The sequence below is a fragment of the Homo sapiens genome, chromosome 7 (genome assembly GCF_000001405.40).
Source record: "Homo sapiens chromosome 7, GRCh38.p14 Primary Assembly".
In the NCBI taxonomy this organism is placed as follows: Eukaryota; Metazoa; Chordata; class Mammalia; order Primates; family Hominidae; genus Homo; species Homo sapiens.
Genome location: NC_000007.14, coordinates 139214967 through 140068696, shown reverse-complemented (window position 1 = coordinate 140068696; position 853730 = coordinate 139214967). Strand labels below are relative to the sequence as shown.

General features: G+C 44.6%; 9 protein-coding genes, 4 long non-coding RNA genes, 1 other non-coding gene and 6 pseudogenes across 62 annotated transcripts, besides 78 other annotated features; 6 read left to right on the top strand and 14 right to left on the bottom strand.

The window, feature by feature from the left end:
• Nucleotides 5599-5808: an enhancer, noted in NCBI's record as "active region_26773". NCBI's record gives its function as "activates an Ori minimal core promoter by ATAC-STARR-seq in GM12878 lymphoblastoid cells {active_cell/tissue: GM12878}" and the evidence as "EXISTENCE:reporter gene assay evidence [ECO:0000049][PMID:35858748]".
• On the top strand, nucleotides 5746-44948 carry PARP12 (poly(ADP-ribose) polymerase family member 12). 9 transcript variants are annotated; one of them, NM_022750.4, is made up of 12 exons: nucleotides 5746-6175; nucleotides 10663-10798; nucleotides 11544-11841; nucleotides 13934-14035; nucleotides 21690-21813; nucleotides 26858-27053; nucleotides 30841-30982; nucleotides 34366-34462; nucleotides 40009-40084; nucleotides 41291-41421; nucleotides 42349-42500; nucleotides 43812-44948. In NM_022750.4, the coding sequence occupies exons 1-12, from the start codon at nucleotides 5850-5852 to the stop codon at nucleotides 44135-44137; spliced, it is 2106 nt and encodes a 701-aa protein (NP_073587.1). In that variant the 5' UTR covers nucleotides 5746-5849; the 3' UTR covers nucleotides 44138-44948. The 9 variants fall into 9 exon arrangements, 7 of the variants coding, with proteins under 7 accessions (NP_073587.1, XP_047276695.1, XP_047276697.1 ...); XM_047420739.1 differs by having other exon boundaries at nucleotides 30736-30982; NR_130117.2 differs by lacking the exon at nucleotides 30841-30982.
• Nucleotides 5819-6138: a silencer, noted in NCBI's record as "silent region_18702". NCBI's record gives its function as "represses an Ori minimal core promoter by ATAC-STARR-seq in GM12878 lymphoblastoid cells {active_cell/tissue: GM12878}" and the evidence as "EXISTENCE:reporter gene assay evidence [ECO:0000049][PMID:35858748]".
• Nucleotides 16742-16942: a silencer, noted in NCBI's record as "peak6788 fragment used in MPRA reporter construct". NCBI's record gives its function as "represses an SCP1 promoter by STARR-seq MPRAs in K562 erythroleukemia cells {active_cell/tissue: K562}" and the evidence as "EXISTENCE:reporter gene assay evidence [ECO:0000049][PMID:32103011]".
• Nucleotides 22302-22502: a silencer, noted in NCBI's record as "peak6786 fragment used in MPRA reporter construct". NCBI's record gives its function as "represses an SCP1 promoter by STARR-seq MPRAs in K562 erythroleukemia cells {active_cell/tissue: K562}" and the evidence as "EXISTENCE:reporter gene assay evidence [ECO:0000049][PMID:32103011]".
• Nucleotides 32136-32185: a silencer, noted in NCBI's record as "silent region_18701". NCBI's record gives its function as "represses an Ori minimal core promoter by ATAC-STARR-seq in GM12878 lymphoblastoid cells {active_cell/tissue: GM12878}" and the evidence as "EXISTENCE:reporter gene assay evidence [ECO:0000049][PMID:35858748]".
• Nucleotides 48404-290455, bottom strand: TBXAS1 (thromboxane A synthase 1). Of its 12 annotated transcripts, NM_001130966.5 has the most exons (17): nucleotides 290226-290455; nucleotides 287873-287957; nucleotides 285968-286031; nucleotides 281271-281359; nucleotides 239218-239385; nucleotides 196369-196462; nucleotides 193060-193112; nucleotides 157376-157472; nucleotides 132390-132506; nucleotides 115241-115329; nucleotides 113090-113238; nucleotides 110933-111063; nucleotides 106464-106778; nucleotides 61515-61606; nucleotides 52837-52974; nucleotides 50864-51026; nucleotides 48404-48672 (listed from the first exon to the last, which is right to left on the bottom strand). In NM_001130966.5, exons 5-17 carry the CDS (start codon nucleotides 239304-239306, stop codon nucleotides 48598-48600), a joined length of 1602 nt encoding a protein of 533 aa, NP_001124438.2. In that variant the 5' UTR covers nucleotides 239307-239385; nucleotides 281271-281359; nucleotides 285968-286031; nucleotides 287873-287957; nucleotides 290226-290455; the 3' UTR covers nucleotides 48404-48597. The 12 variants fall into 12 exon arrangements, 9 of the variants coding, with proteins under 9 accessions (NP_001124438.2, NP_001159726.1, NP_001159725.2 ...); NM_001166254.4 differs by lacking the exons at nucleotides 239218-239385; nucleotides 287873-287957; NM_001166253.4 differs by lacking the exons at nucleotides 281271-281359; nucleotides 285968-286031; nucleotides 287873-287957; nucleotides 290226-290455 and adding an exon at nucleotides 116009-116146 and having other exon boundaries at nucleotides 239218-239433.
• Nucleotides 51459-51959: an enhancer, noted in NCBI's record as "H3K4me1 hESC enhancer chr7:139716538-139717038 (GRCh37/hg19 assembly coordinates)". NCBI's record gives its function as "activates a minimal SCP1, AML or CMV promoter by ChIP-STARR-seq in naive H9 embryonic stem cells {active_cell/tissue: H9 hESC(naive)}" and the evidence as "EXISTENCE:reporter gene assay evidence [ECO:0000049][PMID:30033119]".
• Nucleotides 66015-66074: an enhancer, noted in NCBI's record as "active region_26772". NCBI's record gives its function as "activates an Ori minimal core promoter by ATAC-STARR-seq in GM12878 lymphoblastoid cells {active_cell/tissue: GM12878}" and the evidence as "EXISTENCE:reporter gene assay evidence [ECO:0000049][PMID:35858748]".
• Nucleotides 70421-70621: a silencer, noted in NCBI's record as "peak6785 fragment used in MPRA reporter construct". NCBI's record gives its function as "represses an SCP1 promoter by STARR-seq MPRAs in K562 erythroleukemia cells {active_cell/tissue: K562}" and the evidence as "EXISTENCE:reporter gene assay evidence [ECO:0000049][PMID:32103011]".
• Nucleotides 79265-79782: an enhancer, noted in NCBI's record as "H3K4me1 hESC enhancer chr7:139688714-139689231 (GRCh37/hg19 assembly coordinates)". NCBI's record gives its function as "activates a minimal SCP1, AML or CMV promoter by ChIP-STARR-seq in primed H9 embryonic stem cells {active_cell/tissue: H9 hESC(primed)}" and the evidence as "EXISTENCE:reporter gene assay evidence [ECO:0000049][PMID:30033119]".
• Nucleotides 79838-80337: an enhancer, noted in NCBI's record as "H3K4me1 hESC enhancer chr7:139688159-139688658 (GRCh37/hg19 assembly coordinates)". NCBI's record gives its function as "activates a minimal SCP1, AML or CMV promoter by ChIP-STARR-seq in primed H9 embryonic stem cells {active_cell/tissue: H9 hESC(primed)}" and the evidence as "EXISTENCE:reporter gene assay evidence [ECO:0000049][PMID:30033119]".
• Nucleotides 80338-80839: an enhancer, noted in NCBI's record as "H3K4me1 hESC enhancer chr7:139687657-139688158 (GRCh37/hg19 assembly coordinates)". NCBI's record gives its function as "activates a minimal SCP1, AML or CMV promoter by ChIP-STARR-seq in primed H9 embryonic stem cells {active_cell/tissue: H9 hESC(primed)}" and the evidence as "EXISTENCE:reporter gene assay evidence [ECO:0000049][PMID:30033119]".
• Nucleotides 111301-111801: an enhancer, noted in NCBI's record as "H3K4me1 hESC enhancer chr7:139656695-139657195 (GRCh37/hg19 assembly coordinates)". NCBI's record gives its function as "activates a minimal SCP1, AML or CMV promoter by ChIP-STARR-seq in primed H9 embryonic stem cells {active_cell/tissue: H9 hESC(primed)}" and the evidence as "EXISTENCE:reporter gene assay evidence [ECO:0000049][PMID:30033119]".
• Nucleotides 112733-113233: an enhancer, noted in NCBI's record as "H3K4me1 hESC enhancer chr7:139655263-139655763 (GRCh37/hg19 assembly coordinates)". NCBI's record gives its function as "activates a minimal SCP1, AML or CMV promoter by ChIP-STARR-seq in naive H9 embryonic stem cells {active_cell/tissue: H9 hESC(naive)}" and the evidence as "EXISTENCE:reporter gene assay evidence [ECO:0000049][PMID:30033119]".
• Nucleotides 121550-132384, bottom strand: LOC105375532 (uncharacterized). The gene is made up of 2 exons (XR_928043.3): nucleotides 124394-132384; nucleotides 121550-123612 (listed from the first exon to the last, which is right to left on the bottom strand). It is a non-coding gene; the product is annotated as an uncharacterized LOC105375532 (long non-coding RNA).
• Nucleotides 130041-130541: an enhancer, noted in NCBI's record as "H3K4me1 hESC enhancer chr7:139637955-139638455 (GRCh37/hg19 assembly coordinates)". NCBI's record gives its function as "activates a minimal SCP1, AML or CMV promoter by ChIP-STARR-seq in naive H9 embryonic stem cells {active_cell/tissue: H9 hESC(naive)}" and the evidence as "EXISTENCE:reporter gene assay evidence [ECO:0000049][PMID:30033119]".
• Nucleotides 151490-151789: an enhancer, noted in NCBI's record as "active region_26771". NCBI's record gives its function as "activates an Ori minimal core promoter by ATAC-STARR-seq in GM12878 lymphoblastoid cells {active_cell/tissue: GM12878}" and the evidence as "EXISTENCE:reporter gene assay evidence [ECO:0000049][PMID:35858748]".
• Nucleotides 151490-152891: a biological region, named in NCBI's record as "P300/CBP strongly-dependent group 1 enhancer GRCh37_chr7:139615605-139616804".
• Nucleotides 151692-152891: an enhancer, noted in NCBI's record as "P300/CBP strongly-dependent group 1 enhancer chr7:139615605-139616804 (GRCh37/hg19 assembly coordinates)". NCBI's record gives its function as "activates an origin of replication core promoter dependent on BRD2, BRD4, P300/CBP, MED14 and CDK7 cofactors, with strong dependence on P300/CBP, by STARR-seq in HCT116 cells {active_cell/tissue: HCT116}" and the evidence as "EXISTENCE:reporter gene assay evidence [ECO:0000049][PMID:35650434]".
• Nucleotides 153793-154992: an enhancer, noted in NCBI's record as "CDK7 strongly-dependent group 2 enhancer chr7:139613504-139614703 (GRCh37/hg19 assembly coordinates)". NCBI's record gives its function as "activates an origin of replication core promoter dependent on BRD2, BRD4, P300/CBP, MED14 and CDK7 cofactors, with strong dependence on CDK7, by STARR-seq in HCT116 cells {active_cell/tissue: HCT116}" and the evidence as "EXISTENCE:reporter gene assay evidence [ECO:0000049][PMID:35650434]".
• Nucleotides 180313-180607: a silencer, noted in NCBI's record as "tiled region #12519; HepG2 Repressive non-DNase unmatched - State 24:Quies". NCBI's record gives its function as "represses a minimal TATA promoter and a strong SV40 promoter by Sharpr-MPRA in HepG2 cells {active_cell/tissue: HepG2}" and the evidence as "EXISTENCE:reporter gene assay evidence [ECO:0000049][PMID:27701403]".
• On the bottom strand, nucleotides 184773-188640 carry LOC107986853 (uncharacterized). Its single transcript, XR_001745384.2, has 2 exons — nucleotides 188264-188640; nucleotides 184773-186581 (listed from the first exon to the last, which is right to left on the bottom strand). It is a non-coding gene; the product is annotated as an uncharacterized LOC107986853 (long non-coding RNA).
• Nucleotides 212794-212873: an enhancer, noted in NCBI's record as "active region_26770". NCBI's record gives its function as "activates an Ori minimal core promoter by ATAC-STARR-seq in GM12878 lymphoblastoid cells {active_cell/tissue: GM12878}" and the evidence as "EXISTENCE:reporter gene assay evidence [ECO:0000049][PMID:35858748]".
• Nucleotides 238561-239760: an enhancer, noted in NCBI's record as "CDK7 strongly-dependent group 2 enhancer chr7:139528736-139529935 (GRCh37/hg19 assembly coordinates)". NCBI's record gives its function as "activates an origin of replication core promoter dependent on BRD2, BRD4, P300/CBP, MED14 and CDK7 cofactors, with strong dependence on CDK7, by STARR-seq in HCT116 cells {active_cell/tissue: HCT116}" and the evidence as "EXISTENCE:reporter gene assay evidence [ECO:0000049][PMID:35650434]".
• Nucleotides 259941-260141: a silencer, noted in NCBI's record as "peak6784 fragment used in MPRA reporter construct". NCBI's record gives its function as "represses an SCP1 promoter by STARR-seq MPRAs in K562 erythroleukemia cells {active_cell/tissue: K562}" and the evidence as "EXISTENCE:reporter gene assay evidence [ECO:0000049][PMID:32103011]".
• Nucleotides 261413-261707: an enhancer, noted in NCBI's record as "tiled region #3006; HepG2 Activating DNase matched - State 8:EnhW". NCBI's record gives its function as "activates a minimal TATA promoter and a strong SV40 promoter by Sharpr-MPRA in HepG2 cells {active_cell/tissue: HepG2}" and the evidence as "EXISTENCE:reporter gene assay evidence [ECO:0000049][PMID:27701403]".
• Nucleotides 290354-290583: a silencer, noted in NCBI's record as "silent region_18700". NCBI's record gives its function as "represses an Ori minimal core promoter by ATAC-STARR-seq in GM12878 lymphoblastoid cells {active_cell/tissue: GM12878}" and the evidence as "EXISTENCE:reporter gene assay evidence [ECO:0000049][PMID:35858748]".
• On the top strand, nucleotides 290699-507127 carry HIPK2 (homeodomain interacting protein kinase 2). 13 transcript variants are annotated; one of them, XM_047420264.1, is made up of 17 exons: nucleotides 290699-291092; nucleotides 326659-326734; nucleotides 326852-327048; nucleotides 351682-352765; nucleotides 436972-437095; nucleotides 437413-437532; nucleotides 439658-439744; nucleotides 441912-442096; nucleotides 448134-448296; nucleotides 454204-454411; nucleotides 455374-455495; nucleotides 464474-464616; nucleotides 468101-468280; nucleotides 471699-471980; nucleotides 484633-484880; nucleotides 493409-493569; nucleotides 495300-507127. In XM_047420264.1, the coding sequence occupies exons 4-17, from the start codon at nucleotides 351684-351686 to the stop codon at nucleotides 495768-495770; spliced, it is 3576 nt and encodes a 1191-aa protein (XP_047276220.1). In that variant the 5' UTR covers nucleotides 290699-291092; nucleotides 326659-326734; nucleotides 326852-327048; nucleotides 351682-351683; the 3' UTR covers nucleotides 495771-507127. The 13 variants fall into 13 exon arrangements, with proteins under 13 accessions (XP_047276220.1, XP_047276218.1, XP_047276217.1 ...); XM_047420262.1 differs by adding an exon at nucleotides 328467-328655 and having other exon boundaries at nucleotides 326659-327048; XM_047420261.1 differs by having other exon boundaries at nucleotides 326659-327048.
• Nucleotides 291014-291103: a silencer, noted in NCBI's record as "silent region_18699". NCBI's record gives its function as "represses an Ori minimal core promoter by ATAC-STARR-seq in GM12878 lymphoblastoid cells {active_cell/tissue: GM12878}" and the evidence as "EXISTENCE:reporter gene assay evidence [ECO:0000049][PMID:35858748]".
• Nucleotides 294746-294925: an enhancer, noted in NCBI's record as "active region_26769". NCBI's record gives its function as "activates an Ori minimal core promoter by ATAC-STARR-seq in GM12878 lymphoblastoid cells {active_cell/tissue: GM12878}" and the evidence as "EXISTENCE:reporter gene assay evidence [ECO:0000049][PMID:35858748]".
• Nucleotides 347573-347867: a silencer, noted in NCBI's record as "tiled region #6205; K562 Repressive non-DNase unmatched - State 20:ReprD". NCBI's record gives its function as "represses a minimal TATA promoter and a strong SV40 promoter by Sharpr-MPRA in K562 cells {active_cell/tissue: K562}" and the evidence as "EXISTENCE:reporter gene assay evidence [ECO:0000049][PMID:27701403]".
• Nucleotides 351581-352081: an enhancer, noted in NCBI's record as "H3K4me1 hESC enhancer chr7:139416415-139416915 (GRCh37/hg19 assembly coordinates)". NCBI's record gives its function as "activates a minimal SCP1, AML or CMV promoter by ChIP-STARR-seq in naive H9 embryonic stem cells {active_cell/tissue: H9 hESC(naive)}" and the evidence as "EXISTENCE:reporter gene assay evidence [ECO:0000049][PMID:30033119]".
• Nucleotides 352082-352582: an enhancer, noted in NCBI's record as "H3K4me1 hESC enhancer chr7:139415914-139416414 (GRCh37/hg19 assembly coordinates)". NCBI's record gives its function as "activates a minimal SCP1, AML or CMV promoter by ChIP-STARR-seq in naive H9 embryonic stem cells {active_cell/tissue: H9 hESC(naive)}" and the evidence as "EXISTENCE:reporter gene assay evidence [ECO:0000049][PMID:30033119]".
• Nucleotides 353796-354285: an enhancer, noted in NCBI's record as "active region_26768". NCBI's record gives its function as "activates an Ori minimal core promoter by ATAC-STARR-seq in GM12878 lymphoblastoid cells {active_cell/tissue: GM12878}" and the evidence as "EXISTENCE:reporter gene assay evidence [ECO:0000049][PMID:35858748]".
• Nucleotides 355996-356822: an enhancer, noted in NCBI's record as "NANOG-H3K27ac hESC enhancer chr7:139411674-139412500 (GRCh37/hg19 assembly coordinates)". NCBI's record gives its function as "activates a minimal SCP1, AML or CMV promoter by ChIP-STARR-seq in naive H9 embryonic stem cells {active_cell/tissue: H9 hESC(naive)}" and the evidence as "EXISTENCE:reporter gene assay evidence [ECO:0000049][PMID:30033119]".
• Nucleotides 375363-375864: an enhancer, noted in NCBI's record as "NANOG hESC enhancer chr7:139377579-139378080 (GRCh37/hg19 assembly coordinates)". NCBI's record gives its function as "activates a minimal SCP1, AML or CMV promoter by ChIP-STARR-seq in naive H9 embryonic stem cells {active_cell/tissue: H9 hESC(naive)}" and the evidence as "EXISTENCE:reporter gene assay evidence [ECO:0000049][PMID:30033119]".
• Nucleotides 385854-386023: an enhancer, noted in NCBI's record as "active region_26767". NCBI's record gives its function as "activates an Ori minimal core promoter by ATAC-STARR-seq in GM12878 lymphoblastoid cells {active_cell/tissue: GM12878}" and the evidence as "EXISTENCE:reporter gene assay evidence [ECO:0000049][PMID:35858748]".
• Nucleotides 387000-388199: an enhancer, noted in NCBI's record as "BRD4-independent group 4 enhancer chr7:139365244-139366443 (GRCh37/hg19 assembly coordinates)". NCBI's record gives its function as "activates an origin of replication core promoter dependent on BRD2, P300/CBP, MED14 and CDK7 cofactors, and independent of BRD4, by STARR-seq in HCT116 cells {active_cell/tissue: HCT116}" and the evidence as "EXISTENCE:reporter gene assay evidence [ECO:0000049][PMID:35650434]".
• Nucleotides 395792-395941: a silencer, noted in NCBI's record as "silent region_18698". NCBI's record gives its function as "represses an Ori minimal core promoter by ATAC-STARR-seq in GM12878 lymphoblastoid cells {active_cell/tissue: GM12878}" and the evidence as "EXISTENCE:reporter gene assay evidence [ECO:0000049][PMID:35858748]".
• Nucleotides 419082-419351: an enhancer, noted in NCBI's record as "active region_26766". NCBI's record gives its function as "activates an Ori minimal core promoter by ATAC-STARR-seq in GM12878 lymphoblastoid cells {active_cell/tissue: GM12878}" and the evidence as "EXISTENCE:reporter gene assay evidence [ECO:0000049][PMID:35858748]".
• Nucleotides 442098-442308: a silencer, noted in NCBI's record as "fragment chr7:139311135-139311345 (GRCh37/hg19 assembly coordinates)". NCBI's record gives its function as "represses an EF-1alpha promoter that drives an FKBP-Casp9 reporter gene in an ReSE screen in K562 erythroleukemia cells {active_cell/tissue: K562}" and the evidence as "EXISTENCE:reporter gene assay evidence [ECO:0000049][PMID:32094911]".
• Nucleotides 447747-447806: an enhancer, noted in NCBI's record as "active region_26765". NCBI's record gives its function as "activates an Ori minimal core promoter by ATAC-STARR-seq in GM12878 lymphoblastoid cells {active_cell/tissue: GM12878}" and the evidence as "EXISTENCE:reporter gene assay evidence [ECO:0000049][PMID:35858748]".
• On the bottom strand, nucleotides 453144-483164 carry LOC105375530 (uncharacterized). The gene is made up of 4 exons (XR_001745383.2): nucleotides 483079-483164; nucleotides 476352-476470; nucleotides 454440-454584; nucleotides 453144-453234 (listed from the first exon to the last, which is right to left on the bottom strand). It is a non-coding gene; the product is annotated as an uncharacterized LOC105375530 (long non-coding RNA).
• Nucleotides 499106-499606: an enhancer, noted in NCBI's record as "H3K4me1 hESC enhancer chr7:139253837-139254337 (GRCh37/hg19 assembly coordinates)". NCBI's record gives its function as "activates a minimal SCP1, AML or CMV promoter by ChIP-STARR-seq in primed H9 embryonic stem cells {active_cell/tissue: H9 hESC(primed)}" and the evidence as "EXISTENCE:reporter gene assay evidence [ECO:0000049][PMID:30033119]".
• Nucleotides 499607-500107: an enhancer, noted in NCBI's record as "H3K4me1 hESC enhancer chr7:139253336-139253836 (GRCh37/hg19 assembly coordinates)". NCBI's record gives its function as "activates a minimal SCP1, AML or CMV promoter by ChIP-STARR-seq in primed H9 embryonic stem cells {active_cell/tissue: H9 hESC(primed)}" and the evidence as "EXISTENCE:reporter gene assay evidence [ECO:0000049][PMID:30033119]".
• Nucleotides 514111-514200: an enhancer, noted in NCBI's record as "active region_26764". NCBI's record gives its function as "activates an Ori minimal core promoter by ATAC-STARR-seq in GM12878 lymphoblastoid cells {active_cell/tissue: GM12878}" and the evidence as "EXISTENCE:reporter gene assay evidence [ECO:0000049][PMID:35858748]".
• CLEC2L (C-type lectin domain family 2 member L) lies at nucleotides 523712-545012 on the bottom strand. Of its 3 annotated transcripts, none has more exons than NM_001080511.4 (5): nucleotides 544580-545012; nucleotides 532349-532423; nucleotides 528210-528376; nucleotides 526576-526676; nucleotides 523712-524466 (listed from the first exon to the last, which is right to left on the bottom strand). In NM_001080511.4, exons 1-5 carry the CDS (start codon nucleotides 544767-544769, stop codon nucleotides 524355-524357), a joined length of 645 nt encoding a protein of 214 aa, NP_001073980.2. In that variant the 5' UTR covers nucleotides 544770-545012; the 3' UTR covers nucleotides 523712-524354. The 3 variants fall into 3 exon arrangements, with proteins under 3 accessions (NP_001073980.2, XP_016867259.1, NP_001340297.1); XM_017011770.3 differs by lacking the exon at nucleotides 544580-545012 and adding an exon at nucleotides 544199-544340; NM_001353368.2 differs by lacking the exon at nucleotides 532349-532423.
• Nucleotides 523770-524371: an enhancer, noted in NCBI's record as "H3K4me1 hESC enhancer chr7:139229072-139229673 (GRCh37/hg19 assembly coordinates)". NCBI's record gives its function as "activates a minimal SCP1, AML or CMV promoter by ChIP-STARR-seq in naive H9 embryonic stem cells {active_cell/tissue: H9 hESC(naive)}" and the evidence as "EXISTENCE:reporter gene assay evidence [ECO:0000049][PMID:30033119]".
• Nucleotides 526289-527062: an enhancer, noted in NCBI's record as "H3K4me1 hESC enhancer chr7:139226381-139227154 (GRCh37/hg19 assembly coordinates)". NCBI's record gives its function as "activates a minimal SCP1, AML or CMV promoter by ChIP-STARR-seq in naive H9 embryonic stem cells {active_cell/tissue: H9 hESC(naive)}" and the evidence as "EXISTENCE:reporter gene assay evidence [ECO:0000049][PMID:30033119]".
• On the bottom strand, nucleotides 533736-534503 carry ERHP1 (ERH pseudogene 1; annotated as a pseudogene).
• ST13P17 (ST13, Hsp70 interacting protein pseudogene 17) lies at nucleotides 564847-566325 on the bottom strand (annotated as a pseudogene).
• Nucleotides 572935-573114: an enhancer, noted in NCBI's record as "active region_26763". NCBI's record gives its function as "activates an Ori minimal core promoter by ATAC-STARR-seq in GM12878 lymphoblastoid cells {active_cell/tissue: GM12878}" and the evidence as "EXISTENCE:reporter gene assay evidence [ECO:0000049][PMID:35858748]".
• Nucleotides 573675-573724: an enhancer, noted in NCBI's record as "active region_26762". NCBI's record gives its function as "activates an Ori minimal core promoter by ATAC-STARR-seq in GM12878 lymphoblastoid cells {active_cell/tissue: GM12878}" and the evidence as "EXISTENCE:reporter gene assay evidence [ECO:0000049][PMID:35858748]".
• Nucleotides 584855-584914: a silencer, noted in NCBI's record as "silent region_18697". NCBI's record gives its function as "represses an Ori minimal core promoter by ATAC-STARR-seq in GM12878 lymphoblastoid cells {active_cell/tissue: GM12878}" and the evidence as "EXISTENCE:reporter gene assay evidence [ECO:0000049][PMID:35858748]".
• Nucleotides 585024-641599, top strand: KLRG2 (killer cell lectin like receptor G2). 4 transcript variants are annotated; one of them, NM_198508.4, is made up of 5 exons: nucleotides 585024-585811; nucleotides 588450-588551; nucleotides 588925-589070; nucleotides 614483-614586; nucleotides 614990-616007. In NM_198508.4, the coding sequence occupies exons 1-5, from the start codon at nucleotides 585055-585057 to the stop codon at nucleotides 615108-615110; spliced, it is 1230 nt and encodes a 409-aa protein (NP_940910.1). In that variant the 5' UTR covers nucleotides 585024-585054; the 3' UTR covers nucleotides 615111-616007. The 4 variants fall into 4 exon arrangements, with proteins under 4 accessions (NP_940910.1, XP_011514443.1, XP_005250368.1 ...); XM_011516141.3 differs by lacking the exons at nucleotides 614483-614586; nucleotides 614990-616007 and adding an exon at nucleotides 641135-641599; XM_005250311.4 differs by lacking the exon at nucleotides 614483-614586.
• Nucleotides 585375-585654: a silencer, noted in NCBI's record as "silent region_18696". NCBI's record gives its function as "represses an Ori minimal core promoter by ATAC-STARR-seq in GM12878 lymphoblastoid cells {active_cell/tissue: GM12878}" and the evidence as "EXISTENCE:reporter gene assay evidence [ECO:0000049][PMID:35858748]".
• Nucleotides 585785-585864: an enhancer, noted in NCBI's record as "active region_26761". NCBI's record gives its function as "activates an Ori minimal core promoter by ATAC-STARR-seq in GM12878 lymphoblastoid cells {active_cell/tissue: GM12878}" and the evidence as "EXISTENCE:reporter gene assay evidence [ECO:0000049][PMID:35858748]".
• Nucleotides 588378-588878: an enhancer, noted in NCBI's record as "H3K4me1 hESC enhancer chr7:139164565-139165065 (GRCh37/hg19 assembly coordinates)". NCBI's record gives its function as "activates a minimal SCP1, AML or CMV promoter by ChIP-STARR-seq in naive H9 embryonic stem cells {active_cell/tissue: H9 hESC(naive)}" and the evidence as "EXISTENCE:reporter gene assay evidence [ECO:0000049][PMID:30033119]".
• Nucleotides 588879-589379: an enhancer, noted in NCBI's record as "H3K4me1 hESC enhancer chr7:139164064-139164564 (GRCh37/hg19 assembly coordinates)". NCBI's record gives its function as "activates a minimal SCP1, AML or CMV promoter by ChIP-STARR-seq in naive H9 embryonic stem cells {active_cell/tissue: H9 hESC(naive)}" and the evidence as "EXISTENCE:reporter gene assay evidence [ECO:0000049][PMID:30033119]".
• Nucleotides 598337-599056: an enhancer, noted in NCBI's record as "H3K4me1 hESC enhancer chr7:139154387-139155106 (GRCh37/hg19 assembly coordinates)". NCBI's record gives its function as "activates a minimal SCP1, AML or CMV promoter by ChIP-STARR-seq in naive H9 embryonic stem cells {active_cell/tissue: H9 hESC(naive)}" and the evidence as "EXISTENCE:reporter gene assay evidence [ECO:0000049][PMID:30033119]".
• Nucleotides 599057-599778: an enhancer, noted in NCBI's record as "H3K27ac-H3K4me1 hESC enhancer chr7:139153665-139154386 (GRCh37/hg19 assembly coordinates)". NCBI's record gives its function as "activates a minimal SCP1, AML or CMV promoter by ChIP-STARR-seq in naive H9 embryonic stem cells {active_cell/tissue: H9 hESC(naive)}" and the evidence as "EXISTENCE:reporter gene assay evidence [ECO:0000049][PMID:30033119]".
• Nucleotides 600501-601222: an enhancer, noted in NCBI's record as "NANOG-H3K27ac hESC enhancer chr7:139152221-139152942 (GRCh37/hg19 assembly coordinates)". NCBI's record gives its function as "activates a minimal SCP1, AML or CMV promoter by ChIP-STARR-seq in naive H9 embryonic stem cells {active_cell/tissue: H9 hESC(naive)}" and the evidence as "EXISTENCE:reporter gene assay evidence [ECO:0000049][PMID:30033119]".
• Nucleotides 602667-603388: an enhancer, noted in NCBI's record as "NANOG-H3K27ac-H3K4me1 hESC enhancer chr7:139150055-139150776 (GRCh37/hg19 assembly coordinates)". NCBI's record gives its function as "activates a minimal SCP1, AML or CMV promoter by ChIP-STARR-seq in naive H9 embryonic stem cells {active_cell/tissue: H9 hESC(naive)}" and the evidence as "EXISTENCE:reporter gene assay evidence [ECO:0000049][PMID:30033119]".
• Nucleotides 606010-606779: an enhancer, noted in NCBI's record as "H3K27ac hESC enhancer chr7:139146664-139147433 (GRCh37/hg19 assembly coordinates)". NCBI's record gives its function as "activates a minimal SCP1, AML or CMV promoter by ChIP-STARR-seq in naive H9 embryonic stem cells {active_cell/tissue: H9 hESC(naive)}" and the evidence as "EXISTENCE:reporter gene assay evidence [ECO:0000049][PMID:30033119]".
• Nucleotides 613641-614527: an enhancer, noted in NCBI's record as "H3K27ac-H3K4me1 hESC enhancer chr7:139138916-139139802 (GRCh37/hg19 assembly coordinates)". NCBI's record gives its function as "activates a minimal SCP1, AML or CMV promoter by ChIP-STARR-seq in primed H9 embryonic stem cells {active_cell/tissue: H9 hESC(primed)}" and the evidence as "EXISTENCE:reporter gene assay evidence [ECO:0000049][PMID:30033119]".
• Nucleotides 615416-616302: an enhancer, noted in NCBI's record as "H3K27ac-H3K4me1 hESC enhancer chr7:139137141-139138027 (GRCh37/hg19 assembly coordinates)". NCBI's record gives its function as "activates a minimal SCP1, AML or CMV promoter by ChIP-STARR-seq in primed H9 embryonic stem cells {active_cell/tissue: H9 hESC(primed)}" and the evidence as "EXISTENCE:reporter gene assay evidence [ECO:0000049][PMID:30033119]".
• Nucleotides 616303-617191: an enhancer, noted in NCBI's record as "H3K4me1 hESC enhancer chr7:139136252-139137140 (GRCh37/hg19 assembly coordinates)". NCBI's record gives its function as "activates a minimal SCP1, AML or CMV promoter by ChIP-STARR-seq in primed H9 embryonic stem cells {active_cell/tissue: H9 hESC(primed)}" and the evidence as "EXISTENCE:reporter gene assay evidence [ECO:0000049][PMID:30033119]".
• Nucleotides 619854-619957, bottom strand: RNU6-911P (RNA, U6 small nuclear 911, pseudogene; annotated as a pseudogene).
• On the top strand, nucleotides 641171-651235 carry LOC100129148 (uncharacterized). Its single transcript, NR_033999.1, has 3 exons — nucleotides 641171-641296; nucleotides 645312-645412; nucleotides 651002-651235. It is a non-coding gene; the product is annotated as an uncharacterized LOC100129148 (long non-coding RNA).
• Nucleotides 641293-641929: an enhancer, noted in NCBI's record as "H3K27ac-H3K4me1 hESC enhancer chr7:139111514-139112150 (GRCh37/hg19 assembly coordinates)". NCBI's record gives its function as "activates a minimal SCP1, AML or CMV promoter by ChIP-STARR-seq in primed H9 embryonic stem cells {active_cell/tissue: H9 hESC(primed)}" and the evidence as "EXISTENCE:reporter gene assay evidence [ECO:0000049][PMID:30033119]".
• Nucleotides 645243-727360, bottom strand: FMC1-LUC7L2 (FMC1-LUC7L2 readthrough). Its single transcript, NM_001244584.3, has 11 exons — nucleotides 727175-727360; nucleotides 723076-723196; nucleotides 692541-692635; nucleotides 670000-670098; nucleotides 666450-666560; nucleotides 662910-663053; nucleotides 661347-661523; nucleotides 659043-659134; nucleotides 656117-656146; nucleotides 650968-651159; nucleotides 645243-646534 (listed from the first exon to the last, which is right to left on the bottom strand). Exons 1-11 carry the CDS (start codon nucleotides 727310-727312, stop codon nucleotides 646357-646359), a joined length of 1377 nt encoding a protein of 458 aa, NP_001231513.1. The 5' UTR covers nucleotides 727313-727360; the 3' UTR covers nucleotides 645243-646356.
• LUC7L2 (LUC7 like 2, pre-mRNA splicing factor) lies at nucleotides 645243-728225 on the bottom strand. Of its 3 annotated transcripts, none has more exons than NM_001244585.2 (11): nucleotides 728180-728225; nucleotides 697234-697310; nucleotides 692541-692635; nucleotides 670000-670098; nucleotides 666450-666560; nucleotides 662910-663053; nucleotides 661347-661523; nucleotides 659043-659134; nucleotides 656117-656146; nucleotides 650968-651159; nucleotides 645243-646534 (listed from the first exon to the last, which is right to left on the bottom strand). In NM_001244585.2, exons 2-11 carry the CDS (start codon nucleotides 697283-697285, stop codon nucleotides 646357-646359), a joined length of 1170 nt encoding a protein of 389 aa, NP_001231514.1. In that variant the 5' UTR covers nucleotides 697286-697310; nucleotides 728180-728225; the 3' UTR covers nucleotides 645243-646356. The 3 variants fall into 3 exon arrangements, with proteins under 3 accessions (NP_001231514.1, NP_001257572.1, NP_057103.2); NM_001270643.2 differs by lacking the exons at nucleotides 697234-697310; nucleotides 728180-728225 and adding exons at nucleotides 694226-694296; nucleotides 708375-708803; NM_016019.5 differs by lacking the exons at nucleotides 697234-697310; nucleotides 728180-728225 and adding an exon at nucleotides 708375-708803.
• Nucleotides 657768-657968: a silencer, noted in NCBI's record as "peak6781 fragment used in MPRA reporter construct". NCBI's record gives its function as "represses an SCP1 promoter by STARR-seq MPRAs in K562 erythroleukemia cells {active_cell/tissue: K562}" and the evidence as "EXISTENCE:reporter gene assay evidence [ECO:0000049][PMID:32103011]".
• Nucleotides 708109-708538: a silencer, noted in NCBI's record as "silent region_18695". NCBI's record gives its function as "represses an Ori minimal core promoter by ATAC-STARR-seq in GM12878 lymphoblastoid cells {active_cell/tissue: GM12878}" and the evidence as "EXISTENCE:reporter gene assay evidence [ECO:0000049][PMID:35858748]".
• Nucleotides 708769-708818: an enhancer, noted in NCBI's record as "active region_26760". NCBI's record gives its function as "activates an Ori minimal core promoter by ATAC-STARR-seq in GM12878 lymphoblastoid cells {active_cell/tissue: GM12878}" and the evidence as "EXISTENCE:reporter gene assay evidence [ECO:0000049][PMID:35858748]".
• Nucleotides 709539-709668: an enhancer, noted in NCBI's record as "active region_26759". NCBI's record gives its function as "activates an Ori minimal core promoter by ATAC-STARR-seq in GM12878 lymphoblastoid cells {active_cell/tissue: GM12878}" and the evidence as "EXISTENCE:reporter gene assay evidence [ECO:0000049][PMID:35858748]".
• On the bottom strand, nucleotides 722369-728225 carry FMC1 (formation of mitochondrial complex V assembly factor 1). 4 transcript variants are annotated; one of them, NR_073058.2, is made up of 3 exons: nucleotides 728078-728225; nucleotides 723707-723800; nucleotides 722369-723196 (listed from the first exon to the last, which is right to left on the bottom strand). NR_073058.2 is itself a non-coding variant. In NM_197964.5 (2 exons), exons 1-2 carry the CDS (start codon nucleotides 727310-727312, stop codon nucleotides 722993-722995), a joined length of 342 nt encoding a protein of 113 aa, NP_932068.2. In that variant the 5' UTR covers nucleotides 727313-727360; the 3' UTR covers nucleotides 722369-722992. The 4 variants fall into 4 exon arrangements, 1 of the variants encoding a protein (NP_932068.2); NR_073059.2 differs by lacking the exon at nucleotides 723707-723800; NR_073060.2 differs by lacking the exon at nucleotides 723707-723800 and having other exon boundaries at nucleotides 728098-728225.
• Nucleotides 726817-727384: an enhancer, noted in NCBI's record as "NANOG-H3K27ac-H3K4me1 hESC enhancer chr7:139026059-139026626 (GRCh37/hg19 assembly coordinates)". NCBI's record gives its function as "activates a minimal SCP1, AML or CMV promoter by ChIP-STARR-seq in naive and primed H9 embryonic stem cells {active_cell/tissue: H9 hESC(naive and primed)}" and the evidence as "EXISTENCE:reporter gene assay evidence [ECO:0000049][PMID:30033119]".
• Nucleotides 727120-727369: an enhancer, noted in NCBI's record as "active region_26758". NCBI's record gives its function as "activates an Ori minimal core promoter by ATAC-STARR-seq in GM12878 lymphoblastoid cells {active_cell/tissue: GM12878}" and the evidence as "EXISTENCE:reporter gene assay evidence [ECO:0000049][PMID:35858748]".
• Nucleotides 727640-727709: an enhancer, noted in NCBI's record as "active region_26757". NCBI's record gives its function as "activates an Ori minimal core promoter by ATAC-STARR-seq in GM12878 lymphoblastoid cells {active_cell/tissue: GM12878}" and the evidence as "EXISTENCE:reporter gene assay evidence [ECO:0000049][PMID:35858748]".
• Nucleotides 727740-727809: an enhancer, noted in NCBI's record as "active region_26756". NCBI's record gives its function as "activates an Ori minimal core promoter by ATAC-STARR-seq in GM12878 lymphoblastoid cells {active_cell/tissue: GM12878}" and the evidence as "EXISTENCE:reporter gene assay evidence [ECO:0000049][PMID:35858748]".
• Nucleotides 727925-727997, bottom strand: TRR-CCT4-1 (tRNA-Arg (anticodon CCT) 4-1). Its single transcript has one exon. It is a non-coding gene; the product is annotated as a tRNA-Arg (tRNA).
• Nucleotides 728120-728179: an enhancer, noted in NCBI's record as "active region_26755". NCBI's record gives its function as "activates an Ori minimal core promoter by ATAC-STARR-seq in GM12878 lymphoblastoid cells {active_cell/tissue: GM12878}" and the evidence as "EXISTENCE:reporter gene assay evidence [ECO:0000049][PMID:35858748]".
• On the bottom strand, nucleotides 738269-837460 carry UBN2 (ubinuclein 2). 8 transcript variants are annotated; one of them, NM_173569.4, is made up of 18 exons: nucleotides 836745-837460; nucleotides 831600-831692; nucleotides 816640-816741; nucleotides 810072-810209; nucleotides 809327-809430; nucleotides 806956-807445; nucleotides 802294-802364; nucleotides 799174-799303; nucleotides 796257-796375; nucleotides 795287-795400; nucleotides 794623-794766; nucleotides 792550-792600; nucleotides 789337-789379; nucleotides 786642-786692; nucleotides 784123-785673; nucleotides 775234-775465; nucleotides 774716-774808; nucleotides 760461-770910 (listed from the first exon to the last, which is right to left on the bottom strand). In NM_173569.4, the coding sequence occupies exons 1-18, from the start codon at nucleotides 837210-837212 to the stop codon at nucleotides 770861-770863; spliced, it is 4044 nt and encodes a 1347-aa protein (NP_775840.3). In that variant the 5' UTR covers nucleotides 837213-837460; the 3' UTR covers nucleotides 760461-770860. The 8 variants fall into 8 exon arrangements, with proteins under 8 accessions (XP_011514305.1, NP_775840.3, XP_005250306.2 ...); XM_005250249.5 differs by having other exon boundaries at nucleotides 831600-831689; XM_024446704.2 differs by lacking the exon at nucleotides 836745-837460 and adding an exon at nucleotides 836240-836276.
• Nucleotides 742465-742644: a silencer, noted in NCBI's record as "fragment chr7:139010799-139010978 (GRCh37/hg19 assembly coordinates)". NCBI's record gives its function as "represses an EF-1alpha promoter that drives an FKBP-Casp9 reporter gene in an ReSE screen in phorbol 12-myristate 13-acetate-treated (for megakaryocytic differentiation) K562 erythroleukemia cells {active_cell/tissue: K562(+PMA)}" and the evidence as "EXISTENCE:reporter gene assay evidence [ECO:0000049][PMID:32094911]".
• Nucleotides 748232-749182: an enhancer, noted in NCBI's record as "H3K27ac-H3K4me1 hESC enhancer chr7:139004261-139005211 (GRCh37/hg19 assembly coordinates)". NCBI's record gives its function as "activates a minimal SCP1, AML or CMV promoter by ChIP-STARR-seq in primed H9 embryonic stem cells {active_cell/tissue: H9 hESC(primed)}" and the evidence as "EXISTENCE:reporter gene assay evidence [ECO:0000049][PMID:30033119]".
• On the top strand, nucleotides 753303-753406 carry RNU6-206P (RNA, U6 small nuclear 206, pseudogene; annotated as a pseudogene).
• Nucleotides 759288-760487: an enhancer, noted in NCBI's record as "MED14-independent group 3 enhancer chr7:138992956-138994155 (GRCh37/hg19 assembly coordinates)". NCBI's record gives its function as "activates an origin of replication core promoter dependent on BRD2, BRD4, P300/CBP and CDK7 cofactors, and independent of MED14, by STARR-seq in HCT116 cells {active_cell/tissue: HCT116}" and the evidence as "EXISTENCE:reporter gene assay evidence [ECO:0000049][PMID:35650434]".
• Nucleotides 773955-774123: a silencer, noted in NCBI's record as "fragment chr7:138979320-138979488 (GRCh37/hg19 assembly coordinates)". NCBI's record gives its function as "represses an EF-1alpha promoter that drives an FKBP-Casp9 reporter gene in an ReSE screen in phorbol 12-myristate 13-acetate-treated (for megakaryocytic differentiation) K562 erythroleukemia cells {active_cell/tissue: K562(+PMA)}" and the evidence as "EXISTENCE:reporter gene assay evidence [ECO:0000049][PMID:32094911]".
• Nucleotides 836244-836503: a silencer, noted in NCBI's record as "fragment chr7:138916940-138917199 (GRCh37/hg19 assembly coordinates)". NCBI's record gives its function as "represses an EF-1alpha promoter that drives an FKBP-Casp9 reporter gene in an ReSE screen in HepG2 liver carcinoma cells and phorbol 12-myristate 13-acetate-treated (for megakaryocytic differentiation) K562 erythroleukemia cells {active_cell/tissue: HepG2 | K562(+PMA)}" and the evidence as "EXISTENCE:reporter gene assay evidence [ECO:0000049][PMID:32094911]".
• Nucleotides 836244-836669: a biological region, named in NCBI's record as "ReSE screen-validated silencer GRCh37_chr7:138916940-138917199".
• Nucleotides 836450-836669: a silencer, noted in NCBI's record as "silent region_18694". NCBI's record gives its function as "represses an Ori minimal core promoter by ATAC-STARR-seq in GM12878 lymphoblastoid cells {active_cell/tissue: GM12878}" and the evidence as "EXISTENCE:reporter gene assay evidence [ECO:0000049][PMID:35858748]".
• Nucleotides 836880-837129: a silencer, noted in NCBI's record as "silent region_18693". NCBI's record gives its function as "represses an Ori minimal core promoter by ATAC-STARR-seq in GM12878 lymphoblastoid cells {active_cell/tissue: GM12878}" and the evidence as "EXISTENCE:reporter gene assay evidence [ECO:0000049][PMID:35858748]".
• Nucleotides 837300-837439: an enhancer, noted in NCBI's record as "active region_26754". NCBI's record gives its function as "activates an Ori minimal core promoter by ATAC-STARR-seq in GM12878 lymphoblastoid cells {active_cell/tissue: GM12878}" and the evidence as "EXISTENCE:reporter gene assay evidence [ECO:0000049][PMID:35858748]".
• Nucleotides 837520-837679: an enhancer, noted in NCBI's record as "active region_26753". NCBI's record gives its function as "activates an Ori minimal core promoter by ATAC-STARR-seq in GM12878 lymphoblastoid cells {active_cell/tissue: GM12878}" and the evidence as "EXISTENCE:reporter gene assay evidence [ECO:0000049][PMID:35858748]".
• Nucleotides 840073-840260, bottom strand: MZT1P2 (mitotic spindle organizing protein 1 pseudogene 2; annotated as a pseudogene).
• Nucleotides 840838-841226, top strand: RPL37AP5 (ribosomal protein L37a pseudogene 5; annotated as a pseudogene).

The window sequence follows — 853730 nt, the reverse complement described above, 5'->3', positions numbered from 1 at the left end:
CCTTGCTGATATTTTGTCTGGTTTTTTATTCATTATTGAAAGTAGATATTAAAGCCTCCAACTATTATTGTTGAATTGTCTATTTCTTCCTTCAGTTCTGTCAGTTTTTGCTTCATGTGTTTTGGGACTCTGTTGTTAAGTGCATTTAATTTATATTTATTATATATTTTTGGTAGATTCTTTGATCATTATAAAATGTCCTTCTTTATCTCTAGTAAGAATTTTTATCTTATGTCTATTTTGTCTGACATTAGTATAACCACTCCGGCCCTCTTTTGGTTACCATTTGTATGGTATATTTTTTCCATCCTTTTACTTTCAATCTGTTTGTCTTTGAATCCAAAATGTATCTTTTGAATGCAGCATACAGTTAGGTCATGTTTTCTATTTTTGTTGTTTGTTTTGGTCCATTATGCCCATCTCTATTTTTTAATTGGAAAGCTTAATCCATTTACATTTAATGTAATTACTAATAAGGTAGGATTTGTCTGCCATTTTTCTATTTTTTCTACGTCTTTTGTCTTTTTTTTTGTTTTTCAACTCCTCTAGTACTGCCTTCTTTTGTATTAAATAGATATTTGCCAGTGTGCCACTTAAATTATCTTATCATTTCTTTTTTTTTCTTTCTTTCTTTTTTTTTATTGAGATGGAGTCTCACTCTGTTGCCCAGGCTGGAGTGCAGTGATACGATCTTGGCTCACTATAACCTCCACCTCCTGGGTTCAAGCGATTCTCCTGCCTCAGCCTCCTGAGTAGCTGGGATTACAGGTGCCTGCCACCACACCTGGCTAATTTTTTGTATTTTTAGTAGAGATGGGGTTTCACCATGTTGGCCAGGCTGGTCTCGAACTCCTGACCTCAGGTGATCCACCCGCCTCGGCCTCCCAAAATGCAGGGATTACAGGCGTGAGCCACTGTGTCCGGCCTCATGTATTTTATTGGTTATTGGTTGCACTAGGAATTACCAGCAACATCTTAATTTATAAAAATCCAGTTTGGATTAATACCAATTTAATTTCCACAGAATATAAAAACTGCTTCTCTATGGCTTCACTTTCCTTCCCCATTTCCTTCTGCTGTTATTGTCACAAATTACATCTTCAAAACATTGTCCATCAACTTATATTTGTAATTACTGCATTATGTAGTTGTCTTAAATCAGATGATGGGGGTTACAAACAAAAAATACGTTTATACTGTCTTTTTCATTTACCTGTGTAGTTACCTTTACTGGTGCTTTTCTTTCTTCATGAGAATTCCAGTTGCTGTTTAGTGTCTTTCACTTTCAGCCCAAACGACTCTCTTTAGTGTTTCTCCCAGTGCTAGCAACTAACGGGCTCAGCTTTAGTTTATCTGGGAATATCTTAATTTCTCCTTCATTTCTGAAAGATAGTTTTGCTGGATATAAAATTCTTGGTTGATTCTTTTCACATTTTGAATACATCATCACACTACCCTCTGCATGCATGGTTTTTGATGAGAAGTTAACTGTTTTTATTTTATTGTTGATTCCTTGTGCATGATGAGTTGCTACTTTCTTGCTGCTTTCAAGATTCTCTTTGTTTTCAAAAGTTTGATTATGATGTGTCTAGGTGTAGATCTATTTGAGTTTTTCCTACTTGGAATTCATTAAGCTTCTTGGATGTGTAGATTAATGTTTTTCATCAAATCTGAGAAATTTTAGCCAAAATTTCTTCATATATTCTCGCTTTCCTTTCTCTCTCTCTCTTCTCCTTCTAAGACTTCCATTTTGTGTTATTGGTATATCTGATGGTGTCCCACAGGTCTCTGAGGCTCTTTTCATTTTTCTTTTTCGTTTCTGTTCCACAGACCAGATAATCATCAATTGATCTATCTTCAAGTTTGCTGATTTTTTTTTTCTTTCGCATGCTCAAATCTGCTGCTGAACCCTTCTAGTGAATTTAACATTTCAGTTATTGTACTTTTTGGCTCCAGAACCTTTATTGGTTCCTTATTATAATTTCTGTGTCTTTATTAATATTCTGTTTGGCAAGGCATCATTCTCATCCTTTCTTTTACATTTTTAGAGATGGTTTCCTTTAGCTCTGTGAACATATCAAAAATAGCTGATTTACACTCTTTGTCTACAAAGTTCAGCATCTGGGTTTTCTTAGGAACAGTTTTTATTGATTGCTCTTATTTCCTTTGTATGGGTCTTACTTTCTTGTTTCTTTGCAAGTCACATAATTTTTAGTTGAAAATTGGACATTTCAAACAATGTGCCAACTCTCAAAGTCAGATACTCCTCTCTCCTCAGGGTTTGATTGTGCTTATTTTAGTATTAGGTTGGTGCAAAAATAATTGCGGTTTGCACCAACCTAATAGTTGCTGTTTAGTAACTTTTTTGAACTAATTTTTTAAAGTGTGTATCTTCATTGTGTGTGACTATTGAAGTCTCTACTTGGTCAACTAATGATTAGATGGAGATTTCCTTAAACACCTGGAACCAATATGTCTCCTAGTCTTTGCCAAGGGGCTCTGTATGCACTTTGGGGTATGTCTTCAATTTTCATTAGGCAGTTTGCAACTCTGCATAGCTTTTATTTCCTGCTAGCACAGAGCCTCAGTGTCAGCTAGTAGTGAGAGGTTAGGATCTTCTCAGGTGTTAACAGAGCATGTGCACAGCCCTACACATGCACATGGCCTTCTAAATTCCTGAAAATATACTGGAGCTTTTCAAAGCCCCTATGGACATCTCTTCCTTCAACGTTTCCTTTTACATTTCTTTGTTAGTCTATTGTTTGCCCCTACCGTTACCTATTGCCTCAGCCAGTTACAATGTTAAAATATTTGACAAATCACTCCCTCTTCAGGTGGAAAAACCTTTAGGACTGAGCTAGTTCCAAAGAGGTTGAATAAAGACAACCCTTTTCAGGATTTTTTTCCAGGGACCCACTAGATAGGTTAAATAATGACTCTTCTTTGGGAATGAGACTTTGAAGTAGCTCCAGCCCTGTCTCCTCCCTCTGGTACAGGTACTAGGAACGTGGGCTGTAAGTTTTCAAGGCTGCCATGGAACTAGAGATGGGGGTGCGATAGGACTAGGGTAAATTAAAATACTATAAATATTGCTGTTCTTACTGAGAGTTTGCTGTTTTTCCTGACTAAATGCCAGATGGGTTGCTGCAAACCTGTGACTAATTTCTAGGGCTCTAAGAAAGTTGATTCTGACAATTTTTGTCAGTTCTTTCCTTGCTTCCTTTATGGAAGGGCAAACTTGCTGGGATACTTAATCCACCATTTTCACTGACATCACTCTTCCTTTCTTTTTTAAAAAATGTTATTTTATTGCAAAAAAATATGGAAACCACAACTAAAATTAACTTTTTTTTTGAGACGGAGTCTTGCTCTGTTGCCCAGGCTGGAGTGCAACGGTGCGATCTTGACTCACTGCAACCTCCGCCTCCCTGGTTCAAACGATTTTCCTGCCTCAGCCTCCCAGGTAGCTGGGATTACAGGCACACACCATCACACCTGGCTAATTTTTGTATTTTTAGGAGAGATGGGGTTTCACCAAGTTGGCCAGGCTGGTCTTGAACTCCTGACCTCAAGTGATCCACCCACCTCGGCCTCCCAAAATGCTGGGATTACATGCGTGAGCCACTGCACTCTGCCTAACATTTTAAATTAAAAATTAACATTTTAGGCTAGGCGTGGTGGCTCACTGTAATCCCAGCACTTTAGGAATCTGAGGTGGGAGGACTGCTTGAGGCCAGGAGTTCAAGATCAGCCTGGGCAACAAATGAGACAGTGTCTCTACAAAAAAATATAAAAATTATCTGGGCATGGTGGCACGTGCCTCTAGGCCCAGCTACTTGGGAGGCTAAGGTGGAAGGTTCGCTTGAGCCCAGAAGTTCCAGGTTGTAGTGAGCTATGACTGTACCATTATACTACAGCCTGGGTGACAGACCAAGACCTTGTCTCTAAAACAATAACAAAAACAAAATTAACATTTTATACAATGAAAACATTAAAATCACAATTAAAATCCAAGAGAAAACCCTTCATTCAATTTCCTAATTAAATAAATTCATTTTCATTTGTCCATGTTACTATCTAGTCTTTATCCATACACTTATTATTTACATTTTTGTAGTAATAGTACAGGTAATTTTTTTTTTTTTTTTAAAGATGGAGTCTCACTCTGTCGCCCAGGCTGGAGTGCAGTGTCATGATCTCCGCTCACTGCAATCTCTGCCTCCCGGATTCAAGCGATTCTCCTGCCTGTCTCCCGAGTAGCTGGGATTACTGGCGCCCGTTACCACGCCCGGCTAATTTTTACGTTTTTAGCAGAGACGGGGTTTCACCACGTTGGCCAGGCTGGTCTCAAACTACTGACCTCAAGTGATCCGCCCGCCTTGACCTCCCAAAGTGCTGGGATTACAGGCGTGAGCCACTGTGCCTGGCCTATAGTTAAGATTTTTATATTCATTTTTAGTGAATGTTATACCGTATACCGTAAGTACTCTCCCCCCACAATCCTTCTGCCTCTCATCTTCCCTTTTCCATTTTCCTAATACCTCCTACTGCCTCCTCTCAACTACCCTTGTGTGTTTCTTCATCTTTCTCCGTGCTTATTCAAAAATATCCTGCCACACACACACACACAGGCTTCTCTTTTTGTTATTCAGACATTTAAAAAAATTAATTCTTGATCATTCAACTTGATTATTTAGACATTTCTGTACAGCCATCTTTTCTCGTTTACCACCACATCATGGCTGTCTGCCCCTCTACATCCGCACACGGAGCTCTAACGCATGCTTGTTAAACAGCCTTCGTAATAGTCTTTAAAGATCAACCACACTGTTCCCACGTAACCCTACCTCCCAGGTAGGGTTCCCCCAGTAACACTTTCACACATAACTTATTTACTGTTCCTTTTACTTCTGGAAGATTCCGAGAGGAAAGATTGCTGGGTCAAAGGTCACACGCGTTTTCAATTTTAATAGCTATTCCTGGATTACCTCCTCAAAGGGCTCTAACAACTCGCATTGCTCTCAGCGTGTGAGAGGGTCCTTTGCTCTGAAGGGTCTTCTAAAATATTTGTTCAATCGTTACTTAGCAGGGGCTGGGAGTAACGGATTTTATTTTATTTTATTTTATTTTTTGAGACGGAGTCTCGCTCTGTCGCCCAGGCTGGAGTGCAGTCGCGCAATCTCGGCTCACGGATTTGCTCTTTTAAAGGACATACCCTTTTATGTTTAAATGAAGGAACTCATTGATGCACCGAGGCGAAAGGAACCTTTAATTAAGTGCGTCTTCTATGCGGAGTGATCGCTTTTGTCACTTGTTCGAGGGGTGAGAGCTCCCGTCAGTTGTCCCTGTTTCTGTGAGCCGTCTACGAAGCCCGGGCTTGGCCTGGGCGACGCTGAGCGGCTTTAACCGGCGGCGTCCAGCCGGCTCCGCCAGCGCTGCCGCCGCCCTCGAGGCTCCCTCTGACTGAAGGCGCGCTGAGCATCGCGGCATTAGGGGCTCCTGGTCCCTCAAACATCCAGGGAAGCCATTTTCAGGGACTAGGTACTGACCCCCGCGAGCCGCCACAGCCACAGCCCGCGCTCCGGGCCGAACGCCCGAGCTCAAGAGCTCCCGAGCTTCCGTCGGGCGGCGGCCTCACAGCTGGGGGCCCTGAGGCGGAAGGCGCAGCCGCTCAGCTGCGGACCGGGGGCGTGGCGAGGGCGCACAGGTTCTGTTTTTCGCCGGCCCGGGGCCGCTTTCGGTTTCGTTTCCCGCCGGCGTCTCCACCCTGCGAGAGCCGCCCGCCAGCCAGCGTCCGCCGCCGTCCGCGTCGCGCCACCCGCGGTCCGACGGGAGCAGGCCCAGCGGCCATGGCCCAGGCCGGCGTCGTCGGTGAGGTCACCCAGGTGCTGTGCGCGGCCGGGGGCGCCCTGGAGTTGCCCGAGCTGCGGCGCCGCTTGCGGATGGGCTTGAGCGCCGACGCGCTGGAGCGGCTGCTGCGGCAGCGTGGGCGCTTCGTGGTGGCGGTGCGGGCGGGCGGCGCAGCCGCGGCCCCGGAGCGCGTGGTGCTGGCCGCCTCGCCGCTGCGCCTGTGTCGCGCGCACCAGGGCTCCAAGCCGGGCTGCGTGGGGCTCTGCGCGCAGCTCCACCTCTGCAGGTTCATGGTCTACGGCGCCTGCAAGTTCCTGAGAGCCGGGTAAGGCGCCGCGCCGGGAGCGACGGCGGGCGGAGGTCCTGCGCGCCCTCACGCACTTCCAGCCCGCTTGGGGGTCCTACTTGAAGTTTGAGCAGACAATTCGGTGGCTCTGCCCTGACCTCGCACCGTCATTCACTAAAGCGAGCGTTTAATGAGCACCTGCGGAGTACCTGGCACAGTGCGAGGGACTCAGGGTCGAGTGGGGTCCTCTAGACGCCTGGGGGGAGAGAGTGATTTACATAGAGCATGGTAGTGCCGGGTGGAACACCCGGGTGTGGCCGTGTGGGGTGGGGAGGGAGGGAGGCGGCGGCTTAGGGGAACTCCACGACGCCGCGGGTCGCCCCTTGCCAGCTTTGAGGCCAGACAATGAAGGTTTTCTCTGCCCAGCAGCTGGTAGAGATCTTTAAACCCAGTTCAACCCTATTAATCTGCTTACAAACTGGAAAATGCAGACTCCCTGCCATCGCCCACAAGGTCCTGGGGCACTGGTCCCTGCCCACCCAGGACCCTTCTGTGACTGGAACACCCCCCCCCCCCCGGGCATTTCTGGGAGCCTGGGCATTTCTGGGAGTCTTTGCTCTGCCTGGAATGCCCTTCTTGCTCTTGGTTGGCCCTATTTGTTAATCCTTCAGGCCTCAACCTAAAGATCACATCCCATTTGAGGATTTTTCCTCCCCTTACTCTTGGTCACAGGGAACTGTTTATTTTCCTCATGGCACCCAGCTGCCAGTAGAATAGAAACTCCCTGAGGGCAGAGGCTCCAGCTGTCTCCCCAGCACTTAGCGTCCATGTTCTGTGCATAGCATGTGGCCAGTGGGATGTGTGGAAGGGATTGCTGAGGTTTATGCTAAAGAATTTGGGCCTCACCCTGGAGGTGATGGGGCGGGTAAAATGGCAGGAGAGAGCAACCATCAGGTTTGCGTTTTAGGAAGTCTAAGGTAGTGGTGTGGGTGCCAATTTAAGGGAGGATGTTGTGGGGGAACCACTGGGAAGCTAGTCATCAAGGAGAATTCCTTCCTCCCCTGCTCCCTCCTTTCTTGCTTGCTCCCTGTTTTGTGTGTGTGTGTGTATGTTTGTCTTAATAGAGTAGATATTTCTTGCTCATGTCAGGCCCAGTAGTGAGCATGGGGTGGGGGCCTTGATCCATACAGTCATTCAGGGATGCAGGCTGACTGACCTCCGCTCTGTGCCCCTCAGCACATGGCTCTTGAGGCCAGCCTAGGTTATCAAGTTCGAGGGGGCTGATCGAAAAGAGGGATGCATGGGAGGTTTTTGTGGGCCAGGTCTAGAAGTGGTGGATTTCCTTTCACCCACATCCCATTGACCAGAAGCTGTCTCGTGACCCTGTCTAGATGCAGGGTGACTGGGAAATGCCTCTAGGAAGCAGCTGTCTGGAAGTATCTAGATTAGAGCTTTCCAAGGGCTATGTGTGTGAGAAATTTGGGATAGCTGGTGACGGTGTGATGAGAGGATATGTGAGAGGTGACGACTCTTCAGTCTCTGTTCCTGCGGTGGCCTGGGTGTTGTTCACTGAGAGAGCAAGAGAGGGTTTTAGTTTGGAAGCATGCCCAGGAGGCAGCTGTTCAGGTCAGAAGCTTGGGAGGAAGGCCAGGGCCCCAATGCGCTGGGCTGGTTTGGGAGATATTGGGCGGTGTATGTTGTAGTTGCAGCCCCAGGAGTGGATCAGATCTGAGGTAGCGTCTGAGGCCTGAAAAGAGGCTGAGGGTGGAACTCTGGGGAAATCAGCCTTCAGGGATGAGGCAGTCCAGGGGAGAGCAGGGAACAACAGCCCACGAGGAGGAAGGCACACAGCAAATGGTGGCTGGATAGAGCCACTCATGGGGGTAACTGGTAGATCTGTTTCATGTTCATATTTGGTAAAATAAAGATGGCAGCCCTGTTCTTAAGCTAGTTCCCAAAATGTGGGGTCAGGTCTGACTTGTCTCGGAAATCTGTAGTGTGATATTTACTGGCTCAGATGACCTTGAGTTTTCTTCTTTCTTCAGTTTTCTCTTTTCCTTGTGGTTTACACAGGTGAGTTTCTTGAACCTTCCATTTCTGACTCACTTTAGGGAGAGTGGGTGTGGTTGGCTGCACTTTTCTGCTTCCCCTGTGACTCTGCTTGTCTTCCTGAACCGCAGGGTCAGTTCTTTTAGAAATAGCTCATCAGTCCTGCTGCAGAGCTGGTACGGAGTCCTGGGTGCCTGACTCTTAGTCCTCTACTCAGGAGGCATTGAGCCTGGTGGTCTAGGGCACAGTCCCAAGATCCAGCCCACCTTGTTTCAACCTGGGCTCTGCTCCTTGCTAGCTGATGGCTTCGGGCAAGTGACTTTACCTCCAGGTCTCAGTTCCCTCATCTGCAAAGTGGAGTTAATGATATTACTACCCTCACAGGCTGGTTGAGGACTGAATGATTAACTCATAAAACATTTTGGCAATCCCCGATATTTGGCAGTTGCTCAATAAATTTTAGTAGTCATTATCATTGTTACCATCAGTCATCGTTACACTTATTAGATATATTTGGCTCTGGCAGCACCAAATTATTTGCCCCTCTTCTGGAATGTTCTTCCTTTCTCTTGCTGTCTCCTCCTCACCCTTTAAGTATTCCACTCAGGCTTTATGCCATCCAGCATGCTCCCCTGATTTCTTCCCCAGTTCTCTCCCAGCCCTGACTGGCTCAGGTGCCCTTCCGCTCTGCGCTGACAGATTCTGACAACAGCTGACGTTGCACTTTCCACTCCGTATCAGAGTCTCCTCTATGTCTGTCACCTCCGCTAGATGAGGGAAAGAGAGCAGGCAAGGATGGCTTCAGGGTTTTTGGTCTGTGCAGTGGGAGAGGGAAGTTGCCTTTTACTGAGCTGGGGGATTCTGTAAAAGGTGCAGGTTTGGGGTGGATCAGGGTTTGGCATTCTCCTGAGATGTGGCATAGGAGGCATGGCAGTGCCAGAGTCAAACAAATGCTGTTGGCCTGACTCTTCTGGGTCCTGGTGACTCAGGCAGTCATTTAAAGGTTTATCTTTGGGTTCTCAGGGCATGGTGCCAATGTCTGGCTCACCCTGGTGCTTATCAGACGCTTGTGGATGGAAAGAATGGAGGAAGAGAGCAAAAAAAAAAAAGCTAGGTTCAGGGCTCTGTGTGTGTGTGTGTGTGTGTGTGTATACACGCCTGCACGCATGCACATATGTAACCTATAATGATAAGATGCCATGCTCATTGATTCAGCCTGTGGCTAACTGCTTACCGACTGACTGCTGTGCAGCAACTCCTCTTTGTCATTCTCATCAAATGCTTGTTCAGAGGCGCTGTCCTGGGCCTTAGACCTTGCAAGGCCCCATCTCCTCCTTGGTAAATACACATTGGATTTTTTGTTGTTGTCATGTAGACATGCTGGTTTTTCTTTTTTTCTTTCTTTTTTTTTTTTTTGAGACAGAGTCTCGCTCCTGTTGCCCAGGCTGGAGTGCAATGGCGCAATCTTGGCTCACCACGGCCTCCGCCTCCTGGGTTCAAGCGATTGTCCTGCCTCAGCCTCCTGAGTAGCTGGGATTACAGGCATGCACCACCTCGCCCGGCTAATTTTGTATTTTTAGTAGATACAGGTTTTCTTCATGTTGGCCAGGCTAGTCTCGAACTCCCGACCTCAAGTGATCCATCCACCCTGGCCTCCTAGAGTCCTGGGATTATAGGCGTGAGCCACCATACCCAGCCTACATGCTGGTTTTTCTCTGGTGCTTGTAAATACTGTCAGGAAGTGTTTCTGAAAAATTGTCATGAAGACTGATTTTATCAGCTTTCAGTTTGCCAGCGCTGCCATAACAAAGTACCATAGACTAGGAGGCTTAAACGACAGAAATCGATTTTGTCACAGTTCTGGAGGCTAGAAGTCTGAGATCAAGGTGGCAGGGTTGATTTCTTCTGAGGCCCCTCTCCTTGGCTTGTAGATGGCCACCTTCTCACCATGTCCTCGCATGGTCTTCCCTCTGTGTGTGTCTGTGCCCCAATCTCTTCTTTTTTTTTTTTTTGAGACTGAGTCTCACTCTGTTGCCCAGGCTGGAGTGCAGTGGCTCACTGCAAGCTCCGCCTCTCGGGTTCATGCCATTCTTCTGCCTCAGCCTCCAGAGTAGCTGGGACTACATGCGCTCACCACCACGCCCCGCTAATTTTTTATATTTTTAGTAGAGACGGGGTTTCACTGTGTTAGCCAGGATGGTCTCAATCTCCTGACCTCGTGATCCTCCTGCCTCGGCCTCCCAAAGTGCTGGGATTACGGGCATGAGCCACCGTGCTTAGCCAAATCTCTTCTTATAAGGACAGTAGTCTTGTGGGTTTGGGGCCCACCCTATGGACCTCTTTTTAACTTAATTACCTCTTTAGAGACCTTCTTTCCAAATAGAGCCATATCCTGAGGTCGTGGGAGTTAGGACTCCAACATAGAAATTTTGAGGAGACTCAATTCGACATATAACACCAGCTCTGCTTCTTTGCAGGAAGAACTGTAGGAATAGTCACAGCTTGACAACCGAACACAACCTGAGTGTGCTGAGAACTCATGGCGTTGACCACCTGAGCTATAATGAGCTATGCCAACTCTTGTTTCAGAACGACCCCTGGCTTTTGCCAGAAGTGAGTGCCAGGGGAAGTCTGGGTTCCACAGCTCCCTGGGGACATTCCTGTGTCTTGGGAAATGTAATGACTGGGAGTGGAATGGGTGGGCCCTTGGTGATCTCTGGTCTGGTTTCCACCTGCAGAAATTTGGAATGTGGAGCAGAAGGAGCAGTGAAGTTCAAGGGCCAGCTTTGCCAACAACCCAGTTCCACAAACATCACACAGATGCCATGGATAGCTGTGCGACTAGGGCTGATTCTTTAACTTCTCTGAGCCTCTCAGTGTGCTCCATTGAGAAATGAAAGGGTGGTATTTGGCCTTCTCTAAGATGCTTTAAGCCCTCAGAGCCTCTTTGACTTTGAATTGTAGAAAAGAGAGCTCAGAGAAAACTGGGGCTTGGGGAAGGGAGAGTTGATGAGTCAGTGTGGGAAGAGTATAGGTAGATTGTAGAGGTCCTTAGGATGTAGCCATTTGATTTGCATTGTCTCATGTGAAAGGAGCAGCTCTAGTCACTTTGAAGTTCTTGGATTTTCCCAGTGGAGGGGCTGATTCTGTGCAGTCTCCTTTCCATTTCGTTCCCCTTTTAGCCAAGGGCATTTGTTAGCAGCCGTCATCTAGAGTGAGGGATGTAATAGCTGTGTTCTGTGTGGATGATGGAATCACAGCTTGTGAAGCCCCTTTCTCACCAGTGGACTGGCCACTGGGGAGGTGGTGTCGTGTGAGACCTTCCTGAACTGGTGGTTTTTTCCCTCTCTGTCAACAGATTTGCCAACATTACAACAAAGGAGATGGACCCCACGGCTCTTGTGCCTTTCAAAAGCAGTGCATCAAGCTCCATATCTGCCAGTATTTTTTACAGGGGGAATGCAAGTTTGGCACTAGCTGTAAGAGATCCCATGATTTCTCTAATTCTGAGAATCTGGAAAAATTGGAGAAGTTGGGTATGAGCTCAGACCTGGTGAGCAGGCTGCCTACCATTTATAGAAATGCACATGACATCAAGAATAAGAGCTCTGCCCCCAGCAGAGTGCCTCCTCTTTTTGTCCCACAGGGGACTTCTGGTAAGGCTGGTGGGGAGTGGTAAGGCTGGTGGGGAGCACGGGAGGTCCTGGGCTGGGGGTTCCCGGATTCCAGCTAGCCATTACATGGAATGTGTGACTTTGGGCAAGTCTGGTGCTGCTTTTAGTAAAATGGAGTTGATGATGCTTTCCTAACAAGGCAGGGAGTGCGGGGGTGAGGATAAGTTGAAATCATAGACTTGATCAAGCATGCCATCCTAGACAAATGTGAATTGGTATTGATGGTGAGTGAATTCTGGATGGGCCTAGTCTGCACTGAAATGGGAGACTTGGCTCCTCCCCCTGTGCAGTCACCCCTATCTTCACCCCCACGAGAGCATGCTCTTCAGGGAGGAACCCAAAGTTAGGAATGCTGTGCTGCACAGCTCTGGGGAGCATTCCTTGTGTTGTATTCTGATTTTACAAAATGAGTGAAAGAAGCATACCTTAATTATGGCATTGGCTGTATTCCTGACATCAATAAGTAGAGTTTTTGAGCCATTGTAAATTTGCTTTGTTCCCTGCTCATCTCCAGCACCTAGACAGTGCCTGGCCCACAGTAGGTACTCTGACATTTGTTGAATGAATGAGTGTGCTAGGATACTTATTTTTTAAAAAAGACTGTCAGGTTTAGTGACAGGCAGATTTTGAACAGAGATTTTTATTTAATAAGCATTTCTTGAGTACCTCTTGTGGGGCAGATGAATAATGTGGTCTGTCAGGGAGATGATGATACACTGGCATTCATTGGATTTCACAGTATCAGCCATTGGCTGGCCATTCTGTTACCCACTCTTTCATTCAGCACCTTTGTGTGCTTGCCACATGCTGGGCGCTGTCTTGGGTGCTGGTTATTCCTTGGCGAAGCTGAGACATGCCTCCCCTCAGAGCAGAATCAAACCCTCTCAGCTGTAGTGGTGGCTACAATTTTAATAGAGCACTTCCTAGAATGTCAGTTGCATGCCAGGACTACCTGCAAACAAAAGCACCACTCTAATTGTACCTGACTTTTATATTTAAAAGTTGTCTTTTGAATTTGTTTTTTCTTTACATTGTCTTCAATTATGTTTTGTTGATTTCTTTCAGTTGTAGGAATCCTAGAAGTAGACAGGTTTTGTATTAAATAGATCTTTAGGAGTATCTTACAGCCTTGAATACAGTTGGATTATAGCCTTGTCAGAAAGGGAGGAGGGATCCACTGCCAGTGATGTCAGCTGCAAGAGCAGTCACCATCGTCGGGAGAGAGGGAGATGACCTTCGGGGTCCCATAGACCTAGATTTTGAGTGAAGTATCTCAGGGGCTTATAAAAAGAAAAGGGAAGATGAATAACGACAGGTGACACTAAATAGGGATTGCAAATTAATTTTATGTGCTCATTGGGGTTAGCTGGGTGAGGGTAAATGTCATAGGTAAAGACTCATTGGCATGGTGCTAGTAAAGGTAAAATAGAAAGGATTTATGTGCCCTTTTTATATTAAGATCCTGATAATTAACCTAAAATTAATTAAAGGGGCTTCATTTTGAAATGTGGACTTTCTTTTTATTACTCTTGTCTTGGTATTAGTACCCAATTCTGATAGTTCATTAATGAATGTTTGCTATATAGCTTCAAATCTAGTTTATAAAATTAGCCCTCTGTTTGCCCTCAGGGGTCATCACAACCTTAGGCATAGAAGGAATTGTAAGATGCCTCAACATGTAAGACAATGGTTCTCCCCTTATTACAAAAGTGTCCCAAGTCCCACCCCTGGAGGTTCTGATTCAGTCAGTCTGGAGTGAAGTCAGTCTAGGGCAGAATCAGGCACTTGTGTTTTTAAATGGGTCTCCTAGTGAATTGAATGGACAGCGAGAGTTGAGAAAGGAGTCCCCTTCATGGAGTCCTGGATCTGGCAAGCAGCCATGTGGCGTCAGGCTGCCAGCCTGTCACTAAAAAGTAGAGGATCCACCTGTGTAGGAGCACTTTCACCCCAAACACGATAGGGCTTTGTGAGCTTGCGTTGCCCACTTTTGTGCAGAGAACTGAATGAATCCTCTTTAACTCTCTTTTATACCCCATATCAGAAGCTGACATATCTTTGTGGTGTTTCTTTGCAGAAAGAAAAGACAGTTCAGGTTCTGTGTCCCCAAACACTCTTAGCCAGGAGGAGGGTGATCAGATCTGTTTGTACCATATCCGGAAAAGTTGTAGCTTTCAAGGTAAGTTGGAAGAGGCTCCTTCATTCCACTTGTGGGAGGGGTAACTGCTTGTCATTCCCAGAGCTGTGCTCTGAAGTCACCCCCTACCAAACCTCTACCCCATCCGGAGAGGATCAGGGCTTGGCACTTTGGCCAAACCAATTCTGAAGGTATTTTGTTGGGGAGTTGAAGATGGTAGCAATTCTTTGAGTTTTCAGAAATTAAATGTGGATCATTTTTGGGAACATAACTGGTTCATGCACCAAATGAGTGTCAAGTATTGAGCCTTGGTCAGCTTAGCATGAGGTCACAGACCTGCACAGGACAGGGAACTGCTCAGCCTGGTGGGAACAAAGATAAGGGTGATGATAGGCTGAGAGCTCCCTTAGAAACTGGAAAGGACCTCACTGCGAAGGAAACACTTGTGTTAGCTCTTGGAGGATGAGTAGTTGTTTAAATTGGGGTTTTTTTTCTGTATTGATCCAGTGAACAATCCAGTGATCTCTTTTTTATCAGAAGCAGCAATTCTGGTGTGCATGTGCCTGTCTGTATTTTCACTAAACCTTTGTTTTCTTCTTAAATGCTGTCCTGGGCTTTGACTGAAGAAAGGTTTGTTCTCAAATTTGGTGACTCCCCTTGACAACCACCAAACTTCTTGTTTCATTTTCAGTTTTTAAAAATTACCCAAGCAATTAATGAATACTTTCACTCTGTAAAACAGTTCAGTAATACAGAGTGAAGCATGAAGTCCTCCATCGTCTTTGCCCAAAGGTAAACACTTCCCGTGTGGTTGTGATATTTGTTTTATATGTTTTTAAACAGATAGGAGCATGTGATAATGTTATTATTCAATCTGCATCTTAACATTGTATCTTGGAGATTTTTTTTCCATGTCAGTATGTGAAAGTCCACCTCATTTTAAAAACAAGTGTGTAGTAGTTGATTATAATGATGTTCCATTGAGCATTGAAGTACATATATGTGAGTATTTCCATAGATAGATTCTGGGGAATGGAATGATAGGTCAAGGAATATGAGCTATATATATATACACACACATATATATGTGTATTCTGAAAGCAATATTACTGAGCTATAGTTTACACAAGCTAAAGTGTACCATTTTAAATGTATACTGAGTTTTGATAAGTATATATGCTCATGTAACCATCTCTACCATCAAGATATGGAACCCCCTCCAAAAACATTGTTTTATGCTCCTTTATAATTAATCCTCACCCCCTAGTTTGTCACGCCCAGGAAACCCCTGATCTACTTTTTGTCACTATAGATTAGATTTGCCTTTTCTAGAATTTCACATACATGGAATCATACAGTGTATTATCTTGTGCCTGGCTTCTCTCATCAGCATGTTTTTGAGATTCAGTCATGCTGGCATATCAATCATTTGTTTCTTTTTATTGCACAGTAGTATTCCATTGCATGATTGACTGCAATTTGTTTATCCATTCATATGTTGATGAACATTTGGGTTGTTGCCAGTTTTTGGCTTTTACAAATACAACTTCTATAAATATTTATGTATAAGTTTTCATGTGGATATATGTTTCCATTTCTCTTGGGTAAAAGACAGACATAGTTACTGGGTTATGTCATGTGATTGACTTTGTAAGAAACTGCCAAACTGTCTTCCAAAATAGATAATAATATTTTATGTTCCCACCAGCAACGTGTGAGAGTTTCAGTTATTGTATATTCTTGCTAACACTTGGCATTGTCTTTTAAGTTTTAGCCATTCTAATCAGTGAGTGATGATGTCTCGTGGTTTTAATTTGCATTTCCCTGATGATTAATGATGTTTAACTTTTATTTACATGTACTTTTGGGGCATCTGTATATTTTCTGTGAAGTATCTACTCAAATCTTTTGCCTATTTTTTATATAACAGCTTTACACACACACACACACACACACACACACACACACACAAAAGGGGTCTTCAGAAAGTTTGTGGAAAATGCATATTATGAAAAAATTATGCATGGAGTTCAAAAGTTTTGCACCAAAATAAATTCATACTAACTTGTAATAACATATCTGAAGAGGATCTAGTTTGAGGCACTAAGAAGGATAAGACATCAATTTGGAAAGAGCCCCTATCAAAGCAACATGAATTTTGCTGCAGTTGAAGCAAGAACAAATATCAAATTAATGGTGACTCTTGGGTGGCAGAATGACAAAATCATTGATGCTTTACAAAAAAGTTTATGAGGACAATGTCCCAAAGAAATCAGTTTATAAATGAGTAAGTCATTTTAAGAAGGGATGAGAGAATGTTAAAGATGGAGCTATGCACATCAATTTGTGAGAAAAAAAATTAATGTTGTTTGTTCCTTAATTGAAGACCAGTGATTAACAGCACAAACAGTAACTGACACCAGACATCTTGATTAGTTCAGTTTATACAGTCTGCCAGAAAAATTAAAAATTAAATTTGAGCAAACTTTCCACTCTATGAGTGCCAAAACCATTCTGCCTGGATCAGCTGCAGACAAGAGCAGAACTTTGAATGGAAATTTTAAACAAGTGGTATCAAGATCCTGAAGCATTTCTCTGAAGAGTTGTAACAGGAGATGGAACATGGCTTTACCAGTAGGATCCTGGAGACAAAGCAATGGCTCCTAAAAGGGGGAAGTGGCCCAGTCACAGCAGAAGTGATCAGGAGCAGAAGTCACAGCAACAGTTTTTTGAGATGCTGAAGACATTTTACTTGTTGGCTTTCTAGAGGGCCAAAGAGCAATAACATCTGCTTATGATGAGAGTGTCTTGAGAAAGCCAAAACTTTAGCAAAAAAATGCCCAGAAAGCTTCACCAGAGGGTCCTTCTCCACCACCACAAGGCTGCTGCTCATTCCTCATCAATCAAGGGCAATTTTGCAAGAGTTTCAATGGGAAATCTGTAGGCATTCACTTTACAGTCCTGATTTGGCTCTTTCTGACTTCTTTTTGTTTTCTAATCTTAAAAATCTTTAGGTCGGTCATGGTGGCTCATGCCTGTAATCTCAGCACTTTGAGAGGCCGAGGCAGGTGGATCACTTGAGGTCAGGAGTTTGAGACCCGCCTGGCCAACATGGTGAAACCCTGTCTCTACTAAAAATACAAAAATTAGCTGGGTGTGGTGGCACATACCTGTAATCACAGCTACTTGGGAGGATGAGGCAGGAAAGTCACTTGAACCCGGGAGGTGGAGGTTGCGGTGAGCCGAGACCGTGCCACTGCACTCCAGCCTGGGCGACAGAGTGAAACTCTGTCTAAAAAAAAAAAAGAAAAAAAATCTTTAAAGGGCACCCATTTTTCTTCAGTTAATAATGTAGAAAAAAGACTGGATTGACATGGTTAAATTCCTAGGACCCTTGGTTCTTTATGGGTGGACTAAATGGCTGGTATCGTCTTTTACAAAAGTGTCCTGAACTTGATGGAGCTTATATTGAGAAATAAAGTTTATATTTTTTATCTTTTAATTCCGTTTTCCATGAACTTTTTGAAGTCCACTTACATATGTAATATTAACACAGAATTGGGCAGCCATCATCATAGGCAATATGAAAACATTTTCAACACCCCCAAAGTAACCCCGTCTTCATTAGCAGTCTTCCCTCCCCCCAGCTCCTGATGACTACAGATGAAGGTTCCATCTCTATAGATTTGCTTGAATATTTCATATAAATGGAATCATACAGTATTGGTCTTTAGTGACAGTTATACCCATTTTTATTGGGTTATTTGATCTCTTATTGAGTTGTGTTTTGTATATGATTTATACTGAAGATATATCCTTCCAGTCTTTCATGTTTATTTCCTTTATAGTGTACAGGTATTTTAATAGTGGTGTCCAGATAATATTTTTTTTCTTTTATGGTTTGTGTTTTTTGTATCCTAAAAATATTTGCCTATTCTAAGCCTACAGAATGTTTTCTCTTATGGTGTTTTCCTAGAAGTTTCAGGGGCTAGGCTTTTAGGTTGAAGTCTAGCTGTGAATACTTGTTCTCTTAACTCTGATCATTCTGTCCTTAGGTATCGCTGTTTCTGTGTGAGTTGCTGCCTCTCTTTGAATTGTTTTCCTTCATGTGTTGAGCGACTCTTGGTTGTCTGTCACGTTGGTGCTTGAGAATCCCGTATACCTGTTGGTTGATTTCCATGGGGCTGATTTGGATTCCAGGCCCTCATTCTAGTGATGGTGGGGAAGAGGCAGAAGGTCCTGCTTGGTGAGGTGGGAGGCTGGCATGTAGCCTAGGACTGGGACGGGGGCTTTGGTGGCCGTCTCATTTGCTTTTCTCTTGCTCTAACCCTTATATTCACACTTAGTTTAACTAGGAAGTGCACAGCAAGCTTCCTTCACACAAGCAAGTTAGGGGAAGGGAGTGCCTCTGCCAGGGGCTCCCATTGTTCTCATTGGGATTGGCCTGGGTATCGTTCTTGCTCCTGGCTTCATCTGACTCTGAATCTGTGATGACCCCAGATCTTTTCTACTTCTGTGGTATGTTCTGCACATTTTGTCTGCATTTTTCTCTCTTCTTTTTATATCTATTTGATTCTCATTGCTCCATAGTTTTAGCAATTCTTGAATAATTCTGGTCTTTTGATGGTATTTTTTATTGTTTTCCAGTGCTTTTGGATTTATTATTCTCTCTGGCCTGTTATTTCAAGGACTATAGGGAGGAAGGGCTGGGGTGGATGTGGTGTTTTGTCTGCCAAATTGATTTGATTTCTATGACTCACGTCCTAGAAAGCCCCTGGAATGCCAACGTGAGGTAGGGAACATTAGAAGGCGGGAAAAGAAGTTGAGAAAGGGGACAGGAAGACCAGGACAAGGGAAAGGACCTTATGTCTCTACCGCTGTGCTGGGACTAGGCTCTCACCAGCTGCTGTGGCTGCAGTGGCTTACCTGGTGCCTCCTGTCCTGGGCACCTTCCAGCTGTGAACAGTGTGGTCTATAGCTCAGCTTTGTTTCAGAACGGAAGCCTCAGGCCTGCTGTTTGATTATAGTGCATTCCCCTGGCCCCCATGTCCTTCCTGAGGAAGCATCAGCCTGGAGGGCCCTAAGGAGTGCACCTTCCCCAGGATGTGCCTGTTTGCAGGGAGATCCTGTCTCAGGCTGTCCATAGTACACCTGTGCCTGGGGTTTGTAGGTATAGCATTTGACTACTGGGATGCCCTGGGGTGGCCTTCTGCTCTCATCCCTGATCATTTCCTCTAATGCCTTTCAGGGAGGGAACAGGAACTGGTTGGTTGTGACCTTGGACCATAGCTATTTGTCTTTCCTGGCCCAGCCCTTTAATTATCTGTTGTGTACACACCTGCTTGAGAGAGTTCAAGAGGTTCCTGACCTAGTGAGCTGTCCATGTTCAAACTGGACAAGTTAGGAGATCTTCAGTCCCTGGTGTGGCTGTTTTCAGCCTTGTTGCACTTAGAGGAGTTTCCTTGCTTGGGTGTCCCCACCTTGTTCCCTCAGTCCTCTCAGCCTGGCACTCTCTTCTGCCCTGTCTGCTCGGCCCCATACCTGATCACACAATCCCAGGCACCCTCCCACCCTCCTCCATGGGACTTCCCCCACCAGGTGCTTTTGCAGAGCCTGGGAAAGAAGTGGCATTGAGATGTGCCTGAAAGAATGCACACAATTTTAGAAAATTTTAATTTTTTTCAAGTATCAAATTAGCTAGTTTCATTATTATTTTGAAATACAAATTAAAAATGTACAAAGGACACTCAGTAAGAAATAAGTCGCCCTCACACCAGTTTTCTCCAGAACTCAAGTCCCCTCCAAGAAACAGCCATAATTATCCATTCTTTGAATATCCTTTCATCGAGACTGTATACGTGTACAAGGGTATGTGTCTGTTCAGTTTCCTTACACAGGCACGCTAGCATGGCTTTCTACCTTTTTCACTTAATTAGATGTATAATTTTTGGAATATATTATATCTTCTTGTGGTTCAAAGTTCAAAACATGCCAAAATGACAGAAGTCTTTGCTTATAACTTTGTCTCCAGTTACCAGGTTCCCTCTGCAAGAAATAATATGTGCATGTGTGTGTGTTTAGTTAGAATATGTCTAAACTTACTTTTTTTTCTATTTTTTACCCAAATAGAGGCATTCTGCACCTTGTTCTCTATCTTCCTGCCTTAGAGCAAATATCTCAGAGGTAGCTAGCTGCATGTCACAGTGCAAAGAGCTTCTCATTCTTTTTCTCTCCTTTCTCCCTGTCCTCTCATGACACTTCTCTGTGTGGATATAGCAGAACCTCACATAGGCTGTTGACAGGTAGGGAGAGGGTGTGGGTGGCGTTCCCGGTGGTGGCAGGCACCAGCAAAGACAGGGCAGGCAGCGTGTGCTTGGAGTGATGAGAGAAGTGAGGATCTGGCTGCCCAGGAGGAACATGGGGTTGGTGAGGGGAGCAGCTCACCGGAACCCATAGGTCTGGGCCATTGTGTGGATGTTGGTGGGAGAGTGTCAGGGAAGGAGTGAGCATGTTGTTAGCCAGAAGAGATGCAAGGAGCCTGTAACCATGCTGCTGACCTGCCTTCAGTTGGACGTGTTGGGTTGGGATGGATTTCTGGTAGGGATGAATCTGGCTCCATCTTTGCTGTGATCTCTGCCCGTCCACCTGCCACACAGAGAGTGATATTGAGGAGTCAGACTGCCCCCTGCAGTGATGAGACCTTTGACCTTCGCATAATCAGCTTCTTACTCTCATTAAATAAAGTTCATAGATGATATAAACCATCAACATACATATTTCTAAAAAATTGCCAGGTGTGGTGGCTCACACTTGTAATCCCAGCACTTTGGGAGGCCAAGATGGGTGGATCACTTGAGGCCAGAAGTTCGAGACTAGCCTGGCCAACATGGTGAAACCTTGTCTCTACAAAAAATACAAAAATTAGCTGTGTGGTGGTGCACACCTGTAATCCCAGCTACTGAGGAGGCTGAGATGGGAGGATCACCTGAGCCTGGGAGGTTGAGGCTGCAGTGAGCCGTGATTGTGCCACTATACCCCAGCCTGGGTGACAGTGAGACCCTGTCTCAAAAAAAAAAGTAAGGTCCTGTTAAAAAGTGAGACATAAAGAAGGAAGATGTATGTCTTAGTCCATTTTGTTGCTTATAACAGAGTACCTGAAACTGGATAATTTATAAAGAAAAGGAATTTATGTCTTACCTATATGGAGGCTGAGAAGTCCAGGTTGTCAAGGGCCTGCATCTGATGAGGGCCTTCTTGCTGGTGGGGACTGCAGAGTCCTGAGGTGCTGCAGGGCATCACATGGCAAGGGGGCTGACCATGCTAGCTCAGGTCTCGCTTCCTCTTATAAAGCCACCAGTTCCACTCTCATGATAACCCATACACCCATTAATCCATTTATCTATGACCCAGTCACCTCTTAAAGGCCTTACCGCTCAATACTATCACATTGGCGATTAAGTTGTAACAAGAGTTTTAGAAGGGACAGACATTTAAATCATAGCAATGTATATAATAAAATGCAAAAAGTGTTTCTGTATCTAAATGCTCAGGCATGCCGGCACTGAAAAAACAGACTCCACCACACATTTCAGAATGTTCCCAGGTCAGTGGGCAGCACCACACCTGTTGACAACCACAAGGCTAGGGCATGCTGTGTATTGCCCAGCTATCTTACTCCTTTATGTTTTTATTTCAGATAAGTGCCATAGAGTTCATTTCCATTTGCCGTATCGATGGCAATTCTTGGATAGAGGCAAATGGGAGGATTTGGACAACATGGAACTTATTGAAGAGGCATATTGCAATCCCAAAATAGAAAGGTAGGAAATATGTCCCTTGTCTCTGCTTTGTGCCTGGGCTTCTGTGTGTGACACACACACACACACACACACACACACACACACTGTGAGCAGCCTAGTCTGGAGGTGCCTGGGCTTCTGTGTGTGACACACACACACACACACACACACACACACACACACTGTGAGCCACCTAGTCTGGAGGTAGAAGGTGGGCTGGAATCGAAAGTCAGCGTTCATACTGGCAGTTTGGTGGCTTTGTTCTCCCACCTCCCTCTCCTTTCAGACAGGAGCAATGGGGAAAGGAGAAGATGGTACCAAGACCAAGTATTAAGTTCTCAATTGTTTGGTGCTGGGATTGATCATGTACATCTATACTCATTATTACAGAAAAGCGAGAGGTGATAATTTCTATTTGTGAAATTTTGGCCTTTGGCCTATACAGCCATACCGCTGAACTGCTGTTTATGGTTTAACCTTTAACTTTTTTTTTCCCCAAGCATGTCCTAGTATTTTCCCTTAGTTAGTTCAGAGTAAATAGGGGATTCCCGGATAGCCTTCTTTTCAGATACTTAACATATTTTTCATTGAACTTGCTGAAATATGTTGCCAAGAAGAGAATTTGAGCCTGCTTTTTGAGTGTGTAAAATAAATTTGCACTTAGAGTACAATTACGTGCAAATTGCTATTGGTAAAGTATGTGAAACCAATTACTCCTGTTAGGAGGATTAAATGGTTCACATACCACCCCAATCTTTCTTTTTGAGGCAAAATTTACACACAGCGAAGAGCCTAGATATTAAGCATACAGTTCAGTGAGTTTTGACAAATACATACACTTGTGTAGCCAGCATTCTGATTGAGATACGGATCATTTTCCTCACCCCATCTCCTTCCAGTCAGTGCCTACTCCCATCGTTCACCACCGTTCTGACCTCTGTCACCATAGATCTCTGTCTTGCCTGTTCTTGAACCTCATATAAATAGAACCGTGTGGTATGTACTGTTGTGTCTGGCCTCTTTCACTCAAATTCTTCACCCTCCAAATGGGCAAACTACAAGGTCAGACACTTCCCGGCAGAGGAAGCACAGGTGGCCAATAACGTGGATCTGGATTTATTTCTGCCACTCATTATAATTGTCACTGTGACCCACTTTTTGTATATTTCTTTTCTCTTTTTGATCTTCTTGTAGATTTTTTTCCTCACTTGGTTTTTTCCCTTTACTAGTTTGGACGTTATATACTGAATTTTTATTTTTTCAGTGGCTGCTCTGGAAATCTAAACAGACTCTTTATCTTAACAGACTTTTAGCTGAGCTTAAGCCAATCAGTGCCTTTTGTCATTCTGTCAAACAATGAAAGAACCTTGGACACTTGAATTCTGACTAGTTTCATTCAAACTTATTTACTAATTATATAAATTTGGCCAGATTACTTAATCTCATTTTACCTCAGCTTTACTATATGTTAGGTAGACAAAATAATAGTTTCTACGTCACAAGGTTATTTTGAGAATTAAATGAGTTAATATGCATAAAACACTCAGATCACTGCCAGGCACATAAGATGTGGGTCGAGCGCAGCAGCTCATACCTGTTATCCCAGTGCTTTGGGAGGCTGAAGTGGGAGGATTGCTAGAGGCTGGGAATACACAACTAGCCTGGGCAACATAAAGAGACCTTGTCTCTACAAAAATTTTTAAAAAAATTAGCTGAGCATGGTGGCGCGTGCCTGTAGTCCCAGCTACTCAGGAAGCTGCAGAGGGAGCACCATTTGAGCCCAGGAGTTTGATGCTGCAGTGAGCTATGATTGTGTCACTACACTCCAGTCTGGGTGACAGAGCTAGATCTTGTCTCTATTAAAAAAAAAAAAAAGAAAAAGATGCACTGTATGTATTGCTGATATAATATTTTTAATCCTAGAGGTTAGAAATTCGTATTGTTTTAGGCAGTCAGTATTTGTTTAAGCTTACACAATTACCATTTTGTTTCTTACTCACCATTCCTTTGCTCACACTTCTCCTTGTTTATCATTTTCTTTCTTTAAGTTCCTCTGTTGGAGGTTGCTTTAATGAGAGTCTGGAGGTAATTGTGTATTTTGTTAGTCTGAAAGGGTTTTTATTCCCTTCTCATTCTTGAAAGATAGTTTTACTGGGTATTTTCCCTCAGTTCTTCAAAGACTATTTCATTGTTGTCTGGATTCCATTGCTTCTACTTAGAAGTTAGCTATCAGCCTAAATCGAGGTGGTATTAGTTCACTTCTTAGGGCTGCTGTAACAAATTACCATGAACTTGATGGCTTCAAACAACAGAAATTTATTTTCTCGGTTCTGGAGGCTAGAAGTCCAAACTGAAGGTGTTAGCAGGGCCTTGCTCTGTCTGAAGGCTTTACAGGAGGATCCTTTCTTGCCTCCTCCAGGATTCTGATGCTTAGAAATCCTTGGCATGCCTTGGCTTGTAGACGCGTCACTCCAATCTCAGCCTCCATTGTCACAGGCATTTCCCCATGTGTCTGTGTTCAAATTTCCCTCGTCTTAAAAGGACATCAGTTTTGGATTAGGGCCCACCCGAATCCAATATGACCTCATCTTAACTTGATTATATCTGCAAAGACCCTATTTCCAAATAAGATCGCATTCATGGGTACCAGGGATTAGACCTTCAGCATATCTTCTTGGGGACACAATTCAATCCAGTATAATAGATAGTCTGTTTTTTTCTCTCTGGCTGTTTTTAATATCTTGTCATTCTTTGGTGCTGTGCAGTTTCACTAAAATCTGTGTGTGGATTTAAAAAAATTTATGCTACTCATATTTTGCTGTGCTTTCTGATTTCCTCAGCCATGATCTCCTTAAGTATTCCTTCTCTGGAATTCTCATTAGATATATGGTGAAGTCTTCTCACTTTATCTTTTATGTCTTCTAACTTCTCTTTTATTCTCTTTCTAAACTCTGCCACATTTCTTCCTCTCAGGCTCTCAGTTCATTAGTTCAGACTCTTCTGAGATGCAGTGTGTCCCATCGAAGTATGATTTTTAAATTTCAGTTAATTTAATTATGTTTAAAAGTTCTAAGGTCGGGAGCAGTGGCTCACGCGTGTAATCCCAGCACTTTGGGAGGCTGAGGAGGGCGGATGGCTTGAGGCCAGGAGTTCAAGACCAGCCTGGCCAACATGGTGAAACTCTGTCTGCACAAAAAAATACAAAAATTAGCTGGGCGTGGTGGTGCATGCCTGTAATCCCAGCTACTCCTCGGGAGGGTGAGACAGGAGAATCGCTTGAATCCGGGAGGCGGAGATCACGATGAGCTGAGATGATGCCACTGCACTCCAGCCTGGGTGACAGGGTGAGACTCTGTCTCAAAAAATAAAAAATTAAAAAAAAGTAGTAAAAAAGGAAAAGAAAAAAAGTTTTGGAGGGAGTGGAGGAGAAAGAAAAGAATAATGAATAGTAAAAGTTCTGTTTTTTTCCTTAAATTTACCCAGTCAGTTTTTATAGTCTCTTGATTCTTACTCATACTTTTGATGCTCAATTCCTTTTTAAAAAACATATCACGTATATCTGCATCTGAGAATACTAATGTTTATAGTTCAGGGTGGTCTGATTTTGTTTTTGTTAACTTTTGCTCATAGTGTCTTTGTTTCCACATTTTGTGATCGATTTTGAGCTCATGTTTGATTTGATGGAAATTTCTTTGGAAATTCTTTTTTTTTGAGATGGAGTCTCACTCTGTCGCCCAAGTTGGAGCGCAGTGGTGCGGTCTCAGCTCACTGCAAGCTCCGCCTCCTGGGTTCATGCCATTCTCCTGCCTCAGCCTCCTGAGTAGCTGGGACTACAGGTGCCCGCCACCACTCCCGGCTAGTTTTTGTATTTTTAGTAGAGACGGGGTTTCACTGTGTTAGCCAGGATGGTCTCGATCTCCTGACCTCATGATCCACCTGCCTTGGCCTCCCAAAGTGCTGGGATTACAGGCGTGAGCCACCATGCCCGGCCAAGAAATTCTTTTGAGGCCTGAGTTGAAGGTGAATTTCTCCAGAGGGGATGTGTGTTTGCTTCTCTGAGAACTGCTACCCTGGGTGGTCTTTGCAGCTAATTCTCCCAAAATGTGAATCAGTCTAAAACTTCTGTGAGGCTTGAGTGGTTTATGAGTTCTCAGAGGAATTTTTTCCTCCTTTATCCAGAACCAACATTAATACAGGCAGGTTTCCTTGCCAGATGTCTTTGCAAGGCAAGTCCCCTCTCCAGTCCCCCTTTACTAAGGTGGGTCATCTTTTAGGGTCCTGGTTTTACGCAGAGGTATCTCTTTTGAGATTCAGCCTCCTGCCGTACTCAGACCCTACATTTGTTTCCTGCTTCCCTTTTGCGGCCAAAGCCCAGGCTCTCTGTCGTTACTCATCGATACTGCCCTGGGATAGCTGCTGGCTCTCGCCCTCCTCTCCGCTCTCCAGTTTCGTACCTTCCTTTGGTCTTTAGGCAGTACTGCGTTTAGAAAGGGAGCGTGTCCTGGTGGCTCAGGTGCAGGCTGTGCAGCCCACCTGCCCACCTGAAAGCCCAGCTCGCCCGCTGACTAGCTGTTTGACCTTGAACAGGTTTCTTCACCTTCCTGAGCTTCTGTTTTCCCGTCTGTGAAGTGGAGATAATAGTCTCAACCTCATAGGGTTGTGAAAATGTCATCGCCTAATACATATAAAGTGCTTAATGCAGGGTCTGGCTCACACAGTAAACACTCAGTATATGTTAACTATTGTTATTTTTGGCTTCTGAGGACTTCCCTTTCTTGCCAGCTCAGCAGTGAATTTTAAAAAAGAATGATTTCACCAGCATCTTCGGCATTTTGTACTGAGAGGAATTTTCGTCATAACTAGTCTCCCACATTATCTTGATTTTGATATTTTTATACCTCAAAACTGATCTGAAAAAGCAGTTTCCTCTACCTCTGGGAACTTTTTCTAAAATGTGCATGCCACATTTACTATTCGCATCTCCCAGCTATATGTTCTCAAGCTGAGGGACCTGTGTCTGCTTGGCTGGTGGGATTTTCAGTCTGCTGCTGTTTTTCTTCTGTAGGATCCTGTGCTCTGAGTCAGCCAGTACCTTTCACTCTCATTGTCTGAACTTTAACGCCATGACTTACGGTGCTACCCAGGCTCGCCGCCTCTCCACGGCCTCCTCTGTCACCAAACCTCCACACTTCATCCTCACCACTGACTGGATTTGGTACTGGAGTGATGAGTTTGGTTCTTGGCAGGAATATGGAAGACAGGTAAGTGTGATGGAAAGAGGGTGAATGTTTTGTCCTGAGGATCTGTAAGAGAGGAGCCAAATAAGAGCCCCCATATTGTTGCCAGGGGCATCCTTGAGAGAGCTGAGGATCCCCAGGTGCCAGTGTGGCTCACTTGCTTTGGGAGAATTATGGCAAAACTAGATAAGTTGGAATTTATTTGTATGAGCTTTCATCTTTGAAGAGCTTCCATCTGTTGGCTCATGAGAACTGAATGACAAATTTGTAGTGAGATCAAGTTTCTTCATTGGTTTTATTAAATGGGATAGAAAGATGTTTCTCTTGTTGAACAGGTAACTTAACCCCACAGCTGGTGCCTATGTGTGCAAGTGTGTTTGTGTAGCTGTGATATAGAGGTAAAGGCTTTTCAAACTGGTTGTCTGCCATTTCTGCAACTTTACAGAAGGTAGGCAAATATAAGAAAATTGATTTATATCATGTATAGGTTTGGAATCCAAGCCAAATAACAAAAAATAGTTGCTGTCAATTCTTCGCAGGTGTTTGTGGATGGGTCAGATTAAAGGGAGTCCCCTGGTCACTTATAGAAATACAAGTTTAGGCCGGGCGTGGTGGCTCATGCCTACAATCCCAGCACTTTGGGAGGCCGAGGTGGGCAGATCAGTTGAGGTCAGGAGTTCAAGACCAGCCTGGCCAACATGGTGAAACCCCATCTCTACTAAAAATACAAAAATTGGCCAGGTGTGGTGGCGTATGCCTGTGGTCCCAGCTACTCGGGAGACTGAGGTATGAATGAGAATCACTTGAACCCGGGAGGCAGAGGTTGCAGTGAGCAGAGATCACACCACTGTACTCCAGCCTGGGCGAAAGAGCGAGATTCCATCTCAAGTACAAGTTTAGGGAAGGCACCATTGATAAAGAACTCACCCTCCAAAATGAAAATCGATAGGTATTTTGTACTCTTCTGGGTTTCAAGAGGCTATATTGAAGCTTTAGTTTCTTATTCTTAACTGCACTCAGAATGCCCTTTAACTCTGGTGATGCTCTAATGTAAGCTCCATGAGGGCAGGGACTTTTGTCTTTTCTTTTGCCCCATCGTATCCCGTGTGTGGAATGATGCATAGCCAGTCCTCAGGAAATAGACATTGGCTGATGGAAGGAGGAGGGTGTTACTGACAGTGTCTGTTGGTCAGCTGGAGATGGTCACTCTCAGCGATGGCCTTGCTGCCTTGCACTACTTCCTTTCCCCTCTCCTCCCCTGCTCCCCTCTTGCCAGCACCAGCCTCTCCTTGCTTGCTGCTCTGCCCTGCCTGCCTTTCCCACCTGTCTCCCTCCCGTCGTGGGCGACCTGGGACTCTCTCTGACCTGCCCTGTGGGACTCATCCAGATAAGCTCTCTGGGTTTGGTCAGGAGCGTGAGGGGAAGAGGCTGGCGTGACATGGAGGAGGGGGAGAGGATGACTGCCCAATCATGCTCCGGGAATCCCGGCTCTCCTGGAGATGGAGGGACAGATGGCAGGCGCAACACACTTAGCAGATGTGACCATCACGTTCATTCTGTTTGGGGATCTGTCCGGCTTCTCGGAGGAGACCGCTGGTTGCTGAATGAGATGACACAGGGCTCTGGGCAACCCATGCAAAAGTAGGGTTCCCCGGTGGTGTCTCATCACAGCTCTGGTTGTTGGGGCCGGTCTCCTCCAGTCAGCCAACACCTGGAGCGTGCCCCTTTCTTTCCTGTGCTCCTCTTCCTCTGTGGCAGTGCAGAAACTCATGGCGAGCAGTTTGAGAATGTCTGGGGATGAACCGCGTGTGGATGTTATTGATATGCCACGTGCTAGTGGGGGCGTAGAAACACATGTAGGCTTGGTGGCTTCAGGCTGGACAGCCTAGGATGATCTGGTTTGTCTTGTCCTCCCTTTCCTACACGTTTCTGGTATAACCCCACATTTAGGTTTCTTTTTTAGTTTTCTGTTAATTGCCACTTCAAAACAGTTTTCTCTTGATTCCCAGAAAAGCTAAGTTTTTTCTGTCTGAGCTCAAGAAGTACTCCAACATTTCATGTCAAAATCAGACACCTGCTGGTCCTGCCACAGGACATGTGGGAATCTGTCATTCCTTCCACATCTCACTTGGTGCCTCCAGGTGCTAAACCGAGACCTTTCTCAGCTTAACACATAATATGGCTGCCATTGTTGGTTTCTCCTTCCAAACCTCCCACTGAGGGCAAAAAAACTCTTTGCTTTTTGCTTTCTGCTCATCCACCTGCATCTTCCCTCCCTCTGTGACCATCCATCTGCAGGGATTTTGACTGGAGGCCTGGGTCGGGGCAGGACGCCTGCATCTGACTGCTGCTTCTCCTCTCTGTTTCCCTGACTCAGAGCTTCATTTCCTCAGGCCCAAAGGGGAGGGATTGTTTTCTTTTCCTTTCCTCTTGTTGTCAGAAAGGGATTTTTATGCCACATCCTCTTCCTCCCGGACTCTAGTCTAATGGCTTGGTTTTGAAGGAAGACAGACTTCAGAGAGAGAAACTTAGGCGCCGCTATGAGACCGTAAACTAGGAGGCTGCTTTACAAACCATTATACCTCTTACACCCGCCCCTTATGGTCCTCATGGGGCCAACTCATGTCATCCCTCGGGCTTGGGCCTTGGCTCAGGCATCTTTTTCTTCCAAGAAACCTTTGCTGGGTCTCACCCTTCCTTGGTCATTCTTAGTTACCCATCTCAGCGTCTAGAGCACCCGTGAGACCTGTGTGGGACCTTGTGCTTGAGGCTTTGAAATATCTGGGTACTTTTTTTTCCCCTTCTCCATTGCTGGACTCAGTTGCGCAGAGGCATGGGTGACTCTTGTCTTGTCTCACTTTTGTTCTGTTAGTAACACCTAAAGCTTGTGACCCAGGAGAACTAGGATGGTAGCAGTAGGGGGAGCAGGAAAATTGACAGGGACAGAGGGAGTTAGTTGGTTATAGGTTGAATAACTTTAATTTTAGTTGTCAGTGTAATCTCAAATTTAATAAGAACGGTGATGATAATAGTAACATTTATTGAGTATGTTTTGTTCTGGGCACTGTACTAAGTGCTCCACATGCCTTATTTAAATGATTTCTCCAGCCCTGTGAGGACAATATAGTCCTGTTGTATAAAGGGATGAATATGGCCTAAGTACTATTATTCATATTATAAGCTTGAGATAACGGAGGCTCAGGGAGGTTAAGATAACTTGCCAAAGTTATAGAGCCAGCAGGTTTGGGAGCCAGAATTCAAACTCACTCCAGCTGAAGCTACGAGATTTCCTGTAGGTAATTGTGGAAGGATAGGGATTGAAATGGATAATTTAAAAAATAGATGAATGCTCCTAGGGACCAGAAAAAGAAAACCGCAAGGAAGAGGACCGAGCTCTGATTAAAGGATGGTTGCAACGTGAATAGACGGGTAAGACCAGCCTGGCTTGGGCTGCCCAGTCAAGCAGCACTCCAGAAGTCGCTGTTGCTGTTCTGCCGGCATTTGAATGGCTGCCGTGTCCTCTGTCCTAGGTGACTTGAGTGCCCTCCTCTCCGTTGCTCCCATCCCTGTCTTCCTGCTCAGCAGGACCCATATTTACTGCATTGTGTTTGCTAGGGCAGCTTCAGGAGACAGTCATGTTGCCTCCATTCTGTGCCTCTCTCTCCTGCCATACCATGCTCCCTGGCCTCCATCTTCCCCACCACAGGACTGTCCACCAGGAGCACCTCTGAAATGTGGCGTGGGTGCCACCAGCGTTTTTCCTCATCACGCAGTTTCTTGCCTTCATAAAGTGTCTGGCTTTCCATCGCAGGGCACGGTGCACCCTGTGACCACTGTCAGCAGTAGCGACGTGGAGAAGGCCTACCTGGCCTACTGTACACCGGGGTCTGACGGCCAGGCAGCCACCTTGAAGTTCCAGGCCGGAAAGCACAACTACGAGTTAGATTTCAAAGGTATCCTGTGCCCTGCCCTCGCCCAGCAGAGCCTGCCTGTGTTGGCTCTGTCCCTACACCTTAACCCTGGAGGAGCCGTGTGCACATACTGAGGGCCTGGGTGGGTACAGGAAAGAAAAGCAAGGTACCAGGTCCAAGGTAGACCTGGAGACAGATGACACTGGCCCTGTGCAGTGGAGGAAGAACTGCATCAAGGATGTGAGGAGAATGGACCCCAGGAGGGGCAGGAGCCCCAAGTGTGGAGGACAAGCAGGGTCAGCATGCATGTAGCATGGTTGTCCTGCTGTATCCGAGGACTAACCTGAGTCCCTGACAGGTGTCCGAGCAGCTCCGTCGTGCAGTGTCTGCCTTTCACTCCCTGCTGCAGCAGTGCTGCTGTCATCTTTTTTTTGAGACGGAGTCTCGCTCTGTCACCCAGGCTGGAGTGCAATGGCGTGATCTTGGCTCACTGCAACCTCCGCCTCCCGGGTTCAAGTGATTCTCGTGCTTCAGCCTCCCAAGTAGCTGGAATTACAGTCATGAGCCGTCACACCTGGCTAATTTTTTGTATTTTTCATAGAGACGGGGTTTCATCATGTTGGCCAGACTGGTCTTGAATTCCTGTCCTCAAGCGTTCTACCCACCTTGGCCTCCCAGTTTGCTGGGATTTCAGGCATGAGCCACCGCGCCTGGCCTGCTGCCATCTTTTCTGTAGGCGACTTTGGAGTTGATGGGTTTAACGGATGGTAGGACACAGAGTAATTGAAAGTCCCTGAGAAGCAGATTTTCGTGCACTCATGGTGTCCTGAGGCTGGGGCTGAAATGTTTCATCCTGGTTGCCTTACAGAGAGAAATAGGCCACCCTTTGGCCAGTTCCTCCAAGTGGCTGATGTGTGAGAATTTTTTTTTTTTTAAGTTTTAATTTTGTGTAGTTTCTCTTAAGCCATTTCCTCATGAGTGTATCGGTCCAGCTTTATTCAGTTCCGTTTTGCCTGTATTTCACATTTTAAACTCTGAGTCCTTCTGAATGTTCAGCATTTTATAAGGGAGTAAGTGGGCCTTCCTTTAAACACAGTTTATGGTTTTCTTTATTTTTGCAGACGTTTATTCTATGTGGAGTATAGTGAAGTGTCTGGTGAATTATCCTAAAACCACTTTGGCTGTCTGTTTCTGGCCTTGGTTTTGCTTGTGGTTTCGTGGCACTTGTGGTTTTGCTTAGGGTAGATCACTACCCCCTTGACATGCCCTTTACGGTGAAGTTTTTCTCCTCTAGAGTGCGAACTGCCTCTGCTGGAGAGCGCCAGCCACGTGTGGTCTGGTTTGCTTTCCACGGCCTGACACACACCAGTGCATGAGAGGGGACCAGTGAGAGCATAGACGTTAATCAAATCAGGACTGCCCTGAAGGTCAGGACTGTGTGGCAAGCATACATCTGACTGCTGCTGACAGCAATCTGGAATATTTCTTTTAAATATCTGGAAAATATCAAAACAGATAGAAATGTCAGATACTACCTTGATCATTCCCAACCTAGGCCACACCCTGGGGACATAACAGAACCTCATAATAGGGATGGGGAAGAGCACACACGTGCAGTTTATGATTCCTGCAGACTGACCGAAGCCCATTTGAGTGGGCACAATTCTTCTCCTTCTCCTCCTTCTCCTCCTTCTCCTCCTTCTCCTCCTTCTCCTCCTTCTCCTCCTTCTCCTCCTTCTCCTCCTTCTCCTCCTTCTCCTCCTCCTCCTCCTCCTCCTCCTCCTCGTCCTCCTCCTCCTCCTCGTCCTCCTCCTCCTCCTCCTCCTCCTTGTCCTCCTCCTTGTCCTCCTCCTCGTCCTCCTCCTCTTCCTCTTCCTCCTCCTCTTCCTCTTCCCCCTCCTCCTCCTCTTCCTCCTCCTTCTTTTGGTAGATACCAGTATCCATAAAAGAAGCTTGAGATGAATTGGCTTCTTCCCCCACAACTTCACTTCTAAGTATAAAGCAAGTCTCAAAGCAAACTGCCACACATATTTATTAGCTGTTTATTAGGAAGCAAGTACATTTAAAACACACAAAAGAGCCCAAATGAGTTGTTCTGAAGGTTTAGGGATGATTCAGTTCTGCCCTTTTAGGGACTCTTGTCATAAATGATTCACTCAAGGCAAATGCCAGGATTCCAGAGGCAGAATTCTAGCATCCTGTTAGGTGGTGTCTGACGGGGCAGAATTCCCCAAAGACAGGCTGTAGCCTAGGGTATCCTCTGGAAGGGTAAATTAGGGAAAAGACCTCACTTTACTGTGTCCATAGAAGGGTAGGGAATGTGTCTGACACACATTTAGCCAGTCCACGTATCTTAGCTCACTTTTAATTTCACCAGTGAAAGCCATTTAAGATTCATCACAGATGGCCAGTAGGCCAGTAACACCCATTTAAATATGCCAGTGAGAATGGTCTTGATGGGCGGCTGAGTAGTGGGTAACAGAAGGGGTCATGGTTGCTGCATCTGGATCATGGGCTCTGAATGAGAATGTGGATGGACCTCCAGGAATAGTGACCATCTCAGCTGCAACCTAAGAGACACACACTTGGATAACCATCCAGTTTATGCTCAACTGCAATAAGGCTAATTCTGGACACCTATAATTTTTAATATTAAAATGTTTTGTAAATGAAAACAAAATTAGTTGGGCATGGTGTCACAAACCTGTAGTCCCAGCTACTTGGGAGGCTGAGGTGGGAGGATTACTTGAGCTGGTGAGTTCAAGGTCCACTTGAGCAACAAAGCAAAAGACCCCATCTCTTAAAAAAAATGTAAGACTTGAGAGGGTTTTCCTGGCAGGCAAGGACAGAACAAACACTGCTAGGTATTTGTCATTTTTCAACTTGAGGGGCCAGTTCCCCCAACCCCAAATCCTCAGGATGAGTATGGGATTCTTGAGGGTGGGGAAGCAAGAAATTTGTTTATTAAAGATATTATTGGTTTAGAAAGGTTGATGAATACTGCCATAGTTTAACTAAAACAAAGTCATAAAACTTACATTAACTCTGAATCCCACTAACTCAAGACATGGTAGTTTGATCTCAGGCTGGGCTGAGGCTTTTTTATATCCAAGCTGGGAAAAATTGCCAAGCAAAATAATGGTTTAAACAAGATTGGAAGGAACAATTTAAAAGCACTCATGTGTAATTGATATGTCAATTACTAATCATTCCTCTATTCATTAAACCCAGTCTCCTAAGGATACCTATTTTCTTTATGAATATTTGAAATGTGTAAAATGGCCCTATTTTTAACAGACTGATTCTGGGTTTTACACATTTGGATAAGCTTTCAAATCTATCTAATTTGTGTTTATAAAACATTGCCATCCTGTGTGTATGTATATGTATATGTATATTTTTTCACTGGTTATGTTTTTTTTCAGCCTTCGTTCAGAAAAACCTGGTCTATGGCACAACTAAAAAGGTTTGCCGCAGACCCAAATACGTGTCTCCCCAGGATGTGACGACCATGCAAACCTGGTAGGTTGCAGTGGGGGGCTTGGTACTTAGGATGTAATCAGCTGGGGTGTGCTCTGCAGTGGTGACAGAAAACCTGCCTCAGACAGCACCCGGGCACCGTTGGCTTGTACAACGAAGTGCTCCCACACTCTGTTATCGTTTGTCTTCTACTAGTTGGACCAGAGTGGGAATTACCCTGTGGGTAGAAGCTTCGTGATGCATAATTAGAAGGCTGCCTGTTGTGATCTGCGATGATTCTCTGGAGAAGACAGACTCTGAAGGCGAGTCTAGACTTGAAGCCAACCCATCCGTTTGTCTTTTCTGTGGAATCATTGAGTCATAGACTTGAATTTTTTAAATGTTGAAATAATGAAATAATGATGGAATTACACCAATAAAAACTCATGTATTTTAGTATTTGAATATCACGGAATACCAAAACTCTAAAAACAGATATTGCAGTCACTAATGGGCGAGCTTCGTCAGGGTGAGTTTCTTTCAGTCCCAAGATGGCTGCCAGGAGCCACCAGGTTAGCCTGTGGCCTGTGAGCCCCTAGAAGGGAGGAGAGAAACCTCCTATAGCAGATGAGGGGAAATTCTTGTGCTTTGTACTGATCAGACCCTATCTCAACCTCTGGTGTTATTTTAGGCTTGGGGAGGTGGGATGGGATTGGAACTGAGAGGAAGGGGTCAGTGTTCTCCAAACCACACAGCCACATATTGGGGGAAGGTGGCCTGCATGGTGGAGAGGGACCACAGTGCCCATACAGTTTGGGCTTGCCAGAGCCAGTGCTGGGACTTTAGGCAGTGTTACTGGTAGCTGGCTGCACCTTCTGTTCGCCTGAGAGGTCTGGCTTGTGTCTATTTTATGGAGAACCAACAATGTCTCTTTTGGTTCTTTTGTTTTGTGAAGCATGCAAAGGTCGTTTTTAAATGAGTTTGGTACAAGATAGAGGAGAAAGGTATTATCAGTCCACGAAACTGCCTTGTGAGTCAGACCTAGCAAAGTAATTTCCTGGGAATGTGCCTTACTTTTTCCTTTTTAAATTAAAATTTATTTTTGCGCTGGGTGCAGTGACTCACACCTGTAATCCCAACAGTTCAAGAGGCCGAGGCGGGTAGATTGCTTGAGCCCAGGAGTTCGAGACCAGCCTGTGCGCCTGTAGTCCCAGCTACTCAGGAGACTGAGGTGGGAGAGACACCTGAGCCCAGGGAGGTCAAGGCCGTAGTGAGCCAAGATCACACCACTGCACTCCAGCCTGGGTGACAGAGTGAGACCCGTCTCAAAAATAATAATTATTATTATTATTGTTTTTGACTATGTGTAAAACCTTCACGTGATTAAAAGTCAAACCTATATAAAATGGTATCCTCTGTAGACTGTAACTTCCTCCCTGTTATCTCTACCCTGTTCCCACTGTGGGTAACATTAGTTTCCGGTTTCTCTTTTTTATGTTTCTCTTTGCAAAAATAAGCATTTGCATACATACATATAAAAGTATTTTCTTCTTGCACAAAAGGGAACATGCTATCTATACTGTTCTATACCCTTTTTTGTTTTCACTTAAAAATAGATCATGATAATCACTTTGTTTCAATTCATTAACTTCCTCAATCCGTTTCTTCTTTCCTGGTTCTCTGTAATATGTATGTACCATAGTTTACTTAATATGTCCCCTTTTCATGGATGTTTGTGTTGTTTTCAGTCTTTTGCTATTAAAAAGTATAATGTCGTGATGAACCATTTGATGTATGTGCTGTTTCAAATTTTGGAGGTATGGCCAGGTGCGGTGGTGCACACCTATAATCCCAGCACTTTGGGAGGCCAAGATGGAAGGATCGCTTGAGCCCAGGAGTTTGAGACCAACCTGGGCAACATAGCGAGACCCTGTCTCTTTTTTTTTTTAATTAAAAAAAACAAATTTTGGAGGTCGACTGTTAGGTCAGAGTCGTAGGAAGTAAACCAAATTCCTTTCCATGGGCTTGAATCATTATGCACACCCACTAGGACGCATGAGATGCCACAGAGTGAGTTGTCAGGCTCTTGGGCTTTTGCATTTCTCAGGGGTAAAGATGGGTCAGTGGACTTCAGTTTGCTCTCTCTTAGGAGTGAGGTTGAATATTATTTCTAACATGTAAGTGCCATTTTTGCTTCTTTTTCTGTGGACTGTTGGTCTTTTTATCCATTTTTCTATCAACTTTCTGGTATTTTTCTTAAATATCAAGAGCCTTTTATCTATTAGGGAGGTTGGCCCTCGTTTTGTTATATAAATGGCAAATATTTTCTCTTAGTTTGTTGTTTGCCTTTTGACTTTGCCTGTGAAGTATTTTACCATAAATATATATCTCTTATTATTTTAGTTAAATGTATCAGTGTCTTACTGATTCTGGATTTAGAGTTTTGGTTGATTATGACCCTCCTATTTCTGGAAGTCATTTTTTATTCTTTTCCTATACAAAGCCTACCCTAGACAAGGTTTGGAAAAGTCTCTCTGCTTTCTGAGAGTAGATCTCTCTTATTCTAATTTAGTTTTTAGGGGGCCACAAGAAGATGCCAAATGTCCAAACTAAAAGTGATTCAGACTAAGATATGGGTGATTTGGGGTCTCCTGTAAGCGGAGTGTCACACACTGTTCACACAGATGAAGTGTTCAGTTCTTCTCTCTGACCCATGTGCCAGCAGCTGGTTGTCATTAACTCCAGTAAGCAAGTCTGCCTGGGCCTGCATGGCCAATTGGGAATCTGAGGGTAGATCACTTTCAGAAACAACTTTTCTGTTTACACAATTAATGAGGTCATAAAATGTAATGTCCATATTCAGAAGTCATAATACAGGAGTGTCATGTAAAATTTATTTATGTATTTATTTATTTATTTATTTATGAGACAGGGTCTCACTCTGTCACCCAGGATGGAATGCAGTGACCTGATCACGGCTTATTGCACCTTCCACCTCCCGGGCTCAAGCAATCCTCCCACCTCAGCATCCCAAGTAGTTGGGACCACAGGCATGCGCCACCATGCCCAGCTAATTTTTTTATTTGTTGTGGAGACAGGGTCTCACCATGTTGCCCATCCTCTATGAAAATGTTTCATTCATGTGATTGGGTCTTATTTTTTCTTTTCTTACCTTCTTTTGTGTATATGTATATTTTAAAGGCTATGGTAGAAACTACATGTTCTTCACTTAAGTACAAGTAAATCAATATCTTTGCCCTCCTATCTTTTCTTCCATTTGCCTTCCTCTCAACTTTTTTTAAACCTCAAGAGGCACCATTATTTTATACTCTGAAAGTTTCATTAAATTTACTCACATTTTTACCACTTTGTCCTTTCAGATTACCTTAGATCAGGGGTGTCCAATCTTTTGGCTTTCCCAGGCCACATTAGAGGAAAAAGAATTGGTCCACACATAAAATACACTAACACTAACGATAGCTGAACTAAAAGAATAAAAACCACAAGAAAATCTCATAATGTTTTAAGAAAGTTTACAGATTTGTGTTGGGTCACATTCAAAGCTGTCCTGGGTTACATGCAGCCTGCGGGCTGCAGGTTGGACAAGGCTGCCTTCGATGAAGATTTGTTGGAAAACTGTTTTTGGTTTGTCTGAATATGTATGTACGTATGTATGTATGCATGTATGTATGTATGTATTTTGAGATGGAGTCGCACTGTCGCCCAGGCCAGAGTGCAGTGGCATGATCTTGGCTCACTGCAACCTCCGCCTCTTGAGTTCAAGCGATTCTCCTGTCTCAGCCTCCTGAGTAGCTTGGACTACTGGCGTGCGCCACCATGCCCGGCTAATTTTTGTATTTTTGGTGGAGATGGGGTTTCATTATGTTGGTCAGGCTGGTCTTGAACTCCTGATCTCAAGTGATCTGCCCACCTCGGCCTCCCAAAGTGCTGGGATTACAGGCGTGGGCCACTGCGCCTGGCCAACATGTATTTATTTTGCCATCAATCTTGAAGGAAATTTTCACTGGGTATAGAATTTTGGGTTGTAGGGATTTTCTCTTGGATCATTGTGATGATCACTCCACTGTATTCTGGCTTCCACTGTTGCTTTTGAGAAATTGCCTGTTGGTCTAACAGGTGCTTCTTTGACAGTAATCACTCTTTTTTCCTTTGGCTACTTTTAAGAGCTTCTGTTTGTCTTGGAGGTAGGCATCCTCACTAAAGTGTATCTAAGTATGTGCTTTTATTTATCATGGTTGAGATTCTTTGGGCTTCTTAAGCTGCGGATAGGTGCATCTCATCAGTTCTCTTTGAAAATCGCCTCCACTGTCTTGTCTCTCCTCTCCTAGAGCTTCACTTAGGTTCTGATCATATTCAAGTTCTCACTGTTCTCCATGTCTCAACTTCTTTCCTGCATTTTCCATTTCCTTGTTGCTGTGGGCCACATTCTGGACAATTTCATTTCACATATGTTTCAGCTCACTGATTCTTCCTCCAGCTGGTCTAATCTGCTATTAAGCCTGTCCACTACACTTTTATTATTAAAGATTGTACTTAATTCTGTAAGTTCTATTTGGTTCTTTTTTAGATCTTCCAGGTCTTTTTATAGTTTCCTGTTCCTTGCATATGTTTTTAAAGTTTGTCTTTTTTTTTCCTTTAAACATAGGAAGAATAATTGTTTTGTAATCTCTCTGATAATTTCAGCATCTTAAGTCTTTGTGGGTCTGTTTTTGGCTGATTCTTGCTGGTAGGACCTTGCTTAGTTATTTTTGAACTGTGCCATTTTCCCAGGAAAGTTATTTGTGGGAGTTCTTTGAGGCTTAGGATGAAGGTATATGTTTCATGCCAGCAGAAACAGAAGGTAGATCTATTTAGAAAGAACAGTGTATTCTGAAACTTAATAGGAATGATTTGTAATTATAGTTTCACAGTCCTTGTTCCTGAACCCTTGATCCATATGTCTTTTGAACTGCTTTTATTTAATTTTTAGAAAGATAATGTGATGCTTGTATCACGTGACACTCTGTATTTTAGCACATTAATATTTCTGCAGTAAACAATATGCATAGTCAGTTTAAGAAGGATAGATACAGATCACAGTGGCCTCTTACTAACTTCAGTCAAATTTCTACTGCCAAATGACTTTTGATGTCACTTTTATGTTTTTCAAAAAATGTTTTATTTCATATTTTCTCCTGCTTTTCCTGAGCTGTATAAAAAGTTTTAAAATGTCAATTATACCTCATCGAGGCCTTAAAAAAATGTCTTTAGAGCTCTTAGAATTTCAGAATTGTGGATAAAGGTTTATGGCTGTGTGTGTGCTCCTTTAACCATGTACTCCATCCCTTTTATCCCTTTTGTGTGGTAGTTGGGACACAGGCGAGAAATAGATCTCTCAGGACTGTTTGGAGTTTGGCTACATAGGCAAAGATAAAAGTGCTCTCATGTTGTGAATATCGTGCTAACATTCTTCCTTGCCTTCTACCTGCTCTTGAAATATGATGTGCTGAGACTCAAGACTGGTGATATTGGCTAGCAGAGACCACCTATGGTATATTTGCTTTGTGTAAGAATAAAATGTCTACGTGTTTTTGTTTACATTTTTGTAGCAATACCAAGTTTCCAGGCCCGAAGAGCATCCCAGACTATTGGGACTCCTCTGCCCTGCCAGACCCAGGCTTTCAGGTAGGGGACGCATGCGCCTGGGGCTGGACAGGAAGGTGTTCTGTAGAAGTGGGTGTGTGTGAACAGACTGTGCCATTCCTCAACACTGAAGAAGCTGTAAGGCTGGGGCTAATTGGGGCAGGAGGGCAGTGACAGATGTGGGCTTTATTTTTGTTTTTGTTTTTTGCAGAGGGTTTTGTTTTTTCACCACCCAGGAGTTGGCTGTGGCTCTGAGGGGAGGGGTTGTCTTGTGGAGGGAGGAGGATGAGCGTGAAATTTGCTAGAAAGGGCAGAAATGAGTTTATGGGCTGGGCTTAACCAATAAATACCAATTTTATTAAGCGAGAAAAGGAGAAGCAGCCTGGGGAGGACCTGAGTCCGATGGACATTTGGAATGGGGTTACTGTCAGGAGGGAAGGCATTCACGACTAGCAGACAGGAGAATGGACAGTCAATTTGGCAGCTTGTTGAGGGGCTCTGACCAGTGGGAGCTGTGCTGAGTGCAGGAGAGTACGCAGACTAACATCTGAGGCTGCCCGTCTGCACCTGGGCTGATGTCTGCCAGCTGGCCGGCTGCCGAGCACTGTCTAACTCAGCTTTAAAACGTGACGGTCCCTGTCCTGGGAGGACTTATTGAGCTTGTATAAGGCACATGCAGATGCCAACAGTGCAGGCAAGAAGTGCTAAGGACCTAAAGGGGTTCAACATGTTTGTCTAGACGACTCTGTGGTCCTTGGACCATGTAGTCCAACCTGTGTCTTTGACCTGTGTGGGACAAGAAAAAAAAAAGGCAGGGACATCCAGGGGATACCCTCGATGGTGGCTTAAGCATCACGTGTCTGTCCTTTAGATTGGTTTCACAGTGATGAGGAGCAAAGTGACTACAATTTGCAAACATAGTAAATCCTCAACATCATCAGTAGGTTCTTGGAAACTGACTTAAAGTGGCACAACATACTGTCTAACGAAACCAATTTCCCATATGCTAACTGACATAAACAAGAGGTTTGTTGTTTTACTTAAAATTGCAGTTTCCAAGAACCTATCAATGACATTTCATGAGGACCGATTGTCTCCTGTGCCTGGAGAAACCACAGGAGAATGTGGTCACTGCTCTCTGGGCTTTTGTGCTTCTGCGGTTCTAGTGTTTACAAGAAGCTTTGGGAAGGGACTGATTTATATTCTGCACGTTGATGGTAATGCATTAAAAACATTTGCCCCTTGCAGAAGATCACCCTTAGTTCTTCCTCGGAAGAGTATCAGAAGGTCTGGAACCTCTTTAACCGCACGCTGCCTTTCTACTTTGTTCAGAAGATTGAGCGAGTACAGAACCTGGCCCTCTGGGAAGTCTACCAGTGGTGCGTTGGGGCTCGCTCTTGGTGGGCTGGTGACTCTGTCCCTTCACACCACTGGCTGGTTGCCACATGTGGCCCGGGTTTCCAGGAAAAGCAGAGCGGCAGTTAGGGCTGCCATGTGCTGGGAGCTGTGTGTCTGCTCTCCTTCGTCCGCTCCCCCAGGGCAGTGTGGTAGCACATCCCATTGTAGAGATGAGGGCACCGAGGCTTCCTGGAGCATACCACCTGGTCCCGTTCATGAGTGGTGGCAAAGCTAGCACTCTCACTTGTCCATTCTGCCTTCCTGGAGACCAGTGGGATGGGTCAGTACAGCCCACCACACCATTAGCCCCAGGAACATAAGGCTGTGGCTAGACAGCAGGGGTCTCAGGTTCATACATGAGGACTGGCTTGTCCTTGAGCACCCACTCACCTGTCTATGTGGGGAGGAATCCTACAATAGGTCACCATGGCAGGCTGGGTCTTGCTGACCTGTCCCCAGATGGGGTTGGGGTAGTGTAATGTGTACTCTGTGCACAGTGATGAAGTCTGGGAATGGGAGAGGGGAGAAGGATGGGCACCCACTGACCAGCAGCCTGAAAATTCCTACAGCATCCCAGGGCTCAGCTCCATGCAGGAGCAAGGTGGGGGTGGGGTTGGGGGAAATGGTACCCATTTTCCAAGGGCTGCTCTGCTTTTGGAGTCCAGGGAACCGCTGCTGTCTGGAGCTGTGGAGGGAGGGTTTTCACCCAGCTCCCACGATCCCCCTTCTTTTCCACACCCTGGCTTGTGGCTGGAGCTTACAGGCCTAGTCAGGGTAGCCTGTGACCTGCGTCTCTTGGTCCCAGGACACTTTTGGAATTTTGGAAAAATGTGTTGTTTTGCATCAGGCCGGCTGTATTTGGTGGCCGGCACACTCTGCCCCCAGCACACATTCTTCTGTGATTCTAGGCAAAAAGGACAGATGCAGAAGCAGAACGGAGGGAAGGCCGTGGACGAGCGGCAGCTGTTCCACGGCACCAGCGCCATTTTTGTGGACGCCATCTGCCAGCAGAACTTTGACTGGCGGGTCTGTGGTGTTCATGGCACTTCCTACGGCAAGGGTAAGGCATGACTGGCCTCCACCAGCAAAACCCATGTTGCTTTGCCCCTGCATAGGAACAGACTGCTAGAGGGCATGAGGGGACCAGCCTGAGCTGATGAGCAGGTTCAGACTCCATGTGTGGTGGTACCTGGGCACAGCTACCAGTCACATCCTTGCTCTTGCTCCTCTGGGCATGGTCAGGAGCTTGGCCCCAGGTGTGGGCAGGGTGGCCTGCCTAGGCTGGGGTGTTGCTTCCCTGTGGAGCAGAGGCCCTGGGAGATGGTGACAGAGACGGGAGAGGAGAGGGGATACCTTCCCAGCCCTGATGAAGTCCCTGACTGTGCCTTTACTATTGATTTCCTTAGAATAGAAACCAGAAACCCTCAGAGATACTCATGTAAACATGTATTCTAGCTATCACGTGAGTTATCTGAGTGTTTTCTTGTCTGTTATTTTTAAACTTGCCAAAGAAAATTTTAAAATACTATTTCTTTGGAAATCGAAATTCAAGAAAATTGGAATAATAATAATTAAAAAAAACCTCTTTGGGTAAATTTTACCTGCGTTCATTGGTTTTAACATGCTGCCACTTCTCTCTTTCTCTCTCCCTCTCTCTTTCTGCACCATTTTCAGGTAGGTGGCATATATTGTCTCCTTTCACCCTTTAACACATCCCAAGAACAGGACATTATCTTCTGTAACCACAATATGCTTACCAAGTTGAGAACATTTTCTGCCCAGCAGTCCATGTTCCGGGTCCATCAGTTCTTTGTTAGTCAGTTTCCGTCTGAGGCAGCGATGGCAAGGGGTCAAGATGGACAGCAGCCAGTGGTAGACTTGTGGATTTAAATGTACAGGTGACAGCTTCTAACTCAGATTTCCATTTGACAAGGCTCATAATTCTATACATTGGGCTGCCAGAGTCTACAGACTGCTTCCGTATATGGGATCTCATTCATTTTCCATGCCAACCCTGTAAGGTTGGGCTGAACAGCCCCATTTTATGCCTGAGGAATCTGAGGTTTGGGGGATTAAGTAGTGACGTGTCCACAGGCCTTTAGGTTTCGTGGGGCAGATCCGGAACTTGAAAGGAATTTGCTATCTCAGTTTGGTAACTCCTCAGATGCTGCCACTCAGAAGGGTGTTGGTATCACTGATGCATGTGACTTCATGAGGGAGAGTGGAGACATGGCACAGAGGGAGGGAGGGAGATGCGGGGTGGAAGAGTAGAGGCCCTGGCGTTGCACATCACCAGGACGCTATTCGCAGTGTGCTGACCCTTCCTGGCTGCAGGCCCCTCCACCAGCTGAGCCCTCGTGTGTCATTTCAGGGAGCTACTTTGCCCGAGATGCTGCATATTCCCACCACTACAGCAAATCCGACACGCAGACCCACACGATGTTCCTGGCCCGGGTGCTGGTGGGCGAGTTCGTCAGGGGCAATGCCTCCTTTGTCCGTCCGCCGGCCAAGGAGGGCTGGAGCAACGCCTTCTATGATAGCTGCGTGAACAGTGTGTCCGACCCCTCCATCTTTGTGATCTTTGAGAAACACCAGGTCTACCCAGAGTATGTCATCCAGTACACCACCTCCTCCAAGCCCTCGGTCACACCCTCCATCCTGCTGGCCTTGGGCTCCCTGTTCAGCAGCCGACAGTGAGCGCACAGGAGTGTTCCAGGCCTTTCACCTGCTCTGCCTTGAAATGGCTATTTGGGCCTTTCCTTTTCTTTTTAAACAGAAACTTTTAATGAACTGTTCTCTTAACATTGACCTCTCAATGAAGTTATGTTCTTAATCTCTTGCTAATAATGATTTTTACTTTTAAGTCACTTTTGGGTTCACTAGTGGATTAACCAGAAGTGATTGTAGTTGAGTCCAGTTTTGCTTTTTAATAATGTGTTGAAGTTTTAGTTTTTACTCTTTGTTGACTTTGCTGCTTATTGGCACCAGGGACAGAGTTTCTAGATACAATTTTATGGATTGGTTTTAATTTTTATGAGTTTGTCTCTGCAGTGATTCGGTTTCTCAGAGTCTCATGGCATCATAGTTTTTCCAGAATGACACAGTAGCCACCGGTGGATGACAGCCCACGGGCGGCACAGTCACTTCTGCCTGTTGCTCTGACACCAACCCAGGCAGCTCTGCTGTGGCTTCTCCTGGGCTCTGGCATTAGTTGGTCTGTGTCACATTGTCAGAACAGGTGGCTGCTGTGTGGTGCCATCGAGTCCCTGCTGGTTCCCCTTGTCCTGGGAGGGTCACCCATTGCCCAAGGAAGTGCATCCACCTGGCAGGTGACCTGGAGGAGTAGCTTCCCCGAGGACCCCCAGGCTTGGCCTGTGATTGCGCAAACCCACATTTCCTAAGCACACTGGACACCCTTCGAGTGTGGGTTTTAACATCCCTGTGAGATTGAATACTTGTGCCACACATGTCACAAAAGAGTATGGAAATAAAAGAAAATTTATCCGAAGTGGATGAAGACTGAAGCTCATTTTTCTGCGTCTATTGATTGAGCACCTACTGAGTGCCAGGCGTTTTTCTGAGAGTCAGGGATTGCCTTTGTTCATTTGGACTTCTGTAACAAAACACCATTGACTGGACGGCTCATCAACAGCAGACGTTTATTTACCGGGTTTGGAGTCTATAAAGTGCAACCTCCTGCTTCCTCATAGATTCAGTCTTCTCACTGTAACCCTACGCGGTGGAAGGGCCTCTTTTATAAAGGCACTGAATCTCATTCATGAGGGCTCCGCCCTGGTGGTCTAATCACCTCTACTTTAAATACTATCACCTCAGGGGTGAGGATTTCAACATTGGAATTTTGGGGGTCGTAACATTCAGACCGTTATCAGGGCTGTGACAGAGCTGATGACACGGCTTGGTGAGCTACGTATGGATTTATTAAGAAGACAGTGAAGCTGAAGGTTCAGGGCCCCTCACTTGCTGGAGCCCCTCCCCAGGCCCTAGGAGGGACCCTAGCAATATGGTCACATGGTCATAGGTTTTGATAAAATTTGCAAATGTTACACTTTTTTTTTCTCTTTCCTCCAATTCGTAGATAAGTTTCAGGCCCCGTAAGACCCAGGTTCACCACTGAGCAATGTGCTGTGCATGTGGAGAGAGTGTTGTGTGTGTCCCTCACACGTGGCAGTTTACAGGAGCCTCCCTTCTGGGCTTTGGCTGGTTCTGGCCCTGTTGGCAGAGGGGCTGGCGGGGCCACTGGTGTCACCAGGCTGTCAGCCCTCCCTACTCGGTCCTCACTACATGCTTTTTGCCCAGCCTCCACCTTCCTGAGGACGTGTGTCTGCTGGCGACTTGCTGCTTGGGCTTCAGTTGGCTTGCCTGTATTTCTCAGGTCCAAGGTGAATATGAACCCATTTTTCCATCTTTGGAGTGATCTGAAACCTTAACACAGGCAAGTGCAGTCAAGCTGGAGGAGAGCCAAGGTAAATGACCAGAGGAACAGCAAGAACAACACAGCTTCACCCAGCAGCTGGGTCAGCCACATGGTTGCCCATGGTATGATTTTCAGAACCCCCTCCAAATTTCCTCACAGCCTGACTGATCCTGCCATTTCACTCATTGCTTTTTCATTAAGTCATTGGTCCTGCTATGGTGTAGTTGGGCAGGGGCAAAGAGGTGTCAGAGAAAACCATTAAATCAGATGCATGTCTGTTGCTAAGGTCTTGCATGTAAGTGAACTGATTCTATGCTTCTGAATCATCTGGGAGCTGGGGAGATTTGGGGAGCAGAACTGGTTCACTGGGGGTGTAGATGGGGAGGGCGGCCAGAGGGATCCGGTGGGAGATGCTCAGTTGCTCCGGAAAAGTCCACTGAGCTGTGAAGACTCTGGCAGCCATGGCTGGGTGACCTGGAAGAAAGCAGGTTAGGAAGAGCAACTCCTTGGACCAGCAATGCTAGGGAGGGTGGGAGCCACATGGCCAGATTGCTTGATGACGGGGAGGGAGCCGTTCCTGCCGGTGCAGAAAGGGTGGGCATTGTGATGGGAAGGGGTGGAAATGACTGTGACTCTCAAGATGTTTGGTGCCAAGAGGTGGTAGGGTCTGGGACATGGGTGTATGTGTGTGGGATTGGCCAGAATCTTTGTGAGGACTCAGTTGGGAATCTAGCAAGAGGGTTTTTTGGAGGACCAGGCGGTGCGGTTCCCTGCCCTGTGATACCTGGTGTTGGATGTGAACAGTGGGATTTAAGCAGAGGTGGGGTTGGTGGCCTCACACAGTAGAAGGACTGGAGTCCAGTGACCCCAGCACATGAGGAAGCCTCTACCACTGTGTCTGAAGGTGGTGACCAACTGAGCTGGGAAGGCGAGGGAAGCTGGATGGAGCTGACAGGCCGGGGGGCGGGGCCGGAGGTCCCAAGGGAGGACTCAGGTTGTGGGGCTGTGCTCCAAGCAGGGAGCTGAGTGCGCCATTGGGCCTGTCTGCAGGCTGAGGTTCTATGGTGGCGGCAGCCGTGGGGAGGTCAGGGATTGTGGGACAGGCAGGGAGGCCGACAGGTTCCCAGGGGTGGATGGTTTTCTCCAGTGAGTCTGAGTCCCAGGCTGGGCATTGCAGAGGGGCCAGGTGATGGAGAAGGGCAGGTGGTGGCAACAAGGGTGTGGGGAGGGCCACAGGACAGCCCTACACCTTGAGGCAGCAGTCACTCACAGGCCTGGCCCAGTGCTGGGCAGCTGGGGTGTCCTCTTCCTGCCTGGAGGGCCAGAGAATAAGAGAAGGGGCCCCCCAAGGGGGATTTTGAGGGATACAGTGGGTGCTCCTGGCTGAAGGGGATGGGGGACCACCAAACAGTGGAAGCAGCAGTCCCAGCAGTGAATATGTGGAAACTCATTCTGCCAACTCTCCCAAAATGGCCTGAAGTTTCTAAAGGTGGGTCGTCAGCATCTGGGTGTCACATAAGGGGCTTACAGATTTCTACAAGATCGTTCTCTATACAACATTCAACCTCTTAAAGCTGCTCAGGTGTCAACTAGAGGACAAGTGGTCTTTTGATCGAGGCCAGCCTCCTTATTTTACAGAAGAGGTCTCTGAGGCACAGGGAGGTGATACGGCTCTTCACCAGCAGCCATGAATGCGCAGCTGCTGGTGGCTGATCGTGAGACTGACCTTGCAAGTGCTTGGTTGAATGTGAACTGCTTAGCAACACAATACTTATTTTTACAAAAAAAATCACCTCTATATTTTGATTCTTTGATCAAAATTAATATACAGTGTTTTTTGTTTTGTTTTTGTTTTTTTTGAGATGGAGTCTCACTCTGTCACCCAGGCTGGCGTGCAGTGGCGCGATCTTGGCTCACTGCAACCTCCACCTCGCTGGTTCAAGCAATTCCCCTGCCTCAGCCTCCCAAGTACCTGGGATTGCAGGTGCCCGCCACCACAGCCTGGCTAATTTTTTTGTATTTTTAATAGATATGGGGTTTCACCATGTTGGCCAGACTGGTCTTGAACTCCTGACCTCAGGCAATCCACCTGCCTCAGCCTCCCAAAGTGCTGGGATTACAGGTGTGAGCCACCGTGCCCGGCCGATACAGTGTTCTTTAAAAGAAAAAGTATATCATTTTTCAGACTCTCATTTTTCTGTCGATTGAAACTTGACTGTAAAGTTGGTACTACCCTACCTAGGAAAATCAAAGCATAATAAAGCTTTGGAACCACTGCTGAGGTTGAACTTTCGATAAATGTCATTCTCTACAACTCCACAATGCACGAGAAGCTGAAAGAGCCACGAGCTAGTGCCATCAGGACAGGCTTACCTGGGGGTCCTCATGTGCCCTGCACCATGGATTCCTTTCAGCACAAGCCTGGGACTTCCTTTAAAACCCCACATTCTCAGTTGTTTTGTCAAAACTACATTTTCACTTATTTATCAGCAATTCTTCATTTAGAGAGAGCACTGGTTCAAACCCCATTGGCAATGTCAAAACCAAGTGCAACAAACGTTTATTAAGCATTTAGGAAATGTTATGTAAAGAACCTCTTATCCTTGCATGCCAGGCACTCTTTCAATCACTTCAGTGACATTTTTCCAAAATTCTGAACATCCACACTTAGGGTTTTCTTTGAATTTGGGGGTGCCCTCCCCCCACCCGGCAGCCTTCTGTGTCAGCGGGATACGATCTTGATATAGACACCATTTTTTGGACCTAGGGCAGATTTGGATTCTAGCTGCAGCGGTACCTAAAATAGAGAAAATTAAAATATTTGTCAAAGAGATAGTAGCATCTCACTGTACAAATGAAGACTTGGAGGTTCAAGAAGGCCAAGTCCGTTGTCCAAGGTCACACAAGAAGAAAGCAGAGAGCAAAGCCCCAAACCTATCTTTCAGTGACTCCAGCCGTCCCTGCTGATCCTCCCCATCTCACTCTCCAGTTCTGGCCAGTAACTGAGCAATGCCCTCTGGCCCAGGGGCTCTGGGGAAAGCAGCTTCATGCTGTTCCTGCTCATGTGTGCTGTGGTCTGGCCTCACTGACATCCAGAAAGCTTTCCTATGTCCAGCTTAAAAGGCAGAGCCAGTGGTGGACTGGGGACTTTGAAGAAAAACCAAAGAATTACTCGAGGAGTTGGGTTTCCTCTGGAGCTGAGTAAAATGATGAGCCAGTGGCTAATGTGACAGCAAAGAGTCACCAGGGTCTTAGTGCTTGGGGCTGTACGTGTCTCCTGTGGGAGCCATAGCCCTCAAAGGCATCTGAAAAAGCTGCAGGCCCCAGCACTTGTCTGAGCAGACAAGGAAGAACGGGGAGCCCTTGACTCCTGGCTGGTTCTTAAGCCGGGGAGTGCCAGGCATAAGCAGCGTTTTGGGAGACTGGTCTGGCTGCTGCACTGTATGTTGAGATCGTGGGGAAGTGAGACAAGCCCCGCACACGTGGAAGCCCCGATGCAGTGGGGCTGCTCCTCCGTCTGCCCCTTGACCTCACTTGGTTTGGCTCTGCTCTGCCGATCTGCCCCTCCCTGTCTCCAGCCCAGAGTATGTGGATGCGTTCACTTTCAGTATCTCAGACTCTATGTCCCCCATCCAAGCTCATTATTCCTCCAGGACCAGCAGCTGGTCCCAGGTTCTCTGTCAGAGGCACTGCCTGTCTCAATCTAGAATTGTTGCTATCTGTCAACTGTGTCCTTATGCCTTCCTATGCCTGCCTGTCCAGGTCTGCAGCTGAACAGTGGGTTCCGGGTGGCAGGACAAGCATGAGGATAGGTGCAGGGGACAGCAGTGGTCAGGATAGGCAGGGAATAGCTAACGCTGTGCAGAGACGTAGCCAGATGTCAGGAAGGAGGGAGAGCTTGGGAGTGGGCAGGATCTGGGTGAGGACCCCCGTTTCTCTCATCTCTGGCTGCTTATCCATTTGCTCATTAATGTTTGTTGAATGAATGAGTGAGCACCTGTCATGCGCCTGGCATTAAGCTAGATGCTGGAAAGTCCAACAATGAATATGACAGACTGGGTCCCTGCCATCACGAAGCCTGCAGTCCTGCTGTGTGGCCTTAGGCAAGTTATTTAACCTCTCTGAGCTTTGATTCCTCATCTAAAGAATGGGAATAGTCACTCCTACTCTGCAGGGTTGCTGTGAGTGTGAAAGCAGGGGATATAAGCTCCCTGACCTGTTGAGGAATTGGTCTGCTGGTTCTGGAGTGTGTGATGTGGGGGGGAGATAGGGCTGGAAAAGTGGGTGAGGCCCCATTTCAGGAGAGCTCAGCTCTCTGGGTGAGGACAGGGTCTGTGCACCAGTCTAGGACCTCAGGAATGAAGGCATATGTTGTTGGGAAGAGGCTGTGTCACCACCTGTGAGAGGGACCAGGCTGTGGCCATGGGGACACGTGAGTGTCTGCACAAGGGGGGAAGGCAAAGCTGGGGGTACCGTTCAAGGAGCTGAAACCCTTCAGCTTCCCCTCCAAGCAGACAGCACCTTGCTCTGTCAGGAGGAGCCAGAGGAAGTGTCCCCACCTTCTGTAGGACAAGCCATGCACCCCCCACCCCGCAAAGGCAGGCACATGTCACAACTGCAAATGCCATTGTCTGTGTGCCCTTTGTGGAAGTGGGAAGAGCTACAGCAAGGTGAGGTCCAGCCCTGGTGTGCAGAGAACAATACTAATAACAATGGTTAACACGTGCTCGGGTTGGCTTGCCAGGGCTTACCTGAGCGCTGTGTGAACTCACTGGATCCTCACAGGATGTTGAGAGGTAGAGGGTGTTATTATTATCACCCCCACTTTACGAATCAAGAAACTGAGGCCGAGAGAGGTTAAGGAGCTTGCCCAAGCTCACGGAGGCAGAGCCTGATGTTGCCCCCAGGCTGGCCTGCTCTCACGCAGAGAACTGGGGTGGCCCTCCCACCCCTGCCCCTGCCCCTGCCTCTGAGCAGGGGGGCCTCACCTGGGTCTCAGGGCAGGCTTGGAACCGGAACTTGTGCAGCACGTGGAGCAGTGTCAACTTGACCTCAAGCAGCCCTAGACGCACCCCGAGGCAGCTCCGTGGGCCGGCCCCGAAGGGCAGGTACGTGAAGGGCCGGTGCTGCTGCCGGGCCTCAGCCGTGAACCTGCAGGTCCGTGTGGTCAGGGCTGGCCCAGAACACCCGCTCCCTCCCCTCTGCAGCCCTGTGCTCCAGCTGAGCCACCCCTGCATCTGAGACAAGGATGTCTCCAAGGCTCTGGGAGCTGATGGCTGCTCATTCCTGAGCCTCAGTCCCTCTCTGCTCCTGGCCTCCTGTCTTCCTGCACAGCCCCAGAGGCAGAGCTGAATTCGCAGAATCACCTGGAATGTCCACAGCTCCCTCCCTGCCTCTCCTTAGGAATTCAGTGTGTGGCTAATAAGCCCACAGACTCACCGCCACCCACAATCAGAGTCTAAACACGGCATCCCTGAACCCCAGGGTTTGGTGATCACCCTCACCTGGGCCCATGGCGCCACCTCCCCTCCCATAGGATGACCCAGCCGCCACCTGCTTCCTTGGCAGGGTACCGGGCACCTCAGCACCTCCTGGGCCCTCCCTGGGGGGCGTGTCCTGCTGGCTTGCCCTGCAGGTCTCTTGGGCCACACTGGCAGCCCCTCTCCTGCCCGTGTTTGCTTTGCAGGCCCCTGCACTGGACACTTGAACCACTGGAAGCTGCAGTACCTGGAGAGCTGGAGGCCCTTCCTCAGAACTGCTGAATCTCCTACCAAGTAGTGCATTTGCCTGCAGCGTGTGTCCCATGACAGTGAAGCTAGGTGGCACTCACTGTTCTGTAACAGCGAGCTCACTTTTTACTACCCCTGGGCTTTATTGTGAGGCTGTAAGCCCTGTGGCTGCGGCACGTTCAGGAGCTGCTGACTGTGGAATATTGTTGTGTAGATCCCATTGCTCACGTTTTCCCAGTGACTGGGTCGTAGGCTTGGGCTGAACTCAGTTGGAGCCATGAAAGGTGAAAACACAACTGGTGCCGGGCCAGCCCTTCCCTTGCCAGATCACACACACAGGATATTGACTGGTTCTGATGAGGACCAGAGTGTGGGCCGCCTGCTCAGATGTTTCCAATCACAGAGCCCAGAAATGAAAGGAGACAATGAACCAAAGCCAGGTGGTGGAAGGCGGGGACCCAGGTCAACCAGTGGATCACGTGAATTTAGATTCATGGAGACATCAGCTGAAGCTGTTGTTTTGGCATAGATGCCCGTTTTTTAAAAAGGAAATGATGTTCCGTTACTTTCCAGTGCAGACCTGAAATACAATCCTGTATCCCATGTCCTGGCTTGAATGAATGGAAGACAATCATTTGAAATTGCCTTGTTCCTTGCATGCAGGGCTGCTGAAATGCTAAATCTCTGGATTCAGTTTGGACCTTGAAAAAATGGTATAATTATTTATTTATTTATTTATTTTTATTTAATTTATTTATTTTTTTTTAGACAGAGTCTTGCTCTGTCACCCAGGCTGGAGTGTAGTGGCACCATCTCGGCTCACTGCAAGCTCCGCCTCCTGGGTTCACGCCATTCTCCTGCCTCAGCCTCCCAAGTAGCTGGGACTACAGGCGCCCGCCACCACGCCCAGCTAAGTTTTTGTATTTTTAGTAGAGATGGGGTTTCACCGTGTTAGCCAGGATGGTCTCGATCTCCTGACCTCGTGATCTGCCCACCTTGGCCTCCCAAAGTGCTGGGATTACAGGCATGAGCCACCACGCGTGGCTAAAAAATGGTATAATTATTTCCTTTGGAAATTATGTCTTGCAAACATCTATCTGAATTGCCATAACTTTTGACTATTTGGGGACAATTTTGCTAAGTCTGTGCCTCCCGGCTGCTGCCTCCACTGGTAAATTTCTATCCCACACACTCACATCCCTTCAGAGCTTTTTAAAAGGGGCAGTACTCACCTTTCAGGGTTGAAGGTCTCCGGGCTTGGCCAGTGCTCAGGGTCATGGTGCAGGGCACCCACGGCCATCTCTAGCACAGCGCCTGCGGGGATGCGCTGCCCCAGCACCTCGCAGTCCTGAGCTGCCTCCCGTGTGAATCTGAGGGAAACACCAGGTCGGGGGTGGATACAGAGAAGAGATGAGGAGCAGAGCTTGGGGCGTGCTGGGCAGGCAGAGTCTGAGTGTGAAGGGGATCAGGGGCAGGCAGCATGGTGTGTGGAATGAGGCTGGGGACAGAGGACCCCCTGCTCAGCCCCCTTCCCAGGGTGACCAAGCCCCTACCCCATTACCACTCACTGCCCAGGAGCCTGCAGCCCCGAGGCTAGGCTCACTTGGTCCTTGATGAAAATGTACTCATCCATCCCTTCATGCATCCATTTGTCAAGCACAAAGGGCCCCTCTTGTGCCCCATGTCGGGGTGCAAACTGCTTTGGAAGGATTGCTTTCATAGTGGGGGCCTGGAGGGTCATTCCTGGGCCACAGCCTATCCTATCTTCCCATTCACAGCCAAGCCTCTTAAAATTGCCCTTGCTCACCCTCTCGCTCCCTCTCCTCCCATTTCACTGACTAGCCCTGCTGCCTGGCATCTGTCCCCTCCCTCCTGTGGATGGTCCCCATGCCAAGATCCCCAAAGAATATTTATGGGTACATCTGATGAATACTCCTCAGTCTTCATCTGACTTGGTCTGTCTATGTCATTGATTGTCTTCCTCTTGCACATTTCTTTGGTTTGTTTGTTTTTCTGTTTTAATTTTCATTAGGAAATAATTCTGAACTTACAGAAAAGTTGAAGAATAGTACATTAGATACCCATGTATCGTTTACCCAGATTCACCTGCTGTTTTTTGCTGCATCCTCCTCCTCCTCTTCTTCTTCTCCTCCTCCTCCTTCTTTCTTCTTCTTCTTTTTTTTTGAGACAGGGTCTTGCTCTGTCACCCAGGCTGGAGTGGCACAATCTCTGCTCACTGCAACCTCTGCCTTCCAGGTTCAAGCAATTCTCCTGCCTCAGCCTCCCGAGTAGCTCAGACTACAGGTGTGTGTCAACAGGCCTGGCTAATTTTTGTGTTTTTAGTAGAGACGGGGGGTGGTTTCACCATGTTGGTCAGGCTGGTCTCGAACTCCTGACCTCAAGTGATCCCCTGCCTCGGCCTCCCAAAGTGCTGGGATTACAGGCATGAGCCACTGCACCTGGCCTGTGTCCATCATCTTTACCATTCTCTGTGTGTGTGTCTGTCTCTCTCTCTCAGACACACACACACATGCACACACACATTTCTTTCCTTGATTTCTCCCTCATTGGCAGGCTCTTCTGCATCCACCAGCCTCTTAAATCCTGGCACTTCCCAGGGATTTCGTCTGCCCTCCCAGATTCAACTTCCATTATCTCCTAAGCCTCCTACCTCAGCCCCAGCCTGAACCCCAGGTTCCAATTTCTACCCACAGACCCGGCCTCTTCCCTGGGCGGTCCACAGAATCCTCGAAGTCGGCCTGAGCAGCAGCAGGTCATCAGAATCTTCTCCTCCTTCTGTTTCCCACACAGGCTTGAGAAAGCCGGAAACCAGAAGCCATCCTGTACTCGTCTCTCCCCGTCTGCAGATTCATCACTGGTCTTTCGTATGGTGCCATCTCTCCAGTTTTACTGCCATCTCCTTAGTTTAGATTCTCGTCTCTCATTGACCTCTTTGCAATCCAGTCTTCTCATGACAACCAGAGCCATGTCTCTGACATGCAGTTTTGTCTGCTTCTTCCCAAGGATGGGCTGCCTAGAACAGGGAGCTGGAGCTGGAGCAAGACCCAGGTGCTTGAGGCTGTATGGCCCCAGAGCTGAGGCTAGAGTCGCAGTTAGCTGGTGAAACCTGTAGCTCAAAGTCAAGGGCAATCAGTGGGTGAAGTGAGGCCATGAATCGGGGACGGCAGCAGATCAGAAGCCAGGAAGATGGGCAGTGACTTGCGATGCACAGTGAGAGGTAGTTTAGGACCTGGGTTTGGGATTAAGGCCATGAGCAGGTCAGGTGTGTTGGAGGCTGCTGGTGTTGATGCAGTCTCCAGGTTTGCCTGGTCAAGCTGCCTTCAGGGCTGAGCCTCAGGCTGGTGTTCAGGGCTCCTGGTGCTGTGAGATCACACCCCAATCTGACTGCTGGAGCCACTGCAGCTTGTGAACAATCTGAACCACCTTCCAGTCCCCCAGCTTGGGTCTCCTCCGTGAGGCCTGCCAGTGAGAGCCGTTCCTGGTTCCTGGGAGAGTTCTAGCTTCCTTACCCCACCAGTTTCTTACAACCAACACCCGTGACTCAAGAAAGCACCATTGAATCTCTCTTCCTTGCAACTTGAAATCCCGGCATGGCTCTCTTAAGCTTGTACCTTGTTGATTATGGCCCAGCAGGTGACCCTGGGAAATGAGTCTACCTGGAGCCACACAACTCAACTCTTGGAGTGAGCATCGAGACCACCTGTGTCAGTGACTTCCTCTCTGCTCCAGAAAATTCTTGCCGAGGAAGATAAACCTCTGAACCAAGAAACAGCTTCACTGTTGGCTTCAGGAAATTAATGCAAACTAATTTGTCTGAGCAAACCACTTTCCTATCAGGACAATGGTTTGCTTGCGTGAGCAAACAGTTCACTTGCCAGACAACAGTCTTACCTGTCAGAACTCCCTTCAACTCACCTACCTGTATTCACTCATTCCTAAATTGTTATGTCATACATCTTGCCCCAATTTCTTTTTTTTTTTTTTTTTGAGATGGAGTCTCGCTCTGTTGCCCAGGCTGGAGTGCAGTGGCGCGATCTCAGCTCACTCATCTTGCCCAATTTCAAATATTCCTTGCCACAAAAGACCTACCTTAAACCTCTGTAACCCAAACTCCAAACCTTATAAGTGTCCTTTCCTGATCTGCTGGCTTTGAGTTCCTGTTAAACAAACGTGCTGTCACTCTTCAGACCTACATGCAACATTCTAGAAACAAAATTCGAGGTGGAGAGGTGAAGAACCGCTCTCTTCCTGAACTTGGGTAGACTTTTGGACTTCGAGTGTTGAGCACACGCTCTCAAGAGTTCTGGTCATGGCCGGGTGTGTGGTGGCTCATGCCTGTAATCCCAGCACTTTGGGAGGCAGAGGTGTGTGGATCACCTGAGGTCAGGAGCTGGAGACCAGCCTGGCCAACATGGTGAAACCCCGTCTCTACTAAAAATACCCAAATTAGCCAAGCATGGTGTCGTGCGCCTGTAGTCCCTGCTACTCAGGAGGCTGAGGCACGAGAATCGCTTGAACCCGGGAAGAGGAGGTTGCAGTGAGCTGAGATCGCACCACTGTACACCTGAGCGACAGAGCGAGACTCCGTCTCAAAAAAAAAAAAAAAAAAGTTCTGGTTACAGGTGATTTGGGATTTTAAAGGATGAGATAGAGCCTTTTAGGACGAGGGCAGAATTACAGCCCCAGCTTCTCTTTATCACCTCCCTGCACCTCTCAGCCCACCCCCTTCCCAACTACTTTTGTGACTATAGGGTTCGATTGAGAAGTCTCTCTCTGACTTCAGCATTATCCCACTCCAACAGATCTGGCTCACAGCAAGAAAACCAAGCCCCACTTCCTGCCTCCTACCTTCCAGACTTCAGGCCATTTCCTATCCCAGGTAACACGGGGGTTGGGAGGAGACGCTGGTCACACCCTCTGTCAAGGCTTGTCCTCGAGATACCCTCCCAACGTAGCAAAGTTCTGTTTCCCTAATGAATCCCGTACACGGGCTCCCACTCCTGCTCCTGTCTGTACCACTCCCACGTGCCTGGAATCCATGAAAAATCTTCTGAGTCTTAAGTCCTTAACACAGGACATGAGAACATCTAATGAGGACAGGCTCAAACCGTCCATCAAATGCCATGATAATTCTGGAATATTGGAACATCAGAATTGGTCCTGGTGAGGCTGGGTTTATTTAGTTATTTATCTGCTCACCTGTTTATTATTTCATTGTGGATATATATATATATAGAACATAAAATGGACCATTTGAACCATTTTTCAGTGTGCAGTTCTGTGGTTTTAGTACATTCATTGTGCAACCAGCACTGCCATCCATCTCCAGAACTTTTTCCTCTTCCCCCACTGAAATTCTGGATCCCTTAAACACTAACTCCCTCCCCTCCCCTCTCCCTGGTCCCTGGCAGACAGCCTTCTACTTTCTTTGTTAATTTGGCTCCTCTGAGTGAGTCCTGGTGAGGGAAGGAAATTTGGGTTTGAAAATCTGTTCCCTGTTGTCTATGTCTCTACCGATAGCTTCTTCTCCCAGAGAGGAAAATATTTGATCAGATTGTTCATTTTACCCAAGGGCAATGGCACAATCTCATTTATGCTTTACTTTTAAAGGGTAGACTATATATGCTTGTATATGAACATAACATTTCTAGAAGAATACTTAAATTTCTATCTTTCTCTTCTCTAGGGGATGGGATTGGGATGGAGAATGGCAGGGGGCCTTTTTTTTCTTTTTTTTTTATTCTTCATTGTTTAGGGGACTGTTTTTTTTGTTTGTTTGTTTGTTTGTTTTTTTTGAGACAGAGTCTCGCTCTGCCGCCCAGGGTGGAGTGCAGTGGCACTATCTTGGCTCACTGCAACCTCCGCCTCCCAGATTCAAGCAATTCTCCTGCCTTAGCCTCCCTTGTAGCTGGGATTACAGGTTTCTGCCACCATGCCCGGCTAATTTTTGTATTTTTAGTAGAGTCAGAGTTTCATCATGTTGGTCAGGCTGGTCTTGAACTCCTGAACTCAAGTGATCTTCCCTCCTTGCCTCCCAAAGTGCTGGAATTACAGGTGTGAACCACTACACCCGGCCGGGACTGTTTTTTTTTTTTTGGTTTTGTTTTGTTTGTATAAGCATGCTATTTTGGCAATATAAATAATTAAAAATTCAAAATAATTCTATGCTGGATTTTACTTCAAGCTGTAGGATTGGACTTCCCTAAATATCCTAAAGGAAATGCAATGATTACAGTAATTACTGTTATGCCCTGTTCCTGCCCGTAAGAGATTAAAAGCAGCCTGTGGCTTCTTGCTGCTCCCTCTCTGTTATGAGCCTTTCATGTAACAGACAGGAACAGAAAAAGGCCAGGGCGTGGAGAACCCATTGAGATGCTAAGCTGCTAATGCAATTATATGTGCTTGGAGCTGATAGCAAACACCAGCACTGAAACCAGGGCAGGCAGCTGGGGTTTGTGATGTCTGTACCCGCAGTTCCAAAGGGGTCAGATGAAGCTGTTCCCTGGCACCCTGCTTGTTCTTCTTTTCTGGAAACAGCCTGGACCTGGAGGCAGACCCCCTGGAAGCTGGAAAATAGGGCCTTCCCTTCCCCGTAAACTGAACCTCATAAGAGATCAACAGAAGCTTCAGAACTGCACCGCACAGCATCCGGGAGTCACCTCAGTGGCGCTCAGACAGGGCTGCTGTGTTTCCCACAAGGGCGATTCTGATTTTCTTTTATGAGTAAGTCCAAGTTGTGTCAGCACTTGGGAAAAGTCAACACGCTTTTTGAGATGAAATAAAATAATAAAATAAAAATGCTCACTCTCCCTACATTCACCCCCAAATCCTTTGAGCAGAAGCAGATTGTCCTCTGGTCTGGGTGAGAATTGTGACACCTTGTCTCTCTCATATCTGGTGATCAATAAGAAAAGCCAGCAGAGCTGATAGGGTGAAAAATGCCCATGGAGCAGGTGTGGAGCAGCTGTGAGGCAGGTGTGGGGTGGGTGTGGTGTGGGTGTGGAGCAGGTGTGGGGCGGGTGTGGTGTGGGTGTGGAGGTGTGGGGCGGGTGTGGAGCGGGTGTGAAGCGGGTGTGGAGCGGGTGTGGGGCAGGTGTGGGGCAGGTGCGGGGCAGGTGTGGGGCAGGTGCGGGGCAGGTGTGGGGCAGGTGTGGGGCAGGTGTGAAGGTGTGGGGCAGGTGTGGGGCGGGCATGGAGGTGTGGAGCAGGTGTGGGGCGGCTGTGGGGCGGGCATGGGACAGGTGTGGAGCAGGTATGGGGCCAGCATGGAGGTGTGGGGCAGGTGTGGAGCGGGTGTGGGGCAGGTGTGGGGCAGGTATGGAGGTGTGGAGCAGGTGTGGGGTGGGAGTGGGGCAGGTGTGGAGCGGGTGTGGGGCAGGTGTGGGGTGGGTGTGGGGCAGGTGTGGAGCGGGTGTGGGGCAGGTGTGGGGTGGGTGTGGGGCAGGTGTGGGGCGGGTGTGGGGCAGGTGTGGGGTGGGTGTGGGGAAGGTGTGGGGCGGGTGTGGGGCATGTGTGGGGAAGGGGCGGCTCAGGAGAGCGAGGCTGGATGGAAGCTGTCCATTCCACTGTCCGACCAGTGCCGGCGCTCCTCCCTGCACACATCATGCTGCAGGCAGCTGAGCGGGCACTACAGTTCCACCTGTGCCACCCACTGCCTCTTGCCTGCTTCTGCAGGGCCAGCCAAGCAGGTGTGTGTCCCCATTTAACCCGTAGGAAGGAGAGGCACGGAGCAGCATGAGGCTCACGATCACGCAGTATGCCAAGGCCAGGGCCAAGATGGTCTTCTGACGTGCCCTCTAGACCTGTTAGATGAATTCTAACTACTTCACCCAGGTTCTCTAGTTTCTGTCTGGTCCTCAGGTGAGATCACCAGCTTCCTGGTCCACCTGCACCAACTTCCTTTTCTGCTCTGCTGTTTATAACGGGTCAGTGGAGAATCGGCCACCGCATTTTCATGTTGAAGAGCCTAACCCCTTTGTTATTCAACATGACAGCTAATAAGGTCTTGTCTGATGGATTCGTGGCTGAGTTTAGGTCCAGGAAGTACTGTGTCCATTGATCAGTTTCTGTGCTGTCCTCTTGCTGGAGAACACACCTGTTTGGCTTGGCTGCTCTCCCTCTTGGCCAGGAGCCCTGGTCACCAAGCCACAGCTGGACCCCAGCTACCAGCCAGCTCTGGGGCCCTGTAAGGCCTTCTTTCCTTTAAATGGCCTTTGTTCTATTTGATCCCTGAATGCTTTATCTTGAACTTCATTTTAACATGTACACCAGCTTCCCACAATCCCCTTGGAAGAAAGCTGGATATCAATTATGAAAAAAATAAGGCTGGGATTGGTGGCTCACGCCTGTAATCCCAGCACTTTGGGAGGCCAAGGCAGGCAGATCACCTGAGGTCAGGAGTTTGAGACCAGCCTGGCCAACGTGGTGAAACCCCGTCTCTACTAAAAATACAAAAAATTAGCCGGGCATAGTGGCGGGCACCTGTAATCCCAGTTACTTGGGAGGCTGAGACAGGAGGATCTCTTGAACCCAAGAGGCAGAAGTTTCAGTGAGCCAAGATCACACCATTGCCCTCCAGCCTGGGCAACAGAGCAAGACTCCATCTCAAAAAAAAAAAAAAAAAAGAATAAAAGAAAGAATTGGATGACAGTTTGCAAGAGGCTCCAAAGGAGATCAGGGAAGGGCTGCACATCAGGTCTTAATGCTGGCATGGGGAGAGGGGGCACAGAGCCCCTGAGTGACTGGCCTGCTTCCACACTGAGACCCAAAACCTTGTGTGCTTGAGGACAATGCAGTTCGAATCACGCCACCGGAATTTTCTGTATTTGCTTCTGGACTTGAACATTTGGACAATGTCTACAATTGCATTCTTTGTAATGCTTTTGTGTTGAAATATCGTTTTGAGATACCCTCAAATCATCCACATATTGTCTTTAAAAATGGTGAAAGGTATTTCCATATGGTTTATGTGATCTGTTAATTCATAAAAGTGTTGAGTGGAATTTATCACATACGGTTAATGCTTTGTGCTGCTTCTGTTTCTAGAGCCTGAAATCTGGCTGTTACTTCACTCTCTGTAGGGGTCTGGGGACATGAATTAAGATGCCCTTCTCTATGGAGTGCCTTGTTTGGGAGAGTTTGAACGAAGCACAATAGTTGGTTTTGCTCTCAAGATACCCACAGGTTGGTGTGACCGGCTGGTTGGTGTGTACATTAGTGAAATGTCATGGAGTGGCAGATATGTGTCCAAGAATATAACATGAAGTGTATAGTTACAGCTCAAAGTGCTGAGGAGGAAGGGCAGGGAGGACCAGGTGAGGCAAGCCCAACACAGACGTCTTGAGGGGCAGTGAGACGTTTTGGAGGGTGAGTCGTGTTGGAGCTCCAGGATGGGACAGCTGGGGGTGTTGGATGGCAGGAAGGAGCTCCCAGGACTCAGACAGTCCCCTACTGTCTGAATGCCAGCTCCAAGATCAGTCAGGGACTTTTATCTGTTTTATATACAGCTGATTTCCCAATGCTTGGCACAGAGTAGATGCTCAATAAACAATTGCTGAATGAATGAATGAACGAATGAATGAATGAATGAACGAACAGGCAGGGGAAATGGCAAAAGCCAGCAAAGGCTAGGAGACCAAAGGGCCAGCTTGGGCTGGGGAGGAAGGCGGTGTTAAGAAAATGCCTGTGAAGCTTTGAGAAGGTTGTTAACCTGTAGGAAAGCGGGCCAGATATCTGAGGTGCCATGGGGATACAAAGGAACCCAGGACTCAGGCGTTGCCCTCCAGAAACACAAGTGGTAACTGATGGAGGAGGGCCCTGACCTGCAGGCTGGGGCAGGGGGTAGGGGTAGGAGGTGGGGACTCGGGCAGGGGAGGGGGCTACCACACACCTGAAAGCTGGCGGGTACATCCTCAGCGTCTCTGCAATCACCATGTCCAGATAGGGCAGGCCTTCCTCGAGGCTGCAGAACTCAGGGGCCATCTGATGGAGGGGTCGTGACAAAGGGAGAAGTTCGTGTTAGCCCAAATCTCACAGCATTTTGTCTTTTCCTTAAATTTCAATCTCGTTTCCAACTTTGGCAAACATTTAAACAGAAACCCCACAAAATGGAAAGTCGGTATGACCCAAATTGCATCTGATTGGCGCTCAGTGGTTCTATTGTGCTTATATTTCACGGTGCTAGCCTGGGGCTCAGGGGTCTTCGTAATACAGAGAAGTTTGGTTATAAAACTGCAGCGGCAACCACAGCCGCCAGCATTTATTGGGAGCTGACGATGTGGCCGACCAAGTGCAGCATAGACGTTACCGCATTTGATGCTCCACTAAGCCAGTGTGGTGACTGTTTCCCCATCTCTTAGATGAGAAAACTGAGGCTCAAAGAGCCTGTCACATGGGTAGTCATGGCACATTATGAAGTCAAAAGGCAAATAGTGAAATAGCAAATAAAAAAGTTTGCCACATCTATAAAGGACTAACAGTAACAAAAACCAAAGAGCTACTATCAGTCAGTAGGAAAAGACAACTAGCTAGAAAAATGGTCAAAGGCTATGAACAGGCGAAACACAGAGGCCATATGAGTTACTATAATGAAAAATGCAAGTTCCAATGAGATTCCATTTGCACAGGTCAGATTAGGAACAGCTGGAAAATGCTGATTAGATTTCAGGGGGTGCAAATGTGGGGATCCTAACACCCCCGGGTGACTCTCCTGGAGTGACAGTCTGTCACTCCCTGGCTCCCCATCTTTGGCCTGAAGATGAACACGTGCCCATGAGCTCTTGAGCAGGGTGTGGGCGCACTGGGATTAAGGAAGCTTATTTGCTGCTCTGCCAGTTTGCCCACAGAGGTGGAATGAGTTATCTGGTTGGTAGGTGATGGTCTCACTTTCTTCACCTAGATAATGCTAATCCAGGAGGAGTCCCCAAGGTGGCGGATTGCTTTCTTCTGTTCCCTCTTTTTCCCAGAGCAGCAGGAGGCCGGCCTTCAGGGCAAGTCCATTCTCAAGCCGCCAACGTTCCAGTTACAGGCGCTGGGAGGCCTAGTTCCTCCGTCTGCAGGGGGAGCCCTTCACAGCCCTGGAGCAGCCACTGGCCACCCTGCCTGGGATCTCAGCCAGCTCTCAAAGTGAGCTCCGGGATGGGCAAGGGTCAGCAGCAGCAGCATCACCCGGGAACCTGTTAGAACTGCATCTCGGGTCAGAGGGGTGGAAGGGCAGGGGCCAGGACACATGGAGTCTTGAAGTCCATAGCCAGTATCGTAGCTAATCTATGATGACATAGCCATTCAACATATTGCAGCTGTTTAATGATGCCTATAAGCCACGTTGCAGAAATTATATGTAGTTTAATCCCATGTCTGTGACTGTTTATGAATTTAGAGGGCCAGGGTGGCATTCCTACTTTGTCATAAAAAATAACAAGGTTTGGATGGTTTTCCCAAAGCTCTCCCGTCTGCATTTCTGGGAACGGTTCTAACTTTAGAAGGTTATCACCCAACCCCACACTTCCCACTCCCATCACAGGCCACTGGGGCAGCTGGCTGAGCAAGTGACCAATGAAAAGGGCTCTGTGCGGGGGTTAATCCTCTGTGGCGCTGTCTTGAGAGTCTTCATAACTTTATCTTTTATTTATTTATTTTTTTTTTGAGACAGAGTCTTTTTCTGTCGCCCAAGCTGGAGTGCAGTGGTGTGATCTCGGCTCACTGCATCCTCCACCTCCCGGGTTCAAGTGATTCTCCTGCTTCAGCCTCTCAAATAGCTGGGATTACAGGCATCTGCCACCATGCCTGGCTAACTTTTGTATTTTTAGTAGAGATGGGGTTTCACCATGTTGGCCAGGTTGGTCTCCAACTTCTGACCTCAAGTGATCCGCCTGCCTCGGCCTTCCAAAGTGCTGGAGTTACAGGCGTGAGCCACTGCACCCGGACGTAACTTTATCTTTGAATCTGTGCTTTGGAAGCCTGGCTTATGCATGGCTCCACCTGTGGCTGCCTCCCACGACCAGCTCTCAGCTGCCTGTGCTCTCCACCTGGCTTCCCCCTTTCTGCCCTGACCTATGGCCACTGTTGCTGTCCACACTTCACAGGGTCCTGGGTACAGGCACAGAGAGGGCCAGGATAGGGTGCATGCACCCTGCAGCATCTCGGGTTGGCATGGTGGTGGCCGTCCCTGCCCTAGGCTGGCAGCACACAGTGTATGTGGCGGGGCCGGCCGGAGGCTGTTTCTCGATGGGGGCAAACCTCTGCCCACCCCTAGCCCAGGTACTGAGGGTGTCATAGCACAGAGGTTTAGAGATCCTTGGAGGTTAGTCTGCTGTGGCTGGCTGGGGAAGGCTGTGGAAAGGGGAGACAGCTGGACCAATTTCCCTAGATCCTGCCTCCCTGGCTGGGTCTCAGTGCATGTGTCTGGTGGCTGACAGGGCCCTTGGATGCCTGGAAGGGTCTGGACTCCCCCCGCTCATCCAGTATGTCCAGGCCTGAAAGAACATCCCCGTTGGGCAAACCTGGAGGCAACTTGTCTTCCTGCTTCCAATCTTTATGAGTTTGGTTTGTGTTTGTCTCTTCTGGCCAACAAGTCACAAACACCAATTGTGTAATTTCAGTGGTTCTGCATATAAGTTAAACGCTCTGAAATTTACATTTAAAACTGGCATTGTTTGATATAAAGATGAATGGTAAAATGCTTGCTAATAATTTAACATTGAGTTTTCTTTACTTAGAACAACAGTAAATGGAAAATAAAAAGCACCATGACAAGTCGAAAAAGAGACTGCAGAAGAAACAAAGAAGCTCGCTGAGTACCACGATGGACACGTCCCCCTGCTTTGGGAATAAAGGCTACCACGCTTTTATTTCTCACTGGGCCTCACAGATCCTGTAGCCAGCCCTGCAGGCCAAGATTGACTGGCCCAAAGGGGCCAGTCTGGAAATTTCGATCTGGGACAAAGAAAAAAGTTTTTCTCCAGCAGGTGGCGATTGAACACAGGGAAGTGGAGACCCATTGTTGGCCACATTCGGCCTTGTGGATTAATGAGCAGAAAACAGCAGTTGGCCTCAAGAAAGAAGAAATGAATCAGATGTATACAACAAAGCAGAAGCAAAGGACAGAGAGACCATTTCTCGGTGCCCCATGGAGTTCCAGTTCCTGTTGCCATCTGCTCCTGGCAGGTAACCCTGTGGGTGGCATCTTGGTCCCTTCCAACAAGTTCTCACTTGCAGCTGAAGTTAGCAACATTCTGAATTCCATTGTCTGCAACCAAACGAATCTTAACAAATGCAGGAATATGCATGTATCAAACAAGAAACAGAGGTGCGGTACACAAAAATAGGGAACTATATCTCAAAAAGAAAAACTGGATCTGGAAGCAGCATCCCTAATGGGTAAATGGTGTTGGTTCCCCGAAGAAAACTGTATGGCTTGTAAGTTGTCACGGTTTGTCAAAGAAAGAAAATTTTTAAAGATAGGCTAAGCGAATTTTGTATTAGAAAATCAAAGTCTTTACTCTTTCCCTAGATAGGCTTTTCTCTTTTTAACTGTGCTTCTAGGCTTTTAGATCAAGATGCACATGTAGGCCAGGTGCGGTGGCTCACGCCTGTAATCCCAGCACTTTGGGAGGCCGAGGTGGGTGGATCACCTGAGGTGAGGAGTTCAAGACCAGCCTGGCCAACATGATGAAACCCTGTCTCTACTAAAAGTACAAAAAATTAGCTGGGCATGGTGGTGGGTGCCTGTAACCCCAGCCACCCTGGAGGCTGAGGCAGGAGAATCGCTTGAACCGGGAGGTGGAGGTTGCAGTGAGCTGAGATCACAGCCTAGGCATCAAGAGCAAAACTCCATCTCAAACAAACAGACAAACAAACAAAAAGATACGTATGTAAAGACCATCTTGGTTCAGCAGTTCTCCATGTGGCTGCATGTTAGAAACAGCCAGCTTTTTTTTTTTTTTTTTTGAGACGGAGTTTCGCTCTTGTTGCCCAGGCTGGAGTACAATGGCCCGGTCTCGGCTCACTGCAACCTCTGCCTCCTGGGTTCAAGCAATTCTTCTGCCTCAGCCTCCCGAGTAGCTGGGATTACAGGCACCCACCACCACGCCCGGCTAATTTTTGTATTTTCAGTAGAGATGAGGTTTCACCGTGTTGGTCAGGCTGGTCTCGAACTCCTGACCTCAGGCAATCCGCCTGCCTCGGCCTCCCAAAGTGCTGGGATTACAGGTGTGAGCCACCGCGCCCAGCCAGAAACAGCCAGATTTTTATATGTTTTAGTATAGATGGATGCTTGGGCCCTACTCCCCAGTGTTGGTCTGAGGTGGGGCCTGGGCACCAGCTCTCCCTTTTTAGCCCCCTGGCTGTCCTAATGTGCACTCAGGGGCATAGGTCTTTCCGACTGTCTGTCTGAGACCTACCCTAGCGCTTCTCCACACCTGAGGAATGAACGGATGAGGCAGAAGGACGCACACACCTCCATGTCTTAGTCGAACCAGCGAGACAACAAAACTCAAGTCCCTATCCCACTCACTGGCTGGTCCACCCAGCAGTTGCTGGCTTTGTCTGCAGCTTTCAGGAATAGCAGGGACAGAACGGTCCTGAGCAAATTCTGCCAGCAGAGGGCAACAAGCGCATGCTAAATGAGGACTCCCCGTCCCGGGAAAGGACCTTGGAAATCCTCCCAGCCATCCTTCCTTGACAGAGAGGAGAAAAATGAGGCCCAGAGAGGAAGGCCTGTGAACCCAAAGTCTCAACATAGAATTTATTATAAGTCCTCTTTCATTCAGCAGTTCCTCAGCGGGCACCTTGGATGGGTCAGGTGCGGGACCAGGTGCTGGGGGTCCAAGGAGGCTCTGTCCATTGAGGAAACCGATTCCTAAACAAATCATGACATGGATGTGTAAAGTGTTATCGAATGTGCTTACGAGGAATGCAAAACCAGTTCTGTTTAGGAGATCCTTCATTTACATATTCAAGGAATACATATGGAATTGGCGAGCATGATTCACCAGGCACTGTGCTAGGCCCGGGAGACGTAACTTTAAAATGCACGGACATGTCCTAGCCTCTCGGAGCTTCCAGTCTATCAGGATGCAAACAAGTGGATAAGGGTGAGATGGGAGAACAGATGAGAGACACACATCTCCCACATTTGGGATCAGGGACTCTGTGAGGAGGAAGCGACAATGTCCAGGCTGAGATTTTTAGGATGAGTGAGAATAAGCCAGTGAAAAGTGGATGGCCTTGTTCAGAGGCTGCTGCAACCAACCTAAAACAAATATGAATCAATCAGGGAACTGTGAATCCAACAGGATATTTGATGCTCTCAAGGAATGAACATTCATTTTGGTTTTAGTTGATAATGGTATTGTGGTCATGTTTAGAAAAGAATTCTTATCGGCCAGTCACGGTGGCTCACGCCCATAATCTCAGCACTTTGGGAGGCCAAGGCAGGGGGTGTCACTTGAGGCCAGGAGTTCGAGACCAACCTGGGCAACATGGTGAAATCCCATCTCTACTCAAAATAGAAAAATAGCCAGGTATGGTGGTGGGCGCCTGTAATCCCAGCTACTTGGGAGGCTGAGGCAGGAAAATTGCTCGAGCCTGGGAGGTAGAGGTTGCGGTGAGCCGAGATAGTGCCACTGCACTACAGCCTGGGTGACAGGCCCTTGGCACACCTGGTCCTCTGTCAGTACATCCAGGCACCAACGTTACCAACAGCTAGTGAGGGTGCTGTGGGTCTGCTGGGCCTGGAGTGTCTCAAAAATGTGGGGGACTGAGCAGAATATTCTCTTATTTCAAGCCAGGAAGCACCTGAAGCTTCTATGTTTCCAAAAGATAACATGAAAAGCCATCCCCCAGGGTTCTCTCTGCCTCCTGTTTCAAAGGCCAAATTACTGAGAATTAGAGCTGGGGGGAAATCTCAAAATCAACCTTTGCTGTCCACACCCAATGAGGAAGCCCCCCCTGCAGCGCCTCCCCTTGACCTTGGCCTGGCTTTGGGTCCCACAAGGGAGGCAAAGGGCAGGGTTCTGTTCCGGGTCTGTAACCCTTAGCCATGGCCTTGGGCCAGTCGTCAGGACAGTATCTACAGGACCCCTCGTCTGTAATGCTGTCCCACCCATCTTGCAGAGTAGAGTGAACAAGAAGATGAAGGTGGAAGTCTTTGGCAACTGGAAAGTACCTCCTAAGCAGGTGATATTTCTGTTTGAACACATTCAGTGGCGGGAAAGCTTATTTCAACATGAGGCGCTCTGCTCTCTCTATTGAACTAGGCTAATAGGATGTGTTAAGGGAGAAAGAAATTCTAAAATCCTATCAAATTCATTTCAGCTGGGACTTATTTTATAAAATAACTGCTCTTAGAGGGTTGAAAATTAAATATTGGGAAACATGGAAATAAAATAAACAGAATCTTTACCTAGTGATTTACATTCTCAAACCAGAGTTTCTTCATTTTGGGGGAGACTTTTTCATATGTAGTTGATTTTCAATGGGCAGTAACTTCTAATTTTATTCCTAAGATTCTTGGTCTCTTAGTCTTTCCATCATATAGTTTAGGATCTAGAAACCAATATGTGTTTGTTTATTTTCTTGCTCTGTGGCCCAGGCTACAGTGCAGTGGTGCTGTCATAGCTCACTGCAGCCTTGAACTCCTGGGCTCAAGCGATCCTCCTGCCTCAGCCGCCAGAGTAACTGGGACTACAGGTGCAAGCCACCATGCCTGTCTAATTGTTTTTTGTTTGTTTGTAGAGATGCGGGGACATCTCACTATGTTGCCCAGGCTTGTGTTGAACTCCTGGACTCCAGTGATCCTCCAGTCTCAGCCTCCTAAAGTACTGGGATCACAGGCATGAGCCACTCTGCCTGGCCCAATATTTAAATACATTTAAATACAATAGATTAACCTGATGGTTTAGGGAACTAACTCTATGGGCAATCTATCGATAAATCCTTTTATGTAGGAAATAACAGTACTGCCCTCTCCTATTAATCTCTTTTCTATATTTATCATTTTGTGTATCATTTTCTCTGAAAGCTAGACACACACACACAGTCACACACCTACACATACGCCACACACTGGGTGTGTGTGCAGATGTCATCTGGAGTATAAATGAGAAAAAGAAAATAAAAATGTCATTGCTTTCACAAAGATTTTTCCTGGAGATTCACGGACCTAATAGAAAAATTATCATTTTTCTATGTTGTTAAAGGAAATAGAAGCAGAGGTGGCTTCAGTTTTCTTCTTCAGAGCAGTAGGAACAGCAGCATCTGTAGTAGTTATGCCTACCCAGCTGTCACTAGACTTGGTCTTATACTAAGAAGTAGGCCAAGTGATGCTGGCCCTTGCCCTCTAGAAGCCGGAGCTGGAAATCCCTTAAGCACGAGGACAGCTTGGGGCAATACAGCCATATGAAGAATAAAGATTTCCATTCACTCTGATTCTCCAGGGACCGTGGGACTATAATATGAAACCAAGCCGTGGAAAATGGGGTGACCTTCGCTTTGCCCTTCTGACCATAAACCAGAGGCAAAGCCCCTCACCCTTGCAACTGGTTTTTTGGAGACAGAGTCTTGCTCTATCCCCCAGGCTGGAGTGCAATGGTACAATCTCGGCTCACTGCAACCTCCACCTCCCGGGTTCAAGCGAGTCTCATGCGTCAGCCTCCCAAGTAGCTGGAATTACAGGCGCTCACCACCATGCCCACGTAGTTATTGTATTTTTATAGAGACGGGGTTTTACCATGTTGGCCAGGCTGGTCTTGAACTCCTGACCTCAGGTGATTCACCCACCTCGGCCTCCCAAAGTGCTGGGATTATAGGCGTAAGCCATGGCGCCCGGCCAGCCCTGAGTTCTTATGGCAAGGTTGGGAGGGAGCTGAGGTTCTCTGAGCTCTGACATTTCACCTTCTAGATCCCATAGCTCTGTTGTCTGAGTGGGTCCAGTGAGCAGTTTCAAGGCTTGCAGGGAGATACGATGGAGGTTTGGTTATGAGAGGGGGTGATAAATCTTTCCATCCACATTGCTGGCTTCCCTGGCCAATGCCCAGAAAGTTCTCTGTGCTAGCTTCAATAATTTGGCAGATTTAGATGTTGAAATTCATCCATACTCGAGAAAAAGTAATTAAGAGAGTGTACATGGCATCTATTTATACCTGCTTTAGAAGGGGACAGAACCCGTCTCATAAAAACACAGAGATTTTTCCAGGTGTTTTTGTACTCTGAGGCCCAGGCCATTAAGGGATTAGGTGCAGAGATGTAATGAAAAAACATAAACCAGGCTGCGTGCGCACACAAACACACAACCCACGGGGCATCAGTCTTCTCCATGATGGCTCTGGGCTGAGCTTCACTGACAGTGCTGACCTGCTGCAGAAATTGCTGTCTGCAGAGATCTAGAATAATAATAGTGTTTTGCCTTGTGAAACACTTTATTGCTCACCAATGGATTTTTACATCCATTATACCATTTGGTCTTCACAACCACACTGTGAGGTAGGTAGAGCAGCTTTTATTGTCTATTTTATAGATGAAAAAAAACCAGATATTTGGAGAGGTGAAGTGACTTGTCCCAGGTCGCACGGCCAGTTAATGGTAGAGTTGGAACTGAATCCAGGTCTTCAAATTCCAAGCCTTTTCCATTACCTGGGCCTACCTGGTCTTACCTTCCCTCCCTCCAGCCTTCCCTCCCTTCCTTTCCTCTTGTACATTTTATGGAAGAATAACACGCATATGGAAAAATATGACACAAACACAAACTTAGAGCTCAATGAATTTTCACACTGTAAGCATTCCTGTGTAACCAGCACTTAGACCAAGACAGAACCTTCCAGCACTTGGAAGCACACCCGTGGCCTCTCCCGGTCACATGCCCCTCAGTAGTAACCACTGTCTTGACTTCTAACACGAGAGATTACTTTTGCCTCTTTGTCTTGAACTTCCTATAAATGAAATATTTCCATGCAGGCTTTTCGGTCTGCCTTCTTTTGCTCAGTTTCATGTCTGTGACAGTCACCCATGTTGTGTGTTGTGGTGTGTTCATCCTCATGATTTGGTGCTCCATTGGGTGAGCTGCCCCGATTTATCCATCCTTTTCCTTGTCAATGGACATTTGAGTTGTTCCCAGGTTGGGGGCCATTATGAATAAAGCCTTATGAACATTCTTGTTTATGGCTTTTGGTGAACAGAGTACAGGTTTCTGTTGGGTGTACATCTGGGCATGGCACTGCCGGGTCATGAGGGATGTGTATGTTCAGCTTTAGTAGATATTGCAAACAGTTTGACAGACAGGTTGTTCACACTGCCTAAAATTTTAACAGTGAATCAGTTGAAAAGCAGCCTGTTGACATCCTAGTTTCTTCTATTTACTCTAACTGCAGGCTCCTCCCCAGTTTCTTCTCCCTTCCTTGCTAATATTCTGAAATGTAACCACTATCTCTATTCCAGGAAAGGACTGAGAGAAAGAAATAGGGCATTGTTTTGGGAGCTGAGTTATTTATTCATATAGTGTGTGTGTATAGTGGGGGGAGGGGGAAATAGGAACAAATAAAACACATCTAATTACCTAATTTTTAAAAATTGCCCCAATTATCAGACACAAGCACTCAGCACTCATAAGCAAAAACGCATTCCAACATCAACTAGATTCGAGTCTTTGAATTATCTGCTGTTTGGTAATATTTAGGATTCTGTTTTTTCCATTAGTATGGAACATTCACAGCTGACTGTATATGATGTTGAAAGAAATAAGCCCCTAAGTAAGTGATAGTTAAATCACCTAGCCCACTTTCTCTGCACTGGGAAGTGAGTGGACCACATTTAATTTGCAGAGAAAATGCTTTTGTTCACTCACCCCACAGATCCTGGTTCCCTCTATTTACTCCGATTAGCAGAGTGTGTGGGGTGAGGGGCAGGGAAAGAGAGGGGATAAGATACGGTTCTGTGCCATATAGAACTTACTCTGTATTTGGGAAACCATTTATTTGTTCATTCACAGATTTATTTTTATGGTAATAGGGAGCCACTGAAGGTTTTTGATGAGTCAAGATAACATACTGAAAATGGCTTTGTGTGATCTGACAACGACATGTAGGATGGCTGAGGTAGAAAGAGTTGGGAAATAGGTCAATAAGACAGGAGGTTCTTGCAATAGTCCAGGCAAAAGTGAGGTGCTCCAATCACAAGGCCAGTAGTCAGAATGGGAAAAGGGGCTGAAAGAGAGAAGCCTTATCAGCAGTGGCTGTCTATCTTGGCTGTTCCCTATTGATGCTGGGGCCCATCCCAAAACATTTCCACTTAATCGGTCTGGATTGGGGTGCAGGAATTGGTATTGTTTTAGAAGTCCCCCAAGGGATTATCACATGCAGCCTGGATTTCAGAATCACTGTCATAAAGGAAGCTCTACCAGGGGAGGTGAGGGTGTTGGGATTTAACGGGTCAGGGAATGAAGAGAGATGAAAGGGATTCCCTGGTTTCATTCCTAAGTGGCTGAGAGAAACACAGAAAGAGGACCACATGGGTGGGGCAGCATCTTCCAGGGGAAGGAGATCAGCTTTTGCAGGATTTTGCTGGAGGCCCCCTCCACCACCCCACCTGGGTGAGACCGTGAGCAGCTTGGCGTAGAAGTGGGGAGATGGTATCGCACAGACGGGGATGAGTCCTCTGGGATAGGGGTAAGAAAAACAAGCACAGAGCCAAGCATTGAACCTTAATGCTTCCCAGGGGAAGGTGGCAGGGCAACTGGAAAGTAAGGGACCCTGGAAAACATCTCAGATCTCCTGGACAGTGCCTGGGAGATTCAAGACTAAGAGAGACCATTGATGGCTGGCACGGTGGCTCACGCCTGTAATCCCAGCACTTTGGGAGGCTGAGGTGGCAGGATTGCTTGAGGCCAGGAGATCGAGACCAGCCTGGACAACATAGTGAAACCCCATCTCTAAAAAAAAAAAAAAAATGCCAGACATGGTGGTGTGCACCTGTAATCCCAGCTACTCGGGAGGCCGAGGTGGAAGGATCACTTGAACCTAGGAGTTTGAGGCAGAGTGGACTATGATTGCCAGTAATAATAATGATAATAATGAAGAAGAAGACGCGCCATTATATTTGTCAACTGTGGCAGGGACAAGGCCAAAACCAAGTCAGTGGGGTCGCAGGATGAGTAGTTAGAGAGGGGATGAATGAGAGGGAGCGAGGGGAGACTGGCAGACTGCTTCTACCAGGCACACTGAAAGAATTTGGGAGAACAGAACAAACTGAAGGGAGGCAGGAGCGCATCATCACCCATCTGCAGGGTGAGCCCATGGCCAAGGAAAAGGCAGTGCTGTGCCATGCAGTTGTGGGGGTGGAGCCAGGCCCCATGGCATCAGTCCCAGAAAGAAAGATTCTGACTCCACGTGGGGCAGGATTTTCAAAGGACTACAACTTCACAATGCAATAGGCAAGCCCAGGTCCACCGGGGCTTTTCACACGAGGTTATGGAGCATCTGAAAAGGTCGCTGTGGGATATTCATAGGTCCCTCATCAACAGGAGAGCCACACGAGAGACCCCAAGGTGCCCTCCACCTCTGGACCGGTCTGATGCAGCATGGCCACGCCCCCACCCACCCAGGGACAGCCTCATGACCTTAGCAGATCCTGGTCACTCTGCCAGGCCAAATAAACGTGACGGGAAGGCGGAGAGCCATCAACTTGCCCTCCGCACACCCCTCCTGCATTTCCCATCCCTCATCTTCGTGTGCATCTTGTTGATGATTTGCTGTAGGAGTCAGAGAGCAGGTCACTAGCTGTTTGGGGAAATGGTAAACAAAGATAAGAGCTTTAAGCACTGGAATTTATTTTTTATCCACTGGCCTAAAAGCAACTGCATGTTAAATTTAGAAAGCTGGTGCCAGACCCCTCCCCGCCCCTCCTGCTTCCTGCTCCTCTTACCGCCCATGCTCAAAGCATGGTCTCAGCTGACTATAGAATACGAGATGTGTTTGTAAAGCCCAGGAGTCTTCAGAGGCTGCCTGCCTGGATGTTTATAAAAATGTCTCATCTGAGGGCCTGGGAGAAAGGGGCCGTTTCCTGCGCTCCCCAGCTCTGCTCACCATTCTAGCAGCAGCCATCTCTGCCCAAATATTTACCCAAACGTCCTCCCTGGTCAGGGCCCTGGGTGCATCAGTCCCCCACTGTCGTCAGGTGGGATGCCCGCAAGGGAGGGGGCAGCATTTTCAGCAGACCACCGATGGATTTATTAATAAGGCCTCCCTCACGCCTGGGAATCTATTATTGAACAGCTCTCTTTTCTCCGTGGGTTAAATCCCTTTGCTACCAACTCTAAGAACCTGCAGAAATCCTTCTATTGACCTGGAATTCTGTTGTATTGAATATTGTCTGAAATAAATGAGCCATTGTCTGGGCTCAGAATTTTCTGGGTAGAAAGAGATCTCCACTGTGATGTAATTTATTGCAGCAGGAGTTTTTTTTTTCTTTTTTTCCAGCTCATCCTGAATTCCCTATTGCCCACTCGGTCCATTTTCACAGTCCAGGATATAAGTGGGGAGGGCTAGGCCCAAGCTTAAAAAAAAAGCCTCCTTTGCCCAAGGATGATGTCCAGAGGCCTAAATGGTGACTGGTACCAGATTTTAAGGGCTACTGAGTAACTGAGGTCCATTTGTGTGGCCAGCTTAGAAGAAAAGAGATCAGACCAACACTCTCAGCTGGCATTGGGAGACCAGTCATAGGACAGTAAAAAGGGAAGAGCAGCTGGGCACAATGGCTCACGCCTGTAATCCCAGCACTTTGGGAGGCCAAGGCAGGCAGATCACTTGAGGTCAGGAGTTTGAGACCAGCCTGGCCAACATGGCGAAACCCCATCTCTACTAAAAATACAAAAAATTAGCCAAGTGTGGTGGCAGGTGCCTGTAATCCCAGCTACGCGGGAGGCTGAGGCAGGAGAACCACCTGAACCTGGGAGGCAGAGGTTGCAGTGAGCCCAGATCACGCCATTGCACTCCAGCCTGGGCAACAAGAGCAAAACTTCATCTCAAAAAAAATCAGCTGGGCATGGTTGTGCACACCTGTAATCCCAGCTACTTGGGAGGCTGGGGCAGGAGAATCACTTGAACCTGGGAGGCAAAGGCTGCAGTAAGCCACTGCCCTCCAGCCTGGGTGGCAGAGTGAGACTGTGTCTCAAAAAAAAAAAAAAAAAAAAGAAAGAAAGAAAAAGAAAAAGCAAAGCAAAGCAAACAAAGAGCAGTTCAACCCTCCCATTGGATGGATGAGGAACCACAGCCCAGAGAGGTGAAGTGACTTGCCTAAGCTGCACAGCAAAGGAGGGGGCAGAGGCAGCGTTAGACCTCAGGCCTTGGGATGCGGGTCCAGAGCTGTGCTCACTGCTACATTGCATTGGAGACAGAAGGGTTTAACCACAAAATCCAGGAGGAGAAACTAGGCATCCCATAGCTAGATGGGATTTTTAGTGTTCAATTGATAAGAAATTGTGGAGCATGCTTCTCGGGTCACACTGTGAGAATCTCAAGAAAGACAAGGCCTTGTGGAGAAGTGCGTCCATTCTAGGCCCAGGCAGCAGGGCCGCAGGGTCAGCAGGAGATGAACTTGAGCAGTAAGCTTTGGCATTTCTTAATACCCTGTATTCACTGATGGATACCTTGATTTCTCCGGCCTCAGGGACTTCGCTTACAATTGGGCAGTGTAGGCTTGCCCAATACAATTAGAATTTTTGATACATTGTGCAATGGACTGAATGTGTGAGTCCGGCCTCCCCAGGTTTATGTGTTGAAACCCTATTCCCCAACATGATCATATACTTGGAGACGGGGCCTCTGGAAGGTTATTAGGGTTAGATGAGGTCATGAGGGTAAGTGGGGACCTCGTGATGATATGACTTCCCATTTATGTATTTATTGAGACCGAGTCTCACTCTCTCCCAGGCTGGATCGGCTCACTGCAACCTCTGCCTCCCGGGTTCAAGCAATTCTCTTGCCTCAGCCTCCCAAGTAGCTGGGACTACAGGTGTGCGCTACCATGCCCAGCTAATGGTTTTTGTTGTTGTTTGTTTTTAATTTTTTTATTTTTAGTAGAGACGGGGTTTTTCCGTGTTAACCAGGCTGGTCTCAAACTCCTGATCTCAGGTAATCCACCCACCTCGGCCTCCCAAAGTGCTGGTATTATAGGCGTGAGCCACTGCACCAGGCCTAATTCCCTTTTTAAAAAGAGGAAGAGACACAAGATCCAGTCTTTCTGTTTCCTTTTAACTCTGAGAGGGAGATGCCTTCAGCGACTTCTCTACCTTACATGGCTTCTCGTGAAACTACCAGGTTTGTGCAGAGCTAATCACTCCCCATGCCAAGAACCGAGCTGAGTGCTTCTGAGGGCAGCTCCCTTTGCAGGGAGGAAACGAAGGCCCCCAGGGCTTGGGGAGCTTGCAGAGGCCACAGGCAGATGGTGGGAGAGCTGGGATGGAAACCAGGCCTCTCTCCAGGGCCGCCTCCTCCACCTGATGCTATTTCAGCCCTTTGCCTTCTTCTGCAGCTGATGGCTTTTAGTGAAAAAGGCTTCTTGCCAAGAGTGGCCTCTACAGTGGCAAAACAAAGTAAAAACGGCCCCCAGAGACATGGCTCCGCGAGCTTCCCCGCTAGTGTGGGCCTTTGGACCCAAGAGAGTGGCCCTCCCCTCTGCTGGGAGCTGGCGGGGTGGATTAGGATACATGAGAATGAAGTTCTTGAGGAGGGAGGTTTTTTAAAAAATTAAATTTGGGGGTGGGAAGAGATTTACTAAATCGCAGATAGCACATGCCTCAGAGCCTTGATAGCCAATTTCTTATCTTCCATGGACCTGGAGTTTTCATGATTGCTCAAAGCAGCGGAGATGCTGGTCCATGCCTCACCCCCTGGCCTGCTAGTTGTGAGCAGGTGAAGGGGGGCTGCCAGCTGGCCTGCAGGTGGTCCCCACCAAGCCTCTCAAGGGAGAACTGGCAGATCATACCCCCTTGTGCCATATTGCTAGAGCGGACAGGGAGGGCTTGCCTCCCTTGGCTGGGCGTTGGGGGAGAGAAAGGCCATTCCATGCCATCCTTCTTCCCATATGAGGGATTCCCACGAGGCTCCCCTGCAAGTGAGACCCATACTCCATCTCTCAGGGAATGGGAAGGGTCTCCCCTCGAGCTCTGGTGCCTAGGCTGGGGGCCAAGTGCTCCCAGCTAAAGTCCCTCTTGCCCCACCTGCTAGAGAGCTGCCCGTGCTCTCCGGGGCTTCAGTCCAGTCCTGACTCTGTGCCCAGTTTTTGTTACCCTTTTTTGGTTTTCTTATCTCTGCTATGGGGCTGCTCTTCTAATGTGGGACAAAACCCCAAAAGGGTGATTATGGCCCTATGAGGCCAAGTCACCACTCCCCATCTTCCATGTAAAACGATTCTCTGTTTATGTGTTTCTATGTCTTTATGCTTTTATTTTATTGATTGATAGATTTTTTGAGAAATCAACACTGACTCTTTCTAATAAGAATTTCATCTGTTCTGCAAGGGTCCCCTTAGCAGCCTGCGTGCCTCCCTTGATGTTCATAAATGACCTCTCCCTTAACCTTGACAGTCATTCCATTGGGCCTGTGTCACCTGCTGCCTGCTGTCTGCTGTGTACAGAGCATTGTTCTGGGGTGGGGTGGAGACGGGTGATGCACAGTCCCTGGGGGTGGAGAAGCCAGGAGGACACTGGTGGTGACAGGGAAGTGTGGGCACCGTGGCAACATAGGGGGGCAACATATGGGGGCATCGTGGGGGTCACGGACCTGCATGGGGTAGGGATGGGAGGGATCAGAAAGACTTTCTGGAGAAGGTGAGGCTTATGCTGAAGCAATTTTCAAAAAGCATTTGTGTTCTTTCACACAGAAACAATAAACGCACTTAAACAAGGTTTTGGAACAAAATCGAAACGAGTTCCATCACAGCCGTGCCATTTAGTGCCGTTTTATTGGAGCGCACGCTCTCTGTGGTTTCTGCTTCTGCGTCGTTCCAGCCACGTTTCAGCCCATAGATCGTGGCAGTGGCACGTGTTAATTGCGGCAATTTGTTTTGGCCATGGATCTTAAGGAATCATTTGTTTCTTTTGTCTTCGTGTCTCTGCTCCTGCAATGTCCTGCTGCCTCTGTGCCCCCGTGCCTGCACCGTCGGGAGGCTTCTCCAAGGGGGTTAGCCTGAAGGTGGGGACACACTGGACTGGAGTCCCTCCAGGTGTCACAGGTGACTCTGCCACAGGAGGGAAGTCCTGAGGGGTGGGGCCAGCTGGTTGGAGGGGTTTTTGCAGGATCGTAGGCCCAGGCAGCCAGGGGTAGAGGTCAAGTTCACAATCATGGACTGGGCAACCAGATGAGAGTGGTAGTGGGGGCAGGGAGAGCACAGTGCCGGGGGTGGGGAGGGTGGCAGCAAAGAAGCCACCAGAGCGGCCCCGAGAGGGGGCACAGCTGAGCTGGACCCTGCGGGCTCCAGGACAAGAGGTCTCAGGGGTCAGAACCAGGGGTAGTAGATGACTGCCCAGCAGAGATGAGGAGGCTGGGGTCCCTGGAGGACAGGAGGGTTCCCGTGCCCCCAGACAGGAAACAGGTGCTCGAGGCTGGCTGGCTCTGGGCGTGGCCAAGTCAAAGCTGGATCCCTGAACTCCACACTCCTGAGGCTGCCCCTTCCGCCAGGAGACACAGGTAGCTGCAGTAGTCATGCTGGAATGAATCTGCTGCCCTTCAATACCAGGCCCTGTGCAAGCTTAGGAAGGAGGAATGCTGCGCTGGGGCGAATGCGCCCTCACGTCCCCTGGATGCCAGCCACCACCGCCAGCTGTGCTCACACTTTCAGATGGCCTCGGGGTCTCCCTTCAGAGCCAAGGCCCTGAGTGAGGGGCAGGGAGGTGTGGGTATAAGATGAGGACTAGGGAGGGGAGGCCTGGCCTGGGGGAGGAGAGGAGAACAGAAGCAATGGGCCATTTATGAGAAGAGGGCAGGCACCAGGTGAGTTTCACTTGTGTCATTTCATTGAGTTTTATTTTACAGACAGGAAAACTGAGGCTCAGAAGGGTGTGTGCTTAAGGCCGGCGGGCAGGCCTGTGGTGTTTTGCATAAGGAGGAGCTCACAGTGTTAAGGGAGTGAAAAGCCAAGTCGGCTTGATTCTAAAACCCATGACAATGATGAGCAAAGATGGGCAGGACACAAATAATTGTCTCTTCCTTATAAGGCAGGACAGGCAGGGACTCACTCAGCACCCTGATTGCTATAGGACCATGGCATCGGAGTGACCAAGGGAACAATCAAAGGTAGAAGCCAGATAGGCAGGGCATCCACCAAGCTAGGAATGCAGAGATGGGCCCGCATGGGGCCAGAGATCTCAGGAACAGGAAGGATCTGCGTAGGCCACGGAGGACAGGACTATGTGTCTTCAGTATTCTAAACCCGGGCCAGGGAGATGGGGAGGATGCTGTGAGGTCTCTTCCCAGCTCAACTGGGTGAAGCCCCTGCAAAGACCACAGGGGTCCTCCCTGTGTCTTGGGCAAAGTGAACAAGGTAGATTGCTCTGGCTAGTGAGGGCAAAGCGGTGGGGCAGCCCCTTGGGAAGGAGGAGGAAGCCATGTGGGAGCTCTGCAGCCACGCTCACGATGTCGTTAGACATGGGGAGTTTCAGCCTTGTTGTTTTCCTTAGGCTTGGCCCTTCAGCCCTCTCTGAGCCTCTGTGGAGCTGTCTGGCACTGGGCCCACGGAAGTGGCCATGACCCTTGCCTGTCTTTGCAGTCTGATTTGGGGGTAGCAGCTCCCCAACCTAGCTTGCTTACCCCTCTTCTCTGACTCCCTCTGATGCTGACTTCTTCTCAAAGAGCAGTCGCTCAAAAACTGTCCCCAGGCCAATGAGGGCAACCCCTGAGGGTCTTGGCCAGACCCATGGGTCTCTTTGGAAAGTTTCTGGAAAAGAGCTCAGTGCCCACGTGTTGTTGATTTCTGCTATGGGCAGGGCAGGAGCGGGAGGAAGAACACCGGGAGGATCTTCTAAAGGTTTGCTAACCCTGCAATGCGCTGCCTCCCTCCTTAGAGATCACGGAGAGCTCTCCCTCAGCCCACTTCGGGAGTTGCCCTGCCCGGGCACAGACAGCTGGGTGAACCTGCCTCTCCCCTCACACACCAGACCAGCTGGGACTACCTACCAATGGCCCATCGCACAGCACCCTGAGCAAGAGTGTTCCTGCTCCCGCCACACGGGATGCCTGCTCCTTGTCCTCGACTGTGCCTTTTGCCCTCTGGCCTGGACTACAGATTTTCAAGTGGCTGGCTGGGGTCTGGAGTTGATTGGAGGTGTGGTGGGACCACTGGGGCAGACTACTTTGTAAACCAAGACCAAGAAAGTGCTGTATGTGTCCCGGGCATCCATGCAAGCTGGGCTGATGGTCAAAGGAGGCTTTGGAGGGGCCAGGCAGCTGAGGCAAGCAGAAGTACCCCATCCTGCAGCGTGGAAAGGTAGGAAGGAGAAGCCGGAGGGGAGTAGGGAAGAGAAACAGCCCTCAGGGTTCTGGGCAGGACCACGGCAGAAGTCAAGATGCAGAAGCAAGGAGCTGGGGGCTGGTCAAGGTGAACACAAAGGGAGCTGGTAGGCCAAGGAGCTTCACTGTGTCATTAGATGATGATGCAAACCCAAATGTCCATGGGGCCAGGTGGGACCATGACTGTGAGTCTGTGGTCAGAACAGCGCAAGTGTGATGGGTAAGGGCCACTGCATCTGGGCCTTGACGGGGCAGGTGGAGGCGCTCGGGCTAAGCTGGAGCCACGTGCTTGGCAGGTGACTGCCAGAGGTGATGGCCTCAGGGTGGCCTGAGCTTCCGTTGTCTTCAAGAAAAGCTGGTACCTAGATTTTTGCGGAATTCCCCTGAGTTTAAAAGTTTGGCAATTAATTCAAATGTAGTAAGCAAGCTAAAACCTCTGCAGCTGTGCTCAGCTTGTGGGCTGCCTCTTTCTGACCCTGTCCCCTGGCGTCCTGCTGGGACAGGCCTCTTTGGGCTGGACTGCAATGTCTGCCCACTTTGGCCCAGTCCATAGGATGCTGTGATTGTTTTTCTAATGAGCTAAGAAAAGAAGGACCTTTCCCAAAACTTATACTAATAACACTAGGTACTGGTGGAGTTCCGTTCTTTTGTGGAACTGGTGATCTGCATGGTGGTGCTACTGCCCCCTAGGGCCTGGGAGGTTCCCGTGGCCCCCAAAGTCTTTTGGGCCCCCAGATTACTTAGTGTCCCAATGTGGTTTTTCAAAAAGTAAATTAAAAATAGGGCAGCCATAATACAGATTTAAGACAAAAAACGTCTGGAACTAATTTTAGAAAGCTCTTCATATCCCTGCGAATTAGCTTCCTCTCTGATGAGTAGTCTTGGCGGGAGGGTTCCATTAGAATTAAACATGATTTATCATTAGGTGACTGTTTTAGGGTCGGGGGTCCTGACAACTGATTTATGGCAAGTGAAGTTGGAAGACACAGGGTGAGATGGGACATGCGTGGTGCTGAGGAAGGGGACTTTAGTCCTGCGTGCTCCTGCAAGAATAATGGCCAGACAGGCTGGAAAGAGTAAAATGCAGTTAAACCAAAGGGCCACGTCCAGTCCCCACCCCAGGGGAACAGAGCTGTCGGCCAGTCTTAGCCAGAGCACACTCACTCTGGTCTGACCCATTCTGGCCTCTCAGTGTGTGGGGATGTGAAGCTCCCGTCTTGGTTGGGGGAATAGAAATAGACCCCAGCTTTAGTCTCCCCGGGACCCTGGGGCTCTGGTGTGGAAAGGGCAGGTGAGAACAGCTTCCTCTTGCTTTTCTATTCCCAATGGTTCTCAACCTCGGCTGCACCCTGGAGTCACCAAGGAGCTTGTGAATATCCCAAATGCCAAATGCCCAGGCCGATGACACTGGAATCCGTGGGGAGCCCCAGGCATCAAGCTCCCCAAGGTGGCTCCAGGCTGCAGCCAAGCACGAGAAACTCTGTGACAGAGACCCAGGCAGAGTGCTGGCTCATGACTGCACTGCTAAGCTCTCAGGGCACTGCCCAGGCCAATTGCTTCTAGAACATCATACCGATTCTAGCTCTTACAGATAGCCTGGGGGATTCTTCCAGGGCCTGACTCTGCTTTCCACATCAAATTTCCACCTTGAGAGCCAAGATCGCATAGTGGTTAAAAGCAAACTTGCACACAAATTCGCAATTGCAAAAATGTGGAACCAGCCCAAATGCCCATCAACTAGTGGATAAAGAAACTATGGTGTATATATATATATATATACACACACACACACACACACACACACACACACACACACACACACATATATATATATGTATGTATATATATATATATATGATGGAATACTACTCAGCCATAAAAAGGAATGAGTTAATGGCATTTGCAGCAATGTGGGTGGAACTGGAGACGATTATTCTAAGTGAAGTAACTTAGGAATGGAAAACCAAACATGGTATGTTCTCACTCATAAGCGGGAGCTATGAGGATGCAAAGGCATAAGAATGATACAATGGACTTTGGAAACTTGGGGGGAGAGGTGGGAAGGGGGTGAGGGATAAAAGACTATAAATTGGGTTCATTATATACTGCTTGGGTGATGGGTGCACCAAAATCTCACAAATCACCCCTAAAGAACTTACTCATGTAACCAAATACCACCTGTTCCCCAATAATCTATGGAAATATTTTCTTTTAAAGTATATGGGAGTCAGACTGCCCAAGTTTCAATTTATGCTTCACCACTTCTCAGCTGTGTGGCCCTAGTCAACTTAACTCTGGCAGCCTCAGCTTCTCACCCAGGAAAATGGGGATAATCCTAGTCCTACTCCACAGAGTTGTAGTCAGCAAAAAGCGTGGCCCATGGACCTCACTTAGAATAACACTAGCGCATAGAGAGAACTCAACAAACATTCACTACCTCTGCTACTACAGACCTTGTAAGGCCTCCCCATGTCCATTCTGTGGCACTCCTCCGCCCGCCAGCCTGTTTAGGTGGGCCGCTGTTCCGGTGGGCCTGGCCAACACTTTGTTTTCTCCCTGAAGATGCTCACAGAATGCTCATGTAGCACCTCATGCCACACCTGGAGACCAGGCCCTGCCATGGGGCCATGTTGGGAACAGGCTCCTGGGTGCTACCAACCAGGACCTCAGTTCTAGGCCCCCGATGGTCCACACACTATGGGGGAGGGCATGGAGCTGGACAAGAGGAAGTGGCACCCGAGTCTGTAAGCGCCGTCCACCCATTCATTCCTCAGGGCACCTGTGATGCTCCAGTTCCGTGCTGGACATTGGGGGATGCTATAGTGGGTCTCACCTTATGGGGAGCTTCCAGTCTAGTGGAGGGGGACAGATGAATCCCATCAACAGACGTGAAATCACCAGTGCTGAGTTTTGAAGATGTGAGGAGGGTAAAATAAGAAATTGGTCACCAAACTCTAGATTACTTGAAGGAGTTAATTTTTTAGAACAAATAATAGGAAGTAGCTTTTTCATCCAGTGTATTTTATACTTATAGGGCTTATCAGTCTACAGGGTTACAATAATTGAGATAAATTTAGATAAATTCAGAGATGACAACCCGATAATGGGTTATTAATGATGCACTAACGACCACCCTGGCCTTTGGAAGCAGCTGATAACAGGGCAGCGGCTACCGCTCTGTACTCCACACCATCAGCCCACACCAGGGTTCGCTGCCATTCAAGGCATGTCACCCTCTAGAGGGACACAGACAGTCAGGCTAGAGGGGTGGGGGGTGGATGGGCAGGGGACCTGAAACCCTGCCACATCAGGAAAAGCTGCAGAAGCCAGAGGGACATAGCCTTCAACTTTGTAAAGGGCCACTGTGCTTTGGGGTCCCAGAGTTTGAAACCATGGATGGAAGACACAGGGAAATGAATTAATTGGAGGACACTGGTCTGGTCTAGCCTCGTGGAAAGTCCTGCCTTAGGAAGAGGTGAGCCCCTCGCTCCTGGAGTGACTGGCAGAATGATCTCCAGCAGAATCCTGGGGAGGGCATTTGAGCCTTAGTTGCTGGGACTGACCAGCGATTTCTGAAATCCTCCCAGGTCCTCAGATCCTGGTAATTTGATCTTTTCTTTCTTTCTTTCTTTTCTTTTCTTTCTTTCTTTCTTTCCTTCTTTCTTTCTTTCCTTTCTTTCTTTGCTGCTTTCTTTCTTTTCTTTCTTTCTCTTTCTTCTTTCTTTCTTTTCCTTCCTTCCTTCCTCTTTCTTTCTTCTTCTTTTCTTTCTTTCCCCCTTCCCTTTCTTTCTTTCTTTTCTTTCTTTCTTTCCTGCTTTCTTTCTTTCTTTTCTTTTTCTTCTTTCTTTCTTTCTTTTCCTTCCTTCCTCTTTCTTTTTCTTTCTTCTTTCTTTCTTCTTCTTTTCTTCTTTCTTTCCCCCTTCCCTTTCTTTCTTTCTCTCTCTCTCTCTCTCTCTCTCTCTCTTTCTTTCTTATTTTTTTATTTTTGATCCCTAGGACAAAATAGTGTCCTGGGGAAATGGGACATCAAAAAGGTAATTTTGGCTGGAGGGGCAGGAGGGTAGAAAAATTTCTAGTTCAAAAGGAGAGAGCAACCCAGGAGTGGCAGGTGAGGGACCCTGGTTACTGAGGGGGCAGAACGCAGGTGCTGAGGCTCTGGGTGGAGCAGAGGCATTGTGGCAGGTCAAGGAGGGACATGTGGAAGGGACACATGGAAGGGACGTGAATCTAAGGTTTCTGACATGGCTCTGTAAAAAAGGAATAATAGGAAGATTTGAAGATTTGAAACAAAGTAGCAAAATAAAAAAAATAAGTGGGTACCAGGCTATGTGCTAAGTATGTTATTCCACTTAACCAGCCCTCAGTCTAACAGAGCAGATGCTATTATTATCCCCTTTAAACAGTGAAGAAGCGAGGCTTAGGGGGAACTGTGTCATGCCCCAGGGCCACATGGCCGGGTAAGGGGTCCAGCAGCTTTAAGCCAGGGAGGTGGGCCCAACGTCCATACCCTCAGCCATCTTCATCCTACTTCATCACAGGGTCGGGGAAGATACAAGTGATGAAGGCATTGTGGTACCTGCAAGATGCTGTTTGTGCATCTCACTGGCCCTGAGTGGTGCTGAGCCTGAGGGTTGGAGGAGACTTTCTCCACTGGCAGCTCCAAGGGAAGGGGAGCTCCAATCCACTTCTCTGTGCAAACTGATCGACTACTGAACTAATAAAAATATTGGAAGGAAGCCCTGAGTTTGGATTCTGCAAACCAGGATGAACTGTGGTAGAGTCACAAGAAAGGGCTCTGGGAAAATGGCTTTCTTTGAAATTTGTTTATGACAACTAGAAAAAAAAATGTGTGCGGAGTGGGCGGCTCCTGGAGAGGATCCAGAGGACAGTACACTGAATGATGACAAGATCCCAGAAAGTTCTGTATGTTGTTTGAAAATCTAGACTGAGTAGGTGAGAAAATATATAAAATACATGGAGATCTATTGGGTTGGTGTCTTTCTTCCCGCCAGTTTACTCATCTGCAGGCATCTCAGCTCAGCAGCCCCTGCATCCTGATGACAGAGGGTAAGAGACACAGCAAGAAGACTGGAGTTCTGTATTTGCTGTGTGACCCTGAGAAAAACACTTAACCTCTCTGAGCCTCTGTTTTCTCGACTCTAGAAGGGAATCTTTATAACAGATACCCTACCGACTTCATAGATTAGGGAGAACAAATCACAACAAATAATAGTTTTTCTTATGTTTTTATGTTTCTATGTTTTTCTTATGTCACAGATGGCACCAATCCCAGTGAGAGCACATGGAAGGTTCATGGTTGAGACCTCCTGAGGCACCAAAATAGTGAGCCGAGGTTGAAGATGGGGCAGGGCAGTAAGATGCCAAAGATCAGAGGGTGCGTACCAAGACAATTTGGTTTAAAATGTTGATATCAGTCAAGAATGTGCCATAAGCAATGATGTAATCAGTTTGCATCAGAAATGATATAAAACATGGAAATTTGAGAAGAATATGAAGTATAAGGAAATAGTATACAAGTAATATAATTATGTAAAATAAAACAAGTAAATGTGGATCCCAGAATGTGTATTACAACTTGGAGACCAGGAAAATGGATACTAGAAAGAGTGGTGGAAGGAAACCAGAAAACGCAGGGTTGGGAGTTGGGGGACCTAAGTTTTATTTCGAGTTTGGCCACAAATGAGCAAAAATTTTCCTGGAAAGGCTCTTAAGGAACCCGATACATTTCCTCGTTTGTAAAGTAGATTTTAAAAAACCTCCTCGTTCATTTTCCTGAACTGTGACCCTCTAACCCAGTGTTTTTCAACATGTGGGCTGTGATCCTTTAGGGGACCATGAATTCAATCCATGAATTCAATTTAGGGGGTTAAGAGTGGCATTTAAAGAAATGAAATCAACTAGAACAGGATGTCGAGCAGATTGTACATAGAAGGTGACATGTTTCCTAAAACTTTTTGTTCCATTTATAAGGGATGTGTGTTCTGGGTTGAATTATAAATTATATTTCTTATGATGAGATTGTAGTCCAAAAAATCTGGAAAACAGGGCTATAATACCCCTGGTACTGTCAAGAAAGCCCAGGCATGCTGCCTGCCTCAGTTTCCCCCTTTGCACTGGCACCTCTCTTGTCTGATCTCTTTGACTCTGTTAGTGTTCCTAGGAGAGCCAGCCTCCCCCACAGTCTAAAGATATCAAGGTCCCAGCAGTAAGTGCCTTTCTCCATAAAACAGCACCCCTCTGCCCTGCCAGAGAAGAGCCAGTAGAGAGAGGTTAAACTGCTTATGAAATACAGAGTTGCCTGATTTATCAAATAAAAATATTAATATAACCATTCAGTTAAATGTGAATTTCAGATATACAATAAGATTAACTTTTTAGTATAAGTATGTCCCAAATATTGCATGAGATACACTAAAAAATTATTTACAGTTTATCTGAGATTCAAATTTAACCAGAAGCCTGTATTTTATCTAATAACCCTAAGTAACTCATAAACAAATAACAAACAAGAGGGAAATTTTCAGAAGATTAAGACTTTTAACTGCTTCAAACTACAAAACTTTGTGTTTTAATATGATCATAAATTAACAGCTGTATTGTATTATGCAAATTTATGTTAATTTATTCACTATCTGTCATCACACTCCAATAAAAATTGTATATATGACATTTAGGGGAAAAAAATGACATCTTTCTGATAAGAGTTTTCTCTGCATTTTGGTGGCACTGACACCTTTGGCTCGCCTGGATGCTGCAGCCACAAACCTTCAGGGCCAGGCCCTTTGTGAGCGACTCAATGAATTACTTATGGTCTGTCTGGAATCCTCAAGAACAATCCCAGTGAGGGGCCAGTGGTTGCTTTCCCTCCATTTTAATGCCTAAGAAACACAGCTTGGTACCGAAATAACAGGGGAGACTGTCTCTGCCTTTCAGCTAGAGGTTGGCGGCCTCCAACCAATCAACCCTGTGCAATAGGAAGGTGAGCTTGACCAGACGAGCAAGGGGAATGCATTGTATTTTGAATCTCTGTGCTGTCCTGTGTCTTGATGATCATACACAAGGGATAAAAAGCCATTCTGCTTCACTTTTCCACAGCACAGCTAATGTCCACCGGTCAGCTAGTTTAATATTCAGAACATCCTGGCCGGGCATGGTGGCTCATGCCTGTAATCCCAGCACTCTGGGAGGCCGACGCAGGCGGATCACCTGAGGTCAGGAGTTCAAGACCAGCCTGGCCAACATGGTGAAACCCAGTCTGTACTAAAAATACAAAAATTAGCCGGGCATGGGGCATGGGTGGTACAAGCCTGTAATCCCAGCTACTCAGGAGGCTGAGGCAGGAGAATCACTTGAACCCGGGAGGTGGGGGTTGCAGTGAGCCGAGATCGCGCCACTGCACTCCAGCCTGGGTGACAGAGCAAGACTGTGTCTCAAAAATAACAATAACAAAAACAAAACAACAACAAGCCATCCGTAGATGTGTGCTTTCAGCCTATCTTCAGGCTGCTTTGCTTAGTTTTTTGTTGTTGTGGTTTTTACTGATGATTATCATTCTTTTGAAGGGAAAAAAATATACTACCAGTATTTTTGGTTTCGCTTTTATAATTTTTTTTTTTCATCTGTGGAATACTGCTTGTGGAAGAAATGCCTGTGTCTGTTCTGGAAGGGAGGGGTAAAATGTTGCTGAGGGCACATGACAATTTCCACTCTGGTGCAGACAGTGAAGCCTAGAGGCAGACCGGAAGCCAAGTGGCCTTAAGGAGTCTTTGGAGAATGCCAGGCCAGGCTCAGGAGACAGGCTGGCTGCAGAAATGACAGGGGGGGAAGGCAGGTGAGGCCTGTGCAGGTAAGAGGGACTCTTTGTTTATCCTGAACAGAAAATAGAGACATTGATGAAGGACTCCAAGGAGAAGACGGGGAGGAAACGAGGGGAGGAAGTGGAGGAGAGATGATAGGAAACTCCTCCTTAAGGTTGCCGACTCCTAACTTTCTGAAAATGACTAAGGAAGAGAAATTCCAAGGGAGAGAAACATGTTTCTTTCTTGGTCTCTGGTTATCCCACCTGAGGAGAGAGGCCTCTGATGACCAGACATGGACAACAGGGAGGTGCTGGTTTCTGGAAATGTGTAACCAAGTTGGAGCACCAGCAGGGATGGATTACACCCACGGGCCACCTCTCATTTCAGATGATTCGCATTGATTCTCAACTCATTAGGGAAACCCGCCTTGCATCTCCAAGGGCTTCGAAATTTGATACAGGAAATAAGATGTGGAGGTAGGGGTGATGTTTCATCCCTTCTTCTAGTTGTAGGCCATAACTTTAGAAAAGAAAAGCATGTATGGAAATTTAACAGGATACCATTTAGATGCCCGCAATGAGCAGGATTTGTTTTGCTAAATTATGGCTCATATCAGCAGAAATCTCTGGAGTCTGAGGACCCGCACAGGCCTTATTAAGTGGTCTTTAAGCTAAATTTTGAGGGCAGGGAGAAAAATGCTGCTAGGTACAGCAATAAATCGATAAATGACAGGTTTGACATATAAATTATTCCCAAGGAAAGAAACCCAGGCGACGGAATAAATAGAGGAATTCCTGATATGTGGATTTTACGTGAGGAAAAAAAAAAGCAAAACCCAATGTTACATGGAAATATTGACAGAGTTTTATTTTAAGGCACCCAAGGCAGACAAGGAAAATGTAAACTTGTCAAATGTTACATAAAAAAAACCCCAAAAAACACAACAGTATACTTCTTAGCTGAGGGTTTTTTCTTTCTTTTGCTATTTATTTATTATTATTATTATTATTATTATTATTATTATTATTATTGAGATGGAATCTTGCTCTGTTGCCCAGAATGGGGAGTGCAGTGGCATAATCTTGGCTCACTGCAACCTCTGCTTCCTGGGTTCAAGCAATTCTCCTATCTCAGCCTCCTGAGTAGCTGGGACTACAGGCTCACGCCACCAAGCCTGGCTAATTTTTGTATTTTTAGTAGAGGCGGGTTTCACCGTATTGGTCAGGCTGGTCTCAAACTCCTGACCTCAGGTGATCCACCCACCTCCGCCTCCCAAAGTGCTGGGATTACAGGTGTGAGCCATCGAGCCCTGAAGTCTTTTGCTATTTATTTTTCTGTTGTTTGATCTGTTTATTGGTTATTGAAGCAAGTTTTTTGTTTTTTTTTATGGTAAAGATGGACACATCTTGACTTAATAGTATTTCTTTGTTGCTTAAAGCTGAAGTTAAAAATGCCATTTATTCGCTCTAATGTCGTTAGGGATTTAGTGGCAGCAGACAGAGAGGGGACACCCTAGAGAGGAGAAATGACTTTGGGAACTTCTCATCACCGTGACAGAGACCTGGCTCCGGTGGTGGTAAGAAAACAGAATTCCTAGTGGTGTGCCAGTGGGTGCCATTCCACTGTATATAAGCACCTGCTCCTGGAACGATCTACCTCAGACCTTGCAGTCATTCCCAAGATAACTCCCAGGAGCTCTGGAGCCAGAGGATCGAATTCAAATCCAGCCTCTGTTTCTGCCTCTACCTTGAAGTCACTTACTCTCTGAATTTCAATTTCACTTTAGTCTTTTTTAGTTTTTTTGAGACAAGACTATTGTTTTGTCGCCCATGCTAGAGTGCAGTGGCACCATCATAGCTCTCTGCAGCCTCCAACTCCTGGCCTCAGGCAATCCTCCCACCTCAGCCTCCTGAGTAGCTGGGAGTACGAGCACGCACCACCAGCCTCAGCTAATTTTTGATTTTTTTTTTTTTTTTTTTTTTTGTAGAGGCAGGGGTTTCACTATATTGCCCAAGCTGGTATTGAACTCCCTGCCTCAAGTGATCCTCCCACCTTGGCCTCCCAAAGTGCTGGGATTGCAGGTGTGAACCACTGCGCCAGTTGCTTTAATCTTTAAAATAGGGGAAAATATCTAATTGGTGTTAGAATTGCCTGGAATAACACCAAGAGCACCAAGAACAGAGCGCGTGTTCAATGACTGATAATTCTTATTATTCTTCTTTATTTCTTTTTTCTTTCTTTTTTTTTTTGAGACAGAGTCTCACTCTGTCACCCAGGCTGGAGTGCAGTGGTGCAATCTCAGCGAACTGCAACCTCTGCCTTCTGGTTTCAAGCAATTCTCCTGCCTCAGCCTCCCGAGTAGCTGGAATTACAGGTGTGCACCACCATGCCCGGCTAATTGTTGTATTTTTAGTAGAGACTGGGTTTCACCATGTTGACCAGGCTGATCTCGAACTCCTGGGCCCAAATGATCCACCTGAACTCTGCCTCCCAAAGTGCTGGGATTACAAATGTGAGCCACGGTGCCTGGCCTCTTATTATTTCTATCATAATTATTATCAATATTATTTGATATTGAAGACTTGACCCCACAGGATCACTGCTTGAGAAAAACATGCTAGAAATGAGATGTTTCTGCAGCAGGCCTTAACACAGCCAACATAGACCCCACAGAGGAACAGCTGGCCACAAGCCACAGACTGAGCACTGGGAGGTGGACAATACCCCCGACATCGTTCAAGTGACCCACAGTGAATCAAGCCCAGAAACAACACCACTGAATGGTCCGTGTGTTATGGAACTTGAGATCCTTTCATCAGATGCTTCTAGGAGACTTTTAATTTATCCAATATTTTTGGTTAACAGGGCCTATTTCTTTATAGAGCTAGGTCAGATTTGTTTAACACATAAAAATTATTATGAATAATTATGGCGCTCCATAAATGTTTACTGTTACGATGGTGGTGGTGGTGCTGATAACCATCGGTAGCATCTTTCAGGTCTACAAATCTTTAATTTGCAGCCAGGCTGGGGAATCATCAAATGAGATTTTCAGAGAAAGGGAAAAGGATGGAGGTGGTGGTGGAGGGAGAGGCTCTGCATCCTACCCCACCCCACCCCTGGCAGCCAGAAGCATTTCCTCTTAATTCTGAGACAAGGTGTGGGCCTGTGATGGAACGTCCCTAGGCTTCACGTGCCTTGTCTGTAACATGGAGAAATAGCCCCTCACCCTCTGATATGGTTTGGCTGTGTCCTCACCCAAACCTCGTCTTGAATTTTAACTCCCACAATTCCCTTGTGTTGTGGGAGGAAACTGGTGGGCGGTAATTGAATCATGGGGGCGAGTCTTTCCCGTGCTGTTCTCGTGATAGTGAGTAAGTCTCACGAGATCTGATGGTTTTAAAAAAGGAAGTTTCCCTGCAAAAGCTGTCTCTTTGCCTGCCGCCATCCACGTAAGATGTGACTTGCTCCTCTTTGCCTTCCACCATGATTGTCAGGCCTCCCCAGCCATGTGGAACTGTAAGTCCATGAAACCTCTTTCTTTTGTAAATTGCCCAGTCTCGGGTGTGTCTTTATCAGCAGCGTGAAAACGGACTAATACACCCTCCTAGAGTCGATGCATAGACCAGATGACCTCTTGGGTTTGGGTCTGGTATGATTCTGAGATGATTTCAAACAGGCTTGTCTGCTGAATGTTATCAGAGCAGTCATTTCGTGGGGCTTGCCAGGGATTTGGGTTTTGTTTGTTTGTTTGTTTGTTTTGTATGTTTGTTTTGTTTTTGGCTCTCTGGTTGGGCTGGATCTGACCACAGCATGATCACGGAAAACCCACGACTTCCTGATAATCTGATGAGGGACTTTTCTAAAAAGCAAACAGCAGCTCCAGTAAGGATGTGGAGGTTTATAAAGTCAGTCCTGCCATTGATAATGCAACCCAATGTCACTATGCACATTTGCATCTGTGCCTCATGGGATTCTGGCAACGTTCTTCCTCCTGGCTGCATTTTAGAATCCGCTGGGGCTTCTAAGAAGCCCAGGCCTCACTCCAGACCCACTAAATCGAATCTCCAGGGGCGGAACCCAATCAGCTACAGTTTGTAAAAGTTCTTGAGGACATGGAAACACCCCTGGCTGATCTTGGGCCTTGATTGGCGTGTGGCCTTTGGTCTGACCGGTGGCATGCACAGGAGAAGGCATATACAGGAATTTAAGCTGTTTTAGAGTCTTTTGCTGTCTGAAGTCAGATTCTACCTACAAGAAGGCTGGCGTCTATTTTATAACCCTGAGTTGATTCCCCATTCAAACCAAGGACTGGCTTGCTTCAGTCAGAGAATCTGGGAATTTGGTGAGGGTGGCCGATCCAGTCTCCTTCCAGCTGGGAGTGCAGGGAGAACCTCCCTGATCTTAGGATCTCAGGATGCAGGGCTGTCCCCCGGCTCCCAACCATTTCCCAGGGACTTGTCTCAATGGATATGAATATGGCACTGGGCAGCAGTGAAGAGCTGGCTGGTGACAGCATCAAGCCTGGCCCCTGACAGAGGCCCTGGAGTGGGAGGAGAGTGACTCCTCTGTGCAGAGGTAGCTCTGGCAATGAGCAGAGGGGAGGCCGGGGGCAATCAGGCTGCATGCCAATGTCTCAGGTGCATTTCCCTAACAAGGAAAATGATGAAAATGAACTACAAGGAAATGCAATTCGTGGAAAATCCCAGAGGGATGGAACCCAAAGAGAAAGCCTGGAATGGCTGAAAAGCTTTCTACAAGGAAGGAGACAAGATCATTTACAAATGGAAGTGAGAAAGGCACGAAGCAGAGTGCCTGCTGTGGCAGAAAGCAACCCTGGGTGACGTCTCTGTTTCAGGAATGTTCTTCCCTATGTGGGTTAAGCGTCAGGGAGGTAGGGATGTCAGGGGAGAAGCTGCCCATGCACTCTTCATCTTGTGCCACATGGGCCACGAAGAAAGATAATTCACAAACTCAGAGGATGGACCGTGAAAAGGACATGGCAAGAGGGAGAAAAAGCTCCAACAAACCCAGGACCTTCGAGGGAAACTTATTATCCTCAGGGCTCAGAGCCTGGATGACAGGTCACAGATGATACCTGCAAAGGTGAACCAATGAAGATGCGGGCACTGTGGCGAGGACAGGGCTGCCCTGTCCTCCTGAATGACTGGCATTTTCTCAGTGCTGTGAAGATGCAGTGCAGACACAGCTTCAAGCCTCCCTCCCCAGCAGGCAGCCCTGAAATCCCCTTTATAGAAATGCCAGAGCCACCATTGATCCACTTGGTCAGGCAAGAACAGCAGAGCGCTGAGGAATGGCATCAGAACCATGGAATCATGGAATATTAGAGACAAGGTTGAAAAGAATACAGACTAAGGAGTCGGGAAACGTGAGTGCCAATCCGACCTAGGCCCTGTCCTAGGGTATTATCTTATGTTCTCAAGTTATTTAGCTTGGTTAGTCTTTTGTGTCAACTTTGCTAGGCTATTGTGTGCAGTTATTTAATCAAACATGAATCCCAGGGTTGCTGGGAAGGTCTTCGGTAGATATGGTTAACACTTAAAATCAGCTGACTTTGAGGAGATTATCCTCAATAATATGGGCGTGCCTCATCCAATCGGTTGAAGGCCGTAAGAGCAAAAACTGAGGTTTTCTGGCGAAGAAAGAATTCTGTGTCTAGACTGTTGCATTGACTCCTGCCTGGTTGTCCAAACTGCCAGCCTGCCCTGCAGACTTCACACTTGCCAAACTCCATAAATTACATGAGCCAATTCCTGAAAATGAATGTCTTTCTGTCTCTGTCCTATTAGTTCGGTTCCTCTGGAGATCCCTGACTAATCCAGCCTTTCTTTCCCCACTGATGAAATGGGGATGGTGATAACTCCCACTTCATACAGCCATTGTGAGTATCAAGTTAACTTTTGTTTAGTTTAGGATCTGGCACAGAAACATTCATTTATCATCATCATCATCAATAACAGTGGAGAAGAGGTCTAGTCCAACCTTTTTCTTTTACAGATAAGGAAACTGAGTCACAGAAAGGCGAATGAGAGTAGCTATATGTACGTAATGCTGGCGCTGTTCAAACATTGCACGTGTATTCTTAACTCGTTTAATCTTGGTGACAACCTTATGAGCTACACAATGTTACTATCCCCATTTTACAGACAGAAAAACTAAGGAAGGGATTATGTGAGTGATCCACGTCACATTGCCAGCAGGTGTCAGCTCAGGGGCCCCGTGTGCTCTCATGGCGGGGATGATGCTAGCACCCAGGTCTCGGGGTTCCCTGCCAGGATCTTTCCACCTTCTCGCTTGGTGGGAGGCATATGCTCTTTGGTCAGAGAGAAGTCCAGGTTGGCCCGGTGTGAGGGGAACCATCCCTCAGCACAAGCTTCTTTGCTCTGGTGCCAGCCGAGTGTCCCAGAGAGAGGCAGTGCCTGCCTCTGGTGAGGGGTGAGAACTGCCTTAAGAAGTGGGACTGCAAAAACAGTGACTGACTGGGGGCCGGGATATCTAGCTATGCCATTTTCATGAAAAAGTTGGTTCATTTTAAGGAACCACCCTCCCTCTGGACCTCCCTCCTTTTCAGCCACTTGAACCAGTTACTCATCCAGTTGAAGTTCTTGCCTATAGCCAGGGAGGTGAGGAGTTTATCCCCTTCCTTCCAGTCTTAAATTACTAATTAAAATGTCTTGGAGACTAAGCCCATTGCAAAAATAGCCTGGGTGGCTTTCTAAAGCTTCTTGTTCATAACCAGAGGGAAGTTGATTCTCTTCTCATCTTTATAATAAGGATTCTTTTGCAGGATATCTGTTTTATGCTCCCTACAGCTCTGGCCCCTGTTTGGTCCCAGCAGGGGGAGGCCAGTGGAGTTTAATTACATTCCTCCTATAGGGAACATTCGAGGAATGAGGCTTTGAAAAACAACTTGTGCGACCAAAAGAAAAAAAAATCAAATTAAGTGAGTGAGAAACAGGAATTGCCTTTTGTGTCCTAGCGACCCAATCTAAATATTTAAATTTTAAAGACAGATTTCTAAATGATTAACTTTATAAACCTTCCGCATTGCAATTCACAGGGGAGTCACACCTCCCTTGTGATCTGGAATATTCATACGCCTGGACTAACAGAGTCTGGTAGCTGATATTTTCACACATGCCATATTCAGTTATAAAATACAACCTAAAAAAAAAAAAAAAAGAAAGCTCACCAAACAAACCATAATGCTGTCCACAGTCCTGGGGCAAAACAGACTTTCTGGAAAACCTAGGGTTAAAGGAGTGTCTGGGCCATAAGCACACATTTTGGAAAGGCCCCTTATTCTAGACTCATTTTCCAATTTTCCTTCCTCTCTCGGCTCTGAGATGCCCAGCGATTGGCTATTAGTGGAGTGTGGAAGCAGCCCCCAGGCAGAAGCTATTAATTTGCTGATTTAGTAGGTGCTCAAATACCATGAGCTGACAGAGGAGGCGGACCATAGCAGCGGTAGGGGACATAGGTAGTAAGTTTCTTGTTGTCAGCAGGATTCAAGCCCAGCCTCATGATCTTTCAGATATCTGTCCTGGATGGGAAGCTGCCCTAGATGTCCCCAGAGGTCTCCTCGGAGGCCGAGGGCTGAGGCTCCCTCCTTTTCTTAGCATGATATCTTCTGGGCAATTGCACTGCAATTGTAGGACTATAGGGACTCCAAGTGTTGCCTTCAACCTGCCTCCATCTCCCCACGCAGTGCCTTCTCTCTTTGACTCCACCGACCCCTTTCTCGCTGGGCGCAGTAACTCACAGGCTTTATCTACTGTGCCTCCCTGCTCGTCCCCCCTCAAATCTGTGCTTGGAGTTGGTTTCCAGTTAGAAAAGGAAGAGTGAAATAACTTTTCTCAACACCTATTTCTCACGTGCCAGGCACTGTGCTCGGCCCTGGGACCTACCAAGGTACCCAGCGGACGAGGCTTCCTAGTCGTGGGGTTTACATCCTGGCTGGGACTTGATGATATTCCCCTCCCAAAATGAGTGGTGTGTTAATAACGGATCATGTGTCAAAACAAAGCCAGGGCCTCCCAATGGAAAATTTTAAGCCTAGTGACGAAAAGGTTTTTTGGGGACAAGAAGTCTTTAAATTCCCACCAGATGATACCATTTTGGAGCTTCCACTCCACTGGTGTGAAAGCGACTTTGGTCAACAGAGTCTGGGGAAGTTAAAAAAAAAGTATGTTTATTCTTTTATTTCAAGAGCTAATTGTTGGGAATAAAACCCATTCTTTTGATGTTTTAAGAGCCCATAATGTGTGCAATAGTTAAATAAATGAGCCATTCAGTTGCAAATGTAGCTCCATGCCAAGCAGATGCACAGAAGGTTGAGCTTCACCTGTGGAGCTGACTTTCCCAAGTTTATTTTTCATTCTTGCTTTTCTGGATGGATGTGAACCAACCCCACAAGCTTATTTGCTTAGCAAAGCTTGGTCCCTCTAGAGGCCCAGCTATTGAATATGAAAGACTCTGATTTGCTACATGAAAGACACCACATACATGCTGATTGGTGTGACCCATTCCTGGGAGAGACTTCTCTTTGCAGGTGCCCCTCCCTCTGCTCTGCAGGGACTCAGGGGGAGGGGGACTTGGGGCATTAATTGCTAAAAATTCAAAGTGCTGGAGTGTTGCAGTTGATGAAGCCAGGCAGCCCAGAAAAAAACACCTGCAAGTCTGTCCTGCTCTTCACCCTGCCTCCCCTGTGCCACCCCCATTGCAGGCATGTGGGTCTTGGCTGCTGTGTGCACTTACAGGCTTCTGGGATGACCAGGGGCTCCCAGGGGGCAGTGGGTCAGGAGGTGGAGCAGGAGCAGAGAAGATTCTGGGCCTCTCTGGACCTGGGAATAGAGTCAGAACAAGAATAAGGGAAGAAAGAGGGGAAGGAGATTAAATAGTGCTGTGAACAATGAAGAGAGGAAAGAGGAAAGACAACAGAGAAATGGGGCAGGATGAGAGGGAGAGGGTGGGCAGGGAGAGGCACAGCGGTCTCTAAGCTCCTGGTTGCCACTGCTGAGGCTCCTGGGAGCAGCTCCCAGGCAGAGCGGGTCAGTTTCCCTACGGGTTACTGTGGGCATGGGCTTTGAGTATCTCCAGGGGATGTGGAGGAGTCTGGAGTCCTGAGTAGGGGCAGAGGAAGGTCTTGGCACCCATTTGCAGCCCAGATGACCTCTGGGAGGCACAGCCTGCCTTCCCGCAGGTATCCCCAGGACGGGAACAGGCAGATGGCCGGATCTCTAAGATAAGTTTGTGTGCATAACAATGAAATGGACAGTTAAGATCCGAGGCCCTGCCACCTGATCCAGATCGATTGGTCACCCTGCTTTGGGAACTTGTGACTTGTCCACTGATGGGGCACAGAAGTCCCTAGTATCCTGTGTCCTGGGAGTTGGTGTGTTGGTAGCAGTGACCACAAAACTTAACTTCCAAGATAGGGTTCCAGGTACACACCCAGAGAGGCCCCTCTTCACGGGCTGGGAGGAGGGGCCTTTCTGATATTAGTGGTCAGGATGCAACTTTTCCTCCCTTTGCCTGATATTAGTGCCCTGATATTAGTGGTCGGGATGCTACTTCCCAGGGCCAGATGCTTCCAGAAAGAAGGACAGGAGGTGGGTACCTTGGATACATTTCCAAGGCCCCCTGCTGAAGCTCCTATTCCTCTAGTGGAAATAGCTCAGATTCTGTCCTAGGCCACCAAAGAAATGGCATCAGAGACATGCTCTTTGGCTATAGTTGTTTGGCATGGCCTCCCACCTGGCACCCGAAGCTACTGTCTACAACCAAGGGGCTTAGGGGAGTAGGGAAGCTAAGGGGCTGGGTGGAGCCCCCTGCTTAAAAGGATTGGCCTGAGGGTCCCGTTGGATGTGATAGGTCTCCAGTCTACACACATGTCCTGACAGAAAGCTCAGGTTGCCGTCTTCATCTGCTTTGAAAATGACTTTAAATCACCTCAAAAGCTCCCCCTAACCTCCCACCATGGAAACAATTACTGAAGAAAATAGATGATTTTAGGCTTTATTTAGGATTAATACACTTCTAACATGTATTAGGATTGGCTCATTCCTGCATCACTTCATCTCCCACTCAATAAAGTGAATGCCATCATGATTATGGAATAATCAGGAAACCACTGAGATTTATTAGCAAAAGGTAAACCACTGAAGAACATGAGCACATTAAATGTCATGAGGAATACATACTTGCCATGTCCAGCACACGTGAGAGAGACACAGTACGTATGGTTCAGAACCTGGCTCCTTGTACATAGTGTGGGCCATGGACTGGCTGTATCAGCATCACCTGGGAGCTGGTTAGAAATGCAGACCCTTGGCCGGGCACGGTGGCTCACGCCTGTAATCCCAGCACTTTGGGAGGCCGAGGCGGGCAGATCACCTGAGGTCAGGAGTTCGAGACTAGCCTGTCCAACATGGTGAAACCCTGTCTCTACTAAAAATACAAAAATTAGCTGGGCATGGTGGCGTGAGCCTGTAATCCCAGCTACTCGAGAGGCTGAGGCAGGAGAATCACTTAATCCTGGGAGATGGAGGCTGCAGTGAGCCAAGATCGTGCCACTGCACTCCAGCCTCGGGGACAGTGAGACTCCGTCTCATAAATACAAAATAATAATCACAAAAAAGAAATGCAGACCCTCAGGCTCGTCCCAGACCTGCTGAATCAAAATCTGCAGATTTAGTGACTCCCAGGTGATTCCCGTGCACGTTAAACTTTGTGATGCCCTAACCAAGGGCCGGTGCCACAGCCCGTTGCCACTTTTCTCACGCTGCAGTGACGCTGTTCTTTGTTTTAGATTCAACATTAGGGCTGTAAGGCGTTCTCTGTTTTGCCTCTTCCCTTGTCCCTGTGGCTTTGTGCTCTGTTGTCCTGTTGTGCTGTTGTGGGGTCTGTCAGAAGGCAGAGACTCAGCAGCACCTCTGACCCCTGTGTGGCTGGGGGACTGAATTGATGGGGAACTCCTGAACTTACTCCTCACCAACTGTGGGTAGCCCGACCCCAGCAGACCTGGGCAAAGGGGAGGAAACCTTCCCCATGGGGAAAAACCCATTTCCAGTTTTCTACTTGATCTCAAAGCCAACCATGCCCTCCTCCCTGGGTGAGATCCACATGGGAAGACATTTTTTTTTTCCATAGTGAGGATAGATTTGTGTTAAGCTATTCACTTTTTTTCCTGCTCAACCCTTTCCCTGTGACAAAGGATGTGTATTCATGAAAAAGCTAGTTGGGGGTAAAACGGCTTTTTTTTTTTTTTTTTTTTTTTTTGTAAGCACATAATATGCTTTTTTTTCTTGGAGATCCTCTGACTGCTTCAAGGAACAAATCCTCAACCTTGCTCACACAGCAGCATGAGCTAATAAGCTGAAATAACCAGCACAGAATGTTCTTTTATCCTTAAGAGAAAAAGAAAGAGTAAGTTGTATTTTAATTAGATATTTATAATGGTTACAAAGCAGCTCTTCAAGAGAAGTTTTAAGAATTTGGCCTTCCTTCTAAGGCATAACTGTGTTCAAATTATCCTAAAGAGAGGCTGTATATCAATCCAATCCAGTCTGTGATAAATTTACAACTGGGTTCTGCACAGCAGATTTATAACAACAATTAAGCAGAAGGAAAATGGGTCATAAATTTTGGCTGGCAGAGTCCAGCACCAAAGAGAAGAAAAGAGAATGGTTTAGCCAGATCAAAAGTCAATAATTTCAACATAGAACACTAAAGCTATAGAAGACACAATTTATATGAAAAGAAGTTGGTTTTTTTCCTTTCTCATCCTTTTCAAAATTACATGAGAACACAATGAAGCAGCCATATAACAAAGGTCTCATTAAATAGATGGTGTGGTTTTTTCAGCTTTACGAGTGGTACAAATGGTACAAACCTTTTCCCACCCATCCACTATTGAATTTACTGAACGTACTACCTCCTTTTCCATAGACCAAGGCAACATGGGAAAAGAGAGACTTCTCCAAGAGATTGGGGGACTTGAGAAAGAAGATTTTACACTGAATTTTGATGGTGGGACAAGAGGAGGAGAGGCCAGATAAAATTCCCAAACAAGACGATTTGGAAGAAAACACATGTGGCCCAGAAAGAATCAGTCTGGGGGCATGAATTAAAAAGTGGATTGAAGCCGGGCGCGGTGGCTCACGCCTGTAATTCCAGCACTTTGGGAGGCTGAGGCAGGCGGATCACTTGAGGCCAGGAGTTCAAGACCAGACTGACCAACATGGAAAAATCCCATGTCTACTAAAAATACAAAAATTAGCCAGGCATGGTGGCACACACCTGTAATTCCAGCTACTTGGGAGGCTGAGGCAGGAGAATCACTTGAACCTGGGAAGTGGAGGTTGCAATGAGCCAAGATTGCACCACTGCACACCAGCCTGGGCGACAGAGCAAGACTCTGTCTCAAAAACAAAACAAAACAAAACAAAAACAAACAAAAAAGTGGATTGTAACTGTTTTAGAAGCTGGAACCAAAATCTATACCCTGAAAGGAGAATGCAGTCAAGGCTGTATGGGATGAGAGATGGGATGTTGCCAGACAGGATGTGCGGAGGCAGATCCCCGATAGTGAGGGAGACCTTTGAGTATCTTTATATGCGCCAGGGGTTTAGAACTGCTAACAGTAGAGAATCTGAATTATTGACTTTCATGCCTGACATTTTCACTTCTCAAATGGTGAAGGATGCAATAAGGCAAAACTGCTGAGCTGGACCGACTGGTCCTGCAGAAATCACAGGGAACTTGGGATGATTTGCAAGAAACAGGCAAGAGCAGGCTGTTCCAGGCACTGCCGGACTTATACCTTCTAATTTGGCAAGCTGGATTTTAAAAGTTCAGAGGGAAGGTGAACATGATCACATAACAGGAAATTGAGAGGTGGGAACTTCTAATCTGGGGGCCACAGATTCTATGTACAGGGGTGGGCAAACACACTGTTTCCTGGCTACCCAGAAGCCATTTACCCCACTTTTAATAAGAGTGATTTGGGGATCAACCTCTCCTCCGCTCGAGAGCTCAGTGGTTTGGGTAAGGCCTCACCTAGACACCAACTCCAAGGATGGGGCACATGACCCAAGTCTAAGCCAATCAGGGGATCATATTCCTCTGGGGTCCAAAGATTGGTTGAGGGGGCAGGTGCATGACCCTCTCGAAGTCACTGGGATGCCAGGAGGCTTTTGCTGAGACTTGCAGGAAAGAGACTCTTGCTTCTTCCCGTTGAACTTGAACCTACTCTCTCCTACCCCCATCCTCAGCCTATAAAGACATTAGAGGGATTTAAAGAAAACTTAGAGCAAGGAGTCATTGGCCTAGGGAAGAGGGTCCTCCCTACTCCCAAGCCAAGGAAGAGGGTCTTCAGCAGAGCCACTCATAGAGGTGGGCCATTCTCCTTGGCCATCTGCTCATGCAGCAGAATTGCTGATGTGCCCTCTCTGCCTATTTGAGCAAAGGAAAAGTACTTGGAGAGACATGACAGGGTGGAGGGAGGAAGGAGAGGGCAGAAGGTGGCCACTGTGGGTGTGGCCCAGTTGTGTGTTTCCCATAGGCTGGGCGGACACTGGGGAAGGCATGGAAGCTGGAGCCATCTAGCTGGTATCCTGCTCAAGATTCCCCATCAAGCAGCCTTGGGGCAGGAGCTGGTGGCAGGAGCTGGAGCCTGTCTCCCTGGCAGGGAATTATGCAGTGAGGACTTCAGACCTGGGAGCCCTCCGAATACGTCTTGCATCTACCCCACGTCAGAAGCCCCGCAGGGAAGGCACTGAGGGCAGCTCCAGGTAGGCAGGATTTGGGGATCCGTTCACAGGCCCCACTCCTGGAGGAGAAAGGGGCCCAGCAGGGGTGGGGGAGGGGTAGAAGGAGGGGAAAAAACAGACCTCTCCTCCCGCAGGGCGGCATCCTCAGGCCACAGGTCAGCCTGAGCTAAGAGAACAGAAGGGCACTGATTGGATTTGAGCCTGAAGTTTTCATCTGGGCCAGACTGGCCTGGACTTTTTAATGCCCCCCAAAATGACCAGAAATCATTGAGATCTGTCCAAAGTATCATCACGGACAGGGAAAGGAGATTCATCAGAGCACATTTAAGGGAAAAAAATGAAACAAAAAACACCAAATGGTTTCAAGTTGGTACCTCACTGAGTTGAGACTGTTCAAAACACTGGTTACACAGCTGGCTTGAGACCCCTAGGGAAGATGTGCCTGAGAAGGGAGTGTGCCCAGAGAAACCGGAGCTGAGAAATGGGGAGAGAGAACAACTTGGACAGGGCTTGAGCCCCTGAATCAAGCCATACCTGAAGGCAGCTCTGCCCTCTGGAGTTTTCAGTTATAGGGGTCAGTAAACTCCCTGAGACAATCTGGGCTGAGTTTTTTTTATCACTGTCCACAGAAGAGTCTGAACTGATGCCATGCACATATCTGCTCTTTCTTGGAGGAAGAGATGTAGCTCTCATCAGATTCCCATGGTGCATTGCTATGAAAGAAATTGCTCAGGGAAAAGAAACTCTAGAGCTCAAATTAAGCAATCTCATTGACAAATACAAGGGAAGGCCATCTAATGAGGCATGGGGATGCTCTACAGGGATGTCACAGAAGAGCTAGACCAGAACACCCTCGTGCGTAGGGCTGGAGCCCCGGAGTCTGGCATTAACTGGCACTCAAGAAATATTTGTTGAATGGAAACCAGCAGGAAAATTATAACAAGTCATACTTTACATGCAAATTTTCAGGAATATTTTCAGGAAAATATCTAATGTGTGAACATCTAATCTGCATTTCCATGTCCTGACAGATGGCCCATATTAACAGAGCTCTGATTATAGTAAAAAAAAAAAAAATTAAAAAAATAAAAGAAGGAAAGAAAGAAAAGAAAAAAAGAAAACCTACCAATATTCATTGAGTGGGTGCCATGTGCAAGGCTATGCAAAGCAACATTATTGTGACTACCAAATGTATGTTTTTAAAAAGACAGCTGTAGATATTCCCATTTTTCAGAGACTCCCCCCCACAACCAGCTATCACATAGGGGAAGAAAATCACCTTGTGGCTTGCATGGCTTAGGAGGGCTTTGGACCCTGATTTTTTTTCTTGGAAGAGGGATCCGAGCCCTTGAGAGTCTAAGGCTGTCTTCTCAAAGTGGAACCAGGGACCACCTGCATCAGAATCACTGGAAACATTTATTTAAAACGTGGGTTCCTTAGGCGGCGGAGTTTGCTGTGAGCCAAGATTGTGCCACTGCACTCCAGCCTGGATGACAGAGCGAGACTCCATCTCAAAAAATAAAATAAAATAAAATGCGGGTTCCTGGGTCCCAGCCCAGACTTATGGAATCGGAACCCCTGAGGTCAGGACCCTGGAAAGTGCATTCTAAGCAGTCTTCCTATATACTTTTATGCACACTAAACTCAAAAATTTGACCTGCTGTAATGTGTTTATTTGACCAAGGGGTCTCAGTGCTTTGCAACAGTCTGTACAGCCCCATAATAACATGTGGTCCTTTTTTTTTTTGAGACGGAGTTTCTTTCTTATTGCCCAGGCTGGAGGGCAATGGCACAATCTTTGCTCACTGCAACCTCCGCCTCCCTGCTTCAAGTGATTCTCCTGCCTCAGCCTCCCGAGTAGCTGGGATTACAGGCATGTGCCACCACACCCAGCTAATTTTGTAGTTTTAGTAGAGATGGAGTTTTACTGTGTTGGTCAGGCTGGTCTTGAACTCCTGACCTCAGGTGATCCACCCACCTCGGCCTCCCAAAGTGCTGGGATGAGCCACTGGCATGAGCCACTGTGCCTGGCCTAACATGAGCACTTGCTGTGTCCTCCTGGCAGACTGACATAACTGGATGTGACTATGGTTATAGCTGGTGGGACAGACTCCTATCGCCCCATGGCTCTCTAAATGACATCACACATTCTAGACCTGATTATCTTCTGCCTTCTACTGCCCTGCAGGCCTGTGTTTGGAAGGAAAATATTGTTTCATAGACATAACATTGCTTCTCAATTGGCGATGGAATTCCCGCAAGATGAGGACCTGACTTCTATCTCTTAGAGCTTCTGCCCCCTCTCCTAGCCTCTGCTGTGTCTACTAAACTGCTGGACACTCATTAGATGCTTCAAAGCCCTTAATTTGGTGTGATTTCTGGTTTACTGAGACCAGAGCGCTGGGCTTCCCTCTAATGCCTTCCTGGGACAGCATGCTAAGCTTCCCTTGAGAAGTCACCTTCCCAAGTTCTCAGTCATGTGACTTGAGCATGATTGACTGAGGGCTAGAGTCTGATTGGTGTAAGCCTATCAGGGACCCCATTCCCCTTGCTTCAAGAGTTGGTTCAAGAATGGGCAGCAGGCCAATCGTGGTGGCTTACGCCTGTAATCCCAGCACTTTGGGAGGCCGAGGCAGGCGGATCACCTGAGGTTGGGAGTTCGAGACCAGCCTGACCAACGTGGTGAAACCCCGTATCTACTAAAAATACAAAATTAGCCAGTTGTGGTGGTGAATGTCTGTAATGCCAGCAACTCGGGAGGCTGAGGCAGGAGAATTGCTTGAACCTGGGAGGTGTGGGTTGCAGTGAGCCAGGATTGTGCCATTGCACTCCAGCCTCGGCAACAAGAGTGAAACTTCATCTCAAAAAAAAAATAAAAAAGAATGGGCAGCGACCTAAGCATTCCCGTCAGAGTGACCCTCATGACTCTTTCTGGGAATTTTAGGCCACAGACCCTCTCTTCTCCATTGGTTACAAGCAAGGAAGTATGGAGTCCCAGACACTCTTGACAGGCTTCTTGGGGCTTTGAGAGGAGAGCATGATGGAGGATGGGGCCAATATAAGAGAGCACAGCCAAGAACTGGCGAGAGAGAAACGGACCTGTGCACCAGTTTGAGACCTAGACAAAGATTTGCCTGGAGCCACATCTATTCCTGAGCTGCTCAATTAAATGTACTCAGAAATACACATTTATGAGTCTTTTTGTTTGTTTTTACTTTTTGTTTTTGTTTTGCTTAAATCAGTTGGGTTGGGGTTCTGTTATCTGCAACTAAATGTATCCTAATAGATTGCCTCGCTTCCAGCTCCTTTTACTTCTTTTGCACTAATGCACCCCAGTCACCGTTGGTCCCTCCCTCTACCCTTTCCTCAATTTAAGAACAAATACACAAACCACTACATATAAAACAGAATAAGATGGGTGGCAGGGTTATTTGGATTCATGGCTTGTTGAGATTCCATGCCCAAAGAATATTGATTAATGGATCAATGTCAATCTGGAGGGAAGTCCTGTCCTGTTCAACATTTTAATCAATGACTTGGATGAAATAGGAGACATGCTTAATAAGTCTCAGATGACACGAGGCTGGAGGAATTGCTAATATAACAGATGGCAGAATCAAGATTCAAAATTATTTTGACTGACTTGAACAGTAATAAGGATAAATATAAACTCTTCCGTCTAGGCTCAATAAATCAATTGTGTAAGCAGGGTTTGGAAAGGCCCAGCTTGGCAGTTGTCATAACTACTTAGAACTTGAAGTTGACCATAAACTCATGTTGAGCCTAAAGTTAAGACAATTAATTAGTAACACAGTGAATGCAGTTTTCAAATATTTAAAAACTGCTGTGAAGAAGAGACATTGACTTTGCCTTTACTTCCCCAGTAGAATAAAGAAGTAGAATTTCCCGGGAAGTGGTTTTCAGTTCATTGTATGAAACATTTTTTAATGGTTCCAGTAACAGAACAGACCACCTTTCAAAATGGTGAATGTAATAGCAATCATATCAGAATGTAACAGAAAGGATTCCACTGTGGTGGTCTTCCTTTTAAAGTACAGATTTTAAAAATGAATCTCTTTGACAACTCATGAGTCAAAGTTATACACACACAAGCATCTAGAAGAAAAAATGAGGTGATAAAGTAGCCTTGCTCAGCACCCTCGTTATATCTGCTATAAACGATCAAGAGGGGCCTCATCTAGAAGAAAATGCCCTGAAGCTGGCCTGGGCGCTGACGGGCCCCATCTTCCCTTATTCCATTTGTGAGCCTCCTCCTCAGCTTCCAGTCTTCAGTCCAGCTTCAGCTTGGCCTGTCCTTTTGTCCACTCCTGCCTTCTATCTTGGCTCTCCTTTCTGGCTCACACCTGCCTCCCTCCGTGTGGCAGCTCCAAGTCAGATATTGGGAAGCCATGACTCCTTCCCCATCCCTGCCCTTTGGGCCTGACACCTTCCTGGGCTTCCACAGCTTCCTCGAGCCAGGCCTGGCTTCATGGACTACCCCAGACAGTGAAGGTGCACACACAATTTGTCTTTTTGTTGTGGTTATTGTTCTCAACATTTCATTTCGCTTGCTAACCCGGAGAGCAGGAGAAGCCAAGCAATGACCCTATTTCATCTTATAAGCTTAGAATGTGATATTAGCAAGTCATTAAAAATAAGTTTCACTCCCACAAACACAAAATCAATTGTCCTATGGATATCCCATGGGTAACTGGATCCAACTTGTACTCACGTGTTTCTCCTTAAAAACGTCTACCTCTCTCAGAAGCTTCTCTTGGCAGTCAGGGTTGGTGGCCAGTAGGTAGGTGGCAAAAGAAAGTGTGTTGGTGATGATTTCATAGCCAGCGATGAGGAAGATGAAGGCCTGGCCCACAATCTCATCCACAGTCAAAGGCCTGGCCATAGGGCTGGGCTGGTGTTGCCGGGAAGGGTTCGGCTTGCACCCAGTAGAGGAGAAAACGTCTCTGACGATGTCAAAGTCTTGCACGCCCATGGGACTTGCAGAATGTCGGGCATCCAGGACCATTTGGAGGAAGTCTCTCCGCCTCTAAGGAACAAAAGGAGAAAAATGCACATTTTGACCTTACAGTCATGAAGAGTGAGGCTTCCTGGAGAACAAAGGAGGAAGATACATGGGCATAGCTTTTGAAGAGCTCAGTAGCAACAAGCTTCCTCATTGCTGGGTTATCTGGGACGGTGAGAACCTGGAAGCCACCTGAATGTCCCTTAGTATAGCACTGGTCAGGCAGGTTCTGGGGCAGTGAAGAGCAGCCTGGGCTGCTGCCCTGAGCAAGGCAGAGGCCATTCTATCTGGGCTGATGTGAAAGTCATTGAGCCACTTTGTTAAGTAAAAACAAAGCCGGTCATGGAACAGTATGCACTGTGGCTCTCGTTTCTGCAAAAACAGCAAATGTACTAAATATATCATCACCTATATCTGTCTACACATAGACGATTTTAGCAATGTCCCCACCCAACAGTTCATAATGAGCTGGAGGAGGTGGGAAAACCAGGAGGGGGGCTTTTATTTTTTACTTTATACATTTTTGTACTGTTGGTTGGTGGTTGGTTTTCCAACAATAAAACAATGGCAACATCACATAGATAGATTTAAAACCAAGCATGTGCTGTACTGCTCACTTCTGTGCAGCTTAGGGCTTAGATGGGCAGCCACCAGTTTTTCTCACACAGTAGGAAGTTAACAGAAGTGAGGGCAAGGCGAGGGGACTAGTTTGGCGGCGCCTGTCTTCAAAGTCTCCAGGCTTTGCCTTCTTCATCCCCTAGCCTTCATATCAGATCTTCACATCGGTTCCCTCTATTTCTCAGTAATCCCCTGCCCCCGTTTAAGTAGTCAGAGCTTTTTTTCCATTTCCCCCTACCTTCTTTATCAGTCATTTGCATATTCTTTATATTTTCACTATTACTAATTGTAACAATAGGAGTGTTTCTATATCGCCTCTGTGTTAACAAAGCTTATTCCTAGAACATCCCTTCTTTGAAATGCTCTTTAATGTCATGAAGGACAACCAAGACATTTCCATTTTCTGAAGTTTATGGGACTAAAATGGCAAAAGGAGAGTATCAGAATCACCAACAGAAAAATATTAGAATTTCATGCAAAGTACTCTGCTAGCTGCAGCATTTTCTCAGTTCACTGGCTTCTGAATTTCGATTGCATTAATAATCTATGCCACACACATGAGCGTCTGATTTCATCTTTTTTTTTTTTTTTTGCTCTGTCACCCAGGCTGGAGTACAATGGTGTGATCTTGGCTCACTGCAACCTCCACCTCCCAGGTTCAAGTGATCTTCCTGCCTCAGCCTCCTGAGTAGCTGGGACTATAGGCATGTGCCACCACACCCGGCTAATTTTTGTATCTTTAGTAGAGGCGGGGTTTCACCATGTTGGTCAGGCTGGTCTCGAACTCCTGACTTCAGGTGATCCGCCCGCCTCAGCCTCCTGATGATTCCATCTTTTAAGATTGTTGTCATTTCATGTGTGGTTGCTTTTCCTCCTCCATAAGATTATAAGCAACTCCAGGGCAGGACCCCACCCTCAACCCCTGACACCGTGCCTAGTTTTATGCTGAGCACATGTTAAATCTGCAGTCCATGACTCAACAGATAAAAATGTAATGCAGTGCGTGCATTTGGAGGATGGGTATGCTGAGTTTGATGACAAGTGAATGCTCTTTAGAGCGGGAGTCTTGGCTGCTGACACCTTTGCAGCTCTACTGCACCCCAGCCTTGTGACTTTGGAAGGTGCCTACTGGGATCCTAGCAGTGCTCAAGGTTAAGACTATGGGTGCCACAGACCTTGAGTCTAAGGAAGCAAGGCCTCAGCTTCCCAACAGCCTGCTGGGTTGTAATAGCTGAGAAAATGGTGAGGGTCGGGGGTAGTTGGTGGCTTCATTCCACCCTGGCCCTGCTCGTTCTGATTTTCAAACAGCATCCTCAAGGGCTGGCTTTCCCCAGCTTCCTTCCTGCTGCTCGGTCAATGGGCGCTGGTGTGGTCCCACTGCTGGCCCTGCTCCCATGGAGCAGAGCTGGGGCAGGGTCAGGCAAGATGGCACGCAGGGGAAGTGAGCATCCCTTGCTCCCTCAGCTCTGGGACACCAGCACAGGACCCCAGAGCACCCCCAGACCTCTCAGTCAGTCCCTCTGAAGGTCCTCAGGGTGTGATATCATTGTGGTCCCTGAGGCTTGGCTATGGCTTTGCTGAGGTAGTGTAGGAGTAATGATGGGAGGGAGGGCACAGCCACCTCTACACCGGGTATTTTTCCATGGGCAAAACTGCAGCCAGCATCCTTTCCTCTTATCCCAGCCCAGACAGACTGCTAAAGGGCTGTCAGAATCTTGCAGAAATCTGTCTTAACCTCCAGCTACAGAGGCCAGAGGAAAGGCCACTCTCCAGGGCCCGTGCACTGGAGAAGAACATTAGTATAGATGGGTTTCTTTTATTCACATGGCATCAGGGAGGCTATCTGAACACTGCCCATTGAGGACTGAAACGGTGCTGGTTTATGGTCCTATCCAAGGAAAATACGCACCCTGATAGATGTAGGTGTCTAATCCACCCATCGGCTAGAGCTTAGAAAAATATTTACCTTTTAACATCTGTGCCGCATTTTCACTGCGCAAACACACATCTGCTTGATGGAATGTATACAGACTTTAGATGGTTTTAAAGCAAGTTTTCTTAGTAACCGTATAGCTCTGTCTTGACATGGCTGTCCTGGATTTGTGGTTGGGAGATTTTTCTCAGATCAACTCATTGTTTGAAACAAATAGCACTAGAGTTTATAAAAGGAAAAGCTCTAGGCAATCCCAGTAATTGGATCTTTAATAACCTCTCACCTCTTAGTAAGTCATTCGATGCAACAGTTTTAAAATTTTTAGCCTGATTCCACAGCCAGGCTAGGGATGCGTGTGTGTGTGTGTGTGTGTGTGTGTGTGTGAACACTCTCAAAAGGTGGCCCTTAGTAGCAATGTTGAGGGTTGAAAATGGTTCTTTCTTTATCCCTTCTCCCCCTGGCTCCAGCCTCACTCTGCGGAGAAACATGAACCTGGATCAGAATGTTCTGTCCTTTTAGGCTTCAGAGCTGGGGCAGGGATGCCAGTTAGCTGCTTCTTCCCGCACCTCCAAGGACATGCGAGTTGAGTTCACAGTGGTGTGGGCCGAGGGGGCTGCAAGCTTGCCTACACCTTCCCATGCCTTCTGGATCTAGACACGTTTGCTGCACAGTTCTCCGGGCGTGAAGCTGCACAGGACGCGGCTGCTGCCCAAGGCCGCTCGGTGTATCAAGCCACTAATTGACCCCTGATTTCATTTCAGGCCAGTGCCTTAACAATTGGCCCTCACCAATTCCTCTGAGCCATCCAGTCTTTGAGACAACCCTTTTAAAGTTGCATCTTGCACGAGCCAGCTAAGGAAAGGCCATTTCAGCCCTGTTTTCCTTTTTAGTAACTTTCTTTAATGTGACAAGGGCTTTAAAGCCCAGATTTACATATGCATATGCATATCCAGTATTGAAATGACCTTTCTTCCCACTGAAAACTCCTCTTTCTATTTTAGCCAAGTTCAATCAACAAATATTTACTTGATTCCTACTATGTGCCAAGCATAGTGCAAATCTGCAAGGAGGAAAGAAAATGCTACGTCTCATATGAATCGTGCCAAGGAGTCCAGGGGGCCCTCAACCACGAGTTCTGTAGCGACATCCTCCATGCTGAGTGGGAGTGTGGGGTTAGTGACTGACAGTTGCCGAACTCTCTAATAAGCATGCTGTTCATGCTGGAGAACTCCATCTTGCTGGGTTTTCAATATAAAGAATATGCTCATGAAAATTGCATGTGGGCACACTTACCCAGAAAATTCTTCTGGGCTATTCTAACCTGTGCTTGGGTTGATGCTTGCACTAGGGAGACAGTTTTGGGGGCGGCTTTAATTCTACCCGTCCGTGTCCGAGGATGTACACATTGCTGTAGGCTTCTCTCTGCCGTCCCACCCTCCCTTTCTTGTCTGACCTTCCTCAACCTTCCTCTGTTCTCTCCACTGTCCCTGGAAGCTGTAAGTGGTGGGTTGCTGAAGGACGGCACGGTGTGATGTGCGGGGCTGAGAGGGAAGAGAAAGAGCAGAGACAGTGATGCCAAAGTCGGCTCCATTCCATTTCAAGGCTGTGTCCTATTAAAATACGTTACCTCTTCGGCAGCTTGCTGGTCCCGCAAGGCAATCACATTCCTAATGAGTTTGTTAAAAAAGCCATTCAGTTCGTCTCGGTTCTTATTGGGCAAAATCCGGGCCAGTGGGACCATTATGGATGGAAATGATACTTGAAAGAGAAAAACAAAAGTGGCATTGAAAAGGGGGTGATAATAAACCAGGGCCATTAGACGCCTGTTCCCGGGAAGCAAACGCGGGCCTGGAATCGGAGCCGTTTTGGAGTCCTGCCCTCCCCGCCGCACTGCTGCTTCTGAGAGCAGGGGTGATGTCTCACTCCCTCTCGGTACTCCTCACCATTCCTGGCACATAGTAAGCACTCAATAAACATCTGTGCAATTAATCGAGTCTGCACTTCCATCTGGCCCTCAAGAGGTCAAGGTCACCCTCATAAATTAATGTTTCAGGTCCTGGGGATGAGACCTGAAGGTCTTTGTACTTCATTAAGAGAGAAAGGATTACAGGCTGTTTCAAGCCTTAGCAAGTGGTAGAAGCTGATTTACTTTTTACAAACTTTCTGGTCATTTGAATTTTCTTTCCAGTGGATAATTGTTCCCAGCATGACCTCCTGAATTGCTCCCAAGAGCTGCCACTGCAGCTGCTGACAAGGGTACTGGCTGTTGCTGCTGTGGGTGCCTCCCTTGCCGGCCCCTGGGTGCAGCATGGGCCCTTGCTGCCATGTGCTGGGGATCGGGCTGCCAGAGTCAGGAACCCCTCATCTCCCCTGGAGAGGGGCACTGGCTGGGTTCAGCTTCTCAGCTTCCATTGTGGGTTCACCCTGTACCGGGCTCTATGGGAGCTGGGCTGGGGAGAACATCTCCAGACACACATGCTCTCAGAATGCGCAGGCCCATTTTCAAGAGCCAGAGTCCGAACCAATGTGACACAGCAGCAGGAGGGCCCTGCAGAGGCAGAGAGGAGAAATAGAAGGGATGGCACAACTGAGCCACCTGCCCCACAGGCCTGGGCCGTGGTTGAGGCACAAGGGGCAGACACAGCCTGCGCTGCCTCCAAGATCGGTGGAAAGGGTGCAGGAAGAGACTGCTGGACACTCAGAGTGACTCTGCCTACGATTTCAGGGCGGAGCCAGTGAGGTGACGGGCTCCCATGGACATCGGCTCAGAAACGGGAATGAAACTGGTCAAGGAATGAATGGAATTTACCAGCCCAGCAGAATGGTTAGAAATCATGGCAATAATCAATACCAAGCATAACAACACGTCAATGCTCCTATAAAAGCAAGAAGATACTAGAATTGGCCAGAGGGCAAAATCTCACTTCTACAATAAAAATAAAATAAGTCCTGGTGTGGTGGCTCACGCTTGTAATCCCAGCACTTTGGGAGGCCAAGGTGGGCGGATCACCTGAGGTCGGGAGTTTGAGACCAGCCTGACCGACATGGAGAAACCCCTTCTCTACTAAAAATACAAAATTAGCTGGTCGTGATGGTGCATGCCTGTAATCCCAGCTACTCAGGAGGCTGAGGCAGGAGAATCGCTTGAACCCAGGAGGCGGAGGTTGCGGTGAGCCGAGATCGTGCCATTGCACTCCAGCCTGGACAACAACAGCGAAACTCCATCTAAAAAAATAATAATAATAATAAATAAAATAAAATAAATAGACTGGTCCTCGTGCATTGGGTGACCTAATCCTCATCCACCACACAGGATTTCTGTGTGTTGGGCTTCAAGTGGAGAAGTCTTGTGAAGAGGATTTTGCTGAAGGAAAGAAATATGCCCTAGGAAATGAAAGGCTTTGGGTTCCAGTCTCAGCTCGGCCTTTCTAGGCCTGTTTCACACCTGAGAAATAGGGACAAGAATATTTTTCTCATAGGGTGAGTACTAGGACTAAGTGAGGCAACGCACACCCCGTGCCTAACACGGTGCGTCCCAACCGTTCTCACCATGGCGGTGGGGCCACTTATTACCAATGCCAGGGCTACAGCATTGCTAATAAGTGGCCCTAGGCGGGTGACAAGAGGAACCCGGTGGCTCCATAAGACAAAGCCTCTGCAGGGGAACAACCCGAGTGCCCTTTCCCAGTGGCAGGGACAGAGCCCCAGAAGCCACCCCAGGTGTCATGGGGTCTGCCCAACTTGCTGGAGTCATCGCAGCGCCCCGGGCTGCAGCCGCACTTACAGAGTAAAACCAGGATAGGTCTGGGGATGCAGAATTCGAAGAAACGCTTGCAGTGTTTCACAAAGGGATCCTCAGGGGCCTGCCAGGAGTCCACCGGGGTGCCAAAGGCGACGCTGGCAACCACATCTGTGGTGTAATTGCAGTAGCACCTACGGGAGATGGGAGCACAGAGATCTGAAAGGACTCTGGCAGGGGCTACCCACAATGGCCCCCTCCAGAGGAGGAGGGCCTGAATTGCTTACACTGGCTTGCCCAGCCCTGCAGATGTGTCTGGAAGAGGAGCTTCTGCAGATCTGGGGGGAGGTGGAGGGAGATGGGCTCCTGGATGGGGCACTCTGAGCAGTGACGGCAGAGGGTGGGAGGAGACACGAAGACCTGGCGTCTAAACAAAGACCTGGGAGGAGAGGAGGGCACAGCCTCTTCCACCTTCGAGCCTCAGGCAGCTGTGGTCAACCAGAACACAGCCAGGTACTAAGAAGGACACTTTATAGTTTCCTCCCTGGGAAGGAGGGCACACAGGTGACCCAACGCCTACATGCTGTACCCAAAGCTCTGCACAGCCCAGCTCAGGCCAGAATCTAATGATTGACTGATAGACATCAAATTGTCCTTGATGAATTAACAACCTAATTATCTAGTTTTATTAACTTTGTCTCCCTCTTCCTCTTAATGATTTTACAGTTTTCTTAATAGCAATGAACAAAAAGCAAGGGCTCTTAGCACTCAAATAAACACAAGACAAACTTTAAGGCAGGCTTCATGAACATCTGTATATTATTACAGAAAACATACATTGTGCTTTAGAAACAAACAGAAGGAAAAGTGTCTGGCAGGAGCTCCAGAAAATTTAACCTCTTAGGCTATAGGAAAGCTGCCCCCTCAAAAGGCCATTTTAAACTCAAATGATTCTTTTTGTTATCTTATAGGAGTAGTCAGATTAAGTTCTTTTCCAAAAAGCTAAAAACTGGGTTATTAATATCTTTTTATAATTAAAAGGCCAATTTTTGTTCTCAATGTAGGCACACACTTAACTCCTTTTGTACATGAATTCTATAACCACTAACTTATCATTAAGGAATACATGACGTTTCCAGATGACTTTTAAAATTCACACTGCTTTTATTGAAAACGTTTCTACAACTGATTACACGTTTCCCTGCTAGAGTGAAAACAAGAATGAGACTACTGAATGTGATTTCATCTGATCCTGAAGGTTGAAGATTTAAGGGTCTTGAGGGTTATTTACTTTGCTTTTATAGCTGATGAGGCCACCTTATCTTTAGCCAACTCATGCATCCTATAATAATCAGAGACAATGTGGATGAAAAGACTGTGTAAACTGGTGCAATACCAGTGTTGGTGATGATTATGTTATTATTTTATTAGCAATGATAATAATGAATAAATTTCTGGATGATTCACCATCCCACTTTATTCTTTATCTGCTGTAAGCCATGATTTGGCATAAAATGACTAAAGCAAAGGTGGCTAAATCTTTTGGCTTGCCTGGGCCACGTTGGAAGCAGGAGAATTGTCTTGGCCACACATAAAATACAGTAACACTAACGATAGCTGATGAGAAAAAAAAAAACTGCAAAAAAACTCACAATGTTTTAAGAAAGTTTATAAATTTGTGTTGGGCCACATTCAATGCCATCCTGGGCTGCTTGTGGCCAGCGGGCTGTGGGTCGGACAAACTTAGACTAAAGATGTTTTTTTAAAGCAAAAACCTTTTAGTTACAAAATGACGAAAAGCCAGATAATCAGTTATTTAAATTTGGTGTCCACCACTAAATTATAGCTTCTGGGCTGAGGTGCACCACAATTTTTCTTGAAGTGAAAATGCTTGAACTTTCCCCCCATCCCTGTCCTTAGGCGCAGGCCTGTCCTGCCCATTCCTGGGTCTGTGGAGGTCAGAGGGTGGATCCATCCACAGGTTCGACAGGACGCACGTACCCTGGCTCTGCTCACATCTCTTTCCCATGTTAAGTGGGTTTCTTTTCTTTTTATTAATCAGTCCATCCATGCTTTTATGAGCTTCTAGCGTTTCCACAGTTTGCTAGTCCCAAGGTAATTGTCAGCAATTATGGACAGTTACAAGAAGCAGTGATTCAAAAACTCGATTTCTCATCTGTAATGCAGCAGCCTTACCTCTGGATGTCAAATGCGTCCCCAGATTCCGCATAGCGTTTTAAATGAGCCAGGAGAAGGTCGCAGGCTTGGCTGATGAGGGGAACCATCTGATAATGGATAACAAAGGTGTAATTAGGGCACCATGCCGGGAGTACACCTAAATTGGCTGCAGATGAAGAGGTTATATGTAGTGCTTTCTGGGAAAATGAACACTGTTTGGAAGATATTTTTCACACAGCTAAGATTCAAGAAGAAGATCCTAAAATTCACAAATATTCATAAAATACAATAGCTCTAAACGTCTATTTTAGCTTAAGCATTTTTTATCTTTGGAAGCAAAAAAGAAGAACAGATTTACAGTGAATACGGTGAAATAATTATGAAAATGATCATTAAGTGCTTAGACAAAACTGAGAATCAGTACTCAGTTTCATGACATTTGGTTAGCATTAGCAAGTAAATAAAGCCTAATCCATATGCACAATCCCTGGAATTAACCCAAGTCTATGCTTGTGTATTCCGATTGTATTTTAGATCTTTCACTAGAATATTGAATCTTAGTATCCAAAGGAACCTAAGGTCATCCATTTCAACTTCTTATTTAACACAGAAATTATTTATAGAGCATTCCTGATGGATGGTTATTCTTTTGTGCTTAAGCCGCTAAGCTTTCGAATACTGGGAAAACCTTGACTTCAAGATGCCTCCTATGCCCACATGGGGCAATTGTTGGGTTTCTTTTTTTTAATAGGAAAATACTTTTATGTTAGAAAATTCCTAACTTACACAGAAAGGTAGAGTGGCATAATGGAGATTCACATAGATACCACTCGGCTTCGACAAACGGGTGGGTGGAATTCTTTGTGGAGCCTGCTGGCCACCCATGTGACCTTTTATTCTCTCTTGCATGATTAAAAGGCCAAGCTGAAAATATCGAGCAGAATCATTTTATTCGCTGCCCATTCTAGAATAGCATCACAGCTAAAGCAACGTGCTCTAATACATCATTCTGAGCATTTCTCATGAAAGACATAAAATGTAACCTATGTTTAGATTTGATGATTTTCACACTAGAATATTGAGTTCTCGAGGTCAGAGAGATCTTAGTCTGTTTCTTCATTTTTATAAACCCAGCACCTAGAACAGCGCCTGGCTCATAGTAATTATTTGTTAAGTGAATGAACGAATCATGGCATCGTACTGATTATGTAATACCCACTCTTTCCTCTTAAAGTCTTGAGGCACTGGGAAAAGTTATAAAGTTAATCTGCTTCTCAGAAGGTATGTTGTTGTACTGAGGCAAAATCTGACTTCGTCTAACAATCTTTTGCTGGTTTCATTTCTGTTCTCTTCTTCATGACAGTGCACCCGACACTCAGACAGCAAGTACCTATCTGCTCCCCATCTTCTCCTAGACAACTGTTCCCATCCTTCCTTCCTTCCCTCCTTCCTTCCTTTCTTTTTCTTTCTTTCTTTCTTTCTTTCTTTCTTTCTTTCTTTCTTTCTTTCTTTCTTTCTTTCTTTTCTTTCTTTCCTTCTTTCTCTCTTTCTTTCTCTCTTTCTTTCTCTTTCTTTCCTTCCTTCCTTCCTTCTTTCCTTCCTTCCTTCCTTCTTTCCTTCCTTCCTTCCTTCTTTCTTTCTTTCCTCTTTCTTTCCTTCTTCTTTGTTTCTTTTTCTTTCTTTCTTTCTTTTTTTTTTTTTTTAGACAGAGTCTTGCTTTGTTGCCCAGGCTGGAGTGCAGTGGTGTGATCTCGGCTCACTGCAACCTCTGCCTCCCAGGTTCAAGTGATTCTCCTGCTTCAGCCTCCCAAGTAGCTGGGATTACAGGTGTGTGCCACCATGCCTGGCTAATTTTTTTTTTTTTTTTTTTTTTTTTTTTTTAGTAGAGACGGGATTCCACCATGTTGATCAGGCTGATCTAGAACTCCTGACCTCGTGATCCACCCACTTTGGCCTCCCAAAGTGCTGGGATTACAGGCGTGAACTACTGTGCCTGGCTGCCCCCATCCTTTCAATGGGGGACTGAACCATATGGCTTGCATACACCCCTCCTGCCTTATTGCTCTCATCTTTATCAGGGTCACTCCTAAAGGTGGCCTCATAAGTGGAATACAGTATTTCAGGTGTGGATTGGTGTATGGTAAATGAATCACTTCCTGAGATCTGTACCCTACACGTCAATCGCAAAGCCAGTTTTATGTTGACTTTTCTAGAAGACAAACAGTGCAGGCAAATATTGAGGTTCAGGTTAATGAAAACCACGAGGTCTTTTTCCATGGATGATAACCAGGTACAATTGCTATTTCGATTTTTTTAGGGACCATTCATTAGAAAGGCACTAGTTGTCCTGCCGTGTGTTCTGAGCAGAACGATCTCTTATCTTCTCTGGAATATTCAGTTGGTTGGAGACACCTGGTAGAGTGGGACAGCTGGCCGGCTATTGACAGGATGTTGGGAGGACATGAAATTTTATAGGACCCCTCTCCTCTGCAGTTTCCTCCGAGTCAGTCCTACGTGCTCTGGGTGTAAGGAAAGAATTGTGTTACCAGGGGCCCAACTCCTCTGCTGAAGGAGTGGGTCCTGTAGATGGAGGGCGAGGGGGTCCCGTAGATGGAGGGCGAGGGGGTCCCGTAGATGGAGGGCGAGGGGGTCCCGTAGATGGAAGGCGAGGGGGTCCCGTAGATGGAGGGCGAGGGGGTCCCGTAGATGGAGGGCGAGGGGGTCCCGTAGATGGAGGGCGAGGGGGTCCCGTAGATGGAGGGCGAGGGGGTCCCGTAGATGGAGGGCGAGGGGGTCCCGTAGATGGAGGGTGAGGGAGTCCTGTAGATCAAAGCTGCAATGGCTCCATGAAGGCTGCCACGTGGAGGTGGTAACCAAGGCAGGGACAATGGCCTGGACAGCGCTATGGACGGCTGAACAACAGCTCAAGGAGCAGAATGTTCACAGCATAACACACCCAAGTGGAGAGATAGCAGAGCATCTGAGACTCATGAGTGCCCTGTTGCCAAGGCTCATGGAGGGAGAGCCATCTTGGGAAAATAGATTTGCTGTTCATAAAGCCACAGGGCTTAGAGCACTGGGGTGTTTGAACACTGTGGGGGAGCAAAAGATGTACTCACTCATTAAAATCCCATTACCTGGCCAGGCGTGGTGGCTCAGGTCTATAATCCCAGCACTTTCGGAGGCCAAGGCAGGCGGATCACTTGAAGTCAGGAGTTCAAAACCAGCCTGGCGGGCCAGCAGAGTGAACCCCCTCTCTACTAAAAATATAAAAATTAGCTGGGCGTGGTGGCAGGCACCTGTAATCCCAGCTACTCGGAGGCTGAGGCAGGAGAATCGCTTGAACCTGGGAGGTGGAGGTTGCAGTGAGCCAAGAATGCATCACTGGAATGACAGAGAGAGACTCCGTCTCAAAAAAAAAAAAAAAAAAAAAAAAATCCCATCACCTGCAACACTGGGCTATTCTTTCTTCGTTCTATCTGCAATGTAGTAAGTGTGCCTTCTAAGCCTCCCTTCAGTTCATTGGTCTGTAGGCAGGCCCTGGTGCAGAGCCTTGTGCCCCTCCACTGGACAGCTGGTTTAGGTAGCCGCAGAATCATTCATCATCACTGTTTTTGGATCTTGGGCTATCTGTGCATGAACCTAAGTAAATACTCAGCCAGGCACCGCTTTACTGATGAGTCAGCTGGGGAAGACTTTGTCAAATGATTTGTAGAAACAGAAATGTGATTTACCTCATCTACCTATCTGGAAGTCCACTCAAAAAAGAAAAATAAGTATGACTATCCTGATTTATTCTTAGTATCTCTGTGTTGATGCTTCATGACTACTGTATGCTTTTCTAAATTCTCACAAACCATCGATTTAATAATCCATCAGTACAAAAGGGTGTGCCAATGGGTCACTTAAAATGGTCTCTAGGCCCCAACTTCCAAGAAGTCTCAGTCTACCCTTAACATTGGAAAAGTCAGTACAGTCTAAGCCACATTTTTATAACTAGCTTTACTGGCTATCTTCCTTCGATTATCTTAATAAGTTTAGTGGTACAACTGAATCCTAGTTTAATAAAATCCCATAAACCTAAATACCTTTTAAATTTACTTCAGAGGAATAGTAACATGGTAAAAGAAAATCTGTCTATCTATCTACATATATATATGTACTGTTTGAAAGGAAGTCTTTTTAGATATCTAGCTTGAAGCTTTCTTAACATAACAAAAGAGATGGAACATAAAATGTGATTTACACACAACTCTTCAGAGGCATGCCCTGTGTATAAAGAGGGGGCCACCCATTCTGAATCCAAACATATTCCTGGACAGTGTGAAAGAAAGCCCAGGCCAGCTGCCCACCATCGGGTCTTCTACGTGCTTTTGACTAGAATCCTTTGTTGCTGCCTGACGTGATTGTAATTTTCTGCGATACTCTGCTTGCTGTCTGTCGAACTGAATGGATAATGACATTTTTATTTGGGTTAATGTGATATGAGATGGGGCATGTAATATGAAAAATGTTTTAAAAAGCAATGCAGAGAAAATATTATAAGACAGCCGAGCATAATCTGTATGTTGGCCAATAGCCATCATTTCAGGTTTTCTTCCTTGCATTTTACACAGCAGTTACGGAATATTTACTTTTACATGAGTTGCATACAAACAAAAGCTGTCTTTGATGGGCTTGCATAATCTTTATACAATCCACAAACCCCGCAGTTCTTCTCCTAGATTTTTGAACAAGCAGGCAAACGTGGCATGTGCACACACACACACATGCACAGATGAATACACAATGCTATTCTCACTCAGATCTTACTAAAAGATGCATTCGGTTGTTACATTTCATCTTCTTCATGGGATAATGAGTAATTTTTATTTTTTGTTTTATTCCAAATTTTTCACAATGCACATGTATTACACTTATAATCAGATAAAATATTAATGTTATTAGGTTTAAAAAAAGTGATTTATTGGGAGTTCTTATAGACTGAATGTTTGGGTTGCCTCAAAATTCATACATTGAAGCCCCAACTCCCAGTGTAGCTGTATTTGGAGATAGGGCTTCTAAGGAAGTAATTAAGGTTAAAGTCACAAGGATGGGGCCCTGATCCAATAGGATTGGTGTCCTTATAAGAAGAGACACCAGAGCACTCATGCTTATTCTCTCTCCCTCTCTCTCTCTCTCATGCACAAAGAACAGGTCTTGTGGGCACAGAGCAAGATGGCGGCTACCCACAAACCAGAAAGAGAGGCCTCCCTGGAAACCAACAACGCTGGCACCCAGCCTCCAAAACTGTGAGAAAATACATGTCTGGGCCTGGCACAGTGGCTCACTCCTGTAATCTCAGCACTTTGGGAGGCCAAGGCAGGTGGATCACTTGATGTCAGGAGTTCAAGACTAGCCTGGTCAACATGGTGAAACCCCCTCTCTACTAAAAATACAAAAATTAGCCAGGTGTGGTGGCCCGTGCCAGCAATCCCAGCTACTCGGGAGGCTGAGGCCAGAGAATCACTTGAACTTGGGAGGTGGAGGTTGCAGTGAGCCAAGATCACGCCACTGCACTCCAGCCTGGGTGACAGAGCAAGACTCCATCTCAAAAAAAAAAAAAAGTCTGTTGTTTAAGCCACACACTCAATGGTGTTTGGTTATGACAGCCCAAGCTAAGACCGGGGTTGCAGTGCAGTAGCCAAGCTAGGGGAGAAAGTTTCCCATTTTGTTCCTCTCGCCTCTCACATTGGTTGTCCCTACACAGGTGATGCCGAGTGTGAGGCTGAGCAGCTGTCTGGCAACCAGTGGTAACCATTCAGGGGAAATCACCATCCCCACCCTGGGAAGCAAATTCCCCAAGGAAGGAAGGTTCTGCATAACCTGGAGATTCTTATGTAATTAAAGTACCCAGTTTTTTAAAATTTTATTTTATTTTAAGTTTTGGGATACATGTGCAGGACATGCAGGTTTGTTACATAGGTAAATATATGCCATGGTGGTTTGCCGCACCTATCAACCCATCACCTAGGTATTAGGCATTAGCTATTTATCCTGATGCTCTTCCTCCCCCCTCCCCCAACAGGCCTCAGTGTGTGTTGTTCTCCTCCTTATGCGCATGTGTTCTCATTGTTCAGCTCCCACTTGTAAGTGAGAACATGTGGTGTTCGGTTTTCTGTTCCTGTGTTAGTTAGCTGAGGATAATGGCCTCCAGCTCCATCCATGTCCCTGCAAAGGACATAATCTAGTCCCTTTTTATGGCTGCATAGTATTCCATGCCATATATGTACCACATTTTCTTTATCCAGTCTGTCATTGATGGGCACCAGTTTTTTTTTTAATGGATTTTCTACCAACTGTGTCTGTGAAATTTTGAGTCAAGGTGCAGACAGAGGGCAACAGAGTGAATTCTAAAAGGAGGGAGGGCCTGATGAGTGGGCAAAGAGAGTAACGACCAAGAAGGGCTGAGAGCTTCTGCTCAAAGGTCTTCTTCTCCTCTCCTTTTGGGTGACTCACAGAATCTCATCACTGAGTTTCCTTCCTTGAGTGTAAGATTCCGACCTTGTTGGAGAATACTTGCCCCAAGCATAGCAAATACTCAAAGGCACTGCAAATTAGTAGGTTTCCTTCCCCTGGCACTTTATAGCTGTGTGATCTTGGGTACATTGCCTAACCTCACTGAGTCTAGTTCCTCATCTGCAAAAATGAAAATAATACCTCCCTTGAAGAGTCGTGACAAAGATTAGAAACAAAATATGCAAAACACTTGGCACAGAAAGCAGGGAGTGGTGTAAACATGGTAGTTGTCCTCTGGAGGGATCCGTCCTCCCAGGCTGGTTTGGACTACTGGAATCATTCTCTTCTCTTTTCTTGTTCCTCAGGGACAACTCCCCATTGGAGCCATCTGTTCTTGCCTCATCATGTTAACATTGCTTCCTTTCTTTCATCTGTTCTTTCATATTTATCTCCTCAGTCACCTCCTAGTTCAGGTGTTGCTACTTGTCACCTGGAATATGGTTGTCATCTTCCTTCTTGAGAAAAAAGACTATAGCCTAAGCATCTTTGTAGTCTTAGGACTTTGATAGTGCCTGACACCCAGGTGTACTAAAGAAAGTTCTTTGAAAGAGCTTCCTGGCCTCTTTTCTTTTCTTTTGAGACAGGATCTCATTCTGTCACCCAGGCTGGAGTGCAGTGGCATGATTACAGCTCACTGCATCCTTGCCCTCCTGGGCTCAAACCATCCTCCCATTTCAGCCCCTCAAGTATTAATATCTGGGACTACAGACACACACAACCACAGCTGGCTAATTTTTTTAATGTTTTGTAGAAACGGGGTCTCCCTATGTTGCCCAAGTTGGTCTTGAACTCCTGGGTTCAAACGATCCTCCCACCTTGGCCTCTTGAAGTTCTGGGATTACAGGCATGAGCCACCATGCCTGGCCAGATCTTCCAAAAATACTTGTTATTTCAGTAATGCTTTGCTGAAACATTTGTAGATCCCCACTGACTGAAGGACACAGTACAAGATTCTTATCTTCCAAAGTCCATTACGAATTGAATCCTGCTAATAACCGTGTGATGAGGCTTAGAAGCAGATCTTCCCCCAGTCAAGCCTTCAGATGAGACCACAGATCAGGCCAGCCATTTGACTACTACTCCAAGACACCTTGATCCCTCTGGCCTCAGCCCTCAGTCCCTCTGGACTCAGCCTTTGCACTCAGCTAAGCCATGCCAGGATTCCTGACCCACAGAAACAATGAGCTAACAAAAGTTTGTTTTAAGCCACTAAGTTTTGGGGTAATTTTGTTACACAGCAATAGATAACTAATACACTCTCAATATTGCTCTTTTGTGGTAACTATTGCATGTTGTCATGGATTAATGAAGTTTTTGGTATTTGTTATATCAAGAATGAGCATAGCACACCCCATTCTGTTGATTTTCTAGAAATACCTGTGTGATGACTGATTGATCAAATGTTCCTTGAGAGCCTTGACATAGAAGGTACCCAAGAAACATGAACAGATTGAGGCACTGTCTCTTAGCATGAATACAGTGTGGTTTGCTGAAAACTGGCTCTGAAGAAGAAAGCTGAGACTCATGCTGGTCCTATGTGTTACTTTGGACCTGGCATTTGAATCTCTCTGAACGTGGGTCCTCATCCCTAAATGAAGGGCTGATCGCAATGAGCTATAATGTCCCTTTCCACTGACATTTGAAGATTCCAAGGAGGTCACAAAGCATCAGGTTGAGACAGTTGCTTGAAGCCATGGAGAGAGCAGCCAAATTCTTAGCTCAGTGCAGGGAAGTGTCAGATCATTGGTCCATGTGCTTTCAGCAACACATCCCATTCCCAAGAAAGCCTTTTGTCATTTCTTTGACACATCAACTTCAGAATACATAGGGACCTAAAGGGCAGAATCTGGTTATTTTTGTGTTCAAATGAGAATTGGAACCCCAGATATCCTGACTCCTGGCTTGTTGCTTTCCCACAAAACTCAGCCTCCACATTTCCTTTGCTCCTTAGTTTATTCACTTCTAGGTCATTCTGTGCAGATCTTATGTCATAAACTTGAGAAAGAAAAAACCCACCATCTTTAAGCCTTTGGAGTTCCTGAAAGTTTGGACAATGCTGAGTGCTAGGGAAAACATATTTCCTACACAGAGAGAGGGAAGGAGAGGGTCTTTTTTACATAACCCTATCCATCTAAACAGAGATAAGCCCCAAACGTTGATGGTGTGTAGCTTGGGTGACTTGTTGATCCACACACGAAGAGGGACTCAAAAGAGCCACAGTGGACACCGCTGCCTTGATGTCATAACATGGCCCCTGGGAGCCTGCCCATACTTGGGGCTACTACAAAGAGGAGACTCCTCCAGACAATTCACAGTTCCCCTCATCTGCACCAGAAAGATTTGCCCCATGGGTCTGGGAAATGGCTGGCTTGGGGGCTAAACAGCTGAAATGAAACCCTTTTTCCTAACACAGAGTTCTGAGCAGGTCACTCCCTCACTTTCAAGTATTTAATAGCTCCTCGAGCTCTAGTGAAGTGTGCACCAAACACTCTCTCGGCACAGAACAGTGAACTGTACGTGCCTCAACCTACTTTTTCAGCTTTCTTTCTCACTAATCCCTTACATGTACTCTGTGTTCCAGCCAATTTGTACTCCCCTATTCCCTGAACATACCCTGTACTTTTCTGTCCAGATGCCTTGATTCCTGCAGCTCATTCCACCTGCAATGCACCTTCTCCCTCTGTCAAAACAGCAAAATCTTCAGAGCTCAATTCCGGTGCTACTCACTGCTTCCTCCCTGCCAAAGTGGCTTCTGATGCTCAAAGCAGGACCCCAGCTCTGTCACCACCTTCCACGATTGGTAATAATGCAGTGATTTATGTACCTTGTTTCTCTTCTACATTATAAACTCCTTAACAACAGGAACTAATTAATAAATATTTGTTGACCTTTATAAATTGAACATTTCATCTGATTTGGCCCTTGGTGGACCTGGGGGCAATATTTTGGGGCTGATGTCAGAGGAGGGTTTTCTGAATAAGTAAGGGTCAGCTGCTGGGGGTGGGGGAAGGTATTTAAACGTATTTCTGGGTTTTTTTTTAAAATGAAAAAATTAATGCCTTAAAGTGCTCTAAACTGGTGACCAACAAATGAAAAATTAATTTCCACTAATGAAACTTATCACTTCCTTCTTCCACTACACCATCGCTAAAAGCCACCCAGATATTAAAAACATCCACGACTCCTTTTTATGCAAAATTTCCTGCTGCTAAGTATCAGCTCTAGCCATCTAGGTGAATAATCAAGTGTCATTTCTAATAAGTCAGTGGCTCCTGTCAAGACTTGTGACCAATTAGAAGTCACCCCAATGAGGAGGTGGCTGCTGGCGTTGCCAAGCAACAGCCAAGCTGTGAGGCACATTTAGATGCTCTTTTAGATTTAACCAGCGGCAAGTCAGAGTGACATTATAATTCTGGCAAAGGAAAGCCAAATTATAACCCAGGCTGGGGTGCCCATGATGAGGAGTGTGTTTTCTTTTAAATGCAAATGCAAAAGGAACATTTAAACCAGAATTTAAACAGTCCATCATGATAGTGATTTTAATTAGTAGATCAGGTGTCGGTGGAACACGACTGTGTCTCAGGATAATGGTCTCTCGCTGCTAGATAAATACCCAGCTATTCCAGAAAATGGGCAACTGGTCAGGCAAGGCCAATGTATTTTTGGACTCTGAAGTATTGATGACTACAGCCACACTTGGTTATAATGACGTTCATTTTTATTGTTCAGGAGGATTAAGAAATAAAAGCAAATATTAAAAATAGACTGCTGGAAATGGATGCCTCCTAGAGAAGGCTGCTTGCTCTAATGTTATTGGGAAGCGTGTTCTGCCTTAGAAGCCCCCATATGTGACCATCTGGAGAGTTTACAGTGAAAATTTAAAGGCCAAACTAAACTGTGATGATGACTGTAATTCTGAAAAGACTTTTGCACTGAAATGCATTTACTCATAAGCGGGCTATATCAACTTAAATTTTTAAAAATTGTAGTCATTCTCGAGTAACATGTCGTCTCCAAGTCAGGAAATGCCTACAGGGAGTAATAACCACATCTGCCTCTGCCTTTAAGATTCATACATTATTGACTGTGCCTTCTTGACGGGGAACATCTGGATGAAAAGTGAAAAATTAGGCAGAGAGCCGGATCAGTGCTGTGCGAGATACCAGCCTCCCATTTTATCTGACTTTTCTTTAACTGAGTCCCTATGCATAGCAACATGATTGGTTCATTTACTCTTGAGTGACACATATATCCTTAGGCACTCATCTATGAAGATTCATTGTCTCCCATATCTGCTCAATGGGGTACCATCAGCTCTTAGTTATCTGGGTGAATGAAGAAAGCCCATCATTTATATTGGGCTTTGAGAATGGAGAACATACAAGCTGCCATATTGGATTGGATCCATGGTTAATGAGGTTTGAAGCTTAGTCTCTGCTAGAGGCACTCAAAAACTGGGTTCTTCATGGAAGCTACCTGCAAAGGATAATTGCTCAAGAGACTCATTTCTCTCAGTAGCCAACCAGGAAGTTAACAACCCACGTTCTCTCCTTTTGAAAACCTATTTGAGCCCAGAATAAACAAAGTTAAGCAGGTTTCTTTACTGCAGGCCTTTCTCAAGCCTTTCATATGCTCAGGTACATGGTGAATCTTGAAGAATATAGTTTGTAATATTTCACCAAATTATTTGACTATGGGGCCTTTTCGGTCCTCCATATTTCAAATCCTTTTCCCTGGTAGTAATTCATAGCTTGAAATTCATCATCATATAAGTACAGTTTAGATGCCTTTCTCCTAAATGTATTCTTTTATTCTTGCTTACACTGAAGGTTACCTGCCACTTTTGTGCTGACTTATGCAATCTTACAAGAGTCTCAGAAAGTTATTCCTATTGATTTAATATCTTTCAAATCAGAACAGCTTAGAGGAATATACAAATATATAGATTCCACTGTGTTCTCTCTCTTTCAGATGAGTTATAAAATTTAAAAATAAATCTAGTGCTAACCTGGGTCCCCAGGGGATCACATTATTTATACATTTTCCGTCAGAGAAGTACTAATTTAGCCCCAGTTTTATTTCCTGAAATTAAACCTATTTATTCCCTCATCCTTAATAAAGTTTTACACAATCCCAGGGTTACTACTCACTAATAGTCTTTGGTAAAGAATCTAGCAAAAGACTGTGAAAATCTAAATCTACAGTTGTGCTTTTTAAAACGTCAATTCTTCGGGGGATGGAGTGAAAACTCTGGCCAGTTAAGCAGACAAAATCTTCCCTAACAACAGCAACAACAACAAAAAGTCAGTTGTTTTTCCAGGAATGCTCAGCCATCCTTTTCTATAAATCCCAATAACTTGTTTGTCGCTGGCTATGATTCCAATAGTCTCTTTTTCCTGACTTGGAGATGCATGAATCACATTTTCCCTGGTTCTCTGTTGCTCTATATTATCCCTGGTATGACATAGGCCAAAAAAAAAAAACAATTTTAATTTAAATACAAATATGGCTTCATGATATGATGCTCATTTTAAAGCCATTTTCAAGCATTGTTGACTGAGGCAACCTAATATCCGCATAAACGAAGACAACGCCATCCAAAGCTTTTGAATATTGACCATACTTAAAGACACAGGTAGAGAGGGACTTAGGCTGCCAAGGTTCTAAAGGAGAAAGCCTCAGAATTCCAAGGGGAAACAAACTTTTATTTCAAGAATAAACTCTGATGTTTGATAACAAAAGTCCAAAGACTACTTACAAATTCAGAAAGGACTAGAGATGCTGGTATTTCAAAGCTATTTCCAGGAAAACTGACTCAGATACCCACAGCCGAGTATCTGTGGCTCAGAGTCTCTGAGCTATCTCCTAACACTGTGGCTCATTTCCCTCTTTGTGTCTGTGACTTTTTGTATGTGTATACGTATATGTGTATATATATTGGTGACTCTCTAAAGGAAAAGCCAGTTTGCTGTATCCTCTTATTTAATTTTTTCTTGATAGAATTATTTCCCTTTCATTTTTTTAGCTTAGTTTCATCATGTATCCTTAGGCAGAATAGGTAGAAAGCTTCTCGGTTCTTTGATTCTTCATACATCCATTCATTAATTGTTCCTGAATGTCTATTATGTACCTAGTGTGTGCAGTTAACCATAAAGAAAATAAGAAAAAAGCAAAAAGACTTTGTCCTCCTGAAGCATCCATCTAGCAGAAGGGGACATACAATAAACAGGTAAACAAAATGGAATGTTAGCTGGTGATAGTTCCACAGAGAAAAATAAAGCAGTGGAGGGTGGGGGTTCAGGGGCCAGGTCCTTCGAGCCTGGAGATGTAGTCGGTCTGAGGTGGTCAGAGAGGGGACCAACAGGAACACTCACTGTGCCGGGGCTTTCCACGCTGGCTCTCAGCAGAATCTTTCCAGGGAACTCGTGACATGCGAATTCTCAGTTACCCTTAGAAATTCTGACTATATAGATCTTGAGGTGGCTGAAATTATGTATTTTTAACAAGGGTCCTAGGTGATTCTCATGCAGCCCTTGGTCCCACAAGGTTTGAGAACCAGTGACTTAGAGAACAAAGGCAGCTGGGAGATTAAAGTTTGAGGAAGCATCCAGAAACCAGGAGGTTTTGGGGAGGAATATAGGACACTTCTCATTTTGTCCCCTCCACCCATCTTCCACAGCCCAGAAGCAGCCCCCCTGTCATTTCCTGCATCCTGTCTACACCATGGCTTAGAGCCTCAAACCCTCTGCTCTTCATATGCAAAGGGGAGCTGCTTTTGGAATTAGGAAAACTCTTTCCTCTCCTAATAAAGCTTGCTAACGTACAGTTCAAAATCAAGCAACTACTTCCTTGTTCTGGATGGCACCTACTGTCTTCCTCAGAGGCACCTTCAGGAGCACCCACTGGTGCCATTGATTCCGCGGGTGCGGGAAAATTACAGGGAACACGATCTATGGAGCATGAAACAGACATACATTGGTTTCACGTTTCAGAAATATTATCTTTGCTGTGCACTTTTTCGTCCTCGTGTTTCTTTCCATGTGAGCAGCATTTAACACCTCTGGCTGCTCCTTCCTCTTTGAAATGCTTTCCCCTTCCACATTCTGCTGGTTTCCATTTCAGGCTGTTCTTCCTGAGTCTTCTTTATAGGTTTCTCCTCCGCTCCTCCCTTAAATATGGTTCTCCCCAGAACCATATCTAACACATATGCTACACGTCTCTGTGTTTTGAAGACCATCTTTCTTCCCCCTCCCACCTGAGTGCCATCTGCACAGCCAACTTCTTCTTGAAGGGTCTCCTTAGGGGCCTTCCAGTAAACTTCAACTCGCCAGGTCTAAAATCCCCAGAGGTGGGGAAAAAGTTAACTTCTCCTGCCTCTGGGATGGAATCCTTTCAAACGCAAACCCAAGAACCTAAATTGAACTATATGGAGTAGAAAAAAATGCCTTTCAAGGGAATTTCAAGGTTATTGATAGTGTATGGTAAATAATGGGCTCTATGAAATCTCTCTCTACCTCTTGGCTTTTTTTTTTTTTTTTTTTTTTTTGAGATGGAGTCTGGAGTCTTACTCTGTCACCAAGGCTAGAGTGCAGTGGTATGATCTTGGCTTACTGCAACCTCTGCCTCCTGGATTCAAGCGATTCTCCTGCCTCAGGGTCCTGAGTAGCTGGGGTTACAGGTGCCTGCCACCACACTGGCTACTTTTTGTATTCTTAGTAGAGACAGGGTTTCACCATGTTGATCAAGCTGGTCTTGAACTCCTGACCTCAGGTGATCCACCCGCTTCGGCCTCCCAAAGTGCTGGGATTACAGGCGTGAGCCACCTTGCCTGGCTTCTCTTGGCATCTTAATGCCGTGGACATATTGAGGAACTCTATTTTCTGCAATTAATTCAGGCACTATGCATTTGATTTCTGGACTAGAGGGAGAAGACTGGACTCCAGGAGCACTGGATTTGCTTGGGAAACGACAATGTGTCACTTTCTGGAGTATCCCCTGTAAGGGGTTAAAGGAATCTAGACCATGATAAAATTCCTTATCAAAGAATCATAGCCCAGGACTGCTAAACCTTATTTTCCTTTCCTTGCTTCCTTTTCTTCTTTCTCTTTTCTTCTTTTCTCAGATACTCTTTACCAATTTCTTTTTCACACATGAGGTTCTTTCTACTTCTATAGTGCCATGAAGCCATTGCTTTTGAATACAGACATATACGCTAGTGATGCCAGCCCTAGGCTCACCTACCTCTCCTCTCTTCCCCCGGTCTTCTCTTGGCTGACTCAACCTTTTAGTGGCTGGATGTGATAAAGGGGCACACTCCAGGCAGCTAGTCTACATGGTTTAGAGCAGTGGTTTCTAGCTTTAAGATGCAGGCCCTTCCTTCACATTCTCCTGTGAATCCTCAATAGATAACAGAGATCAATGTGAGCAGGGCTAATTGTTGCAGTGGAAGCAGGTGCCCCTTTCCTCTCATGTCCTTGTGGGGAACTTCTACTGGTGGTGGTTCCCAATACTGGCTTTACGTGACAATCACCTGGGGAGCCTGAAAAAAATATCCTCAAACCCAGGCTGCATCCCAAAGCAAACCAAGCGAATGAGAATTTCTAGGTGTGGGACCCAGGCAGCAACAGTTTTCAAAGCCCCCCAAGTGATCCCGGTGGGCCCCACTGGCCAACCGCTGCATCTAAGTCACTCTCCATCTCCTGCTGTCTACACTGTATCAGACCCAGTCTTGGAGGAAGGAATTGAGCACATGTGGGCCGCGGGCCAGCCCCGATGGCATCTGCCACCCCCCTGCAATTGTCCCATTCTGGGTGAAGTATTAGCATAGCAAGCCCATGTGATCAGATGGGGACTCTATTTTTCAAACAGCTTTACCAGTAAGATAAGAGAAAATTTTATTTCCTTTGCCTAAAACCTCTTTCCATACCTCAGTTGGTTCCAAACTTAGGCAGAAAATAGAGAAGTTTTGCTTCTGACCCTCCCCCACCCCCCAGCTTTCCACCGAGGCCCCATTTGCTACACTTCCCCTTCCTGCATCCTCCAGACAGCCCCTGGCACAGTCCTACGTGGCCTCCGAGCACCACTGGAAAATCACATGGAGGTAGCAAGCAGTCAGGCAGAGAGGTGAAGAGCGCTCCGGAGCTGGATTCTGATTTTGGCTCTGCTGCTTACTAGCTATGAGACTTGGAGCACGCTACTTAATCTCTCCGTGCCTAGTTTCCTCCTCTGTAAAATGGGATGGTAATAATAAGGATGATGGTATTTATCTCGCAGGAATGTGGTGAAGAGGCAGTGTGTTAGTCTAAACAGGCAACCCTTGGTACCTGACTCTGAGCTGTGTGAGTGTGAGCAGGTGCTGCATACAGAGACAGGCTCTGCCCCCAAACACCAACAGCTACCCATGGAAATGCAAATCAAAACCTCATAAAAATGGGGGGATCACTAGCTTCTGAGTGAGTTTAATTGGATATAATGAGGTGTGGAACCCCCTCCTCTTCTGGGGGACTTCAGAAGATTTATAGGAATTCAATCAGGACCATATGGATGAGCATCTTGAGCTTAAGCTAAAAGTAGCTTTCATTTTTATTGAACTGAAGACAGGCTACTCTGGAACATCCAGACAGGGTGGATGGCAGAAGCCCAGGGCACTCAAGCCAAGCTTTGGAAGCTCCCTTGCTCTAGAGATGCCTGTGTACCTGAGACTGGAACTAAAGAAGCCCCTTAGCCCCTTCACATCATAAGGGCTCAAGTTCTCTCTCCCTTGTGGTTGCACAATTCAGAACAGCAAACACCAAAGCCAGACCAGCAATTGAGGGGGCTGTCAGGCTTAGATACAAAACACAGCAGTCAGGATCTGTTGTGTGAGAAATTGGTCTGGAGGCTGTACAAACACCCGGTTTTGGGTGCACAGCTGATAGGAAAGAGTGAGTCACTCAGTAGGGAAAGGAGAGTGTCCAGGGCCTTAGAGAGCTGGTAGCATCCTGTGGAGCCTGCCCTTCCCTTGAACTTGGCCTAGAGGTTAACCTGGGTGTCCCTGCCTGACATGATCGCCCACTCCTCCCCAGTCATTCACTGCAATCACCTCCCTATTTAAGACTTGATTGGTAGGTCACCTTTGTTTCATGCTGTTCTCTAGTTTCTTGCTATGTAAAGTGTGGTTCATTGTCCAGTAACAACGAAATTACCTGGCCGGGTGTTATAAATGCAGATTCTTAGGCCACCCTGGCCCTCTTGAATCAGAGCCTGCTTTGTAGCCAGATCCCTAGGTGATCCATTATGCATGACAGTCCAACAGACACTGTTGCAGTTGTCTCCTGGGGCCCCCAAAGCACCTCAAGCTCTGTCTCTGGACACAGGCGAATGCCCTGTGTACTTGTTGACTCACAGTTCATTTATGGCAAGTGGGGATATGGGAGGCTGGAGAGACGAAAGACGCTCAACACAGAGTCCCGTGCTTTCTGCATAACAGAGAGGTCTGAAGGTCCCAGTGGGAAAGGCATTTTGATGTGTCACCTGGGCAAGTGATGCAACATGAACTGGCTCTCATCACGATTTGGAGAGAAGAAACCTGCTCCGTAAGAGAAGAGAGTTTGCATTTCTCATGTCTTACCTCGTTCAGCTTTTCAGGACTGAAAGCAGACATCAGGGCACCTCTGACCTCTTCCCATCTTTTGTCACGTAAAAACAGAACGCTGTCGGCTACCGACTTGAACTCCAAACCCGACGCCTGTTGGGAAGTAACAAGCAGAGGGTCAGGACTCAGGGAGCCAAAGCCACCTTGGTGGCAATACAGGTCCATGACAAACACCCTGGTTAAAGTCCATCAGTGGCCAACAAGTTAGGAGGTTTCTCTTGCAAGGAGAGAGAGGAAGACTATAAAGGCTTACAGGCAGTGATAGAAAGAATCATGGCGGGGCCCAGAGGGAGCAGATGGGCAAGCTCTGGTGGCTCAGCTGTACCCTGCTGCGATGTGGTCATCATCATAGAGACAACTCAATGGCTTCTGTGTGTTCTGCAGTCCCCCTACTGAGCAGGGGTTCCCTGAAGACAAACAAGGAAGGCTTCCTGGAGATGGCCTAGTCTTTCCTGGGAATTAGTATCATGTCTGAAGTTCATGGCACAGGGTTTTGTGTGACTGGATTGGTTAGGTTGGACCCGAAGTTGACAGAAGACTCACTCGTCTGGACCCTTGTATGGGTGGAGGGAGAGGGAAGGGGGAAAAAGGAAAGGCCTTCAGAAGCGTGTGCTAGGAGAACTGCTTCCGGGAGCATGCCTGCCATAATGTTTCTGTGTTCTATTGGTCATTCATTTTTTTCTCAGTCAGCAAACAGTGGTTGATAGCCTAATACTGTGTTATGGGATGAATTCGGCCCCCCACCCCAAACTTCATATGTTTAAATCCTGACCCCAAGAACCTCGGAATGTGACTGTGCAGTCAGCCTTCTATATCTGGGCGTTCTGCATCTGTGGATTCAACCAATTCTGAATCAAAAATATTCAGAAAAAATTCCACCAAGTTCCAAAAAGCAAAACTTGAATTTGCTCTGTCCAGAGAACTACATTGAATCCATGTACATAAAGTGATGTGTAGGCATTGTATGAGGTATTATAAGTAATCCAGAGCTGATTTAAAGCATACAGAAGGATGTACATAGGTTATATGCAAATACTATGCCATTTTATGTCAGAAACTTAAGCATCCACAAATTTTGGTGTCCTGAGCAAGGGTGGGTCCCGGAACCTATCCCACGAGCTACTGAGGGATGGCTGTATTTGGAGATAAGGTCTTTGAAGAGGTAATTAAGGCTGAGAGTGGTGGCTCACGCCTATAATCCCAGCACGCTGGGAGGCCAAGGTGGGTGGATCACCTGAGGTCAGGAGTTCGAGACCAGCCTGGTCAACATGGCGAAATGCCCTCTCTACTAAAAATACAAAAATTAGCTAGGTGTGGTAGTGGGTGCCTGTAATCCCAGCTACTTGGGAGGCTGAGGCAGGGAGAATTGCTCAAACCCAGGAGGCGGAGGTTGCAGTGAGCTGAGATTGCGCCACTGCACTCCAGCCTAGGCAACAGAGCAAGACTCCGTCTCAAAAAAAGAGGTAATTAAGGTAAAATAAGGTCATTAGGGTGGGCCCTAATCCAACATGACTGGTGTGCTTATTAGAAGAGGAGATTGGGACACAGACACACACAAAGGGAAGACCATGTGAGGATATAGGGAGAAGACAGCCATGCACAAGCCAAAGAGAGAGGCTTCCGGAGAAACCAACACTGCTGACACCTTGACTTCAGGCTTCTGATCTCCAGCACTGTGGGAAAAGCAATTTCTATTGTTTAAACCCCCAGCCTATGGTTGGTTGGTATAGTAGCCTAGCAAACTAATACGGGGTTCAAGAAGTTGTCTATACCATGTTGAATGAAAAAGACTTTGCGGCCAGGCATGGTGGCTCACGCCTGTAATCTCAGCACTTTGGGAGGCTGAGGCGGGTGGATCACCTGAGGTCAGGAGTTTGAGACCAGCCTGGCCAACATGGTGAAACTCCGTCTCTACTAAAATACAAAAATTAGCCAGGCGTGGTGGCAGGCACCTGTAATCCCAGCTACTTGAGAGGTTGAGGCAGAAGAATCACTTGAACCTGGGAGACGGAGGTTGCAGTGAGCCGAGATCACACAACTGCACTCCAGCCTGGGGGACAAGAATGAAACTTCATCTCAAAAAAAACAAAAGAAAAAAAAAAGACTTTGCATTGGCCCTCATGGAGTTGGCAGTCTAGAGGGGAAGCAGAGAGTAAGCTCATAAGCTAACAACTAGATGGAAAGTGAATTTTCCTGGAGGGAAAGTGTATTTCTTGGAGAAAGTATATTTTCCTGGAAGGAAAATGGGGCAAGGTGGGACATCGGTGGGGGACATATTTGGGAGGCTTCTCCGAGGTGAGGACTTTGGTCTCCTCATCCCTTCTTCTCAGGCCATTCTGTTTCTTTCTAAAACCAGCTGTCCCACTAAGTGGTCAAAACTGGAGCCCCCACCATTGGTCAGAGTGTCCCCAGCCTGCAGGTTGCGGGGTGTGGGGAGACAGGCGGTTGGGGGACCAAGCAGTCTCAGAACCACATGTGATGCATGGTGATGCTATTTCATTTCACTGTTTTAATTATAGCTGAAACATGAAGCCAGTCATCAGAATTCAAAAGCCTTGTAAAAACTCCTATTTAGAGGAAAATTATAATTTTCTGATAAAATATGAACACTCAAAATAAGCCATAAAACGTAACTGCAAAGTATCTAGAGAGGAGTTAATTATATATTAGAACCAAGATGCTGGGATATTTTTTTCTGCAGAGGAATACCTCTCTATATTTAGAAAGAAATTCTTTGGGAGCGCCATGGCCACTCAACAGAATTATGGCTTTATGGAATTTGGGGAACATAATCCATTTGTTTAGGTTCCAGAGTTGAAGGAGGAAATCATATATTATGTGTATTTATGTAGTGGCAAGATGCAGTCCTGTGGCACACTACATGGAATAAAGCACTTACCTCCAAGGAAAGTGCGGTGATGTTTTCTGGTTCTGATGAGACAGAATAAATTAGAGATAAGAGTGAAGGCTGATTGGATCTCGTACCTATCCTTAAGACTTAAGGGTGAATTTACACTATTTTTTGTCTTGCACCTGAAAGACAAATGTAGTCCTCCTTGCAATATGTCAGCATGGCCTTCACATATCTTTCTCACCAGCATGCCATGACACTGTGCTCACTTGGGCCTGGAAATTCCATTAGAATCTCCCATTTTTTGATGAAATCATTTGGGGCTATTGATTATTGTAATGTTTTTATTTCTGAAAACATTTTATTTATTTTTTTTGAAACAGGGTCTTGCTCTGTCACCCAGGCGGTAGTGCATTGGTGTGATCGTGGCTCACTGGAACCCCAAACTTCTGGACTCAAGCGATCCTACCCTCTCAGTCTCCTGAGTAGCTGGGACTAGAGGTACATGCCACCATGTCAGCTAATTTTGAAGTTTTTTTGTAGAGATGGTGTCTCACTATGTTGACCAGGCTGGTCTTGAACTCCTAGCCTCAAGAGATCCTCCCACCTTGGTCTCCCAAAGTGCTGGGATTACAGGCATGAGCCACTGTGCCTGGCCTCTTTTTGTTTATAGATGTCCCACAATAAGAGGAAATTGATGATTTCAAAAGAGCAGTCAGATGGTAAGGGGACATTGAATCATGTCATTTAAGAAATAGTTGTCAGATTTGGAATTTTTAACTGGAAAAGAGAAGATTTGGAAGATCAGACAGTGGTACTTAGGCATATGCCTAATAAATATTTATTGAATACATACTGCATGGGAGAGGGAATTTAGGTTTTGTTTTTTTTTTTGTGACCCTGAGAAGTGGAATTGGGTTTAATAGAGGAAGCTATGGAGAAAATTTCAGCTCATCTGAAGGAGAACTATCCCAATAGTCAACAGACAAAATTATTCAGATAAGATAACCTGCCTTGAGCGATGAGCTCCACACCCCTGGAGACTGTTCCACTTCTTAGAAATCCTGTACCCAAGGCTTGAGCATGCAGAGGGGTTTGGTCTAAAAGCCTTCCAAGGACTCTTTCAACCCTGAGACTTCATGTCTGGAAAGCCACTCCAGACACTCTTTTTTCTATTAGTTTGCCTACACATTGATTTAAAAAATTGTGGCAAAATACATGTAACATAAAATCCACCATCTTAACCTTTTTTTTTTTTTTTTTTTTGAGATGGAGTCTCGCTCTGTTGCCCAGGCTGGAGTGCAATGGTGCGATCTTGGATCACTGCAAGCTCCGCCTCCTGGGTTCACTCCATTCTCCTGTCTCAGCCTCCCAAGTAGCTGGGACTACAGGTGCCCCATCTTAATAATTTTTAAGAGTACAGTTTGGTGGTATTAAGTACACTCACATGGTTGTGCTACTATCACCAGCATTCCTCCACAGAACTTTTCGCATCTTACAAAAGTGAAACTCTGTGCCTATTAAACAATAGCTTCCATGACCCCTCCACACCTCCTGCTTGTCCACATATATTCATTGATGAGACTTACTGAGAGATGCCTTGAAAGAGACAAAGGATTTTCCCCAAAGGAATGAGTGATATGGTTTGGTTGTGTCCCCACCCACATCTCATCTTGAATTGTAGCTCCCACAATTCCCACGTGTGGTGGGAGGGACCTGGTGGGAGGAAATTGAATCGTGGGGTCACGTCTTTCCTATGTTGTTCTCGTGGTAGTGAATAAGTCTTACAAGATCTGATGGTTTTATAAAGGGGAGTTTCCCTGCACAGGTCCTCTTCTCTTGTCTGCTGCCATGTGAGGCGTGCCTTTCACCTTCTGCCATGTTTGGTAGGCCTCCCCAGCCACGTGGAACTGTGAGTCCATTACCCCTTTCTTTTGTAAATTGCCAGTCTCAGGTATGTCTTTATCAGCAGTGTGAAAATGGACTAATTCAATGAGTAACGAGACTGGTAAGTGTGATGGGAGCCAGACTGTGTATGTCATGCAGGAAGGGGACTCTGCAGAAAGGAGGTCCAGGGACACAGCTTTCGAGGCTCCTGTCTGTCAGCCTAGCTGTGTCCCAAGCCTCCAATCACTCTCTGGTCAAGGGCTTCCAGACTGCAAGCCATGATCAGTCATGAAATCAATGTCATGAGTGGCAACCAGCATTTAAAAAAAGGAGAGAAAGAGACAAGAGATAGACAAGATTAGGAAACACAGAGGAGCATTTAACGTCAGGGAAAGTATTCTGTGGTTATTGAACTTGTTCAAGATATGTGTGTGTGTGTATGCATGTGTGTGTATGTGTGTATGTACATGTATGCGTGTGTATGTGTGTATGTGTGTGTGTGTATTCTGTATCAAAATGTGAATGTGTTTCTTACTGTAGATCATAGTCAAAAAAGCTTGAAAAACCAAAACTAACCCAAACCCCAAACCTAGGAGTTGTTCTCTCTCTCTCAACTACAATCCTGTCAGTCACAATTATTAAATCTCTCTTTGGCCAACTCTTTCCATCCCCACAGCTGCCACCCTGGCTGAGGTCACCATTATCTCAGCCCCTAACTGATTTCCCTGCCCGCAGCCTTGTCACACCCATCCGTACTCCACCCTGTAGTCAGTGGGATCTTTCTAAAGACAAATCTAGCCCTATCCTGGTGCAAACTCCCTAACTTGTTTTATGAGGCCTGGTATGTGCTGGCCAGTTCCCCACCCCTTTCTGAACACAAAGCCTGAAGGAGTGCCTTAACTTCCCAATCCCTTATATAGTCTGAAGTCACAGGGCCTTCTGGAAGCTCGGGTTGCATTTGCTACTTTGGGCTTGCCAGGATAATGCAGTGGTTAAGAACATTGCCTCTAGAGTCAGATGCCTGGGTTCAAATATTGGCTCCATGTGACTTTGAGAGCTGACCTCTCTGGTTTGACCTCTCTACAGTTTCTCAATCTGTAAAATGGGGATAATAACGCTACCGACCTCTTAGGATAGTTGTGAGGCTTCACTCACTTCACAAATATTTATTCAGTGCCTGGTATGTGCTAGGCCATGATTTAGGTGCTGAGGATACCTCTGTGAACAAAATGAAGCTCCGTGTCCTCACAGAGCTTGCATTCTAGTGGGAGAAGGTGGACAATAAGCATGAGAAATACACTGGACGGTACAGTGGGATGGGGCGAGGTGTGTTATTAAATTGGTCAGTTGGCACTGGGCTCCTGCATAGGTGAGATTAGTGCAAAGCCTTGAAGGAGCTGGGGGTTTGGTGGGCATGGGAACCATTACAGCAAAGGCATCATGTGCGTGAGGACCCTTAAGGATGTGGCGCGGCTGGAGGGGAGGGATGGAGGCAGGCCAGAGAGGGCATGGGGGCCTGTGTGTGGAGGGCCTCCAGAATCTTGGTAGGATTTGTACTCCACAAGACACAGGTAGTCATAGCAGAGTTTTGAACAGAGACATATCTTGAGCTGACTTCTGTTTTAAAGAATCTCGCTGTTTGGTGTTGAGAATCAACTGTGAGGAGCCAGAGTGGAGGCAGGGAGCGCCGTCAGGAGGAAGCACAGTGGCCAGGAGAGAGCGGGGGTGGAGGCTCAGGCCAGGGAGCTGGACACAGATACCGGGAGAAATGATCAGCCTGGCATGCTTTGAAGGTAGAGCCAACAGGATTTCCTGATGGATTGGATATGAGGTGGGAGAGAGAAAGACAGGAGTCAAGGATGACTCCAAGGGTTTTGGACTGAGCAGTCGGAATGATGAATGCAGTTAATACATTTATAGCTGTTAGATATGAGTTCTAAATTTCTTTTCAAAGAATCAATATGTCAGTATGTTCAATTTTTTGCCTTCTACTTTTAAACTTAACTTCCTCATAAAGCAACCTTTTTCGATTACCTGCTCCACCCTGACTCATTCCAATCACCTGCTCCACCCTGACTCATTCCTATTACATGCTCTGTCATAGCCATTTTTCCCACGAAACCACCCACTCCATCACTAAATTAGCCATCACTCCATCACATAAATTAGCCAATCGGAATTAGTTTAGCCTGTGTGGTCTAACCCCAGCCAATAGGGGAACGACAGAACAGCAGGGGCCACGTGCGTCAGGGATAAGAACCCCTTCCCCTCCCTTGTCCAAGTGTGCGCTCACCATTGCTCCATCTGTAAGGGCGCACCCTTCTATAGAAGTAACTTGCCTTGCTGAGAATTAAAAAGAAAATTTTATATTTGAGTGCTATTTCTTTTGCGGCACCAAAACTTTATTTATGACACAGCTTTCAGGACAGTCCTTGGCACATAGTGTTGAGATGATGTCGCATTATTCCGTTAGACCCTTGACCATGTCATCTCTCTAGGGTGTGGTCCTTCTCGTGAGCTGTTTTTCTCTTTCTCTGAAACTCTAGATCCCTCTCCAACCCCCTTTCTCCTTTGCCTGCTAACTCTTATTCACTTTCATGAACACAGTTTAGAGAACATCTCCTAAGGGAAGCCCTGTTGACTGGACTTCACCCCAAGGGCTTTGTGCAGATAACAGCTTACTCCCATTTAAAAAAGATTTTTTAAAAAAGTGATCCTTAGGAACAAGTTCACTGAGAAGTAATGTTTACTCATTCTTTTCTTTCCCCCACATAGGGACAGATCTATAGATGTGGGAAACAAAACATTTTGTGATTTCCAAGGACATTCTTATGGGGAAAGAGGAGAAGCAACGGGTTGGTGGTTTCATGGCTGTCAGAACACCAAAGACAAATAAAACTCTATTAATCTGGAATCAAATAGAGACCCACAGATTTCTACACTTATCCCAGTCGAATCGAACATTTTATTTGTTATTTTCATAATGAACTACTGATTTGCAGAAATCACAGCTGAGAATAGTTAATGTGCACAGAGTCACGATTTAACATTAATCTGGATCATCTCATGAGCCAGCATAAACTGAGCCCCAAACCAGATAAAGACTTACAAGAAAGAAAAATTATAAGCCAATGTCACTCGTGAACATAGACACAAAAGTCGTAAACAAAATATTAGGTAATATAGCTCAGTGATAAATTACAAGAATAATTCATTAAGACCAAGTGGGACTTATTCCAAGAATGCAACTTTGAAAATCAATGTAACTTGTTGCATTAACAGAATAAAACAGAAAAACATATACAATCTCAAGAGATGCAGAAGAAAATTGATAAAAACTGACACCCATTCATAATAACAACTTTCAGTGAACTATCAATATAAGGAGACTTCCTTCACCTAAAAATGACATTTACAAAAACACCTGCAGTTAACATTATATTAAACAGTGAAATAGTTAACACTTTCTGAGGCTGGAAACAAGACAACTATGTCCACTATTACACTTCTATTTGACATCATAGAGAGGTCAATAAGGCAAGAAAAATAAATAAAATTTGTAAAAATTGGAATGGAAGAAGTAAAACTCTATTTATTTGTAGATGGCATGATTGTCTAACATAGAAAATTTGAGAAATCTCTATAAATAAACTTCTAGATTCAATATTGAGCTTAAAAATATTGTTGGATACAAATTTAATATACAAAAATTTATTTCTACACATGGGCAACAAACTACTGAAAAATGAAATTTTAAAAATATAACTTACAATAACAGTAAAACTATTAAATACCTACAAAAACATTTGACTAAAGATGTACAAAAGACCTGTAGTCTGGAACTACAAAATATTGCTAAGATAAATTTAAAATACCTAAATATATAGAGGTTCCACATTCATAGTTTGGAAAATTCAACATTGTCATGATGTCAATTCTTCAAAACTTAGCAAGATTATTATAGTACTGTAGTTGTGTTATGTAAACTACTCATATCTTAAGTAGAAAGATGAAAAGATTAACCAATTGAAAATAATAACTACAACAACTTTTCAAGATATAGACAGTACAATAAGATATAAACAAGAAAAAGTTAAAAAGTGGGAAGATTATGTTAAAGCGTAGAGTTTTTATTAGTTTTATTTTTGTTTGTTTATGCAATCAGTGTTAAGTTGTCAGTTTAAAATAATGGTTTACAAGATTATTTGCAAGATATGATAACTTCAAATCTAAAAACATACAATAGATACACAAAAGTGTGTCTATTTTCATGCCTGTAATCCCAGGACTTTGGCTGAGGCAGGCAGAGCACTTGAGGCCAGGAGTTTGAGACCAGCCTGGCTAACATGGTGAAATCCTGTCTGTACGGAAAAAAAAAAAAAAAATAGCCGGGCGTGGTGGTGCACGCCTGTAATCCCAGCTACTTGGGTGGTTGAGGCATGAGAATTGCTTGAACCCAAGAGGTGGAGGTTGCAGTGAGCTGAGATCATGCCACTGCACTCCAGTCTGGGTGACAGAGTGAGACTGTCTCAAGAAACAAAAAACAAACAAACAAAAAACAAAAAAAAGAAACCCTAGAAATCAATAAGAAGAGGAATTTTGGAAACTATACAATTTCCAATTGTTTAATTGGAAATTAAACAATGCTCCTGAATGACCATTGTGCCAATGAAGAGATTAAGAGGGAAATTGAAAAATTTCTGGAAACAAATTATAATGGAAACACAATGTACCAAAACTAATGGGATATGGCAAAAGCAGTACTAGGAAGAAAATTTATAGTTATAAGTGCCTACAGCAAAAAAGTAGAAAAAATTCAAATAAACAACCTAATGATACATCTTAGAGAACTAAAAAAGCAGGAGCTAAAGCCAAAGTTAGTAGAAAAAAAAAGAATAAAGATCACAGCAGAAATAAATGAAATTGAAATGAAGGAAACAATACAAAAGATCGACAAAATAAAAAGTTGGTTTTTTGAAAAGATAAACAAAATTGACAAACCTTTAGCCAGACTAAGAAAAAAAGAAAGAAGGCTCAAGTAAATAAAATCAGAGATGAAAAAAGAGATGTTATAACTGATACTCAAAGGATCATTAGCAGCTACTATGGGCAACTGTATGCCAATAAATTGGAAAATCTAGAAGAAATAAATTCCTAGACACATACAACCTGTCAAGATTGAATCACTAATCCAAAGCCTGAACAGATCAATAACAAGTAATGAAATCAAAGCCGTAATAAAAAGTCTCCCAGCAAAGAAAAGCCCAGGACACCATGGCTTCACTGCTGAATTTTATCAAACATTTAAAGAAGAATTAATACCAATTCTACTCAAACTATTCCAAAAAAGAGAGGAGAAGGGAATGCTTCCAAAGTCACTCCAGGAGGCCAGCATACCCTAATACCAAAACCAGACAAAGTCACATCAAACAAAACAAAACAAAACAAACAAAAAATCTACAGGCCAATATCCCTGAAGAACACTGATGCAAAAATCGTTAACAAAATACTAGCAAACTGAGTTCAACAATACATTAAAAAGATCAATCATGACCAAGTGGGATTTATCACTGGGATGCAAGCATGGCTCAACATATACAAATCAATCAATGTGATACATCATATCAATGGAATGAAGGACAAAAACCACATAATCATTTCAATTGATGCTAAAAAAGCATTTGATAAAATTCAACGTCCCTTCATAATAAAAATCCTAAAAGGCATAGAAGGAACATCAATCAACATAAAAGCCATTTACAACAGACCCACAGCTAGTATCATACTGAATGGGGAAAAACTGAAAACCTTTCCTCCAAGATCTGGAACATGACAAGGATGCCCACTTTCACCACTGTTATTCAACATAGTACTGGAAGTCCTGGCTAGAGTAATCAGTCAAGAGAATGAAATAAACGTATCCAAATTAGAAAGGAAGAAGTCAAATTATCTTTGTTTGCAGATGATATGATCTTACATTTAGAAAAACCTAAAGACTCCACCGAAAAGCTATTAGATCTCATAAATGAATTCAGTAAAGTTGCAGGGTATAAAGTCAACATACAAAAATCAGTAGCATTTCTATATGCCAACAGTGAACAATCTGAAAAAGAAGCCAAGAAAGCAATCCCATTTACAATAGCCACAAATAAAATGAAATACTTAGGAATTAACTTTACTGAAGAAGTAAAAGATCTCTACAATGAAGACTGTAAAACACTGATACAAGAAATTGAAGATACAAAAAAAATGGAAAGATATTCCATACTCATGAATTGGAAGAATCAATATTGTTAAAATGTCCATATTACCTAAAACAATCTACAGATTCAATGCAATCTCTATGTGACATTCCTCACAGAAATAGAAAAAACAATCCTAAAATATGTATGGAAACACAAAAGACCCAAAATAGCCAAAGCCATCCTGAGCAAAATGAACAAAACTGGAGGAATCACAATCCTTGACTTCTAATTATATGACAGAGCTATAGTAACTAAAATAGCATGGCTCTAGCATAAAACCAGACACATAGACCAATGGAATAGAAGAGAAAACCCACAAACAAATCTATACATCTACAGTGAACTCATTTTCACAAAGGTGCCAAGAAGAAATATTGAGAAAAGGACAGTCTCTTCAATAAATGGTGCTGGAAAAAGTGGATATCCATATGAAGAATGATGAAACTAGACCCCTATCTCTCACCATATACAAAAATTGAATCAAAATGGATTAAAGACTTAAATCTGAGTCCTCAAACTATGAAATTACTAAAAGAAAACACTTGAGAAAATATCTAGGACATTGAACTGGGCAAAGATTTCTTGAGTAATACCCCACAAGCACAGGCAACCAACGCAAAAATGGACGATTGAGATTGCATCAAGTTAAAAAACTTCTGCACAGCAAAGGAAACAATCAGCAAAGTGAAGAGACAAGCCACAGACTGGGAGGAAGTATTTGCAAACTACCCATCTGGCAAGGGAATAATAACCAGAATATGTAAGGAGCTCAAACAACTCTGCAGGAAAAAAACCTAATAATCCTATTAAAAAAACATGCAAAAGATGTGAATCGACAGTTTAAAAAAAAAAGACATACAAATGGCAAACAGGCATATGAAAAGGTACTCAACATCACTGGTCATCAGAGAAATGCAAATCAAAACTACAATGAGATATCATCTCACCCCATTTAAAATGGCTTATATCCAAAAGACAGGCAATAACACAAGCTGCCAAGGATGTGGAGAAAAGGGAACCCACATACACTGTTGGTGCAAATGTAAATTAGGACAATCACTATGGAGAACAGTTTGGAGGCGCCTCAAAAAACTAAAAAAACTAAAAATAGAGCTACCATATGATCCAGTAATCCCACTGCTAGGTATATACCCCAAAGAAAGGAAATCAGTATATCAAAGAGATATCTGCACACCCATGTTTATTGCAGCACTATTCACAAGAGCCAAATTTGGAAGCACCTAAGTGTCCATTAACAGACAACTGCATAAAGAAAACGTGGTACATATATACAATGGGAGTACAATTCAGCCATAAAAAAGAATAAAAGCCTGCCATTTGCAACAACATGGATAGAGCTGGAGGTCATTTTGTTAAACGAAATAAGCCAGGCACAGAAGGACAAAATTGGCATGTTCTCACTTATTTGTAGGAGCTAAAAAGTAAAACAATTGAACTCATGGAGATAGTAGAATGATGGTTACCAGAGGCTGGGAAGAGTAGTGAAAGAGTGTCGAGGGAGGTGGGGATGGTTAATGGGTGGAAAAAAATAGAAAAAGTGAATAAGACCTAGTATTTGGTGACTATAGTCAATAATAATTTAATTGCAGGTTTTAAAATAACCGAAAGATCAGCACCATAAGACAGGGCAAAAAAATAAATGATTATAATTGGATTGTTTGTAACACAAAGAAAGGAAAAATGCTTGAGATGGTGGATTCCCCATTTACCCTGATGTGATTATTATACATTGCATGCATGTATCATGCATGCATGATACATGCATGTATCAAAATATTTCATATACCCCATAAATGTATACACCTACTATATACTCACAAAAATTAAACATTTTAAAAATTGACAAGCTGATTCCTGTAAACAGATATATGGAACCAAAAGAACTAGAATAACCACGAGAATTTATACCGCCATCTCTCTCTGTTTCTCTCTCTTGCGTCTCTCTCTCTCTCTCGGACAGGGTCTCGCTCTGTTGCTCAAGCTGAAGTGCAGTGGCAGAATCATGGCTCACTACAACCTACGCCTCCTGGGCTTAAGCAATTTTCTTACCTCAGCCTTCTGAGTAGCTGGGACTACAGGCATGCGCCACCATGCCTGGCTAATTATATATATATATATTTGTTTAGTAGAGACTGGGTCTTGGTTTGTTACCCAGGCTGGTCTCAAACTCCTGGCCTCAAACAATTCCCCCACCTTGGCCTTCCCAAAATTATAGGCGTTAGCCACCGTGCCTGGCCACACTGCCATCTTTCAAGATCAATGATAAAGCTATGCTATTTAAGAGAGTGTGATATTGGTGCAAGGATAAACAAAAAGACCAATGAAATGGGACAGAGTCCAGAAGTAGACTCACACATATGATCTCTTGATTTATGACAAAGGTGCTATTCAAGGGGGAATGGGTGGTCTTTTCAACAATGGTACTGGGGCAATTGGATATTAATACAGAGAAAAAAAATCAGCTTTGATCCATACTTCACTCTATACACAAAAGTTAACTGGAGATAGATCATAGTCCCAATAGTGAGAGGTAGAACCATAATGATTCCAAGAGAATATCTTTGTGACCTTGTATATAAGGCAAGAGTTCTTAAAGAGAATACCAAAAGCAATACCACAAAAGAAGATTTTGATAAATTGGACTTTATTATCAAAGGATATTATTAAGAAAATAACACACAAACCATGGACTGGGAGAAGATATTCACAACACATTTATCTGACAAAAGACTCAAGGCAGAACATGCAAAGAAAAACAAGTCAATCAGAAAAAGTCAAACACCTTAAAATAAAAGTGGGGGAGGGGGCAAAGACTCAACAGGCACGTTGTTAAAAAGGAGACTATTCAAATGGCCAGAGAGCATATGAAAAAGTTCTCGGCTGGGCGCGGTGGCTCACGCCTATAATCCCAGCACTTTGGGAGGTGAAGGTGGGCAGATCACCTGAGGTCAGGAATTCGAGACCAACCTGACCAACATGCAGAAACTCCGTCTCTGCTAAAAATACAAAAATTAGCCGGGCATGGTGGCACATGTCCGTAATCCCAGCTTCACGGGAGGCTGAGGCAGGAGAATCGCTTGAACCCAGGAGGCAGAGGTTGTAGTGAGCTGAGATCACACCATTGCACTCCAGCCTGGGCAACAAGAGCAAAACTCCATCTCGGGGAAAAAAAAAAAAAAAGAAAAAGAAAAAGTTCTCAATGACATGGTCACCAGATAAATACAAATTAAAACTGTGGTGAGATACCACTACTACCCAGCCCCTGGAATAGTTACAGTGAAAAATAATGGCAAGATGAAAGTGCTGGCTAAGGCTGGAACAACTAGAACTCCACTTTATGGGAGTATAGATTGGCTCAACCCCTTTGGAAAACTGTTTGGCAGTATGTACAAAAACCCACCATGCACCTACTCTCGTGGGCTAGCGATGCTGCTCCTAGGTGTTCATAAATGCCTGTTGATATAACAACCTAATTCATAATAGCAAAAAACTGGAAACCTATATGTTTATTGACAGAGGAATAGATTGTGGTGTTTCTATACATTGGAATGCTACATAGCAATGAAAAATGCAAACTATGTTCACGATCTTGCTCTGTCCCCAGGCTGCAGTGCAGTGGCACGATCATAGCTCACTATAGCCTCAAATTCCTGGGCTCAAGGCATCCTCTTCCCTCAGTCTCCTGAGTACCTGGGACCACAGGCACACACCACGGGGCCTGGCTAATTTAAAAATTTTTTTTTGTAGAGACAGGGGTCTCACTTTGTTGCCCAGGCCAGTCTCGAACTCCTGGGCTCAAGCAATCTTCCTGCCTCAGCCTCCCAAAGTGCAAAATTACAGGACTGAGCCACCACACCTGGCTATATTAATCTAAATACGTGGTATGGATGACTCTTACAGACATTATGTTGAGCAAAAGATGCCAGAACAAAAGGATACATACTGTAAGTTTACATTTACATGAAGTTCAACAGCAGGAAAAGAGAAATCTATACAAATTGATGTCAGAGGAGTGGTTTCCTCTGGATGGTAGGGATGGGTTGACTGAGAAGAGGCATGAGGGAACCCTCTGGAGTGTTGGAAATGTTTGTGTCTTGATCTGGGTGGTGTCACATAGGGGAATACATAGACAATAATACATTGAGCTTTACACTCAAGGTTTGTGTATGGAAGTGACTTCAATTTAAAAAAATACTAAGGAATAATAAACATTTAATTTCGACAGACTTGAATGCTGGATGAACACTAACAAGACGAAAATCAACAGATGTAACTACAAGGTTTCATATTTAGGTTTAAAATTTGGTTGTTCAGTGCATGTGATGGAAGCAACCTGACCTGCAAAAAGTCGCATTAAAAAGATCTGGGAACCTTCATTGAGCACACGCTTGTCGGGCTGTATTGGGGTATCATCGTCAGGAACAGAGGAGGTCTGTCCTACTGCACTCATGGGAGCAGTGCCTGGTCTCAGGAAGGAGTGTCCTACTGTGATGTGTAATGAAGTTAGACCTCATCAGCCAAACAATGGTTTTCAGACAGTGGTCACATTTTAAGAGAGGTGTTAAGAGCTGACAGGAATCCTTTGGCCCTGTTTTAATTTGGGTTTTTAATCTCAAGCTGGTAACTGGGGTTGCCGCCCTTTGATGACCACACGTTGCGGGTGGATTGCAGTTTCTCTCTCACAGGCTCACGTTAGGCTGCTTGACTTGGGATGATCACACTGCCTTCCTTGGCATCTCTTGCAAGTGTCCTCTGAGACCAGGTTAAAAACTTCCTTTTTTAACATGGATCCCATTAGGATATCAAAGGGTGACATTTGTGGTCATGTCTCCTCCTTCAAAGGGTGGCCCCTTTTAGGGCCTATGGGCCCTTTGTTTCCCATTTCTAAAAGAGGCAGGAAGGAGAAGGTGAGCAGAGAAAGTGAAAAGTCATTAGAGGGGTGACAACAGGTAAGAGAGGAAAGTGTGGTTTAACTTTGCCCCTTCTGCCCCTCTTCAAAGGCTAGATTAGTGCTGGCAGCCAGAGGGGGACAGAAAACCCAGCAGAGGGACCCCTCGTTGTCTTTACTTGCTCTGCTTCAAATAGCCATGCCTTGGGCATTTAGGAAGATGTGGATGAACCCCACACAGAATGTGTCAAGACCACAGTCTCTGACCCTCCCTGGCCATCCCACAGCAGGAGCTGAATGGCTGCTAGCTTCAATGATCTTGAGCTGGGTTTGCTGCACTTTATGTTTAGGGCTGTACAAGCTCTGCTCTGAATGGTGTCTGTGATTATGCTGTGAATAATGATGGAGCAACTACTGTGTGCCAGGTGCTGTACTGGGACTGGAACTATCAAGACAAAGAATGGAGGGTGGGAGTGGGGTGGCCTATATCACCAATACTTGTCCATCTTACAGCAAACACAGTACTTTTCATATTATTTCATCAACTCTTGGGTCATTCTCCAGCAATTAGGAAACACTGCCCTGAGGAGCAGGTTATTGAAGAAAACCAACACCTCGGCATTCCATGGGTGCATGAAGACAGCAGCCACTTACTGAAGGTTTCTCATGCACCAGCCCAGTGATTCTCGACTGGCCTGGTAAAGCCACACAAGAACCACTGGCTCCTTCCAGAGTGTTGCAAATGCATGGAATGCATTTCTGCTGTAACCGGGTTCATGTATTATCGGGAGAAAGGGATGAAAGGCATGATAGAATATGAAGCTATAGCCACAAATGTTTTCTTGTGTTCTGGAACATGCAAGAAATGGACTCAAGATCTAGATGATCTCTGGGATGACTTGACAGATGATCAACAGTTCTGAAACAGCCACACAAGGCTGAGAGGCCAGCTGAACAGAGCGAGGTGCTTCTAAGGACTCCAAGAGATAGTGTTATACCTCAGTGGTTGTAATGTGAGTACAGAGAGCCAACTTGTTTATGCCAACTAGTCTGCAAAAATATTAATATCAAAAAGAGGACCACGGTCACAAAGACTAGGTACCACTGTTACAAACGTTGTTTCTAATTCTCACACAACCAGGCACAGATGAGGACAGCCATCGTGCAACTTGTCCCCTTCCCACCTGGAGACGTGAAAGACCTGGCACTGTCCCCTCATTATATTATAATCAACTGAGACTCAAGAATTCTGTCACTTGTATAACCCCAAATTCTATACTTGAGGCCATTGTCAATTTATATCTATTGCTATCTGGCTGTACAAAGATTTGAACCAAATAGGGCTTATATTTTGGTGGTTTGAAATAGTAAAGGTGTCCCTTTTACTAAAAATAGAGTATAAAAAAATTAAAATGTAAAAAAAAAATACCAAAAATGAAAACAGTAGTGGTCTTACTCTTCTACATGTCAGTTTTCATTCATTCCCTCTGCTGGTAGAAGGTGGCCATAGATTTGACATCATCTTCGCTCTCTCTGTGGGAGAGTGTGACTGGCCTGAGAGAATGGCCTCCGGGTGAGGTTGTGAGATGTGTCCACAGCTCGAGGGGTCAGCTCAGGGGCATGTGGTGGCTAAAAACAAATTTGGGCTCTATCTGCCTAGTCAGCTTCAGCTGCTGGAAAGGGGCCTCTTCTAATTATGGCAGTCCTGCCTGACGGAGTTCCAGCATTTTATCCACTGGGGAGGAGGAGGAAGCCAGGCGCTTGGAACTGTGCTTCTATCAGCCCCAAAGCTGACAGTGAGGGCCCCTCCTGAGCGGGGAAGGGAATCTGGGGGCTTGTTAACTCTTATCTTTGCAGGAAACTCTCCAACAGATCTCAGCAGAGTTTCTGGCCAGAAGCAGTGTTCAAGAAGGACAAGGGTGTTCCTGATATTGCACTTGACATGCTTGGCTGCGAGAATAAATTTTCCTGAGGGGGCCTAAGAGGGGCTTGTTCCTTGTACCTGAAGCTCCAAGTGGCTCTATGGGACGCTGGTGGGACTCCGTGGCTCCCTGTGGCTGCCAACGGTCACGTGAACTGGGCACCAAACAGACCTTAGGGATTAGCTAGTCTAATGTATTTTACACAGGAGGAAATTGAGAATCAGGAGGTTAAAGGATTGTCTGAAGGCCACACAACTAATAAGAGGTAGCAAATCTGGAATCTGATTTCATTTCTTTAAACTAAAATCAAAGACATTTCACCATACTACTGAGCTATGGCTTAGAAGAGGGAAAATGGGAAGAAGAAAGGGAATGTCATAAGAAGGAGATTGGGGCGGAGAAAGACAGGGAGGATCAGGACTTAGTCACTTGATTTCCATGGAATGTTCTGGAATATATCCATTGAGAGATAAGAATTGATTTTATGGTTTATTTCTCTATTCTCATGCCTAAATTGTAGATATTAATCTCCTGGTTTACACACTTATTTCTACTTCTGCCACGACAAAAGTTAGGGAAATATGGCATAAATATCAGAGCAAGCTTTTACTAATTTCTTTTTGTTAAAAAAATATATAAAGATAGCTTCCTGCTGAACCAAGAGTCTAGTAAGACACAAAAATATGAAATCATTTTCAACAAGGTCTTGAAATTTTAGAAAAATCTCTGCAAGGCAGAGAGAAGTACATTTGAGCATTGAGAATCAACACCACTTAACACTATTCCTGTGTTCCCAAGGCATCACAAGACACTCAGTACTTTTAAAGATGTTAGAATTAAAACTTAGCTACCATGTTGGAAACGAAGCTCAGTGTGTTGTACTGATTAAATGTAATGCCATGGATCTGGCTTTTCTAGGACTTAGCCATGTCCAGACATTAGAAAAGCAGGTGAAATGGGAGACCTGCAGGGGACAGGCATCCCATTGCGACTGTCACCTGGGAATTCCAATGGGGCAGCCCATCCTGCAACAGGAAGCTTCCAGTTCAGATTGGAGGGTTTCCTATGCACAGCAAAGACCTTTCGCCATACCACTGGGCTATGGCTTAGAAGAGGGGGAAATTAAAAGAAGAAAGTGGGTGTTATAAGAAGAAGATTGCGGCAGAGAAGGAGACGGAGGTCACATAAAACAAAGAGGCCTCAAAATAGAGACGGGGGCAGGCAAATGAGGTTGCACACCTGTGTTTCTGGTTTCACTGCCCTCTGTAGTCTGTTTGTGCTTTCAGGAAGAACTTCTCCCTTGCTCAGAGCTGTAGACCCGTAATGTGAGTTGACCTTTCTCAAGAAATGCACAGCTAAAAAAAGTTGGCAAGGTTTGACTGAAGCCATGAGAGCTTCCCTAGGTCATGCATGGCAACCACTCTCACAAGTAAAATCTTGATGCACATGTTTGAACATCTGAGTGTCTTCATTTACTCAATGTTTGATTTAAGAGAAAGAGAACCAGGAACTCCAGGTGAACAGTTTTCAAAAACTGTCAGTGGTTACAGGTGTAGGAATGAGTTCAAGGGGGGCGGTTTTATGGCAAGTCTGCCAAGGGCCCCTCTCTCCTCAATGGATGCCAGCAGGCGGGTCCCTGTGGCCCCCGCACAAGGGCGTCTGACTCACCTGTAGCCCTGAATTGAGCTTTCCTTGCCAATTAGCTCTGCAATGAGCCAACATACTCTTTTCTTCCTTCGATAGGAGGCTGCTGCAGATACAGAGGACAGGAAGGTTTCCAGTGACTAATTTGCCTATAACTTTAGTCATCTTCACCAATGCCAAGGAGTTTGTGGTTTCACAGTGACTCATCCTGCAATGTTCACAGCTGTGTGGAGAGCGAGTGAAGCAGCCCCTGAGAGGCTGAACCTGGGGCAGCCAGGGTGCCGGGTATTGATGGTTCGGGATAAAACCACCCACCACGTCCATCACATGGCTTTGGACGTGACTCTTGTGTGTCAGTGGTGTGGCTCGACCTGTGCCTGGAGAGGTGACCTCTGTGTTGCTCATGAGGACCTGAGAGATGGCACTCCATACTGCCACTCCAGACCAGAACCCACATCTCCAAAGCACTAGGCTTAGTGTTTTGACACATCCCTGACATGCCTATCTGACCAGACCAAGCTAACATGGGCCAAAGACTGGCTTACCTCTTATCACCCTTCCCACAGCTCCCTAACTCTAGGCCTTGATAGGAGGCCAAGAACAAGAAGTTCTGCCTCTGGTTGTGACCATTTCTGCTGAGTCATGTGGACTCAGCTCCATTTTCCACAGATATTTAAAAAAGAGCTGCCCTATGGTTTCATTAGGTACCGTACCTGACAGCAAAGAAGAGCTCATTGAAAATATCTAAATAGAAACATCCGAGTCCTGATGTACCAGGACGACTGAGCTTCTATAAGTGCCAAGAAGATTGATTTGGGTTTAATGATAAGCTGTGGTTGCACCATCATGGAGCAGTTTCAGGAAGCACTGAGGACATTGATAGAGACCTACAAGGTCCACGTGGAAAATGAGCAAGATGAAGCAGAGACATTGCACAGACTCCAGAGGCCCAAAAACTGTGAATGGGAAAGCATGACATTAAGAACTGCCGCTCCGGATCCAACCCACAGTCTGCTCCAGCCAGTGTTCTGGAGTTTGGAAAAGAATATTTCACAGGATGATATTTGAATTCACACATTTGTTCAATGTTGTTGTATGTCAGGGAGCTCCCTGTTGCATCACCCCCACCTCCAGTGAATATGCTCTATGGATCCCTCATGGGATGCTTACGGCTCATGTCAAATTTCAGAGCTAAATCCAGCTTCCCAAATCAGGGCCCTTCTCCACCAGGCTGTCCAGGGACAAAACTCAACGTAACTCAAGCCTGAATTTGTGAGCAGACATGGGCTCTCCCTGTTGGAGAATGAGAGCATGCATTATTTAAATTCCTTTTCACTTAATTTATCAAACTAATATGCCGAGGTATTTTCTGTATCACAAGGGACCGTTTGGTAGCAGCCTGCATGGAGTAAGCATTTAATGTTTACCGAGTGAATGTATAATAAAGCTGAATTGCTGAACGCTTAAGTAAACATGGCCTATTAGAGGGAAGGCAACGTGGTGTCAGTAAGGAGAAATCACGTCTCACTAATCTCCTTGAGTTCTTTGAGCAGATAAATAAGCATATGGATAAGAGGGAACCACAGAACCCAATTTAATTTGACTTTCAAAAACCTGTGAGAAAATCCCACTTTAAAGACTGTTTTTTAAAAAATTGAGTCACTAAGGGTTGTTTTACCATCGATATGGAATTGGCTTAAAGACCATAAACAAAGCTACACATAAGTGGATGCATTCCCAGATGGAAAACTATAAACACTGGGATTTCCTGGAGATCTTATCTATGATGGGTCTTTTTACGTGTTTGTGAATGACCGAGACGAAGAAGACTATATTGCAACTCCAGGTTCAAGTAATACCTCATTCTTCTGGGAGGAATGTCAAGTTGATGGAAATTCCATTCAGTTGGAACAAGAATATATTGGATGCTGAAGAGTCAATATGTGTTTATGTCATGGGGTTTAAAAAAAATACAAGATACAGTTCTTGGCCTTAAAGAGCTAATAATCAAGCTAGAGTGAAAGCCATATCCTCCTTCACTGTAAATACTGGAAGGCACAAGGGGATCAACTGTGACAACGAGTGACACACATGGTGAGCGCTGCCAGAGTTCAGGGAAGGGGAAAAGTGCATGTGGATGGAGGCAGGGAAGGCTTCCTGGAGGAGGCAGTATCTGAGGAGTGTCTTGAAGAACAGCAAGAGTTTGGATGGGTGTGGAAGAGGTGGAGGGTTTTCTTGTGAGAAGCAGTAATGTGTCACCTGCCAAGTACTGTGTAGAGGGAGAGGTTATATGCATGATCCCATGTGGCTTTATGACAGCCCAGTAAGGTGGATCATATCCCCCAACTCCAGGCCTTGAGAGGAGGCCAAGAATAAGAAGTTCTGCCACTGGTTGTGACCATTTCTGCTGAGTCATGTTGATTCAGCTCCACTTTCCATGGATATTTTTAAAAAGAGCTGCCCCAGCTCTTTTTTAAGTTAAGAAATGTGGCCAGGTACAGTGGCTCAGGGCTATAATCCCAACAATTTGGGAGGCCAAGGTGAGAGGATCACCTGAGGCCAGGAGCTCGAGACTAACCTTGGCGACATAGTAAGACCCCCATCTCTGCCAAATTTTTTTTTTTTAAAATTAGCCAGGCATGGTGGCACACACATGCAGTCCCAGCTACCTAGGAGGCTGAGGTGGGAGGATCACTTGGGCCCAGGAGTTTGAGGCTGCAGTGAGCTCTGATCACACCACTGAACTCCAGCCTGGGTGACAGAGCAAGACCGTGTCTCCAAAAAAAAAAAAAAAAAGATATGTGCTCAAGCTCACGTCATAATCAATATGAGCCCCACTGTTACACTGCCTTCAATTCTGAGGCAGTGTCAGCGTGAGCAAGGCAGAGGTCAGGTCTCTCCAGAGCAGGTGAGGGTGAGCAGGGAGAGGCTGGAGTGACGATTTGTATTGGGGAGCAGTGAGAGACAGGGTGGAGCACACACAATGGATCTAAGACACAAGGGCCCTTAAATATCGTCTAGGGAACTTGAACTTAGTCCTGAAGGCTTAATCCTGTGCTGAGTGGAAGAGGACGAAAATTGGAACTCTACTCTGGAGTTTGGGGCACTGGACCTAGTCTGCGTGGAGGGGTGGGTGAGGGGATGGTGAAAGAAATTAGAAACGGCAGACAAATGGCTTGGAGGATAAATTGATCAAAGCTGAGGGCAATATTATTGTGTCCTCCTTGCTTGGACATGTGCATTGAGTATGTCTGCCCCTAGCAGGCCAAATCATTGACCTCTTCTAGGTCAGCTCTCAGGGTCACATGTCCTGGTATCATGGGAGGAAATATGGAGACACCAGTTGGCAAGTGCCGTCTCATGGCTTAGGGGCTCAGACAGTCTCAAGTGCTATGACAGGCTCCTGGGAGTACCTTTACTGCTTGCCAGGATGTGGCTTGGTGGTCCGTGCACTTTGACTTATTGGCTTCTCCAACTTCTTTAATCAGCACTCCTTGCTGAGGCTGATGGAGCAACAAGCTACAGCTGCATTTAATAATCAGAATCAGTTTCTTGACAGACGGCTTCCAGGGGACTTTGAGCGAGGAGATAGCAATGCAGTGTTTGGGAAAGAGAATCTAGAGGCAGCAGAGAAGCAGTTAAACTTCTGCAATTCCTTCGGCCATCCTGAAGGGATGGAGGTAGCAGGCCAGCCGCCTCCCTCCAGGCCACATCCCTCTAGAGGCCACGTGATGTCTGGAGTTGGGCATGATGCTCTGGGGCTGGAAGAAGATGAGCAAATTTTGGGTGAGTGGCCAATTACTCCACTCAACCTTGACATCCTGAAATGTCACTGAGGCAGCTGTCACAGCTTTGGCAGTAAAAAGAGCTCTAGACTTAAGTTGAGAGATGGCACATGAATCCCTGCTCTTCCTCGTGTTAAGCCATGTTACCAGGGTTGATCATTTAGCCTCTCTGAACCTTAGTTTCTTTGTCTATAAAATAGAGATGATAATTGTACTCATCTCATAAGCTCTTGCGATGACAAGGACACACTCTGGATGGCTCACCTAGTTCGGAACACAGGCAGGGGGACTTTCTCTAATTTCTTTAAGACTCAGCCCCAAGCACCTCACACCCAATAAGCTTTCCTCTGTCTGCATCCTGGTGGCCTGGGCTCCCCACCTCAGGAGCACTCACCACACTGCATTGTGCTGGTCCCTTTCCTTGTCTGCCTCCCTCACTAAACCGAGAGTTCCTCGAGGGACACTGTCTCTTTACAGTCAGCACCTACACAGTGCCTGGCATATGGTAGGTATGAAAAAGTTTGCCACATAATCAACAAAAGAATGAATACGTACTTCCCTAAAAGAATGAAAAGTGAGGTCTAATTGGAACCCCCCAAAAATGGTTGGCAAGGTGATTCTCTGAGTTCTCACAAACATGTTTATTAATTCACTTTAGACTTTTTCCAAGAATCAACGTAAAGGTTACTGGTCTTCTCTGCTAGAATGCCTATCTCCCTATTTTTGGAAAATGGTTAGCACTGATATCTGCCATTTTTTCATTCTTTATTTCTTTTATTTATTTATTTAATTTTTTTGAGACAGCGTCTCTGTCGCCCAGGCTGGAGTGCAGTGGCGCGATCTCAGCTCACTGGAGCCCCTCCCACTCCCAGCCTCCCAGATTCAAGCGTTCAAGCAATTCTCATGTCTCAGCCTCCCAAGTAGCTGGGACTACAGATGTGTGCCACCACACCCGGCTAATTTTTGTAATTTTGTAGGGACAGAGTTTCGCCAAGTTGGCCAGGCTGGTCTCGAACTCCTGAACTCAAGCAATCCACCCTCCTTGGCCTCCCAAAGTGTGGGGACTACAGGTATGAGCCACTGTGCCTGGCCTGATCTCTGCCATTTTCTGTCACCTCGCCCATCCTTTGGGATTTCTCATCAAAGATAAATAGTAGGACATTTACTTTCCAAAAACAAAGGGATATGTACATGCATGTAGGCTGGAGACTTGACCTAATGTAAAGGAGCCCTCTTAAAGTTTCCTTCTCTTACTAGGGGACAAATTTCTCTCCTAATTTTGCTTGACTTCCCTTTCCAGCCTTAATACTCTTATACTTTCTGGGAAAGATGTAAGTGCAAGAACCTCAAAATTTTGCTTTCCAACTAATATTTATTAGCCTAGCTCATTCTCCGTCAGTCACTTGGCCTGTGCCCTCTGGATTCCCCCGGCTTTGAACCCAGCTTTAGAAAACCCTCTTGGTTTTAGCATTTTTAATAGCCTCAGCTTCCCTTGAGCTTTAGCTTTCTTGAAGCATTTCTTAAATGTAAATGTTACTCTTTTGTACCAGTCCCATAGATCTCTTTTGAAAAACCGAGTTCACTGAGGAGCTTAGTTTTGAGTGGAACTGACATAAACCTGATCAGAGGCCTGATTGCATCCCCATTGGATCTGACATGCAGTGTCTCCATCTGAGAACAATTCCCCATCCATCTATATGCGGAAAGAAAACTACGTACCATTCTGTTGGTAAAGTTACTGAAGTTCTCAACCAACACCTGCTTGATCATGTCTGGCTCAGAAATAACAATAAACATCCGACGACCAAGATAGTACCTGGGAGGAATAAAAAATGCATTAAAATGTGTTGCATTACCCATTTCTCCTTTCCAAAAAAGAGTTCACGGTAGCTTAGAATGAGGGATAAAAGATAACTAGGAAGTAAAGGTATGGAGACGATGAGGAAACATATGTTCCAATCATAAGCAACCATATAGCTGTGATGATCTAACATCAAATTTCTTTCCACCAGCACTCATGGAATGCCACCTTGCACCGGTCCCTGGAGACTCTGGGTTGAATAAGATACACTCCCTGCCCAAGGAGCTTATTACAGCCTAATAGGAAAGACAGAGCTATACATGTAAATGTAATAATAAAGGGTTCATAAGATCCAGTAGTAAGACAAAGAAGGAAAATGGCAGAGGTCGGTGTTATCCATATTTCCCCAAAACGGAAAGATAGGAATTCTAGCAAAAGACCAATAACCTTTATACCAATTCTCAGAAAAAGTCTAAAGTGAATTAATAAACAGATGCTTGTGAGGAAAGATTAAACCTGCTTGGGAAGAACTGAATATCTGGTCGCCACACCTATATATAAAGGAGCTCAACAGGTACTTTTTAAAATTTTATTTTTATTTTTGTGATGGAGTCTTGCTCTTTTGTCCAGGCTGTACTGCAGTGGTGCTATCTCAGCTCACTGCAACCTCCCCCTCCCGGGTTCAAGCGATTCTTCTGCCTCAGCCTCCTGAGTAGCTGGGATTACAGGCGCCCATCACCATGCCCAGCTAAGTTTTGTATTTTTAGTAGAGACAGCGTTTCACCTTGTTGGCTGGGCTGGTCTTGAACTCCTGACCTCAAGTGATCCGCCCACCTCGGCCTCCCAAAGTGCTGGGATTACAGGCATGAACCTCTGTGCCCAGCCCTCAACAGATACTTAATGACATTAATGAAAATATGGATGAAAGGCTCAGTCAGTCAGTCAGCTGGTGGCGTGAACTCTAACTGGAGATAGTGCGTAAACACATGTCATATTATACTTACAAAAGTACTGGGGGCACGAAAGCAAATCAAGACCCAGTCACAGTTTCCAAGGGTCTGACTATCTGACAGGAGAGACAATTAGGCAATTAATATACAGCGTGATGTTCTGGCAGGCATGAGTGACCCTGGAGGCACACTCAACTCAATGCTTGGAGAAAAGAGACTGAAGGCTTCCCAGAGGTGGTGCTTCCCAAGCTGAGTTCTGGAAGATGAGCAAAAGTTAGTCCAGGAATAAGGGGTGACAAAGGAGGTGAGGGTCTGCTGGCTGGAGGAATCAGCTAGAGCAGTTGAGCCAGGGACAAGCCTGCTTGGGGGAACCGTGAGTGCCGGACTACCAACTGTGCAAAGCAAGCCAGAGTGATGACAAGCGGCCCACTGTGTAATGACATGTTTTCGGTGTATGAAATTATACTTTCAGGGATGTAATTTGATCGCTGGTGTATCCAGCTCAGAGCAGTAAGGAACAGATTTTAAAGGGGAAAGTCACACTGAAAAGCAGCCAATTTTACTCTAGCACTTATTTACCAAGAACTTTTCATAAACCCAAATGATATTAATTGTTTTAAATTCTTCTCCTTCTCATTAACTATGGAAAACAATAAAAATATTTGTCTGGCACATATTAGGCACTTGGAAAACATTTACCTGAGTCATCGTATTTTCCAAAATTGTCAGGAAAATCTTTGAGAAACAGGAATTCAACAGATGTGGTACAAAGAAAGAAAAGAATACTAACTACTTTTTGTGTTTGTTTGTTTGCTTTTACTGATTTTAACCAAGAAAACAAAAAACAACTCAATAAGGCCATAAACCAATTCTTTTATAAAATGTATGGTGAGGGTCATGGAGTCTTTTGAGAATCTAATGAAAGCTGTGGACACTTAACAGCATTCTGCATACAATTTGAGAAGTCCTTGGATCTCTCAACCCCCCTCCAGAGCAATGTTTCTCAAATATACAATGTGCTTAAAAGTCACCTTGGCTTGAAGAAATAACAGCTGAAAATTTCTGAATTTTGCAAAAGACATAAACCTACATATTCAAGAAGCTGAGTGAATCTCAACTCAGATGAACCCAAGGAAATCCATGCCAAGATACCTCATAGTTAAACTTCTGAAAACTAAAAAAGAAAGAAAAACATCTTGAAAACAGCCAGAGAGAAATAATGTATTATCTATAGGGAACACCAGTTCAAAGGACAGCAGGTTTTTTTTATCAGGAACCATGGAAGCCAGAAGGAAGTGGCACATTTTTCAAGTGCTGAAAGGAAATAGCTGTCAATCACAAGTCATCTATTTGGTGAAAGTATCCTTCAGGAGAAAAGTGGAAATAATGGCATTCTCTGATGAAGGAAAACTAAGAGATTTTGTCACTCACATATTTACCCTTAAAGAATGGCTGAAGGATGTTCTCCAAACAGAAAGGAAAGGGAGATGATAACAGAAGAAAGTTTGGAACTTCAGAAAGGAAAGGACAATGAAATGGATAAAAATAATAGACTATCCTTCTCAGGAGTCTCTTAAATCATTCTTGATGGTTGAAGCAAAAATTTCACCACCATATGATGTGGTACTCAATGCACTTAGAAGATATACTTAAGACAATTATATTTTAAAAGTAAGGAGGCTAAAAGGTCCAAAATGGAAGTAAGATTTCTACATATCACTCAAAATGGTAAGGCATTCATACTCATAGATTGTGATAAATTATATATGTGTATTTACACAAGAACTAAGAAAAACTATTTTAAAATTATGATAAGCCAAAATGGAATTCTGAAAAATGTTCAAGTTATCCACAAAAAGGTAAGAAAAATGAAACAAGGAGCAGAAGGAATAAAAGAGAACAAATACACTACTATAATGGTGAATATAATGTAATGACTAGATAACAATATATCAAAATGTGTGGCTGCAGCTAAAGCAATGTGGAGAGAGAAATTGATAGCACTAAATGCTACTTTAGAAAAGAGGAAAGATCTTAAATGAATCGTCTATGCTCCCATCTCAAGAAACTAGAAAAAGAAGAACAAAGAACCTTATCAAGCACAGGAAAGGAAATAATAAAAAAAAAAGTGCAGAACTCTATGAACCTGAAAACAAAAACCACAGAAAAACTGATGAACGAAAAACTGGTTCTTTGGAAAATATCAATAAAATGGATAAACCTCGAACAAGACTAACAAAGATAAAAGAGAGAAGACACAAAACACCAACATCAGGAATGAAATGGGATATCACTACAAACACTGCAGCTACTAAAAGGATAAGGGTCTACTACAAACAACTTTAGACTAATATATTTAAAAACTAGAAAGAAATTGACCAATTCTATGAAAATTACAAACTATTAAAGCTCAATCAAGATGAAGTGGGCAATCTGAATAATCTTACAACCACAAAACTACTAATAATTTTAATTAAATTTCAAAATTTAATTATTCATATTTTTTATTTGAATTCATAATTTAAAATTTCCTGAAAAACACATCTCCAGGCCAGGATACCTTGGAGTCTCTTAAATCATACTTGATGGTTGAAGCAAAAATTACACCACCCTATGATGTGGTACTCAATGTACTTAGAGAGTACAATTCTCTAATGTAGAATTCTCAATGAAGAATTCTACCAAATATTAAAAGAAGAATTAACACTAATTTTACAATATCTTCCAGAAGATAAAAGAGGAGGGAACACTTCACAACTCAATTTATGAGGACAGGTTTACTCTGATACCAAAACCAGCCAAAGATACTACAAGAAAAGTATAGACCAGTATCTCTCATGACCTTAAACACAAAAATCTTCAACAAATCAAATCTAGCACTATATAAAAAGACTTATATATCAAAACCAAGTGGTATTTATTCTAGGTGTCCAAGGCTGATTCAATATTTTCAAAACAATCAATATAATTCACCATATTAACTGCCTGAAAAATAAAAAATTATGTGATTATATCAGTTGACATGAGAAAGCATTTGACAAAATCCAGCACTTGTTCATGATAAACACTCTCAGGAATAGAGAGGAGTTCCTCAACTTGATAAAGGGCATCTACAAAAACCTTACAGCTAATGTCATACTTAATGTGAAAGACTGAATGCTTTTCCTTAAGATGGGGAACAAGGCAAGGATGTCCTCTTTCACTACTCTTGTTTGACATAGTATTGGAAGTTCTAGCCAGTGCAATAAGGCAAGAAAATAAATGAAAAGCATATAGACTGAAAAGGAATAAATAAAATTGTCCCTATTTTGAGATGACATGATATCTACAGAGAAACTACTAAAAAATTTAAAAACAATCTTAGAACTAATAAGTGAGTTCAGCAAGGTTGCAGGATTCCAGATCAACATACAAAAAAAAGTCAATAGCATTTCTACATGCTAACAATGAACATGTGTAAACCAAATGAAAGCACATTGCCATTTACAATGTTGATGAAAGAAATAAAAGAAGAACTAAGTGGAGAAACATATCATGTTCATGGATTGGAAGACTCCACAATGTAAAAATATCAATTCTCCCAAAACTGGCATATCAGTTTAATGCAATTCCAATCAAAGTCTCAGCAAGAATATTTGTAGGTGTAGACAAACTTATTCCAAAACTTATATGGAAAGGCAAAGAACTTAAAATAACTAAATCAATTTTGAAAAAAGAATAAAGTGGGAGGAATCAGTCTACGAGATCCCAAAACTTGGCTGTAGTCGTCAAGACTGTGTGGTATTGGCAGAAAGACAAACACATAGATCAATGGGACAAAATAGAGAACCCAGAAGTAGACCCACATATATATGCTCAACTGATAATTTTGACAAAGATACAAAAGCAATTCAATGCAGGAAGGGTAGGTTTTTCAACAAAAGATGCTAGAGTAGGCCAGGCATAGTGGATCGCGCCTGTAATTCCAGCACTTTGGGAGGCCGAGGCAGGTGGATAACTTGAGATCAGGAGTTTGAGACCATCCTGGCCAACATGGTAAACCCCATCTGTACTAAAAATACAAATAACTATCTGGGCATGGTGGCACATACCTGTAGTGCCAGCTACTCAGGAGGCTGAGGCAGGAGAATTGCTTGAACCTGGAAGGTGGAGGTTGCAGTGATCCAAGATCAAGCCACTGCACTACAGACTGGGAGACAGAGTGAGAAAAAAAAAAAAAGATGCTAGAGTAATTGGCATCCATAGGCAAAATATGAACCTCATACCTTATGCAAAAAATGAACTCAAAATGGACTACAGAATTAAATGTAGAATGTGAAACTATAAAACTTTTAGAAAAGTAAAAAAAAAATCTTTGAAAATTAGAGCTTGGCAAAAAGTTCTTAGACTTGACACTAAAACATAATCCATAAAGGACAAAAATCAAAAAGTTGAACTTGATCAAAATTAAAAATTTTTGCCCTTTCAAAGACACTGTTAAGAAGATGAAAAGACATGCTACAGGCTAGGAGACAATATTTGCAAACTACCTACCTGACTAAGGACTTGCATCTGGATTCACAGCAGAATTCTACCAGACATTCAAAGAAGAATTGGTACCAATACTTTTCACACTATTCCACAAGATAGAGAAAGAAGGAACCCTCCCTAACTCATTCTATGAAGCCAGCATCACCCTAAAACCAAAACCAGGAAAGGATGCAACCGAAAAAGAAAACTACAGACCGATATCCTTGATGAACATAGATGCTAAAATCCTTAACAAAATACTAGCTAACCAAATCCAACAACATATCAAAAAGATAATCCACGAACATCAGGTGGGTTTCATAACAGGGATGCAGGGATGGTTTAATATACGCAAGTCAATAAATGTGATACACCACATAAACAGAATTAAAAACAAAAATCACATGATAATCTCAATAGATGCAGAAAAAGTATTCAACAAAATCTAGCATCCCCTTATGATTAAAACTCTCAGCAAAATCGGCATACAAGGGACATACCTTAATGTAATAAAGGCCATCTATAACAAACACACAGCCAACATAATACTGAATGGGGAAAAGCTGAAAGCATTCCCTCTCGGAACTGGAACAAGACAAGGATGCCCACTCCCACCACTCCTCTTCAACATAGTACTGGAAGTCCTAGCCAGAACAATCAGACAAGAGAAAGAAAGAGAGAGAGAGAGAGAGGGAGAAAGAGAAAGAGAGAGAGAGAGAGAGAAAGAAAGAAAGAAAGAAAGAAAGAAAGAAAGAAAGAAAGAAAGAAAGAAAGAGAGAAAGAGAGAAAGAGAGAAAGAGAAAGAAAGGTAGGGAGGGAGGGAATGAAGGAAGGAAGGAAGAAAGAAAGGAGAGCATCCGTATCGCTAAAGAGGAAGTCAAACTGTCACTGCTGACAATACAATCGTTTACCTTGAAAACCCTAAGGACTCCTCCAGAAAGGTCCTGGAACTGATAAAAAAAATTCAGCAAAGTTTCCAGATACAAGATTAATGTACACCAATCAGTAGCTCTTCTATACACCAACAATGACCAAGCAGAGAATCAAATCAAGAACTCAACCCCTTTTACAATAGCTGCAAAAAAATAAAAATACTTAGGAATATACCTAACCAAGGAGTGGAAAGAACTCTACAAGGAAAACTACAAAACACTGCTGAAAGAAATCATAGATGAAACAAACAAATGGAAACACATCCCATGCTCATGGATGGGTCGAATCAATATTGTGAAAATGATCATACTGCCAAAAGCAATCTACAAATTCAATGCAATCCCCATCAAAATGCCACCATCATTCTTCACAGAATTAGAAAAAAGAATTCTAAAATGCATATGGAACCAAAAAAGAGCCTGCATAGCCAAAGCAAGACTAAGCAAAAAGAACAAATCTGGAGGTATCTCACTATCTGATTTCAAACTATACTATAAGGCCATAGCTACCAAAACAGCATGATACTGGTATAAAAACAGGCATATAGACCAATGGAAGAGAATAGAGAACCCAGAAATAAACTCAAATACTTACAACCAACTGATCTTCGACAAAGCAAACAAAAACATGAAGTAGGGAAAGGACACCCTTTCAATAAACGATGCTGGGATAATTGGCTAGCCACATGTAGGAGAATAAACTGGATCTTCATCTCTCATACAAAAATTCACTCAAGATGGATTAAAGACTTAAACCTAAGACCTGAAACTATAAAAATTCTAGAAGATAATATTAGAAAAACCTTTCTAGACATTGGTTTAGACAAGGATTTCGTGACCAAGAACCCAAAAGCAAATGCAACAAAAACAAAGATAAATAGCTGGGACCTAATTAAAGTAAAGAGCTTTTGTACGGTAAAAGGAACAGTCAACAGAGTCAACAGACAACCCGCAGAGTAGGAGAAAATCTTCACAATCTATATATCTGACAAAGGACTAATATCCAGAATCTACAATGAACTCAAAAAAATCAGTAAGAAAAAAACAAACAATCCCATCAAAAAGTGGGCTAAGGACCTGAATAGACAATTCTCAAAAGAAGATACACAAATGGCCAATAAACAAATGAAAAAATGCTCAGCATCACTGATGATCAGGGAAATGCCGATCAAAACTGCAATGTGATACAACCTTACTCCTGCAAAAATGGCTATAATCAAAAAATAATAATTAAAAAAACAGTAGATGTTGGCGTGGATGCAGTGATCAGGGAGCACTTCTACCCTGCTGGTGGGACTGTAAACTAGTACAGCCAGTATGGAAAACAGTGTGGAGTTTCCTTAAAGAACTAAAAGTAGAACTACCATTTGATCCAGCAATCCCACTACTGGGTATCTACCCAGAGGAAAAGAAGTCATTATTCAAAAAAGATACTTGCATGGCATGTTCATAGCAGCACAACTCACGATTGCAAAATCATGGAACCAACCCAAATGTCCATCAGTCAATGAGTGGATAAAGAAACTGTGGTATATATGTATGGTGGAATACTATGCTGCCATTAAAAGGAATGACATAACAGCATTTGCAGTGACTTGGATGAGACTGGAGAGTATTATTCTGAGTGAAGCAACTCAGGAATGGGAAACCAAACATCCTATGTTCTCACTGATATGTGGGAACTAAGCTATGAGGACACAAAGGCATACGAATGATACAATGGACTTTGGGGACTTGGGGGTTGGGGAGAGTGGGAGGAGGGTGAGGGATAAAAGACACAAATATGGTGCAGTGTGTACTGCTCAGGTGATGGGTGCACCAAAATCTCAGAAATCACCACTAAAGAACTTACTCATGTAACCAAATACTACCTGTACCCCCAATAACTTATGGAAAAATAAAATAGAAAATGGGCAAAAGACATGAACAGACATTTCACTACAGAGGATATACAGATGCCAAGTAAACACATGAAAAGATGTTTAACATTATTAGCCATTGGTGAAGTTCAAATTAAAACCACAATGAGATATCATTTCACATCTATCAGAAAGGCTAAAATTTTAAAAGAATAGTGATAACATCAAAGGCTGGCAAACATGTGGAGAAAGTGGATCATTTATAAGTTGCTGATGTGAAGGTAAAACCATAAAGCCGCTTTGGCGATTTCTTATAAAACTAACCACATACTTATGCTATGACCCAGCAATTGCACTCTTGAACATCTGTCCCAGAGACGTGAAAACTTACATTCACAGAACACATGTACATGAATGTTTACAGCAGCTTTGTTTGTAATAGGCAAAAACTGAAAACAATTCAAATGTTCTTCATTGGGTAGATGGGTAAACAAACTGTAGTACATCTATACAACGGAATACTATGCAGCAATTTAAAAAAGAACAAGCTATTGTTACATGCACAAATTTGGATGAATCTCAAGGGAATTTTGTGACTGAAAAAACAAATATCATTAGATTACATGCTGTATGATTCTGTTTACATAACATTCTTGAAATAAAATTATAGAGATGGAGAACACATTAGTGGTTGCCAGGGGTTAGGGATGGGGGTGGTGATGGGTGCATGTGGCTATACAGGGGTAGTTCTAGAGAGCTTATGGTCATAGGATAGTCTTTATCTTGGCTGTGGTGGGGGTTACACAGATCTACAAAGGTGATAAAACTGCATAGAACTACACACACACACACACACACGAGTGCATATAAACCTGGAAAAAATATGATAAGCACTGTGGGTCATACCCAGGGTCATTCTCCCTGGTTTTGATAACGTACTATAGTCACGCAAGAGGTTACCATTGGGGGAAGCTGGGTAATGGGAACATAGGACTTCCCCATACATATTTTTTTCAACTTCCTGTCCATCTATAATTATTTCAAAATTAAAAATTTTTAAAAAGTCACTGGGGAGCTTAATAAACTCTAAATTCACAGCCAAGCTCCCTACCAAGACTAATCTAGCAGGCCTGGGTAGGGCCCAGGAATCTGATTTTAACCAGCTCTCAGATTCTGATGCAAGAGGACTCTTTCCATACTCTGAGAAATGCTGTCCTAGGGCCATGGTTTCCAGCCTCGAGGGCTTGTCAAAACCAACTGCGGAGCATTCAGAAATAATAATGCCTGGCCCTACCCAGACCTACCAGACCAGAGTCTCTGGGGTGGGACCCAAGCACCTCCTATTTTAACAAGCTCCCAGGGGATCCTGATGTGATTGACAGATTGTGGACCCAATCTGATTGGGTGAAAACCTGCTCTATATTTAACCAAAGTTCACACCCATTCTCATTTCCCTAAATTCTTAGATCTAAAAGGAAAGCAATTACACTGTAGGGCACACGCAACTTTTGGTAATATATTTGTATTGATTTAGTTATCATAATAATCTTACGCATAATCTAGATTTTTTTAAAGGAACAAAATAATACTTCTACTTTCAAATGAAAGTTGTCCTTCCAAGTAGTCACCTTGGGAGTCTTCCTGCTTCTTTTTTTTTTTTTTTGTAGTAATATTGCTAATGCTAAAAACAATTTTGCAACAATTCCTTTAGAATTGCTTCAGAGCTGGTTTATGAATCTCGTGAGAAAACTGGTCCCATTTTACATGTAAATTGTGTAATCTTGTGAATTTATATTTACAAAAACTCTCATCTGTAGTTTGAGGAGCTCCTGAAAAGACCTTGAATGGAGAAAAAATGTAAGGGAAGTGTGTCCTAGGCACACATAGCTTTCGTTTTGGGTGTCTGGGATGGCTCACCTGCTTTTGTCTGCCCACTACATCTTGAGGAACCACCCTCGCATTCCATGCAGTTCTGAAGGAGCTCTCAGTGATAGAACCCTGCCCCTCTGGTCATGGTGGTGGGCTCACCACCCAGGCATGGCCAATCCTAGTATCTCATCTCCTTGGCAACAGTGACTGGTCCAAGGGGTGGACACATGACCCACTCCAGGCCGGTATGGATCCTTCATTGGGATTTCTACATGGATGCTGGGGTGAAAAGCTCTGACTTTCTCCTGGAGCTGCTAAACTGAGAATATATTAATCTAGGGCTGATGGCAGCCATTTTTGTACCACATGGAGAGAGCCGGTCTGCAGAAGGAGCTAATAGAGACCAGCAGAGATTTCAGATAGACAGACTGCCTACAAAGCACAATATAGAGTCCAAACTTTCCTCCTGCAGCTCTTCATTCCATCCTCCTAGCTTACATTAGTTAGTTTGTGCTAAAGTTAGTTTGTGTTGGGTTTCCCATAATTTGAAATCAGGAAGTCCTAACTAGTATGGTGCCCCTTTTTCTTCTCAACCTTGTGAATTCCCAGTGCCATTCTGCCTCTCAAAGCTTACTTCCCTAGAAGGGCCTGATCTTGGTATTGCACAAAGGTGTGAATGTGAGGCAGTGTCTTCCTGCTCCCTGAGGTGGCATGGGTCCTGGAGATTAATATGCAACAGCTTAGCAGGTGGGATCCGGGTTCATCCAGCCATACCACTCACACAGAAATCCGTTCCAGGCGCAAATTTCTGAAACTCTCTGGGCCATGGCTGAAATATGGGAGTGAAAACTAAGTTATCTCTGTAGTTTACTGGAACTGTAAATCCTATAATTCCTACAAATTTGAAAGGAAATTAAAGTATGGGGTGTTTGAATTTTAGGTCTACTTCCTATAGGGTGCAAAGAAACTTCTCATACTAGTGAAATATTTGCAGAGGTTGTAGATTCTTCTCAAACCTTTGAGATTAACAACAATCGTTAGCATTTATTTTGAGGGTTTACTATTGACCAGGCTTCATTCTAAGTGCATTGCCTGTATTTCCTCATGTAATTCTCATAGAAAATGGATGAGGACATTATTTTATCCACTTTTCAGAATAAGAAACTGAGACTTAGAGAGGCAAAGTCACTTGCCCAAGACAGGGACTTGACCCCAGCCCAGGTCCTTGGTGGTGAGCATGCTGTCATCTATTCCAGTGACTGCTCTTAGCTCGGGTGGCCTGTCTTTGAACCCGCTCCAGTGCTGGGTAGGTGTGCAAGGGAAAGCAGGCAGGCTCCCAGCTGTGCAGACTGTGGCTTTCAAAGGTGGAGATTTAGAGCATATTCTTGCTTAATGGACCAGAAAACCCCCAGCCCAATTAAAGAGGTAAGGCCTTGGTTCACTCTAATCCAAACTTACATATAGACTCCTTTCCGGGCAAGAAATTCTTAACCAGTTATTCATCTACATTTAGCTATGCAATTAAGAATTCACTTATTCAACTCCAAAGCACCTGGTTGAAGAGAAAATGTAGGCAAATCAGTGAAGTATTGTGTAGACAAAAATAACCACTTGTTTGACTTGTTTAATTAGTGGTTTTCTCTCTTTTTTGAAACTGACCAGTCAGTTAAACCAAAATAGTTCACAGCCGCCTTCTGGGAACTTAAGTAGAATAGACTGTTGGGATTAGCCTGGGGGCTGCCTGGCCTTGTTCCAGAAGGCCTGCCCCTGTTAGGGGTGACCGAGCTATAGACTGTTCCTGGTGGTGGTGGGCAGGGGGTCACCTACAGGCACCGACATGAAAAAATGTCCAAATGACCCAGCCAAATGGAAAAGCACATTGTAAAATAGTATGGGGAGCTCTGTTAATAAATTATAGTCGGTCTTTCTATTAACTAGTCCCTTCAGAAAGCATTTATTGAGCACATACTCTGTGTCAGACCCCTGGCTTACAGGGCATAGATCTGGAGCAGGAAATTATGGGGCACTGTCCTTTTCATCTTATCTATTCCTTGAACGTTCAGTGTTTTATAATGAGCGCATGTGACTTCTGCAATGAAAAAAAAAAAGGAGAGGGAGAATTTGTCACTGGATTGGTCCCCCGAGACTGTCAGAGGCAGAGTGGCGGCTGGCAGTGCCACAGTTGCAGGTGTCAGAGAGTCTTAGGAACTTGGGCTCAAGGCTTTGTCCTGTAATTTAACAGCTGTATCACCTTGAGCAAATCAACCTTCTTGAAACTGTTCCTATGATTAAAGAGACCGTTATGAGGTCAGATGAGAATAGTTTGTCCGAACAGTAAAGTTTAATGAAAATGCTGGTCATGGTCACCTTCCATGGGCCACACCCTGCTGCTGCCACTTTGTCAGGGACGAGGAAGCTGAGCGAGGAAGTGCCCCAACGGGGCATCAGGAGGCCCCTGACAGGAGCCCAACACCCCCCACATCAGCAGAAGGAACAGAAAGGCATGCACAGGCCGGGCGTAGTGGCTCACGCCTGTAATCCCAGCACTTGCGGATCACCTGAGGTCAGGATTTTGAGACCAGCCTGGCCAACATGGCGAAACCCCGTCTCTACTAAAAGTACAAAAATTGCGCCATTGCTTTCCAGCCTGGGTGACAAGAGCAAGACTCTGTCTCAAAAAAAAAAAAAAAAAAAAAAAAAAAAAAAAGCCATGCACGTTGGGAAACTTCTGATTTTCAGGTAGAACTGATGAGGGCTTTCAGCTCCTCTGACAACTGCTAAATGCCAAGCATCTGAGAACTTCTTGTCTCCGTGACAGTTTTATTTCCCAGCAGGCTGAGGATGCTAACAGGGTAGCTGCTGTCCTACCCTCAAGTCTGACCTTTGCCATGGAATGTCCATGTGGAAGCGGCAGGAGGCTCAGTGAGGAAAGGGGTAGACGCTACTGCAGATCACAGTTGTGAGTGTCTGAGATGCTCAACTTCCAGAAAGTTCAGAGAAAGTTAAGGAGAAGTCCAGTGCTGGGAGTACCTGGGCATTTGACTCACAGGCGCTCCTCCGGGGCTGGATGGTCCACAGGGTGCCATGGAGAAAGCAGGGTCCCCAGAGTCCTGGGGCTCTGTCCCTGCTTGGCTCATGGAGTGTCTTTCCCTTTTGGGTCAGCTCTCCCGTCTGTCATTAGAGCAAGAGGCTTGAGTCAGCTGAATGACAGAGCAGACTCAGCTACCAGGGAGAGTTTTCTTGAGGAGCCAGTGACACAGTCATAGGCCATGGAGTCTGGAGTTGCTTTCCCAGGGCTCCTGTCTGTCACTCTGAGCAGGGTCAGGCAACATCTGCCCATGTTACCCTCAGAGTACTCATGCCTGGGGTCCACCCTGAATTCACAGAGCCCTGCAGAGATCAATGGACCGAACCAGCGCTTTCTCAGCCCCTCCCCTTTCAGGAGTTTGTAGAGCCTGTTCAGCAACTTTCTTTTGCCCTTTTCAGGCTGGTACAATCCCTGGTCCTCTTCCTGGCCAGACTTTGGACCTCCCACTCAGAGGTTTCTGTCTCCATCATTCTGACCTGCTGCTTGTCCACATGTGGGCCCCAACTCCACTTATCCACCTAGGACTTGGTAAAGTGCAAATCTGAGTATGCTGCTTCTTTACTGAACACCCTTCAATGGTTTGCCAAGTCTTTAGCATGTGGCACATGATGTCCTTCACACCCTGCTCCCTGCCTTGTTCTTTGGCCTTGTGCCTCCTTATTCCCCCCGCCTGCCTGCCCCCGGTCCCCCTCCCCACCCCACCGCCAAGAGCCAATCCTGATCATACCGACTGAAACCCTCCATGATCTCTCACTCCCATGCCTTTGCACATGCTGTTCCCCCTGCCTTGCCTGGAACGGCTCCTCTTTTCTTGCCTGGTTGACTCCTAGTGGTTCTCTAGTAATTGTAATTTTTTTCCTGACTGTCTTTCTGCTCGTTTGTGAGTGGTGGAAACACATCTTGTCTTCTTATCTTTGATGTCTAGTGTTCATTATGGTGTTAAGCATGCAGTGGGAATTCCATGATGTCAACGCAGTGTGCTGTATTCCAGCTCCAACGTCTAATGCCAACTGGCTTCAGGCCCTGTCTCTCTCGCCTGGACCACTGAGGAGCTCCCAGTGAAGCTCTCTGTCTCCAAACCAACCCTCCCGCCAAGGCCAATCACCTTTGTAAAACAGAAGCTGACTGTGTCGTTCTATTCCCTATAAATCTCTAGTGGTTCTCCATCATTTGAAGCAAGTTTAAGCTTCTTCACTTGTAACCAAGCAGGGGCCCTTCAGGAGCTCCTGACTTCTCTCCTCACCCCATTCCTCTTATACCTGTGTTTCCAAACGTTCTCAGTTCACGGTGCCCTTAGTGACTCAGTAATGTCTTCGTAGCGCTCCCCAGGCCAAAAGAAGAACCCCACAGTCTCATTTCTAAGTAGATAAGTTCAAACAACTTTATAAGTATACATGTTCTAGCAAGTTAGTGGACATTTGAAGAAATAATACACATAAACTGAAAGCAGTTCCTACAGTGCCTGACAGATGTTGCTGTATTTGTCACGAATGTGTAAAATACCATAGCCCAGGAAGCCCCTGTGAGTTCACTGTGGCACCCTGGGGTGTCTCAGCACACAGTTTGGGAACCACAGCCTTTCATTCTTGCTGTGAAAAAGTTATTTATGGTTCCCCAGATGTGCAGTATTCCCCCTGCTCTGCCTCTTTGCAAGTATTTACCCTCTAAAGTGCCGGCTGCCCTCTTGTTAGTTTGGAAAACTTCAGACAGTCGGGTCACCTGCCCCTCTTTGTGAAGGCTTCATGGACCCTTCGCTCCTTGTAGTTTCTGTGGCACCTGGTCCTTTCCTCTACTGACCTGCATCACCCTCTGTTTATTGATAAGCTCCTGATCGCTCTGCAAGTTCTCTCAAGACAAAGCCCATCTTATCTGTCCGTGCATCCCTGAGAAGCTAGCAGAGCGCCTCACCCTTAAGAGCAAGTGGAAGGATGGTTTTAAGCTGCCTTTCCAGGACTGGGAAATCATTTTATCCTCTTGGCTTCCCTATTACTCCTCCTGGCAGAAGGAGCTTTCAACTCTGAAGCCAGACTTGAAACCTCAGAATCCTTTTTTCTCTTTATCCACATTTATCTTGCTTCCAAAATTCACCCAGCCCCTGGTCATTTTCTAAAACTTGGGGCCTGCTCTATTTCACTCCTACCACCCTGGAGAGGTGCCCCCTGCAGAGGTGCCCTGTTGGCTCCATCAGCCATGGGCCTGCCTTTGTGGCTGGCCCCAGCCAGTCTCAGGTCTAGCGGGGCAAAGAGTCCTCTGTGGGGAAGCTCAGCATACAGAACCCTCAGATCACCTCCCACTTCAACCTGGTGATTCTGCCAAAAACTTCATTTGAACTAGAGTTCCCATGATGTGATGACATCAAGACATGTCGTCCAGATCCCCCTTCTGGGAAGGACTTGCTGTCCAGCAGCCGAGACTGTGGTCAGCAGGGAGCCTCCAGCTGTTAGCTCCTTCAGGGCCAGCCTCAGCTGCTGAGATCCATGTCACTGGGGTCACCCCCTTCCTGGTAAAGCCCACATCCAGTGGCCGGGCTGAGTAGGAACACAGAGAGGTGGCATTTTGTCCTACTGGGGGATGACTGACAGCTTTCTCCTCCTTCCCTTCACTGATCCCTAGTAAACATCTTGCCCCTCAAACCCCATCTCTAGAAACTGACCTGCAAGACATGGCTTTAAGCAGCTTACAGGCCATTAGCAAGGGTAACAAAAGGATAACAAACATGTCTTCGCCTGGCAACGAAGGCTTTCCAGTGTGTGATGATGACTGGCCAATCCATCTGTGTCCCTCTCTCCAGCCACAACTTCCATTCCCCCAACCATTCCCACCTCAAGGGCTTTTCTCTGGCTGTTTTTACTGAGTGGAACATTCTTTGCCCTCACCTCCCCCTTATTCATTCTTCAAGACCTACTTCCTCCTAGAAGCCTTCTCTGCCTTCACTGGTCCATGATTCTACCCAGAATCCTGTTTCCTGTTCTTTCTGGGTTTCCTGTTCTTCTGGGTTTCTTTCTGGGTGTCCTGTCCTTCTCTTGTAGAAGTCAGCCACTATACTACCTGGCATTCTTGAGCAACTTGGCCCATGTCTGGGTTTTTCTCCTAAATTAGATGTCAGCTTTCTTTGGGAAAAGAGACATGAATGATACATTTTCTGGAGGGGATGGGTAGTCTCTCCCACTGCCATGAGCTCCATGCTGTACACGTAGCAAAGACTGAAATGTCTGTTGAGTGGACAACATCTGGAGCAGGGCCAGCAGTGAGCACTTCAAGACATGGGGAAACCATCCCCTCTGACTTTGTGCCATTGGAAGACATGGACATAGACCCCCAAAGAGTGTGGGAAAGGGCAAAAGGAAGAAGGGGGACACACCTTCCAGAAAGAATGGAGAACCGATGGTAGAAAGAGCATTGCATTTCGAGTTACAGGATGGTGAATTTGGACCAATCCCTTGGATACCTGGGTCACTGTCTCTATATCTGCTAGATTTCCCAAGTATCAGGGGAATAAACGCAGGTCTCACTTCCCTTCTTTAGGGATCTTCTTGCCTACTGCTGGGAATATGCTTGGTTGGTCCCTGGGTTGGTTTCTAAGTGGTGAGAGCAGGGGGTTAATGAGGGCTCCAGTCACACGAGCCAGCCTGAGGGAGGCCAGAGAACCAGCTCCACCAGGAGAGTCCACAAGCATGAAGAGACCCCACTGTGATTCTCCATGCCCTGCCCTTCTCCCACACCATCTTCTGCACACTTTCCTAACCACCCCAACCCAGCCACACCCATGGAAAACATGCAAAATGCTTGCTCTGCAAAGGACTGGGTCTGCAGCAATGGTGTGGTGCGTGGGTGGTGGCACGGTAGTCCCAGGAGGCCTCCTGCTGCTAAGGAAAGCCCCCAGGCTTGGCAGCCTGGAGAGGCAGGGTCAAGCTGTGCTCTACCTCTCAAGAATGGCGCTGGGGCAGCTATTCTCCACGCTTTCTGGAAGCAGGCAGGAAGATAGCCTCCCCCCTGGCCCTCAGCTTCTTCATCTATAAGATGAAGTGGTCCTTCTCATCCTGGTGAGTTATGACTCTGTCAAGCTACAATAAAGCTTTCTCCAAAACAGAGCTATGGCTAAAGGAGAGAACTGGGCAGCAAGGGGGAAAAATATCTGAAAGAAACCTGTAATGATAAACCTCCCTACTCTATTGAATATACCCACCCATCTAATTTATTCAGTTAATAAAACTTAGTCCCCAGAGGGGGACAGGCAGAGGTAAGCTACAAACCAATCTGCCAGTGTGAGCATGGGTATATATGTATATCTCATAACAATAAAAAAAGAGTAATTAAGAGATGTATTGAAGTGTGCAGAAATCCTGAAGGACACTGAAGATTACAATTCAAGTTACTGTTCTTGGTGCAAATGTAATTCAATGGGGAACAGATAAATAAAAATAAAGAAAAAACAAATTCAGAACAGATGTTAGGCAAGCAATTTTTTTCACAGTAAGAATCATAAACATGAAGAACAGCCTATAAGGCAAAGTTGTTGATGCAAACAGCATCAAGCTACTAAATAAATAGTTCGATGGCCCTGCAGGGACAAAGGAACATTAAAATAGTCATTTGGCTGTCCCTGAATATTTTTGCCCACACGTTATGCCCAGGCATGTATATTCGGGGGTATTGAAGGGAGCTGTGTGTGTGTGTGTGTGTGTGTGTGTGTGTGTGTGTGTGTGTCTATTCCATAGAATATGTGCAGGACATATATTTGTGAGAGTACATGGCAAAATCATCTCTCCCCAAATGATGTGTGGGCTTAGAACAGGAATACACGGTCTGGGAAAAAGCTAATGTCACTCCTGAAAAGACAGTGAGGCCAGGGGAGGAAGCCCAGTGCCATGGGAAGAATGTGCTGTCCAGGACTAGGTATAAAAAGCCCAGATATGCAACTCTGAAAGAAGAGAAAATTTAATGGCAAAAGAATTTCAGACACAGTGGGAGAGAAATCAGAGGCAGGGAAAAAATAATAAAGCACTGATCATAATACTTTAGAGATGGAGGGAAGCTTCAAGATGATCATTCTAGCCCAACCCCCTCATTTCATAGCTAGGAAAATGAGGCCCAAAGAGGGGAGAGGACTGGATGATGTGTGCTGTCTCCCCTTACCCAGGCGGAGGAGTCCCTGGAGACATGAGGGTGAGAGGACCCATGTGCAGGACTCAAGAAGCTCACCCCGAGCTGGTGAGGTATGGGGCTTCTGAATTCGGCAGACTCCCCAAGATGCAGGCTGGCTACAAGAACACCAAGGAGCAGTGGAATCCCAGTTGGAATCCCTGATACTTGGACAGTCTGCCCTGGGAGGGCTCTGAGAGCTCCTTTGAGTCTCATGTCAGACCTGTGAGATAGGTAGGTGCTCAAGTTTTTTTGTTTGTTTTGTTTTGTTGTTGTTGTTGTTGTTTGTTTTGTTTCTGAGACAGAGTCTCACTCTGTCGCCCAGGCTGGAGTGCAGTGGCATGATCTCAGCTCACTGCAACCTCCGCCTCCCAGGTTCAAGCTATTCTCCTGCCTCAGCCTCCTGAGTAGCTGGGATTACAGGTGCGCGGCACCATACTAGGCTAATTTTTGTATTTTTTTAGTACAGACGGGGTTTCGCCATGTTGGTCAGGCTGGTCTCGAACTCCTGACCTCATGATCCACCCGCCTCGGCCTCCCAAAGTGCTGGGATTACAGCGGTGAGCCACTGAGCCTGGCCTCAAGTATTTTTTAAAGGGAAGAAAATGATAAATGACTCATTCATTCTAGTCCCATCAGTAGGGATAGCTGAGCTAAGACCAGAACCCAGATCTGGCTCCTAATCCAGTGCTCTTTCTGGTACGGCCAGCTGACCCTAAGAATGAGGTTATGGGAGGTATCAGCTCTTCGGGAGTAGGATATGAGGCAGTAGCCCAATAAGACTCCAATTAATGACTTGGGTGAGTGGAGCCCAGCTAGTGTATCAGGAGAACATGTCCCTTATCTTCTCTTTTATCTTTTGGATCCCAAGGTGGCCTTACACAGTGTAATTCAATTTTTTACTTTGATGGGCTAACTACTGAATTGATAGAGCATAAAAGCCACTGATGGGGAAAGAGTATAAACTCCCCTTATCCAACCCTCTATTTTAATATGAGACTCTCCCCCTAATTCCTTTTATTTGTCTCCAGTAAAATAGTACCATTACCCAAATTAGCCAAATAGCAAGACCTTCCTGTTTGAAGTTTCCTTGGAGACAAATCTGACATGAAAGACATGTACTTAGAGATGATTCTTCTGTTCACGCAACAGATATTTACTGAGCATCTATTATGTGTCAGTCACCATTCTAGGCACTGGAAATAGCAGCACAAACAAGAGAGCAAGTCCCTACCCTCGTGAAGTTTGCATTCTACCAGGAAAGCAGGTCAACCAACAAATAATTATGTTACGTATTGTTATGGCAAACGTCCTAAGGCAGGACTGTTTGGAATGTTGAAGAAACAGCAAGAAGAGGCAGTGGAATGGAAAGAGCTTTGGATTAATAAAAAGAACCTGTGCAACTCTGCTCACACCTCTTACTAGCCACACGCCCTTTTCATTCTAGTCACTCATGTTTCTGTATGATTGAGGATAATGCAACTAGCCCGGCCAAACTCTCAGGGATGTTATTGGGATGGCCATGGGAGATACTATATTGGAGGGACATGATCCACACTGAGTGCTGGAAAACACTTTCAGATTATTAGCAATTAATATGTAAGTGGCCTTAGGGAACAAATATATATATATAAATAAATAAATATATATATATTATAATCATAGGGCAAGATGGATAGCCCATAGAGTTCTCCCACAGGTCCGTAGAGGTCCCATAAAAGGATGCCCACTGCAGGGTTGCTTGCTGAGGGCCACTGGGTATCTCCTCCTGGGACAGTGGACAGGTGAAGTAGGTACAGGCATCCGTGGCATGTCAGGCAGCCATGGGAAGCAGCAGACTCAATGGGAACTCTGTGCTGGACCTTGAAAGCACAGTGCTAAATGAAAAAACTAAGGAATAGAATGAGATCTACGGCAGTACTATTGGCATAAACTAAGGATAATATCCACGAAATGATAATGCACAATTTGCAAGAACATGTGAAAAAAAAACACATTAAACACAATTGGAATGGTTGACTATTGGGGATGGGAAGGGGAATGAGAGAACACTGGGAATAAAAGGAAATAAATAAACAAGCAACACAGGCAGCAGTGCGTTCCCAGCCTCTCCATAGCACTGCAGGATAAAAACATCCCCCAAAACATCAACTCAAAATGGAGGTAATTAGTAATTACTGGTTGTAATGTTGATAATTCACAATGGTGAAGTAAACTATTTCTATTAATGGTTGTCTTTTATGGGGAATTCTTTAGGAGTAAAATGCTGGTATTTATTAGATCAGTGTTTTCTCTCAAAGCCTGTTCTCCATATCCTAGTCCCAAGAAATACTCTGGGGGGAAAAATGTTCTGTGGTCAAATAAAGACTGCATCCTGGCCGGGCGCGGTGGCTCACGCCTGTAATCCCAGCACTTTGGGAGGCCGAGGCGGGTGGATCACGAGGTCAGGAGATCGAGACCATCCTGGCTAACAAGGTGAAACCCCGTCTCTCCTAAAAATACAAAAAATTAGCCGGGCGCAGTGGCGGGCGCCTGTAGTCCCAGCTACTCGGGAGGCTGAGGCAGGAGAATGGTGTGAACCCGGAAGGCGGAGCTTGCAGTGAGCGGAGATCGCGCCACAGCACTCCAGCCTGGGCGACAAAACGAGACTCTGTCTCAAAAAAAAAAAAAAAAAAAAAAAAAAGACTGCATCCTAAATTTCTCACTTGGAGATTGTCGAAGGACATTGCTGCATGAAAGGTTCGGAGTCTTTCTACACTGAAGAGACCTGTGTTCCTTTTGCTATTCCCCATGTAACAATTATTACTGTCAGTGGAAACGATGGTCTCAAGGACACACTGCGGGAAACACCCCATTCGATTGTTGGAGGGTGGGAGGTGGAGATTCCGGATTCCAGGCCTACCCTGGAGCTCCCATTCCTCTCTCCTTCCTAATGCAGCTTCCTGATCCTCTGAGTGCTTCATTCCTAAGTCACCTTGCACCCAATGTCTCCTTAGCAGCTCTGCCATGGTCTGAATGTTTGTATCCATCCCCCCAACAGATTCATATGTTGAAATCTTAAACCCCCAGATGACAGTATTAGAAGGTGGGGTCTTTGGGGGACAAATGGGTCATGAGGGCAGAGCCCTCTTGAACAGGATTAGTGCTCTTATAAAGGAGGCCCTAGGGAGCTCTTTCACCTCTTCCACCACGGGAGGGTGCAGTGAGAAGGCACCATCTATGAACCAGAAAGTGAGCCCTCACCAGACAATGAATCTGTTGGTTCCTTGATCTTGGACTTCCCAGTCCCCACAACTATGAGAAATAAATTTCTGTTATTCATAAGCCACCCAGTCTATGGCACTTTGTTATAACAGCTTGAACACATGAGGATGAGGACAAGCTCCAACGGATTAAGAAAAAGATAAAACTATTTTGTCTTTGCCCTGTTCAACCTCTTAATTATGGTGGAATCACCATGTTGTCTCCAGCATTTGAAGTCAGCCTCAGTGATTAATGTTGACTCATCTCTTACTTGTTACAATCAATGACTTGCTGCATTTTTAGGACATTTTCTTTTCTTTTTTTTTTTTCCTTTTTTTTCGACAGGATTACAGTGACATGATCTCAGCTCACTGCAGCCTCTGCCTTCCTGGCTCAAGCGATCCTCCTATCTCAGCCTCCAAAGTACTTGGGACAACAGGCGCACATGCCACCACACCCAGCTAATTTTGGTATTTTTTGTAGAGATGTGGTTTCACTATATTGCCCAGGCTGTCTCAAACTCCTGGGCTCAAGCAATCTCCCCACCTCGGCCTCCCAATGTGCTAGAATTACAGGCACGAGTCACCACACCCGGCCACTACAGGACACTTTCTCTATAAAATTCTCCTTCTTTTCCTTCCATTTCTGATAATCTAAATCACTCTTATCTCTCTCACCTGTGCTATCAGAATGTTTTTTGCTAGTTTTTTTTTTTAACTCAATTCCATCCTCCCCCTGCACCCCTTCTCCACTCTATACCTGCACAACTTTCTTTAAATAACCCACCTCCTTAGCACCAGTCCTGAGGTTCTCTCTCATCTGCCACTGCCAAGGTTGTCCTCTCTACTTGTGCCCCAAACATCACATTTTCCTAGCACACATTTGGCCTCTACTCTTCTTCTTTCTATCTCAGCCAAAACCTCTGAACTTTCTCCCATGCATATGTGCCTGGATACACTCTTCTCCACAGGCCACCTGCCACCTCTCCTTTTTTGGATAGGTATAATGTGAGCTAACCTTTCCCAATGAGCACACACTCAGTGCAGAGACTGTGGGGTACAAGAGGGGAATTCAATATGTCATGAACAGTCATGAAGCAGGAGTGTATGCCCTGTGATATAGTGGAAAGACTGTGGGAAAAAAACCCAGAGGAAAAAAATTGAGAAGCCACCAATTGCAAGAACAGGATTTTGACAAATTACTCAAGGTAGGAAGCCCAGAGATCGAAGGGTCAGTTCCAGGAAGAGAAGGAACAGTGTAGACCCAGGGAACAAGGAAGCAGAAGTCAGTAAGAGTTTCAGACACAGAAGACAAAATTTATGTGAGACACAAAGGCCACAGTGAGCTGGTGGGAAAGAGGAAACTTGGAGGGGGCTGAAGGCAGAACCGAAAGGCAGACACATAAATTGTAAAGGGTTTGGCAGCAAGGAGTGAGATAAGAGGAGAAGGAGCTCTGGGTGAGGACTACTGGGAATTTATTAAAGCAAACTGAATTTATCGTGCAGTGCAAGCATTTGTTGATAATGGGGTCGGTTTGGTTAAAAATGCGCTTACTGGCCTAGCCAAAAGGAAGTTACAGGCAAAGTCACTGGGGTCATACATTCCAATTAGAAATGTGTGGTTCACCTTGACCAGTTGGGATCCAGGGCACAAAGGGAAGTGTAAATTTAACCTGAGCTCACTCTCAAGGTTTGAAAACAAGAAGTAATGGCCACATAATCGTGGTGAAAAGGGGACAACAAAGCATTGCTATAAGATGTCCTCCAAAGGTGAAATGGTATGGTCACTATGGAAAACAGTATGACGGTCTTCAAAGAGCTAAAAATAGATTTACTCTGTGATCTGGCAATTCCACCTCTGCATATATACCCAAAAGAACTAAAAGCAGGGTCTCAAAGAGGTATTTCCACATCCATATTCAAGTAACATTATTCACATTAGCTCAATGCTGGAAGTAACACACTCCGCCATCTACAAACAAACGAATAAACAAAAGGCAGAATAGGCTTACAATGGAATATTACTCAGCCTTAAAAAGGCAGTAGTTCTCCCATGTGCTACAACATGGATTAACCTTGAGGATATTATATTAAGTGAAATAAACCAGTTACAAAAGGAAAAATACCATATGATTCCACTTTATTGAGGTACTTAGAGTAGTCAAATTTGTAGAGACAGAAGGTAAAATGGTGGTTGTCAGGGCCTGGGGGAGGAGGGAAGGGAGAGTTAATGTTTAATGAGGACAAAGTTTCAGCTTTGCAAGATGAAAAAAATTCTGGATGTGAACGATGATGATAGCTGCACGACAATGTGAAGGTACTTAATGCAACTGATCTATACAATGAAAAATAGGAGAGTACATTTTGTGTGATGCATATTTTAACACAATAAAAATAATGTCCTCCAGCCAAATGTCCTTCAGGTTATTCTCAATACCTAGATCTAACCGAGAAGTGGGAGACCATCAATTCTGAAACCATGGGTCACAGTGTTCCTCCTGCTGGCCAGGTTGTAGAGGCATGAAAACCCATCCCACCTACTCATATGAAACCTTTCTCCTATGGGTGTTAGCTGTGGGTTCTCGGGCCCTGAAGCCCTGGTACTCATGAACAGGTATGGATTTTGAGCAGGGCAGAACTCAGGATGCTAAGTGTCCATTCCAGATTGGAGATAAAGCATCCTTGTGGGCTCCTACACAGAGGAGGACAAAGAGCTGAGGCTTCTTGCTCATGGGATGCTCCAAAGAACCAAAACTCTAGCAGAGAAGGCTAAGCCTTTGGGGGAAGCAGCTAACAATCTTTAGGCTGGAGTCTTTGGGAAGAACCTAGTGGCCATGTCAATCATCAGTCTCAAGCTGTGGTCTGGCAGTGAGATGAAGAAGTGAACTTGAAGAGTTACAAGCAATCTTCAAAGGCAAATGGAAGAGCCATTCAACAGTTGCCTCTTTGTGGTGAATATGCACTAGGCATTACATTAGCCACGGAAAAGATGGAGGTGGCACAAGCCAGGGAGTACCTGGATTTCCTTCCTGCAGTAGCTCTGTTGTGAAGTGCAGTAGTTTTGATTCAATCCTGGATGCCCACATCTCCAGTAGGCCAAGTAGTATCAAGAGGTGCTGGGGGGTGTTTTAACAAAAAAGACCACAATTGCCTCATCAAACTAACATGCTATGACAAGCCATTCACCAGCCATAGATTCCGGGCAAAGGTTAATAGGTTCCTCTTTAAGCCGAGGCCAAAAAAAAAAAAAAAAAAAAAAAAATTCATCTGCAAAGAGTGCCTCCTTAGTGGTTAATGTGGGGAGCCTGGAGAACATGTCAGAGAGTCAGACCTTTATAAATAGGCCAATAAACTGACAGCCTTACTCAGGGTGGAAAAACTTCATAGAGTGGGTTGCAAAATTCTTGCAGCTTGAGGGTGAGATGGAGGAGAGGTTGTTAGGAGCACGGTCTTGAGATACGAAGAATAATCAAAGAACTTATTTTCGTAGTTAAGTTTATATTATCTGCCCTAGGCAAGCAGGCATCATAAAACTTGGTGGGGCCTTGCTAAGGAATTACTTTGTGTGCATAGCTATAGAAATGTTACACATAAGAGTGATCAGGAGTAATTAGAATGCATAGTAAACAACCCAAACTTTAAAAGATTTAAAGATCCTAAGGAAGAAAGAAGAATATGTTCCAGTTTAAAGGCTAACGTCAAACATTCAAAATTTAGTAGAATTTCAAACGTGTATGCGGTGGTGTGTGACTTTTTTTGCTTGAAAGTTCACACTAGTATCTGGAGTTAATTTGGTTTTAGACATTTAGATTCCTTTACCTTTTGCCCTATGTGAGTAACAAGATTTAGAACTGGTTTTTAATCAAGCAAGGATTTCTAAGAACTTGTTTGGAAAAAGTTCCTCTGCTCACAAAATAGTGATGAAAGAGGAACTTTAAGCTCTAAGTGAATTGGGAACTCATTGCTTCTTCAAATTTAGTAATAATTTCTTTTAAATTTTGAAATCAAAGATGGCTTGTCTTTCTTCTTTTTAGATAGAATAGGAATGCTATTTGCATTCTCAATCAGAGTGAAGAGCCCTAAGAATTGGGTAAATGTGTGCACTTTTTGAGACTGTCTGTGCAAAGTTCTTGACAAAAGATATATGCATACAGCCATGTGCTTTCTGGACCTGCTTCCAGATGGGAGAATGCCTTGACAAATGTCACAGTGATTCATGACTGTTTTACATACTCTATTATGCATTTTGGGTTGAACAACTTGGATTTGTTGCAGGTACGCTTCAATTAAATGTGGAATTTATTATTTGAAGATATTAGCTCAAAATAGAGCTTTTATGCAACTTTAATTGAGACATTCTATCGATTGGGAACACATCTGTGCAGAGCTGTCACTTACAGGATAAAGAAGGTACTGATGCCATATTTGATAGTTACTAATGAGGAATGAGTTAGTTCCCTTCCACCTTGAACGTGATATACAGTTCTCCATGGTAGATTTTGGATGTGAATATCAAGGAAAGCAAAATTAAAAATCTGTGGCTGACGCTCCAGCCGCTGCAGTCCTCTCTCCTTTCTAGCCAGGTGCTCTGTCCCTCATCTGCAGGCCCAGCCCTGGCCCCAGAAGCAGGAACAACCTCCAGCCACACATCATGAGACTCGGTGCCTCTCCAGCATGGATCTGTTCCAACCATGATGGACCTGTCCACCCTGACTGATATCGGAGATTAGGTCTGGCTTCTGGTCCTGGGCCTCACATGATGCTGTGAATCTTAGAACTGAATGTCAATTCCTGGTTCATCCTCAGAGCCCTCACCGCTGAGACCCTGCTGTACTACCTAGACTCCTTTCTCAGGGCCGGGGGCTTCTCAGGTTCCTGAACCACCCACTAGTGGGGCCCTGGTGTCCACTGACAGCCTCCTCATCGCTGCTTTACTGGACGCCTGACTACTGTCCAGCTGACACCTTCCTGGTGCACAGCTCTCTCCTGGACTGTCCACTGTGGCCAGTGTTTGCTGGAATGGGGAGCACCATCTTACTCTTTAAACGCTGCCCTTCACCCACAGCAGGAAGTTTAGCAGGAAGCTGCTCTCTCGGTACCCACAGCCTGGTCAGTTTTCCACAGCTAGCTTACCCCGGCAAATGGGATTATTTCCAGTTTCCAGGCCATTCCTTCCTGCTGCTCCAGCTCCCTGGGAATAAGTAATCAGCTGGCCACACCTACCTGGGAGAAGATATCCACATGAATTACTTAGATATTTACACCCAATGCAAAAATCTTACAGAGAGATGTCTTAAATGGTCAATTAATATATTTGTGTTAGCTTCTTAGCATGATTCCGAGTTAAGGCTTGGAAATAATTTCAATAATAGTTGAACTTGTGATTTTAAAGAACAAGAAGGTGCTACTGGGTGGGAGGTGCCCAGCCTGGGCCCACAGTCAGGTGCGGGAGCTGGTCTCTGCAGGAGAAGTGCTTCCACTGGAGTTCGGTTTCAGCTGTGAACGGTGGGCTTTTACTGACTTTGACAGAGGTTTCTCAGAATCTTAAACCACAAAGAGGCAAACACAATGGCCTCTAACAATTTTCTGATGCACACTGATAGGGGCTGTCTCATTGGTTTGTAGTCATCCAGTTTACAACTGGAAAGGACTTCAGATATCATCTGGCCCTTTGCTTCTCAAATTGCTGATTTTGACTCACTAGTGGTCATGAAATCAATTTAATGGGCTGTGACCAACTTGTAAATGTTTTATTTTTTACAGATAGAATACAATACAATAGAATAGATCAAAGTGGTTCTTATACTGTGAATAAGGTGTTCTTCTGTAAAACTTTTATTTCAAATGTATGTGTGTGTATTAGATAACAATGTGGTTAATATATTATTTACTGAGGTTCATGATTAAACAGTGTCAAAATCACCGACCTAGTCCAAATCCCACATTTTACATCTAAGAGAACTAAAGCTGGAGAGGGGAAGTGATTGGCCTAAATCCATTAAGGTAACAAGCAGTAGAGAGAAAGAAAGTTGAAGCTGGGATTTTAACTGCAGATTTCTACTGTAAGCTATCATGCCCTGTTGGATGCTTCTACCCAAAGAAGAGGGAATTAATACAGGTTCTTGATCTTTATGAGGGTGGGTCACAAAGACTTAGATAGCAGTAGTCATTAAAATATGCAGCAACCATCACCCATATGCTGTTATAGAAAGAGGATGGGGGGAAATGAACTGGTATAAAATAAATGGGCTGAAAGAAGAAGTTAGAAGTCCAGAAAATTAGGTAAACTTCAGAAGGGTCTTTGGATCAAGACTGGGAAAGAAGGTGGTCTTAAATCATAAGAAAGCATGGAAGCTTTGTAGCAATACACTATTTGGTATAACGAGATCATGCTGGTGGCAGGTAAGGGTGAAGAGTCTATTAATGGTTCATTCAAGAAAAGTGGGACTCAAATCAAATTCCTCTGTCTCTTTGGTCTAAGCCACTTATTTATCTGTGGACAATTGTTCCTTTGATAATTCCACCTACTGGGCAGTGTGCTTGGCTTGGTGATAGTTGTCCTGTGGACAACTTTCTTCCTATTCTCAAAGGCCTCCTAAAACATCAGCACACTATGTCAGGGCATTCACTTTTAGAGAATAATGGCCCCCCTAAAATGCAATAATGCAGTTTAGTGAATTCCAATCATTTAAAAAAGGTGCTCTTACAGGCTTAGTGTTCATGATTAAGCTATTTTGACCAGTGAGAATATTGATATTTCACTCACTGAATGATGCTCAATAATTATGACCTACAGACCATCATGATGGTCTCACATGAATTTTGCTTTCAGATTCACATTATTGGGAACGGCAATGCACAGCTTTGCTTTCAACGCTTTCATGAAAGCCAGCTTTCACCAAGCTAGGGGACCCAAATATTGCCCACAGTTTGGCCTCATGGCCAGAGATGTTAGAATAATTCAGGACTTCTGTGCTTAATTCCACTGTTTCAAGGGTATTGTGTTTTCTCAATATACTATGTATATTTTCATTTTCATCAATTCCTCTTAGAATTGAGCCACATTTTTGGGTCAAACATTTAGTAAATGAGCCTCATACTGAGGCTTGCACTTTTATCAGCAGCAAAAACCTAAAGTTTGACTCCTTAGCATCAGTGTCTGGGAAGCTCTTCCACAACGGTGGCTTAATTTCCACCTTTCTTCAACATCTATGATTCTACTGAGCTCAGTCCAGTTTAAAAACAAGTGCCATCTCCAGGTGTCAGCTGCCCAATTTAAGTCTAAGTACTTGTCTTTTCTTGGACAAATCAGCAATAGTTTCCACCCTACCCTATCCTCAGCCACATGTTCAAGCCCAGTGTATTCAGATGTCTCATATCTTCTAAGTCAAAGAACAAACATGTCCAACAGGTGAGTCTTTCAGAGCCCTTCAATTCCCGTTGTTCTTGATCCATGATGGTAGGCCAGGAAGTCTCACATAGCCATCTGCCAGTATTAAAGTAAACCATCTCTATGCTGTTCTTCAACCCCATCTAAATAGTACATAAACATGATGGTTAAGAGCAATTACACGAAAAGTGTTCACACCTTAGTCACTTCCAGAACACAGACTCTCCTAATGGATGGCACCATGGAAGCTGAGCTTTAAAAAGTGTTGAAACGACCTTGTTATTTTGATTGCTGATGCCACATGCTTTTCCTTATGTATCCCAAAGTTCTCAACTTCCTCACTGCCTGGTGACAAGGTGCTATTAGTTCATGCATGCTAGCTAATTAAATTTTAAAAATGGTGCTAAAAACCTCCAACTTGGAGGCATATGAGACACCTCCCCCTCCTGTGGTGTGAACTTTGAAGCTAAGTGTCAGGCCCTTTATACCAAAGGCTTATTTATTTGCTAAATTGATTTTTTTTTTCAGTATGGGACCTAAGGTTCCCTGGGAGATAGATTGCTTCAGGCTTTGATACTTACAAAGATGTTCTTAGAACACCCTACTGCAGCTAGGTACAAGAAGCTACAAACGTGACATCCAAACGAGGATATTCAGTGCAGCCCTGGCTTGTGATTAAGCAGTACAACAGAATAGAGAAATCAGAAATACACCTAGGAATTAATAAATGATAAAAGTGACATTTCAAATCATTTGGAAAAGGATGAATTTCCAGATGGAACTCTACCCTCCTGGAGGGGGGGAAAAAGGGTGTGTCCCTAACTCCATCTTCCAAATAAATTCCTGATATATCAAACATTCTATATTTTAAAAATAAAATTTAAAGAAACTAGAAAAATGAAAGTTTATGAAAAAATATCCTTGGTGGAGAAAACCTTTCTGAGTAAGATGCAAAATGTAGACACTGTTAAAATCAATTAAAGTCAACAACACAAAAACAAATGTTTTCTGATTGGAAGAAATATATGATAAGCAAAGTCAAAGACAATGATAAAGAGGAGAAACTATTTAAGGCATATAAAAGGCTACTTTCTTTAATATGCAAAGAGCTTCTACAAATAAAGTGGGAAAAGATCAATAACCCAACAGAGAAGTGGCAAAGGATCCCTCAGAAAACAAAATACATTGCATTTTAAACATATGAAAAGATGCTCAAACTTGCTCATAATTAGAGAAATGCACATCGAAACTGCAGCAATATACCATCAAATGGTAAAGATTTAAAATTGTGACCACACATTTTAATGACAAGTATGGGAGGGACATATGCATATTTATGGGAATCTAAACTGACATAAACCCTAGAAAGAGAAATTTAGTCATATTTATCGAAATTAAAAACATAGACCATCTTTGACCTAATAATTCCATTTCTAGGAATTTATCTTGCATACTTACCCCAGACATCAATGATGTGTATATGAAAATCTTCACTGCGATGGTGTTTGTAAAAGTAAGAGATGTTTATCAATTGAGAACTTGTTTTAAAAATTAGGATACATTCATACAAGGAAATCCTTAAAAACACTACCTAATTTAACAAGAATGAATGAAGCAAAATGGGACAATTTCCCAAATACCATTAATGAACAAAGCAAGGTAAAGAACAGCATGTATCATATATGATCCATTTGACTATAAAGAAATTTTTAAGAGAGGTTGCCTCTGTGAAGGAGCAGATGGGCCCCAGGGTGGGAGCAAGTGTACTTTTTTCTTATACTCATTTGTACTTTATGAATTATGTACAAAGTTCATGCTTACCTACCTACAACTTGATGCTCTGATGGGAGTATATGAGGTTATGCAACAAGGCTGGCATCATGAAGGGATCCAGGGATGCAGGTGCCACTTACCAAAATGGAGCGGCATAGCTGATGGATGCCAGGAAGTGTAAAAGTCAAGTTCAACAAGAGGGAGCCAAGATCAAAACTAAAGTGATGTTGGGGGAAGAAGAAACGGGGATAAGGCTAAGTAAAAGCAGAACTATAGAGCAAGCATTTAAAAGACAATGAGATAGGCTGGATATGGTGACTCACGCCTGTAATTCCCACATTTTGGCAGGCCGAGGGAGTTGGATCACTTGAGGTCAGGAGTTGAGACCAGCCTGGCCGACATGTTGAAGCCCCGTCTTTACCAAAAATACAAAAATTTGCTGGGCGTGATGGCACATGCCTGTATTCCCAGCAACTTGGTTGGCTGAGGCACCAGAGAATCACTTGAACCTCGGAGGTGGAGGTTGCCATGAGCTGAGATCGTGCCACTGCACTCCAGCCTGCATGACAGAGCAAGACTCTGCCTCAAAAGGCAAAACAAAACAAAACACACACACACACACACACACACACACACACACACACACACACACAAAATGAGATAAAGGGAAAAGGAGCTTTGAATGGCGGCCTTTAGGAGTTGCTAATGACCTGAACTTAGGGCACTGTGTAAATATTTATTCTTACTTAACTATAAGTAATTAATAAAGGTTTATCATCTACTGGGTTACAAAGTCCAGCTACAAATTGGAGGGGATATAATCTCTATCCAAACAGGATATATTGAATATATATCAATATATATTTATATTCAATATTGGTATATATTGAATATAAACCATATTCAATCACCAATGTATGACGATAATGTTGATTCTGTTCTTACAGAGTTTGGGAAGGAATATAAATCCAACTTGGGGCTCATTCTCAGCCTGAAGGAGATAACAAGTAATCATTAATTGATGAAGGTTATCTAAAGCAATAAAGCCTTGCCTTCTTTGTGTTACATGGCCAGGTTGCTGTGCAATTCAGGAGAGTTTTTTATCACGTACCACCACGACTAATAGCTGTATAGGTATCCACGCCAGTCCTCCTGCTTTACATTCAAGTTCAAAGAAGGCAGAGACACCGTGTGTAGTTTTATTTACACAGAACCTGGCAAAGCAGGCTACATAAGTAGACACTTGGTGAAGATATTTTGTTCTCGATGATGGTGGTGGTGATGGTGGTGGTGGTGGCAGTGTTGGTGGTAATGATAAACATTGATGTTGTCTGCCCATCTTGATGGAAACCTTCTCCAGCCCTATTGTCCCCATGGTAGGGAGTGGGAGGGGAATTGAGTAAGGAGTCAATTTCCAGTTTTGAGCCTCAAACTCTTGAATTGCTAGGGTGACAACCAGATAATAAATATACATTGCCATCATAGTTGGCTTTCCAGTCTCGAGCAGTGAGGAGATTTGCCCTGTCCATTTTTCTCCCAACATTCAGTGCCAAGCTGTCATCTAAAGGCCCAATACATCTCTACACGGCATCAACAGTGTAGAGTGTGGCATTTCACTTGTCAAATAATGAATCAATCTATTATTTCAATTTTTAAGAAGACCAAGCTGGGATTGATTATATTTCCTAGTAATAAAAGTAAAATAAAAAATAAAATAAAAACTAATGTAATTTAAATTAAATTGTTCTCTGCAAGAAGGGTCTTTGCTGTTCATTGAGCATAGTCCATTCCCAATGAGTGAAACTATGTTGCTAAAATTTAAGCAGTAAGAAAATAACATTTAGAGTTAGAAAAGACATTCGATTTAGATTGGTTCAACCCTTTCATTTTTACACCGCCACCATATTGCCTCTAAATCTGGGAGTAGACACATTTAAAAAGAAGTCAGTGTTTTATGGCTCATCTTTTTTTTTCCAAAGGAGAAAAGTTGATAGCTTTATAGGAAGAAATTATGCCATCACCTTTCTTTTTTCCTTTTCACTAGAAGTGGGAACAAAGAATGGAGATGATACTGCAATCTTGATCTCTATAACCTCATTTGAAATCATTCTCTATGATTTAGGTTTTCTTGAAATGAAAAGGATAAATTGTGTTAACTCAGTTAAAGTTGGAGGAAAAAGTTGATTGGATATCCTGTTGTCAAGGAAACCAATTCGCTCCACCTCTCTCTCTCCTCTCTCTCTCTCTCTCCCCCTCTTCTATCTCTCTCTATCTCTTTCTATCTCTTTCTCTGTCTCTTTCTCTCTCCTTTTCTCTCTCTCTCTTTTTCTCTGTCATTCTCTCTCTCTCTCTCCTTCTCTCTCTCTCTCTCTCTCTCACACACACACAACTAGTTCATACAGTGCCCTTTAAACTCTTAATTTGGCATTTACAAATTATTTTTAAATACCCAAAGGCTCTACTTTGGATATCTGTACAAGAAACACTCAAGAAAAGTGGTTCCTAGAATTCAAACTCAGTCAGGACTTTTTCTGATTCTGGTGAAGGCACTGTCATTCTGAGTCAGTGCTGTGTCTCAGAGGCATATGAGACAGTCTCCAAGTCATTGCCAACTCAGCTGCAGAATGAGACTGTTTGAAAGAAAGAGCTGGAATGAGAACCTTTAAAAAGCAATAGACTGGTGAGCCGAGATCGCGCCACTGCACTCCAGCCTGGGCGACAGAGCGAGACTCCGTCTCAAAAAAAAAAAAAAAAAAAGCAATAGACTGGGTGCAGTGGCTCATACTTGTAATCCCAGCACTTTGGGAGGCCAAGATGGGTGGATCACTTGAGGTCAGGAGTTTGAGACTAGCCTGGCTAACATGGCAAAATCCCGTCTCTACTAAGAATACAAAAATTAGCCAGGCATGGTGGCGGGCGCCTGTAATCCCAGCTGCCCAGGAGGCTGAGGCAGGAGCATCGCTTGAGCTCAGGAGGCAGAGGTTGCAGTGAGCTGAGATCATGCCACTGCACTCCAGCCTGGGCGACAGAGCAAGACTCTATTGCAAAACAAACAAACAACAACAACAACAAAAAACAAAAACAAAAAGCAATAGAACCACACAACGGTAAGAGAAATGTAGACAGTTCAATTTCTTGAGCCTTTATCGAGCACCTATCACGCTTAAAGCAAGAAGCTATGCACCAAAAAGCAAAAATGAAAAAGTAAGTGAAGGCCAAGTTGAAAGAGATCTTAGGGAGTGAAGCAGGGTTGCTTGTTATTTAAAGACACGCCTTGCCTCCCCGCTCGTCCATCCGAGGAGTACACCTCCCTGCTCCATCAATGTCAGGCTGGGCCAGGTGTCTTGCTTTGGCCTCAAAGTGGCCACAGTGCCCTCCTGCCCACATCTTGGGTTTAGCCGTGTGACTTGGTTTAACCAATAGGGTATAAGCTGAAATGATTCAGCAGAAATGTATAATGTTCTTGCACCATCAGGCTTGCTCTCTTGAGTCTTTGCCCTTACCATGAGAACCTGCCAGCCGAGCTTACACTTCCAAAGAGGATGAGAGACATGCAGAGCCTTGGTGCCCCACATGAGGTCCTCCCCAGCAGATACACCCAGAAGTCCAGCGGAGCCATCCAGCCAAGTGCAGCTTAGGCCAGCCAACTCCAGCTGACCCTTAGACACATGATAAATCATAAATTGTTGCTTATGTCACTGAGTTTTGGGGTAGTCCATTATGCAGCAATGACTAATACAGAGAGCATCTTAACATCTTAATTTATTACTTTTTCAGGACCACGTAGCAAACCAAAAAGTAGGTAGAAGAACTTGACCAAAACTGTGGGCTTCCTAGGAGGGGCCATTTCCATAAAGAGGACAAGCCAATCCCTTTCAAAAATGGGTATCAGGAGAACAGACATCATGAATACTATGGAGATAGGACCCCCAAATCACTGGAGCCCATTGGAATGTACGTCGGCAACACAGGAGAACTTTAATGCACCTACAAAAGTGATCGCTGACCCAGAGGTCTACGAAAAGCTGCAAAAAAATCGCTCAGTGGCTGAAGAGAAGCTGCGTGAAAACCAACTAAAATGATTAGGACTTCAGTGTGGAAAGACACATGTTGAGAATCAATACAATTCAAGCCTGTTAAATCTTGAATAGAGTAAGTGGTCTGAACGTGGGTTTGCTCACCAGAATCTGGAATTTTAGAAACAAAGGAGCATACAAAGGAGAAATTCAGAAAATAAAGAGAAGGGCTATATTACTTTACACGGCCAAGAACTAGGGTGACCATATGCCCCAGCATATCCGGGATAGTCTTAGGTGATAAGGTTATCCTGGGGTAATTATTAATAGCACTTCCTTTCACTTTCAAAAGGGAACTGGATTGGGTGATAAATTACACGGTCATGTTGCTGGCAGCACACTTTCCCCATGGGCTGAAGGACCCGAGTCTGAGTAAGGTTCAGATATGCTCATGGGGTAAGACCTGCTGTGCACTGTCAAGGCAAGTTGGACAGTTTGTGCTCTGAGGCAAAGAGGCCACCACATCCCGTGGCAACACCCCTCAGCACAGCAACGGGAGATGATGCTGTGCCCAGCCCAGCAAGGCTGCAAAGGCTGGAAAGTGGTACTCTTTCAGGCCAGCAGAGTCCCCCCGTGGGCAACCCCAGGGTCTTCTCTAGAAGCCTTGTCTGTACTGCAGGACTCCCTCTTTGTGGGCCCTTTGAAAAATAGAAACACATACAACATTCCTAATCTTGGCATTTCTTCTATATCAGTTCAACACGTGAAAATCAAAATATCGTACATAATAGAAAATATCGTACATAATAGAAACGTTGAGTTTCCTTCTTACCCACACAGAGGTCCATACAGCTTTCTGAGCTCCATTTGGCTTTCCCAAAAACCCTGAAGGAAACACAGCACTATAGTAAGAATAAGATTAAGCAAAATTCCAATTATTCAAACTTATTCAGTAAACAATTTGGAACAGCAAGAATACAATTACAGAAACAATAAAAAAGAATGGAAGTTATATTGCTTTCAGGTACTTTGAAACATTGGAATAAACAAAAGGCTTTAAAAAAAATTGCCATGTAAAAGTCTTGGACAGGAGAGATCACCAGTTCTTAAACTACTTATGTATACTTGCTGCTAAAATATTCAAAAAGTTTGCTTTCTCAACTATAACATTGCCCTCTGAAATTTGATTTAGCATTATCATATAGCCCTTTTTACTGCCACTATATGTAACTTCTACTGAGTCTATCAAAATTATCACAAATTCTGAATTATCATGATCCATTCGAGTTAAACTTTAATTAAATTCAACATGTTTAAGATATATAAGACAAAATGCTAGACACTTTGTTGTTGTTGTTGTTTTGTTTGTTTTTTCGAGACAGAGTTTTGCTCTGCCACCCAGGCTGGAGTGCAGTGGTGTGATCTCAGCTCGTTGCAACCTCCACCTCCCGGATTCAAGCGATTCTCCTGTCTCAGCCTCCTGAGTAGCTGGGATTACAGGCATGTGCCACCACACCCAGCTAATTTTTGTATTTTTAATAAAGACAGGATTTCACCATGTTGGCCAGGCTGGTCTGGAACTCCTGACCTCAGGTCATCTGCCTGCCTTGGCCTCCCAAAGTGCTGGGATTACAGGTATGAGCCACTGTGCCTGGCTAGACACATTTTATAATGGGAAAGAAGTGTAGCTGGGTTGACGGAGGGGTGGAAAATGCTAGATCCATTGTGTGGTGGGAATGGACTAGACCTGAAAATACTCATGAGTTGGGGTGGGTGTGGGGGGTGGCAAATGGTAGATTTGTGTTGTGAGAATGGAGTATGGGGTGGATACATAAGGGGTGGAATGAAGGTGGAAAGTTGGGGGTTAGGAGTGTGGATGTCCTGCATGGAAACACATGCCTTTCTCATGAAATCTACTGAATTCTGCAGCGTAAGCTTGCCATATATCAAGGAAAGTATATATGAATATAAAAATAGTCAGCGAAATTACTATGTTCTAGAAAGAACTTGGCAGGGCTTGTAGCTGTGAGGATGGCGGGCTGCAAAGGAGCATATGTGGAGGCTCTCCAGAGGCGGGAGCACAGCGTTCTCCTCATGTCGACAGCTACGCCGTTTTCCTCAGAATGTTAATACCAAATTAATTATTCCACGGAATACAACTGATCATTTCCCCCCAGAAATGTGTGAAATGCATTTTCTTTAGCTTTCCGATCTGGTTTGTTGTTCTATCTTGACACTTTAAAATTTCTTCACACTTGTTTCAAGGGGCTAACAGGAAGCCTCATTGAGACTGTTGTTTGTGAGCTTAAAAGTTGTGAACCGCCCACCCCAGAGAGAGAGATGAGAGGAGAAGGTGTTTAAAAATGCTAGGAAGACAGAAACAACAATGACAAATCATGGAAAAGGTGATGGACACAGAAAGGAATGGAAAAGAAATAATTGAGAAGGTGGGGGCAGAAAAGGACAGAAAGAGCAGCTTTCTTTTCTATCTAGTGCCAAGGGCCAGCCTTTCCGGAGGTAGGGATGGGGGAAATTCTAGAGATGTTGAAGGGATATTATCAGGATTGTCCCAAATTTAGTCTTCCTGCCTTTGTTTGGCTTGGTGGTTCTTCCCATGCAGGGTGTTCCGGCTCCTGGCGTTGGGTCTGGAGTCAGTGTCCCCGTGACTTAGCAGAATAAGCCATCTGGCTTCTGAGAAAACCCAATGTGAGAAAAAATAACCGTAGACCATAAAGTCCTGACCTATATCTACAAATGTCTGTTGGCCATTTCCACTGGCATGTCACTCTGGCAAATCCCAAGCAACATACTTAAAATAAAACTTGTCTTCTCCCTGAACCACTCCCCCACCCAACGTTTTATTTCTGTCAACCCATAGCCATTCTCCCTGTTCCCCTGGCTCAAAGCTTAGGCTTATGTTTGACTCACTTTGCCTTGAATTCTCTACACTAATTTGTCACAAGAGTTCTTCATTTTGCTCCCAATTATCCATCTCTATTCACTCTCATCACCGACCAGACCGAGCCATCGTGGCTTCACCCCTGGACTTCAGCAACAGTTGGGTTCTACAGCTCTAACCTATGTTCTTCTCCCTTGCAGAGTGTTGTCCATTTCAATGTCCCTGTCCTCAAAAATGTTAACACACAAATAGTTCTTCACGTGCCTTCCTACCCTGTAAGCATCTAGTGCCCCTTTCTCTCACCCAACTGCATTGCCCAGTGCACCTTAGCATTTGGCCTCTAGTCAGTCCAGGCTGCTGGTCAACCTGTGCTGTCATTCTCACGTTGGTACACTCACATAAATAGTGCCACCCACCTGGTGTGTGTACCCTCGTCTCTATGTCCACAGGCCCTGAAGGACCTCCTTCTTCAGGAAGTTCCTTAGGATGATTTTAGCCCTGACAGATCACCCTCTCCTCTGACAGAAGATTACAGCTACCGTCTATACCACCCTATTTAGTGCTAGGGTGTATCTCATCTGGTGTTGCATGCCATCATTTGACAGTGCACTTGAGGGCACAAGTAACCTCTTCTTCTACACTCTAGGGTCTGACGTATTTAGACATACAATATATGGGGTTTGGGGGAAATGGGTGAGTGAATGGATGACAGGACTCAATACATATTGATAGTGATAAGAGATGGATTCTTGCCATCACATAACAATTCATATAAGTAGAGGAGGGCTCATGGCATCACAGAACACCTTTACTGCTCAAGGTGTGGGGACCTGGACAAGACCAATGTTTCATGCAGAAAGCCTGTCCTGGGCTCAGCATATTTTACTTTATTTTATTTCATTTTATTTTATTTTTTGAGACAGATTTTTGCTCTTGTTGCCCAGGCTAAAGTGCAATGGTGCAATCTCGGCTCAGTGCAACCTCCACCTCCTGGGTTCAAGTGATTCTCCTGCCTCAGCCTCCCAAGTAGCTGGGATTACAGGCATGAGCCACCATGCCCAGCTAATTTTTTGTATTTAGTAGAGACGGGGTTTCACCATGTTGGTCAGGCTGGTCTCGAACTCCTGACCTCAGGTGATCCACACGCTTCGGCCTCCCAAAGTGCTGGGATTACAGCCATGAGCCACTGTGCCTGGCCCTCAGCATATTTTATGATGGAAGCCAATGGAAGACAGCCCTTACCTGGCGGAAAAATGTCAAGTTTCCAATGAAAGGAGAAGGCTTGGGATGTCTGAGGCCTAACTTCTCCAGTCTTGAGAATGCTGATGTGGAGTACCTGGAGGGAAAAGCAGATTTCAAAAGCTGAGAAATGAAGTTGCACTCATGCTTTAGGCTCTATTAGGAACTAGAATTACTGAGCTCTCTGGAAGTAAAGGCAAAAGAATAGGTTTCCAGTCACCACATCTAAGAACCAAAAAATTGGAGGCCTAGAGTTGAGTGAGTAGAATAGGAGTCCAGTCAACCTCCTGTTGAGTGACCTGCTGGAGATCAACGAATCCTGAAACCTCTGAGCTGGAGATGCCTTACAGATGATGTAGTCCAACTGCCCCTCTCTGACCTAGAATTCCTCTTAATAGATTGTTTTAAAAATGCCACTCTCTCCAATTCCTTTCCTTTGCCTCTAAATCTATCACGAGCAATTGCTCAGAAGGCAAGGTAAAAAAACTAACAATGGCAAAAGCTCCCTGTGCAAATGTGTGTATTTTCATGGTCAAGACTAACCCCTCCCTGCCACACACATAATTTGTCCCTCATCACATTCCCTGGCCTTACAGAGAATAGTAAAAATAGGAACGGAGGGAAGGCGCCATGAGGAGAAGACCTATCACCAAATGCTTACAACCTCTTTAAGTCTTTGTTTTCTCGGCCCGCAACCATATGGGAAGCATATTTTCTTAACCAAAAATCAGGAAGCGTGGTCCGACAGATTTCTGTGCCACTTCCCAGGAGAAAGCGGCAGTCTGAGAAGTGCAGTGTGGCTGTCAAAACATTGGAATTACTATGGTATTTCAACAGTTTATAGGAACAGAGGGATAACACAGCTAAAGTCAGAACTGGCTTAGAAAAACCTGCACATATGGCTCTGATCCCTAACCAGCAGCCAATTAGGTCAAAAGTTCAGTTAGTTCAGCAAAATTAATGAGTCAAACTGGTTGTTTAGCATCACGCAGAGATCAGCCAAATCACAATTTAAGGGCAAGGAAAAACATGGAGACTATCAGTACAATCTAGCTTTCTGTGTGTATTGAAACTCAAACTATTACTGCTATAAGAATCACTCTTTTTCAAAGGACAGAGTATTTGCTATACTCTTTGATCTTTCCCACCTGCAGTCAATAAGGAGTACTTAAAATAAAAATACTCAAATATTCAGGGAAAGGAAACACAGCTTAAGTGCTGGTTTGCATTATTCTGAGCAATGTGCTATTTATTTCTTTATTTATTTCTGTCACCCAGGCTGGAGTGCAGTGGAGGCTCACTGCAGCCTAAAACTCCTGGGCTCAAGTGATTCTCCTGCCTCAGCTTCCCAAGTAGCTGGGACTACAGGTATGTGCCACCACTCCCAACTAGTATTTCAGATTCTTTGTAGAGACAGGGTCTCCCTATATTGTCCAGGTTGGTCTTAACTCCTGGCCTCAAGCGGTCCTCCTGCCTTGGCCTCCCAAAGTGCTGGGATTAAAGGCATAAGCCACCACACCTGGCCAAATGAGTCGATTTTTAAAGTGGTCACAAGGGAGAACCAGGGCAGAACGGGAAGGCAGGATGTCCTCTATCCCAAGTTATCCTAAGATTTCCACCGTATGGCTCCATTAATAGGTTTGAATGAATTCCCAGTACGTCACATTTAGGTCCATGTTCAAGTGTGATTACAAACCACACTCAAGAGCCACACGTGAACGCCAAGGATTAGTCATACCAACACTCCTCTTCATTAGTGTGAGTACCGAAGGTTGACAGCACAGTTGGTAAAAGTTATTCTTTCAAGTGGACCATAATGTTTTAAATAATTCCCCTTACAACAGAGAGGAAAGACCAAAGGAAACTTACCAGCCCACTTAACACTTTCTTTAACATCCTCAAATTCGTGTCTATGTTCATTTCTTCATCAGCTTTTTTGAATTATTTTCTAAAAGTAATCTCTAATGGGTAGAAAAAAAGATGTAGACCTTGGACCACATAATTACATCTTAATTTTGTAATTAGATGTCTTGATTGTCTAAAGGACAAGAAGTCTGTGCCTAATTACACATGCTAATTATTATGCAAGTCCATGCCCTAATTATGTAACTCCACTTATGAAAATACTGCTAGTGTGTCTATGCACAAAATTCAGACATTTTCAAACACATGGCATCAGCAGAGTGTCCTGGACACCACCACAAACTTCCCTTTGCAGCCTCGACTCAAATCTGGAACTTGAGCATTTGTAGCCTCGACTCAAATCTGGAACTTGAGCATCTTCAGCTGGAAACTGGCCAAATATTGCCATCAGTAACTCAAGTTCCTGCACCCAAATCTGCAGGGAGAGATCATTGCCACCAAATTTATGGGCAAAATAGCAACATGGGTTCCATTTGTCTCCCTACCACTTCCTTCTCTGCACTCTTGTTTCATACCCTCTGGTCTCAGGGTCCCCTTGCTGCCCTCTGACTGTCTCAACACGTTCTTAACCCAAAATCAATGAACCCCAGTTGTAATGGGTTGAATTGTATCACCACCAAAAAGATAAGTTGAAGTCCTAACCTCCAGAAGTCCTAATCTCAGAATGTGACTTGGAAATAGGGTCACTGCAAATGTAATTAGTTAAGATGAAGTCATATAGGCCAGGCACGGCTGCTGATGCCTGTAATCCCAGCACTTTGGGAGGCTGAGGCAGGCAGATCACTTGAGGCCAGGAGCTCAAGACCAGCCTAGCCCATATGGTGAAACCCCATCTCTACTAAAAATGCAAAAAAATAGCCAGGGGTAGTGTTGCATGCCTGTAATCCTAGCAAATCGGGAGGCTAAGATAAGAGAATCTCTTGAACCTGGGAGGAGGAGGTTGCAGTGAGCCAAGATTGTACCACTGCACTCCAGCCTGGGTGACAGAGTGAGACTCTGTCTCAAAAAAATAAATAAATAAAGTCATACTGAAGTACAGGGGCCCCTCAATCCAATATGACTGGTGTCCTTATGAGAAGATGGCCATGTGAAGACAGAGATTCACAGGAAAGTGCCGAGTGACTATGAAAGCAGAGATTGGTGTCAGGCCACTGCAAGCCAAGGTATGTCAAAGATAGTCAGCCAACCACTAGAAGCTAGGAAGAGGCAAGGAAGGATTCTCCCCTACAGATTTCATAGGGAACATAGCCCTGCAGACACCTCAATTTCAGGCTCCTGGCCCAGAACTGTGACACAATAAATTTCTGGTGGTCTGGGTGTGGTGGCTCATGCCTATAAACCTAGCACTTTGGAAGGCCAAGGTAGGACAATTATTTGAGCCCAGGAGTTTGAGACCAGCCTGGGCAACACAGCAAGACCCTCACCTCTACAAAGTGTAAAAAAATTAGCCGGGTGAGCCTGGTCGTGGTGGCTCGTGCCTGTAATCCCAGCACTTCGGGGAGCCAAGGCAGGCAGATCACTTGAGGTCAGGAGTTTGAGATCAGCCTGGCCAACATGGCAAAACCTCATCTCTACTAAAAAAAAAAATACAAAAGGTAACCAGGCAGGCTTGTAATCCCAACTACTCGGGAGGCTAAGGCACGAGAATCGCTTGAACCCAGGAGGTGGAAGTTGCAGTGAGCCAAGATTGTGCCACTGCGCTCCAGCTGGGATGATGAAGCAAGACCCTGTCTCAAAAAAAAAAAAAAAAAAAAAATATTAGCCAGGTGTGGTGGCACACACCTATAGTCCCAGCTACTTGGAAGGCTGGGATGGGAGGATCACTTGAGCTCAGGAGTTTGAGGCTACAATGAGCTACTTTTGTACCAGTACACTCCAGCCTGGGCAACAGAGCAAAACCCCGTCTCAAAAAATGAATAAATAAATAAATAAATAAATAAATAAATTCTGGAGTTTCCAGCCACTCAAGTTTGTAGTACTTTGATATGGCAGCCCTAGGTTAAGTGGTACACTAGGGATACTTATGAGTGAGTCTTACAGGGTCAATGAAAAGTTGTTTTTAAATATCTTGCTGTAACTTTAAAAATTGTCATTGTAAAAAAAATCCTTTTATGTCAAATTGTGTTATTAAGTCCTGTGCCATTTAAAAAAGTGCAGGAGGCCAGGGATGCTACTGTGTAAAGCAGGTAATACGCAATGATCAGACGATCACCATGTTCTGATGTTTACAATGGGTTTCCTTTGATGTGAATTAATGCAAATGTTTCCCACAATTATGGTTATGGACACCTGTCATTGTTTACATCAAGGATACTTAAGTTGGAAAACGACAACAGAAAGTATATATAGCTTTAGACAGCATCTTTCGGTTTTATTTTCACAACCAACGAGGTCATTAAACGCTACAGGACACAAATACTGCTGTGCCAGCGGTACAATTTACTGTCCATTCTCAAAATAAATCGGGCCACTGGATCATTCTCAAAATCAGGTTCAATTTGTAAAGGCTGGAAAATTTCCTGTATTTTATCTTCCTCAAGGCTTTCTCTTTATTTATTTATTTATTTATTTATTTATTTATTATTTATTTTCGAGGCAGAGTCTCACTCTGTCACCCAGGCTGGAGTGCAGTGGCACAATCTCAGTTCACTGCAACCTCCTCTTCCTGGGCTCAAGCGATTCTCCTGCCTCAGCCTCCTGAGTAGCCAGGATTACAGGCGCCCACCACGCCAGGCTAATTTTTGTATTTTAGTAGAGACGGGGTTTCACCCTGTTGGCCAGGCTGGTCTTGAACTCCTGACCTCAGGCGATCCGCCTGCCTTGGCCTTCCAAAGTGTGGGGATTCCAAAGTGTGTGAACCACCGTGCCCAGCCTAAAACCTTCTCTTGATGGATTCAACATGGGTGCTTAGCCCATTGTTTAGCCAAAGAAGCCACTTCTGATAAATTGGTATTTTGATGAATCACATATTAAGGAGATGGTCAAACTGACTGAGGTTTGGAACAAAAGAAAACAGAAATTATCTACCTCCAGGAATTGGCTTCTCCTGTGGTGTGCAGGAGAAGGGTCCAGCCGGCCCCTCCGCTCGGTCATTACATCCTCACTGTCACTACCAAAGAATTCCTACTTGGTGCACTGCTTTCAAAAACTTCAGTGGATGTATTTGAAATGGTGAAAGATTCCCTTGGCAAATAGCGCTTCTCCAGGGGTAAAAACTTGTGATGCTCCAAGAACAGGTGAAGCCCAGCGGTGCCAGGTAACCCAGTGTCCTGCACATTGGAGAAGAGAGGCCCTTTGCCATGGTTACTCTATGGTTTCAACACGCATGCCCTCATGGGCTTTGCCAGCAATTCCATTAAACATCATGGCCACATCGGAAGCTTTATTAGAAACAGATCCTTAAATAATTGCCTTTTCAAAACGTTTTGTTAAGAAATGGAAGCAGGGTGTGAGGTTTGCTGGCTTTCCAAGACACATTTTGAAGTGCTTCACAGAAATTTGGGCACAAAAGCTAGAACTATCAGGGAGAAAGCCTACTCTCTTTATATTGTCATTCTCTTGGTTTTTTTCACTGTGTATTTTTTATATGTTTGCTATTACATTCTCTCTCTATATTTTTCCTATGTCTCTACTTTTTCTTCTTTTTCTTTTTTTTAGCATTCTCACTCTGTTGCCCAAGCTGGAGTGCAGTGGTGTGATTTCAGCTCACCGTAGCCTCTACCTCTCAGGCTCAAGTGATCCTCTCACCTCAGCCTCCGAAGTAGCTGGGACTACAGGTGTGCGCAACCACAGGTGGCTAATTTTTTTTTTTTTTTTTTTTAGAAACAGGGTCTCACTATGTTGCCCAGGCTGGTCTCAAACTCCTGGGCTCAAGCGATCTGCCTGCCTCAGCCTCCCAAAGTGCCATGATTACAGGCAAGAGCCACTGTGCCTGGCTTATTTCTCTACTTCTATTTATCCAGATTTCTACTTTTTTCATTTAACATAAGGAAAAACATCTCCATGTTATTAATCCTTTATAAATATCATTTTTATGGCTGCTTAATAGTGCTCTTATATACATATTATAATTTACTAAACCATTCTTATTGTCAAATACTTAGCGTGTTTTCTATATTTTAGCTACTTTGAGTTATGCTGCTACAGTTAGCATTTCTGCGCAGAGGTTTTCCCACACTTTGTGCATGAAGATTTTCTTAACCTGAGATCCATGAGTCACTGGTTTTAAACACTGGTATGTAATATCTAATTGCTTTCCATAAAGTTTGTCCCAGCTAGTCCTACCGTTGGTATATCCTTTGCACCAAATGCTCTCATAAAACTTTTTTCTAATTTGTAAGCTACATCAATGTATTTTGATGTCTGCATCTATTTTCTTACTAGAGAGAGAAAACACATTTTCCTATCATTTCTTCTTCATTCTCAAAAATATTTCCCAATTTTTGACATTATTAACTAACTTTCTTCCCTTCTTCCCTTCCTTCCCTCCCTCTTTCCTTCCTTCCTCCCTCCCTCCTTCCTCCTTCCCTCCCTCCCTCCTTCCTTCCTCCCTCCCTCCTTCCTTCTTCCTTTCCCCCCTCCCTCCCTCCCTCCCTTCCTTCCTTCTTTCCTTCCTTCCTTCCTCCCTTCCTTCTTCCTTCCCTCCCTCCCTTCCTCCTCCTCTTCCTCCTCCTCCTCTTCCTCCTCCTCCTCCTCTTCCTCCTCCTCCTCCTCTTCCTCCTCCTCCTCTTCCTCCTCCTCCTCTTCCTCCTCCTCCTCTTCCTCCTCCTCCTCTTCCTCCTCCTCCTCTTCCTCCTCCTCCTCTTCCTCCTCCTCCTCCTCCTTCTTCTTCCTCCCTCCCCCTCATTCCCACAGTATGGTTTATCTAGGTGGCAGGCAGAATTGTGCTCCACTAACTGATTTAAAAATTAGTTGGAAAATGAGCAGTCATTGATAGGTACTGCAAGCTGACTCCACGCACATATCTGGGTGTGAAGAGGAAGATAAGCAGATAAATCTGAATAGTTTTCATTGACTTAGCTAATAACTAACCACAGCCTTGTTAGTTGACTGTAAATTCCATTCCCTTTATCCTTGTCCCATTTCTCACCCACACCCACAAGAGAAACTGTAAGGATTGAAACTGCTTAAATCACGCCTCAAGGCAGATGTTCCTGAAGGGTTGGTGGGGAAATGGTGCAATACAGATTTTACACGTGAGATCTTCTCGGTTTCCCTTTTAGCACCTAGTGTCCACCCTGGCATCCTCATCCTCATGTTCAGCCCCCTCTCCATTCCCTTAAGACCTCAATCTCAGTTTGCCCTCAGGGCTGGAAATCATCTGATGCACACTCACTCACGTATCAGTAGTAACTAGGCTATGCCCTAAAATACAACCTGCAAACGAGACTGTTCATTTACAAATTTATAATAGTGAGTATTTTTTTTCCAAGCAATAAGAATCGGACATCTCCTTCCTAGAGTACCTCCTTTCCAGGTACTTGAGAAGCCAAATCAATCATCAGAGGGTGTGTTGAGCCAGATTCTACAATGAGAGGTGGCTCAACAGAATCGGTATCTCAGTGGGACCCTGGTAAAATAATCCTGTCCCACAGCTGATTACATCCCTCCAAGGGGTTAGCAAAGGGATGTTGTGCCTGCTGCACTGCTCCCTTTTTCCCACTGATTCATAATGTCACTTCTATCATGCTCCTCAGTAGTATAGGTGCTTGGATCTATTCTGATCCATTTGTCTAGCTTATGCTTCACTATTTTAATTATTATAACTCTAAATCACACTCTTTGTTTTTTTCTCTTTTTTATATATTACTTCTTTTTATTCTCTTTTTTGTCTTTTTTTCTTACTCAAATTCCTTTTACCATATAATACATTTTTATAACTTACTTTTTCATATTAATTTTAGAATTAGTCTGATTTGATGAGAAAATGCTATTTGGATTTTTCTGGAATTGCATTAAATGTATACATTAATTTAGAACATACCAACATTATTACAACATCAATTTGTCTCATATATGAATGTGTTGTATCTCTCTGTTGATTTTATTTTCTCTGTCCTTCAGTAACATTTTATGATTTTGTGCAGAGAAGAGTATCTTTTTGCTATTTACGTACATTTGTTTTGGTGTTGCTCATGTATAGGAGCACCTTTTTTTTTTTTTAATGCCAGCGTTGTAATCAATGATCCTTCTGGACTTTCTAATTAGTTTTATTGGTTTACATGTGGAATTTCTTTGATTTCCTATGCTGATAATTATGTTTTATGCAAATAATATCAGTCCATTCTCTTTCTTTTTAATCCTTTTGTCTGACTTCTCATTTTCTTTTCTTATTACATTGGCTAAAATCTCTAGTACAAAAAGGAAGCAGAAAGAGTAAGCATCCTTTTCTTGTTCTTGATTCTGCAGGAATGCAGCTAATGTTTCAAAATTAAGTGTGAGGTTTTGCTTTAGAGTTTTCATAGATATCCTTTATTGGGTTGAAGATATTTCCTTCTACTCCTAGCTTGCCTGGAAAAGTTGTTCTTGATTAGTCGTGCTATGGGTTTATCTATTTTATTTATCTTTTGAAAGCACCAACTTTTTCTTTGTTGATCATTTCTGATTTTTGTTGTTTTCTAGTTCATTGATTTATGCTCATATTTTGATTATGGACTTCCTTCTATTTTCTTTGGGTTGAGACTTTGTTCCTTGTTGTTTTCTTTTAACTTCTTAAGTTATTAGTTTAGTTCACATGTTTTCAATGAACGCATTTAAAGCTATAAATCTTCCTCTAAGTAGTTCTTTATCTGCATTCTGTACATTTTTAATGTAGTGGTTTTATTGTCTGATAGTTGCATTCCAATAGGAAACTTCTGAATATCAATGTGCTATAAGATGTACACATGCAAACCTCAGGAGAACAGATATGTTGGAGTTACAAGACCTTCCTATTGTTTTTTCAATTCTGTCCCACCCTATATACAAGATTTAGTGAATGACAGCCATTATAATTTGTTGCCTAAGGAACCGCTTATAATCTTTACCCCTCTGGAAAAAAAATAGAAGACTACTCAATAAATACATAAATATCTGGCTGGTGTTCAGTTCTTTCACCAATAATGTAGGTACCACAAAGACATAGTCATTGCAGTCATTAGCCTGACAATAACTTTGTCACTGCACAAGAAAAATATATTATACATGTATATTGACATACAAGAGTTACACAATCATTACTATTATTATAATTTACAATAGTTTTTAGTTTCCTGTGTCTCAGGCACTATGCTTAGTACTTTTTATATACTGTCTTGTACAAGCCCTCCAACAATCACATAAGGATAGAAATAAATACCATTCTTATATTACTGATTAGGAAATAAAAGCTTAGAGAGGTAAATAATGTACCCAAGGTGCTGCTAAGCAATTGAGTCAGAGTTAAAACCAGGTCAGCTACATTTCAGACAAGTGCCGTTATTCACTAACCCTACTTACTGTCCCTTTCTGTCCCCTAGGCTAAGACTTTGTGGATAAAGCACAACATGAGAACATGTAGACAATATGCTGAGAACAAAGGCAGGCTGCTTAGAAACCAAAAGTGTATTAATAACATATACTAATGAACTGATGATTGTGATGAGAAAGAGAGAGACAGAGGGATTCTTTACCTATCTAAAGCCAATCTTGTTAGTTTTGCTCCTTGTCCTTACTCATTATTCTCAATTATTGTTCCTTCCTGTTGCATTGATTTCTCCATTTCTACTGGATCATTCCTATCAGCATACATATTCCAGTGTCTTCCATCTTAAAGGAAAAAAGGCAAACTCCTTGGATTTGGCCATTGCCTTATTTTTCTTCATTCCTTCCCAGTAAGTTTCCTTGAAAGCATTGTCTAGATGGCTTCCTCCCCTTCTGTGCCCTTAGTCTCTCCTCCCCCCACTCCAACTAAGCTTCTGTACCCACAGCTTCCTTGGGGCTGCCCTTGTCAAGATCATTGATGACTTTGATCTTATCAATCCCATTATTTCTTTACTGATCCTTCAGTAGGATTTTGATAGAGATGAACATTCCTCCTTCCTGAAGCACTCTCTTCCCTCTTTCCATGATACCACTCCTCCTGCCTCAAAGATTGCTCCTCACTGTCTTTGCTGGCTCCTTTCCTTATGTTGAGTCCCATCACTTCAATACCATCTAAAAGTCAATAATTCCACATCTTTAACTCTAGTTCCATTTTCTCCACTGAGCTCCAGTCCTCCTTACCCAACTTCCAACTTGATGGATGCTTTGAATGTCTGTTAGGCATTTTACAGTTAATCTAAATCTGATTTTAATTTACCCACTAAATCTGTTGTCTCCCAATCATCTCTACATCACCATTGCAACCACAATCCACCAACTTCTCAAGTCAGAAACACTTGAGACACAGTAGATTGCATAATGGGTTAAGACATGACTGTCCCTCCCAGTTGGAGGATTATACATCCCCACCTCATTTACTTTGGGCAACGTGATGCCTGGAAGCAGAGATTAAAGTAAAGCAACCGTGAACCAAGGAGGCAAGAAACCAATATTCCCCTGGATCCCCCAGAAGGAACCAGCCTGCCTGACACCTTGACTTCAGGCCAGCAAGACTGATACATGGACAATTTGCTCCATAAAATAATAATTGCAATGGACCAAAACACATCAAATATATTTTGAATCCATGAGTTCACAATAATACAAAAATAGCATGTGTTACCGTTGTCAGATGTTACGCACTTAATTCATGATACCATGTTTGGTACTTCAGCCATGTGAATACCTGTGCAAAACTTACATCCATTTTGAGACTTGTTAATTGAATCCTTTGCCATTAGAATTATTTTAAACAGGCCAGGCACAGTGGCTCGCTCCTGTAATCCTAGCACTTTGGGAGGCCAAGGCAAAGGAGGTCAAGGATCACTTGAGGTCAGGAGTTCAGACCAGCCTGGGCAACAAAGTGAGATCCAAAAAAAAAAAAAAAAAATTCTAAAAAGAAAAAAAAATTAGCCAGGTGTGGTGGTGCATGCCTGTAGTACTAACTACTTGGGAGACTGAGGCAGGAGGACTGCTTGAGCCCTGGAGTTCAAGGTTACAGTGAGCTATGATCGCACCACTGCACTCCAGCCTGGGCAACAGAGCGAGACCCTGTCTATATGTATAGTAAGTGTCTTACATAATAGATCAAATGCAGAATCCTGTCAGAAGTGAAGAATTTTTTTTTTTTTTTTTGAGACAGAGTTTCACTCTTGTTGCCCAGGCTGGAGTACAATGGCATGATCTCAGCTCACTGCAACCTTCGCCTCCCGGGCTCAAGCAATTCTCCTGCCTCAGCCTCCCAAGTAGCTGGGATTACAGGCATGTGCCACCACGCCCAGCTATTTTTTGTGTTTTTAGTAGAGACGGGGTTTCACCATATTAACCAGGCTGGTCTCGAACTCCTGACCTCAGGTGATCCGCCCACCTCAGCCTCCCAAAGTGCCGGGATTACAGGCATGAGCCACCGCCCCCGGCTGCGAAGGAATATTTTTAGGTAAACTTATATTTCCCAACTGTATTAATTTTCTATTTTTGTTATAACAAGTAGCCACAAGCTGAGGGATTTAAAACAACACAAATTTATTCTCTGACAGCTCTGGAGGCCAGAAGTCCAAAATCAACCTCACTGGTTTACAGGCAGGGTGTCCACAGGGCTGGTTCCTTCTGGAGATGGCAGGGGGTGTCCCCTTCTTGTCTCCCTGGGTCATGGTCATAACCTTCCAGTTCTGCTTCCAGTCCTCACACTGCCTTCTCTCGCTCTGACAACTCCTGTGTCCTTTTTATAAGGACCTCATGATTACATTTAGGGCCCACCCAAACAATCCAGAATACTTAACCCCTTTCATGATCTTCAACTTAATCACATCTTCAAAATCAGTTCTGCCATCTAAGGTTGCATTCACAAGTTCCAGAGGCTAGGACATCGACATTTTAGGGGGCCAATATTCAGCTACCACGCCAACTTATAGTGTATGTAGATCCTGATTTTATTTTGAAGTGTGCCTGAAAAGAAGAAGTGTCTGGGGTGGGGACTGTGAGTTACCCTGAGCTTCCTGTTTCTACAGAACTGAACAGTACATGGTACAGTTGCAGGGGGTGGGGTGGGGGAAGGCCAGCCGAGAGCTCACCCAGTACCCAGCCTCTGCCTTGGGCAGCACTGAACCAGGCTTTGGTAGCCCTACCACTGAAACAGCCAAGAATACATATTCTTTAGTTTTGTTGTTGTTGTTTTTGAGACAGAGTCTTCCTCTGTTGTCCAGGCTGGAGTGCAGTGGCACAATCTCAGTTCACTGCAACCTCCACCTCCCAGGTTCAAGCCTCATGCCTCAGCCTCCCGGATAGCTAGGACTACAGGCGTGCACTATTGTGCTCAGCTAATTTTTGTATTTTTAGTAGAGGTAGGGTTTTACCATGTTGGCCAGGCTGGTCTCGAACTCCTAACCTCAAGTGATCCACCCACCTCGGCCTCCCAAAGTGCTGGGATTACAGGTGTCAGCCACCATGCCTGGCCAAAGATAACGTTTTATAAAGAAAGTATTACAATTCTTTTAAAAAGGTATCTAGTTGATGGTTATTGTAATTCAGAGAGTTAACTAACTTCTCCATTTTTATCCTAACTTTTCAGGGCAAGAAAGCCAGTTGAGTCAGTAAGTCTCAACGAGTATTAAGGCCTTAATCTTCTAAATTCAGTTATTTGTATAGCCCCTTTATAATTTTGGCCATATCTGCAAGTTGCCTGTACATTTACTTATTTCCCAATTTCTTTTAGATAAATTGAAATGAATTCATTTTAAAAGGAAATTTTATGTCGTGATCATAAGTGAAAATCAGTATCACTTACATAAATTAAAAACTAATGATAGGCCAGGCACGGTGGCTTATGCCTGTAATCCCAGCACTTTAGGAGGCTGAGGTGGGCGGATCACGAGGTAAGAAGATTGAGACCATCCTGGCTAACACAGTGAAACCCTGTCTCTACTAAAAATACAAAAAATTAGCCAGGTGTGTTGGTGGGCGCCTGTAGTCCCAGCTACTTGGGAGGCTAAGGCAGAAGAATGGTGTGAACCCGGGAGGCGGAGCTTGCAGTGAACAGAGATCATGCCACTGCACTCCAGCCAGCCTGGGGTGACAGAGTGAGACTCCGTCTCAAAAAAAAAAAAAAAAAAAACTAACGATAAAAAATGAATGCTTTGGGCCGGGCACGGTGGCTCACGCCTGTAATCCCAGCACTTTGGGAGGCAGAGGCAGGCGGATCACCTGAGGTTGGGAGTTTGAGACCAGCCTGACCAACATGGAGAAACTCCACCTCTATTAAAAATACAAAATTAACCGGGCATGGTTAATTCTGGCGCATGCCTGTAATCCCAGCTACTCAGGAGGCTGAGGCAGGTGAGTCACTTGAACCCAGGAGGGGGAGGTTGTGGTGAGCCAAGATCACGCCATTGCACTCCAGCCTGGGCAACGAGAGCAAAACTCCTTCTCAAAATAAAAAATTAAAATTAAAAATTAAAAAATAAATAAATGCTTTATAATGAAAGATTTTTAAAGTCCGTGTACCTTCTAAAGTGATCTCACTCACCATTCACAGTCTATGGGACACTGCCAAGAAGACGTGACTCTCAAGGATGGTCCGAGGAAGACATAATCAAAATGTGGTCTGCAAGGTTGCTTGGGCTCAGCTGATAGTTCAAAACCATGGCCAGAGAGCAGATACCAAGCATGGTGCTGGGGGAGTGCTGAGTTCCGGGTACCAGGATGCTGCAGGGACCATGCCTACATGCCCTTGCTCTGTGGCACTTACAGCCTAGTGGACCAGACAGACATTCAATGGCTACTGACAAACAGTTAATTAAGCATTTACATTATGATCATTGTGGCTAAGAGGCATCCCCTGTCACCTGTCAGTCCCAGTTTAAATACATGCTTTCTATTTTGATCACTCTTCTGTCTGACTATTGGATATTTGTTGAGCCTTAAAAAACGATAAATGGTCTCCACTTATTATGTCCCCCAAAGTTAATCTGGAAAAAAACAAAAACAAAGCAGGACCCTCCAAGAAGGACCCATCCCCAGAAAAATCATTAAACTGAGAACAGAGGTGTCAAAGCTGGCACAATAAACGAGAGCCATGTTGTGGCACCATAGCAGGTGAAGGCACTGGAAAGGCTGCTGCCTTGGAACAGATGGGTCACCTGGAGGCCATGGGGCAGAGTGAGCATGGGGTTGATGTGTACGAAGAAGCACTGCAAAGAAACTGCCTTAAAATGGAGTGTGTTCTACTTTCTCAAGAGTGCTTTAAAATGCCCATCCCACCCCCAAGAAAATTCAGCCCAAGGCCAGGCGTGGTAGCTCACACCCATAATCCCAGTGTTTTGGGGGGCCAAGGCAGGAGAATTGCTTGAGGCCAAGAGTTCGAGACCAGCCTGGGCAACATAGCAAGACCCCACCTCTACAAAAAAAATTTTTAAAAATTGCCAGGTGTGGTGGTGTGTGCCTGTAGACCCACCTACTTGGGAGGCTGAGGCAGGAGGATCACTTGAGCCCAGGAATTAGAGGCTGCAGTAAGCTATGATCAAGCCACTGCACTCCAGCTTGGGTGACAGAGAGAGACCCTGTCTCTTAAAAAAAAAAAAAAAAATTAAGAAGAAAAGAAAATCCAGCCAGCCAATCCCAGGATTCTGACCCTGGGAAAGTGTCTTGCCCTTCTGTCCCAGTGAGAATTAAAGAAGAATGATGAAGGTACAGCAAACAGTAGTGCCACCATCCGAAAACACACACAACGTGTGTTTCTATTGTGAAAACAGAACAAAGCAACTGACGTACATCATAAAACTCTTGAAGTGACTGATATTTATGAAACACTTCAGGGGTGGCTTTTGTTTGTTTAAGTATTGGTTATTTGACTAAATTTAACCAGACAAAGTTCCTCCACCTTTCACCAGAAAAACCAATGACATATATCCATGCAGCATAAAACCTTCCCCCAAAAACTCTTTTATAGGATGGAGAGAAAAAAAAAGAGTAATGGCTTAGTTAAATGAACAAAGATAAATCTATTTAAACAGAATATTATATGATTATATATTTTAAAATGTAAAAAGCAGCCTCTTGTATCTGGTCCTTGAATTCCTTATGTGTCAGGGGACAGTAAGCCCAGATGTAGCATCCCACGGAAGCCCAAAGACAGCTTCCAGGGGCTGGAGAATTTGCCTCTTGAGTAGGATGTTTGCTTCTAGAACTTGTAAACTAAAAATAAAATCCTAAGCCCCCAACTGACTGAATGGACCATCTCTTGGCCAAGGGGTCCCCAGAGTAAACTTGAAAACTGAGTTCTTGGCCATGATGGGATGGGGAGTCAGACACACTCCTTCTACCCCTCCCTCACTAGCCATGATTATGCTTTCTCCCCTAAGGGCTAAATAGAAAGCGGCCTTTTCAAAGCCTCCATTGGTGTTGACGCCATAACGCCCTGAAAGCGTCTGATGTTAAAAGCCTCCACCGCTGACATCAACCTGCCACCTGATGCTGCCCCTTTCTTTTGCCTGATACGAGACCACCGATTATGGAGTGATTCTGGCCATTGTATGGAGGATGCTCAGTGAGGGTTTTCCTGTCCTTTGCTTCACTTTTTGAAGTCAGAGGCTCGAAAACTCCACCCTCAGATTATGCTAAGGCTGCCATTTTTTCTACATGGGACCCATGAAGGCGCATGACGCTCAATTGCGCATGCACATGTTTCTCCTTTCATAAATATTCATGACTCCTCCCATAGCTTATTGAATATGTATATTTGGCCTCCCTGCTCTGCATAAATTCCCATTCCCTTTTCCCCTCCATCAAAATATCTTCCTAGCCTGTCGGAATGGCCACCCGAAGGCCGCAACCCTTTATGAGAAATAAAGCTCTCCTTTCCAATTTTATGAACCTCATCCCTCTTCCATTGACACACTCATCCCTCAGTTCTGAGTTCTGTGTCCTGGCCCATGAGAACGCCAAGTCAGTGGAATCACAGGCAGTTTCTTGGTTCTAGAGACGCAGGTCACCCAGGCTGCATTTTGCCTGGTGGAAAAACAACTCGATCACCCCAGATTAGCAGGAGCATTGCCACAAAACATTTTAAAGGACTCTCGCTCCCCCTAGAACAATTAAGGGTTGAAGCCACAACCCTGTAGTCCATTTCTGTCTCTCTGTCTGCCAATTAGTAGACTGGGCCTCCCCGATAATTGTGATCTCAAGGTAATGGCTTAAGTAATTGATGACGTTGTCCTCATTGGGGGATCTTAGCACATCAAAAGAAGTTGAGAAAGCCAAAATTCACCTCGAGTCTGAATTAATCACTTTGTCGAGCACAACAAAGGCTCTCTGCTTTGCTAATAATCCCAGATGAGGTAGCAACCCTCAGTTAAATAAGGAAACTGTGGTGTCTTTAATTAATGTTTCAAAGCGCTCAGACTTGCTTTTTTCACTCGCTTTATTTTTATGAAAATGGAGGCTAGTGAAGGCAAAGCAGATATTTTCTAAACTTCTCAAGTTCAAGAAGAATGAGGCCTGGCTTCATTGTAGCTCACAGAAAAGGATCTGGGGGCTCTGGTTGACCACAGGGGCAGTCTGTCGTTGCCTAGGTCAGAGGAAGTTAGTCCCAGTGTATGGCTCCAAATGCTACCCTGTGGTCTTAGTACTTCCCCTTGCTCCAGATATGGCTTCTGGGACGACAAAACCTCCCACTTCCTCCTAGCACTGCTGAATCAGCCTTTCTAGGCTGCAGCTCAGAAGCCAGCTGCCTTCTAGCCTGCTCTCTGTCTGACATTCTGATCTCAAATTGTCTTTCATGAGGCCCACTTCACCTGGCAGCCCAAGCCTCCCCAGCCTCCTGACATCCCCCACTCTGCTTGACCTTCACCTTATCCCTTTCACTACTTCCCAAAGCCCCAGGGCAGCCCACGCCTGACATCCAGTCACACTTCAGGCTTCAACTCAAGACCGTGGGGCCAAGTCAGAGCCCCAGGTTCTGTGTGTTTAGAATGGGAGTTTGAACACATTGCTGTGTTGGTCTGATCCCAGCTACACAGCCATCTTTAAAAGGACTTTGATACCTGTCTTAGTTTGTTTTCTGTTGCTTATAACACAATACCTGAACCTAGATAATTTATAAAGAAAAAGAATTTATTTCTTACAGTTATGGAAGCTGAGAAGTCCAAGGTTAAGGAGTTGCATCTGGTGAGGGCCTTCTTGCTGGTGGGGACTCTGCACAGAGTCCATTTATGATAGCTTTGCCCTCATGACCCAGTCACCTCTTACAGGCCTCACCTCTCAACACTACCACATCGGGGATTAAATTTCAACATGATTTTTGGAGGAGACAAACATTCAAACAATAGTAACACCCCTAAGGCCACTTGAAAGCCAATGAGCAGGATGCGGAGGTGTGAAAGCCACTTAATGCAGTTCAAAGATACTTACAGAGTAGATATCATACAAAAATGAATAAGATACATCCTAGCCTCCAGAGAGCTTATCCTACAGAAAACAGGAGAACTAAGGGTTTACCTTGGACTTGGGGAAGCTGAAATCACTGCCTTCACATGCTTGTTATCTTGTCTAATAAACCCCCTTGGCTTCTAAATTGATGACCATCTTTGAAACTTCATGCTATCTTTGGGTCTTTCCTTTGATCCTCATCTGCAGTCAATCACCAAGTTCTGTCAACTCTGCCTTCAACACATGTCTTGAGTGAGTTCTTCATTCTTACTCCTAACTGGCACTGCCCTATATCAGGTCGTCGTCTCTCCCTTGGGCATAGAGTTTTCAGTAGGGTCCTGAACTGGCCTCCCAGCCTCTAGCTTCTCCTATCATCCTCCAATCAGTCCTCCACACCAATGCCAGAAGAAGCTTGCTCATATGCAAATCTCATCATGTTGCAGCCCTGCTCAGAATTCTTCCTTGGCTCCCTGTCACTTTCAGTTCAAGCACTAACCTCCTTTATTTGGCACCTAGGGTCTTTGGTGATCCGGCCACAGCTTGACTGCTAGCCTCACTGTAAGTCATCTCTGTCCCTAAATTAGGCTTGGGCAATCTTGCATGACTCACACGTTCCTAGTTACGCCATGTCGTTTCACCGTTCTGGGCTTTTTCCCAGGCTTTTCTCTAGGGCCAAGACAAAGGAGAGGCAAGAACAAACCTAGGGTACAAAATTTAAGGAGGTCCTCACTCTCAGGGCTGTACAAGTGCCACCCCTGCTCTTGTACAACCCTGAGAGTGAGGGCCTTCTTAAATTTTGGGCCTAGGTGCTTGCTTCCTTCTCTCACCCTTGTCCCAGCCCACTCTCCTCTCTGCTGATGCATCCACTCTTTCTCCATTTGCAAAGGCCAGATTGCTCTTCGGCTTTCTGCTCAAGGGTTGCCTCCTCCAGGAGCCCACCCAGGCTATCCTGGGCACATGGAGATGTTTTCCTTGGCCACTCAAAGAGTTCCACTGATTCCCTACTGGGGATGATTGCCAATGAAGAGCAGGAGAACACAATGTATTATTTGTAGGAATCTAATCCTGTCTACGTTCATTATTTACTGTACCTGATTCTGTTTCCATCATGTGGGCTTAGTCATCTGCAGTTAATCCTTTGTTTTTATGAAGTCCTTAAAGAACCCCTGAGACTTGTGGTGAAAGAGGGACATCTGCCTCCGGTGAACCCCAACAGATAGTTAAATTAGAGCCCAGAGGGGTCAGCTGGGGCTGCCCCTGCCTCTGGATCCTGCGTAATAAAAGGAAACAGTTACAGGATGCTTCCTGTGAGCCAGGAGCCCGGCTGAGTGCTTCCCACACATGAGCTCATTTACTCCTCCCCAAATTCTGTGTGGAACATGCTGTTATTATTATCTCCGTTTTGCAGATGGGAACACTGAGGCTCAGAGAGATTAAGTAACTGGCCCAAGGTCACACTGCTAGTGAGTAGCACAGCTGAGATTCGAACCCAGGCTGTCTGGCTCTGGAGTCTGTGCTCACCATTACCAGGCCCTACTGTTTCTCACTTTACATTTGCAGAGCAGCCAGTTGCCCAGAATCCAACCTATCTGTAAGACGGGGGATGCGAAAAGCCCCTGTTTGTTCAAGTCTGTGGGTTGAGGGCTCTGAGTCCCCTGTGAAAAGGCAGATGCCATCTTACAGGACGCTATCCCCAGGGTTCAAATCAGTTGATCAGATTAGCCACTAAGTCAACAGGGCTTCAAGACTTGAAATAAGGACAGATAAATCTGTCATTATCTCCTCTGCACAGACCAGGTCTTCACTTCAGTAAAGTTTGAGCCCAGAGGGGTCAGCTGGGGCTTCAGTAAAGTGAAGACCTGGCTTGTGCAGAGCAGACAGGTTGCTTCTTTGGCCAACTGTGTGTGTGTGTGTGTGTGTGTGTGTGTGTGTGTGTGTGTGTGTGTGTGTGTGTATTGGAGTAGCCAAGGTTGGTACACAGGGGCATTGAGTACTGGTAGTGGGTGCTCAGAATAATTCTAGGTTCTTTTGTACCCAGCCGAGTAGGCATTTAAAAAATGTTTGCCAATTGGATAAGAAGTTATGTCTTCATAAACCCAGCCAATATTTCCACCTTTCTATTGCACTATGACCCGTCCAAAAGGCCTGGGAAATACCAATTTTGCCTTTGAGCTTGGCAGACAGTTTAAAGAGCTTGGGTAACTCAAAGTAACAAAAGAATATTGTTAAGAGTTTCAAAAAAATATTTATAATCCCCTTGCATCATGTTTGTTCCTGTAATCCCCCAGATCTTTGTCTTGACCTAATTCTTAGCAAGTTTAGCCACTGACCTTTGATCATCTCTTAGCTATAATGATCAATTGTGGGTCTAGCTGGAAATTGTACAGGACAAAGTCAAAAGGCAAGAGTTCTAGTCCAAGAGCCCTGAATCTCAGTGCCCGTTGTTCCTCAGTGTGTTTGCTTCTGGCTCTCACCTCTCTGGGTTCTGGAACACAGCCACAGGTGGAGACCCACAGAACCTGCCTGACCTTCCGAACAGACCACTTTTCTGGGTTTGGCCTCTTGCCTGCTCCCTGCAACTTATAATCCCTTCCATTATTAGAGTCCTCAGTCCTGACCCTGCCTGGTCCCAGCCATTCCTATCTCAGCACCTATATTAGTTATCTACTGCTGTGTCACAAATTGCCCCCAGACCTAAGTGACTGAAGACAACAAACATTCATTATCTCACAGATTCTGAGGGTCAGGAGTCTGCGAGCAGATCAGCTAGGTGCTTTGGGTTCAGGGTCAAGCTGGAGAATGGTGTCCATGCTTGCTTATGGAGCTGTAGCTGGCTTTGCCATATGAGCCTCTCCCTATAGGGCTGCTCAACATGGCTGCTGACTTCCCCAAAGTAAGCAATCCAAGGGAGAGAGCGAGCCCAAGATGGAAACCCCAGTCTCCAATAATCTAATCTTGGAAGTGATAACACCATCACCTCTGCTGTATTCCACTGGTCATGCTAACTGACCCTGGTACAATGGGGGAGGGAGCTATGCAAGGGTGTGAATTCCAGGGCAAGGATCCAGAGGGCCCTCTTGGAGGCTGTCTACCACATCACCTGTGCCCTATTGTGAACAAATGTGGTGAAATTACATCCTTTTCCAAAGTTTCACCTTGAGTGTATCAAGCTGGTTACTAAGCCTCATAAAATCTGTAAGCTATTTCCTCCTTTGATTAGATATTGAAACAATGTAGTTGTTCCATTCTTTATTCCATAAAAATATATTTAGTGCCTACTCTGTGTCAGGCACTAGCCCAGATGTCATTGTGCATCACTAAGAGAGTAGATAGGATCTGCCATGCTTTTACTGGAAAAGAAAAATCAGGGAAACTTCACCCTGGGGTGGATAAAAATGGATTTAAAGATTTCAGAAAACTGTATGTTTAATAATAGCTAACATTTATTATTAAGCACTTGCTATGGGTCAGGCATTGTACTGACCCACAAAATAAAATTATAAACACACTTTATAAACATCATGTCCTGTAATCTCTACCAACATCCCTGTTGTGTGCATTATACAGATGGGGAAACTGAGACTTAGAGCCCGGCCACAGGAACTGGCCCAGCCACAGTCCAGGCCTCCTGAGCTGTCTGAATGAAGGGCCTGAGCCTCCAGCCAGGCCTCTGGCTTGTCTGTCAAGTGAAGATTATTGCAGCTAAGAGATGATCAAAGGCCAGTGGCTAAACTTGCTAAGAGTTAGGTCAAGAAAAAGATTTGAGGGTTACAGTAACAAACATGATGCAATGGGATGCTTTGGCTCAGTAAGGCCAATGGGATGCTTTGGCTCAGTAAGACCAACGGGAGCAAGGAGACCAGACTAGTTACCCAGGGCTTCTCTAACAAATTGCCACAAACCGGGTGGCTTAAAACAACAGAAATTATCCTCTCATCATTCTGGAGTTCAGAATTCTGAGGTCAAGACATCAGCAGGGCCATGCTCCCTCTGAAGACACGAAGGGAGCTCCTTCCTTGCCTCTGTCCATCTCCTGGTAGTTGCTGGCAATCCATGGTCTTTGGCTTGTAGATGCATCCCTCTAATCTCCGCCTTGGTCATCACAGTGTTCTCGCCTGTGTGACTATATCTACATGTCGTCCTCCCTCTGTCCATCTCAGCATCCAAATTTCACTCTTCTTATAAGGATGCCAGTCACTGGATTAGGGACCACCGTCATCCAGTAGGACCTCATCTTAACTTGATTACCGCTGTAAAGACCCTATTTCCAAATCAGGTCACATTCAGAGGTTTTAATGGACATGAATTTGGGGGCGAGGGGACACTACTCAGCCCAGTGCAAAGACCATCAGAACTGACAGAAGTCCCTGGAAAAGGCCCAAATAATACCCCATGTGTGGGTGTGGGTGGGGAAGGATCTTCCACACCACCCTAGGGTCACAGAGGATGTGAGATGGAGAGAAACTGACCTTGATGAAAGAAGACACTAATTCAAAAACTTCTTTTTTCATGTTGTGCTTTGTTTTTCTATTTTGTTTTTGCTACTTATTGTTATTACACTAACTAGTCTATATTTTAGTTGTTTCAGTCAGCACATCTTTTTTATAGGAAAAAAGGAAATGGGATTTTGTGGCTGATTCTGGATTGCAAGAAACCTCCCTGTTCAGATTCCAGAGCAACTTACTGGAGGTGAGTGGACAAATGTGCAGGACGAGAAGGAGCGTGGAGGCAAGACAAGTGTCTCTTTTTATCTTTGAGAACTCAAGTTAAATTCACGATGTGTAATAGCCCTTGTGATACATGGATACACCCTTTCTTCTGACAGCCACTAGCCAGCACCAAAGGGTGGTTTCCGGAAGGGCAAGAAATAAACAAATTTTTTCCTTAATAACCCAGAGGACTTCCAGCACCCATGAGAATATTTAAAACAATTCTGGAGCAATTTATGTTTTCAGCCATATTCCTTTCTTGGCATAACAACATCCATAAATTTACTGCCCAGCATAGAACAATGAATTTGTCCTAAGCAATACAGCTCACAATCTACAAGAGTGTCCCCTGGTTGCTGTATTTCAGGACATGGTGAACAAGCTGCGCTTTCTGCATTCAGGTTTCCCCTGGTCTTCTGAACTTCAGACATGCCTCCCCTAAGTCCTGCTTTTCCAGGGTGGAGTTGAAATCTTAGGGCCCCGCCCCATCCCATCCCCCAGATCAATTCTTTGCCCTTCCTAGAGTGTGCTCATGCTCCGTCATCAGTCAGACCCTTCCCTCTATTGCTTATTTGGCTAGAAATTCCTAGGTACGTCCCCAGGTTCGGCCCAGGACCAACCTGGCCCCTACACTGAGCTCTGGACCCTGCTTCAACACTCTTGAAGCTAGGTTATCACTTCATAAGCAAGATCACCATGACCCACCATGTCAGTGTCTCAGTGGGAAAATTCTGCATCACTATCTGTTGTTTCTGTTTTTTGGTGGGTTGTTTTTTTTTTGTTGTTTTTTGTTTTTTGTGTTTTTTTTGGGGGAACAGGGTCTTTGCTGTTGGAAGTGCAGTGGTGCGATCTTGGCTCACTACAACATCCACATCCTGGGCTCAACTGATCCTCTCACCCCAGCCTCTTGAGTAGCTGGGACCACAGATGCATGTCACCGCACCTGGCTAATTGTTGTATTTTCTGTAGAGACGGAGACTTCCTATATTGCCCAGGCTGGTCTCGAGAATTCCTGTGCTCAAGTGATCCTCCTACCTCAGCCTCCCAAAGTGAGCCTCCCAAAAGAATTATAGGTGTAAGCCATCATGCCTGGCCTGTTGTTTTTTTTCCCCCAGAGAGTCACTGTTTTCACTTACAATAAAAGTTAATATGTCCATTCACGTTAAGTTTTTGTTCATTTATTTATTTTTTTGTTATGGTTTTATTTTGTCTTGTGACTTGTGGCCCCTAGATTCTATTTTGCCAAAGATCAGAATCCAGCTGTGTAATCTTGGAGCATGAGGTAGAGTGAATCACTGCTCCTGATGCTTCATGCCCCATCTGTATCAAAATTCTACATCAATGCCCCTTGCTCCATGACTGTGCAGTGCCTCCCGCTACAGTGGACAGAGTCTTCTTCCCTGCCCCATTAATGTTAACCTTGGGCATGTGGATTGCTTAGCCAATAGAATGTGGGCAGAAATTATCTTAGCAGCTTCCAGGTTGAGGCCTCAAGAGATATTACTGTTTCATTTTACATTTCTTGCATCCCTGTGACCTGTCAGGAGCAGCACTTCCCTAATATTCTCTTCAGCCTGGGTCCCATTACAAACATGTGGAGCAGATCTAAACCCCACTGTCAGACTGGAACAGAGCTACTCCAGTGAACATACAGACCATGAGAAAAATAAACATTGTCATTTGCCAATGAGCTTGGGGTGGTTTGTTACACAGCATTATTGCAACAGTAGCTGACTAATACACATCAGATCACATAACTTCTCTGGACCTCCATATTCACATCTGTAAAATGGGGCCCTGGCATTATAATCAATGATGCACAACTTTTTTTCTACCCCTACGTAACTGACAGCTTTGACATATACCCAAAATTAACAGAATCAAATGTTGCAAAGCGGCCAGGCATGGTGGCTCATGCCTGTAATCCCAGTACTTTGGAAGGCCGAGGTGGGAGGATCATTTGACCTCAGGCGTTTAAGACCAGCCTGGGCAACATAGCAAAATCCTGTCTTTACAAATAAATAAATAAATAAATAAATAAATAAGTAAAACATAAAATTAGCCAGGGATGGTTGCATGCACCTATAGTCCCAGCTACTTGGGAGGCTGAGGTAGGAGGGTCACTTGAGGCCAAGAGCTTGAGACCAGCCTGGGAAATATAGCAAGACCTCACTCTACAAAAAATTTAAAAATTAACTGGGCATGGTGGCACATGTCTATAGTTCTAGCTACTTGAGAGGCTGAGGTGAAAGGATCACTTGAGGTCAGAAGTTTGAGGCTGCAGTGAGCTATGATTGCACCACTGCACTTCAGCATGGGTGACAGAGCAAGATCCTATTTCAAAACAAACAAACAAACAAACAACAAATATTGCAAAGTGCCAAAGAAAGAGAAGGATTAGAAACTGTTAATTCAGTTTAGGTACTAGAGACTTAATGGTGGCCTTGAAGAAAGCCGTTTCAGTAGAGAATGGAACAGAGACCTTATTGCAGGGGTCGGGGGTAAATAGGAGGTGAGAAAGTGAGCAAATACAAAGTCCTCTTTCAAGTCACTAGGCTGGGAAGAGAAGGATAAGTGGAGTGGTGCCTGGGGTGGAGTCAAAGAAGAGGCGGTTAGTGAGTTGGTTGGTTGATTGGTTGGTTGGTTGGTTGGTTGGTTAGTTGGCTGGCTCAGTTGTTTGTTTTATGATAGGAGAGAATTGAACCTGCAAAGAAACATTTGCAGTGACACCATCATTGAAAATGATGTGGGTAAGGGCTTGGATGAGAGTGAGCAGGAAACAAAAGATCTGGTCAACAGGCGAGAATAGAGTATGGCTTAGCGGGGCTTATTTACTGATGTGCTATGCCTCATTGATACTTCAAGTTCTCAAGTCCAAGGGCAAGGCAAATGTCAACCAATGAAGCAAAGACCAGATGAAAATTAGAATGGTACTCTTACTGTTAAAATCAGAAAATAAATGTAAATTTTGTCATGGGAAAATTTGAAAAATTTCTGGAAAACAAATTGAGTTTAAAGCTTGATTTATTGTGCACTTTTCAAGAAATAGATTTTCTTTAATTTTGAAGCACCTACAACTGAGAGGTAAACAGATGCCATCAATGGACTAATAGCAATATATGTTGGTGTAAGGTTTATTGCTCACAAACCCTCATACTCCCTTTCAAGGAGACAGGGAGAGAATGACTATCTCCGCTTGACCGTATGGAAAAGTGATCAAGCCCAGAGAGGTGGCTGACATCTCTGACCTTCTTCAAAGAAAAGCCCACAGTCTTCTTTTCATCTGCCCTCCCACCCCATCATTTCTAAACCTGCCGCACTATGGCTCTGTCCCCACCACACCATTGGTGACCATCCCCAACACCCCCGAAGACACTTCAGCTTACTAAGTCTGATACGCATTTTTAAAACCTAATTTTACTTGTTCAAGGTCAAAAGCTACCTAGTGGTATAAGTCCAGGATTATTCAAAATGAGGTCACTTGTTTGAAGTACGCCTCTCCTCACTTTTCACTGCAGTGCATTCCTGGGGATCAGGTGAGAATTCAGAATGAGGTTTACAAAATAACTAGATAAACAAAATAAAAACCAAGATCTAGCTGCCCAGCGTCTATGCAGTTTTTGTTGAATATAAGCGTGCAGTTATCAGATAACACTAAGAGCTAATGTTTATTGACCCTGAGCTGTGCCATGCACTGCTCTAAGTCCACCTTATGTTCTTACTCATGTAATCCTCCCAACATGCTAAGAGGTAGGTACTATTAGTATCCCTATTTTACACATGGGGAAACTGAGACACGGAGACCTGACATCTATTGCTTAAGGTCACAAGGCTAGCCAGAGTTTGAATCCAGGAGATCTGATTCCAAAGCCTAAGCCCTGGGCCATTATAGAAAGTGTGGAAAGGCAGAAAGAGTGAAGTGTTTTTAGTGCGTTTTCAAGGGATCGTTGATAAACTAGCAAGCTGCCGAAGTGCTCGGGAGTAGTTTATTTTCCTAAATTGGTTGAGCTGTCACCTTTGCACAATGATTTTGGTTAGCAATCCCTTCCTTCATAAATAGCACAGAGATGAACTTCAACCCACAGCCCAGCCTAGCCTGACTTCTAAAGAAAAAAATATTTTATTAAGATCCAGAGTTCCCAGCCTGGGCAACATGGAGAAACCCCGTCTCTACAAAAAAATACAAAAAATAGCCTGGGGTGGTAGTGCTCGCTTGTAGTCCCAGCTACTCATGGGGCTGGGGTGGGAGAATTCCCCGAGCCTGGGGAGGTTGAGGCTGCAGTGAGCTGTGATTGTGCCACTGTACTCCAGCCTGGGCAACAGAGTAAGACCCTGTCTAAAAAAAAAAAAAAAAAAACTAGAGTTCAATTTAATGATATTTTGTTATATGACAAGTCAGGGTGAAAGCTGGTTGCAGTGGCACACGGCCAGAAATTAATGGAAATTCTCTATGATGATACCCATAGCGGCAAAGAACAATGCATATGCCACACAAAATCCTATAGATCATCTCTTCTAACGCAGTTTGGTTCAACAAGTAACTGCGTGCCTATTACTCAACAGAAGTGTGTTGAGTGCCCCTGGCACAATGCTGAGTGCTCAGCTAAAGATGAGGAAGGACCAATCCTGCCCTTGGGGAGCCAGGTAAGTGATGAGAGAGAGGGAAGGTACCAGGTACATTGGGGCAAGAACCTAGGAGATGCAGAAGAGGCTCCTGGAGAAGTTCTCACCCAAATGAAGGGGGAAGGACATGCAAGTAGAAGGAAAGAAATTGGCACTGAACTGCATGGTGTGTGGGAGGAGCTGTGAGCACCTGGGAGCCAGGCACCAGGTGAGAAGCGAGGGGAGTTAAACCTGCAGAGGGGCAGGGGACCAGGTCAGAGGGGGCTTCAGGAGCCAGGCCAGGAACACTCACTTCCTTAGACAGGAGGACCAGGAAAGGGTTTTATGCAGAGGAGCAGTGAGCCGGTGGCTGCAGTTGCAGGACAAATTAGGGGAGCACAAGATAGAAGGCAGGGAGACCCGTGGGAAGGCTATTTCCAGCCAAGGAGTGATTTTGAAGTCCTCAACTGCAGCAGAAGCAAAGCAGATAGAGAGAGGAACACTTGGGAGTCAAGACTGGCCAGACTGTGGAGGGTTAACATTAGGGTGAGAGCCAAGAAAGATGTGAGGCTGATTCCCAGCATAGCCTGGGGGGCTGGGGGAAAATGTGCCAATGCTGAGAGGCAGGTGTCCCAGCCCTCTCTCACCAATGAGGAAATGAGCAAGGAGGGAGTGGCTGGCCCAAGGACACCCAGGGAAAGAGGTGTGTCTGTCCCTACACTGTAAAGGCCTGGCTGATTTCCACAATGCCACACTTCTCCTGAGAACCTCCCAATTATCTCCTTAGGTACGCTCTTAGATCATGAGATGATGCTACCAATTTTGCTCACTCTCTGTGTACGGATGGAGTTAAAATCCTTAAATGTACAACTGACTACACTCCCTCTTCACTGCTTTACAGCCTGGGGTTCCCAGGTGCCTACTGATTTGTGAAGGTAGGAAGAGGGTACATGAGATATTTTCAATATTTCAAAGAGCCTAATGTAAATCGTGCATTTATTGACAACGCGATGGTGGTGCAGGTTAAGGAAAATGTCGAGTTTCTTTGCTTTGGAGTGGAATTATAATTTGGTACACTAATGCTGGTTATCTCATTGATCAGCTATTCTCAACTGGCAGAGTTTTCCAATTAGCTTGCCTTTGAATAATTAAAATGGGAAAATTAATCAATCATTACTTAAATATACATTGTTGCTGGGACAACAGAACATAGGATCTATGGGGAAAAATCACATCAACAGTGGATGGTAGGGAAGAGTTGAGATACCATTGCTTCAAACTGTGGGGATTTGTGCTCAATAGAACAGTGAAGGAGAAAGTGTCTGTTCTTCAATGCCTCTGCTGGGGGTTGGATGCCTCCTGTCCCCTAGTCTGGTGTCAGGATACCCCACTCAGACTTTGAGTGCTCTATATACCCCCATGTACCACGTATTCTAAGTGGCTGGGTCCTGCATTCCATCATCCCCTCCTTTTACAGTCTTGCTCTTCAATTTCAAATGGGGCAATTCCTCTATCTATCTGAATTCATGGGAATGTTATCCATAGCACACCAATGAGGTAGAACCAGCTCACAGCCTAGAAAACCTTCAGCATTCGACGATTGCATGAATCAAGATTTATTTCCCTTTTCAATAAGCCTTGTGCAAGGCATTCTGCCAGGTGCTAAGAACACACTACCACTAGTGTGCAATTAGGGGGAGACTGATTCTACCCTCTTCCATACACAGGCATGCACACACACACACACATTGTCACAGTAATCATTTGGAAACAGTGCTGCTATCTCGGTTACCAGAGGCATAATCATGATCATTAGCATTTACTGAGCAGCTACTATGTAGAGGGCACTCACTGGCTTAAGATGTGGGCCCTCCTCTTAGGGACTTACAGTCAAGCCAAGAAGATAGGTCACATGCATAAGCTATAAAATAAAGTGGGCCGGGCACTGTGGCTCATGCCTGTAATCCCAGCACTTTGTGAGGCCGAGGTGGGCGGATCACCTGAGGTCAGGAGTTCGAGACCAGACTGGCCAACATGATGAAACCCCACCTCTACTAAAGATACAAAAATTAGCTGGGTATGGTGGCACGCACCTGTAGCCCCAGCTACTCAGGAGGCTGAGGCAGGAGAATCACTTGAACCCGGGAGGCGGAGGTTGCAGTGAGCTGAGACTATGCCACTGCACTCCAGCCTGGATGACAGAGTGAGACTCCATCTCTAAATAAATAAATAAATAAATAAATAAATAAATAAATAAAGTAAAGTAGTAAGTGCCGAGATAGCCAGAGAGATAGGAAGCAAGTCCACAGGAGGCAGGGCTGGTTGAGGGCTGGCCTGATGGAGGAGACCTTTATGGAAGAGTGACATTTAGACAAGATTTTGAAGGTTAGGCAGGAGTTCAGTTAAACCAAGAAGGGAGAGCATTCAGGCAACAGGGACTGCGCTGTGCAGCTTGGAGGGAACAGGCATGTCAGTGCAGGAAGGAGGGAAGCACATGCGAGGACTTTAGGGCACCTTTCAGATCAGAATGTGGAGGCAGCTGCTGGTTTCGGGGTATGGCGCTGGCTCTCCCAGGGGGTCTGTGTGCAGTGCTCAGGGAAACAAGGCATTGGTGGAAGCCACTATTGGTAGAGCTTGGCTTTGCTTTCAGATCATCTCTGACACAGTTTTTTCTAGATATCTTCGAGGGGAAAAAAGGGGCCGGCCTCTTTCTGAGATTGTGTTGAGGAACTGGCTGACTGCTCAAGCGAAACCTAAGAAGCACACCTTTGCAAGGACATAGGGGAGGTTTAGGAGGGCCCCACAGCGCGGGCCAGGGCCAAACTCTGCACTGAGGGCTGAGGCTGAAAGCAACAGAGAGAGTCGAGGGCTCCAGGGAACTCCCCTATCAGCTAACACCCCCCTACCCTATCCACCAGGAAGTTGTGCAACAGCACCTATTTCTGGTAAACCAGGAAAGATGTGGCTCTTAGTAATTGAAGCACCAATGAATACCAGTGTGAACATCTGCCCCCTCCCTTTCTCGCCAGTCTCATTCCCATGTCCAGATGCATGTTATTCCGGCAACCAAAAAACAAGTCCATATAAGGCTACCAGGGTTCCCATAGACCGCGTACTTCCCTTCAGTGGCAAGCGATAGTTGTTAGGTTTGTTGTTATTATGGCACTAGGGTTAGGGGAAGAGTTCATTCAATCATTTTATTTCTGGGAGAGTCACTTCCTTCCCGGGAAGGCATCGCTGAGCACCCACTCACGCAGCTCAGTAATGGACACACATCAATCTGATGTTTTGCTTTGTTTATACAACAAATAAGATTCTTCTTTCATCTCTGCCCCCAAAACAGATGCTACCAGAAGCCTGAATTCCTTACTAGACGAGAGAAGGTATGACCATAAATATTAAGACTGTTGCTATTGTTTTCTTTAAAAAACAAAACCAAAACCAAAAACCAACTCGTATGCCAGTGAGCGTGGCCCCTCAGCAAAATTCCCAGGCTTCCAGAACTGGTTCATACACCTCTTCTGCAAGCTGTGTATTGTTTTATAATCACATTTTTAAAATTGCAAATAATATTACTCTGTTTAATCATCTATTTGCCAAAATATGGACTGTTTTTTAAAAAAAATCAATCTATTCTCCACAAAGATGTGTTGCGTTGAGGGCTTTCAAAGGACCACATCTAAGCACCAAGTGCCATTCCCACAAAAAGTGCTAAGAATGTGTTTTCTGATAGTGGCATATCTGCAGTAAGGGTTTAGCCTATCAGGAAAATGCCTCCGAAGGTCATAAAATTCATTTGGCTGTATAAGTATTGGAGTGTATGCTAAAATAATCAGTCACGTTACTTTATAGTCATACCTCGTACTCTCATTCTGGAAAATCAATAAAGTGAGGAGAAGGATAGGGATATTGTGTATAACCATTTAAGAGAGAGAAAACAAAAAAAATAATATTCTGTAGAAATGGTCCTCAAGGAAGCCACAGACCTAGTTTTCACAGCAGGCTCAATTTTATCTCCAAGCTCATCACTGAGTTATTAAATCGAAGTACCCATCATATCCTAGACAAAAATACAAAAAGATAAAAAAAAAAAAAAGGGAAATAGATGTATCCCTCTCTAGATGCTTGGAGGCACTGAAAATTATCCATGCCTTTAAAATGTATTTCTAAACTGTGTCCATTATTCACACTCCTAATGTTTTGTTCCAGCAAATGTTACAAACACTAATGTTGTCTTTGCCTGGGGTACTTCCCCACCTGAAATTTTCTCTTTCCTCTCCTCTGCCAAGTCAATTCTTCCCTGCATTTCAAGACCCAGCCCAAGACCTTCTGCTTCTCGAAGTAGAGTCTGACTGGCTGGCGATCCAGAAAGGCCTAGAGGCCAGGCCGGAAGAGGAGAGAAAAGAGTCAGGCATGAAGCTACCGTGAGGCCCCTAAACGCTGCTTCTGTATTTCTGGGCTCCTTGCCACGCTCACACCTAGGAACTACTGCTGGGGATGATGAGGTGCCCAGGCAGAAGAAGCAGCAGCCGCCATTGGGTCGCTGGTATGGCACCTGACTTGCTTTTCCTGAGCGGCAGCACAGACTGACCCATGCAAGAGCGCCAGTGGGCATAGAAGTCACGGAGTCCAGATCGGGAAGGCACTCGGTGGCCTTCTGTACCAGCTGCTCATGCCTGGCAGCAAGGGCTTTTGTGGCATTCCTATGGATGGTGAGGGACACTCACGACCTCCGAGGCGCTCTCTTGCCACCTTGCCAGACAGCTGTGAGTAGTACTCATTTTCTTTGGTGTAAACCTGGACCACCCCTACGCATGGGCCCTGCTTCTGTTCGCTAGACTCCATATTTTCTGTGCCCTGAAGGAAACAATACGTCAACCCTGGAACCTCAGAGCTTGCAAAGGGGCAATTTGAATGTCTTATTCCTCCGTTTTGTGGCCCCTCCATTTCCACTGGTTGTGCAGCTACCAATGCATCCGACCGCCGTTTTCAAGGGACCATCTCAGCGGGTCTAGTTGCCCAACCCACCACGGCCATATGCAGCAGTACTTTAGCAAAGACGCTGCGAAAACACTGGGTTAAATAAAGCTGAACAGGTTTCTTTATTAAAGAACCTTTCAGGGCCTTTGATATTCTATGAATCTCCAAGAAGGGCTTGATTTAGACTTAATTTCCTAAACACTTTTAGGAACCGAAGTTGGGAAATGGTGGGCAAATTGATCTTCAGTCCCCACATGCTGGAGGCGGGATGCCTTTTCCGGAGCTCACCTCCCATTGTGCCAGGGAATACCTACATGGCTTCTTCCTCTTCAGATTTCTCATCTTGGCTCCCATATTCCATCCCAATGGTGCCTTCTAAATATAGTCTGGAGTAGATGTGGGTCTAGAATTAGAGTCCAGTTCTTACATGTAGAAGAAACTCTCTGGGAAAGGAACTTCCAGGCATAGTGGTAAACTTAAGTCTTAATAATCTGTGATAGTCTTAAATCTTAATAATCACCAATCACATTTCAATTTAAACTGGTCTTAGAATGAGACTTGATCAGAACACTAACTCACTCTCTATCTGAAATCTCTTTTTTTTTTTTTTTTTTGAGACAGAGTTTCACTCTTGTTGCCCAGGCTGGAGTGCAGTGGTGTGATCTCGGCTCATTGCAACCTCTGCCTCCCGGGTTCAAGTGATTCTCCTGCCTCAGCCTCCCAAGTAGCTGGGACTACAGACAGGATCTTGCCCTGTCACCCAGGCTGGAGTGCGAGTGTAGTGGTGCAATCACAGCTCATTGTATCCTCAACCTCCTGGGCTCAAGAGATCCTCCGACCTCAGCCTCCCAAGTAGCTGAGATTACAGACTCGCACCACCACACCTGGCTAATTTTTGATTTGTTTTTTTTTTTTTTTTTTTGGTAGAAGCAGGGTCTCTCTTTGTTGCCCAGGCTGGTCTCAAACTCCTGGGCTCAAGTGATCCTCCCACTTTGCCCTCCCAAAGCCCTGGGATTTTGGGCATAAGCCACCACACCCAGCCTGAATTCCTATTTTTGATGTCGAATTGATTATGTACCTCTGGGTCTTGGTACCTGAGCTTTAAGAGCAGCTTGGTACTACAAGCCCTTCCAGGCTGTGTTCACATACTTGCCTAGATAGCTACTCACCTTCCTTGCCGCTTCATCAGCCCTGTTACTCCAAATCCTTTCAGACATTCTACTCCACTGGAAGAAATAATTAGACTACAGTCCTGAAACCTCACGCCTAAAGCATGAAACTGCTTTCCCCTTCACCACTAGAAGGGAGCAGTTTCCCACTCTTTTTAGTAAAATTTCTCTTTTTTGCTAAATATTCACACTCATTAAAGAAATACAAAAGATGCAGAAAGACTAAAAGAAGGGAAAAGAAATCACCCACAACCCCATCCCAGAAAGAAATCCACTATTGCTATCTGGGCTATTTCTTTACACTGGATCTTAAAGAATAAAGCAATCTTTATCCTCCCCACAGGAACCCAGCTGCCAGTCCTTAGGTGTTGCTTGAAAGATTAAATACGCTAGGACTTACGGTTGCCTCGAGCAACGTTCAACTCGTACAACTCATTTCTTGTCCATCAAATCTCCTCCAGAAGTAAGAATTTTAAACCATTTTATATGGGAAAAAATTAGTTTTTAAAATGTGTTATCTTGTGTGTTAATCGTCTTAGCATGTGCTCCATGTACTTCCAGCTAATACAGTCTCTATCCCCAGCTCCATCTCCAGCCCTGGTGGTGCAGCCCTGATCCCCTGATGCCCCAGTTCACAGAGCTCAGCCACACACTGGTCGGTTTAAATCAAATGATCATCATGGAAAAATGGTGTCCAACGCGGTTTCGGGAAAACGATCAAAGTGTACTGTGCCTAGTTTAAAACAGTGTCTTTTTAAATGAAAGATTTTTTTTGTCTTTTTTCCAAATTCACGCATACACCTAATAATTAATAAGTGTGCATTAAGTACATGGCATGGTGTCTGCTCTACAGGATAAGAAAGGATACAAAAACAGTCCATCTTCAACAACTGGAACAGTGCATGGCAAATTGACACAAACTGAAAACACAGCAAGCTTTCAGGAAAGGGAGTGGGTCACATGGGCAAGAGAATTTAGATCTGTATGGAACTGTGAAGGCCAAGAGAAGAACCACAGGAAGAAAGCACCAGGCAGAGCTTAGAGGTTGGAATTAGCCTTCAGTCAGCATTTGTTAGGCACCAACTATGTGCCAGGCATTGTGAGGGACAGAGATGGGATAAAAGCAATGCTGAGAGGGGGCTCCTCAGTGCCTTTGGAAACAGAAAACACTTCCCTGAGGAAGCACCCCTGAGCTTGGAGTTGAAGGAAAGAGGAGGCCTCATGCAGCAACAAAGGACCATTCACAGCACCCAGACAGCGTCGCTCTGACCCCAGCCCAGGATAAAAGAAACTGCTGAATTCTTTTATCAGTTCTAGGAGCTTTCTGGAGGAGGCCTTAGGGTTTGTGGGGGAGAGAGCGACAGGGGGCCCGCTGAAGGAGCAGGAGACCCACAGTGAGTCCTGGGGCGGGGCTGATGGTTGTGGACTTCTTGACTTTACCACCTTCAACCACATGCTAGCAGAGCATCCCTGCCATTGGCAGAAGATTCCAGAACTGTAATGAGATAGGAGACCTGGCCCTCACCCTTAGAGAACTCACAGGCTGGTTGAGAGCACAAGAAGCAACCTTGGTGTGCCTTTTGCTTTTTTGTTTTGTTTTGTTTTTGTTTTTTTATTTTTCCATAAGTTGTTGGGGCACAGGTGGCATTTGGTTACATGAGTAAGTTCTTTAGTGGTGATTTCTGAGATTTTGGTGCACCCATCACCCAAATAGTACACACTGCACCATATTTGCAATCTTTTATCCCTTGCCTACCTCTCATACTTCCCTCCAAGTCCCCAAAGTCCATTGTATCATTCTTATGCCTTTGGATCCTCATAGCTTAGATCCCACGTATCAGTGAGAACATACGGTGTTTGGTTTTCCATTCCTGAGTTATTTCACTTAGAATAATAGTCTCCAATCTCATCCAGGTCACTGCAAATGCTGTTAAGTCGTTCCTTTTTATGGCTGCATAGTATTCCATCATATACATATACCACAGTTTCTTTATCCACTTGTTGATTGATGGGCATTTGGGTTGGTTCCATGATTTTGCAATTGTGGATTGTGCTGCTATGAACATGCATATTCAAGTATCTTTTTCAAATAAAGACTTCTTTTCCTTTGGGTAGATACCCAGTAGCGGAATTGCTGGATCAAATGGTAGGTAGTTCTACTTTTGGTTCTTTAGGGAATCCCTACACTGTTTTCCATAGTGGCTGTACTAGTTTACATCCCCACCAGCAGGGTGGAAGTGTTCCCTGATCACCACATCCTCGCCAACATCTACTGTTTTCTTATTTTTTGATTATGGCCATTCTTGCAGAAGTAATGTGGTATTGCATTGTGGTTTTGATTTGCATTTCCCTGGTCGTTAGTGTTGTTGAGCATTTTTTCATGTTTGTTGGTCATTTATATATCTTCTTTTGAGAACTGTCTATTCATGTTCTTAGCCCACTTTTTGATGGGATTGTTTTTTTCTTACTGATTTGTTTGAGTTCATTGTAGAGTCTGAATGTGAGTCCTTGGTCAGATGTATAGATTGTGAAGATTTCTTCCCACTCTGGGTTGTCTGTTTACTCTGCTGACTGTTCCTTTTGCTATGCAGAAGCTCTTTAGTTTAATTAGGTCCCGGCTCTTTATCTTTGTTTTTATTGCATTTGCTTTCGGGTTTTTGGTCATGAAATCCTTGCCTAAGCCAATGTCTAGAAGGGTTGTTACAGTGTTATACCTAGAATTTGTATAGTTTCAGGTCTTAGGTTTAAGTCTTTAACTCATCTTGGGTTGATTTTTGAATAAAGTGAGAAATGAGAATCCAGTTTCATTCTCCTACATGTGGCTAGCCAATTATCCCAGTACCATTTGTTGATAAAGGTGTCCTTTCCTCACTTTATGTTTTTGTTTGCTTTGTTGAAGATCAGTTGACTAAGTATTTGGGTTTATTTGTGGTTCTCTATTTGGTTCCATTGGTCTATGTGCCTATTTTTATACCAGTACCATGCTGTTTGGGTGATGATGGGCTTATAGTATAGTTTGAAATAAGGTAATGTGAGGCCTCCAGATTTGTTCTTTTTGCTTAGTCTTGCTTTAGCTATGCAGGCTCTTTTTCAGTTCTGTATGAATTTTAGAATTGTTTTTTCTAATTCTGTGAAGAATGATGGTGGTATTTTGATGCAGACTGCATTGAATTTGTAGATTGCTTTTGGCAGTATGATCATTTTCACAATACTGATTCTACTCATCCATGAACATGGAATGTGTTTCCATTTGTTTGTGTCATCTATGATTTCTTTCAGCAGCATTTTGTAGTTTTCCCTGTAGAGGCTTTTCAACTCTTTGGTTAGGTATGTTCCTAAGTATTTTATTTATTTATTTATTTATTTATTTATTTATTTATTTATTTATTTATTTTTGCAGCTATTGTAAAAGGGGTTGACTTCTTGATTTGATTCTCTGCTTGGTCACTGTTGGTGTATAGGAGAGCTACTGATGTGTGGATGTTAATCTTGCATCTGGAAACTACTGAATTCTTTTATCAGTTCTAGGAGCTTTCTGGAGGAGGCCTGAGGGTTTTCAAGGTAAACGATTGTATTGTCAGCAAACAGTGACAGTTTGACTTCCTCTTTAGCAATTCAGATGCCCTTTATTTCTTTCTCTTGTCTGATTGCTCTGGCTAGGACTTCCAGTACTATGTTGAAGAGGAGTGGTGAGAGTGGACATCCTTGTCTTGTTCCAATTCTCAGAGGGAATGCTTTCAACTTTTCCCCATTCAGTATTAGGTTGGCTGTGGGTTTGTGATAGATGGCTTTTATTACATTAAGGTATGTCCCTTGTATGCTGACTTTGCTAAGAATTTTAATCATAAAGGGATGCCAGATTTTGTCAAATGCTTTTTCTGCATCTATTATCACATGATTTTTGCTTTTAATTTTGTTTATGTGGCGTATCACATTTATTGACTTTTGTATGTTAAACCATCCCTTCATCTCTGTTATGAAACCAACTTGATCATGGTGGATTATCTTTTTGATATGTTGTTGGATTTGGTTAGCTAGTATTTCATTAAGAATTTTAGTATTGGCCAGGCGTGTTGGCTCACGCCTGAAATCCCAGCACTTTGGGAGGCCGAGGTGGGTGGACCACGAGGTCAGGAGATCAAGATAATCCTGGCTAACATGGTGAAACCCCATCTCTACTAAAAAAAATACAAAAAATTAGCCAGCGTGGTGGCGGGCACCTGTAGTGCCAGCTACTCCGGAGGCTGAGGCAGGAGAATGGCATGAACCCGGGAGGCAGAGCTTGCAGTGAGCCGAGATCGCGCCACTGCACTCCAGCCTGGGCGACAGAGCAAGACTCTGTCTCAGAAAAAAAAAAAAAAAAAGAATTTTAGTATCTATGTTCATCAAGGATATTGGTCTGTAGTTTTCTTTTTTGGTTGTGTCCTTTCCTAGTTTTGGTATTGGGGTGATACTGGCTTCATAGAATGAGTTAGGGAGGGTTCCTTCTTTCTCTGTCTTGTGGAATAGTGTCAAAAGTATTGGTACCAATTCTTCTTTGAATGTCTGGTAAATTCTGCTGTGAATCCTTATGGTCCTGGACTTTTTTTTGTTGGTAATTTTTTAATTACCATTTCAATCTCACTGCTTGTATTGGTCTGTTCAGGGTATCTAATGCTTCCTGATTTAAGCTAGGAGGATTGTATTTTTCCAGGAATTTATCCATCTCAACTAGGTTTTTTAGTTTATGTGCGTAAAGGTGTTCATAGTAGCCTTGAATGATCTTTTGTATTTTAGTGGTGTCAGTTGTAATACCTCCTGTTGCATTTCTCAGTGACGTTATTTGGGTTTTCTCTCTTCCTTTCTTGGTTAATCTTGCTAATGGTCTATCAATTTTATTTATCTTTTCAAAGAACCAGTTTTTTGTTTAATTTATCTTTTATTTTGTGTGTGTGTATGTGTTTCAATTTCATTTAGTTCTGCTCTGATCTTGGTTATTTCCTTTCTTCTACTGGGTTTGGGTTCAGTTTGTTTCTATTTCTCTAGTTCCTTGAGGTGTGACCTTAGATTGTCCGTTTGTGCTCTTTCAGACTTTTTGATGTAGGTGTTTAGGGCTATGAACTTTCCTCTTAGCACTGCCTTAGCTATATCCCAGAGGTTTTGATAGGTTTTGTCATTATTGTCATTCAGTTAGAAGAATTTTTTAATTTCCATCTTGATTTTGTTTTTTACCCAATGCTCATTCAGAAGCAGGTTATTTAACAATTTCCATGTGTTTGCATGGTTTTGAAAGTTCCTTTTGGAGATGATTTCCAGTTTTATTCTGTTGTGGTCTGAGAGAGTGCTTGATACAATTTCAATTTTCTTAAATTTATTGAGGCTTGTTTTATGGCCTATCATATGGTCGATCTTGGAGAAAGTTCCATATGATGTTGAATAGAATGTGTATTCTGCGGTTATTGGATGAAATGTTCTGTATATATCTGTTAGGTCCATTTGTTCCAAGGTATAGTTTAAATCCATTGTTTCTTTGCTGACTTTCTGTCTTGCTAACCTGTCTGGTGCTGTCGGTGGAATATTGAAATCTGCCACTATTATTGTGTTGCTGTCTACCACATTTCTTAGGCCTATTTTAATTGTTTTGTAAATTTGGAAGCTCCAGTTTTAGGTGCATATATGTTTAAGACTGTGATATTTTACTGTTGGACAAGGCCTTTTACCATTCTATAATGTCCCTCTTTGTCTCTCTCTTTTTTTTATTTTTTTGAGAAAGAGTCTTGCTGTGTCACACAGGCTAGAGTGCAGTGGTGCAATCTCAGCTCACTGCAACCTCCACCTCCCAGATTTAAGTGATTCGCCTGCCTCAGCCTCCCAAGTAGCTGGGACTACAGGCACCTACCACCACACCCCTCTAATTTTTTTTTTTTTTTTTTTTTTTTTTGTATTTTTAGTAGAGACGGGGTTTCACTGTGTTGGCCACACTGGTCACGAACTCCTGACCTTGTGATCCAAAGTGCTGAGATTACAGGCATGAGCCACCACGCCCGGCCCCTCTTTGTCTCTTTTAACTGCTGTTGCTTTACGATTTGTTTTGTCTGATATGAGAATAGCTACCGTTGCTCTACTCGCTTTTGGTGTCCATTTGCATGAAATGCCTTTTTCTACCCCTTTAAGTTTATGTGAGTCCTTATGTGTTAGGTGAGTCTCCTGAAGGCAGCAGATAGTTGGTTGGTGAGTTCTTATCCATTCTGCAGTTCTGTATCTTTTAAGTGGAGCATTTAGGCCATTTACATTCAGTGTTAGTATTGAAATGTGAGGTACCATTGCATTCATTGGGCTCTTTGTTGCCTCTGTACTTTGGTTTTTTTTGTTGTTGTTGTTTTTTGCTTTTGCTTTTTAGCTCGTATTTTTGTTTTATGGGTCCTGTGTGATTTATGCTTTAAAGAGGTTCTGTTTTGATGTGTTTCCAGGATTTGTTTCAAGATTTGGAGCTCCTTTTACCAGTTCTTGTAGTGGTGGCCTAGTAATGGCAATTCTCTCAGCATTTGTTTGTCTGAAAACGACTGTATCTTTCCTTCATACATGATGCTTAGTTTCACTGGATACAACATTCTTGGCTGATAATTGATTTGTTTGAGAAGCTGGAAGACAGGGCCCCAATCCCTTCTAGCTTGTAGGGTTTCAGCTGAGAAATCTTCAGTTCATCTGATAGGTTTTCCTTTATAGGTTACCTGGTTCTTCTGTCTCACAACTCTTAAGATTCTTTCCTTTGTCTCAACTCTGGATAACCTGATGACAATGTGCCTAGGCAAAGATCTTTTTGCGATGAATTTCCCACGTGTTCTTTGTGCTTCTTGTATTTGGATGTCTAGGTCTCTAGCTAGACTGGGGAACTTTTCCTTGATTATTCCCCCAAATATGTTTTGCAAGCTTTTAGAATTCTCTTCTTCCTCAGGAACACCAATTATTCTTAGGTTTGGTCATTTAACATAATCCCAGACTTCTTGGAGGCTTTGTTCATATTTTTTTATTTTTTTTCTTTGTCTTTGTTGGATTCAGTTAATTCAAAGACCTTGTCTTTGAGCTCTGAATTTCCTTCTTCTACTTGTTCTATTGCTGAGACTTTCCAGAGCATTTCACATTTCTAAAAGTGTGTCCAAAGTTTCCTGAATTTTCTATTGTTTTTTCTTTAAGCTATCTATTTCATTGAATATTTCTCCCACTCAAATTGGGGGAGTGTGTTGGGAGAGGAGGGTCTCCCTTTCCCACTTCCGCAGTTGGGGCACTCACAGTATTTGGGGTGTCTTCTGGGCCCTACAGGAGCAATCCGCTTCCTTCAGAGGGTCTGTGGGTCCCCTCAGAATTGCTGATTTATTCTTGCAGTTGATCTGGAGCTAAAATTCACCATGGAAGCTTCCAGATGCTGCTTTGTCTGGAGCTGCAGTCTAGTCCTGCCTCCTGTCCACCATGATTCCCTCCATCCTCCCATCCTTCTGTTTTGTTTTGTTTTGTTTTGTTTGAAACAGAGTCTTTCTTTGTCACCCAGGCTGGAGGGAAGTGGCATGATCTCAGATCACTGCAGCCTGTGCCTCCCAGGTTGAAGCGATTCTCCTGCCTCAGCCTCCCAAGTAGCTGGGATTACAGACACCTGCTGCCATGCCCAGCTAATTTTTGTATTTTTAGTAGAGATGGAGTTTCACCATGTTGGCCAGGCTGGTCTCGAACTTCTGACCTCAAGTGATCTGTCTGCCTTGGCCTCCCAAAGTGCTGGGATTATAGGCATGAGCCACCGCGCCCAGCCCATTTGATTTCACCTTCTCAGGGTTTAGGTTCTCTGCTGCCATCTCACCTGGCTGGATGGCACATGTAACACTTAAAGCAAAGACTAATGTGCTGCAATGTTTAATCCACTCCCCCTGCCAGTTTCTCCTGCAAGTGTCTCTACACCTCCATCTTTCCTTGCCTGTGAATCCTCTCACTGGAGGAAAAGCACCCCTGTCTCTTCCACACATATCCTTTCAAGACAATGAAGCAGGAAGGGGGCCTTGCCTCATTCAAGCTGGTGGCTGTTGCTTAGTGGCTGACTAGAGTCTCACCCGGAACAGAAGGGTTGAAAGCCCAAGGGTGGTTCCCCTTGCACTGAATCAAGGGATGGACCCAAAAGCACCAGAGCCAGGGCCGTGACCTCTCTCCTGCTGCCTCTGCTCCTCCTGCAGTATCCTCTCTAGACATCCAGCTCACCCCCAGAACCTCTGTGTCTCCCCTGCCTTGGGCACCTTCTCCAGATCTCCTGCTTCCTGACCTTGTACCAGGGCCTCCTCCAGACTGGGCACACATTAACAGGTTAATAAATATTTTTGCAATAACAAATAGAAGTCAGCTCTCACTTCCTGTTTACCACTTCTGCTTGGTACATTTATCTTAATCTCTGCATCTTTGAACCAGGTTATTAATATGGCCCAAGAATAGACAGCAAACACATAGCTGCCCTGCTGAATGGTGTGGTGTTCCTACATGGCAGGCACTGAGCTGGAGGCTCAGACACAACAAAGACTGAAACAAAAGTGTAAAAAAGTGTCCGCTTTGAGAACCACAGTCAGAGCATAGCTATTGATGAGATTAATATGAATAAGCACATTAGTAAGAAATTAAAAATAAACCTAAACCACTAAAGACTTATTTTCTTTTAGGTTACATAGATGATAGATGGTTAATTATAGTGGCTGACATCGACTAAGCACTTTCTGCATGTCAGACACTGTGCTTCGGGCTTCCCGGAGCATAAAAACACATTGAGATGGATTATTGGGGGCTGGGGGTAGGGAAGGAGCTACCATTTGCTCTTGGTTTTACATGTGGCCAGTTTCAATCCAAGGTAAGCTACAATGAGATAAAAAAGTTCAAAAAAAAAATTAAACCAGTTAAAAAGAAAAACAGCACTGGGACTGAGGCTGGGTTTCAGAGCCAATTTCCAAGAAGTAATTTCATCATCATAGAACATCAAACGTGAATTCCACTCTCAGCTATGCAAATTCCAAAAGAATAATACCTCACATTTGCATAATGCTTGATGCTTTTCAAAGTGCTTTCCCAGTTATTAATCTAGAGAAGGCTTTATTACTACTGAAAACATAAATTAAAATTCTGTTCGGACTCCAGTCCTCCATTATTTTTTCCACTCACTTTGCCCTCAAAAGCCAGAGCCATCTAAATCCAGGTGCTTTTGATTGAATGGGTAACTCTAATAAGTTTAACTGACAGGGCGAATATGCATAAATGTAGCATATTATGAGGCCTTCGACCTACAGACACCAGAGTCAGCCTTAGGAAAATTTGCTGTTGAATTAACAAAACCACAGGGGAGCAACTCGGAGTTCAAGTTTGAGATCCTTTCAGGGTCTCAAATTTTGTAGGAGCTGCACACACTATGTTCATCAGAATCCATCTCCCTCTATCAACTATGAGAAATTAGATCTACCACTTTGTCCTTAACCCTACAGAAATCCCCCTCAATGACTTCCTGCAAAGAGGCCCACATTTGCCAAACAGCTCCTACGTCTTGTTTTGTTTTGAATGTAATATGAACCAAGAGGCTGAATTCACTGTAAATCCAACAAGGACAGAGGATTTTAGAAAAATGAGGTGAGGAGATATGACGGGGTTCAAGGAAATGCTTCTACCCAAACCTAATGCCTTTCCAATTTGTTTCTTTTTCCATCTCTTTCAAACTTAATTATGTGTAGCGTTCTCAGTCACTGAATCACCAGCCTTTCCTGACACTTCAATCTCATGCATTTTAGCAAAAGATTAACCTGGCTGTTTGCTTTTAATTCTGAAGCTGTGTTAATACTCACTCCCGCTAGATTAGAAAAGAAGAAAAACACACTCCCACATACCCCGCCATGGCACCAGCAAGGCTCCAGGGTGAGACGGCTGACGCTGTCACAGTCCCTAGGGCTGGCTGCACTTACCATTTCAGGAGGGCCAAGAGAGCCACTGACAGGGCCACCGTCACCATGGGGCCATTCACTTCCAATTTTAGAAACCCCAAGGCTTCCATCATTCCTCTGAGACCCCAGAGTGGTGGTCTTCCAGATGAGACAGGAGGCTGATCTCGCCGCCCTTATGGGAACCGTGCTCTGCAGGTAGAAAAGGGAACAGGCAACCAAGCAAACATCACATGGAGTGGGCCCCCACAATGTGCTCTTTCTCAGAGTGTCTCCCTATAAAGAGGAAGGAAGAGGAGGGCACAACAAAGGGTTTCAGTGTAAAGGAATGAATCAGCAACTTTATTCCTTGATGACTGCACTGTCAATAAACATTTATATTAACTTCCTCAGAGAAGAAAAGCAAACTTCCCCATGTTTGCTGAGAAACAAAATGGTTGTAACCACGGACTTGTACTCTGAGAGGAAGTCTTCAAAGAGAGACTCTTCTCCAAAATGTCTATCTATATCTATCTCTATGTCTATATCTATATCTATATCTACATCCATCTATAATTTTTTAAATTCACAATTAAGTGAAGATACATGTCAAGAGATTCTGAATATCCCAGAAAAATACAGGACCAGACGCCAGCCTGATCAAAATGCTGGCTGCTTTGAGGACAACCATCCCACCAAGTCCATTAGTTGCTGGGTCTGAGGACCTGTCTGAGTGTCTGGCTGTTGGAGCAAAGCAAAGATCCCGATTGGGGTCAGTGTTCTCATGGTGAGTTGGAGGGCTTCTCAAGTGTTTGAAGGCAGATCCGTAGGCTCATATATGGGTCCTTTGTTCTAGCTTTGAGCTTATCTGACTAAAGTGGACAGAGAGATGGAGGGGATCATAGTGGCTGGGTGGCAGGACTAGATTGCAGCTTCAGACAGAGCAGCATCTGGAGGCTTCCATGGTGAATTTTAGCTCCAGATCAACTGCAAGAAAAAACCAGCAATCCCAAAAGGACCCACAGACTCTCTGAAGGAACCAGACTGCTCCTGCAGGACCCAGAAGACACTCCAAATACTGTGAGTGCCCCATTTGCGGAAGTGGGAAAGGGAGACCCTCCTCTCCCAACACAATCCCCCAATATTGAATGGGAGAAATATTCAATGAAATAGCTTAAAGAAAAAATAATTGAAAATTCAGGAAACTTTGGACACACTTTTAGAAATGTGAAATGCTCTGGAAAGTCTCAGCAATAGAATTGAACAAGTAGAAGAAAGAAAATCAGAGCTCAAAGACAAGGTCTTCAAATTAACCCAATTCAACAAAGACAAAGAAAAAAGAATAAGAAAATATGAACAAAGCCTCCAAGAAGTCTGGGATTATGTTAAATGACCAAACCTAAGAATAATTGGTGTTCCTGAGGAAGAAGAGAATTCTAAAAGCTTGGAAAACATATTTGGGGGAAGAATCAAGGAAAACTTCTGCAGCCATCTAGAGACCTAGACATCCAAATACAAGAAGTACAAAGAACACATGGGAAATTCATTGTAAAAAGATCTTTGCCTCAGCACATTGTCATCAGGTTATCCAGAGTTGAGACAAAGGAAAGAATCTTAAGAGCTGTGAGACAGAAGAACCAGGTAACCTGTAAAGGAAAACCAATCAGATGAACAGCAGATTTCTCAGCAGAAAACCTACAAGCTGGAAGGGATTGGGGCCCTGTCTTCCGGCTCCTCAACAAACCAATTATCAGCCAAGAATTTTGTATCCAGTGAAACTAAGCACCATATATGAAGGAAAGATACAGTCATTTTCAGACAAACAAATCCTGAGAGAATTCGTCATTACCAAGCCACCACTACAAGAACTGGTAAAAGGAGTTCTAAATCTTGAAACAAATCCTGGAAACACATCAAAACAGAACCTCTTTAAAGCATAAATCACACAGGACCTATAAAACAAAAATACAAGTTAAAAAACAAAAGCAAAAAACAAACAAAGAAGTACACAGGCAACAAAGAGCCCGATGAATGCAATGGTACCTCACATTTCAATATTAACACTGAATGTAAATGGCCTAAATGCTGCACTTAAAAGATACAGAACTGCAGAATGGATAAGAACTCACCAACTAACTATCTGCTGCCTTCAGGAGACTCACCTGACACATAAGGACTCATGTAAACTTAAAGTAAAGGGGTGGAAAAAGACACTTCATGCAAATGGACACCAAAAGCCAGCAGGGGTAGCTATGGGCTTCCTTTTCTGTGCCCCCACAGGTCTTAGGATGGTCACAGGTACATTTGTTACAGAAGGCTGTGGTCACAGGTGCAGATTCCCTGGAAAGGAGTGAGAGAAAAGACAGGGAGGGCACACAGAAGGCTGCTGCCTTCACCCAGAGAGAAGGGATGCTTGGCTAGAGGAGAGAGGGAGGTGGGAAGAAGTAGATGGACTTGAAATATATTTTGGGGGTGGGTTCATGCTCTGCAGAAGTTCCTGGTGGGGTGCATATGAAAGGGAAGGGGAAAGGAGGACCACACCTGACCCTCAGGTTCCAAACTTGAGCTACAGGTATATCAGGTGCCATTCATTGAAACAGGGAGTCTGGGAAAGGTGAGGTATTGTTGGGAAAATCAAGAATTCTGATTCAGTTTTGTTAAGCCTGAGATGCCCTGGAGACATCTGAGTGGAGGTGTCGAGCCAGAGAGCACTGATGGCTGAAAATATGAATAATAACAATTGATCATGATCATGTCATTTGAGTGCTTACTACACACTAGTTATTCTAGGAGCTTTCCTATGTGTCAACTCATTTAATCCTCATACACACACCTAGCGGGTAAATCTTATGGTTAGCCCCAAGTTACAGAGGAAGAAACTGAGGCATGGGCTGTATGACTCTAAAGCCCATGCTCTTCCTCGAAAGATTATATTCAAACGTGGAAGCCATCAACATAAATTTGGTATTTAAATCCAGGGGAAGAGATGAGTTACAGCCACAAATAAGATAGTGAACCGCACAGGTGCCAAGAACCTTCCTTTCCTTCTGACCATTTGCCCTGCCTCCCTGTTTTTAACAGACGTATTATGAAAATTATTCCTCTGTAGTTCCCTGCTTATTAGTGTCCCTCCATGTCACTCCTACTTAGTGTCCCCCAACTGCACCACCCCATCTGGCTGCTCCTGGCTGCATTTCAAGCCCTTTTAGACTCCCCACCCCTCTCCTTTTTCAGTAGGCTACCTCTCCTTCATCCCATTCCATCGGGATCTGTACTGAGAGGCTAACCCATTCTCTCTCACAAAACAGAGCTTCGTTTTTTCCAGGGGTCACCTGAAATAATCCATGTTCAGCCACAGGAACACTGCAGGATGATGGCCCGGCAGCATGGAGGGGGTGGCATGGAGGGTGACTCATCGTGGTCACGGATTCAGGGAGCGAGCAGTGACTGTGGATAACACTTAACTCAGTGTATGTATAACCAAGATGCTCAGAAAAAAAATATCTTAAAGGATGCCAAGGTGAAATAAACATGAGAATTGCTGGTATAAGCATTGATAAGTAAGTTTATTTACTGCCAGACCTCAGAGACTCTAACCTGCTAATATGCATTGGAAATCTCCAAGAGCACGATGCAGAGAGCTGCATTTCTCAAGTGTATTTTACCACAAAGGCCTCTTCAGGGACATTTATAACATATCCCAGATGTAGTTTTCCAAGGAGAGTGCTTTGAGAAACACTGACCAAGCCTTACTCTTTTTTACAGAGGTGAAAACAGAAACCCAGAAAGGGAAAGTGACCGGTACACTGTCCCATAGTTGTTTAGGGATAGGATCTAGGTCTCCGAAGCCCTTCTCAGGCACTTGATTTAGAACGTGCCCCTCACATCAACCTGTGGACATGGCACTGTGCACCCAGCACAGCTCCCACCCTGCTCATGGAGAGGCTATAGAATGTTGGTGGCCAGCTTGGAGATGTCCAGCTTTCTTGGGGAGTTGCCAGCTCCCCCATGGGCGCTGAGTTAACTGGCTCATTCCTCTAATATTCTTGGAGCCCTTCATATGTGATTTGTGATTTGTAGAAACCATAAATGCCATGGAGACGTTACCACACCCATTCTGTGGCTGCGCAGAGTGGAGACAATACTCTGTGAATTGTGGACAGTAAATTAGCCAGGATGGAGTGGAAGGGAAGAAATGAGAGATGCTCGGGGTTTTTACTGGGACAGTAGCATGATGAAGGATGTATTACAATTTTGGTACCTGTGATGCAATACAGGGACACTGATCAGGGTTTTTCTAGGATGAAGGTCAGACAGTTGCCATATTTCCCGTAATTTCACTATTTTCTGTATATTTTTCTTTTACTAATATGTCTATTAAAAAAAAATCAACTCAGGCTGGGCGCAGTGGCTCATGTCTGTAATCGCAGCATTTTGGGAGGCCGAGGCAGGTGGATCACCAGAGGTTAGGAGTTCAAGACCAGCTGACCAACATGGCAAAACCCTGTCTCTACTAAAAATACAAAAATTTGCCAGGCATGATGGCAGGTGCCTGTAATCCCAGCTACTTTGGAGGCTGAGGCAGGAGAATCATTTGAACCCAGGAGGCAGAGGGTGCAGTGAGCCAAGATCACGCCATTGCACTTCAGCCTGGATGATACGGCAAGACTCTGTCTCAAAAAAAAAAAAAAAAAAGAAAAGGAAAAGAAAAAGAAAGAAAAGAAAAAATCAACTCTACACAACTGTACAGAAAATATCCTATAATCCCAACTCCCACTGACAAACTCTGGTCACAAATTAATTCCTATCCTCTTGTATTTTTCCATGCATGCACAGGCATATGTATATTTTTAGTTTTTATGGAAACAAGATCATCATACCTGTGCCATCCTGCAACTGGTCTTTCTCACTTATTGTATAATGAATATGTTTCCTGTTCATATTTAGAGACATAACGCCGTTTGCTGCTTCAGTCCACTGTACAGACGTGTTGTAATTTGTTTAGCCTATCCTCTGCTAAACAGCATTCGAGTTGTTTCCAAGTTTTCTCAACTTCTAATGAGGCTTCAGTGGACATCCTTGTATATATTATTGTGCCCTTGCATGAGGCTATCTCAAGCGACATTCTTAAAAGTGGAACAGCTGGGCCCAAAGATGTGTGTTTCCAAAATGCTGGTAAGTGCTACCCTGTGTACAGGCAGGACCGACTTTCCGTCTCGAGCCATGCGGGGAGGTGCCCACTTGCCCCACTTTGTAGGGCTCCCCACAGAGCTTTGCTTACCCTGTCTCCACTCACTCCAAGTCTTTTTCCCCCACTCCTACTTCCAGGCAGACATCTCCCCTAGAATTGAGTCAACTGTTTTGACTTCAGACTTGTGTTTCTTTTTAAAGCTTTCACTCCATAAATTCTGTGGTATTTCCTTCATGTTCCCTATGTTTAAAAACTGCCCGTGCAGATGTCTAAGTGGTGCCTTCCTTCTCTGCTGAAGGCTCCCAGCTGCTCTGTGCTAAGCCTGACGTCTCTGGCAAGGACTGAGGCAGAGGCTGAAACAGAGGCTGAAAGAGGTGTCAGCAGGCACATTCTCTTTGCCATGAAGGATGCTGGGTAAAGGGACAATGGAGCTTCCTCAGCACCATACAAGTACCAAGAAATTCTCTAACTTTACTCAGCCTCAGAGCAACCCCAGGAAGTAAGTGACCAATACTTTTCATTCCCAGGTTGATAAAACCGGAGCTCAGAGATGTCCCACGACCACCTGAGGTCATACATGTAACACAACCTAGAGGCCAGGCTCAAGCCCGAATCTTTTGGCTTTACATGCAGTGTTTTTTTCCCACTAAATCTAAGATCACATCTTGGTTTAGAATACTCATAGTTCACCGAGCCAGCCCACGGTTATGATATCGTTTATTCTGATGTTTACCTCCAGGGTGCAGAGTGGCTAGAGGGAAGAAAGAGGACGGGTGGTATGAGCTTGGGGTCTGCTTCACCTCCTTACAAAAGATATTAGGGGCCCTTTGGAAGCATGAAAACCTTGGCTACCCCCAATGCAGTCCAGTCTCTTCAATATGATCCTTTTAGGGACTCTGTTCCATTTCTGAGAGCGGGAGATCAGGTTAGGAGGACTCCTCTGTTCCTTCAGTCCTTCTTCTAGAAAACACTTATTGAATAATCACTGGGGACCTGGCAGTAGATGAGAATCCCAGTGTATAAGCCCCACATCTCTCCAACAAGGAGCTCACCTTCCAGGATAAGGAAATAGACATATAATCACCTAAGTTCCGTCCGTCTTATAGTTATGATGGCACACAAATACATGCAGGGCACAGAGCGGACACAAACAGGAGGACAGGAGATCGGCAAAAGGTTTGAATCTAATGACATTTGAGCTTAGACTGTGCAGATGAATTCACCAAGCAGAAGAGAGTAGGATAGATGTGCTTGTCGGAGGGAGCATGGCTGACGCTTGCTCAAAGGCATGGGAAACTGGGGTGAGTGGGGAGGACGGGGAGATATGCAAGGCACTGCGGGCCATACCAAGAAGTTCATCTTTCATGCTAGGGTCAGGGAAAGCCAGAGCAGGAGGTAAAATTGAGCAGCAACGTGATCAGATTGGCTTCTAGAAATATCACTCAGGAGGCAGATTGGATGCTTTCTACCTGACATGAGGACCAGCCAGGAGGCTGCGGGTCAGCTAGGTGGGGGATGACAGCCTGAATAAGGCAGTGGATGTGGAAATGAGCAAGAGAGGGCTGGTTTTTAAGACCACTAGGAAGGCAGAATCCATAGTATTTGGTTGCTGATTGAGTGTGGGGATGAAGAAGAGGGGGACGTCAAGGATCACCCCTGAATGTCCGGCTCTGTTGAGTGAGCCCATGATAGTGCCATACAGTACGACAGGGACTCGGGGAAGGAAGCAAGTGTTAGGAAGCTATCGTGGCTTCAGTGTTCTGCACGCTGAGCACGAGGCCTCTTGCGGCCCCACAGATTAAGATGCTCGGGAGATGGCCAGATCTGTAGAGGTCAGGAGAAAAATCTGAAGTAGGGAAATAATTTTCATTTTGAGAGCCATTTGCTTGTGGATGGGGCAAAGCCATAGGGATAAAAGTGGGCTACAGAGAACAGGTAGAGTGCTGAGAAGGGAAGCACGGAGTTGAGGGTGGGGGAACCAACACCAAGAAGAGCAGCCTTACAGGGCAATACCAAAGAGATGCCTGGAAAAAGATTCAACAGATATAACCAGAGAGAGAGAGAGAGAAAGAGTATAAGAGAGAGCAAGCAGACAACAGGACCATTAGCTGAGGAACCTTATTTTACTGCTTAAGGATGCAGCTTTTTGTTTTCAAATGACCTGTGTTCAAATCCTACCCCTTCCATACTCTAGCTTAGACAATCTTAGAACCCAAAATGATCTCTCTGAGCCTCGGTTTCTCATTTGTGAAGTGGTGATAACTGTCCACACTGCCTAGGATGGTTGAGAGGAAAATGAATTCCTCGTGTGGCCTGATTAGTGGAGCTCTGGCTCACAGGGAGCACTCAATACACGAGGTCTGTGATTGTTTCCACTGAAGCCACTGGCGGACAGTTGCAGGAAGCAGGAAACGACGTACAGCATTCGTGCCACAGAAAGACCAAGGGAAAGTGGCAATGTGGTCATTACGGCCACCTCCTTCCTGGCTTTGGCAAAGTGGAGGGTGTAGAGAGACAAGACCTAGAGAAAAGGGGGTTTGGACAGAAAGGGCTGATTCTGACGTCCCCCTCCCTCTCTTCGGCCCCATGGCTGAGACGTGGAAGAAGACTCGGGTTTGGACTGGCTAGAAGAGTGGAATTTGCAGGTGCCACTCATTGTGGGTCCCACGGGGAAGAGGAAACATCTCCTGCAGTGGGAGACTTGTGGGAGACAGCAGCCATCTGTGTGTTTCCCCTGCCTGTGATAAGGGCAGAGCTATCGCTCTGCTTCAAGGTTGCTATGGAGATATGGATGGGCTCATAAACAGTTTTAAGGTCTATGTCATATCTTGATTTTGTATTAGTCTTGAGGGCAGGGACCATATTTTATACATCATTGTACAACCACACCACCTATCACATTGCAATCTCATCCACTCACTTGGCTTTTGTTAACATCACAGGCTGTTCACTCCCAAATCTATTCTCTCCAGCCCAATTGTCATTCCTGAGTTTCAGACCAATATATCCAGCTGCCCACTGGACATCCTCTGACAACCAGCCTACAGATGCTACAGACTCGAAAAATCTAAAGCTAGACTCATTGCCGCAGCCTCCTTTCTCCATTAACCTCATCCCATCTCCCCCGTCTCAGTAAATTGTACCTTCCTCCCTTCAGCCCCAAGCCAGAAACTTGGGATCATCCTTGACTTCTCTCAGCCCCCTCATCTCAAAATCCAGTTAGTCAGCAAGCCCTGCTGGTCCTGCCTATGAAGTCTCCCTCATTCTGGTCACTACTCCTTTTATCCATTCATTCTACTTCATTTCGTTGATTCAACAAATGCCTTGGCATCTACTGGGCATGGGAGACTGTTCTAGGCAATGGGAAGACACTAGAACAGTGAACGAGCAAGGTTTCTTAGGGCTTAGATTTAGAGACACCCACCCAAATATCAGCTCCATGGTTTCTCATTAGATTGCAGCCATCTCCTGATTGACCTCTTATTCATTAATCCAAGAATTATTTATTGAATTTGTACAGGGTGCCTGGCACTGTGCTGGGTGCGCATGAAGAATGTAGAAAACACCAGCATGGCTGGGAGGCATTAAGCAGAAGAAAGGGTAGGACTGGCCTACACAGGAGAGATAAGGTAGGGTCAGGACATCTAAGACCCAGTGGACCATGTGAAAAATGCACTACTTCCTTCCAAAAGGAAAGGAAAGCCATTGAAGGGCTTTATGAAGTGGGGTGACTTGATGCTATTTAGGGTAACTGTAACCCGTCTATTTTCATTGTTAAAATTAATACAGACCTCCTCCGATGATAGCCCAACATTGGCGTGTCAACATCAATCAGGTGCCCCCATCACACAGCAGGGGAGTTGAAGCAATGCCACCATTCAGACTTTGGCTGTATGTGTCAGCAGAAGATGAGCAATGAGGTTGTCAACTACAAGTTGCTCTTGATGTTGCTAACCACACATGGCCCATCCTATCTCCTTCTCATTTCAGCCTCTCTATCAATTTATGACACCCATGATCTCAGCTTGTCAGATGTTAGCACTTCCTGAGATGTTGTCAAATCTCTCCCGCCCCTCCTCATGGCTGGATGCGGCTACATGTTGATGACTAGACGTAGTTCTCCTTGCAAAAGTGGAGAGTCAGCAGACGGCTTGACTGCCTTAAGGCAAGTCTTAGAGCTTTCAGGCAAGTTGGTGCCTGGAACAGTCATTTTTCACCTCCTAGTCACTGGGAGTGAGAGTGGGAGCAGGCATAAGGAGACAGACAGCATGCTCAGAAAGCAAAAGTTAGAATCCAGAGTTTGACAGCAAGATCACAAATGGCATTTCAGGCAAGTTGTCAGGACCAGGAAGTCCCACTACAGAGCAAAGGGGGCACTGTGACCCAGGCACAGGCCCAATAATAGAAACTCTCAAGCAGAAGATAATTCGAAGTTCTGGCAGCAGATGCCTCCAAGGAAATATGTCAGCAGGTGGTAGGGCCCCAATCTCCACCTAGTATGGCAATATAGAAATAAGAGCTGAGTTGGGGAGGCTGAGAGTGGTGGCTCATACCTGCAATTCCAGCACTTTAGGAGGCCAAGGCAGGTGGATCACTTGAGGTCAGGAGTTTCAGACCAGCCTGGCCAACATGGTGAAAACCCATCTCTACTAAAAATACAAAAATTAGCCGGGCATGGTGGCGTGCACCTGTAATCCCAGTTACTAGGGAGGCTGAGGCAGGAGAATCGCTTGAACCTGGGAGGCGGAGGTTGCAGTGAGCCAAGATAGTGCCACTGCACTCCAGCCTGGGCGACAGAGTGAGACTGCATCTCAAACAAAAAACAAACAAACAAAAGAAGAGAGTTGGGGGAAAGAATGAATAGCATAAGTGTTGTAATGAGGGGCCCCCAAATCTCAAGAGCTTCACACTACAGAAGTGTGTCTGTCACTCATGTAACAGCCCAAATGTGTGTGTTCAGTAGGCAGCCTTCCATGCAGTGACTCAGGAATTCAGGCTTTTTCCATCTTGTAACCCTGTCGTCCACTGGAACCTCAGATGCCTCTGCTGGATCATCCACAACCAGCTGGCAAGTGGAAAACAGAGAAGATGATATGAGGAAGAATTTTACAGGCCAGGCCTGGAGGTGGTGTACACACTCTTTGGAAACATGACCACCCCTAATTGCAAAGGAGGCTGAGAAATGGAGCCAGCCCAGGAGGAAAAGGAAAGAGGTTTGGAAAGCATATAGCATTCCTGCCACAGGTGGGGTCCCATTCTGGGTATGTCCTCAATTCACCAATTCCTGTATAGGAAACAAGCCACTAGAACAGGCTGGAGGGTGGCAATTGCAGCCCTCTGCTAAAAAGCCAAGGCCCAGTAGCTAGTTCAGGGATCAGGGATGGAGAGGGACTAGCCTCTGAGATGCTGGTATGATGGCATCTGACCCAGTATTCCCAACTCTCTCTCCAGGAGGCTGAGTTGCTACCAGGGGTCTGCTCTACATGTGCCACCAGGAGCCTTCCCCCAGCTCCATGAAGCCATTGGAGCCGTCTATGTGTGGTATTCATCTCACCAGCCCAGCTGGACCCTCTGAGAACGTGGTTTCTACTTGAATCAAGGCTCAATTCTCCACACTCCAATGAACAATGTAAATCAGAAATATTCACTCTGTCTGCAAAGGGGGCACTGCGACCCAGGCACAGGCCCAATAATGGTAAACCCTCAAGTAGAAGATAATCCTAAGTTTTGGCAGCAGCTGCCTCCAAGGGAATATGTCAGCAGGTGGTATGGTACCAGTCTCCACCTAGAATGGCAGTATAGAAATAAGAACTGAGTGAGGGAGGCTGGGCGTGGTGGCTCATACCTATAATCCTAGCACTTTGGGAGGCCAAAGCAGGTGGATCACTTGAGGTCAGGAGTTAGAGAACAGCCTGGCCAACACCTTCGTACCTTGAACATTTAGCCAAGTCCCTGTCTTTACTGATCCTAGTTCCATCCCTGTCTGTACTGGTGGTCTCTGTACTGAACCCCAGTCTGACTTGTACCTGCACCCACCTGAGTTACAACAGGCCCTGTGCCATCCTATACCTTCACCCTCTCCTAACAAGGCAGGCTCCTTTCTGTGCATTTTCAGGACTTAGAGTAGCCACCACCTCCTCAAGGAACCCTCCAGGGCCTCCCAGAGATGATCCATTGTCGATCCGTGTCCTGCCACAGCACCCCAATCCTACTCAGTGAGCTTGCCTCTACCAACACTCTAGATGTAAGCTTTTTGAGAAGAAGAGTTATATCTGGTTCAACAATGTATCCCCAGTGACTGGGAGAATGCCTGCTTGTCACTCAGTAGGTGATCACGAAATGTTTCTGAAATGAATGAATGTACTACTGCCTGTGTTTTAGGTAGCTGCCATCAGGTAACAATGGTGCTCTTCAGGTTATGAAGGTAGGTGGCACCACTCTTTCTGCAAGAACACTTGACATAAATTAAGGTTTGTTTCCATAATCCAAGAACCTGGCTCATTTTCTATAAAATATATCAGTTTATTGAAATAACCATAAAATCATTTCTCAACCTAGATTTTCTAAGAAGGATATAATGAGTGAAATACCATAAAGAAAAGAAGAGGTGCAGAGAGAGCAGTGAGTTCTTGAGTCCTTGAGTAATTAGTTCAGTTCTCCACATCATCTCACTTTCATGCTATTTAACTCAAAGACTGGAGTGTACCCATTCCCACCCCTGAGCACTTGAAGTTACTAAAGCTGCGTCCTCTGGACACCCCGTGGCTGCCTGTACCTGTTCCGGGTTTATGGGCTCTAATTTTACTTGCTTATCTTATCGGGGTTTTACCAGTATACCAGTTTGGCTGGAGCACAAGATTCATGAAGCAGGATGGTGAGAGATAAGGTTGAAGTGGTAGGGAGGGGCCGGCAGGGGGGTCTCTGGATACCAGGCTGAGGATCATGGACTTTGCCCACAGGACAGGCCACAGGACTTGCTGGCGGCGTCTTGTGGAGCAGGCACGTGTGCATGCATGTACAGGTGGGCAGCGTGCATGTGTCAAGCTCACATGGGAAGCAGGGTGGAAGAGGAAGGGATGGGCGCCAAGTGCTGTCGAGAAAGACAGCTGATGGGGGGCTGGGACGGGGGGAGACAGCAGCAAGGGAGACCCACTGGGAGATCCCTACCAGAATCTAGGAAGTAGGGCTGAAGCATGAGACTAGTGAGAAAATGGACAGTGATCGGTGGAGGAGGATTCAGATATTTCTTAATGAAACAGCTGGGGGCTTGGCAACTGATTGGGAAGGACAAGGAGAGGAGGGAGTCCAGGAAGCCCAATCATTGAACTAAACCCTGACTCTGCAAATCAGACCTTCCCCAGGACACTTGACTTCTACTTGCTGGAAAATTCTCTTGTCTACGCAGCTCACAGGTGACTAGGGCTGTGGAGTTGCCCTCCCCACCTGCTCTACGCAGCCCTACGAGGAAGCCTCCAGGGTTCCAAGCCTGGATGGGGGAGTCAGAGACAGGATTTCTTGGAGAACTAAGGAAGGCAGGGAGCAGGGGCAGGGATGGGAGCATCCTGAGATTCAAACATCTCTATTGCAGTAGTTCAACTTCAGCAAATATCGGAATCACCTGCAGAACTCGTTAAATACAACACAGTTTGATGGGCACCATTGCCAGAGTTTCTGATTCAGTAATTCTGGGTTGGGGCCCTAGAATTTGCATTTCTTCCAATTTCCCAGGTGATGCTGATGCTGCTGGTCTGGGACCACTCTTTGAGAACAGTGTGCTTCTCAACCCTACCTGTGCATTAGAAGCACCAGGGAGATCCTTTAAAATTCTAAAGCCCACACCCTACCCAGACCAACTGAATAAGAATCTACACATTAGATTCAAAGATGGCACCTCTGGGGGACACCTGAGGTCTGAAGAAGCTGCTGTATTTGGGCAGCAGCATGTCAGCAACTCTTTCGATTCTGTATGAATTTCTTCCTATTCTGTCTCAAGCACGCTCCTCTGTCCCCCAGGAGAGACCCTGACTTCCCATCTGTATTAGCCGATTTTCACACGGCTCTAGAGATACTACTTGAGACTGGGTAATTTATAAACAAAGGCAATTCAATTAATTCACAGTTCTGCATGGCTGGGGTAGCCTCAGGAAACTTACAATCATGGCAGAAGGGAAAACAGGCGCCTTCTTCACAAGGCGGCAGGAGAGAGAAAAAGAGCATGTAAAGTGGGAAGAGCCCCTTATAAAACCATCAGATCTCATGAGAACTCACTCACTATCATGACAGCAACATGGGAGAAACTGCTCCCACGATGCAATCACCTCCCACCAGATCCCTCCCTTGACAAGTGGGGATTACAATTCGAGATGAGATTTGGGTGGGGACACAGAGCCAAACCATATCACCATCTTTCCTTGACAGGTGTACCAAATTGGCCAGAATTGTCCAACCCTCTCTGAGGATTGATGTGAACTGTTTCCAACTTGGTTCTTTCACAATAATTAGCCATCACTTTACTGCTTTCCTGGTCACTGGCTGCCTGGGGGTTTCCTCTTCCCCTCTCCTCCTCCTCTGAAGTGACCTCCTCCTACGGAAGCCCTGGTCTCATACTTGCACTTCACCACCACCCAACTATTTGGAGTCAATGTCTGCCTTATCTCCCAATAGGATTCTTCAAGTTTCTGCAGGAACTGAGAAGTGTTCCTTTCTCTCAATATGGCAGTGGAAGATGAGGTAACATAAGGTGTGTGTGGGATGGAAGTAAATATGGCTCTGAAACCTCACATAATTACATCATAGAGAGGTATTGCCAAGGTAAACTAATAAGAAAACAGTTGGGTGGTGTTTACCAACAAAATCAGTTTGGGCTGTGTTATTCACTGCCTTTGCTTTGATGAAAGAGCTGCGGATTAGAATCATACATTTCAAAAGAGGGAACCTCTTCATGGAATTGACCAAATTATTCTTCCTACTTGGTCAGGCTGCCTAGAAACTTGGAAAATTGCTAAGATAAGTTCTAGGAGCTCCATGGAGGCTCCTCTGCCCACTGGCTGCTTTGCAGAGCACCCTGTTTGTCTGTCTGTCTGTCTCGCTCTCTCTCTTTCCATCTGTCCTGATGCCTGTGCTTCTCCTAAGGCCATGGAACAGCAAGGCCAGAGTTTTAGTCTCAAACTCACAGTCCTAATGTTGGTTTTAAATTTACATTCTCTTACATCAAAATCCTTGGGTAGCAAAATTGAGATTCGAATCCTGTTTCTTATCAGTATCATGTAGACAGTTTGGATTTGAGACAGTATTTCAGCTCACAGCTGGGGTTGGAGGAGCCAGCATGCCACCACCCCTTTAGGAAACACTTGTAGAACACCCTTAAGGTGAAAGGCACAGAGACAGGTGCTAGGGGAGGATGATGGACAAGACCAGTGCCCTGTGCTCAGGGAGCTCACCACCTAGGGACCAGGACACCAGACCCAAGTTGAGACCAAGGATGCAGAAGCTGTTGAGGACTCCAGGTCAGTGCCAAGAACTACAATCTTTGGAAAAGTTTGATCACCACACAGAGACTCTGGGCACCTAGTCCAGTCTTCTACCTTCATAGCACCCCTGGCACCTAGGTACCTGGTCTCTGCTTGAAATCCTCCAATTCTGGGGAGCTCACTTTCTCATTAGACATGCTTTGTCTTGTTGCTCAGCTCTAGAATCTGTGTCATATTTCCCCAAGGCCCTAATTCAGTGAGGCCTTGGAACTCTCTCATTGGAACTCCAGAGAACTATATTTTCCCACCTTGTATGAGGCCTTCCACATCTGTTCTTTCCTCCAATGGCAACAACCACCTTGTGATTCCAGCAAAGTCATGTTGAGTGTCCACTTGACCAACTGGATACAATCAAGCTTGGTCAGTTCAGTGAACTTAGGCCAAGATAAGGCTACTTAACTCCTTACCTGACACTGTTTTCATCCCAAAGCTCTGCCATCTTGGGGAGGGCATCCCAGAGTCCAGCTTTTTGAATCTGAAATGTATCATGCCAGCTAATTTTCCCAGAAAAACTGAGTGAGAGGGTGAGGGTTGGAACCATGTACTCCACACTTTAAACCTTCGTGGAAAACAAACCAATTGTCTGAGCCATAGGCTGAGTTGATCAGGAAGTGAGCTGAGGGTCGATAGAGACTGTTCCTCCCAACACTACATAGCAATGTGGCTCAAACGCTACTTCTTTCTACTTAGATGATTTTTCTGTAATGAAGAGATGGTACCATCTGGACAGTGGGGTGCTTCATTTAGGAGAGGCAGAAGCAAAGGCCGTGCTGGGGGAAGGCAGCATCAATGCCACACAAACGGTCCAAAAGAAAGCCAATCCAAAAGGGCCAGAAAAATGAAAACCACATCCACATAACATGCAAGCAACAGAGACTTCTGATTTTGTAGAGTGGAGAGGAAGTGGCACCTGAGGGCTCCCACTGTGCCTTCTTCACCTCATTCATCCTGGCTGTTTTGGGTACCAGGTCTCAAATGTGCTAACTGATTCACACCTCATTTTGGCAGAAAAAGATACATACACATTGTATGCCTGTCATCCCTGAACCTAGTATTTCTTAATGCTTAACATAGTTACAAAGAAGATCTGGAAAACTAACAGCCCTGTGTTCTAGAGTTGCTGAGTTCTAGAGCCACAGGTAAGGTGGATTTGATGATGATTACAGAAAAACAGTTACATGTGATTCAGGGACCCAACCAAAGGTCCGAGAACAGGTGACCACAGCCTATAACTCTATGATGGATGTTATCATTCAAAAGAAGCAGGATATAACATAACCAAACCTTTGGACAAACCTATGGAAACCTGGACCTATTCTTCCATGTGAAACATTTGTCAGGAAGTCGTCCTCAGTCAAGCGGACAACAGATTTTCTTCAGCCCCTTGACCAGAAGGGTGTTTCCTCAGCCAGGCAGCAGCCCATCTTTTGTGGCTGTGCAGAGCGAGTTACACTAAAGGAAGTGATCAGAGGTCTGCAGTAGTCAGTGGAGGTTACTCACATCCTGAAGGGACATCAGTGACCCAGTACTGGAAGGTCTCTGAAAGGCCGAATACGAAAGGTCCAGGGCTTCCCCAAAATGTTCTTCTCCACTCTTATCCTCAAACAGGAATGAGCGCCTCCTCAGAGGATGAACTGAGTGACCCACCAGGTTCTTCTCAAGCATTCAAAGCACTATTTTATTTTATTTTATTTTATTTTATTTTATTTTATTTTATTTTATTTTATTTATTTTATTTTATTTATTTGAGACCGAGTTTTGCTCTGTTGTCCAGGCTGGAGTGCAGTGGCATGGTCTTGGCTCACTGCAACCTCCGCCACCCCGGTTCAAGCGATTCTCCTGCCTCAGTCTCCTGAGTAGCTGGGATTACAGGCACCCACCACCACACCTGGCTAATTTTTGTATTTTTAGTAGAGACCGGGTTTTGCCATGATGGCCAGGCTGGCCTTGAACTCCTGACCTCAAGTGATACACCTGCCTCAGCCTCCCAAAGTGCTGGGATTACAGGCGTGAGTCACCGTGCTTGGCTTCAAAGCACTTTAGATGAGGTACAGTGACTGCTCATTTCTCGCAGGAAACTCTCAGGTACTTCTCGTGTTATCAATGCAAGACACAGGGGCTCACCACCTTTCCCCAAAAACTGGGGATAGGAATGTGGAGAAATGAATACATTCCATTCATTCCTTCTTGCAAGTCCCCTCAACTCATTTTGATACTGGTCTCTAAGAAGAGTACTGTCTTTAATTAGGCATAATCCACAAAACACGACCCAAGGCAAAGGACGTTTTTCCACGTGTACATGTACAGGAAAAGCAAAGGAGATTTTCTTCCTTATGTTTGTCTGAACTTCCAAAAATCTAGAATGAATGTGTATTACTTTGGTAACAGAGAAAAAAATTTCTGGAAAAACGTTTGGTTCAGGGTAAAGCATCTGATATGAGGATAACTGCACTGAGAGTGTTTGTTTCTTCATCTGTCACCGAGGAGTTCACCCCAACATTGTGGGGTTGATATTGTCTCCCCTCATTTGTGTGTATTTGCTCAGTCGGAATTCAGCCTCAACCACAAAGTGTAGAACATTTCAACCTACTTTTCTTTGCTCTGGAAAGAGTTTCTATCTAGCTATTTTTATGGCACACAAGAAAAAGAGAGGTCTTTTACCATTCCTATATACTGCTGCTTTTCAAGGACGGCAATAAGAACTAAACATAAGATACTGAACTACCACCTGTGGAAGACTGTTCCATGGCATGGATGCCAAGTTGTGCCAAGGCCAGCATTTCAGAGCCTTGAATTTGGGAGCTGGAAGACATTGAGGCCCGGATTTATGATCCTTCCCATGTCTCAACCATCTGCTTCAGGCATGCTCCTGAAATTTATGAAATGCAATTGCTCGAAAGGGTACAGGCCAGGAAGTGCAGGGTTGAAATATTCTACCTGGCCAGAGTCACTGTCATGTAGACTAACTTAAGGCTTTGCTCATTTTAAAGGGGGCATTTCTCATTCACAACAGAGTACATTCCATGCCATTTGAAATGTTATAAAGCAGTCAAATCCAGCTTTGAATGTTCAGAAAATATCCCTCACCAAAGGTCATTTTCTATTTCCATCTTTAGGGTTAGTCACTCATGTGGTTCTTGTCAGAGTGAAAAACTCCTTTCCTTTTGTCTTCTTTCCCTTCTTTTTTCCCTTTATCTGTTATTGAGCCTGCAGATCATGTTAGACTTTCCTTCCAGAAGTTAACTCCACAGTGTCCTTTCTAAGACACCCAGTCATGCCAGGGAACCATTTCTAGTCCAGAATCATCAAAGACAGGTACAGACAATTTTCATAAGCAGCATCTGTCCTAAGACAGGAGATAAGAGCTTGCCCATGCCATTTTGTCCTTCTTCAATAAGGATAATTTGGCTTTCAGACTAATTGTAAGCACAGCCCCTTTTGAAGCATCCAGTGAGAACAGCTCATCCCTCTTACCCACACCACGGCTTTGCTCATGAGTCTCAGACTCTCAGGAAACATCTGTTCACCACAAATGTGACCCATTATCAAGTGTGACAAAGAGTGACTGTATGTGCAGAGTATATATAGATTTGTACCCATCATAGGCAAGAAATAATGTTTCCCTGTGGAAGGAGATATTGAGAAATCACAATATACTTCAGGTTGAATCCAGTCAAAAAATAAGCTATTTCAAATGCTACTTCCTCGAATTTGAATTAAATTCAGGTGAACTCAGTCTTCTGATTTTGCTTTTCAGTCTGATGTGTGTGTGTATGGATAGAATAAGACCTTAAACTTTTCTTTAGGGAGAGAATAAAATCTCTCTAGGTTTTCAGAAACATATAATTCCTACAAGATATGGACCCAGACTCACTGGCATAGTTTGGGTATATGTGGTATTGTTGGTTTTAGCTCTGTTATGATTTGCTTTTAAATATTTATTTTTGAAATATAAATCTTGCTTAAGATTGAAGTCTGCTCTGGAGAAGTAGCTGTTTCTTTTGCTGTTGCTTAATAGAACTGTTGAATCTTGTAGGAAAGCAAAAAGATTCTGTTCTATAAATAAGTCATCCTAGTGAAGTATAAAATAATCCCAGAGCGTGCACTGCTACGTCTTCTTAGTGAGGCTTGAGCTAAAGTTCTGTCAATGTCTGGTAAATTAGGCATTCTAAGAAAGAAGACTATGCAGTTAATAGTATACAAAAATATGCATCCCTCTAAAAATGCTTAGAAATTAGAGTCTGTGTCATTAAAATGACAAGCATCCTGTTTAAAAACTCAAAAAACATTGTCAATACCTTTACAAATTCCTTTCCATTCATCTATCCCCATGGCGAATATAGCACCTGTCACACCAGAGACACTCAACCACTGTTCTGTTCAGCCCAAGAGATAACTCTTCCTGGTGGACTACTCTGATTTCCTGGCAGTCACAGCAGTCACAAAGATGACTTAGAATGGTAATTTCCAGGCCGGGCACAGTGGCTCACCTCTGTAATCCCTTTTGGAAGGCCAAAGTGGGAGGATTGTTTTGAGCTCACAAGTTTGAGACCAGCCTGGGCAACATGGCAAAACCCCATCTCTACCAAAAAGAAAAAAAAAGTCAGGCATTGGTGGCTCATGCCTGTAATCCTAGCTATTTGGGAGGCTGAGGTTGGAGAATTGATTGAGCCCGTGAAACAGAGGTTGCAGTGAGCCGAGATCACACCACTGTACTCCAGCCTGGGTGACAGAGCGAGACCCTGTCTCAAAAAAAAAAAAAAGTTAATTTCCACTTATTGAAAATGACCAAGCCTGGGCTTAAAGAGCTGCAGGACATGAAATGATGTCCTTAATGCCTTAAATTATCACTATGATGGTTAATTTTAGGTGTCACCTTGATTGGCTCAAGGGATGCCTAGATAGCTGGTGAAGCATTCTTTCTGGGTGTGTCTGTGAGGGTGTTTTCAGAAGAGACTGGCATGTGAGTTGGTGGACTGAGTGGAGAAGATTCACCCTCAACATGGACGGGCACCACCCATTCAGCTTTGGACCTGGATAGAACAAAAAGGCAGGTGAATCCACACTCACTCTCGGAGCTGGGACACCCTTTTTCTCCTGCTCTTGGACATCAGAATTCCAAGATCTCTGGCCTTTGGACTCTGGAACTTGTACCAGCAGACCCCCTCAAGTTCTCAAGCCTTCAGCCTCGGACTGAGAGTTACAGCATGAGCTCCCCTGGTTCTGAGGTTCCGAGGCCTTTAGACGGGGACTGAGCCATGCTGTCAGCATCACTGAGTCTCCAGCTTGTAGATAACCTATCATGGGACTTCTCAGCCTCCATAGTTTGTGAGCCAATTCCCCAAATAAATCCCTTCTCATATATCTATAACTCTCTATCTCTATCTACCTATCATCTATTTACCTATGTATCTATCTCCTGTTGGTTCTGTCTGTCTATCTATCTATCTATCTATCTATCTATCTATCTATCTATCTATCTAATCTCCTATTGGTTGTGTCTATCTATCTACCTATCTATTTCCTATTGGTTCTATCTATCTATCTATCTATCTATCTATCTATCTATCATCTATCTATCTATCTATCTATCTATCTATCTATCATCTATCTCCTATTGGTTCTATCTATCTATCTATCTATCTATCTACCTATCTCCTATTGGTCCTGTCTCTCTGGAGAACTCTAATACAACACTTTGCCAAAGTGATTAATTTGCATTCTATAGCCACAGGCAGTATATGAGTAAACAATTTATACTTAAAACTGCTCTAGTCAGCTTGGTGAGTTTACCCAATCAACAAGCTTTTTTTTTTTTTTTTTTATGAAGACCTGGCACTCTGTTTCATCATGCAGCCAAGAGCATTTCCCAAAGTGATTAGAAATAGAGATAGATGAGAAAAGAATAGTGCTAACAGAAAAGGCACCATCAATTCTTTAAATCATAATTCACCAAATGTGTACTATGTTCCAGGCACTATACTGGGATTACAAAGATAAATGAGACACAGCCTCTGCCCTCAAGAAGTTCATGGAATAGGAGGTGAGACAGGTGTGTAAATAGATCATTGCAATGTGGGGAGAGCAGTGATGGAGTGGCAGAGGGACACACTCCCACTGTGAGCAGAGCTGACTTAAGGGAAGGATAAGTATTGACCAGATGTCGGTGGAGATGAGGGATCTCTAGGAAGGGGAGCCAGGAGCACGCTGGAGCTAGCTCAAACCAGCTCAGGAGGGCTGCTCGCTAAGTGTTCAGGAATTTTGCCAGCAAGCTGTTACATGTGGTCATTATTAATAATTAAATTATGTAAGTTTACAATTAAATAAATTATATTAAAAATAAAGGTTATAAATACTAAAATACAAAATACTAAAGATAATAAATGCTAAAAATATATCACTCCCTAATTATTTTACTACTATTTACTATTATCTATGCCCTTGAGGGTTTTGTTTTTGTTTTTTTGAGACAGGGTCTCACTCTGTCACCCAAGCTGGAGGGCAGTGGTGTGATCTCAGCTCACCACAATCTCTGCCTCCCAGGCTCAAGTGATTCTCCTACCTCAGCCTCCCAAGTATCTGGGACTACAGGCATGCACCACCACATCTGGCTAATTTTTGCATTTTTTTTTTTTGTAGAGATGGGATTTTGCCATGTTGCCTAGGCTGGTCTCAATCTCCTGGGCTCAAGCAATCCACCTGCCTCAGCCTCCCAAAATACTGGGATTACAGGTATAAGCTACCACACCTGGCTGAGGGTTTGTTTTAGGTCTATTGTATCTGTAAGGTGGAAATACTGTCTAATGGTGGCTATTGAACATCTCTACCCAACTCCACATTCAATGAAGTCATGTTAGTAGTTTGAGATTGGCGGTGATGGGAATATTTACACCACAGATGTCAGCAAATGCTAAAGAGCAGAGATTATTCCCCTCCCCAGAAGGCCATTTACCAGCAGACAGGGGCAAGGCCATGGAAAATAAACACAGGGAACTCCAAGCTGTGCAGAAAGCTGGGAAAATACATGGGAGGTTTAGGCACGAGGATCGCTTGAGGCCAAGAGTTTGAGACCAGCCTGGGCAACACAACAAGACCCTGTCTTTAAAAAAAAGAAAAAAATTGGCTGAGCGCGGTGGCTCACGCCTGTAATCCCAGCACTTTGGGAGGCTGAGGTGGGTGGATCACGAAGTCAAGAGATCGAGACCATCCTGGCCAACATGGTGAAACCCTGTCTCTACTAAAAATACAAAAAATTAGCAGGGCATGATGGTGGGCACCTGTAGTCCCAGCTACTTGGGAGGCTGAGGCAGGAGAATCACTTGAACCCGGGAGGCGGAGGTTGCAGTGAGCCGAGATTGCGCCACTACACTCCAGCCTGGTGACAGAGCGAGACTCCATCTAAAAAAAAAAAAAATTAACTAGGTGTGGTGGGACACCTCTGTAATCACAGCTGCTCAGGAGGCTGAGGCTGGAGGAGGCTGAGGCTGGAGGATCACTTGAGCCCAGGAATTCAAGGATACAGTGAGCTATGATCGTGCCACTGCACTCCAGCCTGGGTGGCAGAGCAGGAAACAGAATCCAGCAAAGAGCAAAGTTCAATGAGGTGAAAAGTGATCAAATCCCTGATGACCTCTGAGACCACATGGAAGAGCTGGCGCTGGAGGCTTTGGAGGACTCGAGGAAGGGAGAGATCATCTGCCCACAGCAGGGAGGGCAGTTGGACTGCAGAGTGGCCAGACCAGAGGCAGGAATCCAGGATGACTCCCCAGCAAGTGGAAGGCACATTCAATGAGAAAAGGTGACCAGTGCAGTGTTCCATATGGGAGTGTGTGCTGTCCAGTTTGTGAACCCCCTAGGTAGAAGCATTCGGCAGACAATCACTGTTCAAAGGAAGTTTGGGAGACATCTGGGCTGAGGCCAGGGACCACACACCAGTGTGGATGGCGGTGAAAGCTTTAGAGTGTGTGAGGTCACCAAGGAGGGCGGAGACAGAAAAGAACAACTGAGAATGGAGCCAAGGGGGAATCAAGGTGCAGACAGATGAGAGGGAGGATGGGGAGGGCACAGCCAGAGACCCTGGAGATAATGAAGCAGAATGGCAGGCAAGGCAGAAGAGTGTTTCAGGAAGCAGGAGACAGAGAGGGAGACAGGGCAGAGGGAGAGACCTGGAAAAAGGGGAACAGAGCATAGGTGTTCAATCCCCAGCTCCTAGAAACTCCTAAAAATACCAAAATAAAAACAGGCCAGGCACGGTGGCTCATGCCTGCAATCCCAGCACTTTGGGAGGCCAAGACGGCTGGGTCACTTGAGGTCAGGAGTTCAAGACCAGCCTGGGCAACATGGCAAAACCCTGTCTCTACTAAAAATACAAAAATTAGCTGGGTATGGTAGAGCGCGCCTGTAATCCCAGTTACTCGAGAGGCTGAGGCATGAGAATCACTTGAATCCAGGAAGTGGAGATTGCAGTGAGCCAAGATTGTGCCACTGCACTCCAGACTGAGTGACAGAGTGAGACCCTGTCTCTAAAATAAAATAAAATAAAATAAAATAAAATAAAATAACATAGGCCAGGCACAGTGGCTCATGCCTGTAATCCCAGCATTTTGGGAGGCTGAGGCAGGTGGATCACTTGAGGTCAGGAGTTCAAGACCAGTCTGGTCAACATGGTGAAACCCCGTCTCTACTAAAAATACAAAAAAAAATTAGCCAGGCGTGGTGGCGGGCGCCTGTAGTCCCAGCTACTTGGGAGGCTGAGGCAGGAGAATGGTGTGAACCCAGGAGGCGGAGCTTGCAGTGAGCCAAGAGAGCGCCACTGCAGTCTGGCCTGGGTGAAAGAGCGAGACTCCATCTCAAAAAAAAAAAAAAAAAAAGCAAAAATTTGCTAAGCATGGTGGTGCACACCTGTAGTCCCAGCTACTCGGGAGGCTGAAGCAGGAGAATTGCTTGAACCCAGAGGCAGAGGTTGCAGTGAGCTGAGATCGAGCCACTGCACTCCAGCCTGGGCAGCAGGCTGTTTCAAAAAAAAAAAAGAAGAAAGAAAGAAAGACAAGAAAGAAAGAAAGAAAGAAAGAAAGAGAGAGAGAGAGAGAGAAAGAAAGAAAGAAAGAAAGAAAGAAAGAAAGAAAGAAAGAAAGAAAGAAAGAGAAAAAGAAGGGAGGGAGGGAGGGAGGGAAGGAAAGAAGGAAGGAAAGAGAGAGAAAGAAAATCTAGGGATGTGTTCTAGACTTTCATTCTAGATATTAAGACAAGGAGGAACTAGAAGGAAGACTCACAATTCAACTCACTTCAAAGAGTTGTGTGTCATGGGATGAAAGTGGAAGGTCCATCCCACTGAACCCTCAGGTTGAGCCCACTGAGGAACAGGAAGCACTCCTACCTTGGGGGCTGTGGCACTGGAGCCCCAGGCCCAGGAGCAAGTGAGGCAATATAACATAAAAGTTAAGACCATGAATTCTGGAGTCAGATAGTCTGGGTTTGAATGCTTATTCTGCTAATTATTAGCTTGGATAACTTTCTTAACTGAGCCCTCAGTTTCCTCATCTATGTAGTGGGAATGATGATAATATATATACCTCATAGAGTGATTGTGAGGATTAAACAAGGAAACACACATGCAATGTTCCAAATCAGGCCTGGCACCTGGCTAGCGCCACTGATGGCTGTGATCAGGATTGCTGTTAGGACACCCCCAGCACCACCAGGATCCCTGCTACACCCATCTGCCTGATGGATCACTGAACTTATCTCATTCCATCCTCCAATTCAAGATGGAAAAGGATTATTCTAATTGACTTCAGGTAAGCTGTGAAATCCATTCACATTACTTTTGGGGGAATGCATAGTCAAGAGAGATCTTTCCTCATTCCAAAATATATTAAGAGGGAAAAACAAACATGTTGTATTAGTCCATTTTCATACTGCTATGAAGAAATACCAAGACTGAGTAACTTATAAAGAAAAAGAGGTTTAATGGACTCACAGTTTCACATGGGTGGGAGGCCTCACAATTATGGTGGAAAGCAAAGGAGGAGCAAAGGCATGTCTTACATGGTGGCAGGCAAGTGAGTATATGTAGGGGAACTGCCGTTTATAGAACCATCATATCTCATGAGACTTACTATCATGAAAATAGCACAGGAAAAACCCACCCCCATGTTTCAATTACCTCCCACTGTGTCCCTCCCATGACACACAGGAGCTACAATTCAAGATGAGATTTGGGTGGGGACACAGCCAAACCATATAATTCTGCCCCTGGCCCCTCCCACATCTCATTTCCTCACATTTTAAAACACAATCATGCCTTCCCAACAGTCCCACAAAGTCTTAACTTATTCCAGCATTAACCCAAAAGTCCAAGTCCTAAGTTTCATCTGAGACAAGGCAAATCTCTTCTGCCTATGAGCCTGTAAAATCAAAGGCAAGTTAGTTATTTCCTAGATACAATGGGGATACAGGCATTGGGTAAATACATCCATTTCAAATGGGAGAAATTGGCCATAAAACAAAGGAGCTACAGGCCCCATCCAAGTCTGAAATCCAATAGGGCAATCATTAAACCTTAAAGTTACAAAATGATCTCCTTTTACTCCATGTCTCACATCCAGGGCATGCTGACACAAGCTTGGGCTCCCACAGCCCTGGGCAGCTCTGCCTCTGTGGCTTTGCTGGGTATAGCCCCCCTTCTGGCTGCTTTCCCAGTTGAGTGTCTGCAGCTTTTCCTGGTGTATGGTGCAGGCTGTCAGTGGATCTACCATTCTGGGGTCTGGAGGATGGTGGCCTTCTTCTCACAGCTCCACTAGGCAGTGCCCTAGAGGGGACTCCATGTGGGGGTTCCAAACCCACATTTCTTTTCTGCACTGCCCTAGCAGAGGTTCTCCATGAGAGCTCTGCTCCTGCAGCAAACTTCCACCTGGACATCCAGACATTTCCATTCATCCTCTGAAATCTAAGTGGAGGTTCCCCAACCTCAATTCTTGACTTTTTTGCACCTGCAGGCTCAAACCATGTAAAAGCTGCTAAGATTTGGGACTTGCACCCTCTGAAGCCACAAGTCCAAGTGGTACCTTGGCCCCTTTTAGCCACAGCTGGAGTGGCTGGGACTCACAGCACCAAGTTCCTAGGCTGCACACAGTGGGGGCCTGGGCCTGGCCCAGGAAACCATTTTTTCCCCCTAGACCTCTGGGCCTGTGAGGGGAGGGGCTGCTGCAAAGGTCTCTGACATACCCTGGAGACATTTTCCCCATTGTCTTGGTGACTAACATTGGGCTCCTTACTTATGCAAATTTCTGCAGCAGGCTTGAATTTCTCTCCAGAAAATGGGTTTTTCTTTTCTATTGCATCATCAGGCTGAAAATTTTCCAAACTTTCATGCTCTGCTTCCTCTTGAATACTTTTCTGCTTAGAAATTTCTTCCACCACATACCCTAAATCGTCTCTCTCAAGTTCAAAGTTCCACAGATCTCTAGGGCAGGGGCAAAATGCTGCCAGTCTATTTGCCAAAGCATAACAAGAGTCACCTTTGCTCCAGTTCCCAACAAGTTCCTCATCTCCGTCTGAGACCACCTCAGCCTGTACTTTATTGTCCATATCACTATCAGCATTTTAGTCAAAGCCATTCAACAAGTCTCTAGGAAGTTCCAAACTTTCTCATATTTTCCTGTCTTCGTCTGAGCCTTCCAAACTGTTCCAACCTCTGTCTGTTACCCAGTTCCAAAGTCACTTCCACATTTTCAGGTATATTTACAGCAGTACCCCACTTTACCAGTACCAATTTACTGTTTAGTTCATTTTCATACTGCTATGAAGAAATACCAGAGACTGGGTAATTTGTAAAGAAAAAGAGGTTTATTGGACTCACAGTTCCACATGGCTGGGGAGGCATCACAATCATGGCAGAGGGCAAAGGAGGAGCACATCTTACATGGCAGCAGGCAAGAGAGCATGTGCAGGGGAACTGCCACCACCTTCTTCTTTCTTCTTTCTTCTTCCTCTTCCTCTTCTTCTTCTTCTTTTCTTTTGAGACCAAGTCTCACTCTGTCACCCAGACTGGAGTGCAGTGGAGTGATCTCAGCTCACTGCAACTCCACCTCCTAGGTTCAAGTGATTCTCCTGCCTCAGCCTCTGGAGTAGCTGTGATTACAGGCACACGCCACCACACCCAGCTAATTTTTGTATTTTCAGCAGACATGGGGCTTCACCATGTTGGCCAGGTTGGTCTTGAACTCCTAACCTCAGGTAATCTACCCACTTCAGCCTCCCAAAGTGCTGGAATTACAGGCATGAGCCACTGCGAACAGCCGGGAACTGGCCTTTATAAAACCATCAGATCTCTAGAGACTTATTCACTATCACGAGAACAGAATGGAAAAAACACACCCCCATGATTCAATGACCTCCCACTGGGTCCCTCCAACAACATGTAGGGATTATGGGAGCTACAGTTCAAGATGAGATTTGGTTAGGGATGCAGCCAAACTATATCACGTGTAACCTATGCAACTATTCTGTAACGAGAAAATGGATACACGTAGCACTCAAGAAGTGTTAAAATTGAATATTTTAAAGAAAAAATGTTACTGTAGAAAATGGAAATACATTTGAACAACACTTAAAACAATATTTAAACTACATTTGATGGAGGGACAGATAAAAATCTCAGACTCCATGAAATAAAAGGTAAGAATGAGATAAGCCAACAAAGTGATATGAGAGAGTTGACACAGTTAAGAAAATAATGTGACTGGACGTGGTGGCTCACACCTGTAATCCCAGCACTTTGGGAGGCCAAGGTGGGTGGATCATCTGAGGTCAGGAGTTTGAGACCAACCTGGCCAATGTGGTAAAACCCCATCTCTACTAAAAATACAAAAATTAGCCAGACACAGTGGCGTGCATCTGTAGTCCCACCTACTTGGGAGGCTGAGGCAGAAGAATCGCTTGAACCTGGGAGGCAGAGGTTGCAGAGAGCAGATATCAGGCCACTGCACTCTAGCCTGGGTGACAAAAGGAGACTCTGTATCAAATAATAATAATAATGACATGGAAGAATTGTAAATAAACTTAGCAACCACAGTGGTTACAACTGGCAATGGAAGATAATTCAATCAGTGAAAAGAAAGCTAAGCATAGGACTGTATTCTGTAATGCAAAAGAAAAGGACAAAGATTAGCTGGGCATGGTAGCAAGTGCCTGTGGTCCCAGCTACTTGGGAGGCTGAGGTAGAAGGATTGTTTGAGCCTGGGAGGCAGAGGTTGCAGTGAGCTGAGTTGTGCCACTGCACACCAGCCTGGGTGACAGAGCAAGAACCTGCCTCACAAAAAAGAAAAAAAAAGGACAAAGAGATCAAAACTATCAGAAACAAGGTCTAGACATAGAAAGACAGGTGATAGAAATCTAGTTTTGAAGGAGAGAGAAAAAAAGAACAGAAGAGCTATTTAAAGATATTAGAAAAGAAAATATTTTTAAGTTGAAGCAAGACCTGCATTTGTAGATCAAAGCTCATCATATGTTAGCCCAAATTAATAAAAAACAGACCTAGATTTAGACATATTGTAGTGAAACAGTTAAATGTTGAAGGGGAATTTAACAATAATGTTAAAAAGCCAATACAAAGAAAACATTATTTTATTTAAAAACACATAAATGGAAAAATGTGGTCTGTCCTTGATTAGGAAGAGTTTTGATATTGCAAAGATACTGATTTCCCTCAAACTAACTGATAAGGTTAATGTCATCCCTAGTAAAATGCCAGCGGCATTATTTTTAAAACTGTCTCAAACTGTTTCTGAAATTATTCTGGAGTAATAAAAGATATTGATGGGGAGACACTGAATACAGGGAAGGAACAAATGAGAGTAAGGAAATATAGTTAGCTATAAACTATTTTGTAAGAAGAAGAAGAAAGTTTGGATGGAGTTGAATGAGTTTTTAAACATGAAAACAACAAGTAAGCAATTGATAACTGATAGGAAAAGACTAAAAATTTAGGTCAGGATTCCAGAGGACATGAGGAAATATGAGAAGGTCACAAACACTCTCAGATAGAAGGGAGAATATTCTATCCAAAGAGTCTGAAATCATCAAGAAACAGTAATATTAAAATAGTAATTATAATAGCTAACATATTGACCATTGCGTGGACAGCTGGAGAAACGATGGTTAACAAGACAAACACTCCGGGGTCTTTCGGAGCTTCAGGTCTGGGGGAGGCAGAAAAAAGATGAGGAAACAAACACAATCATTGCAAATGATAAAAAGGTATGAAGGAAATAAACAGGTAATAAGAATAGTGGCGGGAAGTGGGAATGACACTACTGAAGGAAGTCCAGAAGGGCTTCTCTGAAGATATTTAAGCCAAGACCTAGGAGATGAGAGGTGGAATGGATCAAAAAGCAGGGAGGAGGGTCATTAGGTAGAGAGCCTGGCCAGAGGTGGAAACGTGCTGAGATCAGTTCAGTCAGGTGCATTGAGGTCTTCGAGGAGGGAGGGAGAGGATAAGCCATGCAGGACCTTGGAAGCTACTATAAGGATCTTGGATTTTACCCTAGGTGCAATGAGAAGCCACTGGAGGCATGATACAACCTGATTTGCATTTTTAAACATTCTGGGCCACTGTGTAGAAAATGGATTGACGGGGCCAGAGGGGAGCAGGAACTGTCAGGAGGTTCTTCCAGAGTCTCAATAAAGGGTGGCATTGCCCTAAACTAGGGTGGTGAGCATGGAGAAAAGAGCTACAGGGAAACTCTGGAGATCCAGTCTGTGGGACTTGCCGACGGGTTGTTTAAGGAAGTGAGGGAAGACAGAATGATCCACACATTTCTGGCTTGGAACCTAGAAGTGGAAACTCTCCACTGGATAACAAGATGTGGATAGAGGGTGATGGGATATGGGCAGATAAAACGGTAATGAGGCTTGTGGGGTAGGGCCAGGCCTACTGCCCTAGGAAATTAGGAGACCTCATACACTCTGAGTCAGAAGCCAAGTGAAAGCCACATTAAGGAAGTTGTTCTACAACATGTGTGCTGGCTAAAATAGAAGGAGTCAAGTGGGAAGCCAATAAATGAGGACCTGGGCTTAATTCAGGGCAGCAAGAATGGCAAGGAAGGAACTAGGAAATCATTTGAAGAAAAATTTGGCAGCATATTGGGCTGGGCGTGGTGGCTCATGCCTGTAATTCCAGCACTTTGGGAAGCCAAAGGGGGGTGTATCTTTTGAGCTCAGAAGTTCAAGACTAGCCTGAGCAACATGACAAAAACCCATCTCTACAAAAAAATTTAAAAATTAGGCCAGGCATGGTGTAGTCCTAGCACTTGGGAGGCCGAGGCAGGCAGATTGCCTGAGCTCAGAAGTTCAAGACCAACCTGGGCAACACGCTGAAACCCCATCTCTACTAGAATACAAAAAATTAGCCAGCATGGCAGCGTGCGCCTATAGTCCCAGCTACTTGGGGGAGGCTGAGGCAGGAGAATTGCTTGAACCCGGGAAGCAGAGTTTGCAGTGAGCCGAGATTGTGCCACTACACTCCAGCCTGGGCAACAAAGTGAGACTGTCTCAAAAAAAAAAAAAATTAGCTGGGCTTGATGGCGTGCACCTGTGGTGTCAGCTTCTCGGGAGGCTAAGGTGAGAGGACTGCTTGAGCCCAGGAAGTGGAAGCTGCAGTGACCAGGGATTGCACCACTATACTCTGGGTGGCAGAGTGAGACTGTCGGAAAAAAAAAAAAAAAAAAGCAGTGTATGGAAGTAAAGAAGAGACAATCAAAGGTGACAATGGGAGAGGAATGGTGCTAATGTCTGACGGCAGGTGGAGAAGGAGGCTGGTTCTGAGAATGTTTCAGAGTGAGGACAGGGCTCCCAGATGGAAATGTCTGGCAGGCAACTGAAGTTACAGAACCAGAACTAAGATCTGAGGTCCAGACTGGCTGGCAAATGGGCCACATCCTAGAAAATGGAGGGTAATTCAATCTTTCACACACGGAATCAGAATCTTCTAAAAAATTAGAATACACACTTAAAATTCAAACTGCATTTGCTGGTCACACCACTCTACGTAATTCATTTTTCTTTGAAAATTCCGAAGCTTCCTTGGGTTCTTGTGCTTCAGGGTCACGATCAGGAACATGAATTATGGTTGGTATGAGACAACTTTATCTGAAACAGAACTACCATGGTTTGGGAGCAAATGTTCTCTTTGAGCCTCGGTGTAGGAAACAGACAAAGATGCTGATCTCCTGCATAGAAGGTTTCTATTCTCACACTTCTCAAAACTGACACAGATCACTATTTTTCAGCGTTAGCCCAGCTGACTTGCATTTTGTTTCCTGCTCTCGCTTCCACGTGTACCTTGTGAGCCATATGTTAGGCAGTTAATAACGTAGTTTCAGGAACAATACACCTGGCTTCCTCTGCTCACAGCACAGTGGAAACTTGGCTCCACCCATGCGGGAATCTCCCTGTTTTCTCCTCGGTTCGCCTCCCTTGCTGACAATCTCTTTCTCCCTCTCCTTGGCATCCATTTCTCATCTTCCTACCCTTTCGTGTTTTCTTCTCTTCCTGCTTCACCGGCTTCTTTCTTTTCCTTCTGGCTGGCGTGTCTCCCTCTTCAAGCTGCCTGCTTCATCCATCTTCTCCCCTACAGAGCTCAGAGATTTAGAACAGCACTTGCTTGAATCTCATTGTCTAAGCAATGACTGCCCTCCCTGACTTCTGTCTGTTAAAAAAAATAAAAATAAAAATTCTTGTCATTTGAGCTTCATGACTGCCTGAATTCTTGATACACTAAGATTTATTGTGTGTACACAATGGCGACCCCCAGGCTAAGCACTTTGAATGCATATCATGAGTGTTCCAAGGAGAAGAATTTCAGGAAGCATCTCTTTGTTCTATTTGGAAAACATAATTTTTATAATTATTCAAGGAGGTAATGCATGGAATCAAATGAATGCTGTGGCCAGATCCATGGCTGGGGTCCAAGGAGTCACTCTGAGGGCAGTGTGGCTTTTTTGAGGGAAGTTTGAACACTGTATCTCAGCTGTGAGTGGACATTACAGTGGTCAGCAGTACTTACTGCCTGTGCACTGACCCTTTACTTCATTCGTCTACCTTTTCCTCCATCCCACTCCCAGCCCCTCACCCTAAAGACTACACAGGAATGTAAAGAGTTGGTGAGAGTTGGGAGATTTGTTTGGGATAGGAAATGTTGGCAGAATAGGCCATCTTACAAGGTACTTTCTAGCCAACCAGCTGAGTCACTACATGGTGAAGTTAGTTTATAGTCTTTGTGAAGATGGATGGAATAACAAGACTTTGCAATGCTTCATTCCAACAATTCAGTCACTTTAATAACCAAACAAGATGTTACTATGTGAGGATCAATGCAGGGCCAATGGCTAACACTGTGGCCAAACCCCTGCCTGACCTCAATGACCAATGCAAGCAGAGCCACAGGGGAGAAGTAACCCGGTCAGCCACCCAACTGTGTTCTTTCCGAGTTGAACACACAACACTGAACCTGGACCCACTGCTCCCTAAAATGATTTTCTGTGGCTCCAAATAATCATTCTGCTCCAGGTAGTTATGGCTCTTCCTCAAAGCTTCTGTGAAAAATACAAAAACAGACAAAGAAGAAAGAACTCTTTTAAATGGCAGCAAGGTCTAGGTAGGCCTTCTTTCTATTTATGTGTAAAACTCGCTAATTATATTTTAATGGATTTTCTTCATGTTGAAACGTGTACATTAAATGTGGAGCCTTTCATTGACATTAGAATTGGCTGAGTCTCTATCATGAGAGCATATCTTACCAATTCTGTTAGTTCATTTAAAAATGGACATTGTGTCGACATGTCAAGCGCAAGTTTAACTGAGCTTAACAATGACGGATACAATTTTCAAAAAGTTAAAATACATGCATTGTATTAAGGCATTGCCTCTTCTTTATCCCAATGGTCATTAGAGGCTGCAGCCAAAATCGGAAACTTCTCTTCTTTTTTTAGATTAATAGACTTTATTTTTTAAGAGCTGTTTTACATTTTTAGAAAAATGAGCAGAAAACAGCATTTCCATATAAACCTGGCCCTCCTTCCAGTTTCCTCTATCATTAACATCTTACATTAATGTGGTACATTTATGACAATCAATGAGCCAATATTGATATGTTATCATTAACTCAAGACCATAGTTTACATCAAGGTTCACTCTTTGTGTTGTACATTTTATGAGTTTTGACAAATGTTTAATGACATGCATCCACCATTGCAGTACCAGACAGGATAGTTTCACTGGCCTGAAAATCATCTGTGCTCCACGTGTTCATCCCCTCTGTCTCCCCCAGATCCTGGGAAACCACTGTCTTCTTCATGTCTCCATAGTCTTGCCTATGCCAGAATATCATAGTTGGAATCACACAGTATGCAGCCTTTTTGGATTGGCTTGTTTCACAGTGCAGTATGCATTTAAGGCCCCTCCATGTCTTTCTGTGGCTTGATAGCTTATTTTTATCACTGAATGCTATGCCATTGCATAGATGAACCCTAGTTGGTTTATTCATTCCTTTTCCATTAAATACCGCTATGTGCTCTACATTTAACCAAGTTCTATGAGGATACCAAAAAATTCTACAACAGCTTTCTCCTCAAGGTTAGTCTAATTATGAAGATATATATTAGGCAAAATGATATAAAAGTATATTTTAAGGCAGTGAAGTATATGGTTTGTTCTAAACAAATGTGATCTAGAAAAGCAATGTTTTCAGGGGAACATGATCCCCTGAGATTAGACACATATTTTTTGTGTATATGTGTCCAGGGTCCAAGGCATTCATCACATTCTTAAGGGTATATAATATGCCCCCCACGAAATTAAGAACTACTGCAGAGATGAAGAGGGGTGCAAATGATAATCAGTTGCATTTGTAACTGGAGAAGAGCTTGTGAAGGAGGTAGGGCTTGGCCTGAAAACAGAAGGGTGGTAGTAGGGCCTGGTTACGTAGGCAGAGGAGTGGACAGAACCAGGAGAGGTGTGAAAGGGAGGCGGGGTGGTGAAACAGTGAGGAGGAACAGGTCTACTTTGAGTTAAGAAAGGGAAAGCTGAAACTGGATCCCTTCCTTACACCTTATACAAAAATCAATTCAAGATGGATTAAAGACTTAAACGTTAGACCTAAAACCATAAAAACCCTAGAAGAAAACCTAGGCATTACCATTCAGGACATAGGCATGGGCAAGGACTTCATGTCTAAAACACCAAAAGCAATGGCAACAAAAGACAAAATTGACAAATGGGATCTAATTAAACTAAAGAGCTTCTGCACAGCAAAAGAAACTACCATCAGAGTGAACAGGCAACCTACAAAATGGGAGAAAATTTTCGCAACCTACTCATCTGACAAAGGGCTAATATCCAGAATCTACAATGAACTCAAACAAATTTACAAGAAAAAAACAAACAACCCCATCAAAAAGTGGGCGAAGGACATGAACAGACACTTCTCAAAAGGAGACATTTATGCAGCCAAAAAACACATGAAAAAATGCTCATCATCACTGGCCATCAGAGAAATGCAAATCAAAACCACAATGAGATACCATCTCACACCAGTTAGAATGGCAATCATTAAAAAGTCAGGAAACAACAGGTGCTGGAGAGGATGTGGAGAAATAGGAACACTTTTACACTGTTGGTGGGACTGTAAACTAGTTCAACCATTGTGGAAGTCAGTGTGGCGATTCCTCAGGGATCTAGAACTGGAAATACCATTTGACCCAGCCATCCCATTACTGGGTATATACCCAAAGGACTATAAATCATGCTGCTATAAAGACACATGCACACGTATGTTTATTGCGGCATTATTCACAATAGCAAAGACTTGGAACCAACACAAATGTCCAACAATGATAGACTGGATTAAGAAAATGTGGCACATATACACCATGGAATACTATGCAGCCATAAAAAATGATGAGTTCATGTCCTTTGTAGGGACATGGATGAAACTGGAAAACATCATTCTCAGTAAACTATCACAAGAACAAAAAACCAAACACCGCATATTCTCACTCATAGGTGGGAATTGAACAATGAGATCACATGGACACAGGAAGGGGAATATCACACTCTGGGGACTGTTGTGGGGTGGGGGGAGGGGGGAGGGATAGCATTGGGAGACATACCTAATGCTAGATGACGAGTTAGTGGGTGCAGTGCATCAGCATGGCACATGTATACATATGTAACTAACCTGCACAATGTGCACATGTACCTTAAAACTTAAAGTATAATAAAAAAAAAAAAGAAAGGGAGAAGACAGAAGATTGGCTAGAAAAGGGAAGTTCTTCAAAGTCCAGAAGATATCTACACTGGGATTATAAAGCACAAAATGTCTTGTTCATCCCATATAGAAAGTGTTGGCTGGGTGTGGTGGCTGATGCCTGTAATACCAGCACTTTGGGAGGCCAAGGTAGATGGATTGCTTGAGGTCAGGAGTTTGAGACCAGCCTGGCCAACATGGTGAAACCTCATCTCTACTGAAAATACAAAAATTAGCCAGCATGGTGGTGCATGCCTGTAATCCTAGCTACTTGGGAGCTGAGGTAGGAGAATTGCTTAAACCCGGGAGGCAGAGGTTGCAGCGAGCCGAGATCATGCCACTGCACTCCAGCCTGGGCAGCAGAGTGAAACTCCATCTCAAATAAACAGACCAAAAAAAAAAAAGAAAGTGTCTTGTGCCAACTGTTAGCAAACACATATACATGCACGTGCACCATACACACACCCATACAAGCATTAAGATGCATTTTCTTTAAGAAATGCAGCCTTCTCATTCTCTTTGCCACTTCTTTGTAGAAGAAATCCCCTATAAAAGGGCTTTGGATTAAGAAGTCAATATGAAACCGTGAACCCTGATCAGGAAAGGGAAGACAGGAGAGAGAGGTAAGAAGGAATGATTACTTTCTACTAAGTCAGATTGGTCTCAACACTTGGCTCTGAAAAGCTTGGCTTATTTTCACTCTGAATCATGAATGCGAAAATGCTCTGCAAACTGTAAAGCACTTTGTAAATGTTTTCATTATTATGCTATTCAATCTCATATGAAATATGTTTCCTTTTCCTCTCTGCTTTTGTAAATCAAATCCATCCCTAAATGCCTGGCTCAACATGTAAGCTTTCTTTGACTCTTTCAGCAGATTGTGATCTTCCCATCCCCTAAAAGTCCATCAAATTTATAACAAGAGTCTTTCATTTGGCCCCAGTATCACAAACTACACTCCCTTGTTTGTTTTTTCTGGGTCTCTGTCTTGCCTTTCACTACAAAGGTGTTCACTGTTGTTTGCCACTCAGTAAAACGGTGTTTGGCACAGAGTAGGTGTTCAATAAATACTTTTTTTTTTTAATGGATTCTCGCTCTGTCATCCAGGCTGGAGTGCAGTGGTGGATCTTGGCTCACTGCAACCTCCACCTCCCAGCTTCAAGTGATTCTCCTGGCTTGGCCTCTTGAGTAGCTGGGACTACAAGAGTGCGCCACCATGTCCAGCTAAATTTTTTTGTACTTTTAGTAGAGACAAGGTTTCACTATGTTGGCCAGGCTGGTCTTGAACTCCTGACCTCAAGTGCTCTGCCCGCCACAGCCTTCCCCAAAGTGCTGGGATTACAGGTGTGACCCACTGCACCTGGCCCAGTTAGTACTTTTTAAATTGTATTAATGACACAGGATTTCTAGAGAGATGTTTTATAATATTTTTAGTTTATACCATTCCCATAGTAGATAACCATTCAATTACATATCTAAAAACTGGTGACCTGGTCTGAACATTTTGTCTAGTTAGCCATGAATCAGGCAGGCTGCAGACAAACAGCCACATGACCCTACTTCGCACCAAGCATTCTTATTGCTCTTCTTTTCCTTTACCATCTTGCTTTGTTTCCTATTGATGTTCTCTTACCTGGGCCTCAAATGATAGTTATGACTTTAAAAGTGCATTTTCCAGGATATCTCTTTTGGAGGACAGGGATGAAAGTATACCCTTCTCTCCTCCCTCATTCATCCTTTGATGACTTGGATGTAGTAGGGTTGACTTGGAAGTCTAGGACCCAATGAAAAGCAAACTCAGTCTCCTATGAGTAAAAGCAGACAGGGAGTCTGATTTCTGTCCCTGCCCTCATCCCTGCAGATAAAGAGGACTGGCTATTTGTCCAACTGTGCTTCATGCAGTCCCTCAAGAATAACCACCTGTATTCCCATCACTGTGTTCTATGTCTGTTTGTTTTGTTTTCATTGTCAATAAACTGTATCTAGATGCTGGGTGAAGTTCTACAGAAAAATTTGACATAAAAGACAAACCTCTGGGACCTGCAGAGAGAATAAAGACAAGTAGGTAGGTGATAATGCAGGCCAGTAAACAAACCACCAAGCCGACCATGGGTGAAGCTGGCTGGCTCTCCTTGGAAGGGGTGGATATTGGATGAATCTCTGTAAAGCCAGGAGTCCAGGTCTTAGCCTTGTGGTTTTGGTAACTCTATTTTACCAGTTTACTCAAGAGTTATCAGGATCTGATGAGCTGATCTATTCCTATAAAACCCCAGACTGGCTTTATCTTTCCCAAATCAGAATATCAATATATTGATTTAGAATGAGAAGTATATCCTTTTAGGACAGGAATATTCAGGTTCAGGGCACTTATGTGCATGATATGATATGCACGAAACTGATAAATTAAAGTTTTAATGTGGAGATAACTTGCTAAACATGGAATCAGTCTTGAGGTGTGCTTTCTATGGGATATAGCATACCCTGGAACACACACAAGCTCTGCTCCACTTCGAAAAATATCTTCCCACAGGAAAAAAATATAACAGTGTGGAGATGCACAAACACATTCTTCTTCACTTCTTTTTTCTAAATTTCACAAAAACTACCACCCATACTTTAAAATTATACCTAAAAATTTAATTCCAAAGTAAGTATGAGATCACTGCAAGAAATGAAAAAAAAAAAAAAAACAAAACATTCCAAAGATATGTAAAGAAAAAGTTAATAATTTCATGTCTCTGCCACTGCCTCCATACCCAAATCCGTGGTAATAGATGTGCGGGGCCTGGGTTATACAGCCGCCTGCACCTTTCACTAGGATTATACAAAGACATGCACTATAGTTAGGGATTTTCACATTTCTTTTTATAAATATTACACAATACAACATACTCTGAAACTTAATCCTCTCACGAATATATCACGGACACTTCCCCTTGGCCAATGGGTATAACTCAGACATTATTTTTAGTAGCTGCATCATATGTGATCATTTCCCAGCCTGCCTTTGGTTAGAGGTAGCCATGTCACTGAGTTGTGGCCCATAGAGTGCAAAGGGAACCAGCACTCCACACCTAGGCCTGGCCCGTAAAAATCTCCCGTGGGGGTATCCTCCATTCTCTCCTTCTATCTGCCAGCTGGAAGTGAAGGCCTCCGAGGCTCCCACTCACAGGTAGGGGACGCCTAAGTCCCTGAATTACTATGTGGAAGGCCACTCACTAAACCCCTATGCTGACTGTTGTCAGAACGAGAAATAAACTTTCATTGTGTTAGGCTACCGTTAGCATTTATCTGTCACCACAACTAGTGTTACCTAACTGAGGCAATGGCTTCCACTATATTAGTGTTTCTGGGTTCTTTTTTGTGGATAATCAGATATAAGATCCAAAACCTAAGCCCAGGCACAGTGGTTCATGCCTGTAATCCCAGCACTTTGGGAGGCCAAGGCAGGAGGATGGCTTGGGCTCAAGAGTTCGAGACCAGCATGGACAACATGGTGAAACTCCATCTCTACAAAAACATACAAAAATTAGCTGGGTGTGGTGGTGGGTGCCTGTAGTCCCAGCTACTCAGGAGGCTGAGGTGGCAGGATTGCTTAAGCCTGGGAGGCAGAGGTTGCAGTGAACCAAGATTGCACCACTGCACTCCAGCCTGGGTGACACAGTGAGACCCTGTCTCAGAAAAATAAAAGTAAAAATCCAAAACCTGTATCAGTCAATCATGCAGTCACTTATTACACATTCCCCTAATATCTATTAATTCATACAAATGTAATATGGAGTCCTAAGCCATCTATCTTATCCATCAGAATGAATTCATAGGTGCAAGAAAAACATGGTCTGCCATTTGAATTTTTGCTTATTACTATGTACATTCATTTAGTTTGATCACAATGCAAGCTTGATTTCTTTTCTCTAAGAGTTTAGGGAGCCATTTTTCTTTTTGACTACTGTCCTTTTGTCAACTGTCCTTGACTAATCACTCAAACGATATAGGTTTTGTTGTTTTGACAGAAGTGAAAAAACTTTCCAAATAATTATTTCAGTTTTTCTTGCTTTAAAGGTAGAATAAAGGGTGAATAGACAACAGTTGGGAAAGTGAAAGAAATGGGAATTTTAAAAAATTAGCCAGACTTGGATTGTTCTAGTTTTCAAAAATCATATAATGCATTTAGTAGTAATAGCCGTAGTAGGAAGAGCAGCTTGAATGTTTCAACATGAAACCCAAAAGATCCTCATGGTCCCTACTTGCATTTTAAACTAATGCTCTATCAGCTTTATGGCTGAGGCAAATATTTAGTAAGCCTCAGATTGTGCTGCAGCAATTTGGGATAGAATGATTCCCACGTAGTCACAGGTACGTGTGATAAAGGGAAATTGTTGTATGTATAATGTATGGAGAGGAGGAAATAATGGAACATAGAAACAGATTACTTTGGTATTTTGTCCATGGGCCTAAATAATGATGTTGCTCCGATTCCATAGTTAGGGCTCAGTGTGAGTTGGTGTTGGCATTGACCTAGGACTCCGTGTGCAGACCTAAAAACACTCTAGAAGAAAATATGTTTAGGCCGGGTGCGGTGGCTCACGCCTGTAATCCCAGCACTTTGGGAGGCCGAGGAGGGGAGATCACTTGAGGTCAGGAGTTTAAGACCAGCCTGGCCAACATGGCAAAACCGCATCCCTAGTAAAAATGCAAAAATTAGCCGGGTGTGGTGGCAGGCACCTGTGATCCCAGCTACTCGGGAGGCTGAGGCAGGAGAATCACTTGAATCCAGGAGGCAGAAGTTGCAGTGAGCTGAGATTGTGCCATTGCACTCCAGCCTGGGCAACAGAGACTCCAGCTCAAAAAAAAAAAAAAATGCTTACAGGATACAGTGATTTGAGGCCATACTAAAAAGACCATCAGATCCTAGCCGTTGGGTCAGATATCTCACTAATAAAAAGATTAAAGGCTGGGTGAGATAGTTTGCACCTGTAATCTCAGCACTTTGGGAGGCTGAGGTGGGAGGATTGCTTGAGCCCAGGAGTCCTAGACCAGCCTGGGCAACACAGAGAGACCATGTCTCTACAAAAAAGTTTTAAAACTTAGCCAGCCATGGTGGTGCATGCCTGTAGTCCCAGCTACTTTGGGGGCTGAGGCAGGAAGAATGATTGAGCCTGGGAGGTTGAGGCTGCAGTGAATTGTGATTATGCTACTGCAAGTGCACTCCAGCCTGGGCAACAGAGCAAGACCCTGTGGAGAAAGGGAGAAAGAAAGAGAGAGAGAGAGAGAGAGAGAGAGAGATTAAACATATTAAATGTATAAGCATTTTCTATAACTTCTCAAATTATTATAAAAAAGGCAAAAAGTGAATATGTATATCTAGTGGGGGTGCTAAACAAAGTGAGAATGACACCCCATCACACTAACGACCTCCATTTACCAGACTGGTGGGTGTCACCCATACAGAATTGGAGAAAGGGTTATATTCTGCTTTTGCTAATGATTTATAAGGTGGGCACTTAAACTCAAAATCTTATAGCCCTTATTTCCAGCCCTTCTTTCATTCTACCAACTTGGACTCCTGCTCAAAAATATTCAGTGCTTCTCTATTGCTTTTGGAAATAGATGTAAATACTTCTGCTGGGCACTAAAGGCCCTCCCCAGTCCAGGCCCGATCTATTTGTCTAAACATATTTTGTATTAACTGTTGTCTAACACCTGGCCCCAGTCTGGGGCAGGCCAACCCTAGGGCACGGCCATTCCATGTGCCATGTGCATTTTTCATTCCCAGCCCTAAGCCTTTCCTCTTCTCCTCCACACATCCAATCCCAATGGTGCCATGGGCAGAACTCAGTGTCTCCAAGTCCACCTCCACATAGCAGTCTGGCTCCCTCCAAAGTACAAGAGAATTGGCTGGTGGGCAGTTTGATGGGTGCAGCTGCATGGTGCCCCACATTCAGAAGGACCATGGGCCTGGCTCCTCTGTCTAGACTCAGATGCTGGTGCATTCTGGACTTACTCATGTAACAAGTATTTATTGAGCCACAAGTAAGTACAAGGCACTGTTCTAGACACTTGAAATGTATCAGTGAACAAAACAGACAATGACTTTGTGAAACTTACATTCTAATAGAAAGAATCAGACCATAAAAATGAACTTTAAAAATAAGTAAATAATAAATGATGTTAGAAGAGAATAAATACTATGCAGATATAGCAGAATAAGATAAGAGCAGGGATTCTTATCCTGGAGTTCCAGACTCATAGCATCTTCATGGATAGAATTCAGGGGATCTGTGAACTTGGATAGGGGGAAAAATGGCACGTTTATTTTCATTAATCTTAAACCTTCAAACCTGACTGTAGGCTAACAACCTCAGAAGCCACAGCAATACCTATAACTTTGTTACCAATTGAAATCACAGACATTTTGTATCAGATTGACAATTGTTGCAGATTTCTTGAACTGTTGTTTACATTCATCACTATTTTGTAGCTATTGGACCTGTGGTTAAATCTTGTTATTTAATGTATCAATAAAGAAACACACATTTAGTAACTGTTTCTCAAAATTGTATCAATAAAGAAATACACATTTAGTAACTGTATCTCAATATAATTAGCTTCTTTTGTAGTCTTATGTGTTTTTATTCAATACATTTAAAAACATTATTCTGAGAGGGCAATCCCAGGCTTCACCAGACTGCAGAAGAAATCCACAGGAAAAAGAAAAAAGGTTAAGAACACCAGGTAAGGGAAAATGGGGTGCAGTAGAGGACAGCATGGGTAGAGGGGCAAGTTGCAATATGAAATAGGGTGGTCAGGTTAGGTTTCACGCCTAATGCCCTTTGGACCTGAGTTTCTACTGCTTGCTCTCCTTGGCCATCCCAGTCGTTGCCCTGGCTTTACCCAACCCTCAAACTCAGGAACCCGGTGGTGCCATCTTGTTAGTCACCACTCTCCCAGCTGCCCACCACCTTCCCCTCTCTGGCTATTAAACACAGGACTTAACATCCAGAAGTTTGTAATGAATGTAATAATGTCAATAGAGCCCAAAGAAATTAAAGGATATTTTTAAAAATCTTACCTGTTGTTGTTCTGCCTTCTATTTAAACATCCAACTCAACCAGACAAACTAGCTCACATCAGCCAGGCAGTCCAGGCAGTATATGTCTCCTAAAGAAAAGATAAGCAAAACCAATCAGCAGCTTCTGAAAGTTGATGAAGTGTACCACCTAGGGCAAGTGGAATGCAAGCTGAAGATATTGCCATATTCCAAAAGAAATTCTTTAAAAATTCAAATTCATCTCATACATACAAACGAAAATCCTCAGAATTCTATGACAAAAGATTATTTGTTTTTTTCTTAACTTACACTTTGAAGCTGTTGAATTATTTTTAAAAGATCTATACACAGACTGTGATAAAACACATAAGGAAATCACAAAACTAAATTCTTCCTAAAAATGACTAAGATGCTGTTAGCTGTAGGTAATGGGATCCTTGCTAAAGGTGTCTTCATAAAGACAGCTCTCCTCTCAATAAGGCTGGAGGTCAGTGGTTCCAAAGCCAGTTTACTTCCTTACTTGCAAGACATCACTCTAATTGATCCCACCTAAAGCATCCCATCCTACTAGGATATGGCTGAAAAGAGGGAAAGGAAATGGACCACCTCTTCCCATGGAACACACCTTTATGAGAAAGGAGACACTTTCTCAGAAGTCTCCAAGTTTTACCTTTTATCTCATTGGGCCACATGACCACCACTGGAAACATGACTGATTTGCTGCAACTGACTTAAACCAATCATAATTTACTTTCTTGGGCAGGTACAGTACTGCCTAAATAAAATCAGAGTTCTACAACTGAGGAAGAAGGCACCAGAGATAGGCAGCAGGCAACCACGTGTGTCTTCCACATAGAGTGAAAAGCTTCAGGATTATATGAAAAAATAAAATAAAAAGAAAGAAAGAAAAAAGAACCCTAGGCTTAAAAAATAAAATTAAGCCTTGAAGTTGTTGGAAGTAAAAGGTCTATCTGTGAAACTTTTCACTAAAATAAAAACAGGTAATCCCAAAACTAAATTCTTCCTTGCATTCTATCACTTAATTATTATATTCCCAGAACGGTTCAAAGCTGTCTAGAAGTATACCCTTTCTCATGGATTCAGTACAGATTTATTAAGTGTCTCCTTCATACCTGACACTACGGTGTTTTGTTGCCTTGTATAGTTTATCTTCCCCTTCCTTCACATGAATAATTTCTACTGATGAGGCAGACATTATTATCTCACTCTATAGATGAGAAAACTGAGGTGCAGAGAAATGAAATCATTTCCCTTATCATCATCCAGTTAAAAGTGATGGACCTAATGTTCCTGATGGTCAGTCCCTCTTTCATTGCTCCCATAGAGGGAAAGGCGAGACATTAAAAAAACAAAAAACAAACAAACAAAAAAAAAACCCTCTAATACTAGATAGGAAAAAATGAATGCAGCAGAAACAGACCTAAAATATGCTTTGGGGAGAATAAAGGATAAATGACCTCTGGGGATGTGGGCTGGGGAATAGGAAAGGCTTCATGAAGGAAATAGCATGTGAACTGGGTCTTAAAGGATGGGGAAGACGTGGAGTTCAGGACACTCTGGGCAGAGGCTGGCATGTACAAAGACAAAGCTGTGCAGCTATTGCTTAGGATGCACGAGATGCAAGAGTGGGAGATGAGATTGGGAAGGGGATTTTGGGCAGATCATGATGGGATTTAGGTGTCAGGTTAAGGTGATGAAGGTTGTTGTGCAGTAATATGGTGACTCCGAACATCTCTGAGCAATGGTATGCAGTGCGCAGGAAGCCAATGTTGTCAACAATCAGTTATGTGAATTAAAGACGAGGGAGAGACTGGAGTCAGGGACATCTGTTAAAAAAATAGCGCAGCAGTCCAAGGAGGAGGTAGGGATAGGCTCAATCAGGTACTGGCAGTAGAAAGGAAGAGGAATGGAAGAATGTGAAAAGCTATCACACAAAAAACAACAACAACAACAACAACGAAACAATGGGTCCTGGCAGTTGACCTGCAATGGCTGGAGCTGAAGGACTAGGAGGTGGTTATTGTTTACCAGAAGGAGGTTTGGGAGGAGATGAGTTCCATTTGGTAGCAGTGTCTGGAAAGCAGGTGGAAATGTGGGACAAGAGCTAATGAGACTATGTCAATTCAAATACCAGCCTCAGAGATCTAGAGATCAGCTTGCCAAGAGAACAAGCAGAAAGGGAACAGAAGAGAGCTTAGGTCCAGTCCATCAAGAAACAGGGTGAAGGGAGAAGGACACGGCCCCTAAATGATCAGGTCTCTCTCTTCTTAGTTCCCTCCTTTAGCCTCTTAGCCTCTCTCTCCACACCTGTAGTTATGGAACTGCTTTGTGTAAATGTATCCCCTAGGGAGTAAATTCAAAATGCAGATTTCCAGGTGCCACCCCCAGAGATTCCTGAGTCAGTGGGTTTGGGGTTCTGCCTGAGGAGTCTGCATCCTTAGAAAGCCCCTTCGATGCAGGCAGCCCAAGGACCACACTTTGAGAAATGCTGCCATGTAACCTCTCCCTGTGTGATCTCACCTCCTATGGATCAGCCACGCATTATACACTTACTGATGACTCAAAACAATCTCTATCTCCTATTAAAAACCCTTGGCTGAGCTCCAGTCCTGTACACCCACCTGGCAACTGAGCATCCCTATCTGAATATCTCATAGGTACTTTAGACTCAACATGTTCAAAATTGAATTCATTTTTCCCCACATCTGGTGCATTCAGAATAAAGTATAAGTTCTTCAGCTTGGCATACAATCTCCAGCGTCATTCCTGACCACTGTCTCGGCCTTGCTTTGCATGTTTAGCAATATTATAATTTCTTACATATCCTAGACATTCATATCTTTCTATCCTATTTGCTGTCACCTGCCAGAACTCGCAGTGCCAGGCACAGACGTGCCACCTCCCCTGCCCCAAACACACTCCTTGCCATTTGTCCCTCTGTACTATCTTTTGACCATGTGCATCCTTTTTACTGCTGCACTCATTATATTGTATCATGCTCCTTGCTTGGTGGTTTTTCTTTGAACTTGAGCTCCTTGAAAGCCAGGGCTATGGCTTATTCCCTTTTATACTCCCAGGTCCTGCTACAGAATCTAGCACATAGTAAGCTGTAGCTGAACATTTGATGAATTGATTTTCTCAGGAAAAAAAGAAAGGAAGAAAGAAAGGAAGGAAGGAAGGAAGGAAGAGAGAGAGAGAGAGAAAGAATGAAAGAAAGAACAAACGAAAGAAGGAAAGAAAGAAAGAGAAAGAAGGGAGGGAGGGAGGGAAGGGGGAAGGCAGGCAGGCAGGCAGGCAGGAAGGCAGGAAGGCAGGCTAGGAGTATTGAAAACAAAAACAAAAACAAAAACCTAAACAAGCATGTGAAAGGAGGAAGGACTAGGAATTTTGGGAAAAAATACAAAAAAAAAAAAAACAAAAAAAACTAAACAAGCATGCATGTGAAGGATGTGAAGGGAGGGGAGTGATTCAAGAAGAGTGAGGTGATTAACAGTGTCTAACTAACTCATGTTTGCTTAGAGATCAAGCAGGGGAGGGGCTAAGAAAGGGCATGCGATTTGCAATCTAAGAAGCCACTGGCAACCTCAGAGCAAAGAGTCAGTCCTAACTGCCCTCTGCCGTGACAGTCAAGCCCCTCCAGGGGTTGCCAGATAGGAGCAAGCTCTTTCATGTCAGTGGGAGGAAACCTTACAATTGAAACTTCACACTGTACAGAAATGCACAGGTCCACTGATTCATGGCTGAGGTAGGCTTAACAGGACCTGCAGGCTTTTAAAAGAGCTCTCCTCAGTCTACCTTTATTTCTGCCTCCACCCCAAGCTTCTTTCTGCACCATTTCTACCTAGTCTGTCCAAGTTCAGCCTGGACTGCAGGTCAGGAAAACCAAGCTATTACCTACCTCCCATAATCACAGAAATTTCTCTGCAGGGTTGGGTTGCTTCTCTGAACTGCTTCTCATGTGCAAATCCATCCTAATCTGCCATTCCCGCAACCTCCAACAAAATCGCCCTACCTTCTGTGCATCTACATTACAGCTTCTTTTCATTCATAGGCTGATTGCATTTTTTTTTTTTTTGCCATATTTCCTTTCTGCTCAATGCTCTTATGGCATCGCTTTGCTTTTCCTGCACCCCTGTTCAGGTGTCTGATCATTTTTCTTCTAGGAGCAAAAGCAGAAAAATGAATGATGTTTCCCTATTCCCCTGATTTTGCCAGTGTAATTTCTCCAAGACTGCCATTTCCACAATCAGATTCCCTTCACCCTGCCAAGCCTCGCTCTCCCCTTTGCCCTTAAAGCCACAGCTCTATTGTTCCTCATTTGAATGAAATGTCTACTCTTTTAAATTCTCTGTGAGTGTAATGTCTTGTTACTGAAGCTTTCAGTTAAAGAGTTTTGTTATTAAATACTACTCTGTTACAAACTGTATCATTGAAACCGATCAAAGGTTTAAAGCAGAAAGACAAGGTAATTTCTTAAGAATAATCCAAACAAAAATAGGTCTCTATTATGACTTGTTAAGAAACAGAATTAAAATAAAGGGAGAGGAAGAAGAAATAAAGAATGTGTGGAAAAGATAGAAAGATACAGAGAAAAAGAAAATTAGACACACAGTCAGAAAGAGAGGAAAATAGAGATACAGCAAGAGACCAAAAGAGAGGTGTGATATCAAAAGACAGAACTTGAGATAGTGACCTACCTCCCTCAGGCACATCCTCCAGAGATAAACCACAGGCACAGGCTCACACATGGAAAATAAAGAGCTGTCAGGAAAATAAGAGCAACACACACCAAGTGAGAATAAGATACAAGCCACACAGACATCATGCTAAGAATACCCTGAGAGTAAGAGAGACATACACACCTAAATGCATACACCAAAAAGAGGGTTATCTCTATCCTGTGGCCTTGAAGATATTGTGATGTTGTGCAGTTTCACAACTATAGGCATACATGAAAAAAAAAAGACCCTTTGTTCCATGTCCTGTAAGCAAAATGAACTTGAAATGAGGTCAAAGCTCCCCCATGTTCACTCTACCAACTCCTGAGAAAGATATGACTTGCACCATTTTGTAGAAAGGCAAATTAAGGAGAGGTAACTGGTATAAATGGTTACTAAATCCTTTCCAGTTTTCTTGCCTTTATTATTGTTCTTCAATGCACCCTGAAGTTAAATGGTATTTTGGCAACCTAGAGTTCCATGTACTGTTAAAAAAAAAAAAAAGTGATTTTTTTAAATGATTGATTAAACTCCTTAGAACACTGACTGCTAATGTGCTTATTAAATAAATAAAATACAATGCACACTATCTCTAGCCAAATGGGACAGCTCCCAGACCCCTCTCATTGTCTCAGGCCCATGACTGGTAAGGCCCTCTCTGCTTGGAGCAATCTCTGGTGCTCTTTTCTGGTACCTCCTTAGCCCTCCCCATCCTTCTACTATCTCCACCCATAAAACAGGACACATATTCAGGTAGAATTTAAGAAACCTGTATTTCCCTCCAAACTAGTTTCACCAAAGTCACTAATGCAACTCTTGTTGCTAAATCCAATTGATGCCTTTCTGCCTTTTTTTTTTTTTTTTTTTTTTTGAGATGGAATTTAGCTCTTGTTGCCTAGGCTAGAGTGCAATGGCACTAGAACTCGGCTCACTGCAACCTCTGCCTCCTGGGTTCAAGCGATTATCCTATCTCAGCCTCCCAAGTAGCTGGGATTACAGGTGCCCACCGCCACGTCTGGCTAATTTTTTTTGTGTTTTTAGTAGAGATGGAGTTTCATCATGTTGGCCAGGCTGGTCTCAAACTCTTGACCTCAGGTGATCTGCCTGCCTCAGCCTCCCAAAGTGCTGGGATTACAGGCGTGAGCCACAGCACCCAGCTGCTTTTCTGCTTTCATCTGACGTGGGCCTCTCAATAGCATGCAGCACTGTTGACCTTGCTGGGATGTTGAGGAATCCCCCGTCCTGGCTGTCCTCCAACTTCTCTGCCCTCTTGTCCATGGGGAGCTCTTTTTCCTCTTCCCATGTCTCAAATACTGGTACTCCCCAGGTTCTGTCACAGATCCTCTCTCCTCCCAGCTCCCATGCTCTCCTTCAGTGACATTTCACTGTTAGGTTTATACCTTGCTGCCACTTGACTGCAGTCACCGGAAGGAAAGGAGACAATTAGTATACTCAGTCTGCCAATTCATGAAGGAAAATCTAAGCTCATTTCAAGAATATTTTTCCGTTATATCATACGAACTTCGCTAGCTCAATTGAATGCATGTTTTGCATCTCATGGATACAGCTTCAGTCATGGTGGTCTGAAGAGAAGGTGGACCTCTGTCTGTATGGCTCCATCTTGTTCCCCTTCCATGGGACTCTATTTCCTTGCCCAAGATTGTTCCCTTCTTATGGGGAGGAGACTACCTGTAAAATGTTTTCGGTTGACACAAGTGATATTCATTTTAAGACTGCCTAGAATCACTCACTGCTAGACAGCAGCTGGGATGGACTTAGAGGCAGTTACTGAACACTGGTCAGTGCTGAATTCAGGGGCAGTCCTATAAAGCAGGGCCTTGCTCCAAGACGCTGCCAATCCAGTTATGAACACAGGGTACCTACACAGAAGACAAGAGTCAGCCATCTAGGGTGCGGGTATGCTGTGGACAACAGAGTGTGAGCAACAGGCAGGAAATGTTCTGTGAGCCTAAGGAAAGATGAGACAAAAGTCAGTGGGGCTGGTCAGAGGGAGGAGTTAGAATAATAATAACTTTTATTGAACCCCTACTATGTGTCTGCCCTCTATATAAAACTCTCTCTCTAATCTAACCCAGCCTCAGAGGCTGTGATGAGGACTATATGAAATGCCTTTTATCGAGTTTGTAGTGTTGTGCTGGACACAAGGGAGCATGCAACAAATTGCAGCTATCATCCATTCAACAAATATGTGTGCAGTACTCACCATGCGTTAGGCAATGCAGTTATTGGACATACAATCCAAAACAAGAAAAACATGGTTTCTGTCCTTACTGAGCTTACAGTCTAGAGACACCTTGTCCAAAATGGTAGCCACTAACCACCCATGGTTATTAAAATTAAAAATTCAGTTCCTCAGTCATACTAGCCACATTTCATGTGCTCCACAGACATAAGTAGCTACACTGCCATTATGGCAGCAAGTTCTAATGGCCAGCACTAGAAAGGGGCAGAGAGACATGCATGTAGGGTATGTATTAACAGGGAGTTACATACCTGTGTGGTGAAGGCTATGATAGAGATTTACAGATGCAAAAGGAGAACATTACTATTGTTCTCCTTCTCATAATCAAAATACAGACACTGAGGCTCAGAGAGGTTAAGCATTTTGACCAAGATCACATAGTTAAGTGGAAGAGCTAGGATTTGAACCTAGGTCTGACTTACTCCCACGCTATCTCGGGCTGTTTTGTGGAGGAGGTGAGCCAGGCACAGGTAGAATCTGCTTAAAGAGAGAAGATGGAGAAGGTACCCCTCTGGGAAAGTGGGTGGGAAAGTGACCGCTTGGGCAAAGGCACAGTGACAGAGATGGGTGAAGCTGGCACTGGGCTACAAGTAAACCAGTTTGGCTAGAGAAGCAGTGACTTGCTGAACTCATGTCCTTAGAAAGCTAAGTCAGGACTCGCCTGCCTTGATGAAAAGCCAAGGCACTCAGCCCCACCTGCAGAGGTTGAGTCCTTAGAGGATGTTAGCCAGGAGCGTGGCATGGCCAGAACCACGTATTATGAAGATGGCAATATTTAGGATGACCTGGGCCAAGACTAAAGTTAAAGATTGCAGGGAGGATAGAAGGGAAGGAGATAAATGACCGGTGTGGAGCAAAAAACACTAGAGTGGGAGCCACGAGACCTATTCCTAAGCTTCAATACTGTGTGACATTGGGCAACAGATTTTACTTCTCTGGACTCCATTTCTTCAACTCTAAAAGGGCAGGGCTGGCCCAGATGACCTCTGAGGTCCTTTTAGCAACAGTAGTCTAGGATTCTGCAAACGTGAATGGCATTAGGTTAAGAGAAGGGATAGGAAGTGTAGCATTGATTATGGGGGCAAGGAAGACCGCAGAGTACAAGATCACACAGAGGAAGGTGTCGTGATGTACCACTAAAAAAGTGTGAAAGAGCTTGCCTTTTTTGGGAAGGACTGAAGGATGGGAACGGAGGATGGAGACCGGAAAGGATAAGAAGTAGTGAGAAAATCACGAGGTTGTTTTTAAGAAAGTTATACAGTGTTAGAGATCATTATTTTACACAGATAGCTTTTCAACTTTTTTAAACCCACGATTCACAGACGGAAATAAAATTGACATCATGGTCCAGTACACTTGTCCAGTACCTATAATCGAAACAAAAGGTTTATGAAACAATAGTTGCCCTTACTAAGGGCAATGGACTCTAATATTTTCTATTGGATTCCATTTCGTTCTTTTTGAAAGCTGGTTGCCTTCCGCTGCATTTATTTTATGATCTATTACTGTGTCACGACCCACAGTTTTAAAAACAGTGCCTAAGAGGAGACTCAACAAGTCTTCCTAAGTTGGAGGGGATGGCAGGGCATCCTATCCAAGCATCCGGGAGGCAGCTGGAGAAGCAAACCTGGAGAGGCTCCCGGCTGGGGAGAGTCTGGAGAGTGTTTAGCGGAAGCCCTGATAGGAGAGAGCGCTGAGAAAAGCGAGGACCCAGAGAGTTGTGAGCTCCCATTCAAGTGATGGAGTGGCGGCCCTCGGGACAGTGTAGACGCGAGGAGGAGAAGATCAGGGTGGCGTGGAAGCCAGACTCCGGCAGGAACCCAGCGACCACCCCGGGGGCTGCATTTCCGCGGCGTGCACGGCAGGGCTTCGGTGCCTCTGACCTCGTGTGGCTTTCCGAAGCTCCTCCACTCACCCGCCCTCCTCCGGAGCACGGCGCGCGCCCACTCCTTCATTCATTCATTCCACTCCTACCTCCGCGAGCGCCAACCGGCTGTGAGATGGGCGAGCCACTTTGCCAGCGTGGGGCTCTCTTTCGGGTCGGTTCCCTCCCCGCCAGCACACGCGCGAACCCTCGCACCTGGGCACACACGCGCGCGCGTGCACACACACACACAAAGTTCTGGGGGCCCCTCTGCAGACCGGCTCGGCTGCGCTGGGCTCGGAGCCGTGCGCCCGCCGGGTCCAGGCCGGCCCTCTCACCCACTACCCGGGGCCCGCCCTGCGCCCAGTCCCCCCGCGCTGCGCGGCAGCCCCTCCCAGCGCGGTCCCCTCGGGCCGCCGGCGCGGCTCTGCCCTTCGGTTCGGCCTTCCCCGCCTCGCATCCGTGCCATCGGCGCTCGATTGCGCGCGGACTCCCTGTGGCTCTCCCGGCCCCGCGCCCCGCCCCCGCCCCCGCCCGCCGCCCCCCTCCGCCAGCAACTTTTGCGGAGCCCCCGCGCCCAGCCATGCTGAGCTGAGCCCCGCCGGCCCTGGCCGCGCGCTGCCCCCGGCTCCCGCCCCTCCGCGGATCCGCTCGGGGGCCGCGGCCGCTCGGCGCCTCGGCCTCGGCCGCTCCGCCCGCCCGGCCGCCCCGAGCCCCGAGCCCCGAGCCCCCCGCGCCGGGCCCGGGCGGCAGCGGCGGCGGCGGCGGCGGCGGCGCGCCCGGCCCCCTCCCCCGGCGCCGGCCACGGGAGGCGGTGATGCGGGCGCGGGCGGCCTCGGCTGCGCCGAGAGCGGAGACACAGGCTCAAGATGGCAGATTCCGACTGAGGCTGGGGGGGCCGAGCTCGCGCGCCGCTTTCCCGTCCCCGTTGCCATGAACCGCGGACACCCCGGCCCCGATGGCCCCCGTGTACGAAGGTAAGGGGCGCCCGGCCCCGCCGACCCCGCGCCCGCCGCCCTCCGCGGCCCCCGCAGCTTTGTTCTGCCCGCGGCCCCGCGCCCGCAGCCCCCGGCGCCTGCCCCAGCCCCCACCCGGGGCCCGAGGGGGCCGCGACCCCCTCCCTCGCCCGGAAGATGACCGGGACCCGGCGCCGGCAGGGTCTTGCTTCCAGGGCGGGGAGAGGGGCCGGGGGCGCAGGAGGGGAGGGGGCGTGTGCGAGGGTGGGCGGCTGCCCGGGGAGGGCAGGGACGCCGGGGAAGGCGGACCGGTGACTGTGCTTTTTATTTATTTGCGATAAATGAAGGTGATGCGGCTTAGCTTCCACCGCCCCCCCACATTACCTTTCGGAGCACCTCCTTTCCACTTCGCTCTCCGCCCCGCGCCCCTTCCCATTTCTTTCCGCGCCCACCCCACGCTCCTTTATTCTCCGCGAGCCTCCGATTTTGGGGGGGCTGTGGAATCGGAATGCACGGGGCTAGGTGGGGAGAGAGGAGAGAGATGAAAAGTCCATGTCAGAGCCAGGCAGAACAATGAAATAGGCGAAAATCTCCCCTCATTAGCGTGTGGAAGGGGACGTGGACTTTGGGTTTTCCAGCCGGGGGAGCGGCGGAGACGTTTTTCTGGCTCGGTCTGGGTCGATCTGTGTTGTGCACCTTCACCTGGCATCGGGGTATTTTTCCCCATTTGACTGCCTTTAGCAAGAAAGAAAAGAACGCAAGGCAGAAAAGCAGTAGGTCTGCCTCGCACACTGTCTTTCGTTTCTCTTCAGTCCGTTCTGTCAGCTTCCAGCCAGAAAGCAACCCAGAATCAACTAAGTTTTTACACTTCGATGTGTTTTTGTGTGCTTGTAGTAGGAGAAATTTTAAACCCAAGTGTGTCTGATTTTTCAGTCGTTTCATCGTGTAAATGTTTGTCTCATGAAATCATTGAAATCGCAGCCTTCACATACTTTTAGCGTGGGTCCCCCGGCTTTCTTTCGGTTTTGTTCAGATATTCTGTGGATGAAATCGCAAATGAGAGGGGACAGGGTTTGTGTGGCACAGAGGAGGGCACGAGGGGGGAATGTAATCCTCCTGTAAATCCGGAGAACAGTTGTGGCCAGTGAGACAGGGAAGGCATTAATAGTTTTATCTCTGTTATAAGAGGCTGATTAAAAAAAAAAAAACTTAAAAGAAAATCTGTTATTAGTTTCAGGGCTCCAAATGAATTAGGTTTCTGGCCGGAATAAAGTTACCAGTCAGGCCCTGGATAACGAGGCTGTAAATAACCTATAGACTGTAAATATTTTTTTTTCAGACTCTCTTAGAAACAAAGGGGCTGTTTAGAAGGCAACAGAGAGATGTTATTCCAGGGGCTTTCCTCTTTGATTCTGAAGAACACAAGGTCCATTTAACCATTCGACAAAACAAAACGAAATTTCTGATCACTCCACCACGCAGAATAGAACATGCCGGTGGACATGTGAACATGCGGGAGAACCCATGTCGGGCGTTCATTGTTCATCTGCGTCTACAGGAGGGGGCTACAGTCAATGCTCCCACTGTCTAGAGTGTTAAAATGAAACAATTTTCTCTTTATTAAGTACCTCCTTGAGACTCCCTCTGCTGGACACTCCCGGTGAGTTGAGAGAAGGAACTTGGCATTGAATTCAGAACTATAGTAAACGGCTGGTTTCCCTGTTACTAGGGACCGGGTATGTGAGTTGGGGTGTATTTTGTCAACTTTGTGGAAAGCCATCTTGGGAACTGCACTGTTCTCCTCCTGCTCCTTTCATTTTAAATCCATATGGAAGGTAGGCCATGCCCCCGAGGCTGAGACTTGGCTCTCCCCGTTCCTGCTACATTGTTCTTCCAGTTCCTTACGCCAGATAAAGAACTGCAGGTGTGTAGGGTGTTACGGTTTAAGAATAATCATGGATCTCAAAAGTCTCATGAACTGTTTTTATTTGCCAGCCTTCCTTCCCTGTCTCAGGTGACCTCCGCGGTGGCCTCTTTCAGCCCTCAGTTTCCCTCCATCTTGTCCGTGTGCCCTCTTCATTGTTCCTGCGCTGTGCACCCTTTTATTCCGGATGTTTATCTGTGCACCTTTATAATTATTTTTCTAATCTTCCTCCCCATCCCACCTCAACTGGCCCACATCAGTCTGCCAAAAGCCCAGATCTGGGTGTTTTTGAAAGAGATTGTTGGACATGCTCTAAAACAGACAGGTGACTTCTAGAATCAAGGATTAGGTTGCTAGGACCCGCATTCACTCACTGTGATGAGTGTGCCAAGACTCTGATGACCTCCTTTCTCCTGCCGTGGTGACATCCTCTGGGTTCAGGAAACCTGATTTTTCCCCTGTCTCAATCAGAGCACATGGACTCCCTGTGTGCATGCTAAACGAGCAGAGCTTTTCCTGTAGATTTCTATAAGAAGAGGGATTCCTTGTGGGTTTTGAGCTCCTAAAGAGTGTGCATGATTCTTCTCAGGAAAAGTATAACGACACGAGAGGGAATTGTTTCAATGGGGTGCTGCTGCACCAAGTTGGAATACCAGGTGAAGGCCCAGATACATTAATGGAGCGTTCTGAACCGCCAGAGATTTAGACAGAAATGCTGTTTTTGAAACAAGGGGTATTTGATAATACCAATTAATGGGTGGCAAAGAGAATCAGTCTTCCAGGGCTTGCTTGAAGGATAGGTTTATAAATAGCATGTTAGTTTTTGGTGGTTTGGAACTGAACTTCTTATAAAAAGGTTTATTTTCTTTAGAAGGTTAAACATTTGCCTTGTGATTGTATTTCCTCCATCAACTTGCTTTGCGAGGCTTTTTCAATATCTAGTGCAAAGGCCAACCACCAAGGTCTCTATTATGGGTTCTGAATGAGAGGAGCCTAAATTCCAAGTTATTTATGTTTTCCTCTCCCTGAGATATGCTGTGTTGATTACTATTGGCTTATGTAAAGGAACACTTCACAGACTTCCAAAAACTGTCTGCTGCAATTCATCATCAGATGGACCTGAAGATGCCTATCTACCAAGCTGTCTACCAAGAAATGAGATTCTGAATCATCTTGGGTTAGCAGAGTTTGATGACACATGCCCTAAAATATCTGTTCCTGTGTTTAGGTTTTATATTTTAAAAATGAGTAAGTATAAATGTTGCTTTTCTTCTCGCCACATTTGAGTAGTGAGTAAGGTGCCTTAATTTTATCCTTGATTTCAGACAATGTGCTATGATACTTGAATCAGAGAAACCTGAGTTTGAATCTAGTGATACGACTTTGGGCTTTATTGGACTGTGCAGGAACTCCATTAGAAACTAGTGCACGTAAAGTCCCTGGCTGTAGTAGGCATCTTCTCAGAGTGTGTTAAATCCCTCTATCTTCTGAGATGCTTACAGACATGATGACTCCAGGGAAAGAATAACCCACAAATAGTTTCGAAAACCAATAATAGCAACATTTCAATTATTAATCTCCTGCGATTCCCTTTCCAGTTTGGGCACCAGCAACAATAAACCCCCTATAGCCATAGAAGAAAGAACCTTCTTTTTACTCCCTCTGTGACCTTTCCAGATTCTTTATTTGCATTGAGCTTCTGCTGGTTTCAGGTAGAGAATTTCTCTTCTATAGTGGCACTTTCTGTGCTACTTGAAAAATGTGGAAATAAACTGCTGGGGCAGAGTTTCAGGGGCTGCAGCTGTGCCTCTTGGAAAGTATCCCCAAGTATGAAAGATAACCTTTGCCGTTAACCAAGATCCATTCCTAAACAAGGCAGCAGGCTGGGCAAGGGAGCACCCAGAGGTGGTTCACCAAGAGCCTCCTCCAAGGGGAGGCTCCTCGCCCACCACAAGCCAGGGTCTGCCTCACCATGCATTAAACATCATTTTCCTACAAAAGACAATTTGGTGCTTTCTGTAAGTTACAGGGGCTCAGATTCTTTGTATTTTATGTTTTATATTTCTTCATCTCTCTCTCTCTCCCTTCCTCCCATAGAGACCAGTCTTGGGGAACCACCTTTGAGGTTTGTGTGGAGCAAAGTAGTGATGATCAAGAGGGTGTGATATGTGAGCATTTCTTATTGTTCTCTGAACGTGTAATTCGCCTGTGCTTTCTGGTAGTCTTATTGATGACAATTCAAGGACTTTGGGTTGGTGTCAAAGACGGGCTTCAGAATAATGGCAGTAGACTTTATATAACCACCGATGGGATGTGAACTTGAAAGGCCCAAACTCGCAAGAGTTCCATTTCATATAGCTATTCTCTTTTGGGGGAAAAAAGAAAAGAAAAACCTACAGTATAGGCAGATCTTTATTTTTCCTATAAAAGAAACCCAGATGCTTGAGGGTCACGGTGATCACTGTGACTTAGGCCATATTGACTTTGTGCTGTGCACCGCCCTGCGCCCTTCACCCACATGAACTCAAATGTTCCACCTCTTGACAGACGAGGGCCCATCTTTAACGCATTCATTCAGCAAACATTTATGCAGGACCTGCTGTGTGTCAGGCCCTGTGGCAGGTTCTGGGTTTGTCGAAATGACAAAATCTTAATCCCTGTCCCTGACTTTACAGGGTGGGGGAAGTGAAAGAAGCATAGACTCACTAGACCATGGGTCTGATTCAAGATGGAATTTTTTCTTCTCCTTTTTTTTTTTAGTGGCAGTTCATACTTCTAACATGCCTATGCTTTCTTCAGCTAGAATGGGAAGACTTGGGTAGGCACAGTGGCTCACACCTGTAATCCCAGCACTTTGGAAGGCTGAGGCGGGTGGATCAGGAGTTCGAGACCAACCTGGCTAACATGGCGAAACCCCATCTCTACTAAAAATACAAAAAAAAAAAAAAATAGCTGGGCGTGGTGGTGGTGCCTGTAATCCCAGCTACTTGGGAGGCTGAGGCAGGAGAATTGCTTGAACCCAGGAGGCGGAGGTTGCAGTCAGCTGAGATTGTGCCATTGCACTCCAGCCTGGGCAATGGAGCGAGAGTCTTTCTCAATAAATAAATAAAGAGTGGGAAGACCCCATTTTCCTATCTCTCTTGAAGTGTTTTCTTTACGTAGACTCAAAAAAGTGTTTCTGAGTGTAGAAAATACTCATTACAAGCTTTCTTAGAAATGTCCATAAATATTACTGTCTGTAACTTGCAGAAGATCCTGTCTTCTTCTATTTGTTACTTAAATTTTATATCCTTGCCAATGCAAATACGTTTCTTATTTGCACAAGTTCTCAGAGACTTTCGTTTCTGATATTTGGTGTGTCGTAGGCTTTGTTGCGAGTGGACTCTTGCATCATATGTGGCTGTTGGAGAATTGATTCCCAGCCTTTTCGCCTGGCTGAGACCTTGTATTCCAGGTAGTTGTGTGGCACTTGGTGGTGGGGATATAGATCGGGCTGTCACTCCGAAGCATTCAGTGGCTACTTACCCAGAGCAGATCATTCAGGGAATTGTGGAAAAAGAAAAGCCTGACCTAGCTTCAGGGGCATAGAGCCCCAGAGCAGAAGACCTTGACACAGATATAGTTCACCCCCGTCTTCAGGAAGGTGAATGTCTGTGACTTGAAATTGTCAGTTCATTATTTATTTAATTATTTTTTCCAGGAAAGGGCAGTTGGAACTCCCTGAGTGACCAATTCCAGTATTCTATTAACCTGATTGTCAAGAAATTCCTGGGCCTGGCTGAAATCTCGCCTGCTGTCATTCAAACTTGTTTTCTTTTACTCAATTCCTTTCTCTAAAACCTTTCATATACTTAAAGATAATAACTGGGTCTCTTTAGCTTTTTCCTCACAGAGCCGGTTTTGTGTCACTGAAAGCATCTCCTTTCTCTCTTCTGAACTCTCTCTAGTTTCTCCCTATTTAAAAAAATGGTGGCAGTTAAAACTGAATACAGCTCTTTAATAATGTTCTCATTAGTACCGCATATAAGAGAAAAACGACTTCAGGGTTCTTGCATCATCGTGAACCCCTGGAGGGCAGGAACCATGTCTGATTCATCTTTGTCCCCTACAATAGCCGTGCAGTTCCTTAAACCTAGTAGGCGCTTCATAAATATTTCTGGAATTGACTGTTCCTTTTAATGCATCTAAGTTATAACTTACGCAGCCCTGGATTGGTGACTCATCTGTAGCTCGCATTCATTTCGGCCGTCTTTATTTTTCTTGTACTTGTATCTGGCATCCCTCACCCCAACAAAGCCACCTTCTGCTTGACTCCACTGATCACTTTGCATTTCACCCCTCAACTTCCAACTCTTTAGAATCTTGCTTAATTATCTCCCGTAGATCTGACAAACAGAATGCAGAGGCCATAAGTATAAAAACTTGAACTACACTTGAAAGAAGAGCAAGCACACAGAAGAATCTTGATGATTCAGAGCAGTGTCAGGTCATCCTCATTTAGAAGGGACCGTTTGTCAAATTCGTTATAGATTCTGAGTCAGCTAAAGCCATACCTGTTTTACTAGGTTCTCCAAGGTGAGTGAGCTAGGTGTTTATGAGAGTGGTTACAAGTCAGACTTTCAGAGGGTAGTCCTCCCTCTCTTTGGTTTAAAGCCAATGGAAAAGGCAAAAGATGTAATGAACGACATCACTGCAGGTTGTGTTTTTTCTGACAGATATCTTTGCCCTTAGAAAGCAAGCTAGTAAAATCATTGCCAAAAAAGAAAAGGCAGAAAACCTTTGAAACTCCAAAATATCTTTGTGGTTTTATAGCTACTTATTTCTGAATACAGCATTGAACAAATTTGTAATGTTTTTGACAGTAGTCTGTTTTAACAATTCTTGCCTAAGTACTTTTGCCTTAGTAGGTTCTGATCAATTAAATGCCACTGTGTTTAAGCAGAATTAAGATTGATCAATTCTTCTGCATGTGTTAATGCTGTCGACTCTATAAAAACCTTTGTCACAAAAAGAATGCAGCCTAATATGTGAGTGGACAAGGGTATTTTTCCTCCAGGTGGTTCTGTCCATCCGCAGTGAGAGATCACCATAGAACCTTCCATGACATTGACTACGAAAGCACTTCTGGCTTCACACAGTCACAGATTTGCATCTTGAAGAACAAAGGGTTTGTTTGTGTATTTTTACCATTTTCCTTCACACTAATATTTCCCTGTTGATTCAACCTATGGAATCGTTATTCCCAAGTAAAATCATTCGTCCAAGGGCTTATGATAAGAAGCCAGCTCTATACAATATAGAACTTATAGTTTCATAGCATTAAGGAAGCAAATTTTAATGGTGTTTGTGCCTGGATTTCTGTTAAAAGTCACAGGGTTATAATGCCGAGGTTGTGAGTATTAAATTAAAAAATTTTAAAAAGTCACAGGGCAGGGAGATTTGGAAAACTCCAGCTTATTGCCGATTGTGGAAATGTGTTCTTTTAAAATTTGTTTATTTTGTATCTAATGAAAGATTTATAGGGCTCTGACAAAAACCAGCATGTACGTTTTTGAAACTGTACAGAAAGACAGCAAGTTACACCTTCCTGAATTCTGTGTCACGGCATCTACTCACCAGAATCTGAGCGGATAGCAGGGACTTCTGGAGGATAGTAAGTGTCAGGGGAACTCGTGACAGGGAGAAGGAGCACCAAGAGAGAATGCACACGTGCTTTCGGCCTTTTCCCCTGAACCACTCACCTCTGCAGCTCCAGCACAGTGTCATTACTATTATTCATTAAGTGTGACCTGTACCATCAGGAAAAGATTCATCAGTTTCATTATGTTCTGTTAACTGAGCCTGGGAGGTTCTCTAATGTATTACAGAAATGCTTCCACTAGTCAGTGGTTAAAGAAATTCTTTCATTTGCTTGTTACAGTGATGTACTCCAAAGAGGATTTAAGGCTGCTTAAATGGTTAAGTTTCTGGTAGAGAGGGAAATTAATTTATGTAGATCAATTTTGTGGATAGCTTCTTTCCAAGGATGTCGGATAAATGAGGTATTCCTATAGAAAGAGACAACAGCAATAGGCAAAGCTCTGGTGTTGGCTTAACAAGGTGAATAAGCAGAGTGCATAATGGAATTCATTTGCAAAGTAATTTTTGCTTGGCTGGAGTGGTAAGCACAAAATAGACTAGCAGATGAGAATGGTAAGTGTTTGGGATCAGTTGTTAAAAGGTTTAAAAGGGGTTCTAATTCAAGTGACATTTTGTGGTGTGGAGAAGGGGACCGATATTATCAGAATGATACTTGAACAAGGTAATTTTTACTGGCCTGGGTATAATAGAAGGAACCAGACAGCCAGGGGTGGGCCATGCTGGTAGGCCTTGTGGTGCGGTGGAAGGCACTGCGGCCGTGGAGATGGAGGTGGGCCATGCTGGGAGGCCTTGTGGTGCGGTGGAAGGCACTGCGGCCGTGGAGTTGGGGCAGGGCTGCTGTTGGGGTGGTGCAGGAGAACACGCATCGAGCACTTGTCGGCTTGCCTGGTCCAGAGGTTCAATAAATGTTGGTTTCTTTTTGCTTTCCTCCCCACACCTTATGGCAGTGATCTAGGATCAGGAAAACTTGCTGGGATTGGCAATACCATGATGTTCTGTTTTTCTAAAGAATCTCTTTTTGTAGGCTCACTCGCATTTCACAGAATCTGACTGGGTCATAGTATAACCCTGGTGGGGTCTTCATGCGTTATTATTCAGTCTTTGACACATGAGAATCTGAGGCCAGAGCAATGAAGAGGCTGTTCCAATGTTATGTGTGCTGGGGGAGCAGAGCTAGGGCTCTTCCTCTCCCTTCCCCTGTAGCAGTGTGCACAGAAGCCCCAGAACACTCCAGAATGCCGAGTGGAGCTTTGCTAGGCTGCACTGCCAGGTGGGGCTCCAGGTATAGTGGTTCCTACCAGGCTGTCAGAGCCACTTCCTTTTTCCCCAGAGGCATACGGAAGCTCCTGAGTTCTGGTTCTCGTGGTCCCCTTGCAGCCCACAGTGCTACACTGAGCCCCTCCTGCAGGGAGTGTTTCCCTCTGTCCCAAGGAAAGCAAGGCCACAGTGCCCTCAGTGGTTCCTTGTGTTTCCCTGAGAAAGTTCACAGCTTGTCACCATGAGCTACTTAATAACAACAACAACAAAAATCACAGGAGAGAAGTCAGTACGATCATGATGAGTTTCACAGAACCTCAAAGCACTTTTAAGTCATTAAGCAGCTTTAAAAAAAAAACTGATTTCCCAAGGTACAGTTTAAAGTCATTTTATCTCTTTGACATCACCAAAACTTGAGCCCTGCCTCTTGTCTCCAGGCATGACAGTCTGACCTCAGATAGGGTCCTGTTGTAGTCTCTGTCTGGGGCTACTCCCCACCTGCCTGGGAAGCATTTCAGTCCAGATGAGCAGCATTTGAAATTAGTTGAACACTCAGACTTTCACGGTTATAAGACACAAACTAGGGAGTGAGCTTGCCCTGACATTTGTGGGTCTTGGGTCAAGAGTGTGAAGCGAGGCCCCCAGTCTGCCATCCACCCAATTCTCTCTCTCTACTCCTGGTCTGTGTGTCCAAGCTGCGACCACTCCCACCTCCGCTTGGAACTGGGGTGCCTCTTGCCCACCTTCCAGGTCTACATGTACACCCACAGGCCCTGGGAAAGGGCCTGGAAGCAGGCATGAAGCCTTTTGGGCAGGGAATCTCATGGCCCCAGGGACCCAGAGCCTGGTCTTGAAGAAGAGGGTGGGTGCTCAGCCTATGAATGGGCACAGCCCATGTTGGGAGGGGTGAGCTTGGGCCTTGACCCAATGAGGTTCAGGGCTTGAGCCCTTGTTGCCCTGTCCTAAAGGCAGTACTGATAAGGGGACACCTTGCTTCAAAAACTGAAGCAACAAAGGCAACTTGAAATGTTTCCTGTTTATATGGCTGGTGGTTGCATTTCTGCATCCTCTGCTCTCCTTTTCCTCCTCAACCTTGGTCTCATACATATGATTGCTTCCTAAAGCAAAGCTGATGAAACTGACCCATTTCCTGTTGCTTGCCAAAGTAGTTCAGTAACCAGTATGTTCCTTCTGCTGGTGAAACCTGACAGAGAACCTGGTAATTCTGACAGCTGTTATGTTTTGTGGGTTTCAGCCACTGACTTCCATGGCCTCTCCTACCATCCTTCTTTGATGGCGTCTCTGCTCTCTGCTTCCACCTATTTATTTTTTCCCACTTGTCTACCCACAGAGCCAGGCTCCCTTACCTACCTGTTTATTCTTTGACTGTGTGTTCCTTGAGCGTGTATTTGCCTTGTTTTACTTGTAGGTGTGAAGGTCTAAGTGGATGTACACACAGAACCTTCTTTGGGGTGTATTTGTGTAAGGGACTGTCTGGAAGAAGTGGTTCTTCAACCTTTTTGCCCTTCAGTTCTCTGGAGGGCTTGTTACAACAGATTGCTGGGTTTCACCCCCAGAGTCTCTAATTCAGTAGGTCTGTGGTAGGCTTGAGCATTTGCATTTCCAGTTGAGGACCATTGTTTTGGAAGAGTACATTCAGAACAAAAAGTCAGAAATATTTAGAATCAGATGGTGGTTGTTTTGGTGAAAGCTTTTCTTGGATGTGAGAGAGTCAGGGACCTGGCCTTAGCATTCTTCGCAATTCTACTGCCTTTTGTGGCTGTGACTTCCAGAAGCCATAGGCACATGCAGATCCAGCCTCCGACTTCCTCTCCTCTCACCTGCCTTCACATCTTCTCAGGGAAGGTCACAAAGTGCAGGAGCCACTTTCTCTTGTTCATTCAGAGCCAGCTGGTCTGTGTAGTTCATCCAGTTTGGTCTTGGGGCCCCAGAATAAAATGGGCCAAATATCATCCTCACAATAGTAATACACTATTATTAACTAATATTTAAGAGCTCTATGATTTTCTCCATTTACAGAAGAGGAAATTGAGGCTTAGAGATATGAAATAATGTATGCAAGGACTCATAACAAGTAATTGGTAGAGCCAGAGTTTGAACCTCAGTCCACTTGTCGCCAGCGCATGCCCTTATCTTCACTGGCAGGCCACCCTGCTTCTTGCAGGTAAGTTAGAGTGATCCATGCCATGTGCAAGACTGACTCCGGTAAGAAGGATCTGGGATCCTCCTTGGAAAAGAGGCAATCAAGCTGGAGACCGAAGGTGCTAACACAGATTTCTGTGACACTCTTGTTCCATTTGTCCTGTTCATCAAACAGGGTCAAGTGAGGTGGTGAATGTACAGCACTTGGACCTGTGGCTGGCATGTAGGAATGTGGTAGAGGGCAGCCAAGCCATGAGTCCCCTTTGAGAGCAAAACATATCAAATATTCAGGAATACTCTTACTGAGACCTCTAAGGAAAAACATGTTATGGGAAGATGATCATAACAGCTAATACCGCACACTTGCTATTGCCAGTTCTGCACTAAGATTTTACATGTGTGAATTCATTGAATCCCTGTAGTAACACTCAAAAGAGGTTCCACTTCCACAGTGTTACACAGAGGCACAGGCAGGTGAGGCAGCTCCTGAGTGCAGAGATGGGATCGACTCCAGGCAGTCTGAGTCCAGAGCTGACTCCTGACCACCAGCTGCACAGTAGAGACTCTTCCTCATCCCTCCTAGATGAGAGAGGGCAACTTGTAAATACATTGGTTCTTCTCCAAGTATCAATGGTCTTTGTTTTCATCAAAATCTGGATAAGTATTTTAAAACTTGAGAGACCAATTTCTGTTGCTTTTCTTGAAAGATAAGGTGGTAGGACATAGGTTAGGCATGGACCATAAGAGTGGTGAAGGGGTTAGCTCTATCCAGTGTCAAACCATAATGCTTCAAATCTGGGACAAAATTTGACAGACCCATCCATGGGGCAGAAGGGGGGAGGCAGATTTCAGGTTCCATAGTCTGTGAGCATTTAACAGAAGATGGAGGAGGTGCTGTGAGGCCATGGGGAAAGGAAGGCTGATTACCTGAATGGGAATGGGACTATATGAGAGCAATCTGAAAAATCTCAGTGGGTATCATCACCTCACATCATTACACCAATGTAAATTCTGCCTGATTAAAATGTGAGGTTTGACAAAAATATGTTCAAAATACATTCAGTGTTCTGGGGACTCTCCTAGGTGCCAAGTGTACAGCATTGAGCAAAACAGATAAAATTCCTGCCCTGAAGCAGCTTGCGTTTTAGCAGATAAAGACAAACGTTCCACTTTTTTACAAAGCTTTTTACAAAAGCTTGAAGGAAATGGAAGTGGATATTTATTAAACCTCTGGAGGAGTTGAAATTTCTAAGATTAGAAGCTGTAGATGAACTCACAGAGGAAAATATTATTAGTCTTGTCAGCATAAACATTCCCCAAATGTTAAGGTTATTTACTATCATGAGTTATTCCTCAGTGTAATTCTATGTAACATTGAGGTTTGTCTAGATGTTAGGATAGGTCCTCCAAAGTAGATATACTAGGTCAAGGGATTTGAACATCTGTTGGGTTCTAGATACATCACCAGGTTAATTTCCTTGCCAAAGTTTAATTTTTTTTTTTTTTGAGACAGAGTCTCGCTCTGTCATCTAGACTGGAGTGTAGTGGCATGATCTCAGCTCACTGCAACCTCTGCCTCCTGGGTTCAAGAGATTCTCCTGCCTCAACTTCCTGATTAGCTGGGATTACAAGCACCCGCCACCATGCCCGGCTAATTTTTGTATTTTTAGTAGAGACAGCCTTTCACCATGTTGGCCAGGCTGGTCTCAAATTCCTGACTTCAGGTGATCCACCTGCCTCAGCCTCCCAAAGTGCTGGGATTACAGGCGTGAGCCACCACACCAAGCCTAAAGTATAATACTTTTATATTAAACAAATCAAACCACCAAGATGAAAAATTGAGTTAACCCACCTGTTTGTCTGGGTGCTGCTCTCAGGCCTGGGCCCTGCTGTCATTCTACCCCTCTCGCCAGGTGACATATCATTCCCAGGTTTTCAATGCTCCCTCTATCTGTTAGGGACTCCTAAAGTTGTATCTTTACCTAGACTTCTTTTTTCAGCTCCAGAGTCATAAAGCCATCAAGCTACTGGACCTCTCTCTTTGGATATCTCATCCTTAACACATTCAAAGGAAACATCTTGGTCAACCCCCTGAAATATACTGCTGTTCTGGAATTCTTTATTTCCATAAATGGCACCTTCTGTCACCCAGTAGTTCACATCAGAAACCCAGAGTCATCCTTGACTTTGTTTTACTTAACATTTAACCCATCACCAAATTGTATTGATTTTTGCCTCCCAGGTGTAGCCATTCTCATCATTCGCCATAGCTGTGTTCTCTAAAGTCGCCAGGAACACTGAATTAGTGAATACTGAATCATTACTCCTAAGGGAGATACAGAGTTAGGTTCCTGTGAGCCTCTGGTCATATTTCCATTGACTGATCAATACGTAGTATCAGTTTCGTTGGTGTAATAATGTTGTATGTTGGTAGATGTTGTACGTTGGTATAGCATTACATATGTTGGTGTGATGATGTTTTATGTGTGTTTCTGTTTAAACATATATCTTAGCATATAGTTTTGATTAACATCAAACTCATGCCCAACAGCACTATAACTCATGCCTGAACGAGCTTATCTAACACATGCGTTTCTCATAAGGCACATCACAGTCTTCTTGTGCTTAGGAGCACTAAGCAGCACTTTAGCACTGTGCTTGGGGACCATTTAAACAGCAAAATCACCAACAAAACACACCAAAATGCAAAAAAAATGTGGCACTATATAGACAGTTGAAAGGGTACTTGTTTATAGTATAAGAGCTGAAACAGGAAGGCAGAGTGTCACCATTGTGGAGCTCAGCTGGGAATGTGTGTGTTGACCAGCGCAACTTTTTTGCTGCTCTGCGCATGCGCAGGCATGACCAAAAGTGCTCTGAGTATTGACTTTGGGGTTACAAACACCTTTTAGTGAGTAGGTGAATTTGCAAATGTGGAATCCAGGAATAATGACGACAGACTGTTTATCGTGAAGCCATCCATTTCTGTCTCCACTGCCATCCCTTGTCTGGGGGTTGGCAAACTTTTTCTGTAAAGGTCCACGTGGTGCATATTTGAGGCTTTGCAGGCCATCTGGTCTCTGCCGCCGTTACTGAAGTTGTAGAGTGAAAGCTGCACAGACAATACATACACGAGTCACGTGGTGGGAGGGGCGTGTGGGGGGGGGGGCGTGTTCCGGCAAAATCTTACTCCTAAAAGCAGACTTGGGTTTGAATTTGGTGTCCAGTCTGTAGTTTGGATCCCTGTAGCTAGCCTAAGCCACCATAATGTCTCATCTGGACTGGCTTCCTGACTTGTCCCTCCATGCCTGTTCTTGACCTTCCCCAGCCAGTTTCCCATAGTGATATTAAGTGCACATTAGATTCTGTCACTGCCGTACTTCAGATGTCCAACTGCTTTCCATCACACTTGGAAGAAAATCCTGAATCCTGAACAGCATGGATCACAGCACAGTCCCGGCTTGCTTCTCTGATCTCCCTGGACACCAGTCTTCCCCTCTGTTTGCCCCATCCTGGCCTCTTTCAGTTCTGTGACTGTTCCCAGCTGTTTCCTGCTTCAGCACCCTTTCCCACACAACAGTCTTCCCTTCCTGGAATGTTCTCCTGCCTGGCAGCCTGGTTAATTCATGCTCACTCTGTGGTCACACCTCAAATGTCACTTCCTCCAGGAGGCTTTCCCTGATCCTCCAGTGTAAATCATATTCCCCTCTTCTCATCTCAGAGCACCCTCTTCTTTTCCTTCATGACACTTAACAATTTTCATGAACCCACTTATTTGGGCATATTTGTTTTCCACCTGCCTTCCCCATTAGGCTGCAAGCTCCATGAAGATAGAAACCCATCTGTGGTTGTCTCTGTGTTCTCTACCCCGTTACCATCACGCACATTATAGACACTTCTGAAAACTTGGCAAATCAGTGAATGATTGTACAACATGCTTTTGTTCATACAGATTTTTGTATGAAACTGCAATCGAGGAAATTGCCACCCTTTTAGAGTGTATAGTATATCTTCAAAAATTGACAGTGATGATTAAAAGCAAAAGACATCTTGATAGGTGAGTTTGTAAATGGGTGTGCACGTGTATCCGTATTGTCAAAGGGTGATTCTGAGACAGACACTCTGCGAACAGGTATATCTGGTGTGAAGTTTTCTCCCTGGGACTTGAGTGCTGCATTCAATCCTGCTGGTCTCACTTTTCCCCTAGAGCTTTGGAACTTTGCTGGTAACATTTTCACATGAGGAAGTGGAGGTAAAGTTTGCTTGAGGAGGCATTTCAGCACCCCTCTTAAAAATTGACTTTGCTCTTGTTTCTTCTCTCAAACCATCACCTCATCTCTCTTAGACTTTGTCGGTGCTAGTTGTTGTTCTTTCTACAGTGTTGCCACCATCTGGGGAAGAAATCTTTGATTTGTCAGAGAATCATCTAAGCAATGAAGTTCCAACTTGGGGGTTGTTCCCAAGTCATTCCAGGAATCCTCCATGCCACTGATGGACAGGCCACTTAGCATATTTTAGAAAGGTAACAGATCATTTCTAAGATGACCTTCTGTAGATTACTAGTGAAACCTAAAGCCTTATGTAACTGCTTTTTTATGTATTTAGTACAGAAATAACATTTTCTAATTAAAGGAAATTAGAAAATAAAGGCAAGCAAAACACTCCACATACACACAGTTAGTCTCTCTCTCTCTCTCTCTCTGTCTCTGTCCAGAAATGACCACTGTTACATCTCTTAGGTCTTTTTGTATGCATAGATGTGTGCACATTTTTTTAACCAAAATGATGTATTACTGTTTTATTATCTGATTTTTTTGGATGACAGTCTCCAACTTTGTATTTCAATAAAGTTCATCTCGTTTAATACCTTGTTTCTATTCCGATTTCCATAACTGGCCCTCAAATACCCTTCAAGGCTGGTTTGTCGAAATCACCATCTAATCGAGTATCGTGCCCTATGTCTGGTTGTAACTTCCTTTTAGTCTCTTAATCCAGCACAGTCTCTTATTGAAGCAGCAGACCAGTTGCTGGTCTTGCCTCCAGAACCTCTGACCTGCTAGAGTGTGAGGTTGCTTCTTTATGGTTAGGCTTATTTCTCCATCCTCTGATTTCCTGTATGGAAAAGCTTGCAGGATTCAAGTTGTTTTTGACTAGATCTCACCAGAGCTAATTCAGTGTGCTTCACTCACTGTTACTAAAAAGGCCCACTACTGGGGATGCTGAGATTGACCCCTGGTCTAGGGCTGTGACAGCCTGAACCCACCATCGTCCAGTTACACTTTCCCCCTAGAGACCAGCAAGTGACTTGTGTGGTATAACTTTGCATACAAATCGTTTACTTAATGGTTTTGTACCCAGTGGTCATTCTTGCCTGAACCATACCTTCCTTGGGTTTTGGGAAATGTTTCTGTAATTCTTTCATTTCTTCTATAAAGTAGAGCTTTCCTGTACTGCCTGGGGCCGTCTGGTTACCCTGACACATGGTTCCCACTGGAAAGGCAGGATCTGTGCTAATGCTTTCCCTTTCCCCATTAACTTTCACAGTAAGGAGTTTAATAACCACTTCACGTAGTAACACGTGGTTTTTTTCTGTCTTTCTAACATTATACATTCATGGATTTTTATTGATCTGGTGTGTTCTAATCATTACTCTTTTGTTACAACTTTTAGGCAGTGAGACCCCTTCAGCTAGGTCCTGTGACCTTTTGACAGAACTTCTATAATCTTGAAAATCTGTGTTCATTCATGGCACAAATGCCCCAAGCTCATCTTGTACTTTTCAGTGGTATGGGACAATGGTATTAGAGAGTACAATCAGGGTATTGGGGGTGGTTATTGGTGCAGAGGTGACTTGTTTCTAGAGAACTTCAGTGGACAAAGCTGGAAAATATATACTGTTAAAATTTAAGAGTTCAGGTGGACATGTCCAGTTTAGTTTTAAAATCCTTATGCTTTCACTTTCCTTAGTAATTATTTTAACTCCCTTTTTCTGGTATGGAAAAATCTTTATTTTTTCTTTAACCTATAAATGTAAAGAATGTAGTTTCGAAATACCAATATTTATATTATTACCAATATGGAACTACAGAGGAAAGTTTAATACTTCTTTGTAATTTTTGTTTTGTTCTTAAAATGCATTCCACTAAGGGTATGTATTAAAAATACTGTGTTCTAAAATTCCTAAAAATAAATTCTTCCTCAGAGAGCATGTCACCCAGTTTGATGTATGGTTAGGCTCATATCATTCAGTTTCTTTTCAGTTTAGGACATTTTGAATGGAGCTTTTTTAAGATGGGTAATGCATTACGTGGCTGAAGGGTCAAAACTATGTAGATGTGGGCCGGGTGCGGTGGCTCACGCCTGTAATCCCAGCACTTTGGGAGGCCGAGGTGGGCGGATGATGAGGTCAGGAGATTGAGACCATCCTGGCTAACATGGTGAAACACCGTCTCTACTAAAAAATACAAAAAAATTAGCTGGGCGTGGTGGCGGGTGCCTGTAGTCCCAGCTACTCGGGAGGCTGAGGCAGGAGAATGGCGTGAACCTGGGAGGTGGAGCTTGCAGTGAGTCAAGATCACGCCACTGCACTCCAGCCTGGGCGACAGAGCAAGACTCTGTCTCAGAAAAAAAAAAAAACAACTAGGTAGATGTTTAATCTAGATGATGGGTATGTGAAAAATTGTTAAATCATTCTCTCTACATTTCTTTTGATATTGGAAAGTTAAAATAATTAAACAATATAGAGAAGTATACACAATGAAGTCTTAACCTGTGAACTTTGTTTTTTTTCTTTTTTATTATTTCTGTTTTGCAGATGAGCCCTATGCACTTTGTTCCCTCGTAGATAACCATTTTTCTTAGTATCTCGCTTAACCCTTGCGTCTTTCATTTTTAGAGGTTCTAGTGTGTGTATGGGTGTGTTCTTATTCCCTTACACAAAGGATAACATAACACATACAGTCTGTTGTTCTACGTCTTAACTTTTTTCTCTTAATAATACATTCTGGAACTCTGCATATTTGTACATAGAGATTATCTTCAGTCTTTTTTATAACCTTAGAGTACTCCATTTTGTTGATGTGTGATGATGGCACAACAACATAATCTTGGATTGTGTCTAATCCTCTGTCTTTTCAAATCACCTGTAATAGATAACCTTGTAGACATGTCATTTAATACTTTTGTAGGTGCATCTGTGAAATGAAATCCTAGAAATGGGATTATATAGTCAAGGGACAGATACATCTGTCATTTTTAAAAGTTATTGACAAATTCTTCCTGTAGGGTTTATACCGTATTCTACTCATGCAAGCAGTATGTGAAAGTGCCTGTTTCCCTAGAACATCACCCATGGAATCTGTTGTCAAACTTTTGGATTTTTGCTGGTAGGTGAGAAATGGTATTTTGTTATAGCTTTAATTTATATTTCTGTTATTATAAGTAAGGTTGATCATATTTTCATGTATTTAAATGTCATTTTGTGTTTATTTTTATGTGGAGTGTGTTTTGAATTTCAGACATTTTCCCACTATGTTGTTGGTCTTTTTCTTCTTTATTCTGAAAGCTCTTTATGTATAGTCTTTGCTATGAGTTGCATTTTTTTTCCAGTTGATCATGCATGTTTTGGTTTACTTAGTGGTGGTGGTTTGCCCTTTGGAAGTCTCTTTCATTTTATGTAGTCAAATTTATTTTTTTTATGGCTTCTGTATTTTTAGTCAAAGTTGGAGAGGCTTTGCCTGTCTCATATTTTTCAGTTCCTTTGGGTACTTTTGTAATTTTACTTTTTTCTGTTTACATCTTGGTACGTTTGGTGTTTCTTCTAGAGCAGCAGTTCCTAGCCTTTTTGGCCCCAGGGACTGGTTTTGTGGAAGACAATTTTTCCATGGACTGGGGGTGGGGGTGGTTTCAGGATGAAACCATTCCACCTCAGATCATCAGGCATTAGTTAGATTCTCATAATGAGCGCACAATCTGGATCCCTCGCATGCGCAGTTCACAGTAGGGTTCATGCTTCTGTGAGAATCTGATGCCACTGCTGATCTGACAGGAGGCGGAGCTCAGCCGGTAATGCTCACTCACCTGCCACTCACCTCCTGCTGTGTGGCCTGGTTCCTAACAGGCCAGAACTGGTACTAGTCTGCGGCCGGGCCAGGGCGGGGTGGGGAGTGGTTGGGGACCCCTGTTTTAGAGTATGTTCTGAGGCTTGGATGCAACTTTATATTTTTTCAATACTCAATTGTCCCAACATTATTTGTTTAAAAGTTTATATTTTTCCCATAGTATCATAACCCCTACTTTATCATTTACTAAGTTCCTATAGGTCTGGGAGTCTATTTCTGGACTCTATGTTTTTCCATGGGTTGATCTGTTGTTAATGTTTGAAATTTATATCATCTTTTCATATCTGAAAAGACTAGTTCTCCCTCGTTGCTCTTCCCCTTCAGCCTTGTCCTGGCTATTCTCCATGTTTGTTATTCCATATGAACTTTAGACCCAACATTCTTGATTCCAGAAAAAAAGCCTGTTGGTATTTCCATTGGGATCACATTAAATTTATAAATTTCTTAGGAGGAATTAACATCTTTACAAGGTTGAGTCTTCCCGTCAAAGACAATGTTTTCTATGTGTTCTTTTTTTGTGTGTACTTTAGTAATGTATAAAAGTTTTCTGTATATAGGTTGTATACATGTCTTAAGTTAATCCTTGTAAATAATATCTTTCATTATCTCCTCTTGTTTGCATATGAGGACTATTTATTTCCACATGTATTTTTGACAGCTTTATTGAGATATAATTCATGTAATTTACCCATTCAAAGTGTATAGTTCAGTGGTTTTTAGGATATTCACAAATTGTGCAACCATCACTACTATCTAATTTTACAACATTTTTGTCACCCCAAAAAGAAACTCTGTACCCATTAGCAGTCATTCCCCCTTCTCAACCTCCCCCAGCCCCTGGAAACCACTAGTCAAATTTCTATTCAAGACGTTTTCTATAAATGGAATCATGCAATACATGGTCTTTTGCAGCTGGCTTCTTTCACTTAGCTTGTTATCAAGGTTCATCCATGTTGTCGCATGCCTTTTTTTAGGATAGCCATCCTTGTGAGTGTGAAGGGTACCACTGTGGCTCAGATTTGCTGATTTCTATATGTATTTAGTTCTCTTTTGTGAGATTTCATGAGTGCAGGAGGCTGGCTTTCAATTCCAGATCCCCAGTGCCTCCCAAAGTGTCTAGCAAATATTTGGTACTCAATAAATGCTTATTGAATGAATGCTTGGATTTAATATACTTCTAGGCCACCTCTACATTTTAAAGTTAAAATGTAGTTTGGCATATATAAATTAATTTTTATCTTTTCCTAGGTGAAACATAATTACAGGGTGAGTTTTTCCTCCGGGAAAGCCTGGTAAAAGCAGTTTTGACTGATATGTGGTTTGTGCTGGTCAATATTCCTTTTTCTTACATTAAAACGAATGATTGAGAGTTGCTGGTACATATGTCTAAGTGTCTGTGTCTCATCTTTTCAGGAGGATGATTTTTAGCTCTAGATTCTAATTGTTATTGAAAACTACTTAGTAATATGTATAAGATAGAGGTGAGAAATTAGGTAAAGTTCTGGGCCTGGGAAAAGGGAGTTTTGAATGAGATGGATCAGTTCATATGTATTTTACAAGTTCTAGGTTTACCAAGGGCTGTGTTCCAGAACCTCTTTTGTAAGCTAGTTGTGTGGACACATCACAGTTAACAATAAAGTGCTATCAGCTAAGATTTGGGTCTCAAGCTTGCCTTAAAGGAGATATGGGAGAGTATAGTTGATGCATGCGTGAGAGCAGGCGGTGTGTATGGGAACTCCCTGTACCTTCCACTCAATTTTGTTGTGAGACTAAAACTGCTCTACAAAAATAAAGTCTGACTGGATGCGGTGGCTCATGCTTGTAATCCCAGCACCTTGGGAGGCTGAGGCAGGTGGATCACCTGAAGTCAGGAGTTTGAGACCAGCCTGACCAATATGGTGAAACCCCATCTCTACTAAAAGTACAAAAATTAGCCAGGCATGGTGGCATGCGCCTGTAGTCCCAGCTGCTTGGAAGGCTGAGACAGGAGAGTTGCTTGAACCCGGGAGGCAGAGGTTGCAGTGAGCCAAGATTGCACCACTGCACTCCAGCCTGGGTGACAGAGCGAGACTCCGTCTCAAAAAAACAAACAAACAAACAAACAAAAACTAAATAAAGTCTAGTAATTTTTAAAAAGAGTGAGAGAGAACACAGCTGAAATACATATACTTTTTAGGAAAAGGGAAATAATTAAATATCAGAAAAATAATATTGAAGAAGAAATATTTCTCTTTAATGTCAGTGTTTGAAGAAAGGTATTTTAATTAAATCAGATCGTGTGTGTTTGCAGGAGACTTTTGGACACTATCCAAGGATTTTGAGATTGACAATATTGGATTTTTATATTGCCCCAATTTTCTTTCAAAATATGTGACTGTTAAGATTATTATTACCCTTATATTATTAGACGTGTTTGGGTTGGGGATAGGAAAAAGACAGAGGGAGATTGATTGGTTGACTGATTCATTCGTTCATTGGTTAAATGGGACAGACTGATTTCTCTAACTGTCTGAGCCTGAGAGATGGGGAAGGTAGAACATGGCTCAGAAGAATATGCATTTCCTGTAAGAAAACATTTGTCTGAAAGGAATTATAATAATTGAGAATTAAGCTGTATGATACAGAAGCAGTATCTGAAGGGCAGATGGATAATAGAAGGTAGCTGTGGTGCAACTCGAATCAATGGCTGGAAAGCCACAGGAGGCAGATTCCCACCAGGCCCTAAGGAAGGACACCGTACCGAAGCCCTCCACATGTGGACATCCATGGGGCCTGCGATTTCTCTGGTACTGGAGGTATTCCAGATGAGTGCCTTGTGAAGGGACTGCCGGAGACTGGCATCCAACAGAACATGGATGTGGGACCAGAGCATCTTTAAGGCTTCTTCTCAGAGAGGCTGGTAGTTCTGAGCGTGTTTACAGTTCCATTGAGGGAGAAAAAAGGAAGAAGCAGGGAAAAAGAGTTAGGTGGGGATTTTCCCCGTCAGCTCAGGAGACCTTGTTTCTCTTCAGAGAGAGTAGGATGGTAGAAAACAAATTGTTTTTTGTTTCATGGTCTGTTTATTAGTAGATTATTGGTTAAGATGCTTTTAGCTTCAAGGGACAGAAACCAACACAAAGTGTATAAACAAAAGGGAAAACTGACTGACTGGTTAACAAGAAGTTCTGAGGTCATCAGCTCCAGGGTTGGTTGTAAAAAACTGATGTTCTTTCTGTATTTCTGCCCCATGGTTTGTGGTATGTCGGTCTGATGGCTGCCACAGTTCTAGGCATCACATCCAACTCAACAGTGTCCATGGGAAAAAGAGCATCTCTTTAAAGCAAGAAAACCTTTTCCAGAAGCTTCCTGCAGACCTCCCTTCACACCTCGTTGACCAGGCTGATGGTGTGTGCCAGTGCCTAAGTCAAGTCATTGACAACAGGAAGAAGATGAGCCCTGGCTGAGTTAAACTGACCAGGATGTGCATCCCCCCCATGCTGGAAGTGAGGCCGTCTTCCCTGAGAGTCAGTATCCGAACAGAAAGATCACCCAATGCATGTTGTTTTTAAAGTACTTATGGAGATCTCTGTGCCGTGGTGGTATCATCCGTATGAACCATCCAGGCTGTAGTCAGAGAATCAGAGACTCGCTGTGTGATCTCCAAGAAGCCGTATCACCTGTGTCCTCCATAGCAAGAGAACGTATTGGAAGCCCCTCCTAGCTTTCGAATTCCATCATCGTCTCTCCTTCTCTCCCCTTCAGCTCCCCTCCCACTGCCCACGGAGGCTGCTGTGTGACAGAGGAAGTTTCTTATCAAGTCCTCAGTGATCTATGTAAAGAAGAGATGGTGTTTTCTCAGGCTCTTAGCACTTTGTTCTGTTGGTTTCACAAACTAATTATTGTTCAGAATTTAATTTTTAGAAAATTTTAATGACTTTTGTAAGAGGTTTAGTTAACATACTGCACACACACACTCTCTGTCTCTCTCACACACTTAGCTTTTCTATGTGTATATACATGTACATGTATCTATATTCTAACCTGGCTTTGGTGGAACCAGCTTTCTTGCTCTGTGCACAGACATCTTCCTGCTGCTCGTTTCAGCCCTGATGTGGTGGAATGTGTCTGAAGCATGCGTTTCTAGGTCTTTTCCTTATGGCCTCCACAAAGTGGTCTTGATGGCCCTCAGTTCTGTTCAGCAGTAATGCAAAGTGAAGATGTTTCTCTGACTCAAAAGTGAGATGACATTAATTGAGCGCCTACCATTTGTGCTCCTTCTATCGGAGACTTAGATACGATATTTATGCTTAAAATGGCTCTGAAATTAAAGGGCAAGGCCTGAGGTGCAGTATCTCCTCTTTCTAGCCCTCCCATTCAGGCCTGTTTAGCTACTTTCTCCCCACTTCCAAAGGGTGTCTCTTGGAAAGAAGCAGGACTGTCCCCTAAATTGGAGCAGATAGCAGCCTGGGGCCTCGAGCCCCCGCTTCCCTTTGTGTTGTGCACTGGCTCCAGCGTGGCGCCCGTCTTTGAAGTCAGGTGGAAGCCCCACAGGCAGGGCTGCTGCCCTCCTGCTCTCTGGCCATTCAGCACAACCTTTAGTCTAGGAAAAGTGCCAGTCTTCATTTCCAAGTATCATATCTCCCTAAATGGGGCAATCTGCTTTAAATGCCTTCTCCACTGGCGCCTTCCCCATCTCACAATTGGCATAATTAAAGGGAAAGGCTCACCTCCTTTGCTGCCTATGTGTACTGGGTCAGGGCGTTGGCTGGGGGCCGCTGGTGTGTATGCACGCCTGCCCTCGCAGAGACGCTCCCTTGGCCCTCCAGCCCTTGAGTGATCATTTTCAGAAGTGTTCAGAGCCACTCTGCAAGCATACACTTTACCTTTGCATTTTCCCTACTGTGCTCAACTCAATAACAGGCAAGCTGGTTACTATGATCCATGAAGCTTTTTGTATCTTGCTGGAAAAAAATGCACTCTGAGCTGAAAGATAATCTCCCTCGATGGTTCCAAGTCAGAATTTGCTTTATGACTCATGACATTTGGTGTCTTTCTCCATGAAGATTTCCCCCTTCTCCTCGTCCACTCCCAGCTTCAGATGTGTGCGATGGTGTGGTTCATCCTTAGAGAGTCACTGCTGGTCCCAAGGAATGGTGTGACATGTAGGAAGGCTCCCGTGGTTGCTGGTCCCCTCTGATCTCCAGTTCAGCTGCCACGCCAGCACCCTCGATTAAGCTCCTTTGGAACCTGGGTTTTTATTACCTGCCACTCAGCTTAAAGCAGAGGCCTCTCAGAGGGCATGCCTGGTAATGCAGCTGCCCTCTGTTCTGCGGAGGCAGCCTCAGTCTCCATCACCTCCCTCTCAGAAGTCAGTCTCTCAGCAGCACTGGGGGGCCCACTGTGTGCAAAGCCCTGTGCCCACTGGTTCAGCCAAGAATGGAATAGAAAACAACCATGCCCATCTGACTACTGTAAAGAGGGACAGGAGAACCTTGGGACAGAGGCATACCTGTGCTTGCCCAAGCCTACCTAGACCACCCTCTTGTGGGATGTGCACTGGGAATTGATTTCCCAGTGGTGGGGACAAACTTGTGCTCATTTCTGCCTCGTTTGTCACCTAGATTCTCTTTACGATGACATCTAATGTGCAGAAGTCCAGCCCGTAGCAGCAGCATTTGACTAATGTGGGAAGTTCAGGAATTTTGAGCCTGGAAAGTCCTGGGAAGGAAAATCCCTCATGCTTCAGCAGGGCTGTGTGGCCGGTTCTCCATGTGCTTCAGCAGAGTTTTCTTTCTCTTTTTCTTTTTTTTTTTTTTTTCAGCTGTGAAAAAAGCAGTGCCAGCTGTTTGGTAAAATATGGGTCAGTGAGAAATAGGATTTGCTTTATAGAAGTTAACTTTGGAGAATCGTGTCCTCAAAAAGAAAAGAAGTCTAAAGATAGGAGGACTGAGGGAATCCTGGGTGTGGTGATCCTAACCCCATAAGTTAGCTTGGGGTGCTTTCAGGAAGATTTTGGTTTCCAGCAGTTCAGAAGGGAGGTGGGCATGATTTGGTGCAGAAGGGGGAGAGGTGAGGGAGAAAATCACATGCAGACACGTTGAGTAGTGATAAACCACGAGACAGACTCTGCACGGCCGGACAGAGGGCATCTTATTAGAGTGGAAAAGAATAGTATTTTATTTTGCTGTGAACAAGATAGTTTGGGGAGTGGAGAAGAGCTCCCAGGGTGGGCGATGACAGGTGTCTGGGGGACACTGGAGCCAGTGGATGCAGCAAACAGCTTGGACTTCAGTCCCTTTTCTAGCAAAGGAGCTGCCCCTGTGGGGTGGGGGGCTGAGGAGGTTGGAGACCATTTGAAATAGCTTCTGAGCATGTGTGTGCACACAGGCACATGCATGGCTGGTGTCTCTTAGAGAAAAGGTATTTAGAGAAAAGCAAGGTTGTGAGTGGCCTGAGAGCAGTTACAATTGATTTTGAATATGGAAGCAATTCTACCTAATCCAGAGAATATACAAAGTATACTTTGGAAAGGGGCAGTAAACTTTTCTGGTTGGCCTGCCTTCCTCCCTCCTTTTCTTCTTCCCTTTCTCTCTTCTTCCCTTCCTCCCATCCTTCCTTCCTTCTGTGATCTTTGTGGGAGAGCAAGAGCTATTTGTATGTAGTGATTATAAATTTGGTACTTACATAGAATTTCTCAACATGTTTCTCAGAGATTAACATGATCCCTGGGAGAATCTGGAAGGTCTATCTTTGGGGTGTCTTCTGAAGAAGATTGTGATTCTTATGGCATCTGCCTTCTCAAGCCCTTAGTCATTAATTATTTACTCTCATATCTCTCAATGCATGCAGTTTAGTGCCTAGCACTAAGTGATGGTTTGTGTGCATGGTTGGCCCAGCAGAAATATGTTTGTCCATCCATCCATCCATCCATCCATCCATCCATCCATCCATCTATCCATCCAACCATCCATCCATCCATCCCTCCCTCCCTCCCTCCCTCCCTCCCTCCAAATCATTCATCAAATAAGGGAACCTTCCCCAAAGGTCCCAGCTGTTCTCTCTCCCCTTCTTATAGGCTATAACTGGGTAACATGCCTAGCCCAGATCATTCACTCCCAGGCACAGCAAACAATTAGCTTAGACTAGCCAGGATTGGTTCTTGAGTCACACAAAGGGGAGGTGGAAGGTGGTTGGAGGTGGTGGTGGGGAGAGTGACATCTAAACTAAATCCTGTCTCTCCAGAAGAGAAAGAGGGAATGGCTATTAGGAAGGCAACTTACAGTGTCTGCTTCAACATGTTCATTTTTTTTTAAATGTTTCACTCTGATTGTAGTGTTTTTTAACTATACTATTCTCTAAATTTGGCTGTGTTTACTATGGTAATTATTTTAATTAAGTTCTATTTGATTATTTGTAATTCACCTTGTTTTACAACTTTTGATTGATTTTATAGTATAAATACGTATACTGCAATAAACCATATGATACATAAAAGAATTTAGGACAGGATCAGGATAAATACAAATAAATATAGAAGTTCAAAGTTAGGAAGAAAAAGAATTACAGATATGCAGACAATAAGTCCCTTACATTGCTACTTAGCTGAGCTTCATAACATCAAAGAGAAAAGGCAAATGTGGTCGCTGCGGTCATTCTTGCTGTCAGAGAAGGAAGGTGCACCAGGTCCTCAAGAGGAGCAAAGATTTTTTTAGTTCTTTTCAACTAAATTTTGCATGTGGACTTTTATCTAGGAAGCACTGAGAGGTATCATGAACAGGGTGTTTGGCATCCCCACAACAGATGAAAAACTGGGTTCTTACAGCTCTTCTCACAGCAGTCCTCATTGGAAGCTCAAGGCCTAACATGAAAATGCAACTCAGCAAATGTTATTCCCTGGAAGGCCAAAATAACAGGTCTGAGTACTTCTTCTTATCCTTCTACTGGTTTGATGCAACACAAAGACCCAAAACACTCAGCAGAACTGCCAGTCTACGTGCCTATCAGACAACCTTCAAGACTATTACTTTTTTTTAACTGGCGTGTTCACGCATGTGTGTGCCTATGTGTGTAAATATATCTGTATATTTATGAATAGATGTATACATCCAAAATACTATATATATAGGAAGAGATCATTTGAGGGTAGATTCCATTGCCCACCATGCTGTATTCTAGCTCATCAATTGAGGCTTTAGGAATCGACCTGGTAAGGTTGACATCTGTGGAAATTAAGGCCTCTATTTAAAATGCTCACAGAGGAGAGTTCTATTTTTGTAAATAGGATAATTGGGTGGAAAACTGTGCTAATGTCTGTCTTTATTTAACCACTCCAAGGGACAAAGCCTAACTGCTAAAACCATGAGGCCATAACCAAGACACCACCATTTACCCAGGGACACCGTCATCTTTATACTGCAATTTTAAAAGAGTATGGAGGTCAGAAGCCAGACAGTTGGTTTCTGTATTAATGTCTCCAGGGGATGAACAGAGGGTGAGAAGGAGCAGATAGACAGAGGCAGGTCTGGACGGGAGGTTGGAGAGCGGTCAGCGATGTTCTCCCAGCTGTCAGGAATGTTATGTGGGAAGAGGTTAGGGAAGAGAGTTAGGGGAAATATCAAATGAGGGAATGACTGTGTCCTGGCAGAGGTGTTATTTCCTCTAAACCACTTTTGATGATCTTCTGTCCTTGTGAAGATGTTGGGAGTGGACAGTGCCAGGACAGTATGAACTGTTGTGCGGCGTGGCGGATACCAGAGGAGGGTGCAGGGAACAAGCATTTATAGAGCCTGCCACTATTTCACCTGCTGACCTCCTTTGAGAGGCAGTATTAGGAAATGGTTAGAGTGCAGCTGTGTAATCAGAGGCTCTAAGCCCGAGTCTTCTCCCAGCAAACGAGGATAATAGCGGCGTCTTACCTCAGACCTGTTGGGAGCTGCCGTGAACACGTCATCCACGCCCAGTAAATGCTAGTTAACACAGTGATGGCCATCCAGAGAGCTTTCTTAGCCTGATGTGAAGTAGATCTCAGGCTCTGCATTTTCCAGCAGGGTAAACTGAGGCATAGAGAGACAAATTCACTTGTGCAAGATCTTTTATCTATTAAGTGTCAAAGCTAGGATTCAAGCCAGGTTTTCTAGCACTAAAGCTTATTGGTTTTTTCTGTTCCATGCTGCCTGAATTCATAGGTAATTCACCTGTGTCTTATAACCCAGACACGTGATGTGGGCCATGAACCACAGCACCTTTCTGGGTCCACTGTGCTGGTGGATAGCTTTCTGTTCATGACAATCACGTCTGATGAGCTTGGCAGTGATTTGTATGATGACAGTGACCGTCCAGCAGTATGTTAAGGAGTCTGGGTCAGGAGGGACTTTCTTCATTTGTTTTTGCCACATCACCCAGAGAACATCCCTGTAAAAGAAGGCGGTTTGATGAACTTGGAGGAACTCCCCAGCACTCTACTTGTGACCATGACAATTGTGACAGTTTTTCCTTCACACTGTATTCAAGGTCAGGTTTTTGTTCTTGGACCTTGTTAAATCGAGGATAGTGGGCTTGAATGACTTGGTGTATCATGGAAATAGCCTCATGTGGTGTTAGCTTCTGCCTGGGGTCACCAGCTGCTCCCACAAAGCTGAGTAGCCAGTAATTTCTTACAAATCTTTTCATATTAATAGAAAAATGGAAGGCAGATGGTGGGCCAGGAGGAGTGCTTTTTCTTTGAGGCTTTGAGGGCCTGTCAGGGGATGAATTTTGTGTCCCCCTCCCCACTCACATGTTGAAGTCCTAACCCCCAGTACTTCAGCATGTGACCTTATTTGGAAATAGGGTCATTGCAGATGTGGCTAGTTAAGATGAGGTCCCACTAAAGTAGGGTGGGCCCCTAGTCTAGTATGACTAGTGTCCTCATAGGAAGGGGAAATTCAGACACAGACACGCCCACAGGGACCATGGCTCATGAGCACGAAAGCAGAGACTGGGTTAATAGGCATAGAAGCCAAGGAACAGCAAAGATTGCCAGCGCCCACCGGAAACTAGGAGAGAGGCATGGAACACACCGTCCCTCACAGCCTCGGAGGGAGCCGGCCCTGTCGACACCGTGATCTTGAACTTCTGGCCTCCAGAACTGTGAGATAATAAATTGTGTTGATTATGCCCCCCAGCTTGTGGTGCTGTGTTATACTAGGCCAAATAAAGTAACGTAGGGCCCATGGAAAAACAGTGACTTACAAATTCCAGAAGAAAAGCTAGAGCCCCTCCTATGCTTTGGTTAAAGTTTCCATCGGAGCGTGGGAGTCTGGATGTAGGGCTGAGGGTTCCAAAAGTGTCATAGAAAGCAGAGAAGCGGCTCAGATGGGCAGACCAGCTTCCGAAGAACACGGGTGTTCTGTGAAGGTCATTGCGTGGAGGTGACCTTTTCCCTCACTGAGTTTTTTAGAGAAAGCAATTTTGTCCTTTCAGGTTGGAAAAATATTTTCTTCAAGACCACAAAGTGACAGTTAAAAAAAAAAATTGGCCACCTGCAAGTTTAAATGTCACCATCTAGAACAGCTCTGCCTGATAGAGCTTTCCGTACTGATGTCTCTCTCGGTCCACCCTCTCTCCCACAGTAGCTACTTGCCACGTGACCAGTAAGCACTTGAAATGTGGCCAGTGGGGCCGAGGAACTCAATGTTTTATTTTAATTAATTTAAATTTAAATAGCCACTTGTGCCCGCTAGCTAATTCTATGTGTTGGTCAGTATGGCTCCAGATCACCAGAATAGTGGTGGGATGGGACCCAAGGGAAAAACCGGGGGTGCCTGGATATCCAGTGGAGGCCACAGGAGGGCTGGGGCTGATGGGTCACCCTGGCTTGGCTAGTGCCCTTGTGTGTGGTCTTGTCCTCAGCCACAGGGGCCTAGGTGGGAGTAAAAGTGAAGTAACACAGGCAGAATTTTCTGGATGCTTTACTAAAGAGATGCTTAATGTGAGGCTTTGTCTGCCGTTCCTTCTCTGATCCCAAAGTATCTTCGACTGGTTTAGTGCTCGATAGAGATGGGGTAGATTAAGATACTTGAAGAAAAGCCAGGAAGCTGGGTCTCTGGATATGGGCAGACCGAGATGTTTCTTTGCAGGTTTCAAGTGCCGGCCCTTGATGTACCCAGAGGGGCCGCTAGTCCCAACGCTAGGAAGGTGGGAACGTCCAGATGCAGACCACCTTCTCCGAAGCTAGGAGGGTTTCCCCTGAGTCTGTCATACTAGACTTATTGATTGCAGATGCCTGTCAAAAGCTACTGAGGCTCAGCCACCTCTGCGTTCTTCACAGTTGCCACCCTGCCTCCAGCCCCTGAATTGATGGCTGCTGCAGGGAGTGTGACCAGAGGATGCCGTTTGGAGAGTAGTCACATGGGACATCTCAGAATCTGAGATGGAACCCCAACTGGGCAGTATTTGGTGCAGTTTCACACCGAAAAGGGGTCCCTGTGACTGATTTGGCCAGCCCTGGACAAATGAGTGTTGTCATTGTATCACCAGCGGCTTTGGCTCAGTGCGTGGTATAATTTAAAAATTGCCTCTTTTTCTAGCTCTACTTAGTTATCATTCTGATTTCAGAAAGAAACAAATGGTTCACCAAGTCTTATAATATCTCTAACCCCGAGACAAGCGAGGGGTGTGAGGCAGAGACACGCTATGTCAGGCTACAGCCTGCCTCTCCCCTGGCCCACGTCACCTTGGCCGACTGGACTCTGAACAGTGAAGGGATAGCCTAGAAGGAAGGAGCTGAGCCACCTGACTGAGTGGTGAGGTTGGTGGATGTGCAGATGGAATTCCTGGCATTGAATTGGAGGGCAGGAGTTTTAGTTTGAGTAGAGGTTAGGAAGATAAAAGAGGTGCGAGAAACCTGTTGTCAACCTCCAGCAGATTTGGTAGCTTGTGCCACATGTGCAGCATCATGCTTGGGGACTCAGGGGACATCAATAAGTAGTCAGTAGCTGATGCTTATATTGGTAGTGCCTACAGTGTGCCAAGCCCAGTTCTGAGCTTAATACTTTACATACATTAGCCACTTCAGCACAGTCGCTGTCTTTTCCAAGCACTCTTAAACTCATTGCAGGCAAGATTAAACCAAGCAACAAAAGACATCAAGCGATGCAGGGTAATACGTGATGAGCACTGTTAGGCCCAAAGAGAAAACCCTGAGGTCCCCAGTGACAAGGGATGCATCATTTGATCTGGGGTTTGAAGGATGGTCTTGATTTGGAAAGGTGGCTAGGGAGCAAGCTCGAGGTTGCCCCACACAGGGGTGCACAAGGCCCGGCTGGGGGACAGTGGGTGTCTCACTTGGGCTGACTGGAACAAGTTCCAGGTCACAGGTTTTTTTATTTGAATGTAATTATTTGACTGTAGTAGCCATCAGCAGATGGAGAGTTCAGAGGGACTGCACTGAAATAATGAATAATTTGCAGATGCAGTTGGTAGCCCTGGTGTCTTGGTGTGCCTTTCTGTTCCAGCAGGATGCGTGCAAAGAGTGGCTCACAGCCCCATCTGCTCTGCTCCTCCTGGCTCGAGCTTTGCTTTAATAACCTCTCTGTCACCTATTTACACGAGGTCATCCAGCTCCTCTTTTTCTCCTTTTCTGTGTTGAAATAATCGTGGCTGCTACTTGCTGTGAAAGACTTAACTAGTAGTGGGTAGGATTGACCTCTCAATTCAGTAAACATTTACTGAGTCCCCAGGACAATGCTTGCAGTGAGCATGCAGAGGAGGAGGTGATTCCAGCCGGCAAGTGGAGGCAGAGCTCGAGCCAGCAGGCCTGGCCACTGCCTGGAAGTTGGGGGGTGAGGGGGGTGTGGAAGGTGAGCCAGGGTGCTTAGCCTCAGCCACTGGGGAATGCGAATGATAGTCCTGGGGGAAAGAGAAAACAAGAGGAGGAACAGATTTGTGGGATGGAGAACAGTGGGGTAATGAGCTCCATTTGGGACATTTTAAGTTTGAGACAGGACATTCCCTGGAGACATTAAGCAGGCAATAAAAAGACCCCCAACTTAGAGTCCTCGAGGCCCTGCGGTTGCAGTGTGAAATAATCCGGCTTCAGCTTCCTTCCCTTTCCTTCTCAAGTGGTTCCCCATGGAGTCACTTTAGACTCGGGGGGAGGATAGTTGCTTCCTCAGTCTCCCTAGCCTTTATCCTCACACTTGAATGCTAAATCCAGAACTCCTCATTCCTGCTAAGTAGTTCAAAAGCTCCAAGGGATCCTTGGAACAGTCGCACCCTGGTGGGACTTTTCAGAGCACTCCTAGGGTTAGAAGAGAAATTTCAGGGTAACCGCAGAATAATGTGAGCTATAACTGGCCCGAGTGATCTTCTAGCTGGGACCTGGATGTGAGGCTGGCATGTTTGAAGGTTGGTGAATGCCTGTTGACCTGCATGCCCCAACCGGGTGAACTCCTTCTACCTTTTGATTCCTAACTAATTGCAGTGAACAATACGCCAGCTTGTCTTCTGTAAAATGAGAGGGTGACTGTGCCCACCAGCCTTGCTGCTTTGGTTGGACAGGTCAGTACAGTGCCTTGAAACTCTACTTATTCATCTGTGAAATGAAGGGATTTGGCGAGATGCCGCTTAACGTGACTTCCAGCACTAGCATTTTATGTAGGTCAGTGATCCTTTGTCCAGGGAGTGATCTTTTTTCCAGAGGAACCGTTCTGCAGTTGCTGGTTAGCTTATCATCTTGGCAGGGAGCAGCGTGGTGAAGCGAGCAGAACGTGGCCTCCGGAGTCAGCAAACCTAGTTAAAATCCACTTGCCGTAAGTCCGTCACGTGGCTTCGCAGCGGGCCTCTTGGCAATTAGCTGCTTTTCACCAGTCCTCAAGTTTCCTCATCTGTAAAATGGGATGATGATATGTATTTCAGGTCCGGTGGGTGAGAATATGTATCAGGCATCTACTTTTGTGACTATTTTTAAAATGGCTTTATTGAGATATAACTCACATACCGGAAAGTTCACTTTTTTGAAGTGTACAGCTCATCAGCTTTTAGCCTGTTCACTAAGTTGTACATCAGGCACCACTGTCCAATTCCAGAACATTCCATCATCCCAAAAGGAAATCCCATTCCTGTTAACTCACTCCCTATTCGCTTCTCCTTCTAGCCCCTGGCAACCACTAATCTATTTTCTGTCTCTATGGGTTTGCCTGTCCTGGACATTTCATTGAAATGGAATCAGACAATGTGTGATCTTTTGTGTCTGGCTTCTTTTGCTTAGCATGATGTTTTTGAGGTTCATCCATGTTGTAGCAGGTATCGGTTCTTCATTGCTTTGTATTGCCAAATAGTGTTTCACGGTAGGAATATACCACATTTTGCTTATCTGTTAATCACTTGATGGACATGCAGGTGGTTTCCACTTTTTGGCTGTTATGAATAATCCTCCTGTGAACATTAGTGGACATGGTTTTGTGTAGACATATGTTTTCAGTTTTCTTGGTATCCCATTGTGTTTTTGATTTGCATTTCCCTAATAATTAATAATGATCATCCTGTGCATATTGACCATTTGTATGTCTTCTCTGGCTAAATGTATATTCAGTTCTTCATTCATTTAAAAAATTAGGTTGTGTTTTTATTATTGAGTTGTAAGAGTTCTTTATATACTCTGGATGTTGTACCTGGCTTTTAAATAGGCATACAATCAATGTTAGTTCCTCATTCCAGGTCTCTCGCAGAACCCTGTAGTCTTTTAGGTGACCTCTGGAACTAACTGCCCAGACACTTAATCCTCAGCATCCTGAGTCTTAAACCATCCCCTTATGTCTTGTTCAGAGCTCTTCTTAGCACAAAGCCCTGAGCCATTTTGATCCTGGAGCCCCAGTCTGGAACTTGGAACAGCAGGGGGATAGGTGGGGTCTAGAGATGGGCTCTGGCTGAATCCACAGGGCAGTGGCTACTACCAAGTCTCATTTTTTTCTAGATGGAGGACTTAGGGGGTAACTGCACTGATTTTTGGCTGCATGGAGTCCTCTGTCCTGTGCTATGGACACCTGCATGTTGGGGCTGGGGCCCACAAAGAGATATGTCTAAGGACACTGGCTTCTTTCCACTGCCACTGCCAAGATGAGCAGCGGATTTTCCAAGAGTGATCTGGCAGTTGTAAGTTGTATATAAAAATGTCCCAAGGAAAATCATGTGTCTGTTTTAAAGAGAAGGGAGTTTTCTAGGAAACCTTTGACCTGGACATTCTTCTCTATTCTGAGAACTGTACCCTGTGCCCCCAAGATGTGATCTGTACTTTGTTGCCCCTCTGCTTTTGTGCCCATCATCTTCTTCCTCTATTTCTCCTCCCTGATGTGTGCAGCCCTCCCTTTCAGCCAGTAGGGAAAGGGAAACCTGCAGGGTCCGGCAGGGTCCCCTGTTCCTCCCCAACAAAGCCTCTTAGGTTTTCTTTGGCTGGGGTCTCTTCCTGCACACCTGGGGAAGAGGTGCCTGCAAAGCAGTGAAGGCCTTGGGAGTCCCACCTAGACTGTCCTCCAGAGAGCCATCTCCACTAGTTTGTGAAACTGCCATGCCACGTTTCTGTCCTAAAGACTTGGCCTTTCCTTAGACATGGATTTGATGGGTCCTGGACAGACGTTATTGATTGTTCCTCATAAGTCAGTCAAGACAGTTTATAGTCTCTGTTAATGCCCGGGAAATTTGTTTTGGAAGACAAAGCCAGCCCAATGGCATTTGGATGATGCTGACTTATTTTAAAGGGGAGAAGATACCCCTAGATGTGCAAGTCTTTTATAGGAACAGCTGTCTATGATGAGTCTTCATGCTCCTTTTGCTTCTCTGAACATTCTGGCATGCCCCTACCTAGCTGCTATTTTCTTGATTTCATAGAAAAGCACATTCTACCCTCAGAAAATCTGCTGTCCATTTGGAATGATAAGATAAATCAGAAAATTACCCATTGTTAGAGCTAAAAGATTCCTTGGGGATTATCCAATCCATTATTTTTCAATCTCCTATCCTGACAAAAAAGAGTAAGTGTTTTGTATGGAGAAAAAAAAAAGAAGTTTCCCTTTGGTAAATAAATTTGGGCTTCAGAGCATATTGTATATCCCTCTTGGAGATCCACGGTGTGCACTGCGATATTAAAGCCTCTGAGAAGTCCTGCAAAAAAGAAAACCGCTTTATTTGATTTAACCCAGCATTTCTTAAACTGTTTTGACCTCATTTTTTTCTTCTTTTTTCATAATAAATATTAGCACCTCACAGGACACTCAGCCCAGTTTGGTAAGCATGGCCTCCTTCATGGAAGAAGAAATCTGTGTTCAGAAATATTAAGTGACTTGCTCAAAATCAACACAAAGCCAGACTTGAAGCCAAATTTTCTAACTCCCACTCCATTGTTCTTTCTACAATTTATAACCATGTCGTGGCTGAGTAAGGGTTTATGACTTTTAAAGATGTTGTCATTTACATTCCTAATGGAAAATGTAAAGGCATTAGGGTCATACTGACATGTGTTTGAATTCAGGTCCTCTGATTTTACGAGCTCATGACCTTGGGGGAGCGAATCCTGCCAGTCTCTCTGGATCTCTTTCTTCTGTAAGGTGAGGATGATAATAATGACCTCCCAGGGTTGCCGTGAGGCTTAGATGAGAGAGTGTATGTAAAGATCAAGTTCACGTTCTTATCTTTGTTTTCTCTGACATTTTTCATCATACCAGGTTCTGTGCCACTTATCTATGATTTCAAAAGACGAACCATATTACAAACAACAAAACGTGAATGGTGGTGATCATACTGAGTATTTATTGAATAGTGACTGAGAAAATGAATGCACAGGAGACAGGAGGAGTTACCTGTGAAAATTCAGAGCTATACTGAACTGATCAACGTTCACGGAATTGGAGAAATAACAAAGGTGGGACAGGCTAGAGTGTGGAGATTAATGGGGGCTGAGGGAACAGGCTGTGCACTGGTAGGACATATTCAGGATCTCAAGCTACCTGCCTGCCACTTCTGCATCCCCACCGCGTCAAACTGTGGTTGAGCTTTCTTTATTAAATATGTAGCAGTTTGCTTTTGAAATACAATATCTTCAAAAACAAAAATAATGCCAGGCCTGCCAACAAAGTTTGTCCCGAGGGGGCAAAGGTGAAGGACAAGTGAAATGTTGCAAGAGGACAGGACGATACGAAGGATGGGGTCCAGAGTGAAAGAAGAGGCCTATGAGGCTCAGCACAGTGACTCTAAGATGAAACCGAGTGTCTCCCCAGGGCGCACACATGGATGAAAAGTGAAGGGAATGAAAGAGAGAGCCAGCCATTCCAGGACTTCTGCTCTTCTCTGCAGAAATCCTCCTTTCCTCACCAACTCTTCACCAACCCCCAAGCTTGCTTAACTAGCTTTGGAATTTGTACTTTGTATTTTTGAGATAGAGTCTCACCCAGGCTGGAGTGCAGTGGCGCGATCTCAGCTCACTGCAGCCTCTGCCTCCAGGGTTCAAGCAGTTCTCCTGCCTCAGCCTCCTGAGTAGCTGGGACGACAGGCACCTGCCACCATGTCCGGCTAATTTTCGTATTTTTAGTAGAGGTGGGGTTTCACCATGTTGGCCAGGCTGGTCTTGAACTCCTGACCTCAAGTGATCCGCCCATCTCAGCCTCTCAAAGTGCTGGGATTATAGGCATGAGCCACCGCGCCTGGCCGGAATTTGTACTTTTGCCTGGTAATTTAGTCCAGTGCCCAAACATGAAGTGTGAGTGTTTGTTTACTGCCAGCTTGGAGGGGACACATGCCTGATACTGACTCACCAGTTGCATTGGTGGTGGACTTGGCTCCTTCCCTGGGCTTCAGCCCATGTGTGCACCAGTCTGATCCCTTGCTCTGAAATATATTAGGACTAACAGGTGTGCAGGCCTCGAAGGACCCGTCTCTTTTGATATCTTCCTTGTCTAGTTGCTCTCTGATTTCTCATGGTCCTCACTCCCTCCGGGTCTTCTCCCTGCCAGTTTCTGAGCAGGCACTTTCCGGAGCACAGTGTGTGGATGACAGCAAATAAGTCCTCCGAGGCTTTGACCAGGAGCACAGACAGCTTTGCCCTGGTGAGGGACGGTAGAGAGAGCACCAGTTTGCGTCCTGCTGCAGCTGCACTTTGCACAGAGCGCCTCTTCATCTGGCAAGCAAGCATGCATTGTGCCAACCCTCGTCTGCCATGCCAGGTGCTGGCTCTTTCTCCGGGGCGATACCAGGCTAAGCATGCTGCTGGCACTGAGCGAGTCACAGCTTCTCTAATTTATTTACCTCAAATCAAACAAACCCTGACTCCTGCTTTGAATTTAGGCTGGTATTTTACCGAAGGACAGAAGGGCAGCATCTCTGCAGAAGGGCCTTCTGTGCGCTTTGCCTGGGACCTCTGGGGGACTTTGCATGACTCCTGGGGACTTCAGGAGGCCACTTTGGAAAACAAGTGTCAGGTCCTCAAAAGGTTAAACATAGAGTCGCCACCTGACCTGGCAGTTCCACTCCCAGGTATGTACCCGAGAGGAATAAAAACACGTGTCCACATGGTTGCATCGCAGCGAAAAGGAGAAGCAGCCCAAATGTCCATAAGCTGACAAGTGGATACACAAAGTGTGCAGTAATAGTCCACTGAATATTATTTGGCAATAAAAGGGAATGGAATGTTGATACATGCTACCACATGAGTAAACCTTGAAAATTTTATGTTAAGCAAAAGAAGCCAGATGGACATATACATATTGTGTGATACCATTTATATGAAATGTCTAGAACAGGCAAGTCCGCAGAGATAGAAAGTAGAGATTCATGGTTTCCAGGGGCTGTGGGAAGGGGGAATGGGGAGTGACTGCTAATGGGTATGGGGTTTCTGATAATCAGAGTGATGATAATATTTTGAAATTAGATAGCAGTGATGGTCACACAATTGTGTTCAAAACCACTGAACTATACCTTTTTTTTTTTTTTGGAGAGGGTCTCACTCTGTCACCCAGGCTGGAGTGCAGCAGTACAATCTTGGCTCACCGCAACCTCCGCCTCCAGGGTTCAAGCAATTCTCCTGCCTCAGCCTCCCGAGTAGCTGGGATTACAGGCATGTGCCACCACACCCTGCTATTTTTTGTATTTTTAGTAGAGATGAGGTTTTGTCATGTTGGCCAGGCTGGTCTTGAACTCCTGGCCTCATGTGATCTGCCCACCTCAGCCTCCCAAAATGCGGGATTACAGGCATGAGCCACTGCACCTGGCCTGAACTGTACATTTTTAAAATGTGAACTTTATGGTATGTGAGTTGTTATGTCCATAAAGCTGTTACTTTAAAAATTGCCCTGCTGGGGATGGTGGCATATACCTGTGGTCCCAGCAAATAGAGAGGCTAAGGCAAGGAGGATCATTTGATCCCAGGAGTTTGAGCCTGGACAACATAGTGAAACCCTGTTTCAAAAACAAAACTTGCCCGAAACTTACCTTTGTAGCCAAGTCCTTCATGGACAGGCTAGAGGTCAGATGGAAAGAAGTCAGAAAATTTATCTTGGGCGAGGGCATTTATTCTGCCACTGTGGGAGAAGCACTGTGCCATGGGTGTGGAGGAGCAGTGTTCAGAGAGGAGTGTCCTGTGGCCTCCACAATATTCATTCAAAATTTGCCAATGTCTTGGACATCCTGGGTTCCATTCCCTGCCCGGAAATGAGTTCCTCTTTTTGCCTGGTAGATTTCAGTGATTAATAAATAAATGTTCATCCTTATACATTTAAAAACATTTTATTTGGAAATAGTTTCCAAGTTACTAAAAAATTGCAAAAATAAAAATAGTACAAAGACTACCCCTATACCCAGATTCCCCTCCCCTATACCCCATATCCAGATTTTCCTGTTATCACTTCACCCCATTTGTTTTGTCATGCCCTTGAATGTGCTGTCTCTCACTGTTGCTCTTTTGGTTGTTGTGTGTGTGCCTGTGGTGTGTTTGTATATACAGACACACGAATGATCGTTATATGACTCGAGGGTAAGTTACAAATATCATGGTGCTTTATTCCGGCACCATCCAGAATGGTAGCTACTAGCCACAAGTAGCTATTTAAATTAAAACTAAACAAAACTTTACATTCAGTTCCTCAGTCACACCAGCCACATTTTCAAGGGCTGCATAGACACATGTGTGGCTGCATCAGACAATAGAGACTACAGAACCTCTTCAGCAGCACACAGAGCTCCTCTGGACAGCTCCGCGTTACCCCCGATGCTTCAGCGTGTGTTTCCCAAGAATAGGGCGCTCTCATACATGGTACAGAGATCAACTGAAGAGAATGTAACACTGATACAATATTTTTATCTGAGCCACTGTTTACATTCCAGTTTTGTCAGTTGACCCGGTGGAGTTCTCATTCCTTTTAGAATGGAGGTCTTGGGTCTTGTTTGTGAGCCCAGATCTGCTGGTCTGTACTCAGGGAACATGTATAAAACAGGACTGCTAAGTCTTGAATTGAGCCTGTGCCTTTCCTATGCCCTTTCTTTCCATAAACTCGAATCCTTTCTCTAACTCATGTGCAGATGGATCGGGTCTGGGCCCTGGAGCCCAGGTTGAATTTCCTTAGCTCAGAATTGTTTTAATGCTTTTGTCACTGGTTGAATAACTCAAGGTGCAGCTTCCTCCTGTGCTGACATTTGGTCTGTGAGCAGGTGTGGCTCTGCTCTTAAATCAGCAGAAAAGATTTCCTGTGAGTAAAAGGAAATTGGCCTTCCCAGCAACCGCACTGTTTTTCTTTTTTCTAATCACTTTCCCCAAATTTTAGCTTGCAACTAAGAAAAGGCTCATTTTGTTCTTTGTTTCTTATTTTATGGCTTAGTCGTGACCCTGTAGCTCTGAATCACTTCATGCGGCCCAGGACCAATGGGGCACTGGGGAGCTTCCGGCCCCAAACTCCTGGTGTAGCAGAGGCCGGATGTGCAGGGCCCTTGGCAGCTCATTTTCCTGCAGTCCAGGAGAAAGGTGGGCTTCTAGCGATTTTCAGCCATGGTTTGGGTGAAAAGCTGGGGTAATGAGCAAATTGCAGTGATTTTTATTCTTTCACTAACTGGTGTTAGAGCTTATCCTCCAGGGGATTTCTGGTGACTTAATGGGATTTCATGGCATGAGTAGGTATGGAAAACAGATTCCTGGGTCACTGACTTCACTTCCATAGACATTCCCCATCCCTTAATAATTCTTAGGATTTTGTGGGTGTAAAAGCTGGGAAACAAGAAATCAACGGGCTTATTATTCTTGTATCCTTTCCTATATTTCAAGTTGCCCCTTAGAATGTATCCTCATACGTCCTCCCACCTTTTTGTTTGGATTCAGCAAGTCTTAGAAGAGAAGAATCTTTAGCAAGGTAAGACCTCGGTAGGAATACTATATGAGCCATGTAGTTTGAGCCAGGATGGAAAAGGGAAATGAATTCATGCAGAGAGAGTGGAAATGGAGCTGATAGCTTCATTTTCTGCTTAACTAAAACGGAATGAAAAGGGCTTGGCTGGCAAGGTCAGGACCACAAGGCGAGCTGCTGAGAGCCGTATGGTGCAAGATGGCAACAGAGTTTCTACCCCTTGACCACCTTTTGAGAACTGACAGGGAAGACTCTTAGCGCTGGGCCTGTGTGGCTTGTTTGGAGGAGTAAATTGAGTATACTTGATGCTAGTGAAAGAACCAGAGAGCTTCCCTGCATCCAGCCGTTGGAAGGAAAACATACATTCGGACATTCTCTGTTAATATCTTATGCGTAACATGAGGCACCCTAGTTGGGTAAATGGCTTTGATTGGCCTTTGTGGTTCCGCAAGGGTTGCTGTGTTTTGTAGGATTGTAGTTCCTGTTGTACTCCATAGCTCCAGCGTAGGCATTAAGTTTTTATGTTATTCGATAGCATCCTCCCAGCTTCAACAAAGGGTATTGGCCCAGGACAGTAACTCCTAGGAGTGCCTGAGAGCTGATTTTGTTTCAGGTCAGCTCTGGCCTTGGAGATGCCCTCCCTGGGAATCAGGGCAGAGCAGAGGGCATCTGTGCCAGGAGGGTGTGCTCTCCGCGTCCTGCTGTGGGAGTTCCCTCAGGGAAGCACCTTGGCCACCCTGACACTGGTGTGTGCGAGCCCCTTCTGGAAACAGAGTTGCAGTGCCCTGGTGAATGCTTCTTCAGGGCATTGGCCCCTCTGTCTACCAGGTCATGCCTTCCTCTGCCACTTGAAGTCAGCAAGGACGCCAAAGGGGACCAGCCTTCCCTTCATTCTCCTGTCACCTGATCCTGTGGCTTCCACATTATCGTGGTTCCTTTCCTACCTGTCAGTGCCAGGGTCTTTGGGTCATCCCTCTAGTTTGTTGTCTGCACCTTCCCTGCAGGTTCCTATCGCCTCTCAGATGCGCCTTCATGGTGGGTGCCAAGCCCCTGGCCACATGCTTTCATTTCCCACTCAGAAGTGGTACCATTCCTCCCTCCCCTCTCAGCCACCTCCTGTGACTCCTCAACAGAACAAAATCGAAACTAGGCACCAAAGACCTGCCACGCTGACTCCAGCCTTTCCAGACCCTTTTGTCACTCACTGCAATGCAGAGCCCTCAACCACAGGCATGGTTTTATTCTTCCTGATGTTCCCTTAGATGGGTTTGGTCCTGTTTTATCTTATTTTCATATTGTGCTTTGTATTGTATCTGCACACTATCCCAGGTCCTGTAGGCAGTGGATGGCTTATGAATCTTAAATAAAAATGGGTCTCATCTGTCCCTGGAACCCAGTGCTCACTGGCCTCTGTGTTTCAGCTCACCCCTGGCTTCGCCTTGGGGTGCACTCTCGTGTGTAAAGGGGTCGCTGACTCTGAGAGCACTCCATCCACTCTCTGAAGCCTGCACCGTTCAATGGGCAACAGTTGCGACTTCCTTCTGTGGTCAGTTATCTCTTCTCCCCTTGGCCCATCTCGTCCTGTTGACCTGAAAAACAGGTAGCCCTTTCTTTCACAATGCCAGTGGTCACCTGCCACTCTTGGGGTGGTGCTTGGACATCGTAGGTGCTCAGCAGATATTCCTGGATGCTGCTCACTCTGTCCTCTACAGTCCTCAGCCTAGCAGATTTGGAAATTTGACTCCATAAATTTAAGGATTATTGGGTTCTAAAAGACTGGTTCATACTAACTAATTCTATAAAAGGCTGATGGATCAATCTGAATCATTTAAAGAGAGATAATCCTAGCATCCAGAGAAGCTAGGCCTACATATCAAGGTATTTTCTCCTTGGTCAGAAGGTCCTCTCTGGAATCCCAGTAAGAGATGAGAAAGTTGCTTATTTAGCACAGAATTTAAGCAAAAGGCTTAAGTCGTCATGTACTTCTAAATGTATTTATAAATCATGAAAACATTCTCTGCTCATGGGATACTTCTCTTAAAGAACCTGCATGGGATATCTAGAATCAAATATTCCCTTCCCCCCTCGACAGTGAAAAACCTATGACTTACTTCTAGACTTCACTAAGATTAGTGTCAATTATCTTTGTAACATCATCTCTCTTTATTTAGGTATGACATATCATAGTTATACCAAGTTGGTAGATATTCTCATTAATTACATTTTACGTCATTTTGGAGTCACAAATCATACGGCTTGTCAAATCCTGGTTTTGTAATTTTTGAGGGTTCCTTCATTTAGGATCTGCAGATCTCTATTTATAAATTAGTACAGCATAACACTCCTATGAGGGAAATGATAAATGTGTGTGCCTTGATTCTAGAAATCACAATCTAAAACACCATACAAGTTAGGAGTCCACAGTAGTGTGTATTTGGCCATTAATGAATCAGTGGTCCCCTGGGTGTGTGAGCCATGCTATTTTTAAAACCATTGCTGACTTCAGTGATAAAGAGAGTACAGAATGTGCCTTCCCAGGCTTGTGAGCTTACCATGAATAATACCCATGGTTATCATGATGTCAGAACTTAAATATTCTTTACCAAGAGCACAACCGTGGCGTCATGGAGCATGGGAATGCATTTAGGGGGCAGGGTGTGGAAAGTCCATTTTTCCCAGAGAAAACATCAGCCCAGGGTAAAAGCTGATTCTCCCATGGGGGCACTTAGGCCTGTATGCAGCAGTGCCAGACTCCTGTAGGGCATCTTCCAATTTTAGTCACCAGAGAGTGATTTGCGTCAAAGTTTGCAAACCAAACCAGAGCATTTGTCACTGAAGATCCCGTGCCTTCCACTTGTTCAGAAAAGTTATTAGGTGGGGGATTAGTACGTGCACACTTGAAATCACTAACACTGGTGGTGATGAGAGTAGTTTCATCATTTGACACATTGATCTCCTGAAGCATTCTCCTGGGGAATGGAAGTGATGCTAAAACATGGAAGAAAGGGACTGAACTATTTCGGAATTTTAACGTTGTCTTTAAAAACGTGTGCTCTGGTTTTGCTAGGTGAGCATGCTGTGCCTCACAATAGAATTACACTAAACCACGTTAATTGTGACTCATTAGGGATGGCAGCATTAACGAATATTCCAGCACTGGTTAGGATGGCCTAAGTTGTACAGCAGTAACAAACAACAGAGGTTTGCTTCACACTTGCGCCACATCTTGGGTCAGCTGGGGTCTCTGCTCTTTGTTACCCTCTTTCACTGACCAGGCAAAGGAGCTGCTCCTCCCCAGACCATGGTTGGTTACCGTAATATAAGGGAAAGAGGAGTCACACACTGGCCGGAAAGGCTTTTGCCTGAGAATGCTACTTCTTGCGTACTTCTTATTGTCCAAGGTGGATCATTTGGCCAAGACTAATTCTAAGTTACATGGCTTAGCTTACCTGAATTACAGCACAGCTTTTCAAAGTAATGGGTGCAAGACAACGTATTAGGATACAGAAGAAAATTTGAATATGTATATTTTATCTCACTTTATCCTTTAAATTTTTCTATATTTGTGTTTTTGGTTAACAATACTGTATTGGAAAGTAAAACATAGATTATTTTTAATTATAAAAATCACATATATCAGGAGTGTTCTCTTTTCCCCTGATTAAGTGCTTAATCAAAAAAGTTGAGATCATTGTTTATACAGTAGATACAAATCTGCAATAAGCATATTGTACATAGAAACTGGGTCTCAGTTATGACCAAGGATAGTGCTTTTGGTTAAAATGTTACATGGAAAAGAGATGCAGAAGCTTTGAAAGTAAATTCTATTCTGTGTTAGCTAGGCCTCTGGGAGCTAGCTGACCACCCTCCCCTCAGTTTTCACTAAACGCTTGTTTAGGACTGTATTAGTCCATTCTTGCATTGCTATAAAGAAATACCTGAGTCTGGGTAATTTATAAAGAAAAGAGGTTTAATTGGCTTCTGGTTCTGCAGGCTGTACAAGAAGCATGATGCTAGCATCTGCTCAGTTTCTGGGGAGGCCTCAGGAAACTTACAGTCATGGTGGAAGGTGAAGGAGGAGCCAGCCTTTCACATGGCCAGAGCAGGAGCAAGAGAGAGTGAGGGGGGAGGTGCCACACACTTTTAAGCCACCAGATCTCACAAGAAAACTCACTCCCGTTGCAAGGACAGTACCAAGATGAATGGTGCTAAACCATTCTTGAGAAACCACCCGCATGATCCAGTCACCTCCCACCAGGCCCCACCTCCAACACTGGGGATTACAATTTAAGATTTGGGTGGGGACACTGATCCAAACCATATCAGGGACTCACTATTTTATACACACACACACACACACACACACATATATATATAATATGTTATATATATTATATGTTATATAATGTCATATATAATATATGTTATATATAGTTATATATATATATGTTCATTTACTCCTCACAAGGACCCTATGAAATATGATTACTGTCTCCACTTTAGAGATGAGGGGATTGAGGCAGAAAGGGGTTAAGTAACTTGCTGAGATCACAGAGCTAGAAAGGGCAGCACTGGCATCTGACCTAGTTGTTGAGAATGCAGAAACAATCTGAAAATTAGCTCTTGGAATACAGACCCCTATGAAGATAGGGATGGCCTACATCACCAAATGCCATCCTGTCTGTTTTAAAGCAAGACATAGGAGAGCTATCAGACATCTTAGATGTACGTGGGGAAGGCGCCCCGCTACAAGAACCAGTATTATCTGAGTGGGCACCTCCTCCCAGCACTGGGTGTAAGTGGCTCCGTGCCATGGAGTTGTTGGGTAATAACGCCAGGACTGGCTTGATGACAGTGACTCACAGTAGAAAAATGTCCTTGCAACAGACCAAAGAACCCACTTTAATTTGCACAGCTTAGAATGGGCCACTGGTTGCCCTGCCAAGGGATCCCTGTACCAGCTGATTTTCATATCCACAAACACACACACAAAAGCACCTATTTAAATATTGCAAATAATACCACATTGCATTTTTATTATGCTTTATAGTTTACAAAGCACATTACAATGCTACTTTATTATTCTTAGTGTGCTCCAATATAATTTCACTTGCCTTCTCTTTTCTCACCTTTTTCTCATCTTTAGTTTCTTTTTCCTTTTCCTCTCAGCATCCGTGCCAACTTTCCCCACACTCCAGCTTTCTTCCTTTCGTTTCTTCCTGCTCTTCCCTCTCCCTGCGAGTTGTGGAGGTGGTACCTTTCCCGAAGTGATCCCTAATTGAGTTTAGTCAGGTGTCAGTTAAAGGCAACTGAGGGGAATGAAACAATTCTCCAAGGAACAAAACAGTTGTAACATGGAGCTCCTGTTGTAAATAGCAGTTGCTATTTAAATCAAGTAAGAAGGATGGATTATTGTGCTTTAAGAAGGGGATGAAATGAATCCTGTATTTAAAGAGAGCCTGGGGGAAAGGGTTATCTGCATCTCACATCCCCGGCATCACTGTGTCTGCAAAACATCTTTCACAAAGTTTTCTTTGCAGTTAGAGAACAGCCTGTGAGAGAAATGCTCAAAGAAATACATAAACATGAGTACAAGGGGTGTGCAAACAGGTGTTGCACTGAGCGCAGAACCCATTTGGCGGCCCTTTGTCCTGGTTCCTTTGTATAACTCAGCAAGAAGTTGAGGTTTAGAAAAGGCAGGTTTGAGGAAGTGCCGTCTGTGGCCTCTTAACTGTGGACGTCACTGATGAGAACAGATCGAACTTTAGATGCCTTCCTTAGAAATTTTGTTGTTTTGAAGTCAAACCTCAATCACAATGAACAAATATATTTGCATAAGGAGAGGAGGTGTATAGTGCCCTGGCAGGAATTAAGACTAAAACGTGGGAGTAAAGCTGTAGATGCTTCTGTTGCTTTTTAACCAAGAGGCCACAGACACAGGCCGGGAGGCTGAGAGGGCAACCTGCCATTTGGCCAGCGTCACTTTGCGATTGTTATAAATACTTTATCATAGCTTGAGTACAGACATGCCTTTTCAATGAAATACATCCTGACTTATTTTGCAGAGGGTACTAGTTTCATAGGGTGACTGTAACAAATTAACACAAACTATTAATAGGTGGCCTAAAACAACAGAAATGTCTTCTCTCACAGTTTTGGAGGAGTTGGCAGGGCCACGTTCCCTCGAAGACTCCAGGTAAATCCCCTTCTTGCCTTCTCTCGGCTTCTGATGGCTCCCAACAATGCTGGGCATCCCTTGGGTTACAGCTGCATTGCTCCAGTCTCTGCCTCTGTCGATGTGTGGCCCGCACTCTGTGTGTATGTCTGTGTCTCCTCTTACAAGGACACCAGTCATATGGGATTACGGCTCACCTTAATGAATTTATTGTAACTTGATTACCTCTGAAAAGACCCCATTTCCAAAAAAGATCACATTCACAGGTACTGGGGGTTAGGACTTAACATATCTTTTGGGAGGACACATAGTAATAGAATCTACACAGTTTTTAGTTTAAATGAAAATTAGGGCCAGGTGCGATGGCTCATGCCTATAATCCTAGCACTTTGGGAAGCCAAGGCAGGTGGATCACCAGAGGTCAGGAGTTTGAGACCAGCCTGGCCAACATGGTGAAACCCCATCTCTACTAAAAATACAAAAATTAGCCGGGCATGTTGGCTCATGCCTGTAATCCCCACTACTCGGGAGGCTGAGGCAGGAGAATTGCTTGAACCTGGGAGGTGGAGGTTGCAGTGAGCCGAGATCTCACCACTGCACTCCAGCCTGGGCGACAGAGTGAGACTTTGTCTCCAAAAAAAAAAAAAGAGAGAAAAAATTGCAGTGACATGGTAACAAGAACACCAAAATGGGAAAGAATAGAGTAGATTTCCAGTTCTGATTCTGTGTGCCACAAACATTTCTGAAGTAGAACCTGAGGTAGCTCAAAAAGGCACCTCAGCTGTGGACTGGGCCGGAAATGGGTGTTTGGCTAGTAAAACGCATCATTTTACTTTACCAACATAGTACCAGACATTTAAGGCTAACAAATTCACTCTTGCTCAGAAGAGAAAAAGCCTACCAGATTTTTAGTCTTGATTTAGACTTTACCAAACATTTCTAAAGGATAGGAAAAGTCCATCTGAGGCTTACCTTCCGTTGCCAGGCACACACCTGGCCTCCTCAGTATCTGCTGCAGGTCTGGTTTACTTGTCTCTTGAGGTGGTCAGTGAGGATTTTGAACCAGTAGTGAATGGAGGGACATTGGTATGTCATGTTAGGAAGTGGCTGAAAAATTCAGGGAAGGTGCTTTCTTTCGTAAAGGTTTGTGATTCAAACACCTGAAAACTGGTACTGCTGAAACTTTAACCGTCCTTATTTAGAACATTTCAGGGACAAGGTAAGCAGCCTTCTAGATCTTTGAAAAAATGTGGATTTAAATGGAATTCCTCTGGGTTGAAACCAGAAGTACAGCTGATTTTGTTTTCATAGTTTGTGGGTGTTTGCCTTTTTCATCCCACCACGTTTATTTAAAAGGTTGTCTTCTTGAGATCCTCCATTGGAAAGAAAATGCAGTGTTGAAAAACAGAACAATGTGGATGGCAGGTGAGAGAGGGCACACGAGGAAGAACCAAGCCGGGGCTCCTCCTCGATGCTGAGGGGCATGAAGAGGGGTGGCCTGAACTTGGCCGCCCACTGCCAGCCACTCTTGAGGTGGCTTTTGGGGCCTACTTAGGTTCTGCCTCAGACACACACAGAATCAAAACTGGAAACCTAGTTTTTGTGTTATTAATAAGCCACTCCCAATTCTCTCTCTCTCTCTCTCTCTCTCTCTCTCTCTCTCTCTCTCTCTCTCTCTCTCTCTCTCAGAGACAGGGTCTACTCTGTCACCCAGGCTGGAATGCAGTGTTGCAATCACAGCTTGCTGCAACCTCTACCTCCCAGCTTCAAGTGATCCTCCCACCTCAGCCTCCCGAATAGCTGGGACTATGGGTGTGCACCACCACACCTGGCTAATTTTTTTTGTTTTTTGTAGAGACAGGATTTCACCATGTTGCCCAGGTTGGTCTTGAACTTCTGGGCTCAAGCAGTCCACCCATCGCGGCCTCCCAAAGCATTGGAATTACAGGTGTGAGCCACTGAACCTGGCTCCAATTCTCTTTTATACCAAAGTGACTACAGTTGCTCCTCAGTAGATTGAGAGATACATTCCTATATGGCCTTTTTCAGAAGCGTTGTAACATCAACTCATGCAGAGCTTAATTTAAAGTAGATAGTATGCTTTTACTTGTTTCCAGCTATGATATTAGACTAATTGAAATGAACTTATAGGTCCTTTAAGGTAAGATATAGAGAAAGCACAAAGTGAAATGTCTTATCTCCAAGAAGGGAAAACCGAAGAGACTTCTTTTGGAATATGGTAATTATTTAACCTGAGAAAATTATACTTTAGTAAAATGCTTTTGGTTTCCTTAAAACTATTGTTATGGGTTGAATTGTGTTTCCCCCCTGCCAAATTCATATCTTAAATTCCTAACCTTCCATATCTCAGAATGTGACTTTATTTGGAGGTAGGGACTTTATAGAAGGAATCAGGTTAAAGTGAGGTCATCAGGGTGGGCCCTAACCCAATACAACTGATGTCCTTATTAAAAGGGAAATTTGGACACAGATACACACAGAGGGAAGATGATGTGAAGAGACACACAGAGAAGACAGTCATCAGTGAGCCAAGGAGGGAGGCCTAGAACAGACCCTTCCCTTCCAGCCCTCAGAAGGAACCAGCCCTGCTGACACCTTGGTCTTGGACTCCAGCTTCTTGAACTGTGAGACAGCGTCTGCTGTTTAGGCTGCCCAGTCAGTGGTGCTTTGGTACCCCAACCCTGGCAGATTCATATGCTATGTTTAGAAAGTGGTGTTTTGTGTTTTTCTAAATAAGGTTCTTAACCCAGCCAGGCACAGTGGCTCACACCTGTAATCCCAGCACCTTGAGAGTGTGAGGCAGGAGGATCGCTTGAGCCCAGGAGTTCGAGACCAGCCTGGACAACATAGGGAGACCCCGTCTCTATAAAAAAATAAAAATAAATTAGGCAGGCATGATGGCGCACACCTGTAATCCCAGCTACTTGGGAGACTGAGGTGGGAGGATCTCTTGAGCCCAGAAAGTTGAGCCTACAATGAGCTATGATTGCACCACTCTACTCCAGCCTGGGTGACAGTGAGACCCTGTCTCAAAAAAAAAAAAAAAAAAAAAAAATTAGCCAATGCCACTCTTGTTTCAAAAAGGATTCTTTGAATTGTTTTATTTTCTTTTCATTGATCCCATCAGTTTCCTGGAGAAAGAAGCTGAAAAAGCGTTTGTGTCTTATCAGTGTTTGCTTCAGCACTGGATTGGATTGGGAATTTTCAGATTGCTTATGAGCTCTTGACACCATGTCCTGTAGATAAACAATTATGGGTTGTCTGTACTCACCCACTGCAGGGCAAGGCTGGCTCACCCACAGTGGTTGATGGCTTCATTCAAAGCAGTATAGCAGAGTTACCAAAAGGAGTTATTTGGGGCCAAGTTAGCAGCTTGCAGAAAGAGAATTAAGTCTGAACATGTAACTCTGACAAATAATGAGTCAATAAGTAGATAGATGTGTGGAGAATTTGCAAATGTTAGGAAAAGGATGTTTTCTCAATCAAAGAAACACAGCCTATGGTAGCATTTGCAGATTCAAGGCAGATGACATAAAAGATTTTGAACGTTCTTAAGAGAACCACATTTCTTGGAAGAGCAGGAGGCGTGACATGGTGCATTTGGTTCTCTTCCCAGGAGAGCACCCTTCTTTCCCTGCTCCTGACCCTGTGGGAAAAGAGGGCTATTGGCTCATTCCCAGCCAGGCTCTGCCACTCTTTCTCTGTTTTCATTCTCCTGGATCAATCCCTTAATTGTGTTTATCATCATTTCATCCTTGATGTTTCCCTGTGACTCATATTGTCCTCCTCATACTATTTGACAATGTCTCTGCCCCCGAGGATTACTTGATTTGCCATCTGCTCTACTTTCTACAGCATTTCTCCTGGGAAACAGCTTTACCCACGGGGACTCCATTTCCACCGAGGTGTTGATGACAGCCTTCAGGTCCACATCTCCACCCATGACCTTGCGCCCATTCCCTAACCTGGCTTTTTTCTTGTTGCATATAGAACATTTCCTCTTTGTTGTTACTAATGCCTAAAACAAAATCTGCCCCAAACCAAGCCCTTCTAGCTGGCCTGTGCTCTTACCGTCAGCAGCACCATTCTCTTAGTCCCTTTGGGGCATGAACCTTTGATTTAGATCTTTTTCCCATTTGCTATTTCTCATTCTGGCCTTCTGGTCTTTTGGCTGTGTCCCTCTGTCTTTGGCCTTACCCATGAACTAGTTCAGGGTCACCTTGCTCTCTTCCCCTTCCAGTTAATCCCATGCAGGCCCAGCCCATCCTATTGATTTCCATTCCCTTTTCAAAGTGGGTGATCGTCATTCACAATTCAACCTAGCAAGTAGGAACTGGGTGCTGGTTAGGAAAGACCATTAGCTCCTGACACTTCAGTAAATTAAGCAATTTCTTGCCTCAGAGTTTCAGTATGAATAGCTGAACACTGGACATTTCAACGTAGATATCCCGTTAGTGCTCATAATTCAACATGTTGAAAACAGATTCTATTCTCCCCTCCCCCAACACTTCAACTCCACTTCCCATCTTCCTTCTCACTCGTGGAGCCCCACTCCTTCTGGCACCCCAAATGTGTTCTAGTCCCCTCTTTCCTTTGCTCTCACATCTCATCTGTCAGCATGTCTCACCTTTTCTCCTCTGCAGAGTTTTATATTTCTGCTGCTTCCTGTTTTCTCAGGCAGTTCCTTAGTCCGGGTCCCCCTTACCCCTCTGGACCAGCTTTCCCATTGGCTGAGCACTTGCCCAAGCTCCCTTAGCCCGGCTCTTCTTACTCAAGGCCACTTCTCTGCACTGACCCCCTATGCATCAGATAAGCAGTGGTTACCTCTTTAAATAGGTAAATGTATTTTATTTTAATCATTTCTTATGGTTATATTTCTCAGATGTCATAACCAGAAGACACAGAAATGAGAGATGACTCAGGGTCATTGTTGTTGACATCCACTATTTTATCAGGTGACGTATAGTCAGGTGCGTCCTGTAGTTTCAGTCTGTCTTCCTTCACTTATCAGCCCTCATTTTTCCTTTGGCTGGTGTGGGACTCATCTCGTTGTTTGGTGATTGTAGTCTGAGAACCTAAAGAATGAAGAAGTTTGGCTGGTGGCATGGATTTGGGAGTCAGGCAGACCTCAGTTCAAATCCCAGCCCTGCTAGCAGAGGCGAAGTGACTTTGGACAAATTATAGCTCCATTTACTCATCTCTAAAACAGGGAAACACTGTAGTTTTGTTGTATCGAGCAAACACCTGGAGTCTGACATATAGAGAGCAAAGGCAATCAGGACAGTCACCTACCACTTGTTGATGTGTTAGATGGCAGCCAGTGAGAGAGAAGGCGAAAGGAGAAATTAGATGAGCAGCTCTCATGGTTGGGCTTCCCCCCAGCTCTCTGAGTATTTAGAAATTACTTCTAGAAGATAGAAGTTATCAGAAGATGACAATTCTGGATAACTAGGTAGTTGTATACACAGTGCATACTGGTGGTTATTTATTGCTTTAGCATTTGTTATTGTATTGCCACTATGCAAACGCACCTCAGTTGTCTCCAAGCAAAGCCTGAGCTTTCTAGTACAGAGACCGCAGTGCTGGCCGCTCCCGCCATGAGTCTCACTCTCCTGATGGACTGAAGTACACTCTGTTTGCAGGATTTGGAGCACTAGCCTTCTGCCCCATCTTTCTAATTGCAGCTTGAGTCTTAGTTCTGCTGTGAAACTTTGCCTGACCACAATGCATAGTGACTCCTGCCTCTAAACTTCTAGTGTTTACTTTGGCAAGTTGTTTATGTTGCCTTAGAATTACCAGCTGTCCTTTTTAATTTGCATTGTACTTGGCAATCCCCATGAGATTCTAAGCTCCTTTAGGTCGGTGACGATGTCTTAGATGTCTTTGTGTTTCCTGTTGTGCTCAACCCTAATCTTTTTTTATGTAGAGGACCCTTAATACAGACTTGATGATTGATTTTATTTCATGTTTTTTGTTTTTTTCAAATGCCCAGTGCTGCAATCAGTAGTATTGTTATTGTCATTATTGACAAAAGAATTCTGTATGGCTGCATAGTATTCCATGGTGTATATGTGCCACATTTTCTTAATCCAGTCTATCATTGTTGGACATTTGGGTTGGTTCCAAGTCTTTGCTATTGTGAATAGTGCTGCAAGATGAAATTGGAAATCATCATTCTCAGTAGACTATCGCAAGGACAAAAAACCAAACACCGCATGTTCTCACTCATAGATGGGAATTGAACAGTGAGAACACATGGACACAGGAAGGGGAACATCACACTCTGGGGACTGTTGTGGGGTGGGGGGAGGGGGTAGGGATAGCATTAGGAGATATACCTAATGCTAAATGACGAGTTAATGGGTGCAGCACACCAGCATGGCACATGTATACATATGTAACTAACCTGCACATTGTGCACATGTACCCTAAAACTTAAAGTATAATAATAATAAAAAAAAAGAATTCTGTAGAGCTTGTGGTTGATCCTAAGCTGTGCTCTGGTGGAATATACTATATATTTAACATTGCACAACTAGTGGGTAAACAGACATTGATTGAAAATGGTATAAAAGCCCCAGGGACATTCAGTATACACTGTTTTGGAAATGTATCATTTAGAATGGGCTAACCTGAAATTATCTGTGTACTCCTTGTGAAATATAAACTTAATAAGCAGGATTATTAAAACTTTATGAATATTATTTAGTATGTCAATGAAGGAAACTTTCCAAGTACTTTTTGACCCCCTGAGGTATTAGATCACCATGTCATCCAGGGTTCTCAGGGGTTATACAGATTAACCCTTTCTAGGTGTTTAAAAATGTCCATTTAGATGCATATTTCCAACATTCATATATTTTTGACATATTCTATAATTTTGTTATGTCTTATGTGCATAATCTATATTAGACAGATATGGCATTTCATTAAATATGAGAATTAATCCTTCCTTTGAGTTCTTTATTATGAAAAAAAAAAAAAAAGATCTGTAGCATCTATTAAGTACTCATTATTCAGCCAGAGCTTGTGTCCAGAAGATTTTAGGAAGTAAGGAAGTTAGTACCTCTTAAAATCAGGTGTTCATGATTCCATTCTCTTGAATAATATAACTGGATTCTGAGCGGTAATCTGTTTTACATCTGCCAAACCCAAATTAAATATTACATACCGATAAAATTGGTGCCACTATTTTAGAGATCACCTCCCTGGGAATCAGGGCTTGAGCTTTGCTAGAATTCAGTGAAATTGAATTCAATTTATTTTTTTTTATTGTAGTTGAACCCTCACTCATCCTTGTAGTCTGATCTTCCAGTAGATAATTTATTTAGGGGTGGTGAAATGGAAAGGAAATGTTACTCAGATATGAAGCAACTTTTCAGTTCATCTAATTGTGAAATATAAAGTTATGAAGAAACTAAGTAAATAGTGGGGGGAAAATATGCTAAATGAGCCAGTCCCTTAACAAATGTCATTTTTTAAAAAACTGTGTGAGTTGGCTGGGTGCAGTGGCTCACGCCTGTAATCCCAGCACTTTGGGAAGCCGAGGCAGGTGGATCACCTGAGGTCAAGAGTTCGAGACCAGCCTGGCCAACATGCTGAAACCCCATCTCTACTAAAAATACAAATATTAGCTGGGCGTGGTGGCGCACGTCTATAATCCCAGCTACTTGGGAGGCTGAGGCAGGAGATTCGCTTGAACTCGAGAGGCAGAGGTTGTGGTGAGCCAAGATTGCAGCATTGCACTCCAGCCTGGGTGACAAGAGTGAAACTCTGTCTCAAAAAAAAAAAAAAAAGAAGAAAGAAAAAAACCGTAACTGTGTGAGTTAAGACTTCAAGAAATCATGAAGATTTTTAGATATTCTTATTATTACATTATTTGTAGCCCCAGACCAATGAATTTCTCATTAAACCATTAAGACAAAGAGAAACCAAAAGGTGCATAGAATTACATAGGTTTGAAGCCGGGCATGGTGTTATGCTCCTATAGTCCTAGCTACTTGGGAAGCTGAGGCAGGAGAATCATGTGAGCCCAGGAGTTCGAGGCTGCAATGAGCTATGATTGCACCACTGCACTCCAACCTGGGCAACAGAGAGTGAGATCCTGTCCCAAAAAAAAAAAAGAATTTAGATCTAGGTTTGAACTTCTGGGGTCAGGGTCTGATTTTTTTCACTTATCACAGAAGCTTAAACCCATCACATGACTTCCCAGTTTTCAAAGTAGGACCTTTGTGAGAATGAAAGTAGGGAGGGTGCTCTGAATAATTGAATTGGCCTAACAGGGTAAGCATACGTCCAACCGGCAGTAGGACGTATGCTTACCCTGTCCATAAAACATCTGTCCTGGAGCCTGCTGTGTACTTAGTACTCAAGATTTTAAAACCTGGAGACTCATAAGTGTTTTAAGAATCCTGAGGAATAGCAGATGAAGTCAAGTCTAGCATTTTATAGACATAAATGGCATCTATAATTAAGGCTAGAAGGCAGATGTTTTAAAAATAGTATTTTGAAATGCAGACTTGCATACATGCTTTTTATAAATGCAAAATGAGAATTTCAATAAAGTAACTAAAAGAAGGGTCAGAACCCTCATTGCCTTTAGCATATCAAAGTGCACCCTAAGTCTGGGTAACCTGGATTTGTTTCGGCATGAGAGACTTTGTCAGCTTTATGGTAATAAGGAATAATGTCTTACAAATAGTGGACTTTAATTCTTCTAACTATAGCATATATTTTAATGTCAGTTTTATAGGTGCTATTTTTCATTTGTCATATGCAATGAAGAGTTTATTATATATAGTTGTGTAATAGAAGTTGTTTTAAATTTTAATAAATTTGTTCTTCAGTGCTTTTTACTTATCACTTCTGTAGCAACCACATGAACTCGTGTCTGTGTAATTAACAAGCATGTAAGAACCCCATGCATATCTGAGATTCAGTGTTTATGACTTCAGCCTGTTTATGAGACAGAGTGGTATGGTAATAGGCATGCTACTTGTTAAAAGCTTTAGTTCTAGGTTATGGTGACTCCCTGTCCTTTAGTGAATGAAAATGTGGCCATTTTGACAGGTTTTATCTTGGGAGGCCACTAAGGCTTTTGTGGAAAAGTCTGGGTCAGGTCATTCCTGTAGGAGCAGGTGTGGTTATGGCAGATTTATCCTACCGTGACCTCCTGGGTTCCTCTTACTGCTCCCCATGGGCTCGAAACTTGCCCTCCCAAGTCCAGTAGTCCCCCTGGTCTCTCACCTAGAAGGAGTAAAATCCGCCTTCTCTTTCAAGAGCCAACTAGGAAGTGCAGAGATAACTTAAAAAGCAGTTGAGATTTTGCCATTGGATCAAACTGACAATGTGCATTAAGCCTCTGTTTTTCCTGAAAAGGATATTGACAAATGAGGCGGGAAGTAGCCTTGACTAGTCCAGAGGTCAATACAGAAAGAAATGAGAGGAGACATTTAGCTTTTACTTTCAAGTGGAAAAAAACATTGAGTCCCCCTCTGCACCCCCACTTTATTGTCCCTCACTTTAGGATCTGAATAAATAGAGAAGTAATACGTTGTGGGCTCAACTCTCTGAAAGCTAAACTAATAGGGAAGGTTTGTTCCAGAGAAATACTCTCAAGGAGAAATGTTTGGAAATAAGTGTGTTGCCATAAGATTATTTTAAGATTAAGCTACAAAACCACCAGCAGTGTCTTATTCCTTATGAAGGTATTTCAGGGATTTAAAAAAGTATTACTGTTAAAGACTTTAACTATATCTTGTTGGAGCATTTTGCTGCCTGAAGCAAAGTGGCCTCTGCTACAGAACAAAGGTAACACGTCTGCACTGAGCGTTGGGTCCAGTCATTGGAATAGCGGCTGTTGACTTCATAAAGGGGCAGCAGGGGCCACACCAGGCCAGGCCGGAGTCTGAGGCAGCCGGCTGTGGTGCAGGGTGTTTCCAGCCATGTAGGCCTCCTGTCTGATCCTGGGCATCTGTCATCAGAGGCAGCCAGTGATGATTTCCACAATTTTATGACCCTTGGCTGTCATCCCAATAACAAATAAGTCATAAGCCACCCTCTTCCCCTCTGTAAAATTCCACTTCTGCACCGTGGACGGCCTTTCCACCAAGATCTTTTTGAAACAGTGAAAACAGAGACTAGCACCTCACCTTCTTTATGTATGAACAGCGTATTTCTGCTGTCGCTCTCTCTGACCGCCCCCTTCCGGGTACTTAAAGACTGAAAAATAAGCAGCAGGCTTGACACGAAAGGATGAAGGAAATGGCTGTTTTGCTTTGACTCTTCAGTGGCTAAGTTACTGAAAGCCAAGTAATTGGTCATTTCTATATTGTATACAACATCTAGAACAATATGGATATTCACTTGATACTGATAAATAGGGAATAGCCATATTCTGTGTTGTTCTAGAATAAGGGGGATGTTGACTTAGAATAAGGGGGATGTTGACTTGAACAAAAAGAACAGTGGGAAGAAACGGGTGAAGTACGGATTCTGAATAAGCAAGCCAGAATAGTCTTGTCAGGCACGAGGATTCCTACAGACGTGCAGTCACAGTGCGTAGATGGAGGTCGGAGCTCAGGATTGAAGCAAGAAGGGAACACCCTCCAGCAGATCCATGGGCCCAGGGTGGAGGTGGGGCTCCAATCAGGTGCTGGATGTTAGCAGAACTGCCCCTAGGAAGTCAGAGCTGAAGTCAGATGGTACATATGGTAAGTGCTGTAGGAACAGTGAGTTGGGAATGATCACTGGGTTAGAGTGGTCTGGAAAGAGAAGGAATCTAAGCTGGCTGGTCTTTGGATAAGTTGAGAAAAGCAGCAAAGGCATGCCAGGTAAAGGAATAGTGTAAGAGTGTGAAGATAGGAAGTATAAGAGACATTCTAGAAACAGCGAATAGACCAGCTTCATTCAAGTTAAGGACCCAGGAAGGTTAGTAGAGCTGGAGCTAACAAGGTAGTTGGAATCAACATGTAAATGTATCGAGTTCTCAGCTTTATCTCCTTGACAGTAAGGAGCCAGTGGAAGTTTGGAGAGGGGAGTGGCATGCTCAGAGATGTTTTAGGAAGATTAATCTGGTAGCCAAATATAGGCAAATTAAAGGGAGACAGAGTGCTCAGGTAGATGAGATGTCTAGATTTGCTTTAGTCCTTCTAGAAAGTGATAAATACATTCACTGTGGAAGTGGCAGCAACAGCAGAAATAAAGAATTGGATGCAAGAGATGTTTTGAAGGAAGGAGAAATTAATAAGGCTTAGCACCTTCTTGTCTATGAATGTAAAGAAGAACCATCATAGTTCATAGTTTTGGAGCCAAGTGACTAGAACAGTCATGGAGATGTTAGGATAGAGGGTGAGATGGCTAGATTTTTAGGAAAAAATAAGGGGTTCAGCTTTGGAAGCGCATCTTTGACATTGTAGCAGGAGGCTGCAATATATCACTGTAACCTCTGAGGGAGAGCCCAGCCTGTGATAAACATGTGGGGGTCACCTACACAGAGGTGACGGCTTAAACTGCTTGAATGGATGATAGCTGCCAGAGAGAACAGAGTCAAAACGGTGGAAATGCCAACATTTGAAAGGAGGAAGAGGGCTGGGTGCGGTGGCTCACACCTGTAATACCAGCACTTTGGGAGGCTGAGGGGAGTGGATCACTTGAGATCAGGAGTTTGAGGCCAGCCTGGCCAACATGAAACCCCGTCTCTACTAAAAATATGAAAATTAGCTGGGCGTGGTGGCGCACACCTGTAGTCCCAGCTACTCAGGAGGCGGAGGTTGCAGTGAGCCGAGATAGCACCACTGCACTCCAGTCTGGGCGACAGAGCAAGACTCTGTCTCAAAAAATAATAATAATAAAATAAAGGAGGAAGAGGAACCACCCGAGCACACAGTGTGCAATCAGACACGGGATGGGGAGATTACAGATTCACTGAAGTCCAGAGAAGAGCATCAAGAAGGAAGTCGTGGTCAGCAGTATCAGATGTTGCAGAGGTTAAGAAGAACGGGCTGAAACAAGGCCATTGGATTAGGCAATTAGGAAGTCATTTACCTTCAAGAACAGGAGCCTATAGTGCATTAACGAGTTGGGGGAGATGGATTAAGATGTGGGCATTGAAGAAAAGGGAGCATAAACCATTGATCACAGGTGAGAGGAGGGAAAGAATTAAGAGGGGGGAATGCGGCTGTTACTCCTTTTGCCTTCCATGTTGGGAGTTTGTGTGTGCACGCACATGAAGGCAGAAGAAAAAGATGAGGTGACCGATTCATTTGGACAGCCATATTAAGTTCCTACTAAATACTTGGATCCAATTAAGTACAGGGAGAAATGGAAAGCTACAAGAGAAAGAACAGTGGTGGAAGCAGGTTCAAGAGAAAATGGGACAAATATGGATCATGAGAATCGGGAACTTTTTTAGTATTGGAAAAGAGCAACACCTCTTTCTCTCAGACTGGAGAGAAGGAATGAAGGATGGAGGATGATGTAGATTCAGGAATGTTCTGAAATGAAGAAGGAAATAAAGGAGGAAAGTAAGGCTGACCTCAGGCTTCTGGACAAAGTGGAAGTTGGGTCATCTACTGAGAGAGAAGGTGGACTAGGGTGATGGTTGATGGAGTGGAAAGGATTACCACTCTAGGTAATGCCAGGGGCTCAGAGAGACAGGAACACTAGGTTAGCCAACCCCCAACAGGGCTTGCAGAAGCTGCACTTCCTTGTGCTTCTGTGAGAAATGTTTGTTGATAGTGGCTTAGAAGATGGGCAATGTTTGTTACTCTTTTAACCTTTAAGGAGTTATCCTTCATCACCTTATTATTTTTGCTTAATATATTTTCTATGAATTTTTGTTTCAGTATCACCGTAATTTGTACAAGTGTTCCAGAATAACGGTCTCATAGGTTTCTAAGTTTATCTAAATTGTGGATGAGATGTTGGTATGAAATAATAGTACTTCTGGCCAGACACGGTGGCTCACGTCTGTAATCCCAGCACTTTGGGAGGCTGAGGCGGGTGGATCACCTGAGGTCAGGAGTTTGAGACCAGGCTGGCCAACATGGTGAAACCCCATCCCTACTAAAAATTCAAAAATTAGTCGGGCGTGGTGGCAGGAACCTATAATCCCAGCCTTTGGAGGCTGAGGCAGGAGAATGGCTTGAAACCTGGGAGGCAGAGGTGGCAGTGAGCCGAGATCATGCCATTGCACTCCAGCCTGGGTGACAAGAGCGAGACTCGGTCTCAAAACAAAAACAAACAAACAAACAAAAAAAAACAAAAAGAAATAGTACTTTCTAGAGAAATGTATTGATATATGAATTTAGCAGGAAGCGTGAGTGAATGGAGCCATGAATTGTGCTACCCAGTCCCCACCAGTAAGGCTGATAAAATGTTTTATGCTGTTGAAATGAAAAACGTCAGACCAACTGCTGATCCACTAAACCCTACAGAATCGATGACAAAGATGCCAGCTGGTAATTAGGGTTCATCCAGGATCCAGAAGATCCTGAGTGGCCTGGTGATGGGGCCTGTGTGGGAAGATGTTTTCTCAAACCAGTAAACTTGACAGGGTCTGTGGACAAGGCTGAGCTGATGATGTGGGCAACGAAGTACGTGACAGCAGAGCCTCCTGAGTTTCAGTAGAAAGCAACCCAGGGAGAACTGAGGAAGAATCCATTTCTGTCACAAGTAATGTTTACAAAAAAAAATGGTGACCTATGTCCTGATATTGGAATTCTGTTTCTGAGTCTCAGCTGTGTTGCTGGCACCTAATGGTGGCAAGTGGCACCCTGGAACCACTTGGTTCCACAAACTCAGTGACCAGAATGTGCTTCTGGGTGGAAGAGATTCACTTTTTCAACCTTGTTTTCAAGTGGGAGGAATATATTCTGTATGGCCCAAGCCACAGATGAGAACTGAAGGGGATCTGTTGAGTTTACTTGTACCAAGGTGACTCCGATACTTACTTTTCGTTTTCCTTTCCTTGTAGGTATGGCCTCACATGTGCAAGTTTTCTCCCCTCACACCCTTCAATCAAGTGCCTTCTGTAGTGTGAAGAAACTGAAAATAGAGCCGAGTTCCAACTGGGACATGACTGGGTACGGCTCCCACAGCAAAGTGTATAGCCAGAGCAAGAACATCCCCCTGTCGCAGCCAGCCACCACAACCGTCAGCACCTCCTTGCCGGTCCCAAACCCAAGCCTACCTTACGAGCAGACCATCGTCTTCCCAGGAAGCACCGGGCACATCGTGGTCACCTCAGCAAGCAGCACTTCTGTCACCGGGCAAGTCCTCGGCGGACCACACAACCTAATGCGTCGAAGCACTGTGAGCCTCCTTGATACCTACCAAAAATGTGGACTCAAGCGTAAGAGCGAGGAGATCGAGAACACAAGCAGCGTGCAGATCATCGAGGAGCATCCACCCATGATTCAGAATAATGCAAGCGGGGCCACTGTCGCCACTGCCACCACGTCTACTGCCACCTCCAAAAACAGCGGCTCCAACAGCGAGGGCGACTATCAGCTGGTGCAGCATGAGGTGCTGTGCTCCATGACCAACACCTACGAGGTCTTAGAGTTCTTGGGCCGAGGGACGTTTGGGCAAGTGGTCAAGTGCTGGAAACGGGGCACCAATGAGATCGTAGCCATCAAGATCCTGAAGAACCACCCATCCTATGCCCGACAAGGTCAGATTGAAGTGAGCATCCTGGCCCGGTTGAGCACGGAGAGTGCCGATGACTATAACTTCGTCCGGGCCTACGAATGCTTCCAGCACAAGAACCACACGTGCTTGGTCTTCGAGATGTTGGAGCAGAACCTCTATGACTTTCTGAAGCAAAACAAGTTTAGCCCCTTGCCCCTCAAATACATTCGCCCAGTTCTCCAGCAGGTAGCCACAGCCCTGATGAAACTCAAAAGCCTAGGTCTTATCCACGCTGACCTCAAACCAGAAAACATCATGCTGGTGGATCCATCTAGACAACCATACAGAGTCAAGGTCATCGACTTTGGTTCAGCCAGCCACGTCTCCAAGGCTGTGTGCTCCACCTACTTGCAGTCCAGATATTACAGGTAAGACCGTCCACAAGGAGACAGGAGCTGCTGAATGCCCAGTGGCACTCACAGAGAATGTGCCACCTTAGTCACTGTGGGGAGATAAAATTATATGTCTACAGTTCCTGCCTTCAAGTGATCTTAATGTACTTACGAAATTAGGACATGTGCACATTGCGATGTCAATTAGAAGTCACATTAGAACGGAGCCAGGTAAGATCCGTGGCACAGGTGTTCAGCGTTGGAAGGGCTCCCTGGGACCTGGGGTGCAGAGCAGAAGAGTTCCGTCCTCCCGGATGGGTAGGATCCAGACAGGTGGTGGAGAGAGAGGGATGTGCCATCCACAGTCCGCAGTCACACTAGTGGGAATTTACAGGAGACAAGAAGGACACCCGCCTGGCCAGAACAGTTTGTGAGTGGTGGGAGATGTGAGTGAAAGCCTGGTTGGAACCAGGTCACTGGGGGTCTTAAATATCAGATCAAGGAATTGCAACTGTATCCTCAAACCCAGAGCAAGCCCTGGAAACCTTGAACAACATAAGGTAACGGGTTGAAAGGGATGTTCCGAGAAGGTTCCTTGTCTATCCACGTGCAGAAGGGCTGGAGGAAGGGAGAGACTAGTCTGGGGCCAGCTGGGTGGCTCCTGTGGTAAGGTGACTTCAGGCTTTGGGTCAGGATGAGGGAGGAATGATAGTGTCCGTGGCAGGGAAGTGTGTTCAGTCATGGACTCACACATGCAGTCATTCAACAAGCTTTGATTTCACTTTTAATATGTGCCAGCCGCAGTGCTAGGTATAGGGATATAGACAGGGCCCTTGCCATCCTGGGGTATCTGGAAGCTTTTCAGGGACCCCTGTATGCAGTCAGGATTGGAACCGCTGCCGACATGGAGCTGAGATCGGAGTGCTGGCTTTGGAGTCAGGAAAGGCCAGAGTGAACCTGGTCCCTCCTCTCCTAATGGCCTGATTTCTCCATGCCTTCATTTCCTAACCCATGAAGTGGGAGAAATCCTCTCACCAGCCTCGTGGGCAGCTGGGAGGTAACATGGCTGTAACATGGCTTAGGTGTGTCACTCCGTGGCTGGCCATGGCGGGTGCACAGCGGGGAGGCGGCAGGGATGGAAAGCAAGACCCTGCTCTGTGGAACCAGCCTGGGGGTGTGTTTGGGGTGGTGCCGAACAGTGCAGTGGAGATAGAGGTCACAAGAAACAAAACTGAAACTCCCATGAGAAGATGGGACGGATGCACATTTAAGAGCGTGCCACGTAGGCAGGAAGACCGGGGTCCCCGGAGGCCATCCTGCTTGCAAGCAAGCACGCTCGCTTGCCCGTGTGCTTTCTCCATGCGCCTTTCAAGGCCACAGAGAGAAGGCTGGAACATGCCCCAGGGCCTTGTCGACACAGCTGACCTGTCACCCATTCCTGGGGCTGACCTGGGCCAGCTTCCCCTTCTTGCTCCCTGTCCGGGCCCCCATCCTGGCTGCAGGCAGAGCTGTTGCAAGTCTCCTCCCAGCCCCTCCCTCAGCCTGCTGGGCACCAGGCCCTCCTTCCCTGGGAGAGCAACAGCCCCTCCGTTCGGATCCCCAGATGCCCTCCCACCTTCCACCCCGTCTCCTTTCATCCTAATCCTGACTCACACAGGAGGTTTCGAGGCCTCTTCACCCATGCTGTTTCTGTCTCTTCCCTCTTCCCTTTAGGAGGCATTTCCTGAGTTAGAACAGCTCTCTGCGAGCCTCTTCTCTGCCCTGCCCTGAGGATTCCTTTCCCGCTCATTTCCTATGCGCAGAAAGGTCTCCACAGGCCTGTGCTTTCACCACCAGGCCCCGTGCGGACAGACGGGTCTACTGCTGCCCCTCCACTTGCTCTCCACTCCCTCGTCCTGACCAGGCCATCCACTCTGTGCCCCGCTGGCCCCAGAGCCAATGGCAGGGAGAAGTAAGCCCAGGGCAGGAGCCTCCAAGGAAGACAAGAAGCCTCTCCTTGTCTCCAGAGGAGAAGGATGGGCAATGGTTGAGTGAATCTGGAGGGTTGGGTGCCCGGTACCGACAGCACATATTCTCTGTAGAGAGTGCCTGGGCCTCTGAAAGCCAGCTCTGGTGGCCGTCCCGGGTACCAGCCCCATTGGGGGCTAGCTGGTGCTGTGCTGGCTCTGGGAGGCTGCTGTGCCACTTCGTATTTAGGTTGGTAAATTCAGCATGCCAAAGGCTGGCTCTTTCTAGTTCTTGGCCTGAATTCAGGGTGAACAGCCCCTGACTTGGCTGCTAGGGCTTTTATGTAGTTCATCTGAATTGCTGCATCATGAACACGTACCAGTGTTATTAACATTCACTGAAAGCTAGCATGGCGACTTGTAAAAAGACTTCGACAAACTCTGTTTAAAAGGCAGCACATCCTTAGAGCGAAACTTGGTGAATCGAGTAAGCTGAATTGGGGATTCTTAAGACCCCCTTGTCATCTTGCCTTCTGGTGCCCATGTGACGCTTCCTGGAGCCCTCCCTGCCCATCCCCTTGGACTCTGCGAGTTTTTCTTTGCTTTCCTGCCTGGTGCTGGTGCCCCTAGTGCTGAGGAGACAGGTCGCAAAATCGGGGATCCTAGCTCAGGAAGCCTGCGGCAGCAGTAAAAGTTTGCCTGTGAGGGTTGGGGAGGGCTGACTCCTTCACCTGGACTCACAGCGATCCTCTCCTGCCCCCCTCTGTGGGTGAGATCAGGCCTTTTGGACGCCTCTGGTGGGTGTGGTAGGCTGGTTTGCTGGCGGTTCCTGGGCCCTCAGGAGCCCTCTTTTCCCCACTTCGTGACAGGCACAGTCACATCTGGCCCCTGTGTCCCCACATCCCTCTGAAGGACCCTCCGTTTAGTTGTGATAGTACCCTCTTTTCACCCCTGAAATCACCATTGCCTAAAATTCTGAGCAAGAAGGCCTCTTTCTCCTTTCTGTGGTCACCTTCAGGCCCTCATGTCAGCCTCCCTGTGCCCAGCCCTGGTTCCAAAAATACGGTCAGCAGGAAAGACAGCGGCTCTTCTGCCTGAAATGAGGCTTCATTTCTAAGTTGGTGCAATGTTCTGTTTCTCCCTCAGGCCTTGTCTGAGCCCTGCAGTGGTTTGCCACCATATAGATCGATCCGATTTTTCGAGGACAGTCTCTAGTGCTCTGTCTCTTTTCGTCCCAGCTGTGTGGGACAGCCAGCTCTAGGCCATGTTTATCAAGTTGATTTTCCTGGTGGCTTTGCCTCTTATAGGAAAGAAAGGGGGCAAGAAAAGCTCTTTAATTGTCCATCGTTAAGGCCCATGTCCCAGAAAGAAGACGCTTTCAGATGCTTTCAGCTGCATCTGCATCGTGAGGGAATGGCTGTGTGTTTGAGCCGCCTGGGCTGGAGGAGTCATTGCATGCTGTGCATCCAGCCTCCCAGCAGGTTGGCCTTTGTCCTGCAGGTGGTGGGTGGGGACTTTCTCCCCTCGGCCCCCTGTATCTGAGCTGGGCACATTATCGTCCCAGGACATCTGACTTTCAAAAGGTAGAGTACTTATGTGTCCCTCTGTCATTTTGCATGGGACTGGGCTAAGTGTCTCATCCCACCATTGTCCCCACCTAGTGACACAGAAACGGTGTGAGACAAGGATATGTTATCCTCGCCTTGGGGACTTGGAAAAGGAGGTGGTGTCCCCGGAGCCAACTGTTTTCCCCAGCTCTCAGGCATGTGCCTGGCCACAGTGGCTGTTGGTATTCTGTGAGGCAAGCCCACTGGTGTGTTTTTCAGGAAACAAAGGCTGCTTTTTAAGTTTTTTTCTCGAGTCTGAAGCAGGGGTATTCCCTTCCAATTCGAAGGTCAGTTATGTCATTAACTGTCAGCTGCCCAGGTTCTCAGGCTTTACTGTGCACAGGAATCTCCTGGAGAGGTTGCTGGGAACAGAGTCTCCCTGGGAGTACCCTGGGAGAAAGTCCACACCCACCACCACAGAGACTTGCCTCAGAGAACTGGAGGTGAGCCAGGCAGGGGGTCTTAGGACCAGTCTTTGAGAAACACTATTCTGAAGGACAGAGGGATTTTCTTAATGGTGTCACCTTTCAGGTGTTGACACCCAAAAGAACAGAGTTGCAGGTAATCCTTGCTTGTATTACTTCACCTTGGGCGCCCCTGCCCTTTTGTTATTTAATTCTACATTGATGCCAGTTCATTTTGTTTGTTTTTAGTTTTTTTGTTTTTTTTTTGAGCAAGCAATAAATTGGTACTGGGGTATTTCCATTATCAGCAGAACCAGTAAACTACAAATAAGACCAAATGTTAAACTCCACTCTCAGAAAAAAACACAAACAAAAAGACATGCCATTCAGGCAAAGGGTAATCAGTGATTAAAATATATAGATTTTTTTTGGTTTCTACTCTGGATTATTCAAAATATTCTTGTCTAGAGTTTTTTGAAACACGTAGGACTGTTACCAGGACCCAAAAATTGAACATAAAAAATTAGGACATGAAAAATAGCAAATAATCCACTTTTTCAGAATAATCTAACCTTTTTTTTTTGAGACGGAGTCTTGCTCTGTCTCCCAGACTGGAGTGCAGTGGTGCGATCTCGACTCACTGCAAACTCCGCCTCCCAGGTTCACCCCATTCTTCTGCTTCAGCCTCCTGAGTAGCTGGGACTACAGGCGCCCATGACCACGCCTGGCTAATTTTTTTGTATTTTTAGTAGAGATGGGGTTTCACTGTATTAGCCAGGATGATCTCAATCTCCTGACCTTGTGATCCGCCTGCCTTGGCCTCCCAAAGTGCTGGGATTACAGGCGTGAGCCACCACGCCCAGCCTTTTTTTTTTGTCTGATTCTTTGGGGTGCAAAGACTGTCTTCAAGTTGATTTCATGGTGGTTTTAGGTGGGGGTGTGTATTATTCCATTCTTGCATTGCCATAAAGAGCTACCTATGACTGGGTAATTTATTAAAAAAAAAAAGGTTTAATTGACTCACAGTTCTGCGGGGTGTATAGGAAGCATGGCTGGGAGGCCTCAGGAAACTTACAATCATGGAGGAAGGTGAAGGGGAAGCAGGCACATCTTATATGGCTGGAGAAGGAGAAAGAGAGAGGTGGGGTAGGTGCTACATGCTTTTAAACAACCAAATCTCGTGAGAACTCACAATCACAAGAACAGCAAGGGGGAAGTGTGCCCCCATGACTCAGTCATCTTTCACCAGGCCCCTCCTCCAACGTTGGAGATCACAATTCAACATGAGATTTGGGTAGGGACACAGATCCAAACCATATCAGGGTGGAGATTAATTTTCAGTTCAATTCATCAAACATTCATTACTGAGTGTCCCGTAGTAGATATGTGCTCCAGAGTGCAGAGGGTAAGGCATGATCCCTAATCTTGCAGAGTTCACAGTCTCTTTGAGGAGATGGAAAACACAAACCAACTGCCAAGACTGTCATTCTGATGCTTCAATATTTTAAATGTTTGGTCATTCAACAGAGATTTATTGTGAACCTACCTTCTGCCAGACTCTAGGGAAACAATGATGAGCAAAGCCAGTTCAAGAAATTAAAAGTCAGTGAAAGATTTTGCCAGATGGGTTAACAGGGAAGTTAACATGAGATAGGGATGGGGAAGTCTAGGGGTCATGGAGACTGGAATAAATAAGGGAAGATGGGAGAAATGATGGTGACTCCTTAGACAGTGACACCTGGCGGGAGTCGAAGGCCTGTACTGGAAAATAATAATCCGGTGAGTGAAGCCTGACAATAGAGAGTTTTGAATACAGGCTTGAGGGGCTTGGGTTGAGCCAAAGTGCCAGAGCTGGGAGCCATTGTAAATTCTGGAACAAAGGAGAAGTTTAATGAAAATTAATGATGGTATAAATCAATTGGAATGGCAAAGAAAAAAAAAAGTTGTGGGGATGTTTTGAGAGCCAGAGGCTAGGAGACAACTGTTGTTACTCAGGAATGAAGGGATGAGGCCCTAGATTATAATGGGGGGTTCTACCCCCCGATAGTATGAATGTGGACATTGTTAGTGCATTTAACTTTTCCGATGCTTTGATTGCAGAATTGACTTAGAGGGAATAGCTTTTTGTTTATTTTGCTTTCTTTTGTTTAATGACCTTGCTGTCTCTAAGGCTCAGTTCTGAAGCTCCAGTCTTTCAGAGCCTAGTTTCAAATCCCACCACTGCTATAAAGAAATAGGCTCTGAAAGGAGAAACCAGAGACCTTAGCACCAGTCCTAGCCCTGCCCCAAGCTGTGTTCCATTGAGTCACGGTCAGTAGAATGTCAGCTGTGACTGTCCACACTCCTCCATCTGGATCCCATTATGACCTGGGCCTGTGTTTATGAGGCGGTTGGCCAGAATTGGTGGTTCAGTCTGTGGCCAGGGAGCAGTTTTCTCTCCTGTGGGTTGACCTTGGCCTCATTAGCTGAAACTGGGAACCCTCCATGATCCCCTGATCAACAGAGAACAGAGCATATTCTAAAATGCCATGCTCTGGGCTGGAAATATCAATCATTTCAAAAAGGGGCATAGCTTTATAAAGCCATAAATATAAGTCATTTCAAAAATTGCATAGCTTGTGCAGATTACAGCATATAGAAAGTGAGTGACTAGAAGTTAGGTTTGATTGAAAAGAGGGTCTCTGAAAGCAAGTGCATCGCAGGCATGAACTTTTAAAATTAATTTGTCTTTTACTAATAGAAACAACAGGAGAAGGTTCTAGTTTGCACTTGAAGATATGAAGTGAACTGTTCAACCCACCGACAACTTCATTTGCCCAGGGAGACTGTTATAAATACGTACATGTATGCGTTTCGGGTTGCAGCTTCTCTTTTGAAGAGAAGTAATCAATAAGTTATGTAGGCTGTTAGGTTATCTTCAAGTTTCCCTTATTCATCTCTGGGACCTTCAGCTGTATGGTAAAATACTTTGCAATTAAAATTTCTCTTAATAAGTATTATTATTTAATTATAAGTATGAAATAACTGAACTGGAATGCTCTGTGTATACTGCCCTGGTACTGCAGTCCCCTCTTCACACACACACAGGTGCACACACACACATGCACACACACAGACTCAGGCGACACAGTTTAAGCCCATGTGTGACATGCAGGCACAGGTGTGCTTATGAGAACCATGGTGACCAAGAAGCTGACACTCAGCCCTCCATACAGAGCTACTGATAATGCACACACGCCCACCATGTGGTGAAAGACACAAGGCACACGCAGCAAGCATGCTTGGACATGCAAGGGCACACGCACACACTTAAAGACATGAAAATACCCCAGTGTCCCCAGAGACAGAGGGCCCAGGTGCAGACGCAGTGTTCACGCCCTGGAAACTTGGCCCAGTTTTCTGCCTTGCCACAGAGCTGCCAAATACATGTCTCTAACCTGAGAACAGTAGGGCCAGAACTACTCTTGGGCTCAAGGTAGAGACCAGTCATTTTCCAAGTGGGATCTAAGGACCCTCCTGCCCCATCATCACCCAGGGTACTTGCCGAAACAAACCTAATGAGCAGGCCCTCTGGGGGTGGGGGGCCAGGTGACATGCATTTGGACAAGCTCTGCAGCTAATTCTTAAAAACACACACACAGTTTATTGAGGTATGATTTACTTACAGAAAGCTGTACATACTTAATATCCATGACTTGATGGGTTCGGGGCTGAGTATATACCCATGAAACCACCACAGCCTATGCCATAGGCATATCCATCACCTCCGAAAGTTTCCTCCTGCCCTCTTTATTTATTTTATTATTATCCTTTGAGAATTGTTGCTTAGATGGCATGGGCTCCAGAGTGTCAGCCCACCAGGGTGTAGTGTAGACCCTGTGGAGGTGAGAGGGTGCGGCCGGCATGACAGCCTGGCATTGAGCTGTCCGTCTGTCTCCCAAGTGGTTGAGAGCCCTTCTGCAGGGCCCGTTTGTCAGATTCCTTGTGGTCAGACCCTTTATGCCCCAGGGGTGGCAACAGAAGAGATCCAGAATAATTGGGGGGTACCATAGGAGGGGTCATGTGGGTTGGTGAACTGGCAAGCAGTGGGTGGTTAGGAGGGGAACGCCTGGACTGGGTGGGAATAGAAAGGTGAACAGCAGAGGAGACATGAACGTGCCTTCCTTCCTGCATGACTTACGATGGATAGCGCACTCACTGCCAAGGAGCTGCTGAACTCTCCCTGTAGCCACAGCTGGGTTTGGAGCTGTAACTCTCATGTATGCATCCAACAGGTAATTTTTTGAATTCCGAAGATGTGCCATACACTGTGTTGTGCTGAGGTTTCAGGACGTGAGTAGGAGTGCCCTCGGCTCTGCAGTATCTGTCCCCAGTCTGCGATGGAAGAGGCTGTCCCCGAGTAGACAGCCAGCCCCCACTGTCCTGGCCCACCCTGGTCTCCCAGCTTGAACATCTCTCATTAAACTGAAAAGGCAGAGTTTGTCACCTTGAATCATTTTGCCAGTTCCCCTGGCTTTTAGGGCCACTAGCATGTTCTGAGTCCTCGATGCCGCCCTGTGAGAGCAGGTCGCTGCGTCGCAGCAGTGCAGACAGGGCCACCCTTCTCTCGCTCACCAATCTCCCCTGCGGGGTCTTACGGAGGGTGATTGAAGCCAGCAAACCCACGGCCAGTGCCGGATGGAGCCTCAGGGCTTTGCGGGTATTGGGCTTGTGGCCCTTGTTCCGGGACAGATTGAGATGGTGCTGTTACAGAAGCAACTGTCTCGAATTTCCCCAAGAGCAAGGGCTTGGGTGCAGATCGCCTGTTTAGGAGATGATCACAGGCCTAAGGGAATCGGGAGAGTGATGCTGAGAGGAGTAAGCCCCATGATTCTGGGCTGCTGTACACTCAGGGCTCCGTCCCACCTCTGAGGAGCCTGCCCGAGGCCTCCAGGAGTGTGCCTGGGAAGGGCCAAAGGCGGGGCTCTGGTCGCAGGGGTTGAGGGCTCCCCAGGGTGTTAACTCCCCTGTGGCTTTGCTTGGGCAGAGCTTGTGCCAGGACTGAGTGGGCTTGAGCAGGGTCAGAGGTGGCTCTGAAGCAGAAAAGCAAAGCGATGCAAGGTGCACCTGACTGAGGCCACAGTGTGGCCGAATCAGAGAAAGTGTGACCCACAGTGTGCTGGGACGTCACTCTTTGTCCTTCCCACCAATCACATGTGTGGCATTTGTAAATGGAAAGAGAATAAAAGGAAAATGCCTTTATAGACAAATCTGAGAATGCAAGCTAAGAATTCACAGTTGAGCTCTAAACGTTTGCGAGGAGTTGGGGATCTCTACCTCCCGTGTGAGCAGGCGGGAGCCAGGCTGGGCTCTGAGATAGAATTCCAGAGCAGGGGAGGGGCTGAAAGCTGAAATACAAGCTCCAGAAACAGTAGAAGCAGGTTGAGCTCAGTTACTCTGTCCCATGTTTTCTCCCTTAATGCTTATTAAATGTTGCAGACACCATTTCCTAAGGCTCATCAGTGGAATGAGTGAATGACCGAATGCCTGCATGCATTAATGAATGATATGAGCGGCATCCCATGCCTTGTAGCTCAGCTCATCTCGTCACCCACCGGAAACCCTCGCATGCCCAGTTTCTTGTCATCTTTCATGCAGGAACTTTCACTGCTGCCTAAGTCCTGGGCCACAGCATCTAGCATCTCTGAACCCTGAATCACAGGGGCCGCCCGCTTCCGCCTCTTGGGGAACGTACACATCTCACCAAAAACACTTATTCCCATCTCGTCTTTCCACCTGTGTGAAGTTTATATTTAAGGCCTGCAGACAGCTGATTCAGCTTCGAACAGATCAGTTCCCTGAAATCAGCCAACATCTGTCTTGTCCCATTATACCTTCGCAGAAAATGAGAAGCGACTTCCCCAGCATAAAGAAGGGGCCAAATGCAGCAAGACCTGGCTGAGTCACCTTGAGGATAGAAAGACAGCATCATCCCCGGGGCCTCGTAACCTCCAACCTGCTTTTCTGTTTTTGAGGCTCTGTGGACATGCTGCTCACGTTCCTTGTAACTTTGTCTTCGTACGTAAGAGCTGCATGAACAAAGCCTTCCTGGAGAGAGTAAGGCCAATCGTCAGCTGCTCAACCCGTGCCTGGCACATAGTGAGCACTCAGGAAATGTTAGCTGCTCTTTTTTTTTTTTTTTTTTACTAATCTTTTCATCCTTGTTATTATTTGTATTATCATTACTATCATCTGGCAGACAGAGCTGGATTTGAATTCCAGATCTGCTACTTTACAGCTGTGTGACTCCAGGCAGGTTCCCAAACCTTTCTGAGGCTTATTGTTCTTTTTTCTTAAAAGAGAAAACTTCCTCACACCTGTAATCCCAGCACTTTGGGAGGCCGAGGCGGGCGGATCACGAGGTCAGGAGATCCAGACCATCCTGGCTAACATGGTGAAACACCGTCTCTACTAAAAATACCAAAAAATCAGCTGGGCGTGTTGGTGGGTGCCTGTAGTCCCAGCTACTCAGGAGGCTGAGGCAGGAGAATGGCATGAACCCAGGAGGCGGAGCTTGCAGTGAGCCGAGATTGCGCCACTGCACTCCAGCCTGGGCGACATAGCGAGACTCCGTCTCAAAAAAAAAAAAGGGGGAAACTACTAGCAGTTGGTAGTAGTTTTCCCTTTTAAGAGAAGATGAGGTTGGTAGGGACTGAATGAGATAGCCGCATGCGTGTAACTCGCCCTCTGCCATGCCTGGCACACAGCAGCTCTGTCACGAATAAGCACCATGCTTTCCCCAGCCTCCCCACCCAGATCCATGCTTCTGTGACAGCATGCATTTTCCTTGGCCTGGTGTCATCATTCATGATTTGTAAGCTGGGCATCCCCAGTATTCCCAATCATTTCTTTTTCATCTTACAGGCGCCTGGAGGCCCAGCATCGTATATCAGACTCACTAGGTCCCAAAGGAACAAGGGCCTGGATGTTGGGAGTGTGGTTAGTTGGTTTCCTCTGGCACCAGGAAGGGACAGGGCCCAGCATTTGGGGAGAGAGGAGACACCTCTTCCTGAGTCCAGAGGGAGGAGGACAGATCTTGGTTGCTTGGGGAGGAAGGTGGGGGTATACTTCCTGACTTGAGAGCTGCACCTCCAGGCTGCTGCTTCTGGCCCAGGAGCAACGCTAGAGTCCTGTAGTCCGACGGTGGAGTGCAGGGGCCTCCGAGGAGAGTGGTGGGACGGGGCGCTGGAGGCCTTGGGGGTTAAACTGCCTTTGACACCTGCTGGTACCTCCTGCAGCCACGTGTATCACCACTGACATCACTAGGGTCAAAAAGCCAAGGCTGGAGTGATGCCAAAGAGCCTGTTTAAGACTCCCCTGAAGACAGAGCACGTCTGTGTGTATGGGGTGTGTGTTGGGTGTGTTTATGTATGGTAGGCATGTGTATGGTTTGTATGTGTTCACATGGGGTATGTATATGTTGCTGTGTGTATGGGGTGTGGGGGTGTGTTGGGGTGTGTGTGTGTGTTGGGTGTAGTGTGGGCACATGTAGCATGTGTTGGGTGTGTGTGTGGTATGTGTTGGGGGTGTGTATGTTGGGTATAGTGTGGGTGTGGAGGGGGTGCATGTGTTGGGTGTGGTGTGTGTGGTGTGTTGGGTGTGTATGTTGGGTATAGTGTGTGTGGTGGGGTATGTATGTTGGGTATAGTGTGGGTGTGGAGGGGGTGTATGTGTTGGGTGTGGTGTGTGTTGGGTGTGTATGTTGGGTATAGTGTGGGTGTGGAGGGGTGCATGTGTTGGGTGTAGTGTGTGTTGGGTGTGGTGTGTGTGTTGGGTGTGTATGTTGGATATAGTGTGGGTGTGGAGGGGGTGTATGTGTTGGGTATGGTGTGTGTGTGTGGTGTGTGTGTGGTGTGTGTTGGGTGTGTATGTTGGGTATAGCGGGTGTGGAGGGGGTGCATGTGTTGGGTGTGTGTGTGTTGGGTGTGTATGTTGGATATAGTGTGGGTGTGGAGGGGGTATATGTTGGGTGTGGTGTGTGTTGGGTGTGGTTGTGTGTGTGGTGTGTGTTGGGGGTGTGTATGTTGGATATAGTGTGGGTGTGGAGGGGTTGTATGTGTTGGGTGTAGTATGTGTTGCGTGTGTGTGTGTGTGGTGGTGTTGGGTGTGTAGGTTGGGTATAGTGTGGGTGTGGGGGAGGTGTATGTGTTGGGTGTAGTGTGTGGGGTGTGGGGTGTGTGTGTGGTGTGTGTTGGGTGTAGTGTGTGGGTGTGTGTGTGTGTGGTGTGTGTCGGGTGTGTATGTTGGATATAGTGTGGGTGTGGAGGGGTGTATGTGTTGGGTGTGGTATGTGTTGGTTACATGTGCTGCTGTGTGTGTATCCAGTGGCAGCAGGTAGACTGGTGCATGGTGTTCTCTGTATTTAGAGCTCCTTCCTCGTCCTAATTCTCATGACTGGGGAAGTGTCATCCCCAGTCACAGCCTTATATATGTGGACGTTTGCCATAAAATTTATTTGGCCAGAACATGAGGGACAAACTGTTGGTGCCACTTCTTTGTCATCCTCTGACCTCCATGAAGGATTTCTCGTCCTCCTCTTTTTGTAAATTAGAACTTACATTGGCAAATAAAATGCACTAAGTACGAACCCCCAGAATATAAATAGATCTGGCACCAAGAGAGCCAGATGATGTCCGCACTTGTGAAAGTCAAACATTCACCCTGAGCAGCAGCGGGAGGTTTTAGGATGATGTGGCTGTTCTGTATTCTCAGTGTGGTGGTGGTCACACAAATCTATACATGGGCTAAAATTCATAGAACTTTCCGTTTTTAAAATATTTTCAAAATGATTTTAAATCTATTTACCCCTAATGACCTCTAGGGAAATTGTTGATAATATTAAACCCATAAGCCGTACCATGCCTAATTTTTCTTCCTGTTTTTGTTTTGTTGTGCTGTGTTTGGGTAAAAAAGATATGTTTGTTCATCCTGTCACAGGATGGCCAGGAGGGTAACCAGTCATTTCTGGAAACGGCCGGACAGGGGAACCTACGAAAACAACTCTGGGGCGTAAACAGCTGCTGATGGAGGAAGCATTGATAGCATGCAGTTTCTTTAGTTTATGTGCTGTTTTGTGTATGTGGCTCATCAACTTGTCCTCCAAAAGTTAAGGACTGACCACTAGAAACAGAGAAGTGACAAACTATTATGGCTGAAATAGCAGGACTTTGCAAGTCCAGAGAGAAGATGAAGGCTGAGTGGGGTTGTTGATCCAGCCTCCGTGTGCCCAGGGGTCCTCTGTGTGCCCAGGAGTCCTCCCCTTGCTTCTGACATGATTATTTACGCCCATGGCCTGCATGCCCATGCATGAGACATCATGGTTTTCCCTGTAATCGTTATCTCAAAACCAGCTTTCCCCTGTGGCAACCCTCCCTCCTGAGGGCATTTTCAAGCTTACTACAGAGAAGCAGCTGGCTTTGCAGGAAAGGTCTCCCCCCAGCCCCCAGGGAGAGAACTTCCTTTGTCCTGGATGTAATGGGGTACGTATCCTCATTCTAAGTGCTGGGCCTCGGCGAGGGTCCCTGTGCCTGGAGTGGTCCCAGCAGCTCGACCCGGGATATGCACCCCCGTGACTGGGCTGTGGCCCAAGGCCACATGCTGGGCTCAGAGCCAGGATGCTTCCCTGTCTCCACAGGGGCATTTGCTTATTTTTTTGGAGGAAATAAGAGGGTCGACAGCCTGTAAATGTCCTTCCACAGTGTCCTCTGCAGCTCAGAGCAGCCAGTGTAAGATGTGGGTTTTCAGGGCCACTCCTGGCAGCAAGAGGCCCCAATATTTGCAGAACTGAGCTTACGATCAGGCTGCCCAGCCTCTCCCGCCGCTGTCTCGTGCCCCGGCCTGCGCTGCTGGAGTCTGGAGCAGCACTGGGAGGGACTGCCCTTCCTTGCTCTCAAAAGACACCTCCTAAAGCGTGTTCTTCTTTCTCTGCTCCTCGTGTGCTCCCTGCTTGGCTCCCACGTCCAGATCCCTAACCTGGGATTAGAAGCTCTGGGATTCGAAGTCCTACTGGGTAGCCCCAGCCTGCCCCTCTGCCACTCTCTCCCGATGTGGCCTCTGCAGCAGCCTGACCTGCTCACCGTCCGTTCCAGTCTGCACGGTGCCTTTGGCATAAGGTGCCTTCCCTGCCTTCCCCCGCCTCCAGGCCTCCAAACCCAGTTCTGCCCCATTCCCCTTGTGAAACTCAAGTGCTACCTTTGCCATAACCAAAAGAGATTTATCCCTCCTCTAAATAATTTGCGTTTAGTATAATCCATCTTCTTATTCATTTATCCATTTGATCCCCAAAGAAATGATATATTTCTTAGGCCCTGGGTCTGGCTCTTAAACCCGGGGAGAGAACCAAGGCTGATTGTATCCACTGGTTGTACGGTGAACACGAATGGCCTGCCACCCTTGGCTTAGACTAGGGTAATGAGACAGAGAGACGTAGGTCTCAGCGTCCCGCCAGCTATGTGAGTTGGGCTAAGTCTCACCACCTCTCCGACATGACTTTGCCACAGCTCACTGGATGAGAGCCGACGTTCTAGGTGAGGGCTTTGGGAACAGGAAAGGTCTTGGTAAGTTTTAAGCCTCATGTCTAGCCTCACAGCCTCTTCACGTCCTGCAGTTAGCCGAGACTATAAATACATTACTATTTCTCACCGTGGCCTCTCTGTCCCTGGCTTTTCCCTGTTCTTCTCCTCCCGCTATCTGTTTGTGTTTCTAAGGTTCTCAGACTAATCCAGGTGGACACGTTGGAAGTAGATAGGGAATCTCCAGACACCACCCGACTTAGACACTGGGCACAAAGAGGAGAAATTCCAGCCTCTGGAGTGATGCCGGTTCACTGCTTTACCTTCCTCCATCGGGGCTGCCCTTGCAAGAAACGCATTCACGTGGCTCCCCACAGGACGCCATGCAGGTCCCAGTTAGTTTGGTGCTGGCGCTGACAGAAACAGAAAGATTGAAGATAGATTTTCTCTGAGAAATGTGCTATTTTTAAATTTTTCCGAACTGTTTCTCTTTCTATTGCATGTCAAGGTTTGTATAGAAAGGTCTGTCTTTTCTTTCTTCTCAGTGCTTGGCTTCGTAAAGTTTATTCTGCAAGTGATTTTGAATACCTACTATGTGCATGGCTCTGCAGAAGGAGGAGGCCGCTCTGGGTTTGAGGAATGTGCTGGGGCTTCTTTGGAGAGAGACCATCTCTTCTGGGCACACCCCGTTTGAGTGAGAGCATAGGAACAGGAAGGCCTCAGAAAAATGAGCCGCAGTGCTGCCTGCGAGACTCAGTCCCACATGGACCAAGAGGGGAATTCTGCTGAGAAAGCCTCACGAGAGAAATGAACTGAGGAGAGGAAATATCATTTATAGATTGACCAGAGTGGGAGGGTTAACTGTAAACGTGCAGATTTCAGAAAATACAGCGTGGATGTACACAAAGGAAATACCCATTTAAGAAGTTGGGTGCATGGCTCTCTATTTGAACTAAACATAAGAGTTTGTATTGAAGCAGGTCGTTGCTGATGATGGTGACTCACGTTTTCTGAGTATTTGCAGGAAAGGGCTTTTTGTGACCGTCATCATAGCTCTGAGGTAGCTCTTGCAGCCTTATTGTCCCCATCACGTAGGGCACTGTGTGGTCAGTGCGTGGCCTCAGGTCACCCACATGTTGGTGACCACTACAACGGTACAGCCTCTGTGTCCCACTCTGTCCAGATGATTCCTTGCAGAAAGCAGGCGTGTTGAGGGTCCCCAGGCTGTGGTGTGCACAGCAGGAAACCCCCAGCTCCTCTAGAAAGGCCTGGCCTCAGGCACCCTTGAAAACACGTCTGATTTCAGCAGTCTCACGTCAGCCCTCCCCTCCCCCCACCTCGCACAGGCAAGTGTCCTGCCCTCTAGAGAGCGCCACTGAGGATTTGTTTTCCTGTCCCATTGGGAACCTCATGCTTGGTTAGCACAGACGTCGTATATCTGCATCACTGCTCCATTCTGTCCGAGGCAATGATGATGCTGACACCACTGCACAGAGCAGCACTGCCCCTGCTCCAGAATTAATGATTCAGTGCCCCAGACAAAGGTGGCATAGTGTGCAGCCACAGGAAGCATGCATGTTTTCCAGGGTGTGCCTCCCGGGAGGGCACATCTGTGCATTCACTCCGCACACCCCTGGCGTGCGCAGATTGTGACCCAGTGCTGTGAGGGATTCAGACCTGGGGCAGCCTGGAATTGACCCTGAGAATGTCAATGGGAGGGATGCAGGTGACAGCCATGCCAGCTGGACAGCAGTCATCTCCTAAGATCACCAAAGGTGAAGGGTGAGGGGTTCTGCCATGGGAAAGGCCACCTTGTGCCTGGTGCAGAGGGACCTATGCCAGCTCCACCCTCCCCAGCTGCAGGCCCAGCCTTGCCTCCTGATAGCAGGGTGTACCTGAGGGGCTTACACTCTCCTGCTCCTTAGTGAGACTTCTCCTGGACAAAACGTAACTTCTTGCTGGGTTGGAGGCTGTGGATGGCAGGTACATGTGGCCTAAGCATGGTCCTCTTCCCCAGGTGATAAAGAGGAGGCGGGGAGGGAGCCTATACATATTCACATTATCCTCCTTTCCATCTAGCAAGCGAGACTCACCACACTTAAATACTTTCCATTTCGCCTGCACAGCGTGAGGATTGCTGAGTTTGTTTTGCCATAGAAATTGAATGTTTCTAATGAAACATGACAACATCGCCTTTCCTAGCAAGTAGGAAGGGAGATCTTTTTCAGGAGATGTACTCCCTGCGGCCCTGGGGAAATGAGATACTGCCCCAGGCTGGTGGGAGAGATGGCGGGTGCCACTCTCCAGTATCTCTGTCTCACGGTTCTTGCTGCCCAAGCTACTGTGCGTCGGCAGCCGGCTGGGCCGCCCTCAGTCAAGCAGGTTGTTCGGATCGTGGCAGCTGTGGTGCTGTGTGCTCTGCGTGGGTCGTCGTTTTTATTATTTATTATACCCGTCCTTCAAGGTCCTACTCAGGTTTCATTTCTCTATTCATCTTTCTTTGGGCACTCTGCTCTTCTCTGCTGTAACTTCTTGCTGCATGTAAAATCTGTGGTATAATATATGCCTCCTTGCATTTGATGGAACTTTTGAGGTTTGGAACTTTTGTTCTATAGCTGTGTCCTGGGTGTTAGTCCTGGTCAAGGAGCTAGACTGGAACCTTTCTGGGTGTCTGTGCTGGTGATTAACATATTCCCTGTACTTGATGGTGGCGGGGTGGGTGGTAAGGATTAGAGATTTCACAGGGCCTGTTGAAGGAAAGCTGTTATATAAATCGCCCAATCCTTTCATGAGCTACAAAGGTCAGTGTTAATGAAAATCATTTCAGGATTTTTGTTTCATAAATTATGTTTAAAATAACTTTTTCAGGAACGCTCTTACATCGCTGGTACGAATGTAAAATGGCACAGCCACTGTAGAAAACAGTTTGGCAGTTCGTCAAAAACGTAAGCATAGAATTGCCATATGATTGCTGCAATTCCATTCCTAGGTATACACCCAAAAGAAGTGCAAACAAGGACTCGAACAAATACTTGTACATGCATGTTCATAGCAACACTGTTTACAACAGCCAAATGGTGGAAGCAGCCCAAATGTCCATCAGTGGATGAACGTATATGCAAATGGTGGTATAGACATACAATGGAATATTATTTCGCCACGAAAAGGAAAAATGTACTGATAAATGCTACAACATGAACATACACCCAAAACATCATGCTAAGTGAAAGAAGGCATACACGTATCGTATGATACTCTTTATATGAAATACCCAGCATAGAAAAATCCATTAAGATGGCTAGGTGCAGTAGCTCATGCCTGTAACTCCAGCGCTTTGGGAGGCCAAGATGGACAGATCACTTGAGGCCAGGAGTTCAAGACCAGCCTGGCCAACATAACGAAACCTTGTCTCTACTTAAAAATACAAAAAACTAGCCAGGCGTGGTGGCGTGCACCTGTAATCCTCAGGAGGCTGAGGCATGAGAATCACTTGAGCCTAGGAGGCGGAGGCTGCAGTGAGCCAAGATCGTGCCAATGCACTCCAGTCTGGGCGACAGAGCGAGACTCCGTCTCAAAAAAAAAAAAAAAAAAAAAAAATTCCATTAAGACAGAATGCATATTGGTGGCTGGGAGGAGGGGATAATAGGATAAATTCTTAATAGATAAGGGATTTTACTTCCAAATGATGAAAATATTTTGGAACTAGATAGACGTGATGGTTTGTACAACGTTATGAGTGATGAATGTACTAAATGCCACTGAGTTGTTCACTTTAAAAAGACTAATTTTACGCATGTGATTCACCTCAATAAATTATTTTTTAAACAGAAAAGGGAAAAAAATTAATTTTCTGTTTAATTATTTTTTAAACAGAAAAAAAAAAACCTTTAGGCTAAGTAGGAATGGGATGAGATTTTTACCAGGAACTGAGATTCAGGCCCTTTTTGGTTTATTTGTACGTGGGACCTAGCATTGTTAGAGATGCCAGGTAGAATGAGAGTATCTTTGAGAGCTGTGTTTGTGTCGTCGCCATAGGAGCTGATTTTATAAATCCTGACAAAAGCAGATTTGCGAAGATGATTTATACTTTTCCGGCTGTAGGCTGAAACAGTAAGGTAAATATTTTGTTTTCTCCTTCACTCGGAGAGAAAAGGAGCAGCTTTACTGCAGCTCTCTCTGAGGCCCCTGGGCACCTGTGTGTAAGCAGAGCTCGGCGTTGCCCTGATGGAAGTGGTGGTGTTATCTGAAGAACAGGTGTAGTGTGCACAGCGAGGCAGGAGGTAAAGCCAGGCCAGCTGCCTCTGGGTGCTCTCTCTGTCTTACAAGAAGGACTGATCCCTGGCAGGGGGTCGGGGAGGAGGCGAAAGGGGGAGTATTTTGTCTATGATATTTCAATAATTCTAAAGTCTGTGGTATAGTTGGCTTTAGAGATGGTAAGCCTAAATAAAATTCCATTTCTGCAACTGACTACCCTCGTGTGTCCTTGGCAAGTTACTTAACTTTCTGCATCCCGGCTTCCTGACCCCTAAACTGGGGATCATAATGCTGTCTTATAGAAGTTTTAAGGATTAGATGAAATCCACACATGCAGTGCCTGGCCTGTGGGGATGCACAGAAACATTCATCTCTCTGAGGAAGCAATGCTCTGAAACGTGTCACCTCTGAGTGTTGACGCCAGGAAGATGTGAGTGTTCCTTTCAGCCTGTGTGACTCTTCCCCCTTTACTCTTTTCACCCCGCCCCCTTTACTTTTATGTCCATTTCTTTGTGCTGCCATTTAGAGGAAGTGAAAAGTATCTGGGTTTGGTTTTGTTTTATCATCAACTATCTTCCCTAATCAGAAAAGACTGCATTTTTCTTTTTCTACCTTTTTTTTTTTGAGGCAGGGTCTCATTCAGTCACCCTGGCTAAAGTATAGTGGTGCACTCGCAGCTCACTGCAACCTCAAACTCCTGACCTTAAGCCATCCCCCTCCCTCAGCCTCCCCAGTAGCTGGGGCTACAGGTGTGTGTCACTGTGCCTTTCTAGTTTTTAAAATTTTTTGTAGGGATTGGTGGCGGGGGGTCTCACTATGATGCCCAGACTTGTCTCAAACTCCTGGCCTCAAGTGATCCTCCTGTCTCCACCTCCCAAAGCGCTGGGATTATAGATGTGAGCCACCCTGCCCAGCCAAGACTGCTTTTTTTCTCTTCCCATTCCTGGTTTGCCACATGGATAATTATATTTCATTGTCACAGGCCTTTATATAAGAAAGAAATCTGCATCTTACCACTGTGTATTTACGTAGTTGCATCCCCCACCCTACTATCAACAAAATCACTGACCTTCAACAAACATCACGTTATCAATGGCTTTCTGGGTACATTCTCTTTGCCTTGGTTTCCTTCTGTTCATCTGCAGCACACTTTTTCTCCCTCTGGCCAGTTCTCCGAAGTCTTAAACATTGATTAGAATGTCTGTTCTTCCTCAAATCCTGATTTGTTAATACTTTTCTTCCCCCCTTAATTCAGGAAACATTTATTGGACACCTATTAGGAGCAAGACAGTGTGCTATGATGAATCAGAACTAGGCCCTTCCCCCAAGGAGAGTCCAGTGCAGAAAATTAGACAGAAATCACTCTGATCACAGTTAAGCTGTGGGACAGGATTTCACTGAACTGTGGTTTTGTAGCCATTTCATCCCTGAGTCATGCTTCTTCCATAGTTTTCGGTAATTTGTCCAAAACATCTTTGGCAGATTATATTTTGGAACTATTGTAAATCCTCCTTTCCTAAATTTTCATCTTGAGTGTGTGTTCTTTCTACTCTTGGAAGTTTATATGGGTTTTAATGAACTGTTTGTCCTGTAAACCATTCTGTAGAGCAGTTCTGATTTGTTCTGATTCTTTGCTTTCCCCTGGCCTCTTGAATAACTTTTTAATGTCCTCAAGCTTAAATATATCTACTTCTATTCTCAAGTACAGAGGTTTCCTTCCCATGTAGCATTGATGTCAGGCAATCAGGTTGGCGTTCTCAGCCCCATTTCCCATTTCATGGTGGCCCCAAGAGATGGAGTGGCGAGCCCCCAAGGCTGTCTAACTAGCGGGTGGTGAAAGGCAGCCCCGGGCCACACAGTAGTCGTGCAGTTCCGGTGAGGCCTAACCCTCCGTTCTGAGCCACCCACTGTGATGGTCACTTTGATGACGAGGACCACGGCTCCCTGGGAATCGGCCCGCAAGCAGCCTGCTCCTCTAATGATGGAACACTTATGGCTGCTGGCAGTGGGAGACAGTATGAATATTAATAAACTATATTTCACTTTTATTACTTTTTCATGGAGATGGTGTTTGTGAGTGAAGTCCGTGCACTGAGCTACAGACAGGCGTTTTGTTTTCTTGACAAAATGGCGAACCTCGCAGCCAGAGGCAAGAGCACGTTTAGGAGCAGCTAGCTAGGAAAAATGCCAGTAAACATTAGCAGGCCATATAATAGGGGGCGAGCCTGTGGATTTCTGTGTTTTAACAGTTTTCTGAGGCAGATAAATATCACAGGTTCAGCAGTTTTGCAGGATATTCCTTGTTTGACTGTTCCTTTTCTGTTGTAATGTCTGCATGCAACTGTTAGGCCATTGCCTTGCCCCATAAATGGTTGCCAGTCACCTGTCCTGGGGTTAACAGGCAGAGCCTTGTCCTCCTGCCCATTCACTCTGCACCTTCCAGCCCTCATCCTCCACCTTCTCTGTTCAACTGACATCTTTCCACTAAACCAAAGCAGACACTACCTCCCCCATTTATCATAGCTGAGTGCCCCATCTCTGTTTTTATGTGACCATGGACCATGCGCACAGGAATGATCAGGCCACCAGGGAATGGTGGGCTTGTCTCAATCAGTGAACCTTGGCAGGTGGCGAGAACGCTTTGAGACCCAGGCAGACCACAACAGACTCCCCACGTGGTTCCAGAGACCAGAGGTGGATCTGGGCTGGGGCAGGAATGACCCCTCAGCATGACAGTGCCCCGTGCCTTTGGTCCTGCCTTGGGAGGAGACACCTGTCGGAGCTCTGAGCCGTGTGTTGCTGGGATACGTCATGATCATCGATCTGAGGTATCTTTGTGTTGGTAATGGGTATCTATCACTGGGCTAGGTGACAGAACCTTGCTCTGTTGATACATATCTGGTGTCTTGTGGAGCGTGTAAGGACACACGTGTCTCTGGCAGAGTGGAGCATGGCAGACTGTGAGAGTTACAGGAGGATGGATTAAAGTTCATCCGTTTATTTCATGAGTCAGAAAGAGCAGATGAATTTTTGCTAATTCGAAGTGCATCTATTACAGCCAGGTCAAAAGAGAAATCTGAGAAACCTTCTGTACTGAGTAATGCAGACCCTTCAGACTTAACCTTTCTTGATGATTTATTGAATAGGAAAAAAAGTATATTTCTGCTTTTGCAGTTCCAAGTTTCTTCTCGGTTTAGAATCAGTCACTTCAAGGAAAGACTGCACTCTTTATGCATGTGGAAGTGGCTTGTTTTTAGAGTTGGATTATCACTCCTTTCATGTGTTCAGTTTGCAGCAAGCATTTATTGAGTGCCTGCTGCCTGCGGGATACTGCATTTTAGTATCTGATAAGTGCACATGTTTTTAGAAATGTTTACCTGAGTCACACATTATTGGAGAATAAAGATATCATGTGTGTATACATTTCCCAAGTGACTAAAACTTACCCATTTCAACACCATACTTAAAATGTTTTTTTTTTTTTTCTGGACAAAAATTTAACAGGAAGACATCATAGCATCCCATACCTTCTGATATAGAGTAGAGGACGAAGGGGAATGAATGGCACTGGCATTTTAATAAGCATCTGCTAAAGGCCAGAGGCCTACATTTAATCTTTGGGACAACTCCCCATTTAGTGGATGAGAAAATTGAGTCTGAGGAAACCAACTGCCAAGTGGCACAAGGCTAGAAGTAGTGCTGCTGGGATTTGAACCAGGTGTGTCTGACCCCCAGACACACGTTTCTTCTACCAAGTGCTGCTCTCTCTCCAACTGAACCCCTTCCTAATCCCTCAGGGTTATTATAAATGTGATGAAATGTGTTCAAACACAGACATGCACTTAGGTGCTCTACTTAGAGTTTAATTCTCTTTGCTCCAGTTAAAAGGCTCCTTGTATCTGTGTTCATTGAGTTAAAATTCTAACTCTAGCTGCCATTTATTAAGTGCCTGTTATATGCAAGGAATTTTACATGCATTTTCTCTGTTCTTCACAAGGCATTTTTTCCATTCTGTAGATGAGGAAACAAGCTCAAGGAGGTTAAGTAACTTGCCCCAAATCCTATAATCACTAAGTGATAGAGCCTTTGGAGTCTTTCTGCCTCCAAAAGCTTTGCATCTTCTCACAGTGGTTGGTCTCTGTTCCTCTTGGGGTTAGGAACTGTTGTCATTATGCCAGCCCCTTCCTGCAGTGGCTCTCTCCTGTTCTAATGTCGTGTTCCCATCTCTTCATGACAGCAGAATCAAGTCACCAAACCTGTTGGAGGTAATGGAAAAAATATTGGCATAGGAACCAAACGACCTGGCTTCTAGCCCCAAGCTGGGCATGTGGCCTTAAGCAAGCCCTTGGCTCCTGAAATTTAGAGCCGTACTTCTTCCCTGCCTAGGATGGGCATTTATCACGAATGTGTGAGAATCTGCATATGCTCCACCCACATAATGGGTACTGACGAAATTATGTTTGGGACGTAAGCACATAACTGTTTTTTTTTCTGATGCATATAGATGCTATTGTGATTAATAAATTGGAAAATGTGACTTGCCTACTGTGACTTTTTGGTATTTTGTATTTTCTCAATTGGGAGATAGTAACAATGCAATTACTATCATGTGGGATCTAACCATTCCCCCACCCCAAATTCTACAGATGACAATAGAAACCTACTTCATGTCAGGGAGCCACGGTCACCCCTCTCTGTACACAGGAAAAGAACCTGTCCTGCTCCCTTAGTAGGATTGCTGTGAAAGTCTAGGATGTGGGAACATAGTGCAGGGTATACAGAGCTAGCTCTATACCTTTGACCTTGGCATTAAGCAGGCTCTCGGGGAGGGCCTGACACCCTCTCTGTAGCCAGTGTGCATGAGCTTAATGCACAGATTTTACATCTATTTTTGGTGCTCAAAGGCCTTTTTGAGTTCACTTCCAGGTTCTGGGTTATGTTCTAGGTAGTTGTTGGTGCCAAATGAAAATGAGCTTCAAATGTTATTAAATGTATGTATTTCTTTAAAAAAGAAAATACTGTTTCAGATACTTCAGAATTAGAAACTGCACCAGGTTGGTCATTTCTTTGAGCACTGGCCTATTTAAAATTTTTAGAAAACCAAAAAGCTGTCCATCTACTGTCTACTGATATGCCTGTAATGTTATATCAAAAACCTGTTACCTTAAGTTTTATTTTTTAATATATGAATGCGTAGAAATCATCTTTTTATAAATATCCTGGTTTTGGTGGATTTAATACCTTCCCTGAAAGGAGAAATAAGTATACCACGTATATTTCTATTCCCCAAAAACTCTGGATTTTTTTCATAGGCCACGGTTTTTAATGTATTATTTATTTTTGAGGTATTAATACAATTTTGTACTTGACAGAGCACCATGATGTATACAGTTTCATTTAATCATCAGAGCAGCTCCGTTTCATCCCCACTTGCACAGGTGGAAACTGAGAATCTGCCCTGTCCCTGGACGCAGAGCCAGGAAGGAGTCAAGCCAGCTGGTCCCCAGCCAGCTCTCTCCACACCAGGCTCACCTCCTTATCCCAGCTGGTTTTGCTGCTGTGGGGCAGCTCACTGTGCCAGACTTTTCCCACATGGTTTATGAGGGCTCATGAGGTGAAGGGTCAGGCTTTCATTTTGGTCCAGTGTTTCACATAGAAATTGTGCTCCATGCAGCAGTGCCAGGTCAGAGTGTAAGTGATTCCAAGCCACATATTACTCTTGGGTAGGCAGGGAGCAGGGTTGCAAAAGAGCAAGACTTAATGACATTGGCTATCTGCTATTATTGTCTTATTACATGAAAAGAGGGCCTAAGTTTGTTGTCACTCTCTCCGCAGATATGAACACTGAACTTTCTTAGTCATAATGGGGACGGGCTCGTCAGAGTGCTAAATTACCAGCAACTGCAGTGTTATTTGATGTTCGGTTTTATCAGCAAGGGTGCCAGATGTTTGCACAATCGAAACTATGGAACTATAGAGACATATAAACCAGCTCTGCAGCTAGCCACATATAGAGCCAATACCACACTGTGATAGTAAGGGTAGGGGGGCGTTTTCCTTTTGTCCAAAGAAAAGAGGTTTCCCACAGAATCTCAACACTGTGTCCCTGAAAGTGATCTTGGCAATTATCTAATCTCACCTCCTTCATTACAGATTCCTGTTTTTTATGTCAAATACATTGGAGGCTTAAGGCTCTCGGCCAGATGCTAAAGGTGAGCATTTGCAGGCTTCCCAGGCCGAGATTGTCCAGGATCAAACACCCGGTTCGTAGGATGTCTGAGTCCCTTTAGTGTTGCTATCAAGGAATACCTGAGACTGGGTAATTTATAAAGAAAAGAAGTTTATTTCGCTCATGATTCTGATGTCTGCAAAAGTTCAAGATTGGTCATCTGCATCTGGTAAGGGCCACAGGCTGCCCCCACTCATGGCTGAAGGTGAAGGGGAGCTGGCGTGTGCGGATTACATGGCACTGGAGGAAGCAAGGCGGGGGCAGGGGAGTGCCAGGCTCTTTAAATTTGTATTTATTTTATTTTATTTTTAAAATTTATTTCTATTTTTTGTAGAGACAGTGTCTCACTATGTTGCCCAGGCTGGTCTCGAACTCCTGGGCACAAACGATCCTCCCACCTTGGCCCCCCACCCCAAAGTGCTGGGGCTGGCTCTTTTTTACAACTAGCTCTCGTGGGAACAAATAGAGCAAGAACTCATTTATTACTGCGAGGACAACACTAAGCCGTTCATGAGGGATCTGTCCCCATGACCCAAATACCTCCCATTAGTTCCCACCTCCAACACTGGAGATCACATTTCAACATAAGATTGGAGGGGGACAAACATCAAAACTGTAGCATAGGGAAGCCAGCATCTGTCCACAGCCTGCTGTATGTCCCTACTCTTCTTGGCCCTCTGCCCTCCCCTGACTCTGTGTGCACTGCTCATACCACTAAATAGGGACCGATGCTCTAGCAAATGGCCCTTGTGTTGATGCATTCACCACCCCTTTACACTGACGTAGTTGGGCAAGCAAGTGTTCAGGAATGGGTCTGAGGGCTTTCTGGGTGCAGCTCATTTCCCAAGCGCTTTCCCCTGGCATCCCTTTAAACCTGCTGTGTCAGCTGTCCCTCCCCGCACTCCCCCACCCCCGCCCCCACCGCTTCTCATGGACCTGCATAGATTGGGCCCCACCTTGAGGCTCCCCCAGCCCCCTGTGCACACCGAGGTGCCCGGCACCCTGCGTGAGCTCTCACTGTGGATGGTGAGCAAGGACATCCACCCAGCGTCTTTCCCCCTCACAGGCTGCCTGAGGCCTTTGTCCCTGTCCTGTCAGGGAAGCTCTGCCGCTCTCCTGTTGATTGACTCACCACCTGACTCCTTCCCAGTCCTCTTTTTCTCATTTTGGAGTTAGAAGTCTCCAGACCCCAGTTAGTCCTGGCTCCTCTTCAAGCAAAGCGCAAGCCATAGCTTGGGATTTCTGAGCCACACGATTACATGTAGGGCCAGATATGACCCTTGGACCAATGGGAAGCTGTGTGTGGCAGAGATGGGCAGGTTTGTAATAGGAAAGTTCCAGGCTGGGCTCATCAGGTGAGAAACATTTCTGCACACCTCCCCCATAGCAGACCCAGTATTCTTCACCATCAACAGACATAAGGTAACTGAGACAGGAAGATGTTACCTGTGAGGAACTTGCAATTTAGCTAATACATATAAATGATGTTGTGTGAAAGTAATTCTGGGCTGTTTCACAAGAAATATTTATTTTCATTCCAAATTGGATAGCAAGCCAATTCTTTCTTATAAGACAGCATATAACATACATAACTTCAAAATGACACACTTGGACTGCCTAAATCTTAATCCTGAGAACTTCAAGGTTCCATTTGGTATGTGGGCTTCATTGTGATGATTGAATTAGGCAGCCCTGTTAACGCCAACAAAATATGACCGCTTTTCTCTGATTGCATTTCCTGACTTCTAAGTTTTCCCGATAGCAGTTTTCCCTACCAGCAGTTCATTTCCCCAGCTCTTGGGGAGCACTCTGTGGGGTCCGTGGCTGCATTTACACCCCAGCCAAACGTGGCACTCATCGGGCGTCTCCAGGCTGCACGAAGATTCAACTTTAGCTTTGGCTCTTGGTCCACCACTTGGCAGTTAGGAAAGTTTTCATTTTGAGAGTTTCTCTTCATTTGCCTTGTTAATATTCAGGTTTGACTTGTAGTGGTACCATAAGGTATAAACTCTTAGTAAGACTGGAAATAAAATTGTGGTATTTTACTGTACATAAGCCCCTGAATGTACCCAGAAGTCTTATACAAGTTGTTGGTCACTTTGACTTTTTTTTCATCATGTTCTATACTGGTGGCATTAAATTCACATGCAGGCAGAATCCGTCTTATAATGAACATTAGTATTTTTAAGTTTTGCTGTCTGGATTTTGGTGAGGTGGGAGGTGGGAAGAGGGAAAGTGATTTTACATGGGAACTCATCTCTGGTGTTAAAAATAGTCAATTGAGGCATATGATTGATAACAAATATTATCCTGTGCCACATTATTCAGGGGAGGACTTGATGCTAAGATTGTAGGCTGCAGATGAAAATAAGTAGCCTACCAGCCCTCTTAAACATCTCCCTTTAACTGGGATCATACCCCCAACCATAGCCCTTGGAAGAGAACCGGCAGCAGCCATCAGCTCCTGCCTTTTGGCCCTTGACATTGGCCCAGACTCTAGAGTTGAGGGAGTGAGAAGCCCGTTCTTCCACACCTTCCTGTGTCTTCCAGTCTCTAGCTGTCTTCAACTGCTTCTGATATTCAGAGGTCAAGTTATCATTTACTTGACAATCACTCCCAGTTAGGGGGAGCGGTAAGGAGAGGAGTTTGAAAAGGAAAAAGTGGAAAAGTGGAGGAGACTGCCAGACCAAGAGAATGAGAGGAGGGAGTGCCTCTTGATCTCGATGAATGAGTCATCAGCTCCAGATTCACGTGGTCACGAAAGAGGAGGAGCTCACACAGGCCTGGTCTGGCCAGGCTTCAGAGGGCAAGAAGAGGGATGGGGTGTGTGTGTGCCCAGTGGATTGTCCCTGCAGGCCCAATGGGCTGCGTGTGTGTGTGTGTTGGCCCAGTGGATTGTCCCTGCAGGCCCAATGGGCTGCCTGTGTGAGTTGGGGTGACAAGAATCCATGCTGCTTGAGAACAAGGGTGAGCTTATCCCTGGATGTGCTCAAGCACAGCTTTGCAGATCTTGGCTAAGGAAGATCCTAGAATCTGGTTCTTCCCAAGGATCTTTGCCTTCTCTCTGGGAAATTTCATCTCCTCTCATCTCTGGATCCTTCTCCCAATCACCCATACATCCACCAGCCCCCAAACTGCCCCAGAATATTATTAAGCACAAATCTAAGCTGTTTCAGCCAGAATTGTGTTTAGCCTGGGACAGGAAGAGCTGGTTCCTCTGCCCTGTACTGCCTGAGGTGTGCAAGTTTAGGAATCCAGGAGACTAGTATTTTCTCCCAGGTTCTTGGCATACCAATCCTAGTGAGGGGTGCCTGCTGAGGGACTTTAGACATGGGATAGGATGAGATGGGATGGGATAGACTGAGACAAGAATTGGGGGCAGCTTATCACCCATACCCTGTGTTAAAATTAAAACCAAAATTCTTAAGCAACATTAAATATCCTGTATTTACTATGTTAGTCTGTTTTCTTCACCAATGTATTCTATATCCCAACCACCTAATAATGCCTGGCATATTATAAATACCTCAGAGATATTGCAGGCTTGGTTTCAGACCACCTCAATAAAGTGAATATTGCAATACAGTGAATCACATGCATTATTGTGGTTCTTAGTGCATATAAAAAACTGTAGTGTAGTCTTTGTGTGCAATCATTTGTACTTACCTCATTTGTATGCTATATCATGTCTAAAAAATTGCACATACTTAATTTTAAAATACTAGAGCTAATTTTAAAATGCTAGAGCTAGGCTTGCACCTTTAATCCCAGCTACTTGGGAGGCTGAAGCAGAAGAATTGCTTGTAGTGATGAGTTGAGACCAGTCTGGCCAACATAGCAAGACATCATTTTTAAATAAATAAATGAATGAATGAATGAATAAAATACTTCATTGCTAAAAATGCTAGTGATCTTCTGGGCCTTCAGTGAGTCATAATCTTTTTGCTGGTTGGAGGGTCTTACCTCGATGTCAATCGTTGCTGACTGATCAGGATGGTGGATGCTAAAGGTTGGGGTGGCTGTGGCAATTTTGTCAAAATGACAGCAGTGAAGTTTGCTGCATCACTTGACTCTTCCCTTCACGAAAGAGTTCTCTGTAGCATGTGATGCTGTTTGATAACATTTGAGCCACAGTAGAACTTTCAAATTTGGAGTCAGTCCTTTCAGACCCTGCCACTGCTTTATCAACGAGGCTTATGGAATATTGTATTAGTCTGTTCTCACGCTGCTATGAAGAAATACCCGAGACTGGGTAATTTAAAAAGGAAAGAGGTTTAATTGACTCACAGTTTCACAGGGCTGGGGAGCCCTTAGAAAACTTACAATCATGGCAGAAGGTGAAGCAAACACATCCTTCTTCACATGGCAGCAGCAAGGAGAAGTACAGAGCAAAGTGGGAGGAAAGCCCCTTATAAAACCATCAGATCTCATGAGAACTCACTGTCATGAGAACAGCATGAATGCAACTGCCCCCATGATTCAATTACCTCCCACCAGGTCCCTCTCACAACACTTGGGGATGATGGGAACTACAATTCAAGATGAGATTTGGGTGGGGACACAGCCAAACCATATCAAATATTCTAAATCCTTTGTTATCATTTCAACAATATTCACAGCATCTTCACCAGAAATAGATTCCATCTCAAGAAACTACTTTTTTTGCTCGTTCATAAGAAGCAACTCCTCATCCATTTAAGTTTGATCATGAGAGTGCAGCAATTCAGTCACATCTTCAGCTCCACTTCTCTTTCTGGTTCTCTTCCTATTTCTACCTCATTTACAGTGACTTACACCACTGAAGTCTTGAACCCTTCAAAGTCATCCATGTAGGTTGGAATCAACCTCTTCCAAACTCCTATTAATGTTGACATGTTGACGTCTTTCCATGAATCATGACTGTTCTTAATGGCATTTAGAATGGGGAATGCTTTCCAGAAGACTTTCAATTTACTTTGGCCAGATCCATCAGAGGACTCACTGTCTATGGCAGCTATAGGCTTACAAGATGTGTTTCTTAAATAATAAGACATGAAAGACAAAATTACCCCTTGATCTATGGGCTACAGAATGGATGTTGTGTTAGCAGGCATGAAATCACATTAATCTTGTACATCTCCATCAGAGATCCTGGGTGACTAGGTACATTGTCAATGAGCAGTCATATCTTGAAAGAAATCTTTTTGTTCTGAGAAGTAGGTCTCAACAATGGGCTTAAAATATTCAGTAAACCAGGCTTTAAACAGATGTCCTGTCATCTAGGCTTTGCAGTTCCATTTATAAAGCACAGGCAAAGTAGATTTAGCACAATTCTTAAGGACCTTAGGATTTTCAGAATGGTAAATGAGCACTGGCTTCGACTTAAAGTCACCAGCTGCATCAGCCCTTAACAAGAGAGCAAGCCTGTCCTTTGAATCTTTGAAGCCAGGCATTGACTTCTCCCCTCTAGCTACGAAAGTCCTAGATGGCATCTTCTTCCAATAGACGGCTGTTTCATCTACATTGAAAACCTGTTGGCCGGGTGTGGTGGCTCATACCTGTAATCCCAGCACTTTGGGAAGCTGAGGAAGGAGGATTGCTTGAGCCCAGGAGTTTGAGACCAGCCTGGGCAACATGGCGAAACCTTGTCTGTACAAAAAATTAGCTGGCTGTGGTGTTGCATGCCTGTAATCCCAGCTACTTGAGAGGCTGAGGTGGGAGGATCACCTGAGCCCAGGAGGTTGAGGCTGTTGTGAGCTGAGATCGTGCCACTGCCCTCCAGCCTGAGCGACAGAGTGAGACCCTGTCTCAAACAAAAAAGAAAATCTGTTGTTTCATGTAGCCACCTTCATCAATGATCTTAGCCAGATCTTCTGGATAACTTGCTGCAGCTTCTGTATGGGCACTTGCTGCTTCCCTTTGCATTTTTATGTTATGGAGATGGCTTATTTCCTTAAACCTTATGAACCAACCTCTGATAGCTGCAAACTTTTTTTCTACAATTTCCTCACCTCTCTTAGCTTCCACAGAATTGAAGAGTTAGGGATTTGTTCTGGATTAGGCTTTGGCTGAAGGGAGTGTTGTGGCTGGTTGGATCTTCTATCCAGACCACTAAAAAACCTTCTCCATATCAGCAGTAAGGCCATTTTACTTTCTTATCATTCCTGTGTTCACTGGAGTAGCACTTTTAATTTCTTTCAAGAATGTTTTCTTTGCATTCACAACTTGGCTGTTTGGCACAAGAGACCTAGCATTCAGCCTGTCTCAGCTTTTTTTATGTTATTAAGACAGTCTCTCTCTGTTGTCCAGGCTGGAGTGCATTGGTGCAATCATAGGCTACTGCAACCTCAAACTCCTGGATTCAAGTGATTCTCCTGCATCCAGAGTACCTAGGACTATAGGTACACATCACTATGTCCAGCTAATTTTTTAAAATATTTTGTTTGTAGAGATAGGGTCTCACTGTGTCATCCAGGCTGGTCTCAAACTCCTGGCCTCAAGCAGTCCTCCCGCCTTAGCCTCCCAAAGTGCTGGGATTACAGGCATGAGCCACCACAACCAGCCCTGTGTCAGCTTTTGACATACCTTCCTCACTAAGCTCAATCATTACTAGCTTTTGATTTAAAATGAGAGACATGCAACTCTTTCTTTCGCTTGAACACTTAGAAGTCATTGTAGGATTATTAATTGGCCTAATTTCCATATTATTGTATCTCAGAGAAGAGAGAGGCCCGAGAAGAAGGAGAGAGATGGGGGAACAGCTCATAGATGGAATACACACCACATGTTTGATTAAGTTTGCCATCTTATATGGGTGCAATTCATGGCACACAAGTACCATTACAATAGTAACATCAAAGATCATTAATCACAGGTCACCATAACAGATATCACAATGATGAAAAAGTTTGAAATATTGTGAGAATTACCAAAATGTGGCACAGAGACATGAAGTGAGCACATGCTTTTGGAAAAATGGTACTGATAGACCGGCTCGATGCACGGTTGCCACAAACCTTCAATTTGTGTAAAAAAAAAAAATCATGGTATCTGCAAAGCTCAGTCAAGCTAGGGGCAATATAATGAGGTATGTCTCTCTATATATATGCCCCTCCCCAAATTCCAAGCCCATTCAGTGTTTAAAACTATTTTCTAAAGTATTTGTAGCCCTTCAAAACCACAGGAGAGTGAGTAAGACCTAACTGTTGGTGTAATACAGAATAATGAATCTATCTATTTTACTCTGGAAAGGACATAGCCAACCCTCATGAAGCTGTATGACATGCCATTGCCTGCCAATGGTATGAATGCCATTGCCAGGGTATGACAGTGGCAGCCAACCTCCAGGAAGGCCCCTAATGACCCTCACCTCCTGGTATTCACCAGGATTGGTCTGTGTGACCCAGAGAATCTGGCAGAAATGACGGTGTTTCACTTCCAAGATTAGATTCTGAGAGGTTCTGCAGCTTCTGTCTTGGTATGCGTGTGTCTCTCTCTCTGGTATTTCTCGCTTTGGCTCCCGTGTTGTGAGCAGTCCTGTGGAGGCCCCCGTAGGGAGGAGCTGAGGCTCACAGACCGCAGCTGCCTTGGGGAGCTTGGAAACATCTTGATCGCAGCCTCATGAGGGACCCTGCACCAGACCCGGCTAGGCCGCTGCTGAAGCACTGGCCTAGAGCAACCATGAAGTAATGGTTATTTTAAGGCACTAAGTTTTGCGGTACCTTGTTACACATTAACAGGCAGCTAATGCAGTCTCTGTTCGCATTTTTATCCTCGTGTGTGGCACGCGTGTTATATAGTTAAGCATGAAGCAGGTCACGTCCAGGCTCCGAGGTGAGAGCCAGGCCCTTCCAGGTAATGCTAAATATTGTACAAACAGCAAGGTTTTGTTCATCAACCCAGGAGTGACCTTACTGAGTGGCGTGTTGGTGGTAAAAATGCCTTATATTTAAGAGAGAACACACATTCTCCTTTCTCTCCCACCAGAAAGTCTGGTTCTTGCTGCTCTGTCATTTCCCAGAAAGGACCAGCCTCTCTTGCTCCACCCCACTTCCTGTCTGTGGCCCTGTGATGCCAGGGGGCCCTCCACTGTCCTACAGAGGAGGGGACAAGGGGCAAGAGGGGCCAGAAGCATCTCTGGAATGCACACAGCTCATGAGCAGCTAGGCTTGCTCCAGCAGTCACATGTCCTGACTGGAGTCTTCCAGCGCCTTCTGTCCCCTCTGTTAGAAGAAAGGGGAACGCGGGTCCTTAACACAGTGCTTTTGGGAGATTGCCATTGACTCAGAGTCTGAGATTTACCATTAGGCGCATTTGAAACAATAAACATGCATGGAGCACTTACTGTGTGGCAGGACATGGTGCAGGGTGCTGTGGGGAGGAGATGAGTAAAACAGTGTTCCTGCTCTTGAGGAGCAGTCAAGCACAGTCATTACGGCCCCACCCACCACAGGGACCCAGAGGAGGGCACAGGCACGCAGCGGGAGGGATGAGGGAAAGCTTCCCGTAAGAGGTGGTGTCCACACTGCACCTGAAGAAGGTGGAACTGACATCTCTGTCCTAGGTGCCTCAACAGAGCCCTTCATTCCAACCCCTCATTGCACATGTATAGTTACAGGTCTGGCTACCCCTGCTCATGGATGAGTTTCTTGAGGCTAGAGATGGGTTTTACCCAGTGTTCCTGGTGCCAAGCCCAGGTCTTGACTCACTATGGGCTCTCAGTGGATGTTTGATGAGTGAGTGAGTGAGGGCATGTGGTGGATGATGAGGCTGGAGAGGTAACAGGACTGAATCATAAGGACCTTGCCTGTCGTGAATATTGAACAGCTTGGCAATAGAGGGGGTTTTCCTTCTGAGGAGTGGAAGCAACGTGGTCTATGGTATGTGCCAAGTGAGGGCAGAAGCTGGGGCAGTAGCCACATTGGCATCTCACCATGAGTCCTCTACATGGCCCAGGGTCTGTACCAGCATGACATAAGCCGTGCACGAGTAACAGGAGTGTCAGCCAGATCCGAGGGCTCCACTGTGATGCCTGCCCTGGAAAAGATAGAGCCCACTCAGGCCAGGCCATGGTGGTTTGAGCACCTCCAGCACCAGGGGAGATGCTGTCCTAGAACCAGGGCCCCCAGTCAGTGGACAAAGAAATGTAGGAAGATTCCAGCTCAGAGAACATCAGACCTTCTGCTCCCTGGAGCAGTGGTGGCTGCATGGACCCAGGGCTTGGTGCATGGAAAGTCCAGGCTCCGCACGCTGTGACTCTCCTTAAAGTGAGAATATTTTTCCCAGGAGTGCAAGGGCCTTTCATGTGAGGAGTTTTAAATGTGCTCTCTGGTGGTAGCCACAGCATCCTTAATTTTCTTGTACAGCAAAAGTCAATTTGGAATTGCAGGAAAGGAGGCTTTGTTCTCAGGTGATGTTGAGCAGCCTCTTTTGTGGTCACCTCTTGACACCCACACTGAGCGGGAGGAGGCGAGGGGAGTGCAGCACTGGCGCTGATTATAGAAAACAGCAGGGGTTCCGGAAGAAGCCTTTGGCTTTGGAATTGGGTTTGTGCTTCCATTTAAATGTGGAGGTGCCAGGTGTTCTGATAATTTCACTGCAAAATTTTGAAATCCGCTAATAAAGACCATTTAGAAGGACCTGAGAAGTGGGCTGTGTCCTCCCTCCTCTCCCACCCACCTCTCTCCTGCCACCAGCTCTGACCTGGGATGGACGGCAGCATGCTTCTGTTATCAAAACAGGCCAAAAAGAATGAAAAGCTAAAAGCAGGGAAAACTTCACAAGTTTAGATAAAGTTTTCAAGTGATTAAGTGCTGTGGCAGTGAAAACATTGACCCAATTGCAACTTGTAGGCTCCATCAGAGAGCTGTGGTTGACGGGCTCTCCTGTACATTTATATCAGGAGAGATGTGTTACCGGCTCCCTCAGAGTGTAAAGTGTACCCAAAATAGAGCTTGAAGAGTGGCTTTATCATGGAGTGACTCAGCGCCAGCTAAGAGGAAAGATGAATATAGCGTGACGATGTTCTCCACAGGAAACCCATGGCACGAAAACCAGGGGCGGGGAGGGTGCTTGTAGCACAGTGGCCCTGTGGCTGCCTCACTGGGCCCATGGCTGAGTAATGGGCTGACTGATGGCAGCCCTGTGGAAGCTGGCCTCAGACAACACAGGAAGCCCGCTCAGATTGTCTCTCAGAGCCTGTTCCCAAATGGGAAGCCACCAGCAAAAAAATCCCAGTGGGCTGTGCTCTTCATGTCCTGGTTGGGAAATTCAGGAAGCACACGTGAACACACACATGCCACAGACATGAAAAAGGTTCTGTCTTCTGAAGGCTGTTGGCCGATCTTAACATGAATTTTAAAAAATGATTTGCTACATTTGAGGCATTTCTTCAAGCCAGTTTTGGACACAATCCCTGGTTACTTTGTTCCTGGGGACATTCAGTACCCATGTCTGCCAAGCCCTGTAGTTTTGAAAACATCCCTGGCCCTCACAAAAGCCCTCATAAAACAGCATCCCCTCAAAACCCAAGGCACCTGGTAAGGAAAGAATTAAAGCCAGTGACGTGAATTTAATGTTCGATCCCAAAACCAGAGTTGACTTGGCTTGTCTGGGTTGTTCACCCAGGGGAGGGCTCTCCTCCACAAGGCCCAAGCCCTACTGGGGCTGCTTGGGCACCAGCCACGCTGTGGGGAGGGTGTTAATCGTGACTGAATCGTGATTCCATGTGGGAAACAGTCCTGCAGTCGGGGGACAGGAGGAGCCAGGCTGGAATCCAACACAAACAGTCCAGGGGCAGAGGGAACATTCCCGGGTACCTGTGTCCCTGAGTGACTTGAAAATGCTGAACTTATGCTGAATTCTGTTTAATGATTATTTGCGGGAGGGGAACAGGCATTCTTAAGAGATCGGTTTACCTTAGGAAATCCTGTACTCCCCCTGCTTTCCGGCCTTCCGGCCTCCTTGTATCCTGCACACGCTATTCCTTTGCATACATTTGCAGCGAACTTTGCTCCCCAGGGTATCTGGCTTTTGGGATAAAGACTAATGTCCATGTCAAAATGATTCTTGATAAAAGCATCCTAGATGTTAAATATTTATTTTAAGCTAAATGTTCTACTTCTGAGAGGTTAAAAAACAAATGCCTTTTCATGCAGAGCCTTTTGCCAGTCAATGTTTGAGTTTCTTTAGGCTTTTTTATTTGGCTCTGCAGCAGCTAGCTAACCAACTGCATTCCTGAGATGAGCTGACAAGGAGGCAGAAATGAAGAAATAAACAAAAAGCCATGTTAATTTCAAGCTTCAGTAGGAATACAAAGAGAAATATTAACATTTGCTGAATGACAAATAATGAAATGGCTGGAAAATTTTAATGCTTCTAGCATGCTTTTATAAGCTCTCCTGGAATTTTCCCCCCATCAGGTATTGCACATTTATAACCAGCAGTGCACCATGTAAAGGCAGTTCGATAGGTTGTTTAATTTAAAGATTGGTATTTCTGAGCATATAGTGTTCCTAATGCAATTCCTAACCCCATTTACACTTCTCTGTCTACCCGAAGTACCCACATCTTCTTAGCATAATCTTTATAATTGTTTGTTGCTATGGTTTTAATGGGTCCCCTTCAAAATTCAGGTGTTGCCAATGTGAGAGTATTAAAAGATAGGGCCTTTAAGAGGTGATTAGGCCGTGAAGGCTTCTCCCTGGTGAATGGGTTTAAGGCCCTTTAGAAAAGAGGCTTCATCATTCCCTTTGAAAACTGGCACAAGACAAGGATGCCCTCTCTCACCACGCCTATTCAACATAGTATTGGAAGTTCTGGCCAGGGCAATCCGGCAAGAGAAAGAAATAAAACGTATTCAAGTAGGAAGAGAGGAAATCAAATCGTCTCTCTTTGCAGATGACATGATTGTGTGTTTAAAAAACCCCATCGTCTCAGCCCAAAATCTCCTTAAGCTGATAAGCAACTTCAGCAAAGTCTCAGGATACAAAATCAATGTGCAGAAATCACAAGCATTCTTATACACCAATAATAGACAAACAGAGAGCCAAATCATGAGTGAACTCCCAGTCACAATTGCTATAAAGAGAATAAAATACCTAGGAATCCAACTTACAAGGGATGTGAAGGACCTCTTCAAGGAGAACTACAAACCACTGCTCAATGAAATAGAAGAGGATACAAACAAATGGAAGAACATTCCATGCTCATGGATAGGAAGAATAAATATTGTAAAAATGGCCATACTGCCCAAAGTAATTTATAGATTCAGTGCTATCCCCATCAAGCTACCACTGACTTTCTTCACAGAATTAAATTTCATATGGAACCAAAAAAGAGCCTGTATAGCCAAGACAATCCTAAGCAAAAAGAACAAAGCTAGCGGCATCATGCTACCTGACTTCAAACTATACTACAAGGCTACAGTAACCAAAACAGCATGGTACTGGTACCAAAACAGTTATATAGACCAATGGAACAAAACAGAGGCCTCAGAAATAATGCCACACATCTGCAACCATCTGATCTCCGACAGACCTGTCAAAAACTAGCAGTGGGGAAGGATTCCCTATTTAATAAATGATGTTGGGAAAACTGGCTAGCCATATGCAGAAAACTGAAACTGGACCCCTTCCTTATACCTTATACAAAAATATAAAAACCCTAGAAGAAAACCTAGGCAATACCATTCAGGACATAGGCATGGCAAAGACTTCATGACTAAAACACCAAAAGCAATGGCAACAAAAGCCAAAATTGACAAATGGGATCTAATTAAACTAAAGAGCTTCTGCACAGCAAAAGAAACTATCATCACAGTGAGCAGGCAACCTACAGAATGGGAGAAAAATTTTGCAATCTATCCATCTGACAAAGGGCTAATATCCAGAATCTACAAAGAACTTAAACAAATTTACAAGAAAAAAACAAACAACCCCATCAAAAAGTGGCCGAAGGATATGAACAGACACTTCTCGAAAGAAGACATCTATGCAGCCAACAAACATATGAAAAAAAGCTCATCATCACTGGTCATCAGAGAAATGCAAATCAAAACCACAATGAGATACCATCTCACACCAGTTAGAATGGCGATCATTAAAAAGTCAGGAAACAACAGATGCTGGAGAGGATGTGGAGAAATAGGAACACTTTCACACTGTTGTTGGGAGTGTAAATTAGTTCAACCATTGTGGAAGACAGTGTGGTGATTCCTCAAGGATCTAGAACCAGGAATACCATTTGACCCAGCAATTCCATTACTGTGGCGGGCTAGGGGAGGGATAGCATTAGGGGAAATACCTAATGTAGATAACTGGTTGATGGGTGCAGCAAACCATCATAGCACATGTATACCTATGTACCAAACCTGCACGTTCTGCACATGTATCCCAGAACTTAAAGTATAATTTAAAAAAAATAATAGAAAAGTGGCTTCATGTAGCTGTTAGCTTAGCTTGCTCTCTTGACCTTCTGCCTTCCGCTGTGTGAGGGCTCAGCAAGAAGGCCCTCCCCAGACACCAAATGCCGGCACCTTGATCTTGAACTTCCCAGCCACCAGAACTGTGAGAAATAAACTTTATAAATTACCCAATGTTGGGTGTTGTTTTATAGTAGCACAAACGAACTAAGACATTTTCTCACTAAATGAAGTCACTTTACCCAGCTAGAAGGATGGTCACAGGATCATTATTGTTGTTTAAAAAATGTGTATATATGTGTGTGTGTGTGTGTGTGTCTCCATATATATATATAATATATATAATATCAGCCCCTCTCTCTCTACATACACACACACACACATACACACACATCCCACATTAGAAATACTATGGTTTGGCCGGGCGTGGTGGCTCACGCCTGTAATCCCAGCACTTTGGAAGGCCGAGGTGGGTGGATCACCTGAGGTCAGGAGTTCGAGACCAGCCTGGCCAACATGGTGAAACCCCATCTCCACTAAAAATGCAAAATTAGCCAGGTGTGGTGGTGCATGCCTGTAATCCCAGCTACTCGGGAGGCTGAAGCAGTAGAATCACTTGAACCCAGGAGGCGGAGGTTGCAGTGAGCCGAGATCATGCCATTGCACTCCAGCCTGGGCAACAAGAGCAAAACTATCTCAAAAAAAAAAAAAAGAAAAAGAAAAAAAGAAATACTATGGTTCTAATACTTGTGTTCATTTGTCAATTAGATGTATGGCACTATTAATTTCAGTTTAATTCAGTTTAGTACATGTTTTTCGAGTACCTACTGTGTACAAGGAACTGTGTGGGGTACCTTCTGAGCACTTCACCTGCTCTCCAGAGATGCCTACTGAGTGTTTCATTGCAGAAAAGAAGTGCTATGGCATGTTGGAAGAAGGGGGACTCATATCTAGCTTTGGTCTGTTGAACCAAATAAACAGATCTGTTTGTTCTTCCCTACTAGATCTTAGTGCTCACAGAAAAAGGGCTGTCATTCACTTTGTATACCCAGTATCTGGGAGGTGCTTGGCACATGGTGGGTAACCAACAAATATCTGTTAAATGGATCACATTGGGTGAGCACAAAGATGTGATGGAAATCTGTGAGGCGGGCAGAGGAAAGTGTAGGGCTCTTGACTGTCAGTGATGGATGTGAGGATACTTCTGGTAAGGAGACTATTGTGTAGGCTCAGACACCCGCAGGAGGGCAACCAGAAGTTCAGCATGGGTGAGCCCAGGGATTCCCTTGCCAGGGTTAGCAAACTAGGGTCCACAGGCCAACCACATCCATTCATGTACCTGTGGTCTCTGGCAACTCTTGTGCCACGTCAGCAGAGATGAGTAGATGCAGCAGAGAGGAGTTGCGGTGTATAGATAGCCTGGTAAGCCGAAAAGACTTAGTATTTGTTTCTTTATGGAAAGTGTTTGCTGAACTCTGCCATAGAGGCACAGAACAAAAATGAGCGCAGTTACCTTAGGGGGCCCCATTGCAAAGTGACGATGCATACTTGGTTCTCTTTTGATCAGGAGACGACTGACCTGATTGGAGATATGTAAGGTTTAGGAAAGTTGACATGAGAATGATTCAGTGGACTGGAGCTTTTGGGAAAGGGACCAAGTATGAGAAAACCAATTAGGAGTATATTACAGCCATCTGTTCAGGCATCATTGAAGAAAGAGCATCATTTTGAGTCTTATCTAAGCGTTGGGGTTGGCAAGTATTACCTCCTAGGCCAGAAAGCCTTGTCCTTCTCCCAGTCCCAGTTCATGTCACTAGATTGGGGGTCCACCTCACAGCTCCAGAAACCTCAGGTCAACCCCACCCAATCGGTCACATGCTAACTTCCTCTCTGGTGATCTTTGCACAAACATATAACTCACAGCATGGTGTCTGGTTCTTGCTGACATCAACTTTGTAACTGTTTTCAGATTATTTTTTCTTTTCTCCACAGTAACTCTCAGGCTTCTTGAGGTCAGAACCATGCATTCTTGTTTTGCTGCCACCTCCCCACCTGCCTGCCCCTCATGCTGTGTCGAGTCCGCATGTGAGAAATAAGATGAGAGTCACTGGCAGCAAAGTGAGTGCCGACATTTAAATATGGAAGCAAGTCTGGGGCCCCAGACTCCAAGCGCCTAGTACCTGTGGCCTTGCTCACTGTTTTTCATATGCTGTCCTCTGGTCTTGTTTGTAAAGTGACCTGTTGCACAACCTGTCAGTACCCTGAAGGTCAGTGACTGTGTCCACACCTCTTTGTGTTCTCGGTGGTTAGCATAATATTTTTAACATAACGGACTCTTTTTAAATGTTTGGTGATGACACAGTCACTGAGCAGGATGTGCTGTAAGAAGAAAACATACTCTCCCTCATTCTGTGAATTAGTCAGAATATATCAGGTTAATAACGGTAAGAGCAAGCTTCTGTTGGTCTGATGCACCAGCATCTATTGGATCAAGCAATTAAACCCATGTCAGTCATTTTGGTACAATAGAACTAAAATTAGACACAGCATAAATACAATCAAGACGTGAGCACGTTTCCCAGCATTAGCCTTACGATGACAAAGGCAAATGCAGAAGTGTGCGAACTTCCAGGACAGGTCCGGAGATGGCTGTTCCAGAGAAGAGCCAGGGTGGATGGCAGGAAGCGGCAGCTGGGATGGAACCTCCAGTCCATATGTGGCACCTCTTTTACATCTTCATCGTAAGCGCTACCAGGAGTTTGAAATGCAAAAGTTTTAGAAATATAAACCAGGCTTTACTTAGTAATATTCATTAATGACCTAAACCAAGAGAGAATCTCCTACTTAATGAAGTGATTAATTAGCTCTGGGAATTGAAGTCGAAAACAGAAGACTAATTGATTAATAGATTACTGTGTTCATTTTTCTTCCTTTCGTGGAAAGGAGCCAGAATTTGGTCCATGCCAGGTTTGCTGCTTTGGGCTAGCACCATGCTGCCTGGAATCTGTTCTCGCCTTTCCCACGTAGCCTGTCTGCTTCCCATCCTCATGCCTTTCTTCCTGCCCTCTCCACAGGTGGAAGGCCTTCCGTTTAAAACCTTGCTCTTTCAGGCTCAGCACGCATCTCATCCCCAGGATGGATTTGCGCTCTTCTGACACTACCGAGCTCTCCTTTAAGTCACCGTTTTACCTAATCAATACCATACGGCTTAGCATTTAATTTTTCTTATTGCTTTATGTGTGGAATAATGGAAAAGAATTAAAAGATTGAAAAACCAAACACCCACCTCACTCCACATTAGGTGTGTCAAATCTGAGCTGATGAGAGGCCTTCCCCACCACAGCTCTGAGCACCAAATGAGATGATGTAGGGAAGATTCCTTATAAACTAAAAAGTGCCGCACAACATTTAGTTATTGGCACCGTCTTTTTTATATATTAATCTTAACTTCTCTACTATATTTGTAATTAAAATCTCCAGCCAAAAGTCAGCAAATTTTTCTTTTTTTTTTTTTTGAGACAGTCTCACTCTGTCATCCGGGCTGAAGTGCAGTAGGCTCATCTCACTGCAACCTCTGCCTCCTCAGCTCAAACGATTGTTCTGCCTCAGCCTCCCGAGTTGCTGGGACTACAGGCGTAGTCTGCAGTCTGCCTAGCTAATTTTTTTTTTTTTTTTTTTTTTTTTTTTTTTTTTAGTACAGATAGGGTTTCACCATGGTGGCCAGGCTGGTCTTGAACTCCTGACCTCAAGTGATCCACCTGGCTCACCCTCCCAAAGTGCTGGGATTACAGATGTGAGCCACCACGCCCTGTCCAAAGTCAGCAAATTTTTTAACATTCCTTAGGAATGGGCTTTGCTCTGTGCCAATTTTAAAAAGTCAGACTTCTTCAGGTTACCTACCATCACTGTAGGTAGAAGGATAGGGAAGACCCCACATGAAACAGTTAGAGAACTTACATGATAATGGTAAGCACCTGGTGTCAGCCCAGTCTCTACGTCCCTCCTCACAGCTCCCTCAGCCCCTGGGAGTCCTCACACAGATGGCCTATGACAGCCCTCAGCCTCCAGGGGCTTCCCCAACCCACTTAGTGTTACAAAAAGAGGCAGAAGCTGATCAGAGAGGAGGTTGGGGGAATTTGGCCGTATGCTCAGAGGCATTGGTAGCTAAGTGACTTTTTCCCAGACAGGCTGGTCTCCTGTAAGAGAGAGAGAGAACTGACAGATTATGCGAGAGAATGCGGCTCCGCCACCATCAAGGTCAGAAGCCTGCCCCTACTCTCATTATGTGTTGCTAGCCAACACACTCCTTCAGTTTGTTTCCAGCTGATCATCTTTCTGTCTTCTGCATTCCCAGTTCGTAATCTGCACTCTCTTCTCTCTCCACGGGCCCCAGAGCAGATGGGTCACTTCTTTTGGTTTCAAATACAATTTAGTGGCCATCTTCCCTCCCATCTTTTTCATTAAAAAAAAAAAAAAAGTTCTAACCACTGCTTTTCTAATCACCACTGTTCTAGCCACTAGGACTTTCTGTCCTCCACAAATCTATTGCTGTTAAAATATTTGTTTTGATTGTTCCAGGTGGTAAATGTTACCTTATGGGCTTTGTTCCAGCTCGCATTACTTTTTGCAAGGAGGATACTAAGTTCTAAAACATTGAGTCATACCATGACTGAGAATAGTGAAAGTGCAAATTCTTTATTAATACAGAAGTTAAAGATGAGGTAGTCATGTAGAAGACAACCTGCGATGATTAAATAAACTATGATTCTGGTTCAGTGATTCTAATTAATCACCAGAAGTGAATAAAAATGTTACTTGTGGCCAGGCGCGGTGGCTCATGCCTGTAATCCCAGCACTTTGGGAGGCTGAAGCGGGTGGATCACCTGAGGTCAGGAGTTCGAGACCAGCCTGGCCAACATGGCGAAACCCCATCACTACTGAAAATACAAAAAATTAGGCGGGCGTGGTGGCAGCGCCTGTAGCTACTCAGGAGGCTGAGGCAGGAGAATCACCTGAACCCAGGAGGCAGAGGTTGCAGTGAGCCGAGATCGCGCCATTGCACTCCAGCTGGAGCTACAAGAGCGAAACTCCATCTCAAAAAAAAAAGTTACTTGTAATTATTTTTTTTGAAGTCTTCATGTTCTAAGTCAAGACTTAAACTGACCATTTTTTTTACAAATAGTTAATGGTTACTTGGTATGACATATTTAGAACTTACCCAGTAGTTTTTATCATCTTGACTGGTCCTCGCTATGAAAGATATTTTATAATTTCATGCCAACTTACATAAATGTAGCATTTGATTTTCAGGTAACTAAATCACTAGCTAATCAATTCTACTTATCTTCAAGTGTTATGAGGTAGATGTAAATTCCGTGAGGGCAGGGAGTCATCTGTAGGCGAATCATCTGTTTTATTCCCTGCATTATCTTTAGCATCTAAATCAGTGTTCAGCATACACTGTGGTCACTAGATAAATATTGAACAATGAATGAGTAAGCTATAGACATAAACTATAAGAAACTCATAAAAATCTTTTATAAAAATCTAGAATCATATAATGTTAAACTTCAGATGTATCTTTTTAAACCAGAGGTATAAGTAGCAAACAAATGGGAGGAATTAAAAAATTCTTTGCCTTGAATCTGAACTATCACATTCAAGGCTTAGATTTTAGTGATGACCATTTCTCATAAATGCATTAAAGTCACTTCATTAAAACTTGATTCTCAGCCGGGTGCAGTGGCGCACACCTATAATCCCAGCACTTTGGGAGGCCGAGGCAGGCAGATCACCTGAGGTCGTTCGAGACCAGCCTGGCCAACATGGTGAAACCCTGTCTCTACTAAAAATGCAAAAAAATTAGCTGGGGTGGTGGCGTGCGCCTGTAATCCCAGCTACTTGGAAGGATGAGGCAGGAGAATTGCTTGAACCAGGAGACGGAGGTTGCAGTGAGCCGAGATCATGCCATTGCACTCTAGCCTGGGTGGCACAGCGAGAGACTCTGTCAAAAAAAAAAACTTTATTCTCAACTGAAAGTACTACCAATGAGTCTAATCCATTTTGGTACACAGATCAGATAAACAGTTCTTAATCATCTTCAATTTTCTGATCTACATTCAGCAGTGTTTATGGAGACTCATGTAAAGATAGGTGCAGGGCAATTACAATGTTAGAAAAAATGTCACGCTAGAAGTTCTTTTTAAGTAAGTCAGTAAATACAAAGTTCACCAGTGTTGTTTTCTATAAACCTGTCTTTGGTATAATTACTATTTCTTTTAATTATTCTACTTTTTACCTTTAGAATCTTCTATTATTGTTTGACATGCCAATTTCAATTCCCTGAATTCCAGTTGTAATACTTTGTTTTCAAGTATTATAAAAATATCTTAATGTTCTTTCTGTAGCAGATCACTCTTTTGGTTCATTGTTTCCAGTTGTGGAGTTTTAAAGTGTTATTTTTCAAGTTGTAATGAGAACTAGAAGGTATTTAAAATTGGCTTTAAAAACCTATTTTGGGCCGGGTGCGGTGGCTTACACCTGTAATCCCAGCACTTGGGGAGGCTGAGGCGGGCAAATCACTTGAGGCCAGGAGTTGGAGACCAGCCTGGACAACGTGGCAAAACCCTGTCTCTACCAAAAATACAAAAATTAGCCAGGCATGGTGGCGCAGGCCTGTAATCCCCGCCACTAGGGTGGCTGAGGCAGAATTGCTTGAATCTGGAAGGCGGAGAGGGCAGTGAGCTGAGATTGTGCCATTGCACTCCAGCCTGGACAGCAGAGCAAGACTCTGCCTCAAAAAAAAAAAAAAAAAAAAAAGAAAGAAAGAAAGAAAGAAAGAAAGAAAAGAAAAAGAAATAAAACCTATTTTGAATGATTGGGAATGCAAAGGTGGTAGCTACACACCTCCCTTTTTAATAGCTGCAGTCAGCAGGAATCAAATAATTACACCATTTTTTTTTATTTTTCCTTCACTTTTTTTGTTCTTTTTTTTTTTCAAGACAGGGTCTTGCTCTATCACCCAGGCTGGAGTGCAGTGGTGCAATCATGGCTCACTGCAACCTCAGTCTCCTAGGCTCAAGCAATCCTCCTGGAGTAGCTGGGACTACAGGTGTGTGCCATCATGCCCAGCTAATTTTTTTTTTTAACTGATTTTTTGTAGAGATAGGCTCTCGTTATGATGCCCTGGCTGGTCTTGAACTCTTGGCCTCAAATGATCCTCCCTCTTCAGCCTACCACAATGCTGGGGTCACAGGTGTGAGCCACCATCCCCAGCCACAGTTTCCTTAGACATATGAAGAGCTGGGTGGCAATGTCCAGAATCTCAATTCAGAATGCAGATCAGGGGGACTCTTTGAGTCTGGCAACCCCAACCCGCCCGGAAAAACAAACAGCCTTGTAGGACAACAGCCTTTTAGGACTTGAACCTTCTCAGGCCCGCCTCTCAAAACAATATGACTTGAAAATGTTTAGTTTTTCTTGTATTGTCTCACTTGCCAAACCTCCGAAAGCAATTTGAGAGTAATTTCAACCACATCTTTTAGCAGGCCTTGTGAAAAATAAATTTAACAGGTTAATTGTGTGCCGTTTTGATTTGTCTTGGCATCTCAATAAGTAAAAGGTTAAAATCATGGCCACAAAAAGTAAATAAAGCTTGATTATTCCAGTTGAAAATTCATCCATGGGTACTCTAGTGCCTGGCTTTCGTGTTGACCTCATTGCCATATGACCACCATCAATAGCTCTTTATATTTAATTAATTTCCTAAAAAAACCACACTCACACATTTGTAATGTTTGTAATCTTTTTATTCCATGATAATTGATGTAGCCTAGCGTAATTGTAGTTTTTGTGTGTGTGTGAAGTATCTGACATTCTGTGCTTTAGTACGTTTTATTTCATCACTTAATGTGTCCCCCCCACCCGCCCACTGGCTGTGACAGTGTTTTTGCGAATGAAACAGTTCAGTGAGACCTGGGAATTTCCTGTGGCATTTATGTGGTCTCATGCTCATCTCTATTTGCCAGATACCATCCGTGTAAGAACCATGCTCAACAGATACATTTTGGAGAACCAGATGTCTCATTTTGTCATTCACCAATGAGTCTTGAAAGGCTGAATTCAAGAAGACAACTTTTTAAGATCTTTCTCTCTCAGTCTACAAAAGAAAAAACGGGCTTATTACTGTCACCGCTGCCTTTAATTATGTACAGTCACAATACAATTATCTCCCTATTTGGGTGTTATCTCCCCTGCCAGATCACCAATGCCTCAAATTGGGAGAGCACGGCTTCTGTTTATTGTTCATCCTTTGAAATGACTTAAAAGGAAGCTGAGTACACAGTTGACCCCCTAGCCAAGGGGATTGATAGTGGTCTCGGGCTGGGGAGAGGACTCTGTGATTCTTCCCAAAAGGTCACTCCCTATCCAGAATGATAAGTCCTCAGTTTTTAGAATGTAGTTGTTAGGTAAAGGGATTAATCCAGAGAAAGAGATTTTAAGGCTGCATCATTGATTTTATTGTTTTGGATAAGAACGTGGAATTGGCTTTTCTGTAAATTGAGTACATTATATAAGGCACAGGTTAAAGTGATCCTTCCACGTGAATTCTTTCATGGTTATTTGATTATTTTCAGAATATCTTGACATTTGAAAGGCATACAGACAAAAGCCAATCATGTAAATAATTGCATTTCTAAAACAGTCATCAGTCTTCTTTTACTTCACCATTTTTAACCATTTGGATTCAAAGCTGGATTTTATCTCAACTAAATAGAACAGCTAATATCCAATTTAATGTGCAACTGTAACCAGTCAGACCCAGAAATTTTGAATAGCATTTGTAACTTTTAATCACAAAATTAATGGCATTAAACTCTAACAGAATAGATTCCATTTGTTAATTTTTTCTAATCAAACTTCAGATATTTATCCATGCCTCAGGTGAGAAATGTCTCACCAGACACCCAGTTAAATGAAAAGTAAATCATACCTTTTTTTTTTTTTTTGAGACAGAGCCTTGCTCTGTCACCCAGGCTGGAGTGCAGTGGCGCGATCTCACTGGAGCTTGCTCACTGCAAGCTCTGCCTCCCGGGTTCACGCCATTCTCCTGCCTCAGCCTCCCGAGTAGCTGGAACTACAGGCACACACCACCATGCCCAGCTAATTTTTTTGTATTTTTAGTAGAGATGGGGTTTCACCATGTTAGCCAGGATGGTCTTGATCTCCTGACCTCGTGATCCACCCACCTCGGCCTCCCAAAGTGCTGGGATTACAGGTGTGAGCCACTGCACTCGGCCAGTAAATCATACCTTTTTAAAATAGCATTTCACATTAATTATACTTACTTAGTTAACACTGAGGTTATCTATTATTGCATAAGATACCGTTGATTTTAGTTGCATATCATATGCAGGTAACTGCTTGCTTGCTTGCTTTTTTTTTTTTTTTTTGAGATGGAGTTTTGCGCTTGTCACCCAGGCTGGAGTGCAATGGTTTGATCTCGGCTTGCTGCAACCTCCACCTCCTGGGTTCAAGCGATCGCCTGTCTCAGCCTTCCGAGTAGCTGAGATGACAGTGCATGCCATCACACCCGGCTAATTTTTGTATTTTTAGTAGAGACAGGGTTTCATCATATTGGTCAGGCTGGTCTCGAACTCCTGACCTCAGGTGATCCACCCATCTCGGCCTCCCAAAGTGCTGCTGGGATTACAGGTGCGAGCCACCGCTCCCAGCCACAAGTAATTGCTTTCTTTGTTCTTACCTAAAAGATAAGCCAAAGTAAAATAGAATATATTTACTACTTAACACCTATGAAACTAGATTGTTCTAATGTATAAAGGAAATTAACCAATATGTTTTATATATTATACAAATGTACAAATATTTTCCCGAGAATCTGGCAATGTTTCTAAAAAGCAGCTCATTCTTTGTTGTTGTTTTCTGATTATAAAAGCTAGTGAGTCAGTACCACTTCTGAAATGGCAGTCACTACATTAGGATCCTGCAGCAGTGATTCAGCACCAGATTAGTGACACTCTGCAGTGTTACTAGTTGTCACAAAGGGTAGATCAAAAAGTATAAAATTAATTAAAAACTATGTATGTGTACAGTTCTTCTAAAGGTCAGTTTTTCAAATCATATCCCCAGCCATGAATATTTTTATATCCTTTTACCTGATGATCTCATTCCTTAAAATTATAAGTAATTAATTTTTTAAAAGCTATATGTGTATATGTGATTATCCAACTGTTTCTAAAGATTAAATATTAAAAACAACCAAAATCAGCAAATGAGCAGTGACAAAGTTTATAAGATGGAATATTAATAATTGGTGGACTTGATTATAAGTAGAAAGACCAAAACTATGCAAGGGTAACTATAGGCTATCAAGTGACAAAAAGAATGCAAAATTATATGATACTATGATTACAACTATGTATTTAAGGAGTTAAATGAAAATTTATTGTGTTAGAGTTAGAGTGTGGAGTTTTTTTGTTTTGTTTTTTTTTTTTAAGAAGGAGTCTCGCTCTGTTGCCCAGGCTGGAGTGCAGTGGCGCAATCTCGGCTCACTGCAACCTCTGCCCCCCAACAAGGTTCAAGCGATTCTTCTGCCTCAGCCTCCTGAGTAGCTGGGATTACAGGATCCTGCCACTACACCCAGCTAATTTTTGTATAGCAGCAGAGACGGGTTTCGCCATTTTGGCCAGGCTGGTCTAGAACTCCTGACCTCAGGCCGTCTACCTGCCTCGGCCTCCCAAACTGCTAGGATTATAGGTGTGAGCCACTGTACCCAGCCAGAATGTGGATTTTTTAAATTTTGTTTTCTTCATGTTGTTACGAAGTTGTCTAATACATTTCTAACATCTTTTTGTTATATCAGCACTTTATGGAGGACTAGAAGGCATCAGTCCATATCCCCAAAATATGGTGTCTTGTTGTACTGTGGTGCCTCTTAACAAATGATTGTATTCATTTGTGGCCTTCTAAAAGAGTGACTGCTTTTCTGAGAGTCTTTTACCTACTCCCAGAAAGTTATTTACTCTGTGGGACAGTTCATTCTGTTGCATCTTATCTGAGTACTTAAAGCCCCAAGGAAGAAGATGATATTTGCCAGTACATAAACTGACATTTTGGCACCTAATCTTTGACTTTAAGAAGAACCAGAGGACCCTTGATGGTTCCAGTGAGCCCTGGGTCTTCTGTGCTTTCGTGGCGAAGGCCTCTTTCAGAGGACACACCACGGCAGCCCCTGCTCCTCAAGTCTCAGAAGGCCTGAACCCATGGTAGCTGGAAATAATAGCTTGACATTCCTCCCTCATTTTAAACTGTGATTTTTTTTTTAAACACTCTTCTTGACCTTTTCTTTGAAGGAGGAACAAAACAGGGAAAACATTGCTCTTCAGTACACTAGTGAATTATTTTGACAATGGCAGTCTCCCGAAACAGGCTACCATGTCATCCCTACGCTTTTCTCTTGTGTGTCTTTGATTGGGTGTCATTGCCAGTCCTTACAGAAATTGGCTTCTGGCCCCCAATAGTCACTGTCTATCGGCAGGACCTATCACATAATTGCTATCTTGAAAGCACCATCTGGGCAGCTCAGTGTTTAAAAAAAAAAAAAAAAAAGGCAGACCTCCTTATTGACTTGAAAGAGCTTACAGTCTGCTTGTAAACAGAAGACATGAAATGACTGAAGAATGTTCTCAAAGCTCAACATGAACAAGTCACATTACAGACATTTGAACTGAACTGAATGCTGAAGGACCTTGAACAAATGAGCATCTGGGTCAGATTAGCTAGGCAGATGGCACTGGGTGCCCAAATGGAGTGAGCATGCATGGAAGAAAAAGTGAAGGCCCAGGCACTCATTTAGAGGGGAGGAGTTTGGTAATATAATGAGGATAAAGAATGCTTGTAGATTTCTGGTTAGTGAGTAGTAGAATAAAAATTGTGACTAAGCACCATGGGTGGATGGATGGATGGATGGATGGATGGATGGATGGATGGATGGATGGATGTGGCCAGGAGGCTGAAGGCAGTGCTCTATCCAGGAGAGCCAGGTCAGCGCATGCATAGCTAGGGCATAAGCTAAGAAAATGGGGAAGACACAGCAAATTCCTGATACTTTACATAAAAGGAGTTTGTTGGGTTTTATTTTAAAAGTGTTGAATGTGAGATAAAAAAGAAGAAGGGTTGGGATCCCTAATGTAGATGAATAGCTTTGTTTCAGGTCCGCCCTTCTGGGCACAGCGGGTCACACCTGTAATCCCAGCACTTTGGGAGACCAAGGCAGGAGGATTGCTTGAGCCCAGGAGTTCAATACCAGCCTGGGCAACATAGTAAGACCTCCATCTCTGTAAAAAATTCAAAAATCAACCTGGCATAGTGGCATGCAACTGCAGTCCCCGCTACTCAGGAGGCTGAGGTGGGAGGACCACCTAAGCGCAGGAGGTCTAGGCTGCAGGGAGCCATGATTGTACCACTGCATTCCAGCCTGGGTGACAGAGCAAGACCCTGTCTAAAAAAAAAAAAAAAAAGAGAGAGAAAGAAGAAGGGTAACCAAGGAAAGAGCTGGAAGGAATTTTAAGCCTTTGGAAACTGTTGTTATGGTGGTGTTAGAGACACTCTGTATTAAGGTCAGAGGAAGGAGTCTGAGCGCTTGTTGGTATGTTGTAAATAGCTGATATCTGTAGGATGTCTATGCAAATGATTAAGGTAAAAAAATAGGGAGCAGTTAGTAGCAGAGATTAGGTTTTTTGATCATTTCTGCTTTGGCTGAATTAATATACAGAAGGAAAAACTAGTTGAAAGTCAAAGGGGCACCTAAGTTAATGGTGGAGAGTGAGAAAAGAGACAGCAGAGAAATTTAGGGCTACAGTACAGCTCAGAGCCACTCACTACCAAAAGAAGAGACCAGCGGAGGTGGCCCTCGTTGTCCCCTGAAAGGGATGTTGCGCCATAGCAGGAAGGGTGGAAGCCATGTGGGAGGAATAAAAATCAAGGGTTTGCAGGAGAAAAATCCTCAAGCTACTTTTTTTTTTTGAGACAGTCTCACTGTGTTGCCCCGGCTGGAGTGCAATGGCTTGATCTCGGCTCACTGTAAACTCTGCCTCCCAGGTTCAAGCGATTCTCCTGCCTCAGCCTCCCTAGTAGCTGGGATTACAGGCACCCACCACCATGCCCGGCTAATTTTATATTTTTAGTAGAGATGGGGTTTTGCCGTGTTGGTCAGGCTGGTCTCGAACTCCTGACCTCAGGTGATCCACCTGCCTTGGCCTCCCAAAGTTGCTGGGATTACAGGCTTGAGCCACTATACCCAACCCCTCAAGCTACTTATTGTAGTTGAGAAAGAAGGGTGCGGATGACAGGAAAAATAAGTAGATGAATGCAAAGTGAGATTAACATGAGATATTTGGTTGGTTGGTTGGTTGGTTTGCTTGCTTGTTTGTTTGACTTCAGGAGAAACCTGGATCAGATTGGGCATGAGGGGAGGACGCTGAAGCGAGATGACCAAGTGTGAGAGGAGGGTCGTCAGGGACTCGGTACCAAGCGTGGGGGCAGAGTCCTCCTTGAAGAATGGCCCCTTGGCCCAGGCCTCTGGGGTTTGATCCCTGGTCACCCTGTATGTGGACACTGGCTTGGCAGAAGTCGAGGACAAGAATATTTCTGAGAGCTGGTGAAGGAAGACTCGTGGGCCGGCATTATGGGTGGGCTTCGGGAAAGCAGGAGATAGAATTGAGGAAGTTCCTGGCTAGTTCCTTCTCCTTGCTCAGTCTGTCTCCAGCTTCAAAGGTCAGCACTGTGGAGAGTGCTAAAGTCTCAAGGTTAAATTTTACCCCAGAGTCTAATTGAATTTAACTTTTACATTTTGTTTGTTTGTTTCTAATGTCTCAAAAGCCTGTTTTACCCAAAGCTATTTACAGTTGCCGTTGGGTTGGGATCCCTAACGTAGATGAATAGCTTTGTTTCAGGTCTGCCCTGCCTGGAGCCCCTCCTTCCCACCAGTTACCTTTATGGTTACATATGGTTTGGCATAGAATACCAGTAAAATACCAGTAGACACAGCTGAGGTGCTCTTTTTTGTTTCTGAAGGATTTTCAGTATAGTGTCATATCCGAACGTCAGGACAGTGGAGGAAGCCCACGAGGCCTCCAGCTCATCAGTGGCAGAGCCAGCATTCAGGGCCCCTGTGACTCTCCAGCTGCATTGCACTGCTGCCCCTGAGCTGTAAACCCGCTTCCTAGTTAGGAAGAAAGCTGAATTAGGTGATCTCCAGTCCAGCCTTCCAAGTAAGGCTTCTGTGAATCCATGGCTGTAAGCATTTGAATGAATGTCGTATAAAGAAGGTGAAGGTCAGTGGAGACCAGAACTGGGAGGAGAAGCTTCATGGTGGAGGGGACTTGAAGTGCACTCTGAAAGGCCAGTGGGCATGAGAAGGGCAGGATGCAGGGAGAGTTCCTGGGCTGAGGGAAGTGTGAGCAGGAATTAGTGTCGAAGGTCATGGACAGAAAGGAGCTGGCCTGAAACCCAGTCAGAGGCCATGGTGGCCAGTGGGAAGGTGGGGTCTGATGATGGAGAGCCCTGATAGTCAGAGACAGGACTTGGATAGTGTCAGGAATGTCTGAACAGCAGGGCAACATGAAGAAAGTGGCATTTTAGGCCAGGCACGATGGCTCATGCCTGTAATCCCAGCACTTTGGGAGGCCGAGGCAGGCAAATCACTTGAGGTCAGGAGTTCGAGACCAGCCTGGCCAGCATGTGAAACCCCATCTTTACTAAAAATACAAAGATTAGCTGGGTGTGGTGGCGTGCACCTGTAATCCCAGCTACTTTGAAGGCTGAGGTAGGAGTAACGCTTGAACCCAGGAGGTGGAGGTTGCAGTGAGCCGAGATCACGCCACTGTGCTCCAGCCTGGGTGACAGAGCGAGACTCCGTCTCAAAAAAAAAAAAAAAAAAAAGTGGTGTTTTAGGAAACTTCGCCTGGCAGTCGTACACAGGAGAGACAGCTAGGGACAGGCTTGTACACCCCTGGTATATGGCCCGAGTGGTAAACTCAACCTGAATGTGATTGATTCCCAAGGAAATTTCTTACAGGATTTCTTTGGCAAGTGGTTTATAAGCAACGATAGAAAGACCACAGGGTACCCATGTGACCTCACTGAGGAAAAAGGCATGCCAAATGAATCCCATTTATTTTCTTCATAACATTCTCAGAGAGTTCTGGCAGGGAAATAACAGACAAATCCTTACCTTTATACAGTGCTTTCCTGCTAAAAGTACATTCTAAATTTCAACTAGGCACTTGACAAGTGTGTGAAATTCTGTGAGCAAGATGGAGAAACATAGATTGGAGAGTGGTGCCGCTGGCTGGATGTTAGCTAAGGACTATACTCAAAGAGCATGGATTAAAGAGGGCGAGGTCCCTTGTAGATGCTGCAAAAATCTATGTGAGTGAATTGAATGAAGACATAAAAGGCTTTTTAGCACGTTTGTGGGTAACACCCTTTGGAAGAATAAAGAAGATCTCAGTAGAGGTCAGAAGCCAAGCTAAACATATAACAGTTGGTGAGAATAATGTAGTCTTAGCAAGTGTATTTTAATAATCAATTAATGTGAAAAACCTGAAATAATATTAAAAGACTCTGGGAGGAGGGAAAGGCTTTGGGGGAGATAGTTATGTAAGGATGAATGGTTAGTATCAGGTGGCTGTCAAAAGGGTTAATGCAATCTTAGGAGAGTAAGAAAAGCATAGTATTTAGAGCAAGCTTGTCCAGCCTGCAGGCTGCATGCAGCCCAGGACAGCTTTGAATGTGGCTCAACACAAATTCCTAAACTTCCTTAAAACATATGAGATTTTTTTGTGTGTGTGATTTTTTTTTAACTAATCAGCTATCATTAGTGTTAGTGTATTTTATGTGTGATGCAAGACAATTCTTACTCTGATTAGCACAAGGGAGATAATGGCCCCATTGTGTTATGTTACATTTGGGACATTTTTATGTTCATTGTATTGTGGGTGGGCTGTTATACTTTTGATGTGAAGGGTAGTAGAAGGATCTGGGGATATGTTTCAGCATGGAGAAGAAAGGAGAAGACCCCAAGGTTCATGACCACTGTCTTCAAGTATGTAAAAGGTTGCCATGTTGAAGACACCACAGATGGGTAGACTTATCCTGCACTTCTCCAGTGGGCATACTTAGGGCATTCTAAGCTAGGCAGATGTTAGACTTCATGAGCAGCTCACCAGTGGAGAGCAAAACAGGTTTGGTGTACAGCTGTCAGGGATTCTGTAGAAGAGACGCTTATATTGGGTGTCGGATTGTTCTCCAGGGTTTCTAGTGTGTTAAGTATTATCCAGTGGTGTGCTGGAGCCAGTTCATACCAGCTTGCAGGAGCTGGTTGTTAAATAATGAGGATTTTTAAGGGCTAGTAGTTAAAATGTTGTTTGCTTGAAATGGGCCATGGAAGCAGTATTTATACCAAGGAAATTGGCAATAGATCAACCCCACCCCACCCCACCCCTACCCAGTGTCAGCATGCCAGCATACCACCAGTATTATCCATAATAAAAAGGTGTCTTTTAGAGGCCGGGAGTCTCTGGAATGTGGAAGAGCAGACGGGTGTGGGAACATCCACGTGCGTGTTCTTTGGAGTTTTCAGATTCTGTTTCCTTGTTAATGGTGCGTAGCTCCCCTTTTGTGCTCATACCACTTCCTATCTCCTGCCAAGATCTGGGGCCTGTGAGTTTCTCTGTCTCTGGATCTGCCAGGAAAACGCAGATATCTTCTGTTGCTTGGAATAATTCTTTCCTTGTTACGTATCTAGACTGGCTAGCCCTCTGTGAGAGGTGCCTCCCACCTCATTCTCAGCACTAGCCTCAAGGACTGTGAATATCAGATGAATTCAACCAGTGAAATAGGATTTGGAAACACCTGGGCTGTTGAGAACAAGTGATTGTAGGAGTAAGGTCCAACCCACAAATATAACAAAGCCCCGCAGGCCATATGGCAATAACAGCCCAACCGATGGGGCCTTTGGGTTGACCTCAGATCAGCCTCTGTCCCCATGCTGCCTGGGCAGAGAGCAAACAATGACTTTATTTCTGTCACTTTTATCTCCCTTATTTCTTTGTAAAAAGGATTTAAATAAAGTCTGAGTCATGCTGTAACCAGGAAAAGCAAATGTCCTGTGGTATACATGATAGGCGAATTCAGCTGTGGTCATGCAAATTGTATTTGAGTTTGGTTGAGGCTCTAATTAAAAACAACAACAACAACAACAAAAAATTGGTTGTTTTTACTTTTCTTAGTTGCCTACTGTGTTCTATTTGAAACCCTATAGGCTTTGCCATTTTCCCCAAGGGTGCCTACTTCCTACTCTTTCCTTTAGTGGTTTCCCAAGAGACAGACAATAACACCCTTGACCAGTTGGGCTACAACCAGATATGAGCTTCTCAAACTATGGGAGGCCATTCCAGTAAAGTGTGTATTGCCAGCCAGTGAACTGTTTGTTTTTGATAAAAGGTTTTCTTGGCAAAACAACCCGCCCAAAGGTGATTTTTGAACCATGGAACAATTCCGAATTTCAAAATTCAAATTATAAATAAGAGAGCTGAAGTATAGGTGTTGCATTTAACATGCAGTTATATATTGGGAAGCTATAAATAGGTCTGTTTTTGAAGAGACTAAACCCAAGTAAAGATTAGCTATATGCCTGTATGATGGTGGCATATGTAGAGGGATCAGGGAGAACTGAATAAAGGAAATCAAGAAATAACCCTAATTTTCTAATAGGGTGTCAGGAAGAAAAGAGCAGAAAAGAGAGAGAATGCAGCTCTAGCCAGCCAGAAGTTCGTGGGCTGGAGACACACCCTTTAAAGGAAGGGTCTGTCTTCCTTTAAAGGGCATAGGCATAGGCCAAGGCATAGGCCAAGGACAGGGAATAAAGAGAAAACTGAATGCCTACTGCAGAGACTATAGGATAGCAACAGCAGAGGTGACAGTGACGACCATATTAACCAGAGTCCAGACCTGGGACACTAATAGCCCAAGCAGGAATCTCTCTCTATCCGTGCACAAGCTGCAGCTGCAGCCGGGGGTCTGTGCTGGGTCTTCTGGCTGGAGATCTGACCCCGCGGCTCAGGGCCAGGGAACCTACCAAAAAGATGGACTCAAAAAAGGCTGCTCCTACTTGAAGGGTGCAGAAAGAATCGGATGTTATTAAATTATGCCTGTTGAATCTTCAGCTGCATGAAATGGCATATCTGTGAATGCTTTTAGAGTAGAAAATTTGGTTTGAATGGCCTAATTGTGATGCGTGGCAGGGAAAGGGTTAAGACGAGAGACAGTCCCAGGAAAGAAGTAGGGCAGTGAGGGAAATGTGGACACAAGCGGCATAGAAAAGCAAGTGAGTTCATTAAGGTAGTGCTCCTCAGTGAAAAAATCCCTCCCGGCCCCCTTGCAGCAGAGACAGGGCCCTATTGTTTTTGGTCAGCCAATGCCAATACCACATGCCGTCGGCCTCAGCGAGAAATATGTCCATCAGTCAGTGTTTAGCCTTCCCCAACTAGGGTTCCCAGGGAGAAATAAGCCCTCCTGCTTTAAGACATCCATTGTAGTGAATCGACTCCTCTCCTGGCCACTGAGAGTGGTATATAGGAAGGTTACAGTCACACAGATCATTTTCTGTGCTCTGTAGTTCAGATAGAAAACCCTGGTTGAGAAAGACTAGTAGTGCAGTGACCCAGAACTGGCCTTCCAATATAAAATTAGCAGGCACTTCAGCAACCTGGGGTTTTGCCTGAAGGAGATGGCAGAAAGCAGTTGTAATAAAAGGGCACTCAGAATTAGGATGTACAAAACAAGATCTTATCCCCACCTTCACAGCACCTCCCAACTCTGCCGTACCTACCAGAACTCTGACTGTCTCCTCTTCCTACCTAGGTTGTATATTGTCAAAGACTCTTCTCTGTCCAAATTTCTGGTATTTGGTTTATAAAATAGGTTAAACTAGTGTGGGCATTAAATTAGTTTCTATGGAGAAAATTTTGCTTTCGCTTTCCTACTTCTCATGAAGTCACTTTCCCTGAAAATAATTCAGTGGAATTGAAAACTCTTGGCTCATCTTCATTTCATAACATGGCCATTTGTGTAGCATACATACATTGAATGATTTGAGTGAGTGAATGAGTTAATTAAACATACAATGAAGTTTGTCAAATATGTCAACACTCTGTTTGCCTTTTCCCCGTTCATTTTTTTTTTTTTTTTGAGACCAAGTTTCACTGTTGTCACCTAGGCTGGAGTGCAATGGCACGATCTCTGCTCACTGCAACCTCCGCCTCCTGGGTTCAAGTGATTCTCCTGCCTCAGCCTCCTGAGTAGCTGGGATTACAGGCACACACCACTCCACTCAGCTAATTTTTCTATTTTTAGTAGAGACGGGGTTTCACCATGTTGCTCAGGCTGGTCTAGAACTCCTGACCTCAGGTGATCCCCTATTGATTCTTAAGGTGATCAAGTAGGAATGGCTGCTACCATCTTATGGCTGAGGGAACTTAGGCTCATAACATTTAAGTGACTCAACCAGGAACACAAAGTAGATAGTGACAAGGTCATGTGGAGAACCCAGGTCTCCTGATCCCTGTGCAGACCTCTTAAAGGGCATCTGGAAGGATGGTGGCCAGTCACATGGTGTGACACAAAATAAGTCAATCAGTTGTGTTTTCGTGAGCACTTATTGTGTAACACTGTGTTCAGTGATAGCTGTCCAAGAAAGGAAGGTGCCATGTTTCTGTTTTTGTTTTTGTTTTAATCAAGAAGCTTATAGCTTAATTGGAGAGATTAAACTGCTACACCTAGAAACAAGTGCCTGGCATGACTCTTACAGTTTAATGGAAGGTGTGTGAAGGGAAAGAAGAGCCTTCTGGAAGGCATCAAAAAGTTCCTCAGGAAGAACTGAAACTGAACATTGTGCAGAGATAGCACTGGGTAAATCCAGAGGCCAATGAGAGTAAAGGTCTACCCAGGCAGGGGATGATGGCCAAGAATCATTTGGGTGGAGGCAGAATGTGCCAGTCCTGTCTCTGTCTAGAGATGTGCAGCTGAAGGTGAAGTCTGATAAGCTCAGCGTAGATAAGGCCTGGGGATTTGGGACCAATACAGTGAAAAATCGAATGGACGAGGTCTGAAGGAACATTTGGGTCAACACAAGCCACCCTAACAGCATAATCACTACCTAGGATGGTAGATGAATGCTGTCTAACAGACGACTCTGACTGACGTAGTACCTCCCACGGAGGGTCAGCGTGCAAGGTGGACACAGTGCAGTCCAAGGCTCTTGACTACAGCAGAAGCCTGGGTGAGCTGTCGGGGGACTGCTAATAGAAGTGGACGTAGAACTGGCAAGCCAGGCATGGGGGCTCATGCCTGTAATCCCAGCATTTTGGGAGGCCAAGGCTGGAGGATCATTTGAGGTCAGGAGTTCGAGACCAGCCTGGCCAATGTGGTGAAACCCCGTCTCTATTAAAAATACAAAAGTTAGCCAGGCGTGATGGTGCAAGCCTGTAACCCCAGCTACTCGAGAGGCTGAGGCAGGAGAATCACTTGAATCCGGGAGGTGGAGGTTGCAGTGAGCCGAGATTGTGCCATTGCACTCCAGCCTGGGTGACAGAGCAAGACTCCATCTCAGGAAAAAAAAAAAATGGAGGTAGAACTGAACTCTGAGGATGTTTAGGATTTGAATAAGAGAAGGAGAGAGCATCGCAGATGAAGAAAGCAACATGCACAGAAGTGTCGAGTAAGGAGAGTATTGCGGTGTGCACAAATGACAGGGAAGGGTCAGACCTAAAAGAAGAGGATGTTATGAACTGAACACAGAAAAACATGATGGGGTAAGGGAGGGCAGCTGTGGGGCCTTGGGAGCAATTAGAATTTGGATTCCGTGTGATAGGCAAGTTGGTTCTTGAGGAAAGCTGTGGGATGATGAAAGTGAGTCAGGCAGCAGGCTGTAAATTGGATTGGACGGAGGGAAAGATTAGAGGCAGAGAAACTAGCCAAGAGACTGTTTCAGTTATCGGGCCCAGGCCAAGGGAGTAGTGGCATTGAGAATAAAGAAGAAAAAGTGACTGTGAGGTAAATCCCAAAAAGAAGGCAGAAACTCAAGAAATAAAGGTAAACGTGATAAGCAAAGATGACTCTTGAGCATCCTAATTTTGGAGATGAAAAAATCATGGTTCTGCTGGAATAAGTGGGGTGAGCTGGAGAGGAGCCCCGTTTTGTGGGGGTGGAGGGACATGATGACTTCACTTTGAGGCATCCAATTAGAGATACTTAAGTCAATGAGAATATGGTACTAGAACCCAGGGAGAGATTGGGGCTGGGAATGCATCTGCCTGGTGGTAGATGCCTGGCAGTGAATGAGTTCACCATGGAGGTGGACCAGGGTACAGAGTGAGGGAGTGGGAGAAGGAAGAGGAGAGAGAAGAATGATGGGAGAAATGAGCAGAGACCAGCAAAACACATTAGCAACCCTAAGGGGACTTGGAAAGCGAGTTGAGGTCAACAGGGTCAGTTATCAAAGAGAGGCAAGGCTGAGGATGAGAACCAAGGGAAGGCCCCTGAGTCCCAAAAGCAGCTTGGTGGTGATGTGTGAGTGCAGCCTTTCCAGCTTCCCTGGCACGAGTCTCCTCATCCATGGTTAAATGATCATCCAATTATCATATAGGCCTCCTGACTTGCCTCCCCACCCTGAGCCTTCTTGACCCTAATTCATTCTCCAGTTGCCCATTACAAGAGTGTGCCCTTCCTTTAAAATCATAACCACAATCAATCATTATGTTTCCAAAATACAAATGTAATCATACATCTTCACCTGGACTTGTGGGTTGCTTAGGAAATGAAAGAGGGGTGTGTAGACCCCTCCACTTGTGCGTCCATCAGTGCAGGGCAGGGAGCAGGGACAAGCATTGCCACCTTAAAGGAAGAAGGAGAGAAAGGGCCAAGGAGAAAAGAAAGAGGAAGTGAGCATGTTCAGAAGCAAGAGCCAAGAAGACCCTGCCACGTCGGATAAGCGGAAAGACTCCAGAGGAAGACAGAGTTGCTGTGCAGGTTCCCACACGCCTTCTGTCTACAGCCACCTGCAGAACTGCAGGCAGCAGCCTCCTTGCCCGGCGGGAGCCTCTTGCACAGGGCCTCCCCATTCACTCTCTACTGGCTCCACTGCAACTTACGTCTTTGTCCCAAAGGGAAGACTGACATTTGTTTGTTTATCATAACTAGCTTCGCTTGCTCTGAATTTATTTGTGTGCCTGCTCAACCCTTTTCTGAACTATTTTCTGGTTTGTATTTGTCATGACTGTGGTCCCTTAACTGACTGTGATCCTTGTCATCAACTCTGCACCTTATGGGCACTGAGAATTCAGTAACTGGCTCATCAATACTCAGCTCCAGGCTGGGGACCCTAATTCCTAGGGACACTTTCTTATCCAAGCGAATTCCCCCCACAGTCAGAGCAGCCCTTCATGTGAATTAGCTATTTTCTATTGCTCTTTGTCGCCTGTGAATATGTAATTGCATGGGATCGGGAGGAAGGCAGTGATAGAATCCTAGATTGTGTGTTGGCAAGGGCTTTAGAAATCACCCTATTCAACCTCCCACTCGCAGGAATCCCTTCAACAGCTTTTATTTAACTTATTAATAGCTTTTCTCTTGATTTAAACTGTTCCCAAAAATAAATATTGGGTAGGTGATCCAAGGAGTAGTTTGAGAGTTGATATTACCAGGAATATCGTAATGAACAGGCCTCTTCTTAAGCACTCAGAATTTGGCTGGACTCGTGAGCGTCCATGTTGCGCTTTGTCCTTCCCATCTGAGTTTTGTTATCTTGCTACTGACTGCAACCCCGCCATGGAGACAGCACTCAGAGTTTTCACAGGGGCTTGGTGAAGCCTCAAGCCCATAACAGACCACCATAAGGACTCCATGCTCCCTAAATGCATTAAACAGTTCCAAAGATGTGTTTTTTGCTTTGGGGTTTTTTGGGGGTTTTTTGTTTGTTTGTTTTTGAGATAGGGCCTTGCTCTGTCGTCCAGGGTGGAGTGCAGTGGCGTGATCATGACTCACTTTGGCTTGAACCTCTCAGACTCAAGCAGTACTCCTGCCTCACCCTCCAGAGTAGCTGCGACTATAGGTGTGCACCACCACACCTGGCTAATGTTTTGATTTTTTTTTGTAGACAAAGTCTCGCTGTGTTGCCCAGGCTGGTCTCAAATTCCTGGGCCCAAGCGATCCTTTTGCCTCAGCTTCCCAAAATGCTGGGATTACAGGCATGAGCCACTGTGCCTAACCTCAAATATGTGTTTTTAATGATGTTTAAGAGCCTCACTTGTATAGCAGCAGCTTTTATGTGTATCTCATGCTGTTAAACCTATAGGAACAGGGGCCTGGCAGCCCCTGTGTCATTGAGGCTCTGTTTTGCTGCTTTATCATTCAATAAGCTGGGCTGCACATACACAAACCTGTCTCTGTAGTAAAGAAACAGTTTTGGCTGGGCACAGTGGCTCACGCCTATAATCCTAGCACTTTGGGAGGCCGAGGCAGGCAGATCACTTGAGGTCAGGAGTTTGAGACCAGCCTGGCAAAGATGGTGAAACCTCGTCTCTACTAAAAATACAAAAATTAGCCGGGCGTGGTGGCAGGCACCTTTAACCCCAGCTACTCAGGAGGCTGAGGCAGGAGAATCGCTTGAACCTGGGAGGTGGAGGTTGCAGTGAGCCGAGATCATGCCACTGCACTCCAGCCTGGGCGACAGAGCGAGACTCCATCTCAAAAAAAAAACAACAACAGTCTCGAGGAGGCCAGAGGAGCATGTTTTGTTCCCCCCACCTTTGGAAAGAAAAAAACATTGTACAAGTGGAAAATCTTCACTAATGCAACATAAAACTTGGCGATTTTCATCACACCAGGTCAGGTAATCCCAGGCTGTGCTTCTTGAGGCAGTGGAAGCTGATTTCCTTTGCTCACTTATCACCTGTGCCTCTCAATGGCATGTCTGTAACAGGAGGCAGAGGCCTCCTTCCCGAGGTCCATGGGTCAGAGTTTTACCATACGAGATGGCGGTGTGGGAGGTGTGATTTGTCCCATAAGATCTCTAAATCCCACCACCCATTCTGTAACAGTTGATAGTCCTCAGCACTGCATTTTCCAGTTACTCATGTTTACAGACAAATGTCTCTTTGTCTGTAGTTGCTCTCTGAAGAAATCAAAGAGCAGCTGTTGTCCTGCCTCAGCACCATGGCATAGGAGGTCCAGAGTTAGCATCGAGGATGACAGTGACGCTGTTTCTGCTCTGGTATCACTTGCCCCTTGCTCCTACTGCCCTAGCCCTTGTGTCACTTCCTTGTTCTCCTGAACAGTTTTTTTTTTTTTTTTTTTTTTTGAGACAGAGTCTTGCTCTGTCACCCAGGCTGGAGTAGCAGTGGCGTGATCTCGGCTCACTGCAACCTCAGCCTCCCAGGTGCAAGCCATTCTTGTGCCTCAGCCTCCTGAGTAGCTGGGATTACAGGCCCCCACCACCACACCCATCTAATTTTTGTATTTTTAGTAGAGGTGGGGTTTTACCATGTTGGCCAGGTCTCAAACTCCTGACCTCAAATGATCCACCCACCCCGGCCTCCCAAAGTGCTGGGATTACAGGCGTGAGCCACCGTGCCGGCCCTGAACAGTCTTCTTTGTGTTTTCCTGCCTCTGTACCTTCGTTAATGATGTTTTCTTACCTGCAGTGCCCTCTCCCTTCTCTCAACTCTGAAGTCGGTGGTACCTAACGATTCTATTTAAATTCTGCCTCCTTGAATTCTCTCCTGTTCTTCCCAGCCTGGAGTGGAGTCCGCTGAGGTCTACTAGAGTTCAAGTTCCATGAGAACAGAGACTGTCTTTTTTTGTTCACTCTCTAATTAGTGCCCAGCACATAATGGATGCTCAATACATGTTTATTGAATGAGAGAGATTGCTCCCTCTAAACGTAGCTGGCATCTGACATTCATGATTTCTGTCTGTATTCCTTTTTCCATACGTGTACACGAGATGATAAGCTTCTTGAGAACAGCAACCATGACTTGGTATCACCCTCTAGCAGAGTCTTGAACATGCTGGGAGCTCAATAAATATCAGTGATTGAACTTACTACATAATCACTCAATAATCCAATCATGTCCCCGAGCTCAGGGGAAGGGGGAGGCAGACAGAATGCCTTCCTCCTGCTGTCTTATACAAAGCCACTCGTGAGCAGCGTCTTATGCAAACACAAGGCCCCATTCTCCCCCAGCCCAGCACTTGCCCACCTAGGAAGGATATTCTCAAGAACATGAGGCTGTTGACATCACATTCCTTTTCCAAAAATGTGCAAAGGACTACAGAATTGTTCAAGAAGCAGTGATCCAGTGCTTGGCTAGTTAATTCCTGAGTAAGCCACTCTGAAAACTGATTATAATCCTGTTTCAAATGGAGAATTGGGAGAAGGCCAATAAAGGGTATATTATTGTATCTTGTAGGAGGGAAGAATCCGGCAGATATTCACTGAGTTATGGCGCCAGAGCCTTCCTCTCTAATGTTATTGTAAATAATTGTTAGAGTAGAAAGCCAGATCAGCAAAGTGAGACTCCAGCATTGCAGTTCCTCTCCACGGAGGTCTTATATAACGAAGACCTCCATAAACAAACATTGCAGAAACATAACATCGGATCTCTCCTCTTAAAGTTCACACTGTGTAATGTAAAGTGGAATAATCATTTTACATTCCTTGTAAGTTCTAAGAAGTCCCTTCTGGGGCAGCTGTTTGCTAAACCTTTTTTGTTTGTTTGTTTGTTTAATAAAAGAAAACAAATTGTGTACCTCTCCACAGTGCCCCCGCTATAGAGCTAAAAGCAGTGATTTCATGTAAGTGTTTCATTTGTCCCCCTCCAGCTCGCCTCTCTCCTAGGAGTCACGAACTCAAGTGCCTCCAGGGCCAGGTAGGTGGTCAGTGAGCTGGTAATGACTAAGGTCTGCATCTGGTGACACACACGTGCAGAGGGCAGCCTTATCCAGCCCCAGGTCATTGTGACCACGAACTGACAAGTGGCCCAGAGTTGCCAGAGCTTTTGATTTTCAGCAGGAAATCCAAACTTTTAGGAATATCACCTGAGTTCTAAATGTTAATAGCTAGTTGAAAAAATTTAATATCTATGCAGGCCAAAGAGTGTCTGTCTCTGTGCCGGGTTCATCCTGTGGAATAGCAGCTTGCAAACTTCATGCCATCCGTTCAGTCTTGCCTGCATTTGGGTGCTTGGAAGTCCTCCTCAGGCTGTGTTTTCCTTGTGCCTCCTACCTTTTTAGAAAGTGCTTCATTGGTTCCCATCAGGGCAGGGCAGGGGCTGGATGGAGGACCTAGTGATGTGTTGGGTATCAGGGGGTGCTGACCTAAGGCTTGTTGGAAACACAAATCCAGAGCTTCTCTGCGTGCTCCCTCCCCTCTTAGAGACGCCCAATCAGTATCTGTCACTGCATAACGAAGTACCTCAAAATTCCGTGGCTGACACAATAAACATTATCTCACCGTTGCTGTGCTCCAGGAATTTGGGAGCAACATGACAGGACGATTCCCACTCCAGTTCTGTCATGAGGTGGCGGTGAGCTCTTAGCCCAGGCTGCAGTCACCCAAGGGCGTGACTGGGGCTGGAGGGTGTTCTTCCCAGGTGGGTCACCCTTGTGGCTGGCAAGCCAGAGCTGGCTGTTGGCCAGAGGCCTGGGTTCCATCCACGTGGATCTCTCCACAGGGCCATTGAGGGTCCTCTTCCAGAGTAAGTGATTCAAGGCAGAGCAAAAGCAGAAGCCACATGCCTTTTACAGCCTAGTCTCAGAAGCCACACATTGTCATTTCTGCGCTGTCTTATTGGTTACACAGGTTTGCCCTGCTCAGTGTGAGAGGAGACCACACCAGGGTGTTGACTTCCAGGAGAACTGGGTCCTCAGGGGCCATCTTAAGGGCTGGCTGTCACAGCTGTGATCACAACCCTCAGTCGGTCCCTTATGAACAAATGGTCCAACCCTGAGAATAGTTTAAAAAAAAAAAAAACCCGAAGGGAATAAAATATATGTCATAGTGATTTGCACCTAATATTCAGCCCACTTACTATTGTGTTCCCCAGATCAGCCTCAGAAATTAAATATCCTTTTTTTTTTTTTTTTTTTTGAGATGGAGTCTTGCTCTGTCGCCCAGGCTGGAGTGCAGTGGCACAATCTTGGCTCACTGCAACCTCTGCCTCCTGGGTTCAAGCGATTCTCTTGCCTCAGCTTCCTAAGTAGCTGAGATTACAGGTTCATGCTACCACACCCAGCTAATTTTTGTATTTTTAGTAGAGATGGAGTTTCACCATGTTGGCCAGGCTGGTCTTGATCTCCTGACCTCAGGTGATCTGCCTGCCTTGGCATCCCAAAGTGCTAGGATTACAGGCGTGAGCCACCATGCCTGGCCTAAATATCCTATTTTTATATCCCATCTTAGAACTGTCTTCCCTGAATGTATCTAAAGTCACTTTTTAAAAATATTTTTTAAAATCCTACCCATACCACCTCTTCAAGCGATAGACTGAGGTGTACCAAACAGAAGAACCCTTGCTTTTCAAGGGAACCCTTTCGCTTGCTGCTTACCCCTGTCTGCTTCCAGGGGTATTCCTAGGTCTCTCAGTTGCTCGAGCAACTAAACCTAACCAACTTCTCTACTAAACCTAACGTTTTGTAAAGATTTGAAAGGAAAATCACTCTGAACAAAGAGTAGTCCCTGCTTTGGTATACCAGTAGCACCTGTGAAGACAGGTGGCCCCAGAAGTTTTCTGGGACCCTCTGAATTGGTAGGAGAGGGGCACCAGTTAATCAGAGGCACAGACAGGGAGGAGCAGGGTTGCTCCTGTTCCTGCAGCAGTATCCATTTCTGGGACCCACTTTCCAAACCACCCCCCCGAATTCTAACAGCAGGAGACACACACACACACATACCCTCAGGCTCTACATCACCTCTGCCTCCTTCAAGACCACCCTTAATATTCATTTTAACCAGATTTTGCCTGAATAAAAACGTGAAGGGGAAGAAAAGGTGCCCCAGTGTGTTTTCCCCTAGGAAAATCCCTACTGGTAACTAGTCTTATTTGCTCAATAAACAAAATCTTAGGCTGGGAACTGAAGGTCAGCACAAGCAGCATCTGCGGGTGTGCACCGGGGCTCTGGGGCCCTGTAACATTTGCGCGTGTACCTGGGGGAAGGGGTGCTGCATCGGCCCGCCCCCCGCAGCCACCCGCCGCAGCAGTGGTCACCGAGTCAGGGTGTGGGGAGGTGGAAATGAAATGCATAATTCATAGGCCGCTGTGGTGTCCAGTCTGTGGGAGGGGTGGTAATTACAGAACTGAGAAATGAGGCTGCAGCGGGCAAGTCACCTCTAGGTTAGAGGCTGCTATGATAGATGGCCTGCATTGTTCTCTTTCTGACCTTTTTCTGAACTTCCCCTTAGAAGAACAGAGGAAATATGGTGCTGCCTTTTCCCATATTGTTTTTGAATAATACCTTCAGACGCCAGCTTTTAGAGTTTCTGTTCTTCCGTTTGGGGTTTTGCTTCCCCCTCCACCCGCCCAATGCCTTGCTTCTTTCCATAGAAAAATCGAATCACTAATGACTTTATCCTAGTATTAATGGTAAATACAGACTACACAAATATTTGTCCACACTGAACACAATACATACGGGGAAAGGAAAAAAAAAACCCGCAGCACCCTCTCCCTCCTTCTGCTCCGCCCTCCACTGCCAAGCAAGACAATCCCAAGAGCCGTCCTCCGTCCTCCGTAATGATGCAGACGGGGCTGATGAGAAGGGTGGGGGGCGTTGCTCGGTAGGAAGTGATGGAACCTAAGCTCTGGCTTGCAGAATAGAATCGTTTTAACCGGACGTGAAGGTGCAAGCAGGAATGATGCTCACTCCCATGTAAGCTATTGATGCTATCCCGGGGGGATAAAGTAACAAGGCTGGGGACTGTGTGCCGTATTCCCTTCATCAGCCTTTCCACTGTGTAACCCGAAAGCCGCAACGTCGTTTCCCTCCACGCTTCTCTCTGCCGCTAGTGATTTCCTGGTCTGAACTGTGACTCCCTAGTGATGGCCTGTAACTTTGGGTTCTGTGATCATCTGAAGTCTATCAACCTCTATATAGTCAGGGAAACCCAGAAGAGGGAAGAGGGAAGATTTCTGTTTGATTTTCACACAAGCAAGACTTACTAAAGAGTTAGGCAGAATTGTTCACTTAGCCTTCAATTCAAAATTGAATCTCAGGTTGAAACTTTGGGGTATGTGGGGTTGTTTTGTTTTTTGAAAAATGTACCCCTTTTGAGGCCAAATGAAAAGGAACTAGACAGTTCTGTGTCAGAGCCTTTCAGACTGGGGGTGGAATTTGGTTAGCTCCATTTAGCGGGTTAATGTTGATTGAACTCCTGCTGTGTGCATCACCACCCTGAGCTGTGTGGCAGCTGAGCACTTCCCTGGGAAGCAAATATAGGTTCTGTCTCCTCAAGGAACTTTTGATCTCTTGGGGGAATCCAGGACAAGCCTAAATACAACCATACAAAGACCTACTTACACAGCTGACACTACAGAGACAGGCCTGCCAGGCAGGCCCTCGCTGATTTCCAGTGATGCCACAAAACTTTTCTTCCTTGGCAAAAAAGAAACTAAGCTGTTCATACCAATGATCACTGTCATTCTTTCAAACATCTCACAGGTTTTTTTATGGGTTTAATTGCTTATGGGTTTTTTTTAATTGAATTTTCAAAATCTCCCTAGCTGCCTCCTCCCTATCTCCACTTATTCTCTCTTCTTCTTCAGGTAGGTAAATAGTATCTCCTTTATCACCTGCTTTTCACCCACTATTCCTCAGCATATATATAGATATCTAGATAGATAGATATAGATAGATGATAGATAGATACAAACTCCCTATGTCAAGCTTCTCCTATTAAAAAGTGGAGCTTTATAGGTTTCTATTCACATTTCACCATTGAAATCCTTATTATCAGAGAAGAACTAAAAGAGCCACTTATTTCCTTAAAAGTAAATAAACAGTAAGAAATCCCAGTTTTCACTTCTTCTTCACACAATCAGCTACTCAGTTCAGCAAACATCTGTGTATTGGGTATTTACTGTTCTTAGCACAGTGCTTGGCGGTAGGAAAGAAGATAATGAAACCACAGCTTCTTCCAGCTCATGAGTGTGAACAATGACACCCAATGTCTGCAGACACCGACCCTCTCACCCCAGTAGACAAGGCTGTACGCTGGGTGCTGTGAGGTGTACAGAGATCAGTCATGCACAGGCCATGGCCTCGGGATGCTTCCAGTCTAGGAGCTGATTATAGATGATTCTTATTTAAAAAAAAAAAAAAAAACTATCAGTGCAAGGATGAGTGAAAGAGCTGAATTGGCAGTAGAGACATAGTTAGCGTTGTAGGAATAGAGCACAGGAGGGAGCCTCAGTCAGCAGGGAGTGCTAGAGCAGGTAAGGTTTGAGTAGAAAGCTTCAAAGGCTTTCCATGAGAGCCAGGCCAGACATGCTTTCCACAGGGCCACTGACAGAGGTGCGGAGGGGAAGCCTGGGTGTGCTCAGGGAGAGTCTGGGACCACCAAGAGTCTCAGGTGCTGCCTCACCGCCCCTCACTCTTTCTTCTCTGACTTCCCTCAAGAGTCCCTCCCTCCCTTCCTCCTGCCTTCCTTTCTTCCCTTCTCCACCCAAAGCCCCAGCTGATGTGTGACAGCTCCCTGATTCCATAAGCTGGTTAGCTCAGTTGGCTGGAGTAGTGTTTGGGGCTCACGAGAACAAAATGAGCATTCTCATCTCTTTTGCTGAATGTTGCTCCGTTCCAAAGGCACTGTAGGAGAGTCCCTGTTCTTGGACTACAAAGAGGCCCCATTGTTAGGATAAGAAAACTGGTTAATGAGAAGATGGAGCAGTGGTATCCTCATCTGAAAACTTTCTTTTCTTTCTTTCCTTTTTTTTTTTTTTTTTTTTAAGACAAGGTCTTACTCTGTCACCCAGGCTGGAGTGCAGTGGCGTGATCACAGCTCACTGCAGCCTCGACTTCCCAGGCTTATGCCATCCTCTTACCTCAGCCTCCTGAGTAGCTGGGACTACAGGTGTGTACAACCACTCCTGGCTAATTTTTTAAAAAATTTTTTGTAGGGACGGAGTCTTACTATGTTGCCCAGGCTACTCTTGAACTCCTGGCCTCAAGTGATCCTCCCGCCTTGGCTTCCCAAAGTGCTGGCAGTGCATGGGTGAGCCACCGCACCAGCCTTAAGGGAACCGTTTGTTCCCTTACCCAGTGGGTCGCGTCCCTCTGTCTCCATGGAAGTTGAAGGTTCAGGTGGCTTTCCGAGCCTGTGTCTGTTGCACTTCAGCGCCCCCTAGTGGGAGGTGTAAAGAGCCAGCTTAGTATTTCCTCTGTGACCCAAACACAAGAAGGCAAACTTTGGTTTGGTTTGGTTTGGTTTGTTCTTTTTCAGCTCCTTTAAGAAAAGTTGAGTGTTGGAAGGTTTCCCCTGAGTAAGCTGCCCTTGGCTGGAGACCTGGAGTTTATGCCCATTTTGTTTGGCAAGATCTTCTTGTTCCTAACTCCTGCTGGAATAACCAACCAGTCACCGTGAGAGCTCGCTCTTGTCCGGACCACAGCAGGTCCTAACCAGGAGTGCTGTGAGCAGACGGGCCATGGCCACATTTACTCTGTGGATGCTCCCTGCTCTAAAATTGGGTAAAAAACATACCCTCAGTGAGTCCTGTTTTGCTGGTTTGATGGCGTGCACGTCTCCAGAGAGCAAGGCCAGCCTCATCCACCTGGCTCCCCTCACCGCACTCACACCTGCCTGCTTAGAGTCAGGCCGCATCCTGTACTTACAGGATCAGAGCCTACTCCATCGGCCAGGAGTAGTGGCTTTATTTGGAAAGTTGCTTAGGTAGGGTATTAGTGGGTTTCGGCCCTGCTTTCTCAGTAGTTTTCCACCTAACACACAGTGCAGTGGGGGAGACCTCCTCAGACGATACCTGTTTTATTGGAATATCCCTTAGGCTGCAATGGAAATTCACTCTCTAACTTGTGTTTGACATTTTTACTGAGTGGGTTCCTTTTCATAGCTCAAGTTTCTGGCTTCTGTTCTCTTAATTGGTATGTCTCCGGCTGGTGACACTGAATGTATCTCCCTTTCAAAGAAGGAGCAAGTTTCTGTCTTTTATCCCAGACTGTCAGCCATAAAGACTGACTGTGACTTAGCTCCACAAGCCACATGATCAGATGGTGCTGTAAGGAAAGAAAATACCCCAAAGATGAGCCTTGTCTATGGCACAGTCACTCATCTGAGAGTTGGGGATTCGGGGCTTCTCCAGTGGAGGCACTGGGAACCTTGGAAAGGAAAGCATCGTGTTTCTTCTGCCTGTTGTTGGTTCATTCATTCATCCAGCAAACACTTATTGAGGCCTCACCATGAACCAGTCGAAGCTAAATGTTGAAGCAATGAGAAGTTTTGCATTTAAATCAGTAAAGTTGCACATAAGTGATGTTACTTTCTTAGTATGCATCCATCTAGAGTAGAGGGTGAACCTTGAATTAATGTGTTAGTGTGGAAGAGACCAGCCTTTTCCCCAGCCTCACATCTCATGATCACTATAAGTGGGTAACATCACCAGGCTGAATAAAGTGAAGACGCCACATCTGCAGTTGATCCACAGGAATTGAAATTCCAAATCCCTTGCCAGTGCAGAGAAAAGAAGAGTGGTCCCAGAAAGCTGAAAAGTGACAGCAGGTGACAGTGGGACTTGGGTTAGGCCTTCCCAGAATCAGCAGGCTTCCCAACACAGCTCTAAATGCCCAGTTTCAACCCTCGGCTTCAGTCAACAGACTAACAATGAATCGGAAGAAAAACAGTCAACAAAAGGATCCATGATGAGGACCATCATAAAAGAATGGCTGAGGCCTGGCTCCTTTCTCAGCCACTGTGTTGGGATTCCCAGCCTCTGGCCTTTGCGCTCACCTGGGCAGGAGCCTCATCTGAGCACAGTGGCAGAGCACAGCGAGGCATGGGGGCTGCCACACCGATGTGCACCCATACCCAGGCTTGAGTGTGCAGGCTGCATGTCACCTCCCACACATGGTGACTTCAGAGCCCCTTTGAGGAGGAGGGACAGCGGATGGGAGGAAATACCACAGGGCTTTTGTGATGTTGACAGTGCTCTGTTTCTTCACCTGGCTGGTAGTGACACTGGTCTTTGTTTTCCAATAAGTTGTTAAGGTATACGTTTTTGTTGTATACTTCTTTGTATATATATTCTCTTTCATAATTAAAAAAAAAGATAAAAACATTTAAAAAGAGCCTGGAGCAGTATACATATGAAAAGATTACATAGATAGGCACCTGCAGAGACACATGGTTCCATTTCTCTGGCTGATAGGTGCTTCTGCAAACATTTGTTGAGCACATTCTTTGACAAAAGTCACCAAGCATAAAGCGTGGCCTGGTGACACTGTAGTCTGGTAGAGTGCTGGGAGGTCAGAACAGGCTTTCTCCAGCAACGCAGAGCTTCATGGTATAGCACCAGAGACCAGATTGGGGGATATTGGGCCACCCAGGCCAGGGATGGGTAAAGCAGGCACAGCACGTGTCAGGAGTATAAGGATCTCAGGAATTACAGGGCAGCGTGAGTATCTTTGAAATACTTATCATGGAGTCCAAACTGGTTCTTCTAGGAACCTTCCTCATTGACATTACAATTCATAGTTTTCTTTTTTTCTTCTTTCCTTCCCTTCTTGCTTTTCTTATTTCACCAAGTCAAGTCAATATCGTTTAGGTGGATCCATGTCCCTGGCTGTACTTTCTTCACTTTATTCTACATGCACAAGCACATAACCACAAATTTAGAGGCCAGTATGCTCTGGACATCTGAGAACTGGTTTCCAGTTTGCACCAACATCACCAGAAGCCTTTGGAGATTATATTCATTTCAGTTGCAGATGCAACCTTCTCCTCTGGCATGTAAACAAGTGAGTTAGATTTTGGTGCTACGCTTAGCAGAGTTGGAGCAGGACTAAGAACGAAGGATCAGTGTGAAAATGTGTGTGTGTGTGTGTGTGTGTGTGTGTATTTAGTACATATTCAGAGCCAAGATGTTCACTGCCAATATGAATAGAAAAAACCGCCAATCTGATTCTAACATTATACAGGGAATGGCCAGTTGAATCAAGGAAGCCTGCATCCTTTAAGAGACTGTCCAAGTGTGCCATGAGAATGATGTCAACATCTAGACCCAACTGCAATTATATCAACCTCCATATGGATATGATGGTTCATTCTGAAGTCTTCAGCACTTGTATTGGTGATAGCTGAAGATACTCAGTTATGACAGAATCATCAGTGAGGGTCTGAAATGATCCTCCTTAGCACACAGTTTTATGGACATCAGTAGCGGCCCCTTAGGTAGAAAATCTCTGCAACAGTGGTTCTACGTGTATTACATCAAGCTGCAACCACCCAGAAGTTTGGGTGTCGTGTCTGTCCCCCCAGCTCTCCTTTTGGAGTTGGAACCCTGTTCCCTTGCAGCAGCTCTCCACCTTAATTTCTTCAGCTTATAACCAGGCAAAAGTACCCTGCTGCAGAGTGCACAGAGATCTTGGGGTCCACGGTGTTTGGCTTGGCCATTCCAAGGATGGCTCCGTGGAAGCCAGCGCAATGGGTGGGCCCCTTGTCAACCTCCCCCATGTTTTGCTCCTAGAGCTTCATCTCTGGGTCCCTTTTTCCTTTTGCTTGTCTGCCTATCACCCTAATCAAAGACAAAACTATTTCTCTTTGATCTCCTGTTTGCCTAGGAAGCTGTGTGTCTTTTTAAGAATCCAATCACAGGTTGACCTGGGATTAGCTCACCTCAATGGCCATCTACATCTCCACTTGGACCTTCTGGATCCCCCTAGGCATGGTGTGGATTCATCCTGTGGGGAGGCTGCCCCTGTTTTCCCAGCAGGCTTGCCTGTGGTCACAGGGCGTGTTGTCTCTCCATGCAGCTGCCCCGAGGTGCTTTCCAGCCCTTGCCTTTCTGGCTGTCTTCTGTGCAGCTCTCTCTTACCTCTGGCTCCAATTCCTCTGAAATAGCCTCCTCCTCCTCCCTGCTCTTCAGATTTCTGCCACTGTTTCTTGGGTCCTGTGCTGCTTCACTGTAATCCCTCGCCTCCCACTCCCGGTCACCAGCTCAAACAGCGGCTCAGAGCTCAAGACAGCAATGCAAGTCTCCTTATTTTTGCAGTGGAAACATAAGATTTAACAACCCATCTGAAATACAGTTTTACATTTTGATTGCTTCTGCCCCAGCCATACTGAGGTTACTTTCAATCTACATATATTTGTGGGAACGGACTTTTTCTCTGCAGTTCGAGTACACCTTATAATACCAGTGATTATAAAATACCATGGACTAATAGAGTGTCTTGCTTCCAAGGAGTTTAAACTGTTTTATAATTCTGCCAACCATAATTTATCTTCATAAGCTGCCGTAGAGACAAGAGAAAAAGTGAGATTAATAATCACATTTTATAGATGGTGAAATAAAAACTCAGAGAAATTGAGTAACATTTTTCCAGAAATGCACAGCTCCGCCTGTGCGCTCCGATTAGCGCTGCAGATTTATTACCCAAGTTCGGAGTGGCAGTGAACCCTGCCCTTGTTTTGTCAGTGAACTATGTAAATGAGCAAGACATTGACTCTGGTCTCAGACTTGACCAAAGTGTTTGGGGTGAGCAAGGGACTATACCCTGAACCCTGCGTCCCAGCCCTTGTTGCCGCCGATGCCATAAGCAGACACAGTAATACAGGTTGACTCTGCCCACCGGGGTCCTCAGACCCACGGGACCACCCTCCCAAACCTGTTCCCCGGGCTGTGCTCCCTGGGCATCACTCTGACCTCTAGCCTGGCACACTGTTAGGACTCCAAGCAGCCCAAGCGCATGGCTGTCTTTTCAGTCTTCATTGCCTAGTGTACTGCATGTACCCAGCATTCATGTGAGATGAAATAAAAGGAACACTAGGTTACGGTAGTATTTCTCCACACAAGGAAGAAGCAAGAGGATTGTGGATAGGGAGTTTTATTCCTTTTTTTTTTTTTTTTTGAGACTGAGTCTTGCTTGCTCTGTCACCCAGGCTGGAGTGTAGTGGCGCAATCTCAGCTCACTGCAACCTCCACCTTCCAGGTTCAAGTGATTCTCCTGCCTCAGCCTCCCAAGTAGCTGGGATTACAGGTGCGTGCCACCATGTCCGGCTAATTTTTGTATTTTTAGTAGAGACGGGGTTTTGCCATGTTGACCAGGCTGGTCTCGAACTCCTGACCTCAGGTGATCCACCTACCTCGGCCTCCCAAAGTACTGGGATTACAGGCGTGAGCCACTGCACCCGGCCAGGGAGTTTTTATTTCTAAAGCTAGGTGGTAGGTACTTCACTGTTGGTTATATTAATCTTTTCAGCTTTTTGTGTAAATAAATGAAACAGTTGTTTAGTGTATATGCTTTAATGTATTTCAACAGAGTGTTCCATATCAGAAAGAAAGTGGCTTTAAAAAATGAGGAAGCTGGGTGCAGTGGCTCATACCCATAATCCCAACACTTTGGGAGGCTGAAGCGGAAGGATTGCTTGAGCTCAAGAGCTCAAGAAGAGCCTGGGCAACATGGTGAAACCCTGTTTCTATGTGCCTGTGGTCCCAGCTACTCAGGAGGCTGAGGAGGGAGGGTTGCTTGAGCCCAGGAGGTGGAAGGTGCGGTCAACCAAGATTGTGCCACTGCACTCCAGCCTGGACAACAGAGCGAGACCCTGTCTCAAAAAGAAAAAAAAAATAAGGAAGAGGGATGATCTGTTTATTTCATTGCTTTCACATGGACTTAGACGTGTTATAGATAAGTGGTTTAGTATTGTTCAGCTGACTACTCTATGCCAGGCCTCTGCAAGGTGCCCCCCTATGATGCTCTGTTTAACCTAGTCTTCATACCTGTACCCAGAAGTAGGTACACAACCAGTACCTGACAGGGCTGGGATTCAACCCGGTGAACACTGGGATCCCAAGTGCGGGCCACGCCCTCTTGACTTCTGCAGCCTCTACACCTCCACTGGAGGCCATTCCCCTGCAGGGTCATATGATCTGGACATGATCTGGGAATGCTTCTCAGTGTGTGCAGTCAAGAGAGCGAGTGGAGCTAAATCATCAAAGCTTCCATATTGATGGTGTCCAAAATGACAGTTGTTTTTCCTCTTTCTTTAGAAAGATAGAATTTTCAGTGTCTTCCTATGAGAATGTTGGAAAGAAATTATCCCCCTCTTTCTTAGGTGCAGATTTTGTCTGACACTTCATGTGTGTTTAAAGTATTTTTGATGTCCCAAAATAGTAATGAGGCGATTCTTTAAGATGGTTCCATGGGGTGGAGCTGTAGCAGTGAAGGTGAGGAAGAGCAAATGAGAGATCAGTTATGACAGAACCTGGAAATGCTCACTCACAGTATTCAGGAACCAGCAGCCCTACCTGCCTGAAACCGAACCGAGAACAGGAACAGCCCCTGTGGAAGCAACCGACATGTGATGATCAACCCAAAAAACCATGTAAACTCTGAAACAGAAAGGCCAAGCTGTCTGCCTCTCACATAGGAGGTACTGACAAGGTGGCATTGCCAGCTCCAGGGAAAACTGGCAACTGCTGAGGGTGTGCACTTGACATAGACTCATTCCTTCTACAAATGTGTATGGAGCACCTACATGCCCAGGCTGCGTGCTAGGCGCTGGAGATACAGCAGTGACATGGGGGTTGGGGGACTTGCGCTGCTCTGTGTGTGGTAGCCACCCCTGCCTGGCCACTTACTAAGGCTCAGCTCAGACTCCTCCTGGGAAGCCCATCCTGCTTTCTCTCTCCTCCTCCAATTTCCCCCATCTTTGTGTACTATGTACACACTTCACACATTGTATGTCAGATGTCGCTATGCTGCTACCTTGGCTAGACGGTGAACTCCTGGAAGAGCTGCAGGGTCTGGTTTACTTTTTGATCTTTAGCACCCAGCACAGTACCTGGCACAGAGGAAACACTTAGTAAATGGTGGTTGAATATTCTAATAAGTGAGTGAGGACAGCTTGAAACAAATTCTGGCTCAGAATGACTGTCAGAATGAGCTTCCCTGAAGATTAAGCATGCTTTAGCAACCATCCAACATGCTTCAGGTGGGCTGGATGAAAAGAAACATTTTAGACTTGACTTTGAACTTCTAGGACCTCAGAGCCTTATAGACTAGCAGAGCAGGGGGACAAGGCCTCTGCAAGATCAGATCCCAGCAAAATGGTCTGAAGTCCCCAAAGATTCCTGGGGGCCAAATGGGGAACTACCTCCCTTACCTGAGGGTTTATGGGCTGGGTGTTGAGCAGCTGTTTACGAAGCAGCTTCTGTGTGCCAGGCTGAGGATCAAGGACAAGTGAGATGCAGACCCTGCCCTCCAGGAGGTATAGTAGAGGCAGATATGCAAACGTATTTGTGTGTCAAAAATGACAATTATTGGCTGGGCGTGGTGGCTCACGCCTGTAATCCAGCACTTTGGGAGGCCGAGGCGGGCGGATCACGAGGTCAGGAGATCGAGACCATCCTAGCTAACATGGTGAAACCGCGTCTTTACTAAAAATACGAAAAATTAGCCGGGCATGGTGGTGGGCGCCTGTAGTCCCAACTACTCAGGAGGCTGAGGCAGGAGAATGGCGTGAACCCGGGAGGTGGAGCTGGCAGTGAGCCAAGATCGCGCCACTGCACTCCAGCCTGGGCAACAGAGTGAGACTCTGTCTCAAAAAAAAAAAAAAAAAAAGACAATTATTTACTCTCTTTCTCCAGAACAAGAATGTTTAGTGGCTTGCTTTGGGAATGTTGGAAAGGAATGAGTCCTCTTTCTTAGGTGCAGATTTTGTCTGACACTTCATATATATGTTTAAAGTATTTCTGATGTCCCAAAATAGCGATGAGGAAATTCTTTAAGATGGTTCTGTGGGGCCAGTGGGTGCTCAGTTAGTATTTATTGGACCAATCTGGTCTGAGTATGTCATTGATCTTTGTATGCTTGTCACCTGGTAGAGCCAGCACAGAGACAGTGGGCAGTGTCTGTTTGAATAAGGAAGAATGGAAGCGGGCAGGGAGGGGAGCAGGCTGTATCTGAAACATGTCTCATGAGTGCAGAGAAAAGGCTGCACCCTTAGGGGTGGGAGAGGGATCCAGAGTGGATTGGAAAAGGTTAAAACCAAAGGCAAGAGAGCAGCAGGTGGCTGTAGTGAGGCCCAGATGGAAGAGCATGTGATTTCGCATGCTGCAGTGGGACTGCGCAGGATAAAGTCTTCAACATAAGAGCTAAGGTGGAGGCTCTAGAGGGCGTAATGACAATGGCCATAAAATAAGAGGTTTGGGCTAAATCCCTGAGGTCCCAAGTCCTAACCCTGCATGAGCCAGGTGCCACTTCTAGCCCTCCTGTTCCTCCTCCCTGTCATTTTTGCTGTAATTCTTTTGTTGGCCACCTGCAAGTAGGTGTCCTTGGCACTCCTGCTGTCTGCCCTGCTGTGGTGAGTGTGAGCCGGGTTGCTCGTGCCCCTCTCTGAGCCTCAGCTTCTGCTCCTCCTTGGGCTAAATCCTGCCCCCTCATGCCCAAACCTTGATTGCTGCATAATGATTCAGCCCTTCTACTCTCTTTTATCTGCACTGCCTTAGAGCTTTGTCTTAATCCATATTTTAACACTTTCTTATATTTAATAAAGGTTTATTTGATCAACAAATGCTTAATGAGTGGCTACCGAATGCCTGCGCTGCCCTCATAGACTTGGTCAGGGAAGACAGACAGTGAGCAGGTTAAGAAAGTGCTGTGAAGTGGCATTTATGGCACCCTATATGAAGACTAACTGGTGTCAAGGGAGGCCTGTCTGTAGCGTGACAGCTGAGCTAAGATTTGAGGGATGAGAAGGAGGCAGCCATGTGACAGCCAGCAGGGAGAGCATTTAAGGCAGAAGCAACAGCATCCCACGAAGACTCTGGCTCCAAAGGAGCTCCAGGTACTCTTGCAAATGGAAAGGAAACCAACGGGCCTGCAACGTATTAAGCTAGGAGAGTGGTTGGCAGTGATGGTGGAGAGGTGGGCAGGGTCCCAATCGTGGAGGCCCCATGGCCATGGAGGGGTCTAGATTTCATTCCAAGTCCAGTGGGGAGCCCCTGAAGGCTTACGGCAAGGGGGTGGGGTGCCATCTGTTCCCTGTGGCTGCCATGGAGGAAGTGGGCACAAGGAAGGGAGAGACAAGTGGAAAGGCTGCAGTGGAAGCTCCAGGTGACGCAGGGGTGACCAGCGCCACTGCTGCGGCAGGGGGGATGGAGAATCAGGGGCTGACTTGAGACTTTGGAGCTGGCCATGTTAGTGGATAGATGGTGGGGATGAAGAAATCAAACATCTTTCCTGGATTTCTGCCTAAGCAGCTGGAGGGTGGTGGTTCCCTTTCATAAAATGAGGAGGACAGTGGAAGGAATATGTTTAGAGAGGGGGATCAGAGAATAGTTCCCTTCTAGACGTGTGGAATTGGAGATGACTATGAGACATTCCAGAGGCAATACCAGGCTTCCAGAATGCAAATCTAGAGCCAGAAGGAGAATTCCAAGATGGAGACAAACCTGGGAATACAAATGGAATTTAAACCTATGGAGCGAGTAAGATGACTGTCAGTTTCCTAGGGCTGCTGAAATAGGTACCACAAAATATCTGGCTTAAAACAAAAGACATCCAAAATCAAGGTGTCAACAGGGCCATGCTCCCTCTGAAGGCTCCAGGGGTAGAGCCTTCCTTGTCTCTTCCTGCCTCGGGTGGCTCCAGGTGTTCCTTGGCTTGTGGCAGCATCACTCCAATCTCTTCCTCCCTTTTCACATGACCATCTTGCTGCTGTGTCAGTATCTATGTCCAGATTTCCCTCTGATATGGATGCAAGTCACATTGGATTAGGGCCCACCTACTCCAGTGTGACCTCATCTTAGCTAATTATATCTGCAGCAACTCCATTCCTAAATAAAGTCACATGCCAAGGTGCCAGGAATTAGGAGTTCAACATAACTTTTAGGGGGACACAATTCAACCCATAACAATTATCTAGGGCTGGGTGGAAGGAGAGAAGACGGTGGGCTTAGGACTTGGCCAACACACAGCAGTTGGATAGAAGAGGGCGAGCCTACAAAGGAAATGGGCAAGCCACAAGCAGAGAGGCGGGACAGATATGGGGAGCAAGCGATGTCATGAAAACCAAGAATAAGTGTTTCAGGGCAGGAAGGAATGATCACCCGCGTGAAAAAAATGTGGCTCCCAGGTCACAGAGCTAAGAAGTTGATCAACAGATGTGACAGCGTGGAGATCACTGCTGATCTCAACAAGTGCAGCGCGTCAGTGACGCAGAGTGTCCAACTCCAATTAGAGGAAGCTGAGCAAATGCTGTGAGGTGAAGAGGTGGGAACCACAGGGGGAGATGACTCTCTCCAGAGAGTGGGCCTTGAAGGGGAGCTGAGAACTAGGGCAGCAGCTGCTGGGAGACGAAGGGATTAGGAAAGGTTTGTGTTTGGGGCTTTTGTTTTGTTTTTTGTGTTCTGTTTTGTTCTTGTGTTCTGCTTTGTTTTCTAACGTGGGAGCCGCTAGAGCATGTGGTGTGCTGTGTCGGCTCGATTTTTATGTCTGTGTCTTTCTGTGACACACGTTTTGTATTCGACTCGAGTTGTCCTGTGTGCTTTGATGTGGCTTTCGCAGCATCAGAGGCCTTCGCAGACAGTACTGTCTCCCAGCCACCTAGCCAGATGCCTGGGCATTTGTTCTTTACGGTCGCAGCAGGAACATTCTGCGGCACGTATCATGGTACCGTGAATGGCTGCCATTTCATTTTCTTGGTGGACTACAAGCAATTTTCCCAGGCCCCGTTCATGTCACGTCAGTCGTCAAAATCTATGTCTGGTGTTTCCTGCTAAAGAACATCACTAAAGTGCCTTTGTGTGGCCATTTTAGTTGTTGCAGTCTGCCTTGTTCATCACTGGGGAATGGAAACTGGAAAACGAGGTTTCCGTGGGTTAGGAACAGCCTTCCGGGCCATGAGAACCACGTAACTAACCTGATAGGAAGGGCAGGCCCATAGTCAAGTTCAGAGAAGTCCCCTGGGGCCAGACCGGCCTTCCTAAGACTTACTTGAGTGTCAAACATCCAAACCTACAGACTGGAGCGTCAGACTTCCAAACGTCAGGCTGCAAGAGGGCAGGGGCCAGCCAAGAGGCCAGGTGACAAGAATCGGGGGACAGAGGTGAGAATGTGCTTGATCCTTGAGCCAGCAGTCCAGGCCAAAACTCTCCTCCCATGAAGAGGCCTAGATCCACGTGAGAGGAGGCAGGAGGCCACCCCTGACTCTAGAACAGGGAGGGCAGAGAGAAAAGCAGGTTCTGACACCATAATACTTTTTTTGGTAGTGTTCTTTTCAGATATTCCCTTCTTTTCTGGCCAGGTATGGTGGCTCCTGCCTGTAATCCCAGCACTTTGGGAGGCTGAGGCAGGTGGATCACTTGAGATCAGGAGCTTGAGACCAGCCTGGCCAACATGGTGAAAACCCGCCTCTGCTAAAAATACAAAAATTAGCCAGACCTGGTGGTAGGTGCCTGTAATCCCAGCTACCTGGAAGGCTGAGGCACGAGAATCGCTTGAACCCAGGAGGTGGAGGTTGCAGTGAGCCAAGATCATGCCACTGCACTCCAGGCTGGGCAACAGAGCAAGACTCTGTCTCAAAAAAAAAAAAAAAAAAAAACCTGAAACAGATAGTCCCTTCTTTTTTCTAAGGGATGTGATGTTTTAAATAAACTGAAACGATCTCTAAAGGCACTGCTAGAGGCAACCTGGCAGTAATCTTATCAGTTACACACAATGATGAGTGAACCTGGGGGCCCTGGTATGTGGCCAACACTGACACAGGTGGCCTAGGCAGGTGGTGGGCTCGTGGTCACATGGAAGACAAGGGTGCAGCAGGGACATGTCTTGGAGCCACCACAGGCATCCCCAGCTCATCAGTGCCAGTGAGTAAGAGTGGCCCCTGACAATACATGCGCAGTCCAATGTGGGGACCAAAGGAGACAAAGGCCAAAGGGGGTGAAGTGCCAAGCAGAACACTGGCAGCTGAAGACGCCCAGCAGCAGGCGATGGGGACAACGGAAGGTTCATTAAATAGCAACAAGGCAACTCACTCCAGCCCCCAGCGGTCACTCCTTCTGCTGCCCAGACCGGCAAGTGTGACTGGTACTCTAGAAGCACGTAGTAGCCAGTACCCAGTCTCTAGTTGTGAGGAAAGGAATAAACTAAAATTTTTTTTTTTTTTTGAGACAGGGTCTTGCTCTGTTACCAGGCTGGAGTGCAATGGTGCAAATCATGGCTCATGGCACCCTCAAACTCCTGGGCTCAAGCAGTCCTCCCACTTCAGCCTCCTGAGTAGCTGGGACCACAGGTGCGCACCTCCATGCCTGGCTTTTTTTTTTTTTCTTTTTGCGACGGACTCTTACTCTGTCACCCAGGCTGGAGTACAATGGCACGATCCCGGCTCACTGCAGCCTCTGCCTCCTGGGTTCAAGCGATTCTCATGCCTCAGCCTCCTGAATAGCTGGGATTACAGACCTGCGCCACCACGCCTGGCTAATTTTTGTATTTTTAGTAGAGACAGGGTTTCACCATGTTGACCAGGCTGGTCTTGGACTCCTGACCTCAAGTGATCCTCCCACCTTGGCTTCCCAAAGTGCTGGGATTACAGGCCTGAACCACTGCGCCTAACCCCTTTTTTTTTTTTTAAGAAACAGGGTCTCACTCTGTTGCCCAGGCTGGTCTGAAACTCCTGGGCTCAAGTGATCCTCCCATCTCACCCTCCCAAAGTGCTGGGATTCCAGGCATGAGCCACCACACCTGGCCAAACTCCATTTTACTTGTGAAAAATCAGAACTTGGTAATAAGACATTTTTGGGTTTTGTTTGTTTTCTTCTTTTCAATACTATTATATAAAGAAAAAAGATTAGCAATGAGAACAAATTTAAAGGGGGAAGAGGAGGTACTTTTTCAGTAGAGAAAAATTCAGCTAGAAGATCCAAGACCAGTGGGGGTGTTTCTGATCGCCCTCTTCCTCCCCACTCTCATGCTAGGTGTGTGAAAGGTAACCAAGAGAAAGGTCTCCCCAGCTCCCTTCACTCCCACTCCAGGCTGCAGAAAGGGTAGGAAAGTAGCCTCTTCTACCATCTCTTAGTGAAGTGGAAAATTTATAGAGAAAACAAAAATCAGGCTAATGCATTTCATTATCAGCAGAATGCCTTGAGCTACTTTCTTTCTTTTTTTTTTTTTTTTTTTTTTTTGAGACAGGGTCTATTTCTGTCGTCCAGGCTGGAGTAGAGTGGTGCAATCTCAGCTCACTGCAACCTCCACCTCCCGGGTCCAAGCAATCCTCCCGCCTCAGCCTCCCAGGTAGCTGGGACTATAGGCACACACCACCGCACCCTGCTAATTTGGGTTTGTTTGTTTGTTTGTTTGTTTTTGGTAGAGACAGGGTTTTGCCATGTTGCCCAGGCTGCTCTTGAACTCCTGGGTTCAAGCAGTCCACCTGCCTCAGCTTCCCAAAGTGCTGGGATAACAGGCATGAGCCACCGTGCCTGGCCTTGAGACATATTTTTTTAAAAAAACATAAGCTGTGTTCATATCTCAAACTTTGAGCCTGGTTTTGTCCAAAACATACCCCTACCTAATCATGACAGATTCTTAGAAAAGAAGATGTACCTGGGTGGTCTCTTTAGTGTTGATTACCAACTCCCTGTGAAATGTTCTCTTGGGGTTTAGGTGATTTCCTTGAAGGGACAGAACTCCTGCATTCAGGAACAGGTTGTTCATGGAGTTTACGCTGGAATCCTGGTTGATACCAGACTCTGTATTCATGAATGGGGTTCTATAATTGTAATATTAGGTAACTTCTAAGAAGATTAGCTTTTTAGAAGCTAATAAAAAATAGCAATGTTTCCTTAAGAAAGTGTGATGTAAATTCTTAAGAAAGGATAATTGGCATAAACAGATATTGGACTTAATCCCGTTATTTTGGGAAGGGGACAGCTTGTTTTACATCTTCCTGAAGATAGAATACCTCGAGTTAGGTGTGGTTGTGCATTCCTATAGACCCAGCTACTCAGGAGGCTGAGGCAGAAGGATTGTTTGAGTTCAGAAGTTCAAGACTATAGCGAGCTATGATCATGCCTGTGAATAGCCACTGCACTCCAGCCTAGGCAACATAGTGAGTTCCCATCTCTAGATAGACAGAAGAAAATAGAAGACCTGCGTTTCAGAACTCCTTTGTAAAAACCAGGCATTCTCTGAAGATTAGTTTCCCAGACTTTCAGCTACAAAAGATAACTTCAGAATATCTCTAAAATGGTTGTTAGCTCATCTGATTGGCGTGTGAAGGTAATGAAGTCAGTAGACGTGGTTCTCTGTAGGTGTGTTCTAAACACACAGACTTATCCTTCATCTCAGCCAACCTTCCAAGTGGGCCCTCCACTAATGGAGGGGACCAAGCCAAAGAATGGAAGGATTGTTGTAGCACAGCGCCTCTCCTGAGAGCCACAGGCCCTTCAGAGGAGGAGTCAGTAATGGCACCCCAGGTTTGAAAGATAGTATTCATATAGAAACAGCTTCCTGCATTTCCAACTTGCTAATGGTTTCTTCCATTCTTCCTTTTCAGGGCCCCTGAGATCATCCTTGGTTTACCATTTTGTGAGGCAATTGACATGTGGTCCCTGGGCTGTGTTATTGCAGAATTGTTCCTGGGTTGGCCGTTATATCCAGGAGCTTCGGAGTATGATCAGGTGGGTCCAGATGACACAGATATTCACAAGACCTCATTCTTCATCTGGAAAATAGCCTGGATTAGCATTTCATTGATTACATGACAAATGGGCGGGACTGTGGAATGTCACGTTGTCTCCCAAACCTTGCTTCCCTTAACCTTGCTATTTTTTCTTTATTCCTTTCTCTTTTCCCTTTTTCTTTTTTCTCTTTTTTGTTAACTTCTTTCCCTACAAAAATTGTCATTTTCATTTTTCTCAAAGCCAGCAGAGCCATTAGTATACCATATGTATAGTGACAGGAAAAGCCCTGACCTCATTCTTATCTTTTCTTGCAGATTCGGTATATTTCACAAACACAGGGTTTGCCTGCTGAATATTTATTAAGCGCCGGGACAAAGACAACTAGGTTTTTCAACCGTGACACGGACTCACCATATCCTTTGTGGAGACTGAAGGTAGGAAGAGCGTCTCCTCCACTCCTCACAGTGGCCCAGCGCTTAGGGAAGAGGGCCGTAGACCCATTAGTGGGGAGCTTTTGATTCAGTCAGCAAAATGAGGGCACTGGGGGTGCTGTTGTTAATACATGGTATGGCTGAATCTGAATGCTCAGAAGCCCCTCTTTCCCTTGGCCTATCGCCGCCTGTGAGAGTCCAACCTTATGATTGCTGAACTCCCAGGATTTAATCCGATAAGCCTTGATGACTGTCTGATTTGTGCTAGGGAGAGAAACGAACCCCACTCTGCCCTTGAGAGCTGGCAGTCCAGAGGGAGACAGGACCATGTGCCACAAGCTCCCGCCCACTGTAGTAAGGGCCCTGTTCCTGGTCAAGAATGGGTGTGGGTGCCAAGAGGAAGGAGCATTTAATTCTGCCTGCAGCAGAGGGGCAAGGAGGAGCATTTGAACTGGGCCCTAAAGAATGAAGAGGGAGCGTGGTGGCTCACGCCTGTAATCCCAGCACTTCGGGAGGCTGAGGCGGGTGGATCACTTGAGGTCATGAATTCGAGACCAGCCTGGCCAACATGGTGAAACCCCGTCTCTACTAAAAGTATAAAAATTAGCTGGGCGTGGTGGCATGCTCCTGTAATCCCACCTACTCAGGAAGCTGAGGCACGTGAATCACTTGCACCTGGGAGGCGGAGGTTGCAGTGAGCTGAGATTGTGCCACTGCACTCCAGCCTGGGCGACAGAGTGAGACTGTGTCTCAAAAAAAGAAAAGGAAGAATGAAGCGGGTTTGCCCAGTATAGAAGTGTGGGGTGGCGGCTGGGGTGATGGGGGTTAGGGAGAGGGGTTCCAGGCAAAGGAGGCTGCCTGGTGAGCCCATGGGAATATCCTAAGGCCCAGGGAGGTGTCTGGTTCACACAAGTAACCATAAACCTGAAACTCCGGGGGCAGGGGCTTCACTTTAACAGAAACATAGTTTGCTTTCACTTTGATCTGTGCCTAGCAATTAAAATCAAAGTATTTTCCTGGTAAAAAGAAAATAATAAAGTCTTAAATATGTTTCATTTTAGGTATTTCTTTTTTTGCAGCAGGGTGGGTGGGTGTTTGTTTTGTTGTTGTTTTGGATTTGTTTTTTTAATGGAATCTGCAGCCAAATCCTAATATGGTTTAAAGATAATATATATCCAGTAGTCACAAAAGACTGAGAAAAGAGATTTGGGAACTGAGCAAGCACTCAGGCTATTGATGGGAGGCCTGGCATTTGGCAACTGTGAGGGTGAGTGTCAAGGTCAGGTCCAGTAAAAAGAGTCCTCCGGTGGAGGAGGGTGAGGCTGGAGTTTGCTGTTGTGTTTTATTGAAGAGCCTCAGTCCCACATGTCCAGCTGTTCCCAGGACTTAAGCCGCTCCAGGTGTGCTGTCCTTGAGTGAGATTTTGAAGACGAATTACCTCTGGATTACCTCATGGATGAGTACAGAAATCCATAGTAATTGGAAACAGCAGTATCTCCAGCCATTTGGGGAATGTAGGTCTGTGTCTCAGCCACCAATAGAGGGGCAGCCCAGCCACAAACTCTGGGGCCAGCTGCCACCTATTGGCCATGTGACCATGGCAAGTGCCTGGAGCTTTCTCTTCCTGTTTCCCCATCTGGAAAATGGGGATAGTAACTGTGCTACCTAATGTGGTTGTCAAAACTATTAAATGAATAAATGTGCTTTAGAACAATGTCTGGCACGTAGCAAGAGCTATGTGCATAAGGGTTTATTAAATAAAATTGGAAAATGCATGGGAAAGCCCTTTGCTTTTCCACAATGGAATCTTGCCTTATTCCTTAGACTCAGAGAAGGCTGTAAGCTGATCGAGGATGTGGCATACCTTGATCAGCCTGTGGTATGGAGCAAGACTGCTCCATACCTGACCCGGAGCCAGCCCCTGACACGTGTGCATAGGAAGGAGGAGGGATGGGTTGGTGTGGATGAAGAGAGAAGGGAATTGCAGGTGTGCAGGTCATTGAAGAATCAAAATCTCTTCCGAAATGTGGGAAAGAGACCCTCTGTGAGACACAGGAGTTCCAAGGCTTGAGTCCCAGTGATGAGGAGCTAAGTCACGCTACCAATTGGCTTTTGCCTCTCTTGACAGACACCAGATGACCATGAAGCAGAGACAGGGATTAAGTCAAAAGAAGCAAGAAAGTACATTTTCAACTGTTTAGATGATATGGCCCAGGTAAGCTTCATGGGTGAGTATGCAACGTAAGCCCTTTAAAACCAAGGGCAGCAAGACTTCTGCAATAGTAATAGAAGATAATGGGTTGAAATCCACATTATTCAACTGCAGTGGTTGACCTTGACCTTAAATAGTTACAGCCAGTCTTAGTAAGAATACCATTTGGTGTGTGAAACATTTTTAAAACTTCATACCAGCTCCTTTAAAATCGTTCCAGTTGGCCAGGCATGGTGGCTCATGCCTGTAATCCTAGCACTTTGGGAGGCCAAGGCGAGTGGATGACCTTAGGTCAGGAGTTCAAGACCAGCCTGGCCAACATGGCGAAACCCCGTCTCTACTAAAAATACAAAAATTAGCTGGGCATGATGGTGAGCACCTGTAATCTCAGCTACTCGGGAGGCTGAGGCAGGAGAATCACTTGAACCCAGGAGGCAGTGAGCCGAGATCACACCACTGCACTCCAGCCTGGACAACAAGATCAAAACTCCATCTCAAAAAAAACAAAAAAACAATCATTCCAGTGTATTGGTTCCCAGTTGTAATATAGTACTGGCCTATCTGCCTGATGTTATCATGAGAAGAATTCCAGCCCATTAGTACCCATGGGTTTAATGCCCATAATTTAGTGTGTATGTTTCCTGGGGCAGCCGTTAGAAGGTGCCATGAACTGGATGGCTTAGGACAACAGACTTTCATTCCCCCACAGTTCTGGAGGCCAGAAATTGGAAGTTGGGCTTCAGCAGGCCCATGTTCACTGTAAAGGCCATAGGGGAAGAGCATCCGTGTCTGTCTCCCAGCTTCTGGCAGCTCTGGCAATCCTCAGCGTTCTTTGACTTGTAGCTGCATCCCTCTAATCTCTGCTTCCTTCTTCACATGGCTTTTGTCCTGTGTCTCCTCTGTGCCTCTGTGTCCACATCTCCCTTGCCTTGTCACTGGGCCCACCCTAATCGAGTATGACCTCATCTTAACTCAATTTGATTACATCTGCAAAGACCCTATTTCCAAATAAGGTCACATTCACACCAACTGGGGACTGGGACTTTAATATATCTTTTAGAGGGATACAATTCAATCTGCTACACAGTCTCAGCTCACTGGCAGGGACCGCAGGCTCTCACCTTTGTGCCCCAGAGAAAATTCTAGAACTTCAGCTATTTTTAGTGTGAAAATTAGTCTGAAACCAGGGCAACCCAAAGTGAGTTTTCTCTTTAAAGCAATGAGAAACAAAGCTATACACCAGTAAACACTTAGCACCCCTCTTACTGTAGATGACTATAACCAAAAATCATGATTCTGAGTAAAGTGTGCTTGTCAGTTGATTAGCAGCTTAGATTGTCTGAGAAAACTGAAATTGGTTTCCAGACCATGTCCTGGAAAATACAGAAATCACCACAAAACAAGCCTTTTAAAGTCGATCCTAGTATAGACTCACCCTTGGAAGAAAAATCCTGTGTTCAGATATCCTGCCTGTCTTGGCCAGAGGTGACTCCATTGAACACAGGGACTAAAATAATTCTGGCCCTAACTGGGGAACCCATGAGAAGGATGATATGCTGTAGGTGGAGGACGGGCACACTCAGGCCCTTCCACTTCCCTCTAAAGGTTAAATACATGCATACATACATACATACATACATACATACATACATACATAGACTTTTTTGTATCTTATTTGTACTGCTTGGCCGTGACTCTTTTTTAAAAATTGTGGCAAACACACACATAGCATAAAATTTATCATCTTAGCCTTTGTTAAGGGTACAGTTCAATAGTATTAACACTCCCATTGTTATGCAACCAGTCTCCAGAACTCTTTTCATCTTGTGGTTATTTTTAATGAGGAGTGATGAAAGCTGCATTTCAACTTAACTGATGAAAGCAGGAGCAGTTTACATCCTGTCATTCAGATATATTTGCAGGTCCCAGCAGCAGCCCTCTCCCCTTCCTGGGGCACAGCCCCTCTCTGCCTTTCCTGCAGAGAGAAAAGCCACATCCTGTGGGCAATGACAACATGTGGGTGGTGCCTCCCATAGGGGCAGAGTTCCTGGGAACTGAGAAAGGGGGCTTGAGAGATCAGGAGGAAGTTACAGGGCAAAAAATAAGGGGAGCCAGGAGAGGGGAGGCACGCTGGGGTCTTCCTTGGTAACCTGTCCTTACTTGCGTCCAGGTGAACATGACGACAGATTTGGAAGGGAGCGACATGTTGGTAGAAAAGGCTGACCGGCGGGAGTTCATTGACCTGTTGAAGAAGATGCTGACCATTGATGCTGACAAGAGAATCACTCCAATCGAAACCCTGAACCATCCCTTTGTCACCATGACACACTTACTCGATTTTCCCCACAGCACACAGTAGGTGTCCTGCCTGATGCTTCGTACCAGGGATCGGCAAACTTTAAAGGCCCAGACACTAAATATTTTAGGTTTTGCGGCCATAAGGTCTTGGTAACAACTACTCAGCTGTCACTGTAGCTGAAAGCAGCCACAGATGCAATACATAAACAGATGAGTGAGGCTGCATTCTAATGAAACATTTATGAAAGTGGGCAGGGCTGGGCGTGGTGTCTCATGCCTGTAATCCTAGCACTTTGGGAGGCCCAGGCAGGTGGATCACCTGAGGTCAGGAGTTCGAGACCAGCCTGGCCAATATGGTGAAACCCTGTCTCTACTAAAAATACAAAAATCAGCTGGGTGTGGTGGGGCGCACCTGTAATCCCAGCTATTTGGGAGGCTGAAGCAGGAGAATTGCTTGAACCTGGGAAGCAGAGGTTGCAGTGAGCCGAGATCGCGCCATTGCACTCCAGCCTGGGCGACAGAGCGAGACTCCATCTCAAAAAAAAAAAAAGGAAAGAAAAAAAGAAAGAAAGTGGGCAGTGGCTGGACTGGGTCCCTGGCCTGCAGTTGGCTTCACACTGAAAAGGAGGGAAGAGGAGAGCACAGAGCTGGATGAACCTGACTCTGGGTATCTGTGCAGGAAGAGAGGTGCCCGAAACGGTAGTCTCTGTAGCGCAAAACTAGTCTCAGGGCCAAAGATTGCTCCCAGAACCTTCCCAGAGTGGACCCAGTCTAGTTTGGGTTTGGATTTGTTCATTCATTTCTTCAGCGTGCTGTGTGCCGGGGTACAGTGGTGAGCAGAGCAGACGGCCCTGCCCACTGGAGCTTGCAGTCCGTAAGAGAGAGAATGGTATAAAACAAGTGATGCCCAAATCACCAGGCTGCTATGAGGACAAGTATCAGGTGTGATGAGAGCATACCCACAGGGGAGCCTCATTTTGGGGCAAACCAGGAAGACTCCCAGGAAGTGGCCTGTGAAGGATGAGGAAGAGGATGGGCATGAGCAGGCAGGGCATTGCCTGTATGGACAGGACACTCCCCCATGGGCAGGACCATGCACCCATCCCAGAAGGCAGTAGGTGAGACAGTGAGGCATCCAGTCAGCCAGGGCAGGCCGTACATGTTAAGGTTTTTAATCTTGATCCAAAAAGCAATGGGAACTCATTAAATGATTCTTCAGCAAGGGAATAGCTGGTTAGATCTGTGTTGAGCAAAGATCTGTCTGCTGCCACACAAGTCAAATGAGTCTGGAAAAAAATGTCCATTCGGTTTAACAACTCACAAGTTGTCAGTAACGCAGTGGCAGCCATTCAGTGGAGTGGTAAAAGCAGAAACCAGTTTACCAGGTTGAAAGACCAAGTGAGAGGTGAAGAAATAGCAACCTTTCATGAAGTGAGGCTATGCAAGAGAAGAAATAGAGGGGTGACTGGGGAGGGGTCAAGGGGATTGTTTTTAAGACAGGGTTCAGAGCACAGGGATGGGCCAGTGTCATTGGAAGGATAGATGGACGAGGGGCATGTGGATGTCAGCGTATGTGCTGGTCTCATGGAGAAAAGTTGAGGGAGTCCTGTCAGACAGCTTCTGCTTCTCAGAAGTAGGCAATGAGGTTATCTGTTGAGAACGAGGTGGAGGGTGGTTTAAGAAGGGTAGAAAGTTTAGGTAGCTGGAGCAGAAGGTGGCAGAGCAAACTGACCAGAGAAATACGGTGGAATTGTTGAGCCCTGAGGTTCGACATGAATCGTTTATAGTGTAACTCATCTCCCCAGGTGAAGGCATAGAGAAGACAGATGAGTCTTCTGATCTAGGTTTGTCCAGGTGGAATTTTTGCCAGGCTGGTAAGAGAAGAAGACAGATTGACAAGGAAGCTGATGAGGCTAGCCAGAGAGTAACTGTAATCCAGAATGATGTCTATTGGAGACTTTGCCCAAAGGGAAAGGAAGTGAAGATGGGAGGGGATCCAAGTAAACGTGGTGTTCTGGTCAATGCAGAGAAGGGTTATCATAGTCATAGTGGAATGAGCCAGATGGAGGAAGAATGTGGCTGGGAAAACAGGATGCTTAAACTTGTAGTTTCTGGAGGTGGAGCAATTTCAGGTTTGACGGTCCAGGGAATGAGTGGCTGTACTGGGTTGAGAACAAGAGTCACTGGACATGAGAAGTAAGCGGGAAGCCAGGGTATTTAAAAAGGGACCTGTGACTTCTGAAGCCTTCCTAGCGAGGCAGGGAATGGCTTGGAGAGGAAGGTCCAGCCAGTGGCAAAGGCCTCAGTGAACGAAGGGGAGAGGAAACGAAGTCATGGCCGGTTGCAGTGGCTCACACCTGTAATCCCAGCACTTTGGGAAGCCAAGGAGGGCGGATCAGCTGAGGTCAGGAGCTCAGACCAGCCTGGCCAGCATGGTAAAACCCCATCTCTACTAAAAATACAAAAATTAGCCAAGCGTGGTGGCCGCACTTCTGTAATCCCAGCTACTTGGGAGGCTGAAGCACAAGAATCGCTTGAACCCAGGAGGCGGAGGTTGCAGTGAGCTGAGATAGTGCCACTGCACTCCAGCCTGGGCGACAGAGCGAGACTCCGTCAAAAAAAAAAAAAAATAGGAAGCCGTTGGTGGATGGGAAGGTAATGGAGGGTCTCACTTCAGCCTCTCAACCCTGAGGTACTTGGGATGTAAAAGAATAAATAATCACATCCTACGTCTGCAGGGAAAAGGGGTGTGCTCAAGAGAGCAGCAGATTCTATAAGGATCAGGAGGGGAAGGGAATCCTGTGAGAAGAGCCTGGAGATGTGAGAATTGTGCGTATCATGGCGGGCCCTGCTGTCTCCAGAGTCAGAGGGGGCTGGGTCTCAAGGCTGGACCCGCCCCTTTCTGGCCTACAGGAAGTGAGTGGGTGGCACCACCATGGATAGTGGGGCCTCCATTTCATTTCTGTGCCTTACTATCAGTGAAGCAAGTCAAATGGCATTGCAACAAACAGATAGTGCCTCTTTAATGTAAAACCATGCTTGAAACAACTGAACTCCGGTACAAAGGAATCTGGACCCATCCCTCCCCTACTCTTGTTATGGGATTTGTCCTTTTTTTCTTTTTTTTTTTTTTTTTTTTTGAAGTAGAGTCTCACTCTGTTGCACAGGTTGGAGTGCAGCAGTACGATCTTTGCTCACTGCGTCACTGCAGCTTCCACCTCCCAGGTTCAAGCGATTCTCCTGCCTCAGCCTCCCGAGTAGCTGGAACTGCAGGCACACGCACCACACCCGACTAATTTTTGTATTTTTAATAGAGACAGGGTTTCCCCATGTTGGCCAGGCTGGTCTCGAGCTCCTGACCTCAGGTGATCTGCCCGCCTCGGCCTCCCAAAGTGCTGGGATTACAGGCGTGAGCCACCGTGCCTGGCCTGGATTTGTCCTGTTTCTGAGTGCCATAGGGGTCAGCCACAGAGCTGTCCATCTGTACCACAAGAAGAAGAAAAGCAGACTTGGCAATTTACTGGATAGGGCTCCCATGATTTCAGTCTTTTGATATCACGGGTAAAATGGGATGACTGAGAAACAGCTACGGATAGGAGACTGAGGATAGGGGTGCCCTCTACAGAGGTCCTCTTAGCCGTCTGCACCAAAACAGTCAGATAGTCACCCCCATAAAGCCTGGGGCTTTAATGACCTCAGAGTCCTTCCACCTCTGGGTTCTGTAAGGAAGAATCAGTAGAGTGTTTCACGGCTTGGTCACATGGAGACCGTGAGCATCAGCAACCAATTCAGAACTTCATCTGGGACCCAAGAGGGGCACTGACAAGTCAGAACTCAGAAATTAGCCTAAGAAGGAAAGGTGGGTCTCTGAACACACCTAGGCTTGCCTGAAAGTAGGCCTGATCCCTAAAGTTCTCTAGAACTTGCTGGGAAAACCTTGAAGAACTCCAGGGCAAGGATAAATCTCCAGGCCCATGCAGCTGTAGCGCCCCTGCCCTGGGAGCTGAGCCACAGCTACTGGATTACTAGGTGAAACAGACCCCACTCCTTTCTCCATACCAGGATTCCAGTGCACAATTTTTAAAAAACCAATCTTCTTATAAACCTAAAGTGAAAGGACTTGCCCTTTCCTAAAACCCAAAACTTGAAATATTTCAGTTGGAAAATTCTGAAGGGGTATGGAAATTTTGTGTTGAATTGTCACGAAACCAAATGCTTTAAGCCCATTCCAAAAAGAATATAAAATGCATTGGTTTTATGCTGCAGCCTCCACGCACAAGACCTTGGTACTTAGTAGGAGCTGAAAACACACTGGCATTAACAGCATTATTAGGAGTATTTTTACCTACTGGATACCGCAGAATATGTTTTCTTTTCTCTTCAGCATCATCAGTCCGTAAATGGTTATGTCGTGTGCATGACGCAGCCAGTGTAAGTGGTCAGAATCTTAGAAAGAAGTAGGACTCTCTAAGTCGCGTCTCAGTCAGTCATTTGAAACTTGGAATGCATTTTTCACAGGATGTTTGGGAATAGCCCACAGACACCTGCTTAGCCCCAAAGATAGCATACCCACAGAGTACTGAAGTAGTACACGTTTGTAATCCTAAAATAGTAGAAAACTTTTATTTTACTCATTCAGTTATTACATTTTTTATAATTAAAATAGACATTTTGAGTTGAAAATTAAATGAGTTTTTTTTCTTTTTCTTTTAATTTTTTTTTTTTTTTTTTTCCTGAGACAGGGTCTCACCCTGTCACCCAGACTGGAATATAGAGGCCTAATCATGACTCACTGTAGCCTCGACCTCACAGGCTCAAGTGATTCTCCGACCTCAGCCTCCTAAGTAGCTGGGACCATGCGCACGTGCCACCACAGCCAGCTAATTTTTATATTTTTTTTGTAGAGAATAGGATCTCCCTATGTTGTCCAAGCTGGTCTTGAGCTCTTGGACTCCACCCACCTTGACCTCCCAAAGTGCTGGGATTAAGGCGTGAGCCACCCCACCCAGACTAAAAGGGATTTTATTATCTTGAATATTAGCATTTGAGGAAAAGTAAGTTTAACTACAAGAAATGAATGAGAAGCGCTGTATAAATTCTGAAGGACACTTTTTGGTCGATTTTCAAGAATTTGGGTGGCTGAAGCCACTTGTGGCTTTCCTTTTCCCTGATGCTGGTTTCAGCACCACTTTTATACTTTACTTTTGTAGTTGGGGTTTTGTTTTGATACACAGATGCAATGGGGGAAGAAAAGGAGAAAATTTCTATTTCATGTAGCTGGACAAGACTTAGACAAGAAAATGAAGGCTGAAGTTGGTGAAAGAGGACGTATGTGTATACACGAAGGTAGCCAGTGATTACCTATCCTTGGCAAACTCCCTACCTCCCTAAGCTTCAGCCTTACTCGTGAAGTAGGGACGAGAATCATGTCTCCGTCTTATGGATGTTGCCGGACCGAGTGAGAGGTTGCAGAGTATTATTATTAGGACACTAATAAATGTTAACCACTATTATTAATTATTAGTATTATTACTGTTTCCATTACCTACCTGCACAACCCCTGTGGGAGAAAGTGTGGCAATAGGGTCACCATACTGGGTTGGAGAGTTCCTTGGCCGTCCCCTAGGTGGTGCTGGTGACCCAGGGTAGCTGAAGCAGGTGACTACAAGGGTTGTCTTTGGGAAAGGTGGAGGCGGGTTATAAGTGACTAGTTAATGTTCCCATTCAGAGAGCTTATACATTGGTTTGTGGGCCAGAAACCAGGCTGAGAGTTGAGAATGAGCAGTGATGCTGCAGGTGGACCTGATGTGAGAATGCAGTGTGAGCAGTCAGTTTTGTTGTGATATATAGAACCTATATGGAGAAAGGGTAGTAGGGCACTGGAGAAAATTCATCTGAATAACCGTGCCTGTTGCAAATGCACAGGCTTTGCACAAGCAATCCAAGAAACTTAGACCTAAAGTTTAGTTTCCCTGCTTGTCCTGTTTACTGAATTAACCCTTCTCTCCTTTCCTTTGTTTTCTCCCCTTCATCCCACGTTACCCTCTTCCCCTCCCCTTATGTCTCAATATGCCTCTGCCTTTTGCATGAACAGCGTCAAATCATGTTTCCAGAACATGGAGATCTGCAAGCGTCGGGTGAATATGTATGACACGGTGAACCAGAGCAAAACCCCTTTCATCACGCACGTGGCCCCCAGCACGTCCACCAACCTGACCATGACCTTTAACAACCAGCTGACCACTGTCCACAACCAGGTAAGTGGGAAACAGAAGGGAAGGAGAGGCGGGGCTGCACAGTGTGAGCCTCAGGACTTGTATTTTCCATCATACCTAGTCAGGAGGCAAAATTCCTGCTGTCATGTTCAACAACTAAACAAAGTATTTGCATCCAAGGTTATTTCCTTTGAGGGACCCAGGCACATTTTGTGTTGACTTCTGGCCCCATTGACAGGTCCCAGAAAGGACTGGTGAGGGCCATTCTTTCTGAGATGGTTCCCCTTACTGCTTTCCTCTGTCCTGATGTGGGAATAGGGGGAAGGGGGTGCTATGATCCTTTTATGCCTGATATGTGCCTGGTAAAGAATTCTAGAACTGGCCAGGCACAGTGGCTCATGCCTATAACCCCAGCACTTTGGGAGTTCAGGGTGGGAGGATCACTTAAAGCCAGGAAGTTCAAGAGTAGCCTGGGCAACACAGTGAGACGCCATCTCTACAGAAAATACAAAAAATTAGCTGGGTATGGTGGTGCATGCCTATAGTCTCAGCTACTCAGGAGGCAGAGGTGAGAGAAGTGCTTGAGCCCAGGACTTCAGGGCTACAGTGAACTATGATTATGTCATTGCACTCCAGCCTAGGGGACAGAGTGAGACCCCGTCTCAAAAAACAAAGAAAAAGATCATGGAAACATGGATTTAATCTAAAAAAAATAAAGATTCTAGAACTGGGAAGGACTCAGGGAATCACCCAGTTCAGGCCCTTCCCCTCGTCCCCACATGGCTGGATCTACCTGATCTCCTTTTGGGACAGATAAACCCTGTCCTTTCTCCGAGTCATGGAGAAAATCAGTTCATCAGCCTGTCACCAGAATCCCAGCAGCTGGAACTAAATGGGATCAGGAAGCTAAGGTTTTCTTCCCACAGATTTCCAGGAAATTGGCAGAAGGAGCAGCTAACATACTGCTTGAAACTTGGATGACACCCAGGCAATATTTATTGAATGAATAATCTCCAAGTCTGAGCTGAGACTGCCTCTAGTGTCTAAGAAACTGTAACTCCTACTCCCATCTTTCAATCCTCCTAGTTCCCCTAAAGAAGGGCCCCCAGATTTTTGTTCTTAATATCAATCTGGAATGAAAAGACTTCTGTGTGGATGTGTGTGTACCTGAAATGTGAATACCTTATGTCCATTCTTTTTGAAAGGTCCCTCCTGTCACTGAAGAGTCACTGCCCCCTGCTTTTCAGCCGCTCCCCTTCCCACCCTTTTCCCCTAGGCCATCCTTGTGGCACATTGGCCTGCTCAGGCCTAGCTTTTCTTCCCAGCCTGCCATCTCCCTTTGCCCAAATTCTAGGAGACACCACCTGGTATCTGCTGCCCTCTGGGGGCCGTTTGCATTCTTGAAGCTCTCCTTAGGGTGAAAGAGCTGTTGGGAGTCCGAAAACTAACCTTGCCCAGCCCTAAGGCTAAAGCATCCATAGCCAGACCTGTGAGCTTCTTGACAAAAATCAGCATGGTTTTGTTCATTACCTCCTTGAAGACATTTGTTTCTCCCACCAGCCCTCATGAGGCACCTGGTCTTAACTCCCTAACCCCAAACTACCTGTCCCCATCTAACATCTGCCCCATCAGGTATCAAAGGCATCTGTGAAACAGGAGGAAGGAGCACCCCTCCAATGCAGGCGTCATGTCAAGTGGAGTCTCCCCAGCAGGCTGTCCTTCCCATGGATGTCTTTCTGCCAGGCTGGAGAACTGTGGTCCCTGACCAGACGCGGGGTGGGGGGCCACCGCCATCTTGCTGGTGATATGACAGCCAGCATATCCACTCCAAAGGGTGTCGCAAAGACTCTGCAAAACTAAAAGGGTTGCTCATCAAAAGGCAGTTGTCAAATAAGAACACCCGTCTTCTCCACGGCACTGAGACCATCCAGATCTGGCTTGGGACTGGGGTGAAGTAGGAGTAGCTGGTAACTTAGTGTGATGCTTGGGCCAGAGTCGTGGGTAAGGGAAAATGACATCCCACAAAAGCAAAGGGTCCAAGAACAGGATTTCTGTTCTCTTGCATTGGATTCTACTACTCCCTACTTTTGAATACATCAGGAAAAAAAAATTACTCAGGACACACCTAGCCTTAAGCACTAAGGCATGCTTTCCCTCCACTGATACTGTTGTTATTAAATAACATCATTACTAATAGCTAACACTTATTATGTGCCAGGCTTTACTAAGCGTACCATAACTCTTAATCCTCCCAGCAACGTTGTGAGATAGGTTTTATTATTATCATTTCCATTTTAGAGGAGGAAACTGAGGCACCGAGTGATTAATTCTCTTACCCAAGGCCCTTGCTCGTTCATGAGAGGTGGGCTTAGGCTTTGCAGCCAGCAATCTGGCTTCAGAGTCTGGACTCTTAAAATATACATACACAGCAGCATAAGTAAGTCTTAAGTAAGTCTTATGGAGGTCCCCAAATGCCTTTCCTAGGTGATGTCTGCTCTTTAAATCCAACAAGACTTCTTCTGTTCATTGCTGGTTCTAGTAGCTAGCTTTCTACATGAGCTCCTTGGAGCTGTTTGCCCATTTAGATATTTAGAAGCAATACAATATATGCATAGTTTTATGTTAGAAGTTGAAGGACATTAAACTACTTAAAGAATCTCTTGCTACCTTTAACATATATCCAGTAGACTAACCAAAGAACCATTTCCCAAATGATCATGAATCTACAATCTTTTAGGTCTCAAGGAAGCTGGGTCAATAATTCATAACCCGTTAAGTCTCAAGGCAGCTGACTTCCTCTACTTTCTAAAACTTTCAGGTTACCCAGTTGGTAACATGTTGAATAATAAGTCTTCTCTCAGCTATTCCTTGTTTATCATGTGGATCAGCAACTTCTCTAACATTTCCGTGGAATTCTATTATTTGGACCTAGCCTTCTACCAAGAATTTGAATTTGAGTTTATAGACCAAGCTCAAACCCCTTCCTTCTGGAACCATTTGAACGTCTACTACAACTGCTTCCAGGAATCACTTCTTCCATTTTTGGAAAACCTGTGTCATCAATAAACTTGCTTTTTCACTAGGCACAGTGGTGCACACCTGTAATCCTAGCTATTTGGAAGGCTGAAGTGGGAGGACCACTTGAGTCAGGAGTTCAAGTCCAGCCTGGGCAACATAGCAAGACCCCAGTCTCTGATTTTTTTTAACTTGTTTTTTCTTGTTATTACTATCTGTCAGCTGCAAGAGCTCTTCCCAGTTCTCTGTGTGCTCCTCTCTGGCAAGTGATAGGCTAGCTACCTTTCTGAGAGCTAAAGGAGGATATACAGAAGTAGAAAACTTTTTGTTGCCCTCACATGGGCTTCTTCAACTGGTCCTTAAGCAGGGTTCGAAACTAGGGGAAAACCTTATGCATGTCTGATGGTCACACTGGAGACTGGGTCCATATCAGGACACAAGTGCCATTTGTCCTTGAGTCTACAGAGCTGGAAGATTCAGCCTCTCAAGGAGCTCATGGTCTCCATGGTGAGACAGGCTGTAAGCAAAAATAGTTTAATCAAAATGCAGAATAGCATGTACTAGGGGCCAGGTAGACAAACAGATTATGTGTTACAGAATCGAGAGGAAGGAGAGACCACTGCAGGCTGGAGGAAAACACCACTAAGACACAGCCCCTCCCTCCCAGGAGACTTTAGGCTGGAAAGACCAACTGTACTGTAAGGCAGATTGTAACAGGAGCTGGGCTAGAAGGCTATATTGTACTGTGTGATAGCAAAGGAAGGAGCAATTCATTTCCATTAATGGTGTCTGAAAGGGTTTCACAATGGGGCATGTGGGACCCAGGCTAGGCCTTAAAGCCCAAAGGCTTGGAGAGAATGCTATGGGTCAGAGAGCTTGTATGAAGGGAAAGGCCTGTGCTCACAGTATGCTTGGAAAACAATGAGTAAACTAATCTTGGTGTCAGAAGAGTGGAGAGCAGAGGGAGATAAGTCTAGAAGGTAAGGTTGGCCAAACCAGGGAAAACAGGGCACTAGACCAGGCGCATACCATGTTCATCAAGCTGTAATTGGGATTTTGGAGCAGGGGTGCTGACATGCACAAAGGTGTCTTGTGGAAAGAATGATCTACCCTCTGTGCTCAAGAAGGCTGGAAGGGAAGTAGAGACCAGAACATTTCTAGTCAGGGCCTTATAGGTCCCAGGCACCAGGAAGTCACAACTGAAAAGAGTCAGTGGATTCCAGGGACATCAGGAAGGAAGCAGCAGCAGGAGCAGTGGCTGGCAAGAAAGTGGAACCACCGAGCAGAAGTTTGGGAACCTAGAGGATACAGGTGCCAGGACCCCCAGCAGGGACACCCACAGGGGCTAAGGGCTGGGGGGAGTCTAGATATGAGCAGACCATGGGGAATGTGGAGGGTTGAGGGGGAAGAAGCCTCCGGAAGAGATCGCGATATGGAGAAAACAGGAAATACAAGTCATGTCATCTGACAAAACACAGACACTGATGCCCACATATGTACACACGTGTCCCAAGCAGACTATGCGACGCTGCAAAAGCACACCCACTTTAAAATATGTGGCTTAAAATCAGACATCTGTGCCACTCAATTTCGTGATTATTTTCAAACAAATCAATTTGCTTTGCAATGAAATTTAGCACAAAATCTAAGTATAGAAAACATATGTAAAATAAGACTTTGTCCTTTTTATCAAATGTGACATCCATACACACCCTACTTGAAATTCTATTTGTGTCCAAGATATCTTCGTGGTTTCTTCCTATGTATTCCCTGGTCCTTGTAACTTCTAGAGGCAAAACCTCTTGTAGACAGTGCTGAATGTGAAACCACTGGTAACCACCTATCTTGCTAAAGGATCAGTATGAAGGCTAAGATAGGGGAAACTGGAGAATTCCAAAGTTGGAATTTATTTTCCTTATACAGCCTCATTTTTCATGCAAGTTCAGTCTCAAGTGATGTCTTTTTCTGAAAAAGAAAGGCAAGAGGACATAATGTCAATGGCTTGTGTTTGTCAAAGCCACCTCCATTTCAGTTATCTGGACACACCAGCATCTTTTCTATCTGCCAGGCTTTGTCACTGCATACCAACATGAATGCATGGGATGCAGACACAAAGCCCCAGGCTCAACATGTCCCTCTCCCTCTCTGCATACATCTCCTGTACTTCTCTAAGCTTTGCAGCCATCTAAGGACATCTGTAAACAGTACTGCCCATAGTCCTGAGCCCCTCCTCGGCCCTGCTCTCCGCCTGTTGCATGTGCTCCTGTGCCAAGCTCTGGGTACTGAGACCATAGTCCTTTAGGGCCTGCAAGAGCCTCCCCCTGGATTTGTCCTCCCACATGTGGACTGCACCCACCAGGCCCGAGGGGAGTGTGAGCAGAGCTTGGACGTGCAGGCTGGCAGGTCCAGGCACCCAGAGCTCATCATGTTGTGGGATGGAATGGGGCTTGGGCAGAGAGAAGGAGGGCAAGGTCCAGCTCTCTCCCTGTCACCATGTGTCAGCACAGAACCCAAGGAATCCCATAGTCCTCAACTCACGCCTGGTCTTCCCGGTTATTGGGAAGGTGTATTTGTCAAAATGAAAAGGCAGAACATTTTATTAAACAGTTTTCTAGCCTAATTTTTAGCCTTTTCAGCATTTAGACATGGTAGCAGGCATCCGTGTGTCCTCTTGTCTGGGCCTCACAAATGCCAGGAGCAAGTCTGAATGTGAACACCAAGGTGACTGTCTCCCATGTTTTCAGGGACCTGCTTTTCCCTGCGACTTTCAATCGTGTTTCCACTCCTCTCTGCTTTTGCCTTTCTGCTCTTAGTTTTTGTTTGTTTGTTCTTCTTTGAGTTCATTTATTTGATTTAGATTCGTGTCTCCCAACATGCCACCTCCCTCATTTTTTATTTTTGTTTATTTTTGTTTAATCCCCATCACTCCTTTAGGCTCCCTCCTCTACCAGTGCCACTATTTCCTTAGCCAATCCCGAAGTCTCCATACTAAACTACCCATCTACACTCTACCAGCCCTCAGCGGCATCCATGGCTGCAGTGGCCCAGCGGAGCATGCCCCTGCAGACAGGAACAGCCCAGATTTGTGCCCGGCCTGACCCGTTCCAGCAAGCTCTCATCGTGTGTCCCCCCGGCTTCCAAGGTAAGATTGAGCAGCCACAGCCTCTCACCTGCTTCTTACAGAACGGCCTCTGGGGCTCCGGCACCTGCAGTTTTCTGTCACGCTCATTTTCATGGAGAAAGGCCCTCCTCATTTCTTCCAGTGAGAGCGCTGGTATCACTGAACTAGAGGGCTCCTCTCCTACTGTGGCCAACCTAGAAACAATAGGGCTTATGCCTCAGCACCAAGTCAATCCTTTGTGACTCTCACACCTGCCAGGGACTGTGTCCCTGGCCAGCTGTCTGTAAATAAGTACATAGTTTGTGCTTTCATTGTTATGCTGATGTCAGCTCTTGCTTTTCCTCGCATGAAATATCCTCTGTGTGGGTTATCTGTAGAAAACTGCCAATCTCTGACAGCCGACATAGTCCCAGCTCCCATGAAGAATATCCATCAGTCTGAAAAGTACTTCCCTGGGACCCCTCCTCAAAACAATTCTTTGGCCATGACCCCAGCACTCCTCTCCTGTAGACTCTAAGAAGCTAGACTGTGTACTTTGTTACAATTTACCCAGAAAGCTTAAGAATTTATTTTTGCAAGCCTCATGGTGTAAACTGTGTGGTTACAGTCAATGCAATTCCAAATGGGTTCATACATCTCCCCAACACCCCTCATTTTGACATACACAGGTACATCTTGATGGTCAGAAGCCCTTGTTTTCCTGTTGTAATCTGCGAGCATATCTGTCCTACTTTTGGCCTTACAGCCTCCTTAATCTGACCTTCTAGCCTTTGAAGACATTCAAGATTTCAGGAGGAGTTTTGTTTTTTAATTTGTTAGAAGCCAAAGGGGAGACTTCCAAGGACCAGGCAATACCTGGTTGTTGTCAGTGACCAGTGCAAAGGGAAGCAGAAAGTTGACATAACTGCCCAGGAAGGTTCTTTTCATCCAGCTGTTCACAGCGTCTCAGCTAACCCTTCTCTCCCTCACACTGTCTGGAACAGGCTTGCAGGCCTCTCCCTCTAAGCACGCTGGCTACTCGGTGCGAATGGAAAATGCAGTTCCCATCGTCACTCAAGCCCCAGGAGCTCAGCCTCTTCAGATCCAACCAGGTCTGCTTGCCCAGGTAATTCTTTCTCCTTTATTATTACTGGTATTACCATTACCTGTGTTAATGTTGTTCACAAAAGATATATATCTCCACTCCCTCTCTCCCTAGTAATGAGTTAGGTGCTTCTAGTCATTGGAATGTATCTGTAATATTCTAAATGGTCCCCAAGTGAATTACCTTCCTAAGTATCTGCTTACAATTCCAAGAAGAAATTTAGATACAGGGAGAGTCTGGGGAAATTATTATTATTATATCTTTGAAATGCAAATTAATCTGGGATACCTAGGTTTTAATCCTAACTGCTAGTAACTTGTCTATGACCTAAGGCAAGTCAGTTAATATCTCTTTGCCTCAAATTTCTTTCTTGTAAAATAGAAATGAGTTTTTAGAGCCAAAAGGAGCCTTGGTGATTATCCTCTCATTTTATAGTTGAAAAACCAGGCTCATGGTTACTGTAAGCTGGAACCTTCTATCTCTGTATCCATGTAGGTGCTCTGATGGTAGAATGAGATGGCAGAGATGAAAAATGGTTGAAAATTTGTAAAGTGTTATGTAAACGTAAGGTAACAGTAGTGATGCAATGATAACAGTAACAATCCTTAATGACACTCGAACCCTGATAACAAATACATCATCATTATACCAGGGCACTTTACAGTTGTTAATTGATTTAATCCCCACAATGCCACAGTATTTGTCTCCATTTGACAAATAGGGAAACTGAAGCAGAATAACTTGCTCATCAGAGTCACACAACAATTAGGTAACAGAACCAGGACACACACCCAGTAAGTCTGATGCCAGCATCTGTATTTCAACCACCAAGCTATACTACTTCTGTATAATCATTTCTACTATTGAGTAGCTTGACCTAAATGTTATTAGTTTAGAAGCAGCTTTATTTTTAAATAAGGTAGGTTCACAAAGGCTTTTCCCAAAGACACTATTTGTCCTGTCTTGTTAAATGGAAGTTGTTTTTGTTGTTGTTTAATTTTTAATTTAAAAAATTAAAAATTTAATTTTTATGTAATCAAATTGCGTAGGTTTGTTCTGTGCTCTTCTATTCCATTGGCTTCTCTAATATCCTGTTGTCTTAACCATTGTAACTTTAGTCTGTCTTGGTATCTAGTAGGGAAGCCCTGTTCCCAGAGAGTTCTTCAAATTTTCCTTGTCTGTTCTTGTCCCTTCATGTTTTTAAGTGAATTTTAACATCACTCTTTCATAAGAATTTTAGTTACAGAAACCAAAAATCTGCTTTATATTTACTGGATATACATTGAATTTATATTTACTTCAGGAACAACTGACATCTTTAAACGTGTAAGTCATTTTTATCCATGAACATGGTATAACACTCTGTAATGGGTGTGGTGGTGCACACCTGTAGTCCCAGGCCTGTAGTCTCAGCTACTCAGGAGGCTGAGATGAGAGGATCACTTGAGCCCAGGAGTTCAAGGCCAGCCTGGGCAACATAGTGAGACCCCATCTCTACAAAAAAAAATTAAAAATTAGCTGGGCATGGTGGCACATGCCTGCAGTCCCAGATACACAGGAGGCTGAGGCAAAAGGATCACTTGAGCCCAGGAGTTTGAAGCTGCAGTGAGCTATGATCACATCATTGCACTCCAGGGTGGGCAACAGGGTACGACCCTGTCTGTAAAGAAAAAAAAAAATTAATAGAAACACTTTATCATGTTTAAGTTTTGTAATGAATATTGAATTATATCAAATGTTCTTTCTGTATCTATTAAGACACTCATATGCTTTTTGTTCCTTAATCTACTAATGGGACAAGTTATATTAATATATTTTGTAATATTAAACTACCCTTTTATTTATGATATAAACTCCATTTGCTCATGTGCTTGATATGATATGCTTTTTAATATTGGATTCAGTTTGTAAGTACTATAGTTAGTATTTTTATATCTATGTTCATAGGTGAAAAATGGCATATAATTTCCCTTTTTATAAAATCCTTATCTGATTTGAGTACAAGGTTACACCAGGCTCATAAAATATCTTCTTCTTGTTGTTACCCACACGAGTGGGTTTGGTCACTTGACAGGTACCAACCCAATGACCACAGACAAGGATTTAGCAAGGGGATTGTATTACTTGTAACAAGTAAGGAGAACACTGGAGATAGTTCCCAAAGCAGTGTCTCTGAGCAAAGGGCTGGGTCAGGTTTTATAAGCATAGGGTAATGAGGCATGATCTGATTGGATCTTGCAACGAATTGATATCAGAGGCATGATCTGACTGGATCCTGCCATGCAGTGATGCCACAGCTCGATCTGATTGGATCCTGGATCCTGCCATGTGGTATCCATTTCTAAATTCCATTCACTCGCCTCAATCCAGGCACTTAGGTTCTGCCTGTTGTTACATACCTGGTTCATCTGGGCATGCTCAGGTTATGTGACCTTTAACCTGTGGATCCATGGCAAATGAAAAACAACTCACAACTTTGTTACATAAAAGTTGAACCAGACTGCTGTGGTTACATTATTATCTATTCTGTTTTCCGGAACAGTTTGTTTAAGATCGATATGAAGTATTCTTCATCTCTGTGCTTAGGTCCAGAATGACACTGTGCAGTTGACCACTAACACCAGTGACTGGTAGCACACAAAGTTTTGTCTTATTGAAAGTTTGTAAACAGAGAACTTTTTGTATTTAAAACAGGCCTTCTCTTCGTTCCTCTCTCTCCAATGGGTCCTTGTAGCTTCCTTTTATTTGCATAGTTCAGTAGCGGGGAGTTCAGAAAAGGCCAAGATAGATCAGAGAAAGAACTACAGCTCAGTCCAGGGGCAAAAAAGCTTCTTCATACTTTATCTGAGTGGCAAAAATCCACACCAGTCTCCCAGTGCTCCGCCTTTGTGAGCCCAAATCTACAGAACTCACGTGTGCTTTTAAAGGATAATTACAGATCTTTTTTATGTTTGCACACTTAACCCTAGTAAGCCAGGAGCCATCTCTGAAAGAAATAATAATTAGCATTTCTTATTAGCCAAAATAGGGATTCTTCGTTGTTCAGTTTGGTGGAACCAGTAGACTCAGCAGTCAGAATTTGTTTCAGTCCTTTAATCGTAGCAGGGGAGAACTTTACCTTTTGCTTCCTTGAAAGAGAGTCCCTAGAGTGTTGTAAATCTCCAAGTAGATTTAACCTAAAGCTGTAATTAGGAAAGTGAACAAAAAATACGTGTGTAAGGATTTTAATTGCTACTGTGTTTATAACTGAGATTGTTGGAAGAAACTTGAATGTTCGTCAGTAAGGGATTGGTTAAATAAGTTGATGCACACGTAAAATGGAACACCATGTAGCCATTAAAAGAACATGGTAGACCTTTGTGTCTTGACATGCAGAGATTTCTAAGATATATTAAGTGAAAAAAATCCTGCCCTATCCAGTATCGTGTTGTGTCTTTTTGTCAGTTGCTTTTTATTTTTCTCTCTGCTTGTCACTTAATCCATGCCAATATGTTAGCCTGTTGAGATGGGCTCTCTCCTAGATATTTTTAAACATTCCCTTCAAAGGACAAAAATAAGTTAATTTATAAAACTCTTATGGTGGCTATAAAAAAGCACAATTAAGCATTTAAACTGAAGGCTTCGTTTTTCTACAGTTAAATTTCTAGGCACCAGGCAGAGGCATTCCAAATCCTATTATTTGACATAAATGTATTCAAAAAGTTGACATTGTTCTTTTTCTCTAAATACTGAAAATCTTTTAAAGGATTTTACTTATGAACACTTAGAGATGGAGTCTTTGAATCCACTCCTCATGTTAATTTCATTTTCTTTGCCCTTTTCCTCCCCACCTCCCAGCAGCATCACATAAAACTTTCAGGGAAACAGGCCTCTGTGGGGCACCCAGAGGATGTGTGCATGGCAGGTGGAAATGGTAATCATTCTGCTTATGTTAGTGATATGGGAGTGATCTTTGTGGATCACCTTGCAACAAAAGCTTTTTTGGTACTGCCTAAAAGGAGCTGTCAACTCCATCCTCCCAAGCCCCATGCCACAGCTAGCATCTTGGCCACCAACAGAAATTGTGAATGAGTAGGTAATAGTGGAGAGATGGGAAGCACAGTTCTTGATTGAGACAGTATTGAATTTATCTGACTTGTCAAATGTCAGGATCTAAAATCTCCTTTGACTAGCAGGGTTAGAGAAATCACTGTAGACTCCACCCTTCCATGAAGTGTTTTGTGTTCTTCTAGCCAATCAAATCATATCACCTGAACCTCTTTATTTTTTACTTATTTACTTTATTTCTTGGGCTCATATTTGACCAACTGAGCCTTTAAATGTTTCCCTGAAAACAAACTGTTGGCTTGAACCCTTTAAACTGTTCGAAATACAAAATTTTAATGTTTCTCACTCAAAAGTTCCTCTGATAACATTTTCAGCAACCAGTCTTTCCAACCATTGTCCTGCTGTCTGCCTGTCTCTTGACTGGCACCTGATATTCTTAGAGAATAAGGAAGACTTGTTCATGCCACCTTTATGCAGTTACCACCAATGCCTGATCCTGAATAGGGGCCATTATTTTTGTGTATTATCAACACAAGGAGAGGTGTATATTGGCTGAAAGCATGGGCACTGGAATTAGGTTGCCCACATTCAGATGGCTGCCTCACCACTTACTGGCTATATGGCTTTGGGGAAGTTATTTTTGAAATTTAAATTTAATTCCTTTTCAAAGTAATACATGTACATAATTTTTAAAAGTTAATTAATACCATAAACTTATAGGAAAATTATAGTCCTCTGCTCTATCCCATCCTTAATGTCTCCTCCCCATAACAATATATATAGTTACATTATATATGTATATATGTATATATATACACATATATATTATCCCTGTTATATATATATTTTATATATATAATATATATTATCCCTAAAAGTTTTTATTTATACACACACACACACACACACACACACACACACACGTATTTTTTTGAGACATAGCCTTGCTCTGCCACCAGGCTGGAGTGCAGTGGTGCAATCTCAGCTCACTGTAACCTCCGCCTCCTGGGTTCAAGCAATTCTCGTGCCTCAGCCTCCCGAGTAGCTGGGATTACAGGCATGTGCCACCACGCCCCGGCTAATTTTTTTTTGTATTTTTAGTAGAGACTAGGTTTCAATGTGTTGGCCAGGCTGGTCTCAAACTCCTGGCATCAAGTGATCCACCCGCCTTGGCCTCCCAAAGTGCTGGGATTACAGGTGTGAGCCACTGTGCCCTGGCCATAACGATAATTTTTAACTTAACTGTTTAATCTGTTCTTTAACTCTGTGTTTCTAAATAATATGCTTAGACTGCTTTTTATGGATTTTTTTTTCCATTTTAGGTATTATCCATTGACTTCCTATTATGGAAGATGAAGATTTAGCTTTCTAACCCACTGCCATCCCCATAACACACACAATTTCTCTCCTGTTCCTCCTTTCACTCACTCTTTTCTCCTATTCCTCCCACATAATTTTGATTCAACTACTTTGTAATATTTACATAATTATCAATATTATATAATATTATTCTTAGTTGAGCCTTATAATATACTGTGATTATGTTTTCTTTCTAACACATCTTTTTGTTTTTCCTGGAGTTAATGATTGCCTCATTTTTCCCATTGGGTTAGTTTTCTGTATATCTCATTATACAGCCCCAAACCCTTCCAGAGCTATAAAAGGTTTGTATGTTTGATGTGTTGATGTGTTTGAGCACACTGATCTCAGTATGTTGTTTTTTCTTTCTCTGAAAGCGACTTTCTCCTCATCCACAGTGGACTCACATTTCATGACTACATGCCTTCTTTTGGGTCTTTTTTCTTACATTGTCCTGAACACCCTATTTGCCCTTTTAATCTGGATTTTTTTTTTCCTTTGATAATTTCTTCCCCTCCATTTTCTCTGTTTCTCCTTTGCAGAATTCTTATTAATTGAGTGTTGGTACTTCTAAATTGATCTTCCGATTTTCTTATCTTTTTTTCCCCTCTATTTCCTATATATCCTCTGTCTGCACTACTTTCTAAGAGATTTCTTAAACTTTTTTGAAACCTCCTTTTGAATGGTTAATTTCTGTTGTTGTAGTTCTCATTTCCAAGAGTTTGTTCTCTGCTCCCTCCATACCAAAAAAGAGCATGTTCTCTGAATATAGATATTGATTCTTTATATGATCTTGTTTCATGGATATATTTTTTAACTCTGTAAAGGCATTAATTATAGATTTTAGAAAATTTTCTTCTGATTCCCACACTGTTTTTGTTTCCTCTTTCTTTTGTTTGCTTATTTTATTCTCTTTCAGGTTAGAGGCTTCCTTTACTGTCTGGTGATCATTAGCTATTCATTCCTATTTAAGACTAAAGCACTAAAAAACTAATTGGAAACCTGGAGGGTAGGGGAGAGACTATTGAATGTGGGCTTCTCTATAGACTGAAAAGAGGCAAGTCCAGCATTTTCACTGACAGATCCCCTGATCCTTAAATGTCATATCTGTAGTTATTTTCTCTTGGACTAGTCATTTCCCCTAGAGAGAATTGTCTAGCCTCCTGCTTTGGGGCGGGGAGTGGAGGGTGGTATAAGCATGTACACCAAGGATCTGGGAACTAAGGGGAAATGAAGACCTGATCTTAGATTCCTTCAGTCTGTTAATTCACTTAGTAATTGTCCATCAGTTTTTCAGCTTCTAAAATTTTATTCATGGTGATTGCCTCTCTCCTACTCTCTTTGCCCTTATGAATCTGTATTTTTTATTCCTTTACTATCATTTTAGTTGAGTGTAAAGAAGGCAATAAATGTATATGTTTAATTTACCATATTTCAGGGCAAGTTATTAATATTATTAACCTCTCTGTGTCTCAATTTATTAATCTTAGAAATGGAAGAAAATAACAGTCCCTACCTCACAGAACTGGTATTAAGAAGTCAGAAAAAAGAAGTAGTCAGAAACTCATTTATGACTTAACTCTGTGTTTGGCACACAATATCCATTAAGAAATGTTCACTTCATTCTTGTTAGTAGTAATAAATTATAAAAATGTCTGATGAAGCGTTGTCACAAATGAGCCAAGCATATCAATCAGTGAAATAAGTCAAAAATAGTCTTTCTACCCTATCTCTTTGAGGTAAAATGTTAATATCCATTTCAGGGAAATAGAAGAAAAATGATAACCTTAGCTTGATATCAAGATTTATTTTTTAAATGACATTAGTTAAAACTAATGCTTTTCATGAGCTCTGAAATGAGTTCCAATTGGCTAAGTCAGTAGAAACCTTACTGCAAACGAAATTGTTATTTATTTAATATTTGGAATTTGCAACTGTTTTAATCAATTAAATTATGTTTCCGCTTTCTGTGAGTTAAGTAAACCTGAAATACAATTAACTGTAGTTAATAGCGTTGGTAGAGTTGCTTCTTTCATTTTATCAACAGATATTAAGCACTCATGGTATGCGCATGGTCCCTGAGCTTCTGCCTATATCAAAAGCAAACAAACAGTATCAAAAACATCTAAGAGATTGCACTGGGCCTCAGGTGCAACATGAAAATAACGGAACAGGTGAACTGGTCCACTCAGCTCTCAAATGTGATTCTCTCATTTTTATAAGCGTCAATGTTTTTTAGGCCCTGACTCAAATCTGTAATCCATTTCCAGAATTGCGTATTTGTACCTATAAAACACCCACACTGAGCACATGCACAGTTTGTGAAGCACTGCATTCGATAAATTACCCAATGTTAGTCACATCCACTCTGATAGAAAGAGAGATGGCTAAGATATCAAACCTTTAAATATTTGATCTGTCCAAAAGGTATTTTACCTTAGTGACTATGCTTTAAGTGTCCAACTTTAGGCAGTGGTATTCAGTCTGAATCATCTAATGACCAAAGACAAGCAGAATAGTGATCATGGATTAAAAGAGCTTAAAACACAACATACACACACACACACACACACACACACACCAGTGAATCTATCAAGGAAGAATCACAAACGTTCATTTTAGATTTCTTAGAAAAATTAGGTTCAAGCAGTGACTTCCGCCTCTCTCTCATTTTTGCTTTGAGAAATCAAAGTAATTCTCAATTAAGCTATAGTCACAGCTAAGAATTTTACTTCATACTTGCTTGCTCTCAGATGTAGGTTCCAGATATTTGGTGATCTTAGAATTGTGTAAACTTAGATTCAGAAGATAACACAAGCTGGAACCTAGATTCTAATTGATAAATCAAAGGTAAAATGTTAAATAAAGGATACTAGGCAGAAAGCTTCTTGAGGGCCAGCGGTCACCCTCATCTAGCTCAACTCAACTACCCTAATCCCCTGTACATAGTTGTGGGACAGAACAAGTAAATAAATAAACTTTCAGAAACTTCAAGCATTGCTCATTAGAGCAAATTTATAAAGAAATCATTCTTCAACATGAATGAATCCCTTCCATACAGCTGTGTCCCTGTACTTAATTATCTTCTACTTAGTTCATATATGTTCTTTTTTTTTTTTTTTTTTTTTTTTTTGAGACGGAGTCTCGCTCTGTCGCCCAGGCTGGAGTGCAGTGGCGCCATCTCGGCTCACTTCTTCAAGCTCCACCTCCCAGGTTCATGCCATTCTCCTGCCTTAGCCTCCCAAGTAGCTGGGACTACAGGTGCCCGCTACCACGCCCAGCTAATTTTTTGTATTTTTAGTAGAGATGGGGTTTCACTGTGTTAGCCAGGATGGTCTGGATCTCCTGACCTCGTGATCCGCTCTCCTCAGCCTCCCAAAGTGCTAGGATTACAGGCGTGAGCCACTGCACCCGGCCTGTATGTTCATTGTTTATCTCCCCTTACTTTAGTTTTTGAGGCCAGAGACCAGGCCCTCACTCTCACACCCATGAGAATGTCTAGCACAACCCCAGGCACAGAATAAGTGTGGGTTCATGCAAATCAATTATGTGATTAGCAAACATGGTCATTGCACATGTCCTGTGTTCTACAGCAGGCTTGGCCAAGTGGGACCCAGCAGATCCTGCTTCCCCCAGCATGGCAGCAACTGACTGGAGTGGCCACCCACACATCAGTGCAGCATGCCACCGTGATTCCCGAGACCATGGCAGGCACCCAGCAGCTGGCGGACTGGAGGTAAGCAGGAAACCCCTCTAGGGTGAGTGGGTGTGTCTGGGATGGGAGGCACGTCCACTGCCAACACAGGGCTGCCAGGCTGGCCTGTACTTCAATTCCCCGGTTTGTAGAGAGCTTTTTAAAGCTTCTAAAAATATTGTGTGGACTATGAGTGCAGGGTAACAAGAAGCAATTTTTAAATAATATACCAGGATACAAGAAAATCAGTTTCATTAATTTATGCTTGGTTGTCATTTCCACCCAGAATTCAGTTATGTCATTTACTCATCAGTGTAATTCACCAGACTTGGTTCTGGATGATGTTTGGTAGTTTCTCAGAATTAAATTCTACGTTCAGAAAACAAAGGTCTGTCACCAGTGAAAGAATGCAGAAGAGGGTCCCCAAAGCCCTAAGCAATTCTAGAAAGTGTTCTGAAGATGTTTGAGACGGGGGTACTCTGGAGTCTATCTGACCTCCCACGGGATGGCTTGACAGAATGGGGTTTATTTGGAAGGGTAAATGCTGGCATGTTTGCTGAGTGTGCCTCTTCAGTTAATAGTCATATCTTACAGATCAGAGTCTACTTCCCACACACCCCAGAGGCGTCCACCTGACTGCCTGCCAGCACAGCATACCCCCTGCATCTGTTTCCAGAACTCTACCCTGCCCAACTCATGATTTCCTCACAGATGCGCTCCTCTGTTATTTTTATGGCTAGATACCCTTGTACCTTCCCCCGAACACCACCACAATGGCCCCTTCACCAGTGCAGAGCCAGATGGCAACCCTCCAAGTTGTCCCCAACTCCTCATGGCCCTATTGGGCTATCTCTCATTCTGCACGAATATCAGGACAGGTCACTCCCCTCAACCCCCTGACAGCCTCCATATCACACAGGGAACCTCCCACAGTTCTTATTCTGACCTACAAGGCTATTGTGAATTAAGATCTCTCCGAGAAAAGAAGAAAGGTGGTGATATAAGCCCCCAGTCAGACCCCTACTGCAGCTTCCTCCATTCCTCCAGTTCATTTTCTGCCCAGTACAGAGTACCTGGGCCCTTCCCCACAGTCCCACTCACTTCCCTTCTGGCAACGCCCTCATGCCACCACTCCAGCCTGGGCAACAGAGTGAGACTCCATCTCAAACCATGTAGAGCTGAGTTCAATCCTGGCTCTGCATGACCTGGGGCAAGTTAACCTTTATGCACCTCAGTTTCTTCTTCAATAAAGTGGGGATAGTAATGCCTGCTTCACAGGATTGTTGGGAGGTTTAAAGTAAGATAAAATACAAAGCACTTGGCCTATATTTAACATGCACCATCGCAGTGCCCGGTACATGACAGGCATTAAATAAACCTGTCATCTTCCCTCCCCACTATCACATCGGCCCATGCTCAGCAAGATTGCCTTTCCTCCTCCAGCTCCTTAGGAGCAGCCGAGTGGAAAGCTGTCTGACCAACTGGGTTTTTTTTTTTCCCTCGCCCCTTTTTCTCCTAAAAGACCACACACATGACATATTCCTTTTTTTCCCTTTTGTCTTTCAGCATTTATAGCTCATCTAATTTCAGAAATACACATACACTTACTAATTCCTACATATTTTCTTATTCCTCCTCCCTCCTTCCTTTCGTTTTGACATCTCTTACCTAGTGACCACAGGAGACATCTAAAGCCAGCATACTCTCTTCCTGGTCTCTCTCCATTTCATGTGTGAGCCAAAGAACATCTATTATTGTGGCTAACAAACAGAAGTACCAGTGCTAGGCCTGACTCAAAAGAGAAAGAGTGCCACCTGTCTACAGGAGAAAGAGCTACAACAAAATAAAGAAGCCATAATATCAGTTTCTTGGTCGGATGCAGTGGCTCACGTCTGTAATCCCAGCACTTTGGGAAGCCAAGGCAGGCAGATCACCTGAGGTCAGGAGTTTGAGACCAGCCTGGTCAGCATGGCGAAACCCCGCCTCTACTAAAAATACAAAAATTAGCTGGGCGTGGCAGTGCACGCCTGTAATCCCAGCTACTCGGGAGGCTGAGGCAGGAGAATCGCTTGAACCCAGGAGGCAGAGGTTGCAGTGAGCCGAGATCGCACCACTGCACTCCAGCCTGGGCAACAGACTGAGACTCCATCTCAAAAAAAAAAAAAAAAAAAAAGAAGCCATAATATGAGTTTCTAAAGTCCATGTAAATGCCCAAAAGGCGCTATCAAAATCCCTACAAAAGTGTTCATCTACTTCTTTTTTCCTGTTCATCCTTTTCCCCATGTTGCAACAATAGGTTCTTATAATTTTCTAAAATTCAAATGAATTATCCTTTAGCTTTGAATTTTATTATGTGTTAAATGAGCTCTTATGGGCCAATCTCTGAGTCAGTCACCACCTTTAACATTTCTGTGGGAAAACAAGGCTTTAAGCTTCATACAACCCAAATTATAAGAATTGTGAAACATAACCCGTTTTTAGGATGAGGGCTGCCAGTATTTCTATCATGACTGTTATTAATTTTGATTTAATACCAACTTTATACTTGTCTAGTCAACCTTCAGTTAATCTAATTATTCATTCAGCAAGCGTGTAATTAATTGATCAGCTGCTATATGCCTGAGCATTGTTCCAGCCACTGAGGGAATTCAAAAGAACATTAACACTTCCTAACACCAGAAGCATATGGCTCCCAGGCTTCAAAGTTTGTTTTTCACGTAAAGTATAATTTCTTCTTTAATAAAATGGTATTGCTAAGATATCCTGCCTACGTCACAGAGTGGAATAAAATAACCCATTGAAGACACTGTGTAAATTCCGCTTTTTCTTCATTTAAAAATTTTTTTTATAAAATTAAGGTGAAACTTTTTTTTTTTTTTTGAGACAGTGTCTCGCTCTGTCACCCAGGCTGGAGTGCAGTGGCACAATCTCGGCTCATGCAACCTCTGCCTCCCAGGCTTAAGTGATCCTGCCACCTCAGCCTCCCGAGTAGCTGGGCCCATAGGTGCACCCCACCATGCCCAGCTAATTTTTTGTATTTCTGGTAGAAAGGGGGTTTTGCCATGTTGCCCAGGCTGGTCTCAAACTCTTGAGCTCAAGCCGTCTGCCCTCCTCGGTCTCCCAGAGTGCTGGGATTACAGGTGTGAGCCACCATACCTGGCCTGTAAATTCTAAAATAGAATATTGTTCAGGATAAACACCTAGGTGCTCAGGGACTTTAAAAGTTGGAGGGAATATTTATCTCCAGTCCCTAGAACTTAAAAACTTGGAGCCGGTGTACTTGGCATTCTTCCCACTTGAAAGTCCTCTTTCTCACTCACAGCCAGTTATGTTTCACCTACTCCTTATGAGTAGAAGAAACCCACCCGTTGAGCACACATGGCCAGGCTCATCCCTTCAGCAGCTGCACAGCTAGTGAGATAACCAACTGCAGTCAGCGTTTAATTGGGGAGGAAGCTTGATCTTATAGAGGAGCTCTACTTTTAGAACACCTCTAAGGCACCTTGTTGTCCCGGTTGCCTTTCAGAAATACGCATGCTCACGGAAGCCATTATAATCCCATCATGCAGCAGCCTGCACTATTGACCGGTCATGTGACCCTTCCAGCAGCACAGCCCTTAAATGTGGGTGTGGCCCACGTGATGCGGCAGCAGCCAACCAGCACCACCTCCTCCCGGAAGAGTAAGCAGCACCAGTCATCTGTGAGGTAGGTGGTGAGAGCCACCCTAGGGAAGAGAAATCCCAGGGGATGTGAGTGCTAAAGAAATGTAGTTTAGGGAGTATCAGCACCCACTCTGAACATGGGACAGTTGCATGGGATGGGGGCACTCCTCTTCCTGCAGTGACTAGCAAAACATCCTGTACCACCTGGTTTGGCCTAGGGTTTGCAGGAAGCACTTGGTTTAAGACCGTGGTAATAGTGTAGGGATGGATGCAATGGAATCTTGCAGTGGGCAAGAGAGATTGGGCTCAACTCCATACAGCGTGGGCGAGTGAAAATTTATAGCCAAGGCAGGGTTGGGGGGTGTCGGTGGATGGGAAGTTACTAAGAGGAAGCATCAGGGGTAAGGGAGATTCTGCCTAAACTGACCTAACAGGATTCTTGCTAATGACAGGCCCGGGTGATCAGATATCACACCTGGAGGATGAGGAACCTCATCAGATATCGAGGGTGATCAGATATCAGGGATGGTGGGTTCTTGCTAAACTGACTTAGCAAGGTTTTTTGCCAAAAGTAGATTGTACAGCAGAGTGCACAGTTAGACCTAGGAGAAGGTTCACAAGCCTGACTAAAGTTTGGTGAAGCAAATTATCTTTTGTCACTTTCTACTTGTCTGGAGAACACTCAGCTTCACCTGAAGTTTCATTTTGGAAACAATTTACCATAATAATTGTTTTAAAATATTTTAAAATGTTGAAGTTGTTTAAAAATGTTTTAAAAAATACTAAAGAAATGTGCTTTCTTTGTATCTAAGATCAGAAGTTTAACTGATTTAGCACCTTGCTTAAATAGAAGCAATAGCTTGTTTAATCCCAGACACTAACCAGCAGAACACAAATCTTTCCCATTCCCTTTAAATCCATTCTCATCTCAATGAACACTTTGAAAAAATCAAGGTCAACAAAAGGCTGCATGCTGTATGATTCCATCTATATGGCATTTCGGAAAAGGCAAAACATAGAGACAGAGATCCGATTAGGGCTTGCCAGAGACCAGTAGGAGAGGAGGAGATTGACTGCGAAGAATCCTGAGGGGAAAAGCTCTAAGTCTGGATTGTAGGGGGGGTTATGACTGTGCATTTGTCAAAACTCATCAAACACTTCAAAGGGAGAAATGTTGCTATATGTCAGTTATACCTTAATAAACCTGACTTTTTAAAAAATGGAGATTTCCAAGCCAGAGAGAGAGAGAGAGATCGTGTGACTACAGGATTGCTCCTGCATCTCTTCCTAATGGCACAGCTTTGAGGTGCTTAATTGCTTATTTGCGATAAGTCAATCAAGAGAAATCTGGTATACAAAATGTCTAGTGATTTTGGTTTTCTGCTTCCTCATATAAGCAGATACCAGAAACTAGGCCTTTTTCTTTTCATTCTTATTCAAAAATTCATCCAAGGGCTGAAGTTGTCATCCTCCAAGATTCCTTATTTGGGTATTTCTGACAACTCAGGGAAATTTATCTCAGATCATTGGCAGCTTTCCAGAACGCTTTTGTTTGGCAGCCTTGTGACAGCTCACCCATGTCATTATTAGACTGGGTGGCAACAAAGTCCACTGTCTCAATCCTCATGGGCTGTCATGCCCAGCAAGGTCACATGGAGCACTACTCTGTCCCAGGACTGAGCTTAGCATCTTTGTGGTTCACCTTGGCTGAGTAGGGGCAGTAAGAACCCTTAGCCTCCCAACCTGTTTAGCAAGTCCCTCCTTTTTGTTTACTCACCACCCAGCTGACTTCATGAAGCCTCATTGCCAGTACATTTCAAGATCGATATAATTATAGTGAAAGGTATGTATTTGCTTATTTTTAAGACCAATGCCTTAGCAAAACAGTCTGAAAGACCAGAAGTCTCTCCCTTGTTGGTGATGTGGCCAGGCATACTTTTCCTTAACAATGCCAAGTGGAGATACTAAAACCATTGGTAGTGAAAAACATAATCTTAAAATTGTAATGTATTAGCAACGACAAATACATAGGTTTATAGTAAGTACAAACAATGGTACAATCATATCAGTGAAACATATTACCAGTCCCTAGAAGGAGCAAGCAATGTATCTGGCACTAGCTAGATAGGAAAATAAATCCACCTTTATTGAATTATTTTCATTTTACTGCCATCCCTTTAGCTAGAAGGTGCTAGAATCTCTAAAGACATATAAAAGTCTGAGTTTCATTATACATTGCTGTTAGTCTCTCACTGCATAGATACTACAGGTTGAGCATCCCTAATCCAGAACTCCAAAATTGTCCCAAATTCGGAACTTTTTGAGGATTGACATGATGCCGTAAGTGGAAAATTCCACACCTGACATGTGGTCTCAGTCAAAACTTTGTTTCATCCAGAAAATTATTATAAAATAATGTATAAAATGACCTCAGGCTATGTGTATAAGGTGTATATGAAACAAAAGAATTTTGTGTTTAGACTTGGGTTTCATCCCCAATATATCTCATTATGTATATGCAAATATTCCAAAATCTGAAAACAAAAATCCGAAACACTTCTGGACCAAGCATTTCAGGTAAAAGATGTTCACCCTGTGCCAGAGTCAGTGAGGATCTAATAGGGAGGGGAGAAAGTATTTTTCCCCTAAAGTTACCAAAAATCACACTGGTTAATTTAGTAAGGAATTTCAAGTTGATCAAAATTAAGATTAAAAGTTCTCTTTTTAAGAGTGCTTTTTCAAAACTCTTGCACTTTTCCAAATTTTCTATTACAATTTAGACTAATGCGCCTCCCATGAGGCTCCACGAGGCAAAATCCAGAAAAATCATTTTTAAGGTTTTTAGCAATTATATGCACACAAATACTTTGATGGTCATGTTCTTTTTCCAGAGGAGGAAAGAAGGAAAACTGAACCACTGGTCACCAAGGTTAGGTCCTTTAGATCCTGAAACTCTTAAGGAATGAATGTTTCAGTAGAATAACCATTAGCAAGGAAACCAAAGCTTGATGTGGCAAACACCAATTCTTCCACCACCCCCAAAACAAGACTTAAGTACCTTTGAAGGGATGACACAAGACAGAGCTCAGAAGTAGGGCCTTGACCCTGAAGGCGAGGGGGTGTGTTGGGGCAAACACAGCTGGAATCCTGGCATGACATCTGCTCCTACAAGACCTGTAGAGCCTGGGGCACAAGAGCCCCCTCCCTGCTCCGAAAGCCCTGGCTGCTCCCTTTGTCCTGCTGGGAGCAGGCATGTAGATCCAAACCAGAGCCCAGAGAAGGCCTGTGTAGCCGCTCACTGAATGATCCCTTTCCCAGTCACAGATGGAGGCTCATTGGGCAGCCACTGACGTGTTTTACAGAGATTTGGCAAAGCAGGTGTTTCTAGGCAATTGGGCTCCTTCGAAGGAGTTGTGGGGCCTGACCTTCCTCTGTGTGAGAGTGTGGTTTTCTCATTACAGAAATGTCTCCACCTGTGAGGTGTCCTCCTCTCAGGCCATCAGCTCCCCACAGCGATCCAAGCGTGTCAAGGAGAACACACCTCCCCGCTGTGCCATGGTGCACAGTAGCCCGGCCTGCAGCACCTCGGTCACCTGTGGGTGGGGCGACGTGGCCTCCAGCACCACCCGGGAACGGCAGCGGCAGACAATTGTCATTCCCGACACTCCCAGCCCCACGGTCAGCGTCATCACCATCAGCAGTGACACGGACGAGGAGGAGGAACAGAAACACGCCCCCACCAGGTGAGGCAGTGCCACCTTAGCCTTCCAGGAAGGAGCCGGGAGGGTTTGCATTGTGTGCAGATCTGACCATCTTCCATCATCAAACATAAGGATCCCTCTCTTCTGACCCTTACAGTTTGGTTTTGCCATCTACTGTGGTCCTAAAGTTATTTCAAGGGAATGTCAAACAGGTTTTCCATAATTGTTTAAAACCAAAATAATGTCGAATCATGTTGGTCTTAAAAGATAATTATAGGCCCTATACATTTGGGGAACTTGAGACCATAAAAATCGGGCACACAATGCCAGTGTATTTCATCCTCTGTAAGTTTAAAAGTCTCTGCCTCAAGCTAGTGAATTTATTCCCAGTTGGTCAGGATATTTCTCTAACATTGCCTTGGCTCACTCAGAATACGAAGTAATTGTCCAATTAATCAGAAATTTCCCTGTGTCTGATTAACCTAATCTTTCAAAACTGCCAGTTGGCTCTTCACCCAGAGAGCATTACTGTTTATCCCAAAGTAATAATAATTCATTTTAGTCTTTGTGTGCTTCCTGGGGAGAGGGAAGAAATCTTTATTATATTTACAAAACTACTAACCCTGGCGCCAGAGCCTCTTTTTCTGTACTGCCCAGCCAGACTTCAGCAAAATGTGGTTTTTGTTTGGGCCACTCAGCTCAGGTTCTGAGCAACCCCTCTAGAACAGTTGGCCTCCTGGCCTTCTGCATCCCTAGAGTGTGGCCTTGTAGAGCCCAAAATCTCATGGCCCCACCCTGCTGGCTCCTTTGCACTGGAACCGAGAGCCAGGGAAGGGAGGCCTGCCCCTCCCAGGCCCAGCGCTGCCAGTCAGCACGCATCCTGCAGCTGGATATGAAGCCTAATTCACAATTAGGCTCGAATTATTAATTCCTGATTGGATGCAATGTAACTAATTAGTAATCACAAATCCTTTGATTAGATAATAAATTCTCACATTTGAAATCATTACAAAATGTATAGATAGACTGATGAAAACATTCTCATTATAACTATTCCTGCATAGGACGTTCCCTTCCCTCTTTATAATGAAGTCCAGTGGTTTTAGTTTGTTTCTGGGTGGGGTTAGTACATGTCTCATTCAAGTGTCCTCTTCCCACCAATTAGGTACAGCCTAATTGTCATTGTATTTCAGAGAAGAATGTAGTGGAGCACTTGTGGCCGTAGCATTGTGCCAGGTGTCAGAGGGGACCCAGGTCAAAGGTCCAGGCATAGCACTGAATACTTTGGCAGCCCAGGACTGCCTTTTACTCCCCATCTGCCTAGTCCAGAAATGGCCTCAGGTCCCTTTTTGATGACAGCCTCAAGTTGAGTGAATGGTCCATTCTCCGCAGTGCCCCCACACCACCACCCAGGAATACTGTCGGTTCAGTCCTCACGTGGGCTCAGCAGTCTCTTCACAAAGGGGACGGCCCTGCCCAGCCCCAGACTGAAGCCTGGCCTTGAGCAGCCACCCACACGTGGGTAGCCTTGGTCATCAGAAGGGTCCAGCAGCCTTGCCCGGCCCTTTGCCACAAATGGAAAAAAGCAAAAGCAATTTAAAATCTGACAATCAGCTAGATTGGAATCTCATTCCTAACGTATGAGATCTGAGTTGACACAGACTCTCAACATCTGTGCCCAGGAGAGAATTGAATAGCGTGTCTGAGAAGGAGGATGAGAGAGCCGTCTCTCCACCAGTCAGAGAGCTGACAGGGCTGAGAGTGGAACGCAAAGCCAGAGCATGTCCGTGCCTCTGCGGCAGCCCCTAAGGCCCCCAGAAAGAAATGATAGAACCGAGAGGCTGGGCAGCAGATGAGGACCTTCATGGGAACAACTCAAAGAAACCTGGGAGAGAGAGCCAGGTGCACAGGTGAGGGGCAGCCACAGACAGACAGTAGCAGTGGCTACTGAGTCCCACAGCATCCTGCAGTGAAGAGTGGCGGGGACTGCCAGCCTGCCAGGGTCGTGAAAATGTGCCGGACACATGAGGCTGAATAGGGAAGCTGCAGACTGAGGCTAGGGAGTCATCCAAAAGGCTTCAGCTGTCCACAGTTGTGACTGGGAGCTCCCAGAATAATGTTTTCTAGAGAGATCTAATGGCAAGTGCCTTAGAAAATGTCTTTGCACTCAAGAAGGTAGGAAAGTGTATTTGAGTCTGAGTAGGATAAAACAGAAACCAGTAGCTGTTTTATTTATAGAGAAACCACTGTGTAACTGTGATCACATTATTGTGACTACATTTTGGGATCAGAAAAAAAAAATGTGGGGAAATATGATTACTTGTTCTTAGAAGTCAGAATTATCATAAAATTTAACACAGTCAGTATTTATTGGCCCCACTAGTGTAAGATATTATGCTGGGAACTGCAGGTGTTACATAAATAAGGTAGACAGTTTGTGTCCTCATGAGGTTTGCAGGGTAATAAACAAGACGAAACACATACAAATCATTATAACACAAAACACAGTGTCAGTCCCATAAAAATGAGCAAAGTACCATGGGAACTCAAAGGGAAAATAGCTTAAGGGAATAGCAGGGGAGGGGGGCTTTGAAGGCCAAAGGTCTGGACAGGTCCACACAGTAGAGGAGGTGCGGTTGCAAATTCAAGTGAGGTGATTGATGGGGCAGAGCCTCCAAGGCAAGCGAACAGGATCAAGACCCCTGTGCAGGAGCTTATCCAAAAGGGGCTTCAGGATGGAAAGGGGGTTGGGGAGGGATCTCCCCTTACATGGGGGTGGTCAGCTTTGTCAGGAGATACTGAGGGGCTCAAGGGGAAGCATCAGTCCTGGGAAAACAAGGATGCACCCCCAAGTGCAGCCACATGGAGGGGTCACCTGGTCCCTCTCCAGCTGAAGAGCTTCCCCAGCCCTTCTGTGTCCCAGCTGGAGCGATGGAGACCTTCCCTCCTACACATTGATCATCCTTGTTCTCGAGCCTGATTTCTCCATGCTGTGGGCATGTTGATTCCCACCTTCTGTGTTCCCAGCCTCGTTTTCTATTTGCTACTTACCCCAGTGCCAGTCCTGTAACTTTGCCTAAAATGCTGGTTAATTCCCCTAACATGGCTCAGCCTCAGCTTGGCAGCCAGAGTCAGGCAGCCGATGACCTTCAGAGGGATGGCAGTGCCTCCACCACCAAAGGGGCTTTTAGACCTGATTGAGGGTGTCACTAAACCTCTAGGACTAGATGATATAGCCTAGAATTTTTAAAAGAAAGCCAATGCAAAATCATTATTCCTGACCCCACGTATGTGGCACTGTTGGTTGCACAGCAGATGGCTGGCCAGCAGCTCCACTCGTAAGAACTCCAGGGCATGTTGGAGGCAGATGCTGGGAGACACTGAGCTAAAGACAGGAGAATCATAGCAAACATGCACTGGGTGTTCCACCCGCACTAGCTCCTCCATCATTTGATGGGGCATGCAAGGCTGATATTTCTATTCCCATTTGATAGATGAAGAAACTGAGGCTCAGGAAAGGTAGGTGACTCACCCAAATTGATACAGGTTCTAAATAGCAGAATTGGGACTCAGGTGCCATGCTCTTGAAGAAATGTCAAACTTAATAACTGGCAAAAATAACTGATTTCAGTCATTCATTCAATGAATACAGATTCTATCCTGCTCCCTCCTGTGACTACCACTATGCCACTGTGTGCAGGTCACCATGCCAGGGCCATAGGGAGTCTAGAGTATTGTCCACTGAGCCCCCTCTTGGTGCTGGGCGTTTGTCAGAGTGCTGGAGCCATGGCACTGAGAAGGGCGGAGTCAGCTCTTTTTAAAGTAAGAAGGGCAGGGAAGAGCCAGGGAACTCCTTTTCAGTGAATTACTGTTGGACTAGGGGACTCTGGTCATGGCTAGAGAATTGGCCAAAAGATAAGACAAACAGATATTGTTCTGGGTCCCCCAGGATTAAGTAGTAGAACTGGTCTTCTTTTAAATATTTATAGACAATTTCGATTAGAAAAGCATTTAATTGTCTACACATACTGAACAAGCCATCTTTTCTCTCCTGGACTCTCTTGATCCACGTCTCCTGATCCAGACCCCCCTGCTATCTTTACCTTGTGTTGAAATGGTCTTGTAAAGGCTGTAGCATACAACCTTTAGTCATGAGGGTAATTTCTTTTTTTATTTTTGTAAGAACTAGAGACAGTGTCTCACTATGTTGCCCAGGCTGGTCTTGAACTCCCAGGCTCAAGCAGTTCTCCTGCCTTGGCCTCCCAAAGTGCTGGGATTACAGGTGTGAGCCTCCATGCCTGGCCGAGAGTAATTTTTTAAGTGTGTAAACCAAAGTGGTTCACATCAACTGATCATATAGAAATGATTTTGTCCAGCTCCATTATTCATTCACGCATTCACTCATTCAGTTACCTGGATATTTCTGGTAGGTGGGTTGTTCTGCTTAGGTCATCAAGTGTCTCCTGCAGGCTGCACTTCACTGTGCCTGTGTAAGCAGCCACTGTTTCAGCCGACGTTACCAAAAATGAAAACTTTAAGAAAATTGATTCATAAATATCATTCAGTATTTTAGATATAAAAACAGTTACTTAGCTCACTCTTAACATGTTTATATATAAAAAAAATTTGACCCGAAATGTTTTCCTTGTTTATACTAAGTTGAAAGTCTAGAGAAATCATTATAGATAAAGCAAGGTTAGAAAACTGATAAACTGCAGCTCAAATTACTTTGGCCTGAAAAATTAACATCCACTTAACAGAGGGAGCAAAAACCACACACACTCATTTATTATTGCATGGGCAAAAAGCCCAAAGTGGGATTAGCCTCCATTGCTACCTATAACCATGTAGCTTGCTCCATCCTGCCATTGGTTGAGAAGCTGCTACAGCCAGCCTCCTGCCATGCTCATGGAGACGTGGGAATCAGGCTTGAGTGAAGGAACAAAGGAACCCAGACACACAGTGCCATTTGAAGGAACTTTGGTGTCTCTCCATTTTGAGTACAATACATCCCCAGTTGAAAAATATTTCAGTCATGTGACTCATCTCAAGAGGTGATGGTAGGATCTTTTGTCCAGCTGACTTCGCCACACCCTCTTTACAGGGCTCCATTTAAGACACTCCAGTGGGCTGAGTAGAGTGGCTCAGGGGTGTATTTTGAAGAAGAGACACTTCACCCTACTGTCCCCAGCTGCTGTCACATTACAAAGCTGTCACTGATATGCCACAGCTTCCTGGTTTGCTCCTTGCTTTCCACAGGGAAGAAGGAGGAAGAGGGGTGGCAGAGGGTTGGATACCATAGGGCAGAGCGGTGCTCAGTGGATAGACTGAAGGTGATGAGGAAAGATGAGTCAAAACTCCCAGGCCAGTTGGGAAGAGAGAGACTGGACTTCAGAAGAAGATGGAAGGAGAGCAAACACTTCCTTCCGCTGCATCTGATGGGACAAGGACGAGGTGACTACTCATGGCTACTTCTGCGACCCTGTTTCTGATTTCTCTAGAAAGTAGTCATGTAAAAATGATCTTAAGGGTGATATATGTGTATTTATATACACACACGTGTAGACATAGACATAGACATAAATATGCAGATAATACAATTTGAAAGGAGGAGCCAGGCATGGTGGCTCACACCTGGAATCCCAGCACTTGGGGAGGCCAAGGTGCCAGGATCACTTGAGGCCAAGAGTTTGAGACCAACCTGGGCAATATAGCAAGACCCTGTCTCTACAAAAAATTTTTTTAAATTCCCCAGGCACAGTGGTACGTGCCTGTAGTCCCAGCTACTTGGGAAGCTGAGATGGGAGGATTGCTTCCGCCCAGGAGTTCGAGGCTGCAATGAGCTATGCTCATAACACGATACTGCAGTCTGGATGACAGAGTGAGACCCTGTCTCTAAAAATAATAATAATAATTTGAATGGAATGTATGTGCCATATTAAAATGAAGATTTTTTTTTTCTCTCTAATGACTCTAAGTCAGCAGCTATCAGGAAGGAGCATACTGGTCTGGAGGCACACTGGAATTACCAGCGTGAGCCACTGTGCCCAGCCAAAAGTAGTCATATTCTTTACCACATCATCTTGCCATGATGATTAAAGGAGATAAACATATAAAGCACTTTAAGCTGTAGTTAGTATGCATCCAATAAATGTTACCTGTACTTAATAATCAGCATCATAGTAATAGAACACATAGCATTGACTATGAAATCAGAAGGGTAAAAGAAGTTATTGGAGGAGATGAGTTTTGACCCTGGTCTTGAAGGATGAAATTGACTCAGATTAGCAAATAGAAATCAGAGACACATTCCAGATAAGACCCTACAGGGAAGGGGTCACAGGTTATATCTGATCTTCTGCCAGTGCTTTCTCCTTTAGGGATTTCTTTACTTTTTAGCTCCTTATTTATTTTCATCATTTTGAAATGATGAAAATTATCTATTGCCATGACAACATAATGCAATTGTGAACTCTGACAGCTTTGTTCTTTATTCAGAAGTGATGTTCTTCCAAGGCCATTTCAGCAAATATTTCTCACTCTGCCCCTATCGCTATCTCTCTCACTTGCATTAACCAACTCATAATGGGATTGATAAGCTGTCAATAATAACTAGACGCAATCATGGAATGAATCCCAGTAGTATCGATAGATACGAGCCTAAAGAATCTGCCGTAGTCATCTGAAATGTGTGCTCATTTCTAAAGTGACTCATTTAACAGCTTCCCATTAGTTCTCTAATCTGCATAGTGTGTTCAGGTAGAGCGCAGAGCTTTCTAACAATGGAAGAGATGAAAAACAGCTAGCAAATGAATTCACCTTCTGCAAATAAATGTGTCACTTGTAAATCCAAAAAGGTAGGCAAATCAGCATCAAGCTGTGCCGTACATATTTGCTCATTAAGCCAGGGGCTCCCCAGCTACAACAAAGGGATGGGACCTGGGAAGAGTTTATAAAGGTTTTATCCCACACTCCTTGTAGATAATTAGACACTGACATGCAGATTCTTCAGTCTCTTCAGTGGGAGGCTCACTACCTGTTGGGTTTCCATCAAGGAGATGGCCCTCAGTTCTCACAGGTCACCCACGCCAAGCTGTCAGCTCTCACAAGACTCATGCCAGAAAGCCATTCTTCAGTGACAAGAAGCTCAGTGACTCATGAAGTGGCTGTTGTGTCTTGAGATAGTTCTAGTTGTTAGAAAATTCTTATTCATATTAAGCTGAAGCTTCTCCACAATTTCCACATTTGAGTGAAGAGCTCCAAATATGCCCAATTTGAATTTTACTCGAGGGCAGATTACAGTTTTGCCAAAATTAGTGTGTGTTTTTGTCTTTTTGTTGTTTTTTTTTTTTTTAAATGCTCATTTTCTAAACTACTCAGATCCTAAGGAAGATATGATCAGCAAGAACTGGCCAGATCTGGGTCTATAGGTAAGGTACATCTGCTAAAAGGATCTCTTTCCTCTCCAGATTAGGGCTAGACCATTCCTATTTTAGAATGTCTCTAGGAATCTTTCAGAGATCCTCATAATGGCTCCTTTAATGCCATGAGTAATCTCTCTCAATGAATTTCAGAGCAGATTGGAGCTGGATGGATGTTACAGGTTATCCAGGCCACTGTCCAGAGCCACACCAGTAAAGGAACAGCAGAGCTAGGACTGCAGTGCCAGCTCCCAGGACACATTTGGGAGTCAGCCTCCATCCTCACCTGGGGTCCTCCACCCACAGAATGGGCACCTGCAACAGAACATGTCTGCGTTTCATGAGATGACCAGAGGCATGTTCATCATTCAGGAGTAGCTGTGCCCGAAGCTGAGAGTGAAGGGCAGGGCAGCGCCATCTCCTCACCTCCCCTCGGGAGCCAGCAGCTGCTCCCAGTCATGGCTCCCAGCTCTTCCCCTGGCCCTCAGAGTACTTCGAAACAGTGTGAGGTGGGAGGAGTTCCCTTATTACACAAGAGACTGCAGCAGACCAGTTGTTTCCCTTTACTCCCCCGCATTCATCCCAGAAGACAGCTGCAGGTTTCTCTGCCCTTGTCTTCTTAAGGCAGCTCTCCTTCCCTCCTGCTCCCTCCTCGTCCTCAGCCTCCAGCATCTCCCTGCTTTCAGATCCCTCCTCCCTACCTCCTAGCTCAGAGACCTCCTAGAGTCCCACTTCCTTTTTTTGCTTAATTTATATTTATAAAATATTTCGAGATATTCTTTTTTGTTGTTATTGGTAGACAGCAATCTTTTTTTTTTTTTTTTAAGACAGTCTGGCTGTGTCACCCCGACTGGATTGTAGTGGTGTGATCTCAGCTCACTACAACCTCACCTCCTGGGTTCAAGCAATTCTCCCACCTCAGCCTCCCAAGAAGCTAGGATTACAGTCATGTGCCACCACACCCAGGATTGTTTTTTGTTTTTTTGTTTTTTTTTTTCAGCAGGGGGCCAGCGCGGTGTGGGGGCAGAGTCTCACTCTGTCACCCAGGCTAGAGTGTGGTGGTGTGATCTCTGCTCACTGTAACCTCCACCTCCCGGGTTCAAGTGATTCTCCTGCCTCAGCCTCCCTAGTAGCTGGGATTACAGGTGCACACCACCACGCCTGGCTAATTTTTGTATTTTTAGTAGAGACGGGGTTTTGCAATGTTGGCCAGGCTGGTGTCGAACTCCTGACCTCAAGTGATCCGCCCACCTCGGCCTCCCAAAGTTCTGGGATTACAGGTGTGAGCCACTGCACCCAGCAGATTTCTTATTTTTAGTAGAGACAAGGTTTCATCATGTTGGCCAGGCTGGTCTTAAACTCCTAGCCTCAAATGATCTGCCTGCCTTGACCTCCCCAAGTGCTAATTACAGGTGTCAGCCACCGTACCTAACTATTTTTATTTATTTATTTATTTTCTTTAGAGTGTAGGTCTCTTTGTCACCCACACTGGAGTGCAGTGACACGACCACAGCTCACTGCAGCCTCAAACTCCTGGGCTCAAGCCATCTTCCTGCCTCAGTCTCCCGAGCAGCTAGGACTATAGGTGCACACCACCATGCCTAGCTAATGTTTTTATTTTTGTAGAGGTGGGATCTCACTGTGTTGCCCAGGCTGCTCTCAAACTTCTGGCCTCAAGCGCTGGGATTACAGGGGTGAGCTACCGCACCTAGCTTCCACTTTGTAATTCTTGTACTGGATCTCAGTGCCCTCCCACCCTCTGGGTGTCTCTACTGAGCCCTGATGTACAGCGGCGAAGTGCCCAAGACTCTGAATCTCTTTTGCTTTTTTTTTTTTTTTTTTTTTTTTTGAGACACAGTCTTGCTCTGTCGCCCAGGCTGGAGTACAATGGTGCAATCTTGGCTCACTGCAAACTCCACCTCCTGGGTTCAAGCGATTCTACTGCCTCAGGCTCTGAGTAGCTGGGATTGCAGGCCCCACCACCACTCCCGGCTAATTTTTGGTATTTTTAGTAGAGACGGATTTTCACCATGTTGGTCAGGCTGATCTCAAACTTGTGACCTCAGGTGATCCACCCACCTCGGCCTCCCAAAGTGCTGGGATTACAGGTATGAGCCACCTCACCCAGCCTGGACTTTGTTTTTGATGGAGATAGAATTCATGTACTGTACTGTATAGTTCACCCGTTGAATGTGTACAATTCAGTGGTTTTAGTCTGTTAATTTTTAATTGTGGTAAAATATAAAATTTGCCATTTCAACCATTTTTAAGTGTAAATTCAGTGACATTAATTATATTCATAATGCTGTATAGCCATCACCGTTATCTATTTTCAGAACTTTTCCACTACCCCAACCAAAAACTATACCATTAATCAGTAACTTCCCACTCTCCTCTCCCCTAGCCCCCAACCTCTGGTAACCTCTAATGTATTTTCTGTCTGTATGAATTTGCCTGTTCTAGATATTTCATATATGTAGACTCAAACAAACTATTTGTCCTTTTGTGTCTGGTTTATTTCATTTAATATTTTCGAGGTTCATCCATATTGTAGCATGTATCAGAACTTTTTTTTTTTGGAGACAGGGTTTCACTCTGACACCCAGGCTGGAGTGCAGTGGTGTGATCATAGCTCACTGCAGCCTCAAACTCCTGGGCTCCCACCTCAGCCTCCCAAACAGCTGGGACTACAGGCATGCACCACCATACTTTGCTTATTTTTTTAATTGTTTGTAGAGATTGGCTCTTACTGTGTTGCCCAGGCTGGTCTTGAACCCCCAGCCTCAAGCAATCCTCCCACCTCAGCCTCCCAAAGCACCGAGATTACAGGCATGAGCCACCCCTCCCAGCATTCATTCATTTTCATGACTGAATAGTATTCCACTGTATGGATACACCATATTTTCTATTCATTCACCAGCTGATGGACACTCGGGTCGTTTCTACCTCTTGGTATTTTGAATAGTGCTGCAGTGAACATTGGCTTACATGTATCTGAGTACCTGTTTCCAATCCTTTGAGAATGTACTTAGGAATGGAATTGCTATAGGGTAACTCTGTGTTTAGCTTTTTGAGGAACAAGCATATGGACATTTCACATTTAAACTGTCATAACTGGGAGGTGTGGGTCTTTATTAATTAAAATTTATCTACTTTAAGTTAACATGAAGAGCCATAAATATATGCAACCAATTCATTCCTCACCTTCTTCTGAGTTCTTAACAATTATCATCTGTACGATTCATCTGACAGTTAATCACGGAGGCTTTGTGACATCCATTATTCTCTCTAACTGGTTATTTTAAAGCTTTTACTATTTAACTTGTCATGTTGTTATACAGTCCTCCACTGAGATTTTAATCTCCTCGAGGGCAGAGACACATATTTCTTTGTATAGGTATTCCCTGTAGTACCCCGCGTAGATCTCCGAGATATCATGAGTTTTAATTTTCTTTGATTTCAATCTTCTGGTTTATTCATAAACTAGAAAAAAGGAAACTTTTCCAGCAAGTCCTTACCCTGATAGAATTCTCTTTGCCTAAATAAGTTTTTTGCAAACCTGTTTTCACATGTTAACTAAGGTAACACAACTTGTAAGAAGAAGAAGAATAGCAGCTATTATGGAATACTTACCATGTGTTGTGTATCATTGAAAGCACTTGTATTTTCTCACTTAGTTCTCAAAACAAGCCTATGATATAGGTACAATTATTACCTACCTTTTACTGATGAGGCCACTGAATCACTGAGAGGTTAAATAGCTGCCCACCGCCCTGTCACCAGCACATGCCGAAGTTAGACAGCTGACTCCAAGGTTCGTGTTCTCACCCACGAACACGGTTAGGCACCCTGAACCAGAGAGGACAGTGTCCAGCCACTGGAAGAATTATCCAGCCTAGATGTCAGGAGCGCTGGGCGTTGGGGAGCAGGGCCAGCGCCTCCTGGGGACTGCACCCCCCAGATCCCCCAGCCTTCTGTAGCTCAGCAGACAGGCTCTGCTTCTGTCCCTCCTGCCTGGCTGCTGTGGGCTCTGGAATTTGCCCACTTCCCTGCTGCCTCTAGGGTGGTGGAGATCCATCATGGGAAGAGCCTGGCCTGGCTGTGTGGCCTCAAACAAGATACCCGGGAGGTGGCTGTGACTCTATGAGGCTCCGTAAATACCAGCTGCTTCTCTCATCCAATTAGCTGGAAACTGACCAGTTGCCTAGGCAATTTTTATTTCTTAAAAATAAATGATCAATATATAAAAATAGATGCACATTCATTTTAAAGTCTTAAATAAGCACACAATAAACAATAAATTTCACATCCATCATGCCAGCAGCCTCTCACTGAGTTTGAAGACAAACAGAAGTAGTTCCCAAAGTAACCACACTAACTTAAATATCTCTGAACAAACATGCCGGCCAAGAGCTATCCAAAGCCAGTGCCTCCCTATTGTATGAAGTTCCACATATAAGATGAAGGCCAGGGCTTCAGAGTGGCTTTCACACAGCATCAACCTGGCAGGGGCCTTCCCACCAGGCCCCGGTGCAATACCATCTCCCCCGATCCCTTGGCCCAGGCAGTGGAAAAGCTGCAGGTGAGCCTGGCTCCTGAAAAGGGGACTGCAGAGGTCGTAGTGGCCTGCACACAGCCCACAGAGCACACTCAAAGTAAGGAGAGGCAGAGGGTGTCAACTCTAGCTCTGCGTTCTCTGCAGCATGTCTGCACTGTGCTGTGTGCATGCAGCCCCCTCAGAGCCTCACGCTGCATCCCATTGGACATTCTGCTCCCTCCTGCATAAGCTTTGCCAGGCCGCAGGCACCAAACCTAAGCTTATGACATTCTTCTCCCAGCGAGGTTTACTCCTAACCCAGGTCCCCAGGTTGCTGGGTTCTTGCTGGTTCTCTCCTTGCTCAGATGTCCCATTCTGGCAGGCCCACGGGGGTTGTACCCAGCTCTGGGCTGCAGGTGCCTCCCCTGCAGCTCTGCTGAGCTCTGCTGCACAGGAAGAGCCCAGGCCAGCCCGGAAGCATCTCACTCCCTAGTTTCCAGAAGCCCCTGTGGGTCCAGCACCAGCCCCTTCTCCATGTCTTCACATGTCCCCCTGCTGCCGGCTACACAGGGGACTTTTGCATGCCCAGTCTCCCTATGGGGGTTAGGGAGGGCAAAAGCCCTGTTCCTGCCCTCTCCCCTCTGCCTCCCTCCCCTGCCCCAGGGCATGAAGTGCTAGTTGGGTGTCTCACCTCACGGCCTTCTCCCACCTCTGACTTCTCCCTTTGCATTTTCAGCACTGTCTCCAAGCAAAGAAAAAACGTCATCAGCTGTGTCACAGTCCACGACTCCCCCTACTCCGACTCCTCCAGCAACACCAGCCCCTACTCCGTGCAGCAGCGTGCTGGGCACAACAATGCCAATGCCTTTGACACCAAGGGGAGCCTGGAGAATCACTGCACGGGGAACCCCCGAACCATCATCGTGCCACCCCTGAAAACCCAGGCCAGCGAAGTATTGGTGGAGTGTGATAGCCTGGTGCCAGGTAATTTGGGGCCAGGACAGGGCAGGAACCTCTCCCTGGAGAGTGGTTTTCCTGCTTTTCTGCTGCTAGAAATGTTGCTGTATGGGAGCTAGTACAATAGAAAGTGCCCAGTGACTGCAGGCGACCCTTACCGAGGATTTTATTCAAGTATCCAGGGGAGGCTTCTGCTGAACAGCACATTGTATAAGCAGCGTTTTCCTTCTTTAATCCTGTAATCAATACCTCTCTGCCTTTACAATGGCTCTGCTTCCAACTAGGTTGATTAATAGAAAATAAAAGCCTCCTGGTTCTTTATGCCTGAGCCTGGAAGAATACCTGGTCTGGGGAGTTCCTGGCTGACATCTAGCACCACTCTCTGCCAGGAAGCCCTGGTGGTCAGATGGGCTTCTTGTGTAGGAAGAACCTCCTCCGAGTCTTGCTAGGGAAGGGTGAAATTGGCCCCTCTCAGCCCCTCCTCGGAATCAGCTGCTGGGCGGCGAGACCAAGCCATGTGTGTTTCTCTGCTCATGCACTGCTATCTTCAGAGGACTCCTCCTGTCCCGCGAAGGCTTGTCTTGAAAATTGGGCCCTGGAATAAAGGCTGAGAACGTAACCTTCTGAATAAACTCAGTGGCTCACTGTAGATTTTGTAGCATCTATTTAGCGTTTCCCTTGCTCATGCTCACAGTGGAAGAATGTGGGGACTAAACCAGAAGAAGTCTGCGCGTCCCGCTATTCCGCCACAAACCACACCCAAGCCAGCCTGCACCTGCGTGGCGGCATAACTGAAAAGGGAAGGAAAGGGAACGCCAGGAAGCTTTTGTCTAGATGTGAGAAGCTGTTACTTCTCAGGAGGACCTCATGTCTGTCACCTGAGGTCGCTACAGGAAACTGGGGACTCTTCCTGGGTGGTGACCACATGTGAGACCCAGTGGGCGCAGGCCCCATTCAGGGGCTGCCACTGAGGATGAAGCGTAGAGGCAGGATGGGGTCATTAGGGCTTTTCCAGCCCAGTGCCTCAGGCCAGCCTGCACGGTGAGGGTCAGAGCCCTGGCACGCTCTCCCAAGAGCTCATGGCATTGCCTGGGATGGGGCCCCTTTTGCTGAGAGGCTCTGCCTAAAGGGGAGATGGTGACAGCCACAGGCTTGCGCTCCCCGCCACCTACTTCCTAACCCAAGGCAGCATCACCCTTTCCGACATTTGCGGCGAAGCTCTTTTTCCCTGACTTTGGAGTTACCCCAGCTACCTTTCCTCTGAAGAAATGCTTGTGAAATGCAGCTTCTCAGCACCCTGCTAAAACGTCTCCTTTTGCAAGTCCTGGTCTGTCCCCAACAGTACCGTCATGACGATGCAGCCTCCAAGCAGCTTTGACATCAGAGCCAGCGCTCCTGTGGGCCTGGGGGCAGGGGGTCGTGGTGCCTACAGCGAGAAAGACACACAAGCAGCACGCAGCTCGCGCTGTGCTCTCTCGGAAGAAGGAGACCTTACCTTCAGGAAAAATAGAGCCACAGCAGTGCCACATGCCAGGGCGAGCATTCTGGTTGACAGGGGCCAGGCTGTACTTGCTGCTAGGGTCTGGTGACCTGGGGCCAGAGAAGCAGGCTGGAGCCCTCCCAAAATTAGGCATCTCTGTGAGGAAAAGAAAATGAAGCTGTCCCTTCCACAAGGCTACAAGGACATCTCTCTCCAAAAACCATCTTTTTCCACCCGGGCAAATGTTTTGGTGGAAACCCTGCCAGGAAGCAACATTCTCTAGCAGTAACCAAAGGGCCCTGGGAGGCACCCGAAGTCATTCCCGGGAGCCAGGATTCCTTAAAGAGAGCTGCATACTTTTCAGCTCAGCTATCCTTTAAATATTGTTTAAGGGTATATGCAGCACACATTTTTAAGTTTAAATATTTGCAAAGGATAGAATTTGTCTTGTATCATTATTTAAGTTCCTTAAATATATGTTTGTGCAAACCTCGAAGCTGCAGACTGAACTCATACCATATGCGGGAGTGCTGCCTGTGCCCTCACGAGCAGGGGCATTCCTCGTCTGGTGCCTGCCCTTCCCCAGCCAGTGGCGTTCAATACCGATACACACCTTTAGCTGTAGAACCCACCTAGGCTTGGAAAAGTCGGGAAAGCAGCCTTCCTCAGCTCCCTGGAGCCCAGTGATGCATACAGGCCAAGGTACAGCCAGTTAACAGCTCCCCCAGCTACAGCACCCAGAGCATGGGAGAGTTCAGCGCTCCCCCAGCCCTCTTAGGCCAGGATATGCACTGCTGTTTCCCCGCCATACTCACCCCCTCCTGTGGCTCTCAGTCTTTCAGTCCTTCTCAGGTTGGGGTTAGTGAAGTTTCTTTTGGAAGCAACAGAATGAACTCTACACTGGCTTAAGACAAACAACTTATTGGAAGGATGCAGGGCTAAGGGAAAGTTCAACAACTAAGTCCCAGGCAGGGCAGGAGCCAGAACCCCGGGGACCTGAGCCCTGGGGGCCAGATGCCTGCTCTCTGAAGCTGCCTTCACCCGACTCACCGACAGCAGCTCCCAGGCTCCTGGTGTCCCATTTCCAGGAGACCAGAATTGATTGTCCCAGCTTGGAGAGACACTTGTCGTTGCTTTTTTTTCCGGAGAGGAGTCTCGCTGTGTCACCCAGGCTGGAGTGCAGTGGCGCGATCTCGGCTTACTGCAACCTCTACTTCCCGGGTTCAAGCAATTCTGCTGTCTCAGCCTCCCAAATAGCTGGGACTACCGGCATGCACCACCACGCCCGGCTAACTTTTTGTATTTCGGTAGAGATGGGGTTTCACCGCGTTAGCCAGGCTGGTCTCGAACTCCTGAGTTCAGGCAATCCACCCGCCTCAGCCTCCCAAAGTGCTGGGATTACAGGCATAAGCCACCATGCCCGGCCAAGACACCTTTTTTTGAGCCTCAGCTTTAACCAGGAGACAGAGTTCAATAATGACACCAACAATAGCTAACACTAAGTACGTAAATGCCAGATACTCAATACTTAAGCCCTTAGATGCCAGATACTAAGCATTCTACACTTGTTAACTCATTTAATCCTCATCACAGCCCTACATGGAGCTGCCATGATCTTCCCAGTTTCCCAGGTTAAAAATGGAGGCACAGAGGGGTTGACCAGCCTTCCCAGAGCCATGTGGCTGGGCCTCCCAGAGGTCTGGCCCTGGAGCTTATCTGTGCTGTAAGCACCCCTGCCAACTCACCTAGTGTAGACAGGGCCACTGTGGCTGTTCTCAGGACAGGAGATCACGGAGAGTAGCTGGACAAGGCATGACTGGAAAACTCTAGAATGTTTCCTCACTGTTCCAAAGTATACATTAGGAGGTTGACCAGCATTAGCCCATTGTCGCTTTGTCCATCGCCACAGGAGGAGTTACTGTTATACTTTAATCTCTTGGTCCCCTTCAGGACGTCCTCCCTTACTCGGGGCTCTCGTCCTCTGAGAGCTTGGCAAGCTCTGACTCAACCCCCATCTCCTGTCCCCATGATGATGGTAGCATCAGGGCTGCATTACGCCCATTTCATCTAACATTCCCTAACCCCTTCACTGATCCCTCGAGCTCAGTGTTTCTCCCTCAAATATCATTACCACAAAATGCCCAGGAAGTTGGAATAGAAGAAGTAGGTGACATGCACAGCGGGGCCCAGCACAGTCTGTGACCCGCCGCAGAGCAAGAAGGAGGCTTCCCCCAACACAGCCACATTGTGGCTGCAGAAGGCAAGAAGCAGGCTCTGCAGAGCCAATGTTTGCAGCTTTCTATTTTTCTTTTCTACATTGAGTCCACAAAAATCCCTCCATCCCTCAGGTTTTGGGGGACCTTTGAGTCTAATGGGTTTGGCTTGGGCACAGTGTTGGGTCGCAAGGCCCTGATTCCCAAATGCAGGTCTGTTCAGCCAGGGCCAGGAGGCTCTGGTGTCCTGGGAAGCTTGCTAAGAATACTGATTCCGGATCTCCCGTACCTACTCGAGGGATTCCGATTCAGTGGATGGGGTGGGAGGGGCCCCAGGCGCAAATGCACGGTTGGATTTGCGGCCTCTGAATAGCACCCACTGCCCCCATCCCCACTGCGGCAGCTCACCCTTCACTTAGGGCAGGGGGCTCTGAGTTTTGGGGTCAGGAAGGCCCCCTTCCACCTGTAGTGAGCACCAGAAACTTCTGTCCCCAGGTTTCCGGTTTTCCTTTGACCTTCTTGAGAGGCTGAGACCTCTAGAGGCACATTTCTCTCTTCATCAACAATTAATCAGCATTCTTTCTTGCTGGCTCCAGCCTCAGGCGTCTCCTCTTTGACTTTGATTTCATCGCCCTGGGATTTGTAATAGAATTGATCCAACCGAATTCAATCAAGGGCCTGGTCGTTTCCATGCATGGCTCATTAATATTTAGCACCTCTGCCCCAAGAATGACCAGATTCTCTCCTTTTACACTAACCACCCATAGGATACTTCATTGAGACAGTATGAGCCTTCCAGTTCACCTAAGATGCTCAGGCCCCAAAATGAATGCTCCGAATTCTTGCTTCTGAACGTGAGGTGTAGATCTGTCTTTGGACATCTTGCAATATGTTCTTGCTGCCTCTCCCTTCATATGAAACATTTTACCTGATTCGTCCTTTGAACACCCCTACTTTGGGCACCTTCCTCAAATGTGGACTGCTTTAGAGTTGGGGCTCTGTGGAACAATAGCACCGCATTTTGGCGAATGACTGGATTCCCTGGCCAAAGCTCTTTCCCATACTCAGTTATTTCATCTTTCCTCTCCTAGGGCTTCCTTACGCTTTTCAGTGTCACCAGGCAGTAATCCTAAAGTCCAGCAAGGTTTCCAAAAAATATAAATCACAGAAATATAGCTGTCCGGCACGGTGGCTCACGCCTATAATCCCAGCACTTTGGGAGGCCAAGGGTGGGGCAGATCACCTGAGATCAGGAGTTCGAGACCAGCCTGGCCAACATGGCAAAACCCCATCTCTACTAAAAAATACAAAAAATAGCCAGGTTTGGTGGCACACACCTGTAATCCCAGCTACTCGGAAGGCTGAGGCTGGAGGATCACTTGAACCTGGGAGGCAGAGGTTGCAGTGAGTCGAGATTGCACCACTGCACTCCAACCTGAGCGACAGAGCAAGACTCCACCTCAAAATAAAAAAAGGAATTTAGCTGTCCTCCATAGAAAGTCAAGGTGATAAAAATATTTCAAGCACATTCCAGAAACTTAATGAAGAAAAATAACTGAGTACAAGATACAACACATGAAGTGCTCAAATCAACAAAGGATGGCGGAAAGGAGGTTACTCATTACCTTTCTCTCTTAAAATGCGCTCCCTTTTTCCTGGGCAAAGTCTTCCTCAGTCTGGTTCTTAGACTAAGAATCAGTACCATGGCTGGGCACAGTGGCTCACGCCTGTAATCCCAACACTTTGGGAGGCTGAGGCAGGCAAATCACTTGAGGTCAGGAGTTCACGACCAGCCTGGCTAACATGGTCAAACTCTGTCTCTACCAAAAATACAAAAATTAGCAGCTGGGCGCGGTGGCTCATGCCTATAATCCCAGCAGTTTGGGAGGCCAAGGCAGGTGGATCACAAGGTCAGGAATTCGAGACCAGCCTGGCCAATATGGTGAAACCCCGTCTCTACTAAAAATACAAAAATTAGCTGGGTGTGGCAGTGGGCGCCTGTAGTCCCAGCTACTCGGGAGGCTGAGGCAGGAGAATCACTTGAACCCGGGAGGCGGAGGCTGCAGTGAGCTGAGATCACGCCACCGTACTCCAGCCTGGGCGACAGAGCGAGACTCTGTCTCAAAAAAAAAATTAGCTGGGCGTGGTGGTGCATGCCTGTAATCCCAGCTACTTGGGAGGTTGAGGCACGAGAATCACTTAAACCTGGGAGGCAGAGGTTGCAGTGAGCCAAGATCACACCACTGCGCTCCAGCCTGGGAGACAGAGCAAGACTCCATCTCAAAAAAAAAAATCAGTATTGTTTCTGTGCACATCTCACCCCAGCAGGACTGGTTGCCCAAGGAGGCAGGACAGCCCCCAGCCCCAGCGCCAGGCTCTTGTTCATTCCCTGGTCTGCCCTGCCCTTCTTGGTGGGGGACCATCTGCCTGTCTTTCCACCTGGAAGATGTTTTCTTCTCCATTAACTCTACTGTTCTTTAGCGTTTAAGGAACAGAAGCAATGCTTGTTGTAACTATGGTTTCTAACTATACAACACAAACCACACAGTCTTCAGGCTGCTTTGTCGTAGCCTTCACTTACTAAACCCCTCTTTTTCTGCTTCCGTTGTCATTGAAGTTAGAGAAAGGTATCTGGAATTTTCTGCCTCCCACACTTTCCTAGGCCATTATGCAGTTTGCTCCTAAAGAAGCCCAGTGTTGGCCCAGCGCGGTGGCTCACGCCTGTAATCCCAGCACTTTGGGAGGCCAAGGGCAGGTGGATCACCTGAGGTCAGGAGTTTGAGACCAGCCTGGCCAACATGGTGAAACCCTGTCTCTACTAAAAATACAAAAAAGTTAGCCAGGCGTGGTGCCGGGTGCCTGTAATCCCAGCTACTTGGGAGGCTGAGGCAGGAGAATCACTTGAACCTGAGAGGCAGAGGTTGCAGTGAGCCGAGATCGCACCATTGCACTCCAGCCTGGGCAACAAGAGTGAAACTCCATCTCAAAAAAAAAAAAAAAAAAAAAAAAAGGAAGCCCAGTATCTTCTCACTAGTCTGGGTCTGTTTGTTGCTTTTGCCATTACAAAAGTGCTTGCATTTAATGAATGGCTATGACTGGTGCATCTGGGTGCATTTGATTGGAAATTTCATTTAGGTGTGTATTAATACTGCACTGTGTGTTAGGCAGCCCTCTCCTGGAGGAGAGCTGAGGCACAGGGACATGGGGGGCTAGTAAAGCATCTCTTCTGCTTTTATCAAGGGGTGATGGTCCTGTCTGCAGAACTCCCCAAGCTGGGGTGGGGAGATGGCCCCCACTCGGCAGCAGAGCTCCCGCCCTCTGGGGCTCTTGCCCCTGCTGGGCTGGACACTCATGCCCTGTCCTGCCCTGTCCTGTTCCATCAGCCTTCTTGGACTTGGGCTGTCCCTGACTGTCAGCGTCTTCATCTGGTTTATCCTCTGGCCTCGCCACCTCATCTGCGTGATCTGTGATGCCTCCTCCTTATTCACGCTCTCAGCCTTCTCCCTGCCACCCCCGTCCCTGGTGGTACACAGTCACCGTCCTTAGCACAGGGCAGGAGCTCAGAAAATACTTGGATGAGTTAAAACCACTGGGCTCTGAAGAGGCTCCTGGCTCCCCTGGCTCTCTGGCTGGGTAACATGGAAGCCATCCAGCTCAGGGTTTAACCCACCTCTCTCAGAGCCCCTGGCTACTCAGAGCGTGGTCCCCCAAGCAGCAGCACTGGCACCCCCTGGGAGCTTGTCAGAAATGCAGGTGCTCGGGCCCCCCAGAGCTGCTGGCCAGAGTCTGCACTGAACAAGATGCAGGAATTACATTTGAGAACTGTTGATGGAGCCACCTGCTGACCATGAGGTCACCTCTGGAGGGTTGCAGTGTTTTTTCCACTCTTCAGCCCCCTTGGCAATAACATGGAGGCAGTTTTGTGCTTGGCCATGTTTGGCTCACAGGGCCATTCCCCGGATGATTTAGTCTCATCCTGCCTAGAGGCAGGTAACTGGACCAGGTGACTCTGAGGGTTATTTTAGCTTCTAGTAGTTTATTAGGTCCCACCACAGACACTGTCTCCTCTGATACTCATAGTCACCCATGGTGGGGACCAAGCAGGGATCCTGTCTTAGTCTATTTTGTGTTGCTGTAACAGAGTACCTGAGACTGGGTAATTTATAATCAATAGAAGTTTATTTGGCTCACGATTCTGAAGACTGGAAGTCCAAGAACAGGATGCCAGCATCTGGCAAGGACCTTTGTGCTGCATCTTCCTAGCACAGGAGGCAGAAGGACAAAAGAGCATGAGGGTGAGGGGGCCAGACTTGTTTTCATCAAAAAAGCCAATCTCTCAATAGCTAACCCACTCCCGAGATAATATTAATGCACTGATGAACTCATACACTCATGAGGGCTCTGCCCTCAGGACCTAACATCCCTTACTGGCCCCACCCTAAACACTTGCACTGGGGACTAAGTTTCTAACACAAGAACTTTGGGGAACACATTCAAATTATAGCAGATCTCTCCTACCCATTTTCCAGATGCTGAAAGTAACACCTCCCAGAGGAACGGCACTGGGCCTGGCCTTAGGCCACCAGCCCACCTTGCCTCTCCTGATTCTTTTCCGCTTTCCCTTGCTTCATTCCCTCATGCAGCCCCGACCACCCTCCCAGCCGAGGGAGTGAGCCAGAGCCCCACTGCATCCAGAGTCAAGGCAAAGTCCTAGTGGGTCCGGGGGAGATGAGGCTGATTTGTTACTGCCCGGCCTCAGGCACATGTTTCTTCCTGGAAGACCACTGTTCTCTGGTGGGGTAGCATCTTCTGGGCAGCTGGGACCCTGCCACTGATCTGACCTCTTTCTCCTCCCGCCACAGTCAACACCAGTCACCACTCGTCCTCCTACAAGTCCAAGTCCTCCAGCAACGTGACCTCCACCAGCGGTCACTCTTCAGGGAGCTCATCTGGAGCCATCACCTACCGGCAGCAGCGGCCGGGCCCCCACTTCCAGCAGCAGCAGCCACTCAATCTCAGCCAGGTAAGCCCCACAGCTGGCGCCCCAGGCCAGGCAGGGCCCCCATCCCCTCATCCTTCCGCTTCAGAGAGGATTGCTGTGGCGGCCCCTCACCCACCTCACAGGGCTGCAGTCCTGGCCACGGGTGGCAGCACATGCCCTTGGTGACCTCTGGTGGCTTTTTCTACCACAGGTCACCCTTGGGGAAGTTGATATCACCAGTGCACAGAGTGCTGGCCCAAAGCAAAGCGACTTGTCTAATGTTACAAAGCCCTTAGTGACATGGTGCCAGAGCTTAAAAATAGGATGGCCCACATACTGCTGTTTCAACCCAGCAAAGGGTAGAGCACTGTGTCCCGGCCCTGTCGGCCTGGGACATCAGGGACAGACCTGCATCCGACTCATTGCAGGGAGGGCCCGCACACCACAGCCCCCAAGTCAAGGGTAAGATTTGTCCCAGGACCTGGAGGAAGGGGGGTGGGTTGAGGTGAAATGTGAGTGACCTGAGTTTCTGTGGGTGCAGGGCTGTCTGTGTCAAGGGCTCGGCATCAGGCCTGACTCACGTGGTGGACTCAGGGCCCTGTTTCTCTAGAAACAAAGTGAGATAAATGGGGTGTTTGTGTTCAGAGCCCCTCATCTGAAGTGCTGCCCCAGGTCATCAGTGGAGCCCGTGTCTCTGTCACGTGACTTAGGTTCACCAGGTAGAAGAGGGCTATTTTATTTGGACTGACAGAACTTCAAACAGCAACGCTTCTGAGAGCCAACTTTTTTTTTTTAAGACAGGGTCTTGTTCTGTCACCCAGGCTCAAGTGCAGTGGCACTGTCATGGCTCTCACTGCAGCCTCTGCCTCCTGGACTCAAGTAATCCTCCACCTTAGCCTCCCGAGTAGCTGAGACTACAGGCATGAGCCACCACACCCAGCTAATTTTCAAAATTTTTTGTAGAGATGTTGTGAGAGCCAATAATTTTGAGAACAAGATTTTACAGTGAGTAAGAAAGCAACTGCTGCTCAAAGAGAGTGTCCTGGCCGGGTGCGGTGGCTCACGCCTGTAGTCCCAGCTTCTCGGGAGCCCAAGGCGGGGGGATCATTCTAGGCCAGGAGTTCAAGGCTACAGTGAGCTAGGTTCATGCCACTGCACTCCAGCCTGGGGCATCCTGATACTTCACAGCTTCTGTACGTCCTTGGGAGAAATATGTTCTCCTATAACTTTGCAGCTGGCTTTATCCGTGTATCATCCCAGCCCAGTGAGTGGCAGGCCAAGTCGGGATTTTCTCAGTCCAAGTAAATTTTTTTTTTTTTTTTGAGACAGAGTTTCACTCTGTCACCCAGGCTGGAGTGCACTCGCGTGATCTCAGCTCACTGCAACCTCTACCTCCCAGGTTCAAGTGATTCTTGTGCCTCAGCCCACCGAATAGCTGGGACTACAGACAAGGCACGTGCCACCATGCCCGGCTAATTTTTTTGTATTTTAGTAGAGACGGGGTTTCACCATATTGGCCAGGCTGGTCTCGAACTCTAGACCTCAGGTGATCCGCCCACCTCTGCCTCCCAAAGTGCTGAGATTACAGGCGTGAGCCACTGCGCCAGGTCCCAAGTAAATTTTTACTTTCTCAACACACAGAGGGAAGCCCCTTCTATTACTTCTGGAGTCTTTCCCTTCTCTTCCTCCTCCCTGCCCTCCTGCCCCTCCTCCCATTCCTTCCTCCCCATGTGTCGGCCCCTGACGTCTCTCTTGGTGCCTCTCCTCCCCAGGCTCAGCAGCACATCACCACGGACCGCACTGGGAGCCACCGAAGGCAGCAGGCCTACATCACTCCCACCATGGCCCAGGCTCCGTACTCCTTCCCGCACAACAGCCCCAGCCACGGCACTGTGCACCCGCATCTGGCTGCAGCCGCTGCCGCTGCCCACCTCCCCACCCAGCCCCACCTCTACACCTACACTGCGCCGGCGGCCCTGGGCTCCACCGGCACCGTGGCCCACCTGGTGGCCTCGCAAGGCTCTGCGCGCCACACCGTGCAGCACACTGCCTACCCAGCCAGCATCGTCCACCAGGTCCCCGTGAGCATGGGCCCCCGGGTCCTGCCCTCGCCCACCATCCACCCGAGTCAGTATCCAGCCCAATTTGCCCACCAGACCTACATCAGCGCCTCGCCAGCCTCCACCGTCTACACTGGATACCCACTGAGCCCCGCCAAGGTCAACCAGTACCCTTACATATAAACACTGGAGGGGAGGGAGGGAGGGAGGGAGGGAGAGAATGGCCCGAGGGAGGAGGGAGAGAAGGAGGGAGGCGCTCCTGGGACCGTGGGCGCTGGCCTTTTATACTGAAGATGCCGCACACAAACAATGCAAACGGGGCAGGGGCGGGGGGGGGGGGGGGGGCAGAGGGCAGGGGGACGGGTCGGGACACCAGTGAAACTTGAACCGGGAAGTGGGAGGACGTAGAGCAGAGAAGAGAACATTTTTAAAAGGAAGGGATTAAAGAGGGTGGGAAATCTATGGTTTTTATTTTAAAAAAGAAAAAGGAAAAAAAAAAAGTCAATAACAAAAAACCCAGCTCAAGAACCCATTCTACGCCAAACTGGAAAGGAGAAGAGAGCAACAGGAAGATTCCAGAAACGGGGGGCCCCAGTTTTTGAAGAACTTTATGAACTTTTCAAAGATTATTTTCATATGGCAGCAAGTGATACGGAAGACTGCTGTCAGGGACACCTGATATGGAAATCAAATAGATTTTTAATTAATTGAACATAAGATTTAGGGATTTTTCCAGAACTCGAAAGGGTCAACAGCCCTCCAGAATGTCGGGCTGCAGCCTGAGGAGGCTGATGTTTGGAGCTGGTGTGGGATTGGCGAAGCCCAGTCCGGGCTCCCTAGTCAGGAAAGACGGGGGACGGCCAGGCTGCTGGAAGGCCCCCGGGGGCGCGGGGCGAGTTTTCTTTTTCTGAGCACTCTGGATAAATCCCTAAGCAACGTTGTTTCTCAAATGTCATTAATAATGTGTGTTGCAAACTTTAGGTTTTTTTCTTTTCTGAAAATGTATTTTCTCTTTGAATCCACCCCTAGTCGCGTAGCGTAGGGCTAGCGGTCGTCACAGACACCCTAGTAGAATGTAGCACTCAGCACCCTTGTCTCCTACCTTGTGTTCAACTCCAATGATACCAATAGAATATTCCTCAATGTAATTGCACAAAAAAAAGCGATATAACATAGGCATGTAACCAATGTGGCGGTGCAGGTGTGCGGGTGAGCGAGCACGTGTGGGTGTGCACGCGCCGCCCTCCCCGCGTGGCCCTCGGCGCCGCCACCCTAGCTGGCGCAGTCTTGACACTGCATCCTTCCCTCCTAGTGCCTTACCGAGCGACAGACGCGGCGTGAGGGTTTACTTCCACTGGTACTCCAAGAAACTGAGGCTAGTCAGACACAATCTCAGCTCTTCTGTTGTGCTGTTGTAACAGTTTACGCTGGCCTTTTTTTTTTCTTTTTCTTTTTCTTTTTAAAATGTTAATGCCCGTTGTCTTTCCTGGGCTGTTTGCTAGCGGAAGGATGCCAGGGAAGCCAGCAGGAGCTAGGAGAGAGTCCGTGGATCTCGAAAGAAATATGGGAGACAGATGCCCGGCGGGTGCGTCTGGAGATGGGGACGGCGGGAGTTGAGTTGTGGCAGTAGTTGAGTTGTAATTTGTGGGCGGAGGCCCAGAGAGACTCCCCACCCTTCACCCCTGCCCCACTCTGTCCCCAGTTCCGCCATTTGTGAGGCCAGAGGTTTCCGGACTGTTGGCCTCGCCAGGCAGCCGTCTCCCGCCCCAGGCGGCATCCCCCAGTCCCTCCCGCCTCCACGAGAGCCTGGAGCTCTCAGCCTCGCCCGGGGCTCCACTCTCTCCTCCGGCTCCCTGGGCTGTTTTGCTCTAACGATCTTGCCAGATCCCTCCCTCTGTAGACAACCACCAACCTCTGTTTGCTGTTGAATTCTCTCCTCACATTACCCAGGTCTGCTCAAGACATGATTTTGGTTTTGGTTTCTGAGGGTTCTAGTGGGCAGAAGGTTGGAGGGACACTTATGAGGGTGGCCGGGGGTCTGACGCTGCACTTTGGAAAAACTCACACAGTTGAATTTCCAAAGAAATCTGCCCTTTGCCCTCTTTGCACCTTTGATACATTCTGGAAGTTTTCTCAGGCTTTGGACACTTCTGGGGATGGAGGTGTGGAGAAGTGGGGAGTTCCCTCTCTTCATAGTAAATAACTCTGAAATATGTGAATGTGAATGGCAGGAGAATCTGGCCAAGGATGGGGCCGAAAAGGGTGGTTCTAATTGTTTGCTTCTGATGTTGAGTCTTTAGCTGACCCCACAGGCAGGTTTCCAAGGTGCAAAGAGATCTTTCCCGAGTCAGCGGCCCCATCCTCATCCTCCCTCCCTTTACTTCCTCACTGTGCAGTCTCCCTCAAGGATCTACTGTGAAAGGTGTGTTTGTAGTGATATCCAACCTAACTCAGTAACGAAGTCGTTACTTAGCTCTTAGCTGTGAAATAACTCTGGAAACTTCCCCACCCCAACCATAAATTCTTACTTATAAAGAAACAGGTCCCCAAACTGGAAACAGCTTAGTCCAGGCCTCAGCGAGAAGGAAGGACACCATGACTGCTCCATGCTGGGCACAGCCGGGCAGTCTTGCCAAGTGCCTGCTGGAGGCTGTGCCGGCAAGAGGCCTGCAGCAAGGAGATTCCCTTCCCTCGGGCCATTATCAATACTGTCTTTATCTGGAGGTGGGGAAGCGCAGCCCTCTGAGACAGCAGGACAATGGTCAGTTCAGAGAGGGTGAGGGCAGCAAACGCTTCAGAGGACACAGAAGCCAGAGGACCCCCCCCCGCCCCACAGCTGGGTCAGCCTGGAAAATCCATCTATTAGGGACTTTTTGGCAGCCAGATGGCAGCAATAGCCCATTAGGTCTCATCCCGAGTTCCAAGTCTTGGCTGCAAATGAGCCTCAGTTCGCCTTACTGGAGAGCACCCCCAGATTCCTGGGCACAGTTCATTTCCAGCCCTTTCTAGATCTGATCTTTTAGGGGGAAAGACAGCTTAAAATGTTCTTTTCATTTTAAAGAAAATTATTCTGTCTGCTTAAGTTGGAGGCTACTTACTCTTTCACCTGACATTTTCTTTCCTTTTATTCTTCCAGATCAGGAATGAAATTTCCATGCTGCTCATAAAGATAATATTATTGTACTAATTATTTTTATTACCATTGTAATTATGATCATTATGTTGATATTTTAGTCAGGGTTTTAAATGCACATTTATTCCAAGTATCTTTGTGTTTTCTCTTTAATATTTAAACTTATTCTCTCTGTGAGTATATAAGTAGACTGGAGGGACATCCAGATGTCCAGTTTTGTCAGGCAAAAAAAAAAAGGAAAGACTTAGGAAGTAGGAAAATTGTTTCTGTCATCTCTATCCCAACAAGAGACGTCAAGAAAGATCCACCACAGAACAAAAGTTTAAAGAAGAATCAAAGCCTTGATTGGGCTTCTGACAACATGGTCACCATCAAGGTTGTCATTTTCTAGATCCCAGAGGCCTGGGATGCGACGTCAGGTGGCATCTCATGGGCTCGGGGAATGTCGAGTCACTGACTGTCCAGCCCTTAGCCAGCTTCTCTCCCACATCCTCAGAGCTCTCCTGTGCTTCTGAAATCTGTTAACTAAATCTTTGGCTTGCCTCTGGTATTTAAGCAAGAAAATTCCCTCCCAGAGGTGACCCCATCCGCTTCCCCACAATCCATCCTTTTGCCATCGGCGCACCTGGGGCGTGGCTTAGGTTCTTCAATGCAGGGACATTTGCCCCCTCCCAGAAGCTGCTGGGCACAGTGAGGTGGCGTAAGAGTGACTGGCAGGTGGTACCTTCCCCAGGAAATTTCACCACACCACCCAGTTCCTCAGCCTGCCCCCTCCCCCTGTGATGCATGCCCCCAGCACCCAATTCTAGCCAGCTGGAAGTGGGTGGAGGGACAGCAGGAGGCCAGAGAAACCCTGAACAAAGCTGGGCGGCTGCTCAGGCATCACAGGCTGCACCCCCTCTGAAAGCATCCCCACTGGGCTCCGGCCACATCTTCAGTGCACTGTGCTGTGTGCGCTGGGTGCTCACACGCTGTCCCCAGACCCACAAAGTGCTAGGCCCCAGTTGAAGAAAGGGGTGAAATAGCCAGCTTCACCGAAGGGAAGGGAAGGGAAGTATTGGGCGATGCCAGCCCCACAGACGCTCAGCAAACATTAGTGCACATTCTCCTAGTCCTCACCCAATGGCCTCCTCTACCCCCATGCATGGAGCTGCCACATCAGAAGCCCCAAGAGAAGCTCCCTGCAGGAGAGGCCAGCTCCCTGGATGCCCAATTGCATACCTGGCCGAATCTGCCATTGAGTCACCTTAGCAAATAGGCTGCTGTCACTAGGACCAAGCTCTCAAGCAGAGGGATGCCAACCTAGTCCTTACTTAGCCCACGAATCATCTAGAGCATCCTCTAGTCTTTTGTGGGCTCCCTCCTTCCCATTTGAAGAGACATTGTTCAGAGGAAGAGGGGAAGATTTGAAATGTCAGGTCACGGAGGAGTGTTTAACTGGAGCCTGGTGAACCGCAGGGCAATTTGCTTCTGCTCACTGGGTTCTGACTGGCCCGTCTGGACGTGGGCCCCCATGTCTCTGTGCTTAGGGCCTCTTCATGATGTTTTGGATGTTTCCAAGGGAAGTGGGTGAGCAGATCAAGGGGTGGGAGAGTCGAGGCTTGATGCCAGTTAATACTGTGAAGTGGAGCGTGCGGTCAGTGGAATTCAGAGGAAAAAGAAGGGTTGGAGCAAAGCGGCATTCATCTCCTGGACTGTTAGCCTTTCTAGTCTTCCTGGTGGCTGAGGTGTTCACGGGCTGGGGGAGCCAGCTGACCTTTGTCCTCTTCAACCTAGAAGACTCAGCCCGCCCAGACACCAACGTGTGAGACGGATGGACATCAGGAAGGGAAGGGGAGATTAGCCCAACTGCTGACAGAACGATTTCCCTTGGTTGGACCTTGGGAATGGCAAACACTCATATTGGAACAAGCTTGGGGTGGAAGATTTAGGCCGTGTGAGCATGTGTGAGTGAGTGGAACAAACTTTCTTGGAAACTGGAGGGAGGAGATGAGGAGGCTTCGGGAAGTATTACTGATGGCTCATGGTTGAGAGAGCGACGTGGGGACCCAGCTCGCCCCAGCTTTTGTCCCAGGTTCTCTTTGTCTGATGCTGAGGGCAGGGTGGGGTGTGGGACCACCACTCTTGTTGGCCTGTCAAGTAGACCCTAGGACAGAAAATGGAAAGAAGGAAATGGCTCGGTGCTCTCAACTAGCAGAGAGAATTGAGGAGAGGTAAGGGTTCCTTCTGCAGGCCAGCCTGGGACTCCACAGCGCCAGCAGGAGTGACTTGGCCACAAGACATTCCAGCCCCAGGGACTTTGCAGGCTTCATTCCCTGTCTGTGTCTTTTCCTTCTGGTGTGTTTTACAGACTTCTGATGGGGAAGCTTCAAACTTGAGCAGGCCAGAGATGTCCTTACCAAATTGGAAAGGAAGGTGAAACTGTTCCTTTCTTTAGCCAAAGAACCCTTCTCAAAGACGCCTCCAGAAATGGACAAAATGGCCTTCCCTTCGTTCCTTTCCAGGCAATAATGACATCATTAGTGATGCAATTCTATTTGTCTTTCTCTTTCCTCTCTGTCCTTTTTTTTAAAAAAAAAAAATGCATTTATTTCAAAACTGTGCTATTCTTTTAAGAGGAGTGGAGGTGACCCCTTCGATGCTGCTGCTATCGGGAGACAAGGTGCCATACCAATACGTGGGCTTGACTAATCCCAGGCCACCATGGGAGAGAGCAAAGCAGGGCTGCCAGGAGTTCAGTTGCATCAAGGGCGTAGAGCACGCGGGGGCTGGGCTCGGAATAGCAGTACTTTTCCACTTTGATGCCTTAGAACTCTCACTTCTCATCTCCACAGACCAGACTCAGTAAAATCTCAGGCCACTAGAGAATGGAAGGCGGTGAAACAGGATTTAAATGCAAAAAAAACCTATTGGAGGCTTTTGGCACCGTGGCTCACTAGAGGGACCCAGCATAGTAGAGGTTTCTCTTGTTGCAGCTTCTGAAAAGTTCAAAAAAGAACTCCAGGCCGTTCTTCCCTCAAACCCAGTGAGAGTTTGCAGAGAAGTGCCCCCTGCAGGGCTCCCGTCCCAGAACACCAGCACCAGAGAGGGTCTTCCCGATGCCCCCCGCTGGACTTGCCCAAGCCTCTGGGAGCCCCTCATCTCAGATCCCTGTGTTGAACATGACACTGACTGTCCCTTATTTGTTAAAATTTGCAATATCTCTCAAGTAAATAATAGCCAACATTTGTTGAATGCTTTCATGACTCCCGGGCTAAGGCCTTTATGAGCGTTGTCTCAAGGGGCCCCAACAGCCATCCCACAGGGAGGGGGATAACAGCCCCCATTTATAGATAAGGGAGCTGACCGGATGCTCTGAGAAGTGGCAGGTGTTGAAGGAAGGATAAAGCAGTGATGGGCCAGAATCCCCAAGGTTCCCTTTTTTGTTCATCAGGCCCTTCCTGAGATGTGATTTTTAATCTTTTAACTTTTTTTAATTAATAGCAATGCGTGGCCTCATATTTCTATGAACCATTTAGTGATACTCCCGCTTCCTGCATGCCACACACTGTGCTGGGAATTGCTCATGGGTTGTCCTGTTTCATCTTCTCCGTAGCCCTGTGAGATCGGCAATATTAGTCCCCCTACAGCCAAGGAAACTGCCCAGAGCCACACAACTCTTGAGGGGCGAGGAGGGCTTGAACCTGAGTCTGCCCAGCTCCAGAACTGAGCTTGCAGCCATTAGCCACAGCTGTCTCCTGCATGTCTGAGCAAAGAAAGGCCTTTACACAGCATCACCCTGTGCCATCCCATGCACCGTGGGACTCAGCTAAAGGACTGTGCAAAGAGGGGGCTCCTGAGTTGGATTTAGGCAAAAGGGGCAGAATTCGTTTGATTTTTAGAGAAAATCTCTGGAGAGTTTCTTTTGATTCATAGAATTCCTTTTAGATTTCTTTCCAGCATACCAACTAGCTTTAGTAGTGCTGCTACAACCAGCTCTTATAAGTAAGAGTGAAAAAGTATTCTTTTCTTCTTTAAAAAATAAGTTTTTCTTGCTTATAGTTAATTCTAGAAAGGCAATACTAAAGGTATATATTTTTTTCAAAATGCTATTTTTTACTGCACTTGATAATTATCCTGACAGCTCTGATCTCTGTAATAGATTCACTCTTCAGCTCTGGGCAGAACCAGAGGCAGGGTTCACACCAAATTTGTAAATACCATATGTGGGTCTGGTGTCCAGGAACTTTTTTCTTTCTGTTAAAAAAAAGAAAAAAAAAAGAAAAAAAAAAAGAAGTAGAGGTGGAAGAAAGACAAGACTTAGAGGAACAAAAGAATGTTTTCTTTTGAGATACTCTTCTCAAAGAAATAGCAACAATTGTATAAACAGGAAAACCAGCCAGCTTTCATGATAAAAGGAAGGCGTGTCTCTTGCCCTGGTATGAGATTAACAGAAATACAGATGCATTTTTATTTTGATTGAAAGATGGTGAGAATGTAGAAATGCTTAGGACTAGATTTTTAATTTTTTAAAATAACTATTATCATTTATTATGAAATATTTGTTCAGTTGTTTTGAGTGGGTTTCTTGTTCCTTTTTTCATTTAAAACCTTCTTTGTTGACTGGCTCCAGGCTTGTTTGCCTAAATTCTTAGGTAGTTTACACAAGTTCTAGAATCTTTTAGAACTTTAACTCCATTGGAAGCAAACCTAACTAATCGGAGTTTGAGATCCTGGTTGGTTTCAATAGGTATTCTGGAATTCTGGCAGAACACCTAAAGATTTTTTTTTTTTTTAGAAGGTTTTAGATACATTATCTTACACAAACTGTGACCTAATGGCAATAATTACCTCAAATGTGGGCATTCATCCTGGTTTTAGCCTTTTTTGAAATCATGTAGCCAGCTTGATCTTGGAATTTAAAGACTATGAATTCTCTGTGGGCTGAAAATAATGATTACTTCATACCCCCGGTCATCGTTGCTTAAGTGAATTCTGAAAATAGCTCATCTTTACAACAAAAATTAAACCAAGGAAGAGATTATTCTTTGTGTGTTGTACTCAAATGCGATGTTCAAATGCACATGTTAAGTATATATGTTTTTAGCTACTGTAAAATGCTGTTAGCCTTCTAAGCTATCAAAACAGTCACATTTTAAATGAGTAAACTAAACAATTGACTGTGGATACTTAAGCATATTTCTGGCTACGTTTTATAGTTAAAGTGTTTTATAGTTTACATTTAGACTGGTACTTTTTAAAGAAAAGTTCTGTTTATAACTGACATCCGCAAACCCCAGTGAATGCCTCTTAGTTGGAGGTTGTGTCTCCCCCAAGGCAAGTGTGTTGTCCCAGACTCTTCTGTAGTCCAGCATGCGCACTTCCCTCTGGATTATTACTTTCCACGTGAACTCAAGAGAACATGAAAGGCAATCCAGATGGAGGGAAAAGGTGTGAGTCCGCAGCCCGGGCCAGATGCGAAGGTCTCATGCGTGTCGTCTAAACACTTGTCTTCAAGGCCTTCTCTCTGACATCTTGGAAGAGTCATTGAGAACAGATAACCTGGTTCATTGATTTTTGTCTTGATTTGAATATTTAACTTATTAATAGATCCACTGATTTCCAGGCACCAGGCAGTAGAAGAGACTGGGATTCAGGTGACCATGAAGGCACAGCTGCTACTTCTGGGCCGGGGGTGATATTTTGATCAGCGTTTTGTAGGGGAGGACCATATACCCCTATTCCCATGGTCGCTGGCTGGGTTTTCCATATATCTGCTGTCATTTATTCGTTTTCCCCTTAAAAGCAAAATCAATGTAAAAGGCTATGTTTACGTTTTACTCATTGTCCAGCTTAGACTCAAAGTCTAGTTCGGTGGGAGGGGGACCTTAGCATCCTCTCAGAGATGGTCAGGGCTGAGCAGGAGGAGGCAGAGACAGAGGGGCAGCTCAGCCTGGTCCATTGAGACCCACTCTAAACAGACATCATATTTGGAACAAGAAGATGCTTCGAGACAGGAATGGGCCCCACTGTCATGCAGAAACAGACTGGGGGAATGGCAGTTTCCCTGAGTCTTGGTTTCTTTTATGTTTTCTCTTGTGCCACCACCAAACTGCAGAGGACCTGCTGTGACCTAAAGGGCATTCCTTTAGCAGATAAGACCTTGAAAACTGCAAAACACCTGGGACCAGGGAGCTTTTAAAAAATACAAAAAAATACCACATTTGCTTTTTCCCTGTGAACTGTATTGACAGCGTGTTCTTAGGACAGTCTTTTGGTGGAAATGTTACTGTAAAATAGTTTTCATCTCACCCCTCCTAATCATACTCCCACTTTCCTGTTTGTGTGGTGGTGTTGCTGTTTTTTCCTTTACATGAATTAACCAAATGAATTTTGTGTCATTGTTTTTGGGGCTTATATTTTTAAAACATAGAAATTGCCTTTTGTTCATTTGAAAAGTAAGTATGTTGTATCTGAAAAAGGGCTCTGCCTCTGCTCTCCCTCGCTTCCTTGTAACCAATCTCCAAACGAATCTCTCCTGGCACCGCCCCCTTCCTTATATAGGGTCACTGTCCCCGGGGCCACCTCTGCCTCCACCCTGCTGTCACCACTGCCCTGGGCCAAGGCACCCAGGACTCCCAGAAAGCGCGAGAGCCAGCAAGAAGGCCCCACTCAGCCTTGAGACTGGTGGTCACACCTCCCTGTCAGAGTCGCCTGCTGGGCTGAAGGGGCAATGGATTGTCATTGTTGAAATTGTTTGGCTCAGGTTATAAGGAGGAACTTGGGAAGTAGAAAGTGACTTGACCATGTGCATCCTTGGTAGCTTCCTGTAACTAACAAATGGAACAGAGAGCACACCCCCGCCCCGCCCCACCCCAAGCAGATGTTCCCGTCAGCGCTGCCCTGAGTCAGTCGGTCCCCCGTTTCTGCTCTCCTCCCTTTTGTGTTCCTGCTCACTTCAAGCTTCTTCCATGGACTTTCCAGGGCACAGTCATCTCTAGCCCCCAAATCATCTCTTCATCCTCTGTGTGTGCATTTTTTTAACCAAATGAAATAGACAAGAAAGTCATACTTTGGGGCAGCAGAATTTCTAATTTAGTAGAATCACTGTATAGAGATAGATGTTGATATATATGTTTGTGTATATATATCAAACCAAATTGGATAGGAGAAGTATAGCTTTACAGATGAGGAGAAGGAGCTCTTTAGAGGTCGGAGTCAAGACTGGTGTCTTGGACGTGCATGGGCTGTGTCCCAGGCCACTCCGCACACATGGGGCTGAGGCGTGGCGCCGGGCCCTTGTCATCCACCTCACCACGGCAGAGCCAGCAGGCCCTGTAGGGTGCTGCTGCTGTCTCACTGGGTCCCAGCTTCAAGCGCATCAGTGGGTGACGGGGGCAACAAATCAGAGTGACTGGAAGTTTCCATCCCGTTTTGCTTTGACCACGTGTACTGAGCTGCAGCCTCTGATACTCTGTCACGTTTCCAAAAATGGTATCCATTAGGATAGAAAGAGAATGGATCTGCAGAAATGTTTACCTTTCAACTGCTCATGAATTCAGGACACTGGATAGAAAGACTCACTCCCCAAAATGAGAACAGGGAAGAGGAGACCCGGCGACACTAAGTCACCAGGTCCAAGGAACGTGGCTCCCTCCCCAGGGTCATCTCACCTAGATCTTTCTCTCCCAGGTCATCTCAGCTCAATCTCAATAACCCTATGAAAGCCCTGGTCTGTTGTGTTCCTTCACCGTACGGTTTCTGTAATAAAAAGTGTTAATCCATGTTAATCTGTGTGAAAATTATTGCGTGCAACAGTATTTTCTCGTGTACCTCTTTTTCCTATGTGAATTGTCCCTCTTTTTTATTTATAAATGTCTACTTTTGTTTTTTTAAAGACAAACCAATGTGTTGTAGACCTATATGTAACCTATTCCTTAGTCTCATATTATAGGTATGTTATAAGAATGGATATTTTACTTGGCTTTAGAATGTTTTACAAGAAAACTAATTCTTAACTGATCAAGTCCTTGCTACTAAAATGCTTGTGTTTTTCATCATGACGTCGTGTGCTTCTAAATTAATCATTTTCGTTGTAGAAAAATGGAGTGAATTTATATTAGTCTTGGAAACTAATAATAGCATTGTAAATTTATGAGATGATTTTAACAGAAAAAATATAGAAGAATATAGTTATTTTAATTGTAATATTACTAACTGTAGGGTGAGAAAAAGGGGGGGGGGTCCCATTGTGGTGAACTATGTTATAGCTTGTTACTCATAGTTTCTTTTTGATCATTTTTTCGGTCTCCGAGGTGAAATGACTTATTAATTAAAATTTGTAAACTCACATATGCATATTGTATATGTGTAGAAATGTAATCACACTTTGTCTTGGAATTACATTAAACTGTTTGAAATCACTGTACACCTGCCTGGCATGCTTATTTATCCTGGAACCAGACCTGTCATAAAAGCGAAGAGGTTATTGTTACAAGTAACATATTTGGGGTTTGTTTGTTTATTTAGATGGAGTTTTGCTCTTGTTGCCCAGGCTGGAGGGCAATGGCACGATCCTGGCTCACTGCAAACTCCGCCTCCCAGGTTCAAGTGATTCTCTTGCCTCAGCCTCCCGAGTAGCTGGGATTACAGGCATGCACCACCACGCCCGGCTAATTTTGTATTTTTAGTAGAGATGGGGTTTCTCCATTTTTTGGTCAGGCTGGTCTCGAACTCCTGACCTCAGATGATCCACCTGCCTCGGCCTCCCAAAGTGCTGGGATTACAGGCATGAGCCACTGCGCCGGGCCGAGATTATTTAATGGCTCTGGAAATGTGTAGAAGCCACCACTGCATTGAACATTTGCAGAGAGAGGTGGGGGGCCTTGAGATCACATTACTACCAATTCCCATGCAGTTGAGTGGGGCTAAGAGTCTCCCAGCTTCCTGCTGCCTCTTCCAAGCCATTTCAGCCCCATCTGCTCCCAATCTCTGTCCCTGACACCTAAGGTGTGGCTGTCACCTGCTGTCCTGGAAGCTTTCCAATATGCATCCCGGATCCTCCGCACCCAGGCCCTGCCGTCTCACCAGACACCATCAGCACCCGGAGCCTCGTGGCTTGCTGGCCCATTGCCAGGGCCCTTGCCACTGCGCACTTGAGCTACGTGCGCCACAGCCCCGTCCAGGCGCTGTGCCTGCAGCAGCTCCACCTCAGCAAGCCTAAGAAACGCCACATCCTGCTGGGACTGGGGTTTCCCAGCCTTCTGACACTCTTTTTGTCTTAAATTATGGTAAAATATACATAATATAAAATTACCATTTTAAGTGGACTACTAGCAACGTTAAATACGTTCACATTATTGTATAGGTGTCACCACCATTTCCAGAATTTTTTCATCATCCCAAACACAAGTTCTGTCCCCATTAACAACTCCCCATTTCTCCCTCCACCCGGTGCCTAGCAACCACCCTTCTACTCTGTCTCCATGAATCTGCCTATCCTAGATATTTCATGTAAGTAGAATCATATATTTGTCCTTTTGTGTCTGGTCTATCTCACTTAGCATAATGTCTTTAGGGTTCATTCATGTTATGGCATACATCAGAATTCCATTCCTTTTCATGGCTGAATAATATTCCATTGTATGGAGAGATCACATTTGGCTGATCCATTTATCTGTTGATGGACATTTGAGTTGCTTCCACCTTTTGGCTGTTGTGCAAATGCTGCTGTGAACATTGGTGTGCAAAAGATCTGTTCAAATCCCTGCTTTCAGTTCTTCCGGGAGTGTACCCACAAGGGAACTGCCGGATCCTACAGCAATTTTAAGATTAACCCTTTGGGGTCCCATCATTCTGTTCCCCACAGCAGCTGTACCGTTTCACATTCCCACCAGCAATGCACAAGGTGTCCTGTTTCTCCACCCAGCACTCATCCTGGCTTCCATTTCCAGGATTTTCAAGTCTGGGGAGCTCTGGGTTCCAAGCCCTCGGTCTTCTGTGCCTCTGGGTTGGCCAGACTAAACTCCACAGCCCTTCCCTCCACCCACCTTTTCCCCTACACCCTCAGCTCACAGCCTTTTGCCTCTGCCACACCCCCTCGCAATGGCTCAGTGATTCTGCTGTCCACCTCTGCTCCGAGGGCTGCTGGGGAAGACCACCAAGCCCTGAAAACGAATAACCTCCAGCTTCGCCAGGTCTTCTGTTCCAGCAGCAACTTCTGTGGCTAATGGGAAACACCGATCTCTCCAGGCCCTGAGCCCCACTCTCATGAGACCTCTACTCCCCAGGCAACCCAAAGAGGTTAAGGCTGCTGGACAGAGTGCCCTCATCCCCCTCCTCCAGTCGCAGTGGCATCTGCCTTGCCGCCTCGGATCCCGTCAGCCCTATATAGGAGAGGAAGGCCCTGTGCTTCCCCCGTCCTTTCCTCTCTCCCGAGGGCTCTTTCTCCGTCAAGTCTCCCCTCCCTCTTTCAGATCTTCAGCCGTGTCTCCTAAATGTCCTTCAAGAACCAGCCTGAGTGCCCTCTCTAGGGAGCTTGCCCTAACGCTCCTGACTGAGGCAGTCAGCGCAGGTCTCGGTTCCCAGCGCCTTGTGCATTGTTCTCATTAGGCCACACTGTCAACATTGCTTCCCTTATTTTCCTTCCCTACAAAACCCTAACATTCTTGCAAGTAAAGATCTGTCTTTCATCTGTTTCCAGGGCATCTTATTATGATGCCAGGCACAGAGTGGGTGGTCAATGAACCTTCGGGTGAATGAACAAACCCCTCAGCCCACCTTCATCCAACCCCCAACCCACCTTTCCACTCTCCAAATTCAGCATCTCCCAGAATTCCAGTAATAAAAACAAAACCCTGAATGTGGCCCACACTTCAACTCGGATTAAATTCAACTCAGGTAAAATGTAAACTACATAAAATCCATGCAACACATTCGGATAAAGCTTCAGAATTCTTCCATCATGCATTTTGTCATTTTTATGACAAATGCATTGAGAGGAATCACATTGTGTGGAAATGGAAAGGGAAGTAGATTCTGCACACCAGTGAGATACGAGTGGGCCAGGCTGGCGCGGCGGCGGAGGGATCACCTGAGGTCAGGAATTCAAGACCAGCCTGGCCAGTATGGTGAAACCTCGTCTCTACTGAAAAGACAAAAATTAGCCAGGTGTGGTGGCTACTCCCAGCTACTCGGGAGGCTGAGGCAGGAGAATGGCTTGAACCCAAGAGGTGGATGTTGCAGTGAGCCGAGATCATGCCACTGCACTCCAGCCTGGACAACAGAGCCAGACTCCATCTCAAAAAAAAAAAAAAGATACGAGTGGGTCAAAGGGGAAGGCAGTGTAGCTGTATCCAAGGAGCTCACACTCGTGCACCATAAAGTTGCTTAAGTCTAAAGTGAAAAGATAAACTTACTGTTGTCGATATTTCCCTTAAGCATATTTAATATTGGGGTAATAAAAATGATAAGCTGCTTAATAGCCAAGGCGGCCCCTAGAGAAAGACCAAGCAAACAAGTAAATGGCGCCCTCACTTAGCAGCCAGGTTGTGGTGGTCCCTGTTGCGGCATTGGCTCTAGAGGGCGTGCTCCTGCATCACAAACCCCTCCTTGCTTTTAGGGCACATGGCTGGGTGTCAGCAGCTATGCCCTAGCCTGTTCCAAACAAGTGTAAAGTTTTTTATGACAGTCCAGCTTATATGTGTTTTCCAACCCTTTACTAGAATAGCTAACTTTAAGCAAACATTAAGTATAAAAGCAGAGCATACATTAAGAGCAAAGTGTAGATGTAACACTATTAGGGTTGGATGTCCTCATGTCTCTTAACTTTCATTTTCAGTCCTTCCTTTTTGCCAGCATTTGGCTTTAAAGAAGGAATCTGTGCCGCACGCAGTAACTCACACCTGTAATCTCAGCTACTTGAACTCAGGAGGCAGATGTTGCAGTGAGCCCAGATCACACCATTGCACTCCACCCTTGGGCAACAAAGCGAGACTGTCTCAAGAAACAAAAGGAATCTGGGACTCTTTCTTTCACCTGCCTCACACATTTTATATCCAACTTGGACCACACAAACTTCCTCTTAGGAAATTTATTTCCTTCATGGCTTCCCATACACCATCTTGCACTACTTGAGGATGAAAAAAATCTACTGTTCAGCATCAACCCCAACCCTCATTCTATACGGAAGAAACTGATAGCTAGAAACTAGAAATTTCATCCAGTATTGTGAGACCATCGATTCCATTTTGTAAATGCTTGTTTTCCATGTACAGAGATCTCTAGGTCTATGGTCTCTTCTACAGGGTCACTCCTCATTTGCTGCCACTTCTAAAGCAATGCTAGATTACAGGTAACCTTGAAAAGGATCACTTGACATACACTTTTCTGTCTTCATATATATTCTGTTTCTTTTTTTGTTTGTTTTTTGTTTTGTTTTTGTTTGTTTGTTTTTTTGAGACAGAGTCTCGCTCTGTCGCCAGGCTGGAGTGCAGTGGCGCGATCTTGGCTCACTGCAATCTCTGCCTCCTAGGTTCAAATGATTCTCCTGCCTCAGCCTCCCGAGTAGCTGGGATTACAGGCACGTGCCACCACACCCAGCTAAATTTTTTGTATTCTTAGTGGAGACAGGGTTTCACCATATTGGCCAGGATGGTCTTGATCTCCTGACCTCATGATCTGCCTGCCTTGGCCCCCCCAAAGTGCTGGGATTACAGGCGTGAGCCACCACACCCAGCCTCATTACTTCTACTCAACATTATTTATAGAAGTTAAAAAAAAATACAACAAAATACAAGATTGTATAATATGAAACACCATATAATAAAAATATTGAAAAGGGAGACGTAAAACTGTCTTTACTCAGAGAAAACATGATTGCATACAAAATCCTAAGCAATCTACATAAAAATCTACTAGAGCTAACAAGTCATTCAGGCAAAGTTACAGGATAAATGGCCTGTGTACAAAAATCAATTGCATTTCTTTATCCTAGCAACAAATAATTGGAATATGAAATTTTAAAAACAATACCATCTATAATAGCATCAAAAATAAAAAATATTTAAGGATAAATTTAACAAAATATGTAAAAGCTTATCCTTAAAACTTGTAACACATTGCTGAGAGAAAATTTTTTAAATTGTAAATGAATCCAGAGAGCCACCTTGCTCATTGATTGAAATGCTCATTGTTAAAATTTCCTCTCTCAACTGATTTATAGCAATGCAATCTCAATCAAAATCCTAGCAGAATTTTTTTTGTAGAATTGACAAACTGATTACAAAAATGTATATGAAAAATTAAAGAACCCAAAGAAGAGTCAAAACAATTTTGAAAAAGAATGAATTACAATATTGTTGTAAAGATAAACAAATAAATTAATGAAACAAAACAGAGTATGAAAGTAAATCCAGGCTGAGGAAGGCAGATTGCTTGAGCTCAGGAGTTCAAGACAAGCCTGGGCAACAAAGTGAGACCCTACATCTACCCAAAACACAAAAAATTAGCTGGGCATGGTGGCACATGCCTGTAAGCCCAGCTACCTGGGAGGCTGAGGCACAAGAATCACTTGAACCTGGGAGGTGCAAGTTGTGGTGAGTCAAGATCATGCCATTGCACTCTAGCGTGGGGGAAGAGCCAGACCCTGTCTCAAAAAAAAAAAAAAAAAGAAAAGAAAAGAAAGTAAATCCACACTTATAGGGTCAATTCATTTCAACTAAAGCACCAAAGCAATTCAATGGGAAATAGAAAGTTTCTTTAACAAATGGCTGTCTATATGGAAAAACTGGCTGTCTATATGGGAAAAAAAGGAACCTTGATCCATACCTCACAACATATACAAAGACCAATTCAAGATAGATCATAAATCTAAGTGCAGAAGTTAAAACTATTGAGCTTCTAGAACATATAGCAGAAAAGTCTCCACAATCTTAGATAGGTAAAGATTTCTTAGGACATAAAAAAGCAAGGTGTGCAAAAGAAAAAACTAACAAAATTGACTGTATCAAAATTAAAATCTTCTGTTCATCAAACATCATCATTTAAAAAATGAATAGATAAGTAGTGGACTGGGAGAAAATGTTCATAGACATATACCTTGGAAAGAAATGTATCCAGAATATTGCATAAGCTCACAGCTCCTACGAATCAAGAATAAAAAGACAAACAACCTAATTTTTAAAAATGAGTGAAATTTCTGAACATTCCCTTCACAATGGAAGATAGACAAATGGCCAATAAGCAAATAGAAAAGTATTCAACAATGCTATTCGTCAGAAAAATGTAAATTAAAATCATAATGAAACACCTCTACACACCCCGTGGAGCTGACAACAGTATTTAGAGCAAATGAAACTGATTCTTTGCTGATGGGAGTGTAAAATGGAATAGCCACTTTGGAAATTGATCTGACAACTTCCTATATATAAAGTTCCTATGAACACCCTATGACCCAGCAATTCTACTTCTAGGCATTTATTCAAGAGAAATGAACACATACATACATAAATACACTTCTAAAAGAATGTTCATAATAGCTTTTTCCTTTTACACTTTATTAGCCCATTTTCATGCTGCTGATAAACACATACCTGAGATTGGGCATGTGATACTCTTTCTTTTCTTACAAAAGAAAGAGGTTTATGGGATTCACAGTTCCACATGGCTGGGGAGGCCTCACAATCATGACAGAAGGCAAGGAGGAACAAGTCACATCTTACATGGATAGCGGCAGGCAAAGAGAGAGCTTGTGCAGAGAAACTCCTGTTTTTAAAACCATCAGATCTCATGAGACCTATTTACCATCACGAGAACAGCACCAGAAAGACACACCCCCATGATTCAATCATCTCCCACCAGGTCCCTGTCACAACACGTGGGAATTATGGGAGCTAAAAGGTGAGACTTGGGTGGGGACACAGAGCCAAATCATATCATTCCACTCCTGGCCCTCCCAAATCTCATATCTTCACATTTCAAAACCAATCATGCTTCCCAACTGTCTTCCCAAAGTCTCAACTCATTTCAGCATTAATTCAAAAGTCCACAGTCCAAAGTCTCATCCAAGACAAGGCAAATCCCTTTCATCTATGAGCCTGTAAAATCAAAAGCAAGCTAGTTACTTCCTTGATACAATGGAGGTATCGGCATTGGTTAAATACAGCCATTCAAAATGGGAGAAATTGGCCAAAACAAAGGGGCTACAGGCCCCAGCCAAGTCCAAAATCCAGCTGGGCAGTCAAATCTTAAAGCTCCAAAATTATCTCCTTTGACTCCAGGTCATGCTGATGCAAGAGGTGGGTTCCCATGGTCTTGGGCAGCTCTGCCTCTGTGGCTTTGCAGGGTATGGCCTCCCTCCCGGCTGCTTTCACGGGCTGGCATTGATTGTCTGTGGCTTTTCCAGGCGAAAGGTGCAAGCTGTGGGTGGATCTACCATTCTGGGGTCTGGAGGACAGTGGCCCTCTTCTCAAAGCTCCACTAGGTGGTGCCCCAGTAGAGACCCTGTGTGGAGGTTCTGACCCCACATTTCTCTTCCGCACTGCCCTAGCAGAAGTTCTCCATGAGCGCCACCTGCCCCCACAGCAGCAAACTTCTGCCTGGGCATCCAGGCGTTTCCATATATCTTCTAAAATCTAGGAGAAGGTTCCCAAACCCCAATTCTTGACATCTGTGCACTCCCAGGATAACACCATGTGGAAGCTGCCAAGGCTTGGGGGTTGCATCCTCTGAAGCCATGACCCAAGCTCTACAATGCCCCTCTCAGCCACAGCTGGAGCAGGCGGGACACAGGGCACCAAGTCCCTAGGCTGCACACAGCACAGGGACCCTGGGCCCATGAAACCATTTTCTCCTAGGCCTTTGGGCCTGTGATGGGAGGGGCTGCCATGAAGACCTCTGACATGCCCTGGAGACATTTTCCCCATTGTCTTGAGGATTAACATTCGGCTCCTCCTTACTTATGCAAATTTCTGCAGCTGGCTTGAATTTCTCCTCAGAAAATGGGTTTTTCTTTTCTATCACATTGTCAGGCTGCAAATTTTCTGAACTTTTATGCTCTGCTTCCCTTATAAAACGGAATGCCTTTAATAGCATCCAAGTAACCTCTTGAATGCTTTGCTCCTTAGGAATTTCTTCTGCCAGATACCCTAAATCATCTCTCTCAAATTCAAAGTTCCACAAATCTCTAGGGCAGGGGCAAAATGCCACCAGTTTGTTTGCTAAAACATAACAAGAGTCACCTTTGCTCCAGTTCCCAACGAGTTCCTCATCTCCATCTGAGACCACCTCAGCCTGGATTTTATTGTCCATATCACTATCAGCATTTTGGTCAAAGCCACTCAACAAGTCTCTAGGAAGTTCCAAACTTTCCCACATTTTCCTGTCTTCTTCTGAGCCTCCAAACTGTTCCAACCTCTGCCTGGTACCCAGTTCCAAAGTCACTTCCACATTTTTGGGTATCTTTTCAGCAACACCCCACTCTACCAGTACCAATTGACTGAATTAGTCCGTTTTCACACTGCTGATAAATACACATACCTGAGACTGGGCAATTTACAAAAGAAAGAGGTTTATTGGACTCACAGTTCCACGTGGCTGGGGAGGCCTCACAATCATGGCAGAAGGCAAGGAGGAGCAAGTCACGTCTTGCATTGATGGCAGCAGGCAAAGAGAGAGCTTGTGCAGAGACACTCCCATTTTTAAAACCATCAGATCTTGTGAGACCCATTCACCATCATGAGAACAGCATGGGAAAGACTCACGCCCATGATTCAGTCATCTCCCACTGGGTCCCTCCCGCAACACGTGGGAATTATGGGAGCTACAAGATGAAATTTGGGTGGGGACATAGAGCCAAGCCATAGCATTCGTGATAGCTAAAAATTGGAAACAACCCAAGTGACATCAAAGGAGAAAAGATTAAAGAAATAATATATCTGTACAGTGGACTACAACTAAAAAAATAAAATGCGCTACTAATATATGCAACAATATGCATGAATGTCAAAAATATTATACTGACTGAACAAAGCGAAACACTCAAGAGCACCTATTGTACAAGTCCAGTCAAAACTAATCTATAGTGAAAGAAATTGTAACAGTGGTTACCTTAAGGAGTGGGGACTGATCTGGAAGGAACAAACATGAGCAAGCTTTTTGGAATGATGGAAATGTTCTGAAAATTGATAAGAATGTGGGCTTTATGAGTGTATGCAATTGTCAAAACTCATTAAAATGTACATAAGATCTATGCATTTCCATATATGTAACTATAGCTCAAAAAATAAGTATTATAAGACACAGGAAGAAGCAGGAAAATAAATAATCAATATAAGCCGCAGAAGAAATAATCAGTAGAAACAGACCCACAGATATTAGCAGGTAAAGACTCTAAAATAACTATTATATCCCTGTGGGGGCACAAAAAATAAAAGAATAAAATAAAATAACTATAATGAATATGTTAAAGAAAAATTAAAAATATATTTGGTTAGTGAAAGGATAGATAATTTCAGCAGAGAAATGGAAACTATAAAAGAACCAAGAAGAAATTGAAGAATTGAAAAGTACATTATCTAAAATGAAAAATCTATTGAACAAAATCTAACAGCAAACTGGACACAGCAGAAGAAAGTAACACTTAACTCAAAGACTTGTCAGTAGAAAATATTCAAACTGGCTAGGCATGGTGGCTCACACCCAGAATTTTGAGAGGCCGAGGCAGAAAAATTGCTTGAGCCCAGGAGTTCAAGACCAGCCTGGACAACACAGGGAGAGTGTGTCTCTACAATACCTTAAAAATTAGCAGGCCATGGTGGTACACGCCTATAGTCCCAGACACTTGGGAGGCTGAGGCAGGAGGATCACTTGAGCCTGGGAGGTCAAGGTTGCAGTGAGCTATGATCACACCACTGTACTCTAGCCTGGGTGACAGAGTGAGATCCTGTCTCTAAAAAAAAAAGAAGGAAAAAAAAAATTTATATATACACACAGACATATACATACATACACATATATAACAGCCCTAATTGGAATCTTGGAAGGAGAGAAGAAACAGAAGAGTACAGCAGAAAAAAATGTTTAAAGAGATAAAAGTGGAGAATTTTTCAAAATTGATGAAAGACATAAACTCACAAAATCAAGAATTTAACTCCACACAGCATACAGCTAGACTCTATTTCTCAGCCTTCCATGACCACCCTGGCCAATAAATGTAGGCAGAAGTTTTGTGTGTCACCTCCAGATCTGGCCCTTGTCTAATACAGGTTAAGATATGCCATAGCAACAAACTCAAAATCTCAGAGCCCTTATTTCTCACTTAAACAGTCCAAGCCAGCCAGGAACGGTGGCTCACGCCTATAATCCCAGCACTCTGAGAGGCCAAGGTGGGCGTATCACTTGAGGCCAAGAGTTCAAGACCAGCCTGACCAACATGGTGACACCCCATCTCTACTAAAAATACAAAAATTAGCCGGGCGTGGTGGCAGCTGCCAGTAATCCCACCTACTCAGGAAGAAGCTGAGGCAAGAGAATCACTTGAACCGGGAGGCAGAGGTTGCAGTGAGCTGAGCTCGCGCAACTGCACTCCAGCCTGGGCGACAAAGCGAGATTCCACCTCAAAACAAACAAAAAACCAGTCCAAGCAACTCTCCAGGAAACCTGTCCCCTACATATTGGCTTAGCATCCCAGGATGCTTCAGTCTTATGGAACCTCCAAATCAATCACTACAATGGGGAGGGAAAATATGAAGCAGACATTGGTTCTTAAATGCTTCCACCTAAAAATGACAATGTGTCACTTTTCCTTGGTAAAAGCAAGTCACATGGACACCTAACTTCAAGAGGTCAGGAAATACAGTCCTTCCATCTGCTTGGAGACAAAGAAAAGTGACAAATATTAGTGCAGGGCAGTCATACCTATCACATCCCTCAGTGCACATGCTGTGTGAATGGCTCCTGATTGGAGCCAAATGGTTTCTATCACTGACCCACAGTAGTCTGTGGTGTGAGCAAGAAATACAGTTATCCCTCTGCATCCATGAGGGATTGGCTCCAGGACCCCCCATAGATACCAAAATTTGCAGATCCTCAATTCTCTTATATAAAATGACATATGACCTACGCATATCCTCTCGTACACTTTAAATAATCTCTGGATTACTTATAATACCTAATACAATGTAAATACTATGCAAATAATTGTGGGTTTTTTTGTTTTTTTTTTTTTTGAGACAGAGTCTCACTCTGTGGCGTGCAGTGGCGCGATCTTGGCTCACTGCAGCCTCCACCTCCCGGGTTCAAGCAACTCTCCTGCCTCAGCCTCCCAAGGAGCTGGGGTTACAGGCGTGTGCTACCATGCCCAGGTAATTTTCATATTTTTAGTAGAGACAGGGTCTCACCATGTTGCCCAGGCTCGTCTCGAACTCCTGACCTCAGGTGATCCACCTGTCTTGGCCTCCCAAAGTGCTAGGATTACAGGCATGAGCCACTGCAAATAATTGCTATATTATGTTCTTTTATTGTTTGTTTTTCAAATAGTTTCAATCCATGGTTGGTTGAACCCGCGGATGCAGAACCCACAGATGTGAAGGGCCAGCCTCTGAAATTTGGGTATTGTTACAGAAGCTAGCACAATGCTTTGCACAATACCTAGTCCATAAGAAGCTCTTAATTAATGTTGTTATTGTTATTCCAATTTATTATTACTCTTATTCCAGGTATTGTTGTTCCAATTTTGTCTTCGTTGTATATTTATCTGCTGAAAAGGAGTCTGTCCTCTAAACCACAGAACCCTAATAGATATCCTAAGTGGCTGGTCATCTCATTTATCTTTTTCTCAAAACCATCTGCAAGTTTCCTACTTTGTGGGCAGCTGAATTGGAAATGTGGGTTTCTAGGATCACAGACAGCATGGTGTAAAGAAAAGAGGATTTGAACCCGGAGGCAAGATCAGTTTAATTCAACACACATTTATGGAGCACCTTCTGTATGTACCAGGTGCTAGGGCTACAAAGGAGTGTGAGACTGGGTCCCTGCTCTCTAGGAGCTCACACCTCTGCATGAATGATGGACTAGTAAACAATTGAACAAAGCATGACACGTGCAATAATGAATATAAAGCAGAACAGGAGAGCCACACGGCCTGAGTGACATGACCTAGGATGTGTTACTTAACTGCTCTGGGCCTCATGGATAGTGAGATGGGGTAGATCATTTCTAGCCCCTGAAATATTAACATTTACAATTCTCAAAGCCCTGTGAAGTCAGCAGGGCAATTATTATTCCAGCCTTATAGACAGATGTAAAGCTTGAGGTCAGAGAGGTTTCATGTGGCGGCCTGAGCTACACAACTGCTTGTTGGTAGAACCAGACCCAGATTCAGGCAGGCCTTGGGAGCTGTATATAGTGCGTCCACTCCAGGCTGCCGTGGCAGACAGCGGGGAATCTCTGATGGGTGTGGCAAGGGGCTTTCTTGTTGCTCCCAATTTGAATCCCATACTTACAGTTTGGAGCTGGCCACAGACCAAGAGGAAACAGGCAGATACCCCTCCACCTGCTTCTGGTGCAAGCACTCAGCAGAGAGTGGGCATTTCTGAAAACCAGGTCACCTCTCACAGAACAATACAGTGATATCATATGGACAGGATTTTCCCAGTGATCGCAGGACCCTTCAAAACCAACCCCGGTCACTGATGACAACATTCCCGGGCCTGGCTTCCTCTTCCAGCTGTCTCCTCATCACTGGGCTTAGTGTGTGATGTGAAGGACACTCGGGAGATAGAGGCAGCTTTCCCTCAGCACCCCTGGACTTTTGGGCCACCCCACCCTCAACCCATCCAGCATGTGCACACTTAGGGAATGTGAATGAGCTCATTTAACATAAGCAAGGAGCTCACATTGGCTGTGCCTCTGAAATCATGCCACCAAAACCAAAAAGACAAGGCTCTGGACAATAGCCAGCCATCACTACCTCCCACCATAGCAAATAGTTCACAGATGACACTACAGGCAATCTTATTATCATATACAGCAATTTCTGAGCATCTGCTATGTGTACTAAAAAGAGACCAAAAACACACAGTCCCTGCCATCTAGGGGCCACTATGGAGAGGCTTATAATCAGATGACAGGAATGGTCAGATGACAGGAATGGTCAGATGACACAAAGAGAAGAGTCACAAGATGACAAGGCCACACAGACACAGGGCCATGTAAGAGGCTCAGTCTTAAGAGGCAGAGACTTTGGGCAAAGGGAGTGGTCACGAGTGCTGTTGCTGCCAGGGAGGCATCCCAGGGAGGCTGGAGCTGGGCCTTAAAGGAAGAGAAGGACAGAAGTCATTCTTCACATCACCCACTCTTCCATGGGTAATTCACTGAATATCGTGTGATGAAGATAAAGTCATCCAGAAAAAGAATTGCCCGTGGGCATGCAGATGTCCTTTCCCAGGGTGGCCCCTTCTCAGCCACTGGCACACCCACCAGTGCCGCTCCATCCTCAGGGCTGGCCAGCACAGCAGGCAGCTCACCTGCCACACATGCAGCTCACCTGACACATGCAGCTCACCTGCCATACATGCAGCTTTCCGAGGTCCCTGTGGGGATGGGTCTGGGTTCAAATCCTGGCTTTGCCACCACCCAACAAATCCTGGCTTTGCCACCTCCCAACTGTATACTATGGGGCAAGTCCCATAGCTGCTGAGCTGGGCTGATCATGCTGACCTGGCAGGGCTATGAGGAAGATGCATACAATACTAGTTAATCCTCTAGGACAGCACCAAATGCTACCACCCAGTAAAGCTTCTTAAAAAGTCTTTCCTAGGGCCGGGAGCAGTGGCTTATGCCTGTAATCCTAGCACTTTGGGAGGCCAAGGCAGGCAGATCACCTGAAGTCAGGAGTTTGAGACCAGCCTGGCCAACATGGCAAAACCCCATCTCTACTAAAAACACAAAAATTACCCAGGCATGGTGGCACGTGCCTGTAATCCCAGCTACTCAGGAGGCTGAGGAAGGAGAATCACTTGAACTCGAGAGGCAGAGGTTGCAGTGAGCTGAGATCGCACCACTGCACTCCAGCCTGGGCAACAAAGCAAGACTCCCTTTCAAAAAAAATAAATAATAGGCCAGGCGCGGTGGCTCATGCCTGTTATCCCAGCACTTTGGGAGGACAAGGCGGGCAGATTAAGAGGTCAAGAGTTCGAGACTAGCCTAACCAACATGGTGAAACCCTGTCTCTACTAAAAATACAAAAAATTAGCTGGGCGTGGTGGTGTACGCCTGTAATCTCAGTTACTTGGGAGGCTGAGGCAGGAGAATTGCTGGAACCTGGGAGGCGGAGGTTGCAGTGAGCCGAGATCACGCCACTGCACTCCAGCCTGGGTGACAGCGAGACTCCGTCTCAGATAATAATAATAATAATAAATAATAAATAAAATTAAATAAAAAAAAAAGTCTCTCCTGGGTATCCTCCATCACAAAGTACCTCTGTGCGTGGCTGTGTGTGTGCTCCGGCTTCTACTAGCCCCCTGCCTACTGGGATTAGGGCTCAAATTTGCCTAGGGAGCACCTTCCCCAGCTCTGAGCTCCAAGGCCAGTCACCCCAAAAAGGAAAAATCTGCCCCAGGGGATAAGGAGCGAGACTTGGGGAGATGCGGTCCTACAGACCCTCCTTGCTGAAGGAGACATGAGCTCTGGGGATCAGAAACAAGTAGCATGTCTGCCCTCAGTGCTGCTGCCTCTAGCTGCTGAGAACACAGCACGGGGTGCCAAGGCCACGCAAACTGAGCCTGTTGTTCAGCCCACAAAGGGGACAGGGGTGGCCTGGCTGGTCTGTAACCCTTGGAAGGATTTCTGACATTTCTGAAGTTAGGTGTACAGGGTTTTGTTTTTATCTTGTACTTCCTTCATTGGTAGAAAAGAGTTTGAAAAAATCTTTCTTTTTTTTTTTTAAGACAGAGTCTCCCTCTGTCGCCCAGGCTGGAGTGCAGTGGTGCGATCTCGGCTCACTGCAACCTCCGTGTCCCAGGTTCAAGCAATTCTCTGCCTCAGCCTCTTGAGTAGCTGGGATTACAGGCGCCCGCCACCATGCCCAGCTAATTTTTGTATTTTTAGTAGAGACGGGGTTTCACCATGTTGGTCAGGCTGGTCTCAAACTCCTGACCTCATGATCCACCTGCCTTGGCCTCCCAAAGTGCTGGGATTACAGGCATGAGCCACTGCACCCGGCCTGAACATGGATGACCCTGGATCAGGGCACATGCTCTGCCAAACTGATTTAGAATTGTTGCATGGTCCCAGGACAAACCTAAAGTTAAAAGAGCTTATTTGCCACTAGGCTTTAAAAGCTTCAGGCAGGAGGCTTTGGATCATTTAATAAAAAATAAAACCCAGGTCAGACGCAGTGGCTCACATCTGTAATCCCAGCACCTTGGGAGGCCGAGGCAGGCAGATCACCTGAGGTCAGGAGTTCAAGACCAGCCTGGCCAACATGGTGAAACCCTGTCTCTACTAAAAATACAAAAATTAGCCAGGCATGGTGGCACTCACCTGTAGTCCCAGCTACTCGGGAGGCTGAGGCAGGAGAATCACTTGAACCCAGGAGGCAGAGGTTGCAGTGAGCCAAGATTGCGCCACTGCACTCCAGCCTGGGCGACAGAGTGAGAGTCTTTCTCAGAAAAATAAATAAATAAATAATAAATAAAATAAAACCCGAACGGCACAGGTTACCCATTCTGTGTCCTCTCACATTGCTTCCCTGAACTCCCAGGGCAGGAGGAAAGCAGGGCTCTGAAGCCCTCGGCCACGTGGTTCTCAGGACTCTGGCAAGGTAGTTTACTCACCTTTGGAAGTGTGCCCTGCCTCGGGCATCTCTGCAAGAATTAAGGGAGCTGCCATATGTAAAGCAAAAAGTACTGAGGCTTTTGAACCTCACTGTCTTTGAGGGGTGGATACTGGTGAGAAACACGGGCTTATATGTAACTGAGAACAGGTGGGAGTGTGGGACTCCCACCGGAGAAGTGGCAGCAGCTGACCACTTCCTCGCCCCTCAGCCCCTCACAGCCACCCCTACAGGCCCACCATCACCAGCTGAATTCCCTTAACTACTTTATTGTATACTCAGGTGCCCCACTGGCTTCCCAGTGACAGCAAAATATAAAACCATAAACCACCTGTATTTTATGAAATATCTGGAAAGCACGCGGAAAATGTAACAAACCCAAGTTGGTGGTTTTGTCTGAAGACTGTAAAACCAGTACTAGGACTGTGCAGAGCACAGCAGGACCCGGTTTCTCTGAGCTATTTTCTGAAAATGGGCCAGGACCCAAATGCACACACTGGGCTCCCAGGCAGGCCACCCACATCTCATCTGCCCGGGGTTATCAGGAGGCTGGAGAGGCCTGGGCTCCACAGCTGGAGCCTCAAGTGTGTGTGGAGGAGAGCATGGAGCCCCCACAGACCCGAGGGCATTGCCTGCCAACCCCATGCCCCGACTGCTTCCTCCCCAGGCAGCTCAAGGGGGATAGGAAGAGGCCATAAGACTTTCACAAACTCTTTTCCAGCCCAATGTGAACACCACCTAATTTTCATGTTCACTTCATTCCATCCTGCCCCGATGCAGAATAAACCATCCCTTGACTATGTTCCAGAATGTTCTAGCACTTTCTGAACTGTTTCCTCTGCTCCTTGCGTGCTTCTTGGGGGATTAAGGCCAGAGATCCCCCATGCCTGGTGTGGTGTCTGGCTTGCGGTAGGTGTGAATAAACGTTTGTCATCTTGAGGTGACTAGCAATGAAGGAGCTGGAACAGCCACGTAAGAATACCTTAAAGGCTTAGCAACATGAAACGATGTCCTGAGGCCAGAAGGTGCTTTTTTTTCATCCTCACACACCGCTATCTGCTGCACTAGAGCAGGTGCATTTTGTGGTAGCCCCCACAGACTGGCACCCAGAGATGTGCCCCTCTCTGCCCCTCCCCGAGCTCTGACTCTGGAACAAATGGCGGCAGACTTCTCTGGACATGAGATATTAACTCTTTATTCCGTTAGTGACCAATACAACAGCACCACGGACACAGCAGGGGCCCTGCCTGAGAACCCAGGCAAGGCAAAGAAGGGGGATGCAGGGGACCTCTGGGGCCCGGGGCGGGGCTGGCCCGGCCTAGGTGAGGGGGAAGCTTTCCCAGCCTACCTCCGCCGGCAGCCAGGAGAGAAACCAGTGGGGAAGCGGGGCTGCTGGGTGAACAGTCAAACCACCTGTCAATGCCCCTCCTTCCCCAGAGCACCAGGGCTGCAGTGAGGAGAGGGCTTCTAGGGGGCCGGAGAGAGATCTGTGGGGTGGCTCAGGATGGACACTGAGCTTCAGAAGGGACAGCGTCTGTGCGTGCGTGTACCTATGCATGTGTGTGTGTGTAGGTGGGCAGATGCCTACACTACCTAGCATATGGGATTTAACTGCTGAGCCACACGACCTGCCTGCAGACAAAGGAGGCCAGGAACCAGGGACTCAGAGCGCCAGGGCCTGGGAGAGGGGCCTGGGGCGGAGGCCACGCACCCACCGCTTCGCCTTGCAGAGGGCAGGCGGCTCCGCTGGAAGCAGGTCTTGAGCAGACACCAGACACCTCCCACAGGCCTAGGGGCGGGGCCACCTCTGGCCCCACCCACCTCAAGTATAGGCCATCTTGCTGCACACCCAGGGCCGGGTCATCAGACACTCCGTCGACACCAGCCTGGTGGGCTCCACGAAGACACACTCCCCTGGACCTGCGATGGTGAACCTGTGGCCAGGAGAGAAGACCAGGCGTTTATGATCTGGAACATTCAGCCCAAAACCCAGTGGCAGGGGAGGCCATGGAGGCCCTGTGACCTATCCCTCCCTCACTTCATCACTGGAGCTGCCTTCTAGGACATTTGGGCCAACAGACTGTTCTAGCTTGGCATCCCATTGTCTCCCTACTCTGTGCACCGTAGCTCCAGCCACCCTGGCACGCTGCTGAGACATTTCCTGGACACACATGCACTTCCCCATTCTCAATGTCCTTGCAGGGTCGGCTCACATGTCCCAGGCTCCATGGCACCCAGTTCAGGGCCACTCTCTGCCCACTCTACTTCCCCACAGTCCCCTGCCTGCTCTGTGGGGCACTCCCATAGCCCCCTGGGGCCTCTACCTGTCTGTCCACACAGGTCCCCAAAGCAGCCATCTCCTGAGCAGTGAGCTCTGTGCGCTCTCATCTTGGCTCCCTGCAGTGCGCAGAGTTGAGCACACAGGAGGAGCTCTGCAGAGCTGGCTGAAGTCAGCTACCCCTCACAGGTTAGGGGTAGGCTGCAATGACCCCAATATGGGCTAACTGAGGCTGGGTTGCACAGGAACTCATTGACATCACACACAGATGGGTGTGGTGGGAGGATTCCCCCCTACCTCAAATCACCCCTTTCCAGCCTCAGAGGTTTCTTCTTAGCCTTAGTTGTTCACCCGGACCTCCGATCCCTGCCAAGGCTGGAGGTAGACCCTCACAACAGAGGGCATTGGAAGGACCCCAAGAAGGAGTGCAAGGGAAAGGACCTCTGCAGTGTCTGAGAAATGTGGCCAACGGCCCCTTGGTTGTCAGGTGGTCAGCACGCCACGGACCCCAGCCTGCAGGGCTCTGAGAGCAAGAAGCTTCCAGAAAAGCAGGGAGAGGGGTGCAAAGCGCAAGACCTCCTCAGCCACTCTGAGAGAGCAGACCTGAGAGGGGGACAGGAAAGGGGGTGAGATAAGGAAGGGGCACTGAGGCCAGAGTAAGGGCAAAAATGAAGAGTGCTTGAGATAAGGAAAAGGAGGAGGAGGGGAAGCATCATGAATGCCCCTGCCTCCAGGGCTGCCATGGGCGTGACTGCCTAAGCCATCCTCAGGTGGGAGGGCAGCTGATGGCCACCTCTGGCAACCAGGAGGATCCCAGGGTCTCAGATGCCCTTCTGCTTTAGCCCCTGCCTTGGGGACGTTCACGCATCATCATCATCATCGGGTTAGGAGCTGTGTTCCCCACCCCACCCCATGCCCTCCGGCTGGCACCTCAGAGCCTATTCCTCCAGCCACAGGGTCTGTTCTGCGGGTCCCACTTCCCTCTGCACACTTCCCTGCATTTCTCTCGGCCTAGACCACTCCTTTCCCCACGCCCCACACAGTCACCACTGTACTGCCACAGCCACACATCTGCCACCCACTCCGCCCATGACCATCACCCCCACACCACACACCAGACCTGGCATCACACACTCACATCCACTCCACTTGAGTCTTACAAAACCGCCACGGCACACGCCACCACCTCAGCAGCGCTCCGTCCATCAAGAGATGCGTTCGCCAGTAAAATGTGACCTAGAACACTCCCAGGTGCCTGCCTTCAGATCCCCTTTCTTCCACAGCTACAGTGCTTAGGTGGCACGAGGCTGCCCGGGACAGAGGCGCATCTCCCATCCTCCCTTGCGGCCAGGTGCGGCCATGTGACTAAGTTCTGGCCAATGGGGTGAGGCCATCCAGGGCCCTCCCTCCCATTCTCTGTCCCGTTCTGGCTGAATGGGATGTGGTTGCGCCACACTGAGTGGAGCCGACAAGCGCCAGGCTGCACAGATCAGGGACTCAAGGGTGGAGAGACCCTGGGCCGGACACCGCGAAGCTCTGATGGCTTTGCAGGGCAGAGCCACCAAGCCAGGCTGGACTTTTATGAGAGAGGGAGAAGTACAGACATTTTCATGGCTGGGTCTCTGGCGCACACTGCTGGACCCCGAGACTAGTATCTCTAGCTAGCACAAAACAAGGGCTTCTCTCTTCGGGAGTTGTGTCCAGGGGGTGAGTCAGGCCTTTCTCAGTCTAAGCTCGGTAGCCAGAAGATGAAGCCTCAGCTCACGTGTCCGGATCAAACGGGTCCCCGTTGACCCAGTGGAATTCGTCCCCAACTCTGCGTAGTCCAATCCAGGGCTCCCTCCGCGTGAACTTGAACATAAATTCCTGCACCGAGGAAAAAGGGACACCTCAGGGTCAGATGCGGTCTCCTGACTGCTGTCACATCCCAAGACAAACCTCAGCTTGGAAGATACTGGCTCTCGGGATGTACAGACGCCAGGAGAGTGACTGTTGTCTCGCTGAATCCCGCAAGTAAGGAGCTAGGTTACAGGATCCTCTGCAGTCACGCTGCCAGAATTCGGCTCCAAGCTGCTGGCTGACCTCACAGCAGTTGCCTCCGACAGCTTGAAAGGGACCCTGGCTGTGTGTGCATGCCACTGGCCAGGAAGGCTGTACAGGGCTTGTCCTCCTGGCTCAGCAGGACAGCATTCCTGATTTGCAGGAAGCTTGGGGATTGCCCACTGGTTGGATGATCTGGGACAAATCTCAATGCTCAGGTTGGTTGTCCTACCTGCAAATTTCTGGGACTTTCCCTGCAGACTGGGGATATCATACTGTGTATCAAAGGCAAACAGAAGTGATTTTTAGATTATCTTCTATTTTGGTTAATACCACTGTTAACCTCAAAATCCAAAATGGCCAATAGACTCCATTAATTGTGTTTCTTTCACGTTTCTGTTGCTAAGACTGTTTTGGATGTTAAATGAGAGACCGTGTCCTGATTTGGATCTTTAGAAAATGACAATGTGTTTTCACATTTCACAATGCATTTATAATTTGTAATTCTTTTTTTTTTTCCTTAAGAGACAAGTCTTGTGGCTGGGCACGGTAGCTCACACCTGTAATACCAGCACTTTGGGAGGCCTAGGCGGGTGGATCACTTGAAGCCAGGAGTTCGAGACCAGCCTGGCCAACATGGTGAAACCCTGTCTCTACTAAAAATACAAAAAGTAGCCAGGCATGGTGGTGCACAGCTGCAGTCCCAGCGACTCAGGAGGATGAGGTACGAGAATCATTTGAACCCAGGAGGCAGAGGCTGCAGTGAGCCGAGATTGCACCATTGTACTCCAGCCAGGGCGACAGAGTGAGACTGTCTCAAAAAAAAAGAGAGACAAAGTCTTGCTATGTTACCCAGGCTGGCCTCGAACTCCTGTGATCCTCCTGCCTCAGCCCCCTAAGTAGCTGGGACTACAGGCACACTCCACCATGCCCAGCTAATTTTCTTTTTACTTTTTGTAGAGCTAGGGTCTCACTATGTTGCCCAGACTAGCCCCCAACTCCTGGGCTCAAGTGATCCTCCTGCCTCAGCCTCCTGAGTAGCTGGTACTAGAGGTGGATACCACATCACCAGCTTTATAATGTGTAATTCTTCTGGTTTATAATACTAAGTGACCTCAACCAGTGGGCCTTGGATTGAAATAGGTGGCCTTGACAATGGAAGTGGAAACTGGAGCCACTCATTGACCTGCTCAGACTGTGAGGTCTGCCTGCACCCCAAGTGGTTATGCAGCAGGTGGGCGGCTTTGGAGACGTGTCACAGGGAACACTGCATCCTTTACTGTGTGGCTGTCCCCTAGAGTCAAGGTTGGGGGCCCTGAGGGTCCCTTCCCCCAACCCCCTTCACCTTGGCACACTCACCAGCTCCTTCTGGCTCTGAATCACAGCCAGCACCGCCTCGTGGGTGTGGCAGTACTGCCTGCCTGTGTTCCAGTCTCTGGGTTCCTCGGAAAAGAAGTAGCACTTCCTTCCGTAGAGCAGCCAGTCCTCCGGGCAGGGCGCTTCGCACTTGATGCAGCCCTTGGAAGCTGCAGGGAAGAGACCAGCTCGGCCCTGCCCGCCCCCCCAGCCCGAGTCCCACTCTGCTTTCTGTGGCTCCCTCCCCTGCCTCAGCTTTGGCGTCCTGCAGGGACACTGCAGATGTGGCTGTCCTCTCCTGGTGCCTGGAGGTAAAAGGGTGGCCACTAAATGAATGAGAAAGGGGACTGTGGGAAGCCTGGCAGGGGCATCATCACGACGGGAAGTGACAGCAGGGCAGCCCCTGGGTTAGGATCTCCTCTGTCTCCAAACTCCCAGAGGCATGGAACGCCAGAAACTCAGACTGGGAAGAGGTCTGGCGGCTATGTGTCCTCTCCTTCCAGCTAGGCCAGGTACCAACAGCAGGACAGACTGCCCGCTGTCATTAACCATGCCCATGTTAGCTACCAAGGCTGCCATTCCACCACTGAACTGCTGGGAAGTTCTTTTCATTTTTATTTTTTTAACCCCCTTGCTGTCAGTGTGCATGGAAAGTTCTTAAATGTTGAGTCCCAACCTGTCCCCCTGTGACCTAGACCTGCTGGTCTAAGGCCTCTGGAGTGACCCAGAGACACCCGCTCTGTCTTCTACCCCCTACTCAAAGAAGCACACCAGCCTCCCTCATCCAGGTTGAAACAGATGCCATCTCTCCCATGATTCCTGACAAGGGTTGCTCTCCATCCTGCCTGCTCGCTGCAATGTCCCCATGTTACCACTGAATCGCTGCCACCAGGACAGACCGGGACACATCAGATGTGGCTCTACCAGCAGCAACAGTGACCACCATGCTGTCTTCCAGTCGTCATGGGATCTCCAGTCTGCAGACTGCTTCCACGAACAGATCGGCGGGTATGTGCATACATGGACTTTTCTGGGAAGGAAGCCCGGAGCTTCTCAAAGGGCCTCCTTGCCAAAAGGAATTAATCCACAATCTTAGATTGTTTTCATATGATCTGATTCTAAGCCAGGTCTCCCCCAGTGTCAGAACATGTGAAAATAACTTCTTAAATCCAAATGCAGAACCTTATATTTATTTCTTCCACATTTATGTCATTCACTTTGGCTCATCATTTGAGTTATTCAAGATACATTTTAATCTTGATTTCTTTCACCCATCTGTCATATGGGATTGTGTTTTTGGATTTTGTCAGCTGCAAATTCCATAAGCATACTTTTTGTTTGTTTTCATACAAGTGATTGATTAAAATGTAGACCAGGACAGAGCCAAGAACAGGCCTCTGGTACTCAAGCCCCTGGGGATCTCCAGCCACACAGACACCAATTCATTCATCGACACCCCCTGGCATATATATCTGTTCAATGAGATGCAAGTCCACCTGGGAGTACTGACCATGGTGTGGCTACATTTCAACTGCTTTTCCATAAGGATCTCCTAAGAGACTGTTGTGCTTTATTAAAATCATACTAGCTATGTCTACACATTCTCTGGCCTCCCAACCTAGTAAGAGGGGAAAAGGAAACTGATTTAATTTGTAGGAGTTACTCCAGCTGAATTTAAGCTAGGCCCAGTGGTTGCCTTTTTTGTTTGTTTGTTTGTTTGTTTTGTTTTGTTTTGTTTTTTTGAGATGGAGTCTCGCTCTGTCACCCAGCCTGGAGTGCAGTGGCGCGATCTCGGCTCACTGCAACCTCTGCCTCCCGGATTCAAGCAATTCTCCCGCCTCAGCCTCCTGAGTAGCTGGGATTACAGGCATGTGCCACCATGCCCAGCTAATTTTTTTGTATTTTTAGTAGAGACAGGGTTTCACCATATTGGCCAGGCTGGTCTCGAACTCCTGACCTTGTGATCCACCCACCTGGACCTCCCAAAGTGCTGGGATTACAGGCGTGAGCCACCACGCCCGGACCTTTTTTTGTTTTTTGTTTTTTGTTTTTTTTTTTTTGAGACAGAGTCTCTTCTGTCACTCAGGCTGGAGTGCGTGGCACAATCTCAGCTCATTGCAACCTCTGCTTCCCAGGTTCAAGTGGTTCTTCTTCCTCAGCCTCCCGAGTAGCTGGGACTACAGGTACACACCACCATGCCCAGCTAATTTTTGTATTTTTAGTAGAGACAGGGTTTCACCATGTTGGCCAGGCTGGTCTTGAACTCCTGACCTCAAGTGATCCACCCACCTTGGCCTCCCGAAGTGCTGGGATTACAGGCTTGAGCCACTGCACCCGGCTGCCATATCCATTTCTAAACACTCAGAACCCCTCTCCTTGTCATACAAGCCCTATAGGGGAGGGTTTGGTAAGAACTGATAATATTGGTGGACTTTTCCGCCATTTTGTGGATTCCACCTCTGGTCTTATGGCATTTCTCAAAGATTAAAGACAGAGGCACTAAAATCATTTTTGCAAACCCTTCAGAACCTACAATACACTTGTATTTGAATCTCTTAAAAGTAATCAGATTCCCTGTTCATATAGCCTCACATGTTCTTAGTTGCAGTTTCTACCTTTTTCATTTATCCAACCCTTTCAGTTCCACACACACTCTATGTTTCTCAGGCCTCTTCCACTTAGCATGTTCTATTTCCTTGATGGGGTCCAGAATATGCCACCCTAAAATATGCCACTTTGACATATGGATCATTTTAAGCCGAAGGCAATTCAGAATCAACAGGAAGGGTTCTCTGCCCTCTCATCTCCCTAAAAGTAGGGCATAAATTTCCCTTTGGGGAGGGTGCTGCCCTACTCCCCATCCCTCACCCCATCCCCTCTCATACCCCCACTGCCCACCCTAAACCAGGGAGGGAAGAGTGACTCATCATCAAACATGCCAAGGAATCAACACCAGGATTAGTTTGCACAAGCAAACCTTACCAAAATAGCCTTTATCTCCCATTGTTCCTCTATATGTTTCCTAGTCACTTCCCTCAATTCACCAGCCCTTGAAACCCAAACCCTCTTTCATTTGTTAAAAAGGTATATAAGCCCCTGAGTCTAAATTCTTCTTTGAGTTTCACTTATTATCTGTGAACTCCCATGAACATAAATATTAATAAACATTGGTTACCTTTTCTCCTGCTAATTTGTCTTTGATAGTTCAATTTACAGGCCCCCAGACACTGAACTTAAGAGGGCACAGGAAAAGTTTTTCCTCCCTAGCACTCTCTACCTCCTAATCTCTGGATAACTCCTATTCATTCTCCAGGGTTCAGTGCACATGTTTTTTCCTTCTGGGAAGCCACTGGGCAGTAATACCTCTATTATTGCACTTACCCCTGGACAGAGGAGACAGTGTCATATTCGTCTTTTTTTTTTTAACCTTAGCACTTAGCCCAGAGCTTAACACACAGCAGCACTCAATAAATGCTGACTGAATGTGATCTTTTTTTTTTTTTTTTTTTTTTTTGAGATGGAGTCTTTCTCTGTCGCCCAGGGTGGAGTGCGGTGGTGTGCGATCTCAACTCACTGCAACCTCTGCCTCCCAGGTTCCAGCGATTCTCCTGCCTCAGCCTCCCAACTAGCTGGGATTACTGGCACCCACCACCACACCTGGCTAATTTTTGCACTTTTAGTAGAGACCGGGTTTCACCATGTTGGCCAGGCTGGTCTCAAACTCCTGACCTCAGGTGATCCACCCACCTCAGCCTCCCAAAGTGCTGGGATTACAGGCGTGAGCCACTGCGCCCGGCCGAATATGATCCTTAAAGGCCCTTATTCCCAAACCATCTCCTCCAAGAAGCACTGTCTTCCTAACCTACCCCAAGTTTGTTCTGAGTTCTCACAACACTTACAAAATAATACCTAAGTAACATCTCTACTCTACTTGCATGGCTTGATGAAGGGGACATGTATAGTCTGTGTGTGAATATATTATTTTAAGCTGAACTCTCAACAACTGACACTATGTATTTTCTACTTATTTAGTCCCCCACAGGATTCTTGGAATGTCTAGAATCTTTCTTTAACTAATTAGACGTGCTTTTAACAAGGAATGTGCAAACTGAATGCATAAATGCTCTGACACGCATGCTCACCCAAGATGCTCATCACCACCAAGATGGCGAACAGAAGGACCGCGATGGCACCCAGCAGGAGGCGTGTGGTGGTGTCTAGGAGAAGAGAGAGGGGTTCAACATCCCACCGCCCATCCCACCGCCAGTCCCACTGCCAGCCCCATACCCTGCTAATGAGAAACAGGGGGAGGTAGAGCCCAGCAAGCTGTGTTTTGTTGTTGTTGTTGTTTTGAGATGGGGTTTCACCATGTTGGCCAGGCTGGTCTCGAACTCCTGACCTCAAATGATCCACCCGCCTTGGCCTCCCAAAGTGCTGGGATTACAGGCATGAGCTACCATACCTGGCCAACAAGCTGTGTTTAAAGCCCTCCAGGTGATTCTGATGCAGGCTGGAGTTTGCGATCCACTGCTGTAGAGCGCAGCTCTGATTCTGTGACTCCCTGGCTTGAAACCCTCCCTGCCGGGGGGCTACCCACTGCTCATGAAATCTTCAGTGATGGTCAGAGCTTTCCATCTTGAATCTCCTGCTGCTTCTCTATGCGGTCGCAGGTTTCAGCCGCATGGGTTCCTCAAAATAACCCGTTCAGCCCTCACAGCCCTGCTACTGAATCTTTGCTCCCGAAATCTCCTCCTCCACCTCCTCCACAGATACTTCCTAAAATTCACCCACCTCTACACCATCCATCCTCTTCCTGATCCTCTGGGTTCTCTCTTTGTTATTTTCATGTATTTATTTTATTTTGTTATCATTTAATATTCTCATTTTATATTTAACGAGATAACCCTTTTAGACGTTAAACATAGGGTATTTTAAGGATTTTAAAAATTGTGATGAAAATATATAACATAAAATTTGCAATTTTAACCATTTTTTAGTGTACGGTTAGTGGCATTAAGTACACTCACAATGTTGTGCAACCATCATCACTGTCTGTTTGCAAACTTTTTCATCATCCCAGACAGAAGTTCTGTTCCCTTAAACAACTCCCATCCCCTCCTCTCCCCAGCCCCGGGCAACCACCCTTCTACTTTCTGTCTCTATGAATTGGACCACTCTAGGAATCTCATATAAGAGGAAACATCTTTTTCCTTTTGTGTCTGGTTCCTTTCACAGATTGTTTACAAGGCTCATCCATGTTGTCACACATGTCAGAACTTCATTCCATCTTAAGGCTGAATAATGTTCCATCGTATAGCAAGACCACGTTGTGTTTATCCATTCATCTGTTGGTAGACATTTGGGCTGTTTCCACCTTTTGGCTATTGTGAATAACGCAGCTATGAACATGGTGTATGAGTATCTGTTCAAGTCCTTGCTTTCAATTCTTTTGGGTATATGCTTAGGAGTGGAGTTGCTGGATCACATGGTAGGTTTTTTTGTTGTTGTTCTTTTGTTTTTTTTTTTTTTACTAAAGAACACTTATTTATTTTTACCAAAATTTTATCTTGAGGACATGGCTAAACTGCGTTTCCATCCCCCACCCCATCTTGAAGAAGGGTTACTACAGTGAACGTTATAAAGCAGATATAAACAGTGGAAGGACTGGAACCAACATTAATTGAGGAAGAACAACTTCCATCTAAATCATCATAAAAATGTTTAAGTAAAAAAAAAGGAAGAAAAGAAAAAAAGAGGGGGCAACGGGGGTTTCCAAATGGAAAAAGAACTTCACATTTCATCTAATACAGCCAATCTTGGCTAGAGTATAACAAAGTGGAAACAGGATTACTATGATACAAAACTTCCGCTACAGCACACCGTACTCACCTGTGTTCCAAGCCCACCCCCAACCCCCCTAATGCTTCCAATACAATTATTTATCAGCCTGTTGAGCCTGCCGATGAAGAAGCATGTAGATCTTCTCTTTAATCCAGTCTTTTTTTATAAGGCTGGTATGTCTGGGTATCAGCTCGGTAAACCAGGCAGCTGAGGTCTGCCAGATCATTGATGAAATCAAACAACTGACTGATGTCATATTTGATAGAGGGACTGTTGGGATTCATTCTTTTCACATGTCTTCATACATTTTACAAACGCCTTCCATGCATTCATTCACAGATTCGTAGTCAGCATAAGTTCTGCCTTCTGGCCTCTTGGTAGTCTGTATCAGCAAAATGGTGTGAGACATCGCGCCAAACTCTTTGCTACAGCCGCTGCCGACACCACCGCTGCTACCGGTAGTTCTTTCTGAGGAAAGACTAACTCCATCATTGGTTGCATAATTTTACATTCTCACCAGCAACAGACAAGGGTTCCAGTTTCTCCACATCCTCTCACCAATACTTGTTGGTTTGCATTGTTTTGATTACAGCCCTCCTAGCAGGTGTGAATTCCCTTTACAATTTTGTTTGGATTTTTTTTTACCATCTTAACCATTGAGTGCACAGTTAAGTACAGTTACATTGTTGTGCCCCCACTTTGAAAGTGTTTTTTTAGTCAATGTTATACATAAATCATAGATGAAAACAGTGCCTCTGCAGCTCAATGTTTGTCTGTAAACTGTTACTTGTCCATCATGATATAAGTGCCAAAATTGAGAGGAAGAATCTGTAGCAATTACCCGACATCCAAGTGCCTGCTGCTAGTTATTCATTTGTATTGTATTTTACAAAGGATTTTAAAAAGAAACCTGTTTCCTTCACCAAAGATAGTCTGAAAAGCACAGATTTAAGGAATCAAGAAATTCTAAAAGGCTTCATTTAAAAAATAATAGTGCAGAGCGCAGTGGCTCACACCTGTAATCCCAACACTTTGGGAGGCTGAGGCAGGCAGATCACTTGAAGTCAGGAGTTCGAGACCAGCCTGGCCAACCTGGTGAAACCTTGTCTCTACAGAAATTACAGAAATTAACCGGGTGTGGTGGTGTGTGCCTGTAATCCCAGCTACTCGATAGGCTGAGGCAGAAGTATCGATTGAACTCAGGAGGCGGAGGTTGCAGTGAGCCAAGATCGCATCAGTGCACTCCAGTCTGAGCGACAAAGCGAGACTCTGTCTCCAAAAACTAATAATAGTAGTAATAACATTGCTCCTTCCCCAAAGCCAACCACTGTCAACTCTTTTAGCTGACTCTTTTGGTATTAGCTCCAAATTTCTAAGTGCCATGTGTATGTAAATACTTCTAGATTTTTTTCTGTTTTAGATATAATTTATTCATTTTCCATTATAATGATGCAGACTTAATTCTCTGCATTACCATTCTACCCTGACCACTCAGTCCCTGCCTTCTCAATATCATAGTTTGTATTAGCTTGATACTTTGGTGTTATATACTTAGCTCAGCATAAACAGTACTCTCAGCAAAGCCATGCCGTGTGCTATGATCATTTCCATAGAACTTCTTGTTTCCCTGTTAATCCTGGTCTTCTTTTCCCTTTGCTCAGTTTCTGTATGGGTATCATTATTTCAACACCAAAACGCCTCTTTCATGATGAGACAATATCGGAATTTCTCTTTCACTTTGGTCTTAGTTCAGTCTGCTATAACAAACTGTCATAGACTGGGTGGCTTAAACAACAGACATTTATTTCTCCTAATAGTTCTAGAGGCTGGATCAGGGTGCCAGCATGGTCAGGTTCTGGTAGGGGCCCACTTCCTGGCTTGCTGACAGCCGCTTTCTTACTGAGTCCTCACATAGCGGAGAGAGGAAGTTCTGGTGTCTGTTCCTTTTCTTATAAGGGTCCTAATTCCATCACAGGAGCTCTACCCTCATGACCTCATCTAAATCTAATTACCGCTCAATTACCCACCTCAATATCATCACATTGGAGGTTAGTGATTCAACCTATAAATTTGGGGAGGAAACCAACGTGCAGGCCATAACACCCATCTTGAAGAAATGTCCCTTGGAACTTTCTGACCTGCTTGAATCTGACTAGTTGCCTTCTAAGCCCAGCTGCCATCCAGGGTCTCCCCACACCGGCAGCCTGAGGATTTCTCTGCCTCTCTCCTATGTTGGCTCCTCTGTTCCTTTTCTCCCATGTCTTCCCCTCCCTTGGTTTACTCCCTCATCTTGGTGAAGCACATCATCCAATGGCTGCCTGAGGAAGGGTAGAGCAAAACCACTGCACTGCACAAATCCAAGGATCAACGCTTCTCATTGTGTTCCATGGTGAACTGGTGAATGTTGCCCATGGAATTGTGAACTCAGAGGACTGAGTATTATAGATCAAGAATAATTCTCCTTCAGAATTTTGAAGGTATTACTTAATTGTCTTCTAGCTCCAGTGTTGCTTTTGAAAAGTCTAGGTCCATTCTCACCCATGATCCTTTTCAACTGCTTAATTATTTTCTTTCTAGATGCTTTTAGGGTCTTCATTGCACAATGTTCTAAAATTTCATCATTGCATGCCATGCCTTGGTTTGGTCTATTTCATCTACTCTAGTAGGCCCTTTCAATGTGGAAAGTGATGTTTTTCAGTTCCAGGAAATTTTTTTTCTTTTTCTTTTTCTTTTTTTTTTTGAGACAGAGTCTTGCTCTGTTGCCCAGGGTGGAGTGCCATGGCATGATCTCAGCTCACTGCAACCTCCACCTCCTGGGTTCAAGCAATTTTCCTGCCTCAGCCTCCCAAGTAGCTGAGATTACAGGTGCCTGCCATCACACCTGGCTAATTTTTTGTATTTTTAGTAGAGATGGGGTTTCACCATGTTGGCCAGGATGGTCTTGAACTCCTGACCTCAGGTGATCCACCCGCCTCAGCCTCCCAAAGTGCTGGGATTACAGGCATGAGCCACCATGCCCAGCCAGGAAATTTTCTTTAATTATATTATTGATGTTTTCTTCTCTTCCATGTTTTGTTTTCTTTCTGGAAGTCATAGTCTTCAAATGTTGGATCTCTTAGATTGGTCCTCCAAATTTCTCATCTTATTTTCCCCTCTTGTTTGCTATATCTTTGCCTTTTTGCTCTATTTCGTGGAACATTTTCTCAATTTTATCATCCTACCCTTCTACTGAGTTCTTAATTTCTGTGACTATATTTTTAATTTCCAAGGTTTGTTTGGTTTTGTTGCTGCTGCTCTATGAATACCCCCTCTTAAAGAATCCTATTCTTGTTTTAATGATGCAATACTTTCTCTTAACTCTTCTCTCTGAAGATATGACTGACAGGTTTTTTGGAGGGGTGGGGGAAATGAGCAGAAAGATTATTTCTCCCTGTATAACCTCTGTTTTGGTCTTGAGCTTCCATGTTAGAGACTTTCCTCAGGGGTCTGGGGACCACAGTTATCTGTTCATGATTAAGGCAGGAAGACTAATGAGTTCACTGGAGCCTCCAAGCCCATAGATAGGGGCTTATTAACTGTGGGGGACACAGTAGAGTGATCTGGCTGGGCTGATTCTTGGGATTCTCTGAATGCTAATTTCATTATGTTTTTCCTCTTGGATGGATGAGAGTCCATGGAGGAGGCTTTTCTGTTTTCTCCCCAGGAGAATACAGGGCTAGCTGAGGGAAGAGGCTGGGATGCTGTCCTCAGCATTCAGTATGTAAATGTTGGCTTAGTTGCTTGCTCTCAGTGTGGTGATGTCTAGAGGCCCTATTTTTTTTTTTTTTTTTTTTTTTGAGACAAGAGTCTCACTCTGTCACCCAGGCTGGAGTACAGTGGTGCGATCTCAGCTCACTGCAACCTCTGCTTCCTGGGTTCAAGCAATTCTCCCACCTCAGCCTCCTGAGTAGCTGGGATTATAGGCACCCGCCACCACACCCGGCTAATTTTTGTAATTTTAGTAGACATGAGGTTTCACCATGTTGGTCGGGCTGGTCTCAAACTCCTGACCTCAGGTGATCCGCCAGCCTCGGCCTCTCAAAGTGCTGGGATTATAGGCGTGAGCCACCATGCCCAGCTGAAGCCCTCTTTCTTGAGAGATTTCACCTCAGGTTCCTGCCAGAGCTGGAGAGAATCTGTACAGAATGGGAATCTAAATCCTCCTTAAAGAAATTTTCAACCAGTCCTCCTGTTCTCAGCCCCATCTTCAAGCACTGCCACCAACCCCTGAGCCTTAGAGGTCCTCCCATGAGGCTCAGGTAACTCCTCTGCTCTCTGGACTTTCTCAGATGGGGTGAAGTCAGTTACCGTTTATCCACTTGTTCCTTAGCTCTCTATTTTGTTGCTATTTTCTCTCTTGTTCTTGTCCTTATGGCCTTTTAAAAATCCCCTTGCTGTTTGGTTTGGTTTGGTTTGGTTTTTTTTTTGACACAGAGTCTCGCTCTGTCACACAAGCTGGAGTACAGTGGTGCAATCCTGGCTCACTGCAACCTCCGCCTCCCAGGTTCAAGCAATTCTCCTGCCTCAGCCTCCTGAGTAGCTGGGATTAGAGGCACGTGCCACCATGCCTGGCTAATTTTGTTTTTTTTTTTTTTGCTCACTGCAACATCCACCTCCCAGGCTCAAGTGATTCTCCTGCCTCAGCCTCCCAAGTAGCTGGGACTATAGGCGCACATCACCACGCCTGGCTAACCTATTGCATTTTTAGTAGAGTTGGGGTTTCTCCACGTTGGCCAGATTGGTCTCAAACTCCTGACCTCAGGTGATCCACCCACCTCGGCCTCCCAAAGTGCTGGGATTATAGGCATGAGCCACTGCTCCTGGCCCCTTTACTGTTGTATTAGTGGGCTTCTGAAGGAAAAAAGAAAAAATGCATGTGTTCAGTTCGCCATCTTGACCTGCAAGTCCAACAAACATTTCCAGTCTTTCCTATTGGCAAGGTCTATGTTGGCAAGTTACCAGGAGTCCTGGGTGGGTAGCTTCAGACATGGTAAGAGCAGAGGTTTCAGCCTGCACTGGAGGACTGGGCTCTCTCTGTTCATGCTCTGCTGTCCTTGGTGGCAGCTTCATCACAGTTTCCTGGAGCTACACGATGGCTGCCTATGGTGAGCATGCTGAGTGCATCCTTCTTCTCCCTTCTATTAGCCTCTTCTCTATCATTGATGCTGTAATCCTTTGTGCACTGAAGATAAGGGCATAACATCTGACATCACTTTGCCTGGGTTCAAATCTTAGCTCTGCCATTTTCTAGATGTGTATGGATGGTAAAGTTTCTTAGCCTCTATTGTAGTTCATTTTCCTCATCTTGAAAATGAGGTAATGATAATATCTACCTGTCTCTTAGAGAGTTATAGGAATTCAGTGTACAGTGCTTAGCACAGTGCCTGGCATGGTAAACTCTATTCAATCAACTCGCGGTGATTATGCAGGCCATCAGTGTGATGATGACCATCAGCCCTAGGCTCCTTTGGGGTAAGGACTGTGCTTTGGGGTAAGGACTGTGCTTTACTCACCTTCAGATTGCCTGAAAGAGGGCTGGGTCATTGCCCTGCATGTTACAGAGCACCCACTGGAACTCAAAAACTATGGGAGAAATTTAGTTACACCAAATGACAACATCCTTGGTCAACTTTAAATTCAACTGAGTTTGTAGGAAAGACCACACAGGGAAGAGGGATCGGTACATGTATCTGCAGCACTGCCAGACCCAAGGTGCCTCTTCATTATGTCTCAGGGATAATTTCTCTAGGTGCTGCACTGGACCATGCTTCCTCTGACCTCTGCAGGGGCTCCTTCCTTGCCTCTTCCTAGTGTCCAGTGGTTGCTGACGGACTTTGGCACTCCTTGGCTTGCAACCACATCAGTCCAATCTCTGCCTTTATCATCACATGGTATTCTCTTTGTGTGTCTTATGTCGTTCAACTATGTCCCCACCCAGATCTCATCTTGAATTATAGTTCCCATAATTCCCATGTGTCATGGGAGGGACTGGGTGGGAGGTAATTGAATCATGGGGGCAGGTTTTTCCCAAATCATGCTGTTCTTGTGATAGTGAGTAAGTCTCACAAGATCTGATGGTTTTATAAAGGGCAGTTCCTCTGCACACACTCTCTTGCCTGCCACCATGTAAGACGTGTCTTTGCTCCTCCTTCACCTTCCTTCATGATTGTGAAGCCTCCCCAGCCATGTGGAACTGTAAGTCCATTAAACCTCTTTCCTTTATAAATTACCCAGTCTTGGGTATGTCTTTATTAGCAGTGTGAGAACGGACTAATACAGTGCCTTTGTCTTCATGTGACCATCTTCTTATAAGGATGCCAGTTCATATGGGATTAGGGCCCACTCTACTCCAGTCTGACCTCATCTTAACTACAAATAATCTGCCAGACTGTATTTCCATATGCAGTCACATTCAGAGGTACCAGAGGTTAAGACTCCAATATCTCTTTTTTGGTAGGGACACAATTCAACTTCTAACAAATGTCTAACTCATTACTTGTTCCCTACTATGCCATGGCCCATATTAGATGGCGTATAAGGGTGTAGTTTATTTAGGTTTCTAAATGTGTGTGATTTCACCTAATTTTAGAAGGAACAACTGAAAAAACCTGACTCCCAGGCCCAGACAAAGCTCCCATCATCCTCACACTCATATCCCAAAAAAGGCCCATGCTGCTGTCTCTAAGTCATCGGGGACACAGCCTGGCAAGCATAATCTTGACTGTTAAAAACTACCAAATGTGAAGTTTGGTAATTTTTAAATTTTTAAGAGGCTAAAAGCATGTGTGTGGTTTTGATCAGGAAGTTGTGGGTTTATGCCTAATCAAGAAACTTTCAACATTAAAAATTCAGAATCGGTGAGCACTAAAAAATCTATAGGCTGAGGCACGCAGGCTCACTCTGTCCCCTCTCCCATACCCCCAGGCCACTCTGCCCCACTGCCACTCTCAATGCCAGAAATATGCCCATCTCGAATCACTTCTCTTGTTCCCAGAACCCAGGCGGGCTCTCCGGGTCACCTTTTCTAGCCTTATACCCCAGGCTGGAAGGAAAGGTTCATATCTACAGCGAGAGAAAAGACTTGATTAAGGCAACTTCTGTTTGGCTTCCTGTTTATAAAGCTAGTTATTCATCTCAGAAAAGTCTTAAAGACCTGGGCTCTAATCCCAGCTTTCTGCTTTAAGAAGCTCTCTGACTCATTTAACCCATAAGGAGGGAAACGTCAGTGCTGGAGGTGGCAGGGTTGTCTGGGGAGCAGGGGGAGGAGAGCGTGTGTGTGGGAATTTGATGATCCCCAGCTAGCTTCACCAAGGCTGACGTCCTTGGCCATGCAGGAAGGGGTCAGAGCCTTCACAACAGGGCTTTCATGTGATAGCAACCAAGGATGTCCTTGGGCAAGACACTCAGGCTCTCAGTCTCGGCTCCCTCATCTATGAAACAGAACACTCACCAGCCCCCCTGCAAGGGGAGAGGTGAGGACTGAGATGATGACTATGAAAGCCCCAGCAAGGCTCCAGCACGTAGCAGGTGCTTGATGTGCATTGGGCACATGGTGATAAAGGAGCAGAGACTTCTTGGAGGGTTCAGCTCAGTCAAGTCAGAAAATGTCCCATTTCTCTCAAGACAAGTGCTTGGCTAAGCAGGGGCAGCATAACCCTGGGTCCCCAAAGGACAGATCCCTCCTCCCATTGACAGTGTTTCATTACGTGAACTCTGGACTCAGGTTTGGGGTGGGAAGCAGAATCAAGGGAGGCTGACCAGAAGTCCAAGTGTTGCAGTTAGGCCTGGGCTCCCCCAGCAGGGGCTGCAGGAGGCCAAGTCCAGGCAGCTGGGAAGAGGAGTCACCATACACACAGCCCACACTCCAGGGCCTCTGTCTACCTGAGAGGTAGAAATCATGACCTGACTTGGCAGATAAGGAAGCAAATGGTCCAGGAAGTTGGAAAGCCCGCCAGCCTGTGGCAATGGAAGGCTCTGCCCCAGCTTTACCAGATGCTCTGCTTCCTGCACCTCCCCACACTGCCTCAGTCCCTGTCCTGGAACCTCTGAGAGAACATAAATGTGCCCAGGGCCCAGAATGGTACCCGGATGTTGCAGAAAGAATGAATGCATGATGGAGACAAATACAAAAGCCAGCACTGGGCCAATGCAGCAGCACCCTGGAGAGGAGCAGCCCTGCTCCATGAGCTCCTTTCTTCTGGGTCCTCCAGAAGAGGACCTCTCCTTCCGTCTGGGTCCGCCAGACCCGTCTCTCTCTACCCTGCCCCACCCCAGTACTCCAGGGCTCAGTTCCTACATGGGACAAACTAGCTCTGGCCACCTGGCCCAGAACACATCGTGCTCTGGGTCTGGGACACCTTTCCCTCTGTCTCCTCTCAGGCTCCTTTCCCAGGCTCCTCTCAGAAGAGAGGAGCTTGGGGGCACCCAAGAAGACCTTCAGAGAACTGGCAGAAGGGAGGCCCCTGGCCAGACTCAGACTCCAGATTCTAAAACTCCTGTGGGAAAAGTCAGTAGGCCCAAGATGCTGAGTACCCAAGGACCACAGGCCATCAGGAGTGGGACTGCTCCTGGGGAGACCAGGGGAAGGAAGGGGAGGGGACTGCAGGTGGCATGAGTCAGAGAGCAAGGCAAGGCAGGGGGCCATGGTGAGGCAAGGCTGGACCACAGGAAGATGCTAAGCATGGGAGTGGGCTTGACTCAGGGCCCCAGGCAGCCTCTGGGTGACCTTCCAGCTTGGTGTGTGGTCTGTTCTGCAGCCTGACTGGCAGGTGGGCAGCCCAGCCACAGTGGGGAGGAGGAAGCACAAGGGGGTGGAAGTCAGGGCAGGAGGTGGACAGGAACAGCAAGCAGGAGGCATTAAAGGGCCACAGCAGCCCAGAAGCAGCCCTACCATGGGGGCTGGGGTTAAGGTTAGGGCAGACCCTTCAGAAATGCTGACGAATAAATGAATGAAGAAATACAGGCAAGAGGAGGGAACAACTTCAAGAAATAGCTTTGGCAGGAGTGAAGCGTGGGAACACAGGGCCACTCCAACAGTAAAGCCGGAGACAGCGTCACGGGGGGGTGTCTGACCACCTCCATCCATTCCACACAACTCTTCACAACCCACAGCTCTGCTACAGCTCTTCTCCTTGGTGACGCAACATCTTCGCCTCCTCTGTCCCTGCCACTGTCTGGTGGTCCAGCTTCAGAGTCTGCACAGCCCTTCCTCGGACAGTGCACGTCCCCTGGCCCATAGCCTTTGTGCAGAAGGCTGGCATTACCATCCCCACCTCGCCATCCTCAGCAGCCCCATGACCTGCCTTGGCCCAGCTGCTGGTTATGTCCCTCCTGGTCCACTGCCCCACCCCCTCCCTGACCTCGAGCCTGGGTCCCACCCCTCTGGGCCACCACCAGTCTTCCAAGGGCAAGCCCACCATCTCCACCCCTCAGTAGCCCCTTCAGAACAAAGTCCAAGCTCCTGGGCAAGGCCTGGCTGGCCCTTCACCGTCTGGGTCCTTCAGGCCCGTCTCTCTCCACCCTGCCCCATCTCAGTACTCCAGGGCTCAGTTCCCACGTGGCACAGAGTAGCTCTGACCACCTGGCCTGGGATACGTCATGCTCTGGGTCTGGAACACCTTCCCCTCTGTCTCCACGCCTGCTAAGAGGTCACCTACTCCTGGGAAGCCCTCCTTTTCTGACACTGCCTCCCTAAGGATGGGTGATCCAGGCTCCAGGCTTCCCTAGTTAATGCTGCCCAGGTCCTCCTTGTCCTTGGATTCAGGGTGCCAGGAGCACCCTGAGAAGCACCCAAAGGGCCAGCCACCCTCTCACCAACTCCTGCATCTCCCACACCACACGCCGCCGGCGGTAGCTAATACAAGTTTCCTTAAAGAGCTCATGAACTTGAAATCAATTCTCTACTTGGGTTACTGCCCCGGAGGCAGGCCAGGGGTCCCTCCCTGAGGCAGTCTGATGGAGGAGTAGGTGTGACCCCTGACCTTGCAAGGAAGAGCCTCTCCTGGATTCTCCACCCCTGCCCTGCCCTGCCCTCCCCACATGCCCCACCACCACGGGGTCCCCGCGGCTCTCACAGGGGCGGGCACCACCTCTGGGGTCTCCAGCTTTCTTACTTTACTCGAAGCGTGTTCACGACCACAGATTCCGCCACCCTCTCAACACGCCTGTCTGGTGGGTGTCAGGCAGTGTTTGTCCCCTTCATGCGTGAGGAGACGAAGGCTCAGAGCGTGAAGCCCGCTCCAAGGTCAGAGAGGGAGTCGCAGCAGAGGCGGGGTCGAGGCTGTGACTCGCGGTGGCCCCCGGTTCCCTCCCACCCCACCCCACGAACCGGCGTCTGGCCGCCCTGAAATGAATGACTCCGCCGCGTCCCGGCGCCGCGCTCCCAGCGCTCCCCTCCGGGACAGCGGCCAAGGTGACTCTGACCGCCTCCGGGTCGCGGGTCGGGCCTGGGCAGGGGTCCCTGGGCCAGGAGAGGGAGGCCGCTCCGCGCTTACCCTCCAAGGCCGCCTTCCAGCTGGTGCTGCCCTCGTAGCCCGACCCGGATCGCCGCAGCAGCCCCTCGGGGCCGCGGGCCTCAGCCTCTGCGGGCGAACGCGGCCTGGGGGCGGCGGGGGCGGGCGCGGGGCGCGCGGCGAGGGGCGGCGGCGGCCGGGCCCGCGAGGGGGGCTCCCGGGCCGGCTCCATGCGGGGCGCTCCGCCGCGCCGCGCCCGCGCTCCTGCACCGGGGTGCGGGGCCCAGCCCGACGCGCACTCGGCGCTCCGCGCGCCCTGCGGGCCCCCCAGGCCGGCCTCGGGTGGGCTAGGACCGCGGCGCTGGCAGGCCGGGGCTGAGCCCGGCTCCCCGCGCTGGAGCCTCTGCGCCGGGTGCCGCCGCGGTGCGCTCAGCGCCTGCCCCGCCGAGCCGCAGCCTCCACGCACAGCCGGGCTGGGGAGGAGCGCGAGGCGGCGCGCGGGAGCCGGGAGCCGTGGACCCGGGCGGGGCGGGGCAGGGGCGGAGAGGGAGGAGGCGCGGAGGAGCGGGGACAGCCGGCTCCCCGACCCCGCCACCTGGGCTGGAGGCTGGATGCTGTCGAGCTGGGAGCGCAGTCTTGGAGCCGGGAGACCTGGTTCTAACTCAGCTCCATCTCCCCAGCCGCCTGCTCACCATCTGTGAAAATGGGAATAAAGTTCGCGGGGACAGTGCAGGGAGGCTCAGGGAAGATGAGCGCCTTTCTTCCCGGCTGCCCTGGAGCCACAGCAGAGGGTGGTAGGGGCTGTGACTTGACCCCCAAACTCTTGATAAAGGAGAGAAACGTCCGAACGATGAGCACAGAGACAGTAGAGTCTAAAGGAGCAAGCGAAGTGACGTTGCAGATTCAATTAACATTTATTGAGCACCTACTAAGCGCCAGGGACTTTCACATATTATTAGCTGACAATGCCCCCAGGTGAGGCTGAGAAGTGGAATTTTGAGGTCAAGGACATTTCCGAAGGCGGCGCCAGGCAGGTGCGTGCTTGGCGGGTGTCTGACTCCCAGGCCAGGGCTCCCTCCGGAGCCTTCACTGGCCCCTTGCCTCAGCTGACCTCGCGTCGCCTGAAGCCCCACGCCTCCAGCCCTGATCCTCTTCCCCCTCCACCATTCTCAGCCCCAACCTCTGGTTCCTGTCTCCATCTTCAGTTCCTCATCCCCAGCTCCTCCTGCTCCCTCCCCCAAATCCAATAGGCCACTGACTCTTGTGAATTCTCCCTTTTAAAATATTTTTATTTTTATTTTTTGAGACAGGGTCTCGTTCTGTAGCCCAGGCTGGAGTGCAGTGTCACTACAGCCTCGGCCTCCCAGGCTCAAGCGATCCTCCCACCTGGGTCTCCCAAAGTTCTAGGATTGCAGGCGTGAGCTGCCGTGCCCGGCCCCTTTTTTTTTTTTTTTTTTTTTTTGAGACGGAGTCTCGCTCTGTCGCCCAGGCTGGAGTGCAGTGGCGGGATCTCGGCTCACTGCAAGCTCCGCCTCCCGGGTTCACGCCATTCTCCTGCCTCAGCCTCCCAAGTAGCTGGGACTACAGGCGCCCGCCACTACGCCCGGCTAATTTTTTTGTATTTTTAGTAGAGACGGGGTTTCACCGTTTTAGCCGGGATGGTCTCGATCTCCTGACCTCGTGATCCGCCCGCCTCGGCCTCCCAAAGTGCTGGGATTACAGGCGTGAGCCACCGCGCCCGGCCGCCCGGCCCCTTTTAAACTCTTAGTCTGCGCATTGCACTCCATCCCTCTAGCCACTGGCCAAGTACAAGCCAATGCCTTCTCTTGCCCGACCACAGCAGCAGCCTTCTAAGGGGTCTCCCATCCTCCACTCTTGCTCCCTCCTATCCAGCCCCTCCCCCTCCACACCCGCAGCATCTACCTAAAGTGCAAACTCACCACTCCTTCAGGGGTCCCTTTACCTGTGGATTAAGGCCATCTTTTTACAAGGCCTCAAGGTCCCTCATGGTCAAAGTCCTGCTCCTACCTAAGGCATCCTCTCCTCCCACCCCTTCTCTGCCAGCCCTAGACACACCTAACTATTCTGACTCTTTCCTCTGGGCCTTTGAACACTGTCTTCCTTCTGCCTGGAACACATCTCCTCCTTGGTCCTTCTAACCCCTCCTTGTAGCCCCCATGCACCCTAGTTTGCCTACCAAATTTCTGCTAATGCTTCTGATTGCACAGTCTCTAGGATACTGCATTCATTCAGAGTAGGTTCAACAAGACTACAACAGAAAACCCCAGTAAGAGTTTAACTAGAAAGAAGGTTTTTGTTTTTTGTTTTTTGGTTTTTTGTGTTTTTTTTACCTGAAAGAAGTCTAGAGGTGATCAGCCCAGGGCTGGATTGAGAGCTCCAAGATCATCAGGGACCCTAGCTCTTCCTCTCATTCTGCTCCCATCATCCTTAGTATATAGCCTACATCTTCAGGATTCCCTCATGGTCACACTATAGCCACTGTGGTTCCAGCCATCACACCTGCACACCAGATTACAGAAAGAGGAAGAACCAAGGGGAAAAGGGCATGCCTCTTGTTGAATCAGACTCCTTTAAAGAGTTTTTCTGGAACCCCCAGTGATTTCCACTTACCTTCCACTGGACACTTCTTTCTCAAGTAAGTTTGTGGAGTATAGTGGCAATTAGCTAAAGCCATTGCCACGCTCAATAATGCAGAGATTCTGTTAGGAAGAAGGGGGGAATGGAATATGTGCATGACCAGCAATCCCTGCCTCCTAAGCCTCCTGTGATCCCAGACTGTGGCACCTGTCCTTTGGGCCTTTGGAACACTCTCCACCTCTCTTCCCATAGCACTTGCCACATCCTACTGTCATTGTTTGATCCCCAACCAGATGGCCAGCTGTGGGGTGAGGGCAGAGGCACTGCTCTATCCCCCATTCCTAGGGCAGTGCCCCATTGGAACACCAGGCCCAAAGCTTCAGACTTCATGTAGGCACAAGGAAGCATCAAAGGTGTTTGAGCAGAGAAAGGTCATGATCACACCATGCTTTAGGAAAATTAACTTTGGGCTCTCCCTCTCCCTCCCCCTCCCCCTCCCCCTCCCTCTCCCTCTCCCCTCTTTCCACGGTCTCCCTCTGATGCCGAGCCGAAGCTGGACTGTGCTGCTGCCATCTCGGCTCACTGCAACCTCCCTGCCTGATTCTCCTGCCTCAGCCTGCCGAGTGCCTGCGATTGCAGGGGCGCGCCGCCACGCCTGACTGGTTTTCGTATTTTTTGGGTGGAGACAGGGTTTCGCTGTGTTGGCCGGGCTGGTCTCCAGCTCCTAACCGCGAGTGATCCGCCAGCCTCGGCCTCCCGAGGTGCCGGGATTGCAGACGGAGTCTCCTTCACTCAGTGCTCAATGGTGCCCAGGCTGGAGTGCAGTGGCGTGATCTCGGCTCGCTACAACATCCACCTCCCAGCCGCCTGCCTTGGCCTCCCAAAGTGCCGAGATTGCAGCCTCTGCCCGGCTGCCACCCCGTCTGGGAAGTGAGGAGCGTCTCTGACTGGCCGCCCATCATCTGGGATGTGAGGAGCCTCTCTGCCTGGCTGCCCAGTCTGGGAAGTGAGGAGCGTCTCTGCCTGGCCGCCCATCGTCTGGGATGTGAGGAGCCTCTCTGCCTGGCTGCCCAGTCTGGAAAGTGAGGAGTGCCTCTTCCCGGCCGCCATCCCATCTAGGAAGTGAGGAGCGTCTCTGCCCCGCCGCCCCGTCTGGGATGTGAGGAGCGCCTCTGCCCGGCCGCCCATCGTCTGAGATGTGGGGAGCGCCTCTGCCCTGTCGCCCCGTCCGGGATGTGAGGAGCGTCTCTCCCCGGCCGCCCCGTCTGAGAAGTGAGGAGACCCTCTGCCTGGCAACCGCCCTGTCTGAGAAGTGAGGAGCGTCTCCGCCCGGCAGCCACCCCGTCCGGGAGGGAGATGGGGGGGTCAGCCCCCCGCCCGGCCAGCCGCCCCGTCCCGGAGGGAGGTGGGGGGATCAGCCCCCCGCCCGGCCGCCGCCCCGTCCGGGAGGTGAGGGGCGCCTCTACCCGGCCGCCCCTACTGGGAAGTGAGGAGCCCCTCTGCCCGGCCACCACCCCGTCTGGGAGGTGTACCCAACAGCTCATTGAGAACGGGCCATGATGACAATGGCAGTTTTGTGGAATAGAAAGGTGGGAAAGGTGGGGAAAAGATTGAGAAATCGTGGTTGCCGGGCATGGTGGTGGGTGCCTGTAGTCCCAGCTACTCGGGAGGCTGAGGCAGGAGAATGGCATGAACCCGGGAGGCAGAGTTTGCAGTGAGCGGAGATCATGTCACTGCACTCCAGCCTGGGAGATAGAGCCAGATGGTTGCCGTGTCTGTGTAGAAAGAGGTAGACATGGGAGACTTTTCATTTTGTTCTGTACTAAGAAAAATTCTTCTGCCTTGGGATCCTGTTGATCTATGACCTTACCCCCAACCCTGTGCTCTCTGAAACATGTGCTGTGTCCACTCAGGGTTAAATGGATTAAGGGCGGTGCAAGATGTGCTTTGTTAAACAGATGCTTGAAGGCAGCATGCTCGTTAAGAGTCATCACCACTCCCTAATCTCAAGTACCCAGGGACACAAACACTGCGGAAGGCCGCAGGGTCCTCTGCCTAGGAAAACCAGAGAACTTTATTCACTTGTTTATCTGCTGACCTTCCCTCCACTATTGTCCTGTGACCCTGCCAAATCCCCCTCTGCGAGAAACACCCAAGAATGATCAATAAAAAAAAAAATAATAAAATAAAAAATAAAAAATAAAAAAAAGAAAATTAACTTTGGTACCAGGTACAAACCAGTCTGGGAGCAGATCAGCAAAGAAACTCTTGAAATAAACGGTTAAGATAAAAGGAGTAACAAAGGTGTAATACCAACGCATCGGCAGTGGCGCTGACCTTAGAAGGCTTCCGACAGTCAATCACAATACTTCAGGACCTATCAGAGGTAGGATCTAAGCCTCCCAGAGTCCCCGCACGCCCTTGTCAGCTTCCCTGCTCCTCTCCTGATGCTTCCTGGGATCACTTCCGAAATAAATTACTTGCACTTAAATCCTTGTGTCAGGGTATGTTTTGGGGGGAACCCAAAAGACAATGACCCTTACGGCTGTGAAAGGGTCCACTTCCTCAAGAAGGAGGTGCTCATGAAAATGGATAAAACCCATCAAGACCCCCCGCCCTAGGCCGGGCGCGGTGGCTCACGCCTGTAATCCCAACACTTTGGGAGGTTGAGGCAGGTGGATCACTTGGGATCAGGCGTTCAAGACCAGCCTGCCCAACGTTGCGAAACCCCGTCTCTACTAAAAATACAAAAAATTAGCCGGGCATGGTGGTGGGTGCCTGTAGTCCCAGCTACTCGGGAGGCTGAGGCAGGAGAATGGCATGAACCCGGGAGGCAGAGTTTGCAGTGAGCGGAGATCATGTCACTGCACTCCAGCCTGGGAGATAGAGCCAGATTCCATCAAAACAAAACAAAACAAAACAAAAACAAAAACAAACAAACAAAAAAACCTGCCCTCTATCCCTGAGCGACTGTAGAGTTTCTAAGACGGCCCTTCCTTGAGCTCAGGCGACGAAGGCTGCACCAGCTGTACTCCCAGGAGCAAGCAGGGGACATACTGCTTACCTTTCAGAACCCAGTTTTGTCCCACGAGGGTGTAGCAAGTAGTAAACCCTCCGCTTTCAAACCCCTTCAGATTCCTAGACTCTTATAACGGACACCTAAAATTCCCCAGGGAACCCCTGCATGTGAACCTCCATGTCACATGCTGTCAAGGAGGTCCAACAGGAAACTTGATCAGATTTAGAGTGAGCTTAAGTAGAGGTCTGGGAAGATTTCAAATGCAGCCTGGCCAGCACCAGTCTTCCCTTGGTCTTCAGGGCAGGGTTTTTTTTTTTATTTATTTACTACTTTCTAACAAAGTGCATGTCCCCATCTCTGAATGTCTCTGTCCTGCCTTCCCCTGTGTCTCAGGATACTGACTCCGTCTCCTTTTCTTAGAGTTATGGAATAGGTGTGACTCCTGGCCCACAGATTCAGAGGTTGAAAAAATAATGACATGTACTTTCCTTCTTTTAAGTCAACTGAATTGTAACTTCAGGTCACCATGCCATTATGGGGGTAGAAAATTCCATCTGGCTGGGCGCAGTGGCTCATGCCTGTAATCCCAGCACTTTGGGAGGCTGAGGCAGGTGGATCACTTGAGTCCAGAAGTTTGATACCAGCCTGGCCAACATGGTGAAACCCCATCTCTACTGAAAATACAAAAATTAGCTGGGTGTGGTGGCACGCGCCTGTAGTCCCAGCTACTTGGGAGACTGAGGCAGGAGAATTGCTTGAACCCGGGAGGCAGAGGTTGCAGTGAGCAGAGATCTTGCCACTGCACTCCAGCCTGGGCAACAGAGTGGATGAGACTCTGTGTCAAAAAAAAAGGAAATTCCATCAAAGTTTTTAAAAATTTTTATTGAACTAAAATCTAAATAACATAAAATTCACTATTTTAACCATTTTAAAGCCCACAATTCTCACCTTTAGTATATTCACAACCCTCACCACTGTCTAATTCCAGAACATGCTCACACCCCATAAGGAAATCCTGTGCCCGCCAATCAGCCACTCTCCATTTCCCCTCACCCCCGGCCTCTGGCAACCACTAGTCTACTTTCTTTCCTTTTTCTGTATTACTATTTTTCATTTACTACTTATAAGTAACCACTAATCTACTTTCTGTCTCTATGAATTTGCCTATATTGAACATCTCATATAAATGGAATTGTACAATCCATGGTCTCCTGAAACTGGCTTCTGTCACTGAGCATAATGTTTTCAAGGGTCACATGTCATAGCATGGGTCAGTCCTTTATTCCTTTTCTTCTCAGCCAGTTTTGAGGACTCCTCATTGCTTTTGTTTGTTTGTTTGTTTGTTTTGATGGAGTCTCACTCTGTCACCCAGGCTGGAGTGCAGTGGTGCAATTTCGGCTCACTGTGACCTCCACCTGCCGGGTTCAAGTGATTCTCCTGCATCAGCCTCCCAAGAAGCTGGGATTATAGATGCCTGCTGCCAGGCCCAGCTAATTTTTGTATGTTTAGTAGAAACAGGGATTTGCCATATTGACCAGGCTGGTCTTGAACTCCTGACCTCAAGCGATCCGCCCACCTCAGCCTTCCACAAAGTGCTGGGATTACAGGCGTGAGCCACCGCACCTGGCAGAGGGCTCCTCATTCTTCCAAGGCTGTGTCAGAATCCCCAGGGCTTAGGAGGGAAGGTCTACCGTGGCCATAGCTGACATCAAATCAGCGTGTCCCTTGAAGCCCAGCAGGTCCTGCTTCCTGGCTTTCACAAGATATGGGGTCTTTGCTGGTGCTGGGGTTCTGGGGGCACAGGCCTGCCTCTCCTGGCCACTCTGCCATGTGGTCCCTTTCAGGAGGCTATCATTAAGCGGTGGATGGCCTTGTGGCACTTGAGGGGCCTCAGACCTTTCTGCCCTTCTCAGGCAGGGTGAGCCCCCTCACTTCACCACCTCTCCAAGGCTCTCTCCCTTTTCCTCTCTTTTTCCAGGACACCCTATAATCTCCTAGTGGCCTTAGGTTTTCAGTACAGACCAGCCTCATTCTCAGGCTGCTTTGCTGTCTGCCCCACTGAAATCCTGTAGGAAAGGAGGTACAAAGCCTGCCAAATTGCTTACAGTTAGGAAATACGTAGAGAGACAAAAAACTTTTTTTTTTTTTGAGACAGAGTCTTGCTCTGTTGCCCAGGCTGGAGTGCAGTGGCATGATCTTGGCTCACTGCAGCCTCCATTTCCCAGGTTAAAGTGATTCTCCTGACTCAGCCTCTCAAGTAGCTGGGACTATAGGCATGCACCACCATGCCCAGCTAGTTTTTGTATTTTTAGTAGAGACACGGTTTCACCGTGTTGGCCAGGCTGGTCTCGTACTCCTGGCCTCAAGTCATCCATCCACCTCAGCCTCCCCGCCTGCCTTGGTCTCCAAACACTTTTATATCAATGAATTATCCTGCCACCTGCCAGAGTGTGATGCTTAGACCTGAATCCTTTGTCTTTTCCCAATGAGTCCTTGAGCATTTCTGGAATGTTGGTGTTTACTGGACCAGGGAGGGGACAGCGCTGCAAGCTGAAATCTCCCTAGACATTTTATAGGAGGGAGTAAGTCCCCCAACCTCTGCTCATGTCAGCAGGTCATTAAAAACACTGCCCCACTATTACCAGAACTTTCCGTTTTCCCAAAGGAGCTGGGAATCTGAGTTGTTAGATGAAGCTTTGCAATTTTTAATGCCGGCAAATAATTCAGATTTTTAATACAAAACGTCGTTTTGAGCCCAAACAAAACAAAACACATCTGCAGGATGGATGAACTCCTGAGCTGTCAGTTCACAATCCCTGATTTAAGCAACACATTCAATGGCAGGGTGTCAGCGACTCAGCGACCCCATAAAGCACAAGATGCCATGAGCCCGAAGGAAAATGGTCACTGGATGGGACTCCTGAAGACAAATGACTCCGAATCAGGCAAAGGCCTTATTGGCTGGCCTGTTCCTCCCATGCGGAAGGAAATGTTCTCACCGCTTGCTAGGTGAGCATAGTGGGTGGGCCGTTGGGATGATGAGGAGGCGCAGAATGGGGAGGATGCTGGGAAAGGTATTTGCATATGAATGAGAACTTAGCCATAGGTGGGTTATAGGTTTCTCAGTCTATTCCTTTGGACTGGGCTTGAGAAATCACATGGCCTTCCCCCCAGTCTGCCACATGGCAGAAATTAATGAAGCCACCTAAGATCTGCAACCAGGCTGCCCTTGTCTTCACGTTACTGTGGGACGCCAGGGAGGACTTAGTTCTTGGGAGAAAGGGCTAGGAAGAGGTGAATTATAATAACAAATATATTGAACCCAGGAGGTGGAGGTTGCAGTGAGCCGAGATTGCACCACTGCACTCCAACCCAGGTGACAGAGCAAGACTCTGTCTCAAAATAAATAAATAAATAACCACTACATTTTAATAAGTTAATCAAGTAAAACAAATTGTGAAACCAAGACAAAGAGCAGAAATACTAAGTACTGGAAGTGGAGGATGTTTTATTACATGATCGTATTTTGACACGTTCTCCTTCCTCAGTCTATTCTTGGCTGTTAACAATCCAATCCACGGGGAGTGGGGGACATAGAGAGTTGCTGGTCAAAGGGCACAAAGTTTCCCTTAGGAGAAATAAGTTTTTTGAGATCTAGTGCACTGCATAGTGACTATAGTTAATAATAATGTACAGTACAGTATTGTATATTTCAAATGTTACCACAAAAAAATAAGTATTTGAGGTGACGGATGTGTTAATTAGTTTGAGTTAATTATTCTACATTGTATACATATAATATCACTTTGTATCCATAAATATATACAATTATAGGCCAGGCCTAGTGGCTCACGTCTGTTATCCCAGCACATTGGTAGGCCAAGGCAGGAGGATCACTTGAGACCAGGAGTTCCAGACCAGCCTGGGCAACATAGCAAGACCCCATCTTTAAAAAAATATTTGAAAATTACCCAGGTGGAGGCTGGGTGCGGTGGCTCATGCCTGTAATCCCAGCACTTTGGGAGGCCGAGACGGGCGGATCACCTGAGGTCAGGAGTTCAAGACCAGCCTCAACATGGAGAAACCCCGTCTCTACTAAAAATACAAAATTAGCTGGGCGTGGTGGTGCAGGCCTGTAATCCCAGGTACTCGGGAGGCTGAGACAGGAGAATTGCTTGAACCTGGGAGGCGGAAGTTGCGGTGAGCTGAGATTGCGCCATTGTACTCCATCCTGGGCAACAAGAGCGAAACTCCGTCTCAAAAAAAAAAAAAAAATTACGCAGGTGTGGTGGCATTGCCTGTGGTCCCAGCTGCTCGGGAGGCTGAGGTGGGAGGATTGCTTGAGCCCAGGAGTTGAGGCTGCAGTGAGCTATGACTATGCCACTGCAATCCAGCCTTGGCAAAGAGCAAGACCTTATTGCTAAAAAAAAATTTTTTTAATTAAAAACATTCCAGCCTGGCCAATATGGTGAAATCCCGTCTCTACCAAAAATACAAAAATTAGCCAGGTGTGGTAGCAGGTGCCTGTAGTCCCAGCTACTCAGGAGGCTGAGGCGATTGTACCACTGCACTCCAGCCTGGGTGACAAAGTGAGACTCGGTCTCAAAAAAAAAAAAAAAAAAAAAAAGATATATATAGATATATATATATATATATATATAATTTGTCAGTTTACAATAAAACAATTTAAAAAGCAATCAAATTCCCGTTGCCAAGACAATGTGAGTATCACTATATGACCTACTACTCTGCTCAGAGCCACGGAGGCTTCAAGGCCCTTCTTCCTGGGATTCAGGTGGACACTGTCCTTTCTGTGGAGTAGCGGTGGGCGCTGCTGTCTGTTGAAGAAATGCCTCTCCACTGGCCCAAGCCCGTGCCTCTGTAAAGCCTACCTCTGCTTCCCTCTGGACCCTGGCTCTTCTTGCTAGAACAAGTCTCCCTGGCAGTTAAGGACCACACCTGAGTCCTGCCTTTGCCACGGGTTCCCAGTGATGTAACTCTTCCTCAACTCCTTGCTATCATCCTCCTCCCAGGCCAGGCGAAGACACAGAAGCCTTTCCACCCTCAGCCCAACCCTGATACACAGCCTCTATGTGCAACCCCAAGTAGGGGACACAAATAGATCGCTCAAAGCAGGAAGAGTGGGGATCGTCAGAAGACTTGGGCCAAGAGCTGTTCAGATCCCAGAGCCAACTGTGGGAAATGTCGTCAGTGATATTATAGCCCAGGACTTGAGCCTTGGCTGGGTGAGTTCTTGGTCCACGCACATCAAGTGGTTTGAATCAGCAGATAATTTCTCATGGTCAAATGTTTCCCTCAGCTGCTCCAATGATTTTTCTAGAGAAGGAAGAGTCTGGAGGATTTAAAGGGTGTGGGAATGAGGGAAAGATCTCCTGAGGATGGGCAAGGTGACATGTCTTGTCTGCAGAGCCAGAGGCACAGCCTGCTCCTCGTTGGTGCCACAGGGCTTGGAGATTATTCTGTGAGGTTGGCAAACCCCAGCCTTTGTGAGCCAAATGCCAGTTCCTCTGCCGGCACAATTCCCTTGGGATTTCAGGGCTACGCTGGCTATTTGCTTCCAGTCAATGCACAAAGCCAGAGATCTTGCCAAGGGGCAGTGTTTGATTCCAGGATCTGCCGTGGAAACTTCCATGTCTTGAATCAGGCCTCAGTGCTCTGATCAATCGCTAAGTATCCCCATCTTGGTCTCTGCCTTGAGGTACTGGTAAGGAGGTGTTTAGAAGAAGCAGAAAGGGCTGGGCGCAGTGGATCACGCCTGTAATCCCAGCACTTTGGGAGGCCAAGGTGGGTGGATTACTTGAGGTCAGGAGTTCGAGACCAACCTGGCCGACATGGCAAAACGCCTTCTCTACTAAAAATACAAAAATTAGCCAGGTGCGGTGGTGGTGCACCTGTAGTCCCAGCTACTCTGGAGGCTGAGGGACGAGAATTGTTTGAACCCAGGAGGTGGAGTTCATAGTGAGCCAAGATCTCACCACTGCACTCCAGCCTGGACAACAGAGTGAGACTCCATCTCAAAAAAAAAAAAAAAAGAAGAAGAAGAAGAGGAAAAGGAAGAAGAAGAAGAGCCCAGATGTTGAAGAAGAAGAAGGGCCCAGATGTTGCAGAACCCACGTGGTGTAAAGGTTAGAAGCTCAGGCCTGACCCAGACTGACTAGGGCACAGCCTGGCTCTGTTACCTACTTCATCAGGATGGATTCATTTAACTTCCCATGACTTTATTTTCCTCATCTGTAGAACAGTACCAACTTTGTGGGTTGTTATAAGAAATAGATGAGGTCATATACGTATTTTTTTTTATTTTTGAGGCAGAGTCTCACTCTGTTGCGCAGGCTGGAGTGCAGTGGTGTGATCTTGGCTCACTGCAACCTCTGCCCCCTGGGCTCAAGCGATTCTCCTGCCTCAGCCTCCTGAGTAGCTGGGACTACAGGTGCATGCCACCATGCCTGGCTAATTTTTTGTATTTTTAGTAGAGACAGGGTTTCACCGTGTTAGCCAGGATGGTCTCGATCTCCTGACCTCATGATCCACCTGCCTCGGCCTCCCAAAGTGCTGGGATTACAGGTGTGAGCCACAGCTCCTGGCTGTAAAACATTTATAGGAGACACCAAAATGTTATCATCCTTATTCTCCTAAATTCCACCCTTCTCTCTTGCTGTGTTTTCTGCCTCCCAGGCTTTGCTCACAGTAGATTTAGTGCACTGCAGATAATTCCACTGTTCTAGGGCAGCATTGCTAGACAGAAAGGGCCTTTCTTAACAAAGCTGCATTTTCTCCCTTCTGTGTGTGTTGTCGGGTTTTTTTCTAAATTGTGATAAAATACACAGAACATAAAATTTACCATCTGAATCATTTTCAAACGTACATTTTAGTGGCATTCCTTCAGTATTTTCATATTGTTGTGCAACCGTCACCATCTCCTAAACTCCTTTCATCTTGTAAAACTGAAACTCTGTCCCTGTTAAACAACAATTCCCCATCTCCCCTTCCCCGGCTCCCTTGGCAACCACCCTTCTCTTTTCTGTCTGTATGAATTTGACTACTCTAGGGACCTTGCATAAGTGGAATCAAACAGTATTTGTCTTTTTGTGGCTGGCTGATTTCACTTAGGATAATGCCAAGATTCAACACGGTTGTAGCACGGGTCAGAATGTCCTTGAGGTTTGTTTCTTTCATGTAAGATCTTACCCAAAGTGGCAGAAGAAGCTCATCAACTTCATCTCTTCAGCCTCCTAGCTCTCCTGCATTGGTAAACACCTGGTTTGAGGGGCAACAATTTAATTTGTTGCTGCATTGTTACATAACAAGAATCATCAATGTGCTAGCCAAGGATAGAAGGGTCTTCATCTTACCTTGACTCGTCCAATTCTATACTTTAGGGTCACTGCAATCCTCCATTATTTTATTTTTTTCTTATTTTTTGGGGGACAGAGTCTTGCTCTGTCACCCAGGCTGGAGTGCAGTGGCGCAATCTCAGCTCACTGCAGCCTCCACCTCCCAGGTTCAAGCAAATTATCCTGCCTCAGCCACCCAAGTAGCTGGGATCACAGGCGCATGCCACCGCGCCTGGTTAATTTTTGTATTTTTAGCAGAGAGTGGGTTTTGCCATGTTGGCTAGGCTGGTCTCAAACTCCTGGCCTCAAGTGATCCACCCGCCTCAGCCTCCCAAAGTGCTGGGATTACAAGCATGAGTCACTGTACCTAGTCAATAATCCTCCATTCTTTATGCCAGTTTCTATATCAGGACTCTTCCCAGGGTAAGCAACAGAAAGCCTAACCCACGTTGGTTCTGGCAAAAAAAAAAGGAATTCATTGTCTTATGTAACTGAAAGTCCAGCGTGAGAGGAAGGGATCCGAGTACTGCCTGAACCAGGCACATTGGCTGTGTCGTCAGGACAAGCACCAGGCCGGGCACGGTGGCTCACACCTGTAATCCCAGCACTTTGGGAGGCTGAGGGGGGTGGATCATGAGGTCAGGAGTTCAAGACCAGTCTGGTCAACATGGTGAAACCCCGTTGCTACTAAAAATACAAAAATTAGCCAGGTGTGTCGGCGGGCGCCTGTAATTCCAGCTACTCGGGAAGCTGAGGCAGGAGAATTGCTTGAACTCAGGAGGTAGAGGTTGGAGTGAGCGGAGATTGCGCCATTGCACTCCAGCCTGGGCAACAAGAGCAAAACTCTGTCAAAAATAAAATAAAATAAATAAAAATTAAAAATTAAAAAATTAAAAAGAAATAAGACGAGCACCGTCTCTCTCCATATGTTGGCTTTGTTCTTCACCATGCGAGCTTTATTCTCGGACTCCACACCATGAGAAATTGGCTTCCAGCACTCCAGGCCAGTATCTCCTCATGTGTGAAGCCAGCAGAAAAAAGAGCTTCTCTTCCTTTAATACTTCAAAGAAAGTCCTGGTCATGATTGGCACTGCCCCAGCATGGGTTCTGTGTCCATCTCTGAACCAGTCATGGTGGTAAGGCCTGGGTCATCTGCCCAACCCTAGGTCACCTCCACCTAAATCAAAGAACTGAAAATGGGGAAGACATGATTCCCCCCCAAAAATCAGGCTGCTATTATAAGAGGAAAGGGGAAAGCTTCCTGGGGAAGAAAAAGCTACATATACACTGGAATAGTATGCATCTTTTTAAAAAGAATAATGCTGATGTGTATATCCTGATTTGGAACAATCTCCAAGATACATTAAGTTAGAAGAAAGCAAGGTACAGAAGACATGTGGGTGTGGATGAGTGTATGTGTTTGTATAGATTTTTGGAAGAATACGCAAGAAACAGTTAATGGTGTTTATCTCTATAGTGCAGACCTGGCAGTAGTAGGTCTGGAATGAAGGGTGGAATGAAGACTCTTTTTTCTGTTTTCTATCTTTCTGATGTTTAACTGCGTACATGTGCATTTTCAGTGAATATCAACTAACCAGGCCCAACTGTTTAGTCCCATTCAGAACATCTATATTAGAATTTTTACCCCTACAGAGAATGGAGAAGACCACTAGGTAGGTGTGTGTAGGTATAGGTGTGTGGAGTCTGTGAACTGGAAGAGATTTTGATAGCAAGGCCCAGGGGCCTAGAGCAGGAGCTGGGGCAAAGCAGAGGCCTCCATCACATTTTTTTGGTTGGAGGCAGAGGCTGGGGATACTTTCAGCTGAAAAGGGTAACTTGAGGCTCAGCTGTAAGAGCTCAAGACTGGGGATAGGGAGGGCTAGTCTCTGCGCAGGCCTGGATTTGGGGTCCAACGGGTCTTTGGAGGAGCTCAGAGCAGCTGCAAGCCCACCCAGGCCCTTCCTTGGTACCCGGGCCCCAAAGCTGCCCCGGAAGTGCTTATTTTGCTTTGGCTATTAACACCACTCACCATTGCTTACGCGAGGTGATTAATGTTTATATGTGAGGTGGTTAATGTTTATGTCTAGCTATTGGGTTTTTAAAATAAAATTATTTTCTTTTTTGTTTTGTTTTGTTTTGATTTTTTTGAGACAGAATCTCGCTGTGTCACCAGGCTGGAGTGCAGTGGTGCGATCTCGGCTCACTGCAACCTCCACCTCCCAGGTTCAGGCGATTCTCCTGCCTCAGCCTCCCGAGTAGCTGGGACTACAGGCACGCGCCGCCACACCCAGCTAATTTTTGTATTTTTAGTAGAGACAGGGTTTCACCATGTTGGCCAGGATGGTCTTCATCTCTTGACCTTGTGATCCGCCCACCTCCGCCTCCCAAAGTGCTGGGATTACAGGCACGAGCCACCATTCCCCGCCCATTTTCTTCAAAAAATGAAATAGAGACAGCGTCTCACTATGTTGCCTAGGCTGGTCTCAAACTCCTGGGATCAAGCCATCTGCCCATCTCAGCCACCCAAAGTGTTGAGATTACAGGCATGAGCCACTGCACCAGGCCTATGTCTAGCTATCATGTAGCAGAAACATTCTGGAAATTGCTAAGAAATGTCAGATCAATTCCTGGGTATTGTTTCTGAGCTCAGGCCCAGGCATGGCGTCTGCTCCTGTGTGCTGATGTCATAAGGTGCTTCTCGGGTGGCAGGACCCTCTGAGCATAACCTTACAAAACAGGGACCACTGGAGGCAAACCTGGACTCACCAGCCAGGAACTGTAAGCCATCTTCACTGACACCCCACTTCCCCAGACACCCCACTTCCCCAGACACATGAGAATCAAGCTGACAGGACTCAAAGGTTCCTTCTTCCTTCCACAAATTCATTCAACAATTAGCGTCAGCTATGCATGAAGCACTGTGCTGGGTACCAGGAACGCAGAGATGAATGATGTACTCAGCTCAGGCTCTCAGCTCAGTCGCCTGGTAGGCTCTTGTTCTCATTAGAAGTTCCTGAGAGAGAGACCCCATGCCTCACTCATCACAAAGGTAGACTAGGAACGAGCTCTGCGAATCAGTGGGGAATATATTTAGCATTTCCTGATGGAAACAAAACCTACAGTCAAGAAAAAGCTGGGCCTGGCTAAAACACTGACTTTTGGAGGAGAATGATGCCTTAGGAACCATCCTGCCAAAAATCACTGCCTCATGCATTAGCCTTTTCCCTGGAGGGTAACAGGACCCGCGAGTCACAGAAAACTCAACTCACACTAGCTAAGGAAAAAAAAACCAAATCTGATCAGACTTTTTGTTTCTATTATAAAACAACAAAAATAAGCATGGATTTTCTTATTGTAAAACTAACACGTAGGCTGTTTTCATGTAAACAACATATAAATGTTTAAAATAATTTTTCTTTAGAATTTGGCATACTATTTACATGCGTCTAAGTACTTTTTAAATGTATGCAAAATAAATCCTTATGAACTTTTTTTCACACAAATGGGATGACTTCATACACTCTGCAAACTTGCTTCTTGTGTCATTTCATATAGCTCCATCACATTCTTAACCTAGAATTCCAGAGCAGGCCAGGAACAGTGGCTCACACCTGTAATCCCAGCACTTTGGGAGGCCAAGGTGGGAGGATCGCTTGAGCCCAGGAGTTCGAGACCATTCTGGGCAACATAGTGAGACTCCTGTGTCTATTTTATTATGAAAAATAAATAAATAGTGGGGGAGGGGGGAGGGATAGCATTAGGAGATATACCTAATGTAAATGACGAGTTAATGGGTGCAGCACACTAACATGGCACATGTATACACATGTAACAAACCTGCACATTGTGCACATGTACCCTAGAACTTAAAGTATAATAAAAATAAATAAATAAACAAAAAATAGAATTCTAGAGTATGGCGTTACCACAATTATTTCATTATTCTATTTTGTTGTTGTTGTTGTTTATTTGTTTTCTGAGACAGGATCTCACTCTGTCACTCAGATTGGAGTGCAGTGGAGCAATCATGGCTCACTGTAGCCTTGACCTCCTGGCCTTAAGCCATCTTCCCGCCTTAGCTTTCTGAGTAGCTGGTACTATAGGTGCACATCACCATTAGCCCCATTGCTGATTTTTAAAAATTATTTTTTGTAGAGATGGTGTCCCACTATGTTGCCCAGGCTGGTCTCAAACTCCTGGGCTCAAGCAATCCTCCTGCTTCAGCCTCCCAAAGTGCTGGGATTACAGGTATGAGCCACTGTGCCCGTCCTATTCTTCTATTGATGGACATTTAAATTGTTTCGTTTATTTATTTATTTATTTATTTTTTTGAGAAAGGGTAACCCTCTGTCACCCCAGCAGTCTGGAGTGCAGTGGTGTGATCACAGCTCACTGCAGCCTTGACCTCCCAGGCTCAAGCAACCCTCCTGCCTCAGCCTCCCGAGTAGCTGGGGCTATAGGCAAGTGCCACCATGCCCAGCTCATTTTTGTTTTTTTTGTAGTGATGGGGTCTCACTATATTGCCGAGGTTGGTCTCAAACTCCTGCCTCAGGAGATCCTCTTGCCTCAGCCTCCCAAACTAAATTTTTACTACAATGCTGCAATGAACATCCTAGCACATACACTTCTGTGCCCTTGTGGAAGTGTTTCTGTGGAAGAAATTTCCAGAAGTGGAATTACTGGGTCAGAAGCTGTCTGAAATGGTAGAATTTGATTTTGAGGTAAAGAATACCCTATGAGTGAACACTCTGCAGACCAGAGGGGCAGAAAATGATACACATGATTAATTATTCATGGTGAACTGTGAAGTGTGCTGGAGGGGATGCCGTTGGCTGGCCTGCTCAGAAATGTTCCAGTCACTGCCTTCCTGCTAGGACAGGAAATCTGCAGAGAAGGGTCCCGGCTCAGCATGTCCCTGATCCCACTGCTAGACCTCAGGAAGGCGTTTTTTGGGGGGTTTTGTTCTTGTTGTTTTTGTTTTCAAGACAGAGTCTTGCTCTGTCACCCAGGCTGGAATGCAGTGGTACCATCTCGGCTCACTGCAGCCTCTGCCTCCCGGGTTCAAACAATTCTCCTGCCTCAGCCTCCCGAGTAGGTGGGATTACAGGGGTGCGCCACCATGCCTGGCTAATTTTTGTATTTTTAGTAGAGACAGGGTTTCACCATGTTGGCCAGGCTGGTCTCAAACTCCTGACCTCAAGTGATCTGCCTGCCTCAGCCTCCCAAAGTGCTGGGATTACAGGTGTGAGACCCTGTGCCCGGCCTCGGGAAGGGTTTTGATGGCGGCCTCAGGAGTAGTAGTCATGAAGTGAACACACCACACACTGTGAGCACACAGCTGATGGAGAAGCCCTCAGAATCGTAGTAGGTGCTGCTCTGTAGAAAGAACAGCGCCCCCAGGTGTCGTGCAGATGCCACCACCTGTCCTCACGCAACCAGCGGCTGGCCTTTGCCTTTAGAGGAGAAGGCAGGGTTCAATTTCTCTTCTTCTGAAACTTGCCAGCAAATGTTTGCTGTCTAAACTTCTTCTTAACTAACGTTAATACAATATGACACAGTAAGACACCAGGTGAGTATTAGTGAGTGAGTGTTCTCATTTTGGGAGTGACCAAAGGCCCATGGTATGGAATGGTGTAGAAGGACACTCCCAGAGCTAGCAGGTGGGCCTCCCAGCTAGTCAGCGTCCACATCTCACCGCCGTTTCACTATTGCACCCACATTACTGAACTCTCCGTGCTGCTCCGAAACTGATAGGAACTGGCACAATGGCTTGAAAAATGGTCAAACAATTGGGAAGTTTGTTGGAAATGGAAATGGAAAGGTTACCTACTGTGCAGTAGGAGAACAGGCAAAGGAACAACTCTAGACTGCAATTTTTATTTTTATTTTATTTTTTTTTTTTGAGACGGAGTCGCAGTCTGTGGCCCAGGCTGGAGTGCAGTGGTGCAATCTTGGCTCACTGCATCCTCTACCTCCCAGGTTCAAGTGATTCTCCGGCCTCAGCCTCCTGAGTAGCTGGGATTACAGGCGCCTGCCACCATGCCCGGCTAAGTTTTGTATTTTTAGTAGTGACCGGGTTTCACCATGTTGGCCAGGCTGGTCTCGAACTCCTCACCTCAGGTGATCCGCACACCTTGGCCTCCCAAAGTGTTGGGATTACAGGTTCCAGCCACCATGCCTGGCCTGGACTGCGATTTTTAAAGGAGCCAAATAAATATTCTCATATTTCAAGTTTCCTCGACTTCCACACTCTCCATATTTTGGACTAGAAACTTCCTCATTTTAGGGGGCTGTCCTGTGCATAGTAGGATGTTTGGCGGCATCCCTGGTGTCTACCCACCAGCTGCCAGTAGCAACTCCTGGCTTCCAGTTGTGACAACCAAAAATGTTTCCGGAATCACTTCCATATTTGAACGTTTGGTTTAGGAAGGTCTTGAGAAATAGCTCTCTGGGAGACCAAGCAGCAGCTGTGTGTCCTGCCCACAACCGTATTGGACTTTTGGTAACTATTTTTTTATGTGGAAATAATATGAAACATTTATTAGATATACTGGACAAGAACAGAACTAAATAATCCAACTCTACCGCAGCATTACAAAAAAATCATCCCTTCACCACAGTGTAAGATTTAAGGGCAACTGCTGAAGGATGCATGTTTTCCTTTTTTTTGAGACAGAGTTTCACTCTTGTTGCCCAGGCTGGAGTGCAATGGCGCGATCTCGGCTCACCACAACCTCCGCCTCCCGGGTTCAAATGATTCTCCTGCCTCAGCCTCCCAAGTAGCTGGGATTATAGACATGTGCCACCACACCTGGCTAATTTTGTATTTTTAGTAGAGACGGGGTTTCTCCATGTTGGTCAGTCTGGTCTCGAACTCCCAACCTCAGGTGATTGCCTGCCTTGGCCTCCCAAAGTGCTAGGATTACAGGTGTGAGCCACTGTGGCCAGCCAGATGCATGTTATATAAAACACAGCAAGATTGCTGCGGCCCTGCCAAGTACTTCCAGTCCCTATCCAGGTCCTCCTGAAATACTGGTGTTCTCAATTAGTTTTATTGAAATAATTTTTTTTTTTGAAACGGAGTCTAGTTCTGTCTAGTGCAATGATGTGATCTCGGCTCACTGCAACCTCCGCTTCCTGAGTTCAAGTGATTATCCTGCCTCAGACTCCCGAGTAGCTGGGATTACAGGCATGTGCCACCATGCCCGGTTAATTTTTGTATTTTTAGTAGAGACTGGGTTTCACCATGTTGGTCAGGCTGGTCTCGAACTCCTGACCTTGTGATCCACCCGCCTCAGCCTCCCAAAGTGCTGGGATTACAGGCATCAGCCACCGTGCCTGGAGTAAGGGCTCTCTTTATCAGAAGGGCATTACGCTTGACCTCCAAATTTGGCTGACAATCTACTGATAAGATGCATAGTCTTTGTGTTGCGCTGGTATTTTGACATGTTTGCTGGGTCCTGAGCCACATCCTGGAAGGCTAACATAATTTCTGGATCCTGCATGGCTGCAAGAATCTCTGGATCACTAAGAATTTCATTGAGTCCGGGGATTCTGGCCATTCCAGCCATGCCCCCTCCCATTCCAGACATTCTTCTGGGACAATTACCAGGCACTCCCGCAGGAAAGCCACTTGGAAAAGAGCAGTACTGAGCTCCTGACTGTCTTCTGGCTTCTTCCTCCCTCTGGGCTCTCTCATGCTCTTCTTGAGCCTTCTTAACTCTTTCTATTCTTTCTTTGATCTCTTGTTCTTCACGTTTTCGCTCATACTTTCTCCGATGTTCTGCAATTTTCTGTGCCCCAGGTTGAACTTCTTTCAGCATTGCACTAGCATCTTCATCATAATCCAATTGAAGGGAAAGTCTGTGTGCTTTCTCTCGACACTTGTAAGGCTGAGCTGAATCAGGAATTATTTCTTTTCTTTTCTTTTCTTTTCTTTTTTTTTTTTGAGATGGAGTCTCGCTCTGTCACCCAGGCTGGAGTGCAGTGGCACGATCTTAGCTCACTGCAAACTCCACCTCCCGGGTTCAAGCAATTCTCTGCCTCAGCCTCCCGAGTAGCTGGGATTACAGGCGCCTGCCACCACACCCAGCTAATTTTTGTATTATTAGTAGAGACGGGGTTTCACCATCTTGGCCGGGCTGGTCTTGAACTCCTGACCTCGTGATCCACCTGCCTCGCCCTCCCAGTGCTGGGATTACAGGCGTGAGCCACCGTGCCTGGCACAGTCTCGGATGGCAGCATTTGGCTTCTATAATTTGACGAAGACACCAGCCGTCTTGGCATACAAAATGGCCAAGTGAGGATTCAGCTTGATGGCATCTGGGAACAAGTCAATGGCTGTCTGCAGTTCACCATCATTTAGGGCTTCAATAGCAGCCACTTTCTCATTTGCCTGATCCATCATCTCCTCTGTTATCTCTGCATTCTCATCTCCCATTTCTTGAGGGGCATCAGTGCCTGGTTCAACCACACCTTCATTATCAATTTCTAGATCACTTTCCTCGCTTGATGGTTAGTCTGCCTTTAAGTCTTCCTTCACCTTCTTACTATCAGGTTTTTCTTCCTTGGTATTTTCTTCTGATTTAGCTTTCTGAGTAGCAGGTGGTACTTTACCCGCCATGCTCTCCACCCTCTCCCTTAGGAAATGCATTTTCTCGGCGTGCGGAACGCTCGGATCCTGCTTACACGTTTTCACAAAGGCCCGAAGCTCGTTCACTTTGCGGGGGTCCATGGTCGGGAGGCGGTGGGCAAGGCTGAGGGGCTGCGGCCCGGTTCCAGGCCCAGGCGCTGGCTCGGTGTGACCGTGCAGAAGGCGACTTTTGGTAATTATTATTAGGCGTTTTCCCTCGTCCAGACCTGAGACCTGAATTCAGCCCCCATGGGACAGAGTGAGGCACCATCGACCTCATGGAGATATTTCAGGGCTGACATTATATGATGCACATGAACATGGATTGCGAATGAAGGTAAGGTAAAGACTAGAGAAAGCTATCTCCAGATTGCTTTTCAAATATGCCCAGACCTTGATTCACATTTTAGGGGATAAAAGCAGGGTTCTTTTTTTCTTTTCCTCACATTCTATGATCCAATTAAATAGGTATCCAAAGTTGTATGAATAATCATTGTTTCCTGTAGTTTTAAAACTGTATTTTCATTTTGGTTCTTTTATTTATTTATTTATTTATTTTTTGGAGACAAGGTCTCACTCTGTCGCCCAGGCTGGAGTGCAGCGGTATGATCTCAGCTCACTGCAACCTCTGCCTCCTGGGTTCAAGTGATTCTCCTGCCTCAGCCTCTTGAGTAGCTGGGATTACAAGCGCGGGCCACTAGGTTCAAATAATTTTTGTATTTTTAGTAGAGATGGGATTTCACCATGTTGACCAGGCTGGTTTCGAACTCCTGGCCTCAAGCGATCCACCTGCCTCGGCCTTCCAAAGGCTGGGATTACAGGCATGAGCCACCGCGCCTGGCCCTGTATTTTCATTTTGATTAGGGCAAAAATGCAACCTTTAAATCTTTTTTCCAACTTTTATTTTAGATTCAAGGGGTACAGGTGCAGGTGTGTAAGCTGGACATATCATGTGATGCCGAGCTTTGGAGTACAAATGGTTCCTTCCCCCAAGTGCTGAGCACAGTACCCTATAGTTTTTCAACCCTTGCCCTTCTCCCTCCCCCATCTAGAAGTCCCCAGTGTCTATTGTTCCCATCTTTATGTCCATAATTACCCAATGTCTAGCTCCCACTTATAAGTGAGAAGATGCAACCGGCCAGGTGCGGTGGCTCACGCCTGTAATCCCAGCACTTTGGGAGGCCGAGGCAGGTGGATCACCTGAGGTCGGGAGTTCGAGACCAGCCTGACCAACATGGAGAAACCCCGTCTCTATTAAAAATACAAAATTAGCCGGGCGTGGTGGTGCGTGCCTGTAATCCCAGCTACTTGGGAGGCTGAGGCAGGAGAATCACTTGAACCTGGGAGGCCGAGGTTGCCGTGACCCAAGATGGCGCCATTGCACTCCAGCCTGGGCAACAAGAGCAAAACTCCATCTCAAAAAAAAGTGAAATAATGCATATTTGGTTTGTTTTCGGTTCCTGTATTAATTCACTTAGGATAATGGCCTCCAGCTGCATCCAGGTTGCTGCAAAGGACACGACACCTTTAAATCTTTATTTTCCCTGGTTTGGCTTTGGAAACAACAGGTTACAGCCTTTCTGAAGCCCCATCCCATTCTTCATTCTTTCCCAGTTTATTAACCCACAGGTGACACCAATGGCCTCTGAGAGCCTCGACCCTTGAACCCTGAGCAGACGCCCAGGAACCTGTGCCCGGCACATTCGCAGGGCAGAGCGAATTCACATCAAGCTCCCAAACATACATTGTTGTTGTTGTTGTTGTTGTGTTATGTAATTTCAGTTATTATTTAATTTACAAGCTGTGAGCACACAGAGCCACTCTGGTTCTGCCCTTGGATCGCCGCTCGCGCGCTGCCGAGGCCCACCTGGGCATCCCAAAGTGCTGGGATTACAGGCGTGAGCCAACGCCCCCCGCCGGAATAGCTTTTTTTTTTGAGACGTAGTCTCGCTTTTTCGCCCAGGCTGGAGTGCAGTGGCACGATCTCGGCTCACTGCAAGCTCCGCCTACCAGGTTCATGCCGTTCTCCTGCCTCAGCCTCCCGAGTAGCTGGGACTACAGGCGCCCGCCACCACGCCCGGCTAATTTTTTGTATTTTTAGTAGAGACGGGGTTTCACTATGTTAGCCAGGATGGTCTCGATCTCCTGACCTTGTGATCCGCCCACCTCGGCCTCCCAAAGTGCTGGGATTACAGGCGTGAGCCACTGCGCCCGGCCCGGAATTGCTCTTAGGAGTCACACCTCCTGAGTCTCCTGCTCTCTCCAGCCTTGCGTTGCCTTTCTGGCCTCAAGGCCCCCGCCTTGGAAAAAGTCCGCGTCCCCACGCTGCCTCTGCAAGCCTGGGTGCGAGCGAGGTCCCCCTTCGCTTTGCTTTCCTGTTACGCGCGGTCGCCCTCTAGTGACAACAAGGAAGCACTGCTACGTTCGGACGCGAAGCCTTCCACCGCTGCGGCTCTGGGCTTTTGGTCTGCGCAGGAGAGCTCCGCGGCCCCACAGTGCACCTCATCCGGGCCCTGGTGGGGAGCATCATTGGGTGCCCTTGGCTCTTCCGCAACACGAGTCCTGGGGCCGACTCCCCAGAGGAAGGCTGGTCTGATGCAAACACTGGATCATGTTGACTGAGCCCCCAGCGGCTCCAGAGCAGAAGACTTGTCTGGAAGTCCTGCGGGCTTAGGAAACCCCATCTTTTGTTGGCAGGTGGGAAAAGTGTTCAGAGATGGGGCCGGGTGCGGTGGCTCACGCCTGTAATCCCAGCACTTTGGGAAGCCGAGGCGGGCAGATCACTTAAGGCCAGGAGTTCGAGACCAGCCTGACAAACATGGCAAATCTTCGTCTCTATTAAAAATACAAAAATTAGCCCGGTTTAATGGTGCACGCCTGTAATACCAACTACTTGGGAGGCTGAAGCAGGAGAATCGTTTGAACCCAGAAGGTGGAGGTTGCCGTGAACCGAGATCGCGCCACTGCACTCCAGCCTGGGCAACAGAGCCAGATTCCGTCTCAAAAACAAAAACAAAAGAAAACTGTTCAGGGAGACAAGGATATCAGAGGGGGCTCCACCAGTGACTACGAGGCCTGCCCCCTGCCCTCCCTGAGGGCACCTCCATTATAGACCCTGAAGACAGGGAGAGCAGAACTCCTAGGTCCCAGAACAGTCTCCTCCGAGCTAGTCAGAACTACCTTGCCCCCCACCACCCTTCCCACAGGCACAGCCACAAGAAGCAAGCACCTTCTGCACCCAGCAAACCCGCAAGCATCCAGGCAGGGGAGAGACTTCCAAGGGGAAGGAGGTTTTGGTGGCCAAAACAGACCCTGAGTTAGCTTAGTGGCCAGAGAAACTGAGGGTCTGCAGAAGGCCAGGTGGGCCTGGTCAGCGCACCTGAGTCGTCACAGTCTTTGCCGAGGTCACCCCTTCAACTTTTGAAATACATTTTCTCCATCATCATTGTGAAGATCTCTCAAAACTGACAATAGCTTCAATGCCTGTTTTAGTTGATGTGTTTTGCCTGCAGACATGTGAAAGTTTTCTGCCTGAATATCACAGTGTGCCATTCTCAAGTGCAATGATCAGACTAGCTGTCATGCTGGCTGAGTCAGGGTATTTAACTCTGGTATTAAATCTGGATAAAAGTCACCCATCATCTCAGTTTGGGGCTCTGAAGAATCAGGTGGAAAACAGCCCTCCCATGGCCTGTGAAAGCGTCCTGGGCAAAAATGCAGTGGAATCAATAAGCCAGCTGGTGGAGCTCCCGCCTGGAACCAGGGCTCCTTATGTTGTTGTTCATGAGTGGGCTTCAGGTTGTGACCCCCTGAAACTGAAATGTATAGGTATTTACTAGGGAGAGGGTTCCCAACTTTTACTGGAGTTTCCAAGGAATCTATATACAAACCAATTTGGAACTACTTCCCTAGAAACTCCCATTACCCACAAGTGAAATAATAAACCGATTTTTCCTGAAGTGTAAAAGGTTCATCACGAAACTAGAATTGTTAGCAATGAAAGCAAAGCTTTAAACTTGACAATGGTCGATCTCCCAAGCTGGGCCTTGAAATTCCCATCAGAGTTATATATGTGGATTTATAAAGTGCAGTCTGAGCCCCCGTGATCACAAAATGGCAAATGATTTTGTCCTCGGGGGCCTGGTGTCTCTGATGGGTACTCAGTAGTAGGAGTGTCTATTCCCTTAGGGAGGAGGGTGGACCTCAGTGGATCCATGGACTTGGTCCCAAGATCGTTAGAGATGTTAGATTTGTCCCTTAGAAGATCACTTCTATATATCGGAGGCAGTGACTCATGCCTGTAATCCCAGTACTTTGGGAGGCTGAGGTGGGCGCATCACTTGAGCTCAGGAGCTCGCGACTAGCCTGGGCAACTTCGCAAAACCCGTCTCTAAAAAAAAAAAAAAAAAAAAAAAATTAGCCTGGTGTAGTAGCACACACCTGTAATCGCAGCTGCTCAGGAGGCTGAGGCATGAGAACCATTTGAACCTGGGAGGCGGGGATTGTAGTTAGCAGAGATCGAGCCACTGCACTCCAGCCTGGGCAACAGAGTGAGACTCTGTCTCAAAAAAAAAAAAAAAAAGACGGTCACATCTACGGAAGGGTTTTGTTCACTTCAGCCAGAGCTAAGTGATGGCTGACAATTTCCACTTGTCTGACGCCCTCATGATGTTTTTTTGTTTGTTTGTTTGTTTGTTTGTTTTTTGAGATGGGGTCTCGCTCTGTTGCCCAGGCTGGAGTGCAGTGGCACAATCTCAGCTCACTTTAACCTCCGCCTCCTGGGTTCAAGCGATTCTTCTCCCTCAGCCTCCTGAGTAGCTGGGATTACAGGTGCCTGCCACCACGCCTGGCTAATTTTTGTATTTTTAATAGAGGTGGGGTTCTATCATGTTGCCCAGGCTGTTCTCGAACTCCTGAGCTCAAGTGATCCGCCCACCTCAGCCTCCCAAAGTGCTGGGATTACAGACAAGAGCCACTGCGTCCGGCTTCAAGATGTTTATGATTAGGACCCAAACTGGTCCAACTTTCTTTCTCATTCTCCCATTCATCTGACCCTGATCCTCCTCTACTCTTCACCCTTAACATATTTATATCTGCTTAGAATTCAGCAAAGCGAAACTCTGCATCCTGAAAACCTGAGCAGGCATTTTGGACCACATGTTCATGGCAACATAATCTGGATCATATTCACTGGGTCTGTGGTAGGGAACGTTCTCACTTTGCATTAAGAAAAGGACAACCAGATACCAACTTTTAGAAAATGAAATTAAAAATTTTAGCAAAGCATTTAAACTATTTTCTTTTTTTTTTTTTTTTTGAGATGGAGTCTCGCTCTGTCACCCAGGCTGGAGTGCAGTGGCGCAATGTCGGCTCACTGCAACGTCCACCTCCCAGGTTCAAGCAATTCTCCTGCCTCAGCCTCCTGAGTAGCTGGGACTGCAGGCGTGCACCACGTCCAGCTAATTTTTTCGTATTTTTAGTAGATACGAGGTTTCACCATGTTGGTCAGGCTGGTCTCGAACTCCTAATCTCAAATGGTCCACCTGCCTCGGCCTCCCAAAGTGCTGGGATTACAGGCATGAACCACCATGCCCGGCCTCAACTATTTTCTGAAGTAGATTTCCCCTGAAGCCAGAGGCTCCTCATCGGACATTTATTCTTCTCTAACTGACGAATGCGGCTTTTACTCGGGAGAAAAGCCTCTTTATGGGCTGTGACCATCTTCCTCCAGCCACCTGACTCCTCGTATTTGACAGGCTGGTGATCATGTTATGCTTGTACCACAAAGGACTGTGCAGATATCTGACCGGATATTCTCGCTGCTTGAAAAGCACATGTCTGATTCAACCCCGCGTGGTGCTGTCATGAAACCCTCCTCCCCAGCCAAGCCATATGCATGGATGTTAGTGTTGATGTGTTGTAGTGTCGTTGTGTGCCCCCAATCTCCCTTAAAGGCCATGGTTATTGCCAGAGTTATTAACCTGGGCCAAGGAGGGTCTGTCCTCACAACTCCCACTTTCAGGGGAATGAGGGAATTTCAGGCTTTTTCCGGGCCACAGTTGATTTGCACCCTTGAGGGTGGTCCCAACAGGTACAGAAGAGCTTGGCACAAAATGCCCATGGATAGCAAGTCCTGGCTGGGTTGTTCCCCCTGCCATTGCCAGTTTTGGGTTAATAGGGGCACTGAGGGCTGGATGTGTGGCGGGAGGTGGAGTGTAACCCTGAGCCCCTAGAGAAAAGGGACACGTGGTTTGGATTAAGGTCCAAAGGAGGATCTGGCCTTGAAGTGTGCTGGTTTTGGGGCCTGCAGGATGGAGTGACTGTGATTTGGGAGCAGGGTGTGGGGAATCCCTGGATTCTAGGGCTGCTCCCTTTTGGGGTGTGTGAGTGTCCCTGGAGAGGCACGGTGGTCATGTGAGACCCCTCCTCTGTTTCACACAGGCAAGTCCTTGAGTGTTCAGAATCCTCCCAATATCCGACAGCTCTCAGGAAGCATACTCTCCTGTCCTGAGGTGGGCAGAGGAGATGGAGAGAACAGGTGAAGGCAGGTCACAGAAGCAAGACAGGACTGACACGCACCAGGGCCTGGCTGGGCAGTGGACCTCAGACTGAGGACAGGCAGAGGTGGCCAGGCCAGTTCAGTCCTGATAGAGCCAACTCCAGGGCCCGAGAGACCATCAGGCAAAACTGACCCCCCAGAGGGCTGTGGCGCTGCTGAGGCTTTGCGTCTCCCCTTTAATCCTGAGCAGCCCAGGCTGCTCGCTGCCTCCAGCCCTGCTATCTACCCTGACATCCAGCTTTCCTGCAGTGGCCTGACTTCCCTGGGAGGACCAATCTCTTAGATCCAGGTGGAACCAGAATCTGGTGGGTTTTAAATGAATTCAGTCTCTTTGTCCTCATCGAGCTCCACACAGTCGGGCCAAAGTGGGTAGTCAGGGTCTTGTGAGGAGACCCCCACATCTTCCTCTGCAGTCTAGCAACCCATTGGGGCCCAGGCACAGGCTCTAGGAGAGGGGCTGTTCACCAGGGCTGCGCATTCAGCAGAGCAGGCTGTGGGCTGCTTAGCCCCAGCGGGTGCCATTCACCCAGTGCAGATGTGAATGAGATCCCTGGAGTGGAGCAACTCATCATCCCTGCTCCTGACAGCAGTGACAAAAACACCCCGCTGATGGGTAGAGAGAGTCTGGTTTAAAATTAGCTCTTTCACTTTCCTATTGAGTCATTACCCCCCCCCCAAAAAAAGAGAGATTTTCTGCTTCCTCCTCTGAAGAGGGCAGTTGGACTTTTTATCCTGAAAATGGAAGTGTGCCTAGCCCCAGGGGAGAGTTGAGTGTTTTGTTTTTAAAAGCCTAGACTCATAAAATAATAATAATACAGGACGTTTGGAATCAAGGAAGCTTCCATGGGCTGAGAGCTAAGAATAGCCCAAGGATGGAGGAGGCTGATGGGACAGGTGTTCCCAGAGGGTCTGGGGAGGTGGCAGGCCCCCAGACTGGGGAGGGTGTGAGTGAAGGATGCCTGTAGGGGGTGGCCCTGAGAGTGTGGGCAGGTGCAATGGCTGTCAATGCCACATAAAGGGCAAGGGGATCTACATCCTAAACAGTGAAAGACCAGTGCCCGGAGACTACATCTACATCAGGAAGAAGAAGCAGCAAAATTCTGACCCACAGCCCAAGAGTGAGCATCCTTTTTCAGGACATTAATAAGCCCTGGGGTCCTTGTTTACTCTCTTGGGAGGAGGGGGTCACAGAATGCACACATAGTGAAGTTCTCATGTATTTTTACAAATGAGGGCTGGAACTGGATACAGTGTAACTTGGGGAAATAAGGAAGGTGACATTTCTCATACCTGAGAGTTGAGAAGCACATTACTACTCATCACTGACTTTTAGGAGCCCTGTCCACCAAAGGGACAACAGTAATGCAGAAATAGGAGAGGAAGTTGATAGGATTCAACCAACAAATAGTTCATCTCCACAGCTGTTTCCTGAGGTTCGGTGGGGTTGGACTTTAAAGAAAGTGAGATCAGGAGCCAGGTGTGGTGGCTCACGCCTGTTATCCCAGCCCTTGGGAGGCTGAGGCAGACAGATCACTTGAGGTCAGGAGTTCAAGACCAGTCTGGCCAACATGATGAAATCTCATCTCTACTAAAAATACAAAAATTAGCCGGGCATGGTGGCACACACCTGTACTCCCAGCTACTCAGGTGGGTGAGGCAGAAGAATCGCTTGAACCCAGGAGGTGGAGGTTGCAGTGAGCTGAGATCATGCCACTGCACTCCAGCTTGGGCGACGAGAGCAAAACTCCATCTCAAAAAGAAAGTGAGATCAGGGACATCAGGGATAGCACACTGCAGACACGATGGTTGAGCTAGGAGATCTCCCTTTAAAAACTCTCCCCTGGCTGGGCAGGTTGGACAATACCTGTAATCCCAGCATTTTGGGAGGTCAAGGTGGGAGGTTCGTTTGGAGGCCAGGAATTTGAGACCAGCCTGGGCAACATGACCAAGACCCTGTCTCTTAAATTTTTTTAAAAAAACTAGCCAGGCACTGTGCTATGTCCCTGCAGTCCCAGCTACTCAGGAGGCTGAGGCAAAAGGATTTCTTCAGCCCAGGAGATGAAGGCTGCATTTATTTTGATTGCACCACTGAGCTATGATCACACCACTGCACTCTAGCCAAAGTGACAGAGCAAGACCCTGTCTCTTAGACAAAAATTTAAAAATAAATTTTAAAACTTCCTTAAAAATCTCTTGCTTAAAAAACTAAGCACATGGGCTGGGCACAGTGGCTCACGCCTATAATCCCAACACTTTGAGAGGCCGAGGCAGGTGGATCACCTGAGGTCAGGAGTTCAAGACCAGCCTGGCCAACATGGTGAAACCCCTCTCTACTAAAATTACAAAAATTAGTTGGGAGTGGTAGCACACACCCGTAACCCCAGCTACTCGGGAGGCTGAGGTGGGAGAATCACTTGAACCTGGGAGGCAGAGGTTGCAGTGAGCTGAGATCATGCCACTGCACTCCAGCCTGGGTGATACAGTGAGACTCTGTCTCAAAAAAAAAAAAACAAACAAGGCCAGGCGCCGTGGCTCACACCTGTAATCTCAGCACTTTGAGAGGCCAAGGTGGGCAGATCACTTGAGGTCAGGAGTTCAAGACCAGCCTGGCCAACATGGTGAAACCCCGCCTCTACCAATAATACAAAAATTAGCCAGGCGTGGTGTCATGTGCCTGTAGTCCCAGCTACTTGGGAGGCTGAGGCAGGAGACTCGCTTGAACCCAGGAGGTGGAGGTTGCAGTGAGATGAGATCACGCCACTGCACTCCAGCCTGTGTGACAGAGCGAGACTCCATTTCAAAAACAACAAAACAAAACAAAACAAACAAAAAAGCCAAAGCAGATGGTCACCAAATCACATGTATATCCAAATACAAGATCATTCATATAAGGTGGGGGAGATACTGCAGCACGGCCTCTCCTTCTACCTGCAGGGAGTTTTCTGAAGGGAAGAAAGAGCCATGATTAGGCAGAACAGGAACTGGAGAAATCACAATAGATGAGGGGAACCTATGGTGAGGCAGTAGCACTAAGACTGCGGGAGAATAGTAAACTCTAGACCAAGCAGGCAGGATCCGGTCTAAGAGGCAAGGTGGAGTAGACGGTTTTCAATGGCAGGTTTTCACAACAGGCTAATGGATTCAGCTTTAAATGAGAGGGAAAAAGGGAAGGGAATGGCTAGGAACCATGTTGGGACAGACAACTGGGCCAAGCTTCAGGTGAGACTGACCTAAGGAAAGTCTGGCAGGAAATGGAGTCCAGGGCCTGGGCAGACTGGCCCTATGCTCAGGGGTTAGACAGGGAAGCTCCTGTGTGTTGAGTGTATTCACCAGAATTCATGTGTTGGAAATTTGGTCCCCAATGTGGCACTGTTGGGAGGTGAGGTTAGTAAGAGGTGACTAGATCATTAAGTGAAATCAATGCCTCTCTTGACAGCATAAATGGGTAAATTATTGCACTCACTTGCCCTTCCCCTTTGCTGCCATGTTATGATGCAACATGAAAGCCCTTACCAGAAGCTGCTGCCATGCCCTTGGACTTCCCAGTCTTTAGAACTATAAGAAATCACTTTCTTTTCTTTTCCTTTTTTTCATTTTTTATTTTTTTGAGACCAAGTCTCGTTCTGTTGCCCAGGCTTGAGTGCAGTGGTGTGATCTTGGCTCACTGCAACCTCTGCCTCCTGGGTTCAAGTGATTCTCCTGCATCAGCCCCCTGAGTAGCTGGGATTACAAGACATGTGCCACGACACCAGCTAATTTTTGTATCTTTGGTAGAGATGGGGTTTCACCATATTGGCCAGGCTGGTCCTGAACTCCTGACCTCAAGTGATCTGTCTGCCTTGGCCTCCCAAATTGCTGGGATTATAGGCATGAACCATTGCACCTGGCCTTTTCTTTTCTTTGTGAATTACTCAGTCTCAGAATACCTGGCAGGTATTCTGCTATAGCAACAGAAAATGGACTAAGACAGAAACTGAGGAGAGACTCCCAGCCACCTGCACATTAGTGGTGAAGGACCCCTGATACTTCCCAGGCCAGCTCTCCCTCCCATATTGGTTTAGGGTTTCAGTGTTAGGAGCCTGGCAGTGGGTGGCATGGGGCAGGCATGAGTCCCTTGCATCTCAGGGAATCAGAATATCTGGTGTCTCTCTATCTTGGGCAGTGCTAGAGAAACTTGCCAAATTCTTGTATTTGGGAGACCTTATATTCTACTCTTTTCTCCACTCCTCCCCACTTTTCCCTGAAAATGATTTCTTCATGGCTTTTTTTCCTGATTATAGAAATAATTACCACCTTTGTCTTAAAACACACATGAACACATAATAGCTGTTAATATATTTGATTAGACTACAATTTTCTACATTTAGTCATGACTTTCTGGTGGTGTATTCTAGGCCTTTGATTAGATTTTTGCAAGGCCTGTTTGATTTGGGGGATACTTAGGCCTCAAGACTCTTGGACTAGCAAATCTCATTCATAATGGGCTGATTTAGTTCAGAGGGGAAGAAGATACTATTATCCTTAAATCTGGGACCTCTTCACCAAGGTGCTCCTGGGCACTTGTACCTCCTCCCTTTGCTACCCTCAGTCTCTGGTGACAGGAGTCCCACACAGCCTGGCAGGAAAAGTCTGTTACACACCTGTGATGCAAGGAAGTGCTTTTCCTGGTCTCACATATCCAAGCCCAGCCCTACTCCATTGCTCCCCCAGGTCTCCTGGTCCTTCTACCTGCTCCCATCTAGGTCTTTCCAAGTATTGAACCCCAGACTCGACAAAGTCAGCTAACGCTGGGGACACTAATGCAGAGGAGAGCTAGGTCTGCCCCCCATATCCCTGAGCCACAGCTGTCTATCCACACCATTACAATCCCACAAGTGCTGCATTGGACAGGAAAGGATTCTGGGGATGGAGCTTCTAAAAGGGAGGGTTTTGTTTTGTTTTGTTTTTTCTTTTGAGACGGAGTCTCACTCTGTCACCCAGGCTGGAGTGCAGTGCCACAATCTCAGCTCACTGCAAACTCCACCTCCCGGGTTCAAGCGATTCTCCTGCCTCAGCTTCCTGAGTGGCTGAGATTATAGGCGCCTGCCACCACGCCCAGCCAATTTTTGTATTTTTAGTAGAGACGGAGTTTCACCATGTTGGTCAGGCTGGTCTCAAACTCCTGATCTCATGATCCAGTTTTTTTGTGTGTGTGTTTTGTTTTTTTGTTTGTTTGTTTTTGAGACGGAGTTTCGCTCTTGTTGCCCAGGCTCAAGTGCAATGGCATAATCTCAGCTCACTGCAACCTCCGCCTCCTGGGTTCAAGTGATTCTCCTGCCCCAGCCTCCCAAGTAGCTGAGATTACAGGTGCGTGCCACCAAGCCTGGCTAATTTTTGTATTTTTAGTAGAGATGGGGTTTCACCATGTTGGTCAGGCTGGTCTCAAACTCCTGACCTCATGTTCCTTTTTTTTTTTTTTTTTTTGAGATGGAGTTTCCCTCTTGTTGCCCAGGCTGGAGTGCAATGGCGTGATCTCAGCTCACTGCAACCTCCACCTCAAGGGAGGGCCTTTGTTTCAACACACAGATGTCTCAGGGAGCTGTTTTCCTGCTGGCCATGGCTCTTCTCCAATTCTCCCGGGATAAGCTTGTGTGTATTCAGGTGGAATGTTTTCTCAGTCCCTGCCTTACCCACACTCTTGACCTAAAGCTACCTTTTGTTCCTCCCCTAGAGCTGCCTAGCTCTCTCTCCTCTGCCTCGCCCAGCTGCAGGTGGATCCTCCACTAAAATGAGGCTGCCTCGTCACTCCCATTGGATGGCTGATGTCTCAGAAAGTTACAGGGGATGGGGGTCAGGGGTGCGGTGTGGCTGAAGGAACTGGAAAGTGAGGCCTAGTCTGTTAGTAACGGGAGCAACATCTATACCTCTGCCCCAGCCCATGACCTGCATGGACTCAATCAGCGGGAGACTGGGGATGAAACATTCGGGGAACCAGGAGGACTAGGGGAGCATAAAGCAGCAAAAGGGGAGAAAAGATGTGTTTGGGAGCCGGAGCTGCCCAATGACATGCTGGCTTTCCCACTTAGGAGCCGTGCACCCCTACACTAGCTCCTCAACCTCTCTGAATCTCAGTTTCCTCACCTGTGAAGTAGGGATTTTAGTTATTATGAAGAGTAAATGGACCCAACAGCCAAATGTCATGCTTGAACCCTGATGGGAACCTGGTTGGAAAAAAAATTAGAAAAATTTAAATTTGGTCTCCAAAATATCACCTGGCTCGGCGTTATTGTTCATTTCTTTGGTGTGAGAATGGCGTTGTACTTATGGAAAACACGTGTATTCTTCGCAGATGCACGCTGAAATATTGAAGGGTGAGGCTTCACGAGGTCGGCAGCTCACACTCAGATGGTTCCATAACAACAGAGAGAATGTTTGCACAGAGGTGGAGAGAAGGACAAGAACGATGTGTGAAATGCTAACTGTTGAATCAAGGTGGAGGGCGTTCACGTGATCACCATTTATTCTTTCCATTTTTCTTAATGTTTAAAAATGTGTCAACCAAAGATTGAGGGGGGGAAGAGAGACCAGGTGTGTGAAGCACTCTGCACAATGCCCCATTCAGCATAATTTATTTAATAAATATTCACTAAGCTCCTGGCGGAGATGTCAGTCAAGAACCAGGGATGGCGTGTCAGATACTGATCTGGGGATGCAGTGAGGATTTCTAGGGGGCCAGAGACAAGCATTAAAGGGTGAACAACCATGTGCACGTGCTGACCACAGACTGTGGAGAATGCTAGGAAGACAGCTGACAGGTGAGAGACCAAGGTGGGGGCTTAGGCGGTGTGAGGGGATGTCACACTGGCTTGGGTACCCTCTGAGCCTCTGAGCAGGTGGAATGTGAGCTGGGGATGGGCTGTGCCAGGGAGCTGGCTGTGCGGAAACCCCTCTCCTTCCTCATCTGTGTCTCCAGGGCCCCTAGAGGGGCCCAAGATGCCACGGGGATGACATCAGCCAAGAACCAGGAGTGGGAATGTTTGCCTCCTCTCTGGGGAATTAAGCTGCAATTTAATTTATGCTTGTAGAACTCAGTCTGTTCGGACAGACCAGATACCATCAGCCACCCTTGACCAGTGAACCTCATGGTGTGGGGCAGGAAAAATGATGAGGATTCCTGCAGGGCCACCTCCTGGAACCAGCCAGTGATTTGGAACTGGCATTAGAGGAAATGTTAGTGGTATTTCATCCAGGCCCTGACAGTGTCCAAGACACTTCTCAGTAGCACAACTAACAAATGAAAAGATGTTCAGCTTCATTCATAGTTAAAGAAATGCAAGCTGGAATTCAATATTTTTGCCCATCAGATTGGTAAGGACTAAGAAGATTGATGATACGGAGCGATGGGGCGGCCACGGGAACAGCCCTCGCATCCTTTGTTTGTTGAGCCTCTTGTGGGTAATTTAGCAGTACCCATCACATTCAAAATTCTGACCACCCTTTGGCTCAGCAATTTCATTTTAATGATTCTATTCTGAAGATATTTCAGAGATGTGATTTTTAAAAACAATATATACAAGTATGCTCACTGAATTATATCTATATCATGTTCAGCATTACAGTAATTATGTCACCCAAATGGAAACAACTCAAACGTCCATCAGGAGACTTCTTAAATAAATTACATATAGGAAAACATTTAATATGAGTGAAGTTTTGGAAATAAAGATATTTATATATATAATAACAGTACAGGTTAGTGTATACATTTGTTTAAAAATCTTGAAGACTGCATACCAAAATGTTAATAACAGAAATCTCTGGAGCATAGAAAACAGGGGACCTTTCTTTTCTACAGTATGCACTTCTGTAATATCTATATTTTGTATTGCAGACATACATTGCTGTTGCAAGCAGAAAACAGGATTTTAAAGTGAGGGAAAGGGAGAAAAGGATGAAAGGAAGGATCACGGTAGATATTTGTTCTTTTTTGCCAGCCAACATCTGAACCCCCTTGAAACATTTGGGTAATTCACCTATCTTAGGATGTCTCAATTTAGAAGTTGTAAATGGCCTTCTGGTGCCAGGCTGCTGTGCTGTGTCACAGGAGGTATAGAGAGACTCCATCGAAGCCTGGCCCTCACCCCAAGACAGACGTGGAGCCCAGTGAGACTTGGGTTTTCGGCCACTTGCAATCAGTTCCTCCTTCCTTCCTTCCTTTTATCTACCTTCCCTTCCCTCCCCCTTCCCTTCCCCCTCCCCTTCACCTTCACCTTCACCTTCACCTTCACCTTACCCTTACCCTTACCCTCCCCTCCCCCTTCCCCTTCACCTCACCCTTCCCTTCCCCTTCCCCTTTGTCTTCCCCTTTCCTTCCCTCCTCTCCCCTTTACTCTCTTTCTCTCCTTCCTTTCTTTTTGTGAGACAGGATCTCACTCTGTTGCCCAGGCTGGAGTGCAGTGGCACAATCACAGCTCACTGCAGCCTCAAACTCCCAGGCTCAAACAATCCTCCCGCCTCAGCCTCTCTAGTAGCTGAGACCACAGGTGCATGCCACTGCACCCAGCTAACTTTTTGCTTTTTTAGTAAAGACAAAGTCTCCCTATGCTGCCCAGATTCAAACTCCTGGGCTCAAGTGATCCTCCTGCCTTGGCCTCCCAACGTGCTGGGATTACAGGTGTGAGTCACCATGCCTGACCCAGAGTCTTAAATGATAAGGCAAAAAGTGGAGGAGGTATGAGAAGGATACTCAGGGTCTCGTGAAATCCACAGAATTGAACAAACAAGCTTTAGGAAGGGCTGAGATCGGACAAACTCTGGGGCCCAGAGCAGGAGTTTCTGGGCTTTCTCTCTAGGGAGCTGCCCTACTAGGAGCTCTGACAACACTCGGCTCTGGGTCTCTCATATCTAGTGTCAAATTCCTGCAAAGAAGAACCTAAGCTCAGGAGAAAGATCTGGGCTTGAAGGTCACTGACGTATGGTGGGTGAGAAGCTCTGCAGCAATTTTCAAAGGAACAGCCAGGAAGGCAGAAGGAGAGCTGGTAGAGGTGGTGTCAGGAAGCCCACAGGCCACAGATGAGTGGGTTTTTGAGAGGAGGAAGAAATGATCATAATGTCAAAACCTGAGAGATAAAACGAGCACTGAAGAGCATCTGCAGGCCGGGCACAGTAACTCACACCTGTAAGCCCAGCACTTTGGGAGGCCGAGGCGAGAAGATGGCTTAAGGCCAGGAGTTCAAGACTAGCCTGGGCAACATAGCGAGACTCCTCCATCCTTATAATATATATAAAATATAACATATATATATATATATATCTTTTTTTTCCAAAAATGGAAAAAAAGCATTTGCTGGGTTTGGTGACTTGTACCCTTGCCAAGGAAAATTTTGGCAGACAGATGGGGGCAATTACCTTGTTAAAAAAGGTTGGTCATGGCCCGGTGTGGTGGCTCACGCCTGTAATCCCAGCACTTTGGGAGGTTGAAGCGGGCAGATCACCTGAGGTCAGGAGTTCAAGACCCTGTCTCTACTAAAAATACAAAAATTAAGCGGTTGTGATGGTGCACACCTATAATCCCAGCTACTTGGGAGGCTGAGGCACGAGAATTGCTTGAACCCAGGAGGCCATGGTTGTAGTGAGCCGAGATCACGCCACTGCACTCCAGCCTAGGTGACAGAACAAGACTCTCTTTCAAAAAAAAAAAAAAAGTTTGGCCACGACAAGGAAGAATAGAGAGGGTGTTAGCAGGAGGAGGGTACTGGGCCCAAAGAGGCATTTAAAACTTGAACATGTTGAGTGATGCCCTTGACTGATGAGGAATGAGCAGAAGCCTCGTAGTGGTGGAGAAGGACCCTTTGGTGAAGCTTTCCCAGGTGATTTTCTGCTAAAGTTTTGGCTTTCTCAAAACACTCTCATAGTAAGCAGATGTTATTGCTCTTTTGCCCTCTAGAAAGCCAACAAGCAAAATGCCTTGAGCATCCCAAAAAACTGTTGCTGTGACTTCTGCTCTTGACCTGTCCACTTTTGCTGTGACTGGGCCACTTCCACCTCTTGGGAGCCATTGCTTTGTGCTTTGTCTTCAGGATCCTACTGGTAAAGCCACGTTCCATCTTCTGTTACAACTCTTCAGAGAAATGCTTCAGGATCTTGATCCTACTCGTTTTAAATTTCCATTGAAAGTTCTGCTCTTGGCTGCAGCTGATCTGGACGCAATGGTTTTCCATAGAGTGGAAACTTTGCTCAACTTTAATTTTTCAGTCAGAAAAGTGTAAGCTGAACCAATTGAGACGTCTTTGGTGTTGGCTGTTGTTTGTGCTGTTAATCGTTGGTCCTCTTCATGAGGGCACAAATAAGATTAATTATTTTACTCAAAAATTGATGTGGATGGTCTGCCACTGAGGGCTTTATCCTCAACATTGTCTCATCCCTTCTCTTTTTTTTTTTTTTTGAGATGGAGTCTCCTTCTGTCACCCAGGCTGGAGTACAGTGGCACAATCTCGGCTCACTGCAAACTCTGCCTCCCGAGTTCAAGCAATTCTCCTGCCTCAGCCTCCCGAGTAGCTAGGATTACAGGCACCCACTACCACGCCCGGCTAATTTTTTGTATTTTCAGGCACCCGAGTAGCTGAGACTACAGGCGCATGCCACCATGCCAGCTAATTTTTTGTATTTTAGTAGAGACGGGGTTTCACTGTGTTGCCCAGGCTGGTCTTGAACTCTTGAGCTCAGTCAATCCGCCCACCTCGGCCTCCCAAAGTGCTGGGATTACAGGCGTGAGCTGCCGCGCCCAGCTTAATTTTTGCTTTTTTAGTAGAGACAGGATTTCAGCATGTTGGCCAGGCTGGTCTCGAACTCCTTACCTCAAGTGATCCACCTGCCTCGGCCTCCCAAAGTGCTGGGATTACAGGCTGAGCCACCACGCCTGGCCTCATCCCTTCTTAAAACGAGTTTTCCATTTGCAAACTGCTGGTTTCTTGGGGGCATTGTCCCCATGAGCTTTTCATAAAAATATCAATGATGTCACCATAAATGTGATGATTATTCTTGCTTCAAATTTAGCAGAATCCTTGTTGCTCTGACAGGAGCTCTTTTCAAACTGATGTCTTATCCTTCTTAGTGCCTCAAACTAGATCTTGTCGAGACATGTGATAACAAGTTAGTACAAATTTATTTTGGTGCCAAAAAATTTTCAAATCCATGCATAGTTTTTTTCATAGTATGAATTTTCCATGAACCTTTTGAAGACCGCTTGTATAGAAAAAAACAGTATATATAGGGTTTGGTGCTATCCAAAGTTTCAGGCATTCACTGGGAGGTCTTGGAACTATCCCAGTGGATAAGGGAGGACTACTATGCTAAAAACTATCCCTTGTTTAACTGAAATTCAAATTAAACTGAGTGGCCTGCATTTTATCTGCCAACCCTACCCTGGGGGCACTTAAAAATACCAGAGGCCAGGCGGGGCGCGGTGGCTCACGCCTGTAACCCCAGCACTTTGGGAGGCCGAGGCGGGCAGATCACGAGGTCAGGAGATCGAGACCATCCTGGCCAACATGGTGAAACCCCGTCTCTACTAAAAATACAAAAATTAGCCGGGCGTGGTGGGGTGGGTGCCTGTAGTCCCAGCTACTCACGAGGCTGAGGCAGGAGAATCGCTTGAACCTGGGAGGCGGAGATTGCAGTGAGCCGAGATCGGGCCACTGCACTCCAGCCTGGCGACAGAGCAAGACTCCGTCTCAAAAAAAAAAAAAAAAAGAAGAATTGCTTATCCACGCCCTGTTTCTTTTCTCTTAGCGTTACTCAGTGGGGGAGTCCTCCCAAGTATGATGGAGAGTCCTTTCGAAACCCTGCTGGATTGTCAGGACAACCAACTGGGCTACTTTTCCACAGGTCGCCCCAATTCCTTTGGATTCTGATTTCTCTGAGGTCCCAGGATCCAGACAGGCTTGGCCAATCCTTCCCCGCCCAAACTGTAACTCTCAAAACCAACACCCCGGCATAGGGCTGGAGGGGAAAATGGGTGAGGTCAGAGACAAAGAAGAGGGAAGGGTCAGGCGGGGCTCCGGGTTCCCTGCCACAAGCCTCCGCTGGTGTTCTGCTTTTCTCCCGAGAGCTCCCGCCCACCCTGCAACCCTCGCCTGGCCCCGCTGCCGTTCTCAGCTCCCTCCCAGTGCCTGGTGGAGGCCGGGGCTGTGTCCCGAAGGGGGTCGGGGCAGCAGAACCTCAGCCACAGCCAATCACAGCGGGGTCCTTCGGGGAGGGGCGTGGCCTGACAACTTCGGCGACGCGGCTGGACCAATCCGGACGGAGGAGAGCGAAGCTCCTCTGCACTGGGCCCAGGTGCGCTCCTCAGCGTCTCCGGGTGGCGGGGCGCGCGGGATGGAGGAGTCTTGGGAGGCTGCGCCCGGAGGCCAAGCCGGGGCAGAGCTCCCAATGGAGCCCGTGGGAAGCCTGGTCCCCACGCTGGAGCAGCCGCAGGTGCCCGCGAAGGTGCGACAACCTGAAGGTCCCGAAAGCAGCCCAAGTCCGGCCGGGGCCGTGGAGAAGGCGGCGGGCGCAGGCCTGGAGCCCTCGAGCAAGAAAAAGCCGCCTTCGCCTCGCCCCGGGTCCCCGCGCGTGCCGCCGCTCAGCCTGGGCTACGGGGTCTGCCCCGAGCCGCCGTCACCGGGCCCTGCCTTGGTCAAGCTGCCCCGGAATGGCGAGGCGCCCGGGGCTGAGCCTGCGCCCAGCGCCTGGGCGCCCATGGAGCTGCAGGTAGATGTGCGCGTGAAGCCCGTGGGCGCGGCCGGTGGCAGCAGCACGCCATCGCCCAGGCCCTCCACGCGCTTCCTCAAGGTGCCGGTGCCCGAGTCCCCTGCCTTCTCCCGCCACGCGGACCCGGCGCACCAGCTCCTGCTGCGCGCACCATCCCAGGGCGGCACGTGGGGCCGCCGCTCGCCGCTGGCTGCAGCCCGGACGGAGAGCGGCTGCGACGCAGAGGGCCGGGCCAGCCCCGCGGAAGGAAGCGCCGGCTCCCCGGGCTCCCCCACGTGCTGCCGCTGCAAGGAGCTGGGGCTGGAGAAGGAGGATGCGGCGCTGTTGCCCCGCGCGGGGTTGGACGGCGACGAGAAGCTGCCCCGGGCCGTAACGCTTACGGGTGAGTGCTCACCTGCGCCGGCAGCCGACGCCGCCAGGTCGGGTGGACGTAGCCGAAACCCCCACACCCGCCCAGCCCTGGACCGCTGGGCAGCTGACCGACTAAGGGACCCAGTTGGCCATCCCGATCCCCAACCCGATCTGGCCTCTCGGGCTTACAATCAATAACATTCCTGTCTACGTAACTGTAATTCACATTGTTGCCGTGTCTCACGCCTGTAATCCCAGCACTTTGGGAAGCCGAGGCGGGCGGATCACCTGAGGTCAGGAGTTCGAGACCAGCCTGACCAATATGATGAAACCCCGTCTCTACTAAAAATACAAAAATTAGCCTGGCATGGTGGCATTCACCTGTAATCCCAGCTACTCAGGAGGCTGAGACAGGAGAGTCGCTTGAACCCGAGAAGCGGAGGTTGCAGTGGGCCGAGATCATGCCATTGTACTCCAGCCTGGGCAACAAGAGAGAAACTCCGTCTCAAAAAAAAAAGAGTAAAGCCACTCCCCTTCTCATCCTCCCCTACCCGCACTCCCGAACTTTCAAATTCCCTCTTAGCATGCGCAGCACCTTTGAGAAGTAGCAGTGGAAGGAACTCCAGATGAGGGGAAGTCATTCAGGATCAGGTGGCAGGGGTGGCAGCCCAGATCCCCCCATCCCTGCACTGCCAAGGACTTTCTGGAAGGTCCAGGCTGCTGCTTTCTTTCCACCACACTGAGGAACATTTAGCCCCAAACACTCATCCATTCAGTAGATAGTGAGTGGGACCACAGGGTAGATGTGCCAGTAGTATGTGCGGCTGGTTATTTTGTGGTGTGGGGGAGGGGGAGCTTGACACAGAAGAAAGAGCCCACAAAAGATACAGACTGTCCTGGATAAGGAGACTGGAGGGAGTAGTTGGTGAATTTGGGGCAAGAGATAGCCAATTTTTTTCTTTTTTTCTTTTTTCTTTCTTTTTTTTTTAAGAAATAAGTTTTGCGCTTGTCACCCAGGCTGGAGTGCAATGGCACAATCTCGGCTCACTGCAACCTTCGCCTCCTGGATTCAAGCGATTCTCCTGCCTCAGCCTCCTCCCGAGTAGCTGGGATTACAGGCGCCGGCCACCATGCCTGGCTAGTTTTTGTATTTTTGGTAGACAGGGGGTTTCATCATGTTGGCCAGGCTGGTCTGGAACTCCTGACCTCAGGTGATCCAGCCGCCTCAGCCTCCCAAAGTGCTGGGATTACAGGTGTGAACCACCGGGCCAGCCAGAAAGCCACATCTTGAAAGGTGAGTAGGAGTAGGGGGTGCTAGGGATCCCTGCTAGGTAGAGAGACTGGAAGGAGCAACGGCCAGGAGGGGTCAGAGCCCCGCCCAGCAGGCAAACTGGCAAAAGCTTGGCTGATTGAGAAGCAGGCCAAGCCCACTGACAGGCACCAAATTCCCAGGGCCTCTAGTTGAGAGGTTCTTAGACAGGGCTAGGGTTCAGGGGCTTGGATCACTCAGGAACTTTTGCAGAGTTTGATGTGAGCACATTTTCTGTGTGATGGAATATTAGTTTTCTATTGCTGTTGTAACAAATTACCACAAACTTAGTGTCTTTAAGTGACACAAATGTATTATCTTACAGTTCCGTTAAGTCAGAAGTCTATAATGCCGGCTCACTGGTCTAAAATCGAGTTTTCAGTGGGGCTGCATTCCTTTCTGGGGGTCTAGGGGAGACTCCCTTTTCTTGCCTTTGCTAGCTTCTGGGCTTTTCTTAGGTCAAGCCCTTCTCTATATTAAAATCCAGCGTTGTTGGTAGAGTCCTCCTGCTGCCACTTCTGATGCTCACCACCTGTCTTCCTCTTCCACATATAAGGCTCCTGAAGCTGGGCACGGTGGCTCACGCCTGTAATCCCAGCACTTTGGGAGGCCAAGGCGGGCGGATCACTTAGGGTCAGGAGTTCAAGACCAGCCTGACCAACATCGTCAAACCCCATCTCTACTAAAGATATGAAAATTAGCCAGGCATGGTGGCAGTCACCTGTAATCCCAGCTACTTGGGAGGCTAAGGCATGAGAATTGCTTGAACCCAGGAGGTGGAGGTTGCAGTGAGCTGAGATCATGCCACTGCACTCCAGCCTGGGCGATAGAAAGACTCAGTCTCAAAAAAAAAAAAAAAAAAGGGCCAGACGCGTTGGCTCACACCTGTAATCCCAGCACTTTGGGAGGCCGAGGTGGGCAGATCACAAGGTCAGGAGTTCAAGACCAACCTGGCCAACATGGTGAAACCCCGTCTCTACTAAAAATACAAAAAATTAGCCGGGCATGGTGGCACGCACCTGTAACCCCAGCTACTCAGGAGGTTGAGGCAGGAGAATTGCTTGAACCCGGGAGGCAGAGGTTGCAGTGAGCCGAGATCGCACCACTGCACTCCAACCTGGGCGACAAAGCAAGACTCTGTCTCCAAAAAAAAAAAAAAAAAAAAAAAGAATATCTGGCTTCTTTCTCCAGAATATAAAGTTGGAACTTAAACGTTGTGGTTTATGTTGGCATCCCAGGCTGAGGGGGTGGGTGCTGGGGTGAGGTGGGTGAGATGCTGGTGTGCTGTGTCTGTGGTTCTGAGTTGGGTTGGTTGGGATGGTCTCCACTAATCTGATTATCCTGTTTGCCCCCGTCCCAGGGCTACCCATGTACGTGAAGTCCCTGTACTGGGCCCTGGCGTTCATGGCTGTGCTCCTGGCAGTCTCTGGGGTTGTCATTGTGGTCCTGGCCTCAAGAGCAGGTATGGTGTCCCTGCAGTCCCCATCCCCTCTCCCTGCCGCTCCACTACTGGGGCTGTGTTTCCAGCCCTTAAAACACCTTAGAATTAGAAAGAGACACTGGGAGATGCAACACGAAGACATGGTGCTTGATGAGCAAAGTTAAGGAAAATGGGTGCCTTCCTCCCACTGGATACAGCTTGTGCCCTGATAAGCAATCAGATGCCAGCTGCCACCCCGGGGACTTTGTGCACTGCACAGACTATAAAAGCTCCCTGGGGCCCTGCCCACCTTGAGGTTTGCCAGTTCCATGCCCCTTCATTTGAGGCAGCAGCCAGGCTTTGTTTATTTAATGCAGCTTACCCTGCAGCTCACCAGCAGTCTCTGTGCTTGCAGGAGCCAGATGCCAGCAGTGCCCCCCAGGCTGGGTGTTGTCCGAGGAGCACTGTTACTACTTCTCTGCAGAAGCGCAGGCCTGGGAAGCCAGCCAGGCTTTCTGCTCAGCCTACCACGCTACCCTCCCCCTGCTAAGCCACACCCAGGTGAGAAGGGGGTGTCCAATCTAAGGGGGTACAGATCTTTCTAGACCACAGAATCCTAGCACTGGAAAGAAGCTTAATGATTGAGTCCAGCTCTTCATTATAGAAATCACCAAGGTGTAGAGGAGTAGCATGACCATAACTTCGTGCAGCCTCTAACTCCTGTGCTCAGGCAATCCTCCTGCCTCAGCCTTTTGGGTAGCTACAGGCATGTGCCACCATGCCCAGCTTTAAAAAAAATTTTTTTTTGGCCAGGCACAGTGGCTCACACCTGTAATCCCAGCACTCTGGGAGGCCAAGGCAGGCGGATCACAAGGTCAGGAGTTCTAGACCAGTCTGACCAACACAGTGAAACCCTGTCTCTACCAAAAATACAAAAATTAGCCGGACATGGTGGCGGGCGCCTGTAATCCCAGCTATTTAGGAGGCTGAGGCAGGAGAATTGCTTGAACCTGGGAGGCAGAGGTTGCAGTGAGCCGAGATCACTCCACTGCACTCCAGCCTGGGCAACAGAGCAAGGCTCCGTCTCAAAATAAATAAATAAATAAAAATAAAAATAATTTTTTTTTAAGGGACAGGGTCTCACGATGTTGGCCAGGCTGGTTCAAACTTCTGGCCTCAAGTGATCCTCCTTCCTTAGCCTCCCAAAGTGCTGGAATTACAGGCCATGAGCCACTGCGCACAGCCAAGCACTTATGTTTTTAATCGTTGGTCTCTGGGTCATCTTTTGATAGGCTGGGCTTGGCTGGACAGCTCAGCTTTATAATGCAGATTGCCAGGGCTTGGTTTGAGGCTGCAGGTTGGGTCTGTGTAGAATATTCCATCCCCATGGGAGAGGGAGAGGAGTGGATGTTTGCTGAATAGTAATCCAGTCAGTGGGTTTGAGAGCATCTACAAAAAGGGACCAATAGATAGGATCCAGTCCTTGGCATAATTTTGTTTTCCTTTTTTATTTATTTATGTGTTGTGTCTCACTCTGTTGCCCAGGCTGGAGTGCAGTGGCATAATCTCGGCTCACTGCAACCTTCACCTCCCGGGTTGAAGGGATTCTCTTGCCTCAGCCTCCCAAGTAGCTGGGATTACAGGCATGTGCCAGCACACCTGGCTAATTTTTGTATTTTTAGTAGAGATGGGGTTTCTCCATGTTGGTCAGGCTGGTCTCAAAATCCCCACCTCAGGTAATCCGCCCGCCTCGGCCTCCCAAAGTGCTGGGATTACAGGTGTGAGCCACTGCGTCCAGTGTTGTCCTTTTTTTTTTTTTTTTTGAAACAGGTCCTCACTCTGTTGCCCAGGCTGAGTACAGTAGTGCAGTCATGGCTTACTGCAGCCTTGAACTCCCAGGCTCAAGCAATCCTCCCACCTCAGCCTCCTGAATAGCAAGGACTACAGTCATGTGCCACCACAACTGGCTAATTTATTTTTTGTAGAGACACAAGTCTTGCTATGTTGCCCAGGCTGGTCTTAAACTCCTGGACTCAAGCGATCCTCCCACTTCGGCCTCTCAAAGTGCTGGGATTACAGGTGTGAGCCACTGTGCCTGGCTTTTTTTTTTCCCCATTTAAAAAAATTGTGGGCCGGGCACAGTGGCTCACGCCTGTAATCCCAGCACTTTGGGAGGCCGAGGCGGGTGGATCACAAGGTCAGGAGATCGAGACCATCTTGGCTAACACGGTGAAACCCCGTCTCTACTAAAAATACAAAACATTAGCCGGGCGCGGTGGCGGGCGCCTGTAGTCCCAGCTACTCCAGAGGCTGAGGCAGGAGAATGGCATGAACCTGGGAGGCGGAGCTTGCAGTGAGCCGAGATTGTGCCACTGCAATCCGGCCTGGGCTAAAGAGCGGGACTCCGTCTCAAAAAAAAAAAAATTGTGTTAAAATACACATAACATAAAATTTACCATCCTAGCCATTTTAAGTGTACAGCTGAGTGATATTAAATACATTCATAATGTTGAGCACCTATCACCACCATCCATCTCCTGAACTCTTTTCGTCTTGTACAACTGAAACTCTAACCCCTCTAAACACTGATTCCCCATTTCCCCCGCCCCCAATCCCTGGCAGCCACCAAGCTGCCTTTTCTCTCTCTCTCTTTGGTTTGAACTATTCTAAGAACCTCATACAAGTGGAATCGCACAGTATTTGTCTTGTTGTGACTGGCTTATTTCACTTAGTATCATGTCCTCAAGGCTCACCCGTGTCGTAGCCTGTATGAGAATTCCCTTCCTTTTTAAGGCTGAATAATACTCCATTGTGTGTATGCACCACATTTTGCTTATTTGTTCACCGGTCAGTGGACAGACCCTTGGGTTGCTTCCATGTTTGGGTTGTTGTGAATAATGCAGCTATGAATTTGGGTGGACAAATATCTCTTCGAGACCCTGTTTTCAGTTCTTAGAGTATATACCCAGAAGTGAGAATTGCTGGATCATATGGTAATCCTATTTTTAATTTTTTGAGGAATTGCCATACTGTTTTCCATAGGGGCTGTGCAATTTTACATTCCCAGCAATCCTTGGCTTAATTTTACCTGGGGGCAGGTGCCAGGAATTTATATTCGCTGTTCTGGTATGTATGAAAACGCAGCACTCCTTCCGTCAGTGCTTTAATGAGTGTGTATTAAGCACTTACTCCGTGTTTGGCAAGGGGGATTCAATAATGAGCCAGAATAGCACAGCCCCCACCTTGACAAAGCTAAGACAGCAGTGAGTGAGGCAGACGTCAATCAGGAAATCACAGAAATAGATGTTTAATGACCACACTGATCTGTGCTGTGAAGGGACGGTGCACAGTGCTACGAGAGTAAATGACAGGAGGGTGTGACCTGAAGGTCAAGGTGAGCAAGGCAGCATGTGCCTTTCCAAAAACATTCAAGAAAAGATAGTGAGGCCGGGTGCAGTGGATCACACCTGTAATCCCAGCACTTTGGGAGCCTGAGGAGGCAGGAGGATCACCTGCAGTCGGGAGTTCAAGACCAGCCTGGCCAACCTGGTGAAACCCCGTCTCTACTAAAAATACAAAAATTAGCCAGGCATGGTGGCATGCACCTGTAGTCCCCACTACTTGGGAGGCTGAGGCATGGGAATCGCTTGAACCCAGAAGACAGGATGCAGTGAGCCAAGATCGCGCCACTGCTCTCCAGCCTGGGTAACAGAGTGAGACTCTGTCTCAAGGAAAAAAAAAAAAGATAGTGACACCGGGCCAGAGAGCCTTCTGGAATCCTCTCTTCTCTGTTCCAGTCTGGACCTGTTGCTCACCAGGCCTGCTGCACAGCTGTTCTGGAATTTCTATTTACCTGCATCCTCAGTATGCCTTTTGCCTCCCTCCTCCGTGGGATTCCCTGTTTCCTAGGTCGCATGTCTTTTCGTTGGTTTCACCTCAGTCTCCTCAGTGGAGTCAGAGTTTTGCCACCTTGCCCAGGCTTGTCTCAAACTCCTGGACTCAGGCGATCCGCCTGCCTCAGCCTCCCTAAGTGCTGGGATTACAGACATGAGCCACCGTGCCTGGCCTCAATTTCTTGAGACCTTTCGTGCTTAAAGAACTTTTATTCTAACCTCCAAGCTAACAATCACTTGGCTGGTGTGTAGGAAAAACACTCAAACTGTCTTTCCTCTGCTCTTACACAACAACAATCAACCCAGAAAGCGTCTGTGACCAAATGTGTTTTTTTTTTTTCTCTTACCCACGAAGCAGTGGGCACCAGCTGGGTGTCCTGTAATTTAATTCAATTCTGATGCTGTTTTCCCGGAGATAGCTTCAGATCCCACAGTTTGAGGGTTCAGTCCCTAAGGCTGCCCAGCTTCAGACGCCCGTCGCAAGTCCAGGCCTCTGGAACTTCTGAGTGGCTGGCTTCAAGTTTGGACTCCCACGTTCCCTCTTTGGGTTTGATTAATTTGCTAGAGCAGCTCACAAAACTTAGGGAAACACATTTACTGGTTTGTTACAAAGGGTATTTTAAATGATACAAACACACAGCCAAAGGAGATGCACAGGGTGAGATCTGGAAGAGTCCCAAGCACAGGAGATTCTGTCCTTATAGAGCTGGGTGGGGTGTGCCGCCACCCCCCCAGCACGGGGACGAGTTCTTTTTTTTTTTTTTGAGATAGAGTCTTGCGCTGTCACCCAGGCTGGAGTGCAGAGGTGCAATCTCGTCTCACTGCAACCTCCACCTCCCAGTTTCACGCCATTCTCCTGCCTCAGCCTCCCAAGTAGCTGGGACTACAGGCGCCCGCCACCACGCCTGGCTAATTTTTTGTATTTTTAGTAGAGACGGGGTTTCACCATGTTAGCCAGGATGGTCTCGATCTCCTGACCTCGTGATCCGCCTGCCTCGGCCTCCTAAAGTGCTGAGATTACAGGCGTGAGCCACCGCGCCCAGCCTGGGACAAGTTCTCACTCACCTTCCTGTTAGCCTCTATGTGTTCAGCCTATCCGGAAGCCCCCAAACCCTGTCCTGTTGGGCCTTTTGTGGAGACTTCGTTGGACAGGCATGACTAAAGCAGGGACAACTGTGTCAAGATTTGATTGGGCAGAAAGGATTTGATCTCATACTAATAGACTAGGCAGGAAACCCAGCGAGGCCTGTCTGCTCCAATTCTTCTTGGCCTGTCTCTGCAGCATTCCTTCCTTCAGAGATGGGCCAGGACCCTCCCTAGAATAGGGTCTTATGACCCACAGCAGATTAGAGTCCTGCCTTGGGCAGAAGGTCAGAGAGAGAGATTCTATTTCCTAGGTCTGGGCCTGCATCTGAGGCCTGGAGCACCACAGCATTATAACAAATCCTGTGTCAAGGGCTATGGGAGTTATAAGCCAGGAACTGTGGACAAGACATTTATTTTATTTTATTTTGTTTTATTTATTTATTTTTTTGAGACAAAGTTTCACTCTGTCGCCCAGGCTGGAGTGCAGTGGGGCGATCTCAGCTCACTGCAACCTCCACCTCCTGGATTCAAGCAATTCTCCTGCCTCAGCCTCCCAAGTAGTTGGAATTACAGGCGTGTGCCAACATGCCCAGCTAATTTTTTTGTATTTTTAGTAAAGATGGGGTTTCACCATGTTGGCCAGGCTGGTCTCAAACTCCTGACCTCAAATGATCCACCTGCCTCAGCCTCCCAAAGTTCTGGGATTACAAGTGTTAGCCACCATGCCCAGCCAAAAACATTATTTTAGATAGAGATATGGAGATAGAGACATAGATATCATAATATCACATCTGGGTATAGAATTCTAGGTAGAAAATCGCTTTTCCCCAGAATTCTCCGTGACTGTCAGCTCTTAGTCTTGCCATTAAGAAGTCTGAGCCAAGGTGGGGCACAGTGGCTCATGCCTGTAATCCCAGCACATTGGGAGGCCAAGGCAGATGGATCACTTGAGGTCAGGAGTTCGAGATCAGCCTACGCAACATGGTGATACCCTATCTCTACTAAAAATACACACACACAAAAATTTAGCTAGGCATGGTGGCACACAACTGTAGTCCCAGCTACTCGGGAGGCTGAGGTACTAGAATTGCTTGAACCCAGGAGGTGGAGGTGGCAGAGCCAAGATTGTGCCACTTGCACTCCAGCCTGGGTGACAGAGTGAGACTAGGTCTCCAAAAAAAAAAAAAAAAAAAAGTCTGAGCCACTCTGATTCCCAGTTCTTTGTATGTCATTCATTTTTATTTCTTCTCTGGAAAATTTCAGTGTCTTCTTTGTTCTCAGTGTTCCGAAATTTAATAATATGCCCTGTGGGCCTTTTTCTTCTTCATTTACATTTTTGCTGCCTTGTTTCTAATTTTTAGAACTGTTTTGACCTTTCAAATGTTCCTTTTTTACAGTGTCCTGTTCTTGTTTCATGGATGCCATCTTTTCGGTCTTGAACTCCTGACCTCGGGTGATCTGCCCACCTCTGCCTCCCAAAGTGCTAGGATTACAGGTGTGAGCCACTGTACCTGGCTGATGCCATCTTTTCTTATCTCATTGTGGATGCTGGTGTTTTTGAAATTTTCCTCTGCTCCCTGCATTAGCTCTGATTTTTTGTGTGTACTTTTTATTCTGTTTATTGTTTGTCTTTTGCATGTTAGAAAATTTCCTCAAATGTTGTGATCCTCAGCTGCTGTCATTGAGAGTAAAGTACTAAATTACAGATTAAGTGTTCTATGTCGGGTGGGAGGGTGAGGGTGAGGCTGAGCTTTTTTAGAGGCAGGCTTTACCATATGGGAATCAGGCAGGGACTCAGTCATTTTCTTAGTGATGCTGAGCTGTCATCATTGCGCGGATAGGAGGGGGTGGTTTCACCTCTAAGTGTGTAGCACTTAAATATCCTTCCCTTTTTATTTATTTATTTTTATCTTTATTTTATTTTATTTTAGACAGAGTCTTGGTCTGTCACCCAGGCTGGAATGCACTGGAGCAATCTCAGCTCACTGCAACCTCTGCCTCACAGGTTCAAGTGATTCTCCTGCCTCGGCCTCCTGAGTAGCTGGGATTATAGGGTCGAACCACCACACACAGCTAATTTTTGTATGTTTGTAGAGACGGTGTTTTGCCATGTTGGCCAGGCTGGTCTCAAACTCCTGGCCTCAAGCGACCCACCCACCTCGGCCTCCCAAAGTACTGGGATTACAGGCGCGAGCCACCGCATCCCCTTCCCTTTTTAGTATAAACACCTTCACCCTTAACTGAACCCTGTATCCTGGATTCTAAAAGCCTCTGTGGTTCGTCTTTCCGAATAGCTCTGCCAGTTAGTTACCTCGCTGCATGGGGAAGATGAGTGGATCTTTGGGCTGGGGGTGGAGGGTCCTAACTGTTTCTTTTACAGACTTTCAACCGGTCCTTTTTCCCGTACATTGGCCTTCAGAAGGACCTGTTGTCTCTAATACTTAAGCTTTGGGGGCTTCTCAATTCAAATTGGGGTATTTCTTGGCTTTCTCCCAGCTGTCTATCTGTCCTTTCCTTGAAAACCACTGAGCTTTCTCAGCTCTATGAGGCTGTTACAGTTGTCCAGCTTCCAAAATGTTGATGTTTCTCATCTGATGTTGTCTCTTCCCATTCTTTTTTTTTTTTTAATGGACACGGGGTCTTACTATGTTTCCCAGGCTGGTCTTAAACTCCTGGGCTCAAGTGATCTTCCTGCCCTGACCTCCCAAAGTGCTGGGATTACAGACATGAGCCACCGCACTCAGCTTCTCTTCCCATTTTTTTTTGTCCTTTTTTCTTTCTATTTTTTAAAAAATTCTATTTTTATTTAAGAGTTTTAAATATGAATGAGTTTAAATCATTGAAGGCTTTCTATGCATCCAGTGGGATGATAGTATCTTTTTTGTTTCTCCTTTTAATCTCTTGTGGCGGTTTGTTTGTTTGTTTTATTCCTGGCTTCATGTGGTCAAGTCTGCTTAGTCATGATTTTTTTCCCCAAATATTTCTGGACTTGACTTGTTAATATTTCACTGAAGATTTTTGCATGCATGACGTTTTGTTGGACTGTCCCTACCTGGAATCAAAGTTATTCTGCCCCACACAATAGGGAGGGGAGGGAGTTTCTAGCTTTTGTTTCTTCTGGGATTGTTCCTGGAAGTGCCTGCCATGCATTGCAGAAGGATTAGGTGTCCAGGCTCTGTCCTGGGATTAGGGGTCAGGAACTGCCACACGTCAGGTGACAGCTCCGAAACAGTCTGTGGCCTGGTATCCCCACCTTCTGTATTGTGCTTCCCAGCCCTTTATCCCACCCACTTTGGCTGTCATATCCACACCTCTCTGAGACACACACCTCCTCTGAGACTCACCTCTGTTCGTGCCACCTCGCCTGGGGACAGACAATGAGTGACAGTGGAGGGACAGAGCCCTGAAGAACTGGCCACTGGGCCTGTCCTGCCAGCTGCCTGCAGTGCCTGACGTCTCTTGCCCTGGAGGAGCCAAGAGGAGCCCTCCTGAGAACCCCTAGGGACCCTTGCGAGAGCAGGACAGGAAGTGAATTCTTTTTTTTTTTTGAGACCGAGTCTCGCTCAGCTGTCCAGGCTGGAGTGCGGTGGCACGATCTCGGCTCACTGCAACCACCATCTCCCAGGTTCAAGTGATCCTCCCATCTCAGCCTTCCGAGTAGCTGGGGTTACAGGCACCTGCCATCATGCCTGGCTAATTTTTGTATTTTAGTAGAGACAGAGTTTCACCATGTTGGCCAGGCTGGTCTTAAACTCTTGACCTCAGGTGATCTGCCCACCTTGGGCTCCCAAAGTGCTAGGATTACAGGCGTGAACCACCACTCCCAGCCGAGAAGTGAATTCTTGAACACACATGTCAGTATCTCTTATTGCTGTATATTTTTCTCATTATTAAGTAATACATTCACTGCAAAAAGTTTGGAAAACATAAACATTTAGAAAGAAAATAAATTTTACTCATTATCTCGTACCTAAAGATAAGCACTAACAAAATATTTTGGAATACCTACTTCCAGGCTTTTTTCTATGATATGTAACTTTGTCTTTAAAACAAAAATGGAAGTCCGGGCCCGGTGGCTCACACCTGTAATCCCAGCACTTTGGGAGGCTGAAGCAGGTGGATCACCTGAGGTCAGGAGCTCAGGACCATCATGGCCAATATGGTGAAACCCTATCTCTACTAAAAAAAAAAAACAAAAATTATCCAGGTGTGGTGACGGGGACCTGTAATCCCAGCTACTCAGGAGACTGAGGCAGGAGAATCGCTTTAACCTGGGAGACAGGGGTTCCAGTGAGCCAAGATCGTGCCATTGCACTCCAGCCTGGGCGATAGAGTGAGACTCTGTCTCAAATTAAAAAAAAAAAAAAGGAATGTGCTGTTTCCTAATCTGGTTTTATTTTATTTTTGTTTTTGTTTTTTTTAGAGACAGGTCTCTGTTGCCCAGGCTGGAGTGCAGTGGTGCCATCATAGCTCGCTGCAGCCTCGAACTCTCCTGACTCAAGCAATCCTCTTGCCTCAACCTCCCAAGTAGCTGGGACCACAGGCATGTGCCACCACACCCAGCTAATTTTTTATTTTTTGTAGAGATGAAATCTTACTATGTTGCCCAGGCTGATCTCAAAATCCTGGCCTCAAGCGATCCTCCCACCTCAGGCTCCCAAAGTCCTGGGATTGTAGGCATGAGCCACTGCACCTGGCTTTTTCTGTTTTTCTAACTTTTGTTTAAATCTTTGTCAGTTTGACAGAGGAAAAAGAAGACTGGCTTTGCATTTGTTGTATTTCCACATAAGGCCAGACCATGGCTCATACTGGTTTGGCTGTCTGGAAATAGTCTTAGAATTGCTTATCCATAGCCGGGCGCAGTGGCTCATGCCTGTAATCCCAGCAATTCGGGAGGCTGAGGCGGGCAGATCACGAGGTCAGGAGATCGAGACCATCCTGGCCAACATGGTGAAATCCCGTCTTTATTAAAAATACAAAAAAATTAGCTGGGCATGGTGGCACACACATGTAGTCCCGGCTACTTGGGAGGCTGGGGCAGGAGAATCGCTTAAATCTGGGAGGTGGAGGTTGCAGTGAGCCAAGATCACACCACTGCATTCAAGCCTGGCAACAGAGCGAGACTCCGTCCAAAAAAAAAAAAAAGAATTGCTTACCCATGCCCTGTTTCTTTTCTCTTAGCATTACTCGGTCTTTTTCTTGTTGATATGTAGGAGCTCTTTCCTTTGGTTGTCCACCTCTTATGTAGGGAATATCCTTATGCTCTTAGGCACACTTGTGCTATAAGGAATCTCTACTCCTTACGCCCCACAGTGTCCTGACCGTGTGCTGGAGACTGGGCATGCAGGGGTGCGGAACGCATGGCCGGGCCTCAGGGTCCAGCAGGAGCCCTCAGATCTTCCTCCTAGTCCTGTAGTCTTCCATTTATTAAAGAAGTGAAACCTGTTTTCAAATCTTACTGTATTAGCCGGGCGTAGTGGCTCACGCCTGTAATCCCAGCACTTTGGGAGGCCGAGGTGGGTGGATCATCTGAAGTCAGGAGTTTGAAACCATTCTGGGCAACATGGTGAAACCCCATCTCTACCAAAAATACAAAATTAGCGGGACATGGTGACGCATGCCTGTGATCCCAGCTACTTAAGAGTCTGAGGCAGAAGAACACTTGAACCCAGGAGGCGGAGGTTGCAGTGAGCCGAGATCGCGCTACTGGGTGACGGAGCGAAACTCTGTCTCAAAAAATAAATAAGTAGGCTGGGCGTGGTGGCTCACACCTATAATCACAGCACTTTGGGAGGCCGAGGCAGGCAGATCACTTGAGGTCAGGAGTTCAAGACCAGCCTGGGCAACATGGTGAAACCCCGTCTCTACTAAAAATACAAAACTTAGTTGAGCGTGGTGGCACACGCCTGTAGTCCCAGCTATTCGGGAGGCTGAGGCAGGAGACTCGCTTGAACCTGGGAGGCAGAGGCTGCAGTGAGCAAAGATCGCACCACCGCACTCCAGCCTGGGTGACAGCGAGACCCTATCTCAAAAAAATAAGTAAATAAACAAATCTTATGGTATTAGTTTACTGGGGCTGCTATAGCAAAATACTGCAGACTGGTTAGCTTCAACAAGCTGACTTTCTCACAGTCCTGAAGGCTGGAAGTCTGAGATCAAGATGTCAGCAGGTTCTGGGTTTCCAGAGGCCTCTCCTTGGCTTTCAGGTAGTGGCCCTTCTCCCTGTGTCCTCACATGGCAATCCTGTGCCCTCCCATCTCTAGTGTCTCTCGGCATGTCTAAATTTACTCCTCTTGTAACAACCCCAGTCACATTGGATTAGGGGCCACCCGAACAGCGTTATGTGCATTTAATGTTTAATCACTCTTTAAAAGCGTGACTCCAAGTACGGTCACATTTTGAGGTACTGGGGGTTAGGGCACCCACATATGAACTTTAGGGTGACAGAATTCATCCCGTCACACTTACGGAATCCCAACACTTAAAGACTGACACATGTGACATTTTGATTTGTGTCAAATTGTTTTATAAGTTCAAAAGAGAACACTATCCTTTTCACTCACGTCCGTGTGAAGAGACCACCAAACAGGCTTTGTGTGAGCAACAAGGCTGTTTATTTCACCTGGGTGCAGGCGGGCTGAGTCTGAAAAAAGAGTCAGCGAAGGGAGATAAGGGTGGGGCCATTTTATAGGATTTGGGTGGGTAGTGGAAAATTACAGTCAAAGAGGGTTGTTCTCTGGCAGGCAGGGGCAAGGGTCACAAGGTGCTCAGTTGGGGAGCTTATGAGCCAGGAAAAGGAATTTCCCAAAGTAATGTCATCAGTTAAGGCAGGAATTGAAGGGGTGGGTTGCCCCTCCACACCTGTGGGTCTTTCTTGTTAGGTGGAACGAGAGACTTGGAAAAGAAAAAGACACAGAGACAAAGTATAGAGAAAGAAATAAGGGGGCCCAGGGGACCAGCGTTCAGCATATAGAGGATCCCGCCAGCCTCTGAGTTCCCTTAGTATTTATTGATCATTCTTGGGTGTTTCTCGGAGAGGGGGATGTGGCAGGGTCATAGGATAATAGTGGAGAGAAGGTCAGCAGATAAACACGTGAACAAAGGTCTCTACCTCATAGACAAGGTAAAGGATTAAGTGCTGTGCTTTAGATATGCACACACATAAACATCTCAATACCTTAAAGAGCAGTGTTGCTGCCCGCATGTCCCACCTCCAGCCCTAAGGCGGTTTTCCCCTATCTCAGTAGATGGAACATACAATCAGGTTTTATACCGAGACATTCCATTGCCCAGTGACGAGCAGGAGACAGATGCCTTCCTCTTGTCTCAACTGCAAAGAGGCATTCCTTCCTCTTATACTAATGCTCCTCAGCACAGACCCTTTACTGGGTGTCGGGCTGGGGGACGGTCAGGTCTTTCCCTTCCCATGAGGCCATATTTCAGACTATCCCATGGGGAGAAACCTTGGACAATACCTGGCTTTCCTAGGCAGAGGAACCTGCGGCCTTCCGCAGTGTTTGTGTCCCTGGGTACTTGAGATTAGGGAGTGGTGATGACTCTTAACGAGCATGCTGCCTTCAAGCATCTGTTTAACAAAGCACATCTTGCACCGCCCTTAATCCATTTAACCCTGAGTGGACACAGCACATGTTTCAGAGAGCACGGCGTTGGGGGTAAGGTCATAGATTAACAGCATACCAAGGCAGAAGAATTTTTTTTAGTACAGAACAAAATGGAGTCTCCTATGTCTACTTCTTTCTACACAGACACAGTAACAATCTGATCTGTCTTTCTTTTCCCCACAAGGAATAGGCCATTTTCACTTCTTTTGTGGTTCTTCACTTCAGGCCACCTGGATGTATATATATGTGCAGGTCACAGGGGATATGATGGCTTAGCTTGGGCTCAGAGGCCTGACATTCTTGTCTTCTTATATTAGTAAGAAAAATAAAATGAAATAGTGGTAAAGTGTTGGGGCGGCGAAAATTTTGGGGGGTGATATGGAGAGATAATGGGCGATGTTTCTCAGGGCTGCTTCGAGCGGGATTAGGGGCGACATGGGAACCTAGAGTGGGAGAGATTAAGCTGAAGGAAGATTTTGTGGTAAGGGGCGATATTGTGGGGTTGTTAAAAGGAGTATTTGTCCCATAGAATGTTTGGTGATGGCCTGGATGCAGTTTTGTATGAGTTGAGAGACTAAACAGAAGACACAAGGTCCAAATAAGAGAAGGAGAAAAACAGAGATTAAAGGACTAAGAATTGGGAGGGCCCAGGACATCCAATTAGAGAGTGCCTAAGGGGGTTCAGCCTAATTACTTGCTTGGTTGGCAAGTTTTTAGGCTCTATCTTTGAGCTTTTTTTTTTTTTTTATGTTGTCATATACCAGGCCAGATTGATTTAGGTAAAAACAGCACTGTTCATTTAAAAATATACAGAGTACCCCCCCCTTTTTTTATTTTTTTTATTTTATTTTTAGCAGTGAGTAAGTCGAGGCCTCGGCGATTTTGGAGGAAAGAGAAATGCAAAGCTAGCAATTGTTAAAGAAGGATTAGAAACGGCTAGGAGAGAGTGACTGAGATTGATAGTGTGGTGGAGATAGCTGGGGAGAGGTAGAGCGTGGCATAAGAACGGGAACAAGAGTAAGAGTGAGTATAAAAGTAAAGAATAGGACTTCATCAGGGTGAAAGTATTGGAGTGTACTTTGTCACTGAAGATCTTCTATCCACTTAAAGAGAGACTTAAGGGTGGGGATTTGAGGTAAAACCAGGAGCCACTAAATAACAAGAGCCTGAGAAACTGCTTGGGTGATTTGACTAATAAAGGCCGGTCCATTATCAGACTGTATAGAGGTGGGAAGGCCAAACCGAGGAATTATGTCTGACAGAAGAGAAGAAATGACCGCGGTGGCCTTCTCAGACCCTGTGGGAAAGGCTTCTACCCACCCAGTGAAAGTGTTTACCCAGACCAAGAGGTATTTTAGTTTTCTGACCCGGGGCATGTGAGTAAAGTCAATTTGCCAGTCCTGGGCAGGGGGCAAATCCCCGAGCTTGATGTGTAGGGAAGGGAGGGGGCCTGAATAATCCCTGAGGAGTAGTAGATAGCAGATGGAACACTGAGATTTTTTTGAGGATAGATTTTTACGATGGAAAGGAAATGAGAGGTTCTAAGAGGCAGACCAGCGGCTTGTAACCTACATGGAAGAGGCTATGAAATGATGACAGAATAGAATGGGCCTGTGAGGCTGGAAGGAGATATTTTCCTTGGTCCAAGAACCATTTGCCTTGTGTGGGAAGAGATTGATAGGTGCAAGTTTGAGTGGGGGAGTAGGTGGGAGTGGCCAGATGAGAAGGAGAAAAACTGCCATGAGGGATAGAAGTTGGAATGCTAGGTGCTTTTTTAGCTACCTTATCAGCATATGCATTGCCCTGAGCAATGAGAGGTCTGATGCCTTTTGATGGCTGCTTGCAGTGAATGACTCTAGCTTCCTTCCTTTCTTTCTTTCTTTTTTTTTTTTTTTGAGACAGAGTCTCACACTCTCGCCCAGGCTGGAGTGCAGTGGTGCCATCTCGGCTCACCGCAAGCTCCGCCTCCCAGGTTCACGCCATTCTCCTGCCTCAGCCTCTGGAGTAGCTGGGACTACAGGCACCCGCCACCATGCCTGGCTAATTTTTTGTATTTTTAGTAGAGACGGGGTTTCACCGTGTTAGCCAGGATGGTCTCGATCTCCTGACCTTGTGATCCACCCACCTCGGCCTCCCAAAGTGCTGGAATTACAGGCGTGAGCCACCGCGCCCGGTGACTCTAGCCTCCTTTGGAAGTAAAGCGGCTTTGAGAAGAGTTTTTATTAAAGAGGCATTAATGATGGAGGACCCTTGCATAGTGAGGAAATTTCTTTCTGCCCATATAACAGCATGGTGGTGCAGGATATGGAAGGCATATTTAAAGTCAATATAAATATCGATGCGTAGTCCTTTTGCAAGAGCAAGGGCTCGAGTGAAGGCAATGAGTTTGGCTAGTTGAGAGGTAGTGGACGGGGGCAGAGTGGTAGCCTCACTGATAGGTGTGGAAGATACTATAGCATAGCCTGCCTTTGCTGGTGAGTGGCAGTTAGGCCTGGTGGAACTGCTATCAATAAACCAAGTGTGTTCAGGGTGAGGAACAGGAAAGAAGGAAATATGGGGAATTGGAGTGAATGTCAGGTGTGGTATCAGGAATAATGTGGGAGGCCGGATTGAAGTCCGGGCCAGTAACAATGGTAATTGTGGGAGACTCAACAAAGAGCGAGTATAGCTGAAGGAGCCAGAGGGCAGAAAGTATATGTGTCAGGTGTGAGGAAGAAAATAGATTTTGGAAGTTATGAGAACTGTAGAGAGTGAGTTGAGCATAGTTTGTGATTTTGAGGGCCTCTGAAAATATTAAAGCAGCGGCAGCTGCCACACACAGACATGAAGGCTAGGCTAAAAGAGTAAGGTCAAATTGTTTGGACAGAAAGACTACAGGGCGCGGTCCTGGCTCTTGTGTAAGAATTCCGACCACAGAGTCCTGCACTTTGGCTGTGTATAATGAAAAAGGTTGGGATGAGTTAGGGAGAGCTAGTGTGGGAGCAGCTTTTAGAGCTGTTTTTTAAGGAATGGAAAGGGGAGTGGGGAAAGGATTTAGGATTTATGGGGTCAGCTAGGTTTATCTAGAATAGAATAATGGGTTGTGGAGGGAGGTATTGAGGATAGGAGAGTATATGGGTTTGGCACCACGGGGTGGATAGGCAAAACAATTTGGTTGATAAGGCGCAGATCCTGAACTAACCTGTAATACTTGTCTGGTTTTAGGACAGGTAAAATGGGGGAATTGTAAGGAGAGTTTATAGGTTTTAAAAGGCCATGCTGTAACAGGCGAGTAATAACAGGCTTCTAAAGCGTGCTGTGTGATGGGATATTGGCGTTTAGCGGGGTATGGGTGATTAGGTTTTAATGGGATGGTAAGGGGTGCATGATCAATCGCCAAGGAGGGAGTAGAGGTGTCCTACCCTTGTGGATTAAGGTGGGGAGATACAAGGGGAGAATGCAAAGGAGGCTTTGAACTGGGGAAAAAGGCAGCAATGAGATGTGGCTGTAGCCCAGGAACAGTCAGGGAAGCAGATAATTTAGTTAAAATGTCTTGACCTAACAAGGGAGCTGGGCAGGTGGGGATAACTAGAAGGAGTATATAAAAGAATATTGTCCAAGCTAGCATCAGAGTTGGGGAGTTTTAAGAGGTCTAGAAGCCTGGCCGTCAACACCCACAACAGTTATGGAGGCATAACAAACAGGCCCTTGAAAAGAAGGTAATGTGGAGTGGGTAGCCTCAGTATTGATTAAGAAGGGGATGGACTTACCCTTCACTCTATAAGAGTTACCCAAAGCATCTGTGATGGTCCAGGAAGCTTCTGAGGCAATTGGGCAGCGTCGGTCGTCAGCCGCTAAGTCAAGAAGATCTGGGAAGGAGTCAGTCAGAGAGCCTTGGGCCGGAGTTCCAGGGACTCTGGGGTTGGCTGCTGGGTGACTTGGACAGTCTGATTTCCAGTGGGGTCCCATACACATGGGACACGGCTTAGGAGGAATCCTGGGCTGCGGGCATTCCTTGGCCCAGTGGCCAGATTTCTGGCACTTGAAGCAAGATCCTGGTGGAGGAAGTCCTGTAGGAACGCCTGGCCGCTGTGGCTTAGGTGTGCGCGGCTTAGGCATTTTGAAGTTCTTGTATGCTGGAGGTGCGGCTGGGTTTTGTCTCATGGCAGAGGCAAGTAATTGTAACTCAGAAATGCGTTGCTGTCTGGCTGCCTCTGCTCTATTATTGTACACCTTGAAGGCGAGGTTAATTAAGTCTTGTTGTGGGGTTTGAGGGCTGGAATCTAATTTTTGGAGCTTTATTTAATGTCAGGAGCGGACTGGGTAATAAAATGCGTATTAAGAATAAGATGGCCTTCTTTCTGACCTTTCAGGGTCTAGGGCTGTAAAGCGTCTCAGGTTGCTGCCAAACGAGCCAAGAACTGGGCTGGGTTTTTCTATTTGATGAAAAAGAGCCTAAACGCTAACTGATTTGGGAGAGGTCGGATAAAGAAAAACCTTGACCATGCCTTTGGCTCCAGCCACCTTTTAAGAAGAAATTGCTGGGCAGGTCGGGGAGGGCTAGTCGCAGAACGAAACTGTAAGCCGCGTCGGGTGTGAGGAGAGGAGGTGATAAAAGGATTATAGGGTAGGGGAGCGGAGGCTGAGGAAGAATTGGGACCTGGCTAGGCCTGGTGAGGAGCAACCTGGGGAGGAAAGGAGAGGTCAGATGGGTCTGTAGAAAAGGAAGATTGGAAAGACTCAGCAATGCTTGGGGTTGGGACTGAGGGGACAGGTGGGAGGGAAAGAAGCAAGATTTGGGACTAATTGCATTGGGAACAGAGACTAGGGAGGGACTGATGTGTAAAAGAATGCCTGGACGTCAGGCACCTCAGACCATTTGCCCATTTCATGACAAGAATTACCTAGACCTTGTAGGATGGAGAAATCGAAAGTGCCGTTTTCTGGCTATTTGGAACCATTGTCAAGTTTGCATTGGGGTCAAGCAGCATTGCAGAAGAAAATAAGGCATTTAGGTTTTAGGTCAGGTGTGAGTTGAAGAGGTTTTGAGTTCTTGAGAACACAGGCTAAAGGAGAAGAAGGAGGAATGGAGGGTGGAAGTTTGCCTATAGTGAAGGAGGCAAGTCCAGAGAAAAGAGAGGGTAGAGACACGGAGAGAAGGTGGGGGGATGCTTGCCCCCCAGGACAGTGGAAAAGGGGTAGACACACAGAGAGAAGGGATGGGGGGTGCTTGCCCCCCAGGACAGTGGAAAAGGGGTAGAGACACGGAGAGAAGGGGTGAGGGGTGCTTGCCCCCAAGAAAAGCAGTGCTTGCTGCTAAGGGTGAAGGACCAAGGCAGGCGTCCCTGTGTGATCAGACACCTCTGAAACGTGGGTGAGTAATCAAGCAGGCATCCCTGCGTGATTAAACACCAAGGGAAGACTGTTTTCCCGAGTCCGTAACTAGCGATGGAGTTTTGGGTTCACGGATAAAACGCGTCTCCTGTCTCTACCAGAAAAGGAAAGGCACTGAAATTAAGAGAAGGGAGAGACTGAAAGATGGCACCAAGATTCAAAGGAGAAAGAGGTTGAGGGATAGTGAGAGAGGTTGGAGAAAAGCGTAAAAAGAGGCCGCTTATCCAATTTAAAATTGGTGAGATGTTCCTTGGGCTGGTTGGTCTGAGGACCAGAGGTCGTAGGTGCAAAGAGCAGGAGGACAGGGGATTGATCTCCCAAGGATCCCTGATCCGAGTCATGGCACCAAATGTCACACGCATCCGTGTGAAGAGACCACCAAACAGGCTTTGTGTGAGCAATGAGGCTGTTTATTTAACCTGGGTGCAGGCGGGCTGAGTCCGAAAAGAGTCAGCGAAGGGAGATAAGGGTGGGGCAGCTTTATAAGATTTGGGTGGGTAGTGGATAATTACAGTCAAAGGGTGTTGTTCGCTGGCGGGCAGGGGCGGGGGTCATAAGGTGCTCAGTGGGGGAGCTTTTGAGCCAGGATGAGCCAGGAGAAGGAATTTCACAAGGTAATGTCATCAGTTAAGGCAGGAACAGGGCATTTTCAGTTCTTTTGTGATTCTTCAGTTACTTCAGGCCATCTGGATGTATACGTGCAGGTCACAGGGGATATGATGGCTTAGCTTGGGCTCAGAGGCCTGGCAATCCTAAAGTCCAAACAGCCCTGTGATGTGAAGATAACGATTCGTTTTTCTCTTTCATCGATAAGGAATCTTGTGGCAAAGAAAAGCTCAGTAACTTGCCCTTGATCAGAGTGTCAGAGAAGATATTTGCACCAAAGGCCTGGCTCAGAAGCCCCACCCCAACACTGCTGCTATGGTTTAGGTGTGTCCCCCACATTTCTCTCTCTCTCTTTTTTTTTTAGATGGAGTCTGGCTCTGTCACCCAGGCTGGAGTGCAGTGGTGCGATCTCAGCTCACTGCAGCCTACCTCCCAAGTTCAAGCAATTCTCCTGCCTTAACCTCCTGAGTAGCGGGGATTACAGGTCCCATCACCATGCCTGGATAATTTTTGTGTTTTTTAGTAGAGACAAAATACAGGCTGGTCTTGAACTCCTGACCTCAGTTGATCCACCTTCCTTGGCCTCCCAAAGTGCTGGGATTAAAGGCGTGAGCCCCCTCGCCCAACCTCCTCTTTTTTTCAATTGACACAGAGTCTCGCTCTGTCACCCAGGCTCGAGTGCAGTGGCAGGTCGCCACTTAGTTCACTGCAACCTCTGCCTCCCGGGTTCAAGCGATTCTGGTGCCTCAGCCTCCCAAGTAGCTAGAATTACAGGCTCCTGCCACCACATGCAGCTAATTTTTGTATTTTTAGTAGAGGTGGAGTTTCACCATGTTAGCCAGGCCGGTCTCAAACTCGTGACATCAAGTGATCTGCCTGCCTTGGCCTCCCAAAGTGCTGAGATTACAGGTGTGACCCACTGTGCCCAGCTGTCTTTTTTTTTTTTAGACAGGGTCTTGCTCTGTTCCCCAGGCTGGAGTGCAGTGTTGTGATCATGGCTTGCTGCAGCCTCCACCTCCCAGGCTCAAGCAATCCTCCCATCTCAGCCTCCTGAGTAGCTGGAACCACGCCTGGCTAATTTTTTTGACTTTTAGTACAGACAGGGTCTCACTCTGTTGCCCAGGCTGGTCTCAAACTCCTAGCCTCAAGCAACCTTCCCATCTTGGCCTCCCAAAGGGCTGGGATTACAGGCATGAGCCGCTGCACCTGACCCAGCCTCCAAAACTGTAAGAAGTAATTGATTTTCCTTATAAATTACCCTTTCTGTGGTAATCTGTGACAGCAACAGAAAACAAACTAAACAGACCAGGACGATGACATTGGAGCCACCAACAACGTCGGGGCCAGGTCCCCTCGCAACCCCCATGGCAGGCTCAGGAAACAGTCCTGGTATCTTCCCATTTTTCCCATGTAAAAATCTGCTGGAGGGCCCAGTGGCTCATGCCTGTAATCCCAACACTTTGGGGGGCCAAGGCGGGCAGATCATCTGAGGTCAGGAGTTTGAGACCGGCCTGGCCAACATGGTGAAACCCACCCTCTACTAAAAATATACAAATATGGCCAGGCGCGGGGGCTCACACCTGTAATCCCAGCACTTTGGGAAGCCGAGGCGGGCGGATCATGAGGTCAAGAGATCAAGACCATCCTCGCCAACATGGTGAAACCCTGTCTCTACTAAAAATACAAAAAATTAGCCAGTGTGGTGGCGGGTGCCTGTAGTTCCAGCTACTTGGGAGGCTGAGGCAGGAGAATCGCTTGAACCTGGGAGGCGGAGGTTGCAGTGAGCTGAGATTGCACCACTGCACTCCAGCCTGGGCAAGAAGAGTAAAACTCCGTCTCAAAAAAAAAAAATCTGGAGGTGATGTTTTTCAGTGAGCACAGATTACTGTGTAACCAGGAATAACATTTATTTTCTAAATGTTCCACAAATAATATATGCTGTGAATGGGGGAATATGCCAGGGCACCAGTAGCCTGTGAGGGCAAGAGGAGCTCAGTAGGGATCAGTTTCTGCTCAGCGCCTGGGCTGGGCCCTGAGGTGTTGGCGTTGAGATGGGAATGGGCTGTGCAAAGAAAGCACCCCAGGCTCCTGTACCAAACGACTCAGACTGGTTGTATCTGCAAATTGAAGGCCTGTAGGAATGTAGGTGGGACCAAAGGTGGTCTCTAGAGTGCCTAGAGTTAGGGCCAGGAGCCAAGCAGGGCGGGGATCATATTGTTGCAGGGACATAGTTCATCCCATTACTTACTTATGGAATCCCATCGCTTAAGACTGATGAACATAGCATTTTGTCCTGAGACAGACAGATTGAGCACAGCAAATGCCAACAGGAAGCCAGTAAAACGGGCCTCACATCAGACAGGTTCACCTCAGATGAGCTTAGAACTCCTTGTTGCCAATGGGGGGAGGTGGGTTTAACTATCCAAATTGGAAACAGAACCTGAGATAAAGAATTTAACAAAAAAATGCATACAGCATCAATCATTTGAAACATAAGTAAATCTGCAGAAAACATATCATAGTCTGGGTAAACCCCTTCCCTGCAAAAAGACCAACGCTAAGATTCAAGATCTAGGCAGTTAAAATCTGGAATATAATGATTGTGGAACTCTGGAATTTTCCTGAGTTCTGGACAAGGACCGGAAGCTCCTGCAGGTGCTGAGGCAGGGTGGGGAGGACAGGACACACACGCAGAAGCAGCGCGCACAAACCCCAGGAACGCACCAGGGCCAGGGTGCCCAGAGGTACAGGATAGACGTGGCTCATCTTCCCAGAAGCCTGTTTTGCTCAGGATTAGTGAAAAGTAGGAAGTTGTAAGTGCTCACCATTAGTTTAATAACAACTTTGCTTTGCAGAGTGGAGGAGGGAGGAAGCTACCTTAACAGCACACACTGAACTCGAGCCCGATGCTAATTTCAAAAAGATTAAACCATTGAATACATTTACATCCTAGGATTAAGAAAAGTAATTTGAAACATTTTAATATTAAAACAGACATGGATGAAGATAGAGAGTAGAATGGCTGTTGCCAGTGCAGCGGGGGATGGGGAGTTGTTTAATGAGGACAGCTTCAGTTTGGGGAGGTGAAAAAGTTCAGGAGATGGATGGTGATGATGGTTTTACAACAATGTGGATATACTTCATGCCCTTGAACTGTACACTTATCATGGTTAAAATGGTAAATTTTATGTCATTAAACTTTTTCTTTCTTTCTTTCTTTTTTTTTTTGAGACAGGATCTCTTGCTCTCTCACCCAGGCTGGAGTGCAGTGGTGCAATCATGGCTCAGTGCAGCCTCGACCTCCCGGGGTCAAGCCATCCTTCGGCCTCAGCCTCCTGAGTAGCTGGGAGTACAGGAGCGTGCCACCACACCTGGTTAATATTTGTATTTTTTGTAGAGACAGGGTCTCACTATGTTACCCAGGCTGGTCTCAAACTCCTGAGCTTGAGTGATCTGCCCTCCTCAGCCTCCCACAGTTCTAAGACCACAGCTGTGAGCAGCCATGCCTGGCCGTGAATCTTTTATCACAATTTTTAAAAAAGAAATGTATGAAGGCATAGGAAACAATTTTCTATAATTTTAAGACGTAAAATATGAGATTTTCAGTCCATTCTGCTCAGGATCACATTCCCTCTCCCCATATTAGTGGAAAAGTTGGAGAATCCACAGTTAAGGAGGCCTCAGGATCTTTTGCACAGAGCAGTCCTTTTAGCCATAAATTACTTAGTAGTTCCCAGAGTTTATTTATAACTCTGAACAATGCCTTCCCTACACCACCATTTTTGCTAACAATGAGATCAGGAGTCTCAAACGCAAGGAAAAGAAGAATGGAATGGAGTGGGTGGGTCTAGGCGGGGCTGGGGCTCGGGGGAGGCCTTCAGCTCCCGTCACCAGGAGGCCCAGAGGGGAAGGGTGAGAGAGGCAGATAGCTTGGGGCTCTGACAGAAGGACAGGGTCCTCTTGAGGTTGCTGTAAGCATCAAAGGGGCTCATGTGTGTAGGAGGCAGGTCACAGGCTTTGCCCATCACATGTCAGACGCGAGAGGACATGGGATGAGTGTGTACTAGGTGGCCGTGGCTTTATATGTTAGTATCTCAAGCCTCATCACAAGCATCTTCGTTTTACAGACGACCACACAGCGGCTCTGAAAGGTTGGGTAACTTGTCTAAGGTCATGTGGCTCACAAGTCATGGAGCCAGAATTTGCATATGGGGTAGCCTGGCTCCATCTCAGCCCCGGAAGAGGCACTGAGCCCTGGTGTGCCTTCCCAAACAGGCAGCTGAGTGCTCCCAGGAAGACGGTGTTGGGCCGCTCAGCCCTCTGACTCACACCTCAGAGCAGCCTGGGGCCCTCCCATCCTCTCCAAGTTTCCCTGCCCAGCCCCACCCTGGGCCCCAGTGTGTCCCCGAAGCACCAGCCAAGGAACAGCTGCCCAGTGTACATTCTCTGTTCCGTCCACTCACCACTCTCCATTTTCCTATGCACTCTGGTCTTTAGGATTCAAGAAGGGTAAGATTAGCAACCTTCAGCCTGGGAAGTTGCCCCTGACTTCTCTCTGGGCTGTTAACTGACTGGTGCTAACCTTGAGGGGCAGAAGATGGGTTTTCCGTGACACTTCTGGGATACACAGTGGCCTGATGGCCTGGTCTCACTGTGGCTCTGCTGATTTTTGGCAGTGAGCGCGGGGAGGCAGTTTCACTGAGTTGACCTACTGTGTACTGGGTTATCATAGTGCGATGCTGAGTAAGACAAGCTCCTGGCCCGCACCAGGTTCACCAACTAATACAGGAAAGTGACAAGGAGGCAAGCCATTAGAAGGCAGCACATGAGTGGTGGCACGCACCAGCAGTCCCAGCTACTTCGGAGGCTGAGGTGGGAGCATCGCTTGAGCCCAGAGGTTCAAGGCCAGCCTGGACAACGTAGTGAGATCCTGTCTCTTAAAAAATAAAAAAGAGAGGCTGGGTGCAGTGGCTTATACCTGTAATCCTAGCACTTTGGGAGGCCGAGGTGGGTGAATCATCTGAGGTCAGGAGTTCAAGACCAGCCTGGCCAACATGGTGAAACCCCATCTCTACTAAATTGGGCGTCATGGCAGGTGCCTGTAATCCCAGCTACTTGGGAGGCTGAGACAGGAGAATTCCTTGAACACGGGAGACGGTGGTTGCAGTAAGCCGAGATTGTGCCACTGCACTCCAGCCTAGGTGGCTGAGCAAGACTCCGTCTCAAAAATAAAAATTAAAAAAATAAAAATAAAAAAGAGACAGCTCTATTCTGTGAAAGTTGTGGAAACCAAGGGGAGGGAGGAGCACCTATTTCACCTTGGAGAGGGTCAGCCCAGTGTCCGTTAAAAAAGCCACCTTTAAATCAGTTCTGAAGGATGGAGGAGGTGGCAGCAACAGGACAATCATCACTCTAATTCCCAGGGCTTGTCTTTGTTGACTTAAACCATTTTCTTAGGGAAGAAGAACTGAGCATATGCGAAATTCATTTATACCGCTCTGCTCCTAACCTGCCTCAGTGTGAATATGTGCTTCTTGACATTGTTGTGAGTGATATGTACTTGCTAGTGTAGTCTTTTTTTTTTTACATGGCATGATTTCATATTTACATTTTCCTGCATAATGACATTTTCTATACACTTGTCATTTTTAATAGCACTATAATTTTCCATCATGTTGACATCCTATAATTTACCTTGTTATTTCTTGATTGCTGAGCGTTTGGGGAGTTTCCAGTTTTTCTTCACAAATAGCACCGTGTTATCTTTAGATAAGTTCATTTTTTTCCCTTTATATTCTTGGATTTATTTCTCAGTGAAATCACCCATTTGAGCAGGAGTGGTGGTGCTGCTCTTGTCACATAGCACCAAACGACATTTCAGAAAGAACAAGCTGATGCGGGCCGTGCCGGCATCACTGCCCCCTCCACCACGTCCCCACCCTGGGACTTAAAAGATTTAAACTTTTTTTTCCAAGTTAAAAAATCTTGGCCGGGCGCGGTGGCTCACGCCTGTAATCCCAGCACTTTGAGAGGCCGAGGCAGGCGGATCACGAGGTCAGGAGATCGAGACCATCTTGGCTAACACGGTGAAACCCCATCTCTACTAAAAATACAAAAAATTAGCCAGGCATGGTGGCGGGTGCCTGTAGTCCCAGCTACTCGGGAGGCTGAGGCAGGAGAATGGCGTGAACCCAGGAGACAGAGCTTGCAGTGAGCCGAGATCGCGCCACTGCACTCCAGCCTGGGCAACAGAGCGAGACTCTGTCTCAAAAAAAAAAAAAAAAAATCTTGGCCGGGTACAGTGGCTCACACCACTAATTCTACACTTTGGGAGGCTAAAATGGACAGATCACTTGAGGCCAGGAGCTCAAGACCAGCCTAGGCCAACACGGCAAAACCCTTCCCTACTAAAAATACGAAAATTACCTGGGTGTGGTGGTGCATGCCTGTAGTTCCAGCCTCTCAGGAGGCTGAGGCGGGAGAATCGGTTGAACCTGAGAGGCGGAGGCTGCAGTGAGCCAGGATCGTGCCACTGCACTCCAGCCTGGGTGACAGAGCAAGGCTCCATCTCAAAAAAAAAAAAATCTTAAATATATACTTTAAAACATTGTCTTTTTTGCTTTAATTCATTGTTAAAAATAGTGTGACATTGAGGGCAAATATTTAAAAGAAAAAAGTCTCCTCTAGTACCTCTCCAGCACACTTACTTTGGTTTTTGTTGTTCCTGCACATCTGCGTGTGTTATTATTATTATTATTATTATTATTATTATTATTATTATTATTATTTTGAGATAGAATTTCCCTCTTGTCAGCCCAGGCTGGAATGCAGTGGCGCAATCTCGGCTTACTGCAACCTCTGTCTCCTGGGCTCAAGCGATTCTCCTGTTTCAGCCTCCCAAGTAGCTGGGATTACAGGCGCCCGCCACCATGCCCAGCTAATTTTTTTTTTTTTAATAGAAACGGGGTTTCACTATGTTGGACAGGCCGGTCTCGAACTCCTGGCCTCAGGTAATCTGCCAGCCTCGGCCTCCCAATGTGCTGGGATTACAGGCATGAGCCACCGTGCCTGACCACCTCCCTCGCTTTCTGAGCTTCCTTGTTTCTTTGCCCACTCAATGCCCACTGAGCATCACTTAGTGGTGTTTGGCGTTCACATCCCTTTGGCTGAGACGGGGTCACCCTCATTTTGGCCCCCAGCCCTGAGCACAGAACCTGGCACCCAGCAGGCATCCAATCCAGCTTTCAAGGTTTTTTTGTTCTGCAAGTGCTGGCTTGAGCAGATCCTTCTGGATTGGCCAGCTGGGATCCTGTGGAAGCCCCAGGGAATCCGTACGCCCCAGGCAAGCCACGCCAGTGTCCAGGGGAGTGACCAGCTTACTTTTCTCCCTCAGGACTTCCTGGGCAGATACCCAGTCTCCAGGCACTCCTGGGTGGGGGCCTGGCGAGGCCCCCAGGGCTGGCACTGGATCGACGAGGCCCCACTCCCGCCCCAGCTGTGAGTGACCACGGGCTTTTCTCCCTCCTCTGCTGTTCTGGATCCTCCATTTCTCCCCAGACTCCACCTCCTTGCTGCTCCCCTAGCCTGGAATGCCACTTGGAAAGCAGCCCACGCCCATGCTCGCGGCCTGGTGCCTGATTAGACCCTGTCGCTTCACTCTTTATTTGGGTTCCCAGCACGTTCACCCAAGCAGGGTTGTCACCCCCATTTTACAGATGCGGGGTCAGCTGCCCAGGGAGGTTTGGGGATTCATCCAGTGCCACGTGGCTGACCAGTGCAGTGACTCACTCAGTGCCCAGGCCGGTAGAGGTGACAGGCACACACGCTGGAGGGTCTGGCTGGGAAGCAAGGCCCCGGCACCCTAAACACCTCTCCTCTTTCCCCTCCCATCCTTTCCCAGACTCCCTGAGGACGGCGAGGACAATCTGGATATCAACTGTGGGGCCCTGGAGGAAGGCACGCTGGTGGCTGCAAACTGCAGCACTCCAAGACCCTGGGTCTGTGCCAAGGGGACCCAGTGATCTGGGCTCTGCCTGGTCCTCAGCCTGCCAGGCAGATGCAGCACCCCCTACAGGGGAGGCCAGTTGAGAGCTTGGGCAGCCTCTTCCTGGACCCAGTTATCCAGGTCTTCATGCTCTGCTCAAGGGGGCCACATGAGCGAGCCTAGGAGCTGGACTTCAACCCAGGAAGATGCATCCGAGGGAAAGGAGATTTTCTATGGCCTCAGGCCTGAGTGCCAATATTAGTCTCCAGCTTCTGTGGATGATCGGTTTGATGACATTGGGATGGTTGTTTAGCATTTCTGTGCCTTGGTTTCATTAAAATGACAATTTCCCCCTAGAGGAAAAAGACAGGGTTAACAACCACAGCGGATTCCAATCTGGGTTCTCATTCCGGCTCATGGAAATGAGTCTGCCGTTGTTCAGTGGCAGTGGGACTTGGCAGGGATAACGTCATTGCTGTGAATTCTACTTCAGGCAGCTGGGTGTACATCGGACACAGCCTACCGGCAGCCTCTGGAAAATTAACCAAGGAAAAGGAGCGGTCAGCCCTGGAAAGAGGGGAGAGCAAGGTTTTCCTTCCCCACCCTGAGAGTTGGCAAAGGGTTGGCAGACAGGAAGGTTCTGGGTGGAGATCCCGCATGTGGGCTGGCCAGCCCCTGGCACGCTGATGCCCAAGGGTGAGACAAGGCAGAGAGGACAGGGCCACCTGGCAGGAGAAGCCAGGAGAGCACCCCAGCTTGGTAGGTGGAAGCTGAGGAGTCTGAGTGAAAAAGGAAATCAGAGAAATGCAGGCACGTTCCAGGCAGCTCTTCTACCCACAGCTGCAGAGACGACCAACCTGAAGATGTCTCCATGCTGGGGTGCAGTGAAGACCTTCAGGCTGGAGGATGTGGCTGACAGAGTTGTGTAGTTCCTTGAGTCCAGCTAGACCTCCAAACAGCAGGAGCCTGGGCCTGCGTGTTGGCTTGGTGCTGAGCACGCACTCAACTGGCCCTTGCAAGCCAGCCTTCCCTCAAAAGTCAGACCATGCACCCAGATCCCTCCCAAACAGAAATCCTTATTGGTGCGTTTGAACCAGTAATGGGCCGTCTGGGAGAATGGGATGGAGAGTCCTAGATGGGAGAAATTTCTCACACTGTATTTTTCATTAGTATTATTATACTTTAAGTTCTGGGGTACATGTGCAGAACGTGCAGGTTTGTTACATAGGTATACACATGCCATGGTGGTTTGCTGCACCCATCAACTTGTCATCTACATTAGAAATTTCTCCTAATGCTATCCCTGCCTTCTCACACTCCTGAAAGTAATAACAAAAAGGGAAATGGAGGCCGGGCACGGTGGCTCATGCCTGTAATCCCAGCATTTTGGGAGGCCGAGGTGGGCGAATCACAAGGTCAGGAGTTCGAGACCAGCCTGCCAGCCTGGCCAACATGGTGAAACCCTGTCTCTACTAAAAACACAAAAAAATAGCTGGGCGTGGTGGTGGGTGCCTGTAATTCTAGCTACTCGGGAGGCTGGGGCAGGAGAATTGCTTGAACCCAGGAGGCGGAGGTTGCAGTGAGCCGAGATTGTGCCACTGCACTGCAGCCCGGGTGACAGTGCAAGACTCTGTCTCAAAAAAAAAAAAAAAAAAAAGGACATGGAAATTCCCTGGCTGGATGTGAAATGGGTGGCTCACGTGGGGCAGGCGCCAATCAAAATACATCCTATGTGGGCAGGAAGCTGTGTATGTTACCGCCCCCATCCCCTGCCATGTGTTCCCAGGATCTGTGCCTGGAGAAATGACACATCTGTAGGTTATGAGTATACAGAACCTTATCTAGCCTTCTCAGTACCTTTTAGAGAAGGGAAGTGTTGTACTCAGTGTTACCCAGCTAGAAAGTGGAAGGTCTAGAATGAAACCCACTTGCTATCTGACTCCAAAGGCCGCATTCTTTCCATCCCAGCACGCAGTAGAGGAATCTAGAAAGGTATTAGTGGCAGCGGAGTGGGAAGCCATCAGGTGGAGTGAGGGAGAAAGGAGGTACCAAGTTGTTTCACACTTGTGATAATCCACTCCCTCGGTTATCTGTTGCTTTATAACAAAAAAAAAAATTTTTTTTTGAGGCCGAGTCTCGCTCTGTCGCCAGGCTGGAGCACAGTGTCACTGTCTCGGCTCACCGCAACCTCCGCCTCCTGGGTTCAAATGATTCTCCTGCCTCAGCCTCCTGAGTAGCTGGGACTATAGGCATCTACCACCATGCCCAGCTAATTTTTGCATTTTTAGTAGAGATGGGGTTTCACTATGTTGGCCAGGCTGGTCTCGAACTCCTGACCTCAGGTGAGCCGCCTGCCTCGGCCTCCCAAAGTGCTGGGGTTACAGGCGTGAGCCACGGTGCACGGCCTGCTTTATAACAAATTGTCCCCAAACTTAGCAACAACTATTTGCCCCAGACAACTGTTTTTCCCCCTTCCTTCTATGGATTGACCAGCCAGTTCTGCTTTAGATGGTATTGGATGGAGCCCTGGAATGGCTGAAAAGTCCAAACTGGCCTGACTTGCTCAGCCAGCAATGCGGTGCAGGCTCCTAGCTGGGGCCTTAGTTCTCCTGCACCTGCGGCTCTCCATATGGCTGCTTGGACTTCCTCATAGCATGGCAGATGGATTACGAGAAGGAGCATTCCCAAATAAAGGACCACATAAGCTAGATCTCTGGAGGGCTAGCCTCAGAAGTCACCCAGTGTCACATGGGCCACATTTTATTGGTTACAGGGCCAGCCAGTTTGAAGGGGAAGAGAAATATGTCGCTGTTTATGCTGTGTCCAGTGCTAGCTTGCTACCTGCTCTCCCAGTTCCAGTGCTCAGGGCAGCACTGGCAGAACAGATGTACTTACTGAGTTAAAAACAGCAACATCCAAGACAATTGTTAACTTTTAAAACTGTCTCCCATCCCAGAAGGTATAACTAAAAAACTAACAATAAAAATAATAGTAATAAATAATAAAAATAAAACTGATTGTGTCTGAAATATCAAACAATTTAAAAATGGCTTTGTAAGTCCCTGTGGGACTTCTGAATTCATCAAGATAATTGTTAATATGGCTAGGCGCAGTGGCTCACCCCTGTAATCCCAGCACTTTGGGAGGCCACGGTGGGCAGATCACAAGGTCAAGAGTTCGAGACCAGCCTGGCTAACACGGTGAAACCCCATCTCTACTGAAAATACAAAAAATTAGCCGGGCGTGGTGGCAGGCGCCTGTAGTCCCAGCTACTCGGGAGGCTGAGACAGGAGAATGGCGTGAACCCAGGAGGCAGAGCTTGCAGTGAGCCGAGATCGCGCCACTGCACTCCAGCCTGGGCGACAGAGCAAGACTCCGTCTCAAAACAAAACAAAACAAAAAAAAAAACAAACATTAGCCAGGCGTGGTGGTGGGTGCCTATAATCCCAGCTACTCGGGAGGCTGAGGCAGGAGAATCGCTTGAACCCGGGAGGCAGAGGTTGCAGTGAGGCAAGATTACAACACTGCACTCCACCCTGGGTGACAGAGTGAGACTCCGTTTCAAAAACAAAAACAAACAAAAAAAATTGTTAATAGAAAAAAGCTTAAAGAATAAGGATATAGGCCGGGCACAGTGGCTCACGCCTGTAATCCCAGCACTTTGGGAGGCCGAGGCGGGCGGATCACAAGGTCAGGAGATCGAGACCATCCTGGCTAACAGGATGAAACCCTGTCTCTACTAAAAATACAAAAAAAATTAGCCAAGCGTGGTGGTGGGCGCCTGTAGTCCCAGCTACTCGGGAGGCTGAGGCAGGAGAATGGCGTGAACCTGGCAGGTGGAGCTTGCAGTGAGCCAAGATCGTGCCACTGCACTCCAGCCTGGGTGACAGAGGGAGACTCCGTCTCAAAAAAAAAAAAAAAAAAAAAAAAGAATAAGGATATAGAGGAAGAAAATATTTTTGTACAGGTGTATAATATTTGTGTTTTAAGCTAAGTGTTATTACAAAAAAGTCAAAAAGTTAAAAAATTTATGAAGTTACAGTAAGCTAAGATTTATTATTGAAAGAAAATGCCTTTTCATAAATTAGTGTAGCCCAAGTGTGCAGTGTTTATAAAGTCTCCAATAGTGTAATGTCCTAAACCTTCACAGTCACTCCCCACTCACCCAGAACAACTTCCAGTCCTATAAGTGCCCCATACAAGAGTACCATTTTTAATTTTTTGAAGCGGAGCCTCACTCTGTCACCCAGGCTGGAGTGCAGTGGCACAATCTCTGCTCACTGCAACCTCCACCTCCCAGGTTCCAGTGATTCGCCTGCCTCAGCCTCCGAGTAGCTGGGATTATAGGTGCCCGCCACCATGCTGGGCTAATTTTTGTATTTTTAGTAGAGACAGGGTTTCACCATGTTGGCCAGGCTGGTCTTGAACTCCTGATCTTAGGTGATCCACCCACCTCTGCCTCCCAAGGTGCTGGGATTACAGGCGTGAGCCACCACGCCCAACAATTTTTTTTTTTTTGAGACGGAGTGTCCCTCTGTCACCCAGGCTGGAATGCAGTGGTGCGATCTCGGCTCACTGCAACCTCCACCTCCCAGGTTCAAGCAATTCTCTGCCTCAGCCCCCCGAGTAGCTGGGATTACAGGTGCTCGCCACCACACCTGGATAATTTTTGTATTTTTAGTAGAGACGGGGTTTCATCATCTTGACCAGGCTGGTCTTGAACTCCTGACCTCATGATCCACCCGCCTCAGCCTCCCAAAGCGCTGGTATTACAGGTATGAGCCACTGTGCCTGTCCAATTTTTTTAAATTTAATTTTTAAACAGCAGCCATGCTAATCTCTGTATTGTTCCAATTTTAGTATATGTGCTGCTGAAGCAAGCACTATTTATCTTTTAAAAAACTTTATTTTATTTATTATTATTATTTTTTAAGAAGGAGTCTTGCTCTGTCACCCAGGCTGGAGTGCAGTGGCGCAATCTTGGCTCACTGCAACCTCCGCCTTCCAGGTTCAAGCAATCCTCCTGCCTCAGCCTCGAGTAGCTGGGATTACAGGCGTGAGCCACTGCGCCCAGCCTATTTATCTTTTACACCATATTTTTACTGTACTTTTTCTATGTTAGATACACAAATACTTACCATTGTGTTACAGTTGCCAACAGTATTCAGTGCAGTATATTGGAGTCAAAATTAAAATATAGAGACAAATCTCTAAATTTATCATGTTATTTGGGATACCAGAATTGCAGCTTCAGGCATACAAACAGACTGACTGGTCTTCAATATGTCCAAAGAACAAAGAGGAGGTTTTATAAAAAGGAGAAATGTTGGCCAGGTGTGGTGGCTCACACCTGTAATCACAGGACTTTAGGAGGCAGAGGTAGGAGGATCGCTTGAGCCCAGGAGTTTGAGACCAGCCTGGACAACATGGTGAGACCCCATCTCTACAAAAAAATAAAAAATAAGCTGGGCGTGGTGGCCCCCAGCCTGTAGTCCCAGCTGCTTGGGAGGCTGAAGATGGAGGATCCTTTGAGCCTAGGAGGTTGAGGCTGCAGTGAGCCATGATTGTACGCCTGCACTCCAGCCTGAGTGACAGAGCCAGACCTGTCTGTCTGACAAGAAAAGAAAGGAGAAATGTTATGCATTGTTTTTCCACGAAGTCCATTAGCACTCGTAGAGTGTTGGGGAGCTGGCACACTCTGATTGGTAAGTGGCTTCAGTAGGTAAAACTAGATTTAGAGCTGCAGCAGGTTGTTTCAGAAGCCATTAGATAAAACTGGTTTCAGGTGGCAGCAGGCAGCTTCGGCAGCCAGGCTTGCAGAGAATTACATTCTTGGAGCTGTGTTATGTGCCCTAAGTGCTTTTTCCCCCTAGCTTCTCAACTGTTTTAACTGGGTGTGACAAGAATGGCCCAATTCAAAAGGCTGGGTGCGGTGGCTCACACCTGTAGTCCCAGCACTTTGGGAGGCCGAGGTGGGCAGATCACTTGAGGTCAGGAGTTCAAGACCAGCCTGGCCAACATGGTGAAACCCCCGGTCTCTACTAAAAATACAAAAATTAGCAGTGTGTGGTGGTGGGCGCCTGTAATCCCAGCTACTTGGGAGGCTGAGGCACGAGAATGGCTGAAACCCAGGTGGTGAAAGCTGCAGTGAGCTGAGATCGTACCACTGCAATCCAGCCTGGGTGACAGAGCGAGACTCTGTCTCAAAAAAAAAAAAAAAAGAATGACCCAAGTCATATGATCAACTTGCACAAGTAACATGCTGTACAGGTTTGTGGCTTAGGAGTAATAGGCCATACCATATGGCCCAGGTCGGTAGGAGGCTCTAACCTATAGGTTCGTGTAATTAAATGATGTTTGCACAATGATAAAATCGCCTAACAACAAATTTCTCAGACATTTCCCTGTTGTTAAGCGACACATGACTATTTAAAATGTATTTGATCTGAAACTATCTCTTTCAAATGCTATTTTATTGGGTTTTAACGTTATGCTGACTTCATTAAAAGAATAAGGACTTTCTGTCATCTAAGCTCTGGAGTAAACACCACTGATGTGTTTGGCAGGGAAGGCAAGGAAGTCTCAGAGTCTAGCAGGTCCTGTCAAAAGAGCTGAGGACCAACCCGAAGAGGCTGTCACTGACCAAAGACAGTTTTCTTTTTAAATTAATTAATTTTTGCTTTAAAAAATCCTTTTTTCCTAGGATTACTGTGATTAAATTAAGGATCTTCAAATGAGATGAGCCTGGGTTACCCAGGTGTACCCAAGGTAATCACAAGTGTCCTTATAAGAGGGAGGCAGGCAGGTCAGGGGTGAAGGAGGAGGAGGTTGGATGTCAGAAGCCGATGTCGGAGGAGGAGGTTGGGTGTCAGAAGCCGATGGTCGGAGGAGGCGGGAGGACTCAAAGATGCTACATTCTGGCTTTGAAGGAGGAGGGGACCAGGAGCTATGGACTGCAGGAAGATTCCAGAAGCTGAAAAAGAGGCTGGGCGCGGTGGCTCACGCCTGTAATCCCAGCATTTTGGGAGGCCGAGGAGGGCGGATCACTTGAGGTCAGGAATTCGAGACCAGCCTGGCTGACGTGGCAAAACTCCGTAATACAAAAAATTAGCTGGGGATGGTGGCAGTCACCTGTAATCCCTGCTACTCAGGAGGCTGAGGCACGAGAATCACTTGATTCTCTACCCAGGAGGTAGAAGTTGGAGTGAGCCGAGACTGAGCTACTGCACTCCAGCCTGGGCGACAGAGGGAGACTCTCTCTTAAAAAAAAAAAAAAAAAAAAAAAAACCCTGGAAAATGCAAAGAATGGATTCTCCCCTCAAGCCTCCAAGGGGGAATGTGGCTCTGCTGGCACCCTGATTTTGGCTCAGTGAGACTGCAGACTTCTGGCCTCCCCAGTGGAAAGGTACAAATTTTGCATTGTTTTGAGCCTCTAAGTTTGTAGCAACACTATCAACTGTATCACAACTTTAAAAATATTTTAGACTGGCCATGGTGGCTCACGCCTGTAATCCCAGCACTGGGAGGCCGAGGCGGGCGGATCACCTGAGGTCAGGAGTTTAAGATCAGCCTGGCTAACAGCCTGGCTAACATGGAAACCTCGTTTCTACTAAAAATACAAAACATTAGCCGGGTGTGGTGGTGTGTGCCTGCAATCCCAGCTACTCGGGAGGCTGAGGCAGGAGAATTGCTTGAACCCAGGAGGCGGAGGCTGCAGTGAGCCGAGATTGTGCCATTGCACTGCAGTTTGGGCAATAAGAGTGAAACTCCGTCTCAAAAAAATAAAAAATAAAACTTAAAGAGCAAAACTCCGTCATATATATATACACACATATATATATACATATATATATATACATACACATATATATAATTTAGGAAGGACTCTATAGGCCTTGCCAGATTACCAAAGGGGTCTGTGAAACCAAAAGTGGTTAAGAACCCTCGATCCATCTGCCCCCTGTGATTTCACCCTGTCTCACAGCATTAAATACCATCAATAAGCCGATGATTCCAGAACGTCAGATCTGGTCCCCTGCCACCTGTCAGGCCTCATGTCCCTTCTTCCCTGGACTCACTCCCCTCTAGCTGTTTCTCAAGCCCACCTGTCACTTCTCCTTCCCTCTTCATCTCCTTCCATGGCTGAAATCACCTGCTTTGAAATCATCTGTGTGCTTGATTATGCGTAAGCTCCGCGAGGACAGGATTTGTCTATGCATGAATACACCCTTGGTGCTTAGAATGATGCCAGCCCAGCCTCACGCCTGTAATCCCAGCACTTTGAGAGGTTGAGGCAGGCAGATCACCTGAGGTCAGGGGTTCGAGACCAGCCTGGCCAACATGGGGAAACCCCGTCTCTACTGAAAATACAAAACATTAGCCCAGCACAATGGTGGGCACCTGTAATTCCAGCTACTCGGGAGGCTGAGGCAGGAGAATTACTTCAACATGGGAGGCAGAGATTGCAGTGAGCTGAGATTGCACCACTGCACTCTAGCCTGGGTGAAAGAATGAGAGACTCCAACTCGAAAAAAAAAAAAAATAGAAATAGTGCCAGCCCATAGGAAATGCTTAATTCCCCTTAGTGGAAAGGAGGAGGAAGGGATGAACCATCCTGAATCTCTTTGTGTTTGGGTGAATCTCGTCTCTTGTCACAGTTTATGTTGGTTTTGCTTCATTATTCAATCTAAGACTTCATAGGAAGATTAGCCCGTTTTTATACTTATGGATAGGAGAAAATATGTTTGGTTTTACTGCTGTCTGCATATTTATGTGCAAAATATTTCACTATTTAATCTGTCTGCTCTGTAGGGTGTGTATCTTATAGTTTGGGAGTTTTGTGTCGTCGTAATAGTGACTATTTTTATATTGCATTGGCTGTTCATGGTGCCATAACAATGTACCATAGACTGGGTGCAAGGTAAACATAAATCACAGAAATGTATTTTCTTCCAGTTCTGGAGGCTGGAAGTCTGAGATCAGGGGGTCCACATGGTCCATTCCTGGTGAGGGCTGCTCTCTTGCCTTGCAGATGGCCACCCTCTCACTGTGTCCTCACGTGGCATGGAGAGAAGGAGCAAGCTCTTTAGTGTCTCTTATAAGGTCACTAATTCCATCATGACCTCATCTAAACCGAATTACCAGCTGGGCACGGTGGCCCACACCTGTAATACCAGCAATTTGGGAGACCCAGGTGGGTGGATCACCTGAGTTCAGGGGTTCGAGACCAGCCTGGCCAACGTGGTGAAACCCCCTTCTCTACTAAAAATACAAAAATTAGCCAGGCGTGGTGGTGGGCACCTGTAATCCCAGCTATAGTTAATATTGAGTGTCAACTTGATTGGATTGAAGGACGCAAAGTATTGTTCTGGGTGTGTCTGTAAGGGTGTTGATAAAGGAGATTAATATTTGAGTCAGTGGACTGGAAGAGGCAGACCCACCCTCAGTATGGGTAGGTACCATCTAATCAGTCTCCAGCATGGCTAGGATAAAAGGCAGAAGAAGTTGGAAAGAGCAGACTTGCTGAGGCTTCTGGCCTTCATCTTTCTCCCGTGCTGGATGCTTCCTGCACTTGAACATCAGACTCCAAGTTCTTCAGCTTTTGGACTCTTGGACTTATACCAGTGGTTTGCCAGGGGCTCTCAGGCCTTTGGCCACAGACTGAAGGCTGTACTGTCGGCTTCCCTATTTTTGAGGTTTTGGGACTTGGACTGAGCTACTACTGGCTTCCTTGCTCCTCAGTTTGCAGACAGCCTATCATGGGACTTAACCTAGTGATAGTACGAGTCAATTCTCAGTAAACTCCCTCTCAGGCCGTGGTGGGCGGACGAGGTCAGGAGTTTGAGACCAGCCTGGCCAACATGGTGAAACCCTGCCTCTACTAAAAATACAAAAATTAGCCAGGCGTGGTGGCACACACCTGTAATCCCAGCTACTTGGGAGGCTGAGGCAGGAGAATCGTTTGAACCCGGGAGGTGGAGGTTGCAGTGAGCTGAGATCGTGCCATTGCACTCCAGCCTGGGCAGCAGGGCAAGACTCCATCTCAAAAAATAAACAAACTCCCTCTCATCTACACATACATCCTCTAAACATCTAGTTCTGTCCCTCTAGAGAACCCTGACTAATACTGTTTCATTTTTTCCTAGGACTTGGTATATACCTTATCAGCATGTTGATCAAGTCATTTTATTTTTAGAAAGCCCTCTTGCCTTATTTTATTTCTTTAAATATCTTCCCTGGCCAGGTGCCAGTGACTCACTCCTATAATCTCAAAACTTTGGGAGGCCAAGGCGGGTGGATCACTTGAGATCAGGAGTTTGAGACCAGCCTGGCGGACATGGTGAAACCCTGTCTCTACTAAAAATACAAAAATTAGCCCGGCATGGTCTATAGTCCCAGCTACTTGGGAGGCTGAGGCAGGAGAATCCCTTGAACCTGGGAGGCAGAGGTTGCAGTGAGCCAAGATCACACCACTAGACTCCAGCCTGGGCAACACAGCAAGACTCCATCTCAAAAAAAAAAAAAAAAAAGTTTTTTTTCCTGTTCCATTATTTTTGTTTTTGCCTCCAGGAATATTAACTAAATGTATATAGTACTTCTTGGATCTTCATGTCTATCATATTCTGTGTATTCATTTTAAACTTTTGTCTATTCTACTTTGTTCTTTACTATTTTTCTCAATCCCAATGTATCGTTTTTTCTCTTGCTCTTCCTTTTTATGATTTCAGGATTACTTCTTTTCAATTGTGCTGCATCCACTGTGCCTGGCTCTCTGTGATAGCTTTTGTTTTGTTTTGAGGCAGGGTCTCGCTCTGTCACCCAGACTGGAGGATAGTGGCATGATACTGACTCACTATGACTTTTGCCTCCTGGGCTCAGCCTCCTGAGTATCTGGGACTAAAGGTGTGTGCCACAATGCCTGGCTAATTTTTGTATTTTTTGTAGAGACAAAGTTTTGCCATGTTGAACTTTGGAGGTCTTGAACTTTGGAGCTCAAGTGATCCGCCCACCATGGCCTCCCAAAGTGCTGGGATTACAGGCATGAGCCACCCACCCGGCTAAGTTTTGTATTTTTTATAGACATGAGGTCTCACTATGTAGCCCAGTCTGGTCTTGAACTCCTGGACTCGAGCCATCCTCCCACCTTGGCCTCCCAAAGTGCTGGGATTACAGGTGTGAGCTACCGTGCCTGGCCTATCAGTCATCTTTGAATGAGGCAAGTCTAGACCACCAGATGTCAGGAGTTGAAGGGCCTGGGCTATGTATGCTCTAGGAGAGCAGCATTCATGTGAGTGGATAACCTTCACTCCTCCTGTCCGCTGAGCTCATCAGATGCAGGCTCATGGTGGACAGTTGCTCCTCTCTGTCCAACCTCACTTGCAGATTCCTTCCTTCAAACAAGGCTTGTCTGTGTGACTCCGCATTCAGCCTCACCTCCTGTGTTCACTCCAGCTCCCTGCCTGGGTCTGGGCAAGTCCCTACCTGAGCATCCTGTCATGCTTTGCTCCCTGGCGTGTCACTGACTTTGGAGAATTATGCTCAGCTGGCTGCCTCCAGGACGTGCCCTCTCCTTACACCTGTTTAACATTCAGGGCAGTTGGCATCCCTTCCTCATACTTTCATGGCTGAGGGTTTCAGAGGTCTCCTAGTTTCCTTAGTGCCAAGGTGTGGATTTCTGCTGCTTGTTCTCCTTACTGCTTTGGGGTAGATTTGGAGAGAAGCAGCATTATTCTGACATTTTTAAACAGGAAGTCTTCTGCTGTGTGCTGCAGCCTGTCTAAATAGCCAGCCTTGGTTCAGAACGTGGTGGCCAGAAGAGAGCCCTATTCAATAGATGAATCAAGAGATTCAATACACTTATTTTTGCTCTGTTGCCTGGGCTGCAGTGCAATGGCACAATCTTGACTCAATCCAATCTCTACCTCCCTGGGCTCAAGGGATCCTCCTGCCTCAGCCTCCCAAGTAGCTGGGACCACAGGTGTGCACCACCATGCCCAGCTATTTTTTTTTTTATACTTTAAGTTCTGGGGTACATGTGCACAATGTGCAGGTTTGTTACATAGGTTTATATGTGCCATGTTGGTTTGTTGCACCCATCAACTTTTACATTAGGTATTTCTCTTAATGCTATCCCTCCCCCAGTCCCCCACCCACCAACAGGCCCCAGTGTGTGATGTTCCCCTCTCTGTGTCCATGTGTTCTCATTGTTCAATTCCCACCTGTGAGTGAGAATATGCGGTGTTTGGTTTTCTGTCCTTGTGACAGTTGCTGAGAATGATAGTTTCCAGCTTCATCCATGTCCCTGCAAAGGACATGAACTCATCCTTTTTTATGGCTACATAGTATTCCATGGTGTATATGTGCCACATTTTCTTTATCCAGTCTATTATTGATAGACATTTGGGTTGGTTCCAAGTCTGCTATTATGAATAGTGCTGCAATAAACATACGTGTGCTTGTGTATTTATAGTAGCATGATTTATAATCCTTTGTGTATATACCCAGTAATGGGATTGATGCCTAACTATTTTTTGTATTTTTTGATAGAGACAGCGTTTTTGCCATGATGACCTGGCTGGTCTTGAACTCCTGACCTCAGGTGATCTGCCCACCTCGGCCTCCCAAAGTGCTGGGATTACAGGCATGGGCCACCATGGCCGGCCTCAATACACTTATAAAAGAAATATAATCTACACAGCTGATGGTTGTCAGTTGAAGCTGACAGACTGCTAGATGAGGGTCATATAAATAAATAATATTAAAATAGAGCCTGCTGTTATAGATTGAATTGTGTCCCCCAAAATGTTGAAGTCCTAATTCCCAATACTTATTAATGTGAACTTATTTGGAAATGGGGTCTTTTAAGATGAGGTCGTGCCAGGCACTGTGGTGCAAGCTTGTAGTCCCAGCTACTAGGGAGGCCGAAGGGGAAGGATCACTTGAGCCCTGGGGTCTAAGACCAGCCTGGACAACATAGTGAGATCATATCTCTATTTAAAAAATAGATGAGATCATTAGGTTGGGCCCTAATCCAATTTGACTAATGTTGTTATAAAACACACAAATTAAGTCGGCTATGGTAGCTCACACCTGTAATCCCAACACTTTTGGGAGGTTGAGGTGGGAGGCTCACAGGAGTTCAAGATCAGCCTGGGTAACATGGGAAGATCCAGTCTCTACTAAAAATACAAAAAAAAAAAAAAAAAAAAAAAAGCCAGGTGTGGTGGCACACACCTGTAATCCCAACACTTTTGGGAGGCTGAGGTGGGAGGCTCACAGGAGTTCGAGATCAGCCTGGGCAACATAGGGAGATCCAATCTCTACTAAAAATACAAAAAAAAAAAAAAAATAGCCAGGTGTGGTGGCACACACCTATAATTCCAGCTACTCAGGAGGCTGAGGCACAAGAATTGCCCGAACCTGGGAGACGGAGGCTGCAGTGAGCTGAGACGGTGCCACTGCACTCCAGCCTGGGCGACAGAGCAAGACTCTGTCTTTAAAATAAGTAGAAATTTGGACACAGAGGCAGACATGCCCGTAGAGAGCACATCATGTAAAAAAGACACAGGGAGAAGACAGCCAAGGGATGCCTGATGCTACCAGTAGCCAGGAGAGAGGCCTAGAAACAGATCCTTCCTCGGCACCATCAGAGGGAACATGGCCCTGCTCATGCCTTGGTTTTGGACTCTGACTTCCAGAACTGTGACAGAATAAATTTCTGGGTTTTTGGTTTTTTTTAATTGTTTTTAATTATTTTTTTTAAACAAAAGCATCAGGTTGGTGAAAAAAAGTTCTGTTGTTTAAGCCACCCAGTCTGAGATACTTTGTTACGATAGTCCTGGGAAACCAACCCATCACCTTTGTGTCCGCTATTCCCAACCAACATCTGCATCCCCTCCTGTGCTGAGGCAGGGGTCCAGGAGGTTCATGTTACCCTGCAAGCTTTACGTTTCCAGAGCATCACGTGCCAGAAATTGGGGAGGAAGCAGGGAACTACTAAGTGTCTTGAGGGATGGCAGCTTGGGCAAAAAGAGGAAGACTGAGTCTCTGGCCCAGCCTGGAACCCTCATGAGTGTCGGCTGCTCTGCTCAGGATAACAGCCGAAGCAGATCATGCACACAAGGCCCTTGCCACTTGGCCTCACCCACCTTTCAAACCTCGCCTCTAACTGCACGCCCTGGTCTCTCCCTGCTCCAACCACCTGAACTGTTTCCCCTTGACAGCCCCCCAGAAAGCTCCCTCAAGGCCCTTCCCCATGACCCCACATCCACTCCAGAGACAGACACTGTCCTGATGTGTTCCACCACGTCCATCTTCCCTGTTGTAGAGTTCGTAGAAGCGGAGTCACACAGCATGTGCATTGCATGCAGCATAATGCTTCTGGAAATTCATGTTGCACATATGAGCAGCTCATTCTGTTGTATGGGCACACAGTACTACAATGTGTTTATCCATTCACCAGTTGATAGACATTAGTCTTGTCTCCAGTCTGGGGTGGTTATGAATTAAGCTGTTATGAACATGTCAGTACAAGTACTTGTATGGAAGTGTTTTCATTTCTCCCGGATTCCTGGGGATTAGATCACTGGGTCAGGTGCTAAGTATATAGTTCACCTTTTAAGAAATTGCCACGCGGGGCATGGTGGCTCACGCCTGTAATCCCAGCACTTTGGGAGGCCGAGGCGGGGCGGGGTGGGGGGGGGGAGGGGATCATCTGAGGTTGGGAGTTTGAGACCAGCCTGACCAATGTGGAGAAATACCGTCTCTACTAAAAATACAAAATTAGCCGGGTGTGGTGGCACATGCCTGTAATCCCAGCTACTCAGGAGGTTGAGGCAGGAGAATCACTTGCACCTGGGAGGTGGAGGTTGCAGTGAGCTGAGATCACGCCATTGCACTCCAGCCTGGGCAACAAGAGCGAAACTCCATCTCAAAAAAAAAAAAAAATTGCCAAAATGTTTCCCAAAGAAGGTGTATCATGTTCTATTTCCACCAACAATGCATGAAAGTCCAGGTGCTACAAGTCCTCACCAACACTTGGTGTTGTCTTTTTACTTTCAGCCCTACCGATCGGTGTATGGTGGTATCTCATTTAAAATTGCATTTCTGATCCAGTGCAGTGGCTCACGCCTCTAATCCCAATACTTTAGGAGGCTAAGGCAGGAGGATCTCTTGGACCCAGGAGTTCTAGACCAGCCTGAGCAACAAAGCAAGACCCTGTATATACCAAGGAAAATAGCCAGGAATGGTGGCACATGTCTGTGGTCCCAGTTACTCAGGTGGGAGGATCACTTGAGCCCAGGAGTTCAAGGCTGTAGTGAGCTACAATCACACCACTGCACTCTAGTCTGGGTGACAAAGTGAGACACCTCCATCTCAAAAATAAATAAAACTGCATTTCTGAACAATACACGTTTGTTTGGCCGGCTCCACCAATCTCAGCTGGGCTCCCCTACATCTGCAAGTTGGCTTGGGTGGCCTTCTCTAGCCCGGCCTTGGCTGGAGCAGCCCTGTTCCGTGTGTCCTTCATTGTCCTCCAGCTACTGGGATAGGCAGACATAGTCTTATGACAATGGCAAGAGAGCCAAAAGAAACACGCAGGCCTTTTGAGGCCTAGGTCAGAACTGACACACCATTCTTTCCCCAACAGGCCACTAGCTGGAGCCACAGAAACAGCCAAACTCAGTGGGCAGGGGTGGGGGAGTCCAGCCAGTCCTGAAGTAGATGAAGCTGCAGGCTCAGGTGGCAAAGGGCATGGATGCAGGGAGAGGCAAAGAACTGGACCAGAGATGATCTCAAACACACAATCCCTCCTGTGAATGTTTCACAATTTATGCCTAATAACTCGTAGAAAAATGACTAATGATGGCCGGGTGCGGTGGCTCACGCCTGTAATCCCAGCACTTTGGGAGGCTGAGGCAGGTGGATCACCTGAGGTCAGGAGTTGGAGACCAGCATGGCCAATGTGGCAAAACCCCATCTGTACTGAAAATACAAAAAATTAGCCATGTGTGGTGGTACATGCCTGTAATTCCAGCTACTCAGGAAGCTGAGGCATGAGAATTGCTTGAACCTGGGAGACAGTGGTTGTAGTAAGCTGAGATCATGCCACTGCATTCCAGCCTGGGCAACAGAGCGAGACTCTGTCTCAAACAAACAAACTAATGATGAATTTTTTTTTTTTTTTTTTTTTTTTTTTGGAGATGGAGTCTCCCTCAGCTGCCCGGGCTGGAGTGCAGTAGTGTAATCTTGGCTTACTGCAACCACCGTCTCCTGGGTTCAAGCGATTCTCCCATCTCAGCCTCCCGAGTAGCTGGGACTACAGGCACCCGCCATCATGCCTGGCTAATTTTTGTATTTTAGTAAAGATGGGTTTCGCCATGTTGGCCAGGCTGGTCTTGAACTCCTGACCTCAGCTGATCCACCTGCCTCGGCCTCCCAAAGGGCTAGGATTACAGGCATGAGCCACTGCGCCTGGCCAAATCATTCATTTCTTGAATATCTGTAGGAAGAGTCTAGAGGCTGGGTCTGTCAGTTCTGCACAGTGGCGTCTTTCTCACAGATGGCATTTCCCACTTCACAGGGTGTTAAGTTGTTCTTCGTCCCCTGTCAAGCTCCGGCCTCACCTCAAACCCGTAAGGTCCTTGCACACACAGTCCGGGTGAGGCTGTGAGGATCCAAGGACACCGAGTGAAGTGAGGGCAGCAGGACCCAGTGCCTGGCCATTCTAGCTGGGACTGGCCACCTGGCAGTGTCGTAGCCAACATCTGTGGTGACTCTGCCATGCCCCAGGTAGTGTGTGTGAACAGTTTACATATAGAGCGCATGGAATTTCCACAATGACCCAGTACATTAGTGGGTTAGTTTGGCTTTTAGTAACAAAAACCCAATTCCAAGCTGCCTACGCAAGAAAGAGAAATGATTAGAAGACTCAGGAGGGCCTTAGAGAGGCCAAGAGTAGGGATACAACTGGGCTTGGGACTGGCTGGAGCCGGGCTCCTCATGTCCTGCCTCGACCCCTCTTCCTGTGCCTGGGTCACTTGCTTCTGCGGTGGCCAGCTTTATCATGGCGGCACATGGCCACTAACAGCTGTCAACTTCCGTGACATCCTCAGTTCAAGAGAACAGCCAGTCCAAGCTAGAAACTAGTCCCAAGGAAGGACTGGGATTGTTTTAAACAGGCTCAGGCACCCGCCTCTGGACCACTAAGCTGTCACTGTTACCAGTGTGGAAACGTCCACATTGACTAAAACATTCGTGTGACTGCAGAGGTGTGAAGGGGGGGGTTCCCTAGACAGTGGGGGAAGGGCAGACGGAACAGCAGCAGTCTTCTTCCATGCTTGCGTTTTTATTTCCATTTAATAGATGAGACTCGAGGAAAAAAATGCGCAGGTAGAGTGTGCGGGTTAAGAGTACAGACCCGGCCAGGCACAATGGCTCATGCTTGTAATCCCACCACTTTGGGAGCCTGAGGTGGGCAGATCACTCGAGGTCAGGAGTTCGAGACCAGCCTGGCCAACATGGTGAAACCCTGTCTCTACTAAAAAATACACAAATTAGCCGGGTATGGTGGTGCATACCTGTAATCCCAGCTACTTGGGAGGCTGAGACAGGAGAATCACTTGAACATGGGAGGTGGAGGTTGCAATGAGCCAAGATTGTGCCATTGCACTCCAGCCTGGGTGACAGAGCAAGACCCTATCTCAAAAAAAAAAAAAATTACAGGCCCTATATAAGATCTGAATAGACACTTCACCAAAAAGATACACAAAAAGCAAATAAACACATGACTTTAAGTGGGTAAGCGGCGGGGCACCCTTACAATGGATTCTACTCAATGTGAAAAGGTGGGATGTGCTGATGCACACAGCACGGGTGAGTCTCAGCAGCATCGTGTTAAGGGAAGGAAGTCGGCATGAAAGTCTGTATGCCAATAACTCCATTTATATAAAGTTCTAGAGAAGATAAAGCTCATGCTAGAGAGATCAGTGGTTGCCGGGGCCAGAGGTTTGAGGAGAGGATTGGGAGAGGCCAGGAGAGAATTTGTGGGGAGATGGAACTATTCTATATCATGATTGCAGTGGTGGGATACATTTGTCAACTTACTGTATGCTTAAAATTGGTGATTTTTTTTTGAGACGGAGTCTCGCTCTGTCACCCAGGCTGGAGTGCAGTGGCACAATCTTGGCTCACTGCAACCTCTACCTTCAGGGTTCAAGCGATTCTCCTGCCTCACCCTCCCGAATAGCTGGGATTACAGGTGCCTGCCACCATGCCGGCTAATTTTTTGTGTTTTTGGTAGAGATGGGGCTTCACCATGTTGGCCAGGCTGGTCTCGAACTCCTGACCTCAAGTGATCCACTCCCCTCGGCCTCCCAAAGTGCTGGGATTACAGGCGTGAGCCACTGCGCCCAGCCGAAATTGGTGAATTTTATTGTGGGAAAATTAAATCTCAATAAAGTTTTTTTAAGAAAGGTAGCCATTATCATTTTTAGGCATCTCTTACAGGTTTTGCCTTTGAATAAACGCAATAAAAATAAAGTAGTAGGTCCTGGGGTTAATCTAAACTACATTCAACTCCCCCAGGCCCTATCATGATACCTTGAGTACCTTTTTGACTTTTTTAAGCCTCAGCAATCTCATCTGTAAGTCTGGAGATGGTAACTTCTAGCTTATAGATTTATTGTTGTGAAGGACGAAGAGATGATGTGGATAACTCCTCAGTGCTGGGGTTATCTAGTCTGACTTTGGTAAATGTATTATTATCGCTTCCCAAGGGCACACAGCTTCTAAGTGGCAGATTCAGGGCTCAAACCGAAGTCTGTTTTCAAACCCTAGCTCCTGGCCGCCCGCGCCGCACCGCCTCACTAGCGCCCTCTTGCGCTAGTTCTATGCTCCAAGCACACTTCGGATTCTTTGACTTCCCCTGTAAGAACACAGCGTGCTGATCAACAAACCAGAGCATCTGCTTCTATTTATAACTCTAAGTAGAAAATTGACATTCAGCTTTTATAAATACTTTTAAAAAACAGGAACAGGCTGCAAGTCTTTTGATTTGGAAACTCTTGAGTAGCAAGGAGAAGGCTCAGAAGGCCACAAGGAATCCATACTGCTTACAGAGGGAGGGAGGGCAGGCTTTGGCCCCAGCAACTCATCAAGATGACTGCCGTGTAAAGGGGCTTGGCTGTTGATGCTCCCAGCCAAGGAAGGAAGGTAGGTGGCCAGTGCCTCCAGCTGTAAGCAGAAGCCCGGGTGTCACTGGTTGGGAGTAAGAGAAGGAGAATGAGAACAAACCATGGTGATAAGTTGGTTCTGAATTATGACCAGGCAAAGGGTGGGAGAACTGTGGCCACATTTGAGCTCTGATAAGAGCAAAGCTGGAATCTTAAATATTTAGACGCGGAGCCCTAAAGGATGTACTTGACAAGCAATAAAAATCTTAGAAACACTTTAGTGATTCTCACGGCTTGCTTCTTATTCCAACTGCAAATTAACCTGGCAGTCTGAGAACATACTCTATTTTAACTTCCAAGCTCCTCACAGCAAACATCCTGTGTCTGGGACATCAGGAGCCTTTCAGCTCCTCCCAGCCTCAGGGCCAAGTACCACAGGCTCAGGGCTCCCCAGGGACAGGTGCTGGCTGGAATCGCCTGTGAGGTTAAAAAACGCACGTGATGCTGGGCGTGATGCTGGGCGCGGTGGCTCACACTGAAGTGCTCCCAGCACTTTGGGAGGCCGAGGCGGGGGATCACTTGAGGTCAGGAGTTCGAGACCAGCCTGGCCAACATGGTTGAAACCCTGTCTCTACTAAAAATACAAAAATTAGCCTGGTGTAGTTGCAGGCACCTGTAATCCCGGCTATTCAGGAGGCTGAGGCAGAAGAATAACTTGAACCCCGGAGGTGGAGGTTGCATTCTCGGCAGTGAGGCGAGAATGTGCCACTGCACTCCAGCCTGGGTGACAGAGCAAGACTCCATCTCAAAAAAAAAAAAAAAAAAAGGCCGGGCGCAGTGGTTCACGCCTGTAATCCCAGCACTTTGGGAGGCCAAGGCAGGCTGATCACCTGAGGTTGGGAGTTCGAGACCAGCCTGACCAACATGGAGAAACCCCGTCTCTACTAAAAAATACAAAATTAGCCGGGTGTGGTGGCACATGCCTGTAATGCCAGCTACTCGGGAGACTGAGGCAGGAGAATCGCTTGAACTCGGGAAGTGGAGGTTGTGGTGAGCCAAGATTGTGCCATTGTACTCCAGCCTGTGCAACAAGAAATTACATCTCCAAAAAAACAAACAAACAAACAAACAAAAAAAAAACCACACACCACAGGTACTCAGACTCCTCCCAGGTGCAGGATTCAATCTGAGTAAGCCAAGGTAGTGGTAGGAGTGATCCCGGGGCCTGGAAATCTGGAACATTTTTGTTTTACTTGGTGAGGATGGAGACTGAGTGAAAGTCTGGTCTGCTATTCGAGAAAGCTACCATTGTCCCAAGTTGGCAAGCCAAGAAACAGCAGTATAAACATTATTTAGAACTATGAAAACAAATACAAGGAGGAACCACAGAAAGCACCTAAAGTGGTTCTAACCAGTGGTGTCCGAAGTCAGAATAGTGATTATCTTGAGAAGCGGGGACTATTAGCTTGGAAGGACCATCAGGGAACTTTCTAGGGTGCTGGAAATGGTCCGTATCTTGATCTGGGTGGGAGTTGGGTGTTGGCCCTCCCTATCCATGGATTCTGCGTCGGTGAATTCAACCAACCTTGGGTTTAAAATATTTGGGAGAAAATCATTTAAAAAAATACAAATGATATACAAACAATGTAACAACTGTTTACGTAGCATTTACATTGTATCAGGTGTTATAAGCAATGTAGAGGTGACTTAAAGTATACAGAGATGATATGCATAGGTTATGTGCAAATGCCACACCATTTTGTATGAGAGACTTGTGCACCCTCAGATGTGGCGCTTGAACCCAGGAAGCAGAGGCGGAGGCTGCACTGAACCGAGATCACACCACTGCACTCAGACCTGAGGAACAGTTAGATTCCGTCTCAAAAAAAAATATTGGGGGGGGGGGGTCCTGCAATCAATCCCCCATAGATACCGAGGAATGACCATACATATATAAAAACCCATCAAGCTGTACTCTCAAGATTGTGTATTTCGCCTGCATATAATTTAAACTCTGTAAATGTCTCCCTCCAAAGAGGAATCAGTTTACAGCGAGACTAGGCTGTAGGCAGACTTTTTTTTTTCTTTTTCTTTTTTCAAAGACAGAGTCCCTCTCTGTTGACTGGGCTGGAGTGCAGTGGTGTGATCACAGCTCACTGCAGTCTCATCCTGGGCGCCAGTGATCCTCCCGCCTCAGCCTCCCAAGCAGCTGGGAGTACGGGCACAGGCCACTGTGCCTGGCTAGATTTTAAATATTTTGTAGAGACAGGATCTCCCTTTGTTGCCTGTGTTGGGCTTGAACTCCTGGGCTCAAGCAATCCTCCTGCCTTAGCCTCTCAAAGTGCTGGAATTACAAGCGTGAGGCACCGTGCCTGGTCAGGACTGACTTTTTTTTTTTTAAAACATACATTTACAAACTTAAAACCATCTCCACCTTTTTAAAAAACACCATATTCATGTCTCCTTTGATAAAAATAGAAATTAGATGTTTTAAAAGGTCCACAAGAGTCTGGTGTACAGCCTGGGTTGAGAAGTTCTGACTTCAGAAATGCTTCCTGCAACTGCTTTTTAAAAATAGCTTCTAACCCTTTCTTTCACCAAGGTAAATTCTCATGAGTTTCAACCTCTACTTTAGAGCATACCTTTGCTTTCTACAAGCAGAAGTTTGAAGAGAAGAGCTACACAGTAGGTTGGTCTGCATGGAATTCCTCTACTTCTTCTAGTCTCTTCCCACCAGGCACTGCCAGCTGCTATTGTTTGAAACTGACACTCAACATTACCACCAGCCCCAGCTTATGTAGTGGAGCTTTTGAGGCCGGGCTCTGACTCAGGCTGGCCTAGCGGATCGCAGGCCACAGAAGAGCAGCTCTGGATATTTGGTTTTTCAGTAGGTCAGGCATGGGATGGGGGTCCCCAAACAAGGTCTTTCCCAATTTTCCTGGTAATTCTGATGCTGGTTGGTGGTCCAGAAGCCACATTTTGAGCTACCCTGCCTAAAAGAGTCCATACTGCCAACAGGAAAAAAAAAAAAGTGTATATATTTTCAATCAGATTTACTGAGGCATAATGAAGAAAGTGTATCTATTTTAAGACTGCCTTTTGACAAATGTAGGCACCCATGTAACTACTGCCAATCAAAATATGGAAGATTTCCAACACGCTAGAAAGTTCCCTCTCTGCCATTAATCCTTGGTCCTCCCTGAGGTCCGGCCCCAGGCAAACCTGCTTTCTGTCCCTAGAAACCAGTTTTGCCTGTTCTAGGATTTCACATAGAGAATTGATTGTACAGTATGTGTACTCTTTTGTGTCTCATTCCTTTAGCTCAGCTTTTGATTTATTAGCTCAGCATGTTTTAAAGGTATTCATGTTGCTGCTTGTGTCAGTAATCCCTTCCTTTATAGAGATGTATCACAATTTAACCTTTTTTTTTTTTTTTTTCTGAGACAGGGTCTCACTCTGTCACCCAGGCTGGAGTGCAATGGTGCAATCTCGGCTCACTGCTGCAACCTCCCCCTCCCCGGTTCAAGTGATTCTTCTGCCTCAGCCTCCCAAGTAGCTGGGATTATAGGCACCTGCCACCATGCCTAGCTAATTTTTGTATTTTTAGTAGAGACAGGGTTTCACCATGTTGGCCAGGCTGGTTTCGAACTGCTGACCTCAAGTGATCTGCCTGCCTCGGCCTCCCAAAGTGCTGGGATTAGAGGGGTGAGCCACCACACCTGGCCTGTTTATCTGCTTTCTAATTGATGGATATTTCCGCTCTTATGAATACAGCTGCTATGAATGTTCAAATACAAGTGTTTGATTGGACATAAGTCTTCATTTCCCTTGGGTACGTAGGAGGATTGCTGGGTCATATGGTAAGGATATGCTTATTTGTAAGAAGCTGCCTGTTTTCCAAAATAGCTGTACCATGTTACAACACCACTAGCAAATGAGTTCTGGTTGCTCTACATCTTCATTCATACTTAGGTGCTGTCAGTCTTTTTACTTTTGATCATTCTAGTGGATGTGTAATGGGATCTCATAGTTTTAACTTTTTTTTTTTTGAGATGGAGTTTCGCTCTTGTTGCCCAGGCTGGAGTGCAATGGCTCAATCTCGGCTCACCACAACCTCTGCCTCCCAGATTCAAGTGATTCTCCTGCCTCAGCCTCCCAAGTACCTGGGATTACAGGCATGCACCACCACGCCTGGCTAATTTTGTATTTTTAGTAGAGATGGGGTTTCTCCATGTTGGTCAGGCCAGTCTCGAACTCCCGACCTCAGGTGATCTGCCTGCCTCAGCCTCCCAAAGTGCTGGGATTACAAGCATTAGCCATTGCGCCCGGCAGTTTTAACTTTCATTTCATAATGAGCAATGATGGTGATTCTCCTTTTATGTGCTCAACGGCCATCTGAATATTTTATTTTGTGATTCTGATTCAGAGTGTTTAGAGATCGTATTTTGAGGAACCCTGCCTTAAAAACACCCATATGGGGGGGGTCAGCCCCCCGCCCGGCCAGCCGCCCTGTCTGGGAGGTGAGGGGCGCCTCTGCCCGGCCGCCACCCCGTCTGGGAGGTGTACTCAACAGCTCATTGAGAACGGGCCATGATGACAATGGCAGTTTTGTGGAATAGAAAGGGGGGGGAAGGTGGGGAAAAGATTGAGAAATCGAATGGTTGCCGTGTCTGTGTAGAAAGAGGACATGGGAGACTTTTCATTTTGTTCTGTACTAAGAACAATTCTTCTGCCTTGGGATCCTGTTGATCTGTGACCTTACCCCCAACCCTGTGCTCTCTGAAACATGTGCTGTGTCCACTCAGGGTTGAATGGATTAAGGGTGGTGCAAGATGTGCTTTGTTAAACAGATGCTTGAAGGCAGCATGCTCGTTAAGAGTCATCACCACTCCCTAATCTCAAGTACCCAGGGACACAAACACTGCGGAAGGCCGCAGGGTCCTCTGCCTAGGAAAACCAGAGACCTTTGTTCACTTATCTGCTGACCTTCCCTCCACTATTGTCCTGTGACTCTGCCAAATCCCCCTCTGCGAGAAACACCCAAGAATGATCAATAAAAAAAAAAGAAAAAGAAAAAGAAAAACACCCATATATATGGCCTCCAGAAAAGAACGACTTGAAGTGATGATTTATTTACTTATTTTTTGAGACAGGGTCTTGCTCTGTCACCCAGGCTGGAGTGCAGTGGCAAAATCTCAGCCCACTGCAACCTCCACTTCCAGGATTAAAGCAATTCTCGTGCCTCAGCCTCCAGAGTAGTTGCAATTACAGGTGCGCGCCACCACGTCTGGCTAATTTTTGTATTTTTAGTAGAAATGGAGTTTCACCGTGTTGGCCAGGCTGGTCTTGAACTCCTGAACTCACGTGATCCACTCACCTCAGCCTGGGATTACAGGCGTAAGCCACCACGCCTGGCCTAAAGTGATTATTTAAATGGAAAATCTAAGAGTTCCTCCCCCTAACTTTGTGAAAATTTTCAAAAATACACAAAAGTTGAAAAACCAGTGATCTACTTAGATCTAACAGTGAACAATTTGTTACACCCGCTCTTTATGTGTTTATCAAATTGTTGAACTATTTAAAAGTAAGCTGCAGACATCCAGATGCTTCATCCTTAAATACTTTAGCACTTATCTCCTAAGAATATTCTTCTATGTAATGGCAATTCCACCATTATACCTAATAAAATTAACAATAAATTCATATTCAATCCATATCCTAATTTCTCATTATTCCAGCCTTTTAAACAAAGATCCAATCAGAGTTCAAGCCCTTTTACTGATTATCATCTCTTCAGTCTCCTTTGTGTTTCATTACCTAGTAGATTGTCATATTGATTTCAAGTAAATTAAACTTTCTGAACAAAAATATCAAGAAATCAAAAAATGTAACTGGCCAGGCAGGGTAGCTCATACCTATACTCCCAGCACTTTGGGAAGCCAAGGTGGGAGGATCACTTGAGCTCAGGGGTTTGAGACCAGCCTGGGAAACATAGTGTGATCCCATCTCTGCAAAAAAAAATTTAAAAAATTTTTTAAAAAATTAGCTGAGTGGGAGGGTGGTGGGTGGGGGCAGGGCTATTCAGGAGGCTGAGGCAGGAGGATTACTTGAGTCCAGGAGGTCAAAACTATAGAAAGCCATGTGCACCACTGCACCCCAGCCTGGGCAACATGGTGAGACCCTGTCTGAAAACAAAAAACAAAAAATGGTAACTCCTATATACCATGTTATTTGGATAACTATCGGTTTTTTATCTGTTACAATCAGCTTGAGAGATACCATGAGACTAGAATAAAAGGTGCTGGAAATGGGACAGTACTTGCAGTTATCATCCTGCTTCATTCATTTCAGTCTTTTTTGTAATGGACATTTCTGTTGCTCCCTCCCTTCTTGCCACTCCCAGCTGAATCCTACCTGTCACAATACTTTATGCCAGAAAGAGCCTTTCACTTAGAATCAAAAAGGTGTCGGCTGACTCTGTCCTATTAGTCACTCAGCATGCCTCAGCTTCCTACTCCGAAAAACGGGCATGATGGTGATAGAATATGGTCCCTTCGAGTAACCACAGGATTGCTATACAAATCAAATGAGATCGTGTGAGTTAATTTATGTTGGAAAACATGAGGCACTTCATTCATTCATTCCACATTCATCGGGCATCGTCTATGTAGGTCTCTGTGCCAGGGACAGAGATGTGAGAAAAAGGTTGCGAGAGGTTCTGGGAAAAGTTGCCTTGCTCTTAAGAGACACAAGATGAAATGGTTTCTCTTCATATGGATATAGGGCTCAGATGCTAGTCCAAGATATGGAGCTGGCATGCAACTCAATCACACGAGCTGCTAAGGTCCCTTCAGAGTTTAAGCCCATTTGAATGTATTTTCTTTTACAGGTAGCCAACAGCATCCAGAGACAGGTGTGAACAGCATTTGAGACTTGAAGAATCAGTCTCCCAAAGGAGCATCAGAGCAGATTTTGATGCTGGCACCAGCCTTTGACTTCTGCTTGGCTGGCCCCATCTCTTAGATCCCTGCTTGACTGACAGCCCAATTCTGTGAGTCTCAAAGCCTTGCTTCAGCCAATGCTGGCCATTAGCTTGTTCTGATCCCCAGATATGCCTGCAGACCCCAAACCTCTAACACCCTAATGTTTCTGCTGCTACCTGGAGAACATGCCAGTGTGCTGCCTGCTGACCCTAGAGCCCCCAAGGCCCCACTCATGCATGGCCCCAGTACTACTCTGCTGACAGACCCCTGCCTGCTCTCCCCTACTCGGCCTCTGCCCAGGGAAACCCTGTTCTCTCAGCTCTCTAACCTTTCCTAACTCCCCTGAGGGAGAAAATGCTTTTTCAAATAACAGGCAGTACAAAGAAAAATACTGAGAAAGGGCAACTTCATATTGCCTTATTTATATCCCAGGAAATTTTAATTATCAACAGTCAAGATATAATAAAATCGTGATGTAGGCTGGGCGCAGTGGCATACACCTGTAGTCCCAGCACTCTAGGAGGCTGATGCAGGCAGATCGCTGGGGCTCAGGAGTTGGAGATCAGCTTTGCCAACACAATGAAACCCTGTCTCTACTAAAACTAGTCAGGCATGGTGGTACACACCTGTCGTCCCAGCTACTCAGGGGCCTGAGGTGAAAAGATCGCCTGAGCCCAGGATGTTGAGGCTGTAGTGAGCCGAGATTGCGCCACTGCACGCCAGCCTGGGCAACACAGTGAGACCCTGTCTTAAAAAAAAAAAAAAAAAAAAAAGAAAGAAAAACAAAAAACAAACCCCATAGCATTTATTTGAAAAAACTTAAAGGTAGATAACCATTACCTAAAAACCATTTTTGAAAGAAAATCATTATTACATCAAATAGCTTCTGCTTTTTCAGATACAAAACAGACAAGAATGTGTTTCAAACTATTTAAGTCAGTACAGCATGTGGTAGTGAACTAATTCTGGACGTTCCTGGCTGTGCTTGCTGGTCTTGCGTTGGCGGCAGGCACTCAACTAGCCCAGGGCAGCAGCTAATTTACCACTTGAAGGGACATGTTTCAATGGTTTCACAAGTGGGATAGCCGTAAAAGCTGAACATCCACATTAGGCATGTGGGTTTTTTTTTAAAAATATGTAATATTTACTTAGATTTTTAAAGCTAAAAAATCCATAAATGGGCTGGATGTGGTGGCTCATGTCTGTAATCTCAGCACCTTGGGAGGCTGAGGTGGGAGAATTGCTTGAGCCCAGGAGTTGTAGACCAGCCTGGGCAATAAAGCAAGACTCCATCTCTACAATTTTTTTTTTTTTTTTTTTTTTTTGAGATGGGAGTTTTACTCTTGTCGCCCAGGCTGGGGTGCAGTGGCACCATCTCGGCTCACTGCAACCCCTCCAGGGTTCAAGTGATTCTCCTGCCTCAGTCTCTGGAGTAGCTGGGATTACAGGCATGTGCCACCATGCCCGGTAATTTTGTTTTGTTTTTTGAGATGAAGTCTCACACTGTTGCCCAGACTGGAGTGCGATCTCGGCTCACTGCAGCCTCTGCCTCCCGGGTTCAAACGATTCTCGTGCCTTAAGCCTCCCGAATAGCTGAGACTACAGGTGTGTGCTACCATACCTGGCTAATTTTTTTTTTTTTTCAGTAGAGATGGGGTTTCACCATGTTGGCCAGGCTGGTCTTGAACTCCTGACCTCAAGTGATCTGCCTGCCTCGGCCTCCCAAAATGCTGAGATTACAGGCATGAGTCACCATATCCGGCCTCTACACATTTTTTTTTTTTAATTAGCTGGGCATGGTGGTACGTGCCTATAATCCCAGCTCCTTGGGAGGGTGAAGTGGGAAGATCACTTGTGCCCAGGACATTGAGGTTGCAGTGAGCTAAGATCATGCCACTGTGCTCTAGCTTGGTGACACAGGAAGACCTTACATTAAAAAAAAAAAAAAAAAAAAAAAAAAAACCTATGAACATTTAACAATTATAATCAGCATTTATTCGGAAAAACTTAAATGATGTACATAATCATTACCTAAAAACCATTTTGAAAGAATTTACGACATCAAATGGCAAAAGTGTTTGTGGAAATTGTAATGCATACTGGGCGATGGCTCAAAAGGCCAATGTTGAAAGCTATCACTAAAAATAGATGCTTAAAATGTAACATGGAGGGGAAAGAGGGAACTTGGAAAAGATAAAGGTATATTGGTTTTAGGTCTAATAATCACAGGTAAGAAAGTCTTTGTTTAAAAAACAAGCCTGGGCCGGGCGCGGTGGCTCACGCCTGTAATCCCAGCACTTTGGGAGGCCGAGGCGGGTGGATCATGAGGTCAGGAGATCGAGACCATCCTGGCTAACAAGGTGAAACCCCGTCTCTACTAAAAAAAAATACAAAAAATTAGCCGGGCGCGGTGGCGGGCGCCTGTAGTCCCAGCTACTCGGGAGGCTGAGGCAGGAGAATGGCGTGAACCCGGGAAGCGGAGCTTGCAGTGAGCCGAGATTGCGCCACTGCAGTCCGCAGTCCGGCCTGGGCGACAGAGCGAGACTCCGTCTCAAAAAAAAAAAAAACAAAAAAAAAAACAAAAAAAAAACAAAAAACAAAAAAAAAAAAAAAAAAAACAAGCCTGGCAGGGGTAGGGCAGGGAGGGGTTGCTCATGCCTTATACTCCCAGCACTTTGGGAGGCCGAGGCGGGCCTATCACCTGAGGCCAGCAGTTCAAGACCAGCCTGGGCAACACGGCGAAACCCCGTCTCTACTAAAAATACAAAAATTAGCCGGACGTGGTGGTGCACGTCTATAATCCCAGCTACTCGGGAGGCTGAGGCAGAAGAATTGCTTGAACCCAGGAGGCGGAAGTTGCAGTGAGCTGAGATTGCACCATTGCACTCCAGCCTGGGCAACAAGAGTGAAACTCCGTCTCAAAAAAATAAAAAACATACCTATTTAAGGAGGCTTTTTTCCTTAGTTTTAGTTGGTGTTGATAAGCTCAGCAAAGGAGCTTTAGGGTAATACTTGATGACAGCAAAATGAAGGAAACCTTACTGAAGGTAAAAACTTAGCAAAACACTCCCCAGAGGGACAAAAGTTTTTTGCAAATACAATATACTTACTTATGCTTTCTACCAGTCACCAACACAGAAAGACCAAAAATTGTGTATGAGAAAGTGATATTAAGATTTGAGATTTTATTCTAATTCAGTGGCATCAATCATGTAAAGAGCCATGCGGTTGAAGTGGTCCGCTGTGGCACGCAGCCCCACAGTGATGGTGCGCTTTATGCCCTGTTCATGTTGGGGCAGCCTATACCATCTAGAAACCACAGCTGCAGTAACCATTGATATATAGACCTGTGTTACTTCTACAAGTGTTCCATTCCAACTGTACATATGCTTTAGAGTTCAAAATCTAAGTCCAGATATACTATTATAATGGGCCAGGTCCCAGACATTCTTCCTCACACCAACCAGCTAGTCCTTTTGATCTTACTCCGAACCCCAATGTACGAAATCTGAAGTGCTTGTAAGGATTTAGAACAGCACAGACTACCCGGAACAAAGGAGATACAAAACATTTCTTAGCAACCAAAAATAAAAGGGAAATGGGCCACTGAGGCAGATGGGTCTCTCAGATTAAATGCCATATAAATTGCATGTGTGGAACCAAATACAGCAGAAAACCCTCAGTTAATGAGGCATAGCTTGGTAAATTGGGAACTTGATGAGGGTTTTTAACGTAATCTGGTATCACTTAGAATGGCCTTAGTTTCCCATTCTCTCAGCACCTTCACAGAGGCCCACATGCCTCTGACATCAAATCTGTCAAACTTGGGGACAAAGGACATTAACAGTTCTTGAAAGGTGACCTTAGTTAATGATACCCACAGATACTAATTTCATTACTTAAGGAATCTGTGTTCCTCAGAATTTCCAGAATCACAAGTGATACCTGCCAATTACAGTTTAAGTTACTAACGGATATACAACTCTTCAAGGCAGAAACTTAAGTCTCATTATGTTGGTTACATATACTGTTTTTATTTGGGTTTGTTGAATGAGAATAAAAACACCCCAGTTTCTTCTGCAGGTCGAGCCCTTCTCTATAACGGTCATTACAAACAACCCTGAAGTGGCTGGAATATAGTCAGCAAGGGGCCCACATGAACAGCTCATCTGGAATCTTTGCAAGTACGTATTTATGTCCTTTGGTGCCTTGCACAGTAAGGCACTGTTAATGACGTAACAGAATAGAGGAAATGCCCACAGCAAATAGTTCTAGTGACAATTTACTAGACAAGTTACAGTTTAATAATGGTGGTGGTGATTGTTTCTTTCATTTTATTATTATTATTTTTTTACAATAAGGGTGTAGCCTTTATACTCCACACACACAAAATAAAACAAGTGCTTATTACGAAAAGAGTCCCTGCCCCCACCCCCTAGAACATCCTGAACATAGCAATTCAACAGAACAGAAAAATCAAGACGTTTGATTTCAAAATTTCAATAAAAAAGCAAAAGTATGTAATGCAACAGCTGTTCAACTTCCAACTCTAAATAGGCACCATTAAACAAAAAACCCCAGTATTTTAAATTTCTCCAGCACACATTCCAGGATCAATGCTCTGAACTGTAATCAGCTAGTAATTCATAACGGGAATACAGCCTTAGAATGGAAGCTATATTGCTTCCCTGCCCCCTTTCTCTTACAATTGGAGAGTGTAGGTATTAAGGGATACAAAGTCAGAGGAAGAATAATTAAAAAGAAAAATGCCCAAAGCTGCAGCTGTTTGGACTAGGAAGACAGCATTTTACAAACGTTCAAAAAATCCCAAGGCAAGTAACACAATTTGTTCACTAGCACTCTTACTTGAAAGAATAAAGAGATCAGCATCTTATTATATAAAACTGTACTTTCAGAACTGTATTACAGGTTCACCAGAAACTATGGATGTAGTTTTAGGCATCATCAAGGAAAACAGGTTCAGTTCAGATCAAGTTAGATACTGTACATCTAGCCTAGCTGGATCTGGTGTCTGGATCTGCTCACTGTCACCCTGAACAGCTGTGAACTAAACAATAGTACGTAACTCCGTAGGAAGCTTAAGGACTGAAGAAATGTACACAGCTAGTTAGATCTCCCCTGCTTCGCGCTCTTCAGAGCTCCTCCTGTCTTCTGATCTGCCATTAGCACTCTCATAGGACCGCTTCTTATCTTTCCGATCTCTGTCACGAGGTGATCTGTCTCTTGAACTCCTGTCTCTGTCACATGATGCTAAGTCTTGGTCTCTGAATCTTTCTTTTGAGGATCTGAAAAATATTAATTTGAGGAGCAAAATATGTTGGGAAACCCAAAAACCCAAATTAAAGAATAGGATAAATATTAAGCTCTTGATAGCTGAAGATATATAGACGAATATACCCATGACAGAGGAGTCAGTTTTCTGACAAATTACAGAGCACTACCATAGTTGATAAGGGCATTAAAACAAGAAGATGGGTGAAAAACAAATAGCAGAGGGTCAGAAGGCTAAAATAATTTCTTACAGGCTACTCTCATCTCAGAGACAACACAGAGTTTCTCCAATTCATAAAAGGTATTTTAATATAAAAAATAATACATAGATAACAGCTTTAAAAAGTGAAAGAAATGTATTATCTAAATTTTAAATGGCTTAGAATAGGGGCCAGATGGTGACTATCTGGGGTACTGCAGGTCCATGCAATCTTTGTGGCAGTTCTTTTCTTTTTAGAATGTAAAAACCATCCATAGCTTGCTGGTTGTACAGGCTACCGGCCAGATTTGGCCTATCGGCAACAGTTTGCCAACACCTGACTTAGATAAGAGAACTACTCAATTATTAATATGAATTTAAATAACCACTTCTAAAAATCTACTCATACTGAGTTAGCTTATTCAACCAACAAGGGGAAATAAAAAAAGACAAAGATGCTCACACTAATAAATCTTGATTAGCCATAACTGTTTACTACCTTCTCCATTCCCATACCCAACTTCATTATAAGAAAGGTAAATAATAAATCAATCGGAAAACCAAACATATTATGGAATCAGAATAAACATGGAATCTTCCATACTTCCAACATCTAAAATTCAACAAATTACATTTATTTGGTTCTTTACAGGTGACACAGCACTTTTACATAATTATCTCACTCAACCCATATTCAAAATTAGGATCTGAGGCACTACCAAGAACCTGAATAAGTAATACTTTCAGGAAAATAAAAAATATGACTGTTCAGTTTTAGAAATATAGTTAAGGAGGGTTAAACAAAAAATGGTTCTAAAATAATGTCCACTTTGAACATTCTACTTAATGTTTTAATAAACTTAAAATGATATAAAAAGACTGGGCACGGTGACTCACGCCTGTAATCCCAGCACTTTGGGAGGCCAAGGCAGGCAGATCACTTGAGGTCAGGAGTTCAAGACCAGCCTAGCCAACATAGTGAAACCCCCGTCTCTACTTAAAATACAAAAAATTAGCTGAGAGTGGTGGCGTGTGCCTGTAGTCCCAGCTACTCGGGAGGCTGAGGCAGGAGAATCACTTGAACCTGGGAGGCGGAGGCTGCAGTGAGCCCAGATCGCATTACTGCACTCCAGCCTGGGTGACAGAGCAAGACTCCATCTCAACAACAACAAAAAATCACAGTGCCAAGTCTAGTGATTCCACGTCTACACTAGTCCTATCCATAGCCTTTGTTGGAATAAAATATGAAAAGAGATGGTAAAAATGATACCTAAAAAGACACTAGATGCCAAACAGTCCCAGTGATCAGTAATAACTAAAAAACTATGAGTATCAACTACTATGTCCCACACATAGTGGTTTCCATATACTATTTTACTCAAACTACCAATAATCTTAACAAAGCAGGTATTCTTACTTTCTCCACTTAGTAGATGGGGAAAGACAGGTGAGATAGTTATAAATTACTTAGCCAAGGTGGGACGTGGTGGCTCATGCCTGTAATCCCAGCATTTTGGGAGGCCAAGGCAGGTGGATCACCTGAGGTCGGGAGTTTGAGACCAGCCCGGCCAACATGGCGTAACCCTGTCCCTACTAAAAATACAAAAATAGCCAGGTGTGGTGGCCTGGGCCTGTAATCCCAGCTACTTGGGAGGCCGAGGCAAAAGAATCGCTTGAACCCGCAAGGCAGAGGTTGCAACGAGCCGAGATCGCGCCACTGCCCTCCAGCCTGGGTGACAGAACGAGACTCTCGTCTCAAAAAAAAAAATAAATTACTTAGCCTAAACCAATGAACCCAAGTAATCTGACTTTGGAGTCTGCACTAAACATGTTTGAACAGAGCAAAAAGATAGATAGATGCAAATGGTCCTCATTTACGCAGGGCACTATTGCCAGGAAGAGGTCACAAAGAATCTACTTGTATCAGAGACAAGTATTTCACAGTAGGGAAAGGAGAACAGCAAAACATAAAAGGCTTTCAATAAGAACTTTTACCTTGAAAAATTAAACCCAAATATGTAGCAATAACTTGATGTTGTATGAAATACCAAGTAGGTTTTAACAGCAATTATCTGGTAATTTTTAGTATAAAACAAAGAATGATGCTTTAAAAGAGAATAATTTGAATTCAAAGATGAGAAAGTGCTCGAGAAAAGCAAAACTTTTAATAGTTTTACAAAAATAATCCTCTTTATGAACATGCTGACATCTTAGATATGATCATGTATCATGTATGGTGGAAAAATTCCTATACAACTTCATCAACGCAGGAAGCATCAGGGACTAAAATAACACAATCTCAGATTAGGGGACTTCACGCCCATCCTTCCCATACCCATCACCAATAAAGACATTTAGGAGTTCAGCAACAACAATGACAGTTGGGCAGATTTGACACAGGAAAATGTCTAAACCTTCCATCACCTAGCAGGATAATTCTGAAAATTCATTGTGCAGATAAGACAGGTAACTTTTAAAAAATGCTTATTTCTGAACACTGCACTGAGGGTAGACCCCCAAAATCAGTTTCAAGAGTGTGAGATAAGAGGCCTACAAATCACTCTGTCCTTTACAAACTCCCTCCTCATTCTCTGCATTTGCCTAGGATATTCACTCTATATGGAATATCTTTTTCCTAGCTGATTCTACCTGTTCAAATTTTACCGACTACCTGAAGCCATTTTTGATTACTCTGTTATTTGCCTCATCTAAACTCTCGGATCATTTATTCTATGATATGCAGTTTAGCACTTTATAACATGTGGTAGTCTTATGCCAGTCTAATTATTGTCAAAGATGTCAATCCTTTGTTCTAACTCACATAGGAGACTTTTTGTTTTTTTTTTTGTTTGTTTTTTTTTGTTTTGAGAGCTGGAGTCTCGCTCTGTCACCCAGGCTGGAGTGCAGTGGTGCGATCTTGGCTCACTGCAACCTCCACCTTTGTGTTCAAGCAATTCTCCTTCCTCAGCCTCCTGAGTAGCTGGGATTACAGGCATGTGCCACCATGCCCGGCTAATGTTTGTATTTTAGTAGAGATGGGGTTGGTTGGCCAGGCTGGTCTTGAACTCCTGATCTCAAGTGATACGCCCATCTCGGTCTCCCAAAGTGCTGGGATTATAAGCGTGAGCCATGGCACCCAGCCTCACATAGGAAACTTCTTAGAGCAACTTAAAGTTGTTCAACTATGTTATACGTCTTTCTTATGTTTTACTAAGTCTAGTACAGTAAAACATATACAATTAATTATTATTAAAATCACCTTAAGAAATACTAAAAACAAGGCCAGAATATAAGAAATAAAATATTGAGAGCCTATTAACAAACTCAGCTTGTGAGTGATTTCAGGGAATGGAAAGTTGAGTCAAAAAAAAATAGGAAAGATTTTAACAGCTTTCTGTGGATTTTATTATAGATTTTATGTGGAGTAATCCACAGAATATGTAAGACTAGTAGGTACTAGGCACTCAAAAAATGTTTATCATACATATACTTCTGAATAGTTGTCAAGAAAAAAGCAATTTTAAACATGGCTTACGTTACACAGAAATTACCTGGTTTAAGGGCCATCATGTGACCTGAGAAGTTTTGACAGTTTGATCTATACAGACTATGAATGCTAAACTCTTCTACCACATTATAATCCTTTGTCTATCCTTAATAGATATTCAAGTCCTCAAACATACCTTACCCTATGCCTGCACCTTTTGAATGTTCTCATTAAACCAAGGGAAGTCTTGGAACCTCCTTATTAGTCTGCCTTGCCAAGCTGAAGGTATGTAACAATACATATCTATAGTGCAGATAAAACAAGAATATACTAGAATGTGTCTGCTCTGAAAAAGCATCCCAGCTCAAATAAGTTTAGAAAACAATAAATCAAAGCTAAACAACTCTTGTAATGAAAGGACTTCTCAGAGCCCCTAATTTGCTGATCCATACTAAGGGTATTGGTATTTAAAATTATTTACCTGTAAAGAACTTTTTTCCAAGACACACTAAGCAGAGAAAAGCAATAACCTCTACACATATTGGTTCCAATTTCTTGCTCTGGCTCATAAGTATATTCTTTCAAAACTACCCATATAATCACAGAAAAATGTTGTACACCCACACATAAATGTGTACATATTACCAGATGCAAAAGTTTCAAACCAATAATCTGAACTCTAAACATAAGTAACATAAGTAAACATAAACAACTCTAAAACATTAAGGTAGCTCCATATCCTCTGATTGACACATCAATACCTCCTCTTGGATCGTTCTCTGCTCCTATCTCTAGAACTGTGCCGACTTCTCTGGTGGCTACGGCTGCGGCTACGGCTGCTGGAGCGGGACCTGTGGCGATGGCGTTTCTCCCGAGATTTGGATCGAGTTCTCCTCTTGCGTTCACGTGACATGGAGCGAGATCGATGTCTGCGATGCTCTCTGGACCTGGATCTACCAGACAAGATTTGATTTTGTTTCTACCTTTGTAATTACTATATTTCTCATTTATTAAAGCCTTTTCTTTAAAGAGAAACTTTTTTTCAGTAGTCTTAATGTCAATTATATTCCAAGTCAGCTAAATCTACACTGAATTGCTGGTGTGTTAATAACTACATACTAGAATTCAAAATAAAACATTAATAATTCTCAGCCAGGCGCCGTGGCTCACACCTGTAATCCCAACACTTTGGGAGTCTGAGGCAGGAGGATCGCTTGAGCTCAGGATTTCAAGACCAGCCTAGGCAACATGGCGAAACTCTGTCTCTATAAAACATACAAAAATTAGCTGGACACAGAGGCACATGCCTGTAGTCCCAGCTACTCAGGAAGCTGAGGTGAGAGAATCTCTTGAGCCAGGGAGGTCAAGGCTGCTGCAATGACCTGGTGATCACATCGCTGCAGTCCAGCCTGGGCAAAAGAGTGAAATTCTGTCTCAAAAACAAGACACTGATTGATAATTCTCAGAGAGCAATCAGTAATGTATAAATTTATTATCAGAAATAGTTTTTCAAGTGAAAGCAACTTTTGAACCACTACTATATGCCAGGGGCTATATTATCTAGATTTGTTATGAATTTAATTGCACTTAAATATCTTGAACATTTTTGTATCCTCTAGAAATTAAATATGTACCTGACAGACCTGGACAGAAGGGAAGAGAAGAGATGAGGAAGAATACGTCAGGACAAATTACTCTTTGTCTGAATTAGAAAGGTGAGATAACCATAGAAGTAAGTTTTTAATGCCCACAATATGCATGTCTAGTCACAGTGTAATCAAAACAGAGTAAGGGCCAGGGGTAGTAGCTCACGCCTTTAATCCCAGCACTTTGGGAGGCTAAGGAAGGATGATCACCCAAGCCCAGGAAGTCAAGGCTACAGGGAGCTGTGTTCACACCACTGCATTCCAGCCTGGGCAATAGAGAGCAAGACAAAACAAACACAGTAAGACAGTTCTCTATTCAAGGAGCAAACAGTTTGGGAGAAAGAACACTTGCGAAAATCATTTTTGAGAACTTGACTCAGATTGCAAAAAAAATGTATTTCTAATGAATACACAGAAATAGAGAACGAAAAACATTCTGAAAAACCAGAAAATATACGATCAAGGTGCTGGCAAAATAAAGACATTTTTTGAAAAGAAAAAAACCCACAAGGTAAGACACTTTTATAGCCTCCACCAGGTCACAAACTAACTTGTGGGGTGGGTGGGGGTGCATGGTGAGGGTGGAAATGGCATGGAGAGGACATAAACGTTTGACAGAAAACAAGGGGAAACAAAGGAATGCAACTTTGTTAGAAGAGTCACTTTAAGAATGATGGAAATGTTCTCAACTGGATTATGGTGATAGTTGCACAGCTTTAAATCTGCTAAAAAATCACTGACTTCAGAGTAAATCATATATATATATATATATATATATATATATATATATATATATATATATATTTTATACCTCAATAAAACTCTTAAATTTAAGTCACTTTAAGAATGTGAGGTTTGCTCATAATTTGATACAGCAAGTTCAAAATCATATTATACATATGAGATAGTTTACAAATACAGTTTATCTTCAACTGATTGTTATGAACGATGCTAAAAGGCATTCAGCTTATGTCAACATTATAGTCAAAGAAAGGTACATGACATGGACGTAGCTTTAGCCACACTTAAAAAGAGTATTTCTGGCTGGGCACAATAGCTTGTGTCTGTAATCCCAGCACTTGGGGAGGCCACAATGGGAGGACTGCTTAATCCTTAAACGGGAGGAGTTCAAGACCAGCCTGAGCAACATAGGGAGACCCCGTATCTACAATAAATTTTTAAAAATTAGCTGGACATGGTGGCACACGCCTGTGGTCCCAGCTACTCAGGACAGAGTGAGACCCTGTCTCAAAAAAAAAAAAAAAAAAAAAGCGTTATTTCCACAGCTGAAAAGAGTAATTCCAAAAGGAAGCAGAGGGAAAAAATATAAAACTCTCAGTGTAAGTTTTATCAAATCATACTTCGTTTAACCACTCATTTTGAGTTATTATGAATGCCATTTCTTCCAATGTATAACTTTATTCATCTTTTTAAAAATTCTAGGTAATTTTTTCATCCAAAAAATATTCACTAGGTATTTTTGCACTGTTCTATACTAGGGGAGGTTGAGTAGCAAGTAAAACAAAGTTCCTGCACTAAACTTAGTGCTTATACTATAGAAAGGGATCTATACAGGTTTGTAGGCAGTAAATAAAGATATGTCAGGTGGTTAAGAAAAAAAAAAAAGATCTATTGCTGGACATGGTGACTCATGCCTGTAATCCCAACACTTTGGAAGGCTGAGGCAGGCGGATCACTTGAGGTCAGGAGTTCAAGACCAGCCTGGCCAACATGGTGAAACCCCTACTCTACTAAAAATACAAAAAAAAAAAAAAAAAAAAAAAAAAAAACTTAGCAGGGCATGGTGGCACGTGCCTATAATCCTAGCTACTAGGGAGCCTAAGGTAGAAGAATCACTTGAACCTGGGAGGCGGAGGTTGCAGTGAGCTGGCATTTTGCCACTGCACTCCAGCCTGGGCAACAGAGCAAGACTCCGTCTCAAAAAAAAATTAAAAGATGTTATTACGTAGAGTGGAAAAAGAGAAAAGAGTGGAAATATTTATACGGAATAAGCAGGGAAGGCTTTTCTGATAGGTTGGCACTGAAGCAAAGCTGAAAGAAGAAAGGGAACAAGTGAATCAGTCATCTCAGAGAGGAGTGCTTCAGGCTGAGGGAACACAGATGCAAAGTCCCTGAGGTGGGAAAAAGCTCAGCATGTTGAAGGAAAAGACCAGTGTGGCTGGAATGAAGTGAGCAAAAGGAAGTAATATCAGGGTCTTACAGGCAGGATGACCAGGTACTTTATCATTCAAACTAGAAGGCTCTGAATAAGTTACTGAATGTAATGAGAAGCTATTAATACATATTCTGGGATAAAAGACATAAACCAGAACTATCCCAGGGCAGTTTGGGCTATGCCAAGCTTGTCCAACCTGCGGCCTCCAAGCCGCATGCTGCCCAGGATGGCTTTGAATACAGCCCAACACAAATTTGTAAACTTTCTTAAAATATTATGAGATTTCTTTGCAATTTTTTTTCCAGCTCATCAGTTATCATTAGTGTATCTGATGTGTGGCCCAGGTAAGCCAAAAGATTGGACACCCCAGGCCACACCGTCACCCTATGTAAAAGCTTTGGTAAAGATGTTAACTTCTCATATGAATGAGATGAAAAACCTTTGGAGAATCAGAGGGCTGATGTGATGTATTTCATTTATTTAAAGGCTCATCCTGGCTGACGTGTGAAAAATAGAATGAGGTGAAGAAGGGGGGTGGGCAAGCACAGAGAACTAAGGAGCCCAGTTACAAGGCAAACATATTATCTAGGTAACAGGACTAGAGGAATAGAAATTAAATTTCTGGCCCAAATATCTAAAGATGTTCTATGTGCAATACTTTATGTTTTCAACAAAGGGACCAGCTTATATTAATCAAACAGTAAACAATAACAGTATCACAGTTTAATGTTTCTACTTATCATGCTAGATCAGAGAAATTCACCAATAATATAAATTAGCTGACACAACTGGCCCCACTTATTAATGTTCTTTAGTTTTTTTAGTGTTTTAGGCAGAAATATCATTGATAGATGTTGCTAACAGAACTGTAAGGTTTTTGTTTTTCTTTTTTTGAGACAGTCTTACTCTGTCACCCAAGCTGGAATGCAGTGGCACAATCTCGGCTTACTGTAACCTCCACCTCCTGGGTTCAAGTGATTCTCCTGCCTCAGCCTCTCAAGTAGCTGGGATTACAGGCACCTGCCACCACACCCGGCTAATTTTTGTGTTTTTAGTAGAGATGGAGTTTCGCCATGTTGGCCAGGCTGGTCTCGAACTCCTGACTTCAGGTGATCTGGCTGCCTCGGCCTCCCAAAGAGCTGTGATGGTATAAGCGTGAGGCACTGCGCTCAGCCAGGTTTTTCTTTCATAACAACAAATTCTCTACTTTTTAGGGAAAACTTCTTGGGAAATAGTCTCTAGAGCTGAGAACTCAGAAAGTTTCTAAAAGAAGATGTGATCTGAACAAGAGGAATGGTAGAATTTGGAAAAGACTGAGAAAGGGCATTCTAGGTGGGAATGGATCCATGAAGAAAGCTCAACGACTGGAATGAGAAGGGCAAGTGAAGAACTGAGAAAGAATGATGAAGTACAACACATTTCCCTGCCTTTCTCAGACAAAAAAATGTATCAGCAACTAGCAAAAACTACAAAGAAAGGTTTCAAACCCCAAATATTAACGCTGAAAGTCAAAACAAAGTATTGTCTTGCTCTTTTAAGGCTGCAAATGCCTCTCTGAAAGCCTTCTGTGATCACTGTATAAAGGAATGGGTAATAAACTCACATAAAGTCAAGACTGGAGGGTATACTAAACATTTTGGTTTTGCTTAACCCACAGTGGATCAATCAAAATTTTATCCAACTATTAACCTACTAATGTTTTCAACAGCTACAACCTCTTAGAACATGTTTCCTAAATGTACCACCCAAATTGATTTTTAAAAAATTAATCCTTTTACGTATCTACTCTGAGCATCTAAATGATTTCAAAAAAAATTTTCTTTTTTTTTTTTTTTTTTTTTTTAAAGACAGAGTCCTATTCTGTTGCCCAGGCTGGAGTGCAGTGGTGCTATCTTGGCTCACTGCAACCTCTGCCTCCCGGCTTCAAGCAATTCTGCCTCAGCCTCTTGAGTAGCTGGGATTACAAGCATGCATCACCGTGCCCAGCCAAAAAAGAAAATTTTTAAAGGACCATTTAATCAATCTATAAAAACTACCTTTGAAAAAGACAACTTCACTACTTATACCTGTCTTATGTAATACACCTACCTTTTTGGATTCTTGCTGTGTGATCGGGACCTAAAAAAAAAAAATATGTATTTTTAGAAAAGTGGCTATAAATAAGAAAACAGTGCAGTGTTACATTATATTCTTCCTGATTTCTAATGTTTACATTAATTTTATAAATACAAGGCGTGTACCTACGCACACAAAATTTTCCAAAAGACACCACAAACTCGACAGATTTCTTCACCTTGCAGGGTTTGCTTAACTCAAGAATACCTGGCTCTTAAAGAATATGTTCCTAGGAGATTAAAACACAGTACAGGTTGAGTACTCCTTCTCCGAAACGCTAAGGATCATAAGTGTTTCGGATTTTTTCTGTTTTTTGTTTTTGTTTTTTTTTTTTTTAATTTTTACATTTTTTGTTGCCTAGGGTGGTCTTGAACTCCTGGATGCAAATGATCCAACCACCTTGGCCTTCCGAAGTGCTGGGATTACAGGTGGCCGATTTTTTTCAAAATTTGAAGTGTCTGCATTATAATTTACTGGTTCAGCATCCCTAAATCCAGAAACCAAAATCTGAAATGCCCTAATAAGCATCTCCTTTAAATGCTGCCAGCACTCAAGAAGTTTCAGATTTTGAAGCTCACTGGATTTCATTTTTTGGATTTGGGATGCTCAACCTACATATCACAACTTGCTAATTTTCCAGAAACCACTTACCAGCTTGGAAAAAATTCTTTTATATCTGTCATTTCTTTTTTCCCTTCTGGGAAAAGAGTGAAATTTCTATGGTCTGAGATCTACATACTCTTGGAGCTACAACCTCATACTATAATCTCTAGAACACCTAGTTCAATCTTACAATGTGTTTCTTCAAATGAAATGAGATACTCTACTTAAGGCACTTGTCACATTTCCTAGCACACAGGTAACGCTCAATGAAATGTAAAGTGAATATTATGGCTAGTAGGACACCACAGGGATTATTATTTTTTTTTGGATGATATATAGCATTGTTGAAAGCATGACTTTGAGATCAGCCAGATTTGAGTTTTATTTCTGGTTCTACCATTCACTGTCTGTGTGACCTAAGTAAGTTACATATCCTCTCTCAGCTTACTCTGTCACTAGCAAAAGAGGGATACTAATATAAATTTTACTGGGGTGGAGTGGGGGTGGGGTTTATAAAGATTAGATGAATATGGATAAATTCCTTACTACAGTGTCTGGCATACAATAAGCACCCAGTAAATGATTATGATTTTTTTCTTTTATCCCATCTTATATAATTTTATACTAGTTTCTAATTTCCTCATCTTCCATACTTCCATATTTCTTTAAGCTCACAGATTCAACGACTTTTTTTTAATGTTTCTGAAATTTGCATTATATAATCACTGTCAAAAGAAACTTGCCATTTGGCAAACAAAGGAGTAAGATGTGATATACTTTTTCATCATCTACAAATGTGAAAATGTAGTCCTGCAAAGAAATTCTGTTCCATGTTACTGTCACCTCAATTGAATCTTAAAATGAGATTCCCAATATTACTGAAAATTCCACTTATATATTAGAATACTGGGCAATATTCCCATAAGGACTTACTATACACAAAAGAACAAGTAGATAAAAGCTCTGAGGTAAACTTTACAGTAAATGAAGAAATCTCTCTCTCTCAATAGAGGACTGACATCACTTCTCCTAAAAAGGGACCATATAGACATGTAGTTTTGTTTCACTGTCTTTATGGTGCAAAAAGATTACCTGGTTATAAGCCATGTGACACAAACGAAGTCTGTTTAAACTTCTTGAAATATACTGAGTATATAATATGCTCAAAGATCGAAGGAAGTGAGCATAACCTAATACTACAAAGGGTTTTAATTAGCTTAAGCACATCTGCTAACTCTAAAGAGAAGGTATTTAAATTTAAGACATTTAAATGTAGTATGATTCAAGGAACACTATAAATTAGGACTACAGGCAAATCATTTGTGATATAACTGTCCATCCTAAAGCTGCTGAAGTTAAAAAGATGAGTTACAAAAAAATGTTGCCACCATGATGCTATGTGATTTTAGCTGCCAATGGTAAAAGTGACTCAGAAGAATGTTTAGACATTCCAAATACTAGAATTCTAAGATTTTATCAATTAATGAATACCAATGTAAGAGGAATTATATACATTTAGATATTTTTAGACTTTTTAATAGTTTATGGCTCCTAGAATTGAGGAACTAACCAAAGTTCAATGTAAAAAAAACCCTTCAATGAAACAACCACCCTTAAACCTTTTGTTAACAAAATACATCATAAAAAAAAAATAATAATTCTATGCTAACCTGGTGCAAATCTAGCCCAATATGAAAAATCAAAGGGCTAGAAAAGGATTTTGTTATAAATCTTTTTTTTTTTTTGAGACAGAGTCTCGCTGTCGCCCAGGCTGGAGTGCAGTGGCCCGATCTCAGCTCACTGCAGGCTCTGCCCCCCCAGGTTCACGCCATTCTCCTGCCTCAGCCTCCCGCGCAGCTGGGACTACAGGCGCCCGCCACCTCGCCCAGCTAATTTTTTGTATTTTTAGTAGAGTCGGGGTTTCACCGTGTTAGCCAGGATGGTCTCGATCTCCTGACCTCGTGATCCACCCGCCTCGGCCTCCCAAAGTGCTGGAATTACAGGCGTGAGCCACCATGCCCGGCTGGATTTTGTTATAAATCTTACAAGATACGAAGCATTCTTTATTCACTCTTCCACACATTTTAAAGGAAATCACATTCCGTTAAATGGCCAAGAGTTACGATACTTGTATAATTAAACATTTATATAATTCGCACAGTAATATTTTTTAAAGTAAGCAGAAGTTTCCCACGTCCCATAACAGATTTATCACCATCTAAAATTTAAAATCAATTATATCTCTTTTTAGAACCACAGAGATTCAACTTCAATTACTTGGCCCATTACTCCATACCTCCTCAGCTTCTCCCTTTCTTCTCTCTCTCTCTCTTCTCTTCGTTTCAGCCGTTCCTGGTTTCTTTTCTCCTGCTTCTCAGCTACGACTCTCTTAAAAACAGTAATAAATGAGGAGAATATTTACTGAGTCCATTCTTAAACAGCTTTATCCTAAACTTTATATTATCTGGTTTCTAATACAGTACAACTGCTGTCAAAATCTGTTTAATAATTCAATTTGAAGTACTGCCAGAAATAATCATTAGGCCTACAAGTCTTCTTTCCATAATCTTTCCCCATTTTGTGGAAAATGTGTAAAATTTCACCTTTCTCCATGATTTCTACTTGGTTTTTTTTTTTGTTTTTTTTTTTAAGTGAAAACAAATTATTTTAAAATAGAGACAGAATCTCGCTATGTTGCCCAGATGGGTCTACAACTCCTGGGCTCCAGTGATCCTCCCACCTCAGCCTCCCAAAGTGTTGGAATTAACAGGTGCGAGCCACTGAGACTGGCCTATGATCTTATTATTTTTTTTTTAGAGACAGTCTTACTCTGTTGCCCAGACTGGAGTGCAGTAGCACCATCTCGGCTCACTGCAACCTCCACCTGCCAGCCTCAGCCACCTGAGGAGCTGGGATTACAGGCGTGCATCACCACACCCAGCTAATTTTTCTATTAATATTTTTTAGTGGAGATGGGGTTTCACCATGTTGCCCAGGCTGGTCTCCAACTCCTGGCCTCAAGTGATCTGGCCACCTTGGCATCCCAAAGTGCTGGGATTACAGGCATAAGCCACCATACCCAGCTCCATGACTTTTTTTTTTTTTTTTTGAGACAGAGTCTCGCTCTGTCGCCCAGGTTGGAGTGCAGTGGCACAATCTCAGCTCACTGCAACCTCCACCTCCCGGGTTCAAGTGATTCTCCTGCCTCAGTCTCCAGAGTAGCTGGGACTACAGGCACATGCCACCACACCCAGCTAATTTTTATATTTTTAGTAGAGACAGGATTTCACCATATTGGCCAGACTGGTCTCGAACTCCTGACCTTGTGATCCGCCCGCCTTGGCCTCCCAAAGTGCTAGGATTACAGGCGTGAGCCACTGCGCCTAGCCTTTCATGATTTCTTAATGACATTTCCAAGTCACTTCTACAAGATTTTCCTCCTCTAAATGTTTTCTAGTATTATTTTGTATTTTTTAAAAAAACATCAACCATTATAAATCACAAGTTCCCATGCCCTGTGATTTCTAATATGGAAATATTTAGGTCACTTCCAATTACCATCCTGATGCTGCTGCTTTTTAAAGATATGAGTAAAATGCTTGAGTTCTGTTGCTAGGTCTATCTGCAAAGACTCCCAAGTAGGAACCACTGGAGTTTTAACTTGGAGCCTAGTAACTATTTGCTATAGTGACTCTTTTCGAAATTTTTAAAAAATTACTTGAGATCACCCTAGCTACTCAGAATACTGAAAAGAGCCCACTGTTACCTGAGAATATGGAGATGTCCCTAGGCATTTTCTGATTCTATATTATTTTAAATGCTATGGACCTTGAGTTAATTCCAGTTGACAATAACAGTTACAAAGAAAATGACTATCCCATGTTTCCTATCTGTCAGCCAGACCTCAATTCATGAAAAAACACTACAGTGCCACAATTCTTAAAAAGCTATCAGCATATTAAAAGGTAAATAGATTATATCCACCAACACTCATCTTTACCACTTCAGAAATATCACCATGCTTTTTTGTGTTTATCCCCTCTAAACAACAAGAGTAAAAACTGTGTTGTCTTCCCCACAAAAGCCTATATTATTTAAGTAATAGTGATTGTCCTTTTAAAAAAATATAAATTTTTTCATAAGTCCTTTCTGAAGTGGAAGCAGGAGCATAAAATAAAACTAGAGATTCTGCAAGCTTGCTATTTAATAAAGAATTGCAAAATATTTCAAATTAATATTGGGTTCATTTTCTCAAACTTCTTATAAATATTATATTATTACATTCTTATTGACCTTATTGAAAAGAACAATAACAATGAAGTTTTATGGGACTCTTTTAGTAACTAGTTTGAAAGATCCCTAACTCGGTGTCATATCTAATATAAAATGGTAACTCCCAAAATAACAGGATAATATTAAGTCTGTTTCTCAGGCAGCATCCATTAAACCAACTTGAATTTCCATCTATAATCCTACACTGTTTAGTATTAATCATTAGATACTATATTACTGAATCATAGTCAAGAATATTGTACAAAAAGGCAACTGATACAGATCAAAAGAACAAGAGGATAAAGTGAGGAATATTTTACCAATGTACCTTTAATTCTTCAAGCTTCTCTCTTATTTCAATAAATCCCAGGTGCAGTTTACCCCCAAAATGATCAGCCAGTCGTCTGTCATTATCATGAAGTCCTAAATAGGCAGAGCAGACTTCACAGACTCGAAGTTTCTGCTGCTGAAAACTGGAAGCTGGCATAGAATTCCGATAAACTTCCTAAACAAAAGTGAGAAAAACAATGACCATATAAATCTCACTAAAAGTCATACAATTAAATAAAATATACTATGCTTATACCAAAAGTGTTTTCTAAAAAATACACAAAAGTGGCTGGGCACGGTGGCTCACTGGGGCGAGACTCCAGCTCAAAAAAAAAAAAAAAAAAAAACCACAAAAGCATGGCTATTTTGTTATGAAAATTATAGGTTCCCTTTATCCCCATCCTCTATCCTTAGCGCCTCTCTCCACTGGAGTATAAGGAAATAATAAACATGAACAGAAATCAATGAAATAGAAAACAAGAAAAAAACAATAAAATCAGAAGACTGGTTCTTTGAAAAACAAAATAAAACTGACCAGCTAGATTAATTAAGAAAAGACACGAATTGCAAACATTCTACAGATATTAAAAGAGAACACTATGAACAACTTTATATCAATAAATACAACTTAGAGAGATTTTCTGAAAGACAAATTTACCAAAAGTATTTTAAAAAACAACAACAACAAAAAAACAGGCCAGGCCGGGTGGCTCACGCCTGTAATCCCAGCACTTTGGGAGGCTGAGGTGGACAGATCACCCCAGGTCAGGAGTTCAAGACCAGCCTGGCCAACATGGTGAAAGCCTATCTCTACTAAAAATACAAAAAATTAGCCGGGCATGGTGGTGCACACCTGTAGTCCCAGCTACTCAGCAGGCTGAGGCAAGAGAATCGCCTGAACCCAGGAAGCAGAGGTTTCAGTGAGCTGAGATCGCACCACTACACTCCAGCCTTGGAGAGAGAGTAAGACTCTGTCTTAAAAAAAAAAAAAAAAAAGGCCCTGGTGCAGTGGTTCATGCCTGTAATCCTAGCACTTTGGGAGGCCGAGGCAGGTGGATCACCTGAGGTTGGGTGTTCAAGACCAGCCTGACCAACATGGAGAAACCCTGTCTCTACTAAAAATATAAATATTAGCCAGGTGTGGTGGCATGGGCCTGTAATCCCAGCTACTTGGGAGGCTGAGGCAGGAGAATCGCTTGAACCCGGGAGGCAGAGGTTGCGGTGAGCTGAGATCATGCCATTGCACTCCTGCCTGAGCAAGAAGAGCAAAACTCCATCTCAAAAAAACAAAAAGAAGAAGGCTGGACTTGAACTGGACTCAAGCGATCCACCTTAGCCTGCAAAATAGCTGGGACCAAAGGCACGCACCACCACAACCAGCTTTTTCCGAGTTTTGTTTTGTTTTTGTCTTTTAGTTCAACTTCTCTTTAACAACTGTTCAATAATTTCCATTCAAATACATGTTCTTAGAGAAGTATAGATACTGAAGTTTCATCTACTACTTTTTATTTGTAGTCTTACCAAATTAAGCAGAATTCGTCTACTACTATTAAGAATTTACCTCTGCTTCTCTTTTCTTTGCCCGTGCTTTCTCTACTTCATCCATTACTTTCTGGGATTCCTCCACATTCCCTTCAGCTCCTAGTTGTTCCACCTTGGCTAACAATTTACCAATTTCTTCATTTAACTCATGAACACGTTCTGCCTAAAAAGAAATAAAAAAGAAGATCATGAATAAACAAGAGAATGAATTTTAAATTTCAAAGTATTTCAGAACTGCTGAGAAAAAACTTGTTATCTAAGGCAGTATGTGGTTAAAGAATGCTTTCTGAGCGTATCCCAAATGAACTACTGAGACATCAGGATGTTCTGAGCCTGCCTGCCTTACCTCAATGAAGTCAGGGCTACTACTGGGCCCAATATAACTTTCTATCCTCTGGCGAGGTGGTGTATTCCTAGTGTAAAATACGATTTCTTCCATGATCTGGCCCTTTGTACTTTTCTAAACCATCTCTTGCTACTCCCCCACCTCACAACATAATTTATAGTTTCCCCAAACTTACCCTGTTGTTTTCTACCTCTGTTACTTTGCATATACTCTTCTTTCTGGGATGGGATCCCTTACCTCTCGCCTGCCTACTGAATATTCACTCGTTCCAACAAGATACAACTCAAGGGCCATTTCTGTAAAACATTCCTGAACAGTCACCACATCCCAGCCCCACTTAAACACATCAGCAAAGATGGCCATACTCTCTCCTTTGTGTCACCTTTGTATCTTTTTTGACAGTTCCTTTCATAAATATCATACTACTTTAAGGACAGCTATCTGTATTTCCCATCTTTGTATCTCTAGTGCTCAGCAAATAGCCTAGGCTCAAATATGAGTTAAAGAAATGAATTGGTGGATCAAGTTCAGGAATCCATCAGATCTGACTTATTGCTAAACCAATTACTATCTGTGTAATTTTGGCCACATTACTTATACCTGAATTCATTTCCTCATCTAAGAAGTACCTATCCCACAAAGTTGTGAGAAATGAGAAAATAAGCCTCGTATGTACCCTGCATAGCACCTTGCTGATTTTCAGCATACTCGCCTGGCAACTCCACTCTATGAGTCCTTAGCTTTCCACCAGGATTAACTCTGGCCTTGGGAAAGAATACGTTCCTCTTCCTCATCACCATCATCATCCTAGCAACTTAGTTCATTCCTACTGTTGTAATGGCACATAAAACATACATATAATCATTATTTGGGCCACAAAGTCTTTGCTGTATGGCCAATTATAATATGTTAGCAAAGAAGGTTTTAATTTTTTGTTGTTATTGTTGTTTTTGAGATGGAGTCTTGCTCTGTCGCCCAGGCTGGAGTGCAGTGCCATGATTTCAGTTCACTACAACCTCTGCCTCCTGGGTTCAAGCAATTCTCCTGTCTCAGCCTCCCACGTAGCTGAGATTACAGGCGTGCACCACCATGCCTGGCTAATTTTGCAGTTTTTGTAGAAACAGGGTTTCACCATGGTGGCCAGGCTGGTCTCAAACTCCTGACCTTAAGTGGTCCACCCACCTTGGCCTCACAAAGTGCTGGGATTACAGGTGTGAGCCACCACGCCCGGCCGAAGGTTTTAGTTTGGTATGAGTTTCCAGTCCCAACAAACCAGTTTACTGGTTTAATTAATAGTCTTTACTTCTCAAATATCCTTCAACCCAAAATATTTCTTCCCTCAATGAGAGTCCAATTCTATTATCACTATCCTCCCTCTCTACCAAATGGTATTTTCCTTTAAATGTATCATTGAATGACTAAACTGTTGTCCAAAACTCTTCTTTCTTCCCTGTATCCATGTCCTTGACCATGTAATTGTGTACCATCGTACTCTGACTCTGAATTTGGCCATGAACTTGCTTTGGTTACTGAGATGGTAGCAAACATGACCAAAGGAGAGGCCTGTGTGATGGGGCTTGATGCTTCTGCACCTCTACCACCACTATGAGAACACGGCCAGGCTAGCCTGCTGGGCATGGCTCTGCATCCTCTAGTGGACTGCAAGGCATGTGAGTAAGCCCAGCTGAAACAAGAATAACTGCTCAGTCAAGTTCAGCCTAAATCACTGACTGCAGAGTCATGGGCTAAATAAATAGTGTTTTAAGTCACTGAGCTTTGAGGTGGTTTGTTATACAGCATTTGTGTAGTGATGGATAACCAATACAACCAATACAACTCAGGCTCTACCAAGCACTTACAGATCTCTTCCAACCATGAGATACTAGATCCTTTGTACTTCAGGATGCCCGTCTTTCCAGTCCCCATCTTCAGAGAATTTTCAGAAAAGGTTGACTAAAAGCAACCCTTTTCTCAAACGATGGAATCTATTTTCATTTGTATATACATATCTGAACACCATATTTTAATACTGTCATCTAAACTCCACCTGGGTAACTCTTTTTCTCCCATTCTGCATTTTCATAAAACACACTTGATCATACTGAATGGAATATAATTATGTTGTAATAAGTCATCAACAAATGCAATATAAAAGACCTTGTTTGGATTCTAATAAATCGACTCTATAAGAAAAATAAACATACACTGGATAACATTAAAAAATTACTGTTAACTTTATGTATGTATTACTGTGGTTATAACTTACAGGTGAAATATTGACATTTAACATTTGCTTTTAAAAGCAAATAAAAATACTGTGGTATATCTGTACAATGGAGAAATAAAAAGGAATGAACTGATACACACAACTTGAATGAATCTCAAGAAAGTTATATGGAATGAAAAAGGCCAAATCTCAAAAGCGTACACAGGATTTCATTTATGTAACACTCCATGAAATAACATAACTACAGAGATAGAGAATAGGTTAGTGGTTGCCAAGGGTAGAGATGCTGGGTGGGGGTAAAGATGGATGTAGCTATAAAAGGGGTAACATGAGGGAGTCTTGTGGCAATGTTATACTTAAGCATCCTAACTGTGGCTGTAATTACACATGTGATTAAACTGCAGAGAGCTGGCCAGGCGTGGTGGCTCACACCTGTAATCCCAGCACTTTGGGAGGCCAAGGTGGGTAGATCGCTTGAGGCCAGAAGTTTGAGACCAGCCTGGCCAACATGGCAAAACCCTGTCTCTGCTAAAAATAAAAAAAATTAGCTGGGCCTGGTGACGCACACCTGTAATCCCAGTTACTCAGAAGGCTGAGGCACGAGACTTGAGCCCAGAAGGCAGAGATTGCAGCAAGCCAAGATTACACCACTGCATTCCAGCCTGGGCAACACAGCAAAACTCTGTCTCAAACAAAAAGAAAAACAAAAAAACTGCACAGAGCTATACATACAGACATGCATACACAAATAAATGCATGCATAACTGGCAAAATCTGAATAAAATATAAGGATTAGACCAATGTCAATTTATTTGATATTGCACTATATTGTATAAGATGTTTACACTGGGGCAGACAAGAAAGTATACAGAATTCCTTGTATATGTCTTTGCAATCTCTTGCAAATCTAATTATTTCAAAATAAAAACTTAAACAAAAGGAGTCGAAATAATACTTTGTACTAATGAAATGATTAAAATTCTTACCTTTGCTGCTACTTCAGCACTAATCTCTTCTTGAGTTTCTGCTAATCTTTTCTTGGCCACTTCTGTTCTACGATCACAATCTGCAATGAATGACTGCAGATGATCCATGGCCTACAAAGTTTAATTAAAGACAATTACTGTCAGAAAGTCAATTTTATTCAGAAATATCTTCATACAAAAATCACACTTTGCTTTTTAAAATGCTACCATGGTGGGGCACGGTGGCTCACGTCAGTAATTGAGCACTTTAGGAGGCTAAGGCAGACAGATCACTTGAGGCCAGCCTGGCCAACTTGGCGAAACTCTGCCTCTACTTAAAATCCAAATTTAGCCAGGTGGGTGGGGCACACCTGTAGTCTCAGCTTCTCGGGAGGCTGAGGCGGAAGGAACACTTGGGCCCAAAGAGGCTGAGGCTGCAGTGAGCCCTGATGATGCCACTGCACTCCAGTCTGGGTGACACAGCGAGACCCTGTCATTAAAAAAAAAAAAAAAAGAAGCTGGGCGTGGTGGGTCACGCCTATAATTCCAGCACTTTGGGAGGCCGAAGCAGGTAGATCACCTGAAGTTAGGAGTTTGAGACTACGCTGGCCAACATGGTGAAACCTCGTCTCTACTAAAAATACAAAAATTAGCCAGGCATGGTAGTGCGCGCCTGTAATCCCAGCTACTCGGGAGGCTGAGGCAGGAGAATCACTTGCACCTGGGAGGCTGAGGTTGCAGTGAGCCAAGATCGCACCACTGCATTCTAGCCTGGGTGACAGAATGAGACTGTCTCAAAAAAAATCACTTGAGGACATGAAGAAATGTTCAGGATTCATTTGTAAATAAAAAGCAAATTACAAATGTTATGCAGTAAGATCCCAATTTTGTAAAATAAAGACAGAAAAATCTGCTGCAAGTCTAGATCTGAATGGACAAAAAGAAAATACAGAAAAAATGGAAAACTATACAAAATGCTAACAGTAAGTATTTCCGAACATTTTTACCCTTTTTTCTTTTAATTCTCCAAACTGCTTTAGAATTTTTTTTTTTGAGACAAGAGTCTCGCACATCAGGAAAACTTATCTTTTTTCAGAGAATAAACCATTGAGAATTTTAGCAGTATCTACACTATAAAAATTCAATATTTATATAAGACATTTGTGAGGCACATATTAATGTCTACAATTAATAGTTCATTTAAAAGTAAACTTTAAGAATTCATTCTCAAGTTTGGACTTCCAAATCTTACTGTACAGAAATATAACTAATTCAAGATACAAATGTTTGAACTAAAAATACAAATTTATTCAGCACACATTGAATTCCAAAAATAGTTGGATAACCCAAGAATTTCTTCAATGTGAAAAGCAATAAGGATCATTTCTTAAACAGCTTTTATCTGTGATAACATAAAAATAGTTAATTTCTTTTAATTTGAAAATTTTTAAATCACAACAGAAATCTATTCAAATTTCCTTATGTAAAGATAAAGATGGCATCTCAAAGCAGTGAGAGAAAAGATGGACTAATCAGCAAATAGTGTTGGGTGACTAAGTAGCTATGTGGGGTTGGGGGGAGACTAGATCCATATCTCAGTTCCTTAAACCAGAATAAATCTGAGATGAATCGAGGACTTAAAAGTCTATAAAATGAAGCCAAAATATGCCAGAAGAAACCACAGGAGAGAACTCTTAGCACCTCAGAAAAAGAAAAGCGTTTAGAACTAATGAAATAGATTTGGTTTCTCTGTTTGTGTTTTGAGACAGAGTCTCGCTCTGTCCCCCAAGCTGGAGCACAGTGGCATGATCTAGGCTCACTGCAACCTGACTCCCGGGTTCAAGTGATTCTCCTGCCTCAGCCTCCTGAGTAGCTGGGATTACAGGCACCCACCACCATGCCCGGCTAATTTTTGTATTTTTAGTAGAGATGGGGTTTCACCATGTTGGCCAGGCTGGTCTTGAACTACTGACCTTAGGTGATCCACCCCTGCCTCGGCCTCCCAAAGTGCTGGGATTACAGCCTCCCAAAGTGCTGGGATTACAGTGCTGGGATTACGAGCCACCACGCCTGGCTATAGATTTGTTAAAGACTGATAAATCAGAAGATATAAATATAAAAATACCCCCGCAAGGCCAAAAACCACCAAAAAAGTAGGGAAAATGTGTTGTAAATTATATTTCTGAAAACAATTTCATTTCCATTAGCAGAAATTCTTGGATATTCAGAAGACAAGAGGACCTGTTTGTTGGTTTATCTCCTAAAACCAAATTTAAAACATCTATTATTTCACTTATAAAATGTATCAAAGATTTATGCACATTAGTATGTTTTATGTAATGCTGATTATATATATGCAAAAAAACTTTATTTTTATGCAAACGATTTTCATATAAAAACAGCAATATAAAGTTACATTTCAGGCTTTTTTAGGTATCTAAATGGTGTCTTCCATTTCTTGGTTTTTCATTAAAAACACTGTCCTTAATATCCCCCAAACGGCCGGGTGCCGTGGCTCACGCCTGTAATCCCAACACTTTGGGAGGCTGAGGCGGGCGGATCACGCGGTCAGGAGATCAAGACCATCCTAGCTAACACGGTGAAACCCTGTCTCTACTAAAAACACAAAAAATTAGCTGGGTGTGGTGGCAGGCGCCTGTAGTCCCGGCTACTCGGTAGGCTGAGACAGCAGAACAGCATGAACCCGGGAGGCAGAGGTTGCAGTGAGCCGAGATTGGGCCACTGCACTCCAGTCTGGGCTACAGAGCGAGACTCTGTCTCAAAAAAAAAAAAAAAAAAAAAAAAAAAAAAAAAAAAAATCCCCCAAACACCCATATGCATGTCCCTCAGTATCTGTGGGAGATTGGTTCCAGGAGACCCAGCGGATACCAAAATCCATGAATGCACGTTTAATATAAAATGGTGTAATACTTGCATATAATCTCCCAGTACACATCCTCCCATATACTTTAAAATGTCTCCAGATTACTTATAATACCTAATACAATGTAAATGCTATGTAAACAGTTATACTGTAATGTTTGGGGAATAATAACAAGAACAAAATGTCTGTACATGTTCAGTACGGATGCAACAATCCATTTCTTCTGCTAAATATTTACAATCCCAGTTGGTTCCTTCTACAGATTCAACGACAGATATGGGGGGCCAACTATATATACATGTATATATATATATAAGTAGATTCAAAAATAAATATGAATGTAAAAACTCAGTATATTACTAAAGATAGGTCCTTATATACACTATAAATTAGTTGCTTACATTTGCTTGATATTTCCTTAATCATTACTATTTTGTTGGGAAGAATATGCTTAATTTCCAAAAGAATATATGAATCATACGACTGTTACACATTTTCTTAAAATACAGTCTCACCTCATATTTTTAAAAGAGTTGTCAAGAAAGTACATGATCTTACTTGAGTCTTACCCTTCATATAACCAGAGGATAAACTGCTAAGAGTTTTTCCTATTAAGAGATCTTAATCCACATTCACAATGTTTTACAGCAAAAGATAACAACAAACCATTAAAGCAAAATCACATACATCAAGTTCAAAGAAAAAATCTTGTTCTTTGGATGCAATTTCATAATCCGCTCTTAAAGCCAGGTCATGGACTTTCAGACATTCTCCAAGATCCATTCTCTGGAAGGGAAAAAAGACATAATATTAAAACAAAAAAAAGTTTTTTAAAAAATGCTTCAACAACCACAGTTCTTGTCAGAATACATATTAAGTCATACAGATGCTTTTTTATGTAGGGGCTTCCAAATTACAAAATTTCATAGACAAATATAAAACGTGGTGTCAGAAGAAAAAAATGGCACCAATTTTGTCTACCAACAGATGGGAACAGGGATCACTTGTATTTAAGAATAAATGGATATGGAAAAGCTTTTCAGAATCTGAAAAAAGCTAGCTTCTATATCACAACATAGTTCATTTAGCTCCACAACACAAAAAAGATCAAGTTAATTTTAAACCAAACTAAAAGAATATATACATCAAATTGTTGAGATGTCAATGTGCTTTGAAGAACATCCTATTTTTCAAATAAAGATGGAGTCCTCAAAAACCAGACTGGTGGCCAGGCATGGTGGCTCATGCCTGTAATCCCAGCACTTTGGAAGGCCAAGGCAGGAGGATCGCTTGAGCCCAGGAATTTGAGACCAGCCTAGCCTGGGCAACACACTAACACCTGTCTCAATTTTAAAAAATAAAAAATTTTTAAAAACCCACAACAAAACAAGACTGTTGACTTTGATATAGTCTTGTCTGGGGACAAGACTCCATATAAACTAGTAAAGAGGTGATTTACTAGTAAGACCCAACATAAGTGCACAGAGAACAAGCATTTAATCCCACTTATAATAAGCATGTATCAGGGAAATAAATACTCTTACTGAATCTAGGGTCCTTCTACTTGGAAATTCCAATTAGGTGTTATTTACCAAACCAGAGGCTTTCCTCATATCTGAGACAAAATATCTAAAAATCTATCCATTTTTATATGTATCTAGGCAACTGTTAAGATCTTTCATGAAACTTTTTTGGGGGAAAATATGAGAAAAAATTGGCAAGATGCAAGGATCATTACAGGTATGATTAATCGGTGATGAAAGCAAGGCGGAGATTTTCCAACTGGAGGTGTGACCACCCTTGGAATACCTCAAAATCTCTGGAGGGTTGGTAAAAAGGGAGTACAAGTCATTCTCCTTCCTTTGACTATTAAGTTCCCACTTGTGGTAAGCACTACTTTAGGTGCTAGGGATATAGACTTAAGTGACACAGACAGTCTGACTTCATGGAGCTTACATTCTATTTGAGGGGAAACAAATAACAAGAATCATGTCTATGAACAAAGTCAGATGATGTAATAAAATAGCAATGTTCCCCATTATTATGGGGGCCTACTTGGGATGAGTTGGTCAGAGAAGACCTTTCTGAAGAGGATACAATTAAACTGGATCTAAAGAGGGAGAAGCAAATGAATCTTAGGAAAAGGCAAAAAGTAATGTTCCAGGTTGTACAGAAGATTTAGAAGGCAGATCTTTAAAATATTTATTTATTTATATGCCACTATTAATCACAGGGAAGTTTATGGTAACAGGGAACAGGAATAGAGTATGGCACACAGGTCTGAGCCTTAGCTTTGTATACAGTATCTAAAAATGAGTATGCCTATTTAACTTGTCAACAACCTAAATATGTATAAAACAAACGTATGATAATTAATTTTATAAAATATCCCAACTAAAAAGGATAGCTAATGCACGAGATCAAGATTCAAAAGTATTAATAGACCAGATAAAATTTAAAAGAAATAAATATGAAGTCCTATAGTTACATATCCAAGACAATAAATTTACAAATAAGTAGGTATGAGCAGAGAATCAGACATTTTAAAAATGTAAGTAGTCAAGAGTAACAGTTACAGCATGGCACAACTGAGAAAAATCTATATTGTCTAAAACTAACTCAAAGAGGACACAGTATAAACAAAGTAGGAACTCTCTACTGAAGGCTGGTTTTAAAAGCAAACCACTGCTCTCCAAAACACACATTCTATGTACTAACACATTTCAAAAGGAATATGAGAAAATTAGACAAAGTATCTCAAAACCAGGCTGCACAAAAAAGCCAGGGAACAGAAATAAATAGAGAAGACAAAAGATGTGAACCAACTTCAATCAACTGAGGAATTTTTCATAAAGCAGCAGAAATAGATTTGTTTTATTATGGCCCGAAGGGACTCCAATGAGTCAGACTTCAACTCTCTGAATACTTTTTCTTCTTTTTTTGAGACAAGGTCTCACTTTGTCACCTAGGCTGGAGTGTAGTGGCATAATCATGGCTCACTGCAGCCTCCACCTCCCAGCTCAAGCGATCCTCCCACCTAAGCACCCCTCCCCGACAAGTAGCTGGGACCACCGTCCCCCGCCACCATATCCAGCTAATTTTTTTTTTTAAGTAGAGACAAAGGGTGCTATCTTGCCCAGGCTGGTCTCAAACTCCTGAGCTTGAGTGATCCTCCCACTTCAGCCTCCCAATGCTGGATTACAGGTATGAGCAACTGCACCTGGCCAAGAAAATATTTTCAATAATCAAAGCTTTCTGAAGGTAGAACAAACATCCTCAGAGTTAGGGAGTTCCCAGATAAATGAGATGTTCAAACACTGTTTTGACAACCATTTTATTAGGATATTAAGGAAATAATTCAACCATCAGGTAGCTTTTTTCTTCCTTCGGACTCTTAGATGTTGTGACTATTAAAAAAAGTAAAAAACACACAATGTTTCTGGCCACAGTGGCTAATGCCTATAATCCCAGCACTTCGGGGGGCCAAGGTGGGAGGATCACTTAAGCCCAGGAGTTCCAGACCGGCCTGGGTAACATAAGAAAACCCCGTCTCTACAAAAAGTAAAAAAGAAAAAAATTATCCAGGCATGGTGGCCCATGCTTGTGGTCCCAGCTCCTGAGGAGACAGAGGCAGGGGGATCACTTGAGCTCTGGAGGTCAAAGCTGCAGTAAGCTGTGATCATGCCACTGCATTCCAGCCTGGGTGACAGAGCTAGACCCTGTCTCAAAAGTAAAAACAAACAGAAAATGTTTTTCTGTAAAACTATATTACCTTCAGTTCTTAATTATATAATGGAATGAATGGGAACGTATAAATTCTGCCCCCAGTTATCCTTTGGGAAATAATGAGGACTCATCACTGTTATAAAAGTCCTCATCATGCTTAATGGTATTAAAGTACTGTACTGTTACTGAGCATGCTGAGATTTTTCCAGGCTCCAATCCTTACCCCCCGATTCATTAGTCTGGTTTAACAAGCTAAGGAGTTTTTCAGTGACAATAAACAAAAAGTAAAGCTTTCTATGATGTGTAGAAATTCAAATTTAAAAGGTGCTCATTAAACAATTATTAAGAAAATGCAGAAAAACTTAAATATTCCTAAGAAAGAATTCCAGAAAATATAACAGGAATGAAAGAAGCTAATGGCAGAAGGATGCTGTCATTGTCTTTGATATGCCAGGCAGTACGTTTCTGAAATTAACAATTTCTAAACATCAATCACGCCAACAACTTCCTTAATATTTTATTTCCACAAGCTATAGCTGTTCACATGATGCTACATTCTATTTTATTTCATAAAATGCAAGATGTCACAGTTGGAAAGACTTTTTGATCCACTGTGGTTCTCAACTTAGACCTGGGGAACTTTTACATAATATTGATGGAAGCTTTTAAAAAACAGTCCCAATTCCTACCTCCCAAAGACTGACTGAATTGTAAAAGCCCCCCAGGTATTTTTAATGTGCAATGTTGAGAACCACTCACTGATCTAGTTTTAGTCCCATTCTTTGCACAGAAAGAATGACTTGCTCAGGGTGCTTATCAGAAAATCTGGTTAGACTGATTCCTAGTCTAATATTGCTTCCACTTTACCATGCTAGTTCCGGTTATTTCAGTACTAACTTACCTTTCAATATTTTTCAGTAAGTCATTCCCCACAACATCTAAGAAAGCTCACCACAGAGATTCAAAGCAGCTGTCTACTTCCTTTCTTCCGTATCTCCTTTATCTTACTTTCATCAGTTCCCTGATCAACTACATTTCCAATCCGTATTCAACAAAAACTTAAAAGTAACACATAAATTTTGCCTCATTGTTTTTAACCTAAACATCTCTGTCTCTATTGCAATAATTCTAGGCTCCCTGCCTCCACTTCTTTAAAGTTACATCACACAACCAACCAAAGGAAGAAAAGCAACTATGTAGACTAAGAACAAAATGAACACAAGAAAGATACAATTTTACCACTATAGTAGAGGTGGACTTTTTGGTGAGAGTAGCCTTTTGGGGAAGGCATGCCATGGGGAAGATGCATGAGAGGGGTAAGATTAACTCACTAAAATGTGAGCTCCATAGGGCAAGGATTCTTCTGTTTTATCTACGATGTGCCTATGTTGAATAAATCAAACTAGGAAAGAGGGCAAAGAAGAACATTTGGCACAGGGCGGCTTATTAACAAGCCAGAGTGGTCAAGATGAATTCCAGGACAAAACTGATCTGAGCTTCTGGAGGGAGGTTCTTCTTAGCCTCTCCTTGGATTATCTCTTTTGCTTGGACTCCTTACCTTCTTAAGTGTTTTGAGCTATTCTTCTTTTTTCCTCCAAGAGGCAGGCTAGTTGGGCTTGTCACTTTCTGGGCTCTAAGTCCTTGCAAGTTTATAGCCTAGCCTGACTCATCATAGTAGATTTTGGTGTCAAAGCCCTAGGACCAAGGGCCTAATTATAATAAAGAAGGCTTTTTTGTATGTGGAATATCCTCAGTGGTTATCTCTTCAGGGACCTAGTGGGACAGTAGGTATAGCCAAGGCAGATTTTCAGAATACTAGTCATCTATATTCCTCTGTCCATACCATGATGACTACTAAGCATCTACTCTGGCACTGTGCTATGCACATGAGAAGTACTTAAAATTTAAAACATGGTCAGGTGTGGTGGCTCACTCCTGAAATCCCAGCACCTTGGGAGGCCAAGGCAGGCAGATACTTGAGGTCAGAAGTTTGAGACCAGCCTGGGCAACACGGTGAAACCCCATCTCTACTAAAAACACAAAAAATAGCTGGACAGGGTGGCAGGCACCTGTAATCCCAGCTACTCAGGAGGATGAGGTACAATAATCACTTGAACCCAGGAGGCAGAGGTTTGCAGTGAGCTGAGATCGTGCACTCCAGCCCGGGAAACAGAGTAAGACTCTGTCACAAAATATATGATTATTTATTTATTTATTTTTACTTTTTTAGAGACAGGGCCTCACTCTGTCCCCCAGTCTGGAGTACAATGGCATGATCTCAGCTCACTGCAACCCTACCTCCCAGGGTCAAGCAATCCTCCCGCTTAAGCCACCTGACACCTGAGTAGCTGGGACCAACAGGCACACATCACCATACCCGGCTAATTTTTTGGAGACAGAGTCTCGCTCTGTTGCCCAGGCTGGAGTGCAGTGGTGCAATCTCAGCTCACTGCAACCTCTGCCTCCCAGGTTCAAGCAATTCTCCTGCCTCGGCCTCCCTACTAGCTGGGATTACAAGTGTGCACCACCACACCTGGCTAATTTTTGTATTTTTAGTAGAGTTGGGGTTTCATCATGTTGGCCTGGCTGGTCTAAAACTCTTCACCTCAGGTAATTCAACCGCCTCGGCCTCCCAAAGTGCTGGGATTACAGGCGTGAGCCACCACACCTGGTCTTAAAATTTTTTTTTTAATTTAACAAGTAGTTGCTGGGTGCAGTTGCTCACGCCTATAATTCCAGCACTTTGTGAGGCCGAGGCGGGCAGATCACCTGAGGTTGGGAGTTTGAGAACAGCCTGACCAACATGGAGAAACCTCGTCTCTACTAAAAAAATACAAAATTAGCCGGGCGTGGTGGTGCATGCCTGTAATCCCAACTACTCGGGAGGCTGAGGCAGAATAGCTTGAACCTGGGGGGCAGAGGTTGCGGTGAGCCAAGATCACACCATTGCACTCCAGCCTGGGCAACAAGAGCGAAACTCCATCTCAAAAAAAGACAAGTAGTTTACTTCATAATTAAATTCCTTCCACAAGCTTATTCTTGGTTTTTAATATTTTTACATCTAAATGCTTAGATTGTAGATTTTTTAAAAAATGCTTATTTGTAATTAAGTTCAGTTCTGCATTTTGTCTTCTCCATTCTGAATCCATTACTGCATGAAATGTGGACCAAATAACTATACCTGATCCTGGTAACTTATAGCTCCACAGCATTTTATATTGTTTTACTAACAAAGGTAACAAAGTTAAATCGTCAAGAATTTTTAACTTTTCTTTTGAAATTCCAAAAGTGAATGTTATTTCCCCAAATAAACTCTTAAGCTTCATTAGAAAAATGGTCCATTTTTCTTACTTATCCCTCCCAGAAGACCAGGTTTTGCACAAACCATGACTACTGAATAAACCTGATAATTTGACTAAGGAATTCTATTTCTAAGGAATTAAGAGTGAAATAATTATAAAAAGATAAATGGAGAATAAAGTTTAACAATGTTGTTTTTTATACAAGAAGAAACATTTTAAGAGCCTCTCAACAGAGGTTTGGTTGATTCAGCTATGGAATAGCCATACAGTGTCTATTTAGCCTTTAAAAATGATGTTCTTGATATACCAAGTGGAGAAAAGAGAAGGTGGCAAAGAAAGACATAATAAAATACGAATTTTGGAATTTACAAATCTATATTACTATGAGGGTTGTTTGAACTTTCTAGTACTGGTTGAATTATAAGCAATGAGCATGATTATTACTACAATTGGAAAAATCAATGAAGCCAGGCCGGGCGTGGTGGCTCACACCTGTAGTCCCAGCACTATGGGAGCCTGAGGCAAGCAGATCACTAGAGGCCAGGAGTTCGAGACCAGCCTGGCAAACATGGTGAAACCCCGTCTCTACCAAAAATATAAAAATTAGCTGGGCATGGTGACATGCCTGGAATCCCAACTACTCAGGAGGCTGAGGCAGAAGAATCACTTGAACCTGGGAGGCAGAGGTTGCAGTGAGCCAAGATCATGTCACTGCCCTCTAGCCTGGGTGACAGACTGAGACCCTGTCCCCCCCACCAAAAAAAAAGAAGCCAATTTAATTTTAGAGAAAAAAAATTGAGAGGCATGTGAAAACTATACATTAAAATCAACGAATAGACATATTACAGTAGAGCAAATCAAAAGGTTGATTTATACATTTTGAGTGTACTGCTAAGTGTAAATTAATAGTAGTAATATGTTAATGAATATATAAACGATAGAATTTGGCATAGTAATAGCTCCAAGTAATTGTAAATATAACTGCTTTGTTATGTGTTTGAACATTTGTTCAGTTCTAAGAACCAGATCCTGAACAAAATTACAGAACAGCATGAGAATATAATTTCTACTATTATGGAATTTATATTCACAATGGAAATCAAGGCCTTAAACTAAAGCAACAGCTGCAAGTGTCTACAAAGATGTACATACAAGGATTTGACTGCCACAGTGTACACCAAAAACAGAAACAAAGACTATGAATATATTAATACTCACTGCATGTAAGAGAACAGCCACACTACACAATATTATTCAGGCATTTTTAAAAATGCAGACAACTGATATGGAAACCTCTCCAAGACAAGTGAAAAAAATTCAAACAATATAATGGCATCTGTTAAAACACACAAGCTTGTGTGCACAAGCATTTACACAAGGAGAGTGAAAGATGTACACTAAATTGTTGACAAGGTTTAGATCTGAGAAGGAGGGTGATGTATAATTGGAAATATTCATGTTTTATGCTTTATTCTCCTGTACTTAAAAACTACATTGTCTAGGCCCGGCATGGTGGCTCACACCTGTAATCCCAGCAGTTTGGGAGGCCGAGACGGGCGAATCACGAGGTCAGGAGATCGAGACCATCCTGGCTAACACGGTGAAATCCCGTCTCTACTAAAAATACAGAAAAATTAGCCGGGCATGGTGGTGGGCGCCTATAGTCCCAGCTACTTGGGAGGCTGAGGCAGGAGAATGGCGTGAACCTGGGAGGTGGAGCTTGCAGTGAGCCGAGATCGTGCCACTGCACTCCAGCCTGGGCGACAAAGCGAGACTCCGTCTCAAAAAAAAAAAAAAAACTACATTGTCTAAGTAATAAGACAGACTAGGCCAGACGCAGTGGCTCATGTCTGTAACCCCAGCACTTTGGGAGGCCGAGGCAGGTGGATCACTTGAGGTCAGAAGTTTGAGACCAGCCTGGCCAATATGGCGAAACCCCATCTCTACTAAAAATACAAAAATTAGCTACTCAAGAGGCTGAGGCAGGAAAATCACTTGAACCCAGGAGGCAGAGGTTGTGGTGAGTGGAGATGGCGCCACTGCACTCCAGCCTGGGGGACAGATTGAGACCCTGGTCTCCAAAAAAAATAAAAATAAAAAAAAAAATAAGAAAAAAAGAGAGAGAGAGAGAGAGAGAGAGACTGGGCACTGGACCACATCAAAACACCTCTCTTTACCTCGTATTATCCATTTGATCCTGAGAAATTCACTTAAACTCTCTGACCTTCCAACCTGGAGTGCAGTGGCACAATCATAGCTCACTGCGGCCTTGAATTCCTAGGCTTAAGTGATCTTCCCACTTTAGTCTCCTCACTAGCTAGAAGTACATGTGCATGCCACACCAAGTTAATTTTTTTTTGAGATGGGATCTTGCTATGTTGTCCAGGCTGGTAACTCCTGGCCTCAAGTGATCCTGCCTGCGCCAGCTGAACTTCTGTTTTCTCAAGTACTTCAGGATTGCTGTTCAGATCAAGTAAGATGTTTATAAAAGCACTCTGAAGGCAGGCTGTCAACCTACTTATTTTTGCATATTGATTGCAATGGGATATAAGCTCAATGAGGGAGGAACATAGTCTTTCTTGATCATTGTAACAGCCCCAATCAGATAACACAGTCCACCACATAATAGGTACTCAATATTTTGTTACATAATATGATATAATATTATATTACAGCTCAATATTTGTTCAATGAATAACTTATTTCCTTGGCTCATAACTTTACCTACTTCTAATGCTTCCATTTTCAAGCAAATTCACAAAAGAGGGCTATCTTTATTAAATATCAGTGTGTATGAGGAGGTTTCTAGGACAAGTGAAGATAATTTACACAGAAGACAAATAATAGAGGGAAAGAGCCAGAGCACATGCTTCAAGAGGAGAATACAGTATTTCCTATCGGGAAAATAAAGAGGAACAACTTAACTGGAACGAGAAGATTTCTACTAGAAGATAAAGGAAAATGATGGGGGGAAAAGGGGATGTAGGATTATACTGGCCCACAGGCCACTAGTTTACAGCCTCTGACTAGATGGTGAAAGAGTCTGAAAATGAGTCAAAAAAAATGCAGAATTTATTCTGTAGGCAAAGAAGAATGCTTGACTACTCAGGCAGAAATACGACACAATAAAATCCATGTTTCAGAACCATTAACACTAGATGGATTGACCAGAAGAAAGAGACAAAGGGCAAGAAAAGATATTACAAGAACCTAGGAATAAAGCCACTGGGGTCAAATTAGAAGAGAAAAAAGAAAGGAGGTGACAGAGGTAAACCAGAGTGCCGAAGAATTAAAAAAAAAAAAAATCATTTAAAAAATGTGAAGTGTCTCTGGAATAATGAATCCCATCACACCTTCTTACAAATATGGAAATCAAGACTCAGACAGATCAATATTTGCCTAAGATCATAAGCTAATGGCAGCAGAGTAAAAATCTCAACAGGTCTTTAATATAGCTCAATATTCTTTCAATAACACAATAACTTTCAACCTACAGGTATTAGCTAAATGGAAATTAAGTGTGGAAAGAAAAAAGTCAGGAGTCTCTTCAGGGTTTCAAGTATTTCAAACATGAGAAAACAATGATGCCACCAAGAGAACTGACTAAATCAAATGGGAAAACTGATCTATGAGGGAAAATGTCTTGTTCTGGACAAGATGATTTTGATGTAATAACAGGAAATCTAAGTAGCAGCATCTAGTATGATACAGATATATGACTACATTCACTACAGGCTTTCTTTATCCAAGTTTTCCAGGATGAAAGTTATACATATTCCTCCCCATAGTTACAGCTCAAGCATTTTTCCAGAAGATGCTCTAACGAATTACACAAGAACACGGAGTCTGACCCCCATGTTAACAAGTATACCTTAGACATGAGTATAGGGTGAAGAGAAATGGGGCACATTGTGCATACATAACGCTGCTGCTTTTCTACCACTTCCCAATTTCTTAACTGCCTCTTCCCACTTGTATATGTTCCAGCTCCAAACCTATTTTTCCCAAAGTAAAGATAAATCATGATATTTTTCTACCTTTTTGTAATTTTCTTAAGAACATAGGAAATATTTTTATAACCATTTCTGACCCTAGATATGCAAAGAAAACTAGAAAAAGTTAAAACAAGAGGTCTTATCACACAAAGACTATGGTGTACTATCTAACTGGAAAGAGAGAGAGAATGAGAATATATACACAAATGAGATAAATTTTTTTTCAATAGTACAGAAAGCAGGTGCTATACTGGGGTTCAGAGGCTAAATTGTTACAGGGTAAGGCAATCACATATAGTAAGCCAGATAGGATTTAAATTTGTAGAGAGGAGAAAGAATATTGCAGGCAGAAGAAAAGAGTGTAAACAAAAATGAGAAGCATGCGAGGGAAAGAAAGGAGTGAGACGACAATAAGTAAATCAGTTTGGTCAAACAAGAGAACCAGGCCAGACATGGTGGCTCACGCCTGCAATCCCAACACTTTGTGAGGCCATAGCAGGAGGATCACTTGAGGCCAGGAGTTTCAGGCTTCAGTGAGCTATAATGACACTACTGCACTTCAGTCCTGCATGACACAGCAAGATTCTGTCTCCAAAAAAAAGGAAAAGAAAAAACAACTTATACGATTTATTCATTCAAGGGAGAAGTAGCCTGGGTAAGTATTTTAGATTTTTCAGTACAGGTATAAACAATACAGAACCACCACAAGTTTTGCGTAGGAACAAAATGGCAAGTTGATTCCCACTCAGAAATGACTACCTTCTTCTCCACATTCGATCTCAAATGTCACTTCATCGAAAATTTTCTCCATTTGTTTCTTTTGTTTCCATCAGGAAACAAGAGCTCTCGTATAAAAAATAAATAAATAAAATAAAAATTTTCAGCCAGGCGCAGTGGCTCACACCTGTAATCCCAGCACTTTGGAAGGCCAAGGTGAGCAGGAGTTCAAGACCAGCCTGGCCAACATGGTAAAATCGTGTCTCTACTGAATATACGAAAAAATAGCCAGGCGTGGTGGCAGGCGCCTGCAGTCCCAGCTACTCGGGAGGCTGAGGCAGGAGAATGGCGTGAACCTGGGAGGCGGAGCTTGCAGTGAGCCGAGATCGCGCCACTGCACTCCAGCTTTACAAGTCATATTATCTGAGTAAAATCAACACATATCTTTATTTTTGATCCTGCAAGCCAAAAAAGTTTATGAGACCATGTATTCTCAAAATGCTCTGGCCGGGCACGGTGGCTCATGCCTGTAATCCCAGCACTTTGGGAGGCTGAGGCAGGTAGATCACCTGAGGCCAGGAGTTCAAAACCAGCCTGGCCAACATGGTGAAACCCTGTCTCTACTACAAATACAAAAAATTAGCCGGGCATGGTGGCACGTGCCTGTAATCCAGCTACTTGAAAGGATGAGGCAGGAGAATCGCTTGAACCCAGAAGGAGGAGGCTGCAGTGAGCTAAAATCAAGCCATTGCACTCCAGCCTGGGGAACAAGAGCAAAACTCTGTCTCAAAAAAAAGCTCTAATCCTTTAATCCTATATAGGTTAAAGTAAAACACTAATGAGCTTTTAGAAGTTCCCTTAATGAGTAAGAATCAGCTAGAAAGCATTTAGGTCTTGCCTAAAGGTTGAACTCATCACATGTTAAAAAATATTTCCAGTGGCCGGGCGTGGTGGCTCATGCCTGTAATCCCAGCACTTTGGGAGGCCGAGGTGGGCAGATCATGAGGTCAGGAGATCGAGACCATCCTGGCTAACACGGTAACCCCGTCTCTACTAAAAATACGAAAAAAAAATTAGCCAGGTGTGGTGGCAGGCGCCTGTAGTCCCAGCTACTAGGGAGGCTGAGCCAGGAGAATGGTGTGAACCCGGGAGGCGGAGCTTGCAGTAAGCCAAGATCACACCACTGCACTCCAGCCTGGACGACAGAGTGAGACTCCATCTCAAAAAAAAAAAAAAAAAATTTCCAGTGACAGAGAAAAATATTTCCAGTGACAGAGATTTTGTAATTCTTTGTAAATGTGCTTGATGTTTGTGGTTAATCGCCTGTATAAAGAATATTTTTAGGCTGGGCACAGTGGCTCAGGCCTGTAATCCCAGCACTTTGAGAGGTCAAGGCAGGTGGATTACGTGAGGCCAGGAGTTAAGACCAGCTTAGCCAACATGGTGAAACCCCATCTCTACTAAAAATACAAAAATTAGCCAGGCGTGGTGGTGGGTGCCTGTAATCCCAGCTACTTGGAAGGCTGAGGCATGAGAATCACTGGAACTTGGGAGGTGGAGGCTGCAGTGAGCCAAGATTGTGCCATTGCACTCCAGCCTGGGAGACACATCAAGACTCTGGTCTCAAAAAAAAAAATTATTGTTTTCAAGTTTTCATTTCTTACTATTGTGTTCAATGAATTACATCCTCCAAATGATGTATTTATAACTCCATATTCCCTTTTTCAACAAATAGTTGCGGAGAACACACTTGTTTCCTTAGAAGTGTTAAAATACAGTTGATAAAACTACTTATCTCTAAAAAACATCTGGAGGGTCCAGGAAATACTAAGAGAATAATTCCTGATCCTTAGGGAAAAAGCATTTATTGAGACTCATTGTACAAAGAAATCAATATGACACTGAAATATATTAACCAGTACTAGACTATGAAAAACAATCTGCTTCAATGACTTCCAGACCTCCTACTTTGTTTGGGAATAACTGGTTTTTACTACTTTCTTTAATTTCAAGAGTCATCTTACAGCTGGGTACAGTTGTTCACCTCCATATCCCAGCATGTTTGAGAGGCCCAGGTGTGAGGATCCCTTGAGGCCAGGAGTTTGAGAAGAGCCTGGACAGCATGGCGAGAGTCTCTCTCTACAGAAATTTTAAAATTAGCTGGGAATGGTGGCATGAGCCTGCAGTCCTTGCTACTTGGGAGGCTGAGGCAGGAGGATCACTTGAACCCTGGAGTTCAAGACTGCACTGGCTACGATTATACCACTGCAGTCCAGCCTGGGTGCCAGAATGAGAACCTGTTTCTTTAAAAAAAAAAAAAAAAAAAAAAAAAAGTAATCCTAACTGATAGATTCAAGACTTTTGAAGATGTCCTTCAAAAAAAAGCTGCAGGGGGAATATATGTGATTATAAATAAAATACAGTAGGCTGTGTGTAAAATATTTCCTGAAGCTAGCTGATGGGTACATGAAAATTCATTAAATAAACATCAACACTACAGTCCGCCATACCCATATGAACGTATATCTGTACTTATTAATACAAGTAATACACAAAAGTGCTGACAACCCTCAACTAGAAACAAACACTAAACCAGAATAAGATATTACTATACATGGTTTATGGGTCACCATGGGGAAAAAAATTACCTACCTCCATAAGCCTGAATTGTGTTATTTTAAATAGTATATAAAATGAATGATCTAAGATTATTCAAAATAGAGCCAGATATGGTGGTGTGCATCTGCAGTAGTCCCAGCTACTTAGGAGGCTGAGTTGGAAGGATCAACTGAGCCCAGGAGTTCAAGGCTGTATTGCACCATGATTGCTCCTACAAATAGCCACTGCACTCCAGCCTGGACAACACAGTGAGACCCCCAACTCTTAAAAAAAATTATTATTCAGAATGACAGAAAAGGATTATTTCCAAAGGGCGTGAGTACCCCGTTTACTATTTTTGAGTATTCTTGTTCCTATTTGCCAAAAATGTTTTAAACGATTAAAGCCTTGGTTTTTAAGGTTTAATAGTAAAATTTTAATTATTCACTGGCAATCTTTTAAAGCACTGTTAACTTCCTGGGCACCAAATGCATTTTTTATTTAGGCAGTCTCTAGAAATAGTTGAGAATATATATTTTTGTAATAGACTGAGAGAAATAAAATACAGCAAATCTGCTTAAAATAAGAACACACTTCAAACCTAAATTTGGAAATTAGCGGGGCATGGTGGTGCAAGCCTGTAATGCCAGCTACTCGGGAGGCTGAGGCAGGAGAATCGGTTGAACCCGAGAGGCAGAGGTTGCAGTGAGCCACGATCACGCCACTGCACTCCAGCCTGGAGTATATATGAAATATATATACATTTGACTAAATATCAAGCCAATAATCAGGGTTAATGCCAAAAACATCAGATCTCCACATCCAGATCTCTTCAAATTTTAATCTTAGTTAAATAATACTTAAACCCTTAAATAATACCAAGGCAGCCCAAAATAAACCATTTATGGGAAAAGAGTTAAACAATTTACAGACTGATTTTTCATACTTGCACAGGTAACCACTGGTGTCATATTTTGATAAGAAATCCAGGCCAGGGCCAGGCAAGGTGGCTCACACCTGTAATCCCAGCACTTTGGGAGGCGCCAAGGTGGGTGGGTCACTTCAGGTCAGGAGTTCGAAACCAGCCTGGCCAACGTGGTAAAATCCTGTCTCTACTAAAAATACAAATAATAATAATAATAATAATTAGCCAGGCATGGTAGCGGGCACCTGTAGTCCCAGCTACTCGGGAGGCTGAGGCAGGAGAATCACCTGAACCCAGGAGGCGGAGGTTGCAGTGAGCCGAGATCACACCACTGCACTCCAGCCTAGGCGAAAGAGCAATACTCCGTCACAAAAAAAAAGAAAAAAGAAAAAAAAAAAGACATCAAGGCCGGGCGCGGTGGCTTTCATCTGTAATCCCAGCACTTTGGAAGGCCGAGGTGGGCGGATCACCTGAGGTGAGGAGTTCAAGACCAGCCTGGCTAACATGGTGAAACCCCGTTTCTACTAAAAATACAAACAATTAGCCAGGCATGGTGGCGTGCAGCACCTCTAATCCCAGCTACTCGGGAGGCTGAGGCAGGAGAATTGCTTGAGCCCGGGAGGCAGAGGTTGAAGTGAGCCGAGATCGCGCCATTACACTCCAGCTTGGGCAACAAGAGCAAAACTCCATCTCAAAAAATAAATAAATAAATAAATCCAATAAAGCCAAGATACTCTCCACTTTGGGAGGCCGAGATGGGCGGATCACCTGAGGTCAGGAGTTCAAGACCAGCCTGACCAACTGGAGAAACCCCGTCTCTACTAAAAATACAAAAAAAATTAGCCAGGTGTGGTGGCGCATGCCTGTAATCCCAGCTACTTGGGAGGCTGAGGTGGGAGAATTGCTTGAACCTGGGAGGCAGAGGTTGCGGTGAGCCAAGATCGTGCCACTGCACTCCATCCTGGGCAACAAGAGCAAAACTCCGTCTCAAAAAAATAAATAAATAAAATAAAAATACAAATACAAAAATTAGCCAGGCATGGTGGCATGCGCCTGTAATCCCACCTACTTGGAAGGGTGAGGCAGGAGAATTGCTTATGCCTAGGAAGCAGAGGTTGCAGTGAGCTGAGGTGACACCAGTGCACTCCAGCCTGGGCAACAAAGGGAGACTCCTCCAAAAAAAAAAAGATACTTCAGCAGTTTTTAAAGTTTGGGTTTGTATGTACCCACATAACTGATTTTTAGATCAGGCTTTAAAACAGAGTCAGGGAAGCAATAAGAAAAAGGAGTTTCAAATCATAAAAGGTGCACCTGGGATAAAACCCGGAACCTACTGGGGCAACATAAAATTCAGTCAGAATATCTGACAACCAATAATCCCATCTAATCACTTCAAATAAGCAAATACATTTTTACTTTAATTACTTTAGGTTGGGCATGGTGCCAAATTCCTGTAATCCCAGCACTTTGAGAGGCCTAGGCTGGTGGATCCCTAGAGCCCAGGAGTGTGAGACCAGCCAGCCAGGACAACATGGTGGAAGTGAAACTTCGTCTCTACAAAAAAAACACAAAAATAAGCCGGCTGTGGCTGCGCGTGGCTGTTGTTCTAGCTACTTGGGAGACTAGCAGGAAAATCACTCGAACTCAGGAGGGAGAGGTTGCAGTGAGCTAAGATAGCACCACTGCACTCCAGCCTGGGTGACAGGGAGAGACTGTCTCAAAAAATAAATAAATAAATAAAGACTGTGACAATATCAAAGTCCCCAATAATATTGACTACGACAATATCAAAGTCCCTAACCCTATCTGTAAGTATTTTTTAAGATTGGTTCTTTTTGGGAGGCTTAGGCAGGCAGATCACTTGAGGTCAAGAGTTTGAGACCTGCCTGGGCAACATGGTAAAACCCAATCTCTATTAAAAATACAAAAACTAGCTGGGGGCAGTGGCTCACACCTGTAATCCCAGCACTTTGGGAGGCCAAGGTAGGCGGGTCACAAGGTCAGGAGATTGAGACCACCCTGGCCAACATGGTGAAACTCCATCTCTACTAAAATACAAAAATACAAAAAATTAGCCAGGCCTGGTGGCGCACCTTGTAGTCCCAGCTGCTCGGGAGGCTGAGGCAAGGGAATCGCTTGAACCTGGGAGGCTGAGGTTGCAGTGAGCCGAGACCGTGCCACTGCACTCCAGCCTGGTGTCAGAGCAAGAATCTGACTCAAAAAAAAAAAAAAAAAAAAAAAAATTAGGCCAGGCGCAGTGGCTCATGCCTGTAATCCCAGCACTCTCAGAGGGTGAGGCGGGCAGATCACCTGAGGTCAGCAGTTCGAGACCAGCCTGACCAACAAGGCAAAACCCCGTCTCTACTAAAAATACAAAATTAGGCAGGCATGGTGGCGTGTGTCTGTAATCTCAGCTACTTGGGAGGCTGGGGTAGGAAAATCACTTGAACCCGGGAGTGGGAGGTTGCAGTGAGCCGAGATCAAACCATTGCACTCCAGCCTGGGCAACAGAGCGAGACTCTGTCTCAAAAAAAGAAAAAAAAAATTAGCCGAGCCTAGTGGCGCACATTTGTAATCCCAGCTACTCGGGAGGCTGAGGCGGGAGACTTGCTTGATCCCAGGAGGCAGAGGTTGCAGTGAGCCGAGATGGCACCACTGCACTCCAGCCTGGCCAAGAGTGTGACCCTGTCTCAATGAAATAAAATAAAATAAAATAAAATAAAATAAAATAAAAAATAAAATAAAAATAAAATAAAATAAAATAAAATATGTAAAATTTGAGTTGAAATAGAACGAACTAGCCTACTCCTAAATCCTTAGTGCATGAGCTGCCTCCAAGGATGTTTCAGAAACATGTGAAAGTCACTGCCCTGGATAACTGAATTACCTAAAAAACTGACAAAAAATTGTTTTAAGTATTTCTAGATTTAAGATTCCTAAATGGTATAGAATACTGTGGTTTTTTTTTATTGAGACATTTAACAGCACAATTTCTCTAAGCCTTAGTTTTTCTGAACTGTAAAATGATGACTTTACACTAGAAGATATGAGGGCCTATCAACAGTAAAGTTACGCTATGATGAGGGCTATCATAAAATTAGTGGTGCTGATTTCTGAATTTTGAACACACATACTATGAGAGTATACATTTGCCATGTCCTAAGATCTTAATTTCAAGTTTCTGTTAACATCTTTGCTTTATATTTAAAGTCTACTATAAATTATTAGTCATGTATCTTTTTTCCCGATCACTAGGAACTAGATGGAAATATTTTTTAAAGCATGTCAATTTCTTTATCTTTCCTCAGGGAAGATACGTACCAGAAGAAATGTGTTGAGGAAAAAAATGACAGCTTGGTTTAGGTTTTTTTGTTTTGCCTAAATCTGAAAGGGCATACTGCCTACAGTGAGTTTAGCAGGGAGAAAGTGGGCCAAAATGAGGAAAAGAGAGAGACTACAATATGAATATATTCTAGAAGAATAGAAAAATAATCCAAGCTTCTTATTTTATTATTATTTTTTTAAACGGTGTCTCGCTCTTTTGCTCAGGCTGGAGTGCAGTGGCACAATCTCAGCTCACTGCAACCTCCACCTCCAGGGTTTGAGCGATTCTCCTGCCTCAGCCTCCCGAGCAGCTGGAATCACAGGCACCTGCCACCATGCCCGGCTACTTTTTTTGTATTTTTAGCAGAGACAGGATTTCAACATGTTGGCCAGGCTGGTCTCGAACTCCTGACCTTGGATGATCCCCCATCCCCCCTCGGCCTCCCAAAGTGCTGGGATTATAGGCATGAGCCACTGAGCCTAGCCGCAAGCTTTTGAAGTATAGTAACTTTCTGAGATAAAGAAAATATTCATATTTCTTATAAAAATCATTAAACGTATAATTATTTTGATCCTCTGTTCTGTTTTACCTCCTCTGATTAATTTATTAATTTATTTTGAGACAGAGTCTTGCTCTGTCACCCAGACTGGAGTGCAGTGGTGTGATCTCGGCTCACTGCAACCTTTACCTCCAGGGTTCAAGTATTTCTCCTGCCTCAGCTTCCCGAGTAGCTGGGATTACAGGTGCGGGCCACTACGCCCGGCTAATTTTTTGTATTTTCAGTAGAGATGGGGTTTCACCATGTTGGTTGGCCAGGCTGGTCTCAAACTCCTGACCTCAAGTGATCGGCCTCCCAAACTGCTGGGATTACAGGCGTGAACCACCACGCCCAGCCCTGATTAATTTATTATTTTAAGAATTAGTTATGCCAGACCAGGCACAGTGGCTCAGGCCTATCATTGCAGCACTTTAGGAGGCCGAGGCAGGCAGATCAACTGAGGTCAGGAGTTCAAAACCAGCCTGGCCAACAAGATGAAACCCTGTCTCTACTAAAAATGCAAAAATTAGCTGGGTGTAGTGGTGCATGCCTGTAATCCCAGCTACTCGGGAGGCTGAGGCAGAATCACTTGAACCTGGAGGCGGAGGTTGCAGTGAGCCGAGATCATGCCACTGCACTCCACCCGGGCCAACAGAGCGAGTATCTGTCTCAAAAAAAAAAAAAAAAAAAAAAAAAAAAAAAAAAAAAAGCATTAGTTATACTAGAATAATGAAAGGTAAAATGTTGTAAGTGCATTTTCATGAAACTCAATTGCAAAAAATTCCAAACTAACTTGTCAATTATGAAGAGAATATTTAGAAATCACACTCTCCATCTCTAAGTGCTTGATATAAAGTTCCAACCTCTTTATAATGAGAAAAAAAAAAAGGCAGGAAATGCATTTCTGGATACTTTTTTCCTTTGTGACAGAGTCTTACTATGTTGTCCCGGCTACCTTTGAAATCCTGAGTTCAGGCAACCTTCCCACCTCAGCCTCCAAAGTAGCTGGGGCTATAAGTATGTACAACCATGCCTGGCTTTTCTGTATTCTTTTTCTAAATAACCTAAAATACTGGTAAATCATATTCTGCTGCAAGTGACAGATCTTAGGCACACCTAATCACACCTGTAATTCCAGCACTTTGGGAGGCTGAGGCGAACAGATCAAGAGGTCAAGAGTTCAAGACCAGCCCGACCAACATGGTGAAACCCCGTCTCTACTAAAAATACAAACTAAAGGGCAACCTTTAGTCATACAATCTTTAGGTACACAACAAAGAAAAAGCATCATAAAATCAACAGTTAAGGCCAGGCACAGTGGCTCCTGCCTGTAGTCCTAGTGCTTTGGAAGGCTGAAGTAGGAGGATTACTTGAGTTGTGAACCTTTCAGAATTTAAGCAGAGTTTTGAGGACCACGTAAAGGACGTTGTGAGACTCCGAAAGTGTCATACAATGGTGTCCTTAAGGACCTGAAAAACTTAACAGTTCACCCTATGTACAAATAGCTTATAATTACAGAGCTATGGCTTCTTAGCAGTCAATCCCTAAAGAACAAATGCTTTTTGGGACAGAGTGTGATAGTTTACACCTCTTTATGTTCAAGATGCCTATTTCTTTTCTGATGTTAAATGAAGAATGAAAAACACTGAATTGTAACTGTTGATTTTTCTTTTTTCTTTTTTTTGAGGCAGGGTCTCACTCTGTTGCCCAGGGTAGAGTACACTGGTGTGATCACAGCTCACTTGAAGTCTTGAATTCCTGAGCTCAAGCATTCCTCCTGTCTTAGCCTCCCAGGCAGTTAGGACTTCAGGAAATACCACCATGCCAGGCTAATTTTTTTTTTAATTCTTTTTGTAGAGATGGGGTTTCACTATGTTGACCAGGCTAGTCTCAAACTCCTGGCCTCAAGTGGTTTTGTTAATGTTGTTCTCAAAATTTATCTCAAGTAGTAATTTAGCCATTAAATAAAAATTAAAAGTAAATTTTTTAAATTAAATAAAGTTAAATTTTATACAATATTAAACATGGAGAATCACAGTATACTATAGACAATGATAGATTTCATAGATTTCAGATGCAGCATAGCACACGGTATAAAATAATTACGAAAATGTTAGAAAGTAGATAAAGGAGTTTATTATGGCCAGGTGCAGTGGGTCACGCTTGTAATCCCAGTACTTTGGGAGGCTGAGGCAGGAGGATCACTTGAAGCCAAGAGTTTGAGACAAGCCTGGGTAACATGGTGAGACCTAGTCTCTACAAAAAATACAAAAATTAGCCGAGCATGGTGGTGTGTGCCTGTAGCTCCACCTACTTGGGAGGTTGAGGTGGGAGAAACTCTTGAGCCCGGGAGGTGGAGGCTGCAGTGGGCAGTGTTCACAGCCTGGCTGACAGAGCAAGACTCTTGTCTCAAAAAAAAAAAAAAAAAAAAAAGCCAGGCGCGGTAGCTCATGCCTGTAATTCCAGCACTTTGGGAGGCTGAGGTGGACAAATCAAGAGGTCAGGAGTTCAAGACCAGCCTGACCGACATGGTGAAACCCCGTCTCTACTAAAAATACAAAAATTAGGGCCGGGCACGGTGGCTCATGCCTGTAATCCCAGTACTTTGGGAGGCCAAGGCGGGTGGATCACGAGGTCAGAAGTTCGAGACCAGCCTGGCCAACATGACGAAACTTCATCTCTACTAAAAATACAAAAATTAGTTGGGCATGGTGGTGGGCACCTGTAATCCCAGCTAGTTGGGAGGCTGAGGCAGGAGAATCGCTTGAACCCAGGAGGCAGAGGCTGCAATAAGCCAAGATCATGCCACCGCACTCCAGCTTGGGTGACAAGAAGAGCAAGACTCCGTCTCAAAATAAATAAATAAATAAAAATAAACACACAAAAATTAGCCGGGCATGGTGGCACGCGCCTGTGATTCCAGCTACACCGGAGGCTGAGGCAGGAGAATCGCTTGAAGCCAGGCAGTGGAGGTAGCAGTGAGCTGAGATTGCGCCACTGCACGCCAAGCCTGGGTGACAGAGCAAGACTCTGTATCAGAAAAAATAAATAAATAAATAAAGAGTTTAGAGTTTATTATATTTATTATCTGTCACAGTCCTTCCAAATTCCTGTGCTCAGAAACTGGATTTCTTGCTTTGTAGTATTATACTTTAAAATAAACTTAGGCTCTTTTTTCCCCGTTAACATAATATAGTTTCAACTGTCTTTCCTCCTGGAAAAAGTCAAAGGTGTTTCCTGTTGCATATGCCTTGATACATCTCTCTTTGGGGCATGTCCTTAATTTTAACTCTTCCTATCAAAGAAGAAACCACTCATTTGGCTGAGAAACTCATTGCTTCTGAAAAGGCAAGTCAGAAATCTTTCTTCATTTCAGTCATTTCTGGCAAATGAGAACTAAAGCCAGCTCGAGGTTTAGCCCCTACTAGCTCCCCACCAGCATCAGATGCAACTATGAAGGGAAGCTACTTGTAATCATTTCAACCAAATCCAAAATTCAGAGAATCAAATTCTCTGTTCCACATTCCAACAGGTCCATCATCATGCAGTTTATCTTCCAAATTAAAACGATGATACTCTAAGATCAACATCTCTGCAGACATAGAATCTAAATTGAGCTTTACATTATTAGCAGGAGCAATATTTTAAGTGACAATACTCCCAAATTAAGCTGTGTGGATATAAGTATTTACTAATATATTTCCCCACTGATTCCACAAATGTGTACAAATCTTAACAAAAATGTATACCGTACTAGATAAAAGTCTACTCTGTTTAACAGTAAAAGGAACTTTAAAAATAAATTATTTTATTTCTGAACTAAAAGTACAAATGCTATATAACTACTTCTGTATTCCAAATAAAACATGCTTTTAAAAAACTGCTCTGAAGAATGGAAAAAATTATAAAACAAAACGTATCAACCACTTTTGTGAGGAAACCCATTACTGAAGATTTAAGTAATCATCCTGAATAAACAAACAATAAAGGATGCAAATCTCCCCTCACAAGTCAATTCTTTTGACACAGAATTAAGACTTTATCAAGTAGTTCATTACTGCAGCATATCAGTAATCTAACAATACATTTAGTAAATACATACAGTTCCAGAAAGGACATCATGAGGACAACAGTTGAGAAGGTGACTCTTGCATACTCTGTCATCACTGAATTTGATTCGTTGACGAGTTGTATCTCCTGTAATATAGAAGAGTTAATAACATTCAAGGTTAGACAACTGGAAAGTATTTTCTGAGAGCCCTACTATTACTAGCTTTTTATGTGTGGCTATATACACACATTATAAATCAGCTCAAGAGGGATTAGTTTTTATATACATCCTATAGAAAAACTATTTTAGACAACATGCAGTTGCAGTAAGTGTACTGCATACATAATTCAAATAGTCAAAGTGAGAAAGCAATGCATTCTGTTAAATAGAGTACTTCAGAAAAGCATAGGATTTTAGAGCAGGAATGGACTTTAAAGATTATCGAGTCCAACTCCTTCATATTGCAGATGAGAAAACTGAGGCCCCGAGAGGTTAAGCAACTTGCAGACCCACTAAGAGAGTTTATACTGGTATACAATGTTCCCTTCTTGACACTAAGCATTGATATATTTTTATTTACAGTAATTGAAAAACATAAAAAATAATCTTGCAAACATTGCATACACACTGCGAATCCCCACTGAACCCCAGACGCCATTTCTTCCACTATTTTGTTCCAGCTGAAGTGTCTCCCTTTTGCTGCTGGGAGGAGTTAGAGAGGGTAGAATAACGCGTTTAAGAGCGTACAAACCTGGAAGAAGGACTTACACACCAGTCAAACAAAGGCACATTGCCTAATGAAACGTTAACTTTAATGCGTCCAAAGGTTCCATACCTCCAAGTTTTATGTAGTCTGAGCTTTTTCATACTGCCAAACTGGGTATATTTAAATTCATTCTGTCTTCATATAACACAATACACCTACCTCCTAAGCAACAGAAGCATCCAACCTGCTTATCAAATATGGCTATCTACTCAAAACGTTAAAGAATCTAAGAAAAAGAAAGGTAACTAGCTCCAATAACAAAATATAGATGTTAGTTAAAATTTTTTTGCTTAGAATCTCTTTGGAAAAACAAAAGAAAAAACTCATTAGGATGTTTCCTCTTTCTATATAGAATGATAAGCCCTAAGAAATGTAGGTGTTTTATTTTAGCCTTAAACTGATATATTATCGATGAATGAAAACCTACTGGTGAATTACTGAAGCAAGAACTATTGGTGCCAAAAGAGATATAAATACCTCTGTATTTCACATGATATGCCTGGAGCACTCCAAAAACTTTCGTGTAGGATGTGATTCAATCACTTAGTTTCTGTATTTTCACATGTAAATAACAAAAAAGATTAAAACTTTACCCCTTCATATGGTCATATACTAAAGAGCTTAACTTAAATTCAACTAAACACTATCATTTTTAGATGGGGTAAGATTTTGTTCAAATTGTTTTAACGTGGTTAAAGATATTTTTAAAACATTCTAATTTGCAACCAGGGTATATAAAATTTTAACAACAGTAATTTATAGTTAAAATGATAGCTTCAGAGCAGTTCAACAATAGGTTTTCTAGAAGCTCGTCTCTAGTAGGTTATTTTTGACACAATTTGGAATATTCAGTTTAGTGTTTACGCCTGCTACTATAATAAAAGTTATTTTGATGGTCCTTTTTCCTTTTAAACACAACTGCTTTTGTTCCACATTCATTAACACATCTGAAAAGTTAGCGATAACTCACGGCTTGGCGAATGCGGGGCCTTTCTGACACTCCCTTGCAGATTGAGGTAGGCAGGCATAGATACATTGAACCTTTACAAATAAAACAAGGGGCCAGATTGTTCATTTTGTATAGAATAAACTCTGCCAGCAATTTCAATACAGCATCTAGAAGTACATGTTGACTGTAAAGATTCTTTTATATAAAAACAAAAGTGAACAAAATCAGGGTGTTTCATTTTTTTAAATACTGACTTAACAAGTATAACCCCAGATAATTGTATGACTGACTACAGGTAAAAGTCCAAAGCTGGAGCTCTGGACAATGTCTTTGAGCCAAGTGGGGTTTTAAAAAATTATTTCTTTAAAAAGTATGTTTCATCAAGACTTTGGTGAGGACCTCAAGCTCATGTTAGAATGGTGCTATGATAAACTCATATCAGAATGTCAATGCTATTTAATTAGAAGCTTTTTGCTTCCTACCATTTAAGAAAAAAATTTCATTTTAAATCTGTACCCTAATTATATTAAGCAATTTTAAAATGATAAAATTTTAAAGTTGAAACAAAAACAAAACAAAACAAAAAAATCCCTTATGTATCTAATAAGTCTTCCTGCTAAAAGTATCTAAATGTTTTGGTAATGGCAACAGCAGAATCATTTCAGTGCTTTGTTAAACTAATGGCTCAGGCCTTAGAATAAAATCAGTATTCATGGAGTTTTACTAATCAAACATTTCATCAGGCAGAGTAACTGATTTGTGCTTAACAACTTATATTCAAATATTAAGTTATTGTGCCCTGAAGACACAGCTATCAGTTAAAATATGAACAAATTCCTAATAGGAATATAGCAAACCAGGCAGTATCCCTGGTGAGCTTTTTTGTGTTTTTTAAAATTTTTATGGATACATAATAGTTGTACATATTTTCCCTGGTGAGCTTTTAAGATCAGAATCTGTTTCTATAAATGCCAAAAAACATTTTAAAATAACTCCTCACCGCAAATGAATGGGTGCTCCATAAATATTTGATAACCGTAGCAAACTCAACAAATACAGCTATCAAATAGCAGCCATTATAGAAATCTTTAAAACAATGAAATAATAAAACGCTTAATAATTTGAGATACAGAAATACCTTGAGAGAGAATAGCAACTGACTGTTTATTGATATTTTTAAAGTTCTGCCTTGGGGACTTTAAGGTTTACATTTTAAAACAATCTGGCTGCATAACCATGCAGTACTTAACAAATTTATTTGGGCTTATTCCATGGCAGTACAATTCAGCTAAACCAACAATAATTTTTAAAAGAAAAATGCTGGTAATTTGGTTTCTGTCAAGATATCTGGCCCAAACCATGTTTTTCATAAGAAACTAGGTAAAACAGCACCTATTTTATAAAAAGAAGAAAGAACTGCAAATAGGAACCAAATCACCTTATAATACAAGAAATTATTTTCAATTTAATGTGTTTTATCTTTGGGTTTTGTGGGCATAAAGTCATATAAAAATAACCTATTATGGGGGAAAAAGTATCCTGTCACAATGACATTGGATCCAAATCACAGAATCAAACCTATTAGTGACAACATCTGCTGTGCTAGGCAATGGAATTACAAAGGGGCATATAAGACAAGCTCTCTCCCCTCAAGGAGCCAATGATTTTGCTAAAGAAATAGGACATATTAATTTTTTTAATTTTTTAAATTTTTTTGTAGAGACAGGGTCTCACTATGTTGCCAAGGCTGATCTCCAACTCCTGGCCTCAAATGACCCTCCCACCTCGGCCTCCCAACATGCTGGGATTATAGGCAGGAGCCACTGCACCCGGCCGAGGATATATTAATGGAGTAATAAGTTATAATACAAGATAACATGATCCAAGTATCAAATGTGTGTTTCAATTAGGTAGTACTTCAGGAATTCTTAGACTAAAATTACCACCAAGAATGGAAATATTGGAAAAAGCTTCATGCAATAAGTAGCCAAAATTTGAAGGAAAGACAGGACTTAGATCAAAGTAAAGTAGAAAAAAAAGCACTACAACCTGGAGTAATAGCTTTGACAAAGCTTATAAGAGCAAGAAGGTTTGGGGGAACAGTAAGTAAACCATATCTGGCTTTGGCAAATGGCTTCATGTAGAATTGCAGAGTTGGGAGCAAAACAATACTTTTTGAGTAACATTTGATTTCTTACATTTTTCATTTTTTAATCCAAATTTTTAGTGTATAAAGTAAAAAAAAAAAATTAAAATAATGGAACAGAGATCAGGCGAAGTTACTTCTGTCAACAACAAAAAATATCCCACCTATAAAAACATGGAGATCTCTCTGTCCTATAACCTCTACAATAGTTATTCAGGCCTTGTACTTAACTACACAGCCAAGTTTTTAGAATTAGAAACTTGATTTAGAACTCTAGCAAGTGAGGTGTTTTTCATTTTAATAGAAACATCAACTTTTCTATTAATTCCTATTTCTACCAAATTCTCTACCAAGCAACAACTCTCTTTCCTCCCTCTTTTGTTCAACACCTTCATGAGTTTCATGAATTATAACCTTTGAGAACACCTGAGTCACAAGTATACAATAAAAATGAGGATGCATATTATTCATCTCCAGGTCTGTCACCAATGTATCAGAGCCTAAGGCAGTCAGTTCCACCAGGGAATATAGACAGGTCACTTTAAAAAGAGGCCTCCTCTCTAAATTTTACTCAAATACTGCTATTCTCAAAATCCCCTTCCATATATCAGGAGGGAAAAAATAAGCCCACTGTCATTCCCAACACTGCCATTCTATGGTCCTGCCTTTTCTGAAACTTATATTAACACTTAAATTTTATTAGTAACATTACAACCTTAGCCTAGGTAGTATCTGACATGATTTTATACTTTGCATGCTATCTTCCCAATATCCGCCCCCTCCCCCCAGTACTACCCACCCTCTCCCTCCCATACAAACAAGAAACCAAATCAACTTTCATAGATTTAGGTGCTATTTTAAAAACATCAAAATTTTACTTTACCCATTCTCTCCGATGCTCCCTGTATTTTTTTAAGCTGTGAGTGGATGACCATGCTATGTGATCAACAACTGTGAAGGCTAAGCAAAAGTGAACTGAGTTTAGTATTGTAATTTCAAAAGAACCTTAAAGTTTGTAATATTTGACATATTTAATGGTATGCAGAATCCTATTTCACTGTACATTATCAGGCATTCATGGCAAGCAATTTACAAAAACAATCAGTATTTTGTACAGAATTAGCTTAGAGCTTAGCTTAGGGAAAACAAGGAGGGAGGAGAATGCAACAGCATACAAAGCAATGGAGACACTCCCATGTCTACAAATGGGGGCAGGGGAAGGGAAGCCCTCCCACATTCTCTAGGGTGGCAACTGAAGCCCTCCCCACAGGTATACTAGTTAAGGGTCACGTGTCACAGTGGGCTTGGGACAGGACAGTTTCCTTCCCTCTGAAATAAGATCCATAACCCCTCAGTGAAAGGAAAGCTAGAGCTAGAGAGGTGTACAACCAAAAGCTTAAAGCTTGTTTTCCTGACCCCTTGAATCCCTAAATGCAGAGAAACGTTCCTCCCTCTTTTTCCCTCCATTTCTTCCAACATAAGCTGCTGAGTTCACGTAATAATGTGGGAACTGTATAAAGATCCATGGCCAATTTCTAGTCTAGTCCAGGGCAGGAAGAGATCTAAAGCAGTGCACAAGTAAAACCTTGTGTCACTGGGCACAGTGGCTCATGCCTGTAATCCCAGCACTTTGGGTGGGCAAGGCAGGCAGATCACCTGCGGTCAGGAGTTCAAGGCCAGCCTGGCTAACATGGTGAAACCCCATCACTACTAAAAATATAAAAATTAGCTGGGTGTAGTGGCACAGGTCTGTAATATCAGCTACAGAGGCTGGGGTGGGAGAATCGCTTGAACCTGGGAGTTGGAGGTTGCAGTGAGCTGAGATAGCACCACTGCACTCCAGCCTGGCTCACAGAGCAAGACTCTGTCTCAAACCAAACAAACAAAAAACCCTTGTGTCTTCATGTGGAATCAAAGTAAAAGCGATGATTACTGCTGCACAGTAACTCTTATACTAAGGAGCCAATCTGATCATTTTTACATCTTCCTCAAACTTTCTCACCCACTCTACCAACTTCTCCCACCTACCTTTGTTGTTCCTTTAGAATTCAGCTTAAAATCCACCTATACAAATCCTTTTGTAATTAACCTTTTAAAAAAACATTACTCCCTTGCTACATGTTCCCCTGTTAATATATACACTCAGTTTAACCCACTGTATATTTAAACCATCCAAAGTATAGGGTTCATTTTACAAAAGGACTCATCACCATGTCTTAACATAATAATACAGATGCTTTGAAAACATTTAATATGTCTTGATCTATGTAAAACTTTCCAGGCATATATTTATTACATAAGGAAAGGGAAGAAAGAGTACTATGCCAAAGATGGCAACGGGAAAAAACAATTATGACAGTCTGCCTTCCAAATGTGACATCAAGTCGTTCCTAATAAAACAAAGCAGCTTTCCTTTCCTCCAGAAAATGTAAACACAAGGGTGCTATACAGCTCAGAAAAGCTATCCTTCTTAATCTTCTGGTTCATATGGTCCCATAAGTTTATAATCAGAAATAGGTACCAGTATCACCCCCCACCATAATCCCCATGACAAGCCAAACATTTTTAAAATGTGATGCCCACTGTAGAAGAAATCTCCAGAACAAGTTCATTCTTGCTGGATATGATCAAAGATTAATGTTTTTAAAATGTTAAAAATCTGGCCCACTTGTCTGTGAAAATCCATATCACAAGATTATAAGAATGAAACTGGGGAACAGCCTTGTTAGTAGAAGAAAAACCTTGTAGGATCTTTTGAAGCTAACCAGAATGGTGATGATGAAAATGTGAGAACAGGAATACTAAAGAATCTCCATTCCAAGGCTCTATTCCATGCCCTGCACCTATCTTCTCTCATTATATTAATACAAGCAAAGGGTCTTGGTAGCTGGCAGGGACCAATGCTATCATGTTTTGGGGGGTATGTGCTTTAGGAAATCTATCAGCCTATTCCTCTTCTTAAATTTACAAGAGACATCAGAAAAGCCTGAATAGTTACTTTAACATTAAGTCCTAAAATAGGTTATATAGAATTTATTTTAAGATATATGGCATAAAAAGTTACAGCCTGCTAAATTTTATATTTTGATACTTACTTGCAGAGCTGTAATTCTGACATAGTAACAATTGCACTCTGGATAGCCGGTGCCTTCTATCATCCAGAACTTTCTATATACAAAATTAGAAGTAACGAAAGCTATCTTTGGCTATCAAGCAATAGCTGAAAATAATCAAAGAAAAAGTAACTGGCTGATTTATCTATTAAAAAAGACAAGTTCTCATCAGCTGGTGATAGCTACAGAAGCCAACTAGAGCCTCCCCAAATCCAAAGGAAAAGAAATAAAAAAGAAAAAAAAAGATGAAAATATCAAGGGACAGAGGTGATAGACAACCCAATGATAAAGGAAGAAGTTAAAATGAAAAACAGATCACCATGAAGGAGACGTGAGCCTTAAAACTAAACAACACAGCAGAAATACTGCCTCACAGTGAATATGCAACAAATTTACAAAAAGGGTTGCCTCTGGGGAAAGGACTGAGACGGTGAAGGGGACCACAAAAGACTTTATTTGTAATGCTTTATGCACTTTTTACTTTTTTTTTTTTTTTGAGACGGTGTCTCACTCTGTCGCCCAGGCTGGAGTGCATTGGCACCATGTGGGCTCACAGCAACCTCCGTCTCCTGGGTTCAAACAATTCTCCAACCTCAGCCTCCCGGGTGGCTGGGATTACAGGCACCCACCACCACATCTGGCTAATTTTTATATTTTTAGTAGAGACAGGTTTCACCATGTTGGCCAGGCTGGTCTTGAACTCCTGACCTCAGGTGATCCACCCACCTTGGCCTCCCAAAGTGCTGGGATTACAGGCGTGAGCCACAGTGCCCGGCCTCTTTATCCATTTTTTAAAATTTGACAGAAATATACGAAATAACATTTGTTCAATCATACAGATGCTTGTTTGACCTCTGTACTTTTTAAAACATTTTTTTAAATGCAGACACCTATAATCACTATCACAGAACTTATTACTTAAAAATAAACATTCAAGTGTAATTCTTCATTCCCATTAGATTTTTGGTCAAAAGATGACAGAAGCAAATTATGTCTATAATCTCTAAGAAAAGGAAATAAAGATATAACTAAAGCAACTCTGCAACCTGGGTATCAATCTATTGCTATAAATAATTACTATACCCTAAAGCACATCAACCAATAAATATACAGAACACCATGTGCAGGGAAGCACTCCCTCTAACACAATGGAGTAAATTAAATTGTAACAGGAAGTTTTCAAAATATTTATACATGGTGTCCAGACTCACGTGAATCGACTGCTTAGTCCTAGCAACATGCCCTGCCGCTCTGCTCCCGTCCATAATGCAGGCTCACAGCCACTTTCCCTAGCATTTCTATCAGGCCTCTCTTTGATAAGCAGCTTTTCCCACAGCCAGGTACCTCTTCACATTCCCACTGTGGAACCAGTTGGTGAAATCCTGCAGAAACACTGACCCCCGTGGACCAAAGCACTAACGGAGAGGTGAGAAATTGAGCTAAATGAGGTAATTTCATCCTGGAGGTCTTGATGGACCTCTCTAGGGATCTCCTAGATCTCTCTGTCTCACAGGCTTGTATTTCTGTCCAGTCATTTCTGCTTACAGGCTTAGGTATATATATAGTTCAAACAGCTTTCCTTTCACATGAATACTCCCTGGAACAGTAATTTCCAAAGTATGAGATTTGCACAAAAGATGACTTTAGGTGTTACATGATTTTGCCAACAAGACATTTTAAATACCACTCAGTAAGGAAATTATTAATCACAATTAAGTCAAGAAAAAAAGTTCCCATTTTGCAACAGTACTTGTTTAATAAATTTAACAACTTCTAATTTTTAGCACAGGAACCCTAAGTGACAAGAGTCTAGTTACATAATACACCATTTTGTTTTCATTGTATTTATTTTTATGGTGGTATAAACTTTCATTTTAAAATTAACTTAAAATTTTTAGAAAGTGAGTTGACATAAAGGAAAATATTAAATAAACAGAAAACAGTAAATAATAATAAAGGCAAGGCCAGGCATGGTGGTTCACGCCTGTAATACCAGCACTTTGGGAGGCCAAGGCAGGTAGATCACTTGAGGTCAGGAGTTTGAGACCAGCCTGGCCAACATGGCAAAACCTCATCTCTACTAAAAATACAAAAATTAGCAGGGCATGACAGTGCATGCCTGTCATCTCAGCCACTCGGGAAGCTAGGGTAATCGCCTGAACTCGAGAGGCGGAGGTTGCAGTGAGCCAAGATCAGGCCACTGCATTTCACGCCTGGGAGACAGAGACTCTGTCTCCAAAAAATAAAAAATAAAAATAAATAATAATAAAGGCAATAAGTGTGACAAACATTTGGGAAACACTGATCTAGAAGAGGGTTTCTCAAACTTTTAATGTGTATCAGAATCACCTGGAAGGTTTCTAAAAACATGGATTGCTGGGGCCCATATCCAGAATTTCTGACTCAGTAGGTGGGTCCAAGAATTTATATTTCTAACAATACGACGTGATGCTGAGGTGATGCTGAATTGCTGCTCCAAGGACCACACTTGGTTTAGAATAACTAAACCAGAATGGTGATCAACAAGCTTTTGTTAGAGTCAAATGGTAAATGTTTTCGGTTTGCGGGCCATATGACTCTGTTGCAACCATTCAGCTCTGCTGTCGTAAGCCAAAGCAGCCATAGACATCATGTATATGAATCGGCATGGATGTGTTCCAATAAAACTTTATTTACCAAAAGCAGGAGGCCATAGTGCCAGTCCCTGATCTAAAACATACCTTCAAGTAACTTTAACTATTAAACTATTAAAGTTACTTTAAGAGAAAAGTCTACCATTTAAACTAATACTAGAGCACAGTACAGAACAGAACAGCCAGGTATATTATAGATACTATCCAATAATTATCAGTTAACTCTAAAAGAGAAAACTGGGGTCTGCAGAAATCTAAGGTATTAAGATTAAAAACAAAAACCATTTACCATATTCAGGAGACAAGATTCAGCAAGGGCAGCTGGTTAAATTCCTTTCATGTTGAGTCAAATAAGTCAAACATCAGTTGTACATGGTTCACAACTATACTGGAACATATGGGTCAATACTGAGTGCTTTTTGGAAAGAAGTTTTAAAGATTCTTTTCTATGCTAATAGCAAAATATGACATTTATTCAGCTGAATGGACTTCATGTTACTTTCTGACGGCTTTGACTTCTCAAAGTCCTAAGTTATTCAGTTCAAACAAAAACATGGAGCTGCAGATGATTTCAGAGTTTTCACAAATTAATTTCTCTATATCCTCAATAATCTTGCAAAACTGAACAACTGACCTATTTTGGCCCTGCCTTCCAATATCTATTCTAGCAGCTGCTAGTGCATGAGAACCTAAACAAAAAGGAAACAGAATAGCTTTTCTGCAAGTTTTGAATTCACAAGATTCCCTCTTCACTCCCTCATTCTTTTTCCAGTAAGATGTTCCAACTTCCTTCACCTTCTTATAGTTTCTTAGTAGATTAAGTTATGCCAAACTGCTTGTTTCCTCAAGAACTCTACATACTAACAGCAGTAGGCTTTAAGAATTCAGTCCTTTTCAAGCACCTTTCTGGAATTCCATCTTTGGGGAGTATCTGCCTCATTTAACTAGTCTTGCCCACTTATTGACCTTTAGTTTTAAACCATCTGCCTGTCTTCTCAACCCTCCTGCTTGCTGAACTCACAGCAACTTTAAGCTTCAATGCTTTGTATGAACCACCTGTTACTGAAGAGTACCTGATTCACTAAACCTGACCTTGATCCATGACACCTCATGGCCATTGAATTCCTACTACCCATCTTGAACACGTTGAACACTACCATCTATCCTTATATGACAACATCCAACCTAAACGAAAATAAAAGAATTTACTTGCTCCTTATAGAACTGATGCAGAAATAGACAAAATGATTTTTCTTTGTTTTGCTTATATTTACCTGAAGTAAAAGAATGTCTCAGAAGCATATGCTTACTTGAGGAGAACTAAACAACTGTAGAGAATCCAGGAACGATGCAATGTTATATGAAGTGATACTTTTATTGTTTTCTGGGCTGCTGTGTAGATAGAAATATTATTCAGAGTTCAAAATGCAAAATGAGGAAAACTTTTCTTTTTTCATTGATTCACTATGCAGGTGCTTTCAGTGTTTTGGATATGCCTGAAACTCTGATAAAGTTAAATAGTTAACTGAAACGCAGAGAAACTACTGTTTAATCCTATAAAACTCCTTATATTAAAGAATTTACAAGCTCTAGACTAAGAAATATCCTGTTATTATTTAAAAAATGTCTGCGTATACATTAAAGGCTCCGCCTCCTTCACTTAAAATGAACAATCCAAGTGGAATAAAAGAATGGCTCACAACTGACCAAGAAATGAATATGGTTCATTATGTTAATGAGAAAAAATTAAGAGAAAATGTTTTCAATGTTGATGAAAAGTCAAGGAACACAGATTACAGTAAAGATGATTTTATAAATAAAATCCATTAAAGAACGCACTACTTCAAACTTTGATTCAGTAATTTTGCAGAAAGGCAGAAATGTCATACTATCTTACAGATTACACGGTTATGTACTACTAACCTTACATTAGCAACAAGTAAATGGCTTTCTTAACAGTATTTTCCTGGGTATGAGGATGAGTATCCTTTCAGTTTTATATCCCACAAACTATAACTACTGTACAACTGATCAGCAAAAATATTATGATTAATATGTTAACTGAGGAAGTATATCCTACAATTTAGAAAGATTAACATTTAAAATAGTTAAAATTATTGAAAGTTTTAACTTGCCCGAAACAGTCCCTAACCATAAGGGACAATTAATGATGCTATAAAATTCTATCTAACATTCCTAGTCTACTTGTTGTTTTGGAGGGCAGGCTGCCATTCCTGCCTATTTTAATCTTTCGAAGGTGGTCTCTGCTCCCATTTAAAGGTATAAGCAATTAAGAGATACAGAACCCTCAGAACTACCTTCTATAACTTACCTAATTTCTAAGCTTAAAATGTAATCTAGGCTGGGCATGGTGGATCACCCGAGGTCAGGAGTTCGAGACCATCCTGGCCAACATGGAGAAACCCCATCTCTACTAAAAATACAAAAATTAGCCAGACGTAGTGGCAGCCACCTGTAATCCCAGCTACTCGGGAGGCTGAGGCAGGAGAATCACTCGAACCCAGGAGGTGGAGGTTGTAGCAGTGAGCCGAGATCGTGCCACTGCACTCCAGCCTGGGCAACAGAGACCCTGTCTCAAAAAAAAAAAAAAAAAAAAAAAAAAAGGATGTAATCTAAATCCACACCCTCAATTTTATTTAATTCTTATTGCTTGCATCTTCCCAGACTTTCCTGGGATCAAGACTAGAGACTTATGACCAAACTGTGTTTGTTGGCAAAGGGGCTTTAGCTAAGGAACATCCTTGCAATTAATCCAACTGAGCAAAAATCACAGTCTGTGTGAGGGTACTGGGTTCTTCCAACTGTCACACAGACAATTCTCAAACTGTTTCTTGGATTTTCCTGTGCAACTCCTCCCTGCTTTCAAATAGAATGAATATGTTCAGGGAAAACAAATTATCCCTCTCCCCTCTGCTAACAACTAAAACAGAAAGATATTTATAAAACGTAATGAATCATAAACAAGATAAAATAAACTAGTAATTACTATCTACTTATAGCTCCTTTCTAAAAAAACTTAAAATATATTTATTTTTCAACATTTCTGAGTATAACATAGGAAATTATTTGGTTTCCCATATAACAAATTACAGATTTAACTTGAGGCAAAAAAGGTTAAGTGACTTACCCAAGGTTACAATTAGAGGTACAGCTGGGGCTAGAAACCAGGTCTCCTGAGTCTCAGCCCAGTGCTCTTTTCCTTAGCCCATGATGCCTTATCAGAAAAATCCAAATACAGTCAGACCCCCAGTTATATGGGTATGAGTTACACTGATTCACATATACAAACTTTATATAGTGTGACCAATGTTTCAACTCACGCGGTACCCTGCTTCCATTTATGCAGTATGCCAGGCATCGGCACGATTTTCAGTGGCACACAGGCGGTTGCCACCACCAGGGCCCTAGGCAAAATTGCAAAGAAGGCAGAGTTTGTCTTTGGCCCTCCCACCTCCCTTATGCATTTCTCTCCCACCTCCTGGCAGTCCCCCTGCCCAGCCTCCCGGCACCATCATGCTGCCCTCAGATTGTCTAAAGCCCCCAACTTCCACCACTCACCCAGGAATGTCCTTTCTTGAAGTGCCCAGTGATCCAAAATTACCTCTCCATTTCCCTGCTAACAAAATTCCTACTCCTAAGGATTCCAGTGAAGTTTAGGTAATCTAAATGATTAACTACTTTATGTAATTCAAGTTAAGGTATATTTAACTAACAGACTTAAATCTCCAATGAATTTTAAAAGGAACTAATTAAAAACTGTCAGGAAGGGGAGGGGGAAGAAACCTTGAGGGGGTGAGGAGGTAATGTTTTCCCAAAGCCCCAGGACTCTGTGCCACTTCAGATTCCTTCACAGACAGGACACTAAGAGTGGAGGGGGTCACTGCCACCTTGAACCCCACTTCCAAAAAAGAGAGTCGCTGCTTTATAGTCTCTGGAATTAAAAAAAAAAAAAAAAAAGGACAGAGTTGCCTTAAATACCCTCCTACCTACCTTTTCCATCTCTCTCCCACCTCCTGGATACCCATTTCCACCTCTTAGTGCCAAAGACACCCAACAGCGTTCCCATAGGCTGTTTGTGTGTCCAATACAAGGGTTCCCATTAAATGGTTTCAAATTACATGGTGTTATTCAGGGGACGTTTCCATGTTCCCCTATCCCTGGGTAACTTGAAGTTGACTGTATGCTAAAAAAGAACAATCCTAATTATTAAAAGTCCTGAATCATAAAATGATATATATAAACTCATTAAATGGTAAGAAAAAAAAGAATGTTCTGATTATTTTGCATATATAGAATTAATTTTGATATCTAAAAAAAACTCCACTCAATTATTTTTCCTTGAAAGTAGTATATTTTTTACTTCTAACCCAATACAGCAGTGAAAATCCAGTCATTTCAGCTAAACAATACTGTGGACTCGTAAATATGAGTTCGATCATAAATCCTCTAAGTCTGAAGGTTAAAAAAAAAAATCCAGTAACAGACACATAAAAAAATACACAAAGTGGATTTTAAGAAATCCATGTTTCTGCTGACTACACACACAGAAATATATATATTTAAATTTAGCTTTGCAATACTAGACGGGCTGCCTAATTCAGAAACTTATCAGGAGATGGTTTACCTTGATCCAACTACCCTCCCAGTAAAACTAAGAAATCCAATCCATGAAGAAGATCCCAAAAATGGTATCCATCAAGGATTAAAAGGATCATGTAAAGCACGTCTTAAATAACTTAATTTTATTACACAGATTAGTTATTCTGTTAGCTAGGATCCAATGAAACCCGTTCCCAATACCCTCTCTCATGTTGGAAAAGGAGGAATGTTAAGACATGCTGCAGTGATAAAGTAACCATTCTTATCTAAACGTGAGAAATGATAACAGTTAAAAGTTTCTCCAGTGGCATTTTAAGTTAATGTTAACTTTCCATACAAAACTCATTTCCTTCCCAATCTTTCCTCTCTACACAACCACAAGTAGGTTTGCCATCTACACCTATTTGTCTATATATTCTACAAATAAAAGTTCCCAATATGGGTTTTTATTAAAACTGAAAATGTGAACACTGAAAAGCCACTCTACGCACTGCTGAAAGATTTGAATGCAATAAAATTTTTAAAATTTACTCATATTTTGCTGTAAAGCACTCATGTAAATTAAAAGAGTAACTTAAAAACTAAATTTAAGACGTGCCTTTTCTCTTAAATCAATACACTTAAATAACTTCTCAAGAAAAAAAGCATTTCCTTAGTGGCTAAGAAACTATCTGCCTAAAGAAGCAACACATAAAAACTACCAAGGATTTTGCTGTGTTAAGAAAGTAATGAACTAGACCTTTCCTACATATTTGAATGTATTTAAGTTGAATTTGAGAGTACATTACTAATTAACATCACCAAAAAAGCAACAGCATTTCATCATTTTATTTAGAAATTCTCTTTATGACAAAGGATAATCCAGCAATTAAGGGCTCTCTATACAGATTCTAAACTAAACGCCTGAAAGGATCTTTGTTCTCCTCTATTCTACTTCACTGGGTACCAAATTTTCAAAATCGTTCTGTTAGGGACATGCAACATTTGTCAATATTTACTGAACAAAGCCTCTATTAAATTGTCTAACAAAATGGAGGTCTCTCGGAAAAACAGGCCATAACATGTTCCTTCTCACAAAATGGGGCCAAACACACCCACTTAAGAAACCATGGTTTGGGTCAGATTTTCCATAAAAATGGTTGTTTCTGTGGGGCTCGAGGGTGCATCTCTGAGACTGGGTTAGTAATAAAGGTTTCCTCCTGACCCAGGAAGAGGAGGGGGAAGCTTCTCTCTAGGTACTCTGGAGGACGGCGGCGAGGGATGATCCCAAAGCTCTGGGTTAAGGAATTATATCGGGGGTGGAGGCCTTAGCTTTCCGCAGGTACCTAACCAGCGACAAAACGGGCCCCCCAACTACGCAACAGAGACGCGGGCTCTCCCGTCTCAGCCAAGTCAACATTAAAAGCACAAACTCTCCTTTCTGCCTCCAGGCCCCGCCTCACCCCATTGGCAGCAGTTCCCGCCAATCCGCATGGTCACCGCCCCCCCTGCCCGCCTGCCGAGCCCTGATTGGATGGGACGGGGGACGGGGACCTCGTGTTACCAATCTGGGAGCCCCTTACTCAGCCACACGCGCGCGCCCAGGTGCGCCCTCGGAACCCCTTCCCTTCGCCGTCCCCGTCCCCTCCCCCACCCCCAGGGCCCTGGCAGAGACTTACCGTCCCGGGAGGTGCCCATCAACTGGTCCAGCATCGCGCGCATCTGGGCCTGCGCCGACATGGCGGCGGCGTAGCGGGCGGACGGGCGGGGGTGGGGCGCAGACCGGGCCCTTTTGGGCTGGGGGATAAGGGGAAGGGATGGGGGAAGGTGCGCTGCTGTCTCGGTGGCCGCCGCCGCCTCGAGGCGTGCGGAAAGGGAGCCGGAGGGGTTGCGGGAAGAGTCCGGACTGCGCTCCTCACGACGACGTGTACGTGGAAGACGACAGCCCCCGACAGCGACCCTCGTGCCCTCACTCTCCGTCCGGTTCTTGGGACAGAAGCGACACGGGCCAAGCAAGCTCTCGCCTTCAACACCGCCACCCGCCAGAAGCCGTCAACCCCCCCTCAAGCTCTGACGCCGCTCGCCGCCACCGTCGCCACGACGGGAGCGCGCACGCTCCTCGCGCTCAGTCGTTTCCCGCGGGGGCTCCACCAACTGGCGTCCAGCTGTATCACTCCGCCCGCCCCGCCCGAGTGGAGTTCCACCCTAACGGCTCTGGGCGCGTGCACGCGCGCTCCTCCCGCCCCTTTACCCCGGATCTCGCGATACTCTGGTTCCTTAACTGACTGTGCAAGCCGGATCCGCCCCGAGGCGCCAAACCTTACATTACATTCCCTCCCGGCTGTAGGGCTGGCGGCTAAGGCTGCGCTGCCCGCGGTGATGGCGATTCAGACCCAAATTAGCAAAATGCGCTAGAGGTTAGCCTGGGCGGAAAGTAAGTAGAGACCATGCCCATCGTCGACCGGACTGCGGTCAGCCTCCTTGGCGTCTGAGGTGGGCGTGCTCGGGGCGAACGCCCGCCCCGAGTGGCGTGGACGCGTCCTGGTTCTCGTGCGCCTTTCCCGGCCGGGAGCAGGCCTGTCTCGCCGCCGCCGGGGCCGCGTTCCTTCCGCTGCGTGGGGCTTTAAGGCTCCTCGGCTGGGAAGTGTCAACTTCAGGAGAAAGCGCCCGAAAGCAGTACCCTAGGAAACAGGCGCGCCGACCCATTCGGATTCATCTTTACCTACAAGGTCGCGGGCGGCTTAGTCTGAATGTGAAACCATAAAAACTCAGCGTATTCTCAGCTACTGGGGAGGCGATCTCGGGGAGCAGGGAGCCAGCGGCGCTGGCCGCAGGGAAGCCTGGATTCTGAAGCCCGGCCCGTGACTGGGGCCTTGGCTTCAGTTCTACCCCTCGTAGGGCTGGTGGAGGTGGTCACACGTCTGCTATGGCGTGGCTGTTAGAACAAACTGGAATAAAATACTTAGCCCTGAGCCTTTCCCTGGTGTTTCTAAAAACTGTTTTAGTAAAATATTAATTCCTTGCCGGGCGCGGTGGCTCACGCCTGTAAACCCCGCACTTTGGGAGGCCAAGGGAGGTGGATTGCCTGAGGTCAGGAGTTCAAGATCAGCCTGGCCAACATGGTGAAACCCTGTCTCTACTAAAAATATAAAAATTAGCCGGGCGTGATGGCGGGCGCCTCCCCAGCTACTCGGGAGGCTGAGGCAGGAGAATCGTTTGAACCCGGGAGACGGAGGTTGCAGTGAGTCGAGATGACGCCACTGCGCTGCAACCTGCGCGACAGAGCGAGACTTCTAAAAAAAAAAATTCCTTAAGTAAGACATAGGTCAGTGTGCAGGAAGAAAGGTTGCTTAAAAAGAAATCTAAAACTGTAAGAAAAATGAATGAGTTAATAAAACCAAATGTTTAAGAAGACAGGCACTTTCTAGATACTTTGAAAGGACATAATAGAGATTTGTGTTCCATTAACACTGTATATTCATCGCCTAAAAAGAAATTTAAAACTGTAAGAAGAATGAGTTAATAAAATCAAATGTTTAAGAAGACAGGCACTTCCTGGATACTTTGAAAGGAAATAATAGAGATTTGTGTTCCATTAACACTGTATACTCATCGCCTTGGAACTGTTATTAGCAGATCAATAAAAAACATGAATAGTAGTAATAGTCCCAAAATTCCTTTAAATGTATATTGCGGCTGGGAGGGATGGCTCATGCCTGTAATCCCAGTACTTTGGGAGGCAGAGGCGGGCGGATCACCTTGAGGTCAGGAGTTCGAGACCAGCCTGACCAACATGGTGAAATTCCATCTCTACTAAAAATACAAAAATTAGCCGGGCATGGATGCGCGTGCCTGTAATCCCAGCTACTCGGAGGCTGAGGCAGGAGAATCACTTGAACCCGGGAAGTGGAGGTTGCAGTAAGCCGAGATTATGCCACTGCACTCCAGGCTGGGTACAAAGCAAGACTCTATCTCAAAAATAAATGCGTATTGGGCCAATGAAAATTTTTGAGGTCGGACGCAGTGGCTCACACCTGGAATCCCAGCACTTTGGGAGGCCGAGGCGGGCGAATCACGAGGTCGGGAGTTTGAGACCAGCCTGCCAACATGGTGAAACCCTGTCTCTACTAAAAATAGAAAAAATGAGCTGGGCGTGGTGGCGCATGCCTGTAGTCCCAGCTACACCGGAGGCTGAGGCAGGAGAACCGCTTGAACCCAAGAGGCGGAGGTTGCAGTGAGCCGAGATCGCGCCATTGCACTCCAGCCCTGGTGAGTGTGAGACTCCATCTCAAAAAAAAAAAAAAAATTATTTTGAATCAAGTTATCTTTAGTAATACACAAAATAGCTTCTCTTCAGTTATTCAGAGAACTCTGAATTCCAAACTCCAAATACTAGGATATCCTTTGGGAACTGATTTATAATAATAGAAAAATGTGCAAATTAATATGTCTTTGAGGGATACACTATTATGTACACAATGTGATCTGACCCTGAAAAACAGTGTATTTAAAGAAATACACTAAAACCAATAATTATGTTTTGTTGAAGAGATTTGAGTTCTTTTTTTTATTTTAGATGTCTTATAAACAGCATATAATTGGGGCTTAAAAATAGTCTATACAATACATAATGATCAAAATTGAGGAGTGAAATTGAGGAGTGAATTAAGTGATGTTCACTCTTGGAAGCATTGATGATTTATATTCATGTAATTACTCCTGTGTTTGGGTTTAAAACTCTTATTTTTGCCTATTTGTCTCATCTATTTCATGTTTTTCTCTCCTTTCCTGCCTGATTTTTAATCATTCCAATTTCTTCCACTCTAGTAGTGTGGAAGTTTCATTTTATTATATTTTTATTCTTTCAGTGATTACCCTAGAAGTTATAATGTGTATCCTTAAGGTATCAAAGTCTAATTTAATCAATACCTTTATACTCCCCTCCCCCAAGAGAGGTAATACAAGGAACCTAGAACACTAACTCCATTTACTCTCATCCCAAGTTATATGCTCTTGTTACCAGGTCTTTTAGTTCTCTTATTTTTTAAAACCAAGTTTTATATAATCAATGTTCTTTATTTACCACTTATTTTGCTCTTCATTCCTTCGGAAATCTCTGCCTGTCCATCTGGGATCATTTCCTTTTTGTCTGAAGTTTATCCTTTAGCACAGGAGTCAGCAAGCTACGGTCCACAGGCCAAATGCAGCCCACGGCCTATTTTTGTGAATAAAGTTTCACAAAAATTCGAATACTGCCAGGCTCGTTCATTTACATATTGTTGTGGTTGCTTTTGCCCCACAATAGAGTTGGGTGGTTTGTGAGGGATCCCATACTGTGTGGCCTACAACACTCAAATATTTACTATCTGACTTTTTTTTTTTTTTTAACGCAGGTTTTCACCATGTTGGCCAGGCTGGTCTCAAACTCCTGACCTTAAGTGATCCACCTGCCTCGGCCTCCCAAAGTGCTGAGATTACCAGGGTGAGCCACTGTGCCCAGCCTGACTATGAAGTTTGCCTACCTTGCTTCAGGGTTTGTTTTTGTGTTGGTCGGCTAGTTGGGGGAACGCTCCCATTTTGTTTATCTAAAAAGATCTTTATTTTGCTTTAAATTCTAAATGGATATTTTTATTAGCTAAATCCTAGGTTGGAGGTTCCTTTTTTTTTTTTTTTTTTTTTTTTTTTTTGAGATAGGGTCTTGCTCTGTCACCCAGGCTGGAGTGCAGTGGCGAGATCTCGCCTTGGCTCACTGCAGCCTTGGCTTCCCGGGCTCAAGTGATCCTCCCACCTCAGCCTCTCAAGTAGCTGGGACTGCAGGTATGCACCACCACACTGAGCTAATTTTTAAAATTTTTCTTGTAGAGACAAGGTCTCCCTATGTTGCCCAGGCTGGTCTCAAACTCCTGGGCTCAAGCAATCTGCCCACCTCAGCCTCCTGAAGTGCTGGAATTACAGGTGTGAGCCACCACGCCCAGTGGTTATTTTCTTTGGGCACATACATTCTACCTAACCTTTTACCTTCCACTGCTCCTAAGAAGTCAGTTCTGTTTTTCACTCTTTTAAAGATAGCTGGCTACTTTATCATGCCATTATGGACTCATTGAACAATGAGTTTTCATTCATTCGTTCATTGAGAATCCATTAACTAACATCTTTTGTCAATTTAGGAAATTCTTAGCTCTTACCTCCTCAGATATTGCCCCTCTCATCAACTTCTGGACATTTAAATACATGCATATTAGATAGTTTTCACTGTATCCTATCTCTTTACTCTCAGTCTTGCACTTTTTACCTTGGTCTTTCAAAGCCGATGCCTTTTTCTGACAAATTTTATAGTTCATTAATGTCACTATGGAGCTGTATCTAATTTGTTGTTAAATCCATCAGTTGAATTTTCAGTTGTAGAATTTGTATTAGGTTCTTTATCAAACCTATAATGTCATTTTATAGTTCCTGGTTCCCTGATGAAATTTCCAAGCTTGGCTGCTTCTTTGACCTTAGTGAACAATTGTTGTGTAATCTGAGTTGGCCAATTATAGTATCTTAAGGTTTTTTGTGGTCTGTTGCTCATGTTGGTTCTCACATATGAAGTCTTTTCTTGTGTGCCTGGTTTTCTTTGTGTGCTAAACATGTATTTGTAAAAAAAAAAAAATGTATAGAAATAATATAAGCCCTAAGTATAGGATATAATCCTGTCTTCCTCCAGAGAGGATTTTTATTTTCCTTTTTAGGTAACTGAAGAGATTACTAGTCAGGAACCACCATAATACAGGTTCAAGGCCTCATTTTCTCTTGACCAACAAACAACAAAAATCTGGGCGGAAAGTCTGGCAAGGAGGCTGGGTGGGCACCATGGCTCACACCTGTAATCCCCACACTTTGGGAGATCTACGCAGGAGAATCACTTGAGGCCAGGAGTTTGAGACCAGCCTGGGCAACATGGAGAAACCCTGTCTCTACAAAAAGTACAAAAATAAAAATTAGCAGAGCATGTTGTGCGCCAGTAATCCCAGCTACTCAGAAGCCTGAGGCAAGAGGCTCTCTTGAGCCCCATGTGGTCAAGACTGCAATCAGCCATGACCTTACTACTGCACTCCAACCTGGACAACAGAGCAAGACCCTGTCTCAAAAAAAAAAAAAAAGTCCAGCAAGAATTTTTGTTTTATTTACTTCCAATTCACTTTTGGGATTGAATTTCAGGGTCCTAGCTTAAAGTGGGTGTGATTTATTAGAGTCCCTACCTTTGTGAGCCAAAACTTTTTTTCTCTCAGTCCTATAGCTCACTCAAAGTGCAGCTCAGTTTCAATACTGAAGCTATTTCTACCAAATTGACAAATGCTGGCAGGGTATAGTGGCTCATGCCTATAATCCCAGCACTTTGGGAGGCCAAGGCCAGTGGATAACTTGAGGTGAGGAGTTCGAGACCAGCCTGGCCAACATGGCAAAACCCCATCTCTACTAAAAATAAAAAAATTAGCCAGTTGTGGTGGCACGTGCCTGTAATCCCAGCTACTCCGGAGGCTGAGGCAGGGGAATCGCTTGAACCCGGAAGGCGGAGGTTGCAATGAGCCAAGATCGTGCCACTGCACTCCAGCCTGGGTGACAGAGAGAGACTCTGCTTCAAAAATAAATAAATTGACAAATGCCATCATGCCAGCAATGTGTCTTTGTGTGCTACGCTACTTGTCTTGGTTGTCTTCTCCTATGTTCTGACCCAGCATTTCACCACTAGTTTTATTAGCTCTTTAATGATTTCAAGAATTTAAAAAAATTTTGACTTTTGTTCCAATTGTCTTCAACAGAAGGGTCACTCCAAATTACCTAGACTGCCATTAACAGAATTGGAAGTTTGTTCTCCTGTTTGTAAATTTTTTCAATTTTTTTTTTTCTGAGACCGAGTCTCTATTGCCCAGGCTGGAGTGCAGTGGCGTGATCTCGGCTCACTGCAACCCCTGCCTGCCAGGTTCAAGTAATTCTCCTGCCTCAGCCTCCTGAGTAGCTGGGATTACAAGTGCCAGCCACCAAGCCCAGCTAATTTTTTGTATTTTTAGTAGAGACGGGGTTTCGCCATGTTGCCCAGGCTGGTTTTGAACTCCCAAGCTCAGGCAATCCGCCTGCCTCGACCTCTCAAAGTGCTGGGATTACAGGCGTGAGCCACCGTGCCTGGCCTTCAATTTTTTTTTGTTTCTTTGTTTTTTTTGGGTTTTTTTGAGATGGAGTCTTGCTCTGTCACCAGGCTGGAGTGCAGTGGCGCAATCTAGGCTCACTGCAACCTCCACCTCCCGGATTCAAGTGATTCTCCTGCCTCGGCCTTCTGAGTAGCTGGGACTACAGGAGCCTGCCACCACGCCCGGCTAATTTTTGTATTTTTAGTAGAGATGGGGTTTCACCATGTTGGCCAGGATGGCCTCCGACTGCGTGATCCACCCGCCTTGGCCTCCCAAAGCAAAAATTTTAAGTGTAGTAACCATGTATTCATCTTAGCATCTGAAAAAAAAAATCTCTGTATGTCTATGTCTACATTTTAGCAATGATAACCATTCCTCTTCCAGGAACAAGGTCTCAGAGGGTAACAAAATAATATAAAGTAGGATTAAACTATACATTTAAAACTAGGTAATTAAAACAGAATAGGTACAAGTAACATGTTTTGCTAGCTGTCCAGAACAGACAACCCTTCAATTTATTGTAATTTATGAACTAAATATGGTAAATAAAGGCTATATCATACAAATTAATATTGCGGTTTTACTTGGGGCATCGGTACATACAATCAAATTTTATAAACATGGTGCCTATTAATTTTTGGGACAGTCTTGCTCTGTCACCCAGGCTGAAGTACAGTGGCGGGATCTTGGCTCACTGCAACCTCTGCCTCCCAGGTTTAAGCGATTCTCTGCCTCAGCCTCCCAAGTAGGTGGGATTACAGGTACCTGGCACCAAGCCCAGCTAATTTTTGTATTTTTAGTAAAGACAGAGTTTCACCATGCTGGCCAGGCTGGTCTCGAACTCCTGACCTCAGGTGATCTGCCTGCCTCAGCCTCCCAAAGTGCTGGGATTGCAAGCATGAGCCACCGTGCCCGGCCGGTGCCTATTAATGTAGATTTTAAAATTCAAATTTTTTGAAAATTACTATCTTTTAGTTGGATAAATTAAAACTTACTTTACAGACTGCCTTGGATTAGCCTGCCTTTAGTTCAGAGCAACACAGATTTCTTTTCCCACCACATAATCCTAGTATGTGAACATCTTGTTCTTATCACATGTTCATATTTGTATCTCTAACACTTAACCAGACAAGGAACTCAATACTTTATAGCCAGAAACATCCTCAGTTCTAGTGAAAATGTATTAATATCTGAAGTTTGTGGAGAGGAGAAATGACAAGAGCCAAACCTAAACCAAAAGAACTAGTTAATTGGTTTATTCAAGACAGGGGAATTAAAATCAGTAAGCATATAAACTATATTGCTTGAAAGAAACTTTTTAAAATAATTTATATCTTTGAGATGGGGTCTTGCTCTGTCACCCGGGTGAATGCAGTGGCGCAAACATGGCTCACTGCTGCAGTCTCAACCTCCCAGGCTCAAGGGATCCTTCTACCTCAGTGTCCTGAGCAGCTAGGATTACAGGCAGGTGCCACCATGCCCAGCTAATTTTTTTATTTTTATTTTTGTAGAGAAGGTGTCTCCTTATGTTGCCCAGGCTGGTCACAAACTCCTGGCCCCAAGCCATCCTCCTGCCTCAGCCTCCCACAGTGCTGGGATTAAAGGTGTGGACCACCATGCCTGGCTTTTCTTCTTTTTTAGAGATGGTCTTTCTCTGTCGCCCAGGCTGGAGAGCAGTGGCTATGATCATAGCTCACTGCAGCCTCTAATTCCTGGGCTCAAGTGATCTTCCTACCTCGGCCTCCTGAGTAGCTGGGACTATGGGGGCATGCCACCACACCTGGCTAATTTTTACATTTTTTTTAGAGACAGGGTCTCATTATGTTGCTCAGGCTGGTCTCAAACTTCTGGCCTCAAGCAGTCCTCCCATCCAGGCCTCCCACTGTGCTGGGATTACAAACAGGAGCCACCTCCCCACATGTTTAAGAGTGAAAAGGTAAGGGTAGCTAAGGCAGTATCACCCATGTAGTAGGCATTCATACATCCTTGTTGAAGAAAAGAAAGTGAAATTTAACCTGAAATCCTGAAGAATGAATAGGAAAGAGCTATTGAAGGGGAGTATGATTGGAAGAAGAGCTTTCCCTGTATGAGGAACAGCAAAATGTTGAAATCAAGACCATGGCTCCCAATAACTGAATTTCTGTATTCAGTTCTAGCTGGACTGTCAAACACAGAGAATAGAGATGAAGCTGAAGAGGTCTGGCAAGGGCCAGGCCCTGGAGGTTCTTGTTAAAGTCTTTCTTTGAAGGGTTCTGAGTAGAATGACAAGAACAGATCTGTGTTGCATAGGGGAAAATGGACTTGAAGAGAGCATAATTGGAGGTAAAAGGGACCAATTAGGGAGGGCAGTGGTTAAGGGAAGAGATGTAAGAGGTCTACACTAGGATAGCAGCAATAAAAATTGAAGGGCTTATTAGGAGGTAAAATCTGATTTAGTGATTGTTTAACTGAAGATATGAAGGAGAGAAAGCAGTAAAGAATAACTTAGATTTCTGGCTTCAGGGACTGAGTGAAAGTGTCATTGAACTGATAGGGAATACCAGGAGAGATTTGTAGGGGAAGATGAGGAGGTTCCATTTCGCACACATTGAATTTGAGATAACTGAGTTATCTAAGTGGTGTCATCCTCCAGGCCGTTGGACATACAGGTCTTCAGCATGCCAGAGGAGCCTGAACTGGAGTTATCAAGCATTTTGAGAATAATTGAAGTCATGAAAGTGGAGGTGATCACTCAGGGGAAACCATGTAGGGTGTGACATAAGGACCTTGGTCTGGACCCTGAGGAATACCCAACATGTAAGGGATACACAGAACATGAAACTGAAAAATGACTAGAGTAAGAAAAAAACAGAAGAATGTGGGCCAGGCGCAGTGGCTCACACCTGTAATCTCAGCACTTTGGGAGGCCAAGGCGGGCAAATCACGAGGTCAGTAGTCGGAGACCAGCCTGGCCAACATGGTGAAACCCCATCTCTACTAAAAATACAAAATTAGCCAGGCGTTGTGGCGGGCGCCTGTTAATCCCAGCTACTCAGGAGGCTGAGGCAGGAGAATCACTTGAACCCAGAAGGCAGAGGTTGCAGTGAGCCAAGATCGCACCACTGCACTCCAGCCTGGCAACTGGGCGAGACTCCATCTCAAAAAAAAAAAAAGAAGAATGTGGTGTCATCAAAGCCAAGGGAAAAGCAGGGAATTGCCCATAGTGTCAAATGCTCCCTAGACAACAAACGAGATAAAAAATAACTAAGATCCACTGGGTTTGGTGTCCTGAAGGTCATCTGTACCTCTGGGTTGCAGTTTTGGTGGTAGTAGAGGGGCGGAAACCAGACTGCAGTGCATTGAGGATGAGTAAGTGGTGAAAAATGCAGAAAATGGATACATAACAACAACATGGATTACTAACAAGATAAGGTGGCTGGGTGCAGTGGCTCACACCTGTAATCCTAGCACTTTGGGAGGTCGAGGCGGGTGGATCATGAGGTCAGGAGATGGAGACCATCCTGGCTAACACGGTGAAACCCCGTCTCTACTAAAAATACAAAAAATTAGCCGGGCGTGGTGGCGGGCGCCTGTAGTCCCAGCTACTCAGGAGGCTGAGGCAGGAGAATGGCGTGAACCCGGGAGGCGGAGCTTGCAGTGAGCAGAGATCGCGCCACTGCACTCCAGCCTGGGCCACAGAGCGAGACTCCGTCTCAAAAAAAAAAAGATAAGGTTAAGGCTCAAAATCAGTATGCTCAACAAAAGAAGCTGCCTCAAAAGACTGCATACTGTATAGCTGCATTTAGATAAAATACTGGAAAAGCCAAATCTATAGTGACAACAAGCAGGTCAGTGGTTGCCGAGACCAGGTGTGGGGAAGGAGAATTGACTGCAAAGGGGCACAAGATAACCTTTTGGGGTGATGGAAATGTTACATAGCTTTACTGGGATATTTATGACACAGGTGTATTCATTTGTCAAAATTCATTGACCTGTACACCTAAAATGAGTATATTTATTATATGTAAATTTACCTTGATACAACTTATTTTAGAAGTTTCAAAAATACAGCAAGTGAATATAATTCATTCAAGTCTTTGAATACGTTAATTCATTTGTGAAGAGGAACAGCGGGTAGTAGCTGTAAAAGCATTTGAGATAGAGGCAGAGTAGTTTTTAGAAGGAAAAGTCTTAAGCATATTTAAGTACTATTAAAGGAAAATCCGGTGGGGGGGGGGGGAGCAGTTGACATTAAAGGAGGTAAGCAAGAGACAGCAAAATGAAGTAAATCACTTATCACTAGTGCTTTATCACTTATCACTAGACTAGTAACCAAAACCTCAGGATTCTCAGGCTGGGACCTTCCAATTTAGAGTTTACTGCCAATATAGTTTGTGTTCTAGAATCAATTCTTTCTAACACCGACTTCAGCTGATTATTGATGGTGCGACTATGAATAGGAGGTACAGGTTGGTTATATGTGAACAGAAATGGCCTGAGTAAATTATTTAAACCTTAATAACATAATACGCATACACTTCTGAAGACTGATGGCAGTAGGGCTTAGAAAAGGGTTCATGATAAAAGGAATGAGAATAAAGTAAAAAGATAAAAACAAACAGTAAGATTTTCTCTTTGTTGAACACTCATTATGCACCATGCAAGTGTCTGATTTTTTTGTTTGCTTGTTGGTTTGTTTCCGAGACACAGTCTTGCTCTGTTGCCCAGGCTGGAATGCAGTGGCGCCATCTCAGCTCACTGCAACCTCCGCCTCCCGGGTTCAAACAATTCTTGTGCCTCAGCCTCCAAAGTAGCTGGGATTACTTGCGTGTGTCTGGCTAGTTTTTTGCATTTTTAGTACAAACGGGGTTTCACTATGTTGGCCAGGATGGTCTCAATCTCCTGACCTCAAGTGATCTACCTGCCTCAGCCTCCCAAAGTGCTGGGATTACAGGCGTGAGCCACCATGCCCAGCCCTAAGTGTTTTATATAAACATTATTCTCAATTATTACAACAACCTTGTTGGCCTTCCCATTTAATATAAGGAGGAAAAAGCACAGGTCAACTAACCTGCCCAAGATCACAAATCTGGTAAATTATACAAGTAGAATCATAATATAAATATTTTTTTTTTTTGAGACGGAGTCTCGCTCTGTCACCAGGCTTGAGTGCAGTTGTGTGATCTTGGCTCACTGCAACCTCCACCTCCCGGGTTCAAGCGATTCTCCTGTCTCTGCCTCCAGAGTAGCTGGGACTACAGGCACACACCACTAAGTCCAGCTAATTTTTGTACTTTTAGTAGAGACGGGGTTTCACCATGTTGGCCAGGATGGTCTCAATCTCTCGACCTTGTGATCCACCTGCCTCGGCCGCTCAAAGTGCTGGGATTACAGGCATGAGCCACCGTGCCCGGCCTAAATATTTATTTTTTAACAATCTAAATCTATATGACTTCAAAACTGTAATATTTCTTACCATTAGACAATTCTGCCTCAAATCTCTTCTTGAAAAATAATGGCCAGACATGGTGGCTCATGCCTATAATCCCAGCACTTTGGGAGTCCTAGGTGGGAGGATCACTTGAGCCCACGAGTTCAAGACCAACCTGGGCAACACAGTGAGACCCCCATCTCTATTAAAAAAAAAAGGAAAAACATTATATATTATTGTATATAATATTGTATATTATAATGTACATATTATTGTATATATTCAATATGGTAACAACAAAGGAAATCAAAACATTAACCTATCCTCACCCTTTTGCTTTCTTCACTCTTACCAAAGTAAAATATCAGTATTAATAACAAACCTGCATCCATGAAATAAAACAGAGAACAAATAAACATATGTCAGCTGGGCATGGTGGCTCACACCTGTAATCCCTACATTTTGAGAGGCCCAGGCGGGCGATCACTTGAGGTCAGGAGTTCGAGACCAGCCTGGCCAACATGGTGAAACCCCATCTCTACTAAAAATACAAAAATGAGCCGGGTGTGGTGGCAAATGCCTGCAGTCCCAGCCACTCAGGAGGCTAAAGCAGAAGAATCACTTGAACCTGGGAGACAGAGATTGCATTACTCCACTGTATTCCAGCCTGGGCAACAGAGTGAGACCTTGTCTCAAAACAAAACAAAAAAGGTATGTTAAACATTTCTTTTTTTTATACATTCAGTCGAATAAATGCTTGTTTGACCTATTAATACTATTATTTTAATGTTAACCTCTTAGAAGAGATGGTGTTTTGAATGGCCTTTTTTTTTTTTGAGACGGAGTTTCACTCTTGTTGCCCAGGCTGGAGTGCAATGGTGCAATCTCGGCTCACTGCAACCTCCGTCTCCTGGGTTCAAGCGATTCTCCTGCCTCAGCCTCCTGAGTAGCTGGGATTACAGGCATGCGCCACCATGCCCAGCTAATTCTGTATTTTTAGTAGAGATGAGGTTTCTCCATGTTGGTCAGGCTGGTCTGGAACTCCCAACCTCAGGTGATCCGCCCACATCAGCTTCCCAAAGTCCTGGGATTACAGGTGTGAGCCACCACACCCGGCTTGAACTGCTTTATGAATAGTTCTGTTGAGGTTGTACCTCTCCTAGTGGAGCTAAGTTATGTATTCAAAAACATTTAATACATGCAATGTGTAAGTCACTGTGGAAGGTGCTTTGGAAACTGCAAAGATGAATGAGACATAGTCCCCGAGAAAAGAGGTTATCTACCTACCAGAAGAAACTGACATATACCATAAAGGAGCCAAAGGTAAATAAGTGTTGGCAATTCACAGAAAGAGAACGATTTTTGAGGAAATAAGGATATAAGAAGCAAATAGACCCTTTAGGAGACTATTTTATTGGTTCAGCCAAAAGATTCTCAGTGCTTGAACTAGGACAGAGGCAGTGGAGACAGACGAGGAGAAGGTTATTAGAGCTACTGCAGAAGCTGAAATTGCTAAATAATTGTGAAAAATAAGGAGAGAGGAATACCAAATGAAGCCCAAGTTTCTGTCTTGGTTAGCAAGTGCATGGTGGAGCTATTTGCCCAGATAGGGAGTTCAAGAGAAGGAACAATTTGACAAGATTAGGAGACAGAAAGAGATGTCTATGTACTCATCCATCCCTCTCTGTGGGTTATAGCTGAGCTGTGGCCATGTTCCTCAGCCTAAGGGCCTGCATTGGTCAGGCCTAGGGAGGTTAGAACTCTCTAGTAGAGAGTCTCTCGTAACCTATTCTGGTTCAGGGGCTGCCCAGTTAAAAATAAAATATAAAAAGACCTCTCTACTATTGAGAACCCCTAAGAGCTTCACCATCTCAACCTTAATTCGCCCACATCTTTATGTATCCCTTTAACTCTCCTCAATGTCCCTATTTGAGTGTGCCACCTATTTCCTGCCAGGACTGTAACACATCAAATTTATGTATTTTTAAATGAGATATGTATGTATAATTGTATATGTGTAGGAAATATCTGGAAAGATGCACATCAAACTGTTAGTAATAGTGACCACCTGGTAATGGGGACAAGGGAAAAGGACAAAGGAAAAGAGGGTTTCTTTTATTTTATGTTTATAACATTTGAATTCCTTAAACAAAAGGCTTATACTAATTTTTTTTTTTTTTTTGAGACAGAGTTTTGCTCTTGTTGCCCAGGCTGGAGTGAGTGCCATGGCGCGATCTCAGCTCATCGCAACCTCCACCTCCCGGGTTCAAGCGATTCTCCTGTCCCAGCCTCCTGAGTAGCTGGGATTACAGGCATGTGCCACCACGCCTGGCTAATTTTGTATTTTTAGTAGAGACGGGGTTTTTCCATGTTGGTCAGGCTGGTCGCGAACTCCCAACCTCAGGTGATCCGCCTGCCTTGGCCTCCCAAAGTGCTGGGATTACAGGCGTGAGCCACCGTGCCTGGCTAAGGCTTGTACTACTTTTAAAATAAAATATAAAAAAATTTTTTTAAGTAGAAAAACAACATCAGTCTAGTGCAAAAAGTTCAGTAAATTCACTGAGAGTAAAGATGAAATGTCCAGTTAATTCCCCTAAGAACTAGTAAACAAAATTACAGAGAAAAACCTTAAACTTAAAAAAAATTTAATGATAAATACATATTGATAGAAATTATTCAATTCTCCTATGAATGCAGCATCCAAGGATATTCTCCATGTTCATGGCTCCCAGCCCTTCCCTCCAGGCTGATGGGGCAACTTGAGACCCACCAAGCCAGCAGACTCCTCCACCGAGCGCTCACCCTTGCCATGAAATTCCTGATGTAGGGCCACATGTTTCCGGATGCTACGCAGGAGGCAGAGATAGGTGGCAGCTTGGAAATGAAGCTCATGTTGGGCTCTGCACAACTTTTCACTGGTGACCTAGAGAAGCAGCAAGTCAGAAATTCTTAACCCAGCTAGAGATACAGGTCCACAGAGAAAGATTTAATAAATAAGCATTCACTAGAGTGAAAGTAAATTGCACAGAGGAAATACAGACATGTATGTATATACATGTATACTTAATACATCTATAGAGGCACTCTATAGTTATTAGTAAAGCTGACCTCTAGTTCGGATTTTTAAAAGGAGTTGCATTGAATGTCCCTGTATTCAGTCAGTACTGCAAGAAGTCATCTAGTTTCAATTCCTTAATTTTACAGATGAGGAAACTAAAGTCCAGAGATGCTCAGAGGTTGGTTAATGGTAGATATGGAAATTATAATTAGGTCACTCATCATTAATGTCACCTAAAGAATATTATGTAGAACTTTCTCCCTTTCAAGCAAATAAAGGACTGCTTTATTTATATTTCTGTGACTTTGATTAATGTGGCATATACCTTTCATTACAATGAAAATTGAAAACTTGGCCGGGCGCGGTGGCTCACACCTGTAATCCCAGCACTTTGGGAGGCCGAGGCGGGCAGATCACAAGGTCAGGGGATCGAGACCATCCTGGCTAACACGGTGAAACCCTGTCTCTGCTAAAAATCCAAAAAAAAAAAAAAAAATTAGCCGGGTGTGGTGGCGGGTGCCTGTAGTACCAACTACTCAGGAGGCTGAGGCGGGAGAATGGCGTGAACCCAGGAGGCGGAGCTTGCAGTGAGCCAAGATCGGGCCACTGCACTCCAGTCTGGGTAACAGAAGGAGACTCCATCTCAACAAAAAAAAAAAAAAAAAAAAAAGAAAGAAAATTGAAAACTTTTGTCTGAAAAATGATAGCTTTGTGCTAAATAGTAACAAATGAAGGTTTCATGTATAAAACTAGTATGCTTATGTTCATATTACTTATTACAATTGGCCCTCCATATCCATGGGTTCTGCATCTTTGGATTCAATCAACTTGTGATAAAAAATACTCAGAAAAAAATAAAAGGATTATCATGTCTTACCAAACATATGTTTTGTCATTATTCCCTAAACAATGTAGTATAACAACGATTTACATAGCATTTACACCGCATAAGGTATTATAATCTAGAGATGACAAAGTATACAGGAGGATGTGCATAGGTTATATTGCAAATACTACAGCATTTTATGTCAGGGACTTGAGCATCCATGGATTTTGGTATTCCTGAGTGGGGGTGGGGGGTGTCCTGGAACCAGTCCCCACAGTTACTGAGGAATGGCTATTCTCGCTCTTACAATTTGCTTATCCATCTTGAAAACTCTGGACTCATGACTTTAAGAAGCTAGAAATTCCATATCCATTCCAAAGTCCCCAAATGATTCCAAACCTTTTTTCTTCATCATACTTAACTTTTGAGATTCACTGCACCCTCTTTAACTAGTTCTGTATTCAAGGCTGTGAGAAAGGGGCAGGAAAGGTGAGATGGGGATGTGTGCATAGCTCTGAGGGACTAAAGGAGCCATGTCCAAATGTGGATAAATCTGGGCACCACTGCCTACATAATACGCCCCCCACCAACTCTTTTTTTTTTTTTTTTTTTTGGGGACAGGGTCTCACTTTGTTGCCCAGGCTGGAGTGCAATAGCGTGAACATGGCTGCTGATCTCCCCAGCTCAAGTGATCCTCCTGCCTCAGCCCCGCAAGTAGCTGGGACTACAGACGCACACCACCATATCCGGCTAATTTTTGTATTTTTTATACAAACAGGGTTTCACCATGTTGCCCAGGCTGGTCGTGAACTCCTGGGCACAAGCGATCCACCTGCCGCCTCCTCCCAGAGTGCTGGGATTACAGGTGTGAGCCACCGCTCCTGGCCTAATCCCCTTTCTCTATTTGAATATCTAGTGTTAGAATCTGAAAACTAGAATGTGTGTGGCTTCTTGGTTTTTGAGACAGGGTCTCGCTCCGTGGCCTATGCTGGAGAGCAGTGGTATGAACATGGCTCACTGCAGCCTTGATCGACTTCTTGGGCTCAAGTGATCCTCTCACCTCAGCTTCCCAATTAGCTGGAACTAGAGGATGGGCCATCACGCCTGGATAATTTTCAAATTTTTTGGAGAGGAAGTCTCACTACACTATGTTGCCCATGCTGTTAGAATGTGGGTTTTAGGATCTGCAGATCATGTTGAAAGCAACATTCATTAGCTGCTTAAAAACAGAATTAATCTGCTTTAATACAAATTTAACTTTTTAGTAATTTAAATTTTATGAGAAATCAACACCAATGTCAAGCATTAACAAATCATAGCATCCACTTCTATTAATATATAAGCCCAAATTTGTGGAATTTGACATGGGAATTCTAGGTTAATGTAGGATAGAATACTGCTCTTGATTCGGTTGAGCCTGAATCATGAGGACAAAAGGGTCAGCAATAGACAGGAAACAGTAAATAGATCACAAGAACCCAAAAGAGATCAAATGAAATAGAACACTGTATTTTCCCTGTGGAGAAAGGGTAGGTTTCTCCCTAATAGAATCCCTTCTCCGGAGGGAAAGGATAGAGAAAATGGGATGGTTATTCAGTTAGCTGTGAGCCTGAAGGAAACAGAAACCATTTCCCCTATGCTCAAGTGCATTCCAGAGTGGTATTTCCAGAATGTACCATGAATTTCAGAACCATTACCAAGTCTCTCTCAAGGGTAATAATGTTATCCCCATAAGGTACAACTATAATCATGTCACCTCCTTAAAAATCTTAGAATGGGGCCAGGTTTGATAGTTCACGCCTGTAATTACAACACTTTGGGAGGCCGAGGCAGGCGGATCACCTGAGGTCAGGAGTTCAAGACCAGCCTGACCAACATGGAGAAACCCCGTCTCCACTAAAAATACAAAATTAGCCGGGCGTGGTGTCGCATGTCGCCTGCCTGTACTACTCGGGAGGCTGAGGCAGGAGAATCGCTTGAACCTGGGAGGTGATCACAATCTTAGAATGGCTTCCCATTACACTTACAATAAAGTTTAAGTTCCTGTTCGGCCTACCACTTCATCTACCTCCACTTCACCCACCACACCTTAGGGCTAAACCACTCTCAACTGGCAATTTTTCTCCCCTTGGGCTTTCAATTGTGTAGCTTTTAAACCTGGACCCTAACCCCAATTTACTTGCTAACTCCAAATTAGCCTTCAGGTCCCTGATTAATTTCCTCCGGAAAACCTTCCCTAACTACCCCTTCTTTATACCCCAGCCCCTGTTGTCTACACCTTGAGCACTTATTTATCCTCAGTACTTTACTGTATGGCTCCTTAGGTGGGCAGCAAGTGTCTTAAGGACAGGACACATGTGCATCTGATTCTTCCTGTTTAGACCAGGTTCCTAGCACAGACCCTAACGTTGCCACCTTTTAAAAACTAGGTGAATTTGAGTTCTAAGATTTTACATTCTGACGTCCGTGGCTCAGAAATTCGACAGTTGATCGTTCTCCCTTTCCCCACATTGCTCAAGGGCAGCAAGTTTCCTTCCCTAAAGCCCAGTTGTTCTTTTCCGCCTCAAAAAGAAATGCTTCTTAGAATAACTTTTCTAGGGGACGGGTGAGGAAATTGTTGGCCAGATGCTGTGGCTTTAAGTCTAGCAACAGTACACCCTTCAACTCCATCTTCATTGTTTTATCCCCAGCATTGAATCCTCCATTCCACTTTCCTGACTGCCCTCCGCAGAGGCAACAGACCAGCCAATGAAATCCTTCGGGACGGGTCCGCCCCTCTGCAGGACAGGCTGACGTCCCCAGAGCGACTCTGCGCCCCCCCCCGCTGGTCCTTTGGTCCCCGAGTTTATGCCAGAGCATGGAGCCTAGGGCCTGGGTTGGTTTGGTCAGAACCAGGGCTCCGTGGGAGGGTTGGCCTCAGAAATGCAGGAATTAAACACCGTGCTCCCCACCCTAGCCCAGACCCGGCTCTTCCTCCCTCCCCAGCACGTAGAGCACCCGGGACATGGCTCCCGTACCCGATGTGCACGGAAAGCCTTCACAAGGTACCGATAGGCCGCGGTGTCGCGATAGGGTCGGCCGGTGGCCGCGCTCAGGTAGCGCAACTCCCGCAGAAGTCCTCGAAAAGTGTGCGACGGGGACCCTAAGGCCGCCATTGTCCTGTCCTTCTCCGAGCGTGGTGCCCAACGGCGTCCTACGACCCTGAAAACCCCTCCTCCGGCCCAGGCGCCTAATGGTACGGTCGGACAGACTACCGACTCCCCCTATCGACTGACGAGCAGTGGAACCGCTCACTTGTCCGTTGACCGAACCTTATTAATCGAAGGCCCAGGGGCGCCGTAACAAAATCAAACGAAACCCGACTGTTAACTGAAGGTACCAGGACCTCTAACCCAGAACAAGGGTTTGGGGAAACAGGGGCTTTTCTTCACTGCGTCATTGAAGATGCCCGTTAGCCGACCAACCGCTGAGTCTCAGGAGAAGCGGGCCCGGCGGGGGGTGTGGGTGTGGATTTGATATGGAACACGCTGAGAAGACATTTTTAAATGATTTATAAAAGGGATATCAAAATTCAACGTATTGACGTCTCCCCAAATCCCAGGGGACCTGCGGCTCAGACAAAGGACATGGGTGTGTGCAGATTCTCGAAAATTGCAGCCCACCAGCTAGTAAAAACACACACACACTTCCCATTTAAAAAAAAAAAAAGTAAAGTTGGCATATTTCGCTTTGTTTAGAAAGGGGAAAAAAGGACAAAAGTCACAGGCCACCCCAGATGGGACTCGAACCCACAATCCCTGGCTTAGGAGGCCAATGCCTTATCCATTAGGCCACTGGGGCTTCTGCAAACGACGCGCTCACACAACATATTCAACTATTTTCCTCTTTGGTACGTCATCGTCACTTCATTTTCGCCTTACCCTATCCCACGAAACCACACCTAGCGCCCACGTGAGGGGTGACGTATGCTGGGAGTTGTAGTTAGAGAACAAAAGTCCACATCACCGCGCCAAAGGCTTTACCCTCGAAACTGCACCGATGCTCCGGACGTTGAACGGGCGCGCGCACGCTTCTGCGTACGCGCTTGCCTGCGCAATAGTCTCCGCGCCTGCGCCGTAGTCCCCGCGCCTGCGCAAAAGCGGGCATGCGCCGTCGCGGAGCACAGCGCGCTGGGCAAATTGGCCGGATCTTCGAGACTCGCCCTCTGAACGTCAGCTCTGGTGGGTTTTTACCGGAAGCAGCCGGACCTTTTCCGGTGTTGCGAATTTCCAGGAGGAGCTTTGCTCCAGCGGCCGTTAGATGGCGCCTGCCGCGGTCAATTTCTGCTTCCGGTTGAAGCGTTGAGGCCATTTCCGCAGGCCGGGCGTGGTGGCGCACGCCTGTAATACCAGTACTTTGGGAGGCCGAGGCGGGCGGATCATCTTAGGTCGGGGGTTTGAAACCAGCCTGACCAACACAGAGAAACCCTGTCTCTACTAAAAATACAGAATTAGCCGGGCGTGGTGGCGCATGCCTGTAATCCCAGCTACTCCGGAGGCTGAGGCAGGAGAATTGCTTGAACCCTGGAGTCGGAGGTTGTAGTGAGCCGAGATCGCGCCATTGCTCTCTAGCCTGGGCAACAGGAGCGAAACTCCATCTCAAAAAAAAAAAGAAACATGTGCCGTGTCCTTTGAATTGGTGCGTCAGCGATAAACATGGGACAGCGGGGAAGTAATAGTACATTGATTAGGAATTAATTTTAAAAATTAGCAGTTCATTTTTTGGTTCTGTTCCTAATTGTATAACGAACAAATCACTTCGGAGTCCCAGTAAACTTACCCTTATAGTATCACAGGGGCTTCCCATTGTCCCTAAGATAAAGCTCAGACGACATAAATTGATCCTCGCTTGTACCTTAATCTTCATCTCTCACTTTTCGCTTATCACCCTCTGCTCCAGGTATCTCCACTTTCATTGTCTCTTCCCCACCACACACCTTACCTGATATTCCCTCTGCCTGAAACTTAACCATTTGTATTAATATGCCTCTTTACCCTTTGGGCTTCAGCTTACTCCAGAAGTCTAGGTTAGACGCTTCTCCAGGCCCTTGAAGTCAATACGGCAAGGTGAAAATTATTCATTTCACCTCCTCTGGTCCCCTGTTGCTCCCTTTATTTACTCATCGTAAATAACTCTTAATGTAGGTACATGGCCACTACTCCATACTGTAGTTGTCAGTCTCTTCCATCAGACTGGGAAATTGTTCAGCTCCGAAAGCCCTGTGCCTAACAGAAAAGCCTGTTTCTTCACCAGGCTTATTCCTTGGTAGCATAGTCATAACAGCTTAGTCTGAAGCTCCTAAAGGGATTGGCACTGTCTGGCCCCAGTGGCTAGGAGACATAAGCTACTGAGCAGGAATGACAAACAAATGGAACATCAATTGTTCATTAATGAGTAAAGCTGGCTTGGTTGGAAACCTGGTGAACTGGACAGCAACTAGCCCACCTGTCCAGGGGGCAGCCATTACTCACCTCCACTGATTGTTGCCATTTTAGGAAAGCAAATCCTTTAAAAACCTTTTTTTTTTTCAGGAAACTCTGGAAATCTGTTTTAATGCTATAGATTTCCTTCTAAATATTGGCCACTAATGAATACTTTAAAAGTACTGCATGCCAAACAGCCCACAGACTTCTAGTCTGTAAAGAAAGAAGAAAAAAAGGGCGATAGGATTTGAAGTTAAGAAAAGGTAAAAAACATGTGGCGTGCCTAGTTCGTGGGAAAAAAAGCTGGTTTGATGATCCTGCCTTTTTATTTTTTCTTTTTAGAAAAATTTTTACAACTATATTGTCTTTTTAAGTTTTTAAATGATTTTTTTCTTTCCTATCATCTCCTTAGCCTGATACCCTGCCTTATCTTTAGGAAAAAAATGCTCCTGATAATAAATACAAAATATAATAAACTCATTTGTATTAACATGTGAGATTCTGTTCAAAACCCAGCCTCATTATAGGTCACTCTTCAGCACCCTCAGCTGATTACCACACTGGCTAAATTAAGGAACTTACACATCTTAAACAGCCTTCTCAAGATTACCATTTTAAATGTTCCCCACTCTTGGCCGGGTGCTGTGGCTCACGCCTGTAATCCCAGCACTTTGGGAGGCTCAAGGGGGGGCGGATCACTTGAGGCCAGGAGTTCAAGACCAGCCTGGCCAACGTGGCAAAAACACATTCTCCACTAAAAATACAAAAATTAGCTGGGTGTGGCGGTGCGTGCTTGTAGTCCCAGCTACTCTGGAAGCTGAGGCAGGAGAATTGCTTGAACCCAGGAGGCAGAGGTTGCACTCCAGCCTAGGTGACACAGCGAGTGCGAGCCTGTCTAAAAAAAAAAGTTCCCCACTCGTACGTATTTCCAGATACTGAGGGTTTTCGGATACTACTTTTTGGCTAGACACACCAACTAATTATTTAACCGAGTGTACAGTGATAGAATTAAATCTCCCAGGAGCCTGGCAACAAAGCAAGACTCTGTCTCTATAAAAAAAATCGATGTATATATGGTGGTGCGTGACCGTAGTTCTAGCTATGCAGTAGTTTGAGGATCACTTAGCCCAGAAGTTCAAGGCTGCATTGAGCTATTATCTCTCCACTGCATGGCACCCTAGGTGACACCAAGACACTGTCTCTAAAATAATAATAATTGTTGGGAGCAGTGGCCCACGCCTGTAATCCCAGCACTTTGAGAGGCTGAGGCAGATGGATTGCTTGAGCTCAGAAGTTTGAGACCAGCCTGGGCAACAGCGAAAACCCACTTCTACAAAAAAAATTTTAAACTTAGCTAGGTATGGTGGTGTGTGCCTGTATTCCCAGCTACTTGGGAGGCTGAGGTGGGAGGATCGCTTGAGCCTGTGGTGAGCCTTGATCACGCTACTACACTCCAGCGTGGGTATCAGAGTGAGACCCTGTCTCAAAAAAAATTTTTTTTCTTTTTGTGAAGGTGTTTCTGTTTTGTTTTGTTTTGTTTTTGAGATGGAGTCTCACTCTGTTGCTCAGGCTGGAGTGCAGTGGCAAGATCTCAGCTCACTGCAACCTCTGCCTCCCGGGTTCAAGTGATTCTCCTGCCTTAGCCTCCCGAGTAGCTGGGACTATAGGCGCATGCCATCATGCCCAGCTAATTTTGTTTGTTTGTTTTGAGACGGAGTCTTGCTCTGTCACCCAGGCTGGAGTGCAGTGGCGCAATGTTGGCTCACTGCAAGCTCCGCCTCCCGGGTTCACGTCATTCTCCTGCCTCAGCCTCCTGAGTAGCTGGGACTATAGGCACCCGCCACTAAGCCCAGCTAATTTTTTGTATTTTTAGTAGAGACGGGGTTTCACCATGTTAGCCAGGATGGTAATTTTGTATTTTTAATAGAGATGGGGTTTCACTATGTTGGCCACGCTGGTCTCGAACTCCTGACCTCAAGTGATACACCCGCCTTGGCCTCCCAAAGTGCTAGGATTACAGGCGTGAGCCATCACACCAGACATTTTTTTTCTTTTTGAAGTGGTTTATTTAATTAATTAATTTATTTTTGAGACAGAGTCTTGCTCTGTCACCCAGGTTGGAGTGCAGTGGCGCGATCTCAGCTCACTGCAATCTCCACCTCCCAGGTTCAAGCGATTCCCCTGCCTCAGCCTCCGGAGTAGCTGGGATTACAGGCGTGCACCACCACATCAGACTAATTTTTTGTATTTTCAGTAAAGATGGGGTTTCACCATTTTGGCCCGGCTGGTCTCAAACTCTTGACCTTAAGTGATCTGCCTGCCTTGGCTTCCCAAAGTGCTGGGATTACAGGCATGAGCCCCTGCGCCCAGCCAGAAGGTTTTAAAAGAGTAAAAACATTAAAACACAATAAAATAATTATTCAAACTAATGAATTAATTAAATTAAATTAAAACTATCACCCAGAGAGTTTGGTACCTATCTGGGTCATTATGATGATGTAATATAGCTCCCGTGTGGAGCTATGGTCTTTGGTCTTTGGGGCTGGCCCTGGAATAGCTGATCTCCACGACAGAACCTGCAAAGTGCTGTTAGCTTTGTTTGGAGATGGCCCACCATTATGGAATATGTCGTACCTGAGTGATGATATCTTGAGGCAGCTGTCTCAGTTGCCATCATTTTTCCAGTAATTGTCAAATAGAGATAGATCACATAGAACCTCCAAGGAGGACAGTTTTCCTGAGACTCTTAGAAACCTAAACAATTGGCCAGGCGCAGTGGCTTACGCCTGTAATCCCAACACTTGGGAGGCCGAGGCAGGCGGATCACCTGAGGTCAGGAGTTCGGGACTAGCGAGACTGACATGGAGAAACCCTGTCTCTACTAAAAAAATACAAAATTAGCTGGGTGTGGTGGTGCATGACTGTAATCCCAGCTACTTGGGAGGCTGAGGTAGGAGAATCGCTTGAACCCAGGGGGTGGAGGTTGCGGTGAGCCGAGATGGTGCCGTTGCACTCCAGCCTGGGCAACAAGAGAGAAACTCTGTCTCAAAAAAAAAAAAAAAAAAAAAAAAGGAAACCTAAACAGTTTATTTATTTAGTTCTTATTTGCTATGCTGTTTGTAATAAAAAGACTTGAGGAAAAGTATATAATTTACTGAGGTGAAACCTGACTATCAGGTTGTATGCACCTAGCATGATGACTTTAATGACAATCATTTGGTACAGTCACAATTCTGAATTGATTCAGATGACATAGAAGTGACCTTGGAATTCATTTAGATGCTACTTTTATTTTATGTGAGAAATTTCAAGCTCAGTGAATTACACAAATTCATTCTGCTAGTGATTTTTTAGTGCATTTTTGTTGTTATGGCATGTGACTTAAGATATTATGGAAGCCAGGTGCAGTGGCTCACGCCTGTAATCCCTGCTCTTTGGAAGGCTGAGGCGGGTGGATCACCTGAGGTCAAGAGTTCGAGACCAGTCCGGCCAGCATGATGAAACCCCATCTCTACTAAAAATACAAAAAATTAGCCGGGCATGGTGGCAGGCACCTGTAATCCCAGCTACTCAGGAGGCTGAGGCAGGAGAATCACTTGAACCCGGGAGGCGGAGGTTGCAGTGAGCTGAGATAGTGCCACTGCACCCCAGCCTGAGTAATAAGAGCAAAACTCCATCTAAAAAAAAAAAAAAAGAAAAGAAAAGAAAAAATGTCATTATGGCATATGATGAGTGTAGGAATGGTCTGCCACGGCATCTTGGCAACCATGCACGTCTCCATGTAGGTCATGTATATTGCAGTCAGGCACCCCCAAAATCTATTTCCCCACTTTTCAGTAGAATGCCCTGTGATTGCTCCTGATGCAAAAGGCAATATGCCCGGTAAGGAGCTACTGTAAGGCAGTTTCTGATCCCTATTTTTTGGGAGACTGCTACAAGGCCATTTCTCATCAACTTGTCTAATTTCAGTTGAGCACGGAACTTTCCACTTTATTCTAACTTATGGTACAGCTGCAGACTTCTGTGTAAGTCTGTAAAACACCTTGGCTGTAGTTTGGATTTGGCTCCATGGCAGAGCAGTCCACCACTTGCGCTATCTTCATCATCATGAGCTATGATTCATCATCATCCTGCTGGGCTGGGGACATGGGAGCAGACACCATCTTGCTTTTGCTGTCTGTGTAAATAATAAACTATCTGAACCCATTGGACTCATTGTCTCCTTCTTGACTGGTTCTGTGGAAGTTTGGCAAGTCAGCCTAGAAACTACTGCAGTGTTAGGCACTGAGCTGTTGCTTAGGGACTGCTTGACCACTTGAAAATGAGGTTGAATATAAAAGAAATGACACCACATTTGGAGTCACCCTCGATGTGTGAATAATAGACTCATTAAAATGTCCATCAACAGGGACGAATAAATAAAATGCAGCTTATCAGTACAGTGGAATACTACTCAGCAATAAAAAGGGACAAACTACTGGTGCATGTGATAACATGGGTGAATCTAAAGTCATTATCCTGAGCAAAACCAGACACAAAGCCTACATACTATATGATCCATTTATATAAAATCCAACTCAATCTATAGTGACAAAAATCTCATTTGGGGTAGTGGTTTCAGTTATATCAAAAACCATTAAATTGTACACTTTAGTGAGACATGGTGGCTCACTTCTGTAATCCCAGCACTTTGGGAGGCCGAGGCAGGAGGATCACTTGAGGTCAGGAGTTCAAAACCAGCCTGGCCAACATGGTGAAACCCCGTCTCTACTAAAAATACAAAAATTAGCCGGGCTTGCTGGTGCATACCTATGATCCCAGCTACTTGGGAGGCTGAGACACAAAAATCGCTTGAACCCAGGAGGCAGAGGTTGCAGTGAGCCAAGATTGCACTCCAGCCTGGGTGACAGAGCAAGACTCTGTCTCAAAAACAAAACAAACAAACAAAAAAAGACTGGAAGCGGTGGCTCACGCCTGTAATCCCAGCACTTTGGGAGGCCAAGGCAGGTGGATCTGGAGTTTGAGACCAGGCTGGCCAACATTGTGAAACCCCATCTCTACTAAAAATACAAAACTTTGCCAGGTGTGGTGGTGGACACCTGTAATCCCAGCTACTCAGGAGGCTGAGGCAGGAGAATCGCTTGAACTGGGAGACAGAGGTTACAGCGAGCCAAGATCACACCATTGCATTCTAGCCTGGGTGACAAGAGTGAAACTCCATCTCAAAAAAAAAAAAAAAAATTGTATATTTAAGCAGATGAAGTCAGGTCAGAAAGCTCTGTGTATATATCAGTTGTCTTCTCTTTCTGAACTGATTTCTTTTTTTTTTTTTTTTTTTTTTTGAGAGAGTCTCACTCTGTTGCCCAGGCTGGAGTGCAATGGCGCGATCTCGGCTCCTGCAACCTCCGCCTCCTGGGTTCAAGCGATTCTCCTGTCTCAGCCTCCCAAGTAGCTGGGATTACAGGCATGCGCCACCAGGCCCAGCTAATTTCTGTATTTTTAGTAGAGATGGGGCTTCATCATGTTGGTCAGGCTGGTCTCGAACTCCTGACCTCGTGATCCGCCCACCTCAGCCTCCCAGAGTGCTGGGATTACAGGCTTGAGCCTTACAGGCGTGAGCCACCGCGCCCGGCTTCTGAACTGATTTCTTATATGTATTAATTAAAGGCTAAACTGCTGTAAGAAAGAGACCTCAAACACAGTAGCTTAAATTAAAAATTAAATAAAAAATATTTCTCTTGCATAATAGTCTAGAAGTGGTCATTCCAGGTTAGTAGGGCAGCTCTGCTCTAAAAAGTCATCTAGGGACTGAGCTTCCTTTTGTAGCCGTGGGACAAGCTCAAGCTGATTAACCATTACTTAAGTTGTGAGAGGTGACACAGAGCCAAAATTGTCCAGGCATGTGAAACAGAAAGGGCTGTAACCTCCTAATTGTTACTACCACCAGCCTGGCAGACCAGCTACATTGGCATCACCTGGGACTAGATGGCCAGGCCATAAAGGCTGGACCCACCCACAGACTGGGGAGACAAGTTTGACCGCTGCCTCCCTCCTATCTCCTTGCCAGTTGACTTGTGATAATAAAGCTTTTTTTCCCCTCAAAAGCCACTGGCATAATATTAGCTTCTATGCAGCATTCCCCAGCACATTATCAGCTTTTTCAAACAATTGTACTTTCACTCTGTGCCTATTCAGTAGTTCCCCCTTATCTGAGGGCTGTACGTTCCAAGACCGTCAGTGGATGCCTGAAACTGCAGATAGTACTGAATCCTATATAGACTGTTTTTTCCTATACACGCATACCTATGGCAAGGTTTAATTTATAAATTAGGTACAGTAAGAGACTAATGACTAATAAAATAGAATAATTATAACAGTATACTATAATAAAGCTTATGTGAATGTGGTCTCTCAAAACATCTAACTACTGTACTCACCTATTTTCAGACATCAGTTGATAGCAGGTAACAAAATGGAAGGTGAAACCTCAGTGAAGGATATACTGTATTCCATTCGATTCACTTTTCTTTTTTCTTTTTTTTTGAGACAGAGTCTCAGTCTGTCACCCAGGCGGGAGTGCTGTGGTACCATCTTGGCTCACTGCAACCTCTGCCTCCCGGGTTCAACAAGCAATTCTCCTGCCTCAGTCTCCTGAGTAGCTGGGATTACAGGCGCATGCCACTGCACCCAGCTAAATTTTATATTTTTTGGTAGAGAAGGTATTTCGCCATGTTGGCCAGTGAGGTCTCAAACTCCTAACCTCAAGTGATTCACCCACCTTGGCCTCCCAAAGTGCTGGGTTTACAGTCATGAGCCACCGTGTCCGGCAGATCCACTTTTTATTTATTTATTTATTTATTTATTTATTTATTTATTTATTTATTTATTTATTTTGAGACGGAGTCTCACTCTGTTGCCCAGGCTAGACTGCAGTGGTGCGATCTCGGCTCACTGCAAGCTCTGCCTCCCGGGTTCACGCCGTTCTCCTGCCTCAGCCTCCCGAGTAGCTGGGACTACAGGTGCCCGCCACCACACCCGGCTAATTTTTTTGTATTTTTTGTAGAGACGGGGTTTCACCGTGTTAGCCAGGATGGTCTCGATCTCCTGACCTCGTGATCTGCCCGCCTGGGTCTCCCAAAAAGTGCTGGGATTACAGGCGTGAGCCACCGTGCCCGGCCAATTTCTGTATTTTTAGTAGAGATGGGGTTTCACCGTGTTAGCCAGGATGGTCTCGATCTCCTGAACTCATGATCCTCCCGCCTCGGCCTCCCAAAGTGCTGGGTTTACAGGCGTGAGCCACCGTGCCCGGCCAATTTCTGTATTTTTAGTAGAGATGGGGTTTCACCGTGTTAGCCAGGATGGTCTCGATCTCCTGACCTCATGATCTTCCCGCCTCGGCCTCCCAAAGTGCTGGGTTTACAGGCGTGAGCCACCGTGCCCGGCCCAGATCCACTTTTCAACACAGTAGCTCACTGACAAAAAATCCTCTCATCCTCTCTCCACAACCCTCCTAATTGCCTGCCCTGGTTTCAGTAGAGGGGAAATACTTTCTCTTCCTGAAAGCCATGCCTCTGTTGGGAGAGGAGAGAGGTTATGATTGAGTCAATCTGCAATGGCCAATGATCGAATCAGTCAGGGCTACATATGACGGTGTATGAAACTGCCACTAAAATTTCTCCACAACAGGGTTTTGGGAGCTTCTGGGTTGGTAATGCATTGAGGTGCTAGGAGGATGGTATACCCAGAGAGGGCATGGAAGCTCCACTTTTCCCGTTCCCATACTTTGCTCTATTTATTTCTTCCATTCAGCTGTTCCTAAGTTGTATCCTTTATAATAACCTGACGATAGTAAGTAATGCACTTTCCTGGGTCCTGTGAGTCATTCTAGCAAATTATCAAATCTGGGAGGATTGTGGGAACCCCTGAATTTATAGTTATGTCAGACAGAAGTGTGGGTAACCTGGGGACCCAATACTGGAGACTGGCCCAGGTCGTGTAAGTGAAGGCAGTCTTGTGGGACTGAATGCTTAAAGCTGTGAGTCTTATAGTAACTCTGGGTAGTTACTGTCAAAATGGAATTGAATGGTAGGATTCTCGGTTGGTGTCTGGAGAGTTGGAGAATAGGTTGGTGTCAGGAAGGGAAAAAAACAACTACCCTCATTTGGTGTTGAAGAGGTGTGAGAAAAAACCCAACAGTGGTATTGTAAAAGGGTGCAACCACTATGGAAAACTGTATGGCAGTTCTTCAAAAAATTAAAAATAGAACTACCATAAGATTCAACAGCCCCACCTCTGGGTATATATCCAAAAGAATTCAAAGTAGAAACTCAAACAGATATTTGTACACCCACATTCATGGCGGCATTATTCACAAGAGCCAAGAGGTGGAAACAACCCACGTGTCCATCAGTGGATGAATGGATAAATAAAATGTGGTCTATTCATATCATGCAATATTATTCAGCCTTACAGAGGAAGGAAATCCTGTCACATGACAAACAACATGGACTAACCTTGAAGACATTACACTAAGTGACATAAGCCAGTCACAGAAGGACAAATACTACATGATTTCACTTATATGAAGTATCTACAGTTGTCAGAGTCATAGATAAAGAAAGTTGAATGGTGGTTACCAGGAGCTGGAAGTAAGAGGCAAAAAGGAGTTATTTAATGAGTACACAGTTTCAGTTCTACAAGATCTGGAGATCTAGTTCACAACAATGAAAACATACTTAACACTTAAAACAGTTATGATAAATGTTATGAATTTCTCATACACTTAAAAATTGAAAAATTTCTCTGTCACTTAAAAAAACTGATTTTGTTTGGTTTTTGGCCTCTATAGATACCCCAAACTTGCATTAATTGAGGTCATCTAAGGTGATGTACATTTGAAGCAAATAGTTCTTTTTCCAAGTAAAGTAATTGAGGGGGCACCCTATAATATGACAGGTGTTGTAAGGGCTTCACTACAAGAAAACTCTTTTCTGGGGATTTTCTTAGGGGGAGATGGGAACTTCAGGCTCATATGGTACCTTGCCCAGAGTGCACAGCTTGTGGGCCTTGTGGAGCCAGCATGAGAACGCAGGACTATCTGACCCCAAAGCTAGAGTTCTTAGTCATTGCACCTTGGTACCTTTGCAGCCATGGCCACAGCTATTTGTTGAATTAATTGAACAGGAGTTGGGAGAATGCTTTTCTGCTTTTCTTTTCCAGTTATGTTAGTGGCCCCAGTCCTCTGATCACATTCTCAGTTTGTTGGTGCTAAATCCTGGTCTGGGGGCAGCCAACTAGCCTAGAGCAGAGTTGGATTCCAAAGAAGGGTTTGGCCCTCATTTTGAATACCTGTACAAGCAGAAACATACTGGGACAAGACGTTCCAAGGCATCCTGGAGCTCCTACATCCATCACCCACGTAAGAATGCTCTCACGCCAGTTCCTATGGGTTTGGAGCTATGATAACTAAAAACTCCTATGGCTTAGAATGGAACAACCTTCTCTCCTCTGTAGTGGATTACTTCTGTTTCAGTGGGAATGAAAGTGTCAGGCCAGTGGGGCTCAATACTGAATATACATTAGAATTACCCAGGGAGACTTTCAAAAACACCAGTGGCTGGGACCCACCCCCAGAAATTCTGATTCACAAGTTGGGCTAGGGTCCAAGCAACAGTAATTTTTTTTTTAAGCTTAATGTGTAGCTGGGGTCAAGAACTGCTGTCTCAGCAGATAAGCAACTGGAACAGTGGTTGACTGGGGGAATCACAAGAGTATCCGATTTCTCCTTGACCCTTCTTGTCAGGGTCCAAATTGTTCAGAGACATCTCTAAGGCAAGGCCCCTGTAAGAAAAGAAGAAACAAGTCTTATTTTTGAAAAAAAAAAAAAAAAAATCTTTTGCTCACAGCAACTGGCCATACTGACCTCTAAATCATTCCCTGGCTTTATTTCACACGAATTTCTGTCCTTGGCCTTGAAGTTTATAATTAAAAAAAAAATAGAGATTGGATCTTGCTATGTTTCCCAGGTTGGTCTCAAATGCCTGGGCTCAAGTGATCCTCCCATCTCAGCCTCCCAAAATGCTGGGATTACAGGTGTGAGCCATCTCAGCCTGCCTGAAGTTCATGATTTTTAAATTGCTGCTAAAAACCTCTGCATTTGAGTTTAATCTTTAGTTTCTACTGATGGGTTTCTAATTTCTTTTCCTTTTTTTTTTTTTTCTTGAGACAGGGTCTCAGTCTGTTGTGGAGTGCAGTGGTATGATCATAGCTCACTGCAGCCTCAACCTCCCCAGCTCAAGCAATCCTCCTGCCTCAGCCTCCTGAATAGCTGGGACTACAGGCATGTGCCACCATACCTGACTATCTGATTTCTGATTTAACATGTTTTTGTGAGTTTCATAATGCTGATGCTGGTTCATCTCTGGTGTGAGTCATGATTCATCCTAATTTTCCCTGGACTCTTTCCCAGTACAAGCTAGATGACCTATGTCTCAGCTCCATCATCTTCCATGTGAGCCAGGATGCAACTGCTCAGAGTAAGGACTTCTCACTCTAGCAGCTCTTCTGTCCGAGGTCCCTGTCAGGGTTTGGCTCTAGCTGTGGCCCCTGATATGGTTTGGCTCTGTGTCCCCACCAAAATCTCATGTCAAATGGTAATCCCCACATGTCAAGGGAGGGGCCTCGTGGAAGGTGATTGGATCATGGGGGTGGATCTCCCCCTTGCTATTCGCACGACAGTGAGTGAGTTCTCACAAGAGCTGATGGTTTAAAAGTGTGGCACTTTCCCCTCCACTCTCTCCCCTGCCACCATGTAAGATATGCCTTGCTTCTTCTTCACCTTCCATCATGATTGTAAGTTTCCTGAGGCCTCCCCAGCCATGTGGAACTGTGAATCAATTAAAGCTCTATTCTTTATAAATTACCCAGTCTCAGGTAGTTCTTTATAGCAGTGTGAAAATAGACTAATACAGCCCTTTTTGATATAATCTTTCAAACCCTAGCTGGAATCCTGACACTTTCAGAGTCAACAGAAGAGGAAACTATATAACTTAAGGAGAATGAATTAATCTGTCCCACTCACATTCATGTTTATTTTATCAACCTCTAGTTCACAAGTATATGGTTTTAAAGGGCAAATACACAGGAGGGATTAGGGAGAATTCTATCAGTTATTCTCCTTGTGATAGAAATTTAAGCAGTTTTCTGAGATGCAGCAGATTTTAGCCAGCCCTGAAGAAGCGGGATAATCTTCTGGAAATAGGTCTTCAATAACTGTTGTGGTAAGGGGTGATACGAATTCTGGACTTACTGAACTGCCACAAGACTCTTATCTTCCATTCTATGCTATTAGTTCATTAAGGCAGAGTGCTATGGTTTGAATGTATTCCCCAAAGTTCATATGTTGGAAACTAGGTTCCCAGTGCAAGTGTTGGGAGGTGAGGCCTAATAGGTGATTAGGTCACGAGGGCAGAGTGCATTAATATTGTTATTGCAGAGTGCTCGTGGTCACTAGAGTGGGCTTGTTATAAAAGTGAGTTTGGGCCCCTTTTGCTTTCTTGCCCTTCTGCCTTCTGACACAACACAAAGGCCCTCACCAGATGCCAGCACCTTGATATTGGACTTCCGAGCCTCCAGAATTATGAGAAATAAATTTCTTTTCTTTATAAATTACCTAGTCTGCGGTATTCTGTGATAGTAACACAAAATAGACTAATACACAGAGTAAATAATAAAATGTTGGCTCTGGGCTGGGTGCAGTGGCTCACGCCTGTAGTCCCAGCACTTTGGGAGGCTGAGGCTGGCAGATCACCTGATGTCGGGAGCTCGAGACCAGCCTGACCAACATGGAGAAACCCTGTCTCTACTGAAAATACAAAATTAGCTGGGTGTGGTGGCACATGCCTGTAATCCTAGCTACTCAGGAGGCTGAGGCAGGATAATCGCTTGAACCCGGGAGGCGGAGGTTGCGGTGAGCTGAGATCGCGCCATTGCATTCCAGCCTGGGCAACAAGAGTGAAACTCTGTCTCAAAAAAAATAAACAAATAAAATAAAAAGAAAAGAAGAAGAAAATACTTTCATTAAAAGGATGCGGGGTGCCTCTCACAATTTTCTGGTAAGGCTAGAGACCAGGCTTGGGAGTGACACAGCCAACAACCTCACCCAAATCCTGCCACAGATCTGGTTCAGTGAAAACAATCCCAGGCACAGTCACCACAGTTTGCAGTGGTGACACAGTGGCCCTGGGCTGGACCCAGACACCTGCACCAAAGCTGCTGCTACAGCACACTGGCAGTGGCTGGCTTCTCTGCTCCCATATGTGCCAGGATGAGTCTAAGTCATTATCTGGGTCATGTTCTCAAGTGAGTGGTTCTAATTGGCATGGCCTGGGTGATGTGCCCATGTCTTGGCTTCAAGGAAGCCTGGGAAAGCAAATATTTTATCATTCAATGAATTTTAATGCACACCTGCTATGAGTTAGGCACTCTTCTAGGTGCTAAGGAAATCAGAGCAAGCAAAATAGGTAAAAGTTCCTATACTCACAAAGCTTCTGTTCGAGAGGTGGGCAGATAATGATAAATAACAAGCAAAACAAAGTTTGTCAAAGGGTGATGTGTTCTATGGGGAAAAATAAAGCCAGGGCTGGGGACTGGACCTGCTGCTTTGTAATGTGTTCTGGAGGTCCTTCCTCAGAAGGTGATATTTGAGCTGAGAGGCAAATGATAGGAGGGTTCTGCCATTTTCAACGTGTGTGTGTGTACATATGCTGAATGGGGCAATGCCCATTTTTTGTTTGTTTGTTTGTTTGTTTGTTTGTTTGTTTTGAGACAGAGTCTTGCTCTGTTGCCCACGCTGGAGTGCAGGGGCACAATCTTGGCTCACTGCAACCTCTGCCTCCTGGGTTCAAGCGATTCTCCTGCCTCAGCCTCCCAAGTAACTGGGACTACAGGTACACACCACCACGCCTGGTTAATTTTTGTAATTTTAGTAGAGATGGGGTTTCTCCATGTTGACCAGGCTGGTCATCGAACTGGCTAATTTTTGTACTTTTAGTAGAGATGGGGTTTCTCCATGTTGACCAGGCTGGTCTCAAACCCCTGGCCTCAAGTGATCCATCCCCCTTGGCCTCCCAAAGTGCTGGGATTACAGGCGTGAGCCACCGCCCGGTGCAATGCCCATGTTTTTAACTAAAGAAACCCTACCTCCACTCCCCAGCCATTGTCAGGTCACCTCCATCCTGTCCTTCAATCTTTATGTGAAGGTAAAGGAGCTCTGGGACAACAGTTTACTATGCCCAGCGAAACTGTGGGGACAGACTCCGAGGGCCCAATCTTTACTCTTCAACTACAGCAAGGACTGGCAACCTGGATGTGCTACCATAACTGGGGGGAGATTTTGGTGGGCAAGTGCCAAGACTGATGAAAATGAGTATACATCAGAGTATACATGCGTGTGCATGCACTTCTGTCGAGTGTGATGCTATAGATGTTGTGTCTGAAAGCAGTGATTTCGGCCGGGCATGGTGGCTCATGCCTCAAATCCCAGCACTTTGGGAGGCCGAGGCAGGTGGATCACTTGAGGTCAAGGGTTCGAGACTAGCCTGGCCAACATGGTGAAACCCTTTCTCTATTAAAAATACAAAACATTAGCTGAGCGTGGTAGTGGGCACCTGTAATCCCAGCTACTCAGGAGGCTGAGGCAGGAGAATCACTTGAACCCGGGAGGCGGAGGTTGCAGTAAGCCAAGATCGCACCATTGCACTCCAGCCTGAGTGACAGAGCAAGACTCTGTCTCAAAAAAAAAAAAAAAAAAAAAAAAGCAGTGATTTCTAAACTTTTTTATATTATGTACTCATATCAGTAAAAGTCTTGTTCCTCCCCTGTAATCCTTTGTATTTATTTTTAAATTATATACATTTACTATGGAAGCATTATAAAACATGAAAAAATAGAAATGTTTTAAAAATGAAACACATATTTTGAAAATACTTTTATCAACATTTTAAAAAGTCCTAATTTCTCTCAGTAAAGAAAGATTATGATTGTGTATTTTATTGACAACACGTAATTCAGTATGTTTCGTTGTTCTGAAAAATCTTATTTTTTTTTTTGAGATGGAGTCTTGCTCTGTTGCCCAGGCTAGAGTCCAGTGGCGCAATCTCGGCTCACTGCAACCTCTGCCTCCAGGTTCAAGCCATTCTCCTGCCTCAGCCTCCCAAGTAGCTGGCATTACAGGCGTCCACCACTGCACCGGGCTAATTTTTGTATGTTTAGTAGAGACGGGGTTTCGCCATATTGGCCAGGCTGGTTTCGAACTTCTGACCTGAGGAGATCTGCCCGCCTCAGCCTCCCGAAGTGCTGGGATTATAGGCGTGAGCCACCGCGCCCGGCCATATTCTGAAAAATCTTTAGCACGTTATTTCAGGCAACAAAATTGCACAGTGATAAACATTTCTAAACATTCATTTTTCAAATTTCTCTCTTCATAGCATAAGTTTCTTTTTCTTTTTTTTTTTTTTTTTTTTGAGATGGAGTCTCCCTCTGTCTCCCAGGCTGGAGTGCTGTGGCGCGATCTCGGCTCACTGCAAGCTCCGCCTTCTGGCTTCACGCCATTCTCCTGCCTCAGCCTCCCGAGTAGCTGGGACTACAGGGGCCTGCCACTGCGCCCAGCTATTTTTTGTATTTTTAGTAGAGACGGGGTTTCACCGTGGTCTCGATCTCCTGAACTCATGATCCTCCCGCCTCGGCCTCCCAAAGTGCTGGGATTACAGGCGTGAGCCACCACGCCCAGCCAAGTTTCTTTTAAAATTGGCAGTTAATGTCTCATTAAAGCTTAAAAACAATTTTAACTTAAAGAGACCCATTAAGGATCTCCATTTTTTTCAAAATATCAGCTAGGCATCCATATTAGTCAGGGTTCAGCAAGAAAAAGAGAACCACTGTAGGCCTTTCAAGCGGACAGGAATTGAGTGCAGGGTATTTAAATGCTTATGACATCATAAGAATGGCAGCGGGAATTAGGAGCTAGGGGAAGTCTGCTACCACACAGTACTTCAGAGTACAGGAGGTTGGTTGCTGCTGTCACCCAGGTCAGAAAAATGCAGGAAACCCCTGTTGATGGCAGAGGCCCCAAAGCACTGAGATGGGGCTAATGGATCACTTGGAGGCTACTGTGGGATTTTAGGTCTACCATGGCCTCCAAAATAATAATACCGCTTTTTCCTTGCATCTACGAAAACTTGCATGAGTACAAAAAAAATCACATCCATTCGAGACCAGCCTGGCCAACATGGTGAAACCCCAACTCTACCAAAAATACCAAAATTAGCCGGGCTTGGTGGCGGGCGCCTGTAATCCCAGCTACTCAGGAGGCTGAGGCAAGGGAATTGCTTGAACCCGGGAGGTGGAGGTTGCAGTGAGCCAAGATCGCGCCACTGAACTCCAGTCTGTGTGGTAAGAGTGAGACTCCGTCTCAAAAATAATAATAATAATAATAATAATAATAATAATAATAATAATAATAATCAGGTCCAGAAGCTTGCAGGCAAGAGAAATTGAGAAATGCATTTTCCATAATTCTAGTCCCTGTAATACGGAGAGCAGCATACAAAAATTTGGGAACGAAGCCTGATTGCCAAAAATATGCTGTGAACCTCAGGGCAGCACACTCCTGACAGCCTCTTGTCATCAAAGGAGAGGTCAGCATATGAGAAATGCTTGAGTCTTTTGTAAAAGAAAACTAGGTGTTTAATTTTGACATTTGATACTCAGCTGATTTTTGTATTTTTTGGTAGAGACGAGGTTTCACCATGTTGGCCAGGCTGATCTCGAACTCCTGACCTCAAGTGATCTGCCCACCTTGGCCTCCTAAAGTGCTGGGATTACAGGTATGAACCACTGCACCCGGCCAACAATTCTTGTATATGAGAGTTTCATGGCTTCTTTCCATTACATAGTAGTTTCTGTTATTTGAAGGTCTTGCTTTTCATCAAGTTAACCCACTGATGACATCCTGCAGCATGGAAACTGCAGTGCATGATAATACTCAGTATATCATGAAACTCAAAACAGACAAGCTGGACCTGCTGGATGCAAGGAGAGAGTGAGTGATTCCTTCTCGTCACTGCCACTCGTCAGCTTCCTGGGTGACTTCTTTCTGTCCTGTGTGAAACTGGGGGTGGTTTACGCAGCCTTTCCAGGACACAGAAGGACAATTTTCCTCTTTGGTTTTTTAAAAAAGTCCAGCCTGGCGTGGTGGCCCAAGCCTGTAATCCCAGCACTTTGGGAAGCCAAGGCGGGCAGATCATGAGGTCAGGAGATCGAGACTGAGACCATCCTGGTCAACATGGTGACACCCCGTCTCTAATAAAAATACAAAAATTTGCTGGGTGTGGTGGGATGCCACTGCACTCCAGCCTGGTGACAGAGTGAGGCTCTGTCTCAAAAAAAAAAAAAAAAAAAAAGTCCAGATGGTATAACATGAAAACTCCAAAGTTCCAATGAAACGTCTCCCCATTGCTGGCTTAGATTGCCCCGGCCTGGAAGTGGGCCAAGAGGGCCAGGGGACATGGCCCACCTGTTTCCCTGACCTGACCTTCTACACTCCCATGCAGCCTTTTGCTGAAGGAGCTAAGGTATGAACAAAAAGCAACTTTGCTTTCTCAGGAGTGTCCCTACAAATCAGTTGTAATGATACGTTCTTTCCTAGGCCTGGATGACATTTATAGCTTTTCCAGGCTCTTTTGGGTAACAAACAGGTTAAAGAGTTTTTTTGTTTGTTTGTTTATTTTACTTAAAAAATAGTCTCCGCTGTGCATGGTGGCTCATGCCTGTAATCCCAGCACTTTGGGAGGCCGAGGTGGGCGGATCACCTGAGGTCAGGAGTTCGAGACCAGCCTGGCCAACAGGGTGAAACCCCATCTCTACTAAAAATACACAAATTAGCCAGGTGTAGTGGCACGTGTCTATAGTCCCAGCTACTCCGAAGGCTGAGGCAAGAGTATCACTTGAACCTGGGAGGCAGAGGTTGCAGTGAGCTGAGATTGTGCCACTGCACTCCAGCCTGGGTGACACAAGATTCTGTCTCAAAAAAAAAAAAGTCTCTTTTTCTAGTTATTAGTCTTATCCAGTGTCATCTCAAAACTTCAAATGTCATTGACTTGAAACCCTCTCTCCTCCTCCAGCCTGGAGTCCGTGGGGTCACGGTCAGTGTCATTTCTCTTTCTCATACTGCCTCCTCCGGCCTTGCTGGCTGCTGTCCCTGGCCTGCTGCTGTCCTGGGGAAGCAGGGGAAGGAAGGTCAGGTTTCACTCCATGAGTTGAGTCTGGGAGTGACAGATTCCAAATGGTGCTTCTTTTCTCCTAGGTGTTTTCTCGTGCGTTCTGGAGAGTCTCCACCCCCAGGCCACCTGCTGTCCCCCAGAGGCTACACCTTCTCCAGCTGGACACTAGGGTACCTGCCCAGCCGCTTAGGCTCCAGAAGTCCTCCCCTCTATTGAGGTTATCCCATCCCTCCGGTGTTCCCTTTGGCTGGAACAAGGCTGTCTCCCTTTCTAGAGAACCACGGCAGGCCTACAGGAACTCTGAGAGTGCAAACCATGCCAAAGGCAGCCATCTCCAGGGGCTAGCCACCAACATGGAGTCAAATCCCAGTCCACGTGTCCCTCAAACTCCAGAAGACATGTCACACTTTCCGAAATGGTCCTCTTGAAGTGCTCCCTTATTTGGCATGAGCTGAAGATGGGGCACCCACCCCCTCCTGCCTGGGAAGAAGGGCAACGTCCAGCACACAGACAGTTGCTCCAAAGCAATCCTCTCACATTCCGCCACGGCCAGGACGTGGATGCCAAGCTAATCCTTCCCAATGTGGAGCTAACAGTTTTACAATCTCAGCATGAGCTGTGAAGGTGATCTAGCTCCTCCTGCCTTTAGAATGTGGAAGTACTTGGCACCTAATGTTTTGTTCTCAGCCTTTGGGGCCTCTGGTGAAACTGACACAGAAAGAGTCCCATTTTAGTAAAAGAAGTTATCATTATAAAAAGTAACCCCTTCCTCACGCCAGGATACCTGATGCACTGCAGGTGTCTCATGACAGCCTGACTTAGGAAGCGGGCTGTGTGAAGGTATAGCTAATATAGAATTTTTACATATTTATATATTTCGTCCTTATATTAATATGACTTTTTATACAAAATATATAGAGAATGGTTTGTTTTTTTTTTTTTTGAGACGGAGTCTCACTCTGTCGCCCAAGCTGGAGTGCAGTGGCATGATCTTGGCTCACTGCAACCTCCGCCTCCCGGTTCAAGCGATTCTCCTGCCTCAGCCTCCTGAGTAGCTGGGATTACAGGCACCCGCTACCATGTCTGGCTAATTTTTGTATTTTTAGTAGAGACGGGTTTCACCATGTTGGCAAGGCTGGTCTTGAACGTCTGACCGCAAGTGATCTGCCTGCCTTGGCCTCCCAAAGTGTTGGGATTACAGGCATGAGCCACTGCAACTACAATCCCAGCACTTTGCCAGAATTTTTGTTTTTGACGTTATGGATAATTAGATGTGCAGATAAATCTCTGTCAATATAGGCTACCTTAAAGTGTTGGGTGAAATTTTGTTTTGTTTTTGAGACAGAGTCTCTCTCTGTCACCCAGGCTGGAGTGCAGTATCGTGATCTCAGCTCACTGCAAACTCTGCCTCCCAGTTCAAGCGATTCTCCTGCCTCAGCCTCCTGAGTAGCTGGGATTACAGGTGCCTGCCACCACGCCGGGCTAATTTTTGTATTCTTAGTAGAGACGGGGTTTCACCATGTTGGCCAGGCTGGTCTCAAACTCCTGACCTCAGGTGATCCGCCCGCCTTGGTCTCACAAAGTGCTGGGATTACAGGCATGAGCCATCACGTCTGGTCAGAATTTTTGTTTTTGAAATTATGGATAATTAGATGTGCAGAGAAATCTCTGTCAATAGAGACTACTTTGAGTGTTGGGTGAAATTTCTCTCTTTTTTTTTTTTGAGACGGAGTCTCGCTCTGTCACCCAGGCTGGAGTGCAGTGGCACGATCTCGGCTCACTGCAAGCTCTGCCTCCTGGGTTCACGCCATTCTCCTGCCTTGGCCTCCGGAGTAGCTGGGACTACAGGCACCCGCCACCACACTCAGCTAATTTTTTGTATTTTTAGTAGAGACGGGGTTTCACCATGTTAGCCAGGATGGTCGCCATCTCCTGACCTTGTGATACGCCCACCTCGGCCTCCCAAAGTGCTGTGATTACAGGCATGGACCACCACACCCGCCTGAGTGTTGGGTGAAATTTTAATAAATACACAAAAAATACTTTAAAGCATGACTGAGCTAACAGGGAAGTAAAGGAGACCAGAATAACTGGAGGTCAGAAGGAGGAGGACCCAGAAAGAGAGCAGGAACGTGTTGTTTGCCCTGAGGGCCTATGCTAATCCCTGGTGGCCTAGAGGCTGGAATTTTTATCATTTTTGATTTTTTAGAGATGGAGTGTCTGCTATGTTGCCCAGGCTGGACTTGAACTCCTGGGCTCAAGCAATCCTCTTGCATCAGCCTCTCAAGTAGCTGGGACCACAGGTGAGCATCTGCACAACTGGCTTTAGAGTCTGGATTTTTAATTTGCCTCAGGCAGCCAAAAGGAAAGAAGGCCCCAGACAGGCACGGTGGGGTGGCAGATCAAGACTCTTGTGGACCGGGTGCGGTGGCTCATGCCTGTAATCCCAGCACTTCGGGAAGCCCAGGATGGTAGATTGCTGGAGGTCAGGAGTTCGAGATCAGCCTGGCCAACATGGCGAAACCCTGTCTCTACTAAAAATACAAAAATTAGCCAGGCATGGTGGTGCCCACCTGTAATCCCAGCTACTCGGGAAGCTGAGGCAGGAAAATCGCTTGAACCCGGGAGGCAAGAGGTTTCAGTGAGCCAAGATCGCACCTCTGCACTGCAGCCTGGGCAACAGAGCAACACTCCATCTCAAAAAACAAAAAACAAAACAAAACAAAACAACAACAACAAAAGACTCTTGCATAATGCTGGGGCCCCAAAGACAGGGAATTGCTGAGAATGAAAAACGCAACCCTGACCTTGCTGAGAAAAGGCTTTTCTGTCTCGACTGCAGTGTTGGGTGGGAGGCAGGGTGGAGAACCACCCCCGCAAGAGTCCTTAGCCACCAGCCGGAGAACCACCCACAGGAGTCCTTAACCACTAGCCCTTACCACGCGCATGAATTTGTGGCTGAAATCCATCCTAACTTCGAGGCCCAGAAATCCTAAGCTGAGAATTAATTTGAAGCGGTCAGTCTTGGGTTGGTAATGTCCCTAGGAACCTGGCAGAAGCAAATCAAGTCCTCTCTAGAAGAAGGATTTCTTTAAATCCTTCTTCTTTAAATCCAGGCCTCAAATTTAAAAAAAAATTAGCTGGGTATGGTGGCACGCACCTGTAGTCCCAACTATTTGGGAGACTGAGGTGGGAGGATCACTTGAGACAAGGAGGTCAGGTAAGGAATGATCACAACACTGCATTCTGGCCTGGGCATACAGTGAAACCCTGTCTTAAAAAACAAACAAACAAATAAAATAGCCAGGCCTCAAAGAATGTCCATAAAGTTCTGAAGTGCAGGGATATATCATACAAAAATCACTAAACACACAGAGAAATAAGCCACCATGAGCAAGTTAGTAAAAAACCGTAAACTGCAGAATCAGACCCACAGTTTTAAGTTCAGGTCTGACTCAGGTGCCTGGAAGTTTGCTCTGGGAAAGGCTGCTGGTGCTCCCAGCCCACTTGCAAAAGCACAGGTTAGGGGCTGGAACTTGCCCATGCCCCTGACTATATGTCACCAGCTAAGGAAGCTGATAAGCTCAGGGAAAAACAAGCTCGGAGGTTAATGTCACCAGGTATTTTAAGAGTACAATCACATCAAAAGAGACAAACTGTCCTACACAAACCGGAATGGAACAAGACAGATCAGGACTCTAAAATAAGCACAACAAAGATCCTCAGAGAGATAAGAGGATGATAATGAGGAACAAGCAGTGGCACAGAATCCAGTGGAAACACTGATATGAAGTTGGTGACAAACTCAGGAAAGTGGATAAAAACAATAATAGTTGGGCTGCGTGCGGTGGCTCATGCCTGTAATCCCAGCACTTTGGGAGGCCAAGGCGGGTGGGTCACCTGAGGTCAGGAGTTTGAGACTAGCCTGGCCAACATGTTGAGACCCCATCTCTACTAAAAATGCAAAAATTACCTGGGCATGGTGGCGGGCACTTATGATCCCGGCTACTTGGGAGGCTGAGGCAGGAGAATCGCTTGAACCCGGGAGGTGGAGGTTGCAGTGAGCCAAGACTGTGCCACTGCACTCCAGCCTGGACAACAGAGTGACACTCTGTCTCAAAAAAGAAAAAAAAACCAAAACAACAAGAATAGCTGAAAAATGAATAATGATCTAAATCAGCTGAAGAAATTTTCCTAGAAGGTACCGAAAAGTAATAAGGAGATGGAAAATACCAAAGAACGTTTAAGAGATATGGAAAATATTAGTGTCAATATCTGCCTAATACGAGTTTCAGAAAAAGAGAAAATGGATGTAAGTAAGAGAACGTATTAAAAAATTGTAAGTGTGTGTGTTTCTTGTTGGGAGCCAAAAAAAAAGAAAAAACGTGAAGTTTTAAAGATTAATCTTGAGACCAGCCTGGGCAATGTTGTGAGACCCTGTCTCTAAAAAAAATTAAAAACTAGCTGGGCGTGGTGGTATGCACCATATAGTTCCAACTACTTGGGAGGCTGAGGTGGGAGGACTGGTTGAGCCTGGGAGGTTGAGGCTGCAGTGAGCCGTGCACTCCAGCTTGGGTGGCAGAGCAAGACTCTATCTCAAATAATAATAATACAGATTAATGATAAAAAGACCGCAATGCAAAGGTCTTGTGGAACATCAAACAGAATAGAGAAGGAAAAACCTAAACTTTGAAATATTGTAATGAAATTTAGGAACATTGGCCTGTAGTCCTAGCTACTCTAGAGGCTGAGGTGGGAGAATTGCTTGAACCCAGGAGGCGGAGGTTGCAGTGAGCTGAGACCACACCATTGCACTCCAGCCTGGGTGACAGAGTAAGACTCCATTTCAAGAAAAAAAAAAGAAATTTAGGAACATCGAAGACCAAAAAAAAGAAAAAAAAATTCAAAAATCTTATAGAAAGAAGGAATATAGTTCACAAAAGAATAAAAATTGGATTGGCATTAATCTTCCTAACAGAAAAATTGGAGACAAAAAAGCAATGAAATTATATATATATACACACACACACACATACATAATTTTTTATTTTTTGAGACAGAGTTTCACTCTTGTCGTCCAGGCTGGAGTGCAGTGGCGTGATTCTCTGCTCACTGCAACCTCTGCCTCCTGGGTTCAAGTGATTCTCTAGCCTCAGTCTCCCGAGTAACTGAGATTACAGGCCCCTGCCACCATGCCCAGCTAAGTTTTGTATTTGTAGTAGAGACAGGTTTTCACCGTGTTGGCCAAGCTGATCTGCCCGCCTTGGCCTCCCAAAGTGCTGGGATTACAGGCGTGAGCCACCGTGCACGGCCATGAAATTATATTTCTAAGTGATGAAGGAAAAGAACCTAGAAAATTACATCCCACTAAACTATTATTTAAATGTGAAGAAGCAAAGATGATACGATACTTTCAGACATACAAAGTTCTAACAAGTTTAAAACCAGCACAAAAGCCTCTTTGAAAACTCTCCTGGAATAAGTACTTTTATACTTAATATAAGTATATTATACTTAAAATACTAAGAACTTACTAAGCACATGAAAAGATGTTCAATACTATTAGTTATTACAAAAATTCAAATCAAAAGAATAACAAGATACCACTTATACCTACTAGGAGATGACAGCCATAATTTAAAAAATGAAAAATGACAAATGCTGATGAGAATGTAGAAGAACTGGAACCCCTTTTTTTTTTTTTTTTTTTTTTTTTTTTTTGAGACGAAGTCTCGCTCTTGTTGCCCAGGCTGGAGTGCAACAGCGCGATCTCAGCTCACTGCAACCTCTGCCTCCCAGGTTCAAGCGATTCTCCTGCCTCAGCCTCCCCAGTAGCTGGGATTACAGGCGCCTGCCACCACGCCCGGCTAATTTTTGTGTTTTTAGTAGAGATGGGGTTTCACCATGTTGGCCAGGCTGGTCTCGAACTCCTGACCTCAGGTGATCCGCCTGCCTCTGCCCCCCAAAGTGCTGAGATTACAGGTGTGAGCCACCATGCCCAGCCTGAGCCTCCATGCCTGGCCGGAACTGGAACTCTTATGCATTGCTGGTGGGTATGTAAAATGGTTCAGCTACTATGGAAAAGAGTTTGGTAGTTCCTCAAATGAAATGTAGTTAGCATAAAATCCAGCAATTCCACTCCCAGGTCTGTACCTAAGAGGACTGAAAACATACATCCACACAAAAACTTGTGCACAAGTGTTAATAGGAGCATTATTCATAATTGCTAAAAAGTGGAAACAGTCCAAGTGTCTATCACCCGATGAATGGGTAAACTGTGACATATCCATACAATGAGATATTATTTGGGGTATAGATATCTGGATATTAAATTTAATACTAGACAGGGAAAATGTCACAAAGAAAAATGAGGGACATCATATTGGTAAAAGAACATTATATCAGTGCTTGCTTCAGCGGCACATATACTAAAACTGGAATGATACAGAGATTAGCACCACCCCTGCGCAAAGATGATACACAAAATTGTGCAGCGTTCTATATTTTTTAAAAAATATTATATCTCCCGGGCGCGGTGGCTCACGCCTGTAATCCCAGCACTTTGGGAGGCAGAGGCGGGTGGATCACGAGGTCAGGAGATCGAGACCATCCTGGCTAACACAGTGAAACCCCGTCTCTACTAAAAATACAAAAAATTAGCCGGGCGTGGTGGTGGGCAACTGTACTCCCAGGTACTCAGGAGGCTGAGGCAGGAGATTGGCGTGAACCCGGGAGGCGGAGCTTGCAGTGAGCCGAGATTGTGCCACTGCACTCCAGCATGGGCGACAGAGCGAGATTCCATCTCAAATAATAATAATAATATTATTATTATTATTATATCAAAAAGATATAACCATAATGAACATATATGCATCCAAAAACATTCACGGTTCTTTGAAAAGTTATTGAGAAGGAAGAATGGCAAGACTGATTAAGAGTCAGATGATGCATCGAAACAAGGCACAGCATGAAAACAGAAGCAAACACACTGGAGGTTACAATCAATTAAAAATTGGCCGGGCACCGTGGCTCACGCCTGTAATCCCAGCACTTTGGGAGGTCAGGTGGGCAGATCCCCTGAAGTCAGGAGTTCATGACCATCCTGGCCAACATGGTGAGACCCTGTCTCTACTAAAAATACAAAAATTAGCTGGGTGTGGTGGTGCATTCCTATAATTCCAGCTACTTGGGAGGCTGAGGCAGGACACTAGCTTGAACCGGGGAGACAGAGGTTGCAGTGAGCCGAGATCAGACCATAGCAGTCCAGCCTGGGCGACACAGCAAGACTCCGTCTAAAAAAATAAATAAATAAGTAATCCTACAAATACACTTCTTTTTTTGAGATGGAGTTTCTCTTTGTCGCCCAGGCTGGAGTACAGTGGCACGATAGCAGCTCACTGCAACCTCTCTCTGCCTCCCGGGTTCAAGCGATTCTCCTGCCTCAGACTCCCCAGTGGCTGGGACTACAGGAGCCCATATCCACACCCAGCTAATTTTTGTATTTTTAGTAGAGATGGGGTTTCACCATATTGGCCAGGCTAGTCTTGAACTCCTGACCTTGTGATCCGCCTGCCTTGGCCTCCCAAAGTGCTGGGATTACAGGCGTGAACCACTGCACCCAGCCACAAATAAACTTCTAAAAGAGTTTCTGGGCCAGGTGCGGTGACTCACGCCTGTAATCCCAGCACTTTGGGAGGCTGAGGCAGGCGGATCACCTGAAGTCAGGAGTTCAAGGCCAGCCTGACCAACATGGTGAAACCCCATCTCTACTAAAAATACAAAATTAGCCAGGCATGGTGGCACACGCCTGTAATCCCAGCTACTTGGGAGGCTGAGGCAAGAGAATCACTTGAACCCAGGAGGCGGAGGTTGCAATGAGCTGAGATTGCGCCACTGCACTCCAGCCTGGGCAACAAGAGCAAAACTCTGTCTCAAAAAAAAAAAAAAAATTCTGTCATTGTTGATCATATATAGGTATTATGGGAAAAGCACTTGATCTAATTCAGCGCATGCATATAATCAACCTTCCCAGAAAATTAGGAATAGAACTTTCTTAAGTTCATAAAAACTATATACCAAAAATCTAGAATAACACCATCCTTAATGGAGAAGACTTAGATCAATAAGGAACAAAGATTTTAATGTTCCCATTAAAATATGGAACAAAGATGCCACGTTCCCCATTACTGTTTAGCATAGTATTAAAGGACCAGTCTAATGCTCTAAGACGTAAAATGTGAAATTGAAAGAGGAGATAAAACTGTCATTATTTGTACATTATATGATCACTTCCATTGAAAAGCTAGTAAAATAATCAGATGAATTATTAGAATAACAGTTTAGCAAAATTGCTCGATATAAAATCAACTTTAAAGGATCAATAGCATTCCTTAGTACCAACAATAAATCAGAAAACAAAGAATAAGATACAATTCATGGAAGCAACAGCTATAAAATACCTCGAAATTAATATATAAACAAGACCTTCATAGAGAAGTTTTAAAAGCTTTATTGGAAGACACAAAAAAAATCTGTAACTTAAAGATTCTATTATTCTTCTTAAACCACTATATAGGCCCCAAAGAATGTGAATTTAATGCAAATTCAATCCTAATCAATATTTCAACTGGATTTTAAATGGAAGTGGAAAATTTTATTCTAAAATTTCTATGGAAGAATAAAAATCCATAATTAGCTGGGCCAACATAGAGTAACAAAGACGGGGACTCTCTTTACTAGATACTAAGGCATATTTTTAAGTCTATGGTAATAGAAAACAGTAAGATACTGGTGTGGAAATAAAAAGAACAATGGAACAGAGCCCAAAAATAGATCTTTCCATATATGAGAACTGGATATATGATAAAAATGGTACCACAAATTAATGGGAGAAATATTGATCTGTTAGGTGGTATTGGGAAAACTGCTTCACTAAATACAGAAAAATAAAGCTGGATCCCTACATTACACAGTATACAAAGGTGGATGCCAGATGGATTGTAAATGAAAAGGTGAAGGCAAAACTATAAAGCTCATAGGAGAAAATGCTGGAGGATATCTTTGTGGTGTAGGGCTAGGGAAATATTTCATAAGTAAACTGCCCAAAACACAAACATAAGACAAAAAGTAGATTAATTAAAAAGGATTTCGTTCAATAAAGGATGTCACAGACAAAGTTAAAAGACAGGTAACAGACAAAAGTAACTGACACATCTAAAACTGGTAAGAGATTAATGTCCACAACAAGAAACCAAAATGCAATTGCACGATGAGCAAAGATCAACACGCAGTTGACAGAAGGGAAGACTAACTATCACCTTGTTTTTGGTAATAAGGAATTGAAGATAACCTAGTTACCCACTGTGAGGGGAACAGGTATGTATAATGTGGTGCGTGCACACTAGGGAATCCGTGTAGCAGTAAGAAGCAACACCCTAAATGTACGCATAGCAACGTGGATGTATCTAAGTAAGTAGAAAACAGTAAACATGGCTACCACAGTACTATTGGTATGAATTAAAATTGTATACACACGACACAACACTACTTACTTCGAAGAATGCCTGCGAAACAAGGGGCACATATCAAAAAAGTTAGAGTGGTGCCTGTGGGACAGAGCAGAGTGGGGACTAAGGAAGAGGAGAAACTTCATGGATAATGAAGTGAGGGAATGAGTTCTCCAGCTGACTGATGACAATGTGCTATGAATCAAGGCATATGATTGACGCATTACTTTGCATTTGAGTACAAAGTAAGAAATTATCCACAGCACATACTCGCATGTAGTTTGAAACTACAGCAGGCATTTGACTATAGAAAGAGAGACTGAGGCTGTCACGGACTCCCTGCGGAGCCAGGCCCTTGGAATGGCAGAGTGGAGACAGAGCTGGATCTTGGTGACGTGGAATCACTCCATGACGCTACATCTAAACCAAATATCTGTAAGACCACTCAGATGAACCAGATTCCCTTGACTTTTTCAGCCAGGGGTTTCTGATACCTGTGATGAAAGAATTTTAACTGCTATCTATCTATGCCTGTACTTTAAGCAATAACTACACCAGATTTTTAAACAACACTATGGCTTCACTTCTATACTTTTGGGAAATTAGGGGAGCAAGACGAAGCATACATTTAAGAAGTAAAAAGACAGAGGAGAGACAGAATAATAGTAGCCACCATTTATAAGCTCTTATTATGTGCTAGGCACTGTGCTAGGTGCTTTCCATACCTTGTCTCTAATCCGACCAATACACCCGCCTGGGGTCTCACCCCTGTGCAGATGAGGAAATGGGCTTGAAAGGGAAAGCGTCTTGTCTAGAGTGACACAGCTTCACAGTGGGGTCTTGTGAACCCGTCTGTCTGCTGTCAACCTGTTCTTCACACCACGCCACCCTACTAGAAAAGATGATGGGGAAATGAAGAAGGGACAAACACAGAGACAACAGAGACACAGAAGAGGCAAATACACAGAGGGAGAAAAAACAAACTACGCCTAGGCACATATGGAGGCCCGATGTTTTCTGAAGAACGGACACCCATGACACGTCAGAGTATGCCTGCCTGAGAAGAGACTGTCATTGTCCTTTAAAAGGTGTACGATCTCATGATTAACCCAACCCTTACCAAATTCAAAGGCATCTCTTCTGCCCGTTCCCAATTATCAAAACCTTAAATAAAAGACTGATTTTCTCAAGTATTTCTCAAAGCTTTGTATGTATAGGAAGCAGTGGTACACATTTCAGACAGACTCAAATCTAGTTAGATCATTTATTGTCCATGGCAAAGCAAACTTTTGACTGTTTGCAATATATACAGATGGCAAATATATAAACGATATTGTGGTTTACCTCTGATAGTAACCTAAGCACCCATCAATAAGTGATATCACAACTATAGAATACTATGAAGCTGTTCAAAGAACCAGACAGACCTCTATGTGCTGATGTGAAATAACCTCCAAGATAACTGAAAAATGCTAGATACAGTGTATACGTATGCTAAGTTTATTTATTTATTTATTTTTGAGACGGCGTCTCACTCTGTCGCCCAGGCTGGAGTGCAGTAGCACGATCTCGGCTCACTGCAACCTCTGCCTCCTAGGTGCAAGCGATTCTCCTGCCTTAGCCTCCTGAGTAGCTGGGATTACAGACATGAGTCACCATGCCCAGCTGATTTTTTTGTATTTTTGGTAGAGACGGGGTTTCACCATGTTGGCCAGGTTAGTTTCTAACTCCTGACCTCAAGTGATCCGCCTCCCTTGGCCTCCCAAAGTACTGGGATTACAGGCATGACCACTGTGCCTAGCCAGGTATGCTAAGTTTATATTACAAACTCAGATACGTATCACTGCTTATAACTGGAGAAATTGATAGGTGGTTGCTCTGGGGAAGGAAGATGGGATTGTGGGTAAGATTTGCTTTGCACGCATTAGATCCCCATGTACTTTGTACTTTTTTCCCCTACCAAATATAACTTTTTTTTTTTTTTAAAGACACAGGGTCTTGCTCTGTTGCCCAGGATAGATTACTGCAACCTCAACCTCCTGGGCTCAAGTGATCCTCCCACTTCAGCCTCCCAAAGCAAAACAAATCTTTATTTTTAAATCAAGCAGTTTATTGTGTTTTCCCTCCAAGCCAAATCCAATGTTAGGATCTACTAAGGTCTGAGTGGAAGAAATACATTCCTTTCTTTCCCCTTCTTCCAGTGATGAGACAGGGAGAGGCCCCTTCCCATTTCTTTCTCCCTCTTTTCAACCAAAAAGTCACCTATTTGTTACACAAAACAACTTACTTACTCATGTTATCCAGGTTCATTGAAAATATATTTAAGTAAAAGGAAAAATAAGAAAAAGTACTGATACCACCACTCTACATTTTGGGGTGTTATGTTCTTTTGTATATTTTCTAATGCATGTATGTACACACATATGTATTTACACTTACAATCACCCAGGATGGAGTGCAGTGGCGCGATCTTGGCTCACTGCAACCTCCGCCTCCTGGGCTCAAGTGATTCTTGTGTCTCAGCCTCCCGAATAGCTGGGATTACAGGTGTTTGCCACCATGCCCAGCTAATTTTGTATTTTTAGTAGAAGACGGGGTTTCTCCATGTTGGTCAGGCTGATCTCAAATTCCCGACCTCAGGTGATCCACCGGCCTTGGCCACCTTTTAAAATTTAATGTTAATTGGAATTACATGAAAAAAGTGACCCATGCCAAATACTCTAGGTAAAATATGTTTTAAAAAAAAATTTAACAATGACACCTTTATATGTTAACATACAAGATGGTGAAAACACAGTTAAGTATAGTTAAATTACATAACCACAGGGTTTTCTCGTTTTGGCAAAAATCATCTTGAGGAGTACTGCTGACAACAACACACTTTTGCAAAACTGTCCTTAAATGTTAGCTAAAGGCACTTACAGTCCCCCTCATCCCCTAATGTATGAGGTCCATGTCTTTTTTAACTTCTTAGTTCTTTTCATCTTCATGACAACACACTGAAAATACACTTAAAAGGAAAAAATAAAAAGCACTCATACCATCACTCTATTTTGGGGTGTTATGTCCTTTTTGATATTTTTTCCTACAACCCCATTTCAGCAAGAACCTTTTTGATATTTTCTATGCAGATCACACGTACACTTATATTCACTTTCTCTGACAAGTTGCTTTCTCTCTCTTCATCGTTCTCCCACCCCTTACCTGAATTTCTTTTTTTTGTTGTTGAGACGGAGTCTCGCTCTGTCACCAGGCTGGAGTGCAGTGGTGCAATCTCGGCTCACTGGTTCTGACTCCCTGGTTTAAGCGATTCTCCTGTCTCAGCTTCCCGAGTAGCTGGGATTACAGGCACATGCCACCATGCCCAGCTAATTTTTGTATTTTCAGCAGAGACGGGGTTGCACCATGTTGGCCAGGATGGTCTCAATCTCCTGACCTCGTGATCCGCCCGCCTCTGCCTCCCAAAGTGCTGGGATTACAGGCGTGAGCCACCACGCCCGGCCTCTTACCTGAATTTCTAAGGTTGAATTATTTTTGTATGATTCCCACATCTACATTTCAAGTCCTGACCGTAGTAGCACCATCAAATACACACATACCCTATTACCCAAAAAACCTAGAGTGAGTCACAATCAAGGACTCCCACGCTCTGCCTTCCTCTACTTGTCCAAACATGCCCCTCACAGCAAATGCTCCACCTTCCTGATTTGGCCAAATTCCACCAGTTCTTGGAGGCCCACCTCAAGTGCCATCCACTGCACTGAGTCTTCCCACATTACTCCAGTCCCGTTTCTTCCCCACTGTGAACTCAAATGTCAGGTAGCAATGGAACACAAATGGACCAAAATGTAGCTTTGTGACAGATTTTGAACCATTATCTTTTAACTTATCATGTGACTGCAAATTGTGAGTATACTGGGAGGCAGGAGACTGGGTCCTTTACTTCTTGTACCCTATAAACCTAGCACAGTGTGATATGGACAGCAGATACTCCCCAACAGCTGAGAGTGTGATGTTAGAACCCAAGGTAACTCAATAACACAACAGACACGAGGATAGTATGTACATTCCTCTTTATTTAATACAACAACAAACACGTAACATATACAAAAAGAAAAAACACTCATTAAAAGGCCCTGTCACAAAGGATAGACAGGAAACATCTACACTGAATCAAATAAGGCTCTTGCTTCAAAAACAGGGGTTTGCTAGCTACACCTGGAATATGAGCAAGGCTGTTGCAAAAAAATTAAAAAAAAAAAAAAAACACAAAAATCCCTGCACTGAAGGAGTATATTCATGGGGGTAATTTACTAAATTCACAGGTCCATATTTAGGAATGTTTATGCCCTCTCACATATCCAAAATTCATCAGGGTTTTATGAAATGTGTGATTTTTTTTTGGTTAAAAAAATTTACCTGCCCTTCTTTTTTCTTAGGAAGGAGTGATAAGAGCTTTCTAAAAACTAGAGACAAGCAAACCATCCAAAGTGTGAAATGTTTTACCATTAAAGTTCAAAGGGCACGTAGAACTGAGAATGCAAAGGCAAGATGGCAGTGGGAAGAAGAACGTGACTTCTGCGTCATTTCCTGGTAGCTAGCGTTTAGTTAACCAAATGGAAATACCTCGGCTCAGTGCAGGGTTCAGTAGCAGCAGTTTGTCCATATTCCTGCTCCGATTTGAGCTGGAAATTAAACAAGCACCAGTTCATCTCAAAAGAGCCTTATACAAACACACACGCACACATACCCGCACCCATTCACATGTCATCACCACCCCCTTTTATTTAAATTTATTTTTTTTTTTTTTTACTAAAATACAAAAAAGGGAGACAGGTATATTTACAAAAATCCATGGCTGGTACAGTACATAATTTTTAAGACACACTAAATGCTACAATCTTTCAGGTCCTGAGATTATTACAAACATCAACTCAAAGCTTGTGTTCAGGTCCAGTTTTTAAAGGAGGAAAAAAAAATCCCAAAATATTAAGTCACACACTTATTTGAAATACAGTATATCCCTTCAAGTTAGCAAAAACACACCTCCCTATAAGCAAATGCAATACAGTAATTCTTGTCTTTCACCTAGAGGACCATCAACTCTTTAGGCTCCTTCAAGATTGGTTTTGAAACATGTTGGCATCTATGTCAAGTGTGGAGGTGGCTAATGTATGAGGAAGATGTAACTGGAGGGAAGTTCCTCTGCAGAGTGAACATTCACTGTATAAATACATCCTGTTTTTCCTTGGGCTACCAAACAAGTCTTTCCCTTATCAAAATTCACACCGAAGTATGTGTTTACCCAGACTAAAAATCAGAATCATTATTTCCAATCAGTTATAGCAAATAGGTCTGGAGTTCGGTAATCATTTTTACAACTGCAAATGAACTTTCTTGCTTGTAATAAAAGAGAGAAAACATCCATTACTTAGTTACCTTGGTAGACTTGGATTAATATATTATTTGGGGCACAAAATTTTCACCAGCTGGAGATCTATTTTCTTCTTTTAAGTTTGAGGGTGTTTAACAAGTGAAATCCAAGGGCAAGCCCCAGATTTACATACTCTCTGAAAGACCAATTTGGTATTTTTGATACTTTCTGAAATAAAGTAAGTTTTCAATGACAATCAACAAAAGGGCAGTGCAAAGCTTGAATCTTTTCTCTGGAGGCTTGCCATGGATCACAGGAAATACTTGTAGGCTGGGAACCTACCTCTAATGGGGAAAGGCCCATTGATTATCTGAAGGTCTCAGAAGGTATATGTAACTAATTACAAAGGCATAGCCAAGACTCAAAAATAGGTGACCAAAGTTGGCCAACTTTCCAATTAACTATGTATAACAGTAATACTTTTGTCAACTGAGAATAAGTTCTTTTTAATTCCTCTAGACAATATTGGGGTAACCCTTGGTAATTTTGCAGGTATAGTAAAGAAAACCCAATTTTCTGACAGAGGGCACACTAACCCTACAAACAGCAGGGATAAGCAAAAAAGGAGGAAAGCTTATGGCTGCAAGCACAGCAAACACAAGATAGTTAAGATCTGACAATTTAAGGGCAGGTTGCCACACAGAAAAACATGTCAACTGGCTGGTCTTGGTTGATACTCCTAAATGTGCTTTGAGGGCAGACGGTGTTGTTAACTTCAAAAACAGAAGTATTTCCATGTTATCTTGGGTAATAGTTATCTTGTTTGTATTTATTAGGTTTCCATTAGTGCTCTGTTATAAAATATTTAAAACACAGATTTACAATAAAATCATTATATTATTATTAGCAAAGTGGGAACAAATAATGTGTAGAAAATTTTGTGAGGAACAAACATAAAATTTGATTCATATGGCCTGTTTGCAAAAGTAGGCTTATTTCAGGGGGAGTATGAAAATAAGCAAGGCAGACTATTATGAGAAATAGCCTCTAATGAAGATCTCCATCTCTTTAGAATAACCTTGAAAAGTAACAAGAGGAAGTCATGAAATGCCGCATTATACAGTAGCAAAATCTATTTTTTAATACAAAGGAGAAGAGGAAAAAAAAGAACACCTCTAGTCCCAGTGATGACCACTGATGACTGTAAGTCCTAGACACAGAGACCCTAATAATACTACTGCGATTCTGAAAAGCATTCCTGACTTGTTTAACAGTTTGGAAAAGTGTCCGAAGTTTAAGTACTAACGCACTATGAAATGGAGATACACAGGAAAGACTGAAAAGTAGAACTATCACAATATAAGGAAATTAAAGATCACAAGTAGCTACTTTCAAGCAAGTGGTACTTTGAGAGTCTATGAGAAAAATAAAATTTAATATCACATTATTCAAAGGCAGTCTGATTAAAATCCTGAGAGTCCCTGCCTGAATCCTCTGCTGGGATGTAAAGTCTTCTAAAGCAGGCCTGCACAGGGCTTTACTTCTCAGTTCTATGGGGACACAGGATAGGTTGCCAGAGTGAGTGAGAAGAGGATGTAAAAGACAATTTAACCTTTCCTCCCCAGACTCCTAATATACAATTCATATTCTAGTGTAGCAATATGATTAAGAGCTCTGAATAAAGAATGAAGACTAAAGGAAACCAAGAAAGAAGAATTCAACATTAATATTCAAAGCTATTTTTAATTAGAGTTTGATCACCCATTCAGCTCTATAAACCTGAACATTGTGTCATATAATCTAAAACTCTCAGAATTGAACACTGGGATGATTTTATCATTAACAACCCAAAGACATTCCATGATACTAACTACAGCTTTGCACCAGTGAAAGCATCTGTAGATAGTTTTTGAATACAGAGTTCACATTTTACGATAGATGAACACACAAAGTATCTCTATTTTATGCTTCTGTTAATTTTCCCTAGAAGAACAAACACACATTCAACAAAAACCCTTATGCCTTATTTCTTTGGGTCTTAACATTTGTTATCTGAGAATGGAAAAGACAGGGACATGTGAAAAAAAAAAGGAGTATGTTTATCTGCATAGTTGATATTTAGAGGCTACTAAGGCCTTATCTGGAAAAAGCAACAAAAATCCAAAAAGTGACTTACAGACACACACACACACACACACACACACACACACACCCTATCATTAGAGATTCAGTGGACCTTAGCCAATTCTGGAAATTAACCAGATGCTTTGTCTGCTTGGACCTGGTGCTTTCTACTAACTCACTTGAACCTGGTAACACTGGTTCCTCATCCCCAACATTTTGCTTTCCTGACCCTGAATATGTGCTACAATTTAAATTTACACACACACTCCAACAATCGTTGCTCAGCATTTAGCCCCAACTAAAACTGCAGCATCCATTTTTCTTTTCCTGTTGCTATTATTTTAAACGATAACGGGAAAATTCTATGTAGTAGTACTACTTAATATACAGGGATGGAAGGTGGGATAAAATGATCTTCGTCTCCTCCTGGGAGCTGGGGAAAACATGTTTCCTTCTACCCTGACCTTCCCCACCCCGACCCAGTTAGAAAGTGAATCCTGCCTTCCGTCTCCCATTTTCTTACAACCTGAGCAGCTGATGGCTCCACCTCTTTCATGGGTTGAAGAAGCATGAATTACAAAGGTGCAATGGCTACAAGAGTATCCAGCTGACTGTGTGTAGTGCTCACCCCTTCAGTGCAGAGCTGGATACACCTACAGTTAATGGAATTAGTACACAATCTCTGATTTGCAAGAATGAGACATCATACTCATTCTTAGAAAGTTAAAAAGCTTAGCTATCCGTCCTCAAACAAGCAATAAAAGGAAATTAGACTGAGAAGATGGAAAAGTGAGACAGTTAAAACTTCCAGGATCATTTATCAACTCCAATAACCAAGCATCATAACTTTATCTAACTTTAGCTCCACAACCTTGACGAAAAATCACAGTAACACCGTAAAAGGCTAAAAAAAACTACTTAAACTTAGTGTTATTTCTCTCCCTTGTTAACCTGAAACTAAACATTTTATCCCACCTCAAAGATAATGTTTAAATAACAAATATGTATCTAAATTAAAATTCCAGTGATTTTTTTAAATTTAAAAACCATAGGGTGCTTTTTATACTCATTATAAGGAAAACATTTTTTAGCCTCTGCAGGAAGATGATAATACTATTTTTAATTATATAGGACATTTTACAAAAACTCAAAATATTTTTGAAATAGTAAAGTCTCTGATATCCCTGGGAGGTAGGTGAATATGATTATACCCAATTGTCTAATGGGTAATCTGAGGCACGAAGGTTAAACAATATTCCCCCTAGACATAGTCATTCAAGAATAACACTCGTGAATTCCAACTGCCTGGTAAGTTCTGCTATCAGGTAACACTACCAGGAGCTTCTGCTTTCTCCTTTTAAGCCACTAGTCTCTTCTTCTTCCCAATTAGAATGTATTGAAAGGGGGGCACTTACTAGGTATATTTGTACTGGGTCTGAGGGATGGTTCAACTTGGTCTCCCTTAACATGTCACATCTATTTGTTTTCAACAAAAAATCGATGAATCTTAGATACTGAAAATTATGTTATTTTGCTCAAGGGAGAAATCTAAATAACCATAAAATCAGATTAAGCCAAATGTAATTATCTAGCAAATAAAAAGCAAATGGAAAATCTCTCAAGAATGCTATAGATTATATGTTTTCCTCAGCATCTGAAGTCTTTCTACTTCTGAGTTTATTAACCTTTTAACAGATAGATATGCAGCTATATGATTTCTTCAAAAATCATTTTCCAGAAGAAAATATGATACATTTTTCATGTTGACAGTTGCTAACCTGCTTCTAAACTTAGACACCAAACTGCGGTTCTAACGCTAGCCTTGTCACATGTTTAGTCTAGCGCACCTTACCAATGTGACTTGCAAGGTACTCTTGTTATTCCAATGCTGTCTCCTATATTACTTATGCCAAGTTTAAAGAGCACAGAAAAGTGGGTTATATCCAAGAATAGTCAATGATTCACTAAGTTTATTTTACTTGTAGTAACTGACGTGTGTGTGTGTGTGTGTGTGTGTGTTGTTATTGTTAACTTCTACAAGCAGATATTCAAAGGGCGAAGGTGGCCTCTTGTGAAAAGATACTTTTCTATACTTTTATTTTCTTTTTTTGAGACGGAGTCTTGCTCTGTCGCCCAGGCTGGAGTGCAGTGGCGCGATCTCAGCTCACTGCAACTTCCGCCTCCCGGGTTTATGTCATTCTCCTGCCTCAGCCTCCCAAGTAGCTGGGACTACAGGCGCCTGCCACCACGCCTGGCTAATTTTTTGTATTTTTAGTAGAGACGGGGTTTCACCATATTAGCCAGGATGGTCTCGATCTCCTGACCTCGTGATCCACCTGCCTCAGCCTCCCAAAGAGCTGGGATTACAGGCGTGAGCCACCGCACCCGGCCGAAAAGATACTTTTCTAATCCACCCACTTTAATCAACTAAAAGCAATGGAATAAACAAGGCAGAAGTTTTGCAAACATGGAAAGGGGAGTGTTTGGAAAGGATGCAATGGTACAGCAGCTCCTAGTTTTATATATATGTAATGTATGTATCTTACACATATATCCATATACATAGAAAGCAAAGGAAGAGGGTTACACAGCATGACATGATGTTGACAAGTGTGAGATTCTTCCTCCTGAATCCCCTGACTTATCAGTCTGTACTTTAAGATAATGTGACAACAGTTTCAAAAGAGAGGAAAAAAGAAAGAAAAAAGGCACTTAACAAAGACAAAGGCCTGAATTGAGCATGTTTTAGAGGAGTAATATAAGCATTTTACCAGAGCTAAGAAATGATTTACAAAGAGTTAAACTTTTCCCCTTAAAATTTTATAAAATAAAATTGCATAACATGTTGTGATCATTTATCTACTACTGCACTTTTCTTCTGCTTCATTATTACAAACACAAAAGCCCCCTCAAAAGCAAAAAACAACAATCATACATGCACAATAGAAAGTAAAAGTGCCTCTTTTGAGAACATTAGGTCAGCAGAATTACAGTGCTGAAGCACAGGAAAGTTCTCAAGTTTGGCCTGATTATAGATTTTTCTCATTCTTCTATTTCCAACTTTAAAAAAAAACAAAAACAGAAACAAAACAAAAAACAAACAAAAAAAAAGCAAACAAATTCCAAACCTAAATAATAAAAACAACAAAGGGACCAGTGTGCTTTTACGGTACACTCCTAAAATAAAGTATCCTAATTCTATACATGAGTCAAACTAGAGGACAAAACATCCTAGAAATAAAGAACTGTAAATTAAAGTCAACCAATACAGGCAAAGTTCATTTTACAAATGTAGCAGCAAATATGATAGATCACTGGAGTTCTAAGAGATGATCCCAAAGGACGCAGAGTTCTCATAACCAATGGCAGTTTGAACAACAGCAGAATTTTCGTTTCAGAAAATGTCTTGAACCAAGTATAGGTGGAAAGGGGTGTGGGAGAGGGCAACCAGAGGACAAAGACTAGATTAGAGGTGCCTGCCCTTTCCAACCCTGGGTAGTAAACAATTTAGATCTGCTTTGGGAAAAAAATATCCTGGGTTAAAAATCATGTCCAATAAGTTGTTTTCAACCAGGTGTCAAACCCACAGTATTCCAACACATATGTGCCCGGTTCTTCCCCTTACCTTCCTGATTCAATAAACCCTATTCAATGTCCATGATATGAAAAATGTAATTTGGGCTAACAACATCCATCAGAGGGGGGGTGGGCACAAAAGAATGCACTATCACCATCTTCTAATTTCCGCAAAGTATCAGAATTTTATGACTACAGATTAGCCTCATTTCCTTTCCCAAAACCTTTTTCTTCAGGCTGTTTTAAAATCACGATTTCATTTACCCTCTGACCTCAAAAGCATACAAGAATTATAATTGAATTATAATGGAAATTATTGCTTGCATTTATTCTGGATGCTCTGAATGAGCTTGACACTTTGCTCCCAGTCTCCAACTGAGGCTCAGCACAGCTATCTCCGAGGACAACCCTGCTGACTGTTATTGCTTGTGAATACTGAGGATTAACTTGTATGTACAGTAACAGCTTATATATCAGTGAAGGCAATTTAAAATATAAAACAGTTGAAAACAAACAGCTTAATCTTCCTGAATCAAGAATCCCAAGGAGTGGGATATAATCATGTGTGCTGATTATTTTTGCATTTGGATGTTGCTAATGCTCTTCAGAAATACACGTTGCTCTATAGATATCCTTTCCAATGACTCACCATTTTAAAAAATAACATAATTTGATTTTTAAGTGCAAAAATACAGTATGAGTCACAAGTCTCTGTGCTAAAAAATAACCAATTTATATGTTTGTTTTTAGTAATAAAAACGGTAAAGACAGGTGACCATAAAGTATGGGCACCTTTTTCAATGTTATGATCTAGGAAAGAAATAGATTACTATTTACATGTAGAAACTCTCTGATCATACTTTATCTATACAGAAATACAACGATGTTTGACTGATTCATACAACATAAAAGGGGGGTCCTGACTGAAATGAATGTAAGTCGTCAGTGCAGGTGGGGGTTTAAGGTAGGGATCTGACAGTAGTCCTCAAGGAATCAAGACTAAAGAGAACACAGAAGAATCTCCACATTGTATTCTTGGAGCCAAGGGCCTTCAGATATTTTTACTGGTTAGTATAAAATGTTACAGGGAAAAGAACTGATTATCTTGTTCTTTTCTAATGATGACAGTCACCAGGGATCTTCATATGGCATGATTCAGAATTGATGGTTTTAAGAAATTCAAATGATTTTTTGACTCAAACTAGTCATTTATATGAATGTATGTGTGTATGTATATATACATACAGACAAACATATATACAAGTATTCAGGAAGAGAAATTAATACGCACTTCGACTTCTCTTGTGGTATGAGAAGTAAAACAAAGGCTACCTTCCCAAAGGAAAATCCCATCACTTCCCCTAGTATGAAGCAAAGACCTTTTTATTCATATTTCGTAAAAGCAAGAGGTCCACTACATTTGAAAAAATTAAAAAAATTGGGCAAGCTTCCTTAATTGAAACCAAGCAAATCTTCATCAAACATACTGAATTCAAGTCAAACCTCTCTGCAACATCCTCCCAGTATCCTTCCAAAATATCTACTGGGGTTCATACTACATCCATATTTGTTTTATTGATAAACTAAATTCTTAGAGTCAAGAAATTATATCAGTGATTCCTTTGAAATAATCCTTTCCCTTTACTGTAACAAGTTCTTGGAACTAAAGTTTTCAGTTATTTATTAACTTTTTCGCTATGAAGCAAGCCAATGTGACTTTGAAGTCAAAATATAGGCATACAGATCTGAACCGATCTGTGGTTATTTATTCACAGTCCTGTAGGGTATCTGGGACTTTTGTGTATAAAAGAAAAAAGGGCCTGGTTAATACTCTTAATTGAGTAAATCTAATGGTATAGGGTAATGTATAATAAACACATATGCAATAAATCTTGTCACTACCAGTCTATTTTTTTTAGGTTAGTGTCATTATAAATGGATGAAGCTTATACCATTTAGAGTTTACACCATTCTCTGATATAGTATGAAAATATTCAGAAGCTTAAAAAACTAGAATAATGCGGCAAAAAAACCCATCAAATCAAATGTATCCAAGGAGAACCATAAATTTTTCCCTTAACATCCTTTGTTGAATATGCTATTTGCATAAGGAAGCTATAATAACTAAGGAGTCTTATTTTCTGCAGATTTACTCACATACCAATACACTGAGTAAATAGTGAAGCTTTAGGATCTCAAATGCTCCAAACAATTTCACTACACTGGATACAGGGAGTAAAAATATGTCGTGATTGTGATCCTAATGTGATTCCTCCCTTTAAAATACCATCTTAAAAATTCAAAAACTATATTCATGCCATTTGAATGACCAATGAAGAAACATAGTGTACACTTCTACCTGTTTATACCAATAGCTAATAATCACCTGAAGGACCACTAGCTAAAAGAACAGAAGGAGAAGTTGTGAAGTTAGATGAACTGGGGAAACTTAGAGTTTATGTTGCTGCAAGGGCTAAAAGCAGCAAAGCAATAACCCTGTAAAGATCCCCATTTCTCAGGAGAAAAATGTGAACACAGTCACATTTTAACATCAAGAATGGAAATAAGAATTAACCAGTCAATACTAGATGCACAAATCACCTGAAGAAAAGAGTTAAGTACCTGCTTCTGAACGGAAGATGAAATTGACCCTTTTACAAAAAGGGGACATCTAGGTTTCATCTCTTAAGAGCAACAGGCTCAACTTCCTGATTTTTAAAAATCTAGATGATTTAATAATATATATCACTGTGCTAAAATAACTTTCCTGAAGGATCTTTAGTCCACTGATTGAGGGAAGTTGCTACACACTGGAGGAGATTCAAGTTTGTTCAGGATTTTCGAGGGTGTGCTATGCAGCTACTGTCTATCGGAGATAGAATCATTATTATTTCTTTTTGTGGCAAATCTGCTACACAGTCCATTCAAATAGACATGATCATTATTCCTGACAAACTGGCCTAATTCCAGTTTTTAATGCCTTTTATTACCAATTATGTCTGTAAGTGTTCAGATCCAACCCCCAGGATGGATGGAGTTTACCCAAATTCTCTTCACTTCCTTCTTCCTCCCCCGGGAAAAATCAAATTTGTATTTCTGTGGGTTTGACAACTGAGTCTCTTTCAAGTCTGTTAATACGGTAACTCTGTCATTCTTTAGAAGAGACCAAAGGTCACTAACTTTGCACAAAAGCATTTCTTCCTCCTGCACCTGGCTTTGCTCAAGTAATGTTTTCTTTTCTTTTTCCTCCTCACCACAGTGCTTGGGACGAGAGAATGTAAACATCGACAGAAACAGCAGCCCTATGACCACATAAGTACTTTCCCATCAGGTAGATTCCATCAGTCAACTAAACATTTCGTCTCCTTTGCTTGCTGGGCAGTCACTGAGATTTCCGTGGTAATTTAGTGTCCCCTTTACTTTGGCCTCCATCTGAGAAAAAGAGACGTTAAATTGGTATGGGTCCATATGTTACAAAAACCAGCTAACAAAAACAAAGCAAAAACAACAATTAACTTTTATCTTTTGTGGATGACATCTCTGAAAAGATATCACTTTTAATATCTTGCATGCCATATAGCATTATAGAGGTTGATAAAACATCATGGAGATAAAAACTCAACAACAATGATCCTCTTCTCTCAAATGACTGTGGTTTTCAGTGTTTTTTAAATATGATTTCAACAAGTATTTATCATTTACGTCCCAGCCAATTGTGTCAAATGCTGTGAGAGGGTTATAAAGGAACCAGAAGACACAATTCCTACCTCCGAGGGACCCACTACATCTTTCAACTCCTTTGGAAGACAGGTCAATTTCATTTTTTTTTTTTTGTAAGTGAAATAAAATTTCTTGCCAGGACACAGCATTTCATAATTCCTGATTATTTGTGTAAACAAACGTAGCAAACTTTTCATCTGTAGTGAAAAACATCCAGCTGAGTGTGTGCTCATTCTAACCTAGCTTTAAGTGACAGGAAAGTCTGCTACTGGGACAAGGCTCTTTCCTTTTTTTTTTTTTTTTTTGAGACGGAGTCTCGCTCTGTCGCCCAGGCTGGAGTGCAATGGCGCGATCTCAGCTCACTGCAACCTCTGCCTCCCAGGTTCAAGCAATTCTCCTGTCTCAGCCTCCCGAGTAGCTGGGATTACAGGCGCACACCACCATGCCCGGCTAATTTTTGTATTTTTAGTAGAGACAGGGTTTCACCATGTTGGTCAGGGTGGTCTCAAACTCCTGACCTCATGATCCACCCTGCCTCAACCTCCCAAAGTGCTGGGATTACAGGCATGAGCCACCACGCCTGGCTCTTTCTTTTTTTAAGAGAGAGTCTTGCTATGTTTTCCAGGCTGGAGTACACTGGCTATGCACAGGTGCGATCATAGCACACTATAGCCTCAAATTCCTGGGCTCAAGAGACCCTCCTGCCTTAGCCTTCTAAGTAGTGGGACTACAGGTGTGTGCCACCACACCAGCTCAAAATAATTTCTATTTTTACATACTGCTGTTTAAATGCTTGCAGAAAAAATGTTGATTACTTCATTTAAGCCTCAACTAAATTACCTACAAAAACTGGACAGGAGGAGAGGAAAGGGGGATACCAGGGCAAGGGTAAGGCCCAATGACTTGGAAAGCCAACAGAATATGGAGAAAGTCTCCAACAGGTCATGGCCTTAGCAAGAAAAATGAGGCCTCAAAGACAACCCATGCCTGACAGCAAAGGACAGGAGAAGGAAACCTTTTACTCTGAGGGAAGAGGCATGAATAGCAGAAATACACAGGTGAAAAGGAACAAATTTGACCAGGGTTTGGCAAACTACAGCCCATAGGCCAAATCTGATTCCCTGCCTGCTTTTGCACATGAAGTTTTATTTACAGTCATACTCATGTGTTTAAATACTCCTTATGGCTGTTTTTCACTACAATGGTCAGTTGAGTAGTGGTGACAGAGACCATATGACCTGCAAAGCCTAACATATTTACTATTTGGCCCTTTATAGAAAAATTTTACTGACCTTTGTTTTAGACTAAATAAAATTAATCAACATTAACTGAGCTCTTACTATGCACCAGGTGCCAAGCTAGAAGCTTTAAATCAATTATTTTTTATTAGATTCTCATATGAAGTCATTAAAAAACATTTGTTGTCTCCAGTTTACAAGCAAGAGAAAGTGATGGTCAAACAAGCCTACTCAAACTGGCAGTTCTGGAATTCAAAAATCCAAGTCTGATCCTCAAGTTCAGTGACTTACACTTTAAAATGTTTCTTAAAGGAAAAATTTTAAACTTTTTTTTTTGGGGGGGACAGACTCTCACTCTGTCACCCAGACTGGAGTGCGGTGGCACAATCAGAGCTCACTGCAGCCTCAACCTCCCAGGTGTAGGTGATCCTCCCACCTCAGCCTCCTGGGTAGCTGGGACTACAGGTGCACAGCACCATGTCCAGAAAATTTTCTGTATTTTTTGTAGAGATAGTGTTTCACCATGTTGACCAGGTTGGTCTCGAACTCCTGGACTCAAGCCATCCGCCTGCCTTGGCCTCCCAAAATGCTGGGATTACAGGCATGAGCTACCATGCCTGGTTGAAAAATTTTAAACTTTTTAACTTTAGTTATTTGGAAAATACTGACAGTCATATTTCCTTTCTCCCCTCGGAATAGCAGTGCTGCACAGATAAATTTGATAGTTCGTGTAAGAGCGAACACTGGGGTCTTTTTGAGCCACAAGAATCCTGCTTGTTTAATTCCTTGCAGGTGGCCACATTCATGCCAATCTGCCCATGAGTACACTACCCTCAGCTGGATTCATTATACCAAGCAGCTGTCTACACCCAGGGGGGGACATGCTTTAGTCACAGGGAAATTCTCTTTAGATATTTAAACTAGTCAGAGTTCAGGAAGATCGGGATTGCTGACATTTGTGCCACGACTCTGTGTTACCCATTTTACACAACTGTGGTTTTATACTCATTCTCAAGGTTAAGACTGAGACAGCTCACCACTTAGGTCTTTCAGAGGATTAATGGCAATCTGTTGCCTCAAGATTGCCCCTCAGTTCCCATCTCTGCACTGTGGTTAATGGTAAACTGGTTCAAAGGTCATTTTTAATGCAGTGGCCAAAAAAAAAAAAAAAAGTGAGGCCTAGTCAACTTCCAAAGTTAAGAGGGCAGCTAAGCAGTTATTTCTGCTCAAAAGATCCTGAAAATGGGCTTCAGAATAATATCAGTGTCTATGGAGGTAGACTGCTGGGGAAAACGAGAAGCTGGAGCCCAGTGTGTTATGCACATTGCCTAATCTGACTGCCTAATGTCAGATTTCAGAGCGATCTGGCTGCCTACAAGGACATAATGCATACAGCTTGGATCATATTAATTTTTTTTTTGAGACGGAGTCTTACTCTGTTGCACAGGCTGGAGTGCAGTGGCGTGATCTCGGCTCACCGCAACCTCCACCTCCTGGGTTCAAGCAAATCTTCTGCCCCAGCCTCCCAAGTAGCTGGGACTACAGGCATGCGCCATCAGGCCTGGCTAACTTTTGTATTTTTAATAGAGACGGGGTTTCACCATATTGGCCAGGCTGGTCTCAAACTCCCAACCTCAGGTGACCTGCCCACCCTGGCCTCCCAAAGTGCTGGGATTACAGGAGTGAGCCACTGTGCCTGGCAGGATCATATTAATTTCATCTCCGCTAAAATGCCAAGACATTTAATCACTAAGAATACAGGCCATGGAGTCAGACTTCCTGGGTTTGTATCTCAGATCAAGCATTTGTTATCTGGGCAAGTTGTGTATTATCTTGGGCAAGTTGCTTAGCTCTCTGATTCAGTTTCGTGATTGGTAAAATGGAGATCGTCATCTATCATTCAGGGGCTTGCTGTAAGGATTAAGTTAGCTAATCCACGTAAGCTGTCACAAGACTGGGGCATTTAGTAAGCTTTCAATAAATGTAAACTACTATCATTACTGTACATAACTTTTAACTATCTTATGAATCCTCTGATTAGTCGTCATTTCCACATAATAAACACCTTCAAAAAGGCTCTTTTTATATGTTACAGATCTCATCTACCTATTTCCTTCCTCTTAAAAGGAATCTGTTGCTAATGAGGAATGAGGATTCAGTCTATGAAAATTTGCATTTTCCAACCTTTGTCATTCCATTCACATTGTTTTCAGAAAAGTATAATCCATATCTATAAGCCTATACAAATAAGAAAGAGATGAAGGAGGTGGCGTTCTCACCGTGAAATGCTTGCTGTAAGTGTGCAGGCAGAGGTGAGTGGGAAAGCGTTGCTGCATGCTGAGCTCCTCCTGGCTGTAAACCCTTTAGTAAATCTGAGAGGAAAACAGACTTGTCAGTCATCTTTAAATCCAGATTTGAGCCCTTTTAGTTCAAAAATGAAAACTGATTTATGTAATGCAGGCACAGCACCTGACTTCGAAGGCCTTCTAAAACTAGAGCACGTTTTTGAAAATTTACTTATGTTAATGTATGTGTATGCACATAACCCAACACAACTGACTTCCTCTTAAAAATTTCATTAAGATGGAAATGTGGTATAGATAGCTTAAAAACTGTATATAAAACCCCAGTGTCCAATAATTTGACTTACTATATATAAACTGCATTTCTTAAAAAAAAAAAAAAAAACTATAATCTTCATTAACTCCAACTGGACTACTCTTAATTAGAATAAATTTGTGAGGTTTCCTGTTCTGTCAAGCTAGACAGCCCAACCAAATAGAAGAGCCCCACTTACTCTGAGTTAGGCTATGGTGGAAAGCGGCTGAGGTAGATCCCGAGGTGGTTGTCACTCCAGCTGTGTCCGTTCCAAAGCCAAATATCTCCAAGGGAAACTGGAAGGGCATGGTCACTGGAACAAGGCCACCCAGCATCCCAAAAGGAGTCACATTTTGATTTGTTACAGACAAAGGTGATGTCATGAGAGTCAGAGGTGAGGCATTAGCCAATAATGATGCTCCTGCTGTGGACTGTGCAGAAACCAGGGGTCAAAATACATAAGAAATAAAGCAACCCAAATTGATTTATTTTCTATAATATCCTCACAGATGCAAGACTGTGCCTTACATCTGCTCTGACAGAAACGTTGTGAGACAGGCTCTTCATTACCACGGTAGGTTCCTTAGACGCTGTTATTTTAGTGGCACTTACATGAACACCCACGCACTCTCTCAATCTACTAATTCCCAACCTTCCACTCGCACTCCTCCACTTTTGCCTCCTAGCCCAAACACCTGAACCATGAGTAAGTAATTCCATGCAATTTCAGCTCGGTCTCTGAAAATACTCACTTTACTATTTGTCTCATCATCTTTCCTGCAGCGGCTGCTGCAGACTGCTGCTTTCAGGGTCCTTCTTGGTATCCTTTACTGTCATCACATCAGCTTAGAGAGACGAGGCCAAGGTGTTCTTCCTCGCCATGAGCCTCACCTGCCCTTCTCCAAAGCTAACCACTTGACTTACACCATGAATTCTCACCGTGTAGAACTTTCCTGTATAAATATCTAGTACTGCACCTTTTCCATGTTTCCTCTGCCTTCTCATATACAGAAACTTATTATTTTTTTATAACCACACTGTTATTCTAGCTCTTCCCCAACTCCTAGCAACTATCTAATTTGTCTTCCTTTTATTATCAAACAGAATGACAGACTTCAGTTTCCTTAGTTCTAGTCTCTAACTCCTGAAAGCGGGTTTTCACCTTATTACTTTTCTGAAATTACACTCCTTGAGGTAAAAGACAAATTGGACAGTGTTTTCACACTCCCCTACCTGGGCTTTGATGCCATGTTTACGAATAAAAACACTGAAATCAGAGATACGCTAACATATTTGGACTGCAGGGAGGACTTTAAAAAAATAAATAAGAAATATGCCAACATGGATGGGCTTTCACAGAGAACTTACTTAAATATATTCCCCCTGCCCAAACTCCGCCCCCTTTTTTTTGAGACAGGGTCTCCTGTTGCCCACGCTGGAGTGCAGTGGTGCAATCACAGCTAACTGCCATCTCAACCTCCTGGAGGCTCAAGTGATCCTCTCACCTCAGCCTCCCGAGTAGCTAAGACTACAGGCACATGCCACTATACCCGGCTAACATTTTTTGTATTTATTATAGAGATAGGGTTTCACCATGTTGCCCAGGCTAGGCTCGAACTTCTGGGCTCAAACCATCTCCTCACTGCGTTGGCCTCCCAAAGTGCTAGAATTATAGTGTGAGCCAGAATGCCTGGCAAATACATTCCTATAGCTAGTTTAATTCTTTGAACAATTTTCTACATGGCAATTAAATCATTTTTTTCCATTTTGACTTTTTTATTTAAAAAAAATTTATTATTATTTTTTTTAGAGACGGGGTTTCACTCTGTTACCCAGGCTAGAGAGCAGTGGAACAATTGTAGCTCATGGCAGACTCAAACTCCTGGGCTCAAGTGATCCTCCCACCTCAGCCTCCCAAGTAGCTGGGACTACAGACAGGCGTGTGCCACCAGACCCAGCTAACTTTTCAATATGTTTTTGTAGAGATGGGGTCTGTGTTGCTCAGGCTAGCCTCCAACTTCTGGGCTCCAGCGATCCTCACACCTAGGCCTTCCAAAGCACTGAGATTATAGGCATAAGCCACCATGCCTGGCCAACATTTTTCTTTTCCATGTGCACTTACTTATCAACAGAGTTGATACAAATTTTCTCATTATCATATATTATCTATTATAGTTTCTGTCATTCTGAGATTTCTTTTGTAGCCTTATTTTACCAAATCCAAATTTTCCTGGTCAAAACTTTAACAGTTCTAAATTTGTATTTTTTTTGTTTTCCATGTTTTTTTTTTTTTTTTTTTTTTGAGACAGAGTCTCACTCTGTTGCCCAGGCTGCAGTGTAGTGCTGCGATCTTGGCTCACTGCAACCTCCACCTCCTGGGTTCAAGCAATTCTCCTGCCTCAGCCTCCTGAGTAGCTGGGACTACAGGTGTGCACCACCACGCCCAGCTAATTTTTGTATTTTTAGTAGAGACGGGGTTTCACCATGTTGGCCAGGATGGTCTCAAACTCCTGTGCTCAAGTGATCCGCCTGCCTCAGCCTCCCAAAGTGCTGGGATTACATGCGTGAGCCACCGTGTCCATCTAAATCTAAATTTGATCAGGAAAATGGAATTTGTTGACTATTTTAAAAATAACTAATGAATGTTAGCTCTTTCCAGTTTTATTACATGTATCAATGAGCATTATTAATTAAGGACTGATTATTTTAAAAATCTTTGTCCTTTTGCTTCTGGTGGGGTACTTCTTAAGTTAATGTATAAGAAAAATGCAGACAATCTTTCCACACACACATGCCACATAACATTACATATATTTATACACTTAAGAGGCTACACCACTGCTCAACAAACAAATGAAGAATATCCGCAAGCAGCCTTCTTCCTGGTTCTTTAACTGCCTCCCTCCCCTGTTCTCCTTTATTTGTTAATAAAAATAACAAATTTTACAACTGAAATTTATATCCATAGTTCTGGCCTCTCATCTCAATTTCCATCCTGCATATCTGAGAGTTAAGAGAATAATTCCACTTGAATATCTAGCACCAACTTGACATATCCAAAGCTGAAATCATCTTCTCCAATGGGTTCCCCCATCTTCTGTCAACTGCTTTCATCAGGGAATTCCATTCTTTCCAGTCCCTTAGGCCTGAAACCTTAGTTTTCAGGCATTATAAAATGATAACATTATAGTCAACAAACCCATTCTTTCTTTTTTACCAAAATTTGCTCTTACACTTAAGTACAAATCTTCACCACTCCATGTTTGAACCTGACAGTTTTTCTTATTTGCCTGTCTTTTCCTGTACTGTGCCAACCACAATATATAAAATGGGTACATTTAGGAAAAAATTACCAAGTTAGAAATAATAGTATCTTAATGCAACTGGGAAAGAAAAGATCCTGCATCAACTTAAAAATTAACCAGAGTTGGCAAGGCACGGTGGCTCATGCCTGTAATCCCAGCACTTTGGGAGGCCAAGGTGGGCGGATCATGAGATCAGGAATTCGAAACCAGCCTGACCAACATGGTGGTCTCTACTAACCCCGGTCTCTACTAAAAATACAAAATTACAATAATTAATCCATTAATACAATACAAAAATTAGCCAGGTGTGGTGGCGCATGCCTGTAATCCCAGCTACTCAGGAGGCTGAGGCAGGAGAACCGCTTGAACCTGGGAGGCAGAGGTTGCAGTGAGCCGAGATTGTGCCACTGCACTCTAGCCTGGGCAACAGAGCAAGACTCTGTCTCGGAAAAAAAAAAAAATTTAACCAGAGTTGCTTCTTCTAATCATAATTCTACTGCAGTCTTGGGATGATAAAGAGTCTCCAAGGCTGTGTGCCCCAGTTGGAGTTCCCTAGTGAGGAACATTAAATACTGTTAATAAAAGGAATCTTTTAAAGCTTTTCTGAAGGAGTGTAATTGAAGCATTAAAATAGATGCAAAATGAGGGCCAGGTGCGATGGTTCACTCCTATTATCCCAGCACTTTGGGAGGCTGAGTTGGGTGAATCACCTGAGGCCAGGGGTTCAAGACCAGCCTGGCCAACATGGTGAAACACCGTCTCTACTAAAAATACAAAAATTAGCTGGGCATGGTGGCGTCTGCCTGTAATCCCAGGTACTTGGAGGCTGAGGCAGGAGAGCTGCTTGAACCCTAGAGGCGGAAGCTGCAGTGAGCCAAGATTGCACCACTGCACTCCAGCCTGGGCAACAGAGTGAGACCCTGTCTCAAAAAAAAAAAAAAAAGCAAAATGTAAATTAGGGAGGGCAATTTCCAAAATTAAATAACTCAAGTATAGCAAAAAAGTGATACTATGCCATAACTGTCTAACATTTTACACTTTCAAGTAACTTCTATATCCACTTTAATTTGTTTATAAATATAAATGGAAGCATCAGATAATCTAAATGTGACATGGGTATTTGCAAATCTCTCTATCCTAAAAGATGGAGACCTTTCAGCAGTGGGGTACTCCAATGTTGGTATCATCTGGGATCATGCACAAGAAGTCAGCATGAAGCAGGTAAATAGTTCCAGATTATGCCCCATAATCAAAAATACTTTCCGTGACCTCTACATTTTATTCCCAGGGGAAAAAACATTGAAGGGAATCCTTGCTCTTCCCGTAGTGGGCATTAATTTTTTTTTTTTTTTTTTTTGAGATGGCGTCTCCCTCTGTTGCCAGGCTGGACTGCAGTGGTGCAATCTCGGCTCACTGCAACCTCCAACTCCAGGATTCAAGTGATCCTCCTGCCTCAGCCTCTCAAGTAGCTGAGATTACAGGCACGTGCCACCATACCCAGCTAATTTTTGTATTTTTAGTAGAGATGGGGTTTCACCATGTTGGCCAGGATGACCTCAATCTCCTGACCTCGTGATCCGCTCACCTCGGCCTCCCAAAGTCCTGGGTTTACAGGCATGAGCCACCACGACCGGCCGCAATTAAATTTTTTTTTAAACCACATACTCTACTTTGGTGAGTGCACTGGTCCCCTATTCCCCACAACGCCCAGAGTAAACTTTTGAAATGCAAATCAGACCATATCAGTCCCCTGTTTAAGAACCTCCAATAGCTTCCCACTGCACAGAGAATAAAATCCAAAGTCCTTACTGTGGTCCACAAGGTCCTCCATGACATGGTTCTGGTCTCTCTCTGATCTCATCACCTACCACTCTCTCCCCATGGTCCAGCCATGCAGGCCTTCACTTCAGGCTCTTTTCCATCTCAGTGTCTTCATACAACTGTTCCCTCTGGCCTGAACTATTTTCCCCCTCTTCTCTACACATGGCTGGCTTCTGCTCATTCAATTCTCAAATCAAACATTACCTCCTCAAACCTTCTTAACCTTTTTTACGTTAGCAGCAATCACTTTTATCATATTATCCTACAATTTTTTCACAGCATTTACCACATTTTGAAAAAACTTGTATTTTTCCTTGTCTTCCTACCTAGACTATATGTGTGAGTATGCTGTTCATCCCTATATCCCCAGCACCTAGAAGAGTGCCTGGCACATAGTAAACACTCAATAAACATTTGCTTAATGAATGAATGATGTTTGGAATTATAAAGTGGCAAAGACAGGATTCACAGAAAATCAGTAAGTTGAAGGGTAAGAAAGAGGAGGAAACCCCTGTGTGGAAAGTTATTAAACAGAAAGCAAGCAGAGCTAACAACCTGAACCCAGAAGGAGTTTAACTTTTGCCATTTGTTAAAGGACCTGTCATTTTCACTCTGCAAATGAGCAGACACCCACAGATGCCTTTCAGACAGAAGGTGAATGCTTTACAGGCATAGATAGGAACTCTGTTTTCAGTGTTGGAGAGCTATAGACAGGTTCTAGAGGCCACAAGATAGCTGGTAAGACTTTATTGAGACGCTATGTTAAAACAAAAAGAACCTTACTTTCGCCAAAGGGTAGAAATGACCTTATTCAATTATTAATCTTTTCTTCAGTCAAACCAGTAAGACAGAAAAAAAAAAAAAAAAGATCAGATATGAAGGCAGGAACACTTCAGTCTCCAAATCATAAAGCCATTTGGGAGAGGAAGAAAACCAGGAGGGAGTAGTTAGTCTTCAGAAACTCATACTTTGCCAAGTAGCCTTCATGCTGACAAACCAATTATTTGTTAGACAGTATAGGGGTTCTTTTGCAATCAATAATGAAATACAGGAAGATCTCTGGGAACAAAATAGAACTGACAGACTGTAGAGATGACAAAGGATGAAGAAAGATTTAATCTTAAGTTCAAAGAAAATGAAGCAAATGAAAATAAAAATGAATTTTTAATTCCAGAAATAACTCCCCAATTTTTTATAAAATTGATAAAATCAAGACTTTTCCATTTATTATTATTTAAAAACAAAAAGAAGAAAATGCTGAGAGAGTTAAAAGTAGTTAACCCTAGGAGGAGGATACGGGGCAGGGAACTACCATTTATGCTATCTTTTCACTTATTCCTTTGATCAAATTAAGAATTAATTTTAAGAAGAGTAAACTATTTAATAAACAGTAATGCAGACTAACTCCAATCTTCCATATACCTTTTTTTTCATAAGGGAAGGCCTTTATTCATCCATCTCCATATACATTTTAACATATAATCCCTAGTATCAATGTTTTTATTATTTTATTTCTGATGAAAGTAAATGTATATACATAAAACATCAGTTAATCCTAGATTTCAATTAATGAATTACCAGTTAGCTGAATTTGTTCTTCATTAGAATTCTGGCATCCAGTCATTCCTATGCCTACATTAGTAGCAGAATGATGATTTGAATATACAATGTATATTGAATATCAACCCTTAGACTATATTGAACAGCAGGAAACCTTGACATACAGCAAGGGGAAACTCTTCTCATTACATGTTCCTGTTCCACATAAATAGGAGACAGTACAAAGAGCACTTCCTTAGACAACACAATTCCATAAATAAATAAAAGTTATGTTTTCAAAGAATATTTAAGAACCTAAGAACTTGCATATCATAAAATGGTATTTTTTTTTTGCCGGTTATAAAACGAAATATTATACAAAACACATTTTGTTGAAAAAAGTCTTAAAAAGTACCTACAAAGCATAAACAGTATTGGATTAATAGGTGATTTTTATTTTCTTTTTTCTAAATTTGCCTTCAATGAACATACATTACTTTCAGGGGAAAAAAGTTAAAGAAACTAAATCATTAACATAAAGGACAAATCTGAGAAAGTGTCAGAATACAAAGAAGTGGCATAGAGATGAAAACAATAACAGAAGATGATATGGAAGACAGAGAGATAAAATATAGGCCCGGCGCAGTGACTCATGCCTGTAATCCCAGGACTTTGGGAGGCGGAAGCGGGCAGATCACTTGAGGTTAGGAGTTTGAGACCAGCCCAGTCAACATGGTAAAACCCCATCTCTACTAAAAATATAAAAATTAGGCCAGGTGTGGTAGCTCACGCCTGTAAGCCCAGCACTTTGGGAGGCCGAGGTGGGCAGATCAACTGGGGTCAGGAGTTCAAGATCAGCCTGGCCAACATGGCAATACACTGTCTCTACTAAAAACACAAAAATTAGCTGGGCATTGTGGCCCATGCCTGTAATCCCAGCTATTCAGGAAGCTGAGGCAGGGAGAACTGCTTGAACCTGGGAGGTGGAGGTTGCAGTGAGCCGAGATCATGTCATTGCACTCCAGCCTGGCAACAGAGAAGACTCCGTCTCAAAAAAATAATAATAATAATAAATAAATATACAAAAATTAGCCAGGCATGGTGGCGGGTGCCTGTAATTCCAGCTACTCGGGAGCCTAAGGCAGGAGAATCTCCTGAACCCGAGAAGCGGAGGTTGCAGTGAGCCAAGATTGCGCCACTGCCCTCCAGCGTGGACGACAGAGCGAGACTCTGTCTTAGGGAAAAATAAAAAATATATATATAATAAAGAGTTCTCAAAAAACTTACGATAAATGGATCAGAAACAGTAATCAGACACATAATACAATAAAATATTCTTGATCTAAAATAAATAACCAGTTCTGAGATGGAAAGCTATTACTATGTTCTAGGTATACAATTAATGACAACTAGGCAGAGAAAACACATTAATGATAACGGAACAAAAAGAGAATGAGAAAGAGTCTGAGAATGGCCTCAGACTTCTCCATAATCCTAAATACTAAGCAAGAGTCAGTGGAGTAGTATTTACAAAATTGGGAGTGGAACAGTTAGTGCCCCAAGAAGGCTACGCCTACTCAAGTGTGACAGCACAGAAAGAAATTATCAGGTGTACATGAGCTAAGGTAAAATAGCATTTATGCTACCCTTTTTTTTTGAGATGAAGTTTCGCTCTGTCACCCAGGCTGGAGTGCAACTCCTGACCTCAAGTGATCCTCCTGCCTTGGCCTCCCAAAGTGCTGGTATTACAGACACGAGCCACCATGCCCGGCTACCCTTCTTGAAAAGATTGCTTGAGTGAGGCACTCAGCTAATTGAGAGGTAAGTTTAAACTAAAAATTCACGAACGGGAAAACTGTGGTATAAAAGGGCGACTGACACTAATTTGACATAGAAAATTATATATAACTACAAAATTAAGCAAAATAAAAATTTCGAGAAGATAAATGATTTAAAAAATAACATGAATGTATAAATTTGATTGAAAAATAAGAAAATTGGCAGGAGAAAAAGGGAAGGGAAGAGCTAAGCGAATGTTCGTTAAATTCCTAAGTTACTACTTTGTTCTGGACTTTGATAAGAGAGAAAGTTTGAAATAAGCCATTTTAGTTTTGTTTTGTCAAATAATTTTAAAGTTGATTTAGTGATGGTTGCTTGTAATGAAGACATCGTTCTGTCAGACAGCTGAATGCTGGTGCACCTTTGTTACTTAAAAAAAAAAAATCCATATCCCAACAAACACCTCAACTACAAGTGTGCCTGTCACTGTGATGTCAGCATCAGGAACATTCCATGGCTGCAGGCTGTAATAAGCCAATTGAGAACAATCCACATATCATAAAAAGCTTATTAAAGTTACCCACAAGAAAGACGACATTATACAATCTTATAGTTTATCACATGGACGTACAGAACATACATACCTGCACACTGGCTGTTACCACTGAAGACCCTGAGGCAGTGGATGGTCTATGTGGAGTAGACAATGGTTTGGTAGCACCCTGTGTTCCACTTCCTGTTCCCCCAGACAGACTAGTCCTATTAGCTCCGCTTGAGTTAAGGTTGCTACCTCTGCTGGCAGGTACATTCATTGCAATTCCACTCAAGCTGTTCTTCCCAACAGTTCCAGTGGATGATGAGTTTGTTAGCTTTGAGGGGGCCTGAAGATTTTTTGTAGGTGGAAGGCCTGAAGTGCGACTAGAGGGCAATAAATTCAAGGTGGGAGACTGTCTGCTGATGTTCATTCCACTGGGCTGTTTATGGACTGGGCTGTTAGTGCTGGAGTGGCTACCCTGGGCAACTAGTGCATTTGGACTGGAACTACTTGGGGATACAGTAGGCTTGGGAGTTGGGTTGGATTTAGAAATAAGTTTAGTTGATACTGAAGGCTTAGCTGACAGAGAGGGCTTGGGTGAGGCAGAAGGCTTAGGCGAGGGCAGGGGTTTAGGAGATGTGGCAGGCTTGGGAGATGCGGCAAGTTTTGGGGAGGCAGCCATCGAGAAGGGAGATTTGAAACCCTGCGTGGAGATCTGTGACACCATAGCCTTGGCTAAATAGTTACTGGAGGTAGTGGTGCTAGGTACTGTCCTAGAAACCAGGGGGTGGGACCCTTGAGAACCATTTCCAGGTGAGGGGGTAGATAAGGGAAGGCGGTACATAAGTGGCTTATCTGAAGTCTTAATAAGTGAGGAGGAACAGGAGAGTTGGGGATTATTACTTAACTTCACGACGGGGTTGGTCTGGGATTTACTGATGGTGGCCTGTAATGGAGACACATAGTTCTGCTGGACAGCTGAATGCTGGTGCACCTTTGTTACTTGTGTTAACGAAGAAGCATCTTGGGCCTCGGATGTTCCCAGAGCATGAGAAGAGGCAGCAATTTGGGCTTGGGAAGAAGAGGAGACATGGGTCTGTGAAGAGGAAGAAGTGTGAATCTGGCTTGACCTCTGAAGTCCTTGTTGAAGTAGCCTGGCTGGCAAAGGTTCTAAAGAAACTTTAGGGTTCTGAATGGAAGAACCAGCAATAAGGCCTGAAGAGATGCCAGTATGAGCTAAATCCTGGGGTTTCTTTGGTACTGGCCCTGTGTGACCAGCAATAAGACTTGAAGAATGTGTAGTCTGAGTAGAATCTAGTTTTTTGGGAGTAGCTAGTGGCAGCTTACTCATGATACTTGCTAATTTTTCTTCTCTCAGTCCTGGACGAGGCTTTGTGGTTGGCATGCTTATCCTTGAGCCAACTGGAGGGCCCTTGTTCCCATTGTTGATAACCGCTAAAGCTTCAGAAACAAGATCCAGTGAAGGTGAATGGAAAGAAAGGTCTTCATCTAGTGAGTCGTCGAGGCAGATGGTTTCTTGGGCTGGTGCAGAGCTAGAGCTAGCTGCAGCAATGGCAGCTGTGCTGGAGCTCGTTGGAGGACCGCTAACCGAAGCCACCAGGGATGTTGGAGTTTTCTGGTCCTTTTTTGGACTACACTCCTAATGTAAAGCATCATATGGAAAAAAATAGAAATGGTGAATAAAAAATTACAAAGTTAATTTTAAATAACTAAAAGATTCTCATGACAATTACAATTGTTTTTCTACTGGAAATCTTCAGAGACTATCAAAACAAAAATAATTTTTGAGATGACAGAGCTCCTGACTGAGCTGTCCTCACAAGACAAAGTATCTGATATATTGCACATAGCTGTCATACTTAACACCAAGTGGAAGGAACATTCATATACTAGTTACATTACTGATGAGCCTCCCCCACCTGCATTAGATCTTCAAATCCTGCTCCAAATCCATCTGTTCAGATTATTCTCTTTTTATTCCCCTGCACTCAGAATAAATTCTGCCTTTATATTAAGACTCTCCCCTTCTCGTCTGGGATGGTTTGCTAGGAGGCTGACCTTCACTTTCTGCTTCCATGCATTTCTGCCTCTTTGTATGCCCTGTCCTGCAGCTACCCTACAGCCAGTACATAGAAAAACTGGTACGTCAAAGTGGCAGACGATTCAATCCAAGCATAAATAAATTATGCTATTTATTATGGTGAATCTGTAATTTATTTGTAAATTACTCATTTGTCATTTATTCAATATATATCCACTAAGTGTCCGCTGTGAGCAGGGCTCTATGCTAAGAAAACAAGGGTATTAAGAATTACAACTCTGAATACCTAAGAGTTGTTAGAGTCTGTTTCTCAAATAATCAACCTTCTTAATATTTAAGAAAAAGAACTAGAGCACAGTTTATAATATTCAAAGAGCAAAATAATTTAAAAGCAACTATTTATTTTTAAAGATAAAAGTATTTGACTCATTTTATTTTTAAGACTGAGAAGCAAAAGCCTATTACATAAAAGTCGTATCAAAGTCTCTTCAATTAGTTTCTTAAACAAACCCAAACAAACCTAGAGTGTTATATTACATACTGATTGATACAACCATAGCACTTACCTTAAGCATAGTGGGGAAAGAATGGAGAGGAAGGGTCTTTACCATCACCTCCTAAGGTATTACATAAGCAAGCTGTTAAGAATACTGTTACACTCTAACTTCCTTAGTATTTTTTCTAAGCTTTTACTCTAAAACCCCTGATTAAAAACCTCACTACCAATTGGAAGTACAAGTGTAACTGCATTAAGGTCACAAATGTCTGCTAAGAAGAATGAGTAATGCAGATGAAACACATTTGTTTTGATATGCCATCCACTTACATGATTAGTGAAAATTCCATTATAAAAAGTACACAATAAAGGGTAGGAAATGTATCCCAATATTGGAAGTATTACTAGTATAAAACTGCTGTTTTAAAATAACTTTTTGATTAATTTTTATTTATAAAACCATTAAATCCACTCTAATAGAATACTGTGCAGATTTATACTGGCAGAGAAAATTGTTCAGGATATATAACTGAGTCAAAAAAGCAGGTTATCCCATTTATATAAAAGACTAAATAAATAGATAGCTGATTGGATAGATGGATGGATGTATGGATGGACGGACGAATGGAAGGGAGGGAGGGAGGAACAGAGTTTCAGAAGAAGGGAAGGAAGATGTGTCCTAGAAAGCTAAGAGCTTTTATTCTCTGACTGAGGAGAAATTTATAGATACTTTTACTTTCCTCCTTACTTTTCCGGGTTATTTGCATTTTCTTTTGTAGGCATTTCCTTATCTTATCTTTATAACTAGAAACACTATGGGGAGTTACAGTAGAAAAAAACCACATTAACAGTATAGCTTTTCCATTTTGGGAAAATGAAAAAGTAATTTAATCATAGAGAAGGAAACATACAAAAAAACTGATGACTCCCCCATATCATCCTAACACAACCAGTATCAGAATTTAATAAATTTCCTATCCTATTATTCTATTAATCATATGTTTGAATAGATGTATCAAAATGTAACCAATCCTTTATGGAGGGTACTAAGACTTTAGTATTCTAATAAAAATAAAGTCAAGTGTCAAAACAACATCTAAATTCAACAGATTTAATGAAAGATTGGCTCAATATTATTTGGATCAGAAGACAAAGTAGGCTATTAAGAAAAAGAGGACTACTGGCTGGGCATAGTGGCGCATGCCTGTAATCCCAACACTTTGGGAGGCCAAGGCGGGTGGATCACGAGGTCAGGAGTTAGAGAGCAGCCTGACCAACATGGTGAAACCCCGTCTCTGCTAAAAATATAAAAATTAGCCAGGCATGGTGGTGTGCGCCTGTAGTCCCAGCTACTCAGGAGGCTGAGGCAGGAGAATCGCTTGAACCTGTGAGGCAGAGGTTGCAGTGAGCCGAGATCGCACCACTGCACTCCAGCCTGGGTGATAGAGTGAGACTCTGTCTCCAAAAGAAAAACAAGAAAAAGAAAAAGAAGACTATTTACCCTGCATTTAAAGAGGCTCTAACACCAAAAAAGTCAGGAAGGCCACAGAATAATATATAATGACCATCTGGCCACAATCTTATAAGCAAAGAACCTCATCTATTAAAAACAACAACAACAACAAAAACCAAAGAGACAAAGGCTATGGAGCAAAGTGTAAAACCTAAAGAGTATGAGCTTTCATTAAAATTTTAATTTCAAATGATTATAGTTTTTACTTCTAGAGGTTATATTTTGATTCTCTTTCAAATCTACTTTGTCTATTTTGATAGGATATTTTTTATTCCCTTTTCTATTTCTCTAAATATTAAAAATTTTTCAGTCAAATTATTTTATGTACTAAATTCCATAAGTGCACTACTTGTCCGTCTTAGGGATCTAACTGCTGTTTATTGTTCCTACTGAATCTCACTCATAGTAACTTATTCTCTCATGTATTCTGTATTTCAGACTGCAAGCTCAGGTCTGCCATGGTTTATAGGAGGAATGCCTTTGAGGCCTCTGAAGAGGGCACGTTATACCAAAGAGAATTTGCTTTTGCCAGTGGCCCCGGGTCACTACTAATCCAGTAACCAAGCTACTTTTTCAGCTTGGCGTTTTCTCAGATTGTAGAGGTAGTGTAACTGAAACTCCTAAGCCAAGAAAATTTTTCAGCAAGGACATTCTTCCCCCAAACCAGAACCCAGTCCAAGACAGCCACTTAATGTCTCTGCTGGTTGCTGGATTTCTTTCTAGTCCTTTCTTTTACTAAAGATGTTATTGTTTGAAGGTCCAGCTTTACACAGATTTCATCCCAAGTTTTAACCTGTACAAGCCCAAGAAAACCCTAACTGCTATGCTCTGAGAAGAAACGTAAAAAGAAACCATAAAGTGATGGGTAGAAAGTGCCAAATGCCTCCAAGGGCAACCAAAGTGTAAGCGACAGATTAACACTGTCAGCTCCTTTTTTGTTTCTGGTCTTATGAATTTTTCTTACATATTTTTCAATCTCACCTATGCTATGAAAGAATATTTGTTGTATTTTACCTAGCATTTCCAAGTATTAATAAAGTTAAGCTTCACAATTGGTGTATGCATATTCCCCACTGCTACACAGGAATCTATTCTCCCAAATACAAAAGTACTAAGATTATTATGAAGTTGAAAACATCTATCTTATAGTGCCTACTGACCTCTGCTAAATACCATACATCTTTTTCATCTTAGGAATGTATTTCAACATTCACCAACTATAACTAATTAAATATTTTGTTTCAGTACTTACCTTTACTTTGGGTTTAGGTGCAGGAATCACCTTTTTCTTTGCCCTAAGATAAAAAGATTTTAAAAGGCTATTTCAGTAGCAGTTATATTGCTCATTAGAAAGTTATATAGCTTTGTAATTATGTGGTAAATAATTCCTTCTGCTATTTGGAAAGCTCTTTGAAGGAACCGTATTTAAGTGCTCAGTTTATACGAAGTATGTAGCAACATTTTCCCCAATTCAGATTAATTGAAAGGCCAAACAACTAGTAAAACATGAAATGTAGATAATACAATTTTTAAAAAATTAAATGTAAATAAACCATAAAATAGCCCCCCCAAAAAAAGAGCTTCAAGGAACCGCAGGCTCAAATTAAACCATGCCAAGAAGGTGTGAATGAGATTTAACTTAACCAAAACAAAAAAAACCCTGAGCTTTTAAAGAAAAATTTTTGTAATGTAAAAATTCAAATAAAAAATGTCAAAATGACAGGGAGAAAAAGGGCAAGAAAAATTACTATGGAATCTTGAAACTTTTGGAAAACTAAGAAAAAGTTTGAAGATGAAAAAAAAGAACAAGTTCCATAGTAAGTCAAAGTATTCAAATGTTTGTTGAATAATTAAATTGTTGACAAGCTAAAATACTTCACCTTGCCTATTTCACTTGGCTAAAATGTCATCAATTAGATTAACAAGAATCTTGATTAAAACTGTCAATTTACAACTTCATTTAGGCAACAGTAATTTTCTATGTTTTTTTTTTTTATGAAGGCCATTTAGGGAAACGACCTCTAGGCCCACTTATCCCATAGATTCCTACTTTCTGGTACAAAACAAAACACAAAGTTAAACAAAACACAAAGTTAATGATAATAATGAAGCTATTTAAAAAAAGGGAGAAGGAGGCTGGGTGCAGTGGCTCATGCCTGTAATGCTAGCACTTTGGGCTGAGGCAGGCGGATCACGTGAGGCCAGGAGTTTGAGACCAGCCTGGCCAACATGGTGAAACCCTGTCTCTACTAAAAATACAAACATTAGCCAGGCGTGGTGGCGCACGCCTGTAGTCCCAGCTACTCAGGAGGCTGAGGCAGGAGAATTGCCTGAACCTGGGAGATGGACGTTGCAGCGAGTTGAGATCGTGCCACTGAACTCCAGCCTGGGCGACAGAGCAAGACTCCATCTCAAAAAAAAAAAAAAAAAAGCCAGAGAGAGACAGAGAGGGAGACATCTTTTGTAAACACCTTTAGAATTAAAGGAATGCATTATTTGTACCTGAATTGTAATGTATATATGGCTTTAGAACTACAGTAGCCCCCCTTATCCACAGTTTTCAATTTCCACGGTTTCAGTTGCCTGTGGTCAACTGAGGTCTGAAAATATTAAATGGAAAATTCCAGAAATAGAGATAAACCACATTCACATAACTTTTATTATAGTATACTGTTAAACGGTTCTCTTTTATTATTGTTGTTAATCTCTTACTGTGCCTAATTTGTAAACTAAAATCTATTATAGGAATGTATGTATAGGAAAAAATAGTCTATGTAGGGTTCAGTACTGTCTGCAGTTTTGGCATCCACTGCAGGCATCTTGGAGTATATTGTCTGAGGATAAGGGGGACTACTGTATAGGGAAATTAAAGCCGAAAATACCACTGACACAAACATATACGTATGTACATAAAATTTATTTCAAAGACAACAAAAACTCTTGCAACAAAGTAAACCTGTAATATATGAAACCAAACAACTTAGAATTTATACTAAAAAAAACAGAACCAAAAACCACAACCAACTCAATGCATCTCTGATATACAGTTGACCCCTGAGGATGAAGACCTTTATGATGATTCACTTCAACCTAATGAATAGTAAATATAATTTCTCTTCCTTATGATTTTCTTAACATTTTCTTTTCTTTAGCTTACTTTATTGTAAGAATACAGTATACTGTACATAAAACATATAAAATGTGTTCATGAACTATTTATGTTATCAGTAAGGCTTCAGGTCAACAGTAGACTACTAGCAGTGAAGTTCTGGGAGAGCTGAAAGTTACACATGGATTTCTGACTGTGTGGGATGAGGGGGTGAAATCCCTAACTCCCGTGTTGTTCCAAGGGTCAACCGTAATAATGAACTGTCCTTCCTAAAAACTAAAAAATTCCTATATAACTGCATACAAGGAGAGTAGGAATTTTATAATGTTGCCCAAAAGATATTAAACAGACCTCTCAGCAGAATATTGAATTAGAGTGTTCAGTAAATTCTCAGTAACTTGCTAATTTTATATTTTAATAACCCCCCCCTTTTTTTTTTCTGGAAACAAGGTCTGTTCTGTCCCCCAGGCTGGAGGGCGGTGGCATGATCTCCACTTACTACAACCTCCGCCTCTCTGGCATAAGCCATCCTCCCACCTCAGCCTCCTGAGTAGCTGGGACTACAGGCACACACACCATGCCTGGCTAATTTTTATAGTTTTTGTAGAGATGGAGTTTCGCCATGTTGCCCGGGCCAGTCTCAAACTCCTGGGCTCAAGCGATCCACCCGCCTCAGCCTCCCAAAGTGCTGGGATTACAGGCGCGAGCCACTGTGCCTGGCTTTAATAACCGTTAATGCCACCCTTGCAGGCTACAGAGAAGTAGCCCTACGTTGTAGGGAAAAATGAAACTGTTCTGGAATTGACCAATATTCAACCAAAAAGGTGACCACAGAAAAAACTTGCCTTTTTGTTGTATGTGGAGGGGATAAAAGATCTTTCTCTAGTAATCACATCACTAAGGAAATACACGGTTTTGAACAGAAGACCTCAAGAATAGGTTAATTTTGTGGAATAAAACACTCTGCAGTGCAGCGAGGGTGGGTGTGCATATGGATCTGTCCTGGTAAACTCAGGACACAGAGGGCTGTAGATTACAAATGCAGATGGACATTAAGAGGTGGAGAAAAAGACTGGCAGGTAGAAGGCCCAGGAACAAAGGAAAATCCCTGAGCCTTCATGCTTCCCTACTACCAGAATCCCAGGCCATTATGTGTCACAGTGTGGATTTAGTAGGTGTTTAGAGAGTACCCTGACAATTATTTCAATAGATAAATGTGTTCTGAAGTCTAAATAGTCAATGGTCAAAATGATCTTTTTAAGTCCTATTCCAACTAGCATTTAATAAATGATACTTTTGTTCACTAAAGCACATAATGTGAATAAATGAAGCAATCTGGAGTCTGCATTTACTCACGGAGCAGAAGTAAGATGATTATGAACACTCCGGCTTTCCTTAAAAAGCATTCTGGAAAAATTTAAAGAACACAATTATTATTTTCTTTATAGCAGATAGTAACATAATTGTTTTATTTTTTAAAGTAATTTAATTTTCAGTAGACTATTACTGCTTATTTACCAAGTAAAAGTTATAATGGTACAGTATACTCAATAATCTATTTTATGGAGAGTTTTATTCATAGCTCACTATAACCTAGGCCTCCTGGGCTCAAATGGTCCTCCCAACTCAGCTTTCAAAGAAGCTGGAATTACAGGTGTGTGCCACCATGCCCAGCTAATTTTTAAAACTTTTTGCAGAGTCAGGGGTCTCACTATGCTGCCCAGGCTGGTCTTGAATCCCTGGCCTCAAGCAATCCTCTCACTGTGGCCCTTGGCCTCCTAAAGTGCTGAGATTATAGGGGTGAGCTACCACACCTGGCCAACAGATCTTTTCTGTTGATAGAAGATGGAGCAATTTAATTAAAATCATGGGTTGAACTAGCCAAGTTTATTAATTTTTACTTAACTCGTTTTTTTTTTTTGAGACAGAGTCTCGCTCTGTCACCCAGGCTGGAGTGCAGTGGCACGATCTCAGCTCACTGCAACCTCCGCCTCCCAGGTTCACGCCATTCTCCTGCCTCAGCCTCCCGAGTAGCTGGGACTACAGGTGCCCGCCACCATGCCCGGCTAATTTTTTCTATTTTTAGTAGAGACGGGGTTTCACCGTGTTAGCCAGGATGGTCTCAATCTCCTGACCTCGTGATCCACCCTCCTTGGCCTCCCAAAGTGCTGGGATTACAGGCGTGAGCCACCGTGCCCAGCGACTTTTTTTTTTTTTTTTTTTTTTGAGACAGAGTTTTGCTCTTGTTGCCCAGGTGGAGTGCAATGGTGCAATCTCGGCTCACTGTAACCTCTGCCTCCCGGGTTCAAGTGATTTTCCTGCCTCAGCCTCCTGGGTAGCTGGGATTACAGGTGCCCACCACCATGCCCAGCTAATTTTTGTATTTTTAGTAGATACAGGGTTTCACCATGCTGGCCAGGCTGGTCTTGAACTCCGGACCTCAGGTGATCCACCAGCCTCGGCCTCCCAAAGTGCTGCTATTACAGGTGTGAGCCACCGCAACGGGCCACATTCTTAACCCTTGAGACTTTAAACAGAGCGACTCTTTGTTTCTTGAGATATCTCTCTACACTGAATATTTTCTTATTTATTTACTTATTTTTTGAGACTGGTCTCAGATTCCTGGGGCTCAAAGTGATCCTCCCACCTTGGCCTTCCAAAGTGCTGAGATTACAGGTGTGAACCACTGCACCTGGCCTACACTGACTATTTTCTTTTTTCTTTTTCTTTTTTTTTTTTTTGAGACGGAGTTTCGCTCTTGTTGCCCAGGCTGGAGTGCAATGGTGCAATCTCGGCTCACCACAACCTCCACCTCTGGGGTTCAAGCGATTCTCCTGTCTCAGCCTCCCTAGTAGCTGGGATAACAGGCATGCGCCACCACGCCTGGCTAATTTTGTATTTTTAGTAGAGACAAGGTTTCTTCATGTTGGTCAGGCTGGTCTTGAACTCCCGACCTCAGGTGATCCACCTGCCTTGGCCTCCCAAAGTGCTGGGATTACAGGCATAAGCCACTGTGCCTGGCCTCTACACTGACTATTTTGAATAGAATCTAAGGCTGTGTCTCTTTTCCTATGCTCTAATCCCATATTAGGTTCCTCATCTTCATGTTACCCCTATAAAGCTCCTCTCCCAAACTTCATAACCATTTGGGAGTCTTCCCTCTTCTCTTTTTCTCTACTAGCAAATTTGGGTGTTAAAAAAAATGTTAAGTAAAATATCACCTTTACATCTATCTCTGTGTGCGCGACTGTTTTGTCATTTAAGTGCTTAAGGTTTTCAAAGCAAGGATCATCTGAGATGACTAGACAGCATGCTGAATATATTAGGTTCTTAGCAAAATCAATGTCACATATGTGTATGTGTATGTATATCTTTAATAACAGCAATAATAATAAAATAAAATAAAATCCAGTAAGTCACATTTCTTACCTTGCCTGCATCCAGCCCTTAGGCCACAGGGGCTTCACTTCTGTCTCCATAAAAGACTTAAGATAATCTTCAGCAGACTGGCTTTTATTTGGTTCTAACTCATAGCATCCCAATTTGATCTCAACAAGGTTACATAACAAAGTTCTAAACAGATTGAAAATTAAATTTGAAACTTTTTTTAGAAGAACATACATTTGGCAGCAATAATACAGATTATGTGAAAAATTCAGAAAATAACAAACAATTTCTAACATATATCATTCATTGCACCACAGTCAAACCTGCAATATGAAACAATTTCCTTTGATATCTTTAATCAAAGCACCAAAGATTGAAAGGGATGGTTCTCTACTTGGGGTATAGAAATACTATTGAGAAAGATGGCTAAAGAAGAAATATGTTGAAAGTACTTCACCTTCTGAAACCAGTATGACTTACACCATTATTAGATTAGTTTGTAAAAAGTATTACAGTGTATATGAAAATAAAAGCAATAATACTCTGAGGATATTAGAGCCCAATTAATCTTCTCTTGAATAATTTTTTCCTACACACTAATCTTTGGTTGCTTCCAATCTAGTTTTATATTTATTATAGATTTTTTTTTAATGAGGAATCTTACTTCTGCATTATATATTAAAAGTGAAAACTAATTAAATCTTACCTGATAGTGTCATCCCAGTGGAATTTCTTTCTTGGTCCTATGACACGTTTTCCTGGTTTCTCATCATCATCCTCTTCAGATCCATTTTTTTCTCGTTCTTCATCTGTCTGCAATCTAAAAATGAAAAACACTTTACAAAACAAACTTTTAACCCAACACTGCCTATATAATATGCTCCATAAATACTTGCTGAATTGCTTAATGGAATGTTAAAAGAGAGGGTAAAGACGGAATCTACCTTTCCACATAATACTTCAAATTTGAAAGGAGTTATAAAGTAGTTTGGTAAATAAGGACTTCAGATTATAATGTAAAGGCACCAACATTCACCTTTTAGGTCAGAAAACACTTGTGTTCAACCACAGTCAGTCAAGCTGGGGTTGTGAAATCTCTCACCAGTGTCAGCTCTTGCTTGATCACCTCCATACAATCAATCAACAGACACCTTTTGTCTCTGACTGCAAAGCAACTGAGTGCCATTTACAAAATACTCAATTATATCAAGTCAGCAGTATATGTGGATTTCTACTTGAGAATGAGGTCCACTTAACATCAGAACAGCTAAAAGTACTTCTCAAATGCACGTCCAGGTGCAGTGGCCCACGCCTGTAATCCCAGCACTTTGGGAGGCTGAGGCAGCTGGATCACCTGAGGTCAGGAGTTTGAGACCAGCCTGGTCAACATGGTGAAACCCTGTCTCTACTAAAAATACAAAAATTAGCCTGGTGTGGTGGCACGTGTCTGTAATCCCAGCTACTTGTGAGGCTGAGGCAGGAGAATGGCTTGAACCCGGGAGGCGGAGGTTGTACTGAGCCGAAATCGTACCATTCCACTCCAGCCTGGGCAACAGACTGAGATTCCGTCTCAAAATACATACATACATACATACATACATACATACATACATACATACATAACGTACATACACTTCTCAAATGCAAAAGCCAGTCCAAATAGAAGAGATACATACTTGGCACACTTAGCTTGACTACGAGCCTGGCAGTCCTCCTGGTATTTAAATAGCTGTTCAGGCATGACATTGCTAACAGCCAGTTTCAGTTTTTGCAGAGGTTCTCTTAAACGATCATCCTAAAAAGAAAAACATACTAGAAGTTTTTATCAGACATATTTACGAAATCTTGTAAGCAGGTCCTCAAAAGATAAAATTTATGTTTTAGATACCAATTATAGATTTGAAATATTAGCATATCTAAATATGGACATTTCTTCTACAGCACTGACTTTTCCTAAGACACACTGGATACAAAATTAGAATGACATATTCCAGTTAGCCAAGAAGAGTTCCAGTTTTTCCCTGTCGCCCAGCATAATTATTAATAGTGTTCCATTACACTCTTCAAAATGCCCCGTGAACACTTTCATACAGAAAACGGAAAACAAAATCATTGTATTCTACTTGTATAGACTACTACTGGTTAATTTCCATTGTGATGGGAAACCAGTACCCTAAGAATAGACACTGCTCTGGAACACGAAGACACGTGTTTGGTTTGGGTGACTACCAACCGGACGTTGGTATCCTGTTCTCTCAGTTATGGTTAGTAATTTTGACTTAGGCTGCAAGTAAAAATGCAAGGTCAAGGCCAAAGTGAAAGGAACCCAAAAACTCTTATTCATGTGCGTTTTCAGGGCAAAAAAGAAAGTAGGTTTGCATCTGACAGTTTTAATCAACCAATTTATTACTTTCATCTTACAAGCATCTTACAAGTATATATGTAACTACTTAAAACATACTTTTATCACCATCATAGGTGCAGAAATATTATAAGACTTTTCTTTACTGAAACAATTTTTTTTTTTTTTTTGGAGACAGAGTCTCGCTGTCACACAGGCTGGAGTGCAGTGGCACCATCTTGGCTCACTGCAACCTCCGCCTTCTGGGTTCAAGTGATTATCGTGCCTCAGCCACCCGAGTAGCTGGGACTACAGGTGTGTGCCACCACACCCAACAAATATTTCTATTTTTAGTAGGACAGGGTTTTGCCATGTTGGCCAGGCTGGTCTCGAACTCCTGGCCTCAAGTGATCTGCCTGCCTCGGCCTCCCAAAGTGCTCGGATTACAGGCGTGAGCCACTCAGCCAAAACAACTGTTTTTAAAATGTGATTTTTGGTAAAGAAAAAGATTTTTAAAACACAAATATTACAAATAAGCATATTAACCTATTCCATGAACACCAGTAAATATTACAGCACATATAACATAAAATCCCATGTTTAAAAATGTGTATATTAACCTATTCCACGAACACCAGTAAATAAATATTATAGCACATATGACAAAATCCTATGTTTAAAAATGTGAACATCTGGCCAGGCGCAGTGGCTCACGCCTGTAATCCCAGTACTTTAGGAGGCCAAGGCAGGCAGATCACCTGAGGTCGGGAGTTCGAGACCAGCCTGGAGAATGGAGAACCCTGTCTCTACCAACCCTGTCTCTACTAAACATGGAGAAATCCCGTCTCTACTAAAAATACAAAATTATCTGGGCGTGGTGGCACATGCCTGTAATCCCAGCTACTCAGGAGGCTGAGGCAGGATAGTCACTTGAACCCAGGAGGTGGAGGTTGTGGTGAGCCGAGATCGTGCCACTGCACTCCAGCCTGGGCAACAGGAGTGAAACTCTGTCTCAAAAAAAAAAAATTAAAAAGTGAACATCTGGTATCATGGTTCCTAGATGATTACTTTTGAAGAATTATTTAGCTTAGGCTACCTGCCTGGAAACAACCCAAATATCCATAAGTAGTAAAATGGACAAATTAATTGGGATATATTCACACAATGGAACACTGTGTACCCAGCAGTAAAAAATGAATGTGTTTCTGGCCAGGCACGGTGGCTCACGCCTGTAATCCTAGCACTTTGGGAGGCCAAGCTGGGCGGATCACCTGAGGTCAGGAGATCAAGACCCCAGCCTGGCCAACATGGAGAAACCCCATCTTTACTAAAATAGGAAACTAGCTGGGCATGATGGCGGGTGCCTGTAATCACAGCTACTCGGGAGGCTGAGACAGGAGAATTGCTTGAACCTGGGAGATGGTGGTTGCAGTGAGCTGAGATCGCGCCACTGCACTCCAGCCTGGGCTGAGCGAGACTCTGTCACAAAAAAAAAAAAAAAAAAAGTATTTCTGCTATATGTAGACATAAGATGAATCTCAGGTGCACAATATTGAGCATTACAAGCTGCAGAAGAAAGCAGACAGTATTTCTTTATATATATGAAGCTCAAAAATATGCAAAACTAAATATAATGTTTAGGGATACAAATATATGTGATAAAACCATATAAAGAAAAGTAAGGATAAGATATCTTTCTTCCATAGCCAAAGGGATATTAAATAACTTCAAACATGCCAGGGATTCAAGACCAGCCTCGGCAACACAGTGAGACCCTGTCCCTACAGAAAAAAATTAAAAAATGGCCAGGGTAATGATGCCAGCCTGCAGTCCTAGCTACTTGGGAGGCTGAGGTGGGAGGACTGCTCGAGCCCAGGAGGTTAAGGCTGCAGTGAGAGCCATGTTCACGCCACGGCACTCCAGCCTGGGCAACGGGGCAAGACCCCGTATCAAAAGGAAAAAAAAAAAGGTGAGTACTTATATTAAAAAATACTGTTTGTCAGAGCATACCTACTATATTAACTTACATCCAACAATCTATGCCGTAGAAAACATTTCTCATCTAAACTTAACAATTGTTGAAGACGCAATTATTTTTCAGGGGATCCAACATACTTTTAATAACCTCCTATGGTTATTAAATACATACAATATGACTATAAATCAATTAATGTGCAAAGGCCCCAAACAGAAACAAGTATCTTTACAGGTTATGAAACCCAAGATGTAGATATTATTGTTCTTCCTCTTACCTGGACATTGAGATGTAACTTCTTCAGACGTTTTACTAGTGTTTCTTTATTGCATGGCACAAAAGCTTCAAGGTGGGAGTAGACACCACTGCGAATGACAGGGCCTAGTTCTTGTAGCTGTAACTCAATGCTGGCCAAAAAAGTTAACAACAATGAACAGTATAGAATTTATTTTAGGTGGCATTGCACAGACAAGAAAGCAAAGCCAGTTCTTGTTCTCATTTTATCTTTTCATGATTTCCTAAACAGTATTCTTCATGGAAAAAATAAAAAAAAACCCATAGCAATAAACAGTTTATTTATTTATTTATTTAGAGACAGAGTTTTGTTCTTGTAGCCCAGGTTGGAGTGCAATGGTGCAGTCTCGGCTTACTGGAACCTCCACCTCCTGGGTTCAAGTGATTCTCCTACCTCAGCCTCCCAGGTAGCCAGGATTACAGGCACCCGCCACCATGCCCAGCTAAGTTTTTTGTATTTTTAGTAGAGATGGGGTTTCACCATGTTGGTCAGGCTGGTCTCGAACTCCTGACCTCAGATGATCCACCCGCCTTGGCCTTTGATCCCAAAGTGTGGGATTACAGGTGTGAGCCACTGCGCCCAGCCCCATACCAATAAATAGTAATGCTATAAAAGTATTCTATCAATCTAGTTTAAGAGTAGAACTTCAATAACCATGAACAAGCTGGAAATATTTTTTGGGTTACAGGGGCAAACTCTATGGTTTTGGGTAAAGCACAATAAATTTGTAATTAACCAAAAGCTCCTTTCCTCAAAGAGATATTATACTACCCCTCGGCCCACTGGCAATTGCCCGGCAGGTCAAGGCCAGTGAGCCATGAGCACATCACTGCTCCAGGCTGGGCAACAGAGTGACACCCTGTCTCAAAAGAGAAAAAAGAAAAAAACATTTATGAGCAACGTCTGCTCTAGGTAGTAGGCAAGGAAATCATCAGCATGTTGTATATTTATTGATCCGGGTCAAATTCAATCAGGAAAAAAAGGGGGGGTTCCCTATTCCAACAAATTGATCTCTTTTTTCCCTAGTATAAGGAAGCAATGGCAAGGCATCACCAATACAACTGGATAGCTTCATGGGAGTTCCTACTCTAAATAATCATGTTCCATATTCTCTTAGAAGGGCAACTCAATACAGAAAATAAGACATGTTTGTTTAGGAAAGCGGAAAAAGAGGCTGAGGGAATAAGAAAGTGACTAAAAGGGAAAAAAAAAATTCAACTCAGAACACTAGTACTTGTGAAACTGGAGGCATACCCTCTGTGAAATAAAAAGCAGATGGGCTCCAAAAAATGGGAAGATTCGTTTTAAGATAGACATGAGAGGAATAAACAGGAAAGCCTGTTAATGGAATGCTGATACTCTGCTTATCTGAGATGCTATGTCCCAAGGATGGTCTTTTGACTCTCCCCGGAGAGAAACAGTTGTTCCCTTTTACAGAAGAGCAAAATAAAAAAGAACAGCCTCAGTCACAAGAGAAGGACCTGATCACACTTCGGGTTCCCAGGTGGAAAGAAAAAGAAGAGTTGGTCAGATCCCTGACTATGGAATCTGGGACAGCTCTGACAAGTAATGGCTGCACTGTTCACTGAGTCCGGGGTTTTAAAGGGAGCTAGGTAAAAGGAGGTGGTGTAGATAGAAAGCAGTTGCCTGGCTGCCACGCAGAAAAGACTCCATCTGAAAATTCCTGGTTAAAGTAACTAGGAACAGAAATGAGAAACTCCTCTGCCACCATACTAGCGGCAGACTAAGTTATACATTTTCTGAGTCTATTTTTAAGCACTCCAAAATAATAGACAGTAATAAATTACAAACATTATCAGAAGCAATGATCAATCAGCCCTTCTTCACATCTCATGAGAAACTGTCTCCATTATGTATTTAAAAGATGGAAATCATAGTATTATAAATATTACTTTCCTTTTCCTTTTATTTCCCTTTTCCTTCTCTCTTTCTCTCTTTTTTTTTTTTTGGAGACAGAGTCTCACCCTATCACCCAGGTTGGGGTACAGTGGCATGAACACAGTTCACTGCAGGCTCAATCTCCCAGGCTTAATGAATCCTCCCAACTCAGCCTCCTGAGTAGCCGACATGATAGGTGTGCACTACCACACCTGGCTAATTTTTCTGTATATTTTATAGAAATGGAGTTTCACTATGTTCCCCAAGCTGATCTCAAATTCCTCAGCTCAAGTGATCCTCCCACCTTGGCCTCCCAAAGTGTTGGGATTACAGGCATGAGCCACCATGCCTGACCTTTCCCGTGTCTTTCTATAATACATGATGCTACTAAGCCACTAAGAATAAGCAAACATTATTTTCACCAGAGAGGGCTAAAATTTGCTATTTTCCTCATGATTACTTTTTTGCCCAGTTCTGCATCCAATTATATACCTGATTCTTGTAAACAATGGTTAAAATCTAAGTCAAGGACAAGGTTTATAAGTTCAGTTTATTTGACCACAACCTTAGAACCTACAGCTTCATTAGTATCAAACTCTGAGTGCAAAATTATTGCTAAGTTAAATATAAAATTTGCTAATTTAAATACAATCTATATTATATATCTACCTTCACCTTCTTATTCTCAATCTAACTGCTATCTCCTCTACATTATCTCTATCCTACCTCACAACCACAATTTCTTTATAAAACTGTACTTTCCATTTGACTATAAAAGTTTGTACAAATTATAATCAACCTCACTAGATATCAACGGAATTACTATTCCCCAGTGTAAGTAATAAAAGTAGATGGAAAATCATGCCAAATCTGTATATAAACGCTCTAACATTTCCCAGAAAGATACTTTCATATAAGGTGGTATGAAGTACGTTAAGTCTAGCTTAATATCCAACCTGCATAGTCGTCACTTGCTCTGGCAGTTGTAACTATTGGAAGCTTTGATTATCCTAAGTGGTCCAGGAAAACCAATATATACAGAAAGATAATTTTGCTGAGAAACAAATGTGAATCATACATGCTGTAAGGCTTAAGGGGAAGAACTCATGCCCAAGACTTGCCAACCACTCAGTATCTCAAAGGCCTATTACATTTTTTAATGTATCATTCTTAAGGTTTTTTTTTTTAAAGAAAATTACTTACTCCAGAAGAATATTATTCATATCCTGTGTAAAGAATTTTTTCCTTCCTTCTTCATCAAAAAGTTTGGCAGCCTAAAGAAACAAGAAAGATGATAATAAATCAAAATAGGCCATTACTCTATTTTGCATTCTTAGGACACGTGTTCAAAGGTTTTTTTCTTTTTTTTTTTTTTTTTTTGAGATAGGGCCTCTCTATGTTGCCCAGGTTGGTATCAAACTTCTGGGCTCAAGCAATCCTCCCACCTTACAGCTTCCCAAGTAGCTGGGATTACAGGTATGTACCACTGTGCCCTGCTGCAATAAACAATTACTTTGAGATGAACATCTAATGAAAAAAAAAAAAAGAATCTCCTAACAGTAGAACACCAAATGAGTTGTGATGAACAGAGAGGCAAAGCCATTTGAGAGATTCAAATTCAGCTGGGTATTGTGTAAGTTTCCTGCAGCTATTATAGCAAACTACCACAAACTTTTTGGCTTGAAAAAAGAGAAATTTATCCTTCCTCAGTCCAAAGTCCAAAGTCAATATCACCGGGCTGAAATGAAGGTGTCAGCAGGCCCATGGTCCCTCCAGAGGCTCTAGGGAAGACCTTGTTCCTTGCCTCTTCCAGCTTCTGGTGGCTGCCAGCATTCTTTGGACACAGCCGCAGCATTCCAACCTCAAATCCCTCTAGGCTCTCCCTTCACATTACCTTCTCCTGTGTGTGTAAAACACCTCCTTCTGCCTCCCTCTTCTAAGCATACAAGTGATTGCATTTATGGGCCATAGGCTAATCTAGGATAACAACCCCATCTCAAGATCCTTAACTTAATCACACACACACAGATTCCACCCTTCTTTTGCCATATAAAATAACATTCGCAGATTCCAAGGATTAGAATATGGATATCTTTTGTAAGGCTTAATACAGAAATTTCTTTTTTTTTGAGACGGAGTCTTACTCTGTCGCCCAGGCTGGAGTGCAGTGGCGCGATCTCGGCTTACTGCAATCTCCACCTCCCGGGTTTAGGTGATCCTCCTGCCTCAGCCTCCCAAGTAGCTGGGACTACAGGTGTGTGTCACCACGCCTGGCTAATTTTGTGTATTTTCAGTAGAGACGGGATTTCATCGTGTTAGCCAGGATGGTCTTGATCTCCTGCCTCAGCCTCCCAAAGTGCTGGGATTACAGGTGTGGGCCACTGCGCCCGGCCAATATTTTAAAAATCTGTAAAAGTTGTGATCCTAAGAACATGAAAAAACAAAAAAATCAATTCCCATCAAGATTAAGAGTCTTTAGAATCAAATACAAAGATATTTAGAAATAGTATAGGTCACAGTAGGGTAGCTACAGTTAAAAATAATTGATGGCACATTTCAAAATAGCTAGAAGACAATAATTCAAATGTTCCTGGTATAAAGATAAATATTTAAGGTGATGGCTAACCCAATTACCATGATTTGATCATATGAATGTATCAAATTATGACATGTACCCCAAAAATATCTACATCTTATATGTATTAATTAAAAAATAGTGTAGGCCAGGCATGGTGGCTCACACTTGTAATCCCAGCACTTTGGCAGGCCAAGCGGGTGGATCATGAGGTCAAGAGACCAAGACATCCTAACGAACATGGTGAAACCCCGTCTCTACTAAAAATACAAAAATTAGCTGGGTGTGGTGGCATGCACCTTCTAGTCCCAGCTACCTGGGAGGCTGAGGCAGGAGAATTGCTTGAACCCGGGAGGCGGAGGTTGCAGGGAGGTGGAGGTTGCAGTGAGCTGAGATTGTACCACTGCACTCCAACCTGGGGACAGAGCAAGACTCCATTTCAAAACAAACAAACAAAAATAGTGTAGGTCAAAAAAAAGAGGTCCAAATCGTGTGATCAACCCCCACATTGAAGTTGCAGACTTCTACGAGCAGACAAAAGAATCTGGTGTCATATCTAACTTGAATCCAAGAAGACAGACTCTATGACTCTGTCCTTTAAGGAGTCACTGACATCATAATTATTAATAGAGTTAGCTACATTCCATGAGGATCGCTGACCAGAATACAGTCAATGATCCAGCTGAAATGTGTGGCTGGAGGCAGTATATTTTGGGGGAAAAAAATAACCATAGATATAGTCAACAACAACAAAAAATCAGTAGAGTTGGTAATCTCTAAGAGGAAGTTAAAAAGCCAAACATGTAGTGAATAAGTAAAGTAATACGGAATTGATAGTACAACTGTTGAAATAAACGATTTTTTTAAAAGGTCACTTAACTGATGATTTGGTGAAGGCAAAAACAGTATTTTTTAAAAAGTAATGTGAATAATAAATTAGTACTATTTTTAGATTCAATAATCATCACAGGTCATAAAAAGTATCAAACTGCAAATTAAGTTATAATCTCTTCATGATGCATATAGTACTTACCAAAGCCTAATGTGAATAAAAAATAGATTTCCTTTGAGTAAAAACACCTAGAAGAATTTCTGATGGAATTTTAAACTTTATAACCTTAAGACTTTTTATATGACCTAGTTATAGAAAATTAGATTTAGTTATCCAGTAGTCACACATGTATATAAACAAAAATGTCATACAATACTTTTGGAACCTACTTTTGATGTATTAGCACGTATTCCTATTTTTTTTTTTTTTTTTTGAGATGGAGTCTTGCTTGGTTGCTCAGGCTGGAGTGCAGTGGCATGCTCACTGCAACCTCCACCTCCCGGGTTCAAGCAATTCTCCCACCTCAGCCTCCCAATTAGCTGGGATTACAGGCGCCTGCCACCACGCGGGGCTAATTTTTGTATTTTTAGTAGAGATGGGGTTTCACCATGTTGGCTAGGCTGGTCTCAAACTCCCGACCTCAGGTGATCCGCCCACCTCGGCCTCCCAAAGTGCTGGGATTACAGGTGTGAGCCACTGTGCCTGACCATTTTTATTTCATTTTTTAAAAATGCTGGCCTTTACCTACTATTGTGATTTCCAACCAACTGATAAGTCTCAATCCACAGTTTAAAAAACAAGATACTGTTCCCATATTTATTTACTAAAAAATAAGCTCCTTGAGGGTAGGGCTATAATTCACTTAACTTTGTATCCTTGGTATGCAATTTAGTACCTGGCATAAAGTAGGCAATTAAAGAGTGTTGAAATTTAGCATACACACCCTTCTTTCATATTTGATATATATACATATAATTTGTCTTCCTAAATTCACAAAATGAGGCAAATACTTCGGATGTCTTGTGTATTTTGATTATCCATAGGTTTATTAATTCTTGCTGTGATTTGCAAGGTAACAGAAAGGAGACAGAAAGAGATGTCTCATTTTCTATACACGTTACTGCCTACCATGTGTCTGACTTCATGCTCATCACCATGTTTAACCTTCGTAACAGCCAAAAAAGTTGGTGTTACAGTCCCTATCTTATAAATAAGGAACTAACACACAGGATTGGTTCCTGCTAAATAAACGATAGCTATTATGAATAATTACACCTTGAAAAACCTGAATTACATCATTAGCACTTTTTAAAACCTAAAAGAAACTAAGATTGTAGAGATGGGGCCACATGGAATAACAAAAAAACCTATGCCACCTACTCTGGAGTCAGGTGAATCCCGCTGTTTAATAATAAAAGAACCAACTCTATTGATGTTATCACTATAGTTATTTCTATTTATTTATTTGGGTTTTTTTTTTTTTTTTGAGATGGAGTCTTGCTCTGTCACCCAGGATGGAGTGCAGTGGCGCAATCTCGGCTCACTGTAACCTCTGCCTCCCAGGTTCAAGCAATTCTCCTGCCTCAGCCTCTGAGTAGCTGGGATTACAGGCACGCGCCACCACACCCACCTAATTTTTTTTTGTATTTTTAGTAGAGACAGGGTTTCACCATATTGACCAGGCTAGTCTCAAACTCCTGACCTCAAGTGGTTCACCCACCTTGGCTTCCCAAAGTGCTGGGATTACATGCATGTGCCACCATGCCCAGTCAGTTATTTCTATTTAAGAGAAAAGGTCTAGGCTGGGCGCAGTGGGTCACACCTGTAATCCCAGCACTTTGGGAGGTCAAAGCAGGCAGATCACTTGAGGTCAGGAATTCAAGACCAGCCTGGCCAACATAGGGAAACCCCATCTCTACTAAGCATACAAAAATTAGCCGGGGGAGATGGTGCGCACCTGTAATCCCAGATATTTGGGAGGCTGAGGCAAGAGAATCTCTTGAACCTAATAGGCAGAAGTTGCAGTGAGCAGAGCACGCCACTGCACTCCAGCCTGTGTGACGACGGAGCAAGGCTTTGTCTCAAAATAAATAAATAAATAAATAAATAAAATAAAACACCAGGTGCGGTGGCTCACGCCTGTAATCCCAGCACTTTGGGAGGCCAAGGCAGGCGGATCACAAGGTCAGGAGATTGAGACCATCCTGGCTAACACGGTGAAACCCCGTCTCTACTAAAAAAAAAAAAAAAAGAAAGAAAGAAAGAAAAAAGAAAGGTCTAAAAGGAAACATGGCAAATAAAAAGTTATAAAAATGTTCAGATTGTAGTTTATTATTTTTATCTTTAAAAAACAAAAGCAATTATACCAGTGTTATGTGGAAAATAAAAACAAACGAACAAAAGCATTAATTCTTATGTTTGTGCAGCAAATAAAAAGCAAGAGAATTATTACACTTACTACACGAAGGTCTTCGATACGTTTTTCAAGAAGTACAGGTAGACCCTCTGGGAGTGTAGGTACCACTTTGGGCATAACCTGAGAAGTGTAGGTTGGCTGGGTGGTGGTTCCATTTTCACCCCCCGACTCAGATAGGGGGCTACCATCAGAAGCAGCATCCAGTAATCTGTCGAAGTCAAAATCATCTAGCATCTCTAGGGCATTTTCAGCTTCCTGAAACAGCTCATGTTCATTTGTGCTAACAAAAATGGGAAGGTCTGGATCACCGCTGCTCAGATTTAAGTCCGGGACGTCATTCCCCAGTGCTGCAGCAGCACATGGGGGTTTATTCAGAGAAGGGGTTGACAAGGTCACTGGGACTTTGGGGTTAGACTCCTTCTTTAATGCATCCTTCTCTTTCTGGAATTTTCTAATCATGGCAGCTAGAGAAAGAGAATCTTTATAACGTTTCTTCTTTTTTTCAGACTTGTGTGAATTTAGAGCCACAACTCTGTGAAGACAAAAATGATCAGTTAGGCTATGTGTGATTTTAAACGTTAAAGTGTCACATAAATAAGCAGGCACAGAATTAAAATAATAATTTGACAGGTGACAGAGCAGTTTTCTTAATTTCTTATTAACTTATACTATTACAATAGCACCTTCTTCAGTATAATCTGGAATGTCACCCACGAAAGGCAAATAGGTAAATGGCCATTACAGTGAAGAAAATGGGGAAACAGCTCAGTTTAGCTATTACTTCCTCCTAGAAATCTTTTCTAAATCCTATGGCTTAAATGCTTCTATGTGCACTACAGAACCTAAAAGGTTATTAGCATCTTAAAGGCAGCCCCGTGTTTCAGTCACTGTTATACAACCCAAACCCTGTATCAGTGCCTGGTATACAGCAGGGTACTTAATAAATATTAGCTGAATAAATGAATAAGTTATAAAGTTGAAAAACAATACACTCAATAAAAGGGATTACTTATAGCCTACATTCCCAAAGAAGTCTACTTGTAAATAATGAAGATTTAAGACAACCATTAGTAATATACACATTTTTCCTCCTAATTTCTTAATGACTGTAATCCCAAGTTTTAGGAGGGGAGAAATACGCCCGACATCAATCTTATGGATATTGATAACCCAAAATTCAGATGCACCTCCACTGCTAAGTAGAGTAAGAAAATTCAGCCTCTCACAAGCGTCTTTCCCTTAGCTCTGTGAAAAAAGCCACAGAGAAGTCAAGGCAATTGGTAATGTTTGACTGCATTATACAAATATTTTATTCTTCTGATGTAAGGCTTCTGAGAAATTCTATTTGTTTTTTAGCAGCAATATCATTAATAATAGCTATATACTGGCTGTGTGCAGTGGCTCATGCCTGTAATCTCAGCACTTTCGGAGGCTGAGGCTGGTGAATCACTTGAGCCCAGGAGTTCGAGACCAGCCTAGATAACATGGCGAAACACCATCTGTACAAAAATATAAAAATTAGCCAGGCATAGTGGTACATGCCTATAGTCCCAGCTACTCAGGTAGCTGAGGCAGGAGGATCCCTTGATCCCAGGAGGTTGAGGCTGCAGTGAGCCATGATTGTGCCAGTGCACTCCAGCCTGGGTGACATAGCAAGACCCTATCTAAAAGAGAAAAAAAAAAAAGAATAGCTATGTAAAATCAATGAAAATTTTGGCTGGGTGCAGTGGCTCACATCTGTAATCCGAGCACTTTGGGAGGCTGAGGGAGGCAGAATACCTGAGGTCAGGAGTTTGAGACCAGCCTGGCCAACATGGTGAAACCCTCATGTTTCACTACTAAAATATTCTCTACTAAAAATACAAAAATTAGCCGGGTGTGATGACATACACCTGTAATCCCAGCTACTTGGGAGGCTGAGGCATAACAATCACTTGAACCCAGGAGATGGGAGTTGCAGTGAGCCTAGATTGTGGGACTGCACTTCAGCCTGGGTGATACAGTGAGACTCTGTCTCAAATCAATCAAATCAAAATTTTTAATATTAAAACAACCATAAATTGTTTACATATAGGCTACTGCCAATCCTCATTCCCCAGGCATCTAAACTTAGTTTTAGTACCAAAAGATTAGAACAGTTTTTTCAATGTTTATAATATCTTTTCAAACTGGTTCTTGTTGGTAAAAGTAGTAATGAGCATTTCACCTAAAACACTAGGAGTCTCTAAGATGACAAAGCCTTCTACTTAAGAACAAATACTACAATACTATTAAACATAAGTCACTAATATGTCAATAACGTACTAAATTAGACTCAGCTAGGTTGAATTAGTTAATGGTAAGTATATCTTTCTAAAGGGAGAGACAGTCAGACTGTGACGCCAGTTCCCTTCTTAGGTTTAATTTAACGTACCCCAGTTGTTTGGGAACTTTTTTCCTTGGCTTCTTCTCCTTTTCCCCTTCCTCTTTCCGCTTCCGCTTCTTCATCTCAATATCATCTTCTTTTATTTTGGGGACCTGCAAAATGATAAAAGAATGATCATTTATGTAAGTAACAATGCTTTACTCTTTGATGTTAGCAATCCAGCATCAGCAGTGGTTTTTCTCAAATGTCAGTGTGCATTACAATCGTTTGTTATAACTGCAGATCCTTGGGGTTCAAGAGCACTCTCACCTCCGGTTTCGATTCAGTTATCTGAGTTAGAACCTTATAATTTGCATTTTAAACAAGCATTCTGGTGATTCTGGTGTAAGTAAGTCTTTGGGCCACACTTCAAGAAACACTTATCCAAGGACACTATATCTTTCCCAAAGACAATGTATACAAATTCTATAGATTTTGTTAAAAATGACATCTTAGGAAAGGTAACAGCTATTAATATTAACCTATCCGAGAAATATAACCTTCTCCCAGAAACAGTAAATTATTAGCCCACATTTGTAGAGAGAAGTTTTTATAAGAAAATATAATTCTATGATGTAAATACCAATTTTCCAATATCTACATAATTTAATTTTAAAGCATGTAATTATATATTCATGACACAATGGTTTGTATTTTACTTTTCCTTACATTCACACGTGTGACACAAGTAACATTAAAAAAAATCCTATTAATTGAACATTCTCAGTACTGTTGCAATGTTTGATAAACTCACCTTGGGTGGCTTGTGCTTTTGGTTGTCTGTAATATCATCTTCTTCAGTATCTGAAGCTTGGCGAAACTGTAGAGTGCCAGTGTTGATATAAAAGCCTCCATATTTTGTTGTTAGAGAAGCGGGAACTAATTCATCATACTAGATTAAAAAACAAAAAAGTTTCCGCTATATCCTGTTGTCTTTAACTCTATAAATGTCAAAGAAATTCATCCACCATGGCAGCATCTCCCTTAAATCCTAACTGCAACACAGACTGCAATAAGGATGTTTGTAAAATAAATTTAGAAAAGGTTACTATCTGAAATAAAAATTAGTTCTGATAATTTGGTGTAAGAAAAAAACTTCTGAAATAATAAAGTATATTCTAAATATATCACCTGCTAAGAAAAATTTAAGGATCACTGCTACTATTCCTTTTTCTTCCTTCCCACTGCTACTATTCTTAATGACAAATGGTTCTGATGAGAAATCAAGTTTAAAAAGATGACCAAGTGTCCAGATAAGGAGTAAATTTCATTTCCTACCATAAGGAGATTTTATAAAGAATAACAAAACTGGCTGGGTGCGGTGGCTCACGCCTATAATCCCAGTTGGGAGGCTGAGGCGGGTGGATCACCTGGGGTCAGGAGTTCGAGACCAGCCTGGCCAACATGGTGAAATCCTGTCTCGACTGAAAATACCAAAAATTAGCTGGGCGTAGTAAGCCCAGCGACTCAGGAGGCTGAGACAGGAGAATCCCTTGAACCCAGGTGGTGGAGGTTGCAGTGAGCCAAGATTGCGTCATTGCACAAGAGTGAAACTCGGTCTAAAAAAACAAAAAACAGCAACAACATTCTGTTTAACAGAAACTATTTTTTCTGTCTTAGCCGTATGCTTTTAAGTGGAGAAAACTTTAAAAACATTTAATTTAGGCCGGGCATGGTGGCTCACGCCTATAATCTCAGCACTTTGGGAGGCCAAGGCAGGTGGATCATGAGGTCAGGAGTTCAAGACCAGCCTGGCCAACATAGTGAAACCCCATCTCTACTAAAAATACACACACAAAAAATTAGCCGGGCGTGGTGGGGTGGGTGCCTATAGTCCCAGCTACTTGGGAGGCTGAGGCAGGAGAATCGCTTGAACCTGGGAGGTGGAGGGTGCAGTGAGCCAAGATCATACCACTGCACTCCAGACTGGGTGACACAGCGAGACTCTGTCTCAAAAGAAAGAGAAAAAGAAAGAAAAATAGCAAATATATTTTAGAAAAAGAATAGCACATATTTTAAAAGAATTGAATAGCATAGAAAAACAACTGCCCAGTTCAGAAAGCACATACTTGAGGACCTAGAATGAGGAGGTACTTTGCTTGGAGCAAGGAACTCAATTTGTTTAAATCACACTTATGTTCCCAAAGGCTAGATCTCAAGGTTTATCATTACCTCACCTGATAAAGATGGCTAAAAAGCAAACACTAAGTGAAGGACAACTTAACCAAATGAAGGTGTTCAAAGTAGGAAAGAAAAAAGGAACTTATCTGATTGTAGAAAGATATCTGTTACCTGGGATCTCTAGACCTCTACTTCCGAGGTTCTTCACATCATCTAACTAGTCTTTAAGAAAGTCAGATTTTTAGGGAAACTTCATTGCCATGGGCAAGGAATATACATATCCTATTAGTTACTGTAAGAATATAAGGCTAAGTACAAAAGTTGTAATTTTAACCTGTATCTTTTTCAATTATATGGAGAATGGAAAAATGAAGAGGTTCCAGTTTAATCACACTGAATTAAAAAGAAATAAAATGATTGAAGAAAGGTAAAAGAAAAAAACTACTTTCTTATCGTTCTACTTGATACACTACTAGAAAGATCTACTACAAACATCTACACTATTATAAAGATCTTACAGAAAAGGGGCAGTACCATCTGCAAATAAGTGATATGAGGGGTGAGGGATTAAATGTGAAAAGACAGTAATAATTTCGAAAACTAACTGTGATAAGATAAAAACACCTGTACTCTTTGCCTACATTGTTTTGTACAATGCTTTATAATTTTCAATACTTCTTCATATAAATTATTTCATTTGGTCCTCATGATACCCTTGTGAGGTAAGAAAGGCAAATATTACTCCCACTTTAAAGATGAAAGCCAGGTAAGCACCTTACCAAAGCAATTCTATACATATGTTTATGGCAAAGTCAGTGGCTGCCTCCAACCCATCTAATTTATTGTAAAATAAATTTAGAAAAGGTTACTATCTGAAATAAAAATTAGTTCTGATAATTTGGTGTAAGAAAAAAACTTCTGAAATAATAAAGTAAATTCTAAATATATCACCTGCTAAGAAAAATTTAAGGATCACTGCTACTATTCCTTTTTCTTCCAAGCAGCTTCACGTGGGAGTGAAACATGTTCATCTCCAGGTATACAGGGCAATTCTGATGTGCTCAAAGTCTGTTTTCTTATGCAGTATTCTGCTGAGCTTTTCCTATCCGAACACTCTTCAGAGGAATACACTCTTTGTGAATATTTAGTTCAGTCATTTCAGTAGAATGTGTTAAGAGGTAACACACTGAACTTAAGAATCAAAAGGCCTGGATTTAGATTCTTTGCCTATGACTAGCTACTGTGACCCAGGGAAAATCACTTAACATCAAATTTGGAGGGTTATAAAACAGGGACAATATTACTTCACAAAGTTCTAGTGAAATTTAAAAGAGACTATCTAAATAAAAGTGTGTGAATCATGCCTGGTATCATTATTTATTAATAATAAACAAAACATTTTCTTTCAGCTCTTTTACAGTTTGGTAGCATAAATATGAGACTAAAAATAATCTTCAAAAGCATTTATTTTCAGGTATTTATTTTTAGTAATTCGTGCATGATTCAGAATATATTAAACAATATGCCAACACTGAAAGCTTACTGGCAATACAATAAATGAAAAGAACAAGAATCATTTGGTTCGACCATAGTTGTTTTATGTCTGAATTATCTCATTAAAAAAAAACAAATAATATGTCAAGGGCAAAGACACTAAGTTATTTTGTTAAGTCACGCAACCTGCATTTCAGTTCAATTTCTTCTTATAAAACAGGAACCTACCTTGTTCAGAAACTAGTTGTATGACTAAGCAATTCGTATCTACAAAATTTATCCTGACTTATTAAAACAGAAGTTTTCCACTTTTCTTCACCACAGCCCAAGTGGAAAATACATTACCCATCAAAATCTAGCACACACATACACACACAATAAAAACTGTATAGTCTACCAATGACGTACTAGTTCCTATTCTATTTGATTTCATTTTCTTTAAAAATACCAGTCATGCCCTTTAAGTTGATATATAAGCCAATTATGGGTTACAAAAGTCAGCATGAAAATATCCTAAATGCTATAAAAGGAGATATTAAAAATGCTATTTATAAAAGTTACATACTATATGATTTTCTCTATAAGACATTCTGGAAAAGGTAGAACTCTGAAGACAGTTAAGACCAGTAGGTGCCAGTGATTAGGAGGGAAGGAGGAATGAATAGGCAGAGCACAGAAGATTTTAAGGGAAGCAAAACTACACTTCTGTGTGATACTACCATGGTAGATACGTGTCATTATTCATTTGTCCAAACCCACAAAGTGTACAACCCCAAGAATGAACCCTAATGTGAACTATGGACTTCGGTGACAATGATGTGTCACAATGTCTGGGCTCATCAACTCTAACAAATGTCCTACTGTGGTACAGCATGCTGAGCGGGGGAAGGCAGTGTGTGCATGCGGGCAAGGTGTTCATGGAAACTCTGTACTTTCTGCTCAGTTTTGCTGTGACTCTAAAACTGCTCTAAGAAAAGAAAGTTTATTAATTTAAAAAAGCTATTTATGTAAGTGTGAGTACATGTGATGCCCATTTATATATGGCTAAGTTACTTCTTGGGTTATTTAGAATTCAAAATGTACACATAACACTTCTACTGATGCTTTGCACTTGCTTCATGTTTCTTCAGCTAGTTTACATTCATTACCTTATTTAAGGCTCAGTAATTCTGTGGGGTAAGCAAGTCATAGCAGAGAAAACCGGGTGGTGCTAAAAGACTTGCTCCTGGCTACACAGCAAATTAGAAACTGAATTAAGATTACAATCTAGACTTCTGCACCAAGTTACAAATCGAGGTCAAGACTCCGGAAAACATTCCATGCCCTGATTTATTGGTTGACAACCTTTTTTGTAAGACGAAGGCCATTTTACTCCAAAGGGCACTGGCAATATGTTACTTCTACAGACCAGACTGCCTAGTATGGTAAATAAGTTTATGTCGGGACAGCAGAATTTTTTTTTTGTTTTTTTTGAGACGGAGTCTCACTCTGTTGCCCAGGCTGGAGTACAGTGGCGCGATCTCGGCTCACTGCAAGCTCCGCCTCCCGGGTTCAAGCCATTCTCCTGCCTCAGCCTCCCGAGTAGCTGGGACTACAGGCGCCCGCCACCACGCCCGGCTAATTTTTTGTATTTTTAGTAGAGATGGGATTTCACTGTGTTAGCCAGGATGGTCTCGATCTCCTGACCTCGTGATCTGCCGGCCTCTGCCTCCCAAAGTGCTGGGATTACAGGCGTGAGCCACCGCACCCGGCCGTGACAGCAGAATTAACTTAGGAGTTTGACAGAATATCCAATGTGCCTCATGTTGAAGTCCTTACTGTCACTCTCCTACCTTTATATGTTCTGTCATCAACTTTATAAGCAAGCACTGTAGCAACAGGAAAAAAGACATAATATATAATTTGTGGGTAGTGTAATAGTCACCTAGTGTCACCTTCTGTATATGCTTAATTACTGCACATTGCAGAGGATATCATAATCCCAGGGATTAGATTACTCTAGTACATGGACAAGAATGGAAGAACATACACCTTCTCTACTGCAAAACATGACTTGTCTTTCATTTGTTATGTGATCAAGGGGCTGCTACAGTCCTTAAATGCTCTCCTAAATTCCTTTTCCTTTTGTAAGAAAAAGGGGATTCCAGGGGAAAAGCTGTAGGGCTCAATCAAAACAGACTGGTGATAAAGACTGGCACTCAATGTACCATCCTGGTAATAAGGCATGGCAGCAATAAAGAATTGAACAGATATTAGAGATGTCTGCCAGATTAATTTCAACCCAGTAGCACCAATCTTTAAGATTGCATGGTTCTTATCTTGGAAGTCATTTTGAAACACACCTGCCCAAGTTTGGGAATATCAATAAAAATCACGATGCAAATAAATGCCCTTTGACCAATAAATTCCACTGCTAGAAATTTAACCTACCCATATAAATGCACCCTCTAAATACCCTTCATACACAGTTACTTCAGTAGATAAATGCACCCAGATTTCATACACAGTTACTTCAGTAGATAAATGCACCCAGATGCTCCGTTATTTGTATGCACATAAAACCAGAAACAGTTTAGATGTACATCAAATGGGTGTAGATAAATACATTATGTAATTTAGGTATATTCACTAGCAGCCATTAAAAGGATTATATCCATGTACTAATATATAAGTATCACTGAAATTTCTGGACAACTACACAAGAAGATTTTTAGTATTTACCTCTCAGGACTGGGGCCTTTGGGTACTTTACCTTCTACATAACCACCTTGTACTTTATTGTTGTTTTACCATAAGCATATGTTAATCTTATAATTAAAAAAAAAGAACACTAAAATCTCTGTAGGCCTCACCTCCAGAAATCCTAATTCCTTAAGTCTGAGTTAAGACAAGTGTACTAATATTCTCACCCTTGATTGAGAACCACTAGCTTAACTTAATGTTTTTCAGCATTTGATTTTCCTTTTTCTCTTTTTTTTTAAGAAACTTATTTTTGTTCTGTTTGAGCAAGGGGTGAGGATGGAGTCAACGCTATAATTAGACTTCTGAAAATGAGCAACTACTAGAGAATCCCAAGAGATTCTTTCAGGAACTGGAAAGGAGCAGAGCATATGAAAATAAAGACATTGTACAGAGTCAGCAAACCATGAGATGCACTGGCCAAATCCAGCCCACCGGCTTGTTTTCAAACAGCTTGCAAGCTAGAAATGGATTTTACATTTTAAAAATTATTGGAAAAAAAATCAAAAGAAATTAATATTTCACAACACACGAAAAATTATATGAAATTTAAATTTCACAGACCATAGATAAAGTTTCATTGTAACGCAGCCATGCTAATTCTTTAGGTATTATCTATGGCTGCTCTCATGCTACAATGGCAAACTTGTGTAGTTGTGACAGAAACCACAGGGTTCACAAAGTCTAAAATACTATGTGGCCTTTTACAGAAAAAAGTTTGATAAAACTTGGTCTATTTTAACAATGTAATAACAATTCACCACAGACAAACCCAAAATTACAAAATTCTCAGTCTGCAGTATTCTTTAAAAAAAAAAAAAAGGGTAAAGAAATCTTTAAGTAGTGAACATGGCTTTAAAAAGCACAAATAAAAACATTCACTGCACTATTTAAGTTACTTTACCCTTGACTTCTACTATCCCATACAAACAATGAATTTGCTGCTATATTAAAGATACATTACTCACAGCCTCTGAGTTATCAATAAATGGATCTGTCTCATCATAGCCAAAGCCTATATCAATTAAATCTTGTAGCCGATCCTTCCGGTGTTTACGGGGTTTCCCACCCTGCAAAGAACAGATACATTAGACTGATTTGGTACTCATGCTGTTTCCATAAAGTTTAAAAAGACCTGTTAGAAGAATTCAAATAATTTTTGCAGATAGTCCCCCTCTCCAGGAGGTTTAAGTCCTCCCACACCTTGAATGCAAATTGCACTTAGTGACTTGTTCCAAAGAGTATAAAAAGGGGAGGGACAGAGTAACTTCATAGTAGAAAACCTGGCCAACACTACCTCTCTAGGTGACTACAGTCAACGTCAACAGGGATACATCATACTGACTGCATGTATCCATGATCTGTGATAAAAACTGCACTTCGTCACCTCTGTGATCTTCTCAGTAGCCTATAACCCCAGCCTAACCCTGAGAAAACCATCAGACAAAACCAAATTCATGGACATTCTATGAAATGAGTGACCACCTTCTTCAAAGTTGTCAAAAATTATCAAAAACAAGGAAAATGTGAAAAACTGCCACAGTATAGATGAACCTAAGGAGAAATAATGACTAAGTTTAATATGGTAACCTGGCTGATTCAGAAACTGAAAAAAGACACTAGGAGAAAACTAGTAAAATCCAAATAAAATGTGGAGTTGAATGGTAGTGTGCCAATGCTGGCTCCTTAGCTGTAACAAACATACAAATTGCAAGATGTCAACAACATTGCAAGATGTCAACAACAGGGGACAGTGGGTGAAGGCTGTATGGGAACTCTCTGTATTGTCTTTGCAACTTTCCTGTAAACTTAAAATTATGTTTTAAATTATTATTATTATTTTTTTAAAGATAGGGTCTTGCTCTATTGCCCAGGCTGCAGTGCAGTGGCATGATCATGGCTCACTGCATGTTTGTTTTTTGAGATAGGGTCTCACTCTGTCACCCAGGCTGGAGTGCAGTGGCATGATCATGGCTTCACTGCAGCCTCAACCTCCCGGGCTCAAGTGAACCTCCTGCCTCAGCCTCGTAAGTGGGACTACAGGTGCATGCCTCAAAGCCCGGCTAATTTTTAAATATTTTTGTAGAGACAGGGCCTCCCTATGTTGCCCAGGCTGTTCTTGAACTTCTGGGCTCAAGCAATCCTGCTGCCTCAGCCTCCCAAAGTGCTGGGATTATAGGTGTGAGCCACTGGGTCCAGCCTAAAAGTATTTGTTTTAATAATTAGAATTATACACACAGACATACAAGAAAATGAAAAATGAGTGCATGTAAAAACTGAAATGAGTACGTGAAATCTGAGTTAAGATCTATTATCTAGTTGACTGTATTATGCCAATGTCAATTTCCTAGTTTAGATAACTTCAGATATGTAAGATATTACTACTGGGGGAAGCTGGGTTCAACAGGCACATGGGATTTCTCTGTAGTATATTTGCAACTTTTTGTGAGTCTACAGTAGTTCTTCTTTTTTTTTTTTTGATACAGGGTCTGGGCCGGACGCAGTGCCTCATGCCAGTAATCCCAGCACTTTGGGAGGTCGAGGCAGGCGGATCACCTGAGGCCAGGAGTTCGAGACCAGCCTGGCCAAAATGACGGGAGGCCCATCTATACTAAAAATACAAAAATTAGTTGGGTGTGGTGGCATGCGTCTGTAGTCTCAGCTACTTGGGTGGCTGAGGCTCAAGAATCACTTGAACTGGGGAGGCGGACGTTGCAGTGAGCCGAGATGGTACCACTGCACTTCAGCCTGGACAACAAAGCGAGACTCTGTCTCCAAAAGAAAAAAAATGACACAAGGTCTGGCTCTGTAGCCCAGACTAGAGTGCCATGGTATGGTTATAGCTCACCTTGGAACACCTAGGCTCAAGCGATCCTCCCACCTCACACTCCCAAGTAGCCAGGACTACAGACACAAGCTATGGTACCCATCTTAAATTTTCTAAGCATCTTCTAAGACTTCCCTGTCCCATGATATTTTTTTTGGTAGGGGATGGGGGAAGCAGATGCTTAGAAAGAGAAGAGAAGGCCAGGTGCAGTAACTCATACCTGTAATTTCAGCACTTTGGGAGGCCAAGGCAGGAGGATTGCGAGAGCCCAGGAGTTTGAGACTAGCCTGGGCAACACAGTGAGACCTGTCTCAACAAATTTTTTTTTTTTAATTAGCCAGGCATGGTGGCATGTTGCCTGTGGTCCTTGCTACTTGAGAGGCTGAGGCAGGAGGAACCCAGGAGGTTGAGGCTACAGTGAGCCAAGTTCATGCCACTGCACTCCAACCTGGGTGACAGAGCGAGACCCTATCTCAAAAAACAAAAGCAAAAACAAAACCAAGAAAACAATTAGTGCAAAAGATTCTGCAAACCAACATGCCACCACTAAGCCACAGTGAGCCTTGTAGAGAGCATGAGATGCAAGATGTAAATCTCTAGTCATCTCATTTGGTTTCAGCTCTCAAACCGCATACCTCTCAATGAAAAGTGTGATTCTAATGGTTAAAGATGAGTAAGTTGTATGTAACATGGCCCTTAAATAAAAGCAAATTGCTTTGCTTTGTTTCAATGCAAAGATACAGTGATCTGTTCCAGTGCTTGAGGGAAAAAAGTTATGCCAGACTTACGAAAGACATCTCCAACATGGTGTCATCACTTTACAAGTAACTTGCAAAGGCAATTCTGACTAGCTGCTATGTCTATATTACATAGTGATGCTAAAAAAACCTAACTCCTACATAAGCTGTGACTCCATTGTACACTTTTCAGTGGACAAAACAACATGATTACTATACCATCATCACCAAGAAAGGTACTGTGGTGCGAAATGTAAGTAATGGTTCCCATATTTTTAGATTTTACAAGTTAGGTAAAAGTTTCAAGTACAATTCTAGGAACCAACATCTTGCTAAATAGGGCTACTGAGGGTATAATCCCAGAACAATGACAATCCTTCTCAAGAAATGCCAGTTGGCAACCTTAAACAACATGCATACATGCATACACACACACACACACACACACACAGATGTAATAAATATATACATATACACATATATACATACAACATACCCATGTGCTTAGATGCAAAATACATAATAGATTGTCCTTTATTTTTCCCATTTTGGCAGGTCTGCAGACTGAGACCTTTATATTATGTTATAGAATTATGGTGAGAATCAGCATTCAGGAAAAGGAAAGAGAGAGGTTGGTAGGAGGTAGTCTATTGAGAAGAAGTTACACACAAGCAGTTAAGGACATGAGGGATGATTTCACCCTAAACTGAGAGAGAGAGGAAGAGATCTAATAAATATATAAAAATCCACAGACAAAACTAATGAAGAGGACTAGTCCTGCCACATACGAAATATTTTTAAAGTTATGGGAGTTAAAATAGATGAGGTAGGAATATAAGAATAAAAAGATTAATGAACAGCATTGTTCAGAAACCTAACCTAGTATATAAGAATTAAAGATGAAAAAGGCAGCATTACAACTCAATGGAAAATGATCAATAAATGAGATTAAAGTAAGATATCAATTTCCTCTATCAAATTATAGAGGAATTTAATTTGAATTTGAAAATTCAAATTTTGAAAAGATTTTAAATTCTGAAAAGATGGAGAATAGGACTGCTCAAACACTGCTGATAAAGAATGTACCAATAAAACCCTTTTGGAAAGCAATCTGAAAGCATCTGCCATGAGACTTTGCAATACTCTTACATTTTCTTCTTCTGCCTCTTCCATGATTTCCAAATTTCCTATGAAGTATTACTGTTATAATAGAAATATGCTAAAATAATTTTTAAAACTCTTCATCTTATTTGACCCAATAATTCTACATAGCTTATTTCGAACCATTACTTAGAGTCAAAAATATCTGTTAAGAACTTATGCCATAGAAAGCAATATGTTAAGATATCAGAATTTAAGTATGAAATGTCCTTGTCTTCAAGTAACTTAAAACAAGATGATCTATTAAACAAACTTACTGAGCACTTACCATGTGCCAGCCTTCATGGATTTTATAGTTATACACAAGCAGTTAAGTACAGAGAGGGGAAGAGAAAGATTAAACAAATGACTACAGTAATTATAAATGGTAGAAAGGAAAAAGGTTGAAAGGAGACCTTTTCAACAGAGGACCTCATCAAGGTTTCTTCCTAAGATATTCATACCCAGACAAGGACAAGTGGAAGGCATCAGCACAAGGAAGTAACTGACAAGATCAGTGTTTAACAAAATCACTCTGACTACTAGTATGGGGAATTAACACAGTTGGGGAATAAAACAGCTAGAAAGAAAAAAAATGCTCAGATTTGCAAGAAATTCACAAGTTACTGGGGCATAAAATATATATTTAAATACCAAGCTACCATTCACTGAATGCTAACTTTGCATCAGATCCTATACTAAGTACAATCATCTATTATTTCACATTTGACAAATGGGGAAAACGAAGGCTAGGAAAGGACAAGTAACTTATCTAAGGTCACACAGAAAATAGGTGAGCCAATCTTCAAACTCATGACTGCCTAACTCCAACAGGCCATTCTTTTAAAAATTCTATATGAGAAGTTATAGAACCTATAGGGTCATTTTTTTAGTTGAAAACACCTTAAACTCTAATAAAGCAAAACTGAAATTAGTGTTTCCACTGTCATTTGTCTCTAAATTAGCTTCTCCCACTTGACATTCCAATTTTGTTCATCCTTACTATTTTTTCTGCCTTAAAACCATTATTGGCTAAAATTAAGAGTGATGACATCAAATGCTAACATGGACATGGAGCAATTGTTCTCTGATTCATCACTAGCAGGAATGCAAAATGATGTGGCTACTTTGGAAAATGGTTTGGTAGTTTTTTGTTTTTTTTTTTTCCTTTAAAGCTCTCTCTCAGCGAATCAGGTAGTTTCTTATTAAGCATACAGTTACCATTGGACCTAACAACCCCACTGTTACATGCACCCAAGAGAAATGAAAATGTGTATTCACACACAGACTTGCACTCTCACGTTTATAGCAACTTGACTCATGGCAGCCAAAAACTGGAAACAACCCAACGGTCATCATCTGGTGGACGGATAAACAACGGTGGAACATAATCCACAGTAGGAATACAGTGGATTACTGCTCGGCAATAAGAAGGGACACAGGCAATACATGGAGGAATTTCAAAAGTACTATGCTAAGTCAAAGTACCCAGACGCAGAAGACATGAGATTCCATTTACAGGAAACCCTAGAAAAGGCCAACAAACAAACATCAGAAAAGCCTAGAGTCACAGGAACCAGATCAGAGGATGCCAGAGGCTAAGTTTGGAGGGACAGATCTGTCTGTAAAGGGAATTTTCTGGGGTGATGCAATTGTTCCGTATCATGATTGTAGTAGTGGTTACAGGATTGCACGCATCTGTTAAAATCCATCAAACTGTACGCTTAAAACGGATGAATTATATTTATTTAAATTATACCTCAATAATGCTATTTCAAAAGTCTCTCATAATTTCTGCTTCCAAGTGTCTCTCCCCATAAATCTTTGTTGCCATGATTAACCATATCTACAGCTTCCTTTCCATTCTAACTGTCAATACTAGAATGCTGGCCTTTGTTTTTCACCTAAACATAATGAATGTCTTAATTAGCCTCTCTTCCCTCAAATTTTTTTTGAGACGGAGTCTCACTCTGTTGCCGCTCAGGCTGGAGTGCAGTGGTATGATCTCAGGTTACTGCAACCTCTGCCTCCCAGGTTCAAGTGATTCTCCTGCCTCAGCCTCCCGAGTAGCTGGGACTGCAGGTGCGCACTACCACACCCAGCTAATTTTTGTATTTTTAGTAGAGGCAGGGTTTCACCATGTTGGCCAGGCTGGTCTCGAACCCCTGACCTCAGGTGATCTGCTCGCCTTGGCCTCCTAAAGTGCTGGGATTACAGATGTGAGCCACCGCGCCTGGCCTCTTTCCTCAAATTTATCCTGCATAATTACCACCTAATTAATATTTGGAAAATACCCTATTATTTCCCCTGCTCAAAATGCTTCAAAAGCACTCCACCTATAAGAATTGAAAACCCTTAACATGGCACCAGTTAAATGCCTTGTACATGTTGACTCAAACCACCTTTCCAACTTTTTTCTTACAATTTTCCAACATGAACACTTCATCCATTCAAACTGTCTACCAACTCTCCCCCAAACACACCTTCTTACTGTTCCTTGTGCTTTCTCCCCATCTGGGATAGTCTCCTGCTACTCACTTAATCCTCCCAGCTTTCTCATATCAGCCTACATTTTCAATCTTTTCTCCAGGATGCTTTCTCATTAAAATCACAATGACGATCTTTTTTGATCTCCTAACATATTTTTTGTCTAGGCATAAATAGCTGCCTATGAGATTTACCTGGGAAAACTAAACAAACAGGTTCTGTTGTAATGGGCACAATCAGATATATGTAGAAGTGCAAACAATTTATGGGTAATTAGAGATTTAGGAACATCTATGTCTAGCCAAAGTGACTAGTTTGTTGCCACCAGAAACCATAATAGTTCTGAGTCCATAATCTAATCTAAGTAGTAAAATGATTAGTATTGTTAAATAAGTATAAATCTTATCAAGGGGAGCAAATAAAAGACTTAAAGCTTTATTTGATCATAATAGTATTAATCTGACCAAAATGCTTCCCCTCAAAATGATCTTACAGGTATAAGGTCTTCACAAAGCATATCAATTATAAAAGTGTAAATTATACAAACTATCACATATCCATTCAATGTTAATAGCCATTGAAGAATAATGTGGTAGGCTGGGCGAGGTGGCTCATGCCTATAATCCCAGCACTTTGGGAGGCTGAAGCAGGTTGATCGCTTGAGCCCAGGAGTTCAAGACCAGCCTGGGAAACATGGTGAAATCCTGTTTTTCAAAAAAAAAAAAAAAAAAAAAAAAGCTGGGCATGGTGATGCGTGCCTGTAGTCCCAGCTACTTGGGAGGCTGAGGTGGGAGGATCGCTTGAGCCCAGAAGGTCAAGGCTGCAGTGAGCTATGATCACATCACGGCACTCCAGTCTGGGTGATGAAGACCTTGTCTCCAAAATAAATAAATAAATTTTAAAAAATTGTGATAGAGAGTATTTATTAATATAGAAGGTAACAAGAAGAGTTTCCTAAATGTTATGTACAGCTCAGGCTATTCACGAAAAGGTGCTATCAATGTTCACTAAGCATTTGAAAAGGTCCTCAACTTAACTGGTTATTATGGAGACAATAGCTAAATAACAAGATATTGTTTCTTACACTATCATATGAACAGGATATTCTCATCTATGAAAAACAAAACATAGCAATATATATCTATAGATATGTATAAAATGCTCAAAGAATACACAACAAGCAGATAACCATGGTCATTACGACAGAGAAGGGATAGAACTGGAAGCAGTGGTGCAGGAAGACTTTGATGTAATATGTATTATTTGAATTTGTTTTTAATAAAAGGAACATATTCATGTATTGCTCAGGTGATCTAACTTTTTTTTTAAGAGATGGGGTCTTGCTATGTTGCCCAGGCTGGTCTTGAACTCCTAGGCTCAAGACATTTATCTTCTCTGCCTCAGCCTCCCAAGTAGCTGGGATCACAGGTGTGAGCCACCACACTAGGCTCTTAAAAAAATTTTTTTATAGTGTAAGAAAGTACAAACGTAATTGCACATGGATTTTTAAAACTCCTGAAAGGATACACTTTCAACTATCAAACTATTCACAGTGGTTCTGCCTGGCAGTGGACTTACAGGTGATTTGCTGATTTTTATTTTGATCTTTTCATTTATCTGTATTTATATATCCTCTTACAGTGAACAGTAACAAAAAAAAATCTTTGAAATATGTGACTGCCCACATACACATAGCTCTCTGGGGCAAGAAACTCACAGTGTCTCTAAGGAGTGACCTGGTTAGCTGGGAGTCAGGGGTAGGAAGGAGATTTACTTTCTATCATTAGCTTTTGTATCTTCCGAGTTTTATTAAGGACATGTACTACCCACTCAATAAATGTTATTTTATTAGGTTTGGCCCACCAAATGTTCACTACCAAAGTTTTGAACTCCTCCTCATTTGGCTCTACTTTCCAGTCCCACTGTGGGGAAAGAGTTTTGGAAAACGTGTATTTGACACACCCAAACCTGAGTAGCTCTTTCTTAACTCACTCTCCAACAACCAGAGTTCCAAAGGCATTGCTCCACTTATAAATAGATTTTTGCCAACTATAAGGCACAATCTCCAGTTCCCTCCTTCATCACAGAGGCCATTAGAGTAGTTTTCTAGGTACAGTTTGCTTTTCCTCACTTGTGGCCTTCCTGGAAAACTTCTAACCCTGACCTGCCTCCTGCCTTACCACCCCATATCTATTCTCCACCCTCCAGTTCCCTAACTGTGCTAAAATTCAATAATGTGTAAATTGTATAAGCTGGAACCAAACTTTTGGCAGTTGCCAGAAAGGTACATATAAATTAATTCACAAATATTAAAATTTAACCTAAAGAAACTCAAGTTACATTGGCAAAGGATTATACTATCTTCCCTACTAGAAAGACTTCTGTTGAATTACTCTCTTTTTCAGTACCCTTACTGCAACAGAATCAAAGTCTTACTTGATAAATTCTCTGAACCTCTGCAGTTGATATTACACAGTTTATAAATTAAGTAGATCTTATAAAAATCAAAACTTATTTTCCAAACAACAAGAACAAAAAAAAACCCTTGAATTTTGCTATATCTAAAGTGAAGAACTTTCTTCTTATCTACTGTTCTAGGTACTAGCTCCCTGTGACTCAGAAGAATATTCCTTACTGAGTCATTAGTACTTGCTTAACCTGACAATCAGTGTTTTAGGCCAATGCAGCCTCATTACAGTGTAACACTCAACTGGAAAACAAACAAACAAGATGTTCTTAGTACTAGACCCCCTGACCCCAAATTGCCTCCAGCTAATAGTAAACCAAACTAAAAACCAACATTCATTGATAACCTCTAGTAGACAGAGCAAGAATGACCCTGATTACTAAAAAACACACCAGTCCTATAAGTGAGAAGAAAACATCCTGTCGTCACAAGACTCCCTACTTGTCCCAGCCCTGCCACCTTATCTCTTTACATCTGTGCCCATTTCTTCAACCTACCAATAGAAAGGAGCTGAGTTTCAAGGCAGTGGAAATACAGCCAAGAGCTGACTACACAGCACAAAAATAGTATACACAACTTCTATAATCACCACATATGGATACCAGTCCTTCCTCCTAAATACCCTAAAACTGCTGATTCTCAATTGTTCCTAAGGCATTAAAGAAGGCTGAAGAGAATTTATTCAATTCAAAGAGGCCAAGGAATTAAAAGGGCATGTCACAGCAAGTGATCAGAATGGGTAACTGCAATAAAGAAATTATTATTTGAGCTAGGAATTCCTCCTTGCCCTTTAAGGCCCTCTCCCCTCCCCCAGTTTGCTTTAAAAGATTATTTTATGTTTTTATTGTACATGTAATATCATACTATTATTGGTCTACAAAACCCTAAATCCACTGGTATTTGTGTTTTGCAAGTAGAATTTACTTTGTGGTGGTGTCAACAAGTTTGCCCAAAGCTCTACATCGAGATGATCCTTAGGGACCAGACCTCACATAAGGCCAAAACAAACAGGTTAACCAGCCTATGAAGTTCCCAAGGAAGCTCTAACCCCTCAGCAAGTGTGGATGATCAACTAAAATAATATGAGTAATTGATATGATTCTTACAACTCCCAGAAACAGTACACAAATGCTTTCAAAACTAACTACTTGGTATCAGTTTCACATTTGAAGACAGTTTAAAACAATAATCTATAATTATTTTAAGACAAAATTATATTTCTTTCCACTTAGCCGAGTAGTATTTACTGTGAAGATGTTACTCATCAGAAATTAGTTATTCCAAGATACTGCCATTCTTTAAAACATTATCTGGAAAGACTCACTTTTACAAGTTATACAAAAGAAAATCAAGACTTTTTTTGGGGGGGGGAGCTGGATTCTCGCTCTTGTCGCCAGGCTGGAGTACAACGGCGTGATTTCGGCTCACTGCAATCTCTGCCTCCTGGGTTCAAGGGATTCTCCTGCCTCAGTCTCCCGAATATCTGGAATTATAGGTACCCACCACCATGCCCAGCTAATTTTTGTATTTTTAGTAGAGATAGAAAGGTTTCACCATGTTGGCCAGGCTGGCTGCACTCCTGACCTCAGGTGATCTGCCCACCTCAGCCTCCCAAAGTGCTGGGATTACAGGCACGGGCCGCTTCACCTAGCTGATTTTATTATTCTTATTCTTATTAGAGACAGGGTCTCAAGAAAATCAAGAGTATTTAGAAGAATAATTTGTCTTTGAGTGAAAACAGTGTTATTCCATTTGGTCAACTGTTTTATTTATAAGACTGCTCAGAATTACTTTTCTACTATCAAATCTACCCTTACCCTTCTTTTTAAAAGAAGTATGAAACTACTAGGGCTCTGAGAGCCCAAAACCACATAGAACTAAGTGTGAAAGATAGTATTCAAGGTCTATATAGCACAGTAAGCAGATTTTAAAGTTATAATGTGATTTCATGATTATTAATAAATGCCTGGCAGAATATATGTCTTCCTATTCAGAGAGTCATTCAGATTCAAAGAGTCTTAACTGAGCCCCTGCTAGGCACAAGGTATTGTGTTAGGTGCTTTCATTTAGATTAGTGAATTTATATCCAATTCTAGGACAGTATGATCTTTCAGAACGGCTGGGGTAATGGAGTGAGAAAAAAATCACTAAGAGAAATCTTCCAACAATTATAGGTTATCCTATGTCCTAGAAGGCTAAGATAACAAGTCTATACCCATCAAATTGAAGCATCCTACTCCTGAGTATAGAGTATAGGTGGCCTCATAAAAGGCATATATTACCTACAGACTATCTAAAAACTGAATTGGAAACCAAGATGTTTTGCCTAAACATTTTGGAGCCTTAACTGGGAATAAAGAGAGGCATGGGAGCCTCTTTTACCTGTATCCTGCCTCCTTTCTAACCATCAAGACGAATCTGGAGCCTATACGGTTGTAGAAATGTCAAAACTTGGACTTAGCTATTTAAAAAGATTTATGTACAACAACCAATTTAGTATAATCTAGGTAAAAATAGGTACTTAATAGTCATATTGACCTTTTCCCAAAAAACCATTTAGTAATTGATGCTGAATATGAACTGTCACATTACCTGAGCATAAGAACAACATAACAGGAAACAGAACATGGCCATAAAAATAGGACACAATGGAGGGGGGAACCCCATAAATTCAATGCAGGGTGCTCTTTTTACAATTTTATACTCCCTGTAATTTCTGATATCACTGATCTTCAACTGCTGCAACACCTGCCCCAAACACCAATAAAGATCATTGTAGTTTAAGAGAGAGATTTTGTGATAGCCTAGAGCTCTAGGCATATAACGCCCAGCAGGACAATGTATCTTCTCTCAGGTCACTTTTGGCCTGATGATTTTCTTAAAAGATTCCAAATAATTATTTAAAAAAAAAAATATATATATATATATATATATATATTTAGGCTGGGTACAGTGGCTCATATCTGTAAACTCAGCACTTTGGGAGGCTGAGGCAGGTGGATTGCTTAGGCTCATGAGTTTAAGACCAGCCTAGGCAACACAACAAGACCCTGTCTCTACCAAATAAATATATATATACATATACACACACACACAATACTCATAGATATAACACTTGGGCATGCTTTTTGGTTAATATACATACAATCTCTAATTAGAATGGAAATAAGACAGTAAGTCAGCAAAATAAAAATCCAGAGAAGAAATATAGCCCATTAATTTAGACTATAACAAGAGTAATATTTTATCACTGTAAACAAAATAACAAGGCTTAAATATATCTAAGTCAATTGAAACTCAATTTCACGCATCAAACAACTTCTTCAGAACGCTGATCTTTCTATGCCAGATACTATCCTAGGGTTGACTAAGAAGACTTAATGCTAACTTTAAGGTAGTGCGTCATATACTGAATCACTTTACTTATAGGATTATATATAGGAATTTTTCCATTTGCAAAGGGCAATTCTAAAATCCTTGATTTTGTAACCCACAGCAAAATAGACACTCTAGGCTGGGCGCAGTGGCTCACGCCTGTAATCCCAACATTTTGGGAGGCCAAGGCGGTGGATTACCTAAGATCAGGAGTTCGAGACCAGCCTGACCAACATGGTGAAACCCTATCTCTACTAAATACAAAAAATTAGCTGGGCATGGTGGTGCATGCCTGCAGTCCCAGCTACTTGGGAGGTTGAGGCAGGAGAACTGCTGGAACCTGGGAAGTGGAGGTTGCAGTGAGCCGAGATAGCGCCATTGCACTCCAGCCTGGGCAACAAGAGTGAAACTCTGCCTCAAAAAAAAAAAAAAAAAAAAAAAGACACTCTAATATAGTGATGGAGGGAGTAGAACTGGTAATTTAGTAATATATACTAAAATTATAAATGCATAAATCTTCCGACCTGAATCGTCTGATTCTAGGAATCTCTCCTAGAGATAAACTTGAAATTGTGTAAAATGCCATTTTACAGACTAATTTACTGCAGCACTATTAATAAGGGCAAATTTTTGAAAGCAACCTAAATCATTTGGGGACTGGTTACAGTGTGATAGTTCCATGCAATGAAACAGCATGCAGCCTTAAAAAAAAGGGAGAGAAAGCACTTTGTCCTGATATGACCCCCCCAAATATACTAAGATACAGTAAATAAAAAGCAAAGAGCTTAAGTGTGTACAATTCTATAATATGTATAAAAAGGGGGTGGGAAAGGAATAGATGTGTATGTATAGAGATGTATCTCTAGTACCACAGGAGTGTTACTTGCCTAGGAAGTGGGATTCCATGGGTGGGCAATACAATAAAAGGAAGATTTTTAATTTTTGAATTTTGAGCCACATAAGTGTACTAGTTGGTTAAAACATTAAGTGTAACCAATGTATAACTTGTATAAAAAACACAGTATTTTAGGATTTATACATGCTAGGATTTTAGGATTTATACATCCTATAGGATTTTACAATTTATACATCATGATACAATATAGTCTCAAAAGATTACACTGTAATTAAATACTACAATGCTATTCCTTCTATTTAAACACCCACCAGTCTATCCCTAAATTTATTATTATATAGTCACAGAATAGAGAACAATAGGGTCTCGGAAAAATCTGAACCTCTCAATTTATAGATAGGAAAACTGTACCCTTGGCCAGGCCCAATGGCTCACGCCTGTAATCCCAGCTCTTTGGGAGGCCAAGGTGGACAGATCAGTTGAGGTCAGGAGTTCGAGACCAGCCGGGCCAACATGGTGAAACCATCTCTACTAAAAATACAAAAATTAGCCAGGCATGGTGGTGCATGCCTGTAATCCCAGCTACTCAGGTGGCTGAGGCAGAAGAATTGCTTGAACCCAGGAGGTGGAGGTTACAGTGAGCCAAGATCACACCACTGCACTCCAGCCTGAGTGACAGAGACTCTGTCTTAGAAAAAAAGAGAGAAAAAGAAAACTGTGGCCCAAAGCTAAAAAACCTCACCAAAAGGACACAATTAGCAGATGGCAAAGTATGGCCTAGGACCTGATTCCAATTCCAATCTATTCTCATCTACTTCTTCTACCTTCAAATGGTTTCTTAATTACCACAAGGAGCCAGCACATATGGGTCAAGATCCCTGTTGTATCTTGAGGGTACAAGGCCCTCAATGACAAGGCCAATGTGAGCTGATATCCTTTCTCCTGTGGGATACTTTTCAATGCTCACAGAGGAATCAGAGGGGTAAGGTGTTGCTTCTCAACTGGGTTATGTTTTAGTAAAGTGCCAAGAGTACTCAAAGCCATAGTGTAAATGTGGGGTGAGGAGTGGGGCTTTCTACAAATTTAGTAATACTAGAAAATTTGAGAAAAATGTTAAGCAACTTAATCAGGTAATTAAAAATTGTTTTTGTATTCAAACAAACACCACTATATTGTGGCACTGAATATAAAATGTACATGAATATTTAGCATAAACCGGACACTTTCAAAGAAGTCTCATGCTGGTTCTGAGTCTGACGCAATGAGCTTAGAAGTACACACATTCACTCTCAAACTCTTAGGAGGCAGGAAGGTTTCAGAACTACTATACCAAAGGAATTAAAATAGCATTCTCGATGGTGGCGGAAAGGGAACAGAGTTAGAGCTACACAGACCTGGACCTGTAGCCTACTCTTGCCACTGTGTGACACTGTATCAGCTACTTAATCTTGAACTCAGAGCCTCAGTTTCCTCATCTGTAAAATATGGTCAATATTACTTAGCTTGTGGTTTTGTTACAAAGATTGGAGATAATATATGTAAAGCAAACCGCCCAGACTCTAGAAAGACTATAATAAATGATGGCTACTTGGCAGGATGGATCACTTGAGGTCAGGAGTTCACGACCAGCCTGGCCAACATGGTGAAACCCCGTCTCTACCAAAAATACAAAAAATTAGCTGGGTGTGGTGTTGCCCCTGTAGTCACAGCTACTTGGGAGGCTGAGGCATGAGAAAGGCTTGAACCTGGGAGGCGGAGGTTGCAGTGAGCCAACACTGCACCACGGCACTCCAACCTGGGCACCAGAGCGAGACCCTGTTTCCAAAATAAATAAATAAAAATAAAAATGAATGATGGCTACTTTAACTATCACAAGCCTGTTGGAATCTTTATTTGACTGTCTAACCATTCATTTGGTTTCCATTGGTGAGAACAAAGTAAGGCAGGCAACGGATATTTATAGGCCCTCCCAACCAGCCACAGAAAGCAAACAGGTCAATAGGATAAAATTACCTAAGTGATCAGTTTATTATACTCACATATTTCATTTCAAACTTCTTAGCCAACATTTCCACCTCTTGCCTCTCCTGATGTTCATCATTAAATGGGTCTTCTGTGTGAATGAGCTTCTTCTGATTCAAGGTGAATGGGAAAAGAAAGAGAAGTATCCATTAGTATTACAAATATTATTATTGTTTGTTTATTTATCATTATGTAACAACCACTTCAATTCTATTTCAATAAATGTGATCTGAAAGGAAATAAACTAGTGAGAATATATAACATGTTATATAATTAATTATATTATTACTCAGAGACTATATCTTAAATTTAACCAATACGAGACAACTTTTCCTAATACTAACAAGTAAGTCAGAAGTATTAAAACTAAAAAAAAAAAAGTTGGTTCATAGCAAAAAAAATTTACAGTTATAATGGACTCATATACATTTCACAGTGTTTTGATGAGTAAGAACTCAACAATCCAAATTGTCTTCACCTGCAAAATGATCACATGGTCACCTCATCCAAAATAACAAAGAAAAAAAATCCCCAGGAACACTAGCTAAATATGAAAATCTCACTTATAATTCTAGATTGATATCTTCACTAACAAAGATTAACTGCTTTGATCAGGAAATGCTTCTAAAAGGAGCTCTAGATTATTAATTAAAAGCAACACTTCAACCATCTGCCTGTGAGTTAACACTGAGTGTGTGTAGCGGCTAAGGCTTTCTGTTGAGGTCCAATATCAACAACCATTGTATCACCAATATTCTGTCAATGGATATCCATTCAGGGAATACACATTACTTTTAAACAAAGCTAGAAAAGAGAAATAGCTGCAAAAAGATTACATTACCATGCCTTTCTTCTAGTAGGGGAGAGTGAAAGTTTATTATAATACATGGTTTAACACACACACACACACAGAGCTAGAAGCTCACATTAACCATCTATTTAACAAAACAAACAAAAATAGCGATCACATCCTTAAGTCTTCTATTTTAGTATACAAACATATATATGGTTTTCAATGCACAAAAAAACCAAAACAAGGATAAAAATACTACTTTTATCCAATTTCAGACAACTGACTCAGGTAATTTAAAAAGGAAGGTATACTACAACTGAAATATTGATACAGATTCAATGGACCCTGAAGAGCAAGAAAAAATGCAGAAGGAAGATGTGCACACTTTGAAACTGAGACACTTCATCCTGGATATAAAGACTGAGACATGATCGGTCTAAAAAACATGATAGAAAAATGTGGACAGAATGAATACGAGACAATTCCTCACACTTGGGACATTAGAATAAAGGGATACTTCTTTAAAGGAGTTAACTTTAAAATCAATTTTTAAAATTATTGTAATAAGTAATAAATTTATAGAATAGTTCACCCCAACAGAAGCTACCAATGAAAGGCCAGGCGCAGTGGCTCACACCTGTAATCCCAGCACTTTGGGAGGCCAAGGTGGGTGGATCACCTGAGGTCAAGAGTTCAAGACCAGGCTAGCCAACATGGTGAAACCCCGTCTCTACCAAAAATACAAAAACTAGCTGGGTGTGGTGGCACACGCCTGTAGTCCCAGCTACTCGGGAGGCTGAGACAGGAGAATCGCTTGAACCTGGGAGGTGGAAGTTGCAAGTGAGCTGAGATGCTGAGATTGCGCCACTGCACTCCAACCTGGTTGAGACAGAGTGAGACTTCATCTCAAAAAAATAAATAAATAAAATAAAAATAAAAATTTACCAATGAAAAACATAAACATGATCCAAAAGGGAATAAACTAGTGAGAATAAACTAATAAGGAATCCTAGGCATGTCCAGGGTGTAGCCTTAACCAGAGGCTCAGGTTAAGGACAGTAAGCAATCGCCATGCCTATTACAAACTGCTCCCTCTTGCACTGTGAAGCCCAAATACTTACTATGGTATGACTCATTTTATATGTATAAATATAAACACATGGATCTATATTTTTAATAAGAATCACCTTATATGCCATTCTAAAATATTTTATGTATTTTATGTAGGTATCAAAAGTACAGCTCTTATTTTCTCTTGACAGCCTACAAAAACAAATTTAAGAAAATGGACTCACTTTTCTTTCACAGTTAAGAATAAACACCCTCCCCCAATCAAGATTAAGCTTTTTTGTTTTTTCAGGTGAAAAAAAATCTGAAAATTATCAACTACCCACATGCAAAACTGATGCAATAATTTTGTCCTTTGATCTTAACTCATCAACACCATTTTCAGGAGGTCTTTCACAAATTTCATCAAAAATACGCAAACAATGAAATACCATGGAATTCTCAAATAGTATAGTTACATTAACACACTTAATCACTTATTTTTCTTTTTACAGTAAATGTTCAATTAAGCATGTTCACAAATGGGTGTTCTGGTTAACTGATTTTTCTGGTTTACTAAGAGTTAAACCTTTTCTTGTGTATCAATCATTGCCAAAATTTATTTCTAAAATGCACTATTACCCTTTAGCCAGAAATGGTGACCAAATTAATCTTTCAGGATAGAGATGATTCCAATGCCAGTCATCATCCTAAACCATCTCAATCACAGCACTGTACTGCCTAGAGACAATAAGGTTAAAGGTTTAGCTAACCTGTGGTTTTGTTTTTCCTATTTTCCCAACATAAATTATTTAATTGTGCTTTCCTCATTAATACAAATAGAGCATAGAAAAATTTCTGATTATGTTCCAGTAAATCAGGGTTTTACTGTTCATTTAGTATTTAAGAAGGGAACTGATTTAAATGCACCCACATGAATGGTATCCATATGTAACACACCTTTTGTTGTTTGTTTTTTTTTAATAGCCCCACATCTACCAATTTCAGCATCTGGAGCTAAAATCTTATTTAGTGATAGATGGCTATTTCAAAAATGTGGAGCCCTTCCTTTTCTAATTCTTCTAATTTTGGGAACCACCAACTTTCCAGACCAATTCTAATGTTCGCATTTTGCTTTTTGATGGTCTCTCTTCTAGGATTTCCTTTCATGAAACCATGACAATTTTACTTAAACATATGTTTTCTATGCTTTCTTGCATAATAAGGATATACACTGGCAGCAATCACAGGAAAATGTGGCAAATCTTTGTTGCAAAGGTGATTATATACAATGGATTTTGTTTTGTTCAGAGGTATATGAAAAAAATAGAAGGTTGATATACGAGATAATTGGGCCAATAGACACCTATACTGTTAATAAGTATACAGAAAAATTAAATGGAATTTTTCCTCTTTCTCCTATTGCATGAAAGTAGTAGTTCTGGTGTTATCAAGTTAACAAAGCTAGGGTGTCAAACCTTTTTCTTTTTATAATTAAATGATACACATTATTAATTTGCCATCGTGTGAATATTACAGCATAAACAGAGACATAATAAAGGTCTTTGTATTTCTACTGCGACTTACATTTTACGTCATTTTGGCAGAATCCTCTAAACTATATGAGTTAATTTTAAGAAATTTTGTTTTACTAACAAATTGTATCACTATGGAAAGAAGTACTAATAAAATTACATACATTTGTAAAGTGAGGATAATAGTTTTTACCTCGTGGAGTTCTGTTGGACTACTAGAAAAACCATGTGCAGTGCTTAGAACTGTGTCTAGCACACAGTAAGAACCAGTAAATGTCGTTATTGCTATGTATTTTTATCCAAAGATAATGCTTTTCTCCTGTAATTTATGAAAATTACAAAAACTGCAAACCAACTTAGATTAGCAGCTCAAATACAATGTTTGAAAAATGCTCCAATCCAATATTTTTAATATTCTTTTGGGAAAAAAGTGACCTCAGATTTATAAAGAAGGGGCATTCAAGTGAGTCTGACGAGCAAAATGTTAGGTGGAAGTGACCAAAATGATCTCTACCTTTAAACAATTCATTTTGGTTGAAAACATTTTGTAATGATTTGACCACATAACATTTCTAAATAATGATCAAAACATTAGCTGGCCATGAAGTAAACAAAACCTAGTGAAATTGTTCAACATGATACTTTGTGACTAAGCAGTCAGTCATTTTGACCATAAAGGTAGTTGAAGATGAAAACAAAACAAGGGACTTCTGGAGTCCATTAGACTCAAGCTAAAGCAAAACCTAATAACGGGTATAATTGCTAAGCAACAGAGAAAACTGTTCTCTTTCCTTACTGTTAATCTATCATTTCCTTTTCTAACTTACTTCTGAAGATCCACCAACCCACAACAATAAAAATTACAATTACGAACATAACCCCTATCCTTTCTCCATTGTTCACCTCTTACATCAAAAGCATACCTATATATTTTCAATTATTTTAAAAAATTCAAAGCTGACATTTTTTTCATCATCCTCCGAAAATTACAAAGGCTGAATACAATATCCTTCTATAAACTAATGATAGTACACTTAAATAATATGACGGGTAGGTGTCAAATAAAACAGGAGACACCTTCCCATTCAATTACAATATGAACGAACTCCACAAAAAAGGAAAGCTAAAAAGGTTTTCCAATACCAACACGAGAGAAAAATTAGTAACCAGATTAACTAACCCACTTCTCCATTCCTAAAGTGGGATCCTTAGTCTCTGAAAACCTTTAATTATTCTTAAATTCCCTTCGATTAAGAAAAATATCACAGGCACGCAAGCACACCTCAGCAGCCACGGCGCCCAGCAAAACAAACAGTGATGAGGATGAGGATGATACGAGAGGGGTTACACAATCTCTGCTTCAGACTGGGGGGCGTGTCCCCCAAGGTTTTCTCTTCCTTTCTACTGGAACGACAGCTGTAGCGCCACAGGGAGAACCCAGCCACACGGCCTGCAGGGCCCCAGGATTTTGTGTGGGGAGCAGAAAGGAAAGAAGGAAAATCTGAGGTTCCGAAAGGTGCACAAGAAAACGAGCTCGGCGCGGCGTTGGGAGCGAGTGCCGGGGGTTTGGGGATTCGGCGCAGCCGGGTGAGAGCCTCGGCCACCCTGGGGAGTGGAGAAAGCAGCGCTCACCGCCCCGTCCACCCGCTCGGCCCCGGCCCCCCGCACCCCACCCTCGGGGCGACCCGGACGCGCTCGGTGGGCGTCCCAAGGTGCAAACCAGCTGGGGAAGGCGGCGGGTCCTGAGGCTCCCGGGGTCTGGGGCAGGAGGGAAGAATCTTCTGTACCCGTTGTTCTCCGCACAGCAGCAGCTCCGGGTAACTGAACTCCACGCAGCTCTCGTCGGTGGGGTCCTTAAGCACCAGCTCCAGGCGCACCGTCTCCCTCGGCGGCCGCGGCGGCTGCTCAGCCCGGGAAGCCGACTCCCGCGGCGGGGGCGGCTGCAAGGGCAGCGGCGGGAACGGCGGCGGCGGCTCGGGCCGCGGGGGCTCCCGCTGCAGCGACATGGGCGGCTCGGCGCGGCTGACCTCGCGCTGGGGGAGCGGCTTCTCCCGCGACGGGGGCTGCGCGTCCGAGCGGGGGGCAGGCTCCCGCGGGGCCGGCGGCTCCGCCCGGGCCGGCTCGCGGTACGGCTGCGGCTCCAGCCGGGGGGGCTCGCGGGGGTACTCGGGCTCACGCTCGGGCCCCGGGTACTCGGCCTCGCGCCGCCGCACCGGTGACAAGCTAATGAACGCTACTCTGCGCGGCTCCGCCATCCCCACTGTTCTGGCCCTCCGCTTTTGCTCGAGCCGGCGCTCGCTTCTACGGCGCGCTGCGTGCCTGCCCGCCCTTCCTCTTGCTCTCTGTCGCTTTTCTTCCCTCCACCACCCTCAGCCGTCTCCGCCGGCGCCACGGTGAGTGCGGACCGTGTCCCCTTCCCCGCTACTACGTTCTGATGGGCTTCACCGCCATCGCCAGGGTCGCCGCGGCCGCCATGTTGGATCCCCCACATAAATAGAAGCAGGCCGCTGAGCGGGCGCATGCGCACAGAGGAGACGCTCGCGTCCACTGTCGTGGCTGTTGCTCAGTTTTCCTCTTTTCCTCCCAACAGTCTGGAGTCCAGACAGGTCGGCGGAAGTGACGACATGGCTCGGCCTGTTTCCGTGGAAACGGAGACGCCGTCTGCACCCTTCCTCAAAGGGAGGGTTCTGGGGTTTCCCGAGCAGTTTACTATTCGCACCCGGAAACCAGAGGCGCTCCAGGAGCTTCCCGGGGCTAGCATCGGGATGGGACTGAGACCGACCTAGCCATTGGCGCCGGGTCTCCCGTGCTGGGTTCAAGGGAATTGGGGTTGTTAGCTGATTATTCAAGGCGGACTCTGGGCAAGGGTAGAGAGACGCGCCAGCCGTTGTGCCTGCCCGCCCTGTGTCCCCGTAGCCTTAAGTATCGAGGGAAAAAAGGAAGTGCCCAGCTTCAGCCAGACTAGCCCCAGCGGCTTCCCTCCCGAAAGCGCAGGCCTCCCCTTCCTCGACCTACTCCGGTTTCCCTCGCCCGGCCGCAGTGGGCGTTGCGTGGGGCAGGGTCATTAAATGTTCAATAACGCTTTGCAGTTGGAAAATTAACAAGCAGATGAGGAGTTCTGGGCTCATTCAGAAGGCCTAAACTGCTGAAATCATAGAAAACTTCTTAAGAGGGTTTAGTGGTATTTCAGGAAACGTACTGTTTATGAGAATGCTAAAGGACCCATTTCAGGATGGGGAAGGAATTGATTGGGCACGCCCCATAGGCTCACTTGTAATTAATTAATTGGAAGTCGGGTTTAAAAGGATAAGAATTACTGGCCATTTTAATCCATTGAATAAAAAGTAAATTTGAGGGCTCGCCCTTCACATCCTGAAGGGAATCCAAGCCTTCTGTTAATTGCATTAACTATTGAAAGCTCTTTTATTAAGTCAGTGTGACGTCATTGACAAATTCTGAGAGGGTTCCGTTTTTTCCTCTCCTGTTATTACTTTCCCTACTTGGACGAAGATGGTGATGAAATCTATGATTCCAAAGGTCTCTCCCAGCTCTAAAACCCTATCTTTTCTACTCGGCGCCATGTTTTACCTACATTATCTCCTTCCCTATTGCTCCTTTTCTGATTCTGAATTCGGGTCTCATTTTTAGATTGCCTTAGTGATACTTAAATGACCTTTCTGCCTTCAGTCTCTGTTCCCACCAGTCTTGAGACGGGGTCATATTAATGTCTCTAAAAGAGTTTTTATTATATCGTTCTCTGTTCTGGCTGCAACTTACCTACAAACTGAGTTCTATGTATGTATACTCATATTCAATATCCTCCACAATTTAGCTCAGAGACTGCAAACTGGTGGTCTGTGGGCCAAATCCTTCTACAGGTGTGTTACTTATCCAACATTATCTTCTAACTTCTCACCCACTGAGTTTTCCAACTTTTTGATCCATAACCCACAGTAAGACATTTTACACTGTAACCTAGAATATACACCCATATATACATAACACATATGTGCATATGTGAAATATAAGTTTCACAATACTTACCTACTGCTTAGGATAAAGTAAAAGCAACAGACGCAACAGAGTTAATTTAATATAAAATATTTTATAATACAGTGTAGAAAAAAATGTTAACATCATATAGAAGCAAATTAGGAAAGATTTTATTTAATGCCATGGAAGTTCTTGCCTGATCATAGGTTTATTGCACTCCAGAATTCATTAGGACAGTGGTACATGAACATCTGATCCACTGTGGTGCCTGATCTTTTTCTTCTTCTAAACTGATCAAAATTGAAAACCCTAGTTCAGATATATAGGCAGTCATGAATAGTAATAATGCGTATGCATGTTCTGCATAGTAATAAATTCTTCTTTAATCTTAGTCTGACATCATGATAAATTGCATACCCGACAATCATTTCTCTGTGTAAATGAAGTACTAAGCTGTAATAATTTATTCTCTTCATAAAATACCAAGTTTAATCAAGTTAATTATTTAAATCAATAAAAATGATCTGGTTCACCCTATTAACTGCCCAACAAACTGTTTGAAAACTATATATTCTTTGTTAAAGGGTAGATTACAAGAAATGTTTTCCATGTTCTTAATTTAAAAAACAAGATTCTGATATAATGAACCTAAATCAAAATTCACAAATGGTGGCTGAAATCCTGTGAGAGTACAACATAAATCCATAGTTATTGTGCATAAACAATTCAAAATTAGTTTATAAAGGGAACGTCAACAAGTCCTATAACCACCACACCTTATTACTAATGGGTTCCACCACACTTCACCCAGGCACAGCAGATATAAACATCTGACAGACTGCTCAGAAAATTAAAGCTATTAGAGCTATAAATAAGGAATGCCTAAATATAAACATAGCAATGCCAATACATTAGTGCCGTTTTAAAAAGTGAATAAGATGCAGTGTAAACACACCTGATAGTTCCCTCTGTAAGCCACTTTCCCACTGATTTATAAAGCTATGGTTCTGTAATTCTTTTAAAAAGGACTATTTTTCTACACTGCTGCATGCAGTAATTTCACCGTACGTTCTTGATTACGACGCAGTCTTCAAATCCTCTTGAAGAGCTCAACATATCAGGATTTCTCCAGAAAGTTAGATTGTCATGTTTTCAGCAGCCTTTTGTGCTTTGGTAGTCTTTCGAAGCTCCTTAATAACCAGTGATATTTCCTTGGTTATTTATTAATTCTGGGTTAAGTCCTTGCTCACAAAGCTGTACACAAATAACCAGAGTTTCCAGTAAACCAGTATTCAGAATTCTTGAAATCTCTTTTTGTTTTTGAGATGGAGTCTTGCTCTGTCGCCCAGGCTGGAGTGCAGTGGCGCGATCTCGGCTCACTGCAAGCTCCGCCTTCCGGGTTCACACCGTTCTCCTGCCTCAGCCTCCCAAGTAGCTGAGACTACAAGCAGAATGTCCACAATCTCCCTCACCGCATTTTGATCACTGCTGCTGCCCCAATGCCGCTACTACTTGCCGTGATGGAGGCCAAGGGAACTATTTTAAAATTCTGAATATATTTTTCTCTATACAGTCAATAATTCCTCTATAAAATTATCTTGCTACACATATCTGGCATGAAAATATTATGCAACTTTCAGTATTAGTACTCTCAGCAAGTTGGACTGTTACTACATCATAGTTATTGTTGCTGTAAATATTCTGTGGTAGGTAATACACTGATACTGTGTTTTTGCCAAGAAGTATAGTTTTTCATTTATCAGCTGATTTGTCACTGAAAGCATGTGCACCATACCCATAAATACTGGATGAAGTTTTTCAGCCCTTACTATGACCCATATTTCTTTTGCACACTGATTGTCTTTCTCCTTAAGATTTGCGGAACAGCTCTCTGAGCTCGGACGTAGTTCACAGCAACGTGGCTAAACCAAGAAGTTGGAATCGTTGGTAAATACAGGACCCGCTATGGGGTCTCCCTCCAGAAAATGGTGAAGAAAATTGAAATCAGCCAGTACGCCAAGTACATTTGCTCTTTTCTGTGGCAAAACCAAGATGAAGAGACGAGCTGTGGGGATCTGGTGCTGTGGTTCTGCATGAAGACAGTAACGGTGTCTTCATCCAGGAACCACATTGTCTGGACCTACAATACCACTTCAGCTGTCACGGTAAAGTCCACCATCAGAAGACTGAAGCAATTGAAAGACCAGTAGACGCTCCTCTACTCTTTGAGACATCACTAGCCTATAATAAATGGGTTAATTTATGTAACCAAAAAAATTAAAAAGGTTTGTGGAAAAACTGAGAAATTGTGCCAATAACTCTACTCCCCCCACTTTTTTAGGAACATATTTGAGGGGCTTATTGACAAGTTCATCATGTTAAATTTTCAGATGTCCTTTTATTTTTTTCCCGAGATGGAGTCTTGCTCTGTTGCCCAGTCTGGAGTGAGTGGCGCGATCTTGGCTCACTGCAACCTCCGCCTCCTAAGTTCAAGCAATTCTCTTTCCTCCGCCTCCTGAGTAGCTGGGATTACAGGCGCATGCCACCATGCCCAGCTAATTTTTGTATTTTTAGAAATTTTATATTTTTGTATTTTTAGAGGTGGGGTTTCACCATGTTGGCCAGACTGGTCTCGAACTTCTGACCTCATGATCTGCCCACTTCAACCTCCCAAAGTGCTAGGATTACAGGTGTGAGCTACCGCACCCAGCCTCAGATGTCCTTTTAATTTTGAAGGCATTAAACTTTCATTTGCAGGAAAAGTGCTTTTTTTTTTTTTTTGTATTTATTGATCATTCTTGGGTGTTTCTCGGAGAGGGGGATGTGGCAGGGTCATAGGATAATAGTGGAGAGAAGGTCAGCAGATAAACACGTGAACAAAGGTCTCTGGTTTTCCTAGGCAGAGGTCCCTGCGGCCTTCCGCAGTGTTTGTGTCCCTGGGTACTTGAGATTAGGGAGTGGTGATGACTCTTAAGGAGCATGCTGCCTTCAAGCATCTGTTTAACAAAGCACATCTTGCACCGCCCTTAATCCATTTAACCCTGAGTTGACACAGCACATGTTTCAGAGAGCACGGGGTTGGGGGTAAGGTTATAGATTAACAGCATCCTAAGGCAGAAGAATTTTTCTTAGTACAGAACAAAATGGAGTCTCCTATGTCTACTTCTTTCTACACAGACACAGGAACAATCTGATCTCTCTTTCTTTTCCCCACATTTCCCCCTTTTCTTTTCGACAAAACTGCCATCGTCATCATGGCCCGTTCTCGATGGTCGCTGTCTCTTCGGAGCTGTTGGGTACACCTCCCAGATGGGGTGGCAGGGCAGAGGCGCTCCTCAACTCCCAGGCGGGTCGGCCGGGCAGAGGCACTCCTCACCTCCCAGGCGGGGCAGCCGGGCAGAGGCGCTCTGCACCTCCCAGATGGGGCGGCCAGGCAGAGGCGCTCCTCACCTCCCAGACGGGGTGGCCAGGCAGAGGTGCTCGCTTCCTAGACGGGCAGCTGGGCAGAGATGCTCCTCACCTGCCAGATGGGGCGGTCAGGCAGAGGCGCTCCTCACTTCCCAGACGATGGGTGGCCGGGCAGAGGCGCTCCTCACCTCCCAGACGGGGTGGCCGGGCAGAGGCGCTCCTCACCTCCCAGATGGGGCGGCCGGCCAGAGGCGCTCCTCACCTCCCAGACGGGGCGGCCGGGCAGAGGTGCTCGCTTCCTAGACGGGCGGCTGGGCAGAGATGCTCCTCACCTGCCAGATGGGGCGGTCAGGCAGAGGCGCTCCTCACTTCCCAGACGATGGGTGGCGGGGCAGAGGCGCTCCTCACTTCCCAGACGGGGCGGCTGGGCAGAGGCGCTCCTCACTTCCCAGACGGGGCAGCCAGGCAGAGGCGCTCGCTTCCTAGACGGGCGGCCGGGCAGAGATGCTCCTCACCTGCCAGATGGGGTGGTCAGGTAGAGGCGCTCCTCACATCCCAGACGGGGCGGCCGGGCAGAGGTGCTCGCTTCCTAGACGGGCAGCTGGGCAGAGATGCTCCTCACCTGCCAGATGGGGCAGTCAGGCAGAGGCGCTCCTCACTTCCCAGACGGGGCAGCCAGGCAGAGGGGGTCCTCACTTCCTAGACGGGGCGGCCAGGCAGAGACGCTCCTCACTTCCCAGACGGGGTGGTGGCCGGGCAGAGGCACTCCTCACCTCCCAGATGGGGCGGCTGGGCAGAGACGCTCCTCACTTCCCAGACGGGGTGGCGGCCGGGCAGAGGTGCTCCTCACTTCCCAGACGATGGGCGGCCGGGCAGAGGCGCTCCTCACATCCCAGACAGGGCGGCCAGGCAGAGGCGCTCCTCACATCCCAGACGGGGCGGCCGGGCAGAGGCGCTCCTCATCTCCCAGACGGGGCGGCTGGGCAGAGACGCTCCTCACTTCCCAGACGGGGTGGCGGCCAGGCAGAGAGGCTCCTCACTTCCTAGACGGGGTGGTGGCCAGGCAGAGGCTGTAATCTTGGCAATTTCAGAGGCCAAGGCAGGCAGCTGGGAGGTGGAGGTTGTAGCGAGCCGAGATCATGCCACTGCACTCCAGCCTGGGTAACATTGAGCATTGAGTGAGCGAGACTCCGTCTGCAATCCCAGCACCTCAGGAGGCCGAGGCAGGCAGATCACTCAAGGTCAAGAGCTGGAGACCAGCCCGGTCAACACAGTAAAACCCCGTCTCCACCAAAAATACAAAAAGCAGTCAAGCGTGGCGGCGCGTGCCTGCAATCCCAGGCACTCGGCAGGCCGAGGCAGGAGAATCACGGGAGCCCGAGGCAGGGAGGTTGCAGCGAGCTGAGATCACGGCAGTACAGTCCAGCAACAGAGGGAGACCGAAGAAGGGAGAGGGAGAGGGAGAGGGGGAGCTTTTTCTTTTTAGAATGAGATGTAAAGTCAATGTTTGATGATAGAGTTAACATTTTCTTAGTATTTCCATTATAATTCCAGACCCAGCAGCTAAATTGGAATATGTTTCTGTATTTTTCACTATCTTATTCCTTTTTCTTCTAATAATAAAACAATCTCTTTGAGAGCAATTTATACTAGTTTAATATATCATAGTTCACACACACATGTCATACTGATGGTGCTTTCCCAAAAACATACTTAAAGTTCTTCACTGTAACCCAGTTGAAAATTATGAGTTTTTTAATCACTGAATGAAATTCTCCTTTATTTCATTTCATAAGTTACGGGCAGTTGTGATAACATAAAATTAGGCTGTACAATGTTATCTGTCCAACAAAGGAACCTAGGAGTTCCAGTGAGATCCCAGTGACTGCAGTCACCCCTCCCTCCCTGTCCTTCTCTTCATCAGCAGTTACAGTGTCTGTATTCCTGGATAAGGATCAGTGTGGTACACTCTGATATTTTCCATAAGATTCTGTTGTAATATATTGCATGTTTTTAAAATGCTGCTTGTGATCCTCAAAACTGTTTCACAAACTTCTAATTGGCTGCGATCACCAATTTGAAAGTTAGTTCAGTCTCTTCCAGCAGAGACTGAGCAGGTGATGAGAAAGTAATTTTGTCACTAGGGACTAGGGGTAGAGCACACCTACTTATGCATTTCCATGTAAATTTGGAAAATCCAAAATGCTTTTGTTGGGTAGTGGGGGCTCTTCAAGGAGGCTGAGAAGAGGTCAAAGTCAATTCCTGTAGAATGCAAAGTCAAAATACCTTTAATATTATTTAACTGTAATGCTGTAAGATCAGAGCAGGCACTCTTGTTTTATTTAGCAAATAAATGAATACATAATAAAATACCCTGTGAGATCAAGTTACTCATGCCTTCTTGACAACATTTAAGTTTAAAGACCAAAATGCCTTGTGAAGATCCAAAGGAAGAGTATCAGAGAGAAAGAAAAGCAAGTACGAAGCCTATGGAGGGGGTGATTTGGTGAGTTGGAAGAAAGGTGAGGGTGGCCAAACTGCAGTGAGCAGGGTGGGCAAAGATGGAATCTGAGAGGGAGCGAAGGGCCAGGTCATGGAATGGCATAAAGAGATTGGATCTGGCCAGGTGCAGTGGCTCACGCCTATAATCCCAGCGCTTTGGAAGGCCGAGGCAGGAGGATCACTTGAGTCCTAAAGTTTGAAACCAGACTGAGCAACATAGTGAGACCTATCTCTAAAAAAACTAAAAATAAAAAATTAACCAGGCATGGTGGCACACACCTGTAGTCCTAGCTACTCAAGAGGCTGAAGTGGGAGGATTGCTTGAGCCGGGGAGGTTGAGGCTACAATGAGCTGTGATCGTAACATTGCACTCCAGTCTGGGCAACAGAGCAAGACCCTGTCTCAAAAACAAAAACAAAAAAAAGAGTTTGGATCTTACTGTAAATGAAACCAGAAGCTATTCGGGAAATTTTAAGTAGAAAAGTGACATGATCTTATAACAAACACATTTCAAGACAGTAGGAGTAGCCAACTAACTGTTGAATGCTACCAAGAATTCTAGTAAGATGAGAGCAGAGATACTGGTAACCTTGACGACCTTTTTATTTTTAATTTTCACTTCGGGCAAAGAAGGTTGAATTAACCATATTTCACAGTTTGTGGCACATTATCATCATCAGTCTTTTTCTCTCTCTTTGAAATTCCTCTTTATTTCCATTCATTACATCCAATGGCAAAAATTCTAAAATTTTAACTTTTTTTTTTTTTGAGACAGAGTCTCGCTCTGTCGCCCAGGCTGGAGTGCAGTGGCACAATCTCAGCTCACTGCAACCTCTGCCTCCCGGGTTCAAGTGCTTCTCCTGCCTCAGCCTCCCGAGTAGCTGGGATTATAGGCATTTGCCACCATGTCTGGCTAATTTTTGTATTTTTAGTAGAGACGAGGTTTTACCATGTTGGTCAGGCTGGTCTCGAACTCCTAATCTCAGATGATCCACCCACCTCAGCCTCCCAAAGTGCTAGGATTACAGACATGAGCCACCGCGCCTGGCCAATTTTAACTTTTTGTATGTGACCTTATATATATTATTATTTTACATGCATATATTTTAAATTTGTAAATTTGTTATTATATTATATATCTCATTCTGTTTCTTTTTTTGCTCAACACCATATTTTTAAGAACCATTCATGCTGCTGTGTATAATATATTCAGTTTACAACTTTTTTTTTTTTTAACAACTTTTGAGTGGTAATCTGCAATCGCATATTTTGCCTGTTTACTTCCTCAGTGATGGATGCTCGGCTTGCCTCCAACTACCCACCCCCCACCCCACCACCACCACAGTGCAACTATGGACATCCTCAGTCATGTGCTCTTTGAGTCTATATGAGAATTTATTTCGGACACAGACCCAGGCAAGAACCGTTGGATCTTTAGGCCTGCGTACACATTAAGAGACTATTCTCCAAAATGGTCACACCAGTGGTGTGAGGGTTGCTGTATTACCTCCTCTTCTCCCATCGCATTGCCACCAATAAATACAGTTTAATTTCTGCCATTCATTATTATTTTAATTTGCACTGCTCTGATGACTAAGGAATTTGAGCATCTCTTCATATATCTGCTAGTCTTTTAAGTTTCTTCTTGTGTAAATTGCCTGTTTATAATCATTATTCATATTTCTATTATGGTTCCTGTCTTTTCTGGTTGAATATGCAAGCATTTCAAATCAGTGAGGAAAGCTTAGATTATTCAATAAATAGCTTAAGACAAATAGGTAATTATCTAGACTAGAATAAAATTGTATCTCACACCCTACAAAAGGATAAATTTCTAGTGAATGAATGTTTTAAATAGAAAAAAGAAGTTATAATATTTCTAGAAGAAATTGGCTGAGATTAAAAAAACAACAGACTAAGAAAGGCCTTTCCAAGTATGACTGATAATTGCAACTGCTTTAACAGCATTAATCAAAAGACTAATGACAAAACTGGAAAAAAAATTTACAATACATTTCACAAAGAGTAAATTTCCCTAATCTATAAAGAACTCCTGCAGATCAAAGAAACAACAATAACCTCTTAGAAAAATGGAGAAAGATATGAACAAATAGTTCACAGGAAAGGAAATATAAGGCTCTTATACGAATGAAATATGTTCAACCTAACTCAATTGCTGAACCAAATAATATGTGTATTTCTAACTTTGATAAATTGCCTTCCATAGAAAGTACTGATTTATATTCCACTGGCAATACATGAGGGTCTCTATTTCCCAATCCCCTTGGCAACTTATGTTATCAAATGTTTTAATCTTTGCCAAAAGCTGATATATTTCAAAAAATGATTTTGGTGTACATGTCTCTTATTTTGAGTAAATCCATGCAGTCGAATTCTATGCAATCTTTTAAAAAATCAATTGGCGTAATCTATTCTTAAGTGAAAAAAGGAATATGCAGACTATTATTTAATATACTACCATTAGAATAAAAAGAGGAACATTTTGTTAAAAGGGAGAACTAATGTATTATTTGTATATGCATGTATCTATGTATGTGTATGTATATAAGAATTAAAAAAAAAAAACTCTTGGTGTATATTCACAACACTGAGAACTGATCTCAAAAGGGATATTATGTGGCCCAGGTTTAGAAACAGAAGAGAGACCTGTAGATTTAACTACGGAGACAGCCCAGCTGTGCTTGTTTAGCCTTGGGGCAAACTCTGATAGCAGAACATTTGTATCTTTTAAAATTTTTAGGCCGGCACGGTGGCTCATGCCTGTAATCCCAGTACTTTGGGAGGCCAAGGCAGGAGGATCACCTGAGGTCAGGAGTTCGAGACCAGCCTGGCCAACATGGTGATACCCCATTTCTAGTTTAAAAAAAAAAAAAAAACTTGATGCGGTGGCTCACACCTGTAATCTCAGCACTTTGGGAGGCCAAGGCAGGCGGATCACGAGGTCAGGAGATCGAGACCATCCTGGCTAACACGGTGAAACCCCGTCTCTACTAAAAATACAAAAAATTAGCCAGGCGTGGTGGTGGGCGCCTGTAGTCCCAGCTACTCGGGAGGCTGAGGCAGGAGAATGGCGTGAACTTGGGAGGCAGAGCTGGCAGTGAGCTGAGATTGCACCTGGGTGCACTCCAGCCTGGGTGACAGAACGAGACTCCCTCTCAAAAAAAAAAAAAAATTAGCCTGGCATGGTGGCTTGCACCTGTAGTCCCAGCTACTTGGGAGGCTGAGGAAGGAGAATCGGTTGGGCGGAGATTGTGCCACTGCCCTCCAGGCCTGGGTGACAAAGTGAGACTCTGTCTAAAAAAAAAAAAAATTTTTTTAAATTAAGGGATTCTAGACACACAGAAAGATGCATACAACTTGATGAATTTTACCCTTTGCACACATTCCTTTAACCACTATCCATTCAAGATGTATAAGATTTCCATCACCTCTAAAGGTCCATCTTTCCCCTTTCCAGTCCATATGCTCCCAGAGGTAACCATTCTGACATCCATCACCACAGATAAGTTTTGCCTGTTCTTGAACCTTATGTGCATGGAATCATTGCAATATGTATTTATATATTATGTCTGGCTTCTTTCTCTCAACACAATGGTTTTGAAATTCATGTTACTGCATATCATCAGTAGTTTATCCTTTTTCCTGCTGTATGGTATTCCATTTATGAATATACCACCATTTGTTTACACTGTGAACTTATAATGGATATTTTATGTACTAGTCAGTTTTTATGCTTATAAAGTATAATAATTTTGTTTTTTAATTAACATTGAACAGTTCCCTTGAGCAAAATTTGTTTTGTTGCAAATTGTGCTGGAAGTAGTGAAATAATAAATTAATAGTAGATTTAGTCCTGTTTTTTTTGTTTGTTTTGTTTTTTTTTTGAGATGGAGTTTCACTCTTGTCGCCCAGGCTGGAGTGCAATGGCGCGATCTTGGCTCACTGCAACCTCCGCCTCCCAGGCTCAAGTGATTCTCCTGCCTCAGCCTCCCCAGTAGCTGAGATTACAAGTGGCTGCCACCACGCCCATCTATCTTTTTTTTTTGTATTTTTAGTAGAGACAGAGTTTCGCCATGTTGGCCAGGCTGGTCTTGAACTCTTGACCTCAGGTGATCCACCTGCCTTGGCCTCCCAAAGTGCTGGGATTACAGGCGTGGGCCACCACGCCCAGCCAATTTAGTCTTGAATAGGTTGATGAGATTGTAACCATGGGTCAAGACTGTGGGAATTTCACTGCAGAAGCAGGAGGACTAAAAGATTCCATGTGAAATTCACTCAGAAGCTTGAGAATTAAAAAGCTTTGAGTGTTATTTGGCATAGCTGGGGTAACATTTTTCAGCTCTTCCAATATATAAATGCAACATGGAAATTCAGAGGAGGGAGAAATCAATGAAATTTAGAATACTCAGGGAAAACTTGATGGAGGATATGGGGACTTGATGAGAATATGGATAAATAGAAAAGAGCAGGCGTGGCCAGGCACGGTGGCTCACACCTGTAATCCCAGCACTTTGGGAGGCCGAGGCGGACGGATCACCAGAGGTCAGGAGTTTGAGACCAGCCTGGCCAACATGGTGAAACCCCACCTCTACTAAAAATACAAAAATTAGCTGGGCATGGTGGCGCATGCCTGTAGTCCTGGCTACTCAGGAGGCTGAGGCAGGAGAATTGCTTGAACCCAGGAGGCGGACGTTGCAGCAAGCTGAGATCATGCCACTGCACTCCAGCCTGGGTGACAGAGTGAGACTCTGAGAAGGAAGGAAAGAAAAGAAAAGAAAAGAAAGGAGAAAAGAAAAGAAAAGGGAAGGAAGGGAAGGAAGGAAGGGAAGGAAGGGAAGGAAAGGAAGGAAAGAAAAGAGGCAGGCATGACTACAGTTTAGAGATGAACTCAACAGCCTGGGAAGGTGGAGTGAGCTGCCTCGACAGAACAGAGCCAGAAGAGGGGCAGTGGGAATTAGAACTGAAGAATATGTTAGAATTTTTGGTTGCATGCACTATAAATCAACTTAAGCTAGTTTAAACAGAAGAGTTTGTACAGCAGAGGTAGGAATATCTCCCAGAATCCAAAGGAAGGATTGCAGTCAGGTCCCAAGAAGATGGAACCAGGATTGGGAGTTTAAAAAGTCACATGGATTCCAGGCAATTTTATCTCTGTCTCATTTATGCATCTAAGATCTACTTCATTCTGTTCCCCTCTCTGTGGATTAGTTTTCTCTACTCCCCAAGTTACATGGTTAAAAATATGGCCTTGTTATAATTAGCAATTTTTTAAAATGCCTTTGTTGAAGAGACCAGTCCAGACTAAGACTGGAAACCCTTACACCTACCTCCAAAATTCTAGGGAAGGATCTGTGATTGACCTATTTTGGGACAGTCTTAGAAACAGAAGAGAGACCCATAGATTTAACTATGGAGAGAGCCCAGCTGTGCTTGTTTAGCCTTGGGGCAAACTCTGATAGCAGAACATTTGCATCTTTTAAAATTTTTAGGCCAGCACGGTGGCTCATGCCTGTAATCCCAGTACTTTGGGAGGCCAAGACTCACCCCTAGGTCAAACAACTGTGAGGAAAGGTATGGCTACCAGGAGCTTCTGATTAGGTGGCAGGGGCTTAGGGGGCAGGATGCTATTCCAAGAAAGGGTAAGGGGCCTGTCAGGCAATTCATCTGATGTTTACAACATGAGATAGCAGAAAAAAACAATGCAGGATGGGCTGGGCACAGTGGCTCACGCCTGTAATCCCAGCACTTTGGGAGGCCGAGGAGGGCAGATCACTTAGAGGTCAGGAGTTCTAGACCAGCCTGGCCAACATGGCAAAACCCCATCTCTACTAAAAATACAAAAAAAATTTAGCCGGGCCTGGTGGCAGGCACCTGTAATCCCAGCTACTCGGGAGGCTGAGGCAGGAGAATCGCTTGAACCCCGGAAGTGGAGGTTGCAGTGAGCCAGGATTCCACTGCACTCCAGCCTGGGGGACAGAACGAAACTCTGCCTCAAAAAGAAAAAAAAAGAGCCAGGTGCGGTGGCTCACGCTTGTAATCCCAATACTTCGGGAGGCCAAGGCGGGTGGATCACGAGGTCAGGAGTGTGAGACCAGCCTGGCTGACATGGTGAAATCCCGTCTCTACTAAAAATACAAAAATTAGCCAGGCATGGTGGCAAACGCCTGAAATCCCTTCTCTACTAAAAATATAAAAATTAGCCAGGCATGGTGGCAAACACCTATTATCCCAGCTACTCAGGAGGCTGAGGCAGGAGAATCGCTTGAACCCAGGAGGCAGAGGTTGCAGTGAGCCAAGATTGCGCCACTGCACTCCAGCCTGGGTGACAGAGCGAGACTCTGTCTCAAAAAAAAAAAAAAAAGATGCAGGATGCTTTGTGTAAAAATATGAATTACAGTGATGGCTTATCCATAAAAAAGGATAACAAAACTGGTTTCAGAAAAGACAGAAAATCCAGACCAGTTACTATAAAAGAAATCAAGAATGTTGCCCTGTATTCCCAGCACTTTGGGAGGCCAAGGCGGGAAGATTGCTTGGGAAGATTGCTTGAGGCCAGGAGTTCAAGAGCAATCTGTGCAACATAGCAAGACCCTCTCTCTACATAAATTTTTAAAAAACTGTCCAGGCATGGTGGTGCATGCCTGTAGTCCTAACTACCTGGGAAGCTGAGGTGGGAGGATCACCTGAGCCCAGGAATTCAAGGCTGCAGTGAACCATGATCATGCCTCAGCACTCCAGCCTGGGTGACAGAGCGAGACCCTGTCTCAAAAACAAAACAAAACAAAACAAAAAAACTAGGACCAGACAGTTTCACAGGGGAATCCAACCAAGCATTTATAGAAAAATAGGTTTAATGCCCACTGTCAACATTAGACAGATCAACGAGACAGAAAGTTAACAAGGATACCCAGGAATTGAACTCAGCTCTGCACCAAGCGGACCTAATAGACATCTACAGAACTCTCCACCCCAAGTCAACAGAATATACATTTTTTTCAGCACCACACCACACCTATTCCAAAATTGACCACATAGTTGGAAGTAAAGCACTCCTCAGCAAATGTAAAAGAACAGAAATTATAATAAACTGTCTCTCAGACCACAGTGCAATCAAACTAGAACTCAGGATTAAGAAACTCACTCAAAACCGCCCAACTACATGGAAACTGAACAACCTGCTCCTGAATGACTACTGGGTACATAACGAAATGAAGGCAGAAATAAAGATGTTCTTTGAAACCAACGAGAACAAAGACACAACATACCAGAATCTCTGGGACACATTCAAAGCAGTGTGTAGAGGGAAATTTATAGCACTAAATGCCCACAAGAGAAAGCAGGAAAGATCCAAAATTGACACCCTAACATCACAATTAAAAGAACTAGAAAAGCAAGAGCAAACACATTCAAAAGCTAGCAGAAGGCAAGAAATAACTAAAATCAGAGCAGAACTGAAGGAAATAGAGATTAAAAAAAAAAACGCTTCAAAAAATTAATGAATCCAGGAGCTGGTTTTTTGAAAGGATCAACAAAATTGATAGACCACTAGCAAGACTAATAAAGAAAAAAAGAGAGAAGAATCAAATAGACGCAATAAAAAATGATAGAGGGGATATCACCACCGATCCCACAGAAATACAAACTATCATCAGAGAATACTACAAACACCTCTACGCAAATAAACTAGAAAATCTAGAAGAAATGGATAAATTCCTCAACACATACACTCTCCCAAGACTAAACCAGGAAGAAGTTGAATCTCTGAATAGACCAATTACAGGATCTGAAATTGTGGCAATAATCAATAGCTTACCAACTAAAAAGAGTCCAGGACCAGATGGATTCACAGCTGAATTCTACCAGAGGTACAAGGAGGAACTGGTACCATTCCTTCTGAAACTATTCCAATCAATAGAAAAAGAAGGAATCCTCCCTAACTCATTTTATGAGGCCAGCATCATCCTGATACCAAAGCCGGGCAGAGACACAACCAAAAAAGAGAATTTTAGACCAATATCCTTGATGAACATTGATGCAAAAATCCTCAATAAAATACTGGCCAACCGAATCCAGCAGCACATCAAAAAGCTTATCCACCACGATCAAGTGGGCTTCATCCCTGGGATGCAAGGCTGGTTCAACATACGCAAATCAATAAATGTAATCCAGCATATAAACAGAACCAAAGACAAAAACCACATGATTATCTCAATAGATGCAGAAAAGGCCTTTGACAAAATTCAACAACTCTTCGTGCTAAAAACTCTCAATAAATTAGGTATTGATGGGACGTATCTCAAAATAATAAGAGCTATCTATGACAAACCCACAGCCAATATCATACTGAATGGGCAAAAACTGGAAGCATTCCCTTTGAAAACTGGCACAAGACAGGGATGCCCTCTGTCACCACTCCTATTCAACATAGCGTTGGAAGTTCTGGCCAGGGCAATTAGGCAGGAGAAGGAAATAAAGGGTATTCAATTAGGAAAAGAGGAAGTCAAATTGTCCCTGTTTGCAGATGACATGATTGTATAACTAGAAAACCCCATTGTCTCAGCCCAAAATCTCCTTAAGCTGATAAGCAACTTCAGCAAAGTCTCAGGATACAAAATCAATGTACAAAAATCACAAGCATTCTTATACACCAATAACAGACAAACAGAGAGCCAAATCATGAGTGAATTCCCATTCACAATTGCTTCAAAGAGAATAAAATACTTAGGAATCCAGCTTACAAGGGACGTGAAGGACCTCTTCAAGGAGAACTACAAACCACTGCTCAATGAAATAAAAGAGGATACAAACAAATGGAAGAACATTCCATGCTCATGGGTAGGAAGAATCAA

Excerpts from the sequence above, each read along its gene's own strand:
- KLRG2 (NM_198508.4), top strand. The coding sequence starts at position 585,055 with ATGGAGGAGTCTTGGGAGGCTGCGCCCGGAGGCCAAGCCGGGGCAGAG. Across the intron at positions 585,812-588,449 it reads CCGGGCCGTAACGCTTACGG|GGCTACCCATGTACGTGAAG; the intron begins GTGAGTGCTCAC and ends CCCCCGTCCCAG. Across the intron at positions 614,587-614,989 it reads GCCCCACTCCCGCCCCAGCT|ACTCCCTGAGGACGGCGAGG; the intron begins GTGAGTGACCAC and ends ATCCTTTCCCAG.
- HIPK2 (XM_011516077.4), top strand. The coding sequence starts at position 328,100 with ATGGTCCTCACTCCCTCCGGGTCTTCTCCCTGCCAGTTTCTGAGCAGG. Across the intron at positions 442,097-448,133 it reads GATTTTCCCCACAGCACACA|CGTCAAATCATGTTTCCAGA; the intron begins GTAGGTGTCCTG and ends TTGCATGAACAG. Across the intron at positions 471,981-484,632 it reads CAGAAACACGCCCCCACCAG|CACTGTCTCCAAGCAAAGAA; the intron begins GTGAGGCAGTGC and ends TTGCATTTTCAG.
- UBN2 (NM_173569.4), bottom strand. The coding sequence starts at position 837,212 with ATGGCGGAGCCGCGCAGAGTAGCGTTCATTAGCTTGTCACCGGTGCGG. Across the intron at positions 794,767-795,286 it reads CACTGGGATGACACTATCAG|AACTTTGTTATGTAACCTTG; the intron begins GTAAGATTTAAT and ends CAATCTGTTTAG. Across the intron at positions 775,466-784,122 it reads TGGTAACAGCCAGTGTGCAG|TCCACAGCAGGAGCATCATT; the intron begins GTATGTATGTTC and ends GTTTCTGCACAG.
- FMC1 (NM_197964.5), bottom strand. The coding sequence starts at position 727,312 with ATGGCGGCCTTAGGGTCCCCGTCGCACACTTTTCGAGGACTTCTGCGG. Across the intron at positions 723,197-727,174 it reads AGGCTTTCCGTGCACATCGG|GTCACCAGTGAAAAGTTGTG; the intron begins GTACGGGAGCCA and ends CTGCTTCTCTAG.
- PARP12 (XM_047420739.1), top strand. The coding sequence starts at position 5,850 with ATGGCCCAGGCCGGCGTCGTCGGTGAGGTCACCCAGGTGCTGTGCGCG. Across the intron at positions 21,814-26,857 it reads TGCAATCCCAAAATAGAAAG|GATCCTGTGCTCTGAGTCAG; the intron begins GTAGGAAATATG and ends TTTCTTCTGTAG. Across the intron at positions 40,085-41,290 it reads TGCCAGACCCAGGCTTTCAG|AAGATCACCCTTAGTTCTTC; the intron begins GTAGGGGACGCA and ends TGCCCCTTGCAG.
- LUC7L2 (NM_016019.5), bottom strand. The coding sequence starts at position 708,435 with ATGTCGGCGCAGGCCCAGATGCGCGCGATGCTGGACCAGTTGATGGGC. Across the intron at positions 666,561-669,999 it reads ATTTTTTCTTTGAACTTGAT|GCCATGGATCATCTGCAGTC; the intron begins GTATGTGATTTT and ends TAAACTTTGTAG. Across the intron at positions 661,524-662,909 it reads CAAAGAAAAGAGAAGCAGAG|GAAGTTTATCGGAATTCTAT; the intron begins GTAAATTCTTAA and ends ACTTTTGTTTAG.
- FMC1-LUC7L2 (NM_001244584.3), bottom strand. The coding sequence starts at position 727,312 with ATGGCGGCCTTAGGGTCCCCGTCGCACACTTTTCGAGGACTTCTGCGG. Across the intron at positions 692,636-723,075 it reads TCAGGAATTTCATGGCAAGG|GAGATACAACTCGTCAACGA; the intron begins GTGAGCGCTCGG and ends TCTATATTACAG. Across the intron at positions 656,147-659,042 it reads GAAAGGGAGAAGCTGAGGAG|GTCCCGATCACACAGCAAGA; the intron begins GTATGGAGTAAT and ends TTTTTTTTTTAG.
- CLEC2L (NM_001080511.4), bottom strand. The coding sequence starts at position 544,769 with ATGGAGCCGGCCCGGGAGCCCCCCTCGCGGGCCCGGCCGCCGCCGCCC. Across the intron at positions 532,424-544,579 it reads CTGGAAGGCGGCCTTGGAGG|ACACCACCACACGCCTCCTG; the intron begins GTAAGCGCGGAG and ends CTCTTCTCCTAG. Across the intron at positions 528,377-532,348 it reads GGTGGTGATGAGCATCTTGG|CTTCCAAGGGCTGCATCAAG; the intron begins GTGAGCATGCGT and ends TCTTCCCTGCAG.
- TBXAS1 (NM_001166253.4), bottom strand. The coding sequence starts at position 239,306 with ATGGAAGCCTTGGGGTTTCTAAAATTGGAAGTGAATGGCCCCATGGTG. Across the intron at positions 157,473-193,059 it reads CTGTATGGACCTCTGTGTGG|GTACTATCTTGGTCGTCGGA; the intron begins GTAAGAAGGAAA and ends TATTCCTCCCAG. Across the intron at positions 52,975-61,514 it reads ATGTACCCGCCAGCTTTCAG|ATTCACACGGGAGGCAGCTC; the intron begins GTGTGTGGTAGC and ends TGTTTCCCTCAG.